At 43.9% G+C, this 1,153,433-nt stretch overlaps 1 protein-coding gene, 1 non-coding gene and 1 pseudogene across 2 annotated transcripts; 1 reads left to right on the top strand and 2 right to left on the bottom strand.

The window, feature by feature from the left end:
• Window positions 1-184,820: 184,820 nt before the first annotated feature.
• PTPRT (protein tyrosine phosphatase receptor type T) lies at window positions 184,821-1,041,683 on the top strand. The gene is made up of 33 exons (XM_088026646.1): window positions 184,821-184,950; window positions 185,278-185,403; window positions 276,412-276,683; window positions 291,037-291,118; window positions 299,533-299,648; window positions 323,939-324,113; window positions 408,417-408,710; window positions 613,407-613,703; window positions 635,181-635,290; window positions 721,143-721,344; window positions 722,714-722,816; window positions 767,438-767,711; window positions 815,657-815,693; window positions 829,632-829,688; window positions 850,032-850,167; window positions 876,276-876,305; window positions 909,996-910,144; window positions 952,703-952,893; window positions 969,991-970,078; window positions 983,438-983,514; window positions 991,425-991,461; window positions 992,830-992,927; window positions 995,193-995,252; window positions 995,972-996,088; window positions 1,000,302-1,000,456; window positions 1,003,752-1,003,887; window positions 1,005,974-1,006,123; window positions 1,007,609-1,007,782; window positions 1,011,392-1,011,523; window positions 1,036,651-1,036,776; window positions 1,037,613-1,037,776; window positions 1,040,655-1,040,790; window positions 1,041,630-1,041,683. The coding sequence occupies exons 1-33, from the start codon at window positions 184,821-184,823 to the stop codon at window positions 1,041,681-1,041,683; spliced, it is 4,485 nt and encodes a 1,494-aa protein (XP_087882772.1).
• Window positions 934,783-935,274, bottom strand: LOC114223170 (S-phase kinase-associated protein 1 pseudogene; annotated as a pseudogene).
• LOC114223235 (small nucleolar RNA SNORA43) lies at window positions 962,369-962,495 on the bottom strand. Its single transcript, XR_003612105.1, has one exon. It is a non-coding gene; the product is annotated as a small nucleolar RNA SNORA43 (small nucleolar RNA).
• Window positions 1,041,684-1,153,433: the final 111,750 nt, after the last annotated feature.

The following is a 1,153,433-nucleotide window of genomic DNA, read 5'->3' as shown; positions in this document are numbered from 1 at the left end:
GCTGGGTCGAAGGGTAGCTCTATTTTTAAAATTTTGAGGATCTTCCATACTGTTCTCCAGAGTGGCTACACCAGTTTGCATTCCCACCAACAGTGTAAGAGGGTTCTCCTTTCTCTGCATCCTTGCCAACATCTGTTATTTCCTGACTTGTTAATTTTAGCCATTCTGACCCGGGTGAGGTGGTATCTCATTGTGGTTTTGATTGGTATTTCCCTGATGCTGAATGATGTTGAGAATTTTTTCATGTGTGTTAGCCATTTGTATGTCCTCTTTGGAGAAAGGTCTGTTCATGTCTTCTGTCCACTTCTTGGCTGGCTTTTTGGTTTTTCTTGGGTGTTGGTAAGTTCTTCAGGTTTTGGATTCTAGCCTTTTATCTGAGAAGTCCTTTCCCTGTGGTCTGCTACAGATTTAATCTGAGACAACCTCTCAGTAGAAATCATTACATTAACAAATTATAGGAAAATAACTATATGATGACCTCAAAGCATGTGGAAAAGGTACCTGTTTATGACAAAAGCCCAGAGACAAATAGGGTTAGATGGCATATCAATCAACTTGTGCTGAGTTACGCTACAATGACAACCACCAAATGTCAGTGGTTTACGACAAAGTTTGATTTCCTATTCATGTTACATGTTGGTTGTGTGTTTGCTCTCTGTAGTCTTCATTCCAGAATGCAGGCTGGAGGAACAGCCCCTGGGATGTGGTGATTCAGGAGCAGAGGAGGAAGAGCTGTGGAAGCACTGGATGGTTGCTGGTGTCACCTTGGATGTGGCATACATCACCCCCTTTCATAATATCCATTGACCAAATAAAGTCTTATGGTCAATCTTGATGTCATGTGATGGGATCTGTAGTTTGCCCGAAGGAAGAGGCCCAGTAGAGATGGGTCTGGTAGAGAGGGGCAGCAAATAATTGGGAACAACAATACAGTCTTTATAGAAAGGAATGCCCTTAATCTGATAAAGGCTTTCCTCCAAAAGCCTATTGCAAACATTGTTTAATAGATAAATTTTAGAAGTATTCTTTTTCAAGGTTAGAAACAAGTGGGATGCCTGGGTGGCTCAGTCAGTTAAGCGTCTGCCTTCAGCTCAGGTCATGATCCCAGGGTTCTGGGATCGAGCCCCGCTTCGGGCTCCCTGCTGGGCGGGAAGTCTGCTTCTCTCTCTGCCTCTTCCTGACGCTCCCTGTTTGTGTGCTCTCTCTCTCTGTCTCTGTCAATTGAAAAAAAAAATCTTAAAAAAAAAGGATATCCATGATTATTGCTGTTACGTAGTAAAGGTTTGGGTTGATACAGTAAAACAAGTAAGGATTGGAAGAGAAGACAAATTGTCATTTTTTTTTTTTTTTGCATGTAATACCATTTACTTGAAGAAAAGATAATTACCAGACCAACCAGTAGTAGTAAGGAGTTTAGTAAGTTTGTCAAATAATATAAAGAGTGCAATACCGTTCACAATAGCAACAACTATAATTGTACGTAGGAATTGTTCTGTTCAAAGAATGCCTAGATTTATCTGGAGAAACTCTAAAGGGCATGAAACCAGGCCGGAATAAGTGGAGAGGTATAGTATGGATTGGAAGGAGGACTCAGTGTTGTCCTGATGTCAGTGATTCCATATTAATCTGTCAACTTAATGTAGATACAGTAACTGTATCACAACATCTCCAGAGGTGATGGGTCAAACACATCTCACCATTTGCATGGAAGGAAACTGGCTTATCAGTATCTATTTAAAGGAAAAGAACAGAAGATGTGGGGATTTGTCCTCTTACCTGTAATTGTGAGGGTTGCATCTGAGAGTTGGGTGCTTGGACATGCTGGTGAATAGCACAGTTCACGGGTTCCCAAGTCTGCTTCGTTTATTAGAAACTTCTCCTGGAAGGGGGAGACGAGCCATGAGAGATGATGGACTCTGAAAAAACTGAGGGTTCTAGAGGGGAGGAGGTGGGGGGATGGGTTAGCCTGGTGATGGGTATTAAAGAGGGCACGTTCTGCGTGGAGCACTGGGTGTTATACACAATGAATCATGGAACACTACATCAAAAACTAATGATGTAATGTATGGTGATTAACATAACAAAAAATTTAAAGTAAAAAGAAACTGCTCCTAAAGTGAATAAAACCTTATTCTCTGCATTAATTGAATGTTGACTTTGTGCCAGCCATTGGGGAAATAGGAATAAGGTTTCGATGTTGATTTCTAGGGGCTCCCGGTTGAAGAGGTGAGGCAGAACACATGCTGCTTAGCAGGGTTGGTTCTAGATGCCCTGCAGAGGAGGAGAGGGGGAGGGGAGAAAAGCTGTGAGAAACCAGACATGGCGGTTGTGCTTAAGAAGGGACTCTTAATTTCTAGGGGAGGTTTGTACGAAGCATACAAAAATGGCACAAAGTGAAAAATGGGCCCAGAACGGAGCCGCACAGCCTTCTGCAATGATGGAAATATGATGTGGGGGAAGCAAAGTGGCATGTGTATTTATGTGTGTCTGGTGTGAGCAGCAGGATGGCGGGAGAGCCGCCAGCGAGAAGAGCAGCTTTCCTTCGATCATTTGGAAGCATAGTTTATTTCCCGATTGTTGGCTCTGCCTTTTCTCTGCCACTCAAACTTTATTGGGAAATGGATTCTCTTGCCAAAAGAGTGTGATTAATACTGCAACTGGTTGTGGGCTTAACAACAGATTGATGGTTATATTTTTAAAGGGGCCGCGTGCTCGCGGTTTATGTCGCCATGGTATGTCGCGTTTATCATCCCGAAGTGGGAGAGGCCTGTTAAAGTTAGATTTTCATTTCTTTTTCACAGGGCATTTGTTGTTCACCTGCCACCTTGCATTTGTGGTTTGATCTTGGAGAGTGAGTGTGCATGGGGCAGGAGTGAGTGAGTGTGCATCATACCACATTTTGTGTGTGTGGCAGTGTCTGCAAGTAAGGCCAGCAGAGTTTTCTGGGTACTAGAAAGGAGACGGGGGCCTGAGGGACAAGGGCTGCCTGCATGCCCAAGCTGGGCCTCTGGTCCAGTTCCCCATCTTCACAGGACCCCAGACTCCTTTACTCCGGGCCTCCAGAGAGGTCCGTTTCACGGAGACCAGCTCACTGATCACGTCCACAAGACACTGGGGCTAAAACCAGGTGTTGCTCTTATTAATTCATAAAAACAGATAAAACTAAAGTTTTCTAAAGTTTTTATCCACTCATTCCCCCCCCCCCAAGAAAGAACTATTGTGCACTTACTAGAAGGTTTATGTAAGCTAGAAAGATGGCATAGCCATGTGATTAGGCCAGAGGGTGGGGCTTGAGCAGTGCGGGAAGAGAGCACAGTGAGGCCCCGGGCACAGAGGTGTCCTGCCTCCTATGTATTCTCAACTGTGTAGGGTTCTCAGCACGAGAGGAGCATGGACCCATCCACAGAGTTAGTGGGACATGGAACCCTTCTGTGTACTTGGCCCTGGGCACATACTTGGGAATGACTGGGAGAGGCCATTGGAGTAGGCCTCTTCTGCTAGAGTTGGTACTCAGACTTCCTGATGTCTTCTGGACCCTCTCTTAGCCTGAGCGAGGGGCACTCTCTTGACATTTAAGGGGTTTAACTGAAGTGGGTATCGTAAGCAGTACCCGGTGGGTATTTGCAATGGCATCTTGATCATACCACCAGGTCCAAGCGACCTAGACCATCCGTGTTGACATCATATGGGAGGCAGTGTGGCATAGTAAGCAAGGACATGGGCTCTGTCATCGCTCCTTGGGTTGAACTTCGGCCCATGCCACTTAATGAGCTGTGCATCTGCTTTCCTGTTTGACAAGTGGGGCAAACAATAATGTCTGCCTTCTTGTTGAGAAGATTGAGATAATGCATTTGGTACCACTTCCCAGAGTAAGCATTTTGTACTGTTGGATGTGATTACTCTCCTTATTTCTCCTTTTCTTCATTACCTAAATCTGTTTGCTCACCAGGTCACCCTGAACCTTACCATTAACTGAGTAGCTATGGAATCAAAAGGTGGGCTGAGGCCGGCTCATGTTGGCCCTCATAGTCATTTGGCATTCTGCGTCTCAGCCTTTGGCAGTGGGGCTCTAGCCTGTGTTTTCCAAGCAGGGGCTGATGTGATCTCATTTGTGATTTAAAACCAGCACTCTGGTAACACTTGGAAGGATCTGAAGTCCCAGTGGGAGGCTGGTTAGAAATCCAGCTGAGAGGTGCAGAGCGCCTGAGTGAAGACCGTGGCTGGAAGAGGAGAAGAGAGGAAGGGATGGTGTTTAGAAATGCTTAGGAGGTACGGGCATGGAGACTCAAGTGATGTTGTGGGAGGTGAGGGAAAGGAGGAGTTAGAGCTATCCCTAGGACCTGTATCTTGGGTGACCAGCCTAAGGGGACTCCATCATGGGGTGAATGGAGGACAGTAGGTAGAGGTGGTACTGATGAGTGCTGTGTATTTTGTCTCCTTTTCATCTCCTCCTGGGCAGGTTGCTCAGGAGTTCTGGGACTGGGAACATATTCCTTGGGATCTTTTGGGGGGGGGGGCGGTGGGACAGACCTGAGAAGACTTTTGAGAATATTTTTTCTCCTCTCCAATTAAGGACCACACATCTATAGTAAAAGGTCACCTGAAGACCACACGAAAGTGAAAAGCAGGCTCGTTAGTGTTCTTTCCTGAGAGTGCGTTTAATTTGTTTTGTATTTAAAATCAAGTAAAATGAGATAAAATCCTATTAAATATTAAGCATATCACATGATAACATTTTAATTTCATGTTGTGCATAGTTCAGGAGACTTAGGGCATCCCAGATGAATCGGAGAATGTAGTGCTAGACTCCAGGACTTTTGGCACTGGACCCTAGGAATCATGAGGAAATTGGGAAGGTAGGGATTTTTCTTGGAAAAACAGGAGGGAAAGATGTGCATGGAATAAGAAAGCATTTATTAATCTGCCCACCCAGCAGGAGGAAGAATTTAGTTATACTGTGGTTACTGTTAGGTTAAAAAAAAAAAACCCAATTATTGTCTTTTTCCAACTGAAATAGTGAAAATCATTTTTAAATAGGGGGTTTATAGTACCTGACAAGAATGTTTAGGAAATTTGCTGAAGGACAGATGAAATTAAGCCTCTGGTCAGAGGTTCTTCAACTCTGTCATAGATGGGATTCTGCAGCTCTGATGAGTGAAAAAGGGGTTTCAACCCTTTGAGACATGGGGTCTCACATTTCCTGCTTTGAAAGTGAGCAGAAAACTCTCAGTACTGCTTTATGCAAACAAAGGCTTGCAAAATTCTAACTGTGCGCACACCTGTTCCATTAGCAGTTTAGGTTCTGCACACTTATTTTTCTTCCACATTCAAAGACGTGCTTTCCGTTGCAGATTTTACATGCTATTAGGTTTCCTTGGGTCCAGGCCGACTTAGCCCACCACATGGCTGTAGATGAGTCAGGGAGGATTGATTCTGCTTTGCCCTCTGAATTGAGGCGTCCACATGAAATCAGAATAATTTCCAGTTGGGCAGCACATTTTACTTGGGAGGCTGCAGGGCACATCCACACAGGGATCCTAGCTCCATCACAGATGCAAGAACCTGTGGGACAGAACCTGACAAATATTTATATAGCCTGGCTGCATAACGAATCTCAGTAGAAGAAATGTGACTGGCCGTCCGGCCTCTGTGTGTGCATGTTGCCTTCCCAACATCTGGCTGGGCATCTGCAGGGGAGCCCTCTTCATGGTACCAGATGGATCACGGAGGGAGCTGTATGTCCTTGAAATGATGCCCTCCAAGGATACCTTCTAAAATGTGTGTGTTCTCTCAGCTTAGGGACGCTCGCACTTTGGTGAGGAATCCCATGAGGGCTCCTACTTAAAACTTTCTTTTAATTAGACAGTGCTCTTATGATGCTGATGCATCTCTGTAGTTTAGTGCTAAAAAGCAGGACAATGGCCTGGAGAAAAAACACTATTCATTAAGGGCTGGGTGTTTATCTTCATGCAGAGCTCTCCCCAGAGGCTCAGCACTGGGAATGAGCCTGAGATAAAGCTCTGGGAAGGGGTAGAGGGGGATGTGTAGTTTCGGAGTTGAAGTCAGCACATCCTTTCTGGAGAGCCTTGGCTCTGGGCAGCACCTTGATAGTGAGGGCATATTGCTTCCAAAATGTGGCAGGAGAGCAGAAGAATGGATGCTGTTCTTCATCGATTTTCTAGGGGTTTTGACAACCTGGGCTCTGACCCATGGCCCCAGACACTTAGCTACTTGACGACATGATTGTATGGATGCCTAGAATTGCAAGCTCCAATTAGAAATCTAGTCCATCCCTCTCATTTTACAGGTGAGGAACTAAGTTCTGGAAAGTTCCAAGAGTGACTTCACTGCTGTTCTGGGGGAGGATGGGAAGAGGACTGACTTTAGGACCAGATCTGGGCTCTGCCTCTGAACAGATGTGTGACTTGGAGCAAGAACCTAAATAAAAGTTTGAATAAATGCACGGGCTTCATGGTGTTCTGCTGAGGATGATGTGTGAGGGCTTATTCGGTGTTCCTTTCCGTCTTCCCGAGTCGAGTTGAATGATGGACATATGGAACTTGGGAAGGCCGATGCACAGATTGCCAACAAGCAGGCCGGTTTCATTTTCCCTGCTTTTAATGACTCAGATTGTTGGAGATCCAAACCATAGGGAAACATATCTTTTCCTCTGAAAAAGAACATATGGTCATTAAGAGACATTAGAAAAGTTTGTTTAGCTTTTGCTTTTATTTAACAGTCTAATATCAAGCAATAGCTTAAGTGTGTGTTGGCAGGGTTTTATTAAAAGGATTGGTTAACTCAATTATATTACAGTCATCTACTATAGTTTCTCAGCCCCCCATTTTTTTATGATTGCCCCCTCAAGGAGTCTTTTGGACATTTTTTTCCCCTAATTGCCATTCCCCTATAAAATTTTAATACCCCAGATATGCTGTGTATATATCTGTGCTTTATACATAAAATGAATAAGATAGTCCGCACCCCCCGTCCCTCCCTAAGATCTGAGAGCGTGTGATGTGGAGGGAAGAGCCCAGCAGGGTGTGAAGGCAGCCTCACCAAGTTCTTACTCTCCCTGGAGTGAGAGACCCATACAAACAGTTTTGAATAATACACGGAAATGTATACTCTAAAGTGGAGGAAATGAGAGAAATGGAAACAAAGTTAGATTTACAGTATAATGTGTCTACTGTATATTCAGCAACAAAAGATGGAAGTCTGTTAAAAATGAAAGTGTTTGCTATCACTAGGCAGCTGATTTTATTTTTTTCCTTTAATTCTGTATTTCCCCCCAGTTTTTCTACAATGGGCATGGTTTCTCTTTACAATAAGACAACTATTATTTGTGAAGTAAGCAAGTGCTGTTTGTTTTGCTCTTGCCCCCTCTATGGACTTGAAAGGACCTTCGTTGGTGGCTGAAAGGCTGCCTGGAATGTAAGGCAATGGGCTGTTGCATTTTTGAACACACAGATGGTCTTTTATTCCTCTTTTTCAAATCCACTTCTGCCTTGGTCTTATGGTAGCGGACCACACCTGGACCATTTTTTGAGCTTGGTGGAAACTTAAAAGGATGTGGGCTTAAGAAGATACAAATTCCAGAATTAAGTACTAATTAAGTTCTTGGACACAAATCACTTCACACACTCCACTTAGAGGATTTGTGTAATTGACTGAGGAAATAGTTTGGAGGGGAAGAGCATTTCTTTTCATTAGTGTTCAAATGAAGTGCAAATTATAGAACTTGGGCACCATATTTCCTAAAGATAGAAGCTTTGGAGAAAGGAAGAAAAATTAGGAACGGAACTTAGTTTAAAATCAGAAACAAATGCAGTTTGGGTAGAAAAGTTTGGATAATTTTCTACATGGATAATTTGAGAGCAGCCAGCTAGTGCTGGGTTGGAAATGACTTCTTTATTTCCAGAGCTCAGGTTTGCAGCCGGATTTTATTTTGTGTTTGTTTTATTTCACATGCAGCTTGATTCTGTAATAAAAAAAAAAAGTGTCTCTCTAGGCTAAGGAGACCACGTGAATATTTGAACCATGTGTCAGAGGCCTGCAAACCTACTTTGAGGAATTAGATGTTACATGAATAGAGATGGCACCTGCGCTTAGGTGGATTGGGATCAAATTACAGGGGTTATTAATCTGCAGGCTTTGGGGTTGAGGATGACAACCAGGTGAATCAGCAACTAATTTCTCCAGCATATTACATCCTTGCACAATTATAGCCAATGCATAACTATAATGTCTGTGAGGTCATTATATTAATTTGTTGCAGGGATTGTTTCTTGGGCTCTTAATTGCGTGAATTTTGCCTCTGAGTCTCTGGAATGTTGGTCAGTTTCAACAGAGTTGGTTCGGCTCATCTTAACTCTACTGAAATAGATCAATGCCAGCAATGTGCTAGGCTCTGAGGATAGAGAGATGAGAAAGGCAAGCCCTGATCTCGGGGAGCTTACAGTCTGGAGAGCTAGAGCAAATGTCCAGACTAGTCCATGGAGACTGGGCGAGGATGCGTGAGCCAGGCTGGGTATAAACCAGTGGAACCCAGAAACGGTTTCAGTGGGGCAGCAGTCCTGGGTCAAGCTAATTGCTTCCTTGTGGGAAAGAAGCAATTTCTAAGAGGAGCTAGAAAGAGAGGTATTTATTTTTTTTATGTGAACTTTCTTGTTATGGGTGGGTTCTCTGGAGGCAGAACTGGAGTTGGGAGCCCGTGTGAAAGCATGTCATTCCACCGCAGGAGGACTGTGGGGTTGTGGTTCTCAAACTGAACCACATATAACAATTACTCGGGTGGTTTGTTGAAACACCTGGGCCCTAGTCCCAGAGTTTCTGATTCAGAAACTCTCCAGTGGGGCTCGAGATTGGCATATGGAACCAGGTTCCTGGGAGAAGCCCATGTCATCCGTGGTCTGGGGACCTGTGTTTGAGAGGCACTGCTCTGGGGAGGAGGGGAGGGGAAGGAAGTAGGACTGGCAGGTGGAGGAGCTAAGCAAGGATGTGGCCTTGGCTGGGGCCCAGGTTCAGCCTGAACCCGAGGGGGACCCCGTAGCATGAACACCATGTTGGCCCCACCTTGAGGCGAGACAGGGAGGACTTTTGTCCCCTGGACCCCCTTGTGTTCGTTAGTCACTGGCCGCTGCTCTGTGGTCCTGGTTTGGTGGAGGGCAGTTCTTTAGAGGGGGCAGCTGAGAGTGATTCACATTTGGGCAGTGGTCACCTCCTGGGGCTGTCCACCGGCGGCATTCATGACATCTTTCAAGTTCGAAGGGCTGGGAACAGGTTCACATACTAAAAATGAGAACAGAAACCACAAAGGAACTAGGCAGGGCCATTAAAACACACCTGTAGGCCGAATTTGGCTCAGAGGCTGCCTATTTGTCACTTCTGGGCTACAAGGTTTTTCTGAAACCTTTTCTAAGAAGGCATATGCAGGGGTTGCTGGATTTCTTCCAAATAGCTACCTGAAGTTCACTCGATGTGTTCGCCTTAGGAGCCCACGGTGAGCTTGGTTCTCCAGAACATTTTCCGTGGCAAAATAGGATGCTTTTCCAACTGATATTGTATAAATCACAGGGAGGCTGTCCGAAGTCTCCCAAACTGGAGTAACCATTATGCAAGCTGTCATACATGACTAACCCATTATTACGGCCCCAGAAAAGCTGAGGGACTCCCACCACGTTTCTGGGGGAGCCCATTTCACACCTGAATAGCTCTTATTTTAAAAAGTGAGCCTGATACTCATTACAAACTTGCCTAGGATGCTAAAAGACATCCTACTGCTTTTTGTTAAGCATCCTCCTCTCCCCCTTCACCCCCCAACAAAGTCCCTTCCTTGTCATACCAGAAATAATTCTTGCTCCTCCATGGTGCTTACCTCTTCAGTTAATATTATAAATGAGAGATCAAGGGTGAATAAATAGAATGTGGCTATATTATTTATTATAGCCTTTTTGGATTCCCACTTATGGTAATAATGGCAAGTCAAATTCATTCTGATTCTAAGGAATCAGTTTGCTATTATATACCAAATGTCCTCATTTTGAAGTTAATGTAATACTGTAGGGGATTTATTGTAGCAAATACAAATAGAGCACTGGCCAGTCAGTGACCAGTGATGCCAGAAGACCCCGGGTAGTAATTACATTGAGCCATGACTGTTTCGTATACCAACTGCACTGACATGTTTGCAGAGGGGCCCCGGGCATGTTGAACATGACTCTGCTTTGGGAGTGAGCTCAGCTTTGGACCTGGGACCATGGTTGGGAGCAAGTATGTGTTGGAGGCTGCTTGTGCCATCCTTTCAAGCATGGGAATGATCGAGGGCCAGGGAGGGCAGAGCTTCTGGCTTTGGAGTCTTACTTCCTTTGGGTGCTAAGCTCCTTAGTCCCCATTTATCCTATGCACGGCCCCACTTACCTAGCAACCTCAGAATCTCAGAGGAAACGTCAAGAACCAGGAGGTAGATTTTGAACTCTGCTGCTCCCTACAACTCCAGTGACTTCACACTAGTCCCTCCGTAATTCCTTCTCTCCTGTCTCTTCTTGATCCTCTGCCCATCCCTTCTTTGATACTCTTTCTGGCTGTGCTTAATCTCCTTGCCCTGTAAAACTAGGGATTCCCCATTGTTTATGCCAGCTCTTTCTCCTCTCATCTCTCATGATAGTACCACTGCCTTAAGGATGAATCCTGCATCTCTTTCTGTGGCCTTGATCTTGCTCTTAACTCCCAGTTCAGCATCAAAAACTGCCTGTTGTTATTCCCCCCAGTTGTCCCACAGGTGGACAAACTCGGCAGGTGGCAAACTGAATGCCCCCTTTCCTAATTTGCTTTTTCTCCTTTAATTTTTGTTCATGGTGGTGTCCTCTCCCAGACACCAAGGAGTAATCCAAGGACTTCCCTTTTTGTAAGCATTGCCAGGTTCTTGCCTGAAGGTGTATTTCAGATGGTGTCACTCCCCTGTTCCAAAATCCCCAGAGATTGACTCCTTAAAAAAAATATGTACTTTTTGAGTTGTTAAAAAATTTGAGGTGAAATTCACACAACCTAAAAAAAAATATATTAAAGTGAGCCATCAAGTGGTATTTAGTACATTCACAGTGTTCTACAACCACCACCTCTGTCTAGTTCCAAAACCTTTTCATCAAAGGAAATCCTGTTCCCATTAAGCAGTTTCTCCCCATTCTTCTCTTCCCCCAGCCCCTGGCACCCACCATTCTGTCTTGTCTCCAAGAATTTACCTCTTCTGGATATTTCATATGATTGGAACCATACAGTATCTGATCTTTTGTGTCTCGCTTCTTTTACTTAGCATAATGTGTTTGAAGTTCACCCATGTCATAGCACGTATCAATCAGTACTTGATTTCCTTTTATGGTGGAATAATATTCCTTTGTATTTATATACCACAATTTGTGTATTGATGGACGTTTGGGTTGGCTCCACCTTTTGGCTATTGCACTATGAACTCGTGTGTACGTGTATTTGAGTAGAGACTGGTTATTGCTGTACAGCTCAATTTTATGGCTTAAAAAATATTTCTTTAGAGGACCAGATAGTAAATATTTTAGGTTTTGCAGACCATAGGGTCTCTGTCTCAACTCTGAACCCTGCCATTGTAGCACAAGAGTAGCCATAAAAACTGTGTAAACAAATGGGCTTGGTTGTGTTCCAATAAAACTTTATAAAAAGATATGGGCCAGATTTGGCCCATAGGTCACAGTTTTCTAACCTCTGCTGTAGAACAAAATGAAGCCCCTCTCCCTAGAATTCGGTGTCCTTCCTGCTGGTGCCACTCTCCCTGACTTGCCCCAACTCTTTGTCTCACAGATGACATGAGGTAGAGGTAACCACAGGCGGGGGGTGGGGGCGGTGGTGGTGGTGGAAATCGGGGCTTTGTGGGTGGAGAAGAAAGAGGGAAGTGTGATTTGGTTGCAGTAGGAAGGAGAGAAGCCAAAAATAACCCTGGGGGGCAAACTCTGATCTCACAGCCCCTGTGGGCTTGAATTCTAGGTTGGTAGATTCTTAGGAATTGTGCCCATCTGCCATCCTTCCTCAGGCCAAGCTTGGGCTCCCAAACTTTCTCAGATTTAGGAAGCAGTGTGGAGATATTCCCACACCATTGTTAGGGGAACGCTTATCACTGGAAGCCTTTTATGGAACCTCTGCAGTGTTCTTGGGTTAATCTCATTTTTAAAAAGATGGAAGGAAAGAAGTTCATTGTCTGGAACATACCCTTTAAAAGAGTTGTAATTCACAGAGCTTGCGGAGAAGTGCTGCTGTAGGTGACAGGAAGGCCTCCGGGGACAAATAAAGAAACATTTATGGATGAAAACTGAGCTGAGTCCTTCTCGCATGAGCAGGAAGCCATCTGGGTGACACAGACTGTGGTGGGTATGTGAGTGTCTTCGTCCTTGTGCCCCACACATGCACCTGCCATTTGCACATTTCTGTAATTTTGGAAGGAGAGACTTGAGAAGAACAAAATGCCAGAATGGGAAACAAGGTTTCCAGCAGAAATCTTTTGTCTGAGAGAATACTCTGGCTTGTAGCTATTTTCTTTAAGGCCCAGACTTGGGCAGATAGAGGGATAGACAAGTGCTGTGGTGGACCAGGAGTGATAGAATCAGGTAGTAGAGCTCCAGTCCTGGCTTTCTTGTGGGCTACATGTGCAACTTGGAAATTGTTGTACCTTCCTGGACAGCTCTGCTGGCCCATCTGGGAAGTGAGAGGTCTCCTGCTCTGAGCCCTTTGCCTCCCTGTGGAAGTATGAGTCTGCTTGTCCCAGCCGGCATGAATCTAGGAGGCAACACAAGCTTTCTCCTCTCTTAGGACCTTCCTGGCCCATCCCATGCACACACAAATCTCCCATCTCAGATGCTTTGCTCCCAACTTGTGTGAGGTCCCACCTTGGCCTCAGGCTGGTACACGTTATCCTGGTTTATTGTGCAAAGCTGAACATTTCTCTTCTGCATAGTTATAGGAGGTTTCATTTTCTGACCAACAGGTCTTTGAATCCAGTCCTTGAAAGCTGAGCACATGCTTCTGGGAGACATTCTCTGTGTCCCCACTAGGAGACACATACAACTGTGTGATCACCAAAATCCATTTCTCCTTTCCTTCTGAGCCAGAGTGAGAATACATTCCTAGGCCCTCTTGTCAGATATAGGCATATATTGAGTTCTGGTCACTGGAATGTAGGCGACTGTGGTGATGTGTGTGTATATACCACTTTTAGGCTTGGCCTGTAAGTCCCTATCACGTGTTTTTATTCTCTTCCCTTGACGGTAGAGGACTCTGGGGCCATAGGATTTGGTGGAACTAAAGGAGCCTGGATCCATAAATCTGTGTTGGACTGTTGCATGAATGCATAGACAATGTTCATGGTTTCAAGCCATCAGAGTGTTGAGATTATTTGGTACAGCAGCTACCCTATGCTGCCTAGTGCACCTACTCCGTGTGATGCAGAAGGGAAGGAGATGGTTTCTCCCTTTGGAGGTGCTTCTAGTCTAGAGCGTAGCTCTTCAGAAGCATGGTGTGGAGGAGAGGAAGTTTTGGCCATGGGTGGAAGGATCCTCAACAGTCGGTACAAGCCATGTCGTGTGAGAGGAAAGGGCAAATCTGAAGACTGGAGGGGCCAGGACAGTACATGCTAGCTTTCAAAACCGTGACTGAGTCTAGAAATAACCTCTTCTATTTTCTCAACCGAGCGCTGGGATTTTCCTGCCTATTGGATCTTGACACTTCCCATTAACCTTTTCTTTGGGAGACAGTGGAAAAAGCTGTACTGAGAACCTCATGATAAGCAGGTGGCGGGTAATTGAAGTGTTACCAGCAGCAGCTAGACGCATGTGGGCTTCCTGTTTGACACAGCCAGTTCCCGTCAGCTCTTAACTTCTGGAAGACTTACTTGAACTTGATGGTTGTGGGAAGGAGGGGCTGAGGACGCCTGTCAACAGTTCACAGCTTAAAGCAGGAGCTCTCAGGCTGACTTATGGTGGGTTTTGATCAAGAAATATTTATCCTGCATAAGCTAGATGTTGGCATCCCTTTGTTGTTTTTCTATCTGGAATCATTTTAATGGAGGTTTCGAGGGGAGGGAGGAAGGGAGGGAGGAAGGTCTGTTAGGACAGGTGAACTCTTGTAACAAACCACCTCAGCATCTTGGAGTCTGAATACAATAATATTCCCTTCACCATGCCCAGTGTAGGTGACAGAGGAGCTATGTTCCACACAGTCATTCAGGTACATAGCTGTGCCTAACTGCCCAACTGTAAGGGATCCTGGGAAGGGTGGTCTCCTTGTGTGCTGAGGAAACGACAGGGGATGAACCAGACAGCCCTAGAAGTCATTTTAAAGAAAAGTTGTTTGGGTCTCTTAAAAAGCTGTTACTCATGAGTAAAATACAAGGAAAGGCAAATCATGAAACAAAACTATATACTGCCGTTAGCAACCTAAAGAGTCCAGGTGGGGCTGTGCTCTAGTGAGTCTTTATTCCCAGAGACCTCGGGACTATTAGGACCTGAGTCGGGCTGGGGATGGAGTATAACACCTGGGAACTTACAAAGCTTCCTCTTGGGTTGAAGAGTCCTGTTTCGGTGGCCCTGCCTCCGTATTATTTCTCTGGAACCTTCCATGTGTCTTTAGATGGGCCCTGGATTCCCTGGCTGTCATTATGGACTGATAGCTCTGAGGCATTTCTGCCAAAAGGGAGACCGCTCCTGACATTGTGGGTTGATCTCTCCTAAGACTAAGAGCCCCCTGGGAGGAAACCAGCATAGCATCGAGCAGTAGAAGTTGGCTCTTTAGAAAGCTGGCTACAAATGGGATAGGGATGCTCCCCAGTGAAGGTGGTTGGAGACATTTGCTGAAAGAGGGGCTGGCTGACACCTCTGCAGCTTTGAGCCTGGCACCGCGTGGCTCCCTTCATTTGTTCTACCTGGGATCCCTGTTATTGCTCAGTCTTCGGCAACCTCCCACCGAGAGTCTCGATTCTACCAAGAACCTGGACACTTTCTCGGTCACCTTTGCTCCAGCTCCAGAGAGATTATTTGTAAGCCTAAATAGAACTGAACAGTTTGCTGCAGTTTTCTGAATGTGGAAGGAGGTGACCAAAAAACAAAGAGATGAACTCACAGATTATAGTTTTAAAAACTATCAACACCAGATGGCTATAGATGTGAAATTTACAGTGATGACCTATGTCTTACTCTAGAGAAAGATACTCTTAGGAGAAAACTAATACAAAGTGATGATAGAGTCCAGAATTCTTTTTTTCCCCCCGTAATGACCTTATTAGAGAAATTATACCCTGGGTAACAATATAGTGGAAAGCTCCCCATGGAGTTACTTAGACTAAAAGTCTGATTTTCTTTTTGGAAAGAAAATGGTAACTGTCAGCCTTGCTCAGGTTTGAATTAGTCCAAGATTTCATGGCCCATATTCATATATAAACATGAATTCTTTAATCTACATACATTTGGTATTCATCCTTGATTATCTCTTCTAGCATAACATTAAAATGATTGCATGCCATACAAGAGTGTGTGTTGGTTTCCAGTGAGAGCTAATAGCAAGGAACATTTAGCAGTTTGGGATCTTCCCAGCGAAGTGAGGTAGAGAATTGAAGCTGTTATTCAGATTATTATTTCTCATTATTATTAATTAACGGTAATAATAGAAGCTGCTGTTTATTGAAGGCCTACTCTTTTCCCAGGTGTTTGGCATGTATTATCTCCAGCCCTGACAACAGCCTGAAATGAAGGCTCAGTTGTGTTAAGTGGCTTGCCCCAGGTCACCAGCCAGGAAGAGACAAAGCGAGATTCAGAGCAAGCGCTGTTGCATCTGAAGGCTTTTCTTTGGTTTTGCATAAAAATATCAGCTTTTGTCACATCCAATAAAATGCACACTTTCTATGTGAACAGTTTGAATTTTGACAAATGTAACCACCACCTGGGTCAAGGTGTAGAACATTTTCATCAACAAGAAATTTCCCTCCTGCCCCTTTGCAGTCCTGTCTCTCATCCCCAGCCCCAGGCAAGCAGTGACCTGATTTGGGTCACTGTAGATTAGATTTGTCTCTTTGAGAGCTTCATAGAAACAGAATCTTATATTTGCTCTTTTGTGTTTATATCCTTTTGTTCAACGTAATGTTTTTTAAGCTTTACCCCTGTTGTTCTGTGTGTCAGTTTGTTCATCCGGGGCTGTAGTGTCGAGCTTTTAATTGAGCTCTTGTTCTGTATATTATTGGGCAAGAGTTGTTCTTCCCAAGTCCTGCCAGTTCCTTTGTGTTGAAGTGTGGGACACAGATGCCGAGATCAGATTTGCAGACGGGATTTCATGGGTCTGAAAAGACTGGGGAGAGGGGTACCTTGAATTCTGCAAGCTCATCCATGAAATGGTGCCAATGACGGACTTCATGCACTTACTGTGAGGACTAAAGGAATGAAAATACATAGCCTCTGTAACAGTGCAGGGCATGCTGTAAGTGCTCAGTAGGTAGGAGCAGTTACGATATTCCAAACTGAAGCCTCAAGATGGTGGACACCACTTTCTAGGAGCAGAACTGCTTGGGGCCCATTAGTTGAATACAGCATACAAACACATCCTCAACAGATGCTGCCAGTCCTCCCCACTCTTTCCTAGCCATATAACTACTAAGCTACCTAGCTATCTAGGATCTAGATATTTAGATTTTCATAATTAAAACTTTTTCTGACATATGATTTACATACTGTGAGTTTACAGAAACATGTACACTCCTGTAGAACCCACAGCTTGACTAAGATACAGAATATTTCCATTGCCCCAGAAAGTTCCCTTGTGCACTTTTCCACCTAGTCTTCCTCCTCTTAGGCAACCATTAATCTGATTTCTCTCAGCTACATTTTGTCTATTCTGGAGCGTCATATGAATGGACATTGTGTACTGTTTTGTGTCTGGCTTCTGGAGGAGAACATGGAAGCCCTTGTTAAGTGTTAAATGCATGGCGGGCACTGTGCTGACCACATTTGGAGTGAGTACTCATCGAATCTTCACAAAAACCTTGCGAAGTATATGGAGTGCCAGATTGCGGCCTCGTGTGAGTACGTCCGGAAGGGGCATTGTACATCACTTCCGTTCCTGTTTTGTTGGCTAGAATACATTCTTGGAGCTGGACTCAGCTTCAGGGTAGTGGAGTGCGAGTGATTGGAAGAATGGAAAGATGTAATTCCTGGTGGGCGCCCCATCCCAGAGGCAGCACACTATACCACTGAAGAGGGAACCATACTTCTTCTTTTTTTTTTTTTTTTTTTAATACCTTAAGGTTTTATTTGTCAATTATGCTTCAGTAAAGCTGGAGGGGAAAAAAAAGAACGTTGTTTCAGGAGTTCAATTACATGAGTCTACTGGCTCAACCACTTTTTTCTTTATAATTTTATTTTGTTAGTCACCATATAGTACATCATTAGTTTTTGATGTAGTGTTCCATGATTCATTGTTTGCTTATAACACCCAGTGCTCCATGCAGTACATGCCCTCCTTAATATCCATCACCAGGCTAACACATCCCTCCAACCCCCTCTCCTCTAAAACCCTCAGTTTGTTTCTCAGAGTCCATAGTCTATCATGGTTCATCTCCCCCTCTGATTTCCCCCCTTCATTTTTCCCTGCCTACTATCTTTTTTTTTTTTTTAAACATATAATGTATTATTTGTTTCAGAGGTACAGGTCTGTGATTCATTAGTCTTACACAATTCACAGCACTCACCATAGCACATACCCTCCCCAGTGTCCATCACCCAGCCCCCCCATCCCTCCCATCCTCCACCACTCCAACCCTCAGTTTGTTTCCTGAGATTGAGTCTCTTATGGTTTGTCTTCCTCTCTGGTTTCATCTTGTTTCATTTTTTTCCTCCCTTCCCTTATGATCCTCTGTCTTGTTTCTCAAATTCCTCATATCAATGAGATCATATGATACTTGTCTTTCTCTGACTGACTTATTTTACTTAGCATAATACCCTCTAGGTCCATCCATGTCATTGCAAATGGCAAGTTTTCATTTTTTTGATGGCATAATATTCCATTGTGTATATATACCACATCTTCTTTATCCATTCATCTGTCGATGGACATCTTGGCTCTTTCCACAGTTTGGCTATTGTGGACATTGCTGCTATAAACATCGGGGTGCACGTACCCCTTCGGATCCCTACATTTGTATCTTTGGGGTAAATACCCAGTAGTGCAGTTGCTGGGTTGTAGGGTAGCTCTATTTTCAACTTTTTGAGGAACCTCCATACTGTTTTCCAGAGTGGCTGCACTAGCTTGCATTCCCACCAATGGTGTAGGAGGGTTCCCCTTTCTCCGCATCCTTGCCAACATCTGTCATTTCCTGACTTGTTCATTTTAGCCATTCTGACTGGTGTGAGGTGGTATCTCATTGAGGTTTTGATTTGCATTTCCCTGATGCCGAGTGATGTTGAACTTCTTCATGTGTCTGTTGGCCATTTGGGTGGCTTCTTTGACATGAAATGTCTGTTTATGTCTTCTGCCCATTTCTTGATTGGATTATTTATTCTTTGGCTGTTGAGTTTGATAAGTTCTTTATAGATTTTGGATACTAGCCCTTTATCTGATATGTCATTTGCAAATATCTTCTCTCATTCTGTCAGTTGTCTTTTGGTTTTGTTGGCTGTTTCCTTTGCTGTGCAGTAGTTTTTTTATCTTGATGAAGTCCCAACAGTTCATTTTTGCCCTTGCTTCCCTTGTAAGGAAATGGTCCAGTTTCATTCTTGTGCATGTGGCTAATTTACCCAACACCATTTGTTGAAGAGACTGTCTTTTTTCCATTGGACATTCTTTCCTGCTTTGTCGAAGATTAGTTGATCATAGAGTTGAGGGTCCATTTCTGGGCTCTCTATTCTGTTCCATTGAGCTATGTGTCTGTTTTTGTGCCAGTACCATACTGTCATGATGATTACAGCTTTGTAATAGAGCTTGAAGTTGGGGATTGTGATGCCACCAGCTTTGCTTTTCTTTTTCAACATTCCTTTGGCTATTCGGGGTCTTTTCTGGTTCCATACAAATTTTAGGATTATTTGCTCCATTTCTTTGAAAAAAGTGGATGGTATTTTGATAGGGATTGCATTAAATGTATAGATTGCTCTAGGTAGGATAGACAGTTTCACAATATTTGTTCTTGCAGTCCATGAGCGTGGAACGTTTTTCCATTTCTTTGTGTCTTCCTCAATTTCTTTCATGAGTATTCTATAGTTTTCTGAGTACAGATTCTTTGCCTCTTTGGGGAAACCATACTTCTTTGGACAGCTATCTCTGCCTCCATCCCCAGTTTGACTCCACCTCAGGTTAATAGTATCAAGGCAGCATAATGGGTGGGGATCCAGGAGTTCAGTGTCTAGATTTGACACTTCTTGTGTGATCAAGGCAGGTCATTTCCCCTTTCTGCATCTGTTTTTTTGTGTACAAAGGGTGAGTTAAATTAGGTAACACCAAAGGTTCCTGTCTTAACATTTAATGGTTTTATGTTGTGCTCAATGTATTGTTCTTGGACACATTGAAAAAATCTCTCTGAGGTTTTGGCTGAAGGTAGGTTCAGTAAATTTGGGCTAGTCTGTTAAGCCAACCACACATTGACTGACAACCACTCATCTTTAACCTAGCAGCTAAGGGAAACAAGAAATCCTGGGACCATACAGCACAACTGTTGGAAATAGGAAGTTTTTGACAGTTTAGTCATGAGAGCAGTAAATTCAGCTTCTGATAAATAATTTACTTGGAGGACTGGGAAGCTAGTCTCACTGTTCTTATCCAGCTTGTTCCTTGAGAAATACAATTCTGGTCATGCCAGGAAGGAAAAAAAAAAATAGAATTTATCTTCTTTCGTCCTTGACTGCCCGTCTTCTGTTCTTCTGCCACCATTTCAGAGAAGGCCACAGTTTTCTGTTGGCTGGAGCAGTGAACACTTTGCATTTCCAGTTGGCCTGTCTCCACACTGCCCACGATCACCCATAACACTGTCCTTGGGGGTCACAGAAGGCACTAATGTTAGTGAAAACGTGCCGATCGATATTGTTTGTATCTGGGTGACCGAGGAGGAAGAGAGAAAGCCAAAAATGCCTCCTTGGTCATGCCCCTCTCCATTACTGGACAGGAACTGAAGGAGGCCTGGCCAAACCTGTGTGTTTCCAAGTCTGGTTTCATTCTGGGCTTTACATTTCATATCTTTCATGTCTCTGAAGTTGCTTTTCTACATACCCAGGGAACAGAGCCGCCTGGCAACACGTTTAGTTCTCTGTTGTCTGGATTTTCTGGGGTCGATGAAACTTGGATGCTCATTAAGATTACTGAGCCTCATCATTTTTAATGTTAGGCCCAAGGTAATATTTAATGAGGCTGAAAAATATATTAATAAAATTGCTTGTAGTAATTAGCAGGAAATTATAACAGTCGTGTGTTGGGGAGATTTTAGAAATCAGTTAGGAGTGATCAAAACCAATCTCGAATATCACTACTTATTTTTTGCTTTCAATCATCATGAACTACACTTTTGCATTTTTATCTTTGAAAGGAAAGTCTTTGATTGGGCTCATGTATATTGCTATTATTTCATGTTGTTTTGTTCCTTACAGAGTATCAGAGAGAGCTCGAGCTAGCTGGGTCTTTAAAATTACTTATAAAGCATCCTATTGCCCCCAAGAGGCAGATGGGATATTTATGATTTCTGTCTTTAGGGTGTTTATTTGGAGAGAGGCTGTCAGAGATTGGAGTCCACATGGGCTTCTCCGAACAGGAGATGAGAACAAGACGCATCTGTGGGGCTCACCAATATAAATGACAGCAAAACACCGAAAGCTCACAGATTTGGGAGATACACCTCTGGGACCAAGGTTTTAAGATCAGGGTCCTAAAACCTTTGCAACATCTCCAGGTTGGCCTCTTCTAGGAATCCTCTCCATGATTCCAGGAAGGCAGAGCTTCCCATTATAAACCTGGTTGAGAATTGAGCTGGGGCTTGTGGAGGGTTTCCCTGTAGCCGCTGTTTTCCACTCTGGTCTGTTATTCCTACTCAGACTGGGGGCATGTGGGGAAAAACCTAGAGGTGGCAGAAGCTTCCAGGATCAGAATAGGTATCTAGATTTTTGGGAGATGTGCATTCATGTTCTCCCGTTCCCTCTGTCCTTTTCTTCTTCTCGCAACACATTTTCACTGCAGGCTGGGTGCTGCTTCCTGGGACTGGAGCTGTGAGCAGATACAGCTTCTGTCTTGCAGAGGTTTGCCCAGCAGTGGGCAGTGGATAGTCTTCTTATGCCATGGAGACATGAAAGTCATGAAGGTGTTGGACAGTTCAGTGTTGGAGGAGGAGTGGAAAGGCTTGAATGGTCTGGACGTGGGAGTGATAGTTCTAGGCAAGAAGGGCAAGGCAGGCATTCTAGGCAGGAGCAGAAGTGTGAAAGAGCGCAAGATCCAGGGGGCTGCACACAGCTGGGTGGTGCTGGATCCCTGGGTGTCAGTCATGGTGATGGTGATGCCAGGGGTTGCTTCAGTCTGGTTGATAATGGGGCTGTGACTGAATGGTTTTCATCAGTCTGGCCACCTCTCCCACTTAGAGACTCCCCCTCCTCACCTGTAATGTGGGAATCATAAAAGATTGGGAGGATTGGCTGAAATAAACCATGTAATAAATGCTCATGGTAAAGCTGGTGGTGTAGCAGAAACTCAGTAAATATTAGGGATTACTCTTAACCATAGCCATTGGCCCAGGGAGATTCCATGACGGGTACAGGTTCATAGAATCACACAGTCGCAAGGTGGGTCCTTACCTCCAAGTCTTACAGCTCCTGTCTCCTTGAGCTGTTAGGAGTGGGAGTTAACAGCAGCCAGAGCCTGCTGCCATCTGAAGCATACCTAGACCTGAGGGAAGGTGCCCCTTGCACCCAGGAGAGCAAAGCTTCCTTGTCAGATTTTCCCAGGAAACACTTGGGCAGGAATACGTAGGATGTGGGGATTGAAAGCCTCATGCCAGTGGTGCAGTTGAGGGTTTAAACACAGCCATTCTGGCCTTGATGATCTGTGGTCCTGCTGGCTCTGGCAGGAATTCGCTTCCACATGAGGAGCACATTCTCTAAAGCCTTAGGTTTACCTGTGGCTGAGATGTTTGGGTTCAAGATCATAATCAGGCTACAAACTTCAGACTATTTATATTCCTATTACCTACCTAATGCCTCTTGGGAAAAAAAATTTTTTTAAGACCTTCAAGTAGAGTGATGGGTTTGTACATTCGTTTTGAAGTATGTATGTGTGTGTGTAGGTACTTCTTTAATTTTTACCAGGCCTTTCATGGATTCATGAATCATAAATTAGATGTATGAATGGACTCTTCCTTTGCCGAAGACTGTGAATCTTTCCTCAGTGCACGACTGGCAGGAAGTTGAGACTCAGAAGTTCGGATGTTGACCCCACCACCTGCTCCGTAACCGTGAGGTTCTGGATCTAGGAGGGTGGGTGCTGAGAGATGTCTGGTTGTCTTTTCCCACGTTCCAGGGCTTGAGGGGGAGATGGGGACGAGCCCAGGGTGACTGCCTCTGAGGCAGAACTGGCCACTGAATATTCAAGCCTCGTTTCGTTCTCCTGTTGAGGCTCCCCTGCGTCCCTGTGGATGGCTGCCTCAGACACTCCCGCTGGTGTTTGGGTTAAGGTGCAGGTGTTGTGGGGCGGATGTGTTACCTGTGACAGGAGGGTGGTGGCTGGGCAGGCATGAGCAGGTGCCTTAGTGAAGGTCACCTGCTAAAAGACTGCTGTTGGTCGGCACCCTTTCTCCCTCCGTGGGATCAAGAATGCCACGGGGCTTTCTCGACATGTCACCAACTTTGTCACTTGGTTGATCATATTTGCCTCTCTGTTGTAGAGCAGATGGCAGAATGTAGTAGGAATTTAACATCACTAGAAAAATGAAAGCAGAAACATTTTTTTTCCTAGGAGAATTCGGGAAAATAATGTCTAATACTCCTAGACGCCGCTGTGGGCATCACCAAACCCTGTCATTCTACTACTTGAGCATCTCTTCAGTGTGTTTTTCCTCCCCGTGGCCACTGCCTGGGGTTGGAGCCCTCACCCTCTCAGGCCTGCCAACAGCAACAAACTGCCTTTCGGGTGGGCTCCTCTCTCCCTTCCAGCCTCATGCTGTGGCCATGCCGCCATCACGGGGGCTCTCTCTCTCTGACTGGCTATGCCGCCCTGGTGCTCACACTCTTCCCTGGCTCCCTGTGACCCATCCTTAGCCTGCCTGAGGAGGGCCTCAGGACCAGTTGGCCCCTGCCAGCCTCCAGCCAGGTTTCCTGGACATCTGCCCCCCTGCTGTTGGCCTTGCCTCTTCTGCATGCTCTCGTTCCCTGAGCCTGCCCATTTTCTCAGGCCACCCCTTCCCGCTCTCTTCCCTCTGTCTGTAACCCCCTTCTCTTCTGACCTCACCCCATCTGCCCAGCCACTTCTAATGAGCTCTTGACTTCTTTCTGGGAGTGCTTCCTGCATCCTCTGCTGCCAGGCAGAACCCAGGACCCTCCTTTGTACCTCTAGATTCTCTTGTCTGTTTTCACACACAATCTCCACATTTGATTACTCATCCGTTTTGCCCACCACACATGGTGAGTCGTTGCAGAAGGGACCATCCCTCATCCATCTCGGTAGCCCTGGGCCAAGGGAGCAGCGTGTCATGGCAGTGATGGGACATCTGCGGGTTCCAGTTCCACTGTGTCTGGGGGATTTGGGGTAGTGTGGATATCCCCAGAAGTTCTGCACGGGGACAAAATAGCCACTATTGGACGGAATTACTGTGGGGATTAGTTGAGGTAGTTCTTGGAGGACTGTACCTGGCACAGAGCACAGGAGCTGAATAAACGTTCGATGCTATTGTTACTTGGTTTTGGAAAATGATGGATTCTCCGTAAGCTCTTGTTAAATAGAAGGACTAAGTGCTTGAATGAAATGCATCATTTTGTTGAAATCTGACTCTCTGAAACAGTTAATAAAAGAACATTAATTTTCTCTTGTCTCTTTTCTCTCTGAACTTTATTTTTCTTTCCCCCAAGAGTGAATAGTTTCTCAGACGTTAGCAAAAACACTGTACTTGCTTAAGCGACCCAAGAATGTTTGGAAAAGAGCCATTTGGCCCAGTAAGCTAATAGTCAGGATTCACCTCCCTGCTGATTGACACCCCATTTCCCCCCTCCTAAAATAACTAAATGGCCTATATTTCTTTTTTAAATTAAAGTGAATGAAAATGAATTTCACAACTCCTCTGGAGATGCCTGAAGACACACTGCGATGTCAAAAAAGTTGGGAATTGCTGAGCTGAAGCACAGTAGTCATGGGATCCCAAGAAAGAGGAAACACTAAAAGCATCCTGAGTGGAGGAGGAGGGCGGAGGGAGAATCAAGGAAAACAGCTAGATTACAAGGCAGAGAGATGGGGGGAGTGGGGGTGGAGGGCTGTATTGAAGAGAAACTATTAAGTGACTGATCTCTAACTTCCATGGAAAGAAGCAAAACAGGTCCAAGACGTGCTGAATAATTGCCCAAGAATTATTCCTGGCCGCCCTATAAATGATTCCTTACTATGCAAAACTGTTGAAAGCAGAAGGGAAATTATTGTTCTGAGCTCAGAAATTTCTCAGTTCTCTGAGTTTGCTAACGAGATTTGAGCCCATTATCCTTGTCTCACTGTGAGCCTCCATCAGTAGCAGAACTTGTATATCCTCAGGGATTGTCTACTGAGTTCATTTTGGTTTAACAAGTGTTTACTGAAACCTGAGATGTGTCTAGGGTTGGGAGTGGAACCATCGGGCATGCCAGGGTTGTGAAGAATGGTTCTTTCGACCTGAGGGGGTTCCTGGAGGGATGAGGGGAAACCATTGGAGAATGGCTTGTGAAGGTGCTGTGCCCCCACCTCATCCAGTGCCTTGAGCCCTCTCCATGGGGAGGACTTCTTCAATGGCTTTTTTAGGTGTTCTGGTAGGATAAGATGAGGCAGGCCAACTCATGTGGGCCCCCCGGGTGCTTCTCCCTGCATTCTCGGCTCCTCCAGCCTGCCTTGTTGGCAACTGCATAATTGTCTTAAATCATGAAACAGAACATGTCACCTTGTTGGCTCTGCATTGCACCTGGTTTCCATTTGCACCTGGAATAAAATCCATACTCATTAGTGTGGCCCACGGGGCTTTGCATGACTTGGCCCCTACCGGCCTCTTTGCCTGGTTCTTCCCATTTCTGGGCTTTGCACTCGCTCTTCTCTTTGAAACAGCCATCCCTCAACTCCGCACAGCGCGGTGCTCCTGAGCTCCTGGGCTTTGGCTCAGAAGACCTTTCTTAGCCACAGAATCTAAATTCACCTCCCCTGCCTCCTGCTGTCTTTTAGTTTCTCTGCCTGTGTCGTCTCTACTTGCTATTTGTCGTTATCTGTTTTCTTGCTCTTTTCTCATGAGATTGTGAGCTCAAGAGGGCAAGGTCCTGTTTTTTTTTTTTTTTTTCCCCTCTCTAGTTTGTCCCAGTGCATGGCACACAGTAGGTTCTTCATAAACTGTGCCTGACCTTTCCATGCATTGGTGGAGTCAGGAGTGCATAGCACTGAGGAAAGAAGGAGGGAATTTTAGGGACCACAGGTATGATGGAAGGAACACTATTAACTCAGGAGATGGGGGCCAAGTCCCCTGGCCCATGGGGCTGTGGGTAGCCTTGTCTGTAAAAAGAAATTATGCTCAAGGATCCGCCCTCCTGGCTTTCAAAATTCTTTGCGTGTAAAAGCTCTGAGACAGAACAGTTTATTGATTGACAGCTCTTTGGCCTAAGCCTGCCCCAGAAATGTTTTCATGAAGAGACATTGCTCACTGCCTGCGTGTCTCAGGTTGACGTTTTCAGGCTTAATTAGAGGCTGTTACCCCTTCTTAAGTAGTCACACACCAGACACGCCAAATAACCTTAGCACCGGGTGCTGAGATAGGAGAGTGGAATAACAATTTGATTTCGGGTAGTTAAAAACCAAAGGCCTCTACACCACAGTTGTTCATTTCCTTGATTTAACAAGTTGAGTTCTCTGAGTTCTTCTAATTTGTTCTGTAACATTTTTTTGAGTCGTCTACACTGGCTCCGAAGCGGAGGGAGGTATGTCCTATTGAAAAGGCTCCCCACCCCTTGAAGCAACTGTTAAGAACATCATGCTGAGCATTTTTACACACCTTGCTGCGTTTCATCCTCCCCATGGCTCTGGGTGGGGTGGTGGGGACACGCCATCAGCATCTGAGTCCTGTAGGGCTGAAGCACACTCGAAGACAGGCCCCCTCTGTGGCGAGGGTGTGTGGCGGCACGACTCGAATCCCAGTTTCTGATTCCCCTGCCGACGCCTGTGCAAAGAGTGAGTTGTTCGATTTGGTGTCTGCTCCTGGGGTTTATAATGGACTGATGGTCGGAGGAGCAGCACACACTGGAAAGGATTAGCGGCTGTGTAGCCCCTCTTCATGGTACCGCTCATGTCTTCCTCTGGCTTCCCAGGTCAGTCTCACTGGCAGGCGCTGTCCCATCCAGCCTGTGGGGGGACCACCCGATCCCCGAGTCTGCATGTGGTCACCTCTGGTCAGCTGCCTTCCCTCGGTTCTGCCGTCTCCTAGCCTGTCTGCCTGTAGACGCCCCTCATGCTGAGTGCCCTGGGTGGATTTGCTTGGCGGTCTCCTGCCAGGCCCAGAGGCTGTGCTGGGGCCCCCAGTTCTGCCTTAGCCTTCTCGGGCCCTGGCCCCGGGGGCTGGGCTCCTGCTCGGAAAGGTCTCCCCGCCCCCCACCCATGGACCGCAGGAGCCACGGGGGCGCCATCTCAGGCATTCCTGTTGGCTGTCCTGTTGGGGCCTGTTGGAAAGTTCCCTAAGATCTCCTCAGCCTGGCACCAAAATTGGCTCGACTCAGGCACATGAGTAGTTCTTGGTGGTGGAATTAGTGGAGGAAGGAAGGGAGAAGCAGCACCAGTCCAAAAACGTGAGACCCTGTGAGCCTGACAAATCTTACCCACCTCGCAGTCCCGTGACAGGAAAGCACTCTTACAGAAATCACGTTCATTGTATTACTCAGGCCACTTTCTCACTGGGTGACCTTGGGAAGGCGATGTTCCTGCCTGGGCCTCAGTTTACCCATTGGGTAAAATGGGAATACTGGATTGGATCATTTCACAGGTCTGTGGCTTGAGATCTCCGTGACAATTCTTGGGCTTCTCCTTGAACTTGCATGCACACTCATGGTGTGTGAACCACGGTGTATGGTTAGGACCATGGACTTTTGAGGCAGGGAGACTTGAGATGGGGTTGGCTGCCTGCAGGCTATGTGACGTTGGGCAAACCGGTTCTAAGCTTGCTAAACCTGTTTCCCCATTTGTAAAACAGGGCCAACACTAGAACCTTCCTCACCAATGGGTACAGGCAAAATTGGGGGAGAGACCAGCAAAACTAGGCAGAACACACCTCACCGAGATGATAGGTCTGATAGGATAGAAGCACAAACTGGAAGGAGGAAGGAAGTGCTTGGACCCCTGGAGCTTGGGAGACATGACCTATTGGAGGTATGGGCAGATGGGGGGTGGGTTGTAAAAGAATACCCTCCCCACTCCCTTGTCCCAACACAACTCTCCTTGTGTGGTCATTCTTGTACTTGACTGAGAAGAGAGGCAGATTCAGTTACCCATGCCGAGGGAGCTGGGGATTCTAAAACCTAAGGTCACCAAGGGCGGGGGGTCTTCTTCCTGAAGTGGAGATTTCTGAGGATGAGTGCTCTGTAGTTATGTTGCTTTTTCTTTCCTTCCTGCAGCCCGGGATCTGCTGTCCCTGGGAACCCATTTTTCATTTCTAAGGCAGAGCCAACCTGCTGGCTCTGGGCAGGACAGGTTTGGCTTTCGGAGATGATGTATGGTATCTAGATGTGCTGCCTGGTTAGTAAATTATCCACTGGATCACTGGACAGTGAAACATTTTAAATGGGAGCCTACGGGCTTTGTGGAGCCTCTGCATTCTGAATTTGCAGTGGGAATCAGCCGTGAGGGGAACGGACAGTGTCCCTACTGTGTGCCAGAGCTGGGACTCCGACTGGTCTTGAGGAACATCTCTATCTGAAGACGGGAAGGGAAGAAACCAGTCCTTGAGGGGCACTTACTGTCTGTCAGGCCCACTTAGTCCTCCCCACCATCCTGTGCAGCAATTATTGTACAAATGAGGAAACTGAGGCTCAGGGAGGTTAAGGGGCTTGTGGAGGTAAGACTCTGGTACATGACACATCTAGACTTTGAACTCAGGAATGATTGCAAAAATCTCTTCTCTCTCCCGTGAGTGACCTACATTTGGAGCACGGATTGGCAGTTGTTTTCTGTAAAGGGCCAGATAGTAAATATTTTAGGTTTTGTGGGGCATATGATGTCTGTCACCTTGCCATCATAGCATGAAAGCAGCCATTGATAATACATAAATGTGCTTAGGTATGTTCCAATAAAACTTTATTTACAAAAACAGCTAGTGGACCAGGTCTGGCCCATGGGCTGCGGTTTGCTGACCCTTGCTTTAGAAAGGAGCCAGCTGCCATTTCATGGGCCCATCTTTCCTCACCTTCCCTTCTCTCTACCTCTCCTCCTTCAAGAATAATAAAATAAATTTTACCATTTTCCATGCAAAAAAAAAAAAAAAAAGCCAGAATGACCATGAGCACCACATTTGCTCAAGTAACCACAAGACAGCCAGGTTTACTTTCCAGAACAGAAATGATTCTCTTAGACCCTGTGCAGTGATCTAAGGGCCAGAGGAGGCAGGTGGCACATTACTGCCGTCCCTCCAGGTGATGACATTGTTCTAGGTGCTTTCTAGCAACTAGATTCTGCTGTTCTGGAGAGCCGGGAGGCTTGTCCCTGTGGTCTAAACAGGAGGCTGGTGGTATAGATGGAGTTAGATGAGAGAGAGCAAGATTAGCATAATTTTCTGCTCCGTTGTCACCTTCATAAATTTTGAAAAGTCAGTTCTAAAGCTAATTGTAGCAACATTAAGAAGAGTACATTTTTAAAAGAAAACTTGTATTCACTGTGAATTAGTACCACCGGCAACCCGTAAGGAGAGAGTAGAGCCTAGTGTTTAAGAATATGGCTTTGTAATGAGAAAGACCTGGGTTCAAATCCCAGCCCAGCAACACACTAGCTGCATGGTCCTAGAGGTCATTTGAGCTCTGAGTCTTGGTTTCCTCAGCTGGTTGGTGGTTAGAGTGAGGTTCTTAACCTTTCCCACAGATTAAAATCACCTGGAGGGCTTGGTATGGTGCACATGGCTGGGCTCTACATCCAGAGGTTCTGATTGAGAAGGTCTGGGGCAGAGCCAAGAATTTGCATTTTTGTTAAGTTCCGAGGTGATGCTGATGCTGCCAGCCCAGGGACCACACTTTGAGAACCACAGGTTAAGAGCATGGTGAGTGTTCCAGGTCCTGACTATTTCCCAGCATACAGACATTGTGGGATGAGGATCTGAGTGGAATGGGGAAACAGAGTTCCCATTGCATCCTCAGGAGGCCCAAGTAGGGGCATGGAAACTCTTCTAGCTTTCAAAGCAAAGTAAAACCACCCATGGTTACTTGGAGGTGGCCCTGGGATAGGTCCAGCTCTCAGTGGTTCCATGAGAAGTTTCTGGAAGGGTTGGGCTAGAGAGTGTGCAGGAGGGAAAGGGGTTTCCTCTTCTACCTTCTCCTGAGAGCAGGAGGAAGTGAGTGGAAGGACCACGTAACACTAGCCACAGGGGGTGTGGGAGGATACCAATAAGGCAGGGAAAGTGCTTTATAGCCTGTGGCTGGCATACCGTGAGCAGCCAAGAAGTATTAGCTATGATTATTTTGTGTATTGTAAAAACAAAAACAAGAAACCACTATTTAAGAAGTGTTAGATCATGAAGGATCCTCTCTTCCTCCTCCCCAGTCCTGTTCTCTGGTGGTAACCAGCATTGGGTGTTTGGGGTGTAGCTTTTAGGCATTTTCTTTATTGATACTCCTCTAATTCTAAATAATGACAGACCGCCATCGCATTTTTATGCTCCCTTCCCAACATGGTTATCATCTGTCTTTTTTACCTCAGTATTGCATAGATGGAAAAAACACTTTCAATTAGCATTCATTCAATTATTAGTGAGGTAGAAAAATACTATCAAATGTTTATTGATGTTTTGCTTCATACCCTTCACATTTTTTTTTTCCAGGTGGTTTTCTTCCTTATTTGGAAGTGCTTCATGAATATCACAAATAGTTCTTTCTCGGTCGTACATGTTGTGTTATTTTCTAAAACTTTTTTTCTTTTTTAAATTTTTATTTATTTGACAGCGAGAGAGGGAGCACAAGCAGGGGGAGTGGCAGAGGGAGAAGCTTCCCGCCAAGCAGGGAGCCCGACGTGGGGCTCAATCCCAGGACTCTGGGATAATGACCCGAGCCGAAGGCAGACACTTAAGGACTGAGCCACCCAGGCGCCCCAAGACTTATTTTCTTGTTTATGAGTTTTTATTGTCTGTTTTTTTTTGTTGCACTGAAGGTTTTTTCTTTGTTAATTTTTAGGTTGTGAAATGGATCAGTATTTTCTTGGTTTTTGGTTTCATCCCACTATCAAAGACTTTCCTCACTCTTCATGAAAGATTGTCCTTTTTTTCCCTAGTACCTTTGTGGTTGCTTCTTTCCTCCATCCTTCCTTTTTCTTAAATCTTTAATATGTCAGGCACTTATTTTGATGTAAGGGTGAGGTAGAGATCTTGCTTTATTATTTTATTCCAAGATGACAGCTGGTTGTCTCTTTGAATAACCCACGTGTTTCCTACTTACAGGCAGTGCAGCCTAAAGAACATATTCCCATGTATTTGGGGGTCTCATTACCTTCTATTTATTTGTCTACTTATGTGGTGGTACCATCTTGCTTTACTGCTGTAGCTATAAGTTTAAACATCGAGAGGATCATAACCCCCATCACCTTAAATTTCGGAAGTTCCCCAGGTGTTTCTGTGTGTTCACTCTACTGGACAAATTTTAGAATAATTTTGTTAAATGACCCCTAAAATATCTGGTTTGGATTTTGGTTGGCTCTGCATTATACATTAATTTAGAGACCCCAGACATTTTTATGATGTTCAGTTCTCTTATCTAACCACAAGATGAGTTGCCCATTTACACTACTTCTATGTGTTGCGAGCCTCAGTGGGGCTTCATCGTTCCCTCTTTTAGGTCTTGGTCATGTCTTGTTTATTCTTACATCTTGTTTCTTTTGTATGTAAGTGTTTCTATTAGGTTTTCTAAAAGGCTGTTGCCAATTGGTATATACTGGTATGCAACTGGTATAAAAGATGTGGTTTTTAGGCACGTATTTTCTGTCTGGCACCCATAATAAAGATCTTTTTACCAGCTTTGATAGTTTGCGGTTATGCCCTTGGGGTTTCAGGTAGACAATGACGTCATCTACAAATAACGGCTTCTGCCTTCTAATACGTTATTGCTCTGATTTTTTTTCTTTAAATTTTTTTTATTATGTCAATCACCATAGATTACATCATTAGTTTTTGATGTAGTGTTCCATGATTCATTGTTTGTGTATAACATCCAGTGCTCCATGCAGAACGTGCCCTCTTTAATACTTATCACCAGGCTAACCCATCGCCCCAACCCTCTCCCCTCTAGAACCCTCAGTTTTTCAGAGTCCATCGTCTCTCATGGTTTGTCTCCCCCTCCGATTTCTCCCCCTTCATTCTTCCCCTACTGCTATCTTCTTTTTTTTTTCTTAACATATATTGCATTATTTGTTTCAGAGGTACAGATCTGTGATTCAACAGTCTTGCACAATTCACGGCGCTCACCATAACACATACCATCCCCAATGTCTATCACCCAGCCACCCCATCCCCCCCATCCCCCCCCCAGCAACCCTCAGTTTGTTTCCTGAGATTAATTCCTCATATCAGTGAGGTCATATGATACATGTCTTTCTCTGATTGACTTATTTCACTCAGCATAACACCCTCCAGTTCCATCCATGTCGTTGCAAATGGCAAGATCTCATTCCTTTTGATGGCTGCATAATATTCCATTGTATATAATATATACCACATCTTCTTTATCCATTCATCTGTCGATGGACATCTTGGCTCTTTCCACAGTTTTACTGTTGTGGACATTGCTGCTTTAAACACGGGGTGCACGTACCCCTTCGGATCCCCACATTTGTATCCTTGTAGTAAATACCCAGTAATGCAATTGGTGGATCGTATGGTAGCTCTATGTTCAACTTTTTGAGGAATCTCTATACTGTTTTCCAGAGTGGCTGCACCAGCTTGCATTCCCACCAACAGTGTAGGAGGGTTCCCCTTTCTCCGCATCCCTGCCAACATCTGTTGTTTCCTGACTTGTTCATTTTAGCCATTCTGACTGGTGTGAGGTCGTATCTCATTTTGATTGGGATTTCCCTGATGGCGAGCAATGTGGAGCACTTTTTCATGTGTCTGTTGGCCATTTGGATGTCTTCTTTGGAAAAAATGTCTGTTGATGTCTTCTGCCCATTTCTTGATTGGATTATTTGTTTGGGTGTTGAGTTTAGGAAATTCTTTATAGATTTTGGATACTAGCCCTTTATCTGATATGTCATTTGCAAATATCTTCTCCCATTCTGTCGGTTGTCTTTTGTTGACTGTTTCTTTTGCTGTGCAAAAGCTTTTTATCTTGATGAAATCCCAGTAGTTCATTTTTGCCCTTGCTTCCCTTGCCTTTGGCGATGTTTCTAGGAAGAAGTTGCTGTGGCTGAGGTCGAAGAGGTTGCTACCTGTGTTCTCCTTTAGGGTTTTGATGGACTCCTGTCTCACATTGAGGTCTTTCAACCATTTGGAGTCTATTTTTGTACGTGGTGTAAGGAAATGGTCCAGTTTCATTCTTCTGCATGTGGCTGTCCAATTTTCCCAACACCATTTGTTGAAGAGACTGTCTTTTTTCCATTGGACATTCTTTCCTGCTTTGTCAAAGATAAGTTGACCATGGAGTTGAGGGCCCATTTCTGGGCTCTCTATTCTGTTTCATTGATCTGTGTGTCTATTTTTGTGCCAGTACCATACTGTCTTGATGATGACAGCTTTGTAATAGAGCTGGAAGTCCGGAATTGTGATGCCGCGAGCTTTGCTTTTCTTTTTCAACATTACTCTAGCTATTCGGGGTCTTTTCTGGTTCCATACAAATTTTAGGATTATTTCTTCCATTTCTTTGAAAAAAGTGGATGGTATTTTGATGGGGATTGCATTGAATGTGTAGATTGCTCTAGGTAGCATTGACATCTTCACAATGTTTGTTCTTCCAATCCATGAGCATGGAACGTTTTTCCGTTTCTTTGTGCCTTCCTCAATTTCTTTCATGAGTATTCTATAGTTTTCTGAGTACAGATTCTTTGCCTCTTTGGTTAGATTTATTCCTAGGTATCTTATGGTTTTGGGTGCTATTGTAATTGGGATCGACTCCTTAATTTGTCTCTCTTCTGTCTTGGTGGTGGTGTATAGGAATGCCACTGATTTCTGTGCATTGATTTTATATCCTGCCACTTTACTGAATTCCTGTATGAGTTCTAGCAGTTTTGGGGTGGAGTCTTTTGGGTTTTCCACATAAAGTATCATATCATCTGCAAAGAGTGAGAGTTTGACTTCTTCTTTGCCAGTTTGGAAGCCTTTGATTTCTTTTAGTTGTCTGATTGCTGTGGCTAGGACTTCTAATACTATGTTGAATAGCAGTGGTGAGAGTGGACATCCCTGCCGCGTTCCTGACCTTAGGGGGAAAGCTCTCAGCTTTTCCCCATTGAGAATGATATTCGCTGTAGGTTTTGCATAGATGGCTTTTATGATATTGAGGTATGTACCCTCTATCCCTATACTCTGAAGAGTATTGATCGAGAAAGGATGCTGTACTTTGTCAAATGCTTTTCTGCATCTATTCAGAGGATCGTATGATTCTTGTTCTTTTATTAAAGAATCACTTTGATTTGCGGATGTTGAACCAGCCTTGCAGCCCAGGGGTAAATCCCACTTGGTCGTGGTGAATAATCCTTTTAATGTACTGTTGGACCCTATTGGCTAGTATTTTGGTGAGAATTTTTGCATCCATGTTCATCAAGGATATTGGTCTGTAATTCTCCTTTTTGATGGGGTCTTTGGTTTTGGGATCAAGGTAATGGTGGTCTCATAAAATGAGTTTGGAAGTTTTTCTTCCATTTCTATTTTTTGGAACAGTTTCAGGAGAATAGGTATTAATTCTTCTTGAAATATTTGGTAGAATTCCCCTGGGAAGCCATCTGGCTCTGGGCTTTTGTTTGTTGGGAGATTTTTGATGACTGCTTCAATTTCCTTAGTGGTTATAGGTCTGTTCAGGTTTTCTATTTCTTCCTGGCTCAATTTCGGTAGTTGATACATCTCTAGGAATACATCCATTTCTTCCAGGTTATCTAATTTGCTGGCATAGAGTTGCTCATAATATGTTCTTATAATTGTTTGTATTTCTTTGGTGTTGGTTGTGATCTCTCCTCTTCAGGATTTTGTTGATTTGGGTCATTTCTCTTTTTGATAAGTCTGGCCCGGGGGTTTATCAGTCTTCTTAATTCTTTCAAAGAACCAGCTCCTAGTTTCGTTGATCTGTTCTACTGTTCTTTTGGTTTCTATTTCATTGATTTCTGCTCTGATCTGTATGATTTCTCTTCTCCTGCTGGGTTTAGGCTTTATTTGCTGTTTTTTCTCTAGCTCCTGTAGGTGTAGGATTAGGTTGTGTATTTGAGACCTTGTTTTTTGAGAAAGGCTTGTATTGCTATATACTTTCCTCTTAGGACTGCCTTTGCTGTATCCCAAAGATTTTGAACAGTTGTGTTTTCATTTTCAGTGGTTTCCATGAATTTTTTAAATTCTTCTTTAATTTCTTTGTTGACCCATTCATTCTTTAGTAGGATGCTCTTTAGCCTCCGTGTATTTGAGTTCTTTCCGAGTTTCCTCTTGTGATTGAATTCTAGTTTCAAAGCATTGTGGTCTGAAAATATGCAGGGAATAATCCCAATCTTTTGGTACTGGTGGAGACCTGATTTGTGGCCTAACATGTGATCTATTCTGGAGAATGTTCCATGGGCACTAGAGAAGAATGTGTATTCCGTTGTTTTGGGATGGAATGTTCTGAATATGTCTGTGAAGTCCGTTTGGTCCAGTGTGTCATTTAAAGTCTTTATTTCCTTGTTGATCTTTTGCTTAGATGATCTGTCCATTTCAGTCAGGGGTGTGTTAAAGTCTCCCTCTATTATCGTATTGTTGTGAATGTGTTTTTGCTTTTGTTTTTAATTGCCTTATGTAATTGGCTGCTCCCATTAGTTAGGGGCATAGATACTTAAAATTGTTAGATCTTCTTGTTGGATAGACCCTTTAAGTAGGATATAGTGTCCTTCCTCATCTCTTATTACAGTCTTTGGTTTAAAATCTAATTTGTCTAAGGATTGCCACCCCAACTTTCTTTTGGTGTCCATTAGCATGGTAAATGGTTTTCCACCCCCTCACTTTCAATGTGGGGGTGTCTTTCGGTCTAAAATGAGTCTCTTGCAGACAGCATATCGATGGGTCTTGCTTTTTAATCCAATCTGATAGCCCGTGTCCTTTGATTGGGGTATTTAGCCATTTACATTCTGGGTAACTATTGAAAGGTATGAATTTAGTGCCATTGTATTGCCTGTAAGGTGACTGTGGCTGTATATTGTCTGTGTTCCTTTCTGGTCTGTGCTGCTTTTAGCCTCTCCCTTTGCTTAGAGGATCCCTTTCAATATTTCTTGGAGGGCTGGTTTCGTGTTTGCAAATTCCTTTAGTTTTTGTTTGTCCTGGAAGCTTTTTATCTCTCCTTCTGTTTTCAATGACAGCCTAGCTGGATATAGTATACGTGGTTGCATATTTTTCTCATTTAGTGCTCTGAAGATATCATGCCAGTCCTTTCTAGCCTGCCATGTCTCTGTGGATAGGTCTGTTGCCAATCTAATGTTTCTACCATTGTAGGTTACATATCTCTTCTCCCGAGCTGCTTTCAGGATTTTCCCTTTGTCTCTGAGACTCATAAATTTTACTATTAGATGTTGGGGTGTTGACCTATTTTTATTGATTTTGAGAAGGGTTCTCTGTGCCTCCTGGATTTTGATGCCTGCTTCCTTCCCCACATTTGGGAAGTTCTCTGCTATAATTTGCTTCAATATACCTTCTGTCCCTCTCTCTCTTTCTTCTTCTTCTGGGATCCCAATTTTTCTAATGTTGTTTTGTCTTATCGTATCGCTTATCTCTTGAATTCTGCCCTTGTGGCCCAGTAATTGTTTATCTCTTTTTCTCAGCTTCTTTATTTTCCAGCATTTGGTCTTCTATATCACTGATTCTCTCTTCTGCCTCATTTATCCTAGCAGTTAGTGCCCCCTTTTTTGATTGTACCTCATTAATAGCCTTTTTGATTTCGACTTGGTTAGATTTTAGTTCTTTTATTTCTCCAGAAAGGGTTTCTCCAATAACTAACATGCTTTTTTCAAGTCCAGCTAGTATCTTTAAAATCGATTCTGAACCCTAGTTCTGATATCGTACTAATGTCCATATTGAGTAGGTCCCTGGCAGACAGTACTACCTGTTGTTCTTTTTGTTGAGGTGATTTTTTTTGTCTTGTCATTTTGTCCAGAGGAGAATAGATGAATGAGAGAACAAAATGCTAACAGGGTAACAATATCCCCAGAAAATATACTCTAAACAAATCAGAAAAGACCTGAAACCAGGGGAAAAGAAAGGGAAAGAAAGAAAAAAGAAAGAGGAAAAAAAAAAAGATTAAAAACAAACAAAAACAGAAAAAACAGTATGATCAGATATGATCAGGCTGGTGTATAGATCAGTGCCACACACTAGATTTTAGGTGTATTTTGGTCTGTTAGAAGAAAGTCCCTCCGAAGATTTTTTTTTCTAAAGATTTTATTTATTTATTTGAGAGAGAGAGAATGAGAGCACGAGAGGGAAGAGGGTCAGAGGGAGAAGCAGACTCCCCGCCGAGCAGGGAGCCCGATGTGGGACTCGATCCCGGGACTCCAGGATCATGAAATGAGCCGAAGGCAGTCGCCCAACCAACTGAGCCACCCAGGCGCCCCCCCTCCCAAAATTTTAAAGAAAGACTTATATATGTACAAAATAAGGGTTGATAGGTTGGAGGGATGGAATATGATTGTAAAGACGGAAATTATAAAAAATTTTATAAAAGGAATTGATAAGTTTGAAAAAAGAAAGAAGAGGATTTAGAAAAAAAAATGTGATCAGGCAGGAGACTAGAACAAAGCCATACACTAGAGATTTAGGGTATATTTTGATCTGTTAGAAGAAACTGTATCTCAAAATTTTAAAGAGAGAACAACTTATATATATATGCCAAAAATAAGGGTAACTACTATGAAGGGATAACATATGACTCTAAAAATGAAAAATAAAAATGCTCTTTTTTAAAAAAAGGGATTGATAAGATGGTTGAAAAAGGGAAAAAGAAAAATTAAAAAGTTAAAAAAATTAACTTTGAAAGACTAAAGAAGCATGGTAAAAAAATCATGAATTCTATGTGCAGTATTCACCTAGCGCTGGAGTTCTGCCGTTCTCCTTGATCGGTAAACTTGGTCTTGGCGGGCTGTTGGTGCTGATCTTCTGGGGGAGGGGCCTGTTGCCGTGGTTCCCAAATGTCTTTGCCGGAGGCGGAATTGCCCCGCCCTTGCCTGTCTGGGGTAAGGATTCCGCTGGGGTTTGGTCTCAGGAGCTTTTGTTCTCTGCAAGCTTTCGAGGACGAGAGTGAAAATGGTGGCCTCCCAATCTCTGCCCCAGAGGAGCCGAGAACTCGGGGCCCCGCTCCTCAGTGCGCCCCAGAGAAAAGCAGTCGGTCACTCCTGTCTCCCTGGTCTCCGGCCGCACTCCACGCTCACCCGGCCTGTGACCGAGCGTTTCTATCTCTGGCACCCGACTCGGTGTGGAGTCTCCAAACCCAGCAGATCCCTGCAGTGCGCTCCCGCGCCGCTCCTCCCTGGGAAGGAAGGGGAGTCTCCCCGGATCTGCCGCCTGTTGGGTCCCTGCTGGAGGAGCAGTGGCCCGACTGGGCCGCGGATCGCAGTCTATGGCAACCCCGAGCTGAGAGCCCGCGACTCTGCTCCGTATCTGCAGCCGGCTTCCCTGCTCTGATCCCTGGGAGCTCTGGTGCACTCAGGCACCCCCGGTCTCTCTGTGACCCCAAGGGTCCTGAGACCACACTGTCCCACGAGGTTTCCACCCCCCCACTTAGCCCCTGGAGCGACGTCCCTCAGCGGAGCCGACTTCTAAAAGTTCCGATTTTGTGCTCCGCGGTTCTAGCACTTGCCAGAAGCGGCCGACGGAGGCCCCCTCCCCCGCCGTCTATCCTCCCGAATATCACCTCGGATTCACTTCTCCGCACGTCCTACCTTCCAGAAAGTGGTTGCTTTTCTGTTGAGAGAGTTGTTGCTATTCTTCTCTTCGATCTCCTGTTGAGTTCGTAGGTGTTCAGAATGGTTTGATCCCTATCCAGCTGAATTCCTTAGAGTGGGTGAAATTCAGGTCTCCTACTCCTCCGCCATCTTGCTCTGACCACACCTATTGATCTGATTTTTAAGTTTTTTTGCTTGTGCTAGAAATTCCTGAATGGGCTTAAATAATAGTGATGATAGCAGATATCCCTTTTCTTTTTTCTGATTCACTTATAAAACTTCTAGAGCTAAGTACGATACAGTTTTTGGAAATAGATGTTATTTATCATTTTGAGGAACCAGAATTCTTACTACTAAGACGTTTTTTTTTTTTAATATCAGGAATAAATTTGGAGATCATCTGTGGTTTTTACCCCATTGACCTGTTATTTTTAAAAAGTGTGTGGCTAAATTTTCAAATTTGAAACTATTACTGTAATTAACTTCAATTGGTTATAGTTTATTATTCCTTTAATACAGTACTGGATTTGATTTGCTAGTATTTTATACAGCTCCATAATCCCTTATCTAAAACCCTTTGGGTGAAATGTGTTTGCAGTTGGTATTTTATTAGATTTTAGGAAGGTGGTATGATAGATACACTGTGAATGATGTGTAATAACCCCAGCGGAGTCTGGAGAAGTACCCCTTAATCAAACACATTAATATTTATGAAACCAAACATAGGAATGCAAAGCGAAGTCAGATAGATGAATGCGAGAAAGAGTGTCAGGTCAGGGGTGGTGGCTGAAGGTAAGGTCAGGTTTCCTGCCTCAGGATAGGTCACAGAGCAGCAGGGTTCATCAACCCCCAGATAAGGGTTCATGTGAGAATGATTGGTTGTGAAGTGCTCCCAGGAAGAACAGATGGACAGGTGCAAACTGGAAAAGGAGGTGGCAGCCAGCAGAGTACCAGGTAGGGTGACCTGGACTCCATTTCTCAGGGGGTTCTGGAAACCATGACTCTTGAGCCGCCCCCATCAGGACAGGGGGCTGGAGTGTCTGTGCCCCTGCTTTCTCTAATCATCAGAGTGCCCACCAATGATGAGGGTCATGAGGAAAGAAGGGAGCTTTGACAGTGCAGACCACTGCCACCACATGAGCTATACCCAGGTTTCAGATTTTTTCACTTCCAGAATTGGGCATAAGAGATTGTGGACTTTTGTTTTGGCCTCAGTATCTCCAAGTGATGCTGTTCTTTTTTTTTTTTTTTTTTTTTTTTTTAATATTTGAGAGGGAGATAGAGATAGACCAGAAGCAGGGTGGGAAGGGAGAAGCACTCTCCCCGCTGAGCAGGGAGCCCGACGTGGGGCTCGATCCCAGGATCCTGGTATCACGACCCGAGCCAAAGGCAGTCGCTTAACCCCCAGGCACCCCCCAGGTGATGCTGTTCTGTTGTTTCCCTTGTCACGCTGCAGTGAAGCTTGGTAGCGGGTCTTAATTAGCTGCTTAAGATGCACAGGGAACCCTTCTCCCTCCCTGTTGGCTGTGGGGTAATTTATAAAAGCGCCAGAATTATCAGTTCTCTGAAGGTTTTTCAGAACTTGCCTGAAAAGCCACCTGTCATGGCACAATTTTTGGAGGCAAATTTTGAGAGATACTTAAGTTTTAAAATAGGCATTATTTATTTAGTCAAACTAGTTCTTGACTTTATAGTTTCCTGAAAAATAGCACCTTTCATTGCAACGTAGTTTTCTGGTATAGTTTCACAGAGTAGTCGTTCGTAAAATTTGCATGTTTTCATAACACACCATAAATGCAATTACTTATCTTTTCTCCTTTACAGTGAGTTAAGTTAAAGATTTTGTGTAATTCATTATTGTGTCACAAATTCCTGACACTTAAAGTACTTCCTGAATGTTTGCTGAATGAAAGAATCAATGAATGTGGCATATTCACTTGCTCAGTTCCTAATTTTGCATATTTATCTTTTTCCCTCTTGCCAAAGGTTTATCTATTTTAGGGTCTTTTGAAAAGAACCAGATATTAATTTATTAATCCTATCATTTAAAAGAAATGTCTAATTCATTAAGTACTTCTTTTAGCCTATTAATTCACTTCTCTTTCTTTTTAAAAACTTAAAAGTTGATTGCTCAGTTCATTTATCTTCATTCTAACTTAATAGGAAAAATCAAGGTATGCTTTTTTATTTGAATACAGCTTTAGCTTCACCCTGAAAGTTTTAACTGGTGGTTACTTCTTTTCTGTTTTTTAGATTAGTCTGTCATTATATTTTACTTCTTTAATGCAGTCGTTAAGCATGCTGTTTTAAAGTTTTTGAGTAGTTGAGTTTTTAAGTATTTCTTTCCTAATGAATGTCACATTATATTTCATTGTGATCACAGCCTATGACCTGTATGATGTAATCCTTGCGATTTAGGTTTCGATTTTGTAAATTCTTAAAAACAAAATTAAATCTTTTTTTCTCCTCTTCTGTCTCTGCCACACACCCACAAAATTTTGAGAAATTTGAGAATAATTCCTCCCACCAAAATTGAATAATGTGGATTATTTAATTATGTGTCAGACCCTGTTTTTTTGGGGGGGTGTGTGTAATATAAAAGTAACATGTGATCCCACCTGACCAGCTCATTCAATTTTATAATACAGTTCTTAGCATAAAATGTCATTTTTCCTTTGTGGACTCAAGGAAGTAAACTAGGAGGAGCTTCTACCTCCAGCCCCGTTTGCCTCTGTCCTCCTGTGTTAGGCCCCTTACCAGCACTTCAGGGACAGACTCAGTGAAATCCAGAGGATTGAGAATGGCTGGCTTGTAGTTGCTGGTTTGGGGGAGTGCCCATTGTACATTGATGGTTCCGAGCAGACCTTTTCCATCCTTAGCTTCTAGACATGAGCATGAATACTACTCTTTTAAGTTACGGTGGTGCCATGTAAATTTTCAGTAAGTGTTTTATCTGGAATTTCCCTCAACTGGGTGGCCTGCTGTGAGTGTGGAAAAGAGATTTGACACCAGAGAGCAATTAAATTTGTTCAGTGGTCTCCAAATTCAGTTTTCTTAGGCTGTTAGGAGATTCTTTGCCCTTCATCATTTGGTTTCAGCATCCAGCCACCTAAGGATGCCCCAGACCTAGGCAGTTTTATTCATTCACTCACTCACTTATTTACTTAATCTATTATAGGAATATCAGGTGTTCTAACATTAATCTTTAAATTTTTAAAAAATTGTTCAGTTTAAGCAGTTAACTGTAATTCTCTGGTTTTTGAGCACAGACAGAAGATCATGGATTTTGATGGGCAGAAACAAAGGTGAATCCCATAGAACCCTTGTTCTCTGGAGCCCGGACCTGAAAATGACAGCCTGGTGACCAAACCCAGCCCTGTGGCTGTATTGGCTTACCACCTATTTCTATAAATATATTTTTTGGAACACATCCATTCTTTTGTGTATTGTCTCTATCTTTTGTGTTACAATAGCAGATTCAAACAGTTGCCATACTGACCATATGTCCCACAAATTAAAAAATATTTATTATCTGGTCCTTTCCGGAAATGGTTTGTTGACCCCTGATGGAGAAGGCAAGGTCTAGGCAGAGAGCTGGCAAGACCCCCAGACATGCTAATGTACCTTGAAACTCGAGGTGCTCTTGGTGAGGCTTGGGCCCATTTCCTGGATGGTGTTGAGGCAGGGGGCTGGTAGTGGTGCCTCTCAGGTTCTCAGAGGGTGACATGCTGGAACGGTCTGCTTCGGTCTTGACCGCAGAGGGGTAGGGACGCAGAGGGGCCTGGCCTGACTTTCCAGGGGTCTCAGGGCTGGAGTTGGGTGCCCAAGTCCAGCCACCCAGAGAGTGGCATTTTGGTTTACTTGGCCTTTCGTGATATCTGCAAAATGCTTAGAACAGTGCCTGGCACAGAGAAAACTATGTAGAATAAGTGAATGCCTTTGAGGCCCCTGGGGGCCATGGTGGGGGCCAGTGGCCACTTCAAGTGCCCCCTTTCTTGCCCAGGCTTAGGGGATTTCCTCGAGCAAACCCCAACCTCTATCAGCCAAGTGAGCCTCCCCTGGTGTTGAGGGCCTGTGACATAGTGAGTCACCAGGTGTCTGTCCCCTTCCTTCTAATCTGCTTCTTTAGCTGTGGGGCTGGGTCCAGATGGTTCTTCGAGCTGGTAGACCTTGCACAGTAATCCTGGTAGTGCTGAGCATACGTATCATTTGTTGAGACTTAGCATGTGCCACTTTGCCTATGTCAGGGGTTGTCTTGCAGACCACATCCAGCCCGTTACCTAGTTTTTATATAACACTTTATTGGAGCCCGGCCACGTGTTGGCTGTGACCTGCTCTCATGCGGCCATGACAGAGTTGAGTAGTCGTGATAGGGACGAGAGTCTGCTGAGTCTGAAGTAGTTACCATCAGGCCCTTGACAGAACACTTTTACTGACCGCTGGCCTACGTGATCTCCTTTATCTTTGGACTCCGTCTGCGAGGTAGTCCTCCCATAAGCCCATTTTACAGATAGGAATGTGAAGTGCAGAGGTTGAATGGCTTGCACACATAGCAGGAACTCAAGGTCCTTGGCTCTAATTTCCTCTCTTCTCCTTTCTAAGTTGCTCCAAATCGTGGGTGTGGAGGAGTGGAGTGGAGTGGCGCAGGTCGGGGGTGAGATGGGGAGCGGGGTCGGGACAGGGTGGGGAGAAGGCTCGGGAGCTACGTGATCCTGTTTAGCCATACACGTTGGCCTAATGAGTGGGCCAGATGTGGGGGGTGGGGGTGCCTCTAAGGCTCTTCTCGCTGTGAGGGGCTGTAGTTTAAAGACAAGGTGCCAGGGCCAGGGAATGCCAGTGCTCTGGAAAAGAGTTTCAGCGAAGCAGAAGCAGCTCTCAAGCAGGTGTGGTGGGTGTGCCGGGTGTGCCTTCTGCAGTGTGGTGTAGAGGCCAGAACTCACAAAGCCTTGCCTTGACTCTCTGCTTCCGTCTTCTGGCGGTGATGTTGTGGCGTGTCCCCTAGACTCCTGTGAGCCTGCTTCATGCTTTGTAAGAGTGGGAGAAGAGTATGAAAGCTGTCTTTTCTGTCCCTTGCCTTGTGCAGGTACTAAGAGAGGGTAGTCCTTCATGCAAGCGGGTGTCTGGAATCTTCCCTGCTGATTCACAGGGATGTGCCCCTGGGGTGGCAGAGGTGGGTGGGGGCTCGAGCTGGGGTAGTGAGCATGAGGGGCTCCCCTAGGGTCCTGCCCAGGGACCAGCAGATGAGATGGTACCCTCCCCGTGTACTTGTTCCTAGCCCTCACCCACCAGGGAAAACTGGAGACCAGGAGGGAAATCCAGATGCCCTCCCTCTGCCTTTACTTCTGTTTGCTCCATCTGCTGAGCTCCTTGTAGATTTGGGGGTAAAATTACCTTATTAATCTTTCTTTTGTAAATACTACTGTGAAAGAAGGGGATTTTGCATTCACTCATCTTTTCATTATTATGGTAATAGCCTTCAATTTATAGCTAATTAATGTTGCTCCTTCCTAACCTGGCCTTTATTAGGAGAAGCCAGGGAGGAATCCGGGAGTGGATGCCACAGCAGGTGGGCGTGTGTGTGTGTGTGGGGGGGGGGGGGGGGGGTGGGGGGGGTGGAGGGGGTGGGGGGTGGGGTGGGGTGGAGCAGTTCCCTAAGGTCCCTGGCAGCTTCTGAGGGCCTCATCTCCGCTGCCTGTGTTTTTGTTTCTGGGTCCTGGTGATGAAGAGGCCCGTTCCCAGCCACCTGCAGGTTGAGTGGAGATCTCAGGAGGAGATTGGTACACAGCATGGGGAGGCAGCCTGCGCAGGGAAGTATCCAAAAGCCACTCCTTGAGAGGACCAGGAAGGAGATCTTAAGAGACATTGTAAGTGGAAAAAGGAAGGCTCAAGGGGACATAACTCTTGTCTTTTAAAATAGCTGTCTAGTGAATCTAGACTTGTTCTCTGAGTCCCCAAGGAGTGACCCAAGAGAAATGGGCAGTGGTTACAAAGTGGCAAATTTGATACAATGTGAGAAATGTGCCCACAGTTATGATACTGAGGTACCTGAAAATAGAGCTGTCTTCCTTGGGAGGTGGTCTCAGCTGCTGCTGCTCCCCCTCCCCCAAAACATTTCAGTTAATTCAAGTTTCAAGACACAGGGTCTTGGCCTGAATTTTGTAGATGGGAAATTGGACCAGAGAACCTCCAGGGCCCCTGTGATTTTTGTACCACCCATCCAGAATTTGTATTTGGGGGAAGGTACCCAGAAAGGGAGCAGATATCTAGCTGTGGCTCTTTTGCTTTATTAGTATTGTTGGGGAATAAAAGACTCCTTCACTGGCAGGCTAATGTAGGCCAGTCTCTGGAAATTGGGGGACTTGGAAACCTACAAGGAGGGAAGGGGAGGAAATTTGGTAATGACATGCACAGATCCTCTTTGATCTCAGGTGTGAGAGCACAGGCCCTCCTTCTCTGCAGGGGGCTCAGATAAGAGACTCCAGTTTCCCTGTGGACTTTCCAGGAACTACAGAGTTATTAGCTTTTCCCTGTTCATCAAGTGAACATAAACAGGTACAAAAATGGTTTGCCTTCTCCCTTCTGGATTAATTATATACATTCCCTACTTCCCTCAGATTCATTAGATTTATCTGCCACTGTTTTTTCTGCAAAAAGATTTGGGGCAGTGGCTGAGGGGCATGGAGAAAATCTGGGTCATCACTGGGGCAGTGTTGTTTCCTCCAGGACTCCAAAGCCAGCCCCGTGTTAACACTTCCAATGGATCTTCTGCAGTGATGCAGGTGTTCTCTACCTGACCTACCCTATATGGTCGCGACGATAGCTGCTAGCCACGTGGGAACCTGGAGTACTTGAAATGTGGACAATGCAACTGAGGAACTGGATTTTTAGTTTTATTTATTTCTGCATTGATGCGTGTCCAGGAGGAAAGAACAAAATTCTGGAGTGACCACGTACAGGTTGTGTGATCTCAGGGAGGGGACTCCCACTTTCTGAGCCTTGGTTTTTTTAAGTGTAAGAATGATGCCAGCCAGTCACAGGTGCACAGTCTCATGCAAGGTGCCTATGATGAATTTTGACTGGTCCTCTCCAAGCCTAATGTCACCTATTGGCCACTCTTCACTGAGCCAAATTTTTGCTCCCCTCCAAGGCAAGCTCTGGCCCTGCCGGGAAAGAGGGTCAAGAAGGAAAAGCCTTAATAGCTGGGGAGCAGAGCAGCCTGGTGCAGAGACTGACCTCAGTGTCCTGCTTCATGGAGGCCAGGTGTGTTTGAGAACCCATGAGAAGGCACAGGAGATTTCCTTCTCCAGAGAGTCCTATGTGTTGTCCCTTTGATCAGTCTGCCCTGCCTTTGTCCGGCAGCGTTCAGGTCTTTCCCATGTAAACACCAGAGTGCATAGCAAGTAGGTTGACTCCAGAGGCAGACACAGCTGAAGTTGAATTTCTGTCTGCTGGCACTAACTCTTGAGCAGATAACTCAACCTCTCTCAACCTCAGTTTTCTTGTCTGTCATAATAGAACCTACTACAAAGAGTTGTGTACGGATTAAAAGACAGAATACAAATAGCACAATTCCTGGCCCACACTAGGTGCTCAGTAAATGTTGATGGTCTGTAGTGGATATTGGCTGTATCCTCTGCTGGAATCTCCCAATTACCACTTGAGGACTCAGGCATTTATTTCCCAGCTGCTGAGAGTATTTGCTGCTTATGCTGAAAGCTGAGCACTTTCCTCATTGTTGCGCTCTGTGGAAGGAATGTACCACCCCTAGCTCGAATCCACTGACTATTTGATCTCCCGGTACAAGGGTCTGATAGCCTTGCCTCAACTCGGAAAACTCAGATGGGCCATCCTCTGGTTTAGAGCTCCCTGGATGATGAGCTGAGGCCTCTGTGGTGACTACACAGTAGCTCAACATCTCCCTGTGCCCCGTCCTGCTTCCTTCATTCTTTTATAGGCGATATACCCACTACCCCTCCACATTCCACACCTCGCTTGCAAATTTCATCTTCTGAATTTGTTTCCCAGGGAAGCTGATCTGAGATTGAGAATGTGCTTTTCCCTTCTTCCATTTGAGATTTGCTGTTGTAATTTCATTTTACCCAGAGTAAAATCTGTTCTTTCTGACTCCCAAAACCTGGTCCCTTGTCCTAGCCACACCACCTCCCATGGCAGGAGGACCGCTTCAGTTTCCTCCTTAAAAGCTTCCATTTGTTGCTCTGTAAGCCCCCAAAGTCACATCTTCTTGGTGTGGTCTTCCAGGTTCTTTCTAAGCTGATTCCAGTGGATCTTTCTGGAATCATTTTATCTTATTCTTTATCCATCCTGAGTCTTGTCTTCACTAAACAGGTATGTGTTCATGTCCTAGCATACGCCATTTTTTTCTGCCTGAAATGTACTTTCCCCATTTTCTGCTATTGGAATGCCATTTCCTTTCTTCCTGGTCAGGAACCTCCCCCCCCTTCACATGCAGAGTCAGTGAACCTTATTTATTTATACTGTACTGTATATGTTGGGTATCTAGTCTTTCCTTGCTCCCTGGTAGAGGAGATGGAGCTAGAACCCCCCCCCCCCCCCCCCCGCCTTGATGCATCTTGTTACAACACTTGCCACAGTATACCAAAATGTATCAATATAACATCACCACCTTCCCATCCTACATGTCTCTTGTTTGCACTTCCTGCTCAAGCCAGTGCCGCCACACACTAGGTGCTCTGTTCATGGAAGGTTCTCAATTCATAGAAGGTCCTGAATTCATAATAGGTGCTTAATAAATAGTAGTGGAGAAAAAGAGAAAAGGGAAGATGGTATTTCACTTAAGCTATGCTAGGCTATAATTCAATAATAAACAATCTCCAATAATAAATGAGCCCCAGATCACTGTAAACAGCAACCACAACGGTTTGTTTTCATCCATGCTACGTATCTGTCAGGGACCAGCTGTGGCTTCATACTCCGTGGCCTTTAATCTACATAAGCTGATGGAACAGAGAAAACCATGAGCTATACACGGAGAAGACACATGACTGTCCACATTTAAGGGAACATAGTAAGTCCCATAACTATTCCTGAGTTCAGTAGGATGCAGATGTGCCTATCCCCTTCTACCTCACAGGCTGCCAGAAAGCAAGCTTCCTGTCACCAGGACAGGGATATCTAATCTTCCTCCAGGGAGAAGCACCCCAAATCACATGGCCAAGCCTCATCTCAACGGGGTGGGATGAATTAGACCTGTACCAGCACTTTGAACAGTAATACAGAATACCACAGAATGCAGTGGAGAACACAGGTGGTATCCCTAGCTACCTGCCCAAGGGTCTTTTGGAGTCTGCTCATAGAATGCGTGGCCATCGAAGGTATGAGAATGGGGTTCTGCATGGTACAGCTGCTGTGTTTCTGGAAGCGGTCTGTGATGCCAAAGTCTCTGCTGCTAATGTTAGTGATGACAGCCAAAGCCCTTGCAGTCAGGCCCATTGGTGGCATGTATGCACAACTGAGCTCTGCTTCCCAAACAGCCAGTGGACCATGGCGACAGCTGATGGACAGCCGCTCCATGTAATTTCTAGGCCCGTGACCTGTTTGGAACTGTCAGCGCCAGACAGCATGACTACTGTACCATCATGGCTCTGAAAAATGCCCTTTTAAAGACTTGTTCCAGTCAGTCACAGGATGGAATAAATTGTGAAACGAGCTGAGTGTCATGGCAAGGCAGATCTCCTGGTTTGGGGATGAAATTCAAAGCTTGCACCTCTCTGTGGGCAGCTGAGAGGAGGCGCTGAGGGATGGCTGGCCCGCTCTCCTCCTCTGCTGCTCTGACCTGCATGTGCACGGTTTTGCTGGGCGGGTGATGCGTAGGGAAAGGGCTGCGAGAAGCCAGATGCTGTGTCTTCCTGGCTCCCTGGATTCTCACATCCCATCCGCTGCCACTCTCTTGTTCTTGTGCCCTTATTCCCCCTGGCCTGGCTTCTGATTTCAGTTCCCTTCTTGCTCTCAGCTTTGGTGTTGCTGCTGCAAAGGCATTTGGATCCCGTTTGATGCACTTTGCCTTCAGCCTGTAGGGAGACATGCCTTTCCTTAGGCTGGAGGCTGCTCAGGCCAAAGGAAGTAGCCTCTCAGCATCTCCTTCGGTGGCCTCAGACCTCTGACTGCCCTTTATCCTTGGGGCTACTTCCTGACCTCAGTGTGTCTCCCCTGAGATATCAGACCTCTGGAGCTGGAGGCTGTGGCACTAAAGTCATTTTAAAAAGGGGTCCATTTTTTATAACATTCAGTTCCTTGTTTCAGGACTGGGATAAACCATAGGTGACGACAGTATAAGATGGTAGAGGCTTCCAGAACGACATTGAATAAGAGAGTGTATTTCGCATTAGAGAGGTGTGGGTGTGGGTTTGTTCCTGAGGAGATAATTGCTGCGTATTGAGTTCAGCAGGCAGAGCAAGGGCAGAAGGGAAATTCAAGAAATCCAAGAAGGAATGCCTGGCCCTGTAGCATCTGAAGGAGCCTGCGGTCAGCTGTGTGGGGGAAGGACCGCAGCTTGGAGAGCAAGTCTGTGTGTGGTGACCCTGGGGCATCACCTCTTCTGTCTGGTTCATGGATGCTGCAGGCACAGGTATGAGCATTGAAAGGGCATAAGCTATGCCTCTTGCCACTTCAGAATTGGCTGCTTTTGCTTCCCTTTCTTGTTTCATTAAAAACAAAGATGTTAAGTCAGAGGGTTCTGGCCTGTATCATGTAAGGGGGATTCACTTTTTTTTTTTTAAAGATTTTATTTATTTATTTGAGAGAGAGAGAGAATGAGAGAGAGCACGAGAGGGAAGAGGGACAGAGGGAGAAGCAGACTCCCTGCTGAGCAGGGAGCCCGATGCGGGACTCGATCCCAGGACTCCAGGATCATGACCTGAGCCGAAGGCAGTCGCTTAACCAACTGAGCCACCCAGGCACCCGGGGGATTCACTTTTAATAGAGAAATTGCTGTTTCTTCGAGAAGGACGGTATTGGGCTAGAAGTGATGATGGGGCTGGGTGTGACATTCTTTGAACGTTCAGAGAAGGAGCAGACTGGCTCTGAGATGTACTTTAGAAAGTATCTCGTCACTCATCTCTTGACCAGAAATTGGCAACTTAGATGCCATCGGGGCTGTGTAGATGATAGAAACAAGGTACGTATGTAGTTAGAGCATTAGCTTGCTCGGGCTGCCATGACCAAAGACCGCAGATGGTGTGGCTTAAACTGTTGTGAAGCATGAGGATAGCAGTCTGCGGTCAGGGGGTGCAGGTTTGGTTTCTCCCGAGGCCTCTCCATGGCTGACCGGCGGCTACCCTCTTGCTGTGTCTTCACTTGGTCTTTACTCTGTGTGGGCACAGCCCACGTCTCTCTTCTTGTCCAGATTTTTTCGTCTCCTGAGGACACCAATCAGATTGGATTAGGATCCATCGTAATGGACTTCTTTTAACTTAGGGCCTTTGAAAAGGTGACTGTCTCCAAATTCAGTCTCATTCTGAAGTCCTGGGAGTTAGAGCCTCTGCATAGGAATTTTGGGGGACACAATTCAGTCCCTTTCAGCGAGGCAATGCAGGACTGTGTTCTAGAGGACTGAAATACCAAATGGGAATGACACATCTTCTCCTGGAAAGGCACCTACTGTCTACAGTCTCCTCATCATTGTTGGCATTCCTCATAGGTAGCACAGAGCCCTCCCAAGGCGGCGTGGGGGGGGGGGGCGTCCCCAGAGTGGTGAGGGCACTGAGATCCAAGTCAGAGGTGGGGGCACTGAGTACCGGGGATGGGTCACTTTAAGGATAAAAGACTAGACAGGACGTTGTTGTTGTCCATAGAATTTTGGCAGGCCACCATGAGAAAGTTTTGTGTGTTCCTGAAAGAAAATCTGGGACTGATACATAAAAGTCCTGGGAAGCAAATATTAACTCACCATAAGAAGGGAACCTTTAAATGGTTAGAAACTTCTGAAGATATTAATGATTATTTCAGAAGACGTGAAGTTCTTGGGCACGGGGTGTATTTAGGCAAGAATTTGGAGGACCTCAGAGTGGGGATTTGGAATAGGGGATTCCTGTCTCACCTGGGGAGTCAGGCCAGACACTGTGAAGGTGTCTCCCATTCCTGGGTACCCCTCCGTTTCCAAGCACTTTGTAAACTGTTGAGTACCACACAAATCAAAGTGTTGCTAAGATTTTCACCATCGGTGTAAAAGGATGGGCTACTTTCTGAAAATGAACTTTTTTGGAGGGGGCAGAGGCAGAGAGAGAAGGGAAGAGAGAATCCCAAGCAGGCTCCATGCCCAGTGTGGAGCTCGACGTGGGGCTCGACCTCACGAGCTAAAATCAAGAGTCAGACGCTTAACTGACTGAGCCACCCAGGTGCCCCAGCTTATTGAGCTTTTTAATACAGTTCTATTTTCTAGTTTGCTGTTGGATTCAAATATTCATTAGAGGACTGTGTGTGGGTGCGTGCACACGCATATGTGAGCCAAGTGAGATTTATCTCTGACCCTTGTTTTCACTCAGAAAGCATGGGTAAAGTGTGTAGTTAAGTGTCAGGCGTGGTGAGCTCATGATGTATGCCAGCAGAGGATCACTGTCTGGTGGGGGCACAGGTCACCCTGTGAGGGAGGTGTCTGGATACAGGTGCCCATGAAAGTTCGGGCATCACAGAAAGCTCTGGCTATATTTGCAGCGGTCAGGGGAGGTGTTGTTGAGGTGGTAGTGTTTGAATGATCTTCCAAAGAGTTTAAAAGTTTTAAGGGTGGCAAGGAAGAGCAAGAAGACAGCATGTTCAGAAGGTCAGAGAGGAGAATGTCCACACGAGGTTCTGAGCCTCCAGAGGAGCCCTGCGAGGCTGCAGCATCGGTTATCCGGGAACGGGAGCTGGTGCCGTTGTGACAAGCCTTGCACGTGCCGGCCTGAGGAATGACACGGTGGATGATCGGAGAAGGACCTCCTCCTGGCTCTGAGGGTCTGATAGTGGATGCCAGGCAGGACTGCATTTCTATGAATCCCTCTAATTGTGTTGTTAACTACCACCCCACTGAATCCTTCTCAGTTGCGTATTTGATTCACGTAGGGATGTTCTGGAGGCCTTGTTTATCTCCAGTACTAACACTAAATACTACCAGGGCTGTGCTTGTGTGCTTCGCACGGAGTTGGACATTCTCCACGCACTACCCTCTTGTAAGCCTCACGACAGCCCTGTAAGCTAAGCACTGATTAGCGCCCCATCGTGCAGAGAGGGGAGGTAACCTGCACACGTTAAACTCACGGCCGCCTGGGGCAGAGCTGGGCATGAGCCCAGGTGCTGGAGCCCGTGGTTATGAGCACTGTACTCGCTCTCTGGTTCCCCACCTGCGGCGTGAGCCTGCAAAGACGGACTTGGGGAGCCTGCTGGTCTTTGGAGCTGCATCCAGTGACAGGCAGCAGAGCTGAGATGCCAAGTGATCCCTGGGCATTAAGCATCCCTGGGAACCAAAGGTGAAGGAAAATAGCCTGTATTTACTACAGCATTTGTCTCTGGGGGGAAGCTTTGCAGGGCGGGAAGCAACACTTTGATGGGGTACAGAGTGAGGCCAAGAGGTAATCTCAATTAAGAAAAAGCAGCCTTTAAAGCTGCCTTTTATTTTTTTTATTATTTTAGATTTTATTTATTCATCTGAGATGCAGAGATAGAGAGCACAAGCAGGGAGGGAGGCAGAGGGAGACGGAGAAGCAGGCTCCTTGCCGAGGCAGGAGCCTGATGTGGGGCTCAATCCCAGGACCCTGGGATCATGACCTGAACCGAAGACAGATGCTTAACCATCTGAGCCGCCCAGGCGCCCCTAAAGCTGCCTTTTAAAGAGAGGGGTCAGAGCAATTGTGGGGCTCTGCTGTGGAGAAAGGGATGCGAGTTTGGGCTGGGGCCAAATGCACGGGAGAGGAGAGGCAGGGAGAGGTGGGGGAGATGCAGCCTGCGGCCACTAGGTCATCAGGCAGCTCTCTGCTGCTTCTTTAAGTAAACTTCGTCAAATGTTTATTAAAGAACATCTGTACGAAGAGGTGCCAGGTAACCAGTTGGCCTGGGGTGCCACATGTCTCATTTTCTCTTGGGAAGGCAGGTGATGAAATTGGGAAGTGAAATGGACTTCCTGCGGCTGGTGTGAGCCAGAAAGCAGGCTTGTGGGGGTAGCTCATTTGGCTCCCAGAGGAGCGTTCCTTGGTGTGTTTGTCAGAAGGGGACAGGCCCTGGGTTTTCCTCCAGGTGGCTCAGCCATTGACCTGGTGCCTCTTTCCTGCTCCCAGGCGGTGCTCGGAGCCGTGTGAGCTGTGTGCTGCAGCTGCCCCTTTGTGGGCTGGTTGTAGTTCTCCATCTGGAGCATGCAGCCAACACACAGTGGAGAGGATGCTTTCGGTCACATCGAAGTCGTGATGTAAAATAAGTCAAAGTTATTCAAGCAACAGAAGCTGAGAAGTGAACCCTGTTTGGAAAGCTGGCTCTGTTGTGAGGTGTAGGGCAGTCTTCAGAGAGGGCTGGGACTGGTCCTGCAGACTCAACATCGTGGAGCTCTCAGTGATCAGGGACAGAAGCGGCTGTTCTCGGCTTGAAGCTGTGGATGTCAAGGTCAGAGTATCATTTCTCCTCCTCTCAGAAGAGAGAGACTGCAAGGTTGCAGGAACTCTCCCTCTGCTGTGATGGCCTTTGCTTTGTGTCTTCTTGCCATGGCTGGGCATTCTCAGTACCCTTGGGCATCAAAGAGTTCGGTTATCTCGGTTTTAGCTTTAGGAAACCCCCTTCTGGGTCCAGTGTAACTGCATTGCCAACTCTTCAAAAAGAGGCCCTGGGTAGGCAGAAGTCAAACTCTGGAACTGCTTACCTCCTGGCATCTTTACATCCCATTACCTGGCCTGCTCCTGCCCTTCGTCACCCAGCTGAGACCCACCCCATCTGGGACTTGATGACATGACTAAGAAGACCATGAAAGGCCATAAGTGCAAGGTTTATTGGCCAGCCTTGTGTTGGAAGACTCGTGTAAGAATATTCCTTCAATGCAAACATGGCGTCCATGCCCCAGTTCCAGAATTTTCCAAACTCATGTGCCACCCACTCCCTCATTAGTGCATTGAGGAATTTACAGTTTGTTTTCATAAAATATCTCCTTAGATAAGACTGTTAGTTGCTTACCCAATGTCCATTCTTCTTCCTCGCTAAAAAATCCTGAATTTGTTGGATAATGTGTCAAGCTTTAAAGCTCCTAGCCTTTGTTGGATGAGTGTCCATGTTACCTAGCTCTGGCCAATAAGATGGCAGAAGAAGCTGTTGGCTTCCAAGAGAGATCCCACCAAAGGGGGGCCAACTTCGCTGGCTAACACCCCTTCTGTCCTGTGCCCTGCTGCTGCTTTCTGACTGGAACAGGGCTGCCATACTGGAGGTAGAGCCGTCAGTCACCTGTGACAATGAGGAAACTGTGAGGAAGAGAGAATTGCAAGATCTCAGTATGACAGCCTGAAGTCTCCGACTCCATGCCAGCAACCCTTATTGTTCAGGGCATGTTATATTGGTTTCTGTTAAAAGTTGAGTTTAGTTGTTAAGGTTTGTATCTGGTAACACTGCTTCTCTTACCTGAACCCCCTAACTATCTGCATCTCCTCTATTCGGTGTAGGCCTGAAAGGATGCTGGTGGATCAGCTTGGGCCCCCGAAACCTCCCCAACATAGTCTTCTCCCATCCAGGAGGGCCCAGGGAGAACCGACCAGGGAACCTGTCCCATGGCCTTCTGGGAGTGCCATCTACTCCATTCAACTGCACTCAAATCCATTCTTGGACTGCAAGGCTTGAGTGGGCTCCAGGGTGGGCTTTAGGCAAATGGAACAGGTTTTTACCTTGGAGGGAAACGTGCAGAATGTTCCATAGGCCACGGACTCAGCTGTGACAGCTGTAATGCTTGCTTTTTTTTTTTTTTTTTTAAGATTTTATTTATTTATTCATGAGAGACAGAGACAGAGAGAGAGAGGCAGAGGGAGAAGCAGGCTCCCAAGGAGCAGGGAGCCCGATGCGGGACCCGATCCCAGGACTCTGGGATCATGACCTGAGCTGAAGGCAGACACTCAACCATCTGAGCCACCCAGGCGCCCAAGAGACTGAGGCGTATTCAGGGTGTTGCCCGTTAGGCCTCTCTCTACGGCTTCTTGGATCTGGACCTGGCAAAGGAGTGTCCCCTCTCTGTTGGCTCACTGCCTCAGGCTCTTAGAATTTCCTCTGAGTAGACACTTACCACGTGTTCTTGGTTTATAATCGGAGTAAATTTTTGCCCTGTATCTTTTGAGTCTGGTTTGGTTGGTGGCCTGGGGTATCTGCGGTCAGCTTCCAGCCTGGTGTTGGAATGGACATGAGCCAAACCGCCCAACAGACCTGAGTTGAAATCTGGGCTCTGTCAGTTAACCCTGAGGGGGTGCCTATGATGGAGTCTTCAGTGGAATAGACCTTGACATCTTTAACAGGCTGTTGCCATGAGGAGAGTGCACAGAACAGGAAGGAGGCATCCAGTCCATAAATGGCAAGCCATTCTAGCTTTCGTTCAGGATGTGTCATGGTTCCTTGAAAATCTCCAAACATAACTAGGTTTAATTTAATTGCAAATAAGCGTATGCCACACGGGCCCTGTAGGAGAGAGCAGTGCGTCCGATTTGCAGCACCCTTAGGGCAGGCTGCTTTTGTTGATCAGGGGGGGATGGTGGGGCACAGAGGGTTGAGGGGGGAAAGGGTGCTTTCCATGTTCACAGCTGTCCTATTTCAAATGCTGGATGCTTTTCTTTTTTGTTACAGAAATATCTTCTCTTCTGTGAATATGGAAGTAACAGGTACTCATGGTACAAATAAAAATAGTAGGTTGGTGCCTGAAGGGAAGAGCAGATCTTCTGTAATCCTCCCTCTCCAGTCCAACCACTGCAGCCTGTTTCTCTGCTTCCAGGCCTCTTCCTCTGCGTAAAAACGCATGCACACGCTCTCATCCACTCACGCATACTCACAGACACATGTATTCTTAAAAAGGATCATGATGTCTATAGTTTCTACATTTTTTTCTTTTGAATACTTTTCTACAATAGTTCATAAGATGTTTAGAATGTTGCCTTTCCCTCCCTCTTTCAAACATTGTGGGGATGAATAACCTTTGCCCATGTGCATGGGTGTGCATGTCTTCCTATGGGCCTGTTTCCTAAAAGTGGAATTAATGGGTTAAGAATCATGTACATTTCAAATTTTGATAAATACTGCCAAATTTCTCAGTAGGAGGTTAGAGCAATGTCCACTGTCACCAGTACTTTAAGAGTTCCAAGCTCTTTAAGCTCTTGATGATGATACTTAATTTTTACTAATCCTGTGGTTGATAAGTGATGTCTCATAGATTTAATTGAAATTTTGAATACTTCTGAGGTTTTTATTTTCCATTTTTTGTTTATTTGCCTTGTGTAAGCACTTTTCTATAATTTGCTTGTTGCAAGTCCTTCAGATTTTTTTTTAGGTTATTAGATTTTTTGGTTGATTGGTGGGCACTCTTTGTATTTGAAGGTTATTAATTTTTTGTCCTATAGAGTGTAGATGTCCCCCCCCCCCACTTACCTTTGTCTTTCAATCTTGTTTATGGTATCTTTACATACCATAAGACAAACCATACATAATACATACCATACATATAATACAAAAAGTACTTTTTAAAAAAATGAAATTAGTCAACATTTCCTTGTGTGTTTCACAGCATCCTCAAAGTGGCCTTACCACCTGTGAATCAGTCACACTCCTGCATTTTCCCCAGAAGTTTTATGTTTCCCTTTTTGCTTGTAACTGTTTACTCCACTTGTAATTTATTCTGAGTGTGGTGTGATCTGGGGATCTGACTTTGTTTCTAAATCATTTAGACCACTGTGAATGTTGTCTCATGAAGAAATGATTGTGGAACCTTTGGGCTGCCTTGTTATTCGTGCCATGTGTGAGAGACTTAGCTCTTTAAATAGATAAGATGGTAGAAGGAAAGGACTCTGGGCTGGGAGTTAGACGTCCTAGGCTTGAATCAGGCTGTGAGCCCTTGGACCAATCACTCAACCTCTCTGAGCTGTAGTTCCTTCGGTTGCAGAAATAGTCATACCTAAGGGGAATGTAGGATTACGCATGGAAAATGATGGCCCCCAGTACAGCCAGAGATAGTTGGCAAATCCTTCTTGCTTCGCTTTTTTCATTGTTGTCCGGAGAAGGCCATGTAGACAGTGAACTGCCCTGTCCTGGGGAATCTGGGTCCTCGAGAGCCTCAATGTCTGCAGTTCCTGCCAGTGGGCTTTCTCTGCTGGGGTTTGCCCCTCTGTTGGTTGCTGTCTGCATCCTTGCTGGGGGGCTCCAGCATCCGCCAGCGGCCTGCTCGCCTACCTCTGGGACACGGGGCATTTGTTGCTCTAGATGAGTTTGACAGGATTGCTGGCAGATGGTTGCCGATCTGAGGTCTGAGACAGGACTGAGGTTGGAGCTCTTCCCTCTGAGTCTTGCTTTTCTGCCAGGTGGAATCCTGTTTGTCCTTCCTTTGTACCCTTGGCAATGCCCAGGCTTGATGGGTTGGCCGCAGGTGCAGGCAAGATGTGGAGAGACCCGGAGGGTGACAAGGGAGGGAGAGAGAGAGAAGTCAGTCACAGGGGGAGAGCAGAAGAGAGATAAAGAGATCAGAGGAGAAAGACAGGTTTGGGGGGTGTGTGCACGGTGTTTGTGTGGCTTCCCCCTCCCCCCACATCAGAAATGGAGAGCAGAAGAGGAGAGGGCATAAATGCAGAAAGAGGGAAGAAGGGGCAGAAAGGGAAATGCATTGCAAGAGCTCAGACACTGACAGAGACCCCCCACCCGCCTAGTGCAAAATTTAAGGGGATGTCAGAAAACTTGATAATCAAGATCAAAATTTTGAAGCAATTAAATCAAATCTCTGGCAGCTTGTTTCTGTAAAGTTTTGGAGCAGCGATGGATTAGGGTGAATTGAGGGAGAGGGGTACAGATGCAGGGTCCATCCTGTCTTAATGCAAATTTTTGATTCTTCATCATGGATTTTTTGGTGTTAATTTTGATTTTAAAAATACTACATGAAAACAATATTCTGATAACTGAGTTTTTTGGCACCTCCTTAAATTTGCGCCTTACTGACCTAACCCTAGTTCCCACCCTGAAAGGAGAAACAGAGGCAAATACACTGGGGTGCGGGGGATCAAGTGGTCAGAGGAGAGTAGGAGAGAGAATGAGGGGGGAGGGCATGGGGAGTGGAGGTCAGGCAGTTAGGAGATGAGCCCACGACAGAGGGGGTGAGAAGGCAGAGCTGTGGAGGGCTGTGTGGGACACAGGAGGGGTAGCTGATGAAGGCAGAGGGAGCGGAGAGGAGAGATCGATGGTCCAGAGAGAAAGGAGCCCGTCGGGGACACGGTGACACTGAGTGGGAAGAAGGAGAGGACAGAGGGCCCATGAGCATCAGGGCAGGGAGAACCTGTTCTCCCCTCAGGCAGAGGTGAAGGGTGGAGCCAGAAACCTTGTTCTGGGCAGTGCGGTCTGCCAGCCCAGGGCTCAGCAGTGCCTGAGGTTTTCGGAGAGATGCTGGCTAGGGAGAAGGGGCCCTGTGAGTTCAGCTGTCCTGGGTGGGCATTACTCTCCTCTTCCCCAACCCTTAGACACTTAGCTCATCTGCAGCCCCCCTTGGAAAGGAATGAAGTGAAGGGGTCTGACTGTCCTCAGGAGGGAACAGGGGACACTTGCAGCTTGGGGCTAGAACCACCAGATTCTGGCAGAGGGGATGTCTCTCAGTGCCGGTGTGGAATGACTTCTTACCTTTAATTGGGGGATATTTAGTGTATGTTGACTTGTTCTGTGAGTCTTTCTGATTTGGGTGTAGTTCCCCATGCCTGTTCCCTTGTCACGTGCTTATGTCCTTAAAGGAATCTACCGACAGGTGACTTCTAAAAGTTGCCAAGCTAGGGAGGTGGGTACAGTGGTTGTCCCCAGCTGCAGGTGAGAAGACTGACCCCTTGAAGAGACGTGACTTGCACAGTCTGTGATAAGTGGCCGTGCCTGGGGTCCACCCAGGAGGTCTGATTGCACAGCCCCCACGCTCACCTCTTCTTCAGTGCTGGAAGTCTGCCAGGCTTAGCACCTGCCACATGCTGAGGACAGCACGCTGGAGAGCACCGCGCTTCTGTCCATCCACATCCTGATGTCCGTCCCTGTCCTTCAATACCTGCTTGGAGATATTTTTGATTTGTGTTTTTCCTTTCCTGCAGGTGTAGACCATAGGACAGTGGGTGTTGGTTAATCGTTGAATTATAACCTCCATAAGATACTGCTTGCCCTTCCCTGATTTAATACTGCTCCAAAGAGGAGCAAAGAGAATGGAGGAAACACTTTTGAACACCTACTGTGTTCTGCTACATAAGTTTGACCTCAAAGGTAGGAATTAACACTATATTTTACAGATGTAGAAAGCGAGGTTAGGAGAGTGTAAGTAATTTGCAGTCGGTGAGAGGTAGGGCTAGGATTTGAACTCGGGTCCATCTGATGCTGTGTCCAGGGTTGGCTTCCTTCTCTTGCTCTGTCTCCTAAGAACCAGGCACTCCTGGGCCTTCATGTACATGTTCTAAGACCATGTCCCTTATGGCACTTAGCACTCTGGGGATAGTATTATAGTGGAACCAGCCAAGGAAAAGTTACACAGGTTATAAAGGAGAAAGATTCTACGGTCGGAGTGGAACCCATCATTCTTCCCTCATTGAGTAGGACACAGGTGACTATAGAGGGATGTGTACCATAAAAGTTTTAAGTAGAACATGGAATGTGGTCTTTTTTCTTTAAAAGATCTTATGCCCCGTAACTTGTGTGCAAATGCTTTAAAAATGCCTGTCTAGCCCCCATTTCCACATCCCCTGTACTATTTGACATGCAAAGTGTCATATTCAAAAGCAAATTAGTCTGAAATGAATCCTCTTTTAAACCTTTTTATTTCCAAAATCCAGATTTAGAATTTAGGTTCATTAATATGCACAAACACTGCTTGGTTAAGCCTGTTTTAATTTCTCTGTGTGCTTTGTAAATAGGGATTACAAAGACGTTTGAATTTTCATGGCAGATTTTGGAGTAGTGTATACATTCGGGCCATTATCACATAATAAATAAATAACCCCCTGAAACTCAGTGTTGATGGTGCCATCCCTGGAATGTTGATCTTTATTCTCTCCTCATCGTGTGGCTACGTGACTTTGGTCTCAGAAGTTACTGGGGGTCTGAATGTGGCTGAAAAATAATGCTCTGCCTCTTGGTGTCCATTTGGTGGGCATATGCCAGCCTTAACACTGAGGGGAATGAAACCTCAGCTTGGCTCGTGAAGCTGGACTTGGAAGAACACCCCATTTATTAAATCTTTCACTAAACGGTGGCAGTTGTAGGCATTAGTTACTCACTGCTTGCCAAATGAGCTGGAAGTGCAGGCTTTCTTGTTATGTGCAGATAACAGAGCAACAGGACTTGTCGAGGAAGGTTCCAGCCATCAGAGTGAGTGGCTAGGAGTCAAAACAGGGCAGTGCCATGCAGCACCCGGGTCCTCAAGAGCTCCGTGACTAAACATGAGGGACGAGATGCATTTTCCCATAATGCACCATGGCACTAGGCTTCAAGCATTATCCCTGCACCAGCTTCTGGGGGGAAGGACCTGTGTCCAGTTGGTAATAACAGGAACAACAATTACTAGTATGTATTGAGCATATTCTGTTTGACAGTGAGCTAACTTGGGTTCATTATCTTAGGTAATCCTCCACACAACCCTGTGAGCTATTTGCTCACTAACCTCGTGTCACAGAGAAGGAAAAGAGTGCCTAAGGAACTTGCCCCAGATGACAGGGTCGCAGAGAAGAGCTCAACCCCAGATCGGACAGTGTCACTCTGTTCTTCCAGTTCTCTTTCCCAAGGGCTAGTGCAGTGAGGGTTTAGAGTAGGTGCTCAGGGATGGTTGCTGAGTGACTAGAGCTCACTGAATTGCTGTCTCTGTAGAGGGTTTATAGGCTCCAAAAAGGTAGAGTCTCTGAGCAGCATGGCCCACTCCTAGATATGTGTGCTCACCCTGCTTTGTTCTTTATCTTGGCTGTTGCAGAACCTGTTTGTTTACTGTTCTCCTGAATGCAGGCAGACTCAGGATGCTAATGTATTCATTGTTTTATCTATCTCCAGGGTCTAGAATAGCTCCTGGGCACAGAGAAGGTGGCAGATTTTATATTTTCTTGCACTGGCTGGTTTGAAGGTTGCTTGTTTTGAATAGAATGCATTAATGGCAGGAGAAGTCATTTCAAAGGGCTCCATGCTTTGGGGGAGAATTCCATATTCTACATGACTCAGTTAGGCATATCCATGCTGTGCTAGGTCAGGTTCTTTAGAACATGCATTCTCACTGGGGGCAATAGTGCCTCCAAGAGGCAGAAATGGGTTATTGGGGAGTGAAAAGTTCTTAATCTTTTTATGTAAAAAGCATAGGTATACATACAGTACAAAAACAGATAGGGGTGCCTGGGTGGCTCAGTTGGTTGAGCATCTGACTCTTGATTTCAGCTCAGGTCATGATCTCGGGGTCATGGGATCCAGGTGTGGGTCAGGCTCTGCACTCAGTGGGGAGTTGCTTGATGATTCTCCACCCTCCCGCCCCGCACCTTGTGCGTGCTCTCTGTCTCTGAAATAAATGAATCTTAAAAAACCCCAGGCTTATATTTGTTATATTAAAATATAATGGGGGTGATTGGGAAAAGTGTCTAAAAAGGGTCTTTGGTGGGGGACAATAATGGCAAAAAGATTGAGAAACATTGTTTTAATGTAGAGCCTGAGACAGGGATTCATGGGAGAATTATTTATTGAGGGAACACTCTCAGGAGAAGAATGGGGGAAACAGTACAGGGCAGGGGAAGACTGTTAAGCAAAGAAGCATTCTTAGCTGGAGACCAGCTACAGCTTGATCCCGTTGGTTGCCCTAGAGCATTCATTATACCGTGGAGTTGGTTCCATCTTGAGGCAAGTGACTTTTGTACTACCCTGTCACTCTGCCATTGGCCATTGGCTGCCCATGAGGGGGTGAGTGGAGCAGCGACCTTCCGGGTGGCTCCTGTTGGCCAAGGAAATTTCTCTGGAGAAGGCAGCATAATCCATGAGCCTTCAGCAGCCATCTACACGGTGACTGGGGTGGGGTGTACCCACCCACTCTAGGGGATTTGGGTGATGCCATGAGTATCCTCTACAGCACAGAACCTTCTTCCAGTGGCTTTGGAGAAGTCCTCTGATTTTTTCTTTTCTGTGAATCATGGTAAAATACACATAACAAAATTTACCATTTTGGCCATTTTCTTTAAGGGTTGTTTATTTATTTGACAGAGAGACACAGCGAGAGAGGGAGCACAAGCAGGGGAGTGGGAAAGGGAGAAGCATGCTTCCTGCTGAGCAGGGAGCCCAATGCGGGACTCGATCCCAGGACCCTGGGATCATGACCTGAGCTGAAGGCAGACGCTTAACAACTGAGCCACCCAGGCGCCCCCCATTTTGGCCATTTTTAAGTGCACAATTCAGTGGCATTAAGTACATTCATATTGTTGTGTAACCATCATCACCACCCATCTCCAGAACTTTTCTCATCATTCCAAACTGAAATTTTGTACCCACGGAACAACATCTCTCCATTCCTCTGTCCCCCAAGCTTCTGGCAACCACCCTTCTACTTTCTGTCTTTATGAACTTTACTATTCTTGGTACCTCAAATGAGTAGAATCATAACGTATTTTCCTTATTTCACTTAGCATAATGTCTTTAAGGTTCATTCATGTTGTAGCATGTGTTAGAATTTCCTTCCTTTTTCAGGCTGAATGATTGTTGTATGTATGTACTACACTGTTTATCCATTCATTTGCTGATGGACACTTGGGTTGCTTGCATCTTTTGGGTGTTGTGAATAATGCTGGCATGAACTTGGGGGAGTACAGATACCTGCTTCCTCTGATTTTATGCTCAGATGCATTTCAGTCTTGGAGAGTGTACAGTGGGAGGCTCTGATTCATTGGTGCATCCTCACTCCCAGCTTAGACCTTAGCCTGTCATTGGTATATTTGGTTGGGGAGTACAGTGGCTTCAGCAAAGGTGGGGGAGGGGTCATGCGTTTGGATAGGAAAGACTCTCTTGTTTGGGAGGATTAGCTCCTTTTGGAAGTAGTTCTAGAAATTGAGTTGAATTTGTTAGTCCGTTTTATAAAAAATACAAGAGGAAAAAATTAAAATTGGTGAGGTTTTAGAAACATTCTACCTTCTCATTTAGCAGACAGGACAGACTCTAGCCATATATTGCTTGGGGTGTTTCCTTTGGGGTCTGTGCTTTACCATTCTCCATAGCCTGCTCGATACTTGGAGTATGGCAGGCACAAAGGCTTAGCAAAAGATTTTGAATGAATGAATGAGTAAGGGAATGTATGCGTCCAAGGATATGTGGAATCTGCCTTGGATTTGAACCACTTGCTAGCAGCACAGTCCATTGCTTTCAGAGTAGGGAAAGGTCATCTGCCTAAGGAATAAGCAGGAGGGTGATCAGTGTTGCCTTAAGGACCAGGCCTGGAGAGAAGGCAGTCTTCCGCTCTAGGGGTGGCCACCTTGCTTCTTGTCTCTGTCCTGACACACCTGAGGACAATGGAGAAGCAATGCTTACCTGTTGCCTCTCAGGGCATTTGTGAAGCCGAGTGGAATGAGATCTTCCCAGCTTTTTAATCTGTTAGGAAGAAAGGAATTTTATGAGGATAATAATATGCTGTCCTTGATTTGTGAAGAACCTGTTTAGTACTCATGGTTAGTGGGGGCATTAATTTTGAAGAGTGTTTTTTGTTCCCTTTTTTTTCCCCCTTGCAAGTGGTGAATTTATACAACTCTGTGTTCCTAGCTGATGCAAGGTATTTGAAAATAAAGTTTGGTGATGATGGTATGATGATGATACCACCAGTATATATTGTCACTAAGTGTACGACTTTTGCTCAGTGCTTTACCATGTTATCCATCTCTCCTGACACTGTAAAGTCAGTGCTGTAGTCGTACCAGTTGTGTAGAAGGGGAAACTGCAAATAGATGATGTGATTGGCTCAAGGTCACACGGCTGGTAAGGGGTAGAGTTGTATAGACATTGTAGTGTATAGCTCACAGTAAGCATACCCTGCTGTAGATGGAAGCCAAGCCCTAACCAATCATAAAGGAAGGGAGTAGATTTTCAGTGGCTTGTGCTGGAGAACAACCTTTCGTAGAAGGTGCCCTTAAGTGGGCCTTAAAGGGCTAGAAGAATTTTAGGGGCTCGGAAATAGGAAGGGTGTTCCAGCACAGGTGTTGTGCGGGATGCAGGGTTTATTTGGGATTCAGATGTAGCTGGACATTGAGCTGGTGTTAGGATGGATGGGATGTTTAGGCACGGTGGGTGTGGTGAGAACATGTGTAGAATACGTGTCGAAAGGGAAGTTGGAGTCAAATGAAGGAAAGCTTGAGTGCTATGTATCTACCTCCAGTGGTGACCAAGGGTACATATCTGGGAAATGGTGGCTGGAATTAGGATGGAAGCCTGTGGCCACAAAATGAAACAATGACTGCCCTTGAAGGAGATGAACCAGTCCCTCTGGGTAGCCCTCATTTGTAAGAGGGGAAAATCAGGAGGAAGCTCATGAGTTGGTAGTTAGTGATTCAAGATGACTGAACTTGGGTTAAGGGCCTTTGGAATGCATAGCTTCCAGAAACCCAGGACTAATAAGACATGGCAATGTTTTTATTGGAAAAATAGGCTCCTGCAGGTGGGTGAGAAGTTTGCGCTAGTTCTTTGGAGAAGGTCTCATCAGACAGCCAGAGGGATGAGCACTGTGCATGCCAGGGATGGTACGGGGCACCATGTATTCGTTTCCTAGGCCTGTCATAATAAAATACCAAATCTGGGTGACTTAAAACAAGATAACTGAATTCTCTCATAGTTCTGGAGGATGAAAGTCTGAAATCAAGGTGTTAGCAGAAGAGGTTCCTTCTGGAAGCCCTGAGGGAGAATCTGTTTCATACCTCTCTGCTAACTTGTGGTGGTTTCTGGCAGTCCTTGGCATGCTTGGATTTTTAGCCACATGGCTCCAGTCTGTATCTCCCTTGACACATGGCTGTTTTCCCCTTGTGTGTCTTTGTTTGTTTGTTTGTTTTTTTTTAAGGATACCAGTCATGGCATTAGGGCCCATTTTAATTCAGTATGACCTTATCTTAATTATAATTAATCTGCAAAAACCCTATTTCAAATAAGGTCACATCCTAAGGTTTGGGTGGCCATAAATTCCATGAATGCTGTTTGACCCAGTACACACTGTGAACAGAAGCCAGAGGAAGTAGTAGTATAAGGTGGGTTGGGTGATTTGTTCGACAGGAAGGACTTAGCAAGGGGAGTGTGAGGAGGGAGGTCCTGGTGGGAATCCTCTGAGGGATCTGACTACCTTGGGTCTGAATGTCTTACAGTTATCAACTCCACATCGTTGGGAGTCTGGAGTCTGCCAGCTTTCTTGGGAAGTAATTTGAAGATGGAAGGTAGGCTGGCAAGGAGGACATGTGGTGGCAGAGAGCCCAGGTGGGTCAGTGTAGAAAGAGTTCATGGAGAGGTCACTGCGGTCTGAACGAGGGTGGGGGCGGTGGGATTGGGAAGGAAGTGGGGAAGTGGGGTCATTTTTGAAGGAAGACACACAGCAGGCCTTGGTAAGAGATAAGGTGTGGCAAGGAGAGAACAGGAGCATCTGAACCTGGGTGACCAGAATAGGAAGGAAGAAAGTGCTGGTTCTGTGGGAAGGATGATGAGTGTGGCCTTGGACGTGTAGAGTTAGTGCTGTCTCTGGGAGGGCAGATTGGAGAGATCTATCAGGCATCTGGAAAGTAGTCTGTTGCCAAGAGATGCTTGTCTTCTCTGCTCAGCCTGAGTAAACCTGAAGGGTACTGAAGTGTGAGGAGGCCCTGCTCTCTCAGGAAGTCAGGTGATCAGATTTTATGTAATGATAGCTATAGTCACAGATGCCCAGTGAATGGAATGAGTCAAGGGTGTGCAAGAGGCTAAGATGGCAGAAGGGTCTTTCTAAAACACAGATCTGAGTGTGTCATTCTTGTGCCACCCCTCACCCTCAGGGTGAGGTCCAGCTCCTCAACTCATGCACAAGGCGCCTCGAGGTCTGGACCACAGTTTGCACCATTCTCTCATCCCCTCCTCCCTGAAGCTTTTCTGAACCTCGTGCAGCTGGAATAACACCTGGTGCCCCCCCGCCCCTGTGATTCTGTACCTCTGCTTTGGTCCTCTCTTTTATGTTCTTCAATACCCCAGCCCAGGATCTCATGGCCTGTAACACTCTGGGCTAAATGTGTTTCTTGGCAGGCCTTTCTGCCAGTGACCTGTGGGCTCCGCAAGGACAGTGACTGCCTCTTGAGCATCTCTCTGTCCCCCTTTTCTCTCACAGGGCTGGGCATAGCATATGTAAGAATCAGTGGGTGAGTAAGTGAATGAATGCATGGACAGAGAAATGAAATGCCATCTACATCTAGTCCTTTTTCAGGGGCAGCTCTTTTCAACTTGTGTCTTTCCCCTTGCCTCTTGGTCTGCCTTGCCATTAGCTGCCTACAGCTCCTGTCTTTTCCTCTCCAGTGTATCATGGTCATTAGGTCAACCACAAGATGCTCATGGTGGTGAAGCATAAGGACTACCAGAATGTTCTCAGAAGGAAACTCTTGACACGTGAGGTCAGGTGGAGGACCCCAAAATGTCACCTGGCAGGTGCCTGAGTGACTGGAGTAGCTTTGTGTTCACTTGGACAATCAGAGTACAGGAGATGGGTGAGGAAGGGTAGCATGCATGGTCAGGAGAGATGTTAATCTTTGCTTCTTTGTTTGATTTTAGCCACACCTTGACCCCGACCTCACAATGAGACACTGTGTATGGCCATCCCTCAGTCTTCAAGAAGGGCGATTCCTTAACTCTTAATGTGACAAAGCTGTTACTGCAGTGTTCTGCCAAGGAACAGTAATCTGCTAACTCTGTCAACATTTATTGAGTATTTATCATGTGCCAGGCACAGGGCTAAATCAGCACTTTTACTTGGATTATCGCATTTCATACTTGGGGCAAGTTCTATTTCTTTACCCATTTCACAGTTAAGGAAACCCAGCCAAAGAGGGGTTATAACTTGGCCAAACCCGCACAGCTGGTAAGGGCAGATAATGCCTCAAGTATCAACTCCTGTGAGTAATACTTTTATGAGCCTGTAGACTTGGAACTTTTCGAATTGGGCTGAGGAATGATTCTGCCTGCATTTTTAAACAGAAAATTTGATCATGGTTTTAAAATTGATGGACAGTGTGCCGTGATGACAAACTGAGAAGCCCTTCGGAGAGGAAATCCTTGGTTGGTAGGTTTGGATTTTAAGTGGTCTCAAGTTTATAACTAATGATGTAATGTGTGGTGACTAACATAACAAAAAATAAAATAAAAAGCCATGGTACCATAACAATGGAAAAAAAAAAGTCTATAAAGTTCTGTCCAGGTTTTCCCTATGTGGTTGAAATTGGGTAGTTCCATTGGATTCAGTTGGATAAGCAAAATCCATAATGAGAAACATTAGTGTTTCTAGATCTTTATCTAAAATCATAACATTTGGTACAGTGGCTTTAATTTACATATCAAAGTTATTGAAAGTGAAATGACAAATCATGAAGGCAAAAATGGCTAAAGATAGAAGAAGACTGAGACCTGATGCTGCCTGAATTTAAAGTCAGAAGCCAATATATCTATTCTATTTCCAAGTAGAAAATTGGAACGAAAAAATACTTTGTAAGATTTTGTTGTTCCCTCTGAACCCTTTAAATTGTCAAAAGAGAGAACAACACTGCTTAGCTAACAGATAGCTTTCACTTTTACTCTGCTGGGTACTTTATTTTCTACTTAAGTGATGATGTTTCCGATCTTGTTTAACCTTTTGATTGACCGTGTGATCTCATGAGCTGTAATCTCTTTCTGGACTTCTCTTGATGCTGCTCTTGATTTCAGATTGTTCCGATTGCTGTGATTGTTCTGAGCAAGGCTCATCTGGGTTCCGTTCATGCTGATGCATCAGGGATTTGTCCTCCTGAATTAGAATGAGATGCTATTTTTATGACCTCTTAGGAGCTTCATGCTTACTGTGGTCTATAGATTTCTGGGCAGACTCCAAATTGCCAAGCCACACCTTGCCTTACATCTTTTTTCAGTTTTAAAAATCCGCTTATTCTCAATGTCTGCTTATGTGCTGAGGTGCTAGACTTCTCAGCAAGAGTATGTTTCTCTTCCTGGGGGCCTCTTGGGAGGGTTGCTGATGGGCTCCTGAAGGTGGGTGACCTCCAGAAACAAAAATAATTGCATTGAATTCTTTAAGAGAAATGTAAGCAGATGATTTCACTTGTGATTTTGTATTAATGGGGAGGGAACAAAGTTCAATAAATACTTCTCCCATATTTTCAGATTATGGCTAGTAAAGGAGAAGGAGGCAGCCCAGTGGAGAATAAGGTCAACAAGGGTATAAAGTTGAAAAGGAAGTCAGGGCAAGTGGAGCCTGAAACATGCGAGCAAAAAGAGATCTGCACAGAGAAACCAGAACGTGGCGAAGGGATCCTCCAGAGCAGGCAGTAAAAGGGGCGGATAAACACAGGACTGAGGACTGGAGGATGTAGTGCATTTCCATAGATTTTTGAGGTGGTGAAGGAGCCCATATTAATGATTTTTTTCTTTGGGGCTTGGGAAGCAGAATAAATTATCGTACGCTATTACTGTGCTTTACATGCTGATAGAATCGCAATTTTAGCTAGAGCAATTGTCCTGGATTGGGTATAGCCATTCTGCCTTCTTTTCAAATTTGGAAACGTATTTCAAAATGCATTTGAAAATAAGTTTTCTTTCCTATGAGATCTAAAGATTATAGAGTCACAAGAAGGGGAGATCTGTTTTTAAAGACATTATTTAAAATTGTTTTTCATTTGTTTTAAAAATGTCATTGTCAAAAATTAGAAAATACATAAAATTGGAAAATGTAGGAAGTATATGGAAGAAACCAGAAAACCATGATTTCTATTTGGAACCCCCTCTACTTTACATACACAATTGTATGCTCTGTTTTTATTAATATAGGGTTCAGCTGTGCATTGTTGCTTACTACCTCTTAAAAATTTGCCACACTACCGTATACTTCACAGTCAACGGTTTCATTTCATATATTAACTTATTTAAATATTTCCCTCTTGTTGGGCATGCAGGTTGCTTCCAATTTTTGCTCTTAGAAGAATGTTGTAATGAACATCTTTGGCTATTAATTTTCATGTATTTCTCTGATTATTTCCTTCGGGTTGAGTCCCAGAAATAGGAAAGATGATCAAAAACATTTAAACATGTTCAAGGTTCTTGATGCCCTATTCAAAAGTGTGTTCACATTCATGTATTCATTCATCAGCATTTGAATGCTCTGGGGATGGTAGGTTCAAAGCTAGATTATTGTGGATTCCATGAATAGCAAAATAGACCTAGGATCTGCTTTCTGGAACATGCATTCCACTGGAGGGGACAGTGAATAAGTGAGCTAATAATTAAAAAAATTGCAGCCAGTATATTCCCCCTCTACCCCCAAAATTGTGATGAGTGCAACAAAGGAGACAGGGAGTGGTATCTAGTAACAAAGGGGCTGGTTAGTGGATGCTGTTCTGAGGAGATGGTATTTAAGCAAGCTCTGAGAAAAATGAGGACGGGAACTTTCCTCATAGTGAAGATTTCATGCGAAGGTCCTGAGGTGGGACAGAGCTCGGAGTGTTCTAGGAATTGTTAGAAGGCCCCTATGAAAGGAAAGTGGACTGAGATGGAATTGGAGAGTGGGCAGTGGCTGGTCACCGTCACACAGGGCCTTTTGGGCTGTTACTGTCTGTGAGTTTGCATTTTCATGGCAAGAGTACTGAAAAGCCTGGGGGGCAGGGGGAGAGCTAGGGTTTAAGTCAGATTAAAAACAAAACAAAACAACAAAACAAAAAAAAACCATCCTGGCTGTTGTGTGGAGAGTGGATACCCAGGAGGGGGTGTGAGCATCGGGGGAAACAATATGGAAGCACCCGACCCAGCCCCCTGGGTATTCGAGTGTCCTTCTGAGGACTGCTGGACTCTGCTCTTAGAGGTGCCTAGGCGGCCTTGGGACCTCACTTTCAGAAAGCTCTGAGCGGGGCTTACCTCCCTAAACTTGTGTATTTTACGTTCAGGACTAAATCCTCCCATATTCTCCCATTACCATCATTTAAAATGTATTAAGGTTCCTACAGCCCCTCTCTATCTTTGTTCTGGATCTGAATTGCTGCAAAATAAATATTTCAAAAGAGCATCTTAGTCTGCTATTGATATGATTTGAAAAAAACATGAACAGACAATAAGAGATCAAGAACTGTTACTTGATACTTTTATGCCATTCTCTTGTTGGACATTTCAGTTATTATGTCTCTTGTAAATAATGCTGCAAGGAAGCTCTTTCACATAGACATATTTGTCTATTTCCTGTGGATATATTCTATTGGAAAGTATACCTTTACAAGAATTATTTACCAAATTATTTACCAGCACAATGGCATACCACTTTAAACGTGTCTGTTTCCTGGCATCCTTTTCAACCCAGAATATGGATCTCTCTATTAAATCTTTGTTAATTGGCTGAATAGCATTTCTTTGATAGTTAGTTCATCTTCCCTTATAGGAAGTGACTTCATTTTCTTGGCTAGAACAGAACTGTGCATATGCATAAAGAGTAAATGCTCATTTAAATCTTGTTGCTTGAACAAATGAAGCATTGATCTATTTATTGACCGTTTGCCTGCCCTTTGTGAATTGGTTAATATCCTTCATTTGTTGGAGTAGTTGTCTTTTTCTTGGTAAGTTTTAGTGTCTTTTTATAATACATTATAGTAAATAACCCCTTCTCAGAAGCTTCAAATGTATTTTCTGAGTTAGTCATTTTTCTTTAACCTTTGTTTGTAAGTTGAATGATTTTTGCAATAGAGATTTTTAAAAACTTTGAAGCATTTCAGCCATGGCCTTTATAGTTTGTGGCTTGAAAACCAAACTCAGAAGAGCCTTCCCTAGCCTAAAACTATTATTTTTATATAAATTTACCTATAGTTTTCTACTAATAGACTTACTATGAACTATGGCCGTATTCCTTGAACGAACACTACTTCTTTGTTGTATGGTGTTTCTGTAACAAGGTGTGGGATTCTTTTTGTTAGAAATTTTATTTTAGGATTTTATGTTAATCTGTGTTTTTTTTGGCATAATATCTTAAAGAATTTTCCTCTTTAGATAGAAAACCATGCTTCTCAAACCTTGACTTGCCTCTGAATCACCTGGGAAGCTTATTAAAAATGCAGGTTCTGTAGGTTCTGAGTGGGGTTGGAAGGGCTGCCTTCCCAACAAGCCCCTAGCTGAGGGCCATGCTGCTGACACGTAACTACATTTGAGAAGCAAGGTCCTAAGGGACTTAAAATACCACCTGAATTACCCTAGACAGTGCTTGGATCCAGTGCTCTTTTAAGAATGTGTATATATGTGTGTGTTTTCAGAAAAAATTCAAAGACTCATTTGTCGGCCAGCAGACTTGAGAACGTAAATAAAGTTAAATCTATATGATTTATATTTATATGATATATATAATATATATACACACCCCTATACATTACATATATTTAATTTTATTTACGTTCTCATCTGTTGGCCGACAAATGAGTCTTTGAATTTTTTCCTGAATATTTCCTCAGTCTTTGAATTTTTTTTCTCTATTTCAGATATTTCTATTTTCTCTTTAATGAGACTCATGATTTATGTAGTTTATGGTCTTTTTCTCAAAGAACCAGTCTTGGATTTATTTATTAATTTTGGTGTTCTTCTATTTTTTAATGAATTGATTTGTGCTTTTATCTTTATTAAGCCCCTTTTTCCTGTTTCATTTGTTTTATTTTCTACCTTCTTGAGTTGATTTCTTAAATAATTGATTTATTTCTTACTCCATTATTAAAATATTTAAGGCTATGAAATTTACTTTTAGTATACTTTGGCCACTTTCCATGTATTTTGATATGTGTTGGTTTCATTATTGCTATTCTCCACAAAATCTGTAATTGCTGTTTTGGTTTTATTTTTGACCCAAGAATTATTTCCAAGCTGCTGGAATAATTATTTTGTTCTACTTTTGAAATTAATTTCTCATTTATTGTAGTGTGAATGGAGAATATAATCTATGTTATTAATTTCCTTTTGGGGCATTTAATGGGATTTTCTTGGTTTAATATTGGTAGATTTATAACTGTTTAGTGGGCCTTAGAGAAGGAACTTAAATTCTTCGCAGTATACAAAGTATGAATAAAGCTTTTACAGTGACTTTAATAATAATCAAATCCCCTACTTGAATAGTGATTATCTTCCTGATTAGCCACTGCAGTGTTCTTTCATTTCCCCCTCCCCCAACACCCCACTTTGTATTTTCAACATTTTTTTCTTTAGTGTTTGACACGATGTTACTCAGACCGAGGATATTTTGACAGTTAGATCTCAGTTGTGGCTTGTGCCACTTGTCAGTTTAAAAAATGACCCCTTTTGGCAAAAGTTAATACTGTTCTCTGTGGATTCAACCTAATCATCTGTAAATAGAGGAATGTCTGCTTTTATCTTCTTTGCATTTTTCTCTGGCATATTTTTGCCTTTTGGTATTTTTGGTCCTTATATTTTTGTCAGGTATCACTCCCATCTTTGCATTATAGCTTTAGTCTTTTTCCTGATAAACATCATACATTTGTTTTTATTGGTTTTGGATTCGGTTTGAGAATCTCTTAACTGCGAGTTCATCTTTTTAATTGATATTTTTGCCTTTAAATCTGTTTTCTGTTCGGGGGTATTGATCTTGGTGACAGGGAAAAACCTACAATCTACTTTTACTTCTAACTAGGTTTTTATTTTTTTGTATTTTGAAAATGATAAGGTTTTATGGTTTAAATTTTTATTTTCATTTGTTTTTCTCCGGGGAACAGGGGAAGGGAAAGAATCTTAAGCAGACTCCATGCCCAACATGGAGCCTGATGTGGGGCTTGATCTCATGACCCTGAGATCATCACCTGAGCCAGAATCAAGAGTTGGACAGTGCTCAACCGACTGAGCCACCCAGATGCCCCATGGTTTAAATGTTTTTATACCACCATTTTATCAGGAATATAAATTTCATCAAGAATTTTATCAAGAATATAAAATACTTTGCTATCACTAATTTTCGAGATCTGTATTTTTGATAGAGCGTTTCGACAGACAGCATGGCTGCAAGTTTTCTTCATCAGTGGTCTGCTGCCTTCAGTCCTTCATGCTTGAGAATATCATGACTATCATCTTGGCCTCTGTGTTGGCTTCTCCTTTCCTCTCCCTTTCCGCCGCCTCCTCCTCTTTGTCCGTTGACACCCACATGACTGGTTGGCTAGGTGTGGAAGAATACCTTTTCATCAAACTCCCATGGACGTTGCTCTGCTGTCTCCTGGAATCCAAGGAGAAGACTTACCTCTTTACCCTTTTTACATCACCAACTTTGGCCTACGTGCTCATGCAAATTCTGTCTTTATCCTTGACACTCAGAGACTTCACTAGCCTATTTCTCCATGCTGTTCACTTTTCAGTCTTTTTTTTTTTTTTTTTTTTTTTTCCTCTGATGCCTGCAAGTCCTGTCACGGATTTTAAGATCATACACATTTTCTTCGGCCATATTACTGAATATAGTTTTTATTTGGCTTCCTCAGTTCTTTCTTTGGGCCCGTCCATTCTAGATCTGTGGTGGTTTATCTGTCCCCTCTAATATCTTCCTGATTGCTTGGGTCAGTCTACCATGTACTTTCTGCATGCTGAATCCATGATGACCTCAAGCTTGTTTTTATTGTGGACTTGGTTCATTATGCTATCTTGAATTCTTCAGTGGACTTGTTTCTGTAGCTTTATTCTCCCCTCTGTCATGTCACTTTTTTGTCTTATTTCAGGTTTTAGATTTTGATTTATTGTCTCCATAATTTTTTCAAATTTCTTGGAGAGTTCAAACCATTGCTGTTAAAACATTTTTTTTTTTGTCTTTTAGAGTAGGTCTTCATAAGGTATGTGCTCTTAGAGATGCATACTTCTAATCCATTTAAAAATTGATTTACTTTTTTTTTCCTGCAACAGTGCTGCAAGAGTCTCTCCTCCATCTTTTGCTGCCTTTTAACACTTTTTGAATCAGGACTCTATAATTTCAGTTCTCCTACTTACCCTGAAATTGTCTGGTTGGTTTTCCTTGGATATGCAACTTGTTTTCCTAGGCACCATCAAATCCTTCTGCAGAACCAGGGCCGAGGGCTGTGTCTGTGGTTATTCTGAGTTGTTTAGTCCTTTGTGAGATTGGACAAGAGGAGGGAGCTGGGTCTGTGGTTTATTGCCATTAGAGAGATTTGCCTTTGTAGGCTTTAAAATTTTTTTCTTCTCTCTTTTTCAGTTATTTCATAATACGTCAGAGCCATTGATTTGAGGGCATATCCTGTCTCACTGTGGGATGAGATTCCAAATTATTCCCAATTTCATACCTCCTTAATGTTTAGCCATATTGTTAAGTAATTCCCTTAAAACAAACAAGCAAAACAAGCCCTGAGATATTTATGGCTTCTAATAGATGTGGGCTCAGAAGCATTTTATTCCCCACCCTCCCACTGCAGTTTGCCTTACTTTTGAAATAACAATTTCAATTACAGAAGTAATACATTCTTATTGTATAAATCTCCAGGAGTCTTTAAAAATACCCAAAGAGAGAAACAAAAATTCCTTATAATCTCACCATATGGAAATTACCAGTGTTTGCTTTTCAGCACATGCTTTTAGCTTTCTCTCTCTATTGTATGGGAACCTTTTTTGCTTAGCACTATATTGTGGAAATTTTCCCATGTGGCACAGTATTATTCTTCATCATTAATTTTAATGGCTGTGCAGTACTTTTATTTTCCTCTGGCTTACCTGTTTCTTAAAAGAGCCTGTAAAGAGATGCTATGTTTGTAACTAAACAAAAGGTGAAAATGGAGGGAGGTCCATATAAATTTGAAATAATCTACAATTGATTTATTATAGGAAGTGGTTGGGGAAATGGTGGGGGGCCATAGCATTCCTCTCTCCACACACTCATACTCACGTAGACACAAATGTCCCCATAAGTGGAGTTTGGAGGGCGGAGAATACACCAGATGTCAGGAGTCCCAAGATGAGTCTGCGCTCTTCTCATCCCAGCTCTATGACTGGGGGCAAGCCACTTGGCCCCTTAGCTTTATTTTCCTCACTTGTCAAATGGGGGATGGTAACACTTACCTTGCCTACCTTACAAAGCTATTTTATTCCTAACTAAGATTGAAATGAGAAAATGTCTGTGCAATTGCTTATTGAACGAATAATTCTATATACTGCAGAGGGATATCTTGGTGGCAAAAGTCCATTTGATTCCACTAACATTTATTGAGCACCTACTTTGTTCAGAGGCCAGTACAGCTAATCAATGAAAGAGGAGGCACCGTCCTTTGCTGAAATGGCCTTGTTATGAACGTTTCATTTTCCTCAAATCAATGATCTTCTGGGTGACAGTGCTGGCTTCTTCTCATCGCTCTGATATGATTAATTCATTCATCATGTTAGACTGATTTATTTATTATGTCGTTTTGTTTATTTAATTTGCATATCAATTGCCAGGGTGCTGCATATCTCTGCTTACTGCACAATCATATTAAGAAAGGTTTTGATGCTGATGCAGGTTCCAGTGGTCTCCCCAGGGGCAAAAACTTTTCTGTAATTGAATACTTAGGTGCTGGGATGCAACAGCTAGAATTTTTTTTCTGACCTGAAGTTCAACCTACTCCTTCCCGCTTGGGTCCAGGGAGACAGCTAGTTGTGAATTATGCATTCTCATCTATCCTCTGGTCAATGTTTGCATATTTTACTTTTCCATAGAGGGGGAGCCTTTCCGTCGAGGAACAAGTATCTCAAACTCTTCATAGTTGGCTTAAAGGAAAAGAAAGAAGGCTAGTCACTGTTCCCTTACCCACTGTCTCCTGGTTCTCTTTTTTCAGCCCAAACTCCAGGGTAGAGGCCCCAAAGAGGCATTCCTATGTTCTCATCATTGTATTATTTCAGCCTTTCAGCTGGGAACAATGGGAGAAGAAGCAGTGCTTGAATCCCTGGACATTGGATTTGCTTACCTTCCTGTTCATCAGCCCAAGATGAAGTGAGACTGAGGTCTTGGGATTGAGTTCCTGGTCATGATCCATATTAGCTAAGTGATTTTGGGGATCTACTGAACAATACTAACAATGACAATATACCTAAAGAACATTTAATACATCCTCAGGACTAAGCTAAGTACTTACTATATTGTCACATAATAATCTCCCCAGAGTTCCTTTTCTGGTTACTATTGTGCATAACAAGCCACCTCAAATCTTAGTGGCTCAAAACAGTCAAAATCCTTTATTTTCCTCATGCATATTCATGTTTTGCAGGACTCAGTGGAAGAACCCGTCTCTGTTCCATGCACAGGCTGGGGGCTGGAGAACGTCTCACTTACCTGACTACCAAGCCTGGCTGGGGGTTGGGGGGGTCTCAGTTTCTTTCCATGTATTGCTTCTTTGTGAATTGCTTGGGCTTCCTCATGGCATGGAGCCTGGGTTCCAAGAGTGGGCATCCTCAGGGAGCCAAGAAGAAGCTGCATGGTTTTTGTTAATGTGTTCTTAGAAGTCACACAGCATCACTTCTAGTACATCTTACTATGGAAGGGTTCACAGACCTTCCAGATTCAAGGGGAGGGGACTTAGCGTTCACATGTGGATGGGGTAGTGGCAAAGTCAGTATAGAAGACCATGTGGGTGGGAGACGCTGTTGCTGCCATCTTTGGAAAATGCAATCTGCCTGAACTCCTCCAAGATGGAATGTTCTCCCTCCTTTGAAGGAAAGGTTATGTAAGTTGTGGTCACAAACTTGTGGAATGATTGACTGAGACTTGAATGCTGGCAAGCTGGCTCTAGAATGTATCTCTCACCACTAACAATCATAATAGTAAACATGTATCGAGTTGCTACTGTATGCTATTTACTCATGTAAACCCTTTAAATGTTTTCACTGAACGCTTCTAACAAACTTTATTAATGGGTGCTATTTTAATCCCCATTTTACAAATGGTGACATTAGGGCACATAGGCTGTTAAGAGTCTTGCTCCAGGTCACGTGGGTAAGTGTCAGAGCTGGGAATCAGACTCCGGCTCCAGAGTCCACATGCTTAACAATGTACTCTTCTGGTTCTCAAGTAACTATGCAGATTGGTTGTAATGACCATTCTGCCCCCCACCCCCACTTCTTTCCTTCCACACTGAAGACAGATGAGATCTTTTTCTAATAGCCTCCCTCACACACATATTCTGAGGATTAATTAGAGTTATTAAATCTCTTTAATAGTGGGAGGGGCTCATGTGCACAAAGTATATCTAGCCTGGCATGCCGTCACATCCCATCACTTAGAGCCAGATTCTTGTCTAGTCACTGTTCCCTTACCCACTGTCTTGAATGAAACATTCATGGATATGGCTTCCCTGTGCCTCTCCATCCCTCCTTCCTTCCTTTTTGTTACCCCAGCCAGGTTTTGAGGCTTTTGGTACTTCATTCAAATCCTGCCTCTCACGTTCACTGAGTGAATTGGCCAAGGTAGCTGCTCAGCCTGAGCCTCACCATTCTCATCTGTAACATGTGCTAATAGCACCTCTTTCGTAGGGTTGCTGTAAGGATTTAAAAATGGCACGTGCAAGGAGTTGTACGTACAGAAGTTGCTTACGTATGTGCTGACTTTCCTCCTCCCTCCTTCCCTCCCTGGTATCCTTGAAGCACAATTTCTGCTGGGGAACTGTTCACCTGACAGGTCGTTGCCCTTGCTGAACTCCCCCATGGGAAGCAAGAGGGGTTGAGCTGACTTAAGTGGGTGGCAATGAGTTGAGTTGGATTGGGGTCATGACAGAAATAGATTTGCCACAAAAAACCCTCAAATCAGAGACTGTCCCTTTGAGGAATGGGATTTCTGCCCTGTATGGAAATGCAGTAGATTGGATAGCATGATGGTGTTTCCTGGTGTGTGGGAAGATCATAGTCACAATCCTCCTGGGGAGTCTCAGCGAAGCCTGTTGGCTGCCATCTGTACAGGGTGCTTTTCTGTTCTTATCTGTTTGGCTCAGTGCTTTGGGCCCCAGGACCCCAGGGTTCCAGAGCTTGAGAAAGTTGTAAGAATGATCTGAGTCCTCTAGTGGACACCCAAACTGGGTGAGCTACGTAGGTTCATACAAGTTTTATTTATTTTTTGGCGGGGGGGCGCAGAGGGAAAGGGAGAGAGTGAATCCTAAGAGCAGGCTCCATGCCCAGGGCCGAGCACGATGTGGGGCTGGATCTCACAACCCCAAGATCACCATCTGAGCAGAAATCAAGAGTTGGACGCCTAACCAACTGAGCCACCCAGGCACCCTGGTTCATACAAGTTTTAAGGTTAGAGATGAGGTGGGCGCCTGGGTGGCTCAGTTGGTTAAGCGACTGTCTTCGGCTCAGGTCACGATCCTGGAGTCCCAGGATCGAGTCCCGCATCGGGCTCCCTGCTTAGCGGGGAGTCTGCTTCTCCCTCTGACCCTCTTCCCTCTCCTGCTCTCCATCTCTCATTCTCTCTCTCTCAAATAAATAAATAAAATCTTAAAAAAAAAAAAAAGGGTTAGAGATGAGGCTAGAACTGGGGTTTCTGGATCTCCCAGCTCTGATTCCCTCCCCCTTTCTCTAAAATGTTCAGTGTAAGCTCTGACTTAAAATGAAATCAGTGCCTTCATTTCTACTTGTAACCATTTACTCCTTAATCTTGATTGCACCCTCACAAAGAACTCTACACTGTAACCACCCAGCTAAGCTGTTCCTGACTTTATGATGAACAGAAAATGTGAGATAATGAACGTTCGTTAACTGAAGCTGCTAAGATTTGTGGTGCTTTGTTAGGCAGCAACTGATAACTAATACAATGGGGGAATTCCCATTGGCTAGTACAGTTTATAGGCTCTCGTCTCTTAATGCATTACTGTCTCCCCTTTCTTAGCCCTTTCTATTTGTCCTTTAAGGACAATTTCAGGAGATTGCTGGGCACCCCACAATTCCTGTTGTTTATCCTAATGAACAATTTTACTACTTTAAAAAAAATTTATCTTGGCCATGTCTGGGTAGGCCTCATCTTTTATAAACACATTCAGGTGTTGCCCTAAATAAAGGGCTGTTACTTCTCCATGAGCAATTCTGTTCCTCTAGGCCAGCTGGCCCAAATGGTAACCAACTTACCCAATACCAGTTGTTCCCATGTCACATTCCCTGAGGCTCAGGGAATGAATGGGAGCGAGTTAGTGATTAAGTTAGGAAGTAACAGAGCTGGGTTTATCTAACTCCAGAGACTGTCTATACCAAATGCCTTAGGATACGTTCCAGATATTTCCCCTGAAGTTCTACTAACAGCAGAGAGCGAATGTGTGTGTGCTCCTGGGGGGTCTGGGGCATAGCCAGGGTAGGTTGCCTCAAGCAGGACATTCCTTTAAAGTTTCATGTTTTAACTTAAAAAATTCATGTGAATTTTAAATTCTGCTCATTAATATATTCATGTTTTAACATAACGTTAGGTTAGGCTAGTGTCTGTTACACGGCAGTAACAAACTCCAAAATCTCAGGGGCTTGCTTGAGAGGGGGGTGTGCCTGGCATCTAGTAGTCTGTCAAAGTGTGAGATGGTTTATGTAAAAAAAAAAAAAAAAAAAAAAAAAAAAAATTGTATTGCCCCAAATTCCTGTACACCCCAGTTTTGGGTTTCTTAATTTGGCTCTTAGCTTTGGGTTAAGAAAGAAGAAAATCTCAGTGGCTTAATACACACAGACATGATTTCTGATTCAAATCACATTTCCATGTGGGTTCTGTGGATCCTCCGAAGTCATTACTCTGTGGTTCTTTTATGACACTCCCGTGTGGCCTCTGGAAAGGGCGGAGGGAGCGCAAGCGTGGAATGTTACATGGGGGGTGCTGTGGTGAAGCGTGGAAGTGGTGTACAACCCATCCAGTTGACCAGAACCCAGTCACACAGTCCTGTTGGAACTCTGAGAGGACTGGACTAAAGTGGTCCTGCATGCTCAGGAAGAGATCATTTCAACAGGATTTGATAAATACATAGCATTAGCTCTGCCACAGGAACTTAAAGTTAACAATCGAAAAGTTTTCTACTGTTCCTAATATTTAATGGGCGAGAATGTGTTGCTTTGAGATTGTCACTTGAAAGATGACATTGAGCAAGAAGGCTGTGTTGGGTTCTCTGTCCAAGCAATTTCTCTTGAATTTGTGCCACAGTATCTCAGTAGGTCTCACATAAATTGGTTACTTCACTGCCTTACAAGTGGGATCAAGGCAGTCACCAAGCAGACAGGTTCTGAATGATGCCAGGCTGGTGCCACGATACAATATTTTAAGCCAACCTTGGTGGGTTTTGGTGATGAGAGGTCAGGTTACTCATATCACCTGGTCTTGTTTACCATTTGTGGGAAATGCCAGTCAAAGGAGTGTGTGAGCAAAGGAAGAGAAGAATATTTGCTTTATCACTAATAACTTCAATTTTATTCATACAGAAACCAGCTAAAACTCACCCAAGTGAAATGTCCAACCAGGTTGTTGTCAGATTCCTGATCCGTAGAGACCATGAGAGATGAATAATGACTGTTGTTTTAAACCACTAATTTTGGAGTGATTTTTTTTTTTTTTTAACACAGCAACTAGTAACTATAGAACAGTTCTCTCTAATAAGTTCTAACCACCCAATCTGCCAACCTACTTTTTTTGGTTCAGTCATCTTGACATTTGTCATTACAACACTAAGAGTTTAGCCTTGATGGCTGGACAAAGATGTTAACTTCCTTTTCTTCTCTTCTGGTGGGGTAGGAAGAGAAGGGTATGCAGGACATCTAGATTCCCGACCCCAGGCCAGTTTACACAGAGCACCAAAGACTGAGTTTTCCCCCTCTCCCCCATCTTTCCAAGAGGAAACAGGTAAGGCAACATGGATATGCATCTACCCCATTTATGACCTACAGCAGCTTGTTTAGAATTAACACGGGCTGATTCTTCATGTCCTGGTTCAATGTAATCCTTTTATCCAGACCTCAAATCCTTTCCCTTTTGACCTCATTCTTGATGTGCCACTTGACAACCTACTACCCTAAAGTTCTCTCCCAAGGTTAACTAGAACAGGGGGATGGCAAAACTGTGATCTGGGGACCAAATGAGTCTTTTTTTTTTTTTTCCTTAATCGCTGACTTTTATTTACCTCTAAATATTAATGGTATTCAGTATAATATCAAGAGAAATTGTGCCACGTATGTTAAAGTAAATTAGAGTATTAGGGAAACCAAGGCAGAATAACTTCTGTTGCTGCTCTCATCCTAACAAGAGAAAAAAATTGCTAGGATTAGAAGTTTGTTGACCATACTTGGAAGAGTTAGCCTAAGAAGCCTAAGAAGTTAGCCTAAGAGGTTTTATAGGATGAAGTTGTTTGAATTTGGTTGTAAGGCTATTGTGTGGGACTTTTCATTAAGTGGAAGATACCACTGGAGTCCCAATGGTAGACATAGCCATTTCCAACAAGGAATCACATCTTTGTGTATGTAAATGTATTGAAAAATTTTTTATTGTAGTTAAAATACATACATAGCCTAAAATTTACCATTTTAACCATTTTTAAATACACAATTCAGTGTCATTTAGTACATTAAAAATTATTTTAGAGCATTGGGGGTCAGGAGGAGAGGGAGAGAGAATTTCGAGCCGACTCCCTGTTAAGCATGGAGCCCAACATGGGGCTCAATCCCATGACCTTGTGAGATCATGACCTGGGCTGAAATTAAGAATCAGACACAACCTACTGAGCCACCCAGGCCCCCCAAGTACATTTGTAATGCTATGCAGCCATCACCCTATCCATTTCTAGAACATTTTTATCATCCCCAAGGAAACACTGATTCCCCATTTTCCCTTTCTCTAGCCCCAGGGACTACCATTCTACTTGCTGTTTCTATGAATTTGCCTGTTTAAGTACCTCATAGGGTGGAATCATCCATTATTTTGGATAACTATTTATTTATTTAAAGATTTTATTATTTGAGAGAGAATGAGATAGAGCATGAGGGGGGGAGGGTCAGAGGGAGAAGCAGACTCCCTGCTGAGCAGGGAGCCCGATGCGCAGAACTCGATCCCGGGACTCCAGGGTCCTGACCTGAGCCGAAGGCAGTCGCTTAACCAACTGAGCCACCCAGGCGCCCCTGGATAACATTTTTTTAAATAAGTTTTACTGGAACACAGCCATGGCATTCATTTATATATTGTCTGGCTGCTTTTGCACTTCAACAGTGGAGATAAGTAGCTGTATTAGATGTTGTCTGGCCTGAGAGCTGAAAATGCACTATTTAGTGCTTCAGAGGAAAAGTCTGTAGACCCTTGAACTAGATGGGACTGCCTGACCTCTGTGATTATTTCATTAGCATGGGAAAGAAGTCTCTCTTCCCACTGACTGAGGGTGGATTTCTACAGTAGAAAAATAACTAAGAACCTTTAACTCTGCTTGGTCAAATTCCTACTCTTGTTTTCAGCCTTCCGCATTTTAAAGAATGCAAACCATCTTCCAGTCCTGCTTTGTCTCAGGGTAGTGTTTTTTTTTTTTTTTTTTTTTAACAAGATCTAACTGACCTGGAAGGCGCTTCTTCTACCCCTGAATTTACTAATGCAGTACCCTTTGTTTCTCCTAGATAATCTTTATTCCTTTCCCTTCTGTGTAACAGAAACCCATTCTAATCAGTACTGCCTGCTCCACACAGTTGTTTTGCAGTTATGAAATTGTTTCACATTATGAAACGATGTTTGCTAAATAATCTGATTTTACGAACTTCCCTTCTCATTAAGGTGAATAATGCATTAGTTGTCCTTATTTAGATTTTGATCTTTGGATTTTTATTTTATCCCATGAATAAAAACAAGATTTCGACCCGGAGTTCTAAAACTGTCCCAGCACTTGTGTTTGCAAAGTCATTTTTCAGTTTACTGTGTGTGTGGTGAAAAATTCAGATTACCACTTTGCTTTATTTTTCTAAGATGTATCATTTTGATGATACATATTTTGACAGGAGGTGGGGTCTGTGAATGCTGCAGAAATTTCTAGGGCATTGGGTTTCCTGTTGCCTTGAGTAACATTGTGGCTTCTTTACAGTGTTGTCCATTATTGATTTGGGCTCATTTATGTATAAGTTCACACATTAAAAAAGATCAATCACTTTGCTCTCCTCAAACAAAACCAACCAAAATCCCATGTACCAGACGATTTGTCAGTCACTTATAAATAACTTAATAGATATCAATATTGTAAATATACTGAAGGAAACCTCAGTGAACTATCTCAATCAGGGCTTGACAAACATTTCTATAAAGGGCCAGCTAGTAAATACATTTCCATGAATATTTCCTGGTAGAACTTTACTTACAAAAACAAGCAGCAGGTCATACTTTGCCAGCCCTGTTCTCAGTTATTCACAATAGTGCATTTTTTTTTTAACCTTTAAAATGTCTTTTAAAGTGCATATTGTTCTTAAGATCTCTTTGAAAGAAGTGTTGACTTTGCAAGGTGATATTTTGTGCCTAATATAAGAATACTTGGGCACATTTTTCGTTTCTATAATTAGTAATAACCAATCTATAATACCCAAGCACCTAAGTGTGACACCCCCCCCCCCCCCCCCGCCCCTTCATACTGTGACTTGTGCTGCTTGTTTCTTCCACAGCTCCCGGAGGGCTCCTGTTGTTGTGGACAGCCCAAGGGACAAGATTGCAGTGTGACCTATTGTGATTTCAAGTTTTTCTGTCCTTCTCTCATTAACTTTCAAATTCTCGGTGGTGTCAAGTTGACATCTCACAATTTCACTTTTTAATCACCAATTTTTCCAGCTGAAAAGATACTTAAGGGAGCTAAATGAAGAGTGAGCAAAATCGCAAAATACAGAAATCAGAAGATTTTTTTCCTAGAAAGGCTTCTGCAGTTGAGAAATTCAGGGAGGGAGGAGGGGCTGGTTGGGGAAGAGGCACCCAGTTTTGTGAATGAAAAACCAAGTGGGGAGAATTTGAGTTGATTTATGGGAGCCAGTGGAAATTTGTGTAATAAGAAACCAGTTCTTGCTTTCTAGGGGAGGCATACCCCTTCTCCCATTCCAACTGGTGGTCTCTGTCAGCCTCCCTGGGAAAGCTGCCTCCCAGCTCACCTGCTCTGACTTGGAAGGATACCACCAACTCGGACCTTGAGTACTCTCAGGAGGAGAGTACTCCCAAACCACAAAAATGTCAAGTTGTCTCCCCTTTCAGTATCCATGATGTTACCTGGTCTCTGTGTTTTCATGAAGACTCACACTACTGCATGGAAATTGAAAGAATTCTACTAAGTGTGTTCGCACCCTTGTGTGAAACACTGAAGGGTTTGGTGTAACATGAAAAGGGTCTTGGATTTGAAGAAGTTGAAGGTTTAAACCTGGTTTTACTTAATACAACTCACATGTCTTTGAGCAAATACGTAGACCTAAGTTTTCTATTCTGTAAATTGGGCGTAATACTAACTATCTGTGAAACTCCCTAATTCATTTACACAATGGTGGGTACCTACTGTGTGCCAGGCACTGTGTGTTGTTGCCCTGAAACCTTAGGACCCACAGCAAATGTAGACCTACTAGTAGATGTTGCAAGGATTTAGGGACACACTAGGTGCTTACTATGTGGTAGCTGTTACTGTTCCACCATCATGCTCACCGGTGTTGGTAATCCCAGGTCACAAGGTACAAGGTTACCTTGTCAGATGGTTGCCCTGATTCCTAGCAGGTTTTGCCAGTTGACACTTTGAACCTGTGTTAAGACTTGGTGCTCATCTCTGCTCCAGTGATTGACCCAGTCACAGGTTCTGACCAGTGGCTTCTATTTTTCTCCTGCCTCCCTGTTTATTGCCTGGGAGAAGCAGCTAATAAAAAGTCAGTGGCTCTGCTGGTCCTTTATGAGTGTGTGCTTCCCTGGTGCATGGTAAGTACAATTTCATGGACTGTCATGAACCTGTCAGTTCCTGTGATGTAAGGCAGAGCCATTTCAAGCACGTGGGGGTTGGGAACCCTGGATTAAACCAAAATCAGAGGTGTAAAAGACCAAAAAAAAAAATAACACAAAACAAAATCAAAAAGCCCTACCAAAGTCAGAGGGAGGGAAGCCTTGAATATCTCTCCCACCCAAGACCCTGTGCCAAAGAGAGCGGCCCCATGGCCGCAGATCCACCCTCTCCTTCATTTTCATGTCACCAGCTGAAGAGCAAGACAAGTATAGAGACTGTGTCATCAAAATGGACCAAAGGATATTGCAGATAGAAAGGAGAATTGGGAAAATTAACAAGTCAGGAAACGACAGATGGCGGGGATGTGGAGAAAGGGGAACCCTCCTACATTGCTGGTGGGAATGCAAGCTGGTGCAACCACTCTGGAAAACAGTATGGAGGTTCCTCAAACAGTTGAAAATAGAGCTACCCTACGATCCAGCAATTGCACTCCTGGGTATTTACCCCAAAGATACAAATGTACGGATCTGAAGGGGCACCTGCACCCCGATGTTTATAGCAGCAATGTCCACAATAGCCAAACTGTGGGAAGAGCCAAGATGTCCATCGACAGATGAATGGATAAAGAAGATGTGGTATATATACACAACGGAATATTATGCAGCCATCAAAAGGAATGAGATCTTGCCATTTGCAACGACGTGGTTGGAGCTGGAGGGTGTTATGCTGAGTGAAATAAGTCAATCAGAGAAAGACATGTATCATATGACCTCACTGATATGAGGAATTCTTAATCTCAGGAAACAAACTGAGGGTTGCTGGAGTGGTGGGGGATGGGAGGGATGGGGTGGCTGGGTGATAGACATTGGGGAGGGTATGTGCTATGGTGAGCGCTGTGAATTGTGCAAGACTGTTGAATCACAGATTTGTACTTCTGAAACAAATAATGCAACATATGTTAAGAAAAAAGAAAAAGAAGAAGATAGCAGGAGGGGAAGAATGAAGGGGAGTAAGTCGGAGGGGGAGACGAACCATGAGAGACGATGGACTCTGAAAAACAAACTGAGGGTTCTAGAGGGGAGGGGGGTGGGGGGATGGGTTAGCCTGGTGATGGGTCTTAAGGAGGGCACGTTCTGCATGGAGCACTGGGTGTTATGCACAAACAATGAATCATGGAACACTACATCAAGAACTAATGATGTATGGTGATTAACATAAAAAATTAAAAAGTATGGTGATTAACATAACAATAAAAAATTAAAAAAAAAGAGCATTGGGTATTTTCAGGCCTGACTCCTTGGTTTCATAGATGAGGTAAGAAAAGGACACTCAATCATACTTTATTTCAACAATATTTACGGAGGACTTAATCTGTGCCCAGCAGTCTGAGGACACAGTGACAAATAGGCAGCCTGTGGTAACCAGTCTCTAAGATGGCTCCCGAGGCCCCCAGCCTCCTGGTCTTCACAACCTCATGAAGTCCCCTCTGCCCCTAAAGCAGGCTTGGTGTGTGTGATTCCCCAATGGAATTCTGCAGAAGTAATGATAATGTCCGTTCCAAGATGACGGTAGAAGATACTGTAGCTTGCATCTTGGTGTTCCTTGTTTTGAGGAAAGCCAGCTGCCGTGTCATGAGCAGGCTTATGAAGAGGCCCTTGTGACCTGCAGACAACAGCCCCATGAGTGAGCTGGGAAGAAGAGTCCCAGCATTAGTCAGGCTTTTCAGATGACTGCCGGCTTGAGACGTTACAAACTTAACGGGCCGTGAAAGGAGGGACAGGCAACGATGACAGAGGAGATGAACTACTAGGATTCCTGGGTGTATGTACATTTAGGTTTAGGGAGAGTCAGGAAGACACCTTGAGGTGAAGTTTGAAGTGACTCATGAGGGATCTGGAGGAGTTAGTCTGAGGTAGCAGGAGGAGGAGGGCGGACTCCAAGGTGGGCAAGAACTTGGTATGTTTGAGGACCTGAAGAAAGGGCAGGAAGCTGGAGCATGACACGTGTTCAGTGGCAGGAGGCTGGATGCGTGCCAAGGGGCCAAACCCCATGGGGCCTTGTAGGGCACGGTGGGGAGTTGGGATTTCATCATCTTAGTTCTGCCTGATAGAAGTTTCTTTGGCAATGGCAGTATTCTACATCTGTGCTGTCCAGTAGGGTAGCCACCAACCATAGGTGACTGTTTTGCACTTGAAATATGGCTAGTGCAGTTGAGGCACTGAATTCTTAATACTCTTGGATTTCAGTTTAAAAAGCCACATGTGGCATGTGTGTACTCTTTGGGAGTGTAGAAAGTGCAAACGGAAGCTGGGGAGGCGTTCAGTGGGTAGTGATGGGATTGGACAGGGATCTGGAGGAGGATCTTCCTGGCTGCTATGTAGAGAATGGATGGAAGGTAGGCAGGGTGGGAGGAGGCGGGAGCAGTGGTCTAGGTGGTAGATGATGGCTGCCCCCCCCCCCAAGCTCCCTGTGTCCTCTTGTGACCCCAGGGCCACGTGAGTGTCATAGATGCTGGGGCTGGAGTGTCAGTGTGGCATCATTCCTACCTGGTCTACTTGGATGCTGGGCATGGTCTCCAAGGACAGCTGTTTCCTAGCTGCAGAGGGTGGCGGGGTTCCCCTCTTGGCTGTTGCAGAAGGGCTCTATTGTACAGCTCCCTCTGCAAGGCTCAGGTGCAGTGACGTATTTGCACGGTCCTTCATTCAGGTTACTTATTGTCTGTGCTTTAGTTTCTTCATCTGCAAAATTGGGTATTAAGACCATCCACCTTTAGGAATTCTAGGAGGCTCAAATGAGAGAAAACCCATCCAAACTGCTTCCCACAATGAGTGGTATATGGTAGAATTGGTAACTGTTTGCCCCTCTTTGCTTTATCATAATCACCAGCATCATTTCAGAGCTAGAATTCTCTAGCTCCACGTGCTAACCTCATCTGAGGTATGGAAGACTCAGTGCTACTACTGGGCCTTTTCCAGAATTCTTGAGCTCTTACTAAGGGGAACTCCGAGATTGGATTCACTGGTCTGCTGCAGAGGGGAGCTGATGGTCCAGGATGAGCTCAGGTGGAGGGAGGTGCCAGAATGTTCTGGTCTGTTTTCATTTCATGCAGGTCATTGTCCTGAAATGGACAGGTGGGAGTCCCAGGAAGCTGACTGGCTTTGGGGATAGTGAGTACTTCCTGCAAATCAGTGGAGCCGGGAACACCCCCTAGGTCTGTGCCTTCCCACAGCCAGTGGCATTCTGGAATGTCTCCTGCGGTTAGACAAGTCTGGCTTGAGGGTCCTGTCCTTGCCCGTGGCCTCATGAAGGTAGCATATGTAGGTACAATGAAGTATTAGTTTCAGATAGTGATCTTCACGCTGTGTTTTCATGCTAATATCATGCTAATGTCAAATATTAGTTGAGTATCCTATCACTACACACTCTCTTTCCTGCTATTCATCTCATGGAATGAATGGTTTCACAGATGAATCAAATAACCACAGTCGGCCCAGCCTTTCTATACCAGCATACTCATTTCTCTCTCGTCCCACATTTTGTGGTGCCCGTGGTTCGTGGCGGGGGGAGGGTAAATTGATACTTCGGGTCCTGTGTTTCTCAGTGTCATTCACTTGGCTTCAGCCACATGAGCCCCTTGGCTGTTCCTGGAGTTCAGAGACACACCTCTGCCTTGGGGCTTTTGTGGTAGTTGTTCTGGATACCCACAGCACCCTCACTTCCTTTCCCCAGGGATCTGTGGGGTCACTCTATCACTTCCTCCTTTGGGCAGTATCACCTTGTCCCTTTGATCTCTTTTCTTCCCCATGCTACTCACCACTGTATTCTATATAGTTTAGTTTTTAATCCCCCACCGCCGAAAAAGTGTGTTCCACAAGGGTAGAGGTCTTGGTTCTCTTCTGTTTAGTTCACTGCTGTGTCCTCATTTTCTCGAGCAGGGCCAGGCATGACATAGTCATAGACATAGTTGAGCCCTAAAAATGTTGAGTGAATAAGCGTCGAGACTCTGGGTCTGCTGTTCAAGGCTCTGATCTCCAATGTCCACTTCATTCCACTCTTGCCACTTCCATTCTGCTCTGGTTTTCAACTGGATCGTATTCACTTGACTTTCTTGTTGTTCTCTCCTTCATTCCTCCTTCCTGAATTGCCTGCTGTCTTACTCTTCTCATCTCCACCCAGCTCTTCTATCCACATTGTGGGTCTCCTAAGGCTCCCTCAACCCCCCTGCCAACCCCTCAGTGGCACTCATTGGCTCCGCTTGCCTTGTGATAGTCATTCCTTTAACTGTTGACAATTCTTAGGAGTCGTGTTCTTCAGTAACACTACCTGCTTATGCTTGGCATTGCACAAGGAGAACGGACTTTGGTGTCAGACAAACACAGATTCTTCTACTACCCATTGGACTGGATCAAGTTAACATCAAGAATGTTTGAGAGCCTATTATCTCCAAAAATAGGAATAATGAAACATACCTGGGAAGTTTTATGAGAATGAAAAAAGATAGTGTGCACAAAAGCATATAGTAGCTGCTCAGGAAAATTTGTTGCACGACTGTTGAGTGAGCTTGGAGTCATGGGGTGGGGGTGGGGAGCTACAGCACTAACTAAAGATGTTTTATTCCATTGTGCTGGTTTGGGAATGGGATTGTTTCTGATCCACATTAGAATAACGAGAAAGCTCTTGTCTTTATTGGAATCCTTCTGTAGAAAGAGGAGAGCTGTATTTGTGTCAGAGATAATGCGGCCTTTTTACAAGCTTCTGTGGGATAGACAATAGTAGGGAGCTCTTAACTGGTGTGTTTGGGCTTTTTCTGTCTGTTTATGTGGTCTGTCAATTGCAGTCTTAGCTTTTGAATGACTTGTGTGGCATTTGATCACACATGGGCATGTGTCTGTGAACATGCCTACTTGTACATAGGAAGCTGAGTGCTTGTGTGTGTGTGTCCATAAGTGCATATCTGTTGACTCACATGCGTGGGTGAGTACATGTGCCTTTGTTTGCATGTGTGTGATTGTGAGTGAACTTGGTGTTTTCCTACAGACAAAACCGAGATGGGAGTGGCAGGGCTTCAGAGACCAAAGTGCAGTTGTCTGAGTGGGGTGCTGGGGTTGGAGAAGTCTCCCTGACGGTGGACTTGGCAACCGGGGGTGGGGGGGGTGGGGGTAGGGGGGTGGGGAGCTTCATGTTGGTGAGTGCCTGGACTCCTGTTGACCCCACCCTTGGTAGCTCAGTGACCTTGGGAAGTTGCTCAACCTCCTGGGGTTGGTCAGGGATTAAATAGCATGTTGTAAATAGAGTGCTTAGGGCAGAGAAACACTCACTCAGGAAGCACCAGATCTTGTTTTTCAACTCCTCTTCATTGTTATTTCCACCCCTAAGCTGTCCGGGCTTTCAGTAGCCAGTATGGCTCTGGGTGGCTACGAAGTGGCCTGAATTTAACTTAGGGAAGCAAGAGGGAGATGCTTAAAGGCCTCCCTTTGGGCTCTAGGAAATGACCAACAGTGCATGCAGAAGACCAGAAAGCTTGAAATGAGCAGGAACAAAAGAGACAAAGCCCCTGGTGGGGGAGGGGGCTAAGTGACCTCAGTGCCAAGGAGTCAAGAGCCAGCAGGGACAGCCTGGAGTCTGGGCCTGTGAAAACAGCTTAGGCCCAGATTCTAGTGCTGGTGCACCTGTGTGCTGCCCCTGGTTGGGTGTGTGGCCTTGGGCAGGTGACCTGACCTCTCTGTGTATGTGGGGTAGTGAATATATTTACCTCATGGGTTATGGGATGGTTGTAAGTCCACACACTGCCTGGTGCAAAGGCAGTAGTACCTCTGCTCATCAGAACCCCTGACCTCTAATCTCCACAAGTGAGAGCAATGGTAACAACTGGGAGCATGTCCTTAGGAGGGCAGGTGTGAGAGAGCATCGGGGGAATGGAGGTTGTTCACCCTGGGGAAGCCGAGCTCGTCTGACTCCATCTGCACTGGCTGCCTTCTGACTTCTCAGAGGTCCTTGCTGCCTCAGGGCCTTTGCACAGTTCTCTTTGCCCCACGCTTGTTAAGTTTTGTAAATTACTGGTTTCCTCACACCCTTTGATCTAATGTCAGATCTCACTTCTTTAGGGAGGTCTTCCCTGACCATCCTTAAGTGGGTGCTATGGTCCCTGGCTCAGTCACTCTTTGCCAAGCACTGTGCTTATTTCTTTCATAACGTTTATCACCTGATATGATCATGTTGCTTACTTGTTTACTCCTTAATGACCTACCTCCCACACTGCGTCCAGTGAGCTCAACAAGGGCAGGTGGATGGCTTCTCAGTGACTGTCTCTCCATCACTGAGCTCAGTGCCCACTCCATAGTGGTGGTGAGGAATTGTGTAAATAGCTGGTCACTAACTGTCCAAGGGTAGAAACTCTTGGGTGGCCCCTCTGGGTCTGTCTAAGGAAGTGTTTGGGTTCTGCAAGGATTGAGTGTCCCTTTACCAGGGTGCCTGAGCCAAAAGCAAGGTGTTGATGATGCTGGATAGGTTGGTAGGAAATTCACATCTTCTTGCAGAAGAGTTCAGGGACTCAGTGACCACTGCCTTCCTCCATGATTTAGAGTGAGCACAGAGCACAGGCTGTACTTCAAAGGTAAATCTGTGACCATTTAGAGGCAGTTTGGGCAGCTTCTTCTGAAGAATTTGTCTTATTTGAATAAGAGAATGCATTTGACACCTTGACGGCCCCTATACAATTGCAGATGCAACATATAGAAAAAAATTGATCTTAAAATAAGCTGTAGAATTCAGAACCACAATGTCAGAGCCCAGAGGCTTACAAATACAAGGTAATATATTCCCCTGGCTGCACAGGTGTGAGACGAGGTCTTGCCCAAGATCATGCCCAAGGTTATGCCCAAGGTTGGAGAGTGAGCTGGGGTCAGACTTGGACTGTGCCCAGAGCTTCAGACTCCCAGTTGCCAAGGGCTGAGTTCCTTCTGCCCCGTCCTCCAAGGCTTTGCACTAGGGGCTTCTCTGTGTTTTCCCCCCCCTTTTCTTTTTAAAGGCTCACTGGCAGCTACTGCTCCAAGGCAGAAAATGTATTCATTTAAATGACTTCGTTTGGAAATAGAAGCTTGAATAATGATGTTACCATTTATAATTGCTCTGATTAACCACACCACGTTTTGCAGTTTAGAATAAAAAAAAGCCTCATTCCTTTTGTGATGTGAATTTTAATTGCCTTCTCTCAGGGAGACCCCTCCAGGCATACCTGCAAGTTCCCCAGCTCCTGGAACCTCAGAAAGATCCCTCTGGCATACCGGTGTGCTCCCTGGGTTCTCTGGTGGAGATCTGGGGCTAGGCACAGGGCAGATGTTCTGAGAAGACCAGACTGGTTTGAGATCTTGGGACAGAAACCACCTGCTTTCATGGTAGACCATAGTTTGACACTCCCTTGGGGCGGATCACAGCATTACGGGCCCCACAAGACCCAGACTGAAGACCTGGGGTAAGGGAGTTTTCCTAAGGGTGTTTGATGCTCACTGTAGTTGTCATCCCTGAGATTACAAAGGGGACAGATTCATCCATAATATATCTGCCAGTGAATGTGTCTTCTCAGATGGATTTACTTTTTTTTCTTTTTTACCTTAAGGATATTTTCAGTTACTTTTCTATTCTTGTTTGACATTTCTCCCATATGAAATAAGAATCAGCACAGTGCAGTGGAAGAGGCAAGAGTTTAAGAAAATATAGGTGAATGTTTATTTCATCTTAGTAGGAGCAAAGGCTTTCCAAGGTAAAAGCCAAGAAACAAACTGTAAGGGGAAAAAAGATGCATTTGGTTACATAAAAATTTTAAACATTTGTAGGTAAAAGTAAAAGGACCAAAAAAGTTGAAAGACAACCTGGGGAAAATACTTAACATACATGATTAACAAGTGGTCGGGGGGTGGAGCAAGATGGCGGAGGAGTAGGAGACCTAGATTTCGTCTGGTCCAGGAATTCAGCTGAATACGGATCAAACCATTCTGAACACCTACGAACTCAACAGGAGATCGAAGAGGAGAGTAGTAACAACTCTGAACAGAGAAGCGACCACTTACTGGAAGGTAGGACGTGCGGAGAAGTGAATCCGAGGCGATATTCGGGAGGATAGACGGCGGGGGAGGGGGCCTCCGTCGGCCGCTTCTGGCAAGTGATAGAGCCGCGGAGCACAAAATCGGAACTTTTAGAAGCCGGCTCCACTGAGGGACGTCGCTCCAGTGGCTAAGCAGGGGGTGGAACCCTTCCGGGACAGTGTGGTCTCAGGACCCTCGGGGTCACAGAAAGACCGGGGGTGCCTGAGTGCGGCAGAGCTCCCAGGGATCGGCGGGGAAGCCGGCTGCGGAGACGGAGATGAGGCGCGGGCTCTCAGCTCGGGGTTGTCATAAACTGTGCTCCGCGGCCCAGTCGGGCCACTGCTCCTCCAGCAGGGACCCAACAAGCGGCAGAGCCGGGGAGACTCCCCTTCCTCCCCTGGGAGGAGCGGCACAGGAGCGCAGCGCAGGGATCTGCTGGGTTTGGAGACTCCACACGGGGTCGGGTGCCAGAGATACAAACGCTCGGTCACAGGCCGGGTGAGCATGGAGTGCGGCCGGAGACCAGGGAGACAGGAGTGACTTTTCTCTGGGGGCGCACTGAGGAGCGGGGCCCCGAGTTCTCAGCTCCTCCGGGCAGAGATTGGGAGGCCACCATTTTCGCCCTGGTCCTCCAAAGCTGTACCGAGAGCTTGCAGGGAACAAAAGCTCCTGAGAGCAAACCCGAGCAGCTTGCTTAGCCCAGAGAGACAAGGGCGGGGCAATTCCACCTCCAGCAAAGACATTTGGGAACCACGGCAACAGGCCCCTCCCCCAGAAGATCACGAACAGCCAGCAAGCCAAGACCAAGTTTACCGATCAAGGAGAATGGGAGAACTCCAGCGCTAGGGGAATACTGCACATAGAATTTATGGCTTTTTTTTTTTTTACCATGATTCATTAGTTCATCAAAGTTAATTTTTTTTAACTGTTTTTTTTTTTCAATTTTTCTTTTTCCCTTTTTCAAACAACATCTTATCAATCCCTTTTTTAAAAAAATTTTTTATTTTTCATTTTTAGAGTCATATTTTATCCCTTCATAGTAGTTACCCTTGTTTTTGGCATATATATATAAGTTGTTCTCTCTTTAAAATTTTGAGATACAGTTTCTTCTAACTTCAAAATATACCCTAAATCACTAGTGTATGGCTTTGTTTTAGTCTCCTGCCTGATCACATTCTCTCCCCTTTTTTTTTTTTTTAAATCTTCTTTCTTTTTTCAAACAACTTATCAATTCCTTTTATAAAATCTTTTATAATTTTCATCTTTACAGTCATCTTCCATCCCTTCATTGTATCAACCCTTATTTTGTACATATATGTCTTTCTTCCTTTAAAATTTTAGGAGGCACTTTTTTCTAACGAAAATACGCCCAAAATCTAGGGTATGGCACTGATCTATGCACTAACCTGATCATATTTGATCATATTCTGCTTTTTTTGTATTGTTCTGTTTTTGTTTTTATCTTTTTCTTTCTCTTTCTTTTTTCTTTCTTTTCCCCTGGTTTCAGGTCTTTTCTGATTTGTATACAGTATATTTGCTGGGGTCGTTGTTAACCTGTTAGCATTTTGTTCTCTCATTCATCTATTCTACTCTGGACAAAATGACAAGACAAAATAAATCACCTCAGCAAAAACAACAAGAGGTAGTACTGTCAGCCAGGGACCTACTCAATACGGACATTAGTTCGATGTCGGACCTAGAGTTCAGAATCATGACTTTAAAGATACTAGCTGGGCTTGAAAAAAGCGTGGAAGTTATTAGAGAAACCCTTTCTGGAGAAATAAAAGAACTAAAATCTAACCAAATCTAAATCAAAAAGGCTGTTGAAGAGGTGCAATCAAAAATGGGGGCACTAACTGCTAGGATAAATGAGGCAGAAGAGAGAATCAGTGATATAGAAGACCAAATGATGGAAAATAGAGAGGCTGAGAAAAAGAGAGATAAACAACTACAGGATCACGAGGGCAGAATTTGAGAGATAAGTGATACGCTAAGACGAAACAACATTAGAATAATTGGGATCCCAGAAGAAGAAGAAAGAGAGGGGCAGAAGGTCTATTGGAGCAAATAATAGCAGAGAACTTACCTAATGTGAGGAAGGAAACAGGCATCAAAATCCAGGAGGCACAGAGAACCCCTCTCAAAATCAATAATAATAGGTCAACACCCCGACATCTAATAGTAAAACTTACAAGTCTCAGAGACAAAGAGAAAATCCTAAAAGCAGCTCAGGAGAAGAGATATGTAACCTACAATGGTAGAAACATTAGATTGGCAACAGACCTATCCACAGAGACCTGGCAGGCCAGAAAGGACTGACAAGATATCATCAGAGCACTAAACGAGAAAAATATGCAGCCAAGAATACTATATCCAGCTAGGCTGTCATTGAAAATAGAAGGAGAGATAAAAAGCTTCCAGGACAAACAAAAACTAAAGGAATTGGCAAACATGAAACCAGCCCTCCAAGAAATATTGAAAGGGGTCCTCTAAGCAAAGAGAGAGCCTAAAAGCATAGATCAGAAAGGAACACAGACAATACACAGTAAGTCACCTTACAGGCAATACAATGGCACTAAATTCATACCTTTCAGTAGTTACCCTGAATGTAAATGGGCTCAGTGCCCCAATCAAAAGACACAGGCTATCAAATTGGATTAAAAAACAAGACCCATCCATATGCTGTCTGCAAGAGACTCATTTTAGACCGAAAGACACCCCCACATTGAAAGTGAGGGGGTGGAAAACCATTTACCATGCTAATGGACACCAAAAGAAAGCTGGGGTGGCAATCCTTATATCAGACAAACTAGATTTTAAAACAAAGACTGTAATAAGAGATGAGGAAGGACACTATATCCAACTTAAAGGGTCTATCCAACAAGAAGATCTAACAATTGTAAATATCTATGCCCCTAACATGAGAGCAGCCAATTATATGAGACAATAACAAAAGCGAAGAAACACATTGACAACAATACAATAATAGTGGGGGACTTTAACACCCCCCTGACTGAAATGGACACATCATCTAAGCAAAAGATCAACAAGGAAACAAAGACTTTAAATGACACACTGGACCAAACGGACTTCACAGACATATTCAGAACATTCCATCCCAAAGCAACAGAATACACATTCTTCTCTAGTGCCCATGGAACATTCTCCAGAATTGATCACATCCTAGGTCACAAATCAGGTCTCCACCGGTACCAAAAGATTGGGATCATTCCCTGCATATTTTCAGGCCACAATGCTTTGAAACTAGAACTCAATCACAAGAGGAAAGTCGGAAAGAACTCAAATACATGGAGGCTAAAGAGCATCCTACTGAAGAGTGAATGGGTCAACCAGGAAATTAAAGAAGAATTAAAAAATATCATGGAAACCACTGAAAATGAAAACACAACTGTTCAAAATCTTTGGGATACAGCAAAGGCCGTCCTGAGAGGAAAGTATATAGCAATACAAGCCTTTCTCAAGAAACAAGAAAGGTCTCAAATACACAACCTAACCCTACACCTAAAGGAGCTGGAGAAAGAACAGCAAATAAAGCCTAAACCCAGCAGGAGAAGAGAAATAATAAAGATCAGAGCAGAAATCAATGAACTAGAAACCAAAAGAACAGTAGAACAGATCAACGAAACTAGGAGCTCGTTCTTTGAAAGAATTCACAAGATTGATAAACCCCTGGCCAGACTTATCAAAAAGAAAAGAGAAAGGACCCAAATCAACAAAATCATGAATGAAAGAGGAGAGATCACAACCAACGCCAAAGAAATACAAACAATTATAAGAACATATTATGAGCACCTCTATGCCAGCAAATTAGATAACCTGGAAGAAATGGGTGCATTCCTAGAGAGGTATCAACTACCAAAATTGAACCAGGAAGGAATAGAAAACCTGAACAGACTTATAGCCACTAAGGAAATTGAAGCAGTCATCAAAAATCTCCCAAGAAACAAAAGCCCAGGGCCAGATGGCTTCCCAGGGGAATTGTATCAGACATTTAAAGAAGAATTAATACCTCTTCTCCTGAAACTGTTCCAAAAAGTAGAAATGGAAGGAAAACTTACAAACTCATTTTATGAGGCCACCATTACCTTGATCCCAAAACCAGACAAAGACCCCATCAAAAAAGAGAATGACAGACCAATATCCTTGATGAACATGGATGCAAAAATTCTCACCAAAATACTAACCAACAGGATCCAACAGTACATTAAAACGATTATTCACCACGACTAAGTGGGATTTATCCCTGGGCTGCAAGGCTGGTTCAACATCCGCAAATCAATCATCGTGATACAATACATGAACAAAAGAAAGAACAAGAATCATATGATCCTCTCAATAGATGCAGAAAAAGCATTTGACAAAGTACAGCATCCTTTCTTGATCAAAACTCTTCAGAGTGTAGGGTTAGAGGGCACATACCTCAATATCATAAAAGCCATCTTTGAAAAACCTACACCGAATGTCATTTTCAATGGGAAAAGCTGAGAGCTTTTCCCCTAAGGTCAGGAACGCGGCAGGGATGTCCACTCTCACCACTGCTATTCAACATAGTATTAGAAGTCCTAGCCACAGCAATCAGACAACAAAAAGAAATCAAAGGCATCCAAATCGGCAAGGAGGAAGTCAAACTCTCACTCTTTGCAGATGATATGATAGTGTATGTGGAAAACCCAAAAGACTCCACCCCAAAACTGCTAGAACTCATACAGGAATTCAGTCAAGTAGCAGGATATAAAATCAATGCACAGAAATCAGTGGCATTCCTGTACACCAACAACAAGACAGAAGAGAGACAAATCAAGGAGTCGATCCCATTTACAATTGCACCCAAAACCATAAGATACCTAGGAATCAATTTAACCAAAGAGGCAAAGGATCTGTACTCAGAAAACTATAAAATACTCATGAAAGAAATTGAAGAAGAGACAAACAAATGGAAAAATGTTCCATGCTTATGGATTGGGATAACCAACATTGTAAAGATGTCAATGCTAGAGCATTGACAAATCCCCATCAAAATACCATCCACTTTTATCAAAGAAATGGAACAAATAATCCTAAAATTTGTATGGAACCAGAAGAGACCCCAAATAGCCAGAGGATATTGGAAAAGAAAAGCAAAGCTGGCGGCATCACAATTCCAGACTTCCAGCTCTATTACAAAGCTGTCATCATGAAGACAGTAGGGTACTGGCATAAAAACAGACATACAGATCAATGGAACAGAATAGAGAGCCCAGAAATGGACCCTCAACTCTATGGTCAACTTATCTTCGACAACGCAGGAAAGAATGTCCAATGGAAAAAAAAAAGTCTCTTCAATAAATAGTGTTGGGAAAATTGGACAGCCACATGCAGAAGAATGAAACTGGACCATTTCCTTACACCACACACAAAAATAGACTCCAAATGGTTGAAAGACCTAAACGTGAGACAGGAGTCCATCAACATCCTGAAGGAGAACACAGGCAGCAACCTCTTTGACCTCAGCCGCAGCAACTTCTTCCTAGAAACATCGCCAAAGGCAAGGGAAGCCAGGGCAAAAATGAACTATTGGGATTTCATCAAGATAAAAAGCTTTTACACAGGAAAAGAAACAGTCCACAAAACCAAAAGACAACCGACAGAATGGGAGAAAATATTTGCAAATGACATATCAGATAAAGGGCTAGTATCCAAAATCTATAAAAAACTTATCAAAGTCAACACCCAAAGCACAAATAATCCAATCAAGAAATGGGCAGAAGACATGAACAGACATTTTTCCAAAGAAGACATCCAAATGGCCAACAGACACATGAAAAAGTGCTCAACATTGCTCGGCATCAGGGAAATCCAAATCAAAACCTCAATGAGATACCACCTCACGCCAGTCAGAATGGCTAAAATTATCAAGTCAGGAAACGACAGATGTTGGTGGGGATGCAGAGAAAGGGGAACCCTCCTACACTGTTGGTGGGAATGCAAGCTGGTACAACCACTCTGGAAAACAGTATGGAGGTTCCTCAAACAGTTGAAAATAGAGCTACAATATGATCCAGCCATTGCACTCCTGGGTATTTACCCCAAAGATACAAATGTAGGGATCCGAAGGGGTACGTGCACCCCAATGTTTATAGCAGCAATGTCTACAATAGCCAAACTGTGGAAAGAGCCACGATGTCCATCGACAGATGAATGGATAAAGAAGATGTGATATATATACACAATGGAATATTATGCAGCCATCAAAAGGAATGAGATCTTGCCATTTGCAACGACATGGATGGAACTGGAGGGTGTTATGCTGAGCGAAATAAGTCAATCAGAGAAAAACATGTATCATATGACCTCACTGATACGAGGAATTCTTAATCTCAGGAAACAAACTGAGGGTTGCTGGAGTGGTCGGGGGTGGGAGGGATGGGGTAGCTGGGTGATAGACACTGGGGAGGGTATGTGCTATGGTGAGCGCTGCGAATTGTGCAAGACTGTTGAATCACAGATCTGTAGTTCTGAAACAAATAATGCAAGATATGTTAAGAAAAAAGAAAAGAAGATAGCAGGAGGGGAAGAATGAAGGGGAGTAAGTCAGAGGGGGAGACGAACCATGAGAGACGATGGACTCTGAAAAACTGAGGGTTCTAGAGGGGAGGAGGGTAGGGGGATGGGTTAGCCTGGTGGTGGGTATTAAAGAGGGCACATTCTGCATGGTGCACTGGGTTTTCTGCACAAACAATGAATCATGGAACACTACATCAAAAACTAATGATGTAATATATGGTGATTAACATAACAAAAAAATTAAAAGAAATATTGCCACAGTCAATAAAAATCGGGGGTAAAATCAGTTTTACTTACAGTTACTGAAATATAAATTGATAAAGAATAAAGGTACAATTCTTTATTTACATTTACAATTTCTGCAGTGATATTGGTAAGGATGAGGTGCTGTGTTTGTGAAGAGTATATTTTTCTGCAAATTTTTTCTGGTGGGCACTTTGATACATGGTTTGAGAACCTTAAAATATGTGTATACCCTTTGGCCTTGTATTTCCATTCCCAGAAACTTACTTTGGAGAGAGAAAGATTTACGTAAAAGATAAAAGGATTTTTATCAGAACGCTATTTGTGATGGAGAAAAATGAGGAAAACAAACTGGAGTGCCCAGTAGCAGAGATTAGCTAAAATAATTACATGGCTTTTATATAATGAAATTATCTGCAGACATACAAAATGAGTTTCAAGTATTACGAATGCTATGTGAAAAGTGTCTATGTTTAGTTTAAAAATTAGTAAACATGCAGTCTTACTGATCTTATTTAAATTTTATAACATATAAACATATATAAATTAATGGAAGAGAATGAACCTAAGTGTTAGCAGTTCCTATTTTTGAGTGGTAGACTATGGGCAACTCTTAGTTTCCTTTTTAAAGAACGTTCAAACTATTTTTCATATTTATATAAACAAGTATTTCTTTTAAAAGCTAAGAACCTAATGATACTGAAATAAAACACAAAAAACTGAGTGAGATAGAATCAAGAAGCTTGGGATAGATGAATCTGGGTTTAAATGTGAACTTCGCATTTAGTAGCTGGTTGATCTTAATGGTTTTTTTCAATTAAGATTTTATCTTAGTTCTAGTATAATTAGCAGTGTTATAGTCCTTTCAGGTGTACAGTATGGTGGTTCACCAATTCCGTACATCTCCCAGTGCTCATCAGGACAAGTGCCCTCCCTAATCCCCATCACCCTGCCATCCTTCTCTCCTGTAACCATTGGTTTGTTCTCTATAGTTGAGTCTGTTTCTTGGTTTTTCTCTTTTTTTCCTTTGTTCCTTTGTTTTGTTTGTTAAATTGCACATATGAGTGAAATCATACGGTATTTGTCTTTCTCTGACTAATTTCACTTTGTATTATATTCTCTAGCTCCATCCCTATCCCTGCAAATGGTAAGATTTCACTATTTTTTATGGCCGAATAGTATTCCTGTGTGTGTGTGTGTGTGTGTGTGTGTGTGTGTGTGTGTGTGTGTGTGTTTTGGTGCCATCTTCAGTTTCTTTCATGAGTGTTTTATAGTTTTTAGAGGATGGGTCTTTCAACTCTTTGAGAAGTTTCATTCTTAGGTATCTTAATATTTTGGGAGCAATTGTAAATGAACTTGTTAATTTCTCTTCCTGCTGCTTCATTATTGGTGTATAGAAATGCAACAGATTTCATACATTTCATACATTGTTTTTCTATGGTGTGGCTTTACTGAATTCATTTATCTGTTCTTGGTGGAGTCTCTTGGGTTTTCTGTATATAGTATCATGTCATGTGCAAATAGTGAAGGTTCTTCTTCCTTACCAATTTGGCTGCCTTTTATTTCTCTTCGTTGTCTGATTGCTGTAGCTAGGACTTCCAGCACTATGTTGAATAAAGGTGGTCATAGTGGACATCCTTGTCTTCTTCCTGACCTTAGGGGGAAAAGCTCTCAGGTTTTCCCCATTGAAGATGATGTTAGCTGTGGGTTTTTCATATAAGGCCTTTATTATGTTGACGTGTGTTCTCTCTAAACTTATTTTGTTGAGTTTTTATCATGAAAGGATGTTGTACTTAAAATGCTTTCTCTGCATCTGTGGAAATGATCATGTGGTTGTTATGTATCATGCTAATTGATTTGCGAATATTGAATCACCCTTGCATCCTGGGGATAAATCCCACTTGATCATAGTGAATGATTTTTTTTTAATGTATTGTTGAATTTGGTTTGCTAGTATTTTGTTGAGGATTTTTACCTCTATGTTCCTGAGAGATATTGGCCTGTAGTTGTCTTTCTTTTTTTTGTGGTGTGTTTATCTGGTTTTGGTATGTGGGTAATGCTGGCCTCATAGAATGAATTTGGTAGTTTTCCTTTCTTTTCTATTTTTTGGAATAGTTTGAGAAGAATAGGTATTAATTCTTTAAATGTTTGGTAGAATTCCCCTCTGAGGCCATCTGGTCCTGGACTTTTGTTTGTTTGGAGTTTTTTTTTTTTTTGTTACCGATTCAATTTCCTTGCTAGTAATTGGTCTGTTCAAATGTTATATTTCTTCCTGCTTCTATTTTGGAAGGTTATATGTTTCTAGGTATTTAACCATTTCTTGTAGGTTGTCCAATTTGTTGGAATATGATTTTTCATGATATTCTCATAGAATTTGTATTTCTATGGTGTTGGTTATTTCTCCTTTTTTCATTTGTGATTTTGAGTACTTTCCCTTTTTACATGATAAGTCTGGAGAGGCTTACCAATTTTGTTGATCTTTTCAAAGAACCAGCTCCTGGTTTCATTATTGTTTTTAGTTTGCATATCATTTATTTCTGCTCTGGTCTTTATTATTTCCTTCCTTGTGCTTGTTTTGGGTTTTGTTTGTTCTTTTTCTAGCTCCTTTGGGTGTAAGGTTGGGTTTTTAATAAACGAGAGATAAACAGAGATTTTTCTTCTTGAAGTAGGCCTGTATTGCTTATACACTTCAGTCTTAAAAATGCTTTTGCTGCATCCCAGTGATTTTGGACCATTGTGTTTTCATTTTCATTTGTGTCCATGAACTTTCTGATTTCTTTCTCGATTGCTTGCTTGACCCATTCATTGTTTAGTAGCATGTTCTTTAACCTCCATGGATTTGTGCTCTTTCCAGATTTTTTCTGGTGGTTGATTGGTTTCATAGCGTGGTGGTCAGAAAAGATGCATGGTATGACTTTGATCTATTTGAATTCATTGATACTTGTTTTGTGGCTTAATACATGATCTGTCCTAGAGAATGTTCCACGTGCAGTTGAAAAGATTGTGTATTCTGCTGTTGGGATGGAATGTTCGGAATATGTCTGTTAAATCCATCTGGTCCAGTGTGTCCTTCAATGCCACCATTTCCTTGTTGGTTTTCTGTTTAGATAATCTGTCCTTTAATATAAGTCAGGTGTTCAAGTCCCCTACTATTGTTGTACTATTGAATAATTCCTTTATGTTGGTTATTAACGTTTATGCATTTGGGTGCTCATGTGTTTGGTGCCTAAATATTTACAATTAGTTTTATCTTCTTTTGGATTGTCCCCTTTATTTTCATATAGTGTCCTTTGACTCATTAGTTTTCGTTTTAAAATCTGTTTGTCTAGGGGCGCCTGGGTGGCTCAGTCGGTTAAGCATCTGCCTTCAGCTCAGGTCATGATCCCAGGGTCCTGGGATGGAGGCCCACATCGGGCTCCTTGCTCTGCGGGGAGCCTGCTTCTCCCTCTCCTTCCCGCTTGTACTCTCTCACTGTCTCTCCTTCTCTCTCTCAAATAAATAAAATCTTTTAAAAAATAATTCTGTCTAATAGAAGCATTGCTACCCCACCTTTCTTTTGACATCCATTTGCATGATAGATGTTTCTCCATTTCCTTACTTTGAATCTGCAGTTGTCTTTAGGCTTGAAATGAGTCTCTTGTAGGCAGCATAAACATTGGTCTTGTTTTTTTTTATTTTTATTGTTATGTTAATCACCACACATTACATCATTCGTTCTTGATGTAGTGTTCCATGATTCATTGTTCGTGCATAACACCCAGTGCTCCACGCAGAATGTGCCCTCTTTAATACCCATCACCAGGCTGACCCATCCCCCCACTCTCCTCCCCTGGTCTTGTTTTTTAATTTCTCTGTCACCCTGTGTCTTTTGATTGGAGCACTTAGTCCATTTACATTCAAAGTATTTTTTTTTTTTTTAAAGATTTTATTTATTTATTTGACAGAGAGAGAGCAAGAGCAGGAATACAAGCAGGGGGGGCGGGAGAGGGAGAAGCAGGCTTCCCGCCGAGCAGAGAGCCTGACGTGGGGCTCGATCTCATGATTCTGGTATCATGACCTGAGCTGAAGGCAGACGCTTTTAACCACTGAGCCACCCAGGTGCACCCATTCAAAGTCATTATTGAAAGATACGTAATTACTGTCCTTTTGTTACTTGTTTTGTGGTTATTTCTGTAGATTTTCCTTGATCCTTTTGCTCTCCTTCATGGTTTGCTGGTTTCTTTGTGATATACTTGTATTTTTTCTCTTTATTCTTTGCTAATCTATTATTGGTTTTTGAGTTGTGGTTACCATTAGGTTTGTATAGGGCATCTTCTGCTTATAGCAGTCTATGTTAAGTTGATGGTCGCTTATGTTTGAACACATTCTTTACTCCTCTGCCCCCTACATTTTAGGTATATGGTATCATATTTTATATCCTTTTGTGAATCCCTTGACTGATTTTTATGTATATACTTACTTTTCATACTCTCATTTGTGGTCTTTTCTTTCCACTCAAAGAGTCCCCTTTCATATTTCTTGTAGGACTGGTTTAGTGGTCATGAACTCCTTTATTTTTGCTTGGCACTTGATGTTTTTGAACCTTCTGTCTGTAAAACGAAGGCAAGTGGAGCTCTGCACAGGTTGTTACAAGGGCTAATTTAGAATATAAAGAATGTGGCACTGAATATATTCTCGGTAAATGTTAACTAGGGTCCTGCATTCTCTCTGTGGGTCTGTCTGGCACTTGGATTTGGAAGCTGGCTTTGGATTGGCCTTTGAATTCTCTTCTATGATTTTGTGCTTGTTTGGGTATTTTCTAATTATTTAACCACAGCCCTTTGTTTCCAAAGAGGGTTTTCCCCAAAGAGGGTTAAGTCAGCCTTGACATTGCTGTAGTTAAAAATTTGAATGGCCTTGTTTAGACTCTATCATGCTATGGACTATTGTTTTATGGCCTAATACATGATCTATTCTAGAGAATAGTTATGGGATGGGATATGGACTCGTATACTTCTTTCTTTGGTTAGTCTGACAGAATAAAATTGTAATACCTGGTGGCGGCAAAGATGTGACTAAATGGGCATTTGTATACCCTGCTCATGGACCCAGAAACTCATACAACCTTTTTAAAAAAATTTTAAACATTTTTAAATTTAAATTCAATTAACATATAATGTATTATTGGTTTCAGAGATATAGGCCTGTGATTCATCAGTCTTATATAATACCCTGTGCTCATTACATCACATGCCCTCCTTAATGTCCATCGCCTAGTTACCCCACCCCTCCACCCCCACGCCCTCCTGCAATCCTCAGTTTCATACAACCTTTTTAAAGGAAAGTTTGAAAACACATAACAGCTTTTTAGAGTACCTTCATATCTTTTGATTCAGTAAACTCATGTTTGGGAAGTAATGTGTTATGATAGTAAACAGATACACATCATAATTTACCTACAATTCCAATCCTGTGTCCATTTTAGGACCTGAGGGGATAAGGCATAAATGTTGTTGCTTGTGTTTGTGAAACCCCTAGAATTAGGGTTCCTTTGACAGGAGGCCAAAGGTCTACAGGTCTGTCCAGTTGATGATGATGATGAGTAGGGCTCCAAATCGGACATAGTTCTCTCATTGTGGTGTAGATGAAAGGGAGGCCATGTGGGGTAATAGAAAGATCTGATCATAGCATCCGCAAACACGGATTTGCATCCACACATTGGTAGGTAGACTTGTGACCTTGAGCAGATGCCTCCCTTCTCTATGTGCCCATTGCCTCATCTGTAAAATGGGTATGGTAATGCTAGTCTTGTGGTGACTTTGTGTATAGAGGAGGCAAGAATGCTGAGGACTAGCAGTGTGATCCTATGTCATCATTCCTTTTTTCAGTGAATTGTAATAACTGTGGATACTTTAGCCTTCTGTATTGATTCTCCTGGACTCCTTGGGAACAGAGAGGCTGCCAGACTCCCTACACATCCATAGTCCCCAGAAATACCATGGGCTGGATCTGTAGCCAGCTCCCCTAGAAACTGGAGGGTGGGTATGGGCATGGGGGCAGTGCCTTGTTTCCCCAGACATCATAATGCCATGAGGGCACCTTGAGACAGAAGCTTTTGCAGAAAGTGTTTTCGTTAAAGTTTACAAATTTTAGGTAAACCTTATTTTAAAAATAAAAATTCACTGAATGAAAAGATTTTGTTAAAATATAATGGGTACCTGCTACACAAAGTTTGGTGTAGAGAAATAGACCAGAGAAACAAGGACACACATTTTCTGATGACCCAAAGATAACCATTCTTGGTTTTTTCATGTATTCCCTTTAGGGTTGTCTGTACATGTTCATATAATTGAAATCATGCTGTATATATTGCCATGCATCTTCCTTTTTTTTTTTTTTAATTTGGCCACCTAATATACACGTTTCTCACATTATTAAAAACTCTTTGTAAAATGGCTTTGGATAGCTGCACATTACTCTGTTTAGTGGATATTAGATAGTTATTCATTTCAATTATTTTCTGATATTTTCTGTCTTGTGTCCTTTATATCAGATATTCCTCAAATTATTTCCTTATTCATAATGTCTATATATCAGGCTAGGGCCGGCAGAATTATACCTTCTTTCAATGTCTGTAATGACTCACGGTTAAATCTTTAATGCATTCTCGCTATTTTTTTAATGTTGTCTATAATTTCCATTGGAAATCGAGGTGCTGCAGCAGTTTTGATGAGAAATCATGCTTCAGAAAGTGGAGAGAATGGTGCATTCCTGACTTGGAGTGACTGTTCATGGCAAATAGAAAATGTGCAGTTGGGGTGGAGCTGACAATAGCTTTCGTTTTAATTTTTGTTAAGGACTAGGATTAGTTGGGGGTGGAAATGAGAGGCGTGTTCCGTTTTGCGGGTAATGTGAATACAGTGGAAATAGAACAGGTTTTTCTTCTGTCTCTAGCCTTAGTGGAACTTGTACTAATTTTCTGGAGTTGTTCACCCAGCACTTAAATTGCTTTCACCAGAAACGATCTCATTTTGGGAGCCTGTGAAGAGGAAAAGGAAATGTGTTTTCACGACTGTGAGTCAGTGTAGAGTGAAGGAAGCTGCAGAGAGCTCTGCATGTGTCTGTGGGTGTGGAATTGTGAGAGAGAGAGAGAGAGAGAGAGTGTGTGTGTGTGTGTGTGTGTGTGTATGTATGTTAGTTTTGGGGCAGTGCATTGACAGAATTAAGTCAGGAGAGGAGAACGTGGGAGATAATTACAAAGTTGTGTGCAGCTCCCGCCTGACAGGCTCAAGTGAATAAATGCAAAGATCTTCTCTGGGGCTCCAAAGTTTTGGGGTGGTAGGGCTTACCTATAGTTAGAAAATATCTGAGATCCTGGTTGGTGGGCTGTGCAGGGTGACCTGATGTATGCGGCGCAGGCTGGTTGGGAGTGGAGACCAGAGAGGCTCCCTGACTTCGTCAGGATTGCACAGCCCAGTTCAAGTCCAAATCTGCATGATGGCAAAGTTCCTCCTCCTTGCGTCCTGCCACATGGCACCTGTTCACCTGGAATACGATCTGCTGCTGGTTGGCGGTGGGATGTAAGTGGTTGATGGTCATATGCTGCTCCTAACTAAGGGCAGATAACACTCAAGGATGCTCTGAGCTTTTAAAAACCATAGCCTGGGATTTATCCTGTTTGCGTTTTACATATCATCTGCTCTGTCCCTCAGAATTGTTGGAGAGAAACAGGACTGCAGAGCTGGGAACCATGTTCTGATGAGCATTTCACTTTTACACCTGTCAGATGGGGCAGATCATTAACCGGAAATTATACTCTGTTTCTGTATAAAAGAAATACTGGTAAATAACCCCAAACAGAATTTATCCATTTATACCTGGGGCAGGTGTGTGAGCACATTTTGTTTTCTACTATTTGATGCTGTACAAATTCAAACTGGAAACCTACCCTTTGAGACTTCAGCCCTGTTTTCTGTTGTTTGTTTTGTAAGATATTTATACCTGTTTCTTTAATTCAGCATATATTTGAATACCTGCCATTTGCCAGGTACCATGTGTGTGTGAGAGATGAGGACCCAGTATGGAGAGAGTTTACAGTTCAAAGAGGGAGACCATGCATTCATGATCAAAAAATTGCAGATAGTAAATGTAGGCCCCGTGACAGATAGGGATGAGGAATTGTGGTGGATATCATGCGCAGCCTTTGATGAAGTGATGTTTGAGCCGACATCTGAGGCCCAGATGTCCAGAGTAACCTGCCATGTGAAGAATTTGGGAGAAGCAAGTTTTTGTGTTTTGTTTCCTCCCCCAAACTGGCATCTCCTCTGTCTTTTCTGTACCAAAACCGTGCTGCCATCCACTTAGTTGCTGAGTCAAAAATTGACGCGTTCTCAGATTTCTCATTTCCCCTTTCTTCCCCTGCCCTCCCTCACCGCCCCCCCCCGCCACTCTCTTGTCGCCACCCCAGGAAGGTATTCCAAACTGTTTCTTCTCTCCATCTTTGCTTCCGGCTGTCATCATCTGTCCCCGGACTGATGTGATAGCTTCCTGATTAATCTTCCTGCTTCCACCCTTGCCCTCTTCTTATACCTGCTAATTATTCTTCAACCAGCAGTTAAGGGCCTTGGACCAAACAGGAGATACCGGTCTCATGTAGGTCTTTAAATTTAAATAACTAAATAGACTAAAATAGAATAAAAATAAAAATTCAATTTCTCAGTCCCACCAGCCACATCTCAAGTGCTTGTTAGTCGCATGTGGCCAGTGGTTTGTTGCATTTGACGGTGTAGATAACAGGGTATTTCCATCATTGCAGCAAGTTCTTCTGGATGACTCTGAGTTAGAATCATCTGTCCAGAATACACACCAGCTCATGACACACTCTGCCTGGAACCTCCGATGGTTTTGTAGCTCAGTGGGAATAAAATCCAAACTTCACTCTTAAAGTCCCACATGATCTGACCCTTCCCATCTGTCCAGCCTCATCGCGCTTCCATCCGCTCTTTGATCAGTATATTTCAGCTGTCCCCTGGTTTCCTATTGCTAGAACACAGCTTGTTCGCTCTTTACGGCCTTCAAAAGAGCTCACACCTGGGTTCCCTCTACGTGAAATACCTTGTCTTCCATCCCCCAACCCAAACAAATTCTTTGTGTTGATGCCTCCTTGTGGTCATTTAGTTATGAAAATAAATGCCACTTCCTCCAGAGGCCTTCCTTTGATCATCCAGTCTAAAGTAGCCATCCAGTGGCTATCATACAACTGAGTTTACATGGTCTTCCCACTGTTGTTATTGTCTGATGTTCTGCTTATTTATTGCTGAATCGTCTGTTGTGTGTCTCAGCCTACTGCTGCGTGGGGTCCTAGATGGCAAAGAGCTGTCTGTCTAGTTCAAGGCTACAACCCCAGTACCTAGAACCTAGAACCCCAGTACCCAGTACCCCAGTATTGCTGAATCGTCTGTTGTGTGTCTCAGCCTACTGCTGCGTGGGGTCCTAGATGGCAAAGAGCTGTCTGTCTAGTTCAAGGCTACAACCCCAGTACCAGTGCCTGACTTTAGTAGGTGCTCAACTAATAGCTGTTGTAGGAATGAATGAATCCTCCATGGGAAGCAGGGCTGCTGCTAACCCAGATGGCTGCTTTGTATGGATTAGAAAAGGGCACCCTTTGCTCTGGCTGAACTTGTATCATGTACATCCCGCACAACAGCCTGGTAGCGCTGGGAAGGAGGTGATCTCTCCAGGCAGGAGGCATAGCAAGTACAAGAGAACCTGGAGAAATATGCTTGATGTGTTTGAGAAAAAAGACTAGCGTATGTGGAACATAGTGTGTAAAGGGGAGCATAGAATGAGAAAAATCAGGAGATAGGGTTGGGGGTGGGTCATGTGGGGCCTGGAAGGCTGTGGTAAGGAAGTTTTATCGGTGTTCCATGTACAGTAGGAGGCGGTTGGAGGATTTAAGCAAGAGAGAGATATTGATTTATGATTTATTTATTCTTAGTTTTATTTCCTTAATGGGTAAATCTGTTCAAACATTTTTCTCAGGTATGTGATTTGGGGAAATTTCTAGTTTCAAGGCTAGTTTTCCCAAGGACTGGGGACTTGCTTCTCTGAAGACTGAAAAATCTTCACACAACACTTTCAGACACAGCAGTTAGGTCCCAAACGCACATTGACTCTTCTTTGAAATGCTTTCTGACATGTACTGCTGCTAATTTTGAAGGTTAAAAATTTTCAGCTTCCTCCTAAAGGTGACAGAGGCACAGAGTAAAACTAATTAGGAAAAATCCCAAGTAGTTGATTGTGGTCATTTGTTAGAGTTTTGAAATGCAAATATGAAAGTGTGTACAGCTTTTCCTTTGGAATGGAAACACCTAGTTAGCCTGGTGCTTTGGTTTCAGAATCCATCTGACTGTGAAAGGGAAGTGTGACCTCCGTGCATAGACACCGGTGAGCACAGCTTGAATCTATAACTTGCTCCTGTCTCCCATTTCTTCTCTTGAGACCAAAGGGAAAATACATCCTGTTCTTCCAAAAGTATCATTTATCATAGTCTCTCAATTCTGAGATGCTATAAAGAAAAAAGAGGCACCCTTGGTTAAATTGCAGCTTCTTGGGAACAACAACGTAAACATGATATTAAAAGTACATCTCAGTGGCAAGAAGGAGTCCAGTTTCGGAGAGGTTAAATATGAAGCAACGTATCTTTTATCTACCATTGTCTACTTAGGAATCAAAGGCCAATATAGGACTTGCTATATTCTAAGTACCTTGAATATAGACTCATGTTATCCTCATGGCAACTCTTGAGGTTGGTGCTATTATTATCCCCATGTTCCAGATATAGAAACTGAGGTACAGAGAGGTTAAGTAACTTGTCCCAGGGTACACAGCCATAAGGTAGCTGAGTCAGGATTTGAACACATGCTTTCTGGCTCAGGGTCTGACCTAATCTTGGTAATATGAGAAAATGTGATAATTTGGGACAGCCTGACCGTCAGCAAATTGATAGATGTCTTTCTTTGTTTCTCAGCATAAAAACTCAAGCAAGTATGGATCCAGATCCTTGACATGCAGTTTCCTATCTATGTCTGATGCTGTCACTGCATTTCACTCTAGATCGGAAACATAGGTCAGTATTGCAAGATTTGTTTTAATAAAGCAGTTTAATTAGGGTCCTGTTGCTCTTGGAGTTGTCTCATAGCTGAAATGTCTAGGAAGGCAAGTCCTGCCTTCCTGCTCAAGAGCAAGCCAGGGAATGAACTGTTGGGCTCCGAGGGTCCACCTGAGAGCACTTGGAAAGGCAGTTTGTCCAAGGCAGGGGAGCTCAGTGGTTAATGACACCAGCTGTGGAGAGAGGCTGCAGGGTCCAAGCTCAAACATTTGCTGCTTCTGTGTTGACCTTTTGGAATCTGTTTTCTCATCCATGAAATGGGTTGAACAAGTTCTCAACCCCTTATCTGCTGCCTTTGGGGCCAAATGTGTTTCTGAATTCAGATTTACTTTGTAGGAAGGTAATAGAGTACATTTACTGTGGAATGAATAACACCTCCAGCAGAGTCTGAGGCAACACCCCCAAATCAAGCATGCTGATTTTTTTTTGCAGCCAAAAGTATGGATATTGACACCAAGGAGGAGATGTAAAAACCACCACAAGTCTATATCGGTTTAACTCAAGTCTTAGCCCCAAGTAAGTTTACACCAAACTTAGGAAAAAATCTTTTGGTTTTCAAAGCTTTTGAGAATTCAGAATTCTTAGATCAGGGTTTTTGGGCCTGTAAGAGCCTCAAAGGGTGATTGAAGGAAAAGTGTTTTTATGTTCCATCGTCCATTGTGACGTGCTCAGGAATGTTTTCTGCTATTATTTATAGATGTATTTTCAGTCATCTTGGTTGAGCAGAGGTGAGCCCAGCTTGGCAAAGAGCCTGGTGGTCCTGGCTAGACTCTGAGCCCCTCCTAGCTTGATGGGTTGGATTCTGGAGTTCTGACCTAGAGCTCGGAGCATTCGGCTGTTCTCAGAACCCAGGTCTGTCCTCTGACTTTTGGACTGGCGTTTTGTCTGGATTTTGGTGGTTCCATTCAAGAAAGAAGGAAATATTCAGTTAAAAAAAAAAAAGAAAAAAGGAAATAAATGAAAAGAATGAGAATGCTTTCCCTATTTCACCCCTAGGTAGAGTTATCCTTTCTGCTGAATCTCTTCTTTTTTTTTTTATGGCTGTAAAATGAGGGGGAAATTGAGAACAACAACAACAACCAAAAGAGCATTTTCCTTTAGGCAAACATACGTGTGACACTCCATTAACGATAAGTGACATCTTCTTCCATCTAGTGGCAAGCGGCACAGTATTCATGTTAACCAGTCATCGATGGCGCCAGAAGCAGATGATGACTTGTCAGTTTCCATCCTATCAGTTATTTTCAGGTGAACAGCCTGTGTCTCTGGGTTCCACATGGACACAGTCGAATGTTTGCAACACTGCTTGTTTTTTCTGTGACTGCTTGATGGTTGGTCTACAGCTTATAACAGAAAGAGCATAGACTGAAGGGCTGGACAGTCCTAGGTCCTGGAGTCTTTACCTGCCACTCACTCAGCTAATGTCCCCTAACTCTGAGCACTGGCTTCTTTCATCGTGAATAGAAGAAATAGTAATTCTTTGTCACAAGGTCATTGTGAGAAGTAAATGGCTTCAAGCCTAGGAAAGTGATTTATAAACTGGGAAGCTCTAGGAAATACCAGGCTCGTTATGATGTATTTATGTTCAGTCAGCTTTTGATTTGCTACCTGTAGTTGACTTGTGTGACTCCAGGTATTGCTCTTGTGTCCTGGGATCCTTGTGCATGTCATTCTTCATTCCACAGTAGCCCATTTGTGAGTTCCTTTTGTACTTGCCAGTTTGTGTATTCATCCACACATCCATGTGTCTACCTACCCAATATGCTGAATTCCTGTTGTGTGCCAGACACGAGGCTAGGTTCTGGAGATGAATCAGGTGAGGATGGATGTGGCCCTAATGAAGCTCATAGGCTAATGGGGAAATGGATGCGTCCATAGATGAGTGTACTCAGATGTGGCTGGTGCCCTAACTCAGGAGCAGGCTGCAGACAATGGGGACACAAGGGGAGAGCTCAGTTCTGTTGGGATTGGCAGTAGAGGTAGAGAGAAAGGCTACCTGGAGTTCTTGAAAAGGAGATGGCACTTGAGTAGAGTCTTCAAAGGTATTTCCTTTGTCAAATAAGGGGGAAGGGCATACATGATACAGCATGTAAGAGCCTTGCACACTTGGGACTGACTGCCTTAGAAGAGAGTGTTCAGGGAGTTTCTCTTGGCAGGTGCAAGGTCCGAGAGGCACCCTGGGGTCAGGTGGTGGGAATCCTCAGATGCTAGACCAAGCATCTTGAGTTATCCCGATGTGCGTGCTTGGGTTGCCAGCTATTGACTGAAGGTTTTAGTGGGGAGTGTCAGTCTTTGGTTGGAATGTTTGGAGATTCTTCCTGACATCTGGCTCAGGTGAGGGATTGGCTTGCAGGGGGGCGAGGCTGAAGGCAGGAGACTAAGTGGAGGCTGCTGTCGTGGTCCGAATAACAGGGATTGAGGAGCAGGTGAATAGGATCAGCCACTGTATAGATGCCCTAGGACTTCTGTAATAAATGACCACAAACTTGGGGACTCAGAGTAACAAACATACTCAAAGTTCTAGAGGCCACGTCTGAAATGAAGGTGTCAGCAGGGTCGTGGTTCCTCTGAAGACTCTGGAGGACTCTCTGTTCCTTGTCTGGTTGTTTCTGGGGGCTGTTGGCACTCTTTGTGGCCATCTCACCCCTGCCTCTGCCTTTTCTCTCCTCGTGGTCATGTGTCTAGGTCTTTTCCTCTTGGGTTTCTCATAAGGACACTCGTCATTGGAATTAGGACCCACCTGGGTAATTCAGGATAATCTCATTTCAAGATCCTTAAAAGAATCCTATCTGTCAAATCATATTGTAAAGACCTTCCCAAACAAGATCCTATTCACGTTTTTTTGAGGGATTAGGATGTGGACTTAGGTTGGGGGAGCATCGTTCAACCCACTACACCTATGCAATGGATGGAGCTGCCCCTGCTCTCAGGGCCCCTTTAAGTAGCTGTCAAAGGAGGGCCTGGGCTCTTGCGCAAATGTCCTAGCTGACTTGAGTAAACTCATGGTCTGATGAAATGCCACAGCTTCTCTCTGCAGTGCCTTTCCAGTATCTGATGAGCAGATAATGACAGACCAACCACCTCTCTGAGAGGAGGCATTGTAAAGACACAGAGAATGGAAGTTCAAGCGGGGAACTCTTTAGAAATAAAGTAGAAATTCAAGTGACTGTTATTTGTGGAGAATCAAATTTTCTCCGACAGTTCTGCAAGTCTACTGGAACAGTCTCTTGAGTAAAATGTATTTTCTAAAGACAGTTCTCCTTCAATTTTTACAAACTTTGCCCAGCCTGATGATCAGATACAATGGAATGAACAACAGTGGTCCTCTGTTTTTGTTTTTCTCCTTGTTTGTGCCCAGTTGCTGTTAGTAATGCTGGCAGAACTCTCTCTGGAAAAGCAGCACCATTTTTATGTGCTTCCAACCTGGCCACTGCCAACACCCAGGTGAAGCATCCCCAAGTGCTCCACCACCTGACACCTCATTCCTTTTGCAGGGGCTCTCAGAGCACCTACTCTAAGTAGGGCAGTGTTTTCTGCTGCAGATACAGGGAGAGACTAGATACAGTCCCTGTTCCTGACTTGGAGTCTTGTGGGGATCATGGACATACACATGGCCATGGCCTGCTCTATGGAGAACTTTGATAAGACAGCAAGGGCGGCCAAGGAGGGGAGCAGAGAGGAGAGATGGAGTTCCACAAAAGCAGAAGTAGAAACACCCAGTAAATAGAGGAAATGCTACCAACCTCATTAGATACTGGGTTTGCTACTTAAGACAAGGTACCATTTTCACCTGTCAAACTTGGCAAGATAAAATAAAAATGGAATAATGCTCCGCGTTGGCAAGCACCGAGAAGTAGTCTCATGCACTGGTGGTGGGAATGTGAATTGGTACAGGCGTCCTGGAAAGCAATTTGATGAGAGGTTCAAAAGACTGGAAAAGGCAAATCTGTTCAAGATGTCACTCCTTTTCTGTGACATTCACAGGCTCCTCGTTTCCCCCACATCCTCTTGGCTGTTTCCATGATGGTGCCTGCCACATGGGGTTGGAATGATTTGTTTGGGTATTTTTCCACCCTGCTAGACTGAGACCAGGGTTTCTGTTTCTCTAGGAATTAGTACCATGCTTTTCTGAATACTCCAGCCTCAAAATACCTTTAGGATCAAGTGCCCCCTGAATGTTGTGGTCTCCGTGGAATTTTCCTAGATTTATTTTACAGATCAAATTTAGGATTGCTTTGTCAGGCTCCCCCTTCCACTGTCCCCAAAGAAAATTAAATTGGGTATTGCTTGGGATTTCTTAAAGAGAATTAACATCCTTACCATATTAAGTTCTATCAGCTATGAGCATGATGACCTTCTGTTTGTTGGAGTTTTATTTTATTGACTCTCAGAGAAGTTGAGTAATATTTTTATAAGTGATGAATCTTTCTGGTTGAGATTATTAGGTTCTTCAGACAGGGATAGGCTGGAGTCCATCTGTACTTGCTCAGAAGAGCTGATTATTAAATTTTCAGAACTTATGGGAGGTGGTTGTGAAATGTAGGCATTCTTAAAACTTACATAAACTTGCAACTGTATATATTATCAGAAGTAATAAATACTCAAAAGTCATGACTTCCTAATTGTTCTGTTGCATTTTATTATCATCAGTGCCCTTGAGGTTATTCATGTCTGTGGTATATCTGTAAGCAGGAAATCCTGTGTCACCTGTACCATTGTGCATCTCTTCCCAGCTCTACGTACAGTGGTACCGTGTTGGGCATTTCTAACCTGCCATGGTGGGAATATTGAAACTGCAGAAATCAGAAATGCTGTAAATGCTATAAATTAGGGCTTTTTCCCCAGACAGTGAGTGAACAATTTACAAGCACGCTATTGATGAGTTTGTGTGTGTGTGTTTGTGTGTGTACACACGTATATATGGCAAACGGGATGTCTTCTGCCCTCGCTTTATATTTTCTTATTGGTTGATAATGTTATATGAAAAAACAATGAGTTTATTCATTTACTTTTACACTAGATGGCTTACTGAATTTGAATATAAGTTACAGTCATTTTCCTGTTGATTACTTTGGCTTTCCTAGGTAAATACAAATCACTTTAAAATAATGATAATTAAACTATTTTACTGAGAGTTGAAATCAAGAATGGATATTTATTCTAATCCAATATTATTTGGCATCTATTGGTACACTTGTATGATGTTAAATTTAAAAAGTATTTTTCCTTGAATTAAATATATTTATTAATGCTGAAATATCCTTATATTTCTGGAATGAAATTTATTAGCTCATGTTGTATTATTTTTTTCATATGTAATAGGGCTTGGTTTCTTTTTTTTTTGGATTTTTATTTATACACATGATACTGGCTTATAGGTTTCTAATTTTGCAACTTTGGTCAAATCTTGATATGATTATGACAGAAACCTTTGAAAAAATGATGAGTGATATGTCTGCTGTTTTAAAATTTATCATTGGTTAAATGTTGCTTAACCTTTGGCCATGAGATCCAGGTAACAAAGCTTATAAAGTACTTAAAAATGACCTGTTGTGGTTCTTTTGTGCACAATATTAAGAGTTCTTTGTAGGAAAAGAAAGTTTTATTTTATTTTTACTATTTTAAAATTTTATTTCAATTCCGGCATAGTTAACAGTGTTATATTTGTTTCATGCGTACAATATAGTGATTCAGCAATCCCATGTATTGGCGCTCATCAAGATAAGTGTGCTCAATCCCTTATCCACCCTCCCACCCTCCTCCCCGTTAGTAACCATCAGTTTGTTTTCTGTAGTTGAGTCTCTTTCTTCATTTGTCATTTTTTCTTTGTTCATTTTGTTAGATTGCACATATGAGTGAGATCTTACGGTACTTGTCTTTCTCTGATGGACTTAGTTCACTTAGCATATAATACCCTCTAGCTCCCTCCATGTGGGTACAAATGGCAAGATTTCATTCTTTTTTATGACTCAGTAATATTCCATTGTATATATGCTGCATAATCTTTATTCATCCATTGATGGACACTTGAGCTTCCACATCTTGGCAATTGTAAATAATGCTGCTATAAACATAGGGATGTATGTATCCCTTTGAGTTAGTATTTTGTATTCTTTGGTTAATTTGGAAGTTTTCCTCTCTTTCCTACTTTTTTAGAACTCTTCTTCAAATGTTTGGTAGAATTCCCCTGTGAGGCCGTCTGGTCCTGGACTTTGGTTTGTTGGTAGTTTTTTTTTTTTTTCCTTGGTTTTGTTTGTTTGTTTTGGTTACTGATTCAGTTTCCTTCCTAATAATTGGTCTGTTCAAATGTTCTATTTCTTCCTGCTTCAGTTTTGGAAGGTTATATGTTTCTAGGTATTTATTCATTTCTTCTAAGTTACCCAATTTGTTGGCATGCAATTATGCAATTGTTCATAGTATTCTCTTATAATCCTTTATTTCTGTGGTGTTCGTTGTTAATTCTCTTTAATTTGTGATTTTGTGTGAGTCCCCTGTTTCTCTCTCTCTCTCTCTCTCTCTCTCTCTCTCTCTCTCTCTCTCTCTCTCTCTCTCTGTGAGTCTGGGTAGAGGTTCATCGAATTTGTTGACCTTTTCAAATAATCAGCTCCTGGTTTCATTGTTTTATATATCTATACACACACCCACACACATATATAGTTCATTTATTCCTGTTCTGATTTTTATTTTTTCCTTTATTGGTTTTGGATTTTGTTTAGTCAGAAAAGCATGGAACTCTTGATCTTGGGGTCGTGAGTTCAAGCTCCATGTTGGGTGTAGAGATCACAACAGAAAACCTTAAAAAAAAAAAGAAAACTTTAAAAAAGTGTTGTTTTTCTAGCTCCTTTAGGCTAACATGAGGTTGAGATTTTTCTTCTTGAGGTAGGCCTGGATTGCTATAAACTTGCCTCTTAGACAGCTTTTTCTACATCCCAAAAGGTTTGGATCGTTCCTTATTCTTAAATTTTTCTCTGTGGATTAATCAGCTCTCAGAAGTAGGTTAAATGTACTTACTATGTTTCTTTTGATTTGTTTTCTAACAGTTTGCTTTATAGATCTCAGTGCAGTGTTACTTGTTGCAGAAAATGTCATAATAGGATACCTTTGTGAATTACAGCTTTTATCAATGTAAAGTGGCTTTCTTGGTACTACTTAATACCGTTTAATTCTGCTTTGATGGATATTGGTAAACCTGCATTGAGTTGCCTGCTAAACCTGCCCATTCTTTCACATTTCACCTTTGTTGAATTAAGGTTGTGTCTGATGGCAAATATTTAGTTCTGCTTGATTCTTTGAGTCTGTGAGTCATTGTCTTTTACTAGAGAAGTCGAGGCCATTTATACTGTCATAACTTCTATATATTTTTTTCTAATGTTCATCATCTGTATTTAATGCTTTTTATTTCTTCTTACTTTTAGATTTTTCATCCTCCCTGTGTCCCTTTGTTTTCCACCCAAGTGCAATGGTTGGCAACCTGGGGCCTGTTTTTGTGGATCACACAGGCTAAGAGTAGCTTTTACATTTTTAAATGGTTGGAAAACAATACAAAATCAAGAAGAATATATGGCAATAACTGTATGTGATTCAGAAACCTGAAATAGTTATGATCTGGTCCTTCCAGAAGGAGTTGCCTAATTCTTCACTTAATAAATAGGTATTTGCATTACATCCTGCATTCAGCTTCACTGTTGGAAATACGTTTAGTTGTGTTAAAAACATATAACTAATTTTAACTTTTTCTAAAACTTATTTCTAATTGCCTTAAGAATATAAAATACATTCTTGTCTTTCTCCTGCATAGGATAGGGCAGGTTGGTATAGTTTTATATACCATTCCATCATCTTCATTCATGTCCTCACTTGCTGAGGATGTAGTATGGGATTTTTTATCCACATTTCTAATTTAATCATTATTTAAAATTATAGGTCTGTGTACCTTTTTTTTTTTTTTTTAAAGAACCACTAATGATATATTGTTGGTAACTGTATTTACATCCGTTTTAAGACAATTCCATGCTCAGCTTGCTTTGGTGTTCTCTACCAGGCCTGTGACAATGTAAAAAAAAAAAGTACCCATTTTTCATTTTAAAAATTAACCCCTATTTGATTACACTATTGCTTTTAGTACTTTCCTGAGGACTGTTAGCTGGCCAGTGGGGAGGGTGGGGGTAGGTGGTGGTGGAGATGTTTTGCAGGTATTCTCTTGATTTTTTCACATTTGTTGAACTATCTTTACACTTCTTCTGTACATGAACAAAGAGTGCTTTAAACTCTGTACTTATTTAATTGGTAGCTTTTGTAGTCCAGTATTGTGGAGGAGAAGTCTGAGATTAGTCATTTAATTATAGGAATGTTTGGTATATAGATCACTTGTTTCTTCTTTGATACTGGAAATATTATTCAGGATGTTTAGGACATTCTGTACAGCTTATTTTTTTGTGTGTGGTCTAATCTATTTTCTTGGGAATTCTCATTATATATATCTTATCTTTAATATGTCTGATTTTCTTGTCATTTTGTTGCTGAGAGCTGTCTGCACTGGCACCCCTAGTAATGGGCTTGCCCACTACGCCAGAATTTCAGGACTCCTTGAATTCTCTTGATGGACTTTGTACATTTATTATCACATTCAATATTAGTACTTCAACTAATAATAGGAAAGCATCAACACTGTGCGTTAGGTACAAGATACAGAAGTGGAGAGTAAATTTTTGCATCTATTCCTTTTTGCAGTAAAACACCTATATTAGTTTCCTATTGGTGCTGTAACAAATTTTTACCAACTTGAAACAGGCCAGGTTTATTATCTTACAGCTCTGGAGGTCAGAAGTCTAAAATCAAAGTATTAGCCGGTCTGTGTTCCGTTTTTTTTTTTTTTTTTTAAGATTTTATTTATTTATTTGACAGGCACAGCGAGAGAGGGAACACAAGCAGGGGGAGTGGGAGAGGGAGAAGCAGGCCTCCTGTGGAGCGTGGAGCCCGATGTGGGGCTCGATGCGGGGCTCGATCCCAGGACCCCGGGGTCATGACCTGAGCCAAAGGCAGATGCTTAATGCCTGAGCCACCCAGGCGCCCCTGGAGGCTCTTGTGGGAGAAGCTGTTTCCTTGACTTTTCAGACAAGGTGGCATCTCTAGGGCACTTGCATTACTTGGCTTGTGGCCCGAAATTATTCAGGTCTCTGAATCTGTCCTCCTGTCTCTTTCTCTGACTATTCTTCCCTCTTTTACTTACAAGAACCCTCGTGATTACATGGGGCCTGCTGGATAATCCAGAGAATCTCCCCATGTCAAAATCCTTAACTTACTTAAATCTACAGAGTCCCTTTTGCCCTGTAAGGTAACATGCTCACAGATTCTGGGCATTATTAGGATGTAGGCTTTTTGGGAGATCATGATTCATTCACTGCAGTACCCTCCCCTGATGCATGCAACTCTGTGTATCTGTGCTCCCCTTTAAAGGCAGTTGAGTTGGTCTCTCCGTCTCTGTCCCCTGTCCCATCTGTACGTCTTGACTGACTTCTGTGAAGTGTCTGCTCCGTGGATGCCAGTTGTGCTAACCCTTTATTCCAGGGTACCTGTTCTGTGTCCTTCCAGCCAAATGTAACTATAGCCTTTCTTCTTACAGACTTATTTAGGGACACCTGGGTGGCACTGTTGGTTAAGGGTCGACTCTTGGTTTCCACTGAGGTCATGATCTCAGGGTCGTGAGCTGGAGCCTTACATCTGGCTCCGTGTGCAGCACAGAGTCTGCTTGAGATGCTCTCTTTTCCTCTCCTCCTGTCCCTCCCCCTGCTCATGCTCTTTCTCTCTCTAATCAGTAAATAAGTCTTTGAAAAAATTAAAAAAAGAAGAAACTTCTTATTTGTTTTCCCTTCCAACCAGTGCTGTATTGTACCCAGTAACTAAAATATCCAGCGTTTTTTTGGAAGATTGATTTATTAGAGAGCACTAGCACGTGCCAGCAAGTGCGGTGGGGGGAGGGGGGTGGGTAGTGGGCTGGACAGAGGGAGATGGAGAGAGAATCCCAAGCAGACTCCCCGCTGATGTGGAACCTGGTATGGGCCTCCACTTCATGACCCTGAGACCACGACCTGAGCTGAAATCAGGAGTTGGATGCTCAACTGACTGAGTCACCCAGGTGTGCACCTCAAGCACTTCTAAGCAAGGATACTATAGTGTATGGAGATTTGGTTTTAATGGGGATAAAATAAAGTTTTATGTTTTAAGAGAACCAACAACATTGTAACAGTCTTCGTTGCCCTCTTCTATTCTTCATTTCTGGGAAGTTCGTTCTACATATCACTGCTTCAGTACTCAACAGCATCATTTTTGCTCCTGATGGCTCTTAAATGCATTAACGTTATCTTACCAACTATTGAATTTTAAAACATTTTTATTTTATCTTTAATTTTTTTCTAGCCTTTTAACTAAATTCCTTTTTAAAGATCTCTTTTGATCTCATTTTTAAAAATTTCTTCTTTTCAAAGAAACCAGGTTTTCTTGAATTTATGGAGAACACAAAGGAGATAGTATGAAATTTAATGACATTTCATGCAATGAAATCATTTTAGAAAAGTATCTTTTCCCTGCATACTTTATTCTGTCTTATTTAATTTACAAAACGTCTTCCTAGACTCTGTATTGGTTGTATTTTTCTTTTGTAGTCTTTTTATAAATGGGGACAGTTTTACCTGTGGTGGTATGTTCTCCAGAAATAGGGAAATGAAATTATTTGGGGTGCTGTTTGCTCTCTGCTCAGATAGTGTTTGAAACATTGTATTACCCTGGCAGCCACAGTCACTGTATCATCTCCTTGCTCAAGCCAGTTTTTTAAGGGGGTGTGTGTATTTGTGTGTGTGTGTGTGTGTGTGTACACGTGTACGTGCATATGTGCACATTAGTGTTTGTGGGGGGGGAACAGTGACAAGTGTCTGATGACTATACTTACAGAGATGATTCTTTTGATCTGACTGAAGGCAACATTTCACTAATCTTTATCAGAATACACATGAATATATGTTAAATATCCTTGTGACCTGGTTGGTGACCATCTGAGTTGGCTCCTGGTAGGTGGTCGTGGGTTGAGTGGTCAAGGTACAGAAGGGCTCTCAGTCCCCTGTGGCTGGCACTCTTTATTAGTGGATGGTGGGAGGGACTAAGTTCTGGTCAGTGGGCCAGCCCTTCCAGGTGAGAGGGGCACTATGCCAGTGATCCTGGCGTGGAATGGGATAGACTTGGGAGGTCTAGGAGTGAACTCCCTGTGGGGGAGAGAAGCACTGTTCACTCTCAGCTGTACCAATTTTCTGCCTCTGTGCTTGTTCCCTTTTGGTTCTCCCTCAGGGCTCAGGAAGTCTTTCTGAAAGTTCTAGCCAGTGTCAGCCATTCATAGAGCCTAGGGGTCCTGGCTTTAAAGGGGGAGCAGGGACCTCTGGGCATAGGTGTTAGTTGACACTAGAAAGGAAGAGAGTCCCAGCAGAAGAAGAAAGTCAATTTGATGCTCAGGTTGAGGTTGGTGGTTTTTTCCCCTCTGTTTCCCCATCTGGGCTCAATTCTTGGGGGATTTAGTTTTTCAGGGTGGGGGGGAGACCAATCATTGCATTTGAGCCTCTGTTTTTCTCCTCTGTAAAATGGGGATAATAGCAATTCCTACCTTCCTGAGCTATTGTGCATTAAATGAGGTGATGCTCTTAAAGTACTTCCCTCCTTCCCTGGCACAGAAAGCTATGCTCAACCAAATGTTTTCAGTAACATTTTATAAAATAACAGTTGGTCAAATAAGATGAAGAAAAGATACTGAGTGAACTAAAAAATCTAATTTAAGATGGAAAATGGAATTGCTTTGAATTTTCCTGATTGGTAATATTCAGCGTCTTTTCATGTACTTGTTGGCTATGTGTATGTCTTTGGAGAAATGTCTATTCAAATCCTTTATCCATTTTTAAATCAGGTGCTTTTTTTGCCGTTGAGTTATAGGAAGGAATTCCTTATATATTTTGGACATAATCTCTTATCAGATATATGGTTTCCAAATATTTTTTTCATTTTATAGATTGCCTTTTCACTCTGTTGTTTCCTTTGCTTTGCAGAAGCTTTTTAGTTTGATATAGTCCCACTTGTCTAATTTTGCAACAAAGTTTGTGCTTTTGGTGTCCTATCCAAGATATGATCACTATGTGCACCGTCAGGATGGAGTTTTACATTCTAGGTCTTATGTTTAAATTTTCAATCCATTTTGAGTTGACTTTTGTGTATAATGTAAGATGAAATCCAATTTCATTTTCTTGCATCTGGATATCCAGTTTTCCCAACATCATTTGTTGAGGAGACTATCCTCTCCCCATTGAGGTATCACCTTAAGCTCATTAGAATGGCTATTATAAAAAAAATGAAAAGATAGTAAATGTTGGGAAGGATGAGGAGAAAGTGGAATCCTTGTTCATTGTTGACAGGAATATAAAATGATCTAGCTGCTAGGGAAAACAGTATGATGGTTCCTCAAAAACATTATAGAATTACCACATGATCCACCAATTCAATCCTGGGTATACATCCGAAGAATTGAATTTGGCATCTCGAAGAGACGTGTGCGCTCCCACGTTCATTGCAGCATTATTCACAATAGCCAAGGTATGGAAGCAACCTAAATGTCCATTGACAGAGGAAAGGGCGAAGAAAAGGTGGTACATACATACAATGGTGTATTATTCATCCTTTAAAAAGAATGAAATCCTGCTGTGTGTAACAACATGGTTGAACGTAGTGGACATTATGCTAAGTGATAGAAGCCAGTCACAGACAAATGGCACATGACTCCACTTCCAAGAGGTATCTAAAAATACTGTAGTTCTAATCTCTAGAAACAGAGATGAGAATGGTGGCTGCCAGGGACTGGGGGAGGAGGGGAGAATGGGATGCTGCCCTTCAACAGGTGTAAAGTCCCAGTTCTGCAAGATGCATAAATTCTAGAGACCTGCTAGACTCTACAACACTGTGCCTGTCATTCACAGTACTGCGTTGTCCACTGAAATTTTGCTAAGAGGGTAGATCTCATGTCAGGTGTTCTTAACCACCCAAAAACATCAACAGAAAGTAGGAATCGTGAGAGTTCAGGAGGTAGAAATTATATTATCATCATTTATCAATGCGTATTGATTTTTCAGGCAAATACTTGCCTCTATTAAGGGAGCAAAAGCAGAGTTGCATCCTTGAAGGAATGATTCTCAGGAGGAGGTTGTCAGGCTCGTATTCAAGGGAAGACGGCTTGCGTGGTGGTGATGGGTTGGGTGACCCTTCATCCCGGTGTGCTGTGGACAGTCCTGGTGTGTGTCTGTTGTTCCCCGGCATAATTAGGAACCACAATTCTTTGCTCTGCCAGAAGTGGCCTGGCATAGAGGATACATTCCATATTCATCTTAGTGTAATGAGGGTGTGGGGAGATGCTGGGAGCAAGGCAACGGTGAGGGATGTGTTTTGGATGGGCCATCGGAGAGGTTGGCGAGGACACCTCCCCATTTGGGGATCAGTTCCTTATCTGCAGGGGGGTTGTTGGGTCTGTTTTCTTCCATTTTATTCCTGGTTTGCGTATATGCTCACCACACACATTTTGGGGCAAAACGCCCCCAAAGGGTGCTGTGTAATTTGCATGGGAGACCCACAGCCTGTCTGTGGTACAGCTTGTTCTGCTGAACTCTTCCTGGGCCCCCTTGCTTGACTGATTACAGTAAATGAGGTGTCATTTAAGAGCAGGTGATGTGGAGATAGCGAGTATTGGGTCTAAAGTACAAAATATTAATTCATAAAAAAAAAAGTAATTAATGAAAGCCTAATTAAAGCAGACATCCTGAGCAGGGCTCTCCTGGAATCCTGGGACAGTCTCAATTACCAGCTTTCCTCTGAGCTTATAATGTGTAATTGGGAGGTATTAGGTTCTAATGGATGAGATTAATATGAAAAATAATTAATGAAAAAGGAAATTAAATGTGAGTTTGTTAAAAGTTTCCAGAGGTAGGTACATTACACCAGAACAGTAGGTGCTCAAAGATTTATTAATGAAAGTCTTTGCGAGTGACAAAGTCTCGCTTGTGTAACTGACATCGGAGGCCCCTTTGGTATGCCCAGCCTCACCCTGTGTCATTTGTCTCCCTAAATAGCATCTGATGTCAGCTGGGGCTGTGAGAACCAAGGGGGAAGTCTTAATGTGGAAGAATCAGAAGGTGTTCCTTATGCTCGAGGAGAGGAGTTACGTTCTGGCCTCCTCTTGTGGCTTCACTCATATGGAAAAGGGTGAACAGACAGTCTTTCGGTCGCTCAGAAAGAAATTTAAGAATAACATATGTAGAGTAGGGTATTAAAAGCAAATTTACTTTTCCTACAGCTGTATGAAAAATTAACCTTTCCTATCGAGGAGAGCTGTTTTTGTAAATGTTTCGGAGCAAGTGATGCTGGTGAGGGCCCCTAATGACGTTGGCTTGCCTTGCATGCAGTCTCCCCTTTGCTCCCGTGTTGCAACCTGACCTTCTGCGTGATTCATTGTTCTGTTCTATTGATCTGTAGTTCATCACTTCTGGGTTTCGATTTCTCCCGCTTGAAATGAGTCGGGGAGTTGAGGCGTGCTCAGGGCAGTTCGTGACGCTGCTTGAGCTGTTCCTACAACTGAGTGTGCACAAAAGTCACTCAGGGAGCTTGTTAAAAATAGGCAGATTCTGTGGTTGCATCCCCAAATGAGGGCTGTGGCCGGGGAATCTGCATTTTCAGTGGGTGGTTTAGATTCAGCTGCTTTGGGCAGTGGGACCTTTGAGTCGAATGCTATTTGCCCCTGAATTGAAGGAGTCCTGACTTTTAATTCACAGACGCAGTGCTGGGGACTGAATGTGTCCCCCCGAGATGAGTTAAATCCTAATGTCCAGTGTGATGATGTTTGGGAGGTGATGAGGTCACCCTCATGAAGAGGTTAGTGCCCTTACAAAAGAGGCTCCAGGGAAGTCCCTTGCCCCTCTGCCTTGTGCAGTTACAACAGTCTGACGTCTAGGAAGCGGGTTCTCAGCAGATACGGGATCTGTCGGTGCTTTGTTCATGGACTTCCCGGCATCTGGAACTTCGAGGGAGAGAGATTTCTGCTGTTAAGTCACCTGGTCTGTGGTATTCTGTTAGAGGCCCCTGAACGGTCTAAGACAGTGGGGACTTGGTTTATGTGCTCCCCACCTTTTCTTGGCCCTTTCTCCCTCGTGGCCCCAACTTCTGGCTCAGCGTGGAGGCCCACCCATACCTGCTGTCACCTCAGCTCCTAAGAATGCGGAGTCTTACCCTCCCCTTGGGGAGAGAGCCGGGCTTTGGCACAGCCTCCATTGCCCGCAGCATGGTGGGAGCTGCAGGGTCTTTGGTGCCTAGATTGGAGCAAAAAGGCCTTAAACGAGGTGGAGGTGTGAGCTGCCTTTTCTACGGGAGGCCTGGAGGAGCATGACCTGTGTGTACAGGAGTTGGGACTCTGTGCGGGATGCTTTAACCAGAGAAGCAGGATAGGGGGCAGCAGATGAAATTCCTCTCCCTTCCTTTCCTGGAAGGAAAGTTCACGCACCTGTGTCCCAGCACCTGGCTTGCTTGCAAGCCTGTGGCCAGCTGAAGACTGTGCTGTTGTGGAGGGGTTTTCTCCTTTACCTCAGTTCTGCCCTGGCATGCCCCTCCCACCCAGTCTTGGCAAGAATGCTTTGTTTTGCCTCAGCCTTTATTCCTGAGCTGTGACTGGCGTTTGCTGGCTGGGATTCCCTAGCAGGTCAGGTAATCTGAGCTAATCTTCATCTGGTAAATGGGTACAACCTTAGTACTTTCCTCATGTGGACATTTCAAAGCTCAATAATACTTAATTTATATATATATATTTTTAATTTAATTTTATTATGTTAATCATCATACATTACATCATTAGTTTTTGAACTCCTTACAGTACAAAAACTATTTCAGTTATGCAATATAGAACATTAAATAGAATGTCAATTATATTTGAACTTTAATATAAACAATTTATAATGTATCAAATTATACATTTAAAATCTATATAAATATAAATTTAAAAATTTATAATTTAAGTATAAATAGGATGATAATGAAAGGATATTAATTATGTCATACTCATTACAGTTATGCTTTTAAGTTAGGACAATTTGGGCTCATTTTATGAAGGTACCAGAGCTACAGTTAGGGTGAACCACAGCCTGTGTTCTAGATGTGTGCTTCTTAGAATGCATTCTATAGCCTGTCAAAAGATGCTGCTTGTGGGGCACCTGGTGGCTCAGTTGGTTAAGCCCTCGACTCTTGATTTCGGTTCAGGTCATGATCGCAGGGTCATGAGATCGAGCCCCACATCGGGCTTTGCCCAACTGGGAGTTTACCTGAGTTTCTCTCTCCCTCTCTCTATTCCCCTCCCACTTGTGCTTGCTCTGTCTCTCTCTAAAATAAAAAAATCTTAAAAAGAAAAAGCTGCTTGAAAATAAAAATAGCCACAAAACCAGCAACTGAACAGACATAGGAAAGCAACTGTGGGAGAGTCTAGGATCATAGGCTTTTGAGCCAGGACTTCTCAGTGTCTCTGAATTGCCTTGTTCACCACTGTGCAACTTTACTAATTGACTGGTAACCCCAAGTAACCATTCCTTCATGGCTCTGTGCCTCCTAGGCTCGGGGTACGGATTAACAGTGGTCATACAGCTACGCATGTAGAGTGGTGTCTGGTGCACAGTGGAAGCTCAGTCAATGTTAATGATGATCACCCATCTGATTTTTACTGAGAGGATGGTATGCACTGTGATTACGGAGAGGGTAGGGTGGGCAGCATTTCTGGAACTCCTGCTGTCCACAGAGAATGAGCTCTTGTGTGTGTCCGCCTCCCTCCCCTCTCCTATCCCCCTTCCCTCCTCCATTTCCATCTCCTCCTCCATATTCTCCCAATACCATGACTCCAAGATCTCCTTGGACAAAGGGGAGCTAGAAAGCTTGGCTAGCTGGTGTCATTTGAAGCCTTGACTTGTTGCCCAACTCAGGCCAGATTTGAGGGCGATGTGACGTCATAGCCTCTGTAGAGTCTCTTCCGTGTCCTTCTCTAGCAGGACGTCTCTCTGACCTTCCTTCCTCCTCTCCCCCCACACCCCTTCTTTCAAGAAGGTGACACACGGGGGCGCCTGGGTGGCTCAGTCAGTTAAGCGTCTGCCTTCGGCTCAGGCCATGATCCTGGCTGGCGTCCTGGGATTGAGCCCCCACGTGGGGTTCTCTGCTCAACAGGGAGCCTGCTTCTCCCTCTTCCTCTGCCAGCCTGTCTGCCTACTTGTGTCTCTCTGTCAAATAAATAAAATCTTAAAAAAAAATGACACATGATAAAGGAAGCACGTGCAGGTGGACCGTGCAGTCTCTGAAGGTGTAGATATCATGCAGCTCTCACTTTTCTGGGGCTCACAGGCTGCCAGAACCGTTCGATGGGCACATAGCACCAGGTCATCCTTTAACAAAAGAAGATGCAAAAATGAAGATGACGTGCCTGGGTGCTTGCTCCCATCCTCCACCCGTGGAGGGAGGTCCAGTCCAGGAATGCTCCCCTGTGCCTGCCTTCTCACCGAGCATAGTTCTGCATCCCTTTGTTCTCTCCAGGGAAGCCTGTGCGGACCAGATAGAATGAAAACCTGGGCTCCTTGAAGGCTTGCTTTCTCTGGGGAGAGCAGTACCCTGGAATCTGTGGTACACATCAGCCTCTTGGGAGCTGGGTCTACTACGTTCGTCCCACTGAGGCCAGTCAGCTCTGGTGGGCTTGGGCTCAGTGTTTGCAGTGCTGAGGGTCTAGCTGTATTGTGGGGTAGCCGTCCTGTTCTGTGGGAGAGGTCTTGGAGGCCCCTCCCACCCCACCCTGTGATCTCTCTCTGGCCTGTTCTCTTTAGAGTACGATCCATCCATCCAGGGCAGTGGTTCTTAACGGGGAGCAGTTTTGTCCCCCAGGAGACATTGGGCAATGTCTGGAGATCAATTTGGTTATCACAACTGAGAGAGGTACTAATAGCATCGAGTGGGTAGAGGACAGGCAGGCCACTCCACATCGTACAAAGCTCAGGCCTCCACAAAAGAAAATTATCTACTCCAAAATGCTGATGATGTCAGGATTGAGAAACCCTGGTCTAGATGGGCTCTGTCAGCTGAGAGTCAGTCCTGGGGGACAGTAAAGAGTCATTGAGGGGTATTTCTGTTGCCTCCATGGATAAGCCAGAAGATTTGGCTTTTCCATTGTCTGGCAGTCTCAAATTGATGACCCTCTCATTCTGGGGCTGGAGTCTCAGGATTGTGGTAGACACTATCTTCCAGTCTGTAATTGCAGGTGGAGGTGAGAAACCATTCCTCCTAAAGGACAGAGGTCACTCACATTCTCTTGCAAACAAGCAAACTGCGGGTTAAGTGCTGACACACTGAGGATTCTATGTGGCATGATCCACTGGGGATGGAGGTGAGTGTCATGGTAAGGGCATGTGGAATCAGACCTTTCAAATCCTGGCTTCGCCTCTTACCAAGCTGTGTGACCTTGGGTAGGTTTCTTAACCTCTCTGAATCTTAGTCTTCACTCTTCACTGGAGGTGGTCATGCATGTCGCACTGTATGCTTGCTAGCTGAGAAGTTGGCACTGGTGGAGGGGACAGCTCTGTCCACCCATTTCCGCCTTCGTGAAGCCTTGCCCTGCTGCTGACTCCCAGGTGAGGGAACTGCTCTTTGGTTTGGATTTGCTTTGTTTTCCTCCACCTTCATACTTTCTAGTTGGGCTTGGTCCGGTTTTCTTTGCAGGTTCTACAGAGGAAGGAGTCGTACTAACAAGGGGTAAGTTGGTGGAGAAGGGACCCATTTCAGTCATGAACAGAAGGGCATGAAAGTGTCTGCAAAGGTGCATTTAATTTATCTAGCCCAAGATTTTTAAAAAGTGCTCATTAAAAAAACAACAACTCATTCTTTGATCAGGTGCCATAGTGAGTACTCTTGTATCCATTTTGCAGGTAAGAAAGAGCCTCAGAGAAGTTCGGTGTCTGTCCAGGATCACACAGCAAGGTGCTGGCAGATCTGTGTCCAAATGCCTTGTTCTGGAACCCACCCTCGGGACAGTCCTGTGGACCGAGTGGAATGGCACATTTAAGAATTACTGAGGCAAAAACTAATGATGTAGTGTATGGTGATTAACATAACAATAATAATAAAAGAATTACTAAGGCAGCTGAGGTGTGCTTTGTGGATACATAGAAACAACAACAAGAAGGTTCTGATGGAGCAGGACGTACATGATTTTATTTGTGCAGCCTCCTGATTCTGGATCCTTGGATGTTCTAGTTGGGTGAATGCCCCAGGTGGGGTGGATGGGACCCAGGCTCCCAGAAAGGTTTCCCTGGTCAAGGAGGGTGGTGTGATGTGTGGACTTAGCTGTGTGTGAAGCTGGCTGAAGCCTGGGGTATGGGGGGGGGGTAGGCTGGCTGCTGAGTGGTCATGGCCATGTGCTGCCATGTCTTTGAGTCCTTCTGGACCTTCTGTATGCTTTTTCACCTTGACAGCTTCCAGCATTCATTGTGGCTTACAATGGGGGTAAGAAGCAGAGGTCTGGGTGTCTTTCCCTAAAATGGAGGGTTTTGGTCTTAAAAACCTTTTCTTGGCCAGGCCCTGGCTGTACATCTGGCTGTTTGATGTACTTCATCTCATTTACTCCTCGTACCAACTCTGGGTGCAGGTATTCATGATCTGCAGCTGAGGAGATTGAGGCTCACACGGCCTGTGAAGGAGCTGAACTGAGAGTGAAACTCACTGCTGTGTGACTCAGTTGGTGGTCAAGGCCAACTGATAACGCTAGATCTACTCCGGCCTCCCTGTGTCCACTGCCATTGTCCTTGGCCAAGGCCCTATCAGTTGTCACCCTGGACCAGGGTGATAGACTCTGCAGTGCTTTCTCTGAAGTCACTCTTGCTTCCTCTCCATCCACTTCCTGTTCTAAAGATATGAAATGTTAGCTTCTGGAGGGTTCTGACTGTACCTCAGGGATCCACTGCTGCATCCCCAGTGCTTCACGTTGTGCTTGCACATGGTAGGTGCTCAGAAATGTTGTGTATGAATATGTGGGTGGAAGATTAGATTTGCATTTTAGGAAAATTATTCTGGTAGATGTGATTAGCCCATCCATCCATCCATGCATCCATCCACCACCCATCTACCTATCCATCTACTCATCCATCCATCCATCCCTCATCCCCTCATTCATCCATCTCTTTATTCCTGTTTATCCAATCAATCAAGTATCAGAGCAGGAAAAAGGCAAAACACATTTAGTGCTGTTAGGTCAGACTCAGATAGGTATTATTAAAGGCCTCTTTGAAGAAAACGTCATATTATTTCTTTAAGAGTGAAACAAGATAAAAGCAGGCACTTTTCATGAATTAGCATGTGTCTCAAAATTTGGACCTTCATCTAAAGTATTAAAATACAACCTGTGCCTTTTCTCGTTTTGTCCGTAGATGATCAAGAGACCGCACGAGTAATTCAAATACAAGCTAAGTTCTAATTCCTTGCCTTTTAGAAAGCCACTTGCACTTTGCAGTGCAAAACAGTGATTGCAGGCATATTAATATTTAAGATCTTGGAGACAGTCTAAGCTAAGGCATAGGCTTGTAAAACAAGTACCTGATTACCGAGCAGATTTTTATAATGTCCAGTTGGGCCATCGATCCTTCCCTGGAGGGGCCCTGGCCGCCCTCGTGGGTGCTGCCCAGAGCACTAGGGGTCCCAGCTCTGCCTCTGAGCTTGGGGTTTGGAGCTGTCGGCACCCCAAGGGGATGCTGGGGATTCCACGCTCTTCCACAGACTTCTGCCTGTGGTCATAGTTAACAAAGGCAGCTAGCTAGGCGAGGAGGAATGAGATTCCCTGTGCAGGAGCCTCATAAATATGAGATGAGACAGCTTGGATGGAAATGAAAGCTGAGATGCTCAAAAATAAAGCGTGAAAGAGTCCTGGCCCTGTATAAGAACGAGATTGATCTCTGTACACTGACAGAATGTACGATTTCCCTTCACTTTACTATAGTGCTTCTGTTTCTATAGAAACCACCAATTTTATAGACAGATCGGCTCCGTGAGAAGGCGCGGGGAGTTCAGTTTGAAGCCAAGTGCCGTTAGGGCACCGGCACTCCCAACCCCGGGGAGGGGGCTTTCTTCTTTGCCGGCTAACTAGCTCTTCTGGGGATGGTTAATGATTACCAGGCTTGGAACCTGTCACAATTATTATAATAATGCTTGCAGTGCATCTTCCCTTCCACGGAGCCCCTGCGGACACGGCGAGTTGTAGCCCTCGGAGCATCCTCACAGAGGGCAGTGACGCGCGGCTCTTCACTCTTTCACTCATTTGTTCATCAGATACATACGGTTGGCTTAGCACCAGACACTGTGCTGAGCCCTGGAGGAGTCCGTGCTGCAGTGAGGGAGACAGACAGGCAAATCGATAACTTCATTTCTGCGAGAGAGGTTTTTCTGGCCAGGGTTCCCTGAGAGGGAAATGCCCGGTGTTCCCTGGATCCCAGGGATGGTCTGGCAAAGGTAAGCAAGCTCCAAGTGCCTCAGTTAGGTTTGCCGCATCACAAGCTACTCCAAAACCCAGGAGTGTGAACCACCAACTGTTTTATGGATAGACACGTGATCCTGTGGGTCGGGAATTCGGATGGGGCGCGGTGGAAAGTTTTGTGTCTGCTCTGTGATGTTTGGGGCCTCTGCCGTGGTGGCTCCCAGACGAAGGATGGCGGGCATGGCCCAAACACCTCTATGTACTTTGAAGGTTTCCCTATAGACCACAGCCTTCTTAGGAGAGTCGTCCACGGCTGTGGATGCTGCAAGGCTTTTTGTGACTTACCCTCAGCAGTTCCAGAGCATCACCATCATGGCATTCTGCTGGGAAAACAAACCACTAAGGCTAGAGCAGATATAAGGGGAGGAGAGGAATAGCCCCCTCCTTTTTTTTTTTTTTTCCCTCCTTTTGTATTAACTGTAGCCACCTCCAAGGGGGCGGTAGATAACCCAAACTGGCAGAGGCAAAAAGGAAATTGAATCATTTAATTGAAAACTCCTGGGGGGCAGGTAAGCATCGCTGGATGTTTCATATGATGTCATCAGTTCCGCGTCTCTGTCTCATCTTCTTTCTTGGCTTTTTTTGTGAACTGATGCAACCGGAAGGCACAGGTTCTCCTTAGGGAGTGAGGATGGTCATAGCTCAGAACTGTAAGCTCAGTGGAGAGGGGAGAACTGCCCATCACCACCCATTCAAAGCCTGGCCCAGACTTGCACTGGCTTGTGTGGGTCCTATGAGCATCTCTGAATCATTCACTCTGGCCATGGGCCTGTGCGGTTCTGATTGGTCAACCCTGAGTTATATGTCCACACCTGGGGCAGGCTTGGGTGGGAGGGGCAGCTTTCTAGAAGAATGACCCAGAAGTTCTTAGGGACAACGATGGATAGCACGAAGTACTGCCCTCTCTAGGTGGCAGCTGAAGCCAAGGGAATGAATGAGATGGTCTAGGAATGGGGTGTTGACTGAGAAGGGGGCCCATGATGGGGTTCTAATGAGCATCTAATGGATGGGCTAAGAAAGTCTCCGTGGGACTATGGAGTCCCTGGGGAGGTGGGAGGAAAACCAGCAGTTTGTAGCTTTCTGGAAACCAAGAGAAGCAAGCCTTTCAAGAGGGAAGGAGTGGTCCGCGTTAGCATTGCCTTGCAGAAGTCAAGTGAGATTCATTCAGCAGATATATACTGAGCACCTCCTGGGTGCCAGGCCCTGTTCTAGCACTTCGGATACAAAAGCAGACAACAGAGTCAAAAGTCCCTGTGCTCTGGATACAAAAGCAGACAACAGAGTCAAAAGTCCCTGCTCTCAGGGATCTTGCATCCTGGATAAGGATGAAGGGTGGTCACCAGATCCAGCGACATGGGAGCACTTGGTGACCTTGGTGAGAACAGTTTCAGTGCAGTGCCTGGGGTTGGGGAGTGAGTGGAAGGTGAGATGGTGGGGAAGGTAAATGAGAACAACTCTTAGAAGGAGTTTGGTTGTCAGAGGGAGGAGAGAAAAAGATCAAGGGCTGGACTCTAAGGGACATTTTCAATTCAGTTTTGTAACATGGCAGTTGGGTTCTCCCTCTTTGTGCATATGCCAGTTAATCCCCTGGTGTGATATTGTGTGTGGTCTGCTCCCCCAGAAAAGACTTTTTTTTTTTTAAGATTTTATTTATTTATTTGACAGAGAGCGAGACAGTGAGAGAGGGAACACAAGCGGGGGAGCGGGAGAGGGAGAAGCAGGCTTCCTGCAGAGCAGGGAGCCCGATGTGGGGCTTGATCCCAGGACCCTGGGATCATGACCTGAGCCGAAGGCAGACGCTTAACCGACTGAGCCACCCAGGCTCCCCCAGAGAAGGCTCTTATACTTGTCTGAAGGTAGGCCCTTCAAGGGAGAGGTCCTACTAGGATATTCCCTGCCAGAGGGAGAAGGGCCAGAACTCCTGGCATCCAGAGAGGACAGAAAGGGACTTCCATCCCAGCCCGTTTTAGTGTCTCTCCTGCAAGCGAGCTGGGGCAGCAATGGGCATCAGTAAAGCACTCACAGGCTGTGAGGAGGATGCATTTCAACATCCTCCCATCTCTCCATCCTAAACAAAACCAAAGAAGCAATCTGAACTCCCTGCATTCTTGATTTGAAATTCCTTCTCCCGCACTGTACCAGCTACTTGTGAATGGTGAATCGGGGCGACCTCAGGTAGTGTTGGGTGGGGGCTGGGCTAATGTGGATAATTGGTCCCTGGATAATTTGGAGTTGATTGTAATTAACCTGATTTTGGAAGCACAGCACAAGATCCTGTACCTGCAATTCTCAGGTGACCTGGTGAGAAAGCTCTTCTTAGTTGCTCTCACACCTGACTTCGACATCAGTGGTTCACAGTCATGGTCCATTTTGCCCCTTGGGTGACATTTGGCCAAGTCTGGAGACATTTTTGGCTGTCACTACCAGGGCGGGGTGCCAGTGGTGTCTAGTGGGGGGAGGCCAGAATGCTGCTCAGCATCTTAGAATGCACAGGGCCACTCTCCCCACCCCTCCGCCCCCCAGCACAAAGAATTACCTGCTCAAAATGTCAGCTGTGCTGAGGCTGAGAAGCCCTAATGTTTTTGTGGCAGAGGGGAGTGGCCATGATGGGGAGTGAAGAAAGGAAGGAAGACTTAGTACAAGAACGATACAGGTACATACCGAAAATGACTCTGACACTCCTGCTGGAAGGTAATGGATATTCAGTACTGGGATTCTTTTTTTTTTTTTTTTTAAATTTATATTCACAACTCAGGGCCCTTGTCTGAGGAACCGGTAACATTATGACCCGTTCTCTGCTGATGCCACAGTGGGGTCAGACCACAATCTGTTGTCCTCACAGCTAAAATATTATTTTTGAAACGCTCCGGATTGCTTTGTTCTTGGGATTGCCTGGTTTTGTTTTCTTTAGCAAAAGCATACGAGCCTTCAATACTAATGTGTTCCTTCTTCTTTATGAGCATAGGACCTTGAAGAGCAGGGTGGGACCCTGGGGTCTCTAACAGGCCTGGCCCTGACACATACTATGGCACTCCCCTGGGTAAGGCATTGGGAGGGCATGTAATTTCCCCTGAAGGGCTCCTGCAGATGGGGAAACTTTTCAGATGAGTAGAATTCTGATTCTTCCCCTTCTTAGTGGGCCTGGGTAGACAGACAGATGACCGGTTCTCTGTGCCCCTCACCCAAGGCTTTGGCATCTGTAACCGGCAAGTGGTCAAACCCCCAACAGACATACTGATCCATGCCACGATGTGGATGAACCTCTGCAGCATTATGCTAAGTGAAAGACACAGTGGTCCCATAGATTGCATTTATGTGAAATGTCTAGGATGGGCAAATCCCTAGAGATGGGAAACAGATGAGTGATTAGCTCTGGGGAAGGGGGGATGGGGAGCAACTGCTTAATGGGTAGAGGGGTCTTCTTTGGAAATGATAACATGTTTTGCAAGTCGATACAGGTGGTGGTTATATAATATTGTAAAAGTACTAGAAAAATGTCACTGAATTGTATGTTTTAAATGATTACTTTTGTTAGGTGAATTTCACCTCAAAAGAAAAAAAATAACTTTTTATGGACAGAGAGACTGACCTGGCCCATCTTCAGACCACGGATCCCTCGGCCTGCCCCATGCTGTGGCGCCCGGGTGGGCACCAGGGGAGAGAGGCTCTCTTTTAGGGGAGCCGGCCCCCCAGAAGCCCTGATACTAGGGGCCCGGCCCTGTTGGACACTGGCAGCAGGGAGTGTCTGCTGGGGTTTTGTCTCTTTCATGTTCCATTGGAAGTGATAAATGAAGCTTTGCATCTGCTTCACGGCAGATTAGTCCCGGGAGAGGTAGCAGACGCTCTGGCAGACACGTTTAAATCCTCCTCAGTAGCCAGCTTCCTGCAGGATATAAAATAGAGCTGGGGAGGGAGCGGAGGGAGCATTCTGCCAGCGGCCATGCCAATGAGCCGTCCCCCTGGCCTTGACCCCGGAGTGGCTCAGCAGATGCAGGGGTGCAGAAAACAGCCCTTTCTTCTTACCACAGCCCCCTTGTGCTCCCCCTTGGGGTGTGCGATGCTTGTGTGGAGTCCCAGACCTGAGATACACTATCCGTGAGGGATAGAGAGTGGTGATAAAAGTCAGACAGCTGTTATTTATCAGCTGTGTGATCTTGGATGAATGATTAACCTCTCTGTGCTCCAGTTTCATCTACAGAATGGTGATGGTAATGCCTATCCCACAGGAACCTATGAAGCTTTGATGATCAGATACAAATATGTGACCTTATATTTGTATCAATAGTATGTATATATTATATAAACATATAAACATATGTAACAGTATGTTTATAGTATATAATAAAATATAAATACATTTATTATATACGATGGAAGTACTATATATAATATATATGTATGAGATATACACAGGTCCTTCTACAATGTCTGGCCCACAAATGATGCTGGCAAATAATTCATTTCATCTATAAAATGGTGAAGTGGATTCATTCATTCATTCCTTCATTCGTTCAGGGAGTTGAGCTCCCACTGTGTTCCAGGCACAGGGACTGACTAAACAGTGCCTAAGATGAGTACATTCTCTGCCTTCACGAAGCTTCTGTGCTAGTGGAGAGAGAAAACAAGACATCAAAAATCAACATAAAAGTAAATTATAGTAAATGCTATGACTGAAAACATGCAAGTGCTTAAGGTGGAAAACAGCCAGGTGTGGCCTGTGTAGGTGTGGTGGTTGGGAAAGGCTCCTCTGAGGAGCTGCTGTTTCAACTGGCAGCCAGCAGAGGCAAAGTGGGGAGCTTTCCGGGGGGTTGGGGGGTATACAGCAGGTGGGCAGGCTCTGCCTTATGGAGGAACTGAAAGGAGACTGGTGAGGCCAGGGCATGGCGGGTGAGGAATGAGGCTCCAGAGGAAGTTGGAGGAGAAGGGGGTGGTCCCCACTTAGGACCTGGGGGGCTATTTCCAGCAATGTGGGTTCTATTGGGAGTTTGAGGTCAAGCTGGTGCAGTGGTGGGAGCAGAGTTCTGTTTTAGGAGGTCACACCGCTGTCGTGAGGGAGAATGGTGTGCAGAGCTCACGAGTGCTGTTGGAAGAGCAGCTTACAGGTTCTTGCGTCCGTCCACCTGAGGGCATCAGAGCTTGCTTGTCTTGTCTGTTTGGCAAGATAGAAATTCCAGCTGAAGCTCTTTTGGGTTCTCCAGCATCAAGATCCTAGATGGACATCTTCTCTGCTCTCCTGTATTTGCTAGATGTCTCCATGACGCAGTGGCGGACTAGTGCACATAGCTGTATGGAAGGTATTAGTGGCTCCTTATTTTGACTGCTGTCTTCACCCGTGAGTTCACCCTGCTGAAGGAAGTTCTACTTGTGACCAGCCTCTCCTGGAGCAGAGGGAGCTTAAAAGATTTCAAGGAGGTTTACTGTGGGGAGTTATATATCGAGAGAGATTGATCAGTTGGCTTCATATTCTTTGTGCATGAAGAAGGCAATGTAGGGATGCAGTAGCAAGGAAAGTGAAAGGTTCTGGTCCTGGCAGTGGTTGGGTTTTCCTTTTCCTCTGATTGGGCATTATTCCAGACAACTGAAGCCCCTTGTCAGTAGGGGTGCCCTAGGAGAGACTTGCTGTCCAGGGCCTGGTGCCTGGGAGAGGAAAAGTGAATTGCTGGGTCTTCAGTAGGTAGCCCTTCTCATGAGGCCAGGCTTCCCTAGGCCTGCTCAGCTCCAGGCACTGGGGAAATGTTTCTAACCTGAAGGCTGTGCAGGTCTGGCCACAAGCAAATTACTAAAGGGCTGGCTTTGGACTAGTGGAGTCCGTTCCAGCAGCTCGTGAGCTCTGATCTGACTGCTCGGGGCTGATACCCACGGGGTATCTGGGGACTTCTTTGAACACCTACTACACTGTGACATTTTCCTGACTGCACCCTGTTGGACACCTAGGCACCTGAGCTTCTCCCTGCTTGTCCTTGGTATGGGAATCTTGGCTGAGCTGTGAAGCATTGTTGAAAAATCTTTTTTCCCCCCTCAAGTCCTGTCTGGGTTTTGTTGTGAATAAGTGGATGTTTGAAATCCATGCCACGGAAAAATGTCAAGTGACAACAAGTCATGAGCCCTCCTCTTGAAGAGTGGAAATGCTAAATATTAAAGTCTGTGGGTGTCAAAGCCCTTTTGCAGGGTTTAATATGCAATTAATGTAGGTCGTTCTCCTTTCAGCAAGCATTTATGGACCCCTGGCCAAGGTAGGAAAGTACTAACAGACACTTAATGAGCACCTCTTACATGCCAGTGAGTACCAAACTGCTCTGTGCATATTATCTCTTGTAATACTCCATCACCTTCGTGAGGATGGTGCTGTCAGTATCCTTTTTGGGGATAAAATCACTGAGACTTAAGGGGGTTGGCCACTCGCTGAAGGTCATTTAGCCACAGCTAGTGGAGGTACTGAGTACTAGGGACAGGAGGGAGAACGAGACAAGGTCGCTGCTCACCTTTCATCCTTAGTGTATTGCAGGGAGGCTGGTTTTAGGCAAACGCTCAGACAAGTCTAAGAATGAGAAAGAGTGTGAAAGCAGAGTCTGGGAAGAGAGTCATAGTTGGGTGCCCACCTGTTCTGTTTTTGGATGGGATCAGTCAGGGAAGGTGTCTCCAGGGCTAAGTCTTTTAAGCCTTAGTACATAACCCTGTCTAGGAAATACCATACCTGGGTTCTTCCATCGGCTTGTACGTGTTCTTAGGGAGCTGTGACTGGGGCGGGTGGACAGATGACCCATTTTCCCTCTCATTTGCTGAATGCCCCCATTACTCTCTTGTCCCTCCGGAGCCAGCATGGACATATCCTACCCATTTCCATTTGCAGGATGTCATGGAGTTGGGCACCTGCATGTGCTCCAGCATACCTTTGTTCTCCGTACATTGACTTCTCAGGACAGTGGCTCCCGGTGAGTGGCCTGCATTTCACTCCGCCCATGGTCACCGCGTTTCTGCAGCCCAGGTGTTCTTCCTCATGGGCTTGGCACTTTGCTCCTGCCCCCATTCCTTGGGGACAGTTGTCTTTTGCAGTTTGGGTGGAAAGGATGACTTCTCAATTGCACTGTGGTAAAGAAGGGTTGCTTTGGTGTGGCCTCTTCTCGGGCATCCCCGGGATTGTGCCTTTTAGTATTCCAAGTACAGGGGGCTGAGGAAGGCAGTGCTATTGGAGTATGTCATGCCTAGGCTCGTGTAGTCTCCTCTTCATAATAGCCATGTGGACTTTTCCTACTTCAGCATAATTTTCCACTTGGAGGAGAGTTATTGCTAACAGTTCCCTCTCTAAGCTCAAAGAGTACATAGCAGGGCATAGGGGAGTAGCCTGTGAGGTTTAAATTTTTCCCTGCTGTCTCAGGGAGTGACATCACCACAGGGCGTTTCATGAAGATTTGGAGGGACTGGAGAATACAAACATGAAGCTTGGAGACTGGTTAAGAAGTCATAGCAGTCAGCTAGGTACTGAAGTGACTGTGAGCTTCTTCCTCATTGGTAGGGCTAAAGTAAAATACTGTCCCCTGGGAAGGTGATATTTGGAACTAAGTCACCTTATTATATATTAAGGTCTTGGCACCATGGCTGACACACAGTAGACACTTAATAAATGTTAGTACATTCTTATTTTTTGGTCTTCAGATAGCAATGGGGTTGAGAGGGGAGGTAATGGACTTTACCTTCATCCCTCTGTCCAACACGTACTCCCTGAATGGGTAAGAAGCTACTCAGTGGGCTTTTGTTGGACAGAGAGATGGAGGTAAAGTCAATTACCTTGCCTTCCAGGACTCTGTCACTCTCTGTCACTTCACCTGCCCCCCCCCCTTTTTTTTTCCAGAGGCCTTATTTCTACATGAAATGTTATTTATTAATGAAATCATTTACTCGTTTATTACCTTCTTCTTACTAAAATGTAAGACTTTTGAAAGTCAAAACCTTCTCAGATTGCCTGCCATGGCCCCAGCTTTTCATTGAAAATGTAGCTCATAGTAAGTATCAAGGAAATAGTTGATGAGTGCATGAGAATTCTGATGGGTGGATTTAGTTCAGTTTGATGAATAGCCATTGTCTCAGCATCAACTTTGGGCCAAGTACTGAGCTAGACACAAGATAGATGAACAAGACAGACCCTGTTCTTGAGAAGGAAGGGAGGAGAAAAGGAGAGGAGGATGTCCAGCGTGTCCAGTTTCTGAACCAATGTTGGCAGAAACATGAGCTGAAATGGAAGGAGTGGGAATGAGCAACACTTCTCTCTTCAGAGTCACATTCTACTGTGGACTTGGTTCCCTCCTTCACCCCAGATTAGCCCAGAAGGCCACCTTGCCTGGCAGGAGAAATTGACATCCCATTGAAATTGATGAAATATTTAAAACATTTGCCATCAGAGTACACTCAGCATTGCCATTTGGGGAAAACTCATTTAATAGGAAGCCTGACCCATGCAAATGTGTGAAGGCTGCTTGGTGTGTCTTCTCTTTATATAGATTTTACAGAAACCAGCGATGATTATGGGGGCAAGCGAGTTGATAAAAGCATCTCTGGAGAACAAGTACTAAATGGCTTCTTTATTGCTCACCTCTCAAGGAACCTTCTGTTTAAACTGCCAGCAGTAAGTGCGGGTTAGACCTGTGTGAAGTTATTATAAATGCTGTTCTTACATGTAAGAACTTTATTTTTTAATTGGTATCTTTTTTCCCCCAAACTAATGCAGTAGGAAGAATGAAAATTTGTAATTTCTTAAGACACAGGAACTATTGAGAGAGCGAACAAAGAGGCTATTAAAACACCATAGACTTTCTGAAAAACTCAAACCAGGAAGAACCTCCTCACCTCCTTTGGCTGCACAATGGAGGCCTCTCTGAGCAGCGTGGGGGCAGGGGAGCAGGCTGCAAACACCCAGCACCACATGTTAGTGCATGAGAAATAAGCTGCAGGAAAAATGCACAGAGCTAGAGACTCAGTGTTCTTGCTGGACTCTCTTCTTCAGAGCCTTCTGCTCCCTCTCTCATATCCTGCCAGCAATGTAAATTCTAACCATTTTATGGCTGGGGCTTCAGAAAAGTCAGGGTCAGTGAATGTTTGAAACAGCTTTCCTTAGAGAGGACTGTGAGGAAGTGGAAAGAATCCTAAAGAACCAAGTTCACAGATCCTGGCTGTGCTAGGATGGGGCGGAAATTTGTGCCTTGGGTAGAAAATGATGATTGCCTGGGCTCTTGATTCTAGAGGACACCCCTCTAGGCCATCTGATTTTGATTTTATGGAACCTAGTTTATAATCTGTGAGTTTTAAATAACTGATAGTGCATGTTCTGTTGTATCAGGCAGAGGTTCCACTGACCCATGCAACCTCCCCAAAGCCACTTTGACCTCCGTGTGCACATCTGTGGGAATAATCTCATCTATGGGTGTGGCTATGGGTTTTCTTTTGAGCCAGTTGCAGTATCTTCATAATCTGTATAGATTAGTGATAGAACCAAGTAAAATTGATGACAGGAAAAAATTTAAAAGAAAAAAAATAAAAATTCATGATAAAAAAATCTCATCACGGGTTCATTCTGTATCCATGTGAGAGTCATGATTTTACGATTTTTTGAAAATTATCTTTTAACACTGGTTACTGAGATACACTCTTTACGTAGCTTAACCTTTTTGAGCCTCAACATACTCATCTGCAGAATGGGAATAATAATACAGAGTGAAATCCTCACAGATTTTTACGAAGGGTTTTCCCATTCCTTGTCTTGTTTGGTACTGATAGTTAAAAAATATGTAACAATTAATTTCTAGCCATTAAGGATGGTAAATGGAGAGTGTGAAAACACTTCTGTCAAGTGTGATTCATAAAATGTGATTCAGATTTTTTAGCTGGAGCTATTATTTTTGGCATCAAATGATGATTGAAGAGTTGTTCTTAACTCTCTGAAAGCTTGTGATTTGGAAGGGAGAGGAAATTTTCTCGGGTGGCTCCAGGAGGTGAACTGGGGCCAGTGAAGTGGGGTCAGATTTTGGCTGATAATAATAGAGAAGGGCTTTCTAACAATTTGCTGTAATGATGGCATGGGCTGCCTCATGGGATAGTGAGGTTCCCATCACTGAAAGTACTCCAGCAGAGGCTGGGTTGCTCATGGTAACTGCAGTACTAAGGAGCTTCCCAGACTTGGCTCCCATTTCTGGGAAGCTTAATGTAGAGAAACACAGACATACGTGGGAAAAACGGTCACAGCCCACTGACAGGGAACCTGAGAGCTACGGAAACTCTGTGAGCCATGGAAAACCTGTGAGCCCTGGGCCTGTGTATACATGTGGATAACATAGGAACAGTCCCTGGGGTGGTGCCTCGCACACAGTTGATGCACATTGTGTGCTGCTTTCAGTAACCTATCCTCTTGGAAGAGTTTGTTCATTTACCTGTGCAGTAAGACAGTGAGTGTTTATATAGGAGCGTGATATACGCACACATAATATGTAAAGCAGGCAGTCCCACTGCATGGGTTCAGGCTGCTGGCTAAGTATGCGACTCCTGAGGGGTTGGACCTTTGCAGGTAAGGTGAGATCCTAGAGGCCAGGTGTGCTGTGTGAACCATGCGGGGTCACGCAGATGGGGCTGAGCCTCACTCTCACGGACTCTGACTCCAGGTCTCATGGTCTCCCTTGTTTTCTCTCACATCCAAAATTGAGCTCCTGACTTTCACTGCCGCCGCTGCTGCTACCACTACTTTTTTTGTTGTGTTTTATTTTGTTTTAAAGATTTTATTTGAGAGAGAGAGAATGAGAGAGAGCACGAGAGGGAAGAGGGTCAGAGGGAGAAGCAGACTCCCTGCTGAGCAGGGAGCCCGATGTGGGACTCCATCCCGGGACTCCAGGATCATGACCTGAGCTGGAGGCAGTCGCTTAACCAACTGAGCCACCCAGATGCCCACTACTTTTTTTTTTTTTTAAGATTTTATTTATTTATTTTAGTGAGCGAGTGTGAGTTGGGGGAGGAGCAGAGGGGGAGGGAACGAGAGGGGGAAAGAATCTCAGACTCTGTGCTGAGCGCGGAGCCCGACGCAGGGCTCGATCTTACCACCCTGAGATCACAACCTGAGCTAAAACCAAGAGCTGGACCCTCAACCGACTGAGCCAGCCAAGTGCCCCCTGACCTTCACTTTTAAACTTGCTCTTCCTTTAATATTCATTCCCATTCTTCTAGTTATTAGGACCAAAACCTAAGAGTTATTGCTGATTTTTCTCTTTCCAAAATCCCCAGAATCCAACCTTCTCATCCCTGTTGCCACCACCCAGTACTAATCTGTCATTGGCTGTCATCAGCTCTCATGTGAACTAGAGCAGCAGGCCCTAACTGATTTTCTTCTCTTTCTGCCCTTGCTACTCAACTAAAATTTGTTTCTGCCCACTAGTCAAAGGAGGTCTGTTAAGCCACAAAACATTTTATGTTGTTCCTCTGTCCCAAGCTCTCCAGGAGCTCCTTATCTAATTCAGCATAAAAGCCAAAGTTCTTACAAATGCCAGCAAGACTTCACATGATCTGGCCCTCACACTTTTCTTCTGTCATTCCTACTACTCATTTCTGTTTCCTTTATGCCACTGCAGCCCCACTGATTTATATTCCTGCCTCAGGACCTTTGCACCTGCAGCTTCTGTCTGGAATGCTCTTCTCCCAGATAGCAAGGTGGCTTGTTTCCTGATCTTTTTCATGATTTTGCTCAGATGTCACCTTTTCATTGGGGCCTTTCCTGCATGCTGTTCATTTCAACCTATAGCCTTCACCCCTTTGCGGCATTCCCTTTCCTGCTTTGTTTGATTCACAGCAGTTAGCACCATCTAACCTGTTAGTTATCTTGTTTACTGTCTTCCTCCTTCCATTAGAAAATAAGCTCTGCAAGAAGATTTTTTAATGTTTTATTCACCTGCCATTGAGAGCACTGCTTGGTCCATTGTGGGAACTTAAATATTGAAATATTTGTTAAAACATATATCAGTGAGTTTCCCAAGTTTTCTTATGTGGCAGGTTTTAGACAAGAGGCTCTGATGATAACTTTTCTGGGGTTTCACTGGGCATTTCTATGGTAGGCAGTCTTCACCATGGTTCCCAATAATCCTTGTCTCTTTTCATTCATGCCCTTGTGTGTAACCCCTTTCCTTCCAGTGTGGGCTGGACCTAGAGACTTGCTTCTAAAGAATAAAATAAGGCAGAAGTTATGGGTTGACTTCTTTAGATAGGTTAAAAAAGATTGTAACTTCCATTTGGTAGCACTTTCTCTTTGCTGGCACTTTTTCTTGCTCCCTTCCTTACTCTGTTGAAGCAAGCTGACTGGTGAGATCTTCTGTAGAGAGGCCCATGGGGCAAGGAACTAGGAGAGGCCTCCAACCTGAAGAACTAAAACCTCACTCCAACAGTCCTTGAGAGACTGAATCCTGCCAACAGCCATATGAGTGAGCTTAGAAGCAGATCCTTCCCTGGCCAAACCTTCAGATGAGACCGCAGCTCCAGCCAACATCTTGATTGCAGGCATATGAGATGATAAAGATGATAAAGCAGAGGACCCCCATCTAAGCTGTGCTTAGATTCCTGAAACACAGAAACTGTGAGATAAGAAATGTATATTACTTAAACTGCTAAGTTTTGGGGTAATTTGTTACACAGCAGTATAACAGTTTCTGTGTAACTAAGGCACATCTGTTTTTTTCTTGATCTGTTGGGAACTGGCTTCCTTTATTGGAGGAGTCCAGTTCTCCTTCCTCTTTCCTTCCTCAGCTACACAAACGCAAAGACACACACACACACACACACACACACACACACACACACACACACACTTGCTTTAGTCTGAGGCATTCCCGACGTTGGTATTTGACACAACTTGAGGCCCAACAGAAATTGCCCAAGACCCTGTTAGTAATGCCATAATAAGATGGGTAAATTCTCAGTACCTCTGACACTGCTCAAGGCAGAGTTGTAAGCAATGCTTGTTTGATAACGCCGAGGATGTGTCACTGCTCGGAAGGCCTTCTGGTATTTATAGGAAGCCGGAAGTTAGGCACTGGGGAAAAATGAGTTCCAGACCGTTGCACTTATTTTCAGATAGAATCATATTCTCTGAAAAATTGTGTAGGATGTTGAACTGATAGGGAATTCACCATGATTGTATGGCTCACTGGGCTTGTATTATGGCGGAGAAAAACCGTCTTGTCGGCTTGCGGAGACAACAGTCACATGTCCTCAGCCAGCCTGTGATCAATGTTGGAGGACAGGTTGAAGACATGGCTGCATTCTTCTTCCAACTGGAAGGCATGAAGTTGCATTTTAAAGTGAATCCACAATAGGAAGGCTGCTTTGACAGACACGTTGTGAGGCTCATCCCACTGGCGCACGTGTTGCTAGATGAAACTGGAAGTTTTGAGATAAGCATTTGGCAATTCAAAGAGGCATCTTGTCTGTTGTTTGTAATGGCTAAAACCTTGGAGGAAAATATAGTCTCACATGGAAGGGTTTGGGGGGAGTAAGTTTAGTCAGTCAGTCACTCAATCAGTAGGCCAGCAAACACCTCCTGTATTCCTATTTTGTGCCCAGAACCACACTCATGATGGAAAAATACAGTTAAATAAGACTCCATCCTGTTATCAGGCCATGGAATAGTACATGTTACAACACATGTAAACATAATCCTAATACAGTTAATGGGGGGGCTTGGGCTTTGAGGCAAAATAAAGTGATTGGTCCTACCCACAGGGAACAGGGAAAGAAAAATAAAGGCTTTTCTGAGTAGGCGAATAATTTGGGTAGGTAAGTGGCGGGGTAAGGATCTAGGGGAGCCTAGGGCATTGGAGGTTGAAGGAGCAGCCTATGCAGAGGCCTGGAGGTATGAGTGAGTGTGGCCGGGCTGGGGAATTGAGAGGGCCATCAAGGAGGACGTGGACAAGGCTGGAGGAGGCCAGAGGGACTGCTGAGGCTGATCTCAGAAGGCCTTGGGGGCCAGGCCAAAGTTCAGATTTGGTTCTAAGGGCAGCAGAGAGCCCACGTAGGGGAGGTGTAGGCAGATTTGGGGTTTGGGAGGGTCACTCATCACTTCACTCCAGAGGAGGAGGGGTTGGAAGAAGTGAAAATGGGGGCAGATAGACCGATGAGATCAGAAGCAAGGACGTGTGTTTCTGTGTCACTCTGAACCATGCTTATTTGCTGTTCTATTTTTTCCTCCTTTCGGATTAACTACCGTCATCGCCAAATGGTGGTAGACATCTGATGGGGAGGTGATGCAGGTGGAGTAGTCCTTTCAGAAATCATCTAAGTGTCTAGGGCAGACATGAGATTTTCAAGGCCCATCTCAAAGGGCACCTCAGGGCCCCAGTCAGAGGGTGGTCTGGCAGTGGGGAGGCCGACTGTCCTGGTTTGCCGGGAGGCATGACTTTGAGTGCTGAAACCAGCAATGTCCTGGGCAACCAAGGCCAGTGAGGTCACCTGGCTCAACAGGGTAATGCTGAGGTTCCCTCCTTTCTCAGCCAGACGTTCCCATACCACCCCATTCTCAATTTTTGAGTTTCTATGTCTGCGTCTCCTCTCAGTTCTCTGACCTATCTGTCAGGGATGTGCATTGGCCACCTCCTGAAGACGAGAGGCCTGCACCCACTCCTCCCTCAGTTGTAGCCAGGCCCTGGGCTCCTTGTCCAGACCAGGCACGTGTGTGTCCCAGGGGGAGGTACTGGCTGCTTCACCGGAGCTGCCCCCCAGTCAAGGACCCTTGTGTGGCTGGCCCCCATGTCCCTGAGGCTGGTTCTGGCCTCCGTCTTCTGCACCTTAGGGAGTGGGCCTGCATTCCCCAGCTCCAGGTGCTTTCACTGGCCCTGTGTTCTCAAAGCACCGCCCCCCCCCCCCATCCTTGGGTTTGCCTCTGCCCTGGGTTCCTTGCTCTCTGAAAGGATGGGCTCGGGGGGACTTGGCCCCAAACCAGCCCTGTGTGTGCCATTCATGGGACCAGGAGGATGCTATTGCATAGTTCCCATGGTGCAAGTGAGAATTGAGATGAATGCAATTGGGAAAAATGTTGACAGGATGTTTTCGGTGCTGTGTAGCTAAAATGAAAGCTACCGGAAGTGACCTTCACTCCATGCATTGAGGCCATGGCTCATCTGCACTAGGGTATTGTCTGCTCCCACCCTCTCCCTGCTAGATAGCTGTGAGTCATCTCTGTGGATGCCTGGTTTCTAATCAGAAGGAAAACATGGTGCTCCTTCCACAAAGATTTATTGAGTGTCTGTGCTGTGGCTTCTCAGCTGATTCCCACCTGGCGTGGGAGGGTCCCTGGCAGGGGTGTATGTCCATGATGGTGCCCCCGCCCCTCCCTTTCCCCTTCCAGGAGCCTGTGCAGTGCCTGTTCTGCCCCTTCTGATAGAAGCTTCTCCATCATTCTGAGCAGAATGGTCTCCTTGCACTCTCTCTATATACAGGTTTCATATCTTTTCTCAGGAACCTTGGTAATTCCTCTGCTTTTAGGAAGCAATGGCTCCCACCTCTTGGAATCTGCTCGTCTTAGTTGGCTTGGGTATTATAACAAAATACCATGCTGTGGGGGGGGCGGGCTGGGGGCTTAAACAACAGACTTTTTTAGCCCTCACAGTTCTGGAGGTGGCAAGTGCCAGATTAAGGTCTAAAAGGGTCAGTTTCTGGTGAGGGCTCTCTTCCTGACTTGCAGGTGGCTGCCTTCTCACTGGGTCCTCACATGGTGAAGTGGGGGGTGGCCGTGACTGAGTACTCTTCCGTGTCTCTTCTTATGGCACACTAGTCCTGTTGGACCAGGGCCCCACCCTTACGACCTCAGTTAACCATCATAACCTCTTAAGAGTCCTTTCTTTGAGTCCAGTCATGCTGGGGGTTCAGGCTTCAACATACCCATTTCTGGGAGAGGGATGCAATTCAGTTCCCAGCAGTGTGCTCTTCCACATCGGATTCCTCTTACCCCACTCCTGGTCAGAGGGCTTGGCTGTCTGTGTGAGGGCGCTCCCAGGGTCGATGGTAGTAGCTAAGGTGGGAAGGGATTTGTGGAAGCAGAGCTGGTTCAAATGGCATAAAGAAGAGGAAGTGAAAAAAAAAAAAAGCTTCTGTGTTCTAGATACGAATCACAACCATTCTCCTAAGATCGGCTTATTTATTTGGCAGTGATAGGATGCTATTTCCAGAAGGTAAATTTTGTGGTTGTAGTGTGTGAGCTCTGATTCCAAGGAGAGAAGGCAAGTCCTAGCAGGTATCTGGGAGGGTAGGGCAGTTGGACCAGGACTTCACTGCTTCCCATCACATTGCTGTTGCTCTTGGGGGAGTTTTGTTTAGTAAAGGATGTGAGGCACAGTGACCAGGTTTTCATGGCTGTTCTTCCAGCATAAGCAGATCCTTGGTTGGTGGGCAGGTATTTGGTTCCCTGAGAGGGACGACTCCATCAGATGAGAACAGAATTTGGCCCACAACTTCTGGAATGTGGTCTTGCAGGGGTAGTGATCTGGCCCTCTGGGCTGCTGATGATGTTGGCCCTGGGAGAGATGCCTCAGAGGGCAGGTGGGTGGTTTTCTGTTGCCCTGATGCCCTTTGGGTGCTACAGAGGCAGGGCTCAGCTTCCTCACCATCAACAAGCACCATTCAGGCCTTTCTGCGCCACCCTTCCCCCCCCCCCCCATTGATTAGAAACAAGTCTGGGAGATTATGGGTAAACGTTTCCCAAGTGACTGGTTTCTTGAATGGGTTCCAAGTATGCAGCCTAGAGCCAGGCTTCCCAATTTGGGGATCATTTGTAGTCAGATCAGGCACTGAGTTAGGGACACAGAACTAGCAGTGATAAGTTACATGACCATTCTGGAGCGCCTGGGTAGCTTAGTTGTTAAGCGTCTGTCTTCTGCTCAGGTCATGATCCCAGGGTCCTGGGATCGAGCCCCGCATCGGGCTCCCTGCTCCGTGGGAAGCCTGCTTCTCCCTCTCCCACTCCCCTTGCTTGTGTTTGCTTTCTCCCTGTGTCTCTCTCTGTCAAATAAATAAATAAAATCTTTAAAAAAAAAAGTTACATGACCATTCCAATACCCATTTACTGATCAATAGTGGAGGAGAAATTTCAAGTACTTAAATTGTTGGTGGACACATTGCCATGGCAACTGCTAATTCTTGAGAGTCCATTCACTCACAGGTTCTTGAGGCCCTTTCTCTGACATACACTTGCTGGGGCTGAGAACACTTATATTTCTGTAAACACCGGAGCAAATATTTTTTGAAATTAAGGGGAAAAAAACTGTCCCTGTAATTTTGGCTCCGAGGGTGCAAGAGCGGGGAAAGGTTTGCCCCACGCAGGTTTCTGGCCCTATAGTGTTTGAGTGCCATCTCTCCTCCCCTAATCTTCCTATATTTGTTTGTTTTTAGACTTCTTTTATTGAAAGAAAATTGTAAGTTTGCATGTAATGCCTATTTTCTGTAGAAAATACAGAAAAAGGGAAGAGCACAGAGAAGAAAATAAAGCCCCATGCAGAAGAACAGTGGGGATTTAATGTTCTCTCTGGTGCACTTCCTCTCCATGTTTTTTAAATATTCGCATTTCCGTATTTGTGTATTTTAAACACAATTGGAGTAATTTTATACGTGACAGTTGATTTCATATCCTGCTTTATCCCTTAACGTTTATCATCCACATGTCCCCACTTTGGGTGATTTGGAAATCTGAAGGCTGGATAGCAGCGTGAGCTTCAGGTGCGTGAGCATACCGCCACTCACTCAACCAGTCTGATTTCGAACACTCTGGATCCCTTTGCATTCATATAAGTAACACTCGACCAAGGATCTGTGCACGCAAGTCAGAAAACATCTCCCTGGGAGAGAATGACTGTCTCCAGCTCCAAGACTGTTAACAGTGACACACACAGGTGCCTGGCTTGTCTCGCCAGCGTGTGGTAGCAGCCTAGGTACCTGGGTGCAGTGACTCGTCCGTTGCCCTGTTGATGAGCAAAGCAAGACAGAGGACGGGTTTTCTCTTGTCCCTGCTGTTTTGTTACTCTAGTATTTCCGGCTTGGAGTTATTCCACGTCCTTGGAAGGAAAGGTGTTAGATACAAGAAGAATCAAAAGATGTGACTGACAAGGTCCGTCTTCAGGGAAGGGGATGTGTTTTTCTTGTGTGTTGAAGCAAACGAGGAAGGGTTTTGTGTTGCATGCCAAGACCTGCCCTGGAATAGTTGCGGAGTGGGTGAGGTGTCTCCCCTGGAAAAGAGAAAGTGGGAGGGATGGGTAGAGGCTCTAGGACCTGATATATAGGAGTTTCTGCCACAGCAGAGGCTTAGAGCCCCTTGTCATATGCTGGCTCTGACACCTGCTTCCTGCCCCACCAACCCCTTCTTTGGCCCCCTGGGCAGCTGTCCCCACACCCCTGCCCTACCCCCTGGAAGCCCCGTGGCAGGACATCCCCAGAGCCCCTGCTGTCATCCCTCCCTTGTTGTCACTTCTACAGGACATATGCTAGATGCTCACGTTCTGTGGTGCAAGGACAGGTACATCCCAGAGGTTCCCTCCTCTTCTTGCCTGATTTCTGTCCATTTTGTCCACCCCCACCCCCGGCTTGCAGCTGCAGGTGCTGGGGCTCCCCAGACAGCTGCAGTCGTCCGTGTCCTGTCTGGGCTGTGTCCTCCCTTCCCCTCCCTCTGCCCCTCTCTGGGCATCTCTGAGGGCCGCCTTGCCAGGAGCAGCTGTTGATTCAGATTTTCATCAGGACTTTGATAATTAAAACTCGAAGCTCTTCAGACATTCACGTTCCATTACATTGACGGAGCAGCTGTTTAAATTTGGGGCAGGGAACCAGAGCCTTGTGCGGTGAGGTTGGGTTTGGATTAATCAAGTCTGCAGATTCACTCCCCTTAGCATCCAGAGAGAGAGGCTTTGGGAAAGCAAACACCCCCCTGCCCCCAGTTTATATGAACAACTGCTCTGTTCCGGCGCCGTGTTGTGCTGCTTGTGGCTAATAGTGTGTGCGGCTTGGAGGGAGACCATGTGGCTTTGGATCCCAGCTCTGCCCTTTTTTGGCTGTGTGACCTTGAGCAGGTTACCCAACCTCTCTGTAGAAGTCAAGAATTGCTAGTGTTGGTCATGGAGGGTTTGACGACCAAGTGAAACTGTGCACAGCATAAGTGCTTAATTATTGTTTATATTTGTAGGATTTTATATCCTGCCCCCGACGGCTCAGTTCATCCTGTCTTATGCTATTTACAGAAGAGGAAACGGAGCTTAGCAGAGGCAAAGTCATGTATGTGAGCCCATGCAGGCGGCCAGTGGGGTACTGAGCTTTGAGCTCAGTCTGCCTGACCGCAGGCATGGGTCTGTCCCACCGTGTGCCTGCTTCCCTTTCTGCCTTCTTTACTTGCCGTCTTTGTGCCTTTTGTTCCTGTCCTTAACTTAGGAGGCAGTGGCCTCAGGTCTGGGAGTTTGCAAACTCTCCCCATTTTGGAGGGGGGGGGGCAAGTAGGAATTCCTGGATGAATGGAGTTTCTTCATTTTTTCTTGGCCCCAAGTTTTCCTATCCTCCCTTAGTGCAGACATCTCAAGAGCAGCCTTAAAAAACACCCCCTGTACATCGCAACCCATGTTGTTTTAGCTTCCAGGGCTGTGGGGACCTGGAGGTGGGGAGAGGGAGAGCGTCAGGCTGTGCGCACACGGACACGTGTGCACGCACCAGCAGGGAAGCCTCCTTTTTCTGGTGTTAACGGTCTGTGGGGGGCCTGGAGCAAGAGTTGGAGAAAATCTCCTCCGAGAGTGGCCGTTCCGTCAATAATGGTGGGAGTGTTGGTGGCAGCTCCATTCTTTCTGGGGGACTTGTTGTAAGCCTGGCTGCCACCCTGCTGCAGCCTGACATACATGATTTAATTCCGTTCCCCCCAACAACCCTGCAGGTAGGTATGATTTCCTCTGTATTGCAGATGGAGCAGTGAGACATGGAGAGGTTCAGACAGAGGGCCCAGGACCCGCAGTGGGTAAGTGTGAAGCTGGAGTTGTAACCTGGCTATGTAGACCTTGGAGCCCGTGTACCTGTGCACATTGCCTGGGTTCTGATACACCCCTCAGGTCTCCCCTCGGACGTGTCCTGTTGGGATGGAGAACCAGAGTCCAGGCTCAAGTTTCTCTGCAAGTACTTCCAGTGGGAGATTTCTCTCCCCCATGAAACATGTTTCTTTGATCCCTTATTTGATACTATAAGCTCCTTAAAAGCATCAGGTGCAGTGGAGCGAATTGCAATATGAGTTGCTTTGAGAAAATATTTGTACTTGGCTACTTGAACCTAATGGTCACTGAAGAAGAGCCAGGAGTGGGGTTTGAGCTAACGCAGCCCATTGCTGGGGTTTGTGACCCGAGGAAGGGCAGTGCCAGGGGCTCTGGGCAGGTGCAGGAAGTGAGGCGAGGAGGGGTGGGAGGGCCCCAGGAGTGGGTGAGTCATCCATGTGCGGTCCCTAGACCATGTAGATGTCTGAACATGGCTCAGACTTGATCAGGGAGTGAGGGCACACCAGAAATGATCCCTAGGGGTAGGTGCAGAAACCACATCATGGAAATAACAGGGTCTGAAGGAGACACATTGCCTTCTAGAAGTCTAGGTCACACGCTGGCTTGATCTGCTGATCCTGCCCCATAGAGAAAAGGCTTCCTTTTCTTTCACTGTCCCTCTGCAAAGGGGACCTCTCAGTTTTGGGATGTCTGATGCCCTGCCTTTTAACACTACTGCCTATTTTTATCTGGGAGAAAGGAGGTGTCAGGGTCAGAACCTTAAGTGAGCAACAGCGTCTTGTTAGTATTAATGTGCTTTGTTTTTTGTTGCTGTTAATTTTGCCTTTAGCATCTTTAGGTCTTCGTGGCACATGAGAATGGGCTTCCAGTTTTGGTAATGATGCAGTTTCCTTTTAAAGTAAGTTATAAGTTAAGAAAAAGTTACTTAAATACTCATACAGGTAGTGGTAGGATTTGTCACTGCCTGTGCTGGAGGCCTGGGAGAGTTCAGGAAGCATGGTTAGAAGCCAGCATTGCTGCGAAGACGGGGCTTATGGACCAAAGGATGGCCATAGCGATTCTCATATTGTGGACAAGGAACCACCTGCCTTGCAGTCACCTGGGAGGCTTTTTAAAAATACGGATGCTTAGGGGTGACGGGGTGGCGCAGTTGTTAAGCATCTGCCTTCGGCTCAGGTCATGATCCCGGGGTCCTGGGATCGAGTCCTGCATTGGGCTCCCTGCTCAGCGGGAAGCCTGCTTCTCCCTCTCCCACTCCCCCTGCTTGTGTTCCCTCTCTCTGTGTCTCTTTCTGTCAAATAAATAAATAAAATCTTAAAAAAAAAAAAAAAAAAACTACGGATGCTTGGGTCCCATCCCTGAACTACTGAACGAGCACAGTCCCCAAGAGAGTCTAATGACCAATAAACTTGGGAACCACAAGTGAGGTGGTCGGAACACAGATTTGTGAATCTCCCCTCAGCCTTGCCAGGTCAGCTAATCTCCTGGAAGCTTTATCTGTAGAGTGAGGTTAGCAACGTTGTGTTTTGGGATTGGTGTGACTCAGGCAGTTGGCCAGCTATGATGTTCTCAGCCTCGATGCACCATTTTGTGTGAGCTCAGCTTTCTTCACCTGGCAGATGTAATGCAAAGCAATTTTGCTTAAACCATCATGGCACAGAGATTAAGATGGAGTTTAGGACTAAGACTGAGGTCAGGTTTTGTTTTTTTTTTTTTTAAGATTTTATTTATTTGCGAGAGAAGGAACACAAGCAGGGGGAGTGGGAGAGGGAGAAGCAGGCTTCCCACAGAGCTGGAAGCCCGATGCGGGGCTTGATCCCAGGACCCTGGGATCATGACCTGAGCCAAAGGCAGACGCTTAATGACTGAGCCACCCAGGCGCCCCTGGGTTTGGGGTTTTAAGACATGTTTTGGCTCTCTTGGCAGTTTTGCTCCTTGTAAGGTATACTTTTGCACATCAAATGTTTTTCCCCATGAGGCTTACATGTGTGGCCTCAGGTGCTGGCCAGCACCGCTCAGCCTGTTTATCAGACCATGGCTGCTTCTATTACCAGAATGGAAGGCTGTTTTACATTCAGATGCCACCACCTTCCTTAGCTAGCTGCATGCTGTTTTAACCCCAGAGATCTTGCAGGGCTTTGCCTCACAGGCTGTGATGGGGAAGAAAAAAAAGGGTTAAAATGTAGGTTTAGAGTGGTGTTAATGGGGATTCTTGTGTGAGTTCACAGCCTGTATCAGAATGCATTGTCCAGCTGGAAACGGGCTGGGTATTGATGACACTGGACGTGCCAGCCAAGGAAACCAGGGCCGTCCCTCAGTCTGTGAGGCATCCTTGGGCGCAGCAAGACATGCGGGGACTGGTGCCAGGGCTTCTGGCTCTTCTGAGTCCTCTTTGTGTGACCTTGTTAAATCATCTGCTTTCTCCAGGCTTCAGTTTTCCCAAAGGCAAAATGGGGATAATAATGAATTTGCCTCCGGGGGCTATTATGAGGGGAGGGGCTAAGAAGAGACAGCAGGAAAGTGTTTTGTCACCTACACGGTGATGTGTGGGTGTTGGCTGCCCATCTGTCACTGGGAGACTTATGTGCAGGCATTTTCTGTCAGGAAGCCTTAATTCAGTTTTATTCCCCATGGTCTTGTACATTTAGGGATTTTGTATGTCATTTGACTCAGGTGGCAAATTCATGGACCATGAGCCTAGCTCCATGCACAGGCAGAAATTGTTCTGAGTACACAGTGTTCTTTAAAAATTGCTTCGGGACACCTTTAGATGGTATCTGGATTCTTTGATTTGTTGAACATCTGCTCCTCTGTATTGTCCCCTCTGTGGCTTTGCACATTTGTATTACCTGTGGACCCAGAGATCTTTGGAGGCGACCTCTAAAGTTCTGGATTTTCAGGTGTGGTCCCGGGTGTAGTGGAAGAATATGCTCCATGTATGATTGGCTCTCGTGCAGTCATGATTTTAACATGAGTAGCATGGTGATGGGGCCAGGGGAGGAGTATTACTGAATGTCACCCGTGTACCAACATCAAATGGAGGGCCCTTCCCCAAATAGCCATGAGTGAGGTGCTGGGAACCATAAGGTGGAATACCATCCCTGCTTGGGATGGGAGGGGTGGTCAGGGAGCACTTCCCTGAGGAAGCCTTGATGCTCGAAGGACATTTCCAAGGGCGATGAGACTGCAAGGGAAGAGTGGTCTAGGCCTCACCTGTCTGCCAAGAGAAGGGCGTGAAGGCTTTAAATGATTCCATTTGTTTGGATGACCCTGAGTTAAGCAAGGCTGAAATATGGATCATGAAGTGGGTGGGTGTCAGGGGAGGGACTCTCCTTTTGAAGGCAGCTGTCCTAGATGGATCAGTCAGTGTTCTACTCAGAAGTGTGTAATTGAAGAGAATTTCTATTCCCTTCGCAGTTCTACTCAGAAGTGTGCAATTGAAGAGAATTTCATGAAGCAATTCCTAAAATGCCTCCTCCTAGAGGTTAAGGAAGCCTACAAGGGGTGCTGGGGCACCAAGGGGAGACTCAGAGGAACAGGCTTGGAGGAGGGTGGTCATGTAGGCTTGACATACCTGTTGGGTATCCGTGTGGATACGAATTTAGGCAGTTAGATATACAAGTTGTAGAGTCCAGGGAACACAGGTCTGGAATAAAGATGTAAAACTGGGAGCAGTCAGTATGTAGATGCTATTTATAGTCATGGGCCTGGAGTGAGATCCTCAGGAAAAGAGAGAGAAGAAATTCACCAACCGAACCCTGAGCACTCCAGTATCTTGCAGTCAAGAAGAGGGTGAGGGAGAGGCTGGCCTGGAGGCTGAGAAAGAGTGAGGTGGAGGGGGCTGGGCAACAAGACAGAGCAGTGTCTGAATCCAGGAGGAGGCAGCAACCAGTCATGTCCAACTGATGATGTCAGATTCAGCAACATGGAGGTCACAGGTGACCTTGGGGGGTGTGGTGTTCCCTTCCTGGTGGCAATGAGAGCCTGATCGTTGTGGGTGCCATATACAGTGGCTTCAGATCGAACATAGTGACGACAGAGGGTTCTTTCCAGTTTTGTCCCCTTCTGTGGGGAACAAAGAGATGATGAACACCCACACCTTTATGTGCCTACAGTAGTTTTTTATTTTGAAATGAAAATAACGAATTTTTGGAAAATGGAGAAGATGAAAACAGTACCCTAGACCCACCCCCCTTATACCACACCTGATAGAATACATTGTAATTTTCAGCTTCCAAACCCTTCCATGCTGCTAATTTTTTAAACCACTTACAGTGTTAGTGCAGGATCAGTCCTTTTCCAGCCTAACATTTCATCACCAGAGGTCTTCCATGTTGTCCCTTTGCCACGGTAACCTGGGTAGTTAAAACTTGCATGATCTCATTGGGACCTGTTCCCAACCTCCGTATTTCCTGTGGAGTCTGAAACTAATGAAAGGGATGAAGAAAATGTCTGTAAATATTTTGTTGGTTTGCAAACATAAGCACTCTTAAATCCAGCTTAATGATTGCTCAGTTTAATTAAACACTCTTGGTCTAACTCGTTACCCATTTCTTTGCACTGATTACTGTGCTGATATGAAAGGAGAAATCCAAATGTGCCTTTGAGGTCCTTTTCCCCCCTTCTTTCTCTTCTCTTTTCACAAATATGAGAGGAGAAAGGTGAAGGGAGGAATCTGGTTCTGCTTTGTGCATTCTTCCGACCCAGGTTTTTGTTTGGGATAGCCTTTTGTTTGAGAAAAAGTTCTCTAATCTTTTTGTTTGTGACCACAACTGCCCCCACCCTTTTAAAAAAAATGTATTAAGATGTTTTTCCCCCAGACTAAAAGTGCTAGTAGGGTGCTGCAGTTTAGTGATTGTTGATCACTGTGTACAATCATGTCGCTACCATCTCCTCAAGATGCAGAATTGTTCCCTCCCCCTAAATGTTCCCTTCCTTTTCCTTCCCCCTTCTCTGCCTCTCACATCCCCCCCAGCACCTTGCCCCAGGCAACCACTTACCTGCTTTTTGACACTATAGTTTTTCCATTTCTACAATTTTATATAAAAGGAATAAAATGGAATATAGTCTTTTGTATTTGACTCTTTCACTTAGTCTGTCTTTTTGCATTTATTAATATTTCATGCCGAGTGGTCTTCCATGGTTAGGACCTACCACAATTTGTTATTCCATTCACTTTTTGTTCCCTGCCTCTAACTCCACTCACACACTTCATTCATCCTTAAATTGCAAGTGGCAGAGACAGTCAGAAAGCTTCTTGTAATGTTTTTGATCAGGACCTTCAAAATGCTGAGTGCTTTACCTGTGCTCACTGCCCTCCTCTTTGTGTGACGAGCATAAATTGTAACAGAGCCAACTGGAATCCTAGGTGGAGATTGGGTTCTAAAATCAACAGATAAGTTGGGAATTGCATACTGTCACAGTAATCCTTGGAAAATTCCTTACATCACTCATGATAAAGTATTTTGGAGTGAGTAATTTTTCTGCATGCTACACTTTAACATTAATTGAACTAGACTGAAGGAAAGAACAACAGAAAACGATGCAGACAAGTAGACAAGGCATTCTTGAATTTAATGGGTGGAAATTCTGAGGTCTTCATGCTCTATTTTAAGTCTCTGTAACTTTAACTCAAATAATTTTATTTATTCATTTTTACATAGTGGGGATTTTTAAAAAGATATTATTTAGAGAGCATGCACAAGCATGCATGAGCAGTGGGAAGAGGGAGAAGAAGAGTGAGAATCTCAAGCAGACTCCACGCTGAGTGTGGAGTCCGATGTGGGGCTGGATCTGAGGACTCCGTAGATCATGACCTGAGCTGAAATCAAGAGTTGAATGCTTAACTGACTGAACCATGCAGGTGCCCCAGATAGTGGGGATTTAATGAGATAATACTTGAAAAAAACAATGAACCCAGGGTTTGGCACGTAGTGTGTATGGTGATTTAAATTTACCCCTTTCCAGATCATAATTGCATATAGACCCTGGTTTTTGAAAAGTTGTTCAGAACTTGGTCACTTGGTCTCTGTCTTTTCTAGCTGCTGAACTTTGGTGTGGCCCCACAGGCCATCTCTCATGCCATCGAGTATTGGTCTTGTAATCCCCTTGTCATACATCTGTACATGAGTGTTCAGTCCTCAAAGGGATTTCAGATGGTGGGGTCCAGCCACCCTCAGTCACAGAATGGGGGAAAAGCACATCTAGCTTTCCTGGTGTACAAAGCCCTAGCAGTTATGTATCCTTAAGACCTATGCTATTTAAATTCTTAGCTGCTTGGCCAAATCAGAAGTGTCCCTTGATATCTTCTTTGGGGATACTCTAGCACTGAAGGTTGCCCTGTGTTTTATTCATAGGAGAAGCATCAGCTTCCATTAGCCTGCTTTGTCTCCTGGTGTCAGCCCTTAGTCCCTGAGAAATGGGAACAGCTGTTGTACTTTGCCTTCTGAAATCTGTTTTACTTTTTTTTAAGATTTATTTATTTTAGAAAGCAAGCCTGCACACATTTGGTGGGGAGAGGCAGAGGGAGAAGAGGGAGGGAGAGAATCTTCAAACTCCCTGCTGAGCATGGAGACCAATGCGGGGCTTGATCCCAGGATCCTGAGACAGAAACGATGTGATTGTTTCTGTCCTGAGCTGAAATCAAGAGTCAGCCATTTAACTGACTGAGCCACCCAGGCACCCCATCTGTTTTAGGGAGTTGTATAGGTGGTGTGGTGTTGGGGAGGAAAAGTTTTTCTATACTTTTCAAGATTCTTCTAGTTTGTCTAAGGACTAAATTGACATGAGACAGATAAACAAGAGAAAAACTAATGAAGTTTAATAACATGTATACCTGGGAGAGGCCCAGGAAAACTCAGTAACTCCCTGAAATGGATGAAGCCATCACCCTAAATACCGCCTTTAGCAAAAGACAAAAGATGTGGGGGTGGGAAGTCAGTTATGGGAGGTCACCAGGAAAAACACAGTGAACAAGGGTTAAGATTGTTATGCAAATTTAAGTCCTTGCCTTCTCTGTTGATAGTAGTTTCTGGAGATTTAGAGTCCCTCCTTCCTCCTGGTACAGCAGAGACACCCTTATAGGTGGAGGTGTCCCTTAGACTTGTACATATCTCTTCAAAAGAGATACTGCTTCTCAGAGCTGCTCCTGTGTTTGCAGTTTCTTAAAAATAACCAGCTTAAAATAATATGCCAAAGAGGCATAGTTTTTAGCGGCAAAATTTGCTCCCCTAAAGTAGCATGAGCTAAGAGGGCCTCTTCTGGTGTTAAGGAGTGGAAGAGAATGGAAGGAGGGGGACAGGTGGAGTTGGGATATTGAGGTCACCATGGTTCTTCTTGCCCACCTTTTCCTTGGAAGACTAAACTGATGGAATACAGACACCAAAACCTGGAAGCAAGTATCGGTACCAATTCTTTTAATGTGAGCGGACACTCTCTACCCCCTGATCAAGTGAAAGTTGGGCTTCAGGTCTCTTCCTCCCAAGGACAGTGGTGAAGAAAACATTGCAAGCAGACAGTAGGAAGGAAAGTTTATGAAGGAGGTGACTGTGATGGGGGAAGAGGGCTGTGCCCTGGGGGGACTGGTCGTGGTGGGTGGGGTGAGCAGGTGGTCTGATGCACTGAACAGGAAGTGGTTTTCATTGCAGTTAGCCAGTCCTTGGAAGGGGTGTGTGGGGAGGACAGACACCCTAACATTTGGTCAAATTAGTTGCTATTTTGTTGAGATTGGTCACTGGAGACAAATGGCTCAACTGATCATTTCTGAGACAAGGAGAATTTGGGGGATTGGTTTCTGGCCTTGTCATAAGTAAACAAAGGGTACATCCCAGGTCTCACTGAAGCCTTATGAGGAAAGAGTGGATCTTTGTCATAAGCTGATGCCTAGAGACAGAAGGGGCTGGTTTCTTAACCCTCACTGTTATCCAGGATCATAGGGCTCAGGTGAAATTCAGCATTTTCACCAGCAGGCTGTGTCCTGACTTACCATTCACCCTGTCACATGAATGGGCAGCAGGATGGTGGTTCTGGGTGCTGCCTGGATGCACCTGAACTGGAAGGAAGGAAGAATCTGGAAGTGGGAGGTGAAAGAGCAGGCCAGAGAGGACTTGTGGCACCTGAGCTTAGTTGGGCAACAAGCTTGCAGAAGCAGAGAGTTGTACCTCAGACACTATGATTGTGCTCCCTGGTAAGGTGGGGCCCCAGGAATGGCAAGCTTACCAGTCAGATGAGCGGTTCCCCCATCCTTGGAGTGTGATGGAGGACGTAACTCTTCTTACCCATCCACCCCAACCAGTTTCAGACTTCAGCTCTATCCCTCACTGGCTGCATGAGTTCTGGAAGTGATTTCCTTATCACTAAAATGGGTGCAGCAGTACCTGCTTCACTTTGTAAGCTGTTATGCACATGAGAGCATCCCTCAGTTCTGGATTGGTGGGAAGGCAGGATCAGTGTGATTTCACTGGTTTCATCGTTTAACTTTTCTAAGATCTTCCTTTGGTAAAAAGTCAGCTCTAGTGAAGGAAATGGCTTTTGCAAACAGCAACAATTTATCTGTCTCCTGCAGTAAAGGTGCAGACACATTGGGAGGGAGGGGTGTTCTTAAGGCAGCTGCCTCTGCAAACATCACGGCGATCTAAAACACATCAACACCTCAGCGCTGCATAGAGCGGAGCATCACCTCGCTGGGCAGCCTGCCCAGCCCAGGGAGCAGCCAGGCCTCAGACGCAAAGCGGTTGTGCCCACCAGAAGGCAGCTTGCAGAGGGCCTTCAAGCTCAGAAGTCCGCTGGCAGGGGAAGAGATCCCTATGTCTTCCCTGTAGCCAGTCCAGGCCTGAGAGGTATGTTCCAAGAGGCCCTGCTATGGGGGTCTCTCAGCTGCGCCATAAACTTTTTAATAGAAGCTCAGATTTTGAAGCACATGACATCGTAGTTGGGCTCCCTGAGAAGCCCTAAAATGGCAAAGGCAGTAAACCTGGGAGCCTTTTTGTCTTTGCTCTGACCACAAGACATTAACAAAGACGTTAGCTTAACCATTTCAGTTGAAGGGGCCACAGTTGGGGATGCTTCTGTTTCCCTAATTGTGTCTCTTGTTTTTCCTCTTTATCTCTTGGTTTATTAAGTCATTGGCTGGCACATTCATGAACTAGGCCATTTAGGGAGGGTAGGAAGGGTTCCCCAAGGCCATGTTTTCTAGGCCCCAAATTTCTAAGCACAAATTTGGTGCTATGTGTTGTCTTTTTTTTTTTTTTTTTAAACTGGATGTTTTGTAAGACATCAAACATGTGCCAGAGAAGTAAGTACACAGAATAACATAATGCACCCTCACCACCTGGCTTCAAGAATGATCACATCAGGGCCAATTTCACGGTACCCATATACTCCTGTTCTGCACTTACCCCTCAGGTATTGTTAATACGTTTTTTTCATTATTGCCACATTTCCTCATGCTGTCCCTTTGTTTCATCAAACCCTTCCCTCACCCTCAATTCCTGGTAACCACTGATCTGTTTGATCTTCCTATAGTTCTGATTTCTCCAGAATTTTAGGTAAATGGAATCACGTATCAGGTAGCTTTAGGAACCCAGTTACTTTCAGTTAACATAAAACATTTGATTCTTGTCGATGATGTAGCGTTTATCATTAGTTGGTTCCTTTTTATTGCTAAGTAGCATTCCATATTTGATGTTTGAATCGGGTTCTAAGGATCCAAGGACTTAGAGTCAACTGGTATTGGCTTCATGGGTGATTCATTCGAATGTGTGCAGCGGGCCAGGCATCTGAGGAGGATGGGGATTGGAGCGCGTGTCTTCTAGCATTCTGTCTTCCTTCAAATGAATTGATGTGACAAAACAATGTACCAGGCTAGGAACTAGAAAAGGTGCCATCTTTCTGACTCAAGCTCGGAAGAGTTTTACTTGGCACAGTGATGAGATTAGATTGAAGATATTCACCTTAGGGTTGATCCACAAATCTCTTTCCCAAGAAAGCAAAAACAATCCTGGTTCTGAAATTTGTCAAAGGGAGAGTATATAGGACATTTTCACAAATGAGTATGGATGCAACCATCATAACAAAACAAAACAAAAACTTGCAAATCCAGTAGTATGTGTTAAAGGAATAATACAACACCATACAACAGGATTTACCCTGGAAATATAGGGAAAATTGAACTGAAATGAAGTAATATTTGTCATATTGATAAATCAAAATAGAACAACCCTATGATTAATTCAATGGTCTCAAAAAGGCTTTTGATAAAATCCAATACCCATTCTGATTTAAAAATTAACAAGCAACCCAACACACCAAAAGCTTTGGTCAACTAGAAATTGAGAGGAAAGCCCTTATAATACTAAAACAACAATAATGGAAAAAAAACCCAAAACTTTTTCTAAATATGCTTTTTTGGGGGACACCTGCATGGCTCAGTCTGTTACACATCTACCTTCAGCTCATGTCACGATCCCAGGGTCCTGGGATCAAGTCCTGCATTGGGCTCCCTGCTCAGCCAGGAGCCTGCTTCTCCCTCTGCCTGCACCCCCCCTGCTTGTTCTCTTTCTCTCTCTCTCAAATAAATAAATACAATCTTTTAAATATATATTTTTAAAAAGATTTATTTGAGAGAGAGTGCGAGCATGGTGGGGAGGAGCAGAGGGAGAGGGGGAGAGAAAATCTCAAGCAGACACTCCCCTAAGCACAGAGCCCAACGTGGGGCTTGATCTCATGACACTGAGATCATGACCTGAGCCGAGACCAAGAGTCAGACGCCTAACTGAAAGTGCCACCCAGGTGCCCCAACTTTTTCTAAATCTAAAGCTAATGTCATCATTTGCTATGGAATTTTAGAAGCATTGACATTAAAATTGTTAGTAAGACTAAATTGCTTAATACTTCTGTCATTCAACATGGAAAAGGAATAAAAAATAATGGCTATTGTAGGTAGAATTGTGTTCTCCAAAAGGATATATATTGAAATCCTAACTCTGCCTCAGAATGTCACTTTATTTGGAAATAGGGTCTTTGGAGATTTAACCAAGTGAAGATGAGGTCCTTAGGGTGGGCTCTGATGCGTCAAGAGTGGTGCCCTTATAAAAAGGGCAAATTCTGATACTGAAACACGCACAGAGACAAGAGGGTGTGAAGAAACAAGAAAACGCTGTGAACATGATGGCAGAGATTGGAGTCATGCACTTATAAGCCAAAGAGCACTAAAGATTTCCAGCAAACCACCAGCAGCTGGAGAGATTTTTCTCACATGACCCTCAGGAGGAACCAACCCTATGTACCAAAGTGCTGGTTTCTGATTTCTGGCCTCTAGAACCATGAGGCAGTACATTATGTAGGCTGCTCAGTTGTGGTATTTTATAGCAGCCCTGAGAAACTATGCAGTAGCTAACATTGAGCACCCACTATATGTCAGGTGTTGCTCAAAGCATTTCATATCTATGAAGGCATTGTAATTTTCACAACAATTTTATGAAGAAGATACGATTATTCCTGATGTTTTGTTGATGAAGAAACTGAAGCACCAGGACATTAGCAAACTTTCCCAAGGCCATCTAGCTAGGAAGAGATAGGACAGCAATTTAAACTCCATCTATTTCCTGAATTAATCTCTAACATTGCCACTAACTATGCCCTGCTCAGATCCGTAATAATTACAGTATGTTGGTACTGATATATTTAGACACATAGATCAATGGAACAGTTAGAAACTCAGAAATAGACTTACGTATATGTAAGCATTTAATATACGGTGGTTATCAAGGAGTAGATGGATTATTCACTGGTGCTGGAACGATAATGAAAATACTTTAAAAAGTAAAATAGATTCATATACCACATTATACATTAAAATTATTTCCAGATGAATTAAAGATTTAAATGTATTCATAATTTAACAAGAGACTCAAAAGCCGATACAGGTGAATGTTTATTTCTTCTGCAGTATCAAATACCAGAGTATCAGATAATCTCTGTAGGCAGTCCTGCCAGAATGGGGAATACTTTACAGATTTTACTTGATACTCAGCTATGTCCATGCGGCAGAAATGACTCACAGGTGAAAAACTAGAGAAGTGTCTAAGAATATAGAAAATGAGTTAATGTCTTTACCGTGTTAGCACTTACAAGTTAGAGTGGATAAACAGCTTGAACATAAAATGAGTGGAGTATATGAACAGGTAATTTACAAATGAAGAAATGCCAGGGGCCAGTTGAGGTGATGAAAAACATTCAACCTCGCCTAGGTTAGTAACTTCAAATTAAAACAGTAGGCCTCTGTGTTTCACCAGTTAAACTGACAAAGAATAAATAAATAAAATCTTAAAAAAAAAAACAAAACAACAAACCAATGGCTCAGATGGTTAAGTGTCTGCCTTCGGCCCAGGTCATAATCTCCAGGTCCTGGGATCAAGCCCCATGTCCAGCTCAGCGGGGAGTCTGCTTCTCCTTCTCCCTCTGCCTCTCCCCCTGCTTGTGCTTTCTCTGTCTCTCTCTCTCTCTTAAATTAATAAAATCTCTAAAATAAAATAAAAACAGTGATACTTAGCAGTGGTGAGGATGCAGAAGAAATGAGCAACCTCACACATTGCAGATAGCAGTATTAATTGGAACAACTGTTCTGGAAGGTGATTTGATTTCTATATAAAATTATGCATGCCCTTTGACCCCAGAGATTGAATTTTCAGAAAATTTTCCTAAGGAAACCAATGTAGAGATATTCTGAAGCTTATCTTCTTGCCTTATGAATAGTAAATTAAGGGAAGAAGAAAAATAAGAAAGGGGATTTGGTTTAGTAAATTATTGGCATATACGATGGTAACCATTAAAACTAGGTTTTAGAACATTTTGTGAAAAACATTCCTCATGTACTAATGCACTTTGAAAGCAGGTTGCAAAGCTTTATGTTCACTTTGGTTCCGATTTTTTTTCTTTTAGAAAATGAATTTATATATCAGTGGAAAAAATTTGTTTACATACCAGTGGAACAAAACTCAAAATAATTTTTAAATTATTTGCAGAAGAAATGTATTATTTTTTCACTTAGAATAAAGCTAATAAACCTGACATATATGCATATAGAGTTTTATTAATAAATAAATGTGTATAGGATGCCCCTATATGATGTACACACCTTTCAGACGTTAATGACACCGAAAAAGGCCAGGTTGTCACATGCAGTGATGATAGTAGGAAGTTTGGATAGATGTGACTTCTCTAAGTAGAATAGTCACTAGTTAATATCTATCAACAGCTGTAACTTGTCAAAATGTGTAGCGTTAAGTTATGAATACATCTTATAGGCACTCAACTCCTAATAGCAATATAATAGCTAATATATATTTAGCTCTTAAAATGTGCCAGGCTTTCTTCTAGGTTCTGCGTGTTTATTGTCTCTGCTAATTCCCCTAAGAAATTCTGTGAGGTGGGGTGTGTGTGTGTGTGTGTACGTACACCAAGATTCACAAAGTACCTAAGATAAATATATTAGGTTTTTTTTGGAGGGGGCACCATGACTTAAGAAAATGTTCTTTTGTGATTAATTTCAAAGAGGTCTTTGTGCTCTGTAATCCCCTCCACCTCAGTAAATATTTATTTTGTGTGGCGGCTTCTTACCATGCTCTGTGGGTACCCAGGGAGTTCTCCAGGGGCTCAATGTAGTGTGGAGACTCAGCATGTTGCTCTCACTGATCTGTTGGGTTTGATCCTGGTGCACACTGTAGGCTCCCTGGGGAGTAGAAGGAATGAACCTCCTTTATGCCCACCTTCCTTCAACATCCTTCCTCTAGTCTGTTTTCAGTAAAAAACTGAGTCTCCCTGTCTTACCTTATAGCATTTATCATTTCCAGAATAATGGGGACATGATAAAGGAGGATCTGAGAACTGCTGCCGATTCCAGTATGGAGCGCATTGCTGTCTCCCTGCAAGTTCCTGGGGTCCAGGGGCTGCTGGCTAGGGCATAGCTCTGTTTCTTGAGGTTTGCCTTGAGGAGCCTCCCCGGACTGTTGAGAAGCAGCAGAGAGAAATCTCTGTAAAAGCTCATTGACGGAGATCAGGGTAATTTTACTGTAGAGTGAATCAAAGCAGTTCCAGACTCCCAGGTGTGCAGCAGGACCCCTGGGGGCCGTGGTCTGGGGTGTGGCGTGCTATGTGGCCTGGGGCTTCTTGTGAGAAGTGCCTTCAACCGCACAACCTGCAGGGAATGAAGGGGATAAGGTAACCAGTTTTAAGGTATCTGGTACCTGCTCAAAGCTTCAAGGGTGTGATGGAGGCGTGGAGGGAGCTCTCAGGGAGAAGGGAAGAGAAGAGGCCTGGGAAAATTCCTAAGAGTCTGAAATACCTGTTGGCCTCAGCATATTTTAGCCAACCAGGCAAACGTCCGGTTTACGGTATTTTGCCAGAGCCACGGACAATGGCGATGTTTTCTAGCACAGTAGCTGAATGTTTTTCTCCTCAAGGTAAAAAATCCAAAATGTATGAAAGTAACAGTGTTGGTGAATGGTACAGAGCTTGCCCCCCAGGTGCCTCCCCGTCTCCTGCCTGAGGTCTGCTAAGTGAGGAAGGTGAGATGTGCCGCCATGCAGGTGCCGCAGAGGTTCGTAAATTCCGGACCAGTCGCACATGCCTCCATCAGCAGTGTGGCTCTGTGGCACGTAGGGACATCGATAGCTTGTGGGCCAGGCCCTGTGCCTCACCGCTTTCCCGCATCCTGTGAGCTAGTTTCAGGGCCCTCTACCTGTGAAACTGCCGTCCTATTACTTTTCCAAGGCCCTGGCCATAGGTTCAGCTTGACAGATACTTTATCAAATTATCAAAAGTAAGATAGGTTTTTTTTTTTTTTTAAAGTTTTAACCACAATGGGTTAAGTTAACTGCTATAGGATGCTCTCCAACTTTTCCTTCATCCTATTTTCCTTCTGGGGTTGGAGGTGGGGCTTTTGGAGTAGTTAGGGACATTATAGGGACCTAGACAAGTGGAAGTTGAAATGTAGTTTGGGTTAATGGGATATATATAATTCATAGTATATGTAGTGTATTTATATATGTAACCATATATGTACAAGTGCACATAGTATACAATGTATTTACACACACCCAAGTATATATAGTGTTATTTTCTTAAAGAGGAGGAAATGGAAACCCCAGGAGGGGAACTGGCTTGTCCAAGGTCACATGGTCATGGGCTGGGCTCCAAGATGCTCATCACCCGTGGGTTCTCAGCGTGCTCGGGATGCTGTTTTGCTTCTCTAACGGCTAGCGCTCTGGAGGATGTGGGGGGGGGGGCCTCTTTGCTGCCAGCTCTAGTACCTGCTCTTTTTTGGTCTCGGTGCTTTGGGAAAGTGTTCCTGTGCTTGCTGGTGGGACGTAGGAACTTCTCTTGCCTGGCTGCAGGTGGGGAAAAGTTGGGCAGTCCTCACTCATGATCGCTTTGGCTTCCGTGGCGGCTGTCGGTCCTCACCTGGAAAATCATTTTGCCCTGCCTCCTTGCTTTCACTCTGCCCCCGGCTCTTCCCCGCTCAAGTTTTGGGGCTCTCCCAGGTGAGAGAAGGTGCCAGGACCTCTAGGGAGAATGGGTTGGGGGGTAGACACTGAAAACTGCTGAGGCCTTGGAACGCTGTTGATGGACATGGGCAGCAGGTGCTCCCGTCCGGTGTCTTTCATCTTTCCCACAGCCCCTGACATTCCCCTGGCAGAGAGTCCCGGGTTTTCCAGGATTTCAGCCACTTCCTCTCACATCGTGCCATTTTCTCAAGAAAGAGTTGTATGGTTTGTAAACATTGGGTATTTTGGGTGGGCCCCACTTGTCTCCCATCCTCTTAAGTCTGTGAAAAATGTCGTAGCCCTGTAGCCTCACGGTTTACTGTTTCTCTGCTATTTTTGCATCTTTTTGTTCATTTCAGTCGGTGTTAAGGTGGGAGGGTTTGATAAATTTACATTTATGCCACCATCTTTCTCTCTAATGCTGATTTCCATTCTGCATTTTGCATTTTCACTACCGCTGAAATCCTTTATTAACCCACTAGTCTCTCTTGGTGGTTTTATCTTTCTGTTTCAAGGGCTGGGTCTCTGTGCATCGGATTCCGGATGCTGACATTTTCTGAAGCATATTTCATATTCCCATTCCCGTGGTGGATCATTTTTAGAGGTCTATTCTTTAAGTTTTCACAATGATTTCTTTTGCTTTTTCCTTTTTTAAAAATCTGCTCATAATAATTTTTTTTCCCTGAAGATTTTATTTTTTTTATAATTTTATTTTTAAAGATTTTATTTATTTATTCATGAGAGAGAGAGGGAGAGAGAGAGAAGCAGAGGGAGAAACAGGTTCCCAAGGAGCAGGGAGCCCGATGCGGGACTCGATCCCAGGATCCTGGGATCATGACCTGAGCCGAAGGCAGATGCTTAACCATCTGAGCCACCCAGGCGCCCTGAAGATTTTATTTTCTGACTGCAGATAGGAGACAGCAAGGAAGAGAGACTTCCAAGGGTCTAAAACCGGTCTTACTCAGTAGGGGGCCAGAGACTCGGTTTTCTACCTGGTAGATACCATGTGTTTCTCATCTGGGGGTTGGCAGTGTGGAAGGAACACATGGCCTACCCACTAAATTCTAGGCACATGAGGTTCAACATTTTCCCCCCCAGATGCTAAGAAGGGTTGATCTGCCATTTACATTTAAATCCATTTCAGTGTCGTCCAGATGCTTGTGATAGTTTTACTGTGATCCCTGCTTTCGGTTCCATTGAAGTTTTCACCTTTTCCAGTGTTTTTACAGGCATAACAGTGAGGTCCTGTGAGAGCCCATCAGGAGCTTCTAGCCAGATCTATTTCAAGTGGAACGTGACTCGGGCAAGGTCATACAGCCAGCGGGTGGCAGGGCCAAGTCTAATGCGGGGCTCCTTTCTTCTAGGCAGATCTTCAGTCTTCCAGACCATCTGCCATTCTCGTCTTGTCAGAGCCTGAGCTATGATGTGATTTAGCAAGTGGTGGCTTTGTTAGAAGTTCATTTCTGTTCCCGAGAGTTGTAGCCTGAGGTCGAGTCTGTGCCGTCAGGGGCTGCCTGCAGAGGATCATGTGCACTGGGCATTTTCAGATTGAAAAAAAAAATTTTGCATGGAGTTGGAAGTTGCTGAGTGCCTGATCCAAAGATAAGAAAAGTGTTTACATGTCCTGGACAGGAACTCCCAGGCAATGGAGAGGCAGAGCTGAGGCCGCTCTGAGTTATTTGGGTCTCCTTTTTGTGCTGAGGATTCTTAGTGACTGCCCTGCTATCTCTTTGTGAAATGTTCATCAAAGGCCACTTCCTTAATGACTGGGAGAGTGCCCTACTTTGCATTGGTGGGTGCCTCTCTCTAGGTGAGATTTACCTCTCCAGGGAATTAATGTGTCAGCATTTGAGAGAGGGAGAGAGCGCACAGGCTTAATGATTTAACAGCGAGACTTGCCCGCGCAGCTCTAACTGCTGTTACCCCGGGCACCGTCACCGTTCCTGAGACCTCCACACACTCTGAATCCACCACCCCAATTGGACTGACCCAACCGTGCCTTCCACATGATTAGAGCTTTAGCTTACTTGAGACCCCGTTATGCTCTGTCCTTAAAAAACCTCCATTTAATGCGCATTTAATGCACCGTGGTAGATGAAGCCCAGCTGGCAACCCCAAACGGATTTGCCAAGCTTAACTGTTTTGAGGGAGCTTCTCGTACCAAGTATACTTATGATAACACTCAGACCTCAATAAATATTTTATCTTTACCAGTTTGGTGATTTATGTAACACTGGATGCTATTATTGAGTTTAATTGGCTATATGGAACCCGAGTTTTTACTTTATGTCATTCAATGTTAATATACTTCTATAAAGTGAGTCCTTAAACCATTATCTGCCAAGCAGTCCCAAACGCGTCTGAGGCTTTTGCACACATGGCATCGGGCAGCAGAGAGACAATGGCCTTTGGGGAAAGGAAGCACGGTCAGAATCCACAAATGAAGGGAACTTGGACTGGATTTTTACTGGATTCTCAGTTTCTTCATCTTTACAGTGAGAATGAGTAATTCCGGCATCAGAGGATGGCTGTTATGATTAAGAGAGCTTGTGCAGAAAGGCTGGCCTGTTGCCCTGCATAGAGTAGCTGCTCAGTGAGGATCACTTTCTCTGTGTACCCTACAGATATGCTTATTGAGGGCCTGCCACATTCAAGACATGATGATAGATGAATACGCTGAGGTGGGTACCTTTCCTGTTTTATTTCTCCGTGTTTTCATTGTCAGGCCCCCCACCTTGAACATGGGCTCTGTGAAGGAGTGGTGCACAGCTCTGCGTCCCTGCTCTCTCTCTGGTGCCTCGAATAAAGTCTGGCGTACAGTAGATGCTTGGTATAGGATTAATGGATGACATTCAGGCATAGGCTGAATTAATTCAGAGAGGATAATAAGGAAGAGTAAGAATTGCCAAACTGGAGGTGTTTAGTGGTTTCTTCATGCAAGAGACATGATATAGTTGAGAGGGCTTGTGCTGTGGGGTCAGACTGAAAGTCATTCTCTTTCTTACTCTGCCCTTTACCAGCTGTGTGGCCGTGAGGAAGTTACTGCTCTGAGCCTCTTGTTCCAGGTTTGCAAAATGGTATGCTGAATCCCAAAGAACAACTCATCGGCATGCTTTAAGGGGAAATAGGGTAGTGCTTGTAAAGTGCCTAGAACTTCATTATGCAGATTTAGAGAGTGGGCAAAGACTGATTTTTTTTTTTTAACCAAAGTGGAAAAAATGTAAAGCCCTGGAAAGCTTTAAATGACCTGCAGATGTCCCCTCTCAGACATTCTTGATGTCTCAGAAGTGAATATTACTGGCCATGGTCTCTCCTGATGATCTATAAGCTAGGTCACTAATGGAGCTGAGATCTGGAGTGGGGTCAAAGGGAACACCAGAGTCCCAAAGAGGCCTCGTGTGGACTAGGTGATTGCACATGACCTTAAACCTCTAGGACAGTGAGGGGGGAGACTCAGAAAGCTGGTCTTGCTGGGTGAGTCTTGTTGACAGAGCCTCACAACATGTGGCTGCTTTTTCCCCCCCCCCTTCTCAAAAAATTATATGTTAAAAATAAGTTATTTTGCAGAAGAGGTTTTTTGAAAGCCAGGTATTTCCATAGCGGTGGCAATGTTAGTGCTCACTTGGGTGGCATCACCCAGGGACTAAGAATGTGGTGTTTGGGATAGGAGTGCCTTGGTTCAAATCCCAGTCCTGCCACTTCCTAGCTTGGAGATTTGGGGCAAGTTATCTATCTGGTTCTCAGTTTCATCATGCATAAAATGGGGGTAGTGATAGTATGTGTCTCATGGGGCCCTTTAGAGATTCAATGAAATATCTATGAAAATCCCTTTAGCACAGTGCACAGCCCATGGTAAGCACTCAGTAAATGCTAGCCACTTTACAGATGGAGAAATGTGCAGAGATTTTCTCTGACCCACTGGCGGTCACAAAGAAAGTGCCAGAACCAAGGCCCACATCATCTTCTGTTGATGAGTCATACAATCCTGAGACTTGACCATACTTGGCTCCATTCATTTACTTGGTGTTCACCGAGTTTTCCTCAAACTCTCGAACATCAAAGTGCTTGGCTCTTTGAACAGTCCTGAAGATACGGTGGCAAATAAAACGGACACACGCTTCCTGCCCTGGTGGACTTAGGTCCTCCTTAGGAAAACAGAAAATAAGCGAATGAGTAAACAATTTCCAAGTCATTAAGGGTTGAGCCACAGCCACACTGCACATCAAAAAGGTGGTATTGTTATGAACTGGAGACGGGAGGGGGCTACTTCCTTCCCAAATGTTCACAGAGGTGGCGTTTCGATGGCGAGAGCCTATCAGGCAGGGAAAGAGGAAGTGCAAAGACCTCGAGGCCCCCGAGAGCTTGGCGTGGGTTTCAGGGCTGTCAGAAGATGGCACAGTGCCTGCCAGAGAGCCCTGTAAGCCCCTCCTTCTGTGCAAAGGAAACCTTGACTTACCTTCTCCCGACAGATAAAAAAGTTTGCCAGACATGGGTTATGACCTGTGGCCATCTCTTTCTCTTCCTGCTCCTGAAGAAATCAGCATGAAAAAGACATCTCCATTGTATGAGAAAAGATGAAAGATGCTATTCTGGCTTCTGAGTAGGCAGTCTGGCCCCGGGCCATGAGAGCGGGGTTCCATCCCAGCTCTGCACCCCTCTTTGCAGCTTTGTGCTTTTCATGGTTATCCCACCTGTAAAATTGGGAGCTGGGCCAGATGATCTGTGCCCCTCTTAAATGGGGGAGAGCAGTGGAAATCCCTGTATCTGGCTCCAGGTGGTTTTGGGTGGTGGGGCGGGGAGGGGGAGGGGAGAGAGATGTGCTGAGTTGGGTGGGGCCACTTTTCAGGCTGGTGGACTCTCCAGATTGAGCTATCTTCACTTTTAACTGAAAGTGACCAAGCTTTTCCCTGCTCCCTGATCCTCTCCTTGGCAGGTTGAAGCTGAGCGAGGACCCCACACATGGGCTTCTCCTTTGCTCTTTCCTCCTGGACACAGTCCGTTGCAGCATCCCTGGGACGTTGGCCCATGGCAGAGATGCTGCCTCTCCCGCAGGCTCTCTCTCGGGTCTGCTTGGAAATTGGCTCCAGGCAGGGCTGGGGCGTGTGAGAATATGGCTACCGTGTTCTCTTCTGGTACCACACACATGGACCAGACTGAGGGCTGTGGCAGACCACGCAGAGAGGCTGGTCTGAACGGAGGCTTCTCTGTCCTGGGGACGCCTGACAGTCTGTATCTCAGCAAATGGAGCTGGGTAAACTTGGTAGAGGACATAGTCACCATTTCACAGGGTATCAGGAATTCAAGTGCTGTTTGAGAGAGTTTAACTTACTGCCTTCTGTTACGTGGGAAGAATCTCTGACCTGAGAGGTTAGGTGATTTGCCCAGGGTCACACAACAGTAAGTGGAGAATGAAGCTCGGACTTAGAGTACGGATCAATTGCGTATCACAGTAGGTGTTGCTGATCCATACAGGAAATGGTGGGCCAACTCAGATAGTTTCTTTAAAGTATTGTTTATGAGATTTTGTAGCCTGAATATAATATATAACATAGCTGTCTTCCCCATGTCTAATTCATACATTGGGATTGAACATTAATTTAATAAATACTCATTTGCTGTCTATGTGCCAGGCACTGTTCCACGTCTTGGTGGGTAAATATTAAATTGACCCAATCCCTGTAACAACTGTAAGAGATGGGTACTATTATCATTCTCGTTTTACAGATGGGGAAATTGAGGGACAAAGAAGTTAAATAACTTGGCCAAGGTCACAAAGCTAACCGTACCCCCCCCGCCCCACCCCAAATAGCAGAGCTGGGATGCTGGTTCCAGAGTCCACACTTTTAATACCCATCTATGTATATCTCAGTGGACAAAGATCCTCATCCACTGCCTGAAGTGTGCATGCCTGAGGGCCACCAAGCTCGTTGATCTCTCTAGTTTATAGGTGGACCCTGCTCAGGGCATGGGAGAGCTGCATCAGGTTCTAGAACACCACTGTTTCTGTCAGCCCTGTCTCTTCCTGCTCTACTAAGCTGCCTTGGAAGTCCAAACACGTCTCTGGTCTAGAAGACCCAGCAGCAAGTTCATTATTCTCCCTTGAGGTGTCTTTGCCAACTTCCACTTTTGTTGTTTTTATTCCCGGATTTATTATAATGGGCCAGATTAACCTGAGTTGCCTCACGGAGTCTTTGGGAGAAAGAACCAAATGAACAGATCAGACACTTTCTGTGGTCCTTAGGGAATGCTCAAGCCATCAGAGAGACATCTTCTTATTTATAATAAATTCACTGTTCAAAAAGCTTTAAAACATTTTTTTTCTATTAGGAGTATTGTTTCTATCTGTTGAGTCCATGAGTGTTTGACATTGGATGACTTTATAAAACATTCTACTAATTGGATTTATTATTAAAGCAAGTAAATCAAACACTAATTGGAATGTGCCCTGCCATTATTTTTGCTTACTGAATTAGATATAATGGTGTGAAGGCCTTCTTATCATATTTGTGCACTTATTTAAAACACCCCCCTGGCACACAGTTCTGCAAATTCAATTAAATATTCAAAAAAGGAATTCAATTTATGCAAGCCTGGTTTACATTCATTCCGGGGGCAAGGCTGGCCTACTCGCGATAGGCTGCTCACGATTGTAAGCCCCATTTAGATATCGCCCTGCCTTCAAAGCATTTGTCAGCATGCGAGTGGGATCTTGATGGTTTGGGGGTTGGGCATTTTATTGTTAGAATATGGGTGTCCACTGAGCAGGGTTGGCTTCATGAGGGTGTGACCTGTGCAGTCTCATGGAGCCTGGTGCTTGGAAGGGTTCATATTCTTGGTTTTAGACTCTGCTGTGGCCATGTTGAAATTCTTAATTTTTTAGCAAGAGATTCTGTATTTTAGTTAGGTATTGAGCCCCACAAATTTTGTAGCTGGATGGATCCTGGTGTTGCCCTGGTTTTCAAAGTTGACTGAGGAGGAGGTCTGTGGCTTGAGTCTCAGTCCTGCCCCTGTGTGGTGTTGAGAAGGTCATGTGCTCTGGTCTTGTTTACTTCTTCCCTGAAGTGGGCATGCTAATCCTTACCCGTAAGGAACATAAGCTGTGATGTAGGGGAAATGCTTATTTAAATATGGGGAGCTCTTGTGCTTCTCTCAGCGCTTATCCCACAGGTCAGGAGTGTGGCTTTGGAAGATGGAGGGAGACACGTTCTCCTTTCCATTCCCCAGAGGAAGGAAAAAACATTCTCCATCTGGGAACTGGGAAAGAGGTGTTAAAAGGCCCATGACCTCATACAGACAACAAACACTCAAATGGTGAAACATGGTCCTTCTCTCTGATTTAAAATTAGAAATTTTTATGGCATTAAACCAAATGTCAGCACAGTACAGCCTGCAGACCAATTCTAGACCTTCGCTGGTTTTTATGTGGCCCACCAATGAAGAATGGTTTTCATGTTCTTAAATGCTTTAGACAAATCAAAAGAACAGTAGTATTTTGTGACATGTGAAAATCATAATGCAGTTCAGAGTGCAATGTCAATAAACATTGAACTTCTCTATCGAATGCAACTCTGCTTGTTCTTTTTTGTGTGTTTATGGCTGCTTCTGAGCCCCAGTGGTGTGGCTGTGTTGTCATGAGAGATGCTGGGTGACCCACTGAGGTGAGCTGAATTCTAGGATAGCCTCCAAGACCTCCACCCCCTGGCATGCCTGCCCTGGGTAATCCTCATTCCTTGGGTGGGACTGTGAGTTCATGGACTTCATGCCCATGATTAGTTCCCAAGGTCAAGGAATTTCGCAGATGTAGCGAAGGCTCCAAATCGGTTGATTTAAGTTAATCAAAAAGGAGATGGTCTTGGATGGACCTGACCGAATTGGACAAGCCCTTAGAAAGGACTGTGCTCTGTCCAGAGCAGGAGATTTGGGGATTAGTGACGAGGAACTGTGGGCAGCTTCTAGGGGCTGAGAGTAGCCCATGGATGGCAGCCAAGCAAAGGACACGGACCTCCGTCCTGTAACCGGGAACTGAATTCTGCCCCATACCACCTGAGCCCCAAGCAGGACTTGAGCCCCAGAAAGAAATGGCAGTTCCCTGACACCTTGACTTTAACCTTGTGAGGCCCCGAGAGAGCAGCCCAGCCTTGCCTGCACTCCTGACCTGCGGAAACCGTGAGATAGTAAATGGGGGCTGTTTTAAGCCCCTGATTTTTGTGTTAATTTGTTGCATTGCTGTAGAAAGGCAACGTAACAGCAAAGTGGAAATATTTACTACTTGGGTTTTTTGGGAAAGCTTGCCAAACTCTGAGTTAGAGTAATTAAAACCACTTCTACCGCATTGCCTTTTCCTGTGCCCCTAAGTGTTTAGTCCTGCTGCCTCTTGAGTCTGTCTTAGTAGCTCCTAAGTGTGAGCTTGCCACAGATCTGGGATGGCTGCGTGAGGCCTGAGCCCCCACCCCATGCACCTTCCTGCCTGCCTGAGACCCCACCTCCATTTCTCCTTCTCACCAGCACACTGTCGCCTCCTGTAAGTTAAAGAGAGGCCTGTCTCTCTGACTTGACCTCCAGGACTGCAGACTGGCATCTTGAGCCGAGCCAGTGATTGGGGGCAGAAGGCCTGCAAGGCTGGCTCAGTGTTCCTCTCACAGGGATCTGAGAATTGTGGGACAGCCACCCATTTCCCTCAGCCAGAACTTCCTTTCAAGGCCAAGCTTGCCTTCCAAGTTCATTGTCACGACAACCTAATGTGTAGTGGGTAAGGATGTAGACTGAGCTGGTCAGTCTGGGTTCAAAGCCTCCCTTTGGCACTTGTGATTTCTGTGATCCTGGGCTAGTTTTTTTTTTTTTTTTTTTAACCTTTTTGTGCCTTGGTTTCCTTATCTCTACAATGGGGGATAATGATCATACCTATCTCATGGGATGATAGAGATAATTAAATGAGCTACTATGGGTGAACCCTTAGAATAGTGTCTGGCCTATAGTTCAGCACCTGACATGGGGTGTTGGTTGTCATTACCACTCAGATTTACTTGGGATTTGTGTCTACCCAGTAGCTTTGTGTCCACATCTCTTTGACCTTGTACCATGATTACCTGGCTCCACTGGCATTGTGCCCACTACTCCTGCGCACACCCTGCGCACAGTTTAGCCTTGAGCAGCCTCTCTTCCTGGGTCTGCTGCTAATGCTCTCACGTTTCTCCTCTTAGGACTCCTTGGCCCGCACATGTCTCATCTCAGTCCTCCCGTTGTTTGATGGCCTGATGGTTTCTCCTGGGCTCGTCCTTCGACGTCCTTTCACACGCTGGGTTCAGTCTTTCCCTCTGTACTGGGCATTTGCAGGACCAGAGTAAATGCTCTTAAAAGGTCCAGTCTCAGGGTGAGTTCCAGATCTCTACTGGGCTCCAAGGCCTGCACTGGGTTCATCTTAACCCCCAAAGGAAGCCCAGTGGAAGATGCACCAGAGCCCCCTGTGGGGTCTCAGCCTGCCTCCCCTGCATGAGTGCAGGTCCATTTTAAATGTATTCAGCCATTCATTGAACAATAAAGTCAAGCGCAGACTATGGGTTAGATGCTGAGTGAAGAGATACATGGCATGCCTCTGCTCTCATGGAGCTTTGGGGCTTGGCGTTGGAGGGACACAGTCCTGTGGTCTCATTTTTCCCTTTCTCCAGGTCTCCAGTGGTGGATGTGCCCTCAGAGCCCCCAGAGGGGAGGGTATTGAGTGGGCTTACAAGGGTTTTGAGTTTTAGGTCTATACTTCCCAGAGGATGGGGTGTTACCGTTTCATCCTCCTCATGGCACGTCACCTTGCTTGATCATGCTCATGTTTGTCAGTCAAAGTTACGAGCTTTGCTGGAAGTGGAGGCAGATTTCTGCCCTTTTTAAAAATGTTTTTCTCTTAACTTGCTCCACCATTGGATGGTAGAATCACAGCTTTTTATTTTCTCCCCCTGGAAGCAGCAGGATGAAACTTGGATTCTCTGAACACACACAGTGTTCTAAGAGCGGCAGGGCTGGAGCAAAGGAAAATACTTGGGCTTTGGTATCATTACAGCCTGAGACTAATGTCTTGACTTTACTACTTCATACAGGTTAGTTTACTTCCCTGTTATATGGGTACAATCAAAATGGTATGGCCTGTGGTGATGGTTATATGCTCAGTGGCCAATAAAAGGAGATGTTAGTATTGTTACTGCTTTTTGTGAGGTATTCTTTCTCCCTGAAATTCCTAGTTGGGCACATCCCTTAGTAAGTCTGAGGACAGTTTTCATGTGTAAAACAGAGAAAGCAATGCTTCTTTCTTAGAGGAGGGGTTGGCAAACTACAGCCCCTGGGTAAGATCTGGCCCACCACCTGTTTTAATAAATAAAGTTTTATTGGAACACAACCACATCCATTTGTTTATGTATTGTCTACAGCTGCTTTTACATTATGATGCCAAAGTTGAGTGGTTATGATTGAGACTATATGGCTATAGAGTTGAAAATTTTTACTGTTGGGCTCTTGACAGAGAAAGTGTGTTGATCCCTGTCTTTGAGAGAGGTGGTAGTTGGACTTACCTCCGTTCGTGTACACACATCTATAAATACATACTTACACAGCTCAAGTGCAGTGCCTGGCATATAGCAGAAGCCCAGGAAATCTGTAGTTCCTCTTCGGAACTTAATTCTGTTCAAGAAAATACAGGATCATATCTGAGAAGTGCAGAGGCAGACACATTTATATTTTTATTGAATTCTATTCCTTTCTCATTTTCAGAAGAAGAGCTCATGTTTAAAAAAAATTCTGATTGGCACTATAAACTTTATTTATGCTTTAATGTATCTTAAAGTATGTATCCTGCACTATTTTTACTTCCGTTACAGATGCTGATATGCTATACGTTACCAAACCCAAAAGGATTTTCAGGATCCAATTTCCTTGCTACAGTTTTCCATTTCTCTGTTGACTTTTTATGCTTGACTCACATCAGAGCATCTGGGGCCTTTGCCACATTCTGACCTCAACCCATCCAGGGAAATACCTCCTATTTCTGGGTGCCAGGAGGTAGGGCAGTGTCCTTTGCCTGCGGCTGAACTGCCCTGTCGTGTCCTCCCCCAGTTATGTGGGTCTTCTCCAAACCAGGACATGTGCTCTGGAGGCTGAGCCTGATTCCTGGGGTAGGGGTGGGCTGTGTGGTTTTGGTTTCCCCCCAAAATGACTGTGGTAAGGTTGACCTCAGTTAAATGGGTCTGCCTGTTCTTTAAAACTGAATGAGGTGAACATCCAAATGGAAGTCTTTCGGGAATCCTTCCAGTCATTAGTCTTTCCTAAGTAGCCTGCCCCAACCACCTGCAGAGATGGCCAGGAGCCTTTTTGGTCAGGCATTAAGGACCTAAGGAATTGCACCAAGAGAGTAAACCTAATTTTTTAAAGAGTAAGAGGAACAGCGGTGAGACTTGAGATTATCAAGGGTTTGCATATTTCATGTCACAGGTCCAGGGGCAACTACTCTTTGCTTTCTTCTCTTCTTGCTGGCCCTCAGGAGCCAATCCCTGGCTCGCAGCCTGGCTCTTCATCTCTGTGTCTCCTGACAGTTCCCAGTTCTGAGTCTCTGGAATCCTTAACCTTTACTACTGCAGTGTTTCCTGGTGATCCGTCATGCACACCCGAAAACGCAGGCCCAGGAATGAGGAAGAGATGTGAGCTGGAGGGGCTGTACCCAGCTGCAGTGTGGGTTGCTGTCAGGATGTATCATCTTGAGCTCATAACCACTCTTCCTCAATCTGTTGGTTGAGAGGAAGAAAATTCGGGGAGGCTTGCTTAAAAAAAAAAAAAATTCCTGAAGTATGTTTTTTTTTCTCCCAAATAGCTTTTAAAACTTGTCTCTGGGTCCAGCCAGACTACTCTACATTGAATCATATGGAGTCCCAGTGAGCAGCTTTCCCCCCGATTGCATGTTTGGGTAATACTGCCAGTTTATGTTGAGAATGACTATGAGAAATAGTCGCATGTCATTGGCCATGCACTCCTTGTGGGGATGTTGTTTCAGACAGTGTTCGTGATGGGGAATGGGATTTCTGTTACCAGTGGCCCTGTGGAGAAATTCTTGTGTGAGCTAAGCGCCTGGAATGGTTGTAATTTTCCTGTGCAATTTGGCTTTTATTGTATGAACACAGAGTGTTCAGTATCTGAACAGATTTTCCTTTTTCTAGTGGCCATTGGAAGCTCAGAGCCAAATACCTAACTCCCTTTTAGCAGGCAGACGTGTAGGAAACAGCTTTTTTCTTTCTCTGTTCTCAGTTGTTTTTTGCCATCATTGCCTAACATGCTGGATTTCCTGCTTCCGTGTTCATCAAGCCACAGTGGGATTGTGAGTGGTAGTGCTAGAGTTGATAGAGGATAGATCAGGGATCAGTTAAACACCCTCCTTTGAATGGGATCTTTGGGCTTCAACACATCCCCGTGAAGGTGTTTTTTTGCATCTTTGCACCTTGGATGTATGTTGATGTGGCTCTCTTTCCCTGCACTCTGCCAACTACATGCCTGTAAGAATTCTAATTGTCAATTCTGTGCTCCTGCACAGAACACGTAAACAAACAAACAAACAAAAAAACAACTTTGTTAAATGTTTCTAGAAATGAGCAAAGGAATGCATTCTAATGGGAGGTCCAACCACCTTGGAAGCCTTTTGTGTGATCCTCTCTCATAACCTTATAAGTGAAAGGCTTGGTCCTTGGTTTGGGGGAATACATTCTCTCTCTGGTCTATTAGAGCATGGGGTTGTGCGGTTAGGTCACCACAGAATTAATCTTGGCTCTAACACTCCCTTCTGTGTGAGTTGAGAAGGCCACTTAACCCCTCCATACATTAGTTACCTTGTACTTATAGTAGGGATAATAACCTACCTCACCAGGTTGCAAGCATTAAGTGAAAGCAAGTGAGATGAAATATGCAGTCTGTGTCTAGTGCATTGCCTGGCATGGAGCAGATGCTCGAGAGAGCGTGCTGCTTATATTCGTCAGGGTGCAGAAGGTTCTGCTGTGGTCATGCTTAACCCCTAAGGTGTCAGCAACATAAGACACATTGTTTTGCTCTGGGAAGCTTAATGGTTGGCTCCTTCCAGTGAGTGTCTTAGGGATCTAGACATCTTTTTTCCTTTGATGCCACTGCCTTCCCCTATAGTTTTGAAGTTCCTCACAGCAGGGGCAGGTGAGGTGGATTGTTTGTAAGAGGTCATTTTTACGGGCTGGTCATGCAGCCTGCAAGTGATGGATATCACTTTGTTACATGTTTCTAGGGTTTACTACCCGGTCTTACTACCCAGATGGAAGTGGCTTGGAGACATAGTGTGTGCGTGCGTGCTTGCTTGCTTGCTTGCTTGCTTGCTTGCTTGCTTGCTTTCTTTCTTTCTTTCTTTCTTTCTTTCTTTCTTTCTTTCTTTTTCTTTCTTTCTTTCTTTCTTTCTTTAGGGAGGGGCAAAGGGAAAGGGGGAGAGAGAATTTTTTTTAAGATTTCATTTATTTGAGAAAGAGTGTGCACGAGTAGGGGGAGGGGCAGGGGGAATGGGAGAAGCAGACTCCAAGCTGAGCAGGGAGCCCGACATGGGGCTCCATCCCAGGCCCCCAGGATCATGACCCAAGCTGATGGCATATGCCCAACCAACTGAGCCACCCAGGTGCCCCCTCTTTTGTATGCACAAGAGAGAAGATCCAAACAGTTTGCCATACATGTAGCATGGTCTTGGCCACTCTTTTCTTCTCTCAGCCTGGAGGCTGATCTCCGTTTAGGATGCTAAGGTCTGGAGATGCTGCAGGCGCCCCTTGCTTATCAATTCCAGCACGTCAGGATCTGTTGTCCATGGCATGGACCCGATTTATTTGTCTGGGGGCCCCTGGCAGGTGATGGCAGGGAGATGTAGAGGAGGGTGGTTAGCTCTCTGAACAACAGCACACCTGCTGCCGTCATTGCTTTTAAATTGTAAACGTCGTGTGTCTGGGGCATTCACACTCTACTCTGGTTGGGAAGTTTGTAGAAGTGATTTGGAGGATCACTTGGGATTTGTCAGGCAGTGTGGGGAATGAGCTTCCTAGGTGGAAGGGGCGAGGCTGAGACCCAGAAGGGCAGGCTGAGTGCCGGGGGCTCTGTGCTCACTGTCGCTGTTACTGAAACAGAGCTCCGTCTGTGTCAGGCATCCCGTTAACATTATTGGTTCATTCATTCAACAGATATTTAAGCCCTAGTATGTGCCAGAGCTGTTCCCAGCCATTCTGACGCTGACTGTCTGGTGGACGTTGATTGAGTGCCTCCCACCTTGCCTTTCAAAGCCCATCCTTCTCCACTGTACCTGGGGTGAAGTGTCCTCTCCAACCCTTTCCTCTCATCTCCTGGGCCTCCCGTCCTTGCCCGTTGACGTTTGTCCGTGCACACTGGTCATCGCCCTTCTTCCCTCAGTTCCCTGAATTACCGGCAGCACACGGCTGCCCTGGGTGGCCGGCTCTCCCCGAGGAGCTGGGTGTAGTGGAGGGACAGGAGGGCACAGACTAGGGCACTCTTTCCGCGGCCCCAAGCTAGTAGGCTCCTCTCCCGCACCCCAACCGTGGCCTCTGTGGCACGGTGCTGAAATATGTGCAGGTTTATTCATTGACTTGTTTACCATCAGTCTGTGTTGCTGAAGAGCACTAGCAGGCTGCTTCTGTGAACCACTGTATAGCTAGGGCCTCGGACTCTCTGGGATCTGCACTAACTGCTCAGTTAAACAGTTGTTGAATTGGGGTGCCTGGGTGGCTCAGTCGATTAAGTGTCTGACTTTTTTTTTTTTCAGAGCAGATTTTTTTATTGTTTTGTTAATCACAATACATTACATCATTAGTTTTGATGTAGTGTTCCATGATTCATTGTTTGTGCATAACACCCAGTGCTCCATGTAGAATGTGCCTTCTTTAATACCCCTCACCAGGCTAAGCCATCCCCCCACCCCCTCCCCTCTAGAACCCTCAGTTTGTTTTTCAGAGTCCATCGTCTCTCATGGTTCGTCTCCCCCTCCGACTTACTCCCCTTCATTCTTCCCCTCCTGCTATCTTCTTTTTTTTCTTAACATATATTGCATTATTTGTTTCAGAAGTACAGATCTGTGATTCAACAGTCTTGCACAATTCACAGCGCTCATCATAGCACATACCCTCCCCAATGTCTATCACCCAGCCACCCCATCCCTCCCACCCCCCACCACTCCAGCAACCCTCAGTTTGTTTCCTGAGATTAAGAATTCCTCATATCAGTGAGGTCATATGATACATGTCTTTCTCTGATTGACTTATTTCACTCAGCATAACACCCTCCAGTTCCATCCACGTCGTTGCAAATGGCAAGATCTCGTTCCTTTTGATGGCTGCATAATATTCCATTGTGTATATATACCTAAGTGTCTGACTCTTGATATTGGCTCAGGTCACGATCTCGGGGTTGTGAGGTTGAGCCCCGCGTTGGGTGCCACACTTGGGGTGGAGTCTGCTTGAGACCCTCTCTCTCCTCCTCTGTCCTCCCCACTCCCTGTTCGTGCTCATGCATGTGTGTACTCTCAAATAAATATTTCTTTAAAAAAAAAAAAACAACAGTTGTTGAAGAATGAATAAATGAAATCATGTATTTTAATTTTTACCAAGGCATCAGGCAGTTTCCATCAGAGGAAATTTCTTACTGGCTGACATCTTCTGTAGGTTTCTGCTTTTTATTGTTTCTTGCATTCCTCTCTCCCTCTCCTCAGCTTTTTAATCTAGGTACCTACATAAGACGCCGCAAATTCCTGTTACTTTTTAGGACAAAGTTATTGAATACTCTCTACTCAAGCCCGAAGTCCTGTACTACCAAAGTAGGTCCAGCTTTCCTCAGCCCAGCCAAGACTCCAAATTGGGGTGCTAAGGGCCAATGCTTACGGGTTCTCATTCACAGTAAGGAAGGAAAGCAGAGAAAGCCTTTGGCATCATAGGGTTTTTTTTAGTGGTGGTGTGACTGTCTTCCATATTATACCTGTCAACAGGACTTCCACCCCGCTAAGCAGAGGACATCCCAGGCCTGGGGTGCAGAGAGGGGCTTTTTTCCTTGGCAGCTGGTGGGGAAGGCAGTGTGATGTTAGGGGAGGCTGTAGACGCAGGCTGGGGCTAGTGAGGGATGGCTTCTGTACGTGGATCGGAACCACATGTGCACGGATGATGGGGAAGCATGAGTGTGGAAGGGAGGGAGATGGTGCTGTGATGAGACCTGAGCATCAAGGAAATGGGGGGCAGTGGCAAAGTGGGTTGGGTGTGAAACTGGGTCTGGGAGACGAGTCAGGAGGCTGCCGCCTTTGTGTCCCACCAGCTCACCCTGGATGCCCTTCCTCCTGTTCTTGGTCCACGGAGATGCTGGATCCTCCAGAGCCTTGATCAGTCCCCCTTCAGGATGTCATGGCGCCTGTTTCTCTGGACAGACCAGCATTCCCTCCTTGGAGCCCTGGTTCTGTACCCTGCATCTTTGTCAGCATCACTCGGAGGGGACCTCCAGCCCCCTAAGCGTATGCTTAGTAAATCCTTGTCAGAATTGAACTGATATAGCTTCCTATAAAAAGGTGGATGACTTTAAACACTATGAGCATTGACTTCACTATCTTCCAGGTTCACGATTGTCTGATTCTTCCACAAATTTGATTTTTATGCCATGAAACGTGAGTTTTCACAAACTGCTTTTATAGGGAAGGGGATAGATGTGGAGAATTTATTCTGTGCTAGTTACTCTATGTATGTTACCCCATTTCATCCTCATGGTGTTTCTGTCCAGTGGCTCTTCCCTCTGTATCACAGGTGAGGAGACCGAGATGCAGGTGAGGCCGCAGCTGGCCCGGATTTGCACGGCTGAGATCTGTGGCTGGTCTGACCGGACTCTGGGGCTGGTGCTCTCTCTGCCGTCCCCAGTGTCTCTCCCTGTGGCAGGAAACAATCAGAGAGGCATGCCTTGGCATTCCTTTTTCCTGCTTAGAATGAGGCGTTGCTGTTTACTTTCTCAGGAAGGAAGATTGAAATCAATGTAACTGGCCTTATTAACTTTTTTTAAATGGTGTGTGTGTGTGGGGGGGGGGCGGGCTGCAGATGCCAGTGCCTTTCCCGAGAGCACCAAAACCAATGTAAAAATCCAATTTGCTTGCCTTTTTTTTTTTTTTTTTAAATCTCCAGAGTTTAACATTCGAAGCTGTAAATGAAGAGCTGATGAGACGGGGGTAACGAGCCAAGCCTCAAACACAAGGATGTATTCACTCCTCTCTCTTTTGTCTGCAGGTGGCTGTTCCTTTGATGAGCACTACGGCAACTGTGGTTATAGCGTGGCCCTGGGGACCAATGGGTTTACGTGGGAGCAGATTAACACGTGGGAAAAACCAATGCTGGACCCAGCGGTGCCCACAGGTACGTGATCTCCTGTGTTTGAGGCTGTGATGAGGATGACTCACTCTTTGCATGGCTTGTGGGGACAAACTTTCTTAGGGATTAAGCTGTCTGAGAGGGCAGTAGACAGGTTCACTGGTAGTAATTCCCTGTCCCCAGGGCTGTTCAAACCAAGGCTTGGTGAATTCTTAAGGTATGTGGTAGGAATCACATTTCACCTAGATTCAGGAACCTTGAGCATTTCTTTCAGCTTTAAGAGTCTAAGATTTAGCTACAAGTTAGGGCATCCCTGGGTTTTGCTTGGGAACTTAATAGTAGTTGGATTTTATGGGAGAGAAAGTCTGAAGAATGAAGTCATTCCCTTTTCTTCCAGGACACAGACACACATATATCTAGGGAAACTGGCACAGACTGTTACTCATAAAGTTAATGTCCTGACATCCTGAATGCGCAGCTTATCCTTAACCAGTGGGGCTAAAGGGCTAATGTATTTTCTTGATGGATAGCTGCTTGTGGCAGGCATATGAGAGAGACATCTGATGTATTCTAGGGAAGATACGCCTAGAAGAGGGACACTCAGAATACATTTAGGGTGGGGTATGCCTGGGTGACTGGACTCTTGAAAAGGCTTACCTGGGGACATAAGCCAGGAAGTGTTGCAGTTCTGGGAACATGAGGATCACCTCTGTGCATGTGTGATCTCAGGTTCAGTGGTAAAGACGTCTGGTTGTTGGAGAGGGGATGTCGTGTCTGTGGTTCCTTCCTGCGCAAGGGCTCCTCTAACCCACACGTTGTCTTCTTTTTTTTCCCCAACACCTTCTGGCACCCTTCCTCACTTTGGCCACTAAATACAGGAGATTTCAGGCTTGTTCTATACTGTTTAAATACGGGAGATCTCAGGCTTGTTCTATACTGTTTCCATGTGTATTAGGTTCTCCAGAGAAACAGAATCAATAGGATATATATAGAGAGAGATATTTAAGAGGAAATTTAGTACAGGCATTGGCTCACACTGTATAGAGGCTGAGCAGTCCTATGATCTGTTGTCTGCAAGCTGGAGAACCAGGAAAACCAGTGGTGTAATTTGGTCCGAGTCTGGGGCTGATGGTGTACACTCTGATGGGAGGTCGAAATCCCAAGAACCAGGAACACTGATGTTTGAGAGACAGATGCCCTTAGCTCAAGTAGAGAGAATGAATTCACTCTACCTTTCCCTTTTTGTTCTGTTTGGGCTCACAAGGGAGTGGATGATGCCTGCCATGTTGGGGAGGGCTGTCTGCATTACTCAGTTTGCCAATTCAAATGTTAATCTATTCTAGAAATACCCTCATAGACACTCCCAGAGATAATGTTCTAGCAGCGATTTGGGCATCTCATAGCCCAGGGAAGTTGATGTACAACCTTAACCATCACACTCTGGATGGCCTCCACTCTTCCTGTGCCTTCATTTGCCATCAGCCATCTTGTGTGAACTCTAGACCTACACCCCCCACTGCCTGGCTGCCACTTGGGCTTGCTGTCCTCTGGGGAGGGGAGTCTAACAGGATACCACTAGGCTGGAGACAGGGAAGATGCTCAGGGTTGTTCAGGTAAGGGTGTGGCCTGTGTGGCCTCTGTGACTGTGAGTTTGGCTCCAAAGCAGGAGGCTACTGGATGGTTCTGTATAGTTCCAGTTAAGGGCGTAAATGGTTGTATAAGTTTTTCCTGAGTGTAGATACCAGCCCAAGTAAAATAAGTCGGTGCTATGGTACAAAATTGAGCTTTGCAGATCTGGTAGGATCTTACTTGGCATGACAGAGTCATCAACAACTACCCACGCCCCTTCATAAGGTGCCCGAGGGACAACCTGTATGCCTATTGCCCCATCATCCTTTTTAACACTGCTGACTTTATTCTCAGAAGTGTCTTGGTTTAGATGATAGAATCACTCATTCCATTAGGGACCCACAGAGTCCAGAGCACTCTGCTGGAATGTACCACATGCTCTGTTTTGCCTGGCCATCTTTGTGGTTGGCCAGATACATCCAGATCTTCTAGTACGTGCTTGTGTTTTGCATGCACACACATAGGCTCTTCCTGCTTCTCCTTAGCCCACCTGTAGGATCTTGTATGCTCTTTAAACTCAACAGATCCTAAACTGAGCTCTTGATTTCCATCTCCCATTCCCGGTGTACTTGCTTTGCCATGTTCCTTGTCAGGAAAGACCACTCTCCATAGAACCTTCTCCTCCACCTCATTCTCTTGTTCTTCCCCTTCGTATCTCAGCAGAAACACCAACTTCCTTAGGATATAGCACTTCCAAGACACTTGAGCCTGGGTCATCGCATCCTACGCTTTTTCTCAAGAATGGAGGTCACAGTGCATGTTGTTTGTTCAGTGTATGTTTTACCCCCAGATGAGATATTCTGTGTGCCTGGGGACCACGCTCACCTCGAGAGAGCAGCCTACTTTGCAGTTTCCCGGGAACCCCCTCAGCCCGGCCTTCTGGGTGTTAGGGGCAGCCCAAGGCCAAGCCTGTGTACCTGCCGGGAGTGTGGTGAACTGCAGGGTGGCGGCCCGCTGATCCAGCCTCTCCCAGCCTGGTTCCCAGGACTCTCGAGATGGGAGCTGAGCCTCTACTCGGGCCTGATAGAGGGTACCAGGCTGCAGGTGGCAGAAGGTGGCCCAGTAGGTGCTGGGGCAGGCAGGGGGGCACTCTTCCCCATTGAGGTAGACGGCATGGGCCAAGTTGCTATTGCCGGGCACCCTTGTTCATAGCTTTATCTTAGTGCTTAATACAGGGCATTGTACATAGTATGAACAAAATAACCTTCCTTTGGATGGATGCATGGATGGATGGCCAAATGGCCTTTATCAAGTGTATTTTATTTTTTATTTAAAAAATTTGTTTGCTCTCCGTTGCTTATTCTTTCTTCTTTGAGTTGAAGTGCATACATTGTTGGTGTACAATGTTATATTACTTTTGGGTGTACTCCATAGTGATGGAACGAGTCTGTATGTTATGCTGTGCTCACCAACATCTCTCTCCGTACGTTGACTGTATTTCCTGTGCTGTGCCTTTCATCCTCATGACCTGGTCATTCTTTCGTATCTCCCATTCCCCTTCACCCATTTTGTGCACACCCCACAGCCCCTTTCCTCTGGCAACCATCAGTTTATTCTCTGTACTTACGGGTCTGATTCTGCTTTTTGTCTATTCATTTGTTTTTTAGACTCCATGTGTAACTGAAATCATAGGGTATTTGTCTTTCTCTGACTTACTTCACTATCAGGTGTTTTTTAAATGAAGAATGATAAGCATCTTGAAATGCTGTTGGGCCCTCTATTGACTGACAGTGAATTTTTAATCTTTCTTACAGTCCTTCCATTTTACAGATCAGGAAACTAAGGTTCTAAGAAGCCGAGTGACATTGCTTTTCCCACCATGCCAATCTCTCTTCCCAAAGGAGTAACACTTGCTTTTAATCTTAATTTTCTCAGCCCCTCGTTATGGCAGATTATCATTTCATAAATAATGGATTGTACTAATACAATCTTCTGAGTTTTTCTAAATAGAGGCATTTGATAATGATCACTGAAATTATTCTGTCATGATGTGCCTGTGGATTTTAGCTGCTCTGCGTGCTTCTTAGGCAGAGAGGCATGAAAGTGGCTCTCTGGATTGGATTAGGCAAAATTGTTCTTATGGGCAAAAACTGAAATCTTACTTTCCCTTTTGTAAAACCAGTGTTTCCATCCTTTGGAAGTCTAGTTTAAGTCTATTTATTCAGATGTTCCACGACCTTTGACTCATCCCCTTTTGTGTGACAAACTCTGTGCTAGGCTGTGGGTAGATCATACTCTGTCATTTTGGCACTTAATCCCTCTGCTGGCTTCTCCTGGTGCATGGGTTGAAATCTGAACTCCTTGCTACAGCCTGTATGATCTAGTGTCTTCTGCGGGCCCTTTTTTATTCTCAAAATGTCCCAGACACACTGGCTCCTTTCAGTTCCTTGGAGACTGAAAGACTGTCGCATTCTTTTCTGGCTCAGGACGTTTGCACATGCTGTTTCGCTTCACTGGAATGGATTTTTCCACTGTTCACTTGGCTGATTTCTTCAGGCCTCAGCTCAGATGACTCCTCCTCAGGGAGATGGTCCCTTACCAGTCTATGTAAAGAAAGAGTCCCTCCTTGTTCTTCCCACAGTGTCCTGTTCTTGGCTTTCAAAGTTCTTGTCATGAATGTGTTTCCAGGCCAGCTTATTGCAGTCCTGTGCCATAGCTTAGTGATCCGGAGCCCTTAATCCCGCTGCGTCAGTTTCATCTTTTTTAGCATAGGAACCAGTGTGAGAGTTAAACAGAACGATGCCTGAGAGAGAGTGAAGTGTCTGCACATAGTAGGGCTTCATCAGTACTGGTTGCCTTGTGTTCTTTTCTGGTTCTTACAGTCTCTGGAACTGTAAGTCTTAAGTTCTCCTTACAGCCTTGCCCCTTCTTTCAAGTTCACCTGACCCCAGATGCTGCTTTACCCGGCTGCACCACCCAGCAGGTGGTCTGCATGGGTCCCTGAGAGACCCAGAGAGGCTTTTCAATACACAGGGTACTTGCTGCCCCGAGGGCTTGCACACCTCCTCTATCTCCGCTCTGTTAATTCAGTGCTGCACACAGTCACTCTCAGAGTCTTTTCCTCATCCCTTTCCATGGGAAGAGCCTGGCATTCCAGGCTTCTGAACTGGTTTTGCTCCGACCTCATCTTTGTTGGGGCTTTCCCAGAGCAAGAGGGGTTACTATACCCACAGAGCCTCCCTAGAAGCCTCGATCTGGTCCCTGGCACTTCCTGCAGGTGTCTCTGGTTTCTAGTTGTGCCTTCCCCAGCCTTGGCATAGTGTCAACATGTCCACCCTGGGAGACAGCCCAAGGCCCAGTATGTGTGTGTGTGGGAGAGCTCCTTGGGGGCTGGAGGGAGATTCAAGACTGTTAGGTGTCCTTTCAAAAGGGCTGAAACCGGAGGCAATGGGTCTTGGGAGGTAGCCTTCAATTTCTTCTGCTTGTAGGCTGTTTAAGTGTTGGGATGCAGTAAGGTTGACTCTCAGGCTGAAAACCCAGGTGCGTTAGAAATGCTGCCTTTATATCAACTTATATCTGACCCGAGCTTCCAGGGAGTTACGTATACATTTTTTCATGTTAGGGGCTCCCCCTTCCGTAGGGGTTTGCAGATGTCCTGGGGACTTAAACAGGCCAGGCTATTGTGGTTTCCTCTTAAGCCTACTGTCCCATTCCCGTGGTCTCTTTGGGTCTAGTAATTCTGCTGCTGCTTTCTAGGTTAGGAGCCCTTGTGTGGCGTCTAGCCAGCCCGGGGGCGTCACCCATCATCCTTTCTGGGGCTGGTGCCACAGAGCAGTATGAGACCAGCGGGACCCATCCCTCACCCTTCCCACTGTGGAAGACTCTCTTTCCTCACTTTCGAAACCCCAAGGGCACACCTTTGTTGGCCCGGCCCTTTATCGAATTCCTAATCTCTTGAGTAAGTTCAAGCTTTCAAACAAGGAGAGGAAAGAAGGAACCCTTGACTTCAAGCTCCTCCTCTGCATCTTGTACAAATTTCTAGAGCAGAGACCTGCAAAGATCCTAGTTAGTTATCTGACTGGAAGGGGCAGATGTTAGGAAACATCAGAGAAAATACACACAAGCATTCACACACAGAAAGGAATATTGTAACCAGTCAGCCTGCCACGGAAGCGGGCACAGTCTCTGGGTTGTGATGCTCCTTTCCCTTTATGCCAGTGGTCCTGGCAGGCCCTCGCACTGTAGGACTGGTGGAGGAAGAGAGACATGCAGACACACAGGGGAGGTGGCCACATAAAGACAGAGGCAGAGATTGGAGTCATATACCTACAGGCCACGGAATGCCACGGATTACTTGCAGACACCAGAAGCCTCCTCTGGAGCCTTGGGAAAGAACAGGTTCCTGTCAGCACCTTGATTTCAGACTTGTCCACCCCATATCTCTGAGAGGATCAGTTTCTGTTGTCTTAAGCTACCCAGTTTGTGGCAGTTTGTTATGGCAGCCCTAGGACACTGTTCCTGGGGCAATCACATTCCTGTATCCTGATCCCATCACCTTGTCTCCAGTAGAACTCACAGCAGAGTGCTGGAAGGATTGGAATCTTTCCTTTCTTTGAAGAAAACTGACCTTTTTCTCTGTGTTTATGCTAACCAAGAATTAGATTAGATGAAATGTATAGGAAAATGCTTCATGTGCCACCATCCTGTGAGTTCAGGGATCCTGTCTCCTCTTTCTTTTGAGAAAACCAAAGCCCCAGAATGATGAAGTGATTGGCCCAACCTCATGCAAGTTATATATTAAAGAGGAGCCAGCCTTCAAATCCAGGATAAGTAAAGTCGTATACATGGCAGGGTCATCAACTAAACATCTTTTAAAATTATTTCTATTTAAAGTCCTGATCTATGAGTGCAAAAATAATTTATGTTCATTGTAAAAAATATGCACAGTAGAGGTAGCTGTAAGGAACAAAAAAAAAGTCATGTATGCACACAAACTTATATAAATCTCTCTTTTTCTACTTAATGCTATTTTTAAGTGTTTTCCCATGTCCTTAAATATTCCTCAAAAGCATACTTTCTAAAGGCTTCATAGTTTTCCATTACAATGATCGTTTCATGATTTATTTAACCACCCTATAGTGGTGCATATTTAAGTTCTTTGCAGTTACTCACTCCTGAATCCCATTGCAGCGAATGTTCTCGTACATATATCTCTGTGCTCCTCTCCAGCAGAAGTGCTCACATTTACTTTCATACATATGTATTTCAGTACTCCCTTGTGTACCAAACACAGAGTGGTTGTATATTATTTTTGTGATCTGGAAGAGGAATATCATCCACATGTCAAACGTGGAATCCTGGATATTTGCCTACGAACTGATGTAGGGAACATTCTTGGTGAATTCTGAAGCCGTCAACCCAAGTCAAGAAATGGTGATGGTCCCCTTGAGCGCACCATGTTCTAGCCCTTCATTCACTGGTTGGAGACCTTCTGAGGATTAGCAGGAATTATGCTCAAAAGAGTAATCAACCAGAGAGCAGTCCAAGCGCTGACAAGTCAAGGTGGACATCGGCTGTAAGAACAGATTGGGCTCTCCAGTGCTTATTTGCAGGTAGCAAGCCTCTTTGTAGTCTGCTGCTCAGCTAGCTTCTGTCCTCCTTGGAGGCAGGGGCAGTGAACGTTGCCGAATGAATTGTTCTTATTAATAATTGAACTTTCTCATGATCTGACCCTGGCATCTGTCTCCAGCCTCAGCCTCTCCTTCTGCCCTCTTGGCTTCCCTTTCTCCTTCTATATAATCATGTGAGAGAGGCCTTTGTGCTTTCGTTTTGGAAGTTCAGCCTCCAATTCTGCTTCCTGATTTTGAGAATCTCCCACTGTGGGGATCTTGGTGGAATGTGGAACTTGCTGGAAGGTGAAGGTGCCAGAAATTTACTACCCCTGGCAGCCTGGGTATGGTTGGACATGTGGCCTGGATGCAGCCTGCTGCCCCTTTCTGCCCAGGACTTTCCATCTAGGGAGGACCAGCCAGAGGCTTGTGCAGTGGGGTGTCCAGTGATAGGGGTAGTGTCTGGGCCACAAGAGATGCTACTGAATGAGGTTGGCGCACTGTCTTCTTCTTGCTTCCCCAGAACTGCCTTAATTTTTGCTTATTTTTAAAGGCTATCTGTAGCTTACTCTTCATGATGAGCCTTCCAATATTCTTCTAGAACATCCCTAATTTTGGGAAAGATTGTTGTAGTTGAGTTTTCTTGTTTTCAACCAGAAACCTTGCAGGTTACACCATCATGCCTTTGGCTAGAAGGAGCTATCCTGTCTCCCTTCCTCTTACATCAAAACCCTGAACAGATTTCACCTCCTCCAGGAAGTCCTCCCTGATTCTACCCACACGGAATTGCCTCTTCTCTCTGCTCCTGTAGCTGAGTTTTTACACCTTTGATTCCTCCATGGAGCTGTGAACTACTTGAGGGCATGGGCTCCTTCTCATTGCTGACTTCCCTGTGTCCTGCATGGGGCTTGACCTAGGGAAGGTGGTCCGCATACAGACTAAATTATCATTAGGGATAAGCATTTGGAAAGTCAAAAGTGAGCTGCTGTCAGGGAAGTTTTGGGAGAACCCTGGAGAGGTTGCTGCTTTCTCTGGCATGTTCGTGGTGTCTGGAGCATCTGCGGCTTTCCCATCTGGAGTGCTGCCTCTCAGCCTGATGAGGCTGTCGTCTTGATGGGGCGTTTGGTCCCAGGGCCTGGCTTGTCGAGCCTCTTTTGCTCTAGAGTTGATCTTTGGGGCAAGTAAAAGGATCCTGGGCATTATCCCTTCCTTCACTCTGGGGCCTGTCATACTCTCACAAGTGTGCGGATCTGCTTGTGGCCTATATAAGAGGCTCCCCATTGGAAAAATCTGATGTATCAAAAAACTGCCGTACTGTTTCTTTAATGTAGTGCTTACATCACAACGATCGGGAAGTAGAGGCCTTTAACCATCCTTAATCACTCCTGATATTATTATTGATTGGCTTAAAACTGTGAGCTCTTAAGTTCCCATTTAGTCACTGTTGAGTCAATACATTTTTTTCTTCCCTCTTTAATGATAAAATATTATATATTTTTAAAGAAATGCTGAGTCTGTCCATATACGTTAACTCTCTCCATCACCATCTCTGTTCCCTCACATATCACGATTAACAGATTGATGTGTATTGAGAAAGAGAGGAGGATGGGAAGGGAAAGGAAGGGAGGGAGGGAGGGAGAGAATATACGTATGTGGTAATAGTGATGATAATAGTAGGGAAGCAATATTTATGTGGTGCTTATTATGTGGCAGGTACTATCTTAAGTACCTTAAATATATTGTTTAATCCACTAATAGTCCTCTGATGCAAATGCTCTGATCTGCATGTTACAGATTAGGGAGCTGGTATCACAGAATGCTTCTGTGACTTGCCCAAGGTCATAGTTAGCATATGGTGGAGCCAGGATTTGCCTGCAGGAACTTTGTGCCCAGAGTCTGTACTCTGGATCACCTCACTCTAGTGCCTCCTGAGAATGCACATGATGAATCAGGTCATGGTTCCCAACAGCTGCGTTATTGCCTTCCTGCCACCCACTTAGATCTGGTGTTCACCTGCCAGAGCTGCGTGGTCTTTCACTAGAGGGAGGCACTGTGTTTATTTAATATCCAAGAAATGGCAGTGGGAGAAGAAAAGATAAAAGCCAAAATGGAGCTCATATGTCCAAATAAAAGGCAAGATCTTTGTCTCCAAAACAGCTCTTGAAAAAGTTCCTTTAGGGCATTTTCATATTATGGGATGGTCTTTTGTTTACTTTGAACCACAAAATTAATTAGGGAAACTACATTAGCCTACAGTGACCCCAATCAGTACTAGTTTGGGATGTTTCCAGTGATAACAGAATTGGTGGGAAAAAAGGCAAGAAAATTGAAGACAGGCTTAGTAGTATTCTGGAGGATATGAGCACATGAGGACAAGTGATAAGGATGGCTTGGAAAAGCAATGGAAGGGTCTTTGTGATGATCCAAATATGCATAGGTTAGATAAATGAGAAAACAGGCCTGTTCTAATACCCACATGGACGCTTGCCTTGATGTCCAGTTTTCTGTGATATCAAACCTCAGTTCAAAAGTCAACAAAACATAAAGCCAACCTACTGAATGGGAGAAGTTATTTGCAAATGATCTTATCTGGTAAGATACGTAATGAACTTAGACCTCAACATCAGAAAAGCCAAATAATTCAATAAAAAGTGGGCAGAGAACAACTTGAATAGATATTTTCCAAAGATGACCTACAGATGACCAATAGACACATGAAAAAATGCTCAAACTCACTAATCATCTGGGAAATACAAATTCAAGCCACAGTGAGATACCCCTTTACATTGGTCAGAATGGCTAAAATCAAAACCACAAGAAGTAATGTGTTGGCAAGGAAGTGGAGAGAAAGGAACCTTAGGGCACTGTTGGTGGGAATGCAAATTGGTGCAGCCACTGTGGAAAACAGTATGGAGGTTCCTCAGAAAGTTAAAAATAGAATTACGTGAACAGGGAATGCCACTGCTGGGTATTTACCCAAAGAAAACAAAAACGCTAATTCGAAAAGATAGATGTACCTCCTTACTGTAGCATTATTTACAATGGCCAAGATACAGAAGCAACTCGTGTCCACCAATATGTGAATGGATAAGGAAAATGTGTACACACACACACACACTCACACTGAAATATTACTCAGCCATAAGAAAGTCTTGCCATTGCAACAACATGGATGGAACTTGAGGCTATTATGCTAAGTGAGTAAGTCACAGAAAGACAAATATATCATTTCACTCGTGTGGAATGAAAGAAAGAACAATGACAACAAAAATGAACGAAGAAAAACACAAACAAAAAACCAGATTCTTAAAAACAGGGAACAAACTGGCAGTTGCCAGAGGGGAGGTATGGGGGGAGTGGATGAAATAAAGGGCATTTGAAGTATGCTTATCATGATGTGAGCACTAAGAAATGTATAGAATTGTTGGATCACTGTATTGTACACCTGAAACTACTACAACGTGGCATGTTAATTATACTAAAATAAAAAAAAAATTTCCAAAGCATTATATTCCTATATCTATAAACAAAATATCTCAACTGTATTTTCTAGACTATAAAAAAAAGTAATGCTTCCAAATGCTATAATTAGAGGTAAAGGTGATGCAGACAGGTGTCGTTCAACTTAAGAAGTGGTTGCTCTGAGGACAGACCCAGATGCCCTTGGGGCAGATGACAAGTTCGAGGGAACGTTTCTGTAATATGTGGGAATGGACAATAAACCACTGTTTTGTGGCTTAACACTTGTGCACTGCTTACTGGGCAGTGTTCTAGGGACTTTTACATGATTTTAACCTGTTTAATACTTGTACAAACTGGGTACTATTAATTACCCTTATTTTACACATGAGGAAACTGAGGCCCAGAATGTGAAGTAACTCACCCAAAAGTTAGTTGTAAATGGAGGAGCTGAGATTTGAACCCAGGCACTCTTGTCTCCAGGGTCTGTGCTCCGAAACACTATCTGTTTATAACACAATATGTTATCTTATGACACATGATTTTAAATATGTGTCATTAAATCCTATCTTAGGCATCATAAGTAGACATTTGACCAATTCATCTACGTGTTGAATATTTCATGTATTAAGGTAGCCTAAAAACTCTTTGTGGGGTCTTCTCGCTGGGAAATAAGGGAAATGTCCTACTTCTGGCACTGAGGATTGACCATCCTATCACTTTGTTGAATTGCCTAAGCCATCAGTGTCCACCTCAGTGCAGATAGAGTAAGCCTGTGAATTGTTCTGAATAATTTGTCAAAAGGGAACTTGAGTGGAGGCGGTCATGCATCAGAGACCTTGATCTGGACAGCAGAGATGACTTTTATCATGACTCTCAGTCTTCTGCTGCTTCTACTTCAGCCCCTCCTGGGACCGACAGGCTGAGACGAAGATGCTGCCAAAAATCCTCACAATCTTAGTGTTGCCAGCTCAGTGGAGAGGGTGAGGTTTCTATGGACTGTTCATCTGGTTTGACTGCTATTCCGGGGGCTTGGGCTCCTCCAAGTGAACACCTTTTTGAATCTATGGATTGTCTTGTCCTTAGTGAGGAAAAAGATTGTCTTTATGCTTTGAGCACTGTAGTAATTTGAATTATAATTACATATTATGAGAGATTTGACAAGAAAAGTATAGTTTAGCAAAACTATATTAAATTTAGTGAAGATAAGATGGCTCTTGTGTGACTTCATAAAATAGGGTCCAGTAATCTGGAAAATCCCAAGACCACACTGTAGTCCCATTTGGGAATGTCGTAGACCAGTAGTGTCCAATATGGTGGCCACTAGACGCATGTGGCTATTGAACACTTTAAATGTGGCTACTTCTATACATGTAAAATACACACCAGATTTTGAAGACTTTGTATGAAAAAAAGAATGTAAAGCATCCATTCATACTTTACATATAGGTTGTCTGTTAAAATGATTATATTGTAAATATATTGGGTTAGGTAAAGTCATTAAGATTTAACCACTAACTTTTTTTTTTTTTTTTTTTTTACCTTTTAAAATGCGGCTACTAGAAAATTTGACAATAACCTGTGTGGCTCACATTATATTTCTATTGTCTAGGACCATCCTAGATTATCAGATCTGTATTGTGTTTGTTGTACCAACAGGAATGTCTCTTTCATAGAAATAACTAGCATTTATTGAGCACTTACTATGTGCCAGGCACTTTAAATGTCTTTTCTCCTTTAATGGTTAATAACAGCCCTTTATAGTATAGGTGCCATTGTGCTCCCTACTCTGCACATGGGGAAATTGAGGCACAAAGAGATTAAGTAAGTTGCTCGTAGTCACAGGGGCACTAAGTGGCAGAGATAGGATTTGAGCCAAAGCAGCCCAGTTCAGTGACTAACAGGGCTGCTCCCAGACTTGCCACCTTTTGACACACTGACGTGGGACTGTGCTCACTTGACCCTTTGAACCTCAGTTTCCCTAGTGAGGAGTATGTTGGAACATCCCTCAGGCCCCTCTAGTGCTGCTCTTCCGTGGTTTCTTTGTGCTTCTGTGGGAGCCGTGGGAATGTGGTGGGGCTGGGGGAGGCGTTGTCTCTTGCACCAGGCTGTTCAGTTAGCCTGGCTCCTCCTTACCTGGTGGGTAGGGAGACAGTCCTCAGTGCCTGTCCTAGCTCTACCACTGACCTGGGACTCAGGGCAGGTCAGCTACTTTCCTCTGTGCTTCCCTGCATCCTTTTCTGTGAAATAAGTCTACAAGTAAGGAATCCTGGATTTTAGTCCTCATTCTGCCGTTAACATGCTCTATGACCTTGGGCCAAGCATCATCCCTTCCTGGGTCTTATTTACCTTATACATAAAATCAGGAGTTAATTTCTTCTGACTCTAGTGGTCCTTGATTTGTAATTTATGATTCAAGAAGAAAAGGATACATTTTTTAAAGATTTTATTTATTTATTGAGATAGAGTGAGAGAGAGAGAGAGCACGAACAGGTGGAACAGCAAGCAGAGGGAGAAGCAGACTCTGTGCTGAGCAGGGAGAAGCAGACTCTGTGCTGAGCAGGGAGGCTTATGCAGGGCTCTATCCCAGGACTCTGGGATCATGACCTGACCTGAAAGCAGACACTTAATTGACTGAGCCATTCAGGCGCCCCAAAAAGGATACATTTTTAAAGGGAGGAATTAAGTGACACGTTTATAAAATGCAACGTCTGTGAAAAATGCTTCGGTCTTATCCCCCCATCTGTCTGTCAGTCAGTCAGTCATGGCATCTGCAAGAAATCACCTTGACAGGGGAATTTGTCTTCATGAGTGTGTGCAGATGGGCACAGGAAGATAAACTCCCTCCATTCTCAGAGCTCCAATGATCTACCCCAACCCTTAAGATCATGTGTACATCTTCAGTTTTTATTTTCCTGCAGTTGCTAATCAATGAGACATTTGGTCACGTAGAGAAATTTCCCCCATTCTCTAAAAAAGACTCCCCCCCTCTCCTGCTCCCTCCTCGCACCACCCCAGGTCCATACAGTCTTGCCGCTATGCTCTGTGCTGACACAATGCCCCTTTAGTTTTGGGAAGCAACTGTTACTGTAGCAAACTGGTTTTTAAACTTTGCAAGAATCTGCCAGTGTCTTTTAAAAATGCTTCCTTTCCCAAGTGTTGTGTTCATCATCAAGAAAGCCAGGTTATACTTTTTCAGAATTCTCAAAGCATTGCTTGTCATTAGTGAAGCAACTATAAAAGCTATGGTTAAGCAAAAGTCTGTGTTCTTTGTTAAGAGTCCTGAGAGTTCCTAAGGTTAAAAGAAGACTTAGAGCTTCCAGAAACCTTCTCAACTATAGCTGCTAAAACATACCAGCATGAGGAATCTATCAGTTGGGGTTTAAATAAGTAAGAATACAGAAACCTCCCTAGGTATTTGAATCAGGAAGATATTTAATGTAGGGTGTAAGAGGCTTCAGCCTTTGGAAACCCTCCCATGTATGGTTAAATGACTTTCAACAATGGTGCCAACGACCACACAGTGGGTAAAGGATGGTCTCTTCAACAGATTGTGTTGGGAAAACCAGATAGAAGGATGCAGTTGGATTCTTACACCATACCACCCACAAAAATAAACTCAAAGCGGATTAAATACCTAAACCTAAGACTGAAACTATAAAAGTCCTAGGAGAAAACAAGAGAAGAGCTTCATGACCTTGGATTTGGCAGTGATTTTTTTAAGATAAGACAACACAAGCAGAGACAAAACAAGAATAGACAAGTGGGACTACATCAAACTTCAAAACTGTGAATCAAAGGAAAGAGAGTGAAAAGGCAACCTATGGAATGGGAGAAAATATTTACCAATCATGTATCTGTGAAAGGGTTAATATCCAGACTATATAAAGAACTCTTAAAACTCAACAACCAAAGCCCCCAAAAACTGGGTTTAAAAATGGGCAAAGGACTTGAGTAGACATTTCTGCAAAGAACTTATAAAATGGCCAACAAGCATATGAAAAGATGCTCAACGTCACTAATCGTTAGGGAAATGCACATCAAACCAACTGAGCTATCACCTCACTGCACTAGGATGACAGTAATAATAACAGGAATAATAAACAGAAAATAATAGACACTGGGGAAGATTCCAAGAAGTTAGAACTCTTGTGCATTGTTGGTGGGGATAGAAAATGATAGAACCACTATGGAAAACAGTATAAAGTTTCCTCAAAGAATTAAAAATAAAATTACCATATCATATGGTAATTCTACCCAAAGCAGGTTCTCCAAAAGATACACGCACGTCTGTGTTCATTGTGCAACATTCACAATAGTGAAGAAGTGGAAGCAACTAAATGTCCCATCAACAGATTAATGGAATAAAGACAATTTGATCTATACACACAATGGAATATTACTCAGCTTAAAAAAAAGAAAATCCTGTTAACATGCTACAATGTGGATGAACTTTGCTTTATAATCCTGGTTTTAAGACCTTGAAACTGAATGGAAAGAAATCAGAGAGGGAGATAAACCATGAGCGACTCTTAACTCTAGGGAACAAACTGGGGGTTGCTGGAGGGAGGTGGGTTGGGTGGCTGGCATAACTGGGTGACAGGCATTAAGGAGGGCACATGATGTGGTGAGTGCTGGGTGTTGTATGCAACTGATGAATTACTGAACTCTACCTCCAAAACTAATGTACCATATTTTGGCTAATGTAAATAAATTTAAAAAATTAAAAAGAAAAAAGGACTTTGTACTAAATTTTTAGATTTTACAAAATGGAAAATAAATAGGTTATTTGCTTGGATGGAAAGACTACTTTCCTGCATTTGAAAGGAAACTTCCAGAACCTCTGACCTTGGTTCTCTGTATAGTTGACTTTTCGAAAGGCTGCTGGAAGCATATACATATACGGAGTTCATGGACACTATAGCCTAGAAGGACATGCGTGGAGGACCTTGAACACAGCTATTTAGTTTCTCTCTGGCTCAGGGTTTTCTTTAACCTATTGAATAAAGGTAATGCGATTGGTGGGTGTGGAGATTAAATGAGATAACATGAAAACACAGAACAAAATGCTTGGTGCATGGGCACATGGTAGGTCCTCTCCATCATCCGCATGCACCTCCTTCTTGTCCTCTCTCAGCTGGGACTCACTGTGGGGGGAGCGCAGTGTTAACCTGTCTCTACTGAGGCCCTATCAGGCCTGAACTGTGTGTGTGTGTGTGTGTGTGTGTGTGTGTGTGTGTGTGTGTGTGTGTGTGTGTGTGTGTGTGTGTGGCGGGTGGAGACAGACTAGACGGTATGGCTGTGACACTGGTCCCTCCCAGCTGGTCACCTTTGAAGACCTTAGGCCATTTATACTAAGAGCAGCTGTTGGAGGTCTTTTCTCCAGGGCTCTTGTGGAAGCTCAGCAGCAGCTTCTTGAGTGGTTGGACCTGGCCCTTTTAGCTCTGGCCTGGGGTGGGGCTGCCTATACAATGTCAGGAGCACCAGACCCTGCTTGGGAAGGGGTCTTAACTGTAGGGAAGGGACAGGAACGGAGAGGAGGGGAGGCATCTCCTGGAAACTGGAGCACCTTGGCCAGGTGGCTAGAGGGACTTTCTGAACCCACTCAGCCCCCGACCCTTCGGACCCTGTGGTGACTCCCTAGCCCGTCTTCCCTGCTGTGGAGAGAGCTAGAGAGGTGGGGCTCGACCCCAGCAGATGCCACACCATATGGAAGCAGTCACCTGTGACTCAGACCTGAGCTTTTACATCGCTTACCCTGCCCCCCCTCAGATCCTTTAGGCAAACCCAGCTCTTGCCTTTTCTTTCTCTGGCTTGTAGAAGAGGAGCTGAGGGTCTTGACACCTGTGATATGTCTACTACTTTCATCGTATTTAGGAAATGAGTTTAACCAATCTGGAAGCTCTTAGGTCTAGGTTCTGTTGATTGCTTATTAAATTATTCATTATTTCATGAGCATTTGTGACCTAAAGTCAATGTCCCTGTGGGTTTTGCTTCTCTTTTCAAGGGGCAGTAAATATTGCAGAGGGTGATTCCCAAACACGAGGCTAGACCATGCTTCCCCACTCTCACACGGAGATAATCACTTACAGAGCTAGCTATCCTTGGATGTGGACGGGTCCTTCAGCAGGGGTGTGAATCCTGAAAGTCAGCATTCTGCAATGTAGACTCAGGGAATTAGATCTCCTCAGGAGTCCCAGCTACTGCAAGCACTTCAGATTTACACGATTTTAAGATTGTGCCTACTTCTTTGCCATAGGACCTCAGGCTTTGCCAGAGCTTAGGCCCTGCCACGTGGCCCCGGGGTTTCTAGCCCACCTGTGCATGTTTGAGCCCTGTCTCTGCTCTTGGCAGCCCGTCACCGTGGATGACTGAGGACCTCTCGGAATCTCAGTCTTGTCGTGTGTGAAATGGGCTACATGTCTGCCTTGACTGCAAAAAGCAGTCAAGATAGTGGAGGTAAACATACTTGGAGAACTCAGTGTAGTCCTGTGGGTTAGTTGTTGCCACGGTTATTGTGACCTTGAATAGCTGGGACCAGGCTTCCTGTCACAAACAAATGTAGTGTTCTCAGCTAAAAAGACCACTCCCTACTTACTCACCCAGCCCATCTGAGGGCGGATGAGAACTGTTGTGGCTGTAAACCCAGCCAATATGGGTTGTAATACAGTAAATTATCACTTGTTTTGCAGTCTTGACGAGAAAAATAAATGCAATTACACTCATGAATGTTGAAAAATGAAGCAAAGCAATGTGGATCGGCACATTTGAGGGGCTTTTCCGAATGAAAAGCTGTGTACAATGAATGCTAATGGGCTCCCTCCCTCCCACTCCCTAGCATATGGTGTAAAGTGATCTTTCTGAATTAAGAAAGTAGCTGTGCCAAGTGCCCCAGGCACAGGAGAGGGCGCTGAATGGCCCCCACCATAGGAGACCCAGCAAGCAGACCCTAATTTCCTCTCTTGGCTGAGGACACAGAATAGACCCAGTTTCTTAAAGCAGGTACTTGCTTGATCTCGATGATGCCTCTCTGCTTATGGAATCTGGCATGTCCTCTGTAGTTCTTCTGTCACTGTGCCCAGCAAGCATTCTCTGAGCACCTACTGTGTGCCGGGCATGATGCTGGTAGTAGTAGAAATGTAGCTCATATACCGTGCCCCTCCTTAGTCAACCTGCCCTGTCACCAAGGACTGATGGGTATGATGTAGCCCTGTACTGGCCAGCATGGTGGCCACCAGCCGCATGGGACTATTAAGCCCTTGGAAGGTGGCCAGTCCCATTTGAGATGTGCTTTAAATGTAAGATGCACACTCCGTCTCAAAAACTTAGTACAAGAAATATGTAAAATATCTTGTTAATTTTTTATATTATTCAAATGTTGAGAAGATAGTATTTTAGATATATTAGGTAAAGTAAAATACGTTAAAATAAATTTCACCAATTTTACCATTTTAAATACGGATACCAGAAAAAGGAAAACTACAGAAATTTGGCTTGCACTGTATTTCTGTTGGACGGCACTGATCTAGCCCCTACCTACCTGTTTCTTCATGTTTTCTACCACACCCTCTGCCCCCTTGCTGGTAGTAGTCCTGCCGGTTCTTCAAACACACCAAGTTCTTTCATGCCTCAGGGCTTTTGCACTTGACATCATCCTTTCCCAGAAGGCTCTTCTTCGGCTCTTTCTCCAATGTCACCTTCTGTGACAAATAGTCTCTGACCATCCTTACTAAATATATCTCCTTTGTTACTTAGCAAAAACACTTGTTCTTTCCTAATCACTATTGTAATATTTAGGTATTTTATTTGTTTGCGTATCTGTTTCTTATAAAAACGTTAGGGCAGAGAACTCATCTTTTTTGTTTCTTCTGTACTAATCTCAGTGTCTAACACAGCAATTAGCAGGAAGTTGGCACTCAGTTTTTCTTCTTAATGAATGTGTAAATGCCACAAAGGACAAAATATTTTGATCATACTGAGATGTTGAAAGACATTTGGAAACATTTAATGGCGGGTCCTAATTTATCAGTTAAAGAAAGTCTGGGTGAGAAGCATATGGTATATGAAGAGTTTAAATGGAGAGAGTTTGTTGAAATAGAGGTGAGATCAAGATTAAGGGAATTTATAAGGGATGGGGAAATACCCAAGTGCTGGGGAGCTGTTACTACACCCAGGACTGAAGGGCAGTGGTAGGGAATGGTATCCTAAGATCGCCCAACAGGCTACAGAGGAACACAGCTTGTTATTTCCACCCTATGGCATTCTGTTAGTACTTGCCACTGGTCAAACTCAGCTGGAGGAGGCAGAGAGTAAGGGAGGCTGGAAGACGCAGACCACAGAAGTCAAACGTTGAAAGAGCAGGGTGGGGATGGGTCTGGATTGGGGGTGGGGTTCACAGAGAATAACTGTCATCTTGAAAAGTTGTGGAAAGCTCTTTTCTCAATGAGCTTGAGCATGTCTTCCAAACCAACAACTGATGTCCTAAAAATACCAGGATGCTAATGATCATTATAATTATTTAACATTCATTCAGGGATTTCTAGTAACAGAATTGAAAGTATAATTATGGGAAAGGAAGAAATAAAGTCATTATTTGCACAGGATATTAAAATCTAAATGCCAAGAGAAATAAGTGAAAAACTATTAGAACCTTTTAAGAGTCCAACAAGGTGACTAGTTAGGGAATAAATATACAAAATCAACAATTTTCTAAATCCTAGCAATAATCAGTTAGAAAATATAATTTTAAAAGGTTTTGTTCTGTAAAAGGAACAAAAATTATAAAAGGCTGAGGAATTAACTCAAGAGGCACTATGAGGGACCTTTCGAAAGAAGCTGTAAAGCAAAACTGAGAACGTAAGTAAATGCATGTATCTTATTCCTGGATGGGAAGATGTGATATTTTTAAAGCCTGTCAATGTAATTTAAAAGATACAATGTGAATTACGATAGAAATTTATAAGCCGTGTTGAAAGCTGGGGGCAACATGTTGCCTGATTTCAAGCTATATTACAAAGCATTGATCACCCAGACAGCATGGTACTGGCACAAAAAGAGACATATAGACCAATGGAACAGAATAGAGAGCCCAGATATGGACCCTCAACTCTATGGCCAAATAATCTTCGACAAAGCAGGAAAAAATATGCAATGGAAAAAAGTCTCTTCAATAAATGGTGCTGGGAAAATTGGACAGCTATGTACAGAAGAATGAGACTCGACCATTCTCACACCATAAACAAAGATAAACTCAAAATGGATGACAGACCTCAATGTGAGACAGGAATCCATCAAAATCCTAGAGGAGAACATAGGCAGTAAACTCTTTGACATCGGCCACAGCAACTTCTTTCAAGATACATCTCCAAAGGCTAGTGAAACAAAAGCAAAAATGAACTTTTGGGACTTCATCAAGATAAAAAGCTTCTGCACAGCAAAGGAAACAGTCAACAAAACAAAGAGGCAACCCACAGAATGGGAGAAGATATTTGCAAATGACACTACAGATAAAGGGCTGGTATCCAAGATCTATAAAGAACTTCTCAAACTCAATACCCAAAACACAAATAATCAAGTCAAAAAATGGGCAGAAGACATGAACAGACACTTCTCCAAAGAAGACATACAAGTGGCTAACGGATACATGAAGAAATGTTCATCATCATTAGCCATCAGGGAAATTCAAGTCAAAACCACATTGAGATACCACCTTACACCAATTAGAATGGCAGAAATTGACAAGGCAAGAAACAAATGTTGGAGAGGTTGTGGAGAAAGGGGAACCCTCTTACACTGTTGGTGGAAATGCAAGTTGGTACAGCCACTTTGGAAAACAGTGTGGAGCTTCCTCAAAAAATTAAAAATAGAGCTACCCTATGACCCAGCAATTGCACTCCTGGATATTTACCCCAAAGACACAGATGCAGTAATAAGAAGGACCATATGCACCCCAATGTTCACAGCAGCAATGTCCGCAATAACCAAAATGTGGAAAGAGCCGAGATGCCCTTCAGCAGACGAATGGATAAAGAAGATGTGGTCCATATATACAATGGGATGTTATTCAGCCATCAGAAAGGATGAATACCCAACTTTTGCATCAACATGGATGGGACTGGAGAAGATGATGCTAAGTGAAATAAGTCAAGCAGAGAACGTCAATTATCATATGGTTTCACTTATTTGTGGAACATAAGGAAGAGCATGGAGGACAGTAGGAGAAGGAAGGGAAAAATGAAGGGGGGGAAATCGGAGGGAGAGACGAACCATGAGAGACTATGGACTCTGAGAAACAAACAGGGTTTTAAAGGGGAGGGTGGTGGGGGGATGGGTTAGCCCGGTGATGGGTATTAAGGAGGGCACGTACAGCATGGAGCACTGGGTGTTATACGAAAACAATGAATCGTGGATCACCACATCAAAAACAAATGATGTATTGTAGGGTGACTAACATAACATAATAAAATTAAAAAGTCCAACATAAAAAACATAAAGTTTAACTGGAAAAATGTCACAAGTCACAAAGCAGGTATCGAAAGAGAATGATGGGGGAAGATTTCTAAGTTCTAGAAATATATCCTGGAATTAAAACAGTCCAAGTAACATATACCAATACAAGAAGAGACAGATAAATTCTGGGTCTGTGACCTATGACATGACGCTTGACCTCCAGAGTGTCCACTATTCCATCCATAGTATGAGAAAATACACTTCCTTGATAGGGTGGCTATGAGGGTCATTTGGGAAGACTGGCTTGGAAAAGCCTTGGAGCTATGGAATCCTGAGAAGATGGTGTGAATTCTTGATTAATTTGGGGCTGGGCACATTTTGCTGTCTTTCTATCCACCCCCCCTTGGACACTGTCTGTTGGGACACTATCTTCTGCTATTTCAGCTCAAGGAGGAGTAAAGGAGAGAGCTTTGATTTTTGCTGAGGATGGATGCTCAGCATACATTTATTTAGTCTGTATCAACCATATGTAGGACAGGACTTGTGCCAGGTTTTGGGGGTAACAGACACCTTCCCTTGACCAAACTTCAACTAGGTTCCTCTTCTGCATTGGGCCTCAACTTCCCCCCATATCTTAAAACTCCCATCCCCTATCCTGTCTTTGGCCTACTTAACCTGGTGGTAGCAAGACTCCCCCAGCCCTTGCGATCTGATCCCTCTGACTTGCCTTCCGCAAGATCCCTATTAAGTCAATTTAGCAAGAATCCCCTCTATCTTTTATGTCTTTTCTTAGAATTTTCTATCCACTGACCCCGTCACTCTGTTCCTTAGCTACAAATCCCCAATTGTCTTTGCCATGTTCAGAGTTGAGCCTTTTCTCTCTCCCCATTGCCATATCTCTATTACAATAGTCTCGGTTAAATTTTTCCTTACCATTGTAGCAAGCGTCACAGTAATTCTTTAACAGTGGTTACCATGGTGAGTAAATCCCAGCCTGCCCAAGGGGAGTTTTGGGTTTAATGGATAGATAGATAGGCAGACCCATGATCAGCTGCATGGAAGAGAATCTCACTCATTCACTAATTCAACCAACGTGTTGAGAACCTATAATATATCAGATGCTGGGGGCACAGCTGTGAACAAGCTACTCTAGCTCCCACGTTCATGGGACCCACAATCTGATGAGACAGATAGATGATAAAAACAGACATAAACAGAAGAAGCACAGAAGAGTTGGTTAGTCAGAGTCCTTGTCCCTAGGGTTTTGGGGGAAGGGGGGGTACAGGTGAACAGGAATAGCCTCCTGCAGAAGATGACATCTGAGCTGGGTCTATGTTGAGTTTAACCATTGCTGGTGTCCACATGTTTAGAGTCTTTTAAGCACATTTGTGAATAAGTATGATGTTGGGTGTCTCAGGAGGTAGCCTATGATGTGCAGACTGGGAAGGAGGACAACTGAGGTTTCCAGAGGCAGCCCATCTGAGACATGGATGGAGATTTTCCTAATAGGATTTCACAAAGACCACTTAGCAGTCGCTGAGCTTGAGAGAAAATAGTTATGAGCTGAGGGTGGAGAAATAGCCAAGAACCTAGTAACTGTGAAAGCTTGTAGAGAAAAGCTGACAGCCAACAGACAGAACAAGATGATGCTTGCAAAAGAGAAGAATAGACAAGGGGAAAAAGATATACTGAGAGATACTAATGGAAAGGGAAGTGCATTATTATAACTTGGGAACATGCATTGAGATAATTCCAGCTCTAAGAAGGAGAAGAACCAGGATTTATTTATTATAGCACTTTACACTGTTGAGGAACTCCTGGAAGGAGATGTGGGCAATGGAAGGTCAGAACTGGCTGGGAAGAAAGCACGTGTGAATATATAACACTGCAAGCAGAGGTGGGGTAGCTAGTCTAACTCCTCCCTTTATAGATGGGGAAACAGACACAGATTGATGACATGACTTCGAGTGGCACAACATAGCGCTAGAGCTGAGAAATTGGAACCTTTAACATTGCTGGTGGGAATGCAGAGTGTTGCAGCTGCTGTGGAAAACAGTGCGGCAGTGCCTTCAAAAGTTGAGCATCGAGTTAGTGTGTGACCCAGCAATTCCTCTCCCAGGAATCTACCCCAAAGAACAGAAAGCCCATTCGGATTTGACCCACAGTAGGTTTTCTGGCTCCTAGCTCGTATATTGCATGCAGCCCAGCTACTGCTTCTAACTTACGTTCTTTCTCCCTCTCTTCTCCCCTCCTCCTCCCTTCCCACTCTCTCTTCTTTCGCATTTAGAGATCCTGGAGAGAGTCGGGATCTAAGTTGTAGCTCTGCCACTTATTAAATACATGACCTTGGTTTTCACTGTCTTGTCCCTAATTGGGACTAGATGTGTCCTTCCAGCCCTGATAGTGTGTCTGTTCTTCACACAGTGCCCCAGCATATGTTCAGGAACTGCGGGTCTGGGATCCATGACGGAACAATCCCCTACTAAACATGCAGACCTGGAGGCTGTCCAGAAGTTGTGCATTTCCAGTCTGGAAACCAACTGCATGTCCTCCTTCCTCTTCGCTGCTTGTCTCAGACAGTTCTTAGCCTCTTCAGTTTCTCCAGGATTACAAAGCACTTGTTTAGTTCTCCTGGAGTACCTCTTCTTCAAGAGAGAGGTTTTTTTTTTTTTTTTTTCTTTTATAACTATTTTTGCATATCAAACCTACATTGGGGTGACACAATATTCATTTAAGTCTTAGACTGTTTTAGTTTTTTTTTTTCCTATTTGACTGTATATATAAATGGGACTAGTTACATGATAGTGTTATTTGATCTAAATTGGGAATGCCAAATTTTCTTTTGCTACTCTTCCTGTCTATTGGGGCACAGTTTGACCCTTTCCCTTATGGGGGAGGAAATCAATGGGGACCTGGGGGCCTTATCTCTGGTGTGTGTCTCTGTCTGAAGTCTTACACTGGGTCTAGCTCTGCTGAGGTGGTAATGGATCCTGTTTTTGGAAGTAGGGGGTGGGGCTCCTAAAGCTTCTATTGCTTGTGAATCAGGAATGGTCTTTCTGTTTCATAGGCTTTTGTTTTTCGTTTCTTCTGGGCTTATTCTTTGTCTCTCTTTGCCCATTTGAGCCCTGATACGATGTAACTCATAGGCCTCTGGGGTGGGATTTAGGGAAAGATGTAAATCCATAGTGGGGAAAACAAACTTTACTTGGGATGGTTTACATTTATCCCATGGTTTGGCAATACTTTCCAATTTAACTCCCGAGCTTTTCTGTTTATCCAACATTTCTTCCCTCCAACAGCACTGTTCCACTTGGAAAGGGACGATGGGCATGGATTCTTCTCCATTCATTTGGGTCCAAGAAAACCCATGGCATGAAGTTAGGGCCTCTCTCTCTCTCTATTGCAGCATGAATAGTATATTCTTTGCTCTTTTCACTTCTTCTTGTTCATTTCAGTCGATGGAGTTTCTGTGAAACGGTACTCAAGCCACCATATTTTCTGGGAGACCTGGCCTTCTTTCCACTCTGCCATGCTGTGTGATTATAAATACATTCTTGCACAGCCAGTATGACATACTCTTATTAGAAAAGGTTTTCAATGACTGTTTCACCGAAATGGCCCATTTATATGTCAAGTACATGACCGGATATGCGTTTCTGTAAGAATAGAATAGCAACAAACAAAAGACCAAGCTGCAGGCTGCCAGGTGATGCTGCAGGGCCTCCCTGAAGCCCCTTCCCTGAGTGTTTATGTTGAGTTGTCACAGAAGGTCTCGATGGTGAGTACCTAAACTGGGCAGTGAGATTAGGTTTTCAGAAGATAACGCCCTTGTTTTCAATTCAGGATCTTAATTTTATTGAAGGTGCTGCTGCTGTTGTTGGTACTGGTATAAATGATCTAATTTAATTTAATTTGCTTCCTTGCAAAGAAGGCGATCCCTTGCCCAGCCACTGCTCTGGGCTGAGAGGGAGCAAGCAGGCTTGGAGATAAGCTCTGAACTTTATCAGACCTCTCCAGGGTTTATGCTAATGAACAGTGCTTAGAGATTTCAGAAACTTTTTTCCTGGGGGTTGCTTTAACTACCAGGCTGCTTCCTAAGCAGCAAAATACCCTCATGGCTCTCTGTCTGAGGGGCCATGGCGGGGGCAGGCTGGGGAGTGGGTGTGGGCGGATCCCTTCTGACTGGTCTCTTGTTTTGCTTCAAGGTGCAGTACTTGTGATGGATGCAAGGCACATATCAGGTGGCAGCATTAGGAATTCTGTCACTTTGTGCCAAGGGAAGCTTTGTGATGTGAATTCTGAGGGGTGGTGGGTGTAGAAGGGTCAGGCGGTCCTTGATGAAACTCTGTTTGTACTTGACCAGTTTGTTTCTTTTTCTGAGTTGTTCAGACTTGCTGAGTCTGGCTTCCTTCAACCATGTGTGAGCTGGGTAAGTGCCTCAAAGATAGTGTCTTATGCCTGTCTGCATTCTCAGTACCAGATAGGAGGCTTGATAGGTGTTTGCCAAATGAATGAATAGATGAACGTATGAATGAATGAAAGGAAACAAATGGGTACCTAACGGAAGGGAAGATGGAATGCAGCCATCCATCTGCCTCCAGGCAGATTCATTCCTCAGACGTCCACTATTATTTGGGTATAAGGGGATTCAGAATCCTTCTGTGACCAAGGATTTGTGACCAGTGATGGCACAGCATGCCTCCCCAGTTCTCCTCTCTGTGATTAAATATGGGGGGTTAGAAAGGATTTGCTGTCAGTTATATAGACACGTACTTGCGAAGAGAGGGTATGGAGTTGTCCTATTTTTCTGCCTCATCTTGCGCAGATTTCCTCAGCCATGGGTTCAGTCTCCTCGGGTATTTGACTCGGCTTAGTTGTGTTTTAAGAGCCTGTCCTTCAAGGTGGTGGAGACTGACATCAGCCTACTGGTTCAATCCTGGCATACACCTCTCTTTGGGGTAAACCTGAACCCCAGTCTGCCTTACTACAAAACTGCTTTATTCCAGGTCTTTATATGAGGCTCTGTAGATGCCAGAGCATAAGTCAACAGGTCAAGTTAGAGGGTACGTAGAGGAGACATTTAGACAGGCCATGGTGGAGATAGAATCCCTGTGTGAAGGACATACTTCCAGAATGAGCCAATGGAGATGAATCCTTACACCAATGAAAAATGCTGTGCCTCTGAAAATCGAACTACATACTCTCTGAACAAGTGTCATCTACATACTTCTTGACATATGTAAATATGTCAGTTCTCCCCCAAATTGATTATGCATTTATGTTATTTCAGTCAAAATCCTTAAGGAATTGCTGTTTAGAACTTGATAAAATTTATTCTGAGGTTTATATAGAAGCTTAAACCCATAAGAGTAGCAAAAAAAATGTTTTAAAAATGAGATTTACACAGTAAAAAGTTATAAAGGGTTATAAAAATAATTTAACACTACAAGTAATTTGGTTTAGTGGCTGGTGAAATGAAATATAATTGGAACAGAACAAAAAATAAAGTCATAAGGTTTGAGTGTATGTAAATATTTATTATGTGATAATAGTGGATTTCAGATCAGTGGTGTAAAGAATAGATTATTAATGCTGCTAGGAAAATTGGCTATTTAGGGGGAAAGTTGGATCATTAACTCAGTCCGTATATGAAAATAGATTGCTAGTGTGTTAAATGTAGAAAAGAAAAACATGCACTTGAATTTTGTGTGATGTTCAAGCAAGAATATTTTAAGGGACACCATCAATGATGGAAATGATCATGACTGGTTGATATCATATGTGAAAATGAATGTTAAAAATATCATAAAAATAAAATTAAAAATAAAATTCCCCTTTTCAACACGGCTCCCCCAGAGAACTTAGGCTCTAGTTTTCTGCTGCTGGGTCTCTGCCTAAGCCACTGGGCTATGCCCCCCCACCCCGCCCCGGTACCCCAGCACGATTGGTAGAGTCCACCCACTGGGGGTGTCCATACTGCTGATCGCTATGCTGCTCGACCTGTTGGCAGCATTCAGTCCAGTCTTCTTGAAACTTGCTCATTATTTGGCTTCTAATCCCAGCTCTCTTCGCGGACCTCCTCTCATGGTGGTTTTCCCTGTCTCCTTTGCTGGTTCCAGGCCCTCTTAGGGTGGAGTCGCCCCTGGACATTTTCTCTTCTCCAGCTACACAGGCTCCTTTGATGGTTTCATTCAGGTCAGTGGCTTAAAGACCATCTCTAGGGGGACTGACCTGCCAATTTTTTTTTTCCTTATCTCCATCCAGGGCCTCTCTCAGACTCTAGCTTGGTATGTCCACCTGCCAATGTGATATGTTCATTTGGTTGGCCGATGGTTTTCTCCCATGTAGCAGGTATAGCACTAAATTTGTGATCTCCCCACATTTCCATCCCCAACTTAGGCCTCCCACGTTTTTTATAAAGTGGGGGTAAATCTCTTCCTCATTGTCAAAGAATACAAATACAAATTAAATACCCTTTTCTTCTATCACAGGAGTTAGCCAGCAATGGGCTACAGGCCAAATGTGGTTTGCTGCTCCTTTTTGTAAGTGAAATTTATTGAAGCACAGCCACACCCATTCGTTGACATATTGTTGGGGGCTGACTGGGGGATAAGGAGGTGGGATTAAGAAGTTGCAACAGTGGGCGCCTGGGTGGCTCAGTTGGTTAAGCAACTGCCTTCGGCTCAGGTCATGGTCCTGGAGTCCCGGGATCGAGTCCCACATTGGGCTCCCTGCTCAGCAGGGAGTTTGCTTCTCCCTCTGACCCTCTCCCCTCTCATGCTCTCTCTCTCTCTCATTCTCTCTCTCAAATAAATAAATAAAATCTTTAAAAAAAAAAAAGTTGCAACAGTGACGGTCTGATCTACAAAATAGAAAATACTTTCTATCTAGCTCTTTACAGAAAGTGTTTGCTGACCCCTCCTTTGTCCCACCGACAGCAAGAACTTGAGGGGAAGCTGTGGAGATAAACAGAAAGCATCTTGGTTCTCTGTGCTTAGGTGACCATATACGTTGTCCCAACTGAGATACTTGGAGAAGTGAAAGGGATGCTCCAGGCAGGCAGGGAGGTATTATAATGGAGGGATGTATAGATACTCATAATGGATTTTTAAGAATTAGATTGGAAAAGGAGAAATGCAAGACCATGATAATTAGGGGTGAGTAACATTAGCCTTAATGGTTAAGTAAGAATAATAGATGTCAGATATTGGTAAAAGCACAAGGTCTTCTAACAGCAGAGAAGAGTTTTAGGACCTTAAGTTTATCTTTGGGTAATTTTGATAGAAAATAGTAAATCAAGCAGTTGTTTTCAATCCCACACCAGACAGAATGTTGTTTATTAGGTAATGTGGGAGAGACAAAAACTCAAGTACTTCTTAAGCTGTGCCTGAGACAGCAGATATAGGTCCAGAACAAAATGTTAAACTCTAATGAGTGCATACAAGAATATCAGGAGACTAGTAACCTGGATGCCTGAAATCGTGGAGAGTGATCCACAGGAAGGAGCAGCTGTGATTTAAGTGCACATCTAAGGAAGTGGCAGGAAAGAGTGCTTTGCAAATTTGACTTAGCTATGAATCAGTCCCAAGGGCTCTCTGGAGGACCTCGGAGTAAACGTGTTTGTGGGGAATGAGACCCAGGCAACCAGCTTGTTCCTTCCCATCTGTGAGTTGTCCATGTGATGGAAAGAAAAGGGAGTCAGGAGCTAGGCTGGCCAGCTAGGCTGGCTCTGTGAGGGCATCTGATCCCAAATCACTTCTGCATGGTTAGTGGGGATGCTCTGAGGCAAGCTCCTGAAGAACCATGTTGTTCATGTGGTTGAAGCCACAGCCCATGGCCTCGTGAAAGAATGTGTGAGTGTGGGTGCCCTCAGGGGTGACACCCCAGGACCATGGGTATTTAGCAATTGAACTGGCTTCCTATGGGGGTGGGGGTTGACAGAAGGTTTGCCTTGGGAAGATAAACTCATGGCACTGCCTCATGGCGCTCAGCCTTTTAGTGGAAGCATGGTCCCTTCATCCTTGTGGGTCTGTTCTTTGCCACCTGAGTCCCAGGCTGCCTCCTGTTAGCAGGTACCTTTTCAGGGGGTGCCTGATCTTCCTTAGTTACTGCAGCTGGGATCTCAGAATGGCAGCAGTGGAGAGCTTCTTGGGAATCACCTACTGCGGTGTTTCTCCACTTGAGTGGGGACTCTGGGAAGGAGACGTGGTGGTTCTTGAACTGCTTTCAGTATTTCAAGATGCTTGTGTGATGATGTATCTGAGCTGCAGAGGTTCAAGGAAATCTCAGGGTTTTTTGGGTTAGGGTTTGAGTGGAATCACCCCAGTGAACAAGGTTGGTGATCCTTCTGCTGCTCAAGAGCTCGGCGGCAGTGGGGGGGGGGGGTCAGTTATGTTTTGCTTTGATTAAGAGAAAATGGAGGGAGAGGTAATTTTTTACTTTGGAAATTCTATTTATGTGGTAGACAAGTCTTTGAAAATGTGGGGGCCGGGGAGAAGTATACTCACAGCGAAGTTTGAGAACCACTTGTCTAGTCCCTTCTATAACTTGCTTTGTTCCATTTCATTGATGACGAAATGTGGACCCCGAAAGAAATGAGACAAGGTGAAACAGCCCAAGTTTCAGGACACAGAAACAACAGGATTTGGCAGCCCTGTCTGCTCTTTCAAGGGAGGACGTGGGAAACACTAACTCAGCTGTCTGGAGACCTGGGAGCTGCTTTTATGACTGAAGAGCTGACATTCATTGAGGACCTACTGTGTGCTCTAGGTACTGTTTTAGGAGATTCACACGTATCATGTCATTTAATCCTCAGTGATCCTGTGAGTTAGGGATTATTACCCATGAGATTCAGATGAGGAAAACAGGGTTCAGGGACCCTTTTTTAGTATATGTGCTGCCGAAACGAGCATGGGTTCAGGGACCCTAAGGGACTTGCTCAAAGTTGTATACCAAGTAAATAATGGAGCTGGGGTTCCAGTGAGGGTATTGTGGCCCCCCAGTTGACGCTCTGCCCACTACACCACCCTGCCTTGGAGAATGTGCTTCTTCCAGTTTGGGCTGATTTAGGGACATGTGAGGAGGATGGTCGTCTTGGGAAAGAGAAGCTGTGGACAGTGCCTTAAATGCCTCTGACCTGTTTCACCATGCCCTGGAAGCAGCACCCGACCCAGCTCTCCATAAATACTGGATTCATTGACTTAATCTATCAGATTGTCTGTTCAGGGAGCTTTTCTGTGGACAAGAGACTTTCATTGTTCTGCAGAACTCCAAACTCATTTAGAGCAGGTGCGAAAGTCTTAGAAAGGAGGCTGGTGTTGATTTAAGAGAAGGTAGGACTTGCTGTTAATTAGACGAAGGGACTTCTTTCACTTAACAAGTTCCATTGACTCAGTAAAAGGCCGAGCCCTCTTGGCTGCGAGACGCACCTCTGTTTTCTTATCTGAGGATGCAAACCTCCCCTGTCTCTTGCCCCAAGCCATTTCCAAAGCCTACACATCCTTAAGGTGAACATGGTAGGGCAACTTGATAGGTCCAGGGAGGGGCTGGAGCTGCTGTGCCACCTGAAGGTGGTCCTCCCAACCCCAAGCACCTCACCCATCAGTGGCAGCTTGAGAGACGTTGATGGCTATGGCATCTGGCTCTAAATCCCCACTTAGTCTTCCAGGGGCCGGGCCCAGACCCACTTGCCCCTGGGTAGCACAACATCTCTGGCGCATTGAGTGCTGTGCTGCTGTCTTGCTCGTGACCCTCTCAGTCCATGCTCTGCCCCTTCCACCGTGCTCTGGAAGGCTGACCTGGAGGGACCTCACCAATGCCCGTCGGCTTCTGTATGGCCAGACATTGGAGGGAGGGAGGAGTGTGTGGTCCAGATACTTACTCCCTAGATGCCTCTCTGTGCACTTGCTCGAGGCCAGCCATGTCCCTGGACTGAAGGTCACTACTCCTCCCCAGAGAGTCTTCTCATCACTGTTTTCTGTATTCTCTTGCTCGATTCCAGTAACTGTCCCCTCGATACTTAGGGGTGGAGACCGCTCGGTGGCGCTTGCCCATGTTCTTGCCCTTTCTGTACCTTTGTGAATAGTCTTATTTTAACTCTCCTTCTCATTTGAACACGCCAAGTGTGACCCTGATTGATACCTCTGCATTATCTAATTGGATCTTACTAAAAACTGGAGGAGATGCAGACTATTATTACCGTCATCCTCATTTTTAAGTGAGGAAACTGAGGCATAGAATGGCCTGGTCATTTCCTGGAGTCCCATTGTTTGGAAGGGTTAGACACAGGTTGTGTCCAGGCTGCCTGTTTTTCCGCCATCACACGAGGGAACCCACTTCCAAGCAGGTCTCAGACACGGGAGAAGAGAAAGAAAAAGGAGGCTGTGCGGCGTTCTTGGAGCCTGTACCCAGATCCACGTCCTCATCTGACTCTCCAGGGCTTACTGCTGCAACGGGTGGGGATGGGCCAGCCACGAGGGGTTCAGAGCTCCTAAGGGACGTGGTACGGGAGCCTTAAAGAGCTGATTTCCCAGAGCCCTGAGCTGTTAACATCTTGAGTTAAACTAAAACTTCATTGCTTTTGAGTTTGAGGCTCAGCAGGTGTCTGTAGCCTTCACCCAGCTTTCTCCTCAGGCACAGTGGTGCCTCCGGTGCCCCCAGAGGCCACGGGATGGGGGGCCGTTACTGGGGTTCTCTTGACTGACCCTGAAGGGTTAGCACCACAGACCCGGGGGACATGTGGTGAGGTCAGGGCCAGCCCCAGTCCGTCCCCGCACGGCTTTTGTGCTTTGGAAGCGTTTTTCTCCCCCCCTCCCCCGCCCCCTGAGCCTGACATCTGCTTCTGGGATGCATTTTGCTGAGCTCTCCTCAGAGGGGGCCGTCACCCCAAGGTGTTTCATTAGGTGTGTTAATAAGCCTTGTAACTGCAGCCTGGCCCACCTCTCCCCTGTGGAGCTGCTTTCTGCATGAGGCAGGGGAGGCTGGATGGTTCGGACATAATTTGCATTGGCAGCAGGAATATTATTTGTGCATTATAAAGCATGGTGGGTGACCTTATCAGCACTGGGAGAAGGGGAGCAGGTGGCAAGCCAGTCCGCAGCTCCCGGCGACTCCCGGAGGCTGGCCTGCTGGGGGACGGTGGGCAGGTGTTAACTCCCTTAGCGGCTTGGCCCCATCCCTGGAGGCCGCTGGCTGCTCAGCTCCTCTGCAGACCCCGAAGAAGTGTGTGTCTCTAGAGGCACCCTGCGCCCAGCAGGCATAGCTGTCTCATGACTGGGATCAAGGACTTTGTGCGCTCTTTGTGAGCACCCCTGGATTGAACCCTGAGCTCTGGCCCAGCTGGAGGTTTGATTCTTCTCCTGCCCAGGTCTTCCCTGTCCTCATTTCCCAGAGGCTGAGCTGTCTCTGATTTCCTGAGGGGTTCTGGCACCATCTGACTTGCCCTGGAGCCCATGCTCCGTACTTGTCCATTTCCCCAGATAGGACTGTGCTCACACTTGCCTTGGATTCCTGCGGCCAGCCCATAACCTGGAAGCGTCCTGACATGCTCTTCACTCAGGCTTGGGTCCATCCTTGTGCAGCAAATGGGTTGTGTGGCTGGTGTACATGGACCACACTCAGTGCAGAGGCTCTTGATTGTCAATAGGATAGTCTGGGACTATAGACTTTTTTTTAAAAATTTTTTATTGTTATGTTAATCACCATATATTACATCATTTGTTTTGGTGTAGTGTTCCATGATTCATTGTTTGTTCATAACACCCAGTGCTCCATGCAGAATGTGCCCTCTTTAATACCCATCACCAGGCTAACCCATCCCCCTCCCCTCCTCCCCTCTAGAAACCTCCGTTTGTTTTTCAGAGTCCATCATCTCTCCTGGTTCGTCTCCCCTTCTGACTTACTCTAGACTTTTTAAAAGTAATCTCGGGGTTATTCAGCAGGACGCCAGAGTCAGACTTACAGGCCACATTCACAATACACACACTTCAGTTTATGATAGGATGGGAAATAGATTTATATAAAATCATGAACCATCAGACATGGAAAGGAACACCTTGGTCAAACAATACAGTCCCCCCATTTTGCAGATGAAGCAACTGAGATCCTGAAGGGAAGTGACCTGGCTAATGCCACACAAGTTAGCTCTTTGCACTTTCCCCAGGTTGACCCTCTTTCCACTAAAGTGATCATAGGGGGAAAACAAACCAAACAGAAAACAACGTGTGACTTGGAATAAGGTACATGCTTGACTAATGTGATGATCTTGCGAATGTTCACACACTCAGGCAAGGTTGGGGGGAGCTCCTTACTGAACAGTGTCTAGGCCCATCGTCCTCATGTAACACCTCTCCTTCATGGGGACATCTCCATCCTCACCTCACCTGCATCGTAACAGGGGTTGGCAGTTTGTTTATATTTTTTAATTTTTTTAAATTTTTATTTATATTCCAGTTAACACACAGTGTAATACTAGTTTCAGGTGTACAATATAGTGGTTCAATGCCACCCAGTGTTCAGCACAACAAGTGTACTCCTTAATCCCTATCACCTATGTAACCCATCCAGGGGTTGGCAGTTTAATGTCATGGCTGGTCAAACAAAACACCAACTGTTCACAGAAGGCTGCATCTCAGAGACCCCAAGCTCAATGCTTAAACACACTTGAAGAAAGTGCTGAGAGCAAGTGCCTGGACAGTGAGGCTGGATGAATGGATGCATGGATACATGGATGGATGGATAGATGGATGGATGCCAGGGCAGTATAAGCTGGCTCTGGATATATGGGTATGTTGGAGGTACCCAAGGACAGTGTATTTTGGTGAATTTAGAGAGGGCAGAGGGGGTTAGAAGGGAAGTGTTAGCAGCTCTACCTAGCCCGTTGTCATAATGAGTTGAGTGGTCAGCATGGATGCCCTCCACGAGTTCCAGCCAGGGGTCCTTCTGCCACTGCAGGTAATCAAGTGGGTTTTCTGACAACAAATATTCTGAACCACAAAGGAGGAAAATGAACCATGGACGTTTTTGAAAGTGCTGGTTCTGGGGACGGACGTTCTATATACCTAGAAGTCATCTTGTCAAAAGAACCTCTAACTCAGGTGGTGAGGTGGGGGCAGTGTGATGGCGGGAGCATTGCCATCAGGCCTATCTCTCAAGATGAGTTATAAGAGTTCTTGTTTTTCTCTTCTTGCTTTTTGAATTTTATAGACTTCCTGCCATGAACCGATGATGTTTTTTGTGACAAAAAAGTTTGAAAACACTAGCACAAAAAAATTTAAAAACACTATTTCTGCTAGTGTTTTCCCTGTTATTCCTGCCACTGTAGCTGCCAAAGGCATTTCATCTGTTTTTATGAGAGTGAAGGGAGGGAAATTATGAATTTAAAGTGGCTAGCACAGTGCCTGGTAGGTAGTTGTTACTCAGAAAAAGACTCCTTCCTCTTTTAAGCTCATCTGCATAAATGCTGTCCCAATACGTGTATTTAACTTGATTGTCAAGTTTTGAAGTTCAGTGTTTTTCCTCATTATCGTCTATTCTGACAAATTTCATTCAGGTTATTGATCTTGCCATATTCTTGGCTGGGTTTCTGTGATTTCACACGCACGTTCCTCACATTTATTTTTTTCCTGCCCAGTTACAGAATTTTCTTCCTAAGGAACGAAATGTACTCTCTGAGGTCGCCATAACGTGATGATACGTGGCCAAGTCTTCACCCCTTACTTCACTTACTTCACTTCATAAGAATTTGACATCCAAAATTAAGCACAGAGGTGGCATTAGTCCCATACAGGAGGCCCCCCACCATGCTCACCCCTCACCATGGGCCCAGCACCTTTCTCTCTGCCTCTCAGGGAGCACTCTGCCCTCAGTCTACCCCTTTTCCCTGATAAGTACCTGTTACACCTGCCGCATTATTTATATTCCTCATCTTTGGATTCTGGCCACCAGAGGTTGTCACCCTTGCCAGTTTTCTTTGGAGAAGTGACAACTTGAGATGCAACCATCTGCCACATTTACCTGAATTACTTCCAATTCTGGAGTTTCTGCTTCCAAAAAGTAATTCCTTGGGTTGATTTCTGACAGGTCCCTGCTTGCGGCAGCTGCTTGAGCAGGGGCCGTGGTGGGAGCAGTGGAGCCGCGGGGCTGTGAGGAGGAGAGCAGCCTGGGGCTGCCGCAGAGCCATACTAATACCGTGATGCTGTCCGCACGCGAAGGCAACGTGTCGCGCGCGTGATGTGCGCTGTGGAATTGCTTATTTCCCTCCTGCCTGTGATTGCCTATCGGAAGCTATCAATAGCAGCAGTTTATTTCTCAGCTCTCTTTAGGGAACCAGAGTTCATCTCACACACGGAGAATCCTCTACTCTTGGAGTCCTTAAGCCGAAGGTCCTTTGGAGGGAATGCAATCCACAGCCTGCTTTGGCAAGTAGGGACTTTGAGATCCCGGGAGGGAATTAGCTTCTCCGAGGTCACACTAGGCCTGACAAGAGATGGGGCTTTCCTGACCTTGGCCTTGTAGCGTCTGGGTGCTCGGCTCTCTCTCAGGGGCAGCCCGTGTCTTGCAGGCACTGGACTCTTTGCCTGTTTGCGTGTCTTCTGGAGTTTTGAAAACGTCCGCCATGCATTCTCTGGGGAAACCGCTTCCAACGTGAGGGGGCTCCTGAGTGTTCTGACGCTGAGTGGGTCCTGTTGTAGCAGAGATTTATGCCAAATCTTGGGAGATGTGGAACCGTGCTAGAATTAAAAAGTGAAACTCACTGTGATGGTTAGAATGACTGTAGCTTCTGGGACGTGCTCACACCTCCATGTGCTGCTGGTGGTGAAATGAGCAGGGGGTGGAGGGGTGGTGCCAGGCCCTGTAGCCGCTTAGAATGTGCAAGTGGGAGGCCTTTGGGCCAAATTACAGTGTTTTAAGGAGGGTGGCAACTTTGGCTTGAGCTGGATTAAAGCTTTTTTTTTTTTTTCTTTCCCAGGCTCACCAGTACTGCATTCACTCTGAAGTAGCTGTACTGCAAGGTGGCTGCACGCACACACGCTCTCCTAATACCCACCTCAGGCTTTGAGCTGGATTCTCTTACACAGAGTCCTCAAATCCAGGAAGCTATTAAAATGGAGAGTGCTTGTTTGTTTGTTGTTGCATTTTTTAGTTTAGCGCTAAATTCTTCTGGCTGCTGAATCTGACCCAAAGTGGTGTAAAGCTGTTTGTAGTCTTTACTTATCTCACCCTGTGTGAGTTTTCATGTGCTTCCTTGTAGAAATATTTATTTATTTATTTATTTTTAAAGATTTTATTTATGTATTTGACAGCGAGCGCAAACCGAGGGAGAAGCAGGCAGAGGGAGAGGGAGAAGCAGGCTCTCCACTGAGCAGGGAGCCCAGTGCGGGGCTTGATCCCAGGATCTGGGGATCATGACCTGAGCTGAAGGCAGATCCTTAACCAACTGAGCCACCCAGGCGCCCCCCCCTCCCTTGTAGAAATATTTATGCGTTAAACAGAATGTTGCCCCACATCCCACCAGGGATGTTATGTGTGCCCCTACTATCTTTCTAAAAATCTGGACCATTCTGAATTCTGAAGTGGATCTTATCCTGGAAGTTTTAGATCAGGGATGTGGGCACAGGTGACAATCTGCATTTTAAAGTGAGGGAAGCAGAGCCTCAGGGAGGTTAAGTGACTTGCTCGAGGATGCTCAGCTCCTGAATGGTGCCGCTGGGTACAAACTGTGGATTTTGAAGGGGCTTTGACTCACTGATGGGGAGGTTGTCCTCTGAACTATGATGCTCCCCAACAGAGGGCAGGTGCCAGGCCCATCGATGATGATCTCATCATCTCATCTTAGATGTCTGCTTTGGGTAACCCCAAACGGCTCCAGGCAGAAGTGGGATTTGGGGGCACAGGGTACAATATATCTCCTCATGGAAAGAGGTCTTGCCAAGTAGCTTAAAGTTCAGGACCCAAAGAGCCAAGGGCAAAGGTTTTGAGTCAGTAGCACAGATACCTCCATGGCCATTAATGAGAATGGACAGGAAGGCCACTGGGGATCCCCTCAAATGTTTGGGTGTACTGGGGCTCCAATTAGCCACACTGCTGTGAGTGTGGACTTTAGGCAGTGGACAGGCAGAGTCCACGGGCTGAGCTGACAGGGCTGCAAAAGCTGGGACTGAAACCCCTTGTTATGGGTTGGTTTGTTCCATGTGAAAGTCCTAGTCCCTGTCCCTCAGGCTATGACCTGATTTGGAAATAGGGTCATTGCAGATGTAATTGGCAGTCCTGCTGGAGGAGGCGGGCCTCTAATCCAGTATGATTTGTGTCCTTTTAAGAAGGTGACCATGGGAAGACACAGACACACAGGGAGAACACAAAGGAGAGGAAGGGCTTTCTGCAGCCCGGGGTGGCTGGCAAACCCCCCCAGGAGCTAGGAGGAGGTGAGGCAGGATTGTCCCCTACAGGTGTCCGAGGGAGCATGGCCTAGCCGACACTTAGATTTTAGATGTCAGCTCCCTGAACTGTGAGACAATAAATCTCTGTCATTTCAAGTCACCCAGTTTGTGGTGCTTTGTTACACACCCAGTGCCCTAGGAAACGGATACACCCATGTACGCCACTGGGCACTGGCGCTCAACCTTGGCTGACGTGTGCGCCTCTTGGGGCTCTTTAAAGAGTCCTGATGCCCGTATGTACCCCGGTTCAACTTCATTGGAAACTCTGGGGGTGGGTCCCAGGTGTCAGGGTTTTTAGAGCTCCCCAGGGGGTTTCAGAATGTTTACATTATATGTCAACTCATTAGAATTTAGATAAAAATTTGCAACAAACGAACACTGAGCGGAGTTTGAGAACCACAGCCTAGAGGGCGTGCTCCATGATGGTCCTGGGCGGCATGTCCAGGTCCCCATGGTGACTGAGCAGGGGGGGCTCTGAGCTGGGCTTCCCCCTGACCCTCAGGACCATGTCATACCTGTCACAGGATTTCCTGGGTCATTCTCTTTCACCCTGCCTTCCCCCCCCCCCAATCTCTCTTCCCAGCCTTCTGCCAGCAGGGTTCAGGGAAATAGCTACTTTCCTTTATATGGAACGCATTTAGAAAGGTGCCTGGCACACAGTAAGCTCTTCCTAGAGTTTGCTGTTGTGATTTCTAAAGGTGGCCTTTATCAAACCCCTTTTTTCCTTAATCCTCACTTCCTGGAGGGTGACCCCAGAGTGGTGGGATTTTATTATCCTGGCTCAAAGGGCCTTGTTTCTTGTTATACTTTACTTTCTTTTAATTAAAGCCTTCCCCCCCCCCCCCCCCAATTTGCCTGAGAGCTAGATCATGCTGAGGGCACTTTTTTTTTTTTTTTTTAAGAGAACACAGAGTAAGTGTGGTTGAGCTTCAGAGTGCCATTGAGTTGGCGTTTCACTCCCAAGCCGGCTTTTCACTCCCCAGCCATAGATTAGAATCGTGCCGGCATAGGGAAGGGCTGATGGGGTCAGGGAGACTGTGTGGAGCGCAATCCCTCTGCAGGCATGCAGGAGGAGACCACCTCCCGGTGCCCTCCCGAGCCCGGGGAGCCATCCGGTCTCATCCTGGCCCCAGGAGGGAGACACAGATGCTTGAAGTAGCCAGTGCTATGCATTGTCACGCAGATGCGCTAGTCAGTGACCTGGACCAATCTGGGGGCCAGAGACACGGGGGCCACAAGTGCCATGAGTTCAGCCCAAAGCATGTGGGTTCAGCCCCCTGCCAAAAGCGGGGCCTCCCCAAAGGAGCCTAGGAAGGACAAGGGGAAGTAGATACCAGGTAGGCAGCTGATACTGGTCACCACAACGGGCACTGGTGAAGAAGTGGGAAGGGAGGGTCGGCATCCATCCTTGAATTCCTTGCCAAACAGGTTGATGCCCTGCCCAGAGCAGTGGGCAAGTATTGCACGTTCACAATCAGAGACAGGGGTGTGATGGCTTTTTGCCATTGGTTCCAGTCCTGTCTTTACCCGATAACGACAGGGCTGTAGAGCTTCAAGGTCACGTTGTAGACCCTTTGATCTGGGTACCCGTATAGTGCGACGATGCCCCGCTGGGCCTGTGGTTGTCCGTCTGTTTCTGTGATCTCAGGGATCTGAGATCCCCTTCTGTCACAAACCCCAGTCCCAGGCTGGCTAGCTCAGTTGGGCCTCCTTAATTAAGAGGGGTACAGAGAGGGGCGAGGACTCATAACATGGTGTGCCCCAGGCAATAGGCTGGCCTTTTATCTGTGGTCTCATTTCACCGGAAACTCTAAATGAGTGCCTAGTACTCCCAAGTTGCTGTCCTGATTGGAAAGTGTATTCACACTTCCCGAGAGGACAGACGTACCATCCGTCCGGGTTACACATGAGACCAAGGGTCACCCCCGACTCCTCCCTTCCCTCAGCCCTCAATCCTGTCCAGTTTTCCTCCTAAATATACCTTAGATCTGTTCTCTTTTCTCCTTTGCCACAAGCATGCTGCCATATCTCTTTTTGGTCTCTCTACTTCATTCTGCACATAATAACTGAAGAACTTAAAACCAAGCTCTGATCGTGTCATTTCTGTGCCTAACATCCTTCGTGGCTCTCCATTGCTCTAGACTAAAATCCACACTCCTCAACTTGCTACAGAGCCCTGGGTCACCTGGAACCTGCCCCCCTCTGCATCCTGGACATGCTCATCCTCAAGCTCCACTGAGTTCTTTCGGTGCCCTCAATGTGCCATGTGTTCTGTTCTGCCCCAGGACTTTTGCACACGCTGCTTCCTCAGCTGATATTACTTGTTCTCCTCCTAATGCCTGGCACTCCCCCACCTCTGTTTCATTCTTTAACTCACAGCTCAAATGTTTCCTCCTTGGGGTCAGGCCCTGTCAGGTGATGCTGCAATCTTCCTTTGTGGTACATACCACAATCTGTAAATATACATTTATTGAGCTGGTTATTGATGAAGACCTATCTTCTGCCCCATTCCCCCTGCCAAACCATTTTCCCAATGCTCGTATTCTAGTGCCTCGTACGGTGCTTCACACACAGTTGGAACTGAGTATCCATTGAAAGCATTAATGGCTGGTGAAGGAATGTATGAAAAACTGCCCAAGCTCATGCAGCCTGCATGTGACAAAGCTGGGACTAAAATCCAGGCTGGCTCCTCCCAAGCCCCGTGTATTTTCTGCTGCCCCGCCTGGTGGGGGACTTGTGAATGTGTCTTCTGCAAGTCCTAGCCTCAACAGAAGGGATCTAATGTCACTTTTTTCAGAACCTGGCCGGGGGCAGGGGGTGGTGGTGCCCCAGGCATAATCACTCTTGTATGGGTGGTGACCTGGAGGCTTCTTCATGGAAGATCCTGATTCTGTTCTATCCTAACCTTTTAGCTGTTAGAGATTGATGTGGAGGATTTGCTGATGTATCGACAAGGGTGTCAGTATAAAGAGCCACGTTACTCCCAATTCCTTTAGAAAGTGATTTTTAAAAGACAGGATAGTTGGGTCATTCAGGGAAAAATATCCTCGGCAAAGACAGTTACTCTGTTGTGTACTGACCTGGGTTTGTCTTCTTGAGGAAAGGTCCCAAGAGAGAATCATGGGTCTCTCCACATTAAGTGTGAAGATGGGGATGAAGGGTAGAATCCTACAGTTTATTCTGTCACTTAACAGGTGTTGATTGGCCTCTTACTGGTTGCTAGGCACTGTCATAGGCTCTGAGGATCCAGCTATGGATGACTTTATGGTCCCTGAATAAATAAATCATGCACAGTGAGTGAGTGGTCATATTATGAGGGAGATAAATCACTTGCCATGAGGGACGCCTGGGTGGCTCAGTCGGTCAAGTGTCTGCCTTTGGCTCAGGTCATGATCTCAGGGTCCTGGGATCAAGCCCCGCATCAGATTGTCCACTCAGCGGTGAGTCGGCTTTTCCTTCTCTGTGATCTCTCTTGCTTTCGCGCTCTCTTTATAAATAAATAAAATCTTTAAAAGAAATCACTTGCCATGATATGCATGAGCTATCTGAACAATCTAAATGGTTTAGACCCCAGTGGGCCTGGTGAAGCCGGGCCCTGGAATGTGTCTGTCCCCCAGCCTTGGTGGCAGGCTTGGGCTCTTGATGAGCATGGAGAATGGAGTTGACAGCTTGAGAAGGATGGCTGAGGGCAGGTGACATGATAGTATAGCAAGCCTTCCAGGTGTGGATGAGGGTGGCAGGGCCCAGACACTTGCTTTGCCAACTGAAGAAGATGTGCATATCAGAACCAGGTGAGGGAACTGCAGGTGTCCGAGGTGGTAAGCGATTTGAGGCAGCAGGGTGCTGGGCATGGTCACAGTGGGTTCCTTGGCAGGGGCATCCTCTAGATAGGCCTCTCTGGGCTCCACTCTGTGACAACCTGCTGAATGAAGGACCCGAGTCCTGGCTATCACCTCACCCCTGTATGACTACCATGACCTGGCTTTGGCGCTTGGTCTCCTTCATCTGTGATGTGGGTGGGGGAGAAAGGGTTGGTGCCCATCCACCCTGAGGAATGCCTGTCATTCTGGAGGTGCAGGTGCTCTTGGTAAGTCTGATCTCAGACTGCCTGGCTTCACACCCCAACTCGAACACTTCTGTGCTGAATGACACGGGGCAAGTTACTTCCTCTTTCTGTGCCCCCGTTTATTTTTAACATGGGGATGGTAGTACTTAATTCTTAATGCTTAATTTGTGAGGATTAGATGAAAATGTACATAAAATGCCTGGCACAGTGCCACAGACATGGCAAGTGCTCAGTGAACATGAGCTATTTTCGTATAACACTTTGTTAGGTATTTTACGTATAAAGTAGGACTATTAAGAATGAGAATTGACAAGAAAATTGTCCCAGTTTTATGGATGATAAATCTACCAAAAAGTGTCTAAATTAGTGCCAGGAAGTAAATGGCCTATTAGGGATTCACACCTAGGCTGTTTTGTTTAAAGCTCAGCTCATCACCTTCTGTTCTGTTTGTTTTTCTGACTTGCAAATTCTAGAAACCAGAGGTTGACCCTTGCCTGGGTCTTAGAGCTCAAGGACCTGGCTTTCACTAAAGACTGGTCTTTCTTTTCATGTCTAAATGCTCTGCATGGCTCTGCATTGCTGAGTTTGCAAGGAATCATGAGGAATAGCCTTTAATCTTGGAGGGCTTTCCAGGAAATAGAAATGTCCAAGGAGTTACCATTTATTCAACAGCTGGGAGGGCACAAATCAGGTGGAGACACTGAAGTCACAACAGCCATTTATAATTGGTTTGGGGAACCTGTCTCCTGGGAGATGGGCAATTTAGAGAAAACATAAATCTGCCAGGAATCTATTGGATGGGGTGTCTTGTGTAGGAGTATGCTTGGCCCTGCATGGAGGGTGGGCGGAAGAGGGCTCCCTGCCTCCAGGCCTGGGCAGCAGGGGCGACTTGTTTTTTGGCAGGTTTGTTGGTTAAGGCTTCTTGGAGTCAAAGATTTTATTTATTTATTTGACAGAGAGACAGCAAGAACAGGAACACAAGCAGGGGAGTGGGAGAGGGAGAAGCAGGCTCCCCGCGGAGCAGGGAGCCCTATGCGGGGCTCGATCCCAGGACTCTGGGATCATGACCCGAGCCGAAGGCAGACGCTCAATGACTGAGCCACCCAGGCGCCTTGGAGTCAAATTCTAGAGCTGGCTGACACCCGGCTCTCGTCTTACAGCACAAATGGGAAAATGGGGCCAGGGGGACAAGTGGAGAGTCTCATGCTGTCTGAACCCCGCTTGTGTGCCAGGCACCAAGATACCCACTTTCCCAAATGCCATTTCATTTCATTTCATGGAAAACTTTACACCCTGAAATCCTCACTCTCTAAACCACAGAATTCCTTTCATAAAACATGGATTTTCATTACCCTTTGCCTGATTAAGGAAGAGGGAGAAGTATTTTCTGCTCTTGAATCACACATACATATACTCTCTCTCCCTCTTACTTGGTTTCTACCTCTGTCTCTCTTTCTCTCTCTCCTCCCTTTTTGCCCCCTTCCGATTTTTAAGATAGAAAGTTTGGGAAATTCAGGAAATCGTAAAGAAGAAAACAAAAATGTCCTACCACCCCAATAACTAGAGATAAACATGGCTAGTAATTTGATCTCGGTCCTGGTTATCTGTTCTTTTTTTCTTACTTTGTTATCAGAAGCGTTATCTTTGTTTAGAATGACTTTAAAAGTAATGTATTTTATGAGGCTTAGCGTGAAAAGCAGTGGTAACCCCCTACCCCCACCCCCGCCCTGTGCCCTGATTCTCTCTCCCCCAGGCAACCAGTTTCACCTCTCCTAGCTCTTTCCCCTTGGGTTTAACACTGCATTTCTAAGTAACATACAGATTCTGCTCTTGTTTGCATATTATTTATTGATTTCTCTGGAAGCTTTCTTAAACTTCTTTCCTACCACATACATTCACACATCCCAGCACACTGCCTTCCTCCATCTCCCTGCTATGGCATATGCTACCTGGAGGGAGGGCCCTTTTCAGGGTTGGCCTCATGGTAACCTTATTAATGTTATTTACATCTGGGGGATGTGGTATCTTGCGAGTACATTTCTTTCCTCATTTCTCCTGTCATAGAGTTTAGTAACTGCCTTTTAAAATTGATTCATTTTCTTTTAAGTAATCACTAGGATTTTCTCTGTCTCCTCTGGGAGTGTTCCTCTGATGTCGTTATGTTTAGACTCCTCAGGTTATCTGTTGGTTTCATCCTCTCTCCCCTTGTACTCCTATTCCCAGAGCCCTCTAACTTTGTGGTTGACTCTGGTCTGCATACTCTCTAGACCCTGGGTGCACTGGTTGTCCTGGGGTTTCCCGTTTGCTCTCTTCTTTTTACCAGTCCCCTGAGTTGTTGTTGTTTTTTTCCCCTTTTACTTCCTTGTTCTATTAGATCAGTGTACGTAGGAGCTTCCTGAGAAAGGACATGAAAAGTGAAATTTTAAAAAATATATTATGTGGTTGACTAAAATTTTATTCTGTCCTTACCTTTGATAGTTTGACTGGGTATAGAATTCTAATAGGATATAATTTTCCTTCAGAATTAAATTTTTTATTGACATCCAATACTCATTTTGGTATATAGTTCTGTGGGTTTTGATGAATGCATAGAATCATGGAGGTATTATCTTAGTACATACAGAACAGACCCATCTCTTAAAAAAATGTTATATGGATCCTTTGTAGTCAGCCCCTCCCTTCCCTACTTTCTGCCCCTGGCAACCACTGGTATGTTTTTTGTCGCCATGGTTTTACCTTGCTCAGAATGCTTTATCAGTGGGCTCATACAGTATGTAACCTTTTGAGTCTGACTTCTTAAATGAAGCATAATGCTTTTGAGAATAATCCATGTCATGTGTACTAATATTGTGTGTATTTATTGCTGAATGGTATTGCATTGCATGGGTTTACTACAGTTCATCTTTTCATCACTTGAAGGATATTTGCATTGTTTCTAGGTTTTGGTGACTGTGAATATAATTATTATAAACATTAGCACACAGATTTTTCTATCAGTGTAAGTATTTTAGGTAAACATTAAGAGTGGGGTTGCTGGGTTATATGATAAATGTATATTTAACCTTATAAGAAAATATCTGTTTTCCAAAATAGCTGTCCCATTTTGCATACTCATGAGCAGTGTGAGGGTTCAATTTCTCCACATTCTTAGCAGCACTCGGTATTTTTTTAAAATTAATTTTAGGCATTCTAGTAAGTGTACAGTGGCATCTTATAGTGGTTTTAATGTGCATTCCCCTAATGAGCAATGATGCTGAGCATCTTTTTATATGCTTCTTTGCTTTTTATATATTTTCTTTTGTGAGGTATTCCAGTGATTTGATGGTTTCCTGATGCTTTGAAGTAGATACTGTTTATTCGTGGTGCAGGGCTATTTGGTTAACATTTCAGTCTACAACTTCATTATCTTTAATTCTGGGAATTTTTGTGATTTTTTTTTTTCTTTTTTGATAGCGTACTCTGTTTTGTCTCTCTTTCTCTCTCTCTCTCTCTTTATTATTTATTTTACAGCTCTTAATAGCTTTTGGACCTCGTAGCCCAATCCTCTAATTTTCTTTTTCCTTCTTCATTTGTTCTACTTTGTGGACAGTTTTCTCAACTTTTCTCAACTTTATCTTCTAAGCCAACTTTAGTAATTTCAGTTTCAGCTTTCCGTATTTTTAACATCTGAGAGTTCTCTTTTGGTTCTCAGAATGCTCCTTTTTTGTGGCATTCTATTCTTGGGTGAAATATCTTCTCTTTAGATTTCTTTAAAATGCTTTTGAATTTTCTTTTGATTTCTGTCTATCCTTCCCCTCCCCCCTCTGTTTGGATCTTTTTCACTCATGTTAAAAGTTTCGTCAGATGCTGGTGATCATTGGTTATCTCTTCACATTTAAGAGAAGGGGGCTAAAATGTTGAGCACATGCTGCATTGGGCAGCAGGGACCATGTTCCCTGATGGGCTGGACTGTACAGAGAAAAGGCATTAACATGGCTTTTTCATTGCTGAGTCTTAGAATGTTCACATCTAAGGTCTCTTCTTTTTTTTTTTTATAGATATATTCATATATGTTTTTTATTGTTATGTTAATCACCATATATTACATCATTAGTTTTTGATGCAGTGTTCCATGATTCATTGTTTGTGCATAACACCCAGTGCTCCATGCAGAACGTGCCCCCTTGAATACCCATCACCAGGCTAACCCATCCCCCCACCCTCCTCCCCTCTAGAACCCTCAGTTTGTTTTTCAGAGTCCATCGTCTCTCATGGTTCGTCTCCCCCTCTGACTTACTCCCCCTCATTCTTCCCCTCCTGCTATTTTCTTCTTTTTCTTTTTTAACATATGTGGCATTATTTGTCGCAGAAGTACAGATCTGCGACTCACAGTCTTGCACAATTCACAGCGCTCACCATAGCACATACCCTCCCCAATGTCTATCACCCAGCTACCCCATCCCTCCCACCCCCCACCACTCCAGCACCCCTCAGTTTGTTTCCTGAGATTAAGAATTCCTCATATCAGTGAGGTCATATGATACATGTCTTTCTCTGATTGACTTATTTCACTCAGCATAACACCCTCCAGTTCCATCCACGTCGTTGCAAATGGCAAGATCTCATTCCTTTTGATGGCTGCATAATATTCCATTGTGTATATATACCACCTCTTCTTTATCCATTCATCTGTCGATGGACATCTTGGCTCTTTCCACAGTTCGGCTATTGTGGACATTGCTGCTATAAACATTGGGGTGCACATACCCCTTCGGATCCCTACATTTGTATCTTTGTGGTAAATACCCAGTAGTTCAATTATAAGGCCTCTTCTTCTTTATCTGGTCAGTTTTCCCAAAGATAGACACACTCTGTTCCTGTGAAGGGCATGTGTGTAAAGCCTGGCTCCCAGTGTTCTCAGAGCTAAGTGGGGGATACTTTCTCCACCCCATGTGTTGGCTTCCCAGGATGATGCCTCATCTTGTATGTCTCCTTACACATCTTACACAGGTCATGAAATCCTACAAGCCAGATCTTCTCTGATAAGTTAACATTTGTCCAGCTGTTTTTCTCTTCTAAGATATTGTTGATATCTCTCAGTTGCTGTCATTTCTTTGCCCATTCTCTTGGTATTTGTGCGTTTATGTCTTTTTAATTCCTACACTGTCGTTTTGGTGAGACTTGGGAAGAAAGAAAATGGAGGTTAATGCATGTGTTTATTATGTTAAACACAAGTTCTCCTCAAGTCTTTTTTCTGTAGATAGAGATTAATGTCTACATACACACACACATTTCCTAAGTATATACAGACCTTCCTTGACTTACAATGGGGTTACATTCTGATAAGCCCATCTTAATTGGAAAATATTTTTTGTTTTTTTATTTGTATTTATTTATTTATTTTTAATTTTATTATGTCAGTCACCATACAATACATCATTAGGTTTTGAAGTAGTGATCCATGATCCATTGTTTTCGTATAACACACAGTGCTCCATGCTGTATGTGCCCTCCTTAATACCCATCACCAGACTAACCAATACCCCCCCCCCCGAAACCCTGTTTCTTTCTCAGAGTCCATAGTCTCTCATGGTTCATCTCTCCCTCCGATTTCCTCCCCTTCATTTTTCCCTTCCGTCTCCTAATGTCCTCCACGCTATTCCTTATGTTCCACAAATAAGTGAAACCATATGATAATTGACTTTCTCTGCTTGACTTATTTCGCTTAGCATAATCTCCTCCAGTCCCATCCATGTTGATGTAAAAGTTGGGTATTCATCCTTTCTGATGGCTGAGTAATATTCCATCGTAAATATGGACCACATCTTCTTTATCCATTCCTCTGTTGAAGGGCATCTCAGCTCTTTCCACAGTTTGACTATTGTCAACATTGCTGCTATGAACATTGGAGTGCATATGGTCCTTTTCAGCACGTCTGTGTCTTTGGGGTAAATACCCAGGAGTGCAATTGCTGGGTCATAGTGTAGCTCTATTTTTTAATTTTTTGAGGCACCTCCACACTGTTTTCCAAAGTGGCTGTACCAACTTACCTTCCCACCAACAGAGTAAGAGGGTTCCCCTTTCTCCACAACCTTTCCAACATTTGTTGTTTCTTTCCCTGTCCATTTTTACCATTCTGACTGGTGTAAGGTGGTATCTCAATGTGGTTTTGATTTGAATTTCCCTGATGGCTAATGATGATGAACATTTTTTCATGTGTCCATTAGCCATTTGTATGTCTTCTTCAGAGAAGTGTCTTTTCATAGACTCTACCCCCAAATTACTGGAACTCATACAGCAATTCGCTAATGTGGCAGGATACAAAATCAATGCACAGAAATCAGTTGCTTTCCTATGCACTAACAACGCAACTGTAGAAAGAGAAATTAGAGAAACGATTCCAATTACAATAGCACCAAAAACCATAAGATACCTCTGAATAAACCTAACCAAAGAGGAAAAGGTTCTATACTCTAGGAACTACAGAACACTCATGAAAGAAATTGAAGAAGACACAAAAAGATGGAAAAACATTCCATGCTCATGGATCGGAAGAATAAACATTGTTAAAATGTCTATGCTACCCAGAGCAATCTATACCTTCAGTGCCATCCTGATCAAAAGTCCAATGACATTTTTCAAAGTGCTGGAACAAACAATCCTAAAATTTGTATGGAATCAGAAGAGACCCCGAATCGCCAAGGAAATGTTGAAATAGAAAAAAAACAAAGCTGGGGGCATCTCGTTGCCCGATTTCAAGCTATATTACAAAGCTGTGATTACCAAGATAGCATGGTACTGGCACAAAAACAGACATATAGACCAGTGGAACAGAATAGAGAGCCCAGATATGGACTCTCAACTCTATGGCCAAATAATCTTTGACAAAGCAGGAAAAAACATGCAGTGGAAAAAAGACAGTTCCTTCAATAAATGGTGTTGGGAAAATTGGACAGCCACATGCAGAAGAATGAAACTCTACAATTCTCTAACACCATACACAAAGATAAACTCAAAATGGATGAAAAGATCTCAATGTGAGACAGGAATCCATCAAAATCCTAGAGAAGAACATAGGCAGTAACCTCTTTGACACCGCCCACAGCAACTTCTTTCAAGATACATCTCCAAAAGCTAGTGAAACAAAAGCAAAAATGAACTTTTGGGACTTCATCAAGATAAAAAGCTTCTGCACAGCAAAGGAAACAGTCAACAAAACAAAGAGGCAACCCACAAAATGGGAGAAGATGTTTGCAAATGACACTACAGATAAAGGGCTGGTATCCAAGATCTATAAAGAACTTCTCAAACTCAACACCCAAAAAGCAAATAGGTCAAAAAATGGGCAGAAGATATGAAAAGCAGGGAGTCTGCTTCTCCCTCTGACCTTCTTCCCTCTCATGCTCTCTCTCTACCATTCTGTCTCTTAATAAATAAATAAAAATCTTAAAAAAAAATAAAGAAGACATACAAATGGCTAATAGACACGTGAAAATATTTTAATTAAAAAATGCATTAACTGCACCTAACCTACCGAACATTACAGCTTAGCCTAGCCTTCCTTAAATATACTCAGAACACTTACATTAGCCTACAGTTGGGCAAAATCATCTAACCCAAAGCCTATTTTATACTAAAGTGTTAAATGTCACGTATAATTTATTGAACACTGTAGTGAAAGTGAGAAAGAATGGTGGTATGGGTGCAGAATGGTTGCAAGTGTATGGGTTGTTGACATTCATGATTGCATGGCTGATGGAGAGTTGTGCTTGCTGTTGCTGTCCCAGTAGCGGGAAGAGAGCATGAGATGGAATCATAATGTATATCACTGGCCTGGGAAAAGATCAAAATTAAAAATTCAAAAGAGGGAGGAGGAGGAGCAAGATGGCGGAGGAGTAGGAGACCTAAACTTCATCTGGGCCCAGAAATTCAGCTTGATAGTTATCAAACCATTCAGAACACCTACAAACTCAACAGGAAATCGAAGAAAAGAATAGCAGCAACTCTGAACGGAAAAGCGAGCACTTTCTGGAAGGTAGGACGTGCGGAGAAGTGAATCCGAGACGATAGTCAGGAGGATAGACAGTGGGGGAGGGGGCCTCCGTCGGCCGCTTCTGGCAAGTGATAGAGCCCCAGAGCACAAAATCGGAAATTTTGGAAGTTGGCTCCGCTGAGGGACATCGCTCCAGTGGCTAAGCGGGGGGTGGAACCCTCGCGGGACAGGTGGTCTCAGGACCCTCGGGGTCACAGAAAGACCAGGGGTGCCTGAGTGCGGCAGAGCTCCCAGGGATCGGAGTGGGGAAGCCGGCTGCAGAGACGGAGCCGAGGCGCGGGCTCTCAGCTCAGGGTTGCCATAAACTGTGATCCGCAGCCCAGTCGGGCCACTGCTCCTCCAGCAGGGACCCAACAAGCGGCAGAGCCGGGGAGACTCCCCTTCCTCCCCCGGGAGGAGCGGCGCGGGAGCGCACCGCAGGGATCTGCTGGGTTTGGAGACTCCACACGGGGTCGGGTGCCAGACATAGAAACGCTCGGTCACAGGCCGGGTGAGCACGGAGTGCGGCCGGAGACCAGGGACACGGGAGTGACTAACTCCTTTTCTTTGGGGGCGCACTGAGGAGCGAGGCCCCCAAGTTCTCGGCTCCTCTGGGGTGGAGATTGGGAGGCCACCATTTTCACTCTCGTCCTCCAAAGCTGTACCGAAAGCTTGCAGGGAACAAAAGCTCCCGAGAGCAAACCCAAGCACATTACTTAGCCCGGACTCACAAGGGCGGGGCAATTCCGCCTCCAGCAAACACATTTGGGAACCACGGCAACAGGCCCCTCCCCAGAAGATCAGCAAGAACCGCCAGCCAAGACCAAGTTTACCGATCAATGAGAATGGCAGAACTCCAGCGCTAGGGGAATACTGTACATAGAATTCATGGCTTTTTCCCCCTGATTATTTAGTCTTTCAAAATTAATTTTTGAAATTTTCTTTATTTTTTCTATTTTTTTGAATTTTTCTTTTTCCCTTTTTCAGACATCATTTCTGCTTTTTAAAATCTTTAAATTTTCATTTTTAGAGTCATATCCTATCCCTTCATTGTAATTAACCTTGTTTTTTGTGTATATATAAGTTTTTCTCTCTTTATAATTTTGGGATACAGTTTCTTCTAACATATCAAAATATACCCTAAATCTCTAGTGTATGGCTTTGTTCTAGTCTTCTGCCTGATCACATTCTTTTTTTTTTTAATTTTTCTTCCTTCTTTTTTCAACCAACTTCTTATCAATTCCTCTTTTAAAATATTTTTTAATTTTCATCTTTACAGTCATATTCCATCCCTTCATCATATTTACCCTTATTTTTGTTTATATATAAGCTTTTCTTTCTTTTAAATTTTGGGAGGCAGTTTCTTCTAACAGACCAAAATACACCCAAAATCTAGTGTGTGGCTCTGTTCTATTCACCAGCCTGATCATATTCTTCCTTCCCCCCTCCTTTTCCCCCTGGTATTGGGTCTCTTCTGATTTGTTTAGTGTATATTTTTCTGGGGTACTTGTTACCCTTTTAGCATTTTGTTCACTCATTCATCAATTCTCCTCAGGAAAAAATTACAATACAGAAAAACCCACCTTAAAAAAAAAAGAATAAGTGGCAGTACTGACTGCCAGGGACTTAATCAATATGGACATTAGTAAGATGTTGGAACTAGAGGTCAGAATAATGATTATAAAGGTACTAGCTGGGCTTGAAAAAAGCATAGACGATACTAGAGAATCCCTTTCAGGAGAAATAAAAGAAAATCTAACCAAGTCGAAATAAAAAAGGCTATTAATGAGGTATAATAAAAATTGGAGGCTCTAACTGCTAGGATAAATGAGGAAGAAGAGAGAATTAGTGATATAGAAGAGCAGATGATGGAAAATAAAGAAGCTGAGAAAAAGAGAGAGAAACAACTACTTACTTGATCATGAGGGGAGAATTTGAGAGCTAAGCGATACCATAAAGCAAAACAACATTAGAATAATTGGGATCCTAGAAGAAGAAAGAGAGAGAGAGGGGCAGAAGGTATATTGGAGCAAAATTATAGCAGAGAACTTCCCTAATCTGGGAAAAGAAACAGGCATTAAAATCCAGGAGGCACAGAGAACCCCCCTCAAATTCAATAAAGATAGGTCAACAGCCTGACATGTAACAGTAAAACTCACAAGTGTCAGAGACAAAGAACAAATCCTGAAAGCAGCTCAGGACAAGAGGTCTGTAACCTACAGTGGTAGAAACATTAGATTGTCGGCAGATCTATCCACAGACACCTGGCAGGCCAGAAAGGACTGGCATGATATATTCAGAGCACTAAATGAGAAAAATTTGCAGCAAAGAATACTATATTCAGCTAGGCTGTCCTTGAAAATAGGAGAGATAAAAAGCTTCCGGGACAAACAAAAACTAAAAGAATTTGCGAACACCAAACCAGCCCTACAAGAAACATTGAAAGGGGTCCTCTAAGCAAAGAGAGAGCCTAAAAGCAACATGGAGCAGAAAGGAACACAGAGAATATACAGTAACAGTCACCTTACAGACAATACAATGGCACAAAATTCATATTTTTGAATAGTTACCCTGTATATAAATGGGCTCAATGCCCCAATCAAAAGACACAGGCTATCAGATTGGATAAAAAAACAAGACTCATCGACATGCTGTCTGCAAAAGAATCATTTTAGACCCAGAGACACCCCCAGATTGAAAGTGAGGGGGTGGAAGACCATTTACCATGCTAATGGACATCGTAAGAAAGATGGGGTGGCAATCCTTATATCAGACAAATTAGATTTTGAACCAAAGGCTATAATAAGTGATGAGGAAGGACACTACATCATACTTAAAGGGCCTTATCCAACAAGAAGATCTAACAATTTTAAGTGTCTATGCCCCTAACATGGGAGCAGCCAATTATATAAGGCAATTAATAACAAAATCAAACAATCACAACAATAATACAATAATTGTAGAGGACTTTAACACCCCCCTCACTGAAATGGACAGATCATCTAAGCAAAAGAACAACAAGGAAATAAAGGCTTTTAAATGACACCCTGGACCAAGTGGACTTCACAGATATATATTCAGAACATTCCATCCCAAAGCAACAGAATACACACTCTTATGTAGTGCCCATGGAACATTCTCCAGAATAGATCACATCCTGGGTCACAAATCAGGTCTCAATTGGTACCAAACGACTGGGATCATTCCCTGCATATTTTCAGACCACAGTGCTTTGAATCTGGAGCTCAATCGTAAGAAGAAAGTTGGAAAGAACTCAAATACATGGAGGCTAAAGAGCATCCTACTAAAGAATGAATGGTCAGCCAGGAAATGAAGAATTAAAAAAAATTCATGCAAACAAATGAAAATGAAAACACAACTGTTCAAACTCTTTGGGATGAAGCCAAGGCGGTCCTGAGAGGAATGTATATAGCAATACAAGCCTTTCTCAAGATACAGGAAAGATCTCCAATACACAACCTAACTCTACACCTAAAGGAACTTGAGAACAGCAAATAAAGCCTAAACCCAGCTGGAAAAGAGAAATATTAAAGATCAGAGCAGAAATCAATGAAATAGAAACCAAAACCGTAGGACATATCAAAGAAACTAGGAGCTGGTTCTTTGAAAGAATTAATAAGATTGCTAAACCCTTGGCCAGACTTTTCAAAAAGAAAAGAGAAATGACCCAAATAAAAAATTGTGAATGGAAGAGGAGAGATCACAACCAACACCAAAGAAATATAAACAGTTTATAAGAACATATTATGAGCAACTATATGCCGGCAAATTAGATAACCTGGAAGAAATGGATGCATTCCTAGAGACATATCAACTACCAAAACTGAACAGACCCATAACCACTAAGGAAATTGAAGCAGTCATCAAAAATCTCCCAACAAACAAAAGCCCAGGGCCAGATGGCTTCCCAGGGAAATTCTACCAAACATTTCAAGAAGAATTAATACCTATTCATCTGAAACTGTTCCAAAAAACTGAAATGGAAGGAAAACTTCCAAAGTCATTTTATGACGCCAGCATTACCTTGATTTAAAACCAAAGACGCCAATTATCTTTATTTCATCAAGATAAAAGAAGGAGAACTACAGACCACTATCCCTGATGATCATGGATGCAAAAATTCTCACCAAAATATTAGCCAATAGAATGCAAGTGTACATTAAAAGGATTCTTCACCACGACCAAGTGGGATTTATCCTTGGGCTGCAAGGTAGGTTCAGCATCCTCAAATCAATGTGATGCAATACATTAATAATAGAACAAGAACCATATGATTCTCTCAATAGATACAGAAAAACATTTGACAAAGTACAGCATCCTTTCTTGATTAAAACTCTTCAGAGTGTAGCGATAGAGGGGACATACCTCAATATCATAAAAGCCATCTATGAAAAACCCACAGCAAATATCATTCTCAATGGGGAAAAACTGAGAGCTTTTCCCGTAAGGTCAGGAACACAGCAGGGATGTCCACTATCACCACTGCTATTCAACATAGTAGTAGAAGTCCTACCTTGGCAGTCAGACAACAAAAAGTAATAAAAGGCATCGGAATCAGCAAAAAGATGTGAAACTCTCACTTTTTGTAGATGATATACTTTATGTGGAAATCCTAAAAGATTCCACCCCAAAACTGATAGAACTCATACAGGAATTCAGTAAAGTGGCAGGATATAATCAATGCAGAGAAATTAGTTGCATTTCTTTACACCAACAACAAGACAGAAGAAAGGGAAATTAAGGAGTCAATCCCATTTACAATTGCACCCAAAACCATAAGATACCTAGGAATAAATCTAACTAAAGAGGCAAAGGATCTGTACTCAGAAAACTATAGAATACTTATGAAATAAATTGAGGAAGACACAAAGAATGGAGAAACGTTCCATGGTCATGGATCGGAAGAACAAATATTGTGAAAATGTGTATGCTACCTAGAGCAATCTACACATTTAATGCAATCCCTATCAAAATACCATCGACTTTTTTCAAAGAAATGGAACAAATAATCCTAAAATTTGTATGGAACCAGAAGAAACCCTGAATAGCCAGAGGAATATTGAAAAAGGAAAGTAAAGCTGGTGACATCACAATCCCTGACTTCAAGCTCTGTTACAAAGCTGTCATCATCAATACAGTATGGTACTGGCACAAAAACAGACACATAGATCAATAGAACAGAGTAGAGAGCCCAGAAATGGACCCTCAACTCTATCGTCAACTTATTTTTGACAAAGCGGGAAAGAATGTCCAATGGCAAAAAGACAGTCTCTTCAACAAATGGTGTTGGGAAAATTGGACAGCCACATGCAGAAGAATGAAACTGGACCATTTCCTTACACCACACACAAAAATAGACTCCAAATGGTTGAAAGACCTAAACGTGAGACAGGAGTCCATCAAAATCCTAAAGGAGAACACAGGTAGCAACCTCTTCTACCTCAGCCACAGCAACTTCTTCCTAGAAACATCGCCAAAGGCAAGTGAAGCAAGGGTAAAATGAACTATTGGGATTTCATCAAGATAAAAATCTTTTGCATAGGAAAGGAAACAGTCAACAAAACCAAAAGACATGTGAGAGAATGGGAGAAGATATCTGTAAGTGATATATCAGGTAAAGGTCTAGTATCCATAAGTTATAAAGAACTTATCAAACTCAACACCCAAAGAACAAATAATCCAATCAAGAAATGGGCAAAATACAACAGACATTTTTGCAAAGAAGACATCTAAATGGCCAACAGACACATGAAAAAGCGCTCAACATCACTCAGCATCAGGGAAATCCAAATCAAAACCTCCATGAGATACCACCTCACACCCGTCAGAATGGCTAAAATTAACAAGTCAGGAAACGACAGATGTTTGAGAGGATGTAGAGAAAGGGGAACCCTCCTACACTGTTGTTGGGGATGCAAGCTGGTGCAGCCACTCTGGAAAACAGTGTGGATGTTCCTCAGAAAGTTGAAAATAGAGTTACCCTACGACCCAGTAATTGCAGTACTGGGTATTTACCCCAAAGATATAAATGTACTGTTCTGAAGGGGCATGTGCACCCCAATGTTTATAGCAGCAATGTCCAAATAGCCAAACTGTGGAAAGAGCCAAGATGTCCATTGACAGATGAATGGATAAAGAAGAGGTGGTATAGATATACAATGGAATATTATGCAGCCATCAAAAAATGAAATCTTGCCATTTGCAATGACATGGATGTAACTAGGGCGTATTATTCTATGTGAAATAAGTCAACCAGAGAAAGACAAGTAATGATCTCCATGATTGAGGAATTTGAGAAATGAGAAAGTGGATCATAGGGGATGGGAGAGAAAAAATGAAACAAGACGATAACAGAGAGGGAGACAAACCATAAGGGACTCTTAATCTCAGGAAACTGAGGGTTGCTAGAGTTGAGGGGGGTGGGAGGGATGGGGTGGCTGGGTGATGGACATTGAGGAAGGTATGTACTGTGGTGAGCTCTGTGAGTTGGGTGAGAATGATGAATCACAGACCTGTATCCCTGAAACAAATAATATATGTTTTTTTAAAAAAAGAAATAATAGGATAATTTTTAAAAAATCCAAATAAGTTTTCTACTAAGCATATTTTGGTTTTGTACCATGTAAAGTGGAAAAATCATAAATTGAACCATCGTAAGTCAGGGACAATTTGTACGTTTTAATTTCCAAAATTAAGATAGCTTTACTTCTCACTTAAAATGATATCACTGGCATTTTTCTGTCTGAATATTTAATGAATGAGCTTTTACATGAGTTAAGGAATATTATATTGATGTATTAGTTATTTAATCATGTTTTTACCCTTGGGCATTGAAGTTGCTTCCAAATTTTCAGTATTATAAATACTACTGTTGTGACATTTTTTCATGAAATCTTAGGATTTGTAATTATTTCTTCTAGATTGGGATTATCAAATTGGCGGTATGGGCATTTGAATGTGATATATGATTTATATTGTGGTATGTGATATACAGTATGACAATAGGATACATACTGTTAAATTGCCCTTAAGAAATAATTTGCTAATAATATTAGGAATTGACACTGTTTTAAAACTTTTTTTTTTTTTGAGAAGAGGAAATGACACTGCACATATTTGGATTTTCTTTATTGCTTGTGCGGCTGAACATATTTTGTTTTGTCCTCTGTGAATTACCTGCTCATGAATATTTTTATACTTGCCATATATGTTTATGGGATCTTTATGGAATAAGTTTACGTGCTATTTATATTAAAATATATTTTCCCAGTTTTTTCCTTCCTTTCAGAATTTTTGATGTTCTGATGAATAGTTTTAATTTTTGTGTTGTCAGTTATAGAAAACTTTATATCCTCTTTGGCTTTTGGGATTTAAAAATTATTTCCCCATCCCCAGATGAGTTAAACATATTTTTTAAAAGATTTATTTATCTATTTGGGAGAGAGAGAGGCAGAAGAGAGAGAGTATTAAGCATACTCCCACTTAGCACAGAGCCCGACCCAGGACTCACTCTCAGGATCCTGAGATCATGACCTGAACTGAAACCTAATCGGATGCATTACCAACTGTGCCAGCCAGGCACCCTGAGGTATTTTTTAAAATATATTTTTTAGATCTTATGGATTTCATTTTGTCTTTTTTTTCATGTTCACCTCTTTATATTTGTGTGTAATATTTATGTATGTTCATTTTGAGGAATATAAATACATACATATATATAGATATATACATATATCTGGACACACACACACACACACACACACACAGACGTATATTGGTTCGTCATATGGATAGGAATCTCAGTCTGTTTTTTTCCAAACAGTTAACCAGTGTCCCAGGACCCTAAATTTAAACTTTGTCATCAAATACATTCTTTTATAGTGTCTGTTGATGATCTTTCTACTTGGTGCTGTTAGTTTTCTTTTTTTAAAATTTTTTATTGTTATATTAATCACCATACATTACATCATTAGTTTTTGATGTAGTGTTCCATGATTCATTGTCTGTGCATAACACCCAGTGCTCCACGCAGAACGTGCCCTCTTTAATATCCATCACCAGGCTAACCCATCCCCCCACCCCCTCCCCTCTAGAACCCTCAGTTTGTTTTTCCGAGTCCATCGTCTCTCATGGTTCATCTCCCCCTCCGATTTCCCCCCTTCATTCTTTCCCTCCTGCTATGTTCTTTTTCTTTTTTCTTTTTTTTTAACATATAATGTATTATTTGTTTCAGAGGTAGAGATCTGTGATTCAATAGTCTTGCACAATTCACAGCATTCACCATAGGTGCTGTTAGTTTTCTGTTTTATGTCAGTATAACACTCTTTTAGTTATGGTAGCTTTATCAGGTTATTCAGTATTTAATAGGACCTCTCCTTGTCCTTACCCTTTACTAAAAAGAAGTGTGACCTTTTGTGTTTAAGATCATTTTAAGGTGATCTTTATAATTACTTGATCTCATTCCCCCCTGCAAAAAACACCTTCTTTTTTATTGGAATTGCAAATATTGTACCAATTATTTTTTGTGAGAATTTCCATTTTATCGAGTCTTCAGATTTGGAATCATTACAGGTATCTTCACATTTTCAAGGAATCTTTTATGTCCCTCAGTAAAGTTTTATGGGTTTCTTCATCTGGTCCTCACACATTTCTGTTAAATTGATTCCTAGGTATTTTCTCCGATTGTGATTTAATTTATTTCCTGTTAGAGTTTCCAAGTGGTTATTGCTGCTATATAAGAAAGCTGTTGTGTTTTATCTGTTTATTTTTTAACCATTCACCTTACTGAACCTTTTTATCTATCAGTCCTCCAGATTTTTGAGTAGATGGTTTGGGTTTTATAGGTGTTCAGTTCATATTACCAGGCAAATTATGGTCATTTTATCTTTTTATCATGTGTTCTTTATTCCTTCCCTCACTCCTTCTCTCCCCCCCCTTCCTGTTCTCATTTCATTGGGTAGAACTTGCAAATAAGTGTTGAATAATACTGATATAACCTTGTGTCATTCTTAAATTTGGTAGAAATGATTGTGGTGTTTCTTAAATATGATGCTGTCTTTTGTTTCAGATGGGCACTCTTATTCTCAGGAAATGTTCTTCAGTGTCTAGAATACTGAGTTTTTTAAAGCCAAGAATGTTGAAGATTTTATCCAAAGCCTCTTAAGGAACAATAGATTGAAGATTGTTTTTCTCACCTTTATCCTGCTAAAACTGTGACCCATAAATGCATTTCATGTTTGCAAACCATATTTCCATTGGAATAAGCCTATTGTCCCTGATTATGCATATATTTCTTTTTCATGTAATGTTTAATTATGATTAATTCAGGAAGCATTTTTTGGTGTACATATTTGTAAATAAGCCTGTTATATAGCTTTAAGTTTTATTTCCCCCAAAAAAGTAAAATATTTGTTAAACCAAAAAAAACCCCACAAACAAACATGGTGAACATATCAAATAGCTCAGAAGGGTGCCTGGCTGGCTCAGTTGTTGGAGCATGTGACTCTTGATCTCGGAATCATGAGTTCAAGCCCCATGTTGGGCATAGAGTTTACTTAAAAAGAAAAGTATTTAAGAAGTGGGGGCTTATATTGAAAAGCCACCATATGCTTTTTGGGTCCTCTGCCTTCCAGGTTGCACTCTCCTAAGCATCCACTACTGTTTTTTTTGTTGTTGTTGTTCTGGTTGTTATGTCTGTATGTGTGAATACTTGGCTTAAAGTGTTTTTCTTGACTTACTAACTTCAAGCATTATTTTCTGGTTCCTGTTGAGAGAAGTAAGGACTTGCCCTCTTGAGTAACCCTCTGTTTCCCATTATAGTTAGATTTTACTTTCTGTATCTTTTACTGATAATCATTGCCAATCCAGACAATATGCGTGCAGCTCCACTTCTCATACCAGGCTCCATCGGTAGTGTCTTCTGGGCAAGATGAGGAGGCCATCAATGCTTTCTTCTTTCTTCCACTCATCTTCTTTTCCAGCTCTCAGCCTTGTCTTTCCTCTTCTGTGGTCAGTGTGGGTGATTTTTCAACTTTCTCTGTAACTGTTCCTGCCTTTTATGATTAGTCAGTTGCGTAATTATAAAAGTTGAAGATCCATAAATTGCACTTATGACCATGCACATTTTTCACTGCAAAGTCCGATACTGTGCTAGGATTATACTTGGTTTTCTGCAGGCCTCAGGCACAACTTCTATACCTCTCAAAGGAGAATGCTCCTACCTTCAAGGTTGAATGGATTCTCTTCCGTTTGCATTCTACTCTTCCATCATAGCATCTAAACTAATGAGTCTTTCTGTTCTGTGGAAGACCTCACTCACTTCTAGAGCTACCTGTCCTACTGTCCAAATTTTTGCTTATTGCTCTTCATGGCCATCATCTGGGTTGTCCTTTCAGAGTTAGGATCATTGACTTCAGCCCAGCAAGGAAGATCTATTTTTTTTTTCCCTGTCATTCTCAAGTCCGGAAGTTTATTTGCTTCCAGATACATTTTAGGAGTTCAGATAAGCCTGGTACTGAAATAAAATGAAAGAGAACACACAAATTAATATTTTCAGTCCAAACTGTACTACATTCTCATATAACTTCCTAACAAAGTTTATAAGTAGTGTGATTTTTGAGACTTGATAATACTCGAATGTCTGGGTCAGATTTAATTGGTAGTTTTGCTGGGTATAAAATTTTTTTTCTTTTTCTTTTTTTTAATTGTTAATCACCATACATTATATCATTAGTAGTGTTCCATGATCATTGTTTGCGTATAACACCCAGTGCTCCATTCAGTATGTGCCCTCTTTAATACCCATCACCAGGCTAACCCCCTGCCCCCAGAACCCTCAGTTGGTTTCTCAGAGTCCATAGTCTCTCATGGTTCGTCTCCCCTCTGATTCCCTCCCCCCTTCATTTTTCCCTTCCTGCTATCTTCTTCTTCTCCTTCTTCTTCTCCTCCTTCTTTCTCTCTCTCTCTCTTTCTTTCTTTCTTTTCTTTCTTTCTTTTCTTTCTTTCTTTCTTTCTTTTTCTTTTCTTTTCTTTTCTTTTTTCTTTCTTTCTTTCTTTCTTTCTTTCTTTCTTTCTTTCTTTCTTTCTTTCTTTCTCTTCTTCTTTTCTTCTTCTTCTTCTTCCTCCTCCTCCTCCTCCTCCTTCCCCTCCTCCTCCTCCCCCTCCCCCTCCTCCTCCTTCCCCTCCTCCTCCTCCCCCTCCTCCTCCTCCCCCTCCTCCTCCTCCCCCTCCTCCTCCTTCCCCCCTTCCTCTTCCCCCTCCTTCTCCTTCCCCCCTCCTTCTCCTTCCCCCCTCCTCCTCCCCCTCCTCCTCCTTCCCCCCTTCCTCTTCCCCCTCCTTCTCCTTCCCCCCTCCTCCTCCCCCTCCTCCTCCTTCCCTCCTCCTCCCCCTCCTCCCCGCCTCCTCCTCCCCCTCCTCCTCCCCCTCCTCCCCCTCCTCCACATATATTATTTGTTTCAGAGGTACAGGTCTGTGATTCAACAGTCTTGCACAATTCACAGCACTCACCATAGCACATACCCTCCCCAATGTCTATCACCCAGCCACCCCATCCCTCCCACCCCCCACCACTCCAGCAACCCTCAGTTTGTTTCCTGAGATTAAGAATTCCTCATATCAGTGAGATCATATGATACATGTTTTTCTCTGATTGACTTACGTCGTTCAGCATAATACCCTCCAGTTCCATCCATGTCATTGCAAATGGCAAGATTTCATTCCTTCCGTTGGCTGTATAATATCCATTGTATATATATACCACATCTTCTTTATCCATTCATCTGTCGATGGACATCTTGGCTGTTTCCACAGTTTGGCTATTGTGGACATGCTGCTATAAACGTCGGGGTGCTCGTACCCCTATGGATCACTACATTTGTATCTTTGAGGTAATGCTGGATATACAATTTTTGGCTGAAAACCATTTTACCTAAAAAAATATTAAGCTATGGTGACATTTTTTTTTCCTTTAGGATACAAAAGTGGTTGATAAGAAGTTCTCTTGACTGAGATTCCCTCTTTTTTGTTTGTTTGTTTTTGTTTGTTTTTAAGTAAATAGGCATTTATTTGGGCAATCAGAATTTTAATTCAGGAAACAGGTTCAGGTAGAAACCTGACTTGTGTTCCTCGTCCCTATCACTTTGAAGCTTAAATACTTGAAAAAAACCTACTTATTTCAAAGAGACCCTAGGAAATAACTATTAATGGTCAGTTTGCTACACTTATTTAAGTTTTGTGAACTCTTTCATTTAACTTTACTATCAGGCTGGTTCAGATTTCTTAGAATGTGCTGGGAAGCAGACAATAACTCCTAGGTTTGGACTGGCAGAAAAATTCTTCCTCACTGGCTGAAGCAAGCAGGTTTGCTACTTGCTTCCCTTTGACATGTATTAGAGTCTCTGATTTCCATCATGGTTTGGGTTTGGCTTCCTCCCTAGGTGTTGGCAGTCCCTTCAGCTTCAGGTTAAAGTCTTTCCACTCAGTCACTTGACAAATCCTGAACCCCTGGACCAGCCCTTTACTCACCCCCATCTTCTGCCCCAGGACTGTGTTTGAACACAGGAAGATACAACTGATGGACATATATAATCCAGGAGGTCTCATGTCTTTAGTTTTTGCAAGTGAATGTGTCTACTTGTTCTCTACTCAGATCTAAATGTATTCATGCATGCTGCTTCCAAAGAACGTACTACAAAAACATCTGTGAGTAGTGTAGACTTTAGTAAATGTTCTGTGTATGAGATGAAGAAAGCATACACTTCAGAGCAAACACATGAAAATTAATATCCAACCTTTATTTTCTGGGTATACAATGAGCACCTGAATGGCTCAGGGAGTTAAATGTCTGCCTTCTGCTCGAGTCGTGATCCCAGCGTCCTGGGATCGAGCCCCTCAACGGGCTCTTTGCTCAGCGGGGAGCCTGTTTCTCCCTCTCCCTTGGCTGCTCCCCCTGTTTGTGCTCTCTCTCTCCCTATCAAATAAATAAATAAAATCTTTAAAAAAAAAAAAGCCTTAATTTTCAATGCCCATTCTCATCTGTACTTCTACCGATTTTATTTAGCTCTTCCTTTCTCATCTGTTTTTTTTTCCCTTCTGTTGTATTTTTTTCTGCCCTCAATTTATAGAAAGCAGTTAAGCTTTGCTTCCAGTTTCCACCCACAAGCTTGCATATCTTAGCCCACTTGGTGTTAAGTGAAGGCAAGGGGGTTTGTGAAGGATAAGACCTTCCTCATAAGAAATGTGTGAAAATATTTTTCTCAAATATAGGGTTATTCTCAAGAATTATTGTGAGTGACTTGCTTGCCGTTAGATTACAGATAGTTGAATTCTTGTGTCGCCCACCTCTTGATGAAGCACAGTACTACTGATAATGGCATGGCTTTTGTTTACTTATTGTGAAATAAGTGGTATCGGCTATGTGATTCCTAGGATTCCCTTAAGTACTAACATTTTATAATCCCGTGAATTAGAGAACTAAGTTCATTTCCACAGAGTAATAACAGCTCATTCATTCACAAATACGCTTATTGAATACTTACTCTTCATATAAAATTTGGGAGCTTGCAAAGCAATTTACATATGTTATCTAATTTAGTACAACTAAAAAAAATCCATGAATTTAGTATGATTATTATATCAACTTACATATGGAAAATGTGACTCAGATGTTCAGGTGAAGATCATGGACAGAAATACTATATTAAAGAATTCTGCTTGCCCCATACCTGTTGAACTGAGCAAACAAAAATACAACAGCAATAAGTAAAATTCATGAGAGCATCTAAAGAATGTAAATGGAGTAATCAAATGCAGTAAACCTTAAAAACTGATGCATGAAGAAACAGAAAATACTATTGTGATAGAGATAGTTGGACTTCTCTTTCTCCATGCACCAGAAAGCCTGTCCTGAGATTTCTCACTAATACCCAGACATCTGGAGGAAAGCAACATTTTTTTTTTTATTAACATATAATGTATTTTTTGTTTCAGGGGTACAGGTCTGTGATTCATGAGTCTTACACAATTCACAGCGCTCACCACAACACATACCCTCCCCAGTGTCCATCACCCAGCCACCCCATTACCCCCCTCCCTTCCACTCCAGCAACCCTCAGTTTGTTTTCTGAGATGAAGAGTCTCTTATGGTTTGTCTTCTTCTCTGTTTTGTCATGTTTCATTTTTTCCTCTCTTCCCCTATGATCGTCTGTCTTGTTTCTTAAGTTCCACATATCAGTGAGATAAAATGATAATTGTCTTTCTCTTACTGACTTATTTCACTTAGCACAATCTGTCACTTGCCTAGTTCACCCACATTGGTATAAATGGCAAGATTTCATTTTTTGATGGATGTGTAATATTCCATTGTATACCACATCTTCTTTATCCATTCATCTGTCAGTGGACATCTCGGCTCCTTCCACAGTTTGGCTATTGTGGACATTGCTACTATAAACATTGGGGTACAGGTGCCCCTTTGGATCACTACATTTGTATCTTTGGGGTAAATACCCAGTAGTGCAATTGCTGGGTCATAGGGTAGCTCTGTTTTCAACTTTTTGAGGAAACTCAATAGTGTTTTCCAGAGTGGCTGCACCAATCAGGCTGGTAGAGGAAAGCAAATTTGAGTAACATTAACCTCTGGTGTTTGGCAAACGGATAAGAAAGATGGCCTGGGGCAAGGGCGGCAGTAGAGACAAGGGGAGAGAGAAAGGTTGTAGAGGTGGTTAACCTTCTCTGAAGGTAGCCAAAGCTGCAGGACTACACATCGGTTTGGAGAAATAATACAGTAGAAATAGAGAATACCTCCTCATAGGACGAGTGAATATCTGCAAGGAGCTGGAATCTGAGTACAGTCTATTTCACAAAATCTGAGACAATGGAATAGATCTCCAGTATTCTAACCATGACGGAACATCACCCTGGCCGAGCTCTCTCCTTCCCGTCACTGGTCCATTAGGTTACAAAAATCAGGCAGCACAAAGAATACTCAATCTTCAAATTTGAGCATCGAGGGGAAAACAAACTGTTCCCCGCTATATGGGAAGAGAGACAAGTGTCACATTTGCTATATATCCTGGCAAATAGAATGTCAGGACAGAGCCGCCCAAGCAGAGCCAGAAGGAAAGAAAGGGCACAGCAACTTTTGAGCATAGTAAAAAAAAAAAAAAAAAAATCTAAATAAATAAATGGAAGGCATAGAAGAACACACAGAAACGAGTCTGTACCGTGCAAGAGCAGTATTTACAACCTAGGAAGAGGTATTAATTAAGGAGAAGTAAATTGTTCACAATTGCTTTCCCGTATGGAACAACCTGATGGGAGCACAAAGACAGTAAGGGAAGAGTTCAAGGATGGGGTGATCAATTTACAGGAAGGGATTAAAGGGGACAAAAGGAAACAGGTGGAGGCCTAAAATACCATTCCTAGTATTAAAGAGCCCCTAGATAAATTAGGAATGGGGAAAAAAAAGAAAAGCAAAATAGAACATACACTGCTGGAAACAGACATAAGGAGGAATGTCTTGACAAGCATATGAATGCAGGTGAGTGATGGAAATAGTCCATGGAAGATGGATATAAAGGTAGTTAGAAGGAAACGAATTAAAAATTTATTCAAAGGCATAGATGTTTAGGTTTATGTATATATATAAAACATGGTTTATTCAAATAGATCACATAGATTAGTTTAACGTAATAAGAACAAATCATTTTTGAATTGACTGTGCATGAGATGCTTCATTATAGAGGTTTACATGTCTTAATTTTTCACAAGAGTCTGAGGTCAATACCATTAGTATTCTCAAATTATAGATGAAGAAATTAAGTTCTAACAAGTCACTTACCTAAGTTCGCAGTTAGTATATATAGCAGAGCTGTGATTCAGAAGAGTGGCGTTAGCTATTCTGCTTCTGAATAGAAAAACTTTCCTGAGATGAATGCATCACTAAATTTGCAGCTCTGAAGACGATGTGTTGCAAGCGGCAGCATTGTCTTTCCTACCCGTCAGCAGTGTATGAGGATTCTGATCTGTCCACATCTCCCTAACACTTTTTATTGTCTAGTTTTGGTGTGTGTGTGGTTTTTTTTTTTTTTTTTTTGATTATAGGATTACACTTATAATCTATAATGGGGTGTTACCACCTAGTGGTTACAGAATTTCACTTTAGGGTGAGGAACAAGTTTTGGAAATGGATGGTGGTGATGGCTGCACAGTATTGTGAGTGTAATGACACTGAATTACAACCTTACAAATGGGGAAAATGGAAAATTTTATGTTCTATATGTTACCACAGTAAAAAAAAAAAATGAGTTCCTGGAAAATTTGGTATAGAATGTTGACTGTCAACGTATATGCTAGTGAAGCTCTTAAACCTTTGGGTAAAGAGAGAAGTTCCCCAGTTTTCAGACTCAGGAACATCCTTTATTATTATTTTTTTAAATTTTATTATGATAGTCACCATAAAATACATCATTAGTTTTTGAAGTAGTGATCCACGATCCATTGTTTTCATATAACACCCAGTGTTCCATGCAGTACGTGCCCTCTTTGATACCCATCACCAGGCTAACCCCTCCCCCCAAGCTCCTCCCATCTAACAACCTCAGTTTGTTTCTCCGAGTCCATAGTCTCTCATGGTTCATCTCTTCCTCCAATTTTTCCCTTCCTTCTCCTTGTGTCCTCCACGCTATTCCTTATGTTCCACAAATAAGTGAAACCATATGATAATTGACTTTCTCTGCTTGACTTATTTCACTTAGCATCATCTCCTCCAGTCCCATCCATGTTGATGCAAAAGTTGGGTATTCATCCTTTCTGATGGCTGAGTAATATTCCATTGTATATATGGACCACATCTTCTTTATCCATTCATCTGTTGAAGGGCATCTCGGCTCTTTCCACAGTTTGGCTATTGCGGACATTGCTGCTATGAACATTGGGGTGCATATGGCCCTTCTTTTCACTACATCTGTGTCTTTGGGGTAGATATCCAGGAATGCAATTGCTGGGTCATAGGGTAGCTCTGTTTTTAAATTTTTGAGGAACCTCCACACTGTTTTCCAAAGTGGCTGTACCAGCTTGCATTCCCACCAACAGTGTAAGAGGGTTCACCTTTCTCCACAACCTCTCCAACATTTGTAGTTTCTTTCCCTGTCCATTATTGCCATTCTAACTGGTGTACGGTGGTATCTCAGTGTGGTTTTGATTTGAATTTCCCTGATGGCTAATGATGATGAACATTTTTTCATGTGTCTGTTAGCCATTTGTATGTCTTCTTCAGAGAAGTGTCTTTTCTTATTTTCTGCCCACTTTTTGACTTGATTATTTGTTTTTTGGGTGTTGAGTTTGAGAAGTTCTTTATAGATCTTGGATACCAGCCCTTTATCTGTAGTGTCATTTGCAAATATCTTCTCCCATTCTGTGGGTTGCCTCTTTGTTTTGTTGGCTGTTTCCTTTGCTGTGCAGAAGCTTTTTATCTTGATGAAGTCCCAAAAGTTCATTTTTGCTTTTGTTTCACTAGCTTTTGGAGATGTATCTTGAAAGAAGTTGCTGTGGGCGGTGTCAAAGAGGTTACTTCCTATGTTCTCCTCTAGGATTTTAATGGATTCCTGCCTCACTTTGAGGTCTTTCATCCACTTCGAGTTTATCTTTGTGTATGGTGTTAGAGAATTGTAGAGTTTCATTCTTCTGCATGTGGCTGTCCAGTTTTCCCGGCACCATTTATTGAAGAGACTGTATTTTTTCCATTGCATGTTTTTTCCTGCTTTGTCAAAGATTATTTGACCATAGAGTTGAGAGTCCATATCTGGGTTCTCTATTCTGTTCCATTGGTCTATATGTCTGTTTTTGTGCCAGTACCATGCTGTCTTGGTGATCACAGCTTTGTAATATAGCTTGAAATCGGGCAACGAGATGCCCCCAGCTTTGTTTTTCTTTTTCAACATTTCCTTGGCGATTCGGGGTCTTTTCTGATTCCATACAAATTTCTTTTTTCTTTTTATTTTTTAAAGATTTTATTTATTTATTTGACAGAGAGACACAGAGAAGGAACACAAGCAGGGGGAGTGGGAGAGGGAGAAGCAGGCTTCCCGCGGAGCTGGGAGCCCGATGCGGGGCTTGATCCCAGGACCCCGGGATCATGACCTGAGGTGAAGGCAGATGCTTAACGACTGAGCCACCCAGGCGCCCCACCATACAAATTTTAGGATTGTTTGTTCCAGCACTTGGAAAAATGTCATTGGACTTTCGATCAGGATGGCGTTGAAGGTATAGATTGCTCTGGGTAGCATAGACGTTTTAACAATGTTTATTCTTCCGATCCATGAGCATGGAATATTTTTCCATCTTTTTGTGTCTTCTTCAGTTTCTTTCATGAGTGTCCTGTAGTTCCTAGAGTATAGATCCTTTACCTCTTTGGTTAGGGTTATTCCGAGGTATCTTATGGTTTTTGGTGCTGTTGTAAATGGAATCGTTTCTCTAATTTCTCTTTCTACATTTGTGTTGTTAGTGTAGAGGAAAGCAACTGATTTCTGTGCATTGATTTTGTATCCTGCCACATTACTGAATTGCTGTATGAGTTCTAGTAATTTGGGGATGGAGTCTTTTGGGTTTTCCACATAAAGTATCATGTCATCTGCGAAAAGAGAGTTTGACTTCTTCTTTGCCAATTTGAAAATCTTTTATTTCTTTTTGTTGTCCGATTGCTCTTACCAGGACTTCTAGTACTATGTTGAACAACAGTGGTGAGAGTGGGCATCCTTGACGTGTTCCTGATCTTAAGGGAAAGGCTCTCAGCTTTTCCCCACTGAGGATGATATTTACTGTGGGTTTTTCCTAGATGGATTTTATGAACTTGAGGAATGTTCCCTCTATCCCTATACTCTAAAGAGTTTTAATCGGGAAAGGATGTTGTATTTTGTCAAATGCTTTTTCTGCATCAATTGAGAGGACTATATGGTTCTTCTCCCTCCTCTTATTAATGTGTTCTATCACATTGATTGATTTGTGAATGTTGAACCACCCTTGCATCCTGGGGATAAATCCCACTTGGTCGTGGTGGATGATCCTTTTAATGTATTGTTGGATCCTATTAGCTAGGAATTTGTTGAGGATTTTGGAATCCATATTCATCAGGGATATCTGTCTGAAATTCTCCTTTTTTGATGGGGTCTTTGCCTGGTTTGGGGATTAAGGTAATGCTGGCCTCATAGAAAGAGTTTGGAAGTTTTTCTTCTGTTTCTCTTTTTTGAAACAGCTTCACTAGAATAGGCATTCCATCTTCCATGCCAGCAGACCTCAAAAGAAAGCTGGGGTAGCAATTCTTGTATCAGACAAATTAGATTTTAAATTAACGTCTGTAATTAGAGACACAGAAGGACACTATATCATTCTTAAAGGGTCTATCCAACAAGAAAATCTAACAATTGTAAATATCTATGCCACCAACATGGGAGCAGCCATCTACACAAGCCAACTGTTAACCAAAATAAAGAGTCATATTGATAACAATATGTTAATTGTAGGAGATCTCAATACTCCACTCTCAGCAATAGACAGATCATCTAAGCAGAAAATCAACAAGGAAACAAGAGCTTTGAATGATACACTGGACCAGATGGACCTCATAGATATATACAGAACATTCCACCCTAAAACAACAGAATACTCATTCTTCTCGAGTGCACATGGAACTTTTTCCAGAATAGACCACATACTGGGTCACAAATCAGGTCTCAACCGATACCAAGAGATTGAGATTATTCCCTGCATATTCTCAGACCACAATGCTTTAAAACTGGAACTCAATCACAAGAAGACATTTGGCAGAAATTCAAACACTTGGAAGCTAAAGACCACTCTGCTCAAGAATGGGTCAACCAGGAAATCAAAGAAGAACTTAAACAATTCATGGAAATTAATGAGAACGAAAATATATCGGTCCAAAACGTATGGGATACTGCAAAGGCGGTCCTAAGGGGGAAATACATAGCCATCCAAACTTCACTCAAAAAAATAGAAAAATTCCGAATTCACCAACTAACTCTACACCTTAAAGAACTAGAGAAAAAGCAACAAACGATGCCTAAGCCACACATTAGAAGAGAAATAATTAAAATTAGAGCAGAGATCAATGAATTAGAAACCAGAAACAGTAGATCAAATCAACGAAACTAGAAGTTGGTTCTTTGAAAGAATAAGATCTATAAACCACTGGCCCGACTTATCCAGAAGAAAAGAGAAAGGACCCAAATGAATAAAATTATGAATGAAAAGGGAGAGATCACGACTAACACCAAGGAAATAGAAACAATTATTAGAAATTATTATCAACAACTCTATGCCAATAAACTGAGCAATCTGGATGAAATGGAGGCCTTCCTGGAAACGTATAAGCTATCAAGACTGAAACAGGAAGAAATTGACAACCTGAATAGGCCAATAACCAGTAATGAGATTGAAGCGGTGATCAAAAACCTCTCAAAAAACAAGAGTCCAGGGCCTGATGGATTCCCTGGGGAATTCTACCAAACATTCAAAAAAGGAGGAACATCCTTTAGAAGAAGCACACAGAGTTAAGCTGGCTTCAGCATTCCATTTTGGGGAGACAATGGAATAATGTGCAATAGATTTAACAAGAAAAGACAGCCCAAGAATATCACAGGAGATAAAGCCCACAAACAATTGTCCTTAAGAATAAACGTACTCAGAATAAATATAACTTCCATGAGATCTTGGGGAAAAAAAAATACTGAATCACAAAATCCAGCTAATTAAGAGTGAATAAAAATAAAAGATTCGTGAATTCAGAACTTATGGTATAAGGATTGATGATGAGCAGCAACTCCGTGGAAATGTAGAATTAACAATAAATAACTCTGACAAGTACAGTTAGTTATAGATCAGGATGTGAAGGCAGCATCACAGAGGGAGCCACCAACGATTAAAGCTGAGAAATTGGGAGATGGGGAGAGGGAAGTTGAGAGGAAATGTGGGAGAAAAATCCTGCTCTCTTTCACAGCGTGGCATAATTAAATAGTGCCTAAAATTAAAATAAATAGTTAAAAAACAATGTAATTACTCCAGAGTCTTAATGTTTTCTTCACAATCTGTATTCCTCACCTTATAGGGATCTTTTGGCAAATATCTCATGGTGAAGAAACATTGGAAGGTCTAGATGTCTTTCAATTTTGTTTTCCTTTTTCTGTTAAAGACGAGTCAAAATAAATGACACATAGGGAATTTAAAATAGCATGTAATATTTTTTTACCCACATTTGGTAGTATATCTACTGGCTCTTCTGTCCATCGAGACACCCCTCATCCATCCTTTCTGTCTCTGTATATAGATCGTAAGCTATTTCTGGGTGGTGAGACTTGGGACTTTTTTTTTTGAAACTTGTATCTCTGTATGTTTCTGTGGTTTCTTCAGTTCTTCAAAATGTGTATCATTTTCACAATAACAACAAAGTGATTTTTTAAAAGATTTTATTTATTTGACCGAGAGAGAGAGAGCAGGAGCACAAGCAGGGGGAGTGGGAGAGGGAGAAACAGGCTTACCGCCGAGCAGGGAGCCCGATGTGGGACTCGATCCCAGGACCCTGCGATCATGACCTGAGCCGAAGGCAGACGCTTAACGACTGAGCCACCCAGGCGCCTGATTTTTTTTTTTTTAATATAAAAAGGCAAAGCACATACATCAAGACGTTAACACTGGCCAACCCTGGATAGTAGAGCTTAGGATGTTTATTATTTTATTCTTTGTAGGCTTCTCTATTTTTTGACACTTTAAAAGCATAAAAGAAAATAAAAAAGGCGGAAAGGGGCTTGTTCTGGGTCCGTGGTTAGAAAATGGGTTCAGCCTGGAGGACGGGGAGTTCTGAGACAGGGTGGTCAACCACGTGGGGCAAAAGCATTGAAAACCCCTTTTGGGTAGAGGCGATCCCTCTTGAATCTGATTTTCCTTTTGTGGGTGGGGGGGTAGTATTTCACTTGAGTTAGTTCCTTGTCGTCGATCAAATGCCCAAACTTTTATAGGAATCCTTAAACCCTAGCCTGTGAGAGCTGGAAGGAATCTGGAAATCATTCCATCTGCCCTGCCCATTTAATAAATGAAGGGCTGGAGGCACCAGGTGCTGTTGCATACAGCATTGGCTTTAGACCTGGAAAATACATCTGAGGCAAGTGAGCACGGTCGTCAATATGAATTGGGCTTTAACGCTTTGTCTTAGCTCTCCATGAACAGAGTCCATCTCCACATCCTAACCAGTCCTGGGAGTGCACTTTGTGGCCATGGTGTGGGTGCCTGATTCAGATTCAGCAGATTTTTAATGCAGACTTTCCCTGCACCAGTAACTGTGCTGGCTAGGTCTTCTCCTCCCATTACCTGTTTTATCAGTGTAGAAATGTGGCCTTAGCCTGAGGGTAAGTGACATGCAGAAGGTCGCTCAGTGTAGTTGTAGTGGGTTGATAATGCCCCCCTCCCACAAGATATATTCACGTTCTAACTCCGAGAACGTTTGAATCTTATTTGGAAAAAAAAAAAAAAAGGTTCTTTGTTAGATGTACTTAAGGATCTGGAGATTGTCCTGGGTTTAGGATGGGCTCCAAATCCAATGATAGGTGTGTCTGTAAGAGACAGGGGGAGGGAGTTTTGAAACACAGAGGAGAAGGCCCCATGGAGACAGGCAGAGACTGGAGTGATGTGGCCAATGGAAGCTGGAAGAGGCCAGGGAGGATTCTGCCCTAGAGGCTTTGGGGAGCATGCAGCCCTGCTTGACACCTTCGTTTCAGACTCCTGTCCCCCAGAACTGAGAGAGAATGAATTTTTGTCACCTGAAGCCACCTACTCTGTGGTCATTTGTTAGGACAGCCCTGGGAGACTCCTGCATATGGGTAGATTATGGTGGAAAGGGCTCAAAGCCAGGGTATCTGACTCAACATTGGTTCTCCATCCATCTCAGAGCCCTTCTTGCCCAAAGTCCAGCAAGCAAGAAGCAACCACCTCATCTGGGGCCTGTACTCACACCTGGCAGGATAGTGCTGTATGTCCCGCATGCTCACCGTCCTTGGTCTTGTCCACTTTTCCTGCCCAGCCTCAGAGTAGGTTAGGGGTCCTTGGAGCAAGAGGGAGAAGTGGTCCATGACAGTGGCACCAGTGTCTCTTGCCTGGGCTTTTGCTTCAGCCTCTAAACTGATCAGAAGTGCCAGCTTGCATCCTGCTGTTCTCCACTACTTATTGATACACAGCCCTTCAAGCTGGGACACAAAGGCTGGGAACTACTTTTCCTAGACTCCTTACCCTGTGGGGTCCCAGCTGGGTTCCACCAGTGAGAGATCTGTACGGCCCAAGAGCTGGGAAGCCACAAGCCTCCAGCAACTGAGGACAGGCGTAAGTAGAGGTGTCAGCCATCAGCAGACACAGGGTTGTGCCTGAGTTTGGTGAGCACCCACTGTGGGGCCATAAGCAGCCAGAATTAAGACACTAGTCTTGCGATGATCCCTGTACTTAGGAGTTTCCCAAAGAGAACTTTCCTGATGACTCTTCCCCCAGCCTTCTAATGGTCATGTAAAGGTCCAGTTGTACAAAAACTCTACCTGCTTGACATATCCAGCATGGACCCTCCTTTTCTGCTGGAGCCTTGATAAGAGACATTGATCTTTGTGAGATGAGTATTTTATCATGTCTCATTTCTTCTTAAAAACAGCAGGGCCATTGGTGTAAGTGGTGAAGGAAAAACTCAGTCCTGAAAAGTGGATAAAGAATTGGGAGCCACATGTTTGGAGTGAGACAGAGGGCATGAAGGAGAGCTCAGGGCCTAGCAACACTACTCTGGATGCTCAGAGTCCAGGGTGGAAATAAATGCTAAGATCCTTTAGGAATCTGACCTCTTGCAAGTAAGACAGGCATCTCTTTGACAGAATCTGGGAGAATCATCCCCCAACTATAACGCTAAATGAATGGTCAAGAAGAACATTAAGGGGTGCCTGGGTGGCTCAGTTGATTAAGCATCACACTCTTGGTTTCATGATCTGAGGGTGGGGAGATCAAGCCCCGCATCGGAACTTTCTTAAGATTCTCTCTCTCCCTCTCCCTCTGCGCTCTCCCATCCACCCAAAAAGCAAACAAACATTAAATCAGGCACTTATGCTGTGCGCCCAGCAAAAGTGAGATGGGGCTTTAATTCTTCCGTCTCTCTAGTAGAACCCAAAATGGAACAGATATCCCTTTATAGCACGAACAGGGCTTTCTCAAAGTTCTGTTGTTTTCTTCCTACCCATTCTTTTTGCGTCTTGCTGGAGGCTGAAACTCACAAATACAACAAGGCAGAAATTAGCAAGGAAGTTATGGTGGCAAGTTGCATCTTGGTAGGTGTAGTTTTCATGAGTAGAGTGCCATAGGTTGGCTGGGATGCCTCTCTGGATGGGGGTTTTTCATGTACACTGTGGTGTCCGAGAACCAGACAGTGTAGGAGATCATCAAACCGCCATCCTCCTGAATCTAATCACAGCTCATAATAATAACAGCTAACATTTATTGAGAGCTTAGTATTTGCTGGGCACTCTTCTAAGTCGGGGGTCTGCAAACTACAGCTCAAGGGCTGCCTCTGCCACCTGTTTTTGTCAAGTTTTATTGGAGTGCAGACTCATTTGTTTATCGTCTGTGGTTGCTCTCATGCTCCAACAGTAGAGTTGAGTCCTCATGACAAACTCTATGGCCTGTAAAGCCTAAAATGTTGCTTATCTGGCCTTGTATAGGAGAAGCCTGCCAGCCTGTCTTCTGAGCCATTCCATAAATTAACTCAGTTAATACTGATGCTGATCTTGGGAGGCTGGCATTTTCATTGTCCCCATTTCACAGATTGGGAAACAAAGGCATGGTTAGTCTAAGTAATTTGCCCCATGATGCATGTAGGCAATGGCAGAACTGGGGTTGGCCTGCATCTTTATTGTCCTACTGTGCTCCCAAGCACGAATGCATAGGACAAAAGAATCTTCTGTACATTAGGAATTAGGGTGGGAAATGGGCCCATCTAGCTGTTTCCCAAGCAGGGGGCTATCCAAGCCAGGGCCTCTGAGAGACAAGGCACCAGCCCACTGTCCTTGTTCCATCAGCCAAGTGTGAGAAGCCTGAGTCTGTGTTGTTCAGAGGGGGATAGCTTGAGACTCAGGAGATGTAGTTGCAGCCTCGTGACCTACACTGTAAAAATGACGCAGCGTCAGAAATGCATGGGCTCAGAAAATACGCCATTCATAGGTTCTTCCTGGGGAAATAATCACTGAAAAGGCACTTCAGAGCACAGAAAGATGAGCTAAAAATCAGGAACTCAAAATGAGGAAATTGTGGGATGAAAGGCTGCTGCACACCCCTGGGGGGGCCGCCTCCAGAAGTCCTATTCAACTTGTTCCAAGGCTCTTGAGGTGAATTTTCATCTCAGCAAACTCATCTCTGATGAAGTATCTTGACTGTTTTGTTCACAGCTGTATTCCCAGGGCCTACAACAGTGCCTGGCGCATCACCCGCTTGATAGACATTTGTTGTAGAACAAACTGGCAACATTAGTGCACGGTGAATCCCACGGATGGGGTGCTGGGGCCTTTCCCAGCGGCCTTGCTGGTGTGGCTTTGGTGCAGACAAGCTCACTAGAAGCTGCAATCCCTCATTAAGCCTCTCCTTCAGGAAGGGTTTACCAAGTGAAGTCCCAAGCTCAATTAAATGCCACAATTCCATAGAAAGCGACTAACCCATGCCAGGAAGTGTGACTATAAGGACACACCGGGGATGCTCCTGTGGTTGTCTTTCTATAGTGGGTAATTTTTCCACTTGGTTCTACTTTCCTTTTTTTTTTTTTTTCCTCCAGGTATCACTTTATAATGAAAAACAACTAATACTACAGCATGTCTCCAAATTTGATGTTTGATTAGTTCTACAGAAACCCTCCTAAGTGATGGTCTTAGATCCCTCTTTGGGCCCCAAGCACAGTAAGGCTCTAGGAAGCTTGTTCTAGGCTGAACTGTATCTGCCAGCCTGCCTCCACACGTTGAAGTTCTAACCCTCCAGTACCTCAGAATGTGACCTGATTTGGAAATGGGGCCATTGCAGATGTGATGAGTTAAGAAGAAGATGAGTTACTGGAGTAGGTGGGCCCCTAATCCAATCTGACCGGTGTCTTTGTGAAGAGGAAATTAGGAGTCAGATGCACAAAGAGGGAGAAAGCCAGGTGAATCTGAAGGCAGAGGTCGAGGGGATGCTTCTACCAGGCAAGGCACCAGAAGCTAGGGGAGAGCCATGGCATGGGTCCTCCCTCACAGCCCTCAGAAGGAGCCGGTCCTGCCAACACCTCAGTCTCAGACTGCAGCTTTTAGGACTGTGAGACAGGGAATTTCTGTTGTGGGAGCCACTCTGTTGGTGGTACTTTGTTACTACAGCCCCGGCAAAGGAATACAGAACTCCTGCCCCCCTTGGCAGCTTTCATTCCTAGAGCCCCCCCTTAGCTTCCTTGTTTCAGCTCATGCTACTCTATCTTTCCATCTGTGTCCAGGGCCCACGGGGAAGTCAAGGCTGAGCTGAAGTGGAGCTGCCAGGGTCTTCCTCCTTGGCAGCGTGGAGTATAGAATCCTCTGGACTGCAGGGGGAGGACCACTGTGGTAGGAAGGGGAACCTGGGCAGAGGGCTGTTTGCATTGTGGTCAAGGAGTGCAAAGTCCGAAGTGGAGTCTGGCAGGAGAAGCGGGACCAGGGAAGGAGTCTGGAGCTGGTCCTGGGAGACATGGAAGACGGAAGTAGGAAATCAGACCTGCAGCTGTGACAGGGTTGGAAACCAGCTGAGGAGGGAAGGGTGAGAGGCGAATGAGCAGTCAGTAGGAAGGCATTGAAGAATATCAGGGGGTCCCGGGGCGTGATTTTAAGATACCCCAGTTGACAGCCACGGGGATATGCAGGTGGCTTCAAGGTTACAAGTGGAACTGGGAGACTGTATGTCTGTTTGTACGAGACAGAATTTTCTCTGTCTTGTGACACGCAGAGGCAGCTGCGTCCCCTCTCGGGGCTACGAGTACCCCTCCCAGGCTGGCCCACGAGGGGTGGTGCTCACAGGTCTCCCTGGAAGTGGGAATGGAAAGGCGGGTTCACGCAGGGTGGTTGAGGGCTGCGGTCAAGAGCACGGGTTCTGGACCCACGGTACAGTGTTGTGACTCCCCTGGATGACCTGTCCCTTCATGGGGAACGTAGGCAACACCCCGTGCACAGGAACTAGCACACGCCTCCCCAGATAGGCTGAGGCCCTGGAAATCTGTTTGCAGGAAAAGTACTTCTCAAACTCGAGCATCCCCGGCTGGGTCCCATCCCTGGCTGGGTGCCACTCCGGAACTTGTGCTCCAGGACGTCTGGGGTGGGGCCTGAGATATTTGCTTCTCTGTCAGGTTCCCAGGTGATGCCGCTGTAGCAGGTTGGGGGACCACATTTGGAGAACCACTGACAAAGAGGGATGCTCCTTGGGGTAAACTGCAGACAGCCATGCCTCCCTGGTGCCTCCCAGAGTCATCCCGTGTGGAGAGTGACCCTGGGGCCTACCTTATCCTGCTGGTTTGTAGGGCCACCTGTCTCACTCTCCATTAGTCAGAGATCTACGAGAGGGCTCAGGGTGCTGCCGCTGAAGCTGACCTTGACAGCTAACATTTACATAGATCTCACGATGTGCCGGGCACTGTTCTAAGCACTTAACTTACATAAACACATCAAGTTCTCATAACAAACTTCCCAGGCAGGTACCATTTTTCCCATTACCACTCTCATTTTATAGCTCAGAGAGGTTAAGTAACTTTCCCAGGGTCACACAGCTGGTAGCTGGGAGAGCTGGGATTTGATAAGGCAATCTGAGCCCAGAGTCCGTGTTCTCCAGTATTCCACTGTCCCTGCAGTAGAAAAGAGGCAAGAAACAACCCTAGTGATAATTGGCTGCGTTTCTTGGCCTTTCCTTGCCCTCATTCTCACCTCAGAAAAGGAAATCGCTTTTCCCATCTTAGATGAAAGAAATACCTTTACATTAAAAAAACAAATGCTGTCAGGATTAATTGGATAACAGCTGTCAAGTTCTTGTATCTCCTTAGAGGATGGTGAAAGAGGAGGAATAATTATTGTGCTACTTTCTATGCAGACCCTAGTACATTTGGGGGAGTCAGTAAGTGGCTGATGATATTCACAGTGATTGGCAATGATTGAAGGGGGGGTTTCAGAGGAGAGGCCTTGCTGAGGTGGGGCAGCAGAGACAAGCTTCACGGTGGATGGGCTGTGGCTGGAGCCCTCCTGCTCCTGAGAGAGGGGGGGCAGCATGTGGCCCAGGGTCGGAGGGAACCCCTTCCAGCAGGTGAGCATCATTGCCTGCCCCAGAGGGAGAGCGGGGTGGTACTGTTTGTCGTTCGGCCCCAGTGTGTGGATCTCAGGCCCATGAGGGCAGGTAGAGACCCAGGTAGACCAGTGGTTCTCTGAGTGTGGCCCAGGGATCAGCTGCATCAGTTTCTTTTAGAAAGTTGTTAGAAGTGCAAATTCTTGGCCCCATCCCAAACCCACTGGGGGTGGGATCCAGCAATCTTTCAGTAAGCTTTCTGAGTGATTTCTGATGCGTGCTGCAATCTGAGAACCACTGTTTCAGAGGAGATAGCGCTGACCTTGGAGTCAGGTGCACCTATATCTGATTCTTGGCCCTGACACCTGTTGGCTGTGTGACCTTGAGCAAGTCACTGCGAACCTCTCTGTAGGTCAAGTTCTTTGTCTATAAAACAAGGATGGGAGGCTAGAGAGGTGGTCTGTAAGGTGCTTGCTCTGTATCTATATTTTGTTATCATATCTCCATGGGTTGGAGATGGTCTTTGTCTTCTTGACTTTGAAATAGGCTATTTCATCTGCAGGGAACATTTGGCCACTCCTTCTCTACCTGTCTGGCTCCCGAATAACGTAGGCCTCAGTGTAGAGTGTATTTGCTCCGGGAAGTTGTTTTTCTTTTTATACCTCCCCCAGCCTCCAAAATCAAATTTGTTTTAGATCTCTCTCCATGTCCACACCCTTATCCCAGAACTCCGCACATCTCCTCACAGCCTCTTACTTGTCTGTAATTGGCCCCAGGGGCAAAGACTGTCGTGCTGACGGCTGTTTCTCTGCAAAGTGTCGGACACATCATGGGTGTGTAGGTAGCATCTGAGGTTAGAACTGATTTCATTCAGTTTGTAAACAGCTTGGTTCCAGCGGACTTTGTGAGGAAATCAGTGGAGGGTTTAACCTTCACGCATGGATCCAGATGGGGAAACGGAGGCATAGAGGTACAAGTGAGCTGACTTAGGGAGGCTGTGGCAGGGAGAACAAATGGAAAAGGAGGCCCCGGTGGCAGAGGATTTGAGGGGAGGGTGCTGTGGAGTTGGGGTGCGGACAGCCCACATCTCTGTGGGACAGAGGGAGGGGCCCATCTGATAGCAGCATTTGAGAGGGTCATACCCTGACCCAGACAACCCCGACGTGGTCTGCCGGTGGGGAGCAAAAGAACGTGATGGCATCTAGCCAGCGCTCACGGTGAGAAGTCTATCCTGGGGTCGCCAGTGCAGGCATTTTGCAGCACTCCGAGGGCTCTTAACTTTTATTTATATATTTATGATGGACAGGGTTAAGGACCTCCTTGAGAAAGAGATGGACACCCTCTCCAGAAAAAAGGCACAAAACCACAGACCTTCCCCCACTGTTGACCTTGCCACTCAGTGGGTGCATGATCAGGTTGCTGTCCGGGTCAGACCCTGTTGTTAGGAGGGGAGGTAGAAGTGTCAGGTGAGGGAAGGTAGGCTTGAATACTGCATGCTTCTCCAAGCCCTGGTATTTTAAAGCTTGGGGAATAATAGCAGTGACCCAATTTAGTAACGTGAAGGCAAGACAGCACTATTTTAACAGGCTTAGTCATCTCTTCGCTTTGCTTTTTTTTTTTTCTTCCTCTCCACTTCCATTTGTGTCTTTTCCCATTGCAAATATACGAGGGTAATAATCCCGTATTTTCCATGGAGCATGGCAAACATGCTATATATAAGGCACAGTTGAACATTCTGTGAGTGTAATTGGAGCATAAATGTAACTAATCAAAATATTATCATGCCAATGGATGTGTGAAGAGTTTGGAGATTTAAAAGAAATATATATTTTAGTTCCATGTCATTTCAATTTAAGAGATTTAGAGCTGCAGAAGCAAAGGACTCAGCCCAATGAATGTCAGGAACAATTTGGGGTCTGACGATGTTCCGGGCAGCCCTGTTGTTCTTGCTACTCTTAATATGGCAGCAGCCTGACAACTGATTTCCTTTTTGTTCTTTCCTCCCCCTTCTTTGCCCCTCTTGCTGTCTGCGCCCTGCTCTCTGGGGCACGGCCGGCTAACCCCGGGGAGCCTGAGCTCCCTCCTTGCCTCCGAACACAGCACCCCCGCTTGTGTGCAGGAGCCTGAGAGCTGAATGATGAGCAGGATTTCCTGCATTTGAATCTTGGCTCTGCTCCTATAGCTGGGTGGCTTTGGGAGAGTTACCTAATCTCTCTGTGCCCCAGTTTCTTCACTTGTATGAGAAGGATGACAACAGCACCTACTGACAGGGCTGGTATTAGAATTGAACACGCTTAAGTAACATGGGAGAGTGTGTGTTTGCTCTTGCCGTTATTATTAATGAGCGGGCATGACTCAGGGGAAGGAGCTCTTGGGGGGACATAAAAATCACTGGGTTTCTCCAGAAACAAGACCCAAGGAGAAGGGTCTTTCCTCTTTCACCCTCACTCTAGAAGGAGCCTAGATGGAAAATCCAAGCCGGTCCTAACTCCTTGCCCACCACTAACTAGTCCTGTGACTATGAAACTTGGGAAACATAGGCTTTGCTAGCAGCCCATCTCTGCTGCAGGTGAGGAACTGGAGCGAGAATTCTTGGCTCCCCTGCTCCCAGAGGCTCTGTGTGACTGAAACAGGTGCACAGGAGGGGTTGGGTGTCTGAAGGGGGAGTGCCATTATCTGCCCTTCAGTTCTGTCTTGACCTTGCCCAAAGAGTTGTGCTGTTGCCCACATCAAGGAGCGACTAGAACAGGCCTTATGTCTCACCCACCATTCCTGTTGGGTGTAGCAGAGTTCTCAGTTGGGTCCTGCTCAGGGTTCCATTGTCTCCCCGACAATAACATTGATTTTTCCTGCTGGGATGTTGAGCTATGAAGGGGGAGGTGAGCTGTGAAGTTGTGAAGGGCTTAGCCCAGGTCCCGGAGTGCCCCGCAGGGTTGTTGGTGGGCCTGTTCTCATCACAGGATCATGGTAAGGTCTAGAAGGGGAATGTTGGGTGGAAGGCTTTTGTTTTTGTTTGGGGAGTGAAGGGGATGAGAAATAAGGGGTGGCACGCGGCTTCGATTATCTTCTGCTTTGTCGCGCCATCTTTATGCCAACCTACCCTCTCTCCCTCTTCGTTGTTCTTTCCCTCACCTGTATTTCTGCTTCCGTACCACCTCCCTCTGCCCCTCCTTCCTCATCTTCCCTGCTGTGTACTCCTCTGCTTTCTTCTTCTTTCCTTCCTTCTGCCTTCTCTCCCTCCCTTGCTACTCTTTCTCTCTCCCTCTTCCCCTCCACTTTTCATGGTTTTCTCAGGAATAGGGAAGGAGTGGAGGCAGCCCATGTGCCTGGTCTTTGGGAAGACACGCCCGTGGACAGACCCCCTTCCAGTAGCACCTTCAAACCCAATTGCCTGGGTTTAATTCTGTTCTTAAACTACATCATCCACACCTACATGGGTTATCAGATAGCTGTTTCTTGGAAAATTGCCTTAACAAATTTGCATATGAAATGCTGAAACCCCAACTTACTGGTCTGAATGAATGATTACAGAAATAGTTATTACTTGTTCACACAAATTGACTGGCAGAGTGTTCACAATGCTCAGTTCCTTTGAAACTTCAGGAGGTATTTTCCTTGTTTTAAATAGATACTATGTATCCATTAATCCGTAATTAATCCCTCCTCCCTATTTTCTGGTGTATTAGAAAAGAAGCAAATTTCTTTCCTTTTTTTTGACACACGATAATTAGATTGCTTTCATTGATAATATGGATGATGTTGAGTGATATGTTTGTTATTCTTGCTATTTAAACTGTTGTGTTTACGAGTGCCTTTTACTGACGGTTGGTTTTCACGATACTGTTGGTAGAAATGTGCTGCTTTTCCACATGCATTTTCTTACTTTATTTGTGTCTTTGGATATTTTGGTGCTCCCTTGCTCTTTATAATGTGACCAGATGGCTAAACGTCAACATTCAGGACTTCTAAATGTAGCCTTGCCCAGAATAGATAGGATCAGCAGCGCGGGAATAAGTATTCTCTGGGCATTAGTGAAAGCCACCGACAGTAAGTGGCATTTACATGGTTTAGTGAAGGACCACGGCTGGGCTGGGCTGGGCTGTGTGGTTTTCAGGTACAGCATCACCTGAGCAGAAACCCAGAAGCAGGGAAGTCTGCAGTGCGTATTAGTTTCCTATTGTTGCTATAACAAATCATCGCAACTTTAGTGGCTAAAAGTAACACAGATTTTTTTTATTGTGTAGTTGAGGAGGTCAGAGAATCTAGATGGGTTGCACTGGGCAAAAATCAAGGTGTCTGCGGGTCTCTGTCCATTCCTGGAGGCCCTAGGATGACAATCTGTTTTCTTGCCTTTTCCGGGAAGTTCCTGGATTTCTTGGCTCATGGCTCCTCCCTTCATTTTCGATGCCAGCAGCATAGCATCTTCAAATCCCTCTCTGAGCCTGCCTCTTCTGTCTCTCTTGTACAGAATAATCCACCCCGTCTTAGGGTCCTCAGATTGGCAGCCTTATTTTTACCTGCAACTTTAATCCTCCTTTGCTATGTTAAGGTAACATTTTCACAGGTTCTGGAGGCCAGAACGTGGTCATCTTTGGGAGGCTGTTACTCTGCTTACCGTGGAGTGGATGACAGCTGTGTAGGCAAACAACTTCCTCTTCCTCTGTGTTCCTGGCTTTAAAAGAGGGATAGCATGGCACCCCCTCACTGGGATGCTAAAAGATGCTTAGATCAGTGCCTGGCACATGCTAAGTTCTCCATAAACATGAGTAACATTCAACATCAATGGCACTGGGCACACGGACCTCTGCTGCTGGCCATTTCTTACTAACATTTACTGAGTCAAGTCCAACTTTTCATTTAAGATTCACTGAAAACAGTCAAAGAAGTTTGACCTGTAAGCTTTCATTATCCCATTTTCTAGATGGGAACACTGAGGCCCAGCGAGTTTTATTGACGGGCTCAAAGTCACACAACTAAGAAACCATAGCAGTGGTCCTGAAAGCCACCCCTCCCGGCTGCACGGCCATCCCTTGCTCCATGCCATCACAGCTGCCTCAGCTTGGCCTGGTGTTTGGGTCCCTGCTGCCATCTACTTCCTTCACGTCGGGGCTGGTGCTGGAAGCTGGCGGGGCCACCTGTCTGCAGGGACAGCTCGGAGCTCTCGGAGCTCCAGGCCCTCAGCTGCCAGTCGCCTGAGCACACTCATGTAATCTTAATGAACAATGTGCAAAGCCATTAAAAACTCAATTAGGGCTTTCTTTTTACTGCCGACGTGAGGAAACGCAATCCTGAGGTGCTCATGTGTAAACACAATAGCCGCCATCTGCTAAGGAGGAGCGTTTTGCCTACAAAAAGGGGATCCGTGTTGCAGACACGTCAATAACGGGGCACGTATCAAGGCATTATTATGCACAGAGGGGAAAAATACAAAATTTATGGCCAGCCAGAGAGTACTTCCTGGTTTAACTCCACGATTTTCGGTGCTATGTATAATAACTATGAGGATACTAATGCTGTTTTATGTTCCTTATCGCATCAGTGGATTTTGGGGAGAAAAAAAGGAGAAGGGAAAAGAATATATTTACAGTCTTCCTCTTACTTGTTTCTGGCTGATCTTGGCATAGTGACTGGCTTATTTTTGATCTCCGGAAAACTGACAGCCCCGGGATGATATTAATTAAGCCGACCTTTGATCAAAGAGGGTCCCACTGAACTGCTGGTAGATGAGGGTTCTCATGCCTTAACCATCTCTAAAACGGCAGGCCTGGGCTCCGGTCAGAGATAGGGCTTCCTTCTTTTGCAGAGGATGTGGCCAGACCTCTGTAAGGTGGATATGGTGGGGGCGGCTCGAGGTCCCACTCTCCTCAAAGACACTATGCTTGCATGGCTGAGTGTTCTGGCTTTCAGCATCTGGGCCTTTGCACATGCTATTCCCACTCTTGGAAATGCTGTCCCAAATTACCACCAGGCACACATCCACGAAAGGAATCCCGACGGGGAAAGAGGAGAGGCTCACATAGACCTTGCCATGGAGATTTAAGCTGTAAACCTTCTAGGGTCTCTTCGCATGCAGTGATCTACACTAATGTGACTGAGGATATTCCTGGGGAAGGGGTGCTGGGAGAGAGAAAACTGAGCCGTGTGCAGTTAGGGTACGAGAATGTTCAGGTGTGCCCTGCAGACAGGAGGGTGCCTGTTGTAGGGGGTGACTGCAGGGCCACAGTGGAGGAGAAAAATCTGTCACAGAGGATGATGCCAAGTGGAATTCAGGGGGCAATGGTGCTGGGTGAGCCTGCACCCTGATGGAGGAGGGGAAAACATGTAAGCTTGTAGGAGGAACTGTCTCTTGAACCTTATTGACTCGGGTTGTGTTTCCCCTGAGTGTGTACCTCAGCAGAGAGATGCTGGCAAGGACCTGCCCAAGCCCTGAGAAACCACAGCTGACAGTGAGCACCGTTTGAGAGCTCTGTGCTGGAAGTGCAGTGAGGACAGGGGGATTGGCATCCTTAATTCAGTCACCAGTGAGCACCTGCCTTGGGGACTTTGAGCAATACACGTGGAGGATTACTAGGAGCTGGAGTTCGTGCAGGTGCACGCAGGGTGGAAAGCTAGCCAGATCCCACCATCGGGGCTCATCCTGCGCTCCCTGGCTGGGGACGTTTCATGTGTTTGCATTCTTTCTACCCTGCCTCTGGGTAGCCCACGCCTGGAAGACGCCCTGACCCACCTGGCTGAGTTCATCACCCTTCTCTCTGTGATGTAATCACAACTGTGCTCTATTCCGGAGCTGTCGTTTCGGATGCATGAGGCTGGATCCTGTTTGGTCTACTGTGATTTTGCCACCTCTGCCACTCGGAAACATCGTCCTTCACTGCTTCTACTCTCTCTGTAGTGGACTCTCTCAGTCTGGGCCCCCGAACCCTGGATCATTGACTCACTGGCTTCTAGTTCAGAAGTTGGAGTCAGGTGCACCGGCTTGGTGGAACCCAGAACGTGTGCCTGAATCTTAGCTGCAGAGCAGGCCGGGAAAGAGGGCGTCTGGCCTTTTCTGTTTCCGTAGGGGAAGGGAGGTTCTGCTTCAAAGTGGGGGAGTTCCCCAAATGCAGGGAGGGAGTTCGGAGATTGGGTGGCCAAACCACAGGGACAGTTTTTGGGTCTTCCATCTGATTAACCTGGAGGGGGTAACCACGCGGGGAGCAGTGTGTGACGGGGATGTTCACACTGGCCGGCAGCCCTGGTGAGTTTGCACCACTGAAGGGCGGACCTCCCCTACTTGTAGCCCCAAACCTTTTTCATTTTTTGTCCAAATTGAGAGCCAAATGATAGGACCTCACCTTTTACATTCACCTCATGCTCCCCTTCTGAGACTTTGGTGATGAGAGGATCTGATGGTGCAAGGGATCGTCTACACTCACATGAGTGCTCAGATTCCCCCAGGGTGCCTGCCCCTTAGACACGTCCGCCAGCCGGCTCTGAATGGGCCTGTCATCCCTGTATCTCTGGGCCACTGACTTGGGAATCCGTATGTGTTCATGTTGATATGAATGGGGCAGAGTAATGGTCCTCCAAAGATGACCATGTCCTCATCCCTGGAACCTCTGCATGTTACCTTATGGGGCAAAAGGGATTTGCAGATGCGATTCAGTTAAGGATATTGCAATAGGGAGATTATTTTGGATTCTCTGGTGGTGGTGGTGACCCAGTGTGTAAGAGTCCTTCCAAGAGGGAGGCAGGAGGGTCAAAGTGAGAGATAGGAGAGGTGACAATGGAGCTTGAGGTTGGAGTGAGGTCCTCTGGAGATGGAGGAAGGGGCCAGGAGCCAGGGCATGTAGGCAGCCTCTAAAGCTGGACAAGACGAGGAAACCGATTATCTTCTCAGGCCTCTGGAATGCAAGAAGCTCTACCAACACCTTCATTTTAGGCTTCTGATCTCCAGAACTATGTAAGAATAAATCTGTGTCCTAGTAAACCCCTGAGTTTATGGTAATCACAGCAGCTATAGGTCATCAAACCAGGATCTAAATCTTATGTCCCCTGAGCCTCTACCTGCTTGACTTTTGGGCCTCCGTGTGCCCTCAGAAGGCTCTCCCTAGTCATGAGTAGTAAGATCAGTTGCCCTGGGTGTTTCATGTCGGAAAGGAGCCCTTTCTGGACTCGTCGGGGCTGTGCACTCCCGCAAGCCGTCGGAGAGTTCCAGCACAGCTGCTGAGTCCTCTACCCAGTGCTGCAGTACCCCTGCCCTCCTGCTGGGGGTGCCACCTGCTGATGCTGACTTTTCCCCATGTCCCCTTCTGTCACTTGGACTGCAGAGCAGCGCTGCTCATTCCTCCAGTTTTTCACCAAGACATTCCTGAGCAGGACTCCGTCCTGCTGTACCTTTCTGGCCTGCACCCTTCTCTCCTTTGCAGGTAGGTGCGCTGGGAGTGGTGGGCTGGGCAGGCATCATTTTTTTTGCCTTTTATTATTATTATTTTTTCAATGGTCTTGTCTATTTCTCTGAGCCGTGCACCAAAACACATCCCTTTCTGTCCAGTCTAAAGGCTGCGGCATGTGTATCAAGTCACCCAGATAAGACATGAGGGGCGAGGATGGTCGTGGGGGGTGTTTGGTATTGTGACCTTGACCCCACCCAGCTCTGGCCCACCGAAGACAGGTGATCTTAATGAAGATCCAAGATATTTCTTGCTTTTTTGAGAATTCATGCTCAGAGTGCATGGTTTTCCTTTTCTCCTTTCTTTCAGCTTCTGTTTACACTAGGACACTGCTCTTAGTGATGTCCCTATTTGGCGTGTCTTGCTGCTTTGCTTAGTAACTATCATTTTTTTGTCTTTAGCCCCTTAAATAAAGGGACTGGGAGGAAGTAAGGGCTCTACAGGGGTGCCACAACAATAATGCTAGCTGCGGAAATAAACTTCACAATTTCAGTGGCTTAATAACCCCATAACAGTTTAGTCCTTGTTAACTTAAAGCCAAAATAAGTGTTCCTATTGGGTGGGTGGCCTTTCCTCATGGTCATGGTCATTCAGGGAGCCAGGCTCCTTTTATTGTGTTCCATTTCTCTTGGAATCCTATGCTTTCAGCTGGCTGGTGGATGGGAAAGACAATGGAGCAGTGATTCTCACACCTTAACGTGCATACAAATCACCGGGGGATCTTGAAAAAAAAAATGTAGATTTGGATTTAGTAGGCCTGGAGTGGGGCCTGAGATACTGCATTTCTTACCAACTCCCAGGTGATGCTGATGCTGCTGGTTCAAAGACAGTCCTTTGAGAGACAAGATAATGGAAGGTGGAGCAATGAGGGGTAGGAGTGTGGAGAGAGAGGTAGCTTTTATGAACCAAGCCTGGAAGTGGCTAGAACTTTTCAGGCAAGAACCCAGTTGCATGACCCCACCACCCTCTAAGAGGAGGCTGGGGAATGTAACCCAGCGATGTGCCCAGAACAGAGAGGACAGGTCTCTCCATCCACCAGCAGTTTCTCCAAATGGAGGGTCAAGCACTTTCACCAGCTCTGTCTTCAGGGAGTTGGAGCATCCTCTATCACCAGTCATTGGGGCAGCAAGATAGAGAGTAGCCCTAAACTTATGTGAGTGGATATAGGTTATGTGGCTCTGCCTCCTCCACGAGCTTGCCTCATGACTGGAGCTTGGATGAAAAGAAGTAGGAGGCTGAGCTGGTGGGAAGGAAACCCTCCTGACTCTGCTGTGGCTTCTGTGCCACCTGGTGTGGATTGCCAGGTGGACAGGAGCTGAAATGTCCATGGGGGCACCATGGGCTTCTGAGTGGAGAGAGCCAGGCATTGCTCACTTCTCAGGCTGCCTTCTCTGCCCGTAGTTGTGCCACACCTCTGTGGCAGGGCCAGTCAACCCAAGATTCGTGGGGCTTGTGGGACATCACTCACCTGTTTCTGGGAAACCTTCTGGAACCCCGTGGGATGTACACCAACAGATAGAGGCATGGATGCTGGCTCAGTCTTCTTCCTGTACTCCATTTCCCCCATGCAGTGGTTCCTTCCTCGCTGCCTCATGGGGGAGGTTGTGATAATTACAGATAATATATCTGACAAGGGACATCTCTCCACTTACCCTGTGTTACTGCCAGGCCATAAGAAAGGAGACTTGACTGTCTTAAAAACACGGAGGGGTGGGGGGCGGGGGGAGCCTCTTTCAGTGGCTCTTATCCTAGGAGATGGAGAGTTTTCTGATGGGTGGGATGGTGACGGTCTGGGAGCCTAGGTTCCTATTTCTCTTAGCCCCCTTCTTCTTGGCTCGTTTGGGGGATGGGCCTAGCCAGTGGTCCTATGTGGTCATCCCTGGAGGATAGCCCTGGCCCTGGGGACCTGCGTGGAGTCAGAAGGAAGGAGGCCATGACCATCTAGCTGCTGTGTGTGCTGGTGCAGAGAAGAGAAGGCAGGAAGCCTAATCTGGCCTCAAGTCCAAGATACTTTCTCTAATCCAGTTTTGTGAATGATTAAACAGAGGGTTTTGAATTTTCTCTCTCTCGTGTATCTGTATTTTTTAAGTTTTCATTTATTTATTTATTTATTCATTCATTCATTTATTTATTTTGAGAGAGAGAGGGTGGGGGAGACTGGGAGAGAGAGACTCTGAGGCAGATTCCACACTGAGCATGGAGCCCAACTCAGGACTTGATCCCACAACTGAGACATTATGACCTGAGCCGAAATCAGGAGCCGGACGCTTAACCGACTGAGCCACCCAGCTGCCCCACTCCTGTGTCTATCTTTAAATTCATTCAGAACCCAGGGAGGATGGGCTGTGGATGTCTGGTACCCTCTAGAACCCCAACGAGCAACAGATTGCCCAGCACTTATTAGCTGGCAGCTTTAGTCTTCTGGGTATTAGGGTGAATAAATGAGACTACTTTCTGAAGTGGCTCATCTCGACTGAGGATAAGCAGTCTTAAGGTTTCATTCCAAATAGAAGATTTTAGTGGTTAAAATAAGATTTCAAAGTAATAGTTTTTTTCTAGGTAGGAATATTCATGCCAGGATCCCCTGAGTTTATCTACTGTGTGTTATGATGCAGTTTATTTCCTGGCATCACAGGGCTTTAAGTCACAGAGTTCAGCCCTCACAGTTGATTGTGGAATTTCCTTAGATGTCTTTTCCATTGTCTAGGCTCTGTTTAGCCATCTGTCGTGGCAGGGAACTAACTCACTGTGTCTCCAGGCCATTGTTAGAAGACCCCTTGAATGGAAATATGCCTCCCGTGGTTTCTCTCCCAGCTCTGCCTCTCAGGCACCTTTATCAATTAGCAATTGCCATAGTAATGCTGCCCAGCAAATGGAGAGAGAATTCAGTGGCAAACAGCAGTGAGCATTTATTCTCCTACTTGTGTGTCTGAGCATTGACTGTGGACTGACAGATAGGAGTTGGGCTTGTTGACCGTGTGGCTGTTCTCCAAGCTGCATGGTGGGGATGGCTTGGTTCTTCAGCACTGGCTGAGCTCCTTTCTCCACCATGCATGTCTCTTTTTGATCCTAAGCTGAAAGGGGCAGCAGCTCCCTGGGGCACATTCTCTTCATGAAAGGTGGTGGGGAGTGCAAGGGGGCAAGCCCAGCTAGGCATGCACATCTCAAGCCTCTGCTTGATTTGTTCTGTTGACCAAAGCAGTCCAAATTCAAGGGCTGGGGACATACCCTCTGCCTCTTCTGAGAGGCCCAGGACATGGATCCAGAGAGGGTTGAAGAACTAGAAATAACCATTTAATCTGTCAAAGCAACTCCAAAGAGGCTCCCTTCCTTTCTATGGGCAGGCACTCTGCTTAATGCTTGAGAAACTGTAGTTACGTTCGCTGTAGAGCAATAGTGTAAACGCTGAGTTGGAGAGAATCTGGCTTTCCTCCATCCCTTCCTGGCTGAGTGGCCCAGGGCAAGTCATTCGGTCTTTAAATAAAATGAAAATCCTCTCTTCTCCAAAATAAAATGACCTCCCAGGGTCATTCTGAAGATTAAATTGAAGAGTATATTAAAAGGACACCTAACATCACACTGGTACTCCTTAAGTGCTTAGTAAGTATTACTTACCCTCCATTCCAGGCCAAAAATCTACTAGTTGGTTCTCACATTTCCTCAATCTTCCTTGCTTATTTGGATACATTTTACTTTTTATATGTCCTCCTGTGATACATAGAGTCATTCCCTGTGCTGACTGCAGTATTAATGGATAGTTTGCATTTACTCCTTGGCCTGAATGCAAGGGTCTTTGTGGAATGTGTTGGAACGACACATCCTGTATTGTAGAGGTTCTGCTTCCATTGAGACAGCCGGAGCTTGTGTGAGGTTGGATGTCACATTTCACCCTTGGAGGCTGCAGTTAGCTGTCTTCCTGGGGTTTTGTTCTCTGTTTCCCTTAGGACCTGCTGGATAGAATGCTTCTTCTGTAAATGTTTATAGACTGTCTACTTTGTAGAAATATTAGTATATGCTACTGCTTCTTAATTTTTTTTTAAGATTTTACTTATTTTAGAGAGGGGAAAAAAACAGTGGGGGAGGGGCAGAGGTAGAGAGAGAATCCCAAGCAGACTCTGCGCTGAGCATGGAGCCTGATGCAGGGCTCGATTCCAGGACCTCGTATAGATGATGACCTGAGCTGAAATCAAAGAGTTCAACGCTTAACCGACTGAGCCACCCAGCCACCCCCATCTCTTGCTTTTTATTTTATTTATTTATTATTATTATTTTTTAAGATTTTATTTATTTGACAGAGAAAGACACAGCGAGAGAGGGAACACAAGCAGGGGGAGAGGGAGAGGGAGAAGCAGGCTTCTGCCGAGCAGGGAGCCCGATGCGGGGCTCGGTCCCAGGACCCCGGGATCATGACCTGAGCCAAAGGCAGACGCTTAACGACTGAGCCACCCAGGTGCCCCCATCTCTTGCTTTTTAAACTGCCTTGTGGAGCAGGTTTTAAAATGCCCAGTTACAGAAGAGAGAGGGGATGTGGCTTCCTCAGGATCAATCAGGCCCTCCTAGAGTGACCTGATTTCCGGCCCCCACATTGATGGGTATGACTGATTATCAGAAGGATTTTCTTTCTCTTTCTTTGCCTCTACTTCCCGTCCCCTTTGTGGGTCTCCAGGATCCTTCATGATGGTGAACAGCTCTGGGAGGGCCTCTGGCCAGAAGGCCCACCTTCTCCTGCCGACCCTGAAGGAGAATGACACCCACTGTATCGATTTCCATTACTACTTCTCCAGCCGCGACAGGTCCAGCCCGGGAGCCTTGAATGTCTATGTGAAGGTGAACGGCGGGCCCCAGGGGAACCCTGTCTGGAACGTGTCTGGGGTCGTCACCGAGGGCTGGGTGAAAGCAGAGCTTGCTATCAGCACCTTCTGGCCACATTTCTACCAGGTATGGTGTTCTTTGATTTTTTTAAAAAGTGATCCTAAATCTATAGACCTCTTGCCCTACCTAGAGTTTGTTAGTTATGAAAGACCTTCATTTACTCACTCACTGTGCACCTTGTGTTTACTGAGCCTCTCCTGGCCAGGCCGGCAGGCACAGAGGTGGTCCAGCATGGCCCCTGCCTCCCTGGAGATCATGCTCAGGAAGGCTCAGGAAGAGGAGACCCATGATACACAAGCAGTTACTGTACAGTGGGACACAGCTGGCTCTTCAGAATGCGGGGAACAGAGGCATTAAAGCCTTTTATAAACTAATTGCTTACAATCACCTGATGAGTGATGTGCTATTATTTTTCCTATTTTACGGATGAAAAATGTGAGGTTCTGAGAGCTGGGATAGCTGGTCAAAAGATTACCCCCCCCAACCCCCGGAGGGCTTCCAGGCAGAGGTGGCAGCTAGGCTAAGTCTTGAAGGATGAGTAAGTAATTATTGAGAAAGCAAGGAAAAGGCATTTGATTTGTCAGGTATGGTGCATGCCAGGGGCTGGAGGAGCAAGCGAGAGAGTTTTTGCAGAGTTTGGAAATTCTCACTTGTTTAAGGGTGGGTCACAAAGGAGATATGCAGGTGGCTCAGCTTGCAGAGGTGAATAGGTCATGGCTGGCTTTGAATGCCAGGCCAAGGAGATGAAATGTGACCCCTCCGCTGGAGCAGGGCCCCTCAAGCTGGGGCTATGAAAGACCAGTTTTTTCCTTTCGACTCATTGTGGACCAGTCCTTTCATGACTGTAGTAAAAATGTCTCAGCAATGCCACATTGTTGCAATAGCTTCTAAACACGTCTCCCACTTCCCCCACCACCTTCTCTCCCTGTGGGCTGAGAACACACAGGGCACAGGCTGCTGTCGGTCCGAAGAGCGGAGTGTGCCTGTGGGGGAGCACAGTTTGGGCCCCCTTGGCCTGGGACTCTTGAAAGCTTTTCTTTTTTTAAAACCACTTTATGTATTTAGGTACACGTCATAGAATTTACCCATTTAAGTGTGCAATCCAGTGCTTTTTAGTCAATCTACAAAGTTATGCAATCATCACCATCAACCAGTTTTAGAACATTTTCATCACCCCAATAAATCATTTCTGCCTGTTGTTGAAAGGTTTTAAGTAAGAAGGTGACATAGTCAGATGTGCATTTTAGAGACCTTTCTCTAAAGTCCGCTCTGAGCTTTGTGGTGAGAAAATGGACCCGAGGCTGACAAGGTTAGTGGCTGGGAAATTCTCAGACATCCTTCAGGTCAACATCTATGGACTGCGTTCAACAGATGGACTATGCAGGTAGCCATGGGTATTATGTAAATGAGTAGAAGCATGCAGCTGTGTTCCAATAAAACTTTATGTATAAAAACAAGTGGTGGGCCAGATTTGACCTCCAGGCCATAGTTTGCTGAACTTTGATGTAAGTAGTAAAGCTGAGGTCTAGAGATGGATACTGAAGTCCAAGATCATATAGCAGATCATTGGAAAAGGGGGGACAAGAACCTGGATGCCTAATCCCAAGACTCCCCCCACCACTCCTCCACCCTATATAACTGAGGATAAAGTAAATGTGTCTGTAAGTCCATCGATACCCCCAGTGAAGCCATAGGGCTCCAATTAGAAAACCCCTTCTAGGGCCTGATGCAAATGGATTATAGGATAGGGCCACAGGTGCAAGTGAAATGAGGAGGAAAAGTGATCCAGGGCAGGGAGAGTGCCGCTGCTGGCCCTGATCTTTGATGGGATATGGAGGGGAAAGAGCACATTTCTTGGGTACCCTCTTTGTCCCAGCTCTGTGGTAAGCATATGGCCTCTCATTTACCTGTAACTCCTTGTGTTGGAGAGCAACATGTCTTGTGTTCTAGAGGAGGGCATATTATTGGTAAACTGAGCTTCCCATAATCCTCCCTAGGTCCTTTGGCACCAAGCTCAGTTTCCTGCTTTTGGGGAAAAAAAAAGCACATTATAAGAATCTTCTACTTACTAGCTCTGTAATGTTGGATGTATCCTGTCATCTATTCTGAATCAGTTCTCTTCATTTATAAAATGGAGAAGGAAATAGGTACGATGAAGGGTTCTTCCGTGGATTGAATGAGATAGCATATATATTAAACAACGTGTCAGGCTTGTGGCGGGCCTCAGTGATTGTTGGAAGGGAGGAGGAACGGGGAGGAACAGAAGAGGAAGGAGGAAGGATGCCTTTTGTGAGGAAATCCCCACCATGATTGAGCTGTCCTCTGTAAGTTCTGTATCATCCCTGTGATGAGCGGCCTCATCTGGGAGAATTTTCTGATTTCTAACTTGTTGGCAGCTACAGCATCATTACATTACATTATATCCTCTGCTCTGAGCTTCGTGGTGACAAAGCCACTCATGTACTGAAAGCAGCAGTGTAGAACAGAAACCTCTCTTTCTCTGTCCCTCTCTGTCTCTCTCTGTCTCTCTCTGTCTCTCTCTCTCTCACACACACACACACACACACACACGCGCACACACACACACACACGTAGCCACTATGCATAGTCCTGTGGCCACACACCCAGAGGGGCACACACAGGTGCACCTGCACGCTCCCAGAGTCACTACCCCCACACATACTGGGGGAGAGAAGGGGGGGCTGTCCGGAGAATCAAAGACACTTGTAGTGTGGATTTGAAAATTCATCAGACCCTGAGCTCTGGTCCTGTATATATGATTCTGTGGACTAAATCCAGTTTAGTTTTCAGCAGTGCTGGGACTCAGATCCTGATGGCTTATGTATTCATTTATTAAAGTCATATTTCATAGTTTCAAAATTGACTTTTAGCTCCGTAATACGCAGGGAAATTTCATCTTTCCTATTAGGGGGCTCTGTGGCACCAGGGTCTCAGCAGGGCCAGGGATGAACGTCCCCTGGCCATGTACCCCCACACCTGCCTCCTCCCTAAAGAGCAGGGTCTTATTAAAACTGCCTGAGCTGTGCTTTAGATCTAGGCCCCCTTGCAGGTGATATTAAGTCTGTTTTATGTTTTTAATGATTCTGAACTGTTCTGTCCCAAGATCTAGAAAAAAATAAGAGAAGTTTTTTTGCTGGTTTGCAGCCACCTGCTTACTCTGTTTTCCGGCACCTGCCTGGGGGAAGTTGCCTTTTATTTAGTGCTTGTAATTACTATGGAGGCCCATGAAATCTAGGGCCTGCCAGGCTTGGATTCAACTGGAATTGAGATCCAGTCCCTTTCTCAGGGATCGGGCACCAGCATCTGGCACTCTGGAGGCTTAGTAACTTCACGTACAGTTTAGGGGGGTGCATCTCACGGGGGGGGCACTCTCCCACCCTTCACACTCTCCCCCATCTCCTCTCTTTCACCTCCCCTCTTTGCTGAACAGCATACTCTCCTCATTTTATTCAGGCCTTCTGGGGCTGGGGTGGGAGAGAGGCTCTCTTGATTTCTCCCTAAGCAATCCCTCTCCATGAAAATACGTAGTCGTCTTCCTAAGAGGGGTGCTGGTGAGCCAACATTTTTCTCTCTTCGGAGAAAATGTTTGCAGTCCCTTAAAACTTTTGCTGTGCAGATTCTCTGCTCAAGGATTACAAAAGGTGAGGATAGAGTGCCCACTCTTTTATTTATTTTTTTAAATTTTTTTATTGTTATGTTAATCCCCATACATCACGTCATTAGTTCTGGATGTAGTGTTCCATGATTCATTGTTTGTGCGTAACACCCAGCGCCCCACGCAGAACGTGAGAGTGCCCACTCTTTTAAACCATGTCTTGACCTATCCATCCCTTCCCCCAACATGCACACAACCTGCTTTTTGGAGAGGTTGAGGGTGACTCGTCTCTGAGCCTCTCCTGGGAAATAGTTCCTGACTTTGTCCAGCAGCTCATGCATGGGGAGAGGTTTGTGCCTTTCCATGCAAGCCCTAGGAGGTCTCTAAGGTTCCAGGGGCTGGGGCATGTGTAGTTGACCGTAGGTCTGTGTGGTGGCCTTGGGATTGAAGAATGTCCTGCAGAACAGGTGGGTTTCCCAGCCTAGGCCTTCTGCCCCATCCCTGCCTGTCAGGGTCCCTGCCCCCATACACTGACATGGAGCATCCCTGGGTGTTGGCATGGTCTACTTCTGCCCACCCTCTGCCCTCTCTGCCCTCCCTGCCACCTGTAAACAGCACTAAAGTAGCCTCTACAATTCTTTACCCACTTTAGTGCCAGCCTCATTGAGAGAGTTCAGTGTTGAGGGGAACTGCCTCAGCGGGTGATTTCAGGTAGGCCTTAGAGGGTCCAGCATGGATCTTCTTCCTTTCCTTTCCCTTCTGGCCCTATTTCTGATACATCCAGTCTTGTTATCTGTGTTGTTGACTCCTCACTCCCCAGGCATTGAGGGGGTCTATCTCATGGCAGCTTGCATGATTTTTATAAAAAAAATTGTGATTCTGGAGTGGCACGCCCGAGATAAGACCCTCTTGGCTCCTGCATGCTTTGTGAGCATTTTGCTCTGAGTGATCTGGCAGTGATGGGGAGGACTTGCCCCAGTTCTGTCTTGGGAAGTGCTGTATTCTCAGCTGTATCCCCAGCCTGCCCTGTGCTATAAATATCCCGTGGACCCTAGTTCTAGGATCTGAGGAGTCTGGAGACTTCATCAAGGATTTCGTGGGCTGCCATGGTCTTTTTCTCTCTGCTTTTGTACTTAGTCACCATCACCTTTCCCCAGCTCCCTTGGTTCCCGCAACTACACGTGGCTCTTTATTTCCATGTAACTCCATGTGGACCCAAAGTCCAGCTTGTGCCAGTTTCTTGCAGTCGGGACTCCTATCAAAGAGTGTTGAGTGTAGGAACTTCAGTGGAAGCTTGAGGTGGGCACTGGAGGGAATAGTTATGTTGGGTGGTGCATTAGCTTCTTCATCCCCCCAGACCTAGCACCATTCCCTGGGATTCCTCCTCTTACTGCCCATCCCTCTCCCCAGACTAAGAACAACAATAATAGTAATATTTATCAATATATTACCATGTATGTTGCAAACCCTTTAAAATTATTAATTCATTTAATGGAAAACTAGAGTATTCTTTCCCTTGTTTCTTATGGAATATTTTCCTCCCATGTTTGAGAAACCCAAGTCTAACCTGCCCTGGTGCTTTAAAAAAAAATTCTCAAGAGGAATTCTGATAAGTGAAAGATTCTCTCTCTCATTTTAGAATTGTTATTTCTGCAGAGGAAGGGTGAGGGAACAGTGAACAAATGTGTTTTCCTATCACCCATTCTCCCATGACCAGCCTTGCATTCATTAGTGGAACACTTGTTAATAATTATGATATGGGTTAGACACTGGGTCATGATGCAAGAAACAGTCCAAGTGTTAGAAGAGTTTAAGTTATACTTTGATTAACTGGAAAAAAAAAAAGTTAGAATTCTGCTTAACCATGTGTTTTGGTTAAAAGAGATTTGGACTGCTTTCCACTGAAGCCCAGTAATAGGTGCGGCTGTGCACTGTGAGCTAGGAGCCCAGGGCCTCAGTTCTCAATCTACCTCTGGCTCCCCTTCTGAGCTTTGGAAATGCAGCTGCCCCCCCCGCCCCCTTTTTTAGGGCTTTTGAGAGACTGGATCAAGACTATGTAATAAATGGTCAATATTGCCGGCCTTCATTATTGTGGTTATATTTCTGTTTTTATTATTTTTATTATCATTCGGTCTCAGTTGATGAGGTGTCCTTTCTGGTCAATACCTATCCCTCACTGGAGTCCTGATCCCAATTGACTCCTCCTTCCAGAAGCTTGTTTCCTTGATTCCCTCACCCCCTTGTGTGTTATCCTGTTTCCTCGATTCATTTCTCTCTACCTAAAATCATGCTTACATCTCTACCATCCCCCCAATCCTCTATTGCATCTCTACCATCCCCCCATCCTCTATTGCATCTCTACCATCCCCCCCAATCCTCTATTGCATCTCTACCATCCCCCCAATCCTCTATTGCATCTCTACCATCCCCCCATCCTCTATTGCATCTCTACCATCCCCCCATCCTCTATTGCATCTCTACCATCCCCCCCAATCCTCTATTGCATCTTTACCATCCCCCCCAATCCTCTATTGCATCTCTACCATCCCCCCTCAATCCTCTATTGCATCTCTACCATCCCCCCAATCCTCTATTGCATCTCTACCATCCCCCCAATCCTCTATTGCATCTCTACCATCCCCCCTCAATCCTCTATTGCATCTCTACCATCCCCCCAATCCTCTATTGCATCTCTACCATCCCCCCATCCTCTATTGCATCTCTACCATCCCCCCATCCTCTATTGCATCTCTACCATCCCCCCCAATCCTCTATTGCATCTCTACCATCCCCCCAATCCTCTATTGCATCTCTACCATCCCCCCATCCTCTATTGCATCTCTACCATCCCCCATCCTCTATTGCATCTCTACCATCCCCCCCAATCCTCTATTGCATCTTTACCATCCCCCCCAATCCTCTATTGCATCTCTACCATCCCCCCTCAATCCTCTATTGCATCTCTACCATCCCCCCAATCCTCTATTGCATCTCTACCATCCCCCCAATCCTCTATTGCATCTCTACCATCCCCCCTCAATCCTCTATTGCATCTCTACCATCCCCCCAATCCTCTATTGCATCTCTACCATCCCCCCCATCCTCTATTGCATCTCTACCATCCCCCCAATCCTCTATTGCATCTCTACCATCCCTCCAATCCTCTGTTGCATCTCTACCATCCCCCCAATCCTCTATTGCATCTCTACCATCCCCCCCAATCCTCTATTGCATCTCTACCATCCCCCCAATCCTCTGTTGCATCTCTACCATCCCCCCCAATCCTCTATTGCATCTCTACCATCCCCCCCAATCCTCTATTGTGCTTTTAGCACTTGACCTTGGGCCCTAGCTCTCTTCTCTGAATTACCTGCTCTGTGTTCCATGGTGACCTCATCTAGTTCATCAGTTTCAAATGACATTTAAAGTGTCACTGGTATAGCCAAAGCTACCACATTTGTACTTCTGATCCTAAATCACCCATGAGCTCCAGAAATAGAATGCCAGGGTCCTACTCAATATATCCATTAAGATGTTTACTTGGCATCTCAAGCTTCGCGTGGCCAAAAAGAAATCCTGATGTTGCCCTGCTTGTGTGCCCGTCACATGTTCCTTGTGTCATCTTCCCGTGTCAGTAAATGACACCAGAGTCAACCTAGAAGTTCAAGCCTCAAGTTGAAGGGTCCTCACTGAGTCTTCTCTTTCCTTCACTTTTCCCCTCTTGCTCCCACAGCAGTGATTTCACCTCTGCCTTTGAAATACCTCCCCAGCCATCGACGTCTTTGTTTTCCACCACCTTCATGAAAGCCATCCTTATCTTTCCATGGGATGACTACACTTTCCACAGCACAGCCAGAAAGATCTCTGTAGAACGTAGATTAGATTATGTCACATCCCGGCTTTAGAACTTTTGGTGACTTAGAGGAAATTCAGGCTCCCTGCCATGTCTTGTAAGACTCCATGTTGCCTGACCCCCCAGCTAATGCTCCAACCTCACCTTGTGCCTCTCTAGCTTACTCACTGTATCCCAGCCACATCAGTCTCATTCCTGTGCTCCCATATCATCCCCAACTCTTTCCTGCCTCATGGCCTTTGCCCTCGCCCCCACATTTTCCTTGACAGGCCATTTTCATCCTTCTGGTCTCAAGTATCACCTCTGTAGGATTCTCTCCTGACCACTCCAAGTAAAGTAGACCCTCCTCCCCTTAGTTATTCACAGTATTCTATTTATTTCCTTCATAATACCAATTACAAAATGAGTTTAATTTTATATATTTATTTAATTTCCATTTCCCTTCACTAGAGTATGAAGTTCATCAGAGTTAGGACCTTAATTATCTCATTCACTTTTATAGCCCCAGCATGTGTCCCAGTGTTTGGTACAGAGGAGGGTCTCTGTAAATGCTGAATGCATGAATGAACGAATGAATGAAGATACTGTTTCTGTTCCCAGTGGTTTTGGAGTTTAGGGAATGAAATGATTTGGGAACAAGCAATTATAAGATGGTGTGATAGGCTGATGGGTGCTATAGTGGAATTAATTATGCCATGGTACATGACATAGTGATAATACAGCATGAAGAGAGACACAAAAATGTAATGCACCTTAAAGCATTTAATTTTTTTGTAAGTATAAAATAGCTCATTCTTTTGCAGAAACTTTAGAAAAATGTAGAAAAGTACCAAGAAAATATCCATCTGCCATAATCTTCCTGGTATCATTTAAAAGATGCATTCATAGATTATCACCATTCCTACTTTATCTTTTTTGAATTATCTGCTCAAGTCACTTGCCAGCTTTTCTTTTGGAGGATTTATTTTGTTGATTCTTCAGAATTCTTGACACAAAACAGATTATTTATCTTTTAGCTGACCTAGATGTTACAAATACTATTCTCAGCTTGCCATTTGGCTTTTAATTTTGTTTCAGGCTTCTGTTAAGAAAGAAAACATACTTTGAAATCATAGTTATTATGGAAGGTATTACATATTTAAGAAATATATAATATTTCAATTTTAATAAATTGATTTTTAAGCTTTTGTCATCAATTTTTAGCCTTAGAAAACTTTTCTTAAGTCAGAAAATACATAGGCCCAGACCTATACAGCTTGTTCTTTTTTTTAATTTAATTTTATTATGTTATGTTAGTCACCGTACAATACCTCATTAGTTTTTGATGTGGTGATCCACAATTCATTGTTTTCGTATAACACCCAGTGCTCCATGCTGTATGTGCCCTCCTTAATACGCATCACCAGGCTAACCCATCCCCCCACCACCGTCCCCTCTAAAACCCTGTTTGTTTCTCAGAGTCCATAGTCCCTCATGGTTCATCTCTCCCTCTGATTCCACCACCCTTCATTTTTTCCGTTCCTTCTCCTACTGTCCTCCGTGCTGTTCCTTATGTTCCACAAATAAGTGAAACCATATGATAATTGACGTTCTCTGCTTGACTTATTTCACTTAGCATCATCTCCTCCAGTCCCGTCCATGTTGCTGTAAAAGTTGGGTATTCATCCTTTCTGATGGCTGAGTAATATTCCACTGTATATATGGACCACATCTTCTTTATCCACTCATCTGTCAAAGGGCATCTCGGCTCTTTCCACAGTTTGGCTATTGCAGACATTGCTGCCATGAACTTTGGGCCCCCAACATGGGCGCAGCCATCTACATAAGCCAACTGTTAACCAAAATAAAGAGTCATATTGATAACAATATGTTAATTGTAGGAGATCTCAATACTCCACTCTCAGCAATAGACAGATCATCTAAGCAGAAAATCAACAAAGAAACAAGAGCTTTGAATGACACACGGGACCAGATGGACCTCATAGATATATACAGAACATTCCACCCTAAAACAACAGAATACTCATTCTTCTTGAGAGCACACGGAACTTTCTACAGAATAGATCACATACTGGGTCACAAATCAGGTCTCAACTGATACCAAAAGACTGAGATTATTCCCTGCATATTCTCAGACTGTAATGCTTTAAAACTGGCACTCAATCACAAGAAAAAATTTGGAAGAAATTCAAACATGTGGAAGCTAAAGACCACTCTGCTTAAGAATGTTTAAGTCAACCAGGAAATCAAAGAAGAACTTAAAACAATTCATGGAAACCCATGAGAACAAAAACACATCAGTCCAAAACCTATGGGATACTGCAAAGGCGGTCCTAAGGGGGAAATACATAGCCATCCAAGCCTCACTCAAAAAAATAGAAAAATCTCGAATTCACCAACTAACTCTACACCTTAAAGAACTAGAGAAAAAGCAACAAACGATGCCTAAGCCACACACTGGAAGAGAAATAATTAATATTCAAGCAGAGATCAATGAATTAGAAACCAGAAACACAGTAGATTAGATCAACGAAACTAGAAGCTAGTTCTTTGAAAGAATTAATAAGATCAATAAACCGCTGGCCAGACTTATCCAGAAGAAAAGAGAAAGGACCCAAATGAATAAAATTATGAATGAAAGGGGAGAGATCACGACTAACACCAAGGAAATAGAAACAATTATTAGAAATTATTATCAACAACTATATGTCAATGAGGTGAGCAATCTGGATGAAATGGATGCCTTCCTGGAAACCTATAAACTCCCAAGACTGAGACAGGAAGAAATTGACAACCTGAATAGGCCAATAACCACTAACAAGATTGGAGCAGTGATCAAAAACCTCCCAAAAAACAAGAGTCCAGGGCCTGATGGATTCCCTGGGGAATTCTACCAAACATTCGAAGAAGAAGAAATACCTATTCTCCTGAAGCTGTATCAAAAAAATAGAAACAGAAGGAAAGCTTCCAAATTCATTCTACACCTTGTTCTTTGAGAGATTTATTGAAATTAGTCTTTAGCCTGTAATCTGATTTTTGTGTTAAATAATCTGTTTACTAAATGTATTATTCATTTTATTATTCACATATTCATAAGATACAAACACATACTTATATCTTTGTTTTTTTCTGTTTGCCTGGAGTCTAAGACATGAGCTAAAGTTTTCAAATTTTGTTTTTATTCCTCATCATTTTCTCTTTTTAAGTCTATTAACTCATGCATTTAAAAAATGACATTTTAATCCACTTAATGGTTTTTAATTTTTTTCCAGTTTAAATTATACTTTGACACTTTTACATTATTTTTACAACCACTGTTTTCTGTTTATTTGCATTTTCCCATTATGCCTTTGTTCAACTTGTTATTTTTAAGTTAACTGGGTCATTTTGTGTTAGGTGTTTATCTTCTAGATTTTGTTTATTTAGACAGTCTGAGACCTTTTCTCTATTTTATCCCATTTATATTTATTGTCACAACGGAAATATTTTTTCTTTTGTCATTTTTATTATACAGTTTGAATGCCTTCATGTTTTTAAATATATTTTCTGTGTTCTATTTTACTTTTTTCCCCCGTGGCCCTTGCTTTTGTTTTCCTTTCAGTTATTGAAAATATAATTAGATACTTAAATCTTTATAGTAAGGTCTTCTGTTGACTTTCTTCTCTGCAGGCTGTGGCATTTATCCTTTAGCCTTTTATTTCTGCAGACTTTCCCACACTCCCTACACATTTTTGTTTCCGTGCCTCTGAAGGACCCTCTTAACTTAGTAAACCCCTCTTCCAGAGCAGTTGTCATGCTAGTGTCAGATGCTCCGTGTTTGGTGTGACTGTCATCCCCAAGTCATTTTACATAATCCCCAGGCAGCCATTTGTGTTCTTAATGATTGATCTTACCACCCCAGGAAGCTGCCTCTTGGCAAGCATGACCACTCTCTCCACCAGTTCCCTGCTCTCTCATTTTAGCTGCTGGAGTTCTGGGCCCCATTGAGACCACTGGCCTCTGAATCCATTAACCTGGAATGACCACATGGGCCACAAAAAGTTTTCACGTGAAGGTTTTCCTGTTGGTCTCATTACCCATCTTACATTCTATCCACAGGCTTGAAGTCAGGAATGAAAGACAGGAGGGAGAAGGGTCCATGGTATAGGCTGTTGAAGTAGTAGAGATGAAGAGCGGTGAAGATTTGAACCAGAGCCATTGGACTGGAATCAAATTGGCTTTGGCTTACAAAATGGTTGCTTCATATGGTTCAACTTAATAGCAGAAATGGAAAGGCATGGCCAGATTTAGAAATACTAAGTCAGAATCAAAAAGAAAATGAGAAGCAAGGCAGAAGGAGAAGCCCCAGCAGATGCCCAAATCCCAGTCTTCAGTGCCTGGATGGGTCATAGGGCAACCCACTGAGGCACATATTTCAGGAAGGATGATGGGGCTCTTGGGGGAGACAATTTGATAGGGAAGCTGTTCAGATTTGTTGCATACAGACGGTGTTTGAGGGATCTCTATATAGTATCTGCATAAAAATGCAGATCTCTTAGTTGGGTGAGACTGCTGGTCAGTGAAAAGTATGGACTGGGGCTGAACTTGGGGATTGTCGGTGAATTGGCAGCCATTGCAGGGTTAGCTCAGTAAAAACATGAGTAGAGGAACCTGACATTTGAGGGCTAGATGTAGGAGGAGAAGTACTTACAACGGAACCTATGGTAGTATATATAGTCCCAGATCTGTGAGGAAAAACCATGAGAATGAAGTGTCACTTGAGCCAAAACAAGACAGATCCAGAAAGGGAGAAGCTACAACCATTGATAATTGTAGAAAAATGGTCAAATATCAATAATAATTATTGGCAAACATTGAGTACCTACCATGTACCATACATTGTTCTAAATAGTGTATTAACTCCTTTAATATGAAAACTTATCCAGTAAAGTGGACACTATAATTATAGATGAGGAAACTGAGGCACAGAGCAGTAAGATAACTTGCCCAGAGTCACACGCTAGTGAGTGTAGCCAAGACTGGAACCCAGGTATTCTGATCCAGAGCCCAAGCACTACAATATCTTCCTTCTTAAGATAAGGATTGAAAACTGTCTATTGGATTTAGCAACTATGAAGTTATTGGTATTTGCCATGAGAGCAGTTCTGGGGAAAGTGTTGGGGACAAAATCCAGATGATAGTGGGGGGGTGTAGTTTTGCAGTGGGAAGTAAGGGAGTGTTGAGAGTGAGTGTAGATAAAACTGTTGAGAATCCCACATGTGATTGAAACACAGCTGGACTGTGCTGGAGCAGAACCTGCTGGCCAAGGGTAGCTTTTAAGAATAAGAGAAGCCCCAGCATTTACGTGTGCCAAAATCAGGGATAAAAGAGTTCAGAGACACAGGATAAAGAGAGAGAACCAAGAAGGACCAAGAGCTGGAACAGGCAGTAGAGATGAGGAAGGGTCAAGAGCTCCGGCACGCCTTGAGGAGAGGAGGCAGTGGTTGGTTGTGGTAATCTGAGGTGTAATCTAACCTCTGATCGATGGACAAGAAGTTAGAAATCAGCCCCTCTCCTGTCCCCTTACCTATTGAAGATGTGCTGTGGGTGTGTGCTGGGATTAGGTGGGTGATGTTGAAGGGGGACATTTGTGTAGGGCACAGCAGTGGAGAAGGCACGTTTGCAATAGACTTGTCAAATTTGGAATGAGGGTGTGAAAGAGTTAGGGCTTTGAGTGAGACCAATGTGGATGGTTAGCCAGCGCGGTGGGGTGGCCCTGGGCTTGCTGAGAATACAGGAGGTCTGGGCCATGATATAGACTCTAGGAAGGGTGAGGTCCAGGGTACTATGTGAGCTGCAGGAGCAGGTTTAAAAGGAATGAGGGGCAGGAGGCTGTGTCAGAATACTGGTGGATGGAACTTCCGGGTTTCTCGAGTGGACAAGGATGTGGATGTGGCTGAAGCTGGTTGGGAGATAAAGACCATGGAATTAGGGAGGTCAAGGGCACTGGTCACGGTGTTCACATAGGCAGTCACATCTCCTAGGCGAAGTTAGATAGTGGGTGGCAAGGAAAGCTGTTAACTGAGTTTTAAAAGCTCTACTGAAATACACGATTTGGGTGAGAGTCAGAATGGAGAATTCAAAGAACTTGTTGCCTTTGGATTCCTGGATACCAACATTTGTGTATGGGGCTTATCTTCAAGAGGTGTTATAAAGAAATTCAAGATGGGAGAAAGAGACAAACCAAGAAACAGACTCTTAACTATGGAGAACAAACTGATGGGGGTAGGAGGGAATGGGACCAGAGAGGAGAAGGGGGGCTGGGGGGGATCGGACAAATAAGGGATGGGGGTCGAGGAGTGCACTTGCTGTGGTGAGCACTGGGTGTGGTATGGAAGTGTTGAATCACCGGTGGTGTTGTACACCCGAAACTAACGTAACACTGAATGTTAACTGTATTGGAATTAAAATTAAAAAAAAAAAATTCAGATGGCATATATTCCTGGGGGATGTAGAATCGAATCAGGGTAAACCCTCTTTGGCTTATGGTAGCTTCCAAGGTAAGCTCCTCTGTCACACTTCATAAGAAAGTTGGGGTATTAGGAAGTAATTCTCCTCTGTGCTTCACTTGAAACAACAATGAAAAAGGTGCAGATTGGGGTTTCAGGCCATGTTTGGGTTGTTCTTCTGCATTCAAGCGTTATTTCTGAAATCCATTAAAAATGTTCTATGTGGCTGACTCTTCTTTTGCTGGTTATTAGAATGTGGCCTTTTGGCCTTTTTTTTTTTTTTTTTTTTAACCCTGTTTTGAAAATCCGAGTCCATTGCCAGGGTAGTGTACAAGGCTAATAGAAGGCCTCTTTGGGAGGTTCTGGTGGGAAGCTGAAACATAGAGGGTTTGGGGGCTGGGCAGCTTCCTGTGATGCCTACAACTACTTCTGCGAAATTGACTCCCACCCTGTGTGTTGCAGGTGATATTTGAATCCGTCTCTTTGAAGGGTCATCCTGGCTACATCGCTGTGGACGAGGTCCGGGTCCTTGCTCATCCATGCAGTAAGTCTGCTCCCTCCTCCTCACACAGCCCCACTCCCTGCCAGACTGGGGAGCTTGGAGCCTGCAGTCCCCACCATTCATTCAGCTCACAACCATCTCTGGCTCTCTCTCTCTCTCTTTTTGATCCTTCAGAAATACTTACATACTCAGTGCAATCAGTCCTGAATAAATTTGTAATTTCGCTGGCCCGTTCAACAGGCAGCACCTACAGGAATTTGCAGAGTGGCAAAACATCGTTTGAATCTCTCTCCGTCATTAAGGGAGTCTAAAGTCCTGATTGTTTATTAGTGGGATTCAGACCACCGAAGTGGAAGAATTAGAGGGCTTTGGATAGAATCTTGTGCAATTGTCTTAAAAAAAGAACTACACCAAAACACTGAGCAAATTAGTACACTGTTCACTCACAGGGAAAAGTACCCCAAAGCTATTAATTCTTTAAAAGTAATTTTAAATACACTCCTCGGCTCTGTGTAGGCATCGGGAGAGTTTTCTCACAGCAGTTAGTGCTCACGGTCCAGTGTCAAGAGTCCTCGAAGGCATACCGCTCCTCTGTGCCCATCCAGTCTCCCCCTCGAAGTTCACTCTCTTTGCTGTGTTTAGTCTCAGATATCTCAACGTGTTTGTGCAAGGACCCGCGGTTCCCAGTTCCACGAAATCCCAGAGGGGAGTTGGATGGCATCCTATCTAGTGACATTTGGTTGGGAGGGGCTGTAGTCAAAGGAATATGCATGGGGGTGATGGCCTTCCCCAGGAGGGCTAGCTGGGATACCAGCCCCATTAGTTTGTTAGCATTCTGCATATTGGAGATTCCCATTAATTTCTTGGCAGCCGGCTAGTTCCAGGTAACTCCGGGATGGCTCGCTCTACTCCCTCCTTGTAGCCATGAGTCATGCTCTTGGCTGTGGTGCAGTTTGCTATTTCCTCAAGAAGTGTCATGCCCCTTGTTGTTAGAGGCCTTTCAGTCCTTTCATTTTGGGGCTCTTCTCATGTCCGCCCCATCCATGTCGTTTAATTGAAACGACACTTTCCACTTCTGCTGCAATGAATTTGTTAGAACCTCGAACACCACTTCCTTCCACAGCACTAGGATGCCAATTGTTTGACTCATTGCTTAGAGCACCTCTCTGAAGGAATTTGGAACAGGGTCCAAGGGGTTTTGCCAAGGCAGTGTTTGGGATCATTGTGTTTTGCGTCTGTGCAAGGGAACCCTTCTTCCCTGAAACCAGCCAGCTTCTCAGGAATGCTGAGGTCATACGAGATTCTTCATTACTCTGGCCTGAGGTTCCTGCCCTCTGGGTTACTTGCTGGGTGTTTGGGATTTCCTTAGGTGGGTCTGTCCATGCAGTCATGCCTGCTGAACCAGACCTCATGTGAAGAGGGTCTCAGAAATCCCCCCAGCTATGCAGTGGGAATTTTCACCTCTGCTGTGAGGCCCAACCTGATTCCTGTTCCTTATTCCAACCTCAACTCTGCCTTAACTCCAAGCACTCTTGCCTTAACTCCATGCACCATTTATATAGTAGATAGGCAGTTAATCCAACTCACCCGGATTAAGCCTTCCCCTCCCTGGCCTTCTGGGAATCAGGATTAGCTGCCCATTAAAGAATGACCTTTGATCTCAGCCTGGACAACTGCTGCAGGACGTGTTTGCCCTCCCTGTGGTCCACCTAACTCCACAGACTCAGCTCTGCCCAGCTGCCAGTTTTGAGGTGGTCTCTGTGAGGCAGGGTTCAGTTTCTCCAAGCCCTGCACACATCCCATCCTTGCTGGGGGTGTTCACCTCTGCTGCGTCCAGCTGCACCCCTGCTTCTTACCCTATACTTGGTTTTTCTAGTAGGTGACTTTTGGCCCTTCCCAGGAGAATCTGGCCTGGCTCTCTTGTCGGGGATCCCAGATCTCTCTACTCAGAGTGTGGAATTTTCATCTCTGTCATGAGGCCCAACCTGATACCTGTCCCTTGTTTCAACCTCAACTCTGCCTTAACTCCAAGCACTGGTTTGCTGTTAAAGCCAAATGCTTCCTTCTCTCTGAGAAGTCTGTATGGGAAGGGGTTCTCTGGAGGGTGTTTAGATGCCTTTACACCCCCCCTTGGGGTCCCCCCACCACCACCTCACTGGGGCTGCTCCTGAATTTAGGATTCTCCTGACAGCCTTGTATTCCTCCTGCTGAGGAGTATGGATTGCATGGTTATGAAATTGCTGAGGGCCAGTTAGCCAGCAAATGGGCCACAGGATATAACTCAGCAGAACGTGACTCTGGCTGTGTTGCTGGGTAATGGGAGTACAATGCGGAGTTTAGCCTCGATGCTTAGGCGGCTTGGGCTTAAACTCCCCAGAAATCAAAAAGTGAGGACCCTGTGATAGTGGCTGGAATTGGAAAAATTCCATTGAACAGTATGTACAAATCCTGGCGGTGCGTATAGTCTGCAGGGGTCTGTGTACACAGCTCCTGAGTCACATGCAGTTGAGCGGTGCCTCGCAAAGGCCCCTTCTCCAGTTGGGTGCTCAGTCCACAGCCACTCCAGCTCTTCACTCCTACTTTCTTTCAACAGGTAAATTATTGCACATTAGCTATGTGTCAGGAACTTGCACTGGACATGGGGGGCACTTTAGTCATCAAGTTGGTTAGATCCTTGTCTCCATGGTGTTAGCCGAGTGGCAGAGGGAGGAAAGCCACTCAGTAAGTAATAGTAAGTAGTAACAAATGTAACTTCACATAGTGATAGCGTGGTGGAGAGAATAAATGTGAGTTGCTGGGGTTGGGGAGGGCTCCTTAGGTAGAGAGGGCAGGGGCTGAGTCTGGGCACCTGTGGTCTCAGCTGACACCTGAGTCCCTTGTGAGGTGATCTAGGGAGGGGGCAGGCCAGGCAGAGGAAACAGCAGGTGCAGAGGCCCTGCAGTGGGAATTCACAGGTGTTGCCAGAGTAGCTAGAGTGTAGGGAGCACAGGGGAAAAGGGTCTGAGCGAAGGTTGGGGAGGGAGGCTGAGGCCAGGCCACAGAGGGGCTGAGTGTCTCAATGAGGTTAGGCTTTAATCAAAGCACAAGGAGGCGCCCCTGGAAGGATTTTTCCTAGGGATTGATTTGATCTCATTTAAGTGTCTAGAAGATCACTTTGGCTGCTCTGCAGAGAATGAGTTGAAGGGGAATAGAGAAGCCAGGAGACCAATCAGGAAGGAAGTTCTGGAGTCATGGAAGAGGTAGGTGGTGGTGGCCTGGGCCAGGCTGGTGGAGAGACGTCCATTCATCGTTTGGCATGTGTTTACTGAGCACGTACTCCAGGACAGGCACTATTCTGGGTTTATGCACATTCATTCTCTGTCCTTGTGGGCTTCTGTTGAGATGGAAGACACTGGAAATGAAACAGGTAATTAATTATATGATCTATAACAGGGTAAATTAGTTGGCTAAGGCTGCCATACAGAATGTTACATGCTGGGTAGGCTTAAACAGCAGAACTGTATTTGCCCACAGTTCTATAGGTAGAATTCCAGGATGAAGAGAGCAGGGTTGGTTTTTTCCTGAGGCTTCTGTCCTTTGCTTGCAGCTGGCTGCCTTCTTGCTCTGTCCTCACATGGGCTTTGCTCTGTGTAGTGTTCCTGATATGTTTCTGTGTGTCCAAACCTTCTCAGGACACCAGATAGATTGGATTAAGGTCCACCCTAATAAAAGCCCTATCTCCAAATACCGGCACACTCTGAGGTGTGGAGCAGTAGGGCTTCAATATCTGAATCTTTTGGGGGGGGGGGCACACAATGTAGTCCATAACAGATGGTCAGCAGTGCTATGAAGAAACAAAGCACAGAGATGGAGAGAGGTGGACAGATGAGAGAGAGATTTAGGAGGTAGGGTCCGCTGATCCTATTTGATGGGTTAGTTTGGGAGGCAGAGGCATCAGAAATGGTGCTCTCCTGGATTTGTGGCTCGGGCACCTGGCTGGTGCAGGCTGGGGTGGTATATGTCTCTGGAGCCTGAGTGATGCCTTCCAGTGCGCTGACCGTGCATGCATCCTGGGGCCTTGGGGGGGCATGAGTCATGCGTGCTGCTAGTGGCTTCTGCACCGTCCTTTGCACAGACAGCGCCTTTTGCCCCCAAAGCCTTTGTGTGAATGCATTTATGGCTTCACTCATAGGTGCTAAAAACTTAACTATATTGAGAAACACGCATTCTCCTCAGGCTTTGTAATTCTCCACTTCTGTCCTCCAAAACATTTTTTCTATTAATATCAGGTCAGCACTTATCAATAAGCTATTCTGCTAAATATTCCAAAAGTTCCAGGGCCGGTGGGGTGGGGGGGCGGTTAGTGACTGATTTGCAATTGTATTCTTGATCGATTTGAGCTGAAGTTACCCCTTCACATGATTGCCTTCCAGCTTCCAAAGCACCGACTGACAGGCGTAATACTCAAAGGAAATTATTTTCTCTTACAAACCGAAGCCTCTTGTCTATATTTTATAGCCCATTTAACATTTTTGTGGGATTCTAAAAGTATTTTAGCCATTGTCACCCCTCTGCTGTCGTTCTCGGTGTCAGCTGTGAGCAGGGACACCACAGTTACAACCACACACGAGAAACGGCACGATTTTCCACCTGCTCTCCAAGTTTCTAGCTCCCAAGTTGACTTTTAGAATTTTTTAAACTTTTTTTTTTTTCCCCCATCACAACCTTGCAGGGCCATGTCACCGAGCCCACGGAGCGTCTGCAACATGTTTCTAATGTATGTACTGCGCTTTCTCCTCAATTGCGTGGCTTCCTACTGAGCGCTGTCAGGTTTAAAGAGTGAGATAAAGGGCACAGTACTGTGTGTCTCCAGATGCTTCGCTGACATCGGCAGGAGTTTAAATGTCACCAACATCAAGGTGTTTTGCCCTAAATGCACAGCCAGTTTGCTGTTACCCTCCCTTCGGCGGGATCCCACTTTGGGGGTGCTGGGTCTCAGTGGGGAGTGAGGGTGGAATGTTTAAAACCACATGCTGGAGACTGGGCTGGGCCCCAAGGTCAACCATGTTTGGCCCCAGGTTGGCAAGCGGAAGCTGGCGGGATAAATTCTTTCCCTAAGCTGTAGATGCTGGAGGAAGATCACACGGTGGAGAGAGCGTAGGGCTCAGAAGTAGACCGGAGAGAGAGAGAGAGAGAGTGTGTGTGTGTATGTGTGTTTGGGTGGGGGAGAGGGAGGGTCAGAAAGGCCAGGAGCTCAGAGAAGTGGCCTGAGCAGGTCACCAACATAAGGAGGCTCCCCAGTTCTGGTTAAGTTCTTGTGTTGGGAATGTTGATCTAGGGCTAGCAGTCATGTGATCCACAGCATGCTGCCTGGAGGGTTGGGGGCATCCCTGGATTTATGGAGCCAGACAAGGCAGGACCGGCCAGTGGGAATTGTTCTAGATGACTTACATAGGAGCTAACAGAGACTGCAGGTGAGAAGAGCTTGCCTGCAGATGTATTTTGTTAAGTCTGCATGGCATTTTAGTGGAATTTAGTCAAGATTTTAGAATGAGAGATTTCACATAAAATCGGATTTCTTACTTGGGTGGAAAAATTGGACGATTGGCTGCCCTGAGCAAAGTACTCTGGAGTGGCCTTCTCTGCTGGATTTGAGTAAGATGCTCCCTTTCAAGGGGTCATGGGGTCTTTATCCATTTCTCCTCAGGCCCTACACTCCTTAGTCCCTCCTCAGTGCTGAGGCTGGTGTCAGATACCAGTTGTCACTGTGTGTGCAATGTTGCTGTTCTCACAGAGAGAGAAATCTTTATTTTACTATTTTTTTTTTTAAATTTTACTTATTTGGGAGAGAGAGAACCAGCGAGGGGGAGGGGCAGAGGGAGAGGGAGAAGCAGGCTCCCCGCTGAGCAGGAAGCCCGATGCAGGACCCGGTCCCAGGACCCTGGGATCATGACCTGAGCTGAAGGCAGACACTTAACTGACTGAGCCACCCAGACGCCCCCAAATCTTTATTTTACACAAATCTCTATCAAAAGTGGGAAAGTGATTATGGAACAAGGAGGTGGTGTTTTGTTTTTGTTTTGTTTTCCACTGAACCACTTTATTCATTGATATAACTGGCTCCTGTGGGTGCATGGGTTCAACCTCGCTGTGATAAACCATCCATGTTTCACCAGAATATTAACCGTAGGGGCCATTAAGCCTCTAAATTCTCTACCACTTAACCTAGAAGGGAGGGAGGAAGAGGGCCTGAAGATGAAAGAATCCAGACAAAAGGTCTGCTGCTGAGAAGCTGGGAATCAGAAGCAAGCAGGGGACATTGATCCAGAGATCCATTTCCCATTGTACAAGTTCCAGAGGTTAAACCATTTGCCCAGTGTCCTCAAGGGTAAGGACAGACAGACGTCCCTTTGTGAAACCCAGCACAAAGCCTCCCAAGATTTGAGCTAAGACTGTCGTCCCTCCCTGCATGGAGTGGATGTTCCCTCCCTTTTAAACCTGGGGTGTAAAGGGACTTACAAGGTTTACTTTTAGTCCTACTTGAAGAATTGACTTGAACTGATAGTTGCAAAAATAACTTTATAAAATTATACAGGAAAGCCAAGAGGAAACAATTTCAGACAATTAAAGCAGCATGATATTTGTCAGGTTGACCAGATGCTGGAATCTTCAGAGAAGCCTGCAAGGAGAGGTCTCCCCTGTGCCTTTGGTGCTTGATACGACTTTAGCAGTGGGGTCCTGAAGGTAGCATGAGGGGGTCTCTGAGATGTTGTCCTTGGTTTAAGAGCCTGAGCAGAAGGTATGTTTTCACACAGCAAGTCTGCCTAATCATGCCAAGGTTTGGCTTTGGCTGAACTCTGTATGACACACATTGGTAGAGCAGGTAGTTCAAAGTGTGAAGGCCATGGGGACAAATAGCTGGAAAAGGGATGACTCATAATTAAATACTTGGGAGCAATGAGAGGAGCCTCGAGTCAGCACAGCCTGGCCTGCAAGCCCTTTCTCTCAACCCTGGGGTCCAGGTGATACCACTGACCTCCCATTACCCAGGAAGCCGGAGAGTGTACGATTTAAATGTTGACTTTTGGGCTAAGATTTGGACTGAATTCTGTTTGTCTTTTACTAATGCCATGTAGCTTTGGGCAAATTAAACTCGCTGAGCCTTGGTTTCTGCCTCTCTGAAAGGAGAATAGTAATATCGTCTCCTTTACAGGAATGTTACAAAGTTAGATTAGATAAAGCATGTAAAGCATTTATCACAGTGCCTGGCACTGCCAGAGCTTTAGGTAAGCGACATTATTGCTTTTAGTCGTCTCTCTGGGTATTAGACTCTCTCTGAAAAGATGGCCAGAGGCCCTCGTTGAACCTTCTTGGTCCTCTTAACAACTGTTCATTTGGTCTCATCATGGTGTAGTGGCTGTCCAGTTCATCATTGATTTGGTTGATGTGCTAGGGGATCCTTGGCACTTTTATGCCTCAGTGAAGAAATTCATATTTCTAGATATTGGTTAGCAACCCACGCATCTTGGGTGAGCTCAAATAGGCGAGACCCTGACTCCACAAACAAGGAAAGAGATGAACCCATTACCCCACATGAAACAGTTTCATTCTGGGATGATTACTCACAGACCCTGTGAGTTTCATTTATTTGAAAGTCCCTTTTCCTGTTATGCCAAGTCTCCAGAGCAAATGTCCCACATCCTTCCATCCTTGGGGAATACTGTAGCTTAGAGTTCAGAGGGTAGACTGAGTGTTGCTTGAGTTCTCTGTGCCTCGGTTCACTCACTGTAAGACAGAGATGATCCTGCCACCAGCAGCGTTGGGTTCAGTGAGTTACTGTGTGTGGACCCCGCACAGCGAGTCCTGTGTGAATGACAGCTCCTGGTTTTCTCCTCCACCTCTTCTCCCTCCTTTGCTCTACCTTCCTTATCATCTTCCTCATCGGCGTCCTCACTGTGGCCAGGCGTGTGGGTCCTCGGGCTCAGAGATGCTTTGCTTCAGCTTTCCTCTTTCTGCTCTCAGGCTGGAGGGAGGACTTCTCTCTGATGAATCCTCCCCATGTCCCCACCTTCAATTTTTCCTTCCAAACATGCCAGTATTGCCCAGATGCTAATAAGAGGGATTTTGAGGCTCTGAGAGACCTGGATTCATGTCTTGGCTCCCTCACTTTCTGGCTCTCTGACTGTGCTGAACTATGTAAGTCCTCAGAGCCTTCATTTTCTGATTGTGAAATGGAGATGTTACCCATCGCCTGGATATTGGCAGGGTTTAAGGGAGGCAATCACGTGAAGCTCTTAGGACAAGCAGTGCCTGGCTCACAGTAAGTGAGCAAGCAACAGTAGCTTCGCTGCGCCAGGCCACTTCCCAGGTGTGGATGCCCCGCTGCCGCGTGCTCGTCCTGAGCTGCCGTCCACCCGTGGGGAAGTGCTGCCGGCTGTTGAATTCAGCCCTCACGTGCAGTTTGGTTTCTCTCCTAGGAAAAGCACCTCACTTTCTGCGGCTCCAAAATGTCGAGGTGAATGTGGGGCAGAATGCCACATTTCAGTGCATCGCTGGTGGGAAGTGGTCTCAGCATGACAAACTTTGGCTCCAGGTAAGGATGGGAGTGGCCCCCTGCTCACATCTGCCCATTCCTCGGTAAGGGCAGAAAGCGTGTGCTGGGATGAAGGGCTCGGTGTGGGTAAGGGGAGGGGATATTTTGATGTACCTCTGCTCCTTGGATCATACTCTGCCTCCATTATCTTGTGAGATCTTCACTCTAATTTGGTTTTGTAGGCATGAGGGTACCCATTTTACAGATGGAGAAACTAAGACCACAAACCTAGAAGTGCCGGAACTAGAATTTGTAATTATGCCCTTTCCACACTGCCTTCTAACCAACTTTGTCCTTTAAGGCCAGACTCCCAGGGTGAAGGCAAAACTTACTACTTTAGATTCTGGGTATGTGGAATCATGAAATCTTCCCTGGAGGGACCTTAACTACCCAGTGGTCCACCAGATTCCTGTCTGACGGGTAATGCTCCTCCACAGTATTCTGGTAAAGTCTGGTAAAATCACCCTTTGCCAGAATATTTCACTACATCAGCAAAACCCTGTGTTCTTTGCCTGAAAGAGTCTCTCAAGAAAGCCAGGAGGGTGTTCTGAGTTTGAATCTGTTCTGCTCTTAGGTCTGCTCCTTAGCCTTACTTTCAAAGCAAGATAAGAGAGGATCTCTTTCAGTGGAGGTAGGGGAAAGGATGGGACACAGAATTAGACACAAATTGTTGCAGCATCAGAGATATTCCCAGGGATGCTAATGTAGAAATACCAGTGAGTAGCCACATGTGGCTATTGAATGTATTTTGGTTTTGTTTTTTATTTTACACAAATTCATTAAGGTTTAATTGAGATACAGTATTTAAAATGGGTAATTTAACACATTTTCACGTGTGTATATTTGTGAAACTGTGATCACAGTCAAGATACTAGACATATCTAGCATCCTCAGAAGTTTCCTTGTTCCCATTTGAAATCCCTTCTTTCTGCCCCTCCTTACTCTCATCTGTCTCCGGGTGATCACTGATCCGTTTTCTGTCCCTGAGCAGTTGACCCTTGATCTTGCACAGATTTGAACTAGGTGGGCTCACTTATACATAGATTTTTTTCCCCCAATAAATACAGTACAGTACTGTAAATGTATTTTCACTTACGATTTTCTTAACATTTTCTTTTCTCTAACTTCACTGTAAGAATACAGTATATAATACATATAACGTACAAAGCATATATTGACTATGTTATCGGTAAACCTTCTGGTCAACATAGGCTATTACTCGTTTAGTTTGTGGGGGGAGACAGAAGTCATACACATATTTTTGACTATAGTGGGAGTTGCTGTTTTTAACCCCCATGTTGTTGAAGGGTCAACTGTGTATTCATTTGCATGTTCTAAAATTTTATATGAAGTCACACTGTATATACTCTTTTTATCACTCAACAGAATTATTTTGAGATTCCTCTATAATGTGTATATATGAACTTTATTTAAATTTCTTTTTGTTGAGTAATCCTCCATTGTATGAAGATACCATGATTCCTTTATACATTCATCCGTGGATGGACATGTGGGTCGTTCATTTATGGGTTATTTAAAAACAAGTTGCTATGAACATTCACGGACTTGAATGGACGTATGGGCAAGTGCTTTCGTTTCTCTTGGACAGATGCCTAGAAGTAGAATGGCTGTGTCGTCTGGTAGATGTGTAACTTTTAAAGAACCGCTGAGCAGTTTTCCTGTATGGTTGTACCATTTTGCATTCCCATCAGCAGTGGATGGGAGCTATCTTTGCTTACCAACATCCCTGCCAACGCTTGGTATGGTCATTCTTTTTAGTTTGAGCCATTTGAATGGGTGTGTAGTGGTACCTCCTCCTGATTCTTGTTTCCCTTTCCCTCAGGACCAGTGATGTTGAACTCCTCTCCATGTGCTCATTTGCTGGCATTCATGTGTCGTCTTTGGTTCTGTGTCTGTTTCAGTTTTTTTTTTTTTTTTTTGCACCTTTATTATTGGTTTGTTCCCTTATTATTATATTTTGTTAGTTCTCTATATGTTCTGGATACAAATCCTTCATCAAATACATGCTTTGCAAATATTTTCTCTCTTCATCTGTGGTTTGTCTTTTCATTCTCTTAATTGTAGCATTGGAAGAGCAATTTTTAAATTTGGATGAAATCAAATTTATCGTTTTTTCTTTTTTGGATCTTGTCCTGGCATCATTTGTAAGAAATCTTTGCCTAACCGAAGGAGACAATGATTTTTTTCTTCTGTTTCCTTCTGGAGATTTTATAATTTAGCTTTTACATTTAGGTCTGTGGTCCATTTTGAGTTAATTTTGCATATGGTGTGAGGTATGCATCGAAGTTCTTTTTTCTTTTGGCGTGCATTTAGATATCTCCATTGTTCCAACATCGTTAGTTGAAAAAGAGCATTCTTTCTCTGCTGCGCTGCTTTTGTCCACAGAGATAGGGGGCTATTCCTGGGCCCTTGCTCCTGTTCTGTTGATCTCTTTGTCTGTCTTTATGCCACTGTCACGCTGACTTGGTTAATGTAAGCTTTATAATAAGTTTTGAAATCTGGTATGTTAGTCTTCCAGTTCTTCATTTTCACAGTGATTATGGCTGTTCTAGGTCTTTTGCATTTCCATATGACTTTTAGAATCACTTTGTCAACTTCTACATGAAAAGCCTGTTGGGATTTTGATGGGGATTGATTGCACTGAATCTGTAAATCACTTTTGCAGAGAACTATCTTAGCAATAATGACTTTTGGGAGTCTGAACATGGTATAGTTCTTCATTTATTTAAGGTCTATGGTGATTTCACTCAGCACTCACTGTAATTTTCAGTGCATAGGTCTGACACATTTTTTTGGTCAGACTTATCCTTGGGTATCTGATATTTTTGGTATAAAAAAATCTCCATTTCTGACTTTTACTGCTACTGTAAAGAAATACAGTTGACTTCCATATACTGATCTTGTGTCCTACGACCCTGTTAAAGTTACAATGGCTATTTACATTTAAATTAATTAAAATAAATAACATTCTGAACTTAGATGCCCATCACACTAGTCGTGTTTCAGGTGCACAGTAGCCACGTGCATTTATTGGCTACCATGTTGGACAAGTGCACACAGGACATTTGCAACATTGCAGAAAGTCTTAGTGGAGAGCATAGCCTGAGCTTCAACAAAACATGAATAGTGGTTGGAAGACGCTATCTCCAGTTACCTCTACCTTCATTTATTGAAAGATCTCCACCATCTCTTCTGGCTGACCTAGTTTGGATGTTGATCCCCAGCCCATGCCCAGCCATCTCTCTGCACATGGATGGAAGTTCATGGTATTGCTTCTCTTCTTGCATTTGAACCCATTTCCTGCAGTTGGAAAATCCCTGGGTGAAAGGGCCCCTCTCGGGGCTGACCATTCTTCCTTGCTCCTTAGCAGTGCAGTAGAATGAAAATAGTAGTAGTGCCTGACCCTCTTGCTTCCCCAGGCTGCCTGCAGACCACAAGACTCACGGTAAACTTCCATGTGTCACTCAAGTATTTAGTGTTAATTAATCTTTCAGTTGTAATTCGTATTCATGTGCATCGGGCTCTCTAGAAGCTTTGTCATTTCGATGGCATTGCCTCGGTTGGGTCAGGAGACTGAGAAGGAACAATCACAATATTTTCAACACCTTTACTTAGCTTTTCCAATTATTTTATGATGATTATTGCCTCATTTCTGAGTTGCATGTCCTAAACCTTGGCTCTATCAGCAGGAGGATTTAGAAGGTAATACAAGTATTGGAAAAAATAGAAACATATGGTGTGGAGCTCTTCCACATCGTGTTTATTTACCTCCTTTTCAGTGTAAACCAAATCTTATTTCACAGAACGTTTTTCAGGTGGCTTACAATGGGACATAAAGCATGACAAGATAGCATGAATTAAAAGTGAGGCAGCGGGAGATAGGAAAGGAACACACTGCTGCAGAGCTGGTCATAATGTTAAAACTGCGTTTCTCCACATCTGTGGCTTCCTGGGGCGGGGTGGGGGGGGGCGGTCACGGGCGGAGCCCACAGCGCGGCAGCTGCTAACCGCATAAAGGAAACTTGTCAGATACACAGTTAAGAGTGTCCACAAGATAAACACAAACCAATTGGTCTGGAAACTTCTAACTTGTTCACACAGAAGCCAGATAGGAATTGTTCCCAGGAGTCCTCATAAAGAAAACAGTGTCTGATGTAAGGCACGGCGTTCTCTCTATTGAGGGCACACACACAAGTGAGCTTCACAGGCTCGTTTCCCATATTGGTGCTCTGTGCAAAGGCAGTTTGGGGAGATGGTCGAAGAGGGAGGGGATGGGGTTGGGCAATGTGATGGGACAAAAGTCCCCAACTCTCTGCTTATCCTGGGATACTTTAGATATACCTGGTGAGTGAATAGTTTCAATAGCTACTCCTTTAAGGAAACCACCAGAAATATTGTCTCCTTCATCTGTATTTCAGGAAATACTGGGAGGTAGATGGTTTACACTGTGCACTCTGGTAAATCCTGCTTGGCTAGTTAAGTCCAGGCTTACATTCAGCAGTGTGGTTGGAAGTGAGTTAATATCTTTGTACAAAATATGAGGCACCTGTTAATGACACCTGCCTGCCGCTCAGGAGGCCGCTGCACCTGATCTGACACGGGTGGAGGCAGTAGTGTATTTCTCACGAGATGCTGCTTTGGATCTGTTCCAGCACCTGGAGGAACAGCATGCAGACTGGCCACAGCTCTGTTCCACAGATCAGGGCTTCTGTGACTCAGTCTGAAAATTTCCAAAGTAAGTGAAACAGGTATACTGTGGCCAAGAGTCTACCTTTCAACAATGCTATTTCCTTCTGTAGTTTCCAAGAGACACTGAGGTGTCACTGTTGGTCACCAAAGATAGAAACATTTTCTTATCCACCAGTTTTAAGTCAGGGAAATAAAGCCAGTGACTCTGTTTCCAGAATAGTATGTCATTACCCCTTCTCTCCAGCAATGAGATGAAACCCTGTCGTCTGTGTTGGAGAGAATGATTGCCTTCCTTTCTGTAGAGTGGGACCCTATAGCACGCTTATCCTTAAGTGCTTTCTGATCATAAATTAGTAAGTTTGAAAGGAAGACCAGTCCATACTCCTGTTTACTGTCTCCTGGAAACTTTATATGCCCATTAGAAACCCCCAGCTGCTGGTGCCAGCTTTCGTGGAATTACAGTGCACGCTCTACCTAAGAATCAATGGATAGGATCTATGCAAAAAACATGTATCCCTGAGCCTAGAACAACACCAGTCCTTTAGGGAAAAGGCTGATAGAGGCCACTAAAAGTTATAAACAAGCTCATCTTGTTTGGGGGTGATTTCTCCTTGAGAAGAGTATAATGCCATGGTCTATGGTAGAAGGGCCTCATTCATAACTTGCTAATTCCTTATGTGATACATTGACCTGAGCAACCGAAACTTACAGTTTTTAAGCATTTCTGAAGCAAGTAGATGGTGTGCACTATGAGTGGAATGTCCAGTAGGCAAATAGCCTGAGGTTTGGGGAGCCCTTTAAAAAACAGAACAGTGCTCAGGGTCCAGCTAGGTGGAGGTGTGCTGACAGATTATCAGCGCAACTCAGGGAAAATGTGTATGTGGGTTCATCTTCTCTGTAAAGTAATTTGGCAGTAGGTAGCTAAAATCTTAAAAGTACATGTTCTTCCCACAAGTAATTTTACTTTTGGGAATTTAAGAAAATAACCAGAGAGAGAAAAAAAATGTATCTTCAAGTATGTTCAAAAGGGTGGAACCTGAAAACATCCTGAACATCCAGCAGAAGAAGGGACTGAAGAAGTAAATGCTGGAATGGAGTCATTAAATATTAGGTTATAGAAGTATATTGAATGCCATTTTCACAATAGGCGTTTAAGTGAAAAGAGCAGGTTATAAGACAATGTGTTCAGTATATTTTTTTATCAAAAATAAACAAGAATGCATATTTATGCACAAATATACCCATATTTATATAAATAGTATTTTATGTTAATGCTATCAGACACATATCAGGGACACTTAGTAATTGACTGTGATGGTAGATTACGTATGCTTTGTATTTTCACCTTTTCTGTTTCATCCAAATACTTTGAAATGAATATAGGTCACCAATAGAAACAGAAAAAAACCACGAGGCCCAGCAGACTTAGAAGCAGCCCCCCCTCCCCCCGCCTTTCCCTCACACTCTCCTCACCAGCAGATACCGTTCATCCGAGGGGGGGTGGGTCAGAAATATTCTGTATGTGGCACCTGGTCTTTATGGAAGACTGTGGCTCATGGTGTCAGCTCCACTGCAGGGCTTATTTCCAGGCGTCCCTACAAAGCATTTGCTTCCCTATGGGTTTGTACAACAAATGACATTTGACGCGTCACAGAAATGAGGCCGTGAGTCTAAGCGCTTGGCACAGATCTCAGTAGGGACAGCATATGTGTTTCAACAAATCACACGCATTGGACCGGGAGCAGACCCTAATCTGGCAGGAAAAGGCTCTTGCCCTGTGAGCGCATCAGCTCCACAGCAGTCAGGTCAGTGTGTGACAGCAGTCACACCAGGGCTGACGAGATAAGCAGACAGGTCAGTCCTTTCTGCAGCCGATGTTTCCGGTCAGCCTGGTTCCCTGCTCTCTGTAGGGCTGCCGCTGGCTCAGGACTGTGCATGTGCTGGACCCGGCTCCTACCTCTTGCCTACATCTGTACCAGGTGTCCCTTCCGTGCGGGTAATAACACAGCTGCTGACATTGATGGCTTGGTTACACATAGGATGGACTTGATTCTCATCGCCAGGCTTTCAGAGAGTTGCTACTTTTAGCCCTGTTTGTAGATGAGACTAAGTCTTGGAGGGGGCTAGTGAGCCCCACAGGCCAGAGTCCCATTGGTCTTGAGTGGTGGAGGCAGGATTGGAATGTCTGTCTCACATTCTTCTGTCCTGAGCGTCCTACCATGGTCACCTCGTAGACCTGACACTTAGGTCACCATGCCAGACTTTCCTTCCCTACAGGTGGCTTCCTATTTTTTTTTTAATTTTTTATTGTTATGTTAATCACCATATATTACATCATTAGTTTTTGGTGCAGTGTTCCATGATTCATTGTTTGTTCATAACACCCAGTGCTCCATGCAGAACGTGCCCTCCTCAATACCCATCACCAGGCTAACCCATCCCCCTACCCCCCTCCCCTCTAGAACCCTCAGTTTGTTTTTCAGAGTCCATCATCTCTCATGGTTCGTCTCCCCCTCTGACATACTCCCCTTTTCTTCCTCTCCTGTTATCTTCTTCTTTTTCTTTTTTCTTAAAATATGTTGCGTTATTTGTTTCAGAAGTACAGATCAGTGATTCAACAGTCTTGCACAATTCACAGCGCTCACCGTAGCACATACCCTCCCCAATATCTATCACCCAGCCACCCCATCCCTCCCACCCCCAACCACTCCAGTAACACTCAGTTTCTTTCCTGAGATTAAGAATTCCTCATATCAGTGAGGTCATGTGATACATGTCTTTCTCTGATTGACTTATTTCACTCAGCATAACACCCTCCAGTTCCATCCACGTCGTTGCAAATGGCAAGATCTCATTCCTTTTGATGGCTGCATAATATTCCATTGTGTATACATACCACCTCTTCTTTATCCATTCATCTGTCGATGGACATCTTGGCTCTTTCCACAGTTTGGCTATGGTGGACATTGCTGCTATAAACATTGGGGTACACGTACCCCTTCGGGTCCCTACATTTGTATCTTTGTGGTAAATACCCAGTAGTGCAATTGCTGGATCGAATGGTAGCTCTAATTTCAACTGTTTGAGGAACCTCCATACTGTTTTCCAGAGGGGTTGCACCAGCTTGCATTCCCACCAACAGTGTAGGAGGGTTCCCCTTTCTCCACATCCCCGCCAACATCTGTCGTTCCCTGACTTGTTAATTTTAGCCATTCTGACGGGTGTGAGGTGGTATCTCATTGAGGTTTTGATTTGGATTTCCCTGATGCCAAGCGATGTTGAGCACTTTTTCATGTGCCTGTTGGCCATTTGGATGTCTTCTTTGGAGAAATGTCTGTTCATGTCTTCTGCCCATTTCTTGATTGGATTATTTGTTCTTTGGGTGTTGAGTTTGATAAGTTCTTTATAGATTTTGGATACTAGCCCTTTATCTGATATGTCATTTGCAAATATTTTCTCCCATTCTGTCGGTTGTCTTTTGGTTTTGTGGACTGTTTCTTTTGCTGTGCAGAAGCTTTTTATCTTGATGAAATCCCAATAGTTCATTTTTGCCCTGGCTTCCCGTGCCTTTGGCGATGTTTCTAGGAAGAAGTTGCTGCGGCTAAGGTCGAAAAGGTTGCTACCTGTGTTCTCCTTTAGGATTTGGATGGACTCCTGTCTCACGTTTAGGTCTTTCAACCATTTGGAGTCTATTTTTGTGTGTGGTGTAAGGAAATGGTCCAGTTTCATTCTTCTGCATGTGGCTCTCCAATTTTCCCAACACCATTTGTTGAAGAGACTGTCTTTTTGCCATTGGACATTCTTTCCTGCTTTGTCAAAAATAAGTTGACCATAGAGTTGAGGGTCCATTTCTGGGCTCTCAATTCTGTTCCATTGATCTATGTGTCTGTTTTTGTGCCAGTACCATACTGTCTTGATGATGACAGCTTTGTAATAGAGCTGGAAGTCCGGAATTGTGATGCCGCCAGCTTTGCTTTTCTTTTTCAGTATTCCTCTGGCTATTCTGGGTCTCTTCTGGTTCCATACAAATTTTAGGATTATTTGTTCCATTTCTTTGAAAAAAGTGGATGGTATTTTGATGGGGATTGCATTGAATGTGTAGATTGCTCTAGGTAGCATTGACATCTTCACAATGTTGATTCTCCCAATCCATGAGCATGGAACGTTTTTCCATTTCTTTGTGTCTTCTTCAGTTTCTTTCCTGAGTATTTTATAGTTTTCTGAGTACAGATCCTTTGCCTCTTTGGTTAGATTTATTCCTAGGTATCTAATGGTTTTGGGTGCAATTGTAAATGGGATAGACTCCTTGATTTGTCTCTCTTCTGTCTTGTTGTTGGTGTATAGGAATGCCACTGATTTCTGTGCATTGATTTTATATCCTGCTACTTTACTGAATTCCTGTATGAGTTCTAGCAGTTTTGGGGTGGAGTCTTTTGGGTTTTCCACATACAGTATCATATCATCTGCAAAGAGTGAGAGTTTGACTTCCTCTTTGCCGATTTGGATGCCTTTGATTTCTTTTTGTTGTCTGATTGCTGTGGCTAGGACTTCTAATACTATGTTGAATAGCAGTGGTGAGAGTGGACATCCCTGCCGCGTTCCTGACCTTAGGGGAAAAGCTCTCAGCCTTTCCCCATTGAGAATGATATTCGCTGTAGGTTTTTCATAGATGGCTTTTATGATATTGAGGTATGTACCCTCTATCCCTATACTCTGAAGAGTTTTGATCAAGAAAGGATGTTGTACTTGGTCAAATGCTTTTTCTGCATCTATTGAGAGGATCATATGATTCTTGTTCTTTCTTTTGTTAATGTATTGTATCACGTTGATTGATTTGCGGATGTTGAACCAGCCTTGCAGCCCAGGAATAAATCCCACTTGGTCGTGGTGAATAATCCTTTTAATGTACTGTTGGATCCTATTGGCTAGTATTTTGGTGAGAATTTTTGCATCCATGTTCATCAAGGATATTGGTCTGTAATTCTCTTTTTTGATGGGGTCTTTGTCTGGTTTTGGGATCAAGGTAATGCTGGCCTCATAAAATGAGTTTGGAAGTTTCCCTTCCATTTCTATTTTTTGGAACAGTTTCAGGAGAATAGGTATTAATTCTTCTTGAAAGGTCTGATAGAATTCCCCTGGGAAGCCATCTGGCCCTGGGCTTTTGTTTCTTGGGAGATTTTTGATGACTGTTTCAATTTCCTTAGTGGTTATAGGTCTGTTCAGGTTTTCTATTTCTTCCTGGTTCAATTTTGGTAGTTGCTACATCTCTAGGAATGCACCCATTTCTTCCAGGTTATCTAATTTGCTGGCATAGAGTTGCTCATAATATGTTCTTATAATTGTTTGTATTTCTTTGGTGTTGCTTGTGATCTCTCCTCTTTCATTCATGATTTTGTTGATTTGGGTCCTTTCTCTTTTCTTTTTGATCAGTCTGGCCAGGGGTTTATCAATCTTGTTAATTCTTTCAAAGAACCAGCTCCTAGTTTCGTTGATCTGTTCTACTGTTCTTTTGGTTTCTAGTTCATTGATTTCTGCTCTGATCTTTATGATTTCTCTTCTCCTGCTGGGTTTAGGCTTTCTTTGCTGTTCTTTCTCCAGCTCCTTTAGGTGTAGGGTTAGGTTGTGTATTTGAGACCTTTCTTGTTTCTTGAGAAAGGCTTGTATTGCTATATACTTTCCTCTCAGGACTGCCTTTGCTGTATCCCAAAGATTTTGAACAGTTGTGTTTTCATTTTCATTGGTTTCCATGAATTTTTTTAATTCTTCTTTAATTTCTTGGTTGACCCATTCATTCTTTAGTAGGATGCTCTTTAGCCTCCATGTATTTGAGTTCTTTCCGACTTTCCTCTTGTGGTTGAGTTCTAGTTTCAAAGCATTGTGGTCTGAAAAGATGCAGGGAATGATCCCAATCTTTTGGTACCGATTGAGACCTGATTTGTGACCTAGGATGTGATCAATTCTGGAGAATGTTCCATGGGCACTAGAGAAGAATGTGTATTCCGTTGCTTTGGGATGGAATGTTCTGAATATGTCTGTGAAGTCCATTTGGTCCAGTGTGTCATTTAAAGTCTTTATTTCCTTGTTGATCTTTTGCTTAGATGATCTGTCCATTTCAGTCAGGGGGGTGTTAAAGTCCCCCACTATTATTGTATTGTTGTCAATGTGTTTCTTTGCTTTTGTTATTAATTGCCTTATATAATTGGCTGCTCCCATGTTCGGGGCATAGATATTTACAATTGTTAGATCTTCTTGTTGGATAGACCCTTTAAGTAGGATATAGTGTCCTTCCTCATCTCTTATTACAGTCTTTGTTTTAAAATCTAGTTTGTCTGATATAAGGATTGCCACCCCAGCTTTCTTTTGGTGTCCATTAGCATGGTAAATGGTTTTCCACCCCCTCACTTTCAATCTGGGGGTGTCTTTGGGTCTAAAATGAGTCTCTTGCAGACAGCATATTGATGGGTCTTGTTTTTTAATCCAATCTGATAGCCTGTGTCTTTTGATTGGGGCATTTAGCCCATTTACATTCAGGGTAACTATTGAAAGGTATGAATTTAGTGCCATTGTATTACCTGTAAGGTGACTGTTAACTGTCTGTTGTCTGTGTTCGTTTCTGCTCTTTGCTGCTTTTAGGTTCTCTCTTTGCTTAGAGGACCCCTCTCAATATTTCTTGGAGGGCTGGTTTCGTGTTTGCAAATTCCTTTAGTTTTTGTTTGTTCTGGAAGCTTTTTATCTCTCCTTCTATTTTCAATGAGAGCCTAGCTGGATATAGTATTCTTGGCTGCATATTTTTCTCGTTTAGTGCTCTGAAGATATCTTGCCAGTCCTTTCTGGCCTGCCAGGTCTCTGTGGATAGGTCTGTTGCCAATCTAATGTTTCTACCATTGTAGGTTACATATCTCTTCTCCCGAGCTGCTTTCAGGATTTTCTCTTTGTCTCTGAGACTCGTAAGTTTTACTATTAGATGTCGGGGTGTTGACCTATTTTTATTGATTTTGAGAGGGGTTCTCTGTGCCTCCTGGATTTTAATGCCTGTTTCCTTCCTCACATTAGGGAAGTTCTCTGCTATAATTTGCTCCAATATACCTTCTGCCCCTCTCTCTCTCTCTTCTTCTTCTGGGATCCCAATTATTCTAATGTTGTTTCGTGTTATCGTATCACTTATCTCTCGAATTCTGCCCTCGTGATCCTGTAGTTGTTTCTCTCTCTTTTTCTCAGCCTCTTTATTTTCCATCATTTGGTCTTCTATATCGCTGATTCTCTCTTCTGCCTCATTTATCCTAGCATTTAGTGCCCCCATTTTTGATTGCACCTCATCAATAGCCTTTTTGATTTCGATTTGGTTAGATTTTAGTTCTTTTATTTCTCCAGAAAGGGTTTCTCCAATAACTAACATGCTTTTTTCAAGTCCAGCTAGTATCTTTAAAATCGATTCTGAACCCTAGTTCTGATATCGTACTAATGTCCATATTGAGTAGGTCCCTGGCAGACAGTACTACCTGTTGTTCTTTTTGTTGAGGTGATTTTTTTTGTCTTGTCATTTTGTCCAGAGGAGAATAGATGAATGAGAGAACAAAATGCTAACAGGGTAACAATGTCCCCAGAAAATATACTCTAAACAAATCAGAAAAGACCTGAAACCAGGGGAAAAGAAAGGGAAAGAAAGAAAAAAGAAAGAGAAAAAGAAAAAAAAAAAGAAAAAAAAGATAAAAACAAAAACAAAACAATTCAAAAAAGGCAGAATATGATCAAATATGATCAGGCTAGTGCATAGATCAGTGCCACACACTAGATTTTGGGCGTATTTTGGTCTGTTAGAAAAAAGTGCCTCCTAAAATTTTAAAGGAAGAAAGACATATATGTACAAAATAAGGGTTGATACAATGAAGGGATGGAAGATGACTGTAAAGATGAAAATTATAAAAGATTTTATAAAAGGACTTGGTAAGATAAGTTGTTTGAAAAAAGAAAGAAGATTTAAGGAAAAAAAAAAAAAGGAAAAAGGGAGAGAATGTGATCAGGCAGGAGACTAGAACAAAGCCATACACTAGTGGTTTAGGGTATATTTTGATCTGTTAGAAGAAACTGTACCTCAAAATTTTAAAGAGAGAACAACTTATATATATATGCCAAAAACAAGGATAACTACTATGAAGGGATAAAATATGACTCTAAAAATGAAAAAAAAAAATAAAAAATGTTTTTTTTTTTAAAAAAAGGGATTTATAAGATGTTGGTTGAAAAAGGGAAAAAGAAAAATAAAAAAAAGTCAACAAAAATTAACTTTGATGAAATAATGAATCATGGTAAAAAAAAAAAAAAAAAGAAGCCATGAATCTATGTGCAGTATTCCACTAGCGCTGGAGTTCTCCTATTCTCCTTGATCGATCAACTTGGTCTTGGCTTGCTGGCTGTTTGTGCTGATCTTCTGGGGGAGGGGCCTGTTGCTGTGGTTTCCAAATATCTTTGCCGGAGGCGGAATTGCCCCGCCCTTGTCGGTCCGGGCTAAGGAAGCTGCTCCAGTTTGCTCTCAGGAGCTTTTGTTCCCTGCAAGCTCTCGGTACAGCTTTGGAGGACCAGGGCGAAAATGGCGGCCTCCCAGTCTCCACCCGGAGGAGCCGAGAACTCGGGGCCCCACTCCTCAGTGCGCCCCCAGAGAAAAGCAGTCACTTCCGTGTCCCCGGTCTCCGGCCGCACTCCGTGCTCACCCGGCCTGTGATCGAGCGTTTCTATCTCTGGCACCCGACCCCGCTCGGAGTCTCCAAACCCAGCAGATCCCTGCAGTGCGTTCCCGCACCGCTCCTCCCCGGGAAGGAAGGGGAGTCTCCCCGGATCTGCTGCTTGTTGGGTCCCTGCTGGGGGAGCCGTGCCCCGACTGGGCCGCAGATCACAGTTTGTGGCAACCCAGAGCTGAGAGCCCGCGACTCTGCTCCGTCTCTGCAGCCAGCTTCCCTGCTCTGATACCTGGGAGCTCTGCTGCACTCAGACACCCCCGGTCTCTCTGTGACCCCAAGGGTCCTGAGACCACACTGTCCCGGGAGGATTCCACCCCCCGCTTAGCCACTGCAGCGACGTCCCTCTGCCGAGCCAACTTTTAAAAGGTCCGATTTTGGGCTCCGCGGCTCTATCACTTGCCAGAAGCGGCCGGCGGAGGCCCCTCCCCCGCCGTCTATCCTCCCGAATATCGCCTCGGATTCACTTCTCCGCACGCCCTACCTTCCAGTAAGTGGTCGCTTCTCTGTTCAGAGAGTTGTTGCTACTCTCCTGTTCGATCTCCTGTTGAGTTCGTAGGTGTTCAGAATGGTTTGATCCCTATTCAGCTGAATTCCTGAGACCAGACAAAATCTAGGTCTCCTACTCCTCCGCCATCTTGCTCCGCCCCTAGGTGGCTTCCTATTAAAAAATTTTTATTTAGCACATATTTACACACCGTTAATCCACATTGTACTAGATTTGTGTTTCTTAAATTTACAAAGAAAAATCAACAAAAATACCCTTGGAATTTTTTTTTCCAAATTGCTCCCGTCCAGTTGCCTTCTTACTTCTCCCCTTCTTAGCCACATTTCCTAAACGTGATGTCCACACTTGAAGTATGGCTCTCTTCAGCTCCCCACTCCCTTCCCAGAAGTGGCCCTCATGAAGGTCACTGGTGATTTTCTTGTTGCTAAAGCCAATGGTGGTGATGGTGATGGTTCCTTATATATTTCTATGTTTGATGATGCTGACCGCCCCTCCTTGGAGATCTTCCTGCTCTCTTGGTTCCATGAAATAATCTACTCATAACCATGAAAGGTCTGAGTGTTTACCTTCTTTGCAGGCCGTTAGCCTGCACAGATTCATAGATGCTGGCAGAAGATGTGAGACTCATGGGTCAGAGACAAAGGACTTCATTCGTCACCACACAGCAGGCAGCATGACCTTATGTTTGGGACAGTTCCTGCCCTCCACCCCTGCCCCCAGCCAAGTCCAGTGAGAATGATGTGAGGGTGGATCTGGGCCAGGTTTGCTTACAGTGGGGAACCCTGTGCTTAGGAATCCCCAACTTTTTATTGTTAGCTTTATTGAGATATAATTTATAAAGCATAAAGCTTAGCAAGTATAGAATTCAGTGCCTTTTAGTGTATTTGCAGTCATGGCCCCATCATCACATGCTTTGTCTTTCCTTCTTTTCACCTGTAGGTACCTTAGATCAAAAAACAGCTCCTTCAGGCAACCCGGGGGATGAAAAACTTGCTGGGCTTTGGATCTACAGAAGGTTGCTTTCTCCCCAGTTTCTCTGTACCTGATACATGGACCCCTCCTCCCTCATCCTTTGTAGCATGTCTCTGAGGACTGTAGCCAACTCACACCTGGAAATTTCTCTTCACACACTTATTCTTTCCTCCTTCATTTCCTAATGCCCTTTCCTGGGGGTCTTCCCTTAGCCCACCCTCAGTTTATGCACTTCAGGATTTGATCTCTGCTCCTCCCAGCCTCAGTGCCTGGGAGCTGGGGGAAGAGTGGTGAGTGAGGCGCACCTACTTTGTGTCCTCATGGGGCTTACCTTCTGACAGCTGACACAGATATTAGGCAACTGAGACAGTTCAATATTTCAGCACATATGTGACCAGGCTACCAGGGGAAGAGAAGGGTTTTTCGGGAGATGCTCTACGAGTATCTATCTGAGATGTGCCCTTGGAGGAAGTGGCCTTTGATTGGAGTTCTGAGGGGGGACCTGGAAATTGCCAAAGGAGATGGTGCCACACAGGGAAGTGGCACGTGTGCTGACCCTTCACCACCTGCTCACCCTCTTTGCTCAGGGCTTCCCACTCCCTATGGGGCTTAATCCAGGACCCTCCTGACTCTGCAGGAACTCTGATCCCTGGTATCAACCCCAAATGAGCAGTCAGCCATGCATGCAGGGGGCCCTTGGGAGGGCTTCAGCACAGCTAATCAAAAATGATTTATGTCCACTTCTATTTCTTTTAACTTTTAATAAAAAATAATCAAAAGCTATTCTTTAGAGACTACCAGAGAGGTACAAATATGGTCTTAAGAGAATCAGTGAGTCAGGCTTTAGTGACTTTTCAAATGTCATGCCATTGAAGAAGTAGGACTTGAAGTGAAAAGAATATTCATTTACAAACGAACTGTGAGAATTTCACCTGAATATTTTCTAGCCAAGAAAGAAGGCTTCCAGGATTCTGTATTAGAGCATCTTGTGTGAAACAGGCATCCTGTCTGTAGCACAGCCTTTTCCTTTTATTAAAGAGAGTACTGTTTCCACTTTGACCAATCACAAATCAATTACAAACCTGCACGCTCTCTCTGAAATAATAATAATAATGACAGTCATTTTTGCAGGCTATGTCTTATCTCTCCGTGAAGGGAATAATGCCCTGACATAGGAGCGGAGGGGAGGGGGCATTGCAGAACGGCAAGGCCATTAGAGATGTAGCTGTAATAGAGTATCGTGAAAACAGCAGACTCTGCGTGGCATCAGGTGCTTTTCTGGCTTCCTCTCTAGGTAGTTCCTGAGGATAGGTCTTGCCTGGGGCTGGAAGGATGCGTGTGTGCTTGGGCCAGAAACGTTCAAGTGTGGGTATTGGCAGCCCCTTTTCTTGCAAAGAGTGACTCTCAAATGACGTAAAAAAAAAAAGTGGCTAAGGAAAGGTGGAATTCGAGTTGTTTTAAAAGAGTCAAGCTGATGAAAGGGGAGAAAGAAAAATGAGAGATTTCTAAGGATGCTGTTGCCATGATTGGAGAGGCAGGAGTATAAAATGGGATCAAGCAAGACCACCGCTTAGGTTACACAGTGCCTTCATTCAATTGAGAATGTGTGTCCCCCCCGCCCCCTCCCGGATGGGTGAATTGGACAAAGGTTCACCTTCTGGGCAGATGCATCCTCATGGGCTTAGAGCTTGGCAAGCAGACAAAGCCTCTGGGCAAAGCAGATAACCTTCTTCCAGTGGGCTCCGTCAGCCAGTGGGTCTGGACTCTGGTTTGCCAGGACAGTTCGAGCTGGCTCTGAGTGACGCACCAGTGGCTGGGCATTTCTGGTGCAGTGACCAGTTGCTCAACTACAGGAAGTGGTCTGGATTTAAGGAATGTTTCCATCCATGTATTCTGTGGTATGGTTTGACTCCTTACTTTCCATTGAGGGACTTAAGACAGCAGTAACCTTTACGTCTTGGAAACCTAGGACAAAGTGAGCAGTGTCAGCATCACTTGGGAACTTGTTAGAAATGCAAATTATCTAGCCTTGCCCCTGACTACTGAATCACCCTCCAGGTGATTCCAGTCCCTGCTGACTTTTGAGAACCACTGTTTTAGATTCATGAAGTTGGGTTAAGAAAACCTCACCTGAACCTAATAGCCTGTCAGGTATGCCATTGCTTAATAATGTACTCAGGGAGTCTGTTAGCCAAGAATGTGGGAAGATATTTGGGCAATGCGTCTTCACGTAGATACTTCTGACTTAGAGACCACTGAGGTTTCCAGAAAGCTAGGCATCTGGACTTCTGTCATAGCATTTCCCAAACTGTTTTCTCTGGAGCCATCATTTCCTGCAACATGGCAGTTGGTGTTCTTTGAATAAGCAAAGTAAGTTTCTGGAACACTGCACGCTCTACCCTCCCCTCACAGAGTCCTGGTGTAACTGTGCATGGTCCTGTAGGGATGGCAATTGGGCAATGGGATAAGGCCTCAGTCTCTGGAATCAGATCACCTGGGTCCACATGCTAATTCAGTCACTCAGCAAAGTCAGACAAGGACTTGCTACTGCCCATGTGGTTGGTTCTGACTCACTGAGTCAGAATCTGCCTTTTTAATGAGATCCCCGTGGGATTTGTATGCATGGTAGGTTGAGAAGTACCATTCGTAAGGCATGTTGCTTGACCTATTTCTATCTCAGTTTCCTCATTTTTAAAATAGGAGTAGTAATAGGGCTTCTCTCATGCTTTATGGTGCATGAGAAGCACCTGGAGGGTTTGTTAAAACAAAACTGGACTGGCTCTATCCCTTGAGTTCCTGATTTAATAGGGTTAGGGTGGGGCCAGAGATTTTGCATTTCTAACGGGTTCCCCAGGGGATGCTCCTGTGGTGGGTGTGCAGACCACACTTTGAGAACCAGTGTTCTGGATCATTCTAAGAGCACAGCTGACTCTGTGCCGGCCCTGTTGTCCTCCACGAAGCATGCTACTTTAATACCCAACTTTATACTTGACCCTTTTTGCCATTTTGTTGGAATTTTAGCCCAGCCTGTAAATTCCTCTGGGCAGAAATTACACCTTCCACACTCCATACTTTTTCATTTTGTGTTTCGTTGAATAATGAGGACATTTCCAGTGTTGTTAATAATAGAATAGGGAAGGGGAAAAACTCAGATTGCCAACCCCAATAAACAGTGTCTACAAATGGATATCAGCCCTGGGATTCTCTTTAAAATTTGCATTTCCAGTAGCTTTTCAGGTGATGCTGATGGTCCAGGAAGCCCTCCCCCCCCCCCCCAAAGCACTTTCATAGAGATTTTTAAAGGATTAAGTGAATTCTGTCATGTAAGCCAGTTAACACAGTGCCTGGCATAGGCTGCATACTCAAAAATGTTAATGTGACTTTTACCTAATAAATGCTCAGACAAATCCTGTTAGGTTGAACGAAATATTTATCAAACTCACTTAGTTGTGGAACTCTTTACTCATGGGAGATATATTGACTTTTGGGGGAAGCAGTGTGTTATACTGCAGGGGTGCTCAAGCTTTCCCATGTAGCGAGTGTTCAGTGGAGTCCATTCCCAGCTTGGTCCCCGCCTCCCACATTTTTGAACAGGTTCAGGAGCAGGCTACTGGCATATCTCAAAGCAGTGGCTCATGGGACTTCAGGAGATCCCGGAGGAGGAGGCGGCAGAGACAGGAAAGTGCTAGGTAGAATGGATGCTATCGGTGTCCTGGACAGTGTCCTTTCTGAGCCGGTGCCCCCAACCCTAAGGCAGTGTGCGGTTGGCTGCTAGAGGCTCACAGCTCCCCCTTCTCCACAGAACTGCTTTGGGGCAAATGGGAACAGTTTCCTTCTTTCCCTACCTGGCAGGCCATGGCCAGTGACTGGCTGACATGGGGTACCAGTGCGGGCTCCTTGCCTCAAGCTGGGGTCAGCTCTGGTACACTTGAGGCTCTCGAGGTCCTGTGGAGTCAGGCTGAAGCTGGACCGTTTTGACCACATCCTTCCTCAGTGGCTCCTTTGCTCACTGTCCTGCATCCCCTTTCTCCAGTGGGCACTTGGTAGGTCACCGTGTCTCAGACTCCGCTTCTGGGGAGCCTGGCTCTATCAGTGCCCACTGGGAAGTTTATCCAATTTGCCCCGGACACAGAGGGGCTAGAAGATGACTCCATTTTAGAATAATGGATGTAGGTCCGAAAGGAGAAAGGCAGTATGCCCGAGATTTCAGAGGAAGGGTATACTTACATGTGAAACGTGATAGGCACCAGAAGAAGATCTCCAGCGTGTGGGAGTGGTGACTCGGGGGCCTGCTAGATTCTTCCCCAGGCTTCCATATACATCATCCATGCCATGCTTCTGTTGGGCTTTTTCCAGGACTTTGACTTCTCTTAGCTTTTCTGCTCCTTTTCCCTCACATCCTAGCATTTGTATCCCCAAGCATGTACGCGGCACCTGGCGTCTTGGGAGGATTTACTCTTCCACCTTGTCTCTGGGCTGCGGTCCATTTCGGGCTCCCGACACCCTGCCCGCTCCACCCCTCCTCGTGCCCACTCAAACCCGCTCAGTTGCCTGTGAACCTGGAATTCCTGGGTCTGTTCCTGCTTGATGAACCCTCCCCTTGCATTTTCCTTCCTGCCTGTGTCTGGGGCTGAGACCATGGTTGGAACTTGTGCTGCTTACACAGTCCTTCTGGTTAAATCCCTTCACGTTGCTGTGGCATTCTGGTCGCTGAGCCTGTCACTGTGCCTGGTCTTCTAGAATCTCTCCTGATCCTGGTTCCTCGGCTGCTGCTCATTTGCCTTGACCTTCATCACCTACTTGCCCTTTCGTCTGAGCTCATCTCTCTGACTTGACCTTCATTTCTCCTTGCCGGTGGTCCATCGCAGTGCCATTTCTTATCATGGCTGTGGGCTCTCCACGTTCCTGTCCTGCTCTTGCCTGCTCCCAATATGACAAGTGTGATTACCCGAAGACCTATTTTCCAGAGATTTTATAAGACAACCTGCAATTTCCTATCCTTCAGTGGGAGAAAGCTTGGTGGTTCAGGAACTAATGAGAAAAATGTGAATGGTTCAGGGGATGCATTACTCCTCTGTGTTTTTGCTGGAATGTGACATCATTAAGAAGAAAAGCAAATAATACTGGAAGTCACATCAAAATAAAATTTTTTAAAGATTTTATTTATTTGATAGCACACAAGCAGGGGGAGTGTCAGGCAGAGGGAGAGGGAGAAGCAGGCTCCCCAGCTGAGCAGGGAGCCTGATGCAGGACTCAATCCCAGGACCCTGGGATCATGACCTGAGCCGAAGGCAGACACTTAACCGACTGAGCCCCCCAGGCACCCAAAAAAATTTAAACTAAAGATGAAAAAATGAATGTTTTGCACTTAATTGGCTCTTTGCTGTTTGTTAGTTTCTTGTGGCTGATGTAACAAATTAGACTTAGTGGCTTAAAACAACACAAATTTATTACGTTGCGGTGGTAGAGATCAGAGGTCAGAAATGCATCTTACAGGGTTAGATGGAGGTGTTGGCCAGGCTGCATTCCTTCTAGAGGCTCTGGCGGAGAATATGCTCCCTTACCTTTCTCAGCTTCTGGAAGCTGTCTGCATTCTTTGGTTCTGGTTCCTTTCTCCATCTTCAAGCCATCAGTCACATCACTTTGACCTCTGCTTCTGTCACCACATGTCCTGTCTCTGACTCTGACCCTCCTCTGTCTTTCTCATATGAGGCCCGTTGTGATTACATTGAGCCCACCTGCATCATCTGGGATCCTCTCCAAATCTCCAGATCCTGAGCCTAATCAACATCTTCAAAGTCCCTTTCACCATAGAAGGTGACATATTCCCAGGTTCCAGGGATTAGCATATGGACATTGTGGGGGGGGAGCATTATCCCTACCCCACTTTTCATGGTTAATTTCGTGGTTGATTTGGAGAGCTCAGTTCACACCAGGATACGCCGTCACGGGCTCAGTGCTCTGGACACTTTCTCATTTATGCATCACGAGAACTTCATAAAGTGGGCACCAGTATCACATCCATTAATGGTGTAAGGAAACCAAAGCTGAGAGAAATGGAATCAGGGCCCAAGGCTGCACATATTGGGCATTTGTGTGCTTTTGTTTTATTATCATTCCCTGTCCCATGTTTCCCTAGCTCCTGCCCTGGCCTCTCTCAAGTATCTAGCCTCCTGGGAGCTCAGCTGTGACCACTGGGGGACCAGCCACATCCAGGAGGGAGGTTGTCTGGGCTTTGGGAGGAGTTGCAGATGAGGCGTTTTGAGCACAGTATTTTTTTTCTGCCTAGATTTTTATATACTTCTTTATCCTTAACATCTAATATTTTTGTGAAGTAAAATGCGTACCTCAATTGTTGTGGTTTTCATAAATTTTGTCAAGTGAATGGTAGGCCATTTCAGTCTAAGGGTTTGGGTCTTGTTTTCATCCAGGCAAGTGAGCTGATGTGACTTAGGACAGGATTTGTGTTCCATTCCCTAAGCTCCCATCTTTAGGCGTACCAAATACTTATCTGGTACATTGTCTGATCTCTGTTTTCTTCCTCAATTTACCTCCCTCCTCTCCTTTTATTGGTGCCTTCTTGGAAATCTGGGTTATTTTCTAACGTCTCCCCCCACCTCTGCCTCCAGCTGTCAGTGCTCTTCTGCAGTGTTGAGTCTGCCGTTCACTTCTAGCACCATTTTGAATCCTGCAAATGGTGCCCTTGTTTGTTTCCTGTAATTCTTTTGAGGTTTATTTTCTTTCTTAGTACTTTTCCTTCTCCACTCACCTCTTAGATGATGGTCTGTAGAGTTCATGTGCTGGCTTCATGCTTGGTGTCTTCTTTCTTATCTCCCAAATAAATTTATTGGCTGTTCAAAGCATTGGAGGTCTGAGGAAAAGCCTTGTGTCTGAGGAACTGTCTGGCTGGGACGTCCGGCATTTTTGCTTCCTCTACCTGTCTTTCCTTTTTTGGGGGGGGGGGCGATCCTCAGCTAAGAAATTGGTGGTGCGTAGGTAGCTCTTGGCCACTCTCTTCTCCACATGTGGGAATGAGTGTGCTAGAGGAGGTGTGGGGTGGGGAGTAGTTACCCCACATTAGAGCACCACATGGTATCTTTGGGCAAAGTGCTGATGCCTGGTGGCCTGCATTCACATCCCAGCTCTGCCACTTCCAAGCTGTGCAAGCCTGGGCAGGCAGATCACCTCTCTGAGCTTCAGCTTCCTTGTATATACAATGGACATAAGAAGTGGGCCCCCCTCACAGATTTTTGTGAGGAATTAATGGAGAAGGAATGTAAAACACTTAGCCCGCAGTAGTGCTTAGTCACTGTCAACTTAAGAAAGATCAAAATCTTTATGATGTTATAAAAAATCAGGTTAGAAAATACCCAGCCAGAGCCTCAACGCTCCCTTTCCAGGTGTGAAAGGGACTGCTCAGCAGTGAGGAGAAAATGGGCTTGTTTTGGTGACCCATCTCTTCTGAGACCTTTCTGTGCCTTCAGCCAACTTTTCCTCAGATCAGGTCACATTCCTGGCATTTGCCAGAATTTCCTCTACTTCCTCACTGCATATTTTGGGAGAGGGGATTGTGTCTGGGGTCGTCAGTTCTCAGAGTCTGAGCGAGTTGTACCATCTCTTGCAAAAACGTATCCGAGCATGAGGCAGGTGGTGGGCAGTTTCCGCCCCAGTGACTTCTCCCTTCAGTTCCTTGCATTGATCTTGTGCCGTCCTGTTGCAGAGTTTCTGGAATGGGAAGGGGTTATGGTTGCCCCTCCTCTTGCCATGCTTTTAAGTCTGGTATTTCCTCTAGTTCCTTTATTCTTTTCAAGTATAAAAGCAGTGTTTGAGGCAGAAAGTCTAGAGAATGCCAAAAAGTAAAAAGAGGAAAGCCAGCCCCTCCAATCTCCCGGTCCAGTCTGGAGCAAGTCACACAGAGGCCTAGGTTTCCCCATGTTTCTTGGCTGTTTGCTCCCGGCCCTCCCTGCTGTTCCATCTCATTGGCCTGGGACAGCTGAGCCCTGGAGCCCTACCCCCTCCCATGTCCCAGGCCTGACCCATCGCTAATGGGAGCGTGGATGGATGGAAGCAGGTCATGTGTGTGCTGGAGGTGTTTACTGTGGACAGGAAGGGATGAAGATCGCATCGTGGAAGTTTCCAGTTGTGGAGAAGCTCCTAAATCCTAAAGTTTCCCGAAATCCAACTAGATAATTAAAGCACTCAATTTTACTTTCAGAAACGAAATAAAGGCAGTGAGGATAGGGTCTCAGTGAAAAGATGCTTGACCCGAAGTTGGAAAAGCTGGATAAGGGACTTCCTTGCTCCCTGCATATTTACTCAGCCACACTGACATTTGGATTCTGCTAAGAAGAGCAGCAGTAATACCTCAAACAAGGCTGGGAGGATTAAAAAGGAGATTCAGGGTCTGGCTCATAGAAGGTGCTTAATAGTCACTCAGGTTGCATCCTCAGGCGTGTACCTTACCAGTTGTCATTGCTTGCTGCTGCTACAGAAGGGACTCATTCAGACTCAGACTATCACACCTGAGATTCAGCACAGTATAGATGAAAACGCTTGTGCATTCACCTTGATTCTAGAATTGTTTACCAAGTTGGGAAATTGGGCACAGTGCTGGAGATGAAAAGGGGCTAAAGGATGCCCTCGGAGAGCTCCGAGTCTAGTCTAAAGGGGGAAACGTGTAGGCAAAAAAGCAAACAAACAAAAACCCCAAAACCACAACAAGACCAGTAGAGAGTAAATAGCTTCTAGAAGGTGGTGTGACAGGCGAACTTACCGGAGATGGCGATGTGCTGAGCATGAGGTTTTAAGGGTGAGGGACTGACCCCAGGCAGACGGGAGGTTCCAGGCTGAGGAAAAAGCAAATGCCAAGGAGGAGAGGTGCTGGGAAACCACCATCCACACCACGCCTGGAGACAGATGGGTCCCTCAGGGCCTGTGGGTAGGGTATCAGGGCACCAGCCATGGGCTGAGGGCCAGGCTGTTTATTGTCACTTCATGGGTTATGTTTTCAGTAGCCTATCTGAGTCTGTCTTTGGGGGAACCTTGTGGGTTCTGCGTAAGAGATGAAGGAAGATGGGAGGAGGGCTCAGGGCCAAATGCCAGCCTCAAGCTCAGGCCAAGCAGGGAACCAAGGTGTCGGGAGGAGGCCTGTGCCCTCTCTTCTTACCATCAGGCACTGCCCTCCAGAATCAGCTCGCTAGCAAAGTTTATACTTGAGTCAGATCACTTGGAAAAGCCAGCCATGGATACTCCTTATGGAAAGCCATGGCCCCAGGGATGTGGGGACAGGTGGAGCTTCCGAGTTGGGAGTCCCTGGGGGCCGTAAGGTGATGTGATTTCTCCTCCCCCTCCCTCCCTCTGTCCTGCAGCAATGGAACGGCAGGGACACAGCCCTCATGGTTACTCGCGTGGTCAACCACAGACGCTTCTCAGCCACAGTCAGTGTGGCCGACACCGCCCATCGGAGTGTGAGCAAGTACCGCTGTGTGATCCGTTCTGACGGCGGTTCCGGTGTGTCCAACTATGCTGAGCTGATTGTGAAAGGTGAGTGGCCCCTCCCACAGGGCTGATTCCACGGGGAGGAATCCAGGTGCCCCTTCTCATCTCAGTGGAAAGACACACCCTTTCCAGTCCCCCACGCCCACCCTGCAGAGAAAGAGGCAGAGTTACTGTAAAATCATGCATATTGCATTGTTATTCAACAAGTTGAGTCTTATTATAGGGTCCCCCTGTGGGAGCCTCTGGGGTATACAACATGGAAGGCATCTCCAGGTTTGGCTTTATTTTGCATTTAAACTTTGAACCAACGTCCTTGTGTTTTGGTGGTGGTCTTCTGCCGTGTTCGGAGAGTGTACAATTGTTTCTGAGGGATTTTTTTTTTTTTTAACTGAAAACGCGATTTGATGACAATATTTTGGAAGGACTTTCGAAATAACCCCCCCCCCCACCCCACTGGCTTTGATTCAATTCTTTCCAGTTTTCTTGTTCTTGTTCACCTTGAGGTATTGTCAACATGCTTTACATTAAAATATGCACATTGTTGTTGCCTTTTCTGCTCCTTCCAAGGGCTGGATATCCCATTTAGTTTTGAAAGTCTAGATAATCTCTGTTGTAATGCTTAATGGTTGTATACTGTTTCATCAAGCAAGTCCCCCCATTTCTTAAAATCTCCCTATTTGTAGTCATTTAGGTAATTCCAGGTGTTTTTGGTTTTTGTTTTATCTTTCCTCTGCATCAATTAACACCTCAATGGAGTTCTTCCAAAGAGAATATTTTTATTCTATTGAACCAAATTATTTCCTTGGATAAATTCCCTAGGCGTAGAGTTGGTAGGCCAAAGAATACTAGCATCTTTATGGATTTTTCTTTGTGTTGCAATATTGCTTTTGCAAAAAAAAAAAAATGGGTTTGACTGGAAAATTGCAGTGTATGGATGTACTCATTTTCTAGCGTTATGTTCACCGATTAAAATTTTAATATAGCATTACTTTAGTGAATGAAATAATGAAGCTATTCCTCCTATGCTAGCTGTGGAATGACACCTGGTGTGTATGAAGGTGAAAACATGGATCGACGCCCCCTCCCCCCCTTTCCCTGAAAGTCTCCTGAGTCGGTTTCCTTGGTCAAAGGGTTGCTGTGAGGGCCTTGACCTCTAGTTGCTGGCCCCTTAACCTCTAGTTGGTAGCCCTGCCTGAACCTAGACTGGGAGCTGTAACCTTTTTTTTTTTTAATTTTATTTTATTATGTTGTGTTAATTACCATACATTACATCATTAGTTTTTGATGAAGTGATCCATGATTCATTGTTTGCGTATAACACCCAGTGCTCCATTCAATATGTGCCCTCTTTAATACCCATCACCGGGCTAACCCATCCCCCCACCCCCCTCCCCTCTAGAACCCTCAGTTTGTTTCTCAGAGTCCATAGTCTCTCATGGTTCATCTCCCCCTCCGATTTCCCCCCCTTCATTTTTCCCTTCCGACTATCTTTTTTTTTTTAACATATAATTTGTTTCAGAGGTACAGGTCTGTGATTCATCAGTCTTACACAATTCACAGCACTCACTGTAGCACATAACCTTCCCCAGTGTCCATCACCCAGACACCCCATCCCTCCCACCCCCCACCATCAAAAAAAATGAAATCTTGCCATTTGCAATGACGTGGATGGAACTAGAGGGTATGATGCTAAGCGAAATAAGTCAATCAGAGAAGGACATGTATCATATGACCTCACTGATACGAGGAATTCTTCATCTCAGGAAACAAACTGAGGGTTGCTGGAGTGGTGGGGGGTGGGAGCTTTAGTCTGAGATTCTCCCTCCTGGGTTGTCCTGACTCTAGATGGATATTCACATGGCTGACTGTTTGTCATCAGTCAGGTCTTAGCTTGAATGTCGTCATGCCATCTCCTTCAAGGGGATATCCCCAGCCCCCACCCCAGCTGGATGCTTTCTATCAGGTCACCTTGTCCCTTGTTCAACATAGCACTGCACTTCAAAATTACATTTTTTCCTTTATTCGTGCGTGTTCTTGGTAATTTTCCATCTTGTCCTTTAGAACACGAGCACTGTGAGAATAGGGGCATTGTTTGGTTTGGTTCATGTTGTACAAGTCCACCCAGGCTTAGCCGAGTGCTTGGCATGCGTCCCGAGCACGCCCACATATGAAACCACTGGCGTTTAGCTGTTTGGTCCTGTGCGGTTGGTCATTTCATAAGGCTGAACCTTAAAATACTTGTTGAATGATGGATGAGTGAATGAATTATTAGCCTCAGGAGGAACTCATTTCATCTCCATAATACCATGAACACTTAAGCTGAAGATCAACAAATTAAGCAGTCATGAACAAAACAACCAATAGGGAAAAAAAAAAAACCCATCTTAAAATCGTTTACATTGAGAGCCATTAATATGTAAAAGAAACCATCATTTCCATTGCATTAGGCTCATATATTTGCTTTTTTGGGGCCGTTAGATTGACTTCTGTGATGAAGCAGCCTTTTGCAGGCCTCTCAGGCACTCAGTGAATCTGTGATTTCCAGAGCTGCCCCCTCTGGAAGTTCATCGTACCTCTTCCGTGGTAGCCTCACACACTGGAGTGGGAACCCACCAGAGGATGGACTGTTTCCCCTCACTCCCTCCGCGGGCTCACCCGCAGCTTGCAGGTGCCCGGCATGAGGCTGGTAAGGAGATAACGGGATGAGTGACTGTGGCCACTGCTGGAGTGCTCTGATCTTTCCACACAGACCAGTGGAACCAGAAAGCTGGGTTTATTCTTCCTTTACATCCCTTGTTGAGGAGGAGGAGGTGTGGGATGCCAAATCCGGAGGGCTTTGAGGCTGAGGATGCCATTTCCATGGGGAAGCATCATTGCCTTTGTTTGGAGGGGTGGCCAGGGTTTATTGGGACAGTGGTTTATCCTTTGTGGGCTCTGCACCCTGGGCTGGGGTTCGGGCTGGGGGGAGCAGTACACTGGCCACGTGCAGCCTTGTTGGCACCTGGTATCATGGTGTTATAAACAGTGTTGAAAGGGTCCAGACTGCATGCAAACTCATGACAAATCTCTGGACCTGTTGCTAAATTGCTCTCCACGTCTCTGGAATGGAGTATTTACTACCTTCTAGGTTCCCAAAGAAATGAATTTAACCCTTTTTACACACACACACACACACACACACACACACACACACACACACACACACACACCCATAGCTAGTGGTAACCAAGCCAAATAAGAAAATGAAAGACACACACACACACACACACACACACACACACACACACACCCATAGCTAGTGGTAACCAAGCCAAATAAGAAAATGAAAGGCAGGGGATGCCCAGAGCAGCAGGAATCAGTGGAATCCTCATCAGAGGAGGCCTGTCGCCCTGGATGTCTGGCCAGGAACCCATGGGAAGGCCGCAAACCAGAGCATTTGGGGGAAAGTGTCTTATGAAGAATGACTCACTGGCCCCTTAGAGCCCCTTGCCATGACTTAGCAGGATGGTTAGATACTTTAGTACTGAAATATTTGCACTTGTTAAAAAAAAAAACAACAAGGAATAAACAAAAATCTTCCTTCTTTCAGGAAATGGAGGAAATTTGGAAGAACAAAACAAAAGTGTTCTCAAGGGCTAAGTCTTCTCCCAGGGGATGGTGCTGCTATCCAAATTGAGTTTCTTACTCCTGGTTTACACATCACACAGGTCGATGTGGGCTGGGGGGCAGGCAGCTGACCTGAGCATGTCACAGAAGGAAAACCACCCCTGGGCAGGTTTTTCCCCAGATTTTCTTCACTTCATTCCAATTCAGAGACAGGAAAGAACTCCTAGAGCCCCGATATGTGGGTTTAAATCCTGGCCCCATCTCGTCGCAGCTCTGTGACCTTGAACATCAACCTCTTCCAGCATCAACTGGCTTATCTGGGAATGGGAATATAGGATTCCGTACCTCAGAGTGGTGTGTGTCCAGAGGATTCAAGAAGACAGTGTGTGTAGAGTTTCTTAGAGCAGTGCTTGGCCCATTGCCCTAGAAGCGTTTGTTAAAAAAATAACTTGCCGAGGTTGGTGTAATTTCCCAGGTAAGGAGGTAAGAGATGGTGAAGGGCTTGGGTGGTGGTCCTCCCCTGCAGAGGGCCACTGGTGGTCTCTCCCCATACAGTCCTGTGCCAAGCATAGGGAAAGGGAGGGTGGAAATATAAAAGTGGGTGTTGACCTGTGGGCTCGGGAAGTTTGTGTCATGGGGTCCATGCTAGGTCAGGCTCCCCGTGTCCCCTCCTCTATCCACCACTGGTGAGCCAGGAAATCTGGGAACTAAGGAGAAGTTAGCTGGTCCTTCTGGGGCTCAGCCATCTGACCACATGGCCTCATCCATTCAGAACGTGGGCATACTGGGGCTGGGAGGTCACAGGGCATCAGGAGCTGGATAGGGGCCCCTCTGACGGTATCCATAGCAGGTGTTTGCACCACGTCGAGCAATGTCTCTCTCTCAGTCTGTGTGTTTATGGCTGGCTGGCTTATGGTTCATGTGCTATCCTGGGATTGTGAGCATCTGGGCTTTAGAAGATGCCATGTAATTTGAGTGTAAGTAATATCAAATTCTCGGGGCAACACAGATCAGAATGAAAGCAAATTGGAATTACTTAATTCTGAAGAGCTCTTTATTGAGTTGTGATAATGTACCTGGGTATACGTTAGATTACTCTGTAATTGAGATTTCACTCAGTTGACAGCCCGGCCCCTCAACCTGCCTGTTCCGGACCAGTGCTCACAAATGCGCTCATTCTCTCCCCGTTTCTGTGTTTCCTCCTGTCTTCGTTTTCAAGATGTTTTTGCTTATCCCAAACTTTATTCTGTAGGAGTCAGGGGATTCCCAGGACATAGGTGTCTTCAACCCAAGTTATGCAGATAGGGTCCTGACGAAAATTTGCTAACATAAAAATGTGCTGTCAGTAGTGATTTTTAAATCCATCTTCCAACTCCATATAACAATGTACCTTGGGCTCAGAACCCTCTTATCAATATGTGGATTAGTGCCCAGAAGAAATCGAATCCTGGCAGTGTGAGTCAGGTGTTCTGAATGAAATACTGATGTTGACTTCCTACCACGGCAGCTTGGTAGGGTCAAGAGTAGGGATTTGGGATGTGAGCACACCTGAGTTTCAATATCAGTCCTGGCCCCAGCTATCTGGGTGACTTCAGGTAAATCACATGTTCCCTCTGGGCCTCAGGCTCCTCATCTGTTCAATGGGTGAGTGTATCTCATTGGATCCATTATGAGAGAGAGATAGTACATGTATAGATCCTAGTACAAAGTGGACACCCATACAGTTGTATCTGTAAGTATCAGTAATCCTATTTTACTACTATCTAAGGGGTATGGCTTAAGTACCTTGGCTGTTTTTCCTTGTCCACATAAAGGAACAATGACTTTATGATATAAATTTAAGTTTAGCCATCTTAAGGTCTGTCTCTGAAATAGGATTGAGGCCACCAAATGCAGCTTGTTGTTCAAAGTCAGTCACAGAAATGCTTTATTGTGTCGCTCTGTATTTTTTTTTTTTTTTTAACATTGTGTTCCAACATGTAAAGGCATCCTGAAACCGCATCAGTTTGGGCCACATCAAGCCTGCAGCGGCAGCTGCGGGTGAGTGTGGCTGCCCCATTCTGGGACACATGCTGCACAGTTGACCACAGCCACTCCCTTGGCCCATTTTGCTGATGTCACTAGTCTGGTTTCTGTAGGCATTTGAGTTTACAGCTTCTGGATTAGAGATTGCATGACTGGAGTAGCAGACTTGTTCTGTGTTCATTTGTTTGATAGTTTGTTAAGCGCCAACTACGGTTCAGATAGTGTGATAAGCCCATGTTTTAGTGGGAAGAATCATGCAAACCTGTAATGCATGGTCATTTGGTTTGTGTTGGGTACCTACTGCCCTATTTTACTGATACTATTAATAACAGTATTCTATAGGGGCTGTTAGAGTGTCCCTTTTAAAGATGAGGGCACAGAGGCTCAGAGAAGTTAAGTAACTTTCCCAAAGTCATACAGCTTGTATGTGATGGAGCCAGGATTTAAAGCCAGGCCTACTGGTGCCCCAGACTGTGCTCTTTCTTCTATACGTTTCTTAGAAAATTCAATATAGTAGCCCTGTCATCGGTGTGAACTGAGAAAATAGAGGGAACAATGGATGCCATTTGACAAAGTCCTAGAAAGTTTACTAAGTGCTCCCGTCTGCGAGGACTCCTCAGCCTGGCAGGATCATGAGCAGGGGCGGCCTGGGGCGGTTTTCAGATGTGAATGGGTGACATGTTTGAGGTTGCAGATGTAGGTCGGGGGCCATATTGGAAGTCTTCGTACTAGAGCAGAGTTGGAGCTTTATTCTGTAGGAGTCAGGGGGCTCTGATGGAACTCCCCCCATCCATGGTCCATAGACAGTAGTGCACGCACTCATGAGGCTGGACCGCTGCCATCCATCTGTTTTTCTCTTCCCTGGTCCTGACTGTGACCAGTGGAAAGCCATTGTCAGGCAGGTGGCCATGGTAAAAGACACAGCCTGTGTTTGGAAGAGAAGTGAAGATCAGAGGCAAACAGGGGCCCCTAGAAGCAGACTTGGCAGGAATTTGAGTGTAAGAGGTTTGTTTGGGACATTGAGAGGTGAGGTGGGGAGAAAGGGCAGTCACAAAAGGCATTTTCAAGCAAGTGACCGTTGTGGACATCTGAAGCTCATTCCTCCTGGGGGAGCTGAGGATTCCGTGTAGATTCCTCAGGTGTGAGAGAGCTGGGGTATTTGTACCCCAGCCCCCACCAGTCAGTGGTCGAGGGCTGTTCCTGGCGTGTTAAGGTCCTGGTACTTCAGGCTTGTTGGGTAGGACAGAGCGGGGGCTTCCGGGGCTTTGGAGAAAGCCCATAGCCAGTGAGATTCAGATTAGGAGAGTTGGAAGTTGGCCCCCAGTCACTGAAAAACTAAGGCCTGAGAGAGGCAAGTGTGGGATCCAGCATCTTGTGCTACAGGACCCTGCGGCATCTGTAGGCTTCTGATGTGACGGAGGCTCTTGGCCCACCCGTGCCTCATCAGTGACAGTGGCCGGGAAGGGCAGCTGTATGCTAGGAGAAGACACAAAGCCAGGACCCACTCTGAGCGATTCACTTGGGCGGCCACAGGAGCTCTTCAAAGGCTGCCGTCCGGACTGGACTTGGAGCATCTGTCCCTGTTCTCTGCCAGCCCTCAGAGGCCAGGAGGAGCTGAGGGGCTGTATTGCTCAGCAGTCAGAGAGTGGGCTTGGGGTCGAAGAGCCTCTGCCCTGTAAACTCACTCCCTCGATGTGCCTGGAACCCTGCCACTCTCCACCCTAGACCAGGGGTCGGCACACCTTTCCTTTTCAGGGCACGGTAATCAATATTTTCAGCTTCAGGGGCCATATAGGCTCTGTTGCAACTATTAAACTCTGCTGTTGTGGCAGAAGCCTTAGAAAATATGTAAATAAGGAGTGTGGCTGTGTGCCAATAAAACTTAAAGAAGCCAGTGGGGGTCTGCATTTGGCTCCCAGGGCAGTTTGCCGTTTGCTGCCCGGAACCAGCCCTTCCCTCCTTTCGGCTGGATGACTGTACCAGCTCTTTCCCTGTCCCACTCCTGTGCCACTGAGGTCCACTCTCTCTGCGGCAGATAGTTTGAAAACAAGTCATGGCATTTTGTTGCTCAAAACCCTCCGGTAGTCCTATCTCCCACTCAGAATAAAATCTAAACTTCTTAACATGCTTTCTAGATCTGGCTCATCTGTCTCTCTGATTCCTGACCCCCTGCCTCCTGTATTTGTCTTTTCATCCTCTTCTTTAGCCACACTGGTCCATTTCCTCTTCCTTGAACCCCACACCGTGATAGGTCTGACCTCAGGGCCTTTGCACTTGCTGTTCTCTCTTGGCCTAAAATGCTTTTCTTCCAAATAATTACATGGCTCATTTGTTCTATTCATTCTGGCCTCTGCGTGGACATCAGCTTCGCAGAGAGCCTCCCCTGAGCACCTTATCTAAAATAGCAAGCCATCCTACCACCTGTAATCCTGTACCATTGTTCCAGTCTGTGGTTTTCTTCCCAGCCCTTACCACTGTCTGCCATTGTCATTTACATCTCTGTACTGCATAATCTCCTGAAGGCAGAAGCTCTGTAGGTCTTGCTTCCTGCTGGATCCAGCATACCTGGCATATAGAAGGGGCTCGAACATTTGCTATATCCAGCAACATTCTCAGTGCTTCCTTCACAGGCATGCATAGCATTGCAGATTCTTCCTCACACCTTCCTTTTCCAAGGTTCTCGTTACTCTTGGAACCTTAGGTTTCCCTCCTGTCTCTGGGCAGGTTCCATCCTCTTGATGGATGCCACTTTTTATACCACTTTTTTTTATCTTTTCCTTTTAGTGTTGTTTTCCTTTGCTTTATTCTTTTCTTCCTGGCTGTGGAAGCCATAAGATTTACAGGTCCCTGCATTACTTGTGTGGCCTTTGTCCTGCTTTGTTGCAATTTTGGGGTCTCAGTTGACCTGCCATGGCCATGCTACTCATCCAGTCTACCATGGGGCCATTCTCATGGTTATTTAAGAAACCTCTGGGCCTTCTTCAGTGCTGGTCGAGGGAAAACTTGTCTCAGGTTGAGCCCTCCCCATTCCCCACTAAGTCCTACCCACTTGAGTGTACCTCCTTCAGCCCACGTCTCCAAGTCCTGGCCCACCTCTTCCACCCCCCCAACCCCCATGTCTGACCTTGAGTTTCCAGAAAGATGCTATGCAAAAAAAACCCGAGCATCTTCATCTTCTTTGCAGCCTTCATGTTCAGTAGGAAAATAACCTGATGCTTGGGTTCTTAGGTTCGTCTTTCTTCAGTCTTAACTTTTATTAATGGGTTGCATTTATTTTATTATTATTATTATTATATTTTTGCCATGGCTGCTATTGGCAAGAACACCTAAATTGCAAATCAGAGGTCTTAGGTTCAAATCTTGTATTAGTTATGTGAATTAGGAATGTCACCTCATGACTCCCTAATTATAAAAAGGAGCAATAGTGCCGATCCCCCTAGATTTGAGGGAGGGCTCACAGATCCGCTCATCTTGTGTAAACAAAGTGCTGTTCATATGTTTATGCTTGTCTTCATCAACCCCATCAGCCCTGCATTTGCCAGCTGCCCAGTCTTAGCCCCAACTCCCTCCTCCTTGCATAATGTCACTGCTAGCTTTTCATGGGAAGGGAAAAATGACAGATGGAAAGAAAGTGGGAAACTTAACTTGAGCATATGTGTGTGGGGGGGGGAGGCGAACCGGGAGAAATCTATGTATATTGTATTCTATATGGGCACAAAGACCAGCTTATTTTTAAAAAAGCGTAAATGTGGATAAATAAAACCTGACAAGTATTGGTTTCCTTGAATTATTTTGACTACTTTATCAGCTGCATGCTGATGTGTTGCGTTAACACTTTTAACGCTTTGGGAAATTAAATCAAATGGCAATTGCATTAAATCTTCATTCACTTAGAACATTACCCTCCTGTGTTCAAATGGAAGGATTATCTGGGGTATGGAATGAGCTGCAAGGTCTGTAGTTAGCTGGCATTTGTAGACCCTTTATTGCATGCCAGACACTGCCCTGGATATTTCGCAGGAGGTTCCGTTAGATCCTCACCTGCTCCCATGTTTCAGATGAGGATGCTGAAGCCTGATTACCCAGCCTACTTAGGGTCCCACTGCCTGAAATCTGTCCTATTCCTACTGTAATGGAGACTTTTTTCTGGCTCTCCTAATGCTAATTTTCCATAATGTTCTATTCTGTGGCAGATATTCATGGAATATTGCTTCTGAGAACCTAAGTTTTAGGCCCAGTTAAACTCAATTAAGCCATGGACTCCAGGTTTGGAAGGGATGCTGCAGATCCTTTTCTCCATCCCCGCCCTGGAGCTGAATTCCTCTTCGAAATGTTATGTATGGCCTCCGTCTAGACCGTTCGCTGGGGGTTCTTCTGTCCCCCAGGGGATGTTTGGCAATGTCCAGAGACATTTTTAATTGTCATACCTTGGAGGGAGTGTGTGGAGGCCAGAGATACTGCTAAACTTCCTACAAAGCACAGAACAGCCTCCATAGCCAACAGTTAGCCAGCCCCAGGGGCCAGTTGTGAAACCCTGTCCCTCCCCCCTCACCATGGGATGGTCTCTTTATCCCTGATGCCCTGCACTTCATGTGCAATCCTGTGGGCTTCTGGTGGCTAGTGGGGGCGTGGAGAGATGTGGGAGAAAGGAGGTAGAGCTAGTTATGTGGCTGTGAAGGAGTGATTCTGCTGGTCGGAGCCACAGTCTCTGAAAAATTGACATTGACTTTCGGTTTACTGTGACCGGTGCTCTTGTGGCCTCCCCTCTCCCATTTCTCCACTAAACACCTATGGAGACACAGTAAAAGGAAATTGCAGACTAACTACCCAGTGCTGGGAATGTGAGAATCTCTGGCTGTCAGGTCCGTGAAGCTGCTATGTGTGCACCAAACACATGAGCCTCCCCTTCTGCTGAGTGGAGCTGTGATTCAGAGCAGCTGCATGACCAAGGACTACATTTCCCAGCCTGCCTTGTTCTCAACGGGACCCTGTGATTCACTCCAGACAAAGAACGGTGAGTGGAAGTACATTCAGGGTCAGAGTGTTTAAAAAGTAGGCAAGTGATGTGATGAGAACTGGGTATTATATGCAACAGATGAATTACATTGAACACTACATCTGAAACTAATGATGTGTACTATATGTTGGCTGATTGAATTGAAACAAAGAAAAAAAGTAGGCAGTTATTCTCCACATTGTTCCTTCCCTCTTTAGTTGGCTGTGTGCAGATGACTCCAAGCCCCTAGAAGGCAGAGGAGTCAAAATATCAAACAATTCTGGGTCCTTGAGTCACCCTGTGGAGAAAAATTGCCTGCTAAGCAGGCCTGTTATTGAAACGATAATGAATTATTATTGTGTGAAGCTACTATGCCTTGGGGTCTGTTTGTTACAGCAGCTAGCATTAGATTAACTGATACAGGTTGGATGAAGAAAAGTCATTAGCAGCCTCCCCAGGCCTATCCTCTTGAACCAGAGCTTTCTCTCCTACTTCGGAAGAGATGAGAAGATACTTCTCCTCTCTCTCACTGATACTGGGTCCAAAAGCCTACCAGTTGGCTGGATGATTATCCTTTTTTTTTTTTTCTTCCAGGTGTTGCTTTTATTTTAAAGGTTAAGAAATATTTCTCTTTCCAACTATTATTTATTGATGTCAAGACTACAAATTCCAGAGCAACATATGAGGGCAGAAACTGTGTGTTTATGTTAAGGAAAGGGGGTGGGCATGGCCTTGGCTGTGGCATGAGAAGCTCAGGAACAATGGGAGCTCAGGCAGGGTCTGGCCAGATGGGACAGTTTGGAAGCCCTATCCAGAAGGGTGGGTCTTATGTTAGAAAGGAGTCTGAGAACCAGCGATAGCCCTGTCAGGTGTATCACAGTGTAAGACCCCGGCCCCACGTGAGGGAACCTGAGAGCAGAATGGTGGGGCAGGGAGTGGGCTGGGGCTCTGGTCTCATGAGGACCTGGTGCAATAGGCAGGCTGTCCAGGTGAACAGTCTGAGTCAGCCCAGGGTGGCCAGGGGAGCTGTCCTTGTGCCCGGTCTCCCCCAGCACACCACCTCTCCAACCAAGTCAGTCTACCTACCAGTGGAGCCCAGTGATTCCAACCGGGAGTGGATGGGGTGGAGAGAGGAGGAAGAGCACAGCACTTGGCGCTTCAAAACAAGCACCTCCAGTCATTTAGAAGTGGCTCTTCATTGTGGCAGCATGTTTAAACATTACAGAAAAATAAAGTTGGAGCAGTTAGTGAGATGCAGATGCCAAAAAGCAGTATTTTAGCAGTTTGGGCTGGGCGGTGGGGGGAGCAGCAGGTTCCCAGTGTAATCAGTGGGGTTCATTATGCCTACATCGCATTGTTGTTAAACCCCACACTCCTGTCCCCTGCCCAGGGTGTGCTGCCACCCGGATCCAGGAAATTCCAAACCAGTGCTTCGGTGAGGTTTAGCTTAGAACCAAGGTAGCTTCGCTTTTACAGCTTATTAGCTTTGAGTGACCATTTCTCTGGGCCTCTGCTTCCCCATTTGTCATAAGCCAGGGCTGTATTACACAGGTGGGTTTCAAACTTAGTCCCCCCTGAAACAATAGAATGCTTTCCATAAATAGTGTGGAAAACCAGTGACACAGCTCATGGGGCTCTTAGAATGATATAAAATTTCTGTTTCACCACCAGCTGGGCAGGTGGATTTCTTTACTTATCTAAGGGTGTTTTTTTGTTTGTTTGTCTTTGTGTTTGTTTTTGAATGCCTACGATCCTTGTCTTTCTTCATACTTTTCCGGACCCTGGTAGCAGTGGGGCTAGGGTGTGGCCTCTTCTCTTTTAAATGAAATTTGCTTGCACCAGCTTTTCATTATTAATCGGAGTAGCAGGTCTGTTGCTTTCTATGTGTATCTAGAGGCAGATGTGACTCACAGCCCAATAAATGGAACTGCTTCTTTCTGATGGAGCTCGGCCTGGTGATATGGAGCAGACCCTTACTGGCAGAGAAGCTCATCATCTGTTCTAGGGAGGGAGGACCTCCTGTTTGAGTTAATCACTGGCAAAATGTGCCCTATGGCTTGCTCTTCTCATCTCTCACACACGTGAGAGGGGGATTGCTGGAGCCCCACGGGAGAGGACTGGGATTCTCCTGCCTTTTACAAGCTTTTGAAAGTGCCCTTCCTAAGGGAAGGCCGGGAGGCTGTATTTTAGAAGCCGGCAGGGCTGCGTTTGACTCCTGGCTCTCCCCACTTTTTGCTGTTGAATTAAACTGCACCAAGGGACTGAGCCTCAGTTTTCCCGTCTATAAAAGGGAAAAGAATGCTGTTATTTGCTTTGTATTTTCTGAGGCTCAGTGAAATAAGGCATAGAAGTCCAGAGCGTGGGACCTACTTCATGCCAGTTGGGGAAGTTTAAAGACTCATGTGATGATAGTATTTGTTCTCTGTATCATTTATTTTTTTTCTCCTGGGTAGGCAGGAAGATTACATTTCTGAGACTCCTACATCCAGCTGAGGTCAAAGGAATGTGTGCCAAAGTGATCTATGTCCCTTCCAGGCCAGACCTATACAAAGTCTCCCATGCACTAGGCCCCTGTCTTTTCCCTCCTGTTGTGACATTGGAGATGGTGTGATGAGGCAGATGGCATCTCTAGAGAGAAGTCTGCATCCCTGAATGATGTGTGGAGCCCAGCACCACATTCCCCACCCATAATCTCATCAGGCTGTTACGTGAATGAGCAATAGATGAACCAGCCATGACCAATGTCCCTTACTCCGTCCTCTCCTACCTTGATGGCTTACAGAGACTTCTTTCTAAGGTTTCCACCGGTATGGTGGACAGACACCCACAGCATCAGGACAGTGCCATACTTCCCACTTGGAATTTTGTGGGAGACCAACAGCGGCCAGAAAGGGATTTGCTGAGTTTGACCTCATGGTGAACGGAGTTAGCTGATTCTCTCTGCCTGATGCCGTCTGGACTGACTCATCTCAAAGGTGCTCCTGCTCTCTGGGCACTGCTGCCCCAGGCACGTCTATACTGATCCCTGTGACTTCTTTTGGGGGCATTGAGTTGACTGCCCCTTTCCCCCATCACCTTTCTTTCCCTAACTATACTGATGCACTCCATTAAGTAACCAAAGAAGCCTACAGACCCAGGGACAAGGGTGACTCCTCCAGATGTCTCTGCCTATCTCTGCTGAATCCTAGGCTCTGTTGATTTTATTCCTTGGTTTCTGTGATAAGCAAGGATGAAGGAAATGGCAAAATACCCACCTCCCAGGCCTTGGCTGGGTGTGGACTTGGTCCTCTTGCTATGTCTAGGGGCCCCACGTCTACAGCCCAATACCCAGCTACCACCTTTCCCACCCCACCTTATCAGCCATGACTCTGGGACCCCTGATCCCCAGTGTCATCAAGGGCTGCCCTGCCATTTCCAGAAGCTGTGGAGAGGCAGCTCGTAGAAACACCTGTTGTCATTGACTTCGCATGAGAAGAGCCCATGACTGGTGCTCCTGGGGTTGTATCTGAGAGGAGCTCTCGTAATCCCAAATTTGTCTGCAGCCAGGATGCCAACAGAAGTTACCCTGCCTTTTGAGATTTGGGTAGAATGAGGTCTGTTTCATATGTTTGCATATTTCTGGGGATGCAGATTCTGGTCACTTCTAACTCTTTGGTTTCTATTCCCCTGGTTTTCAGTGTCAGTTACTTCTTACTCCTTACACATTTTCTCTGCTCTACGCCATCCAAATTTGGAACTTGGTCTTCTTTCCTCAATTTTCTTTCATCCTTTCCTTGACACATACATATGTGCGCGTACACTCCCTGCTTCCCCTCCCCCCCCACACACACTTTGAGGTGTGGCTGACTTTGGAGGATTTAGGGCAGGGGAAGGGGCTTATAGCACAGTTATGTGAATGCGTCCAAATGGGATGTGGGGTATGCGTGCTCTGGCAAGTGTTCTGGCCACCGCATCAAGAAGTTCTTGGTGGCTGCTGTCTCCTCTGAAGGCTTTGGCCTCCTGCCCTGTTGCCCTGGCTCCTCCCCTCTCTTGCACCCTCAGGAGCTCAGAGGCAGAGCATCTTGGCAGCAGACAGCGGCTCTGGGACCTGTTTGCACGGCTCATTTCTGCCAGCCCCACTTGCCAGTTATTTCCCCATTGGCTTTGGATTAATTCTGCCTGGCAGATGCATGACTCTCCCCTTGCCTTTCTTGTGCATCTCAGAAGTGGGCCCAATTTTACCTCCAGCATGGATTCCACTCTTGCCTAGGACCTCGAGACTTACCTGGAGATCTCTGCAGGCCACAGCCCTGCCCACACCTCACGCTTGTCCTGCCAAAGGTGTGTGGTTATTGACATAGTCAAGGGCAGGTGGGCCCAGCAGCGGCTGCTGTGAGGCGAGGAGGGAGACGGGGAGCTGTGCTCAGTCTGGACCCTCTCAGGGCTGAGTGGCAGTGCTCCCCGTCTGACTGGATACAGCCCCAGAGGGAGGGTGCTGGTATGTGTCCCTGGGATGCCCGGGCATGGGGCTGCCTCCGTGTAGCGTCACATCCCAGGGCTTGAATGGTGGAGTCAGGACTCTGTCTCCTTTCTTTGTTTCCTATTCTGTTTGTTCCTTCTCAATGTTATTCGTAGGAATGCTCATGGAGAATGTTGGGGGCAAAACAGGGGACTGGCAGCTTCAGGTCCACCCTTCTGGTTTAACAAGTGAGAGAGTTTCCGTCTCTCTGTGTCTGAATGTCCATCTCATGAGAGGATTTTGAACATCCCTGCCTGGGTGGATAACCAATGCTGGACCGGCTGTTCTGCCCAGGAGCATGCGGAAGGTCCCCATAGGAACACAGTGCCCCCATCTGCGGCCAGCGAGGCAGTGTGTGAGGAGTTGAGGTGCTCCGGGAAGATGCGGTGGGGTGGGAGCCTTCCCCGAACAAGGGGTTCTGGGCAGACAGAAATTGGGTGGGTGCGGGCGGGGCACCCCTGGTGTGTATGTGCTGTTCTGGGGCTTTCTAGAACAGTGAGGGGAGGATTTAGGATGCACTTGTAGGCGTGGTCTAAATCTGGGTGCCTGGTTTCAGGCTTAAGTAACAATGATGTACTTTGTTTTAATGAATTTCACTCCGATGCACGGCCATTTCAGAACCAGATATGTGTCTGTGTCTGTCCCTCTCTGAGTCCAGTCTGTCTTTGCTCTTTGCTTCCTGGCTTCCGTTCTCAAACCACCCCCCCACACACAGCCCTGTCATTCCTTCAGGTCACAAGTGGTAACTGGCTCCCTGTACCTGCTTGCCGGTGCCCTCTGGTGGGATGCTTCCTCCTGGGAAGCTCCGCTCCCCTCCCCTGTCCCCCTCCCTCCCCATCCTTCCCAACTCCTTACCCCCTCTGTCCCTGCCCTCTGCATCTCAGCCTTCCATCACTTCCTAATGCCTTGTTACATGCCAGCATTTGAGGTGATACTGTAGGTCTTGTCCACACCAATGGACTTGTTGGCGGCGGCTTCCCCAGTCCTGATAACTTGGGAACGGGCTGGGGCTGCACAAATGCATGGCATCTTCCTGTGAGGCTTCTCCTCTGGTCAAGGACAGCAAGCAGTTAGCTCCATTTACTACTTTGTTAAGCCAGTATAGAAATATATACCTGGGCGGTGCTGTCTGCAAATGCCCCTATTAACTGACTGGTCAATGAGGCAAATGTTCATGACACACCTCCTCTGTCCCAGGAATCTTCTAGACCCAAGGGCTACACCAAAGATCTGTGTGGGGACAGGGCTTTTATCTTGGAGCATACATTCTAGAGGAGGAGAAAAGAGGGAAAGGAGTTAACAAGGGAGGTCATTTCAGAGAGTGTTAAAAATGCGGTTCTTAATTCTGTAAATAACGAGAGCTTTGTGCACAGGTACTGCTTACGTATGTCCCTACAGCCACAAAGCAGGCCACAGGATGACTTGTGTTCAAATCCCGGGTCTGCCACCTGGCAGCTCTGAGACCCAGGTGAGCTGCTGGGCTCATGCAAGCCTCGATTCCCCCCTGCATGTGACCCCCGTCACAGAGGCTCACCTCTCAGGTTGGTTGTGAGGTATGAGCAGGCATTGGGGCCAGAACGGGAGCCTCCAGCCCAGGGCCCTGGTTCACAATACACTTGTTGGGGTACTTGTGCTTACCACCCAGGGCGGCTCACTGGTGGTACAGAGTCAGTCTGCGATTGTGTTTGTTTCCTAGGCCTGACATGACAGACGGCCATAAACAGAGTGGCTTCACAGAAGAGGAATTTATTTCCTCACTGTTCTGGAGCCTGGAAGTCCATCAAGGTGTTGGCAGGGTTGGTTCCTTTTGTAGGACTTTTTTTTTTTTTTTTTTCCTTTTCCTTCCCCTCCCTTTCTTGACTTATAGACACATCACTCTGATCTCTGCCTCCATCATCACATGGCCTTCTCTGTGTGTCTCTGTGTCTAAATGTTCCTCCTCTTACTAGGACACAGATCATTGGATGAGGACCCACCCTAGTACAGTACGAGCTTGATTACATCTGCAAAGACCCTGTTTCCAAACAGGACCCCACCTCTAAGTGGCCCCATCGCCTACAGAAGGAGCTGCCTCCATAAATTGGACCCCGTGCCTCTGCATCCCATAGCTCTCTTGAACCCCTCCCATGAGCTCCCTTCTCAGATAACCCCACAGACTTTAGTCCCACTACCAGCTAGTGGCCTCACTCATGTGGCCTTCTGATGTGCCTGGTTCCTGGCCTTCTGAGTCTGCCTTGCCCACGTGAGTCATCTAAGATGACCTCTCTAAACCGCACATCTTTTAGCACATGTGTCCAATCCATTAGACGAAGGGCTCCATGTGCTCAGGCATGAGGTCTGTGCTTGCTCATCCTGTGTCCCTACTGCTTGGCTCATTGGACGTTTGTCGTGTGAACACGGCTGTTATAAGACCTCAGTACTGCTTATTGGGAAGGATGAGCAAAGCCCTTTGCAGTCTTTTCTTCCACACCTTTACACTGCACCTGGGCTAGAAAACAGCCTCGGCCATTACAGTCAGCCTTTTGCACACACTGGGCCTGTGGCTCGGAATGTCGCTCCCCACTTAGCTCTTCAATGGCTCAGCCCAAGCATTTCCGCTCCAGAGAAGCCTTCCCTGGCAGCCTTCCCCACCGCTGAAAATTAGGGTATACGTCCCCAAATCTGTACCCAGTTAGCAGAAAATCCTGCTAGACTAGAATGTCTTTGAAGACAAGGACTGTGTTCAGTTTCTCTCTTTATTCCCAGGATCACTGTGCGTAGAAAGAATTCTGTTCATAGCTGCTTAAATAAAATCCAGGAGTTCTTTATGTAAACAAAACGATGAGTATTTCCCAAATAAGCTATAATTCTTATTCTTTCCATTTTCTAGGTGAGGAATCAGAGTCTCAGAGGTGAAGGGACTGCTAAGCACACAGAGCTGGCGTGAAGTCAGGGGGATGAGAGGCCCCGCGGTCCCCTGGGGGAGACGCATGCTCAAGCACATGGGAGGGTAAATGCTAGGGTGCGGGCAGCCCCCACAGAGACCCAGGGAGCCCCGAGGGAGGCCTGGCTCCCAGCCGCACACTCACAGAGGCTCTGGGCACCAGGATCTGCAGCCACTGCCCTCACTGGGATTCTTTGGAGACTTCTGTTCTAACTGCTCTTTTCAAGTATCGTTCTTGCAGTTCAATGTGTGGGGGACAGAGTGTTTGTAGCAACTGCTAATGACAGGGCTACTGAAAAAGACTGTCTATTTTTGGAGTTAAGCCTCAGCCTAAAAGAAATAAAAATAAACATTGAGAGTTTTTTTTTTCCTTAAGAAAAGTAATGTAGAAAAAAAATCCATTCCATCTCAACATACTCTCCTCCCTAGTGACGGTGGAATGAGAATTTACTCCGGGGCTGGAGGTCAGGGGGACTGGGTTTACATCCTGGCCCCACCATGACCTCACTGTTCCATGGGAGGCTGCCTTGCATTCCTGCTGGTCCCAAGGACAGCCATGGGTTCAGGCCTGGGCTGGCTGCAGCGTCTTTTCTCTCCATTAGTCCCAGCTGGCCCCATCACAGTCCTTAGCACTGGTCTGGACCAGGTGAGAGGGCTTGAGCATCCCCAGAGCCACTCCTAAGTAGCAGACCCCCAATATTCTGCCTCATCTACCTCAATCTTATCTGAATGTCAGTGAATCACCAGCAGAATGCTCCTGCTAATCATGACAATGATACTAATATTGGTCATGTCTAACATATTCTGAGAGATTACTATGTGCCAAGCCCTCGCTGAGCCCTGCTGGAATGTTATGTTGTTCTGCAAATAGTTACTTTTCCTGATCCCACCCCATGGGCAGAATGCACTTGCTATTGAACTTTGACAGGACCCCAACTTTGAGCTTGGCTGTGTGACTTGCTTTGGCCAATACAATGTGGGAGAAGGAACGGGTGCCAGTGTCAAGAAAAGGTCACATGTTTCTGCTCCTCGTCTTTCTCATTGTTGGTAGCAGCTGCTCCTCCAGCCTCATTCCTGGAATGAGGGGCATAAGGAGCAATTTTGAACCCAACTCAGAGTCAAGCCACACTGACCCATAGACCTGAGAAAGAGAAGTGTCTGTATACATGTTTAAGATTCAGGGATGTTTGTTACTACAGCAAACCCTGACCAATACAGCACATTTAAAGGATTTTTTTTTAAGTTTTTTTTTTTTTTTAATTATTTATTTGTCAGAGACAGAGAGCACAAGCAGGGGGAGCGGCAGGCAGAGGGAGAGGGAGAAGCAGGCTCCCCGCTGACCAAGGAGCCTGATGCGGGACTCAATCCCAGGACCCTGGAATCATGACCTGAGCTGAAGGTAGACACTGAACTGACTGAACCACCCAGGCGTCCCTAAAGTATGATCTTGAATAAGGAAGTAGCTATAGTGTTCCCTCATTGACATGTGGGGTTGGGCTAGATCATTTTCTTTGAGGATGCCACTGAGCTCTGACCTATAATCCTAAACCATGGGAATCTGGCAGTGTCCGCTCTCTATTCAGGTTGTGGTCAGGGGGTCTCAAAGAACAGTGTCACTGTATTGGGTGTGGATGCTAAGGGTTGACTGAGAGACAATCTGAAGGCAGGAGGGGACACCATCTCTTGGGTTCCTGCTGGTGTGTGGGGGGCTGAAGGCAGTCCTTTCTACTCCGCAGAGAAATTGGCTTCTGGAGGACCACCCTGCAGAACAGGAGTCTATGTTGTTGCACAGGACTTACACTCCCAGTGGCCCATGAGGATCCCCGTCGCAGAGTCCTCTAGCTCGGCTGGAGTTGCAGAGTTGCAGAGTCCTCTAGCTCAGCCTGTCAGAGGTGTGAGGCCTGTTGGGCCATCTGTAGAGCTAAGATTCTCCTGGGCCCTGGGGCCATATGCAGGGCAGCTGGAAGCTGGTCCAGGTAGCAGAGGAGTCATTAAGAGAAACACATCTCAGACATCGTGTTCTTGAGGTTTCATGTCTGAGTAAGAGACTTGGCTCCAGGGTCTGTGTCCCATTTGGGACTCAAGCCATCTCAGGAACTGCCTGAAGTACCTTGCAGTGTAACCCCTGTTGTCACTAGGGCCCTCTGTCCACACTGCCCCAGCACCCACTGGATCCCCATTTCTAGCGCGATCTGGGCCCTGCTCTAGGAGGAACCCAGAGGACCAGTGTGCCAAGGATGGAGTGCTGTTTCCTGTGCAGTCAAGGCATGTGTGTTGGTAAGCCCAAACAGTTCTGCTTAGAAGCCTGTAGCCCATAATGGCTGCAAGGGCAGTAGACAGAGCCGACTGGCAAAGCATTATATTGATTCCAAGCAGTAACTAGAGTGAGAGTTCAAAATACGTTCTGGAAGGCAGGCAGCCCTTGGCTCCAGTGAGGCACTAATGAGCTCCCCAGCCAGCTACAGCTCGACCTGCATCTTCCCAGCAAAAGACCCAGGGCTGGCATTGAAGAAGGTGCCAGCAAGGGCGGGTGACAAGGTGATTAATGCAGGGCAGCTTCATGGGCTCCTACCAGCTTTTCTCCCTGAGTCTTTTGTTTCTTTTTCCTTTTATCTCCACAAGGCAAAGTGAAGAGCCTGGGAATTCCTCCCTGTACCATGTTCTGATCTGTTTGCTTGTATCAATGAGCCGGTCTTTCAGAAGAGAGTAACTCTTCCTCCTCTAAAGGGTCATGATGCCCAGTGATTTGCCTTGTTTCCTCCCCTGTGATCCTCGGCCCCCACCCCCTGACTTCCTGAAGCTGAGTCTCCCTGTTTCCAGGTGGATGTCAGGATGCACTTCTCACCTGGAGGGCAGGTATCTAAGTCTTATATCTGGGGAGGGAACTGATTGAGAGCAGGTGTGTGCCAGCACTTTATGGGCACCTTTACTTCCTCATGAGGTTGCCTCCCTGTGTTCTCATGCCCGGAAGCCTTCTCAAGAGGTCAGCTTTTCTGTTTATCTATCCAGAGATTGATTCCTAGTCTCCTGTGGAACCTGTTTGTGCTAAAGTGTATCTTCAGCGTAGAAGCAACAAGAAGCAGACCAGGAAGAGGCTATGGGATCTTTTACAGCTTGTTAAAATATGAGTGTCTGTATTCCTTTTTCGCACCTTGAATATTAAAAAATTGCTGTGTTTCTCTTGCTTTCCAATGGCATGCCTCGCTAGCATATGTTTAAGTTCTGGACCCTGAAGCAAATATCTCAGCCCTGAGTCCTCGCACATCACACTTGAAAGAAACCTGGGTGCTCATCTCAACTCTGCTACCAACAGCAAGGACAAGAACCCGGCCAAGTCCCCAAACAGGAAACGGCATGGTCTTCCTTCCTTCCGTGGGTTTCCCTCTGCCATTCTCTTTGCTCTGTGCCCCTTTACCTTCTTTCACCCTGTCATCTTTCAAAGTTCGGTTTACATGTCACCTTCTCCATGAAGACTTCTTTAACTTGCTCGAGCAGTTAGGAACATTCCCACTTCTTATTAGCTCTTTTGAACATACCTCCATGTGAACTATTTGTTGTTGGTTTTGTTAATTCACTTAAATATTTATTGGGTGGCTACTATATGCCTAGGCACTGCTGTAGATACTAGGGATACAGGGGCTGATCAGACTCACAAAGTGTGTATTGTAGACCAGCACTGTCCAAGGGAACTCTTTTTGATGATGGAAATCTCTGTCTCCTGTCTGCTGTCTGGACTCAGTAGCCACATAGGGCTGTTGAGCCCTTGAAATGTGGCCGTTGTGACTAAGGCATTGAATTTTAAATTGTATTTCAGTTTCATTAGTTTACCCACACATGGCTAATGCCTACCGTATTGGACAGCACCATTTTATAGGGAGAGATGGACTTTGAAAGAGTTAAAGATTTTTTTTTTTTAATTTATTTGACAGAGAGAGACACAGGGAACACAAGGAGGGGGTGTGGGAGAGGGAGAAGCAGGCTTCCCGCTGGGCAGGGAGCCCGATGTGGGGCTCGATCCTAGGACCCTGGGATCATGACCTGAGCCGAAGGCAGGCGCTTAACGACTGAGCCACCCAGGTGCCCCATGGACTTTGAAAGAGTTAATAGATCACTATATTACTACCACTTGTGATGGGGCCATGTTGGAATCAAACAGAGTATAGTGGCAGAGAATAAGGGGAGACCTATTTTGGTAGATGAACAAGAAGGGTTTCTTGGAGGAAGTGATGTTTTGATTGAAGACCTGGGGGATGAGAAGGTGTCAGCCATTTAAAGAGTGGGAAGACTTTCTAGGGAAAGGGGACATTGAGTAGGCCACACTAGAGGTAGGAATGAGTGTGGCAGGAATTGCAGGTGGTCAGAGTGGTTGGAATGGAGTGGGTGAGAGTCCTGGGAGTGGGGGCTGGTTAGGGGTGAGGGGTTAGATGGTTAGGGGCCAGATCGCTGAAGGCAGTGGAGGCCATGGGGGACAGGAGGAAGCTTGTTGGAAGTCTTCCCCTTAGGTGAGAAAGAGCAGGGCACTGAGTCCATGTCTCCTGGCTGTCAGCTCAGGACTTGTGCTGTGCCATGCTGCCCAAGCACCGTGGGCTCCCCACCTTCGTGCGATGCTGGTCTGGTGGCAAGCCTCATCTGCATTCTGTTTCCATCCCTGTCTCCAGCCTGACTTATTTAGGCCTGTCTAATTTATGTAGCTGCTGTACACGGGTAGTGCGTGTCGGGCTCAGGGGCCTGCCCATGTTTGTCTCTGTGAAAGAGAAATACTACTGTCTTCACTGGAGCCATCTTTTCTGATTGTGCCTGCTTGGTAGTTAAGATTCTGGGAGCATTTAGCGCAAGGAGGAATTGCTGTAATGACAAGTGGATCCTCCCATAACCTCCACTTAATTGGATGAAGTGACAGCCCCAGTGAAGACTCAAATAAAATTTGGTGTAATTGGACTGTACTGAACGGCTAGTACCAGAACCAGTGTGGAAAGCCTGCAGCTGGTCGTTGGAACCATGGAGGAGTCCAGTTGGACTGGAGGAGCCGCCTGTGCTTGGGGTCCAGGTGAAGGCGTTCACTTCAACTGCTCATCCTCCCCATGAATTCTGTGCACCTCCTCTCCAGAAGTTTCCTTGAAGGACGTGGTGGGAAGCACTGAGACAGAGGGAATCTCTTCGGTTGGCGTCCCTGGAAACAAAATCTGAGAGAGTTGGATGCAGACGGTTTATTCAGGGAAGTTCTATGGAGGCCCACCCACAGGGGAGTAAGGAAGGCAGGACTGGGCAGGGGGCGAAGCTGGCCTGCAGTGTGGTTACAGCTGGAGGTGGGAGATCCCTGGAGCTTGGACAGCCCTTCAGCATTGTCCTAAATTTGGGCTCAAGGATGGGCCTTGGCATTCCCATGTGCCATTGGCCATGCCCCCTTACCTCCAGCAAAAGTAACCTTGGATGAAGCAGTTCCTGGAGAGCGATGAAAGCGGTAGCACTTCGCAGTTGACACTCCCAGCTGCTGGGTGAGGCGTGCACCTGCCTCATAAGCAGAATACTACAGTATCCACTACGAGGGCAGCAGGAACCCACAACCCATGGTTCCCTGGGCATGCCTTCTCTTCCTCAGATGACTCCGAGGAACCCCCACACTTTCTTCTGTTGCAGTCCTCTCTACTCTGTCTTCCACCTGTTCTAGGTGAAATGGAGCAAGTCCATTGACTACCTGGACTCTGGTTTCCCCTCCCTCCTCTCTTCTGCTTGCTTCCAGCACCTGCACTGACCTCCAGGGCTCCCTTCCTCCTGCTTTTGGCTTTGGTTCCCCAGGGCTGATCAGCTATGTCTGAAAGCAGCTTCCCACTGCACTCCCACTCCCACTGTGCTGTTTCCCTTTCGGGGTTCTGGTTCCCAGCAGTGAGTCTGGAAGCCTAATGTCCCCCCTCTGTCAGAGCACCCGAGTGTGCTGGTGAGTTGTGTGGGCTCCAGGCCAGATACCAGGATGAGGATCCCCACTCTTTCGCTTTCCAGATAAGCTCTACTGGGGACACAGGCGTGGATTCATTTGTTTTGTGTTGTATTTTGATCATTTTGAACCTTTTGCATCTGTGAAATGGGGATATGTCTACCTGCATAACAGAGCTGTTTGAGGACTAGTAAGACAGGCCCACAGCACAGCATCCAACACATGGTAGAAATTGTCATTATTTGTCTTCATTGACAGCCATGGTCAACTCATCCTGGCCAAGGGCAGTTGAGGCCAAATCTCAGAGCCAAGCATAGAACCCGGCTGCAGAAATGCTGTCCTGAGCGTAGCACAGAGTCTTGAGATGAGATGAGCTAGGTGTGGTGAAGCAGGTTATCCACAATTTGGTTGGGCCTCCAGCCAAGTTTGAGCCCACTGCTCAAGAGATTATTATGGATGCCTCGAGGGCTATATCTAAGTGTAGACCCACATCTCACAGCCAAGGGCCAAGCAGCATTCAGTCCTGCTTCATGCCCCTCCTCTGCCCGTGCCATTCTCCCAGCCAGCTCTTTCCCTGTGCAGCCACAGGCTCAGCCTCTGCGTGGGAGAAGGGGGCTGTGAGAATCGTGTCTCCCTGGTCCCACAGCTTGGGCTCAGTGTGGGCGTTTCGCTGTCCTTGTGTGCAGCGGGGAGCCGACCTGGAATCCCACACCCCAGTCCTGTTCCTCTCCCATTGTTGGAGACACAGCGAGACTCCACAGGCAATGGAAAAGAAGAAGACTTGATCACTGTTTATTTTCCTTAATTTTCATTGTGCCTCTTTTATTTTTACCCTTGATTACAAGCATCAGAAAAGTTCCTCTCTGTTTTTTATTGTCCTTTGCAGCTGTTACTTTGAAGAGCATCTGCTAGACCGACACCCCTGGTAGGCTCAGAAAAAAGAGAAATTAGCTAAAAGTGTAACAAGGGAAGCATTTTTAGTGGGGAGCCTCATTTTGCCAAACCTGCAGTCTTTTGCCTGGCTCTGGAGCTGCCTTTGAATGCCAGCCCACAGCTTCTTTGAGACAGTGTTTTTGTTGTTGGTGGTGGTATTTTCCTTGGTGTTTTTTTTTTTTTTATTTGAAGACAGATTAGCCTCCTTGAAGCCCCTCTACAAATAGTTCGGGGGATCCAGTCACACCCTTTATTAGGGAAGGGCAGTCTACTTGTCATGTGGTAAAGATTTCCGTTGTTTTCATGTCCTTTGTTTACTCCTTCGGTCTTGTATATTTATTCATTCATCAGACACATTTATGTATCTGCAAATCACTTGCATTTTGCCAGCAGCTAGGATGTAAAGTTAAATTAGAGATTTCCCTGACCCCAAAGATATAGTCTGGCTGGGGAGAATTGTATGGAAATGGATGATTGCAGTGAAGGGTGAACAACATCACATATTGGAAACGGTCCTTGTTGATGTATGGGCATGCTGTCATTGTCCCTTGGCCCTGTTCTCCATTTTAACACACACTGCCTGTATGACCTTGGATAACTTTTTTCATGCCAGTTTCCTCCTCATTTATAATGTGGCAATGATAGCATTCATCTCAGAAGGGTATAAGGATTAAATGAGATAATATATATGTGATGCTTGGTGGAATGCCTGGTGTGGAGTGAGGTGTCCGTAAATGTCAGCTGCTGTCCCTGCTGTTGTTGAGTAAGGGAGCTCAGGCTGTGGCTCCAGAGATGGGGGTTCAAAATGTGGCCTCATCGCTGAATAGTTTGACCTGTGGCAAGTCCCCTAACTTCTCTTCCCCTGCAAACTGGTAATATAATTTTACCTACAAGTAAGGCAGTGCTACTCAGAGTGTTCTGGTCATGGACCAGCAGCAGCATCATTGCTGGAAGCGTATTAGAAATGTAAATTCTCAGGGACACCTGGGTGGCTCATTGGGTTGAGTGTCCAACTCTTGATTTCAGCTCAGGTCATGACCTCAGGGTTGTGGGATAGAGCCCCGTGATGGGCTCCATGCTGGGTGTGGAACCTGTTTGTGATTCTCTCTCTCCCTCTCCCCCTCCTGGAGCCCCCTCCCCCCAAAAAGTAAATTCTCAGGTACCACCCCAGAGCTATTAAATCAGAATCTGGAGTAGGGTATATGAATCTGTTTTAAAAGTTTGCCAGGAAAAAAAATAAAAATAAAAGTCGGCAAGGTGATTATGATGTGTACTAAAATCTGAGAAGTACTGGGTTAGAGATAAGGTACAAAAGTTGTCCAGCATACAACCTGCCCAAATACTGATGATTAATAAAGGTTTTACAGCTGTTACTGCAGCAAGAACAAAAATAACAGATGGTAAGTAAGGGTGCAGCATACTTCACTGGAAGTTTTAATTTGAGCCAGTTCTAGAAAGGTGACGGAAGATTTTTAAGAAGGTCACTTCTGGATGCAGGCACAGTGTGGGCAAAGACCCAGGGATGTTTGGAGGATGGTGCAAACTGTGGTGCTGCACAGGCATAGAAGTCCAGGAGAAGGGGTGGCTGGAGACACACCAATAGAGACACAGCTTGATTGAGTCAGATCATAAGGGTCTGGTTTGACCAGGACAAAGGCTTTGAGCTTGATCTTGGGGAACTATGGATGGGCTTTAAACACAGACGTGACAAGATAAGATTTGGTGTTGGTAAGATGAGTCACGGAAGCTATAGGGGGTTAGCAGGAAGACTCGGTGGATCCTGGCAAATATGGTCCTTGGAGTCTCCAGAAAAAAAACTTTCTACTGAAAATTGTATATTTACTGGTGTGTGTGTGTGTGTGTGTGTGTGTGTGTGTGTGTGTATACACCAGTTGTCTTTTTTTTGTTCTTCCATCCAACTCCCTGCAAATATTCACTGAATACCTGTAGTGCTCCAGGCATTCAGAGATACACACATAAAACAAGCGAAACAATCCTTACCCAACCATGGTCCACAGTTTCCTGAGAAGCATGATGAGCGTGATTATTACACAGTGTGATAAGGAAAGGGGACCAACCTCTGTTGAATACCTGGCACGCTGCAGATGGCATTGTTGATGTAATCACTGCTAGTTGTTACCCCTTGGCAGTGTTCTTTGGGTGTCCCAAGGATAGTCTCACAAAGTGCTCACAGTGACCCATTTTACAGCTGAAGAAACTTCACTGAGAGGCGTCACATATATTAGGACTTGAAAAGGAAAGGAATAAATATCAAAGAGGATATCAGAGGATATCAGGTTTAGGGAAGGCTTTTTTTTTTTTTTTTTTAAGTACACGCAGGGTACAGGACAGAGCTAGAAGGGCAGTCAGGGGCAGGCACGAGGCCATCAGAGGTTCAAAGCAAAGGAGGGTTTTTTGTCTTGTCACCATCAGGGCAGTCTTTAAAAGATGTTAAGAGGTGGGTGACATGATGAGAGTCACTTTGGAGAGACACCCTGACATCCCAGAGTATTCACTGGCGAAAAGTGAGATCTTGGGAGGTAACATTTTGTGAGGGACGCTGACATTTATTCATAGCATTTCTACTTCTTTGCCTAATTGTCTTAAAATCTGTGTCTATGTCAAAATCTCAGCAGGATGAGTGAGGCGTCGAAGCTCTTCTATCCGCCCCCCACCCCCACCAGAAAAGTCCCATTTGTAACAGCTCGTCACTCCCCGAAGCATAGTGATGGAAGCCACTGAGGGCTGAATGTGGGCTGTGCATGTGTGTTCTCAGAATGGCAGGCAGAAGGGGAGGGGGAGGCCCACCCTGTGCTGTGTTCTTGACACGCACCAGCTCATGAGGTCCTCTCTATGTGGGGAATAGACATTGTTCCCATTTTACAAATAGCAAAGTGAAGCTCAGAAAGGTTAAGTGTCTCGCTCATGGTTGTACAGCAGCCACTTGGCTGCCCTTTTGCCAAAGACCACCAGGCTTCAGAAATGCTGCTTTTGTGTGATTCTCTGTGTAGATGACATGACTCTTGGTAACATTTTAGTAGTAAGAGTCAGTCTTTATGTTAGACAAATTTCTAGCCACTTCCAAGGCCTTAGGGCTCTGTATGTAGGCAGAATAATGCCTCCCCCCACAAGATGCCCGCATCCTCATCCCTTGAACCTGTCAAACTATTATCTTGTGTGAATAAAGGGATTCTGCAGATGTGATGACATATTTTAAGATGGGCAGACAATACTGACTTATCTGGGCTCAATGTAGTGATAAGCGTTCTTACAAGAGGGAGGTGGGGAGGTCACAGTCAGAGGAGGAGATGTGACAATGGAAGGGGAGAGAGAAGGAAGGAGAGAGAGAGAGCGAGAGAAAGAGAGATTGGAAAATGCTGTGCTAGTGGCTTGAGGGAGGAGGAAGGGGCCACAAGCCAAGGAATGCCGGTGGCCTCTAGAATCTGAACAAGGCAAGGGAACAGTCTCTCCTAGGGCCTCCAGAAGAAATGCAGTGCTGCTGACACCTGAATGTTTAGGATCTCTCACCTCCAGAGCTGTACAAGATTACATTCATTGTGTTTTAAGTGACGAGGTTTGGGGTTATTTGTTACAGTAGCAAAAGGAAAGTAATAGAGGTTCCCAGAACTTGTAAGGCAGGCACCTCCCTACCTGCTCTGCATGCAGAGACAAGACTGAGTTTGTATAACCTCAGCTACCTTCCCTTCTCTGAGCCTCATTTTCTCATTTGTAAAATGGTGTGAGGGGGTGTTAATTGTCATTGTGCAAGTTTATGATTTACCCAGACTCCTTCTTCCAATCCCGAGTGAGATTTTATTTCTCAGGGAAAACCTTGCTTCCTCCTTAGATGATGTCAGCCCCTGCGTTACACGTTCTTCAGACACCTTACGCTTTGCTTCCCATGTTTGTCTCTTGTGAGAGTTTAATGAAGAGAGGATTTTGACCTCTGTTGGGATAGGGACAGAGTTAAGAGAACAGACATTAGTGAGGCACTGGGGACAGGCAGTAGCTGGAATCTGTTATATTCCAGGGCCAAAGGGATAGGGAAAGGAGAGGTGGTACCAGAGCCCAGTGAGAGCTGGTGGGCAGCAGGGCAGGTGTGGGGGAGCTCAGGTCCCAGAGGAAGCAGCTGTTGCCAAAGAAAAGGCAATGAGGAAGGGAGGAAAGGAAGAAAGATACCCTGACTGTGCTTCCTTTTCAGCCTTTGATCTCCTGCAGTAGCCTCTTGTTGGCTAGGGCAAGACTGCCATTGAGAGCTGAGGGCAAGGGAGCTAGGGATCCAGTCGATCGGGGTAGATGTCCAGGTGCATGGGGCAGAACAGAGACTGGATTCAGGGGTCAGGGAGAAGAGTGTGCACAAACATGCAGCTCATGTTAATTCATTTTCACTGCTGTGTAATATTCCTTCACAACATTGCTCTCCGTGGTAATTCCACACTCATGGTGAGATGATTAGATTAAAAGTGATCGTTTTACTGAAGGCAAGAACTTTGGTGCTTTGCCCCTCATCATCTCCCCAGGGACAGAACACAGAGTAGGTGATCAATGAATGTTTAGTGAATGAGTAAATGAATGTACGACTATGAAAATACTTTGAAGGTCACAGATTGCTCTACACAAGTTCATTTTCATTAATTAAGACCGGCTTCAGAGGTGTCATGTGATTTTTCTAAGGTCAACAGGTACTAAGTACCAGAGGCAGGATTTGAATCCCAGTCTCCTGGGTCCAAGTCCAGTGTTATTCATACTCCATTCCAGCTACCTAGGCCTTCTGGGCTGCTTATCCTTTGTAGGCTCATTGGGTGGCTCACTCCCTGAGACAGCACGACCTCAGGGAGGTGCCTGGGCTGGAGTGCTTTCTGCAAGGAAGCATGATGAGCACATCTCAGAGGCAGGTGTCTTCTTCCTGGGGTTCACTCTGGATTTAGAAGCTCATAGTTGGCAGCATTGAGTGGAAAGGGAAACATGACCCTGGATGGTAGAGCAGGAGAGGGAGGGGACCCCAGACTTGAGAATCTGTAAGGGGGTGGCGTGCAACTCCTTGTCAGGCCCACCCTACCCAGGGTGGTAGAGCACACACTACATCTGTGGCAAAATGCCACACCTACTTCTGTGTCTGGACCTCCATCTGCTTCTAGGGCTGTGCATTGAGCTGTGGGACAGCTGTCCCCAGTACCCAGCCCCACTGCCTTCCAGACTCTGTAGTTGCCACAGCCCATAGGGAAGGCTGTCCTGGTGGGTGGGCACTGCAGCCCATGTCGGGGCAGCCCACCCACAGCTGGCCTGCTGGCTGCTTTGCAGCTGGGCAGGATTGGGTTCAAATCCTATGTTTCTGTGTGTTTCTAGAGTGACCCCTTTTCCCCTCTGCTTCTCAGTGTCCTCATGTAATATAGAGACAGACAGTAATCCTTTCTTTGCAAGACTAGCATGAGGATTTAATAATAAAAATAGTAACAAGAGAGCATTGATTGAGCACTTACATATTAGGCGTTGACCTAAATGCCTTGTGTTTACTTATTTAATGCTCACAGCAGTTCCCTAAGATCTGCTCTTCCCTTTGCTGTACGTATGTGTGAAGACACTGAAGCTCAGAGAGGTGGTGACTTGCTGAGGTCACTCACTTAGCAAGTGTCGGAGGCAGGGTTTGAACTCAGGCCATCTGAGTCTGATAGACAAGCTTTCCACCCGTTCGTGTTTACCACCTCCAATTATAGACTTGCAAAACTGTTCAAATTTGCCATGGGCCCAAGGAACATCTGGTGTGTGATGAGACTGTCTCTTAGGTATTCATTCCTATAAAACTGTGCTGTCCAATATGGCAGCCACTGGCCATATGTAGCCCTTTAAAATTCAGCTTTAATTAAAATTAAATAAAAGTAAAAATTTCTGTTTCTCAGTCACATGAGCTGCATGTGCCTAGTGGAAACCATAAGGACACTGTGGTTATAGAACATCTCTGTCATTACAGAAAGTTCTGTTGGACAGTGTTGCTATGGATGAGGGCAGAGCCCTGAGTTTGGCCAGAGAACAGACAGGCAGACCCAGAGTTTCCATGAGGGTCTCAGAAGGGACCATGAGGAGGATTCCAGCTCCCAGCTAGGATGGAGAAGATGGAATTCACCAGCTTTCTTTTCAAGAGGGAGTTCCTTGACTAGCCCATTTTGAGTAGAAGCACAAGTCTCAGGGTGTCTCGATGTGGCGTCAAAGGGAAGGGAAGAAGCTGTTTCAAGGAGTAGAAGGGTCAAATGTGAGCATGCAGTGCCTTTAGCAGCCTCGAGGCTGTTAGTGAGCTGTGAGAGCCATGCCGATGGGGTGGTGGGCAGCGGAAGCCACGCTGGGGTGGGTATGAGGTGGTAGAGATAGCGGATCTAGAGGATTCTTATTTGAGACCAGCAGTATTGCATCAGGTGGGAGCTTATTGGAAATGTAGAATTTCGCCCCCACCCCCAGACCTACTGAATTGGAATCTGTATTTTGACAAGTTCATCAGGGGATTGGTAGAGCCTGTAGCCTTCTGGAAGCACTGCCCTTGGGCGTGGTTGGGTATTTCCAGACAGGGGACGAGGGGGAAGGGAATCACAGGTTGGCAAGTGCTGCTGGAGCGGTGGGGCGCGGATTCCGAGTGGGTGAGGAGGGGTGTGCATGGAGGGGTGCTCACGGAGGGTGATGGCTTGGAGGAAGTGAAGAGGCCAGTGGGCAGGGGTCATGATGAAGGTGAGCAGTGTCGGATGCTGTAAGGCAGGGCGGGGTGGGGGGGGGCGGATAGAGAGGAGACCTGGGAATGCCAGGGCATTGGTGTTCTCTGGAAAAGCTGCTCCAGTACAGCATCAAGACAGACACAGAATGTGGGCCCCCTCAGGCAAGTGGCAGCAGCCGCTGAAGGGTCAGGCTGCGGATCAGTGTTCACCAAGTGGCTTACTGACTGACCACATGGGTTGGCCTGATGGATGGACGGAGGAGGTGTCTGTGAAATTAGGAGATGGAAGTGAGAGATGCACCTGTGTGTGAGAGAAGGGGTGTGCGTGCGTGTGTGTGCGCGCACACGCACGTGTATGCACATGCGTGGGTGTACTTGGCACCAGGAGGGCCCTGGGAAAAGACCAGGTCCCTTACTCTGCACCTGGTTCATGGTAGGAATGAGGTGGGAACCCCGCTGCTCTGATGTCAGCCCCAGTACCCCAGAGAGCCCACAGATCCCACAGGCCTTACCGCCCTCATACCCCAGACTGAGCTGGCTGACCCTGTTCCCTCAGCTGGCTTCTCTGTGTCCCTGCCTCAGCACTGCTGTCCACACACCGTTGAGCTGCTCCCCAGCCCCGGTGCAGGCCACTCAGCTGAGCATACAAGCCGCGTTGCCCACACACTCCTTGCACTGGTCCCCACTCCCGCCTGCACAATGCTGAGGACTCCTGAGCTGCCCTCCAGCTCGGTCTCTCTTTGACCGATCTCAGCTCGAACTCGCCAGCCCACGCTCCTCTCCACACACCCTTGTCCCGCCTCTCAGGGGCTCCCTGTTGCCTCGGAGACGCATTTCAGCCTCCACAGCCCCACTGTCGCCATCCGTTGTCAACCCTTTCCAAGCACCCCATCCCTGTCCAGGCCCACATAACCTTAGTTCTTGACGTTGCTCTGAAGGTGCAGACTCCCTGACTTTGTGCGTGTGGCAGACCCCGCCGATCTGTCCTTGAAGGAGTGCTGCCCATTAAGAGGTAACACGGAGTTCTTTCCCCACAGTCTCTGACACTCCTCTCATTTGACACTTGTCACAGTTCTTCAGCTGTGTGTTGACGTGGCTGTCTTCCCACACAGACACACTGCGGGTTCCCAGCAGCTGGGCAGCCTGGACACTGCAGAACTCTCTCCCACTTACTCCGTTCGTCGGGGTTACTGAGCCCCAGCTCCAGTGCACGAGGCTTGTAGATGCACTAGCTAGAAAGCATGATTCTCAAAGTGGTTTCTGGACCAGCAGCATCAGCAGCCCCTGGGAACCGGTGAGGGATTCGGATTCTTGAGCCCCGACCCAGGCCTACTGAATCAGAAAGTTTGGGGATGAGGAATCTCTCGCTTGACTAAGCCGTCCGGGAGATTCTGAGGCCCACTTGCGTTGCAGACTCACTGACTTAGGGGAGTTGCCATAACAAATCTGAGAATGTCTAGTGGTTAAAACAGGAGAGAGGCGTACTCCTTACTTGTGAAATGCCTAGGATGGGTCGCTCTTCTCCAGGTGGTGACTTGGGGATCCAGGCTCTGTCTTCTGTCAGCTGCCTTCACTGTGTGGCTTCCTGCATCAGATGTTCAAAGGGAAAAGTTCGTTTTCTGATGTTAGGGCTGTTTCTGTTTGTTTGGATGGACCCAGCCTGAAGGTGGTACATATTTTCACTCCTTTGCCATTGGCTGGAACTGCATGACCGCACCTAACTGCAGGGGAGACTGGGAGTGTCAGCCACCTTGTGCCAAGGAAGAAAGGGACACAGCCTGTGAACAGTCAGACAGTCTCTGCCAAGTGAGATGGTCTCTATTCATTTATGAGAGAACAACTGAGCCCCTGCCTGGCGCCAGGCCCAGGGCTCACCTGTGGCAGGATGGGGGCATGACAGGGGAGGCCCACCAGTTGCTGGGTTAAATCACTTACTTTAGACAGCAGGGCTGGATGAGCCCCGGATAAAGCACGAGCAGGAGCCAGATGGATGAAGGGGCCCTCACCACTCATTGGAAGTCTTTGCGACTTAGGGGCTGTTTGTAGTGGAGTCAGGGTGAGGGGGATCTCTTCCTTATGGTTGGTTTTTTCGTGCAAGACACTATACTACCGGTATTTTTAATGTTAAATAAGAAAGACAGTGGACTAGGGAAGCTGTGCTCAGGGAGGTTAAGTGGCTTGTCTAGGTTGTACAGCTGGTTAGCTGCAGACAGGGGAGTTGAATCTAAGGCTTATGACCCTAAAGCCTGGGGTTTTCACTTACACTTTGATATCCATATCAGAATGCATCCTTCTGGAAGCTTCTTCTCTAGATCAGCCTGAGGATCATAGAACTCAGAGCTGGAAGGAAGCCCCGAGGCCATTTTGCCCAAGCCTCTTATCAAAAGCTTTGGGCATTTCTCCTTCCGAATTTTCCTTCTACCTTAAGACTTTCTACTTTATGGAAGGAATATGGGCATGGCAGCCCTTGCAGCATCCAGATGTCTGCATCCCTCTCGGGCTCTCTTCCTGCCTGAGGAGATGCTCTCAGCTCTCTGCTGATGCCCGGCATTCTCCACCTACCACTCCGGTTCCAAGGCCTGCACTCTCTGCTCCGCTCTGCGTGCATGGGGACCTAAACATCCTGATTTCAAATCTGCAGGTTCATCATCCAACCCCGTGTGTGCCCTGCTCATCGGTCAGTTGCGGGGGATTCTTGGAGACCCCTAAGACACCAGGTTAAATCACCCACAGGTGTTCTTCTCTCATAACACACTCCTGAGGTCTATCGAAGTGCTTTAAGTCTATCCTGATCATAGTCGTATTAGGAGGGAGGCTTCATTTTGGTTAAAATTAGATTAAAGGGATTTTTTTTTTTTTAAAGTTAGGCTGGATTTTATGAAGATGCCCTTTTCCATGGAAAGCAGTTTTCTCCTAAATGGGAAAAAAAATCAAAATAAATGAAATCTTTCCTTGATCATCTTTGTTTAAAAAAAAAAAATCAGAGTCTTAAATATTTCTGCCATCTGTTCCCTATTATTCCTGAAACTTTGTGTTGAGTTGAGTACCTGGGGGACGGGAGGGACTCAAAGGGCCATCAAAATTGTTTTAAGTAATTAAAGCTGATAAAATTTGTAAGTTTTTATCTAATCTCTGGATGATTTGATTGGAGTCAACCAGATGTAAAAATGCCTGCGACAAATTATCCTGTGCCTATATGGCATGCAGTTTTGACAAAGTATCTTGAAAACAGCTGCTAAGTATGAGATCTGGGGATTTGACAGTGCAGAAGGACAATTCTGTGTACTCAGGAAGACTTGGAGAAAATCCAAGAGAACTTTGGTCCTAAGAATGGATTGTGCTTATGTAAGAAGAGCCATATTTTGGTAATGGGGAGGCACTCGGTGTCTAGGGCTAAGCCCTTTCTCTATGTGAGAAGCAGGCTATGGGCACATATGTCCTAGTGACATCTGAGCATTAGTCAACGTTTTCTTTCTCTTGACCCCCTTTCTTTTGGGAAAGCTCTTATTTCAGGACCAAACTCCTGTGTCTATTCCTTCATCAAACCCTCCGTACTTCCCACAACAGTTTGTACGTATGTATGGCATGCATCTCACCATACTGCGCTATAATGACATTCTTTTCCTCCACTGCTGGCCCTGCCACTTTTATTCACATGACCTTGAACTAACCCCCTAACTTTTCAAGCCTTTGTATTCAGGTATGTGAAATGGGGATAGTGAAATTTACCTCCCAGTCCTGCTAACAGGTACATAGGATATGGCACATTTATCACTTGGGTAAAGCCCACAGTTTGGTACATTGGAAATGGTCAGTATAGGTAAACTCCCCTTTCCTTCCTCATTGGCCATCCTAAAAGAGTGTGACCTCCTCTAGGGGAAGAACTATTTCTTTTTCCCGGAAGCACATAGGAGGCATTTAGTATGTGCTTGTCAAAAGTGAGTGAGTGAATGAATGAGCCATAGGTGGATGAATGAGGCTTGTTATTTTCCTCAGTATCTCTGACACCTGCACTAATTGTCCCAAAGATGTTTTCCCCAGAGGCAGGGTGGCATGTCATGGAGGCCTTGTAGGAGTGACGCCTTTCACTGCAGCGTCTGCCCCTTCTTTGTCACCTGTGTCTGTCTCCACATCTGTTCTTGAGTCAGAGTAACAGGTGTACCTGTGGTGGTGGGGCCCATCTGTCCAGTTTCCTTTTTGTGGTATCCAGGGATTTTCCCCTTCTGGCAGTTTCTGCTTGGCCTATAAACTTGTCCCTATTACCCCCACCCTGAAAACTAACACCTTGCTTGATGGGCACATGCAAGGATCATGATAATTACAGGTGATGACCTCTCACTATTTACAAGACACTTTATATGTGTTATCTCATTTATTTCCTATAACACTCTTTAATGCAGATACAACACCGTTGCCCCATTAATGTTGAAGAAGCCGAGGCTCAGAGAGGAGAAATAAACTGCCCAGGGACCACAGCTACAGAGCTAAATCCTTGGCTTCTGGCCAAGGTTTTTGAGAGAATTGGCCAACTTCCTTGGCCACTCTTCCTTGCCTCCCAGTTGGGACTGGGCTTCCATGACTGATGTCTCTTGTTTCCTGCCTATTTCTCCAGCTTAACCTTTCTGTCCCAGTCACAGATTTGTGTTTCCATACCTTTCCTTCCCTTCAATGTGGTATCCCCCCAGAGGACTGCTCACATATCCCTTCATGCTCCATGTTCTCCCTCTTATACCACCTAGTCTCATTATTTTAATTATGACCAGGGAGGCTGATGACTCCTGCACCTATATCTCTTGCTCAGACAGTTCCAGTGAACTCCCAGTTAATTAGCTGCCAGAGATGTTCCTGTGGATGGCCACAGGCACCTCAAGTTCAAGATGTTCTTCCCAATTCTTTGATTTCCATTAATGGCCCTGCCATTCATTTCATCACTAACACCAGAAAGAAACCTGAGAGCCACCTGAGGTTACTACCTCTTCCTCAACCGTTTCCCACTCCATCCCACATGTAACCCATCAAAATGGACCTGCCAGTTTACCACCTAAATGTTTCCTGATTCTATCTCTTCTGTCTCATTGTTAGGATCACTGCATCCACTCCTGTCTGTTCTCAACTGGACTCTTGCGGTGGCTTTCTTGGCAGGGACCCGGACTTTTGGTTTGGAGAAGGGCACGGATACTAACTGTACCCTAATACAAACACCCTGATCAAGGCATAGATGATAACCAGCACCACAGAAACCTTCCTTGTGTCCCCTCCAAGTCATGAATTTACCCCAAAGCTGTTGTAACTTCTAGAGTAGTTTTTCCTGTTTTTGAATTTTATATAAATATAATCATAAAGTATGTAGTTTTTGTCTTCTTTCTTCCTTTCACAATTATAGTGTGAATCTCCTTCATATTGTGTGTAGCAATAGTTCATTTTTTCATTCTTGACCAGAGTTTTGTTACAACGAATATACCAAAACATGTCCATTCTACTGCTGACATCTGCCTCCCAGTTGGGACTGGGCTTCCATGACTGATGTCTCTTGGTTTCCCAATAGGGTTGTTCCCTATTTTAGCCATAATGGATCGTGCTACTGTGAACATATGTGTGTGTTTTCTTGTGGTATTGGGCACCATCTCTCTTGGGTGTATAACTAGCAGTGGAATTGTTTTTTTGGGTCAAATACATATTGCCAGGCAGTATTCTAATGTGACCTGTTAGTGTTGTCAGTCTATTAATATTGACCCTTCTGGTAGGAATAGGGTAATATACTGCTCCTTGTGATATTTAGATTTGCATTATACTGATGACTGAGGAAGTTGAGCACCTTTATACACACACACACACACACACACACACACACATTTTTGACAATTTATTTATTTTTAAAGATTTTATTTATTTATTTGAAAGAGCACATAAGCCGGGAGAGTGGCAGAAGGAGAGGGAGAAGCAGGCTTCCCGCTGTGCAGGGAGCACGATGTGGGGCTCAGTCCCAGGACCCTGGGGTCATGACCTGAGCCAAAGGCAGACGCTTAGCCAACTGAGCCACCCAGGTGCCCCACCCCTTAATTTTTTTGACAATTTAGATAACCTGTTTTGTGAATTGCCTATTCAGATATTTTGCCTTTTTTTAAAAAAAATCATGTTGTGTCTTACTGATTTGCAGGAGTTGTTTGTATTTACTTGATATGAGTCTTTGTCTAGTGTGTGTATGCATTTATTTATTTATTTATCATATATATATCCTCTCCCATTCTTTGGCTTGCATTTTTATTTAATTAATAATGGTGTGTGTTGTTGAATAAAAGATATTAATTTTAGTGAAGTCAATTATCTTTTCATTTTTTTTTACCATGTTTAAGAAATACTTGTGTTCTACACTATCAAAAAATCACTGTCCTATATTATCTTTTAGAAGCTGTATTATTCTACATTTTACATGTAGGTCAGTGTGTAAGTCCTCTAAGATTGATTTTTTATAAGGTGTTTTATAAAGATCAGGGTTCATTTTATCTGTATGAATGCTAGTTGACCTAGTACCGTATTAGAAATATTGTTTTTCCCCGATTCATTGCTGTTAAACCTTTGTGATACACCAGGTGTCCATAAACGTATAGGTCCATTTCTGGATTCAACATTCTTTTCTGTTGGTCTCTTCATCTTGTCACTATTTTGATATCTCATTGTTTAGATTACTGAGCCTTTATCATAAAGGCTTAAAATCAATTCTGCAACTCTGCTTTTTATATAAACAACAACTAGCAATTATTTATTTGCTTTTGTGTCTGTGAATTAGCCAGAGGTTGGCTGATCCCACCTGGGTTCATCAGTACAGCTCTACTCAAGCTGTGAGTCTTGATAGCTCAGATCTCTGCTCTGTTTTCATTCTGGGACTCAGACTGGAGAAATCAGCTCCCAAAGTGGAGGCAATGACAGATGTGCGGGAAGGCAAACCCCACTTCACAGGCACTTAAAAAATAGACTTTATTATTTAGAGGAGTTTTGGGTTCACAGCAGAATTGAAGGGAAGTATATAGAGAGTTCCTCTAAACCCCTGGTCGATACATGTGCTCTTATTTATCAAGATTGTTTTCACTATTCTAGGTTCTTTGCATTCCATATAAATTTTAGCATAAATATGCCAATTTTTAAAAAGACTTCTGGGATTCTGACCAGAATATGCACTGAGTCTCTAGAGCAATGGGAAAATCTACCACATAATAAAATTGAATATTTTAATCTGTGAATATAGAATATCTCTTGATTCATTTTTTAAAAATTTTAAACCATTTTTCAGCAAAATTTTAGAGATGTTTTTATTTTTGGTTGCCTTTTTTTGTGACATTATTTCTTTAAATACTGATTTCAGTCCATTCTCTCAGCTCTGTCCTCTGAGATGCCAAATATACCTATGTTAGACCACTGGATAGCCCACAGGTTATTGAGTCTCTTTATTTTTCAGTCATTTTTACTGTTTTGTTCAGATAACTATTTATCTGTTTTCCCATTCAGTGACCCTTTGTTCTACAGTATCTGAGCTGTTGCTAACCCCAGAGTAAACTTTTTGTTTCAGATATGGTACTTTTTAGTCATAGAATTCAAATTTTTTTTTTTTTAACTTTCCGTTCCTCTGTTGTGATTCCTGTCTGTCCTCCCATTCTGTCCAAATTTCCTTTAACACCCTCAGTGTATTTGTAGTAGTTCTTTTAAAGTTCTCATCTGTAGATTCTAACATCTGACGTATCTTGAGGTCTGTTACTTGACTGTGTGGGGTTTTTTCTCTTCCTGATTTTTCATATAACAACTGTGGCTGATACGCTGTAAGTAGTCTGGATTATGTCAGTTTGCTTTCAAGGGTATTGAATTCTATCCTGTCAGGCCGTTAAATTACTGGCACATCCTCCTGAGACTGTCAGGATTGTTTTTTCTTTGTTACGATGGATCTGTTTTGGTTTTGTCAGTCAGCTTAGTGTGAACTCCTTACTTTCACATGTGATACTCACTACGTGACTTGTTCTTTCTAGGGTCTTAACTGAATCTCCACTGTAGCTGGACCACAATTCCAGTGTTTTCTCAACCTTGTTCAACCTCTGGTATTTCTGTTCAGCTCTCAGCCCTGTATTAACCAATATCTTCTACACGTTCCAGAGTTTTGCCTCGCATATGTGCAGGCCAACAATCATCCACAGATTGGCAGGGAATCTTCACATGTACTCTGGTGCCCTGCCTTACAAATTCCAGCCACTCTGGCAGCTGCCCAAACTCTAGTTCTACCTTATCAATTCAGCAAGACCACCACGCTCTGGTTGGGCTCCACTTCCCGGTACTCTGGAATTTAGAACCACCCCTATCCGCACCAGGACCTTCATTGGTCTATCAGATGTTTCCAGAGGACATTTAGTAGAGTGAGAAGCTACATGTCAGGTAACAGATCCAAAGTTCCTTCCAGGATGTAATCTTGCCTTTACTCTATTCCATGTAATTCTTAGAATTCTAGGATGATAAGGCTGAGAGGAAGGTGACCTGAGGCATCTCCTATTCCATAGCCCTTGTTGAACCAGTGGAGAAACGGAGGCCCTGAGAGGGTAGAGGGCTCATCTAACAATCTCATTATAACTCTGGGAATTATAACTCTCTCTAGATCCTAGTTCCGCTTACTCCTTTCCATGGCTCCTTTCTCTTACACTTAATGTATTTTTTTTCAAAATTGAAAAGAAAGTGTTAGTCTAACAGTTGCATTTTAGGTATATGGTTAAATTTCAGAAGAGCCGGGAGTGGGAGGAAGGCAGAGAGTACAATGCATATTAGGGCATATTAGGAAGAGAGAGATTTTGTCCATGAGTGGCATTTGGGTACTGGGCTCTAAGAAGAAGCTACTTGAGGTTTTCAATCTTTAGAATGTGCGCTCAAGAATTTTCTTGTTTCCTATTTAACTGTTGACTGGTGGCAGTGAAAAAAAATTTTTTTTAAATGTTATTCCTTATTTTTTTGTAGGGAATATATTTAACTGGTCCAAAAATCAAAAGACACAAAAGAATATACACTGAAAATTTGTCCTTTTACCTCTTATCTCAGTCACACATTTCTCTTCCCTAGAGATTATCAGTGTTACTGTTTTCTTGTGTATCTTTGCAGAGGTATTTTATGTGTGGGTTAATCAAATTCCTATTCTTTTTCTTACATAAATTGTAGCATATTACACAAGCTCTTTTGAGTCTTACTTTTTCTTCCTCTTAATGTGTCTTGGGTATCTTTCTGTATTAGTGGACATAAAGAGCTTCCTCTTTTTTTTCTGATAGCTCCAGAGTGTTCTATTATATGGATGTACCATCATTTATTGAACTGGTTGCTGTGGGTGAACATTTGGATTGCTTCTAGTCTTTTGCTTTCAGACAATACTGCAGTGACTAACCTTGTGCAAACGTCATTTCATTATGCAAACATATCTTTAGTGTAATTTTCTAGGCCTGGGGTTGCTGAACATTTTAAACTTTGGTAGATATTGCCAAATTATTCTCTGTAGGGGTTGTGCTGTTTCACATGCCTATCGGTGATATGTGTGAGTTGGCATCAGTTTTGATTGTTGTATTTTCAAGCTGGAAATCACCCTATGTATTACCTTTTCTTTTCCCCTGGTGCTATGGATAGAGATGCAGAGGCTCCGACAACCATGGTCATTCTAATAGTCGTTTGCAGAGATGGGCCTGAATGGTCTGCAGGTCCTGGTACTTCTCAGCCTGAATGGTCTGCAGGACCCCAGGATGCCCAGATGTGGACTGTTCTTTGAAAAGCATGACATCTCACTGTATATTCTCAGTTTATTATATAAGTATAGAGAACCTGACTCTTAGTATTTAAAGCTCTCAGTAGGGGCCTCTTTTTTGGGCTGCAGTGTGATGTTTGCTTCTCTTAAAATAAGGTTTAGTTTATCCACTGGCAAATCAGCTATGGCCTAGGAAGAACTAAGCTGATATCCAGGCTGGGCAGAACACACAATTAGATTATGCAGGATTTGGTGAAAAGGGGCCATCTTGGCACCTGAACGATAGGAGACTCTCCAGGGAGAAGAGAGATGTCATTCAGTCTTTAACTGAAATTCCTATCAGTCAAAATGCCTTTGCCTTGCAGTCAGTGTCTCCCACATCATCTGTGACTCATTTATCTAGGTAAAGAGAAGCACGCTATGCTCCTCATGTTGAAGTGGGACTCTTGTCAACATCCTGCCTCCACTTGAGTAAAATGTTGGATTATCCTGGCATCAAGGTGTAGAGGAACGTCTGCCCAGGGGATTTGAGTCATGGGCTCTGGAGTCAGGCCCCCTGAACTTGGATCTCAGTCCTGTCATAGAACTTAGCAGGTGTGTGAACTTGAGCCAATCATCTGTCAGCTGCCTTTTACCCACATATAAAAGGGGGAGGGTAGCATTAACCCTACTCAGTAAGATGTGCTAGGTAATGCTATAGTAACAAACAGCCCCACATTTCAGAGGCTGCAGACAGCATGGTTTATGTTTTATTCACATTACTTGGCCATTGGAGGTTGATGGGGGCTTTTCTTTACACTTGTCCTCTTCTCTGAAACCCAAGATGATAGAGCAGTCACCATCTGGAACCTTGCTGTGACATCTGGAGTGTGACAGAGGAAAAGAGTATGTGGGGAGCTGTGCACTGGCTCTTAAAGTTTCTGTCTGAACCTTGTAAGTGAGGAAAGTATGGAGTGTGCCAACCAGATGTGATTGGCCCGTGACACAGATGTGATTTTAGCCACAAGGACGGATGTCTCTGTTGCTTCCCCTTAGGCAGGGAGGTGGATGATAGCAGGGAGGACTTATATGGAATTTCCAGAGAAAAGAGTCATTTGTGACTCTTTGATGATGCATTGATCTAACTAAGAAGTTACCTCTCTCCAGTGGAATTTTATGAAATCTTGGCTCTTCGATGGCCCTCTCTTTCAAGTAGCTTGAGCTCTTGGGAGGCTGTGCTTGCTGTAAAACCTTATACTGGACTGTTACTCATGGGCTGGAGGCAGGAACAATCTTGTTCTTTTATAATTTTTTAAATTCTTAAAATTATATAAGAAGACTAAAGGCAGCTTTGAATCTCACTCAGTCTTGTCACCCTAGCCCATCCAAAGTCTCTTTGTTTTTGTTTTTTTAGTCCACATGTATGTGTTTGACAGAGATGCAATCAGATGAGAATACCATACCATGTTTATATCACATATTTTTAGGTTAATGTTAACATTACCCATATTTTGTGTATTCCCTTATGGCCTTTGACATATTTATATTTAACAATTGTAGACAGTGAGTGTACCTCTCTGTATTGGTTTTCTGTTGCTGTGTAATAAATGACCACAAACTTGGCAGCTTTAGGACAATGAGTGACTTTCTCAGAGTTCTGCAGTTCAGGAGCCTGGGCCTCAGGCTAAAATCAAAATCTTAGCGGGTTGAATTCTTATTTGGGGAAAAATCTGATACCCAACTCATTTCTGCTGTTGGTTGAATTTGGTTCCTCTTGGTGGTGGATCGCAAGTCTGCATTTCTTTGCTGGCTCTGTGCCAGGGGCCATTCTCAGCTTCTGGAGGCCACCTGCATTTGTTCTCATGTGGCCTCTTCCGTCCTCAAAGCCAATGATGGAGAATCGCCTTTGCACCAAAACCCCCTTGCATTTCAAATCTCCTTCACCGGGAAGAGCCTCATCTCTTTTAAGGGCTCATCTTATTAGTTCTTCTCATGATCATCTCCCTTTCTTAGAGTCGGGAGTGCTATGTGACATCACCTGCTCACCACCCAAGAAATACAGGGCATTAACACCAGGGAATGTGAGTGCAGAGGAGATGCTTAGAATCCTGCCTACCACACCACCTCCTGTTACAGGTGTATTCCACTTCCTAGGGCTGCAGCAGCAAAGCACTAAAGACTGGGTATGGTAAAATGACAGAAACGTGTGCTCCCTCAATTCTGGGGGCTAGAAGTCTGAAGTTGAGGTGTTGGTGAGGCTATGCTCTGTCTGAAACCTATACCAGGATCCCTCATTGCCTGTCTCCAGTTTCTTTCTGCACTGGCGACCTTGGCAGTTCCTCAGGTTGCAGATCTATCGCTCTAGTCGTCCGTCTTCGGATGGTGTTCTCCCTGTCTCATTACGCCTTCACGTGGCTGTCTTCTTATAGGGACAGCAGTCATATGGGATGAGGGCCCACTCTACTCCAGTATGACCACTCATCTTAACTCATTACATCTGCTACTATTATAACAGACCAAAGCCTTCATTTTCAGAGGGGCTTTGATTTGTACATTATCATTTTGGCTCTTATTTTGAATATAATTTGAAATATGACAGTAATTGAATAGCAAAGACACTTGGTTCAGTGCAGGAAAAAACTGAATAGCCAGTGTACAGACCTTCTCTTGTGTTTCAGTTTCAGCCCCTGCACTGGACACCGAACACTGAACACCTCTTTCCTTCAAAGAGCTTTGCACCTGGCGAGGGAGGGTCACAGAGGGTAAACATAATTACAGTTCATTGTGACGTGTGCCGTAATCAGTGTATGTGCAGCATAGGGAAGTGATGGAGAGCAGGGAGGATTTATTAACTCTTTCTGGAGCCAGAGAAGTCTTTCTTTTTTTAAAATTTAATTTAATTTTATTATGTTATGTTAGTCACCATACAATACATCACTAGTTTTTGATGTAGTGATCCACGATTCATTGTTTTCGTATAACACCCAGTGCTCCATGCAGTACGTGCCCTCCTTAATACCCATCACCGGGCTAACCCATCCCTCCACCCCCCTCCCCTCTAAAACCTTCAGTTTGTTTCTCAGAGTCCATAGTCTCTCATGGTTCATCTCTCCCTCTGATTCCACCCCCCCTTCATTTTTCCCTTCCTTCTCCTAATGTCCTCCATGCTATTCCTTATGTTTGACAAATAAGTGAAACCATATGATAATTGACTTTCTCTGCTTGACTTATTTCACTTAGCATCATCTCCTCAGTCCCATCCATGTTGATGTAAAAGTTGGGTGTTCATCTTTCTGATGGCTGAGTAATATTCCATTGTATATATGGACCACATCTTCTTTATCCATTCCTCTGCTGAAGGGCATCTCGGCTCTTTCCACAGTTTGGCTGACAAGATCTATAAAGAACTTCTGAAACTCAACACCCAAAAAACAAATAATCAAGTCAAAATATGGGCAGAAGACATGAACAGACACTTCTCCAAAGAAGACATACAAATGGCTGACAGACACATGAAAAAACGTTCATCATCATTAGCCATCAGGGAAATTCAAATCAAAACCACGTTGAGATACCACTTTATATCAGTTAGAATGGCAAAAATTGACAAGGCAAGAAACAACAAACGTTGGAGAGGTTGTGGAGAAAGGGGAACCCTCTTACACTGTTGGTGGGAATGCAAGTTGGTGCAGCCACTTTGGAAACCAATGTGGAGATTCCTCAAAAAATTAAAAATAGAGCTACCCTATGACCGAGCAATCCCACTACTGGGTATTTACCCCTAAGACACAGGTGTAGTGAAAAGAAGGGCCATATGCACCCTAATGTTCATAGCAGAGATGTCTTTCTAAAGTAGGTCTCCAGGAGGGCGAAGGGAGGGGCTTTCCAGGTAACAGGCTCTGCATGAGGCAGGTGCAAAGGCCCGCAATGGTGTTTAGTGTGCTGTGGCAGAAAGTGGGATAGGGCGGTGGAGGTGGATTCAGCCATAGAGCCTGATCATGGAGAACGTTCTGTACTGGGCCAAGGAATTAGAGCTTTTTTTTTTTTTTTTTTTTTGAGGTGTCAGTGCCCTCCATCTGCAGGGTGCTCTGTGATTTACAGCAGATATACTTGTAGTTGACAAGTTGGGTTTGTGACTCGCTGCAGGGAGTGAGAGTGCACACCACAGCGAGCCCTGGGGAGTCTCATTAAGAAGGTGTTAGAAGGACTTAGTATAGAGTTTGGGCTTTGGTTGGATGATTTGGAGGAGGGTCTGAGGGAGCAGGCATTTGCTGTAGACTGAAATCTGTCAGGAAAGGGGGACAGTTCTATGATTGGATATTTGAATAAGTTTAATCTAGATGGAGGTAATGCTAGAGCAGGATGAGAGATGTATTTTTTTTAACTTTTTATTGTTATGTTAATCACCATACATTACATCATTAGTTCTTGATGTAGTGTTCCATGATTCATTGTTTGTGCATAACACCCAGTGCTCCACGCAGAACATGCCCTCTTTAATATTCTAATGCTGTTTTGTCTTATCGTATCACTTATCTCTCGAATTCTGCCCTTGTGGCCCAGTAGTTGTTTCTCTCTCTTTTTCTCAGCTTCTCTATTTTCCCTCATTTGGTCTTCTATATCGCTGATTCTCTCTTCTGCTTCATTTATCCTAGCAGTTAGCCCCCCATTTTTTATTGCTCCTCATTAGTAGCCTTTTTGATTTCAACTTGGTTAGATTTTAGTTCTTTTATTTCTCCAGAAAGGGTTTCTCTAATAACTTCCACGCTTTTTTCAAGCCCAGCTAGTATCTTTAAATCATGATTCTGAACTCTAGGTCTGACATCGTACTAATGTCTGTATTGAGTAGGTCCCTGGCAGACGGTACTACCTCTTGTACTTTTTGTTGAGGTGATTTTTTTCATCTTGTCATTTTGTCCAGAGGAGAACAGATGAATGAGAGAACAAAATGCTAACAGGTTAACAACATCCCCAGAAAATATACTCTAAAGAAATCAGAAAAGACCTGAAACCAGGGGAAAAGAAAGGGAGAGAAAGAAAAAAGAGAAAAAAAAATGAAAAAGAAAAAGATAAAAACAAACAAAAACAGAACAAAACAAAAAAAAGAGAATATGATCATATATGATCAGGCTGGTGCATAGATCAGTGCCACACTGATTTTGAGTGTATTTTGGTCTGTTAGAAGAAAGTGCCTCCTAAAATTTTAAAGAAAGACAGACTTAAATATGTACAGAATAAGGGTTGATACGCTGAAGGGATGGAATATGACTGTAAAGATGAAAATTATAAAAATTTTAAAAAAGGAATTGATAAGAAGGTGTTTGAAAAAAGAAAGAAGAGGATTAAAAAAAAAGAAAAAAAGGGGGAGAGAATGTGATCAGGCAGGAGACTAGAACAAAGCCATACACTAGAGATTTAGGGTATATTTTGATATGTTAGAAGAAACTGTGTCTCAAAATTTTAAAGAGAGCACAACTTATATATATATATATATGCCCAAAATAAGGGTAACTACTATGAAGGGATAGAATATGACTCTAAAAATGAAAAATAAATTTTTTTTTTAAAAAGGGATTGATAAGATGGTTGAAAAGGGGAAAAAGAAAAATTCAAAAAAAAAAGAGTTAAAAAAAATTTGAAAGACTAAAGAATTGGGGGAAAAAAAGCCATGGATTCTATGTGCAGTATTCCCCTAGCGCTGGAGTTCTCCCATTCTCCTTGATCGGTAAACTTGGTCTTGGCTTGCTGGCTATTCCTGCAGATCTTCTGGGGGAGGGGCCTGTTGCCGTGGTTCCCAAATATCTTTGCCGGAGGCGGAATTGCCCCGCCCTTGTGAGTCCGGGCTAAGTAATCTGCTCGGGTTTGCTCTCAGGAGCTTTTGTTCCCTGCAAGCTTTCGGTACAGCTTTGGAGGACCAGGGCAGAAATGGTGGCCTCCCAATCTCCGCCCGGAGGAGCTGAGAACTCGGGGCCCCGCTCCTCAGTGCGCCCGCAGAGAAAAGCAGTCACTCCCGTCTCCCTGGTCTCCGGCCGCACTCCACGCTCACCCGGCCTGTGACCAAGCGTTTCTATCTCTGGCACCCGACCCCGTGTGGAGTCTCCAAACCCAGCAGATCCCTGTGGTGCGCTCCTGCACCGCTCCTCCCGGGGGAGGAAGGGGAGTGTCCCCGGCTCTGCTGCTTGTTGGGTCCCTGCTGGAGGAGCAGTGGCCCGACTGGGCCGCGGAGCACAGTTTATGGCAACCCCGAGCTGAGAGCCCGTGCCTCGGCTCCGTCTCTGCAGCCGGCTTCCCCGCCGATCCCTGGGATTTCTGCCGCACTCAGGCACCCCTGGTCTTTCTGTGACCCCGAGGGTCCTGAGACCACACTGTCCCGCGAGGGTTCCACCTGCCGCTTAGCCACTGGAGCTACGTCCCTCAGTGGAGCCGGCTTCTAAAAGTTCCAATTTTGTGCTCCGCGGCTCTAGCACTTGCCAGAAGCGGCCGACGGAGGCCCCCTCCCCCGCCGTCTATCCTCCCGAATATCGCCTCGGATTCACTTCTCCGCACGTCCTACCTTCCAGTAAATGGTCGCTTCTCTGTTCAGAGAGTTGTTGCTATTCTTTTCTTTGATCTCCTGTTGAGTTCGTAGGTGTGCAGAATGGTTTGATCCGTATCCAGCTGAATTCCTGAGACCAGACGAAAGCCAGGTCTCCTACTCCTCTGCCATCTTGCTCCGTTCCTCTGAAAGATGTATTTGGTAGAGATGCAGCAGCCTCACATGAGCCAGGAGAGGGGGATGTGTGTGTTATGGCTTGCACAGTGGCCTTGTTTTTTTGGTCCTCCTTAGAAATATTGTGAAGTAGTCTTTTTCTTCCTCACTTCTTCCTGGTTCCAGTAAGCTGGTCTGGTTTTGGTGTTTTGTGAGATTGGTTAAGCCAACCAGAGAACAAAATGGCCTGGCTAGGAATGCCAGGCCCACTTCCAACAACCTGACTTCCTAGCTGATGGCAGCAGCCCAGCTCCTGGATGTTAGTGGCTGCTCTTCTCTTTCTTGGAAGGTAGTAGGGAGCCCCAGAGAACAGGGCGATTCAAGGTTTCATCTGCTTTTGCATAGCTCCTTCAGGAATATGTGGCTTGTTTAAGGCCACTCTTCCTCGCATTCAGTGTGACTTTGGATGAATTGCCTCCCTGTTTGAGACCAGCTTTTCCCTGTAGTGAATGGAAGGGGTGAGGCTAGATGATCTCTGAGCTTCTTTCCCCGAGAGCTGAGATCTCATGATTCTCTTTCGGAGAAATCAGTGACACCTGGGTTGTAGTGAGAAGCAGAGACCGGAGCATCAGCTGGACCATGAGAACACTTGCTGGGCCCACTGCACACAGCTCTTCCTGCACAGCCAAGACCACTTGTAGTTTGGGGTGGAGCAGTGGGTGTGATGGAGATGTGTCATTTGCCTCTCGACTTCCATTCACCCCATTCCTGGTAATAATTTCTCCTCTCCTCTCCCCTTCCCTTGCCATCCATTCCCTACCCTGCCCTTCCCTTTCTCTCTCTCTTTCTATTTTTGTTTTTTTCTTAATCAGTAAGGGAATTTATTGGTTTATGGAAATGAGTAGTCAGAGAACAGGTCTCATAGGCTTCCAGCATGGGCTGATTCAAGGCTCAAGCAATGGTTCCATGCATTCCAGTTTCTTGTTCTCTTCCTGTCTCTCCTTATATTTTTGGCTCTGCTTCCATCAGGTTTCCATTCTCTGGCCCCACGTGGTTAGACAAAGGTTGCAGCAGTGCTAATCCTCTTGACGGGTGAGCAAACGACTTCTGATCGCCAGTGGGCAGATCTGGGTCATGTGCCTACTCCTGAACCATCCCTGAACTATGGAGGTGGGAGTGTGGATATGCTGATTGAGTTTAAAGACTGAACCTGGGCCCACTTTCAGAGCTGATGGCAGGTCAGATTGCAAACCATATGGACTGGCTGTGGGGAAGAGGTCTCCAAGAAAAATTCAGCACAGTGCTTAGCTGGGAGCACTGTGAATTCAAGTTGAGACGCCACACTAAAACTCGGGGTTGCCCTCCTCTGGGATGCTTAGGGGAAGTATAAATTGTGGTTGGCAGAGCTTTAGATGCTCTGGGATGCCCATCAAGCCCCAGAGCTGCCACTGTGTTTCTCAGGGCCCTTGACTAAAAACATCGCCTTGCTCTTTCTTGGTCTCCATTCCCTCTGTTGTTTGATAGGGTGGAACAGTGCGCTCCCAGCTCTGTAGGGCTGTGCGTCTTTTCCCTCCTGTTCAAGGGCTGTGTGTTTGTTACAGGACACAGGACAGTCCTCCCAAGGGGGCTGGAAACCCTTCGTTCACAGAGACACCACAGACTGGATCTGTGGAGTGGTCCATGTGTTATGGGAGCTCTCATTAGGTCAGGAACAGAGAACACACTCAGGGCTCTGGAAACAAAGGAGTTTTAACACGAGCCTCTTAAAGCTTTTCCAGTAAGGTGTGGCTTTGCCTTCCTTGCAACCTTGGACTCTGCTGCTGCTTCACTGTTTGCATTGATCCCTGGGGATGGTAATGGGAATGATACACTGAGAAGATGAACAGCACCTTGTGCATCCAGCAACACGAATACTCTCAAGGCAGCTCAAGGATTAACTGCCGGGACAAGGTCATGATTATAGAGTCACAAATAGTGGAAGGCAAGGCAAGTATGTTGAAAGCTTAGCAGCCCTCCAGAGGAGGGTGGGAGCGTCCTGATGGGGGTGCCATGGGCCGGGACTGGAGGGGAAAGAATGCAGCAGGACATTATGGGAGATTGGAGTCTCAGCCCCGGTGGCAAGCATGAGGTGGCTACACAGGAAGTTCTGGGAATGGCGGAAGGTTAGGGTGTGGGGAACCCCAGTCATGTGGAGCTGCACACACACTCCCATTCCACTTTGTAGCTCAGTGACCTTGGGCATCTCTCTCTGAATCTCCATGTCCGCATCTGTAAAGTAGGGAGAAGAAACTCCAGGGTCTCTGGCCTGGGTCCTCACCTCCTTCTTTGTGGACTGCACATTCTTTGGTCTTTGCAGGACTCTTCATTCACTCTGCCTCAACCTTTGTGGATACGGCTTCAGAGCCCTGGATTCACCATGGCTGGCCCCAGGAGTGACTGTGGCTCTTGCCATTTTCTTCCCAAACCCCAGATCTTCTTGTTCCTTCTGGGGATTCTCTTCTCCCCATTGTCTTTGTTCACTGAGCTCTGTGAGGGTGAGCAAGTTCTAGAGACTCAACAAAGGGTATTCTCTCAGCCTGAACTCTGGACTGAAAGGGGTCCTGCTATTACATACACCCTGACATTTTCTGAGGAACATCATTCAGCATCCCACCATGACTGACTAATCCAACAGTGTGTGGGTTATGAAAGCCTCCTGTTAGAGCAACCTGTGCTGCCTCATTCTGATTCCGGTTTGGATAATTTACCTTGCAGCTCCAGGATTTTCTCCGGCATGAGCAGGGATGACTCACATTATTGCCCTAAAACCCTATGGAAATGTATCGCTGCTCGCTTCCTTCCCAGTGTGATAAATCTGATTATAACTTGTAGATGGCCACTCGTGGCTGTGCAGCGGTTTAAATGCACTGAAAGATTCATTCAGCTAAATCGAAGTTGTCAGGTGGATTGCCGGAGGGATTTCTCGTTGCAGACACAAGTTGTGTTACGTTGGCTGTAGCCTTGTGGCGGCTTTCAAATTGCTGCTAGGAAATAAATCCATTAATCGGTATGGACCGCCCCGACTCATGCCGCTAGGCTGTGGGCTCCTCGAAGGCACAGTGTATGTCTTGGTCCCTCACCTGCCTCTTAGTGTCTGGCATAATATGTCCTTGATAATTGATTCTTTTTTGTTTTTCCATTTTAACATTACATTTAAGAAAAAATAGAATTGCCGATTGTCACAGCCGGAAATGACCTCAGGGAGCCCCTCTTACAGTCCCTGGGTGAGAGTCCTGAGGCCCAGAGAGGGACAGTGATATCTCCCAGGTCACACAGCAAGACTTGATGAGAGAGCTGGACGTGAACCCTGGCTCCTGATGCCCAGCCCAGGCCTCTGGTTCTCTTTTGTGCTTTTCTTGGCAGCTCCTGTCAATGAAGGATGCTAGGAATTCCATTTGGGCTTTATTCTAGTGTTTTACAGTCTCTTCTGAGTAATAAGGTCGGCTTGTTTAATAAGTTCAGCTTCAAAGTAGGTCAGGGATTTTATTTCTGTGCATGGGCCATTAGCATTCTTAAGTGAGAACACTTTTTTTTTTTTTTAACTGAGAAAATATACTCTCTGTAGATGAGACGCTCCACGTCTGCCCATTTCCTCAGCTGTGTCAGATCCTTTTATACTGCAAAGCCTCTGTGAGGGGGCCCTCCAGGCTTCTCAGTGGAGGCTGAGGCCAGATGGGAGGGGACCACGTGAAGTCTGAGCCAGAAGGGCAAGGTGATTTCTGAAGCCTTCTCAAGCTAGTGGTCACATTGAAATGTTTGTTGTGTGTTGTCGGAGTTAATTCTCTGAAAAACCCCAAACACTAGTTTAGAGGGTTGAATGCGATGTCAAGAAATCTCTCAAATCTCTTGTGACTCAGGTTTTGCCTTCCCAGATCCCGTCACCCAATGGCCAAGCTGGTGGAAAGGAGTGAGGGTCTAGCTGTTGCTGCTGCTGTCAGGGAGAGGGATCAGGGCGAGCCCAGGTGGGGAGCTGGGGAGGGGAAGAAGGCGACATGACACCTCATCTATTTAGGGCTGCTCCTGAGGGTAATATCAATTTTACATTTTTAGCAGTGACCTGAATTGTTTCATGAGCTCACTCCTTAGTCAATTGCCTTTAACCTAAATGGGACTGGTAACACAATAAAAGAAAAATGGTTTCTATTCACAATTCCTGTTCGAGGCACTGTGTTTGACACAGCAAAGGCTGCGGGAGCATGACTGGCTCCATCCCCGCCTTGCAGCGACCCTGTTGAAGGGGAGAAAGGCACGGATGCAAACAGCCAGTAATGTAGGCGATAGTGGGCTGATTCGGGCCCCGGCAGCGTTTTCCACACATCAGTCTGTTCCGTGCCCCCTTTCACAGTTTCTTTCCCTTATCTATTCTCTTATTTAATACTTCTGCTTTAAAAAAATGCACTTTCCTTGATCTTTCAAATGAGAATTCCTATCATTATAATCATTATATTACTATAATGAAAGGAAGTCTGATAGGTTTCTTACGCAAGCTAACGTACATCTTCAACTGTTAGACTAATTTATGGATCAGCGCCCACTGGTGCGCACCTGATTTAATTGCATGTGTACTACTGGCATGTACCACACTTTGGAACATGTCCGGGAGGCTTTCCAAAGCAGGTGAAATATTAGCAGGGCCGTGAAGGATGGAACTCTCTGAGCCAGTGAATGACAACCATGGATAGTCATAGAGATTCTGTGTAAATCCATGGAATGTCTCAGTACGCAAGTAAGAGGTGATGTCTTGGCCCCTGGGGACTAGGCTTTTTACTGATCTTTAGGTAATTGGCAAAGAAAACCTCATGAGATTGGATTTCTCCGCTGTCACCCCCTTTCACTGCTTAGATTTTGTGCATTACCACTGCACGATTGTGAGTAAGTTGTTGGCTTCCTCTCTGCAGGGCTCTTTGTAGGTTAGAACTCCTCTAAGCCAGGAAGAGACAGGTGAGGAAGGCCATTCACTCATTCATTCATTCATGTGTTCATTCACTGCTACCTCAGTGCCTTGTCCCCAAGATTGGAGACTAGAAACACATGCAAGATTACTAACTAAAGGGCAGGGTGGTTGAGGAATCACTCAGCTGCTCTGCATTTTATGATTATTTGGGAAGGTATTTTGGTGAATGAAATGAAGGATGTAGCCCAGTGGTTCTCAAACTTAGCTACACATTGGAAAAACAGGAAGTATTAAAAAAATGCCGATACTTAAGTCTCACCCCAGAAATTCTGATCTGATGGGTAAAGGTTGGGAGCTGGACATCAGATGCTTTAGAACTTCTCCACATGGTTCTAATACACGGCTGTGTGCAAGCCATGGGTGCAACCACTAAAGATCTTTTTTTAAAGAATAACGTAGCCTAATCCAAAGGACCTTTAGTCGAATGGTACTTGGTGCTGTGTAGGAAATGGGCATGACAGGATCCAGGCTGTTTGACATTTAGGTATAGGTTCAGCCCAGCCCGCTCCTGGTAGCTGCCAGCCCTGAAGAGACTTCCCATTTCTTAGCCGGGTTCATTTCATGCTGCTTGTCTGCCAAGGAAGTGGTAACTTGAGCTTTTGAATTGACCGTGAGACACCAAAATGCTCCCACATCAAACTTCTGGGCAGAACATCTATGGTTTGGGGTCAGTCTTGAGTACATCTTAACTATTTGGAAACCTCACTAAGATTTCCAGTCAGGAACATGTAGTACATTTCCTTTCCCTGAGGGGAATCAAAGGTAGGAGAGGAAATTCATGGTCCCATTTTAAGAGGACATTAAAAGCCTCCAAGCTGTGAAGAGCTCCATAGGAATGATGCCCTTCAAGATCAATTCTTTTTTAAAAAAACGTTTATACCTTGGGAGGATTGCTACATTAAACTTGTTTGTCCTTTGGTGTATGTGACTTTAATCAGATTGCTTTCCTGATTAAGATCTAGAAGAGGTTTTAGGCAAGGCTTTTTTTTTTTTAAGCTTTGTTATTACTTATATATGTTTTTCTTCAATGAAAAATGATAGCAATTTCGCTGAGACCATCAATGTGCCCTACTGAATAGGCCAAGGTATATCTTTGTAGCAGGGCAAGCTTTCAAATTCACTTCTCTTTTTATTGTGTGTATGACTACCAAGGTGAGTTTTAAACCTTTTCCTTCATTTTATACCACCACATTAAGAAATAAAGAGGCGGATTTTAAGGCTAGCGTTTCTTAGTAAATGATGCGTATGTACTAGAACATTTGAATTCACGTTTCCTTGGTGGCGACCCCTCTGTCCTGTGGTTGGACCTGTGTTACCCTGAGTCTCATCTATGCAAAACACCCATCCATAGCTTCTTGACAGTTTCTTTACCAGGTATCCTTTTGGAAGTAATTGTAAATTAATGCCTTCATATGTATCACTGTCATATAATATATGTAGTAAATATACAAAGTGGCCAGATGTTAATTCCCTTGTTTGCTTACCTCTGCAAAATAAAAAGCACTGGGCTTACCAAGTGTTCAAACACATCTTTAGGTGCATTAAAATGTCTCCTTTGAGGGCATTCTTCAGTAAAAGTAGGCTGCCTCCTTTTATTTTTTATCTCAAAGAGATTCAGCCAAGTCCTCCCCAGTCTTCTGCCTGGTTTGTGTGCTGTAATTTCAAAGGTGATTCTGAAACTGATCTTGAAGGAAGCTTTAAGCATTGTGTGTGCACATTTGTTTGTGCCACTTTATATTAACTTGTAGCCAAGACTTTTTAGTCACAAAACGTCTGGTAAAATTCCTCCACATTTTAAATTATTTATGGAATATGTGTGCTGTATTAGTCACATATTATCCCAAAATCTGGTGGCTTAAACCAGCAAGGATTTATTGTCTCAAAAGCATGGGTTAGAGATCGTGGTGCAAAGTCATGGGGTGATTCTGGCTTGGGGGCTCTCACAACCTGCAGTCATCTAGAGTCTAGTCTGCGGGAAGATCTGCTCCCAAGTTCACACACTCACATGGCTGTTGCAGCCTTCACAAGATCCTCTTAAAAGAGGACTCCCATGGCTGTTGGCCTCTGAGCCTCGTTAGCTATTGGCTGAAGAGATCATTTCTTTGGGAATGTGTGGCGCTCCGCTCCGTAAGACAACTCACAACAGGGCAGACAGAGGAGGGGGAGGGAGGGAGAAAGGAAGAGAAGGGACAAGAGGCAGGAGGGAGCGGGAGGGAGCGGGGAAGGGGGAGGAGGGAAGGAGAGTAGGGGAGGGGGAGTAGGGAGAGGCACAGGGAGAGAGAGGGACAGGGCAAGGAAGGTGGTAGTTTTTGTAACCTATCTCCGAAGTAACAACATCATGTCGCTTTTGCTAGCTTCCTTTTGTTAGAAGTGGAGGTCTAGTCCACTTTCAAGGGGTCACGGTTACACAGGAACATAGATACCAGAAGAGTGAAGCATTGGGGGCCATTTTGAGACTGCCCGCAGCAGTTGGGGTCTTCAAGCATCACCAGAAGGTAATGGTCATTTGCACATATGGTTCAGGATTTTCTGGCACAGGAGATACTGAGTTTTAGCTCTTTACAGCTCTATAATAACAAAAGTCACATATTATCTAAGTATATCTTACACTTCCCAGATTGACAGCTGCTTAATAATGAAGCACTGATTGAATTTTGGGTAACACAGCCATCTTCTTCCCTGTCAAGTCCAATGAAGGGATTCTGAAGGACAGTGCCATGTTGGAGACATGCCTCTCAGGTTATAGGTTCTGAGTTTTACTGTCTTACATCCTTTTAATGGTTTTGAGCATATGCTTTCTATTTCCCATTTTTAAGCAACTATCCATCATCCTGACTGAAAAACATTATTTTAAAAGTATTATGCCTCTGAAAAATAAATGAAGAGTGCCACTAAAACTTGCAAAACAAAACATACATTTTTTCAGCATTTCTGTGTTACTGAAAAATGCTCTATGGCAGGAAATAGAACCAAATATAGTTACATGTTTGCCAACTGAATGTTTGATTGAACACAATTTTGTCAGGAACCTGAACTGATTTGTGAGTACTGATGAATTTGAGTATAGTAAAAATTAAAAAAAATGCACACAGGCTCGACACTGAAGCCATGACTTATAACTGGGAAAATGGATAAATTGAACCTTGTCAAAATCAAAACTTCTGCCCCATGAAAACTCTCCTATGAAGAGAATGAAAAGACAGGCTACAGAGTGGGAGCAAATATTCGCAAAGCACATATGTGACAAAGGACTAGTATGTAGACTATATAAAGAGTACTTAAAACTCAACACTCAACAGCAGAACAACAAAACAAAGCCAACCAACTGAACAAAAACCAACAATTCAATTAGAAAACAGGTAAAACTTCTGAGCAGACATTTCACTGAAGAAGATATACAGATGGCAGATAAACACAAGAAAAGATGTTTAATATCAGTAGTCATTAGGGAAGTGCAAATTTAAAACCACAATGATGTATCACTACATACCAGAATGGGTAAAAGAAAATGGTAGCACCAAATCTTAGGATGTAGAGAACTCGGATCGCTCAGTCATTGATGGTGGGAGTATAAGATAGTATAGCCCTCTGGAAAGCAGTTTGGCAGCTCCAAGTTCCACAGGACCTAGCAGTTGCACTCCTGGCCATTTATTCAGAGGAAGGAAAACTTATAGTCACACAAAGTCTGTATAATCATGATTGTTCATAGAAGCTTTATTTTGTAGTAGCTAAAAACTGAAATAGCCCAGATATTTTTTACCAGGTGAATGGTTAAACTGTGGTACGTTGTACCATGGAGTCCTACTCAGCAAAAAAAAAATAAAATAAATAAATAAATAAATAAATAAATAAATAAATAAATAAATAAAAAAAATAAAATAAAATAAAATAGAATGAATTGTGGCTATGTGCAGCAACCTGGTTGTATCTTCAGGGAATTATGCTGAGTGAAAGAAACCACTCCCCAAAGATTATTGTCATTTTTTAAATGTCAGAATTTTAGAAATGGAGAATGGCTTCGTGGTTCCAGGGGTTGAGAATAGGGTGGGGGGGGAGTGAGGATGGAGGTGAGTACAGTTATAAAAGAGCACCATGAGGGCTCCCTTTGGTGATGGAAATGTGCCATATCTTGACTTTATCAGTGTCAACATTCTGGTTGTGATATTGCATGACAGATTTTTTTTTTTGATGAATGACAACTTTATTTTTTATACTTAAAGGCTGATGAAAAACCATTGCTAATCCTATTAAAATCCAACATCTCAATTGGAAAGGATAACTATATTTACTCATTAAATATCATTTAAGTTTTCTTTTTTTTTTTTTAATTTTTTATTGTTATGTTAATCACCATATATTACATCATTAGTTTTTGGTGCAGTGTTCCATGATTCATTGTTTGTTCATAACACCCAGTACTCCATGCAGAACGTGCCCTCCTCAATACCCATCACCAGGCTAACCCATGCCCCTACCCCCCTCCCCTCTAGAACCCTCAGTTTGTTTTTCAGAGTCCATCATCTCTCATGGTTCGTCTCCCCCTCTGACATACTCCCCTTTTCTTCCTCTCCTGTTATCTTCTTCTTTTTCTTTTTTCTTAAAATATGTTGCATTATTTGTTTCAGAAGTACAGATCTGTGATTCAACAGTCTTGCACAATTCACAGCGCTCACCGTAGCACATACCCTCCCCAATATCTATCACCCAGCCACCCCATCCCTCCCACCCCCAACCACTCCAGTAACACTCAGTTTCTTTCCTGAGATTAAGAATTCCTCATATCAGTGAGGTCATATAATACATGTCTTTCTCTGATTGACTTATTTCACTCAGCATAACACCCTCCAGTTCCATCCACGTCGTTGCAAATGGCAAGATCTCATTCCTTTTGATGGCTGCATAATATTCCATTGTGTATATATACCACATCTTCTTTATCCATTCATCTGTCGATGGGCATCTTGGCTCTTTCCACAGTTTGGCTATGGTGGACATTGCTGCTATAAACATTGGGGTACACGTACCCCTTCGGGTCCCTACATTTGTATCTTTGTGGTAAATACCCAGTAGTGCAATTGCTGGATCGAACGGTAGCTCTAATTTCAACTGTTTGAGGAACCTCCATACTGTTTTCCAGAGGGGTTGCACCAGCTTGCATTCCCACCAACAGTGTAGGAGGGTTCCCCTTTCTCCACATCCCCGCCAACATCTGTCGTTCCCTGACTTGTTAATTTTAGCCATTCTGACGGGTGTGAGGTGGTATCTCATTGAGGTTTTGATTTGGATTTCCCTGATGCCAAGCGATGTTGAGCACTTTTTCATGTGCCTGTTGGCCATTTGGATGTCTTCTTTGGAGAAATGTCTGTTCATGTCTTCTGCCCATTTCTTGATTGGATTATTTGTTCTTTGGGTGTTGAGTTTGATAAGTTCTTTATAGATTTTGGATACTAGCCCTTTATCTGATATGTCATTTGCAAATATTTTCTCCCATTCTGTCGGTTGTCTTTTGGTTTTGTGGACTGTTTCTTTTGCTGTGCAGAAGCTTTTTATCTTGATGAAATCCCAATAGTTCATTTTTGCCCTGGCTTCCCGTGCCTTTGGCGATGTTTCTAGGAAGAAGTTGCTGCGGCTAAGGTCGAAAAGGTTGCTACCTGTGTTCTCCTTTAGGATTTGGATGGACTCCTGTCTCACGTTTAGGTCTTTCAACCATTTGGAGTCTATTTTTGTGTGTGGTGTAAGGAAATGGTCCAGTTTCATTCTTCTGCATGTGGCTGTCCAATTTTCCCAACACCATTTGTTGAAGAGACTGTCTTTTTGCCATTGGACATTCTTTCCTGCTTTGTCAAAAATAAGTTGACCATAGAGTTGAGGGTCCATTTCTGGGCTCTCAATTCTGTTCCATTGATCTATGTGTCTGTTTTTGTGCCAGTACCATACTGTCTTGATGATGACAGCTTTGTAATAGAGCTGGAAGTCCGGAATTGTGATGCCGCCAGCTTTGCTTTTCTTTTTCAGTATTCCTCTGGCTATTCTGGGTCTCTTCTGGTTCCATACAAATTTTAGGATTATTTGTTCCATTTCTTTGAAAAAAGTGGATGGTATTTTGATGGGGATTGCATTGAATGTGTAGATTGCTCTAGGTAGCATTGACATCTTCACAATGTTGATTCTCCCAATCCATGAGCATGGAACGTTTTTCCATTTCTTTGTGTCTTCTTCAATTTCTTTCCTGAGTATTTTATAGTTTTCTGAGTACAGATCCTTTGCCTCTTTGGTTAGATTTATTCCTAGGTATCTAATGGTTTTGGGTGCAATTGTAAATGGGATAGACTCCTTGATTTGTCTCTCTTCTGTCTTGTTGTTGGTGTATAGGAATGCCACTGACTTCTGTGCATTGATTTTATATCCTGCTACTTTACTGAATTCCTGTATGAGTTCTAGCAGTTTTGGGGTGGAGTCTTTTGGGTTTTCCACATACAGTATCATATCATCTGCAAAGAGTGAGAGTTTGACTTCCTCTTTGCCGATTTGGATGCCTTTGATTTCTTTTTGTTGTCTGATTGCTGTGGCTAGGACTTCTAATACTATGTTGAATAGCAGTGGTGAGAGTGGACATCCCTGCCGCGTTCCTGACCTTAGGGGAAAAGCTCTCAGCCTTTCCCCATTGAGAATGATATTCGCTGTAGGTTTTTCATAGATGGCTTTTATGATATTGAGGTATGTACCCTCTATCCCTATACTCTGAAGAGTTTTGATCAAGAAAGGATGTTGTACTTTGTCAAATGCTTTTTCTGCATCTATTGAGAGGATCATATGATTCTTGTTCTTTCTTTTGTTAATGTATTGTATCACGTTGATTGATTTGCGGATGTTGAACCAGCCTTGCAGCCCAGGAATAAATCCCACTTGGTCGTGGTGAATAATCCTTTTAATGTACTGTTGGATCCTATTGGCTAGTATTTTGGTGAGAATTTTTGCATCCATGTTCATCAAGGATATTGGTCTGTAATTCTCTTTTTTGATGGGGTCTTTGTCTGGTTTTGGGATCAAGGTAATGCTGGCCTCATAAAATGAGTTTGGAAGTTTCCCTTCCATTTCTATTTTTTGGAACAGTTTCAGGAGAATAGGTATTAATTCTTCTTGAAAGGTCTGATAGAATTCCCCTGGGAAGCCATCTGGCCCTGGGCTTTTGTTTCTTGGGAGATTTTTGATGACTGTTTCAATTTCCTTAGTGGTTATAGGTCTGTTCAGGTTTTCTATTTCTTCCTGGTTCAATTTTGGTAGTTGCTACATCTCTAGGAATGCACCCATTTCTTCCAGGTTATCTAATTTGCTGGCATAGAGTTGCTCATAATATGTTCTTATAATTGTTTGTATTTCTTTGGTGTTGCTTGTGATCTCTCCTCTTTCATTCATGATTTTGTTGATTTGGGTCCTTTCTCTTTTCTTTTTGATCAGTCTGGCCAGGGGTTTATCAATCTTGTTAATTCTTTCAAAGAACCAGCTCCTAGTTTCGTTGATCTGTTCTACTGTTCTTTTGGTTTCTAGTTCATTGATTTCTGCTCTGATCTTTATGATTTCTCTTCTCCTGCTGGGTTTAGGCTTTCTTTGCTGTTCTTTCTCCAGCTCCTTTAGGTGTAGGGTTAGGTTGTGTATTTGAGACCTTTCTTGTTTCTTGAGAAAGGCTTGTATTGCTATATACTTTCCTCTCAGGACTGCCTTTGCTGTATCCCAAAGATTTTGAACAGTTGTGTTTTCATTTTCATTGGTTTCCATGAATTTTTTTAATTCTTCTTTAATTTCTTGGTTGACCCATTCATTCTTTAGTAGGATGCTCTTTAGCCTCCATGTATTTGAGTTCTTTCCGACTTTCCTCTTGTGGTTGAGTTCTAGTTTCAAAGCATTGTGGTCTGAAAAGATGCAGGGAATGATCCCAATCTTTTGGTACCGATTGAGACCTGATTTGTGACCTAGGATGTGATCAATTCTGGAGAATGTTCCATGGGCACTAGAGAAGAATGTGTATTCCGTTGCTTTGGGATGGAATGTTCTGAATATGTCTGTGAAGTCCATTTGGTCCAGTGTGTCATTTAAAGTCTTTATTTCCTTGTTGATCTTTTGCTTAGATGATCTGTCCATTTTAGTCAGGGGGGTGTTAAAGTCCCCCACTATTATTGTATTGTTGTCAATGTGTTTCTTTGCTTTTGTTATTAATTGCCTTATATAATTGGCTGCTCCCATGTTCGGGGCATAGATATTTACAATTGTTAGATCTTCTTGTTGGATAGACCCTTTAAGTAGGATATAGTGTCCTTCCTCATCTCTTATTACAGTCTTTGTTTTAAAATCTAGTTTGTCTGATATAAGGATTGCCACCCCAGCTTTCTTTTGGTGTCCATTAGCATGGTAAATGGTTTTCCACCCCCTCACTTTCAATCTGGGGGTGTCTTTGGGTCTAAAATGAGTCTCTTGCAGACAGCATATTGATGGGTCTTGTTTTTTAATCCAATCTGATAGCCTGTGTCTTTTGATTGGGGCATTTAGCCCATTTACATTCAGGGTAACTATTGAAAGGTATGAATTTAGTGCCATTGTATTACCTGTAAGGTGACTGTTAACTGTCCGTTGTCTGTGTTCGTTTCTGCTCTTTGCTGCTTTTAGGTTCTCTCTTTGCTTAGAGGACCCCTCTCAATATTTCTTGGAGGGCTGGTTTCGTGTTTGCAAATTCCTTTAGTTTTTGTTTGTTCTGGAAGCTTTTTATCTCTCCTTCTATTTTCAATGACAGCCTAGCTGGATATAGTATTCTTGGCTGCATATTTTTCTCGTTTAGTGCTCTGAAGATATCTTGCCAGTCCTTTCTGGCCTGCCAGGTCTCTGTGGATAGGTCTGTTGCCAATCTAATGTTTCTACCATTGTAGGTTACATATCTCTTCTCCCGAGCTGCTTTCAGGATTTTCTCTTTGTCTCTGAGACTCGTAAGTTTTACTATTAGATGTCGGGGTGTTGACCTATTTTTATCGATTTTGAGAGGGGTTCTCTGTGCCTCCTGGATTTTAATGCCTGTTTCCTTCCTCACATTAGGGAAGTTCTCTGCTATAATTTGCTCCAATATACCTTCTGCCCCTCTCTCTCTCTCTTCTTCTTCTGGGATCCCGATTATTCTAATGTTGTTTCGTCTTGTCGTATCACTTATCTCTCGAATTCTGCCCTCGTGATCCTGTAGTTGTTTCTCTCTCTTTTTCTCAGCCTCTTTATTTTCCATCATTTGGTCTTCTATATCGCTGATTCTCTCTTCTGCCTCATTTATCCTAGCATTTAGTGCCCCCATTTTTGATTGCACCTCATCAATAGCCTTTTTGATTTCGATTTGGTTAGATTTTAGTTCTTTTATTTCTCCAGAAAGGGTTTCTCTAATAACTTCCATGCTTTTTTCAAGCCCAGCTAGTATCTTTAAAGTCATGATTCTGAACTCTAGGTCCGACATCGTACTAATGTCCGTATTGAGTAGGTCCCTGGCTGACGGTACTACCTCTTGTTCTTTTTGCTGAGGTGATTTCTTTCGTCTTGTCATTTTGTCCAGAGGAGAATAGATGAATGAGAGAACAAAAGGCTAACAGGTTTACAACGTCCCCAGCAAATATACTGTATACAAATCAGAAAAGACCTGAAACCAGGGGAAAAGAAAGGGAAAGAAAGAAAAAAGAAAGAGAAAAAGAAAAAAAAAAGAAAAAAAAGATAAAAACAAAACAATTCAAAAAAGGCAGAATATGATCAAATATGATCAGGCTAGTGCATAGATCAGTGCCACACACTAGATTTTGGGCGTATTTTGGTCTGTTACAAAAAAGTGCCTCCTAAAATTTTAAAGGAAGAAAGACATATATGTACAAAATAAGGGTTGATACAATGAAGGGATGGAAGATGACTGTAAAGATGAAAATTATAAAAGATTTTATAAAAGGACTTGGTAAGATAAGTTGTTTGAAAAAAGAAAGAAGATTTAAGGAAAAAAAAAAAAAGGAAAAAGGGAGAGAATGTGATCAGGCAGGAGACTAGAACAAAGCCATACACTAGTGGTTTAGGGTATATTTTGATCTGTTAGAAGAAACTGTACCTCAAAATTTTAAAGAGAGAACAACTTATATATATATGCCAAAAACAAGGATAACTACTATGAAGGGATAAAATATGACTCTAAAAATGAAAAAAAAATAAAAAATGTTTTTTTTTTTAAAAAGGATTTATAAGATGTTGGTTGAAAAAGGGAAAAAGAAAAATAAAGAAAAAGTCAACAAAAATTAACTTTGATGAAATAATGAATCATGGTAAAAAAAAAAAAAAAAAAGAAGCCATGAATCTATGTGCAGTATTCCCCTAGCACTGGAGTTCTCCTATTCTCCTTGATCGATCAACTTGGTCTTGGCTTGCTGGCTGTTTGTGCTGATCTTCTGGGGGAGGGGCCTGTTGCTGTGGTTTCCAAATGTCTTTGCTGGAGGCGGAATTGCCCCGCCCTTGTCGGTCCGGGCTAAGGAAGCTGCTCCAGTTTGCTCTCAGGAGCTTTTGTTCCCTGCAAGCTCTCGGTACAGCTTTGGAGGACCAGGGCGAAAATGGCGGCCTCCCAGTCTCTGCCCGGAGGAGCCGAGAACTCGGGGCCCCACTCCTCAGTGCGCCCCCAGAGAAAAGCAGTCACTCCCGTGTCCCCGGTCTCTGGCCGCACTCCGTGCTCACCCGGCCTGTGATCGAGCGTTGCTATCTCTGGCACCCGACCCCGTGTGGAGTCTCCAAACCCAGCAGATCCCTGCAGTGCGTTCCCGCACCGCTCCTCCCCGGGAAGGAAGGGGAGTCTCCCCGGATCTGCTGCTTGTTGGGTCCTTGCTGGGGGAGCTGTGCCCCGACTGGGCCGCAGATCACAGTTTATGGCAACCCCGAGCTGAGAGCCCGCGACTCTGCTCCGTATCTGCAGCCGGCTTCCCCGCTCCGATACCTGGGAGCTCTGCCGCACTCAGGCACCCCCGGTCTCTCTGTGACCCCAAGGGTCCTGAGACCACACTGTCCCGGGAGGATTCCACCCCCCGCTTAGCCACTGCAGCGACGTCCCTCCGCCGAGCCAACTTTTAAAAGGTCCGATTTTGTGCTCCGCGGCTCTAGCACTTGCCAGAAGCGGCCCACGGAGGCCCCTCCCCCACCGTCTATCCTCCCGAATATCGCCTCGGATTCACTTCTCCGCACGTCCTACCTTCCAGTAAGTGGTCGCTTCTCTGTTCAGAGAGTTGTTGCTACTCTCCTGTTCGATCTCCTGTTGAGTTCGTAGGTGTTCAGAATGGTTTCATCCCTATTCAGCTGAATTCCTGAGACCAGACAAAATCTAGGTCTCCTACTCCTCCGCCATCTTGCTCCGCCCCACCTGGACTCTATCATTTAAGTTTTCTACAGCACAACTTGGAAGCATCCAGCATGCATATGTAATTTCAGTACAGTGGATTCAAGACCAAGTGTACATATTACATGCATCAGGGCTGGATTACAAATCGTCATCATCATCTTCTTTCTTCTTCTCAATGCATTTCATGATGCATTGGCAGTATTTGATGATGACTGCCATGTTAGTGGTAATAAGCATGTTTTTGGTCCCAATTAATGATGGGTTAATCAAAACATTCTGAACTGCAATCTTGCAGGAATTGATGCTTTTACAGTTGGGGACTGTGACATGGGCATCTGAACTGTAAACTGCCCTGAAGAAGCATGTCTGAGCACTTTTGGGGAGGTCAGGAAGTAAGGTTTGAGCTGAGCTATGGAGAGTGAACTAGGTGGAGCAAGGAGAAGAGGAAACAGTGTGGGCACAGGCCCTGAGGTAGAAAGGATCACAGCACATTAGGAATATTTGGAAACAGACCTGTGTGTCTGGAGCCTGCTCAGCTAGAGGGCCTGTGGAAGGAGATGAGGCTGAAGAGGCCGGTGGGGGCCCTATCCCTCATGGTGTTTGAGGCCACGTAACGGAATGTAGTTGTTACTTTAGGAAGATCAGGTTAAGACGGACCGCAGGGTGGAGAATAGATCTGAAGAGGGAAGAAGTAGAAGCAGGGTTAGAAAGGCTTATGCATATTCTGCAAATGGATGATTTAAAGCTCTTTTCTTTTTGTTGATTGAAATCTGCCAGCACGGCAAAGTACATTAGCTTTAATATATGAAAGTATGTTAAACTTGCTTTTGATTTTCATCATAATTTGAGGTTCTTTGGGATTTTTTCCCATCTAGTCTATGAATAACAAGAGCTTTATTACTTCCTTTCCAATCCTAGTGTCTTTTATGTCTTTTTCGTGACCCATGGCTGTGGCTCGAGCATCCAGTAAAACTGGTGAGGTTAGGGGGAAAACATTCAGTATTTTACCATTGATTGTGATGTGAGACCATGTTTTGGATGCTTGTCATCAGATTAAAGAACTTGCCCTTCTATTCTTAGTTTGTTAAAACTTTTAACGTGGATAGATACTGACTTTCGTCACATGCTTCCTTGGCATCTCTTGGGATTGTTGCATGATTTTTATCTTTCAGTATGTTAATATGAGTTACACTGATTAATTTTCTAATATTAAACTGATCTTGTATTCCTGGAATAAACCCAGTGTGGTCATGATCTGTTATTCATTTTATGTATCCCTGGATTTGGTTTGCTAATATAATGTGTAGGCTTTTTATCTCTCTGTTTATGAGAGAGATTGGCCTGGAAGTTTCTTTTCTTGTGATTTCCTTGTAAGGTCTTGGCGTGACAGTTATCCTCGGCTTGTCAAATGAGTTTGGAAGTATTTCTTCTGTGTGCTGTGAAAGAATTTGTGTAAAGGTGGTATTCCCTTGAAATCTTTTATGCATGTAAAAATTCAAGCTTCTTTTAGAATTTTGTCCCAGGAAGGCGTTCTGTCTAAAAGCTATGTCACTTTTAGATCGCCTCAGAGGTTGCTCTGATTTTCTTTGGGTTAACCTCTGTCTGTGCTTAAGAAGCACATGATGAAGGTATTAGTAACATCTAGAATAGTGCTTGAAATGGGATGCCCTCTTCTTTCCTTTCATCTTCTTTCCCTGCCACAGATGTACCGAGGTGCAGTGGCCTATGGTGGGTGCCAACATGAAGCCACTCATCCTGTTCTCAGAGCCCAGTGTCCACTTGCTTGAGTCAGAATTATGGCCTCTGCTCAATGAGGCCTCAGTGGCCCATGGTCTATGAGACCTTGCCATGTTCTGTTGTTGCAGAGTCCTTTCCCAGAGGGCTGCTATGTAGGCCTGCTAATGCTAGCTTGTTCATCGCTGGATATGGCAGAACGCAGAGGCAGCCCCAGTGGGGGTGGGGGTAGGGGTAGGGGTGCTGAAAGAGGCCACATTTTCAGATCCTTTATATAAAGGGGTCATTCGCCTCTTAAACTCTCCCCCAAACTGAGCAGGCTGTTGTGGGTAAGCCTCTTAATCCATCTGGACACCTTTTCCTGACACTTGAGAGCAGTCGATCCTCATAGTCACTTCGGCCGTTTGAGCCGCTTAGAGCCGAATCCCTCATCTCCCTGCTCCCACCCTGCACCCTGCACCCTGCACATGGGGATATGCCGAGGAGAGAAATGTGCAAAATCACAATATCTCTAAAGCCCCAACCCCCTTCCTTTGCTCTCTCACTGTGGCTGGTAGCATAGCAACTGACGGAGCTGCCTGGACTCAGCTTGCCCTGAATTGCCTCTTTCTCTGCTCCCTCCTCCCCACCTCCCCACTCACCCTGCTCTCCCTCTCTTCCAGCTCTTCTTAGACGTGTTCTGTGAAGACTGCTGCCATGTTTTCCCCCTGGTGCTCGTTGAGTGTGCGTTGCCCATTCCGGTGGGAGATTAGCGGCTCCCTCATGCAGAAAGCTGAAATTGATTTTCATCGCATGTGCTACATGAGCCCCAGATGCCCAGAGAGGAGATCACAGGAGGCTGGAGAAATGGTGGAATGACCTTTAATGGAAAGGGCTGTGGGCTGGGGAGAGGGACAAGTGCAGGAGGCCATGAGGGATGGGAGAAGGGAATAACTCACATTCATTTGGGGCCCGTCATGTTACAGATATTTGCATTTGGTCTTCACCAGGACCCAGTGAGGTAGGATCCGTCACCCTGGTTTTGCACGTGAAGAAACTGAGGTTCAGGGGAATTAATTCAATTCCCCAAAGTCGTAAAAATAAGTGAGAGAGGTTATAAGCCAAACTGTCTGTCTGACTGCCCATTGTAAGGGACAATGAATATGAAAATGCAAAGGGACGGAATGGAGTCCAGAGGACTGGGCCTTGAGTGCAGAAGCCAGTACAGCGCCCTGGGATGCGGGGCAGGGCGCCTGAAATGGACACCGCGTACGTGGACCGCGGGCGTTGTGGAGGTCAGGGAAAGACTGTGATCCACAGGTGTGCATGGGCCCAGGACTCACCTGGCCTGCTGGATCCTACTCTTGTGCTTGTCCTGGTCTAAGTACTGGGCCCTTTGCTGCCCCTTCCATCCAATCAGAGACCAAGTCCTGGTCAGTGTCCTAAACCTGTGTCTAGTCCTCTGTCTCTCCAGCCCCATGGCCATTACCCTGGTCCAGACATCCATCATCTCCTTCTCAGTGGTGGACATGATGCCCTGCCTCTGATGTCTCTCCTTCAGACCTGTTCTTCACCCAGCACTCAGGGGTCATCCAGAAAGAACAGACACCTGCATCACGCCGCTCCTTTCAAAGCCTCCGGCGGAGCCCTGGCTCCTCAGAAAGACCCTTCCTTCTCTGGTCCCCGTTGACTTCTCCAGTCCCCTTTGGGCCCTTTCCTCCTCCCCCGTCCAAGTTGCAGCAGGCTGCGCCATTCCGGAGTGACGCAGTCTCTTCTCGTCTCTGTGCGGGCGCCTCTTCCCCGGCTGCCAGTTAGACTCGCTTCTTCTTTCATGACTTGATTGGATTTCTCCATGATGCCTTCCCTCCTTTCCTCCTTCTGATTGCCTCCTCTGAGTATTTCCCTAGGGCTGCTCTAACTAATTACCACAGACTCGGTGGCTTAAAATGTAAAAATTCATTATCTTACAAACATGGAGGTCCGAAGTCTACCGTGGGGCAGCGGGGCTGCATGTCTTTGGGCTCCAGGGGAGAGTCTGTTCCCTTGCCTCCTGCAGTTTGTGGCGTAGTCCTTGCTAGCGGCCCCTTCCTCCGTGTTCAAAGCTAGCTGCACAGCGTCTTTCAGCCCCTCTCTGTCTCTGATTCTTCTGCTTCCCTCGTTCACTTAGATCCTTCTGATTCCATGGGGTCCACCGCGACAGTCCAGAATACTCTCCCCACTCACGACTTCATCACGTCTTCAGAGTCGTGTTTGGGAATGAGGGCGTGGACATCTCTCGAGGGCCACTGTTGTGTGTACCACACTCCTCTGTGTGTCCCCCAGACCCTGGCCTGCCCCTGCTTGGCCTTTCTCACGGTATTCTGCAGCTTATCGATTCCTGCCTCTGTTTCACTCCCTAGCCTCTGAGGTTCCTCTGAGGTAGAGACAGATTTGTTTTGACTCCCTTTCTTCAGAACACAGAACCAGCCCTCCATACTTGTTCATTGAACAAAAAAAACCTCTCTCCCTGGCTCTCGTCTGCCTGTCTCACTCTCTGGCTGCCCCCGGTGTTGAGAACACTGGGGGCAGTTCCGTGCATGGGTTAGACCCGCAGACCAGAGCAAGCCATCCCAGACATCCCAGCGCCGCCGGGTCTGAGCTGCATGACCTTGGACAGGATTCTCAACCTCTGTGCCTTTGTTTCCTCACATGCAAAGTGAAGATAATTATAAGATCTTTTGTCAGTCAGGATCCAGGAAGAAAACCCCAAACCGTAATAGGTACTTCAGACAGGTGTTTTATTTTTTTTTTAAAGATTTTATATATGTATTTGTCAGAGAGAGAGAGCAAGAGCACAAGCAGGGGGAGCGGCAGGCAGAGGGAGATGCATGCTCCCCGCAGAGCAGGGAGCCCGACGCAGGACTCGATCCCAGGACCCTGGGATCATGACCTGAGCTGAAGGCAGACGCTTAACCAACTGAGATACCCAGGCACTCCAGACAGAGAGTTTTCTTGAAGGGAGTTATGCAAGTGTTGGGAGGTCACTAGAGCAAACGTGGGACACTGAAGTAGCCAGGAATTGCAGGATGCATCGATCACACCCAGGGCTGTGGTCACACGAGGGGATGGGCGTGGGGAGGAGGCACCCTGCTGGGTGATGCAGGGCCCTCTGAAGAGGGAGGCCACAGGGGCAGGTGGGAGATTCCAGAGCTGCTTCTGCTCTCTTCTACCTTTCTGATCTCCGCAGAGAGCCTCCACGAGGAGGACTGAGCCAAGGCTGGTAAGGGAATCTCAAGCGCAGTTTGTAGAATTCCTGCCCCAGAATCACAGAGCCAGTTCTGACAGGGTGGGCTTGGAGCCAAAGGACCGGAGGTAAATAATTAGCACATCCGTTTGGTCTGTGTTATCCCTCATCTGTAAAATCGATACTATGATAGTGCTTAGGTGTGCTAGGACGAATAAATGAGTCCACATGTGTAAATCCTGGAGTAGAGCCGGCACGTGGTGCCGAGAGAGTATTTGCCCTTGTCCCTTGCCCCTCGCTACATCCTGCAGGTGTGACAGACGGGGCATCTCTGGAACTCGGAGATTCAAACTGGCTAAGGCCTGAGTTCCTTCCACCCAATTCTCCAGAGCCAGCCTGCTGGGCAGGGGTGTGGCAGGGGAGGCAGACGGTGGTGCCTGTTCACGGACCTGTGCTGTTCCAGAACAAGATGCTTCTGCAGCATGGCTTCTGATTCCGAAGGCTTGGAATCCTGGCTCTCCGAGGCCCCCTCCCTGGGGGAGATAGACTCCCGATTCATACTTTTTTAGGACTCTTGATTAGCAGGCAAGGAAAGAAAGGCTCTTCTAGAATGATTACTCTGTTCTTAATTTTGGGAAGTGGCCCAGCAGAGTAGTATCAAAAATATCGAGGCGCTGGGGGACAAAGAGGAGCTGGGAGCAGACAGAGTGTTACAGATCATGAAATCTCGCCTGGTGCTGAGTCGTTACTGAATTATGCATTTTTTTTAAATGACTTCATTGGTTGCAACATGACTGTGTTAAGTAGACCGAGGCTGAGCTCTTAAATGTATTTGCTTGTGGAAATGTTGGCAGGAGTATACTTTACTGTGGCCCCTCTTTATCCTGACACAGGAAAGAGAGTGCATTTAATAGAATCTTTGTGTCTCTCTATGGGGGAGCACAAAATGAGGGCACCAGCTCGGTTTCCCACCAACTGCTGGTTGGGAGGATGGAGACAATAGTCTACACAGGGCACTTGCGATGTGCTGGGACTGTTCTGAGACCGTTGACTCTACTACCTCATAGGATCCTCATGGCATGAGGGAGGGCTTATCATCCCCATTTTACAGATGAGGAAACTGAGTCACAGAGAAGTTAAATAACTTGCCCTGGTTTTCCTAATTTCTTTACTTTGGGTTTCTCCAAAAACAGGCCGGGAGACAATGGTTTGCAAGTAGTTTGTTTGGAAATTGAAGAGAACACTGGTAAAGGGGAGGGGAAATGAGGCAGGAAAGGAAGGTAGACTTCTACTAAAGGGCGCATGAATGAGCTGGTAGTTCTGAGGGGCATCTGATGCTCAGTTCCACTAGAGATCCTTTAAAAGATGAAATAAAACAGGCCCGTTGTCCCACCATGGGTCAAGGAAACTGGGGTATTTATCCACCAGCTCCTATTCCTCATTGGGAAAGAGTTGTTGCTGGGAGTGGTAGTACCCTGGCATGCCCAGTCTGCCCTGCAGTGGGGCCATCAAACTCTGGCAGCTGTAGAAAGCTTCTGGGCAGGGATGTGTAGGTGCTGGAGATAGGAAGTCATCAGGGCATGGCAATATTATCCACTGAAACTGTAAGTGACCTCGAGGTGAGTCAAGAGAAAGAACTTGGCCTGGGTGCCACCAGAATCTGCTGCACATGGCCAAAAGGTAGCTCAGCAGTAGGGAGAAATTGCTTAGAATCCTAAGAACTAGAAATGCTTATGCCAGAAAAGGAAAGAACAAATGCACATGGATGGTCCATGTCCTCAAATACCACCCTGGGGAGGGAAAAACTGCTGGGGTGCTTTGACTCCAGGATCAAGCCCTCCATAGAGCAGGCCCTGTGATGGGGTCTGGGGACCCAGTCAGAAATGGCTTGGTGTTTGCTCTTGAGAAAACAGCAAGTCGTCTCCATGTACAAATTCTGTGATGAATTTGCACCCAGGGAGCACTGAGGTGCCTCTCCACTCCAGAGGATGCTGTTGGCATGCGCAATCCACGTCTCCTCCCCCTGGCTAGTGTGCCCATCCCCTAGGTGCCAGGAGTGTGGCTGCTAAAAGTTCCTAGTTGCCCCCTGTACTGGATTGAATGCTGATTGTTCCCCTGCAAATTCACGTTCTTCCTAGAGCCTCAGAACATGACCATGTTTGGAAATAAGGAGGATCTTTGCAGATGGAATATATTCAGTTAAAGTGAGGTCCTACTGGAGAAGGGGCTGCTCATCCAATGTGATAGAAGTCCTTCTCAGAAGAGGGAAATTTGGACATAGAGACACAGACACACAGGGGAGAAGCCACGTGAAGACAGAGGCAGAAATCGGAATGATAGGTCTAAATCCAGAGAAGATGAATGACCACAACCACCAGAAGCTAGAACAAGCTCTGGACGAAGCATGTCCCTGTTGGCATCTCGATCTCAGACTTCTCACTTCTAGAATTGTGAGACAATAGAGTTCTGTTGCTTTAAGCCACCCGGTTTGTAGTACCTACTTGTAGAAGTCTTAGGAAACTACTACAGTCTTCCTGGGCTAACTGTCCTCAGCCACATGGATGCTCCTTGGCTGAGGGGCAATGCCTATACCCCTAGAGTAGCCTGTAGCCACTTAATGACACAGGGATACAAATGGCTGACACCCTTGCCTCAATGGGGGACAATGCAGTTTGTGTTCCAGAGCTCCCTTGGGATCAGGCTGATTGAGTCTGCAGCCCAAACCACATCCATGTTTGGCTTCCTGACCTTTCCCCTACTATTTCTCCTTCTCAAAACTCTTCCAGTCAAGTCACGTGCACAGAATGCTTGTCTCAAGCTTTGTTTCTCGGGACTCTGGGCTAAGACACCCACAGAGCACAGAGATCACAGCCTTGAAGTGAGATCCAGAAGGGCATCCCAGAGGAAAACTGACTCTTGAAGAACAAGAAAAAGGGAGGCACCTGGAGAAGGGGAAGAGCAAGAGACTATTCCAGAGAAATTTTGTGTGTCCATAAGACAATCCTTTCAGTATCTCAATTCCCCCCATCCTAGAGTCATGATTTTGATTCTTCCCAAGGTGGGTGGGGGTCTGTCTTCAAGTAATTTTTTCTCTAAGGAAGGGCAAGTAGACATTATATTTCCTGCATTTTTCAGAGTCTGAGAGTGGCTTTGTGTTGGCTGTGCAAAAGTACCACAACTTAGCTGGCTGTAAAATTCTTGGGCTAAGAAACATCCTCTTAAAACTTCATGAGTGTGTTAAATTATTAGGGTTGGGAGGCCCCACCTGCCATAAGGCTGCCTGGGACCCCAATCCTGGTTTCTCGAATTACTAGTTGTTCAACATTGGGCAAATTACTTGATCTGCATCTCTTTCTTCTTCTTTTTAAAGATATTATTTATTAGAGAGAGACAGAGACAGAGAGTGCATGCACACAAGCAGGGGGAGGGACAGAGGGAGAAGTAGACTCCCCGCTAGGCAGGGAACCTGATGTGGGGCTCGATTCCAGGACCCTGAAGACCATGAACTGATCTGAAGGCAGACGCTTAACTGACTGAGCCACCCAGGTGCCCCTCTTTCTTCTTTTAAGAAAACGTGAATCATAATAGTATCTACCCCTGGTGTTGCTGTGATGATTATACAAGTTAATATTCTAAGTTACTAAGAACAGTGACAGGTGCATACAATTTTGCAGTACTTATTAGCTGCCGCTGCCGTCAGTTGTGATTATTATTACTATTTTCATCAACTTCCCCATTACATCACGGTGTTTCAAATTGAAATGCTGAAGTCTGAGAACTGATTGCTTAGTCTTTTTTGTTTTGACAGAGATGTTTTTAAAACTCTAGATGCTTGTGGGAACTTTCCTTGTCTTGTATTTCAAAATATTACCAGTTCATGCTTAATTTTGAGTCTCATCATTGATTTTGCCTGAAGCCCACCATGTTCTTCATCCTTTGCAAACTCAGATCTTCATTTATTTCAAAGAAATTTTCTTAGGCTAGGTCTTTCATTATTGTTCTGTTCCACATATTTGATGTCTTCTGCCCAAGCACTTGAAGCTCTTAGCGTGAATACCCACTCCCTGCTCTCTGTAACATTCTCCTTCTTGCTCTCTTTCATCTCTTCATTGCGGCCCCAACCTCTTATTTTGGGAAAATGTGCCAAAAATTTTCTTTTGAATAAGACATCCAATGTTTATTGAACATTGACTCTACATTAGGCTGGGGTACAAAGACTAATTCCGGTAGGCCTGTACTGGTAGAATAGTGCTGTGTCTACTTGGATCTTCTGCTCAAGGACCTCATGGGTCCATGCCAGGGAGGGAGAAGGTGGGGTCTCCTGTTGACAATTCAGTCAAGGTAGACGCCATGAACATATGCACATAGCATCCCTGTAGTCCTTGGTAGAGACTTTAGATACTTTTCTAATTAGAATTGTAAAACAATCTTTCATTCTGAAAATGAAAAAGTGGAGAGCCTCAGAGGTTGAGTGGTTTGTTCAAGGTCACAGAGCTGGTTAGTGGTAAAGGTAGGGCAGAGAGAGTTTTGGACCCTGAGTCCAAGCTAGTTTTCCCTTTTCCTTTTTGATCCTTAAGTCATTACTTTATGGAACAGTCTTGCATGCCGGTCAGTAGAATATCTGATGAGTACGATGCTTTGAGCATCCACTGTGTGCCTGGCCCTATGATCATGCAGCTGAGTAGACATGATGCAGAATTGAAAAGAAAGATGGGCCTGGTTTGGTTAAAAGTAAAAGGAAAGGTGTTCTAATTGAGAAAAATGGCATGTGCTAACCTATGGCAGTAGGAATGATTAAATAGCATGAGCGTCTGTGTGTCTGTTGGTTGGTAGGGTGGCAGGGGGGCCTCCCGCAGACTCTCATGGGTCTGTAAATAGTGATGCAGTTAGAAAGGTGATCAGATAGCTGGCAGAGGGTGGTGGAAAGTGTCTGAGGCCAGGTTCCATCCACGTAAATTAACATGTCGAGGCTCACTTCATGTCTTGGCAACATTTAGTTTTTCTCAAAAGGTTTGATTTCTGTCTAGAGCAGACAATACATACACACAAAGCTCGCTCTCTAGCTATTTGAAGCACTTTTGCTCTCTGTCGGAATTTCTGGGGAGTCAAACTGTTACAAGCGCTCACAGCAGGAAAAAGAAAGACAGAATTGGTCTGGAGATTGCTGCCTGAGGATGAGGCAGAATTATATTAAGGGGTCACTTCACCACCTACATGTTGAAGGAGTGCCTAGGCAGGTCCAGGGCAGCTGCCGCCTAGGACTCATATGTGGAAGGCTCACAGAGGCTTCTCCTTGAAGTGCTTTGATGCCCAGTTGAGCGGGGCCAGTGCCATCTCTCAGTTCAGCTCCCTGAAGGCCAGACTTTCTCCCTCTGGATTTGGTTCCAGACTGTGTCGGCGGAGAGTGCCATCAAATGTGAAACACTTATTCCTGGTGTTGCACAGTTATGGTGCAGGGTCAAGTAGAAGGAGGGGGGTGGTGGTTTCATATGTGGAAAGGTTCATGGATGAGTCCTGGTGTGTTGGAGGAACAACCTCGTCTTAGGAAAAATCATAGGAATTCAAGCATCTGGTGATGCTGATATAATTATTTGGAGATAAATCATATGGGATTAATGGGTCATTCCCTCCATATTGTCTGGGGTACAGCTCCAGGTAAAATTTAGTGGCATTCTTCCCACTTGCTGGGTCATAGACCAGCTATATATTTTTTGTTTCTTTATTGTCCTTAAACATAGCATTTAGGTATAGCAAAATACCTTTCTTTGAAGCGTACAGCTTCATGAATCTTACACAACCCTAGTTAAGATACAGAAAATTTTTATGATCCCAGAAAGTTTTTTCAAGTCCCCTTCCAGGCAGTCACCCCACCAGAGGTAACGCCGTTCTGCTTTTTATTATTTAATCACCCAGACCAATATGTAGTACATTTCAACACTCCAGAAAGTTCTTTTGTACCTTATCCCATTAAGTACATGCTCCTGTAGGTAACTGTAATTTTGACTTTCCGTAGGTCAATTTTGCTTCTTCTTGAACTTTTCATATAAATGGAATCGTCATGCATTTTTCTCTTCTTCTTTTGCGTAACATAATTTTGGAATTCACCCATGTCATGTGTGTCAATTACTTGTTCCTTTTTCCTTGCTGTACGGTATTCTATTGTATGGATGCACGTCATTTGGTCTGTCCATAAACATACACCTGCGCCTGGCTCATCCTCCAGTTTCCTCCTTCTCATCAGCTTCTGAATTACCTTCTTTTCTTCTTACTCTTCTGTCTCTCCGTGCTTGAGTGAAAGCTAAATGTAAGCTGCTGGCAGAGGATTGTGTCTGTTTTGTTTACTGCTGAATCCTCAGTGCTCAGAACAGCGTGTGACAGATAGCAGGTGCTCAGTGTTTGCCGAATGAGTGAACTAATGCATGTTCTGAGCACCTAGTTTTAATTGTTTACCAGTCTGGCCCTGTGTAGTACCTTCCCCAGCATTTCAGAACTACAGGACCCCCAAAGGCATTCTCTCTTTGTTCATAAACTTAACATGAATCGCAGGCCCACAGATCACAAGCTCTCTCTGCAAGAGCTTCCCTGACCTCTACACCAGATTAGGTCCCTTCATGGGCCTCCTAACTGCCTCTGCCACTCCCATCATGACTTTCATTCCACTTCATTGTCACTGCTGCTTTAATTGCCTTACACTCTCATTCCCTGCGTCCAGAGAGTCCATGTTTCTTGGCCACTGAAGTCCACATGCTCAGCATTGTGCCTGGGACGTGAGAAACAGTATGTACTAGTTGGGGTTTCTTTTCACAGGGAGTTCTATCAGGTTGTTCATCTCAAGATCGTGACAGACAGAGCCCCTCGTGAAGAGAAGGATGAATTTGAAAACATAGCCTCTGCTATGAACTGAATGACTGTGTGCCCCTCCCTTTCCAAATTCATATGTTGAGGTCCTAACCCTGGATGTGATGGTATTAGGAGGTGGGAGAGTAGTCTTTGGGAGATGATTAGGTTTAGATGAGGTCATGTAAGTGGAGCTCCCATTATGGGATTAGTGCCCTTATAAGAGGAGGATGAGAGCAGAGATCTTTCTTTCTCTATCATGGGAGCACATAACAAGAAGGAAACAGCCTGCAAAGCAAGAACAGGGTTCTCACCAAGAACTGAATTGGCTGGCACCTTGATCTTGGACTTCTTAGCCTCCAAAACTGTAAGAAATAAATGTCTGTTGTTTAAGCCCCCCAGTCTGTAGTATTTTGTTACAGCCAACCAAACTACAAAGATAGCCTTTGTAGAAGATTTCTACTTAGAATATAGCATTTCATGGGTAGGGTCATATCTTTTTTTTTTTTAATCAAAATCACTTTATTTATTTTTTTATTATATTATGTTAATCACCATACATTACATCATTAGTTTCTGATGTAGTGTTCCATGATTCATTGTTTCCATATAACACCCAGTGCTCCATGCAGTGCGTGCCCTCCTTAATACCATCACCAGGCTAACCCATCCCCCCACCCCCCTCCCCTCTAGAACCCTCAGTTTTTTTCTCAGAGTCCATCATCTCTCATGGTTTGTCTCCCCCTCCGATTTACCCCCCTTCATTCTTCCCCTCCTGCTATATACTTCTTCTTTTTTTTTTTAACATATAATATATTATTTGTTTCAGAGGTACAGGTCTGTGATTCAACAGTTTTACACAACTCACATCACTCACCATAGCACATACGCTCCCCCGTGTCTATCACCCACCCACCCCATCCCTACCCCCCCACCATTCCAGCAACCCTCAGTTTGTTTCGAGATTAAGAATTCCTCATATTAGTGAGGTCATATGATACATGTCTTTCTCTGATCGACTGATTTTGTTCAGCATAATACCCTCCCGTTCCATCCACGTCATTGCAAATGGCAAGATTTCATTCCTTTTGATGGCTGCATAATATTCCACTGTGTATATATACCACATCTTCTTTGTCCATTCATCTGTCGATGGACATCTTGGCTCTTTCCACAGTTTGGCTATTGTGGACATTGCTGCTATAAACATCGGGGTGCACGTACCCCTTCAGATCCCTACATTTGTATCTTTAGGGTAAATACCAGTAGTGCAATTGCTGAGTCGTAGGGTACCTTTATTTTCAACTTTTTGAGGAACCTCCATACTGTTTTCCAGAGTGGTTGCACCAGCTTGCATTCCCACCAACAGTGTAGGAGGGTTCCCCTTTCTCCGCATCCCCTCCAACATCTGTCGTTCCCTGACTTGTTAATTTTAGCCATTCTGACTGGTGTGAGGTGGTATCTCAATGAGGTTTTGATTTGGATTTCCCTGATGCCAAGCGATGTTGAGCACTTTTTCATGTGTCTGTTCATGTGTATGGTGATTAACATAATATAATCCATTTGGATGTCTTCTTTGGAAAAATGTTCATGTCTTCTGTCCATTTCTTGATTGGATCATTTGTTCTTTGGGTGTTGAGTTTAAGAAGTTCTTTATAGATTTTGGATACTAGCCCTTTATCTGATAGGTCATTTGCAAATATCTTCTCCCATTCTGTTGGTTGTCTTTTGGTTTTGTTGACTGTTTCCTTTGCTGTGCAAAAGCTTTTTATCTTGATGAAGTCCCAATAGTTCATTTTTGCCAGTAGGGTCATATCTTTAACCATTAAATATTTTAGTCCAAATGTGAAATTTATGAATGTGTTCGGTGGTTTATGGCCATGAGGACCTACACATTTACTTTGCATTGTCCTATGGAAATCTTTGCTTGTTTATTTTCACCCAGATATTTGGGACCCTGGGAGCCTGCAAGCACTAGATCTGTGAACCTAACATCAAGTTCCAGTTCCTTACATGATTGTACTCCCAACTTCTAGCCCCTGCTATAGACTGCAACAAAGGGTAGTTTCAGGGTCCCAAAGAATTGTAGACTATTATGGGCATGTGGTCTGTCAGCAGGAACTCTGTGCTTTTCCTTTATTCTCAACATAGCCTCTTCAGGGGTTCATGCAAGGCTTCAGAAGGGTTCGTGAATGCCTGAAATGGTGGGCGTAACTCTCAGTAATAGACTTATGTGCATTTTTCCTGGGAAGAGAGGCTGGAATTTCTCATCAGATCTTTGCAAGGGCCTGTGCATCCTCAAAAGTTAAAAACTACTAGGAAAGACACCCCTGAGTGACCTTTCTGGCTAATTACTTAAACATCTGATGTACAAGAAGAAGAAGGAAGAAGCAAAAATGCTGCTTGGGCCCTGAGTTCTGATGCCGCACCCCCACCTTCTCCTACTTAACAGGCCATGAGCCCTCCCCAGCCTCGGTTTCCTTCCTGAACACTCTGGTTGTTGGATTAGATGGCCTCCTTGATTTCGTGCACTGTCTGGTTGAACAGTTCATGTCAAAGAGGAGAACTCACAAACATGGTCTTTCTTTTCATTTAAAAAAGGGAGGTGCTCTAAGGAAATTGAAGCAGTCATCAAAAATCTCCCAACAAACAAAAGCCCAGGGACAGATGGCTTCCCAGGGGAATTCTATCAGACATTTAAAGAAGAATTAATACCTATCCTCCTGAAACTGTTCCAAAAAATAGAAATGGAAGGAAAACTTCCAAACTCATTTTATGAGGCCACCATTACCTTGATTCCAAAACCAGACAAAGACCCCATCAAAAAGGAGAACTACAGACCAATATCCTTGATGAACATGGATGCAAAAATTCACCAAAATACTAGCCAATAGGATCCAACAGTACATTAAAAGGATTATTCTCCACGACCAAGTGGGATTTATCCCTGGGCTGCAAGGCTGGTTCAACATCCGCAAATCAATCAACGTGATACAATACATTAACAAAAGAAAGAACAAGAATCATATGATCCTCTCAATAGATGCAGAAAAAGCATTTGACCAAGTACAGCATCCTTTCTTGATCAAAACTCTTCAGAGTATAGGGATAGAGGGTACATACCTCAATATCATAAAAGCCATCTATGAAAAACCTACAGCGAATATCATTCTCAATGGGGAAAAGCTGAGAGCTTTTCCCCTAAGGACAGGAATGCAGCAGGGATGTCCACTCTCACCACTGCTATTCAACATAGTATTCGAAGTCCTAGCCACAGCAATCAGACAACAAAAAGAAATCAAAGGCATCCAAATAGGCAAAGAGGAAGTCAAACTCTCACTCTTTGCAGATGATATGATACTGTATGTGGAAAACCCAAAAGACTCTACCCCAAAACTGCTAGAACTCATACAGGAATTCAGTAAAGTAGCAGGATATAAAATCAACGCACAGAAATCAGTGGCATTCCTATCCACCAACAAGACAGAAGAGAAACAAATCAAGGAGTTGATCCCATTTACAATTGCACCCAAAACCATAAGATACCTAGGAATAAATTTAACCAAAGAGGCAAAGGATCTGTACTCAGAAAACTATAAAATACTCATGAAAGAAGTTGAAGAAGACACAAAGAAATGGAAAAACATTCCATGCTCATGGATTGGAAGAACAAACATTGTGAAGATGTCAATGCTACCTAGAGCAATCTACACATTCAATGCAATCCCCATCAAAATACCGTCCACCTTTTTCAAAGAAATGGAACAAATAATCCTAAAATTTGTATGGAACCAGAAGAGACCCCGAATAGCCAGAGGAATATTGAAAAAGAAAAGCAAAGCTGGCGGCATCACAATTCCAGACTTCCAGCTCTATTACAAAGCTGTCATCATCAAGACAGTATGGTACTGGCACAAAAACAGACCCATAGATCAATGGAACAGAATCGAGAGCCCAGAAATAGACCCTCAACTCTATGGTCAACTCATATTTGACAAAGCAGGAAAGAATGTCCAATGGAAAAAAGACAGTCTCTTCAACAAATGGTGTTGGGAAAATTGGACAGCCACATGCAGAAGAATGAAACTGGACCATTTCCTTACACCACACACAAAAATAGACTCCAAATGGTTGAAAACCTAAACGTGAGACAGGAGTCCATCAAAATCCTAAAGGAGAACACAGGCAGCAACCTCTTCCACCTCAGCCACAGCAACTTCTTCCTAGAAACATCGCCAAAAGCAAGGGAAGCCAGGGCAAAAATGAACTATTGGGATTTCATCAAGATAAAAAGCTTCTGCACAGCAAAATAAACAGTCCACAAAACGAAAAGACAACCGACAGAATGGGAGAAAATATTTGCAAAGGACATATCAGATAAAGGGCTAGTATCCAAAATGTATAAAGAACTTCTCAAACTCAACACCCAAAGAACAAATAATCCAATCAAGAAATGGGCAGAAGACATGAACAGACATTTTTCCAAAGAAGACATCCACATGGCCAACAGACACATGAAAAAGTGCTCAACATCGCTTGGCATCAGGGAATTCCAAATCAAAACCTCAATGAGCTACCACCTCACACCAGTCAGAATGGCTAAAATTAACAAGTCAGGAAATGAGAGATGTTGGCGGGGATGCAGAGAAAGGGGAACCCTCCTACACTGTTGGTGGGAATGCAAGCTGGTGCAACCACTCTGGAAAACAGTATGGAGGTTCCTCAAACAGTTGAAAATAGAGCTACCATACGATCCAGGAATTGCACTACTGGGTATTTACCACAAAGATACAAATGTAGGGATCCGAAGGGTACGTGCACCCCAATGTTTATAGCAGCAATGTCCACAATAGCCAAACTGTGGAAAGAGCCAAGATGTCCATCGACAGATGAATGGATAAAGAAGAGGTGGTATATATACACAATGGAATATTATGCAGCCATCAAAAGGAATGAGATCTTGCCATTTGCAACGATGTGGATGGAACTGGAGGGTGTTATGCTGAGTGAAATAAGTCAATCAGAGAAAGACATGTATCATATGACCTCACTGATATGAGGAATTCTTAATCTCAGGAAACAAACTGAGTGTTGCTGAGTGGTGGGGGGTGGGAGGGATGTGGTGGCTGGGTGATAGACATTGGGTAGGGTATGTGCTATGGTGAGCGCTGTGAATTGTGCAAGACTGTTGAATCACAGATCTGTACTTCTGAAACAAATAATGCAAGATATGTTAGGAAAAAAGAAAAAGAAGAAGATAGCAGGAGGGGAAGAATGAAGGGGAGTAAGTCGGAGGGGGAGACAAACCATGAGAGACGATGGACTCTGAAAAACAAACTGAGGGTTCTAGAGAGGAGGGGGGTGGGGGGATGGGTTAGCCTGGTGATGGGTATTAAGGAGGGCACGTTCTGCGTGGAGCACTGGGTGTTATGCACAAACAATGAATCATGGAACACTACATCAAGAACTAATGATGTAATGTATGGTGATTAACATAACAATAAAAAAATTAAAAAAATAAATAAAATAAAATAAAGAAAAAAAATTAAAAAGGGAGGTGCTTTCCAAAATATATATATATATTATATATAATATATAAATATAATAATGTATAAACATATATAATAAATGTATATAATAGTATAAATATATAAATATAATAATGTGTCTCATCCCTACTTTTCTCTCTTTGAATCAGTCGGACGTGTGACTTCTAAACGAATGCCAATTATAAATCAGTGGTTAGTAACAAAAGAGAAAACAAAATAAGAATCTGATGGCTGCTTAGAACTAAGTAGCTGAAGCGCTTTGATGTACTTCATGATATATTCTTGAGGGGACAGAGGGAGAGAGAACCTCGTTGGCTAGTCTGCACAGGGACATGTAAACTACTAAGTCATTTGAGATGGAGACATTTATTTACTCGAGGGAATGTTTGTTACTATATTGTAGCTACCATCGGAAATTCGTGAAAGGAGACCGAACATTTGGAAAGATTGATACTTTATTTTCTTTCTGGTGGTCAGCAATTTACTGCTAATGCCTGAAATAGAGCAAAAATCGTGGTGTAGTGTCGATGGGAGAGAGCTTAATGTGGCCACTTGCTCAAGCCCCAAAGTATTGAAGTCTGCTGTGCTTAATTCTGTACAGGGCCAGCCTGTGAATAATTACATTAAGGAGTTGGGCAGAGTTGTCACAGAGCTACCAAATACCACCCTGGGGGCCTCCCTGGAAACTGATGGGAACTCTGGAGAGTTGACAATGGTGATACGAGGGTCTATATATTTAAAATGCACAAAGGATGAGCCCAGAAATTATCTGCCTGCCAACTTAACTTCTCTACCTGGAACAAATTATCCAAAAATCAATTTGCAAACACCTTTGAGATAACAAGGCCTTGAGTAATAACCTTCATGGCTTTGTAAAGAAAAGCATCTAGCCTGACTAATCTGCTTAATTTCCTTCTCTGACCAAATGGCAGGCTATAATAGAGGCAACCTGAAGTTTTCCCTTAAGATTTGCTTCAAGTCACACTGAGAAAATATTGTCCACCTCTGTTTCATAGCAATTATTCTGTCTCTGGAGAATCTTTGTGGCTAGGTAATTAGTTAAAAAGCAAACATGGAAGGAGTCTGATCTATCCTGAAGCTCTCACCTGAGTTTCAGACTGAAACCTCTACCTCCCTTACCCACCTGAATAGCCCAGAGGCCCTCCAAAAGTTCTTGAACATATCTATGTTGTACTCCACCCCCAGATGCCTCCTCTCACCCTCCCCTTCCTAATTCTACCCCAAGAGTCACTAACTTGTTCGTATCCATTGACAGACCCCATTCCTGGCAGTTGGTTCCAAAAAAACATAAGACAAGTGAAACTGGAGTCATTTGCACAGAGCTGTTCATTGCAGCATTATTTACCGTAGCAAAACTTGGAACTCATGTGCCCAGCAATTTGCGATTAGTTAGTGTGATTACCTGATAGATGGTTCTGTAGCTATTTAAGACAGTGACGACAAAATCGACGTTGTAAACAAAGTCTTTAGAATGTAATAAGTGAGGGAAGAAAAACATTGGGTCTGAAAAAGCCTTAAATATATGAATACAAATTGGAACATGGAGAAATAAAAACGGCTATTATATTGGGTCGTAGGGAAGGGGACTTATTTCCTTTTTGTTCTTATTTTCTGTATTGTTCCACTGGTATATTCTGCTACAGACAAGAATAGCAAATATATACACTTTGATTTTTAGAAAATGGACATCTAGAGGCAAACAGCTTTCCAAGGGAATAGCTGGTAAGGGAAGGCATAGAGATGTGGGTTCCATCCTGCCTTACCTGTAAGCTTCATGATCTCCGTTGGGTGACCCCATTGCTGGGGTTCTTTGTTTTTATCCATCAAAATGGAGGTGGAAGATTTGCATGAAGTAATGCATGTGAGATTTCTTGGTAAATAAGGAATACAAAGTTAATGCTAATTTCTGCAGCTTTGCCAGTGGGCTAAGAATTGCCAGTAAGACCCACTCTGAGGGCTTGTTGAAATTCTCATTTATTTAGCTGGAGAAGTAGAACTCAATGGGAGAGGGACAACTCATAGCAGATGCAGGATAACTCTGCATAACTTCTCCCTGGACCCTTGTTTCCCACAAGGGCCACCGTGCCAGTGACACTCGCCCTGATGGAGGGAACCCACTGGAGTTGAGTTGAGTTGTGCCACCATCCTCTGGCTTCTTAGGCTCCTAGCACTATTTGGGGAGAACTTCCACTAACAATCTGTGTGTTGCTATGAAAGGAATGTTTGTAAATCTCAGACTCCCCTGGGCTTTGAACCAAACTCCACTTCAGTGAAGGCATGTTCTCATTTGAGGATAGAAAACAGAATATTAACCTAGGCATCTTTAATGTGTTCTAGAAAAACCATTTACCCACTATTGCCTTCTTTCTTCATTTCTTTTAAAAGAAGGAGATGTGGTAGTGTGGGAGAAGGAATGCTGACTCAGGTATTTACATACAAAGTCATGGCAATTTGAGTAGGATGTGAATGGAGTTAAGAAAGGGATCTGAGTGACTGTATATGGCTCTCTCTGGAATTCTGCCCTTGTCCTTATGTGCTTCGATTCTTCTCTCTAAACCACTTGGGTCTGACATCCTTTGCCGATTGCTTGTCTTCCAGAGCCTCCCACACCCATCGCCCCCCCAGAGCTGCTGGCCGTAGGGGCCACATACCTGTGGATCAAGCCAAATGCCAATTCTATCATCGGCGATGGCCCCATCATCCTGAAGGAGGTGGAATATCGCACCACCACGGGCACCTGGGCCGAGACCCACATAGTTGACTCTCCCAACTATAAGCTGTGGCATCTGGACCCTGACGTGGAGTATGAGATCCGGGTGCTGCTCACACGACCAGGGGAGGGAGGCACGGGACCACCAGGGCCTCCCCTCACCACCAGAACCAAATGTGCAGGTAAGAACTTCATTTATAGCTCCGTTTTGAGAGGTTGGGCAGTTGATCCTCTTCTTGGCATCAGTGACAATCATCCCGGAACTTCTCTGATGGGAGTGTGCCTCCTGTTGTAGAGAGCAGTAGTCAGGGTTTTGGTCTTGCCTTAGAGGACTTTCGGGGTCTGGTGGTAACTCTGGAGATGGCCTAGCTTTGACTGTGATTCGTAAAGCCACCTGACTCCAGCTATGTCAGGGAGACATTCCTGGTCCTGACAGTGTTTCCAGTGGGACATTGGTTCTGTCTCTGCAAGGACTTCTGGTGTCTCCATATGTCTGAGGCTTCCTAGTACTAAAGGTGTCCCTGAGGTCTCTTGGTCTTACATCCCTGAGGGCTCCTGGCCCTGTGTGCCTTGTTAAAGGCCTTGTTTGAACTATATCCCTGAGTGCTTCTGATTCTTGTTACATATCTAAGGTGTTTGTGATTTTAACTTTGTGTGAGGATCCATGGCTGGGCCTATGACCCTAATGAGCCCTTAGTTTTGATGAGCTCAGTTTCCCTGAGGGTTCCTTGTTCTGTCTCTGAAGAGTTCCTGGTGCCAACCATATCTTGAGTACCTCCTGGCTCTGAAAGTGTCTTTCAGTGGATTCTGGAACCGCTTTTGTCTCTAGGAGCTTTCTGGCTCAGTATCCCTCGGAGCCTCCTGGTTCCAACCTGGGAGTCTGGACTAGAACTGTCCCTCCAAGGGTTGTCTGGATTCTGTATCTTTGCAAGCTCCTGGCTTAGTGCACTCTGGGGGCTTGTGACTCCAGCGCTTTCTCTGAGGTTTTTGGATGCTGCTTCAGAGTTTGGTGTCTGGGACTGTGTCTAAGAGGATTCTTTTGATCCAGCTGTACAAATATTCCTGGGAACTCCAGGCTTCTGGAGGAGCATTGGCTAGGATTGTATCTCTGACTGTATCCCTGATATGTTCCAGCTCTGAATGGAACTCAAGAAGTTAAAAGAACTCGGTGTTTTGTTTTGTTTTCCTTTAAATCACATTATTTATATTTTCTCATTTTTCTTCTCTAATCGTTTGATGTAAGTACTTTTTCTTATATATACGTGAAGAGATAGAGACCCAATATTTTAAGACTTTTTGTACAAAGGGGTAGAATTGACCACTGGCACAGTCAGAATTTGCATTCAGGTTTTTCTGACCCTAATGCCATTGATCATCGGTCACACCACAATGCAAACAGAGAGGTATGCGCCATTAGCATGGAATATAGAGCTTCCACTGGTGGGCAAGGGAGGTGGCAGCATGAGCCATTGGCTTCCACTGGGAAAAGAGTCACTGATGGTTTCTGGATGGGGAGAAAAGGACTCATCAGCACAGTGACCCCATGGAACAAGAAAGGAAAGCAAAATACAGTTAGTTCTACTATAATGTGACCTCTGTGTCCCTAAAAATCACTGCGGTATGGAAAGTTATACAGTAAAAACCATCAGGGTGATGGGAAAAAGTAGGTTTGGGGCACAACACTCCTACTTCATCAGTGACACATTTAAAAAGAGAGGGAAGTAAGTAAAAGTGATGGCACAGGGTCCCGCATGTTAATGGTGTAGGGTATGCATACAAAGTGCAGTGTATATGAGGTGTTTCCTTGAAGGGACCCGAAGTTTGCTTTGGAAATGTGTGTCAGAAAGGTTGCAACCTGTGGGCAACAGTGGTGGTGAAGAGTGCTTTCTGAACATGGTGGAAAGTCGTGACATCTGCTGTGGACGGATGTGGCTCTTAGCACGCCCAGCCGATGGACATAGCAAGTGGATGTTTGAGGTGGGTACATTCTGTGTATTCCTGTGTGTCTCCATTGAGCTGGGTGCAGTTTTCTGCTTCAGTAGTGTTTTCCATACAGAATCACATATAGCAAATGTGACATTCGTGTTATGCTCAAATTGTCCCCTAATATGTCAATCATGTTGGAACAATTTGCGTTGTCAAAATAAGAGCTATAGCAGAATTGATGGTAATCATCCTTAAGTACCTCAGTAGTGCATCTCGACAGTATGGAACCCAAGGTTAGTGAGGATGTCCATTGCTTGGGAATATTCTTTTGAATGTCATCGAACCACTGATAAGTGGAAATGCCATTTTCTTGATTATTTTCAAAAGTGGGCCTTTTGTGAAATTCCTTATTGAAACCCGATTATGAAACCTACTATTTTAGAAGGACATAAGATTATGTTATTAAACAAGGTAATACCTTATCTCAGCTTTGCAATTCAGTATTCATCCATGAAAGTAATTGATTTGATCCTGCCAATGAGACTTTTCTCTTTCCATGGGGTAAATCTAAGAGTTTCCAGGGTTTTTGATCTTTATAAATGATACTCAAAGTACTTTAGCAGCCCCCATGGACTTATTTGCTGATGATCATATAATACATTTTGAAATTCAATCGCAAGATGATCATCTCAATAAACATTTACAATCTATTGCAAACTGTTGCCACGACTGTGTAATGGATTTTACATGTTGAAAACACAATTGTCTGACTGTCACTATAAAAATTATGAGTTGAAATGCTGTTTGTGGTTTTATATTTCAAAAAATGTTGGTGTTTAAGTAAGTTACAGCTAAAATCTTAAATAACCCACATTTTAGAAAATGCGTCATCAAGAACATAATCTTCTTTCCCACATTGCCACTGATGGTAGAATGTTCTTTGCCTCATAATTAATTTTTAAGTGGATTTCAGGGCTGGTATCCATTTGTGGATGCTGTTTATTGGGGTTGGTACTCTCTGAGTCCCCCCCCTTTCCTTTTTCTATTATTAATCACACTGGAAATATACTCCTTATTTTGCAAAACAGAAAATGAGAGAATGTGGAGTGTGGAAGGTGTAATTTCTGCCCAGAGGAACTTACAGACTCAGTTAAGATTCCAGCAAAACAGCAAAAAGGGTAAAACATAAACATAAAGTCGAATATTGAAATAGCATGCTTCCTGGAGAAAATCCAGGTTGCGGTGGAAAAGCAGTGCTCTTAAAGCGGTCTGGAGCGCTGGTTCTCAAAACGTAGTCTCTGGACCAACAGCATCAGCATCACTGGGGCACGCATTAGAAATGCAAATTCTTAGGCCCCATGCCCTGACCGAATGATTCAGAAATTCTGGGGGTGGAGCTCAGAAATCTGCCCTTGGAGGAGCCCTCTGAGTGATGCTGAGGCACACCCACATTGAAGAACCACTGGTACACCGTGCCACACCAGCATGCCACTTTTGGGGTGTGCCCGTTATGTTGATCCTTAAGGCAGCTCTGAGAGGTAGATGGGAGGAAGACTAAGGCTCAGAATCATCAGACCAAGACGACAGATCACTTCAGTGTTTAGCACTAAGTCTTTTGGCCCAGGGAGCTCCCCATCACATGGTTTGATGGAGTCTACTCTCTGTGCGTCCTCTGGAGCATGGGCTTGTGTAGTAGGGAGCCTGGCAATTATGCAGACCAGCCTCATGGTCTAGTCTACTGCAGACATAGGCCTTCCCGTCAAACATCTCCGGAGCCCCTTCCCTGGGCCAGACTCTGTGCTAGGCCCTGGTGGCAGAGGCTTAAAGCAGGAGCTCAGGCTACAAGTGCCCAGGTATAGCTCAGGAAGATACCAGGGGGCCAATTCAGCAAGGGCAGGTGGGGATGTATTCTGGTTCTTCTAGGTCCGACAGGCCACTGGCCAGTTATGTCCCTGGTGCATCAGGAGTGGGGTTTCACCTTTAAGAGTGGAGATGGTCAAGAGCTTGGCGACACAGCAGCATCCTAGCCCCATAGTCTGTGGAGCTCAGAACGAGACTTTTAGCCAGAACCTGGACAGACTATCAGACAGGGCATGTGGGGGTGAGAGAAGAGGGCCAAAGACGATACTCCTAGGCTTTTGGTTTGGATGGCTGAGCGATGAGTGGTGGAACTGCTTTCTGGGATGGGAAACAATAGCTGGGTTTGGGGCAAGGGGGCGCGTTCAGGTTTGAAGATGTTATTTTTGGGGTAAAAATGCCCAGCAAGTGATGGCATTGGAAACATGGAGCCTAGGAGAGACCAGCAGGCTACCTTTTCATCTTCCCTGAGAACCACCTGATGGCACCTGCATTGTAGAATCAAAGGGACTTCTTAGTACCAGTGAGAGCAGTCTGATTTTCTTTCTTCATGCTATTCCCTGGAGATGCCCCATTCATTTGTTTGTTTGTTTTTTCATTCATCATTTTGTTCATTTTGTTCTTTTGCTCAGTTTAATCATTTGCCATCCTTCCTGAGATACAGGCATGTGGTGCATATGTGATCATGTACATCAAAGTGCTTTGAAAACCTCAAAATACTCTTCAGATGCCTGTAATAAAACAGATTATTTTTTTAATTAGATGATTTTTTATGTTAATCACCATACATTACATCATTAGTTTTTGATGTCGTGTTCCATGATTCATTGCATATAATACCCAGTGCTCCATGCAGTACATGCCCTCTTTAATACCCATCACGAGGCTAACCCATTATTGGTTGCTGATACTGTTCAGGATGTTGTGATTATGAATTTTTTTTCTTCTCATTGCATCCTATGGGATTGCACAGGATTTTATTTTATTTTATTTATTTATTTTTTATTTATTTATTATATTACCGTACATTACATCATTAGTTTTTTTCTTTAAATTTTTTATTGTTATGTTAATCACCATACATTACATCATTAGTTTTTGATGTCGTGTTCCATGATTCATTGCATATAATACCCAGTGCTCCATGCAGTACATGCCCTCTTTAATACCCATCACGAGGCTAACCCATTATTGGTTGCTGATACTGTTCAGGATGTTGTGATTATGAATTTTTTTTCTTCTCATTGCATCCTATGGGATTGCACAGGATTTTATTTTATTTTATTTATTTATTTTTTATTTATTTATTATATTACTCACCGTACATTACATCATTAGTTTTTTTCTTTAAATTTTTTATTGTTATGTTAATCACCATACATTACATCATTAGTTTTTGATGTAGTGTTCCATGATTCATTATTTGTGTATAACACCCAGTGCTCCATGCAGAACGTGCCCTCTTTAATACCCATCACCAGGCTAACCCATCCCCCCACCCTCCTCCCCTCTAGAACCCTCAGTTTCTTTTTCAGAGTTTATCATCTCTCATGGTTCATCTCCCCCTCCGATTTCCCCCTCTTCATTCTTCCCCTCCTGCTATCTTCTTTTTTTTTTTTTTTTTATGAGAGAGAGAGAGAGCACATGAGAGGGGGGAGGGTCAGAGGGAGAAGCAGACTCCCTGCCGAGCAGGGAGCCCAATGCGGGACTCGATCCCGGGACTCCAGGATCATGACCTGAGCCGAAGGCGGTCGCTCAACCAACTGAGCCACCCAGGCGCCCCCTCCTGCTATCTTCTTCTTTTTTTTTCAACATATAATGTATTATTTGTTTCAGAAGTACCGATCTGTGATTCAACAGTCTTGCACAATTCACAGCGCTCACCATAGCACATACCCTCCCCAGTGTCTATCACCCAGCCTCCCCATCCCTCCCACCCCCCACCATTCCAGCAACCCTCAGTTTGTTTCCTGAGATTAAGAATTCCTCATATCAGTGAGGTCATATGATACATGTCTTTCTCTGATTGACTTATTCCGCTCAGCATAACACTCTTCAGTTCTATCCACGTCGTTGCAAATGGCAAGATTTCATTCCTTTTGATGGCTGCATAATATTCCATTGTGTATATATACCACATCTTCTTTACCCGTTCATCTGTCGATGGACATCTTGGCTCTTTCCACAGTTTGGCTATTGTGGACATTGCTGCTATAAACATCAGGGTGCACGTACCCCTTTGGATCCCTACATTTGTGTCTTTGTGGTAAATACCCAATAGTGCAATTGCTGGATTGTAGGGTATCTCTATTTTCAACTTTTTGAAGAACCTCCATACTGTTTTCCAGAGTGGTTGCACCAGCTTGCATTCCCACCGACAGTGTAGGAGGCTTCCCCTTTCTCCGCATCCCTGCCAACATCTGTCGTTTGCTATTGTGAATTGTTAAAACAGGAAGTCTTACATGTCCATTTCTCTGGACTGACTGGCAGATGAAGGGGTGGGCTATATTCTTTTGTTCTTCATCATCTCATGGGAAATCCCACTTCAGAACCTGATGATCCTAGTCTGGACTCTCAAAGGTTTTCTTGTCTAGAACAGTGGGTTTCTTTCTGTGGCACATCTCCAACAGCAGACATCCAGGGATAGGACTTGGGTCCTAGGAGGGCTGTCTCTTGCCGATCCAGCCTCACCTTGAGTGCTGTCTCTGATGGAAAGCTCGGTATCTCCCATAGCAGACCATTTAACTTTGTGGATGCTGGGGGGTTACCGTTACTCTGTACTTAATACTAGCTGGTTATCACAAAACTCTGGATGGGGTCCTATATAGGAGCGGAGTGTCCTTTAGGTTCAAAAGAGCAGAGGCTGTTAGCATCAATATCTGGATTTCACAAGGAGAACCAAGGTCAGTGGCATTGAGAATGGGGGCAAAGGCCAGCAATTGGGGAAGGCCAGTGAGATGAGGAGAGATGCAGACACACCCTTGGTCCAATTCATCTTCTCTCCAGGTACCACTTTTAATGGCCCGAGCACCTGCTTGTTGATGCCTTAAAACTCTCATGCAGCATCAGACAGAAGAAATTTTCCCTCATTGTCACCCGAATCTGGCTCCCTTCAACACCCACTTATATATGGATCTGGTTTTACTCTCAGGAGACATATTCCTCCTTATCTCAGGAACAGGTCCTCAGCGACCCAAAGTTATCTCTCTTACGCTCTGGAAATCTCTTCCCTTCATCCTTAGAAGCCCTGCTTGAGCCAGACACTCGGCAATAACTGTCACTTCACAGTTGTGGAGCCACAAATCAACAATCTGGCAAACTAGTGAGCATAACACCCCTCCCCCAACCATGATTTCTTACTCCCTGTAAATCAAAGGCCCCTTTGCCTGGGCACCCACTTCGTTGTGGGCTCACATTGTTCAGGTTTTCCAAATGGAAGGTGACTTTGCACAGCCTGAAATGTGACATACACTGCTGATTTGGAGAGCTCTCATCTTCTTTCCCTCCACCTGAGGTTTGATTGCACATTATATTTTATTTACATATTTATAGATTCCTACTTGAAGTGATATGTGTCTGTCTCTCTTCTCTAAGGAAATAAAGGGGAGGAATTCAAATTGCTGGGCTCAATGGAGTGAGAGTAGTCATTAGAATGGAGTGAGAAGAATTGGGGCTTTAGAGCCAAGAAGAATCTGCTTTTTATTTCCAGCTGGTACTTGCTCTCTGGATGACCGTGCATCTTCCTGTGGTTCTGCTGCTTTTCTTCATTTACAGGAGATTACAGCACACTGTTTTGTTGTGAAGCCTCTGTGGTATAAGTTAGAAGCCTAGTAGAGAACCCAAAACACAGAAGCCCCTTAATGAACATTATTTGGAAAAAAAAAAATAGTCCTCAGGCCTAGGAAGGAGGGTGGCAGGATCTGAACCGATTGCTTTCATTCTGGCATGATGGACCCTGTCATAAAGGACTTCTCTAGTGCTCTTGTCTTTCCTTTCTTAGACAGCGGTGGGTGAGTAACAGCAGCTCAGAGCTGCAGGGAAGATGTGAAAATAAAGGCTTTGCAGGTGCGCTGGAGTCCTTGATGCGTGCTTGCAGGGTGCAGAGGTGGGTGTAATGGTACCTGCTAATGGACTCAGGGGTGGAGATAGGAGTTGAGCTTTTTCCAATTTGGTCTTAGTCCCAAGTAAGAGAGAGAAGCATGTTATCCAGACCCATCTCTTTTCTGGGAGGCCAAGGCTTGTGAACATGAGAACTTGCAAACAGGCATGGAGGTGAGTTAGTCTTCACTCTCTTCAATGAGCATCCTCAGGCAGGCTCTCTGTTTTCAGTCTAGCCTGCAGTTCTAGGGTGGAGTGGAAGGATAGAAAGAGAGAAGGAGGAACCGAGGGTCTCGAAAATAGAACCAAGCCATTGTAACTGACCTTTTTTCTTTTTTTTTTTTTCTTCTTAAGTTTCTATAAGCATCAGCTTCAATAGGGGTAGTATTACCTGGCCTAACTCTCAGGTTTCTGAATTAGAAGCAAATGGAGCTTCTTAGCAGGATGATGGCATGAGCCCAGACATCTAACTCCCATCTCTGCTCTGCCATAACCCTGGTGTGATTACCCACGAGTCTTAGGGAAGCACAGCAGGATCAACCAGTAGTGGTCAGATCACCATCCCACCCAGAATCAAAGCAAAATCTGAAGACCAATGGAGAAATTTCCAACACCATGACAAACTAGGGAGAGAAAGTCTTCCATGCATGCCACACCAGGCTCAAAGGGACATTGTTGCCTGAATCGTGCCGGTGAGCTCAGACTGGAGGCACACACAGAAGATGGATTACGACAACCCCTTGTGCACAATGATTTGGAGAAGGGGTCCTCATTCTTCTACTTTTCCTTTCCTCCTCTGCTTCCTCTTTTGCTTCTGTGCCTCCTTCTTCCCCTGGAACATAGGACCATGGAGGAGAGATGAGGGGATGAAGAGAGAGAAAGCCTGCTCTCGCCATACTTGGTTCGGGAGTTGCTGCACGAGCCAAAGGTGTCTGCATGCGAGCAGGCATCTGCTGGGGCATGAGATGTCCATCTCCTCTTCTTGCAGACCCTCTCCCCTCCCTCCCTCTGCACACCTGATGTCTACAGGTGGCTACCTTGGAGCCCCTCACTTGGTTTAGGGAAGATGAGGAGAGAAGCTAAAGCCTTCTTCCCTTACCCCTATTCACAACCTCCAGGAGTCTCTTCTCTCCCAGTCTGTGTGGCCTCCTTGTTGTGTGGGCTGAGTGTGGTGTCGGAGTGGAGAGGGAGGGTCCAGTTGGGCGCCTCTGATGGTCTCAAAAAGGACATCTGGAAGTGCCTCAGCTGTTCTCTGGAGGACGTGGTAGTACTCCTTAATCTTCTTGGTTTTGTAGCCTTGGGTAAAATTCCCAAGTAACAAGAAAAACCCTATTAAACATCCTGTTACTTTTAGATTTTTCTGCTCCCCCATGATCCTTAGAGAACTAGGGCCTGGAGGGTAAAGTACAGTAAGTCAACAAACATACCCTAGTAAATACTCCTTGATTCTTTCTAACCTTGAAAATCGACATTAGAAGAAAAAGTGAGCCATGGAGAGGTAGTATTAATGATAATAAAAGTTTGTTTATCAAACTTGCCGGATTAAAAATACAGCTCCCAAATACTTTAAAATTGGAGGTAGTCATTCCTCTACCTGTGAAAATCTTGAGTCAACAACACAAAGAAGTTGGATGATTATAGTAATGAGAACCACAGTTACCCAGTTTTGAGTTTCTGTAGTATGCAAGGCCCATAGCATTGAGCTTGTTTTGAAGACGTTACTTGGAATTCTTGCAGCAACTTAATGGGGGGGGGGTGGCGGTGGGTACAATTTCCTCCACTGACTGTCTGGAAGGTAAGTGACTTACCCAAAGCCATATACCTGACCAGGTGGCCTAGCTGGGAACCGAGCATTGAACTACATAGCTACAAAGCTCAAGCTCTTTCTAAAATGACCCCCAGAGGGGCGCCTGTGTGGCTCAGTTGTTAAGCGTCTGCCTTTGGCTCAGGTCATGATCCCAGGGTCCTGGGATGGAGCCCCGCATCAGGCTCCCTGCTCCGCAGGAAGCCTGCTTCTCCCTCTCTCACTCCCCCTGCTTGTGTTTCCTCTCTTGCTGTGTCTCTCTCTGTCAAATAAATAAATAAAAATCTTTAAAAAAATAAAATGACCCCCAGAATCCAGCATCAGTATGAAAGCATAAGGCACTGTGACCAAGTTGGGTTTGTTCCAGAAAGGCACTGATGAAAAATGTTGAATACTGGAGCAGCTATTGGTATAATGCCTCATATCAGTAGGTCAAAGGATAAAAACCATCTGATCTCCAGAGAGGCTGGTAAGTAATTTGAAAAAAAAAATCGGCCTTTATTACTGATCAGAATTCTTAATAAGCTAGGAATGGAAAGACGCTTTTTTTTCTTTTTCCCTAGGAGCAAATATTCTTACAGCTTCAAAGCCTAGAGAATAAACTAAACAACAAAAAAAGAAGTTATTAGGATTACCAAGAGATTTGGTAGTATGGTCAGACACAAAGCAAATAAACAAAAATCAATAGCGATATGCCAGTAATAACCATATAAAAATATAATAAAATGTACCCTGTTCTCAAATGCAATTATAAATACTTAGGAGTAAACCTAGAAATGTGTAGAAACTATGTATGAAAACACACACATCTGTAAAACTTTACTGAGGATGATAAAGCAAGACCTGAATAAATGGAGAGATACCGCATGTAGTTGGATTAGCACATTTAATATTATGGGGGTATCAGTTCTCCCCGAATTAATTTGTGGGTTTAATTCAGTTGCAGTCAAAACCCGGATTCTTTTTGGAATTTGACAAAGTGATTTCAAAATTGATCTGAAAATAATATAGAGGAGAAGGTAATAGAGCGCTTTAAAAAAGTGCTGTGAGGGTCACTTCACTGTGAAATATCAACATGTGTCATAGCTATAATCACTGAAGCCCAGAAAATAATCCAGTACGTAGTGAAACTAGCTGTTAGCATTTATATGAATGGAGAATCGCTTAACAGTCTATTTGTAATTGGTTAATAATTTGGAAAAATAGAATGCATTGTATATGTATTATGATTTGCTAAATAAATTCTGGATTGATTAAGAAGTTAAAAGCAGAAAAAAGCAAGAACCAGAGGAAACTAAATATTGTTCTTTTATTACGAGGACCTTTCAGTTCATTGAAAGCAAACAAATATGCCATTGAGTCACAGTTCACAAATGTTACTATGTAAAAAGAAAAGGAGAAGAAAAACGTCTATATTAACAAATTTCGGAAAGCAAATGGGTAAGCTGGGTGTGGGAAAATATGACAAAATCGATAAGAAAGGGATGATATTCTTACATAAAAGAACCGTAACAATAAAAATGTCATTATGCTGATAGAAAAAAAAGGCCAAAAAGTATTGACAGGTAATTGTCAAACGAAATATGAATGGTGAAGAACAAATTTAAAATGTCCAATGTCACAGATAATCAAATTAAGTGCATTGTTAACCTATAAGATGACCGAAATATATCTATTTTTAATTGGTAAAAAATCAGCGTTGGCACGGAGCAATGAGGCAGTCTCTTAGAGGTGTTTCTGCAGATGGGTTAACTGGCACAGTGTCTTTAGAGGACAATTTGCTAATTTTTTTCTTCTAACAAAATAATCAGAGCTGCACCAAAGGAGCTGTATGCATGGAGGTCGTCACTGCATTATTTATAAGGGCCAAAACTTGGAAATCACTTACATGCCCCAACAATAGGAGCACAGTTAAGGAAAATTCTTGTGCATGCACACAGCGAATTCTATGCTGGCATTACCAACCCTGTATTTCATAGAATATCTGATGCCATGGGTCAGTGTTCATGCTATGGTAAGTTCAAAAAAATCAGCTTGCAAAACTGCATATGTAATTACTGTCCCAGTTTTTTTGAAATATAAATATGCAGCCCATGTACCAGCTGGTGAGTTTATCCCTCCCCTCCCCTCCCCTCCCTTCCCCTCCCCTCCCCTCCCCTCCCTTCCCTTCCCTGAGCTGTAAAGTATTGACCAGAATTCCCCATTGCAAATCCTGCACCTGGTCTGACCCTGCCCCCTAGATTCCCAGGGAAGCCCATGTTACCCCCCCCCCATTCACTGCCTGCCCTGAGTTCTAGAATATCACTCTGTTTCTCCTGGCTGTCCCAACTGGACCGGATATGGAACTGGTTTCTCTCCACCCCTCCCCCAAAGCTGCGTGGACGCAAGGCTCCTTCTTCTCCCGATGCTTGATAGGACACAGGCAAGGGATTGCCTTGGTCGGCTACCAGCAAACAACTTGAAATCCTTCTGCAGACTTAAAGGTCCTTGTAGTGGGCAGGGATTTTTCATCATATTCTCTCCCTCCCAGATTAACCAGGTGATGCAAAGTCTTCTCATTTCCAGAGCAGTTTCTCTTTCCCCTGATTGATTCCAGCTTTAGCTCCAGGCCTTTCTTTGCATACCTTTTGCATTGAAGTGAACGCTAAAAAGGAGTGTGGAGAGGGCGACTAATGCTGAGATCAAATCCTTTTTTTAGTGAGAACAACCTTCCCTTAAAAAAAAAAAAAGTGTTTTAATTGAACTGCCCTCATGTGCACGCACAGTCACACATAATGCTATACATTTATATGTAAACACATATATATTCAGTAAGTTGTAGGCCACTGTAAACAGTTTCTGCTTCATTGTGTTGTATAAAATGTATACAGATGAAAAGTAGGCTTCCCCCTCAGAGTCAAATGTGAACGTGAAAGATAGTTATAAATTGTAAAGCACTCTGTATAAATGTGAGAGGTTATTTTTATCACAGTGTATCATTGACATTCTTGGAAGGTACGCACACTTGCTGAGCCCTGGGATGTGGACACAAGTCTGTGCTGTGTTCAAATGGAGCAGGGGACAGTCAGATTAGGGGTTTGCCCCATCTGAGTTGGAATCCAGGTTCTGTCATTAGGATGCTGGGCAGCTTTGGGCAATTTGCTTAACTTCTCTGAACCATTTTCCGCATTAAATGTGGATAATACTGCTTACCTAATTGAATAGAAATTAGGGTCATTGATACTAATGATGGCTAATAATGCACCGAATCTGCTTGCAACCCCACAAGGAAGGTAGGTACCATCATCACCATCACTACCAAAGTCTAGAGAGGTTAAGTATTTTTTTGCAAATCACAACGATTAGGAGGTGGCTAAGGTTAGAGTCCATGGAGTCTGACTCTGATTCCTGCTCTTACCCACCTGGCCATATAAGCTTGGCACAGTGCTCTGAACTGTAGTAGGTGCTTAGTAAACGGGAGATTTGGCAGTTGAACACCCTAGAGACTCTCTCCCTATCCAGGCCCTCCTAACCAGTGAGCCCAAAAACCTTCACTGCAGTGGCCTCAAGGGCCACAAAGGCTAGCCACTTGCTGTGCTTCCAAAGGAAAGAGATTGACTGACTTCATGAGAGAGGGAAGCTGGTGTCAGTCATGGTTTCTGCATTACACCCACCATTGTCTTGACCCACAGTCATTCTGAGATGCTTAAGGGGGGCTGTGGCAGGAGCTGAGAGTGGAAGCTGGGGCGTCTTTCAGGACCCAGCAGGGAATGGCTCTCCATCCGCCATTGCCATATAGATTTCCCTAGTTGGGGATGTCTTGGATCAATGGGGGCATATGTATCTCTTCCACCCAACCCTTTTCCCAGCTGTGTCCAGGGCTGCTACAGCTACTGTGGGGGTTGCTACTTCTGCACTTCCTTCATTGTCCTCTTGATCTTCACACTTGACAAAAAACGAAACAGTATTGATGCCAAAGCACATTTTTGAAAAGAGAACATACATTCCATATACCAGTTAGTATTTTTTTTTTTTGCTAGTGCATATTCCTTCAATCACTGATCCCATTCTTAACATGTAATTATGCCCCGTGTGCCATTTATAGCCCTCTCCTGTCACTCAGCACAATAAAGTTAATATTTTACAGGTTCTTAAGGAGTTTTCAATATTGTTTTAATGGTTCATCATGTCCCTTAGAGTCTAATTACCATAACTTGCTAAATGATGCCTGTATTGTTGGATATTTGGGTGTTTCCAAAGTGTCGTCTTCTTCCAGCCTCTATGCTTCTGTTTGAATTATTTCCTTGGACTAAATTTCAAAGAGTGAGGTATTAAAAGGGAGAGATGTCCTTATGGCTTTTGCTACATTTCACAGATCGCTTTCAGTGAAATAACTATGCTATTTTATAATGATATGAGCACTTTCAGTGTAACCTTGGCAGAATTGTGGACTATGATTTTTTTTTTTAATTTGCCAATTTCAGAGGCATGAAGCGGTGTTTCAAGTCTGTCTATACCCTCTGCTTCTGCGTTCTCTTCAGTGTGCCCCAAATGTGCCAGCCACCACTCTGGTCTTTATTCTCCTCAAAAGCCCCGTGGCCAAGCTCTTTGTTGCCTCCAGCCTTTGCACAAGCTGCTCCCTCTCCCTGGAACTCTCTTCCCCTGCTGACCCACCATCCTCCTTTCCAGGTCCCTTTAAAGCTGACTTCACGGAGAGACCTTGCTTGATGCCCTGGTCTAAGTCTCCTACAATTTCCCTATCTAACCATTTATAACACTGTTCACAGAATTTATCCCTATTTGTATTCATCTGATTATGTGTGTATCTTCGTTTATTACATGCCCCTTCCATTATACTGCACTCTCCAAGGACAGTACCCTCCTCTTCTCCGGTCGCTAATACTTGACATCATGCCCGGCGCATAGTTGGCCCTCAGTATAAATAGGTGTTGAATGCATGTTGGGAAGATATATGTGTGCACTGTAGAAACTTTGGAAAATCAGAAATACACAGACAAAAATTTAAATGAGCCAACATGGCATCATCACAGCAATAAAAAGCTCTTACTGAGTTGGTAGTTTTAATAGTTTCATGTTCTACAGTTTACTCATTAATTTATTTTTGTCTTTGGTACATGGTGAGGTTTCAGTTTGGTTTACATCTGTGTGACCTATTATCCCAGCACCACTGATAGAATAAGCTTAGAGTGTCCCAAACATTGAGGGGTTGGGGAGACAGGGTGAGGACTACTTGAGAGAAACAGAGAGAGAGAAAGAGAGAAGGGAAGGAAGCTGGGAGCCTGACCCAAAGAAGCTTATCCAAAGAAAATCGATCAGAGTAAGGGTCCTAACTGCGAATCCCCTGACCTGACGTAGTAGCCAAGCAGACACCCAGACCACAGTTAGGTAGACTCATTTTGGGAGGAAAGTTCCAGCCCTGCCCAAGTAGCCAGCACCACCTGTGTTTGCAAATTCTTTACTATCTTTTTAGAGCCTTTATAGCATCTCTTTTGCTCTTCACTGTGACTGAGACTAACCTGGATGATTGCCCCATTTTACACTGGGGGACGAGGAGACTCTCAGGAGTTAAGTGACTTTCCCTAAATCTCAAACCTCACGGTAGCTGTGAAATAACATCTCCTGACCCCAAGCTCTTCAAACTCCTGCCCTTTGGCCACTACAGAAGGTTTCTAAGTGCTGTGAATATTGGATTAACCACATGGCTTGGCAGAAAGGTGAAGGGGATGGGGCAGAGAAGGCAGCTTCTGATTAATTGAATATTTATTATTTTTTTATTTGAAGGTTAAGCAGCAAATCCATTTCAACTTGGCTCAGACTAGTTTATATGGGACAGTATATGAACCAAACACAATAAAATTGAGCCCGGAGGAATATCTCAGAGAAGAAGGAAGTCAATGTGGCCCTTAATTGCCTTTTACAGTTGGTACATGTCCTTGACTACTGTGCCCACCCCAAAGCATCTGATCAAAGCAATGCAGCTTGGACATCTAAAGGCCTCTTGCAGGCAGTAAAGGGCCATCCCCCTGTCCTGAGCTTTGCTAGATTCTACACTCCCTGAGGACAAAGCCTTGTGCATTTCACCCCGGAATCTGGCTAGTGTATGCAGAGGTTTGAAGAATGGATGGGTGTATGTCTTCAATTAGATGTCACTATCAAGGTAACGATGTCCTGTGTTATGGGGGGTTTAGGATTCAGAATAAATGGGCAGCAGGACACCTGTAATATGCCACACAAAATATCCCAAGAGCATGACACTTAATTCTGGCCACATATTTTCAGAGACACCAGATGAGAGAGATGACTTGGGAGAGTGCTGGCCTGTTGGGATGAACTATGAAACTGGTCATGTGAGCAGGCTGGAGACACTGACCAAGATGTTTGCTCGCCAGTTAGGGAGACTCTGATGCTTGGAGTTGTTCCAACTTCTGAACGTGATGGGAAATTTAAGGCAGGTAGTCATTTTTTTTTTTAATGGCACTTTGTAGTGATGATGAAAGAAATAGTTTTCATCATTTTTATTTTGGATGATACAGAAAAACACTAAAAAAGAGTAAAGCCCAGCACTCAGAGTAACGACTCCAAATTTTGGTATAACTCTTCAAGTTAGGGTTGTTGTGTTTTTTTTTTTTTTAATGTACATCTCCTTGGACAAACTTGAGCCAACATGTACACATTTGTTCTATAACTGATTTCTTTATTTAACAATGTATAATGAGTATTTTCCCATGTACTTATGTATTTTTTTTTTACTTCAGTGAATATAAATATGTCTTGAATAATTCCATGCATCAGGTATGGAACTTGGTGTTAAGTGTGTGGCATGATGAATAAAATAGACATGAGCTTAGTTTTTATGGATCTTCAAGACTGTTGGGAGAGGTGTACATTACATTTAGTGTATGGATACAGAAATACAATCCAACTGCATTATTTGGGGACTCTGTGTTTGCACATTCATCTACTTGCTAAAATGTAACTGCAACACCAGAATTAATGCTCATGTGTTCTACGGTCATTCCCAGACAGGTGCAGAGTCGTGGAAAAATTTACATTCCCAACTGAGGACGAACAAGGTGGTGCTCTGCCTCCTTGTTCCAGGTCTCCTCTGGTAAACAAATAACCTTTTTGCAGTCTGTTTAGTGCCCTGTGTTTCCCATTTCTGTGCTTTTTGTTGGTGATTGTGCTGTTTAAAATGGTCCCTAAGTGGGGCGCCTGGGTGGCTCAGTCAGTTAAGCGTCTGCCTTCAGCTCAGGTCATGATCTCAGGGTCCTGGGATCCAGCACCCGTGTGGGGCTCCTGGCTCAGCAGGGAGCCTATCTGCCCCCCCACCCTGCTCCTGATCTATTGTTCCCTCTCTCAAGTAAATAAATAAAATCTTTAAAAAAAATCATCCTAAGGTGAGTGCTGTGAATTGTGTAAGACTGTTGAATCACAGACCTGTACCTCTGAAACAAATAATACATTATATGTTAAAAAAAAAAACAGGAAGGGAAAAATGAAGGGGGGAGATTGGAGGGGGAGACGAGCCATGAGAGACTATGGACTCTGAGAAACAAACTGAGGGTTCTAGAGGGGAGGGGGGTAGGGGGATGGGTTAGCCCAGTGATGGGTATTAAAGAGGGCACGTTCTGCATGGAGCACCGAGTGTTATATGCAAACAATGAATCATGGAACACTACATCAAAAACTAATGATGTAATGTATGGTGATTAACATAATAAAAAAAATTTTAAAAAAATCGTCCGTAAGCATAGTGCTGAAGTGCTAACTAGTGTTACTAAGAGCAAGAAGGCTGTGAGGTGCCTTATGGAGAAAATACATGTGTTAGTTGAGCTTTGTTCAGTCATGAGTTATAGTGCTGTTGGCTGTGAGTTCGATGTTAATGAATTAGCTATAGTTATATATATTTTTATATAGTTCGTTAATAGTTTAATAGTTCATGTATCATTATAGTTTATATAGTGTTTGTATATATGTATATGTGTGTGTGCATAATATATATGAATAAAAAACAAGGTTATGTTTTCACTGGTTGACAAAAATGTTGCATAAGAGGCTCCCAGGAACCTAACCCCATATTTCCCCCAGGAGCAATGGTTCTGTATTTGCTAATTCAGTGCAACTTTATAGAACTAACTATTGCAAATACTGAAACTAGTTCTACTATATACAAATCAATAAGGTAGGAGGGTCGTCAGGAATGGAGACATACATTTGGGTTCTTTGGCTCTAGAAATCACTTAAGACTGTTAAAAGATAATTTTCAAGAAAAGATGAAGTCATAATTCTCAGAGATACAAATATGAACCTGATTTTATTAAATTCATTTACAGGGGAATTTGTAGGGTGTTACAGTCAGTACAGAGGCAAATCCAAAACTCGGACATTTATAGATTAGGAATATTGACATGAATATGCAAATGCAGGCAACATTGGCTTTTTTTTTTCCCCTTGGGGAGGGGGAAGATTGTCCCTCCTTCAGACAGAACTATTTGCATGTGTATAGACAAAAATGATTCTGCATTGTGGTCAGTTATCTGCAATTTGCAGAGCTGTAAAATAGCTCCTTTAGAATCAGAATCAGATAACAAGGAAGCTGGTGCCACAGACAATGCATAGTTTTCCATGGAAGCAAAGAATTCCCCCCCCCCCCACAAAGCCCTGGTAGTAAATGTGATCAGCCTAGGTAGAGTGCATAGGGACAACAGAAGCGAGCCCGGATGATTGCCACCACCAGTGTGAGGCTGAATTGCAGACGAAGAGCCCCAAAGCAGAAGGTGAAGAAACAGCTTAGAGAGGCAGGAAGAAAATGTGGAGCTTTGGGGGCAACAGCAAGACTGAGGATGAGGGACGTCCATTCTCTGAAGGTCCAGTAAGCTCTATTCTAAAAGGGTCCCCTTGGATTTGGCAACCTGGTGGTCACTGGTAACTTGACTTGAGCAGCTGTTGAGGGGTTCAAATAGGAACCCATATGTCAAATAGGAACCATGTGTCAAATAGGTTCAAATGACATATGATCGAAGGTGAAACGGGTGAAAAAGTGGAAATGTTGTGTTTTTTTTTTAAAGATTTTATTTATTTGAGAGAGAGTATGAGCAGGAGGAGGGGCAGGGGAAGAGGGAGAGGCAGACTCCCCACTGAGTAGGGAGCCCAACAATGCAGGGCTCGATCCCAGGACCCCAAGATCATGACCTGAACTGAAGGCAGACACTTAACCCGCTGAGCTGCCCAGGCATCCTGGAAATGTTTTGATTAAAGTCTAAATATGCTCTCATATGTATGTATCGGTGATTGTATTTTAACTTTTATTTCTGGACATTTAGGTCTTTTCTAATTTTTCAAAAATTATAACTATTATCTTTGTAGACATGATTTGTGCACGTATCCAATATTTTTCTTAGAATGCATAAATAAATAAATTCCTGGAAGGGTCATTGCCGGATCAGTGAACATTTTCAAGACTTTGAAACAAATCTTTAAAAATTGGGTCAGTTCACACCCTGCCCTCAACAGCAGATGAGCAGCTTTGTTTATTTGGACATGCTCATCTATAGCTGTTACAAGTCTACATTCTCCTTTTATTCCTCTCCATTTCCCTGAGACAATAACTCTGCAAACAAGTGGTTTGGTGTTTGCAGCTGATAATCAATGGCTTTTATTTCTTACCATTACTCACAAGTCACAGCCCTCTATTTGGAGCAGAATCAATTCTCTCCCTTGTTGACATTAACACATGTCAAATATTTGCACGTTCTTATCTTTCTTTAGGCTCCGCTTAGGCAGGCTCTGAATTTTTATCACCTGACATTTTCCCTTCCGTGTCCATTCCTCCATTTCCCTTCCAGCGTTCCCGTCTTGCCTCAACTTGTCCTCCTCTTAAGTCATGGCATGCCTTCATACCCTAGAAAAATCCCAACTTACTTGGACCCGTAGAGAGGATTTACACCTTTACCTCCTGAAGCCTGCATTGTCAGCTTTGTTTTTCAAATAAAAACTCCGTCCAGCTCATGTACCTCAAGGACCTGCTTATAGGATCATAGGTCCACTGATTCTCATCTCTGATTTCTATGTTTGGTGTTTCTTAGGGTTCTATCCTCTGCTCAGTTCTCTTTTCATTACACATTAGCCTCCCTAGACATATTACCTGTCCCCCGGCCTCAACAGGATATAGACGCATTGCCATCTCTCTCTCCTGAGCTTTGCATCTATATACCTCACTTCTCTTCTTGTCTTGTGCCTCCTGCAGTCCTGCAGGTTGAACATGGGAAACAGTCTGCGTATCCCGTTCCAAAACCTGGAGTCACTTGGGGACCCTTCCTTCTCCCCACTCTGCTCTCACATCCAGTCAGCCGTAAAACGGTGCATTTTCCCTGCTTATCCCTTCGAGCTGCTGCTTCTCCAGCTCTTCTCTCCTGTCCACATATGTTACCTGGGACTCCATGCTGTCTTGCTTCATTCAGGTCTCATGTTGGGTTTTGCATCCATTACCAGTCCTTGTCTTACCAGGTTTTGAGACCCAGTAAATTTCTAAGGCAGATACTCCTTCTTCTTTTCTTTATTTTTCTGGTACACTGTGTTGTATTTCTACATGTAATTTCATTTTGCTCTTTCTATATCTTTCTCTTTTTGGTCCATTTCAATAGACCCTATCAGGGGTCTAAAGAAGAGACATCTACAGATCCTGTTTCCCACAGGATCAAATGACCTCATTGGATCCATTGGATTGTCATGCTGAAGTCATAGTCTCATGATGACTAAATGAATTTAAATGTATAGAGCAATAGTGCAATAAGATGTTGTCTATAAATCTTTCTTCAATGCTAATAATAGTGATATTCTTGCCCTGATGTTAGTGGGCTTTTGGATTCAAAAGGCCATTGTGGGGAAAGTATGATTTTCCCAGTTCAGACTCTCATCTCATTACTTACTAGCTGTGTGACCTTGGGCAAGTTACTAAACTCCTCTGGACTTCATTTCCTCATCTATAAATTCATTTATAAATAAGAGGCTCAAAAGAGCAGATATGTGTAAAGAGTCATTCCAAGTCTCCAGAACATAATAGGTATTCGGGAAAGATGGTGATTCTGGGCAGCTGGTGTTGCCTGAGTGTGTTGGACTGAGAGCAGTCTGTAAAGATAACACTCTTTTTCGTGCCCGTGCCTCATCTCCATAGAAATTCTTTGGTATGAATAGCTTCATGCTTTCTGGAATTATATCCCAAGGGGGGATCACATCTCTCCTGGACCCATCACCAGCCTTTACTTTCCTGTCCCTGCTTACAGTTTTGCTTCTCCCCACTGCATGTCCTCACCACTGTCCATTCTCCACGGGACAGCCAATGTGGCCAGTCCAGTGCACATCTGGCTCTCCTTCTCCCCTAGCTGACATCATTGCCATGACCCCCTACAACCCACAGGGTGGCATCTGTAGCCTCCCTGCCATTCAAGACCCTTCACTAGCTTTCCCAACCTCCTGTGTCCTGCCCTCCCCCTTTCTAGGCTCTTTGTCTTTAGACACTGTGGCCAAGAGATTTCAGGGCTTATAGAAATGTTCGAACACATGGAAGAGCAGTTTATTGATTCAAAAATATGTAAGGCAAACTATATTGAAGCTAATCAGCATTTAATGATATATCTGAGAAATATACCTACATGCTTATTTTATATATACCTATATATAACATAAATATATATAGTCAAATTTACTGTTCAAACATTTCATTATGCTTAACAATAAACTCTAGGTTAGCTTTTCTCACAGATGAAGAATTCCCAAAGGAACAAAGTGATTGGAGAAACCGTAGGCAATGATAAATTACTGAGTTACTGGAAGTGAAATAATATTGAAAGCAAACTTATTTTTTAAATATTTCAAAATAATTTTATGACAGAAATATTACTCTTAATGTTGGAGGTAGAGGGTAGGTGCACTTAATATTTTATGAGGGGAGACTCCAAAACCAGACTGGCCTATAAAGCTCACACACAGCCTTGCGTTCCCCTCACCTTGACCTTTAGCTCCTCCTTCCCTGCTCAGCTACCTTCTGCCATGTGTTTGCACCTGCTGATTATATGCCCATCTACTTTTTTTTTTTCCCCTTGTGACTCAATCCCGTGATATTTGATGATGTTCCCAGAATGCTGTAAGCCCCATAAGGCTGAGAATGTGTTGGCCTTGTTACCCAGTGGGTCCCTAGCCCAAAGCACAGGACTTGACATACAGTTGCAGACTCTCAAAGCTTAATAGCATGAGGGGAGCTCTGGTTGGTCCTGGGGAGTTACCATGAAGAAAAGGCGTGCTGGAGGAATTTACCTCTTATGAGGTGCTCAGAACTAGGCCCATGTGTTGCCAGACCTGTTAGACCCATTGTTTAGACCTTTCCATCACATGTCCCCCATGTGAATGGGACCCACTGCTCAGGAAATCTGCACGAAGTGAAGTTACACAGAGATGGGTGAGGTGACCCACAGGTTTGGGATCACCCTCAGCAAGAGATCAAGCCCTGACTTTGCCCACGGTCAGAGGCTCCATGGGCACCACAGTCCTCTGCAGTCTCCATGGTGGAGAAGAGAGGTGTGTGGTGGGTAGAACTGGCAGTGTAGGTTTCTAGAGGTCCTGTGTCATGAGCAGGGAGGGGAGGCTGACATTCCAAGAGGAAAGCAAGAAAGCAGCCCAGTGGCAGGTGGGGGTGTGGCATGAACAGTCCTGGGAGCCGTGGTGCCCATCACCGAACACGGGCCAGGGATCACTGAGCACACATGCTTTGTGTGCTGCCCCTCACCACCCTCCTCAAGGGTGGGGGCCCCTGTGTCTCTGAAGCTCTGGTCCTTAGTGCCTAGCACAGTACTCAGGGAGAGGCTGATGGATTAATGAGGGATGGAGGGGACGAACTACGCAGATGGCAGTGTGACTTCAGAGCAGGTAATTCCTCCTGAAGGACCCTTTCCAGGAATCTTGATTTTGTAATGGATGTTTCATGGGCCATTTTTGTCACTAGCATAGAATAGAAGCTGAATACATGGCAGATATTTTACCTAATTTTTTAATTAAACATGAATAGCGATTGGGGAGGTAGTGTCATGCTGTTTTTAAAGATGAGGAAGAAGCTCAGAAAAGGAAGTCATTCGTCCACTCGTGAGCTAATGAGTGGCAGACCCAAGCCCTGGAGCATGGCTGAAACCTCAGGTCTGTCCTTTCAACACAGTATCACCTTGCTTGAATATTGTCAATGATATCCTGGAAAAGGGGACCGCTCTTACAAGCAGAGAAGCCTCACTGGGCTTGCAGTCATAGCAAGTGGACTCCAGACTGATTCCTGTCTCTGTCCCTTAATGACTGTTGATTAAGGTCTTTGAGCCTCCGTTTTCTCATCTGTAAAATGGGAATAAGATATGACTACATCCTAGGCTTGGAACAAAGATGCAATACACCTAGCACGGGTGTTGGCACATAGAGGATGAACAAATGTTTACTGATTCTGATGATAGTAATCAATTTATAGTTTGCTCATGTTTTCTTATGTCTGACTTTTGCAAGCACCTAGGTCTGGACTTGTTCATTAATTCCTGTTTGAGCCAGTGTAGTACTTCTTTGTCGTCCACTGCCTTCCCTCTGAGACTTCCCCTCTGTAAAGGCACCTCCCCTCTTCTCTCACAATGATATATAACAAACCCCCTTTCCTTATCAAAATGCTTGTTGCTTGTAGAATTCTTTATAATCTAATCTCGTTCAGATACAAAAGCCATTTAGTTGCACATGTAGAAGGACCCAGTTGGAAAGGAGGGGAATAAGGGAACCTTCAGTCTGTTTGGGGGCCTTTCTCGGGGAGCTTAACCAGAGAAACGGAGATCTGCACACTTTCTCAGGAATTCGAGCATCCCTGGGGTTTCTTAATTGGGTTATTTTCTCACTGCACGTGAGGCAATTTGCTCTGTATCCTTGCCATTCTTTGCCACAGTGGCAGAGATAAATATTTTCTCCACTGTAGTTGCTTTTCCGAAGCTAAGAATATTGGAAGGAAATTGTTTTTTCTCTTGTGCCTTATCTTTGCATAAGTATTCTCAGGGATCTCAGAGCCGTGAAGGAGTTGACCTCTGCCTTGTTGTCACTGCAGAGCCAAGACAGAAATGCAACAGTGGAGAATAAAAGCAGCCCTGGCTTCTGTGATTGTGTCTCCTGGAAGTGTCAAGGTGATGGTTGGAATGAATCCACTGGTCAATTCCAATTTAGTCCAACCTCTGATTTGACACAGCCCCCACCCCTGCAGGCAGTTGACCGGTTGTTTTCCGTGATTGGTGGAGGTGACAGGTTCATTTTTGAAACTCAGGCTGATTTTCATGATCCCGATGAGTCTGGGAAGATGGAGGTGGGGGAGGTGGGCAGTGGCTATTGCTTTGTTAATGGCTTCTGGCTGTGACTTCTGTGAAAGCCTCAACAATTCAGAACGTATGTTGCTAATGAAGCCTGTTGGATGTTGGCTGAGAAAAGCTGGATTGTTAGTCCCGGTTCTGCTGTTTACTTGGGCAAGTTTCTTAACTCCTCTGTGCTTTAGTACCTATAAAATGTGAGCCAGGTGCAAGAGATTGTTGGTCGCCTAACCGATCCTGGTTCTCACCTTCTTCCTTACTGAGATCTGATTTTATTCTAGCAACCATGTGACCAGATAAAAGACTACATTTCCCATCCCCCCTTGCAGCTGGGTGTGGCCATGTGACCACATTCTGACCAGGGGGTTATAAGTGGGGCAGTGGGCAGGGCTTTGGGGAGAGCTCTTTCTAAGGGAGGCAGAAATTGGTAACTGGTGAGTCCCCTTCATTCCCTCCTCCTGTTCTCTCTACCTGGGTGAGGTAGACCCGGGGCAATTAACCCTTGAAGGCATCTAGTTTCTGTTGTGAGGCTCTGGCTGTGTCTGTGCTAGAGTCTCTGGGGTGCTATGCACACATGAAGAGGCTCTCACACTAACTGCAGCTGGATCGTGCCTCCAAACTTCAAGGGACGAGTATGTCTGTCCACGAGGAGCAAACATTTTTGCCGTAAATGGAGCTTGAACCTATGGGCTCTTCAAAGGCCTTCACATAACCCAAAGGTCTAGGGAGTTATTACCTTAACCAGTACTGGTATCTTTTTGGCTCCAAAAAAATTCACGGATGCTTCCATAGAGATGGACTTCCGTCAGCTAAGTGTTCGCATCAGTGAACTCAGGTTGTAGGTGCAGTGGCTGGAGTGTTTGTGTCCCCCCAAATTCATATGTTGAAATCCTGATGCCCAGTGTAATGGTGGTAATGGGCCTTTGGCAGGTGATGAGGTCCTGCGGATGGCCTTCATGAATAAGATTAGAGGCCCCCCGAGAGCTCGTTTGCCCCTCCCGCCATGTGAGGACACAGCAAGGAGCTGGCTGTCTGTGAGCCAGAAGAGGGCCTTCCCCAGAACCATGGCAGCACCATTATCTTGGACGTCCAGCCTTCGGAACTGTAGGAAATAGATGGTTTTTGTTATAAGCCACCAGTCTATGGCATTTTATTGTAGCAACCCAGATGGACTAAGACAGCAGGACATGAAGATCTAAAGTGAGTGCTTCTGAAGTCTGATCAGCCAGTTATGGGTGAACAGAAGGAGATGAGTGTTCTGGAGGCCAATGAGGCCCATGCACGTGTGCAGGGCTGTGATCTTGGCACCGCTCCCTTGTGTTTGGTGTGTCCTGAGGCTATAGGTTACAGTGGCCCTCTACACTCAGGGACCTCTGCACAGACCCCTCTGCTGCAAGATTCTTCAAGGGCTGCTTTTTAACCCCTGTTGGGGGCCCAGGGCAACCTTTCCTATGGGCAGGTTCTCCAGTGATAGGATCTGCTGTCTCTCCTCTTCATTATAGTGGCTGCCTCCCTACCACGGTTTAAGTAAACAAATGCTAGGCTTCTCTCTGCCAGGCTTGGTCTCCTGGGAGGACAGAGAAGTCTTGAAGATCTGGAAGGGTGGTGGAGGGTGAGGACAAACCATCCAGCGCTCACTTTCCCATTAATGAAGGGCCCCTGACTGAAGCCGCAGGGGCATCTGCTTCCACTGTGCCCTTTTGCCCCTGGATGCATCTGTCTTCGGGATGGTTGCCCACAACCCAGCAAATTACACTCCATGCCCCAGACCCGGGGTTTGGGCCCAGGGGCTGTGGAAGAGCGCTGTACAAACCGCAGGCAACCTTCGGGTGAGCTCCTTCCCTGCAGCAGCGGGGCAGGACTTTCCCAGCCAGACTCTGAGGAAGGCACTGACGGATGGCCCCATCCAAGCCCCCACACGTTCCTGGATGCTGTGTGGAGCGGGGCCAGAAATTTCCTGTGAAGCTTATCTCAGGGAGAAACTCCAACCTTTATTACTTAATGATGTCTTTTCACCCTGCCCCCTCCAGGTGTGATTTGCAGCATCTTCTGATAAAACCAGAAATCTGGAGAGCCAGCTTTTTCTCCTGATCCTGAAATGTGTGGGGACCTGGCCACAAGAGCCTTAGTTAATGGACACTGGCCGGGTTTTACAGACATTGTTCTTGTTAGCAAGTTCACAGAGACAGAGACACAGCCTCCATCCTTAGGTGTTCTGTACCTGCCTGTCAGAGGTGCCGAGGGTGGAATGTTCAAGCACAGTGTCTGCAGAGGTGGGGCCACGGGCTGAGTGCTAAGATCCAGGTGTGGGGAATCCTGGAGTTCTGGCAGATTCTATAGCTGATACTTGGGGGAACTTGCAAATTGAAAGGTTTCATCTATTAGCTGTCACAGCTGGACTTCTGGGCAGGGCTCGATGGCTGAGAAGTCGAGCCTGAGTTCTGCAGTAGGAGGGGGTCAGGAGGAGCTCTGGGCTGCTGGCTGGACATTGGGGGAACAGCATGTGAGGGGGCATTTATTGACCTGATTCATTCATTCATTTACTCTGTATTTATTGAAGGCTCTGTGACAGGCACTGTGCTAGGGACTGGAGATTTGGGGAGCTGGGTGGGGGGGAACCTGATCTTCTCCCCTGTGACTTAGTAGCTCACAATCTTTGTCAGAAAAGAGACGAAGACATGGACTTAGGGATGCAATGCAAGAACATAAATGTCTTAGGGTGGGGTTCCGTGGAAGCAGAGCCTGAAATGGTGCAGGCCCACATGATTTACTGAAGGAAGAACCTGGGAGGGAGGGACGGAAGATGGGGAAGGGGAAGGCGTAGAGTCAGAATGTGATCAGGGAGCATCTAGCCTTGACCTGATCCACAAGCAAAGGCCCTAGAGCAGCCCCGTTCAACAGAACTTTCTATGATCATGAGAATGTTCTGTATCTGCGCTGTCATACAGCAGGGCCACCAGCCACATGTGGCTACTAAGAACTTGAAATGTGGTCAGTGTGGCTGAGGAACTGAAATACTCACTTAATGTAATTTAAATTTCAATACTCACATATCCCTAACGGCTACCATGTTGGGCAGTGCAGCTCTGGAGAAGTTGTGGGCAGGCTGCTTTTATAAAGGGCCAGTAAGTAAAGGCTTTAGGTTTTGCAGACCGCGTGGCCTATGTTGCAATGACTCAGCTGCTGTTGTAGCAGAGAAGCAGCCCCAGACGACAGGTAAAGGAATGGGTGTGGCTGTGTGCCAGTAAGTGTTTACAAAAATAAGTGACAAGCTGGATGTGGCCCTGGGGCCATAAAGCAAACTGCAGCGTTGCCCCCTCCACACACCCCAGCAAGAGAGCAGCCTTCCATAGCCTGTGTCAGTCTGCCATTGGTGTAGGTCGCCAGGACAAAGAATTGTACTTTTCCAGGCAACAGGACTTCCATAGGTTAAGGGTATTTTCTAGAGCAGGGGAAGGGTGGTGGTGGGGTGCTAGGATCCCTCAGGCACCTGCCATCATGGCCAGTAAGGATGGGTGTGGTGGCCGGGTAAGGAGAGTCTAGAAGGTGTACTACAGTGTCTACTACAAAAACAATTCTTACTGTGTCTTCACTGTGTGCCAAGCACAGTTCTGGGTGCTTCGCATGGATTCTATTCATTTGGTTCTCAAAATATCCCAATGGGGAAAGTAGTTGCAAGCATCGCTTCAATTTTGTTGTTTTAGTTACCAGTTACCCCCAGTATACATATTAGTATTCATATTCTCTCTCTCTCTCTCTCTCTCTCACATACACACACACACACAAACACACACACACACACACACACACACACACACACACACACACACACCCCTCATCTGAAATACAGGTATGATGTCACCAAGTGTTAGTCGTGTATTTTTTTCTGTCAAGTAATTTTGTTCTGCTCCCAGATATCCCAATGACCTGATCTTTCTTTGCACTAAGTGCCTCTACTTACTCCATCTCTCTGAAGTATTGTTTTTGAGCCCACATTTCCTCCTTTGGAGGAAATAGGAAGCCATCTTTCCACATCTATTTTGGTTTCCCTTGAAGATGGATCCTGATTTCAGTGCAGGTAATTTCCTTGGGAGATGATCTCACAGAGCAAAGTGGAGAAGTGGAGGAGACAAGGAAGGGCATAAAAGCAGTAAAGAGTGTGTTAACAGATGGGTTGTCATTGTGGCCAGCTGAGGTTTATCTCCACCGGTGACCCTGCTGGACACACCATAGGAAGTTAGGATATTTATCCACCCATCAGAATCCCACATTGGATGAGGGTCCTGGAGGGTTAACTCTCCAACACTGGTCCAGGGTCGAGCGCACTCCCTGGGAATGAACCTCTTCCCCCTCAGGCAGAGAGCCCCATGAAGCAGGTTGCCTGTGACCACCAGGCTATGAGTAGGGTCCTGGCAGCATCTGTCATACTCTCCTTTCTTGCTTTATTATTAGGTCTCCAATTAAGGATTTTTTGGTAGAAGAGATTTGTTTCTAGTTTCTACAGTACAGTAGTCTGCGTTGGCCATGTGCCTAGTCCAGGAGAAATGATAGACTTACTCACTTGGGGTAACTAAATGAAGAAACTGCTGCATGAGCCTTGAGTCTTCTGGTTGCCTTAACAAAGTTCCAAACTTCTCTCGTGTCAATTTTCTCCTCTGTGTAGTGGGAGTGATAGCAAGGCTTTTGCCGTACCTCAGACAAGGGACTGTCTGAGCACACAGTAATCCGTAAAGCACGTAGGGTTCTAAGTCACTGATTAAGGACTAAGTGCTGTGATTAAGGCAGGGTAAATGAACTAGTAATTATTATTCCAAGTCTTTAATGTATATGAAGCTGGGCTCTGTATTTTTGGCCCTGCCTCCCAGATACCCCTGCTGCTCTTGGGGGGACACAGAAGACCACCTTGCTGAGTCTCTGGACTCAGGGGGCTCATGACTGGAGGAGAGGCAGGTCCCAGATCAGGGCTTTTCACGCAGGACAGCTTAGTCTGCACTTCATCCACAGCCTCTCTTATACTTGTGTCCAGATCCCCCCTGCCTAGGGAAGTCTGACCTGTGGATGAAGAAGAGCATTTAGACAGAGAGGACCATGAACACAGACACAAGAAGACCTACCCTCTTTGCTGAGAACAAGCAGATCAGTGCCTCACGTCTGGGAGGATGTGCTGACAAATTGGGAGGGGACTTGGGTGCTACATTCAGGGGTTTCATCTCAGGGATAAAAAAGCCAAGGGACATGTTCCAGATTCTCTGGTCTTGGGTATCAGGTGGATTAGAAGAGCAAGTCTGGAGGCTGCGGGACCCAAGAAGGGGCTGCCATAAAGATCTAGGTGACAGAGAGGGTGGGGCCTGGGCAGAAATAGGGCTGTTGGGATTTTTAACCTGCTCAGCTGGTGGAAGCCTTGGTAGTGGATTCTTGGAGCTCTACCGAGAAGGGGCAGAAGTGCAGAGGCTGGGCCTGCCGCTTTCCCATGCACCTCCCCAAGTTCTCACACAGCCAGGATTTTAAGAGCACTCCATTAGGAACTGCTCTCTACCACTCCACCCCTTAATCGTTGGATCTTCTATGGTCGAAGGCTTCCTTTACTGCACATGGTTGCTAATCCCAGAGTACCTTCTCAGAGAATGGCATGGCACCATAAGCTCAGAGTGGAAGACAGCTAGCCCTTGATTCACAGCCCCTGACCTGGCCAGATGGGGAAGTCAGAAGACATATTGTGCCCAGGGAAGGGGAGGTTGCAGCTCCTGCTACAGAGCATCATGGTTTGAGGAGCAGTCCTGCAGTGCACACAAGCCAGTGAGTATACACGAGGCAATGAGTGTATAGTGGTTAGGGATGGGGGCTCTGAAGCCAAGCTGCCCTGCTTCAAATCTTGCCTCCATATGTGATGTAACTGTGTGAGCCTGGGCAAGGTATTTAAGTTCTCTTTGCCTCATTTATTTATTTTTTAAACCTTACAGTGAAGGTAATAATAGCATATTCCCTATGGGGTTTTGTGTGAGGAGTAAATGACACAATTCATGTGAACTGTTGGGCAAGATGCTAGTTCACTAGGTGTTATCAGCATATATGCAGGAAAACTGTGTCCATGAGGTAATAAAACCAGTTGTATCTGTCAGCTATTGCCATAATAATGGCAATAGCTGTGTAACAAAACCCATAAAACCTCAGTGGCACACAACAAACGACATTTATTTTTGCTCATGGGCCCATGGTTTGTCTGGAAGGTTCTACTGACCTAGGGCATCCCTGGCTGATGGGCATCTCGAATCAGCTGGCTGGTCAGCTGGAGCCAGATGGTCAAGGGTGGCCTCAGCTGTCCGGACTATACTTTGCTGTACCTGGTCTGATGTCTTCCAGCAGGCTAGCCTGGGCTTTTTCTCACGGGAAGCAGTCCAAGAGGAGAAGCAGAAATACAAAAGCACTTTTCCAATCCTCCACTTGCATAAAGCTCACTATTGTGCCATTGGCCAACACAAGTCACATGACCCAGCCCAGCATTAGTGGGAAGGGGGATGCACAGTGACATGTCTAACAGCAGGGATTCAGTGAGGCTACTAAATGGAGTCATTAATGCAATCAGTACCACTTTGGTCTTTATTTATTTATTTAATTTTAATTTTTATTTTTTTAAGATTTTATTTATTTGACAGAGAGAGAGCGAGAGAGGAAACACAAGCAGGGGGAATGGGAGAGGGAGAAGCAGGCTTCCCACTGAGCAGGGAGCCCGATGCGGGGCTCGATCCCAGGACCCTGGGATCATGACCTGAGCCGAAGGCAGACGCTTAACGACTGAGCCACCCAGGTGCCCCATGGTCTTTTAAATAAACATTACATGGGAAGGCCAATCCTAATTGGGCTATTCCTCTTTACGCTTCTTTAGTGTTAAAGAGCACAATACTAGTTATTCTCTGGGCACCTCAGTGATGTCAAGTACTAAACATTCCTACCTCAGGAGGATATTTTGAGCATTAAATGAGATAATGTAGGTAAAGCCTTTAGTTTAGCTCAGTGCCAGCCTATCATATTAACTCATCACATGTTCATCATTAGTATTTTTGTTGTTGTCATCATGACTGTTACCATTATCTTACTCCCCTAAATGTCTCCAACATAGGCATTTTTAGCCCCATTTAGCAAATGAATAACTGAGACTCAGGGAAGTTAATAACTTTCCCAAGGTCACACAGCTAATAAGGGACAGAGCTTTCTCTAGTTTGGAAAATAGCCTGAAATCATTCATACAGGGTGATGTGAAAGAACGTGTGCTGCCCTGGGTAGAAAGTTCCAGTTCTGAGCTCAAATCTGAGGCTTCCAGCTTTGGGCCAGTGACCTTCGTTCTGCTTCATAGTGCCTCCAGGAGTATGTAGGTCCTCTTTGGAATGGCACCCTTGCAGAGACATAGGTCATTAAACACCTACTCGTCTCCCCGACCCATCTCCCAGGCATGTGTAAGCATGGTTTGGACAGGAACACTGTTGCTGGACAGACTCCCCAGCCTCATTCCATTGGTGGGTCCCAAACTCTTCCAGGGCTCCTGGGTGGCTCAGTTGGTTAAGCAACTGCCTTCGGCTCAGGTCATGATCCTGGAGTCCCAGGATCGAGTCCCACATCAGGCTCCCTGCTCAGCAGGGAGTCTGCTTCTCCCTCTGACCCTCTTCCCTCTCGTGCTCTCTATCTCTCATTCTCTCTCTCTAATAAATAAATAAAATCTTTAAAAACCAAAGTCTTCCAGGGCAAGCTCAGCTGCTCAGTCCTGTCAGCACCACACCAGCTGTGAGGCAGATGTCGGGTCCCCTTGGATAAGAGAGAGCTCAAAGAGGCCGAGGAGTCCATATAAGGCCACATGGTTAGGAAAGGTAGGCCTGGAACTTGGGGCCCCTGAATCTGAGTGTTGCTGCCTTTGTGGGTACCAGGTCTTCACAGGGCATAGAAGACCATCCTGCCATATCTCTCTGTCCTTTGCCTTGACTCTTCTTATGGATTCTGGTCTCTATGGCTGTTTTGGGTTGTTCTCAAGGAACCATCAATCATGATTGACTCATCTAAGCAATTTGCAAATTCTCTGTCCATTGAAAAGAGTTGCTGTCAGCCTTTATCTGGCTCTCACTGAGGGAAAAGGATTTTCACATTGCTTGTGCTGGGCACAGACTTGGAGGGTCTCTTCCCAAGGTCCCTGGGGGTTTGGGCTCATAGGAGAACTGATACTCTGCCTACAGCAGAGGCACTCATTTGTGGTTCCTTAAATTGATTCCAGGCAGGGTCTGGTAAGCGGGAGAGGGGCCTGGGGTAGATGTGTAAATTCTCATCAAAGAGAACGCTGACAGATGTATAATCCAACGAAATATACTATGCTTTCATCTCTCACTGCTGCCTCTTCATCCAAGATTCCATACTGTTCTGAGCTCACAGTTTATCAGTTCTAATGGGTACTTTAGGAAGGCCCTTCACACATGGCTGGGGGTAGTACAAATTGGTATAGTCGTTTTGGAAGGAATTGGAAATGTGCATCTGGGGCTTTAAGAATGGTTTATACTCTTTAACCCAGTAATCTAATGGGGGTGAAATTATCATAAGGAGTAATCCAGACCTAGGAAACAGCTAAATGCAGGGCAATTTATGGGAACAAAAACTGGAAGCAACCTAAATGCCTAACAGTATGATAATGGTTCAGCAAATCATGGTTTGTCCACTCAGTGGAATATTATACAGTCATAAAATGGTAATTACAGATGCAACATGGGAACTGCTTGTGACTGAATGTTAAACAGGCCAAGAGACACCACTGAACACACACAGTGATTAAAATTGTGTAAAAATGTGTTCGTGTTGTCACAATTGGTGTGGCCCCAGCAACAGTCCACGTTCCAAGTTCCCAGCTGGAGAGAAGGCAGTTCTCAGCTGGAAAGCAAGGCAGGACTGATGCAATGTTTTAAGTTTCCTGCTAATTTTAAACATCTCTAACCATTTTTTTTCCGATTCATGTTTTAAACTTAAATGTAATAAAATTAGTTTTTGTAAAGATTTTTCCAAATCTCTCATATTCTAATATGCATTATTGTCACCGCACATCGGTTCAAGTGATAAAAATGTCCAATGTGCCCGTTTGATTTAGCACTTGTTGGTCTTGGTGAGAGCAGGTGTGGGCAGTGGTGTGGACAGAAACCAGGTTACAGTGGTCCCAGGAGCAGGTATACATTGTGTTTAGATAACTCCTTCATGAGGTTTGGCTGTGAAAGGGAGGTATCATACGGGTTTATAGTTGCTGAGGGACAGTAGGTTAAAGGTTCCGGCATCATTTTTGGGGAGATTTTTCTGGTTACTTTATAAAAAAGGTTTAAACTTTATAAAATTGGTTTCAATTTAAAGGTCAGCTTGTCCTCCTGTTGGAGACATTAATGGCTCAAAGAAACAATTGGGAAGGTAATTTAAAATTTTCATGTTTGAGTTACAAAAATCTATCTGAAACTTGATAATTAATGTGCTGTGGCAATCTTTGTTACAGGAGATTTTTTTCTGGCCTTTCTTTAATTATGTGGTACTGAAATCCGCTCTGCCATTTAATTCCCTATCAATTTGTGGGTTTTTCTTATATATTTCCTCTCTGGTGTTTGAGAAAACAGTTTATAAACAGAGGAGAAAAGTTAAATCCAACCTCTATGTTGTAGGCCTTTTTTTTTTTTTTAATTAACACGGTGTGACTAAAATTTAAACAAAAATGTTTAGACCAAGAAGAAACTCCTGTACCCACCAATAGTAAAATAATTTTACCGGTTCTCGTTTCATTCTGTGACTTGTGGCCTTGAGGTGTGTGTTTTATTTACTTGCACTCAAACTTGGGCTTGTTCTTTTTTTGTATCCTGCTTTAAACAAATCACTTAGTTGTAAATAAGAGAGGGAGAGATATATTAACTTATGTAACTGAAAATACATTGATGGGTCTGACTTCCTGGTTGATCAGCATGAACCTGAGTCATAAATTCCTCCCTAGACCAGGGATGGGATCAGTTTCCCCATGGTACATGTGGAACAGGAGGGAAGTATGAATATCACACACAAAAAGCACAGGTCCCCATGTTTTAGGCTAAGACTTCTTATGCAGGCCAGAGTAGACTTTCAGCCTCACTGGATTGACATCCCAGAGCAAGATTTGGATGAATTCTTCCAATCTGTGTCCCTTTATTCTAGTGAGATGTCCCATTTTCTCTCCTTCAGTTGGTAACCAGCTCCTCTGATGACTGGTTTATAGGCTAGGTTATCGCACTGAGTACCAGAATGTATTTCTCTATGGGTAGGATCAGCAGTATGCTGATAAACAAGCTCTCTGACAAAATGAGCCTTGATTTGTAGTGTTTGCCAATTCCTTAAGTGTAAATATTCCCACCATGACTGATTTCAAGCTCTCAGTGTAAAGTCACTGAATGTGGGGCTGGGAACAGATGTGCACAGTTAACGCTCATGAGTAGATGCAATTCAACCTGCCTTTTGTCTAACACCTGCTCTTCTATAATGCACATTCTTATTGATTGTTTTCATAGACCCAGGTTTCGTTTTGAAACCTTATACCTTGTACAGCATTGGCTTTGTCAGCTCAGAGACTGGCTTATTTACAATTGCTCTTTCTTCAGCTCATATATTAAATCGATCATTCATCCTTTCATTTAACAAATAGGCATTGAGTGCCTACTATGTATTAGATAATTTCCAGGGCACTGTGAGTATAGCAGTGAACCAAACAAAGTCCATGTTCTTAGGAGGAAACAGACTATTAGAGAGTAAGTATCGTTTTTTCCAGGTGAAAATGATGCAAAAGAAATTAAGCCAGGGAAGGGGATAGAGCATGATGAGAAGGGGAATGGGGATGGAGAAAGGGGTGCTTTTAAATGGTATGGCTAAGGAAGGCCTCTCTGAACAAAGGACGGAATGAAGTGAGGTAACAAGCCATTCTCGGATCTGTGGGAAGAGCATTCTGGGTTAAGGGAACAGTAATTGCGGTGGCTGTGAGGTGGGAATCAGCCTGGCATGGATAACAAGCCTGTAACAGAGCCGGCAATAGGGGGAGCGGCAGATGATGCCAGAAAGGTAGTCGGGGCCCAGATCATGGAGAGCCTTGCAGTCCATTGTCTGGACTTCGGATTTTAAGCCCAGAGAGAAGGTAGCAGGGGAAGATCATCCTGGTTTCTGGGTGGAGTACCTAGACCAGTGATTCTGAACATGTAGACCACTGACCAGCATCATCGTTAATACGTGGGACTTCAGAAATGCAGGTTCTTAGGCCCCTATACCTACCAAGGAAGCTCTAGAAGTGACATCCAGCAATCTGTACTTTAACACACCCTCCAGGTGGTGCTGTTAGCTGCTAGAGGCCTGGACTGTGGCCAGGTGCCCCCTCTGTGTGTCATCCCTCCCCAGTCAGGGCCACCATCTTCCCGGCAAGTTCAAGGGTTATTTTTCATAATACATGTACAGCACTATGAGGTTCCAAGAGTGCCTGTGATGACTCTTTGATAGTCCATCAGGTCTACTCATGCTGGGATGGGGCCGGGACACCTACACCTTACCTCGATTCCCATTGTTAATCTCCATTTCCAAGTCCTACCTGTGCGTTCTCAAAGCCAGTGGATTAAATCACTCTGTTCTCCACAGGTTTGCTTTACTTCAAGTGTACCCCCATCTTGGTAGTTTCTTTCTGTAAGGTGATTCTATTTGAAGTGTAACAGTAAGAATGGTTGGCAACACAGCGTAAAGTTTAGATAATTTACATGTAACTGTTTTGAATTGTTCCATGATACTAAATCTAAATCCTATGAATTATGGCTCAGTCCCTACCCGCCTGAGACTTTTGCCCTCCCTTGAAATTATGAAAGGTGTAGGTGACCTGTATGTGTGAGCTGAAGACCCATGGTCCTTCTCCAGCCTTTCCTTATTGCTTGTATGGGGTGAATGTAGCCTAATATTATTCAAATCATCAGTCAACTCTATTAATCTCACAAGGACCAATTTGGGGGTGTGGTGCATATTCAGTATTAATTCAAGGACTTTTCTAAAAAAATCTAACTACAGTCTAGTAGTTAATAATTCATTTTTATGAGTTATATATAACTGAATTGTATGCAAGTCCTTAACAAGCCAATGTGGGTACCCAGCCTGCAGAAATCTTGATGATAATCTCAAGCTGATGATTCACAAGTGTTATTCAGCAGGTGTTTTGAACTCCACTTGGAGCTCGTTCCAGCAATTAGATCTGAAATTCAGTATCCATTGTTTGAAAGTTGGATTTTTATCTGGTCTTAAAATGAAAAATGAAACAAAACGCAAGACTTCAAAATAGAGAGGTTACTAATTTGGTGTGCAATTCCAGAATCCTAGCATTTCTCAAAATAAAAATTATTACTGTGATGTTTGTTCAGATGTAATCACCCAGGCATATTTCTAAACATATCTGTTATTCTTATTACAAGCAATTCTAGCAACAAAAATAATAACAATTTTTCAAGGATTATAAGTTCATATAATTGCACATCAGAGGAAAATATGGATATTAGGCCCTCTCAGATGTTGAGATGCAGCACATTGTTGACTATTATATTTTTCCATTTCTTGTTCATGAATTTCAGCTTAAAATATATCAATTTTTTTAAGCTATGCCCTTTTATTCATAAGGTTTAGTAATAAAATTAACCATGACATGGAATTTAAAGTATTCCTTGATAACTGAAATTCTCTCTGCTATAAAGTGCCTGTTTCAAATTTTATTTACATAGTTATCATCACTCATCTGGAGACACATGTATCTGTTTTCTGCTTCTAAGTGTCTACCTTCCAAAGTTTATTTTCATCCATTCATGCCTACTGAAGATTTTTTATTTTCTAGTTCTGTAATGGTTTCCTGGGTGAGAGTCTCATCTCTGTACCATGGCTGTGTTAAGGAGGCTCAGGAGAAAGGTCACTTCCATGACGGCACATGCTACAGTCGGCAAAACTTCAGTTAGAGAGTATCTGTGTTGTTGAGCTCCACATGCGGTTGTCGCCACAGTCCTGAGGTCACTGATACTGACCCACGGATGGCCATCCTGGTGGCCACCCCATACATACATGTCACGTGGTCATTACAAATTTGCTCAGGCATGCACATTGTAAATGCTTCCTGATTTCCAACACTGTTTTCGTGCCACCCTCCCAACACATATTTCTATTTTTTTTCCTCATGCATGCATTTACATAAAGATTTGTGGATAAATAATGTAGGTTTTCAAGTGAAAGTTCATTGAAATGAATTAAGGTTTAAAAACGAAGGAAGTTTTCGAATTGTCCTTACACTCAGAGCTGAGAATTAGCGAGTAAGTCGTTAGCATGCTGCCCTGGTACACATTCAGTGGCTTGATGGGGACCTGAAGTCACACTTAATGCGGACTGTCCCACCCACGGTGGGGGGGCAGTGTGTGGACCTTTCCCCTCTCTTGCCCCTTGTCTTGGATGAACCATTAGTTTCCTATCACTGCTGTAACAAATTATCACAAACTTAGCTTAAAACCACACAAATTTATTATCTTGCAGTTACAGATGGGTTATCTTCTGGCCCTCTGGAAATCAGAAGTCTGAAATGAATTTCACTGGGCTAAAATCGAGGTATTGATCAGGACATGCTCCCTCTAGAGGTTCTAGGCGCGAATCCATTTTCTTGCCTTTCCCAGTTTCTAGAGGCTTCCTGCATTCCTTGGCTCATGCTCTCTGCCTCCATCTTCAAAGCTAGCAGAAGATGTATCTTCAAATCTCTCTTGGACTCTAACTCCCTTGCATTCCTCCTTCCATAATAAAGACCCTTATGATTACATTTGGCCCACCCAGCTAATTCAGGATGATATCTCCATTTCAAGATGCTTATCACATCTGCAAAATGCTTTTTGCCATGGAAGGTTTGTGTAAGCCATATTCATAGGTTCTGGGGATTAGGAGGTGGGAATCTTTAGTGGGGGCATTATTAAGCCTATCACAGCTGGGACTCTGGGTGTGCTGTGAAATCCAGTGCCAAGAACATCGTTTTTTCTCCTGCTGAGTAGGTGCCCAGGAATGGCTGTTTTGAATCGTGCCTATTTCTCTGTGTCTTTTGGATTATTGGTCTGTGGCCAGGCCAGTTCCCTTATCACTTATTCTGTCCAGTTCTGGATTCTAGCCTCTCCCTGTTCTTTAGGGCTAATGTGCCAGCCTTGAGCCACTGCTTGCTTCTTAAGCTGCTTGCTTTGTACAAGGGGTGTATTTGCGCTTAGAGTACCAAGTAAAGCATCCTAGAGCCCCAGAAAAATCGGACTCTGCAACTGTGGGAGGGACACCCAGAAAATATCCCTCATGCCAGGCAACATTAGAAAACAATTTAAAATAAGCAACTGGTGGGGGGGGGCGCCGGAGTGGCTCAGTCGGTTGAGCGTCCAACTCTTGATTTTGACTCCGGTCATGATCTCAGGGTCATGAGATCAAGCACCACATTGGGCTCTGTGCTCAGTGCAGAGTCCGCTTGAGATTCTCAATCTCTCTCTCCCTCTGCTGCTCCCCTCACTTGCACACATGCGTAGGCACTCTCTCTCTCTCTAAAATAAATAAACAAAATCTTTAAAAAATAAAAATAAATAAGCAATTGGTAGAGCATCATGATAGCAAAAGCTGTTTAAAACTAGGTCCCATTGTGAGGGGCGCCTGGGTGGCTCAGTTGGTTAAGCGACTGCCTTCGGCTCAGGTCATAATCCTGGAGTCCCAGAATCGAGTCCCGCATCGGGCTCCCTGCTCAGCAGGGAGTCTGCTTCTCCCTCTGACCCGCCCTCTTCTCATGTGCTCTCTCTCTCTCTCATTCTCTCTCTCAAATAAATAAATAAAATCTTTTAAAAAAATAAATAAAAATAAATAAAGCTAGGTCCCATTGTGAGGAAATTTCCATTTCCATTCAGCCCCATGTTCCCCAGTTTTCACAAAGGGCTCAGTAGTACTCACCCACTTGGGTGTGCACGAGTTACTTTGTAGTATCTCTCCTTAGATGTCATAATCGCTTTAACTTCTATTCTACCTAGCATACCATAAATGCAGTCAACTGATCTGTGCATTCTTTGACAACTATAGTTCCATTTGCTTTATTTAGAAACAAATGTAATTACTTAAACTGGAGAAGACAGAACTACATTTGCAGCAAAGTCAAAACACACATCAACACTCATCTCTATAATTATTTTACCAGGAAAAAAAAAAAAAAGTCCTCACTAGTTTCTCTCACTAATGAAGAAGGTCCTCTACAGTGGTTGGCTACTTAATAAGTAATATGTCAGTTCTGCTCTTGTGACCATAAACTCACCCTAGGTGTCCAGGACTCATGCAGATGAAACTCAAATGCTTCTATTTCAGGCTGTGTTGTTGGAGAATATAGCCTTTTGAGGCAGATGGATCTGGGTTTAAGCCCTCGATTCTGCTGTCATCTTGCTAAGTGTTATTGGTCAGGGTCAGGGGCGACAGGGGTGACAAAGTCTTCTCTAAAGGGCCAGACAGTAAATATTTTAGGCTTTGTGGACCACATGGTCTCTGTTGTTAACTACTCAACTTTGCTAAAGTTGTAGCAGAAGTAAAAAATGAGCATGGTTGTATTCTATTTAAACTTTATTTAGAGAAATGGATTGGATTTGGCCCATGGGTCATCTTTTGCTGACTCTTGGGCAAGATATTCAGTCTCTCAAATTTTAATGATATTAATAATGAATATTAAGAGCTGGCTTTCATGGTGTTGTGCAAGTTTAATGAGGTAATGTATATAAAGCGCTCAGAACAGCACCTGCCACGAAGTGCATGGATAATATGTCTTTGAACAGATATATGTATAGATGGATGGATGGATGGATGCATGGATGGATAGAAAGGTGGTTGGGGGAGTGGATGAATGGACGGATAGTTGGGTGAAAAGATATGTGGATGGGAAGGATGGTGAGAGGGAGACAGGAAGGGTGAAAGAAAGAGATGGGGGGAGGGATTAAAACTATTGAACAATAATTTGCCAATATCTGGGAGACAGCTCTTCTTAGCTATAGGGATAATGGCCTGAGTGGAGTTAATCAGGTAACTCATGTTTGTCCCATGGAGCAGAGCAACGGTGCTAAATAGGTAAGCTACAGAGGCTTGTGCCACCACAATTAAAAAAAAAAAAAAGAAAAAATGGTTAGTTCCTTTCCGACTGTCGTCTTCCATGTCCCACCCAGCAGCTATTCTCTGCGAGAGTTAGAGCCATCCCAGCTTCCCTCAGCATCTGCATAAATTCCCTCCATGAATCCAGGATGATCCTTAACATCCCAGATGGGGAGGCTCCAAGGACTGTCTGCATTCTGGTCCCCTGGCACTCGCACCGGCCTGTTTTCTCTGTGCCGGGTGTCTTGCTGATGTCCAGATGGTTAGGGACCTGCAGTGGCTCTTAGGTCTTAGGGTTCTTAGATCTGTTTCTGCAGATGATTCACCTGTTCTCTTGTGGCCCCTTCAGTGGCCTGGGTGGGTGGAACCTTGCTCATGCAGTGTATGTGTGTTCACAAAAAGATAACCCTTCATGATATTTGAGAAAATACAAACATGCCCCCCATTCTTTATTAGTAACCCTTGAAAATAAATTGAAGAAGCTCAGACTGGCATTTCTGGCTTTAAATTTTTATCTCTGAAACAGATTGTCCCAGCATGCAACTATATGTTAGTGAAGACATTTAAAAAAAAAAAGACAAAAACTACCCCCACAACAGTGAAAACTGGCCCTGAAAATTAGAGCCTGAGCAGATGTGGGCCCAAATATAGGTAAAAAGACCTTTTGCCTTACCCTACAGTCTAATTCTTAATTCAGACACAAATGGTCTATTTAAATGAGAAAACTGAGTCTTTCTACCACGTGAGTGCATGCAGCTTTTTCTGATAAACATATGATTAAATACTATAAAAATGGATCCAGAGCTTTATGAGAATTTAAGCATGAAGAAAAAAGATAAAGCTGTATTAAAAATTTGAGGCTTAATCTTACAGAATCTTATAGGTCATCCAGGGCTTTGGATCAAACAGTATGTTCATCATGCAGACAAAGAAAAGAAGAAAAAAGAAAAAGAGAAAAGAAAAAGAGAGGTTGGTCAGTGCCAGGATGGAGACGCGTGCACATTCTAAGGGAACACAAGCAGAGGCTTCTCACCCAAGCTTGGAAGGAAGGAGAAACATTTGAAAAATAATGATATTGCCTGTCAGAGTCACTTAATGCAGTGACTGTGTGACCCAGAATTTCCAAGACGGCTCCAACTTTCCATATTTTTTTTTCCTTAAACTAGAAGATCCCCAAAGTGTGTGAAAGTAATTTAATTTTTAGACCATTGGGATTGATCGATTGATTGATTTTGCTGTTCAGCTTGGAAAATCTGGTCACTGGGAACATGAAAGCTCCTTGGTTAGACTCAGGCTGTTAACTGGAGTCTGAGTCTGTGGCGCCAAGAGAGCCAGTACTGCATTTCCATCAAGATCAGAATGGATTAGGTGGCCAGTATCTGTAAATGAGTGCTCAAGGTAGAAACATGTAACAGAAATGGACACATCTTGGTTGAAAGCAGTTCTTCCTCACGAGCTTTCAATGAGGATCAGTCAGTACTTCTTTCCGAGTGGACGCTTTCTCCCTCATTATGGTAGCTGATCTTGTGCCCGTAAGTACTCGCTGCTTCTAGTGCTCTGACAGTCATGGACGGACCCATCCACTTGGGTTTCTGGGCTGCATTCACTCCTGCAAGCTGAGGCCGACATGAGGCACAGGGAGGCTGCCTGCTGGGCGGAGGGTGGGGAGGGAATGGGACGGAGCAGAGGGCGGAAGCGGGAAGAGAGGCTGAAAAGAGCCATCCAGATGAGAAAGCAGGCCGTCCTCTTCCGACCAGATTTAATCTCACAGAAGGAACGAAAGGGGGGGGGGGAAGTATTCTGGGAAAGGATCCAGCATGTTTCAGGGGCCAGGAACTGTGTTGGATGCTTTGTATGTTTTATTTCATGTCCTAATTATATACTTTATCATTCCTCTCTTCTCTCTCTGACACATGATTTAGCAAATTAGATATTTTTATTTTTAAGTCTCTAGTGAATGAATGATGCACATGGGCCTCCGTGAACTTAAGGATCTTCCCCAGGGCCACAGAGCTATTACGGGTTGAGCCAGACCTCACACCTAGGAACTTGGAGCTCCAGAACGCGGGTCCTTCCCATGCACACTGGTCCCCTCCGCCTTTGCAATTAACAGCCTCTCGATTTTTCGGTGACCTGTGAGGCCGCTGTGCCAGCCTTCATCTTCCTACGCTGCCTTGAAAGAAAAATGCTTGACAGTTCTTGCTAAAGAGAATTCTGTAACTGACCATCCTTTTCATTTTGGCTGCCAGGAAGCTTCTAGTCCAGTTGGAAACTTGCCGTGGCCATCATAACTGTCCCTACGCTGGTCCTCATGCGCGACTCCAGTGTACGCTTCACCACGGTGGTGGCGTGATCTCCTGTTGTAGGCTGCCTCCGCTCCTTTGTGGAAGGCAGGCTGGTGAATAAAATGAGGAAGCAGCTAACTGCACACCATGCCTGTTCTGCACGTGCCACGGATGATTGTTATTTAACTCTGATGGGCAGCTCATGCCACATTCCTCTCCCCCTCTCGAATCGGAGTTTCTGAACATCCACTGCTTTTCTCCTTCATCTGTTTTCTTCCAGAACATTCTGGAACTAAGTGAGTTGGGGATGAAGAGTGTAGCCCCCATTTTCATTTCAACTTAAGCAGTTCTGAATAGTTTGTGCATTTTACACTGTTCTTTTGGAGTGCTACTTGGTCCTAGCCTTTTACTAGATGTGGCTTTTTAAAATCTTTAGTTTCTTTTTTTAATAGTTTGAGCACCTCGATGAATGCTTTGGGCTACTTGGCAATATTAATAACTCATGCCATTCTGACCTTATGTTCCTGATAAAGGAATTTTCTGCTGTTTAAAACCCTGGGATGGGGCGCCTGGGTGGCTCAGTTGGTTAAGCGACTGCCTTCGGCTCAGGTCATGATCCTGGAGTCCCGGGATCGAGTCCCACATTGGGCTTCCTGCTCAGCAGGGACTCTGCTTCTCCCTCTGACCCTCTTCCCTCTCGTGCTTTGTATCTCTCATTCTCTCTCTCTCTCAAATAAATAAATAAAATCTTTAAAACCCTGGGATGAATAATGGCTGAGTGTTTCTGTTGTCCTCTTAAAATGGCGATTACTATATGTTGAATCACAACAGAACTACTTTTTTATAGGCTGTGAATAGCATAAAGGCCCATCATGTTATTCCAGGCAGTGCCAAGTGAATGGATAATGGCGAGCCAATTATTATAAATAATGCATTGTTTCCTTTTGGCCCCTGTGCAAATTTCACGTAGCAGGATTCTATTCAAGGCTGGGAGATTAAGTTAAAGTAGACAGTATTAACACCAGCACCTTGCACGGTGCCTGGCACAAGTTAGGGCTTCATGCTGGCTGAATCATTCTGAGCTCAGCAGGGGTTTTGTGTTTCTTTTGTGTTTGTTTTGCTTTGTTTTTCCCTTCACTCTTCGTTTTCCGTGATAAGGGTTGCTGTCATTTCTCACTCAGGTCCACTCATTAGGCTGGGTCCAGCCCGGTAGGAGCATGAGTTCAGGGCACTTTGCAGAGCTCCTAGACAGGTGAGCAGAACGCTACTTGGTGAGCCTGGTTGCTCTGGAAGCAGAGGAGGAAGAAAACAGAAAGGAACATTCTAGCAGAGCAAATGGAGCCGAAGTTAGTCTGAGAGAAGAGGCAAAGCTGGATGTGCAGACATGAGCCTGGCATTCGGAATCCAGGAGGATCAGGGGCGTGCTGAAATGTGGGTGTGGAGGTGGCTAGGATGAGCGCTCCTGGAAGAAGCTCATGGTGGAGATGAGCACGCCCAAGGTCCTGCTGGGGTAGGATGCTGATGCATGCTACAAAAATTCTGATATCTCAAAGGCCCTGGCAGAATGGAGCCACATTTTCCGACCTCCCTTGTGCTGGTGGAATGAGCACCCCATTCTTTCTCTACCTGCTCCCATTCCATAGGGTTTAACCTTAAGAAAGTTGAACCATTCTCCTCTCTAGACTTTAGTAGCCTTGTTGGCAGAATGAGGGTGTTGGACTACATGTTTTTTAAGATTCATGCCTTTGTGTTTTTTGTTTCGTTTTATTTTAATAATAATGACATGAAACCGTTTTTTTTTTTCCAGGCTAACATACATCTTAAAGCCATGAACATCTGTGTTTCTAATCTTGTTTTTTATTTTGACATCTGTTTCTCTGCATTGACATCTTTTTAATTTCCAGCTACAGGCAATTATAATTCCACCCAGCAACGGAGTCAAGGACCAAGCCTAGTGGGCAGTGGGAAGCTTGATTTAATATGGATGCCTCACTTAAAATTGTTTGTGTATATAAAAAAAAGCAGTACCCATTCCAAAGCTAGCATTCTGCAATTTGATGAGCTATCTGTGATTTTCAGTGGACAGTCTTCACAGGCTAGGGCATTGGTGGAGGAAGAATGTATTTTCTAAGGTGGAAGGACATTAAAATTTAATTCATGCCAAGGAGAGCCCTTTCCTTTAAGATACAGGTATGCAGAATGGGGAGCAAGGAACTAAGGAAAGTTGGATTTGAGACTATTTTTGTGAAGCAGGAACAAGGCATTGAACTGTCTCTTAGCCCTCATTTCGGCTCTGCTTTTCTTTACCTTGCCAAGAGGATCTTTGCCCCTCCTGAGTCCTCTGTCTGCTGCCTGTTGGCTGTCCACTTTCATAACTATTACTGGATGTGGGTCACCCAAGGAGAGATGTAATAGTAGGGAGGAATATGGGCATCTGGAATTCAGGAGAAAGAAGTATTCTGGAAGTACAGACTCGAGAGCCCTCAGGATATAGGTAGTAATTTAATTTAGAGTAATAGATGAGATCAGACAAGGAGGAGAGAGATCTAGTATACAATACCAAGCAATATGAAAACTGAACATATGGGCTGAAGATGGAGGGCCAGCAAAGAAAACCAAGAAGGAGAACCTGGGAAGCTATCGGATCACTCAGGAGCCAAGGAACTGTGTATTTAAAGAAGGGAGTGGTCCATGATATGGGCCACACTTGGAGAGTGGTCCCTTAAGAGGAGGGCTAAACAAATTCCCTAGTTTAGCAGCAAGGGGTCCATGGTAGGAGAATTGCCAACATACAAGCGAAGGCAAAGTCAAGTGGAAAGAATTGAGGACAAGAAAAGTGAAGATCGCTTTATTTCACTTTCAATAAATTAGCCTACGAGGTAGAGGGGGGCGGTTTGGACAATAACAGAGAGGCATGGAGATGAGAGAATTTGCTCTTAATGGCAGGAAAGAATTGAGCTTGTTTCATTGCCCAACTTGGAATTTGGGAAGAAGCCAGTGGAGAGGAGTTTGAAGATATAAGCAAGAAGGGTGGTTGGTGTGGCGAGGCTCCCAAGGAGGCATCAGGCAGGGGATCCAGGACCCAGGAAAGAGGAATGCCCCTTGTTCTGTGTCAGGGTAGAAGGAGAAAGAAGGGGTCCCAGGCAAGAAAGGGTGTCAGAACATTTCTTTGGGATGGCCTCTTGCTTCTGTGAAGTGGGAGGTGAGATGATCCCCTAACGTTGGGGTAAGGAAGTATTCAGGCGCATGGTGAAAGTTTGTAAAAGCAGCAGTGGAGACAAGGAGGGGAGGTCCCAGAGGGATGGGGAAAGATTAGCTCAGCCGACATGGGAAGGCTGCCATCAATCTGTGGGGTTGTGTATTTTCTAGAGCAGAGCTCAGCATCCTCATTGGAGCCTGGTTGGTTGAGTTGGTCAGGGTGTTATGGGTTGAATTGTGCCTGGAAATTTGTATGTTGAAGTCCTAACCCCCAGGATATCAGAATGTGACCTTATTGGGAAATATGGTCCTTGCAGACGTAATTAGGTGGAGGTGATTACAGCTCTATTCCATTATGACTGGTTTCCTTATCAGAATGGGACATTTGGGCACAGACATGTGCACACAGGGGGAAGGCCATGTGAAGATGAAGGTAGAACTCAGGGTGATGCTTCTATACCCCATGGCCTGCCAAAGATTGCCAGCGAGCCACCTGAAGCTAGGGGGCAGTCATGGGACAGATCGTCCCTCACAGCCCTCAGGAGGTGCCAGCCCTGCCTATACCTTGATCTTCATTTCTGACCTCCAGAACTGTTGGAGATACCCAGTCTGTGGTACTTTGGTATGGCAGCCCTAACAACCTGATACACAAGGGATAAGGTGATTTCTTTTTTCTTTTCCTTTTTTCCCCCCTTCCAGCGGTTGTGAAGGACTTAAGGCAAACATTTCAGCATAGGTGCTGCTAAAGTGAGCACATTAAGGCAAACATTTTAAGAGCACATTCTAAAAGCATTATGAAAGAGAGCTCAGGGAATCCAAGGTGGGTAGGGAAAAGAAGGTAAAATGAGAAAGGACATAGACAACAAGGAAAAACTAAGGGATCTGAGGCTGAAATATTCCTCCAGCTCCTATGGTTGTAATTGTGAGTAGCTTCAGTTTCTTGGAACAGTTCGACCCTCTTCAGAATGTTCCTGTAAAGGTTAATCTTAGCCTCCAGGTTCTTGCTGCAGTTATCAATGTGTTACTCCTCAAATTAGAGCTGTCGGCTTAGATCACAGCCAGGGTATTTGCAAATAATCCTATCTTGTTAGGCGTCCGCTTACATTTACATATGATAGCCACAGATTGAATCTGTTCTCAGAGGGCCTTTCAAGTTGTCTGAGCTGCATGAGTCTTCAAAGGGCTGTCTGACTAGTGTGGATTTAATGGGCTATTTGCCCCGTGATTCAGCATTTCCTAGGCTCCAGCACTCAGAGAATTTGCTCATTAGCTTCGAGAGACAGCTTTTTAATGGAATAAAATAAAGGGGAAAGTGGGTTGTGGTTTCAAAAGCTACTGTGATTAAAATCATATGGACAGCTGCTGTTCAGTGCAGTGTCACCCAGTGTGAATGAAAAAGTGCTTGCTGTCAGAAAGCCATTGGGCTGTAAATTCTGTTTACTGTACTACTGGCTCTTTCGGCCGAGTTTAGTTTTCAGAAGAGCTCCTGGGTAGACTGCACTGGGCAAAACCAACTTTAAAAAAAAAAAAAAAAAAAAAAAAACTTCTTTCTTTATTGCAGAAAATTGGGGAATATATGAAAATAAATATCTTTGTAAAAAAGCAGATGATCCCTTGAGTTTTAACATGTAGGGCGTCTATCCATCTGGTCTGTTATTTCCCCCATGCATACATATACACACATACATTTACTTAAATTGGAATCCTACTGTGATACAGTTCTGAAGCATGCTTTAGTCAACATTACATCCGGACCACATTCCCGTGCCACGGAAACATGACTTGGGTGGTGCTCCATTTTCCATTATCATAATTTATTTAATCCCTCTCTCTGGCAATTGAGGTTGATTCTAGATTTTTGCTATCGCAGATGATTCAATGTACATTTTTCAATATATAGTTCTTCTAAAAGCTTCGGGGTCCTGGGGATTACATTAGAATCTTCGGAAGGTCAGCCAGGGGTGTGGAGGGCTTTGGACTGCCAGTCCCTCTGGCTAGCTCCTTTGAGCTCTAAATGCGAAGTCCCTTGGGAGGGGGGCACCGCCGGATTCTCCCTCGCACGTCCCGAGGAAGGATCTGACACAAGCAGAGCCGTACTCGGAGACGGCTGCCCCGGGAAATGGGCTTTAGTGCAGAGTGTGATTGTGTGTGATCCAGTGGGGGCCTCGGAAGCTGCATTGCTTGCTCTCTAATGAGTTACGGCTGTGACTCACAGGAGACACGGGCTGTGGTGGGGCGACTTCGCCCCCCCTCCCATCCTCTTGGATTCCTTATGATGGAAAATTCATAAACTGTTCTCGGTGACAGTTGTGCAAAATGAAAAGCTCTGTGAATGTGTGGAGAATAGATTATCCTGACTGCTCTTAAGCATTTGACAAATTGGGAGTTTTGTCATACATCAGAGAACAATGGAGGGAGAATAGGAAGGATGGGAATCATATAAATACAACACACCTGACGGCTCGCCAGCATCATTTATCTTCCTGTGTGGTGGGGAGGGCGAGGAGCGCGGGGAGATGGGTGTGCGGCAGACAGGCCCCTGGCTTCCCTGAGGCTGTGAGGTGCCTCCCACCAGCGGAGTCCCTCTTAGTATGCATTTTAGGTCGTGCCAGGTGGTTTGGGGTCATGGTCATTAAAATTTCTTGAGAGTTCCCATTAGTCTGATGTGGAGGTGGGGGGGGGGTGCTGAAGCCACCAGGGGGCCAGGCAAGAGTCTCATGTGCTTTAGTAGGTGGGGGAAAAGGTCACTAAGCCCCCTGCAGCCCAGTGGAGCTGAATCTGGAAGTCTCCCTCCATGAGGTGGACCAAGCATATGGGGGGCAGGGCAGAGAGTCATGTTGGTTTTTTCCTGGCTGCCTGGGCTCCCACCCACCCTCAACAGAAGGAAAGCAGATAGTCAGGAGGGGATGGCCCATCTTAGGGCTCAAGTGAGGAAGGACAGTTTAGCTAGAATGTTTAGTTGCTTCTATCCTTGGATGTCTCAACAGTGAGTCAGAGTTAGAGCACAAAGAGAAAGCTTCCGAGAGGGCAGCAGGGGTGGGGGGGTTGGGTGGCCTCACTCGCCTGAGAGGGAAGGCCGGGCTGTAGGGCCAGAAGAGGAACTTTGGCTCGACCTGGCAACAGATTGTCGCTTCCCTTTACCAACACTGCGACCTTGGGCTGGGAAGTGAATTGGCCTATTTGAGACTCAGCTTTGTGACCTGTGCCCTGGGATCGTGGTACCCACCCTGGTAGTGATGTTGTGAAGACTAAGTGCGATATTGTAAGGAGAGCATCCACACACCCACTAATGGCTCTGATCAGAAAGGTGCGTAATACCATCTTGGTGAGGGTGGTTGGTGGAGAGATAGGAACCCTCATTTACTGCTGGTACGGATTTCAAAGGGTGCAGCTACTTTGGAAAACAGTTTGGAAGTTCCCCAGAAGGTGAAGTGTAGAGTTACTGTATGACCCAGCAATTCCACCCCCAGGTGTAAACCCAAGAGAAATGAAAACAGACGTGCACAGAAACACTTGTACCTGCGTGTTCATAGCAGTCTTATTCACATGGCACCAACTCCTAGGTCCATCAGCTGATGAATGAATAAGTAAAAAAAAAAGAAAGAAAAAATACACACACACACACACACAGAATTATTATTTAAAAAGAATGAAATTCTGACACATGGTACAACATGGATGAACCTTGAAAACATTATGCTAAGTGTGGAAAGTCACAAAGGACCATCTATTATATGATTCCATTTATATAAAATGTCCAGAATAAGCAAATCTGTAGAGACAGTAAGTGGATTAGTGGTTGCTTTAGGGCTGGGGGAGTTGGTGGGGGGGGCGATAGGGGAGGTGACTCCCAAAGGGTATGGGGGTTGTCTTTGTATGAAGATGTTCTAGGGCGCCTGGGTGGCTTCAGATGGTTAAGCATCTGCCTTCGGCTCAGGTCATGATCCCAGGGTCCTGGGATCGAGTCCTGCATCGGGCTCCCTGCTCCTTGGGAGCCTGCTTCTCCCTCTGCTTCTCTCTCTCTCTCTCTCTCTGTCATGAATAAATAAAATCTTAAAAAAAAAGAGTTTTAAAAAAAGATGTTCTAAAATTGTTTGTGATGATGGGTTCCCAACTCTTAACAATATATCAAAAATCATTGAATTGTACACTTTGGGTAAATTGTATAGTATGCTAATTATATCTCAATAAAGATGTTACCCACCCCTGTCCAAAAAAAAACACACACACACACACACACACACAAAACCCTTTCCTGTCTCACAGACGAGTTTGGGAAAGGTTGGCGGGGCCTCAGTTTTCAGCTATCCAAGTTCAAGTCTTCTTGTTATACTTGTTAAAATGTCTGCTCTCCAAAAACAGACACTGAGCCTTCATTTGTGTCAGAAGTTCTCACCGGGGCCACTGCCTTTGTGGAATCATGTGTTCCAGAAAATCTGGGGGTATGGGCTAAAATCCCAGTTTCTATCAATTGGATTCCTTTTTCATGCCTCCAGAAAGCATTCTTATTTATCTAAATGTCTGCATTGAGTCTGTATATCACAGTGAAGAAAAGCCATTGCAAAAAGCTATTGTTCTAGAGAGAGAAAACAGTTCTTCCCGCTGTCTAACTCGGGTCTTCCTGCTGTAACTCAAGTCCGCTTCCCACAGCCCGTTGGAATCTTGGCATCTGTTGAGGCTTGGATGCCTGGAGTCAAATGGAATAAGTGCCTCTTTGGAGCACAGCTCCTGGAGGCCACTGCACATTTGTCACATGTCAGTGGGATCTGCATGTGCATGTGAAATGTATATTTAAAAATGTGCACATACTTTGTTGCACATGCATCCTGCTCCGAAGATGTTTATCCGATTGCCCATCCCAGGCCCGCCCTAGCGGGCTGCGCCGACCCTCTCACCTTTGCCTGCCAGCCTACAGCCACCCCCCCCGCCACCATCTGTAAGCACCCCCTGGCCTCCCTTGCTCCTTTTCCTCTTTAGAGGAAGGGCAACTGGAAGGTTCTGCCTTGCAGCGGGTTCTGGTGCTTCCAGTCCCCATGGCATCCAGCAGCTGAGGAACAGAGCCAGCCCTGGATGTGGAGTGAGTTGTCTCCTTTTTGAACCCTGGCAGTGTCCCTTAGCAGCCATGTGGTGCCGGGTATGTGAAGTGACCTCTCAGGTCACTGTCTCAGGTTCCTCTCTGGTAATATAAAGGCATGGATTTAGGTTTCTCAGGGACCCTGTGATTTGGAGAACCTCTTTCTCTTATGCTTCAAGAGAGTAAGAATGCCACAATCCAGAGTACTGGAATGTTCTGAATTACCTCCCCCGTGGGGACTGGAGGCAGGGTCTGGTCTGGAACCATGATACTCACCCAGTTCTAAAGTCTTGCATCAAACTCTGATGTCTTTCCCTATAGCGGTTTAAAAACATGGTCCCTAGTTCTTTGGCATTCCTCCCATTGGAGCTAGGGTCTGTTTCCTTCCTTGGAATCCGGGCCTGCCTATGACTGTTCCTCACCCTTGACAGAAGCAGGGATGATGTAACTCTTGAGGATGACCTCTTGGGACACCTGTCCTTTTGGAGACACTCCTTCTCAGAGGTTACCGTGTATACAGAGAGAAGTGCAGATCACATGGAAGGGCCACATGCCTGTGTTACAGGATGACAGTCCCAGCTGAGCTGACCTTCAGCCGGCCCAGCCCAGGCACCAGAGATGTGAGTGAAGAAGACTTGCTGGAAATGCATTCCTCCTGCTCCAGCTGCTGCGGCCCCCAGCCGCGCAAATCTCCGCTGGCTGTTCCCGGCTAAGCCGTTTTTGCCCCAGACATTGTAGAGCCGAGCAAGGCATCCTCATGCACCCTGCCCAAATTCCCGATGGACAGAATCCATGAGTGTAGTAAATTGTTTGCTGTTTTATGCCACTGTGTTTTGGAATGTTCAGTCTTGCCATGGACTGGATATACCTCGCGGTGTGCTGGTCTTTGGAGGTGTGGCTTTCAGGAGGTAATTAGGTTTAGGTGAGGTCATGAGGCTGAGTCGCCATGAAGGGATTAGTGCCCCTGTAAGAAGAGGAAGCGTCATCTGCGCATTCCCTGAAAGGCTCCGTGGGTACACAGTGAGCAATTGGCTCACTGAAATCCGGGGAAGGAGTCCTCACCAGAGCCCAACCACGCTGGTTCCAGCCTCAAAAACGATGAGAAAATAAATGTGTATGGTGTAAGCCACCTAGCCTATGACACTTTGTTAGAGCAACCAGAATGGACTGGCAGCTACGCAACAGTAGGACACTGGAATATACCTAGTCTGAGCTCTGATGTTTGTCACCTGGTCCCTTGGTCACCACGAGCATGGTCTACAAAGTGAGAACGGGTCACTGCAGATACACTTCCAGGAGGAAGATCTTAGTTTCAAACAAGAGGCCACTGGAAGGTGTCCTTTCTAGGGCAAGAGTTGGACTGAGAAAGAGAGAGAGGGAGTCCAGCAGGGGTGGTGTGGGAAGAGGTTCAGGAGCCAAGACACAGAGCTCTCTGGAAAGACTGAAGCCCCAGCCCCCACCTTCCTTCCCCAGCCTGCACTGTGCAAACAGCTCAGCGTTGTTTATCCCCAGACGGAGATTGGGTCATTCCTCCCGCCCTGCACCAAATCAAAGCTATTATCCAAGGACAATGGGCGGACTATGGTCTTTTCCATCTGCAGCAGAGGGCAAAGCTGACAACATGGGTATTTATATCATGCTCTGGCTTTCCAGGGGCCTCATATTTGTTAATGAACTAATCCTTCTTAACAACAGTCCCTTTATTAGGGTGGCATCATGATGCATGTTCATTAGACAAGGGGACTGAGGCGGTGGCTAAGGCTGCTTGTGATCCAGGGGGCTCCACAGCTGGGGCCGTTAAGGACTCGCTCATTCCAGGGACAGATGAGGCCATCAGGTGCCAAAGGCATAGTTTGGGACTTGGAGTCCGGGGGGATCCGGATGTGAGTCTACTCTCTGGATAGTCCTTGCATAGACAGCTTTACTGCTGAGTCTCAGTTTCTTCATCTGTAAAGTGGGTGGAGATAGTAATCACACCATGGCATTTTCCTGAAGAGAGGGAGAGGCGTGTGGAGATAGATGCCCCTTCAGCTGCGACACGTCACACACCTATTCATTTTCGTTGCTTCCAGGTACGAGTGAAGATGCTCCAGTTAGCTCTGGGTGTAGGATCAGCAGCTGCACCAAGGGTCAGCAGGGCAGAGTGAGGACTGACCCCTCACCGCCCCCCAGGCTTGTGATGATGATGAAGACTCAGAAGCAAAAGCAAGCCCTCGCAGCTCCTGCCCACCCCGGAGCGCTCCTCTCCTCCCTCTGCTTTCCCGGTGCCCCGTCACCTCCAGCACCCTCATGCTCCTCATCACCCTTACACGCCAGCAAGCTTAGTCATTCCAGTTCCATTTCATTTTACTTTGTTATTGGAGCATATTCTTGTGTGTTCAGGAAGTGTTTTAGTGTTGCTCCAAGTGTAAGAATTGTCATTGATGGGTGATAAAAAAAAGTCCACAGTTCAAGGTGGCCTCCTGCATAGGCTCTGCTCAGATTCTGAGTCTTGCTTCAGGCAGATGTAACAGTACATTTCTGTCCAGTCGGGACACTCATCCCACCCATGGTTGGTGGCTCAGTCATGACCTTCAGTTCCAAGATCTGACTTTTCCATAAAGGCTACTCAGAGCTACTTTTTTTTCCCCTCCCATTTTTAAAAATTTTGGTAAAATACACATAACATAAAATTTACTGTATTAACTATTTTTAAGTGTAGCGTTCAGCACCGTTAAGTACGTTGACGTGGTTGTTCATCCATCTCTAAAACTCTTTTCATTTTACGAAACTGGAACTCTCCACTCTTTAAACAACAACTCCTCATTCCCCTCACCCTGCCCCTGGCAACCGCCTTCTACTTTCTGCCTCTGGGAATTTGCCTACTCTAGGGACTTCATAGGAATGGAACAATGCACTTTTGGTCCTTTTGTAACTGGCTTTGTTTCACTTAACAAAATGCCTTATGGTTTGTCCCTGTTGTAGCCTGTGTCAGAACTCCTTTCCTTTTGAAGGCTAATATTCCACCGTATGGATAGACCGCATTTGCTTATCCATTCTTTATCGACAGACACTCGGGTTTCTCTCTTTGGCTGCGGTGGATGATGCTGCCGTGAACGCGGGTGTGCTCAGGACCGCTTTCATTCCGAGTGACTGGTGCCTCCTGATGGGAGCACTGTGCTGACCCAACCCTGCCTCTCCACGGACGACACTGCACCCAGGAGAAGCAGCGGCCACAGCTCCGGGCTAGTCTTCTATGACCACGTACAGCAGACAAACTGATCACATGGGGTGTGAGAGCAGAATGTCTCTCTCTGTGCTGCATTTCTTCCTAACTCCCCATGAACATTGGTGTGCTGTTACATGTATCTGCACTTCATATATAGAGTAAGATTCTTTTCACCCCCAGGAGCCATTTTTTGCTGGAAACACCATCTGTTCAATGGACTGCCCTACACGGGGGTTGGGAAGAGAAGCAGCCACCTTCTGCATTCCTCCGGAAGCTCCGCCACTCCCATCAGTGCCTTTTCTACATGTTCCCGTTAATCCTGTCGAGATGCACTAGAATGGAGTGTGGTGCCTTAGTGACCTGTCGTCCAGTGTTGTCCATTGTGGTAGCCAGTGGCTACCTGTGGCCACACAGATTCCAGTCAGAGTTAAGTAAAGCTGAACATTCAGTTCTCAGTCGGAGTGGTGCATTTCAAGGACTGAGTAGCCTCGTGTGGCTAGTGGTAACAGCATGGGGCAGCACAGGTCTAGAAGGTGCCTGCGCATCATTATGGGCAGTTCTCCTGGACAGCACCCAAACAGATGGCTCGTAAACTTGGCGGTTGGAACCATCACAGACTCACTGACGTCCTGTGTGTGGGAGGGCCCAGGCACCCCTGGCGATCATTCTTTCCTGAGCTCCTTGAACTTTCTTTATGACAAAATCAACACAAATCTATGAATGTTTGACATTTTCCTTTCTAACTGCTGTCCCGTATCCATGCTTCACTGTATTGACCCTGCATCTAAAATCAGGCAGACCTGGTGGGGATCCCAGCTCGAATTTTTTAACCTTGAACAAATTACTTAGCTTCTTTGCACCTCTGTTTCATCACTTGTCAACTGGGGATCGTGCTTTCTATATCATAGATTTATCAACCTAAAGGCATAATGTGTATGGTGGCCCTCATTCCCCCAGGGCCTGGCACATAGCAGGTGCTCCACAAATATTGGTTGAGTAGGTGAATTGTTTGTTTTGCTGAAGTCTGTGAGGAGATAGCAAGCCTGCAGTCTCTGTGTTTTTTTCTCATCCTGATTGTTTTGCTCTGAGGTTGGCTGTGCCAAGGTCCCCACTCTGCAGGGACACATCCCTACCACATCAGTCCAGGTAGTCAGATATATGTGTGCACATGTCTCCATGTGAGATTGGATCCGGTAGCACAGCTGTATTTATCACTGGGTGGAAGGGGTCCCTCAGGGAGGTAGCGGTATTGGGGCGGTTGTCACAGACAGGGTCAGGGAAAATCAGGTGCTGGAGAAGAGCGCCACGGTGGCTCACAGTGTGCTCTCGGTCAGCCCTTCTCGAACTTCAGTGCTCAGGAATCCCTAAGGCGCCTTTTAAATGCAAGCTGACTCTCTAGGTCTGGGGTGGGCCTGAACTCTGCATTTCTAATCAGTTCTCTGCTACTGCACTTGCGAGTAGTCCACCAGACCCAGGTTGAATGGCAGGGGGCTGAGGACCCACCTCCGTTGCGCTCACTGCGGATCTGGGTCATGTGGAGATTCGTGAGTCTGGGACCACATCTGTAGAATCAGACTCTAGGGGTCAGGACCTCAGAACCCGGACAATGAACATGTTTTCCAGCTTATTCTGATGCATCCTGGAGCCTGAGGACTGCTGATGATTCCTGGACTGATGTGGGAGGTTCTGAGCTCCAAGAGGAGGGGGAGAGACCCTTTTCCCGGTGCCCATGCCCCTCCCCAGAGCAGCCCCTCTGTGGGTGGTTCTTGTACCAGGAAGTCAGTATTTGTTTGTACTCCTTCATGCCAGTTTCTGAAAAACAACCCTTTAAGTCAATCTTCCACAAATCTCACCAGGAGCACCCTTTGCTCTAAGGTCTGAAGCATTTTTGGTTAAGATCGTGAGACATTTGCAAAAATTGAGGTTGAGAATCGATGGCTGGGGCCCAGGGTTTAGCGCAGCCATGATGACTCACGGAGCCCTTGACCTTTCTGCAGAGAAGTGAGTAAATTAACATCAGCAGGGAGTGATAAGAGCCTGATGAGTAGAACTGGGTCTGCAAGGTCAGCGCCCTTAGGTCTCACCTGGCTTTTGAATCTCTTTGCCTGCCCCCACTGCAGGCTGTGCCCTGAGGGGTCAGTCTTGGCCTGAGGCAGAAAGTGACTGGAGCCCCACCCAGAGAATGGTTTCAGCCATGGTTCCCAGCTCTGACCATGTGACATACCTTTACTGGCTCCAGGGCAGGTGTAAATGGATTCTTTTTTTTGCCCCCCAGCTTCATTGAGGTATAACGGACAAATAAAAATATATTTAAAGTGTTCATTGTGATGATTTGAGAGGCTTCCCTCTGAGCTAATTAATGTATCTATCACCTTATGTATTTACTTTTTAAAAATTATTTTGGTGAGAGCACTTAAGTTTTACTCCCCTAACAAATTTCAGTTATACAATACAATGTTATCGACTATAGTTAACCATGTTATGCATTAGAGCCTCAGATCTTACTTATTTCGTAGCTGAAAGTTTGCAGTAAACTTTTACCAACCTCTCCCTACCCCCCCTTACCCACCCGCCCCTGGCCACCACCATTCTGCTCTGCCTGCTATTTTGTTGAGCTTGACTTTCTAATTTTAGATCCCACTTGTTGGTTGAGTTCATGTAGTACTTGTCTTTCTTTGTCTGGCTTCTTCACTTATCATATACCCTTCACGTCTACCCACATTGTTCCAAATGTTAGAATTTCCTTCCTTACTGAGCCTGAATAATATTCCATTCTGTATCTCCCTCACATTTTCTTTATCCACTCACCTGTCCACAGACACTTATGTTGTCCCCATTCCTTGGCTATGTGAAAACTGCAATGAAACGAGAATACAGATACCTCTTTGAGACCATGATTTCATTTCCTTTGATATAGTTCCACAAGTGGGATTTCTGGCTTGTATGGTAGTTCTATTTTTAACGTCTTGGAGAAACTCTGTACTGTTTTCCACAGTGGCTGTACCAATTACAATCCTATCAACAGTGCGCAAGGGTTCCCTTTTCTCTCCATCCTTGCCAACATTTGCTAAGAGTTGTCATTTTGCTAAGAGCCATTCTCATAGATGTGAGATCATATCTCATTGTGGTTTTGACTTTCATTTCCTTGATGATTAGGGGTGTTGAATACCTTCTCATGTACCCATTGGCCATTTGTATGTCTTCTTTGGAAAAAATGTCTGTTGAGATCCTGTGCCCATCTTTTATTTGGATTATATGTGGGGTTTTGGCTACTGATTTGTATGAGTTCATAACTAGATTCTTAATGGACTCCTTAGGCCTCCATCTAGGCCCGTGCCTTACATGAGCCTCCATGCCAGGTGCTCTGAGATCTCTGAGATGCTCCTTCTTCCTTGGCCTTGACTGTCTTCCAGCTGGCCAGGAGTCCCACAGCTTCCATCCGACACCCGGCTGACAGCTTGCCTGTCATGAACAACACAAAGCCCTGGTCTGGGTTGCCTGAAATGGGAGTTTCCTTCTCAGCACCCAACCCTCAGGAGGAGCTTAGGTCAGCTGCCATGTTGTTCCACCAGCAACCAGCGATGGCAATGCAGACATGGCAGGCAGGGCATGAAGCAGTTATGGAACTCCTCAGTGACTTCATGGTATTCAGGGAGGTTTTGTCAAAGCCAGCTCCACTAAGCACTCCACAGAGAAAAAGAAGGGTGGAGCCCTCAGGTCCCTCCCATCTTCTTTCTCACCTCCTTTTCCTTCCCTGATGCCTCTCTTGAGGAGCTGCTATGTTCTGGAGGGCATGCATCCCCAGGCATCATCCGGGAGACTGGACTTTGTGATCCTTATGGTCCCCTGTGACGCTGAGCACACAGGATCCTTTATACCACCCGTGTGGTGCAGGGACAAGACATTTTTCTGACCAAGAGGCTGGAGTGGGGCCACGGGCAGAGCAGACCCTACAGATGGAAAGGAGGAAGGCGCCAGAAGAGGGACTTAAGTGGTGTGGTGTTAGGGAAGACACAGGCAGGAGGGAGGTAGAAATCAGTTTCTGTGTATTTGCTTTGTTTGTTTGTTTTTCTTTACTCAGTGTATCTTAATTTTTCTGCAGCAGCTTTGGTGTGGGGGTACCCTTCTGCCCTTTTTGGCAACTGGGAAACTTTGGTGTTTGTGATTCGTATAGGGAAGAGAAAGTGGTCTTGCTTTCAGGACCTTAGAGGGTTAAATGGTCCTCATGTGTACCTGGAGCCAGAGGACTTGGGGCTCGAGGATCTCCACCTTCCTCCCTAATGGATGTACGCACAGCACAAGCATGAGAATGAGAGACCTTCCTTCTAGCATGCTCTCCTAAGTCCTCGAGGATCCCCACCTTCCTCCCTAATGGATGTACGCACAGCACAAGCATGAGAACGAGAGACCTTCCTTCTAGCATGCTCTCCTAAGTCCTCGAGGATCCCCACCTTCCTCCCTAATGGATGTACGCACAGCACAAGCATGAGAACGAGAGACCTTCCTTCTAGCATGCTCTCCTAAGTCCTCCCCTTCTGCCACCATAGCCACCCACATGGGTGCTGGCTTGAAAAGAACATTATCAGGAGATAAAAGAGAAAGAAGCCTGTCACTAACTGAGGCATTGTCCTAGAATATTACTGACTCAGTTTTTTTTTAAAATGAGATATAAACCGACATCATGCTATTTGTCTGAAGATACAGACAAACCAGATTCCCCATTTCCAGAAGGATTGCTTGGCCTCTCTCCGTCTGAGGCCTGACATGAATGAGTCGGATGAATATCAAAATTTGGCAGGCCCTGTGTATTAACAGGGAGAAAGGGGAAGACAAAATATTATAGAATGTGTGGGTTCTCACCAGATGACTGTTTAAAAGCCCAGAAAATGCAGAGGTGGGAGGAAGATGGAGGAGAGGTATCAACTAGCACATTGTTGGCTCACGGCTGTCCACCTTCCGCAGGAAGTACTTACTCCCCGCCCCACCCCCACCCCCAGGCCCCACCTGCGCCTGGAACCACCTGCAGCTCACGCATCACTTGTGTTGGAGAGCTAGGCACGGCTTACGCACACTTGGGTCTGCTTCTCTGTTTCCTTACTTCTCAGTTTATTTATATCTCTGACCATTTGATTTGTTTTTGCAAGTATATTTTTTACAATTAGATAAAGGAAGGACGGAGATGTTGGTTCTATGGCAGTTGTTGAAGCTGGAGTTCCCTTAGGAGCCCTGGGCTGAGGAAGATCTGGAGGAGGGGGTCTGGAAGGTGGGTGGAGAGTGATTACTCACCATCGCCTCCAGTTTCCTCTGTCCCAGGAATCTTGGGAGACTCATCCAGGGCGATGGAAGCAGAAATGCCATTCTTGTCCATCTCTTGAGTGAAATCTAACACTTCCCTCAATCTGCAGGTTCCACCCCTAAATGTATTCCACTCATCTCCCCTTTGACCCATTCCCCACGTCTGATCCAGAACGAGCTCTGAAAACATAGATCATGCCAGTCCCCTGCTTAAAAATCCCATAGGAATTCCTGTTGTGCTGAGGAGAAAATCCAAGCTCCTCGCTGATGGTGGCCCACAAGGCCCGGCATTATTTAGCCCTGCCTAGCTCTCGAAACCCACCTCCTTGTCTTGTTCCCACTGGGCACCATGCTCCAGCTACACTGGCCTTATTTCTCTTCCTGGAACTTTTCAAGGTTCTACCGCCTGTTTGCATTTGTTGCCTTTCTCTGTGTAGGATGTTCTCCCCGCTCCAGATCTTCAGTTGGCTGGCGGATGCCACTCATTTGGGTCTCCGCTCAAATATCATCTCCCAGCCCAGTCTAACCCATTCTGCCTCTCCTTGTTCCCCATTACTGTCTCTGTTGTGTATCCTGTTTATTTTCTTCATTGCACTCTGTTCTCTCTGGAACTGTGTATGTGTCATTTGTGGTACTTACTTTTCAACCTTACATAACTCATCCCCAGACCATAAAGCTCCGGAAGAACGGAGGATTTCTCCAGCACCACATGCAGCAGCGCATGGTGCATGGGCAGTACTCGAGAAAGACTTGTCCTGTAAACGAGTGACTAAATGAACAACAAATGAAAGGGTGTTGTTCCCCAGCTCTGCCTTGGGGTCTTCCAGATCCAGAGCGTGCAGGACATTTCTTGTCTCTTAGGTCTTAAATGTTTGCCAAGGTACGAAGAAATATGTAACCTTCCCATTTTACAAATGAAGAAGTTAAGGCTTTAAAGGGGGTTACTTGATCTGCTTCCAATTACATAAGGTGTCATCTCGGGACAGCTGGGAATGGAGACCAGTTCTAGCCAATTCAAAGCTCCTTGCTCTATCACCTCTAACATTTGGTGTTGTGTAGGAGGTGGCCAGGAAGGCTGCTTCGAGGAGGGGCGTAAGTAACTCGAGGAGAGAGTGGCAGAGTGGTAAAAATACGTACTGTGGGACCGCACTGCCTGGGTTCCAAGCCTGGCTGTACCCTTTCCTCACTTTGTGCCCTACCAAATTTCTTAACCTCTCTGTGCGTTGGTGCCTCCATCTATAAGATGGACCTTTGAACAGCACCCACCTCCCAGAGTCACTGTGAAGATGAAATGGAATGAGATGTGCACAACCCTTTGACTAACATCTGGCGAGGGTGAGCACTGCATCAGAAGGCCTTCCTGCTCCGATCACAATTACCATCATCCTGCAGCTCGCCCTGCATGTTGCGCAATCTTCCTCGGGATCCTGAAGAACGATCTGGTAGCATGTGGGTCTCTCTGGATACCCCCCAGTCTGTCTGTCTCTCAAGACCCACAGGAGCTTTCAGAAACAGTCTCTCCATCCCAGGTGGCTTCGGAGGCAAGTGGTAATGTGCAGCCCATCGTGTGGCAAAGGAACATAAACTTTAAAAACAGAGAAGGAAATGGATGAGTCAGTGACACAGAGTTGTGGGAAAAGCCACCCACTAAATTACATTTCTGCACAAGAAAAGAGCTGCAGACAAAGTGGGAATGAATGACACTGGGCTGGCAAAGACATCAAGAAGTGGAGCCCGTAACGAGCCGGGAGCCCTATATTATTTCTAGCATCAGGGAAAGTGTGGCTTTGTTACTCTTTTCATAAATGGTCTCAACTCATTTTTTGTTGTTGTTGTTGTTGTTGCTTCTTGTTCACAACCAGCACAGCTGATGTTCTTGGTACCTGCGCTGGGCCCAGCACGGATGTTGGCCCGATCACTGGTCCAGTGGCTGGTAGCACAGTTACAGAAAGGATAAAGGATGTTCTGTAGAGGTCCTTGGGAGCTGTCTTCCTAAACATGCTCATTCACAGACGAGAAAACGGAAGGCTAGATGGAAAGGGACATTTAGTCATTCGTTAATTCAGCAATGACTTATTGAGCAAGTTTGCAAGGCCTCGAGCTAGGGGCTGGAGAGTGAGAGGTTTCCCTCTTTCTGAGCAAAGGAGACACAATTAACACCTACACAGGTCTGTCTAATGGAGGCTCACAGGCAAAGAGCTCAGGCCTGAGAATTTCAAGTCTCGAGTTCCAGTCTAATCTGCCACTTTCCATCTGAACTGGAGTGATTGATGGAGATTCAGTTCCTCATCTGTAAAAAAGGGAAGATGGTGTCTGGCCCGTGAATTGCACTAGGATTTTATGAGCACCCACATAATTGTGACACATGCTGATGCTTGATGGCCTCTAAAGCAATTTGTAGATGATGCTTTGTACTGCTAGGATGATAATTTGCAAGCAGAGAATGGCAGCCACTGAGATAATGTAATGGGAAAATGAAAGAGACCGTTGTGGAGGGCAGATTGCATGTTGGGGAACCAGCAGAGAAGAGCCAGAGGTGACCCCCATCTTTTATTCTAAGGGGTGGTCCTTTGTGCTGTTTGGAATAAATAAGAAAGGATTCTGCTATGGGGAGTAGCTCATTGAACTGGGCAGCAGCGACCACTTGCCGGTATCTAACTCTGTGACAAGTGTGAGGGTGGAAGACATTGAGACCAGGCACTGCCATCTGTGAACACAGTTTTACAGGAGACACAGAATCATAAACAGAAAGGTAAAGTGCAGTGCCTTGACAGAAGGACCCCAAACATACCTTGTTAGAGATGGACTGACCAGGAGAGATTATGACTCAGGGGGTCTTAAAGGCTACAGAAGGCTTGACCATTTGGGTTCTACCAGGAAGGGTGGACAAGGCTAAGAGAACAGTGCAAAGAGTGATGTGGCAAGTTCAAGAAACAGACTGTGGCTCCAAGGAGAGGCCTGGCAGACGGGTGGACATGGTGGTGGGAGCCATTGTACAGATACATTGAGTGCCAGGCAGAACCTGAGCTAGGCAGGGGGATGGTGTTTGTGTGACCCATCTTGGGATGAATGTTTGGTGGCACCTGACTAGAATCCCTCAGTGACAAATGTCATGAAATTCAGTTGGGGTCAGTCTTCTCCTGTTACAGCTAGTCTTGGAGGTCACTGACAGCTTTGTGAAATGTGCATTCAATTCTACATGAAAGGTTTTCAGGGTGGGAGTGCAGACAGCATGCACTGTCTTGCCATGGCTGATGGAGAACGTGCACACTGCGGAGGGGATCGGTGCATGCGAGCATCTTCCCAGGAAGTTACTCGGCTCATGGGGTGTCTGGTATTATAACCCAGCCCTCTCCGGGGAGCCATGGAATCCTAAGGCTGGGGCATTTCATTCTCGAGCAGGGATAGATGGGTTTTACTCATTAGACATGCATCTGTTAAGCTCCTGTGGTTTGTAAAATCAGCCATGCGTAGCGGACAGCTGGGAGAGTGATGTAGGAGGCCCTTTGAGGCAACTTCAGGGATGTCTCCTCCTGGCTGTCACTCATAGACCTCAAACCCAGTGTATCCAAACTTGAACTCATCATTTCTTCTCCCTCAAAAATGTTGGCCCCTTATTTAGGCTGATACGACCACCCTGCTGTCCAGGTCAGACCATGGCAGTTAGTTGCCTTCAACGCTTTCCTGCCCTGAAAACGCCAACCCTATATTCCCCGAATTCTGCCCATTCTGCTTCCTGTGTGTCTCCCTTGTCCTAGTGCTGGGTCGTCTGTGCCCCACACCCAGCAGACTACGCAGTCTGGCGTTCTCTGTGTGGCAGGCCCTGGGATGGGTTCAGAGGTGGATGAGACGAGAGGCCCGTGGAGGAGACTTAATAAAGGGCCGTGTGAAGCTACTAAAGGAATTTAGTGTTCCCCGCTGTGGGGCTCAGACGGTAGAGGCAAGCCCTGACCAGAACCAGGGGAGAAAGGAGAGAGCCTTTTGGCTTATCCATTTCCCTGCCCACAGTTCCTTTCTCACACTTAAAAAAAAAAAAAAATGCCAGGGATTCATTTGAAAAACTATGAAAATAATGTTTGTGTTTCATGGAGAAAGGCAGAAAACAGCGAAAATAGAAGCCAAAAGTTTTCCTATAGTCTCAACCTCTGTCTAGCTACTATTAAAATTTTGTGTCTTCTGTAACAAGTTTTCTTTTTCACAGTTATTTGACAAAACTTGAGATGCCCTTGGCTATACTATTTTGTACACAGCTTTTTTTTTTTTTTACTAAAGGATACCATAGCATTTAAAAAAACAACAGCTCTGTTGTTCTTTCTTGTTATAAAAGGAATACATAGCTATTTCAAACAATTTTACGAGATGAAAACCAAGTGTAAAACAAAGATCACCTACTACTCCCATACCTGGAGATACCTTCTACTAACACTTGTGTGTATGTTTTTTCAGAAATTTATGTTTATATGGACACATAAATATGGATGGAGGTGGAGATGGGCTTGATCTTTAACCTGCTTTCCTCACTTAATACCTTATAGCTCTCTTTCATTTAAATATATTTTGATTACTGTGTTATTTTTTAAATATCTATAGGATTTAACTGTGTGATAGAACATCTATAAGACCTTAAGTTAATCCAAAGGGAAGTTACTTTGAGTGATATCCTATATGGATATATAATAATCTCGTATTTATGGATATTTAGTTTGCTTCTCTTTTTTAATTTCAGACAGCAGAAAAGGCTTGTATGAGTATATATGTGCGCTGTAGTCCATTTATTTCCTTGGGATAAAGTCCTAGAAGTGAAATTGCTACGACAAAAATTGTGAATGTTTTACTTTTGGGTCTGTATATGTGGTTGGCAGAATTATCAAATGACCTCTGATGACCTATGTCTTGGTATAATTAACTCCCCTTCAGTGTGGGTGGGACCTATGATTGCTTCTAAGCTGTAGATTGTGATGGGGTTTTGCTTCTGTGATGTTACATTACATGGAAAAAGTGAGGGAATTTTGCAGATATAATGAAGATCTCTAATTAGTTGACTTTAATTTAATCAAGAGAGAGATTGCCATGAGTGAGTTTGACCTAATCAGGTGAGCTCTTCAACAGAGGGTCTAGAAATCAGACTGTCTATCCTGCTGGGCCTTGAATCAAGCTACCATGAGTCTACAGCTCCAATGAAATGAATTCTGGCCAGTAATCATGTGAACTTGGAAGAGAACCCCAAGCCTCAGAGGAGATCCCAGCCCTGGCTGACACCTTCACTGCAGCCTTGGTAGACCCTGAGCAGAGCAGAGAACCTAGCTAAGTCCTGCCTAGACACCTTGACCCAGTGAATCTGTATAATAATAAATATGTGCTGTTTTAGGCTGATAAATTTTTGGTGATTAATTATGTTGCAGTAGAAAACTAATACAGGGGCACCTTCGGCTCAGGTCATGATCCCAGGGTCCTGGGATTGAGCCCCGCATCGGGCTCCCTGCTCGGCGGGAAACCTGCTTCTCCCTCTCCCACTCCCCCTGCTTGTGTTCCCTCTCTCGCTGTGTCTCTCTCTGTCAAATAAATAAAATCTTAAAAAAAAAAAGAAAACTAATACAGCATAGGAAAACTACCTCTGATAAGTTGGAGACAAATTTAAAATCCCAATCAGTATGAGAACTCCCGTTTCCAAGAATTTTTGCCAACACTGGTGTGTTTCCAACCTTTTAAATCTTTGTTAATCTAAGAGTTAAAAAAAAAATACTTGTTTAATTTGTGGCCCTCAATTACAAGGAAGGTTGCATATTTTTATTTTTATTTTAAAACTCATTTTAGTATATTGTCTCATCATATCCTTTGCCTATTTTTGAATTTTTTAAAATTGGTTTGCGAGAGCTCTTTACATATGTGGAAGAGAGGAAAGAGAAACACAGATCTTGTTTTATCTGTTGTAAATGTTGCAAGTACATTTTGTTTTTCCCTCTTGGCGATTTTGTTTTTATTTCAAATGTTGCTTGTGGTATTTGGTGAGGAGGGATTTGAATGTTTTCTCATTCTCTTGAGGTTTAGAAAGGCCTTTCTGTTAGTCCATATGGAAGATGGATTGATAGTAAGAGAGAAGTGAGGAGGCAGTTACATTAGTCAAGGTGAACTAATGAATATGAAGTCTGAACTGCCTTAGGTACTATAGAGATGGAAAAGAAGGACCTGAGTCCAGAGATATCTTAGAAATGAAATTTGTGAAGTGTGGTATACTCAGAACTGACTTTTTATAGATGAGGAATAGAAACTTCCAGATAAAGTAAGTTATGCATGGTCCTTGCTTCATCAGTAGGTAGAAAGTTCACTGAAGAAGTTTCTCCCCCTTAAATCTATACCACCAGAGGCAAATCCCCTGAGACCAGGCAGCAGATACCTCTTGTGATCACAGTCCTGCCTTAACTTCCAGTGGGTGGATGAATAAATCATTCCTGGAGGCTCTTTGTCCCTCCCTAAGAAATGAAAGTTTTACTCTTTGCTGTGTTCTCTTTGAATCCCTGTCACCAGAGAGTCCTATGGTTTTGAAGCTGAGCAGATTGGCGGGGATGTTTGCTCCAACAAGGATCTCTACTTGGTCATGTCTGGAACAGGATGGGTTTCTCCTTATACACCCTGGGCAGTCTTGTCTGCAGGCAGAGGTGGGGGCTGGTGGGAGGAGAAGCATTCAGCCTTGCAGGGAACAAACTTCACATGAAAATTTGCTGTCAGGAACAGAGAAGGTAGACTCGTCTGTTCCTAGACTCTAGAAGATTCTTCACACCATCCAGAATAAATTCTGTAATGGCAGAAATGAAGATCTGTCAGGTAGAGGGTTGGGACATGCTTGGGGTCTCCCGCTGGTGGAGTGGAGGGGAGACTCCAAAGATAACAAAGCTGAGGTCCTGAAAGTCTTCTGGCACGACTGAGCTCAAGTGTGGGTTATTAAAAACCTCACTTGGTTCCTTCATTCGTTTAGTACAGAGGTTCTCCACTGAGGGTCATCTTGTCCCCGCCCAGGGGACATCTGACAATATCTGGAGACATTTAAGTTGTCACAACTGGGAGGCTGTTGCTATTGGCATCTAGTGGGTACAGACCAGAGATGCTTACAAACATCCTACAATGCCCAGAACAGTCCCCTGCAATGAAGAAGTATCTGGCCCCCAACGTCAGTAGTGCTGAGGTAGAGAAACCCTGTGAATAACTGACCTCCCCAAGTCCTTTACATTTTCCCTGGGGTCTCTTCTGGGTACTGCTTGGCCTTGTTGGTGCTGAGTATGAGATAGGAGTGAGGACCCCCCCCACCCCAAGGTTCTGGCCACAGGCAACTCTGCTCATCCTAAAGCTGGAGAGGAGAGGTGAACAAGTGAATCCATTTGTGGAGCACAGCAGGATCTTTCTTCTCCAACCCCACATCTGATGTTTATAAACATTCAGTACTGTCTGGCAAGGTTCCCACGTCTTCTACCAACCCACAGAAGTCCTCACCTTGACTTTGATTCTGGTGATCCAATCACTTTGCCCGACGGAAGCACCGTGTCTGTCAGACGAGGTCAGCTGTGGGGGGAGGCAAGAGGATGGAGTTCTGAAATTCTGGAAGTAGATAAATATTTGATATGTCTTAGCTGAAGCTGGACATTCTGTACGTGAGTCAGAACCGACTATTTGGATTCTCAACTCCTGGGACAGTGCTCCTCTAGAGCAGTCCAGAAAAAAAGTGAAAATGTGATAAATTAGCATTAAATGCTGTGTCTCAAGCATAATATCCCTTCTCTATATGGACATGTGGACATATGGATACTATATACACATTTAAGGATTTTTTTATAGATAGATTTCAGATGGAACCGTGTGTGTGTGTGTGTGTGTGTGTGTGTGTGTGTGTGTGTGTTCTTTTTTATGTTGATGTTGGCAGCATTTTTTTTTTCTGTCCCCAAGAGAGAAAGAACAAACATTACAAGGAATAAATACTGGCCCTAAACTGTCACTCATAAAGGGTACCCACGCCTCTGTTCTGTTTCCAGGAACCAGTTTTACAGGGAAAAAAAAGAAGTTTTTTGTGTGTGTATGTCTCGAATCTGTTTCTCAGAAATGGTCTCGGTGGCACAGAATCTGGGTTGACAGCAGCAAGTGGGATTTGTGTGGAGGCACCGGCTCCAGCCCACAATCCCCAGGGGGTTCTCATCTTCTCATTCTTAATCCCCATTGGCAGGAGCCACCTCCTGTCTCTCACTCCCCTCCCTTAACATCAGTCTTCCGATACTCCCGCTTTGGCTGATCTGTTTCTCTGTGGGCTTGTTGTCTGGGACTCCTTCCCCATTCCATTCAGCTCCGCCCCCCCCAAATAAGGCAATTTCATTAACTCCCAAGGCCTTAACCAACTGAGTCTACGGATTAACCCCTGAATCCAGGTCTCCAGCCTCGGTCTCTCCCTGAGCCCCAGACTGGCCGACCAGTGAGATGAAAACATATCTCCTCCTGGTTTCTGCTGCTTCTAGCAAAAGAGCCATTCCCGATCCATCCAGTGTGAGAAACCCAGACTGGTGTTTTGACTTCTCTTTTCCCCTTCAGTTAGGAAACAGTCTCAAAGTAGCTTCCAACAGATCCCTTCCTCGTACTGCTGAGGGGGCTGCCGGATCCCTGGTGCAGTCAGTGCCGCCATTGTGAGTAGGAGAGTTGTCCTCTTTGTGGTTGTCATTATCTGTGGTCACTGTTGCCTTAACACGAGTCTGAGTAGCAACTTCCCGCTCCTCACGAGAGCTTATGTTTGTCAGCAAGTGTGGAAATAGCGCCTTCCTCCAAATCTCATTTTCAGAGACTAGATAGACAAGCTCCCCAGCTCTCCTAATGGTTCCCAGTGGGCCACGTGGCATCATGTTGCTGTGTGACCCCGGTGTGTGGCACAGGACCCAACACAACTATGAAGAAGACCGAGTAGGATAACGTAGTAGGCAGTGACCAGGAGGGTGGACAGGGCAGGAGCCGGTGTCTAAATGAAGAGCACAGCCTCCCTTCCAGATACCTTCAGAGTAGAGCTTTAAGGCCCGAGGTGGCCAGAGGCTGGATGACCACCAGGCGAGGAAGGTATGCAGGGAATGTCAGCCTCTAGCAGTGGCCAGGTAGGCATGCTTCTAGGATCTTGCTCCTCAGATGATTCTGAGCTCCCATGGTCATCCCGAGGCCCGGGCTGAGCAGAGACTCATGAGCTGGATGCCATGGCTCCGTTTCTGCCCTGCCCTCCCATGCATTTCCTGAGCTGGTACTTGGTCACAGTCTCCTCAGCTTTTTGGTTCCATCCATTAATAGCCTGATGGACCATGTAGCCAGCTCAGTGGCTGAGTTTTTCACACACGGGAAGTTCACCAACCACTTCACGCCACTGGAAATGGAAGAAATATTTGGGGTATTCCTCAGTGTCATTTTCATTTTCAAAGACACAGAAAACTCCTAGAAGCTGCCTTTCAGATCCTTGATTTAAAGTGGCAGGGACTGACAGCATGGCTAGGCAGAGTCCTCGGAGGCCTCAAGATGGAAACTAGGTGAGCTGAACGGTGGGCACCCCAGGTGCGAGCATCATATGGTCTATGCAAAGGGCAGACGCCTGGGGATGGATCAGACCTTCAGAGTGGGTGGTGTCACGTCTTTAAGCATGACATACCTCCACATCTTCTTTTTTCCACCTTGTTCTGAAAATGCCTGATCCACTTACCGCCTCCCCAGCTTCGCCAGATTGAGGGAGGAGGGAGTCGCAGAAACCCCAGTATGAGTGGCTCCTTGTCTCTTGGCCTGAAATCTCCGGAGTGTGGCCTGTGAGGGAAAGTCCTGACGAGCAGCTCTGTGCGCGCTGGGTGTGTCTTTGGTAACAGCTTCCATTCATCTATGCAAAGTGCTTTAACCATGCAAGCAAAGCCTAGGAAGAAACGGCCTCTCCTCTGGGCAGGGACATGCAAGTGGAGATTGCTTTCTAAGCCGGTCAGGCCCTGGATGGCATATTGGTCAGGATGGAATCCTTTCAAAGCAACCCTGACAACAATAGTTGTCTACATGTGCGGCTTGTGTTCATGTCCTGTGTGCCTTGGGCTTGGCTTTTCATATGCATGACTCCCACTGAGACTCTCAAACACTCTTGAAAGCAGTTGCTGTTGCCCATTTTTACCCATGAGAAAAATTGAGGTTCAGCACAATGTAGCCAGGCTCTAAATACTGGAGAAGTTAGGCTCGGGTCAGTGGAAGAGGATGAAATCCATCGAGTGACACCATATTTGAGCTGTTTTCCTGATTCCCAGGCTTGCTTTCATGTTGCTTCAAGCTTTCATGGTTTTATCTGGCAATCTTGATGACTGCAGTGTCACTACACCTAAAACCAGTGATAGGGTTTTCCAGGATGAGGTAGAAGGGTGATGGGGAAGCATTAGACTTCCCTGCTCCCTGCCCCCCCCCAAGGAATACACACACACACACACACACACACACACACACACACACACACACACACACACACACACACACACACACACACACACACACACCCCTATTTGTTTATGTCCTGGGTCACATAACTAGTCAGGACTAAACTAGAACTTCCATCTTAAGCCAGACCTCTGTACGCATCATCTGATAATATCTTATTAAGCATCTCCTCTGTGCCGGGCCCTGTGATGGGTGCAGGAAGCTACAGATACCTCAGGATTCCAAAGGAGAAGCTGTAGTTCCAGGTTAACATTGTACCCATCTTGATCTTTGATAGAACTCTAGCTTAATATGCACACTTGTCTGTCTCGTTCTCTTTTTCTTTTGACATTACATCATTTTTTTGTTATGCAGTTAGATTTATTCATCTTTTGCTTAGTGTTTCTGGATTTTGAGTAAAGAAATGGAAAGGCCCTAAGGTTATAAAGGAATGCGCATATATTTTCTTCTAGGATTTCAGTGGGTTAATTTTTGCTTTCCAATTTTGATCAATTTAATCTTGGTATACAATGTGTAATATGATGCATTTCTAATAAAATCCATCTTTGGGATGCCACTTTTAATATCCTAAATCCTTGTGGCATTTGGATCTATTTCTAGACTGTCTAATATTCCATTGGTCCATTGGTCTGTTGGTATGACAATTGATTAGTGAAGTTTTAATTATTGGCTTTTTTTATGTATTACTTCCATTTAAGGTATTAATTTAAAAAGTTGGGAAGGTTTTCCCATAGCTTATTTTCTATCTATTCTTGCTACTCTAGTTTCCCTAAACTCCTTACAGTGAATAAAAAGCTCTGTCTCTTTCATCTGATTGGCACAGATTCATTTTCAAGTCTCAACTAAAGAAACCCCCCAAACCTCAGCTCTGGGGATCCTTCCTTGATGTCCTCGGGCTTTGTTAGGTTCCCCCAATCCTGGTTCGCCCCCACAGTACCCTGTATGTCCCTCTGTCACCTGCTTATATGGTAAGGGCTTGTGATTGGCCACTTTTCTGTCTCCCCTGCTGGACTGCACTCTCCTTGAGGGCAGCACCTTGTCACCTTCACTGCTGCAGCTTTAAAGCAGAGAGCACAGTGCCTGTTACATAGTAGCTACTCGACCCAGTCATCTACTGCTACATAATACACTACCAGAAACTTAAGGACATCAAGAGAACAATATTTTTTATTATCTGTTTTTTTTTTTAAGATTTATTTATTTGAGAAAGGGGTGGTGGAGGGGCAGAGGGAGAGAGAGAGAATCCCAATCACTGTGCTGAGTGTGGAGCCTGACATGGGGCTCTATCCCACGACGACCCTGAGACCATGACCTCAGCTGAAACAAAGAGTTGGACACCCAACCAACTGTGTCATCTAGGTGCCCCTATCTCTTATTGTCTTGGTGAACCGTGATGGGGTTCAGCTAGGTGGCTCTACTTTGGGGATCCCTTGTGTGGTTCCTCCAGACAATGGCTCTTAGCCAGGAACCATGGCTAAGGTTTCTTCACTCACAAGCCTGGTGGTTCATGCCGGCTGTCTATTGGGGCCCCAGCTGGGGCTCTTGGCTGGAACACTTACTACTTGTGACCTCTTTGTGTGGCATGGGCTTCCTGACAACATGGTGGCTTGGCTTTTGAGGAGCAAGAGAGCCTGGTGGGATCTGTATCATCTTTTATGACTTGACTTCAGAAGTCACATTGAAGCAGGCCCCTCATACTTTCTTGACTGAGGCAGAGATCCACCCAGTTTCAAGAGGACAGGACATAAACTCCACCCCTTGTTGGGGAGTGGCAAGGTCAAAGTGTAGAACCTGTGGGATAAGTGCTATGGTAATGGCCATCTTTGGAAGGTTTAATCTGCCACAGTGCTCAACAAATATTTTCGAATATTTGTAAATACATGATTCAAGATCACCGGGATGGTTACATTCTGGGCTCAGACTTGAACTAGGACATTGGATTGATCAGCAAGAGACCAGGTGCCTGAGGTGAGGGTGCTCCCTGCCCTCACCCGGGTTGGGTGTGGGGCCAAGCTCCTGGAAAGTTTTCCCATTAGTTTCAGGAGCTGCATGCAGATACGTGCAGTCATGTAGGTAAAGCATTTTGAGTTCTTGATCACAAACTTCCTCTCCCCCATTCAAAGTACTGGGCTCTTAGGGTTTGTTTTTCCTCCTCAACTCTCTCAAGTAAGTGCTTTGAAGAAGGTGCATGTAGGAGAGATGATACATTAAGTATTTCTGCTGAAAAGTGGGGTTTCTGCTCAAAAGGAAGGTGCCATGTTTATGACTGGCACACAAATTGAAGAACTGTGCTCGCTGTTTGAATACTCGACTTTATGGTTTTTGCTCTCGGAGCCACCTCTCACTAATGGAGAAAGCTAAAAGGGTTTGAGGAAGCTGTCCTCGTTTGTTCCCCCAGGTAATGATACTTGGTCCTGTAGACAGTGGCAGGAGAACAGATGAGAGAACTTCCTGCCCCAGGGGAGGACCCTGCTGGGTCTTGCCCAGTCTGATGGCCCCTGAGATCCCTAGGATTCTGGGTGGATGGGAGCTGGGGGGGTTGGTGCGTGTCACTGCTGTTTGTGTCTCAGTGACAACACTGAACCATCCAGTGCAAGTTTCTGCCCTGGAAGATAACCCACTTGTAGGAAGTGGGCCCCGCTGAGACCACATTTATTATTATTTTTTTTAATAATTATTATTTTAGGGAGAGGGAGAGAGAGAATCTCAGAGTCCCTACTGAGCATGGAGCCAGATGCAGGGCTCGATCGACGACCCTGAGATCATGACCTGAGCTGAAATTGAGAGTCGGATGTCCAACCAACTGAGCCACCCGGGCACGCCTAAGACTGACTTTAATGAATGTGGCATTTGTCATAGAATGTAGGTTCTGGATCCAGATGTTCTGGGCACAAATCCTGGTTCTGCTATTTACTAACACTGCAGTCCAGAGCATGTGACTTCGCTTCTCAATGCCTCAGTTATCCCATCTCAGGAACAGATAGTACTACCTACTTTCAGATGTTGTGAGGATTTAAGTATGGTGTTTAGAACAGTGCCTGGTACATAATGAGCACCGAGCAGATGTTAGCTCTTATTTTCACTATGGCTGTGATTGTTGTTCTCATTGTCATTACTGCTTATAAACTGCTCTCCCCAGACCTCTAGACCTATAAACGGCATATGTAATGTTAACTTTGCTAGTAGCCACATTAAAAAAAAAAAAAAGGTGAAGTTGGTTTTAGTAATGTATTTAACCCAGTATACCCCAAATTTTATCATTTCAGTGTATAATCAATATAAAATTATTGGTGTTTTATACATTCCTTTTTTCATACTAAGTCTTTGGTCTTTGCTATGATAGGTTCCTTAGAGCATATTTCAGTTTTAACTGGTCACATTTCAAGGGCTCAGTGGCCCCTTGTGGTTGGTGGCCACTATATTGCACAACACCATAAGTTAAGGGGCAGCTGAAAAAATGCCCTACTGGGGCAAAGGGATGTATTTCTTTTGAGTACCTACTATAAATATTTACAGATACTTGACATGTACCATCTAATTTAATCGTTATGACCCTCTTGCCAGCAGGTATATTGGATCTCCCCCTTCCATTTTACAGATAGTTTCCTCAGATAACTAATTTACCCAAAAATACCCAGTTAGACAGAGGCTAAACTTGAAATCAGGTCTGTGAGACTGAGTCTCCTTCCCTGTGGTGAGGTGGTAACTAGAACTGGATTTTCTGGTAGTGGCCAATGAGGGCCATCCAAATCCAAGGCAGCGCTCACATAGAGACATCTGTAATGTGTGCCAGGCCTTCTCTGTGACACATCTGAGTAGAGCCCAGGTGGGCTTGGTCACAAACAGGCCAAGGACTGAGTCTGGGTCTCAGGTCAGTGTTCAGGATAAAACCGAGCCTTGGGGCTGTGACTGTGTGACCTAGTCATGACTCTGTATAAGGCTGGGATCTGGGTTCAGTCTGTGAATAAGAATTGAGTCTGTGACAAAGATCAGAACTCCATCTGTGGCCAGGTCAAAGTTTGACCTGAGGCAGAGGTCAGGACTCTACTTGGAGTCAAGGTCTAAGCTCAATTTTTTGTTCAGTGGGCAGAGTGATACATGCAGCAAGTTCACAGGAGTTGAAACCTTTAAGGTCAAACCTGTATGCCAGACACCAGGCCTAGCGATGCCTTTGGAAATTTCTAGGGGCAAGAAACTGGGAAACAATGCAAATGCTGATTTGCGGCACAGCTGCAGTGAAGGTGAGGGTTTTAGTAGGAGTGGTAACTTCCCTGGGGAATGTTAGGGGCATACAATGGCCTGATGACTCTACTGTGTCCACCCTGGATGGGACCAGGATCTATGAAAGTAGATTCCAGTAGCTGTGTTGCATGGAGTGGTCATGGTGAGGTAGAGAACAGGAAAGGCCGGCAGAGCTTACGGGGTGTCAGCCGATGTGGCTGGATTATAGGTTGAATCAGGGTGAGCCCAGGACTTGGCATGCTGTTTGCTCCTAAGGACCAAGCTGAATTGAGGGGGTACCACCAACAGGGTCCCCAGAAGGTTGTGTTGGTCAAAACAAGTCAAGTACCAGGCAGTGGGCCACAAGGGGTCACCTCTGGCACAGGTTAAATAAATGATGGTGTAGTTCTCCAGTAAAATATTATCCAGCTGGAGAAATAAATGAGGAACACTTTTCAAATATATCATTAGGACAAAAGCAAGGTGGGAACAGAATGTTTACAATAGTCTTTTTCTTGTAAGAAAATGTGGAAATAATATATGTGTAATGCCATATATAAGTGTAAATATATACAAGTGTGTATAAGTGTATATGTGTAAGTGTAAATGCCAAAGGATTACAAGATACTAATAAAAGCAATTATTATTACCTAGATGTTGCTGGGGAGGGTCTTCTTAACAAGGAGCTGAGCTCAGTTCAGGGGCCAAGCCACTCCCAAAACTGCTGCTTCTCCCCAGCCTGGAGAGCCATGGTTCTTCATTCCTGTCACTTACCTCTCAAGGTCCACATGGTCATCTGAGGGTGGCAGGGAGAGGGGGGAGGGTGGAGTGAAGGAGCCCTACCATTGGGAGCCAGGTAAGTCCTGACCCCCTGGAAGCTGTTTTCTTGTGGTCCCCTTCCCACAGCAAGGTAGAAGTGTGCGTTGTGAACCTGACCATTAAACTGCTTCTTCTTAGTTTGAACTAAAATCAAAATGATTCTGCCAGAAACCCAAAGTAGTGAAAAGTGATAGAGCTGTACATTCATATGCTGTAGTTATTTCCTCTGGGGTGGAGGAGGCTTGTGTGTGTTGTTGTTGTGGCTGCCAAAAGTCTGAAGCAAACTGTTTCCAAAAAGTATTGTGCATTTTTAATGCAGTTTAGGATCGCTTATGTCTTTATTTGACATATACATATTTCATGAGAACAACACTGAACTTGTATTTAATCAGGGTTTGTAAGGAATCACTGGTAATCCTTTTATGTTTCTTTATATTTCTGCATTATAAATTGGCTTCACGACACATATCACAAAAATTATTGAACTAAAAAGACTGACAGTGCAGTTGAACTAAGTAAGAATATCAACAAACATTCTGTGTGTGTGCATGTGTGTTGCATGTGTATATGTTATATGTTACAGATATATTAAAAGTATAATTTTCATTTGGTGGAGGAGGGATAAATTATTCAATAGACTATGTTGGAGGACTTGGAATCTATTTGAGGAAAAATAATTATACCCTCACCTCACACAAAACTCAAAAAAAAAAATCCCCTAGGAATTACCATTATTAAATATTAAAACTGAAATCATAAAACAATTTGAATATATATATATAATATATAATATATATTAATATATAAAAATATATATATTAATATATATAAATATATAAAAAGTCTTGTATAAGAAATTATTTCATAACTCCTTGCCTTAGTTTTTTCATCTATATAATGAAATAATAATAGTGTCTATCTTAAAGGATAGCTGTGGGGATCAAATGAGTAATCCATGTGATGTAATATGATATGAGTAATGTAAGTCTTTAGAAGAGTGCCTGGCGTGTGGTAAGCACTGTGTAAGTATTAACTATTATGTCTTTTTCTAAACATGATATCTAATAAAGGAACTAAAATAAAATGGTAGATATGACTATGAAATTTTGGAATTTCTGAGTGTCAGAAATAGCATACACAAATAGAAAATGCAAATGGCACGTTAAATTTCAATCCAGATGACAGAATAAAAAAGGGTAAATATTTTGTATATGTAGTTATTCCAAATCAATAAGGGAAAAAAATCTATGGTTATTCCAAATCAATATAAGAAAAGAGGTAGTAGACTTCTCAAAGGAAATATGAACCAGAGTTTCAATAGGCCAATCTTAAAAGAAGACATTTGTGTTAATTCATTCTTTGAACAAATCTTTACCATGCGCCTGGTATACACTGGACTCTCCAGGATGTTGGGGTGCAATAATGGGTGGAACTAAGCCCCTGCTCTCAAAGAACTTACATTAAAAGAGCCAATAAACATATGGACAATAAACCAGTTCACAGAGAATCAAAGAAATGCAAATTTAAACAAAGAGTGAATTATTTTTTAATGTACCCAAGTAGCAAATATTTTTGAGTGATTTTATTATATATTAGTGATGATGTAAGGAAATTAGCAGTCTTACACCTTCATAATGGGAGTAGAAACTAGTTCAGTGCAGTCTAAAGTCATAAGTGCTGATTTTTTTTAAATGTGTGATTCCTGCAATTCAACAATTTAACTCATAGGAAGTTATTTTGAGGAATATTCAGAAATGCATAGAAAGATTTCTATACAAGAACGTGTATTCATTGATTGATTCACTCATTTACAATATCTCTGAATCGTTACTGCACTCAGGACCCTCTTCTAGGTCCTGGGGATATAGCAACGATAAAAGCAGAGGAAGTTCCTGTTCTTTAGGAGTTTATGGTGTAGTATGGGTATTTTTTTTTTTTTCCGGTGGGGAGATATGAGGCAGACAGGCAATAAACATACAAACACACATATATATTTATAAAGCCAATGTGGAGATACAGATATAGAAAGATACAGATAAAAATAGATAATGAAAGTACTGTAAAGCAGGGTATGGGGGGAGGGGTGCTTCCCAGCTCCCCAAGGGTGCTGACATGGAGGGAAAAGAGGTAATACCTCTTTTACATAAGGAATTAGAGGAGACTTCTCTGATTAATTGACATCTGTGCAAAGACCTACATGCGTTGAAGGACCATGCCATGCTGATATCTGGGGAAGGAACATCATCCTAGAGAGGACAGTGAATACAAATGCTTGAAGTAGAAGGAGCATGTTTGGTGTCTTCTCTTTGAGGAGGAACAGGGGAGCCAGTGTGGCTGGCGTGGGGTTGGCCAGGGGAAGATCAAAGATTAGATCAGAGAGGTGCAGAGGGCAAGATCACAGAGATTTGTAGGCCATTCTGAGGGTTGCGAGAGCATTAAGACAACTGGCTGATACTTAAAAAAAATGGTTACTCCTTTAATATCTCATAATCTTTATGGGTCAGGAACGTGGGTGGGGCTCAGCTGGGAGATTCTGTCCCACGTAGCATTGACAGAGGTCACTCAGGTATTCACCTGGTGGATGAGCTTGTCAGGTTTCAAGATGGTTTCACTCCTATTGGCAGCTTTGCAGGGATGGTTGGAAAGTGGGGCTCAGCTGAATTGGTTGGCTGGAGTGCCTACCTACAAACTGTCTGGCACAGTCCTCTCTGGATAGTCAGATTTCCTTAATGGCAGCTCAGGGCTCCCAGAGAGTGTTCCAAAGGGCAGGAAACAGAAGCTGGAAGTCTCTTACAGAAATGGGATAGAGTCACTTCCTCTGTGTTCATGCAGTCATACAGCCAGTCTGGTTTCAATAGAAGAGGAGCAGAGCTCACCTGTCATGGGAAGAGGAATAGAATTGGCAGCCACATTTAGTCTATCCTGTAGAGGAAGAGAGAACAAAGGACCAAGTTTATTTCAGTGTTATTTAAAATTGTGACAGTGTAAATAACCAAAATATCTAACTGAGAAAAATGGCTGAATATATTTTATATGTATTTATACCCACATAATAGAATATTTGTCAATCAATAAAATTGTGTTTTTAGGGAATATTGATGAATGAGGGAAGATATAATGCAGGGTGTGCCTGTGTGTGTGTGTGTGTGTGTACACTCATGTGTAGGGGTGTGCCTGTGTATGTTTGTCTGCCCATATACACACTTCTTGAAAAGTTTTCAGGCAGGGGAAGGTCAATGTTCAGCTATGACCACTCTTTCAGTAGTGATCAGGGCATCTATGGCCCTCTTGCACGGCCATTTGGTCAGAGTTCTCCTGAATGTGAGCCCCTTTAAAATCTTTCCACTGACAGTTAAACAGGGACTTTGGATGACAGGAGGCAAACAGGCCATTGCTCAAATGACTGAGCACTCTGGGTGCCATTGTCATGACCTTAAACTGGGTGGGTATTTGATTTTATAACCACTTTTTTGAAGCTCTATTAAGAGATGACTCGCTATCTGAGAAAATGTTTCCATTGTCAAGATCAGACTCAAGATCATCTCTGTGGACCTGGTGGTCAAGGAGGTCTCAAATAATCTTCATTATTCATTCATCCATATGGTCAGTGGTACCATACAATTAAAAGTGCAGGACAAGGTAAGAGAGGGAAGCTCTATGAACTAGATACTCTACTAAGCCCCAGACTGTAGAGATGAATGAGATAGGTTCTTTGTTCATGAAGAGTTTGCCATGGAACCAGGCCTGTCATCTCGGTATTCTGGCCTGGCCCTAAGGCCAACATTTCATGGTAACCCTACTAATACTTGGTTGAATAAATGCAAGGACCATTTCCGAACAAATTTGGGAGGGTATGGCGTCAATTACACAGTTCAAATCAGGATTCTGAAAGTGAAGTCTGGAATGTTTCATAGGCTTCTCATCTGTGTGTATGTCCAGCTTTTTGAGCAAGCTAGCACTCCTAATTCTATGCCTTAAACCACCAAAGGGTAGTGGCAGACCAATAAACAAAGGATGATCACAGACAGCCATGGTTTCCAGCATTTTTGGGGTCTCTCTGCAAATTTCAAAAGTCAGCGCCTCTTGGTGAGCAAACTGCAAAAGATGCTAATCTTTCTGGACTAATCCAGTCCACAGGGGGATAATGGCTCCCAGGCTAATTTAATTCTAGCCTTGACTAGTGTCTGTGGTTTTATGTACTGTACAAACATGGATGGCAGCCTAGGTGCCTTGGATCCTTTTAGGTCATTCGTGTAACCTGCTCTGATGCTGTTTCTGCTCATCTTTGCTCTGGACAGCATGGTCCAGCGTGTCATTCCCTCTCTAGCCTTGGGATTCCATCTGGCAGACATGATTTTGAGGCTCATTCTCTGTTTTTCTCCCTGAAAGTATCCACCCTAGGCCTTGCCCTCAGGATCAGCCCTCCACACCAAGTCTGCAAGAGCTTCTCCGCACCCAAGCAAGGGGGGCTGCAGACATGACCCAAACTGGTGCCCCCCCTTCTCTCCACATAAAAGATCAGATTCAGATGCATCTATGAGGACCAGGGAGGGAGGGCTGAGCTGACACTCTACCAGCAAAACCACCATTATTATGATCAGTGCTTAGTGCTTAACAAGTAACCCCAAGTGCTGGTCCACTTGGGAGAATCAAAGCAAGGATCCCAGCCCCTTTGTTATTTCCCTGTGCTGTTGAACATTCATTTCAGTTATTCCTTTAGAGCAGAATTTAAGCTTTTTATTGATTTGGTGGTAAATTGCCCAGTAATGCTCCAGGCAGGAGCCAGATAGCATTAAAAATTCTACCACACCTAGTAGCACCCCTTCAACCTCTCAGTTACTTCCAGCTACAGTGGTGATGTATTAAGCATCTTTGCTTTTAGATGGCACTTCTTTTCTAGTTTTACTGAGAAATAATTGACATACATCACCATATAAATTTAAGGTGTACAGCACGATGGTTTGATTTACACATATTGTGAAATGATCACCACTGTAGGTTCAGCTAACACCCATTTTCTTACATAAATACGATAAAAAAAAAAGAAGAAAGAAAAAAAATTCTGTGATGAGAACTCTTAGGATCTACTCTCTTAACAATTTTTCTATTTGTCATAAGCGTTAGCTACAGTCCTCATGTTGTCCATTATATCCCTAGGCCTTATTTGGCTTTTAACTGGAAGTTTGTGCCTTTTCACCCCCTTCCTCCAATTTGTACCCCCTGCCTCTGGTAACCACAAGTCTGATCTTTTTACAATTTTGATTTTTTTAAAAAAATTATTCATTCATTCATTTATTTTTAGATTCCACATATAAACAAGATCATATAGTGTTTGTATTTCTTTGACTTACTTCACTTAGCATAATGGCTTCAAGGTTCATCATGTTGTCACAAAGGGTAGGATTTCCTTGGGTTTTTTTTTATGGCTGAATAACATTCTAGTGTGTGTGTGTGTGTGTGTGTGTGTGTGTGCATGTGTGTGTGTGTACACAACTTCTTTACCCATCGTTCGTCAGTGAACACTTAGGTTGTTTCCATGTCTTGGCTACTGTAAATAATGCTGATATGAACATGTGGTTGCAGGTATCTTTTTGAGTTAGTGTTTTTGTTATGTTTAGATATGTTCCCAGAAGTAGAATTTCTGGATCATATGGTAGTTCCATTTTTAATTTTTTGAGGGTCCTCCATACTTTTTCCATAGTGACTGCACTAATTTACAATCCCATCAGTAATACACAAGGGTTCCCTTTCTCCACATCCATACCAGCATTGTTATCTTTTGTCTTTTGATGATGGTCATTCTAATAGGTGTGAGGTGATATCTCATGATGGTTTTAATTTGCATTTCCCTAAAGACTAGTGACATTGACCATCTTTTTGTGTATGGTTAGCTTTTTGTCTATCTTCTTTGGAGAAATATCTGTTTGGGTCCTTTGCCCATTTTTTAATTGGGTTATTTGGTATTTTTTGCTGTTGAATTGTATGAGTTCTTTATGTTTTGGATATTAGCCCCTTTGGATATATGATTTGCAAATATTTTTCCCATTCCATAGGTTGTCTTTTCATGTTGTTGATTATTTCTTTTACTGTGAAGAAGTTTTTAGGTTAATGTAGTCCCACTTGTTTAGTTTTGTTTTTTTTTTATTTTGTTGATTGTGCTTTAGATGTAATATCCGAAGAAATGATTGCCAAGACCCATGTCAAGGAGCTCTGTACCTGTGTTGTGTTCTAGACGTTTCATGGTTTCACATATTACATTTAAGTATTTATTTCAAGTTAATTTTTGTGAGTGGCATAAAGTATGGGTCTAGTTTCATTCTTTTACATGTGAATATCCATTTTTCCTAGCACCATTAATTGAAGAGACTCTCTTTTCTCCTTTGAGTATTTTTGTTTCCCTTGACAAATATTAGTTGACTGTTCATGCTTATGTTTATTTCTAGGCTCTCGGTTCTGTTCTGTTGGTCTCTTTTTAAGCCAGTACCATACCGTTTAGATGACTATACCTTCACAGTATAGCTTGAAATGAGGAAGTGTGATAGTTCCTGCTTTGTTTTTCTTTCTCAGGATTTTTTTTTTCTATTTGAGGTCTTTTATGGTTTCATATAAATTTTAGGAGTGGTTTTTCTATTTCTGTCAGTTTGATTGATCACTTCTATTTTTATGTTCCCTATTTCATTTATTTTTGCTCTAATATTTATTATTTACTTTCCTTCTGCTAACTTTGGGTTCAGTTTGTTCTTCTTTTTCTAGTTCCTTAAGGTGTAGAATTAGATTATTTGGGATATTTATTGCTTCATAATGTAGGCATTTACTGCTATGAACTTTCCTCTTAGAACTGATTTTGCTGCATTCTGTAAGTTCTGTTGTGTTTCCATTTTGCCTCAAGAAAAAAATTTTATTTCCCCATTAATTTCCTATAATTTCCTGTTTGGTCCATTGGTTCTTCAGGAGAGTGTTGATTTCCATGTGTTTGTGAATTTTCATTTTCATTTTCCTCTTGTGATTTATTGATTTCATGGTTTCATGCCATTGTGATTAGAAAGATACTTGGCATGATTTTAGTCTTCTTGAATTTGCTATGACTTGTTTTGTGGCCTAGCATAATGTCCATCCAGAAAATGTTTGATGTGTGCTTGAGAAGAATGTGTATTCTGCTGTTGGATAGAATGTTCTGTATGTCTATGAGGTCCATTTGGTCTATAGTGTTCAAGTATGCTGTTTCTTTATTCTCTGGATAATCTATCCATTGTTGAGAGTGGGGTACTAAAGTCCCCAACTATTGTCACATTACTGTTTATTTCTCCTTTAGTTCTATTAGTTTTTGCTTTATATATTAGGTGCTTGGATGTTGGACACATAAATATTTACAGTTTTTATATCTTCTTGATGTATTGACTCCTTGATCATTATATAATGACCTTTTTTGTATCTTTTTCCCATTTTTAAAGTCTATTTTTTTATATAATTATCACTCCTTGCTTTTTTTTGTGGCTAACATTTACTTGAAATTTATTTTTATATCCCTTCGCTCTCTGTCAGTATATGTCTTTAAGACTAAAGTCAGTCTCTTAAAGGCAGCATATTGTCAGATCTTATTTTATTATCCATTCAGACATTCTGTGTCTTTTGATTGGAGAATTTCGCCCATTTTTAAAAATTTTATATTGTTATGCTAATCACCATATATTACATCATTAGTTTTTGATGTAGTGTTCCATGATTCATTGTGCATAACACCCAGTGCTCCATGCAGAGTGTGCCCTCTTTAATACCCATCACCAGGCTAACCCATCCCCCACCTCCTTCCCTCTAGAACCCTCAGTTTGTTTTTCAGAGTCCATCGTCTCTCATGGTTCGTCTCCCCCTCCGACTTACTCCCCTTCATTCTTCCCCTCCTGCTATCTTCTTCTTTTTCTTTTTTCTTAACATATGTTGCATTATTTGTTTCAGAAGTACAGATCTGTGATTCAACAGTCTTGCACAATTCACAGCACTCACGATAACACATACCCTCTCCAATGTCTATCACCCAGCCACCCCATCCCTCCCACCCCCCACCACTCCAGCACCCCTCAGTTTGTTTCCTGAGATTAAGAATTCCTCCTATCAGTGAGGTCATATGATACATGTCTTTCTCTGATGGACTTATTTCACTCAGCATAACACCCTCCAGTTCCATCCACGTCGTTGCAAATGGCAAGATCTCATTCCTTTTGATGGCTGCATAATATTCCATTGTGCATATATACCACATCTTCTTTATCCATTCATCTGTCGATGGACATCTTGGCTCTTTCCACAGTTTGGCTATTGTGGACATTGCTGCTATAAACATTGGGGTGCACGTACCCCTTCGGATCCCTACATTTGTATCTTTGTGGTAAATACCCAGTAGTGCAATTGCTGGATCGTATGGTAGCTCTATTTTCAACTGTTTGAGGAACCTCCATACTGTTTACCAGAGGGGTTGCACCAGCTTGCATTCCCACCAACAGTGTGGGAGGGTTCCCCTTTCTCCACATCCCCGCCAACATCTGTCGTTTCCTGACTTGTTAATTTTAGCCATTCTGATGGGTGTGAGGTGGTATCTCATTGAGGTTTTGATTTGGATTTCCCTGATGCCAAGCGATGCTGAGCACCTTTTCATGTGTCTGTTGGCCATTTGGATGTCTTCTTTGGAAAAATGTCTGTTCATGTCTTCTGCCCATTTCTTGATTGGATTATTTGTTCTTTGGGTGTTGAGTTTGATAATTTCTTTACAGATTTTGGATACTAGCCCTTCATCTGATATGTCCTTTGCAAATATTTTCTCCCATTCTGCTGGTTGTCTTTTGGTTTTGTGGACTGTTTCTTTTGCTGTGCAAAAGCTTTTTATCTTGATGAAATCCCAATAGTTCATTTTTACCCTTGCTTCCCTTGCTTTTGGCGATGTTTCTAGGAAGAAGTTGCTGTGGCTGAGGTCGAAGAGGTTGCTACCTGTGTTCTCCTTTAGGATTTTGTTGGACTCCTGTCTCACGTTTAGGTCTTTCAACCATTTGGAGTCTATTTTTGTGTGTGCTGTAAAGAAATAGTCCAGTTTCATTCTTCTGCATGTGGCTGTCCAATTTTCCCAACACCATTTGTTGAAGAGATTGTCTTTATTCCATTGGACATTCTTTCCTGCTTTGTCAAATATGAGTTGACCATAGAGTTGAGGGTCCATTTCTGGGCTCTCGATTCTGTTCCGTTGATCTATGTGTCTGTTTCTGTGCCAGTACCATACTGTCTTCATGATGACAGCTCTGTAATAGAGCTGGAAGTCCGGAATTGTGATGCCGCCAGCTTTGCTTTTCTTTTTCAATATTCCTCTGGCTATTCGGGGTCTCTTCTGGTTCCGTACAATTTTTAGGATTATTTGTTCCATTTCTCTGAAAAAAGTGGATGGTATTTTGATGGGGATTGCATTGAATGTGTAGATTGCTCTAGGTAGCATTGACATCTTCACAATGTTGGTTCTCCCAATCCATGAGCATGGAACGTTTTTCCATTTCTTTGTGTCTTCCTCAATTTCTTTCATGAGTATTTTATAGTTTTCTGAGTACAGATCCTTTGCCTCTTTGGTTAAATTTATTCCTAGGTATCTTATGGTTTTGGGTGCAATTGTAAATGGGATCGACTCCTTGGTTTGTCTCTCTTCTGTCTTGTTGGTGGATAGGAATGCCACTGATTTGTGTGCATTGATTTTATATCCGACCACTTTACTGAATTCCTGTATGAATTCTAGCAGTTTTGGGGTGGAGTCTTTTGGGTTTTCCACATACAGTATCATATCATCTGCAAAGAGTGAAAGTTTGACTTCTTCTTTGCCGATTTGGATGCCTTTGATTTCTTTTTATTGTCTGATTGCTGTGGCTAGGACTTCTAATACTATGTTGAATAGCAGTGGTGAGAGTGGACATCCCTGCCGTGTTCCTGACCTTAGGGGAAAAGCTCTCAGCTTTTCCCCATTGAGAATGATATTCGCTGTAGGTTTTTCATAGATGGCTTTTATGATATTGAGGTATGTACCCTCTATGCCTATACTCTGAAGAGTTTTGATCAAGAAAGGATGCTGTACTTGGTCAAATGCTTTTTCTGCATCTATTGAGAGGATCATATGATTCTTGTTCTTCCTTTTGTTAATGTATTGTATCACGTTGATTGATTTGCGGATGTTGAACCAGCCTTGCAGCCCAGGGATAAATCCCACGTGGTCATGGTGAATAATCCTTTTAATGTACTGTGGGATCCTATTAGCTAGTATTTTGGTGAGAATTTTTGTATCCATGTTCATCAAGGATATTAGTCTGTAATTCTCCTTTTTGATGGGGTCTTTGTCTGGTTTTGGGATCAAGGTAATGCTGGCCTCATAAAATGAGTTTGGAAGTTTTCCTTCCATTTCTATTTTTTGGAACAGTTTCAGGAGAATAGGTATTAATTCTTCTTGAAATGTCTGATAGAATTCCCCTGGGAAGCCATCTGGCCCTGGGCTTTTGTTTGATGGGAGATTTTTGATGACTGCTTCAATTTCCTTAGTGGCTATAGGTCTGTTCAGGTTTTCTATTTCTTCCTGGTTCAATTTTGGTAGTTGATACATCTCTAGGAATGCACCCATTTCTTCCAGGTTATCTAATTTGCTGGCATAGAGTTGCTCATAATATGTTCTTATAATTGTATGTCTTTGGTGTTGGTTGTGATCTCTCCTCTTTCATTCATGATTTTGTTGATTTTGGCCATTTCTCTTTTCTTTTTGATAAGTCTGGCCAGGGGTTTATCAATCTTGTTAATTCTTTCAAAGAACCAGCTCCTAGTTTCGTTGATCTGTTCTACTGTTCTTTTGGTTTCTATTTCATTGATTTCTGCTCTGATCTTTATGATTTCTCTTCTCCTGCTGGGTTTAGGCTTTATTTGCTGTTCTTTCTCCAGCTGCTTTAGGTGTGGGGTTAGGTTGTGTATTTTAGACCTTTCTTGTTTCTTGAGAAAGGCTTGTATTGCTATATACTTTCCTCTCAGGACCGCCCTTGCTGTATCCCCAAGATTTTGAACAGTTGTGTTTTCATTTTCATTGGTTTCCATGAATTTTTTTAATTCTTCTTTAATTTCCTGGTTGACCCATTCATTCTTTAGTAGGATGCTCTTTAGCCTCCATGTATTTGAGTTCTCTCCGACTTTCCTCTTGTGATTGAGTTCTAGTTTCAAAGCATTGTGGTCTGAAAATATACAGGGAATGATCCCAATCTTTTGGTACCGGTTGAGACCTGATTTGTGACCTAGGATGTGATCAATTCTGGAGAATGTTCCATGGGCACTAGAGAAGAATGTGTATTCCGTTGTTTTGGGATGGAATGTTCTGAATATGTCTGTGAAGTCCATTTGGTCCAGTGTGTCATTTAAAGTCTTTATTTCCTTTTTGATCTTTTGCTTAGATGATCTGTGCATTTCGTTGAGGGGGCTGTTAAAAGTCCCCCACTATTTTATTGTTGTCGATGTGTTTCTTTGCTTTTGTTATGAATTGCCTTATATAATTGGCTGCTCCCATGTTAGGGGCATAGATATTTACAATTGTTAGATCTTCTTGTTGGATAGACCCTTTAAGTAGGATATAGTGTCCTTCCTCATCTCTTATTACAGTCTTTGGTTTAAAATCTAATTTGTCTGATATAAGGATTGCCACCCCACCTTTCTTTTGGTGTCCATTAGCATGATAAATGGTTTTCCACCCCTCACTCTCAATCTGGGGGTGTCTTTGGGTCTAAAATGAGTCTCTTGCAGATAGCATATTGATGGGTCTTGTTTTTTAATCCAATCTGATAGCCTGTGTCTTTTAATTGGGGCATTGAGCCCATTTACATTCAGGGTAACTATTGAAAGGTATGAATTTAGTGCCATTGTATTGCCTGTAAGGTGACTGTTACTGTATATTGTCTGTGTTCCTTTCTGATCTATGCTGCTTTTAGTCTCTCTCTTTCCTTAGAGGACCCCTTTCAATATTTCTTGGAGGGCTGGTTTCGTGTTTGCAAATTCCTTTAGTTTTTGTTTGTCCTGGAAGCTTTTATCTCTCCTTCTATTTTCAATGACAGCCTAGCTGGATATAGTATTCTTGGCTGCATATTTTTCTTGTTTAGTGCTCTGAGGATATCATGCCAGTCCTTTCTGGCCTGCCAGGTCTCTGTGGATAGGTCTGTTGCCAATCTAATATTTTTACCATTGTAGGTTACATGTCTCTTCTCCCAAGCTGCTCTCAGGATTTTCTCTTTGTCTCTGAGACTCGTAAGTTTTACTATTAGCGTCGGGGTGTTGACCTATTTTTATTGATTTTTGAGAGGGGTTCTCTGTGCCTCCTGATTTTGATGCCTGTTTCCTTCCTCACATTAGGGAAGTTCTCTGCTATTATTTGCTCCAAGATACCTTCTGCCCCTCTCTCTCTTCTTCTTCTGGGATCCCAATTATTCTAATGTTGTTTTGTCTTATCGTATCACTTATCCCTCAAATTCTGCCCTTGTGATCCCATAGTTATTTCTCTCTCTTTTTCTCAGGCTCTTTATTTTCCATCATTTGGTCTTCTATATCACTGATTCTCTCTTCTGCCTCATTTATCCTAGCAGTTAGTGCCCCCATTTTTGATTGCACCTCATTAATAGCCTTTTTGATTTCGGCTTGGTTAGATTTTAGTTCTTGTATTTCTCCAGAAAGGGTTTCTCTAATAACTTCCATGCTTTTTTCAAGCCCAGCTAGTATCTTTAAAGTCATGATTCTGAACTCAAGGTCCGACATTGTACTAATGTCCGTATTGAGTAGGTCCCTGGCTGACGGTACTACCTCTTGTTGTTTTTGCTGAGGTGGTTTTGTTCGTCTTGTCATTTTGTCCAGAGGAGAATAGATGAATGAGAGAACAAAATGCTAACCGGTTAACACGTCCCCAGCAAATATACTGTATACAAATCAGAAAAGACCTGAAACCAGGGGGAAAAAAAGGGAAAGAATGGAAAAAGAAAGAGAGGAAAAAAGAAAAAACAAAAAGAAAAAATAAAAACAGAACAATACAAAAAAAGCAGAATATGATCAAATATGATCAGGCTAGTGCATAGATCAGTGCCACACACTAGATTTTGGGCGTATTTTGGTCTGTTAGAAAAAAGTGCTGCCTAAAGTTTTAAAGGAAGAAAGACATATATGTACAAAATAAGGGTTGATATAATGAAGGGATGGAAGATGAATGTAAAGATGAAAATTATAAAAGATTTTATAAAAGGAATTGATAAGATAAGTTGTTTGAAAAAAGAAAGAAGAAGACTTAAAAAAAAAAGGAAAAAAGGGAGAGAATGTGATCAGGCAGGAGAGTAGAACAAAGCCATACACTAGTGATTTAGGGTATATTTTGATCTGTTAGAAGAAACTGTATCTCAAAATTTTAAAGAGAGAACAACTTATATATATATGCCAAAAATAAGGGTAAGTACTATGAAGGGATAAAATATGACTCTAAAAATGAAAAATAAAAAATGTTTTGTTTTTTAAAAAGGGATTGATAAGATGTTGGTTGAAAAAGGGAAAAAAGAAAAATTAAAAAAATACAGTTAAAAAAATTAACTTTGATGAACTAATGAATCATGGTAAAAAAAAGCCATGAATTCTATGTGCAGTATTCCCGTAGCGCTGGAGTTCTCCAGTTCTCCTTGATCGGTAAACTTGGTCTTGTCTTGCTGGCTGTTCGTGCTGATCTTCTGGGGGAGGGGCCTGTTGCCGTGGTTTCGAAATGTCTTTGCCCGAGGCGGAATTGCCCCGCCCTTGTCCGTCGGGCCAAGCAAAGTGCTTGGGTTTGCTCTCAGGAGCTTTTGTTCCCTGCAAGCTCTCGGTACAGCTTTGGAGGACCAGGGCGAAAATGGTGGCCTCCCAATCTCCACCTGGAGGAGCTGAGAACTCGGTGCCCCACTCCTCAGTGCATCCCCAGAGAAAAGCAGTCACTCCCGTCTCCCTGGTCTCCGGCCGCACTCCATGCTCACCCGGCTTGTGACCGAGCGTTTCTATCTCTGGCACCCGACCCCGTGTGGAGTCTCCAAACCCAGCAGATCCCTGCCGTGCGCTCCCGCGCCCCTCCTCCCAGGGGAGAAAGGGGAGTCTCCCCAGCTCTGCCGCTTGTTGGGTCCCTGCTGGAGGAGCAGTGGCCCAACTGGGCCGCGGATCACAGTTTATGGCAACCCCGAGCTGAGAGCCCGCGCTTCGGCTCCGTCTCTGCAGCCAGCTACCCCACTCCGACACCTGGGAGCTCTGCTGCACTCAGGCAACCCCGTCTTTCTGTGACCCCGAGGGTCTGAGACCACACTGTCCCGGGAGGTTTCCACCCCCCGCTTAGCCACTGCAGCGACGTCTCTCAGCGGAGCCGGCTTCTAAAAGTTCCGATTTTGTGCTCCGCGGCTCTAGCACTTGCCAGAAGCGGCCGACGGAGGCCCCCTCCCCCGCCGTCTATCCTCCCGAATATCACCTCGGATTCACTTCTCCGCACGTCCTACCTTCCAGAAAGTGGTCGCTTCTCTGTTCAGAGAGTTGTTGCTATTCTTTTCTTCCATCTCCTGTTGAATTCGTAGGTGTTCAGAATGGTGTGATCCCTATTCAGCTGAATTCCTGAGACCAGACTAAATCTAGGTCTCCTACTCCTCCGCCATCTTGCTCCGCCCCTGAATTTCATCCATTTATGTTTAAAGTAATTATTAAGTAAGGACTCGGTATTGTCATTTTGTTAGTTGTTTTCTGATTATTTTGTAGATTCACTGTTCTTTCTTTTTTTTCTTTTTTAAAAACTTTTAATTTAAATTCAATTTAGTTAACATATCGTGTATTTATTAGCTTTGGGGTAAAATTTAGTGATTCCTGATTTGCATATAACACCCAGTGCTTGTTACATCAAGTGTCCTTCTTAATGGCCATCACCCAATTACCTCATCCCTCCCACCCACCTCCCCTCCAGCAACCCTCAGTTTGTTTCCTATAGTTAAGAGTCTCTTATGGTTTGCCTCTCTCTCTGTTTTTATTTTATTTTATTTTTCCTTCCCTTCCCCCTTGTTCATCTGGTTTGTTTCTTAAATTCCACATAGGAGTGAAATCATATGGTATATATCTTTTTCTGACTGACTTATTTCACTTAGCGTAATACCCTCTATTTCCATACATATGGTTGCAAATGGCAAGCTTTCACTCTTTTTGAGGGCTGCATAATATTCCAGTGTATATATATACCACATCTTCTTTATCCATTCATCTGTTGATGGACATCTGGGTTCTTTCTGTAGTTTGGCTCTTGTGGTCATTGCTTCTATAAACATTGGGTTGCATATGCCCCTTTGAATCACTATGTTTGTATCTTTTGGATAAATACGTGTAGTGCAATTGTTGGGTCATAGGGTAGCTCTATTTTTAACTTTTTGAGGATCTTCCATACTGTTTTCCAGAGTGGCTGTACCAGTTTGTATTCCCCCCTACAGTTTAATAGGGTTCCGCCTTTTCCACATGCTTGCCAACATCTGTTGTTTCCTGAGTTTTTAATTTATCCATTCTGATCAGTGTGAGGTGGCATCTCATTGTATTTGTATTTGATTTGTATTTCCCTGATATGAGTGATGTTGAGCATTTTTTCATCCTGCTGTCTTTTTGTGTGTTTTGATGTCTTTTGGTATCAGTAAACTATGATTTCTTACCAGCTTCTTTTGTGTAATTACTATAAGATTTTCTGTTGTGGTTACCATGAGACTTACATAATATGTCTTAGAATTATAACACCCTACTTTAAACTGATAACAACTTAATTTCCAATAGAATAAATATAGTTACTCTTTTACTTCTTTCCCCTCATCATATATTAGGTTAGTGCTGTTACAATTTTATGTTTTTTATTTTTTAAGATTTTATTTATTTATTCGACAGAGAACACAAGTAGGCAGAGTGGTAGGCAGAGGAAGAGGGAGAAGCAGACTTCCCACTGAGCAGAGAACCTGATATGTGGCTTGATCCCAGGACCCCAGGCTCATAACCTGAGTTGAAGGCAGATGCCTAACTGAGCCACCCAGGTGCCCCACAATTTTACATATTTTTAAAATTTTACATGTTTTTTTTTCCATTTAAAGGCAATGCAATTTTCCCTACCCAAGGGCTCCTTTTATATTCTCTTTTCAAGTTTGATTTCTTCCTCTATGCAAACTGCTTTGTAAATTTACTCCTATTCAAGAATTGGTGATGGGGTGCTGATATAATATGACTTTGTGACTTAGCACATTTTCCTGTCCTGTGACTTTAGGCCTGTCTCTTCTTCGGTCACCATTTGGAGGGACCATTCAATTTAGTAAATATTTTTGGAGCACCTAGTAGGTGTCAGCCACTGTTCTAGGTGGTTGGGATACACTGACAAACAAAACAGAGAAATCCTTGCTTTCATGGTGCTTACATTTTTGTAAGAGAGACAGAAAATAACCAATAAGTGTAATCAATGAGTAAATTTTATGATATACTAGATAGTCATAAGTACTTTAAGGAAAAATGCAGCAAAATAAGGGAGACTGGGAATGCTTGTTGTAGTAGTGATTTATAATTTTAAAGAGAGTGGCTAATTTAGGACTTATTGAAGATGTCATGTATTGATAGACTTGAAGGAGGTGAGAAAAATTTAGTTAAATCAATTGTGAAGGGTGAGGGGGAAGGGAGGAGGGAAGACTTTCCAGCATAGGGACGGCCAGTGCAGAAGTCCTGAGGCAGGAGTATATTTGCTACATTCAAAGAACAGCAAGGAGGCCAGGGGCTGAGTACGTGAGGGGGAGAGTGGGAAAAGACGAAGGCAGGGGGGTAGTTGGAGACTAGATCATGCAAGGCCTTGAAGGCCATTGTAAGGATTTAGGCTTTTGTTCTATATGAAATGGGAGCAGTGAAGGGTGTTGAATAGAAGAGGGAGATGGTTTGCTTGCAAAGGTAAAAGGATCCCTCTGGCTAGAAAGTCATTGCAAATCCAGGATCCTATTGATGGTAAACATCCAGCCAACACATTTGCTGTGGATTGGTGGTGGAAGTGAGAGGAAGAAAGGAGAGTGAGGCCTGGGTTGCTGGAAGGATGGAATTGCTGCCAAAACAGAGGGAGAAGAATGCAGACAGAGCAGGTTCACTGGGGAAGATCAGCAGTTTAGCTGTAGCCATGTGACGTTCGGAATGTCCCCCAGATATCTATTAGACAACATGAGAATGTGAAAAAGACAGCTTCTGAGTCAAACGTGCCTTATTTGAAATCACTCCTCCAGTGTTGGTTAGCTCTGTGACATTCAGAAAAGTACTAACGTCGCTGAGTCTCAGGTCTTACGCTCTTACAATGAAGACCCTTCTCTCCCTATAGACTGCACTGGAGATTGAGACCAGGATACAGTCATGGAGGGGTGTGTCATGAAAGCAGAGCGAGCTGTAGAGGTGAATCGCTACTTGGTATATTTCAGAAACACTAGGGATCAAAGCTACTCTCAACTCACGGGCTCTCCAGAAACTCACTTCTCCCACTCTGGCCTCAGGTTCCTCATCAATAAAATGAAAGTTGACACGACTAACCTTTCAGGCCTGCCTTGGCACTAAGGTTGCATGAATGTGAGGACCTCAGGGTTGGAGGGGCTCTGCCTTCCAGCTTGCTAGTATCCTGCCTCACTCTGGGGATTAACACCAGTATGTACGTGTACACACACACACACACACACACACACACACACACACACACCACCCCCTCCAGCCCTGCAGGTTTTCTTTTGTTTGGACAGCTCCCATGTCCCTGGGCATGTCAGTGACTGCATCTGGCCAAACCCTTTTCAATTGGAGGCACACAGATTTCTGTGCTGTAGATCTCCTTCCTCTGTGGCCTGTAGTCTGGCAGCCTGGTCCTTCCTAGTGGCCGCACCAGACAGAGCAGTGTAGGCAGTATGACCACAGTCACTGCCAAGGGGATGAACCCCTCACCTCTTTTCAAGGGTTCCAGTAAGAGAGGAGGTAAATATCACAAATCTGGAACACCATCTTATTTACACTGAAAGATGTCCAGGTCAGGAAACAAACAGGTTTGCATTCCTTCTGATGTCCTCAGACATGTGTGCGTGGCTCTCCCTCTATGGCCCTTTCCCCTCCCTTGCACTTGCACCACGACCTGGGAGGTCTGTCTAGGCTCCTTCCTTCCATGCATCCTGTTAGGCTTGCTCATTCACCTCTTCTTGGGAGATTGTGACCCCCTGATTGCTCTTGTATGGCTCTTTTTTGGGGGAAGTGAATCATTTTAAAACTAGTTGATTTCCTTGCAAACTGCATTATGCTTCTGTGATCCAGTTTTGCAAAAAGCCTGATGTTTCCTTTCTGTTCTGTTCTAACAACTGTTGGTGGTAAATTGACCTATCTAGCTTTATTTTTTTTTACTGGGTCTATATTGGTCCTCTTTCTTGGTGCTGGCCTGTTTTTCTTCAGACTATTAAGTCTGTTCGTTTCTAAAATACTACTTGACCTGAACATTCTAGTATACTTTATGGTCAATTTTATTCTTCTTCATTTTACTCCCTAGCATCATCCCTGACCATCCATTTATCATAGCATTTACCACAGTCTATCAAAATGACCTGCCTTACCCACCAGGCAGCAAGGCGGGAGTTGGGAATTGGCCCTCTCTGTGGGTGCAGAGGCCAGTCCACTGATGGGAACACACGGAAACTCAGAGAACATTGGTAGAATGAACGAATAGGTGAAGGAATTAATAAAATAATAATCATCCAGAGGAAAAGACAATGGTGAATTTACTTACACTCCTACCAGTCGTTAAACAAGGAGGCCACTAGAATAGACTGTAGTGGCCTATCTAAGCGAACCAAAATCTAAGCCCATGAATGCCTCAAGGTTATGAAATCAGAGCAGTAAGGACAGCCAGTCACAAATGGCCAACTAGGCTTTCAGCTATAGACAGTCACGTAATTTCTTTCCTTTTCTTCCATACTTTCTACATATCAGTCTCTCCCTGGCTCCTGTTATGGTTTGGTGCTGCCCAATTCTATGCTCAGATAAACTTAAAAGTTTTAATATGCCTCAATTTATCTTTTAACAGTTCTACAATACGTGAACACGTTAATGCCTTTATGTCTCTCCAAACCCTAGTTCATCTTATAAATAAGCGCAGAGAGTTCTGAAAGCTAGGTTATTTTGCTGACCAGGAAAACCCCAGAGTTGAAAGTTCCAGAGCACACCAGACCATCAAGCCATGCCGACCACAGCATGAAGAGCCATGGAAACCCATGCCACAGCATCTTCAGGGCCCTGGGGGATGGTGGGCACCTCAATATTCTTTGACTTCATCTTCCTATCCTGGGTTAATTGATCGACTCACTGACACACCCAGCTAGTCAGAAGATGTTTCCTGAGCACTGGCTTCGGGTGGGTCAGGTGTAAGAATGAACATAATTCCCTTCCACAGGCTCACAGTTTTGCAGACAAGTAAACTGAGTGAGGGTCCACAGGAGTCAGTAAACACCAACTCAGGACAGAGGATGGGCTGCCCAGGAGAAGTAATGTGTGGGGTGTGTGATAAGTCAAGTGAGGAGAGAAAGGGGCACTGTGCGGTAGAGATACAAGCAGGTCCATGCTGGATGATCTAGGGGTAAAGGCCCAGGAGCAAGAGATCACCCAGTGCCCCAGGGTGCTTCCATTGGCTGGATTATAGAGCATGAAGGGTGGAGGGGTGGAGAGGAGCTGATTTCTCAAAGGTGGGGCTGGTTGGCCAGCCAAGAGTGTAGATCTCATTGCAAAAGCAGTGGGGGAGCCCCTGATGATTTTTAAGCAGAGAGTTGGCATGATCACAACTGCATTTTGGGTTGCTCATCCTGGCTGCTCGGTGGAGGGTTATAGGGGACAGAAGTGACCTTAGCATGTCCAAGGAGGCAGCTGTTGTGGTTGTGCAGGCAAGAAAGGATTGTGGCTGGACCGGTCGGGTGGGTGCGGGGGCTGAAGAGAAGTGGGCTGATTCGAGAGGTTTTTAGAAGGTAAAATCGACAGGCCTTGGCAATTTGTTAGATCAGGGGTTTGGAAACAATAGCCTCTGGACGCAATCTGGCCCAGTGCCTGGTTTGGTAAACTTTCACTGGCACATATTCACACTACAGTGGCAGAGCTGAATGGTTGTGACAGAGACCCTATGGCCCACAAAACCTAAAATGTTTGCCATCTGGTCCTTTTCAGAAAATATTTGTCAATGCTGGGTTAGACACCAGGCACTGGGAGAGGTGAGGGAGAGGAGGGATTTGAGTGTGCCTGCTGAGACCGAAACCCGGGAGGTGGGAAAGGGGCTCCCAGTCCTGTTAGCTGTGCTTCAGCCTTGCTCCTTAACTGCATCCTGACATTTTGCCTGGCTCTTCCCAGCCTCCTCCCTAGGGAGACTGGCCCTGACCTTCCTCCTCTTCTCTAGCTGGAACTCTGCTGAGATCTGGACATTCTGCCAAAGCTGTGACCTTGGCTTCATCTGACTGCAGGATACTTGCGGCCCCCTCTACGCTGAACAAAGGACTGAGCCTCCCAGCCAGTGCCCATCCACCTGGGTCTTTCGATGCACTTGCAACCCCCATCTGGGACCAGAACTAGACCTAGTCATTTTCCCAGCCCCCGGGCCCTAAAGTCCCTGGCCCCTTGCCTCCCCCCGGTCCCCCTCCCAGCTGTGCTGCTGAAGGCCCCGCAGCCTGTCCGTCCACCTGTGCCTGTGTCATGGACCCGGAGCCACCTGTGATGTGGTGCCCTTTGGGTTCTGCCCCCCTCCTTCCCTCCGCTACGGCAGTGGTAGCCTGTGGGGCATGGGGCCGGGACTGTCTTTCTCTGAGACCAGAGAACACTCCTGCTGTCTCTTTCTAGGTCACCTTTGGTGGGTGTGTAAATTCACTTTTCTACTTGTCAAAGTGACATTTTCACGATGCCCAGAGTTATTAAGTGGCATCTTCGGGCGCCCACTTTTTAACTAACGTGAAGTAGGCTGGAAAATGTCAATAGTGATAATGTACCATTTTGTCCCCAATATCCCTTGATTGAACGCATGATGGAAATGGCACAGACCCAGAGGCCTTTGCAGGGAATTGCCAGTTAGAGAATTTGTTCAGACTTAGGAGTTTGTAGCTGTAAACCTCAAGGGCCTTAAGTCAAATATCTGCTGCCACAGCCCTCTGACTGACTAGGGGGTTCAGGAGCTCAGCCTGCAGTGGTCTGGTCAGCTCCATAGCCCCGGCCCACAGCCACATGCTCAGAGCTTCCCGGCTTTGGAGCCTAAACCGGCCTTGGTCAGAGGGATGGGAGGAGCCCATCTTGCTCTGCTCTTAGACCATCATGCGGATAATGGGTTTGTTTTGCCCCCTACCCCTCCACCCCCACCCCACCACTCCAAGCAGGAGGACCTGCCCTGATACCTATGCAGACAGAAGTTTGAATGGAAGGAAAGAAGGAAGCAGGGTCTGGTGAAGTCAGAACTTGAATGGTGGGGTAGTTATGGCGTAAATGCCCCCACCTCCACACCGGGGCTACAGGCCACAGTTGCTCCCCCTCTGAGACTGACCGATGCTGGCTTACTTCCATCTCAGTGCTGTCAAATGCTCTCTCTTAGTCGAAGCCCCTCTCTGGGGCCCAGCAGCTTGTGTCCCTCTAGAAAAGCTTGTTCTTGCCCAGGAAAGATACAGCATTGAGACTATCATGGGCAGAGCAGGTGCGGGTGCTCATTTCATCAGTAGAGAGACCCGGCTCGCAGCCCAGGTGCCTGCCTGACCCAGAGCAGGCTGGGCTTATGCTGCCGGGGTCACGATCATTCCTGGCCGCCCCACTCCTACCTCCCTGCCAGCCACTCCTTAGCCAGATGCTTGTTGTCCCCCTGAGAGGAGACCTCCCACATTCAGCTCCAACACAGCACAGAGGGGTCTCCTCCTCCTGAGGGGTCTCATCCTGCAGGACAGACAGTGCCTCTCTTCTTTCGTTTGCATATTCTCATGGGCACCTTGCCAGGGTACTCCCGCACCCTACATCTAATCACCTGATTTCTGCAACATTTATTGTTAATTTTAAATAACACATTATTTAATTTGACAAACATTTGTTGAACAAAGATGCTGGGCCCTGGAGATGTGCGGGCAAACAAAACGGATGTGGACCCTCCCCTCACGGAACTGATATTCTAATGAGGGAGACCAATAGAAAAAATTGCTCATAACTGCAGATTTTGTTTATGTAAAAAATAAATCTCTGCTGTTAGAAGTCAAGGTAGACATCGTCTCTGGGTGGGGGGGGTCAGTGACAGGAAGGGGCATGGGGGGAGGTGTTCTGGGACACCCTAGAAGGTAGAGAATGTTCTGTTTCTTGATTTAGGTGCTGTTTGCACAGGTGTGTTTGTGAAAATTCACAGGGATAATGTTATGTGCACGTTTTTATATGGATATTAAGCTTTGATTAAAAGTTAATAACTAATTAAAAAGTTAATTATAATCATGGTGAGTGTTATGAAGGAGGAGAGCAGAGTATGAGAATGTATCATCAGATATTGCCCAGATGTCAAGGTGGGGGCCTTTCCTGGGAAAGTGGCATTTGGCATGAGCCCTGAAGGACAAGAGGGAGTTTTCTAGGATCAAAGAGCAAGACAGGGAGCACATTCTGTCCCAGGAGGCAGTGTGTGCAAAAGCCCTGAGGTAAGCAGGGCCTTTTAGCAGAACCTGAGGGAGGATCCTGTGGCCACAGCAGAAAAAAACAAAGGGCTAGGGGTATCTTTGGGAGGTGAGGTCAGAGGCCAGTCAGAAGAGGCAGGCCTTGGGGCCAGGATAGGGCTTGTTCTCTTTATGTCAAGAGTAATGGGAAGTCATAGAAGGATGCAGCCAGAGAGGGATTCTTTTTTCTGCTTCATGTGCTGATGGCATCTTTCTGGCTCCTGTGTGGGAGGTGGGGCTGTGGCTCATGAGAAGGCAAGCAGGGAGGCTAGCGAAGGGGCTGGGTATACTTCCACGGGGAGGAGAGGGTGGCCTGGGCAAGGATGGAAAGAAGATGTAAGAAGCACACAGCCTTCCAGGGCTTGGGGTCCCCTTTCTGGAGCATCTACAAAAGATGCTCTGCAGCCCTCTTGGAAAGCAGTTTAGCAACATCTACCAAGAGCTCTCAAAATATGACACCCTTTGACCCAGTAGTTCTAACTTCTAGAAATCTAAGCTTTAGAAACAGCTTCATTTACAAGGATGTAGGTATTAGTTTTCTATGGCTGCTGTGACAAATTACCACCAACTAAGTGGCTTAAAACAATACGTATTTGTTACCTTGTGGTTCTGGAGGTCAGCAGTCTGAAATGTGCCCTATAGGGCTAAAATCAGGATGTCAGAAGGGATGCATTCCCTAGAGAGGTTCTAGGGGAGAACCCATTTCCTTGCTTTTCCCAGCTTCTGGTGGCCTCTTGTATTGCTCAGCTTGTGGTCTGTCTGATTCTCTGTCTTCAAAGCCAGCTGTGTAGCATCTTTGATCCTCTCTTCCTCCCCCTCCTCTCCTCCCCTTCCCCCTTCCCCATCTTTCACTTACAAAGAGCTTCCTGATTACATTGGGTCCACGGGGATAATGCAGCCTAATCTCCCCATCTCAAGAGCCCTCATTAACTTAATTAATAACTTAATTAACTTAACTCGTTAACTTAATCTACAAAACCCCTTTTGCCAAGTAAGGTACCATATTCACAGATCCTGGGATTAGGAGGTGGTTGTTGACATTTGGAGGGGGCATTGTTCTATCCACCTTGGTAGTCAGCCCTGCATTGCTATAGTGGGGAAAGACGAGAAACAACAACTGAAGCTTCCCTTAAAACGGTTAAATAATCTCATCCTTGTCATGGCCTCTGCCACCATTAAAGTGTTTATGAAGAACTGCTTATAACATGGCCCTTGCTGATGCCATAATATTTGGTAGAAAACTGTGCAAATTTGAAAAAGTATTAGGTTGCATAACATGCAAAAAAGTTGAACAACTATGAACAAATGGGATTGCAAGAAAATAGCGGTTTACATTTGTTATACCTGGTAGTTGAATCATGTGTGTTTGTTAGTTTCTAATTTCCTGCATTTCCCTCATTTTCTATAATAAACACATTGATTAAAAAAAATCTACCAGCATTGGCAGGGAAGGAGTGGAAGCAAGCCAGCCTGGAGTTAGCAGAGATTAGAAAGAACCAGGACAAGATTCTAAAGACTCCAGACCCAAAGCAGACTGTTGACCCAGTACTCTAAAAGGTCTTAACTTCCCATTCACCTGTTGAGGTTATGGTGTTAGGCATCTGTCACTGTGAGGGGCCTGGGAGTGAGGGCTTGCTTCCTTAGTGGAGATGTGGACTTTTCTTAGTTGTGATGATCAAATTGCTACCCAAAGCTGATCCTGTTTCTGGGGAGGTGGTCTGAGACCCTGCAGTAGGAGCTCCCCGATGGCAGACTATACATCCACCCAGCGCATACGACCTCACTTAATGGTTCCAAAGCAAGGATGGCTAAGCATTAGGTACAAACGGACATCTGTAGAAATGTCCACTGTTAAGTATACAGCAACTTGACCACATTGTGCTTATTTGTACATGCAATTAAAACTACTGATTTACAACCCACAAAGTCACCTGGTTTGTAAGGGAAATGAAACTTTGTGTTCTAAACTAAAATGAGTTCATTAGGAGAGCTTTGAGGATCTAATTCATTGCTCCTAAAAGTCTTGGCTATTTTGCCAATACCAATGTTCTGACACCTTAAGAAGGTGCCAGTGGATCTGTATACTTAAAATAGTGGGAATCTCCACAATTTTTGGAAAGGGTATTTTGTTATACATCCTAAACGTGGTCTTGGACAGTTGTAACTTTCAGCAACTATTTTTCTTGCATTAATGTATCTACAAAATTACTGTTAGGTTTTACTTTTGTTCTGGTGTAGTTGCTGCATTGTTACAATTTTGATAATTGTTACAATTTTTATAATTCACTTTTAATATAATCACCAAGTTCACTATTAGTTAGAAAGGGGGACAGGGAAGAGTAGATAAACTCTGGGTTCTTTTACTTTGCTTGTTCAAGTTAGTTGTGGGCAGAAAAGTTTGGGAATCACTGAGGTGACCAACGCGGGTGGTAGGAGATACAGAGTAAGATGACAAATAATGTGAATTTCCTTGGAAAATCTTTGGTGGCATTTCCTAAAAACATCTAAATGTAGGAGTAAATGGTGTATTAATTAAGAGCCTCTCACCTTGGTAATTAAGCAATAAAGGCCCATCAGGCCGTGCATTTGTGGGCGATTAGAGCTGTGTTTGGTGGAGTCAGAAACTTGCAGCTGAAGATTAAGTGGTTTTCACCACCTGAGAGATGCATTAATCACCTGGAACTCTCCTACCTGGTGGATTTGGTTGCTTATTTGGAATGGCATTTACGCATTACAGTGAGGAATATATGCACGTGCTGAGAGAGCTCTGGAGTCAGGGATAGTTACTCAGCAAGGACAAGCAGGGTTTCCAGGTGTGATACCCTGAGTCAGTATGGCATTTGCCCAGGGGTCACCTCTGTGCTACTTTTGGGAGGTACAGATGGGAGAGATGACACACACACCCTGGATGTCCCACCAGGTGTAGGCAAGCCTTCCAAAGGGTGAGGAAAGACAATGTGGGGGAGGAGAAGCACATCGGTTTTAGAGACAAACAGCTCTGAATTTAAATACTAGCTTCTGTCCTTACTGTGAAGTGCTACTTTAGTCTTGCTGCTCCTCAGTTTCCTCTTCCACAGCATGGGCGTGTTAATTGGCATTAGTCAACTCTTACTGTGCAAGACACATGAAGCACAGAGTATCAGGGGCACACAACAGTGAGCATTTATTTAGCTTATGTGTGTGCAGGTTGGAAGATCCCCGCTGTCTGTTTACACATCTGCAGGTTGCTGGGGGTCAGCTGGTCGAGGTGGCTGGGCTGGCTATATTTTTTATGTCATTCTGTTGATCTCACCTGTTCTTGAGTCTCCCTTCTTCCTCATGGAACCAATGAGCTAGTGAGGGCTACATCTTCTTATAGAGGAACAGCACATGGGAGTCCTCTGAGGACCAGAGTGGAGACAGGCTCATCATCACCTCAGCCTCATTCTGTCAGCCAGAGCATGTCACAAGGCCAGGCCCAAAGACTAGGCCATTCCTTCAGGGAGAAGAACTGGAAAGTCACTGGGCAAAGGACCCTGATAAAGGGAGGGTCACATTTTTGAACTGATAGTATAACCTACAACACAATTTTTTTTTTTACAACTGTTATTTTTTTTTGGAGGAGCTCATGTTCTATGGAGTTTTGAGCAAGGCAACTTTGTGCAATTCAGAGCTTAGTGAGCGTGTCCAACATGATGCAGATAACCATGTACAATGCACAGAAATTAATTCGTGGCAATTATAAATATTACAAAGGGAAAGTAGTGGATGCTAATAGGGATTTCTTCTAATAAGGGGCTCCAAGGTAAAGTCTTGAGCAGAGTACCTGGAACGTGGTAGGCCTTCAGTAAAGCCAGGCCACTGTGTACAGCTGTGAGTACATGCATGGTATAAAGACTCCAGGGGCGCCTGGGTGGCTCAGTCGGTTACGCGTCCGACTCTTGGTTTCAGCTCAGGTCATGAGCCACAGGGTTGTGAGATTGAGCCCCGCGTCTGGCTCCGCACTTAGTGGGGAGTCTGCTAGAGATTCTCTTCCTCTCCTTCTGTCCCTCCCTCATTTGTGTGCGCGCTCGCTCTCTCTCTCTCTCAAGTAAACCTTTAAAAAAAAAAAAAAAAGGCTCCAGCCGAGGTGGAAGTTGGGTGCATGCTCTACTCACCAAGCTGTGCATGCTGGTGTGGGGCTGTGAGGCGGCTCTACAGTAAAGGACAGTGTCCTCCCTCCTCAGCCCCAAACAGCTCCCCAAGTTTATGGTGTGCCATTTGTAGAAAGCTCACAGTGGGCAGGTATCCTGTGTCCCGCATGAGCCCACACTGGGATCGGAGTCTGAGTATTCTGCTGAACTAGTCATCTTGCCTGCCTTCCCAGGCCTCTGACAGCATGAATTGATGCACCTGGAGGGCAAAGGTTCCTGAAAGGGGAAGGAGAAGAAGATGTCTAGAGGGGACACAGAAAAGTTGGGGAAGAGAGGAGGGCTCTGGGCAGTGTCTTCTGGATCGTGGTAACTGTCTTCAGAGGGGACATTGTGTGAGACCTTGTACAGAAGCCATGCTAACTGAAGGCCAAGTGACAACGTGTGGAAGAACACTGGACGGCCTGTGGAGAGCCCACTGTCATTTGGTCTCCGGGAGGTCTACCTCTCTGGCTGCTGCCGGGGGAGGAGCACAGTAGAGAAGGAGGCTGAGCAAGAGAAGCAGGCAGAAGTGGGTTGGTAGATGGGGTGCAAGCTTAGGCATTTGGCTGATATTCATGTAACATCATAAATCATTAGGTTATCCATTTAGGGTCTCCCAAAGATGCTGTCATCACCCCCCCACCGATTGCCTGTGATCTTGAAAGTCCCATGCCTTTATTCACCAACTGTTTATTGAGCACCCGTCATATGCAGCAGTGGGATACACGTTTTAGATACGATGGTGGACAAGACAGGGGCTGCCCCTGCCCTCACGTGGCTGATAGACTCCCGGGAAAAGAGATGTTGGACATCTGATGTCAGGGTGAATTATTTATTTACAGTAATTATATTCTACATATCTGGGGCTCAGTTTCCTCATCTCTGAAGTTGCAATGATAACAGCTGTTGTCAGGATTCATTGAGCTGTTCGCTGTGTAAAGTGCCTAGCAGCATGTAGAAAGAGCTGAAATAGCACCCTTATTCCCAGATGATTCCAGGACGCTGGAAGGATTCTGGATTTAGTGGCTCAGACTGCTCTCCAAGGGCTGGGTGGGGTCCTTCTGACCCCAAGCCCCAGTTCCCACAACTGGACTTCCATTTACAGCAGTTTGCTTGAGTTCTGGCATTCAGCTTTTATTTGAGGTCCAACCCAGAGAGGCATGGAAGAAACTGGATTTATTTTTATGACAGTTCTTAGTGGAGACCAGCAATCAATCATATGTCAAGATGCTGCTTTGAAAGGAAGCAGGTTATAGGTGGACTTTGGAGACCAGGCTCCACTTACAAAGTGTGCCATGGTAAACGCATCACTTAACTCTCCCTGCTCTTCACTTTTCTCCCCTCTAACATGGGGGATAATAATACCAACCTTGGAGGGTTCTCTGGGATTCAAGGAAATAATAGGGGTGAAAGCGCCTAGCACAGGCTTGCCGGCACCCAGTAGGCATGCAGTAAATGGAAGCTCCTACCTTTAATGTCTTCAGGTGTTCAATAGCAGGCACCAAATTGACTATTTAAGCCATTTTGCTGCATTGATACTAATTAAGACAATCACCATAATGAGACCAAGTACCATGTATCAGTGCAGACACTGGAGGCTCCCCGAAAAATACATCACAACTGTAAAGCAGGCCTGGTGTTCAATAAACACTTTGCAATGGATTAATCATCCCCTGCATCATGCAGTACTTCAGAGGTAATGAAGCAATTTTACTCTGGATGGTATAGTAAATGTTCTTAGCAAACAGGTGAGGTTGGCCTGAACGCATTGGACAAATATTCTGAACACCAGGAGGAATCTTGTGCCTAGGAAGGAGACGAGGTCCTTGACTCAAAGAAGACTTCGTGGTGGTTTGAAATGGGCAGGTCTCTTAGTGACTTCTCTTGGGTGTGACAGAAGAAGAAAGTAGACAGTGGAGGGGTACCCCACCCATCAGGGATCACAGAAACTTCTCAGTGGACAAGATGTCAGTGCTGAGTGTTGAAATTGATAGAGTTTCGCAGATGAAGAGGACTGCGTCAGCTAGGGGAGGCCAGACTACTAGGGGTGTGTGCGTGTGTGTAATCAGGCTTAATACATTTAAATAAACCTTAAATTTTGGGATATTTTAAATTTATAGAAAAGTTACAAAGATGGTATAGAGTTCTCATTTCCTCTCTGCCCAATTTCCCCTGATGTTCATGGCTCACGCTTTCATGGTACATTTGTCAAAAGTAAGACATTGGTAGGTTGCTATTAAAAAACACCAGATATTATTTGGATTTTACCAGGGTTTTTTTTTTTTTTTTTTGGTCATTAATGTGGTTTTCCTGTTCTAGGATCCGGTCCAGGATCCCGCAGTGCCTTTAGTGAAGTTTCTTTTTTGTTCGTTCTGGACAGGTAGACAGGATGAACAGTTTTCTGACTACTCCATCACTTAGGGACCTGGGTGGACAGAGAGGCCCCGACCTCCTCAGCACATGGCTTCTGAACTTGTCCTGGTTCTCCCACCCCAGCAAGCTGCCAGCAGGGAAGAGCACGGAGGGTTGTGGGTGAGGGGCTTGGGGGCAGGGTGAAGTCCCAGCTGCCACTTCTGCCCGTATTTCGTTGGTGCAAATTAGTCTTGAGGTTCTGTACCTTCTGCTCAATCTTGCCCTGAGCCCAAAACTGCTCTAAAGAAAAAATAAAGTCTATTAAAACAACAACAACAGCAGCAGCAACAACCAACTGGTCTTGAGGCCACCCATAGTCAACATGTGAGTGGCGGAATATATTCTCCAGGAGAGGAGCTGCTTCCCAGCTCTAGCTGTAAGCTATGAAAGGGGAGGATGAGTTTGGTGGAGTTAGTTGTCTATGTGCAGGAAGATCCGGGAGTGCATTTGAAGCAGAAGTTACATAAATAAAGGTAGAGAAAGAGCAAGTGCTTTCGTGGACATTTTATAGGCCAGAAGGTTACAGGGCTTCCCTGGGTGCCCTGCTGTTGGGCACCGCTGCGGAGACCCTAACCCCACGTCTGCCTTGGCACCGAACCAGCCTGTGCTCGAGAGATGAGCCACAGAAATGTGCTTCTATCTCCTACATTTCTGTAGGGTTTTATACTTGTTCAGTTTACGGAGGAGGTTTTCCCCCAAATTCCTTCATTCTCTCCAGAAAGAGCAAGGGATGAGAGAGGATGCTCCAGACTGGTTCTCCTTTCCCACCGGGCTCCGGGCCGCATTGGTGCCCCGAGGCTCAGCGGCGGCAGGGCACGATGGGGACGGCGGCGCGTTTAGAGACAGAGCGTCTGCCTGTCATCTCACGCGTGATGCCTCTGTCTGTTTATTTCTGGCTGGCTGGAATGTAATTGCTCCTGGGCTGACAGTGACAAATGGTGGTGTGGGGAGGATACTCCTCTGAGTGATGGGATGAGCTTGTGCACCTAGACTGACAAAAACAGACCCTGTCAGCCAGCCCCAGGGATTTGCCTCTCAGCTTGAGGCCTCCCAGGTGCAGGAGAGTTGCAGGCGATGTGCCCTGAGCTGCTTCGGGAGCTGATGGCTGTGGCTTGGGGGGCATGAGGGGAAGCAGGGGATGCTCTAGGTAATGGCCACATGCAGACATGAGGGACCCAGGGCACCAGGACACAAGTTACAGCTTGAGCCACTGTGAGGGACTCTGCCTGATTCCTCTGTGTGACCATCAGAATGGCAGTAGCTTTATTGGGCTTTTCCTCCCTCTCTTTAAAAATAATTCATGTCCTTTGAGAAAAATTCAGACAATGCAGAAGAGTACAAAGAAAAACCACAGTCTTGATTCTAAATGCTTCTGGCCAGACCTGACCACTTTGGGGTTTTGCTCTGTTTCTGTTTTGTATGGGAAAGAGCCGGGCTGCCTCCTCAGCCCCCACCTCGCTGTTAGGAGTGTAATTTTACCAGGAGTATGTGAGCTGCACCTCCTCCCCACCTGGCCCCTGAAAGGCCCCCCACCCCCTGCCTCTTCCCTCTTCTGATGGCCAGATGCAGAGGACCCAGGGGAGGACTTCGTCACTCTGAGGGCAGGGGAGCCACTGACCCAAGGAACTGGGGCTCCTCGCTGACCACGTGATGTGGGGCCTCCCTACAGATCTACACTTGACCGGCATAGGAGGGAAAAAAGTTCTTGTGTTCAGCCTCTGAGTTTACAGATGTTAGCCTGCCCTGAATAAAACACCTTCCAAATACCTGGTGGGGGTGGCTATGCATGCGTGCCCACACCCACCTACACATACAAGACTGGAGGCGTATCTTTAATTATTTTTTGCAGCCTGCTTTAGCCTCTCAACACTGATGTGAACATCCATGATAAAGATATAGTCACCCAATCACGTCAATGTCTGTATATTATTCCATTGTATGTATGTACCGTAATTTATTTAACTGCTCCCATATTCCTGGACATTTATGCTGTTTACAGTTTTTAAATTTTATAAGCACTTTATTATGAACTAGATGGTACCTGTTTTTGGACACGTATCCAACCACTGGCTTAGGATACATTCCTAGGAACTGAATTACCTGACTACATTTAAATGGTTTTTGCTCGTCATAGGAATATCTTCTTGGAAAAGAGGCACTCCATTAGGAGTATATGAGAGATCTCATTTCCCAAAACCATCAACTGTCTGAATACTAAGCTTATAAGTGCTAAATAGCTTGTTTTAATACGTTGTTCTTTGTTTATTGATAATATTGAGCAACTTTTTCATGTTTATTGGAACTTATTATGAATTGCCTCTTTATGCATTTTTTTTTTCTGTTGGGGCTTCACACATTTTTTATTATTTTTGTAAGCGCTCTTTACATATACGAGATATTACTATGTCTTTCACATTTATTTAGTTTTTAACATATTTATGTTCTTTATATTTTTTCTGTAGAGAAGTTTTTAATTATTTCAGTTTTTCTTCCTCGCTTTAGTGTTGTTATAATTTGGGGGTATTAAGGCCAGAATATGAAAATATTCTATAGATTTTCTAGCATTTTATGATTTATCAAAGGCCTTTAAGCCTTTGATCTTTCTAGAATGTATTTCCCTATCAAGGTAATGTCGTCATCTGGCTTTAATTTACTCTAAGGACCAGGAAGGGAGATAGAATGAGGCGAGGTCAAAACACTAAAAGAAGGTCAGGTTGGCCGGCCTATAGCATTGGAGGAGGGCGAGTCGCCCCGAACCTGGTGGGATCATCTGGGCAGGTGCTGAGGGTGATGGACACACATGGAGTACAGCGTGCTGATCCCAGGTGCCTATGGCACATCCACGTGTGGCTGGTGGGGACTTGGGTGTGGGATGCGGTGGATCCTTAGATCTCTGGGACTGGACCTTGGAAGGGACTCGAGAGAGATGAGTGCCGATCTCCACATAAGAATGTTGAGAATGGCGGTATAGCCCCAAACTGGAGGCCGTCCAAATGACCCATCAACAAGAGAATGGTTAAACAGATTGGGATGTTACACCCATACCATGGAGTACTATGGAGACATAGGAAGGGAGAAGCTGCTAGCACATTCAGTGAAGTGAGTTCGTCTCAGAACCTTTATGGTGAGCAAAGAAAGCGAAACCCAGAAGAATGCGTACATTTATAGGATGTCCAAGAATGGGCAAAACTACTCTGATGCCAGTAAAAGTCAGAATTAGTGGTTCTCTGTGAGGGTGTGGTATTACCCTCCAGGATGTGGAGGGTCCTTCTGGGCTGATAGAAATGGATGTTCTCTGTATCAGTTGAGGTGGATGTTGTAGGAAGGAAAGGAGAAATTCTTCCTCTTCCCTCCCAGGTGTTCCAGCTGGACTCAGAATTAGGTTGGCACAAGACAGAGTAACAGGAGGCAAAAACAAAACAAAACAAAACAAAAAACAACCCAAGTTTTATGATTTGTGCATGGAGGCCCAATGTTGAAATTGAGACTTAAATAACCAAGGCTGGCAGTTTTTATACTTTTTAGGCAAAAAGACAATAAATCTGTAAGGAGTTGACAGGACAAAGAAAACTTACCTTTGGGAGCTTCAAGGAATTGTAAGGAATTCTAAACAGAATTTGGGCTGGGGGAGTAAATGAGTAAAAAGTACCAACTGTTGTTTATACAGCCTTCTCGGCTCTCTGGTGCTAAGGGTACTCCTGGGCCAGGGAGAGGACTTTTCACGTGGGAGATTCATTCCCTGCCTTCAGGGGGACACAGGAGGGTCTGAGTGTCCTTCTTGCACTGGCTGTCTCTTAAGTAACTTTTATTTAAAATAATCAATATGCCAAAGCGGCACCTTTTGGGGTGGCCTGCCCTCGGCTTCTCCATATACCTATATAGAAATTCACCAGACTGCATGCTTAAAATTTGTGTGTGTTACTGAATGCAAATTATATATTCGAAACAAACAAACAAAAAGTTTTGGGAATGGATAAAAATGTTCACCTTCAATTTACAGCTGAAGCAATTGAAGTCCACCGAGGGGATGTGATTTGCTCTGAGCTGTTGTTTCAGAACAGAGGTGCCTCATTCCAAGGCTGTGGCCATGTGCTGATAGAGTTGTGATTACCTTGATCAGCGTGAGAGTGGAAACGCAGTCCTAGGATCCAGCCCCTGAGAAGGCCCCAGGGGGAACTGAACGCAGGATTAGCATCAGAGTCAGTGAGGTTGCAGAGTCCCGGTGGCTTCTGGCACGTTAAGTGGGGAAACAGACACGGAGGGCCAATCACCATGAGCCGGAAGTGCATGCATGTTGGGGTTCCCTGCTCCCTGGCACATCTAGCTTGGCAAAAGCAGGCAGCATGATGAAGTGTGGAGACCAGCATTCTAAGCCCACCGCGCCGCCCCCCGCCCCCACCGCAGGTCCAGGAGAAACAAGTCTTTGTTCAGAAACAAGCAGAAGTGTATGTAGTTCCAGAACTGGAGAAGCCATACAAGGGTCTAAATATACCGTAGAAGAACTTTACACCTCGCTTCGCAGGTACACCCCTGTGAGATCATTCATGCCGATTTTGTCTTAAGATGTACCTGAGGCATGCATGCAGTGGCAACAGTGGCACTGGCACAGCCTTGTAGTTACTAAATACTCAATGATGACACATGCAGTCCCGAAGCAAATCAGACCAAGTGCATCTTCCTCCGGGGGTCCCAGGCCAGCCTGCAGCCCTCCGCCTCCGCCCTCTGCAGGGACTGAGGAGTTCAGGCAGGGACTTCAGGCCTGTGCTTTCCTCTTGAATTTGCAGGAGGAGGTCAGTCCCTCCTCATGGAACTCAAAGGAAACTGGCACACACATTTACTGATTCAAGAGCAGTTCATCTCCAAGGTTATATTTCCAAGGAAGAACAAGCAATCGTTACAGTCCTTCACCGAAGGCAAAGGCAGACCTCATTTAGAGGTGATTGCTGCATCCTAGGGACCGGCTGTATTTGCTGCCAGCCACAGGTTAACCACGGGGCACCGGTGCCAACTCAGAAGCCTCCTAGACCTTTTGGTCCCTGGGAGGAAATTGCCCACAATCTTGAAGAGTCATTATAAAAAGAGGCTAGAGAGTGGGTGGAGCAGCGTGCCTGTGTTTTGCTTCCACGGAGGAGGAAGCCAGGAAAGAGGCTCTCACTTACAGCCACTGGGATCCAGTCAGATACCTAGAAACAGGCCTGGGTGGGGGTGTCCTACGTGGGTGGGCCCTGGTCCCCGTCCTCAGGAGGCTCACGATCTACTGAGGGACACAACATCCTCTAAGTGGCTTCCAAGGAGAATCCTGCTGGAGGTGTACTTATGCTGATAGATGTACGTGTCTCAGGGTCCCAGCTGTGGGCAGATGGTGTGTTCAGTGGGCTAGCAAAGGGAGTTAAGTTGAAGGGCTGACTGCAGAGATGGAGGCAAGGATCCCAATCAGGGGCAGTTTTGCCTCCCAGAGAACATTGGCTATGTCTGCACATCTTTGGACACATGCTCATCACAACTTAGGAAAGGTGCACATAGAGGCCCGGCATGCTGTGAAATGCCTCACAGTGCACAAGACAACCCCTCACAACAGTGAACTCTTCAGCCCCAAACACCAGAAGAACTGAGGTACAGAAACCCTGCTGGGAAAGAAGGTAGTCACCTCCCAGACTGCGAAAAAGCAGAGAGACAATGATTGTCCATCTTCCTGTCTAATAATCTTGTGTCCACTGTTCCGGTTGGCTGAACCCAATTGGATGCCAGAGACCAAGCGATCCCAGTGGGGCAATCCACAGAACTTCACTTCTTGAACACTGGTTGTTGATGCCAATATGCAGTATAAGGCAAGAGGGCAGAGGGACCAGACTCAAGCTATAAATGCCAGGTGAGCCCTGGTCCTCCTCAGACAGCAGGACAGGTACTCAGTGTCCCCATGCTAGCCTTTTTTCCTGTCTTTACTTATGCTGATGTTCTTTTAATGTTTGTTGTCAGAATGAGGGCAGGCCTTGGGGGTGGAATTTTTCTCTAAGTCGAAGGAAGAGAGAGTGTTCAGGATGCTGGAAGAGAGCTCTGAGATGCAGCTGAAATGTCTCATGTGGATTTTCATACAGTTCAAAAACTTCTCACCTCCCACCCAGCTTGGATGAGAAAGTAAGAATTAAGGAGCTGCAACATTTTTCTAGCACAATGAACTTTAAAAATGGAATTGCTGTGCAAAGCAATGACTGATATTTCAGTAAACAGGCTAAGTACAGTTGCATTATGGTTATTTCAGCTTTGACATTTCTTTGCATTTAGAATAGCATCGGCAGGCATGTTTGGAGACCAGGTTGTTCTCTCAGGGTCTAGTTTCTTCAAGGTAGGGGTCAAAGAGCATCAGTGGAAGGTACTGGAAGGTCAGGGCATGCCCTCGAGGCTTTTCATTCCATTCTCTTCCTGGGCACATCCTACCCCTCCCCTAATAATAGTTGCATTCCTTTAGACACCATGGGGCAGAAAATATGAATAAGTTGGAAATCTATTAAATGAACTCGTGGGAAAAGAAGCATGACATGGAGGGCAAGAGAATGTAGGTTTGTTGTTCACCTAGTGGGTACCAGGCAGTCTGCCGGGTGCTTTCCGTGAACTCTCTCTGTTGCCAGAAACAGAGCTCCTGCCACCCACCCTCACTCCCCTGGATCTGTGGCCTTTGGAGTCACAAAGAGAAAAGTGATGAGGGACAAAAATCCTGGGTGGCTTTCCCAGGGGACTTCAATAGCTTGGAATTCCTGCCGACATCACAAAGCAGGCGTGTGTCACTAAAATTAAGCCCTGCTCAAAGGGCAGAATTTTACAAAAATTTATATAGATGAAGTCCCTTTGTACACCCCAATAATTTTCCCATTTCTTCTTTCTGTCCCATCAGTATCATGATCCATAGGTCAGGTTAAGCTCTGAGGAACTTTGAGGACAGTGGAAGGACCACACATGAATATCACCTTTGTCCTCATTCTAGATGTGTCTGTCCTCAAGGAGTTCACCCAGCAAACTCATGCAGCCTTGATATGGACCACTGGCCATCACTCGACATCCTTGGTCTCGGTCATGGTGTTCCCAACTCATTCACACCAAAGATAATGCACAGAGTCTTGGGAATGCTGAGCTCAAGTTGACATGAATCCCAAGGATCCTATTTACAGCCAGTTAGCTCTGTATCCACCACAAACTGGCACTAAACAGTAGCAATAAAGGGATATGGATGGGTTGCAAGTGGTTATATCAAGTCATAATTCATAAGGAGAATCATTCCCATTAAGTAATGATAAGAATGTCCGTAAATCCATGAGGGTAAGGTGGGTTTGACTTTAGTGTCTACTGATTCACTGAACGTGTTAGTCATTACTGCTTGGAGTTGACCTTTTTGCCTGCCTTCCCAGAAACTATGGAATGGATCCCACTCCCCACCACCCTCTGTGCCATGTGAGTTCATTTCCCTCAGGATGGGGTTGTCAAGACCAACAATGACAGTACCAACCACCTTTCCATTAAATACATGATTCATTTAACCAAAAGAGTATTTGTATCTGTAACTGCTAAATGTGTTGGCCATGGGCAAGATGGCCCATGGGTCAGATGAATGGCTCTTCCAGCTTTCCCGAACACTGTTTCCTAGGCATTCCAGGATCAGAGCTGGTCCAGTAGAGGAAACAAGATGATGCAGATATTTCTGGTTCTTCACTATGGCAGCTCAACCACTTTCCTTGTATGACTTTTTTTTTTCAAACAATTTTACATAACCAGAAGTTGCTATTTAAAATGCTTCTTCTGTGCTCTAGCCATTGATTGTCTGGACCCATTTGCTCTTCCAATCACAAGGAAACAGATTAACCAGTGGTTTGGCCTTGGGCAACAGAGTTGTCTGGGACTGGCTGCCTGAAGCTGGCTGGTGTCATAAGAGGTGGAGTTATGCATTGGCAGAGGGATGGGGACTCTAGGGGAATACTGTATCCCTATCACTTCTCCCTGGCTTGAGACTTCCCTATGATCTGGTGAATTGTTTTGTTGGTACAGAGGCCACCTTTACAGAGCAGAGGGTAAGGACAGAGCAGCCATTCTGTGCATTCACAGTGAAACAGTGATGAGCATTTGTGGATATCTATTTGGAGAACAGGGACTGTCTACTTGTTCATTGCTATGTTCCCAGAGTCTAGCATGGTAACTGATATATAATGGTCATTCTGTATATAATTAAATAAATGAAGGAACCACTGAATGAGTCCTGGAATGAACACTTAAAGCAAACCTTTGAAGGCATTGCTCAAGACCATACGCTTTTCTGTGGAAGGGCTAAGCTTCCAACCCCCACTTTCCTGTCTCTGTCTCAGTGGGTTGCCTTTCATGTTTCAGGACATAGTAATTCTCATTTGAGAAGAGAAAAGTGCCCAGCAGAGCAGAAGTACTGGGGAGAGACAAACATTCCTTATCATGTGACTTGGGTAGTCTCAGACGCTGGTGAGGAGTGGTGCTGTCTGAATCAAGATGCACCATGCCCTGTGGTGTCCTCATGCATGTTGAGTCTGGCCTCTCTCTGGGCACCAGCAGGTGCTTTCTTGTCATCAGTTTAGGGATGAATTGATAAAGTCACAATGTCCATTGAACTTCTTTAAACTAACCACATTGTGAAGTGTGTTTGCAACCAAGAGCAGAATTCTGTATCTTCATAGACACCTCTAGAGGGCAAAGCTCCATGCTGCACACAGGTTCTGGCTGGGGAGAAATCCTTGGTTCAGACCTTGCTTCTCTAAATTTTGAGACCTTCTGAGAGCTGCTTCACATCTCTGACCTTCAATTTCCTCATCTCTATAATAGGAATAACAAATCACCTCACTTCACTGTCAGGAGGCTTGACTAATCAAATATGTACAAGATAAAAAAAACAAAAATGACACAAACAGAATATGTGCAAGTTCTGGCAATATAATGTCCTCCCTGGATTCAGAAAAGTGGGCTCACATCACCTGTGTTCGCCATCTGTGTGATTTAAAGGAAGCTGCTCAGCTCTGAGTCTTAGCCTTCTCATCTGTAAACAGGAGGTGACAATAAGCACTGTCCTGGCTTGGGTTGCAGGCTCACTGCAAGATCTGAGTGAGAGATAAATGACAAGGTGGAAGAATTCAGCTGCAGGCTTGGGCACACCTGCCTTCAGTTGCACGAGAGGACCCTGTGCCTCAAGTAATTCGGGCTGGTTTGACTGTTGGGGGCCTGTTACTATAGGATCTCGGAGAGGGAGGATGTGCACCTGACCAGGACTGAGAGAAGCACTGTGCCAGTGTGACTGCTGAGCTGGCAGGTCCCTGCCTGAGAGGCCGGTGTGAACAAGCCCAGGTAGAGGGTGTCCAGTACAGTATGGTCCTGACCACCTCACAGATGGGGGACTTTGAGAGAGTTCCATCACTTCTCTGGGCCTTGGGTTTTACATCTCCTTCTGTTCTCCACGTGAATGTCGCCTTCTCTGAAAGCCTTATTATGTTAATTGGCTTTATTGTGGTTACTATATTTATATATATAGTTATATATATATATACGGTATATATAGTGTGTGTGTGTGTGTGTATCTTATCTATCTCACGGGCTTACACAAGAAACATTTTTTGTCTTGCTCACATTCCCCACAGATGTGGGCCTGCTGGAGACGGTGGCTCTCCTCCACATACTTGCCCATTCTAGAACCCTGGCAGAAGGACCCAGCCCTCGCCTGAACGTCCGGTTTGCATGGCGGAAGGCAGAAATGATAGACTGAGCTTAACACACAAGTGCATTCAGAGCTTCCTTTTGGATGTGGCATGTGTCACATCTGCTCACATTCCATTGGCCAAAGCAAGTCCTGTGATGAACCTCCTGTCTCGGGGCTGGGAGAAGTACAAGTCACATGGCAGAGTCAGCATGTAGAATGTCCTTGGAAGGGAGGAAGTAATAGATTCTGAACAATAATACAACCTACCCCAACTTCCCTGGCTACCCCATTTAAAGTTGCAGCAGCAGCTCCTAATACCAGCATGCCTATCCTGGTCTCAGTCTCATTTTGTTTTTATGCTTCATCAGGCACTGTCATCTTTCTATATAATTTAGTTACTTAGTTTTTAAATTGTCCATCTCTCTGTATCTGACCACTCTTGAGTGTCCACTCCATGAGGGCGGGCATTTTTATTTGTGTTTTTATGCATATATCCTCCGATCCTGGGACAGTAGCATACATACTTTGAGCTGATTCATCGCTCCATCTGTTACTTGACGATAACATTAGATGATGTGTACCAAGCGCCTCCCTGAGCATCAGCTCCTCTCTTCCAGGCCCAGCACATCTGCACCCATTAGTGTGACATCTGTGCCCAGGTGACCTCGTAGCAGTGCCCTGAGTTATTCTAAAAGGCACACTTGAGAGGTTTTTTGTCATCCTGGCCCCATAGTCTGGTCTGCTAACAAGTACTCGCCTCCCTCTGTATGTGACATACAAGGGTAATCTGTGGGGATGGACACCGCCCCCTCGGTACTTCTCTGAAAACACACTTAAAAGTCAGATGTCCGTTATCAGAATTATTGGCATAGTTTCTTCCTTCTCTTTTTTGGTAGGAGTAAGGAGGCCTGTTTCAAGAAATCTAAGAATAACAACAGTCCCAAAACTGCCCTCACCTTTAACATAAAATCTTCAATGCCTTATTTCCTGCATTCAGTAGATCTTCAACTCTGTTTTTTCATTGACAAATGAACACAGATTTGACCAGTTTAAGTCCAGTGAGCATCCAATGAAGGCTAAAAATTTACCAAGTTCAGTGATTCTTAATGATTCCTGTCCTTGCCTGGGGCTTAGGGGGCTGCACTTCCCATCACAAATATGAGTGCTTCTGTATTTTCATGTATTCTGTTTCCACAGAATAATAGCTGATGACAACATCGATAAAAGATTTCAAATATTCGTTTATTCCAAATCCATTTCCTGAGCACCCACTAAGTGGTTGTTACTCCAGTAGGCAGTTGGGACCCGGTGGTGAGCAGTGGGAACAGCCTACCGACCCTCAGGGGTTTGCCAATCCTGCGGGGAACTGCTTGCATCAATAATATTGTACAAAGAAATGATACAGTCAGCGTTTAATTGGTGGATGGCAAAAGCTGCATCGTGTTACAGCTCTTTTTTTTTTTATCCGTTAATGCACAAAGCTTAAGTTGTGCAGAGAAAATGTGTTTTAAGGATGTCTCTGAATAGTATAGAAGAGGGAGAACTGTTCGAAGTTGAACAAAATGCAAGGAGTGACTGTGTGTAATTATGAATTACTTTCTCTTCTTCCAAGAGCTTTTCCTGTTTGAAAGGCCACAAGTACTTTTTTTTTACTGTAGATAAATTGGGTCGAGGAAAGAACGCCCAGACCTGCTTCCTCTGTCCCTTTCCATGGCTCTTGATGGCATATCCTTCTCAGTGGACCTAGCCAGAAACCCTGCCATCACCCCGCATCCGAGTACTCAGGTGCATCGGTTTTACCTGTAATGTCTCCTGCGTCCACAGCTTCCCCCTGCTGCTGCTAAGTCAAAAGAACTCAGCTCTGTCCTGGAATATTGCAACAGCTTTCCTGCCTGAGGTCTCAATCTGGTCCTGCCTTCCAGGTTGTTCTAGAAAACTCCAATCTGGCCACTTTACTCTCTGCTTAAAATTCCGTGGGTCAGAGAAGGAAAGTAAATGGATGGAAGCTGGGGTGGAGGTGGAGGGTGGGGAGAAAAGGGTGCAGCGAAGTGAAAGTGAAGGCACGGGAGAGCACATGAGGGTGTGGGACGTGAGGGAGAGTAAGCAGAAGTGGCGTGAGGAAGGAGAGCGCGTGGGGAACAGGAAAATAAAAGTCAAGTGGAGAGGAGAAAGCGAGAGTGTGTGGGAGAGAGAGAGAAAGGAAGATGGGGTGGAGGGAGAGGGGAAAAGTAAAAGTGAGTCAGGGAGAGAAAGAAATATGAAAAGTTGAGGGAAATTGTGGCAGTAAAGACCAGACAAGGAGGAGTGAGTGGGAAAGGGAGAAGATGAGAGAGACAGATGGACGTTGGCTCCAGGATCATGTGGGCCGGGAGCCCTTTGCCACAGTGCTAGGAAGCTAGCGGGGCTCCTTTTTGACTTCATGCGGTTCTTCTGAGGTTTCTCATTTGTCAGGAGTGGGAGCCCTGCCTCTCACAGTCTCAGACGTGTGATCCATGTGCACCTGGGGTGCATCCTGTGGTGCATCCCACAGAGGAGGCTCTGTTCACACTGGCATCCTGGCAGGTGGAATCTCAAGCCACCATGGTTGATGACTTGGGGACTGAATAGAGGATGTTATTTAGAGACGAGCCATTCTGTGATACTCGTCACCACCAAGAGAAACCTTTCCCGCGAACCTAGTTCAGAAAATGTGAGTTATTGGAAGGTACCAAGAATGGGTTTTCCCAGAGAAAAACAGGGAAGATGGCACCAGCCTAATCACATTTGACTCTCAGCCCCCATTTCTTTGGCAGGAAACACCAATTAGGTTCCTCCTTAGCCCTTGCCCCAATTAAGCTTTGTGTTTAGGTAGACATGATGGTTGAAGTCTGGGTGTGAGTGCATATGGACACTGACATCAGCAGAGATGTAAAAATATACATGTGAACAGCTTGCTTTTCTACATGTTATCTTCTGTTTGCTTTCTCATGCTATAGATTGGCTTCAGACTGGAGGTGGGATGTCAGAGCAAGTCATTATTCTTTAGGGACAAGAGCAAGTGCAAATGTCAAAGCAAAAGTGCAGTATTTCAACATGCCTCAGAAAGAAACCACGTCAAACTGGACTTACTAATGAATGCCCAAATAGAATGCATTACATAAATCTAACACACTATCATTTTTCTGAAGAAAAAGAATAGTTGGTGTTTCAGGCTGTGTCAGTCCTTGAGACTATATTTTTCAAGAAGAGCTGGATTGAATAAAAAAGGTTTGTGGTCTTATGGATAGTGTTTCTGTAACTAGAATAGAGTGATTTTTTGTGTGCATGTGATTTATCACTGACTTGCGCATGGTAATGTTTAAATAGTCAATTTCAAATTGTCCCCAAGTAAGGAGTTCTCCCACTGCCTCATTTATTCCTGTGACAAACAGTTTCTAAGGACCTTAGAATGCCAGCTGAGTGCTAGGAGTAAAGAAAACAGAAATATTGTAACACGAAGGAGTTACAATATTTCCCACTATTGTAACTCCCACTCCTGACGGTCCCTACTTTAGTGTGCGTATACACCAGTGAGAGATTCTGAGCTATCACTGGAATATTCCCACAGTACCTACACATCCCTTGACTGTCTCCAAAAACCAAGGACTGCCCTACGTACCATAGTCTATGGTCTTCATTCCTGTTCACTCAAAACATGACCGGCAGAGAGATCTTACAGTACACATGCCCTGTTGTTCATTACATTTTCTTCATTCTTTCCGAAATAGCTCTTGGACTTCTCTTTTCCTGTGCACAGGTACCATCCCTTCCATCTTTGACAGCCACTACCCCCTTGTTGTTATTGTAGACCCAGGCTCCTAACGCACTTTACTCCCCCACACTCAACAGACCCATATTTTTTGTTCTTTAACCACAATATAGTTTCTTCTTGGTTTATAAAGGAAGACATTTTCTGTGGAGTAATTGGGAAAGGTTTAGAAAAGCAAAACTCATTAGCAGTTCTACCGCTCAGGGTTAATTCTGATAATAATTCATCTTATTCCCTACATTTTTGTCTACAGTGTATACATTTCCCTCCAAAATTGGATGGTGGAGGGTGAAGCTCTCAGTACACTCTTTTGAAGGTAGATCAAAATAGTCTTCGTATTGTTAGTATTCTTCTGAAATATCATATGTAAGTTGGAATAGCATTCTGGTTTATGGATAGCCTGTAAGTGATTGAACTAATTCCCAAAAAAGTTGTGTCTTTTGTTTGTTTGTTTTTTAGAATTTTCCAAAATTTTCACTACCATTAAATGTGTAAGAAGCATCTACATCTTATATCAACTTATTATTTAGGATAAAGTCCAAGTAATTGAATTACTGAGTAAAATTATATGAAATCATGCCACCATTGGGTTTTATCTCTTTTTTCGTCTTGGCCAAGAACAAGAGCAAAATATATCTTTTGTTTATAGTTGCACTTTCCTAGTTAGTAGCGATGGTGCTCATAGTCCATCAGTCATCTGAATGTCTTTTCTAAATGTGAACAATCCATTTATGTCCTTTGCTCGTTTTTAAAAACTTCCCTGATTGTCTTGTGTTCATTGATTTGTAGAGATCTTTACATAAAAGAGAATCATGGTGTTTCTTCCGTTATAAATATGATTCCTACTCTTCATTTTCCTATTATTTGTATTGTTTTAGATATACATAAGAATTAGATTATAATGTCTATTACTAAATATTTTAATTACAAAAGGAAGTACATATTCAAGCCAGAGAACTGAGAAAGAAGTGGAAAAGCAGAAAGGCAGAAAAACCAACCAGAGCTAAGCAATTTCGTCTTTGTATTCATTATCTTTCTCCTGTCTTATGGGAAACAGTACTATACTGAATATACATTTCTATAGCTTTTTTCACATATATATTTCACAATTTTATTATGATAGCAAATAACGTGTTACAATAATTTTTTTTATAACTGAGTAGGATATTCTACATGGATCTTCATCTCGCAAATATGAGCCCAGTAATTGCCAAGCACTGTGCTAGCTCTGTGGGTACAGCTGTGCATAATATCCACCATTCTCTGTGGTCTGGACATGGAGTTTCAGGAGAGCTCGGTATGGAGAAGGAGACATAGACTGTGGAGGAGATGTATAAAAGGCCAACTGAAATTGTCTTGGGAGTCATAGAAAGGTATCTGGAGGAGGTGTATTGATACAGATATAGATTTATTATAAGGACTTGGCCCACATTTATGGAGACTGGCAAGTCTCAAGGTCTGCTGTTGACAAGCTGGAGATCCAGGAGAGGTGATGGTGTAGTTCCAATCTGTCCGTGCACAGGCTCTAGACCCAGGAAGAGCTGACATTTGAGTTCCAGGCTGAAGGCAGGGTAAAACGAGTTTCCCATCTGGAAGGCGGTCAGGCTGGAGGAACTTCCTCTGGAGCAAAATCAGCATTTTTATTCTACCCAGGCCTTCAGTTGATTGTTGAGTCCCACCCACAGTAGGGAGAGCAATCTGCTTTGCTTGGTCTATCAATTTAAACGTTAATCTCATTCAGAGACTCTGTCACAGAGATACCTGGTATAATGTTTGATCAAATGTTTGGGCACCCCATGGCCCAGTCAAGCTGATGCATAAAATTAACCATCACAGGAAGTGACTGGTGTTTCCCCAGGAGACTGAAGTACGAACACTGAACAGACCAGGGAGGTGCAACTGTGCACGAAGGTGTGTGTGTGGGAGGTGGGGGGGCTCTACTCTGTGTGTCCAAGGGCCTGAAGGAAGACCGGGTGCCTCATCAGTGAGGGAAAGAAGGCATGAGGTGAGGAGGGAGACACGGACAGATGCTTGGTCCTGGAAAGGTTCCAGGGCATGGTGATGAGGTTGGATTTTCTCCAAATACAGTGGATAGTGTTAGGAGTATTTGAAGCAGGGAAGTGACGTGATGTGGTTGTTATATTTGAGCAATCACTCTGACTCCTCTGAGGAGAATGGATGGGTGGAGATGAACAGAGCAGAAGTGGGGAGGCCAGTGAGGAGGCTTATGCTGGGATGGTGGTGAATTTTGAGTGTTAGGAGAGCAGGGGAAGACCTGTGTGAGGGATTCCAGGGGTTTTCAGGGCCAGGCATTTGATTGGCTGCAGCAGGTAAGATGGAAGACGGAGTCAGTGGTGGCTCTGGAGTTTCTTCTGTGAGAACCTAAGACATTGACGGTGGCCAGGGCTGAGATGCAAGCACCAGGGGTGTATAGCTTGGGGAGGAGCTGAGGAGTTCATCCTGGGATGTGTGCCTTTGGAACACCCAAGTAGAGATAAGCAGGCAGTGAGGCTGTAGGCAGGGAACTCAAAGAAAAGCTCTGGTCTAAAGACATCAATTTGTAACTGAGGATGGCTTCCATTCAGTGGGCACTTTTATCAGTGCAAGGCACTAGCCCACGACCTCATTGTGGATTATCTCATTTTTATCCTCACCCCGAGCCTGGGTGACAGGCCTGGTTATTGTCCCATTTTATGATGAAGGCACTGAGGCACAGAGAGGTTAAGTAATAAGTTGAAGATCATGCTAAGTGCAGAGAAGAGTATTGAACCTGGTTAGTCTGTCTCCCATGGCCTGGCACGAGACCACCATGCTGTCCTGGATCCTCTCACTAGCACGGAGTAACTTAATATAGTGGGTCTCAAACATTCATGTGCATCATAGTCTCCTGGAGGACTTGTTAGAATCCGGATTGCTTGGCCTCACCCCCAGAGTTTTTGATTCAATAGATCTGAAGCAGGAACCCAAGATTTTGCACTTCTAACAAGTTCCTGCATGATGCTGCTGATAATGCTGGTCTGGGGCCTCACTTTAAGAAGCCACCAGTATGGAAAAAAGAACAGGGAAAGGAGGAAGGAATGCCAACATTTAATAAGAAGATAAAGGAGAAGCAGCAAGGGAAGGGCACTGGCAGTAACTGGCTCGGGAAGCAGAATGTTTCCGGAAATAAGGGGCCGTTTGTGTAGAATGCTGCTGGGGTATCAGGTGAGCTAAGGATCAAAGAACGTACTTGAATTTAGTGACAGAGGCCATTGGTGACTTTGTGAGTTCATTAGGACTTAGGGATCAAATGCAGATTTGAGGAAGTGGAGAGGAGTTTAAGGAACTCTTTTGGGAAGAGATTTTATTCAAGCTAGCCTATCATTGACTTTTATGTTATTTCCAATTTTCTTCTTATTACACCATTTCAGAGAGCATTGTTATACATGCATCAATGCAGACGTGTATGATTCTTTCAGATAAATTCCTAGATATAGAGTTGCTGAGTGAAAAATTAGCCATGTTTTTGAAGTTTTAGCTACAGCTATGGACTATAGAGGGTTGGTCTGCCTTCTAAAACTGGCTGTACCTCTAGTCACGGGAGTTCTTTATTGACCTGCCCCCTCACCAATACCTGGCATTATTTTTCATTTTAATCCATAACAATATCCTATATCAGAAATCTTATTGTTTTAATTTTAAATCTTTGATACTTGAGTGGAACAGTTTTTCATGTTTTCTGGATACTTGTATTTTTTCTTTCCTATATTACAGATCCCATGCACAGTTTTTTTTGGAGGGACCCATCTTTTTACTTATTGATTTGTGAGAACACTTTATAGCAGTATCAGTCTTGGTTGGTTCTGTGTATGGCAAATATTTTCCCATTTAGACCTGTACTTTTGAGTGTGTTAATAGTCTTGGATAATGAGAGAATACTGTCTATTATGTGATTAAATTTATCCAGTTTTAATGGTTTGTCTTTGCAAGCTTCCAGGGCAAACATGTTTCATAAATATTTACCTAAATTGTGGCATCATTTTTTTGCTTGCTTTTGTACTACGCTGAGAGTTTTATTCCATCTGGCATTTGTTTGGAGGCAAGGTAGGATATTTTTCATATATTTAACAAAATATGCTAATACTATTGAATAATCCAACATTATTTTGCTGCTTTGAAATGCCACCTTTAGATTATGAATTTTTATTTATCTTTGTGTTTGTGTCTAGATGTTACATTCTGCTCTATATATGCTTCTGTAGCTGCAGCCATCACCCTTCTCAATGAGGGTAAAGGAGATATTGTTCTCCTGTATCTGATTCCTAGGATGTCTGAAATTTCTCATGAAGCTCGTTTGAAAGTTATCGGTTTTTTCCTCTCTTCTTTCATTATGGTCTTGTCATGATGAATCCAGCCAAATACTTTGAAGCATTTATCCTGTTGGAGGTTTCCCCATATTTATTCCCTTAATAATTTCCAAGAGGAACAGAGACTGTTGAAGAGAATGGTCCAGAGATTAGAAAAAATGATGCACAGCAGTGCTGGAGTTATAGATTGATATTGATCTTTAAGGGGTATTCCCATCATGTCCCTGTGGTAATGAAGGTTTAAGACCAATCAAATTACCCAGGAATGGAGAGCTACTTAATAAAAGAAGAATGAGAGTGGAACCTTGGTAAACCCAACAAAACAAATAAGGTGTCTGGAAGGTCCAGAAAAGCAAGAGGTACTCTAGAGGGGTATAGAAGTCAGAGCAGTGTTCATCTAGGAAACCCAAGGCAAAAGAGTGTTTCCAGAAGGCAGACCTATGGCCACCAGATCCCCATTCAACAAATAAGGCAGTGGAAGCTTTTCTCAGAGTTTAAAGAGCAGAGCATAGGTCAGCAAGTTAGAAATGGCCAATGCATTATTTGAACTCTAAGATTCAAACTTTCTGTCACAGATGCAGACAAGAACACCAAACTAGCTTATTACACTAAATAAGCATTGACTAACGCATTTTGCATAGGGGAAAATGCATTTAGTCAAACAAACAAAAAAAAAGTCTGTTTAGCCATCCATTTCAAATTTTTATAGAAAATTGTGTAGGCAGCATCAATTATGCTTGGGCAAATTTAGACTAATTAATGGGTTGACTAAGATAATTATTGAAATTTGTCTATGGATGAAAAGAGGAAAGATGAACCATTTAAATTGCTTTTTGTGTGTGCCTGATGACTATTTCTAAAAGAATGAGACCACTGGGAAGTGTATGAAATGGGAGTGGCTCAGCTCTTTGCAGGGTATGATGATAGAGTAACAAGGCAGATGTTTTAATCAACACATCAGGATTAATGCCTTAAAAAGTCTAATATGCATAAATACAAATAACATACACCTTCGAGAGAAAGATACGTAATTTATTGAGGGTCAGTAAGGTACAAGAATTCTTCCAGATGTTCTATGTATATGAATAGCTTTCATTTGTAGCCCCATGAAGAAGGTATCATCCCCAATTTACAGATGAGGTTCCTGAAGTATAGAGAGGTTAAATAGGTTACAAATTTACATATCCAACAGGGAGGAACTGAGTCCGATTCCACACTCTGTGGGTTCTGTCTCTTCAAAGAAGCCTTCCTGGGTGGTGGGTAACTTACTTGTTGGGAGGCCACTGCTCCAAGCTGACTTGGACTCCCTGAGTGGTGCCTTCAAAACCAAGTGTGTGACCCACGCTGTGTCATCCTTATTTGCTCCAGTCCCAGCAGAATTTTGAAAGATATTTTCTGGGTCACCTTCTTCCATTCCATAAACCCAAGCTTGGGCAGTTTCTCAACATTGAATCTACTGTGATGGATGGAACTTGGCTCTACACTGAAGCAGTTCCAGAGTGGAATGTCCAACACACCTGGAGCCATGATGGCCCCTTTGAACCAGTCTGAATCTGTGGGACAAGAAATAGAATGGCTCCATAGGAAGTGGTTTGGCTTTGGATCAGGAAGACAATGGGCTGTACCACTAATTGGCTGTGAGATCTCGGGCAAGCCATCTGTTCCTTTGATTCAGTTGATAGAAACCTAGCTCAAAAACCTTAACCAAAAGAGTAACCTTATGGCTCACATAATTAAAACATCCGGGGTAAGATTTGCTGATGTCCCTCTTCTGTTTTCTCCCTCTTCCCCTCTTTCCTTCCCCTTCTCATTCACGTCATGGCTTTCCTCTTTGTCACCTTCATTGCCAGGGGACATCCCTTCCAGAAATTGGAAAGGTGGTCTGGAGATACCTGCAGTCATTCATGACAGACTCTTATTGCCCTTGCCGAGGTCACAACAGAGTTGGGCAGGCATTTGGCATCCCACCAGGGTAACTCAGAGGAGAGTAACAGTTCCCCAAACCGAGGGGTGTACAGAAGACAAAACAATAGATAATTATTCATTATGGAGCCATCATTTCTTCATCTGCAAAATTGCCCTGCAAACTTGGTTGTGGGTGTAAAGGATAATAAATGGAGAGTGCTTAACACATAGTTATTTAGTAAATGGCTCCCATTTTTTATTTTGAACGAGCCTACAGTCTCCCCAAAATTACAACATCTCAAACCATTTGCAGTTCATGCCCCTTTTTAATTGGAAACAGTCTGGTCTTTGTCTAAGTGCTTTTGGTTAAGTTCAAAATGATTCATCCAAAGAATTATTGAGATAGGATGAACCAGGGTGGGTCTCTGCCCTTGAGAACGTCCTGACAGGGTACCACAATTATCCCTAGTGGTGTCAAGATACCCTAGGGATGTCTGATCAATGGGAGAGAAGGCAGTGGGTCCTAGGTCCTAGGTAGGTGCTGGAAGTTGTACATAACATAAACGACAACCTTTCCCTCCCATTCTGCAGCTGTGGAGTGGGACTGTTACTGAGCAAAATGTCTTACACAGCATTCTAGGCAAACGAATACATGGGTGCCTCTTCATATGGATAGTTTTACAATATTTTTTCCAATATTCGTTGCATAGAGGTAAAAAATGAAACTGACTTTCCTTTTGACCTCTAGTGCAGGTAGTTGAGTTAATGATATTCCTTCGTTTCTGACATCTAATCACATTGTTCTGCAAAGGACCCCTCTCTGATTTCATTGTCACCCCCTTATATCCCTGTCCCTCTCTCCCATTGCCAACACCATTCCCACTGTCTTTTTTTAATGCATTTAATTTACATTTCTTTGTGTTCTGGGAAAATGCACTTAATTGAGTATTTTAAGTTTACACAAATGAATCATTTATAACTCACTCTTTTTCACCCTTTCTTCAATTGGCACTGTATGTTTTAAGCTCCGTCTGGGTTAGTATATGTGCATTTCACCCACTACATCTAACCCCGCATGATTTTCCACACTTTCCTTATCCGCTCTCCCGGAATGGGCCCAGATTGCCTTCAAATCACCCCCACTGATACACATTCACTTGTGCAGCTCTGCGAGGTCTCTGGACTATAAATCAGGGTCTGAATTCCTGAATCATAGATTATACTAGTTGGTGTAAGTACTCAAGATTGTTTTCCAAGATGGCTGCAGCAGTCCCAGAGTTGTGGTGGAGTGTTTCTTTCTCCCGCACAGCTCTGCCTTCCCTTAGCACGAACTATCTCCCATACATGTTTGCCAGTCTATTAAGTTTTTAAATGCCAGTACGTTGTTTTAATTTTCATTTCTCTCTGATTACTAATGAGTTTGAGCATTAACCCAGTGCTTATTAACATTTTAGGTTTCCTCTTCTTTATTAATTGTCTATTCATATAACTTCTGCCTGTTTTTTGGAAGAAGGATTCTTATCTTTTCTATTAAATTTTCATGAGTTGAATTTGTACTCCAGATATTATTCAGTTGTCGATTTTAGACATTGCCAAGTATCTTATTCCAATCTGTGTTGTCTGTTTTACCGAACATAAATCCATAATTTTTATATAATAAAATTCCTCGTGTGTGTGTGTGTGTCTGTGTGTGTGTGTGTGTGTGTGTGCATGCCTTTAAAGTTTTAAGGAGTATTTCCACTGTTAAATCATAAAGAGAGTCTATATTTTCTTCTGTTAATTTTACTGTTTTACTTTTCATGTTTTGGTATTTGCTCCACTTGGAATCTGCTTTTGTATGTTATATTTTAGTTTTTCTGATAGGGTGAACCAGTATGTACAACACATCTATTAATCTTCCCATTGCTTATTCACTGGTATGCAATTTAATCTTTACCATATAATGCATTTTTGTGTTTTCACTGGTTTATCTTAGAGCTTGCTGCTCAATTCCAATATAACTATACCTTTTTAATCTGCCTCATTATTGGATAGGGCAGGCCTCTGTGTACCACCTTAGGTAGCCATGGACTCTTGTTCTTTCTTATAAATTTTAAACTAAGTTATCTAGTTCTTAAAGAAACCCAATTAGTGGTTTTATGAGATTGCATTGAGTTTATAGATTGAATAAAAAACTGGCATGATTGTTGTATCATTTCCCATTCCATCCAAGAACATGGAATGACTGGATTTGCTCAGTTTTGCCATGTCCATTACTAGATTTTTAAAAATTGTTTTCATGTAGGTCTTGTGAGTTCTTGGTTAATTCTTAGATATATTATGGCTTTCATTGCCATAGTGTATGGTATCATTTTTATTCTGTTTCTTAGTTATTGATGATGTTGAAAACTGCTATTGATTCTTCTTAGTTGATATTGTATCTGACTACTTAGTATAACTTTTACTGATGCTAGTATTTGTTGATGGTGTTACATTTTCTGTTACAATTTATTATTTGCAAGTAATGGCAATTATATCTTTTCCTTTCTAATATTTACCCCCTCACCCTGTTCCTTTCCTCATTCTTTGATAAACAGAACCAATGATACTGGGTATCTTTTCTCATTATCCATCTTAAAAGGAATGTTTCTAAAGTCTCAAAAATGTGTACTAGTTATTATAGGTTTTAGGTATATATGTATTTAGGTATATATTCTTAGTTTGCTTAGAGTATTTAATCACAGGTAAAAATTGAGCTTTGGATCAGTTTTTTTTTTTTCCTGTCTGGAATAATTTTATGATTTTTCTTTTTCTGTTTATTAATGATGTGATTTCTTTTCCTGAGACTCTACCTGCTTTTCTGTTAGTATAAATTACATACCTGTTTCCTTATGTGTAAAGTGAAAAATCTGTTACCTGCTGTGAATGTAAAGGTTTTAGCCATATATTTTTAATTCTTTGATTTTACAGTATTTCTGCCACATACACATGGCAAGCTTAAGTCACTCCTGTGCATTAAGGAAAGGGGTAACATATGAATAGAAGTACATAGTATCATTCAGAATTAATTTTAATGTTTGTTGGTTTCCATATCAGAAGGACATTTACTGCTTTTCTGAACTTCTTGCTTATTCTACAACATCTAAGAGGGCATATTAAAAAGTTTGAAATTAATATGGCCTGTTGTTCTTTTCTAACTATGTAATACATTTCTGAGGCTCAGAATTCACAAGGCACAAAATGCTGTACAATACAAAGTAACTTTCCCTCCAGTCTGTGTTCCTCAGCTGCCCAGTTCCCTTCTTGGCACTTAATCAATGTACAGAATATTTATGCATGTGTAAGCAGATAGGTGTGTGTCACCTCTCAACACTTTCTTTAAAGATTTTATTTATTTATTTATTTATTTATTTATTTATTTATTTGAGAGAGAGAGAGAGAGCGGGGGGGAGGGGCAGAGAGAGAATCTCAAGCCGATTCTGTGCTGAGGACGGAGCCCGATGCGGGGCTCAATTTCATGACCCCGAGATCATGACCTGAGCCAAAATTAAGAGTTGGACACTTATCTCACTGAGCCACCCGGATGCCCCCCCAACACTTTTTTTTTAAACAAAGATATAAATGAACATGCTGTTGGGCACCTTGCTTTATTCACTTACCAGGCTATACTGGTATCATTGGTATACTGGTATATCATTCAGTTACATAAAGAGCTTTTTTAAATGGCTGTTGAGTATTTCAGGATATGGAGGTAATGGATTAAGAGTCCCCAACTAATAGATATAGAAGTAGTTTGCAGTCATTTGTTCTTATAAACATGGTTTCATATATGTGTGAGTATATTAGTAGTAAAAATTCTTAGAAGTAGAATTGTTGGTCCCAAGGTGGTTACAGATGTAATTTTCATAGATTTGCCCAATTATCTTCTCCATGGAGTTTGCATAATGTTGCAGTTATTACAGAAATACTAAAGATAGCATGTTTTCTCTACATTCTCACCAATAAAGTATATTATACATATATTGTTTTTTACTTTTTCAATATGATATGTGAAAATTGTATCTCAGTAAGATGTCATTTTATATGCTGGAATTGTAAATTAATTTGAGCATCTTTTCAAATATTTAAGAGCCATTTATATTTTTCTTCCCCAGGAGCTATCTCCTGTGCCCATTTTTCTGTTTGGTTGTTATTCCTTAACTTATTGGTTTGTAGTAGTTCTTTCTGTATCAGGAAAGCTGAATTATAATTTACTCCAGTTTAAAGTCTTTTGACTTTGGTTCATAGTGGTCTGAGCCATGCAGATTTTTTATTTTTTAAAATTTTTACGTCACTGTATCAATATTTCCTCTTCTGGCTTCTGGATTTAGTGTCGCATTTGGCTCTCTCCCACTCCAATTTCATCTATAAACAAAAGTCTTTTCTATTACTTTTAAACTTTGATCTTTTGCATCTTTTTGGCACATCTGAAACTTACCTTTGTGTGAGGTATGGATCCAATTGCATTTTTCCCCATAAGTGGCCTCCCAGCACTTTTTACTAAATAATGTATTTCTTTTCACATTGATTTCTGTTCCACCTTTATTATATGCTAAATCCATGCTGTATTTTGGTCTCCTTCTATATTTTTGAGTGTCTTTCTTTTGCCCGCTTGTGTACCAAGATTATACAGCTTTCTTTATTTGCTGAAGTTTAAAAGATGCTTTAATATCTCAGAGAATGAGATATTAAATATCTCCTCCTACCCCTCCTCCCACATAATGCTCTTCTTTTTCAAAGTTACCTGATATTCTCGGTTGTTCATTTTTCGTATGAAATTTACAGTCGTTTTCTTGGTATTTTTATTGGGGTCACATTAAATTTTAATTAACCTTGGGAGTGTTGATAGCACATTGTGAAATTTTCTTTATATTTTTTAATTTTTTATCCAAGTTGTATGTGCACACAGGCACATTGTTCTTCAGTGTATGTTAAAAATAAGTGTGGGCCCCAACCCCCTCACACAGGAGCCAGCACTTTTCACTTGCTTACAATTGTGTTAATTCCCTATTTCTAAATTAGTCACTTCTATTGATACTTGTAATTTTTTCACTGTATCATTACCTACTAACTTCTCCGGAGGAAGATAATTTAACTCTCCCTGCTGTCCAGCCTAATACACACACAGGCATCCTTCCCACTCACCTTCCCCATCCTTCCACTAAACTTATATCCTAATTTTGGTTAGATCAGCATTCAGTGTTTACAATATTTTGACTATGTAAATGCCATTCACAATGAGCCATGCAGTAAATTATGATTATTTTCCCTTCCTGCCCAACTATTATGTTTTCCCTGATGCTAATATTTGCCTTGTTTATGGTTTGTTTGCTTCATTTTTATGTTTTTGTTACTAATTCAGCCCAAACTCTTTGGCAATGATCTGAAGTTCTTCTTGAGATTTTCAGATGCTTCAGTTATTTTTTGGACTTCATCCTCCTACAGAAAGCTCTCCCAGAGCCTCTAGCCTGTTCTGGTCTGGTGTTTCACTCTCTCTGTTTGGTGCATGGTTGTTGTCCCGAGATCTTCCTTCATCATCTACCCAGCGATTCTCTGTGCTGCACTCCTGTTGTCTTGGGCTCCCTGTTTCTTGCTTTACTGACTTGTCTTGGAGGAACACTTCCTTCGGCAGCTTCTGAAGGAATGGTATCCAGGAGATCAGTATGCAAAGGCCTTCCATAGAGAGCCCTTACACTAAGTTAGTGATTTGACTGTAAATAATTTCCTTCACAATTTTGAACACATTGTTCTATTACACCCCAGCGCCCAGCGTTGCTTTTGAGAAGACGAAATTATGACGTGCTCCCCACTTCCTGCCCAAACTTGTAGGATGCTATCAATGGCTCATCATTCTAAGATTTCACAATTATATGCCTGAATGCAGACCGGTTTTTGTCCATTTATTTGGTTGGGCACATGGTGGGCTATTTCATTCTGGCAATATACATCTTTTACTTCTAGGAAATTTTCTTGAACTCTGGCTGGTTATTCCTTCCCTTCATTTTCTCTGTTAGAAGCACTGGATTGGTCCTCTTCTGCTGCTGTGTTTACCATTTTCTAAATCTTTGGGGTGTTTTTTTGTTTTGTTTTGTTTGTGTTTTTTTAAAAGATTTTATTTATTTATTTGACAGAGAGAGACACAGCGAGAGAGGGAACACAAGCAGGGGGAGTGGGAGAGAGAGAAGCAGGCTTCCCTCAGAGCAGGGAGTCCGATGCGGGCTCGATCCCAGGACCCTGGGATCATGACCTGAGCTGAAGGCAGATGCTTAACGACTGAGCCACTCAGGCACCCCTTGTGTTTTATTTTCTTTCTTTCCTTTTTTTTTCCCTTTTGTTGTGCTTTTCAAGAGACCTTATTAGCTCCATCTTATGACCCTTCCACTGAGTTTTAATATATAATTTTTTAATTTTCAAATGCTCTTTATTTTCTTCTGAAAGTTCCTTTTTCTTCTAACATTTTGTTCACCATTTCACAGTATATTCTCTTACTGCTCTGGGAGTGTTAATAGTTTCGTTTTTATTTTTGTTTTAATCTGTCTTCACTCCTAAAGCGTCCATTTCCTCCAAATTCCTTTGTTCTGCTTATTTGTTTTGATCTCTTTCTTTCTCTGCTGGATATTTTCCCCAGATATCTGAATCTGGTGAGAAGTGTTTAGACTTAGGCTGAGGAACGTCTGGTGGAAAAGTTGTTGATTAGCTGGGAATGAAGGAAACACATATATTGAGGTTGATAACTGAAGATAAAGAAGGGGATGGTGACTCTCTGGTTTTTGGATTCCCTAGGGTCAGAGACACACAGTAGGAACCACAGAGTTTAGGAAGAAGCAGTCTAGTGTGGAGATAGTGGGTTCGGGTTTCCCATGGCATATGGCTTTTTTTTGCCTGGCAAAAAGTTGAGCAAGTATAACCAATCCAGTGTGTGGTATTCTCACATAATTCCCTGGCGGTGCAATGTATACATTCCCTAAATCCACACCCTTGAGCCCAGAGCCACAGTAAGTGTGCACCCGGCCCCATGTCTCGTCTGAAGATCCAGAGGCAGGCAGTCAGCAAGTTCTGAGAACCTTCCTGAATGCCAAGCACTGTAATTAGGATCTGAGGATAGAACAGTGAGAACAGCGCACTACCTGACCCCGAGCTCCCATTGCCAGTGGAGGAGACTGGTTCATAGTGTGAGTAAAACAGAAGCTTGTACATATCACCGTGAAATAAGAGAGGAGGAAGATCAGAGATAATTCCGTGGATTGGCAACATTTGGACCTTTTGTTGGAAAGTGAATAGGGGTTTACTAAACAGAACCGGGAGGAAGAGGAGCTTTTCAGGGAAGCAAATGGCATAGATAATGGTGTGGAAGTATGAAAGGGTCTAATGTAAGGGTTGGGCAGGAAGAGGGTTCATGAGGCAGAACACAGGGCCCTGGGCGGAGCAAGATGGAGGAGGAGTAGGAGACCTGGATTTCGTCTGGTCTCAGGAATTCAGCTGAATGGGGATCAAACCATTCTGAACACCTACAAACTCAACAGAAGATCGAAGAAGAGAGTAGCAACAACTCTCTGAACAGAAAAGCGACCACTTACTGGAAGGTAGGACGTGCGGAGAAGTGAATCCGAGGCGATATTCGGGAGGATAGACGGCGGGGTAGGGGGCCTCCGCCGACGCTTCTGGCAAGTGTTAGAGCCGCGGAGCACAAAATCGGACCTTTTAGAAGTTGGCTCCGCTGAGGGGCGTCGCTCCAGTGGCTAAGCGTGGGGTGGAACCCTCGCGGGACAGTGTGGTCTCAGGACCCTCGGGGGTCACAGAAAGACCGGGGGTGCCTGAGTGCAGCAGAGCTCCCAGGGATCGGAGCGGGGAAGCCGGCTGCAGAGATGGAGCCAAGGCGCGGGCTCTCAGCTCGGGGTTGCCATAAACTGTGCTCCGCGGCCCAGTCGGGCCACTGCTCCTGCAGCAGGGACCCAACAAGCGGCAGAGCCGGGGAGACTCCCCTTCCTCCCCCGGGAGGAGCGGCGCGGGAGTGCACCACAGGGATCTGCTGGGTTTGGAGACTCCACACGGGGTCGGGTGCCAGAGATAGAAACGCTTGGTCACAGGCCGGGTGAGCACGGAGTGCGGCCGGAGACTGGGGAGTTGGGAGTGACTGCTTTTCTCTGGGGACGTACTGAAGAGCGGGGCCCCGAGTTCTCAGCTCCTCCGGGTGGAGATTGGGAGGCCACCATTTTCACCCTGGTCCTCCAAAGCTGTACCGAGAGCTTGCAGGGAACAAAAGCTCCTGAGAGCAAACCCGAGCAGCTTGCTTAGCCCAGACCCACAAAGGCGGGGCAATTCCGCCTCCGGCAAAGACATTTGGGAACCATAGCAACAGGCCCCTCCCCCAGAAGATCAGCAGGAACAGCCAGCAAGCCAAGACCAAGTTTACCGATCAAGGAGAACGGGAGAACTCCAGCGCTAGGGGAATACTGCACATAGAATTCATGGCTTTTTTTTTTTTTTTTACCATGATTCATTAGTTTTTAAAGTTAATTTTTTAACTGTTTTTTTTTTAATTTTTCTTTTTCCCTTTTTCAACCAACATCTTATGAATCCCTTTAAAAAAAAAACATTTTTTATTTTTCATTTTTAGAGTCATATTTTATCCCTTCATAGTAGTTACCCTTGTTTTTGGCATATATATATAAGTTCTCTCTTTAAAATTTTGAGATACAGTTTCTTCTAACAGATCAAAATATACCCTAAATCACTAGTGTATGGCTTTGTTCTAGTCTCCTGCCTGATCACATTCTCTCCCTTTTTTTTTTAAATCTTCTTCTTTCTTTTTTCAAACAACTTATCAATTCCTTTTATAAAATCTTTTATAATTTTCATCTTTACAGTCATCTTCCATCCCTTCATTGTATCAACCCTTATTTTGTACATATATAAGTCTTCCTTTAAAATTTTAGGAGTCACTTTTTTCTAACAGACCAAAATATGCCCAAAATCTAGTGTGTGGCACTGATCTATGCACCAGCCTGATCATATTTGATCGTATTCTGTTTTTTTTTGTATTGTTCTGTTTTTGTTTTTATCTTTTTCTTTTTGTTTTTTCGTTTTTTGTTTTTCTCTTTCTTTTTTCTTTCTTTCCCTTTCTTTTCCCCTGGTTTCAGGTCTTTTCTGATTTGTATAGAGTATATTTGCTGGGGACGTTGTTAACCTGTTAGCATTCTGTTCTCTCATTCATCTGTTCTCCTCTGGACAAAATGACAAGATGAAAAAAATCACCTCAGCAAAAAGAACAAGAGGTAGTACCGTCAGCCAGGGACCTACTCAATATGGACATTAGTACGATGTCGGACCTAGAGTTCAGAATCATGACTTTAAAGATACTAGCTGGGCTTGAAAAAAGCATGGAAGTTATTAGAGAAACCCTTTCTGGAGAAATACAAGAACTAAAATCTAACTAAGTCGAAATCAAAAAGGCTTTTAATGAGGTGCAATCAAAAATGGGGGCACTAACTGCTAGGATAAATGAGGCAGAAGAGAGAAGCAGCGATATAGAAGACCAAATGATGGAAAATAAAGAGACTGAGAAAAAGAGAGAGAAACAACTACAGGATCACGAGGGCAGAATTTGAGAGATAAGCAATACGATAAGATGAAACAACATTAGAATAATTGGAATCCCCCCTCCTACACTGTTGGTGGGAATGCAAACTGGTGCAACCACTCTGGAAAACAGTTTGGAGGTTCCTCAAACAGTTGAAAATAGAACTACCATACGATCCAGCAATTGCACTACTGGGTATTTACCACAAAGATACAAATGTAGGGATCCGAAGGGGTACGTGCAACCCAATGTTTATAGCAGCAATGTCCACAATAGCCAAACTGTGGAAAGAGCCAAGATGTCCATCAACAGATGAATGGATAAAGAAGAGGTGGTATATATACACAATGGAATATTATGCAGCCATCAAAAGGAATGAGATCTTGCCATTTGCAACGACATGGATGGAACTGGAGGGTGTTATGCTGAGTGAAATAAGTCAATCAGAGAAAGACATGTATCATATGACCTCACTGATATGAGGAATTCTTAATCTCAGGAAACAAACTGAGGGGTGCTGGAGTGGTGGGGGGTGGGAGGGATGGGGTGGCTGGGTGATAGACATTGGGGAGGGTATGTGCTACGGTGAGTGCTGTGAATTGTGCAAGACTGTTGAATCACAGATCTGTACTTCTGAAACAAATAATGCAACATATGTTAAGAAAAAAGAAAAAGAAGAAGATAGCAGGAGGGGAAGAATGAAGGGGAGTAAGTCAGAGGGGGAGACGAACCATGAGAGACGATGGACTCTGAAAAACAAACTGAGGGTTCTAGAGGGGAGGGGGGTAGGAGGATGGGTTAGGCTGGTGATGGCGATTAAAGAGGGCACGTTCTGCATGGAGCACTGGGTGTTATGCACAAACAATGAATCATGGAACACTACATCAAAAACTAATGATGTAATATATGGTGATTAACATAACAATAAAAAAATTAAAAAAAAAACATAGGGCCCTGAAAGTGACAGATTACTATCAGTGAAGCAGCCCAGATGAAGAGTTTGTAGTATCTCTCTGTCTTTGTCTCATACACAACATAGTCACGATTCATGCGAGGGATAAAAGAGAACATCAGGATGTCCCTGCAGAGGCCATTGTCTTACTCTCTCTGTACTGAGCAGTAATGTTCCTGATGATGGCACAGGTTAGTCCCCATGTGGCTTGAATGTGTAATATTTTTGAGTGGCCAATTAATTTTGCTAATCACATTAGTGACAATTAGCAAGTTGCTTCTCTGATTAGGGGTCTATGGTCAAGAGGCTCTTACATACTTGCTTTTGCTGAAAAATAAGTTCCCTCTTTGCAGAGCCTGGTAATTTCTGCCAACAGGGGTCATGAGATTTAGCCCAAAAGAACCCACCCATTTACTCTCTCTGACTACCAGTGACTCTTGAAAAAGGAGAGACCATGTGATACTCAATATTGCTCTGATTTCACAGAAGAAGGAACCCTGATGCAGATGTGTTTTGTTGGGTACCTTGGAGTATTTCATTGGATGGTAGTGGAGCATGGGGATATCAAGCTAGATAACCCTAGGTTGAACCTACCTCCAGAACTTACTAGCTCTGTAATCTCCAACAAGTTTTTATCTGTCTTGTTTTGTTTTATCTCTGTGCCTCACTTTGCTTATCTGTAAAATGAGGACTGTAATAGGACTTTATTCATAGGGGTATTTTGAGAATTAAATGTGTCAAGGCATGCTGGAGTGATGCCTGGCAGATAGGTAGGTAATGCTCAGTGACCATTTCCATTATTTCCATTATTACTGACTCAGGAATCTATTGGGAAAACTGAGATATTTGGATCAACAGGCCACAGTGGTGGTGAACTTCATGGTTATGAGACAGACCCAAATCTTATTGTGGAGTTGTGCTTCCTGCTTTGTCTCAGATGTCAGTAAAGAGCAGGCCTCCACCCATGATGTTCAAGCATGGTGGACCGTGCTGTACATGCATGAGGATCAACCCACTTTTCTCGCTGGGCTGTGATGCGGTGAAATCAGCACATCTTTCCCCTCTTGCATCCCCAGCACCACGCATGGTGCCTTGGATGTGGGCAGGGCTCAGAAGTCTTATGGAATGAATGAAAAGATGGAAAGAACAGTTTTCAATCCTGAACCTGCTCCTTCCTAACTGGGCCAAGTTGCTGACGCTCAACTTCATTTTCATTATCAACACAATGAATAGAATCATTCCTATTTTAGTTAAAAAAAAAAAAAAAAGATGGCATACAGAAGTGTACCAGTTAGAGTAGATACATATAAACTTATTTGTTAGCAATTTATTTTGGACGAAAATGAATACTCAGACTTAGCACCTAGTACATCATCATCATCATCATCATCATTATTTTGCTTTTGTAAGTAAGTACCAAAGTCATATGTGGACATATATTCACATGTATAACAAAATTAGGACAGATCAGATAATACCAAGTCCACTTAAGCCTGTGGTCCTCCCTCACATTTTCCTGGGCACCATGCTTATCAGTGGAAGAGGCTTAATCCAATGCGTATCGTACATGTATGTGTATATGTGAAACCTGCTGTCATGTTTGAGGGTTTTTTTTTTAACTGAAATATTTGTTTATATTGTAGAACTTACTGTTTTTCACTTATCCATACTTCGTGGAGAATATTCCACATATAAGGGATATACCATATCTATTCAGTCATTAGTCCATCAATAGACATTGAGGTTGGCTATATTTTGCCATTAACAAAATAAATGCTTTAATGACCTCTGCCAAACTGTATCTTGGGGCACAGGGAGTTTCCCTTGGGTAGCTATATAGAAGCCGTAGTTTAGATGTTACTGAGTTTTGCCAAGTTGCTCTTCTAAGTGGCTTCATCCATTCACTCTGGCACCAGTGGAAAAAGAGTGTCTGTTTCTCCCCATCTTTGTCAGTGCTTGGTATTATAAGAATATTTTCATTTTTGCCAATCCAATGGCCCCAAAATGATATTACATCACCAACTAATTGAGAAGTCGAGCACTTTCTCATACATTGTGATAGATACTCTGTACATGTCCTCACTGAGCCTTGAGATGACACAGTGAACTGTTAGTACCTTCCTTCTACAGATGCATAACCAGAGGCCCCCCATGGTCATTCAGAACATCCCCACAGCCCACAACGTGAACAGTGGCACAGTGTTCACACATAGGACAGCAGATGTCTCCTGACAGGTGTGCTAAGGCAGAGTAAAGGAGGCTTAGGAGCTGAGAGTGGAATAAAAATCATTGATAAGAATGCTGGCGCTGGATGGCCTTAGGTCCAGACCTGGGGCTCCCTGGTCGCCAGTCATTTACCTGCTTAGGAATAACAGTGTTAACGTCTGTAAAATCAGAATAACATGAATCTCATGTGATTGCTATGAGGATTAAATAGAACAGATAAGACACAGGCAGCTTTTGAGAAATAGTAGCTGCTTTTTTTGCTTTGAAACATACATAATAAAATAAAATTAAAAAAAATTTTAAATAAATTTAAAAAAAAAGGAAAAGAAAATTTGCCCAGCACATGGGAAGCTGTTGCTTAAAATGTGACACCCTTGGATCCCTGCTCCCACCAGAGCTGTCAGGCTTCACCTTTGGGGGCATTTGCTTTTGCCTTAAACCCTGAACATTATTCCTTCCTCTGTGCGAGACTCTGAGGAATAACCAGAATGGCCAGTCTTAGGCCCCCTAGCCTCCCATTGGTAGACAGAGTGGACGTCAACATGTCTAGTTTACAGATGGGATCACTGAGACCCAAGGTGATGGAGTCACATCTGACAGCCCCTGCTGTCTGTGTGGGGTCCCTGATTGGCACCAGCTAATTCTGGTAGCGTTGGAGTCGGTACTGGGTCTCCCACTCCCAACCCTTTCTGAATCAAGCCCACTTCAAAGCTTGCCCTGCCATGGGGATGAGAAACAGATGCACTTGGCCTCCTCCTCCAGGGCACCATCGCTGCTGGACCTTTCCCAGGTATTGACTGCCTAGTCCCATCAACCCTTCACTCTGATTTGGTACCATCCTCAGGCCGTGAGCCCCTTCTCTGCCATCAAAACTTAGCACTCATGGTAGCTGCCAGGACAACTGTATTTTTATCACGTGCTTACCACGGGCCAGGGACTTTACAAAGGGCCCCTCATTCACACCAGCTGTGTGACTTCTGGGTGAATTCATTAACCTCTTTCCTCCTCTGTGTTCTCATCTGCACCGTGGGGATTTCCAGCAGGGCGGGCTTCACGTGGGTAATAGGAAGATTCAGTGAGAGAGTTAGTGCACATGAGGTGCAGAACCAGCTGCGTTGGGGGCCTTCAGCAGACCCTGACCATTGTTGTTATGCTCCTTCTGTCTCATCACCTTATGTTGTAGGCATGACGGTTAGCCCTGCTTTACAGTGGGAGCAACTGAGGCAGAGAAGTCACAGAGTAGCCAGTAAGAGGAGAAACAGCCTCTACACCAGGTCTGGAGGCTGAAGAGTGAGGACAAGCATGGCTCTTGGCATCTCAGTCACTAGTGATGATAATGTTGCTTAAGAGGTGGCCAGTGTTATTTGGGTGCAGTGTCCAGCCCTGAAGTTCTGTGTCTTGTCCTTGAGGCTTTGTCATGAGAGATGCTGTCCTTGTAGAAATGCACGCACATTCTCTGCTGGTCTCTGTTTACCAAGGACTCACAAGAACCCTCGAGGCTGCACATCAGAGTGGTGAGAGCTCCCAAGAAAGGGAACAGTAAAGAGAGTGGCAGACTCAAATAATTGAGACATTCAAGCAAACACAGCCTGTTTGATTTCTGTCCCTGGCACTTAACCTCACTGGCCTGAAGGGAGGGAATACAGACCCCAGTCTGGCCACCTTCGGTTTCACAGTGGGGCTAGCCTCCCCTTTCCCAACCTTCATCCCAGCCCAAGTGACCTTGTCTTCCCTCAGTGTTCTGTGGATCGCCGTGGAAACTCCAGATTTGGTCAGGGAGGGCAGCCAGCTAGAAGGAGTGTTCACAAGTTTGTCAGCTGCATGAGAAGGTGGCCAAGCTTCCAGTGTTGGATCAGTAGGAGAGGCAGGTGGCTAATACTTGGGACATCTCAGTGTCACACCCTGTGCACCCGCTTCACTCACACGCTAGCCATCATCCTCAGATTACTGCAGGAAGGCCATGTACCTGCCCACGTGTAAGCAGGGACCCTGGGACAATGAAACCAGACATGGGCATAGCATTTTCCATGACCCAGCTGCGCTTGAGGCACCTTAGATGTGTCCAAGACATGTAACCCTCACAATAACCCCTTGAATTGGTACCCTTATTTATAATCATCCCCATTTCATAGATGATGAAACTGAGATATCAAGAGGTAAATTGCCCATGGTCACTCAGCTAGGAGTTACAGAGCCAGGATACCAGCCAGAGTCCATTCTCTTAATTGTGACGCTCACTTATATTCCAGGCAGATGCACACCCAAAGCCAGACCTTCATGTCCCAGGTGGATGATTGACTGAAAGGTCAGGTGACTTGTCGCTCCTTCTTTGGCTTTCAGAAAGAAAAGCAAGATCCTCTAGAGGATCTTCCTGAACCACTGCCCAGCCAGGAAGGAACCAGGGTTGAGAGCCAGCAGTGTGCCCATGTTTGATTACCCAGTACTGCAAAGGAACACCAAATTTGTGGAATAGGCCAGTCTACATTCCTTCGCTTGATTTCTTGGAATCAAACTAGGCTGGTGAATAGGCCAGTGGCATTTTCATCAATTTTTCAGTCTTCCCTTGGAACCAAGCCTGATTTCCTTGGCCTCCCACAATGCTGCCTGCTGTTTACTGAGCAAACCAGCTCCTGAAACCAGCCCTGCTTTAGTAATGCAGCCGGGCAACGTGATGGAGGGAAGATTACAGGTATTAGAGGCCATTTAGGATCATTTAGAATTGAGCTGTTTTCTGAGCAGGCAATTAATCCAGTTGCATTAAAGGGAGCTGCTGGGGCTCCCACACCTCTCCCTGCATTAAGAAGGGGATTTGGGAGGCTTCTGTTAAATGACTTCCATAGCTACTCTGGGGCTCAGTGGGACATCTTTCTCTTGTGGGAGACGCCAGGGTCTTCTCCCCCCCAGAGCTTCAGGTCTGCTTTGGGAAGGAGGAGAAGTCCGTGTTGAAAGGATTGGGTTTATACCTGGAGACTATGGCTGGCCAACCTTAGCACCTCCCAGGGTCTCAGAAAAGAAGCTGGGGGAATGGTGTCAGGTCTGTGGAGATGGTCTGGGTCCCAAAGCAGCAAATACACTTTCTCAAGGCCGCTTCCTTCATGTAAAATGGAGCTGGTTATAGTGGGTATAGCCCTTTTATAGAAGGGTGTGAAGGGGGTCCCTGAAAGACTCTAGAATTATGCCATTCACTGAACATCTATGTGCTGAGCCCTTGTGCATCTTTTATATTAGCCTCAAAAATAGTCCTGTGAGGTAGGAACTATGGAAAGGAAGTTGAGGCTCAAAGAACTTAGTGCACTTGTGTGGGACTTGTGCTGACCCTATACCGCAAGCTATACACTTCCTCCAATGGCCTCCATTCCCATCCCAAGCATGAGACAGACAAAGCGTCACGCAGGATGGCCTCCTCTTTCCTGCAGCCTTGCGTATCCCCAAACCAAGTTATGTACCCTATAACTCCTTCACCACACACCATATTACTTTGAATTCGTTAGTTTGGGCATCTGTCTCCCCAGGCTCCCGGGACGGTTCATACTTCTCTGTCTAGCCCTAGTATCTGGCAGACAGACAAAAACATTGCTACTCAGGTAACACATGCTCGGCTAAGTCCCTTCCCTGTGCTGTGTCTCATTTTCCCTTTCACTAAAGTTAGAGGGCTAGACCATGTGAGGTCTGGGGTCCCCTCCATCTCTGATGTGCTATGAAGCTGTGTATTCATAGGACTGTTGCGGGATAGCCAACATCTATCCAAAGACTGTCTTCTTAGAGTGAGTGTCTGCTCACCCTGCGGTACTGGGAATCCTTACATCTGCACTTGGTCTCTTGCATGTGGCATTATTCCTGAGCTTCTACCCATAGTCTGGATTCTTTTGACAGCTTCTTGTTGTCATGGTTGGCTACACTCCCAAACAAAAGTGCCAGGATTAGGAATCAAGAGGGCCTCGTAGTCAAGAGGCATTCGATACATATTTGCTGAATGATTGCCTGGGAATGGCTGTTGACTCTCTTATTAACGTCCCCTGGTAAGTCCGGCACATCTACCGTCCCAAAGTAAAAACTATTAAGTTTTTATATACTATTAAGTGGTAAAACTAATAAGATGGGAATCAATTTGTAGAGGCCTCCCTTCTTTTCCAATTTCTGGTGATGTCCTTTTCACTATTCAAAATCCCTTTTAACAAAATATATAAAGTATCCTTTGTCCACCCCTGCCCTTTGGTAGATTTTCAATTGGCTATTATCTTTGTTCTGTTCTGAATATGAGAAGATATGCTCATTGCAAAGTACTAATAACATGTCAGAACCTCTCAGCCTAGCTTAAACAGAGAGAGTTTTACCCCTAAAGAAAGTACTGTTGGCACTTCAGCCTTTATTAATGCCTCCCTAACTTTCAGATTTGTTATCAACTTTCCTAGATTCCAAAAAATGTGCTTCCAGATCAAAGGTGGGTCAAAGTATGTGCCACCAACAGTTGGCAGCAGGACTTATGCTTGGTCATTTTAGTTGTAGCAATTGTTTGCTTCTCTATCTATTAGGCATTTCCTTTGTTTTGCGGTGAGTTTGAATCTGTGGGTCACCGTGCTGAGGACTGTGTCATAGGGAAGATTCTAGGGTCATATTTCTCTAAGTGTGTTCCAGGGATCCCAGGTATCAAATTTATCTTGTGTGCTTATTTAGAAAGCACATACTTGGGTCCTCCCCCAGCCCTACCACGTCAGAAGCACTGCTTGTGGATGCTGACTTGACTTGAATGCCGGACTCCCTCTATTGCCCTTCTATCCGGCTTCAGCTGACAGCTGGGTGTGATGATGGGACAAGCCAGTGGGTCAGAAAGAAGCCTCGGTAGACAGGGAAAATGCAGGCATTCTCACAAAGAAGGGGAAGACAAGACCATACTGTTCTCACTCTTCCCTATGTTGATCTGGTTAACTCCTCTTGTCTCTATGAGTCTGATCCCCAAAGTTTCCTCCTCTTCAAAGCCTGCACCAACATCTCCAGGCTAAGCTAACTGCTCCCTCTTTAAATCTCACACAACAGCTTAGACCTCCGTGAAGGGATATTCTGTTGAGAATATGCGTGTCTCTCTCTCCGGTGAGGTTCTGTACTCTTTATGAAAGTAGCCATGGTGCATGGCACTGGGTTTGCAGCAGGCCTATAGTGACTGAGGAATGCATGTCCAGGTGAATTAGTAAGGGCTCATAGGAGTGCTTGGTTGGTCCCCACATTCTGTGAAAGAAGGTGATCCTAGAAAGTGTGGCTCCCTCCAAAATTATTTATCTGGTCTTGCTTCAGTGAACCATCTCTAATTTCTCCCTGAATCTTTGGAAACTGCCTCATCAGTCTGTGTACGAGTCCTTTCTTTTCTCAAGATAGATGAAATCAATTAATAGCTAGAAGCAAACAGCACGTCTACAGCCTTATAAACTCATCGGTATCAACATAGCTGAAGTTAACAAACAGGCTTAATTAGCTCATGGACATTGAAGACCTCTAGCGACATTTTCTAGCCAACATTGGGTAAAGAAATGGACGGACCAGAAAGCACAGAACAGGGAGTAGGAGGGGAAGCTAAATAAACCCATTTCACAGTAGCTCAGGTACTAATATTTGAATAAAAAGTCCATTCCTTGTCCAAATGACAAACCCAGCAAGTCGTCTTTGACCCTAACAACTTGTTCAGGAGTAAAGATGATATATTTCGTCAAGATTTTTTTAATACACCAAAAACTAATGATGTACTATGGAGTGGCTAACTGAACATAATAAAAAAATTAAAAAATATATATATATAATTAAAAATAAAAAAATCTGCTTATTTCTGTAAAAAAAAAGATTTTTTAATGTACTTTTTATTAAATTTCACCCCAGAAAGTGTTTCTAAACTTCATGGTAGTAACTACCATCAACAGCAGGGTCTGCTTCCCCCTCTTCTTTCCTCCACATTTGGGGCCATCCTTGCTTCCCAGGCATCAGACTGCTTGTCAGACAATGGCCATCTCAGGACATCTTCGTTCATGCGATTCACTAAAGCTCAGCAACCTCAAGATGCTCTTTCTTAATTTGGCCACACAGATCCTGACCTCCTTCCTGGGGTTTTGCCCTTCCTCTTCTGAGTCCAGCAATTACATTCCTACAGAGTGGCCATACAAGGGCCATGCACTGCGCTAGACACTAACTCCATCTCCCGGGTGAGGAAACTGGATCAGAGCTAGGTACAGAAAGTGGAGCAAGGAAATGTAGAAATAAAACAGTCATTTCTGATTCATGTAGAGGGCTATAAACTTATCTAACTTCTTTGCACAAGAGCGAGGCCTGGTAGGAAACCTAAGAGGATTTGAAAAGACAGTTATGACAACTCAATGAATGACAGGACCATAAATGGATAGAGGCCAGGTTTTATGGAAAAAGAAATTAGGGCGCAAAGCCAACAGGTGAAATACACTGTCAAAGAGCAAGAACCCAATTGTTTAAAAAAAAAAAAAAAACTATTCCAGAAAACTCCAGGACCTATGGCCACAGTTGTATAAAGTTGAAGTAGAGACATCGAGGACTATATAAGCATTACATACAATTGATTTTGTATCGTAGTGTTTATATTCTAGGTATTTAAAACTGTGATCCTATGAGGAACCAAATAATAAGTTATTTTTAATGACTTCTCAGTGTTTTCACATAATTGTAATAAGAACAACTTGCAGCATTGGCCATCACGAGGATGAAACTTGGAGTTCTGTGTAACATTCATATGATCCATCTGAGACTCAGAGCCAGATAGCCAGCCCAGCAGCATCAGAAGTGGTAAGAGGTACAGAAATGTCTTTGGCTCCAGGCAGGCAGGTCTCAGTTTAAGAGCTCTTGTCTTTGACACAAAACATGTAATCATTTGTTTGTTTATCTAACACATGCTTATCGGATATCTACCACCTGCCAGGCTCTGTGAGGAGTGCAGGGCATATAGTAACAAACATAAATAAAGACGATCTGTTGCTATTAGAATGTATATAGCAGAGTGTTTTGGCCTGTTTTGAGATCTGTGAAGTCTTCCCACATAAATGGAAGGGTTGAGTTCTGTCTGAAGGGCGAGTAGGCTGATGGGTAAGAAAGAGCTATTCCAGGCAAAAGGAAGCAAATATGCAAGGGCTTTAGGGCTGGAAGAAGCAAGACACATTCCATTAATAATAAGAAGGCCAGTTTGAGTAATGGTTCGAAATCAGAGGGGCCAAAAAAGCCAGATCATGGGCCTATGGACCATGTTAAGGATTTTGTCTCTAGCCTAAGAACAATGAGAAACCACTGGAGGATTTTACGCAAGAGAGTGACATAGCTTTACATTTTGAACTATGCTATATTCTACTAGCTAGCACTTGGAATTCATTTTTCCATAGAAATAACTTAATAAGTAGTAGTTCTTTGAAGCCAGAATAATGCTATTAGTACAATGTATCCAGCTAAACAGCCTATTCAGAAGCTGGCCTTGGTTGCCAGCTACCATTTATAACTTGGTTTCTATAAGAAAATGCATTCCAAATTCCAGACAACCTAATTACAAATGACATTTTGGGGGACAGCCTATAATCTATTTAGACTTGTGAAAAGCCTCCAACATGTTCCATATCAAAGGTTATTAAGAAAGGTGAGTAACAGACTTTTGGTTTTGAGATAGCAGAGTAAAGATCCTTCTGCCCCCTTCTGCTCTCAGAAATTACCCCTCCATAAAAAAAAAAAAAAGAAGAAGAAGAAGAAGAAAAGGAAATGCAAGTGCTGTGGTAAAACTAGGAAGGCTTGATCATGCTGGACGGTAACTAGGAGGCAGGGCTGCAGGGTGCAGACCAAGGATGTGGTCAGGTGCTGAGATAAGACCTCTATGGCTGCAGACCTCAAACAGTGTCAGCAGGACAGCTTCTGAGATTGGTAGTATAACCTAAGGGGCAAAACCAATAATCCTTTTGATGTCAATGTCAGGAATGGAGTACACAGGGGTGGGACAGTCTCTGGACACAATTTGGCACTACAGAGAGGCAATGAAGGAATGAATAAAAACCAAGGAGGTGGTCTGTTTTAGTGCATCAGGGTGGCAGAGACATTGACCTTTGCTGGGTAAAATAATAAACAAACATACCCAACACTGCACTATAAATAATTTTACCATGAATTTGTTAGAATTCCTGTAAGTGTATAGCATGACCCTGTCCCACTTCCAGTTAAGCCTTCTATAAATAGCTAATGCAAGTAAACCTCAATCAAAGATTGGTAATAATACTATTTTAAAAGGAATTCGTATGGGTTCTACACAAACACAATAAAATTAAAGAAGGGTAGGGAGAGAAGGCAAGTAAACACAAGCACACATGCTGCTAGAAAGTACGACCACAGATAAAATGAAAATTGGGCCAAATGTGTCATCATTAATTTAAAAGGAAATTAAGTGATTACCTCTTCATACCACAACTCAACATTGAAAAAGCAAGCAGGGAATTAAGCATGATCTTGCTTTAATGAGAATTGAGGTGGCACCACAAAAATAAAACCATCACAGAAATGAAGAAGCCATACCTGAAGCATTAAAAAGATGAATGGACGGTCCTGAAAATATTAAATAGCCTAAGAGTGGGGAACATGAAATGGAAATCCACAAAACATTAAAAAGCATTAAAGAGGAATAGTAACCATGGAAGACAAAGGAATTCCAATATACACCTAATTGGTGGCACCAAAGAAGAAAACTGAAGAAATATAATTCAAAAAAAATTCAAAGATTGAAAACAAGCATATCCTCCAAAAATTAAAGGAGACAAATCTAAAGAATGAAAGATCACACTATGTTCTAGGTAAACATTATTCAGAATAGTCAAACAAATAGATATCCTCGTCAAGTTAATGGATTTGCAGTCTAAACAAAGATTGTGCAAGTGAACATATCAAGTGGCCTCTAAAAGAAAAAATAAAGGCTTTCTTTCCATAGAAACATTAAATGCTAAATGACAGTAGTATAATATCTTTAAAAGTTTCAGAGAAATAAAGTTTGACCCTCAAAATCTGTAACCAGCCAAACTTCCATTTACATATAAATGCAAGAGACAGACATTATTGAACACACCACAATTCCAGAAGCACAGACCCCATTCACATTTCATGTTAAATTATTAGAAGATAAATTTCAGTAAACAACAGATAAATGGATTCAGTGTTCTCTGCCTAGCCTTTTTGCTGTAGCTTCTGCATTCAAAAAGAACAAAAAACAAAACAAAAAGACAAAAACAACCCCTTCCCCCACAGCTTTTGGAATTAAAATTATAGAAATGGAAATGTGGAAATTACCCACTGGACTTCCATTATGGCCAATATTGAGAATAAGTTATTCTTAAAATATCCTCCTATAATAATTACCTATTTACTGGAAAATCACAGTGTGCTTTTAAATGAATAATTATGCTTTTATAATTAAAGGAAATATTCAGGGACAAAAGTGAAAAGAGAGCCGGGAACAGAGTAGTAAGTCAGTGTAAAGCACTGCTCACCCTAGGTGAAGTAAAAAGAACTTTTTGCCAGTAAAAAGAACCTGGAGCCTAAATTTTAATAGGCATAGGGTGAGTTAGAAGTAAATCCCACCTTCAGTAAAGCTCATGCACATGAAATGGTATACCCTCATTGAAGAGCCAAATAGAGGGAAAAAAAATATTTAAAGCACTTAAAGAAATGAAAGATGGCATAATGGATCAAAAAGCACCAACTGTTGATGAGGCATATTGTAAAAAGAAATATAATTTTGATATGAAATTACAAACTCAATGAACATGTTATGGAGGAAATGGGACATACATGAGAAGAGAAGTAATGACTTGGAAGATAGAAATAGCAAACCACCCTAAATGTACTCAGGAAGACAAAAAAGGCAAACCAGAAGAAAGATGCATGAAGAGACAAGAGACAAGGATGAGCGAGTCCCACATACATGTGCTGTAAGGGGAGTCGGGGAGAGGAGACAATATTCGAAGAGATACAGCTCAGGATGTTCTAGAACTGATGAAAGACAATTCTTGGTTTGAAGAAGTCCAGTTAATCCTCAGCAGGGTGAATTTTTTTTTAATTAATTTATTTATTTGAGAGAAAGAGAGAATGAGCAGTGGGGAGGGGCAGAGGGAGAGAGAGAGAGAAGCAGACTCCCTACTGAGCAGGAAGCCTGATGTGGAACTTGATCCCAGGACCCTGGAATCATGACCTGAGCTGAAGGCAGTTGCTTAACCCGATTGAGCCATCTAGGTGCCCAGCACGATGAATTTTTAAAAAAGAATAAAAAGATATTTAGACTTACTATAGAGAATTTTAGAGTGCTAAAACAGTGGTCAGAGAAGGCTGGGAAAAAATAAATAGATGACCTTACCAGGGAATGACCAACCAGAAGCAGCTTTGTTAACAGTGGCCACGGGAGCCAGAGAACAGTGAAAATTCTGCAGAGTGCTGAGAGAAGGAGAAAAAAATTAAACCTAATTCACATACTTAATTGAAAATGCGGGTGAGAGAACAATACTCTGATGAACAAAAACTGAGAATTAGCCACCAGTACAACCTCAGTTATAGCAAAGTCAAAAAGTTTTAGTTCAGGAAGGAGAACATCAATCCACCCTAGAAAAAAGGCCTCATCTGTAAGAGAGAAAAGTGAGCAAGGAAATTGGTAAACAGAGTGGGAAATCTAAATAAACATTGACTTTATGAAAAAATAGTAATGCTCAATTTGGTGTGTACCTGTGCCAAAAATATGACAGAGCTAAACTGCTGGACAATAATAATATAGAAAGTAGGAAAGAGTGCATTGATATAAAGTGTTCTAACATCCTTGAATTGTTTTGTAAGTGGGGTACTGAAATATTGAGACTTTAAGTGAAATATGCATTATAAAACTTTAAAAGATAAAGGTTAATTTTCAAGATACTAGTGAGAAAACTGAATTAAAGAGAGGGTTAAAAATTATTTAGAAATTTCAGGGACGAAGTAAAAATGCAAAATAAGATGAGGAACTAATACCAAACTTATTACTAACCATAATATATGTCAACATTGTTGTACTTAAACTCACCTATTAAGAGAGATGTTGTCAGATTAAGTTGTTTTAAAAAAGACCAAAAAGCTACATGCTGGAAAATGACGCTGGTGACTTGGTTTTTGAATCTTCCCAAATCCTCCCATATAAACAGACAAAAAAAAAAAAAAAAAAAAAAAAACCCTCAAATAGCAAAACAGCAACCCATGGATAATACCAACAGAATACCCAGGTGATAAACTATTCTCATGAATGACCAGTTATGAGGGAGGAGGGTCAAACCACCGACAACTAGGATGGCCAACACTGAGATATATTCCAGTAAAATTTCTGGACTTTAAAAGAAAAATAAATTCTTGTGCTTCCAGGCAAAAAAAGACTAAGTCACTTACATAAAAGAAAGAATATCAGATTATTATCAGACACAGCAACAAAGCCTGCATGGTATCAGGACTGTGCAGGAAGCAGGAGGGGAAAGCAGTGAAGCATCATATGGACCTTAGGATCGAAAACAGCCAATAGGTACCCGCTGGAAGGCTTGAAAATCAAAATGAGAATAGTTGCTGAATACTGGAAACAATCTTGCACACTCCATTTGTGGATGAAAACGAAGGGTCACCAGTAAAGTGTAAAGCATCTGGAGCAGCCTGGACCCTGTGAACTCCCAAAAGTAGCCAGCCAAAGTCCCCTCCCAGGAATAAATACTGGGATTAAAAATCAAAATTGGGTAATGCAGAGACAATAGTGACAGGAAATTGAAGGCCTGGATAAAAGAATGTGAGAAAACAGAGCTGGGGCATCTCAGAAAGTAAGCCACCATACTTTCTAACATTAAACAAAAACAGCACAAGAGAGCTCTGTGGAGTTAGAAATTAAATTTTCAACTACATCCTCTTCTAAATGTTCAGGAAAACTAATTTCACCTAAAAAGACAGAAAATGATTGGATTCGAAGCACATACAAAGTTGGTATCATGAAACAGAATAGCCTCCCTCCAGATAATAAAAGCATGCCAGAGAAATGTGGTTACAAGTCAAACGAAATCTATGATATACGATTTTAAAGAGTGCTAAAGACATTAGGAAAATGATGTGAGATATGAAGGAACAATAAAAATCAAAATTAGAAGAACCCAGAGTGAGGTCATAGGACTCAGGAAATAAATAGAAATTTAAGAAGATGTATTTTAGAAATGAAGACTAAATAAGTAACTGAAGAGTAAATCAATACAATGGATCATGCCTGAAGGAAACCAGGTTAAAGGAAGGAAGTTTTACAAAAGAAAGAGATAAGTGGATTAAAGAGAAAATGAAAAGTTTCCAAGACAGGCGAAGATCATCATAGCTAAAGTAGAGTACCCAATGAAGAAACCCAAAGCAAGGAGACAAGTACCCAAAATGACAATTCAAGAAAACTTTACCTATATAACTTAAACAGCAAAAAATTACATTTTGAAAGGGCACCACACCTATTTGAGAAAATTGACTTGGAATGGTCAATGTTGAGACACATATTTTAGTAATTTGATTTTTACTTTAAAAAAAAAAAACAAGAAAAACCTTTGTGCTTCCAGGCAAAATGACTAAGTCATATATAAAGGAAAGAAAATCAGATTATTATCAGACTTTTTGACAGCCATACTTTATGCCAGAAGAAAATGGAGCAATATACTTATGGTATTTATGGTACTCAAGAAAATGTGAGCCAAGCACTTTATACACAGCCAGACTGACTTTTAGCATAGAGACTACAGACAAATTGATATCAACAGGCAAGAAATCAGAAAATGTTCTCCTGGGTTCTTCCTGAAGAATCTCATCAAGAATAAGCTTAAGTCAACCAAGATGATTAGAGAGACATCAACAAAAGGGCTGATGGTGAACATTAAATAAATATTTTTTATGGAAAAAGTGTAATATTAAATGGCTGTGTGCTCTGTGTGCCTTCAGTACAGTTATTAAGATGCAGAGATACAGGAAGAGGATCTGTGAGAAAATTGTACTGTTTCAGTAATCAAATTAATGGAGCTAGTGGTGGTATCATCACTGTTATCCTGAGACTGTCAAACAGGCAATACGGAAAAAAGCACACAAGTGATTATATGATATCCTAATTCTATTTTACTTTTCTCTGAGAACCAGGATTCTTGGAGAACAAAGACAATACAGATATAAGATGGGAGAGATAAAGTAAAAACCTTGTAGTTCTGACTTCAAATCAGAAGTGTTATTATGAATTTAAAAGATATTTTATCTCAACTTCATGTGAAATGGCCAGAATTGGTAATGCAACAATGAACACTGCTGGATTGGGATCAAAAGTAACAGAATGAGCTGATTGATAGGCCAGATAGAGAGATGATAGATAAGTGACTGATAGATAATAAACCGAGATATATAGATGTGTGTGTATGCATGGATTAGTATACGTGTATGTATTTCCAAGCACTGTCTACAGAGAAGACCTAGAAGCAATGATAGATTCCCCAGTAACTGTGAACTCCTCTAACGACCAGATCTTGGCTTCTAAATACCATACTCCCATAAAAGGAGCCAAGCCTCCTTAGACAAGTAGTTGATTTCAGAGCTGAAGCAGAGAAAATACAAGATGAAACCAGACCAAGTCTGTAAACCCAATGACACAGTGTTTTAACAAATAAATTGCACTGGGAAAAAAAAAAAAGTAAGTCGGATGAAGGGGAACCTACAGACCAGAAGAGACTTAAGGCATTTCTTCTAAAACAAGCAAACGGACAAAAATGGGGGTGAAAACTAAAGTTGGTGTTTGGGGATGGACAAAATGGGAAGACCAACCTATAGATAACATCAGCGTGATTATCATTAAGAGTCGGGAAACTGGTTACTTTTCAGGAAAAGAAAGAGGGTTTGTAACTGGAACAAGACTTCTGAGGGTGGCTGGAAAATTTTATTTGCTGACCCAAGTCTTGATATCAAGGATATTTGCTTCATAAACATTTATTTTTGCTCTATATTTGTTTTATTCAGTTTTCTTTATTTGTACTACATTTTACAACAAAAATATTTATTCTGTTTGTTGAAGTTGCATGTGCTTTAAGAGACACATCTCAAACATAAGGATGCAGAGGGACTGGAAGTAAAAATGAGAAAATGAGCACAGTTGTTTTTTTTTTTAAATAGAATAAGACATTATGGGCAAAAACTATCCAAAAGAGAGCCAGTGTAGCTATAGTAATATCAGACAAAACAGACCTTAAGGCAAAAAAAAAAATTATTACAAAGAAAAAGAAACAATGTGATGATGAAAGGATAAATTCACTAGGCAGATATAATAATTCTAAACTTGTATGCACCAAATAAAGGAGCTTAAAACATATGAAAAAAGACTTGACTGTACTTGCAAGGAAAATGTTCAAATATACCATCATAGTAGGAGATTTTACACATCTTAGTAATTGATACATTAAGCATATACACCACTAATGAGGACTTAAAAGATTTGAGTTAGAAAATTAATAAGATCTGACAAATATAAAGAATCTTACATTTAGAAATGAGAGTACGTATTCTTTTTAGGCACACATTGAAAGCTTATAAAATCGATCAAATAAGGACTCAACAAATTTTAATACATGAATACAAACCTACATATATAGACATCTCTCTTTCCTATCCAGTGATCTCTTGAGATCCAGTGAGAGGGACAGAGAAGGAGGAGAGAGAAGTCAACAACAAAAATATAACCCTCTATATTTATAGCTACGTAAATATTTTTTGAAATTCCAAATAATGCTACACAGATTAACAATGAAATTATATTAAATGAAAATATATTCACGTACTATAAGTAAAACTATTGTAAACATCTTTGTACAGGTTCTTATGTAAACACTGTTCATGCAGAAAACGTGAATATGAATGTTCATTTTCATATTTCATGAATGTTCATTACATCTTCATTTGAAACAACCAAAAACTGGTTGTTAACTCTTCAGTGAGTGAAGAGTTAAACCCAGTGTGGTACCTGCCTACCCTGGACTGCTACTCAGCAATAAAATAGAGTGAACTGTGGAGACAACACCCTGGAGGAATCCCCAGAGAGTTAGGCTGAATGGAAAAATCCAGTCCCAAAAGGTTACATTCCATTTATGTAATGTTCTTGAAATGATCAAGTTTCTGAAATGGTAAGCAGATTAGTGGCTGTCAGTATTAAGAAGAGGATGAGGGTAGGAGGGTAGTAGGTGTCACGGTAGAAGGGCAGCATGAATGATCCTTGCGGTGACAGAAATGTCCTGTATTTGATAGTATCCTGGCTCTGATAGAGTATTATAGTTGTGCAAGGTTTTAAAATGATGGGGGGCGCAATGGATGAAGGGTATATAGGGTCTTTCTGTAACTATTTCTTATAACTGTATGTAAATCTACAATTATCTCAAAATTTTAAAAAATTAATAGAAAATACATTTAAAACTGCAGATGAAAGCATGTGAAATACAGTGAAAGCAAGTTTAGTCTTTAATCCTACATAACATAATAAAAAAAAAAAATAAAACAAAAAGGTTGAAAATTAGTAAACTAGACTTTCAAACTAATAAGTGTAAAAAAGAAACTGAAATAAATTCAAACAAAGTAAGTGAATGGAGATAAATAACACAAGAATAGAAATTAATGAAACAAAAACATACCATAAAGAAGATGAGCAAAGTCAAAAGGCAGAGCAAGAAGACACACATGCAGGGTTAAGGGAAACAATTATTAATCTGCAAACGTGACAATTTAAATATAAGAGAATATTGTGGATAACGTTATTCTGATAAAATTGAAAACTTAGATAAAATGGATAATTCCAGGTGGGACAAAACACTAAAACTAACTCAAAAAGAAGTACCTAAGCTGCATTAATTGTGGACCATTATAGAAATCTATATAGAAAGCAAAACAGAGCGGCACCTGGCTGGCTCAGTCAAGGGAGCATGTGACTCTTGATCTCAGGATTTTGAGTTCAAGCCCCACACTGGGTATAGAGATTACTTAAATAAAACTTAAAGAAGATGGAGAAGGGGAAGGCAGGGGAAGGGGAAGAACAAAACAGAATGGCAGGAATATATCCAGAACAAAAATACAAAATTCTTTAGGAAGAGACCAAAGTTTTCCAATTAGACTTTTTTTTTCTTTTTTTTAATGTACCTCTATGCTGTTTTGAGGAGTCACGGTTCAAAACATAAGATCATGGAAAGGTTGAAGATAGATTAGTAGAATAGGGTATATCAGGAAACACACTAAAAAGAAAGCTTATATTACCAGAGATAAATATACCCATTACATACTGATATCCTGACAAATATTCCATTCATCTTGAAGATATAACCCATTCTAAACTGGGTATGCCACTATTAACATGGCTTTAAAAATTCAAAGCACATGTTGTCGGAGCTACAAGGAGAATGTGACAAATGCACCATGACTGTAGACAATGTCAACATACCCTCTCTCAATTAAGTGATGTTTTAATCAGAATAAAAGCATTATTAGTATGGATATTCAGGCAACACATTTACAGAGTACTCAGTAACTGGAGACGACATGTTCTTTTCCAGCATTCATAGGAATTTATTTAAAATGACCATGTATTAGGCTTGAATCAATTCTCAGTACAATCTGTATCACATAGACTGTGGTATTTGATTTGTGGACAGGGAAAAGAGGCAGAGCTGAAATAAAAGCATTTATTTGGAGTCTCAGAATTGCAATTCACAGAGCATGGATTTGGGTAGCAACCCAGATTGTGTCCCACTGGGGAACAAAAGTCAGAGGCTTTTAAGGAAAAAAGGGAATGCTTGTATATATTGGTTACAAAGAATTTTGATTGGTGTTGGTGACAGAAAACTAATCTTAGCTAACCATAATTGACTGCTAAGGCTATCATTAAGCAAAAGTCCTTAGCAAATTTCAGGTGTTTCTGCAGAGTCTTTGGAAGATTGGGTTTGACCCAGTTTAAAAGTTCATGGTTCCACTCAGTGAGGACATGCATAAAGTCCACCTCCTTAATGGCCTCCAGCCCCATCTTAAAACGCCTTGACATAACTAGCTCCATTTCATTTCACCTTTCACATATTATAAAGTAATTAACATAAAATCAATAAAAAGATAACTTTATTAGAATCTACATGGGAATTTAAATTCCTCCTAAATTACTCAGGAGTCAAAGAAGAAATCACAATAAAAATTGGAAAATGTTTAGAACTGTACAATAATGAAAATTCTATGTATCAAAATGCATGAAGATGCAGTTAAAGCAGTATTTGGGGACAAATGTAGGTAATGCAGTGTTTATGTTAGCAAAGATCTCAAGTTGAAATTTAATGGACTAGGCATCCCACTTCAAAGTTAGACTAAACAAAGAATATAGAAAGGAATTGGGTAAAGCAGAAATTAATTAAATGGAGTACCAATGTGCAATAGAAAAGATCAATAAAATGAAAGTTCTTTAATAAAAGCTGAAATAACTGACAAACCTCTGCCAAGATAAAGTGAGAAAAAAGACAGTACAAATAAACTATACTACATGAAAAAGAAGACTGTAATAAATATATCAGTGATAGAAAAGACAATATAATTTTCAGGCAAATCTGCAAGATTAAGTGCAATTGAACACATTTTAGAAAAATATAAAAACTGACTAAAGAAAAAATAGAAAATCTAAACAGTCCTGAAAATCTGAAATTAAAAAAAAAATTTCTTGATAAGCAGTAGCTAATATCCCAACAAAGAAAACATCAGGTCCAAATGGCTGAATAGGCAAGTTTTACCAAACATCAAAGGAATAAGAAATTCTAATCTTAGGTAAAATCTTACAGAGAAGAGGAATAGCAGAAACTTTCCCTGATTGATTTTCATAGCAAATATAAACTTAATGTCAAAAGTGTAGATAAGATCAGCATGAAAGAAAAAATTATAGCTTAATTCTGTCAGAAACATCCAGAAACCAAACATTTTTGCCAAAAAATTAGAGCCAACCATATACAAAATAACATGATGACTTAATGTGGATTCATTTTTTCAGAATGGTAGCTTATGTGGATAAAATATTTAAATTAATATGAGAATTTGCCACCTGTTTCTATAAATAAGAAATATCAAAATGTGAAGAACAGGTTGTATTCTGACTGGAATTCTCATATACTGTAAGTGAATCGTGAATTGCTAAAAAACACTTTGGAAAACCAAAAACACATTGCAAGATCTAACAAAGCTAAAGATATGCATAACCAGCAGTTCTCCTCCTGGGAACAAATTAACAGAAATGAGAGCATACGTACACAAAAAGACTTACTCAAAACTGTTCTTGGCAGCCATATCTCCAAACTGGAAGCTATTTAAATATCTACCAACATTAGAATGCATAAATTGTAGTCTGTTTACAAAATGTAAATCTATACAGCAAAGAGAATGAATAAACTGTAACCATGTTCAACACAGATGTATCTCAAAAATGTAATATTGAGCAAAAAAAGACATAAAAAAATACATTCTGTATGATTCCAGAAGTGTTAAAAAGATAGAAAACTGGTTTATGGTAAAAGAGGTCAGCATAATAGTTACCTTTATATGGGGTGACAGTCATTGGTTGGGGGGCAGTTCTCATGTCATGGTGATGTTTTGATTCTTAGTCGAGGTACTGGCTACTTGTGTATGGCTCTTTGAAAATTCATGCAGCTGTACTCCTATAACTTCTGTAGTTTTCTGTACATTACACTTCAATAAAAAGCTTACAAAAATCAGTTGCATTTCTATATCCCTGCAAACAAAAAAGATATTCAAAAAATGATAAATACAATGAAAAAGTACCTGTTTAGGATTGAACACTTGTACACTCTCTTTATGAAGAAAGTTATAGCATTTTATTGAAAGTCATTAAATATGACCTAAATAAATAGATATGTTATTGGTTAAAAAGTCTCAGTATGTTTAAGATATTAGCTTTCCCCAAACTAATCTATATCCAATGGTAATTAAAATAAAAATCCTAATGCAACTAGACAAGTGGATTTTCTAATATGTACAGAAGAAGAAAATTATGGAGGGTTGCTCTCCCAGTAACAAGGCATACTTTAAGATATAGAAATGAAGAAAGTGTGATTTTGATACAGAGATCGATAAATGGGAAAGAATAAAAAGTCCATAAATAGGACCATACACATTATGGAACTGGTTTCTAAATTGGTAGTGAAACAATCCAGTGTATAGCAGTGGGATAATTGATTATCCACATGGAAAATTGACTTGGATACTATCTCTCACCACGCACAGAATCACGTTCTGATGAATTAAGGACTCACATATCAAAAGGAAACTTTCACATTTTAAGAAAAATGTAGAGAAAAATACCTTATGACTGTGGGTTAGAGAATGATTTCCTAAATGTTATGCAAATAGTAATGTGGATAAATTCAAATATAGTAAAACCTTGAATTTTTGTTCCTGAGAAGGCAGCCCAAATGAATTTAAAATATGAGCCACACACCAGGAGAGAAAATATTTGCAACATACAAAGCCAACTACAAATAAGCATCTGGAATGTATAAAGGATCTCAGTGAATCAATACAATCAAGGCATTTACAAAGAAAAGAAAGAGTGAACAAAGAAAAGACATTTTATAAAATGTGAATGACTACATTGAATTGAACAAGTGCTCAATTCTATTAACATCATACAAATATTATTAAAAGTACTTTGTGATATGATTACACGTCTTACATGTAAAGAAACATTAAAAAGTCTAACATTGTCAAACATGAGCAAAGATATGCAGCGATAGTGTTGCTGATATAGTACTGGAGGTAGGTGTAAATTGATAAAACCACCTTACATACAATTTGGCATTTTATTATCAAACTAAAGATGGATATATCTTCCATCCTAGCAATTTCGATCTGAACTGGCTGACCTAGACAAACTCTCATTCATGTAGATCATAGATCATGCACACTATATTTTTAGCAGATTTGCATATAAAAACTAAAACCTAGAAGCAATCCAGCTCCCCATCTGTAGTGAAATGAATAAATTGTGATGTTTACGCTCAATGGGATACTACACGGTAGTGAAAATGAACAAACAACTGCTATAAATATCAAAATGGATGAAATGGATATATTGGTGAGAGAAAAATGCAAATTACAGTGGAATATACATTATCATTATTTCATTGACATAAAGGTAAAAATAATCATTTCGCTTATTTATGTGTATAAGCAGTTGAAGGATTAGCACATAAGTTGGAACGAGGACGTATCAATCAGGGGAGGAAAACAAGACTTCAGAGGTATTGATAATGTTCTGTTTCTTAAACTGTTGGTAATGAGTATCCTTTCTGTTACTATTCTTAAAAAAATTTGTGTGTACCATGTATGTCCTGGCACCTGAAATTTGAAAGAAATAACAATGATAAAGAATATTCTCACAGACCTCTCAGGTAAAAGAAGAAATCAATACTAAAATTACAGAATACCCAGAAAATGACAATGAAAACACTGCATATGAGAAGTGATGGGTTACAGCTAATGCAGTGCACTCATGGACTTAATTCGTGCTTTTTCGTGTTATGTTGTTTTTTTAAGTCCAGTGTACACTCAGGTTTAATGTGTATGAATGAAGGAGCTAACTCAAGAAATTAGAATTTTTCAACAAGATAAGCTAAAAGAAGTAGAATAAAGAAAATAAAGTATCCGGAAATTAATAAAACAGGAAATATAAATGGTTTCTTCAAGAGCCTAAGGTGTAATTGGCACAGTGATTGATCTTGTACCTAGAAAATACTCGAGAATCAATGGAAGATACAAGAAGGACACAGTAACAACAACAGCAATAGCAAAACAGCGTAATTAAAAGAATGAGATCCAAGTATACGGACATATCTGGAATGATCCATAGGATGCATTGCTAATGAAAAGAATCAAAACGCAGAATAATGTATACACTCAACTTCCATTCAGGTTAAAAAATAAAATATGTGAAAAGGGTTTCTCAGTTATACGTCATTAAATTAGACATGTACCATCCTATGACCCAGCAACCCAACTCCTAGGTATTTATCCTAGAGAAATGAAAAGTTACGTTGACACAAAAACGTGTGCATGGAAGTTTTTATCAGCTCTATTTGTAATTACCGAAAAACCGGTGGCATCAACAGATTAATGGATAAGTGAAATGTGTTATACAATGAACAATGGGGTAAATCTAAAAGGTATTGTGCTGAGTGAAGTAGACAGTCTCACAGGGTTACATATTGTAGGATTCCGTTTATGTGATATTCTGGAAAACTATGGTGGTGAAGAAGAGACCAGTGGTTGCCCGGGGTTAGGGATTGGGGGTGGAAGATGGTAGGGACGTTGTGACTTACGTAGGGATAGTATAAGGGAGTAGTTTTGGGGGATGATGAAACTGTTTTGTATCCTGATAGTGGTAGCAGATACACGAAATCTGTCTATCTTAAAATTCATAGATCTGTAACCCACCAAAATAAATATTTTTGTATGATAATTTAAAATAATTACATGTAGAAAATACATTTACATGCTTAAGTACAGAAAGTCTCTGGAAGGTTGCACCCAAAAATGCTAAGAGTAATTGCCTCCAGGGAGAGAAACAGGACGGATGGCTCAGCTCAGGGAGAGGGGAGGAATAGAGCCTTTTTCTCTTTGCCCTCTGTACCTTCTGAATTTTGTGTCATGCTCATGCATAATACTCAAACTTTGAATGGTAATGTACACACTGTAAAAATTGAATTTTATTATAAGTGAAAGACTAGAGGTTACTATGGAAAATGGAGCTGCTTTATTCTCATTGGTTGGACCTTGCTTAAGGTTGACAAGACAAGAGGCAGGTCTGCAAAGGTACAAGGTAGACAGACATACACCTCCCTAAGACGTTGATCTCTAAAAATAGGCTCTTTACCAGCTTCTGACCATTTGTCACCAATATCATAGCAGTACTTATCAAGTTGGGAATATCCCATCCTGATCTCCAAATATATTTTTGTGGTCCCCAGTTAAGGAACATAACTGGAATAATTGTTTCAGATTCTCAACTGAGAACTAATACATTTCACTCTTCAATTTAGAGACCATAATTATGACAACAAAACTATAAACAATGAGCTCCCTGTACAAAGAAATTGGTGAAAACCTTTAGTCATCTCCGAATAGGACAAAAGTCTCTGTCCTGGTACCATTCAAATTTCTCTTGCCCTTGAGTGTTCAAGTTCGGCTTCCCCTAGACTTCTCACTGTTCTTGCCTCATGCTGGTCTCTGCTAGGATTCTGCTGTATCAAGACCTTTCTTCTTATTTGCAGAACTAGGCAAGGCCTTTATTAATGCTTTTGCTCAAGAATTACTTTAAATTCTGTATTTTTATCTGTGCTCTAGCTGAGGAATGGAGCTTTCCTCCAATTCATTCCGCAAAACGAACAGAGTAAAATGGCTTCCCCGCTTTGCTTGTAAGACCCACAGCTCTGTTCCTTGCTTTCTGAGGGATTTGTCTTTATTTTGCCAGCTGCCCCTAGATTCTGCCCCTTTGTCTTGATTTCTTGCCCAAGGAGATAATGGGAAAGGTTGTTGTACCTCATCCCTTTGGGCTGGAAAAATAGCTTCCTTTTTTGTGGGTCTGAGGTGGTGTGTGCTCAATATAGCACTTTTTGCATAATCAGTAAACACCTTCCCTTCTGTGTGTGTCTCTTTGCTGTAAGCTCCTTTTTTTGTTGTTTTTTGTTTTGTTGTTAACACTTTATAGGGTGTGAATTCCTGCATGTGGAAGGTAAAAACTGCAGGTGAATTTTAACCCAACAAAATCCCAGGAATACATTTTAAAAGAAACAATCCAGATTATTCAGGAAGAATGTAGGCTACAAATTACTGTTTGTAAGGAAGAAAGGACCCTAAGGATGCACCATCCTGCAAACTCTGGCATTGCTGTGGTCCTACAAGCCACATAGGGGATGGCTGTTGGAAACAACCTGGTGCTACACTTATGCAGCGTAATGGTGCTCTTGCTCACAGCACATACCATGTGCCTTTAAGGTCCTTGTCTCTTGTACATGATAAATTCTAACTAGAAACAGACTACCTCCCTCCTCGCTTCTGCTCTGTGCCCAGCACGGGACTGTGTGTTTTCACATTCTCAAATTCTAGGTTTTTTAGGGCAACCCTATTTCATAGATGTGGCTCAGAAGATGGGGTAACATGTCCTTCTACAGGTGGAGGGCCCTAGGACTGCTGTGTCAGGATTAAAACTACCAACACCCGCCCCCACCGAGGAAGAGGAGTTGCAAGCCACAGTGGGAACAGTCCTGGTTGTCCTTGAGAGCCAATCCTAAGTGGATGCTCAACAGCTATTTGCTAAATAAATGAGAACTGATAGTGTTTTTCCATCCCTTCAGTTGATAAAATGGCAGAACAGCCTCATTTTATAGAGAAAGAAACTAAGTTGCCGAGTGATTCACCTATAGCAATATAATTTGAATCAGATTATTTTTTTTAAAATACCCTAGACTCTTTGGCGGAGTGAGATACAATGAGTATAAATAAGGGTCGCTTCCATATCAGGCACTGAGAAATAAATCTACACAACTTGACCTTACACTACAAGGCAGTTTTACTAGAAACCTGAGTTAGGCAAAGGATGTTAGGATAACATGTGCAGGGAAGCAAGTTGAGCGTGTAGTAGCCAAAGTGTCCAGTCCACAAGCCAGGTCTGTTAAGTAAAAAATGGGCTTATGGGACCAATTACAGCAGCAGTAACAGCTTGTTTGTTTAGAGCGCGGACCCTGGAGGCAACTGTCTGACTTCTAATTCCAGCTCTGTCACTTAACTAGCTGTGGGACCGTGGGCAGGTTGCTTAACCTCTCTGTCCCTTAGTTGACTCATATTCAAAGTACCTATGTTGGTAAGATAGATTGAGGATTAAATGAGTTAATATTTTAAATCACTTGGACTACTTCCCAGTGCATAGTAAAGGTGGTTTAAGTGCTTGTTAATAAAACCACTTTTCAAGCATTTTTGTGTTTCTTCACAGAAACTTTGTGAGGAATAATCATATGCCATTTTACAGATTTGGAAATTCAGCACAGAGGGGTCATGTGACCAACCCACCCTCAAACTCCTGGGATTCCAACCCAGTAGGCTTGGCACCGAAGCCAGGCTCCCTCCCCATCCCCAGCTATGCCTACCTGAAACTTTCATTAGAATCCACACTTGCAAGACCCTTCCCTTCACTAAGCAGCCACTACTAAGACAAAACCAAGCAAAAATGGTATTTTGCATGTTCTACCTTAGCCTTGTTTTTTTGACATACCTAAAAGCCAAAATTGAAAAGGAAACAGAAAGATAATCACACACACACACACACACACACACACACACACACACACACACACACACACACACACACACAAACAGGGTAATTACTGATTTTATTAAAAACATCGATCACAGAAGCACATAACCATTGTTATTTTGGGCCTGGGAGTACAATGCACACTATTAAGCCATTTGATGATTAAAGATGAAAGTATGATTAAATATGTTAATGAAAGTGCCAGACTATATCAAGATGCACACCCCGCATTGGCCTTGGAGAGAGGTTGGGCTACCTTTGTGATCCCTCTGTGAACTTTCTCTTCATCTGGTTTTTTAGAGGGTTAGTTATTTTGTGTTAAAAAAAAATCCTCTGGGTAATGAAATTCTGTGTGATCCCTGGGGCCTGGCTGGCTACCCTGGCCTTCTGCCCTCTGGCTGCTGTAACAGCTCATTTTCATCCTCTTCTTCGTGGAATTGGGAACTGGGCCCTTGGCACTCTCCTACCAATTTCCTCTATTCCCGGGTCTGGAGGAAAGAGGACAAAATGAAGCCAGGAGGGAACCAATATGTGTCAAGGTTCAGCTTGTGGCCAGGCATTATAGGAAGGCCTGGATACTTCCTGTATTGAGACCGTTTTAATTTAGCTTATCTTCATCCTTATCACTATCTTGTTTTAACAGAGAAGACCAGAGCTCGGGGATGTTAAATAATTTGGTATGATAATCATTAGTAAGCTTCTCAAATATTTTTTGGTCTCCTTCTGGGTATATGATATGATTACCCTTCTCTGCTATCTTTGGTTAGGTGTATTCATGTGAGTGTAAGTGACATATATCTCATCGAGGCGGAAGCTTAAAATGCTAGGCTATGAATCACCGTGTGCTCTTTCTCTATCACCCACTTCATCATTTTGGGCCCATGTATAATTAGGGTGAGCAGAGCCCACTTCTAACCTGCCCATGGATATATAGCATGAGTGAGAAACAAATATTTGTTGTTTTCAAAGTCACTAAGAGTTGGGGCTTGGTTTTACCACAACATAACTGGCCTGGCCTAATTAATACACGTCAATGTATTGAGGTCCCACAGCTTGTGTGAATCCAGGAGCTGCAGTTTGAATGCAGTGTTTCTTCTTTCAAAGATGTTGCACCAAACTATTTTGTTTCTGCTGCACCAAACTATTTTATTTTTTTAATTTATTTTTTTATTATGTTAATCACCGTACATTACATCATTAGTTTTTAATGTAGTGTTCCATGATTCATTGTTTGCATATAACACCCAGTGCTCCACGCAGAACGTGCCCTCTTTAATACCCATCACCAGGCTAACCCATCCCCACCCCCAGAACCCTCAGTTAGTTTCTCAGAGTCCATAGTCCCTCATGGTTTGTCTTTGATTTCCCACCCTTCATTTTTCCCTTCCTGCTTTCTTCTTCTTCTTCTCCTCCTCCTCCTCCTCCTCCTCCTCCTCCTCCTCCTCCTCCTTCTTCTTTTTTTAACATATAATGTATTATTTGTTTCAGAGGAATAGGTCTGTGATTCAACAGTCTTACACAATTCATAGCACTCACCATAGTACATACTCTCCCCAATGTCTATCACCCAGCCACCCCATCCCTCCCACCCCCACCACTCCAGCAACCCTCAGTTTATTTCCTGAGATTAAGAATTCTTCATATCACTGAGGTCATATGATACATGCCTTTCTCTGATTGACTTATTTCACTCACCCTAATACCCTCCATTTCCATCGACATTGTTGCAAATGGCAAGAGTTCATTCTTTTTGATGGCTGCATAATATTCCATTGTATCTATACACCACATCTTCTTTATCCATTCATCTGTCGATGGACATCTTGGCTCTTTCCACAGTTTGGCTATTGTGGACATTGCTACTATAAACATCGGGGTGCACGTGCTCTTTTGGATCCCTACATTTGTATCTTTGAAATAAATACCCAGTAGTGCAATTGCTGGGTCGTATGGTAGCTCTATTTTCAACTTTTTGAGGAACCTCCATACTGTTTTCCAGAGTGGCTTGCACCAGCTTGCATTCCGACCAACAGTGTAGGAGGGTTCCCCTTTCTCTGCATCCCCACCAACATCTGTCGTTTCCTGACTTGTTGATTTTAGCCATTCTGACGGGTGTGAGGTGGTATCTCATTGAGGTTTTGATTTGGATTTCCCTGATGCCGAGTGATGCTGAGCACTTTTTCATGTGTCTTTTGGCCATTTGGATGTCTTCTTTGGAAAAATGTCTGTTCATGTCTTCTGCCCATTTCTTGATTGGATTATTTGTTCTTTGGGTGTTGAGTTTGATACGTTCTTTATAGATTTTGGATACTAGCCCTTTATCTGATATGTCATTTGCAAATATCTTCTCCCATTCTGCTGGTTGTCTTTTGGTTTTGTTGACTGTTTCTTTTGCTGGGCAAAAGCTTTTTATCTTGATGAAGTCCCAATAGTTCATTTTTGCCCTGCTTCCCTTGCCTCTGGCGATGTTTCTAAGAAGAAGTTGCTGTGGCTGAGGTTGGAGAGGTTGCTGCCTGTGTTCTTCTTTAGGATTTTGATGGACTCCTGTCTCACGTTTAGGTCTTTCAACCATTTGGAGTCTATTTTTGTGTGTGGTGTAAGGAAATGGTCCAGTTTCATTCTTCTGCATGTGGCTGTCCTATTTTCCCAACACCAGTTGTTGAGGAGACCGTCTTTTTTCCATTGGACATTCTTTCCTGCTTTGTCCAAGATGAGTTGACCATAGAGTTGAGGGTCCATTTCTGGGCTCTCGATTCTGTTCCATTGATCTATGTGTCTGTTTTTGTGCCAATACCGTACTGTCTTGATGATGACAACTTTGTAATAGAGCTGGAAGTTGGGGATTGTGATGCCGCCAGCTTTGCTTTTCTTTTTCAACATTCCTCTGGCTATTCAGGGTCTTTTCTGGTTCCATACAAATTTTAGGATTATTTGTTCCATTTCTTTGAAAAAAGTGGATGGTATTTTGAAAGGGATTGCATTGAATGTGTAAATTGCTCTAGGTAGCATTGACATCTTCACAATACTTGTTATTCCAATCCATGAGCATGGAACGCTTTTCCATTTCTTTGTGTCTTCTTCAATTTCTTTCATGAGTATTTCATGAGTTTTCTGAGTACAGATTCTTTTCCTCTTTGGTTAGATTTGTTCCTAAATATCTTATGATTTTGGGTGCAATTGTAAATGGGATCGACTCCTTAATTTCTCTCTCTTCTGTCTTGTTGTTGGTGTATAGGAATGCCACTGATTTCTGAGCATTGATTTTATATCCTGCCACTTGACCGAATTCCTGTATGAGTTCTAGCAGTTTTGGGGTGGAGTCTTTTGGGTTTTCCACATAAAGTATCATATCATCTGCAAACAGTGAGAATTTGACTTCTTCTTTGCCGATTTGGATGCCTTTGATTTCTTTTTTTGTCTGATTGCTGTGGCTAGGACTTCTAATACTATGTTGAATAGCAGTGGTGACAGTGGACATCCCTGCCGTGTTCCTGAGCTTAGGGGGAAAGGTCTCAGTTTTTCCCCATTGAGAATGAAATTCGCTGTGGGTTTTTCATAGATGGCTTTTATGATATTGAGGTATGTACCCTCTATGCCTATACTCTGAATAGTTTTGATCAAGAAAGCATGCTGTACTTTGTCAAACACTTTTTCTGCATCTATTGAGAGGATCATATGGTTCTTGTTCTTTCTTTTATTAATGTACTATACCACATTGATTGATTTGCGGATGTTGAACCAGCCTTGCAGCCCAGGGATAAATCCCACTTGGTCGTGGTGAATAATCCTTTTAATGTACTGTTGGATCCTGTTGGCTAGTATTTTGGTGAGAATTTTTGCATCCATATTCATCAAGGATATTGGTCTGTCATTCTCCTTTTTGTTGGGGTCTTTGGTTTTGGAATCAAGGTAATGCTGTCCTCATAAAACGAGTTTGGAAGTTTTCTTTCCATTTCTAGTTTTTGGAACAGTTTCAGAGGAATAGGTATTAATTCTTCTTTAAATGTTTGGTAGAATTCCCCTGGGAAGCCATCCCTCCCTGGGCTTTTGTTTTTTGGGAGATTTTTGATGACTGCTTCAATTTCCTTAGTGGTTATAGGTCTGTTCAGGTTTTCTATTTCTTCCTGGTTCAGTTTTGGTAGTTGATACCTCTCTAGGAATGCATCCATTTCTACCAGGTTATCTAATTTACTGGCATAGAGGTGCTCATAATATGTTCTTATAATTGTTTGTATTTCCCTGGTGTTGGTTGTGATCTCTCCTCTTTCATTCATGATTTTGTTGATTTGGGTCATTTCTCTTTTCTTTTTGATAAGTCTGGCCAGGGGTCTATCAATCTTGTAAATTCTTTCAAAGAACCAGCTCCTAGTTTCGTTGATCTGTTCTACTGTTCTTTTGGTTTCTAGTTCATTGATTTCTGCTCTGATCTTTATGATTTCTCTTCTCCTGCTGGGTTTAGGCTTCATTTGCTGTTCTTTCTCCAGCTCCTTTAGGTGTAGGGTTAGGTTGTGTATTTGAGACCTTTCTTTTTTCTTGAAAAAGGCTTGTATTGCTATATACTTTCCTCTTAGGATTGCCTTTGCTGCATCGCAAAGATCTTGTGTTTTCATTTTCGTGGGTTTCCATGAATTTTTTTAATTCTTCTTTAATTTCCTGGTTGACCCATTCATTCTTTAGTAGGATGCTCTTTAGCCTGCATGTATTTGAGTTCTTTCCGACTTTCCTCTTGTGATTGAGTTCTAGTTTCAAAGCATTGTGGTCTGAAAATATTCAGGGAATGATCCCAGTCTTTTGTGCACCAACTCTTTTAATGAGATACAGTCCAACTGTAGGATCCAGGAGGATAGTGTCTTATACCACCCTCACCATGTGAATGACAAGGAAGAGACACACACATAGGCCCTGGTCAGAGGCTTTCCATGGGCCCATTGAGGATCCCAGCAAAGGAAAACACAGGACCAGATCCTTAAGGTCAGATTAAAATGTATTGACTCATTTTGTAACCTTACACTAAAATCACCTAAGTTAAGTTTTTCACATATACATTGGGAATGATACTAAGATTTAAAATCCATGGCCTATAGGGAGCCTGATACTAAAAAGAAATCCTCATATTTTCTCAAGGGATTTCACAAGATACTGTGTGATATTGTTCACTGCCTCAAGTAGTAAAAAATTCCAGAAATATCTGGAACTGAGTGACAATAATCTGGGTCCTGGACAAAGAGTGTAAGAAGGAATAGAAGGTAGGAGGAAAGGATTCTGAGAATAGATTCAACCGAAGGCATCAGTGTCTCCATGAGGAATTAGGTCAGTAAAGAAAGCACAAGAAAAGGGCTGGAATTGTATGACTGATGACTCTCTAGGGCTGTCTGCTCACAGAATAGTGTAGATGGGCAATCCAGGCTTCCAGATCTGTTTCACAAATCACTGGACTCTTTTTTTTTAATGACCTGCAAACATTATTAGTAAAATATTTCTGAGCACACTTTTCCCATACATACATACACTTACTGATCAATGTATATATACATTACTAGAGTAATGCACTATTTGCATTATGTATACATTTTGTGTACATTAAACATATACCAAAGGGGAAATGTTAAAGGAATGAATAAATAAACAGAAATGGATGATCTAATATGGTCTTTCCACACCCTCCAATGGATGGTGGAGCATGGCTTAGGATATACATAATCCACTACTGAGTCAGTAGCTTTGTATCTTTCTGTCTAGAAGTGACTTTGTTGGTAATAGTTAAAGAACCCATGGGGAAGGAAGTTAGGGAAGCTTTTCAGCTGGTTGTTTTGACTCAACCTTTCACTGAGCTGAATGTTTTACAAAGGACAGTGAACAAAGTAAAATATTCTTTAATCAGATTCTAATGGAAAACACAGTCAAAGGGCAAATATAACTCATATTTTTTTTTTTTTTTTCTCTTTCCAATGTCACAAAGGGTTGTGAGCCATCTGTGTCCCTTGGAGACAAAGCACAAAGGTGGGCACATCTTGTTGATATGCAAAGAAGTGTTAATTTACACATTTAAAGCAGTAGTTCCTGTTGCTCATATCAAACCCACTCTCCACTTAGGACCCTAAAAATCTGTCCTCTCAATAAATAACTAGAGTTCAATTTGTCACACAGCCATTTAAAATAATAAAGTCATGAACTCTATTAAGCATATTTTTGAAACTTGAGAATGCTTTGACAGAGCAGTATACTTGGTGACTCAGTTGTTTGGATATAAAATAAGGAGAGAGAAAGGGAGGAATCACCTTCAATAGAAACTTGAAAGTGACTTCCTTGTTGGGAGGTAGTTATTAGTATTTGAATTCCATGAGATAGTATATTGTGAGTACTCCCTGCCCAGCTTCTAGAATGTAGGACATGTTGAATGGATGATATATGAATGCATAAATTTCAGAGACATTTCTGCTTAATTTATCCCTGATGACCTGTAGAGTCTAGTAAAATGTTTGGAGGTTCAAAGGCTAGACTTCTAATAAAACAGAATTAAAAACTCAATAATAAATTTAAAGTAAGGCAAAAAAGGAAGAAAACATAGAAAAAGCAAGACAACATACAATGATAAAACTTTTAATAGTATTCTCAGCACATATAAATGGACTAAACTCTCTAGTTTAAAAATAAAATTGTTACACTTTATTAGAAAACAAAACCCAAATTATACAATTTTCAAAGAGTTACACCTAAAACATAAGGATACAAAGATTGAAAGTCAAATATGGGGGAAGTAATAACAAGAAAACAGTAATAGGAAAAAGCTGGTGAAACCATACTAAGAAAAAATATACTGAAAATAAAATGATAAATTAATACTTTATTAAAAGAGGATTTGATGTAGAATTTCTCAATTTTAAAGATTTGTTTATTCTGAGAATTCCAATGACTCAATTTCTATGCACATGATAACATGATCTCCAAACATGTAAAGGCAAATTTGACAAAACTGAAAATTTCAGGTGTGTTAATAGAAGAGCTTTACAATTCATCCATTCATCATCCAGTGTTTCCTTAACATGTTTTATTTCAGGATTCCTTCTAAGTGCTAAGGATGTATATATCTACATTCCTCCTCTTTATGAAGTACACATTCTCCTGGATGGAAAAGATAAATATATTTAATGTGTCAGCAGTTGATAAATGTTAGAAGGAAAAAAATGAGGGTAAGGGGACAGAAAATGATGGAGCAAGGGGGTTATTGTATAGATTGTGATGAAAGTAGAACTCTTTCATAAGGTAAGCTGAATAAAGTGGGGGAGAAAGGAAGGTGCATAGTCTGAATAAAAGAATTTCAAATAGGGGAAGCAAGAAGTATAATGGCTCTGAGGAGGAGTTCATGACCTGTTCTAAGAATAGAAAAATGCTGGTGTGAACAGAGTGTATGAAAAAGTTCCTGGAGATGACATCAGATACACATCTCTCCATAATTGACAGACTAATCAGGCAAATAATAAAGAAACAAAATATTTGCATGACACCATAAGACTGATCCAATTGAAAAATATAAAATGCTCATCCAAAAATTAGGGAATATACATTCTTCTCAAGATCATATAGTAAAGTTAAAAAAAATTGATAATAAAACAATAAAAATTTTGAGTCAGTATCACACAAATATATATCATCTGATCACAGTGAAATTAAGCTGATAGTGAAAAGCAAAAATAAAAGTTACACTTATAAAAATCTGTACATTTCTACTTAGAATTAAAAGATGAAAATAATACAAATAAAACTCATAAGATTTGGCTAAACTCAAAACTTGAGGGAAATTTATAGTTTTAAAGTGAATATAATAAGAATATTTAAATATTTAATGACTTAAGTATCCGTTTTAAAAGGGTAAGAAAAGAACGATATATTAAAACTAAATCTAGGGGGGCGGAGCAAGATGGCAGAGGAGTAGGAGACCTGGATTTCGTCTGGTCTCAGGAATTCAGCGGAATAGGGATCAAACCACTCTGAACACCTACGAACTCAACAGGAGATCGAAGATAAGAATAGTAACAACACTCTGAACAGAAAAGCGACCACTTTCTGGAAGGTAGGACGTGTGGAGAAGTGAATCCGAGGCGATATTCGGGAGGATAGACGGCGGGGGAGGGGGCCTCCGTTGGCCGCTTCTGGCAAGTGCTAGAGCCGCGGAGCACAAAATCGGAACTTTTAGAAGCCGGCTCCGCTGAGGGACGTCGCTCCAGTGGCTAAGCGGGGGGTGGAACCCTCGCGGGACAGTGTGGTCTCAGGACCCTCGGGGTCACAGAAACACCGGGGGTGCCTGAGTGCAGCAGAAATCCCAGATATCCGAGCGGGGAACCTGGCTGCAGAGACGGACCCGAGGCGCGGGCTCTCAGCTCGGGGTTGCCATGAACTGTGATCCGCGGCCCAGTCGGGCCACTGCTCTTCCAGCAGGGACCCAACAAGCGGCAGAGCCGGGGAGACTCCCCTTCCTTCCCCGGGAGGAGTGGCGTGGGAGCGCACCACAGGGATCTGCTGGGTTTGGAGACTCCACACGGAGTCAGGTGCCAGAGATAGAAACGCTCGGTCACAGGCCAGGTGAGCACGGAGTGTGGCTGGAGACCGGCGACACGGGAGTGACTGCTTTTCTCTGGGGGCGCACTGAGGAGCGGGGCCCCGAGTTTTCAGCTCCTCCGGGTGGAGATTGGGAGGCCACCATTTTCACCCTGGTCCTCCAAAGCTGTACCGAGAGCTTGCAGGGAACAAAAGCTCCTGAGAACAAACCAGAGCAGCTTGCTTAGCCTGGACCAACAAGGGCGGAGCAATTCCGCCTCTGGCAAAGACATTTGGGAACCACAGCAACAGGCCCCTCCCCCAGAAGATCAGCACGAACAGCCAGCAAGCCAAGATCAAGTTTACTGATCAAGGAGAACGGGAGAACTCCAGTGCTAGGGGAATACTGCACATAGAATTTATGGCTTTTTTACCAAAATTCATTAGTTTTTCAAAGTTAATTTTTTTAACTTTTTTTTTTAATTTTTCTTTTTCCCTTTTTCAACCAACATCTTATCAATCCCTTTTTAAAAAAAAACATTTTTTATTTTTCATTTTTAGAGTCATATTTTGTATCCCTTCATAGTAGTTACCCTTATTTTTGGCATATATATATAAGTTGTTCTCTCTTTAAAATTTTGAGATACAATTTCTTCTAACAGATCAAAATATACCCTAAATCACCAGTGCATGGCTTTGTTCTATTCTCCTGCCTGATCACATTCTCTCCCTTTTTTTTCCTTTTTTTCTTTTTTCTTTTCTTTTTAAATCTTCTTCTTTCTTCTTAAAAACAACTTCTTATCAATTCCTTTTATAAAATCTTTTATAATTTTCATCTTTACAGTCATCTGCCATCCCTTCATTGTATCAACCCTTATTTTGTACATATATAAGTCTTTCTTCCTTTAAAATTTTAGCAGGCACTTTCTTCTAACAGACCAAAATATGCACAAAAGCTAGTGTGTGGCACTGATCTTTGCACTAGCCTGATCATATTTGATCATATTCTGGTTTTTTTTTTGTTTTGTTTTGTTCTGTTTTTGTTTGTTTTTATCTTTTTCTTTTTCTTTTTCTTTTTTTTTTTTCCTCTTCTTTCCTTCCCTTCCTTGTCCCCTGGTTTCAGGTCTTTTCTGATTTGTATAGAGTATATTTGCTGGAGACGTTGTTAACCTGTTAGCATTCTGTTCTCTCATTCATCTGTTCTCCTCTGGACAAAATGACAAGATGAAAAAAATCACCTCAGCAAAAAGAACAAGAGGTAGTACGGTCTGCCAGGGACCTACTCAATACTGACATTAGTACGATGTCGGACCTAGAGTTCAGAATCATGACTTTAAAGATACTAGCTGGGCTTGAAAAAAGTGTGGAAGTTATTAGAGAAACCCTTTCTGGAGAAATAAAAGAACTAAAATCTAACCAAGTCGAAATAAAAAGGCTGTTAATGAGGTGCAATAAAAAATGGGGGCACTAACAGCTAGGATAAATGAGGCAGAAGAGAGAATCAGTGATATAGAAGACCAAATGATGGAAAATAAAGAGGCTGAGAAAAAGAGAGAGAAACAACTACAGGATCACGAGGGCAGATTTCGAGAGATAAGCGATACGATAAGACAAAACAACATTAGAATAATGGCGATCCCAGAAGAAGAAGAAAGAGAGAGAGGGGCAGAAGGTATCTTGGAGCAAATAATAGCAGAGAACTTCCCTAATGCGGGGAAGGAAACAGGCATCAAAATCCAGGAGGCACAGAGAACCCCTCTCAAAATCAATAAAAATAGGTCAACACCCCAACATCTAATAGTAAAACTTACGAGTCTCAGAGACAAAGAGAAAATCCTGAAAGCAGTTCAGGAGAAGATATGTAACCTACAATGGTAGAAACATTAGATTGGCAACAGACCTATCCACAGAGAACTGGCAGGCCAGAAAGGACTGGCATGAGATCTTTAGAGCACTAAATGAGAAAAATATGCAGCCAAGAATACTATATCCAGCTAGGCTCTCATTGAAAATTGAAGGAGAGATAAAAAGCTTCCAGGACAAACAAAAACTAAAGGAATTTGCAAACACAAAACCAGCCCTCCAAGAAATATTGAAAGAGGTCCTCTAAGCAAAGAGAGAGACTAAAAGCAGCATAGATCAGAAAGGAACACAGACAATATACAGTAACAGTCACATTACAGGCAATACAATGGCACTAAATTCATACCTTTCAATAGTTACCCTGAATGTAAATGGGCTCAATGCCCCAATCAAAAGACACAGGCTATCAGATTGGATTAAAAAACAAGACCCATCAATATGCTGTCTGCAAGAGACTCATTTTAGATCCAAAGACACCCCCAGATTGAAAATGAGGGGGTGGAAAACCATTTACCATGTTAATGGACACCAAAAGAAAGCTGGGGTGGCAATCCTTATATCAAACTAGATTTTAAAACAAAGACTATAATAAGAGATGAAGAAGGACACTATATCCTACTTAAAGGGTCTATCCAACAAGAAGATCTAACAATTGTAAATATCTATGCCCCGAACATGGGAGCAGCCAATTATATAAGGCAATTAATAACAAAAGCAAAGAAACACATTGACAACAATACAATAATAGTGGGGGACTTTAACACCCCCCTAACTGAAATGGACAGATCATCTAAGCAAAAGATCAACAAGGAAATAACAACTTTAAATGAAACACTGGACCAAATGGACTTTACAGACCTATTCAGAACATTCCATCCCAAAGCAACGGAATACACATTCTTCTCTAGTGCCCATGGAACATTCTCCAGAATTGATCACATCCTAGGTCACAAATCAGGTACCCACTGGTACCAAAAGATTGGGATTATTCCCTGCATATTTTCAGACCACCATGCTTTGAAACTAGAACTCAATCACAAGAGGAAAGTCAGAAAGAACTCAAATACATGGAGGCTAAAGAGCATCCTACTAAAGAATGAATGGGTCAACCAGGAAATTAAAGAAGAATTAAAAAAATTCATGGAAGCCAGTGAAAATGAAAACACAACTGTCCAAAATCTTTGGGATACAGCAAAGGCAGTTCTGAGAGGAAAGTATATAGCAATACAAGCCTTTCTCAAGAAACAAGAAACGTCTCAAATACACAATCTAACCCTACACCTAAAGGAGCTGGAGAAAGAAGAGCAAATGAAGCCTAAACTCAGCAGGAGAAGAGAAATCATAAAGATCAGAGCAGAAATCAATGAACTAGAAACCAAAAAACAGTAAACAGATCAACGAAACTAGGAGTTGGTTCTTTGAAAGAATTTACAAGATTGATAAACCCCTGGCCAGACTTATCAAAAAGAAAAGAGGAATGACCCAAATCAACAAAATCATGAATGAAAGAGGAGAGATCACGATCAACACCAAAGAAATACAAACAATTATAAGAACATATTATGAGCAACACTATGCCAGCAAATTAGATAACCTGGAAGAAATGGGTGCATTCCTAGAGATGTATCAACTACCAAAATTGAACCAGGGAGAAATAGAAAACCTGAACAGACCTATAACCACTAAGGAAATTGAAGCAGTCATCCAAAATCTCCCAACAAACAAAAGCCCAGGGCCAGATGGCTTCCCAGGGGAATTCTATCAGACATTTCAAGAACAACTAATACCTATTCTTCTGAAACTGTTCCAAAAAATAGAAATGGAAGGAAAACTTCCAAACTTATTTTATGAGGCTGCTATTACCTTGATCCCCAAACCAGACAAAGACCCCATCAAAAAGGAGAATGACAGACCAATATCCTGGATGAACATGGATGCAAAAATTCTCACCAAAATACTAGCCAATAGGATCCAACAGTACCTTAAAAGGATTATTCACCATGACCAAGTGGGATTTATCCCTGGGCTGCAAGGCTGGTTCAACGTCCGCAAATCAATCAACGTGATACAATACATTAACAAAAGAAAGAACAAGAATCATATGATCCTCTCAATAGATGCAGAAAAAGCATTTGACCAAGTACAGCATCCTTTCTTGATCAAAACTCTTCAGAGTATAGGCATAGAGGGTACATACCTCAATATCATAAAAGCCATCTATGAAAAACCTACAGCGAATATCATTCTCAATGGGGAAAAGCTGAGAGCTTTTCCCCTAAGGTCAGGAACGCGACAGGGATGTCCACTCTCACTACTGCTATTCAACATAGTATTAGAAGTCCTAGCCACAGCAATCAGACAACAAAAAGAAATCAAAGGCATCCAAATCGGCAAGGAGGAAGTCAAACTCTCACTCTTTGCAGATGATATGATACTGTATGTGGAAAACCCAAAAGTCTCCACCCCAAAACTGCTAGAACTCATACAGGAATTCAGTAAAGTAGCAGGATAGAAAATCAATGCACAGAAATCGGTGGCATTCCTATACACCAACAACAAGAGAGAAGAGAGACAAATCAAGGAGTCGATCCCATTTACAATTGCATCCAAAACTATAAGATACCTAGGAATAAATTTAACCAAAGAGGCAAAGGATCTGTACTCAGAAAACTATAAAATACTCATGAAAGAAATTGAAGAAGACACAAAGAAATGGAAAACCGTTCCATGCTCATGGATTGGAAGAACAAACATTGTGAAGTTGTCAGTGCTACCTAGAGCAATCTACACATTCAATGCAATCCCCATCAAAATACCATCCACCTTTTTCAAAGAAATGGAACAAATAATCCTAAAATTTGTATGGAACCAGAAGAGACCCCGAATAGCCAGAGGAATATTGAAAAAGAAAAGCAAAGCTGGCGGCATCACAATTCCGGACTTCCAGCTCTATTTCAAAGGTGTAATTATCAAGACAGTATGGTACTGGCACAAAAACAGACACATAGATCAATGGAACAGAATAGAGAGCCCAGAAATGGGCCCTCAACTCTATGGTCAACTGATGTTTGACAAAGCAGGAATGAATGTCCAATGGAAAAAAGACAGTCTCTTCAACAAATGGTGTTGGGAAAATTGGACAGCCACATGCAGAAGAATGAAACTGGACCATTTCCTTACAGCACACACAAAAATAGACTCCAAATTGTTTAAAGACCTAAACGTGAGTCAGGAGTCCATCAAAATCCTAAAGGAGAACACAGGCAGCAACCTCTTCCACCTCAGCCACAGCAACTTCTTCCTAGAAACATCGCCAAAGGCAAGGGAAGCCAGGGCAAAAATGCACTATTGGGATTTCATCAAGATAAAAAGCTTTTGCACAGCAAAAGTAGTAGTCCACCAAACCAGAAGACAACCGACAGAATGGGAGAAAATATTTGCAAATGACATATCAGATAAAGGGCTAGTATCCAAAATCTATAAAGAACGTATCAAACTCAACACCCAAAGAACAAATAATCCAATCAAGAAATGGGCAGAAGACATGAACAGACATTTTTCCAAAGAAGACATCCAAATGGCCAACAGACACATGAAAAAGTGCTCAGCATCACTCGGCATCAGGGAAATCCAAATCAAAACTTCAATGAGATACCACCTCACACCCTTCAAAATGGCTAAAATCAACAAGTCAGGAAACGACAGATGTTGGCGGGGATGCAGAGAAAGGGGAACCCTCCCCTTTCTCTGTTGGTGGGAATGCAAGCTAGTGCCAACCACTCTGGAAAACAGTATGGAGGTTCCTCAAACAGTTGAAAATAGAGCTACCATACGATCCAGCAATTGCACTCCTGGGTATTTACCACCAAGATACAAATGTAGGGATCTGAAGGGGTACATGCACCCCAATGTTTATAGCAGCAATGTCCACAATAGCCAAACTGTGGAAAGAGCCAAGATGTTCATTGACAGATGAATGGATAAAGAAGAGGTGGTATATATACACAATGGAATATTATGCAGCCATCAAAAGGAATGAGATCTTGCCATTTGCAACGACATGGATGGAACTGGAGGGTGTTATGCTGAGTGAAATAAGTCAATGAGAGAAAGACATGTATCATATGACATCAGTGATATGAGGAATTCTTTATCTCAGGAAACAAGCTGAGGATTTGCTGGAGTGGTGGGGGGTGGGAGGGATGGGGTGGCTGGGTGATAGACATTGGGGAGGGTATGTGCTATGGTGAGCACTGTGAATTGTACAAGACTGATGAATCACGGATCTGTACTTCTGAAACAAATAATGCAATATATGTAAAGAAAAAAAAAGAAGAAGTAAATAGCAGAAGGGGAAGAATGAAGGGGAGTAAGTCGGAGGGGGAGACGAACCATGAGAGATGATGGACTCTGAAAAACAAACTGAGGGTTCTATCGGGGGGGGATGGGTTAGCCTGGTGATGGGTATTTAAGAGGGCACATTCTGCGTGGAGCACTGGGTGTTATGGCCAAACAGTGAATCATGGAACACTACATCAAAAACTAATGATGTAATGTATGGTGATTAACATAACAATAAAAAATTATTTAAAACTAAATCTAAGAGAAATTTAGAATATATATAAATATTCAAACAGACATTAAATAAGTATTAAAAGCTACAACAGAGTGTATCAGCAAAGCCAAACCTCTTTTAACATATATAAAAAACATACCAACCTCTTTTTCCCCCCTAGAAAAAATGTTGGTATAAAACGACAGTATTAGGAATAAAAGAGGATATCTAAAAAAAAAGCTGATATTCAAATAAGAAAACACTTACATGATTGGCAATATCAAATAGCCTGAATTTCCAAGCATTGGTGACTGTTTAGAACAGTAACTTTTATAAGATCCCTCATGAGAATGTAGTTTACCAGAACCACTTTGATAAACAATTTGCCTTTTTCTATTAAATTAGAAATGTGCTTAACATCACAGCAGTAATTTCACTGAGAAGTGTATAGCCTGGACTAGAGAAACTTGCACTTACATTCTCAGGAGATAAATACAGGAACATTCAAAGCAGCTTTGCTCACAAGAGCTAAAACATATGGCACCAACATAAATATATATGTCAGGAGAATTGATGATTAAATTGTAGTTTCTACCCATTCATATAATTTCATCTTCTAGGACGGTAAAAACAAGTGAACCAACACAAAAATGAGTTGTCCAGTATGGATGACTGTCATAAACACGATGTTTGAGTGAAAAATGTAAAGCAAAGAATAATATATACTTATACCCTTCCTTTTATATATACTTCGAAAACATGCAAAATGAAACAGTATCTGGTTTAGGGATATACTTGGGTATATATGTGTTTATCTATAAAAACTCAGGGTAGTGGTCACCTCCTAGAGGCAAGAGGTAGAGGGAATGGGATACAATGGATTTTAAATACATCGATACTCTTCTCTTTCTTTATATAAGTGTTGCATACACAGGAGCAAATCTTATTATTCTCTACATACACATTTTAAATTCTCTTTTTATATATGCAATAATTTTTATTAAAGTATTTACAATGAAAGAATATCATAAGCAATATTTTGTCAATAAGTGGAACTAAGACAAAGTGTATCCTTTTCTTGAAAAATAAAACTTCCAAGACTGACCCAAGAAGAAATAGTATTAAAAAATATTCAATCAGTTGAATTCAGCCAAATGTTTAAGAGGAAAATATATGTATGTATGTATTTTTTAAAATATATGTGTTTTTGCAAACTCTCCCAGAGAATGGAAACTAAAGGAATACTCCCTAATTTATTTCATAAGACTAGGATACTTTGATAACACATCCACACTAGGACAAAAAAAATCAAAAGGAAATTATAGCCTAATATCTACCTGTAAATGGGATTACACTCAGTAAAGGATGTTAATAAGTGGGTGTATAAATTGGTATAACCACTTTAAAAAACTGGAAGTATACAGAAGGGAACAGCAAACTTTCTCTGTTAAGAACCAGATAGTAAATATTCTGCTCTCTCTGTCACAACTATACAACACTGCAATTGCAGTACAAAAACAGCCATTGACAGTACATTTAAAAAAAAATGTAGCTGTGGTCAGATAAAACTTTGCAAAAGCAGGTAAGAGGCTGAATAGGCTTATGGGCTGTAGTTTGCAGATCCTTGATATGTATAGAAGCTAAATTTATACTACCCTGTGGTCCAGAAATTCCACTTCTATGTTTATTTCCAACAGAAATACATATATATGCTCACCAAAATATGTGTAAAGGAATGCTCATAATAGCACTGTTCTTTTTTTTAATTTTTGTTTTAATTCCAGCATAGTGAACATACCAGTTATATTAGTTTCATGTGTGCAACCACTACAATATAGTGATTCAACAGTTACATATATTACTGAGTGCTCATCAAGATAAGGGCATAATTAATCCCCTTCACCTGTTTCACCCATTCCCTCCCACCCACACCTCCTCTCTGGTACTCATCAGTTTGTTCTCTATAGTTAAGAGTCTGTTTCTTGCTTTTTCCCTTTTATTCCTTTGTTTTGTTTCTTAAATTCCACATATGAGTGAAATCATATGGTATTTATCTTTCTGACTTATTTCACTTAGGATTATACTCTCTAGCTCCATACATGTCATTGCAAATGGCAAGATTTCATTTTTTATGGCTGAATAATCTTCCATTGTATATTTTTACCACCATCTTCTTTATCCATTCATTTATTGATGGACATCTGGGCTGCTTCCATAATTTGGCTACTGTAGATAGACCGCTATAAACACTGGGGTGCATGTATCCTTTTGAATTCATGTTTTTGTATTCTTTGGGTAAATACCCCATAGTGTGATTACTGAATCATTGGGTAGTTCTATTTGTAACTTTTTGAGTGACCTCCATCATGTTTTCCACGGTAGCTGAACTGGTTTGCATTCCCACCAACAGCAAGAGGGTTCCTTCTCCACACTCTCACCAGCATTTGTTGTTTCTTGAGTTTTTGATTTTAGTTTTTCTGACATGTGTGAGGTGATATCTCATTATAGTTTTGATTTGCATTTCTCTGATGATGAGTGATGTTGAGTATCTTTTCATTTGTCTGTTCGCCATCTGGATGTCTTCTTTGGAAAAAAAGATGTCTTTGTTTTCTGCCCATTTTTATTGGATTATTTTGGGGGGGGATATTGAGTTGTATCAGTTCGTTATGTATTTTGGATACTAACCCTTTATCAGATATGTCATTTGCAAATATCTTCTCCCATTCTGTCTTCTGCCTTTAGTTTTATTGATTGTTTCCTTTGCTGTGCAGAGGCTTTTTCTTTTGATGTAGTCCTAGTGGTTTGTTTTTTTGTTTCCCTTGTCTCAAGAGATGTATCTAGAAAAATATTGTTATGGCCAATGTCAGAGAAATTACTGTCTGTGTTCTCTTCTAGAATTTTTATGGTTTTGGGTCTCACATTTAGGTCTTTAGTCCACTTTGAGTTTATTTTTGTGTATGGTATAAGAAAATGGTCCAGTTTCATTCTTTTGCATGTCCAGTTTTCCCAACACCATTTGTTGAAGAGTTGGTCTTTTTCCCGTTGCATACTCTCTTTCCTTCTTTGTTGAAGATTAAATGACTACATAATTATGGGTTTTTATCTGAGTTTTCTATTCTGTTTCATTGACTTATGTGTCTGTTTTTGTGCCGGTACCATACTCTTTTGATTACTATAGCTTTGTAATATAACTCGAATCCAAAATTGTGATGCCTCCAGCTTTGCTTTTCTTTTTCAGGATTGCTTTGATTATTTGGGGTTTTCTGTGGTTCTATACTAAATTTAGTATTGTTTGTTCTAGTTCTGTGAAAACTGCTGTCGTTATTTTGATAGGGATCACATTAAATATGTAGATTGTTTTGGGTTATATGGATCTTTCTATTTCTGTCATTTTCAGTTTCTTTCATCAGTGTTTTATAGTTTTCAGAGTACAGGTCTTTTACCTCCTTGGTTAAGTTTATTCCTAGGTACTTTATTATTTTTGGTGTAATTATAAATGGGTTTATTTTCTTAATTTTTTTCTGCTTTATTAATATATAGACATACAACAGATTTCTGTACGTTGATTTTGTATCTTACAACCTTAGTGAATTCATTTATCAGTTCTTGTGGTTTTTGGGTGGAGTCTTTAGCCTTTTCTATATACAGTGTCATGTCATCTGCAAATAGTGAAACTTCTACTTATTCCTTACCAGTTTGGCTGCCTTTTATTCTTTTTATTGTCTGATTGCTGTGGCTGGGATTTTCAATACTATGTTGAATAAAAGTGGTGAGAGTGAACATCCTTGCCTTGTTCCTGACCTTAGGGGAAAAGCTACCAGTTTTTCACCATTGAGTATGATGCTAGCATTACAGCACTATTCTTAATAGCTAACTACTTGGAACAAACACAATGTCTTTCAGTAACAGAATGAATAAATTGTGAGATAGTCCTACAATGCAGTGAGGATAAATGAAACAATGTTACATGTTAACACTATGGTAAAGTCTCACAAATATAATTATGTACAAAATAGACACACAAGTAGATATTTATGATTCCATCTATATAAAAGTTCAAAAACAAACAAAAACTAATATATTACCAGTTAGGCTATTGAATATCCTTGGTGGGGGAGGGGGAGTAAGTAGTTGTGAGAGAGCATCGTGGGGCTTCCGAATTGCTTACAATGTTTTGTCATTCAGTGTTGGTGCTGATTACATGGAAACATTTATTTGGTGGAAATTTACCAAGATGCTTATTTTTTATTTATGGTACTTTTCTGCATGTATATATCAGTTAAAAGTTTAAATTTAAAAAGTAAAAAGAGTAAATAGATGAAATCAAAGTTGGGTTCATTAAGAAAATGTAAAGACTGGGGTGCCTGGGTGGCTCAGATGGTTGAGCGTCTGCCTTCAGCTCAGGTCATGATCCCAGGGTGCTGGGATCGAGTCCTGTCTCGGGCTCCCTGCTGGGCGGGGAGCCTGCTTCTCCCTCTGCCTCTGCCTTTCTCTCTCTCTGGCTCTCATGAATAAATAAATAAAACATTAAAAAAAAAAAGAAAATGTAAGGACTGTCTAACATTGGAAAATATGTTAATGTAATTACCGCATTAATCAATCCAAATAGAAGACTCAAAGCTGAATAGATGCATTAAATCATTTGCTGGAATTAAAAACCCATTGATAATAAACTGAAAAAAAATCTCATAAATCTAGGAATAGACATTAACTTTCTTAATCTGATAAGGGGCATCTTTAAAAATCAGACACCAAGCATCAGAATAAAGGATGAAATTTGGAGCACCTGGGTGGCTCAGTCAGTTGAGCCTGCCTGCTTCTCCCTCTCCCTCTGTCCTCCCCCCACCCCCTCTCGTGCTTGCTCTCTTTTGCACTGTCTTCCAAATAAATAAAATCTTTAAAAAAAGAATAAAGAATGACATTTATAAATGTTATTTTTAACACCAGGAAAAGCTGAGGAGAGAATGTACCAGTGCTACTTCTATATAGCATAGTATTAGAGGCACCCAGTATGGTCAGGAATTCTTTTTAAAAGAAAAAAGTATAATTATTGGTTAGGAAGAAAAAACTTTGCCACTCACATGTACCATGATTGTCTAGAGAGAAAAAGTATTACAGTATAAATTTACAAGTCTATAATTGTAGCAAATTATAAATAGTAAGGTGTTATATCAATGTTGTTAGATACCAGACGAGCATAAAAGTCATTTAGTAAAATGACAGAAGCTGCAGAAGTCATATGTAATACCAATAACATATAGGGTTTTTTTTTACATTAATATGGTTTTTGAACCTGCAAATCAGTACTTTTTAATTCTTAAATACATATATGTGGAAAGGAAACATGAGTAACTGCATGGCAATGCCTAACCTGAAATCCACTGTCTAAGGTGCTAGGTTTGGGGGTGTTCATTATATTTTAACTTACACCTTTCCACATGCATTAAATACTTCATACTGAAGTTCTTTCTAGAACTAAGCTACTTCTTCCTCACTGGAGCACTGTGACTCCAAAGGCAAAGCTGAAAGATGCTCTGTACATATTTATCGGAAAAAACATTTGTGAATGGTCTGCATATCTCCGGACAGCTGCCAGAGAATCGTTTTCTTTTTCCTCTCTTCTCCTTGTTGTTTCTTTGGGCATAAGGGGTAGGATGGCACATGCAAGGACCTGCGGAATAAGGAGAGAAGGTGTAGGTGCAGTCCTTCCGCTTGCCCGCCCTTCCTCTTCTTTCAGGAGCTGAGCAGACGCCCTGAAATAGGAAATGTGAGTGTGCAGATGCAGAAGCACTGCCCGAAGAGCAGGCAAACAGAGGCAGTAGGTCTCGGTTCCCAGTAAAAGTGCTGGATCTGCTACAGACGTACCAAATGACCTAGGACAATTAGAACAAAGAAAATAGGGCATGGAGAATATGGCTTTTTTTTTTTTTTTTTGGATTATTTTTTGCTCTTGAGTTTGGATGGATCATCTCTGAGTCTCACTGTCCTCATCTCTAAGAGAGAAAGTTGGACCTTTGATTTTAAGTTCTTTTTTGCTCTGACAGTTTATGAACCTGACACTCAGGGACCTCAGACTCCATTGGCAAAGACAGGAAATGTACAGAAATGTTTAGCGTCGTTAGGATGACAAAGCCTGGTATCCAGTGAGAGGTACAGACACTCTTGGGAGATCAGAAGAGGAACATGAACACCCACTTGTGTCTGAGGAAACGGGAGGTTTTTTAGGAAGAGATGATGCTACATTTAACCTATTTTTTTCCTGTTTTCTTTTTTTCTAATTAGAGAAGTAATTTTTGCTCATTATAGGAAATTTAGAAATCACAGAAGATTGGAGGCAGAGAAAAACATTTATTCTGCATATCCATCTTGCCAGCCAGACATCCAGCCATCCAACTATTTGACTACCTATTAGGTGCCAAGTGTTGTTCTAGGCACTGGATAAATAGCAGAAAAACAAATACACAAAGTTCTTTTTCTTGTACAACTCATTTTTCAGGCTAGGGTAGAGGATATCAGGAAAGTAGATTCCATAAATTCCATAATGAATGAGATAATTTCTGTAAGTGACAAGTGCCAAGAAAATAAATAAGATAGATGTGATAGTAATATGGTAGCTGGGGAATGGGTAGTATTTTTGATTGTGGTCATGGAGGGCCTTTTGATGAGACATCACTCATGAGCCCACCACTTAGAGTTAACCAGTAATTCCTGTGGGTTTCCTTTCTCTGTGTATTTCCTTTCATGGGTGCCTCCTCACCCACCACCCCCCGCAGCCCCTGCCTTATGAAAAGATACTTCTTCCCAGCCCCAATTTCATTACTCTTTATAACTAGGACCTCCCCATGCATTGTCGTAACATTTGCAGTGAGAAAACTTGTTTCCCTAATTTTGAAAGAGATCAATAAAAACAAATTAAAACAGAGGATTAGAGGTGCCTTTTTGCCACATTATTTTTCTGAGAACAAAAGATGTAGTGATCTCATCGTTATTTCTCCAGAGGTCTCTAACCATAATATAAAGCCATTTAGTTCAGCTTAACATGGTAATAACTCACTGCTTTTCTCTCATTACTCCAGGGGACTGTGGGGAGGCAGAAAAACCAGGTAGATCAAAGGGTGGGAATGAGTGGGAAAAGCCCGCATCTCCTCATTTAAAGGATACTATAAATTGTAGCTGGCTTGGCGGTGCATCTTAGAGTGGGACTTCTCTGGGATGAAGCAGGAGAGGATCAGCAATGTGGGGAGGGGGGGTGTGCCTCCCTAGGAAGTGGGGAATTGAGATGCGCTGGTAAAGAGGAAGAAAGGAGCTAACAATGTGAAGGCACTTGGACAAGGTGCTGTGTCTGGGAGTATTGGTACCCTGGGACAATCAAGAAAGGCTGCTCTACTTCAGATTCTAAGCAATTGAAAGGGATAAGTCCAGCAAGTAAGAAAGATAGGAGACTTCTTTCAGGAGTCCCCAGGATCAACCAGAGGACTATTGATTGGATAGATGTATTCAGGAAACAACTTCCTCCCTCTCAGGGCTCTTGTGGGCTGCATGAGACGTTGTACATGAAACCTCTAGCTCGGTGTGGAAGACCAAGGTCTAGCATTGTGATTAGACACATGGGCCCTGGAGTCATCACCACCGATTTCATATCCTAGCTGGGAAACCTCTCTGAGCACTCTTTTCCACATCTGTAGCATTAGGATTTTATTTATTTTTTAGGTTTTATTTATTTATTTGAGAGAGAGAGTGAGAAGGAGAGAACATGAGCAGGGTGAGGGGCAGAAGGAGAAGCAGGCTCCCTGATGAGCAGGGAGCCCGATGCAGGGCTCGATCCTGTGACTCCAGGATCATGACCTGAGCTGAAGGCAGACACTTAACCAACTGAGCCAGCCAGGTGCCCCAACGTTAGGATTTTAATACCTATCTTACAGGGTGGCTGTGAGGATGATGACATGATGCAGATACGATGCTTAGTACAGAACTTAGAACTTGCATGGCAAGAGCTCAGTAAATGCTAACTCAGATAATGATAATAATGGAGAATTTCTTAAACTAAAAATGAACTGTAAAAATTCTAATCTCTTCCTTTTGCAAATGAACACACCGAGTCCTAGGGGAGAGTCACTGAAACCATAGACTTAGTACACACATCTGCATTTACTTGTCCGCTCTCCCTTGTGCAGGCTGCATGGTGGGGTCACTGCTTCTAGGCTCTCAGTGTTCTCATCTGTACAATGGAACATTGAGATTTGCAACTGTGAGAAGTAAATACAGTTTAAGCAAAGTGCGTAGTCAAGTGCCCGGCACGCAGAATTTAAAATTTTACATGAAAGGGATAAGCATTCACAAATTATGGTTGTTGTTATGGCCGTGGCCATCATTCTAGATGGAAGCAAGTTAATGACCAAATTAGGAGATCAATCTATTTAAACAAAAATAAACAGAGATGTTGAAGATCTGAAAAATATAATTCACAAACTCAAGTTTATGAATATATTGGCAAATTAAATACTTTTAATACAGAAAACCCTACACCCAAAAAGAGAAAACACATCTTTGGGCATATACAAAGTAATCACAAAAATAGAACATGTTAGGCCATAAAGAAGCCCAATTAAATTCTAAAGAATCCATATCACACAGATGATGTTCCCCAACTGTTACACAATAAAATCAGACATTAATAACTAAAGGACAGCTTTAAAAATCACAGGAATTTGGGGCGCCTGGGTGGCCCAGTTGTTAAGCATCTGCCTTCAGCTCAGGTCATGATCCCAGGGTCCTGGGATCGAGCCCCGCATCGGGCTCCCTGCTCGGCGGGAAGCCTGCTTCTCCCTCTCCCACTTCCCCTGCTTGTGTTCTCTCTCTCGCTGTCTCTCTCTCTGTCAAATAAATAAATAAAATCTTTAAAAAAATAAAAATCACAGGAATTTGACAACTAAACAACACGTTACTAAATAACATGGGTTAAAAAGGAAATCACAAAGAATCATGGAGTGAATAATAATGAAAGAAGAGCGTGTGTCTATTGTAGAACAGAACTAAAACAATACTTAAAGGAAAATCTGGAGCTTTAAATTCATTTACTGGAAAACAAAAGTTAAAAACAAATGAGCTGGATATACAGATGGCAAAAAAACCCATGAAAAGATGTTCAGCATCATTAGCCATTAGGGAAATGCAAATGAGCACCACAAGACATCACACTGTGCACCTCTCTGAATAGAATAGATGATAGAAACACTAGTGATAACACCAAATGCTGATGAGCATGTGAAGGAGCCAGGTCTCTTATGGGAATGTGAAACGGTCTACCCACTCTGGAAAATAGTTTGTCCATTTCTTAAAACTAAAAATGAACTTACCCTATGATCCAGCAATTGTACTCTTGGGCATTTATCCCAGAGAAGTGAAAACATATTTATAGAGAAACTTGTGTGAATGTCCATAGCAGATGTGTTCTTAATAGCCCCAACTTGGGAACTACCCAGATGCCCTTCAGTGGGTGAATGATCAAACAAACGGTGGGCCACCCAGACCATGAACTACTGCATGGCAATAAAAAGGAGCCAACTACTGAAAGAAGCCACAAATGGGATGTAGCCAAGGGAATTACGCCTAGTGGAAAAGAAAATCTCAAAGCGTGACATACTGTATCGTTTCACTTACGCACTGTTCTCGAAATCATAAACTGATGGAGAGCAGATTGGTGGTTGCCAGGGGTTTCAGGTGGTAGGGAGGAGAGGGTGGCCTGCCGGTGCAAAGGGTGGCACGAGGGAGCCTTAGGCTGGAATAGTTCTGTACCTTGATTGTAATGGTTTTCACATGAAGCCACACCCGTGATAAAATGGCATAAAATTAAATACACACACTCACAAATGAGTGCACGTATAAGTCTGGATAAACTCTGTACTGTGCCAGCATTTATTTCCTATTCATTATATTGTACTAGAGTTACGTGAGTTGCTAAATTAGGAGTGCCCGGGTGAAGGGTACGTGGGACCTTCCTATACATTTCTTTGCAACTTTTTGTGAATCTCTAATTATTTTAAATGTTAAAAAATGAGCTAAACAGTCAAGAGTATCAGTAAAGGCACAGAGAAACAAGAGGAAGGAAATTGATAAAATAAGAATCAACAGTAATAGAGAGGAGTTTAAAAGAATGAATGCTGATTCTGTGAAAAGAATACTAAAAAAAACCAAGCAAACCAATAAAAAAAATGCAATAACACAAATATTCAAAAAAGCCCCACAAGAATATAATGAATTATGTGCTATTAAGTTTGAAACTTTACATTAAGTAGATCCAATTACAGGAAAACTTAAAAGGACAAAATTGGCATGAGGAGAAAGAGAACATTGAAATGGACCTATAAGATGAAAGAATTGGGAATGGTAGTCAAGCCTTCTTCCTCAAAAATGCCAGGCCTGTATGGTTTAAAAGTGAATTTCACCAAACTTTTAAAGAATACTTAATTTTTAATTTGTGCCATTTCTTCTTGAAAATAAGAAAAGTTGTTTGGCTCCTTTTATGAAGTTACTAGACTCTTGACACCAAAATCTGATAAGAATACAAGAAAAGAAAAATACAGGCCCATTTCATATATGAATATATGGAAAATGCATCCTAACCTAAATATTAGCTAACGAACCCAAGAGTCTTTTACAAAAACAATAATTGGATTCATATGGGCTTATCCCAGGAGTGAGTTTGTTTCAAGATTAGTGTAATTTACTACATTAATATACTAAAGGATAAAAATCACATGATTGTCTCAATCCATGAGACAAGGAATTTAATAAAGGTTGGTACCAATTTATGATGATTTTTTTTAAAACCGAGAAGGAGAGGGAAACTTTTTTAAACTGCCGAAGTTTACAAGCCAAAATCCTTCAGCAAACATTATACTTAATATGGTGCAGTCCTTTCCAGATCAAGAAGACAAAAATGCCCACTTACAGTTGCTCTTTAATGTAATGCTGGGGTTGTCGGCCCACACTTTAAGCAAAGGAAAAGATAAGATGTGTGAGGATTGGAAAGGAAGAAATAAAACTCATTGTTTATAGATGGTATGGTAATCCTCCTAGAAATATATGTAAAATGAGAAATAACAAGAGGTTTCAATAAGGTTGCCAGATAGAAGATCAACTTCAAAAATCAATGGCAAGCCTCTGCAAAAGCAGTAATAAACTTGAAAATCCAATTTGAAGCAATTGCAATACAAATTATCAAATATTTAGGGTTTAACTAGCCCAAGAATTACAAAAATCTCAATGGAGAAAACTTGAAAACTAATTAAAGACCTAAAAGAAGATCTGAATAAATGTAGAAACAGTCCATTCTCATCCCACATTTACCTATAAATTTAATGCAATGTCAATGGAAATTCCTATTGGATTTTTAAGGAACTTGATAAACTTTCTCTAAAATGTATATAGAAGACTAAAGAGCCATAGTTAGCAGTCGGCATTGAGGAGGGATTTAAAAAAAAAGGGGGGGGGACTCACCCTACCAGATTTAAATACTTTCTATATACTCTAAAGCCGTAATTGTAAAACCAGTGTGGTAACAGAAATGAGTGCCCCTCTCTCCCTCCCCCACCTCCTTCCTTCTCTCTCTCTCTCTCTCTTTCTCTCTCTCTCTCGCCCTCTCTCCCTCTCCATAGGAATGACCATGGGGTGACTCTTTCCCTCAAGCTTTCAAGGGTCCCAGGCTGAAGAAGGCTTCATTAGAGTAAATGCTTCTGGGGTAGGAAAAAGTGAGACAGACCAGTCTGACCTGGGCTTTAAAGCTACCCTGAAAGTGATCATCTCTTCTCACGTATCACTGGGCAAAGTCAGCCCCATGGACACACCTAACTTCCAAGGAACTGAAAAGCGTAACCTGATGTATGCCTGGGACGTGAGAGAAATTTGAGAATGGTTGTTAGGTCTGTCATTTGGGAGAAATGTTTTAAAATAATGAAATACCATTTAAAAATTTGGTTGACTTCAATGCATCAAAAATAAAGGCTTTTTGTTTATCACAGATCACCATGAACAGAATTAACAGGAAAAAAAAATCTGGAATATACAAAGAAGTCCTACAAATGAATAGATAATTGAGCAAAGGATATGAAAGGGAGTTTACAAAGATGAAAACTAAGGCCAACGGATATATGAAGACATCACCAAGCTCATTAGTATTAGAGAAATGTACATTAAAATAGAAACGGGAAAAAGACGTTGTACCCATCGTCTTGGCACAAATTTTTTTAGAGGAGCCTTTACACACAGCTCATTTTGCTGTAGCTGTTCTGGAAGCAATGGGAGTACTTTGTTGAATTAAGTTTACACATACCCTGTAAATCAGCCCTCCTGCTCCTAGGAATGTATTCCCCAAAGGAATTTACACAAATCTAGAAGGGGATATGTGTGAGGAGGTCTCCTATAGCACAGGCTCTGATAGGGGTGAATTGAAGACAAACGGCATGCCCATCAGTGAGCAATAGATGGATCAGTTGTGAAGGATGGTTGCAGCCCATGGGATGGTTGGCAGGAAGGACACAGCCACCTGAGCAGATGTCAAAAGCAGCGTACTGAGCAATGAGAGGGTAAAGAAGATATAACACGTTCAGATGTATGTAACTAATGTACATGCATGCTATCTCATTACATGCATTTTATAAGAATTCATTCAAACGAAGGAACATATGTGGAACATAGGATGTGTGTCCATGGAGAAGGGCAATGAGAGTGAGGGGTGTGGATTAAAAAATACAAAAATAAGCAGGACAATATTTGAGGGTTTGTTTCTTATCCCTGCTGTAACAAAGCAACACAAAATCAACTGCTTAAAACAACACAAATGTATTTTTCTAAAGGTCAGAAGTCTAAAATAGGTCTGCAGGTCTGGGTTCCTTCTGTAGGCTTTACAGGAGAATCTGCTGCCTTGCTTTTCTAATTTCTAGAGGCTGCCTGTAGTCCTTGGCTTGTGAGCCCTTCCTCCATCTTCAAAGCCAGCAGCATGGCATTCTCTCTCCTCCTCTCTGACCTGCTTCTCTTCTTATGCAGACCCTTGTGAGTTCATGGAGCCCACTCAGAAAATCCATAACTTAAATTTCAAGATCCTTAATTTAATCACATCTACAACTGTTTCTTTTGCCATCAAAAATAATATATTCACAGGTTCCAGGTATTAGGACATGGACATCTTTGTGGAGAGGGGCATTATTTTGCCTATCATAGGAGTTTTGGCTTGGGGCATAGGAGAGCAGGATATGTGGAGGGGTGTGGTCTAAGCCAGCATTTGGGAGGTGAGGACAGCATTGACTTACCTGACCCAGTGCAGTTGGTGGATCTGAAGGATCGTATTGAGATCAAGAAGAACTTCCAATGATAGGGGTGCTTTTCCCAGGCCTATCTATAAGATTTCTGCCCCTTCTTTCCCAGAGACACAGCTCCTAATAGTCTGAAAGCAGGGAGAGCAGGCAGCTGCCTACCCCTCATACCCTTCTGGCTGCCCTGAGACCTGACTCAAAGTTAGACTGTCTTCCCATCAGGGGACCAAGCCTATGCAATGTAAGAAGTGCTGGCTGGTCCTATTAATCAAAACATAAATTCATACTGACCTGTGCTATTGAGTTATCGTTCAGCCATATTCACTGCGCTCACCTCCACTTTCCTACTTTGGGAGGAGTGGCTGGGGTGATGTCAGGCTTGCCCACATAACTTGCTTTGACCAATATAGTATTAGTGGATATGACATGAGGGAGGCCTCAGGAGCTCTTGCATGAGTTGGCTTGGCTCTGATGCATCCATCAGGGAAAGAACATACCCTGAGCCGTTGCTGCCCCTTCAGCCTGGGCCCTCCCATAAACACACATGAAGCAGAGCTGAGCACAGCACACAGCCTGGAGCCAAGCCTGGCTGAGCCCAGCCTAGATCAGACAGGCAGATGCGTGAGCTCACGGATAAATGCTTGTTGTAAACCAGCAGCTTTGGGGGTGATTTGTTACACAGCAATACCCCACTAATATATGAGCACGTATAATATTATTTCAACCTCAGGAGACTCCTAGGAGATAGACTCCTAGGAGCTCTACTTTACGTATTATAAAACCAGGCTCAGAAAGGGTAAAATTACTTATTCAAGGTCATACATTTCATAAACAGATTTTGTTGTCAGGAGAGAGAAAGTGTGAAAACATCAGGCACATGAGCAAAGCTCTTTGCAGATGGAGGGGAGATGCACAGTGGGGAGGGGATTGTGACTGGTGACCCTGGAGATGGGGGAGAGCTCCATGTGTCAGGGGGCAGCCTGGAGAAGGGTGAGTCAAAGTTGAAAGTCAAGGGGAAGGACAGTGACCTACCTCTTCACAGTTCTGATACGAAGGGTGATCATTTCTTGGCTCTGTAAGAGCCTGTGGTTGGATTATATCTCACAGTGTCGTGGCCAGGGGGCACTGCTGTTACAGGAGCCAGTGAGGAAACCCCACGTGTGCATTTTAGGCCATCACCCCTGGTGAGAGACACTCACAGTGAGTGAGGGTGCTTTACCAGTGAGTGAGGCAGGCAGGCAGGGGTAAAGGAGTCTTCCAGCTACGGTTCCTCTGTGCTCCCTCTTCTACTGGGGTTCCCTTCTTGGCGCTTGGCCCCAAGGTGACTGGAATAGACAGGTTTGCTTTGTCACCTGTCCTTTCTCAATGCCTATGTGAGTCCCAAATGAGACCCAACAGAGAATGAGCCTCCTTCAACTGACAGTGGTTTTTGTTTGAAAATTTTCCTTCAATTTAATTCTCCTCTTGTACATTTCAAAGAATAAAGCTTTGGACATCATAAAAAAGCATGGTAGGCATTTCTGGGCCTGCTGACACAGCAGGACTCTTCAAGGCCCTGCAGCCCTGAGTAGTATCTATAGATTAATGCTATTCCTTGGGAGATCAAGAATATCCTGGGGTGGGGGTTTCTCAGCTGTGAGCAGCCTTGGCTTTTGAAAAGCCCCAGATCTGAATATAAAAAGCCAAACTCTCCAACTAAAAGAGAGGGTAGTAGTTCTGGGAGAGAGGGACTAACAGTCCAATCAGGAGATACTGCTTTTATTTATTTGTTTTACATATTCTAGAAATGATTTATACACAGCCCTTCACCAGCATCACAGTGATGGCCATATTGGCTACGGGGAAGACTGTTGCCTAATTCCACTGCCCATTTCATTCACAGGCACACTGTTCACCAAGGAGAAGTGCAGTGTTCAGAATGTTTAATGCCTCACCTGGGCCCAGCTCTCATGGGCTTTTGACCATCAGAGATGCTTCAGGTTTCAGTCTTTCTCCAGCTTTTCCTTTTAGTTTCCTGGGGTTCTTTTCGTTTTGCCTTTTTTTTTTTTTTTTTATAAATAGACAAGGTAGACTTGCCATGAATTAAGTGTGAACTGAGCTGAAGCCCAGAGGACCTTGTGGGCTCACCTTCTCCTCCCTCCCACTCCGAAACTCTTTTCCTCTCTGGAAACTGAAACCATGTAATTTAGAAATTGCTTCTCTCTTTCCAGCCCGATTTCCTCTGCCACCAAAGTAATTTTTAAACATTCCAAAGCTTTTATTTTCAGGCTGCCATCTTGTGCCCGTGTCCATTTAATTCTTCTTGGCATCTGAGCACCCGGGCAATCACTGTGGAAGGTGGTGTGGCCCAACCCTCTACTCCCCAGTTTAACACCAGATGCACTGGTCTGAGCCTCCGCTGGGATATACAGTGCCAGTTGGGACGTCAGGGGGTCGTCAGGAGGTCCCCAGGCAGAAGGGAGCTCTGGGAGAGGAAAGATGAAGACACAGAATGTTCATGAAGTTCAGGCAGTGGGGTCCTGCATTGGTCAAGGCCTAGTTAGCAGATAAATCACACCACTTATTTTAATAGAGAGAATTGCTTGTAAGGAGTTATTATCTGCCATGTTTCTCAAACCATACTGGGGCAGCCCAGGACACCATAGTGAACTTGCCGAGGTATCACGTGAGGACATTTTAGATTTTAATCTTAAAAGATCATGAAACACAGTGTCCTCTGTCCAACACCGTACAAACTACTAAGTAGAGGTGGTCCACAGTTTCAGCTTTAGACTGAGCCACATTCCTTGGATGCCATTGTATCCTTGCAAAGCCGGCCTTCCAGTAGCTGGTATGATGAAAAGCAAGTATTGCACAAAAGTCCACCTGGGGCAGGAAATAGGAGTGGCTTGTTCAGTGCTCAACAGATGCATGTGTCCCAGTAGCAAGTAACTGTGGCTATTACAGAGTGACATTACAGTATTTTGTCTTTTGTGTGTACTGTTTTCACAAACCATTGTTATGTTGTTAGGATATAAATACTTATTAAGTTGTTTGGACTAACTAATAAATGAAACTGTTAGGTGTTTCTTGGTTAGGAACTCTGTGAAAAATTACCCCAACAGCAAGGGCACCATGAACTGAGCAAGTCTAGAAACCTTCTGGTTAACTAGATATAAAGAATTGGCTGGGAAACTGACAAGTTACAAAGGGAAGGTGAAGGTATTACACCAGTGTAGCCACCATGGGAAGTAGGCACTGCCAGCGCTGGGCAGAACAAAGAGAATGGGCTGGAATCATAAACAATTAAAAGACTGGAAGACAGAGCCCTTGTTAGCAGGCGCTGATGTCTCTGAGGCTGGCTCTTGTAGTGTTGGGGAAACCGCAGACCAGATCTAACTGCTGAGACAGACTGAACTTGCCCGGGGTGAAGGAGCGATGTTGGAGTGATGCACCCAGAAACAGGAAGCCTTTCCTTCCTCCTTCAGCCTTGCAGCGTCCCTCTATGGTCCCCTATTGGTGGGGATGAGCATGGAGCCAGGTGGGGGAGCAGAGATCCTAGCCCCAGCTGCACAAAATAGTGTGGGAGTGTTTGGAGCAAGAGAGTGGCTCAGTAAGTGGCCCAGGGTGCTTGGGTGGCAGCTGTCATGCACACTCTGGGCCTGAGGTCCATGGCCCCCATGGGTTGCGTCTGCCTCTTGGATCCCCATCCCCACCCCAAGCTGCTTAGCTATAGGACTGAGGGCATAGGGCCGTTGGGACAGCCCTCACCTGCCCGTTTTCTATCCTGGCCGAGTTCACGGATCCTGAGGCAGCACAGCTAATCCAACTGTGGGTGAGATGAGCATTTGAGAGCAGGTTTTCCCAGAGAAACTGAGGCCCAGGGAATGACTGGAAGCTGGAAGAGAGGTAGGAACAGAGAGAGGAGGGAAGAGTGACAACCTTCAGGCACAGTGTCAGCTCCTCAGAATGGTCTTCCGTGGCTGCCGTATGGAAATGTCCTGGCTTGCCGTCTTCGTCCAGCTCGCTGCTTCTCTCTTCCCTTTAAAACTCTTACTGCAACCTGCAGTTTTGTTAGCCCGCAGGTCTGATTCCCTTTATGGTTGTTTAAGTCTGACTCCCCTCTCGAGTTTACGCTCAGGAGAGGCGGGGTCTGGGTCTGTTTTTGTTCACACTGTGTCCCAGCACCTAGCCTGCCGCCTTACAGGGGCTCAGTACATATTTCAAGCTAAACTGTGTCTAGGAAAACTTGAGTGTCAGTGAAGAGATCAGGGAGCAGGGAGTAGGACCTGCAATCAAGGTCAGATGTTAGGCACAAGCCTTCCCGAAGCCCTGGTCTCCCTTCCCTGCTTGATTTTTCTCTAGAGCACTTTCTACCACCTGACGTTCTAATTTTCTGATTATCTCCTGTATTATATCATCCCCCCTCTGCAAGAGAACATAATCCCCTTAAGGGCAGGGAGGATTTTTGGATGTTCGGTTCACTCTTACATCTTATACAATACCTGGCACGTGGTGGGAGCTCAGAAATGTTTATTAAAAGATTGAGTTTGTCCAGTGCTTTACTTTTGGCAAAGAATACTCATATCACAACGTCACAACTGCCTTTGTTGTTATTCTCACTTACTTCTTAGGAATGGTATGAGGGACTGTTAGAATGTTTAACATCCAGACTGGCCTAACTCATCCCTGGGTGGGGAGGTGGTGCTTGAGTGGGAGATGGGGGGATTTCTGTTCCCACGGCTTGTCTACTCCTGTGTCAGAATCTTTATGACTATTTGCTCCTTTGTTCTTGGCTCTTCAACTTTAAATATGCTATCTCCTCTGCCCGGGGTTTAACCTTCCCACCCCCTAGCCTCCCTCTCCTATTCCCACACACCTTGCATCTTTACCTGGTTAAATCCTATTCATCATTTGCCCAAGGCCCTCTCTTTCAGGAGAGCCTTCTTGGCTTCCAGACTCCACATTACATTGTCGGTGATTTACTCTCAAATATTTTAACAGTAGAATGTTATGGATGAGTTCTAAGTTAAGCTGTAGTTATAGGTTAACCTCAGCGCTTCCAGCCTTCCAATCAAGAACACACGGTTCATTGAAAATCTGTTGGTATCCCTGTCAAGAAGCTCCTACTCCAGAGACAGTGCTGCATTGCCCAGGTGTTTCTGTTGCCAGATCTTGATCGCTAACCCTCATTTTGTTAATTAGCATGCTAAATGTCAGAAATTGGTTGTTGTGGTTGAAATTGGGGACCTGTTGACTAGCATAATAGTAAGTAGTGTGAGTGGGCTCTAACTAGTGAAATTGAAGGTAATCAAAATAGGTGGGCTGGCCAAGATATTTTTAAAGCTCTTTCTGGACATACATAATGAAGAAGAACCCAGAAAACTTCTAGCCTTGAACTTAGGGTGATTGATTCCCAAACAGCCCTGGTCACCCATTGCATAAGGAGGATTCCTGGTTTACTGATGTGACTGGAAGGGTAATTGATTTTGCCCCTGGAACAGAAGTAGGCAAAGGACAGCTCTGGTGTTGGCTACCTGTTTTTGTAAATAAGCTTTTATTGAAAGACCCGCACCCCTTTGTGTGGGGATAGTCTGTGTGCCTTTCCACTGCACTGGCAGAGATGAACAATCACAACAGAGACTGTCTGACCTACAAGGCCTAAAACATTTACTATCTAAGCCCCTTACAAAAAAGAAAAGAAAAACATTTGCCAACTTCTGCAAGGACAGATTTCTGGGACTTCCTTGAACTTTACAGAATAGATGGTGTGACCTGTTCTGTGTCTGCTTGCTAATAAACATTTGTGTAATAAGTGGTCATCCATGTCGTAGAATTTGGCCTGAGACTTGCTTTTATTATAACCTAATAATGCAGTTGTGGGAGGATCATTAACCTTCACTCACCTCAGATGTCTTTGGTGGCTTCTGGAAAATGATGTGAGGGTTGTGCACGAGTCATGAGTCAGTGGGCTCAGATGAGTCTCCAGCGCTCAGCTCTGTCTTTCTGCCATGTGCTTCCCGGAAGCCCAGCACTTCCCCTACAAAAAGGCGCTTCCGGCTTCATCGTTCCATTCATCACTGCTGTGTCTGCGTCTCCTTCTAGAGCATGAGTCTCCTGAAGGCAAGAAAGTGTCTGTCTTATTCACATGCACCCCTAATGCCTGTCCTATCTCAGAGGTTCAAGATGTGTTTGTAGAAATAAGGACTAGACAACTAATCTTCGACAAAGCAGGAAGGAATGTCCAATGGAAAAAAAGACAGTCTCTTCAACAAATGGTGTGGGGAAATTGGACAGCCACATGCAGAAGAATGAAACTGGACCATTTCCTTATACCACATACAAAAATAGACTCAAAATGGATGAGAGACCTAAATGTGAGACAGGAATCCATCAAAATCCTAGAGGAGAACACAGGCAGCAACCTCTTCCACCTCAGCCACAGCAACTTCTTCCTAGAAACATCACCAGAGGCAAGGGAAGCCAGGGCAAAAATGAACTACTGGGACTTCATCAAGATAAAAAGCTTTTGCACAGCAAAAGAAACAGTCAACAAAACCAAAAGACAACCAGCAGAATGGGAGAAGATATTTGCAAATGAGATATCAGATAAAGGGCTAGTATACAAAATCTATAAAGAACTTATCAAACTCAACACCCAAAGAACAAATAATCCAATCAAGAAATGGCAGAAGACATGAACAGACATTTCTGCAAAGAAGACATCCAAGTGGCCAAGAGACACATGAAAAAGTGCTCAACATCACTCGGCATCAGGGAAATCCAAATCAAAACCTCATTGAGATACCCCACCTCACACCAGTCAGAATGGCTAAAATGAACAAGTCAGGAAACGACAGATGTTGGTGAGGATGCGGAGAAAGGGGAACCCTCCTACACTATTGGTGGGAATGCAAGCTGGTGCAACCACTCTGGAAAACAGTATGGAGGTTCCTCAGAAAGTTGAAAATAGAGCTAGCCTACAATCCTGCAATTGCACTACTGAGTATTTACCCCAAAGATACAAATGTAGGGATCCGAAGGGGTACGTGCACCCCGATGTTTATAGCAGCAATGTCCACAATAACCAAATTATGGAAAGAGCCAAGATGTCCATCGACAGATGAATGGATAAAGAAGATGTGGTGCATATATATATATACAATGGAATATTATGCAGCCATCAAAAGGAATGAGATCTTGCCATTTGCAACGACGTGGTTGGAACTAGAGGGTATTATGCTAAGCAAAATAAGTCAATCAGAGAAAGACATGTATCATATGATCTCACTGATATGAGGAATTCTTAATCTCAGGAAACAAACTGAGAGTTGCTGGAGTGGTGGGGGGTGGGAGAAATGTGGTGGCTGGGTGATAGACATTGGGGAGGGTATGTGCTGTGGTGAGCACTGTGAATTGTGTAAGACTGTTGAATCACAGACCTGTACCTCTGAAACAAATAATACATTATATGCTTAAAAAAAAAAGCTAGTAGAAATGGAAAAATGAACGGGGGCGGGATTTGGAGGGGGAGACAAACCATGAGAGACTATGGACTCTGAGAAACAAACTGAGGGTTTTAGAGGGGAGGGGGTGGGGGATGGGTTAGCCTGGTGATGGGTATTAAAGAGGGCACGTATTGAATGGAGCACTGGGTGTTATACACAAACAATGAATCTTGGAACACTACATCAAAAACTAATGATGTATGGTGATTAACATAATAAAATTTAAAAAAATGTAAAAAAAACTAATGATGTGATGTATGGTGACTCACATAACAAAATAAAATTTAAAAAAAAAAAAAAAGAAGGACTAGATACAGCAGTATCCAAAGGCGCATTAATGGAAGCTTGCTGGCTCCTAACCATAGTTGGTTAAAAGCATGAACCCAACAACCCACGTGATCGAGAACCACGCCAGTTACCTACAGGACTCCTATTCTATCTTAATGGCTCCTCTACCTGCCTCCCTTCCAGAGGTGGGAGCTGTATTTGAGGGAGCACAGCTCTGTCAAGTCCCACCTATGAGCTTGGTGGAGATTCTCCTTAGTTCCCCTTACAGCCCTGAAAGGCAGGGAATACCACCCATGTTCTGCATAGGAAAAAAAAAATGCAGCACAGGTGCAGATGGGACACATGACTTGCTTTAGGTTCAGGTGTTCACAGAGCCAGTGTTGTTTGTACTATGTCATGGCATCTCCAGTGCTCAAGAGTAGTTTTTCATTAATTAATGAGCCAGTGAACACATACAGGAATTACCTTCTTTATTTCACTGCTACAAGAAATAGCAGCGAGTCACCTTCTCACAAGGTAACATGTTCCCAGCCTTGCAGGACTTCGTTCATCAGGATGAGTAGGACCCGGTGACCCTGGATGTGAGTGTACCAGCACTCTCCACAGAAGCCTCTGGATTCCTGTCCTTGCCTCCTTCTATAAGATGTCTGTGGTAATAGTCAACAAATTCTTGTCCACCAAGCATCTGCAATAAATTAAAGGAGGTGGTGGAAAGTAAGCACGAGAGTGGGTTTGGATAATGCTGGGAGGAAGATGGATTTTAATTTTGTTCCTTTTACCTTTTTTTCCCTTCGTGTATCATTTCCATGCAGAAATTGCAAATTAATGGTCACATCAAAATATCTGTCAACGTATTACTGCTCTTGCACTATCAAATTATACTGGCAATAATGTTTCCAGCTGCCTAGGACTCCATTGCAATTTAATTTGAAAGGAATTCAAATTGCATCTCCAAATGGATAAAAAATTAATTTTACATACAAGCTATCCACCTCCACATTTTCAGCCCCATGCCCCAAATTATCTCAATGTAGGTTCAACTTTGAATAGTACATATGTTACAGCTAACTCCACATGCAAAGATGAATAAATAGAAAATTCATGATTTGGAAATCTGCTTTGCTGCTCTTTTTTTTAATAAGATGTTCTGCCTTGATTAAGGTCATTAGGAGATTCTACAGCTATTGCCTTTGACAGTAGGAATGGAAGCTGGGCCCACAGAGAACAAAAAAGCCTCAAATTCTGACTTAACCACGTAACTATGCCTCACAATTGGAGTATAAGGAGAGTCCTGATTCACCCCTTACTTCTTTTCCCTTGCAGCAGGGAGGAGCTTAATTCTGGTTTGGTCTTCAGCCATCACCTACTTTCTATATTTTACTCATTCCTCAGCTTATTTATTAAGCAGCCATGTGTTCTAGTTATGAAAATGAAGAGATCTAAGGACTCACATGGGAGCATGTGAACGTGAACGGAGCCTATAAATGACTAACCTGCAGTTTGAGAAGATGTACGGAGGAGATGTGCTGCTGGGCTAAATAAAACATGATGGAGGCATCCATTGCACCTGGACGAGGAAGGCTTTTGGAGAAAGTTACAAGGAAAGGGTGGCTTTGGTGCTGGGCCTGGAATCTGTTGACTAGGGATTTGCCATTGGCATCCCAAGCAGCTAGAAGAACATGGGCTAGAGCAGGGAGGTATGGGAGGATTCGGGATGTGATGCTTGGCTTTCCCAATGTAGAATTTGAGGAGTGAGCTGTGGGAAACAAGGAAGGAAGTTTGGAGGTGGGAGGGTATAGGTTGCAGGTTGGTCTCAGGTATTAGGTTGAAAATGGCACGTCAGGAAGAAATGGTACACTAGTAAGATCTAACATGCAAAAGAGGAGAAGTGCTCGGAGGCCAGGAGGACCAGCCTGCCTTCCAGAGGCAGCTGTGGGAATGAGGGGGCCTCTGAAGACATGAGTCAGTCCGTCACACGCAGACCCACACACACACCTGTCCCTAACCTGTGCAAGAACACAATAGGGTCTAGGGCAAGAACAGTTAGAGCCAGCGGCCCCTTGCTTCTTCTTTCCTCTGACTCTGTCCCTCCCCCACTAAAAGCCTCATGCAAACCTGTGTGGGAACTTCAGTCCTCGTGTCCAAATTCTGTTCACTCCCCCCAAATGACCATTCTTTGGTTACCCCTTGCGCCTAGGGATGCACACTCATGGGATCTAGTCTGAGGAAGGGCAGACCAAGGGAAGAGGTTCACACAGGCCCCAGAAGTAAATTTGGGGCCCTGGGGCAGGGAATTCTGGGGGTATCAGGTAGCTGGGTCCTGGTCCAGAATAGGGAGCGCGGGATGCAGATGGGTGCTTTAAAGGCCCTCTGACTCCTGCTGCAGGAGGAGGGCACAGGCCGAAGAGGGCTAGCCCAGGGCTCCTTAATGCACAGGGCTCAGGACAGGGCCCCTGTTGTCAGGTCTAAGGGCAGAGAGAGAGGTTACCCAGAGGCCAAGCTGCTTGGATTTTTCGTCACAGGAAGATTTTCCAGCTTCCCAGACAAGCCACACTCTCTTCCCTCTGTTTGTCTTCTCATTGGCCTGGAGGCTGTTACTTAAGAGGGTCATGTGGGCATGGCCTTCTCTGGTGGCTGAAACCACCCTAGGCTCGAAGCTTGGACACATTTACATGGGGGATGTAAATTCAACAAACCAATCTCCACTGCACACACGAGGCTTTCTTGGCAATTTCCAGCTTGTTTGCACCGACCCCAGTGTAAACCCAGGACTCTCTGTGCTACAGACAAATACCAGAGCAGAAGCTGGGTTTGGAGGCTGAGGTTTGGGGAGAGGGGTCAGACTAAAAGCATGAGTGCTTCCATGACACATTTTGAAAACTAGTTTTCATTTTGTGGATTTCAGGACACTCTTTTTGCTTGAATGCAAAAATAAATATGTTCACCATAAAGACTCTGTGACATCGTGGCGGGGACTAAACTGGGATTGTAGAGTCAAGGGTCCGAGCTCAGTTCCTAAGAACAGGTCACCATCTGTTCATCACGGTTTAATAGACATGAACTGGCCCCTCGAAGGACCCTGCACCATGTGTTGGGGCTTGCTGGACAAACAGAATGTGGTCCCTGGCAGCCTGGGAGGAGTGACAGATAAATGAACAAGCAGTTCCTAGAAAGCGTGACAAATGCTGAGTGGGCTGGACACCTGTGCAGAGTGCCGTGGGAGCCCAGAGCTGAGGACTTGGCTGTGTGGCTCTGGGTCAGTCATGTCCCTTCGTTGGCCTTGCTTTTCTATGCCAGAGAATTCTGTTCAGCATGCAAGTGCCTAACCCAGAGTTACTATGTCATCAGTAGCCACTGTCTTTCCCTTTCTGGGGTGAGAGTTCTCAAACTTTCAAACACTTTCATCCACACCTGTCTAACCCACAGCTCTACCCGAAGTCTTGCCTTTTGCATAGGAACTGAGCCTTCCTTGATCTTCTTAATTTTTGTACTCTGGGAAACCCCCAGGGTCATGCCTCAAGGTTATCAGTAACACGTGGCCGTATTTCCCAAGTACCTTCGGCCTCTGGTCCCTGTGTTCTCAGGTGGTATTTCAGTGGCCCAAGGGAGGCATGCAGATCTCAGTCCTTTCTAGAATCCCCAGGAGGTCCAAACCCTTTTGTGTTATTTTGAGGACCCTGTTGAAGATCTCGGGGTCACACAGAGAACAGGCACACTGGGCTCCCGGCAACATTCTGCCACCTTGTTCGCCCTCATCTTCTCCTGTTCAGTCCCAGCCGACAAGTGGATTCCTTTTTCTCTTCCTCTGAAGGCTGAGCACAACTGATCCCAGGGCCCTGGGGATGCAGCTTATGCTCCAAATAAACTTCTTAAGGCATTTCTCCAAGAAAGGCCATTTTCTCTAAGAGGAATGCCCACTGTTAGACAGAGGCAATTTTCTCTCTCCCTTTACAGCTCATTTTATACTCATTAACAGCCCTCTGAGATTAGTGCAATAATTTCCACTTTATAGAAGAGGAAATGGAGGCTCAGAGATGAAGTGCCCTTGCCCAAGGTCGCACAGCTAGTGAGTGCCAGAGTCTGGCTTCAGGCTGCACTCCACCAGGCTCCACTGCTCCCTGTGGCCTGAGGACAGAGGCATGGGCTTCAGAGGAAGCAAGTAACATTCCCAGTGCCCTGACCCTCCCACTCTGGGAGGGAGTCTCTGCTCCGTGGCGGGCTTGCACCATCCCTTCTCCTCTTGGAAAAGGTGCCTCTGCCTGCTACCTCCTTTAAGAAGAGCAGGAAGGTGTTTTGAGTGCACAGCTGCGCAGGTGAGCTGTGGGGGGAATTCTGGAGAAGCTGAGACCAGCAGTGGGAAGACAGGCCAGTGGTCAGCTGAGCACTAAGTGTGGTGGAGTCCCGCATCACCCTCTCCAGCGGACCACTGGCTCCTGAGGGGCAAGCATTTCTGCCTCAGTTCTCGGCCTCCTCCCAGCATCCTCCGCAGATGGCCACAGGTTCGTGCCGACTCCGTGCCCCGTGCTATCATGGCGCAGCGCAAACATGGGGGCACTGGACCCTGGGGGACTTAGATCTCAGCCGCGCACTCACAATGTGGCACCGCCCACAGAGCTCTGCCTTCCTCTCTGACGAGACTAGTGATGCTTTCCTCACAGATGGTGGTGAGGTCTACAAAACAGGCCATCTTTCCATTGGCTTGATACTCCCTGGGGCCCTCCTGTGCGTGTCTCTGGGCTGCATGCGGGCTCCTGGGACGAGCAGACAGCGCACCTGCTCTGACACACAGGGCTTACATTCTAGCGGCCAAGGCCAACTTTTGAAAAGCTGCCGACTGCAGAAAACGAATACATAAAGAAACAGTGAACAAGAGGAGAAAGAAAGAGCCACTGAGCTCTCCCCAGGGACTCAGCAAGGACATCTTCAGAGAGGAGACAAAGTGAACAGGAGTGAAAGCAGGAGAGGGTATGGCCCAGCTCCAGCAGGGTGGGGCAGGGTGGCAGGCAGAGCGCAGGAGAGGGGGTGGGAGAGGCCGGCTCCGCTTCCCTCTAGGGCATGCGCAGCACCTGCCCGGACTCTCTCCAGACCCCTCTGGTCAGGCATGGGTTCTGACTTTGCACACTAGGCATGTAATCAGGTAGATAGAAGTTCAAAAACTCCACTTTGCCACTTGCTGGTCTTGCTACTCTACACAAGTTCCTGGCCCTCTCTGGCCTCAGTTTATTCATCTGTAAAGTGGGGCTGGCAGTCAGTCCCTCCCTCACAGGGTCACAAGATGATGCAGTGATAGAACCCAACACCGTGCAGCTGGCTATCAACAGTGTTTTGTTTTTATTGTTTCATTTGTGCTTTAAGGGCACATTGGAAATCCCCCAGAAAATATTTAACATGGGCTTGGCACTTCTTAAGATGTTTAACACGATGGACAACTCTTGGATTTAAAAGGGTCTTACATGTTGCCATTCTCACTCTCTAAGGAGATGAGGTGAGAGAGCCTGAGGAGTGATGATCTTCTTGGGGTGTGGCGTCCGTTTTGAAGGCACCCCCGGAGGAGGCGTGTCGTGAGGTCCTGAGCAGGGCTGGGAGAGTTCTGGTGTCTGGACCTGCTGAAAGGCTCCAGCTGGGCGAGGCCAGTGGAGAGGCGCAGACTTCCCAGGCAAGCGGCTTCTCGCTCTCCCTGGACTTGTACATTTGTCCTCATGCCGTCAGGACCAAACGGCCACACCACATCCTAACCTCCCCCCGCCCCCACTACAGGGACCACACTTTTCACCTTATTCTGTGTGGGCTCAGCACAATGCACCCTCAGCAACAGCTTGTTCAATGTCACATTTTCAAAGTCACCCATTTGCTTTTGGAACGCTGGCTCTCTTTTACACAAAGGACCTGTGAACATGAATAACTGGGCTGTACAGTGACCGTGAACTCCTCAGTCGATCCAGAGCCAGGCTGCTCGCTGTCTCCAACAGCACGGGAGCAGGTCTGGGCTGGTTTGGCCAGGCTCCCTGACATTTCTGGGCATCCTGCTCAAAAGAAGACTGCTTGGAAGTGTGTTCCTTGGTAAGGCTCTGACACAGTTCACAGGATGTTTTTCCCTATAGGGGCAGGTCAGGGAACTCTGTTCGCATCAAGTCCCTCCCTCTTTCCTGCTGCTACATTGGCACAGGGGCGGCCTTACCCCTAAATGCTCTTAGGCGACAGAATGCGAATACCCCTAAATTCAAATACCCCCAAATGCTCTTAGGGTGATAGGATCCGTCATTTTGCATAAGGATGCTTCGCAGCACTGCCACTTAGAAGACTTTCAGAGTAGAGACAGCATACGAAACCTTATTTGTATCGCTATTCCTATTGCTGCAAAAGAAAAACCACCATATATTTGAGTGCTTACTAAGTTCAAGGTACAATTCTAACTGCTCTGCAAACAGCATTTCATTTAACCCCCCACTGGTGAGGTTAGTATTACTGTTATCCCTGTTTTATAGGTGAAATAAAAGATGAACCCAAAGAAATGACAGAACTTGGTCAAGTCCAATAGGTAGTATAGAGGGAAAATACTGATTTAATCTTTAGCCTGTGCTTAAGTACTTCCAGCTAAAATAGTCAACACAAGAACTTATGGGGATGCTGATCACAAAAGAAGTTATGCTTCTATTATAAGAAATGCCTAAGCGGGGCACCTGAGTGGCTCATTCGGTTAGGCGGCTGCCTTCGGCTCAGGTCATGATCCCAGGGTCCTGGGATCAAGCCCCGCATCGGGGGAGAGCCTGCTTCTCCCTCTCCCTCTCTCTGCCGCTCTGCCTACTTGTGCTCTCTCTCTATCTCTGTTAAATAAATAAATAAAAATCTTAAAAAAAAAAAAGAAATGCCTAAGCTTTACAGAATGACTTCACATGCGGGGATTTTTTGTGTGTGTGTGTTTGGTTTGTTATAATCTGTTTTGTACAAAAGCATCTATTTTATATGAAGTATAAACAGAAGATTGGTAGTAAAATAAGACAGCCAGTGTTATATATGGGGGTCTGGGACCACGTGGGAAAGGTTGGCACAGCAGTAGAGTGTGAAAGCATGACCATATCTGCTTTTAAAGATTGATTGATTTAGAGAAAGAGAGTATATGATCAGGGGCATGGGCGGGGGCGGGGGGGGAGAGGGAATCACAAGCTCGCTCCACTCTGAGCACGGAGCCCAACGCAGGGCTCAATCTCACAGCCCTGAGATCATGAACTGAGCTGAAATCAAGAGTCAGATGCTTAACTGACTGAGCTGTGTTGTCAGTGGAAGGAGGGGAAATTGCAAGGTGTAGTCAGTGGCGCCTGTGACCGTGTGGACAGACCGAGCACTGCGTCCTGAGCCTGTGGCTGGAGTTGCAGCCTGTGCACCTCCGTGCCGTTAACGAGAGTGAGGGGGCTGATTTCCCAAGGGGAGAGGATGTGGCTGGATTAAATGTCAGGCAGGTCAGAACTCCAGCAACCATCTCAATTCGTATATCCCCGGAGTGTTGTGTGTGTGTGTGTTGGTGGTACTCAGGGTGGTTTCCCGGGGTACCCTGATGAACCTTTAAGAATTTAACAATTTTGCGTTTTTTTAATAGTTAACATTTACGTATGGCAAGTGATTCGGGTTTTCCCTTTATATAGTTAGGTTTTCTTTTAGATGCATGCATTTAAGTAAGAAGAAAAGAGTTTGATTTACAGAAAAATGTGAATTAAATTGTATTCTCTGTGGCAATAGTCATGAAGGCTGTGGCTGAGCTAAGTTTGGAGGGCTGGACCCCCCTGTTTTAGCAGAACACCCCCCCCCCCCCGCTTCCGGAAAGTCCTCAAAGCCCCCGTGTCTTGCGTGTGTGTCTTGCAGACCCCGTGCACGGCCCGCAGAATGTGGAGATTGTGGACATCCGCGCTCGGCAGCTGACCCTGCAGTGGGAACCGTTCGGCTACGCGGTGACCCGCTGTCACAGCTACAATCTCACCGTGCATTACCAGTACGTGTTCAACCAGCAGCAGTACGAGGCCGAAGAGGTCATTCAGACCTCTTCCCACTACACCCTGCGGGGCCTGCGCCCCTTCATGACCATCCGGCTGCGGCTGCTGCTGTCTAACCCCGAGGGCCGGATGGAGAGCGAGGAGCTGGTGGTGCAAACAGAGGAGGACGGTGAGTGGGGGCAGGGGGTGCTTCCTCGGGGTCAGGCCATGCTGAACCTGTCCCGGGGCCACACCCGTCAGTGATGCGGTTTTCTTTCTCCCTGCATCTTTAATTTCCTCCTCTGTAGCCGCCTCTTTGCCAGGGTCTTTAATGGAGGGCACTGCAAAACTCCAGGGGCTGCTGTACCCGTAGACGCAGACACGCCCTCAGATTTGCCCCTTCCACACCCCCCATCCCTCTTCTCACTTTATAGCCCCTCCTGTGTCCAGTGTTTAACCATACCAGGGCCTCCCAGACAGGCATTGTGTATTGTGTCGTTTAAGCACATTGAATCTGGGAGTCAGACCACTCCGGATTCTGCAGGAGTTAAAATTAAAAAAAAAAAACAAAAAAAACAAAGTAAATTAAGTAGCACAGGCATTGGATGCACCCAGAACCGAGTGTTCACCCGGATGTCCGACAGGCAGCTCAAAGTATCCAAAAATGAACCAGTCTCCCCTTCCATACTGATTGCTCGTTCTGTGTTCCTCATGTCAGTGAACTGCATCCAGTAGATCAAAATAAAGATCTGAAATGAGCCTGGAATCCTCCATTTCCTCTCCCCCTCTCCCACCCCACACCCCACCCCCACAAGGTTCTGACGAGTGGGTTTCATGCAGTTTACCTCCCAGCATGGCTCTTACCATGGAGACTCCGACACTCCAGAGCCACGTGTAGCTCCTAGAACACATCATGTTTCCCACCCTCTGTCCTTGCCTGAGCTGTTTCTCCTACTGCTGTGGCCTCTCCCTTCATGTCTGTGAGACAAGCTCCATTCATCTTCAAGTCTTAGCTCACATGCTGCTTCTTCCAGGAAGCTTTCCCTGACTGCTCCAAGCCAACTTGGGTGTTCCCTCCCAGGCTCCCGCTGCATTTTCCAAGGAACTCCTTGGAAAGCAGTTATCATTTATGGGAGGACAGAACTTGCTGGTTCTAGGACTTACCTAGAAAACACTTTTTGATGGCTGTATTTCAGTTTTCCTTTCAGCCATGCTGTCACTGGCTTCATGGGGGCATCTTTAGTTATTTCTTTGGAATCAGACTGTGAGGTAGAGATTTGGGTGTACGTGATGGATGAAGGAAGTTTTCCCCAGGGAGGCTGGGAAGGGAGGTGGGGGCAGGACAAGGAAGGGCAGGAAGCCAAGGTGCAACTTCAGGCCATGTCCAGCAAAGGGGGCTGCGACCTGCTCTGCAGGAGAACTCTGCAGGGCAGGTCATGCATCAGTCTTGCCCCCGATCAGGGAAGGGAGCTGCCGGCATGGTTAGGGCTGGGATGCAGAGGGAGGATTGGGGGAGGAAATTCTCGGGAAGTGTTGGCTGTCTGCGCATGCAGACAAAAGGTGGAGGGGCACAATGATGGTATAAAGGGTTGGGAAGGAATGGGCAGAGCACTGTCATTGTCAGCCATGTGAGGACCCTATCTCCACTTGACCTGGGTGGGCCTTACAACCTCAAGGCAGAGCCTCTTCCGTGGCCATCCCACCTAGCACTCTTGTTTCACAGAAGCAAGTTCACGGACCTGGAGTGACGGCCCCCGCTGGGGTCCAGACCCACATCCTCAGCTGCAAAGTCCCCTAAGGAGAAAGGGGAAAATGCGCCACCCTCTGCTCATCCTGTCCCCCAATTCGCCTTTCCCCAAATCCCATCTTACAGCTGGAACTTTTACACAACCCACCTACGTGGTGGACCCTTCGTGACCACCCTTTAAATTCATCATCGTAGTGACTCTGCAGGACATCGTCCCTGCAGACTCTGCTTTTCTAGATAGTAACTGCAGTGGAAACCCAGCCTCTGTCACCTTGGCCCCCCACCTTCCTGCCTTGCAGTGAACTTTTGTCCTCTGGCGGCACAGTTCTCCTCTGGATCAGCCTCATCAGGCAACCCGAGTGCCTTGCTCCCTGTGAACCCATTCTCATCCGACCTCCAACAGAGGGGTGGGCATCCGATCCGGGCTTCACCTGCAGCCGGCCCTTTCCCTGGATGGCTCTGCCGTTTTCAGAGATGCACAACACCTCCTCCAGCAGGTACAAGGATGTGCTGCTACAGAAGGCGAGCTCTGGAGCTGCACACCTCCGACAAGCTACTTACCTGCTCCATGCCTCCGTTTCCTTGCCTCTCACATGCAGATACAAATAGTGGCCATCTGATAGGTTGTTATGCTCACTAAAAGGAATGGTATATGAAGAATTTGGAATGCTGGCACCTGGCTGGCTCAGTCGATAGAGCATGTGACTCTTGATCTCAGGGTTGTGAGTTCGAGCCCCACGTTAGGCATAGAAATTACTTAAAAATAAAATCTTAAAAAAAATTGGAATGATGTCCAGCAGACTGTAGATTTTCAGTGAATGTGGCTGCCACATTTGGATTAAATCACAGAAGAAAAAATGTCTTGACAAAGGACCCTATAGCACAAGCAATGCAGAAACCGGCAGCCTGCCCTAGGACACCTCTCCAGAGTTCTAGACGTGCACTCCAACGGGTTGGAGAAAATATAACCTAGACTCTCAAGGCGTAGTGATGTGGTCAGTGCCCGATCTGAGACGCAGAGGCAGGGCAGGAAGGCTGGCTCAGTGGCAAGGGGTTATTAGACAGGGGGGTGCCGCCACTGTTGAAACTCAGCGTGAAAACTCAGGAGTCCACGTGAATGCTAGGATTTGGTCCAGGAGCAGCTCTGAGTGTTTCCTCCAGGATGCTCTGTGTACCCTGGGCTGCTTTATGAGGATTACCTACATGTGCAACAACAAATCCCAAGTCCCATCTTTAAGCCATGCCTCAACCTCTCCCTTTCTCCTTCCTGTCACTGGGGGAGAGGGGGAAATCACAAAGCCTTTATCAGAATAACTCCAGAACAGCTATGCTTTGAAATTAAACTTTAATTAAAAACCATTAATAAAACATCAATTCCTACTTTGCAGAGACGTGTGGACGTTATCATATTAAAAACACCAACCTCCAAGACAGCAGTCCTCAGTCTCCCAGCTGTGCTGAGGGGAGACTGCCCAGGAGCACAGACCCCTCTCTGTGCTGGGATCAGGTTCCGTTCCTCCCAAGGAGGGAAGAGGCACCATTTCTGTTTGAGGGGAACTCATTCACCTAAGGACAGGCTGAGGAGGGATCATGGCTCCAGTGGATGATCTAAAACCCCCCTCAGGGAACCATGGAGCAGCCTCTCAGATTGAGCTGCCTGGATTCATGCTGCTTTTGTCTCTGCTCCAAAATTGTCTTCGGGGAAATTTGTAGAATTGGTAATTTCAGTGTCCCAGTGCTTTTGAGGGCTTACAGAGTAATCCACCACTGGCGAAAGAAGCTCATGGCCCCTGAGCCCCATTGCATCAGTTGGGAAGCAGCTAAGAGACTAAGTGGGTTCTTTATTTTTCCTTTTTGTCACAGATGACTCAGAGAAAACTGTGGCTTACTTATTTAGTGCTTCCTTCTCTGCCTTTCCCCAGACCACAGTCACAATTATGAAATGGAACCATATGAGACCTCGAGCCATAAAACAGTGTTGATGATGGTCTCACTTTGGCTGCCACTTTGGTTTACCGAGCGCCGACCCCGTGCTAGGCACTACTAGGCGCATTAGGTACCCAGGATTTTCTTGTGAAATGTTTCCAAGCTGTAGAAAAATTTGAGAGTAGTGCAAAGAAGACATGTGAACCCTTGGCCTAGATTCACTGTTGGTGAACACCATGCTCGATTTTCTTACTCATATATGTATGGTATGTCTGAAATGGAGATATCACATATAAAAATACATGTAATATTTTTAAGTCTTTAAAAGTAAATTGCAGAAATCCCAACATCTGATCTGTCAACTCTTTGAGGGTGTATGTTACTTAAGGGTAAGGACGTTCTCCTGCACAGCCATGATACTATAGAACATCTAAGAAACTTAGTATTACTTGAAAAATAATCAGGTAGACAATCCACGTTCACATTTCCAATCATGTTAAGCGTGATTGTTAGGTGACAAAACCAGAAAACAAGACATTTTTGGCAAAAATACCACATGGGTTGGTGATGTGTGTTTTTCACTGTGGCATATCTAGAGTTACATAATGTCAGAGAGCCCCTGACATACTGCCTTTGGTCACTTAGATTTAAGTCCCTCTGCTGTAAATACAGTCCTTTTCCCTTTGGAGATCAGCTTGTCGGTGCAGTGGTGCTTTGAGGCCTGGTGAGTTCCTGATTCCCCCACGAACTTCTCACCCAGTGCTTTTAGCTTCCATGAAAATCCTCACCTGAATCGGTTACTACACTGGTATTTATAAAAGGGTGAATTTTATTTTGTTATTTTTTAAAGATTTTAGTTATTTGAGAGAGAGACAGACAGAGATAGTGACAGAGAGCGAGAGTGGGGAGGAGAGGGAGACGCAGGCTCCCCGCTGAGCAAGGAGCCCAGTGCAGGGCTTAATCCCAGGACCCTGAGATCATGACCTGAGCCGAAGGCAGATGCTTCACCTACTGAGCCACCCAGACACCTAAAAGGGTGAATTTCAAATCTATCCTTCCCTCTACATGTACTACTGAGCATTCTTCTTTATAGAAGGGTTTTCTCTCCCCAGCCCCTTCCCAACATTTTTAGTATTCCTGTTGACTCATAGATCATTTGTTTTTGGCTCCTTGTATTAAAATCCAGTACTATTTATAATTCTCTTCAGTGCTCGCATTCTCTCATCTGTGGCTAGTGGGTTGGCTCCTAGGTTCTTTTGACATGTTATCATTAGTCTTCCTTGCTTCTGCCATAACAAAATATTCTAGACGACCCTTGTAATATCTCTGACCCAGACCTGAAGTCAACCACTTATCTAAGGATTCCTGGTTGCTTTCAGTGGGGAGTGGGATTTTGGCATTAAGATATACATCTTAGCTTGATCCAGTGGGGTGTTACTGCCTCTAGACTCAAGTAGGTAGAATGGAGGGATGTAATTTATCTGTTTTAAATCATAAGGTTGTACTGATTCAAATCACCTCTTACCCTCATTCTGTACATAGATCTCCTTCCTCCCACTGTGAGAACCCTGGTTCTCAGCATCCACACATTTCTTCATTTGCTCCATCCCACAATGCATATAAAATAGTTTCAGAATTACAATACCAATCCCCGCAAAAAACAGGAAAGCTAGTATGTTAAGTTAAAGATTTTCTTTTTACTTTCTCCCTCTGGAAGCAGCCAAAACACCATGTTCAAAGGCTTAGTATTTTATCTGTGCGGTTTTATTATTGACTTGATGCCCAGTTAGGTTTGTTTGTTTGTTTTAAGGTTTGCCTTCCCCCTCCCCATCCTTTTGATTTAATTTTCTTGTTTTTAAAATCAAAACAGTTGCATGGTTCAAAAGTCAAAACTACATAAAAAAAAAAGTACGCTCAGAGGTAGTACCACCAGCTCTGTCTCTCATACTGTCCCTGTCCACACCCGGAAGGTCACCATTTTTATTCATTTCAGATACTATTTTTCCTCTAGTTCATTTTACAAAAAAGGTAAAAGTCATTTCTCTTTTTCTTGTTTTTATATAAAAGGCAGCACAAAAGATATACTCCACATCACATGTCTTTGTTCACATAATATACTTTGGAAATCACTCCATATCGGTGTGTACAGATTTGTATCATTCTTTCCGATAGCTGCATGAGACATATTATGTGGATATGCCATGGTTTATTCACACAGGGTGCTGTGGATCCTGAGGTTGTGCTCATTACTTGCTATGACAAATAATCCTGTACCGAATAGCCTCATGCTTACGTGGCTTGGTATTTGTGCAGTTGTATTTTCAGTGTAAATTCCTACAAGTGGGATTGCTGGGGTCAAAAGAGAAACAAACATGCAGTTTTCTTAGATGTCGACACTCATTTTACATTTTCCTTTTTTTTTTTTAAAGATTTTATTTATTTGAGAGAGAGAGAGAGCAAGAGCACGAGCAGAGAGGAGAGGGAGAAGCAGGCTCCCCACTGAGCAGGGAGCCCGATGCAGGGCTTGATCCCAGGACCCTGGGATAATGACCTGAGCCAAAGGCAGACGCTTAACCGACTGAGCCACCCAGGCACTCTCATTTTACATTTTCACTAGCAATGTAAATTCCTTCATCTTAACACCAAATATAAGAAAGCAAACAGTATTATTTTTCCTATTTTACAATAAGGAATTTTAAGCTCCCATATAATTTATAGTAAATATATAAAATATAATTGATTATAATTAATAATATGTGCAGAATATAGTAATACAATTGATATGTAATATGATTAGTGATGTATAATACATATGTTACTTAATACGGTAAATGGACTTGCATTGTAGGGAAGACTGAAGTGTCTCAGGAGTGCGTGCCTGTATTTTGTGTGCATTTCTAGAAGTCTCAGTATCTGGTTCCTCAGCTGATAGGAAGCTAGAAGGAGGCTGCATGTTGCTAGGGACAGGTGTGTATATAGTAACAAGACACAGCACACGAAATCTAGAAAAGAGGCAAGTGAGAAGAAAAGTATAAAAGGCAGTAAATAACAAGGCAACAGTCCACAGTCATTTGGTGGAAGGATAAAAAGCTTTACACAGCTTAGCAGGTCCTGAAAGCATCGTTTAACTAGAGCCCAGTACATTTTTAAGGTTTACAAAGATGACCTTGAGATATTATAAAAGGTAAGGAGAACTGCAGTTGTGGTTTTTGAATGCTTGTGGTGACCGAGGCATTGTGCTGATGTCCTTCATTCTTGCAGTGAGTCACCAAATCCTGCAATGTTGGTGCTTTTCTATGGTTTTGGGGAAGAGAACTCTGAGGCTCAGAGAGTTCAAGGAACCCGTCCCAGGCTTCCAAGCAACAAGTGGCAGAGCCAGTTAATAGATCCTGAAATCTTGTCCATGATTTCTTTCCCCTGACCATCTCTATTAGATAATCCTATAACCTACCAAACCTCCCCAACACTGTCTGTGCTTTATGTTTTCTATGGCATTCATCATCATCTGAAATACTGTGTGTGCATGTGTGTGTACATATGTACATATATACACACACACACGTTTATTATCTGCCAAGCACATAGTAGGTGCTCATTAACTGTTTGGTGAGTGAATGACTATCTGATATCAAAGTCCATGCCTCTTCCCAGTATCTCAGGGCCCTGTTTATATGCACTGTTTAAGAAGGGGAGGATAGGTGGAAGGTAGCTATCTATACTCAGAACCAACTCATTCTGGCTTGCTGGAGCTGCTCATTAGCCTCTCTTCCCACCTCTTAGTTACGTGATACCATATTCATTGCTCAAAATTGTCATATTGGCGACTTTACACTGTGGATACTGGCAAACATGTTGGTGTTTTGTTTTTCCTGGAAAGTTGGTTGTGAAACATTTACTAATACACCCCTGCAAAGTTCCATTAAAAAGATATATTTGTGGGGCGCCTGGGTGGCTCAGTCAGTTAAGCATCTGACTCCTGATTTCTGCTCAGGTCATGGTCTCAGGGTTGTGGGATCAAGCCCCTGTTTAAGATTCTCTATTCCCTCACCCCCCAAACCCCTGCTAAATGCCTTGCATGTACTCTCTCTCTCCAAAAAAAAAAAAGTATTTGACATCTTAAAATGTAAAAATTTATCCAGAAAAAAAAAATCTTTCCTTCAGCAAGACTGGGAATCTGTCTTGTCTCCATCAGACACATTTACAGATTCTGGTGACCTTCAAACCATTTTCGAATTATTTTGATTTTTTCTTAAGTTAGTTCTGAGTCTGTTTATAATGAACCAACCAGCCAACAAATATGGCCCTTGGAATGGAGAGGCCAAAAAAAAAAAAAAAAAAAAAAAGACCTAGACAAAAGAAACAGGATGGGAACTTCTGTTGACTCTGTGGGGCTCTGTGCTTTCAACATGAGCTGACTGACTTTCCTCTACTGCCCACAGGGTTCACCACTACCAGCCCCACTTCCCAGATATGGAAATGGGAAGAAGAAAGGAAAACAGGAAAGGAGAAACCTTCCCTTGATTACACTCTGTCCCCCTTTATGTTGAAATGAAAATTTCCTTTAAATTACCACCTGACTTTTAGGCACAAGAAAACATCTGGTTTAATTACAGTGAATTTACATGAACCTACTAACAAGAAGCACAGTTAAAATTAGCAATTTTAGTGCGCCTTTTTTTTCTTAAGGGAATGAAATTATAAAGTAATTAACCTTTGTTGTAGAACTCTGTCAGAAGGATGGAAAGTTCTGTGCTGTTAGATACAAGAAGAAATGAAATTGTGGGAAGGGAATATGTGGACTCATTAAAGAATTATAAAGAAAAAAAAAGACTAAAGTAACACAGAATTAGAAGATAAGATGAAAGTGGAATCTTTCTGGGTCTTTTCACAATGTGGGTGGGGGAGGACCCAGTTGAATCAAAACAAAGTAAGTCTGCTTCGTTGGAAGGACATCTTGACCTTTGGAGCAGTAGTGTGGTGTGGCCAAAAGAGCCTTGGTCCCTGGCTGAGATGACCTGGCTTTGCTACTCAGAGGTAGTGACACTGTTTTTCAGCCTTTCTGAACCCACATCCACTAGAATATGGAAAAAAGGGCCGATTCAGAAAATACTTTGGAGTCAGAAGGATGCAGGCTCCATTCAGGCTCCATTCACTACGTTGTTATGCAGCCTTAGTTACTTGCATACTTGGCACTGCAGTGTCTCCGTCTGTGAAATGGGGTGATAATACCACCAACCCCTTTAGAGTGTTCTACGTGAAAGTCTGTATGGAAAGCCCTCAACTTACTCTCTGCCAAGAGGACACACTCAGTGGTGTGTGGCCAATATCAGACATGGAATGCAGATTTTAATCAAAGGAATGTAACTAGAGAGAAACCAAAGCAAGGATCTTTGTAAAATTTCTGTTAATCATGGGCAAGGGGCCATTTTAGAATAACTTATAATACCTCTGTAACCTCGACCTCAACTATCTCACTCTGACTGTAGGAATGAGTGTGTGTGCCAGGGTTCCAATAAAATTTTATTTATAAAACAAGCAGCTGGTTGCATTTGGCTGTAGCCGTGGTTTGCTGACCCTTGATCCGCACTGATTCCCACTAATTATATCCTCTTAATATCTTGACTTTACAATCCAATGATATACTAATGGTTTCCCCAATTGGTGTCTCCGGACTGGACCTCTCCCCTGCCCTCCAGAGTCATTTATCCAACTGCCTGTTCAGCCTGTCCAGCTGGATTGCTAATCGGTCTCTGGATTAAACACGTCCAGAACTGACCTCCTGATCATCCCTCACCCATCACCAAACTCATTCTCCCCACAGTCTTCTCCATCTCCGTTAATGCCAACTGCCTTTTTATTAGTGGCTTGAGCCAAAAACCTTGATTGCTCACTTTTATCACACCCAAGGCCCTGAATACCTTTCAACGTTGATTGTCTGTGGTTGGCACCCCTTTGCTTTGGACGAAGCAGCAGCCCTGTCCACCTCCCACATCCCGTCCATCAGCACATTCTCTTGGCTTATCCTTCAGTCAACAGCATGACCTCAGCCATTGCTTACAGCCTCTACTCCTCGCTCTTTGGTCCAAGCCACTGTGATGTCCCACCTGGATTATCGCGGTACTCTCTTAAATGCTCACTCAGCTTCAGCTCTGGCCCCTGCACTCCTCTCAGCACAGCAGGCAGGATGATCTTGTTAAACCGTGAGGCAAATCATATCATCATCCCTCTGCTCAGAACCTTCCAATGGTTTCTCACGTCACTGAGATGAAAAAACCCTAGTCTTTACATTGGCTCTCGGGGCCCCACGTGGCCACAACTACTGGCTGCCTCTCTGGTCTCATCTCCTTCTGCCTCCGCCTTACTACACAGATCCAGTTGTTGTTCTGCTCAGCTCTCCCAGCTGGGGTCCATCCCTCAGCACCTTTTCACAGGCCATTTCTGCAGGCTAGAATGATCCTCCCTCAAATAAACAGGGCTGATTCCTACACCTGTCTCAAGTCAGTATCACTTTTCAGGGGGCATTGTCCTTGACCTTTCTCTGAACAACTGGAAGCCTCAGGCACCACACTCTGTCCCTCTTCTCTGCTTCATGTCTCTCATTAGCATTTATCATTGGACATACTATGTATTTCACTATACATTTTATTATCTGTCTTCTCTCACTAGAATGCACATGGAGGAGGCCACTCTTTTGTTTTGTTTACTGCATATTTTCAAGCACCCAGAACAGTGTCAGGTAGAGAACAGGCATGCAGTAAATAAGTTATTGAATGACTGAATCTCGAGTCTTCAGATTTTATCTAAAAATAGATTTTAGAATTATTTACCTTAGAAATGAGAAGATGCTTGTAGAAAGCTATTTAATATACTCAGTAAGCTATGGGAAGGATGGCTTTTATGATGAGCAGTATAACACCATTCAGAAAGAACAGAGGCAAGAACACCAAGGAAAATAGGAATAATCCTGATTCTGCAGAAAAGCAAATTGGTGTATCTCCAGGCTACACTAGAGCAGTTCTCCGAGAATGTGATGGGACCAGGGAGAGGAGCAAACACAGAGTAACACTACCTTTGTTCCAGGCACTTTGCTCAGCATTTCACATGTACTGATAGATTGAATCGCTACAACATTTATGAAGTAGGGACTATTTTTATCCCCCACTTTAAAGGAAACTGAGGCACAAATAGGTTAAGCAACTTGCTCCAGGTTATACAGCAAGAGATGGCAAGAACAGGACTCACACCAGGCAGTCTGGCTCAGCCTGTGATCTTAGTCACCATGCAGTGCTGCCTTTTGGGTCAATAGGACAAAAGTGTGAGTTTCCATTCAAGGTGGTGATCTGATTCTTAAACTACCTTCCCGATGAAATAAGAGAAGAAGACCTCTAAACCTGCCCTGGGAACTAGAAGAGGATGCCACCCCCAGGCCAGAAGGAAGGAATGCAACGCAGTGTTGAAGAACGGGAACCTACATGGGAAAAAGATGACTGAGCTGTAACTTCATTGAAAGAAACCCCTTCCTCGCCCTGGGGGCCCAAGAGGAAAGAATTCCAAGGCCAACTGCATGAATACCCTCAAACTCTGACTGACCATGGCTGAAGGCAAGGGTGAGCTTATAGCTTGGCGTGGACGGAGTGAGGGTTTGGAGAGCAGGAGATGACATCTTTATATGTCAGTCCATAGTGCAGAGAATGAGAGCTCTCTCTCTCTTTAAGCCTGCATATGGTAAATAAGGAAAAGAAAGGGATTTAATGAAAGGCTAGCTTTGGGAAGAGATGCTCCAGTTAGAGATGGGGGCAGTGTTCCAAGTGACTTAAGGCTGCCTTAAAGATATCAAAACAGTTCTCTCTTCTGACAAGAAGCTTCCTGCCACCTGGTTATTTTCCTTCTCAAACCTTCCCCATCCCACCCTTAATCACATAGACCTCTTATCTGGCCAAGTAATAGATGGGTGTATCTAAATTCTTCCCTTTCCCTCTGGGTTAGAAATAATTGAAACAGGGACTCCTATAATCACTAGCAGCACACATCTCGACCCACCAAACTAAACCATCTCGTTCTACCTTTTTTAAGGCTGCATAAGGAAAGATTATCGGGTAGATGAAAACATGCTTTCACTCTTATTAAAGGGGACTAACCTGATAATGCAAAGCAAATGTCCCCTGAGCATTATATCAAGAAGCAAGATTTAAAAACAGAGTAAAACAGTAATCCACATTCTCACCAGAATATATAAATAAGTGCTGGTGTAGAATGTGTACATGGAATGGAAGTCAATAATGTAAAGAGGTTAGTTCTCCCAGACTGATCTTTGTAAAAGAGTTTAGCACTATTTACTGTATTATGATTTTTATTTAATAATAAACCCTATAGTGCTTAGGGATGTATATTTAGGAAATAAAAATTATAATGAAAAGCAAGATTCATTATTATTAGGAAGTTAAGGTTACCTTTTGAGGGCATAAAATTGATTATTCATAAGTTAATGAGATGTATATTTGTTTTATACACTTGTGTAATGCTTACTTCACAAAAGGATAAAATACCTTTAATACTAAATACCCTTTTATACCTATACATTTTACCACTTATGGGATATGGAAAAATTATTGGCAAAATATAAACTTCAGAACTTCACTCAGCACACACACAAAAAAGACTTATATAATTTCGCAGCAAATGGAGAAATAGAATCAGTAGTTTAATAAACTTTTCCAAGAAAGAAAATACCAGTTCTGAATGGTCTTACAAGTACAATCACACACTCAAGGCAGTGGTATCTCCAATTTTACACATACACCTTCAAAGAGCAAAAAAATAAGTGATACTTGACTTTTCATTTTATGACATTAGTGTAATTTTGATACCAAAACCAGACAAGCTTATTATAATAAGAAGAAAAATTAAATGCACGTACCCCAAACAGAATATTAGCAGACAATCCATTGCTGTATACAACTAGGAAAATACTATTTTAGAAAATCAATATTGGTTCAACATTAGTAGATCCATTAATGTAATTCACTACATTAACTAAAAGAGGGACAAAAATGTATCATTACTATACTAGACACAGAAACCCATCAGTTAAAGCTCAGCATGATTTAAAAAATATATATATTCTTATATACCAGGAATAAAAAAGACCTTCTTATAAGAAACCTACAAACATCATAGTCAATGATAAAATAACAAAATCATTTCCTTTAACATTGGAAAGCACACAGGTACTTATCATTATCTCCACTAAATATCATATTGATGGCTGTGGTTGAAGACAGGAAAATTAAATAGAGTTAAAAGATTGGAAAAGAACAAAACTATTATCAACTGCAATGCTATGACTATTTACATAGATAACCCAAAGAAATTTGTACACAAATTATTAGAATGAAGAAGAGAATGTAACATGCTTGACAAAAGTTGGCATTTAAAAGCCAATTGCATTTCTAATCACCCAATAAGTATGTGGTATGTTTTTAAAGATACTACTTACAATAGCAATAAATATAGGGTATTTAGGAATGAACCTAATGTAAGATTTCAAGATGTAGAGTATATATAAGTGTGGTATAAAGAACTGAAAGAGATTTAAAAAGACCTAAATGAGAGAGATGCCATGTTTATGGGTGGGAAAACTCAGTATTATCAAGACATGGTATGGAAAGACATAAATTATTTAAATTTGATCTATAATTCATGCAATTCCAGTACAGAAACAAGACATTTTTCAAATATGTACAAGGTCATCCTAAAATGTATATGCCAGAGAAAAGGCAAGAATATCTAAGAGAGGGGTGCCTGGGTGGCTCAGTCGATTAAGTGTCTGCCTTCAGCTCAGTTCATGATCTCGGGGTCCTGGGATCCAGCCACATGTCCAGCACCCTGCTCAGCAGGGAGCCTGCTTCTTCCTCTGCCTGCTGTTCCCCCTGCTTGTGCTCAGTCTCTGTCTTTCTTTCTCTCTGACAAATAAATAAATAAAATCTTAAAAAGAAAAAGAATAACGAAGAGAGTTCTGAACACAAAGTACAAAGTTACAGGCCTTGCTCCACCAGATATCAAGACTCACAAATCTTTGTTTCTTAGGATGATGTGGTATTGATAGCGGGATAGTCTAATAGAACAAATGAACAAAACAGAACCTAGAAATAGACCCATATGTATGAGGAAATGTGATGGAAGGCAAAGGTAGCATGGAGATCAGTTGAGTAAATAAATCTTTCTTTTTTGTTAAGTGGTGGTAGAATAGGGAGAAGAATTGAAATTGGATCCCTGCCTCACACTGTATGTGAAAACACAATTACAAATGAGTTGAAGACATTTTACAAACATCATAACTTTAAAATTATTTGAAGATAATTTAAGAAAATATTCCTATGACCTAAGAGAAAGTATTTCTTAAATAAGATTCTTTTGTTAGAGTTTATTTTTGCTTGGGTTTATCTGACCTTGGGATAATGATTCAAATGCAAGTAGTTGATTTAGGAAGTGGTCTGGGACACCCTGGTAATGAAGAGTGGAACAGAAGGGAAGGAAACCAATACTGGTGTGTTATCAAGAAAATTACCTCGTGAGGGTGCCTGGGTGGCTCAGTTGGTTAAGTGATTGCTTTCGGCTCAGGTCATGATCCTGGAGTCCTGGGATGGAGTCCCACATCGGGCTCCCTGCTTAGCAGGGAGTCTGCTTCTCCCTCTGACCCTCTTCCTTCTTGTGCTCTCTATCTCTCATTCTCTCTCTCTCAAATAAATAAATAAAATCTTAAAAAAAAAAAAAGAAAATTACCTTGTGAATAACTGGGTCTTAGAATCATGCCACTCCAAGTGTGATCCAGGGACAAGCAATGACTTACAAACTCTTCCTGGTCCATGACAAGATAATTATAGAAATAGAGATTAAGTGTTTTAAAAGGAGGTTGCATTTTTCTATGTTTTTAAATTTCACTTTTACTTTTTATTTATTTCATTTTTTAATTAACATATAATGTATTTTTTGATTCAGGGGTACAGGTCTGTGATTCATCGGTCTTACACAATTCACAGCACTCACCATAGCACATACCCTCCCCAATGTCCATTACCCAGCCACTCCATCCCTCCCACCCCTCTCCACTCCAGCAACCCTCAGTTTGTTTCCTGAGATTAAGAGTCTCTTATGGTTTGTCTCCCTCTCTGGTTTCAACTTGTTTCATTTTTCCTCCCTTCCCCTATGATCCTCTGTCTTGTTTCTCAAATTCCTCATATCAGTGAGATCATATGATACTTGTCTTTCTCTGACTGACTTATTTCGCTTAGCATAATATCCTCTAGTTCCATCCACATCATTGCAAATGGCAGGGTTTCATTTTGGATGGCTGCATAGTATTCCATTGTAGATATAGACCACATCTTCTTTATCCATTCATCTGTTGATGGACATCTAGGCTCTTTCCATAGTTTGGCTATTATGGACATTGCTGCTATAAACATTGGGGTGCAGGTGCCCCTTCAGATCAGTACGTTTGTATCTTTGGGGTAAATACCCAGTAGTGCAATTGCTGGGTTGTAGGGTAGCTCTATTTTCAACTTTTTGAGGAACCTCCGTACTGTTTTCCAGAGTGGCTGCACCAGCTTGCATTCCCACCGACAGTGTAGGAGGGTTCCCCTTTCTCCGCATCCTCGCCAACATCTGTTGTTTCCTGACTTGTTAATTTTAGCCGTTCTGACTGGTGTGAGGTGATATCTCATTGAGGTTTTGATTTGGATTTCCCTGATGCCGAGCGATGCTGAGCACTTTTTCATATGTCTGTTGGCCACTTGGATGTCTTCTTTGCAGAAATGCCTGTTCATGTCTTCTGCCCATTTCTTGATTGGATTATTTGTTCTTCAGGTGTTGAGTTTGATAAGTTCTTTATAGATTTTGTATACTAGCCCTTTATCTGATATCTCATTTGCAAATATCTTCTCCCATTCTGCTGGTTGTCTTTTGGTTTTGTTGACTGTTTCCTTTGCTGTGCAAAGGCTTTTTATCTTGATGAAGTCCCAATAGTTCATTGTTGCCCTTGCTTCCCTTGCCTTTGGTGATGTTTCTAGGAAGAAGTCTCATTTACTTTTTAATTTTACTTTCCTATTTTTTGGTTTTGTATTTTATGATAATAATGGTCCACAATGGGTTGGAAACAACAACCACTACAATGGGAATAATAGTCACTTTTATTGGAGGTAGTTCGAAAAGTATAAATAGAATATGTCACAGAGTTAACCCAACCAAGCGGTGAGGAGACTAGGATATTCATCCAATAACTTCCTGTCTTTCATTGCTTGAAGGATGTTTTTAGGGGCATTAAGTCTCTGAGACTCCTTGCTTGCCCTGTGCGGAGACCATGTTTGCTTTCACAGCCTTCAGGTAGAGTAGCAAGTGTTTTGCAGTAAGCACTAGTGTATGGGCAGGGCACCAACAGCATCTGCTACTAAGTCTGTAGGGTTTTTTCTCAGCTTTATTGAGGTGTACTTGATAAATAAAATTGTATATATTTAAGAAGTACAACAGCATGATTTAACATACATATACATTGTGAAATGATTACCACAGTCAAATTACTAAGTCTGTCTTTCTCTTTCCTTCTCTAGAAAAGATCTGATAAATTTGACTACATTAAAATTAATAACTAATTTTTATCCAAAGGTAGCATAAAGGGAAGGGAAAACACAAACTGAGAGAAGATTTTTATAGCACACATAGCCAATAAAAGGATCAGTAACAAGAACATACAAAGAACCTCTACAAATCAATAAGAAAAGGACAGTAATGTTCAACAAACATTAAAGATACTCAGCCTCTTTAGTAAATAGCTAAAAGCAAATAAAACCTCAATGAAGTGTTAGTTCATGCTTACTAGATGGTCTAGAATTTTAAAATCTGATGGTACTAAATGTGTGTAAGGATTTAGAAATGTAGGAGCTTTCAGAATATTGCTGAAGGGAGTATAAATTGTTACCGCCACTTTGGAAAACAATTTGACTTTACTCAGTAAAGCTGAAGACGTTTATGACCCTTAGTCTACCTAGCCTATTCCCAGGTACACCTGAGTGAAATCTTATAAATATTGAACTGAATGTCCAAAAATATTCATAGGAGCTGTGTTCTAAAATAGCTCCTCTGAGATGTAGCCCTATCATCCATCTATAGTACATCTCACCATCTCCTAAATGACAAAATAAGAGTATATTCATAAAATGAATGAAATAAAATTACATGCATCAACATTGGATGAATCTCAAACAATGTTGAGTGACAAATGCAAATCATATAATACAAATATTCAGTTTCATGTATATATAAAGAAAACCAGAAGAAACAAAATGATGTCTTGGGATACATGTATATATTTATAACTCCAAATAAAAATAAAGAGAATGATTAACATAAAATTCAGGTTAGTTACAAGATTGAGTGTTTTTTGTTTTTTGTTTTTTGGTTTTGGAAGGTGGAGAGAGAAGTCAGCAGTATGGGACACACAGGGTGCTTTAGTGAAACAGTGATGTTTTATTTCTTAGAGGGGATCGTGGGTACATGTGTGTTCACTTCATAATTATTTCATAAACTATACATTTATTACTTGTACTTTGGCTTATGATAGATTTCACAAGAAAAGCTTTTAAATGGAGTCAAGAGTCATATGAACAAAAGCAATAAAGTCCTAGGAATGCTATTTGTAAGAAATTTTAATAACGTTTTTAAGGGAGGGACATACAATAAGAACATCAATAAGTGAAGATTTATACAGCATTACTGGTGGGGGGACCTATTATAAAAAGGCATCATTTGTCCCTCAGAGAAGTGAAGAATACAATGTTCTGGTGGAACATTTTTGAAGTTTTGTAAAATTTTTCCAAAGCTCTTCTGGACAAACAAATGGGGAGTGAGAGCCCAGGAAACTTTGCGAAAGAAGAATAATAAAAGAAAGGAACTTTTTCTGTCAACTCTTCAAACGTGTTATATGAGTAAGCAGAGAGATACTGTCAGATCAGAGGCTGGGGCTCAGTGAAAGAGAACAGGGAACCACACAATACCTGTCAGCATATGTCAGCATAATCAAACATGCCAGGAAAATGGCATTTTAAATCACTGGGGAAAGTTCTGACCGGTCAATTAATTGTCCTAAGAAAACTGTAAAGAACTGTAGTTAGATTTCTACTTTGTGCAATGTATGAAATACATTCCAGATGGATTAAGGAGTTAGGTTTAAAAGGAAAGTGGGGATAAATCAAGTCGGAGAACATACAGATGACTATTCCTCCGATCTGGGGTGAGAAAGAGAATTTGCTGCAAACTGGAATCAGGAGGAGAACACGTCGCCTGAGCGCTAGCAGCTTGATATTCACACTCACAGCCTCCCCTGGATAGACCCTTGTGAAAACCGGCATCTGCATTTCTCCATTCAGCTCACTTTGCCCCTCTTAAAGCTCCTCTAAATTCCTGACTCTTAGTAGGTGGTTTCACCCTCGCTTCTCAAGAAGATGGAGCCCCAAGGACACCTCAACTCTCCTCTCCAAAGCAGCTGCACATTTTCTTGTCTTCTCTCACAAGGGGGAAGGTGCTTTCTCTCCACCCACTGAGATTCCTGCCTTTTTAGGACAGGACCACTCCAGTCATTTCCTGTCCTTTTCGCTCTTCTACCTCTTACTTCAGTTTTGGATTTTTCCTGGTCGCCTGTGATTCTCCCATAACATCTCCTGCCTTGGGGTGGGGGGGGGGGCACCGCTGTGGTCCATAGTCCATCCCTGCTCTTCCTGCATTCCTGCCCCTCACGGCCCAAATAGCTGACTTGAGTGGGCACAGTCCCTTACCTTTGGCTCTCTTCTCCGTCCACAGCAGGAGAGCTGAGAGGCCAGCTTTCCCCCTCAATTACTCTCATGTAGGTCACAGGTAACCTTGAAGACAGTACATTCAGTGGGCAAATTGAAGCTCACAGTTTCCATGACTATCCAGCCACATCCGTCACTGCAAACCAGTCCCTTCTAGATCCCTCTTTGACTGCTTCCATGACAGCCCCCATTCCTGGTCCAGAGGTTCCTCTCTGAACATGGTTTCTTAGTTTCTCAGTTTCTTTGTTTCCTTTTGATCGTTAAGATGTAGTTCCTCGGGGCGCCTGGGTGGCTCAGTTGTCGAGCGTCTGCCTTTGGCTCAGGTCATGATCCCAGGGTCCTGGGATCGAGCCCCGCATCGGGCTCCCTGCTCCACGGGAAGCCTGCTTCTCCCTCTCCCACTCCCCTGCTTGTGTTCCCTCTCTCTCTGTGTCTCTCCGTCAAATAAATAAATAAAATCTTTAAAAAAAAAAAAAAAAGATGTAGTTCCTCTTGGCTTATTCCTGGACCTGCTTTTTTGGTTCCCCTCTAAGCTGTCACCCAACTGCTTGTCTATCCAACTGCTATTCAGTGTTGCCATTTGGGTGTTCTACACACACCTCAAACGGAGCATCACAAAACCCACCAGCTTCCTTTCCAAAACTAACCCTCCTGTAAGGATCCCTTTCTGTGAAAAGCACTCTTACCCACTCCAGGTATCTAAAACAGATGAGCTGGGGTCTTCCTTGAACATTGCTTCCCTGTTTCACCCTTATCCATCATCAACAAATCACATTCACTTAACAGTTGCAAATCTCCTACACCGTCTGCTTCTCTTCTATACCACCATCACCCCGTTGATGAATTACCATCCTTTCTCCCCAGGATGGCCTTGCTTCTTCCACTGTTGTCCTCACAAAGCAACCCACCACATTCCAACACCTACCCTCTGCACTTTTGCCCTAGGAACTTTTACTAATCCATAGACTTTTATCTTCCACTTAGTATCCTGAGTTGCCAGACTAGATTTTCTCTGCTTGTTATAATTCTCCTGATCCTTTGTGCGCTTACCTCAAAGTCCTGATATTTGTGGCAAGGATGAATAGATAAGGGAAAGCAATTAGAGATCTGACAACTTAGAAGCTTATAGATACCTAAAAGATTCAAGAAGCAAGTGAAAAACTGATAAAAATATTTGTAACCTATGCAAAGAGAAAAGTGTATGTCTTTAAAAACAGATTATAATTACAAACTCATAAGACAACGATGGACAAAAATGAAGAGCCATAGAGGAAAATGAGAACAGGGTATAAAGAGCATGTTCATAAAAGAATCAACGCAAATGGCCAATTAAACTGAAAAAAAAAATCTGCACTCTCCAGTTTTCTAAAAAGGATACACACACATACACTTAATTTTTTAAATAGGCAGTGTTGGCAAGGATTGGGAATAGTCATGTTCTTCTTTTGGGGAACACAGAATGGTACAAACTGTGGAAGGCAGTCTGACAGTACGTGTCAAAAGCCTTAAAAATAAAATAGTTCATCTACTTGGGCTCAATAAATTAATTTCCAAGAATTTATCTTTGGGAGATCAGCAGAGTTTCATGAAAATACTTATTTATAAAAATTCTCATTGCAGTGTTACTTATAATCATAAAAAATTCAAGCCAATTTTAATGCCCAGTAATAATGGTGACTATAATGGGGCATTAAAATGCATGGCCCCAAAGAACATTTAAGGATTTTTAAAAATCTGTGTTTCGTTCAGTGATAAAAGAAGGTCACAACACAATATGTGTTTAATTTTTAAAAATATGTATATGCATAGGCATAAAAATACCGGAAAAATATCTCCAGTTATGGGGATTATGAGTGATTTTGTTCTTTTCTTTTTTTACCCTTTCTGTATATTCTTAATGTTCAACAAATTCTGTGTATCATGTCCATAATGAGAAAAACTAAATATATTTTAACAATAGGGAACTGATTGCAACATATGGCCAAGACTATATTGAGAGGCATAGCGTGGTGATTAAGAGTATATGCTTTGAAGCTCACAGACAGGTGTTCCGTTCCCTCTTTACAACTTAAGAGCTGGATGACCTTGAGCAAGTTATTTAATTCTCTTAGCCTCAGTTCCCTTATCAGCAGAAAGGAGATAATACATACTGGGCAGAGCTGTTTTGTGGCTTAAATGAAATAATGTATGTAAAATTCTGATCAAAGAGTAAGTGCTTAGTAAAAGTACCTGCTTTTATAATGCCAAAATACAAATAGATCCAGTAATGGTTTACATGAATTCATGATTCCCTAGGGGGTTATAGCTGGAAGTTTGGAAAATCATTTATTTTATGGTTCAGCATCTTCCAGACTGTCATAATGATGCTGGAATCCAGCAGGAGGACGTTGCCCAAGAAAACTGACCTGGTTACAAAAGCAGCCTAGGAGAGGTTTTGCTCATTAGGGCAAAATGCTGGCATGGGTCATTTATTCACCTACTCGACCAAGCAGCAAATGGTTATTAAGCATCTACCGTGTGCCAGGCATTAGAGACTCAGCAGTGAGACAAACTAGCTGCCTTGGAATGAGACAGACTTCTTGTAACTGGATTGAAGTTTCAAGACACATAGATCCTGTTGGATTCAGGAATTAGGAAACTAAGGAATATTGGAGACAGATTGACAGGGTCAGAAAAAATGGCAGTGAAGCTCACTTTTGCATTCCTCTGTTACCAATCCTAAGGCAAGAGTCTGATTCTAGAATCCCAACCGCTGGGGGTGCCGTCATCTACTGATGTCCTCCCTGTGCTGGTCAGTTTAATTCCAGATCAGCCTTGCTCAGTCTGCAAGATAAAAAGCCATTGACTATCCAGGAGAGGAGTTTGCAAACTATGGCCCATGGGTCAACACCAGCCAAGTGCCTTTTTTTTTTTAAATAAAGTTTTATTAGAATGCAGCCACATCCATTTGTTTATGAATTGTCTGTGGCTGTTTTTCTGCCACAAGCACAAAGCTGAGCAATTGCAACAGGTACTGTATGGCCCACAGAGCCTAAAGTATTCATTATCTGACTCTTTATACGAAAGCTTGGCCAACTGCTCTTCGAGGTCAACAGGGCTGGGGAAACGGGAAGGAAGGTGACATCAGGTTCCTAACTTTTCCCTTCTGTAGTTCCAGGAGCTGTTCCCCTAGAATCCATTCAAGGAGGGCCCTTTGAGGAGAAGATCTACATCCAGTGGAAACCTCCCAATGAGACTAATGGAGTCATCACTCTCTATGAGGTAAGAAGACCCTTTTGCTGTACCGCTTCGCTTGGCTTTATTCAGTTTACTTCAGCATGAAGTTGGTGAGTTCCTCCTGTGTGCAGAGCTCCATTGAGGGCATGAAGGTGAGTGAGAGACATAACTTACAGAGGTTTCTGACAATGTAGTGGGAAGGAAACACAAGGACATACAGCTGAGCTGCTCGATAGCCCCAGTGACAAAGAAAACTGGACATACCACACATTGAAGTGTTTACTGACCTCTTGAGAAAGGAGCCAGCACTCAGAGAGGCAGACTGTCCCAGCAGAGCCAAGAAAACCCCCACTTGGCAAACAGTAGTGACAGTTCAGTTTGTCTGGAAAACCACAGTGCTCACATGTTGCTCATCCTACACCTGTCGGTTTCTGGGCTTCCGGAATAATTCCAGTGTCATTCTCTACCCTGGGGCTGCATGATTCTTGAGCCTTAATATCGCTCTGTGACTACAGCATACTTTGTTGCTGCTTGGGTGATGGTGTCCGAAAGCCCCCTCCCAGCATTAGCAGGGCCTTATCAAGTCAGAGATGGAGCAGAACCTCTTCCAGCAGGAAGGCACCCATCAAGCCAACACAACGTGGCTTCCTGAAAACTTTCAAATCTAGAACAAAGTGTGTAGAAGTCCATTGCAAAACAAACACAAACAATAAAACTTCAATAAGGCGGATGGAGCTGAATTCTAGTACTGAGATACGGTCAAGGTTGACTCTCCTCCCACCCCGCATATTCTGAGCCCCCCGGAGACTGTGGCATGGGCTGCGGTGGAGAGCTCAGCAGTGCAGAGGTGCAGAGGGAAGAGTGGAAGCCAGAGCTGCAGGGATGGAGCCCAGCGTGCTGGCCGTGCCTCTGCGGTCTCACGTGACTTCCTACAGTTCTTCCTCTCTCCAGGCCTGCTTCCTCCCCTGCAAAATGGGAGTGGAGATGGCTGCTTTAGGAGGGTTCCTCTAGAGGGTCTGAGGTGGGAAAGGTTCCAAGCATCCCCAGGCTGAAATGTACTGCAGACACTGAGGGCTCACGCAGGAAGGTCCTTAGAGGTATTGAGGTGTACTGAGAGTGAGCTGGGGAAGAATATCCCCACGTAAGGGAGGAAAGTTAAAGAGGATTGGTGAGGGAGAAATATTTAGGTGAATTTGATGGACACAAGAGCTCTCTAGAGAGACCTGGAAGGACCTCAGAGCTCTCCAAGAAAGGAGAACACCATCCATCATGTCCAGGTACTGAATAAAATGCCTCAGCTCACAACATCTATCAAAAGAAGAGCTGTCTAATGCTCCATCTTGGGACACGTGGTTTGGAGAAGCTTCCTTTCTGGGGAACCCACTAGAGGAGGGAGGGACCATATTGACCATGTCCAGAACATGTTCAGTAGTACGTCACTGGGGAAGAGAGGGACTGGATCCTTAACTGAAACAAAGCCCCATCATTTCAAAGCTACCTGTCATTCTTTGTGAAGCAGATGCTGCAATCACACACACACACACACACACACACACACATATGAAATAGACATCTACTGTGTGTGGCAACCTGTTCTTTGTAAAGCAGAGGGAAGGGACCCAGAACTTAGGGAGTTAAGTTGCTTGGTACTATTACGTAAATGGCTCTGTATGCCAGATGTTCGCGATTTTGGGAATTCACAGGCCAGTAACATTTCAAAAGGTTTGGAGGACCGACATACAGTTCTTTACCATTTTTTATCAACATCATTTCATAAAAGACATCATTTCAAAAATACAGAAAGGACATAATTTAAGAATAAAAGGCAGTCCTTCAAATTGAATAAATTTAGCTTTATGAATAACTCATGAGTCTCCTTATTTTCTCTCTTTTTGCCTTGAATTGAGGACAAGTTTGTCCTGAAAAGGCCCTAGTCCTTGTGCCTAGCTGCACTTGGAAACCACTGGGCTGGGTCATGTGGCAGGTGGAGTCCTAGCCCTGCACAGACCGACTTCTGCCTTGGGAGCAGTATACTTCTTCCTCTAATGGGATGTACCCTGGGCTGGGTTGGGAAACCCACTCGTGCCATTCTATGAGGAGAAGAGAGGAATAGATGGAGAGAGAGCAAGGGAGCAAGCCCAGCTGTGAGGGGCATGCCCTGTTTGAGCAGCAGCTCCTTGAAGTTGAGGGCTCGTTGTATGGCACACTCTCTGGAGCTCTGGGCACCAAGGTGGGCACAGATTAGGGGAGTGTTCCCTTCTTTTCACTTGTGTGTGAGCCCCGAACCTTGTGTGTTTTCAAAGACCAGTCATGGGGGATGCTGGCATTTCTGGGATGGGCTGTCCTGGACAGAGCTCTGGCAAGACACCTTCAGATAGATTTTTGGCTGCTCTCTGGGCTGTGATTACAGAGAGCCAGAGATGGAAGGCTGTAGCCATGTGACATGTTTGTGAGCTCGGGGGGGGGTCATCTTTTGGGAGTATGCTAAGCTTCTTGGATGTTGCTGTGAAAGGAGCCAGGGAGGTCGTGGGCTGAGGTCATTGTATTTTGAGCATAAATGTGGCTGTGACCATGAGCTTCACAAGCTAGTGGGGCCTCAGAAGGTAAGAATGCTGGCTTTTGAAGTCCAACAGCCTAGTTCTCAACCATAGCTCTACCACTTGCTTGCTGTGTAACCGTGGGCACATCAAGTAGCCTCCTGTTTAATGCTGTATTTGGCATTTAGAAATAGCATCAGTAAATGTTAGCTCTCACAGTACATGAAGATAAGGAAATTGAAACTCAGGTCAAGTGTGGAGACCAAGGTCATAGAGCTGAGGTGGCAAATTTGTGGGTCCTGAATTCAAGTGTGGTTGCCTTGCCCCTTACTCGGTGTGGTCCATGGACCAGCAGCATTGGCATTACCTGGGAACTGGTTAGAAACACAGCATCTGAGGCCCCACCAGACCTCCTAAATCAGAGTCTCCATGTTAGCAAGATTCCTGGGTGGTTCACGTGGGCATGAAACTTGGATAAGCAGTGCTCTAGACCACACCACTCTTTGGAAAATTTCAGCAACTGATAAGAGACTCTCCGCCTAAGCAGAGAAACGGGGAGTCCCTTCCATGCTGGGCTCAACCCATTCCTGCCTCAGATCATAAGCAGGAGACCTTGCTTTTAAAGACATTTATAACAGAGTTATGTGTTTATGAGGCAATTTCCAAATTTAATTAGATGAAACCAATTTGATTTTTAAAAATCAGGTTCTGGTTGTAATTTCTAGAGAGGAACCCATAAATTACAAATCACCCTCTTCTGGTCTCAAACAGTATATTTTGTGACAAAGAAAAATAGGATAACACAAATAGAAGAGAAATCTAGGATTCTCTCTACCTTCCTATATATAATCTTGGACTTGGCAAAGTCAAAAGCCAAGAAAAGGGGCAGTGGATGTAGTAAAGAAAGGGTTATGACTATGTGAATATTGTCCATATTATTCAGTGCAGCAGGTTCAAGTAAATTTAAAAAATTAAATTTCCTTCCCCATGAGTCTAAGTCACAATGTCTGGGTCTATCCTTGGACAGTTCTGCCAAATCTGAATGGCTTTGATTATGTCTCATTCTGTCTCTGGGCTTAGTCCCCTCTTTGTAATATGAAGGTGCCAGATTATTCCAGGCTTCAACTGGGTAAGAATCAAGAGAAAAATAAATCCATGTCAAACCCATAAAATTAAAGGTTTATACCTCATTTTGGAGTTGCTCTGCTGTTGAAACTTTGCCTGTGGCCAGAGTCTTTGAACACAAAGCAGTGGTGACACTTGAAGAAAAACAGCTAATGCAAAGGCCCTGGGGTAGGAATGACTTTGGCATGTTTAACAAATAGGAAGAAGGTCAGAGTGACTAAAGCTTCAGAGCATGGATGATGATGATGAGACCGTGGGGGAAGTGTGTGGGCAGGGTCAGATTGTGCAGGGATTCTAGAGTTTGTGCTTTATCCTTAGAGAAATAGAAAGCCCTAGGAGAATTTTAAGTAGAGGAATGAAAGAATCAGATTTATATTTTTTCAAAGATCGCTCGGCTTTTATGTGGCTAATGGACTGTGGGTACACAGGCATCTTGGAGACATCTGGAAAATGTGCCAGAGGCAAGGACATTTCCATTACCTATGATATTGCAGTGAGGGCTCAGCTCTTTACTGGAAGATCTTGTACCCAGGTAGAAGATGCAAAAGCTTTGTCACATCTGCCTCTTGCCTGCTGCTAACCTGGTCTTTGACGCCTTTCTTTCAGTCAGGAGTTCTTATTTAGATGCACTCCCTGGAGCCATGGACCATGAGACCCTGGACCTCCCTTCCCTAAGGAACAGGAGTCTAGCCCTGTCCCTAATGCCCCTTTGAGGCTGTGAAACGGTCTAATTCTCCAGCAGTTATGACCTCTCTCCCTGCCCACCGAAGTGGGAGCTCATGGTGCTCATTGGAGCGCACCGAAGCCAGCCTCACCTTCACTATGACAGGAGGCATTAGGGTGAATTAGACTCTGGCCTGCAGATCCTTGGGGATTTGTACTTTAGTGGGACATACACAGTGCGCCTCTGTGATCGGTTTCCTAACAAAGTGACACATAGTGCCCAGGGTTGGGTAATGTCAGAGGCCTCATCTCCACAAACCAACAGATCAACATCAGACATGCAGAATCTCAGGCCCCAGCCCAGACCCACTGAATCGGAGTCTGTGTTTTAACAAGCTCTCCCGATGATGCACGTACATATACAAGTGTGAGAAGCAGTGGGCTAAGACATCTTACATGTTCACAGCTTGGACCCAGGAAGTTCTGCTTGATAAAAACACTGCAGGCCTTGAAGGAATAATTCTTCCATGTGGCCACTGAGTGAACGGAGTAATATCCCTGCTCACGTGGGACCCGAGGGCTGAATAGCTTCATCAGGGATGTGGACATCAAGCCATTTCCATAGACTCTTCCAGAGCCCTGCTTGGGTTTGGACGAGATAGCAGGGTTCCCCTATCCAGGCCCTGCATGTGAAGGTTGGCGTGGTCTCTCCCACTCTGTCTCCGCTCTTGTAAACAACACAACTCACCCAAAACAGACCATTGCAACTGCAGACGGGTGCTTGCAGCCAGAATGGGGTCACAGAGGAAACAATCCCGCCAGTTGTTTAAAAACTCTTCAATAAAATCCAGAGGCAAGCTGTTCGGAGTTCATGAAAAACAGTAATCAATACGCGTTTCAATTCAATTAATTGTTCTCGTTTCTGTCCAAAAATAAAAATCACACAGTGTGAGGGAATTGGGCCAGAAGATGTTACACTAGCAACTGGGTTAACGAAGTGTGAAAATATTTAAAATTCAGACACATGAAGCTTCCCAGTAAGCCTTGCTGTGGAGCACTCAGAATCACCAAGTTTCTAATTACAGTGTATAAATCTGAGAAGCTTAAAGGGAATGAGAGGACCCTAATGAGGCAGGAATGGGTGTCTTGATTATGCTAGAGTTGATTGACATTTATCTTGCAAGCTATTCTAGGTGCCTGGCGTTCAGAGTTAAATAAAACACAGACTTCGCCTCAATAAAACAAGGCGGCATTCCCATGTGGGAGCACTTTGAAAAGTGCGATAGGTCAGAGGGTTGTCAATGTTTTTCCAGCATACAGATGGCTGGATCTGATCTGAGCAAAAAGCAGAGGCTCCATCAGAGCGCATTACAGTAAGGCTGAGATTGGGAGGGATGCTGCCTGGGATTGGAGCACGCACACAGGGATGGAGAGAGGGGGCCAACTGCGGGCATGGGCCCCTGAGCAAGCTTCCACAGAGGGAGGCCCATAGGAGGTAGTGACGCAGCTTGGATGTTCAGGCACACCTTCCTTCTGTCCTTTGGCTTGGCCACAGTAGCCTCTTAGGGCTCCCTCTTGCCCAGACACACACATGGCTCTGGTCCACAGAAGGACAGTGGGGAGCGATGGAATGTGGTATACCTCATGAGCTGGAGGTGGTATAGGAGGAAGTGACTAACACAGCCCAAAGCAAGAATTTGCATAATTCAGGCTGGATCTACATTAATTAGGACACACAATTTGCATAATGCGGGTGGTTATTGGGTATAACTTGAGCCAGGCTCTAACTAGGAAAAAAAAGCTCTTCTTTCTTTTGAATTAAGCAAGAAATGTGGGAATCATTCATTCCTCCCCACCGGCCACACATCTCATGCTCTAGTAAGTTTGATTGCTCCCCCTGCCAAAATAGACACAGGTTAGGTCACGTGGCCCCATCTCTACCACCACCCTGCTCTGAGCAGTCACCCGATGCCTGGATCATTTGAGGACCTCCCTACCCATCCCTTAACCCCCACTCACACTATTCCACTGCATGCTGCGGCCAGACAGATCATCTTAAAGGTAAATCCGATCACATACCTTTCCTGCTTTGGCTTGGTCTTAACTTTGGGCCCTGAATGATCTGGCCCCTGCCTGCCTGCCTCTAATGTCATCCCCAGCCCCTCTTCCCCTTGCTTCTGTGTACCAGCCCCCCTGGCCTTCTGTGATTTTCTCAATCCCATCGCGTTAGCTCCAGCTCATGTGGCTTTGCAGATGTCATTTCTTCTGCCTGTAGCAGTTGTCACGTTATAGTTCTCACGACTGGCTCCTTCCTCTCGTTCACCTCCAAGAGACATGTTCCCTCTCCCGTCCACTTCGTCCAGCAACTTGCTTCTTTCTTCCCTACAATGTTCACAGTCTGAACTCATGTTGTTTGTGTGCTTTAGTGTCATCTGTGGGACCTTTAGGCTCATAAGGGGGGTGGGCCACGTGATGGTTGTTTGATGTGTCAACGTGGCTGAGCCGAGGTGCCCAGATATGAGGTGAAATATTATTCTGGATATTTTTGTGAGGGTGTTTTTGGAGAAGATTAACATTTAAGTCAGTGGACTCTGAGTAAAGCAGATGGCTTCCACAGTGTTTGTGGGCCTCATCCAGTCTGTCAAAGATCTGAATGGGACAAAAAACTGAGCATTCCTGAGCAAGATGGAACTCTGCCTGCAGATGACCTTCAGAATTGAACTGTGTCCGTGGCTCATCCCCTGTCCTCCAGCCTGGGAGCCTTTGGTCTTGAGCCGATGCTGGCCATGTATGTTTTTGCTTTTCATTGTATATTCAGGACCTAAAACAGAAGTTTGCACAGAGTGTGTGCTCAATAAATACTCCTTGGGTGAATGTGTAGATTTGTGCTTTGTCTTAACAAGGGGTAATGGTGAAAGTTTTATCCAACAGTTTTAGTGGTTTCAATCTTGGCTGAAGTTTAGAATCGTATCTTGAGAGCCCCAAAACATAAATAAATAGGTAGGTAGATACATAAATGGATGGATGGTAGAAGGATGGATGCCTGGGTCTCATTGCAGTCCAAATAAATCCGAATCTCTGGGGAAGAGTCTTTATCCGTGTGGGTTGTTTTTTTAAGTTCCTCAGGAAATTCTAATGTACATTCAGGGTTGGGGAAAAATACTGCATAAAATGAATCCAATAAATTCACTCTGATACGTTATCCTAGCCAAATACCAGCTAAATAAACACAGTCTTGACTCTGGCCTTCCCTTGTCTTCATTTGACTCTGCCAGAATCCAGCATTACCTAATGTTATAGTATAGCCAGCTCACCCATACACAGGCAGGTGCTAGGTAGTAATTATTCTAAGGCTCAAATTCGAGAAGTGCTGTGGCCTTTTTTCCTCACGGTTGCTGAATAGCTTGTGGAGTAAGGGAAGGCACACAGAGCCTTACCAGTCTGTCAGTATCCTGTTGTGTCTTATCACTGGTATCTTGCAATTCTGATGCTGGAGCCCAGCACAAACTTTACCCTATGAATATTTTCCCCTCCCCTGTATGGGAGAAATTAGTTCTGTTGTTTATTTGCGAGATTAAAAAAGACATACATACACACAAAACTCAATAAATCTGCCCAAAGGGCTTCTTCTAAATCTTAAAAGTCAGGGCCCTGGGATGTCCGGGAGCCATTTTTCCTAACCCTCAGCCCATCCCTCAACCTCCATAGGGCATTGTTCTTCCACAGACTTGAAAATGCAGGCATCCCTGGGTAGATGCCCTACAGAGGTCTGCTGGGCTGACAAGCAGGTTGACAGGTGTTTCAATAGAAACGGCTGTGGGTTGAAAAGAATGATTTCTGGCACTCAGAGTCTGGAAGGAAAGGAAGTTGTGTTCTGATGTGAGTAAGTTATATTTATGTAAGTGAGACCATTAGAGCTGCCTGTCATCCACTTGTGGAATACCAGGAATGCCTGTATATGTGCCTCAGGGTGTTTCTTTTTTCTATTACAACTTGGGTGTTTGTGGAGGAGCCAGGTAATGTGACAGGAGGAGAATCAACGGATGTATGGCACTTGTTACGTGAAGAACAGCAAATCGTGTTCTCCCGGCAAATAGGGAGCCTTTCGCAATAAACATTAATCATCGGGTTAGCTGTAAGAAAACAGGAGAAGTTGCTGCATAGAGAATATTCCCTCAGTGTGCATGTGTGGATGAGTATATGTGTCTTGGGTGTGTGTGTGTGTGTGTGTGTGTGTGTGTGTGTGTGTGTGTGTGTGTGTGTACGAGCCTGTACGTGTGTGAGTTTATGTGATTGCACACTGGCACGTGTACGCACATATGCACTTATGTGTTCATCTGCATGTGTGTGAGGCTGTATATGCTCAATGGCATCCTCAGAATTGCTCTGTTTCTTTGGAGAGTTAACTGTTGGAGGCACCAGAGACACCGGGGGCTCTGTCTGTCTGCTCCCAGACTGGAGGAACTCCAGGGCACCTCCTTTCCGTGCCATAGGAATGTCAAGGGAGAAGCTCCCTGCAGTTTCCGTAGGCTCACTGCTCTTTCTCATCCCCTTCTGCCATAATTCCTCTCTTAAGGAAAATTTTGAACTAAAAAAGAAATCCACAAGTTAAACTTGAATCCCTGGCATTTGCCGTTGTCCTCGGAGAGTGGAGGGAAGGAAATGACAAGGTAGTTCTTCATTTGGCACACCGCGGGCTCTCCTTCATGTTCCTTACGTGGCAGGGAACCTGTGTTTTGATACGCTGTACACCCAGAGGACTGTGTAGAGAAACAGCTGTACACACAGCCACGCAGCCAGAGATGGAACCCTCTCTTTGGCTACATGGTCCTTTCAATAAGCTGTGCCCAGAGGCGGTGTCTAAGCTGCCAAGTGCCTCTTTAAACATCATAAGCCATTCTCTTTTCATCTCTGATGTTTTACCTTGTCCTCCTGTTGGAATTCCACCCGGACTGGGCAGTGCAGCGTGGCCTTTCTGCTTTTAACTGGCTGGCTCTTCCGTTTCTGTTGTGGTCAGAGCACCCCTGCATTTGGGACCCAAACGCCTTCATTTTGGTTGCGTGATTGCATGATTGCAATTCTCGCCTATCATCAGGACATCGGAGGTTTCCTTTTGGAATCTCTGGAGGCTGGAATTCAAATCTGTGATTCAGAGATTATCCTTTCATTGACCTCAGGAGCTAGCCAGTGGCTCTCCTCCCCTCACTCTGAGCTAAGGTCCCCTTTTCTGTGACTACTACTTCTTCACACTTGATTAAAAGAAAAGTAGTTCCTTAAAACTTAACACCCAAGAGCCTTGGCCTACATCATGATGGACTCAATACATGCGTACATATATCCAGCAGGCACACATACATGCATACATACATACATACAGCACACACACATGCATGCATGCAAGCAAGCACACACACATACATGCATGCAAACAAGCACACACACATACATGCATGTAAACAAGCACACATACACACATACAGGCTGGGTCACCTTCAGAGCCCTTCAGAATGTAGGTCATAACAATGGTTATTGCTTTCTTGGTCTTCTTTTTATTTTATGAATATTTTTAGCATGCCCATGTCGTTTCAAGCCAATAATAAATTATGTGATTAGGAAATTTAAAACTGACTTTTAGTTTGCCATGGCCAAGTAATAAATTTCAGTGAGTCCCTTTCCCTACCTGGACCTTGGCTTTTGTATCCAAGACCTGGGAGAATTGGACCAGATAGCTTCAGAGGATCCTTCCTGCTCTGACCTACCACTTGGGTCCCCAAAATTGAATTATTTTTACTCCTAGTTTCATGAAACACTTTCCTCACTGGTCTGTGCATGACCCTCATTTGTACTTAGTCTTTATTTCATTTTTGTAATAACGTTCCAGCTACCGAGGCAACCAAAATTTTGATGGTGTCTTGTATCTACTTATGAGCTACTTTCATTTCAACCTCCTGACTCCCCCTGCTCTCCTGAATTCTGTATATAATTCCTTTTTATATAACTTTACTACTTGTATGCATTTCTTTTTTTAACTATTATTTTTTTTATTTTTTATTGTTATGTTAATCACCATACATTACATCATTAGTTTTGGATGTAGTGTTCCATGATTCATTGTTTGTGCATAACACCCAGTGCTCCATGCAGAACGTGCCCTCTTTAATACCCATCACCAGGCTAACCCATCCCCCCACCCCCCTCCCCTCTAGAACCCTCAGTTTGTTTTTCAGAGTCCATCGTCTCTCATGGTTCGTCTCCTCCTCCGATTTCCCCCCTTCATTTTAACATATATTGCATTATTTGTTTCAGAGGTACAGATCTGTGATTCAACAGTCTTGCACAATTCACAGCACTCGCCATAGCACATACCCTCCCCAGCGTCTATCACCCAGCCACCCCATCCCTCCCACCCCACCCCCACTCCAGCAACCCTCAGTTTGTTTCCTGAGATTAAGAATTCCTCATATCAGTGAGGTCATATGATACATGTCTTTCTCTGATTGACTTATTTCACTCAGCATAACACCCTCCAGTTCCATCCACGTCATTGCAAATGGCAAGATCTCATTCCTTTGGATGGCTGCATAATATTCCATTGTGTATATATACCACATCTTCTTTATCCATACATCTGTCGATGGACATCTTGGCTCTTTCCACAGTTTGGCTATTGTGGACATTGCTGCTATAAACATTGGGGTGCACGTACCCCTTTGGGTCCCTACACTTGTATGCATTTCTTAAAGGCATATTATTTTGCTTTATTAGTCTCTTAACTTTAAGTGATAAGTTGTATATAATCTTTTGAAACATTTCAACTCCATATTATGTTGTTACCAGTCATCCCTATTGATGAGTGTAACCTAGCACATTCATCCTGACTGCTGTGTAATATTCCATTGTGTGAAGATACTACAATGCATTTATCCGTTAGTCTTTGATAGGCATTTAGGATTGCCTCCAGGATGTTGCCTTTGTCAACAGTGGTGATGAGCATCCTTGTGCATATCTCTTATTGTATATGTGTAAGGTTTTCTCTTGAGTTTATATCCAAACTAGTCTCACCAACTTATACTTATGCCAGCAAACAATAGGCACTCCTATGATTCCAGATCCTCACCAGTATTTGGTATTGTCAGGATTATTAATTTTGGCCAGTTAAATAGGTATAAAATGGCATCTTATTGTTGTATTGCTCTGTATTCCCTTGATTATTAAGAAGGTTGAGTATATTTTTGTATATTTGTTACTCATTTGCATTTCCTTTTCTATGGGATACCTATTCATATTTCTTGCCCATTTCTTATTGGAGTACCTGTTTTATTATTGATATGTAGTAGTCCTTTATATATTTTTGATACTATTTTGTCAGTTACATATGTGACTTGCCATTTTTTGCTTCTTGTAAATTATCTTTTGATAACAAAAGCCCTTAATTATATAATATGGCCAATTTTATCAGTCTTGGCATATTTAGTTAGCACATTCGGTGTCCTTCAAAAGCTTTTCACAAAACCAAGGTAACAAAGATGATTCCCTATATTCCTACTAACAGGTGTATGCTGTTTCTCTCTGAATTTGAGTCTCTGATCTATCTGCAGTTAATTTTTGTGTATGGTGTGAGATGGGGTGCAAAATTCATTTTTTTCTGTATAGATAAACACTTTTCCCAGGTCCTTTTGAAAATCACCCCTCTTTTTCCTTGATCTACCCAGCCATATCTGACATAGGCCAGAATTCCTTAAATGCATTAATTTGTTCCTGAGCTCTCTGTTCCATGGGGGACCCACACATCACAACCACACACAGTCATAATTATGATAGTTCACACTTAATCTTGATCTCTGACAGAGCCCTCTCCTCCTTGTCCTTCTTCAGAAAACTCTTGGTTATTCCTGCCCCCTGTGGTAGTTTTAATCAGAATGGCATTGAACATATAGAACATCATGGGTGGTAGTTGATATCTTTACAATATTAAATCTCTCTATATTTATTTAAGTTTTCTTTACTGTCTCCTAAGGTTTTATTATTTTACTTACAGAGAATAATGCATTTCACATAAAATCAGAACTACCAGCTTAGGTCTCAAAGACCTTGTATCTTGCATTTTCTTTTTCTCTCTTGTCTCACTGACCTTCTTTTATGTCCTCCAAATGCCACATTCCCTCATACCTCAGGCTCCCTGCATATGGAGTTCTCAGCCAACAGAAAACTCTTCCACCTCCTTTCCCATGACTAACCCATTCTCATATGACAGGGATCAGTATGCATACTACTACCTCAGAAAGGCCCTTCCTCACAGTCTTACTTAAGTAGGACTCTACCCATTCACTGTTGTTCTCTAGCACTTCCTGTCCTGAAAACATGTATCACAATTCATAAATACTGTGTCTTTATTTATAAATGTGTCTTCCTATATTATAAGTGTCACGAAGGCAGGAATCACATCTGTATTACTCACTGCTTGAGAACTCAATGCTGTATGCTGTACCTGGAAAAGAGTAGGCACTGAAAACTTTTTTTTTTTTTTTTTTTTTTTTTTTTTTAATGAATGAAGGTTAGAGAGGTTCTTTTTGATGGCTAGGGTATAGTGATGGTGGTTAGGAGTAACTCTTGATATCAGTTAACTGACAGATATAACCTGATATGACCATATAAAATCCTAAGATACTAGACTACATGAGGTTCCAGTGACCAGTGAGTTTACATTGAACACATAGAGCTCCACTTCCAATAGGTCAATTTGTGAAGGTGACGGGTCTTTTTTCCAGCTATATCTCAAGTACCTAAAACAGTACCTGGCATAAAGTTGGCACTCCATAAATATTTGTTGCATGAATAAAACTGTACTCCAAACTTCAATCAGAGTGAAGAGAGCATATTTAAATATTGACTTCTTTATGATGGCTTGATTTTTTTTTTAAAGAATTTATTCTTTCTTAATGTTAGTGACATTGTAACAACATTACATGGTGTTGGGGAGATGGAGAGAGGAAAGTAACCCCATTCCCAGGCCCTCACACGCCAACCATTTCACATGGGTTTATTTTTTTTTTCTTGTCTGTGCAGTTATATCTCTTGCATGATTATGACCACATTGCAAAATTTGGGTTTTCGCTATGTCAAACATTTTCCAATTTCAGTGTAATCTACTTAACTACCCCATTTAATGACTTTCTGATCCCCTGAGTACAGAGGCTGTATTTTACTTTCTAATCATTCTATTGTGGGGTATGGTGACTGATCTCCCCAGAATGTAAGACAGAATTTTGGGGATATGGTACAAATGAACGGGATCTTTTTAAAATTTTTTTATTGTTATGTTAATCACCATATATTACATCATTAGTTTTTGATGCAGTGTTCCATGATTCATTGTTTGTTCATAACACCCAGTGCTCCATGCAGAACGTGCCCTCCTCAATACCCATCACCAGGCTAACCCATCCTCCTACCCCCCTCCCCTCTAGAACCCTCAGTTTGTTTTTCAGAGTCCATCATCTCTCATGGTTCGTCTCCCCCTCTGACATACTCCCCTTTTCTTCCTCTCCTGTTATCTTCTTCTTTTTCTTTTTTCTTAACATATGTTGCATTATTTGTTTCAGAAGTACAGATCTGTGATTCAACAGTCTTGCACAAAACGGGATCTTTTTAAACAGCTGGTTAGCAAAGTTTGAATCTCTGCTTTCCTTTTCCTTCTTGGTAGATTTGTCGGTAGCAAGCAGAGACATTCACATGCCTTCCATTGATTGTAGAAATGTGCTGAAAATAATAGCCCTCTTCATTCAATAGGAATGGATCTGAGGGAGGAGATTAGAACAATATGCGTACATCTGGATGGAAATCTATAAACCCAAAGTTAGAAGGGGTAGTTCTGTTTTTCCTTCTTGTTTTAAAATTTAAGTCTCCATTTGCTTATTTCCTAACAAATGGAGGTGAATGTGGGGTATGTGTGTGTCCCCACTCCTCCCTAATACCATTCCCATGGTAGACATCAATAATCAATCAGGCCACACACTTCCCTTGGACCTTAACAAGGCCTCAGGATCCCTCCCTCAGAGCACTCTAGGTGATTGTCCTCATGTCAGCCGTGATGCTTAACTGCCCTTTTGTCCTTTCCCACCTTCTGTGTGAGCGTACCATCTGCAATTCTGGAAGGCAGTTCTTTTTAATGATGGTGCTACTGCCTGGGATAAGGCACCTGTGCTGTGAGTTCCTTCCAGGGAAGATGCTGGAGGGGTGTCACTTAATACTGGAGCGACTCATCTAGAGTGTTTTCACAATTCTGACTGAAACACAGAGCCACAGGAGGCTGGGAGCATGCATGGTGGTTTCAAGACTGTGTTTGGAACTTCCCTTAAGGACCCTCTATGTATAGACTGCTTTTTGCAGTCCTCACCAACACATGTGTTCTGTAATTCTAACCTTCCCCCAGCCAACTCTTTTAACAATATTACAGGAAGTTTGGGTATCAGAGAAAAAAAAATCACGTATAATCTCTTCCCCTAGCACAACAGTTATTTTCCCTCGTATTTTATCTTTAAGGTGCGCACATCTTTTACCTAACTATAATTACATAAAATTTGCTATCGTAATTTTTCATTAAGCATTTTATCACAATCATGATGCTTTTATAGCATCATAAAAACAGCTTATCTTTTATAATGACTGCATAATTTCCCATTGAGTGTATATACCCTAATATACTTGTCCATTCCACTACTGTTTTTCTGTATTTCTGATAACACGGTAATGAACCTAGTGTGCACATGATGGTGTTGTGTGATGGTGGAAAGAGCATGGCCTTTGGATTCAAATCCTGGTTTGAATATTACCTGTTAGATGGGAGACTTTTTGGGCAGATTAACTGCTCTGAAACTGAGTTATATTCTTAAACTTTTTTTTTTTTTTAATGCACACAGGAGAAGCAATATTCAAGCCTACAGTTCAGGACTATTGTAAGAATTAGGTGTATGTCGCTACCCAGTAGTCATTCAGAGTCATGGCTGGCTTTCTTCCTCCTCTATTCCATATATTTCTGTCTTAGACATTCCCCCACATGAAATTACAGGGTTGAATAGAATGAACACCTTTGTAACTCTTGATACATATTACGAGATTGTTCTCCAAGTATGTGAGATTGCACCAGTGTGAGCGTGTGTTTTGAGTCTTGTGCTTTTATGCCAGTCACTCTGTCTGAGAAGCAGGCCTTTGGCAGCCCACCAGAGATTTATGTCAGCTTTCATGATCCCCTCAGAGCAGGCTGATGTGTGAAGAGCTCATCACACATGTTGGCACATCCATTTGCACTGTCCAAGGATGTGCCGGAAACACTTTCACTTCATCAACTCGTTGTTCGCTCCCTCTCCCCTTTGCCCTTAAGTAGCAAGTAAAGCGCCTGGCCTCTGACAATCTCCCAAAAGGTCCTGGGGGCCCCACAAGAACTCAGAACTGGGGGATGCAAAGCTAGGTTTTTGTAGGCTCTGCCACCGACCTACTTGGGTACCCCACCAGGCACACCCTCCCGTGGCCTCAATTAGCTAACCTGGGGAAGGGCACTTGGGTGGCCTCAAAGGCTTAACCACTCAAAGTGTGTCCTTTGTCTCAGCATCATCTGGAAATGTGCCATCTCAGGCTCTACCCCAGATCTGAGTCAGGGTCTGCACTGTTATAAGACCCCAGGTGATTGCAATGCTCCTTAGAGATTGACACATAGAGCGCTGAATTCTCTTCTGGCCAAGACTTTCTATCCTGCTAGGAACATTTGCTGGGAGCCTCAGTTTAGAACCGTGCTCTCCCTGCACCATGACCATACCCATCTCAGGATTTCCCTACCAGTGCTTGTGGGTCTGGGTCGGAACAACCACTACCTTCTTCCCTAAGGTGACCAAGGCCATTTTGCTGAAAAACAGATCTTACTAGTCACTCTCTTGTTTAAAATCCAGCCGTAGATCCCAGTGGCTCTCAAGATAATTGCTGAACCCCTCTTTGCCTTGACCAGCAGGTCCCTCTAGGAATGGCAGACCCCTTGCTGGCCTCCCTGGCATCTTCTCCTGGTTTTGTATCCCCCTTCCCAAATCCCCAGGCTTTGCTTAACAGCCACACCACACCCCCCATGTTCCTATCCTCCCTCTCTAGGAGCTCCTTCCCAAGCCTCCTTTCTTGCATTTAAAGCCTGTGCATCCTTCAGAAGCACTCTAAAGGGCTTGAGGATCCTTCCAGGGTCACTTTGTTCCTCTGAACCACCTGACTTAGTGGTCCCTTCTTGTTATGTTATTCTAGCACATATTGCCCTATGCTGTGATCATTTATTTCTGTATCTGTCTGCACCTAGGCTCAGAATTCTTAGACTTCCAAGAACACGTTTTATTCCCTCTTGAGTTCCCAGAACCTGGCATATGGTAGGTCTTCCTCCTGGTCTCTCCATCCTTCTCTGCCTGCTCTCAGGAGATCGAATCTCAGACATCAGTGAGCTGCCTTGTCTTCTTTTTGTTCAGCAGAAGAGTGCTCTGCAGCAGATAGAAGAAGAGGGAGGGAGGGGCCGTCACTGCTCCATCTCCCTAGAGGAAGGTCACCACTTCTCTCAAGGTGACCTTCCCTGTTACAGAAACTGCTCCATCCTCTACCCTTCTCTCCCATACTAAATCACCCCCTTCCACTGCACTGTGCCCTGTTTCCTTCACCCCACCTACAGTGTACAGAATTCCTTTATCAAACTTTCCTTGAATTATCCATTTGCTTCCTGCTAGGACCCCATTGAAACCCCTGTTATCAGTGCCACGTACCACTCAGAATGCTTGTCATCACGTAATTGACCTCAAGCCTTAAACCCTCCCAAGTGAGGGTCATTATCTCCATTCACTGCTGAGCCTTGGAGAGGGGATGTAACTTGCCTAAGGTCACACAACTAGTAAGGGAAACCTGGCTTCCTGCCAGGATGGATTTCAAAAACCATTCGCTTAATGAGTCAGTCATGGTGCTTTCTCTTAAGGCGCTCAATAAATACTTATAGAATTGAGCCAGAGCTCCCAGTCATGATCAGTCCACCCCCCTGGGCTGGTCATGTTCTTACAGATGGGGGTTCAAGAGGCAGCTTTGGGACAAAATGGGAGACTGAGGTCTGGAAGCAGCATGGGCCTAGAAATCATCTTCAAGTCTTCATTGCGTCTTCCCAACCAGAACCATCAAATCCTGGAGGAGTGGCACTCGGTCAGGACAAGGACCTGCCCAGGGAGGTGGGTGGGAGAAAGCAGGTGGGGCCAGATTGGGAGCAGGAGGCTTCCTGGCCCTCAGCAGAGGGGGCTTCACCAGCATGATTCTGTTGGCAGATCCCATTCAGCCTGAACATTTTTGCAGCTGAACAGAGGTATTCAAAGCCCTGGCCCTCCCCTCTTTTGCAACTGAATGGTGTGCCGTGCCCGGATGGCTTTGGGAGGGTTCTGACATGAATTTCTGACACAAATATGCACTGTCTGGTATGTCAGTATCAAAGGAAAATTGCAGAAAGCAGATTGGCATAGTATTTCTCAGTAGTGAAAAAAAGTTTCCCATTCCAAATCAATTTTGGGGGAAAAAAAACAACCTTTTCAAACATTTGCAGAGCAGTGTTAGAATGGGCAGGGCTCCCTATAAAGAGGGCAGTTTATGAAGTTTCACATTTTCAAATCAATTATGATCTTTAAATAACAAGGAAAGCCTGTCCCAGGCCACGAGATGATGCCTTCTGCTTATAGAAGGCATCATCTTGTGCCTTTAGTGCCTTCGGAGAACCCAGTGACCATGTTCAGTTTGTAGTTTCTGGGCAGCAAGTCCAGCCCTTAAGTGATGGTTTTTGGTGCTCAAGGCAATGCTTCTCCAGCTGGAGTCTGTGGAATCCCACACATGGGGACATCTGCACACTCCTGCTTGGAGATGTGCAGGTTTTTCTGTTTGAGAAACGTAACAGGCTGAAAGGCCTTTTCCGTTTTCTTTAGTCCTTAGCTTCTATGGTACTTTTTAACCTAAATACATTTTTGCTATATAGTAAGTGCTTAATAGACAGTTCTGGAAAGGAAGGAAGGGGAAAGTGGAGGACAGGAGAGAGAGCAGACCTGATGACCCACATCAGCTGCTTTCAAACCTGACTGAGCTTGTAAACCTTAAAGTTTTGCAAAGGTCCAGGTCCCCTTAAAGCTGCTGAATCGGAAACTTCAATACTTAGAATCGGAGCCCCGAGGAGTCCCTCGTGCACCCAGATTTGGGAGGCACTGAAATCTCTCTGGACTGCCTCCTCTCACCCCGACCTCAGCTCTGGCAGGGGCCTCAGCTTCTCCAAGACTCCTGCCTCCATCACCTGCTGGATCTTCCCGTGCTTGGTCATCTTCCCAAGAACCACCCTGCCCATCAGCCATCAGCGTAACCCATCAAACACACGGGCCAGCAGGCGTGGATGGCCTTTGCAGCAGCAGAACACTGCGTGAGCTCCTGACATGCTCCTCAGCCTTCACAACCTTGTTCGTCTCTGGTCTAGACATCTCCTGCTTCCCTCTCTGTGATCTGGCAGCATCTTAACGCAAGCTGCCCTTTGCCTCTGTATTTCTGTGTGTATTGACACTTTGCCTTCCAGATCCCTCTCCCTTACCCACTTCCTGTTTGCTGGGGTAATGCCTGCCACTTCTCAGTCGGCTCAATTGTTACCTCTTTTCAAGGAGATTGCCTCTCACCTCCTCCAACTGGTTTTTGCAATCCCTGTGCAATATCCCGGGGTATATTTGTCATTGCATTATAGAGGTACAATCATGCGTGTGTGTGTGTGTGTGTGTGTGTGTGTGTGTGTGTGTGTGTGTGTGTGTGTTTGCAAGTGAGTCACTAGATCTCAAGGCACGGACTTCGTCTTATTCTTTACAGCTTCCCAACATCTAGAACAGTGCTAAGCACACAGTGGACACTCAAGGGATGCTTGAGAAATGCATGACTTTATTTGGCCTTGTTGTCTCCCAAAATTGACCCATATGGCTTTAGCTCTAGCAGTAAGTTATTTAAGGTCAGAAATACGGAAAAGAAGAAGTGTCTCCCTAGTCCTTGTCTTCCACTCCTGGTCTCTTTCTCTTCTAGTCCTTGTCTTTTGCCTAAGTCTGTCCTCTTGCATGCATGCATCACAGATGTGTACCTTTCTGTAGCTTAGCATTCTCACTAGAACCATCTCCCTGTATATCTATCCTGTTGCCATCGTAGATTCCCACCTACATTCTTGTCTTGGGAAGAAGGATGTTGCTAAGGATTATTTTATATTTGTGTTCTCACCTGAAAAACAACAACAACAATAACAACAACAACAACAAAAACATGCCCACGGCTGCAGGGAAAAGTCTGTTTTGCCATGCCCAGGAGCAGCGCAATTTGCTGTAATTGTCCTGCACTTGGCGTGGTCCCGGCTGCCACATCATCTCCATAGACACCGAATCGGATGACACCAGGTCTTCATGCCAGAACTTCACTCACACGTGTAAATGAGAAAATCATTCTCCAGTGAGGCCTTCAGCAGGTCATCCTGCTTGCTGTTTGAGGCTTTTGAGATGCATAATTCCCCTTCTACCGTCCTGCAGATTGCATCAGGCCAGCATTGCTCAGGTGGGGAGAGAGAGGGAGATGGGAACCATCAGTTACTAACCTTAGTACTTTCTGCCAGGAGCTCCGGAATCCATTGATGGGAAACATATATTCCTGACCTATAGAAGTCCTAGGGCAATGCCTTTGCTGTAACCTTGAGAGCTGCAATCCTGGCTTTGTCAAGTCTCTATCAGTAAATTGAGAGTATTTGTTTTCATGGAGAAAGTGCACCTGTGACACTGGGATTCCAGCAGAGGAAAGCAGGGTTTTCTTTGTTGAGGTTTAGAAAAGCCTCAGTATCTAAAGTCATGGATAGGGCAGCAACAAAAATGTTTTTGGGGAAAAATAAAAACCAAAACAAACACCCCCCTCTTAATTGGTCCTTTCCACATCCAGATAACATCTGGTTAGGTCAGCAGATGCCAAAAGAATAGAGATCCACAGGGAACTGTTAAGTTGGGGTTTAGCACAAACTTCAAATGTGTTATAAAAACTTAGTTTGTATTTATAAAATGTAATCATAGTAACAGAAAAAAGACAATTTCAGTTACTCAGAATCTCATATTTTTTCTTTTTCTGTATTTCCTTCTAGCCTCTGTCTGCATATGAAATTTTTATTTGGCTGTAATTATTGCACTTCTATGACTTTAAATGCTTTTTTCTCACTTAAAAATATATCATAGTTACAGCATTATTAGCATTTTAATGGCTGCTTGATGTCCCATCAAGTGGTGCTACCACAATTTATTTAACCACCCCCATCTGACAGTCTCCAGTATTTCTCCTTTACAAATGAGGCCTTCGTGAACCTCTTCATGCATTTGCTTTTTTTCTTTAGATTACTTCTTTTAAATAAGTTTCCAGAGTTATGATTATGATGTCAAAGAACATAGCCACCTGACATTTTCTGGGGTGACACTGCTCCCTTTCATGGTGAATCGCACAAGCCCACATCTAGTGAGCATGGCGGCCCAGGCCAGTGAGGTGCATGGCACGGGGCAGGGTAAGCTCCGAAGGTTAGGACGGACTGAGGGTATGGTGAGAAGGGACAGAGGATGACAAACCATGTGAAAAAAGAGAGATCTAGTCTGAACTTTGCCCCCCATCCCTGCGTGGTGTTGTGTGGGTCGTTCTTTGGGGCTCGATACCTTGCTTGTGAGTGGGAAGAATAATGACGACTCTGGCCAGTTGGTAACCGGGTCACTGACTGTGATGGGGAGTGGAGGACCCGGCACTAAATGGGTCACCTCTGATCCCTTTTCGCTCTGTGCTCCTCTCTCCTAAATACACGCACACAGCTTCTCAGCTGTCTTTAGAGTGCGGCCTGCAGCATGTCCCCGAAAATCTTCCCTCTTTTCTGCCTTTACCCTCCAGTTGCGACCACCAGCATCTCTTGCCCCGATGACAGTAATGTCCCAGCTGTTCTCCTTGCTCGGCACACACCTACCACAGTCCATTCTGCAGGAAGCAACCAGTGTTTTAAGATATCAGTTTATTCATGTCACTCTCCTGCCTGAAACCCATCAAAGGAAATGATGGTGACATCAGCAAGCCATTACCCTCCAAAGCTGTCCAATACCTCCTCCCAACACATGGGATTTATTTGTAGCATTCTTGAAAACACACCATCAAGAACTTGACCAAACCCAGGTGAACCTGGACAGCTCCCAAGAGCTTCTGGCCCTTCTTCGTGAACACAGTAGGGTAGAGACATAATGTCCCTCACAGTTGGATCAAGTTCTTACTTGCAGGATATCTTCTGGACATTAAACATGACTCTCTTTTGGTTCCGAAGGATGAGGGGACCAGAAAACCGGCTCAGTGACAGTATATTAGTTTGTTAGGTCTGCCGTAACAAATGACACAAACCAGGTGTCTTAAACAAGAGAGGTTTACTTCCTCATAGTTCTGTAAGGATGAAGTTCGAAGTCAAGGTGCTGGATGATGGCAGGGTTGCTTCCTTCCGGAGACTCTGAGGGAGAATCTGTTGCCTGTCTCCTGGCCTCTGGTGGTTGCCAGGAATCCTTGACAGCCCTCGGCATTTGTTGTCTTGGGGCCGCATACCTCCGGCTCTGCCACAGTTTTTACGTGGCCTTCTCTTCGTGTCTCAATCCTGCCTCTGACTGCCCCTAAAAAGGACACCTGTCATTGGATTTGTTGCCCACACTAATCCAGAATGACCTCATCTTGAGATCCTTGACATAATTACATCTGCGGAGACCCTTTGTCCTAATAAAGTCACAGTCACAGGTTCCAGATGAACATATCTTTTGGAGGCCCACCATTCACCCTCGACAGGTGGCAAATCCTCTGAAAAAGTGCGGAGTGGGAGGAGCTTGCTGGAAACATCTTTTGTAGATGTCTCTAGAAAAGACATCTACATCTGTCTAGACTGCAGCTCATTTTTCAGACAAATGGGATCTAATCAGCCATTTCACTCTTTGGGGTTTATACGGTGTCTACCTGATGCCAAGGAGAAGCAGAAAATAAAGAGCAATCCTGCATCCACCAGGAACAGATACCCAGCCTAACTCTGAGCCAACTGTGCCTGAGCTAGATAGGGCCTGGGGTGAGATTGAATGGTTTAAGACAATGAAATACTCCCTTACAGAAGGAATCACTTCTCTAATCAAGATTTGAGAACTGCCCTCTGGGGTCACTTCAGCCTTTGCCAGGGGTGTCCTCCACAGCTGCTCCTCTTTGATTCAGCAACCACCTCCAGACAGCATTTCTCAAAACGCCCCCAAACGCCGTAAGGTCTAGGAGGTCCTAGACAAGGCCAGTTAGGTCCTAGACACTGCCAGACTATTTCCCATCTCCTGGGGAACTTCATACTCTGCGGACAGACCAAGACAGACCAGAGCCCCCTCCAAACAGTTTCCTCAGTGCCTCTGGCATGAGTAACCAAGCCCACTGGGTCAGGTTCATGAGCAGCCGGCTGGACTGCAAGGCTAGCTGAAGTCCTTTATGAAATAAGCCTAATGGGGAAAGACGAAGAGAACATAACATCAACAGTGATTAGCCAGGGATAAGGAGAATAGAGACTAATTATTTTTCCTTTATGTTTTGTTTGTTCTCTCTTTCTCTCTGAGTTATCTGCTGTTTCTAACAAGCATGCGTTTTATTTGTAATCAGAACGAAAACTGTATTTGCATGGAGGAGGGGGAAGTGGGAACATGACAGAATGGAGCACAAGAGCTCAGACATTCATCTAAGTAGAAACTAGCTTGGCTTTCCATGGTCATAGTCACTCCAGACTTTGGAGATGGTAGGGTTTGGATAGTCCTAGGCAGACCCTCCCATACACGTCTTCATGTCATGGCTCATTTTTTCTTGTCAAAATTATGCTTGTTGGTAACCAATCACCTGTAATAGCTGAACACACACACACACACACACACACACACACACCCTCACCCCACACTTACCCACAGCACCCCGTATTTGTTTCCTGTGGCCGCCATAACAAAGTACCACAAACCTGGCAGCTTTAAACAGCGGAAATTGGTTCTCTCACAGTTCTAGAGACTGGAATTCCAAAACCAAGCTGTTGGCAGGGCCACACTGCCTCTGAAGGTCTTAGGGGAGAATGTGTTCCATGCCCTCTTCTTAACCGTGGGTGTCACCCATCGTCCTCGGGTCCCTGGGCATGCAGCTGCATCACCCCCCACACCCCGGCCTCTGCTCTTCTCCCGGTGTGTCTGCGTCTCTTCTCTTACGAGGACACCAGTTATACTGGATTAGAGCCCACCTTAATGATCACATTCTAACTTGATTATATCTGCAAAGATCTTATTTTTGAATAAGGCCACAAGGTCACATTCACAGATGGAGGTGGTTTAGGACTTCACCGTTTCTTTTTGGGGATACACAGTTCCACCCACAACAAACCACTAAACCCAATTATATCTTCCAGGCCCACAGTGAGGCCTGCCCCATGAGACTGTGTGTACAATGACTGGGGACAACTGTCTTTCCCTCAGACCCTCCTTCCTCCTACACCCAGCCTGCATCAGCACAGGGTAGTTACAGCTTCCCCACCAGTGACAGGGAGAGATGAGCCCCACCCATTGACAGCACGGTCATTACATTGTACACCCCCACACTTGGATTTGCATGGCCATCACCCTTCAAAACCACGCACCCTTCCCATGTGTAGGCAGCAGGAGAAGAGTCAGCATCGAGTTCAGTCCCCAGCAAAGCTGCCCCTTCCCCTTAGGAGACCAGAGAGAATGAGAGTCCTTTGCCAACATGCCCAATCTGCCCTCAGTTAGCTCCCAGCCCACCTCTCACCCACTCTGCTCTCTGCTGACCCTCCACTTCCACAGGAGGAACCAGAGGATGAAGTGGCCAGATCTGGGAGTGGGGAGGGGACCGACCCGGAGGAGAGGAAGGTGGAAGAGAGGGGCATAGGGGCAGAGAAGCTCAAGCGTCCAGTTCCAGGGTCCACAGCATTAACATCCAAACCATGTGCTTGGGGCTGAGGTGGGGACGAGGGGTGTTTGAGGTGAGGCCAAGCTGGATGAGGTGCAGAAAGATGTGCAAATAGGAGAAGCCATAGATACATACTTTCCCCCCAATCTGACCATTTCCTGCTGTCCCTATACTTGTAGGCACCTCAGAGCTCCTGCCTATTACCCTTATTGCTGAATGTCTCTGGTGCTCAGGGAAGCTACATTCAAGTGCCAGCAGACTCTGGTGAGCCAGGCTTGACCTCTGGCTTTGTCACGCACGGGATAGGATGGACCTACACGTACAGCTGTGACACTGAAACGTAGGAAGGCATGGGGCCATACACAATCTGTACGCACACTCGTGCGCTCACAGCAGAAACCAGCCCCTAAGAGCCCTCACAGACTCTCCCTGTGGGCAGCACACCATGGGAGTCACATTCATTCGTTCGTTGGCTCAATCATTTATTCAGTCTTTATTGAGTACCTACTATGTGCCAGGAACTGTTCTAGACAATTGGGATACCTGAGTGGACCAAACAGACACAAATCTTTCTCCTCCAGGAGCTGATGTTTTGGTTCAAATAGGGGGCTTTATGAAGACTTGGCAAGCCTTGGCCAAAGGCCAGAGGAGGCAGACTAGGGTTTTTAATGGCTTCTGCCTCTGCCTACCCCAAGACCACAATGGAGGCTGCCCCCAGCCAGCAGAGCCTCTCACCCATGGATGGGGCTGGGGTATGTGCTGTGGCTGAGGCTTCCATGACTTGGCCCGGCCCAGACGCTCCTGGCTGGCAGACTCCTTTCCCTATCTGAGCAGCAGGTTCTTTCTGTCCACATAGAACACTCCGGATAGTCTAGGAGCTCCTCTTCCACATGCGGGTAATCTGCATCCCTCTGTTCTGATCTGATTCAGACATTGATTCCGAGGGCAAGCTGATGGCCACAGTCCTCTTACTTTTCATGTATTGGCGACAGACCACCCGGTCAAGGTTGCTGGCTAGGTTAATTCCCTCTTGCCCCATGCATTTGTTAACCCTTGCTACATGATGTCTAAGACAGTTGTTTCTAGCTCAGGGTCTTCACTGTGGAGGCAGAGACCTAAGAGGAAGCACATGGTCAGTTTTGGGGTCCTAATCCTGGGTCTTATCTGGACTTTTGTACTGTTCAATTCTGACACTGTAGAGTAGCCCCTTCTGATGGAGACGTACTGCGAACCATGAGTGTAAAGCGAAATTTTCTAGTAGTGACATTTAAAAAGCTAAAGAGAAACAGGAAAAAAAATAATTTTAATAATATATCTACTTGATGCAGTATATCCAAAATCGTATCATTTTAACATGTAATTAATAGAAAAATATTGAGATATTTTACACTCTTTTTTTTTCAGACTCAGACTTTGAGATACTGTGTATATTTTCCACTAACAGCACATTTCAGTCTGTTCTCACTACATTTCAAGTGTTCAGTAGCCAAATTTCAGTTTCCTCATGCGTACAAGGGTCATATGAATACCTGTGTCACTGTGAGAACAAAATGAGTTTCTGTGTGAGAACTCCTGGAACATTGTAGGGAATCAATAAATGTCAGGCTTTCCTCAGAACATTCATCCATTCTGAGCATGTTGGGTAGGAGTTAATGTTTGCCTCCAAACATAAATAAACTTTTAAAACATAATAGATATTAGCTTGTCCATTATTTTGTGCTATTTTGTTACTTTTCTTCAGCTGTTATTTTCTTTTGTATTTTATCCCTAAAATGTCCAGGAAGATTACTCTCTGTACGTGGTTAAATTGCATCCTCCACCCCCCAAATATATGTTAAGGTCTTAATCTTCAGTACTTATGAATGAGACTTTATTTGGAAATGGGGCCTTTGCAAATGTCACTAAGATCAGCTCATACTGGATTATGGTGGGCCTCATCCAATAACTATTACTCTTATAAGAAGGAAATTTGGACACAGAAGCACACAGAGAGAAGACCACATGGCAACAGAGGCAGAGATCAGAGTGAGGTGTCTACAAGGAATGCCAAGGAATCCCAGAAGCTAGGAAGAGACAAGAAAGGATCCTCCCCCTAGTGCCTTCAGAGATAGCGTGGCCCCACCCACATCTTGATTTTAGAGTTCTAACATCTAGAACTGTCAAAAAATAAGTATCTGTTGTGGAAACCGCCCAGTTGAGGGTCATCATTACAACAGACAACCCAAGGAAACTAATACACTTTCAGTTAACTGTTTCCTCTCTGTCTCCCTCCATTCCATTCCTCAGCCCACTGTGCTTGGACTTTATCACTCATTAATACTGTGCTGTTGGAGTTCACCCTGCCCCTTACATTCCCAGATGCCTGAAAGCTTGACTGTCCTGAGGGGCTGTGCCTCTGACCTCGATGTTGGAGATGCAAGACCAGGGAAGCTGGTCACTCTCCAAGACTCTTAGCTCCATGTGGCCTCTGGGACCAGTGCATCTCTAGAACTCTAGAGCTCAGTGTCCTCATCTGCACATGCCAAATAGGAATTGGCCTGACAGGGGAAATCCCCATTGACTTAGAGCCTTGAAGAACAACCAGGTGGTTGGATGGTTCAGAAATAGGAGAAGGGTTAACAGGACACCCTTCTTGTGTGTTTGCAAGAAAGACAAAACAGGGGATGCCCAGGAACTAAAGACTCTTCACAAGGAAGAACACTGGTGTTTGTAGGGTTAGGATCCAAGAAGGCCACGTCACAGAAGGCTTGGGGCATGATGTTATCTGTAGGTGGTGGGACACTCGGGGATAGCTAAGATGGACCAGGAATTTGCCTGTTGGAATTTGAGCTTCATTCAGAAACACAAGACTCCATATTGTAGTATGAGACCCCGGTTCTCCCTGAGGACAAAGTTTGGTGGAGCATCTATTCCGGGTCCTTCACTTGCTAATGTTTTACTCACCTTTCTCCTTCTGCAGCTTCTATGATAGCCTGAGGTAAACTGTAGGCTTTGGTCACCTTTGTCTTTTCTTTTTTACACTCACAGAAACACCATTACATCCCTTAGACTCTGAATGAAAGGAAGAAGAAACACACCCACAGTTGATCTCACGGCCCCCAGAAAATCAAGCTGTTTCAAGTTCTTGTCCACATCTAGGAAGATTTTTTTCATAGTTACTGTGATATTGTAGATACGGTATGATAACATACTTTCTTCCACTTAGTGTTATGTCAGAAACCGTTTTCCCTCCATGTTGCTAGTCTTTGTCATTATCTTATTTAGTGACTATGTAATATTTCATCAAACTGATGGACTCTAATTTACTTACCCATTCCCCTGTTACTGGACACTGTTCCTCTAATACAGATAATGATATTATCTCCATAACCAGTAGATCAAACGCTGACACAGCAGATCCAGTCAGAAGCAGCCATGAATTATGCATACGGTCAGGTTGCAAGCAGTCTCTTCTCTTTAACTTAGATGCGGCAGATAGGCCAGCGGGTCCTGGAGAGTGGAGAGGAGCTGAAGGACATGGAGAATGACAGGGGACTTTCAAAGATAAATTTGGGATTTGACGAGTTCAGGAAGTATAATTGTTTCCTGTGGCTTCTGTAGCTAATACCACAAACTTAGTGGGTTTAAACAATGTATTCCCTCATAGTTCTGGACCCAGAATTCCAAAATCAAGGTACTGATGGAGTCAGTTTCTTCTGGAGGCTCCAAGGAAGGATCTGCTCTGTGCGTCTCTCCTAGCTTCCGATGACTGCCCAGGATTGGGGTCTCTGTCTCCCAGTTTCATGTGGGCTCCTCCTTAGGGTGTCTTCCACTCATCATTGGATGTAGGGCGCACTGTAATCTAGCTCTCTCTCATCTTGAAATCCTTAACTTAATAACATCTGCAAACAACCAGTTTCCAAATAAGGTCACAGTTCCAGCTTCCCAGTGGACTTATCTCTTAGGGGCCACCATTCCAGCCACTACGGGAAGAGAAAGCATTGAGATTCGTGAGCACAGTTGTATATTGCAGGTTCCTGTTACATACATGTCACCCCATAATCTGCTTCTCTTTACTCAACAATATATTAGAAACATCTTTCCATATCAATGTATAGGGGATCTCCTGGGTTCATTTCTGTTGACTGCTGAGTGCTCCATACCATGCAGTTCACTGTCATGTACACTTGTCTCATTTTTCTTAATCCTGTGGATTAATAATATTTCATCATTATAAATAATGGTGGAGATGAACATCCTCACCCATGTATCACTACCTCTCGTGGACTTTGTCCAAGATACCTAATGAGTTGTCTTAATACCATTAATGAAGTATCTCTTCTCTACAAACTTAATAATTACATATGTATATGTAGACATATAGAATATATATGTGTGTATATGCTAACATTTGTTGAATATTTACTAAATGTCAGATGTCAGGTCCTATCGTGGCATTTCTATACATTATTTCATTTAATTATATTAGAAACCTCTGAAATAGTTACCGTTGTTATCCTGGTTTTCATCTACTACATGGAAGAGAATGCTTTCCAGAAAGGTTAATCAGCTTGCCTCTGGTCCCATAGCTATGAGAGGCAGAGCTGAGATTTGAACCCAGTGCCCAGCCATGTAAACACTAACTACTCTTGTCTTTTACGCTGAATTTATATATATATATACACACACACATATATATACACACACACACATGCACACACACATACATTTATACACATACATACATATATATACATATACATACATACCTACATATATATACCTATATACATACATATCTATATGCCTATATATATATGCATATATATACACACATACCTGCCTGGATACCTATATACATATATACAAACACACATACCTATGTACATACATACCTATATATCTATGTACCTCTTTCTATATATATATTTATATTTTCTATATATATAAATGTTCTATTTCTGGGCAATACTCAGTTGTATTGTCTATTGGTCTTTCTGCTCTATTACCATAGGGTTTTAACCTTGTAATTTTATAACACATTAGTAATATCTGAGAGACTTGTCCCCCACTTCCCATTTTCAGAAGTTTCTTGGATATTCTTACCTATTTTTCCAGATAAATGGTAGAGACTTTTGTTAAGTTGCAGTAAACACCCTATTGGATTTATTTTGTACCTGCATTGAACTTCTAATAATTTAGGAAGAATTGATACCTTTACAATATTGAATTTTTTATCCAATAGCTACTATGAGTCCATAAAATCTTTCATGTTCTGAATAGGATTTGATAGCTTTATTCATGTAAGTATTTCACATTTCTAGTTAAGCTTGTGCCTAGATTTTTTTTTCTGACTTTCATGAATAGAATTTTTCTTGCATTACATTTTCAAACTGATGGTTACCTTCATTACACTTTCTGTTTGTTATACATTATGAGCCTATTAGCTTTTTAATTTATTTTAATTTATTTTTAATTAAATTATTTAATTTATTAAGTAATACATAATTTTGCAACCAGCTACCTTTGTAAATTTTTCTAGTCTTTTATAATATGTTTATCAGCTGATTTGCCAAGGCTGACTTGCCAATAATAATCATGTTTACCTCCATTTTAACAACAGGCATATCTTTTATTTCAACCTCTTGTTTAATTGCTTTGGCAGTTATGTCTGGAATAGAGGACATCCTTGTCTTGTTCTGAATCCAGTGGGAATACTTGGGTTGTTTAGGCATTAAACATGAAGCAAGATTCAGATATGAGATACCTTACTTTTTTATCGTGTTAAAAAGTAGCCATTTATTTCTATTTTACCAAGTCTTTTATCAGGGGTGGATGTTGAAGTTCTTTAAAAGCCTTGTAAGGGAGCTATTGACTTCCATGCAACAAGTATTTATTGAGTAGTGGCAGGCAGCGCCGTGGGCAATAAGCAGAGTCTCTACCCTCGTGGAAAGAGATGGTGCTGGGCTGAAGGGGAGGTGAAATTTCAGAGAGTTAGTCTAAGTAGGCAACCAACTCGGAGGAGATATCATTTAAGCAGAGACCTGAATTCAGTGTGGGGTGAGCTGTGTGAGATCTTCAGAAAGATATAAAGCCGTGGAATCAGAAATGATCAGTGATCTCCTCTTTGACCTCCCGCTGTGATAATGAATGAAGGCACACTTCCTAATATTGAATCATCGTGTACAGCCAAAGTAAATCTCATCTCATCAGAGTGTAGAGTTATTTGCATGGGCTGCTAGGTTGACAGTGTTTAATAATGAATTTTTGTATCCATATTCGTAAGTTAGTTTGTCCTGCAGATTTTTAAGTCATTTTTTGTAAAGTTTTGTTCTGTATGTTAGACTGGCTTAAAAACAGGATTTTTTTTTTTTTAAGTCCTCTTTCCTTTTTCTATAGCCTAGTACCTTTTCACTGATGTAGGAATTATCTGCTTCTTAAAGGACTGAAAATACTCTCTCATAAAACCAGATGTCCCTGTGCTTTGGGTGTAGGAAGGGAACACAACTCACTTGGACATTCTTACGTGGTTTAGTTTATTTGATGTTTACGGATTTATTTCCTTTTTTTCTTTTTTTTTTTTTTCAGTCAAATTTATTAGTTCCTGATTTCTTGAAAATTCATCCAGGTTTTCAAATAGGATAGTGGTAGGATTGGAAAAAATATTGTGCCATATCATTTTAATTTTATCTTTGTGCATGGTTATTTGCCTTTTCTTGTAAATAATTTTGTATGTAATAATTTAATTAAGGTTTTCCCCCCAAAGTATTATTTACATTTAATAAAAATTGCCCTTTTAGCAGGACACTGTAATGAATTTTGACAAATGTGTGCAGTTGAATTACTACCACCACTGTCAAGATACAGAATCTTTCTGTAACCCCAAAAAGTTTCCCTCTCCCAAGACTCCAGAAACCACTGACCGGATTTTTGTCCCTATTTTGTCCCTATTATGTTTCTCTATTTCCAGAGTGTCAAAAAAATAGAATCTCACAGGATGTAGCTTTTTGAGTCTGATTTCTTTCATGAAGCACAATGCTTTCAATGCTTACCCCCATTAATGCATGTGTCAGTAGTTTCTTTTTGTTTCCTTTTTTATTGAGATATAATTAACATATAACATTGTATTTGTTTAAGGTGTACAGCATAAGGATTTGATATATGTATATAATACAACATGATTATCACAGTAAGTTTAGCTAACATCCATCAATTTGTTTCCCATTTGCTGAGTAATACTCCATTGTATGAATACACCAGTTTATCCATTCATGGATGGAAATTTAGGATGCTTCCAGTTTTATCTACTTGAATATTTGTGTACAAGTCTTTGCATAGACATTTATTTTTATTTCTCTTAGGTAAATATGCAGTATTGGGTTTGCTGTGTCACATATAAAGTATATATTTAACTTTATAGGAAACCACCATTATGTTTTCCAAAGTGGCTGTACCATTTTGCATTTCTAACAGCAGTATATAAAAGTCCCAGTCATTTTGTATCCTTGTCGGGACTTTCAGTTGTCTCTCCCCCTTTGCTCTTTGGCCATCTTAATAGGTAAATGGGTAAGAGGTAAGATATCATTGTGGTTTTAATTTGGGTTTCCCTGACTAATAGCGTTGAGCATTTTTCATGTGTTGCTACTTTCTATAGATTTTCTTTGGTGAAGTGCTTGTTCAAATCACTTGCCCATTTTAAAAAGTTGGATTATCTCATATTTTCGAGTTGTAAGAGCTCTTTATTCAGGATAGATGTTCTCTGTTGTCCTCTGTTACATATGTGTTTTGTAAATACTTTGTTTTTGTCTGTGACATCCCTTTTTATTTCCTTAAGTGTGTCCTTTCAAGAGTAGAAATTTTTAATTTTGGTGAACTCCATCTAATCAAAGCCTTTTTATTTTGTGCTTTTTAGGTCTTATCTAAAAAATATTGGCCTAGCCCAAGGTCACAAAGTGTTTCTTCTATGTTTTGTTTTGAGTGGATTATTGAATATGGTGTGAGGTGTGGGTGAAGGTCCATTTTTTTACATATGGATGTCTACTCCAGCACCATTGATTAAAAATACTACCCTTTCTCTTCTATGATTTATTTCCTTAAAGTTTTGGTAGAATTCCCCAGTGAAACCATGTGGGTTTGGATTTTTCTTGTATGAAAGATCCTTATATTACAAACTCAACTTATATAATAGATATAGGGATAATTGGGTTACCTAATTGCTCTTGAATGAGCTTTGATAGTTTGTGTCTTTCATATAGTTTATTTAATCTGTGCTATCAAATTTTATTAGCATAAAGTTGCTCCATATCATTCTCTTTTTTTCCTTTTGATGTCTCAAACATCTGTAATGATGTCTCTGCTCTCATTCTTAATATTAACAATTTGTGTCTTTTTCCTTTCATCATCAGTCTGGCTAGAGATTTGTCAATTTATTGATCTTTTCAAAGAATTAGTTTTTGGGGCGCCTGGATGGCTCAGTCATTAAGTGCCTGCCTTTGGCTCAGGTCATGATCCCAGGGTCCTGCCTGGGATCAAGCCCCGCATTGGGCTCCCTGCTCAGCGGGAAGCCTGCTTCTCCCTCTCCCACTCCCCCTGCTTGTGTTCCCTCTCTCGCTGTCTTTCTCTTTGTCAAATAAATAAAATCTTTTAAAAAGAGTCAGCTTTTGATTTTATTATGATTCTTCATTGTTTCTCTGTTTTCAGTTTCACTGATTTCTGCTCTTTATTATTTCCTTGCCTCTGCTTCCTTTATAGTCAATCTTCCCTTCTTTTTCTACTTTCTTAGTGTGCAGCTTACATTATTGATGTAAGAACTTTCTTACTTTCTAATGCAGGCATTTTAATGCTATAAAGTTCTGTTCAAGTACTGCTTTAGCTGGCCCCCCCTATCCCAGCTAATATACTTTGTTTACATTTTCAATCAATTTAAAATACTTTCGTTTCCCTCATGATTTAGTTTTTGGCCTATGGGTTATTTATAAGTGTTTTGCGGACTGACAAATATTGGGAGACTTTCCAGATATCTTTTTGGAATTGATTTTTAGTTTAAATCCACTTTGATTGGAAAACACATTTTCTATGATTGCAGTTTCTTTTTTATTTGCTGAGATTTACTTTATAGCCCAGTATACAGTTTACTGTGGGGAGTGTGCCAGGTGCACATGAAAAGAATACATATTTTATCATGGTTAGATGTGGTGTGCTCTAAATGCTAATTAGGTCAAGTGGGTTTATAGTTTCGCTCACTCTTTCTCTAGGTGTAGTGATTGTCTCCTATTCTGTCAGTTGTGGGAGCAGTATTGAAGTTTCTGTGAGTGGATTTGTATATTAGTCTTTTCAGGTCTGTCAGCTTTTGTTTTATGTATTTTTGTTGTTGGGTATATTTTTGTTTTGTTTTATGTAGCTCTGTTATTAGGTGCATTTTAGAATATTTTTATATTTCTATTTTTTATTGATTTTATTAGCTGTTGGTTTATCTGTTATGTGTTTGCTTTCCAACCAATTCAATTTTAAATATGTCTTTGAATCTACTTTTTTTATTACTTTTCATTTTATTAGTTCCTCCTTCTCCTTACCATGGATTTTCATCAGGATTTTTTTTTTATTTTCAATGTTTTTTTTTTTCTTTTTGAATTAAATGCATTCAATGATTTATTTTCACTCTTTTTGTATGTAATGAAATAGGCAGTTTTGGCAGCATTTCATAAGTTTTTGTAGGAAACATAATAGTTATTGCTCTTTTCTAAAATTTCTGGAATGAAATGTGGTTTTGATTTTTTCTTGAATTAAATTCTGATTAGACTTTTTAAAATTCCCAAATGGTTTGGGCTTTTGTTTCTTTGTTCCTATTTGTAATTTCCTTCTAAATTTATTGAGTTGTCAGAGACTGTAGTCTGTTCTGCTTTTAAAATTTTAAAGTTTTCTTTTAACCCAATCAGGTGGTGTGAAAGCAGTCAAGACAAGAGGTAACAAATCTGTATGACTATTTTCCAATAAAACTATTTACAAAAACAGAAAGAAGGCAGGGTTTGGCACATGGGCTGTGCCAAACACTGTCCTGAAAGGACCAATAAAACATTAATTTGCATTATCTTCGTTCTCTTATATTTCCTTTAACATTCCTTCTGAACCTAATAGAAAAAATAAAATACAGTCACAAATTATTTGAGACTGCTTCACCTTTCAAATATTTTGCCTTCCAGCAACCTATTGGCATTTTTATAACTTGAAAAATTGTTAATTCACCAATTTGTACAAATACGACATTCAATTATTCCTGATTTAGTTCCAATTTTACTACAGTATAATAACTCCATTTTCGGACAATAGCAACTTAGATTTAATGGATCTATCAGTTACCATCATTTCCCCTATAATTTCATTATTATATTGCAAGATAAATTATTCTTTTATCAGGGGCACCTGGATGGCTCAGTTGTTAAGTGTCTGCCTTCGGCTCAGGTCATGATCCCAGGGTCCTGGGATCGAGTTCCGCATCGGGTTCCCTGCTCTGCAGGAAGCCTGCTTCTCCCTCTCCCACTCCCCCTGCTTGTATTCCCTCTCTTGCTATGTCTCTCTCTGTCAAATAAATAAATAAAATCTTTTAAAAAAAGATTAATTATTCTATTTTCAGATTTAACTCTCTGGTCACCCATGTATAAGCAGCATGTAATTTTCTTTTAAAAGAAAGAAATTCAGGCTGGGTTTAACAGAAAGGGTCCAGTTTCCTATTTAAGGGGTTAGCTCTTTTGAGATCATTCTTGAAGTGCCTTGCAGATTCTCCAAATGTATTTCCAAATTTCTTTGCCAGTAGAATAGTTAGTTTTTCTTAACTTTACCATGAAAACCTTATCTTACATGATAACCAAACTTCTCCAACTAAAATACATTTATGTCTCCATGAATTCAAGCTTTGTTACTTACCATATACTCATAAAAAGTTAGGTCCAACTCTAGAAATCCTATTCTGTTCCACCAACTTATTCTCTGTTTCTGGGCAAATAATGTATTATTTTCTTTATAATGACTTTATTGTAAGCCCAGTAAAAGGAAATGGTGGTTCCTCTTTCTTTTTATAGTTGCTTTTTTTCTTTAGTGATGCCATGCAGTATTTTTCTTTCTCTGGCTTATTTCACTTACGTTATGCCCTCCAGGTTCATCCGTGTTGTCACAAATGGTAGTATTTTTTTAAGACTGAAGAATATTCCACTACATATATAGAAGAATACTCCGCTATATATTTAACTTAGACACACACACACATACACCACACACCACATTTTCTTTATCCATTTCTCTGTCAACAGAAACAGGTTGTTTTCACACCTTGGCCATTGGGAATAATGCTGCAATGAACAGGGGAGTATGGATTTTTCTTCAAGGTAGTGATTTCATTTCCTTTGAATATATATCCAGACATGAGATTGCTGGATCATATGGTAGTTCTATTTTTAATTTCTTAAGAAACCACCATATCATTTGCCATAGCAGCTGTACCAGTTTACATTTCCACCAACAGTGTACAAGAGTTCCTTTTTCTGCACATCTTGACCAGCATTTGTTATCTCTTGCCTTCTTGATGAAAGGCATCTTAACAGGTATGAGGTGGTACCTCATTGTGGTTTGATTTGCCTTTCCCTGATGATCAGTGATGTTGAGCAACTTTTCATGTACTTGCTGGCCATTTGTATGTCTTCTTGGAAAATATCTATTCAGAATAAGTTCTTTGCCTTTTTTGAATTGTGTGAGTTCCTTGCATATTTTGCATATTAATCCCTTATCACATATGTAGTTTGCAAATATTTTCTTCCATTTCATAGGTTGCATTTTCATTTTGATGGTTTCTTTTACTATTTAATTTTTTTTTTTTAGTTTGGTTTAATCCCGCTTGTTTATTTTTGCTTTTGCTGCCTCTGTTTGATGTCAAATACAAAAACTCATTGCTAAGACCAATGTCAAGAAGATTACCTCTCATGTTTTCTTCTAGCAATGTTATAATTTGTTTGACTTGATTTTTGCGTATGATGTAAAAATAAGTATCTAGTTCATTCTTTTGCATGTGGATGTCCAGTTTTTCCACTATCATTTATTGAAGAGTTTATTCTTTCCCCATTGTGTATTTTTGACAGCTTTGTCAAAAATTAATTGACCATATATGCATGGGTTTACTTCTGGGCTCTCTATTCTATTCCATTGGTCTCTGTGTCTGTTTTTATGCCAATACCATACTGTTTTGATTACCAGAGCTTTGTAATATAATTTGAAATCAAGAAGTATGATGTTTCCAGCTTTGTTCTTCTTTCTCAGGATTTCTTTAGCTATTTGGGTTCTTTTGTGACTCCATATGAATTTCATGATTGTGTTTTCTATTTATGTGACAAATGCCATTGGAATTTTGATAGATTGCATTGAATCTGTAGATGGTTTTGGGCAGCATGGACATTTTAACAATATTCTTCTAATCCATGAACATGGAATATCTTGCCACTTATCTATGACTTCTTTGGTTTTTTTCATCAGTGTTTTATAATTTTTGTGCAGTTCTTTCACTTCCTGGGTTAAATTTATTTCTAAGTATTTTATTTCTTTTGATGCTTATTGTAAATTGAGGTTGTTTTCCTAATTTCTCTTTCCAATATTTTATTCTTAGCATATAGAAGTGCAACTGATTTTTGTATAATGATTTTGTATTTTATAGCTTTCCTGAAGTTTTTGTTTATTCTTACTGTTTTGGTGGGGGTCTTTGGGGTTTTATATATATAAGGTCATGTCGTTTGCAAGCAGAGATAATTTTACTTCTTCCTTTTTGATTTGGATGACTTTTCATTATTTTTCTTGCCTAATAGCTCTGGCTAGGACTTCTAGTAGTATGTTGAGTAAATGTGGTGAGTGTGGACATCCTTCTTTTTTCTGATCTTAGAGGAAAAGCTTTTAGCTTTTTACTGTTGAGTATTATGTTAGCTGTGAGGCTCATCATATATGGTTTTAATTATGCTGAAGGACATTCCATCTATGGAACTCTCAACTTTGTTGAGAGTTTTTAATCATGAAAGGATGTTGGATTTTGTCCAGTGGTTTTTCTATATCTGTTGAGATGATTATATAATTTTTATCTCTCATTTTGTTAATGTGTATCACTTTTATTGATTTGTGTGTGTTGAACCATCCTTGCATCCCAGAAGTAAATCCTACATGATTATGGTGTGATAATCCTTTTAATGTACTGTTGAATTCAGTTTGCTAATATTTCGTTGAGGATTTTTGCATCTATGTTTATCAGGTATATTGGCCTGTAAATTTCTTTTATCATAGTGTCTTTGTCTGGCTTTGGAATCAGGGTAGTTCTGGCCTAATACTACCTAATACTAGGATTGAAAATATTCCCCCCTCTTTAATATTTTGGAAGAGTTCAAGAAGGACTGGTATTAATTCTTTAAATGTTTAGTAGAATTTGCCAGTGAAGCCATCTTTTCTTTGTTCAGAGGTTTTTGATTTAATTTCCTGTTCAGAGATTAAATTGGTCTGTTCAGATTCCCTAATTTTTTTATGATTCAGTCATAAAAGTCTTGTATGTTTCTAGGAATTCATCCATTTCTTCTAGGTTATCTAATTTGTTGTCATAAATTGTTCATAGTAGTTTCTTATGATCCTCAGTATTTGTGTGACCAGCTGTAATGTTTCCTCTTTCATTTCTTATTTTATTTGAGCTCTTCTCTCTTTCTTCTTAGTTTGTCCAGCTAAAAGTTTGTCAAATTTTATCTCCAAAAATCCAGTTCTTAGTTCCATTGATCATTTCTCTTGCATTTCTAGTCTCTACTCCTTTGTTTAGTTTCCCATGTAAACTTCAAAATAATTTGGTACTCAGTTTTATGAATTAAAGTCATAAAGACTCTGAGTGACATTAGATTCCATTACTGTTTTGGCTTTGGAAGGACTGACATATTTAGTATATTGAGTTTTCTCATTCGCATATACACTGTCTCTATTTGTTCAGGACATGTTTGTAGGTCTTCGATAAATTTTATTGTTTATTTGCTTTTTTAAAACGTTAAGTCCAATCAAATGTATTCTTCACATTATTTTAGTTTCTAATTATGAACGGTTTTTTTTTTGTTTTTGATTATTGCTATTGATCTTTATGTATTTAGGTCAGTTCTAGCCAAATAAGCAACTCCTGTATAAATTATAATAGTTTTAAAAATAGTCTCTCACGTTTTCTCAGTTTACTGTCTCGTTATATGCAGACAGATTCAGTTTTGTCCCATCGTTCCCAGTGTTTTTCCTGGGTATTTCATTTCTTGACTAAGTGCATTGGCATAAACCTCTGAAACAATATTAAATAGAAATAGAGATGGTGGACATGTCTGTTTTGTTCATGACTTTGGAGGAAATGGCTTCAGTATTTTACTCGTTAATGTGAGGTTTACTGAGGGTTTTTTGTTTGGTTTTGGTTTTTTTGTTTGTTTGTTTGTTTTTTAAGAGCCCTTATATTTAAGTAGTGCCCATCAATTCCTATTTTAGTTAAAGTTTTCATTAGGATATTTACTGGATTTTTATTGAATGTATTTTGGTATATATATCAATGAAGACTCCGTCTATGACAAGCGCCAGGAAATCTCAAGCTGGCTTAAGCAAAAAGTGAATCCATTGGCTTTAATAACTGAAAACACACAGGATAAAGCGGACTTGAGGCCAGCTTGATATAAAGGCTCAAACTGTGTCACCAGGATCTGGTATTTCTTACAGACTGCCCTGTGGCAACTTGATAGGCTGCATCAACTCTAAAATCCGTGCATTTAACTTCAAATCCAGCAATGGGGGAAGTGATATTTTCCTAGAATTCCATAAGATAATCTTATTTCATCTCACTAGATTTGGAAGGGCCATCGCTTGCCCCTGAATCAGAGAATCATTATAACCAGGGTAATGTGATGTGTTGATTGGCTTAGACTTAGAGCACAAGCTTCACCACCGGACTGGGTAGAGACCCATCCAGTACTCCTCCTCTGAATGGAAAAGAGCAGGTGCATCCCCAGGGGAAAGCTTTGGTTTTATTTACCAGCATAAGAGAAAACAAATACTACACAGCACAGTAACAGATGTCACTTCAGCATCTGTCGATTCAACCATATGGCTCATCCCATTAATTTCTGGTAGCAATACATTGTCTTGATGTATTTGCTGTTGATGAACCATCCTTTGAATAATCCTTGTTTAGTCATGGTTTATCCCTTTGATGCACTGATTGATTCCATTTATTTAAAATTTTCCATCTGTATTCATAACTAAAATTGATCACTGGTTTATTCTTTTGCATTATTTGTATCATGTTTTGGTGTTAAGGTTATGTTTGATACCAAATATTAATGGGAAAGTTTTCTTTATTTTTATATGGACTGAAATAATTTAAATGTTGTTAGAATTATCTTTTATTAAGGCTAGATAAAAAAACAGCTGGAAAAAGGATCTAGCTTTGATAGGGTTTTTATAACAGATGTTTAAGTAACTTCTTACAGTCTTCCATGATTTTTTATTCCTTGATTGAACTTAATTTTTCCCCTAGAAATATCATTACTCTCTAGATTTTAAAATTTGTTGCTGTAGAGTTATATATAATAATCTCTTTAAAATTATAAATTCATTTAATCTCTTTCCTATTCATGGTTACATCGCCTTTCTCTTTTCTAGTATTTTATATTATACTTTGTTTATCTTTATTTGCTTCACCACATGTGCATATGTTTTTCAAAGGGCCAGCTTTAGCTTTATTTACATATGTATTTTTTTCCTTTTTTTATATTCTTATTTTCAGTTCTCATATTCTACTAATTTCATTTGGTTTATTTTTTTTTCTAGTTCATAAAGTTGAAATTCTTGGATCGCTTCACTCTGAGTATAGCTTTAGCTTGCTGCCACATGTTTTAGCATGAAACAATCTCTGTCTTTTTTTATTTTTTATTTTTTAGATAATTTCCATTTGGATCTCATGTTTGATCTAAGGTTTGGGTATTTAAGATGAAGTTTCTTAACTTCCAAAAAATTAAGGCTCTCATTTTCATTGGATTAGGTTATAGTTAGAAATATGACTTGTAAAAGATTGCTGCTGTAATGGAATTTATTATGCTTTCCTTTCAGGCCAAATATATATATATATCTATATATATATAATTACTTATATATGCTTATATAAATATAAATATAAATATACTATATATAAATATATATTTACTTATTTATATTTATAAATTTAAATATAAATATCAATTTAAGGAATTATATGTTTGCCTTCTATGTTGTTTATGACTATTATCCTTTTTATTTTTCTAAGTGTCAAATTCAAATGTTTTTTCAATCCTTTATATTTAACATTTTGTGTCACTTGTAATTTTTCAAACAAATGAGATGTCACCACTGAAAGATTCATGTATGTGTTGTAGAATGGCTTCTCAGTTTTACTAATGGGCAAACCAAGGTTAAGAAAGGAGAGAGGCCTTGTCCTAAGTCACAAAGTGAATCTGGTGTACTTGGGCTCTTTCTACCATACCCCATCCTCCAAGTGTCCTATGATCAAATTACTTCTGTATGAAACTACAAGAATAGATGATCAGATATAGGTAAAAATGGAAATAATACGTAGTTACTGGTCTAAAAAGGAAGAGTTAATAAATGTTGGGGAGTCTGTGGGTGTGAGTTCTACTTCACTCAGTGACCCAAGTTCTTCCTATTTGGTGTGTCGATCATCCCCTAGGGCATTTGAGTGTCTGCAGGATCTGGCTGTCAGACAAGGGAAGAGGGAGAGAGGGATGGATTTCACATGGGGTTTTCTGAGCAGACCGAGGAGCGGCGTACATCACTTCCACCCTCTCCATTGCCAGAACTCAGTCATATGGCCTTAGTGCACCCCTAAGTGCATAACTTTGTCTAACTGTGTGGCCAGAAGAATGGAGTTCGGTGAACATCGATCTAGTCTCTACCATATCTTGTTCTTGGGCGGAGAAGAGGACTGGATGTGGATGTGGGGGGAAGAAACTCACTTGAGTGCAGGGCTTCTGTTGATCTGGGAATCAGGATGAGGTTCCAGACTGAGTCTGGAGAACAGGAGCTTTTGTTGGAAACTGGGACAAAAGCCCAGAGGGCCTAGAAGGGTAGGAAGGTAGACTCCCATATGATGGAGACGAAAGGGCCCAGTCCTCTTTTATGTATTTGCAAATGCCGTAAGTATTACATCTAGAATAAGGAAACATCTTTTTAAAACTGTCATTGTTGGAGGTGCCTATTTTAGCTATTCACAGAGTCAAATATTACGGCATTCCTTGCAATACACACACATTCATGCATGAGCACATAGAAGTATGTCCACACTCATGCACACCCACACCCCACAGTCTTCCTGAGAGGGTCAAGACCCAAGGCAGCATGAGTAGCAGCAGATGTTCTTGCAAACCCTGCAAGTTCTTTAAAATTAAATGCCTTATAATGCACACTGTGCATTATTATCTCTTTTACTTTGCTGGAAACCAGATTGTTGATTCCCCTTCTCTACTGTTCTCTCCCTCCCTCCCTTCCTCCTTCCCTCTCTCTCCCTCCCTCTCATAAAGGCTGCATACTATTGAATGTAGGTCATCAGGTCAGACTCAAACCCATTCACAACTGCCTCAACGCTCTTGCCAACTTTTCCCTTTTTCCTGCTCTATTCTCCATGAGCAAATAGGGCATCTTTCTGAGAATGAGCATGTAAATTTCTTTGCATTTTTCACAAATATCTTGGTTGTGTGCTTGCTTCCAGTCTCTTGGGCTCAATTATCTGAAAATAGACCCTCATCTGTTTTAGCCTGGGCTTGGTTAGTTGCAAATAATTGAAACCTATTCCACCTGGCTTAATCAAGAGAGGAGGATTTGCTGGAAAGTTACAAGGATAACTCACAAATCTCAAGTCAGCAAAGCTTCAGGGAACCAAAACCCACAACAGAAACTGAGGCAGCAGCTGGCTCTGTCTGTCATCTTTCTCACTCCATCCCTCTGCTGCTTCTGCTAACCTGCTTCATTCTCTGCCACCGATCCCCTTTCTCTATTCTCCCATGACACCTTCAGGTGGCAGAAGATGCCATCCTAGCCCCTTACAGCAGTTCTTGACCTGATTAGAATCAGAATGACCCAATTCCAGATTCTCAGGACAGAGGATCTGATTGATCGGCCAGGTGTCCACCAGCTGTGACTGGGGAGGTGGATGAGAGGCTCTGGATAGCAAAGACATCCCCACTGCCTGACCAGTCAAAAGCAGCAGTTACAAAATATTTTAAATATGATCCTAAAAAGTAGCACAGAGACAAGTCTGCTCCAATGGCTTTGGGCTTGTTCCAGTGATCTGCCTGCACAGTCTGGTGGTAAAGCCAACCATAAGAGTGACAGTGCCTAGGAATTGAACATCCTTTCATCAAGCCAGGGCTGGGAACATCCATTAATAGCATGTGATCCTCACAGTAACACTACTAACCCCATTTCATAGGGGAGGGCTTGGGGCCTGCAGAGCATGGTGGCACATCCAGGTTCACACATGTGCATCGTCTGCAGAGGTGGTGTTTGAATCTAGCTCTGACTTGGTTCAGTCTTCCTCTGGTGCTCCATGCCTGCCTTTGCACACACAAGCGCATGTGTAGGGTGTGTGTGGTGTGTGTGTCCTCATCTGTAAAATGGTGGTTTAAAAAAATAACACTCATATTTTTCTTGTAGGCTTGTTTATTACAGTAATATAGTGAGATGGGTTGGGTAGAAGCATTTTGGAAACTACGGAATACCATATAAGTATTATTATCTCTTTATCCACTTATCTAGCCCCCGCCACTCTGTCATGGTTTACATAAGCAATGGTTTGATTCCGCAGGACTTCCCTTGCATGTTGTTTTGTTAGGAGCTATTCACAAGGATGATGGGCAGAGTGTGGGGAGGAAGGGGGCTAAATCAATAAGCCTCTGAGATGTTAAGTCTGCAGTAATGCATTAAGATGCCAACTCTACTAGAGTTTTCTTGCATTTTTTTTAAAGGTTGGCAATTTTTTTTTTTAACCATCTTAACACTTTTAGTTATTCCAAATTGAAATCTGAATGATCAAAACTACTGCTCCTGTATTTCTGTCCTGGTAAAATGGAGATCCACCATCCACAAGCCAGAGCCCCAGGGGCATCTTGGACTCCACCCTCTTCCTCAAACCCCACATCCAACTGGCCACTAAATGCCTATTCCCTCAGTATAGCTTCATCAGTTAAAAGCAGTTCAAATCCCAGTCATCCCCAGACAACCCCACTGTTGTTGCTGTCTTCGGTTCATCCTCAGGATCCCTACCAGTTTCCTAAGATGTACCTTTGAGCATGTTGCTTCACCTGCTCAGATCCCCTCAGTGGCTCCCATTCTCTAAAGCCCAAGGGCTTAGTATGACTCACAGGGCCCTGCCTTTCTCTTCTTGTGCCTGCACACATCACAGTGCTTGGCACGCCCTGAATGCACCACGAGCTTCCAGGTCCGGCCTTTGCAAGGACAATTCCTTCTGCAAAGATGCTCCCTCATCCTCTCTCTGCATTGTACCATCGTCTTTATCCAACAGGTTGTCGCTCCTTGAGGGTGTGTTTCCTGCTGCAGTCAGAGAGGGGGTGAGTTCCATGCTTACTTGGCCTCCTCTCGGCTCCCCTAGTTTTGCAAATATCTTTACACTGTCCTTTCTCACAATACATAGCAGCGATTTAAATACCATCTCTCTCCAGACTGGAGCTCCTTGAGGGCAGAAATTACAGTAGCCATGCTTGTACCTCCTGCACTTAGCCCAGGGCCGGGCAAAAGAGGCATTCTCAATAAAAATGATTTGAATAAATGAATCAGTCATCTGTGTCCCTCTAAAATCATGTTTCCTTAGAAGAAACAGAAACGGTACTGAAGCCAGCCCCCTATGATTCTAATAGTGATGGCCCTGAATCAGGTGCTGGGAAAGTTTTGCTTTCAAAGTCAGTGCTCAGTTTTACTCCACATTGCTGTCTCTTTAATAAAGAAAAAAAAAAAAAAAAAACATAATCCAGCCTTGGAAATGTGCATGATTCTGACTTGGGTTAAAGACAACACGGGATATCTTAGGACCACGTCAAATGTTGACGTGGACAGCACTGATGGGTGCATTTCAAAGTGGACTGAGGCTATTTCTTGTCTTCCTGGAATACCATCTGGATTCAAATGTTAATGTTCAATCCAATTTGTTGCTAAGGCAACCAAGTTATAGGCCATCTTCAATTTACAAAAGGTGATATTGCCAAAGTCATTTCATAAGCCAGATATTTGAAAAACACACTACATTTTCCAGGGTGAAAAGTGTTATAAATGGTAACTAGAACCTACAGAATTATATTTAACCCATATTGTTGCAGTGCTTGTGTAGGATGAGTCGGTAAATATATCCTATGTCTCCTGGGTCACAGCAAGTCTCAAAGCCATCTGGTTGTACATCCGAGAGCTGGGGGAAAGGAGCCTCTCTCCAGGATTCCCCCAAACCACCTCAGAATATCCTGTGTTTAGTCCAGATATTTAAAAACCTGATTCAGCATCTGGATTACCTGGGAAGGATTTATTAAAAGATTCACTGGTTCAACTTTAGACCAGTCCCATTAAAACCAGAATATTTAGTGGGCTCCAGGAAAATATACATATTTTTAAAGCCCTAGGTGATCCTGGTATAATTTCTGAATTTTTTTTCCTCCCCTGCTTTGGTACTAGGAGGTGGCTTCTCATATTGCTACCCAAGGTCAAAGCTGTAGTTATGTGAGTAATGACCTCTGCGGGTACCATAGTTTCTACTACCAAAGGATGATCTTGGATGTCCTTTGAAGGCACTGACACTAAACTAATCCTGATGCCTGGAGCAGCATTGCTGATGCTCACAGGGACAGGCTCTTCCATCCCTGCTAAAAGGGGATAACTGATAGCCTGAAAACAGGCCAGTGATGCCACAAGGACCAGCAAAGTTATCAGGATCGTGGGAATTCATTAAAAATAACTACAATAGCTCCTTTTTTCTCCCCTATCTTCCTTAGCCTAGGACTAAGGCATGAGTCCCTGGGGATCTGAATATAAGACCCTGTGTGGGTATGAGTCTGGGGGGCACCCTGTGTGGGTAACTCCTCCCCAGATAGTAACCCATCATCACTGGATATAACATCATTGCTTTGACCATCTTTGTTCTTATAATAAGCTACAATGTTCTTATAATAAGCTACAATGATGAGCCCACTATGTCTTTTATGCATAACAAAGCTCTGGTGGACCCACCTCACCCCCAGAAAGTCCCAGACAACTAAATCCAAAGATGAACCTGAATTGAGTTCAAGAGAGAATCCTGAGAAGGCCTGTTGAGTTGGAGGAAAAATGAATAACTTGTTAGAGTTTATCCGTTAGATGACCTCGTGCTCATGCACCTTTGTAATGTAACATTGTCGCTCTTCCCAGCAAGAAATGGAATCTAGTTTCCCTGCCTTCTCAAATCTGTGCTGACTGTATAATTTTCTTTGACCGAGAGAATTTGGTAGTAAATATTGATGTGCAAATCTGGACACTAGGTCTTCAAAGGCCTCCCCTTGAAATGTCTATTCTCACCCCCTGAGGCCACCATTCTGTGAAGAAGCCCAGTCTGGGTCTTTTGGAGGATGAGAAATCAAATGAGGAGCATCAAAGTGTTCTAATCAGGAATCAGCCAGATTTAGGAGTGAGGACATCTTGGAATGTCCAGCCTCAGCTTAGCCTTTATATGAGGGACTACAGCCACATGAGTGATCCCAGTAAGCCCGGCAGAAAAACAGTCCAGAGTGTTAACTCACGGATTTATGGCAATGACAAATCATTGCTGTGTTAAGCCACTGACTATTGAAATACCAATAGATATCTGATACCCTACTATTTTATATAATATAAAAAATACATATATATGCAGTTGAAAATGATCACATATGATTTCTCTGTACTAAAGCTTGCAGGATGTTGATATTCAAATGGAGACATAAACGTTTTTATTCTAGGTGATGCACAATTGGAATTCCACTGTACATGCTATTTTGCAACCTGCATTTTTTATGTAATAATACTCTCATCATTTTCATATCCCATAAGTAATCTTCTACATCATTTAATGCCTACATAATACACCATCATTAAGATGTACATAATTTATTTAACCAGTTCCCATTACTGGATATTTTTCCACTGTTGTAATCAGAGCTGTGATGAAAGTCCTTGTGCATCAACCTTCCCGCACATAAACGATCGTTTCGTTAGCACATTTTGGGAGTACTATTGCTTATTTTTGTCAATATAATAAGGGAAGAAAATTTGACTAATTTTCTTCCATTTTACTAACCGTGAGGTTAATGAGATTTGCACTTAGCTTCCAGTGGGATTCTGTTGACATGTACTCCCCTTTATGTACCTGGCACTTGGGAATATCGTCAGCTGTGATATAAAATGAGTTATGCATTCCTAAAGAAATCACTATGCTATGCAAAATTGCACAATAAAAACCACAGGGATTAGTGAGAAAATGGGATTAGCAGTATACTCAAAAACTTTATCAGTAACAAACACAAACAAAAAAAGAACATAGGAACCTAGTAAAAATAGTAGCACAGTTTTACACATTAAATGGTTACAAATACATGAATCCTACTGTAAATATGGTCTTTCTATTAAGTTTTTATTTTAATCACCGGTGCTCATCATGACAAGTACACTCCCTAATCACCCATCACCTATTTCACCCATCCCCCACTGGTACCCATCAGTTTGTTCTTGATTTTTCTCTCTCTCTGTCTCCTCCCTTATTTTTCCTTTTGCTTCTTTCCTTTGTTTCTTAAATTACACGTATGAGTGAAATCATATGGTATTTGTCTGACTTATTTAGAATTATACTCTCTAGCTCTATCCACATCATTGCAAATGGCAAGGTTTCATTCTTTTTGGTGGCTAAATAATATTCCATTGTGTATGTATGTATATACCACTTCTTCTTTATCCATGCATCTATTGATGGATACTTGGACTGCTTCCATTTCCATATCTTGGCTATTGTAGATAATGCTGCTATAAACAGTGAGGTGTGTGTATCCCTTTGAATCAGCATTTTTGTATTCTTTGGGTAAACCCTGTAGTGTGATTGCTGGATTGTGTGATAGTTCTGTTTTTAACCTTCTGAGGACCCTCCGTACTGTCTTCCAGAGTGGCTGCCACAGTTTGCATTCCCACCAACAGTACAAGAGGGTTTCCTTTCTCCATATCCTCATCAGCATCTATTGTTTCTTGTGTTTTTGATTTTAGCCATTCTGACAGGTGTGGGGTGATATCTCATTTTGGTTTTGATTTGCATTTCCCTCATGATGAATGATGTGGAGCATCTTTTCAGTTGTCTGTTGGTCATCTGGATGTCTTGTTTAGAGAAATGTCTGTTTGTGTCTTCTGCCCATTTTTTAATTGGATGATTTGTTTTTTAGGTGTTGAGTTTTATAAGTTCTTTATATATTCTGGACACTAACCCTTTATCAGTTATGTCATTTGCAAATATCTTCTCCCATTCCATAGGTTCCTTTCAGTTTTATTGATTATTTCCTTCCCCATGCAGGAGCTTTTTATTTTGATGTAGTCCCAATTAGTTTGTTTTTGCCTTTGTTTCCCTTGCCTCAGGAGACATATCCAGAGAGAAGTTGCTATGGCTGATGTCAGAGAAATTGCCGTCTGTGTTCTTTTCTAGGAGTTTTATGGTTCCAGGTCTCACATTTCGGTCTTTAATATAATTTGTCTTTATTTTGAAAAAGACTTGAAGTTTGCACATGGAAGTGAGCATCAGGTTGAAGCTTGTGAGTTATTATGAACTGAAGGGAGGAAGTTAGTCTGAAATGGAAGGAAAAGTTGGAACACTAGATGTGGCTGATAACATGCAGTGAACTGAGGGAGCAGGCAGATATTTGAGGCGTGTGTGTGTGTGCATTTTGTGTATTCCTACATGATTCGGTTCCTTTGGGTGCAGTTTTCTGCATCACCTTGTGTTTCTCTTGTACAAAATGACACGTAGTCAAAACTTATGTTCAAATTATTCCCTAATAGACAAGTTTGCATTTTCAAAATAAACATCATAGTGGAACTGACTGTCCTGAGCTTGCCGTCTGTGTCCCCTTCAATCCTGCTCCATCTGCATCTGACCTCATGGAAGTTCTTCGAAGTTCTTGCATGTGGATGCTACCCCTTCCAAGTTTCCAGTGCCCATGCAAGCTTTTCCTATTGTTATATTGTGAAGCTCCAAATCTCTGGGGATATGGAGAGAACTAAACAGTTGCGATTATGTTGCAGTCTTTCCTAGAAACTAAATTTAGTTCCATCCGACTCTGTAGCCCTTCTTCTTCCTATGCCAAGCCAGGTGACTGTGGGTCATTGAAAAAAAAAATTTTTTAAGGTAAATGTGGGTTGAGATTTAAAAAAAAAAAAAAGCAAAAAACCGAAGTGGATTGTTTTTTGGAAAAAGCATCAGAAGAAAGATTAGTAAAGTAAATGCCCTCCACCAGAAGAAAATGTCAACCTCTGTTTTCTTAACAAAAACATACTATTTTACCTTTTTTGCTTGTGCTTGATAAATGCGAACAGCCCTCACCTCTCAGGTCCTTGGCTGACTCACAGCTAGAACAGAGAGAAGGAACAAAGACATTTCATGCGAGGTCTGAGAAAAGGTAAGGGAAGAAATGTTTGTCTGTGTTAGAACTGAATGAGTTTAAGTACAATTGTCTCCATTGGAATTAGCCAAAATGGAAGTGAGATGTGAGGGGAAATGGAACGCCTGCAGGGAACAAATTAACCATGAGCATGGGGAGGTGGCACCAGGTGTAAGTATGGGATAGAACCCTTGAGAGCTACTGGGAAGCAGGAGATGGTGTGGGGCCGGTGGGCAGAGCAGGACACAGCATGGTGAAGGCAGTGCACTGCACACTGGCCATCACCCAGTGTGGCAGGAAGAGAATAGGAGCCCAGTGGAGCCCTTGGCAACCTTGTTGACACATGCAGGGCATTCGACAGTGATAAGCTCTTCTACTGGGAGGAGCGTAGGCTGTCATCAGCAATGATCAACATGCTTATACACATTCAAATTCAGCCCAATTAAACTCTTGTTTTCAACATGTATGACTTGCTCAGTGATATCCAGGGGCAAGATTTAACAGGTTTCTTCTGCTTTACTGAATCAAATGAAACATCTCAACTTTCGCCAGTGTGGCTGGAAGCTCATCTAAGCCAAATCATTGTTGCATTCGCCTCTTCCTAGCCTTTGGGATTTTAAAAGAACTGCAGGCTGACCCACTCACTATAGGAATGTCCAAGAAGAGCCTCCAGTCTTTGGCCCTTTGGGTTGCCTCTGAGCTGTGAGTTGTCCAGGCTCAAGGTGCCCTGGATCCTTTGTTGATGGTGTCCACTCCCACCTTACCAAGCTCAGCAACCAGGAGGTTGACCAGGGCTTTAATTCCTGAGGCTGCTGAGCTTGGTGCTCAAAATGTCTCCATCCTAACATGTCTGTGTCTTTGCAGTTAGCATAATCCTCCTGCAGCCTTCCCCACTGCTACACTTGTGTTCCAGGTCAGGCCATGCCCCTCTTCTGTTCTTACTGCAACACAAAGGCCCTTCCTCCCTCTCTTCAAGGTGTAGTTGAGAGATATTAAATAGAAGTATTTAATTCATCTCTGTGTTGAAGGAGCTCAGAACTCACACTTAAAAGGACGATTGCTTCTTCTTCTTTTTTTTTTAAGATTTTATTTATTTGACAGAGAGAGACACAGCGAGAGAGGGAACACAGCAGGGGGGTAATGGGAGAGGGAGAAGCAGGCTTCCTGCTGAGCAGGGAGCCTGATGCGGGACTCGATCCCAGGACTCTAGGATCATGACCTGAGCTGAAGGCAGACGCTTAACGACTGAGCCACCGAGGCGCCCCAGAACGATTGCTTTTAATTCTTATTTTAAAGAGTTCATAATTAACCCCCTTCTCTTTTTCCTCCAAAAATCCTAAATACCTCTTTAATTTATCCATCTGATACCTCACTACATATTATCAATTTACTTCTAGTTGTGACCTTTAAAAGTGGGTATTATTCTTATTTTAAAAGCAATGGAAAGAGCTAACTAATTTATTCAGGCTCAATTATAATGCAGGAGTAAATCTAAATAACTAGTTTCTAACTCAGGCCTGATTCCATAAGCTAGTTTCCTACTCCTACATAGCAGCTTCCTAATCAGTACTTCAGATAGCCCTTGCTCTTTGGTAAATTTTTTTTCCCTTGAAAACATCCTTTATTATCTTACACAGTTTACGAGTGTCAGGAATCTGAAAATGACTGAGCTGAGTGGTTCTGGTTCACAGTCTAATGAGGTTGCAGTCCAGTTGTCAGCTGACGCTGTATCATCTGAAGTCTTGACTGGGGCTAGAGGATCTGTGTCCAAGATGGCACACTCACATGACTGTTAGCAGAAGGCCTCAGTTCCTTACAACGTGGGCCTCTTCCATGATGTGGCACATGGCTTCCACCAAAGTGAAAGATGCAGGGAAGAGAGGGAGAAATCACAGTATATTTTATGACCCAGGCTTGGAGGCGGGAAGGGACCACACATGGGTCTGAATACCAGGAGATGGGGATCCCTGGGGTCCAACTTGGAGGCTGGCTTCCACAGGGCATTTACTTTGGCTGATTTTAGTACTATGTGTATCTGCAACACCAGGGTGAAAAATGATTCCTGGTTTATACTTTTTTTAATGAATTAATCAATCCATTTATATTTTCCATTAATTTTTCCAACTAGAGATGGAAATTTTTCTAATTAGAGATGTGGATAATTTCAGAGACACAACCCACCAATTAATTGCATTCCATCTTTAATTATATGTTGGTTCATTCATTAACTCTTTATTGATCATCTCCCATGTGCTGGGCACTATACTAGTTACTTGGATACAATGAGAAGGGAAATAAATACTGTCCTTACCTTCCCAGAGTTGTCAGTTGAGTAGGGGAGAAAGTTATATGAATAATTGCATAAATTGGTATATTACCACAAAATGTGATGAGTACTATGAAAACATGTATTATGGGGATCTAATTTAGTTTGAAAATCAGGAAGAGCCCTATGGCAAGGATTTCTTGACTTCAGAACTATTGACATTTTGGACTGGATAATTCTTTTGTGGGGACTATCCTGTGCATTGTAGGATGTTAACAGCATCCCTGGCCTCTATCTCCTAGATGCCCTCACCCCTCCCTAAGTTGTGAAAACCAAAAATGTCTAGATATTTCCAAATGTTTCCCAGGGGCAAAATATCCCCCAATTAAGAGCCACTGGTCTATAGGAAATTTCCAAATGAAAAGTATTAGGGAAAGGGGCATTTCAGGAAGAGGAGAGAATATGTTAGTGAGATTTTTGTTGACAGATGTTATCAAATAATATGAACCCCCCCCAAAACAAAATCAAACAAAAAGCCCAGTTACCTAATTCTGATTCTGAAGTTTAAATTCAGATCAAACTCTTGTCTGGATAACTTGTTGGTGCCCCTTTAAACAGAAATTCACACCCTGTAGCCAGTCTGCTTGTGCTGAATAAGGTGTCTTCATATAATTGCTAAGGAAAAAACAGGTCTGGCCTGAAGCTCTCTTCCAAAACGTATTTTAACTTATTGAATCTCTGGGCTGGCTAAAGTTGTTTGGCCTTCAGCCTGCTGGTTTATATCACTGCCCGAAGCAGGGTATTATCACTGAGAAATACATGGCCTCACTTTTATTGGAAAGATATTTATAGGTACTGCTTATATCCTATATGAATATATTTAATGTGGAAAGAGTATATAACCAGGCTGGGTATAAAGTCAGATTACTTCCACCAAGACTTGCCTTATTTCAATTTTGAGCAGACAAGAATTAGCTTGTGTGCTTAGAATCCTGAAATCTTGAGTGAAAAGGGAACTTAGAGAATCTTATGGGAAAATCATGGCTTTTGGAATGCAGACACTTCTGGGTCAAATTTGGCCTTGGCTCTGTGATCTTGGACATACAAAATAGCTTCAATTTCCTCATTTGTAATGAAGATAATAATTCTTACTTTGCAGGGTTGTTATAAGGATGTATAAGATTATAGCGACATCTGACATAACAATAGATGTCCAGTAAATAAAATGTCCCTCTTTCCTTCAGATGATCCAGTTCATATTCTTCTCAAACATCCCCAAGAGATGGTCCCCTTGAAATCTGGGAGCTAGTTTATCCTCAGCTCTTTCCTCTTTACATCCAGAAGATTACCAAATTCCCTCAAGTTTACCTCCATGTTTTACTTGGGCTGCCATAATTTATTTTTTGGATACTTTGCAGTGGTTTTCCAACTTGCCTATAGCCACAGATTTTGAAATCTAACCATGTCACGCCCTGAATACTACCTCTCGTTGTCCCACAGGATCCAAAATTGGATTCTGTCTTACCTGTCCAGACTTCTCTCTCTTAGGCACCCTGCCTTTCATCCTATGCTCTAGCAATGCCAAACTTCTGACAGAGTCCTACGTGCTGTTTCATAGTCTCATGCCATTTCAGACATTGTTTCTGTAGATAGATATCCATCCCTCCGCGATCCTTGTCCACCCACCAGAGTCCTACTGATTTCTTCTCAAGAACCCATCACCCAGCAGAGCGTCTTCTGACCTCCCACTGGCCTCCCTCCCCACTTCACCACCTTTTTGCTTTGACACAACCTCGTACACATTTCTAGGCTGATGTATATCATGCCTTATTGATTTAAGTACTTACTTATGGGTCTGTCTTCTCCACTTGAGAGTGAATTACTAGAAAGCAAGAACCAGATCTTACTGATCTTTGTATTTCCAGCTATTATCACTGATCCCGTACTGTTCCATATTCCATAAGCATTTGATGAATGAATCCACATTTAGCTTGAATCCTCACAGTGATGGGAACTTCCAACATTGCAAGGCAGCAGCCTGATTTTGACCATGTGCCCCATGTCAAACCCAGATTGATAAGTCTTCCATCTTTATTGCCATATCTACTTCTCTACCCCTCCCACTACCCACTGATCCTACTTAGAAAGAATATATATAATCCTCAAATGGCTACCATTTCACTATTGGAATGCTATCAACATCATGCAGCAATAAAATTTCCTCTTCTTGGAGAATTCTTCTACTTACTCCTAGAGTGACAGTGGTGTCCAGGTCCCTTACCCTCTTTTCTCCCTCATCGGGATTCGTTGTGGGTCACCAGTACCATGGCTAGACCTAAACCCAGGATACTGGATGGATTCTGACAGCATGGAGGGTCTTTGTCCTAATCATAATATTGTGGTATGAAGAGGAGAGTTGGGATTTGAACCCAGACATAATTCCAGTGCCCACACTCCTACACTCCATACCATACAGCCTCCTGAATCAGTTTATTCTCTTACCATAGGGCTAAGTGGGGATCCCATGGGCATTATGCATCTAAAATCCTGGAACAAGGAAAACCTTCAAGAACACCTATGGGTGAGACCCTTTATGTATGGCACAAATGGGGACAAAGACCATTGGAATAGCAATTGCTGTCCAGTCAGATACCATCTGGGCCCCATGTCAGCACCTCTGGCTCTCCTTATAGCCACCATGATACCCCAGTTGTGAAAGTATCACAATTCACCCGCCAGGCTTTTTTCTGTGTAATTGATTGTCAGTATGTGTGACTTCTCCCCACTTTGCATCCTCTTTCTAAGATCTACAAACATCAATTTTTCCAAGTATTTTATCCTCCCACCTTTGCCCCTAAATGTGTTCAAATCCTGCCTCCCCTGTTTTCCTGGACTGACTTGGCCCCCACCTCCATGACACCCTCCACCTGGCCCAGGCAATCTATCCTTCTGAAATCCATTCCTTATATCCACTTCTGAGATTGCTCCATCTTGTCCACAAAGACCCATGAGAGATATTGCCTCGTGTTGTGCAGGGATCTGGAAATAGTCTGCCAATAATGTATCAGGCAGGAGGCAGTGTGGACTTCTAGAGCCACAAACATTTGACGCTTTAGAAGAAACTCTAGTCCAAGAAGGCAGAAGAGCCATTTCTCCTAATCGGAAAATGTCCCTGGAACCCAGCCCCCCAGCAAACGCCATCTCAGCTCCAGAGTCCATCAAAACTTCAATTTTATCAGAGTCTCCCCTATGATGCCATTTTATGTGCTATTAAACAGAACAATGCAGCTCACCAGTAAAATAATCTGCAATAACGGCCCATTAAAAGCCTCCCTTAATATGGAACTTACTAATTAGTGTAAATGGGGTGCAGAGCTTGGAAAGCCAAGTTGATTCTAATGTTCAGGAAGTAGGTAAAATAGGAAAGGGTCTTATTTTTCATTAGCAGTCTATTAGGGAATCTAATGAAATCTTTATGGCTTGGATATATTACCAAAAAAGTTAGTTGCTTTGTTTCCTGCCTCATTTCTCTGCCACCTTTCTCTATAAATATTGCCATGCTACGTGTTTGATCTGGGAACATGAAATTTTGCGTGGATTTTGCATCCTCCCAGGTTCTCAGTGTTTGGAGGTGAAGGGAACATAGTAGATTCACCTTAGTTCCCACCTAAGTTGGAAGCTGAGCCCCAAAGGGAGTTGAAGATGAGTGTACTAATTTCCTTCTTTCTCCCTTCCTCCCTTCTTTGGTCTTCCTGTCTTCCTCCCTCTCCCCCACTCTCCCCTTCCTCTCACTCTCCCTGAAATATTTTTTGAGTCCCCACTAGCAGTCAGGCTAGGCTAGGTTACTTCTGCTAAATGTAAAAACATTCAAAGTTTATTTGTCATCTGTACTGCTTGTTTACTGTGGGTCAGGAGGGGAGCAGAGTCACTCTGGGATCCAGGCTGATGGAGCAGCCACCATGCTGAACATTCCCAGTCATCCTGCCAGAGGGAAAAGACAAGGTAGCAAATTGGGATCTGGCTCTTCTAGCATCTGCCTGAGTGGTGCCTGGCTGGCTCAGTCAGTAGAGCATGCGACTCTTGATCTCAGGGTTGTTGAGTTCAAGCTCCATGTTGGATGTAGAGCTTACAAAAAATAAATAAAATAAAAAGCATCTACCTGAATATATGGGGCCCTTCTACTCACATTTCATTGCCCAAAGTCAGTCATATGGCCATGCCTAACTTCAAAGGGATCATGGAAGTATTATCCTCTAGTGAGTCCAAAAGGCCCTTTCTGTGAGCCAACCAATGTAATAATAGTCTATGATATCACAGTGAATTAGAAACAGACCCTGCTCTCAGGGAGCTCAGAATCTGTTGGGAGAACTAGAAAACAAACTCCAGTCAGAGCATAGTAGATGGGGTATGAGACTGTACTAGGAGCCTTGGGGCCAAGTGGGCTCATTTGCTCCCCTCTTTGTTGACCTTCCCCTGGAGCTTTGCTGCGGCTAGTGGTGTGAGCACCTTCCTCCTCCTTCTTGGGATCTAGTGTCTGGGAGGGAAAGTCACGCCCTGACCCAGTTCCCCAGGTACCTGTCTTTAGTTTCACAGACCCTTGATCCATGGGCTTATGAGGAAAGGAACTGTCTGAGACCAACCAGCCTAGGCAGGCCTGAGGTTCAGGAAAGTGAGGAGCCCAAGGAGGGAAGGCCGAGGTTCAGGCAGCATAGTGGGTTTGGGTTACCCTGATTGCTCCATAGCCTACTGGTAGGCGCCTATTGCATCTCAGTGCCAAGAAGTCAGTCATTTCAAAGGACAGAGCTCTGGAGGAGGTAGTAGAGGAGTTTGGAGCAAGGATTCAGATCCCATAAGGAGTGGGATAGTGGAGAGTGAGATGGGGAAACTGAGGCAGGAACTCAGCAGAGAGCAATACTGAAGCATCAGGTTTTCCTTAATCAGCTTATAGTAGCAGTTCAGCCCAAAACCTGTCTGCTAAAGTTGAACTTTAGTTCTTAGAGGACTTCCCCACCACACACACACCATACAGGTCTTGGGCAGGATTGGCTCTGGAGCTCGGGGGAGCAAGGGATTAAGCCCTAGGAAGTGAAGGGAGTCATTGGCTATGGTGGGCGTGCTGTGGATAGCCAGACATCATAGACTTTATACTCTGTGCAACAGGCCTTTTTAGAGCCCAGAGAGAATGCTCTGGCTAGCTTTGTAATCATGTTCCAATCAGCTTTACAGACTTGTGAAATTGATTATCCTGCTGGTCTCACACAGGCTTTGGAGCAAGGCAGAGGGGCACCTTAATTCTTTGTTGAGTTCCACACACTGATTCGAGGAGACTTTAGCTTTTCCATCCATCCCCAAGAGGAAGGGAGTTCAAATTACCTTGAAATTACAATTTAGGGGCATCAAACCTTGGCCAGTCTGTTTCATTTTCCCAATTACCCAGACAGGGCCAAGAATGAGAAAGGAGGTACCTGGCCTATTACCTCCTCTTTAGGAACATGAAAAAGAGGTGAAGTGAGAGAGCGAGATCCAGGTCCCCACATGGGCTCAGACGTTCTAGGGATGGGAGAGTGAGGGATGTAGGCACCGGAAACTTGGGTCCAGTAGTTCTAGACCTCCCCGCAGGATGGTGTGATTGGGGTCATAGTCAATTGACTTATACCAAGGCACTCCCACTGGTTTTTCTTTGCTTTCATTTTCTGTCTTGATGAAATAGTGGGGATTTTTGTATTGCTACAGGGAAATGAATAGAACTTATTCGTGTGTTTCTCCAGCCTAGGGGTTCAGAGAAATCTTCCTGCAATCAAGGAGCCTGACCTGGGTCTTGAACAATGACCAGGAGCTACTCAGTTGGAGGGAAGTGGGAAGTCCACTACAGATAGGGGAAGACCACATGCCAAAGCCCAGAGGCACTTTACTAGAACAGGAAGAGGAAGGAAGGGAGAGGAGACTAGGAGGGCCTGGCACACTGAAGAGGTTAGAGTCTAAAGGCAGAGGAAGAGGCATGCACATTAAAAATTAAATATGGGATCGCAGGTGGAAAATGGAGATGTGGTTGGCACAGCAGAAGCAAAACTGCGGAGTGGTCCCCTTGGAGGCTTGCTAGAGCAAGCTGACTTAATGTCACATCTGTCAACTCATGTCTGGAATTCACAAGGAATTTCTTTTTCCTCTCAGTTACCTAGATCATTATTAAGTGATGACAGTCCTATTAAAATGGCTGATAAGTAGTGAGTACTTACTATATGTCAGGACTTTTCTAAGAATTTTTCGTATCTTATTTAATCTTTTCACAATCCCATGAGGTGAATACCATTAGCATCCCCATTGTACAGATGAGGAAACTAAGCCTCAAGGAGTTCATCAATTTGCAGAGTGTCAGTGCCAGTAAGTGGTGGAATTGAGGTCCAAACACAGGGGTCTGAATGTCAAGCCCCTATCTTAATTGCTGTACTGTGATGCCTCTGGTGATGAAAATAGAGCTCATCTAGTCCTTCCTTCATTCAGCAGATATTCACTGAGTGCAATATGCAACAGGCTTTAAGTATTGGGAAGCCAGGTTTGAGCAAGATGGCAAGTGGTGTCTTCACATGGAGCCTCCCATCTACTGGGGAGACAGAAAATCAGTAAATAGTTAATGGAAAAGAGAATATCAGGTTGCAAAGAAAAAGTAAACTAGGGTATCAGGGGATAAAATATGAAAGCATGAAAGGGTCTTCGATGCCAGGTGAAGGAACTGAAGCCAAGAAAAGGAGAGTCATCTCAGCCATACAATAAATTGGCAGGCAGGGTCGAGAAAAGAATCCAAGACTCCTGATAGATTCCGTAGCTAGTGATCTGGTGCCAGTCTGTTTTAGGCACCGGAACAAGACAGCCACAGTCCCTCTCCTCATGGATCTTACATTCTTTCCCCAACCATTGCTGCCTGGGTACCTGAAGCTTTACAAGACATACTTTTTTTCATCCACTGTCAGTTCTACTAAAACATGCCCTCCACCTTTATTTCTCCTATGCTCAGCTCATGGCCGGAAAATCTGAAGAGCAGTATTTCCTTCTCTGGAGAGCCCGCATTCCCCTGCCATAAGCAGAACACTGGGGGTTGGGGGGGAGTAAGGATAAAAGATCTATGCCTTTCTCCAGCTTCCCAAAGAGGGAATATTTTAATGATCATATGAAAGAGGATGATCTCTACCCTACTGCACTATTGCTTTCAGGCAATCAACAAGTACAGAGTTGATGACCCTTTTTGAATAGGGGAGCAGAGAAAGGGGAAACCCCAGAAAAGTGAAAGGACATTAGCTAACACATCAAAGATTGCCCCTCATGTGTAATGGCTTTTCTTCTCTTCTAATCAGCCAAGGCAAGGGGCAGCGGGCTCTGGCTGAGCCTGCAGCTTCCCAGATGCCCTACTGAGGTCCCAAAGCCCCGAGACTCCATAGGGCACCCTGCCAAGGGAGATAATAAAGGATTCCTCTAGATATAATTCCTACTCTCATGGTGCAGCAGGGCACCATAGACCAGGTGAAGCGGAGTCTATTTTAGCAGCCTTCTTTGGATCTAGAATGATTCATATCCTGTCTCTAAGCCCGACCCCATCTCCTACACCCTGACCTCTCCTTTATATACACTAACTCATATGATCTTCACAGCCAACTTAAAAGACAGGTGTCATTATACAGACAAAGAAACCAAGGCACGAAAACATTAAGACTTTCCCAAGGTCACACAGCTAGCGAGTAGAAGAGTTGGTCTTTCAGTTCAGGATTGAGCAGCGCCTGGGTGCTCAATCGGTTAAGCGTCTGCCTTTGGCTCAGGTCATGATCCTGGAGTCCTGGGATTGATCCCTGCATAAGGCTTCATGCTCAGTGGGGAGTCTGCTTCTCCCTCTGCCCCTCCCCCCACTTGTGCACTCGCACTCTCTCTCTCTCTCTCAAATAAATAGAATCTTAAAAAAAATAAAAATAAATAAATTCAGGTTTCAGTCTGGGTTATTGAGCAGTGGGATATACTGCACCTGCTCCTCCTAGTCTGCCCCTCCACCCCCGCTGACACTCTCAGCACTGCCCTGAGCAGGACCCCTTGTACTACGGCTGTACTGTTAATGACAATGATCCGATTTTTACTGCTGTTTATTTGAGGCTGCCGCAGGCCTTGTAATACTATCACTCTGCTTCTGCCTGTGGTGTTCTTATTACAAATCCTAGCGCCACTGCTGCCACTGCATGCTGCCTTCCTCCCTCCTCCTCCTCCTCCCTCCTCCTCCTCCTCCCTCTTCCTCCACCTCCCCCTCCTCCTCCTCCTCCACCTCCTCCTCCTCCACCTCCTCCTCCTCCACCTCCTCCTCCTCCTCCTCCATCTTCCTCCACCTCCTCCTCCTCCTCCTCCTCCACCTCCTCCTCCTCCACCTCCTCCTCCTCCACCTCCTCCTCCTCCACCTCCTCCTCCTCCCTCCTCCACCTCCTCCTCCTCCTCCACCTCCTCCTCCTCCTCCACCTCTTCCTCCTCCCTCCTCCTCCTCTTCCACCTCCTCCTCCACCCTCCTCCTCCTCCTCCACCTCTTCCTCCTCCCTCCTCCTCCTCCTCCACCTCCTCCTCCTCCCTCCTCCTCCACCTCCTCCCTCTTCCTCCTCCTCCTCCACCTCCTCCTCCTCCACCTCCTCCTCCTCCACCTCCTCCTCCTCCACCTCCTCCTCCTCCCTCCTCCTCCACCTCCTCCTCCTCCACCTCCTCCTCCCTCCTCCTATTCCACCTTCTCCTCCACCTCCCTCCTCCACCTTCTCCTTCTCCACCTCCTCCTCCCTCCTCCTCCCTCCTCCTCCACCTTCTCCTCCTCCACCTCCTCCACCTCCTCCTCCACCTCCTCCTCCACCTCCCTCCTCCACCTCCTCCTCCTCCACCTCCTCCTCCTCCCTCCTCCACCTCCTCCTCCTCCACCTCCCCCTCCTCCACCTCCTCCTCCTCCACCTCCCTCCACCTCCTCCTCCTCCACCTCCCCCTCCTCCTCCACCTCCTTCTCCTCCTCCCTCCTCCTCCACCTCCTCCTCCACCTCCTCCTTCACCTCCTTCTCCCTCCTCCTCCTCCTCCTCCCTCCTCCTCCACCTCCTCCTCCTCCTCCACCTCCTCCACCTCCACCTCCTCCACCTCCTCCTCCCTTCTCCAGCTCCTCCACCTCTTCCTCACTCTCCCAAACTCCCCTTGTTCATTGCCCCAATCCCAGATCTGCTGGCCTGTCTTCTGCAGGTGCTTTTTTACAGATGGGGAATGGACGCTCTGAGGTAGTTAATGCATCAGGTGTGGGCCTGAGGCTGACTCGTGGCTGCACAGCATTTTAGATCTCGGTCATTTATCTCCAGCCTGGTGGAATTTCAGATTGATACAAAGAACTTGCAGCAGAGGGCCTGTTAGTGTTTAGAACCTCTCTGTGCCGAGGGATGTGTAAGGGTCACCTGGGAATGGGTTAGAAATGTAGAATCTCAGGCCCCAGCCCAGGCCTCCTGAATCAGAGTCTGGTTGGATTGCATGTCAAAGTGGACCAAGCACTGAAAATGCCCACAAATCCATCCTGATATTTAATCCTTAAAACCCACTAGGAAACAGAGCCAATGATGCTGCTCCCACTTGGGTCGGGAGTGTGAATGGCAAGCTAGTATGGTAACTCCCTTTCCATGGGGGTCAAGATGATGATGATGTGAGAGTCAGGGATCTGAAGGGAGTGGGTCAGGTGGAGCCAGCTAGACAGGTGTCAGATGTGCATCTGGATTCGTGGCTGTTGTCCATGAACTTCTGGAAGAATATCTGTTGATGGTATAAATAACTTGGGAGGGGGCCCCGTGTGTGTGCATGCGTGCGTGTGTTGAGGAGTATAATGAGGGACAATGGACCATCATCTCTGCCCAGGACTTCAACTTGAGCATCTCTCCCCCCCTGGGAACACTACCTAGGCTTGAACTCCATGGTGAGCCCCTGCTTGAAGACTTCTGGCGTTGTGCCATGCTCCGGGGCTCACAGACAGCTCCCTGACTCTCTATTCCTCCACATGAGATTCCTCCCTGTGCCTGACTGCAGTGGCCTGAGAGCGTCCCCCTATGAAGGCTGTTCAAGCACAGGTGAGGGATGTTTACCCTTAGTGCCCTCGGGAGCACTCCCTCCATGGCCTCATGCACAGCGAAATGGCTTTGCTGAGAAGGAAACACAGTGGTAGAAATGGCATTCTTCCAAGTTATCAAAGAAAGGAGGTAATTGCAAAATGAACTCCGAGACAAGCAGCTGACAACCTCACTCCCTCTCCTGCTTTGTACCTTCTCTTTACATGGATTCAGACTATCACCTATGTGTTCTTCCTTTAAAAAGGAAAATACGATAACATCGCCCTCTGGTCTAATTCCAGAGTTGGCTTCCTACAGCTTTGTCATAGAACCTGAACCCTTTATCATGCCTTTCAAGGCCCTTTACTTATCTGACCTAACTCACCACCCCCCTCCCCCTGGCTCATCACCCCCAGCAGATATGCCATGGCACAGAATTTCTCACTGTTCTTCAAACCCTCCAGGCTTTTGTGACTCAGGATCTTTCCTCAGGCTTTGCCTTATGTCTGGAATCCTTTGCCCCAATCTGCTCAGAAGCTTCTTACTCCCATTTCATGTCATAAGCAGTAATATAAAAGTCTGGGCTCTTAAACCATTATACCTCCTAAAACTCCCCTCACAGAAGGAGCTAGCAAAACAGGACTCTCGGAGGTGAGGGTTAGGGTTTGGTGGGAACTTCTCCCAGAGAGACCGCCATGATTTTGGACAGGAGCCCCCTGGTGCATGTGTGTTCTAGACAGGCAGCTGGACTGTCTGGTGGACGAAATGGAGCAAGAAGCAAATCTACATAATGGAGCCATTGATCACTGTCACAACGTGCAACCAGCTGTGACCTGGACTGAGGATGCATTTTTCAGGAGAAGGTTTCCTGGGGAAAGAGTATTTGTTGATGTGAGGCTCTTAGGAGTACGGTGAGGGAGATGCTTTCCTGATGACATTTCAGAGACAGTTTTGCACTGAATCAACTTAAAAATGTCTCTCCTCCCGCTCTAGGAACTTGGGATTGCTGTTTCTCCCCTGCAGGGTGAGAGCATTTCCATCTTTTATCTGGCGATCTCACAGCTCTTCAGCCCTGTTCCTGACTGCTTTCTGGCGTAATTGGGGATGCGGTTTTCCCCATCCATTGTGATAGTTCGCTGTCGGCAAAATCCAGTCTTTGGGTTCTGGAAATATTTTAATTTGTATAGCTTTCAGATTTTTTTTCTCTGAAGAGTTATGCAATCTTTACACCCTCCCATGCTGCTTTATTTATGGCAGCTGTTGTTCGTTTGCTTGTTTAATTCTAAGTGCCTGCCTTTTGATAGCAAAGTTGAACCATCGCGGTGTGACCAGGCATCTCCTTCCATGCATCTTTTGGGGGATTGTCCTGAGTCTTTCTGCCCTAAATGTGAAGTTGACTGTTTATCACTCTCTAAGTCCCCATCCTGACTTTTTTTATAGCACCTGTCCCTCATTTGTTTTTAAAAAATGGCTTTGTTTATCTGTTTACTTGTGTACCACCTGTCTCCCCCCACTAGAAGTAACCTCCATGTGGGCAGGGGCTTGTCTCACTCCCAGTGTATCCCCTGGCCCTGGCGGGTACTCAGTAGATGAGTGTAGATATAACACATTTTGTGTGTGTGTGATGATTTTTCTCTCCCATTAAGAAAGCCTTCTTTCTTTCCTAGATTATACATATTTTGCCTTTCCTTCATAAATTGATGTTGAATTTTGCCAAATACATTTTGACATCTTTTGGGATGAACTCTGACTCGTGGATAGGATTCATTACATTAGGAGAGTCTTAATTGTAATAATCCTTCAACTTCTGGAATAGATTCTTATTGGCAGTAGTATATAATTAAACAATTGATACGCTGGTCTATAGTTTTGGTTTGGTTTGGTATTGATTATTTGGTTATTGGTTATTTGGTTATGGTCCTGCTGTCTGTGTCAGGTTCTGGTATTACTAACTTCTTATGGGAGGCTTCTAGTCATGAGATTAGTCCCAGAAACAGATCCCCCATCAATGCAATGCATGAAACTGCCCATTTACTCCCACTCTAGCAAAGCTCTCTGTTAATCATTTTAAATTCTCTTTACTACTTAGAAAAGCAAACCTAGATATCTAATTTAAATTTGCATGTACTTGGTTTCAAGTGAGACTGAGTCTCGTCTCCGCACTGACGAATATATATCTTTGTGAATTTCCTGTCCATGTCATTCATCATTTTTTCCCCATTCGAGTGTTCCTCTTTTTTATTGACTTGCAAGAAGTTTTTCTATATTGAGGACGTTGACTGTCTGTCATATCTATTTTTAGATTTCACATTTCATTGTTTTCCCTGTTGTTGTTTCCTTTTTAGTAGCATTGATGGTAGATTTTGACATTTTTAAAAATTGACTTTAAACTCTATCACTGTTTTTTACGGTATACTTTCTTCATTTACTTGCGTGTTTAAAATGTCCAGGCCAGAGATGGAACAACTAGCCACCTTGAATTCTCTTACTTTACGATTTCATTTATTTTACATTTGACTACTTAATTGAGGGAGGTTTCTCCTTGTTCACACCTGATGTTTTCCTTGAACCTTAGAACATAGCAGACCTGGCCTTGGTAAGGTTTCTGAGAAAAAATAAGTTGGAGCTGAGTGAGACAGAGGGGCAGAGGGGTGGGGCTATTGGAGGGAGGCTTGAGGGATACTGCAGGATTTCCCTGGGGCAGGACAGATGTTGAATCTGTTGGAGGGAGACTCTCTCCTGAGGGATACTGCAGGATTTCCCTGGGGCAGGACAGATGTTGAATCTGTTGGAGGGAGACTCTCTCCTGAGGGATGCTGTATGATTTCCTGGGGCAGGACAGATGTTGAATCTGCCAGCCCTGGAGTCACCCCATTCTTATACAGATGTCGGGGACAAAGAAGGCAAGTGAGGTGCCCAGGGCACTGAGTTTGATTAAGGAGGCCCTCCCTCTTGGGTGTTCAGACTTACAAGAGCCTTCAGTGTTGCTCCCTGGGCTATTACTTACCCCCTTCCACACACCCCTGTGCCTCTGGGGGGAGAGCTGCTGCCCAGATTGGGCCATTAGCTCCTCCCCACCCCTCTGGAACCTGGATCTCCCTGGGTCCTGCATGACTCATGCTGTGAGGTCGTCTCCCTGTCATCCTTGTCCTGTAGCTTCTGCCATCAGAACCTCTTCTGCCCACCACCCAGAGCTGCGCTGAGAGCAAATTGAGTCTGTACTTTGCAAATGGCAGAACTCTACACATATGTCCATGATTCCCATTATTGCTGTTACAAATTAATATTGGCATCAACCGCTTCATTTAATGTCCAAGGCCGCCTGCCACTGTCCAGCACCACGTCCAGGCTGTTAGAAGCATTGACACAGCTGAAAGGTCATTTGGGGATGTGACAGTCAAAAAGGAGTAAATTTTGTCCCCTCGGAGAGTTCCTATCAACGGCAGAATCCTGTCAGTTTACAAATGAAAATCTAAATATTTAGAAACCCTAAGCCCCTGCCTGAAAATAAGGATTGAAAATGAATATTTATGAGCTAATAGTTCCGTCACTCTGTCCTCAAGTGCTTCCTTTGGTGACACGTACGCGCCTGTTGTCACCCGCTCTCTGGATAAAAGTCAGAGCCCAGCTGGGCAGCGTCTCACCACGTGAATGACCTAGATGAAGTCACTCACCCTGTCTGGGCCTGTCTTCTCAGCAGGAAATTGAAAGAGTAATCCTTAACTCATAGTGTTATTCGCCAAATTAAATAATATAGTGGATCCTAGGGAGCCTAGCAAAGTACCAGGCACACAGTAGGTGCTCAGAAACTGAGTGGCCTCCATGTGCCCTGCCTTGGCTGGGATCTCTGTCTTTTTTTTTTTTTTTTGGTCAGAATGTGAAAGAAGTCTCAGTGTTTTGTTTTTCCTTATTTTTTTTAATTTCAGTAAAATACACATGACATAAAATTTACCATGTTAACCGTTTTTAAATGTACAGTTCAGTGGTTAAATACACTCATGTTTACCACCATCCATCTCCAGAACTCTTTTCATTCTGTAAAACTGAGACTCTGTACCATTAAATAGTAACCAGTGACTCTCCCCTGCACCCATCACTCCACTTTCTGTCTCTGGGAATTGGACTAGTCCAGGAACCTCTTAGAACTGGAATCCTTCTTATTTGCCTATGTGTGACTGGCTTATTTCACTCAGTGTCATGTCCTCAAAGTTCATCCACGTTGGAGCCTGGGTCAGGTTTCCTTCCTTTTTAAGGCTGGATGATCTTCCATGGTATGTGTCTACCACATTTTGTTTGTTTGTTCCTCTGTCAGTGGACACTTAATGTTACTTTCACATCAGTCTCAATGTTTTTAATACTCTATTTACATGTCCTCTAAATAGAATTAAGAACCCTTTATCAAAATTGAGCAGACCCTGTCTTCTTTTTACCCAAATTCCAGAATTCCTAATTCCCTTCAATTCAGAATTCCTATTTCCTGGCCCAACTCTCTTGCTAACCTGTCTTTAATTGTCCTTCTGCAATTGGAAACATAGCCAAGGTCTGAAGGGGCTTCTCATCTTTGTTGGTTGGACCCTCTGCTTCTTCATTATACCCTGGATTCTTAGGGAAGCAAAGGACCTGTGGAGCCTCCTCGTGCAGGGTCTCTCAACCATACTCCCTTCCCCAACAGCCTGAAGACAAACTGCATCAAAATCCCAGAAGGAGGAGAGACTTGCTAAAAATGTGGGTACCCTGGCCACATTCTAGACCAGCTTACTTGGAGCCTCAGCCTGGGACTACCCTCCATATGGTCCTTCTAAGGTGATCCCAGTCTTGCCCCCGGGTTCACATAGGCAGGGGTAGGAGAGCGCAAACCCAGCAGCTCACCTGGACACAACTGTCAATTTCTCCTTCAACGAAAGGACTGATTCTGGAACTTACTACTCAGTGTGATTGAAGCTCCTTACTCTCTTTCCGTTGAACTGGGGACTGGGCTGGAATTTCAGGCCCTGAGCTTGTTAGTTTTGGGCTAGAGGACAGCCCTGGGTATTGAAACTTAGGCTCATTTATTCATTCCACAAATACTTATTGAGGGTTTACTCTGTTCTCTAGTTGCGAGGGTGACTGCAGGGAATGCCCCAGATGTGGTCCCTGTTCACCTGTCACATAATCTGGTCAGAATGGCATATATTAATCAGAGAGGCAAACAAATAAATGTGAAATTGTGTACATAAGATGGGCAGTGAGGCTCCTCTTCCCAGGTCACTGTAAGGGAGGATTTGAAGGGGAGTATCAGTTGCCTTTTTCTCATGTATTGTCTGAAAGTAGTACCTTGGCGATAGATGTTAAGACTGTAGTGGAAAAATCATAGAGACTAGAGTAGAAAAGCCACGTGAGTCATAAGACTGAGCCCTCAGTGCTTAGACCCTGAGTCACAAAGAAACTGTTGGCAAGTAGTGGTGTCCTTTTGATATCCTAATTCCTTCACCCTCTGATGGTGCAGATCTCCCCCCCGCCAACACCCCCATCAGCCCATCCCTATATCTCTAGCCCGACCCCCTGCCCCACTGCCCCGCTGCTTTGTGCAACTCTAGGGGCACCATCCATATTTATACAATATGAGCTGTGCTCCCTAGAGTTGTGCACAGTGGTCGTGGCCCTTTCAGAGACAATCATGGCATGCTGGACTTGGGCAGGGAAGGTTTGCCTGTGAGAATGACAGTAGAATGGAGAACCAAAGGAAGAGAATGTGTTAGAACCGAACAAAAAGGTGATGGAAGAGTGTGCTCTGTGGCAGGAAGAGCCTGGCCACATACCTTTATGGTCGGGGATGCAGGGCCAACACCAGGTGAAGGGAAGAGGCTAGCACATCCATATAGGGGGATGTATGTGGTCACTGAGATGGCATGGAAGTGACAGCAGGGGCCAGATCATGCAGGATCTGTGGGCCACAGTGCAGATGGTTGTTTTATCTTAAGAGCAATGGAGAACCATTGAAGAACTTGAGTGTTTTTGCAGGAATGATGGTAGATGCATTTACTGAGGGCTTACTTTTCCCCAGGAACTGTTCTACAGGCTTTTCCAGTATTATCCCCATCGTTTCCTCATTCACACCCATGAGATAGGGACTTCATTACCTCCATTTAACAGATGTGGAAATGGAGGTACCACGAAGCTAAGCAACTTGTCCAAAGACTCACGGCTTGTCATTGGCAGAGCCCACGTGCTGAACCAGTGCAGGCAGCCATCACCTGGTTCTGAGGAGTGACTAGGGACTGGTATTATTTGGGGGGTATAGCAGGAGAACCCAAGTCTGTCTCCCAAGGGAATGCCCACCCCTCTGCCAGGGACCTGGCCAGGCCGGGAGGGGTGGTGTGCCTGTGTGTACTTGTGGCCCAAGGAGAGGACTTGACACCTGGGACAGGTGCTGGACCCCATCACCGGCCCTTACCTGGAACTGGTGCTGAAGACTCTGACAAGGCAGAAAAGCCCTTATCAGCACACAGAGCTATTTCCTGGGATGTTTCCCCAGGGAGCGACATGGCCATGAAATGAAGGCATCAACATTCAGTTCTGCTTGCTGCATAAACTGTGCAGCCTTGGGGAGCACCAGGTGCCCACTTGAATTAATGTGGTTTGGAGTCTGCACGTGGGTGAATCCATGGCTCATGGTGGGCGGGTGCAGGACTTGGGATGGGGAAGGAAGGACCATGGACCCAGAGGAGGGGGCGTGGAGGCAGCTGCAGAGCAGGAGGAGCCAGGAACTTGTGGCTATCTGCTGAAGAAAGAGCGAGGAATGGATTTAAGACCCAAATGATGTGATGGTGTAGATGAGATCTTCTCATCAGGGAAATATACTTTTTAAGAAACAAGAGTTTCTTGAAATAGCTCAGATTGGCTTTACAGACACCACCCTGGACGGTGGATGAAAAATGATTTAGTGTCATGGACATGTAATCAGAAAGTCGAATACCCAGGTCTGTCTCTCTTTCTCTTCTCCATTGTCCATGCTTCTTGCTTCCTTTGGTCTGTCTGCCCCATCTTCCTTTCTGCACACTGACTTTACTCTCGGCTTGGTTGTTGATTTCCATGCCACCTGCTTCAAAGAGTGTAAGTCTTCAGGCTGCAATGGGATAACTCTGGCCCCCACCACCACTGTGCCTTTGAGCTCCAGCCCACCCTTTTGGCTTAGCACAGTCTCTGTCCTCTGAGCAATTGAAGGCAAGTTGGCAGATGTGTCCATGGCACCATGGACTCCATTGACTCAGAAATGGCAACTGTGGTTCAGGGAAAGGGGAAGGTAGCTTTCAACACACAGATTCAGGATGGAAAGGTTGGATAGGGGATACCATTAGACCTCTCCAGAGGTACCCAAATTTGGAGACAGATAGCCCACCCCTCTTCCGAGGGTCCAGTTTGTTGGAATATTCTCAAGGCTCCTGAATTCTTTCTTTGGAGACAAAATCTGGGCCCAGGGTTGTTTGTCATTGAAGAAAAGAGCCAGACCCAGAGAGGCAGTAACCAATGGAGGACTCCCTCCAACCCCACGGCAGGTCAGGCAGCCCAAGACGATGAGGCCACTCCATCACCCCATCCAAGGCTGACAGTGAACCCAGTAATATAGAGGTAAGACGAGAAGCCAGTCCAGACAGGTCTCCATGGGAGTGTTTCTATATTTATATTCAGAGCACTTCAAAGAATATTTGAATTGCTATTACTTTAGCAAACATCTTTCATGCAAATTTTGATATTTTTCAATGAAGAAGCTTTCATCTGAATCAATGGAATGATTCTTTCCACCTCCCACATGAAACACCCAGTGCCTTCCAGTTGCGTACCTTGTACATGCTGAGGAGAGAGTCTCTGAGTTGCCTTCTTCACATTTGAGAGATTTGTGAGCCTTGCATCTTGATGGGAGGCTGGAATTCCAGGAATGGACCTCAGAAAGGGATTGTGTACTCTAACTATTAGCCCAGCAGTATACCTTGAATCTGAAGCTCTGCTGAGCCCCCAGCTCTAATTCCTCTACTTAGAAAGCAATGAGTTTCAAGGTCTCAGGCTTCATGGGAGGCTAACACTAAAGGCCCCACCTGCCAAAGTTCTGGGATCACCCATTTCAGAGAGCGTTGCTTATGATAGCCTTTGACCTCCTCAGATCATCTGCTCCCCCTGAGGTCCAGCTTGGGGAGGGCCATGCTGGGTGGGCAGCAGCCATCTTCCTAGACACCTCCTCAGCATCCTGATTTGTGTTCATTTTTCCTGCCTGGGGCTGACTCCATGCTCCGTGTTTACCCCTGACTCACCCAGCAGTGGCCCTGGAAGGAAACCTGGTGGGCAGCTGACAGGGATACAGGGTCCAAAGGCTGGGCTCTGCAGTACCCTATGGACTCAGAGGGTAGGGAGGTGGGCCCAGTTACACGAGCCTGTCCTCCTAGCTACCCAGGACCCCAGAGCCTTGTTGGAGTCCCAGGAGCTCATGGGCCCCTACATCCGTGGCCTGAGTTAGACCAGCCACTAATCACCTTTTAGGACAAAGAGTTTAGTCCTTCCAGCCAGTCCTAACCCCCAGATCTGTCTCTCAGTCTGATGCTGCTCATGACTTGCAGGGGCCCCTGTTCCATCCAGACCAGAAGCCTAAATCTTACAGGGACCCCATTCACCCCCTCTCACCCCATCTCCCATCTGTCCTCCTTTGCTCGCTGGCCCCCTGCCACACTGGCCTCCTTGCTGTTCGTCAAATCAACCAGACATTAACCTCGTTCAGGGCCTGTCCTCAAGCTCTTCTCTTTGAAATCCACTTAGCTGACTCACCTCTGTGGAGTCCTCACTTAAACCCCACCTTCTCGTTGAGGCCTGCACTGCCGGGGTCTCCCCCAGCACTCCTGTACCTCCTGCTCTGCTCTCTTGTGTCCTTTCTCTTTTCTCTCTTTTCTATGGCACCTATCATCTGCTCACATACTAAGTAACTGCCATGTTATATTTTGTATCATTTCTCCCCTCCTCTCATTGCACTGGGGGGTGGAAGGTAACCTCCAGGAGGGCAGAGGTTTGTATCCGTTTGTTCACTGACTCAAGTGCCTGAAATACTGCTAGTTTATATTAACTCAATAAATAATTATTGAGTTTCATTCGTTCTCAAATCGAATGAAGCTATAGGTTACACAGAAGAGCCTCAAAGACTCTCTCATGTTGCAAATTGACGTCAGACTGACCTACTTGCTATTCTCCTAAGTTCTAGGCATTTCCAAAGGGTCCTTATGCACGTGGACATGCTTTAGTGCCACAGCAAGCCTTTTCTCTTGATGAAACTGAGTCTTGTGGAAGGCCCCCCAGCTGCTGAGCATCGTGGCCAAGAGTCAACCCCAGGTACCCAAGATCACATGCACACCTGTTAACTTAAGTCTTTCACAACTCAAAGTTTGGCCTTGTGTTTTCCTTGAGTCTTTAAAAGATTTAAAGCTGATGAGATTCAATATCTTTCTATTCCGAACCCCCTCCCAAGTAAAAGGTAGGGAAGGGTTTATATCTAAAAAGAAACACAAGAATCCGAGAAGTACACTTTGCTATGAGGCAAAAAAAAAAAAAAAAAAAAAAAAAAAGGCAAAATCCCAAAGCCAATTTCCTTTCCAGTCTGCAGCTTGGCTGCTTGGCTTCTCCCTACAATGGATGCCTAATGAGGCATGGCTCTGGAAGACCAGGCAATCACTGTTCACTTCCTGTGTTTACTCTGCCATCCCCAGCTCAGGACACCAAGTCATAGCCTTTGCTGCAAGCCTGCTCACACGCGTCGTGTAGAGTCAGTGGACTTGTAGGAAGAGCTGCGTGTGGAAGCCAGCCAGCCTTGTCTGACCCCAGCACCCGTGTTCTCACAGCATTGCCCACAGGCAGAACCACAGAATGAGTAAGAGGAACTGAGGTCCCTATCTCCAGAGGTGTTATGGATGATTCCCCAGTGATCCCAGCATTGCCTCTAAGGGCACCTCACTCAGGTGAGACAAGAGGAAGAACTGGGTAGAGATGGCGGGATTGTCGATGACAAGTTAGAGCTCCTTGGCACCACAGGTGCAGAGACGGATCTCACTGGCCTCTACAAAGGATTGGGATGGGAAGGGAAGAAGAAGGTGCTAGAATCAACAGGGAGCTGGGGCATCAAATCTCTATCTTCGTCCACAGAGGGCATGGGCTTTTTAAAAAGGGAGAAACCGTGTTAGCCCCTAGTTAGCAACCTCTCAAATCTAGGAGACTGTGGGAGGAGAAGGTGTTGGAACACGGGGCATGTGTCTCTGTGGAGATAATGAACCTTGGCACCACCCCTCTGCTGGAGGGCACCCAGGGGAAGAAGAAAAGCCTGGTCCTGGTATGTCAGGGGACCTGGGCTGCCCCTCAGGGGTGCCCTCTGGCCATTTGGCATCAATTCAGTGTCCAGCAGGGGAGGGAGAGAGAGTATCAAAGCAGTGATCCGCAAGGTTTTGGTGCCCCCAGCCGAGCTGTGGCCAGGTGGAGGGATGGCACCCCTGGTCTCTCCCTGTGATGAAGGAGTGAGGACATGGGCAGATAGCACATACCCTGGGAACAGCCTGCAGGCCCGGGGGGGGGGGGGGGGCGGGTCCTAACTCCCAGCAGCGCCAGCCATGTGGGAGGGAACTATGTGCTGGAAACACCAGTCCCACAAGGTTATTAGCATCAGTACCACGCTTGGCACTACTAGATGCTTTTCCACAGAACTCTTTTGTCCGCTCCTGAGTCCTCACTTTACTTCCCGTTTCTCCTCCTAAGCTCAGGGCTGTTCCTGCTTGTTCTAGACCATGCATTCTATTTTTCCCCCCCCCCAAGATGTTTTTAAAATTTATTTTCTAATTGAAATATAATTGACACATAATGTTACACTAATTTCAGGTGTACAACATAGTGATTTGACAACTCCATACATTATTCCGTGCTCAGCACAAGTTAGCTACCATCCGTTACCCTACAAAACTATTATAATACCATCAGCTATTCCCTATGCTGCCCCTTTCATCTCTGTGACTTATTCATTCCATTAGTGAAAGCCTGTGTCTCCCACTCTCATTCACCCATTGTGCCCATTCCCCTGCTCTGGCAACCATCAGTTTGTCCTCTGTATGTGTGGGTCTGCTTCTGCTTTTGTTGTTGTTGTTGTTGTTATGTTAGGTTAATCACCATACATTACATCATTAGTTTTTGATGTAGTGCTCCATGATTCAAATCGGAGGGGTAGACCATGCATTCTTAACAGAGTGTTATCACCCACAAGAGATGAAAGCTGGTTCTTGCAGGAAGGAGTGGGCTCCAAAAATCTTCCTCGTCTGTGCGTGTGCATAACATGCACACGGGTTACACACAGCTTCACAGGTCTGTGTAGAGTCCGTGTACCAGCTGTACAGCATACCTGTAGAATTAAAATTTCACGGGGGAGGCTGAGGGAAAAAATGACTAAAGTAGGCTTCTCAAGAGGTGATAATGACAAAGAAAAGAGGGTTGAGAAACCCTGGTCTAGACCAGCGCTGGCCAGCCACTAGTTACATGTGGCTCTGGAGCCCCTGATAGGGGGTTAGTCCGGATCAAGCTGTGTAGGAAATATAACATTCACACCCGATTCCCAACACTTAGGAGAAATGGGATGTAAAATATCTCATTCATCATTTTGTGAGGATTATATGCCGAAACAATACCATTGTGGATATCTTGGGTTGTTATTAAAATTAATTTCACCAGTTTCTTTTATTTTTTTGTTTAATGTGGCTCCTAGAAAAGATACAATTACACGTGTAGCTCCCATTCTATTTCTCACGGTCCGTGGTGCTGCAGACAACCCTCTGCTCAGAGGAAGTGCCCGGATTTGTACCTGAGTTTTCAGACTCCCTCCCAGGCTGTCTTGTTATCCCACAGCTGTCTCCTCGGAGAAGAGGCACTTACTGTGTGACCTTAGGCATGCCCCTTAGCCTCTCTGAGCCTTCGTTTCTCCTGAGTGCTTTGTAAATGAAAAAGCTCCCTCCAGCTGTGAGACAGGTCCAGAATGGACCCAGCTGAGGGCCTGGAGTCACTGCAGATAGGAGGGTGTGGGCTCTCTGATGACCCGGTTCAGCAGAAATGACAGTTCCCTAAATAGCGTCGCTACCTGCTGTGTGTCTGCTTCTGGGGAAATACCACACAGGGGCAAGATGAGAAAAAGGAAGAGCTTCTAACCCGAGACCAGCAAAAGAAAGTGTTAGAATGAATGACCATTTTAACCAAGAAGGGAGGAAAACAAAAGCTTTCATTTCTTGTGAGGAGGAGGAGATAGAACTAGATATATATAGATATATATTTTTCTTCCACAAAACCTTCCCCTGCTAATAGGGGCTCAGAAAACATTTTACATATGTGCTCTGCTGGATTGAATTGATGTTCAGATCTCCAATATGCCCACCCTTTTATTCCTTTCCTGATGCCTAATTTGAGAGGGGGGGGGGATAAAATCAATTCTATTTTAATTTCATGAGGAAAATGCTGAATGAGAGAAAAATGCAGTAGAGTGAAGCTTGAGCCTTCAGCCCCCTGCTGCCCCAGAATATGTTATTATGTGATCAGTGAAGTTCTCCTCAGAAAGCCCTCTGGAATCTACCCCCTGCCTCAGCCTTCTGAGGAGGAGGCAGGAAGCTCCAGGTTGGAAGGAGAGACCCTCTGGAGTGCTCAGGAAGTGCAGTCTGGGGGCTGGCCCCCCATCATCCCCATTCTCCAAATTCACTTCTACCCAGTCCTCCTGAACCTTGGCTTCTGTCCGCCCCCAACTCTCTAACCTGGAGCTCTCCCTGTATCCCCAAATTCCAGGCACATCCTCTCACGCCAGCTAATCCTTCAGCAGACAGGTTCCCACAGCAGAGTTTCCGGTGTCCCAGAGCCTGGAAACAAGACTGGCCCCTCTTCATGAGGACACCAGAGCCCTGAGATTAAGCAGGTAGAATCTAGTTCCCACCGCCTGGGTGGCAAGCCTGCTCTGCCTCTCACTAGCTTTGAGAGGCCTGGAGAGCTACTTATTCTCCTTAAGCCTCAGTTTCCTTGTCTGTAAAATGGGGATAATAATGGCACTAGGCTCCTACATGCGTGATGATTAAGTGAGTAATGTGTGGAAAGTGCTTGGCGTGGCTCCTGGAAAACGTTGAGTGGCAATAAATATTAACTCATCTCGTTGTTATTGTTAGAGTAATAAGTTTCTACAAGGAGGTGGGAAGCAGAGGGTTGAGCCTTTGGCTTCTGACCTGTGGTTCCATGATTCCAGATTAGCCCACCAATGTGACTTAGGCATTTTGGGCAAAAATACCACACAAGGGGTATGCCTTTCTCAGAGCATCTTACCAGGAGGCTCCTGATGTCCATATTTCTCATTACTGGAGTTGCTAACTTTGATCATTTGGTTAGGAAGATAGCATGCACTTATTGAACATCTACTGTGTTTCCTTTTCGGGATACAAAAGTAAATAAAATGTTACCCGTGCTCCCAAGAAACTGTCAAGTCTCATGGACAAATGGTGTCCTAGTTACTATTGCCGTATAAGAAACCATGCCAGAATTTGTGGCGGAGAGCAACAATTTCACTATGCTCACAGATTCTGGGCCCAGGAATTCCAAAGGGTGTGGCAGAGGTGGCTCGTCTCAGCCCCACGATGTCTAGGGACTCAACCAAATAGACTCAAATGACTAGGAGTGACCAGACAGAGAAGTGGGGCCATCTGGAGGCTTGCTCACTTACCAGACTGGTGCCCACATAGCTATGGCTCCCAGCCTGGATTCAGTGGGGGCTTTCGCCTCTCCATGGGCCCCATGCTTCCTCACAGAATGGCAGCGTCTGGCACAGCAGCCTGCATGTTAGAGACTCGAGTGTCCCCCTGTGGACAGGTGAGGAGCTGCATTGCCCTTGTGACCCAGTCCCAGAAGTCACACCGCATCATTTCCTCCATCTTCTATTTGTCAAAGCAATCACAAGTCCTTCTCGACTCAGGGAGGGGGACAAAAGCTCCGCCTCTTGAGGGGATGAGTGTCAAAGGATTGTGGCCATTTGTAAAAAACACGAAAAAATGGAGAAGCACCGAAGGGTCTTTCTACTTACACAGGTTTGGAAACTCAACCCCAAGAGGACAGGAACTTCACCAACTTGGGCCTCATTAATTATTTAATACACAGTTTAATTTAGTGTCAGCTATGTACCAGACAGGTATGGATCCAGCTGTCAGGGATGCTTGCCAGGTCCCTCCATGGGGTGGCAGGCCCAGATGGACCCACGACAAAGCTTTGTGGTCTGACCACTACAGGTAGCCACCACCGCATTCCCCCCCTCTGGTACCTGGTCACACATGGACACGTGCAAAGGGTCAAGAATGAGGTGCAGCGCAGGGTGGAAAATGCTGGACTTTGGCATCAGAATGACTTCAGTGTAAACCGGGCTGTGCCACATTCCGAGTTTGTTACATTTTCATCCTTAATCCTCATTTAGTAAACCTCATTGACTTCTGCTCTGTGCCAAGCTGGGTGATGGCAATTACAGCAGTAAACAAATAGAATCCAGGCCTTGCCCTCAGTGAAGGATTTCCCCAGGCTGTCTCTGCCAGAAAGCCCATGTGCAGCGCTGCAAGGTTCTGGGGAGCAGGGTCAAGGGATTATTCGACTGCCCTCACATCCCCATGCCCAAACCCAACTGGAGAGGAATTGGTCACGCAATTTAGCAACCTAACCAGGTCAAACTCAGCAGAACAGAAATCAGCTGAGTGTGAAGTTGGAAGGCAAGCAGCTTACATCTAGAAACCCAGGAAATATTGCAATGCAGACTAAAAGCAATTGGGAATATCACTAGACAGACTCATTAACCAAGGAGGTTTCTGTGAAAATAACAAAATCATAGCACCCAGGGGCACCCCAGCATGAGATTAAAAGCTGAAAGGAGGTTCAAGCTTCATATTATTAAGCTACATTATGACAGTTTAGGAAGGAAGAATTGAGAGCCATTGGTGGTGGCTCTGTTAGGGGAATCTGACTGCCTGCGTCTTTGAAATTCAGAGCAGTGTGACAGAGTGAAGCTATCAGAATATCCCTCCCGTGTGGGGAAGCCAGAGCAAGGGAGAGGAGGACACTGGGAGAAGGGCTGTGGTGCTTTGGGGGCAGGGAGGGGGACAAGTATTGACAGGAACACACTCACCTGAAGTTTGGCCAGGAGCTGAAGGCCAAGGTGGTGATTTAGGGAAGGGAGGGAGGTGCACAAGGTAAGTACTCAATAAGTGTTCTTGTTATTACCACCTACAGACCAACTTTGCAGCTTGGGTTGCTGGGTGGTAAATATTAATGACCCCGGGCCAACTGGATTCTGAGCTTGCTTCCTCCTCGTGTTTGATCCCGAAGACATCCAGGAAACCAGTCAAAGTCAGGGAACAGGATACTGATTGGAAATCAGTAAAAGCCATGTTGGGCACACAAGCCAGCTTCCCTTCTGTAGCACCTCTTTTACCTGTGGCAACTGAGGGAGCACACGCACGAGACTAGGACAAGCTCCCTACGGGGTGGCAGCCGGCCTGAGGGGTCTGGCCACTGCAGGTCTTGGTTCCTGTGCTGGCAGCTCTGCGGAAGGAATGCAGCCCAGGCAAGGTGTTTGCAGGGCACACCAAACCCCCATTCTGGGCCTCTGACCCTGGGAGCCAGAGAAGCCTGGCAGGCCCTGGCAAATGCTAGCGGAGCACTTTGGCAGGTGATGTTGCAAAAACACCCTGGGCACTTAGCTCCATAAGTGGTGGTTCTTGGTTTCAGTGTAGGTTCTCCAAAGGCTGAGATCCACGGTCTTCCTTTCCCTCCTCTTTCCATTCCTGGATGTCAGCAGCATCAGGAGGTCCAGGCTAGTGGACTCTCCCAGCTCTTCCCATCAGTGTCCAGCCTTCGAAGACTCATCTGCCTTCAGGCCTGGCACCAAGTGTTGGGGATACTATTCTTCACCAGCCAGGACTCAACAGCTCTTGAATTCACTCCCTTCTCCATCTCCTCAGCTTCCAGTCTAAACCAGGCCTTCTGTGTCACCTGTCATCTGAATGAGGGCCAGACCCTCCAAAAGGGCCCTGTTCCTCCAGTCAGTTCAATCCTTCTTCCACTTGCCAGGAAATGCTCCTGTTCAGATTCAGCATGCATGAGAATCACCTAGGGAACCTGTGAAAACAGATTCCTGGGCTCCAACCCAGACATTTTGATCAGTGGGTGTGGGATAGGCCCATGAATCTGCATCTCTAACAAGCTCCCAGGTGATGCTGATGCTCTCTTGGCTCTGGACCACAATTTCAGTAGCACTGCTCTTAAATTAGGGTATGACCCTGTCTCTCTCTTGATAGCCTACCCACTCCTTCAGTGGCTTTCTATTACCATCAAGATAAAATGTAAACACTCGGGTATTCTATAACCAACCTCAAAGCAGGGCTGTCACATTCTGTTGCATAGTTTGTGCACTGCACAATGACACACCACTAAGAGGATGAAATCCATGAAGCACTGAACTGTATTTGTCAGGATCACTATGACTGGGCATGAAGAAGAGTCTATCTTCTTCTTGTCATAGGGGCACCCTCAGCTCACTGATGTACCAGGGGCTGGGATGGAGGGCACCTGCATCTGCCTTTTGCTAGTTTCCACAAAAGTACTACATAGGCCAGCAGTCATCCTACCTAGGAACATCTCTGCAGCTTCTACTTCCTCCCTTCTTCCCTGTCTCCCAGACCTCTCTCGCCTTCTTCACCTCGTTAACATCTTCACTCTATCTGGGAAAGACTTCCTGGCCCCAGAAACCTTCTCTAATATATATGCTCCTGAGAACCAGCCTCCTTTCCTTCAGCGCAGTAAACCTTCTGTGCCTTTGCCACTCATTCCTGTGGGCATGTCTGTCTCCCCAACCCGACGGTATGTTTCTGAAGGCTCCCTGGTGCTTAGCACAGGGCCAAGGCAAGAGCTCAGTGAATACTTGTCATAGATTCTGTTCTGCAGCCACAAAGACCTCCCAGGTGCCAAATCCGGCATGCCACTTTTTGTTGTTGTTTTGTGAACATTTTATTTTGAAGTAATTCTGAATTTACAGAGAAGTTGCAATAACAGTGCAGAGAGTTCTATACCCTTCACACAACTTCCCCGAATATTAACGTCTCACGTAGCCACAGCGTATTTATCCAAACTGAGAATTCACGTCAGTGCCTTACTGTTGACTAGACCTCAGACTTTTTTCTCAGATTGCCTGAGTTTTTCCCACAGGGGTCCTTTTCTCCCCTCTAGGTCCCCATGTAGCATTTATATGTCACATCTTCTCTTCCTTCTCCCCACCCCCTGAGGCAGGACTGGATCCCAGGACCCTGGGATCATGACCTGAGCCGAAGGCAGACGCTTAACCGATTGAGGCAGCCAGGTACCCTGATGTTTGTTTATATGTTTGTTTTAATTGGTGGGCTGAGATTCTAGGGAAAAAGACCACAGAGGGCATATACCCTTCTCATCACATCATACGAGGTGCCCTTGAGCTCAATATGACTGATCATTGGCAGTGTTGACCTTGGTTAAGGGGGTGTCAGCCAGGTCTCTCCACTTTAAGCTACTAGAATCCCCCTTTCATACTAGGTCTGTGTAAAGTGAGCCACTAGGTCCAGCCCACACTCAAGGAGAGAGGGATCAGGACCCCCTCCGGGGGGGAGGGGTGCCAAAGAATCTGTGTTCTGCTGGTGAAACCACAATGGTAGCTAGTAACCCTGGGGGGAGACAAGGCTGTGCAGACATGTCACTCCCCCTCAGTGGGGTCCACCGAACTCCGCATTCACCCACAGTCGTGCCTGCAGCCTTTACCGTTGCACTGTGGTGCTCCCTGGTGAGTCCCCTTCCTTTCAGCATGCCCTTTGAGGACACCTGTCCTTGGCACGGGCCCCGGTTTGCAATTGTTCTGCTAAATCCCCGTCATGTAAAGGGTCCAGTTCTACCACTCTCAGCCCTGTCGGCCCCATAGCATCTCCTAGAGGAATTTAAAAACTGTACTGATGCCCAGGTCTTTGTGTCCGGAGCATTTGACTCTGTTAGTTCCGGTGGGGTGCAGGCATTAATACTTTACAAAAGGTCTTCAAGGGCGTTCTGTGCTCTGGAATCCGGGCCGAGGACCATGGGCCCAGCCCCACGCTCTGGCAGCTTCGCCGGGAAGCTGTCCTCACTCGCTCGGGCAGAACCAGTCACTCCCAAAATCTGTGTTCCTCGAGGACTTGGTTCCTGGCAATATCCATCAGTGCCTCTGTTTGTCCCCAGAGTCAGAAACTGAGTTAGAAACACCAGGAGCAGTAGGATGCGTGTCAGTCATACTCATTTTCCTGCTGCAGTTACAGCCCTCCGCTCTCTAGGAGAAACGAGGGCCCCGTGGCCAAGAAGTCACTGGCATGTGCACTTCAGCCATCCCTGCATCCACACTGTTCAGAAGGAACGTGCTCACATTTGATTTTTTAATTTTCAGGAAACCAAAAATACAACACTAACACTTCTGACGAGAAGAGATGACCTTGAATAGGTCTCCTCTTGGCTGTTTACCTTGGAGCTCACCAAGATGGCAAAGACCATGCCTATAAACCCTTTTACAATAGATCCAAAAAAGGGAGAAAATATTTCAACCGTTTGTTTTGAGTTTAAAGAAAAATAAAATTAATTTAACCTTTTTTTTTTTTTTAAATGAACTGACCATGTTGGTAGCCTTGTTAGGACTCTATGAGGGTGAAACCTCCGGAGTATGGGTTGGAAGCCACGTGGAGACAGTCAGGAATAGATGGGATGCCTAATTGTAGGGTACTGACTTATACCTCCCCCAAGGGGTCTAGGACAAAGACAGCAGGGGTGTAGTGAGAGGGGGGAGGGTGCTAAGCTATGGAGGATGCTTCTGGAGCATCACGCTATAAGCAGGCAGGTCTTGACACACTTTATGCAGCTGATGCTGTTATGGGTTTCCTCCACTTGGGGTCATCTAGTTGGGAGTGAGCTCTTTGAACAGCGCTCTGGTCCTTCCAGGACATCGCCGTGTGTTCTAAGTGACTTCTCCAAGCTCTTGCTGCATCATGGCACCCACATTCAGGCACCAGCTGAGATGAGACCATGGGGAAGTAGAGGCAGCGGAGAACACTTCATGAACTGTGGGTTCCCATCTGTCCTTCGGCACACTGCCCCCTGGCACACAAAGCCTCCCTCATGCCTGCTTTGACTTGTCACCTCTCTTGGCCTCAGTATCCTCAGCTAAGGAATGGCAATGACCATAAAGAACCCAAACCATTTTTTGGAGGATTAAATGAGTTGGTTTTTATGTCAGCGCCCCCCCCACAGTGCCTGGCACATACTGAGTGCCCCAAATTGTGTTTTTGTCATAATTGCAACTTCTGGCCCCCTGCTTCTGCATCCTGGCCACTTCCCTCACCCCTATTTTATCTCATATCTTCTCTCACCCTCCCCCGCTCCGTGCAGCATCTCATTCTCAGGACCAGAATCTCATCAGCTGCTCTGTCTGAATTTACCCCATACCCAGCCCAGTGCCTGGACCACCGCATGGCTCAATCTGAGCGTGTTTAAGAAACAAACAGGTCTTTCCTGGTGGGGCTTTTTGAGGGTAATCATTTCCTTCTGTTCTTCCTATCTCTCTTGCCCCATCCTCTGCAGCCTGGGCTAGAAAGGCTGCTTGTTCTTCACAAGGTGACCCATGGTCCATGGCGGCCAGAGCCTTGATGCAAAGGCAGAAGCTGCTCATGGACCCCCCTGGAGCCTCATTCCTGATCAAAGAGGCTGCCTTCCAGGAGTGAAGAAGTGGGGGTCACTCTGCAACATCAAACAGAAACCAAAATTAAAATGATTATTTAACGCTGGAAGAACCCTACGTTCAGAGAAGTGAAGCAAATTGCTCAAACTGCATAGCTAGTTTGATCATTTATACCGCATGGGGAAGCATGTATCTTATCTGGATAAGATCCTTGCCCTTGTGGAGCTTAAAGTCTACTACAGGGGTCAGCAAACTTTTTCTATAAAGCAGCAGAGAGTAAATGTTTTACAGTGTATGAGCCATAGTCTCTCTGCCATGACTTAATTCCCCCCCTGAAGTGTGGAAGCAACCATAGTGATCCATAACTGAAAGGCATGGCTGTGCTCTGGTAAACCTTTACGTACCAACACACTTGATGAGACACATTTGGCTTCCAGGTTTTCCTTTTTTCAACCCTTGGGCTAGTGGAAAAGGGACTCGTGAATGAAACAATTGCATGGCTCACTGTAATAAAGTTAGTGGTTCAAAGGGAAGAGATGTTCTTCTGGGAACATAAAATAGGAGGACCGGAGAGTCGGAGAAGGTACTCATGGAAAGTGTCATTTGCAGGGGGAGGGTGCCTTTTATGTATTTGTTTTTGTAAATTTCAGTATAGTTAACATACAGTGTTACATGTTGCAGGTGTATGATACTGTGATTCAACATTTCTGTACATTACTCAGTGCTTCTCAGGATAAGTGTCCTCTTTAATCCCCACCATCTGTTTCACCCATCCCCCACCCACCTCCCCTCTGGTGACCATCCATTCGTTGAAGTGTCATTTTAAGTGAGATATAAAGATGAGGAGTCATTAATTAGGTGAAAGGAAGGAGTGGGAGGGGTAAGTGTTTTCAGCTGACAGAATAGTTGGTGCAAAGACCCTGTGGCCAAAGGAACCATAGCTCTTTTCAGACCCTGGAATAGAGCCTTGGAACACAAGAGGGGTGGTGCGGGAGGCCAGCTCATGCAGAGAGTGATGAAAACCACAGGGTAAGAGTGTGCTCTTAATCCCAAGAGCAATGGGAAGCCACTGCTTTTTTTACTCTAAGGGGTGATATGACTGGATTCTCCATATGAAGTGCTCACTCTGGCTTCTGGCTGGGAATCTCCCTGACAGCGATCAAGAGAGACCCGGGTTGATAGGCAGCTCAGCACCCTTTCCCCCACTAACTATTTTATGTTTGCTATTCTAACAAATCTTGCTCTTCTTCCAATTCCAAAGTTCACATTGCATTATGCATTTCATGGCCACACAGCTCCATCCCATTCCATTTTTCTCACCTCCTGGCTTTCCCTCCCCAGCCCAATCCCCGACTAACTTTGTAAAACTTGCAAGTTAAATTTTTCAAAGACTGTTTCTGACAAGGCAGTGGGAATTAGATTTGGTGAAGCCCTTCATAAAAAATTGAAGACACGCTATATTAACATACATTGATTTATTCATAGTGTTTCATTACAAGTAAGTGAGGATCCTGTAATACCAGGAAAGGTTAGGAGAGCAGGGGAGCACAGTATATTATATTGACAGCTCGGTGGAAATTGAGTCACTTTTGGATTGAATTTGGAGCGCAGAAAAGGAATTGGCTAGTAAATAAGGCATGAGTTTTACCTCCCAGTGTCTGCATATCAGTGTGCTTGCCACCAGCCCAGGCAGGGGGACAGGGGCAGAATTTCAAAATGCATGAGCACCTGGTGGACTGGGGTCGGCTGCCACCCAGCAGAGCTCTCTGGATGTCTCTGTTCTTGTGCCACCGGGAAACTGGAATCCAGCTGTACACAGGGGGCTCAGCTCCCCCATGTGCTCACCACCCTCCAGTCACACTGGGCTCTCCTCACTCCTCCCCACCCTGTTCCTCCCCCAGGCCTTCACCCAGGCAGTTCCCCTTGCTGTGAACCTAGAATGCTCTCACCTGTGCTCTGACTCTGTCATCATCAGACGTCAGCTCACTTCTCCCCTGAGAAACCTCCAGGAGCACACTGTCTTAGTTTGGCGACCCTGAGACACAGACTCGAATACAAGTAGATTACTGAGAAGCGGGAGTGGGGAAGGGAAAGGAAGGTAGCCAGTGATGGATGTGTTCCCCAGCTGGCTACCTTTGGAGGCAGTCAGAGTGGAATCCCTCCAGGAAGTCCCCTGGGATGCTGTGGGGGTGTCACGTGGGAGGAGCCCAGCGAATGTGTACATCAGTTACCGTTAGTCTGGTCGCTGGGGTGCTAATTATCCAGAGCTTCCTGCAAGTGCCCCCCCCCCCCCCGCCTCGGAACAGCACTCACGCACAGAGAGGCAGATGTTTGCAGTGCTTCCCTCTGAGAAGCGTGGAGGCAGCAGAGGTGACCAGAGGGAAAGCTGGGAACAGGTTCACCAAGGACCTGCGGCCCCGGGTGCTCCTGGCCGGTGGCTCTGCTTGCAAAGTGCCCAAATCCTTAGGCTCCGCGTGTTTCTCCTCCAGGGTTTGCTCTGCCCCAAGGAGTCTGGCCTCGCTCCTCGGCAGGTGACATTGATTGCTACACAGCTACTGCTGAACGGAGGACAGAGAACTTACCTCTGTCTCCAAAACGTCTGGTGCCCTTGCCAGAAACAGCAAACTGCTTATTTTGGTTGTGAAGTTGGTGTGTTCCTGTTTCAGTCTGAGTTTGGTCTTCCCGTCAAGTCTGAGACGTTCTTTACAGAAGACAGAGTGATGTTAGGTGTCTGTGTCTTTGCCTTACCTCGCTCTGGAATGGAAGACCCCAGGGCACAAGGTCAAGCCTGCATTCACGTGGGCTGTTACCAGCAGAACACAGCACAGGTCCCAGAATACAGGCCTGCGCGGGAAACATTTGTGAAGGAGCAAATAAGTGGATGAGTAAATGGATGAATGCATTCTTTAGGTAATGACGTGTTTGTCTCCAAGCCCGGCAGCTCCTTACAGAATAAGGAGCACAGCGTTCAGATCCAGCAGACCTGGGTTTGCTCATGTGTCGGTGGTAGAACACTGCATGATCATGAGAATGCGTGATCTCTGGTGACACGGGACAGCCTGCATGAATCTCACCAACATAAGGTGGAGCGAAAGAAGCCAGACATGCAAGAGTACACCGTGTATGGTTCCATTTATATAAAATACAAGACCAGGCAAAACTAGTCTGTGCTGTTAGAAGTCAGGATAGAGGTTATCCTTGCTGGGTTGTGGGGGCGGGGGGGAAGGGTGGAGGGGCGGATCGGAAGGGGGCACAAAGCTTACGTCTTGGTTCCGGTGATGTTCTGTCTCTTGACTGGGTGCTGGGTTAGAACAGACTAGATGAAACAAACACACAATCCTGTGTTTGTCACTTTAACAACTGTGTGATTTAGGAACGTGGCACTCAAAATGTGATCTGTGGGGGCTGGTGCTGGAATGCCACCTGTTTGGTTACTTTCACAGCAGGGTAAGTGCAGAAATTGAGAGTGAATGCTTAGAAACTCTCGTAGTACCTTGACATGGCTGCAACACCCAAGTGTGGGATGAGTGGATGGGTCTCATCGCACAGAGTGCTGACCAATTTGGCTATGACCAGACTCACGTGATGAGTCCCATGTGGTCTGCAGATCATGATCGGTCCGCAGTGGATTGAGAAACACAAAACTGGGCCTTCACCCGTAGAGAGTTTGGAAAGTGTTGATTTCATGCAAGTTACTTCCAGTTGAGCCTCAGTGTCTCCAACATTAAAAATGAGAATAAGTATCCTGATGCCCCAAGGTTTGGGGAAAAGGAACAAGATAATGCATGAAAAAGCACCAGAGAAAACAAATAATACATTATATGTTAAAAAAAAAAAAAAAAAGATAGCAGGAGGGGAAGAATGAAGGGGGGAAATCGAAGGGGGAGACGAACCATGAGAGACGATGGACTCTGAAAAACAAACTGAGCGTTCTAGAGGGGAGGGGGTGGGGGGATGGGTTAGCCTGGTGACGGGTATTAAGGAGGGCACGTTCTGCATGGAGCACTTGGTGTTATATGCAAATAATGAATCATGGAACACTACATCAAAAACTAATGATGTAATGTATGGTGATTAACATAACATAATAATAAAAATAAATTAAAAAAAATAAAGTGAAGAGCAGTAAAAAAAGAAAAAGCACCAGAAAGCGCCATGTGGACACCAAGGGAAATGGGAACTGCCTTTTAAATTAGCCTTCCAAACCATTCTTATTGGGTGCTGTGCATAAACCCCGCTCTTGGTGTTGTCCAATATGGCAGCCTCTGGCCACACGTGGTTCCTGTGCTTTTGAAATGTAGCTAGTCCAGATGGAGATGTGCCTTAAGGACAAAGTACATACTAGATTTCTAAGATCTAATATGAATAACAGAATATAAGATACCACGTCAAGTTTTAAGGCTGATTACAGGTTGAAATAATTCTTTGCAAATATCGGGTTCAACAAAATATATTATTAAAATTAATTTTACTTTCTTTTTTACTTTCTTCTCTTTTCACGTGACCACTAGAAGGTTGAAAAGCATGTGCATGGCTCACATTCTGTTTCTGTTGGGCAGCAAGGCTCCCGTGTATCAACAGTGGAGTATTCGAGGCTGGGATAATCTGGAAGGTGGACGGTCACAGTAGAGCTTGCTGTTCAAGCCCACATGCCTCCTTCTCTTTGCCTCTCCTGATGTTCCCCTGGATGAGCTCTGTCCAGCTTCCTGAGTGAGGTATTTACTTGTTTGTTTGCTGACTTGTTGTACAGATCAACTACAAGGCTGTTGGCTCACTGGACCCGAGTGCTGACCTCTCCAGCCAGCGGGGGAAAGTCTTCAAGCTCCGGAATGAAACCCACCACCTCTTTGTGGGTCTGTACCCGGGGACCACCTACTCCTTCACCATCAAGGCCAGCACAGCAAAGGGCTTCGGGCCCCCTGTCACCACTAGGATTGCCACCAAAATTTCAGGTATCTCTCTTAATAGAAAGGGAAAAGGGAAGAAGCTTATTCTGGGTTTTTTCCCCCCATTCCTAATTTTCTGGGAGCAAAAAAGGGCAGAGCCAGCTGTCACCTGGTGGTATTGGAGCAATTAGGACGATGCAGTCCCTAACGTGTTAGCATGGTAGTCTTGTGAAGAAACCAAATCCACGAACTTCCTAAAGTGTAAAAAACATACTAATTAGACTAGACCAGCAGGAACACTAAGTGATTCAGCAAATAATTTACCACACAACTGCATTAAATAGTACATTTTTTCTCATACAAATTGGTTTGTAAAAATGTGCTTTCAGCAATATTCCTTTTGGCAGTACAGAGTACAGCACAAGTTCTCATGAAATGTCTGAGAATGAATGAATGAATGAATGAATGAACGAACGAATGAATGACTAGTACAAAGCCTTAGAAGTCTGAGATTTTGCCTGCCATCCCCAGGAGGCCCCCCTCCACCACCGGGCAACATCAATATAGAATTATCTCGGATCCCATTTTACAATTTTCATTTTTTGAGACTACCTGTGCAGTTCTGGCCTGCATACATACATATTTTGCATAGATACCCACAGTGGTTTTTGCAGCTTAATGTTTTCACTTATCTTTATACCATAAGCATTTTCCATGTTGGTACATTGCTTTCATGATAATGTTCTGGCAAGTGGATGGACGTAATTTAATTAAACATTCCCCTGTGGTTGGATATATTTGGTGCTTCCATGTTTTTATAACATAATGCTTCAATAAACATGTTACAGAATAAAGTTGAATTCCTTGGTTTGGATTATAACTTTAGGATTAAATTCCAGAAATTGAAATACTGAATTAAAAGGCATGTGGGTTTTAATAGCTCTTAATATAAATGGCTAGATTACCTTCCCAAGGGATTAGATTTTCATACTCCTATCAGTTGGGGCTGAGAGAAGGGAGGGTCTCATGAAAAAAAAAAGAGAGAGAGAAAAGATAAGAGGAACTAGTTCATCACTGCTGTAATTTGCATTTCAAATGTGTTGAAGATCGGCTCTGCCTTCATGTCTTTGTTAAGTACTTAGACTTCCTGCATCTGTTTATTTGGTGTGGAACTTTTTGATTCCTGAGGGCTGCTGGCCATCTCATGGCCATTCTTCCCCAGACTCTTGTGCACCTGGGAGGGACCTGCGGGCAGGTGGGAAGGAGAGCATTCTCTGCTGAAAGCCTGGGACACCATGTGACTCTCACCCAACCCTTTCCCACCTGTCCCGCTACTGGACATCCTGGGTATCTTTGGGGATGGCCCCAACGGGGAGGTGGTGAGCTGGGTTTGGGACCCGTGCTGAGTGCCCCCCTCTCTCTGCTCTCTGCCCAGCTCCGTCGATGCCTGAATATGACACAGACACCCCACTGAATGAGACAGACACGACCATCACAGTGATGCTGAAGCCCGCTCAGTCACGGGGAGCCCCTGTCAGGTGAGAAAGCTTCTTCCCTTGGACTTTGCCAGCAACTACACTTCGCCCCAGGGTTGCAGCTTTCAGATTGGTTCAGTTTGGGGGCACCTGGGGGGCTTAGTCAGTTAAGCATCTGACTTCTGATCTCAGCTCAGGTCTTGATCTGAGTCATGAGTTCAAACCCTGTGTTGGGCTCCATGCTGAGCATGGAACCTACTTTAAAAAAAAAAAAAATTGGCTCAGCTGAGTTCAACAAGCAGCGTTGAGCATCTCATATGCCAGGAATGGATGGGGCACAAGGGATCAAAACGATTTGTTTATTCATTCCTTCAGCAAACATTTATTGGGCACTCACTCAGGGCCCGGCACTGTTTAACTGCCTGGGAGACAGCAGTGAACCAGCTGTGAAGGAGTCATTTTCTAAAGAAAGTCACACTTGAGTTGGGAAGCAAGAAACATGAGAACATAATTACAATACAGTGCATGCTTATGGAGATATACATAGGTCATTATGAGAGCTCAGGGAAGACATTCCCAGCTGACATTCTCAAGTGACACCAAGCTGTATCTTAAATGTTATATAAGATTTTGCCAAAGTAGTAAGAGGGTTCAACATGAGCAAGGCATGAAGGAGAGAAACAGCCTGATATCATGGGAGCAACCAGGAGTAGTTAATTCAAGGCTCAGGACTTTCCTTTAGCATCAAGGTCAAGGCAGGAGCAGTTGGGTGAGAAGGGGGGCCATGTTTGAGAAGTTCCAGCTTCTCTGAGGGCCCTTAGGGAGCCACTGGATAGTCCCCTGCAATGTCACTTTTATGATACTGGAGGCTGGAAGACCAGCCAGGATGGAGGCTACTGAGATGGTCTAGTTCTCTGTTTTCCGACCTGGATCCAGCTCTACCCAGAAAGTGTAGGTGGCAGAGGAAACAGAATCAACGGCCAACAGCTTGGAAGTTGCCATGTATTCTAAAGATTTCGAACAGTGTTTGACTCTAAGTCAGGCCTTGCAACAGGTGTGTGTAGTACTCATGGAGCATCTGGCCATAGAACTTTTGTCTTATATTTTCCACATGGGTTGTTCCAGAACTGTCCTACCTGTGATGAGCCAGAGCAGATGGTGGCTCTTCCGTCAGATGAATCGTCACCTGACTTACTGTTTTTCTCCCTGTTACTCTCAGGCAACGTGGTCCTTTGCTTCTCTCTATGCACGGATTTCACTCTCTCTGTACATTCTATAAGTGATTGTCCTCATTTTCACGTGAAGGTACCAAGGCTCAGAAATGCCCAGGAACACACAGGAGTTGGTAGGAGAGCTGAACTCAAATGCAGGTCCTCCAGGTGCCAAATCATATGTTCCCCTTGGGCCACCAATGCCTCTCTCCCTTTCCCAGCTCAGCCTCTCATACAGCAGCACTGGTCACTACTTCAAAATCTAAGAGAGTTTCTTAGATGGTAAGAGTATGGTCCGGGAAAAAGGAACAGCTTGTGCAACATTGCACAGCAAGTTAGCAGCTGACCCAGGTGCACATGCCAGATCTGACCGAAAGCCTATGACCTTTATATTGGAGACCCCAGTGTCCCCTTGCATTACTGCAAGCCTGCAGATCAGCAAGGGGACCTCATCAGCTGGCATCCAACCGTGCGGCTCCCGGCAGGTGCGGGTTCTCTCTAGCTTGCTTCCAACTGCTGGTTGCTGTGTGGGGTGATGGAGAGGATGTGACTTTGGTGACAGCTGACCTGGATTCAGATGCTGCTCCATCCCTGCTGTGTGACTTTGGGCAAGATACTTAATCTCCCCGACCCTCGGTTTTCCTTATCAGGAAGGCATGGATGGTAGCTGTTTCATAGAGGCTGAATAAAATATGGAAGTGCCCAAAGCAAGGCAGACCTTAGAGAGTTAGTTCCTCCCTTAGCTTTGCTTCTTCTCTGTGGCACTTAGGGGGTTCTATTCAGAACAGTTTTTTTGAAAATCTACCCTCACTATAGGGTCACAGTGTTGCCCACTTCCTCATGGTCACAGAGCCAGTAAGTGATGAGATGAGGCTTACAACCTGTTCAAATTTCCAGAGCTTTTTGAGACCCTAATTCCATGGTAGGAAAGAAAGGGCTTTGTTTTTTTACATAGGAGCCCCTAACTTTATTCCAGCACAAAGTTGCACAGAAACTTCTTTTCAGAAAAAAAAGTGTTATACTGAGAAATAAGCAATCTTGGTCTTGCCCAGTGGCAGGATCAAGTTACTTTTTCTACAGAGGATCCAGGGTCCCATCCTCAAAATGAATCAAATTATATATCTGTGAGCCTCTGAAAACTCATCAAGCCCAGCTGAACACAGATGGGAGTAATTATCACCGTGTCTTATTGGGCAACTGTTAGGTTCCAAGAATTTAACCTTGACTAACCTATTCGTATTATTATATCCCTGTTAGAAATGAGGAAACTAAAAGCTTATGGTCACAAAGCCAGTAAGTGATGTGATGGGACTTAACACCCAGGCCTGCCCAACTCCAGAGACCAGCAAAAGGGTCCTCTGAGCAGCCCAAACCAATGTTCCTGGGGAAGCTTTTCCAGTCCCCCCCCAAAAGGGGCCCCTTACATTTCCCCTCTGAGCCTGCATGCTCTTAGGATGCAATGAGCTTAGTGCAAACAAGTAAGTTGACCCAGGCCACGAGACAAGCAGTGGTAGAGGCAGAATTTAAACTCAGTTCAGCTGACCTTAAGCCAGTGCTCATTTCACACTACCTCCCAAAGAGAAAATTGTGCATGCCATATTTTCGTGACATTTCCATTGGAAAAAAAAAATTAAATGTCACCGCTCAAAGGGGCAATGCTTGGTGTCTGGAAATGTCTGGCTGCTTTTCTTCTCAAGGCTCTGGATCACTGAGGGTGGGTATACGCTCAGTTTCAGGAATTATTTTCGGACTGTTGTTTGGGCATTTGCCAAGAAGGGAAGGAGACTAGCCAGTGTCAGCCTGCATGACTTCCAGGTCAACGGCAATGACAGCAGTGGCAATGGCACAGAAGATTTCAGTTACCTTAACCCTCTTTCACCTTGAACTCTAGGCACTAGGATGTCCATCTGGGAGGCAGTTGGCCATTAGGTCATTCAGCATATATATATTGAGCCCTTGCTGTGTCCCAAGAACTGAGCTAAGCAATGGGGATAGAGCAAGACACAAGGTCGATACACACCTGTCCTCTTGAGGCTTAGCATCCAGCAAGTGTGCATGCAAATGTGGAGGGAGGCAGGGCATGGAGCAGGTAAGCAGACCCAGTACTGAAACTGACAGAACAAGATACTATGAAGCCTGTGGGGACAGTGTATTGATGGAGAGAACTGGACTGGCCAGAGGAATGGGCACAACCCTGGCAAGCAGGCCAGTGAGGAGTCCCACAGGTCAGGGAAGCATGGGCATCAAGAAGACAGTGAAGGCTCTCTAACTGTAGGACACAGTGAGCGCACTGGATGGATTGGGTCATGGATGCCTGGAATCGTATTTTCTGGTTGATAGCTCCTTTAATTCCATTGTATCATGTGATCTTCGCTTACCCAGTGAGTCAGCTGGTGGGGAGTACCATCTGCATATCAGAGGAGGAAGCTGAGGTCTAAGATGCTAAGAGGTTGGCCCAAGGTCATGGAGCTCGTTTCCATGGAGCCAGTGCACGGACCTCGCTTCCTGCTTCTGAGTTCATTGCTCCCTCAGGACGTTCTGTATTCTCTGCCTGTGAGGTCTCGGTAACCTTTTGGTAGGGCTGTTGAGTGAGCTCTCATTGACTTGGGAATTTGGGGCAGGCAAGGTGACTTCACAGGGGGCCTCCAGCCCAGGATGGTGCAGGTCCAGCCTGTAACTTGTGAACCCCAGCACGTCCCTGAGTGAAGCAGCCAGTTCTCCAGCAGGCTCTCTCCCGAGCCTCGGCTGCAGGCCCCCTCCCCGCCCCCTGCAGCTCTCTCCCACCTTCTGCCAGCAGTGTTCTGGCCCTGGTTCAGCCAGACCCCAGCCCCTGCTCTGCTGCTTGCTGCCCCTGGGAAGCCCCAGGGGTCCGGCTCTGCCTGGTAGAACTGAGCTTCCAGGGAGATGAGGAGGAGAAGAGTGGATTGTCTTGCGGGGCTCCTGCACCTCCATCCCTCCATCCAAACCACCTCGGAAGCTTGGCCTATTTTTCTAATATTCCACAATGGAGATTTATTGCTTTTGCATTGCTTTCCCCAGGCCTTCAAAGATTTATTGGTTTTTAAGTGACAGAATCCCAGAATTGCTTAAAAGATCAATCAAATTGTGACTAGAATCTAATATTCAGCTCCAACTCGAACCCACCAAACCTTCTTCCCCCACGCCTCACCTGTCACACTGATGTATCTGTGGTAACCTTCATAAGAAAGTAACTTGGCCGTGAATTTATCACCCATAATGCAGTCCCGAAGCAGAGCCCCAGAGTCCGTAGCAGACCTTCCCCCCAGGTCCCCAGCTGGCTTCTTTGGGGATGTCCTTCCGTCCCCCTGCTCTCCTTCCCCTCCTGTCAGTCACAGGGACCTGCCCACCACCGCACCCCAGAATCAGCGGTGGGATTAGCTCTTTCTTGTACCCCTCTGCCACGCTGCACCCACTCCCCTGACCTGCCGTGGTGGCCTTGCTGGTTTGCCTGCCATCAGTTGTTCTTCCTTCAGTCCATCCCCCACTGAGCTGCTGGAGTGCTCCCTTAAATTCTTAAGTGAGTCACTGGCTTTCCACCCTGTGAGGTTCGAGCTTCTTAGCACGGAATTCAAGGCCCATCAGAATCTGGCTATGACCTCCGCTTCTGGTTTTATTCCCCTTCACTCTGCCCCGTTTACCAGTGTTTACTCAGCAGGACCCAGGGGGTTTCCTTCCTCATTCTTTCTTTAATTGTGTTATGTACCTGCCAGTAGGTTTTCTTTGGCTCTGTGTCTTGCCCGCCCCTCACTAGACGATGAGCTCCAGCAAACCTGAGGCTTGACACTGATGGATGCCCTTTCCCTGGGACAGTGGCCAGCATTTAGTAGGTCCTCGGAAACACAATTAAGCAAGTGATTCAGCACGTCTGTTTTGCACACCTAGTAGATGTCACGTCCTGGGACTGGAGATGCAGTTCACAGGTGCTGCCTTCAGCTGTCTCCGAATCCATAAGAGCATCCCCTGGTAGAACTTCCTGCAGCGATGGAAATGTCCTGTGTCTGTGCCTTCCAGTCATCACCTCCAAACAGTCATCACCTCCAACTCAACCACCTCTTGAGCACTTGAAATATGACCAGTGTGACTGAGGAACTGGAGTTTTAAATTTTTAAGTTACTTTAAGGAGTCTTTCAAGGTCATTCATAGCTCATGGCTACCATTTTGGACATGTAGTTCTGTCAGGAAGACAATCAGAGAAAGAAAAAAATGCTTGGTCAGAAGTTTCTATGAGAGTGTTCTGTGCAGAGGCATCCATCCTGAGCCTGATGAGCTCAGGTGCAAAAAGGGCTTCCTGGAGGCAGTGTTGCCAGCTGAGGGGAGTTTGCTCCATGAAGGAGGGGGAAGCAGCACATGTGGGAGACGAGGCAGAGAAGGTACACGTGTGGTCACGAACCGCACCGAGAACCGCAGCGCGCTCGGGAGGAGAAGGGGAGGGAGGCAAAGGAGCAGCCTGGAGCCAGGTAGAGAATCTTCACTCTGGGTTTGGCCTTTGTCCTGACAGGTATAGAGGACACTGTGTTCGCCTCTCAGCAGTCGAGCGCTTGCCTTGCCGTTCTCCGTGCCGACCTTGTCTTCTCTACCTGGCCGGTGTCCGGGTCCCACCCGGCGGCGGGACGCATCGGCTCCCGTCTGGGCTCCCACTCGGCGCGGGCTGTGCTCCCCGGTCAGGGACTTGTAGTGTCGGTCTCTACCAGCCCCTGACCCTTAGGTTCCTCCTACCGTAGCTCACTTCCCAGTTGGATCCATCGGAACAGCAAAGGCTTCTGGAATCAGATCCAGCCTTACGCAGTTGACTCGCTGAGTGGCCTTGAGCCAGTTGCTTCATTTCTCTGACCTTAAAGCTGCTTGCTGGGAAAATGGGAGTACCCACGTCACAGATTGTTTTAAAAGTCCAGTAAGGTAAATTGTGTAAGGCGTGTCCGGTCGTTGTTCAGCTTGCTCCTTGGGGTGGCCCAGCTGTTGACAGAGAGCCACTCCCTGCCCTAGGAGCCACGGGGAAGGTGCTTCTCTGAGGCCTGCTGTGCACTGATGCCTGTTCGCTGTTTGCCACTCGGACACCATGAAGATCTGCCTGCAGGGTGCTGGCAAGGGTGTGACACATCAGGGAATGTGCAGTGATCTCCAGGAGTGTCCCAAAATCCTCAAAACAATATTCCTTCCAAACACATCCTCAGATTTCGGCACATTTCAGAAACACGAAATCAAGCGGATGGGGCTGGGGCATCTCCACTGCCAAAAGGCCAGCAAATCAAGGGCTAAGAACAGTGCCCTCGACTTGGAGGAGAGGCCCCCATATGTTCTGAAATCAGAGGAAAGCAGATCCAAAGTATCTTTGGGAAGGGGCCTGGGGCCCCCGTGAGCTTCCTTTAGTGAGACCTTATAAATACGGGGGACCAGACTAGGGACCTGAAATCAAAACCAAGCAGGAGAGGTGAGACCAGATCCCAGGAGAGGAGTCAGGTTTTTCCGTTCATAATTCATTAGGTCAGTAAATACCTGATTGGAATTTGAGCAAACAGCCATGTGCCAGACATTGGGCTGAACACCAGAGACCCAGAAATGAGCAAGCAGGCCCACGTGCAGACATCCTAATGGCAGAGAGAGCTCTGGGCAAATGGTACCAGACACTGACGACATGGACCCGTTTGCAGTTGCAGCCCATTCTCATTGCCTCGGGGCCTCCTCTCCACCCCACCTCTGATTTCAGCTGCAGCTGAGCTGGGTGGGTTCCATGCAGAGGGATAGGACCCCTCCTCTAGCGCCAGCCCCCCTCCCTCTCTTCTTCTTGGCTTCAGTGCTCCCTCCAAAGCCCCACAGACCTCGGTGCATGTGAGTAGGCAGATACAGCTCAGAAACACACGGGATTGAATGCCAACCGGGGACGGGAGTCCAGGCTTGCCCGGCTTCCTATCCTCCGGATGGGCCATTCTGAGGTGCATGCCACGTGGGTCCTCACATACTTCCATTAGGACTGAGCCCGGGTTGCCCGCAAGGGGAGCCAGCTCGACAACACACACCTTGCTGGTTTTTCTTCCTTCTGTATCTTGCTGTTTCACCTAAGAGGGGATCACACCAGGCTGGAGAGTCAGGAGATGAGGTTAGAAAAACTAAAAGGCCAGGAGGACAGCGGTGGGCAGAAAATTCAAGGACGAGTGGCCCCTGATGAGGCTGGATGGGAAAGGGCCGGAAGACATTGCTCCCAGATGAGAAGGGACAGCCACCCAAGGCTGAGTGGTTGTGGCTATGGAGGGAGGGCCTTGAGCAGGGGAGAATGGGCAGCAGCTTTGGTGATGACTTCTCTACGGGGTGGGCAGGTGGGTGGGAAGGAAAAGACATTGTCCTGGGTGACTCCCAGTTTCTGGCTAATTAGTGGGATGGAGGATGGTGCCATTCTCTGAGCCAAGGAACACTGAGGGCAGAAAGAGTCTGCGAGGACACATTACCCAGGAGAGACCAGTGGTGGTGAATGTAGCCTGGGTACCTAATGGGGGATAAGGAACCGGCTAGGCAGGAATAGGGCTGGGATTTGATGTGTGGTCCAGGCAAGTACTGGGGACCGCCGAGGGACCTCCTCCAGAGCTAGGACTTGTGACCTGCTTTTATGGGATGCTTCAGGCCTAGTACACGGTGGGGCAGCTCTGGCTTGGAGGGCCGGGAGTATGACAGTCTGAGTACACAGAGACAGGAATTTGGCTAGTGGCCTCTAATATCCACTGCAAGTTCTCTTTACTCCCTGATGAGAAATCCCTGAGCCCTTTGCATTTGACAGGGGCGGGTAGTTAAGACTATGACTTTGAAATGCACAATGATGAGCTGCAGTACAAATTGGAGATCCAGTCAACTCCTAAAGAAAGAAGACTCTTCATTGGAAAGAAGAGAAAAAATTGCCAGATTTCTTCCAGGATTCCTTTAATAACTGTGCAGCCCAGATGGGGAGCACATAAAACAACCACAGAAGGCTTCTGCTGGTCCCTTGGAGCTGCAGTGAGCAAAATTGGCATCGTTACCATCTGATTCTCAGATATGAGCACATGATGGTGTCCAATTGGGAAGGGGAAATGAACATTTTCGAGGATTTATTAGCATGGGGCAGCCTGAGGGGTTCCTGAGTCCCCGTCCACATTGGGAGAGGTGGAAAACAGCAATTATACTTGGATACTCTTTCTCAAGGTATCATTTATTTCACTTAGTTCCCCAGCTCTCTGGGCCTCCTTTGCTGGGGCCTGAAGACGAGGAGTGCTATGTGTCCCACTTTGGTGGAGGGATGGGCAAGAGGCGCTCCCACATAGACTGCAAGAAGATTTAGCTCTGAAAGTAATACCGTTTGTCGCCAAGTCTATCCGCATGCCGGGATTTCATCACACCAGACTGGGGAAGAGGAGCCAGATACAAAAAGAGACAACCAGAAATAAGACATAGTGGGATAAATACTACTGCAGGGCTGTTCCCGATGGGGCTGTCCCATACTCTAAATATGGCGACTAAGGACACACATAACTATGATTAAAGGGACATGTCACCACCATTGAAACTAAAGAGACGAGGTCAATCTGGTGAGTGTGGCACAAAGGCACAATCGGAAAGACCATGCAGGGAAACAAAAGGGAGGAAGTGTGGGCCCCAGATAATGTAGGTGGGTTAACATTCACTTCAGCTCACCCTAATTGTATTGCAGCTTTCCCTTTTTCAGCCCCCGGACAACCCAACTTACCAAGAATTGGTTCCGGTGTTGATGGATTCTGGATTTTATTCCTTAGGCTCAAACCAAGGAGGAAAAACAGGTGTTTCAGAAAGAATATTTTAAATGGAGCAGGAGGAGCAGTTGCTAGAACATGAAGAACGAAAGAGTGTTCTATTTTGGACCGTCTGCCATCTGGAGAGATGGAAACAGACTGTTACTGGCATGAGGGAGAAGAGAGTGTGGTTGTCATGTTCACCTCCTACCATAGGGACTATTTAAATTCCAGAAGACTGGAGGGCTAGAGAGGCATGAGAACAGGGGGTTTTAGATTGGTGAACCATTAACATTCAAGTGGTATTTGAAGCATGGGAGGAGCAGATGACCTTATCCAGGGAGAGTATCTACCAGAAGAGATGAAAAACAAGACAGCTCTGTGAAGCTCTGTCAAGGAACCATGCAGGAGATGGAGAAGGGCTGGCCAAAGAGGTAGAAGAAACACCAGGGCAGAGTTAAAACATGAAAGCTAAAGGAAGAATATTTTTTTAAATAGGAGATGGTTGAAGTTTTGTAGTTCAGTTTTCTCTAAGAGCTTCCAGCAGCTCTTACTGTAGAAAAGAAGAAAGACACCTACCTTGATCCAGGGCCATGGGAAAGGGAAGATGATGATGTCAACAGAAGTGCTTAAAAATGGGCCATATGGTCCAGGCTTGATTTTAAAAGCCCATGGAGGTAGATGTGCAGATACAGATTTTGAGGGCCAGGTGACCCCAATGCTGTTGAGGAAACTGTGCAGAAGGTGCAAGGCTGAGAGAGGCTAGACAGGCAGGAAGTGGCATTCAGAGAGTAAAATGATCGAAAATAAGGTTTTAGTAATGGAGCCCTGCAACAGGAGAATATGGCTCTGGGTGTCACTGTGTTGGCAGTGTTAGTGGGTGGATGGTAATGGATTCAAGGTGAAGGTCACTGAAGCCAAGTATTTCAAGGACCAAAGAGGCCAGACTAAGGATGGGCAAGCTGTCTGAGTAGATGTAATTCTTATAACTCGAATACTCCCAACCCTGGGCATGTGCTGAAACCCGTTGCAGGAGCAACAGTGATTCTGCAAGGTGTCTTCTCCTGGGTCTCATTTTGCTCCAACTTTTTTTCAGCTGACTTCTATTTCTCACAGTGTTCTGGGCCCTGTGACAGTTTGCATCACTGCTTTGTCTCAGATCTTGCGCAGCTGATAACGGATGGTTCTCAGTTTCTCTGTCTGCAGCCGCCCAAAGGTCAGACTTTCAAGTCGGCCTCCATCAAGTGCATTTCTATAGCCTGATCTATTGATGTTCTTCTGAGCTAGTGCATGGATCTGTGCCATGTTAGAATCCAAGGAGGTTTGCTCTCATCCAAAAAGCCTTCTGCACAAGTCTCGCTCCAGCTGTCTGTGGCTGCTCAGAGAGTTGCCTCCTCTCAGTAGCAGAGAGAGAGGTGATCTTGAAAGTCCTGGCTTTTTGGTAGGACAAGAACAACCTAAAGGTTAGAGTCTCAGCCACGAGGCAGAAGAAATTTGTACTTACCCCCTTTCACAATGCAGTCCATCCTTTTCTTGCCTGGCTACAACTGCTTACGGTTTGCTGTTTTCACTGGTGCATTTCCACTTGAGTGGAAATTAGGCTCACTTAGGCTCACTAAGCACTTTGTAAAGATTATAAATATATAAAGTAAGTATTCATAGGACAGGGGTAGCAGCTTCAGTAACACAAGAAGGATTCAAGGGCAAGACTTTAGACCTGTACTGTTTAATACTGAAGCCGCAGCTACATAGGGCTATTTAAATTTAAATTAATTAGAATGAAATGAAATTAAAACTTCCATTCATTAATTACACCATCCACATTTCAAGTACAATAGCCACATGTGGCTAGTGGCTACCATATTGAACAGCATTCCCATCATCACCAAAAATTCTGTTTCACTGCATTGCTCTAAACCCTCAGAGGGCTGCTCAAAAGAGGTCAAGGCCCACGTCCCATTTCAAAGGGACTGTTAATGGGGGCTTAGACTCAGGCCTAAAATGTAAGTCTCAAAAGCTCGAGTGGGACCTACGACTGGGCTGACTTGCTGCTCAGACCCTGACCTCCTGAGGGAGGCTTCCCAAGCTCCACTGCATCCCGCTCACTGGCATAGCATCTGGGAAATGATTTAACCCCAGGGTTATCAAATCCCAGTGGCTATTAGAATCACCTAGGGAGCTAGTAAATATGTAGGTTTTTCCCATCCCCAGGACTAATAGAACCAGACCTGAGAATCTGTATTTGTACAAGCTCCCAGAGGATAATCATGCTGGTGTCAAACCACATGTTCAGCACCACTGGGTTAGTTTACAGGTGGGCATCTGTATAGAGAAAGGAGCCGGTACAGGGAATCAAGAATTCTCTTCTCTGGTGCTGATACTTGCTTGTTCTCTTGATGTGGGGAAGTAGTTGTTTCTCATTTTACTCTGGAGTTGCCCCTGTTGGCTTTACAGCTTTTGGAACTTGTGTCTCTTTTGGTGTACATTTCAGCATGAAGATAATCAATTTTATCTCATAAGAGCCAAAGTAGGATCTCTGCCAGCTTACTTCACTAAGTAAGGTCCGTATGGGGGCCAGAAACACACCCCTATTTTCCTACGATGATGACAGTGACTGGCGTGTGAAGTCATTCATGTTGTGTTGTTACATGCTGATGGCACATCTGAATATATCACTTCGATGCAGATATGGGGCTTAGGTAGAAGATGGATGTTTGGTGAGACGGAGCATCGGGATCTGAACAACTCTGTATTCTTTTGTGGAAGGCTAGAACAGCCTGGGAGAAACAAATCCATTTCTAACTTTCACTTTATAAAAAGTTCCATATTTTCTTAGATCAGACAAAATATATTGAGTGCCAAAATGCTGCAGCTATATGGGCATCTCACTCAGCTGGGTTGGAATCTGTATGCATTGTCCCCCGGGCCAGTTTTGATTATGTTCTTTTTCCTTTTATTGCAGTCAGCAAATCTGAATTTGCTATTGTGGGGAGAGCAGGAAGAGGAGGAAAAAAAAAATGAAGGTTTTTAACCTTCAGAAAGTTCAGAGGTTCAGTCTGAATAAGCACAAAAACTTTCTGTGTGCCTCTGAATTCCTTGAAGTTGCAAAACTGCTCAGAATCCCAAGAGAACTACCTTGCACACGGAATCCGGGCCCTGCTTTATAGCTAAAAGGCAGAGCAGAAATTATGAGAAAGGAGCAGAATTAGAGAGGTGGGGAGAGGAATCAATGTACAAAAAGGAGTTTGGTCCCACTCCAGGCTAAGTTTTAGCCTATTGTTCAGTTTCTTCAATTCCAAGCCATCTGCTTCCCATGGCTCTCAGGTAACGTCTCCCCTGCCAGGACACCCTGTTCCTGCTTAATCGAAATTAGTTTCCAAGAATAGTTGTCCAGAGCAGTTTCCAATGGCAGGAATGGTTTGAAAGTCACAGTAGGAGTTGAAGCTTCGGGATGTAGATGTCAACACACAAGCCAGATGTTCAAAGGAATCACATTGTCTACGACTGCCTTCATTGGCCTCTGCAACTCAGAAATGGCTCCTTTGAAACTGGCATCATCTCTCCATTAGGGACCTGTAATACTGCAAGTGTGAAGGGAAACAATCCCTTCTATTCAGGTTTAGAGCAATGTGTTTCCCAGGCTTAATTATACCACAGGTATATAAATTACAGAAACATGTTAATGCTCCCATGATTAAAATTATAGAGTGCCTAATTGAAAAAGCATAAACTGAATTGAAGAATTCCTAATTATAGTTTGCTTTGAGGTGTTAATTTCCCTCATAACGAATGCATAATTTCTTGGAACCTAAAAAGGTGGCCTCTTGCATCAGCACGTAGGATGCAGGCAGATGGGAGCGGGTTGTCATCTTTCAGTGCAGGAAGTTGACAAGGGAGGTTTGGTTCAGTGGGAGAACCTTGGAAGGGAGCTTGGGAAGGAGGCGTAATTGGTAAAGATGCCAAGTCAAAGTTCTGCCTGGTGGGCATCAGGACAAAGGGCAGATGAGGAACCCTTAGAAAACTTTCTCCACCTGCCTTTTTCTTCTCTCTCCAGAGTCTCAATCTTTATCCCGTTTGGTTTTGATAATTTTTGTGCCTGTGTCCTGGACCCGCAGTATGATCTGGGAATCTGTTAGAAATGCAGATGTTCAGGCCCTGTCCCCTGACCAACTGAATCAGGAACTCTGGGGCTAGAGCCTAGCCATCTGGGTTTTAACAAGGCCTCCAAGGGATTCTGATGCATGCTAAACTTTGAGAAGCATAGTTCTAAGGAGTGAGTCACAGAGTGCCAAAGTCACATCTAGCTGAGCTTTGTTGAACTCCTCCTACTCTGGATCAGAACCCATGATTAGCAACTTCCCAAGCATCATTTCATTTTATACTCATAACATCCCACTGAAGCAGGAAAAATGTATCCCGTTTCCCAGGTGAGAAAACGAAGATCCACAGAAGCTGGCTTGTCCAGCTCATGGCATCTTTGAGAGCTGTAGGCCTTGTCTGTAGGTTCAGATGGAGACTCAGATGCACTCTGTTGTCCATTTTTTTTCATTGTCGTCACCTTGCTTCATCAATATTTTGCTAATAAATGGGTTTTCTGAGCATTGTGAAGCTGGAGACTGAGCCAGTCCTGAGAATGAATTCCAGGTGCGTTATGCCTTTGCTAATGCTGAGTCCGACTGTAGGACAAGGGAAAGGCCCCCTACATACCTATAGTAATTGCTATTAATGGCATAGATTGTTAGTGTGCATCCTTCCTGAACAGTGATGTGAATTCTAAGCATCAAGTTCAGAGCTCAAAACAAACTCTGAGTTTTGGAAGAAATACCCCTTCCATAGTGACCCAGGCAGCTCTAAGCCCCCCATTAGATACCTTAGGGGCAGAGGAACCTGCTGTAAGGCACACCATATCTCCATCTCCTCTGTTTGGACATCTTGGTTTTCTCAGGTTTATGTTTCCTAGTCTAAACACATCAGGGCGCATGCTCGCTCGCTCTCTCTCTCCCTCTCTCTCTCTCTCTCTCGATCTCTCAGTCTCTCTATGCATGTATGTGTATATTTATGTGGGCTAGCTTTTAGCCAGTCCATAGCCATCTGAAACAATAAACTTATGTTCTTGCCTATAGCATTCAACCAAATTTTCGCATAATACTTAGACATTCCTATATGGTTGAAAATTTGGGTCATTTCCAGTTATAAATAACCCAGAAATAAACATTCATGTTTTTCTTTTGATATTGTATCTTTAAATAGGAAAAATTCCCAGGAGTGGAATTACTGAAATGAATAAAATCTAACTAAAATGTATTGAGTACCTACTCTTATATTCCAGGCACTGACAGCCAATTCATATATATTAACCCTTTTCATTCTTTAATTAAAAAGAATGTCAAAGTAACAAGTGTACATAGTTAGGAAATCAGATAGTCAAAGACCATTCCCTCCCCCACCTTTTAAAGCCCCACTCCTGTGACCCAAAGGCAGCTGCATTGTAATTCTTTATTTCTTCTGGGTATTGGCATTGTCACTACATAATGTGCTGTTGTAAAATCATTGATTATAGACATTATCTATTTACTTCCTGTTATTATAGATGAAACTTTGGCTGTTTTAAATCATCCAGTACTTCCCTTCCAGCTTCCCAATGTAGTTATACCACAATTTTTAGTTAAATAAATACACAATGGCTAATTTCATAATTCTATAAAAGTAGTGCACTTCAATGCCAAGTGGTATATACTATTTTTGTTATAGTATTGTATAATTAACTCAAAGCTTACTATGTACTAGATACTATTTTCAGTTCTTTACATATATTAACTCAGTTAATTCTCATCCAAACCCTTTAAGGTAAGAATAGCATGACCCCTATTTTAAGATGTGCAAACTGAAACACTGAGAGATTAGGTAACTTGCCCAAGTTCAAGCAGCTAGTGTGTTGCTGATCTGGGATTTGAACATAACAGTCTGGCTCCAAAGTCTGAACTCTTAACCACTATGCTGTATTACCTGTCATGACTCTTCCTGTCTTGTGTATTTTTTTTAATTCATCCTAAAATGTACAATTATTCTATTTTATTCAAGCAATATCTGCATTGTGCTATTCATATGTTTTTCCTGTCACAGAGCTCTATCATTTCAGGTTTACTCTTACATATTCTTTTTTGTTTCATTTTTTATTTCTTTTTTTTTTTTGGTCTTCTCATTCTATTTTCTAGAAAAATAACCCTTGTATAGCAATTGTTTAAAATTTGAGCAATTACAATTTTTTTTCTTTTAAGAGCTATTTATGGTTCTCTGAATTTGTCTTCCTCATATCATCACTTCTTGTTTATAGAAACAATCACTTCTCAAACTTTTCTGAGGATATTATTTTGATTAGGGGAGAGAGAGAGTCTTTGCTGACTGCTGTATTATCTCCATTTCCTCTGGAATCATTTTTTTGCCATTTGAATTGACTACTCTCTTTTATATTGGTGCATTTCTCACCTAACCAACAAGGCTTGTAGTCGTACTTAAAAGTAAGGTATTGTAATCATAAAGAGAAATTAAGAAAACAATTCCATTTGCATCTGCATAAAAATAACATGAAACACCTAGGAATAAATTCAGCCAAGGAGGTGAAATGTCTGTATGCTGAAAATGATGACATTGTTGGAAGAAATTGAAGAAAACAAAAAAGAAATGTGTAGATATTCTGTGCTCATGGATTGGAAGAATTAATATTGCTAAATTGTCCATACTGCCCAAAACATTCCACAGATTCAGTGCAATCCCTATAAAAATTCCAATGACATTTTTCACAGAAATAGAAGGAATAATCCTAAAATTTGTAGGAACCATAACACACCCTGAATAGCTAAAGCAATCTTGAGAAAGAAAAACAAATCTGGAGGCATCACACTCCCTGATTTTAAAGCATATTCCAAAGCTATAGTAATCAAAACAGTCAAGTATTGGCATAAGAACAGACACATAGATCAATGGAACAGAACAGAGATCCCAGAAATAAACCCATAATTATATGGTCAATTTATGACAAAGGAGATAAGAACATACAGTGGGAAAAGAACAGACTCTTGAATAAATGCTGTTGGGAAAACTGGACAGCCACATGCAAACAAATGCAAAACAAAAACTAGATTGGTATCTTAGACTATACACAAAAACTAACTCAAAATGGACTAAAGACTTGGATAAAAGACCTGAAGCCATAAAACTCCTAGAAGAAGACACAGGTGACAAGCTTCTTGAAATTGGTCTTGGTTATGATTTTTTGGATCTGACTCTAAAAGCAAAGGCAATAAAGGCAAAAATAAGCAAGTGGGACTACATCAAACAAAAGCTTTTGCATAGCAAAGATGGTTTCCATCAAGAAAATGAAAAAGCATGCCACTGCATGGGAAAAAATATTTGTAAATCATATATCCAATAAGGGGTTAATATCCAAAATATATAAAGAACTCCTACAAATCAATAGCAAAGATTAAAAAGTGGGCAGAAGACCTGAGTAGAAGTTCCAAAGAAGACATACAGATGGCCAATAGGCACATGAAGAAATGCTCAACATCACTAATCATCAGGGAAATGCACATCAAAACCACAATGAGATACTACCTCATCCTATTAAAATGGCTATTATCAAAAAAGACAAAAAATAAGTATTGGCAAAGATATGGAGAAAAAGAGACCCCTGTGCACTGTTGGTGAGAATGTAAATTGATATAGTCACTTTAGAAAACAATATGAATATTCCTCCAAAAATTAAAAATAGAACTGCCATATGATTTGGCAATTCCACTACTGACTATCCAAAGAAAATTAAAACACTAAGAAGATATGTTTGTTTCGGCATTATTTACAATAGCAAAGATATAGAAACAACCTAAGTGTCCATCAGTGGATGAATGGATAAAGATGTGGTGTATGTATGCAACAGAATAGTACTTGGCCCTGAAAAAGAATGAAGTCTTGCCATTTGCATCAAGGTTAGATCTTGAGGGAATTATGGTAAGTGAAATAAGTCAGACAGAGAAAGGCAAATATTGTATGATTTCACTTATCTAGAAAATGAACAAAAAAAAACCTCATAGATGCAGAGAACAGAGCAATGGTTACTCGAGGGAAGGGGGACAAAGTAAGTGAAGAGGGTCAAGAGATACAGACTTCCAATTATAAAATAAAAAAGTCATGGAGAAATAATGTACAGCATGGTTATTATAGTCAATAATTTTGTAGTGCACACTTGGAAGTTACCAAGAGAGCAAATCCTAAAAATTCCCATCACAAGGGGAAAAAAAATGTATAGCTTTGTATAGTGATGGAAGGTAACTAGACTTATTGTGGTGATCATTTCACAGTGTATACAAATATCAAATCATTATGTTATACACCTGAAACTAATATGTTATATGTTGATGAAACCACAATAAAAAAAGTAATTCCAACCACCATGTGCTATCTGTGATAAGGGTAACCATTTTAAGACATGCACATGGTGTCCTGCTGTGTGCACTTCTTCGATGGTGTACAACTAGGTATCTGTGTCAGGAGACTTTCCTTGTGAATGAATTACTCCAGTGACCATATAATTGATTCCAAGTTGGAACACTTTGAGAATGAAGGGTGTCAAATAAATACTGCAGGACTATAAGCATTAACCTGGACTCTTGTGGGCCAACTGGGAAATATGGTCACCCTGTCCATAATCTGCTTGAGATACTGCAATTTCCTATAGTAATGATACAAAATTAAGTGACGCGTTATTAGTTATATCAATCTGTATTTGCCTTTTGCTTTCTCACCATAGCTTCCAGTAGCCTTCAGTTTTATTCTTCTATTCTCAATGCCTCTTCCATGTTTTTTCTGAAGTGAAAAGGTCCAAAATCTAATTATCTTTGGAAATTCAGACATCTGACAATATAGGATTTAAGGTAATATCCTGATAAACTAAAAAGTGGTTATTTATACAATGTAGGATACATTTTTTTATTTTAAGGTGTAACATTTAATTTATACATGTCAAGGCCAGTTAATTTTCAGGGTGTTTTTCTTTTTTCTTTTCTTTTTCTTTCTTTTTTCTTTCATAAGAAAAGTTGGAATGTTATAAAATGAAAAACTTTGGCTGTTAATTGGGAAACCTGTCCATTTTTTTTTATTTTCTCCACTTTTATTGAGAAATAATTGACATACATCACTATATTAAGGTGTACAGCATGGTGGTTTGGTTTACACCTGCTGTGAAATGATCACAACTATAGGATCAGGATACATTTATCTTCTCATAGATACAATAAAAAGAAAAGAAAAAATTCTCCTTGTTGTGAAAACTCTTAAGATCTACTCTCTTTACAACTTTCCTATATGTCACACAGTACTGTTAGCTGTGGTCCTCATGCTATCCGTACATCCCTGCAAGTTTGTACCTTTTGACCACCTTTCTCCAATAGCCCCTCTTCCTTACCCACCTGCCTCTGGAAACCACATGTCTGATCTCATTTTCTATGAGTTCTGTGTCTGTTTTTTATTAGATTCCACATGTTACTGAGATCGTGTAGTATTTGTATTTCTTTGTTTGACTTATTTCATTGAGCATAATGCTTCCAAGGTCCATCCATGTTGTCATAAATGGTAGGATTTCCTCATTTTTTATGGTTGATAATATCCCATTGTATGTATAGACCACAATTTCTTTACCCATTCGTCCACTGATGGCCACTTAGGTTGTTTCCATGTCTTGGCTACTGTAAATAATGCCATGAACATTGGGGGGCAGATATCTTTTTGCGCTAGTGTTTCTGTTTCCTTTGAAAACCTGTCAAAATTAATACAGGATTGTCTAACTCTCAGTTGAAAAGGCAGAAGGGAGAAGTTTTGCTATTTTTCCTTCTGATTAAATGAGTAAATAAGAAATGTTCACAGCATAATGTTAAGTGAAAAAAACATATAAAACTACACATAATACAATTTTAATTCTGTATTGAAAATGTATATAAAGAATGATTAAAAGACTAGAAGAAACCTAAAAAAGATAAAATACAAAAATAAAAGTAAGATGTAGAAATTGACTGGAAGTGCCGTGTTTTGGGGAGTAAAGACATTCAGATTCTCCAGAGATGGAACTTCTTCTCTTCTGCCTAAAGGGTGAGAATAGAGAGTAGACAGATAGAGGCCCATGTCCAAGAGTTTGATGGATTCATATGCAGACTTTTGATCAACACCCCTGGTTTCAGCCCCACATTTCACTTCCACACTCCCCATACTTTCCTGCTCCAAGATCAGAGTCTTGTTTGAAATCCATTGCCAAGTGAACTCCCCTGACTCATATTTCTTTACAGTTTGGTTTTCTTTATCTTCCCACTCTAGACACCCATTCTCTGGCCATTTTTAATTTTCCGGAATTTTGTTGAAACTTCTCAACCACTAAAGGCCCCTCTCCTGTTCTTTCTTTCCTTGTGGATTTATATGCTTTTTCTTCTTTTCCTGTCATGTTAGTGGAATTTCAGTAGAAAGGAGAGATAAATGGAGTACATTAAATCTTCCACTTTTAACTAGAAGTTCACTTACATAATTATCTCATCCAGTTTTCACAGTAATCATTTATTGTCCTTGGATTTTTAAATATCATTTAAATCTTTGAAGGAAGTTCACACAGCTAGTGAGTTTCAAAGCCAAAATTTAGATTTAATGCAGAGTTTAGAATCTGTGCTCTTTGTACTCCTGAGTCATAAAAGTGTTTGTGAGTCTTGAAATTCTTTGCCAAATTATTTCCTCAATTTGATGAATCAATTTACAGTGCTACTGGAATGATATAATCCTCCCAGTTTCGCCACAACTTCACTGAGATGGCATGTTATAATTTACATTTACTTTGATAATTTAATGGGTTTTAAATGGAAGGATATTTTCATTTTGATTTGCATTTCTTGGATTAATGGCAAAACATAATTTTTTCCTGTGTGTTTTTATACTATTGACACTCCTTTTTGTAAGTTGTCCTTTTAACATCTTTTTACCTATGGCAGTGGTTCTCAACCAGAGTTAATTTGTTCCCAAGAGACAATGACTGGAGATATTTTTGGTTGTTACAACTTGGCAGGCGGGGGCGGTGCTGCTTCTGGCTTCTAGTTAGTGAGTAGAGGCCAGGGATCCTGTTAAATATACTGCAATGTACAGGACAGCCCTCCACAACACAGATCATTTAGCCAAAATGTCAAAAGCGCCAACATTGAGAAATGCTGACTTGGGAGGATCTTGATAGCCTCCTTATTTTTTTTAATTTTTTTGAAAATTTATGATTAGTTCAAAGATTCCCAACCTTTTTGGAATCAAGACCCCCCTTTTTTTAATTATGTTATGTTACTCACCATACATTACATCATTAGTTTTTGATGTAGTGTTCCATGATTCATTGTTTGCATATAACACCCAGTGCTCCATGCAATATGTGCCATCCTTAATACCCATCACCCATAACCCATCCCCCTACCACCCTCCCCTCTAAAACCCTCAGTTTGTTTCTCAGAGTCCATAGTCTCTCATGGCTCATCTCCCTTTACATGATTAAAAAATAATGAAGGTCCCAAATAGCTTTTGTTCATATGAGTTTTGTCTATCAATATTTACTGTATTAGAAATTAAAGCCACATTTTAAGAACATAATTCATTTCAAAATAGTAATAAAATTATTACATATTAATGTAAATAACAGATTTATATTTTCCAGAGCAATAAAATTAGGGAGAAGAGACACATTGTTTCACATTTTTACAAATATTTTTAATGCCTGGCTTAATAGAAGATCATTGGATTCTCCCATCTGTTTCTGCACTTAATCTTTTGTCATGAATTGGTTTGGTTGAAATATGTTAAGGAAATCCAGCCTCACACAGATTTGTAATGGAAAAGGGGGGAGTAGTTCAATAACCTTTTAAAGTAATTATGGATATTCTTTGATATAATACCAAAACTCAGAGAGTGGGAGTTTCCTCAAGTTTCGTTGCAATGTAACTGTATCAGTGAAGTTTTCCTATTCTGTTATATTAAAATATATCAGTTATATGTTGCATTTTGAGTGGATCTTTTATCCTTGATGTTTTCTGCTTGATTTTGTAACATTATGCATTGGTCCTTTGTAAAACTTCACCAAATTATAAAAATCTTCCAAATGTTGACACATCTCATTACACAGTATCAAAATAATCACATTTGCTAATATCACCACTGGGGTCTCATCAGTAAGTTTAAAAGTACTGGGAATCTGTCAAATTCACAGTGACAGATAACAAGTTTTCCAAATTCTAATTTTCATACGAAAGCTCAGTTATGAATGAATACTGTCGGTCTTCTTAAGTGACAGATAAATTTCATTTATTTTGGAGAAAATGTTTGCCAAATATCCAAATATGAATAACCGCAATTTGTCAGTCACTCATTTAAGAAAAAAAGAAAATGGTGCTTCATTTAAAATGCGGCTACTCTACCATGCAACTTGATCACAGAAATGTTTTTCCTTAGAACACATAGAACTTCAGTAAGCAGGAGAAATGATTTATAAAAACTTCCTGTTGTGGGAAATCCAAATCAAAACCTCAATGAGATACCACCTCACACAAGTCAGAATGGCTAGAATTAAACAAGTCAGGAAATGACAGATGTCGGCGGGGATGCGGAGAAAGGGGAACCCTCCTACACTGTTGGTGGGAATGCAAGCTGGTGCAACCACTCTGGAAAACAGTATGGTGGTTCCTCAGAAAGTTGAAAATAGAGCTACCGTACGATCCAGCAATTGCACTACTGGGTATTTACCCCAAAGATACAAATGTAGGGATCCGAAGGGGTACGTGCACCCCAATGTTTATAGCAGCAATGTCCACATTAGCCAAACTGTGGAAAGAGCCAAGATGTCCATCGACAGATGAATGGATAAAGAAGATGTGTGTGTGTATACACACACACACACACACACACACACACACACACACACACACACACTGGAATATTATGCAGCCATCAAAAGGAATGAGATCTTGCCATTTGCAACGACGTGGATGGAACTGGAGGGTGTTATGCTGAGTGAAATAAGTCAATCAGAGAAAGACATGTATCATGTGACCTCACTGATACGAGGAATTCTTAATCTCAGGAAACAAACTGAGGGTTGCTGGAGTGGGGGTGGGTTGGGAGGGATGGGGTGGCTGGGTGATAGACATTGGGGAGGGTATGTGCTATGGTGAGCACTGTGAATTGTGTAAGACTATTTAATCACAGATCTGTACCTCTGAAACAAATAATGCAATATATGTTAAAAAAAAAAAAGATAGCAGGAGGGGAAGAATGAAGGGGGGGAAATCGGAGGGGGAGACGAACCATGAGAGATGATGGACTCTGAAAAACAAACTGAGGGTTCTAGAGGGGAGGGGGGTGGGGGGGTGGGTTAGCCTGGTGATGGGTATTAAAGAGGGCACATTCTGCGTGGAGCACAGGGTGTTATGCACAAACAATGAATCATGGAACACTACATCAAAAACTAATGATGAACAGGGCGCCTGGGTGGCTCAGTTGGTTAAGCAGCTCCCTCCAGCTCAGGTCAAAAACTAATGATGTAATGTATGGTGATTAACATAACAATAAAAAATTTTTAAAAAACTTCCTGTTGTGTCACATGAACAAAAAAAAGATATGCACTCAAAAAAAAAAAAAAAGGGCAGGGTGCCTGGGTAGCACAGTCAGATAAGCATCTCTTAATTTTGGCTCAGGTCATGATCTCAGGGTCATGAGATCAAGCCCCGAGTCAGGCCCCTCTCTGGGCTTGGAGTCTGCTTAAGACTCACTGTCCCTCTCTTTCCCCGCTCCATGCACTCTGTCTCTAAAATAAATAAATCTTTAAAAAAAAAAAAAAAGATGTGCACTCAAGGGTTGGAATTAACACTTCTTACAGCTTCATCAAGGACATTCTTAAGTAAAAACTGGCATTTTGGGTTTTTGTAAAGTGAGTTTTTACATGGTGGTGAAGAATACAATGACAGAACAGTTGGAAACCATTGCGTTGATTCATGCTAAAATCCCAGCCATTTACCCACCATTGTGTCTGCACTGAGTGCAAATATCAACACAGTGGGGGTAAAAAGGCAAATAGAATCTTAGTGTACTGTTAAAATCACTTTGATGTTGTAGAATCACAGAAACGGTCTTGGGGACCCCCAGAGCTTCATAGAAGACACTTTGAGAACTGCTAGATTAAGTGATTATATGGTATCCAGGGATCTCTTTGACTCCTATCACAAAATCAGGGCAAGGATTCTGCAGAAGGGTCTCTGAAATTTGGTATATATAAGAAAACTTCGGTGAGTCTGTTGAAAGTTCATATTTCTAAGCCCCACATCCAGAGATGTGTAGTGGACTCTGAAATTCACAGCGCTTCTCTTTTTGGATGGAAAACCGGCACCTATAGTTCCCTACACATTGGTGATTTTCAGGTCACTGCCCTCCTACAAATAATTTAATATTTTAAGAAAAAAGAAAAAGAAGAAGATAGCAGGAGAGGAAGAATGAAGGGGAGTATGTCAGAGGGGGAGACGAACCAGGAGAGATGATGGACTCTGAAAAACAAACTGAGGTTTCTAGAGGGGAGGAGGGTGGGGGGATGGGTTAGCCTGGTGATGGGTATTAAAGAGGGCACATTCTGCATGGAGCACTGGGTGTTATGAACAAACAATGAATCATGGAACACTACACCAAAACAAATGATGTAATATATGGTGATTAACATAACAATAAAAAATTAAAAAAAATAATTTAATCAGTGGGTTACATTTCCCCATGGGGAAAAATGTTTTAGTTGGTGCAATAATTCTTCCATAGCATTTATTTGCCCTATCCGGCACTAATATACCAGTTATTATTAATTTAATGGTTAATTAATAATCATTCCATTTACCTTTTTAGAGCTTAGAAGGGCTTTTTGAGGATGATTGATTTCAGATAGTCTTATAAAAACGTGCACAGAGGATTTTCATGTGACACTTTCCTTAAGCAGATGTCTTTGTTGCAAGTAGAGACATCCAAGGCGCCCTATTGATCAGTCTTAAAAACAGCCAGTGTAACATCTTCTTCTATAAAAAGCATCACTATGGGTTTTAATCGTGAAGTTTGGAGCCTGAATCCCTGTTGAAGCTAGCCTTGTTCAACTTTATTTTTTTTCTTTGCTCCTCTTGCAGTATAAGGTGACTTTAGAAAAGAACAATGGCATTTCAACTGAGAACTTGGCAGGAGGGTAAAGGGGCTGCTTCCCAGCACATCTGAAGAAGAAGACAATGCTGGGAGGCCTGGGGTGAGGGAAACAGCCTGGCTTTCCACTGGGGGACATAAAATGCTTCCAAATGTTTATTAGAAAAACAAAACAAAACAGGAAGATTTTCAGTCCCTAAAGTGTTCTATTTCACTTTCTTTTCAAAATTTAATGTATAGATGAATTACCTGGAGTCTTAAAAAAAAAAGTTTCTGATTCAGTAGATATGGGATGGGGCCCAAGGTTCTTCATTTCTAGCACATTCCTAGATGATAAGGATACTGCTGGTTCATGGACCACTAAGTAGCAAAGCCCTGCAGCATTCTGCTTCTCCTTGTTGATTGGCACTGTTTGCTCTAAACAGTCTTTATTACTTAAGTCTACATAAACAGTTTTAAAGTTTTGGGATTTTTTAAAGATTTATTTATTTAAGAGAGAGAGTGCCTGAGTGGGGGGGGGGGGTATAGAGGGAGGGAGAGAAACTCAAGCAGACTTCCTGCTGAGCATGGAGCCCAATGCGGGATCAATCTCATGACCCTGAGATCATGACCTGAGCCAAAAATCAAGAGTCGGACACTTAACCGACTGAACCACCCAGGTGCCCCTTAAAGTTATTGTTTAAATGAGCTATTAACGTTAGCCAATAGAGCTGTTGGTCAGTGGTCATTGTAAACTGAGTAAACTTTCCTTCATTCATTACTGGATCCTTGACTGAAGTGATAACTTTTCAACATGAACTTGGCTGGGAAATAACACTCTGAGGTTTGGTAGGGGTGGGGTAGATTTACTAAATATTCACATGTCACCATTACTCAGCAAGCTACCAGTGTATTAGGCATGGATTATGCCATGTCACCCAAGCACAGAAATCCATCCATCAATTAAAATACGATACTATGGCTAGTTGTAACATATTACATTAAGTAATCATTTTTAGAGTACTTTCATGTTCCTAATTATCTTTGATCTCCATCACAACACTGAGGTAGTTAATATAACTTTATTTTGAATAAAGATTAATAGAAACTCATCACAAAAATGATATGTGCTTATATAGAAATTATGGAAAAAATAAAGAGGAAAAAGTCCTCTATTCATCATAAAATATTAACATTTGGGGTGGAATTTCTTTTCCATTTTTCTTTACCAAATTAAAAATAAGGTTGTACATAATTATGACACTCCCTTACAATGCTGCATACTACTTTTGCCACATATCATAATAGCAGTCATCATTTTAATGATGTTTTTTGGGTATTTATTCTTGATTGATTATTCCTTGTGGAACTGCTGACTTGTGATGTTGCTTACGTCTGTGCTTCTGTGTGTATTTGTACACATCCCACTATATTTTTGGTTTGCCTTCACTGTTCCATTAGAACTGCCTCTGTTGTGAGACGATGGACTCTGAAAAACAAACTGAGGGTTCTAGAGGGGAGGGGGTGGGGGGATGGGTTAGCCTGGTGATGGGTATTAAAGAGGGCACGTTCTGCGTGGAGCACTGGATGTTATGCACAAACAATGAATCATGGAACACCACGTCAAAAACTAATGATGTATGGTGATTAACATAACATAATAATAAAAATTTAAAGAAGAAAAAAATGAACTGGCTCTGTCGATCACCGTGTGTACCACCCATTTTAATTATAGCATAACAAAACATTTTAATATGTAGTCTTCCTAATGATTCTTGTTGTTCCAACTGTCCTTAGCTATTTTCACCCACTTATGTTTCCCTCTGAATTTTAAAATCACTTTATCATGTTCCCTAAATAATCCCCAATGGAATTGACTTAAATTGTATTAAGACTCTTAGTTAATCTGAAATGGTTACATTACCATGAGCTTTTAATGTATCCATTCAAGTCTTTACTGTTTCTCAGGAAAATTACATAGATTCCTTCAAATTGATGACATCCCTAGCTACTTTGTTAAAATTGTTTCTTCCTACTATTGTTTGTGATATTTTATGCTGTTTCCCCCCTTACGTTTGCTAACTGGGTTTTACTGGTATTTAGGAAAACCGCACCCATCCCATTTGCTGAAACCTCTTGTGAATTTCTTTAAATAAGTTTTATTATCTTGGTTTACCAGTCTAATAATCACATCATCTGTGAATAATGATAATTTTATGTCCCCCTTTCCAGTAGTGATAGCTTTTATTTTGATTTTATACTTTGGTTGCATTGTAGAGCTTTCTGGACAATGTTGCCAAATGATGTTGATGGTTGACCTTTTGCATTACCCCCCAGCCTCAAAGATTAGCCCTCCAGGAAATTTCTTCTATGTGTGATGTTAGTTGTAGGTTTAAAATAGATATATTTTTTAAAGATTTTATTTATTTATTTGACAGAGACAAAAGAGAGGGAATACAAGCAGGGGGGGTAGGGGAGGGAGAAGCAGGCTCCCTGCTGAGCAGGGAGCCCAATGTGGGGCTTGATTCCAGGACCCTGGGATCATGACCTGAGCCCAAGGCAGCCGCTTAACAACTGAGCCACTCAGGAGCCTCTAAAATAGATATTTTTAAAACATGATAAGAAAAATTACCTGTATTTTACCATTTATTTTTGTGATTCTTTTTATATCAGAAATGGATGTTAAATTTTATCACGTCTTTTTGGCATCTATTCACATGATCATATTGATTTTATTTATGTGTTATTTTCCTAGATTTTCTATTACTAAGTCTATTTTGTGTACCTGAGCTAAATGACCTGTTTATGGGGAACCAGTTTAATAATATATTAGAGGAATAATTTGCAATAATTTGAGATGCTTTCCTTCTTTTTCTGTCTTATGTAATCGTTTGTATAGCATGGGAATTATCAGTTGTTGAAAGATTGAAAAAAAAATCATTGGAAAAGCCATCTGGCTCCAGTGTTGTTTATTCTAATTTTCTTTTTATGGAACGCTTAATTAATTTATTGTCATTCTTTTTTGTTTAATAACAAAGCCTTTTCAGATTCTGAAAACAGGTTTGGTCCTATCCCATAAGCATTAAACATCATTGTTCTCCTCATAATAGTTTCTAAAGAGTGTGAAATTGTGATTTTGATTTCCTATTTGATATTAGAGTTATTTAGGAAAGTTCTTATTTTCCCCAGCTGGAAGTTTTTATTTGTTTAGAATTTTGCTTTAATAATTTCTAGTTCTGTCTCATTATGCAGAGAGAATATAGTGCATACCTCTATGTATAGAGGCATTATTGATCTTTGTGTATACCCCTTACCATTTTTGTCCTGCATATCAAATATCTCAAATATTAAAGTATTATTTTTGTCTATGTCATATTTTCTGGGAGTAGCTTTTCTAATTTGTCATTTTATTTTTTTGTATTTAGACATTTCAGATTTATAATAGACACATCTTTATCTTTTGTAAGTCATTCTGTTGTTAAAAAGATTGTTCTACTCAAGATCTTTTTTTTTGTAAACTTCAAACCTATAAGATGTTGCAAGGATAGCACAATAAACATCCATATATCCTCTCCCCAGACTCACCAGTTGTAAACATTTTGTCATGTTTTCTTATCTCTCAAATGGTTGCTAGGTATCTCCTAAGAAAAAGGTCAGTCTTCTATATAGCCACAGTACACTTATCATATTCAGGAAACTTAGAATTGTTATAATATTAGCATCTAATACATAGCTCACATTCCAGTTTCCCCAGTTATATCAATTGATTGTCCTTTTTTATTTTGTTATGTTAATCACCATTCATTACATCATTAGTTTTTGATGTGGTATTCCATGATTCATTGTTTGTGTTTAACACCCAGTGCTCCGTTCAATACATGCCCCCTTTAATACCCATCACCAGGCTAACCCATCCCCCCAACCCCCTCCCCTCTAGAACCCCCAGGGTTTTTTTTTAATTTTTTATTGTTATGTTAATCACCATACATTACATCATTAGTTCTTGATGTAGTGTTCCATGATTCATTGTTTGTGCATAACACCCAGTGCTCCACGCAGAATGTGCCCTTTTTAATACCCATCACCAGGCTAACCCATCCCCCCACCCTCCTCCCCTCTAGAACCCTCAGTTTGTTTTTCAGAGTCCATCGTCTCTCATGTAGAACCCCCAGTTTTAAGGCTTTTTACAATCCAGTCCAGGATCTGGTCACATTACATTTGATTGCCAGGGCATGCTGAAAATTTTTAATAAATACATTATATTTTGAACCAATGGGCTATAATGTGGTTTATCATACATGGTGAGGTCTTAAATGTGGTGTTATTTCTCATAATTATGCAGTTTTTCCCAACACTATTTATTGATTATTTTTTTTCTTTTCCCTTGATTTGTGTTGCTTGTTTCTGTATGTAAAATTCATACACGTGTGTGTACACACACACGTTTATCACGTTTTCTTTTAGTCATACTCCAGTACCAATGGTTTAATTACTTAACTTCATTATATGCTTTAATATTCAGTAGTGGTTTTTCACCCTTCTTTGTTTAAAAAAGTTCTTAACTATATTTCTCATTTTAAACAAACAAACCAAAAAACAAAACAAAACAAAACAAAGCACCTCCCAATGAAATTGTTAGAATTTTCAAATTAGGGTCGTATACATCTTCAAGGCTCCCAAATGTCACCTAACTGGCCTCATATTTTGTACAGGTTGCTTTTTTCCAAAGAAAAAAACCTTGATTTGGGCAGGACGGATTCTTTACAGTGTGTGATGCTTTCATCCGAGACTTGAGCGTTTCTGTTCCTTTGTCTCCCACTCTGCCAAGCCCTGTGCTAGGAGCTGGAGATACCCTTTTATTTCACTCAGTAGAGAGCTTTATTTTTCCTTCCCATGTCAGTCCAGTACATTTCTTATTTGTGTGATCCTTAGCTATTTTTAAAGGACTCTATTCTAAAAGGACTTTTTATTACATCTTCTAGTTTGTTTCATGCTGTACAGCTTATTGATCTCTATCTTCTATCAAAGCACTTTACTGAATTCTTTCATTAATTTTAGGGGCCTTTCAGTTGATTCTCTTCGATATATTAGGTCACCGTCATATTATCTACAAATGATGATAAATTGCCTTCCTTTCTAAAATGTGTATCTCGTCTGTTTTTTGTCTTATTGCATTGGCCAGACTTTTCCCGTTTTAGATGCAAGTTCTAGAGGTAAAGTGACTCACTCAGCATGTCAGAGCAGGGGAGTGGTAAAGCCAGAACTAAAACCCCGACCTTGTGTTTTAGTTCAGTGCTGCTTTAGAAAACATCATCAAATCAAGGTCATCTATCCAAATACCAGCTAACTGGCCTCCTATCTATCCAGTTGCCTTTCCCCGACGGAAGGTTAACATTTTTACTGCTTACAGTCCTCCCTTAAAAGATGTATGTGTATGCATGCATGTGCATACATGCACACACACACACACACACACACACACACACACACACCCCATGTGTGTGATGATGATAAATGATAGGGAGAGAAATTAAGCAGAGAAGTCTAATAGGGTATGTTAGGATTGGGGTTGTGTTTTAAATAAAATGGTCAGGTCAGACTTCACTGGCAGAGATGGTGAAGCAAGCCTTCCAAGGGTTGGGTATATTTGAAGGAAGAGCATTCCAGGCATAGAAGGTAGCAAGTGCAAAGGCCTTGAGATGGGAGCGTGCTTAGGGTGTTCAAGGAATGACAAAGAAACCATGTAACTAGAGAAGATTTCAAAGAGATGAAATCAGAGTTTATAAGAGGGCTTTGGATACATTGCAAAGATGTTGCCTTTTACTCTAAGTAGGTAGGCTTTTAGTACAGGAATGTCATACCCAGAGTCATGTTTTTAAAGGGTCACCCTAGCCACTGTTCTGAGAACAGATTATGGGGGGCAAGAGCGAAAGCAGGGAGACGAGTTGAGAGGCCATTGCGCTAATCCAATTGAGACATGATGGGGGTTTGGGCAGGTGGTAGCTGTAGAGGTGTTAGACCATGGGAGTTCTTATGTATGGCATTCTGAACAACAGAGGACCCATGATTAAGGGGGGGTGCATAAGGATCATAACCAGGTCTTCTGCATTTTGATTTAAAATATATCTCCTTGCAAGTAAGTGCATGCTCAGTTAACGCTAGTTAAACTTCTTTTAAATATTGGAGAAGAGGGTATGGAGCTCTGGCCATCATCAGATGGTTGTCTGGTTTTACCTTAAAAGGTTTCTTTTGTTTTCATCTGATAATAAGTAAAACTTAATTTGAAAGTTGTTACGGCCCCTTTACACAGCATATTTCTTTCTCTAAAACTTCTACTCAGCACCCACTTTTGCTAAATTTACCAAGTGCAGTTCAATCATAGGAAGGCCCAAATGGAAAACAAAGCAAATCTTTGTTGTCTAATTTGATAACACTGTAATAATGATGCATGCGGCAATTGTTGGCTCCAGCCAACTTTTATAGAGCACTTTCCTCTATAGAAAGTGCTCTCTAGACACATTATCTCATTTAGTCCTCACACTATCCTGTATGTGCCCCTCTTCTCAGATTCCTTCCCTCTTTGAGTTCCTTGTTTGCCCTCACCTCACTGGATTATGCTGAACAGTTAATATCTGTCTCCCCATCTCAATCCTGAGCTCCCATCAACCAGGGATCCTGTTATTTTCAGAACTGCACCTGCCACACTGTAGTCACTGTTGAATAAATGAATGAGCACATGGAAGATGGAGGGGGCAGTAGGTCACAGCTAGCAAAGATGCACATGCACATGCCAAACTGCGAATGTATACCTCCTCCCATCACCTTGCCTTCTCGAAAGGCTGTTGTGCTAGGCAAACAGTGGCGGAGGGAAAAACCAGGAATTCCCAGAGCCTTGGAATAAAGATTGGCTAACTAAGACATATCATTGTAAATTTCAGCTTCTTAGTTCCAAGTGACCTTTAATGTGGGGAATGTAATTGTAAAGCTAGATTCTGTTGGGGATTATAAAGCTCACATTTGCTTCTTAGCCCGGCTTGTACAGTAATGCCAAAGGTTTATCATAGCATTTTTGTATTAAAACGTGTGCATAGTTGAATGCTAAAGTACAGACTTTTGAGGGAGAAAGAACATCCAAGATTATTCAGTCCATTTCCCTCATTTCTTTAACAGCTTTATTGAGGTATAATTTACATACCATAAAATTCACCCATTTTAAGTGTACAATTCAGTGATTTTCAGTAAATTTATAGGGTTGTGCAACCATCACCACAATCGCATTTTAGAACACTTTGTCACACCGTAAAATACCCTATGCCTGAGGGTAGTTGATTCCTGTCCCCACCTCCAGTCCCGGGAAACCACTTACCTGATTTCTGTCTCTATAAATTTGCCTTTTCTTGACATTTCAGATGAGTGGAATCATACAGTGAGTAGTCTTTTGCATCTAGCTTCTCTCATTTAGTACAGTGTTTTTGAGCTTAATCCATATTGTAGAATATATCAGTAATTTGTTTCTTTCATTGCTGAATTAGATTTTATTATATGGATATGCCACATATTATTTATTTGTTCACCAGTTGGTAGACATTTAGATTGTTTTGATATTTTGGCAATTATGAATAATACTGCTATTAGCATTTATATACATACAAGTCTTTGTGTAGACCCATGTTATCATTTCTTTTGGGTAGATAGCTAGTGGAATGGCTAGGTGAATAGTAGTTGCATGTTTGCCTTTTCAAGGAACTTCCAAACCATTTTTCAAAGTGGCTATACCATTTTTTTTAACCTTTCTAACAGCAGTGTATGATGGTTCCAGTTTTCCCATGCCTGTGTCAACACTATCTATTGTCTGTCTTTCTAATGGTAGCCATTCTAATGGGTGGGTTAGTGGTTTGTCATTGTGGTTTTAATTTACATTTCCCTAACGACTAATCAGGTTGACCATCTTTTCATGAGCTTTCTAACCACTTGTATTTCATCTTTAGTGAAATGCCAGATCTTTTGCCAATTTCTTAATTGGGTTGTTTGTCTTCTTGTTATTAAGGGTCCTTACATATTTTGGAGAGAAGTCTTATCATACATATGTTTGCAAATATTTTCTGTCAACATGTAGCTTGTCTTATCATTGGTTTAATAGTGTCTTCTGATGCCCAATTAAAAAACAGTATCTAATGATATCCAACTCATCTCCTTTCCCCTTTTAATGCATGATGTTTTTGGTGTTGTATCTTACCCTTTTTTCCTAATCCAACATCATGAAGATCTTCTCCTGTGTTTTTTCCTAGAAGTTTTATACTTTAGCTCTAACATTTAGGGCTATGATCTATTTCGTTAGTTCTTGTATACAGTATGAATTTAAATTTGTATTTTTGCATGTGGCTGTTCAGTTGGCCCACGATCATTTGCTGAAAAGATTATTCTTTGACCATTGAATTTTCTTGGATTCTTTGTCAAGAATCAATTGATCATAAATGTAATGGTTTATTTCTGGACTCTCAGTTCTCTTCCATTTATCTATAAGTCCATCTCATGCCAGCACCACACTGTATTGATTTTCATGTTATAAAATCAGGAACTGTAAATCCTCCAACTTTGTTCTTATTTTTAAAAAATTGTTTTGCTTATTATGGATCTTTGCCTTTCCATATACATTTTAGTATCAGCTTGTTAGTTTTTGCAGAAAGTATCCTGGGATTCTGATAGAGATTACATCAAGTCTATAGATAAATTTGCTGAGAATTGCTGTATTAACAATATTATCTGTTCCAATCCATCAACATGAAATGTCTCACCATTTATTTATATCTTTAATTTTTCAACAATGTTTTGTACTATTCAGTGTATAAGTATTTCACTTCTTTTGTTTAGACTTATTTCTAAGTATTCTTTTTGGTACTATTGTAGATGGAATTGTTCACTTAATTTCATTTTCAGATTGTTCTTTGACAATGACAAATATACAATAGATTTTTGTATTTTGGTTTTGTATCCTGCAACCTTGTTGAAATTGTTTATTCTAGTTGGGATGTGTGTATCTGTGTCTGTTTCTGTGTCTTTGTGTATTTGATAGAATTTTCTATGTAGAGGATCATGTCATCTGCAAATAAAACCTTCACTCCCTTCCTTCCAATGCCTTTAATTAATTAACTAGGCTCACTGGCTAGAATCTCTAGCACAATGCTTTATTTCACTGTCTAGACTCAGTATAGTACTCTTTAGTACAATGATGAGTAGACCTCTTTGTCTTGTTACTGCTTTTATAGGGAAAGCATTCAGTCTGTTACCCTTGAGTATGGTGTTCACTTTACATGTTTCATAGATGGCCTTTATCAAATTTAGAAAGCTTCTCTCTGTTTTTAGTTTTTAGTACTTTTTATCATACATGGACATTTGATTTTGTCAATTTTTTTTCTGAGTCTGTTGAAATTACCATGTGTTTTTTTTCCATTTACTTTAAACATATGTTGTATTGCATTAAATCAACCTTGCATTCCTGGGATAAATCTCAATTAGTTATAATGTACAATCTTTTTTATATGTTACTGTATTTAGTTTACTAATATTTAGTTAAATATTTGGGGGGTCATTATTCATGAAGGATTAGATTGTAGTTTTATTTTAATGTCATGTATTTCTCTGGTTTTGATGACAGGGTTTCATAGAATGATGAATTCTTTCCTCTGCTGTTTTCTGGATAAGTTTATGAAAAATCAGAATTATTTATTCTTTAAATGTTTGGTAGACTTCACCAATGAAGCCAGATGGGCTGGGCTTTTTTGAGGGAAGAATTTTAATTACTAATTGAATTACTTGTTATGAGTACATTGAAATTTTCTACTTTTTTAATGACTCGGTTTTGGTAAATTGTGTGTTCCTAGGTATTTTTCCATTTCATCTAAGTTGTCTATGTTTTTTGGCATAAAGTTTTTGTGGCATTTCTTTATAATTTTTAAAATATCTGTGGGGTCAGTAGTAATGTCCCCTTTTTCATTCTTGATTTTGGTAATTTATATCATCTCTCTCTTTCTCTTGACCAGTGGAGAGAAAGAGTTGCCAACTGTGTTGATCTTTTCAAAAAATCAACTTTTGTTTCATTGATTTTTCATTCTTATTTTTATGTTTTCTATTGCATTGATTTCTACTCTAACCTTTATTTTTTTCTTCTTTCTGCCTGTTTAGAGTTTAATTTGCTTTCATTTATCTATATCTTAAAATGGAAACATAGATTATTAATTTGAGACCTTTTTTTTTCATTATATAGATGTTTAAAACTATGCATTTTCTCTAGCCACTCCTGAAATTGTTAGTGTGGACAGTGTTCAGTTTACTCATTGCTCTTTGGAGAGATATTATGCTGAGCCCCTCACTCTACTATTCAAGAAGACCCACACCATAATTTTTAAATATGAGGAAGTTGAGGCATGTAGAGGTTACTTTAGGTTGAGTTCTCCCAGAAGCAGACTAGATAGACAAGGATTTGAAAGCAAATGATTTACAAAAGGTTGCTCCCAGTAGAAACTAGTTTGAGACAAAGGGAAGCTAGAAAGAGAAGGTAAAGAAACCAAACAAGGGTACGATCCTGTGGGGGTCTCTGGACAGTGAATTACACCTTGAATAGGTCCCCCTTGAGGCAAAGGAGCAGAATTTTTTCACTTCTGCCCAAGACAGATACTGGAAACTCTTGCCTAAGGCGGAGTATAGGTAAAGATTGGGGAAGAGCAGGACTTAAATTTTCTAGCCCTGTTTACTAGAAAGGGAGGCACCAGAAGGTTCAGAACAACTCTGAAGAGGTCCACGGGACCCCCATTAACATCATAGCATGCAAAAGCTGGCTGATGGACACACCAAACCAGAAAGAGTGATTAAGAAAAGTAATAACTGTTCTCTTGTGAGATTAAATTACTTGCCCAAGGTCACACAGCTATGTATTTATTAGCAGATCTTGCACTAGAAACACTTGTGTTTTAATCAGATTTATTAGAAACCTACTAAAGATGTGTTACATGAGCCCTTGTTTTATTAAATGTATTTTTACTGTTTATTAACTTTTTTTTATGACTAAAGGCTTTATTATCTGTTTATGAATCGACTCTGATGCCAGTTGCTACAGTTTGGGACCTTTCCCTATAGTCATTCTGGTCATCAGAAGGCCCTGTGGTATATTTTTTGAGATTTCAAAAAATATAGAGACTAAGCAGCTTCCTACTACTTCATGAAATTTTATTAACCTAAGGAAGTACAGAGACTGCATAAGAGAGAACAAAGTTAACCTCGGTGGGGAGTGCATTTGCCTTGTTCCTGTAGATCATTGTCAGGGCCATGAACAACCAAGGTCTACACATTCCTATAGATCACTCAGTCAAGTTCCTTTGGAAGAAAAGGTATTAGCAGACCATGTAATCATTAGTCAATGTGTTTGAATTAAGACCTATGCCTTTACCTATTTTCAGTGTGCTGATATTAAGGGCTTAGTTGACAAGTTTGCTAAGAATCACCAGACCTTCTGGAATAAAAGATATTTGCTATTGGGGAGCCTTTTGTGTATAATATTAAAATTGTACTTGTAAAACAATTAAGTTATCTATAAGATAAATATCTATAAAAGAAAGGCGAAAGCCTCATTGATTTCCAGTATTAAATCAGACATTTGTTCCCGCAGAAGAAGAGAATGGTGGATGATTTACCAATATTTCATTGATGATTGCATCAGATTGGCTGGATAACAGGGATCCTTTTCTCTCTTTTCTTTACTTTTCAGAATTTATAAGATGTTACTGTATTTTCCTTAACATAAAAATAATTTTTTTAAAAAGCAGATTATTTATTGGGGTACAATACAGATGATGGCTCAGCTTTGGGTGTGCTAAAAAACAGTGTGGTCTCTTGGTTAAGAATGAGGGCTCAGGAGTCAGACTGTCTCCGTTCACATCCTAGCTTTGGCATTCAAAAAGTGATGTGACTCTGAGTAAATTTCTGAGTTTCTCTGCACTTTATTTCTTTTATTTTGTCAGAATAAGATAATAGTATCTGCCTCGTAGGGTTATTATGAAGGTCAAATTAGATAATGTGTTGAATGAGTTTAACATGGTGCCTATCAGATGGTAAGTGCTCCTTCAACATTTTCTGGTGGGTGAGTAATTATTGCAGTACACAGCAGTGGGAGCTATGATAGGAGTATGGACAGTGAGCTCTGGGAACAGAGGAAGGAGAAACTAGCTCTGGTTTGCAAGAAACCCTCCTTGGAAAGAGTAACATTTGATGTGGGTCTGGATTGGATGAGGAAACCTCAAGATGGGGGAAAAAGAAAAAGGCATCTTGGGGAGATGGAATAGCATCTATAATAGCATTGAAACATGAATAAGAATTGACATGAATGGGGGTGTCTGGGTGGCTCAGTTGGTTAGGCGTCTAACTCTTGATTTCAACCCAGGTCATGATCTCAGGGTCTTGGGATTGAGCCCCATGTCAGGCTCTGCTCTTAGTACAGAGTCTGCCTGAGATTCTTTCTCCCTCTTCCTCTGCCTCCTGCTTACATGCACTCTCTCTCTCCCTTTCTCCCTCTCTCTCCCTTTTTAAAATCTAAAAAAAAAAAAAAAAAAGAATTGACATGAACATTTGAAATTCATTTTCTAAATTTTGCCAAATTTGTTTATTTAATAAGTACTTAGTGAACAGCTGTTACATGTTTAACAGATATTAGAAGCTGGGGATGCAGCAGTGAACTAGACAACAAGATCTCAGACCTCATGAAGTTAAGAGACTATTAGGAAACAGGCAGTAAGCTAGTAAAAGAAATAACCAGACAACACATATTTCGATTGTGATGAAAGCTATAAAAGAAATAAATCAGCAGATGTAATAGACAATGATTCAAGCAAACTAGTATTATGAATGAATGCCATGGTGGATTGGAATGACCCAAAACAATGATTTTCAACAAAGTAAGAATGTTGGAGGAGGATGTCCTTGCTAGGGCAAAGGTAGAAATATCAGAATCACCTAGATTTGTGGTTTTATAGCTGCACATTAAGACTATCTGGAGGCCATTTTTAAAAAGTACTGATGCTAGGGCCTCACCCCAGAGATTCTGATTTGGTCTGATGGGAGGCCAAGGAATAGCATTTTTAGAAAGTCTTCTGGGCACTTAGAATGTACAGCCAGAGTTGAGAACCACTGTTCTTGAGCAACATACTTCTAATTTTGAAATGACTGTTCTCTGCCCTCACTTGAAAAATCAGTGATGGTGTCAACAAAATACTGGTTAGCTGAATTCATTAGAAGGATCATGGTTGATCAGGTGGACTTCATCCTACCTAATGCAAGGATGGGGTGCAAGGATGGTTCAACATACACAAATCAATGAATGTGATACATCCATCACATTAATAGAAAGGTAAAAATCATATGATCATCTCAGTAGATGCAGGAAAAGCATTTGACAAAATTCAGTGACCATTCATGATTTTTTTTAAATGTCAGCAAATTAGGTATTGACGGAACATACCTAAACATAATAACATGACAAGTCCACAGCTAACATACTCAGATTTGAAAGTTGAAAGGTTTTCCCCTAAAATAAGAAACAAGACAACAGTGCCCACCCTCACAACTCCTATTCAACATACTACTAGAGTCCTAGGCAGAGCAGTCAGACAATAAAAAGAAAAAAAAGGTATCCAAATTGGAAAGGAAGAAGTAAAATTGTCTCTGTTTGCAGATGACATGATCTTATATATAAGATATAGTATCATATATGATATATGTAACATATATAGTATAATAACCTTATAAAAATATAAGGGATAAATAAAAATTCAATAGATAAAGTTGCAGGATGCAAATCAACATAAAAATTAGTTGCATTTCTATATACTAACAATTATCTGAAAAATAAAGAATACAATCCCATTTATAATAGCATCAAAAGAATAAAATACTTAGGAATAAATTTAAGGAGATGAAAGATTACTACACTGAAAATTATAAAACATTGATGAAAGAAATTGAAGAAGATGCAAATGAAAGATATCCTGTATTTATGGTTCAGAAGAATTAATACTGTTAAAATATCCATACTCCCCGAAGTCATCTATAGATTCAGTGTAATCCTTATCAAGATCCCAATGGCATTTTTACAGAAATAGAAAAAACAATTCTGAAATTCATATGGAACCACAAAAGATTCTAAATAGCCAAGAGCAAGCCTGAAAAGGAAGAACAAAGCTGGAAGCCACACGTGTCCTGATTCGAAACTATATTACAAAGTTAGAGTAATCAAAATAGTATGGCAGTGGCATAGAAACAGACACATTGACCAATGGAACAGAACTGAGAGGACAGAAGTAAGTCCACACATATATGATATATACATATATGCATATATGTCAAACTATTTGACAAGGAAGCCAAGGATACTCAAAGGGGAAAAGATAATCTCTTTAATAAATGGCATTGGAAAAACGATATTCACGTGCAAGTAGATGAAACTGGACCCCTGTCTTGCACCACTCACCAAAATTAACTTGAAATGGATTAAAGACTTAATTTAAGACCTGAAACATAAAAGTCCTAGAAGAAAACATAGGGAAAAAATTCCTTGAATTGGAGTTGGCAGTGATTTAATGGAATTGACACCAAAAGCACAAGCAACAAAAGCAAAAATAAATAAGTAGGGCATATAAAACTAAAACAACAACAAACAAACAAAAACGTTTTCACTGCAAAAGAAATGATCAACAAAATGAAAAGGCAGACTAAAAAATGAGAAATAACATTTGCAAACCACATATCTGATAAGGGACTAATATTCAAAATATCTAGGGAAATCCTATAGCTCAGTAGGAAAAAATAAAATAATCTAATTAAAGGTAGAAAAAGGACACGAATAGACAGTTTTCGAAAAAAAAAAAGGCATTCAGTTAGCCAATAGGTACATGAAAAGGTGCTCAACCTCGCTAATCATCAGGGAAATAAAATCAAAACCACAATGAGATATCACTTCATACGTATTAAAATGTTATCAAAAACACAAAAGATAACAAGTGTTGGCAAGGATATGAAGAAAAGGGGACTCTTTGTATACTGTTGGCAGAAATGTAAAGTGGTACCACTGTTATCGGAAACTGTGTGGAATTTCTCAAAAAATAAAAAAATAGAATTACCCTATGATAAAACAATCTCACTTCTGGTTATATATCCAAAAGAAATGAAATCAGTGTCTCAAAGAGATATCTGTACTACCAGCCTCGTGCAGTTTTGATGTCTTGTGGCTTTTTAAGAACTCCACAATACGCTTGTAAGACACTAAAAGTGCAAAAGCAAATAGAACCTTAATGGTATTCTAAACATAGTTTTGACCCTGCAGGGATACTAGTCTCAGGGATACTAGGTGGGCTTCCATCCCCACACTGGGCCACCATGGCTTCCCCCATCACATAGGGATGCCTGCCTCACTCTGCCCTAAGTAATGGCTTTAAGATTGAATTGTTTGGGAAGGAGCTGGAACAGGGCAGTAGAGAAATCTTGGATTTTACTTTTAAGTATTGAGGTTGGTTGTGGTATTGATGAGTTAATTCTGAAATGATTTTGTGTGTGTTGTGTGAGAGTAAATGACTAAACAATACTGATCTTGGAAATGAGGGTTTTTACTGCAGGAAAAAGGAAAAATAGGCAGTAGGGAAGGTGAGGAAGAATCTTGTGTTAGTGGATTTGAATTGAGGATATCAGTATGAACTAATGGGTATGAATTTATGAAGCCTATTTCTGGGAGAACATGGGCCCAAATGTATCCCTTTATGAACCTGGGCAGTCTTCACCTGTGAGCTACAGAATCTTCTCTGCCACCTGACTTCAGCATTCTGAATGGATAACAGGCCCTAACTGGAGATCTCTTCCCGGATATACAAAGGGGGCCATGGGATGTATTAGTGATTGATGGATGGCTCTGATAGGCCCCTGGTCCCTCACAGAGGAGCATGAGTTCCCATCCAGGCTGTTGGCTCAGGAATCAGAGGGGGCATGAGTCTACAGTGGCAGGGTCCTCTAACACCTGCAGAGGAATTCCTACGTGTCTTGCTCTTCAAGGTGTCTGAAGGAACTGTTCTGTATGGGCTGGAGTCTTGGGACATGAGACGGGAGTAGAGTGTTCTAGTCTCAAGAGATACGAACTAGAGGATTGAACTTGCAGGCCAGCCTGAGTCTGAACAGCTGGGGAGAGAGGGCTGGGGAGTAGTCACTGCAGCAAAGAGGATCACCAGTGGACCTTGAAGGTGAGCTGCAGTGAGGAAGCCAAAGCCAGGGAGGTGAAAGAACGTGCACATTCCGCTTCACCTTTCCTGTTGATGTGTAGCTGCTTTCAGGGTCCTGCAAGAAGACACTCTCAGGAGAACTTAGGCGGAAAATATGGTCACAAATATCCATCTTCTCATTGGGAGAAATAAAGGGGGTGCCACAAGAGGGGAAAATATGTGAATAAATGCTACATGTTGTGAGGTGAGCATCTTAAGTTCTTCTTATACTATCAGGGTTTCTCTACTAAAAAAAAAAAAAAAAAATCTCTTCACAAATGCTCCTGAATAGTGTATTGCAATGACTTCTTTTGCACTTGAGATATGACTTTTGGGGAGTTCTCATTTAGGTATGATTTCATCAATATCAGCAGACTGAAAAGAGCTTAGATAAATATATTTCCAAGAGAATGATGATCAGAATGAAGTTACCACAAGAAACAAAAAGAAACTGTCTTGTCCCCCCACCCACCCAACCCTGCCCCCACTTCCTCAAGTGTATGTATCAGGGCACGCTTGCATGTGCCATCTCTTCCTTCCTCCTCGTTTCCTGATCTTGGAGAGAGGCTGGATCCACTGGCAAAAAGATTTATACGACCAAATGGTTTATAGTTTTCTGACTGCAATTGGAGATTTGCCTCTGAATAGACAAGCTGCAGGCACAATGGGCCTGAGGGTGTTGCTGGCTATTACTTTGGCACATTCATCCCAATTGTATGTGAACTGTATGTTGACAGCACAGTTTAACACCCCTCTCCTCAAATACATCCTTTGTGAGGCTTTGTGATTTCAGAAAAAGCTGGGTAGGATCGAGCTAAGTAGTTCAGGCTGCCAAGTAAAAAATACTCAGAAGGCCCTTTGTACATTTTGTTGGCTTATAGAAAAAGAAGGAAAGGATACACCACTGTGAATGAGAAGTCTGGCTTTCTACTTTTGCTGCAATTTGACAATCATGAGGCATCTGTGTCAGCCTCAGCATCTTCTGTAATCTGGCTACTGAGTGTGGTTGAATTGACAATTGAGTCAATAGTCAAATTGGTGTCACAGTCACAGGCCAATGCCTGGAGACATGTTTTGCCTCCCTCTGTAGCCTTTGGCAACATTCACAAGTCAGAGCCCAGCAAAGACCGACTGTTTAGCTGTCCACAGCTGTGGAATCTCATGCCAGTCATGGGCAGTGCTCAGGCCAGCCTTGTGCCTCTTCTTGATCCATCCCATCATAGTAGGGCCAAGGACAACAGAAAGTGATTCCAGGAATGAGATCCAGCCACAGTGAAGCTCCCAAGGCTTTGGGTTCTCAATTTAGAGGGGAAGGGTGACAGGAGTCAGGAGTGGCATGAGAGTTTCAGGCTTAGAAATGAAAACAGAGGTCTTCTCATGTGGACAGGGTTAACCCAAGAGTAGTAGTTCCCCTGGGCCTCAGGGGAACGCAGGGACTCAGCTCTTTGCAACCCCTGTTCCTAGGGATGAGGCTGTTCATGCTTCCCAACCTGGTCAGGAGGGCATGAGGGCTGGATAGGCTGAGTGCTTCCAAGCCCAGTTCCGTCTTGTAGGTGCTACTATAATCCTCCAGAGGTGGACCCAAGAGACTGTTGCTCCTTCACTGTTCATTGCCTTTTGCTCTTTCCCTCATAGATCAGAGTTGCACGAATCATAAACCCTCAATAAGCAGTCCTTAACACTCTAGCCAGATTCAAAGTTTTATTTGAGACTGCTGTTACATGTAAAGCAGTGGGGGTCCTGAAAACTGTTATAGACACCCCTCCACTCTCACCTCATGACCTCTAGGTTTGGATCTTGGGTCTTTATGATGTCTTTCAGAGACTGTTTTGAGCTTAGCTGTCCTGATAAACAAAGTGATTATACCATTCAGAAGGACCCCAGGGTTGATGAGGAGGGAATGAACACTGAAGTCCTCATTTAATTTAGGTGTTTATTGACTTCAGTTTTATGAACATATATAGATGATGTCACACACACATATACACACTCGGATGTCATACACATTTAGGTGTGTACACACTTAAGTGACATTCATCTGGATGTCACACCCATTCGTTCCAAGAGTATATATGTTTGCTCAGTTTTTAGACACCCAAGTCCTAAAGATGCTCATTTGGACATTGCTCACACTCAGATGTAGTCTGCATTCCCAGAAAGGTGGGCCACTTTCACTCACATGCCACTCACATGCCCTCTGGGCCACTGAGTTCTCGTTCAGATGTGCCTAACAGTACACATGCTTCCTGAGCCATTGCTCACCTCAACTCAGATACCACATTCTAAGTGTGGCAGACATTCATATGCCTATTTCTTTCCCATTTGCATTGCTGATGATCCCCATGCTCAAAGAGATTCAGGGGGAAGATTTGCCATGTTGGGTGTGGCGTGTTTCCTTGGGTCAGTCCCTCTGCACCTTTTTTTTTTTAATTGAAATAGTCCTGTGCCTCTGTCTTTGCCTAAGTTGTGCTTCTTAACCAAATGTCTTTAGATGGACAGCCTGATCAAAAGATGGTAGCCTGCACCACATTCCATTTTCATAAACCATGTGCTAGCTCACTATGCCATCTTTAAATGATTGGTTTGGGGCCACTGCTGCAATCACCTCATTAATTCACAAAAGTTTCCTGGGGGTACTCTTTGGGCAATTGAGTCCCAGAGATCTATGCAGTAAGGACCTTCTAAAAGAAGAGCATTCATTCATGGCACCTGGGTGGCTTAGTCGGTTAAGCATCTGCCTTCAGCTCCTGTCATGGTCTCAGGGTCCTGGGATCGAGCCCTGTATCAGGCTCTCTGCCCAGCAGAGAGTCTCCTCCTCTCTCTCTCTCAAATAAATAAATAAAATCTTTAAAAAAAAAAAAAAAGAACAGCACTTTTCAAGAGAAGTACAAATTGTGGACATTCAAAGAGATAGTAAAATGCTATCCAAATGCACAAACTTTAGGATAACTTTTATAAAAAGAGCCTATACATTTGGCATATAGCTGGTGTTCATTAAAGTCTTGGTCATCTCTCTTCACACACTAGCACCTTCTTACTTCCTTCTAAGTTGAAAGGAATGGTACAAGTGATCTTGTACAGGAGTTTGGAGTATTTACTGTTTATCTTGATTAGGGATTCTGCATCCAGTCATATTTGGTTTCATTCCTACTTTCAGTTTTAGCTCAATTTAATTTGGTTCACTTGAACAAGCATTCACTGATCACTGTATGGTTATCAGGCAACCTACTCAGCAGCATACAGTGGAGGGAGTGATGCAGAGATAACTAAGCCACAACTCCCACTGTCCAAAATGTCACAGTCTAGCCAGAGAAACAGTAGTTCTGTGTACATATTATTGCAATCCCAAGGAGATATCCATTAATGAATTGTAGGGAAACTAAGGAGGAAGACTCATTCAGATTGGAAAGGTCTAGATGGGCTTCACTGAAGAGATGAAAGATAGACTCAGCCTTTAGGGAAAGGCTTCCACTGGCAGAAGTGGAAGGCATTGCAGGTGGAGGAAGCATGAACTGATGATGGCATGGAGTGGGATCCACAGGATGTTTGTGCAATAGCACAGGGTCTGGAGCAGCTGGAATGAGGGGTTCATCCCAAGAGTTTCCAAAAGACAGGCTGGAAGCCAGCCACAAGTGTCCCCAATGCCAGAATGAGGAGTTTAGATTATATCATTCAGATAATGGAGAGCTTATGAGAGTGCTTGAAGAGGGACAGTGTTATATGTTCAGGAAGATCAATGTTGACTAGTTGATAAATAAGTTAGAGGCAAAGAGACCAGTTGAATCCAGGTAAGAGGTAGGGAAGTGCCCAACCTCAGCATTATCAGTGAAGGGAAAGAAAGGAGAAGGGCAGGTACAGATTGCTGATGTCAACAGGGCTTTTTGATTATAAGTGCAGAATGAGATCTAAGGAGGTAGGAATTGAGGATGAGCCCCAGACTCGAGATCTCATCATTTGATGGGCAACGCTACCCTTTAAGAAAAAAAAAAAAAACAACAAAAAACGTAGAAGAAGGAGGCAAGTGTGTAGGGCTTGGGACCGTGTTGCATTTTGGATCTATCTCAATGTGAGCTGGCCTTGGGACATCTAAATGGAGACAGATTTCTACAAAGCAGTGGGTTTATTAATTCTAAAGCTCAGGAGGGAGGTTTAGTTGTAGACAGAAATGGTGATAAATAACAAGTTTATCCTTCTAGATAGTTGCTCATCTGCCTCTCTTTCTTGTGCAGTGTTTATCAGCTGGTTGTCAAGGAGGAGCGACTTCAGAAGTCACGAAGGGCAGCTGACATCATTGAGTGCTTTTCAGTGCCTGTGAGCTATAGGAATGCCTCCAGCCTTGATTCTCTACACTACTTTGCTGCTGAATTGAAGCCCGCCAACCTGCCTGTCACCCAGCCATTTACAGTGGGTGACAATAAGACATACAATGGATACTGGAACCCTCCTCTTTCCCCTCTGAAAAGCTACAGCATCTACTTCCAGGCACTCAGCAAAGCAAATGGAGTAAGTATGGCCACATGGAGGCCATTTCTTGCCTTGTTTGTATTTTCCCATTCTCAAATGAGAAGTAGCATGGCTTTAGAGCAGAGCTTGACAAACTAAGGCCTGGGGACCAAATCCAGCCCCATGCCTTTTATATAAACTTTTTTTTAATATAGTAATGCCTGTTCTTTTATATAGTCTAAGGCTGCTTTGATGCTACCACAGTATAGTTGAATAGGTTTTTTTTTATTATTTATTTGTGAGAGACAGAGAGAGAGAGAGAGCACAGGCAGGGGAGTGGCAGGCAGAGGGAGAAGCAGGCTCCCTGCTGGACAAGGAGCCTGATGTGAGACTCGGTCCCAGGACCCTGGGATCATGACCAAGCCAAAGGCAGATGGTTAACAGACTGTGCCACCCAGGTATCCCAAGTTGAGCAGATTAGACAAAGACTTTATGCCACATAAAGCCTAAAATATTTACTATATGGCCCTTTACAGAAAAAATTTGCAGACCTCAGTATTCAAAGATAAAAGGTCTGTGATGCCTGGGTGGCTCAGTTGAGCCACCAACTCTTGATTTCAGCTCAGGTCCCGATCGCAGGGTTGTAGGATCAAGCCCCGTACTGGGCGTGGATCCTTCATGGGATTCTCTCCCTGCATCTCCCTCTGCCCCTCCTACCCACCCACCCCTGCATGCCCACACATGCATGCATACTCTCTCTCTAAAAATAAATAAATAAAAATAATAAAAGATAAAAAGCTCTTTCAAATACCTTTGGGCAAATCACATGCCTATCTGAAGATTAATTTCCTCACCTACAAAATAATACCTATCTATTTATTATCATATCATATCATAGATATGAATGTACTAAGCATGTTGTAGTTAATCAGTGAATGCTAACTCTTTTATTATTACCAATAGTCACATTAGAAAATGTTTTCTTCTCCCAAAGACAAGGTAATCTTTTTTAATGTCAAATATTTCTTTGGTCAAGATGGGATGCCAGTCATAACAACACAGAACCACAGGCCTAGAAAAGATCTAAAAGGTCACTGAATACCTACTTCCTCCCCCTACACATAAAACAATCAACCTTACAACATCACACTTAACTGGTAATAGTGCATATTCTTGAATATCTCCAATGACAGAGAACTCAATTCTTTACCTGGTAACTTTACTGATCTTTCGGGTGGCTATGACTCTAAGAAGTCCGTTTATTGTACTGCTTGAAATATGTCTCTTATTATAGCTTCTACCTGTGGCCCTTGGTGCAGACTCTTAGGTCCCAAGATAGCTAATGCAATCACCTTTTCAGGCAGAATTCTTTCAGTTCCATAAGATCTTTCCTACCATCCACCTCCCCTCTGTTCAAACACACCCATCTAGTCTTATTTTCTGAAAGTTCACTATCTTTAGCTCCTCCTATGACACAAATATTTTCTATCTAGGATGCTTTTGTGGACATATCTCAGGTTGCTGTATTTCATTCAACAAATATATAATGAACACTGACATTTGCTAAGCCCTATAGTTCATATTAAGGTTATAAAGTAGGTGCCCTCCAAGAGTTTTTGTAACATAAGGGAATCTGGTGTGTGCCATGTTTCACAGTATTTCTGGAGAAGTGAGAAGCTCACTGGAGAAGGGGATGCTGAGACAAAAGCAAGATCTGGTGAAGTGTGTGGAGAATAGCCTCTATAGGCTCTGGTGGCCAAGATAGAGAGTTTAGTCTGTCAGTGGCAGTCATTACCTTATGAGAAACCTGGATTGAGGAACTAATTAACATTTTAAATGTCCACATAGCCATTTAAATTCCACATTGGTATTTCAGTTCTGCATTTATTACTTACTCAAGCAACATTCCTCACAGAGAGTTTAAAACTACAAAGAGAAGCTGCCAGACTGTCTTCCATCTGTCCATCTGGTCTTCCCTCTGCATGAAGCACTCTGATGTATTGAAGAGGAAGACATAAAGATGAGCAGAAAGCATCTGGGGGCCCATCTTGTTCCTGGTTCTCTGCATTCCAGACTGGCCAGTTTATTGGCAGAGCACAACTCTGAGAAGGTGTGACTTTCCCTGTTCTTGGCAACATGTCAAGAGGTGCTTTTGGGTTTCCATGCTGTGAAGAAGAGTAGCAGCTACACTCAATTCACTCACTGTCACATTCTTACCAAGACTCTAATAAAATCCCAGCAAGAGACCAAGTCTGTAGAACCCAAGAAATTGACAGATGGACCCCAAGTGGAATTTGCCCAACCCAAACATGGTTGACCCTTGAGGAGAACAGCAGGTGACACAGGAGGATTGTGGGAAGTTTTGCTTCCCAAACTTCACACGGTGGACTGTCTCCTCAAGACACGGGGTTTTGCCTTTGGGGAAAAAAGTCACCCTAACCAGAAGCTACCTCATCTAAGAAGCAGTTTCTACTATTGCTTCGAGATAAACAAGGATCATTTAATTACTTATGCCTTCGAGCCCATGCCATGTGTGCTCCTGTTTTGGAACTAAGATTTGCAGGAAGGGAATTAAGAGAATTGGGTTCATGCTTATGCCAGGGGTCTTGAGTGTGCCATTGGCTTCACAGGAACAGAGAGGAAAAGCCATGAGAGCTGGGCACTCAGCGTGTTGTTTTTCTTCTGGCAAGGGAAAAACTACACACGATTTCAAATTACTGTATTTAGTATTAAGTTTTACTAAAAAGAGTTAAGCTAAAGGGTCATAAGAGCAGAAAAACCATTCTAACAAATCTCTGCCTGGCCCCTCTCAGATTTCTCCATCACGTAAAGGGCAGCAGACAATGCAGTTAAGCCTGGAGGATTTTTGAGGAGAAAATGTTATAACCCACAAATTCTTTATCAGCCTAGTTGTTGTTCTTGTGCAAATACATCAGAAAGACATTCTCAGTATCCAGGGGCTCCCACATGCCCTGCTTCTAATAAATCATTCAAAGAGTAATTGAACAAGCAATGAGTCAAAATAAAGAAATCAAGAACAAAGATATATGGAATGAAAAGACCTACAGTGAGCATGGAAGCTAATTAAACACAGAGTTAATGCTAAATAATTGCTATAAATATGTTATAAAAGAGAATGTTAACATAAAAATAATTACCTAAGGAGAAAATGTATAGTGTAAAAAATTAACCATTGTAATCTTTGTCTATAATTTGCTATTATGTCAACAAAAACTGAGAAGGAGTTGGAGAATTGATGAGTGTAAATAAAAATCTGATTTCCCCACTTTAGACAGGATGGAATAAATAACTTCTACTTTATTTTTGATACTGAAAATTTTTGAAAAGTACAGTTTTTTAAATGTAAAGGCAGCTTTCCAATCTATCCTAAAAAAGCCAGAAAACAACAGTCTACAAAGAAAAGGTGGAAAAGCAAAGAAAACTATAAGTAAACATGAAAATCAGCAACTATAAAACAAGCCAGAAGACAAAAACACTAGTTTTCAAGTGGTGCTTTGTTCCCCTCATAAAAGGGGAAAAAATATCTTGGGTCAAGATATTTCTATATCAGTAGAAAATTAAAACCAAAGGATGGGGGGGCAAAGTCATACTAAATTAAGACAAATTAAAGGAAAGTAAAAATGGCCATTTGTTGCAGGATGTTTGTGGGCCCGGTTGAATAATTTACTATGAATCGTATTGCTCCCAACCTAAACTGCAAGTTTCAGTCAGAGCAGGGCAAGAAAATTTTAGGGTCCAGATACATTTATTCTATGGATATTAAGGATAGTTGTTTTGTTTTTCAGCTTAGCAGAGTGGCTAAATATCCAGCCTTTACAATCAGACTAACCTACCCAGAAAACCCTAGTAACTCTGACTTTAAGTAAGCTGTTTAAAAAGAGTTAAATATATTAAGCAAACATCTAGGAAGCACATACTATATATCAAAAAAAGGCACTTCTCAGTGCCCAGAATAAAACAGTAAGCCAAACAGATAAAAATCCCTGCCCTCATACTGTTTACATTCTAGTAGGGGAGATGTCAAAAATAAATAAGTGAAATAATGTGTCAAATATATTTGTGTCTATTTGTGTCTAATCTAATAATGTGTCATTAGATTTCTGAATGTGGAGGTCACTCATTAACTGTTGATGTAAGATCTCTGTTGACTATTAATAGGATGAGGATAAGGACATTTTGTAAACTCTCCAGTAATCTATATAGGTGTGGAGTATTGTAATCCAGACCTATAAACACTATGGAGAACTCAAGTGTGATATGCATTATGAGGCGTGATGCTCAGAATCCTTGCAGGCATTTTCGTGAAGTATGAGTTGTTGACAGGCACTTTTATTGGGAATTTTGATCAGATTAGTAATATCACATTTACCCCTTAATGCTTTCTTTTTTTTAATTGTTATGTTAGTTACCATACAGTACATCATTAGTGTTTGATGTAGTGTTCCATGTTCCATTGTTTGTGTATAACACCCAGTGCTCCGTGCAGTATGTGCCCTCCTTAATACCCATCACCAGGCTAACCCATCCCCCACCCCCCTTTGAAACCCTTAGTTTGTTTCCATAGTCCATAGTCTCTCATGGTTTGTCTCCCCCTCTGATTCCACCCCCCCTTCATTTTTCCCTTCCTTCTCCTAATGTCCTCCATGCTATTGCTTATGTTCCACATATAAGGGAAACCATATGATAATTGATTTTCTCTGCATGACTTATTTCACTTAGCTGATGCTTTCTTTTTTATTAATTTTATTTTATTCTGTTATGTTAGTCCCCATACAGTACATCATTAGTTTTTGATATAGTGATCCACGATTCACTGTTTTCTAATAACACCCAGTGCTTCATGCAGCACGTGCCCTCCTTAGTACCCATCACTGGGATAACCCATCCCCCACCTCCCTCCCCTCTAAAACCCTCAGATTGTTTCTCAGAGTCCGTCGTCTCTCATGGTTCATCTCTCCCTCTGATTACCCTCCCCCGCTTCATTTTTCCCTTCCTTCTCCTAATGTCCTCCATGCTATTCCTTATATTCCACAAATAAGTGAAACCATATGATAATTGACGTTCTCTGCTTGATTTATTTCACTTAGCATGATCTCCTCCAGCCCCATCCATATTGATGTAAAAGTTGGGTATTCATCCTTTCTGATGGCTGAGTAATACTCACAGAAAGAAAACAAGGGCAGTGAGGTCTGTCAGTGCGCTGTCCTTGGTGCTGAATCATCAGTGCCAGTCTTTCTTGTGACTCAGGCCATATTGTAACCATTGTTTTGAATAGAACTATATTATAGATCTATTATAGCATTTTAGAATTGGATGATTTCGCAGTGTCATCTAATGTAGACCAGCAGCCAACAAATAAATCTCCAATAAAGCCTTCTTGGCAGGGCATTATAGAGCCTCAGCATGGCCACTGCAATTCTCTGGAGGGAAAGAATTGACTCCTTTGTGGAACAGGTAAAATTATTAGAACTTTCTTCCTTCTGTAAAGCCAAATTTGGTCTCCTTAACTCTCTACTCTTCTGCACTTGTATTGATTTGAACAAATCAAATCCTTCTTTCCCATGTCAGCCTATTGGAGGAAATATGACAGTACCAACTACCATCTTTGGCTACCCAGGCTATTTCTTATTGATATTTTAACATACATTTACTTCTCTTTCTCACATGGCATGATTTTTTGTATCTCCTTAATCCTACTTATTCTCTACTCTCATAGTCATACTCCATTTTTCCAATGCCCTCCTTAAAAAGGGGTGCCCAGAACCTGCCTTGTGTTTCAGATACAGTTACACCATGCCTGCTACATTTTCACTACTCCTCCTCTCTTTACCATTTTCTAAAACATTATTTCTCAAACATTCCAAGGTATTTTTCTCTCTTTGGGTCCCTTATGCAAGCTGTAATTCTACCTGAGTGTCTCTTTTCTTCATGCTTTGCAGAACAACTACCTTCTCATTTTTCAGGCCTCATCTTCAATGTCACATCCTCTAGGAACTTTCCAGTCATATTATCTAAGAGCTGTCCATGCCAGTACTCACATGTTAACCTGTTTTTCTTTATAACACTGAGCGTATTTTTAATTTCACTTGTTTTTATGTAGTGCATACCTTCCTCCTTAGACTGAGAGCTCCAGGAGGTAGCAGTTCTATTTGTTTGCTGCCATGTTCTCCATACTGGGTACAATATTTAACACATAGTAGATACCTGATGATTGTTGGATGAATGAATGAATGATGATTGTTTTCTGTGAGTCTGTTTCCTCACTTATCGAAGTGGTAGTACACACTTCACACGATCATTTTGAGGATTAAATGAGGAAAGATCTTAAATTCTGAAAGGCACCAAATAAGTGTCAGCACAGTCTGAATTTCCATCCAGTGTAGCATGAGATGTGGTTATGAGCTATTTTCACCACAGACAGATGAGCCCTAAATGACCTTCCTTCCATCATAATAGTAAGACTTTTCCCCAGCTGTCTCATTTCCCAAGCTCCAGGTTCCTGGGCAGCCTTGATTTCTTCCTGGGCAGCCTTGATTTCCTCCAAATCTTCCAAATGGTACCCAGAGTAGCTTTCTCAGTTGTAAACAGCAGGTGGGTACAGTTTTGCATTGTTTTCCCCCCACTCTTCCCAGAATGAGGTCTGCTGAATCTACTGTTCTCTGCATCCCCACCACCATTAGCCATGATTGTGAAGTTGAAAGGACCATAATTAATGGTTGGCTGCAAAACAAGTGTGGCAAATTCATGCAAATATCCACCAGAAGCCACCTTTTCTTGGGCAGGGCTGTTGTGTGTGTTCTATTTATGTAATGGGAAAACTCTTTCCTTGCCATATCTTTTTCATCATGTAGGGGCACATTTAACCTGATGATGCCTCTGCCAAATGGTGATCTAAATAAGAGAAGTGGGAAGTAGAAGGGTGATTGCTCTTGTTCTCTCGCTTTCTCTTCCAGCTCCTGAACTCAATTGCCTCTTGAGAGCAGTTGGAAGCCAGATGCTATTTTGAATGGGTCCTCATGTTTGCAGTGTAATCACATTATAACAGTTAGGATTATCTAGGTGGAGCTGGGTTAGGGAAAATTCTGTGTCTCTGAATATATTGAAAGAAGCTATATTTAGTTGTGTCCAAGCACTATTAAAAGAACATTCGTACATGCATTGATTCTCTGTGGCATGGTGGGATGGAAAGAATTGAGAGGTAGACATCAGACAGACTTGGCTTTGAATTTTGGCTATTTCCAGTGATGTGAACTTGAACTGTTACTTAATATCTCAAGATGTATGGTGTGGTTAATGACCTACCTCCCCCAAATTTGGGGAGAATAAATGAGACAATACATAAAAGTCATCTGTCACAATTGTAATAGTTGTTCTCTTTTCCCTTTTGCTGCCTTCCTGCAGCTCTTCTCCTGAGGGAGGGGAAGGTTGGAGCATCTTTACCTGACCTCAGGAACCATGTCTATGTGGCAGTTATTGATTGCCTTGACTCACCCCTGACTTAACTGCTTCCTAACCCCATTTCAGGCTTTATTTTTCTTAATGTTTCATATATGGTTCCAAGCCTGACCTCTGTTCTTGTTGAATTTCGTGACATAATTGATTTTGTCTTTGGGGAGTAATCTTGCCCCTCCCAACCCCATTTCCTGATTCTATTTCTACTTTAGTGACTGCTCATATGTCATGTGGGAAAAGCTCAGGTGGACCATGGAATGAGAAGATGTGGGAGACCCAAGCTCAAAAAAGGTTAGAGTGAAGTTCACACAGGGTATCTCATGACTTGGGTCTTAGATATTCTGTCATGGAATTTATAAGAAAACTCTGATATTAGTTAGGACAAACTAATTTATGCTATAGTAGCAAACAACCATGAAATCTCAGTGTATTATCAGAAAAAAAAGATTTTTCATTCCTTCTACATGCCCAAAATGGGTTGGCAGAAGGGCTCTGTTTATCATAGTAACTTAGAGGCTTAGGCTAATGGAAGGCCCGTCTTTTTTTTTTTTTAAGTTTTACTCACACATTAGTTTTTTTTTAAATTTTTATTGTTATGTTAATCACCATACATTACATCATTAGTTTTTGATGTAGTGTTCCATGATTCATTGTTTGTGCATAACACCCAGTGCTCCGTGCAGAATGTGCCCTCCCCAATACCCATCACCAGGCTAACCCATCCTCCCACCACCCCCCCAGAACCCTCAGTCTGTTTTTCAGAGTCCATCGTCTCTCATGGTTCGTCTCGCCCACGGAAGGCCCATCTTGACATATGCTTCCACAATCACCAAGGCAGAGAAAGAGTAATATGGCAAAATAGGACACAAAGTCTAAAATTCCACACGAAATGACACATAGCACTTTCACATTCCATTGGCCAAGGCTGGTCACGTAGCCATGTTAAACTTCAAAAAGAATGAGGCAGTGCATTCCAGCTATGTGCCTAGAATGTGAACTGGGATATTTGAGACCGTCCCTAATGACCACCACACTTGCCCATTATGCGCCATTATGAAGCTTTTCCTTCAAATTTCCACAATACCCACACTCATTTTTTAAACACCTGTACAGTTCCTATCATGGATCCTAAGAACTTTCTATTATTGAGTACCTACTGCATCCCAGACACTAAGAAAGTACTATCATCTGTGCTACTTCCTGATTGGTCTCACAAACAAAGTGACTCCATTTAAATCAGTAGATAGATGGCCTGCCATCCCATCAGCACCCAATAATCTCATAGCATCTCAGTTACTTTATACTGAAAAAAGGATTTTAGTAACAACTTTCTCTCTTTATCTCCATGGATACATGGTAAAGAAATGTCTAATATTCCCTGTGATACTATTCCACTTTGAAAGGCAGTGGTTCTTCCAAGTCTGCCATGTAGTGTGGTTGAGAAACCCTCAGAAAACTTTAGACATCTCCCACCCATCAATTGCTGATAGAGAGTAACAGAAAACTGTGAACCAAAGACCTCCACATATCCTTTTTCTGACTTGTTTCCATAGTCCTATATTAGGAAGCTGTTTCTGGATTGTGTCAGCTCTGTAACAGCAGAGGATTGAAATGGACATTTGGAATCCAGGGTTATCACCAAAACCTTTCTATAACCACTTTGGAGACCTTTGGCCTGGTCAGTGCTCCTCCCAGTTCTGTTCTGTCACCAGAGCCTAGGTTTCATGCCCCATCAACCTGCCTAGTCCTCCTTCCCAATCCTTGGATCCTGGAGATCACCCAACCCCTTGGGCATACCTACCTCTGGGCTCCATTCCACTATGTGAACCTTAGCACCTGCTCTTGAAAGTTCTGAACTTCTACTGAAGGCCCCTTGGGGCTCAAACTTCTCTTTCCAAGTGACAGAGAAATTCCCTGAGTGTCACCTTGTACAAATAGCAAAATGAGTTCTCCCAGGTTGCTAATTTATTTTTCCACTCACTTACAGTTCCTACAGATTTTGTTATCACAGTATGAGACTTGAGGGACCAAGAACATTTTCCTTTTGATACAAATATACTTTAGACTCATTTGGAAAAGGAAATGAAGGTTACCCAAATGTTGACAGCTGATAATCTTGTCAGCCTGGGTCTTGAGGCATCAATGATCCAGCCCCCAGTCCTAAAAAGGTTCCTGGAAGTAACCACCTAAGTTTCCATAGAGCAGGGGTTTCTGCTTCCATTGGGCCCCTTCCAAAGACAAGGGTCCTCATGAAGTTTGGCTCAATTGGCCCCCAAATGGTGAAAAAGTTCAGGTACCTCTGAATTTGGATACTGGATCCATGGGTTTAAAAACTGGCTCTGCTATTTTTCAGCTACCTAAACTGAATACTGGCCTGCTAACTTTCAGTTTCCCCATCTGTCAAATGGGGATGAGATGTGCCCTCCCAAGCTCACTGGGGTCTTTGTGAGGAATAAACAATAGGTGTGATAATTTTGTGCACATTCCTAAGCACCTTTTGAATGAAGATATTGCTAACATGAGTGTGTGTGTGTGTGCGTGTGTGCGCAAATTCAGCATATGTGTATATATACATAATACACATAAATATTTTGGCATTTGTATATAATTATGTGCATATATATGTATATATATATGAATATGTATACATACTTAGTTTAAATTTTAAGTTATCTCAAGAATCTTAGTGGCAGAAAGGTTGTCATTATACCAGAGGCCTAATATAGGTGGCTAATGAGATAGAACATTACCTATATCACTTGAGCTTCCTGAAAGTGAAGGCAAAAAGGAGTGTATGGTAGGTACTGCATGGAGCACTGGGTGTTATATGAAAACAATGAATCGAGGATCACTGCATCAAAAACTAATGATGTATGGTGACTAACATGACATAATAAAATTTTTAAAAAAGTGTATGGTGGGTTTGCAAAACTTCTCTTAGTTGAAAGAAAGAAGCATACATACTTTTCATGGGAGACACTAGCAGGGAGATTTATCATATACATCCTTACATAAGGAGCCCTGAGGAGATACTGGTCAATATCATAATATCTCTGTTCCAACACTTCATTAGTCCCTTATCGGTCAATGTTGTCATACAGTATTAAACTGGAATTTAATGGATCCATTTACATTTAAGGATTCTGTTTCTTGTGCTGTATAATATCATTAATGCCATTAATTGGTTCCATTAAATAAGATTAATATCAAAGTTTCTTTTCCCTAGGCATTGTTGATAAATATGCCTAGTATGGGATCTGTTGCACAGATTGGCACTGACCATCCATGTGACCTTAGGAAAGTGATTTAGACTTTCTTAATCACATTCTCATTTGGAAAATTTTGATGCCCATAGTATCAACTTTATAAAAAGATCTATAAATATTAAATAAGATGCATTAAAAAAATGCCTACCATGGTGCTTGGTATTCAATAAACAATTTCAGCTATCATTATCAGAATATCACAGGTGATGTATATGAGGTAGAGTATGGAGGTGTGCTAAGGAAAGAACAAGCGAAATCAATGGGTGCACAGGGGGGTGCCTGGGTGGCTCAGTTGGTTAAGTGACCAACTCTTGGTTTCAGGTCGGGTCATGTGGGATTGAGCCCCTCATCAGGCTTGTGCTCAGTGCAGAGTCTGCTTCAGATTCTCTCTCCTTCTTACTCTCAATCTCTCTCTCAAATAAATAAATAAAATATTTTTAAAAATCAGTGGGTACACAGACTTTTAAAATCAGTTTTGAATAGACTGGGAACAGGATTTGGGGGTGGGGCTAATTGAGGGAGGAGAAACAAAATCAGTGAAGTCTGAAGCATGCAGAGACACCAGTTGGCACACTGGATGCATCGAGAAGAATGGAAGTATGAGACTCCAAAGGGAGGTTGGGAATGACTTACAGAGAAACAAGTGGGCAGTTCTGCAGGCCCTTCCTAGAGACTGAATGTTGGTCAAGTTCCAACTTTTTTTTTTTTGTATTTGTATCAGTAACTCTTTTATTTATTTATTTATTTATTTTAATTTTATTATGTTATGTTAGTCACCATATATGGTCCCTTAACTCTATGGCCAAATAATCTTTGACAAAGCAGGAAAAAACATGCAATGGAAAAAAGTCTCTTCAATAAATGGTGCTGGGAAAATTGGACAGCCCCATGCAGAAGAATGAAACTCGACCATTCTCTAGCACCGTTCACAAAGATAAACTCAAAGTGGATGAAAGACCTCAATGTGAGACAGGAATCCATCAAAATCCTAGAGGAGAACATAGGCAGTAACCTCTGTGACATCGCCCACAGCAACTTCTTTCAAGATACATCTCCAAAAGCTAGTGAAACAAAAGCAAAAATGAACTTTTGGGGACTTCATCAAGATAAAAAGCTTCTGCACAGCAAAGGAAACAGTCAACAAAACAAAGAGGCAACCCACAGAATGGGAGAAGATATTTGCAAATGACACTACAGATAAAGGTCTGGTATCCAAGATCTCTAAAGAACTTCTCAAACTCAACACCCAAAAAACAAATAATCAAGTCAAAAAGTGGGCAGAAGATATGAAAAGACACTTCTCCGAAGAAGACATACAAATAGCTAACAGACACATGAAAAATGTTCATCATCATTAGCCATCGGGAAATTCAAATCAAAACCACATTGAGATACCACCTTACACCAGTTAGAATGGCAAAAATGGACAGGGAAAGAAACTACAAATGTTGGAGAGGTTGTGGAGAAAGGGGAACCCTCTTACACTGTTGGTGGGAGTGCAAGTCGGTACAGCCACTTTGGAAAACAGTGTGGAGGTTCCTCAAAAATTTAAAAATAGAGCTACCCTATGACCCAGCAATTGCACTTCTGGGTATTTACCCCAAAGACACAGATGTGGTAAAAAGAAGGGCCATAAGTTCCAACTTTTTTATCATGGCCCCCAAGTTTGCAAACCCATTAACTCAATTTATCAGGCTACAGAGTTGATGAGATTCACGTAAACCAAACCTACAAGAAACTGATGGAAGTAGTAAACAACTTCTTAAAAGATGAATTGTTCATTACTCCCCTCCAAAAAGATCCCTGGGTCTTTCCTATCTTAGAAGTCTGGGTTGCCCAATACACCTCACTTCCCATATCCAGTTGTCACCAAATCCTACTGGTTCTGCACTCTGAAATTTTCTTCAGTCCGTATACTCTTCTTATTTCCACTGTCACCATCTTAGTCCTGAATATCATCATCTCTTGCCTGGGAAACTTGCTTCATAATTGGTCTTCCCACATTCATTCTTATGAGCCTCAAGCAAGTATAAATTGCACAATTATACAGCAAGTGTAAATTGATACTGTATGTATCTTCATTTAACAGATGAGCAAACCAAGACTCAGAGTGTGCCAAAGCACATTCCAGAAGCAAGAGACAGAGCTAGGTTTGAACCTTTGCATGTAAAAATGCCATTAGGCAGCCTTGTACATTTAGTGCCTTGATTCATGCTGACTCATAACCCCACAAAGTGGAATCTGGCTAGACTGAAACCAGCAGGGGTCCCTAAAAGATCTCAAATTCCCCGCACATCCACATTTATCTCTTTCTCCCCCCAGATATGGCCAGCCTCAATCCCCTGCTCAATCTTGAAACACCTGCTGGCCCTGCCGTTAACATCAACAAATAATGAGGAGCTGTACTAATAACAATTATCATAATAAATTGGCCTTTGATTACATCTGTCACTTGAGAATTTCAAAGACTTTACAAACATCAATTAGTAATTACAGCTCAAAGGATCTCTCACTGAGAGCAGTGATCATTAAGGTCAGGTAAGAGCTGTGCAGGGAGGCATGAAGGACAGCCCTGGCTTAGATTGGTTTAAACCTGGGAGTCCCCAGTCTCTGGTGAAAAGTCTACCCCTGTCTCCATGAGGCCCAGGAACCACACTCCTGATATCCCCATTAGAGTATAATTCTGGTGCTGAAGAATGAAAAGCATGATATTATGTTTGAGAAGGGAGCTTATAGATTGTGCTGATCCTTTCTTATGACAGAAAAAGAAACAAGTCCAGAGTGGGAAAGTGATTCGCCTAAGGTCAGAGCCATGACTTGAACCTAATCTCCCACACTTTATCTGCATTTGTTTACTCTGCAAAATTGTGTCATCATTGGCCATTCTTTCTCTGTAAGGAGATATTGATGATGATGATGATAATGATGATAAAAATTCAACAATTGCTTATTAAGGGCTTGCTGTAAGTCAGTGGGGGGATACACAGGTAAATAAGCTACAATCCCTGCCTTCAGAGAACCCACAGTACAGTGGAAAAGACCGTCCTGAAAACAAATGTGTACAATAAACCATATCAGGAACCATATCAGGAATCTCGGTGGAGTACCCAGTGTACAATTGGTAGCCTGGAAATGGAGGGGATGAGAAGATGTTTAGGAAAAGTTTCATAGAAAAAATGATATTTCAGCTGAATATTGAAGATAAGTGAATATTTCTCATGCAGACAATAGGTGTGCAAAGGAAGCACCTAAGCAGAGACTCAAATTGTATCATTCCATGACTTGGGGAGATTTTATAGGATTGGGTTTTTTTTTTAAGATTTTATTTATTTATTTGAGAGAGAGAGAATGAGAGACAGAGAGCATGAGAGGGAAGAGGGTCAGAGGGAGAAGCAGACCCCCCCCACTGAGCAGGGAGCCTGATGTGGGACTTGATCCTGGGACTCCAGGATCATGACCTGAGCCGAAGGCAGTCGCTTAACCAACTGAGCCACCCAGGCGCCCCTATAGGATTGGTTTTGAGATATAGACAGAAGTCCAGAGGGAGACAGGGAGCAGATAATGGGGGGTGGAGGAGCTTGCATGCCATGCTAAAAAGCTTAGAATTTATTCTCTTGCAGATCGGGGAAATTATCTTGTCAATAATCCCAATATCAATTTATTACATTAATAAAGTCATGCACGTATACTTCTTGAGGCACTTGTGCATTCAAAATTTTGTTCAACCCAGTGAGATGTGCACTGGATTTTGCTACCATTCTGTAGATGAGGACACTGTGACTCAGGAAGATTAAGGAATTTACCCAAGGAATTTGCCTAGGGGTTTTACCCAAGGTCACTCAATTGATGAAAAACAAAACTAGAATTTGAATGTCTAACACCACCCGTTTTTCATGGCATGCTTAATATGTGCCAGATACTGTGCCATCAATGAAAAGAAAGAGCAAGTCTCTTGCCTCCAAGGTCTTTACACCCAGTGGGGAGCGTGGAAAGTTGACAAATAGTAAATCCACAAATCATTTCATAGAGTGATGAGTGAGAATACAAAAGAGTGGTATGACATGACTATTGAGTGGAACCATCAGGGAAGGCATCTTGAGGAAGTGACAAGTAACAGAACTCAAAAGATGAGGACATGAAGATTGCAAGATATTCCGGGCAAAGGGAACAGCAAATGTAAAGGCCCTGAGAATGAAATAAATTCAGCATGTTCAGGGATTATACACAAGAGCAATCTGCCTGGAGGGAGAAAGTGGCAAGAAGTTAGAAGAGATAGCAGTGTTGGTTTATGCAGGGCAGTAAGAATCAAGGGGAAGAGTTGGAATTTTACTGTAGTCTACTGGGAATCCATTGGAGAGTTTAAATGGGGATTAGTGGCATCTGTCTTATGCAATTAAAAGATTACAGAGAGGCATTAATTATCGGGATCAAGAAAGGCTGTAGGTAGAGTGGACAGGAAGCCTTTGCAGTCATTTAGGAAAGAGATGATAGCTGTTTAGATTAAGGTGGTAACAGCTGAGACAAAGAGAACACAATATATTCAGGATGTGGAAAAATATTGATCCTTTCCCTTTAAGAAATTTGTTAATATGGCAAATTTCAAACATGTTCAAAAATAGAGGATCATAGACTCATTTCTCTATGCCCATTATTTCAACAAGGACCAATCTGTAGCCAGTCTTCTTTCATCTCTCCCTTGACTCACTCCCTCTGCTCTGCCAAATATTTTTAACTCCTTATTTCAGGGTAATTTCAAACTTACAGAAAAGTGTCAATAATAGTATAAGGGGCTTTCATAGACCACCCCAATTCCCTAATTGCTTACAGATGACCACATTTGCCTTACCATTCCATTCTCTCTTCCTGTCTCTGTTTCCCCACCTCTGTTTGACTATAGATCCATCAATCAATGGTCTATCATCCCTTTACACCTAAATGCTTCAGTGTGAGTATGATACAATTACCAGGAAATTAATGTTGATATAACACTGTTAGCTGCAGTTTTTCCAGTTGTTTCAGTTATGTCCTCTCCATTAAATTTTTTTAAGATCTGGTCCAGGATCACATGTTGCATTCAGTTGTCCTGTCTCTAGATTCCTTGTATTTCAGTCTTTCCCTTGGCTTTCATGACTTTAACTCTTGAAAAGTACAGGCCAGTTTTTGGCAGGAAGTCCCCTATGTTGGGGTTTGCCCAAGGTTTGCTCACGATTAGATTCAAGTTATGCCTTTTTGGCAGGAATACTACAAAAGCGATGTTGAATTCTTCCCAGTGCATCTTACCAGGAGACACATTATATCCATGTGTCCCTTTATGGGTGATGTTAAAGTTGATCATCAGCCTTAGTCCACTAAGGCTTTCCTCACTGTAAAGTTACTATTCCTTTTTTAATGTGTACATATTTTGTGAGGATTTATTTCCAGACTATGTAAACATACTGTTCTTCATCTAACTTTTAGCCCTTAGTTTTAACATTTGTTGATGAGTCTTGTCTGAATCGGTTATTGGTAAGATGTTTGCCAAACGATGTTTTTCTTATCCCATTATTTGTAATTTATGTATTAGTTAACATCTTTTTTGAGGATGGGCTCTCCTTTCTCCCCTCTTTTTAATGTATCTTTTATTTCTATTAGTGAAAATTCATAGATTCTTATTGTATTCAGCCAGTGAAAACCCATTGCCATTATTAATTATTTTTATGCTCATATTTCCCCAGTCTTAGTGGGAACCCCTACAAGCTGGTTCCTAAATCCTTTCTTTAGATTTATTTTGCCAATTTGTACTCATGTGAAAACTATGCATATATCTTCTGATTTTTGTTTTTATACATGTATACATTTGCCAAAGTAGGATGGAATATATCTCATTTAACAGATTATTAGTTTGATCTTATGCATTTAAATAATGCTTATTTAATAAATATTTATTAATATATGTACCATTATATATGGTATATATGATGTTAAATAATTAATAAATATTTAAATGCTTAAATGACTTCAGCATTTAAATAAGCAGTATGTGGCTTCCATTTGTCCCTCTCTCCAGATCCTGCAAATTTAAGAAGTATAACTTTAGGGAAGTGCCTATGTCCTTCTGATATGTCCCCATCAGTTCTTGAAAACTTCTTTTATTTTTCTGGCACAGTTTTTTGTGCTTTTTCTGCACCAACTCCATTTCTTTTTAGTGGAGAATGGTACTTGAAAGCCAAGATCTGAGAGCTACTGTGTATCGTTGCTGGTGGGTATTACTGCGTCTTGTCTCTCACAGTGGACATAAACACAAGATATAAATGTACTTATATACTTCCCTGTATCTATCTGCCTACCTATCTAGCTAGCTATCTCCATATTAAAAACCAGGAGTTCATAATGAGAGCCCCAATTCTGGTCCAACAGCACAGGATTGATTTCAGTCTTTACCCTTCCCAGAATTTTAATTCACTTATCTGGCAGTGAGAAACTTGGCTTATATTATTCTCAATATATTTACTTATTTGTTCAATCCTAGAATACCCAGAAATTATCTTCAGAATGACTAACCTGTATCATTTGGTAAAACAAACCAATTAACTATGGTTCAACATAGGCTTATAGATAGTTGGGCTGTGCAGAATATTGTGTTCCAAGTTACTTGGTTCTTTTTCTTCCTCTAGGGTATGGTTATTTATTGGAAATATAGTTAGGTTTATTTGGTTAGCTTTGCTACTAATTTTGGGTTCCCTTTACCCATTCTTATTGCTTTTTTTGGATATGTAAAATATTATCACATAGTTCCAAAGGTATAAGCTGTACAAAAGAAGTGTATGCAGAAAGGTACATACCATTTCTTTTTATCCCATTCCCACCATCCGTTGTGGGAAACCCAGATCATTAGTTTCTTGTAAATTGTTGGAAAAAATTAATAAATTCATATATATTTTATTTCCCCTTCTATAGAAAAGGTGACATACCATGGATGCCTGGAAATCACTTTATATTTGTTCATAGAGGTCTTCCTCATTCTTTTTTAGAGTTGCATAGTATTTCATGATGTAGTTAAATTAGTTTATTCAATTACTCTCATGTATGGACATATTGATTTTTCCCAGTATTTTTCAATTGCAAACATTGTTGTAATAAAGGAATATATGAATATATATTTCTGTATTGTTGCAGGTGTGTCTTGAAAGTCATACATGAGAAATTTTATCTTGGCTGTTATAAATAATGCTTCAACAAGTGTAGGAGTGCATATCTCTTTGATGGAAAGAACCTACGTATCCATCAATGGGTGAATAGATAAGAAGATGTGTGTATGTATATATTTAATGTGTATATACACACACAATGGAACACTACTCATTCATAAAAAAGAATGAAATCTTGCTATTTGTGACAACATGGATAGATCTTGAGGATTTTATGCTAAGTGAAATAAGTCAGAGAAAGACATATACCACATGACTTCACTTTATATGTGGAATCTAAAAAACAAAGCAAACAGACAAACAAAACAAAACCCAGACTCATAGATACAGAGAACAGATTGGTGGTTATCAGAAGGGAGGGGATTTGGAGGAGAGCAAAATGATTGAAGGGGATCAAGAATATCAAGCTCCAGAGGGGCAGAGCAAGATGGCGGAGGAGTAGGAGACCTGGATTTCGTCTGGTCTCAGGAATTCAGCTGAATGGGGATGAAACCATTCTGAACACCTACGAATTCAACAGGAGATCGAAGAGGAGAGTAGCAACAACTCTCTGAACAGAGAAGCGACCACTTACTGGAAGGTAAGACGTGCGGAGAAGTGAATCCGAGGTGATATTCGGGAGGATAAACGGCGGGGGAGGGGGCCTCCGTCGGCCGCTTCTGGCAAGTGCTAGAACCGTGGAGCACAAAATCGGAACTTTTGAAAGTCGGCTCCACTGAGGGACGTCGCTCCAGTGGCTAAGCGGGGGTTGGAACCCTCGCGGGACAGTGTGGTCTCAGGACCCTCGGGGTCACAGAAAGACCGGGGGTGCCTGAGTGCGGCAGAGATCCTGGGTATCAGAGCGGGGAGGCCGGCTGTGGAGATGGAGCCGAGGCGTGGGCTCTCAGCTTGGGGTTGCCATAGACTGTGATCGTCGGCCCAGTCGGGCCACTGCTCCTCCAGCAGGGACCCAACAAGCGGAAGAGCCGGGGAGACTCCCCTTCCTCCCCCAGGAGGAGCGGCGCTGGAGCGCACCGCAGGGATCTGCTGGGTTTGGAGATTCCTCATGGGGTCGGGTGCCAGACATAGAAACGCTCGGTCACAGGCCAGGTGAGCACGGAGTGCGGTCAGAGACCGGGGACACGGGAGTGACTGGCAGCTTTTCTCTGGGGGCGCACTGAGGAGCAAGGCCCCGAGTTCTTGCCTCCTCTGGGGCAGAGATTGGGAGTCCATCATTTTCACTGTTGTCCTCCAAAGCCGTTCGGAAAGCTTGCAGGGAACAAAAGCTCCTGAGAGCAAACCCGAGCAGCTTGCTTAGCTGGGACCGGCAATTCCGCCTCCGGCATAAACATTTGGGAACCACGGCAACAGGCCTCTCCCCCAGAAAGAAGATCAGCACGAACAGCCACCAAGCCAAGACCAAGTTTACCGATAAAGGACAACGGGAGAACTCCAGCACTAGGGGAATACTGCACATAGAATTCATGGCTTTTTTTTACAATGATTCATTAGTTTTTCAAAGTTAATTTTTTAACTTTTTTTAATTTCTCTTTTTCCTTTTTTCAACCAACATCTTATCAATCCCTTTTTTAAAAAAAACATTTTTTATTTTTCATTTTTAGAGTCATATTTTATCCCTTCATAGTATTACCCTTATTTTTGACATATATATATGTTGTTCTCTTTAAAATTTTGAGATACAGTTTCTTCTAACAGATCAAAATATACCCTAAATCACTAGTGTATGGCTTTGTTCTAGTCTCCTACCTGATCACATTCTCTCCCTTTTTTTTTTAAATCCTCTTCTTTCTTTTTTCAAACACCTTCTTATTGTATCAATTCCTTTTATAAAATCTTTTATAATTTTCATCTTTACAGTCATCTTCCATCCCTTCATTGTATCAACCCTTATTTTGTACATATATAAGTCTTTCTTCCTTTAAAACTTTAGGAGGCACTTTTTACTGACAGTCCAAAAAACGCCCAAAATCTAGTGTGTGTCACTGATCTATGCACTAGCCAGATCATATTTGATCATATTTGGGTTTTTTTTGTATTGTTCTGTTTTTGTTTTTAAACCTTTTCTTTTTGTTTTTTTTTTTTCTTTCTTTCTTTAATTTCTTTTTTCTTTCTTTGTCTTTCTTTGCCCCTGGTTTCAGGTCTTATCTGATTTGTATAGAGTATATTCGCTGGGGACGTTGTTAAACTGTTAGCATTTTGTTCTCTCATTCATCTATTCTCCTCTGGACAAAATGACAAGACGAAAAAAAATCACCTCAGCAAAAAGAACAAGAGGTAGTACCGTCAGCCAGGGACCTACTCAATACGGACATTAGTACGATGTCGGACCTAGAGTTCAGAATCATGACTTTAAAGATACTAGCTGGGCTTGAAAAAAGCGTGGAAGTTATTAGAGAAACCCTTTCTGGAGAAATAAAAGAACTAAAATCTAACCAAGTCGAAATCAAAAAGGCTATTAATGAGGTGCAATCAAAAATGGGGCACTAACTGCTAGGATAACTGAGGCAGAAGAGAGAATCAGCGATATAGAAGACCAAATGATGGAAAATAAAGAGGCTGAGAAAAAGACAGAGAAACAATTACGGGATCACGAGGGCAGAATTTGAGAGATAAGCGATACGATAAGACGAAACAACATTAGAATAATTGGGATCCCAGAAGAAGAAGAAAGAGAGAGAGGGGCAGAAGGTATCTTGGAGCAAATAATAGCAGAGAACTTCCCTAATGTGGGGAAGGAAACAGGCATCAAAATCCAGGAGGCACAGAGAACCCCTCTCAAAATCAATAAAAATAGGTCAACACCCTGACATCTAATAGTAAAACTTACGAGTCTCAGAGACAAAGAGAAAATCCTGAAAGCAGCTCGGGAGAAGAGATATGTAACCTACAATGGTAAAAATATTAGATTGGCAACACACCTATCCACAGAGACCTGGCAGGCCAGAAAGGACTGGCAAGATATCTTCAGAGCATTAAACGAGAAAAATATGCAGCCAAGAATACTATATCCAGCTAGGCTGTCATTGAAAATAGAAGGAGAGATAAAAAGCTTCCAGGACAAACAAAAACTAAAGGAATTTTCAAACACAAAACCAGCCCTCCAAGAAATATTGAAAGGGGTCCTCTAGGCAAAGAGAGAGCCTAAAAGCAGCACAGATCCGAAAGGAACAGAGACAATATACAGTAACAGTCACCTTACAGGCAATACAATGGCACTAAATTCATACCTTTCAATAGTTACCCTGAATGTAAATGGGCTCAATGCCCCAATCAAAAGACACAGGCTGTCAGATTGGATTAAAAAACAAGACCCATCAATATGCTGTCTGCAAGAGACTCATTTTAGACCCAAAGACACCCCCAGATTGAAAGTGAGGGGGTGGAAAACCATTTACCATGCTAATGGACACCGAAAGAAAGCTGGGGTGGCAATCCTTATATCAGACAAATTAGATTTTAAACCAAAGACTGTAATAAGAGATGAGGAAGGACACTATGTCCTACTTAAAGGGTCTATCCAACAAGAAGATCTAACAATTGTAAATATCTATGCCCCGAACATGGGAGCAGCCAATTATAAGGCAATTAATAACAAAAGCAAAGAAACACATTGACAGCAATACAATAATAGTGGGGGACTTTAACACCCCCCTGACTGAAAAGGACAGATCATCTAAGCAAAAGATCAACAAGGAAATACAGACTTTAAATGACACACTGGACCAAATGGACTTCACAGACATATTCAGAACATTCCATCCCAAGGCAATGGAATACACATTCTTCTCTAGTGCCCATGGAACATTCTCCAGAATTGATCACATCATAGGTCACAAATCAGGTCTCAACTGGTGCCAAAAGATTGGGATTATTCCCTGCATATTTTCAGACCACAATGCTTTGAAACTAGAACTCAATCACAAGAGGAAAGTCGGAAGGAACTCAAATACATGGAGGCTAAAGAGCATCCTACTAAAGAATGAATGGGTCAACCAGGAAATTGAAGAAGAATTAAAGAAATTCATGGAAACCAATGAAAATGAAACCACAAGTGTTCAAAATCTTTGGGATACAGCAAAGGCAGTCCTGAGAGGAACGTATATAGCAATACAAGCCTTTCTCAAGAAACAAGAAAGGTCTCAAATACACAACCTAACCCTACACCTAAAGGAGCTGGAGAAAGAACAGCAAATAAAGCCTAAACCCAGCAGGAGAAGAGAAATAATAAAGATCAGAGCAGAAATCAATGAACTAGAAACCAAAAGAACAGTAGAACAGATCAACGAAACTAGGAGCTGGTTCTTTGAAAGAATTAACAAGATTGATAAACCCCTGGCCAGACTTATCAAAAAGAAAAGAGAAAGGACCCAAATCAATAAAATCATGAATGAAAGAGGAGAGATCACAACCAACACCAAAGAAATACAAACAATTATAAGAACATATTATGAGCACCTCTATGCCAGCAAATTAGATAACCTGGGAGAAATGGGAGCATTCCTAGAAATGTATCAACTACCAAAATTGAACCAGGAAGAAATAGAAAACCTGAACAGACCTATAACCACTAAGGAAATTGAAGCAGTCATCAAAAATCTCCCAACAAACAAAATCCCAAGGCCAGATGGCTTCCCAGGGGAATTCTATCAGACATTTCAAGAAGAATTAATACCTATTCTCCTGAAACTGTTCCAAAAAATAGAAATGGAAGGAAAACTTCCAAACTCATTTTATGAGGCTGCTATTACCTTGATCCGAAAACCAGACAAAGACCCCATCAAAAAGGAGAACTACAGACCAATATCCTTGATGTACATGGATGCAAAAATTCTCACCAAAATACTAGCCAATAGGGTCCAACAGTACATTAAAAGGATTATTCACCATGACCACGTGGGATTTATCCCTGGGCTGCAAGGCATGTTCAACATCCGCAAATCAATCAACGTGATACAATACATTAACAAAAGGAAGAACAAGAATCATATGATCCTCTCAATAGATGCAGAAAAAGCATTTGACAAAGTATAGCATGCTTTCTTGATCAAAACTCTTCAGAGTAGAGGGATAGAGGGTACATACCTCAATATCACAAAAGCCATCTATGAAAAACCTACAGCGAATATCATTCTCAATGGGGAAAAGCTGAGAGCTTTTCCCCTAAGGTCAGGAACGCGGCAGGGATGTCCACTCTCACCGCTGCTATTCAACATAGTATTAGAAGTCCTAGCCACAGCCATCAGACAACAAAAAGAAATCAAAGGCATCCAAATCGGCAAAGAGGAAGTCAAACTCTCACTCTTTGCAGATGATATGATACTGTATGTGGAAAACCCAAAAGACTCCACCCCAAAACTGCTAGAACTCATACAGGAATTCAGTCAAGTAGCAGGATAGAAAATCAATGCACAGAAATCAGTGGCATTCCTATACACCAACAACAAGACAGAAGAGAGACAAATCAAGGAGTTGATCCCATTTACAACTGCACCCAAAACCATAAGATACCTAGGAATCAATTTAACCAAAGAGGCAAAGGATCTGTACTCAGAAAACTATAAAATACTCAGGAAAGAAATTGAAGAAGACACAAAGAAATGGAAAAACGTTCCATGCTCATGGATTGGAAGAACAAACATTGTGAAGATGTCAGTGCTACCTAGAGCAATCTACACATTCAATGCAATCCCCATCAAAATACCATCCACCTTTTTCAAAGAAATGGAACAAATAATCCTAAAATTTGTATGGAACCAGAAGAGACCCCGAATAGCCAGAGGAATATTGAAAAAGAAAAGCAAAGCTGGCGGCATCACAATTCCGGACTTCCAGCTCTATTACAAAGCTGTCATCATCAAGACAGTATGGTACTGGCACAAAAACAGACACATAGATCAATGGAACAGAATCGAGAGCCCAGAAATGGACCCTCCACTGTATGGTCAACTCATCTTTGACAAAGCAGCAAAGAATGTCCAATGGCAAAAAGACAGTCCCTTCAACAAATGGTGTTGGGAAAATTGGACAGCCACATGCAGAAGAATGAACCTGGACCATTTCCTTACATCACACACAAAAATAGACTGCAAATGGTTGAAAGACCTAAATGTGAGACAGGAGTCCATCCAAATCCTAAAGGAGAACACTGGTAGCAACCTCTTCGACCTCAGCCACAGCAAGTTCTTCCTAGAAACATCGCCAAAAGCAAGGGAAGCCAGGGCAAAAATGAATTATTGGTATTTCATCAAGATAAAAAGCTTTTGCACAGCAAAAGAAACAGTCCACAAAACCAAAAGACAACCGATAGAATGGGAGAAAATTTTTGCAAATGACATATCAGATAAAGGGCTAGTATCCAAAATCTATAAAGAACTTATCAAACTCAACACCCAAAGAACAAATAATTCAATCAAGAAATGGGCAGGAAAAAAAAAAAAAAAGAAATGGGCAGAAGACATGAACAGACATTTTTCCAAAGAAGACATCCAAATGGCCAACAGGCACATGAAAAAGTGCTCCACATCGCTCGGCATCAGGGAAATCCAAATCAAAACCTCCATGAGATACCACCTCACACCCGTCAGAATGGCTAAAATTAACAAGTCAGGAAACGACAGATGCTGGCGGGGACATGGAGAAAGGGGAACCGTCCTACACTGTTGGTGGGAATGCAAGCTGGTGCAACCACTCTGGAAAACAGTATGGAAGTTCCTCAAACAGTTGAAAATAGAGCTACCATACGATCCAGCAATTGCACTCCTGGGTATTTACCCCAAAGATACAAATGTAGGGATCCGAAGGGGTACGTGCCCCCCAATGTTTATAGCAGCAATGTCCACAATAGCCAAACTGTGGAAAGAGCCAAGATGTCCATCGACAGATGAATGGATAAAGAAGAGGTGGTATATATACACAATGGAATATTATGCAGCCATCCAAAGGAATGAGATCTTGCCATTTGCAAGGACGTGGATGGAACTGGAGTGTGTTCTGCTGAGTGAAATAAGTCAATCAGAGGAAGACGTGTATCATATGACCTCACTGATATGAGAAATTCTTAATCTCAGGAAACAAACTGAGTGTTGCTGAGTGGTGGGGGGTGGGAGGGATGGGGTGGCTGGGTGATAGACATTGGGGAGGGTATGTGCTATGGTGAGTGCTGTGAATTGTGCAAGACTGTTGAATCACAGATCTGTACTTCTGAAACAAATAATGCAAGATATGTTAAGAAAAAAGAAAAAGAAGAAGATAGCAGGAGGGGAAGAATGAATGGGAGTAAGTCAGAGGGGGAGACAAACCATGAGAGACGATGGACTCTGAAAAACAAACTGAGGGTTCTAGAGGGGAGGGGGGTGGGGGGATGGGTTAGCCTGGTGATGGGTATTAAGGAGGGCACGTTCTGCGTGGAGCACTGGGTGTTATGCAGAAACAATGAATCATGGAACACTACATCAAGAACTAATGATGTAATGTATGGTGATTAACATAACAATAAAAAATTTTAAAAAAAAGTATATCAAGCTCCAGTTATAGAATAAATAAGCCCTAGGGTAATATATAGCATGGGTATATAGTCAGTAATATTTTGTCAACTTAGTATGGTGACAGATGGTAAATAGACTTATCGTGGTGATCATTTCATAATATATACAAATGTTGAATCACTATGTCATATGCCTGAAACTAATATAGTATTGTATGGGGGCGCCTAGGTGGCTCAGTTGTTAAGCATCTGCCTTCGGCTCAGGTCATGATCCCAGGGTCCTGGGATCGAGTCCCACATCGGGCTCCCTGCTCCGTGGAAGCCTTCTTCTTCCTCTCCTACTTCCCCTGTTTGTGTTCCCTCTCTCGCTGTGTCTCTCTCTGTCAAATAAATAAATAAAATCTTTAAATATATATATATATATCATATTGTATGTCAATTATACCTCAATCTCAATATAGTTTTAATTTCCTTTCTCTTATAATTGAGGTTAACATATATTTTAAAATATATTTTCATATATTTAGGAGACATTTTAATTTCTTAATTACTTCCTTATATCTTATTTTTAAAGTGAACTCTGCTCCCATCATGGGGCTTGAAATCATGACCTTGAGATCAAGAATTGCGTACTCCAGCAGTGGAGCCAACCAAGCACTCCTTCTCCTTATGTCTTTTGCCTGGTTTTCTATCAGGCTTTTTACCGTCCCCCCTCAATTTCTAAGGCCTATTTATGTGTAAGGGATATTAATTCTTTATCTGTGATACATGTTAAAATTTTTCCCAGTTTGTTATTTATCTTTTAACTCTGCTTATGTTTTTGCCACACCCTTCCAAAAATATGTAGTCAAATGCATCTATTTGTTCTCTTTTATTGAATCCAAACTTTGGGTCATAGTGAAAAACCTTCTCTTACACCAGGTTTATAAAGAAATTCACACATTTGCTTCTAGTACTTGTATACTTTCATTTCTTTACATTTTAGATTTCTGATGTTTGGTGTTTATTTTTGCATATGGTGTGAAGTACAGATTTAATTTTATCTTTTTTTCCCAAATGCCTATTTAGTTGTCCTAGTATCATTTATTTATAAGTCCATTTTTGCCCCAATATTTGAGATGCCCCTTTTCTCATATTTTAAATTTTCATATGTTCTTGGGTCTTTTTCTGGATTTTACATTCTGTTCTACCAGCATGTTTGCCTGTTTATACAGTAGTACCACATTGTTAAAATTAAAGAGGTTTTTATGTTCTAATATGTGATAGGGCCAGTCTTCCTGCCCAGATTTTCTCTTTCACTGATTTTCTACTTCTTGCATGTTCATTTTTTCATGTAAGTCTTGGTGTCCCTTGTCCAGCTCCATAAAAATCCTATTAGTAATTTTACTGGGATTACCTTCCATTTATACATTAATTAGGGTGAACTGACATCTTTAAGATGTTAAATTGTCCTAGCTGAGAACAGAGCATAGCTTTCTATTTGTTCGAGTCTGCTTGTTTTTCAGGGGTGGTATAAAATTTTCTTCATATAGGTTTTCTACTTCTTGCTAAGTTTATTACCAAGTATTTAATCTTTGTTGTTATTGTAAATGGCATGATATCCTCTATCAGTTGTATATATGGATACTGTTCACATAAATGTGAATTCTCTAAGGATTTCCAGATATACCATCGTGTCACTTGCAAACAGAAATATTTTAAAGTTTGTTTTCAAGGGGCACCTGGGTGGCTCAGTCAGTTAAGCATAGGACTCCTGGTTTTGGCTCAGGTCATGATCTCAGGTTGGAGATACCTAGCCCTGCCTCCTGGAGCTCTATGCTCAGCAGGGAGTCTCTTTCTCTCTCTGCCCTTCCCCCTGTTCAGGCACTCAGTCTTTAGTGCTCTCTCTCTCTCTCAAAAATAAATAAATCAATCTTTAAAAAAAGTTTATTTTCCAGTGTGTATGCCTCTAACTGATTTCTTTTATCCAGTTGTGCTGGCTGATACTTCCAGTATGATGTAAAGGAGTAATGGAGATAGAGAACGTTCTACTCTTGATCTTGATCTTAGTGGGAGTTCCTTTACTAATTCCCCATTAAGTAGGATGCTGATTTTAAGACTAAAATATTTTTTCATCATATTATGAAAGTCTTCATCAATTCCTATTTTCTTGAGTGTTTTTTTTTAATTAGAAATGTGTTGAATTGCATCAAATGCTTTTTCTACATTAGAGATAATAATTTTCTTCTTTGATCTATTAATACGGTATGTATATTATATGAATGGATTTCTTCACATCGAACCGACCTTCCACTTCTAGAATACATTCCACTTGTCCATGGCATTTTATTTTTCTCAATGCAGTGTTGAATTCTGCTCACTGACACATTAAAAGTCTCAAACATTCAAAAATAAAATTGGTTTATAATTTCCCCTTCTTTGATATTGTCTTTACCAAGTTTATGTGTCAATGTTATGCTGGTTTCATAAAGAAATGAGCAAGTTCTCCTTCATTCTCCATGTTGTAGAACAATATATGTTAGTATCATCTTCTCTTTAACAGTCTGGTAGCAGTTCCCTGTGAAGACATCTAGGCACAGTGTGTTTTTTATGGAGTAGTCCTTGACATCTTTCTCTGTTTCTTCTGTGGACCGTGGTGTAAGTTTTTATTTATAATAGGACCCATTTTTCCTAGGGATTTATCAATTTAATTTAGCTTTTCAAAATTATTTCCAGACATCTGAAGAATAGTTTCACTTTTAAAAATGTTGTCATTTTCAGTGGTTATTTCTCCTTTGTCATTTCTTATTTGTATAATGGTGCTTCCTCTCTCTTTCCCTTTGTTCTACAATTTTTCTCTTCAGTAATTTCTTTTGCCTTTATTATTCCCTTTTGTATGCTTTTTGGTGCATTTTTTTTTTTGGTTCCTTTCCTAGATTTTTGTGCTGGAAGCTTAATTTTTTTCATTCTTTCATTTTATGGCTGCTCTAAGTGTTTTTCATAGATTCTGACATGTAGAGTTTTCATTATATTTTAACGTCCTGTTCAGCCAGGAGTGAGTCAAAAGAAATTATTTTGGAGCTTTTGAGGTAGAAGGACCTGTTTGGTTTTTTAATATTCTTAATGATTTCTAATTTTATTACATTGTACTCATAGAATATTGATAATAATTCTACTTTATGGAACAGAGTGATGCTTTCTTAATTAGCTAATATATGGTTGGTTTTTGTGAATGTTTCATAAACCCATAAGAAGTTTTCTATTATCAGGCTGTAGGGTTTGATACACATCCACTAGGGGTCTGCCTAATTATTTTAGCTTTTCTATGTCTGTGCCTATCCTTTTTTCCCACTTGATCTGTCTTATAGTGACAATAGTCTATTAATCTCGCATCTCTTGGAGTTCCTACTTCATAAAGGTGATTATTGTGGGTTTGGTGCATAGATACTCATACCTATTATATTTCTCATTAATTGTGGGTTTAAGCATTACAAAGTGTTCTTTGTTATATTTAATGCTTTTTAAATTGTATTCTCATCTGTCTTGATATCAGGATTGCTATTACTGCTGGGGTTTTTTTTTTTTCATTTGCATAATTTCTCCCATTCCTTTATTGTTGCCTTTCTGAATCACTTTGTTTTAGGTGTGACCTTTATATATAGCAGATAGTTGGGTCCTGCTTTATGAGATAATTTGAAATCCCTTTCATTTTAATTATGTGAGTTAAACCCATTCACATTTGTTGACGTGACTGACACGTTTGGTCTCAAATCTATCACCCATTCTTTATATCACAATTTACATGTGTTTTCCTTACTCTTTTGTACTAAAATATCTTTTGATATTTAGAAAGGTTTGTACTTTTTTTTCTGGCAGTTATCTTTGTAATCCTTTGATCCTCTTTTCATAGCAAGCCTTTCCTATCTGGTTTGTCAGCACTTCTTCCCAGAATTGTTAAGGTGTAATCAACAAACAAAATTGGTATACACTTAAGATGTACAATGTGATATTTTGAGACACATGTACATTGTGAAATGATTACCCCACTCGAACTGATGAATATATCCATCACCTCACATTGTGTGTGGTGAGAACATTTAAGATCTACTCTCTAATCAAGTTTCAAGTATAAAATACAGTATTATACAGATCTCCAAAACTTATGAATCCTGCATAACTCTTGGACCAACATCTCCCCTGCTCTCCAGCCCCTTACAAACACCATTCCTCTTTCTGCTTTTATGATTTCAACTTTTTTAGATTCCACATATGAGTGAGATCACACCGTAGTTGTCTTTCTATGTCTGGCTTATTTCACTTTGCATAACGTCCTCCAGCTTCATCCATACTGTTGCAAATGGCAGGATGTCTGTCTTTTTTAAGGCTCAATAATAGTCCATAATCCTATATATACCACATTTTTCTTTTCCCTACTCCTAATGTCCCTCAAACTATTTAGCCGTGCCTATCCCCTTAGTGTTCTGGTTGGGACAAGAAAAGAGTGGGCCTTTTGGGCAGCATCTTGCCATCTGGGGAAGCCATGCATTCACTGTGCTCTCACATAACCCCAGGAGAGAAATTGTGGGCTGAGGGGGTCTCTCTTGGCATTGGGCTGTGCCACTCTGGGGGACGGGTGACATGAGTAAAGTGGAACTGTTCTTCTTACCCTCTTCATTGCATTTGTTCTCAGACTTTGTGCTCTGGTAGTGTACTGGGACCCCTCTGCTGGACTTCTGAGTTCCCACAAAGGTACTCTTCTCCAGGCGTGATTGTCAAAATTATATTTCTGTAGGAGGACGAGTGCTGGAAATTCTTATTCTGCCATCTTGCAGACATCACTGGCTTGTCAGTTTTTGATGGTATCCACTGACTTTCACCTAGTTCCTATAGAGCAATCAATGAGTTTATCCTACTTTCCTCTTCTCTATTTTTTCTCTTTTTCACTTTTTCTTGCATTACTTCTGCATTGTCAGAAAATATAACATTTCTGTGTTCTACTCTCAACTGTGTCCCTACCTTGTTTTAGTTTTAAGATTTACAATTATATTAAATGCTTACCATCAATCCTTTTGGTGAAATGTCCTCAGTCAACTCTTTGTTGAGTGAAACTTATCCTCTGATATATTCCTCAAGAAAGAGTCATGAGTGTGGCATTCATTGAGTTATTGAATGTTGAAAGTTATTTTTCTATAGCTTTGATATTCAAAACATACCTGGCTAGTTATAAAATCCTTGGTTCATAATTTCTTTCTTTGAGTTTCTTGAAAATGCTGCCCCATATTTCCTGGCCTTGTATGTTCCCTTGGCAATATCTCATGACATCTCTTGCCCTTGTGAATTATTTGACTTCTTTGACTGGAGTCCTTGAGGACTTTTTCTTTTTGAAAAGAAAAGTTGAATTGTTTTTTTTAGGAGCTTGGAATAGATCTTTCAGGTCTTTGAGTCCTTTCAATATGTAGGCTCAGGTTCTCTTTTAATTCCAGAAATTTTCCTTGGATTATTGTTCTAAATCTTTTCCTGTTCAATTATTCAGTCTGTCTTCTCAGGGATTTCAAGTATACATATATTGGATCCTCTCTGTCTTCTCTTTAAGTCACCCTTTCACTGACCCTGGCTATTGTATTTATTTCATTTTCTTCTCTTGGTTGTTTTTCTCTTTCTTCAGTGCCCCTTATTAAAATTTTACTTCGGACACCTTATTATTTAAACTTAATTTCTGAAGTGCTTTGGCCTTTTTTCTTATTTTCCTGAGTTCAATCAACTCTCTCTTTTTGTGCTGATTTTTTTAGACATTTCAGTTTTTAATCTTTGCATTTCTAATTCAGAGTTGTTTGAGGAAGTTTAATTCAATTTGGAGTGTTTTTTTTTTTTTTCAGCAGGGAAAGTATTTTATTTTTTTTATTTTTTTTTATTTTATTATGTTAGTCACCATACAATACATCATTAGTTTGTGATGTAGTGATCCACGATCCATTGTTTTCATATAACACCCAGTGCTCCATGCAATATGTGGAGTGTTGGTTATAATTTTCTTCAGGTGTGCAATTGTTTTTGTTTTATTTGAGGGGGTGGATTTTCATCACTTAGGTTGTTTTGATTTTTATTTTCCATTTTCTTTTTTTTAAGATTTTATTTATCTATTTGATAGAGAGAACACAAGCAGGGGGAGCAGCAGGTAGAGGGAGAGGGAGAAGCAGACTCCCCGCTGAGCAGGGAGCCCTATGTAGGGCTCAATCCCAGGACCCCTGGGATCATGACCCGAGCTTAAGGCAGATGCTTAAGTGACTGAGCCACCCAGGCGCCCCTCCATTTTCTTCATATAGTTGTTGTATTTGGCTCCTTTCTTTTATTCATATTGTAGATTTAAGGTGGCTTACAATATTTCTAGTTTAAAAACACAGTATTCTGATAGAATAGTGAAGTACAGTTTTTCAACCGATAACTAAGTGTTGTGTATGTGGGGGATGGGTGGTTGTGTGTTCTTGGACTCATTGTTGCTGTTCTCTTTTGACTTATAGGATCTTAAAATTCCTCCTGCCTCTTTTCCTTTTCCTCATAATCTCCCAAGGGCACTTTCCCCTCTTTTTACCGTATTTTCCCCCATAAGTGATACCTATTTAAGGTTGCCCCTTGAATTATTGTGCCTTCAAGTCCTTTCCATCTATTCATCATCTTAATCTACAGCATTTTCACACGTTTTCTGATTTTTCCTACATACAAACTCAGCTTTGCTAGTGATCATTTTATTTATTTTTTTTATTATGTTCAGTTAGCCATCATATAGTGATCATTTTAGATCAGTCTTGCACCCTGTGCTGGCTTACCTCTCTTCTCTTTCAGTTGCTTTTCTGTATGGCCCTTGCTGTCCCCAAAAGCTTGTGCTGAAAAACTTAGAGATATTTCATTCAGTTGTGATGCTTATTTTTTTCCTAACAAGGATTATGAAGTTTTGAAGATTCTCTGTAGTTTAATTATGCTAAGATGGTGTACTTTGTGGATTTTTAGAAGAGAGTCAAGGAGAATTGGGGTGCAGGGAGGCTAGACTGAGGACCCAGTAGGTGTCCATACCAGAAGCCAATACAGATTCATAAGCACTGGGTGTAGTGAGGTAGTGGGGGGTCTCTAAGGTCAGGCAGAGCCAAAATATGCCTTCCTAGAATGGGGTAGGTTGAAACAGGGTCTCTGCAGCCACTGTCTTGGCCATCATCATCTCTAGGCTAGACTACACCACTATACTCTTCCTACTGACTAGTTTCTCCTATACCATAAGTCTGTTCTCTATATAACAGTCTCTACATTTTAATAAAATATAAGTCTGAAAACTTTATTGTTCCTGCTCATAACTCTTTGATTGCTTCCTGTTGTTCTTAAAATATAGACTGAAACTCTACAAGTCTAAAAGGCTCTACCAGGCTTCTGTTTCTAGCTTCATCTCTTATCATTCTCCAAATACTTCATTATGATGTAACCTTCCAGACTTCTTTACACCTTCAACTACACCATGCATTTTCTCACTTACAGGTCTTTGCATGTCTGTTCCTGAGTCCAGGACACACTTTTTTGACACTTCATATAATTACCTCCTACTGATCTTCCAGGTTACAGGCTAAATGGTCTTTGCTCGAGGCAACGTATCATCTTCCTTCCCATCCACACCTCACGCCATCTTCATACACATACATAGCACCTAGTACTTCTTCCTCACAGTGTTTATTGCAGCTTCTTATTAGATACTTATTTGTGAGAATAGTTATCTAAGTTTATCACAAATATTGGAAAATGTGTACATGCTCCATGAGGACATGGACCCTGTCTGTTTTGCCTATGCTGTAACGCTAGTACCCGCACATAGTGATCGTTCAGTAATCATCAATATAATTAATAGTGATCATATCAATAAGTATCTGTTGCTTGGTTGACCAAATGAATAAAGGGTTAAGTGGGCTGTTGGAGCCACAGCCAAGACTTAGAGGAATATTAACGGTGGAGCCAAAGCAACTTAGCAAACTAGACTATGGTGTCAGGGCTAACTAACTCACATCATATTTACTAGGGTGGCTCAGTCTTAGAGAAGACAAAGGCAAGAGTTAGGGTAACTGGGGAAATTGTTTGAAAACTGGGGTCAGGCCTAATTCCCCATCCTATTACATAGGGCAGTCTAATGGGGCAGTCGAATAAGAATTGTATGCACTACCCAGGTACCTATGGCTTCTTGGTCAGGGTGGCAGTATTACTTAACCTAAGCCCATCTGGATAGTAAGTAGCAATTACTGAAATCCTTGATGCCTTAGACACTATGCTGTAAGTCTCTGATTTAGAGAGACACCCTTTAATTTCAGTAGGTAGCGAAGGATGGATGGATGGATGGATGGTTGAGTCATACTTGATCTAGTCTTGAAATGGAGGCCATGAGTAGGTAAGTAGGTGTAAACATATGGCATTCTGGGAAGTAAGGGAGATGATAGCTTTTTTTTTTTTTAAGTAAGCTATGTGTTGTGGGATGGGGTATGGTGATATGGAATGGTGTCAAGAGAACAGAGCACTGAAAGAGCAGGAGGACCACCAGTAGCTGAAACCAGACCTCCCTTGAGGACTTGAAGCAGCCTTAGAATACTCTGCCCACTTCACCAAATTGGACTTCTCCATCCCTTTCTCTTTTATTTGATTGATGGGGAAATTGAGCCATAGAGAGTGGTGGTGACTTGCTCAATATTGCCCAGCACTGGCAGAGCTTGAGTAGAAGTAGGTCTCAATAGAATCACAATAGTTAGGGGAATTATATTCTGCCCCAACGTGGTACATACCTGTGTCCAGATTCACAAATCTGGAGTGGGAAGTGGGATATGAGTGAAGTTCAGATGATGGGGAAATGAAATTATTGTTCTGTCCCAGAATATATTACAGACCTAAAAGTAGGATATAATAATGGAGATAGGACAAAAAATATACCAAATGTTTCTCCTTTTCAGAAAGCTTTATATAATCTTGACACAAAGAAAGTACTCATTTCCTGTTTATTGAACTGATTGGGGACTTTGGCTATATGTGCACTGGTCAAACTTCCTATATGCTGGATGCAGAATATCTAGCAGACTTGGGATGCAGAATATCTTCCTGACTTGCTTGCTAACAGTTCAATCATGCAGAAGGTCAAGAGAGTGACTTAGGACTTTGTTATTTTGTATCTAATTCTAACCAACAAAGACAAATTGGTTATGGGATTAAAGGTGTCAGGAACTTGGGAGAAAGCAGACATGTCAACATCATGTTTGTGAGAGCCAGGGAGAGTTAAGCATAATGAGACATGCACTCCAGGTTATAGAAAACAGCTTTTAATAGATGTGGGGTGGAGGAGGTGGTTGTCGGAAATGGCTCACTTGCACGCATGCATTTGTGGAAGTGAAGATGATTCTCAGAATAAGAAAGTTCTTACAAATGACCCAATGAGGGACAGAAGGCAGTAGAATAAACCATTGCAGCTACCCAGGTTTCCTTTAATGTAACACATTTTAAAGAGAACATTCCTGGGTCACCTGGATGGCACAGTTAAGCATCTGACTCTTGCTTTTGGCTCAAGTGTGATCTCAGGGTTGTGAGATCGAGCCCCACATCGGGCTCCATGCTCGGCATGGAGTCTGCTTGTGTTTCTCTCTCCCTCTTTGTCTGCCTCTCCCTGCCACATGTGTGTACTCCCTCCCTCTCTCTCTTTCTCTTTCTCTCTTTCTCTAAATAAAATAAATCTTCTAAAAAGAAAGAGAGAGAGAACACTACCACAGAAGGCAGGTTAGTGTCAGGGCACCTGGGTGGTTCAATTAGGCGTTTGACTCTTGGTTTTGGCTCAGGTTTTGATCTCAGGGTCCTGGGATTGAGCCCCATGTCAGGCTCCATGCTCAGCAGGGAGTCTGTTTGTCTCTCTCCCTCTGCCCGCCCCCCACTCTCTCTCTCCTGAATAAATAAAATCTTAAAGTAAAAAAGGAAAGCAGGTTAGTGTTCACCATTGCCGGGATGAAATGACTCAGAGAGTGCATGAAGGGTACTTCTGAAGTGCTGGTAACGTTTGGCGTTTTCATTTGGGGTGCCGGTCATAGGTGGGTGCTTGCTTTGTGAAAAAAATTGGCAAACTGTAGTGAAAATTAGTATACTTGTCTCTATACATGTTGCACTTCAAATGAACCATGTAGCAGTTCTTATGATTTAGTGTATTTCCTTCACGGATTATTTTTAAATGCTTACCTTTGCATGTTAGTTGTAGTTAAAATTGTACTTTGCTTTATCCATTTAATATTTTCTTATGTGTACTATTCTATGTTGTTATGTGGCCCTCACAATCATTTTTTGTTAGCTTCATAATATTCCACTGTGTGGATAGACCACAACTTTCTTTACCATGTCTGTAGGGTTATACAGGTATGTTGCTCTTCACTTTCACTTTTATATAAAGAACACTGGAACCAACATCTTTGAATATAAACCTTTGTCTACATTTCAGATTATTCCCTGAGAATAGATCCTGTTTTTTAAAAAAGATTTATTTATTTATTAGAGAGAGAGAATGTGTATGCATATGCATGCAAGCAGGGGAGGGGCAGTGGGAGAGAGAGAGAGAGAATCCCAAGCAGACTCCCCACTGAGTACGGAGCCTGATGTGGGGCTTGATCGCACAACACATGAGATCATCACCTGAGCCAAAACCAAAAGTCAGTTGCTTAACCAACTAAGCCACCGAGGCATCCTGAGAATAGAATCTTAGATGTGAAAAGATTAGATCAACTCTCTTTGATGTCTGGATACATATTTACAAATTACCCCCAGCAGTGAAATCCTCATCAAACTCTTGCCCATTCCTGTATGTAATAATTGTGCATGTGATTGGCAAGTTTCCTAATACAGTTCTTGCAAAATCCTTTTTCGTTGTATTAATATAAAGTTGGCAATCCTTCTGACCATTCCTAGTGGCATAGCTCCACTCGCCACAGTTTCTCGGTGATGGTTGTTTTGGTGCTGCACAGCCATGTGCAGATGCAGCCTTCAGTCCTCAGGAGCTCATACTCTCTGTAACCATCTCAGGCTTCAGCTCACTGACCCTTTAAGCCAGAGAACAGAAATGGATGCCAACAGGAGCTGGACATCTGCTCTTTCTCCAAACATGAAAATAAAAAAATTCATTGGCTCACTTTTATCATCATTTTCAGGTTTTACCTCATTTGTGACTGAAGCTTTTTGGCATCACATTTAGAAAGTTCCACTTTATTTTTCTGTTTTTTATTCATAATTTTTCCTTCTTTCTTCTGGATATACTCTTTTAAAAAAACCTTTTTCTTGAAAAGCATACTTGAAATATCATGAACACCTCAAATGAATACTTCATATATTTGAATCATAGTGTGTGATATTCTTTTAACATTTCTGCATTTTCCAGTTGTTTAATAAAGTAATTGTTTATTTTAAAAAAGAGCACTTTCAGCATTAACAAAAAGAAAGGAAGGGAAACACTTGGCCTAAAGAACAAGTCATGTCAACCCAACCTTCTTTCTTTGAGAGAGTTCTTAGACCGATAGAGTGGGGAAATGAAGTAGACAGAGTCTGAGTATCTGAAGTGAGTCTGACCCTATCCTCAAGCTATTTTGGTGGGAAAACACAGCAGGAGGATCCAAGTGCATAAGCAGTTGAGGAAATAAGTAGTTAGATAACCATCCAAAACTTCTGATGAGCAATGAATGCCAACCTGGAAGGCGGATTCTAGTACATGTCACAAATCTTTATCAATGGCATTCTCCAGGTTACCACCTATATTAATGATCTGGATAAAATTATAGAAAAATATGTCCAAAAACTTAGGTATGGTGGAGAATATGATGACAGGCTGTAGCAACCAGATCAAAGAAGATAGAAGTCAATAGGGGAAATCAGTATATGACTCTGTACTTGGATTCCAGAAATACAACCACATTTATGTATGTAGAAGCAGGCAGATTTTTTTTTTTTTTTTTTTTTTGGTGGGGGGAAGGTTGATGGCACATTCATTGTGATCAATGAAAAACTGAGATGTTGGCTATGTTAATAGAAGCCCAGTATAACTAAGGAAAATAGAAAATAGTGATAATCTAGGTAATCATATATTGACAAGACCACATGTAGACTGCTGCTTCCTATTCTACTTCCTTCTCAATAAGAGGGACAAAACTGCAAGATGTTCCAGGATGAGTAGCAATATTGGTTCAAAGGACTTGAACTCTACTCTTATCATCTGAGGAATGGTTGAGGAACATTAATAGAAATGAGAACCATCATCCAGACATCTTTTGTACACAAGCAAGGGAAGACTTTCTGTGGTGTGAGGAACAGAATCAAGACCACTGGGGAGTCATACTTCAAGAGACAGTTTCTAGCATTCAGAGGTGTGCCTAGAGAAAATAGACTCTGCTATAGATATTACAGTTTCTTCTCTACTTCTGGGTGCATGGAGGACTCCATTTCCCCACCTCACTTAAGTTAGGCCTGGCCATATGACTGGTTTTAGTCGATGAAACTTGAGTCAAGTAACTGTAGCTTCTGATACAAAGCATTTGATTCTGAGTTTCCAACTCCAGCATTCTTTTCTCCTGCCTCAGTGAACAGTGCAGCCTTGTGTTAAAATGGAGGTAGACATGAGCAGACATTTCTCCAAAGAAGACATACAAATGGCTAACAGACACATGAAAAAATGCTCAACATCACTCAGCATCAGGGAAATACAAATCAAAACCATAATGAGATATCACCCCACACCAGTCCGAATGGCTAAAATTAACAACTCAGGAAATAACAGATGTTGGCGGGGATGCGGAGAAAGGGGAAGCCTCCTACACTGTCGGTGGGAATGCAAGCTGGTGCAACCACTCTGGAAAACAGTACGGAGGTTCCTCAAAAAGTTGAAAATAGAGCTACCATACAATCCAGCAATTGCACTACTGGGTATTTACCCCAAAGTTACAAAAATAGTGATTTGAAGGGGCACCTGCACCCCAGTATTTATAGCAGCAGTGTCCACAATAGCCAACATTCATTCAACAGATGAATGGATTAAGAAGATGTGGTGTATATATATGTGTATGTGTACGTACACACACACACAATGGAATAGTACTCAGCCTTCAAAAATAATGAAGTCTGAGGCGGAGCAAGATGGCGGAGGAGTAGGAGACCTAGATTTCGTCTGGTCTCAGGAATTCAGCTGAATAGGGATCAAACCATTCTGAACACCTACGAACTCAACAGGAGATCGAACAGGAGAGTAGCAACAACTCTCTGAACAGAGAAGCGACCACTTACTGGAAGGTAGGGCGTGCGGAGAAGTGAATCCGAGGCGATATTTGGGAGGATAGACGGCGGGGGAGGGGCCTCCGCCGGCCGCTTCTGGCAAGTGATAGCACCGCGGAGCACAAAATCGGACCTTTTAGAAGTTGGCTCGGCGGAGGGACGTCGCTCCAGTGGCTAAGCGGGGGGTGGAACCCTCGCGGGACAGTGTGGTCTCAGGACCCTTGGGGTCACAGAGAGACCGGGGGTGCCTGAGTGCGCCAGAGCTCCCAGGTATCGGAGCGGGGAAGCCGGCTGCAGATACGGAGCAGAGTCGCGGGCTCTCAGCTCGGGGTTGCCATAAACTGTGATCTGCGGCCCAGTCGGGGCACGGCTCCCCCAGCAGGGACCCAACAAGCAGCAGATCCGGGGAGACTCCCCTTCCTTCCCGGGGAGGAGCGGTGCGGGAACGCACTGCAGGGATCTGCTGGGTTTGGAGACTCCGCGCGGGGTCGGGTGCCAGAGATAGCAACGCTCGATCACAGGCCGGGTGAGCACGGAGTGCGGCCGGAGACCGGGGACACGGAAGTGACTGCTTTTCTCTGGGGGCGCACTGAGGAGCGGGGCCCCGAGTTCTCGGCTCCTCCGAGTGGAGATTGGGAGGCCACCATTTCTGCCCTGGTCCTCCAAAGCTGTACCGAGAGCGTGCAGGGAACAAAAGCTCCTGAGAGCAAACCGGAGCAGCTTCCTTAGCCCGGACCGACAAGGGCGGGGCAATTCCGCCTCCGGCAAAGACATTTGGAAACCACAGCACAGGCCCCTCCCCCAGAAGATCAGCACAAACAGCCAGCAAGCCAAGACCAAGTTGATCGATCAAGGAGAATAGGAGAACTCCAGCGCTAGGGGAATACTTCACATAGATTCATGGCTTTTTTTTTTTTTTTTACCATGATTCATTATTTCATCAAAGTTAATTTTTGTTGACTGTTTTTTTTTATTTTTCTTTTTCCCTTTTTCAACCAACATCTTATAAATCCCTTTTTAAAAAAAAAAAAAACATTTTTTATTTTTCATTTTTAGAGTCATATTTTATCCCTTCATAGTAGTTACCCTTATTTTTGGCATATATATATAAGTTGTTCTCTCTTTAAAATTTTGAGGTACAGTTTCTTCTAACAGGTCAAAATATACCCTAAATCACTAGTGTATGGCTTTGTTCTAGTCTCCTGCCTGATCACATTCTCTCCCTTTTTCCTTTTTTTTTCTTAAATCTTCTTTCTTTTTTCAAACAACTTATCTTACCAAGTCCTTTTATAAAATCTTTTATAATTTTCATCTTTACAGTCATCTTCCATCCCTTCATTGTATCAACCCTTATTTTGTACATATATGTCTTTCTTCCTTTAAAATTTTAGGAGGCACCTTTTTCTAACAGACCAAAATACGCCCAAAATCTAGTGTGTGGCACTGATCTATGCACTAGCCTGATCATATTTGATCATATTCTGCCTTTTTTGTATTGTTTTGTTTTTGTTTTTATCTTTTTTTTTTCTTTTTCTCTTTCTTTTTTCTTTCTTTCCCTTTCTTTTCCCCTGGTTTCAGGTCTTTTCTGATTTGTATACAGTATATTTGCTGGGGACGTTGTAAACCTGTTAGCATTTTGTTCTCTCATTCATCTATTCTCCTCTGGACAAAATGACAAGACGAAAGAAATCACCTCAGCAAAAAGAACAAGAGGTAGTACCGTCAGCCAGGGACCTACTCAATACAGACATTAGTACAATGTCGGACCTAGAGTTCAGAATCATGACTTTAAAGATACTAGCTGGGCTTGAAAAAAGCGTGGAAGTTATTAGAGAAACCCTTTCTGGAGAAATAAAAGAACTAAAATCTAACCAAATCGAAATCAAAAAGGCTATTGATGAGGTGCAATCAAAAATGGGGGCACTAAATGCTAGGATAAATGAGGCAGAAGAGAGAATCAGCGATATAGAAGACCAAATGATGGAAAATAAAGAGGCTGAGAAAAAGAGAGAGAAACAACTACAGGATCACGAGGGCAGAATTCGAGAGATAAGTGATATGATAAGACGAAACAACATTAGAATAATTGGGATCCCAGAAGAAGAAGAGAGAGAGAGAGGGGCAGAAGGTATATTGGAGCAAATTATAGCAGAGAACTTCCCTAATGTGAGGAAGGAAACAGGCATTAAAATCCAGGAGGCACAGAGAACCCCTCTCAAAATCAATAATAATAGGTCAACACCCCGACATCTAATAGTAAAACTTACGAGTCTCAGAGACAAAGAGAAAATCCTGAAAGCAGCTCGGGAGAAGAGATATGTAACCTACAATGGTAGAAACATTAGATTGGGAACAGACCTATCCACAGAGACCTGGCAGGCCAGAAAGGACTGGCAAGATATCTTCAGAGCACTAAACGAGAAAAATATGCAGCCAAGAATACTATATCCAGCTAGGCTATCATTGAAAATAGAAGGAGAGATAAAAAGCTTCCAGAACAAACAAAAACTAAAGGAATTTGCAAACACGAAACCAGCCCTCCAAGAAATATTGAGAGGGGTCCTCTAAGCAAAGAGAGAACCTAAAAGCAGCAAAGAGCAGAAACGAACACAGACAACAGACAGTTAACAGTCACCTTACAGGTAATACAATGGCACTAAATTCATACCTTTCAATAGTTACCCTGAATGTAAATGGGCTAAATGCCCCAATCAAAAGACACAGGCTATCAGATTGGATTAAAAAACAAGACCCATCCATATGCTGTCTGCAAGAGACTCATTTTAGACCCAAAGACACCCCCAGATTGAAAGTGAGGGGGTGGAAAACCATTTACCATGCTAATGGACACCAAAAGAAAGCTGGGGTGGCAATCCTTATATCAGACAAACTAGATTTTAAAACAAAGACTGTAATAAGAGATGAGGAAGGACACTATATCCTACTGAAAGGGTCTATCCAACAAGAAGATCTAACAATTGTAAATATCTATGCCCCGAACATGGGAGCAGCCAATTATATAAGGCAATTAATAACAAAAGCAAAGAAACACATTGACAACAATACAATAATAGTGGGGGACTTTAACACCCCTCTGACTGAAATGGACAGATCATCTAAGCAAAAGATCAACAAGGAAATAAAGACTTTAAATGACACACTGGACCAAATGGACTTCACAGACATATTCAGAACATTCCATCCCAAAGCAAAGGAATACACATTCTTCTCTAGTGCCCATGGAACATTCTCCAGAATTGATCACATCCTAGGTCACAAATCAGGTCTCAATCGGTACCAAAAGATTGGGATCATTCCCTGCATATTTTCAGACCACAATGCTTTGAAACTAGAACTCAACCACAAGAGGAAAGTCGGAAAGAACTCAAATACATGGAGGCTAAAGAGCATCCTACTAAAGAATGAATGGGTCAACCAAGAAATTAAAGAAGAATTAAAAAAATTCATGGAAACCAATGAAAATGAAAACACAACTGTTCAAAATCTTTGGGATACAGCAAAGGCAGTCCTGAGAGGAAAGTATATAGCGATACAAGCCTTTCTCAAGAAACAAGAAAGGTCTCAAATACACAACCTAACCCTACACCTAAAGGAGCTGGAGAAAGAACAGCAAATAAAGCCTAAACCCAGCAGGAGAAGAGAAATCATAAAGATCAGAGCAGAAATCAATGAACTAGAAACCAAAAGAACAGTAGAACAGATCAACGAAACTAGGAGCTGGTTCTTTGAAAGAATTAACAAGATTGATAAACCCCTGGCCAGACTTATCAAAAAGAAAAGAGAAATGACCCAAATCCACAAAATCATGAATGAAAGAGGAGAGATCACAACCAACACCAAAGAAATACAAACAATTATAAGAACATATTATGAGCAACTCTATGCCAGCAAATTAGATAACCTGGAAGAAATGGGTGCATTCCTAGAGATGTGTCAACTACCAAAATTGAACCAGGAAGAAATAGAAAACCTGAACAGACCTATAACCACTAAGGAAATTGAAACAGTCATCAAAAATCTCCCAAGAAACAAAAGCCCAGGGCCAGATGGCTTCCCAGGGGAATTCTATCAGACATTTCAAGAAGAATTAATACCTATTCTCCTGAAACTGTTCCAAAAAATAGAAATGGAAGGGAAACTTCCAAACTCATTTTATGAGGCCAGCATTACCTTGATCCCAAAACCAGACAAAGACCCCATCAAAAAAGAGAATTACAGACCAATATCCTTGATGAACATGGATGCAAAAATTCTCACCAAAATACTAGCCAATAGGATCCAACAGTACATTAAAAGGATTATTCACCACGACCAAGTGGGATTTATCCCTGGGCTGCAAGGCTGGTTCAACATCCGCAAATCAATCAACGTGATACAATACATTAACAAAAGAAAGAACAAGAATCATATGATCCTCTCAATAGATGCAGAAAAAGCATTTGACAAAGTACAGCATCCTTTCTTGATCAAAACTCTTCAGGGTATAGGGATAGAGGGTACATACCTCAATATCATAAAAGCCATCTATGAAAAACCTACAGCGAATATCATCCTCAACGGGGAAAGGCTGAGAGCTTTTCCCCTAAGGTCAGGAACGCGGCAGGGATGTCCACTCTCACCACTGCTATTCAACATAGTATTAGAAGTCCTAGCCACAGCAATTAGACAACAAAAAGAAATCAAAGGCATCCAAATCGGCAAAGAGGAAGTCAAACTCTCACTCTTTGCAGATGATATGATACTGTATGTGGAAAACCCAAAAGACTCCACCCCAAAACTGCTAGAACTCATACAGGAATTCAGTAAAGTAGCAGGATATAAAATCAATGCACAGAAATCAGTGGCATTCCTATACACCAACAACAAGACAGAAGAGAGACAAATCAAAGAGTCGATCCCATTTACAATTGCACCCAAAACCATTAGATACCTAGGAATAAATCTAACCAAAGAGGCAAAGGATCTGTACTCAGAAAACTATAAAATACTCATGAAAGAAATTGAAGAAGACACAAAGAAATGGAAAAACGTTCCATGCTCATGGATTGGGAGAATCAACATTGTGAAGATGTCAATGCTACCTAGAGCAATCTACACATTCAATGCAATCCCCATCAAAATACCATCCACTTTTTTCAAAGAAATGGAACAAATAATCCTAAAATTTGTATGGAACCAGAAGAGACCCAGAATAGCCAGAGGAATACTGAAAAAGAAAAGCAAAGCTGGCGGCATCACAATTCCGGACTTCCAGCTCTATTACAAAGCTGTCATCATCAAGACAGTATGGTACTGGCACAAAAACAGACACATCGATCAATGGAACAGAATCGAGAGCCCAGAAATGGACCCTCAACTCTATGGTCAACTTATCTTTGACAAAGCAGGAAAGAATGTCCAATGGAAAAGAGACAGTCTCTTCAACAAATGGTGTTGGGAAAATTGGACAGCCACATGCAGAAGAATGAAACTGGACCATTTCCTTACACCACACACAAAAATAGACTCCAAATGGTTGAAAGACCTAAATGTGAGACAGGAGTCCATCCAAATCCTAAAGGAGAACACAGGTAGCAACCTTTTCGACCTTAGCCGCAGCAACTTCTTCCTAGAAACATCGCCAAAGGCACGGGAAGCCAGGGCAAAAATGAACTATTGGGATTTCATCAAGATAAAAAGCTTTTGCACAGCAAAAGAAACAGTCCACAAAACCAAAAGACAACCGACAGAATGGGAGAAAATATTTGCAAATGACATATCAGATAAAGGGCTAGTATCCAAAATCTATAAAGAACTTATCAAACTCAACACCCAAAGAACAAATAATCCAATCAAGAAATGGGCAGAAGACATGAACAGACATTTCTCCAAAGAAGACATCCAAATGGCCAACAGGCACATGAAAAAGTGCTCAACATCGCTCGGCATCAGGGAAATCCAAATCAAAACCTCCATGAGATACCACCTCACACCCGTCAGAATGGCTAAAATTAACAAGTCAGGGAACGACAGATGTTGGCGGGGATGTGGAGAAAGGGGAACCCTCCTACACTGTTGGTGGGAATGCAAGCTGGTGCAACCCCTCTGGAAAACAGTATGGAGGTTCCTCAAACAGTTGAAATTAGAGCTACCGTTCGATCCAGCAATTGCACTACTGGGTATTTACCACAAAGATACAAATGTAGGGACCCGAAGGGGTACGTGTACCCCAATGTTTATAGCAGCAATGTCCACAATAGCCAAACTGTGGAAAGAGCCAAGATGCCCATCGACAGATGAATGGATAAAGAAGCTGTGGTATATATACACAATGGAATATTATGCAGCCATCAAAAGGAATGAGATCTTGCCATTTGCAACGACGTGGATGGAACTGGAGGGTGTTATGCTGAGTGAAATAAGTCAATCAGAGAAAGACATGTATCACATGACCTCACTGATATGAGGAATTCTTAATCTCAGGAAAGAAACTGAGTGTTACTGGAGTGGTTGGGGGTGGGAGGGATGGGGTGGCTGGGTGATAGACATTGGGGAGGGTATGTGCTACGGTGAGCGCTGTGAATTGTGCAAGACTGTTGAATCACAGTTCTGTACTTCTGAAACAACGCAACATATTTTAAGAAAAAAGAAAAAGAAGAAGATAACAGGAGAGGAAGAAAAGGGGTATGTCAGAGGGGGAGACGAACCATGAGAGATGATGGACTCTGAAAAACAAACTGAGGGTTCTAGAGGGGAGGGGGGTAGGGGGATGGGTTAGCCTGGTGATGGGTATTGAGGAGGGCACGTTCTGCATGGAGCACTGGGTGTTATGAACAAACAATGAATCATGGAACACTGCACCAAAAACTAATGATGTAATATATGGTGATTAACATAACAATAAAAAAAATTAAAAAAAAAAACTGTTTTTACTGCAAAAAAAAAAAAAAAAAAAATGAAGTCTTGCCATTTGCAATGATGTGGATGGAACTATAGGGTATTATGCTCAGTGAAATAAGTCAGTCAGAGAAAGACCAATACCACATGATTTCACTGTTGTGGAATTTAAGAAACACAACAGATGAACAGAGGGGAAGGGAAAGAGAAATAAAATAAGATAAAAACCATAAGAGACTCTTAACTATAGGAAACAAACTGAGGGTGCTGGAGGGGAAGTGGGTGGGGAAATGGGGTAAATGGGTGATGGGCATTAAGGAGGGCACTTGGTATAATGAGTACTGGGTGTTTATGCAACTGATGAATCACTAAATTCTATCCCTGAAACTAATAATATACTATATGTTAACTAAATTGAATTTAAATAAAATTTGTCTTAATTTAAAAATTAAAAAATAAATGTACCAGCTTTGGTCTCTGAGAACCTACAGTGACTGCAGTATCCCCCAACCACCACCACAACCCCACTTCAGACCTAGTCATGCACCTACATTGGACATGTTGGTTTAAGTGGGAAATACACCTTTAGTGTTTTTAGCCACTGAAGTTCATGGGTTTTATACTTCTGCATAACCCTGATGCAATATTGTGATTGCTTAGATTGTGATTTCTGAATGACAAAAAATATTTCTCATGTGTATTTGGTCTTTGTCCCTGGTTTCTAGCTCACAGTTTCCTCAGTCCTTGGAATTTCCTAAGTGTCAATGGTGATCAAGGTGTCTTTTGTTATGTTAATGAGGGTGACTTTTGGACCCCACCCAAGGAGGGAGCTGGTTGCCAGGAGGATCAACTTCTGATTAGAGGGTTAGAACATTCAGTCCCATAGCCCCACAGTCCCACCCTACCCCTAGCCCACTGGACCTCTGGGGAGAGGTGAGGGGCTAGAGGTTGAATCAGCCAGTAACCAATGACTAAGTCAATAATGACTATGCAGTGAAGCCCCCATAAAAAGCCAGAAGGACTGGGTTTAGAGAGCTTCTGGGTAGGTGATCACATGAAGATTGGGAGAGTAGCACTTCTTGAAAAGGCATGGAGGTTCTGCGCCCTTCCCCACATACCTCACCCTATACATCTCTTCTATCTGACTGCTCCTTAGTTACATCCTTTTACAATAAACTGGTCATCTACTAACATGTTTCTTTGAGTTCTGTGAGCTGCTCTAACAAATTAATCAAACCTAAGGAGGAGGTCATTGGAACCTTCAATCTATAGCTGGTAGGTCAGAAGCACAGGTAACAACAGCCTGAGGCTTGCACCTGGCATCTGAAGTAGGGGGTAGGTGACAGTCTTGTAGAACTGAACCCTTAACCTGTGGAATCTGATGCCATCTCCAGGTAGACTGTGTCAGAACTGAGTTGATTTCTCAGAAACCCTGCCAGTATCTGAAGATTGCTTGGTGTTGTAGAAGGGGAGGAACCACCCCCCACCTTCCCCCCACACCACACACACAACAGAATTGGGTCCAAGAACCCTCAAAGACCTGACTAACACAAGTGCCTTCAAGAAACCGTGATTTCTTGTGACGCAGCAGTAGCAGGACACACGTTTGATTCTTGAGACTCACACACTTGCATTCTTTGCCTTTTATTTTCATTGCTACACTACATTCAGACTGTTGCTGGAGGTATAGCTTAGTAAACTGGAATTTTTAACTGGTTCTAGGGCCTCCTGGGAGATGATCCGAATAAAGCAGGCTAAAATGATTCTCCTTCTAAACACAGTCTTCTGTAACTCAACTGCATGCCCAGTAACATCACAGGTTTATGGATTTTGTCCACTTGGGGAACAGCCAACAATAATTAGTTTACCCAGCAAAGATTCGATTGCCACACGAGCACACACACACAACATTAGCCATGAAAACCGTGAGGTTCACCAAAAATCTCGGGACCAAAGTGACTTTTTGAACATGAACTTTGTAGTTTGATTCTTACACGTTCCTATTGGCTGAGCTATTGCCAAGGGTCTGTTTCAGCCTGTGCCGATAGATGCATTATTTATTTATAGTTTCCCAAAGATGGTCCTGGTGCCATCTACTAACTCATGCCACAGTGTACTCACTTAGTGTCATTGTTAAAGTTGTCCTGTGCTACGCAGTAGCAGTATCTGATATGTTTATAAGTGGTTCTGTCTGGGGAAGAAGTTTATGAGGTCATGGGAGCCAGGAAGTGAAAGGAACCAAGTATGTACCTAGCCTGAAAAGAAAAGAAGAAATAGAATTAAAAGGTGATTCCAGTGGGGGAAGAAATGGAAAGGACAGATTTAAAATTATAATTAAAAATACATATGTATATTTTTTTCTTTATATAACAAACCAAACCTGCAACTAATTAACTGGAACCTCACTTTTGTTGTTCACAGGAGACCAAAATCAACTGCGTTCGCCTGGCTACAAAAGGTATGTTGGCATGTCGTCGTCTGTCTTCAGCTGTTTAAGTATTTCTCCTCCTAGCCACACAGGGAAAGTTGAGCCAGTAATTACTAGAAATAAAAAAGAACTGTTATTTTCACTGGAGTCATTTGCACCTAGGTATTAATATATACTGCAGGTATATATTAATAACACAGTTCCTACAGCATAGTAAGAGCTCAAAACATATTTGTTGAATCAGTGAATGGATGGATGGATGGATGGACGGACGGATGAACGGACAGACGGACAGATGAATGGATGAATGGGCTGGTACATTAATCAGTAGAGTGGTGAATATAAATTTACTCAAATATTCTTCTGCTATATATTTTCATTATATTTGGGTCTGTGTTTATGTGGGTATTTTTTAGGTATGTCTATCAAACCAATCTTCTGAGCTTTGTATTCCTTTCAACTGGGTTTGGCTTTCACAAATGAGGTGATAGTGTCGGTGCCTTTAATAATGAGAAAACAAACAGTGCATTGTTATGTAGTTGGCATTTTCAATACTTATCCCCCAAACCAAGGCAGCATTGTTCAGGCTCATCACTTTTTGTTTTCCTAATTATAATTGAATTGCCTGGCCCTTTCAATTGGTACATGTTTCTGTTTATTACTCTTTAAAAAAAAAAAAATCAATGAATGGTTTGTTATCATTTAACCTATTACAAGGTTGAATGGCTAGAAATCAGGTTTATCTTTTTGTTATAGAATGGATATTTTTAACAGCCATTCTCTCCATATAAACACACCAAAATTGGAAAATTGTTGTTCCCTGCATTTATTGACAGCCCGTATCGTTACATAGGATGCTTCCTCAGAGATGACAGTTACAAATATAAGTACCCATATAATCAGAGGCATAAGCCATGAACAACGACGATGACCCAAGTGCATCTATACATATGTGACTATATACACGCATGCACACTCATTCAGAGGAAAGTGCACGCGTGTATAGGGGAAGAGGAAGAGCTGAGGGGTGGGGAGAGAGAGAAGGAGGAGAATATCTACGGTTATTTGACAAAATATACATGAAGACCTATCACGCGTGACTTCCAGTATTTTGAAAAAAAGCCAGCTCAGTGTGTAGGCAGAAGACGGAAGATGATACAGGAGGGAGAAGATGGAAGCATTAAGGACTCACCGTGGTAAGAACTCACTCTGATTCCACATAAGTCATGAGAGGCTGGCGTATCCCTCACTTGTTCGCTCTCAGGAACTCAGGCTACTGGACAGAAAGAGATAAAATACTCTTTGTGAGGCAAGGGGAATTGATGGCCTGCAAACAAAAGTGGCACAAATCACAGGCTTTGGCAGACTTTCCCACTGAAGGAAACAGATAATCCAGAAGGAAGAACATCATGAATAGGAGAGCACTAGAGCTCCAGACTGCAAGCAGGACAGCTGAGCGTTTGCTGTGTCCAGCTTAAAAGAGCAGCCAGTAGAGGGAAGGAAACTTAGGGGGAGACCTTCCTCACCTACTGTGATGGTGCTCCGTGGCTCCCCTCCAGCTTTTGACCTCTAGACAAGGGAGGGGTTGAAGCAATTGCTCTGCCATCCATGGGCTTGTGAGATTCTAGAGACACCCTCTGGGACATAAGCTCCCCCTCAAAGGGTAGTTGGTTAGATCTTATTTTCTAAACTGAGAATCAGGAACATGTGGATGGATGGGCAATAGGTACATATGGGGACTTTGCGAGAGAATAATTAAAACTCTACTCCCCTGGCGATTTCAGGATCTACTGAAGGCCCACAATGCCATACTTCTCCAGAGCTGCATTGCTCCTCTGCAGGAGAATTGCAGTGGTCTTTAAAGAGCCAGAGCAGAAAGCTTGTACCTCTTCACAGCATAAGGATTTCTCCTCCTGTTTGACCTTTAGGACACAGTCTTCCTGAGTGGAGTGTGTGCTCATATAGCATGTGGATGTATGGAAGGATGGGAACAAGGTGAATGCCCAACTAGCTGGCCAGGTGCTAGCCAGGCAGGAAAGAGTCAGAAGTAGATTCCAAGGATTGACACCCTCACTTTCCAGGTCCACAAGGGCCGTCACTTCAGCCCAGAGAGACAAAACTAGGAGTACCTGGAATTGGACCGAGAGCTGGACAGTGCCAGTCTTGTGGAGTCCAGGGAGTTAGCCCTCTCAGCACTACCTCAGATAAGAAATTACTTGTTGAAAAAAAGCCAAGAAAAAGCAAAGAAAAGGAGACCTGTATTTGGTTAGTGTCATCTCTGTGCCTTGAATTAGCCTGGGAACATCCAGGGTCAATTAAAGGCAAACCCTCTCTAAATCAGTGCACTGCTCATGAGGACTCTGTGTCAAGGATCTAAGGCCAGGAAGCCATATTTGACCCATCTCTTTCCTGAATCAAATTCCCCATTTTGTGGTTTTGCCGAAAACACTTTTCCTTTTAACAGAGGAAAATAAGATACTGGGAATCCTGCAGGCGTCGGAGGTAGATGAAGGGCCAGTAGCATATTCCACTGGCCACCCAGCTCCCTCCACACGCTTCCATGTCCCTGTCATCATGGCCTTCCTTGAGGGGCTGCCAGTGAGCATCCAGCCTCTGGAGTGTGATCACATGTGCAAACTTGCGGCCACGGCTCTGGTGATGAAGCAGCTGGCTGGTATTCTGTCCCCGACCCTGGTGGTTCCGGATGGTGTCTATAGCCAACTGTGTGAGTCCCGCAGAACTGGAGGGTTCATAGGCAGAATGTAACAGCCCCCAGCACCCAGGCAGGGTCGTTCTGCCCTGACCCCAAGCGCAGCCCCTCTTCTGCTAGATTCCATACCTGGCTCCAGCATGGGGCTCTAACTCTTGCCTGTCTTTAACATCCCTATTAGTCACCCAAACTCTAATGTAGTACTGCCCAGTTTAAAAGGTTGCATAGCAAGGGACCTGGGTTAGTTTTCTGTGGCTGCTGTACCACCAGCTGAGTGACTTAACAAAATTTCTTGTCTCACAGTTCTGGAGGCTAGAAGCCTGAGGTCAAGGTTATCAGTAGGGCTGGTTCCTTTGAGGGCTATGAGGGAAGGATCTGATCCATGCCTCTCCCCTAGCTGCTGGCAATCTTTGATATTCCTTGGTTTTTCATCTTTCATGGCATTCTCCCTGTGGGCATCTTGTGTCCAGGTTTCCCCTTTTTTATGGGGACTGGTATGGTTAGGTTAGGAGCCCACCCTACTCTAGTTTAATCTCATCCTAAGTTAACTAATTACATCCACAAACCCTATATTCTGAGACATTCTGAATATAGGGTTTGTAGATGTTACATTCGGAGACACTGGGGGTTGGGATTTCAACATATGAATTGGGAGATGGACACATAGTTCAACCCATAGCAGGACCCATACTGTTAGGGGTAGTGTCCATGTGGTTTCCATTGGAGCCTCTGACTATTCTTTATTCATGGTATAATCCCAGTAGCTTTTAAGGGTGTACAAGGAGAGCAGGAACTAGCCCTGTCAGAGGGGGCTCTGGTGGTGAGCTGAGGTTTAGATTTGACTGCAGTTCCCTTGGGAAGCTCAGTGAGGCTGCTTTGGGCAGAGGATCTGCAGGTTCTGTGGAAGGAGCCCTGGACAGAGGGTAAACACCGTGGGCCATCTGTACACACTGAATGGCTAGGTCTGTGACAGCAGGACCCCTCTCAGACCCCACATGATGTATCAGGTCCTGATCCAGTCATGTTTCTAGGGTCTGAGCAGGGCCCACCTCCTGAGAGGTAGGCAACAGCACTGCCGGTTGAGAGGATCTCTCTTGAGGAGCTCCTTGGTCTTAACTACTAATTTCCCCATCACATTTTGCCATGGCAGGAAGTTCCTGGCACACTATTGGAACTTCAAAAATGCCTGCTGAAATGAGTAAATGCATGAAGCCAGCATCTCACTATAGCAAGGGTCAGAGACCTTGAAAGTCTCACTTCATCTTCCTGAAACTCAGAGGCACCATATTTAAAGTTATGCCCATCTATTCATTTATAGAATATTTTTTAACACACCTACTACCAGTGCTTTGATGATAAACCTGCTCTTTGTAAAAGAAAACCTCTTATTTATAGTCTTTGTTGATCTCCAGGATATAAATATCCCCACCATGTTCAATCAGGTTACTAATGGCTTAACAACTGGCTTTCAAAAAAGTCAAGAATGTTTAACAGTTAGCTCTAGCAAGCTGGCACAAGCCAGCTCCAGCACATGAAGACCTTTACCCTCCAGTTTGTTAGAGGATCAGGTGATACAGTAAGCGTACGAGTGTTGTACTGCAAAGTGTTTTGGATAAAATTATTGTCGATGTATGTTATTTCCTCTATATAGTCAGCTCGCTCAGCATCTGTGAGCTGGGCACTTTGAAAGGAACTATGGTTTTGTGGTGAATCAGCAGACATGGTTCCTGTCCTCATGGAGCTCACGGTCTAGTGTGGAAACAGACCTTACATGAATGATTTTAACAGATAATAGTGGAGTTATGATTGTGATCAGTGCTTCCAAAGAGGAGTGAAATGTACTGCATGGGGACTAAAGTATCAGTGGTGCCAAAGGCTCAGGCAATAATGGCATATATGGCCCTGGGCCATCATCTGGGGCTCTGCGTCTCTGGGACTGGTCTAGTATAGGAGGCTTTGTGTCTCCCTGTCCATCATCACCCCTTCTCACCTAACACTGGGGAATTGCATACCACCAGAACCAAGGGTAGGATTTGGGAGGCCAGCTGACTGAGCACCTTAGACTGTGAGAAGAGCCACACCCCTGGCCCAAAGCCCCTGTAAAGGGCCAAGTCCTCTGTATTTAGAGAGGATTTAGTGGATAGATTCACATATCACCAGGGGACACTATTTATTTACAGAACCACAAATTGAAGGCACAGCTAAGAAGGGACTGTGGGGTGGGAGTTTGGTATGTGCTAGTAAAGGGGATAATTCTAGGATCAGAACAAGCTCACCTCCAAAGCTTTGAAGGCAGTCTTTTTCATTGATGGGGGACTTGTTGGCACTGCCCCAGATTCACATTCGTCTTCACCTTGTTCCTCAGCCAGGGGTTGCCTGTGATTAACTTTGGCTGGAGATTTAGAGGAATCTGAATGTGAGTTCAACCATAGTGGGGAAGTAGAGTTTATCAATGAGCAGATAAAGGCAAATGCGAGCTCTCTTAAGACAGATTCCCTAGAAACAGAGCCTGGGGCAGGGATTTGGGTGCAGTACGGTGTTAAGGGAGGGCTCTTGGAAGAAATCTGTAAATGAAAGAGGGAAGTGGGGTAGGTAATGAGAAAATGCTAAGCAAGAATCTATTCTCAGATAAATTGAAGCCTACACTAGATATGGGTGAAGTATAAACCTCTCCAAAGTTGTTCTGCCTTGAACAAGACCCAGATTTCTGCCTCTTCCTCCATAACAATTAGTCCTTGGTACCCCCTCTTCCTTTCCCCTTCTCCCTCCCCTCCATCTCTCAGGTGGCACCAGGGGAAATGGCAACCCTGAGCCCTACACACTTGTCTGGAGAAAGTCACAGGTGTAAGCCCTTAGTCTCAACACTCACAGCAGCTGGGGGATGGTACACCAACTTGAAAAGGGGAGAGTGGCATCTACCACAGTGATCTTATACAGAGGATATGTTTCATCATCGGGTTGAGGGATAGCAAAAAGATCATGGAATTGCCTCCAATTCAAGAGTTGAAAGAAAATTCTAAAAGCCTTCTGCTTGGGACACTGTACTCTGGGAACTTGTTCAGAGCCATAGAGAGAAAACTTCAGCTAATGGGTAAACATTAAATTTTGATTTAGAAACAGAGAACTATTACTCATTCTTTGAAGGGAGGGCAGTACAAAGATTACTTAACAATGGTGTAGTTAAAACAGAAAATGTAAAGACAGGGCAAGTAAGGGGGAGGTGCATTTAGACCCGTTAAATAATGTTTACCTTTCATCTGGAAGAGGAGGGATGGGCTCAATTTAGGAAGCAGGTTGAAGATGTAAGCTGAATCTGCTCAGAGGTGACCCTTGAGAAAATGGAGCACGCAGAAGTTTAGGGTGGGATACTTAGGCTGCTTCCAAGGTGCTAAAGCTCAAGGAGGAGGGGGGAACAGTCTTTCCTGTGGACAATGATTATCCCATGTGGTGGAAGATGCCCCTGCTCCAGGCTGCAGCTGCTGAAGGAGGCCCCTGAGCATCTTAGGTCATGCCTTTCTGATTCAGAGCAGGCCAAGCGGAAAATGGTTTCCGATCCAGAGGCTCAGTTCTAAAACCATACCAGTCAGTTTCTCTTCCAGAAACTGATGTCTCAGTTCCACTTGCTGTGACAGGGACCTCACTTCTGTCCCAACGAGTTCCTTCCAAACTTGGGACACTTCATTTGGAGGGAGCTTCAATATCATGAGTCCATATATGGCTCCCAATTATCTCTGCCAGTGAGTCTTTGAGGCCACATAGATCCTGTCTGCCTTTTCTCCTTCCAGAAAATAAAATTTGCTTTCTTTGACTTTGTCCGCCTGCCCTGGTTAGGGTCAAGCAGGTACTTGCTTGTCTGCCCTCTCCCTGTTGGAACCTCTCTGGCCACCAGCAGGCAGCAGCACTCCCATCTCTGGCACCAGCCATCAAGGGAACACAGCTGGCTCTGCAGACTCCTGCTGGGTGTGCCCGAGTGGCAGTTAGAAAAATCAGCTTTGATTTGATTTGCAAACTGAGCCTAGTCATTGAGACAAAATAAATCCGGAAACCCATAAAGCCATTTGCAGAGTTGCTTTGCAGAAGACAGCCACAGTTTTAATCTAGTAAACACTCTCTAACGATCCCATTAAAACAACCCCCTCGGAGTAGGTGCTGAAAGCTGAACTCCAGAATAATGAAGCATGAGATAAGGGGCCAGTGTCACCAATAGTTCCATGCTGCCCGGTGGTAGTGATGGACTAAAACCATTGTCCCAACGGCAACAGGCAAGAGGCATGGGCAATGGTCTTTTGTAATTGTGGCTTCTTTTTATAATGGCTAAGCCTGAGGTAGACCATTTCATCCAGCATTTTCTCTTCTCTCTTCATAATGGATTCTCACCCCTGCAGAGACTGGAAGGACAATAAATACGCCTTCTCCAGTGAGATGCCCTCATTTTGCAGATGCTAAGATTGGAGCCAAGAAGGGGAATAATGTGTCCGCGGATTCTTTGTCCATAAGAATAACATGTCACAGGTGGTGTGAGAAGCCAAGCATGATGTAGGAATTGTCTGCTGTCAGATAAGAAATGCCCACTGCCTGCCCTCCTCTCTTCTGTTAATCCAATTCTATATGGAAGTTCTATCTTATATGAAGCTGCTTTGAGAGGTTGCATGGAACAATGGGGAAGTAAGTCACCTGGATTCAAATCCCATGTCCAAAACTTAACTGTTTGACCTTGGATAGATCAATCCCCTATGAATCTATCACACCCCTTTTAGGCCAGAGGTCATTAATTCTTTCTCCCAGTTATTTGAGATAATGCACATAAAAGGTCAAGAATATAACAAATGATAAACATCTTGGGCTTCCCTCCTTCGTTCTTCTGAACTTCTCTGTTAAGAGAGCCAGAGGCCCAAGCCTTTCACTGTTGTTCTCTAAGGAAGAAAAGCCAAAGCCCGGACTCTAGTCATTTCTCATATGATTCCACAAATCACATGTTTATCAAATGAACTCAGGCTAGATCCAAAGTGCAGAAACAGAGGCACAGAAATGATGCTGGCCTCAGCTCTTAGTATTTAACCTCTTCAACCAAGGGTTGTTGTGTTTAGATGAGATTCTACATAGCAATCATATTTTTATTGACTAAGTGTAGCATTTTGCTCATGCACCCACTAGTCTTTGACTGTAGCACTTTTTCTTTTCTCATCATCTACCCAGCAATTTCAGGAGGGACTCAGGACCACAGGATGCCCAAATCTAGCTATGGTAGCTGGAGTTGAGACCCTACTTATGAGAGGTAGACTATAGTGAGTCAATCTATTGGAAAACTCTTGGCTATTGTTCAGTCCTTAGAAATCCTACCAGACTTTCAGAGGGGAAAGCCCAGGGTGTGTGCTTGGGGGTTAGGGTAGGGTAGTGCTGTTTTCCCCTATGCAAGCCCAATGAGGTGAATTTTCCATAATGGAGGTTCTCAGAATTCCTTGAGTGTGACAAGGTCGCCTTGACCCTTGGCCCCTTTTGTTCCCACCCAGTGTTCTCTAGGCCCCAAAATGCCAAAGGAATAATGTGGCTTTTCCTGAAGGTTTTGTGACAAGATAGAAGAAGAGAATTCCATCATAAGTAGACCAAAAATAACCTAAAGATGACATTCAAATATCCCAACCCGTTAATATTTTCCTTGCTACAACCACTGGTACATCTCCTTAGTCTTCTTCTGTCCTTCTCCTATCCCACTCTCTAGACTGTTCAAACTACTCCCCGCCACAACAATACCCATACACACCTTTTCCACACCCCACTCAGGAAGACAAAGCTGGTGCAATGGAGTACAGGAAAACCAAAACCACAACCAACACCTGTCCTTCAAGCATGTCCCTGGGAAGTCTCAATTCATCCCTGTGAACTAGAAATTAGAATTATCTACACAAGACCTGAGACACCTGAGTTGACCTTAGCTCGAATCTGATGCTCCAAAGCAATTGCATCTTACAAAGGGAATAGGAGGCCTTTTAAAATCATGAGTCAAAGAAAGGGGAAAATCTGGGTAGGCTGAAGACAAGGGCTAGAAATAAAAGAAAGCTCCATTAGAGCTTTCTCTGATGGGGTTTCAATGTAGTGTTGAAGGAGGGGGTAGTGAAGGGGCTTAGTGAAAATTAACCATCTACTATGTACTAATCACAAGGCTGTGGATGCTGACATGAGTTTACAAGTTTACAATGTGATCTAAAAAAAAAAAAAAAAGAATCAAAGTCTGGTATGTATTACACACTAAATAAATAGTGGTCATGTTTATTACCCTTACTTAAGAAATGAAGCAGTAGAAGCCCAGAAGGGTTGAATAAAGACCTCAAGGATCCACAGAATTGTAGCTCTAACTCCAAAGCTTATGGCATTCCCAGGGCACCATTTTGAATCTTGTCAGTGATGTAGACTGGGTGAAATTCTATGAGCCACTGTCAGAGTCTGTTAAACCCTTCCCCTGCCTCTTTTCCAGTAATAGTTGATAGTAGAATCTTTAGGGTATGATGCGTCTTCTGTCTCTCTTCAGTAGTGTCCAGGCTAAGTCCTGGAATCTGTAGCAGACCTGGTGCCACAAAGAGCCCTCAGCCTTCTACATCACTATAATAGATTGAAGCTGATAAACCAAGAAGTTAGTTTGTCTTCAAGGTTATCAGCTCCAGTGTCATATTTAGCCCATCAGCATCTCTCTCTACTCAACATTCTTTGCCTTAGAAGGGAATAAAAGTCAGAAAGGAAGTCTGAGGCACTCAGCATTCTGACCTCCTTCTTCTTTGCACGGTCTTACTATTTTCATTAATTAATTAATTTTCATATAAATATATATGAACATAGGCTGGAAATATGGAGAGAGTGGAGTCATGAATCCTCTAATAGAAAAGCTGTATGATGGGGCAACCAGGTGATAGAAGAGAAGGCAAGGGACTACTACCTTTTCTCCTGCTGGATTAGTTAGGATAGGAAAGGCTTTGCTGCAATAACAGATGAATACCCAAATATCAGTAGCTTAATACCAGAAAATTTTCTTTGTTGTTATGTCATCTAGAATACATGTGGCCTCAAAAGACCCCACAGCAGGGAAAGAGAAGGTATGGGGTTAGTAACCTGGATCTTGAATACCTCACTTAGAAATGACTTGTGTCACTTCTACTTACATGATGTTGATGGGACTTGGATTCTTCTGTGTGCCTAAGAAGGAGAGATAGGCCAGGCACCAGGAAACACTAGTCATCTCTACACAAAATGTATGAGCCCCTTTCCTATTTCAACTTCCCTTTGTGTCTTGCTGAGACCCATGATCCATCACTTATCTTCTGCTCTTCCACCCACTGGGAAAACCTCTTCCCATCCCAACACCTGTCCATCTATACCTCTGTTTCTGCCCCTCATAGCTGAGCACTCCTGCTCGGCAGAGTTGCAGCCCTAGATTGGTAGGGTGGGGAGAATCCTCTGGGCCTGTCAACCAGGCTTCAACTGTTTTTCATTTATTCCTTAAAAGAACTTCATGAGATACTTATTATTATTCCCATTTTATAGGTAGAGAAATTGAAACTCAGAAATGTCATTTTCCAAGTGACACAGCTAGTAGGTAAATACTAAACCAGAATTTCATTTATTCATTTAGTTCTCAATAAACATATATTGAGTGCAACTTACTATTGATTGTGGCCTCTTGTCCCAGAGAGGTTAAGAACTTTGTCTTTGGATTTGGACAGTCTTTGATTCTAGGCTGGAAAAGGCATTTAACTGCTCTATGTCTTGGTTTCCCCATCTGTAAAACAGTGACAATAACACCACTTATTTCATAGGGCTAACGTAAGAATTTAATGGGCCAGTGCATATAAAGTGCTTCATGTAATGCTGAGCTTATAATAAGCACTCTACAAATAGCTAGTGGGAGAATAGCATACAGATAAATTATATCAATACGGCATGATTAAGTACGTGATGAAGGTAAATCCAGGATGCTATGGGAGCAGAGAAGGGAAACATAAATCAGTTTAGGGAGTGCCTTCTCAGGTACATGGTTACTGAGACAAGTTTTGAAAGAGTGACAGTTATCATATTGAACAAGGCTAGAGAGTAAGGCAGGGAGTTCTTCTGGGTTGAGGAAGTAGCATGTGCAGATTATTGGAGGCAAGAAAGCATGCCACTGAACTTGAATGGGTCAAAGCAAAGGGATGGATGCCAATATGACCAGAGGCCAGGAGTGATCAGAGATGGGGCTGAAGTAGCAGGCAAGGCCAGGATACCAAGGACTGTATGTAGCCCTGTAGCACGTATATGAACATGGTCCTGAGACCATGGGAACCCTTGGAGGTGCTTAAGCAGACTGCCTTAGAAGACAGATCAGAGATGGGGTTCTGGGGCACAGAAAAGGCAAGACCATGGGGGAGAACAGGTAGGAAGCCACTGAAACAGGCCAGGTGGGAGCACTGGAGTCATGTCCTCTCTCAAGCCTTCTGTTTCTTTTTCTGACATGTGAGCCATGTCCTGCCTACCTCCACAGGTGGGGAAAAATTAATAAAAATAGCCACTTAGAATAGGGGTTGGCAAATTGTTCTGTAAAGGGCCAGATAGTAAATATTTTCAGTTTTGCAGGCCATGTGGTCTCTGTCACACCTGCTCAACTTTGTCATGGTAGCACAGAAAGCAGCCATAGATCAGAAATATAAAATGAGCGTGACCGTGTTCCAATAAAACTTTATTTATGGACACTGAAATATGAATTTTATATAATTTTCATGTGTCATAAAATATTACTCTTCTTTTTGGTTTTATTTCCCCCAACTGATGAATCACTAAATTCTACCCCTGAAACTAATAATACTCTTTATGTTAACTAAAATCAAATTTAAATAAAAAATTAAAAAATAATACATAAAAATTAAAATAAGTAAAATAGCAGCCCATTTAAAAATGTAAAAACCATTCCTAGCTCATGTGGCCACACAGGAAACAGTGAGAACCCGGATTTGACCCACGAGCCACAGTTTACTGACCTCTGACTTAGCATGTGCTTTGAAAATGGTGAAGCTCCTCGTACCATTAAGGGAGGAATATTACGATGACAGTTGACTGGCAGTTATATATATATTTTTTATTATGTTATGTTAATCACCATACATTACATCATTAGTTTTTGATGTAGTGTTCCATGATTCATTGTTTGTGTATAACACCCAGTGCTCTATGCAATATGTGCCCTCCTTAATACCCATCACCAGGCTAACCCATCCCCCCACCCCCCTCCCCTCTAGAACCCTCAGTTTGCTTCTCAGAGTCCATAGTCTCTCATGGTTCGTCTCCCCCTCCAATTTCTCCCCCTTCATTCTTCCCCTCCTGCTATCTTCTTTTTTTTTTTTAACATATAATATATTATTTGTTTCAGAGGTACAGGTCTGTGATTCAACAGTCTTACACAATTCACAGCACTCACCATAGCACATACCCTCCCCAGTGTCTATCACCCAACCACCCCATCCCTCCCACCCCCCACCACTCCAGCAACCCTCAGTTTGTTTCCTGAGATTAAGAATTCCTCATATCAGTGAGGTCATATGATACATGTCTTTCTCTGATTGACTTATTTCACTCAGCATAACACCCTCCAGTTCCAGCCACGTCGTTGCAAAAGGCAAGATTTCATTCCTTCTGTTGGCTGCATAATATTCCATTGTGTATATATACCACATCTTCTTTATCCATTCATCTGTCGATGGACATCTTGGCTCTTTCCACAGTTTGGCTATTGTGGACATTGCGACTGGCAGTTATATTTTATAGTATTTCATGACATTGCTCAAGCTTGCAATTTGTGTAATTTTTGTTGAAATTATGTGCTTCCTGTTTATCAGTTGGTCTGGAACACCCTACCTCTCCATTTTGCATAAGGGCTTTATACAGTTTTGTTGATGAATCACTAGAGGAACATGCAGGCTTTCTCCAAGCATAAGACACCTTCCTGCCTTTTATATCATTCTCTTTACAGAGAAGAGTAGTCGGTTTCAAAGGGCCAGGAGCATTAGTCTTGCAAACCAGGGTTTAAATACTGCCTCTGCCAGTTACTAGTTCTGAGACGTTGAGCAAGTTATATCAATGCTCTGATTCATTTCTTCACTCATTCATTCATTTATTCAACAAATATCCACAGAGTCCCTACTACGTGCCAGGTACAAGACAAGGTCACAGGAGCGCTTAGTAAATGAAACGCGGTGACTACCTTCAGGGAGCTTACAGAGTTGAGGAAAAGACAGCCACTAATAACAGGGCAGGGTTATCGCTGTGAGAAAGGAGGACCAGGGGGTTATGGGAAGACAGAGCGGGGTATCTACCCCACACACGGTGAGACACCAAAGACTCCCAAGAAAGCAGTTCCAAACTGATTCCTGAAGGATGAGCAGTTGCAAGTCAGGTAAAGGGGTAGGAAGGGAGTGTATTCTACACAAGGTGACGAGCCTGGGTAAGGCCTACAGACAGGAACGTGGGGGGCTGTTGATAACGGAGAGGATTTTGTTGCCCTTGGGGCAGAGAGTGTGGAGGGACAGGCAAGGATCTCATCACTGAGGGTCTGCGAGCTGGGGGAGGGGCTCTGAGGTTTCCCTTACTGATGCCTTTCAGCTGTAGGGTGGAAGGTGCATTGAAAAGGGGGCAAGACCGGAGGCAGGAAGACCAGCAAGGAGGCTGGTATTTTAAGCAATCCCAAGTGAAGCGTGAGGGTGGCTTGAACCAAGTAGAAATGAGATTGGAGAGAAAGGGAGAGCCTTCGAGAGCTTTCCTGGAGAAGAATTACTGAAGCATGCTGAATGATTAGAAGTGGGAGGTCAGTAAAAAGGAGAGGCGAAGGCTGACTTCCAGATTGCTAGACTCCCAGATCGCTACGTGGGTGGGGCCACCATTTCCTAAGAAAGCAGAGACTGGGAGAGAAAACACAGAGTGGAAAGATGATGGGGGTTCGTTTATAATAAAATTGACCTTTCCGGGTTGCTCTCAGTCTTAGAGACATTGTTAGTGAAGTACCTGGCAGAGTACCTGGCATGTTGTGGGTGCTTGATAAATGCTGACTCTTATTCGCGTTTCATTTTTAAAAATCTATTTCAGGCCTTGTTTTGTTAGAACACAATGTTCTTTTGCTATTTAGCGTGAGCTCTTCAGAGCCACAAGAACTGTAGTTTTGTTCACGGTGCCACACGTTTTCATGTGTGTTTCTTTCTCTCCTTCTCTTCTGCATGCTGCCTGGGGACTGGCTTCCTTGTGGTCAGCACCAATGGGCAGCGCCCAGGTGACCCCGGGGACTCCACTCTGCCTCCTCACCACAGGTGACCACCAGAGCCCTGGGCGGGTGGGAAGGGGTTGAGAGTGGCTCACGCTCAGGGCGTCCTCCGGGCCAGGTGCACCAGAGAGGAACTGGCAGTCCCTCCACACCACCCACCCATCCACCCATTCACCCACCTACCCATCTCTCCATGCCTCCCTTCATCCATGCATCTATCCACTCATCCATTGTACTGATGCTTACTAAGTACCTACTATGTGCCAGGCACTGTTCTAGGCATGGAGGGATACAATGATGAGGAAAGGAAGACATGTTCCTGTGCCTTTCTGGGAAGAGAAAGAGCCACACTGATCAATGTACAACTGTAACCATGAGGGGGGCTACAAAGGAGAGGTGTGTGGTGTTCAAAAGAAACACACACACATACCTGGAGTTAAGAGCGTGTGTCCCTGGGTGGAAGTGACAACTGAGCTGTGGTCTGAGGTTGGGGAAGAAGTCGGCCTACTATATCTGTGCTTAGGACATGAGTAGATCTGGCTATGATCCCAGGCCTCCCCTGTGTGCTGGACTAGCCCTTGAAATGTGATGGTCCCCACCTCTCCTATGTGTTAAGCAGGAATCCTAACAGCTGCCTCTTAGGGGGCACCATTTGCTTCTAGAATCTGCATATGCAGAGCCTTCTGGAGGTGTGTTCCGAGACCATACAAGATAATGAGTGTGAAAGGGCTTGTGTGGAAGTGCCCAGCCTAGAGTAGGTACTTGTGTGAAGGAGATACCAGCCCCTTTCCTGGACGCTGTAGTTTGATTGCATTTCCCATAAACATCTGCCACTCTTCAAAGACTGGGATGCAGAGCCCACCTGTGTCAGAGGCTGATGCCCATAGCAGGCCCTACAGACGAAAGAGACCCCACTGACCTAGAGATGCTACTTCAGGGCCCTTTCTTGTCAGTGGAAGTCTTTGATAATTTCAAATCATTACCTGTCACCTCTCTCAGAGTGGTTATTCAGACAGTGGCCTCCTTTCTACTAGTCCCTGACCGGCCACTTTGTCACGGTGGGAAAGGGGGTGTGGCTGGCAGGGATGACAGGAGTCTGGCCATCCAGTACCTCACGGTCCACTTCTGTCCACCCCCTTCCCCAAAGTCAGAAATATCACTGCTAGTGAATGTCTTAGGCTGGGCTCTGTACACACGGAGCCTGAGATAGGGATTCCTGTGCAAATGACTCATTGAGGGGTATTCTCTGAGGAAGGAAAGGCAGGAAGGCAGGCTAGGGCAGGATGTGGAGGCTTGTCGCAGCCTGAGCCCACAGGGGCCTCTGGCGGGTGGGAGTTGCTCTTACCTTAAGGCCAAGGCGCTCGCAGTTGTGCCGCGGTACCAGCTGGCCGTTAGCTGTGGGCTGCTATGGGAGTGCACAGGCTCCTGGAGAGGCCCCTCGCCTTTGCCTTATGGCCCCTATGCCGGTGAGGAGATATCTGTGAGCCGTTAGCAGCCAGCACCCATAGCAGCTGGACGTTCGGTGTGCCAGCCTGGGAAAGGAGATGTGGGCAGAGCCTCAGCAGCATTCACTGCAGCCCAGCTTTCCCTGCCGCCAACCCCCATAGCTCAGGGTGTCACTGCCAACGCCCCAGGAATGTCATCGTAGCCACTCCCTACCTATAGGACCTAAAGCAAGTTGCATAGCATTTTTTCACCTGCAAATCTAATTGTCACATTCAGAGTCCTATTACAGATCACTATTAGGCTACCCTAGAGACTGCCCTGCTCAACAGCCGCACGTAGTAGGCCTTCAGGAAATGCCAGTCCCCTACCGTCCCCAATCATAGGCCCACCAGCCTCACCCTCACCCCCAAGGTGGCGGGGAGTTGCATGCAGTTGCCTGGTCACTCACAGCGAGGGGAAGGGACTCTCACTACTGTGCCCACACCCCCTCTCCTGAGACACCATGCGTCCCCAGAGCCCGTGTGGGAGCTCCATTTCTGCAGGGCCATTGTTCTCTGGCATCTCTTCAAGTTGAGCAGTCTGATAATGTTTTCTTTAAACAGAGCCGATTCCATATCAGGCACATTTGTTCTTACCTCTTGCCTCTAAGGTGTCTGAATGTTCCTCCTCTAACAGGTTTATTTCATTGCATTCCATTTGTTTCTCGGCCCCATTTGATGGGTGAGGTGCCTGCGAGTGTTTCTCTTGGAGCAGAATGTCCCTTTCAGAGGGTGTTTTTGTTCCTGCTCATCCCCTGGTAGCAAGAAGGGCTGGTGGAAATAATAACTGCCGGCTCTGAGTGACGGGGCTATTAGACCCGAAGCTCGGACTGCCTTTTTCTGGATCGGCACCAGCTTGGGGAACCGCAGACCCTCATCTTGTAGCAAGGAGATGCTGGGATGCGGAGCGGAGCCCCCTTCCGGCCTGGCGATCATGGGCCAGTGATTTCTCTTCTCTGGGCTTCCTTCTTTTCTGGATAAGTGGGGACCATGGCACCCCCATCCATATTAGTCGTGAGAACTGAGTATGGTAATCGCCTTAAGCTGTTCTCTCAGCTCACTTCAACGAGCTCTGCAGGTCTCTGACTTCCTGGCTATGCTCTGGGGCAGGGTTCCTCAACCTCAGCAAGAGGGACATTTGGGGATGGGTGATTCTCTGTCGTGGGGGGCTGTCCTGTGCACGGTAGGATGTTCAGCAGCACCTCTGGCTTCTACCCACTAGGTGCCAGTAGCACTTCATCCCTCCGTTACGGCAACCAAACTCTATCTCCAGTGTGCCATGTCCCCTGAGGGGCAATAGCTCCCCCTGTGGAAATCCTCCAGAGCTGCACTGTTCAATAAAAATAGAACTGGGACCATGTATATAATTTGACATTTTTTTTTAAAGATTTTATTTATTTGTCAGAGAGAGACATGGCGAGAGAGGGAACACAAGCAGGGGGAGTGGGAGAGGGAGAAGCGGGCTTCCCGCAGAGCAGGGAGCCCGATGCAGGGCTCGATTCCAGGACCCTGAGATCATGACCTGAGCAAATGCAGACACTTAACCAACTGAGCCACTCAGGCGCCCCTATAATTTTATATTTTTTTAGAGTCACATTAAAAAAAGAAAAAATAACAGATGAAATTAATTTTAATAGATATTATTTAACCCAGTGCATATAAAACATTATCATTTTAACATGCAATCAGTATTTTCAAATTACTAATGAAAGGTATTTTACATTTTTTCTTTTTTTTGCACTGAGTCTTTGCAATCTGGTATACATTTTCCACTTAGAGCACATCTCAATTCAGATACTAGATTTTAATCAGTTAAAATGAAATATAACCTTAAAAATGTAAACATTATATTTAATAAGTAAACATACTTTGTACTAGATTTTAAATTTAAATTCATTAAAACAAATCATAACATAAATTTAAAATTTCAGTTCCTCAGTCACACTAGCCACATTTCAGGTGCTCAGTAACCACATGTGGCTTAGTGGCTACCATCTTGGACAGCACTGATCTAGAGGCAAAAAGATATCTTGACCATCTTTGTGCCTAGCTGGTGAACAGAAGTGTATATGCATAGAGAAGTGGCTCGGTAAATGTTCAATTCCTTTGTTTGATTTTCACACACACACACACACACATACACACAGGGACATTTGATAACGTCTGGAAATATGTTTAGTTGTCATGGGTAGGTATGAGGGTGGAGGCCGGGGATGCTTGCCTTGCAAAAATAAGGTCTTGTGGCCAGGGTTAAGTGTTTTTGTGTAGTGGGCTGACTTGCGGCTGCAGTGGACAAATGACTAGCTAACATTTCACCTAAAGGACTTGGGACCCCATGCACCCACCACGGCAGGAAGTACCGCTTCTCTGGATTTTGCAGTAACTCAGACAGGCCTCCAGGGAGCAGTCTGGGACCCTGGGTCCAACTAGAGGCTGGAGAGGATGCCCTCATGGTCAGCCAGGCGCCCATGCTCTTGAGCTGAACCCCTGCCAGACCCAGATTCACCGCCTTGACCATGCCCAGTGCCCATTGTCAATTCTCCACAAGGGGAAGGGCTTTGAGACAAGCCCTCATATGGAGCCCAAACTCTGTTCCTTAAAACTGGGGGAACTTGGGCACATCACACAGCCTTTCTGATCCTAGGTCCTCATCTATGAGATAATGTGGATGAGTCCCAGCACCGCCAGGCTCACTGGTGGTGAGGGTCGTTAGAGAACAGGGGTGCATTTCTGGCATAGCTCCTGCTTGAGAGGGTATCAAGTACACCTTCCCTCTGTCATTCCTTTCTTTCCCGTCCACTTCATGTGAAAACTCTCTGTTGTTGTCTTCCTGGCAGTTTTTAAAATCAGAGCCTTGCCACAGTAGCAGGATTCAGGCCATAAAACACTCTCAGAGACTGCTTTGCCTCTAAAGCAACTTGCCCAGGGATGGCTTATAAATTCTGGACCCAGGTTGAGTTTCAGCCTTTGGGATAAAGCTGTGTGGGGCCAGAACAGATGGGGAAGCAGCACGGCAGCCTCCCGAGGGCTCAGCGTGGTGCCTGGTGGCCTCTACAGCCTCGACACCCTAGGGCTTCAGCAACCCTCCCAGGGAGGCTGTGCCCCCTGGCAAAGGATGACAGGTGGTGTGAGCACAGGAGCTGGGAGCAGGAGGACCAGATGTAGTGCCCTGGAAAAGGCTAAAACCCAAGCACCCACCGTGAAGGGACCATGCTGGGCGGAGAGAGGGGGAAGGAGACCCCCAGTGGGAGACACAGCCTGCCAGGCTGGCTGGAGAGAGGTGGCAGCTCTGGGGGAGAGTGGCATCAGGGATATCTAGCGAGATGAGGAAAAGAACAATAGGATAGCCGAGATGTGTTACAGACTTCCTATATCCCATGCACGTGCAAAGGGCTTCCCATTATTCATGTATTTCACCCATAGGGAGCTGTTAGCCTTCCCATTTATGGATGTGGAAACTGAGGCTCTGATCATTGGCTCTCTCACAGCTCAGAGATGATAAATTTCTCTGGACAGTCTGCACTCCTACCCAGCATGCTGTATGCCAAGCATCCACATTAGTGAGCACCCTATTATATGCCAAGAACCAGGAAATACCAGAGCAGAGGGGTTCAGCACTATGTCTCAAAAACCACATCATGACTAGCAGTGGGACTTGGAGCCACAGAGAGGTTACGTAAACGGTCCCATTTCTTTATCAGCAAAATGGGGATACTAATAATAACTTGTTGCTAAGAGGACTAAGGGAGAAAAATACACATTAACTACTTGAATGTGTGCTGTTGCTGTTATTATTATCCTAAACCCATTGTACAGATGAGGAAATTGAGATCCAAACAGGAGGAAGCAGGCAAGCTCACTAGTAGTGAAAATCAGGCAGGTGGCTGGACCAGAACTGTGCTTCCTGAGAAACGTGGGGGATGGGCGTGAGAGGTAAGAGCCCATCAGAGCCTCAGCCTAAAATGACAAGCAGGGTTCACAAATTTAGGGGCTCCTTAGGGAGTTAGGATATCAAGTGGGAGGCTGGACACAGTTGCATGGCAACCCCAGCTGCTGTGATGGCCCAAGGCAAGAGCAGGACAGCGAGTGGAGGTGACACAATGCTGAGGTCCCTGAGCCTTCCCCCTGGGCGTCCTCCAGTCCCCCTTGAGCCAGGCTTCGGTTGGTCCCGAAACTCAGGCCAGGGCTCTGTCTGCAGATAAGGAGCAGGGACCACAGCTGGAGATCAAGGAGGTGGGTGAAATTCAGGGTCCAGGCAGACACAGCTCTTCCCTCCACTTGGCTGTCAGCATGGCTACAGGCTGACTCGGCAGAGCACGGAGGGAGCGCAGTACTCGATCAAGCGCACCAGAATGCCATCTTTGTCAGCAGTCTTACAATAGATGCTCGTAGCCTGATGGGCACAAGGCTCTGGGCGCATTCTGGCTGCCAGCTGAATCAGTAGCCTTAATGTTACCAATCTCCCCGCTGAATCAATTAATGCTTTAATCTAGCCTTAAAGCAGCAGAAGAAAGCATTTTTCTGGCATGCCACTTCCCCTGTGGGGTGTCCCCTATAGCAGGTGAATATTTCTGCTGCCTAGAAAACAAGCATCATATATGACTAAGGTCTTCACTATACCTTTTTCTGTCTTCGGGGTCTTCTCCGTAGACCAGGGAGAAACCAGTCTCCAGGTTTTATGCAAACTGCCATTAAATTCAGATTTGGAATCCCAGGGTCATCCTTGCTCTCTCTCCCCATCTTCAGTACCAGCTAGTCACCATGTGGAACTGATACGGTCTCCAGAATCTCTCCTGGATCTCTCCTTTCCTCGCTGCTGCTTCTCATGCCCAAGATCCATAACATCTCGCTCAGATTAGTGTCGCAGCTTCCAGACTAGTGCCCTTCCAGTGTAAGCACCACTGAAGCCTGAGTAATGGTCCAGCAGTAAGCATCTGCTCCTGATTGAAATGCCTCCAGGCTCCCCTGTGCTTTGGGAGAACTAGCGTCCATCAAAAACCCTCACTTTCTAATCGCTCTCCAACTTCTTGCCTCCTTGGCATCCTGTGCCCCGTTCACACTGATTACGTTAGCAGGACCTGCCTTCTCACACCCCCTCCCTTTGCTGGGATGCTTTCCCTCTGTGGTCTAGCTTACCCCCTAGGATCAAGTCCAGACAAAACCTTCCTTGACCCCTCACTGTCTCGGGCTGCACTGAGAGGAGATGCTCAACTGGCCAGGCCAGTGTGCACAGAGGACCCCCTGAATCAGCCCTGAGTGAGGAGCCTCACCAACCTGGCCACCTTCACATCCCAAGCACACCATCTTAGAGCTTTTTGGTCTGTCACCTCTTAGCCCGTGCCTACCACACATATGGTAGTCATTCACCTGACCCCATGCATGAGTGGACTTATAGGTGAGGGGATGACTAATGCTCATAGAGCATGTGCCAGGCATAGGGTGCTCCCCACACCCCACCATCTGCCTCTACCCATGAAGGTTCCAGCACCTCACCTGGCTCACATTCTGCCATTGGTTAGGCTGATTGTGAGTCACTGAGTACTGGTTTTCAATCCAGTACTTGAACTCTGTGTGGCCCCACCTGCCAAGCTTCTTAGAGACTGATTCTCTGGAGTTTCTGAATGGAGGTCCCCTACGTCCGCTGGTTTGGCCCCACATAGGCTCTCCTGGGCTCCCCTGGTGCTGGCCCAGGAGCGGTCAGCCTTGTAGGCAGAAAGTGTGGGCACCCCAGGGGAGACCTCTCAGAACTCTGAGCATGCCCCTGTGGACAACAGGCTTCAAACTCTTTGGGCCTCACTTCTGCCCTTTCTCGTCTCCCCGAACACAGAGCTGCTTTTCCATCCATCCTTTAGGGAGGAGGGTAGATCAGCTTTTAGTACAGAACACAGTGATTCAGTGTTGCTGCTTCCAAAAGCCAAGGGGCAAAGGCTAGAAGAAAGAAAACATGTTCATGGTGGATTTGCCTGGAATCTCACCAATCGATGCTATTCCCGCTGCTGGTTTTATTACCCTTGCTCAGTTTCATTGCACTAATCTGAATTCCATGCTGCATGTTTATCGGCCGTTCCCTCTGATCCTGCTCATGCTTCCGCTAATCCTTCCTATAGATTTCTTGTTCCCTCCCGTGCCTCCTCTCCTTTCCAGACTCTGACGCTCGCTGCAAGCAGCATATTCCAGGGGCAAGATCCGGACAGAGCTACCCAGGCTGGGTAGATCTTTGCCTCTCCTCCCCATTCCTACCCCTTTGGGTCAGGTAATGTGATCATCCCTTGAGGGATCAGCTCCACCAGAGTCAGTTGGAAAGAACTGAATTATGTTTCTAAGAGCCTTGGGGATACCTTGACCTGGTGCACCCTCCTGGGCTATTCAGACAAATAAAGCCAGGACATTGTGGCCTTCTGGAAGCACCTGTTTCTGCTTGACCATGACCAAGCAGGAGTGTCCCATTCTCTTCCCATGTCCTCTCTGATTGACTCTAACCTCTATCAGTGATTGCATTTTACTCAGTGAAATCCTAAGACCTTCCTCCTGTTCGCAAACTGCTTAGTTGAGCTTAGCCTGGTGTTATGGGTTCAGTGTCTTTCCCCAAAAGATATGTGGAAGTCCTAACCCCCAATTCCTGTGAAGGTGATCTTATCCAGAAAGAGGGTATTTGCAGATATAATTAGTGAAGATGGCAGGCTCTAATCCAGTGAGACTGATGTCCTTATGTGAAGGAAACATCGGGGCGCCTGGGTGGCACCATTGGTTAAGCGTCCGACTCTTAGTTTCGGTTCAGGTCGTGATCTCAGGGTCATGAGATTGAGCCCCACGTTGGGCTCTGCACTCAGCTCAGAGTCTGCTTAAGATTCTCTCTCCCTCTTCCTGTGCCCCTCCCCCCGCCGACACTTGTGTGTGCATGTGCACACTCTCCCTCTAAATTAAATAAGTAAATCCTTAAAAAAAAGAAGGAAATATCGGGTAAAGGCACACACACAAGGAGAATGCTGTGTGGTGACAGAGGCAGAGTGGAATGACGCATCTGCAGACCAAGGACTGCTGAGGTTTCCAGCAAACCTGTGGCAGGAAGAGGCAAGGAAAGATTCTACCCAGTCTCACAGGGAACATGGACATCTTGTTTTTGGACTTCTAGCCTCTGGAACTGTGAGAGAGTACATTTCTGTTGCTTTAAGCCACTCAGATGGTGGTAATTTGTGACGACAGCCCTACAAAACTAATACACTTGGAAACACGGGGATCCAGAGCCCTGGGCAATGGGCAGGAGTCCGCCCTCGAGGGTGTACCATTACAATGGACAGACCTCAGTGAGACGGAGGTCAGGAGCTGCCCTCCCTCCCAGAGTTTCTTTAGCCCACCCTGTGGGGTCACCTTGTTGGCTGTATTCTGTGTTTGGCTCACAGCCAGCCTCTACTCTGTGGCTCTGACCCTCTCCTTTTTGGTTCTGCCTTCTGCTTTTGAAGAGTCCTAGCATCTGTTGCTGGTCACACCCTGGCCTTGGCCTCTGCCTCACCAACCAGGCTGTGGTAATCTGTTCTTGGCATCCTGACATTGTTTGACCTGTCTACCATCCCAGTGGGCTTTGGGGCACATTGCCCCAGTGACTGCTCCTGAGAAGGCTTCCCTCGTTCCACAGGAAGAATACAGTCTGTTCAGGGTCACCACACACTCTCTCACACTGGCTGCCTGGAGAGTCTAATGGGACTATCTGCGTGGCCATAGGGCATACGAAAGAGTGTGTGTTCTCCTCTCTTAACATCTGCTCTTCAGACTAAATCCTTAATCCCCATCACAGGCTATGGGTGCTCCTCTCTGCCCTGGCTAAGCAGCTTTGAGCCCCCTGCGCTCAGGCACAGTGCACAGATTTCTACAAGCAGGGAGCCAGGCCTGTTGGCACTGAGCTGACTCAGCCTCTTCACCCTCGTTGTCAGGGCTGGCCTCGTCTGGACCCTAGGGAGCCAGGGTGGGGAGGGGAGCGAGGAGGCCACTGGGTGGTCTCAAGGATGCCCATGACATGTCCCATACCACTGATGACATGTGAAAACCAAGTTTGTAGTTTAGTTTTGCCTAAACAGTCATGTGTGCCCCTCCCTGTACACACCCGTGTTAGCTTTGATTTTTAGCTTGCACACTTCTCTCTCCTACCATGTAGTGAGCTCCCAGACAGCAGGATTGTCTCTTAATTACCTTGCATGCCTAGCACCTTGCTGTCCTCACCATCAGTGTTACAATCCTAGCACCACTCATCAGGCAATGTCCAGGACTTCCTCTGTGGTCTGGTATTGAGTTGGTGCTAATGAGATCAAGGTAATGGGTCTGGTCCATTTAGAAGTCACTTAGCTTTGTCCAGTTCCATTCCACGGGCTAAATATTATTGCTGGCCAAAAAGTCTACTCCCAACTCTAGGCATAGGTTGCTTCTTCACTGTGAATGGGTGCAGACTGACCAGCAGAACACTCCTAAACCCCAACCACAGGCCTGTTCCTGATCCCTCCTTTAGGATTTGACCCCTACCTCAGCCACATCCTGCTCTTTAAACTTAACTGTGGTCTGACTCCCAAAGCAGTCTACAAAGTGCACCCAACTCTAACCATAGCTCATGGTCCTAGTCTAGTCCCAGGCTAGGGTCCTGGCACTCACACTGTGGGCTTCTGGGCACAAGAGGGAGCAGTTGAGGCTATGGAAGCATAAAGGAACTCTCAGCCCACCAATGGTGAAGCCTTTGAAAGGGCATGCCTTACAAGGGATGCATCAGTAATGACAACACCCGGCATCATTCAGGCATGACTACTCTTAAATAAGTCTATAATGCTAAATTATGAATGCCTTAAAAAAACAATTTCCAATAAAGGAGTTTTCTTGCACCCAGAAGAGATTCACCAGGGAGGTCTTACATAGTCAGCTTTCCTACTGTATGTAACACAACTGAATTAGAATTTGACCTACACAGAGCATTTGCTGTGTAAAGCGGAGTCCACCTAGAAACAGATTCAGGAGATGCAGAGGACTAAGCAGAATCAGCACTTGAGAAACAATTTATTTGAGTGGCCGGAGTGCTTTCAAACAATCAATTAAAGCTATTCCCATCTCATGGGGTGCTAACCTCCATTTAAGGCTGAAAAAGAGGGCAACCTCTGTCAGCAATATTTAGCAGTTTTAGTTGTATAGGCTGTGATGAAGTCAATTCCAACCTCTTAGGACCGGCTGGGTGATATTGAGGGAGGCTAGGATATTAGAAATCTGTATCTTCTTTACACTTAACTCAGTACTTATTAAATGGTTTTCCCCAGCAAGGGTAGAGCTATCTTTGAAAAAACCTGTGTCTCTGTAGTGTTTTCCAGCTCCTTGACATTGACTCTGAGTTAAATCTTGGCTAAAAGCAATTACTGTCATATGATGAATTGAGGCAATTTATTTATTACTTGAGAAACATCCTAGGTGATGTCACTTAGAAGAATGATGGAATAATCTTTCTCAAGCACTCTGTTATCAACCAGACCTAGTGAGGGAGGCATTATTCCCAGGTGTGGGGGAGGTAGTCAGAAATTTTAAAAAATTAGTCATCGGGGGACCAGAGAAAGAGTCTTAGGTATAAAGTAGACAACAGTTACTTAAACTTGAGCAAGTCTTGTCTCCCTTTGTAATTATATGAGATGCTGTGGTGGCTAAATATCAAGAAAAGAATTACAGGGAAAGCCCAGAGATTAATAATAAAACTGAACTCAATGTGTTAAGGGCTTAGAGATGGTGGTTGATATACAAGGAAACTAAAAAGGATGAGGGAACTTAAGTTTAAAAGGTCAAGTTTAAATATCATTTGAGCAAAGTCTGTATAATTTGGCCCATATAACAGGGTTCACATGACATGTTCATCAATCCCTTCGATATTAGAATATGATATGTTGGCAAGAGGGCACGAGGGGAGATAATCTTCAAGAAAAGGGGGTATAGAATGGAGCTGCATGATACAGCAGGTGGCAAACTCAGCAGGAACAGGCATATATGCAAAGATGGCTTAATCTGCCTCATCAAGATAAGATTCTAGATCAAAATACCAATAAACAGTACCTACTGAACAGCCCAGCTAGCTGTCCTGAAAGCCAGCCACAATGTCTCTAACTTGGCCTTGACTTTGGCTGAAATTAACACGTAGTCCTGGGCCTTCCTCCTGATTGACAAGCCCAGACACCCCTCAAAAGTGGCAACAGGGTGAACATCATCCCTTGTTCATAGGAAGCCCTTGCTGGCCCTTGGCCTGTTTGGCCTCACATCCCTCCTTTGCTCTTCCCTTCCTGGCTGGGATGTGCAGGTTTCCTGGGCCCCATGTCAACTGGCATCTAGGTTTGGCCAATAGGAGACATTAATTATATAGTAAGAGGGAGGAGGAGGCTTCTCCCTCTTGACCTCAGGCACCTTCTTGGACAAGGACTATGTGCCCTCCATGACTTCATTTCTCCCAGAGGTCTACCAGAGTTCCAGCTTCTTTTGGGTGACCCTGACCTCTGGGCTCTGATGACACCACCACCTCCTTTTGTCTCTCCAATCTACTCTGGGTAATGGCTCCTGGTGTCAGTATCGTCTGGGCTGCCTCACCCAACCTCTTCCCACGTCTGCATATCCATTCTCTAGCAAATTTGCTCCATTTTACGTGTTTGGAGTGGTTTCCCTTTTCCTGGTTGGATGCTGATGGATGCAGAGCCTGTGCTTATTTCTAGTGATTATTCCTTCCTTTAGTTAAATGGTAAGGGAAAAATTCTGATTTAATCATCCAGTCTATGTGTTTTTTTCCTGTATCAACATCACACTTACTCTTGCAAAATATCTGGAATGCACATTTTCCATTAAAAAAAAAAAAAGTCAACAACAGCATTTGTTTCTCCCCAGGCTTCTCGCACCCCTCCTGTTTGCTACAATTTCAATCCTCAAAGACTGCCAGAGTAGTTCATGATCACAATTACAAATGCTCTCAATGCCTTGGGATGCAATTTGTAAAATCTAGAGGCTTGAATCTAATGAAGTATCCAGATGCTTTCCTACCAACTTTTTTTCCAATCTTGGACTTAAATTCCATCTTAAAAATAGCCTACCATTCTAAGAATTCGCTTCCAGCAAAATCAAGAAGGGATATGGTGCGTACCTGACTTTAGAAGAGCCGGAAAGTTGCCCAGCTTCCTTATCTTTTCCCTGTTGCCCCCTCTTGGCAACCCCCCTTCCATAATCAGAGATGTCTGCGATCCTTAAAACCTTCACTGGCATAGAGGTAGCAGCTCCAAGCCTGAGTTTGGGAAAGGTTTTCTCCACTGGGTGCCAGATGCATGCAAAGCCAGAGTAAAGACAGAGAAACTCTTCAAGAAAAGAAGTCATTAAGGAGACGGGGGTGAACTGCCAGCATAGTAAGATTTGGGGATCATATGCTGTTGGATAGCTAAGAGGGGACTGTGTGTTTTGAAGACTGCCGCTTTTAGGAATTGTGTTCCCAAGAGCCAGCTTCCTTTCTTTACCATCAGCAATGATCACCAGCATGGGTTATGCATCCACTGGGATTTACTTGGTTTTATCAGGTGCAATTAGATGTTCTTTATCTGAGACTTCTATTTTTGCTCCAAATCTTCATGGGGAAATTCTCTGAAGTAAAGCTAGAGACTTAGGCCTGTAGCCAGTGAGAGCACTTTGAGAATGAATGATTAATCCCTTGTTGCCAAATTTTGTTATTGCTGCCATTAAGTCATCCAGATGTAAGCCTGGTACAGGCCTCACCTATAGGAGGAAAGTTAAATGAATCACTCTGGGGGCTCCGCCTGCCTTCATCCTAAGGATTGGATGAACTCAGGCAGCAGGTTGCAAGGAAGCATGGCCCCAACACCCACAGCGCACCCACAGTTTATTGACAGAAAATTCCTGCTACCACCCTGGAACCAGCTCCAAGGCCATGCCATTATTATGCCACATGTGTGAGCAGTTCCTCAGAGTTTATCAAACATTTTTACCTCTGTTACTACATTTGATCCTTAGAAAATCCCTGTGAACTTGGCATTTACTCACTATTTTACAAATGAGGATATCAAATCACATGGTGATTAATAGCTTTGATCAAGATGATACAGCCAGTTAGTGATGGAGTCTGGATGCAAACACATGTATTTCAGGTCTGAAACCCATTGCTTTTGACTGATCTCATAAAACCATAGAATCTCAACTTCAAAAGGTATATAAGAGGTCATGTAGTCCCTCTGCATGATGGGAGAACACAAAGTTTCCAGATAGTGTCTTTCACTGTTGGTGACACATTCTTCTGCCTTTGTGGGTAACTTGGGGACTTGGGGGTAGACCCCATGGGAGTCCCATATCTCTAAGGAGAATGTCTCTCACCCAGAGCATGGGTATCGCTGGAATCAAGAGATGCTGAGTTGAGGTGGGAAGCAGGGTCGATTAGCAAAGAAGAAAAGTCAGCATCCCATGACAGTGAGGTATTGAGGGTTTGGTTAAGCATCCAGGAAGCCCAGGAAGTAAAAACAGGTGGAGACAAAGTGGACAGGTGAAAGGGAGGGCCAACTCTGGAACAGGACTTGGGAACCATGACTGCTTTCATGCTCCTCTCTATACCATAATGCTGCCTACAGGGGCTGGGCTTGAGCCTCCACTGGATAGTGCTTCCACACAAAAACCTTTCCCTGTGTTGGTCCCTAATCTACCCCTGTCACTCTACCCATTGATATTAGCTCCAATCTTTTAAGATTAAAGGGACCAATCTATTCCATTTTCCACAACTGTCTTTCAACTGTTTTTTAAAGATTTTATTTATTTATTTGACAGAGAGAGACACAGCAAGAGAGGGAACACAAGCAGGGCGAGTGGGAGAGGGAGAGGCAGGCTTCCTGCAGAGCAGGGAGCCCGATGCGGGGCTCGATCCCAGGACGTTGGGACCATGACCTGAGCCGAAGGCAGCCGCTTAACCGACTGAGCCCCCCAGGTGCCCCTGTCTTTCAACTTTTTTGAAGGCAAAAACTAAGTCTTATCTGAATCTTCCATTCTCTAGGCTGAAAAGTCCGGATTTTGACTGCCATTCCTCCAAAGTCAGTGATCTCTGAATTTCAATGTGTACCTGAATCACAAATAGACCTTGTTAAAATGCAGGTGCTGATTCATTAGATCTGGGATGGGGCCTGAGATTCTGCCTTTGTAATAAGCTCCCAGGCGATGCTGATGCTTCTGGTCTTTCGACCACACTCTGAATGGCAAGACTCTTGGCCCGTCTTTACCCTGGAGGTCCCTCTCAGAGGGTAGAGTCTACAATTAGATAAGCCTGACCAGAGTGGTCTGACTAATGCAGTGTTAAGGAAAGCTAATTGCTTTTGTTGGATATCAAGAGTCCTTGGGGAATATAAGCTGGGGTATTTGTTTGGTGGCATGGGAGGAGGAGATAGGGAAGTAAAACATGGCGACTGGGCCCTATGTATGGAACAGATATTGAGGGAGAGGGGAAGACTTCACGAGACCAAGAGCTCTGCTCCCTTGGGCACCAGGTTTCCATATGCAACAGTGAGTAGGTAGTACACTGAAAGCCAGATGGGAACTCTGAGCTGGAACTGGGAGGGATCTGGGTTCTAAGACATGCTAGATTTCATAGGCAGGGGACAGCAGCAACTGCTTTGAGAGGGCTGGCTCAGCTTTGGGAGTGCTCAGAGCTCAAAGGTGCAGCTGGTTGGGGTATAAGGTTGGGCATGGAACCTAATGTCAGAGACAGTAGTCTCCTGTTTGTGCAGGCTGAGCTCACAAGATTGTTTTTGATGGCTACATCACACAGGGGACTCAAGTAGAGCCTTGAAGTTCCTCCAATTGGATAAATTTACCACCTGGTGCCTAGCTGCCAGTTCTAATTTACTTGAACTATTCTCAGGCTGGCTCTCAATGGAGGGCAGAAATGAAGAGGATACATCCACGTCCCTCCCCCTTCTCTTGGCAGACTCCCATCCCAATCCCTGCTTAGTATATAGAAGTTGCCTAAGGCCAGAAACAGGACTTTTTAGGGACTGGGGACTGGTATGGTACTAACTTTGACTGTCATGAAAAGGGTGGGCTTAGAGCAAAAGCAACACAGCTATCATGTTGCTGAAGGGCTACCAGTTCTACCTCTGAAAACTTCCCTTGGATTTCTGGCCAGTGAGTTGCATGGCCAACATTCTTTGTGGACCCAGTTCTGGCATTTCCTTAACTACAACTCTATCAAGGACAGTTCATTATAGTGATAAGAGGGTGAGCCCTGTACAGAGTCCACCTCTGGAACTCACTAGTTATATGGCTTTGGACAAGTCATTTAACCCTTCTGTGAAGTTTTCTTATCTATATAAAAGGGAAAACAAAACTAGCATCTTCTGAGTTTTGTGAAGATTAAATGACCTCATATATGAAAAGTACTTGGCACATTACTTGGCGCCCAGCAATGGATCAGTCCATTTAAGCTGAATTTTTTAAAAGTTGTAGTAACTGAGCTTCTGTTTGATCAGTGCTTACTTGAAACAGCCTATCACATTGCTAGCAGGCCCCATCATAAGGCAACCCTTATGTGCTTCCCTGTATGTCCTATCTCAGGGTCTCATCTGCTCTGTTGACCACTTAGATCTAAGCCTCATGGGCATGCTTCTGACTCTGAATCAGGAGCAGGGCTAACCCATGCTTGGTCTCTGTCCCTTTCTTCTTCCTCTCAGATGGAGGAGCCACACAGGAATGCTGTCTGTCTTCAGTCCCAGAGTCATTTCCTCTATACCTGTACCACCTTTCAACACTGTTGGCATACTTCCTTTTTGAACTGAGGCACAATTCCACAGTGGCCACAGCTAATGCCCTTGAAAGGGTGCTGTGTTGGATGTTGGGTTGGCGATGTCCTGGGGCATGTTCATGTCCCTGTACCTGGAGTCTGGTTGGGTCAGCCAAGCATGATTCCTTCTCATAACTTCCCTGTACAGAGTATGTGATTTCACCTCTGATGCCTGTTGGCTGAACTCATTGAATTTGTCTACACCACTGGGTTCTGGCCTTTCAGATAGCCTCCCTGGATCAGGTGTGTTCCATTGTTGGTTCATGGTCACCACTGAAGGCACTTCAGTCTAGGGACATCTTGGGACTTATTTGGAGAAGGGTTTCTAATACTCATCCAAGACCTTCGCTTTCCCTTGAATATGGAGCTTGATTCTATCCTAGGAGCAGTGTTTGACATGGTCCATTATTCCTTCCTTCTCGAAAACACTCTTCTCTTCGCTCTAGGGCACTTGATTCTCCTGGATTGTTTTCTTACCCATTTGGCCACTCCTGCTCTGCCTCCTGTGCAGGCACATCTTCCTCTACCCACTCATTAAGTGCTGCTCTGTCTCTAAGCTTGATTCTCCTTTCATTTTTTTTTTTCCTCTGAGTGAATCCATCAACTTTGGGCTTCAGATACAGTCTGTGTGCATAAATCACAGTTTTACCTCCAGCTCAGACCTCTTTCCAGAGTTCCAGACCTGCATTTTTAACTGCCTCCTTTTCTAGAGTATATCTCTAGTTCAGATTGCCCCCAAAACATCCATTTTCTCTCTATAGCTATACTCATTCTATTGTTTCTTGAACCCATAAACAGAACCATCATCCACCTTGTTATGAAAACCAAAGACTTGAGGCACATGGGTGGCATAGTTGGTTAAGCGTCCAACTCTTGGTTCCATCTCAGGTTGTGATCTCAGGGTCATGAGATTGAGCTCCGTGTTGGGTTCTGTGACTAGCAGGGAGTCTGCTGAGGACTCCCCCTCCCTCCCCCTCTGCCTTTCCCCTACACATGCACTTGCAAGTGTGTGTGTGTGTGTGTGTACGCACGCACGCACACACACACACACACACAGTCTCTCTCTCTTTCTCAAATCTTTAAAAAAAAAAAAAAGGAAACCAAAGACTTGTGGGCATCCTTGACATCTTTCTCCCTCACTCTCTGCATCCATCCCATCAACAGGTTTTATTTATATGCATTTCAAGTAATTATCTCTTTTTTTCTATCTCCACTGCCATCACCTAAGTCCACACAACTATCATCTCCCACCTGGACGCCTACCATGGTTTCCAAATTCGTGTCTCCAAGCCACTTTGGCTCTATGCTGAAGCTGGAATGATCTGTTAGAAAAGCAAATCTGAGCATATTATTGCTCCATGAACAACACTTAAATGGCTGTCTGGGTTTCTCGGGGTAAAGAACAGAAGCTGTCATTGTGGCCTCTGATGCCCTGTGTGGACGGGCCCCAGCTGCGCTCTCCAGCTTCTCTCTTAACATGCTCACTCTGCTTTCTCACCCTCGTTACACTATGTTTCTTTCATTTCTTGAGTGCTCCAGGTTCCTTAGCCCATCACACAGCCTCAGCCAGTGCTGTTCCTTCTGCTGCTCCCACAGGCTCGTGTAGTGTTCTCTACCTGGTCATAGTCCATCATCCCTTGGAGCTCACCCCATTGGCCACATCTTCCCACTAGTGATTTCATTCCCCTCTTATGTGCTTTCCAAGTGCCACATGCCCCTCTTGTCTCATCATTAACAGATTTGAAAGCTTACTGTTATCAATTCATAGTTCATTAATTCTATCTCCCGAGCCCCACCACCACCAGCACTCATGGTAGGTTCTTTGAGGGCAGGAACTGTGCCTGTTTTGCTCACCACTGTATCACTGAATGCCTGGCATATAGTGAGTGCTTGTGATTATTTACCAAAGGAATGAAGTGTGAATCTCTTTAAGCCAAGCCAGCAACAGTGTTCCTAAGGTAATAGGATCCTCTCCAGGGCTCCTTTGCTCTTGTACCACGGGTCTCTAGAATAGAATCTCAGAGCAGGCACTAAATAAAGTTTAGCTTTGCCAGTGAATGCTCCCAAGCCAATTTCCTTCCTCCAAGTCCAAATAGAAAGATTCTGACACAATTGAGGAAATTGTTATCTGGGGTGTTCAGTTTCCTTGATGTTTGGTATGCAGTGGACTAGCCATATCTCAGAAATCATGGCTCCAAACTGGGAAATGGAGGCTATGTGGGGGCTCCTAGGAACCTGCCCCCATTCCAGGATATGAGACCAGCCCTGCCAAAGAGGTGGTTGGCTAACTCCCCCTATGAACTCTCTGGTCCGTAGATGAGTAGAGCTTGCTCTCAGGCAGCCCTGGGATTTGATGATCTTTCCTTTAGCTGGTGAAGGGAACTGAATAAAATCCCATATTCATGAGTCCATCCGGGAGAAGGGTCTCTCATCCCATCCCATAGAGAGCATCATTTGACATATGGGTGCTCAGTAGTAAGTGAATAAATGAGTGAAGTGAACAATTGCAGTCCACTCATCTTTGTATCATTCAGTAATCATCTGTTAAATCAACAGGAGGAGGAGAAGGACGGCCTGTGTGAGAGACACTGACATTAGAGAGATGAGAACACGCACTCCCTGTTCTTGGAGACTGGCCATTCCCACTGGGGAGACTAGACTAAGTAAACCCAGCTGGTCCCCGTTACAAGACAGTTTGGGGAATGTGCTGTGCTCCAGAAAAACATTTGACACAGTAAGAAGAAGGGATGCATCCTTGTGCTGGAGGGCTGTTCTTAAACATCAGTGAGTTTGGGGAATCAGAATCATAGCTTTTGGTCATTAACATCCCTTCAATTCAGCTGAGTTCTGTGAACACATGGCTGAAAGTGGAGAAATTCAATTTGGTGCCATGAGAACAAAAGTGTGTGAGCATAGGTGTCACCCCTTCAGCTAAATGTTGAACAATCACAGACATTAAGGGAATACCTATTACAAGCCAGGCTCAGTGCTACCATGAGGAAACGAAGATAAAGGAGGTATAATCTCCCCCCACCCAAGGAGCTTGCAGACCACTGGAGGAGACAGATGGAGAAACAAATAACTAATAATATCTGTATATTTAGGTGTGTGCCAAATGTTACAGGGGGTTAGAATTTAGTGAAGAAAGAGGAACTCTCCCAGGGGTACAGGCCACCAGAGGAGATGCAGTCAGTGATGAAAGATGAGCTGGTGTTCAGGAGGCAGAAAAGTAGAGATGTGTCAGGGAGAGGATTCTGTGGATTTAGGCTGCCCCACACAAACATGGCACCATTGGGAATATGAACAGCAGCAGGAAGGAATTCACTCAGGGTGCTGGTAACCCCTGGGCCACTCTCCAGGAGTGTTCATATAGGTGTCTGGAATGAGAAGTGGCCTCTGACCCCTGGTCCATTGCGTGAAGAGGCCAGGTGGAGGCATTTTTTGGCTACCTGGAGTTGAATCAATAAGTTAGTACCTGGCAGAGTACGTAGCATCAGCATTAAATTCCAGAAATGGAGTTAGTCGCATGTGTTTTCCAAACCCCAGGCAGTTCCTTCAATGAACTACATTTCTGCCATACCATTTCTTTCATATAAGGCACAAAACAAAATCTTTATGTTTGTACCTTTTAAAATCCAGTGATTATAATCATGTTACCTTAACACAAAGCTGTTGTTTTCACCACTTACCATGAAGAATAAAGTAGGGCTTGGGATAATTCCATGAACTCAAAAATGGAACTATAGATCCAGGGTTTGATCCTAGGGACAAATCAGTGTGGGAGATAAAACCTTCCACTTGATTTCACTGGAGGATAAGAATGCCCCAACCCAGCAGTTTGGCAACCTTGGACCACTCATTTCATTTCTCTGCACCTCAATTTCTTCATCTGAAAAAAAAAAAGGTATAATAATCCCAACATCACAAGGGACTAATCCTCAAAAAGATTAGATGGGACACTGTGTGTAATACTCCTAGCACAGTACCTGGCACATAGTCAGCACTCAATAAATGGAAGCTGTTTTCATTATAATTGTTTTCTAGTCATGTGTATGAGCCTTTTCAACATCTCTCTTCTTCTTTCCCCTCGAAGGTGCCTCCACTCAGAATTCTAACACTGTGGAGCCAGAGAAGCAGGTGGACAATACCGTGAAGATGGCCGGTGTGATTGCTGGCCTCCTCATGTTCATCATCATTCTCCTGGGCGTCATGCTCACCATCAAAAGGAGGTGAGTGTCTGGTGCTGTCCTTCAGACTCTGCTGACCCCACCTGGCCCAATACTGCCGTGTGGCCAGGTCCTTGCTCTACTGATCACTTCCGAGCAGGGACCTTCTATGAGTGTTCAGGCCCTGAAATACTTGAGCCAGTTGTGGCTCATTGTGTTGGCATCTGAACGGCGTGTGCTGCCTGCTTGGCAAGTGGCCCAGAGACCGGTGGTTTCCTACAGAGCCAGTGATCCCTCCTACGGTTGGGCCCCCTCGATGTGCCATGGGATTCCAGGTCATGAGTCTTCTCAGAGTTAACTGCTCTGTTATAACTGATCAAGTCTCATCATGACTACTGGGGAGCCCCAGAAATACAGATGGAGGAAAATAATGCTTCACCCTTTTTGCCTTCACTCACCCTGATTTCTCCTTGGTCTACCAGCAGCATCCCAAGCTGACCCCCGCATGGCAGAGATAAAGCCTCCTGCGGTGCAGTAGTCCCAAAGGAAGGTTCATTGCTACTCTATGTCCGATAATACCATCCCAGCCGGATTGTTGCTACTTGTTATTTCTCAACAAGATGTCTTCCTGGGTCCACTAACACAGTTATTGCCTGTTGAATTTCTCATGAAAACCAGGGTACAGACTCCTCCTCATCCCCACATCCCCAAGATTTGCCGCACTGACATCTTCTGTTTATCAGACATTCACAAGGGAATCGCGGAGAGGGAAAGGCACCATTCATCTAGGAAAGGTGATGCATATCAGCTGTCACTGTCCCGGGACGCAAGGTTATTCCTCCAAAGAGGGAGTCCCAGGGCCCACCGCTCCTTGACCCCTGGGCTGGCACCATGTTTCCGTACCTACCACCCATCTCCCTGTCTTCTCAGTTTCAACATGGCAGTCCCAGTCTTGGTCTCCTTCCCACTCCCCTAGTCAGCCAGAGCAAACAAAACATTCCTCTACGTTGTATATTATATGCTGCAGCATGCCTTGCCCCCAACTTGAAGATAACTTTACATCATTAAACAAACCACTTAACACCTTAGCCTGAAGCTCTGCTTGTTTGGTCATTCCCAGAGTTCGGGGCAAGCCCCATAACAAGGACCAGGGACTTGCTTCCCTCTGTGAAGCAAAAAGTGCTCATGAAATTTGTTTCCCACCATAGCAAAGAGACAGAACGTCCTAAAGACAAATTCCAGCTTCTACCTAAGGAGTCCCATAAGTATAAATGCAGAAAGTTTTGTTTTTTTTTTTTAAATCCCCCTTTCCCGTGTTCAATGAATCAGAAATACTGGGCTTCCCATTATACATGCAGTCAGCCTTCTCTTAGCTGTTTGGCACCAGAATATCCCTGTATCTTTCATGACGCTGTTCTGAATCAGCTAGTCCTCCCTCTGGCCAGGACATCTTATTGGTAGGACCTTGTCCTTTCTTGATATCCTTTGTCTAACAGGATCACTCCTTTCCTCAGGCTCTCAATAGAATGACGGGAGAGTAAAGGTTCTTACCCAGCTACTGATTTTCTGGTGGGAGAGGGGGAAGGGAAGGTATCACATTAATATCGGGGAACAAGAACCCCCGAAGCACTAAGGACAGCACCGCATTGTCATATCCTCGTCATCCCTAAGACCATATTGTAGGTCTTAGTAATCAGTCAGCTGCTATTAGATGAAGTCAAACATGAAGTCTGGTTTCTCTGGAGGCAGTAAGCACGTGTAAGATTGCTGACATATTTCTTAGAGTTTCAGACGTATTAGAGGCAGAGGTGGGAGTTTGGGATTGTCTACCTGGAAAAAGTAACCAATTTAATAGAATCGCATTCCTCTCTGATAGACCTGAAATGTTCTCATTCTTTGTCACTGATTTGTAAGTCAGATAAGCTCTTCCAATTTTGCTCTTTCTAAAGCCTGGCTTAACCCACATCACCATCATCTGTGAGCTTGTGAAGAAATTTCACTTCCTTCTCTACAGCTATTTCTGCAATGTGTGACTTTTCGGGAGGGAGGAAAGGGCTTTCTGTTTCCAGGATGGGAACAAGTATGGAGTGAGTCCTCTGTGTGGTTTTAACCTCTACTGTGTATCTTCATCATTGCTCACCTGTATCAAAACCATCCATCAGACCCAACCAAGAGGAGTCACATGATCACCGTTTGTCCCCAAGAGGCAAATCTGAGATGTTGTGGCATCAAGGGGGGTTGGCAGGGGCAGGGACTAATCACCGTTGGCATACACGGTATCATTTGTAAAAAAGAGAAAGGGAAAAGTTGAGAGTAATAATTTACAGATGGGTGCAGGGCAAGGGAAGAGGAGAAAAAGAGAACGTAAGTATAGATCTGCCATGTTTCCAGTAGCCTACAGTGTCTTCTGATGTTGAGAGATGCCCCCAAAGGATAGTGAAGCATTTGGTGAGCTCCCTTAGCTCTTCTGACTCCAGCCCAATATAGAAGTATGGGGAAAGCTTCGTTGTTCAGTTGAGTCTGTCACTAACTTAACGCTGGCCTGAATGATGTCCGCAGCTACCTAAAAGGAAGAGGTATTAAAGGAAAAGAAACCCCTAAATAATAGGCAGATCATCACAACTCAGGATCCTGGTGTCAGTATCTCTTCAGTATCCCAGTGTGACCTGGAGTTAATTCCTGGATACAGGAATTCTCAAAAGTCACATGCCAGATGCACCCCCTCCACTGGCTTGAATCCTAAGGGATTCACCTGGCTCAAAAATTTCCCCAAAGCACAGCCAGATGTTTCAATATACATAAGATGTCCCTCGATTCTCCCTGCAGTGTTCATCATCATTGGCCTTGGGGCTTCCTTGTGACTCTCCGATGAGGGTCTTTCTCTTGTTGTTAGATGTTTCCTTTGGTGATACTGAACTAGAAAGTGACGGAGAACAGGCTAGAGATACAGAGGACCAAGGGAAAGACTTAATGAAAGAAGCTAAATCAATTGTTTTGTTGTGGTTGCTTGGTTGTTTTGTAATGGATGAAGGGGGTATTGAGAAATGTAAGGTTGCAGAAGGGGATATGAAATGTTGGTGGGTGATTCAAACAGGATTTGCCAAAGATACAAGTTAAAGATTTTGCGTAGTACCTTTGCCTGTTTGGAGAGGGCTTCTTTGAATGCAGGCCAATGCAGAATCAGAGCTACGTGGAGATACAAAGGGTTACATGAGCATTTTCAGAAAGCAACCTGGAGGGGGCGGAGCAAGATGGCGGAGGAGTAGGAGACCTGGATTTCGTCTGGTCTCAGGAACTCAGCTGGATAGGGATCAAACCATTCTGAACACCTACAAACTCAACAGGAGATCAAAGAGAAGAATAGCAACAACTCTCTGAACAGAAAAGCGACCACTTTCTGGAAGGTAGGATGTGCAGAGAAGTGAATCTGAGGTGATATTCGGGAGGATAGACGGCGGAGGAGGGGGCCTCGGTCAGCCGCTTCTGGCACGTGCTAGAGCCGCGGAGCACAAAATCGGAACTTTTAGAAGCCGGCTCCGCTGAGGGACATCGCTCCAGTGGCTAAGCAGGGGGTGGGTCTCAGGACCCTCGGGGTCACAGAAAGACCGGGGGTGCCTGAGTGCGGCAGAGCTCCCAGGGATCGGAGCGGGGAAGCCGGCTGCAGAGACGGAGCCGAAGCACGGGCTCTCAGCTCGGGGTTGCCATAAACCATGATCCCCGGCACAGTCGGGCCACTGCTCCTCTAGAAGGGACCCAACAAGCGGCAGATCTGGGGAGACACTCCTTCCTCCCCCGGGAGGAGGGGCACGGGAGCGCACTGCAGGGATCTGTTGGGTTTGGAGACTCCACACGGGGTCGGGTGCCAGAGATACAAATGCTCGGTCACAGGCTGGGTGAGCACGGAGTGCAGCCGGAGACCAGGGAGACGGGAGTGATTGACTGCTTTTCTCTGGGGGTGCACTGAGGAGCGGGGCCCCGAGTTCTCGGCTCATCCCGGGCGGAGATTGGGAGGCCGCCATTTTCACCTTCGTCCTCCAAAGCTGAACGGAAAGCTTACAGGGAACCAAAGCTCCCGAGAGCAAACCCGAGCAGCTTGCTTAGCCCAGACCGGCAAGGGCGGGGCAATTCCGCCTCCGGCAAAGACATTCGGGAACCACGGCAACAGGCCCCTCCCCGAGAAGATCAGCACAACCGCCAGCCAAGACCAAGTTTACTGATCAATGAGAACAGCAGAACACCAATGCTAGGGGAATACTGCACATAGAATTCATGGCTTTTTTACCATGATACTTTAGTTTTTCAAAGTTAATTTTTTTAACTTTTTTTTGAATTTTTCTTTTTCCCTTTTTCAACCAACATCTTATCAATCCCTTTTTTAAAACAACATTTTTATTTTTCATTTTTAGACTCATATTCTATCCCTTCATAATAGTTACCCTTATTTTTGGCATATATATATAAGTTGTTTTCTCTTTAAAATTTTGAGATACAGTTTCTTTTAACAGATCAAAATATACCGTAAATCTCTAGTGTATGGTTTTGTTCTAGTCTCCTGCCTGATCACATTCTTTCCCCCTTTTTTTTTCTTTCTTTCTTTTTTTTTTTAAGTCCCCTTCTTTCTTTTTACAAACAACTTCTTATCAATTCCTTTTATAAAATTTTTTATAATTTTCATCTTTACAGTCATATTCCATCCCTTCATCATATCAACTCTTATTTTGTACATATATAAGTCTTTCTTTCTTTAAAATTTTGGGAGGCACTTTCTTCTATCAGACCAAATACACCCAAAATCTAGTGTGTGGCACTGATCTGTGCACCAGCCTGATCATATTTAATCATATTCTGGTTTTTTTTGTTTTGTTTTGTTTTTATTTGTTTTTATCTTGTTCTTTTTCTTTCTTTTTTCTTTCTTTCCCTTTCTTTTCCCCTGGTTTCAGGTCTTTTCTGATTTGTTTAGAGTATATTTTTTAGGGACATTGTTACCCTGTTAGCATTTTGTTCTCTCATTCATCTATTCTCCTCTGGACAAAATGACAAGACGAAAAAAATCACCTCAACCAAAAGAACAAGAGATAGTACCGAGTGCCAGGGACCTACTCAATATGGACATTAGTACGATGTCGGACCCAGAGTTCAGAATCATGATTTTTTTTAAAGATTTATTTATTTATTTATGCATGAGAGACACACACAGAGAGAGAGAGAAAGGCAGAGGGAGAAGCAGGCTCCCAAGGAGCAGGGAGCCCGATGCAGGACCCGATCCCAGGACTCTGGGATCATGACCTGAGCTGAAGGCAGACGCTCAACCATCTGAGCCACCCAGGCGCCCCAGAATCATGATTTTAAAGATACTAGCTGCATTTGAAAAAACCATGGAAGTTATTAGAGAAACCCTTTCTGGAGAAATAATAGAACTAAAATCTAACCAAGTCGATATCAAAAAGGCTATTAATGAGGTGCAATAAAAATTGGGGGCTCTAAGTGATAGGATAAATGAGGCAGAAGAGAGAATTAGCGATATAGAAGACCAAATGATGGAAAATAAAGAAGCTGAGAAAAAAAGAGATAAACAACTACTGGATCACGAGGGCAGAATTCGAGAGAAAAGCGACACCATAAGACAAAACAACATTAGAATAATTGGGATCCTAGAAGAAGAAGAAAGAGAGAGAGGGGCAGAAGGTATATTGGAGCAAATTATAGCAGAGAACTTCCCTAATTTGGGGAACGAAGCAGGCATCAAAATCCAGGAGGCACAGAGAATCCCTCTCAAAATCAATAAAAATACATCAACACCCCAAAATCTAATAGTAAAACATACGAGTCTCAGAGACAAAGAGAAAATCCTGAAAGCAGCTCAGGAGAAGAGCTTTGTAACCTACAATGGTAGAAATATTAGATTGGCAACAGACCTATCCAAAGAGACCTGGCAGGCCAGAAAGGACTGGCATGATATCTTCAGAGCACTAAACGAGAAAACTATGCAGCCAAGAATACTATATCCAGCTAGGCTCTCATTGAAATTTGAAGGAGAGATTAAAAGCTTCCAGGACAAACAAAAACTAAAGGAATTTGCAAACACAAAACCAGCCCTCCAAGAAATATTGAAAGGGGTCCTCTAAGCAAAGAGAGAGCCTAAAAGCAGCAAAGATCAGAAAGGAACAAGACAATATACAGTCACAGTCACCTTGCAGGCAATACAATGGCACTAAATTCCTATCTTTCAATAGTTACCCTGAATGTAAATGGGCTCAATGCCCCAATCAAAAGACACAGGCTGTCAGATTGGATTAAAAAACAAGACCCATCGGTATGCTGTCTGCAAGAGACCCATTTTAGACCCTAAAAAAGACACCCCCAGATTGAAAGTGAGGGGGTGGAAAACCATTTACCATGCTAATGGACACCAAAAGAAAGGTGGGGTGACAATCCTTATATCAGACAAATTAGATTTTAAACCAAAGACTGTAATAAGAGATGAGGAAGGACACTATATCCTACTTAAAGGGTCTATCCAAAAAGAAGATCTAACAATTGTAAATATCTATGCCCCGAACATGGCAGCAGCCAATTATATATGCTAATTAAAAACAAAAGCAAAGAAACACATTGACAACAATACAATAATAGTGGGGGACTTTAACACCCCCTTGACTGAAATGGACAGATCATCTAAGCAAAAGATCAACAAGGAAATAAAGACTTTAAATGGCACACTGGACCAAATGAACTTCACAGACATATTCAGAACAATCCATCCCAAAGCAACAGAATACACATTCTTCTCTAGTGCCCATGGAACACTCTCCAAAATAGATCACATCCTTGGTCACAAATCAGGTCTCAAATGGTACCAAAAGATTGGGATCATTCCCTACATATTTTCAGACCATAATGCTTTGAAACTAGAACTCAATCACAAGAGGAAAGTCGGAAAGAACTCAAATACATGGAGGCTAAAGAGCATCCTACTAAAGAATGAATGGGTCAACCAGGAAATTAAAGAAGAATAAAAAAATTCATGGAAGCAAATGAAAATGAAAGCACAACTGTTCAAAATCTTTGGGATGCAGCAAAGGCAGTCCTGAGAGGAAAGTATATAGCAATACAAGCCTTTCTCAAGAAACAAGAAAGATCTCAAATACACAACCTAACCATACACCTAAAGGAGCTAGAGAAAAAAACAGCAAATAAAGCCTGAACCCAGCAGGAGAAGAGAAAGAATAAAGATCAGAGCAGAAATCAATGAACTAGAAACCAAAAGAACAGTAGAACAGATCAATGAAACAAGGACCTGGTTCTTTGAAAGAATTAACAAGATTGATAAACCCCTGGCCAGACTTATCAAAAAGAAAAGAGAAAGGACCCAAATCAACAAAATCATGAATGAAAGAGGAGAGATCACAACCAACACCAAAGAAAAACAAACAATTATAAGAACATATTATGAGCAACACTATGCCAGCAAATTAGATAATCTGGAAGAAATGGATGCCTTCCTCGAGATGTATCAACTACCAAAACTGAACCAGGAAGAAACAGAAAACCTGAACAGACCTATAACCACTAAGGAAACTGAAGCAGTCATCAAAAAACTCTCAACAAACAAAATCCCAGGGCCAGATGGCTTCCCAGGGGAATTCTACCAAACATTTAAAGAAGAACTAATACCTATCCTTCTGAAACTGTTCCAAAAAATGGAAATGGAAGGAGAACTTCCAAACTCGTTTTATGAGGCCACCATTACATTGATCCCCAAACCAAAGACCCCATCAAAAAGGAGAATTACCAATATTCTTTATGAACACGGATGCAAAAATTTTCACCAAAATACTAGCCAGTATCATCCCACAGTACATTAAAAGGATTATTCACCATGACCAAGTGGGATTTATCCCTGGGCTGCAAGCTTGATTCAACATCCGCAAATCAATCAACGTGAAACAATACATTAACAAAAGAAAGAACAAGAATCATATGATCCTCTCAATAGATGTAGAAAAAGCGTTTGACCAAGTACAGCATCCTTTCTTGATCAAAACTCTTCAGAGTATAGGGATAGAGGGTACATACCTCAACATCATAAAGGCCATCTATGCAAAACCTACAGTGAATATCATTCTCAATGGGGAAAAACTGAGAACTTTCCCCCTAAGGTCAGGAACGCATCAGAGATGTCCACTCTCACCACTGCTATTCAACATAGTATTAGAAGTCCTCGCCATAGCAATCAGACAACAAAAAGAAATCAAAGGCATCCAAATCGGCAAAGAGGAAGTCAAACTCTCAGTGTTTGCAGATATGATACTTTATGTGGGAAACCCAAAAGACTCCACCCCAAAACTGCTAGAACTCATACAGGAATTCAGTCGAGTGGCAGGATATAAAATCAATGCACAGAAATCAGTGGCATTCCTATACAACCAACAACAAGACAGAAGAAAGACAAATTAAGGAGTCGATCCCGTTTACAATTGCACGCAAAACCATAAGATCCCTAGGAATAAATCTAACCAAGGATGCAAAGGATCTGTACTCAGAAAACTATACAATGCTCATGAACGAAATTGAGGAAGACACAAAGAAATGGAAAAGCATTCCATGCTCATGGATTGGAAGAACAAACATTGTGAAGATGTCAATGCTACCTAGAGCAATCTACACATTCAATGCAATCCCCATCAAAATACCATCCACTTTTTTCAAAGAAATGGAACAAATAATCCTAAAATTTGTATGGAACCAGAAAAGACCCCGAATAGCCAGAGGAATGTTGAAAAAGAAAAGCAAAGCTGGCGGCATCACAATTCCGGACTTCCAGCTCTATTACAAAGCTGTCATCATCAAGACAGTATGGTACTGGCACAAAAGCAGACACATAGATCAATGGAACAGAATCGAGAGCCCAGAAATGGACCCTCCACTCTATGGTCAACTAAGCTTTGACAAAGCAGGAAAGAATGTCCAATGGAGAAAAGACAGTCCCTTCAACAAATAGTGTTGGGAAAATTGGACAGCCACATGCAGAAGAATGAAACTGGACCATTTCCTTACACCACACACAAAAATAGAGTCCAAATGGTTGAAAGACCTAGATGTGAGACCCATCAAAATCCTAAAGGAGAACACAGGTAGCAACCTCTTCAACCTCAGCCGCAACAACTTCTTCCTAGAAACATCGCCAGAGTCAAAGGAAGCAAGGGCAAAAATGAACTATTGGGACCTCATCAAGATAAAAAGCTTTTGCACAGCAAAAGGAACAGTCCACAAAACCAAAAGACAACCAACAGAATGGGAGAAGATATTTGCAAATGACATATCAGATAAAGGGCTAGTATCCAAAATCTATAAAGAACTTATCAAAGTCAACACCCAAAGAACAAATAATCCAATCAAGAAATGGGCAGAAGACATGAACAGACATTTTTCCAAAGAAGACATCCAAATGGCCAACAGACACATGAAAAAGTGCTCAACACTGCTCGGCATCAGGGAAATCCAAACAAAACCTCCATGAGATACTGCCTCACACCAGTCAGAATGGCTAAAATGAACAAGTCAGGAAACAACAGATGTTGGCGTGGATGCGGAGAAAGGGGAACCCTCCTACACTGTTGGTGGGAATGCAAGCTGATGCAACCACTCTGGAAAACAGTATGGAGGTTCCTCAAACAGTTGAAAATAGAGCTACCATACGATCCAGCAATTGCACTCCTGGGTATTTACCCCAAAGATACAAATGTAGGGACCCGAAGGGGTACGTGCACCCCAATGTTTATAGCAGCAATGTCCACAATAGCCAAACTGTGGAAAGAGCCAAGATGTCCATCAACAGATAAATGGATAAAGAGGAGGTGGTATATATACACAATGGAATATTATGCAGCCATCCAAAGGAATGAGATCTTGCCATTTGCAATGACATGGATAGAACTGGAGGGTGTTATGCTGAGCGAAATAAGTCAATCAGAGAAAAACATGTATCATATGACCTCACTGATATGAGGAATTCTTAATCTCAGGAAACAAACTCAGGGTTGCTGGAGTGGTAGGGGGTGGGAGGGATGGGGTGGCTGGGTGATAGACATTGGGGAGGGTTTGTGCTATGGTGAGCGCTGCGAATTGTGCAAGGCTGTTGAATCACAGATCTGTACCTCTGAAACAAATAATGCAATATATGTTAAGAAATGAAAAAAAAGATAGCAGGAGGGGAAGAATGAAGGGGAGTAATTCGGAGGGGGAGACGAACCATGAGAGACATTGGACTCTGAAAAACAAACTGAGGGTTCTAGAGGGGAGGGGGGTGGGGGAATGTGTTAGCCTGGTGATGGGTATTAAAGAGAGCACGTTCTGCGTAGAGTACTGGGTGTTATGCACAAACAATCATGGAACACCACATCAAAAACTAATGATGTATGGTGATTAACATAACAATAAAAAATTTAAAAAGGAAAAGAGAAATAAATGGTCCCCATATTCTGATTTTAATACTACAGGTAATCGTCATAGGGTAGGATGTTGGTACTCCTGTTGGGTTTTTTGTGTGTTTTTGTTTGTTTGTTTTGTTGTTGTTGTTGTTTTGAGAAGAGGAAACTGAAGTTCAAAAATGTTTACGATTTGCCCATGACCTTGGAGAATCAAAACACAAACCCAGGTTCTGTGATTCCAGAATGTTAACTGAATGCTCGCAACTTCTATCCTGTCAGTCTATGGAGACCAATAGAAAGTAAGTGAATCCTGGAATAGGAAACAGACAACCCAGGTTCAGCTATCCTTTGCTGCTCTTCTCTTCTGTTGTGCACACTAGTGCCCTGAAGCAACTGTTGACATTTGTCTTCACCTACAAGCCTCCTCCCAATCTCTAACCCTCAGCCCAAGTTCCTCCAAGTAGGACTCCCAAATGTTCCCTCTTCCTTCAGTCTTCCCACGAGCCCCAGACCCCAGGAAGACGCAGTGACACTCCCTGCATGCAGCCACTGTGTCATATGCCAAGGGCTTCAGGTGTGGATGCATCCACACAGTGGGTGTAGTTTTGCTGCCCTTGAGATGGAAATGGCCCAGGAGGGCAGGATCTTCTGCTTTCACCTTTTCTCAACAGAGGCTTCACTGCCCTGTATCACCTGCCTCTGGACATCTGCCTTGAAAATCCTCAAGGTTTTCATGGTCAAAGCCCCAGTCATCACCTGCCTACCAACCTCCTCATGATCCTGTGTCCCCATCTTAGTGACAGGTACTACCTCTCATTCCATCAGTCAAATTGATGGGGTTTTATCACCCTGATACTTCCGAACCTGAGTCTTTACCTTCTCTTGGGTCACATCCCCCCCTCACTCCCTCCACTGCTCCTTCCCTAATGCAGACCTCTGTAGCTCTAGTGCATGAGTCTCCTCCCCAGTCCCACCCCTCCTACACACCCTCCACAGTACAGCCAGAGTGATGTTTCAGGAATGAAATTTGTTCTCCCAAACCTGCTGTCAAAAATCCTTTGATGGCTTCTCCTCCCTTATAACAATAGTTCATGGAGTAGAGATGAGAAAAGAAGCATATGTTTTAGGTCATCTGGAGAGTTGTGTCAAGCTACGCCATCCTCCTGCTCACAATAATTCTGGCAGATTTCCTAATGGTCTTACTCCATTCCTATACCTTTGCTTGTGAAGTCTCCTCCTCATTCAATGCCTGTGTTCCTCCGTTCCGTGGGACCAGATCCTACCCCTGTTTAAGGTCTAATTCAAAAGGCATCTTTCTTCAGTAAACCCTTCCTGACCTCCAGTCTAGACACAGTCTCTTCACCATCTGGATCCCCTCTATTAGGATCCGTGGTATATCCTGTTATATTTGTGATTTGTATTCATATCTTACCTTCTCCACTAGACCATCAGCTGCCTATTCTGATTCATCCTTATCACAAATGTGCCATGTAGATACTGGGGATTCCCTAAAAACATGTTGAATGGAGGAGCCCAGTGAAATTAGAACACATGGGGCCCAGGATTAACTGTCTCTTGGGCATGAAAACGTCACTCAGAACACAGACCCAAATATCAACATGGAACATCAAGAGTACACCCAGTCCTGTGGTGAGGATGTGAGGCTGAAAGGTCAGCATGGGAAAGATACACCATGATCTGAGCCTTCGGGGAACATACTGTCTAGTCAGGATTAGAAAAGTGGGGCAATAGGAAAAGGGAACTTCTGGGTCAGCCAAAACAGACAGTGCCACTATGAGATTATAGTGTGCTACGGATCACAAAACCAAAATGTGGAATTTAAAGAAATTGCCCCAAGTCACATAGCTAATAAGTGGCAGAGCTGGGTCTCAGACTTGGCCAATCTCATAATGAATACCACACTCTTAAACACCATCTAGCCTGAATGAAATATAAAACAGAACTTACTGAGATGCTGAATTGTATGACATAATTTTCAGTGGTTTCTTGAGGTGGGAAAGCAGCCCAAATTAAGTGTGTCATGCTGGCAGTTTGGTCTACCCCATTCTAAATAGCTCCTTGCTCCACACACTGAAAAGTGAGTCCTCCTGTTTGCACTCATTCAGGTAGTCACTCAGACTAGAACCTTGGAGGTCCTCCTCAATATGCTCCCATTTAATCACCTACTGACTCACCTTTCACAGTCACTTTTCCTTCCCCATGGCCATTACGAGATAGGCCCTCAACATCTCTTGCTTGGACCCCTGAAGTAGCATTCATGACCCCAATCCCTCTTCCCTCCAACTTTCTTCTCCTGCCAGAATAATTCATCTAGAAAAATATTTGGCCACTGGCTCTTTGGGGTCTCCCTATAAGCTGTGGTATTGAGACTAAGGTCCTTCAGCTCCTTGAGAACTAGGCCCTGCCAATATTTGGACATTCTCACCTTGCTAAATGACCCGCCCATTTGATAGACAGTTCCATCTGCCTGGAAGTACCCTTCCTCCTCCATCCGTCTAGATGCTCCTTGACTTCACAACTCAAGCATAATAGATTCTAGGCCACCTTATCTGTCCTCCCTCCCCACCCTTACCTCTGGATATGGTCCCACTGCTTCCTGTGTTGCCGCTTAATGCCACTTATCACTCCAGAAGATAGTATAGCATAGTATTTATTAATGCAGGCTTCTAGAGTCAGACTGCTTGGATTCTCATTCATGCCATGCCACTTAACAACTATATAAATTTGAGTAAGTTGTTTAACCTCTCTGAACTTCACTTTCCTCATCCAAAGAACGAGGATAATAATGCTGCAGTGAGGATTAAATATAGTAGATTATATGATGTATTAGCACAGTACATGGCACGTAAGTGACCTCCTGCTGCTTTTTTATTATGTTAATCACCATACATTACATCATTGGTTTTTGATGTAGCGTTCCATGATTCATTGCTTATAACACCCATTGCTCCATGCAGAACATGCCTTCTTTAATACCCATCACCAGGCTAACCCATCCTCCCAACCCCCTCCCCTCTAGAAACCTCAGTTTGTTTTTCAGAGTCCATCATATCTCATGGTTTGTTTCCCTGCCTTCATTCTTCCCCTCCTGCTATCTCCTTCTCCTTTATTTTTAAACATATAATGTATTATTTGCTTCAGAGGTACAGATCTGTGATTCAACAGTCTTGCACACTTCACAGCGCTCACCATAGCACATACCCTCTCCAATGTCTATCCTCAGCTACCCCAACCCTCCCACCCCCCACCCCTCCAGCAATCCTCAGTTTGTTTCCTGAGATTAAAAATTCCTCATATCAGTGAGGTCATATAATACATGTCTTTCTCTGATTCACTTATTTCACTCAGCATAACACCCTCCAGCTCCATCCACATCATTGCAAGCACCAAGATTTCATTCCTTTTGATGGCTGCATAATATTCCATTGTGTATATACCACACCTTCTTTATACATTCATCTGTCCATGGACATCTTTGCTCTTTCCACAGTTTGGCTATTGTGGACATTGCTACTATAAACATCGGGGTGCACGTACACCTTCAGATCCCTACATTTGTATATTGGGGGTAAATACCCAGTAATGCAATTGCTGGATCGTATGGGAGCTCTATTTTCAACTTTTTGAAATACCTCCATACTGTTTTCCAGAGTGGCTACACCAGCTTGCATTCCCGCCAACAGTGTAAGAGGGTTCCCCTTTCTCCACATCCCCGCCAACATTTTTTGTTTCCTGACTTGTTCATTTTAGCCATTCTGACTGGTTTGAGGTGGTATCTCATTGAGGTTTTGATTGGCATTTCCCTGATGCCGAGCAGTGTTGAGCACTTTTTCATATGTCTGTTGGCCATTTGGATGTCTTCTTTGGAAAAATGTCTGTTCATGTCTTCTGCCCATTTCTTGATTGGATTATTTGTGCTTTGGGTGTTGACTTTGATAAGTTCTTTATAGATTTTGGATTCAAGCCATTTATCTGATATGTCATTTGCAAATATCTTCTCCCATTCTGCTGGTTGTCTTTTGGTTTTGTGGACTGTTCCTTTTGCTGTGCAAAAGCTTTTTATCTTGATGAGGTCCCAATAGTTCATTTTTGCCCTTGCTTCCCTTGACTCTGGCGATGTTTCTAGGAAGAAGTTGCTGTGGCTGAGGTTGAAGAGGTTGCTGCCTGTGTTCTCCTTTAGGATATTGATGGACTCCTGTCTCACATTGAGGTCTTTCATCCATTTTGAGTCTAATTTTGTGTGTGATGTAAGGAAATGGTCCAGTTTCATTCTTCTGCATGTGGCTGTCCAATTTTCCCAACACCATTTGTTGAAGAGACTGTCTTTTTTCCATTGGACATTCTTTCCTGCTTTGTCAAACCTTAGTTGACCATAGAGTTGAGGGTCCATTTCTGGACTCTCTATTCTCTTTCATTGATCTATGTGTCTGTTTTTGTGCCAGTACCATACTGTCTTGATGATGACAACTTTGTAATAGAGCTGGAAGTCCGGAATTGTGATGCCACCAGCTTTTCTTCTCTTTCTTTCTTTTTTTTTTACATTTTTATTGTTATGTTAATCACCATACATTACATCATTAGTTTTTAATATAGTGTTCCATGGTTCATTGTGCATAATACCCAGTGCTCCACACAGAACGTGCCCTCTTTAATACCCATCACCAGGCTAACACATCCCTACACCCCCTCCCCTCTAGAACCCTCAGTTTGTTTTTCAGAGTCCATCGTCTCTCATGGTTCGTCTCCCCCTCCGTTTTCCACCCCCCACTCTTCCCCTCCTGCTATCTTCTTCTTTTTTTTTTGTTTTCTTAACATATATTGCATTATTTGTTTCAGAGGTACAGATCTGTGATTCAACAGTCCTGACAATTCACAGTGCTCACCATAGCACATACCCTCCCCAATGTTTATCACCCAGCCACCCCCTCCCTCCCAGCCGCACCATTCCAGCAACCCTCAGTTTGTTTCCTGAGATTAAGAATTCCTCATATCAGTGAGGTCATATGATACATGTCTTTCTCTGATTGATTTATTTCACTCAGCATAACACCCTCCAGGTCCATCCACGTCGCTGCACATGGCAAGATCTCATTCCTATTGATGGCTGCATAATATTCCATTGTGTATATATACCACACCTTCTTTATCCGTTCACCTTCCTTGGACATCTTGGCTATTTCCACAGTTTGGCTATTGTGTACCTTGCCGCTATAAACATTGGGGTGCACATAACCCTTCGGGTCCCTACATTTGTATCTTTGGGGTAAATACCCAGTAATGCAATTGCTGGATCGTATGGGAGCTCTATTTTCAACTTTTTGAAATACCTCCATACTGTTTTCCAGAGTGGTTGCACCAACTTGCATTCCCACCAACAGTATAGGTGGGTTCCCCTTTCTCCACATCCCCGCCAACATCTATCATTTCCTGACTTGTTCATTTTAGCCATTTTGACTGGTGTGAGGTGCTATCTCATAGAGGTTTTGATTTGGATTTCCTTGATGCTGAGCGATGTTGCGCACTTTTTCATGTGTCTGTTGGCCATTTGGATGTCTTCTTTGGAAAAATGTCTGCTCATGTCTTCTGCCCATTTCTTGATTGGACTATTTATTTTTTGGGTGTTGAGTTTGATAAGTTCTTTATAGATTTTGGATACTAGCCCTTTATCTGATATGTCATTTGCAAATATTTTCTCCCTATCTGTTGGTTGTCTTTTTGTTTTGTTGACTGTTTCTTTTGCTGTGCAAAAGCTTTTTATCTTGATAAAATCCCAATAATTCATTTTTGCCCTTGCTTCCCTTGCCTTTGGAGATGTTTCTTGGAAGAAGTTGCTGTGGCTGAGGTCAAAGAGGTTGCTGCCTGTGTTCTCCTTTAAGATTTTGATGGACTCCTGTCTCACATCTAGGTCTTTCAACCATTTGGACTCTATTTTTGTGTGTGGTGTAAGGAAATGGTCCAGTTTCATTCTTCTGCATGTGGCTGTCCAATTTTCCCAACACTATTTGTTGAAGGGACTGTCTTTTCTCCATTGGACATTCTTTCCTGCTTTGTCAAAGCTTAGTTGACCATAGAGTGGAGGGTCCATTTCTGGGCTCTCGATTCTGTTCCATTGATCTATGTGTCTGCTTTTGTGCCAGTACCATACTGTCTTGATGATGACAGCTTTGTAATAGAGCTGGAAGTCCGGAATTGTGATGCCGCCAGCTTTGCTTTTCTTTTTCAACATTCCTCTGGCTATTCGGGGTCTTTTCTGGTTCCATACAAATTTTAGGATTATTTGTTCCATTTCTTTGAAAAAAGTGGATGGTATTTTGATGGGGATTGCATTGAATGTGTAGATTGCTCTAGGTAGCATTGACATCTTCACAATGTTTGTTCTTCCAATCCATGAGCATGGAATGCTTTTCCATTTCTTTGTGTCTTCCTCAATTTCGTTCATGAGCATTGTATAGTTTTCTGAGTACAGATCCTTTGCATCCTTGGTTAGATTTATTCCTAGGGATCTTATGGTTTTGCGTGCAATTGTAAACGGGATCGACTCCTTAATTTGTCTTTCTTCTGTCTTGTTGTTGGTTGTATAGGAATGCCACTGATTTCTGTGCATTGATTTTATATCCTGCCACTCGACTGAATTCCTGTATGAGTTCTAGCAGTTTTGGGGTGGAGTCTTTTGGGTTTCCCACATAAAGTATCATATCTGCAAACACTGAGAGTTTGACTTCCTCTTTGCCGATTTGGATGCCTTTGATTTCTTTTTGTTGTCTGATTGCTATGGCGAGGACTTCTATTACTATGTTGAATAGCAGTGGTGAGAGTGGACATCTCTGATGCGTTCCTGACCTTAGGGGGAAAGCTCTCAGTTTTTCCCCATTGAGAATGATATTCGCTGTAGGTTTTGCATAGATGGCCTTTATGATGTTGAGGTATGTACCCTCTATCCCTATACTCTGAAGAGTTTTGATCAAGAAAGGATGCTGTACTTTGTCAAACGCTTTTTCTACATCTATTGAGAGGATCATATGATTCTTGTTCTTTCTTTTGTTAATGTATTGTTTCACGTTGATTGATTTGCGGATGTTGAATCAAGCTTGCAGCCCAGGGATAAATCCCACTTGGTCGTGGTGAATAATCCTTTTAAGGTACTGTTGGATCCTATTGGCTAGTATTTTGGTGAGAATTTTTGCATCCGTGTTCATAAAGAATATTGGTAATTCTCCTTTTTGATGGGGTCTTTGTCTGGTTTGGGGATCAATGTAATGGTGGCCTCATAAAACGAGTTTGGAAGTTTTCCTTCCATTTCTATTTTTTGGAACAGTTTCAGAAGAATAGGTATTAGTTCTTCTTTAAATGTTTGGTAGAATTCCCCTGGGAAGCCATCTGGCCCTGGGATTTTGTTTGTTGAGAGTTTTTTGATGACTGCTTCAGTTTCCTTAGTGGTTATAGGTCTGTTCAGGTTTTCTATTTCTTCCTGGTTCAGTTTTGGTAGTTGATACATATTGAGGAAGGCACCCATTTCTTCCAGATTATCTAATTTGCTGGCATAGTGTTGCTCATAATATGTTCTTATAATTGTTTGTTTTTCTTTGGTGTTGGTTGTGATCTCTCCTCTTTCATTCACGATTTTGTTGATTTGGGTCCTTTCTCTTTTCTTTTTGATAAGTCTGGCCAGGGGTTTATCAATCTTGTTATTTCTTTCAAAGAACCAGCTCCTTGTTTCATTGATCTGTTCTACTGTTCTTTTGGTTTCTAGTTCATTGATTTCTGCTCTGATCTTTATTCTTTGTCTTCCTTTGCTGGGTTCAGGCTTTATTTGCTGTTCTCTCTCCATCTCCTTTAGGTGTAGGGTTAGGTTGTATATTTGAGATCTTTCTTGTTTCTTGAGAAAGGCTTGTATTGCTATATACTTTCCTCTCAGGACTGCCTTTGCTGTATCCCAAAGATTTTGAACAGTTCTGGTTTCATTTTCATTGGTTTCCATGAATTTTTTTAATTCTTTAATTTCCTGGTTGACCCATTCATTCTTTAGTAGGATGCTCTTTAGCCTCCATGTATTTGAGTTCTTTCTGACATTCCTCTTGTGATTGAGTTCTAGTTTCAAAGCATTATGGTCTGAAAATATGTAGGGAATAATCCCAATCTTTTGGTACCATTTGAGACCTGATTTGTGACCAAGGATGTGATCTATTCTGGAGAATGTTCCATGGGCACTAGAGAAGAATGCGTATTCTCTTGCTTTGGGATGGATTGTTCTGAATATGTCTGTGAAGTCCATTTGGTCCAGTGTGCCATTTAAAGTCTTTATTTCCTTGTTGATCTTTTGCTTAGATGATCTGTCCATTTCAGTCAGGGGGGTGTTAAAGTCCCCCACTATTATTGTATTGTTGTCAATGTGTTTCTTTGCTTTTGATAGTTTTTGCCTTATACAATTGGCTGCTGCCATGTTCGGGGCATAGATATTTACAATTGTTAGATCTTCTTGTTGGATAGACCCTTTAAGTAGGATATAGTGTCCTTCTTCATCTCTTATCACAGTCTTTGGTTTAAAATCTAATTTGTCTGATATAAGGATTGCCACCCTGGCTTTCTTTTGGTGTCCATTAGCATGGTAAATTGTTTTCCACCCCCTCACTTTCAATCTGGGGGTGTCTTTTTTAGGGTCTAAAATGGGTCTTTTGCAGACAGCATACCGATGGGTCTTGTTTTTTAATCCAATCTGACAGCCTGTGTCTTTTGATTGGGGCATTGAGCCCATTTACATTCAGGGTAACTATTGAAAGATAGGAATTTAGTGCCATTGTATTGCCTGTAAGGTGACTGTTACTATATATTGTCTGTGTTCCTTTCTGGTCTATGTTGCTTTTTGGCTCTCTCTTAAGGACCCCTTTCAATATTTCTTGGAGGGCTGGTTTCGTGTTTGCAAATTCCTTTAGGTTTTGTTTGTCCTGGAAGCTTCTTATCTCTCCTCCTATTTTCAATGAGAGCCTAGCTGGATATAGTATTCTTGGCTGCATAGTTTTCTCGTTTAGTGCTCTGAAGATATCATGCCAGTCCTTTCTGGCCTGCCAGGTCTCTTTGGATAGGTCTGTTGCCAGTCTAATGTTTCTACCATTGTAGGTTACAGAACTCTTCTCCCGAGCTGCTTTCAAGATTTTCTCTTTGTCTCTGAGACTTGTAAGTTTTACTATTAGATGTTGGGGTGTTGACCTATTTTTATTGATTTTGAGAGGGGTTCTCTGTGCCTCCTGGATTTTGATGCCTGTTTCCTTCCCCACATTAGGGAAGTTCTTTGCTATAATTTGCTCTGATATACCTTCTGCCCCTCTCTCTCTTTCTTCTTCTTCTGGGATCCCAATTATTCTAATGTTTTTTGTCTTATGGTATCGCTTATCTCTCGAATTCTGCCGTCGTGATCCAGTAGTTGTTTATCTCTCTTTTTCTCAGCTTCTTTATTTTCCATCATTTGGTCTTCTAAATCGCTAATTCTATCTTCTGCCTCGTTTATCCTATCAATTAGAGCCCCCATTTTTTATTGTACCTCATTAATAGCCTTTTTGATTTCGACCTGGTTAGATTTAGTTCTTTTATTTCTCCAGAAGGAGTTTCTCTAATAACTTCCATGTTTTTTTCAAGCCCAGCTAGTATCTTTAAAATCATGTCTGAACTCTAGTTCTGACATCGTAGTAATGTCTGTATTGAGTAGGTCCCTGGCAGTCGGTACTGCCTCTTGTTGTTTTTGTTGAGGTGATTTTTTTCCGTCTTGTCATTTTGTCCAGAGGAGAATAGTTGAATGAGAGAACAAAGTGTTAACAGGGTACCAACGTTCCCAAAAATATACTTTAAAGAAATCAGAAAATACCTGAAACGAGGGGAAAAGAAAGGGAAAGAAAGGAAAAAGGGAAAGATAAAAACAAACAAAAACAACAAAACAAAAATAACAATATGATCAAATATAATCAAGCTGGTTCATAGATTGGTGCCACACACCAGATTTTCGGTGTATTTTGGTCTGGTAGAAGAAAGTGGCTCCCAAAATTTTAAGGTAGAGAAACTTATATATGTACAAATATAAAGCTTAATAGGATGAAGGGATGGAATATGACTGTAAAGATGAAAATTATAAAAGATTTTATAAAAGGAATTGATACAATAAGTTGTTTGAAAAAAGAAAGAAGAGGATTAAAAAAAAAGAAAAAAAAGGGAGAGAATGTGATCAGGCAGGAGACTGGAATAAAGCTATACACTATAGATTTAGGGTATATTTTGATCTGTTAGAAGAAAGTGTATCTCAAAATTTTAAAGAGAGAACAACTTATATATATATGCCAACAATAAGGGTAAATACTATGAAGGGATAGAATATGACTTTAAAAATGAAAAATTAAAATGGGATTAAAAAAATCCCTTTTTTAAAGGGGATTGATAAGATGTTGGTTTAAAAAGGGAAAAAGAAAAATTCAAAAAAAGTTAAAAAAATTAATTTTGAAAGACTAAAGAATCATGGTAAAAAAGCCATGAATTCTATGTGCAGTATTCCCCTAACGCTGGAGTTCTCCCGTTCTCCTTGATCGGTAAACTTGTTCTTGGCTTGCTGGCTGTTCGAGCTGATCTTCTGGGGGAGGGGCCTGTTGCCGTGGTTCCCAAATATCTTTGCCGGAGGCGGAATTGTCCCGCCCTTGCCAGGTCCGGGCTAAGCAATCTGCTCGGGTTTGCTCTCAGGAGCTTTTGTTCCCTGCAAGCTTTCTGTACAGCTTTGGAGGACCAGAGTGAAAATGACGGCCTCCCAATCTCTGCCTGGGAGGAGCCGAGAACTCGGGGCCCCACTCCTCAGTTCGCCCCCAGAGAAAAGCAGTCACTCCTGTGTCCCCAGTCTCCGGCCACACTCCCTGCTCACCCGGCCTGTGACCGAGCGTTTTTATCTCTGGCACCCGACCCTGTGTGGAGTCTCCAAACCCAGCAGATCCCTGCGGTGCGCTCCCGCGCCGCTCCTCCCGGGGGAGGAAGGGGAGTCTCCCCGCATCTGCCGCTTGTTGGGTCCCTGCTGGAGGAGCAGTGGCCCGACTGTGTCGCCGATCACAGTTTATGGCAACCCCGAGCTGAGAGCCCGTGCCTCGGCTCCGTCTCTGCAGCCGGCTTCCCCGCTCCGATCCCTGGGAGCTCTGCCACACTCAGGCACCCCCCGTCTTTCTGTGACCCCGAGGGTCCTGAGACCACACTGTCCCGGAAGGCTTCAACCCCCCGCTTAGCCACCAGAGTGATGTCCCTCAGCGGAGCCGACTTCTAAAAGTTCCGATTTTGTGCTCTGCGGCTCTATCACTTTCCAGAAGCGGCTGACGGAGGTCCCCTCCCCCGCCGTCTGTCCTCTGGAATATCGCCTCGGATTCACTTCTCCGCACGTCCTACCTTCCAGAAAGTGGTCGCTTTTCTGTTCAGAGAGTTGTTGCTATTCCTTTCTTCAATCTCCTGTTGAGTTCGTAGGTGTTCAGAATGGTTTGATCCCTTTCCAGCTGAATTCCTGGAACCAGACGAAATCCAGGTCTCCTACTCCTCCGCCATCTTGCTCCGCTCCCCGACCTCCTGCTGTTTAAGTGGTAACTCTTATTACTCTTTGTTTTACAAGATTCTTATCTGCCTCTCTGATCAGACATTTGGGCTGGATCAAGATCTCATTTGTTTTTCTATCTCTGGAACCTGCAGGGACAGGCATATAGTAGGCTCTTAAGAAACGTTTGCTGAATTGATGATGGAAAGATGGATGAGTGGATGATGGATGGATTGTCAGATGAAAGGGTAGATGAGTGTGTGGGTTTATAGGCTAGATGAAGAAGTGGGTGGATACATTGCTAAGTGGATAGGTGGATGGTTGGTTAGATGGATGGAGGGATGGATGGTTGGATGCATACATGGATGAATGCATGGATGGATAGAAAAGTGGATGGGTGGGTTTATGAACTAGATGGATGGGTAGATGGTCAAACAGATGGTTAAATAGATAACTTAGTCCTGTTTAAGTAGTATGGAACAAAGGAAAGCTGTACCTTGAGTCAGCCTTGTTAGCCAGCTGAAAAGAAGATTCTGCAGTATGTGATTTATTAAGTTTGGAGTTTTTTTGTTTTTTTCTAAGCACAGCTGTCTTCCTGCTCAAGATTTTTGGTCTCAGGCAATCTGTTACTTGCAACATCACTGTATCCTTGTAAATTTAGACCTTCAGGAAATCTTCAAGCCTGAGAGAAAACACACATGTATACTGTGTTGTGGCCACACAGTAAAGAACTGTAATCCTTGCCTTGGAACACTTTGCAATATAATTGGGAAAAGCTACTCAATTAATAGAAGCCTGCCAGTTGCTGTTCTTCTGGAGTTGACTTGAAGCTAGGTCAGGATAGCACCTGGCTTTTGGTGACAACCAGGATAACTCAGAAAAGCTACTTGGAAGAGGTGGTTTGAAAGTAAGGAAGTATGTTGTCATGAGGAGGTGGCCCGGCAGAGGTGAATCCTGAAGGGTGAAGGCAGAAAAGCCAGAAGGTACAGAATACTGAGTGCAGCCAGGGGTTGTTGATGGCGAGGACATCTGGCTCAGGATGGAGGCCTTGCAGTTGGTGGTTCCAAACTACACAAGGCAATAGACCTAGTGACCTCTTAGAGCCTCAGATTCCTCAACCAAAAATGAGAAGAATAATGCTTGCTCCATGGGGTGGTAGGGAGGATTAAAAGATTTAAAGCATGTCTCGTCTCAGTGCCAGACCCACTGTGTTGCTCAACATACATCTGCTTTCTTACCTCTTCATGGACAGCACAGGCTAGTGGTCCAGAACACAAACTTTGCAGCCATGTTGCTATCGAATCTGGTTACTAGCTGCTTGATCTTAGGCAAATTACATAAAGCTTCTTTGCCTCAATTTCTTCCTCTGTGAAGTGGGGATGATAATAATACCCATCTGTCAGGGTGGTTGTGAGGAATACATGAGTTAACGTATGAGAGCCTAGGACAATGTCTGATACATAGTAAGTGCTCCATAAGTATCTTTTCTTATTTTATTACTATTTTTAACATTCCTATAGAGATGAACACTTTGTTCCTGGTCACCAGAGTGAGAAGCAGTAAACCTTATATCTGTAGGTGAGGCAGGGACGTGAACTCCCCTTTGTTGAGGACTACTAATGTCAGGTGTTTAGATTAATATAGTCTAATATCAATTTGGATTAATATGATTTACTTAATATGCTTTATTATATATCACATACAATTTGAATACAACTTAGATTAATGTTAATGCCCACAAAGACTCTTGGGAATAGACAATTATTGTCCCCAACCTTGACGTGGAGAGACTGAGACTCAGAGATACTCAGTGATTTATTCAAAGCCATGCAGTTAGCAAGTGGTGGTGCTGGGACACAAAGACATATTTCCACTTCTCAAAGCTGTTTAGGCTGGCAGTCATCCATGCCATTCACCTTGGTACATGGATCAGGAAACAGCGGTCTGGAGGGAGGAACTGACTTGCCCAGGATGTAACAGTGAGCAAGTGAAAGAGCTGAGATCAGAACCCTGCCCTCTCAAATCTCAGCTACTGTTCTTGACAATATGGAGAAGTCTTCATAAAATGGAACTCTAGCTTTCTTCCCCAAGGAATCACATTTCTAGGCACAGGACCACAGAGCCAGCCATGAAGGTGAGGAATGGTTTCCTTACATTGTGAACCTGTATGGTTGGCAAGGGGGATATGGTGACTTGCATGGGCTCTTCCAACTCCCACCCATTAGAGCAGGGCATTCCTCACCGCTTTCATCACCTAGGGCTGCTGTTCCTTTGACCCAAGGCGTTGAATGGTTTTATGAGTGACCAGATCTTTCTGCACTGTGGCTCATTTTCCCTGGCTCAGCTTCCCAAGTATACATGGGGCTTCCTTTCTGCCATAACTTCTTAGCTCTCAGAATCACTTTCCTTCTGGAGCTAGAGTTGGGCTCTCCTGATGAATAAGAGAAAGCCTAGAGGTGGCCCTGCCTAGGGGACTTTGGCTACTTTCCTACTCAAGAGGGAGAAATTTGAAGCTCTGAGGACATGTTCCCACGCTACAGATATAAAGACTGCATATTCCTGAGCCAAGCAACTGGGATAACAGTTGCAATTAACCAAATAACTCTAGAGGGAAGGGAACTATTCTTGCCTATTCAGATGGATATTTGGGGACCTTAATTATCAGCAATTTTTCTCAATCCACAAATGTATCAGTTATTGTCAGTGTGGCTAAGTCTGTAAGATAAAAGCATTCCTATTTATTTTCCTACAAAATATAAAAAGTTATAACAAAAGGAATATCATGGACTTATTTGCATTTTTTATTGTTCAGAAGCCAAGAGCTAGAAGGAACATCTTGGAAAGAGATTTCAGGTAGTGATTTTTCATTTTGGAGAGTGGAATTCTTAGTCATGTGAAATTTTAAATGCAACTTCAGTTTATAAAATAGAAAAAAAAATAGAGAAGTACTGGCTTTTGTGGATGGTGGGGGACCAGCAGTCCTACCTGCTCAGTTTCCCTCTCTCCCATTTCAGTGAGGCTACTGTACAGAACCCACAGGATCCTACAAACACAGTTTGAAAACTAATGACCTAGTTCAACTCCTGTGAGGTTCAGATAAGGAAATAAAGGCACAGAGAATTTATTCAAGTTGTAGTTCGTTCAGATTGAAGGTTGGAATTCCTTTCTCTTAGTGCAGTGTTCTTAATGATAAAGTTTGAATTTTGTTCTGATGATTGATATGTAACAAACCTGAAATTTAGTGACTTATTTATAATATAAAATATATCTGTGCATCGGTCAGGGATTGAAGGGAATGACTTGTTTTGTTCCATGATACCAAGGGTCTCTGTTGACATAATCCAACTGGCAGGGGCTGGCTGGATGTCTCTCTTCATGCAATTTTAGCATCTCTCCACTTGGTCTTTTCAGGACGGCAACCTCAGGATACTTGGATTTCTTACGTGGAGAGTCAGAGTTCCAACTGAGAGTTCTGAAGACCCAGACAGAGCTCCAAGTCTTCTTTCTGACCTATCCTAGAAAGTCCCAGAATGTAATTCCTACCACATCCTGTTGGTCACATAGGGCCAGTCCTGGTTCAGTGTGGGAAGGCAGTACACATGAGCATGCGTATGGAGAGTGTGGATTGTTGGGTAGCCATCTTGAATGCTAGCTATCTGATTACCTTGCTTTTGGCATGACCTTACTAAATAGGTTCTGATGACCTTACTAAAAATGTTCTGATGTGGTTTGACCTGAAACAGAGAACATAGAAGTCATTATGGTTTTCCTTAGGTCATAAGAGCACAATGATGTGGAAGAGTGGTAGAATAGTTCTAGAAGGCCAGAAAAGTCTGACCCAGGACCAAAAAAGTCATAATTACAAGGAAGCTAGTTTTAGTTGACCATAAGAAGAGAACTTTCAAACAACTAAAACAGCCAACATTAGACATGGCTTTTTCTGCATGAGTAATGAATTTCTCCACCATTAAGAGAGGTCTATCTCTCTCCTTCTACCACCGAAAGTATCTGATTCTCAGCGAAGATGATTAGAGAAACTTGCATCTCCTTGAGCTTTGGGATGCTGAAATACTATGTGCATTTCTAAGAATCAAGATTTCATATAAATCTAATTCTTGTTTGTCTTTTCTTTTTCCCCCTTTTTGGACATTTCCTTCATCTGACTGCCCATCAATATATAGAAGAAATGCTTATTCCTACTCCTATTACTTGTAAGTATCGACCCGGGGAAACTTTGCTTCGTGCCCTGTAAGGGAACCTGTAGCATGCATTTCCTGCACCAACCAAGTGTCTGTTGGTTTTCTCATACTCACTTCTGTCTAAGTTATCTGTAGCCCCAAAGTTTTTATTTAACATAGATGTTTTCCATTTGAAAATGCACTGTCATGGTTTATGTCTGTTATGTTTCTGCCATCTTGGATTTTCCCCCCGATTTTTGGAGATGTAAAGGCAGTATAATTTTCTAGTTAGAAATCCCTGAATTTCAGCAAGAGGTCAACCTAATACCCCTGCAGGACTTGCAGAGATAAAACAGAATCACCAATCTCAGCAACTTCAGAGCCCATTGGCATCTACTTGGGGAATATGTAGCCTCGAGGGGCTCAAAGTTTAGAAAGAAACTCATTGGCTGTTTCCACTATTTCAGTAAGTCTACAGGGAACCATGGCTTTACCTAGAACCAGCTTCATAGGGGACAGAAACATCCAAGGTCTTTGCTTTGGGATGGAATGATTGCAGTCTGGGGTTTGGCATTAGTTATCTTATGTTACCAGTGCATTTTGTTGGTAGTTATAGCTGGTTGTTGCCTTTCAATTTTTTTGCACTTTCTAAATAAAGGTGATGATTCTTCTCATTATTAAACCAGAAAGTTTGAAAACACAAAGGTAAAGGGGGAAACACTCCATAAACAGAGCCTTGGTAATGAAAAGTTAAGAAAACCACTGAAGTAGTCCCATATCCCTAATATGCATTTCCAGTGTTTGAAAATTGTGGTCCAGAGAAGTGTGTGAAATCACACATCCAGTGGGATTAAAACTCAGGATGCCTGGCTTCTGGTAAAGTGTATTGTCCATCATTCCATGTCTTGTTCCTTTCCTGGCACACCCAGCCTTATGAGGGAGGCCATGTTTGCTAGTGATCATCAGCTGAAGACTTTACTGATGAGAATTGACCAACAAAAAGCTCTCCCATCCCCTCTGCTCAGTGTTTGGGTCGCAGGTCAATAGGCCAGGCAACGAGCAGATAAGATTCTGGTACCACTCCCATCATGTTATATAGGAACCAATGGACTCCTACCACCAACACTAAAAGTATCAGAGAACTCGCTTTATTTTTTCATTCATTCATTCATTTGACAAACATGCATTGAACATGCTCATTATGTTCCAGACACTGTGGATGGAAAGATGTCCAGGACTTTGAGCCCCACACTCCTAGTGTTCAAGCCTCTCTGGGGTCTAGGATAAAACCAAATACTTGAAATGTCAGCTGAGAGGTGCCTATATGTACTCTGATATAGGAGCACTTACTTGGATGACTAATTTTTTAATGGGGCAAGGGATAGTTACCAGCGTTTATAGAGATGGATTTATTACTGAAGAAATAAGAATTCTAAGCAGAGGGAACAGCATCTGCAAAGGCATAGAGGTTAAAACAATGTGGGGTGTTGTTGCTGTGGTAGAAAGAGAATGAGCTTTAGGAGTCATGAAGCTCTGGGTTCAAGTCACATCTTTGTCACTCACATTATGAAACCTTGAGAAAATGTTCTGAACTCCTTGAGCCTTATTTCTCCTAACTCCGAAATAGGGGTCATAGTGCCTAACTCAGGGAATGAGGGATCTTGTAACATGCCTAGCACACAGTTGGCACTCACAAAATGTTAGTTTTCTTTCTTTACCCCTTCAGAAAGCATAAGGGGTCAGGACAGTAGTGGTGGCCCCGAGGAGCTCCTCTGATCTTCTAGAGGTTCTTCTGGCATCAGTGTTCCACAGTAGGTATGGGCATGCAATGACCCATCACAGCCTCTGGGCACCTCAACCTCCTCTGTCCGTTAGCCATGGTACTTAGACCTGTCTTTGGATGCCCACTTCATACCAGGCACTGTGATAGAATCAAATCACAGTGTGAGAGTATAGGGGACAGACCTCAAGTACTTGTAGTTCAAGGTGCAGTGATACACAGGGATCTTTAAGTTGTGCAAACTTAGGAGTTCTAAGTCAGAGATCTTAGAGCATGAAACTCATGCCAGCTCAGGGACTGACGATGGTTAACAATTCAGAGGAGAAGAACTGGCAAAGCAGACAGAGAGATATGAGGAGAACCTTCAGAATCAAGGGGAGAAGTCCTTTGCAGAAGGAAGAGCCTGAAGATGCTGGCAGCTATGGAAGAGAAGGTCTGGGGACAGGGAGCAGCCCCACTGGGGAGGCACGATGGCTTCTGTGAGACCATAGGATTGAGAGGTGCATGGAGATGGAATAAAGGAAACACAAGAGAAATGCTGACCTCCATGATTTCCAGATTCAGAACTCCACTCCCCCAAGTCATGTGTGGTCTTAGGTATGGACCCTGGGTGGGTGCCTTCAACCCTCTCTACTCCCAAGTGTGGTCCGTAGACCAGCAGCATCACCCGGAGTGTGTTAGAACTGCAGCACGAGGGTGCCAGCTCACACCTCCTGAATCAGAACCTGCATTGTAACAAGAGCCCTAGGCGACTCGCATTGCACGTGAAAGTTTGAGAAGCATTGACATAGCCAGAGTCTCAGTTGCCTCATCTATAAAATAGGAAAAGTAATACCCTTCCCCCGGGGTTGAAGAGCCACTGGGTCCCTCTAAAAGCCCCAGAATCTTCCATGAAAGAGAAACCCTCCAGCATGCTTTGGCTGAATAATCTTTTCAGTGACATCCATGTTTATTCAATCAACAGGTATATGTGGGGTTCCCATTTGTGTGCCGGGCTCTGGCCCTAACTGGCATGTAAGCGTTAGCACAACAAACGAAACTCCCTGCCCACATGAAGCTTTTTAATAGAGGAGATAGAGAATAAACAACATGTATAAGAAAAGTGGCATAGATATTAGGGAATGGTGTAAGAGTGAAGGAAAAAAGATAGATAAACCAGGGAAAGAGGCTATAAAGTGTGGGTAGGGAAGGAGCAGAGGAACTTCTTTTTCCTCAAAACAAAGAGGTCCCCAAGGGGTCTCCCTGCACTGAAAGATCCTATGCATAAGCTCAGGGGTCCACAAACTTGTTCCATAAGGAGCTCTAGTAGTAAATATTTTTGGCTCTGTGGACATATGGTCTCTGTTGCATCTACTCTGTTGTTGTAACAGGAAATCGGCCATAGACGATGTGCAAGTGAAGGAGCATGGATATATTTCAATAAAAATTTTATTTAAAAAAAATAAAATAGCAGTCTAGATTTGTCCTGGGGCCATAGTTGGCCAATCCCTGCCCTAGACTTTTGAGGTGGAAGGAGGATGGAGTTCAAGAGTCATCCTGTTTTATGAGCTCCTACTGTGTGCTCCACCATGTGTCGGCTGTTGCAGACACAAAGGTGAATGAGGCACACCTGATCCAGTTAAGAAGCAGGCAGAAGTTGAAAAGAACTACCAGTTGGTCACTAGTATGGGCCAGGCTCTTCTAATGCCTGCAGCAAGCCCTGCAAGATACATGTGACTGTGTTGAGTCTACATAGACATTGAAACTAAGGTTTGAGGACTTGTGTAGATCCCACAGGCAGGATGTGGCAGGGCAAGGGGTTGAACCCAGGACCACATGCCCCCCAAGCCCTGCCCTACATCCTTTTCACTAAGCCCTGTTCTTCAGGGGATGAAGGAGTGCCTGCCTAGACCATGTGTTTGGACAGCCCTTGACCAGACTGCAGGAGAGCCAGGATCCACAGGCAAATCTGCCTGCCTGCAAAAACTCAGTTCCATATATGGACCTCAGTGCCTTGCTAGGGACAAGAAGTGGTAGCGATCCCTGACTGGCAAGGAGGCCCTTGAGGATTTGCTGTCCTAGGGATTTGCCACCTGGTCAGAGCTGAGCGCACCGGGCTGCCAGATCAGAGGCAGCCAAGGGGTTAGAGTGAAGAGTGCCCCACAGAGTGCTAATGACCAGGATAAACAGAGCTATAGATCAAAGGAACTGAGACCTCGGGACAGAAGAGAGTGTAGAATAGGGCCCTTCATTGTCCAGCACACATGAAAAAATAGCAGAATAATGTGGTCTTTGGTGTCAGACCTAGATCACAGTTCTGTGTCTACCTCTTCTGCCAGATAGTTCAGACTTTGAACAATCATGTAACCACTCTGAGCCTATTTCTGCATCTGCAGAGTGGCGATGGCAATGGTGACTCCCCAGCGTTTTTGCAAGGGCTGGTGAGAGAGGGTATATGCAGAGTGGCTGACACAAAGGAGGTATTTTATAAATAGCAGCTATGATTCCTTGAATTCTGGGCTGACAGAAATGCTTCTCTAGAATGCCTTTTTGCCTTTCTATAGTAAAGAAGCACCCAACAACTTCAGTGTCTGCTTTTTAAAAGGATATTAGGAGCTGGCTTGTGTTCATGGATTAATTTATCTCAAGGTGTGTGGTGGGCACAGTAATTGTTTCAAACAGAGACATTTTAGTGGCAGGGCAAGGGGTGCTTAAAAGCACCCCTTTTTTAAGCAGTGCTTAAAAAAGCACTAAGATGTTTACCAACTGTTCCAACAGAGAGAGAGAGAGCACTTAACAGTTTCACTTAGCCTCAGATAAATGCCATGCAAGTATCAAGGAGGTGAAAAATGGTGACCTGGGCTGGGCCCTGTCTGCAGACACTCTGGAACTCTTGGTTTTTTCCCATATCTTTCCTGTCTCCCCCATGGCAGCATATTTGAATCCTACGTCCACCCTTCAAGGTCCAGATCTAACAGTGTCTCCTACAGGAAGTTTTCCCTGATTCTCTCCACCTGTGGGATGGGCCTTTTCTCAGAACTCTCACTGCAGTTGCTTGTTATCATGGGCAGGAGCAAATATGTCTTAAACATGTTTCTTGTTCATTGAGGTTTTCCCCCATGGTACCCCTCACAGGTACAGTGAACCCCAGTAAGTGTGTGTGGAATGAATGAGAAGAACAAGATGATATTAAAAGACATAATAGCTAAAGTCAACAGAGAGATGATCTGTTCTTAAAAAGAAAAAAATGGCAACAAATTTTAGATACCTCCAGACCCTGTACCTTCCTTGCTGCTGTATCTTTTAAGGCAACTTTGGTCCTGTTCAGCATGTGAATCCCAGTTTCCTAATATGCAAACTGGAGCCTAAAAATGCATACCTCACAGAGCTCTTGCAAGGACTCAAGGAGATAATGCTTGGAAAATGCTTAGCACGTGGTAGATCTTCAACCAAAGTAAGAAACCACCTCCTTTTGTCAGTGCGTACACCTTTCCACACCACAGGCTTTTGCAAATCAAGTATCGTCGCCTCAATACACGTAAAGAGGAATTTAAAATGATTATATCAAGAGATACTCAAAGATCATTTTACGTAATTCATCAGTCACTTCAAATAAAAATGAAGAAAAAATAGGAATCGAAGGAAACTCTTTAGAGATGATAAGTATCAATTACCAAAAGCTGACAGCAAACATGTTGACAAGCAGAAATGGAAGGCATTGGCATGAGGGCAAGGCAGAGAGGACTGCCATGCTGCCGTTCCTCGCTGCTTCCCCCAGGGGAGGACCATGGCAAGAATTCTGATTCCTGGGCCCCACACCAGAGCAGCTCAGTCCCTCTGAAGGTGTGGCCTGGGAATCTGCATGTGAGCACACACTTCAGATTATTACTCTGCATGTCAACTTTGAGAACAATTTCTCTCCTGACATCCTGACATCACCCCGATACCACTGTCCCTTTCTCAGTATCGGATCTTTGCACTTAGCCCTCTTCCTAGGATGCCTAGCCACCTTCTGTGCCTGCAAAGTTCCAGTGTCTTTAAAGGGGACATAGTATCCATAGTACTGAGCTCTCATCTTTGTAGTTGTATTCAGCTTTCATTCATCCCCCGCTGACTCACTCATTCATGAGCCATTCTCAGGTTAGACTGCCCGTGGTGTATTTGCACGTCTGTCTCCCTGTTGACAAGGACTGTGTATTACTCATCTTTCATTTCCCAATGACTAACTTAGAGCCCAGAACAAATCAGACATCATAAGACTGTGTTGATTACATGAATAAGTAAACACAGGTGGGTGTATGTGTGAGGTTGATACCCCATTTTGTTTGATCTTCCACTGAATTATACTATTCCATTCTCCAGAAGTTAGTATCCATTTTCGTTTACTTTGGCATATGGTGATGGGTTGGGGGGGACTTTCGGATCAGACCTGTTTTGTAATTTTATATTGGTTTTAGGTTTAGAAATGTTGTACTTCTGTGTCACAATTATAAATGCATAAAATTAATGAATGCTGTTGCAACAAGATAGATATAAATGCACGGGGCTAGATCATGTGAATAGATAGATCTGGATAGGGATTGCAACTGAATGGATGCTTTATTGTTTATTCTATTGAATTAGAGTCTAAACACATCAGTCATGAATACCAAACAGAGCAAATCTATAAGTCAGAGGCTCTGTCACCTTAATCAGGGAAAATACAAATAAGTATTTCCCTTCTAAAGAAGATGGAAGATGTTTATACTTCAGTTTTAGGTTTATACTTTAAGTTTTAAAACCAACTAGGTATTAGTGATGCCTTCAGGCTGAGAAAGGTATACCTGTGATTCTAAATGCTTCTATTCTGTAAATGCATTTCAACTTTGTAAATAAGGTAAAAGAGAGTACAGGGGATTCTCTGTTGACAGAGAGAGGTGACATATGGAAATGTGGTTGGAAAGACAAGTTCTCATGGAGAAAGTTGTGATGTGCTAGTAAGATCTCCCTTCAAGAATGAAGGACTTTGGGTAAATACCAGTAGTGGAATTACTGGATTGTAGGGTAGTTCTATTTTTTAATTTCTTGAGGAGACTCCATACTGTTTTCCACAGTGGCTGCACCAGTTTGCACAACCACCAACAGTGTGTGAGGGTTTCCTTTTTCTCCACATTCTCACCAACACTTGTTGTTTCTTGTGTTTTTGGTTTTAGCCATTCTGACTGGTATGAGGTAGTATCTCATTTTGATTTTGATTTGCACTTCCCTGATGATGAGTGATCTTGAGCATCTTTGCATGTGTCTGTTGGCCATCTGGATGTCTTCTTTGGAAAAATGGATAAAGAAGTTGTGGAAGAGAGAGAGTGTGTGTGTGTATGAGGCTGTGTAAAATGTATACATAAATGTATGTGTGTATAAAATGGAATATTATTCAGCCATAAAAACATACAGAGAATGAGATCTTGCCATTTGCAACAACATGGATGGACCTAGAGGGTGCAATGCTGAGTGAAATAAATCATCTAGAGAAAGATAAATACCATATGATTTCACTTATGTGGAATTTAAGAAACAGAAAGAGATGAACAGCAATAACAAAACACCTCATGAATGCAGAGAACAAACGGTGGCTCCCTGAGGTGAGGTAGGTGTAGGGGATGAATGAACTATTTCATTAAGGGGGATTAAGAGTACACTTATCTTGGTGAGTACTGACATATGTATAGAATTGTTGGATCGTTGTGTACCTGAAATGAAATATAACACTATATATTAATTATACTTCAATTTTTAAAATTAAAAAAATTTTTAAAGAATGATGAAGCTCTTGGTTGACAGCCCCCTTTGGGACAACTTGCCCTTCAGAGATGCCTCATCCAAGGTCATGAGTAGCTCTTCAAGCAGGGGTGTGAAAGTTGCCCCAGCTTCAGAGCTTCCCATGGGTTTGGCACAAGCCTTTACTGCACCTGCATCACCAAATTCTCCTTCCACCCACTCCTTCTCTTATCTTTCCCTCCCATCCCCTTGCCCTCCCCTCCTTCCCTTTCCCGTTCCCTTTCCCTTCCACAGACATTGACCCCAAAAGCACCTCCTAATTCATCTCCTGCACGTCAGTCTCTGTCTCACAGTCTCATTCTCAGGGAACACAACATCCATTGACTTCTCTTCAATTTGGCCACTGGAGACAAGTGGATCTGAGTACGTGGCATGCCCCTCCCCTCCACATGCACGTGTCATTGCCTATGGACACACTGTGTGCCAGCTAACTGGGGTCACCACTTGTTGCCCACTGATGATAAGTAAACTCTAAAAAGTTCTTCCTTGGACAATGATTCATTCACAGGCATTTGCTTCTCACTTGTGTTTGTGCTGGGCGGGGGGCTGTGGGCATCTTCATTCATAGCTCCTGCCTGGGGGAGCTCACTGTGTATCACAGAAGAGACTGTAGCTATTGCTGAGTCAGCCAGAGGAAAAGCTGAGGGTCAGAAGTGCCCGCCCGCCACGGTGCTCCTCAGGGCCCTCCAGGGCAGGAATGGGTTTAATCCTGAAAGCACTTACCTTTAGCAAGTAATCCCCAGAGTGGGAATGACTCTTGCAGCTAGGGCTGTAGTAAAGATAGGATCTGAGAGGCACAAACTGGAAAATGCCTTTCTCAGTGTTTCAGCGTAGTGCTTTTAATGGAAGGAAGTGCTTTAGTTAAGCTCTGCAATGTTGATAATGATGATAATGATTACATCGTGTTTGTATACACAACTTTATCTCTTCCAAAGTGCTTTCTCACTTATTACCTAGTTGTCTGGTTGGGCTTGGAGGTACTTAGCAAGGTATTATCAGACAGATGACTATGCTGTGCAAGAAAGAGCCCTGGGCATGCTGGCTCTGCACCTTAGGGCACTTGATGCAATCCCACCTTTGCATCAAGTGTCTTATCTGGAAAATGGGGGTAAAAACACCTACATTTTAGAAAAGCTGTTCTGTTTAAGTGACATATTCTTTCATTCATAAGCATTTACTGAACAGTTACTCTTTTGTGCTAAGTACTGAGTTAGGTGTCAAGTGTTTCGAAAGAAATGTCCTTCTCTCAAGAAGCTCACAGCTTGAAAGGCAACTTGCCCATGTTAAAAAGTTATAAAAGAATGTTATGCATACATGAAAGAAGAGAGTGAAGACATGACAAGGGGCGGAAGTCACCGAATCTACTTTGAGGAAAGACATCTATAAGCCAAAGGGCTTAATAGGGTGCCTAGCAGGGGAAAGATACAGAACCCTTCACTGGAGAAATGACACCCACATTTCTCCTTGGCCTCACTGTGTAGAAATACACACACACACACACACACACACACATAAGTGTATAACTAAATAGGTGATGTGCTGGAGAACAACTTGGGAAGAAAGGAATGGAGTAGAGAGAGCAAGAAAAGAGGAGGGAGAAAGTGTGAATCCCAGTCCCACTACCTAGCAGCTGTGAATCCTAAGCGTCTGAGTTTATTTCTTATATATAAAATGGGAATTTTAGTGCTCAATTCATGAGATTATCTTAAGACATGAAATGAGGGACGCCTGGGTGGCTTGGTTAGGCATCCAACTCTTGATTTCTACTCAGGTCATGATCTCAGGGTCATGAGATTGAGCCCCACGTTGGGCTCCATACTCAGCGTGGAGTCTGCTTTCTCTCTCATTTTCTCAAAATAAATAAATGAAATCTTAAATTAAATGATATAATGTGTGTGCCAGGGGAATTGTCATTTATTAAATGGCAAAGCTGAGCTAGGACAGAGCTATGGTTGGCTGTGTCAAGGCTGGGGGAAGATGGAAATTGTTAACTTCCAACACAAGTTAAATGGAAGAATTTGTTAGACAGGGGGAAGTGGTGCAATTGTAGATAATGGTTCTTAAACTTACAAAATTTCTCCCCTGAGTAATCGAATAAGGCACCCCTCCTCCTGGCATCCATCCCTGTGGACATCAATGGGAGAGATCAGAGTCAGTTAATGATTCTGGCCAGCACCACAAGGGTTGACAAAGTCATTTCAACACAAGACTTTGTAGACCAGTGGTCAGAAAAAAGGCTGGGGTTGAAGGTAGAAGGTCTACCCTTGGCTATTTCCAAAATCGGGGCTGGGCAATGACAGTTCTGTTCTTTGTAATGTGGCTGCCAAAACCTACCTTAAAAGAGGCAAGGTTCTCAGGAGGCAGAATGCAGAATGCTCATTCTATTGTGAACAGTCCCATTGTCCCACTGGGGATGACGCCTCCTTCCTGGGAGCAGAGCTCAGCTGAGTTGGTGTACGTTTGGGGAGGTCAGTGAGGTAGGATACCATAAGCCACAACCTAGAAAGACTGGAGAACTGATTTCATTGATCTCAAGGGATGGCTACACATTTTAAAGTCCACCAGGTTACTTTGACCTGAAACCATGGCTGAGAACCATCCATCTGAGAGAGCTTGAAAATCTAGGGTCATGGTATATAGGCATTTGGAAGATGATCATGAGGGCCTGCTCTGGCCACTTAACCCAGAACCTCAGGTGAGAATTTGATCCCACAGTATAATCAAATAGACAGTTTTGGTTATGTTAGTGGAAATTGAGTTTGGAAGGCAGAGTCTATAGAATACAGAGCCCTATTGGCCAGCACCATTTCCTTCCTTTAGATATTGAGGTACACTATCTGTATGCTGTTCACAAATGTGTAGAGGCCGTTTAGCAAATAGCAAAAACGCCCCAGGCACATTTTAAAATAGTATTTAATTTCTCATAACAATCACTTCTCATAGCGGTTTGGTGCCACCATGAGGAGTAAAGACCCCTCAGCCATGAACAATCTCCTGAGAAATAAGTGTTCCTGAGCATTCTTTTCATCAGTGGAAACCTCAAGGAGCCCAGTACCTCTGCTTATGAAATCTGCTTTTTATCAGAATAAAAGAACATTGACTGAGCTTCATTCTTGAGCAGTTTCTCATTCCAATGGCTTTGAGCCACAGTGCAGAATATTCTAAGAGGGTGGGGATTGTTGGGTATATTACAACTACCCATGTTTTTTAAGTGGATGGATTGAAACGTTGGTGTGGTGTAGACCCTGTTAGTGAAAATATGATTTATTAAGGTTATAAACCAAATTGAGCCTCAAGATTAAAGATAGCTTGCTTTGTTTTGGAAAACAGCTTAGGGATAATGGACGTTATTAGAAATCTAAAAAGCTAAGAGAGTCTCTATTTTACTTTATTCTCCCTTCCCATGTCATTATGATTTGGACATCTGCTGATGAAGATAGAACTTCTAGTGAAAAATCTAAGCTCAGATGTGGTTAATAAGGGATCTCATACTACTCTTTTGTCTTGGCTCTGCTTTATACAGCAAAACTACCATGAAGGTGTGGGATCTAAGGTTTTTCCAGGAGATCCATGGCTGATTCAAAGTGTATGCACCCACTATATTACCATGCGGGTATCTTCCAGCCATCTAAGCTAGGAGCAGTTTGCTCAATAAGTGATACTTCTTTAATCTCATCTCCCACCTCTTATGGGTATTAAACAGTGCTTTTGCCTTAGCTCTGAATGGCAAGGAAAACCTTACTCAGCACCTAGAAGCAGTGTTGTAGAAAGAAGACCATGGACTGTATTTGTGTTTGAATCCTGGCCTCTGACACTTTCCAACCTAACTTTTCTGAGCCTGTGTTTCCTCATCTGTAAAAGGAAAACAGTGATACCAAATTTGGAGGGTTGCCATGGGGATTTACCAGGATTGCATAAGAGAATGCAATGCGTGAACATCTGGTTCTGGGTCTGGTACACAGTTGGTGCTTAGTGCATTGTTGCTGTTAATTGTAGTTTATGTTTTATGTCTACATGTGTTTTGCACTTTACAAAGTACTTTTATACAGGTATCTCCTGTAACTTTTAACGGGAGGAATTATCCTCTTAAATGTAAGGAAATGAAGGCTCACCAAACTGAGCAGGGCCACAGGCTATTTGAAAGAAATCCATGGAACAGAGCTGCCAGTTACTGGTACCATGTTCTTACGGTGGATTGGGAGGTGGGTGTGACAGGGATCTGGCAGCAGAGCTGATGAGATTTATGCCCTCTGAGACCAGGCGGAATATGCAATGAATGAAGTCGAGTTGGTCACTACCTGAAAGCTTATACACATTGCTCCATATTATAATTGGAGAAAAATAAACCTGTACCAAGCCCTTCATTCCATTAAATACATTCACCATATAAATGGGCCAACACTCGAACAAGGTCAAGGTCAATCATCTTTTTTATAATTGTAAGAAATTTTATAATATGTGTTGGAGAAATAAGGACAAAGATTAAAGAGAAGATAAGGTGATTTGGTTCTTAAGCAGGCCTCTTGAGTCCCACTTTATTTTTTAAGATTTATTTATCTGAAATGAGAGAGAGAGTGGGGGGGGTGAGGAGCAGAGGGAGAGGGAGAGAGAAACTCAAGCAGACTCCATGGTGAGTGCAGAGCCTGACATGGGGCTTGATCTCACAACCCATGAAATCATGACCTGAGCCAAAACCAAAAGTCAGACATTTAACCAACTGCAACACCTAGGTGCCCTAAGTCCCACTTTTAATTTTATAGGATAAATTTCTGTCTCTTAACATGTTTTTTGTTCATAATGTCTTATGAATAAACTTCTGCTATGGAGAGGACTTTATTCAAATTCAGTTATGCCAGACATAGAGAAATAATGTTATTAAAATATATCTGATGATTATGATATTTAACAAGACAACAGGTGTCTGGTTTCATTTGCTGGACAGTTGAGGTTTGAAGCCCCCCGCCCCGCATTTCTTTCTTTAAAAATAAATGTGCAGTGGCATTTTAGAATCAGCTGTAGATACCTGCAAGAAATCTTGCTTGGTTTTGGTTGGACTTGTGTTGAATCTGTAGATCAGTTTGGTGAGAATTGACATCGTAACAATATTGAGTCTTCTGGCCCAGGGACATGGGGTGTCTCTCCATTTGTATGGGTTTACTTTGATTTATTTTATCACCTACTTGTAGTTTTCAGCATGCAGGTCCCATGCATGTTTTGGTGGATTTATACCTGAATGTTTCATTTTTTTTCATGTTATTGTAAATGGTACCATTTTTTAAATTTCATATTCTAATTGTTCATTGTTAATAATAGAAATGTAACTGATTCTTGTATATTAAAAAGCTAATGTATGTGGAAACAAAAAAAAGACAAAAAAGAGAGGTCTCAGGTAGAGAAATAGTAACTTATTTCAAGAAACAGGGCTATTGCATGAAAGAGGGATTAGATAAGACAAATGGGTAAGGAAATGTGGTGTGTGTGTGTGTGTGTGTGTGTGTGTGTGTACAGACAGACATGCTGGAATATTGCACAATCATAAAAAAGGATGAGATCTTGCTATTTACAACAACATGGATGGACCTGGAGGGTATTACGCTAAGTGAAGTATGTCAGACTGAGAAAGATAAATACCATATGATTTCACTCATGTGGAATCTTTTAAAAACAAAACAAATTAATAAACAAAATCAGTCCTATAAATACAGAGAACAAACTGATGGCTGACAGAGAGAAGGGTGGGGGATGGGCAAAATGAGGGAAAGAGAGTGGGAGGTAACAGGCTTCCAGTTACAGAATGAATGAGTCATGGGAATAAAATAGAATAAGGATTATGAGCAATGATATTATAATAGTGCTGTATAGTGATCAATGGTAACTACACTTGTGGTGAGCATAATCTAACAGAGAGAGAAGTTGAATCATTATATTTTACACCGGAAACTAATGTAATGTGTGACAACTGTCCTCAAATGAAAAAAATTAAAAGAAAAAAGATAGGTCAGGCTAACCCAGACCAGGTACTTAGCCAAGAACCTGGTGTGTGCTCAAAATGTTAGTTCCACTTGTCTTAGCTTCCCCCATTTGTAGTGCTCTAAAATTGAGGCTCTGGCGGAGCAAGATGGCGGAGGAGTAGGAGACCTGGATTTCGTCTGGTCTCAGGAATTCAGCTGAATGGGGATCACACCATTCTGAACACCTATGAACTCAACAGGAGATCGAAGAGGAGAGTAGCAACAACTCTCTGAACAGAAAAGCGACCACTTTCTGGAAGGTAGGACGTGCGGAGAAGTGAATCCGAGGCGATATTCAGGAGGATAGACGGCGGGAGAGGGGGCCTCCGTCGGCCACTTCTGGCAAGTGCTAGAGCCGCGGAGCACAAAATCGGAACTTTTAGAAGCCGGCTCCGCTGAGGGACGTCGCTCCAGTGGCTAAGCGGGGGTTGGAACCCTCGCGGGACAGTGTGGTCTCAAGACCCTCGGGGTCACAGAAAGACCGGGGGTGCCTGAGTGCGGCAGAGCTCCCAGGGATCAGAGCAGGGAAGCCGGCTGCAGAGACGGAGCCAAGGCGCGGGCTCTCAGCTCGGGGTTGCCATAAACTGTGATCCGCGGCCCAGTCGGGCCACTGCTCCTCCAGCAGGGACCCAACAAGCAGCAGATAGGAGGAGACTCCCCTTGCTCCCCCAGGAGGAGCGGCGCAGAAGCACACCGCAAGGATCTGCTGGGTTTGGAGACTCCACACGGGGTCGGGTGCCAGAGATAGAAACGATCAGTCACAGGCCAGGTGAGCACGGAGTGCGGCCGGAGACCGGGGACACGGGAGTGACTGGCTGCTTTTCTCTGGGGGCGCACTGAGGAGCGGAGCCCCGAGTTCTTGCCTCCTCTGGGGCAGAGACTGGGAAGCCGCCATTTTCACTCTCGTCCCCCAAAGCTATACCCAAAACTTGCAGGGAACAAAAGCTCCTGAGAGCAAACCCGAGCAGCTTGCTTAGCCCGGACCGACAAGGGCGGGGCAATTCCGCCTCCGGCAAAGACATTTGGGAACCACGGCAACAGGCCCCTCCCCCAGAAGATCAGCACGAACAGCCAGCAAGCCAAGACCAACTTTACCGATCAAGGAGAATGGGAGAACTCCAGCGCTATGGGAATACTGCATACAGAATTCATGGCTTTTTTTTTACCATGATTCATTAGTTTTTCAAAGTTAATTTGTTTAACTGGTTTTTTTTTAATTTCTCTTTTTCCCTTTTTCAACCAACATCTTATCAATCCCTTTTTTTAAAAAAACATTTTTTATTTTTCATTTTTAGAGTAATATTTTATCCCTTCATAGTAGTTACTCTTACTTTTGGCATATATATATAAGTTGTTCTCTCTTTAAAATTTTGAGATACAGTTTCTTCTAACAGATCAAAATATACCCTAAATCACTAGTGTATGGCTCTGTTCTAGTCTCCTGCCTGATCACATTTTAAATCTTCTTCTTTCCTTTTTCAAACAACTTCTTATCATATCAATTCCTTTTATAAAATCTTTTATAATCTTCATCTTTACAGTCATCTTCCATCCCTTCGTTGTATCAACCCTTATTTTGTACATATATAAGTCTTTCTTCCTTTAAATTTTAGGAGACACTTTTTTCTAACAGACCAAAATACGCCCAAAATCTAGTGTGTGGCACTGATCTATGCACTAGCCTGATCACATTTGATCCTATTCGGGTTTTTTTGTATTGTTCTGTTTTTGTTTTTAATCTTTTTCTTTTTGGTTTTTTTCTTTCTTTCTTTCATTTCTCTTTCTTTTTTCTTTCTTTCCCTTTCTTTCCCCCTGGTTTCAGGTCTTTTCTGATTTGTATAGAGTATATTTGCTGGGGACGTTGTTAACCTGTTAGCATTTTGTTCTCATTCATCTATTCTCTTCTGGACAAAATGACAAGATGAAAAAAATCACCTCAGCAAAAAGAACAAGAGATAGTACCGTCAGCCAGGGACCTACTCAATACGGACATTAGTACAATGTCGGACCTAGAGTTCAGAATCATGACTTTAAAGATACTAGCTGGGCTTGAAAAAAGCGTGGAAGTTATTAGAGAAACCCTTTCTGGAGAAATAAAAGAACTAAAATCTAAACAAGTCGAAATCAAAAAGGCTATTAATGAGGTGCAATCAAAAATGGGGGCACTAACTGCTAGGATAAATGAGGCAGAAGAGAGAATCAGCGATATACAAGACCAAATGATGGAAAATAAAGAGGCTGAGAAAAAAAGAGATAAACAACTACTGGATCACGAGGGCAGAATTTGAGAGATAAGCAATACGATAAGATGAAACAACATTAGAATAATTGGGATCCCAGAAGAAGAAGAAAGAGAGAGAGGGGCAGAAGGAATACTGGAGCAAATAATAGCAGAAAACTTCCCTAATGTGGGGAAGGAAGCAGGCATCAAAATCCAGGAGGCACAGAGAACCCGTCTCAAAATCAATAAAAATAGGTCAACACCCCGACATCTAATAGTAAAACTTACGAGTCTCAGAGACAAAGAGAAAATCCTGAAAGCAGCTCGGGAGAAGAGATATGTAACCTACGATGGTAGAAATATTAGATTGGCAACAGACCTATCCACAGAGACCGGGCGGGCCAGAAAGGACTGGCATGATATCTTCAGAGCACTAAACGAGAAAAGTATGCAGCCAAGAATACTATATCCAGCTAGGCTGTCATTGAAAATAGAAGGAGAGATCAAAAGCTTCCAGGACAAACAAAAACTAAAGGAATTTGCAAACACAAAACCAGCCCTGCAAGAAATATTGAAAGGGGTCCTCTAGGCAAAGAGAGGGCCTAAAAGCAGCATAGATCAGAAAGGAACACAGACAATATACAGTAATAGTCACCTTGCAGGCAATACAATGGCACTAAATTCATACCTTTCAATAGTTACCCTGAATGAAATGGGCTCAATGCCCCAATCAAAAGACACAGGCTATCAGATTGGATTAAAAAACAAGACCCATCCATATGCTGTCTGCAAGAGACTCATTTTAGACCCAAAGACACCCCCAGATTGAAAGTGAGGGGGTGGAAAACCATTTACCATGCTAATGGACACCAAAAGAAAGCTGGGGTGGCAATCCTTATATCAGACAAATTAGATTTTAAACCAAAGACGGTAATAAGAGATGAGGAAGGACACTATATCCTACTTAAAGGCTCTATCCAACGAGAAGATCTAAGAATTGTAAATATCTATGCCCCGAACATGGGAGCAGCCAATTATATAAGGCAATTAATAACAAAAGCGAAGAAACACATTGACAGCAATACAATAATAGTGGGGGACTTTAACACCCCCCTGACTGAAATGAACAGATCATATAAGCAAAAGATCAACAAGGAAATACAGACTTTAAATGACACACTGGACCAAATGGACTTCACAGACATATTCAGAACATTCCATCCCAAAGCAACGGAATACACATTCTTCTCTAGTGCCCATGGAACATTCTCCAGAATTGATCACATCCTAGGTCACAAATCAGGTCCCAACCGGTACCAAAAGATTGGGATTATTCCCTGCATATATTCAGACCACAATGCTTTGAAACTAGAACTCAATCACAAGAGGAAAGTCAGAAAGAACTCAAATACATGGAGGCTAAAGAGCATCCTACTAAGGAATGAATGGGTCAACCAGGAAATTAAAGAAGAATTAAAAAAATTCATGGAAACCAATGAAAATGAAACCACAACTGTTCAAAATCTTTGGGATACAGCAAAGGCAGTCCTGAGAGGAAAGTATATAGCAATACAAGCCTTTCTCAAGAAACAAGAAAGGTCTCAAATACACAACCTAACCCTACACCTAAAGGAGCTGGAGAAAGAACAGCAAATCAAGCCTAAACCTAGCAGGAGAAGAGAAATCATAAAGATCAGAGCAGAAATCAATGAACTAGAAACCAAAAGAACAGTAGAACAGATCAACGAAACTAGGAGCTGGTTCTTTGAAAGAATTAACAAGATTGGTAAACCCCTGGCCAGACTTATCAAAAAGAAAAGAGAAATGACCCAATCAACAAAGTCATGAATGAAAGAGGAGAGATCACAACCAACACCAAAGAAATACAAACAATTCTAAGAACATATTATGAGCAAATTAGATAACCTGGAAGAAATGGGTGCATTCCTAGAGATGTATCAACTACCAAAATTGAACCAGGAAGAAATAGAAAACCTGAACAGACCTATAACCACTAAGGAAATTGAAGCAGTCATCAAAAATCTCCCAACAAACAAAAGCCCAGGGCCAGATGGCTTCCCAGGGGAATTCTGTCAGACATTTGAAGAAGAATTAATACCTATTCTCCTGAAACTGTTTCAAAAAATAGAAATGGAAGGAAAACTTCCAAACTCATTTTATGAGGCCACCATTACCTTGATCCCCAAACCAGACAAAGATTCCATCAAAAAGGAGAACTACAGACCAATATCCTTGATGAACATGGATGCAAAAATTCTCACCAAAATACTAGCCAATAGGGTCCAATAGTACATTAAAAGGATTATTCACCATGACCACATGGGATTTATCCCTGGGCTGCAAGGCTGGTTCAACATCCGCAAATCAATCAACGTGATACAATACATTAACAAAAGAAAGAACAAGATTCATATGATCCTCTCAATAGATGCAGAAAAAGCATTTGACAAAGTACAGCATCCTTTCTCAATCAAAAATCGGGATAGAAGGTACATACCTCAATATCATAAAAGCCATCTATGAAAAACCTACAGCCAATACATTCTCAATGGGGAAAAGCTGAGAGCTTTTCCCCTAAGGTCAGGAACGCGGCAGGGATGTCCACTCTCACCGCTGCTATTCAACATAGTATTAGAAGTCCTAGCCACAGCAATCAGACAACAAAAAGAAATCAAAGGCATCCAAATCGGCAAAGAGGAAGTCAAACTCTCACTCTTTGCAGATGATATGATACTGTATGTGGAAAACCCAAAAGACTCCCCCCCAAAACTGCTAGAACTCATACAGGAATTCAGTCAAGTAGCAGGCTAGAAAATCAATGCACAGAAATCAGTGGCATTCCTATACACCAACAACAAGACAGAAGAGAGACAAATCAAGGAGTCGATCCCATTTACAATTGCACCCCAAACCATAAGATACCTAGGAATCAATTTAACCAAAGAGGCAAAGGATCTGTACTCAGAAAACTATAAAATACTCATGAAAGAAATTGAAGAAGACACAAAGAAATGGAAAACCGTTCCATGCTCATGGATTGGAAGAACCAACATTGTGAAGATGTCAATGCTACCTAGAGCAATCTACACATTCAATGCAATCCCCATCAAAATACCATCCACTTGTTTCAAAGAAATGGAACAAATAATCCTAAAATTTGTATGGAACCAGAAGAGACCCCGAATAGCCAGTAGAATCTTGAAAAAGAAAAGCAAAGCTGGTGGCATCACAATTGCAGACTTCCAGCTCTATTACAAAGCTGTCATCATCAAGACAGTATGGTACTGGCACAAAAACAGACACATAGATCAATGGAACAGAATCAAGAGTCCAGAAATGGACCCTCCACTCGATGGTCAACTCATCTTTGACAAAGCAGGAAAGAATATCCAATGGCAAAAAGACAGTCTCTTCAACAGATGGTGTTGGGAAAATTGGACAGCCACATGCAGAAGAATGAAACTGGACAATTTCCTTACACCACACACAAAAATAGACTCCAAATGGTTGAAAGACCTCAACGTGAGACAGGAGTCCATCCAAATCCTAAAGGAGAACACAGGTAGCAACCTCTTCGACCTCAGCCGCAGCGACTTCTTCCGAGAAACATCGCCCAAAGCAAGGGAAGCAAGGGCAAAATGAACTATTGGGATTTCATCAAGATAAAAAGCTTTTGCACAGCAAAAGAAACAGTCCACAAAACCAAAAGACAACCAACAGAATGGGAGAAAATATTTGCAAAGGACATATCAGATAAAGGGCTAGTATCCAAAATCTGTAAAGAACTTATCAAACTCAACACCCAAAGAACAAATAATCCAATCAAGAAATGGGCAGAAGACATGAACAGACATTTTTCCAAAGAAGACATCCAAATGGCCAACAGACACATGAAAAACTGCTCAACATCACTCAGCATCAGGGAAATCCAAATCAAAACCTCAATGAGATACCACCTCACACCAGTTAGAATGTCTAAAATGAACAAGTCAGGAAATGACAGATGTTGGTGAGGGTGCGGAGAAAGGGGAACCCTCCTACACTTTTGGTGGGAATGCAAGCTGGTGCAACCCCTCTGGAAAACAGTATGGAGGTTCCTCAAACAGTTGAAAATAGAGCTACCCTACGATCTAGCAATTGCACTACTGGGTATTTACCACCAAGATACAGATGTAGGGATCCGAAGGGGTACGTACACCCCAATGTTTATAGCAGCAATGTCCACAATAGCCAAACTGTGGAAAGAGCCAAGATGTCCATCGACAGACGAATGGATAAAGAAGAGGTGGTATATATATACAATGGAGTATTATGCAGCCATCCAAAGGAATGAGATCTTGCCATTTGCAAGGATGTGGATGGAACTGGAGGGTGTTATGCTGAGTGAAATAAGTCAATCAGAGAAAGACATGTATCATATGACCTCACTGATATGAGGAATTCTTAATCTCAGGAAACAAACTGAGGGTTGCTGGAGAGGTGGGTGGTGGGAGGGATGGGGTGGCTGGGTGATAGACATTGGGGAGGGTATGTGCTATGGTGAGCGCTATGAATTGTGCAAGACTGTTGAATCACAGATCTGTACTTCTGAAACAAATAATGCAAGATATGTTAAGAAAAAGAAAAAGAAGAAGATAGCAGGAGGGGAAGAATGAATGGGAGTAAGTCGGAGGAGGAGAGGAACCATGAGAGACGATGGACTCTGAAAAACAAACTGAGGGTTCTAGAAGGGAGGGGGGTGGGGGGATGGGTTAGCCTGGTGATGGGTATTAAGGAGGGCACGTTCTGCATGGATCCCTGGGTGTTATGCACAAACAATGAATCATGGAACACTACATCAAGAACTAATGATGTAATGTATGGTGATTAACATAACAATAAAAAGATAAATAAATAAAATTGAGGCTCTATTCCATGAGTGTGGTCATGGAAGTTAGAACTATGTAATAGTTAAGATGGTAAGACTTAGTTTTTGGCAGACCTGGGTTTGGATCTTAGCTCTGCCATGCACCAGCTGTGTGGTCTGGAGCATGTCTCTCACCCTCTCGGTTCTTCAGTTTCCTATTACTATAAAGTGGGGATGATACAAAATAAGGTGGTAACTTGACCAGAGCATAGATCTTGGTACTTAGCAAGTGTCCAGTGAGCGTTAGCTTTGTTGTTGTTGTTGTTAAGCTGCAAGGAGGAAGATGCTAGAGAAGCCTAAGAAAGACCTTTCTAACAATGCTTGTCCAACAATAGAATAGGCTGCATGTGGGGTAGTGAGCCTCCCATCACAGAATAATAGACCACCATTATCTAGGATGTCCCAAGGGAAGTCAGGCTTCCCAGAGAGTTTCCCATGTGTTGAGTTACTGTGAATTCCCCTGTGGCATTTGAAACAAGTGGCAGTGGTTCCAGTCTCCCTGGTCACCTAAGACACTTGACCCACAGACACAAAGAGCTTGAAGCAATAGACAGAAATGGTATCTGTGAAAAAAAAATGCAGACCAGACTTATCTTTCCATCAGCTGCAGTTTATGATTACACATTAAATTCAGTTGCTTTCTTTAGGAGTCTGGTGTTGAGACCCATCCTCTCCAGCCCAGTGCCATCCATTCTGGCTTTCCCCAGGAGTGCAGACCGACCAGCCACCTTCCTAGTGTACACTAATTAATTTATCTCATGCTTATGATTTTATGGTGCTTAAGTACTGGAGCGTTTCTGTTGATTTTTCTCCCTGCAAAGCACCTCACATTGCAAAAAGACGGTGAATCTCCCTTGCAAACACCGTCTGTCTCGGGCTAGGGAACAGCCCGCCGGCAGCCTGTTGTCTTGCTGGCACTGCCTTTTACAGCCAAAGTAACACATCCATTAATTTATCCTTAATGACATTTTGACATTCCAATCAGTTCATCAGATGTTCCATATGCAAGCCTTCTCCCGCACGGCCGGGCCAGGGTGCCAGGCCACTCTTGATGCATAATGCATGAAGCCAGTACACTGCTCAGTACCCTCTGACAGAAAGACACATCTGTTATTCACAGGCTGCATGTTCCTCACAGACCTGGCTCCCCGAGTGATCCACACCGATGCCTTCAGCGTTGTTTTCTTTTGCATTTCCAGCTTGCTGCACTTTGGGGAAGCTGGTCAGTTCAAGGAGAGGTGTCCTGGTTCAGAAACATACATACAACAGGGCTCTCTGAGGGGAAGTGAGAGCATGTCAAACCCTGACCCCACTCAAAGGATTTAGAGACGCTTTTGTTCTACTAATTCAGGTGGAAGAAAGACCTATGACAAACCTAACATCTTGAATTTCATTACCTTGCGACTACTTAAAAATAATAATCGCAGAGATATTCTGGTAACAACAATGGATATCAAAGAAGAAATGAAAATTATCCTTAATACCTTCCATAGAACACATCAGCATGGATGCACTTCCTCACAGTGGCAATCACAATGCAGACCCCGTTTCATTGTGTAGTTTTGTTTGTTTTTTAACTTAACGTAAGCCAGTTAGCATTCTTCAATGTTGTTACATAGTTTTCATTTTTAATGGCACTCCATCATTTTAATAGCTGCATAATATTCCATCCGGGGGATGCACCATCATTTACTGAACCAGTCCCTTGTCGGTAGACATTTATGAGGCTGTGACTGATGGTGTGCTATTCAAGAGAAGCAGCAGAGCAGGCTCCAGGAGAGAGCAGGGCTCTGCAGCCCCAAGACACGGGGCTCCGATCCCACCTGGTCCTTTTACCTGTTTTATGAGTTTGAGATTAACCTCTGGGCCTCCAATTCCTTACCTATAAAACAAAAGAAATGATCACTACCTCGTAGTGCTGCTATGAGGATTACAGGTGTTTTCAAGACACCAAGCACATGGTGGTATTTACTGCATGTTAAACTATTACACTCGCATGTCTATACCAGGGCTCGTGGATCAGGGGCAATCCTGTCCTCCCCGGCCTCCCTCCTGGGGACATGTGACAAGGCCTAAAGACATTTTTGATTTCTCACATCTGGGAGTGAGAGGAATTACTGAAATGTGGTGGGTAGAAGCCAAGGAAGCAGCTAAATGCACTGCCATGCACAGGACAGCCCAGTCAACAAAGGATTATACTGCCCCACGTGTCAGTGCTGAGATGAAGAACCCCTGGCGTACACAAAGCTGTTTTCCAATGTGATCTACAGAATATATATTTTCCCTTGTTATTATTATTTCATTAGGATAAAGTCCTAAGAAAATGGAAATACTTAAGCAAAGAGTATATTACGCCCACCAGCATTTTAAGGAGAAATGGGGTGGGGTGGGGTGGGGGATGGGAATAAGGTTGGAAGTGACTGATTCAGGAGAAGAGGCAGCAGGTAAATGGTATGTGCTCCCCAGTGGGGCAGGAGGTAACATTCCATAGACCAGTTCTCCAGGGATAGTCCTAGCATATCCTAGGAACTTGGCAATGCAGGTGTTCGGGTCCTGCCTCGGACTCACCAAATCAGAGACTCTTGAGGGTGGAACGCAACCATCCCTGTTCTCACATGCTCTCTAGGTAACTCTGATGCACCCTTGGGTTTGAGAATCCCTGTCATGCACCATCTGTAGAGAAAGGCCCACTTGTACGGCTCCAGGACAGACACTTGGGGCAGAAATAGATTAAACGTGTCAGTTCTAAGTCATGGGCATCTTCAAATACAAAACAGAGCAACAACAAAGGAATTGAAAATGTGACTCATTCACTCATTCGTTTAGTCAGTCAACATTTTTAAAGCTTTTACGACATTGTGCCAAGTGCTGAACTGGGTGCTAGAGAAAAGAGAAATGTGAGCTAATGCATATTTTGTAAGTTATCATAATGAAGAATGGTGAGAGCAGCAGGCAGATGACAAGGATAGGAAATGGAGGTAAAGTATGTCCCATTAGGGAGAGGTCAGAAAAGGCCTCCTGGAAGACATAGGGCTTGAGACAGAACTTGATGGCTTTGTGGTCCGTGGGTGCATTAACTCAACAGGTGCTTGTGCCAGAAGCTGTGCAGGGCCCTGGGGCATGGGAAGTGCACGAGACCAGCGTGGTCCCTGCCCATGTGGTTACAGTGTAGCAGGAGAGATGACTTTGGGGGCTGGCCGGCAGGCCAGTGTGGTTTCTGGATGGGAACTGAAGGCCTTGGGTGGGGGTGAGAAAGAGAGTGCCCTGGGCCAAGATCTAAGAATTGGTGTGGGCACAGGGATGCAGAATGCAGAAGGAGGTTCACGGAGTTGGGGAAGAAAGAGCCACAGAGCCTCAGCAATGAGGCAAGATGGTTTGGAAGAGGTTGCTTTGGATAAAGTCTGAAGGATTCGTGGTTGTCCATCCACCCATGGATAAGCTGGATGGGTAAGAGGCATCCAAGAGGACACAGACAGGACACTGAGTTCAGCTGAGGAAAACGTCCCCGGGGGGGGGCCTGCACCTCAGGGAGGGCCGCAGAGGTGAGGAGTCCCTTCGCCGGAGTTGGCAGTCAGGGGCTGGATGTCCACTTGCTGGCGGGGGCGGATTGCCAGGGGTTTTCCACCCAGGGGTCTCTTGGAGAATGACTCTAAGAACCCCAAAGGCCATTCCAGCCCAGAGAACCTAAGACCCTGTAACCTGTAATGACCTGAAGCTGAGGATCAGAGAGTGATTGGGAGAAAAACATCTACCCAAGTGTCTGGCTTGGTTTGTTGTCATATGAGCAAGGTATGGATGGAGCACGGAGGGCAGGGGAGAAAAAGTCGTTAACTTCGTTCCCTGGAGTGCTCGTCTCAGGGAGCAGGTCAAACACAAAATTAAGGTAAAAATAAAGCAGGAAAAAAGCATGCAGACTGCTAGTGTGAAGAAGGGAGAGAAAAAGCACTGGCATTTGCGGAGTGTCTTTTATATGCCAAAGTTCATGCTAGGGAATTTACACTTCTTATTTCTTTTTTTTATTATTATTTTATTTTTTGACAGTATTATTGTTCATCCTATTGTTTTAGCATGTTTTTCGGGGGGATGAAATCACAGGTATGGAATTTCCTGCTTAGGGGGAACACATTTTAAATGTTTATTCATTTTAAAAATTCTAAATGGGCATTACACTTATTATTATTATAAGAATCTAATCGTCACAGTAACTGTGCAGTCAAGAGCTTAGCAAATACCATTTTGCAGAGAAGGAAACTGAGTCTCATAGTCTCAGAAATGGAGACACAATTATGATTACACAGCTGGTTAGAACCAGGTTAGTCTGGAGCCGAAGTCCATTTCCACAGCCTTGAGAACAGAGGGCTATTTGCTTCGCCCAGGGGTTCTGATTTCAGTGGTCTGAAAGCATTCTGGGCACTTGCTACTGCCTCAATCAGAGATTCTGCCCTCGCTTTCCTGTGAGGCATTACTCCCTTCTCATTGCTTATTATTTAACAAACACTTTTAGCTTATTTGGTAGGTGACAGATCCTATTGTAAGTGCTTTAGTATTTATAAGTCAGTATCTATTGCAAACGGTTGTCATAGAATTCACTATAATTAATCCCTATTTTAAAGATGAGGAAATTGAGTTATAAAGAAGCTAAGTAATTTTCCAAGGCACATAGCTAGTAAATAGTGGAGCTGGGACTTGAACCCAGGCAGTCTGGTTCCAGAGCCCGTGCTGTTCCCTCTGGGCTCTGCTTCAGGGTCCAAGGGGTAGTGTGGTGATGTGGTCAGTAGGAGGAGGGCCTGGCACCTGTCTTAGGCCTTCTGCTGCACTGGTTCCCTTGCCAGCCCTCTAGAGGATGGTCAGACTGAGTCTGACTCTGTCCTTAGTGGAAAGAACATGATACAGAAGAGAGCCAACCCAGGCAAGGAGAGAGGGGCAGCCACATCCAGAAGAGAGAAGCTGAAGCAGACAGATAGAGGCATAGACATGGAGAGCAAGACAGCAGAAAGATGGAGGTGACAGGTGGTGGCTGGGGTCCTTTGGCCTTTCAAATTGTGGTGGGATGTGCTGCAGTTACTTCTATAACCTTGCCATTCTGGTGGAAACACATAGAAGCCCCAGGCTAGGGTGATGCGATTGGAGAGGAACCAGCTACTTTCCAGAATGGGTACCCCACAGAGGTCTTGAGCAGACTGGTTGTGAGTGGGTGTGAGTGTGAGCTTTCTGCCTCGATGTGTGTACATATGTGTGTGAGTGTGTGTTTGCCTGGAAAGGAAGAGAGCCAGCTGAGAAAGCTTTGGGATGAAGGTGGATATGTGTAGGTCCTTGGCCGAGCATGACATAACAAGGAACCTTAGAGAACCACTCAGAAGCCCGACTGCCTGAGTTTGAACCCCAGCTACATCTCTTAAAGCCTGGGTGGACTTTCAGTGAGTTACTTCCACTCTCTCTGCCTCCCTCTCTCATCTGTGAAATAGGGATGTAATACTCCCAATCTCATACAGTAATTGGAAGAATTAAAGGAGTTAATACACTGTGTTTGTGATAGCCTTAATAGTGCCTAGTGTAGAATAAGTGCTATATATGTGTTTATTAAAGAAATGAAATAAATTTGGGATTTATTGTGTCATGGAATTGTTATTCATTTCCTAGGGCTTCATAACAAAGTACCACCAACTGGATGACTGAAAACAACCAAATTTATTCTCTTACAGTTCCAGAGGGTAGAAGTGTAAAATTAAAATGTTGGCAGGGTCATTCTCCCTCTAGAACTCTGAGTAGAGTCCTTCCTTGCCTCTTCCTGGTTTCTGGTAGCTACTGGCAACTCTTGGCTTCCAGCTACCTCCCTCCATTCTCTACTTCTGTCCTCACATGCCTTCTCCCTTCATGTCTCCATCCAAATTTCCTTCTTGTAAGGATACCAGACCTGTTGGAGTAGGGCCCACCCTAATGACTTCATCTTAACTTGATTCCATCTCTAAAGACCCTGTTTCCAAAGAAGGTCACATTTCAGGTACCAGAGGTTAGGATTTCAATATCTTTAGGAGGGGACACAATGCAACCAAAAACAGTCATTAAAAAGTATCTGTTCTTGCCTTGATTCTAAGATGCCAGCTACCCCCATAGTGAAATCAATGCCCAGGAAGGGGAAAGGGTGTGTCCCTGGTAACTCAATAAGGGATCGGGAGACCTAGAGCTGGCACTCAGATCTCCTACCTCTTGGTCCTCCACTTTCACAGGCGAAACATGATAGGGACTCTTCACTGATTCAGACCAGCTGAGGAGTGGGTTCTCAACATCAGGGTCCTCAAACTTCAGCTTGTGTGGAGAGATTATTAATCATCCAGAGTTTCTGATTTAGTAGGTCAGGGGTGGGACCAAAGAAATTGCATTTCTAATATGTTCCCAGGTAAAACTGATGTTGCGGGTCCAGAGACAATACTGTTCTACATCGGTGGTGCTCAAGCTTGGTGGCACATTATAATCACCTGGAGAGCTTCTGAAAACCCACATGCCCAGACTGTACCCCAGACCAATTAAACTAGAAGCTCATTGGTAATTTTTAAAGCTCCCCAAATGATTTGTGCAGCCAAGGTTGAGAAGTGTGTCTCTAGAATACATCAAAGGATGTTTTTAGAGAAAAGGCATTCTTCAGGGCATCCACTTTAGAAGATTCATATTTAATAAATAATGAGGCAATTTAAATTAATGTGGCTGTTTCCTATATTTAAAGGATTACCAGAGAACATGTATTGAGTGCTTACTGTGTACCATGCACTAGGAAAAATGCTTTGCTAGCCACATACCATTTCATTTTCACAACCACCTTCTGGGAAAGTACTATTGTACCTTCTTTTTAGACCGGAGGAAATTGACATGCAGAGGGATGAGTAACTTGCAAGAGCTCACACAGCTAGTCTGAGATGGAGCCAGGTTTTGATGCCAGGCTGTCTGGCACCAAAGCCAGTGTGTTAACTGCTTTGCCATTCTGCCTCCTGAGAGTCGTGTGTTCTCCTTTAAATCCTGCACATATCCATAGCCTCATTTACGCTATCGACTCTGATGTGGTATAGCCTAGCCCCTGCCTCAATTACAGTAATTCTGAGTTAGCAAGGTTTGGAATAATGAGGTTTTGCTGCATTCACAAGGGACTAGAACCATGTATACCATGGACTGAATTTGCACTTCTAATTTCATTCCGAAAAGAGAGGTGGAGGATTGTTAGAACAGGTGTCGTGCGCTGGCAGGTAGAAAGCAGGGATTGGGTCCCGTGGCTTCTGCCATCGTGCCATGTGCCTTGGCTAAGCCCCTCCTCTGTCTGGGCCTGTTTCTTCTTGAATAAAATGAGAGGATGGTACAGTTCCCTTATAGTTCTGATGCATAACTTTAAAGATCCAATCGTACCAGCACAGAAGCACCCCGGCTTCAAAGGGTACAGTGCCAGTTTTTAATAGGAGTAGAGTCTCAGCTCTGTGTTTTCTTTGTCCACCTCCTATGGGCTGAGGATCTCTCTCTGGCTCCAATGTTCCAATCTATGTGGCTTCCCAGAACATCTATCCAGTGATACCAACAGAGGATGGGTCAGAGGAAGATCCCTGGGGGGAAAAGAAAGAGTGCCTTATCCATGTCTCCCAGGAGCATGGGCATAGCTCTTCACATATAGGGAAAAACCCTAGGTGGAACCCCCAACACTCTCCCCCAGTTGGCTGGAGCCTCCTGTTCCCAGCCCAGAACAGATTCAAGGGTTTTGCAGAATCCAGATGGTGGAATTCCCTACCACCTCTTTTCTAAGTCGCTTCTCAGTCTCTACTTGAACTTTTCCAGGGATGGGGTGCTTGTTACTTCCAAAAGCCTAAGCAGGGCAAGGGTCATGCCTGGCTTTTTACATCATGGTCTCTTTCTAAGAGCTACTGGTACAAAGTAGGTGCTCATTAAATATTTTTCCAACAAATCAATGAGCAAAGAGGAAGAAACTACTAACTTTGGGAAGGAGACAAAGACTTCCTTAAAAGTAGGGGACATTTGAGTTGGGACGTAAAAGATGTAGAGAAGATTACCAAGGAAGAAGAAATGGGAAGGACAGTCAGATATTAGGCACTTCCAAAAGAGACCCAAGTACTTCTACTTTGTTCTTTTTTCCTTGTGTCAAGCCAGGCTGTTTCTAATTTTGCCCCTGCGGCCACAACAGAGCCAGACATCAGATGTGTGAAGAGAGCATTCCTGAATATTCCCTCTCCTTGAGAAATAATCCCCATTGTTTCAGATGTTCCTTCTCTCAAAATGATTTCAGAACCTTTCACAGCCTTGCATTCCTCTCTTTTGAGCCATTCCACCTGACACTGTCCCTTATAAAGAGTGGTGCTCAGAATAAATCATAGGATTCACGGTCTGTCATGGGCATATCCCCTGCCACCTACCCTCACTCAGCTAACAAGCAAAGGTCAGAAAGACCTCAGAGTGATCTGTTAGAAGAAAGAATGCCAAGAGTTATTGTCACATCACATTGTCCCCACCTGTCAGAAACAGTAAACTTTGGATTGCTAGGTCTTAAAACATTCTTCAGCTCTAGAAATGTCCCTGCAGAGGAATAGATAGGTTTATGCATGTTCTCTTTTTACCAGCTTTTGGTACCCCCTGCTGGTGAAATTTTGTGACCCAGTTGGCAAGAATCTCAGAACAGCTAGAGAAAAAATTCCAAGTTTCAGAAGTCAGAAGTACTTGGGTCTTGAAGGATCTGAAGATTCCATGAGTTGTGTGACTATCCCATTTATCATGTAACCATTTTATGTGATTTAAAAAAAAAAAAAACATTCTGTAGCTATGGCTATTCCATGGGCTTTAAGTGAAAAAAAATTCTGACTTCTGTAAACATTCCATTAATTCTGCAAACATCACAAGAATTTATGACAACCATCAGAAGAAAATGCTAAGTTGTCAGCCAAAACTATTCATAAGTAGAAATATTTCAGGTTACAAACTAATTTTGTGCAGGTTTTTCTTCCTCATTCCTTGTATGTATCTTTTTTTAAAGTGGTTATAATTTGCAGTCGGAGTAGGATGGCAATTTTTGCTGCACTTCAAATTGTAGACTTTTAAATATAAATTTGTACAACAAATTTATTGAGCACTGGCTATGTGCCAGACACTTAGCAAGAAATTGGAGTAGGTGCAAGAAGTCAAAAGCCCTTCACCCAAGAGGTTCTTGCCCTCGTGGGTGGGAGAGTTGAATCACTTCAGTTCAACTAGATAAGTGCTTAGCTGACATGGCAACAAGGCTTTCTTTGATCTGCTGAGAGGGCTCAAATTACCTATTGGCATGCTTCTAGCTCCATGCATTTCTCCTCCTTGGCTTTCATCACTTTCGTGATTTTATATTTGTTTCTGTATTTACATGTTTAGCATCTGTCTTTGCCAGTAGTTTTTTGAAGGTCAAGGTTGTGTCTGGCTCTTGTCACTGTGATCTTACATCTAGCAGAGACCGGTACATGTAGGTGCTCAGTAAATATTTGTACAGCGGATAAATCAGCCAAGAAGAGAAAACCACAAATCTATTTAGAGGAGCAAGAGAAACCTCAAAGGAGAGGTGATGTTTGAATACTGCTGAGCCTTGAAGGAGGAAGAGGAGGTGGCCAATGGAGAAGAATGGGGACGCATTAGGGAATATAGAGTATTGAGGAATTGTTGGGGGATGAAGATAGGTAGTTGGTGTTTCCTAAGAGGAGGTGTGTGTGGAAGATAAGGCTGAGTTGAAGCCTAGAGCCATAGCCTTAGGGTCTTTCATGCCCAACTCATTGGCTTGGATTTTCCCCTCTTTTAAGGAAAAAAGGGGAAGGGAATCAGTTAAGCTCTGTGGTTATAGGAATAAACATGATTTTTCCTGTATTACCGAAAGGTTTTTTTAATACTTAAATTTTGAATTCTAATAGAATAAAGATAGGTCCCAAAACTATGGTTTTTGTGTTTTATTTCCTTCTACATCCCTTCCTTCTATTTCCACTTTGTAGCTGTGTTTGCCAGTTGCCGAAACACCTGTCTATACATTTTTATGTAGAGCATCATCATTACCACGAACACATAGTGTCAACCATGGGCTAACTACTAAGCATGTCATACTCCTGAGTTTTTACAACTTGGTTAGCTGTCCAGTTTTTAAATATCTATGTTTTGGAGAAACTCAGGTTTTCATTTTTTATCCAGGTTTTCAGAGCTACCCAAACATTTCTGTAAAATGCCATTTTTCATAGATGCAGCGAGACCTTTTCTTATTATTCCTTTGGAAACAAATGATTTGTGCCTAAGACAACTCTCTCCATATTATTTCACCCCTACTGGAATGAGATTGGTGGGAGTTCTGCCCCTACGGAAATATCAAAGCCACTAGTACACACTCACTTCTAGTTTTAAAGTTAACTTTCTTATTGGATTTCCTTTTATTTCCTGCTGGTGCAGTGTGAGCAGAGCTCAGAGAGAGGCAACGGATCTGCTGTATATCTTTTCAAATTTATGATTAAGAAGGTCACATATACATTTTTAAACACACTCCTTTTTGATAATAAATGAAGAATAAAATTTTGAAATGTCATCAGTAGTAGACCCACTCATTTCTCTTTCGCTGGTGCTCCCCCTGCCCCCAGTCTGATTGCCTGGCAATGGTGAGAAAAGGCCCAAATGATCCAGTGCTTCGCTCTTTGTTGTTTCTGTCTGCCAGGAGGATTCTGACTACTGGAACACAATGCCTGTGGCCAAAACATCCTAACCAAAAGACACATTCCTTTTCCCGAGGGTCCTTCTTTCTTCAGGCCAATGGAAAAATAAGAAAAAGAGAAAGAAAGGAAAGAAAAAAAAGAAAGAATTCCATTTTAGGTTACATTTGTCTTCAAATTGTGGCCCAAATCAGGGAGATAAAATTCTCTTGTTGGGGGGCATTTCCTGGATCCAGATTCGCTCTTCCTGCCTCTCCACTCTGCTCTCTGCTTCCAGAGCTAGATCGACATAGGCTCCATGCCTCCGGCTTCCAGTTGGTTTTAGCTAATGAGAGCCGCTGTTCGGAGTTCAGGGGGAGAGGGGAAGATGTAGTCAGGGTATTTATGTCTCTGGTTCCCTCCCTGGGAGGACCGGCTGGATCCCTTGAGAGAGGCTGCTGCTTCTGGGCCGGTGGTCTTCTCTTGTCTTCACAACTCTCTCCTTCAGGGTTCTGGTTGCTGCTTCTTCTGCTTGTCCCTCTGGACACATGGTGGCCAACAGCTCATCTGTTCACTAGAGTGGACCTTGCGTCCCCCTTCACCCTTCTTACTTTTGGCAGTAGTCCTTTTGCACATAAACTCTCCCCAAATTATCCCCACTTGAGTGTGCCATCTGTCATTTTTCTGTGCAGTCTGCACCTAGATTGAGGGACCCATGTGTAGGGGGTTACTATCATCCTATCAAATCAGAACTGATCCTAGATGAACTCCCCTAAAATACTTGTAGGTCTAGGGTTATTCTTTCATATCATACCTCCTCTGACAGGGAGATCATTACCTCTTGAACTGCCTATTTTCGTGGCCAAGCAGGCTCCATTTTGGAAAATTATTTCCTACATGGTGCTGAACTTGACTTGTCTGAGAGATCTGTTGTTTCCATGCTGAGGTAGGCATGATCAAGTTTGAAGTTAAAGCCAAGACCTATGGAAAACGGAGCAAGAGACCTGAGAATTTACCCCCCAGATATTTAATATGCCCATTGCCTTCCACATCACAGGAAAAAAATAACTATATTTAGAATCGGAAATGTGGGGAAATCTCAGAAGAACCATGTTGGTTTTTTAGAAATATTTGAAGAACTATTATAGGCAAGAGGTATTAGTCATATTTTTGTATTTCTAATGATCTAAGAACAATCAGTTAAGAGAAATAGATTTGAAATCCATATGGAGAACTTTGTAACCCTTCAGTTGCCTGGGGAGGTGTCAAAATCTCTACCACTTGATATTCAGGGATTTCACGGTGGGTCTCCTAGAATGAGGTTGGACCAGTAAGGAAGACATAAAAACAAGAATAGCAGTTGCCACGTGTTGAATGTTCTCTCTGTGCCAGGCACTGTGCTCCATGTGTTTCGCACTTGATCCCATTTAATCATCATGACCCTAGGGGTTTGGTCTAGTTGTTTCCTGTAGTACATAGAGGACGAGTTCAGAACCTGAAGAGGCTAAAGAATTTGCTGGGGTCATGCAGCCAGCAGAGATAGGATATGAACCCAGGCCTTCCTGGCCAAAACCCGTGGTTTTAACCTCCAGTGATGATGTCAGAATGACCTGGGGAGCTAGGTGGCCACACACTGACCTCGCCCTGCCCTGCCTTCATGAGCCAGGGCCTTTGTGTGCTTTTATCAGCTCTTGAAATGATTCTAATTTCCATTAGAGTTTGGGAACCACTGCTTTAAACTAGTATTATTATAAACACCATCTGGTTCTGAGGGTCTTTTATTTCTATGAGAATAGTTAGGCATCCAGTTCAGCTTTCAGTGTTCTCCTTTGAGCTACAATACTAACTACCCCCACCCTCACCCTTCACCAACCAACAGCCCCTACTTCAGTCTACCATTGTTTGGTGTGTTATTTTGTAATCTTAGTCCCTGAAAACGTCAGACGCCATTGTGAATCTCATTCAGAGCCTTGGGAACAGAAAGATCAATCTGGCCTCTTCGCCCCTTTGGAAGGAGGCATCATGCCAAGTCTCATTGATTTCCCTTTTTAAGCTCAAGTAAAGAACATACCTACTGTTGGAGATGAGCCAGGATAAGTCTCAAATTTCTGAGTAAAGGAAAGCCATTAATGATTTCAGGAGGTCTTAGGCTTATTCCACCTTGGCACTGAAGGACCCACCATGACTGTTTCTGGAGAATGATCCAGGTTTGGGGGTTGAGGATGATGAGTGGGGAAGAAGAGCAATCTGGTCTTCCCAATGCTTTAATACAACTGAGACCATCTGACTGTGATTTTTTTCCCCTTGCACATGTCCCAAAGGAAGCTGGCCAAGAAGCAGAAGGAGACACAGAGTGGAGCCCAGAGGGAGATGGGGCCTGTGGCCTCAGCCGACAAACCTACCACCAAGCTCAGCACCAGCCGCAATGATGAAGGCTTCTCTTCTAGCTCTCAGGACGTTAATGGATTCAGTAAGTTGAGTCAACTAAGGGGAAGGGAATGCCCATGGTCCAGCTTGACCCTGGTACCTCTGCTGTGGACCCCTCACAGTGGTCAGATGCTATAAGGCATGAGCTCAGGATGCTTCCCTGGGATGTTCCCAAGGATGTTCCAAGAAGGTTCTCCCTGGCAGAGACTCGGGGCAGCCCATCTTGAGGGAAAAGGAGAATTTAAGACTGTCCCCCAAAGCAGGTAGAAGTGGGGGCAGGCCATCTTAACTACTTGTTTACAAAATTAATAATATTTTTTTTAAAAAAAGAGGACATGCTTGTGCCCATAAGGAGAAAAACATGCCACACTGAATCGAGTGTCTTACAGTTTTCAAAACAGTGTTTCGTATAAACTATGTAAGGTAGGTGTATCATGGATTATTACTGTCTCTGTTTTAAGTGCTTAGGAAACTGAGGCTCAGAGAAGCAAGTTCTCCAATGTCCCAGGGCTGTTGGGTAACATATCCAGACCTGGAAGCCAGGCCTTCCAAGCCTGGCCAGGTCCACTGTGAAGCCAGTGTTTCCAAGCGCTGTTCAGTCGGGGGCCCCTGAGCCCTCATTCAGAGTGGATACAGGATCCCAAGCTGACAGAAGTGGCTAAGATTTCAGGACTAACCCTAGTCCAAAGGAGAACCACAGGACTGGCAACATTTAAAGCCACTCAAGAGAGCTAAATTTTGTTCTCATCTTTCTTTAAGCCCATCTTTTTCCTGGCCTTAATAGAAATGCTGGATCCCCCAGCCTCTGCTCCAGATTGGGGAATTCAGAAACTTTAAAGGACTATGAGCATAGACAAATGTCCTCCACACACTGCATCAATGGCGAGTGGAAGAAACCATAATGTATAAAAATCACCTAGATATGATCAATTTGGGGTGGTGAGAGCCCATGAGAAAATGAAGAAAGAAAGGAAACAAATATTTATTGACCATCTTTGTCCGCTCCATGTCCTCCTGTAAGATACTTTGTATGATTGGTCCCCTTTTGTAGATAAGGCATCCAAAGTTCCATGCATTTGGCTGACCTTCTCAGAGTGACCTAGCTAATTCCCGATGGATCCAGGTTCTGAGGGTAACTCAGACCCATGATTGCAAACCTCATGTGCAGCACAGAACCCATCTGAGAAAGTTTTCAAAGACCACATATGTAGGCTGTGCACCTTACCAACTAAATCGAAATCTCCTGAGAGAAGGAGGGGGAGGGAGACGAGGGGTAGGGTAGGATGTGGATTTTGTGAAAGCCATTTAGAGGGTTCTTAGAGACACACTGGTTAAGAACCCTGAACTTTGAGGGAAGCAATAGCCGTTTTCAAATATTGACATGCTGCCTTAGGAAAGAAATTAGTTTTATACCTATAAAAAGGTTGAAAAAATAGTAAAATGAATACTGTGATACCTTGTACGTAGACTCACCAATTATTCACATGTACTCTCTCTCCGTGTGTGTGTGTGTATGTATCGATATATATATCTATATACTGATGATAGATAGATAGATATAATTTTCTGAACCATTTAGAAATAGGTTGCAGACATCATGACCCTCTATCTCCAGAGAATTCAGCATGTGCTTCCTAAGAACTAGGACGGCACTTCAACATAACCACTCTGAAATTATCTTACCCAAGAAATGTAACCTTATTTCGGTATCCAATATACCGTCTACAGTTGAATTTCCTCAGCGGCCCCCACATTGTTGTGGTGGTGGTGGTTTTAATCCAGGGTCCCGTCAAGTGTTCACATTATATTTGGTCATCATGTCTCTCCATCACCTTTCACCTAGAATGGCCCTCCCTCCTTTATTTTTTCTTCCAGGCCGCCGACATCTTTTTTAAAAAGTCTAGGCCAGTGGTCCCATAGGATGTGGCACAATCCAGATTAATCTGATGTTTTTTCATCATGATCACATTCAGGTCAACATGTTGGCAAAAATTTGACCTAGGTGGTATCATATACCGCCCTTTGCGTTGTATCAACAGACAAACGCGATCCCATTGCCTTGTTGTTGGCCACGCTGAGTCTGCGCACCTCTTAAGATTGTGTAATAGCTTTAAAGATAAAATCTAACATTGCACACTGATTATTTCATGAGCAAATATTTAACTTCCGTTTTCCTCAGAGAGCAGAGCAAGTTTATAGTCTGCCTACCCACGAAGCCAGTCCTCTTTCCTTTCTCAATGCAGATGAATCACAGGGATTCATACCTTCCCTCAGGAAGGGGAAAAGGGGAGAGTGTCATAGGTGTCCAGGAGAGGCAGACAGGGAGTTGACAGGGAAGTGGGCTCAGTGTGTCCTTGCAGAAAGGTCCATCCAGAGCTCCCTGAGAATCTCTGCCTGGATTAACCTGTCACAGATTCTCCTGCTTTTGGCCCAAGGGCCAGGAAGTTCAGTAGCAAGTCTAGCTGATAGAATATCCTGGCCAAGTGATACCCATTCACCCAAAACCTGTCCTGGCTAGGCCAGATTCTTGGGCACACTTTTTTCCATTTGTAAAAATGCCCTGGGAAGACTGAATGACAAAAATATTATAGAGATACATGACCTCAAAATTAGGTCTTTGACCTTAAGCTTTCTGATCTCAAGTGAAAACCTGGTTAACACCAATTTTTTGGATTTCAAGGGGAAACATCACCACTGTTTTCCCCATGGGCTAAAACTTAGGCTCTTAAGAGGAAAACACCCAAGACCCAGGTAGATTAGCCAGCCAGGGGGGGAAGAGGAAAGCTATCCAGTAGAATCAAATTAGACATCTTCAACGTAAAGAGAGACAATATTTCCAAATGATTGATATGTGTGTGTGATTAATACACATACACACACAGACATACCCGTATGTACACAGGCAAACACATATATACACAGATATATCTGCATATACATTTTAATGATACTGCTTTTAGAAAGACAGGAGATCACACCCGTCAGAATGGCTAAAATTAACAAGTCAGGGAACGACAGATGTTGGCGGGGATGCGGAGAAAGGGGAACCCTCCTACACTGTTGGTGGGAATGCAAGCTGGTGCAACCCCTCTGGAAAACAGTATGGAGGTTCCTCAAACAGTTGAAATTAGAGCTACCATTTGATCCAGCAATTGCACTACTGGGTATTTACCCCAAAGATACAAATGTAGGGACCCGAAGGGGTACATGCACCCCAATGTTTATAGCAGCAATGTCCACAATAGCCAAACTGTGGAAAGTGCCAAGATGTCCATCGACAGATGAATGGATAAAGAAGATGTGGTATATATACACAATGGAATATTATGCAGCCATCAAAAGGAATGAGATCTTGCCATTTGCGACGACGTGGATGGTATATATACACAATGGAATATTATGCAGCCATCAAAAGGAATGAGATCTTGCCATTTGCAACGACGTGGTGTTATGCTTAGTGAAATAAGTCAATCAGAGAAAGACATGTATCATATGACCTCACTGATATGAGGAATTCTTAATCTCAGGAACAAACTGAGGGTTGCTGGAGTGGTCGGGGGTGGGAGGGATGGGGTGGCTGGGTGATGGACATTAGGGAAGATATGTGCTATGGTGAGCGCTGTGAATTGTGCAAGACTGTTGAATCACAGATCTGTACTTCTGAAACAAATAACGCAACATATTTTAAGAAAAAAGAAAAAGAAGAAGATAGCAGGAGAGGAAGAATGAAGGGGAGTAAGTCAGAGGGGGAGACGAACCAGGAGAGATGATGGACTCTGAAAAACAAACTGAGGTTTCTGGAGGGGAGGTGGGTGGGGGGATGGGTTAGCCTGGTGATGGGTATTGAAGAGGGCACATTCTGCATGGAGCACTGGGTGTTATGAACAAACAATGAATCATGGAACACTACACCAAAACAAATTATGTAATATATGGTGATTAACATAACAATTAAAAATTAAAAAAAAAAAAAAAGAAAGACAGGAGAAAAATTCAATTGGCATTATACTCAATTATTAAGAAATTTTGCATTTGTTTGAGTCACTGAATATTTTAGGACTCTGTGCATCTGGTGTCCTCAGGCTACAGCCACAAACACGCCCTGGGGATTCTTTTTAATGCCCTGGAATGCATCACGTACCTTTTAAAATGTCCTGTGGAACCGCTGGGATGAGATTTGAGGGGGAAAAATGTAAGTAATGCTTACACTAGAGATGTAGAAATTGCTTCTGAAATCACCCTGATGTATGTAAAATTGAATCTATTTTCGTGGCATTAGGGAATTGACTGCCTGGCTCCTGCATCAGTTTTAGGAGGCCCTGAGATGATTTGCAAATGTCGAGGAAGCACTGAGAAAGGCAGAGCCCAAGAATACATGTCTCATCAGAAAAGATTACAGAAGAATGGGCCCTGAGCAATTATTTCATTATTGAACAGGTGGGCTCTTGCCTAATTTAAACTCCGCATCTCCCTGCATACATTGATTTTCTGGGGCTTTCTATTCCAAATGACTGCTACATTGTGTAGCAGCGGTTCAGACAAGCCTCTGGATTTTGTATGGGAACAATGACCTCTGGGCTGCAAGGGTGATAGGGTCTGTCAGCGCTGGGCCTGGCTTTGCTGCAGCATTCTTGTGTGTACATCACATTTCAAGGACAAACAATGTGCGTTGTCTTTGGTTTGAAGAAATGCTGGCTTTTATTAAGTAATCTCATTTTGATCTTCTTGCCCTGTGTACCTGATTGTTATTTTTTTTTTTTCTGAGATCTTTCACCCACTGGGATAATTTTCCATGTCTTCCTTCCGATGGTGTCTTTTTATATCCATGCTTACATTGTCTTCTTTATCTTTTGTTCATAGTGTCATTGTCTCTGTGTTCATTTTCAGTCCAAATCAAAGTGCTTCAAAACAAATCCCTGTTGAATTTCTGTGATAGTGATGCTGGCGGGCCAGGTCCAAGGACCCAGAGGGGTTCCCGCAGGAGCAGCCAAGAGGTCCCGGCTGTGCACAGGCTAGAAACCAAACACAAGCCAGCAGGAGGTGAAAGCAGAGTTTATCGAAGGTATAAAGAGAGTGAAGGTACAGAGTGTCTGGGAGACTCAGAAAGGAAAGGAGGGAGTCTGGTCTTTTTTGGGGTCTGGGGGGTCTGGCATATGATGAAGATGGTGGCCTGGCATATGTGTCCACTCAGGCCTCTAGGAACCGGTTAGAGCAAAGATAAGAGCCTAGCTGTTACTCCTTGGAAACTGGGGGTCCTGGCCTCAAGCAGCCTAACGCCGGGGGTGTGGAATAGACATGTGGTGGCTTCATGCGGTCATTCTCACCTGGTCCTTCCTTAGATGTTATCTATTCTAAGGAAATCACTAACCCCTTGTCCCTTACAAGGAAGACATACACTGTTTGCATTCTGAGGCATGTATAAAGTAGTGTCTCACATATAACAAGTGCTTCTACTAAGTTTTTCATAGTTTACAAAAGTGCTTTTGCAAAATGCTGGAGCCAAAGATCCTTATTCGTGCACCATAAGATAGCTTGTAGGTTTTTTATTACTCCCATTCTACAGACAAGGAAACTGAGGTTCAGAGAGACTCCGTGCCCCAATCACAGAGGCATTTGCAGAGTCATATTAAGGATCCGTTTCTCCTGACATCAGTTTGATTCTATCCATCTAGCTCTGCAGAGAATTTGGGAACATATCCAATAAAAGTACTTACAGTAAAACAGTAATAAGAGAAATAAATAATCAAGATCGGGAACACATAAATGAAGACAAGATCAAGACCAGGTTGGATTAAAATGTAATTGCATTATATTAAAAAGTAATCTAAATATGCAGGCTGGTAACTTTCAAATTGCGATTTGTTCTGAGCTTTCTAGTAGCAAAAGCCCAAAGGAAGGTAACTTTCATTGGCACCCCGTACATACTAGACCATATGCTTTGTATAAATCCCACCCTTAAGTCTCCTAGGAACCCTGTAAATTAGATATCATTCCCACTTCATAAATGAGGGAACTGAGTTTTAGAGAGCTGAAATAAATAAGCCCAACATCGCACACACAAAGAGTGGGGATGGGATTGGAAGCCAAATAGGGTTATCTGACTGCAGAACCAGTATTCCTTGTCCTGGACCATGAATGGTAGCCGCTGACGGCTAGGAGAAAGGGGGAGCACCACTCTTCTCCCCATGGCCAGCCAGCTTTTCTCCCATGTGGGCAGAAGCTGCTACTGTAGCTGTGTCCCACATGGAGGCCCGGGGCTGGGCACTGACATGGAGCCAGTCAGATTCCCGCAAGGTGCCAGGCTCTGGGATAAGCACATTCAAATACACATCTTCATCTGTCCTCACAGAACCCTGTACAGTGGTATGTTTATTACCAAACCCATGTTACAGTTGAAAGTGGTGTTCTGAGATACTGAAAAATCTTCCTTAAGTCACATGATGAATCAATAGTGAGGTCTGGACCCCAAACCGTCTTTGTCTTCCCTCCAACCTTTAGCTTTCTGCCCACCATAAGCCGAGGTGAAGGAGAGAAAGGAGATTAAGGGGAACTGACCTACCAGCTGGGAGGACAGCACCTCCTCTTGGTTCCTCTATCCACTTGAGAGCCTGCAGGGAGGCAGCTGCCCCAGGGGATGCTCTAACAGGCAGGATCTGTGGGAATCGTCCCATCGGAGCTTCCTAGGAGGTGGGACTGTAGATCAGATGGCCCCATCCTCGGGCGTTCCTGATCTGGACAAAGCCCTAGATTGATACAGAGAGAGAAGAGCAAGGGATGGCCCCGGGCACAGAGAGCTCGCAGCTCATGAGGGGAACAGGTGCTCCAACAACAAAGATTTTTGCAGAGCCCACCAGGGGCTGCAATAGCAGCCTGCCTGCAAAAAGAGCCACAGGACTCTTCCCTGGACTTTGTACCTCCAGTGCAACCAAAAATGTATCTGGTAGCCTCAGAGCTTGCTGTGGCCTCAGAGATGTTTGCTGCTGATAAGGAGGGGTGATCCTGAAACCTAATGGTCCTCCATGACCTTCAGCCCATAGACCTACTGAAAGGATGTCCTTGGGGATACATCAGGGAATGTCCAAGCTTGATACCCTGCACAATGACTTGGCAGAGATGGGGCAGGCAGAAGGAAGCACCAGGCAGAATTTTAACCTGATTATTTTAGGAACATATTATGTAACTAAAGTGATTCAAATCGTGAATACAGATCATGACTTTAAATTATAATGGCTGAGGTTGCCTTAAACTCCTTAGGAAGAGTCCTTTACCCTGTCAGGAGGATTTTGAGCCAGCTGGAGAAATGGGTCTCTGGGAAGATTGGTCTGGCTGTGACCCTCCCTTGAGATGCTATGCCCTTGATGATAAGCGATGTTAAGGATTGCTAATGATACCTTCACTCTGTTTGGCACCTGCTAGGGCAGTCATTTTGCTAGATGCTGAATTATCTCTTCTTCTCGAAGCACTGCAACCAGGGTAGGAATTACTATCCTGGTGTCATAAGGAATCCTAAATTCAATACATTAATACAGTTCCACTGTCCTGTCTTTGCAGTACTCCAACTTGACCCTCCCTCCTTTTGCTTAAAACCCTTCAGTGGCTCCTTGTGGCTCCTGAGGGAAAGGCTAATGTCCTAAGCATGGACTCCTTGGTTCTCCATGACCGCTGACCAGTGTGTACCCTGACCGCTACCCAAACTCTCTGGTCCATCTGATACCCATTGAGTATTTGTTTGAATGTGTGAATCAGAGAACCAGTGATTGATCTAGAACTCAAATGAAGATCTTCTAGCTCTAAGCCCATATCTGGTTCCAATTCCTCTGGTAGTGAATTCTCTCTCCTTTTAAGCTGCCTTCACTGTATGTAACTTCCATCCATTTAATTCCTGTTTTTTTTTTGTGCCCAAGAATGTATTGGCCAGCAACCATATGCTGGCCCTTGTCGGCCCTCTGATCTCACATAAGGTAGTGACGTCAGTCTTTCTCTTCCTGCAGTACCCACCTCCCACCCCATGCTGTCGGACTGCGGCCATGTGTGTGCCCTGCAGGTCCTCCCCTCGGACTGAGCAGCCCACATCAGCCATCAGCCTCCTTTGGGATACCTTTCTGTTTTCCGGTCTGCTCAAAATCTCAGTTGGCACCTCTGTCTCCATTTGGTCCGTGTCCATGGAGTACATGGATCTCCAAGATGAATGTGATTCTCTGCATTAGGTTCAATTACTGGAAGTTTAGAGAGCCTCCATCACCCTCACTCTGGATTCCAATTTTGGGTTCAGAATACACTGCTCACATTTGAGTGAACCTCCATATGTCCATCACATATCTACCTAATGCAGAGCTCATGGCTTCCAACTAAGGTTGCCTCATTCAGCCCAAGTAAATATGATTTTGGGGGGCCCAGACAAAGGACTTTATATTTCTTCTGTGCCATATCTTCTCATTAGATTTGACCCTGTTATCCCAGCCTACTGAGGTATTTTTTATTTCTGGTTGTGTCAGCCAGTGAGCTTACTTAATCCTCCCAGTTTGGAACCTCAAAATGCACTAATTATTAGATTATTATTATTCCTAATACCAGCTATCATCTATTGATCATTAATTATGTGCCTGTTTCCAGCTGAGTGTTTTATGTGCATTATCTTGTTGGGAAGATTAAATAAGTGTTATGATTGTCCCTGATGATTTACAAGTGAGGAAACTGAGGTTTAAACAGTAGGAATTTGCCTAAGGCTCATAGCTTTATGTAGCAGAGCTGGAACTGAAACCAGGATCTGACATGCCTACAGCCAAGACCAAGCCACTAAATCACAGGTGTTACTTTTCCCATTTTATAAAGAAAGAAACTGAAGTCCGCAGATACTGAGTACTGAGTCATTATGTGGTTCTCAGAGTGTGGTCCCCAAATGAGAAGCATCAGCATCACATGGGAACTCTTTGGAAGCAACTTCTTTGGCCCCACCCGAGACATACTGAACCCAAAACTCTGGGGGTGGGGCTCAGCCATCACTGTTTTTAACAAGGCTTACAGGTGATGCTGATGCACACTCGAGTTTGAGTCACTGGCTCCAGGTAAAGCCTGGGACTGTCAGACTCCAAAGGCCTTGTTCTTTATGTACCAAGTTGTCTCTGATAATGGTCGAGTTACAGCACACTGGGGGAGACAGGCTAACTCCCCATTTCTCAGGGTGGAGGCACCAAGAAAGCATTGCTACTTGGAGGTACTGGGCCTTAAGATTGCTAAAACCCATTTATAGCTGTGACCCATTTATAGGCATTCTTTCTCAACAGTCTCTGGAGCTTTCTCTCCTTTTGTCTGAATAGCAAACCACCTAAGAGTCAGAATGGAAGGAGTGGAAATTTACAAGGAAAAGCAATCATGAGTCACACAGTGAAACCAAGAGCTCAATGGAACATCATGAAGAGAAATAAAAAAAAAAATGCACGAAATTCTGTTTGCAAGGACAATTATATTTTCTGGTTGCTCCAAGATTAAATTGAATCTAGGAGAAGAATTGAATGTTACAAGCTTGCCACCTCCAGTTTTACTGAATATTTTACAGGGATTATTGAATATTTTGTAATCATCCACTTGGCTGACAGGTTAAAGGACACACTTATTTAATTCCTGGCAACCCAAAGTTGAATGGAATTATTTATTCCCTGGAAGTGCAAAATGGAAATTTAAGTGGCCTTGAAAAAGTAGACAAACTGTGTATCACAAACACCAAGTTAAACTAACACAAGTTTCAGAGAAGAATATTAAACTCAAAAAGGGACATAATAGACAATCAGAACTAAAAATTACCTTAGACACCATCTGATCCAACCTCCCCATCTTAAACATGAAGTATTGAGTCCCAGAGAGTTTCCTCAGGGTCACTCATTGAGTCACCAGCAAAAGAAACTGGGCTAGAATTGGGGGCTGTGACCACTCTAGTTTATGTCCCACGGTCTCCTTTGGACGAATGAAATGTGGTCAATAATGGTTTGTCTTCTGTAGACTCCCCAATCCAATTTCTGCACAAACAGAATCTTCTCAAATAGAATTATGCTTTTCATCTCCTGATTATGGGAACTCAGGTGTTCCTTTAAATATTCATTGAATCCCAACTGTATGCCAAGTGATGTAGGGGTTGTAAGAATAAATAAGGCATGGTCTCTGCCCTCAAGGATATTATTGTCCTCCAAGAGGAGACCTATACATGGATTAGTTTCAATAAATGTGATAAGTGATAGAGAAAAGATGTATATAGTGACCTAGGAACACTCATCATAGGCTTAACAAGTGATTGATTCTGCCTTAGACAATACTATGTGAGAGAATGGATTTTGACTTGAGGGAGATAGAAGGGGAAGATTGTGCCTGGTAGAGGGGACAAAGGCTTGGAAAAGGATCATGGTGGGCTCAGAAAAGGGGGCTTAGAGTACGGAGTGTCCTGTGTTGAGAGCATATGGCTGGAACAGTAGCTGGAACCTGCATGAGAAGAATCTTAAATTTGTAGCCTACTTCAATTCACTTTACAGGAAGGGCAACCTATTTGGAAATTGGAGTGATCCCAGTGTTAGGCGCCTTTGCATGTTGTTGAAAGCTGGCCTGATATTCTCTTTGATTTGTATAGATTCAGCTTCCCATTGTAGATAAGTAGGAACAGCATTTTATCAGCTATGGACCTTTACTTTCATTGTGAGCTGGCCCAGCTGTTCCTTCTCAAAGAGACTTCAGTAAAGCTACAAAGCTAAATTTGCTTTGGGCAATTTATGCTAGTCCACTACATCTTGAGAAGAAAATAGATTGTTCTCTATATCTCATAGGTAGTCCTGAATTACAAGAGGGCACTTAGAAAGTGCTTGTTAAAGTAATCAGGGATAAAGAAGTGAAGTTGAAAATGTAAATATATAGTTGCTAGGTAGCAGAATAAACCAAGCTTAGAGACCAGGTTTTTTGTTTTGTTTTCCCTCAGCTCGGTGCTACAGCCTTGGTGATTTGAAAGCATAAATAATAATTCTCCTAGCTAACATTTCATGTGTAATTACTGGACAAAGCACTTTACATGCCTCATTTCATATTCTTAACAACTCTATGAGGCAGATTAGGGACACTGAGGCTCAGAGAATTTAAGTAACTTACTCAAGGGCACCCAGCTACCAAGAGGTCAAATCTGGGTTTGAACCTGGGTTTATATGATTGACCTATCAGCACCTCATCTTTCTTTTTTTTTTTTTTAAGATTTTATTTATTTATTTGAGGGAGAGATAGAGAGCACGAGAGGGAAGAGGGTCAGAGGGAGAAGCAGACTCCCTGCCGAGCAGGGAGCCCGATGCGGGACTCGATCCTGGGACTCCAAGATCATGACCTGAGCCGAAGGCAGTCGCTTAACCAACTGAGCCACCCAGGCGCCCCAGCACCTCATCTTTCTTGAAATACTTTCTTTGCTTGACTTTTCCTTTTCCGGTATTCCTCCTTCCTCCCCAGCCATTTCTTCTCCTTCTTTGTTATCCATTCCTCCTCTTTTTCCTAACTTCTAACCATTGAAGCATCCCAGAGCTTAGTCCAGAATCTTCTCTTTTCTGCTCATATTCAGCCTAAGTGGGTGGTGATGACATTAAATGAGATCATGAGCACGGGAAGAGGCCAGATTTGGAGCAGAAGAGGGGGAGTTTACATCTAGTCGGGTTAGGCTGGAGGGTGCTGTTGAGTCATTGAAGGGATGTCATGTAGGCAGCTGGATCTGTGGGCCCGTAGCTCAGCAGAGGGGTGCAGCCTAGAGATAAAAATATTTGCTACATTGTGTACATAAGGTGATTGAAGACTTTGCCATGAATAAGGAAACTGAGGCCCATTGAGATGAAACACATTGCCTTGGGTCACTTAGCAAGTTAATGGAAGAGCCAGAATGCTGAACCAGGATTTATATATTAGGAGTGCCCATAGAAAAGTAGTCACAACTGAGGGCAAAACACGGACTCTAAAAGGGACTGTGTGAATGGGATCCAAATGCAGAACCTTCTGGTCATCCACCTGGACTCTGAGATGGAACTCAGAGTGTGTGAAGAAGTTAATGGATTAAGTGGCCTCATGGCTATCTACTCAGCCTGAATTATGATAGAGTCTCAATATTCAAAGCAGAATTTTTTGATTCAAAGTAGAAATTCAAAGAACCTGAAGTCTGATTTATGTTAGTGGGTTGGGAGTGGATTATATATCTTGGGAAGTTGATGAAGGTCTAGTCATAGGGTTGGATCCATCACACAGTTCAAGGAGCCCACCTAAAATTTTTGCTCACAGAGATGGGCAGCAGGTATGAAGTATAGACAGGAAGTAGAGTTTTGGAAATGGAACATCTTTAAGAAGTAGCATTTGAGGAAGTAGAAGAAAAGATCAGAGGGCCAAGGACAGGCAAAAATCTGTCTGTCCCCATCATAATCCTCATCATTCTCTGAATGGTGCTCTACGTATTTCTGGAGGAGGGTATCATTGAGATGCTCCTGACTCAACTGAGAGAACTACCCACACCACATCTAATACATCTGTCACCCATACCTACGTCTAGAGTGTAGATTTCAAGTGAGGAGATTCCCCCAACCAGAATACAAGGTGTTGGTGACATTAACAAGAAAAAGGCAGTTCTTCCCTTAAAAAGCCCGTAGGGAAGGCAGACAACAGTGATCTGGCATGATTCCTCTGGTAGAGATATGTGTGGGAAGCTGCAAGGAGAGTGGTGTCTGGTGAGGGGAAGCCATCCTGGCCCATTATCCATGTGCTTCATCTCTCTTCAAGTGATTTACTTTTCACCTCACCAACCATGCAAGTTGACTTCCTAATTATGTGGAGGCTGGAAATGAAAATAAGGTTTCAGTTCCTTAGCACCAAAGCAAGAGGAGATGCATTCGATGTAACAATAAGGATACATTCATCATAGATACAGTGCACTCATCTCAACGTGTTCCTTTCCCTTACCCTCAACAACCAGTTCTACACCACATTTTGATTATTCTAAGTCTTCCATATAGCTAGAACCCATCCACACCCACCCCCTCCATCTTTGTCTGAGTTACCACCATCTCTTACCTCAGTAAGATCCACAGCCCCTAAATAATCATCAGATTCATCCTTGTCATTCTCTAGTCCATGTTCTTAACAACTAAGCAAATGCAAATTGGAACATGCTGCCTCATCCTTCCCTGGCTTAAAACAATTCTGTAGCTTTCAATTATTCTTAAGCTACAAACCAAAGTCTTCATCCTTACCTTACATACAGGTCTTGCACTGTCCACCTCTCCCAAGCTCTTGCATATCACTGCCTCCTTCTCTGTGAGCTCCAGTTATATTACCTTCCTCTCTCGGTGGTTCACCTTTTCTATACTCCTTCTACCACAGGGCCTTTGTCCATACGATTGCTCTGTCTCATGCAGGGTGCACAAACTGTAGCCCATAGGCCACATGCAGCCCAATCTCTGTTTTGGTAAATAAAGCTTTATTGGAACACACCTATGCTTATTTGTTTACAAACTGTCTATATATAGCTGCCTTTGTGCTATATCAGTAGAGTTTAGTGATGGCCGCAGAGACCATCTAGCCCACAAAGCCTAAATTATTTACTCTCTAGCACTTAACAGAAATGTTTTCAAAACTCCTCATCTGGCTAAACCATAGTCTTTTCCTAACTGACTCCTTTAAATCTCAGCTCACAGATTTCTTCCATTCCTAACCCTTTTCTCCCCAGACCAGATTGGATTCCTTTGTTAGGTGCTTCAAAGAATTTTGTTCCCCTTTTGTTTCTCAGCACTGACTTCATCTTCCAAATGTGTTTGTTTAAAGTCCTACCCTTGTGGTGTGTGGCACAGAACTGATACCCAAAAATGCTTATTTAGTTGAATGGATAAATGAGTCGTTGGATGTTAGACAGACGGGACTCAGACAAAGCAATCCTATATACTAAGTCAGAATAAGAAGGAATATTTAGAGAGCTTGGTACAGCTGACACTATACACTATTGTCCTGTTTTCTGCATCCAGAATTGAGTATATGCAGACAAAGGAATCAAAGAATGTTTTTTTGCCAGTCAATTGATATCCAGATCTTACTATGTCTCCCACCCCCTGCGACCAATCACTAGTCTGCCAACACCGAAGGAATTTTACAAGTCCCTTTTCATGGTTCCTGCAAAAGTGGGAACTGCTACTCAAAATATCCTCAAGTGGTCAACTATTGGCTGGTCTGGGAATGTGATACAATCATTCCTCCAGTTCTAGGAAAAAGAAAAACAGTTGGTAGTCTTCAGACCACACACAAATAAGGGCAAAACTCAGATGGATTGCTTTCTGGCTCTGCCAGCAGAAGAAGCAAAAAAAAAAAAAAAAAAAAAAAAAAAAAAAACAATAGTAAACATAGGAAGCAGATGTAGCAACTCATTGTGGTTCTCCACTGCTGGATGGCCTCGCAAGTAGCCATGGGAACATCACTTGTCTGGGAAGGTACTGGGAGACAATGGGCACCTATTACATGGATCCAATTTCTATGGTCATAGAGAGGTGGCTTCTTTTCACCCCTTATTCTGGGAGCTGAGCTCTTTCTTTAGTTATCGCAACTCACTTACTAGATAAAAAGAAGGGTTTTGGGTCATGTTGGTTTACTAGGTGAGAAGAAGCCAAAGTGAGTTGATAGAATATCAGTAGGAAATGGAACTAGGCTTCCCAGGCTGTATCAACATATCAAGGAAAACATGGAGGAGTTGAATTTTAAAGGATGAGTGGTATGAGTTTGTCAAGACAGAAAGGGAGAAATGTGTCATTGTTCTTTGGTTTCTTATAACATGCCACGTCAGCATTTAATGGCTTAAATCAACATTGTATTTTGCTTGAAATTCTGTGGGCCAGGAGTTTGGGCAAGGCATAGCAGGGATATCTTGTGTCTGTGTGAAAATGAGGAGACAGCTAGAATGACTTTAATGGCTGGAAATGACTGGGACAGTTATCTGAGGTCCATATGTCTGGGGCCTCAGTTTTTCCTTAAGTGGCATCTGCTAGGGATGGAATGCCCAAATAGTTCTTCTATTTGCACATCTGACCCCTGGGTTGAAATGACTAGAACATCTGGCACTAGCTGGTATTGCTCTGTCCCTGTGCATCTAACTTAGGCTCCCTTCTAGCATGGCAGACTTAAGGCAATCAGACTTCTTGCATGATGGTTGAGTGAATGTTCCCCCAGAGTGAATGTTCCAAGAAAGCCAGGAGGAATGCCAGTCTCTTAAAAACTAGGCATCACTTCTGCTGGCCAGAACTGGCTAACATCACTTCTGTGGCTTATCATTATTAAAACCAGTTACCAGCCAGCCTAAGAGTAGAGAAACAGACTCCATCTCTCAATCAGGAGATGGCATATGCCTACAGGAAGGGCAAGAATCAGTGTGTAGTCATCTTGGAGATAAACCCACCTCACTGTTCTAAAAGAAGAGAGTACATGTGCAAGGGCACAGAGGTGTGAGAAAGCCTACTTAGCTAATATAATCAAGAATAAATAGGAATATTTTCTAGATCTCCAGTTTCTACCTTGGTTAGGTTGATAACTCTTCCATTACTAGCACATGGTCTAGCAGCATCTCTGAAGATTTTCAAAATTTAGAAAGGGCTTTTTCTCTCTTGTGTAGCTCCTTGTAAATGTAAATGTATTCCCTAAAATACAGTGTCTAAAACACATCAGTAATGTTAACTTCTCCATAGGGCCTGAGAGAAAATGTGAAGAGTGGAGAGAGAACTTAGGGTCTTTGTCCAAGGTGCTGATTGTCCTTGAAGTCAAGCCAACCCTGACCCTTTCTCAGGAAGTCCCTTCTTTTGGACTTGTAATTAGGAGTGTTCTGAACTTTTGGAGTGTTAGTTCCATGAGGTTAAGTGGTAGGAGACTAACTTGGAAAGGTAATCAGGGACTATGTCTTAAAGGGCCTCAAAAACCTGCAAGTTGGAAATTTATTATGTTCTCAGCAAGGAGCTAACACAGATCTTAAGAAGTGGAGGGGCAGGGTTGAGTCTAATTTTGTAAAGATCATCCTAGCAACAATGAGGAGACTGTTATTGGAGTGGGAGTTATTAAGGCCAGCAAAAAGTAGGTATGGTCTCTGTGTATATCAGATTCAAGGAAAGTGACAGCACAAAATAGTGGTGTCCATGGAAATTTTATTTTACATACACATCCATACCCACACTCACACATATACATATACCTGATTACAGCATTAATAGTCACTACAACCCAACTAGTGTAACCAAATCTTTGTAATGAAGCAGGTGGTAAGAGTATCTACTCTATGACATTCTATTCTTGGGACTGTTGTTAAATCCAGAAGTATTGATTAGATCTCCCTCCTTGCTCCATATTTTCTTGATAAGTCAATATTTTGGTGGTTTAGTGCCCTAAAATACTTAGACATGTTTGGTTTTTTTAAATGAGTATCCTTATTCAGCTAATATCTCATTGGGTCAGTTCAGTTTTTCCATGGTGAAAACCCCTTTCATCTTCAGGGTCTTTGATCTAGGTAGGATGAAATTCCTTTAGATCTACAGATGTGACAGAGGCTCAGAAAGTAAGAGGGTCTTTCCAAAATAGCAGAGTCACTTCTGCTGCTGCTGCAGTGAAGACTTATGTGGTCCTCCACTGAGTCTTCAGCCAGCTGTGCTCTAGCAAATGCATGCACTTGCACATCTGTCCCTGGGCTCTCTCTCATCAATAACCCTTCTTATTTTGTCCCATCACTCTCCTTTCAAATTGATCATCAGCAGAGGTTTGCCTAATAATTCAGTATCATTATTATACTTTACTTATAAAATAGTTAATTGCCTAGCCTTGTTCTGCAATTAAAAAATGCAAATTTCACCATGTCACTGCCCAGCTAAAAGCCTGACACGGACTTCCCATTGTTCCCAGGATGAAGCTAAAATGCATCTCATGGCCTATGAGGTTAAGAATGATCTGATTCCTATCTATATCTTTGGTCTCATCTTTGCCCACTGTCTGGATTTCTCACTATAATCCAATTATATTGATTTTCTTCCTATGCTTTGAAAACACTATTTTCCAACATCATGACTTTCACAATTCTATTCCCTCTTCCCAGAATATTCTTGCTGTCATTCATTGTTTGGCCCCTATTTATCCTTCAGATCTATGATGAACTGTTAACTTTTGAGGGCTTCCCAATCACCTATCTAAACAGTGACCTTTTTTTTTTTCTACTAGCACTGTGTTCTAGTTCTTCTCAGCATGTATCACAAGTATCATGTATGCAAATGTTTATTCATTGAAGAGTTTTTTGGTTCAAATTTGCCTTCTTCACTAGTCTATAAGCTCCCAAGTGCAGAGACCACTCCTGTTTTTGGCTACCACTGTACCCCTGGAGACTAGTATAGGACTTGGCATATAATATATGCTTCATCAGTATTTGTTGAATGACTCACTATGTCAATTTTGTGATCAAGATGGATCACAGTGATTCACTTTTAACTATTCTGTAGTCGGCCAATTGTTCTTGTGTGTTACTGGAACAAAAACCTTTAAGCATGGAGGTGACTAAGATTACTCAGGTTTTGATCCCATGGTGGGGATGGGGAAACCAGAGGGGAGACCATTGCACTAGTCTGAGAAAGATATATGGGGTATACTTTGCAACTCCATTTCTTGGAAACTCTAATCTTGGTATCTTTGTCTTAATGATTAATTTAAAAGGCCTCATCACCAAATACTGGCTTCCTTGGACTCCCATCATTCAGTGCAGGCCTGGAAAACAGAAGGAGCACTCTTCAGAACTACTGTGTGGCCCCTGCTGTCTCTCCCCTCATGACCTTCTCTTTCTCTTCCGGAGGGCTTTGTGCTTCTGGTTTTTCTTTCCCTACCCCACGCACTGCTTACCCTTCTCCAACTTTATTTCCTTATGGATCATCCCAATGTCTGGGAAAATCAGGGAAGGATGTTCCTACTAGAGGCTCCCAAGATGCCTGATGTATTCAAGGAAAAGCAAGGAAACCAAGGCCCTGTTCCAGCTCAAGGGTCTAGAGAACAAGGTTTTAATGATGAAAAGCCTGCACTGTTCTTTGTTGTATAGGATTTGAAAATCCAAATGAGTGGAGCCCAAGGGAAGCATGGACTTCTCTGAATCTAAATCCTTCCAGAAGGCATCATTGTAAATGGGATTAACCCAAGATGCTTCTAAAGGACAACACATACCATTATACCTATGAGGATTGAGTCCTACTGCCATGCTAGCCTTCTGAAGCTTTGAGCAAGCTTTTTAACCTTCAGCTTCCTTGTCCATGATAAAACATACACATTGATAGAAATCTCTCCTGAAGCCGCTGCTCCCAGGGTCTCTCCTTGGTGCTGATTCCGAACTTAGCCCAGTAAGGTCTAGCATTGAATCCTGCCTCTGCTTGCCCAATGCTGGGTTGTGCTATGACTCCAGTGTGACTATACTAGACTATTCCAAGTTCTCATTTAGGTTTCTCACCCATTCTATATCCATAGTGATTTCCCTGCCCCCACCCCCTAATCTAGTACATCTACCCCATTCACACTTATTCACTTGGTCTCTGCTTGGCAAGGAGCCCAGTGTAATGCTGTTAGGGATGTTAGCTGGTACAGTCATTTCTGTCATTGTTTTCTAAAAGCATGGTTGCTTTTTTGACTGACCCTAGACATGGTGTTTAGTCACCATTCCAAGCCATTTATTTAGCATGAAATTTATTAGTTAGGCCATTGTTTAGCAAATTCATCACATTGCAATTTTTACTTAGCAGAATCACTTAATTAGTGTTTTATTACTGGAATTGACTGTCAATTATGTGGCTAATTCATTTACTTAGGGAATGAATTTTTTATCTGGGTAAAGCAATTCAAAGTGCACTGTTAACTCTTTAATGATTAAAGATTGTTGTCAGTGGCAATTCATGTTGTAAGGAAAATTAAACCATTTATTTCTCTTGAAGTATCAGATGGTGGGAAAATCTTTGGAAGACTGTAGAGAGGGTAGTTTAGAGCCTTGCAAGAATTAAAGAACCTTCATTAACTGAGAGGCTCAGAATACTTGGCAAAGCTGAGTAAAATTAGCTGGAGAGTTTTCACTGGACTCCTTGAAATAAATTACTATACTCCTATACATATATATTGCTGTAATGTCTGTAAATCCCCTTTCATTTGCATTATTTTGAGGGCTTTCACTCATTGTGGAGTGACACTGGAGTTTATGGTTGGCAGCCTCTGTGATAGCCCCAGTGACTCTTGCCTCCTGTTACACATTCATGCAAAAATCCCTTCCCTTGAATGCAGGCTGGGTCTAGTGACTGGCTGGTAATGATAGAATATGACAGAGTATTAGGATATAACTTTCAATATTAGGTTATAAAAAGACTGTGGCTTCCATTTGGTTGTTTTCTCTCACTCTTGCATTAACCTGCTCTGTGGGAAGCCAGCTGCCATGTTGGGGGTTGTGCTTAGGAAGAGATCCACTGGGCAAGGAACTCAGGGAGGTCTCCAGCCAACAGCCTGCAGAGAACTGAGACCCTTACTCCAATATCCGATGAGAAAATTCAGTCTTCCAACAATCACATGAGTGAACTTGGAATTGGATTCCTCCCCATTGAGTCTTCAGATGCAACCATAGTCACAGCAGACAGCTTGAACGCCACCTCATGTAAGACCTTGAGCCAGAAGTACCTGTTAAAGCTGCACTCAGATTTCTGATCCATAGAAACTGTGAGGTAGTAGATCTTTGTTATTTTAAGTTGCTAAGTTTGGGGGTCATTTCTTATGTAGCAATAGAGACTACATGGCTTGACATGTGCGATGTTACGATAATTTACCAAAAGCCTCTTGGTTAATAAATAGTACAGCCAGCATTTAACCCCAGTTCTTCTGATGCATTACTACAGACAAAAAAAAAGAAAAGAAAATGAATTACGGGAAAACTTCTCATTGCAACTTTCAGGGGTCCTTAAAGCTTTACCATCCTATTCAGAGGCTGCTTTTCTAAAACAGTGATTCCCTTGTGACCCATACACCTTCATTACCATTAGAATATGCCACTGGGATTCTGGAGAAGCTGGCTTGTGGAATTGCTCTTCTTTACCATCTTTCCATCAGGAATTGAGTCAAAATTTCCTTTCGGGCCCCAAGTCATCGCCCTGTTCCCCCATCATATGGTTATAACAGTAGTTCCCAAACATGACTGGCCCAAACTAAAGCTCCTGAATTCTTAGGTCCAGAGTGTGAAGTAAGAGATCTCTATTTCATATGCTCCCCAAGTGACTCTTGTAGAGCAGCAAGATTGGGATCCACTGTATTAAACTAAGTAGGTTGCCATTTCAGGGATCAACTTCAGTAATTCAGCAGCTGAGGCCTGCTAGGCTAAACTGTGATGTGCTTTATTAGTTCACAACACTGCCTATGCATTGCTTAGTTCACACATTTGATACACATTGCTTTGTTAGCTCTTATGAGAGAAATGTTGGATATCTGTTCTTTCAGAGCAAAAGCCATCAGCTCTGGTTGCTTGAAATTTGTTGTTTGGTAGGTTTTGAACAGTACTAAGCTGTAGTACCTCATCCGTTCACTAAGAGCAGAAGGGATAGTGTTGGCCTTTTTTCTTGTAAAGGTTTATTTATTTTAGAGAGAAAAAGAGAGTGCACTCGCTCTCTGTGAGTTGGGGGTGGAGAGCAGAGAGAGAGAATCTCAAGCAGATTCCATGCTGAGTGAGGAGCCCAACATGGGGCTTGATCCCAGGATCCTGAGATCATGACCAGAGCTGAAATCAAGAGTTGGCTGCCCAACAGACTGAGCCACGCAAGAGCCCCTGCTTTTCTTATGAGCAACTCTAGGACTGTTAATACATAAATTGTATTTAACTGGAAATTCCCTTAGAGAGATCTTCTAATCCGTTGCTACTCAAAGTACAGGTCCATGGACCAGCAGAATCAGTATCACCTGGGAGCTCATTACAAATGCAGACTCAGGCCACGTTACAGGCCCTCTGAATCAGAATCTGCATTTTAAACTATCTCCAGATAATGTGCGTTAAATTTTGAGAAGCAACGGTCTAATCCAACTCCCTGATTTTAAAGTTAAGATCCAGGGGCGCCTGGGTGGCTCAGTCATTAAGGGTCTGCCTTCGGCTCAGGTCATGATCCCAGGGTCCTGGGATCGAGCCCCACATCGGGCTCCCTGCTCGGAGGGAAGCCTGCTTCTCCCTCTCCCGCTCCCCCTGCTTGTGTTCCCTCTCTCACTGTGTCTCTCTCTGTCAAATAAATAAATGAAATCTTTTTTAAAAAAATAAATAAATAAAGTTAAGATCCACAAAAGTGGGGCACCTGGATAGCTCAGTCTGTTAAACGTCTGACTCTTGGTTTTAGCTCAGGTCATGATCTCAGGATCCTGGGATTGAGCCCCGTGTTGGTTCCATGCCCAGCACAGAATCTGCCTGGGATTTTCTCCCTCTCGCTCTCTCTCCCCCTCTTCCCTTTCCCCTGTGTGCACACGCATGCACTCTCTCTCTCAATGAATGAATGAATGAATGAATGAATGAATTCTTTAAAAAAAAAAAAAAAGATCCACGAAGGTGAAAGTAATTGTACAAGACAATTTAGTGGCAAAACCAGGATGAAAACTCAGGTCTTGTAACACCAAAACTGTGCTATTCCCATTCTGTTAATGCGCTGTTGTCTTAGTGGTTTATTATATCCACAAACTGCTTAAGTATCCAGGGGCATAGTTTGAAACAGAGAAAGCAGACTGCTATCTACCCAGTACAATGGTAAACTCATTTCAAACAGCTGTTGCACATTTAAATTTTCTCCCAGACAAGTTTAGTCATTTCATTTTCTCTTTCTTACACATCAATGAAAGACAAAGTCACCTGTCAGCCTAAAGATTGTAAAACCTGTCAAAATTGAGTTTTTCTAGTTTAGCTAAGTATTACTCTGCAACTGTTTTGCATACCTTTGTCTTATTACGATTTTGATGAATGAGAGAGAAAATAAGACAAGCCATGTTTTCAGTGTCGGGCATTATTTAAGGTTTTTTTCTTCCCATCACACATCTTCCTATGAGGATGGGGGGTCTTGGAGTGTAGCGATGCATACCCAACACAAAATGCTGGGCTGGCAATTTTTAGTATGAGCACAACCGTGGAGACACTGAGAAACTCCAGATCATGTCCAGTCCAACCTGGAGTTCTAGAGAAGCTGACAATCTTCACTATGAGAGAAGCACATTGGATCTGGATATAACAAAAATCACCAGAAGCCTATCTGGGGAAGAAATGCATTTGGATAAATGTGGCTTCTTGCTGCCTACACCCATCAAGGCTGATGGAACTGAGGCAGGAAATGAAGATCTTGCTACTCTCACCATAGACGTAAAAAGGCATGAGAGATGAACCTTGAAAACAAGCATCTTATCTATCAGCAAAATGGAGGATGGATTTTAGAGAGGCAGGTATACTTACTAAACAAATATTTACTGAGCAACCACTAGATCTTAGAGATGCAGTGGTAAACAACAGAGATATGGCACCTGCCGTCATGGAGCTTACAGTCTAGAGAAGGATTCTAAACATTAAAATAAACAAATAAATAAATAATTTCACTATTGATTATTCGAACTATTAATCACTATTAATTATTGTAATTCGTGGAGATGACATCTGTGTTCAGGAAGATACATTGTGTTTCATGACGGTGATATTGTTAGGATCTAACATGATACTCTCAGATAGGGAGAGGGGCAGACAGAAATGTTTTCTTTGATATCTTCAAGCATTCAGAAAAGTTAATAGTTTGGTTTTTTTTTTTAGTAAACATCCATCTGCTACTCATCACCTAAATATTACTGTTAACATTTTACCACACTTACTTTATCACCTATTTCCCATCGATCCATCCCTCAATCCGTCTTGAATTTTTATGCATTGCAAAGGAAATTTCAGGCATCAATACACTTCCCTTTCCCGAATACTACACTGTGCATATCAATAATGCAGCCTCCATGTTCTTTTTTTTTTCTTTTGAGGTAAAATTTGCATGTAAAGAAATACACACATCCTAAGCTTTCGATCCCATGAGTTCAACAATTCCATGTACTTGTGCAGCCCAAACCCCTAATAATATAAAGGCAGGCTAGGAAGACCTCTCATGCCCATTCCCAGTCAAACCCTGCCCCCACTCCACCCAGTAGGTGACCACAGTCTGGATATTTTTCCCTACCATGATCAGTTTGTCTGTTCTAGAAGAGGAAGTGGTTTTTGTTTTTTTTTGTTTTTTTTATTTGTTTGTTTTTTTGACAGTATATGGGACTTTATTAAACAAGATACAGATTCAGGGCAAATGAGAAGTGAAGTATAAAGGCAAAGTACTGTCAGCGAATAATCTGAGCCAAAACAGCTCACGGTAAACACGAAGAGAATGCGGTAGGACTCCATGTGAATACAGATGATGCTAAATGGGAAAGCAAGAGAAAAAGGAGCACAAGGAGGAACGAAAAAGACATAACAATTTGTGAGCCATCTCAAGCACTGAGAAAACTTCCTTCGACTGTAGGGTAGAGGCTGGGAACAATGAGTGCAGTCCTGTGCGGCCACGTGCACCAGTTAAGAACTGAAGCACTGGCTCCAGGGAACCAGATCATGACAGTTAGAAGAGACACAAGTCTATCAGAACCCAAGGGTTAGGTCAGCAGCCCCAGCGAGCTAGGACATGAACTGCCTGCAAGCTGTCTCCAGCTACAGAACCGTACATATACTTAACTCATTTACTAGTCAGTGAAGAGACACAGTTAAGTACACAAAAGCAAACCATTTACCACCTACTACATAACTTATTTTTTATTGAAAGTATCTTGCATTCATGATGGATGCTTTCTAGGTTTTTAACGTTAAAGGTTAAATTATTTTTTACATGCAAGTAGTGTGAACTTTCCCCCACATGGGATCAATGATTATAAGATGACATAACCACATGGGTTGTCTTTTTTAATCGAAAAGCTAACAGACTCGCTAGTTATATTCCCCCCAAAATCACAAACTGAGTAGTAACTGAGTCTCTAGCCAACATATTCAAAGCTGAGGATTAAAAATGCAAAAACAAGTCCTTAGATCCAATTAAAGGAGCCCTGCTACGTACAGGCTAATCCATACCAGTGGTACTCCTTGACTCCAGGAAGCTGGAAGACATCCTAATAACCCCACTCAAAACATTTACCTCAGGTAGCCTTTTTCCAGTTTCCAACTCATGAATAAAGAGAATATGTTGTTAATTCTATTTCAGAAAACTTTTTTCAACTTGTTTTATTTACAATGCCAACTTTTAAAAGGTCATTAAACTAAAGTTAACTAGACAATAAACTAGGCAGAAATCGCTTTACAAAGAGAGTTTTGGAAAGCCCAAAATGCCACCTTCTACAGAGAACCCACAGTTCAGGTTTATTTAGAGCAAAGAAAAAAGAAACTTTTGATCATACTAGAAGAAACTCAGCCATAAGTTTGGAATCTGTACTCAAACTACACCTGCAAGGAGGACAATATTCTGCTTAAACAACTGATTTGCTGCTGCCATTTGTCTACTGTTTGTCTAATATTAACAATTATAAACAGAGCAGTGCAACTAGTATTTGGAACAATCCTTACAGTGTTACAGTGTCGGGCATAACATTTCACTTCTCTTCACACCACTGGTTTTCTTTGCGTACCTGGGCTTCCTCTTCTTCAGTAAGGTCATTTTTGATATTGAAGGTCTTGCGGATCTCCTCAGGAGTTTTCCCCTTGATCATATTAGCAACAGTCTTGCATGTAACATCAAGCAAACCTTTGATGTCTAAGTAGTTCGCAGCCAAAATAAGTTCAAAAAGTGTTCCTTGGTCAACTTTCAGGAATTCTTGGTCCCAAACAGGGATATCATCTGTCTGCTTTTCTTTGTTCTCATCATCCTCGGGAGGTGGGGGGTCATCCTTGTGGTGGGTGCTCCACTGAATGACCTTTTTTAATATTGCTGTGTTAACATTTGGTAGAGGAACTGGGTCATCATCTCCTTCATCATCCATTCCCAAATCTTCCAACATGGTCTTGATAGTCACAGACTGTTCGGCAATTTCAACATCAACCTCAAATATCTCTCCATAGGAACTCTGCAACTTAATCGAAGGCATGGTGCTCGGTCTCAGGCAGACTGTGGGCTGTAGGCTGACAAGAACAGAGCGGCCCCAGATAAGAGAAAAGAAAGGTGGAGAACAAGGCCACTACTCGAGGAAGTGGTACTTGAGCTGAGCTCTGAAGGATGAATGGGAGTCCCCTTGACCTTGGAAGGCTCAAGAAGGTTAACCATTCCAGGTTGGAATCATGTACAGGTTCTCAGGTGGACAAGAACTTGCCTGGCTGCAGTCTGGCAAGCACAGGGCAGTGGGACATAGATGAGGCAGATGAGAGAGGTGGAAACCTGGTAGGTCAGAGCCTTGAAGCCATACTAATGATCAGGAATATAGCTGAAGGGCAGTGGGCAGCCAGTAAATGGCTTCAGCAGGGCGGTGACATGCTCAACTTTGGACTTCTGAAAAATTATCATGCCTCACTGTAGAGAACAAAACATGGAGAAACAGGAGGGGATTCAGGGAGATGTGAAGACACTGTTTCAGATGTTATGGAGAAAGAGAGGGGTAGCATATACGAGGGCCCTGGCCATGTCCATCCCTTCTTCTGTTGTGCTGACCTCAGATGCATTGCACTTCTAACAATTATAAATCACAATGTTTGGTTTTCCCTTCCTATCTTCATTTTTCAGTGAAATCAGCCAGAAAGTTTTTATGGAAACTGTGGTTCAGAGAGGTTAAGTAACTTGCCCAGTCACACAGCCAGTAAGTGACGGTGTCAGCGTCCTCACTCAGGTGTATTTATGTCAAAGTTTATATAATTTTCATTACTTTTCTGTCTTCAAAGAATAATGGGAGTTTCTCAGCCTTTCTGATTAATCTTTCTTCCCTCATTATATTTGATTCCTCAACCACTCCACAATTTTCTAGGTGGAAGACTGCCACAGTTGCTAGCAATCCCAACCAACTGAGGTGTACTATGAGGATAAGTTCATCATCTGTAGCCCAGATTTTCCTTTAAGTGACGGTTTAGGGATGGGAGCAGGTGATCCAACGTGGCTCTGCCAATACTCAGTTTTATTTATTCTTATCTATGCTGGTTGTCACTCTTCCAAACATGGAAATGACCTGCAGGAGCCACCTGATGGTTCTCGTGCTTGCAGCTCAATCCCTCTGTGTATAACTTACATTCTTGCTATACAATCTCAGTCTTTCCCTCTGCTCAAACTCCTCTCCAAAGCCATCCTGATGTCAGCGCTTTTCATGTTAGCAAGAATATCAAAACTATCCAACTCACTTTTCTTTATTATTTCTACTTCAAGTAACTGACCAAACGTGTTCTTCGAAGTTATTTTGAATATTCTATTTACATTATATGCAGAACCATATACAGAACTTCTTCCCGATAATATATTTTTTTAACTTTGTGAATTTTTATTGTTATGTTAACCACCATACATTACATCATTACTTTTTGATGTAGTGGTCCATGATTCACTGTTTGCGTATAACACCCAGTTCTCCGTGCAGAACGTGCCCTCTTTAATACCCATCACCAGGCTAACCCATCCCCCCACCCCCGCCCCTCTAGAACCCTCAGTTTGTTATTCAGAGTCCCTCATCTCCCATGGTTCGTCTCCCCCTCTGAGTTCCCCCCCTTCATTCTTCCCTCCTGCTATCTTTCTTTTTTAAACATATAATGTTTATTATTTGTTTCAGAGGTACAGGTCTGTGATTCAACAGTCTTACACAATTCACAGCGCTCAACATAGCACACACCCTCCCCAGTGTCTATCACCCAACCACCCCATCCCTCCCACCCCCCACCACACCAGCAACCCTCAGTTTGTTTCCTGAGATTAAGAATTCCTCATATCACTGAGGTCATATGATACATGTCTTTCTCTGATTGACTTATTTCACTCAGCATAATACCCTCCAGACCCATCCACGTTGTTGCAAATGGCAAAATCTTTTTCCTTTTGATGGCTGCATAATATTCCATTGGGTATATATGCCAAATCTTCTTTATCCATTCATCCGTCCATGGACATCTTGGCTCTTTCCACAGTTTGGCTATTGTGGACATTGCTGCTATAAACATCGGGGTGCATGTGCCCATTTGGATCCCTACATTTCTATCATTGGGGTAAATACCTAGTAGTGCAATTGGTGGGTCATAGGGCACCTCTATTTTCAACTTTTTGAGGAACCTCCATACTGTTTCCCAGAGTGGCTGCACCTGCTTGCATTCCTACCAACAGTGTAGGAGGGTTCCCCTTTCTCCACATCCCCGCCAACATCTGTCATATCCTGATTTGTTCATTTTAGCCATTCTGACTGGTGTGAGGTGATATCTCATGGAGGTTTTGATTTGGATTTCCCTAATGCTGAGCAATGTTGTGCATTGGACATTCTTTCCTGCTTTGTCAAAGATTAGTTGACCATAGAGTTGAGGGTCCATTTCTGGGCTCTCGATTCTGTTCCATTGATCTATGTGTCTGTTTTTGTGCCAGTACCATACTGTCCTGATGATGACAGCTTTGTAATAGAGCTGGAAGTCTGGAATTGTGATGCTGCCACCTTTGCTTCTCTTTTTCAACATTACTTTGGCTATTCAGACTCTTTTCTGGTTCCATACAAATTTTAGGATTATTTGTTCCATTTCTTTGAAAAAAGTGGATGGTATTTTGAGGGATTGCATTGAATGTGTAGATTGCTCTAGGTAGCATTGACATCTTCACAATGTTTGTTCTTCCAATCCATGAGCATGGAACGTTTTTCCATTTCTTTGTGTCTTCCTCAATTTCGTTCATGAGCATTGTATAGTTTTCTGAGTACAGATCCTTTGCATCCTTGGTTAGATTTATTCCTAGGTATCTTATGGTTTTGGGTGCAATTGTAAATGGGATCAACTCCTTGATTTGTCTCTCTTCTGTCTTGTTGTTGGTGTATGCCACTGATTTCTGTGCATTGATTTTCTATCCTGCTACTTGACTGAATTCCTGTATGAGTTCTAGCAGTTTTGGGGTGGAGTCTTTTGGGTTTCCCACATACATTATCATATCATCTGCAAAGAGTGAGAGTTTGACTTCCTCTTTGCCGATTTGGATGCCTTTGATTTCTTTTTGTTGTCTGATTGCTGTGGCTAGGACTTCTAATACTATGTTGAATAGCAGTGGTAAGAGTGGACATCCCTGCCGTGTTCCTGACCTTAGGAGAAAAGCTCTCATCTTTTCCCCATTGAGAATGATATTGGCTGTAGGTTTTTCACAGATGGCTTTTATGATGTTGAGGTATGTACCCTCTATCCCTATACTCTGAAGAGTTTTGATCAAGAAAGGATGCTGTACTTTGTCAAATGCTTTTTCTGCATCTATTGAGAGGATCATATGATTCATTTTCTTTCCTTTGTTAATGTATTGTATCAGGTTCATTGATTTGCAGATGTTGAACCAGCCTTGCAGCCCAGGGATAAATCCCACGTGGTCATGGTGAATAATCCTTTTAATGTACTGTTGGACCCTATTGGCTAGTATTTTGGTGAGAATTTTTGCATCCATGTTCATCAAGGATATTGGTCTGTAGTTCTCCTTTTTGATGGGGTCTTTGTCTGGTTTTGGGATCAAGGTAATGGTGGCCTCATAAAATGAGTTTGGAAGTTTTCCTTTCATTTCTATTTTTCGAACAGTTTCAGGAGAATAGGTATTAATTCTTCTTTAAATGTCTGATAAAATTCCCCTGGGAAGCCATCTGGCCCTGGGCTTTTGTTTGTTGGGAGATTTTTGATGACTGCTTCAATTTCCTTAGTGGTTATAGGTCTGTTCAGGTTTTCTATTTCTTCCTGGTTCAGTTTTGGTAGTTGATACATCTCTAGGAATGCACCCATTTCTTCCAGGTTATTTAATTTACTGGCATAGAGGTGCTCATAATATGTTCTTATAATTGTTTGTATTTCTTTGGTGTTGGTTGTGATCTCTCCTCTTTCATTCATGATTTTGTTGATTTGGGTCCTTTCTCTTTTCTTTTTGATAAGTCTGGCCAGGGGTTTATCAATCTTGTTAATTCTTTCAAAGAACCAGCTCCTAGTTTCGTTGATCTCTTCTACTGTTCTTTTGGTTTCTAGTTCATTGATTTCTGCTCTGATCTTTATTCTTTCTCTTCTCCTGCTAGGTTTAGGCTTGATTTGCTGTTCTTTCTCCAGCTCCTTTAGGTGTAGGGTTAGGTTGTGTATTTGAGACCTTTCTTATTTCTTGAGAAAGGCTTTTATTGCTATATACTTTCCTCTCAGGACTGCCTTTGCTGTATCCCAAAGATTTTGAACAGTTGTGTTTTCATTTTCATTGGTTTCCATGAAGTTTTTTAATTCTTCTTTACTTTCCTGGTTGACCCATTCATTCTTTAGTAGGATGCTCTTTAGCCTCCATGTATTTGAATTCTTTCTGACTTTCCTCTTGTGATTCAGTTCTAGGTTCAAAGCATTGTGGTCTGAAAATATGCAGGGAATAATCCCAATCTTTGGGTACCGGTGGAGACCTGATTTGTGACCTAGGATGTGATCAATTCTGGAGAATGTTCTATGGGCACTAGAGAAGAATGTGTATTCCATTGCTTTGGGATGAAATGTTCTGAATATGTCTGTGAAGTCCATTTGGTCCAGTGTGTCATTTAAAGTCTTTATTTCCTTGTTGATCTTTTGCTTAGATGATCTGTCCATTTCAGTCAGGGGGGTGTTAAAGTCCCCCACTATTATTGTATTGCTATCAATGTGTTTCTTCGCTTTTGTTATTAATTGCCTTATATAATTGGCTGCTCCCATGTTCGGGATATAGATATTTACAATTGTTAGATTTTCTTCTTGGATAGACCCTTTAAGTAGGATATAGTGTCATTCCTCATCTCTTATTACAGTCTTTGGTTTAAAATCTAATTTGTCTGATATAAGGATTGCCACCCCAGCTTTCTTTTGGTGTCCATTAGCATGGTAAATGGTTTTCCACCCCCTCACTTTCAATGTGGGGGTGTCTTTGGGTCTAAATTGAGTCTCTTGCAGATAGCATATTGATGGGTCTTGTTTTTGAATCCAATCTGATAGCCTGTGTCTTTTGATTGGGGCATTGAGCCCATTTACATTCAGGGTAACTACCGAAAGGTATGAATTTAGTGCCATTGTATTGCCTGTAAGGTGACTGTTACTGTATATTGTCTCTGTTCCTTTCGGATCTGTGCTGCTTTTAGTCTCTCTCTTTGCTTAGAGGACCCCTTTCAATATTTCTTGGAGGGCTGGTTTCATGTTTGCAAATTCCTTTAGTTTTTGTTTGTCCTGGAAGCTTTTTATCTCTCCTTCTATTTTCAATGACAGCCTAGCTGGATATAGTATTCTTGGCTGCATATTTTTCTCGTTTAGTGCTCTGAAGATATCATGCTAGTCCTTTCTGGCCCGCCCGGTCTCTGTGGATAGGTCTGTTGCCAATCTAATATTTCTACCATTGTAGGTTACATATCTCTTCTCCCGAGCTGCTTTCAGGATTTTCTCTTTGTCTCTGAGACTCGTAAGTTTTACTATTAGATGTCGGGGTGTTGACCTATTTTTATTGATTTTGAGAGGGGTTCTCTGTGCCTCCTGGATTTTGATGCCTGCTTCCTTCCCCACATTAAGGAAGTTCTTTGCTATAATTTGCTCCAATATACCTTCTGCCCCTCTCTCTCTTTCTTCTTCTTCTGGGATCCCTATTATTCTAATGTTGCTTAGTCTTATGTTACCGCTTATCTTTCGAATTCTGCCCTCATGATCCTGTAGTTGTTTATCTCTCTTTTTCTCAGCCTCTTTATTTTCCATCATTTGGTCTTCTATATCACTGATTCTCTCTTCTGCTAATTCATCCTAGCAGTTAGTGCCCCCGTTTTTGATTGCACCTCATTAATAGCCTTTTTGATTTCGACTTGTTTAGATTTTAGTTCTTTCATTTCTCCGGAAAGGTTTCTCTAATAACTTCCATGCTTTTTTCAAGCCCAGCTGGTATCTTTAAAGTCATGATTCTGAACTCTGGGTCTGACATCCTACTAATGTCCGTATTGAGTAGGTCCCTGGCTGACGGTACTCTCTCTTGTTCTTTTTGCTGAGGTGATTTTTTTCGTCTTGTCATTTTGTCCAGAGGAGAATAGATGAATGAGAGAACAAAATGCTAACCGGTTAACAACGTCCCCAGCAAATATACTCTATAGAAATCAGAAAAGACCTTTAACCAGGGGAAAAGAAAGGGAAAGAAAGAAAAAAGAAAGAGAAAAAAGAAAAAGAAAAACATAAAAACAAACAAAAACAGAACAAAAGAAAACAAAAAAAAACAATATGATCAAATATGATCAGGCTAGTGCATAGATCAGTGTCACACACTAGATTTTGGGTGTATTTTGTTCTGTTAGAAGAAAGTGCCTCCTAAAATTTTGAAGGAAGAAAGACTTATATATGTACAAATTAAGGGTTGATACAATGAAGGGATGGAAGATGACTGTAAAGATGAAAATTATAAAAGATTTTATAAAAGGAATTGATACGATAAGAAGTTGTTTGAAAAAAGGAAGAAGAAGGTTTAAAAAAAAAGAAAAGAAAAAAAAGGGATAGAATGTGATCAGGCAGGAGACTAGAACAAAGCCATACACTAGAGATTTAGGTTATATTTTTATCTGTTAGAAGAAACTGTATCTCAAAGTTTTAAAGAGAGAACATCTTACATATATATTCCAAAAATAAGGGTAACTACTATGAAGGATAAAATTTGACTCTAGAAATGAAAAATAAAAAATGTTTTTTTAAAAAGGGTTTGATAAGATGTTGGTTGAAAAAGGGAAAAATAAAAATGCAAAAAAAAACAGTTAAAAATATTAACTCTGAAAAACTGAAAAATTAACTCTGAAAAATTAACTCTGAATCATGGTAAAAAAGCCATGAATTCTTTGTGCAATATTCCCCTAGAGCTGGAGTTCTCCCGTTCTCCTTGATCGGTAAACTTGGTCTTGGCTTGCTGGCTGTTCGTGTTGATCTTCTGGGGGAGGGGCCTGTTGCCGTGGTTCCCAAATGTCTTTGCTGGAGGCTGAATTGCCGCGCCCTTGTCGGTCCGGGCTAAGCAAGCTGCTCCGGTTTACTCTCAGGAGCTTTTGTTCCCTGCAAGCTCTCGGTACAGCTTTGGAGGACCAGGGCAAAAATGGTGGCCTCCCAATCTCCAGCCCGAGGAGCCGAGAACTCGGGGCCCCGCTCCTCAGTGCGCCCCCAGAGAAAAGCAGTCAGTCACTCCCGTGTCCCCGGTCTCTGGCCGCAGTCCGTGCTCACCCGGCCTGTGACCGAGCGTTTCTATCTCTGGCACCCGACCCCATGTGGAGTCTCCAAACTCAGCAGATCCCTGCGGTGCGCTCCCGCGCCGCTCCTTCCGGGGGAGGAAGTGGAGTCTCCCCAGCTCTGCTGCTTGTTGGGTCCCTTCTGGAGGAGCAGTGGCCCGACTGGGCCGCGGATCACAGTTTATGGCAACCCCGAGCTCAGAGCCCGCGCCTCTGCTCCGTCTCTGCAGCCGGCTTCCCCGCTCCGATCCCTGGGAGCTCTGCTGCACTCAGGCACCCCCGGTCTTTCTGTGACCCCGAGGGTCCTGAGACCACACTGTCCCCCGAGGTTTCCACCCCCCGCTTAGCCACTGGAGCGACGTCCCTCAGCGGAGCCGGCTTCTAAACGTTCCGATTTTGTGCTCCGCGGCTCTAGCACTTGCCAGAAGCAGCCGACGGAGGCCCCCTCCCCAGCTGTCTATCCTCCCGAATATCGCCTCGGATTCACTTCTCCGCACGTCCTACCTTCCAGAAAGTGGTCGCTTTTCTGTTCAGAGAGTTGTTGCTATTCTTTTCTTCCATCTCCTGTTGAGTTCGTAGGTGTTCAGAATGGTGTGATCCCTATTCAGCTGAATTCCTGAGACCAGACGAAATCCAGGTCTCCTACTCCTCCGCCATCTTGCTCCGCCCTCCGCCAAGAATTTTTTTGTCAGACATCTTTATATATGTTCTCTTTAAGAATTCTTTTTTGTAGTTCATTCTTTTTTATTCATATATTTTGATTTTTCTGCTCCTATCTATGTTTATCTGGCTTTAGTTTTGAACAAATCAATTATCTTATAACATGATTTCCTTCAATCTCACAGGGTTTTTACTTTTTATTTTTGTCCCCTTATTTCTCCACCTCCCCAAGCCTCTGGAAAAGAATCAAAGCAGGTATAAATTCTGAATCTGTGTAGCAGGGTATGTCTTTCTAGAGCTTCACAAATGAAAAAACAACTTATGTCAGTGTATAATTTGGGGGATCACAGCCTTTTTCCCTCAAAAACTTTCTTCCATTACTTTCTGGCATTTAAATTTGGGCAACAGAAAATAGAGTTCGCATACTTTTCCTTTATAGCTAACCATTTTTTTCTCGCCTAGACGTTTATCTGAGTGCTTCTTCACACATAGTATTTAAGCAGAAGCATCAGGAGATTTGTTCTGTTTTTAAGTTGTACACGGAGAACTTTTTCCATTTGAAGATTGCTGTTTTTATTCTGCCAAAGAGCTATTTTTACAAATATCCTTTATTATTGCTTCTTTGTCATTTATTGTTATCTTCTTTAGTAACACCAGTTATCTGTCTTTTCTTTGTTTTCTGTTCTCTGAAAATGACTTTTTGGTGCCTGAACACGTGAGCACGCATGAGCAGATAGGTACGCAGGGCATGGAAGTCTCCTGGTTCTCAGTCTCCTGCGTTTTAAACCTCAAGTCTCTGCCTGTTGCTTATTCTCATTTCAGACTCCAGTGTCCACTTTAATAATGCTTATTGCATTTTGGTTTCCTTACAATCTTCCCTTTTCTCACCCAGTGAGTTTTTTTCCTAGTTGCTTCTTGACCCACATTTTGAAAAATCTGTTCTCATTCATCTTCTGCTTCCTTTATTCTTCTGTGTTTTCTTGCATTGTGTTTCCAATAAAATGCATGCAATCTAAAATGCATTTCTGTTTTCTGCTGTGTAGGTTGAGATACCAGTGATGGGGAAAAAAACAAATTGGCCTAAACAATAAATTAATGTGTTCACTCACAGAACTGGAAGGCAAGAGTTAGAGCAGGCTCCAGGGTTGGTTGAAGGAGATGCCCAAGAGTGTCATTAAGGACCCAAGTCCTGATAAGCTCCCCACTTTGCCCTGTCATGTTGGCATTGCCTGCAGCTTGGCTGTCCTCATGGATACAGGATTGCTTTAGCAGTTCCAAGCCTCAAACCCACAAATGGTGTAATGTCCAATGGGAGAGAGGGGCAACTGGAATAATCTTAGAAGTAAGGGAACTTTTCCTAGAAGCCCCTTAATAGAAACCCCCTCCTATCTCACTAAAAATTTTTGAAAAATTGGCAAAGAGGTTAAGAGCACCTGATTGGCTCAAAGAAATCAGAATTTGCCCCTAGATCTAGGAATAGGGTGGGTCATCCACCTGAGTCATGTGGAAAATGTGTGGATACCTAAACTAATTTGAGGGTTCTACCAGAAGGGAAGAAGGTAGGAGATGGTGGTTAGGGAGATAGTCAACACTGGCTGCTTTTTCTCTTCTGATAATTATATTTTTCTCAGCCTTCAGAGTGTCATTCTCCTTATTTTTAATATGGTAAATTGTTCTACCTTTAGAACAATTTACTGACCTTTAAAAAAGAAGAGAGATCTCTCCAGGACTGGTGTTTGCTGCATACAGAGCAAGCAGATTCTCATTGTTGTCCTCACCGCCCTGCTGGTGGGAACCCTTTTCCTGTGGCTTAAGCAGGAGGAGTAATGGATGTTCAGAGCCCCCATCCCTTTGCAGATTGTCTGACACCATCCCTCCATCTGATGTGACTGCTCTGGAGGAAGGAATTCATGTTCTCCCCACAAAGAAGAGGATCGATGTCTTTATCAGAAGGGGCAAGTGAATCCAGAAGTCACCTTCCCCATGACTGCTCCTCTCCCAGTTTTTTTCCCAATACTGAATCTGCTTTCTGGGGTATAAGGGTCTTTATCCACCTTCTTTTGTCTTTGCCATGTCACAGACACCAGTGAATGTGATTGAGGGGAAGAAAGGGCTCAGAGATGCCCAGCCCCCCATATTTGGTTGCTTAGTCTTTGATTCTTGGAGCCCAGAAAAGGAAATTAGAAAAAGGTAAAATATTTCTTTTCTATCCTTCAGGCTAGTGTTACTTCACGTAACAAAGTGTATCGCGTCAGCTGCCAAGTATACAATGTCCATTTCATGTCCTCAAAGTGTGGCACGGTGGGGTGGCATTGTATTTACTATTAGTTTTACAAGTTCAACCCTATACATTTGGTCAGAGTTAACAGAGAGACGGTAGAAGAAAACATAGGAGAAAATATCTGTGGCCTTGAGTTAGGCAGAGATTTCTTGGACAAAACAAAACAAAAAAATAACAAACCATAAAAGAAGATAATTGATAAATTCAACCTAATTAAAATTAAAACTTTTTCTTTTCAAAAGACACTATTAAGAAAATAAAAAGGCAAGCCTCAGACTGGGAGTAAGAATTTCCAAAACATTTTTATGATAAAGGGCTTGTATCCAGATTACAACTCAATAGTAAGATAACCAATAATACAACTCAATACAACTCAACCAATACAGCTGAATAATAAGATAATAAGGTAAAAAACAAACAAACAAACAAACAAATGGGCAGAAGATATGAACAGACACCTCACCCAAAGAAAGAAAATAAATGTCAAATAGGTACATAAAAATATACAAATTTAAATGACAATGAGATCCTACTCTACAACCACTAGAATGCCTAAAATTAATAAAACCTTACCAAACAAGTGTTGGTGAGGATGTGTAGCAACTGGAACAAATTACTGCTACATGCAACAACATGGAAGAACCTCAAAAGCTTCCTGCTAAGTGAAAAAACAGTTGCAAAACACTATGTACTGTATGTTTCCATATATGTTACATTCCAAAAGAAACAACTATTACAACAGAAAGCAGAGCAGTGGTTGCCAGATGCCAGGGCTGAAAGGGTACTGACTGTGAGTTTCATATTTGAAGAGAAGGTTAGCTCATCTACTGTTCCATTGAGTGAGAGCACATCCGGAGTGATATGAGATGGGGGTGTGGATCTCCTGTGCCTCAGGGGTCACAAATCTATACACTTCTCCTAGTTGAAGTCCAGAATTTGGAAATACAGAATAAATTTCTCTTACAACGTGGGTCCTGAACACAAGCCAACTACTTCATCTGATGCTTCACCAAAAAAATTGCAATCTCTTTCAACTCTAGAGGGAAACTTCCCCTACGTTGAGTCAGGTGAAAGGTGATTTTATACAATTTCAGAGATTTTTAAGAAGTTTTAATAGAATGAAGTCTTCATCTTTATGCACATAGGCAGTGTGATACTGACATGATTAATGGATATTCCTCCCAAATTCTGATGCTACGTCAGTTCACAGACTTAGATTTCAATGCTATTACAAGTTTGTTTTCTTGAGGCTTTATTGATATTTGGTAGAATGAGGCATTGCCTGCTAACCAGGTGCCACCTTGAGGCTTCTTCCAATGGACCCCATTTAACAAGTTATAGCGACCTTCTTAGATGATGATGATGATGTTCATCTCCACCTCTAATGCCAGTTACAAATAAAGATCTTAGTAACTTATCTGATATCTCATAGCTAGAAAGTGGAACTTCATATTTGAAGACAGATTTTATCTTCAGGTTCTGTGTTTTGACCCTGACACCTGTTGTTGCCACAACACCCACTGTGTTTGTGCTAATCACGTCTCCACTCTGAGCAGGTGAGCCAGCCTCATCCCCACCTCAACTTTCTCTCTGGGCTCAGACTCTCCCTTCTCAGCAAGCAGTCTCCAGATATTTACCCATCCACTCTTCATGCTCTCCTGCCTTAATGGGCACGTGGATGGAGAGGAATTGTGATTGATGAAATAAGAAATAGAAAATACAGGAATTTGGTTGGCTAGTGAAGAAATTCTGTCTGGACTCTGTGGAGGCTTCTGCTAAGATGAATGACTTGATCAAAGTTGTGTAAAAAGAACTGTGAAGGCAGAAAGACCCATGAGGAACCTGATGGAATAGTCGTGCAGGAATGGAGTAAAATATTTAGATGGCCATGGAGTGTGTCATGAAGGAAAGAAGAGAGAGGCCCTAAAAGACTCCCCAGATGCTCTCGCTGGTCTGAGATTCTCTCATGCCGATCAGCAGAGCTGGGCCAACATCAGAGCAGCTAATGTTTCTTCACTGCTTAACAGAAGCCAGGCATCGTCCACACACTTGTGGACGGTCTTTCCTCAAATCTTCACACGCACCTTCCCTGTGTTACAGATGAAAACCCTGAGCTCAGAAATTGTAGTCGCTTGGCCAAGATCACACAGCCCACAACTGGTTGATTAAAAATACAAACCCCATTCTGTCTGATTCTGGGACCCAGACTCACAGCATTTCTCAGGGGGTAGATCATGCTCCTCTCACGGGACATGGTCAGGCCAGTTCTGAAATAGTTAGGTAAACGTTTTAGTGAGCATGGAACAAAAACTGGCATATTGCACCCATGATTTTATGTTTGATTATCATTCATAATGAAATAAAATTTAAAAATGTGGAACGTTGCGGGAAAAAATTTAAGACATAATCATATAGATGTGCACTATTCAGTACAGCAGCTACTGACCACATGTGGCTATTTAAACTTAAATTGAAATTAATGTAAAGTAAAACTCAGTTCCTGAGTCACACGAGCCACATTTCAGTTGCTCAGTAGCCACGGGGGGGCTAGGGGCTACCATCTTGAACAGCACAAACATAGAACGTTTCCATCATCGTAAAATGGCCTATTGGGCAGTGCTGTGTTAGAGCTGCCTTCCACTAGATCAGTGCCTTTGAAGTTCACTGTAGCTCTAAATCAGTTCCCTTTAGAACCTGACTTGGCTCTGGATAAGTCTATATCCACCTGCACCGTCCACCAGTCACCCGTTGGTGTTGAGCATTGGAAATATGGCTAGTCTGAATTGAAATAAGATTACACTAAAGTAAATGCAAAATAGACATTGGATTTCAAAGTCCTAGTATGAATAAAGAGTGTAAAATATATCATTAATAATTTTATACTGACTCTATGTTAAAATACTATTTTGTGTATTGTATCAAACAAAATGTATTTTTGAAATTAATTTCACTTATTCCTTTTACCTTAATATTGCTATAAGAAAATTTTATTTGTATTTCCCTGATGCCAAGTGATGTGGAGCATTTTTTCTTGTGTCTGTTGGCCATTTGTATGTCTTCTTTGGAGAAATGTCTGTTCATGTCTTCTGTCCATTTCTTGACTGGATCACTTGGTTTTTTGGGTGTTGAGTTTGAGAAGTTCTTTATAGGTCTTGGATACTAGCCCTTTATCTGATATGTCACTTGCAAATATCTTCTCCCATTCCGTAGGTTACCTTTTAGTTTTATTGACGATTTCCTTTGCTGTGAAGAAGCTTTTTATCTTGATGAAGTCCCAGTCATTCATTTTTGCTTTTGTTTCCCTTGCCTTTGGAGACTTGTCTAGCAAGAAGTTGCTGTGGCTGAGGTCAGCTGAGGGTTACTGGAGGGGAGATGGGTGGGGGGAATGGGGTAATTGGGTGATGGGCATTAAGGAGGGCAGGTGATGTGATATATACAACTGATAAATTACTGAACACTACATCTGGAGCTAATGATACACTATATGTTGGCTAGTTGAATTTAAATTTTTAAAAAATTTTTAAATAACTTATATGGCTTGCATTATATTTCCATGGACCTCTCTGCCCTATTATGTGACTCAAGTGCTATTTCCCTTTTTCTTTTCTAAATCTGTGCTGCCCAATACAGTAGCCATAAACCACTTGTGGATATTTAAACTGAAATTAATTAAAATTAAACAGAACTTAAAATTCAGTTCATGGGTCACATTAGCCACATTCCACATGCTCAGGAACCGCTTGTGGTTAGTGGCTATCATATTGCACAGCACAGATCTGGACCATTTCCATCATTGTGGGAAGTTCTATCATACAGAGCTGATGTAGGTTGTACATAGTTATGGCAAAAACCACAGAGCTGGGGTGTGAGTGCCTAAAGCTTGAGAAGCATTTCTGGGGTTCCCAGCTCTGCAGCACATCACCCTCCCACCTCCTGGGCACCTGTCCCTTCCCATCTTTGTTAGACTTGTTTATGCACACCTTATCTCTTCTTTCCTGCAAGGGCTGTGGCGTGCTTATCTCCCACTGAACACACTTTCCTCCACCCTCCTGTACGTACACGGTATCTAACACCATGCTCTGCACAATATAGGTACTCAGTAAATATTTGTTAACCAGCTGGAGTGGCAATTCCTAGCAAGTAATTGGAAATATATGGCTAGGGGGGAGATCAATAATGACTGGTAGCAGGGGGATTAAAAAAAATAGAAAGGTCAAGTCCAGAAGGGAGGGGAACTGGTAGAGGGACAGTGGTGATCCGGGGATCTCATACGTGTCACCCACAAGCCCCTTGCAGGCAGCCACAAAAGTTGCAGGGGAATTCTCAGGCTTAGGCAATGGCTATAGAAAAGGTACAGAAGACATCCAAAATATGATTACGTGATAAATAAACATGCAAGACCCATACATGAGAAGCTGAAATGGCATGAAAATTAAGGGTCTAGTGAGGAGAAAAATGAGCAGTGTTCTCTCCCTGGGCCAGCTGGTTTGAGTTACATTTTATGAGCAGCATGTGAATTCTAGCGCCCTTGTTGAATTAGCAGCCGAATCGCACATTACTTTTAAGGCTCCCTCTCGAATAGGAACATCATAACGCTTTTTAATTGGGGCTGATAAAAACGTAGCATTACTTGTAGGTTCCTGAGAGAAGTGAGTTGTGAAATTGGGTTTTCATTAAACCTAATGATGGGAAATTAAGTATAGTGCGTCTGGTGAAATGGGGTGTGATAAAAGGCATCACTTCTGCATTATCGGAGGTTAATAAGGGAATAGGTGAGGTTAGATATATTGGAAAGGGAGTCCAACTAGTTGAATTAATAAACCTTGAAAGCCCCTTGGTTCTGAGTCTTCATAGCATCATTAGCACCAGCGTTGACATTATTACAAATGTTACAGCGATACAAGTTGTTAAATTTCAAATGCATTTGTTTTCCATTCCAGTGTTGGTTTTGCTGACACCAAGTTTACAGTCTGTCTAGCAGCGTGTTTAGGGAAAATATCCATATTGGTTTGGGAAACATTTGGCATCTCACAAAATTTGCCAGGGGCCCATTCCCAAGATGCCTGTCTCTGCCAGGGAGCCAGCCTCATAGGCAGTCCACGCCCCAGGGCCTTTGGGAGACCACGGGTCTCCAAAGACATCTGTCCCCATATGCGCTGGTGGTTTAGGTGGGAGACACAGGGCTCCGGGCACAGACTCCAGCTCATGCTGTCCTGGGGATCGTGAAGTGCAGCATCTAGAGAAGCAAACTCAAGTGCCCCTTCCCCATCCCCAAGCCCACCATAGCATCACAGGAGTGATGTTCACTGGAAGGAGGCCTCATGTCAAGACAGCTGGGACACCTGCAGCAAAATAGTGTGTCCTTAAAGAGAGGAATTCTTCTTAAAACCCTTCAGCAGCTGCCCACTGGCTTGGAGATTCTCACCCATTTACAGCCTCCTTGACCTACCTCTCATCATCTCTTACAGCTTTGCCCCTTCACATTTCCACCCACCACCTTCTCTCCATTCCAGCCTCCTTGCTCTTCCCTCAATGTGCTTGGCTTCTCTGGCTTCTGTTCTCGTGCTTCAGATGGTTCTTCTGGTCTGTCGGCCATACCAGACTATCGAGTCTTGAGGGTGAAATCTGTGTGCTGCACATTGCCAGTGCCTACCACATCCCTGGCATGTTGAGAGTGAGTTCTCAATAAATCTGACTCCTGATCCCATGGGTGTGGTGGAGAATAGCAACCCCCACATTTGCAAAGATCTACATTGAAACAATGCCAGTGAACACGTACTACCTGTTACCTACGATCCCAGAAGAAGTAAGCAGTATTTTTCTTCTCGGCGGTCAGGAAAGCTGTGCCAACATCTCACCTAGGCCCTTCCTCCTTGTACATAAACCTATACACTCTAGATCTTTCCGTTGGCAATCCTTTCCTTGCTTGGAACAGTTTTGCTCTTGCTGTCACATAGAAAATTTCACTTTTATATACAGAATCAATGTCTGGGGGATTATTGTGACATGAGCGACAGACAAGCTAAAGGAAACATGAATTTTGAAAAGACAAGTTGCAGAAAGTCAGGAATATATGCTAAAGCCTCCCAGGGAGTGAACATGGCATAGGCTCAAATGGGGTCTGCATGGGTACCTTGTGGGACCTGAAAACGCTGGGGTGAGTCGCATCAAATGTGGCAGTTCTCACCTCATGCATGCCACACCAGGAGGGCCTAGGGCGTAGATTGTCCGTGTCTCTGGGAGGAGATGTGGGAAACCAAGCCTAGATGGTTGTGAGAAAGACAAAGTAGCCCTGAAAGACCAGCAAGGTATGCTTGCCGGGGAGTCAGTGGGGCAAGAATGTGGTGGTTCTGGTACAAAGGGAACAGGGGGATTCACATCTAGCCTCAGCAGGATGGTTTCCAGGGTAGCCAAGCTCGCAGAGGCCGGTCAGTGCGGCTCAGTGGGTATGAGGATTATTATCAAGGAGAGCATAGACCTTCCATCAAGGAGAGATTTGAGAAAGGAGATGGGGCATAGGACCCAGGCCTGGGAGAAGAAGCTAGCAGGACTAAAGGAAGAGGTTTGGGCTTCCTTACCTGACAGGTAGGTTCGGCGCCACTCCTGGATCGAGAGTGTTGAGCAGTGGGGAAACTAGACCATAAGCAGAAGGCGATCGCTGTTGCAGAGCCCGCAGCTGGAGAGAGCGGCTGAGAGGGTGAGCGTCCCTGCTCCCGGTTGCGGTTCCTAGACTGGCTTCAGTTCCTCTCGCGGATGTAGGCAAATGGAGCAGGAGCAGACACGTGGCTCTGATCTCCAGAGACCTGGGGCTCTCCTCACTTGCAGGCAGGCACCAGAGATGATTTCCTGGCATCGTCCTTCCTAAACAGCCGTCTGGCTTCTCACTTGTTCTGGGGTTGGCCAGGATTAGCCAAGACCACCTTTGTCAAGGACTGAGACAGAGGATGAGAGCCAACCTGGAATTTTGTCTCTGCTCTGATACGCACCCTTGGAATAGAAACAAACCCAAAGGGCTATTGTGTTCTTTGGTTGGTTTGTTGTTTTGATTTTTAAATTGACCTCCACAGCCATGCAAGGGGAAGCAGTGTGTCTTTGTTCTTCCTGTGGCTTCCTGATCACCTGAGTCCTGAGTTAGTTCCCCCTGCCCTGGGGGACGCAGGGAGGACAGAGGACAAAACTCTCATAAGTGATGTGTGTTTTGCCTCCTTCTCTTTGAAGCAGATGGCAGCCGTGGGGAGCTGTCCCAGCCTACGCTCACAATCCAGACTCACCCCTACCGGGCTTGCGACCCCGTGGAGATGAGCTATCCCCGGGACCAGTTCCAGCCCGCCATCCGGGTGGCTGACCTGCTACAGCACATCACCCAGATGAAGAGAGGCCAGGGCTACGGGTTCAAGGAGGAATATGAGGTAAGAGACCAACCGGGGTGCAGAGGTTTTAGGGGTGCTAAATCCTAGCTACTCAAGGTATGGTCCCCAGACCAGCAGCATCAGCATCACTTTGGGGACATGCTAGAGAGGCACCATCTCAGTCCCCACCCAGACATACTGAATCAGTTTGCATTCATACTTTCCTGCAATAGGAAGACAGAATGGCTCAAACCCCATCCCACCTGTTGTGTAAAAAAAAAAAAAAAAAAGCCAGTGATTTCTGGGAGACCTGCTCTGGCCTCGTTATCTGGCTTCTGCTGCTCAACACCCATCCCACACCCCTACCAAGTCAGTATCACGTCTGGTGTCTGCTGCCTTCTCTCTCTGTACCTTCTCCTCGCCCCTGCTCATCCCTTTCCTCCCTCCCCCGAGCATCTCTAATGCAAAGGACTTTGTGAGTAGTGGTTGTTACTGAGGTTTGGGGAATAAGAGAAGGATTGCAGCAAAGTACAGGAAGTACCTGAATAGAAGCCCTCCTGAAGTTCTGGTCTCCTGACACATGTCTGTCCACTGCCTCCCAAAAGTCCTTTGTGGTGTCCTCAAAATCTTCCTTTTTTTTTTTCTTCTTCTTCTTCCCAGCAGCCTGGAAAAGAATTCCTACACTCCCCTCGCTATTATGCAGAACAACTCAGCTTTCTCTGTCTCCCTTCTTTTGTTTCAGACCTTGCCCATTAGGCCTCACCTTTTACAAAGAGTAAAATAAAATAGGAGGAAAAATTCATTAAGATGTTTTCCTGAAAAAAAAAAAAAAGATGTTTTCTTGAACTAAAGGGCACCTCACGCCCCCAGAGGAATTTTGCAAGCCTCCTCCTGAAGCCAGCTCTGAAAACAAGCATTTCTTTCTTTGATTCTCCTTTTCCTCTCTCTCTCTCCCTCTCCTCCTTCGTTCCCAAAATATCTTTCGAGCATCTACTGTATGCCAGGCTCTGAGTTATATGTACTAGTTTTTTGTGGGTTTTTATTTCACATGCAGCATGTGCCCCAAATATGCTTGCTTCAATTATACACTGTGTGCAGTGGGAACGCATTGACTCAGACTCTACACATTTGGAATTCTTGATAATGCAGACTAAGTTTATCTCTCAGACTATATTCTGAGAAAAAGCTTACAAAGCAGTTTCACAAGCTGTGTGAGGTCATGAAATTGTGCTAAACTGGGGATCCAGACAGCCAGATTCCAATACAATAAACTGTGTGATATTAGCTTATCATTTTGCTCCCTGAGTTTTGAGATTCTTTATTAGTTGAGTGGAGAGTTTGGATAAGGTGATTTATAAGGGGCCGGTCTGGTCCCAACACTAGGAGAGTATAAAACACGGTGGCAGGGGGCATGTTTGACACACTTACGGGAACAAAAACGTTTATGTCAATGGATAGGAGTAATGACCAGCTCAAGAGAATGTACATTTAATTTCAAATATGGTCCAAGGAAAAGAGCATTTTTCATATGCTCAGTCTACAAGTTTTGGAGGAAATTGGGATAATAGTTGAAGGAGATTGTCTCATTGCCTCCCGTCCCTGGGCCTGATTTCCTAGGAGTTTTGTTGAATAGTCCCAGCCCCTGAAAGTGTTATACACACATGCTTATGTACACCTATGTAGCTCTGACTGGCAAGTGAATGTCAGGAGAGAGTGTGCTGTTCGTAAAGGCTCATTCAGTGTCATGATGGTTTAATAAGTCATCAGCCCTACTATTTCATTTGTTTTAAGGTTTGAATAGCATTAAGGGAGACAGCTGACTTATCAGAATGGGGAACAAATAGTCAAAGACTGAGAAACACTATTCCAGACCCTGTGGTCTAACATCTGAAAACAAAAATACAAGTACATTTGACTCCTTTAGTACCTTTCTTTCCAGAATGATATCTTTTTTGAAAGTATCCATTCCTGTGTGATAGGATTTGGGTTGATTTTTAAAATTTATTTTTGTGCCTTTTTGAATTTTCTAAACTTTCTAGCATGGAAACGGTCCACTTTTATAGTGAGAGAGAAAACTGTGTATGTTGTTCCATCATTTCGACCTCAAACGGAAACATCGCTAACTAGACCAGCCTTGCGTTCGATCTGTTCAAATTATATTAATCAGTTAACTGGGATGTTTAGCTTCTAGTTAACACATTTTCTGATTAACTGGAGCTTAATTGGGAAGAGTTACTTTATAGGAATCTTTCCACAATGTGCCCATCCCCTTTCCTAGACTCGAGCTGGATATTGCTTTGATCATCAAAGCTCCCATGATGTCTGGAATCTATATAACGGGCATATGAGTCGCAGGTCTGCTTGAAGACTGTGCTCTGTTGTAGACATAAGGTTCCTGGGCCTCCAATCCTACTGTCAAACCAACATGCTACGTGCTCTTTCTTGCCTGTCACTCCTGCTCAGGTTTGTTTTGTTTTGTTTTGTTTTGTTTTGTTTTTCTCATACAAATAAGTGGGTTTGACAAGTTGACCTCTCGGGCGGCTGGCTGGCTCAGTCGGTTCAGTGTCTGACTCTTGATTTCAGCTCAGGTCATGATCTCAGGGGTTGTGGGATCGAGTCCCACATGGGGCTCTGTGCTCAGTGGGGAGTCTGCTCGAGATTCTCTCTCTCCCTTTGCCCCTCCTCCCGCTCATGTAGTATGTTACACAGTGAAACATACTATTTGCTGTGTTAGAAACTACCCCAAATCTTAGCGACACAAAACAACCAATGTATTGTGCTCATTGATTCTGTGGGTCAGAAATTTGAACATGGCACAACAGGATCTGCTTCTGCTCCTTGGTGTCTGAAACTTTGACATGGAAGGCTCTAAGGCCGGGGCTGAAATCATCAGAGAGAGTCTTTCCTTTCATATCTAGTGATTGCTGCAGGCTGTCCGCTGGGATCTCAGTAGGATTGCCAGCTGGAACACCTACACATGGCCTCTTCAGGTGGCCTGGGCTTCCTCACAGCATGGTAGCCTCAGGATGTTGGACTTCTTACGTGGTAGCTCATAGCTTCAAAGGCAAGCCTCTTAGCTAATAAGGTAGAAAGTACATCATCCCTTGTGACCTAGACTTGGACATCATAAAGCATCACTATTACCTCATTGTATTGGTCATAAGCAAGTAGTAACTGCCTATAGTCTAAGGAAGGGGAATTAGACTCCATCTCTTGTTGGATAGAGAGGCATTTGCAAGATTCTAAAAGAGAATGCAGAACAGGAGATATTGGAAAATACAATCTTTGGATGATACAATCTTCCACAAGTACCCTGGAAAAAGAAAGGGTGGAGAAAGGAAGGGAAATGGTATATTCCAGAGACATAAGGTAAGTGGGCTTTCAATATTAAATAGCATAGAAAGGTAGTCATTAATTAAAGGATAAGGTTTGAGCAGACACATGGTAGAAGAAATCTAGAGGAAGAAAATTCCAGATCAGGGGAGTACAAGGAGGCCAAGAGTGATATGAGTAGAGTAATGTAGGATGACATTGGAGAGGTAAAGGGGGATTTGACCACGTAGTGCCTTTGGCTTTTACTCTGAATGAAATGGAAAGCCACTGCAGAAATTTGAGAAGACAAATAACCGTCTGACATTATTTTGCAATACTGCTTCTAGCTACTATGTTGAGAAGAGATGTAGGAAGGCATAAGTAAAATCAGGGAGACCAGTTAAGAGGCCATGGCAGTAACCCAGGTGAGAGACAAAGGTAACACAATCAAGGTGTGGCAATGGAGGTGGTGAGAAATGGTTGGATTCTGAATATATATTACAGATAGAACCAACAGGATTTCCTAGTACATTGGCATGGCATGTGAAAGAAAGAGAGGAATCCAGAGTGATTCCAGGGCTATTATCTGAGCCACAGGAAGGATGGAGTTATCACTAATGGATATGGGGAAGCCATGGGGAGAACAGACTTGGGGCCAATGGAACAACTGGGAATTCAAATTTGAACTGAGTTTGAGATGTCTATTAGACTTGATAGTGGAGATGGATAGTAGGTAGTTGGGTATATGAGTCTGGAATTTGAGAAAGAAGCCTGAGTTGGGGAGAAAACTTCAGGACTTACTGTCATGCAGATGATATTAAAGCCATAAGACTGCTCAAAGTCATGAAGCAAGTGAGCATCGACAGAGATGATAACCAAGGACTGAGCCTTGTGGAATTTCAACTCAATGTGGGAGTACTCTCCGTAGACCAGATGTTGTACTAGGCTCTAGGAACTGAGAAGAGATAGAGCCCTTGCCTTCTGGGAGAATTTAGAGCATATTCTTAGACACAGGCATGTAAACTGATCACTTCAATATCTTGGCAAAATGTCACAGTCAAGTGCTATGCGAACCCTTGGGAGTGGCATGCATTCATCCTAGCCTGGGGAGGGATGGCCACTGGCTTTCTGGAAGAAATAAAGCCTAAACCAAAGCTTGAGAAATAGGAATGATCAGATGAAAGCAAAGAAGGGTGTTCTGAGCAGAGGGACTAGACCAGGCTACAGCATGGAGATATACATGGCCGGTTGAGTGAAGAGAACCAGAAGCAGTGTGGTACACAAACTATATTTGTTGCACAAAGCATGGAGGGAGATCGGGCTGGAATTGTCAGAAGGAGTGGGCTGGAGTAGGGAAGCAAAGGTACATTTGTCAGGCTAAGGAATTTGAATTCTCTTCTAGGGGTCATGCGGAACCATGGAAGGGAGCAGCATTTTTTTTAAAGTTGAATTAGCATTTTAGATTTAATTGTCTGGCATAGATCAGAGCACGGAGACCAGGGGCAGGTAGGCGGGTAGGCGACTAGGACACTAATTGAAGGAAAAGATGGAATTGCTCAAACCAGGAGACTGGGCCCAGAGCCCAGACAAGCCCACACACATTCTCTCGTGTAGAGACATAAAATCAGCCCATGCTCTTTGGCATGTAAACTTGAGTCTCTCAATTATGTATTTTAAGTTCAGTGACTTGAATTCATGTATGAATCGTTCTGAGTTAATAGTCAAAACACCTGGATTCAAGTCCTGTCTCTTTCATTAAGTATCTGGGTGACCTTGGGCAGGTCATTCTCCTTTCTGGGCCTCCATTTCTCATATTTATGCAATGAGGGAAAAGGGATTGGTCCAAGTGAACTAAAAAATGCTTATGTCCCACATATTTTGTGAGCCTAGGTAGGAACTAATTGTCCAGGCCAGCTGGATCTCCCTCCTATTGATAGTCCCACTGGACCCCTTTCTGGGTCTACCACCTCCATAGTTACATCTCAAGCCGTAGCTACCATGATTGACCAGGGACCCTGGGTTCCCAGGAACTCAAGGAGACCTAAGGCAAATTAACTGCACCTCCCATACAAATATGAGGCCTGGAGGTTTTCAGTCTCGGCCACACATTAGAATTACGTAGGGAGATTTTAAAAACACCGATGTCCAAGTTGTTCTTCAGACCAATTAAAGCAGAATTCCTGGAGGTGGGATCCAGAGATCTGTATTTTCTAAGCCCTCCTGGTAACTATAATGTACTTTCAAGGTTAAGGGACACTGGTCTAAGGAGACCCATGAAGTCCCCAGTGCATGTCCTGCCTGTGCCCCCGGACCCATCACCTCACCTCCTCTACTTGCTGCTGGTCACATCCGATGCCATGGGGCATGTGACATCCCCTCACAGAGGTGATGGAACCCAGCCACATTGAAGCTACGAAGCTTCTGCACGTGATCTTGGACTGCAGAGTCTTCCCTTCTCCCTGTCCTGTTTCCTCCAGCCCAGATTTTCCCACCTTCCCCAGTTACAAAACAAAAACCCTAGCCTGCCAACATGCTAGGAGATGTTGGCTGGAGAGAGGGGTTGTCTGTGAGCCTGGTAAGCCCAGGCATCATCATGGTCAGAAGAGTAGCAGGCTCAAAGAAGATGCGAAACAACAGGAGGAGGTGACTTTGTCATGGAGAGAAAGGAAGCATTTTAATCCCAGTCCAATCCGGGCAGTCTGTCACCATAATGAATGATGAGCCCAATAGGGCGACCAGAAGGTATTGGGTTATTACAGCCCCATTAAGACTATTTAAGGCAACAAGGAACAGCTGGGAGGAATAGAATGCAGCCTAATGAAGAGCAAACATTTGTTCATTCTCCAGCTCTGGACAGACATGCCACATGCGTGTCTGGCTTCATCAACACTGGCTTCATCTAGTGCTGCCATGTTTCTCCTAGTCATCTGTGGGTGCTAGTGGCCAACAGCCTTCGAATGGGGGGTCTCCACACCCCAGTGCCCCCTTCCCTGCTCAGAGTGTCCTGAGCAGAGGCGGAGTAGACCTTCTGCTTCTCCCACAACTTTTTCGCTCCTCAGTTGATAAGATTAGTCACAGAGCATCCCACTGGCAGGTGACTCCTAAGAGATTCTGGTCCCCTTCCTTAATTTTTGAGTGAGAGTGATTCTGGGGAGGGGCCTGGGGAATTAGCAGCAGGTGCCCCAGTCATGAAAGGGGAAACCACGGCTGTTCTCCAACTCTGAGAACTCACAATGACCAAAATAGGAAGACTTGGACTCCACCTGCTCATTTCACTCCACTCCCCATGGGTTAAAATAAGGAGAAAATGAGCCATTTCCAGAGGGTGGCCCAAAGACATCAGTAAACCATGTGGGTTTGGACTTGAAAGATTTTCTAGCAGGAAAAAGCTCATGTAGGAGAGACTATTAACTCAGTGTTTTCCTTTGAGCTTATTTTTATTTTCTACTTATAATTGTAATCCAACAAACAGTATTTTCTGCATTTGATATGAGAGCCCTCCGTAACCAAGTGAGTAATTTCCAGATGGTACCAGAGAAAAATCCCTCGACCAAGAGTCAAGACTTGGTTTTCGATCTGTTCCTGAGATGCTGGGTGGTCTTGGCCAAGACTGTTCCATCCCTGGGTCCCCATATTACCTCCTGTGAAATACTTGACTGCATAGCGCGGACTCCTGCAGCCTAATAGTATATGCTTCTACTTCATTTGCACAGAAACACTTACTGAGTGCCTACTGTGTACCTTGTACTCTTTGCAGCCCCGGAGATAGTTAGAAACCTCAATAAAGGAATTGAAGACCCTACTTTAAAGGAAGATCATGGTCTTAGTACACCTCGTACTTACGTAACAAACCCCAGTTTAAAATGCTTTGCAGCACATGGGTAAGGCCAGCCCAGGATGAATGTGGTGTTTATTTTTGCTTTTTGTCAGTTATTACTGCCAAGATCAATCAGAATCTTCACAAAAGATGAGATACTGAGTTGAAGAAAAGTAGAAGAAGGGTGAGTGGAGGAAAAGCATGTGTGGCCGAGGGAACCATGGTATACAGGGGCTTGGAAACATGAGAGAATTGAAATGTTGCAAACCAGTTCTTGGAAAAGAAACAAAGAGTCCTGCCCATAAAAAGAGAAATAAAAATGAAACCAGGTGGGGAGATAAAGAGGAATTTTGCAGCTCTTGCCATTTTCCTGGACAAAGTTAACAAGCAATAGTGATGGCTTTTAACATCCCTCCCTTCACTCTGGCTGACTTTGTTTCAAGAAAGAGCTGTTGGCCCAGAGACAGCCACCCAGAAGCTCATGCACAAAGACAGAGACGGTGTGTGGAGGGGACCACAAGTTAATAGCCTAGAATGGGATGCAGGCATCCCCCAGATCATGGGCTCAGAGCTGGGAGGAAAAGAGGTACCCTTGTGTGAGCTTCCCCAGGAGACAGTAGGGTTCATCAGGGCAGAGGCAGAATCTTACTTCTTTCTCGTCTCCCACCCATCTGCAAAATAATATATAAATACTAAATATCAACTTCATTGAATTACAAAGTGCTGGCAAAAATCTTTGTGATTAAGAATAGTTCTATCCAGGTTTAAAAAAAAAGGCAGTATTTCTTTTTTTTAAGATTTTATTTACTTGAGAAAGAGAGAGTGAGCAAGAAAGCACAAGCCAGGAGGAAAGGCAGAGAGAGAAGCAGACTGCCCCCCCACCCTTTTTTAAGATTTTATTTGTTGAGAGAAAGAAAAAGGCAGTATTTCTTAAAGAAAGACACAACGTAGAAAGACTCTCACATCTCGGGGCTGTCTCTGTAGGAGCACCGAGTATCTGCCTTAAAATTTAAGTTGACTCTTCCCCAGGAATCTGCTGTTTCCATTTACCTTACTGCCTAAGACAGTGGTTCTCAAACTGTGACATGTGTCAGAATCGCCTGGAAAGTTAGGAAAGAACATTAAGATTCAGGTTCATTGACACGGGACAGGGCCCAGGCCTCTGCATTTGACTAAATTGCCTAGGAAATTTGAATGACCACCAAAATTTGAGAACCATGGTCCTAAAATTTGTTTTTAAAAGAAACCTTGTAGCTTTTAATGGGAGCTTTTTAAATAGTGCTCTGTGACTCTACGCACAGACACGCACTCAAGTCTTCCACTATGATCAGAGCTCCTGTCACAGACAAATCCCCCATTTCACTGCCATCTGATTTTCTACTCAGTTTTCCCAGCAGAACTCATAAATTACCGTCTATTTAGTGACATGGTCGCAATAATATTTGCTCTCCTGATGCCACTCTGAGTAGACGTCATTAGTCATCCTCTCCTGCCTTCTCGATCCACATTTATAATCCCTAAGGCATGGGCTTTTCAGCACAGAAAGAGGCGTTTGTTGCAAGCTTGGGCTCTGCCGGGGCCACCACAAACTCATACAGCTCCTTAGGGTGAAAGAGCAAAAGGCACACCTGTCTCGAGATACTTGTTCATAATATATACAGAAATGTGTTGTGTCTACCAGATGTGTGATGCTCCCTCAGACATGGCGCTCTTGCATAGTGCACAACCAGTACAGCCATCCATGGTGGCCCTTCCCATCCACCAGCTAGCCATGGACTTCAGGAAATGTGGGTGCTGACTGAACTCATGGACCTCCGTGGAGACCAGACCTGTAGCTTCCAACAGCTCCACAAAACTCTCATTTCTTGAATACTCGGTCTTACTTGTCCTGGTTTGTCCCGGATGGTCCCAGTTTTAAAATGAAAATCCTACATCCCGGAAAGCCCTTTGGTCAAGGGAAACCAGGGTGGATGTGGCAAGGAGCCCCCATCTTTGGTCTTATGACAATAAATTGGATGTTTGTGATCAAAGGGAGGCAGAAAGTGAATTCCAGAAGTAAGCCACAGGTGCTTGAGAGCACATCCTTAGGCAAGACTGGGATGGAAGAGCTTCCAAACACCTGTGCACTAGGCACGGGGTGAGGAACCCACCACAGTTACTTGGGTAGTCACTAATCATCACCAAACTCCATGGGGTGTATTTGTTTTTCTTTTTTAATTTACATGCTATCAGATCCATTTGGGGGGGCAGAGGTATACAGTTCCATAAGTTTTAAGAAATGCATAGAATCACATAAACCCCAAGAAACATAAGCCTTCCATCGGCAAAAAATTCCCCACGCTGCCCCATAAAGTCAAACCCTTGCCCCACCCCTAACCTGAAGGGTGAATTTTTTTTTTCTTTTTAGCGTGGTAGGCTATAAACCATTCTTAGTGCTCACTATTTTGAGCGCTGAGCATAGAAATAGCCACTTCCTCTGTGCCTCCACGTCACAGGTACGGCAGCTGGATCTGGCGCGAGCAGGCCCAGCATCTGCAGAGCAGCTGTCCCCACCCCCCCTCCCCCGCCCCCCACCCAGCCTGCAGGCCAGGCTCAGAAACATGGCAGGGCTGGGAAGGGTGTTTTATTGACTTAATTTCCAGAAAAGTCCATTGAGACTTGGAATGACAAAATATCCCCTCTAGTCTAGTCTGCCTTTTGCAAAGCCCTGCCGTTTCCCTGACTCATAGGCACCGTTGGTGGGCAAGAGGTATTCTTGACAAGAAAAATGAATGAAAAACCCAGCGGACAGAGTGCCTCCTTGGTGGGGACTCTCTGGAGTCTTCCCTGCGGCCAGAGAATGCCGAGGTGGGCAGGGTCATGGGGAAGTCCTGGCAGGCAGGACTGCTCATGGAGGAAGTAGCCCTCAGCTGTGCCCTGAGGCAGTAGCCAGGAAGTGCCTGGTCAGCCTTCCCTGGGCCTGGTTGTGCTGCACCCCAGGGCATATCATATCCAGTCATCTCCAAGGATACAGTCAAACCAAAGGGAGTAAGAGGGGCATCATAACTGGCAGAATCAGCCGAGGATAGGGGGTGAACAGGGAAATGAAATGTGGGCCCCTGATGCAGCCCTGGGAGCCTCTGTGGACACTCTCAGCCTTAGACTGCAGGTGCGTTGCTCTTCAAAGCTCTGTGTTCCGACATTTCACTATTTGGGCACAACCGAAAGAGGCTTAGGTACAAAAAAGAGTGTGCAGAGAAGGATGGCAAGCTTCAGAAAGCACCCTCCTCTCTCAGGAGAGCGAAACCAACAGGTAGAAGGAAGCAGGTAAGCATCAGGGGCAAATCTTGGTTAGAGCAGGGAACTAAAATAATAAGTGGGGAAACTGAGGGAGGCTGCACAGTCCCATGGACTGACTCAGCACAGCAGGGCCTAAAAAGCCTGTGACCCCCTCCGGGGTCTCTCTAGGTACATGGAGTGTCTGGCTTACTGAGCTCCGTGGCTGGGAGCGAGGCTAGATGGGGGAGTGGGTGGGTCGCAGACATAGGGAGGGTTAGTCTGGACTAGGCACCAGATCAGAATTTTATCCTCAAGTCTATGGCCCCTGGCAGCAAGGATGAAGGGAGGAGGGTTCACGAGACAAGAGCTCCAAGCCACTTATCATGCTGCTGGTACTGGCTCAGCCTCCTCATCTGAAAGCATGTCCAAAGCATGTGCACTGACATAGAATAAAGCTCATATTCTTCATGGTGGTTCACCAACTGCCATTCCTCACCACACCCTCCCCATCCACATCATGCGTCGCTTGCTTGCTCTTATTCTCTAGACCCCAGAGAGAGCCCCACTTCAAGCTCCAGAACACACGGAGCTCATTCCACCTCAGCACCTCTGCACTTGCTCTTGTCTCAGCCCTGGAATACTCTTCCCCCAGCTCTTGCCACGGCTGGCTTCTGCTCATCATTTAGTGTCCAGCCCAAATGCGTCAATGAGAAACACGTAGGAACACACCTGGAGTGGAGCAAGCCAGGTTTAAATACTGTAGGACATCTCAGCAAGAGGACGTGAGGAGGGGCTCCGAGACTGTGGGCCATGTTGGGTGATGTGGGGCTTTGTTCTGGAATGGGCATCGTTAGGCAGTGGTAAGATTGGGGACCTTAATGAAGCTAGCGCTAATAAGGGGACACCGGACAGAGGCTAAAGCTGTAAGTGGTAAAGGAACAGTGGTCACTCCTCCTAACCAGGATAGGGGGAGGTTTGGTCATATTTTTTTTTGGCTTGGACAATATTCAAACTGTTTCTGTGTTTAGTTAGGACTATGCAGTGGTCGTGTTTATGCCTTGCCCCATCCTGGTCTCAGAGTAGCCTCGTCTGTTGCTGGTGTTCTGTGAAATTGTTTATGTTCAACAGTAAGACACGGGGTCTGGCTGTGGGTGCCAGGCCAGCTACTCCTTTCCTTCTCAAATGTCACCTTTTCAAAAGGTCCCACGCAGTCCACTCTACCTGAAGTAGTCCCTTGTTCCCACACATTGTCTACGCTGACACCTTATTTATTGCCTTTACAGCACTGGGATATACCGGTTTATACACAGTAATTATCTTGTCTATTTATTGTTTGCACCTTCCCACAACTAGAACTAAGTTCCTGAGATCTTGTGTGCCACGTCCATTGCTATTATTTCTAGGACCTAACACAGTGCCTAGCACCCAGATAGTCGCCATGGAAGGGAGGGAGAGAGGGAGGGCGGGAAGGAGGGAGGAGGAGCGGAAGGAAGGTGGATTCACTCAGCTCGTGTTCTTAGGCGAGTCATTGCCTGTTTCTAGACCTCACTTTGTCAATCTCTATAGTGAGGCAGTGGTTTTCTCAGAAGATCCTTCCAGGTCTGACTTTTGAGGATTCGATGAATACCACCGCTCAGACCTCCAGGGCTTAGGACACCCCCAAATGCATCCTTCAGGACATCCACAAATGATTGCCTTAGAAAAGCAACACTGCTGAAGAGTAGAAAACATTTCCACACTCAGAGGAGAGTGTAAAAATAGAGCTCGCACTCTCGGGAGAAGAGAATGAGAAGAGGAAAGAGGAGATTGATAATGGATGAATATAATGAGATGGCAATTTTGGTTTGAAAAGAATGTGATTAGCTCCTAATGACCGCCGCCATTCCCTGGTCAATCTACTGTAACTAGCCACTAATGTAAAAATAATGCCCCTCGGCTGCCTCACTTTGAAGATGGAGATGAGTCTCCCTTTCATACTTTTACCCCTTCGTATTTTCTTTTTTCCTTCAAGAGATCATCCCTATTACATTGCAGCTCCCTCAAAAGGGAAATGGCTGTGTGATCAAAGTCTGCCAATTGGGGGGTCATTACTGCTCACTCCTAGGTGGCTCTGTTAGGCCTTGCCCCCTCTACCTTGGTCAACAGCATCCCAGCCCAGGCTCACACCTCCTCCCCCCAAGCCCCACTCAGGGACACAGAGGCTCCCAGGGCTGCATCAGGGGCCCACGTGGTTTCCCAAAGAAGGGCCACTTATCACAACCGCTTTGTTTAGCTTAAGATTTTCTCAAAGGATATCAGCATGCTGGGTGCCTCCTGAAGGGTATGGTCTGGATGTTGAGACAGCTCCCAAATTGTGCCATTTAAGGACTCGGGGTGGACAGCGATCTTCATCACATCTCTGCAGTGTCGCAGCACAGGGGTGGATGCTAATTCTGTGGGTCGCCCATAGCACAGGGCAAAGGCAAAGTACACAGAGGCAGAGGAAACAAAATCCTGCCCAAACTGTCCGTAAGTGAGACAGGAAGCATTGTGAGGTAGTGAGCTCTCCGTCACTGAGGGTATCCAAGTAGCAGATGCTACGGATCAGCTTGTCCACTGCCCAGAAGGCCACTGTGGAAGGGAACACAACCAGATAATTTTCAAGGTCACTTACACCTCTGAGATCAAAGAGACTGCACAGAAGCTACCTTACCCACCAATGTTTCCAACCATCTGTCCAATCCATTCATTTATTCTAAAGGGGATTCAGGTACATATGAAGTACAGGCCAGTATTGGGTTCTGGAGAGACAGAAATGAATAAGATGCTGCCCTTTTCCTGGAGTAGCCCATCATCAAGTTGGGAGACAAGACTTTCAAATTATTAGATATAAAGGAGTCCATCCAATAATAGAAGCGACCGACTAGCTGGGGATGAAATGGAGTGGTGGTGGGAGGGTAAGCAGGGAAGTTTTCACAAACCAGAAGATGCTTGAAATGGGTCTTAAAGGGTATGTAGGAGTCTTCCAGGCAGACTCGGGTGAAAGAGAATTTCAGGCAGAGGGAACAGCATATATAAAGTCAGTCTCAGAAGTTTGAAACACCTGAAACTGTCTGTGGCCTTGCGTTTAGTTCCTTATCTTTGGAATATTAATATAAGGGCAAGAAATGAGGCTGGAGGGGCATGTAGGGTGAACTCATTAGGGACCTTGTATTAAAGACTAGAATTTATCCTGAAGACAATGGCAAGGGGAGTAACTGGGTCCTATTCACATTTTAGAAAGATCTCTCTGATTACAGTTGAGAATGGATTGGAGGAGACAAAACCAAAGCAAGAGAAACCAGTGAGGAGACTCGTGAGAGTGTTTCTCCAGGTAAATTCACTATTTGCAAGAACCATGGCTGTGCCTTAGAATCACCCAGGGAGTTTAAACCCTGCTGACGGCCTGCGCCCCATCCCCAGAGAGTCTGACTGTGGCTTTGGAAGTTTTAAAGCCTCCCTCAGATGATTCAAAGGTACAGCCATAACAAAACTTTCAGCAAATTATAACTGAAACCCTAGCCCATGGTAGGTTCTCAACAGATTTTTTTCCCCCAAAATGATTATGAAAATATTTGGACTGTCCTATTCTTGGCTTCATATCACTTTGGGGTGGATATAATGGAATGAACAGTTGGCTTTTATCACAGAAGGTTTCAGGTAGAACATCCACCCCCAGAATATCCGCTTAAACCTTGAGAAGTCCAGTGTTACCGGTGAGACAGTCACAGCCCACCATGGCGGAGAGCCAGGACTCTGTGGGCCTGGCAATTGTCTGCAACAGCTGGTGCCACTGGGCTGGCCAGGAAGATGAGGCCCTAGGGCTGGAATCTGAGCTCCAAGAGTTCCATGCAAAAAGCAAGAACCGTTTGCAATCAAGAGCTGTCCTACACCAGTGGCAAGGGCGGTGCAGGGTGATGGTCATTTGTAATGAGGAAGGAGGGGGAAGACGACAAAGAGAAAAAGGAGAGACAGGCCCTCCGTTTGTAAAGTAAGCACTTTCCTCTCTCCGTGGCATTTTTGTCACACTCAGATTTAGGGCAGAGATTGGGAAGACAAGCTAGTACCCCGCTTCCGAAACCCTGGGGAAAGTGAGATTGGAGAACACAGCTTAGCCAGACCGCCCAGACAAGGGCCTCCCACCCCATCTCCATTCCATCTAGAATGGCGAGGTAGCAGAATGAGCACTAGTTCTACCTACCCAACCACTGTAGAGTTGAGGATCATGGTCACGCTTCTAGAAAAAAGGTCGGCAGAGTGCAGCCACAGGCTAAATCCAACCCAGCACCTGTTTTCGTAAATGAAGTTTCATCAGAACATAGCCACGCCCATTTGTTAGCCTTTTGTCTGTCACTGCGTCACTCCGCAACCAGAGTATGAGTGGCGGCAGCACGGAGTACTTGGCCTACAAAGCCCATGCTGCCCATTCTCTGACCCATTACAGAAAGTTTGCCTACCTCTTCTCTAGAAGACCCACCCAGGTTGGCTTAACACATGGGAGACTGGAAGCAAGAAAGGGGGTACTGTGCATGATTTGGGCTTTTCACAGGCACTGGTCCCGCCTGCCTATGAAACACAGCCCACTGATGGAATTTCTGACCGTTCGGCTTACAGACTGCTTATTGGGGCTGAACCTCGTAAGGGATGGATGGGAAAAGGCAAGGCCAGTGTAACAAGATGAGTGGATGCTCCTTTCCCCTGAGCTGCAGACAGGGAGCTGTGTAGACTAAAGGTATTGCAGGTCCAGCCCCAGAAGCAGTGCAGGGCCCACAAGCAGGGCATTCGGCCCACGCCACAGGGTGCGGGGTGGAAACAGTAATCAAAATGTGGCCAGGTCTTCATGCTTCTGGAGCTTTCCTACAGCTGTTCCTGCTCCCCTGAATGCCCATCTTCATTCTCTGTGAGAGAAGCAACTTCGCCCTCCCCTGTGTTTCCATAGCTCTTGGCTAATAACTCTGTTAATCGTTCCACATGGTTGTGGACTTGTCTGTCTCCTCTTGGGTTGTTGACTCCCAATTCCTCCCCCAGCTCTGACTGTGAGCTTCTATGTCCAACTTCCTACTCAGCATATCAGCTTGGATGTCGACTAGTCATCTCAAACGTGGCCCCTGCTACACTGTTCTCACTGTGTGGGACGTGGCAAGAAGCACACAGCACTCAGCAAGGGCCAGGCACTGTTCTAAGCACTCGATGTGCCCAGAGCACAACACGTAATTCCTGCCTCCCCGGTCTCTTTCTCCCCTTGTATTTCTTCTCCATCTCTGCAAATGCCACGGCTCTCCACTCACTTCTTCAAGCCAACAGTCTAGGAGCCAGCCTTCATCCCTCTTTCCTTCAGAGTCCACACCGACAGCAGATGTGTTGGCCTGCCTCTGTCCCCTCTACACTCCTGTTCCCATGCACGCTCACCCAATGCCCGCTGCCTAGAAGCACCTGTGGCTTGTTGCCCAAGGACTTTCTTAGAGAATATGCACAGCTTACCTGCAGAGCATGGCAGAAGTGCCAAGGGATTTCCTAAGCATTGTCCTCAACCAATGGTCGATGGGAATTGGTGGGTAAATACCCCAACATGGGGTGGGCCTGTGAGATTAAACCCCAGGTGTACAGGGTGCTGACGTGTTCACTGAGATACTTGGACTGACTTCCTCCCCATGTTTCTATCATTTCCCTCACTCTCCCACCCATGCTCCTTAGGATTGCCTCCGAAGAAGATCTCGTATTCAAATCCTTGTTTCCAAGTCTGCTTCTGAGGCAACCAAAATCTACAGTATTCAACTGAACATCCTGAAAATAATCACTTCTAGCTACATCTACTGACACCGTCCTGGTAAAGGGGCCAAGGTGCCCTCATCTCTTACCTGGACCATTGCAACAGCTTCCTAACTGATCTCCCCCCTTCCTCCTCAGGCCTCCTAAGAGCCTGCATCCCATACATGAGCCAGAATGTAAAACCTAAATCAGATCAGCTAACTGCACTGCTCAAAACCCTCCAAAGGCTTTCCATCTCGCTTAGAATGATACCCACCTCGTTACCAGTGACCACAATGCCTTCTAGAGGCTGAACTGTCCCAGCCCATCCAGTTGCTCCCACCACTGCCTCCCTGCCTCGCCCTTGAATATGGTCATTTGGTTACCTCTTTTGCACCTGCTCTTCCCTCTGCCTGGAAAGCACGTCCTGCTTTTGGCACAACTGGCTTTTTCACATGATTAAGGAGTTAGGTTAACTGTTCCCTTCTCAAAGAAGCCCTCCCAGACTGTGTAATCTGAAGAAATTCTCATCCTCCATCACTATCCCTTCCGCCTGGTTAATCTTCTTCATAGCACTTTCCACAATCTGAAATTATATATGTTTGCTCTTTTACTTGCGGCGTTGCCCAGTTGACTGGAAGCTCAAAGGGGACTTTGCCTATTTCTCTGTATCCTGAGTACCTACAACAGTGCCAAATACATATCAGGGACTCAATAAATACCTGTCGAATGAATGAATGAGTTAATGAGCAAATGACTCCTGTACTGGGCCAGATTTGGACTCTTGACACACAGAAGGCATCCATGACATTTGAGTCAATGAACGAGTGGATAAGTCCATAAAGGGGCCAAGTCTACATTCTCCCCAGGCCACATCCAAGAACATGGAGACCTTTATACCGAGTGACCCATCCCAGTGGATCTGATCCCCCCCACCCCCCGACTCATCTACACATGGAGAAAGCCCCTATCTCAGGCCATTCTAACCATTCTTCCTCTTTTAGGCCTTACCAGAGGGGCAGACAGCTTCGTGGGACACAGCCAAAGAGGATGAAAACCGCAATAAGAATCGATACGGAAACATCATATCCTGTAAGAGCCTTGAGGGTTTGGGGAGCAGCCAGCTCAGGGCCCAGAGGAGCCCAAGGCTACTCTGGTCACACAAGGGGCAGGGTTTAAGGCATCATGACTTCTGCTGGCCCCCACTGCTAGGGGGGCAGGTGTTGTAAGGTGAGTGTCTGCCACACAGGCCCTGCGTTGGCCAAGACACTTGGTGGCCCTGAGCCTGCAGGAGGAAAACATGTTTTGTGCAGAGACTGGGGAGGCATGCAAGGTCATTGCCTTTTGCTCGACGAGCTTTAACATTCCTGTAATCACCCCTGATACGTGGTTTGATGAAGGCAGTGATGCAGAGCGGTTAGAGCCCTGTGGAGTCAGACTGCCTGGGCTTCTATCCCGGCTATGGGGCCCTGGGCAAGTTACCTGACCTCTCTAAGCTTCAGTTTTTTTCCCTTGGAAATGATACAAACAACAAAGACAGGGTCATTTTAAAAAGGTACATGAACCTTTGCCCGGTGCTTGGCACCATTACTCTAGCCTTAGAGTTAGTTTCTCATGGTCACTGAAGATCAGTACAGACAAATAATTCCACATTTATTTATTTTTTTAAGGATTTTATTTATTTATTTGCTAGACAAGCGAGAGAGGGAACACAAGCAGGGGGAGTGGGAGAGGGAGAAGCAGGCTTCCCGCCGAGCAGGGAGCCCGATGCGGGACTCGATCCCAGGACCCTGGGATCACGACCCGAGCCGAAGGCAGACGCTTAATAAATGAGCCACTCAGGCACCCCAATTCCACCTTCTTTTAACCAGAAATCACTGAATACCCATCTGGGGACATGGGATAAACTGGGTTGGTGGGGGCTGGGCATGATCAGATGTCCAGTTTTGAAAGATCACTAGGGTCACTGATTGGAAGGGTGGATTAGAGTGGGAGAGACTGGAGGCAGAGGGACTGGTCAGGAGGCTACTGCAGTGGTCCCAGCGAGGGACAATGAGGCCTGAACAAGGACAGTGCCAACATTTGTGTGTGACTGTGCATAATATTCAGTGCTAGACGGTGAGGCAGGGAGAGAGGCGTAGGTCACACGGTATCATCACTGCCAAATATTGGTATGTACAACCTTCAAAGCAGCATAAATACAGAGAGGACAAAGTTACCCCATACAAAATGTTGAGCGCATGGTCTGATTAGAACAGAGTTGACAACAGCTTTTGTCTGCCGTGGTGTACTCAGCCTGGACCTTTTGACATCTCACCAATTGTGTGCATTGCATTTCTCATCTTAGCTCTCAGGATTACTCCATCTAACCAAAAACAGAGGGAAAAAAAGACCTTGAATAACAAATTTTTTCTAGCACAGTTCAGTGTTTTGTTTTGTTTAACTGTCTAGACATTGCCTAAGAAAAAAACTTGGAGGAAGAAAACATAAGATACAGGCAGCTTGCAAAGGAAGAAAGAGGCAGAAGTTTTAGCTTAGCTGTTTCCTGTGCTGATTTAGGAATGGGCTATGAATGGTAGAACTAATCAGAAAACATTTATAATTTGTCTCTTGGAAGATAGTAATGCAGGCAGCAAGATTTCTTGCAAGTGAAGTGTTGGAAAGAGATGCCCGAACCATCAGGAAGTGTGTTATTAAGACCCATAACTCGTGGGCTTCCGTTGAGCCAGGCCCTGTGCTGGACCCTCAGTCTCTGCTCCCACGGAGCTGCTGTGCTGGGCACAGGTAGCTGCTCACTCTGACCGTCCTCTGCTCGAGCACTGTGCATACCATTCCCTAAGATATCTGGCCACTTGTTCGTTCCCCCTTTCAGATTGTGAGTTTAGAGAGGGGCCACTAAATTATAGGCTGTGAGACCTTAGGCGATCACACCAAACCTTAATCGTCTCTCTGTAAATTGGGTACAATGATGTCTTCCTCCCGGGGTGTTGCGCAGATAAGAAAAGATAAATGACTAGAGCACACTGAAGAGCCTTTGCCTCCCTGAGAGACAAGGATATCCAGCCTGGGCCAGGTATCCACGCAAAAGCCTATGGGGGCTAAGGATGAAAAGCCACACCAAGCTGTCTGTCTTCCAGACTTCCCTGCTCATCCTTGGCACCCAGCACCTTTGCCCGAACCATTGTTAGCTCTCACCTGGACTCCGCCCAGCCTTCTTCCTACTGCTGCACATCTAATCTGACCCCCAACTTCCACCTATCTGATCTGACAGAAGCCAGAGGGACATCCTCAAAATGGGAATTGGATCGTGTCATTTTCCTATTGAAAGCCCTTCAAATGGCTTTTCTGCATTTCTAAGCACTCCTTATCCAAAAGCCCTCAGCCACCTCTCCACTCCCATTTCATATCATGTTCTCTCCGTCCCAGTTTCCTCAATTAAGCCACACTGATCTTCATTCAGTCCCTTGAGCTTTCTTTGCTCACTCATGCCACGGGGCCTTTGCACACACTGTGTACTCTATCAAAGTGCCCTTCCCGCCTCACTTTGCTCTACTAAGTTCTACTTATTCTTCAGATCCTTCTCGGTCATCACTTCTTCAGGGAATTCCTCTGGCCCTTCGAATTTGATCAAAACCCCATTATTCACTCCTTGGGCACAATGCCTGTCTTCTCCTTAACCCTCGTCATCGTTGTGATTTGAGAGGCATTTGGATGACTATCTGTTGACTGCCTGTTTTCCTCACTGGAATAGACGCTCTGTGACAGCAGGAAGATGACTGTACTTCTGTGTCCCCAAACCTGGCATATGGTTGGGGCTCAGTAAATAGGAACTTAATGTTGGAAAGCAGACTCTCTGCAAGACCCCAAAGGGCTTCAGCCATGAACCTCTCCCTTCTGGCTTCTCAAATAAAGGAGAGAATACTCAGGAAGCATGGAGGGAGGTAAGCTGGAGCAGGATGACAGGGGGCACAATGATTTGCCAGTAGGAAGAAGCTACTGAGCCTGAGTGGGGGCAGAGAGACAGGACACAGGAAAGGGCTGGAAGAGAACCATCCTGTCCCGTGTGAGAGCTGCGTCCTGGAAGGCAGGATTCCAAGTAGCAAGGAAAACAATGAAGAGGATTGAACTCCATCACTGGGGGTGCAGAAGATGCTGTCAGCATGCATCCCACCCACACGCCACAGCCTCACCACCTGGTGTTTGGAACCAGCGGGCAGTCTGGCATCCTGGGCCAGGACTATGGTGAGCGAGCGAGGCACCCAGTGTGCAACATTCAAGGAGATGCCATGCTCGGCTGCATGACCCTGAGAGCGAGCGCCTCACTGAGGTGTGTGCCCTGGACACCGCACTTGCTTCCCCCTCATGCTGCCCTGTCTGCATCTCTTCACCTGAGGACCTGCTCCCAAGCTGGGGCAAGATAATCTGTGCAAAAGGCAGTCTTTCCCTAGCCGATGAAATAGCCCAGCTCCTTCCCATCCCACTGAGGGTGTGTTCTTCACCTTTTCCAGAGTTCCCTCAGGGCCTGGGCTGCCGTTTTCCACCGCAGGACCCGGCTGGAAAACTCCCCCTCGGGGCCTACCTTCTTTCGGCCGCCTCCCTGCCCCCCTTCCTGCTGGTGCCCCTGTTCCTGCATAAACTACGTGCACCAGCATCCTCCTCTCGCATCTCCTTCTGGGGAAACCCAAAGGAGGCAGAGGGAATTCAAACACCTAATGTTACCACCTTGACGGGCTCGAACAAACCTGAATCTCCTTTCTCACAGAAGGGTCAGTAATTCTACGGGACACTGCGGGTGGGTCTGCACGCCCTAAAAAGGAGACAGGATCAGGCAACCCGTGCATTCAAAAACCCTGGAAGACATACCAAGGAGCCGAGCAAAGAAAGACTCCTAGAACTGGAACGAGAAAGGGAAAAGAGAGACGGCCCGGAGGAATGGAAAGCATTCCTGTCCTTGTATGTGTCCCTCCCAAAGGCAAAGTCTGTCGAGGCTTGATAAATAGAAATATTCTTGGCACAAGAAGAAAACGGGGTGTGATTAGCATCTCAAGGAACCCGGAGCTCTGGGAGGCTGGAGTGGAGGACAAAGGCCCAGGCCAGGAGGACAAAGAAGATAAAAGGGGAAGAGGGGGAGGGGAAGGCACTGCTTGCAAATGAAACAATGAAAGAGAAACCTTGGTTAAATTAGCCCTTTCTTCCAAATGAGGCTGTTTAGAATTTGGCAGCAGAGACAGTGGGGTTTCCAGGGGTGGGATGACCAGGAAATGAAAGGGAAGGAAGTGCGTGGAGATCCAGAACAAAGAGTTCTTTGCATTCAAGCAGCTCTGGGGCAGAGACTGTGGACAAGGGGAAATGTCAAGAATACCCCAGCGTGCCCATGTGGATATTCTTTTGGAGAGGGCTTCCTGGGCTGGTGGGAAGAAGTTACAGCAAGGAGAGGAAGCGATCGCAGAGGTTGCAGATTTCATCAACTCTGTCAGGGTCCCAGCAGGAAACAGATGAGACGCTCAAGGAGGGGGATGTGAAGAGCTGAGGAAGTAAGCACACGTTGGTCACATTCTCTTTTGGTCCAGTTCCTACAGGGGCTTTCCATTGGCCAAATCCAACCCAAAGCCAGAGGACAAGGGACTCTGCAGACCCAGTCCACTGGGCCCAGGTGTACCAGAATACTGGACATGGGCTCAGGCAGAGCCGGGTTCTAGTCTCGGTTCTGCCCTTGACTGGGTGCATGACCTTCGGTAAGGTCACTTCATCTCTCTGACCCTCAGTTTCTCCTCTCTCAGTGTACAGAGGGCAAATTAAGATGAATAACTACTGAATCCAAATCCGGTGTAGAGACTTTTAAACCCAGCTGAGACTTAGTCCAGCCTCTCTGAGTTCACTGGTGAGGAATGATGGTCCAGAGATGTAGAGTCCCCGGCCCAGGTCACACAGCAAGTCTGTAGGACGGCCACACCCAGCCCTCCTGGCTTTTAACTGCTGGGGTACCACGTGACCCTGGCAAGGAATCCTTCTGCATCAAGACACATCATGCTAAGGGCTCCAACCTCAGAACAAATGGCCGACTGGGATGAGCTCTTCAGACTCACTTCCGGGGGAGGAATTCAGGTTCAAAACAAACCCAGAGGCTTTTCTCACAGTGGTTTCTCTGCTGATTCCTGGGAAGACAAAGTGGATGCCTTATCCAGTGCTTCTGACTCTCAGTCCGCCTTCTCCTTTTGGGGTCTCTGAGGCGGGGGTGGGACCCTACAGATGGGTCTTGGTACAGAAGTCATCAGTGCCTTGGTTCATCAGAAGACTCGTTCTGGCCACTGGAGCCCTCTCTGCCTGCCTACAGGGCAAGCCAGAAGTGCCGAGAGATGAACCATCCCCAGGATCAGCCTTCAGCTGTTGACTGAGAGAGTGGGTGTGTGAGCACCCTGGCCTCTCTCCCCTGAGGCAGAAAAACGCACTGGAGCTTTCAGCAGGAAGAAGCCACAGTGGTCTGCAGTGGTAGCTTGCTTGACGACACACCCCTTACCAGATTCCTTCCTTTCTCCATCTCCTTCTCATTCCCTTCCCACTTCCGGGGATCACCTCCCATACCAAGTACTTGCGCTCAAGTCCTTGTCTCAGATTCTGCTTCCAAAGGAACCTGAATGAGAAACCTTCCTTCTCTCCAGAAAGTTCCCTTAGTGGCGTGTGGGCTGGACAGCCTGCTTAGGATGAAGCAGTAAATGCATCAGGTGGTCCTCTGTGCCTCTAACTTCTCCCGGTGCTCTGCCCCTCTATGCCTAACCCCTCTACATCCCCCCAAAGGCTCCAAGTAGGTCCCTGCAGAGGGAGAGCCACCCAACCTCAGCCGGCACAGAATGGGCACAGCAAGGAGGTACAGAGCCTTCCAGGCTGTTTCCCTCTCCTACCCCAGCCACCCTCTCTCTTGATAGCGGTAGTTCAATCAAGATTGAAGGTGCAGACCTTTAGCTTCAATGAGGTACCAGGCAAACTCAGTGGAATTGTCTGCCTCCTCCCTATCCACTCGTGAAAGATGATGGCATTAACATTTCCAATCCTTCTAGGAAATGATATTTCAGCTCCCCAGTTCATTGTAATGAGCCAAATCTCTTTTCTCTGAAAAATTGCACCTTTTCTTTACCCTCCTGAGTGCCCAGAAGACAGGAAGAAAGCACGTCGTATATCTAAGTGATAGTCTCTCCCCAGCCCCAACTCTCTCAAGTGATTCTCTTCTTAAGTGGATTCCACTTGGGAAGACCCATTTGTTGGGCTACTTTGCTGGGGGAGGAGGGGAGCAGAGGTTGTAGTTTGTTTGGAGAGTAAGAACGGCACACAAGAGGAAATAACACTCTCCTCCAGGGTGGGGATGTGGGTACAATGGGATTGGCAGTGTTGGAGTCAGAACTGTCATGGAAAGGGTGTGGGGGCAGTGGGTCTTGGGGTTTCAGGAGGAGTAGGGATCCCACCACTCTGTGAGAAAGTTCTCAATCTTATGCCTTCTCCTGAGTTGTTAAAACTTCTCGGAGACTTGAGTTTCTCATCCATAAAATGGGGTGATAATACACACACACATACACACACACACACACACCCCTACCTCACAGGATTGCCATGACAATCAAATGGCATAGCATCCATTAGCCTTCCAAACTAGTACCTGGAACATCGTACACACTCCACACAGATAAATTCCTCTGCCTCACCACCTAACACAAGGTGGGCATCTAGTCTCAGGGCCCAATTCCAGAAGGATCTTTTGGTCTTTCCCAAGACAAATTGAAGTGAATAACGAGGGCACTTTGATGCTACATAATTGAACATTGATCTGCACACTCAAACCAGAGTGTGCATCAGCATCTCCTAGAGGGCTTGTTAAAATACATATTTCTGGGCCCCACACTGGAGTTTCTGATTCAGCAGGTCTGGGCTGGGGCTTAAGAATTTGCATTTCTGACAAGCTCCCAGGCTTTGCTGATGCTATTAGGCAAGGGACTACATTTTGAGAACCACTGATCTAGAATAATAATTAAACTGAATTTACATACTTGAGTTCGATTTCTGACACCACACCAGGTGCCTTCCTATCTCACCTCTTTTTAATCCTTGCAGTCCATCTGTAAAGGTAGATAGGATTTAGATGCTGTAGTTGGATGAAGTGAGACTCAGGTAAGGTGAGGAACTTGCCCCAGGTGATGTGATTCGTGTATGACAGACGTCCCACTTGCCTCCAGAGTCTGCTGATCCCCTAGTCTCTCCTGCAGAGGCAGAACTGGCTGCCAATCTAGGGACAGGACAGAATGGGTCTGCAGGGGGGTAATGGATCAGCTATGGGGAAAGGGGGTATTTGAGCACAGGATCCAGGCACACCCTGCCAGTTCTGTGTAGAGGAAAGAGCCTTGGGTCCCAGGCCAGGTTACCTAAAATCAACTGTATGGCTATTAAGCAAGGGGTCCTGGCCCTTTCTCAGCCTCTCAGACACAAATACGAATTCATTTATTAAATAATTATTGAGTACCTGCCATGTGCCACACACTGTAGAGGAGTTCAGTAAACAGGATGCCCTTCCTTAAATAGGATGTGAAGGGGAGCCACAGGTTAATCGGGTAGTCACAGAAATAGAGCTGCTCTAAGAGTTCTGAAGAAAAGTACAGGGAGCTCTCAAAGTCTGGGGTGGACAGATCACAGGAGACTTCCTGAGTGAGGAACATGGAGCGGAGACCTGAAGAATAAGATGTTGCCAGACTTGTGGAGGTGGGTTGGGGGTGTTCCTGTACATGTGCGAAGGCCCTGTAGTCAGAGCAGACATTGTGCATTTGAGCAACTGAAAGAAGAGCATAGTTATCAGCACAGTATTTGGGGAGGGGAGCATGAGGCTAGACTGGGAAGTGGGTCCCAAACCATCAGATCATGCAAAGTATTGTGGGCTTTGTTCCCTGTTAGTGGTGTCCTGAGCTGATTCATACCAGCTTGCAAGAACAGATTGTTAAATTTTCAGGAATTTTGTGAGCTAGTTGATGCCATGTTGGTAGCTTGAAATTAGTCATGGTGGGAGTATTTATACCACAGAAATCAGCAGACTGTACCGATCAGGGCCTTTTTTCCCTCCAGAGAGCTGTTTGTTAAACATTTAGCAACATACCACTGGTCTTTGTCCTAAAATGACAAGGAACAGATTGATTCCAGAGGGGCGGTGTTTCTGTTCCCCTAGAGTTGTATTCGGCAGAGCTCTTTGGATCTCCGTATCTTTGCAACCATGTCTCCCCTCCCCTGGCTGCCACCTGTTTTCCCCTCCCCACACGCGTATTCTTGCCCATCTCCCACCTCTCCTGAGAGCCCGGTGGGGCCAGCCTCCTCTCACCTTGCCATGGACGAGTTCGCTTCTCCTCTGTGTGACTCTTCTCAGCATCCCGTCCGGAATATCAAACGAGGAATACCAACTTAGCTGTTTTTCAGGCTTGTGAAATGTAGATAGAGCATAATGAACGTTCTGGGCTGCTTGTAAATTACCTTGTATAAACTCCTTCACATCGCCCGCTGCCCCATCTTTCTGCATGTGCCTGTGGATAAACACAATTTTTTATCCTTCTAATTATGTAAAGTTAGAAGAAGAGGGGGACACAGAATAATATTAGCATCTCCCAGAAGGAATAAATACACCATGAGGACACTGCGGCTGAATTCTTCCCTTTCGAGAATACTCACCATAGCTCCTTGCCTCTGCAGAAGGTGGATTTATATCTGGTACAGAAGGGCAAGTGGGGAACACCGCATTCCTAAGCGTCTCAGCCCTGAGCCTCACGTCCAGCCCAGAACCACCATTTATTAAGCACCTGCTGCATACCAGGCACTGTCCGAGTACTTTTTTTTTTTAGAGCACTCTTAGGTTTCAGAGGAAGTGAGCAGAACGTACAGAGAGAGTTCCCGTGTGCTGCCTGCCTCCCTCCCACATTCAGATTCCCGTTATTAACACCTCGTTTCCGTGTGATACATTTGTTACAATTAGTGAACAAGTCTTGATCCATTATTATTAGCTAAAGTCCGTAGTTTAGAGTCTACTCTTTGTGTTGTGCAGTTCAGTGGGATTTTAAAGATGTGTAATGACATGTATCCACCAGTACAGTATCCTACAGAATCGTTTCAGGGCCCTAAAACGCCCCTGTCCCACCTGTTCATCCTGTTCCCAAGTCCTCTTGGCAGCCACTGCTTATTTACCGTGCCCATACCAGAGTGTCATAGAGCTGGAATCACACAGTATGAAGCCTTTGCAGACTCACTTGTGCCCTTAGCAGTAGGCATGTATGTTTCCTCCATGTCTTTTCATGGCTTGATCATTCATCTCTAGACATCACTGGATGATATTCCACTGTCTGGGTATACATTTATTTGTCTATCCTTTCATGTATTGAAGGACATCTTGGTTTTTGGTTTTTGGTTTTTTGTTTTTTCCTAGGTTTTGGCAGTTGTGAGTGAAGCTGCTATAAACATTTGTGTGCAAGTTTTTGTGTGGACATAAGTTTCCAACTCATTTGGGTAAATACCAAAGACAGCAATTGCTGGAATCATATGATAAGAGTATGTTTAGTTTTAAAAGAAACTGCCAAACTGTCTCCCAAAGTGGCTATACCGTTTTGTATTCCCACCAGCAGTGAACCGAGAGTTCCTATTGCTCCATATCCTCACCAGCATTTGGTGTTGTCACTATTCTGGACTTGGGCCATTCTAGTAGGTGTTATAGAGATACCTCGTTGTTGTTTTAATTTGAAATTCCCTAATAACATATGATGTTGAACATTTTTTATATACTTAGTTTTATACACTTATTTGCCATCTGTATATCTTTTTTGCTGAGGTGTCTGTTCAGATCTTTTGCCCATTTTTTAATAGGGTTGTTTTCTTGTTGTTGAATTTAAGAGTTCTTTGTATATTGTGGATACAAGTCCTTTATCTGATATTCTGCAAATATTTTCTCCCAGTCTGTGGCTTGTCTTTTCATTCTCTTAAGGCCCTCACACTTTTCATGCTTACATTTTCTCATTTAATCCCCCCACCCCAGCACTCCATGAGCTACATAGTATTGACTCCACTTTGCTAAGCAACCCAAGCTAAGAGAGATCAATTGACTTACTAAGTGATAGGGCTAAGATTTGAACCCAGGTCTGACCCTCAGCTTCATACCTTACATCATCGCTGTATCCCATTTGCCGCAGGTTAGCCCTCTGGAAATGAATCTTGGTCACTGCATAATAAAATAACCTTTCACAGCCTCAGAAAATAGAGGTATCATATTTGGATGCCTTGCAGAGCCCAGCATGGGTATTTGCATCTAAGTGCCTTAATACAGGGTGGAGAGCCCTCTGTAACCCAACCCCGTGCCTACCGCCTCTCTCTCTTCTCATGTTGCTAATCCCCTCACACTGTGTCCACAAGACAGGAAATGGTTTTCAGCCTCCCCAGTGTGCTTGCTTTTTCAGGAGCACTGTCTTCACTTTCCTCGTACCCTCTGATGGAAGGACCCTTCCTCACTGTCCACTGGTCAAGTCTTAGCCTACTTTAAATTCCTCATTCACATACTACTTCACAAAGCCCTCCTTTCTCCACTTTCTGGACCTTGGAGTTCTACTTCTGTGTACAATCTGTCTCCCGCACGACACCGACAAATTCCTTAAGCATGAGTATCATTTTGATAATACTTCCTTAGGCCATTCAACCAGCCTGCACATAGTAGGTTCTTCATGAATGGATGAAGACAAAATACCAAGAAACACCATCCTCTGGTGGGTAGAGGCCCCTTTCATCTTTAAGAATATTTAACTTAAGTAAGTTTGTTTCTTATTGGTTTTTTAAATCATTTTTGCTTTCAGATTTTAACTTTCGTTTTATGTTAAAGAAAATTCCCTCTCCACGTTTTAAACCAGAATCTCTGTTTCTAGTGCTATAGAACCCAGGGGCAGTCATAACTCAATAAATAAAGGAGATTTTTAAATAAGTCATTAGTGAGACCAATGAGTGAAAGCACAATGTGCATTTTTACTTTTTTAAGGCTTATCGTTTTTGTAACCACTGGTAATGGGGCTTAACAGTCTCAGCTCGGAGTCAGGCGCTGGGCCTTGTCTGACTCCTTGCTCCTGGAGCAGGATGGTGGTCCCCTGGGAGGCCCCACTCCTAGGGCCAGAATACTGCAGAATCTGGGACCAACCATTTGCACGGACTCCAGGAGCAGTGCCTGCTGGATGCTAGAAGTCCAGGGACAGCACCGTGGGTAGATGGAGCAGGGGTTTGGGTTCAGACAGACCTGAGATAGAATCCCAGCTCTGCCCCGTGCAGGCTGCATAACATTGGGAATGTGCTTAACTTCTCTGAGTCTCTGTTTCTTCATCTGTGAAATGGGAAGAATCAACATACTCTATCATCATGGTATTATTGCAGTAATCTACAGAGCTATGTTGAAGAATAAATGATTGAGTGAGATCATGTCTGTAAAGTCTAATACCGGCCGTGAACTCCATAAAGGTGAACTTCAGACTTCTGACTTCACACCCCACTCCCCCCACCACCCCCAAAGAGATGAGTTAGACCTCCCACTTGCCACTCGCGCCCATGAGGAGTAAGAAAAGTGGCATCTGGTATACCTCTGTATCTATCATAGAGCCCGGCACATGGTCAAGGACGAATTTTTTGAATTATTTAATGGATATGAAGTAGCGTCCTGTCCAGTCCTGGGCATGTTTGTCCATCCTCGGACCCATTCCTTGCCTTCTCCTCTTCAACTGACCCGTGGGTTCAACCCATAGGTTGCATTTCCCAGTCTCTTGCCAGCTGGCATCTGGCTGGCTGGCTTTGGCCAAGGACATGCCCTGGTGGGAGATTGGAAGTCAGGGAAAGGAAGAAGCCGGGGTATGTCTCCCACTCTGTCCCAGTTAGACTCCTCCTATAGCAGCGAGAGAGGCTCCTCTTTTTCTCCAGCTCCCACCATAGAGGCTCATGGGCTCCAGTTTCCACAGGGGCCCCAGCCCTCAGCTCTGATAACCTCGCCTCCTCCATCTGCCCCGCCATCCCCCGGGAGGCAACGTCTCCTCGCTAGTGCTGGTCTCTGAGTTACGCAGCCTCTCTCTGGCTTCTCAGCTCTTCCATCACCAGATGGCCAGTTCTCTGGCATTAATCCCCCTGCCATGTACACTTGAAGCCGTTTCCAGTATCCTGCTTAGACCCCTCTTTGGAAGCAGGAGTGTCTGAGCTCAGAGTTCAGAGAACCCGCTCTTTCAAGTTCCACCACTCACAGGCCATGTGGCCAGTCAGTCCATGTGAGCCTCGCTGTCCTCATTTGTAACAGGGCTATGCTGCTGGTCTCCTGGGATCGCGGTGAGAGTCCAACAAGGTGATCCACTCATATGCTCACTAAGGATTTGTGGAGCGCCTGCTGCAGGTGGAGGCACAGGGGATGAAACAGGGAACAGAGTGCTAATGGCCCTGTTCTCGGGGGCTTCCGGTTCGTAGTACTAGATGTGCCTGTAAACTGCAAAGGGCTGCGTATGCCTTAGCAGGAACCCTAGCCCTGTCCTAGACCAGATAGTGGAGGCAGGGACATGCAGCGATGGGTGACAGGGACCCAGACAGCAAGCTGAGCCCCTGCTCCCACCAGACCCAGCCAGGGTGTTCTGTTTGTGTGCATCTGTTAGTGCGTCATAGCGCGCTTTAATTAGTTGTAAAGGATTGGCCCGATTCTTCTGCGCAAGGGTTTTGTTTTGTTTTTTTTTTAATGGTGTTTATTTGACGTTATTTAAAGTAAATGTGCCATTGACTAGACCCTGCAAATCTTGTTTATGCCTGGATTGTGCCTGAAATGATATTCTCCAGAACATGTTTTTAGTTATTGATGACCTCTTTTATAATGATGGAGCCAGCTTCCCTTGAATGGTTGTACTGATAACAATATGTGGCCAACAATCTATTTGCAACAATTCTCCGAAAGGCAAAAGAAAAGCATTTGCACACATGTGGAAAATAGGTAAATTTGCCATTTTTATGCAATAATGAAAACAGAGCATGTTAGTTCATATCCGACACTTCTTGCCTCCTGAGTATTTTGATCTCTCTTGCACTGTCGTGTGAAGAAGGTATTTCTACTGCCCTTTTAATGACAAAATCACTAAGACTTAAAGAAGCAAGGCAACTCACACAGGTGGGTCATAACTAGAACTAGAAGGGCAGGTGGAAAAAAGAGAAGGAATACACACAGTGCTTTTTAAGGCACAGTGATCTCCCTGAGCCTCAGCTGACTCATCTGTAAATGGGGATGATAATGGGGTGGCGCCAGGGGTCAAATGGGAGCGTGTGTGAGAAGCAGCACAATGCCCATACTACTAATGCATGGTAGCTCTGCAGGAGGGCAGTGCTGGCCCCTCACCGCAGGCTCCTTTCTACTCCCACCCCCGCCCCTTGTTTTCTGCTCTCTCTCTGCAGACGACCATTCCCGGGTGAGGCTGCTGGTGCTGGACGGAGACCCGCATTCTGACTACATCAACGCCAACTACATTGATGTGAGAGTCTTCACGGGGCTGGGCAGCCGGGCTCTGGGGTTGGTTGTAGCAGGCTCGAGACCTGTGGCTGTCCTCCAGCCTCCCTCCCCCACAAGGTGGCCCTCCCAGAACGTGTCCAGAGGGGTCTGGGGCCTCCCTGATTTGTGTAATTAGCATAACCTACATTGATTATCCATCGGAAGCTGCATCCTCTTTGGGGCTGGCTGGAGTAGCCTGCTCTGTGGGGCCCCAGGACAGCTGCCCGTCTTGTTCATTCACCCATTAATTCATTTGTACGTGTGTCTGTTTGTCCATCCATTCATTCATTTGAAGGTATAGCCATTTATGCAACACAAATTTAAAAGTCCCTGCTGTGTGCCGGATGCTATGGGAACCATAAAACTAAAAGCGCCATGGTCTCTACCCTTTAAAACCTGAGCAGGAAGATAAGCTATGCACATCAATAATTCCAGGGCAAACTGGAAAGTGGTAAGTGTCATATGTTCAGATAAAATGCTGCAGGAATTCAGAGGTGGGGGGAAAAAAATCGCTTCTTCCATCAGGAATGCAAAATGTGTATGAACCAAAGCTCCAAGCACAGGATGAATTTAAAATTAAAGAGGGGGAAGAAGGGCCTCTAGTTAGAACAGCACAAGCCAAAATGTAGCACCTGGAAGCAGAGAGTATGTAGCAGCTCAGGTTGAGGAAAGCAGAGACCATGTCATGGGACTAGTGGAAAATAAGGTTGGAGCTAGATCATCGGTGGTTTACGAACAAACTTAGACAGCCGGACTTGATTCTGGAGGCAAGAGAACTCTATTGGAAATTTTTGATCATGGAGGTGATCAGGGCAGATCTGAGCTTTGGGATCATTTATCTATCGCCAAGGGTAAGATTAATCCGAGGGAGGAGAATACAGGATTCAGATGCCCAGTTAGGAAAGGGGCTGCTTCACCATGGAAATGAGAGAGTCTGCAAAGGGGGAGCATGGCCACCACGGACAAATGGACGTCCTTTCATAACCCGTGCAAGCCGGGTTTCTCAGGACCTCCGTTGGGAGCCTGGGGGCCTTGACAAATGGCAGAGATCACCTTGGTCCCTCTGACACCCAAGTGTTTCTGTAGACAGGCTATGAAGTGGAATGGTGTGCGCCTGAAATCCCCCTAATCTAGGCTGATCCAGATGATTCATTGATTCTACAGAAATTTATTGAGCTTTGTGGTAGTCATTTGTCTGTTTATTCTCAGATCTATTTCTCAGCCTTCCCCGTTCTGCTTTGCCTTGCTTATCTGAGTATGTGTGTGACAGAGTGTACCTGTGAGTATGTGTGCGTGAGTGTGCGTGAGTGTGTGTGTGTTGTGGCAGGAAGGAGGGCAAGCCGGTCCCGACAGGGAGGGCACTGATGGGAGATTGGAGGGCGAAAGGAGAGCTAGTGTCCGGCTCCTCCCTCACTTCCTCGGGTAGCATATCTGGCAAGGGCCGCATCCCAGCTGTGGCACCAGCTTCTACCAGGCAGACCCACCAGAATTCCCGCCTCTGCCCGGCAGCCCCAGCTCCGGGGTCCGGCAGCTTCTCTGTCTCCCGTCGTCCGCTAGTTCCGGGGGTTGTCACAGTCTCCTGCTGGTGCCAATCTCTGCGTCACCCCTCTGTCCCCTGGTTAGCATCTCAGCTCCCCTGTCACCAATGTCATCAGCACCCCATGCTGAATTCCCTGCGTCTGAAACACCCAGAGTGGTCTCGAGTCCCCACCGGGACCCTGGCTTATAAAGGGCCTTCCCGTGGTCAGGACCTGGGGCTGGAGTTTCAGTGGAAGTCAAGGTAGACACAGTCTCTGTCCCCGTGGCCCTCCCAGGAAAGTTCACAAGGAGATGGCCAGTTCAGAGCAGCCTGTCTCGAGCCTGGACAAAGCACTCTGAGTATCTGCCCGTCACAGCTCCGGCCTCTCCCTCATGCATCTAGTATTCATTTCTCAAACACTAAGCAGGTCCTCCAGTGTCTGCTGGAAATGCAGACCTGAAAAGGGACTCAGGTCTGGTGAGGGAGTTGGGTAAGAAAAGAGACCCTCACAGAGCAGGGCCTGTGTGAACATAAAGGAAAACCAAAGCTTTGGTTGGGGTGGGGTTGGGTAGTCAGGGGAGCCTTCCTGGAGGAGGTGACACAGTGCTGCCTCAGCCAATGAGTAAGAGTCCAACAGACAAGAAGGACTGATAGTAACCTAAGATCACCTCTTGTGTTTCAACATTACTTGACTAGGTACCGCAACCTCACAAAGTAAGTGCTGTTACTACCCATTTCCAGATGAGCTAGCTGAGGCTCTCGATTAGTTATGTAACTTATCCAGGATCACACTGCTAGGACGTAGAGGAGGAGGGAGCAGGAGTCTGAATCAGGGGTGGCTTCCCCACCATGTTCTGCTGGCTTAAATAATAACAGTAAAGCCATGACAACAGCCAGTGGATCTAAATGAGTCACGTTTGGGCCCTGTGGTGGGTGGTTGTAAAGGAGTCAGTTTATGGAGGCCCCTCAATAATTCCCCAAGTTAGGGAATCATCCCCATTTTTCAGAAAGAGAAGCTGAGGTTGAAAGAGGTTACAAAGCTTAGGGCACCTGGGTGGCTCCGTCAGTTAAGCATCCAACTCTTGATTTCAGCTCGGGTCATGATCTCAGGGTTGTGAGATGGAGCCCCCTGTCAGGCTCTGTGCTGAGCGTGGAGCCTGATTGGGATTCTCTCTCCCTCTCCTTCTGTCCTTTCTCTCCACCTCTCTGTCTCTCTCTCCCTCCCCCTCTCCAAAAAAAAGTTTAAGGAGATTACAGAGCCTTAGTAAGGCCATGCATCTGGTCAGCAGCAAAAGCAAACTAGGAACCAGACCAGAATAGCTCCCAGTCTGGGGCCTTTCCTCCTGCCCTCCCCATCTACTCCCAGACAGCACCTCGCATCCAGCACATAGTGGGGACTCAGGATGCAGTTAACCAGACTGAACTAGTTCCTTCCAGTTTCCCCTTGACCTCGTCTACAGCTGAGTACTTGTGGCAACCCCAAAGGCCCACATGGGGTCTGCCAGCCCAAGGTGCCATATATAGCATTTGTCATCTGAGTGGTAACCCTCCCACAAAAGTTACTTTCCTAGAGAGACGCTTCCCTAGATAAACAAAGTTGCATAAGCATCTGACTATAGTCAGAGCCAAGAGGCACTTTGGTACATTACAGGCAACAAGTGAAATTGCTTCAAATGCAGGTGAATCTCTGTGACATCAACACCGAAAACACCTCCCATTCCTGCCAGGTTCTATCATTGCAGTGCATTCTGTAAGCCTCTAAGGATAAGAAACCAGGGGTTGAGGTTAAGATCCTTGCTCAAGGTTACATGGCTAGAATCCTGTTCTCATGCACTAAGGATACCCCACCACCTTCTCCCTCTCAGAGAAGTGGATTGTGCAAATAGGCCAAACAGCCTCTATAAGATGCTGTCTTCATATGTGACATTGGCTTCTGCTGGATCTCAGTGGTTAGAGTCAAAAGGTCACGAGACCAGAGTCATGAATTCAGCTGTTGTGGGGCCTATTGAGTCCAGGCCTTTCTGCTTACTAGCCTTATGATCTTATTTACTTGTTCTGCTGTCTGTAAAGTGGGATAATAATGCTACCCTGGCACAATATGATAACCAACATATCTGTCAGTCTCCCATTAGGAAACAGAGGCTCACTTAAAGGGAGTAACGGGGGGGCGGGCAGGGGAGGGGGTTAGCAAGGTAGGAACAGAGTTAAGGGAAACGAACAGGGTGGGGTGCAGTATCCCTGAGTTAGAAGCAGAAGCCTCTGACAGTCAGTGCTAACCTCAGTGGCCCGACAGGGGCAGATCTAGAAGACATACACCCCAGCCTCCCTATGGCCTGCTTCGGCTCCCCTGTTGGCTGGACCCAGCTGGAAACCAGAAGCCATGGAACCCCATGATGTAGTCCATACAGGTCAGCATCCATCCCACAGCACAGAGCAGTCTGAAAGGGAAAAGTGGGAACATGGTGGAAGGGGGCGGTGGAGAAGACACCAAGCACAAGCACCTCCTAGCACTCTGTTACCAATATGGGGCGGAACGGGGGATGAGGAATCCCATGATTTGTGAGCCTACTGTGTACTCCAGCAAACTTAAAATTCCTGTAGACCTTTTGGGGATTTCTGGCAAGACACACACTACATAGCTTTCTAGGTCCTCACTCTTTTGCCCTGTTCTCCCCGCCCCCCCCCCCCCGAAATCTTCCTGGACATTTGCTCTCAGAAGAGCTAACTGCCCACGCTGGAATCATTTATCCACAATTGGATCTTGACGATCCATTAAAACAACTCCATTTGGATAATGAGCTGGATGGGGCCAGCCCTGTCTGTGTCTCCAGAGGCCATGGTTCTGCTACCATCCGAACCATCCCACTGGCGGGTTTGTTTGCACACCCGAGAATGTATTGGCCACTTGAATCTGTTATAAATTACCAGTCTGGAAATAAATATCGTATCTGGGTCCCCAGTAAGTAACAGATGCATGAGTTCAGAGTGAGATAAATGCGTTTTGGATGCAAGCCTCTTTCCCATTGCTCACAGACGGATGGAGGCAGGCCCGGTGCTGGTTTGCAGTCGATCTGTGTGCTGTGTAAGTGGGACTTAAATGAACTCAAAGTTCTTTTAAGGTTAGGAAGTTTCCTGAACCAGTTCTTGGCAAAGCCCCAGTAAAGCCCCAGTCGAGCAATACATTTCCTTTTATCTCCGTTGCTGAGGAATCTCGTGGTTAGAACGTTTTCTCTTTGGGAACTCGATGGGGTCTTGGAGACCAGAGAGGGCCTTTTGACTCCCATGCAGTGTGCAGACAGGCCCACAGCATGCATGCATGCATGCATGCATGCATTCGATATGCGTTTATCAAGGCTGATGGCCCAGGCCGACTTGTCGGTGCTGGGGACAAAGCCACGAGCAAACCGGATACAGCCCTGCCCTGTCAGCCCTCTCATTCCGCTGCAGAGACAGACAGTGAGCATGTCCATAAACAAGGAACATTCTGCCATTGAGTGATAAGTGCCCTGAAGAAAAGTAAACCAGAGAAACGTGAGAGAGGCCTACATGGTGGTCAGGGGAGGCTCTCTGTGAGGTGACTGACAACCAAGCAGAAGCCTGGCTGGAGGGAGAGAGCAAACCACCGAGCTCAGTGGGGACAGATGCAGCCTGCACAGGGAATGGCCTGTGCGAAGGCCTCTGGATGGAAACATGACTCCTGTGTCTGAAGAAGAACAAGACGGCCTGTGAGCCAGGGGAAGAGTGGTAGGAACCAGGCATGCTGCCGGAGGGGAGGAAACAGGAACGCCACTAAGAGTGCCCCAGCCTCACCTCGGAGACCTGTTTATGCATGTATGCCACCCACTGGCCTTTGCTGAAAGCTGCCCCCAGCTCTGAGTGCAGGCGCCATGGCCCAAGGGGAGAAAAGTACAAAACCGTATTGCAGCTCACATGCTACGTGTTTCGTTGGGCACATGCAGAAGCCCGCAGGACTGCTCAGGAGGCAGGAGTTCTCATTGGAGGGGTGGTGCCGGGAAGCTGGGACATAGGGCCCGTGGAAGGGCATGGAGAGGGACACCTGGCACTGAGGCTAGAGATGGGTGATTAGTCCTGAGCTGGGACATCCGGACATGACTGCACACACCGCGGGGAGCCATTGCAGGCTGTTGGGTGGGGAAAGAACATAATCCGATGTGCACTGGAGAGTTCACTCCAGTCAGAGGCAGATGCGCGGATGGGACCAGACTGGAGGCAGGGAGGCCAGCAAGCGGCCAGTGCTGTGGCCTGGGTCAGGAAGGACAAGGTCTGTAACCGGGAGTGACGATGTGGCTGATGGAAGAGGGTGGGCCTGAGAAACCACATCCTTCTACACTCTAGGGGACTATTTTCTGTTCTGAAACCTACTCGAGAAAATTCCCAGTGTCTAATTCTTCCTGCAAGCTTGGGAAACCCTGTCCATCTTGACTTGAAGGAACAGAGAACTCCTGGTCCCTCTCACCTCCCTTCCTACTTCTCATGTGTCAGAGGGGGCTCCATTTTGCATTAGAGGCAGAGCGGTGAGGTGGGAAGAGCTTCTGATCTCACCATCTCCCAAGCAGTCATGGTAGGCACCCAATAAATGTTTGCCAGATGACAATAAGATAGCATGTATGTTAAATCTTAGACTATAGTGCCTGGTGCATAGTAACTGCCATATAATCTTAATAGAAACACTGTATTGTAAATCTAAGTACCCTCATTTGACGGCAAAAAAGCAACAGAGGCACAAGGATGTTAAGTGTTAGCTCCAGACCACACAACTCCTAAGGGTCAGAGTCAGGATTCAAACCCAGGCCATCGGGTCCAGAGTGTGTGCACACGACCTCCTCCAGCCCTACCTTATTTAACTGTGCTCCCAGCCACTTGTTCATTGGACATTTGTTCTGAGTCTCACACTGTACGAGACTCTATAGAAATTTTTTTTAAAACTTAGAGGAGGCAGTATTTGTCCTCAAGAAACTGATAACTTCACTAAGAAGTTAGCAAACAGATTTATTTAGGTGGGGCTGTTGATTCCTAGGGACTGTGGTTAATCCAGCAGTTCTGGCCACGCCGCCGGCCCTGGCTTGGTGCTGACAGTGAACTCTGGCATCTCTAGAGTATGCCCAGCAATGGGAAGGTACGTACTAGGTATTTAAGGAGCAAGGGGAAGATTGACGTGGAGAAATACACTGGGGGCTCAAAAACAAGTCTTTGAATCGGACAGTGGATCCAGAACTGGAAAGATGCCTCTGTCTGTTTCACCATAAACCATACAGATGGTAATTCTGGCTCATTTCCTGAGTGAGAGGGCCTGGAGGCAGCTCATCCCCTCCCCTCCAACAGGACAGAAAGATGGATCACCAACATTGGAGACAAAACTAGGGATTCATCAACGGTTTGGGCTCGTTTTCTCCTGAGATGGTTAACCCTAAAGCAAAATGGATTTCAGGGCTGTCCATGACCTCTCCTCCAGCAGGGCTCTGTAACTGGCACCTGCAGTTTGGAAAAAGTATCTGTCCATCCATTCGTTTGCTCACTCATGTATTCATTCCATAAATACTATGTCCGATGGTATGTACTAAATGCAAATCTTTGTCCAAAACTTAACTCTACCCAGTATGATAGAATTCCTCTCTGGAACTAGAAGGGGGATCCTCCATGTATCACCATAGCCAGGCAAAAGAGAAGGCTCTGTTCAACCTCTTCCCCAATGATGAGGGTTATGGAGCACAGAGTAACCCCATACCAGATGCGGCAGGGCCTCCTGGGACACTGAAATATACAGGGATATCAGAAACTGGCCTCTGAATCAGAAAGTGGCTTTATCAGCCTCTAAGTCACACCTGCACGGGGTCCTCCCTGGTGAGTGGGACTTCCCATTCCAAGCTCCGCCGTGTGGCACAGAGAGGCACTGTGGCATTCTTCCCCATTTTTTTTCTAATTGTTACTAATGCAAGGGGCCAACGATGCAATGGTTGTCTTCCGTCAGGTGCCCTACAGAGACTCACGGTGTTCTGCACAGTTAGGACCTAGGAAAGACTTTTTGGTGGTTTATGTCCCACAGAAACGCCACAGTTCCTTCTCCACCTCTGTCTGCGTACATGGGCATAAGTAACAGCCACCCAGTTTTGCTTCCAAGGCAAGCCTATATGGGTCCCTTCCAAGTTACTACTATAATAGCTAACGTTCCCTGATTTAATAAGTGCTTGCCATACGTTACTTATTTCATCTTTGCCACTTCCCTGGGAAGTGTCTAATGCTATTCTCATTTTGCTTGTGAGGAAAGCATGTCTTGGAAAGGATAACTATTAATATTATGGTATTTGCGAGCTTTGACTGGAAGCCCTTCCCTCTGCTTCTCTCCTGTCATCCAGGGATACCATCGACCTCGGCACTACATTGCAACTCAGGGTAAGTGCTCTCCTTTTCCTCGAAGGGGTCCTCACCCTTCACTGGAAGAGAGGAATGGGCTTCTGCCAGCAAAAAAGTCACACAAACATAGGTCCTTGGGAGCGTCCATTTGTTTGGGAAGGAAAGAGGTGATTAATTCAGCTCTAGAGGGGAGGGATATGAGTGAGAGATGAAGGAGATGTCGCTAGGAAATGGCACAGGCAGGGCAGACCCAAAGCCTCAGCCTCAGGCACATACCCTCGGGATCCACCATCCAAAACTAGAGCTGATGGTGCCTTACCTCCTTGACGAATGTGTGCCTAGAAGAGAGAAGTACTCAGCCATTCTGGAGAACAACTTGGCAGTACATTATCAGAGGCTCAAAAATGATCCTACCTCCCAAACCCTTTGGGGAGGAAATCCTGTGGATAATTATATATGTGGACAGTGACATATACAAAGATACTCGTCCCAGTGTTCTATCTAATAGGAAAAAAGTGAAAAATCTTAAGTGCCCAACAGTTGGTAGATTGCTTAAATAAAGTGTGATGCTTCTATATTATAGAAAATTATGCAGTGAACACGTACCATGCTTGGTAAGAATTTTTAAGAGCATGCAAAAATGCATATAATGATGCATATAAAAATGCATATAATTGCTTATTACAGAAAATGTATATGTATAAATACATATATATATATATATATACATATACAGAAAAATGCTATTCAGATTTTTATATCAAATACATGTATTACTTTTGTAATTGTAAAAGCAATGAAGGCCCAGGGAATTGAAAGAAATTTCCAAGGAAATTGCTTTGGACTCTCAGATCCTATCTCCCTTTCCTTGTCATTTCTTTTCCCTCCCTCCTGTTTGGGCTCCAGAGGAATGCTCCTTGTGTTTGTCAAGCTCAAAATCAGGCCTCTACTGTTTGCACTGTGAGCATCCGGCTCCTGGCAGCTCTCTGTTCTCCTCTCCGCCCCCTGCAATCCCAATTTCCTCCCTGTCTCTCACTGAAGTTCTGGAGCCCAATTTTTATGAAAACTCCCTTAAGCTATTTTATTAATCCATAATACAGTCCCAATAAGGTGATGGATGGGGGGCAAGTGGGGCTGGGGGACAGCCTCTGAGTAGAAGGACAGCGGAGGGAAGAGGAAAGGCTGTGGACATTTCCATGGATGCTGTAGACCATGCTAGTTTGGAATGCCGCTTTGCTTTTCCATACTCTGGCCCTGGTCTCAGTGACTCGGGTGTCCCGGCGAGAATCATCCGGCATCGCTCTCGCTCACCTGTGCGGAGCCCGGACCGACCAATCAGGAGGGACGGCCTCTTGGCTGCCTCCGTGCACTTGTGGTCTTTGACCCTGTCACCTTCTCTGTCGGCAGGTCCGATGCAGGAGACCGTCAAGGACTTTTGGAGAATGATCTGGCAGGAGAACTCGGCCAGCATCGTCATGGTCACGAACCTCGTGGAAGTGGGCAGGGTAAGCCCCTCCCGCAGTTACCTGGACAGAGGTTGCTGGCCCTGCCCTCCCGAGCATCTCTCTGTTCTGTGCCTTATGGCATGTGCCCCCACTCAACACTTCACCCTCACAACGACCTGCGTGGGAGAAATCCTCACCCCTGCTTCCCATTCGGGGAATATAGCCTTTCCCTCCGCGTCATCCCTTCCTCCACCCTCGCTCCGTTGATGATGTCATCTCATACCCTTTGGGGAAATGAAAGCCATCAGACATGAACGCTCATCTTCACACCACAAAGCCACAATCCTACTTGCATCTACAACCCTCTTCTCATTCTTCCCCTCTGTTATCAGGGTGAACCATAAAACATGGCCGTTTTTGTTGACCCAAATGGTAGACTATCTGCTGTTTCTATGGAAGAAGTGACTCTTGCCCTTTCAAAGGCAATCCCAGTGCCTTGTATCACAGATTCTATGCAAGAATTTTCTCATTTCCCCTCTCACTCGAAGAGTAACTCTTTTTCTCATTGCTAGATTATTCCCCTGAACCTACGGAACATCCTGAGTACCTTCCCCCTGAAAATACAAAACAGGCAAATGAAAAGGATTCTCTTCTCCCTACTTTTCTGCCAGACTCTAAAGACTCACACACAGGCTCTGTTTCTCCACTCCAGTCTCTTCTCCCCTCTCCATCCCACCCATAGTGAGACGGTCAGTATCACCAGCATCCTTCATGTTGACGAATCCAACTGCCACTTCTTTCTTCTCATCGAACTCAGCCCCTCAGAGCATCCGACCCGTTGCTCCCTTACCTCTAAACCTTGATATTCCTCAGGGTTCAGGCCTTGGTCTCCTGCTCTGCTCTATCTCAACTCTCTCCTACGTCGTCCTTAGCTACTCCTAGGGCTTGGATATGGGACTGCTATGCCCAGCTTGCTTTTGCTCACTTCCTAAACTGTGGCATGTGGGTGGGTGGGCTTGCTGGGTTGAAAGGCAGGGTGCACAACACTAGAAGGAAGAGGGCTTCTCTACTTACCATAGGAACTAACCGAAGAGTGGGCAGGTAAGTTTTTGTTTTGGCAAAGAACTAGATAACCCATTAAAATAAAGAGTCCTGGCCTCCAAGATCATGGGAAAGAGAGAATCTGGGCTGTCATCATAATCCAGGAAAGGGCTGTGGACATCTCGTGGCCTCATAGGGTTCTAGGGCCAAGAGAGACTTTATCCTTGAGCTCACTCTCACCTCATCCCTTCCCCGGCTTTACAGATGAGGAAACAGGCCCCGAGGGGCTGGAGCATCTACCCCTTAGTCCTCCAGCCAGAGCCCGGCCACGATCTCTGACTCTTAACTCTCATGCTAGTGTCGTGGCCCCTCCACTCACAACCGCTCCCCAAGGACCCAGGCCCAGGGAGCAGCTACTGTGGACAAAAAGGCCAGGCTAGGATTTAAGAATTCGGAGGCAAATTCCAGCCCATTCTATAACATGTCTCATCTTGGAGACAGATTCCCTCGATGGACAGTTCGTGAATCTAATTTGGATTTGGGGAGGGAACAGGGGAGCAGTCTCTTGACAGAACTCCTGCTAGGAGCCAAACACCATGCCTGACTCTCCCTGTGCATTACTTCATTTTGATTCCAACAACTGCACGAGGCAGTGTTTCTGGTAATTACTCAGGTGGCCTGGCTTTGCATCCTGGCTCCATCCCTTCGTGACTTTGGACAATTTTCTTAGTCTCTCAATGCTTCTGATTCCTCATCCGTAAAACGGGGTGATAATCATATCTGTAAAGGTTGTAGTGATAAGCGATTAAAATAATACAGGTAAGAACACTTAGCAAGCAGTTTGAGACACTATAAGCTGTCAGTAAGCTTTAGCTATCTGTATTAATAGGAAGTTGAGCCTCAGAGAGATTTCAGCACTTTTTGGAAGCTTCACAGCTGCTAAGCGTTAGAACCAAGCAATGCATCCGTTTGCCTGTCAAGCCTGTTGCGCTATACCAGCGTTTCCCTAAGTGGGTTCCATGGGATGCTAGTCTGCAGGATGCCTAGTGAGAAGAGGGTTCCATGGTTAAATACGTTTGGGAAATGCTGTGTATTGTTTGCCCCTCTCGGAGAGTCGAAAACACATTAGCGTTAGCACGTTCAACGAGCTGAGGAGTCTTATAGCAGAGCGGCCTGTTTAACTTTGTTTAATCCAGCATTTCCCAAACTCATTTGACCACAAAACCTTTTTTTGTTTGTTTGTTTTTTTTGTTTCTTGTTTTTTTTTTACCTAACACCTATTAGCACCCAGCGGAACACACTGTGGGAAATGCCACTCTAGGCCGCGCGGCGTCCCCCGGAATGGTAATGCTTTTGTTCTTTTTAGGGGAAAACAATGATCTCTTTCTCGTCCCGCGGAGTGTGACCTAGAGTCCAATGTGGGACTGGCTTGTCACCGGCATCTGCACCCACCGCCCGGGCAGAGAGCCGTTGTGTGGACTCTTCCCTTTTAGTCCCGCTCCTCACATCCTTCTGCCAACCGAGAGCCTTTCTCCTTCCAGCCCCCAGTCACCACCTCTGAATAGTAATGGCCCTCTCCCCACCCCTCTGCTTCCACCCCCTCACTGCTTCCCACTTTTATTCTCATCTCTGCTCCACTGACGCCGCCCCGCTGCCCCACCTGATCTAGCAGAAAAAGGGCTCAGCCAGAGGTAGAAAACTGGCCCCGTGACCTGGGACCAGGTGTCTGACCTCCAAACTTGAGCTCTGTTTCCATCTGTAAATGGGGTAATACCAGCTGCCTATCTCACCTTGATCACTTCGCTCACCTAGTACGATAATGGACTTGGAGATTTTAAGGAGCTCTGCCAAAGAAGGTACTACCATTATTCCTAACGGCTCCAGGGCCTTTGGGAGCGGGCGTGGCCCTGTGCAGTTTGCCAGTCCCCGGCCAGCTGACAATCCCTTGGACCGAAATTCCACCCAAATCGCCCTCGGGTTTATCAGACCAGGAAGGCCGGACGAGGCGGCTGCTCACGCTCGGCCACGCCCTCGTCCATCCTTGTCTCTGCCCTTCCTCACAGGTGAAGTGTGTGCGATACTGGCCGGATGACACGGAGGTCTACGGGGACATTAAAGTCAGCCTGATTGAGACAGAGCCCCTGGCGGAGTACGTCATACGCACCTTCACCGTCCAGAAGGTAAGCTTCCCCATGGCTGCGGGCAACCTGTGCCCTGGACAAGCCAGCTGTTCGTTCATCCAGCACACTCGCTGAGCGAGGGTCTGCTCTGTGCCCACCCTGTGCCTGGCTGCAGGGACAGATCAGCAATCGAGTTGGATGCGGATTCTGCTCCAGAGGATTGCCCACCCCCTCTAGCGGGAGGGACAAACAGAATTCAACAGACAAATAAATGGACTGATGCCACATGGTGATAAAAGCCATGGAAGAAACCTGCCATGAGTGCAGACAGGAAGATGAGGTGGTCAGAGAAGGCTTCCTGGAGGAAGAGACATTTAGGCAGACAAGGATGGATGAGAAGGAGCCAGCTGAGGGAAGAGCAGGAGGAACCCTATGCCAGGCAGAAAGAAAGAAATATGCAGAGTCATGGGGAAAGAAGATTGCAACGTGTTCCAGGCCTGTGGTTCTCAGCTGGTGGTGATTTTGTCCCACAGGGAAAGTTTGGCAATGTCTAGGGACATTTTTAGTTACCAAACCTGAGGATGGAGGGTGCTGCTGGCATCTGTGGATGGAGGCCAGGGATGCTAATCAACACCCTGCAATGCACAGGACACCCCAGGCCCCAAGAACAATTATCTAGCCCAAAATGTCCATGATGTCAGGATTGAGAAGTGCTGGTCTAGGCACTGAAAGGAGGCTGGCAGGGGCTTGATGAGCAAGAACGAGATTGCAAATAAGATTTATCGTTTAATTCCTATTATAATGATAGCTAACATTTATTGAGCAATTACTAAAGCAGGTGCTTTTCATTGCATACATGAACTCACTCAATCCAACAACCTCTTGGAGGAGGTACTATTATTACTCCCATCTTACAGGGTAAGAAAATTAGGCACTGAGCATGTGTGTCAATTGTCCAGAGTTGCCCAGCTGCGAGGTTGATACGGGGCACACTGCTCCCGGTAGCCCCCTCTCCAAGCCAGGTGCTCCTAAAGGCCTGCATCTGCAGACTCAGGTGAAAAGCCAGGAGGGAAGGGCACTTCTCCATGACAACGGGTACATCGACATGGCCTTAGGTTGGGTTCCTTAGAAGCAGAGCCTGAGACAAGGATTTGGGTGCATAAGGTGTATCCAGGGACCACTCTCAAGAGAAACTTACAGGAGAGGGAGGGAAACAGGAGAGAGAAGGAGAGGGACCTGAGCAAGGACAGAGTCTTCAGCAGAGTCTAACCTAGGCCTGATCCATGGAAGCTACCAGAGCAGGACCTGCACCACAGATTGGCCCCCTTGCCTCGATCAACTCACTGACTGTGGACCAGCCACTGAGAGGGCATCTCTGGCGCAAGTTGGGTCCCGTCAGCTGAGGGCACCTCTCCAGAAAAGGGGAGTCAGTAGCAGCCAGCACTCCTACAGCTGAGGCCTGGGGACACAGGCCACAGCAGAGGACCTGGCAGGGCCCCCATCCCGTCTGGCATGTATGCAGTTAGTCCAGGGAGTGAGATGAGTAGTAATGGGACATGGGACTTTTGGTGCTAAAGCCAGGATGGCCCTGGGCATACCAGGACGTTGCGTGACGCTAATGGAGGAACAGAGGACTCCTTTGCCTCGAGACAGGACCAGCTGTGTGGTGGAGTTCATGAGCCAGAGCTCCCACGGGATCCAGCTGGCTTTGGTCTCCAGCTGAGAGCACACCCTCGCTTGGCTCCTTCTGCTGCCCTGTCCCACCTCCCTCTCTTCCTCCCCTTCTCAGACCCATCCTGAGCCCCACACCTGAGCAGGGAGGCCTTAGAGAACTGCAGGCAGGCACTCAGCAAACACTGCCCAGGTCGTTAGCTCAAAATCAGTTCCTGAGCCAGGGATCCAGAAGTAATAAACAGAAAGTGGTGTCCGCCCTTGAAGAGAGCACAGTCCCATCAGGGAGGGAGGACCCCTGATCCATGACCACAGTGGAGGTGGTGAGGGCTCGAACAAGGGCTTCCCGGGGCTGAGTTGACCTGGAGAATGGAATGAAGAACTGAATGTTCCTGGAGCTGTTTCCTCTTCTGCTATTTCAGCTCGTCCATGAGGTTCTTCATCTGGGCCTTTGTTCACTCCCACCTGGACTCCTGCCCCAGCTTCCTATGGGGCTCTCTGCCTCTGGTCTCACCCCATCTCGGTTTGGGTTTCTGGGAAGCCGACCCTGAGGCAGGGCTTTGGGTGCGCTTGCTGAAGCGGGAGGAGGAGCTCTGAGAAGGGGAGGAAGAGAGGGAGGTGGGACAGGGCAGCAGAAGGAGCCAAGCGAGGGTGTGCTCTCAGCTGGAGACCAAAGCCAGCTGGATCCCATGGGAGCTCTGGGTCATGAACTCCACCACACAGCTGATCCTGTCTCGAGGCAAAGGAGTCCTCTGTTCCTCCATTAGCGTCACGCAACGTCCTGGTATGCCCAGGGCCATCCTGGCTTTAGCACCAAAAGTCCCATGTCCCAGGAAACCCCTCAGCCCTGGGCAGACTCACCAAGTCAGCTGGTCACCCTGCTGTCCCGTCAGCCCCTGAAGGCCAGCTACCCACCCGCAGCCCCACCCCCAGGGGAAGCAGCTCCTGGCGGCTGAGCAATTCTGTGAAGAAGGGGGGAGCTGTGGGTGTCTGCAGCCAAGACTCAGGAGCTGGGGATGGGGGCCCTGGCCCAGGAAAGGGGATCTGGGAGGGCACCATCAGTGCCTTCTGCACTGCCCGCCAACATACCCACTCAACTCTAGGCTGCACATAGCAGCCAACACAGTCCTCCCAGAATACAAGTGTGATGATGCACTTCCCCTCTGGGCCACCTCCCCAGAGCTCCCCAGCGAGACCCGGTGTGAGATGCAAGGCCTTCCAGCAGCCAGCACTCCCCCAGTGCCTCCTGGGGGTACCCTGTTTGTGGTTCTGTGCACGTGCCGTGGCCTGGGCTGCCTCTTGGACTCTGAGTTCCACCATCTCTTCTGTTGGGCAACACTCAGGACTCAGTGTGTCATAGTGACTAGCAGTGCAGACTGTGGGGGCCGACAGCCAGGGTCCAGACTGGGTTACAGCTCACGAGTTGTGTGACCTGGTTGTGTTCCTTAACCTGGCTTAACCTCAATGTCCTCATCCGTAAAACAGATAACATAAGGACTAGTGGGAGGATTAAATGAGTTAATACACCGAAATGCTCAGAAAAGTAACAGGCATGCAGTGTGTGCTTAATAAATGTTAGCTATTATTTTCACTGTTAATGTATTTCAAGACTCAGGTCATGCATCACCTCCTCCAGGAAGCCTTCTCTGATTTCTCCTTCCCCAGGTGGGGTTACCTGACGCTCCTTTAAGCACTTTAATAGGATTATCCACTTAGGAGTCTGCCTCTCCAGCTAGACCATGAGCTGCTCCAGGGAGAGGACTGTGGCTTTTGTTTCTGCCTTCACAGTGCCTAACACAAGGCTTGGCACAGATAACCCTCGGTGAATCTTCCTTAATTGAAAGAATGATCAAACACTCTTCCTATTTGGTGCTCTCTGCATATCTGCGGGAGATTGCAAGGTAGGAGAAAGTAGGTAGGGGCCCCGCATAAGCACAGGCCCCGAGGTGACACCTGACTACAGACTGGGCAGAGAAGTGCCCTTCGCCTGCAGGGTGTCAGTGAGGAGTGATAGGACCAGAGCCCCAGGCCCCAGTGCCCCCATCAGTCAGAGAAGCTCTGCTTTTGTTTGTTTCCTGTCTTATAATTCTAAATAAGAATCTAATAGAGGAGTCCGACACGTTTGTTTTTTTTTTTTTTTTTTTTTAATTTGAAAGCCATGGAGACAGTGAGGGAAGCAGACCCCAGTCACTGAAAGGCCTTGTGTTCCACTGGAAATGACTTGAACTTGGTGTTTAAGACCAACCTTTCTCTGAGTCTGTTCTGCTGAATAGAAGTCCTATGACACCCTTGTCAAAAGGACAAACACTGTGGGTGTGTTATAACGCCCCCTTGGGGATGGAGAATGTACATGAGCCCACTGAAGGCTCTGAGAAGTCCTGCAGCAAAGGCACTACCTCTACATTATCTACTTCCACGGCTCCCAGACACAACAGATCACAGGAGTCACCCTGTGTGGCAACCCTTGCTCATCCTGGCAGGGTCCTGCCCTCCCTGATGGCAGGGAGGCTGGTTCCTCCGTGCGGCAGCCGTGCTCCCCATGGGTGCTGGGCGGGCATGTGGGGGTGACAGCTGGAGGAACAGAGGCCCTTTCTCTCCTCAGAAAGGCTACCACGAGATCCGGGAGCTCCGCCTCTTCCACTTCACCAGCTGGCCCGACCATGGCGTCCCCTGCTATGCCACCGGCCTCCTGGGCTTTGTGCGCCAGGTCAAGTTCCTGAACCCCCCCGAGGCCGGGCCCATCGTGGTCCACTGCAGGTAAGCAACAGCCTCCAGCTCCAAACAAGGCTGCTTCTGCAGGGCTGCTCTCAGGGAGGGAGACGAAGTCCTTCCAGCGGCCTTTCTTCTTTGCCTTCAAGACTGCCCTGCCTGTCCCCAAGTTCAGCCCAGGTCCCAAGGTCTGCTTGGGACAACAACAACAGTAAAGTAATAGTAGCAGTACCAGTGGGTATCATTACTGTTGCCCTGAAACAGTAAAGCCCTCTGGGGACGTGGGCTCACACTGACAGCGTCTGTTACGTGTGCACTTGGCACACTCCTCATGCAGCCTGGAGGGGTGGGCGTTAAGCATCCTTCCCATTCTACAGATGAGAACATTGAGGTGCTGGGAAGGTGGGCCCTTTGCTCGGGGCACGCAGGTGTAAGCCAGCAGCGCTGGGAGTTGACAGGCTTTTCTCCAGTCGCTCGCCCTCGGCTGCTTGCCACGGCAGCGGGGCACCTCCGTGGAAGCATGCTGCTCTTCAGTTCTGTTATTTTAAAAACTCAGTTGCTGGCCTGCAGGCTCCTTAACCAAGAGTAAATGGACAGCGCCAGGCTTCACCTTATTATGGAGAAGAGGTATTTTCAGCTCTGACCTAGAAAGTCACATGGGGAATGACTGGCACGTTCTCCAACCCTCCTAAATGGAGATGAAGTGTCGTGTCAAGGGCATTAAGAATTGGACCAGACCTGAAGGCCAGCTGGCCCGCACACTCCTGCCTCCCTCTTCCAGTGTGACCTTAGGCCCAGCCCAGCTTTTCAGACCCTGTGTGTTCTTGACTTACGCCTGCCCTGGCAATGTCCACGTCAGTCAAGGTCTTGAGTGAAGCCAAGGAGGGACTCCACAAAACTGCAGGCCTCTCAGGGCCAGCCCCTTGTCACTCAGCATCCATTTACCCTCCCCACAGGAGCAGGTGGGAATTAGAGACCCCATTTCACAGATGAGGTCACTGAGGGTTGGGAGGTAATAGTGGCCGTCAGCCCTGGACTCTCTAAGTGTTTTGCATATATCCTCTGCTTTACGGCTCATGACAGTTCAAGGACAGTAGAACGTTAGCCCCCAAGTCCTGTGTCCCAGAGAGCAGCCAGAGCAGGAGTAAGGGAGGAAGGGAGACGATTTATTAGGCTCTCCTTGCACGACGGCTCTATGTCTTTCCTCCAGAGCCAGTCCGCCTAACACGCCTGGCACAGTGGTCCCCACTCCTGGGACCATGCTGAAGATGAAATGTGCTGGCTGCCATATCCTCGGTGCCTCGGAGAAGTCCTGACATCTAAGAAGCACTTAAAAACAACTACCGTTCTCTGCCTCTGATACTGGTCCGCTCCCCAGACTGTTAATTCTTCAGAGCAGAAACCATGTCTGCTTATCTTCATACCCACCCCCGATCCCACCATCTAGTGCATACTGGGTGCTCAATAAGTACTTGTTGAATATAAGTAGCTACCATTTACTGAGAAATTGCAACGTAGCTAGGCATAGGGCTAGGTAATTTACATGCACTGGGCTCTTTCGGCATCATTTCGTGCAATGTACATGTATTGTGCTATCAATGCTACAGGGTGGGTCTATTTATTATTGTCAGCCTCATTTCATGGTTGCGGTTACTGAAACCCAGAAAGGTTAAGTCATTTACCCAAGGTCACACAGCTAGTAAGTGGTTAAGCCGGGCTTGGGTTCCAGGGGTCTGACCCCAAATATGATAAGCTCAGTTGTTATGTGAGGCTGAAATACAGCTCAAGTCCTCAAGAGAACCCGGCAGGGAGGCAGGTTATATGTGTGAGGCTTATGGGCACCAGGCAGGTTGTTCACCCATGGTGGATCCAAGATTCAAAACCAGGTCAGGATGCTTGTTTCCCCTAACACAGATGGAGGAGGACACTTCAGGAAGATGCCGATGAGTGGCTGTTTGTGCTCCCTCCCAGACCCCAGGGCCCAGGCTGCTGAGACCCTTCTGGGGCTGGGGGGGTTGAATTCGGGGCAGAAAGGTACAAATACAAGTCAAACTTCACTCACTTAAAACCATGAAATTTTACTAAGAACCAAGACTGCTTCCCATGGGTTTGTTTTCCAGGTCATTGTGGGTGACAATCCTGCCTGGATTTATGGTCAGCCAGTCCTGCTTTCTTCCTGCCCCGTCACTTATTTCCCTAGGGGAAGCAAGATGTGAAAACACAGTCAGCATGGGCCTCCTTGCTAGTCTGGCCTTCACTTTCTAAACTACGTGCACTTAAGGCCAGTGTTCTGTTTGTCTCTGGTTCAGAGCCATGCCTGGAAACCAGTGCTGATGGGGGAAGGACAGGCCGTGGTCCATGGGTCATGCTGAGTTCTTTTGCTATTTTGTACTTGGTTTGAGATTTTCCTAAAGGAAGCCACCAGTGATCAGAATTGACTATGTATCAGAATCGCAGTATGTCTCCCAGACCAGGGTCTTGGGACTGTCACCTATTCCAGTTGAAGAATGCTCCTGGCTCACGTTCCTGGGAAAACAGATGCCCGTGGAGCCAAACCTGGGGCTTGCGTCATGGGACCTGGGACTCACTCTCTGTCTCCGGGCCTGCTCAGAGGATCTGCCTTCCCACATCTGCCCACATCTCTCCTTCCTTGTTTCCATCCGTCAGCCTATTTGCTGACAAAGGGAAATAGACAGAAGGGGGAGTGGGGAAGACATGTCTATTAGGCATCTCCAGCGTGCCGGGCACCATGCCTTATACGATACAGACGGATTAGCTTCACCCACTAGAGGAGGAAACAGTGTGCAAACGTGTTGTCGAAGCATGTGTTTTGTGCTACGACTGTTATTAGGAGTGGATGTCTAAGAGCACAGACCCGAGAGCCAGATGGCATGCCGGCTCTGTGACCTTGAGCGAGGTCAGCTCTCTGCGTCTCGCTTTTCTCACCTGTAAAATGGGGTGAGAAACTTCCCAATGACCTCACAAGGGAGCCAATAGGTAATGTTTGTAAAAGCACTTAGAACAATGTCTGGTACTTTGTAAGCATTAAGTGAGTCCTTGCTAAATGAGGACAACAAAAGTAAGCAGGTTCTGCTAAAATAGCCCCCAATGCAAGCATTGCTCTCCCATTTTACAGAAGAGAAAGCTGAGGCTCCAAGTTCACTTGCTTGCTCAGAGTCTCCCAGCAGCACTAGGATTCAGACTGTTGTGTCTGACCTCTGCAGCCTGCTGTCTCTTTGCAGGGTCCTTGAACAGGGCTGAGTGGTTGGGGGGGGAGCAGGGAGCCTCGCCTGGGCTAGTCCCGCCCTGAGGTCCCTAATACAGACACTGTCCTCTCTTCCAGTGCGGGAGCCGGAAGGACCGGCTGCTTCATCGCCATCGACACCATGCTCGACATGGCCGAGAACGAAGGGGTAGTGGACATATTCAACTGTGTGCGTGAGCTCCGGGCCCAGAGGGTCAACCTGGTGCAGACAGAGGTGAGTCCTGGGGGACTGAGCTGGGCAACCAGCTGCAGGGTAGCAGGAGAAGCAGGGTAGAACAGACACCCATGGGTGGGGGCATCCTATAGAAAGAGACCTGGAGTGGGAGGAAGGGAGGGAGGGAATACATGGCTTGCTACAATGGTCCCACAGTAGAAGCTAAGACACTGCTGCCAACCCTGAGGTCCCACAGGGCAAGCACTTGCACCAGTGGGGAGTGGTGGTGAGCTCCCCGGCTCTGAGGGCATCCAAGCAGGGACCGAATGGCAACTTTCAAGGATTCTTTGAATAGTATTCCTGCCTTGGTGGAAGGAGAAGACTGTGTGCCAAGCATTGCTTCAGTCCCTGCCAGAATGACTTCATCAACAAAATTATTGAGTACTTGGGCTGCGTTCTAGGGATTCCAAAAGAGGTAAAACATAGCCCCCACCCTTGAGGGAAAAGCAGACCTTCAGGCATCCCTCTGTCCAGGTAGAGAGCCCAAGACCCAAGGGAAATGGGAGGAGTTCATCTTTATTGTTGAGCACCTACTATGTGCCAGGCATCATGCTAGGTCCTTTATATTCAGGATATTATTTGTACTCCTCACAACAAGCCTATGGGGTGGCTCCTACTAGTATCCCCATTTTAGAGATAAAGGGTCCCCACGTCCTCACAGAGGTGGACAGTGGTGGAACTTGGGTCCATGTGACCCCAAGGCCCATGCACTTTTCCCTGAACCATACTCTCTTGTTAGGCAGCCTTTTCTGCCTACCCTACTCCTCAAAGCCATGGCTTGTTCTTATAACAAGCCCATCATCTGGTTCTAGGGAAGCCTGTGAGTGCCCAGGCAGTCAGCTAGGGCAAATAAGGAGCTACATCCATCATCACTCCTGCAAAGGCAAGTTTTGGCTTTGGGCCTGGCCAGTCACTGCTGGCTCCACAGAGAATCCCCCCACTTACAAGCGTATGCACACAGGAGTCCGCTGTGGGCTCTGAGCTAACTCCCGCAGGCAAACGTCTAGACTTGGTGAGGCTGCAGGAAAGACGAGTGGCTGCTTTCTCTGTTCCCAGATTTGTGCTTGCAGAAGACAGGCTCACTGGCTGGCACTAGACACAGGGACCCTGCTGTCTGGTGCAGAGACAGACATTCAGATAGATCATCATGATGCATCTGGATAAGTGTTTGATGTAGAGATGGGCCAAGCTCTGCAAGAGAACAGTCACTCAACAAACGTTTGTTAAGAGCCTGGGAGCAATAGCAACAGCTTCCGCCTGGTGCATTTGCAGAAGACTTTCCAGAGGGAATGAAGCAGTGGGGGCCATAGCAAAGGGGGCATGGGGTTCCAGGGGAAGAGAACAGCAGGTGCAAAGGACACAGGTGGCAGAGGGGCCCAGAGTTCAGGAGCAGACCCTGAGACAAGGAGAGCTGAGGGCATGTGGTTTATTGGTGAGGTGATCCCAAGGCTCACCGGTTGGAAAGCAAAGAGAAGGAAAGGAAGCCAGGCTGTGTGACACTGCTAAGGGGTTTTGCAAGCTGTTTCACCCTGTGGTCACCTGGAGCCCAAGCCTGCTGGGAGCTCTGAAGTAGTACGGAACATGCCCTCCCAAATATCCTACCTGTGAGAGAAGGAGTTTAGGTATTTCTGCCCCAGCTCTCCAGCTGACACTGTTTGAGGGCTCCTTCCTGGAGTGCTGACTCTTCAGCCCTGCTGTCTCACCCTGCACCCAGCTCCAGTGTGCTCCTGGGACTAGAAGAAATCCCTCAGCCTGAATCTCAGGTGCTTGCAGTAAGCAGCCTTCAAGGTAGAGGTGAAAGCTGACAGAGGCAGGCACCAAGAGCCCGTGCTGCAGCAGTTCCAGAAGTTTCTAACTGTCATCAGTGACTACACTGTTGAGTCTTACAGTGTAGTCTCACCCTTGCTCAGGCGATCACGAAGAAACAGGGAAACTTGGCCCTTCAGGGTTTTGGAGAGGAAGCTGTGATTCTGCGATCTAAATCCTGCGCATCCTTCACCACCATGGGATTACGTTTAGGCGACACACACCCAGGCCACTCTTCTTCTCACCCAGAACACTATCTCTTCTCTCTGTGGCTTGGCAGGAGCAATATGTGTTCGTGCACGATGCCATCCTGGAAGCATGCCTCTGCGGCAACACAGCCATCCCCGTGTGTGAGTTCCGTTCTCTCTACTACAACATCAGCAGGCTGGACCCCCAGACCAACTCCAGCCAGATCAAAGACGAATTTCAGGTATGGGCAAGTCCCGGGCTCGGTGACCCAGCCAACTTCAGCGGCACTGAGCACATTCAGGGGGTTTTCTTTGTGAGAATGGGTAAGCCTAGTGCTTCCAGTGTCGGCAGCGTTGGACAGCTGCAGAATGAATTCCAGAACCTTCGATGCACAGCCACAAGCAACTATTAACCAGTCACTCGGTGACTGCTGACACATGTTTTTAATTGTGATCATGTGTTTAACTTACTTCTAGTCTAGTCCTAGTTGTGGGTGGAAAAGTTTCTAAACACAGGTGTGAGTTTCGTGCTCCGCCATCCCTAAAGGGACTCGGATTTTCTTGCCATTTCTGTACAATTGGAGTGTATTGGTCCTAGATCCTCACTACTCAAAGTGGGGTCTGGAGACCAGCACCATCACCTTCACCTGGGAGTTCATCAGGAATGTAGAATCCTGGGTCCCACCCATATCTAGAATGTGCAGTCTAACAAGATCTCCATATGATTTGTCTGCACATTAAACTTTGAGAAGCACCATCCCAGAGCTCAGCTCAGCCCAGGCATGGCAGATCTGCACCTTGCAGCCCATGTGGCCAGAATGGTGGCACCTTTGGTCTGGAGGTCTGGACATGTATCACTGAGTAAGCCAAGAGTCCAACCTGTTGTCCTGAGGTCCATGCCAGGGTCATCCCTGGGCAACAGGAGTTGAGAACCAGGCAGCAGGAAGCAAGGAAGTTTCAGGAATTGAGGGGCAAGTGCTCGGCCCATGATTCCACGGGCAGATACCCCAGCCAGGCCAGTTCCCCCATGCTCCCTTAAATGGAAGCTTTATTGATTGGGACAGGAGACCAAGTGCAGAATGGAGGAAAGATGGAGGCCACAGCCCCCTCCTGGGTGCACAGAGCATCTGGTCTCCTGGCTGGACAATTCAGCTCTGGCCCCACACTTGCAAGACTCAATCTGCAGAACACAGCCCTGAAATTTTCCAGATGCCTAGATCTTGCCCCCCTGGGGATCTCTCACCCATCCTGAGCAGCTCGTTCCAAAAACCACTTTCTCTGAGAGGAGCATTGGGGAAATCCTTTCCCTCCTTCTACAACATTTCAAGGGATACGTAACACTCATTAGAGATTCCCCAGCCCCAGCCCCACCCCCACCCTCTCACCTCCTGGCTGGCCCACCCTTTACAGAGATGAGCAGGTTGACAGGTGTTGGCAGCCTGTTTCTGCTCTGCACGTGGGCGTGCCGCCCTGCGGCCTTGGCATCATGGGGGTGTCACACAGCCCTGACAGGGGCTCTCAGCTCCCAGGGCATGGAGCAGCCAACAGGAGATGGCGGCATATCACACAGGAGAAGAACAAGTCCTGGGGGTGGGGGGGCGGGGCCTGGAGGGCCAAGCTTGGAGGACGGAGATAGGATGGGGTAGGCTGAGTTTGAGCCTCGCTGTCTGCTCTGTTTGAGGCAACCGCCTAAGCAGTGCCTACCTATCTGTCTTTGCGCCCTACAGACCCTCAACATCGTGACTCCCCGAGTCCGGCCCGAGGACTGCAGCATTGGGCTTCTGCCCCGGAATCACGATAAGAACCGGAGCATGGATGTCCTGCCTCTAGACCGCTGCCTGCCCTTCCTTATCTCGGTGGATGGGGAACCCAGCAATTACGTCAATGCCGCTCTGATGGACGTAAGCTGAGCCCTGGCTGGCACTCACTGGGAAGTCTCTTCGAGGTGGAGATGGCTGGAGCCCAGGGCACTGACACCCCACACCACCACCCCCAGACAGCCTCTCCTTGCTTCTCATCTTCTGGCCCCAAGGACCGTTACTCCCCCTGAAGGCTCTGGTCCAAACCTGTATACAAGCTGTGTTCTTGGCTCTTTGCTCCCATAAGCTTGGAAAGAATGGACCAAAAGCATAAAGTGTGTGTCCATGACAGCATGGCACAGGCCTGCCCAGTACCCCCTCCCACTGCCTATAGAGCTGACTCTCAGCCTTCTGTTCAGTTCAGGAAACATTCTATATGCCAGGCCTTGGCCTGAGCCCTGGGAATGCAAGATGGTACAGACATGGGTTCTGCCCTCGGGGAGCTCCCAGGCAGGTTCCCAGATAACCCCTGTGCAGAAGCAAGAATGAGACTGGAAGGTAGCAAGTGATCAGTAAGTGGTTACTGGACAAGTGATGGGATGTGGCAAAGGGGGCATAGAAGGGGACAGGCCATGTTCCTGACTATTCCGTCAGGGGTACTGTCTCCTGCTTTCTCAGCATCAAGTCCAAGAAGGGCACTCCCACCCTGACCTGGTTTAGGAGTCATGACCCCAATGAGGAGGTCATGTCCTTGCCCCAGTGAGTCCTTGCTCCTGACTCATAGGCTTCCCCACTGGGTCCTTCACCTCCTTCCTGTGGTCATCCCTCCACCTCCTGAATATAGAGATATTTGCAGCAGAAAGGAGCCATGGATCATCTGGTCTCATCCTTGTACTTTTTAGCAAAGGAAACTGAGGTCAGAAAGAGGAAGAGACTTGCTCAAGGTCACCCCCAGAAAGCTAGTGGCAGAGCCAGAACCCAGAACTCACACTCTAGAATTCATTCCATGGGCCTCCCCACAGTTTGTGCAATCCAAGAAAATACAGACATCTCGCCTCCCGAGGCTCAGGACCAAGAATACCATTGCCTGATTGGAAATAAGCTCTTCCAGGTTCCCCTCCCCGCTCATGTCCAAGGTCACGTCCATCCAGCCCACATGGACTTCCCATCTCCCCCAGAACAGGCAGGAATGTGCAATGCCCTCTCTTGGGGTCAAAGCCAACTACCTCTCTGACCTCTGATCGTCCTGAAAATCTCCCCAAGGGCCCTTGGTGTTGGAGGCAGGGAAGTGATGGGAGCTCAATGCCTATCAGCTCTGTCGGGGACTGCCCTGGCCTCTGTCCACAGGGGGAGTCCTCCATGGACTCCCTCCTATGGGTCCCAAAGCGGGAGCTTTGTCCTGGTCAGATCAAATAGCTAGATGTGGAAGGGAAACCTCTGGCTTTAGCTTAGAGTCCTCCAAGATCAATGTGTGCATGTACGTGTATGTGTGCGTGCGTGTGTGTGTGTGTGTGTGTGCGCGCGTGCACATGTGGTGGGGGACAAGAGATGGGGCCTGGGGGTGTAATCACACTTCCAAGTTCCTCATTGCTTTTTCTCCCACTTGTCCCAACTCTCTCTCCCTGGCTTCCTCATCTATGCAAGGATCAAACATGCTTCTGGCCTCTACTTAGTAGATTAGATGCTGCCTGGAGCCAAATGCCTTCTGCCAAGCTCTGATGCTGATTGTGTTCTCTTTGTCCACAGGGCATTTCTCCTGTGAGCCGTCACTAGGCCTTTGCCTTTCTTACAAAAAAAAAAAAAAAGGTCCTTATCTGTATTCCAGTTCAGTCTGTGCATTATCTGGTAACCATAGCAGCTTTGCTCCTAGCAGAAAAATATGAAGTCCTCTGGGCTAATTTTTAATGTTTCCCCTGGTAAAGGATGATGTTATCCATGAAATGGATTGCCGGCTGATCCCTGAAACCCGGCGGGAGCGTGGATCTCAAACATATTTTCAGATAAGGCTTTGTCAGGCATGCTGGTCTAATAGAGCATTTATCACAGAGACAGAAAGGAAAGAGAACTAACATTCACTGAGTGTTGGGCACCATGTCGGGACCTGGGACTTATCCTGACTCATTCTGTATTTGGGTATTATTGTCCCCACTTTCCAGATGAAATACTGAGGCTCAGAGTATTTGCGTGACTGTCTCCAGGTTGACTAGCTCAGAAAGGGTGAAGCCCGGGGTCTGGATTCTGTCTTTTGACTCTTAAAATCTAGATTCTTTTCCATGTCTGGAAATGGCTCAGAGACCTGCTATCTGCAGCTGGAGTTTGGGTTTTGGAGAAACTAAATATTCTGCCCCCCCAGCCCCCCCCCACCCTTTGATCATTGCACTGGCCAGGAGAAGGCCCTTGGAAGACGGGACCCTGGTGTCTGCATGACATCCACAGTCACAAGGCATCAAGAAATCATTTATGTAATATGGTTGGCAGGGTCTTTTGTCCAGCTCTTCCCCTGGTTTGGATGGGCAAGCCCCTCTTTCCTCCCCATCTTCCTGCTGCCACAGGGCCTGTCTCTCAAGAAAGCTTGTTAAGAAGATAGGCTGTGGACAATCTCCGGTTTCATGGGCCACTAAAGGAGAAGCCCTCCAATTTTTCCAAACACCTTCTCACAAGATACTGTAATAAATAGGGCCCTGCCAAAGCTTCCCACATAGCCCAGACTCTCTCAAGCTATTTTCTGTGGGCCTCACTTTCCCTGTCTGTAACATGGAACTGAGTATATTCATTTGTTTGCTGGACCTGTACTGAGGGTCTCATGTGTCAGCCACACCACCAATGCCAAGGATGAAGAACCACGTCAGGGATGTTTCTGTCCTGCCAGTGGGCTCAGAGCCCCGTTCATGTGTCCTGGTCTTTTCAAATACAAATCTCATTCACTCTGCATGACAACCATCCCAGAATGGGAGTTGTGATTCCCATTTTCCAGATTAGAAAGATCTAATAACTTGCCAGGGCTTAGCACCACAGTCTTGCTACAGAGACAGATGAGCACTTAGCACTCTACAAATGATGCTCGGATGGATGGGTGGATGGATGGATGGATGGATGGGCGGGTGGATGACTGATAACCTACAAGTCAGAAGGCTGGATTTGAACCCCAGGTCTGCCTGACGCTAAAACCTGAGCACTGTCCACTGCCCATTGCCTCACAGCACACCATGCCCACCTTCTGACAAGCCACCTCCGCCCTCGTTCTGGCCTTGGAGCGGGAGCGAGCCTCCTGCAACAGAAGCCCCTTCAGGAGGCTCTCTGCCTTGGGCCGAGCCATCCCCTCCTCCAGCATTGTGGGCACAGGAACACAGATATCCCCAGTGTCCCAGGAGGTGCTTTGGGCAGCAAAGCAGCAAATCTGCATCCAGAATCTTTCATTTCATATTGTAATAATGATTATTTGCTGAGCTCTAAACATAAATAATTTATTTGGATAATCCCCAGCCGAGTGACACTTTGCTCATGAAATGTCTTAGTTTAGAGGAGAATGAGTTCGTTATGAGAAAGGCCCCCTTGGCCACTGGGGGCACCCACAGATGACAGAACAGGTAGGTGTCTTGTGCAATCTGTTCAGCAGGCTCACGGGCCTCTGGCAGCCATGCAAGCCTCCTCCCCATCAGAATATCACTGCTGGGTGTGTCCTTCACGAAGCCTGTGTCATTCCTTTGTCAGAGCCACAAGCAGCCTGCTGCCTTCGTGGTCACCCAGCACCCTCTACCCAACACCGTGGCGGACTTCTGGAGGCTGGTGTTCGACTACAACTGCTCCTCCGTGGTGATGCTGAATGAGATGGACACTGCCCAGGTAGGAGGGGCCCGGCCACCACCCAGGTGCTCGGGTGCATTCAGGCGGCCATGCCCGAGAGTTGGAGGGAGAACGTGAGGGTCAGCATAGTGCTTCCTCCACCTAACCGAGCTGCCTGCGCGTGGGCACTGGCTGGCTGCCAGCACCAGACTAGCCCGTCCTGCTGCCAGCAGAGGCTGGGGGGTCTCTTGCCAGACCCTGACACCCCTGACCCTGCACCTTCTCACTTCCAGCAATGACTCTCCCTGCTTGTGGGCTTTGCCCAGCCCTCCTCCCCAGTCTGGGGCCAGATTCTGTTGCTTCATCCCCCAGGCACAGATGAGGGTCTTGCTCCAAATCCCACTGAGCACACTGAGCCCAGGGGCTCAGAGAGCCTCCCCAGCTCTGAGCATCTCCAGCCCTGCAGAAGAACCTGAGGCCTGGCCACACCCCCACCCAGCCTGCCCCCTCGGAGATGCAGCCCACACCAACAGAGCTGGAGCTTGAACCTTGGGCCCTTTGCCCATTAGCCAACCCAAGGATCCTGGCGTCATCACAGAGGACCCTTGTGTCCAGGCAGGCTTCATGCCTTAGCACCCCCAGGGTGTGATAGCTCCGAGCATCATGTGCCTACAGCACATCCCGGTACTCGGGACACGTGTCATGGGAAAGCTGCTGGCGCCTGCGCCCCCTCCATGGCAGGACAGCCATTCCTGGGTGGAAAAAGTGGGAATGTCCTTTTGGGTGTTTGAAAAGTGGTGTCTTGAAAGAAACTCAGGGTACCTCAGTGCACTCCTGTGTGCATGCTGGCCTTGTGTGGGAATAAAATAAAATGGATCTGAGCTGTGGTCTCAGCCCTGCAGGAGCTCACAGTCTTGCTACAGAGACAGATGAGCAAATTGTCCCAACCTCGTGTGGCAGTGCTGTAATAGAGGTCAGCTGCGAAGTGCTGTGCTGGCTGGGAACAGGGAGCAATTAATTCTGCTCAGAGGGTGAGGGAAGACTTCAAAAAGAAGGTGACTTTGGCCTTGAAGAAGCCAGCAGAAGTTTGGGGGTGTGGGGCTGAGGGAGCTGGGAAAAGGCCCTCTGAGCAGAGGGAACAGGAGGGCAAAGGCAAGGTGGTGTGAATGTGTGTGGCTTGTTTGCAGAAGAGCTGGGGTTGCGGCGGGGCTGGGGCTGGGGCCTCTCGGGAGCAGAGGAGGGGGTGAGGCTGGAAAATGCAGCAGGGTGCTGCTTGCACGGGGCTGCCCATGTGCGCTACAGAGTTTGGGCCTTGACCTGCAGCACGGTAGATGTCAGACGCTTACTTTGTAAGCAGCAGAACCCTTTCTTCGAATAAAGCTCTCATGCAGGCGCCGTATAGGGAACAGGTCTGATCAAGAGCTGCTCATGGTGAAGCCACCTGGGGTGGGGGTTAAGCTCCCTCCAGACTGGTCTTCTGCCCCCCCCCATGCCTCTTGGAGAGTCAGGACTCTGGGTGGCTTTGTGAACCCCCAGGCTTCCTAGGAGCACTGTGAGACAGCACTCGCAGTCCAAGGAGGAGAGAGACGGCAGCGTGTAAGCCGAGGTGTGGCTGAGTTCCCATTAGAAAGCCGCATCTGGGGACCAGTGAGGAGGAGAAGCTGCAGGGAAACCTGCCAGCCAGGAGACAGCGGAGGAGGATGTTGCAAATGCCCAGAAAAGAGAGGTGGGGGTCTGAACTGAGGAGGTGGCTGGCAGGCGGGACGGTGGGGCTGGGAGGTAGGAGCTGCGCTTCCAGATCCAAGTCCACGGTTTTGGGGAGCCGTTGGATGCAGGAGGTGAAGGAGAAGGAGAAGGTGCGGATGGTGGCAGGGGCCCAGGTCTGGGTAGTCAGGTGTCTGGGGGTAGGCAGGAGGAGGCGGGGTGGGGGGAGCTGGAGTGCCCAGTGGGACGCTCGAGGGAGAGATGTGCGGGAGAGATGCGCTTGTTCTTCAGCCATATCTGTGGAGTATCTGTTACCCACCAGGAGCTATTCTAGGTGTTTGGAACGCATTGTGAATAAGAGCAAGCAAAACAGCAGACTCCCATCTCTGCTGCAACTTCTGTTCTAAAGTGGAGGAGACAGTCAATAACAAACACCCTATAATGTACTTTAATTATATGTTAGAAGGTGATGAGTATATGGAAAAAACTATGAGGGCAGGGTAAGGAAGATTGGAAGGCGGATTTGGGGCCCGGAATACAATTGTGATAGAGGGATCAAGGCAGGCCCTATTGAGGAGGTCACGTAGAAGCTTACTTTTGAAGGAAGTGAGAGAACGAGCCGTGTGACCATCTCCAGGAAGAGCATCATGGGGAGAAAGGACAAACCACACCAACACTTTATGGCGGGTTCGTGCCTGGCACGTTTCAGGAACAGCACAGAGGCCACTGTGACTGGAACACAGTGGAAGTGGGAACAACAGCAGCAGGTGACCCAGAGACATGGCAGGACCAGGTCATGGAGGGCCTTGGGGGTCATAGGAAGAACTTGAGGTTTTACTCTGAGAGAAGAAGGGAGCCACTGACAAGTTTTTGAGGAGAGGAATGACACACTTTGACTTTTTTTTTTTTTTAAATCATCCCTCTGCCTACTGTGTTGAGAACAGACTGTTGGTGCAGGAAGTGGGGGAGGGTGTTTGCTAAGGGAGCGAGCAGAGAGGACGGAGAGGAGGAAGCTTCTGCAGTCATCCCAGGTGACAAGTGATGGCTGCTTGAACCCGGGGCTAGCAATGGAGTGGATTCCGGATATATCCCGACCAAATACCTGATAGACTGAATAGGGAGTGTGAGAGAAAAAAGGTGACTCCAAGATTTGGGGCTCAAATGGTAGATGACTGGAATCCAAGATAACCATGAAATTAAATGGATTCCCATAAAACAAAGACCGCTGTGGAGTTCCAGACTCAGAAGGCACAGCCGTCCTGTTCCTTTGCCTAAAAAAGTAAAACCATGAACTCTGCTCCACGAGCCCCTGGGTGAAGTAGAGGCTGTGAAAGCCTGTTTGCCGTTCACCTTTTCCAGAATCCCGTTTTGCAAAACCAGAGCTCAGGCACGGAGGAGGAGTCTCCAAGAACCTCACTTTGAGACATGGAGAGAAGCAGGGGTCAAGGTCATTGGCTCTAGCTCCCCCTTCCAGGGTGGGTCTTGGATAAACAGGTTTCTCAGCCCCAGATGTTGGTACAGCCTTTGAGAATTGATTTCCCTAAATGCAAAAACATCAGGCTCAGAAGAGCTGTGGGGTTGGCTGCCATATGCTGCTGGCAAGCGTCCCCTAAAATCGGCAGATGAATAGAGCACTTATTGATATAAATATCATCACCACAACAGCTGGGTGCCTTGCAAAAATAAACAATGACACCGCATGAGCGTCAGAAAAGCCGCCCTCAGCACCTGGAAGGGCGGTTCTTTGAAGTGGTATCAGCATTTGCCCGCCAGCATGCCCGTGCCAGGACAGCCTCGGGTCTGCACAGATGGGTCTGCCCTAGGGCCTGAGCATCAGCAGAGGACCAGTGCCACATCCTGTGGTTTGACAGGGGACCAAACCTATCCGGGCTCGTATTGAGGGTTGTGGCAGGACGACCTGTAAGTTACCGCAAAGTAAGGTGGAGGAGAGGCTGAGACCTCCCCGAGTGCCTTATTTTCTTGCACTGCTCAGAATCCTATACTGCATCATTCAGTCAGCCATCCCCGGTCACAGATACTCTCCCATTCTCCACAGTGGCTTCTGTTCAAAGATAATTCCAAGCAGTGGGGGCTGAAGATAAAGACTCTGAAGGCCACTACAGGTATTCAACCTTAGAGATTTTTTTTTTGTTGTTAGCTCTTTAGGACTCACTCTAAGGCCTGTGATCAGATTAGTGGGGCAATATCCTAGAACCACAACATCCAGTAAATGGCACTGTGGTTTCCAGTGGGCACCTCTGAAAGAACCTTTCCAGTCACACCCAATAGCACTGACACAAGATCCCTTCCATCCTCGTGGGCTCTATGGATAGCCCAGAGTCCATGGGGAACAGACACCAAAAAGGAGCCTTCTTCATGGTCATGCCACACCCGCCATATTGTTTAGACACCTCAGGAGATCCTCTGTGCCAGCCATGGGGTGGGGCTGTGCAGTAGACAGAATCATGTCCCCTCACCCCCAAAGATGTCCACATCCTTGTCTCTAAACCGGCAAATGTGTTGTCTTACAGAGTAGAAGGGACTTTGCAGATGTGGTAAATTTAAGGATGCTGAGATGTGCACATTGTCCTGGGTTATCCAGGTGGGCCCAATATTAAGGTCCTAGTAAGAGGGATGCAGGAAGATCAGAGTCAGTGGTGTTGGAAGCAGACCATGGGGTGATGGAAGCAGAAAGTGGAGAGATACGGCCACAGGCCAAGGAATGCTGGCCGCCTCTCAAACTGGAGAAGATGAAGAATGGATTGTCCCCTGCAGACTCCAGAAAGGAACACAGACACCTTGGCTGACACTTTGATTTTAAGCCTTTAATGCTCATTTCAGGTTTCTGACCTCCAGATAATAAATTTGTGTTACATTAAGCCACCACATTTGTGGTGATTTGTTGCATCAGCCATAGAAAACTAAGACAGGCAATAAAACTGAAAACAGGAATTCAGACCCAGAGGTACAGGGCATCAGTGTCAGTGCAGGGTGTGAGACTGAAATCCTGGGAACATCCTGAGTCAGCAGTGTTGGACTGGAAAGTGGTTCAAGCTGGAGAAATGCATGTCTGAATCAGAGTCCTTCAGGAACCATGAGAGAACAAGATGGGGAGAGCCAAGGAGAAGGCAGATGTCCACTTCACCAAACACAGGACTCTTGTGGACCCAGGAGGTCTTTTAAAGTCAAGGTGCCTGCTTTCTGGGTTGCATTCAATCCTTCAGTCATCAACATGCGTCAATTGAGAACCTTCCATGCATAAGGCACAGACCAGACATAGAACAGGACAAAAGAGGCACAAAAAACCCACAGTCCCCACGGTGCAGACATTGTGGTGAAGTCATATCTACCTGCCAGACTCCCTTTGGCATCAATTGGGATGGAATCATCTTCAGCTGGAACCATCTCAGCCAACACCCCCGAGTGGCAGGAAGAAGCTGACCGGGAAGCAGAAGGGATGGAAGAGCCAGTGTCCAGGCAGCATGTCACATTGCTCCCGAGCTCTGTGGGCAGCTCTGGAAGAACCCAGCAGATGACCACCACACATCACCCCACCAGCCTGGAATCAGGTTTGGGGTCAATGAGACCCAGTGTCACTTTGGCTGTCTCCACACAGTAAGTGCTAGGTTTTTAGGATTCCTTGAATATCCTACACATTGATTACACTGGCTCTGCTTGCAGCATCCCTGAGTTTCTCAATGTTTCACTTGTCACTCATTCTTGGGAGGACACGTTATTTTGCTTATATCTTAGAGATTTTATCATCTAAATGTTCTCCGAACACCTTTGATATTTCCCAGGTCCTTCCTCCATAGACCTATTTTAGAAGCTTTTGTTTTCTGAACTGTATTTACAAATTAATCATTTGTTAGTTTTACTTGTTTATTTTTCCACGAACATAACTACCCCAATGAATTTCTGATTGGCAGACAGAGCTAACACGAGATGGTCTAATTCCAGCCCAAAGCCAGAGATTCGGTGTCCTCCTCTCCAAGACAACAATGTGATTCCCTTAGGCTTTCAAAGATGTTGGAGATATCTCATTGGCTTCTCCTGTCAACTTTATGGACCCCCACTTTGGAAATCACTGATCTGCCTGGAGTCCATTTCCCCTCATTCTGCACATCAGGAAGCTGAGGTCCAGGCAAGAAAAAGGATTTATCCAAAGCCCCATAACCCATCACTGACTTGGGCCCACTAGGGATTGTGAAGATTTTGGTCACCATTTAAACAATAGGATTTCCAGGGCCCTCGTGCCTGATAGTCCCTGACTGGTACCTGGGTATATGGAGCAGGAAGGAATGTTCTTTGGTTTAAAACAAACAAGAGCTCTATAAAAACTGAGTCGCCCAGTTCTGAGGCTCCAACCGTGGAAAGTCTGAGAGTTCAGGTGATGCTAGGCCAGGTAGAAAGGTGAGGGAGGGTGAGACCAAGAACGGTGCATTCCCATGGAACTTCTAGAAGTGAGAGAGGCAAGCAAGTCTGTCACCCTCCCAAGAGAAAAGCAGGGGTGATGTTTCAGGAATGTCTTTTGTTGTCATTGTGTCTGCAAGGGAAATAGCAAGCATTGATAGCCCCATTTTTATCTCAGCTTGTGAAAACAGCCTAACATGCTGGGAAAACCCACAGAACACCCAAGTCTATGTCTCCGAGAGCCTCAAGTCTGACTTTGCAAGGGGCTGTGTTTCTGTTCCAGTGGGAGTAACAGTAGAATAAGAAGTCTGGGCCTGTGAGACCTGACTTCAAGTTCTAGCCCTGCCACCTACTTGCTACCTTAAGCCAGTTTCATAACTTGTACCAAGTCTCAGTGTGATCATCTATTAAATTCATGTAACCCAGAGGTCAGCTAAGTTCACTCTGTCCTTCAAGATTTCATTGAAATGGGCTGTTTCCTCTCCCCCATCCTGTGGCCAAGTCTATTGTCTACCCCACAGATTTCTGGGAATTGCAAGGGAGTCCTGTTTGCATGTATACTTCCCAATTCCTGCTTGGGCCTTACTGGAGGCAAGGTGGGATTGGAATCCCAGTAATGCCCATGACCAAAGGTTGAACATTGCATATCCTCATTCTTAACCCCCCCCCACCTTGCCTCCTCACCCTTGGCATGTGGCAGCACATCTCCCCCCTCCCCACTCTGCTGCCCAAACCACTTCCTGCCTCTACCTCTCCTCCCATGCCTCTCCTAGTGATGCCACCTTCTACCCAAAAGTTGTGCCTTTCTTAAGCTGCACAGTTGCACTCTTTTTTTAACATACAGTATTACATATAATGAACATGCACTACTGTATTAGTTTGGTATTTATAATATAGCAGTTCAGCAATGCCATAGGTTACTCAGTGCTCATCAAGTATGTGCACCTCCAATTCCCTTCACCTTTTTCACCCAACCCTCACCCACCGCCCCTCTGGTAACCATCACTTTGTTCTGTATAGTTAAGGGTCTGTTTTTTGGTTTGTCTCTTTTTTACTCCATTGTTCCTTTGTTCTGTGCCTTAAATTCCACATATGAATAAAATCATATGGTATTTGTCTTTCTCTGACCTCGCTTAGCATTTTACTCTCTAGATCCATCCATGTTGTTGCAAATGGGAAGATTTCATTCTTTTTTATGTGTGAATAATATTCTGTATATATACTACTACTTTATCCATGCATCTATGGATGGACATGTAGGCAGCTTCCATAATCTGGCTATTATAATTAATGTTTAATAAACATCAGGTGCATGTATCCCTTTGAATTATTTTTTTTAAAGATTTTTATTTATTTATTGAGAGAGAGAGAGAATGGTAGAGAGAGAGCACGAGAGGGAAGAAGGTCAGAGGGAGAAGCAGACTCCCCACCGAGCAAGGAGCCCGATGTGGGACTCGACCCCGGGACTCCAGGATCACCTGAGCCGAAGGCAGTCGCTTAACCAACTGAGCCACCCAGGCACCCCCTTTGAATTATTTTTAATACTTGGGGTAAATACCCAATAGTGCAATTACTGAATCATAGGGTAGCTCTATTTTTAACATTTTGAGGAACCTCCATACTGTTTTCCACAGTGGCTGCACCAGTTTGCATTCCCACCAGTAGTGCATGTGGGTTCCTTTTTCTCCACATCCTTGCCAACACCTGTTATTTCTTATGTTTTTGGTTTTAGCCATTTTGACAGATGTGAGGTGATATCTCATTGTGCTTTTTATTTCATTTCCCTGATGATAAGTGATGTTGAGCATCTTTTCATGTATCTGTTAGCCCTCTGAATGTCTTCTTTGGAGAAATATCTGTTCATGTCTTCTGCCCACTTTTAATTGGATTGTTTTTGGTGTTAAGTTATATAAAGTCTTTATATATTTTGGATACTAACCTTTTATCAGATAGGTCATTTGCAACTGTCTTCTCCCATTCAGCAGATTGACTTTTGGTTTTGACTGTTGGTTGTTTCCCTCGCTGTGCAGAAGCTCTTTATTTTGATGTAGTACCAATAGTTTATTTTTGCTTTTGTTTCCCTTACCTCGGGAGACATAGCTAGAAAGATATTGTTATGGTTGATGTCAGAGAAATTACTTCCTGTGTTCTCTTCTAGGATTTTTATGGTTTCAGGTCTCACATTCAGGTCTTTGATCAAATTAGAAGTTAGTTTTTGTCTATGGTGTAAGAAAGTGGTCCAGTTTCATTCTTTTGCATGTTGCTGTCAAGTTTTCCTGATACCATTTCTGAAGAGACTGCCTTTTTGCAATTAGATATTCTTTCCTTTGTTAAAGATTAATTGACCATATAATTGTGGGCTTATTTCTGGATTTTCTGTTCTGTTTCATTGATCTATATGTCTGTTTTAGTACCAGTACCATACTGCTTTGATTACTACAGTTGTTTAATGTAACCTGAAGTCTGGAGTTGTGATGCCTCCAGCTCTGCTCTGCTTTTTTGAGATTACTTTGGCTATTCAGGATCCTTTGTGGGTTCCATAAAATTTTAGGATTTTTTAGTTCTCTGAAAACTGCTATTGGTATTTTGATAGGGATTTCATTAAATGTGTTCGTTGCTTTGGGTACTATAGACATTTTAACAATATTGGTTCTTCCAGTCCATGAACACAGAATATCTTTCCATTTCTTTGTGTCATCTTCAATTTCTTTCATGAGTATTTTATAGTTTTCGGAGGACATGTCTTTCACCTCTTTGGTTAGGTTCATTCCTAGGTATCTTATTATTTTGGGTGCTATTGTAAATGGGATTATTTTCTTAATTTGCTTTCTGCTGCTTCATTATTGGCATATACAAATGCAGTAGATTTCTGTCATTGATTTTGTATCCTGTGACTTTACTGAATTCATTTATCAGTTCTAATAGTTTTTTTTTAATTCAATTAGCCAACGTATAGTAGTATATCATTAGTTCTAATAGTTTTTATGATGAAGTCTTTTGGCTTTTCTTATATATAGTATCATGTCACCTGCAAATAATGAAAATTTTACTTCTTCCTTACCAGTTTGGATAGCTTTTATTCATTTTTCTTATCTGAAGAAATTTTCTTTCTTAGCTAGGACTTCTAGTATTCTAATGAAAAGTGGTCAGAGTAGACCTCCTTCTGGTGTTCCTGAACTTAGTGGAAAAGCTCTCAGGTTTTCCCCATTTAAGATGATGTTAGCTGTGAGTTTTTCATATAAGGTCTTTAATATGTTGAGATTTGTTCCCTCTAGATCTACTTTGTTGAGGTTTTTTTATCATGAATGGATATTGTACTTTATCAAATGTTTTTTTCTGCATCTATTTATATAATTATATGGTTCTTATCCTCTTATTAATATGATGTATCACATTCATTGATTTGCAAATATTAAACCATCCTTGTATCCTGGGAATAAATCCCACCTGATTTTTGTGAATGATTTTTTTAGTGTATTGTTGAATTCAGTTTGCTAGGATTTTGTTGAGGATTTTTCATCTGTGTTAATCAGGGATATTGGCCTGTAGTTCTCTTTTTTTGTGGTTTCTTCATTTGCTTTTGGTATCAGGGTAATGCCAGCCTTATAGAATGAATTTGGAAGTTTTCCATCCTTTCCTACTTTTTGGAATATTTTGAGAATAGGTCTTAACTCTTCTCGAAATGTTTGGTACAATTCACTGTGAAAGCATCTGGTCCTGGGCTTTTGTTTGTTGGGAGTTTTTTGATTACTGGTTCAGTTTTCTGGCTGGTAATTGGTCTGTTCAAATTTTCTGTTTGTTCCTGTTTCAGTTTTGGTAGTTTACATGTTTCTAGGAATTTATCCATTTCTTCTACATTGTTCAATCTGTTGGCATATAATTTTTCATCATAGTCTCTTACAGTCCTTTGTATTTCTGTGGTGTTGTTATTTCTCCTCTTTTGCTTCTAACTTTGAGGCTTTTTTTTTGCTTTTGATGAGTCTGGCTAAATGTTTATCAATTTTGTTGATCTTTTCAAAGAACCAGCTTCTGGTTTCATTTTTTTAGTTTCTGTATCATGTATTTCTACTCTAATCCTTATGATTTCCTTCCTTCTGCTAGTTTGGGGTTTTGTTTTTTCTTCTTTTTCTAGTTCCTTTAGGTTGTAAGGTTGGGTTATTTCTTTGAGATTTTTCTTGCTTCTTGAGGTGGGTATGTATTTTCATGAACTTCCCTCTTAGAATAGCTTTTGCTGCATCCCAAGGGTTTTGGGCTGTTATGTTTTCAGTTTTGTTTGTTTCTGTGTACTTTTTTATTTGTTCTTTGGTTTCTTGGTTAAACCATTCATTGTTTAGTAGCATGTTATGTAACCTCCATGTTTTTGTAGTCTTTCCAGATTTTTACTTATGGTTGATCTCTAGTTTCATAGCATTGTGGTCAGAAAAGATGCATGGTATGACTTTGATCTTTTTAAATTTGTTGTGGCTTGTTTTGTGGGCTAATATGTGATCTATTCTGGAGAACGTTCCATGTGCACTTGAAAAGAATGTATATTCTGCTGTTTTTAGAATAAAATGTTCTGACTATATCTGTTAAATACATCTGGTCTAGTGTGTCATTCAAACCCCCTTTTTGCTTGTTCGTTTCCTGTTTGGATGATCTGTCCATTGATACAAGTGGGGTTTTAAAGTCCCCTAGTATTACTGTATTATTATCAATTAGGTCCTTTATGTTTGTTATTGTTTTATGTTATTTGGGTGGTCCCATGTTGGATGCATATATATTTACAACTGTTATATCTTCTTGTTGGATTGTCCCCTTTATTATTATATAGTGCTCTTCTTTGTCTCTTTTTATTTGTTTTAAAGTCTATTTTGTCTGATATAAGGATGGCTACCCTGGCTTTCTTTTGACACCCATTTGCATGATGTTTCTCCATCCCCTCACTTTCAATCTGTAGGTGTCTTTAGGACTAAAATGAGTCTCTTGTAGGCAGCATACAGATGGGTCTTCTTTCTTTATCCATTCCACCACCCTTTGTCTTTTGATTGGAGCATTAATCCATGTATAGTCAAAGTAATTATTGATATATATGTATGTATTGCCATTTTGTATTTGTTTTGTGGTTGGTTTTGTAGATTTTCTCTGTTTCTTTCTTCCCTGGCTCTCTTCTCTCACAATAAGTTGCTTTCTTTATGATATATTTGGATTCCCTTTTCTTTATTTTTTGCATATCTATTACTGCTTTTGATTTTTGATTTGTGGTTATCATTAGGTTTATATATGACATCTTCTACATATAACAGTCTATATTAAGGTGATGGTTGTTTAAGTTTGAACACATTCTTTACTCCTCTCCTCCCCACATTGTAAGTTATGGTGTCATACTTTACATCCTTTCATTTTGTGAGTCGTTTGACGGATTTTTACAGATATACTTATTTTTACTGCTTTTGTGCTTCCTACTTTTCTTACTCTTACTTATAGTCTCTCCTTTCCACTCAATGAGTCCCCTGTAGCATTTCTTTAGGGCTGATTTAGTGGTCATGAACTCCTTTAGCTTTGGTTTGTCTGGGAAACTATTTCTCTCTCTTTCTGTCTGAATGATAGCCTTGCTGGATAGAGTATTCTGGGTGGCAGATTTTTCCATTCAGCACTTTGAATATATTATGCCACTCTCTTCTGGCATGCTAAAAGTTTCTGTTGAAAAATCTGCTAGCCTTGTGGGTCTTCCCTTGTAAGTTACTTCTTTTGTCTTGCTGCTTTATCACTACTTTTTGTTGTTTTAATTAAATTACTAGGTGTCTTGGTGTGGTCCTCCTTGGGTTGATTTTGTTGGGGATCTCTGTGCCTCCTGGGTCTGGGTATCTGTTTCCTTCCCCAGATGAAGGAAGTTTTTAGCTATTATTTCTTCAAATAAATTTTCTGCACCCTTTTTTCTCTTCTTCTGTTGTTCCTCTTAAGTTTGATGGAGTTACTGAGTTCCCTAAGTCTATTTTTATTTTGTATAATTTTTTCTCCCACCTGCTCAGCTTGATTACTTTCCACGACTCTATCTGCCAGGTTACTAATTAATTCATTCTTCTGCTTCCTCTAGCCTGTATTTATTCCATCTAGTATATTTTTAGTTTCATTTATTGTGTTCTTCACCTCTGATTTGTTCTTTTTTTATCTCATTGTTAAGGGCCTCATGGATGTCCTCCACTCTTTTCTCAAGTCCAGTGAGTATCTTTATGACCATTACTTCAAATTCTGTATCAGGCATACTACCTATCTCTGTTTCACTTAGGTCTCTTCCTGTGGTTTTGTCCTGCTTTTTCATTTGGGACATATGCCTCTGTTTCCTAATTTTGTCTGCCTCTTTATGTCTGTTTCTCTGTGTTAGGAAAGTCAGCCCCATCTCTTATTCTTGAAAGTAGTGGGCAGGGCAAGCACTTTTAACAAGGTGGCACTGGTCCTTTGCCAGAGGGAATGTGTCTCCACTGCTGAGACTGGGGACAATCCACAAAGCACACACAGGCAGGGCACACAGTACCCACAAGTTGTGGGCACTGGTTCTTTTCCACAGGGGATGAGCCACTGCTGCTGAGACCAGGGTGGCTGGGGCTGTTGCACAAAGTGTGCATGAGTGGGGCGTACAGTTTTAACAAGGTGCATGTGTCCTCTGCAGGTGACCAGCTTCTACCATTGCTGCCAAGACAAGTCTTACAAAGCACACAGTCAGAAGACATGGTGTTGGCAAGATTTACAGGGTCTTCTCACTCTGGCAGATCTGCCCTTTCCAGTCATGTTTGCCTAAGCACAGGGGAGCAGGGCTTGGTGTAAGCAAGTTAGGTAGTTAATGTGGGTGCTGCACTGGTTCCCACAGGTGGCCATGTGTTTATGTTGGGGGAGGGGTGGAGGAGGGAAATGACACCTGCCAGCTCCTTTGTTCCTGGAGGGGTCTCCCTGTGAACTCCACTCCTCTGGGACAAGCTCTGAGATGAATAAATAACACTCCAACCCATAGGCCCCTGGCATTTTCAAACTGCTGCTTCTAGGCTGGATCTCTGTGGGCTGTTTGTTGTGCTGTCTCTTTAAGCCTGAGGACTCAGCTTCCTAACACCCTCTGGGCTTTCCCAGAGCCAAGCCTGCTGGTTTTTAAAATTCCAGGCTTTAAGTCCCCCCTAGTTGTAAGAACTCAGAAAATTCAGTTTGGTTTCCCGGCCAGATGCTATGAGGATTCACCTTCCCCATGCCGGCTCCCTGTTGGGATAGTTTGTTTCTCTCCCCTTTCCTCACCCATAGCTCCCTCCCAAGGTTGGCCTGTAAATCAGTTTAGCTCCTACCACATCTCCACCCTTCCTACCCTCTTCAGTGTGGCCTCTTCTCTACATTTAATTGTGGAGTTTGTTCTACCAGTCTTCAGGTTATTTTCTGCATTATTTGCACTGATATGAGTGTTATCTAGTGGTATCCACAGGATGAGGTGAGCTTAGGGTCCTCCTATTGCACCATCTTCCCTAGAAGTCCTTCCTGATCTCTTTCTCATGCCTGCCCTGAGACTTTGCCATCCACCCATTCTACTGTCCTTTGTAAATAGTCTAAACTCCTACCCTTCCTCCCTGGAAACAGACTCCGATGCAACTGTCATAAGTTAAGTTCCCCCAATACATAGCACATTATTCACCCTGTGGGGCTGTTGAGAGGCAGAATTGAGAAAGATGTGCTTTGATCACCAGCCATGTGCCTTTCGCTCTCTGCCCCTTGCTTTGTACCTGCCACCTCGCCCTCAATCTGTCTTCCTTAGCTGGCCAATTATATGTTTTAATTCTTTATAGAATTTAAAGGAATTTTATATCAGGGCACCTGGGTGGCTCAGTCAGTTAAGCATCTCCCTTCGGCTCAGGTCATGATCCCAGATTCCTGGCATTCAGCCCCACATTGGGCTCTCTGCTCAGCGGGGAGCCTGCTTCTTCCTCTCCCTCTGCCTGCCGCTCCTCCTGCTTGTGTATACTCTCTCTGTGTCAAGTAAATTAATTTAAAAAATAAGGGCATTTTATAATCACTGATCTAAATTTTGAAACCAATTCAGGTGACTTTCATATTTTTCTCTTAGAAATACTAATTCAACTTCACCTTTAAGTGGCCCAGGACTGATTTCCCCTACTATGAACCTTGATAAGTAAAGTCTTTCATTTCTGAAGCTGTGTTATTACTTGGCCTTTCCATTTTATCAAAGTATTATTTAATTAACAAAAGGCATAACTAAGGTACACTGAAATGTGCTTTTAAATTGTTTATTCCAAAAATAGGCCCATATCCTAGTTTTCATTCAACTCATCAGAGCATGTTTATTTCAGTGACTAACAAGCTTTCTGGTTCCATCAGCAAGAAAATGATGTTCAACAGTGAGGCTACCTCCACATTTGTTATATTTCACGTGTGAATTTGCACTCCCAAAGGACATCTTTTCATGGCCCAAACAGCTATGGAGATCACTAGGTGGAATAATGTATGTCATCTGTTCCAGGGCTGTCCACACATGCTTGGTTTAACTTGTTCTGGCAATAAATAGCAAAAGCCCCTCTGCTTTTCTGGAAGAAGTATGGGCATTTCTAAATCATATGCAGCAAATGGACTGGCTTCCCCTCCCAGGTGTGATCAGCAACATTGGCTGTATCTGCAATGGTGAAGCCTTCCCTTTGAGAAGGCAGTATCATCCCTCCCCAGACTACTGGGTAAGAAATGGGAGTGGGGTGCCAGGACATGAAGTGGGAAAGGGCCACTGATCCAGACTCTAGGCTAGAGGATTGGAACCTATTCTTGGAGAAAGCCACTTCAAAAGGTTTTCAACTAAATTAAAAAAAAAAAAAAATGCCGAAGTTGCATTGAGTGTGCGTGCAGCCCCAGGTCAGCTGGGTTCTCATGGTCATAGAGGCAAGTGGGCCTCATTGAACCCCTGCCAATTTCCAGGGCCTTAAGAAACCCCAGGTCTCCTAGGAGCTTGGGAAGATGGCAGAGTAGGAGGACCCTGAGCTCACCCTGTCCCACATTTTCAACTAGGTATCCTCCACATCCCAAGTCAACAAATCAGAGAGTGATCCCAAGACTGGCAGAACAAACTTCACACCTAAATATAGACAAGAAGCTGCATCTGAAAGGTTAGGAAGTGACGTCAGAAAGGCAAAGGAAGACGGCCCTCAGAACAGAGGGAGCTGCATGTGCAGAGAGCAAAGAAATGAGCCCTGGCACTGGGGAACTCACCCAGGGAAGACTAAGCTCCATAACATTTGGCTTTAAAAACCAGAGGGGCCAGGGCGCCTAGGTGGTTCCATCAGTTAAGCATCTGACTTGGGATCCTGAGATCAAGCCCTGAGTCAGGCTCCACACGTGGAGCCTGCTTAAGATTCTCTCTCTCCCTCTCCCTCTGCCCCTCCCCACCCCTGCTTGTGCTCTCACTCTAAAATACATATATATTTGTGTGTGTATATATATATAACATAAAAACCAGAGGGGCTGAATTCTGTGAGCTTTAAAAGTCAGCTGACTCAGCACTGGGCAAGCCAGGAGGATGAGTGAAAGCTGGGTCACCACCCTTAAAGAGACAGCAGCCTGCACTGAAAGGCAAATTAAAGTGGCAGTTTATAGAACATTGGGGCAAATGGGAAACAGATCTGTTCATACTAATTTTGGAGTGTATTGTGGGACTTCTCTGAAACTGAGGGACCTGGCAAGCACCATGTGCCTCCTCTGCCCACCAGCATAAATACAGAGCCACCTGTGAGAGGCAGGGCTGCAGAGACACTTGTGGCCAGGTACCACACCCCTGAGTTCTCCTGAGGACTCATCCACTCCAAGTGCGCTGGCCTCCACCCTAGACTCAGGGCAAATTTTGTTAAAGCTGTACATGTGCCCCAACCAGCCAATAGGTGCACGGCAGCCTCAGTGTGTGAAGCACATCACCGTGCCCCCAGCTGCCACTCTGTGCCATAACCAGCCACTGTCACATGCCATGCCCTGCTGCACACCCACAGCCACTATCACACACCAGGCCCAGCTGCAGCCAGCCACTTTCATGCACCACTCCCAGCCTGACACCCCTGGCAGCCCTGGCCCATGGTCCGCTCTGGCCTGGGCATGCAGCCCCAAGCTCCCACAGCATTTTGGGAGATCCAGCATAGGACTAGTGGCCCAGCAAAAATTTTGCTAACACCACTGGCCCATTCCCAAGTTCCCCGGCAGCACACCCCCCTGGAGCTACCACCAGAGAGCAAGCACAGACCACAACAGGCAGAGAGTCAGCACAGACAACTGCACTGAAAGGAAAACTGACCCAGACACAACAGCACAGCATAAGCAACAAATATAGGAAACTCTCCTTAAGTGCCACATTCTGGTGAACAGGGGATGCTGCACTACAGGGCACTCCAGACCTCTTCATAATATCACTGCTTCGAAAAACAGGAGACACAGCTGACTTCCTTAACACAGAGAAACAGACACAAAGAGGCAAACAAAATGAGGAGACACAGAAATTTATCCCAAATGAAAGAACAGGGCAAGGTCACAGCCAGAGATCTAAGCAAAACAGATATAAGTAACAAACCTAATAGAAAATTTAAAGCAATGATCATAAAAATACTCACGGGACTTGAGAAAACAGTGGAGGACATCAGTGAAATATTTAACACAGAGGTAAGGAATAACATAGAGATAACGGGCTAAGTAAATGAAATGAGAAAGATGCTTGATGGAATAAATATAAGGATGGAAGAAGCAGAGAAATGAATTACTGACTTAGAAGACAGATTATTGGAAAATAATCAAACTGAACAAAAGAGAAAAAAGTTATGCAAAACAAGAAAACTTAGAGAACTGACTCCATCAAACATAATAACATTCATATTATGGGGGTCCCAGAAGAAGAGAGAAGGGGGAACAGAAAATTTATTTGAAGTCATAGCTGGAAATGTGAGGAAGGAAACAGATACCCAGATCCTGGAGGTACAGAGAACTCCCATCAAAATCAACAAAAGCAGATCCACACTACGACATACTGTAATTAAAATGGCAAAATAATGGTGATGAAGGAAAAACATTAAAAACAACAAAGCAAAAGAGGACAGTTACATACAAAGGAAATCCCAAAAGGCTAGCAGCAGCTTTTTCAGCAGAAACTTTGCAAGCAAGAAAGGAGTGGCATGATATATTCAAAGTGCTGAATGGGCAGAGCCCACAGCCAAGAATATTCTATCCAGCAAGGCTATCGTTCAGAATAGAAGGAGAGATAAAGAGTTGCCAAGACAAACCAAAACTAAAGGACATCTTGACCACTAAAGAAGCTCTGCAAGAAATATTAAAGGGGATTCTTTGAGTGGAAAGGAGAGAACAAAAGTGACAGTATAAAGGTAGGAAACACAAAAGCAATGAAAAATGAATATTTCTGGCAAAAATCAGTCAAGGGACTCAAAATAAAAGGATGTAAAATATGACAACATATACCTAAAATGTGGGGAGGAGTAAAGAATGGGTTCAAACTTAAACGACCATCAATTTAATATAGACTGCTATATGCAGAAGAGGTTGTATACAAGCCTAATAGTAACCAAAAATAAAAAATCAATAACAAATATGCAAAAAATAAAGAGAAAGGAATCCAAGTATATCACTAAAGAAAATCACACCAGATCAGAGAAATCTTCAGAAACAACTGCAAAACAAGTAATAAAATGACAATAAATACATATCAGTTGTTACTTTGGATATGAATGTACTAAATGCTCTGATCAAAAGACACAAAGTGACAAAGGGATAAAAAAAAAGAAGACCCATCTATTTGCTGCTTACAGGGGACTCCTTTTAGTCCTAAAGACACCTGCAGATAGAAAGTGAGGGGATGGAAAAATATCTATCATGCAAAATGGATGTCAAAAGAAAGCCAGGGTAGCAATACTTATTTTGGACAATATAAACATTAAAACAAAGACTATAACAAGACACAAAGACACTATGTAATAATAATGGGAACAATCCAACAAGAGATAAGAATTGTAAACATATATGCAGCCAACATGAGACCACCCAAATACATAAAACAATAACAAACAAAGAGGAACAAATTGATAACATTACAATAATAGTAGGGGACTTTAATACCCCACTTACATCAACGGACAGATCATCCAAACAGAAAATGAACAAGGAAACAGTGCGTTTGAATAACACACTAGACCAGATGTATCTATCAGATATATTCAGGATGTTGCATTCTAAAACAGCAGAATATACATTCTTTTCAAGTGCACATGGAACATTCTCCAGAATAGATCACATATTAGCCCACAAAACAAGCCTCAACAAATCAAGCATCTTTTCTGACCACAATGCTATGAAACTACAAATCAACCATAGGTAAAAATCTGGAAAGACCACAAATACATGGAGGTTAAATAACACGCTACTAAACAATGAATGGATCAACCAAGAAATCAAAGAAGAAACCAAAAAGTACATGGAAACAAAAATGAAAACATAATGGTCCAAAACTTCTGGGATGCAGCAAATGCTGTTCTAAGAGGGAAGTTTATAGCAATACAGGCCAATCTTAAGAAGCAAGAAAAATCTCAAAAAAACAACCTAGCCTCATCCCTAAAGGAGCTAGAAAAAGAACAACAAAACCTAAGAACCAGCAGCGGGATGGAAATAATAAAGATTAGAGCAGAAATAAATGTTACAGAAACTAAAAAAACATTTGAACAGATCAATGAATCCAGGAGCTGATTCTTTAAAAAAAATCAATAAAATTGATAAACTTCTAGACAGATGTACCAAGGGAAAAAAGGACCCAAATAAATAAAATCACTAATGAGAGGAGAAATAACCAACACCACAAAAATACAATTATAAGAGAATATGATAAAAAAATATATATGCCAACAAATTGGGCAACCTAAAATAAATGGATAAATTCCTAGAAACATGTAAACTACCAAAACTGAAGCAGGAAAAATGAAAAACTTAATTAAGACAATAACCAGCAGAGAAACTGAATCAGAATCAAAACACTCCCCAAACAAAAGCCCAGGACCTTCACAGGAGAATTCTACCAAACATTTAAAGAAGAATTAATACCTATTCTTTTTAAACTATTATCAAAAAATGGAAAAGGAAGGAAAACTTCCAAATCCACTCTAAGAGGCAGCATTACCCTGATACCAAACCAGACAGAGACACCAGAAAAAAGAGAACTACAGACCAATATCTCTGATGAACATAGAAGCAAAAATTCTCAACAAAATACTAGCAAACTGAATCCAACAATACATTAAAAGAATCATTCACCCTGATCAAGTGGGACTTATTCCTGGATTGCAAGGGTAGTTCAATATTCACAAATCAATTGATGTGACATATCAATAAGGGAAAGAATGAGAACCATACAATCATTTCAATAGACAAAGAAAAAGCATTTGACAAACTACCATTCATGATAATAACCTCAGCAAAGTAGACTAAGAGAAAACATATCTCAAAATAGTAAAGGCCTTATATGAAAAACCCACAGCTGACATCATACTTAATGGAAAAACCTGAGAGCTTTTCCCCTAAGGTCAAGAACAAGACAGGAATGTCCACTCTACCACTTTTATTCAACATAGTACTGGAAGTCCTAGCCACAGCAATCACACAACAAAAGAAGTAAAAGGCATCCAAATCTGTAAGGAAGAAGTAAATCTTTCGCTATTTGCAGGTGATATGATACTATATAGAGAAAACCCAAAAGACTCTACCAGAAACCTGCTAGAACAAATTCATCAATGTCGCACGACATGAAATCAATGGACAGAAATCTGTTACATTTCTATACACCAATAATGAAAGAGCGGAAAGACAAATTAAGAAAACAATCCCATTTACAATTGCACCCAAAAGAAAATACCTAGGAATGAACCTAACCAAAGAGGGTGAAAGACCTCTCATCTGGCAACCGTAAAACACTCATGAAAGAAATTGAAGATGACACAAAGAAATGGAAAGATATTCTGTGCTCATGGATTGGAAGAACAAATATTGTTAAAATGTCAATAGTACCCAAAGCAATGTACACATCTAATGCAACCCCTATCAAAATACCAACAGCAATTTTCACAGAACTAAAACAAACAATCCTAAAATTTGTATGGAACCACAAAAGACCCCACCCCAATAGTCAAAGCAATCTTGTAAAAGCAAAGCAAAGCTGGAGGCATCACAACTCCAGACTTCATGTTATATTACTAAGCTGTAATAATCAAAACAGATGGTACTGGTACAAAAATAGACACAGAGATCGATAGAACAGAATAGAAAATCCAGAAATAAGCCCACAATTATATGGTCAATTAATCTTCAACAAAGCAGGAAAGAATATCCAATGGTGAATAGGACAGTCTCTTCAACAAATGGTGTTGGGAAAACTGGACAAAAACATGCAAAAGAATGAAACTCGACCACTTTATTACACCACAGGCAAAATTAACTTCAAGTTTGATTAAAGACCTAAATTTGAGACAAGAAATCATAAATATCCTAGAGGAGAACGCAGGCAGTAACTTCTTTGACATCAGCCATAGCAACTTCTTTCTAGATAGGTTTCCCAAGGCAAGGGAAACAAAAGCAAAAAGAAACTACTGGGACTTTATCAAAATAAAACGCTTCTGCACAGCAAAGGAAACAGTCAACAAAACTGAAAGACAATCTATGGAATGGGAGAAGATATTTGCAAATGACTCATCCGATAAAGGTTTAGTATCCAGAATATATAAAGAACTTATAAAACTCAACTCCCCCAAAAAATCCAATTAAAAATGGGCAGAAGACATGAATAGATATTTCTCCAAAGACATACAGATGACCAACAGACACATGAAAAGATGCTCATCATCACTCATCATCCAGAAAATGCAAATCAATCTACCTACCATGAGATATCCCCTCACAGCTGTCAGAATGGCTAAAATCAACAACACAAGAAACAACAGATGCTGATGAGGATGTGAAGAAAGGAGAACCCTCTTGCATCATCGGAGAGAATGCAAACTGCTGCAGCCACTGTGGAAAACATACCAAAGTTCCTCAGAAAGTTAAAAATAGAACAGCCCTACAACCCAGCAATCACACTACTGGGTATTTACCCAAAGAATAGAGAAAACACTAATTCCAAAGGATACATGCACCCGTATGTTTATAGCAGCACTATCTACAATAGTCAAGATATGGAAGCAGCCCAAGTGTCCACCAAATGATGAATGAATAAAGATGTGGTGTAGATACACAACGGAATATTATTCTGCCATAAAAAAGAATGAAATCTTGCCATTTGCAATGACATGGATGGAGCTAGAGAGTATTATGCTAAGCAGAATAAGCCAGAGAAAGACAAATACCATATGATTTTACTCATATGTGGAATTTAAGAAAAAAAAAAGCAAAGGGAAAAAATAAGAAAGAGAGACAAATCAAGAAACAGACTCTTAACTACAGAGAACTGATGGTTACCAGAGGGAAGTGGGGGGGGGGGGGCAGAGGGATAGGTGAAATGGGGGATGGGGATTAAGGAGGCCACATGTGATGAGCACTGGGTGAGGTGTGGAAGTGCTGAATCATTATATTGTATACCTGAAACTAATATAACACTGTGTGTTAACTGGAATCCAAAAAAAAAAAAAACTAATCGACAGCTTTAAAAAAAGAAAGAAACCATAAGCCTCCCTCCCCACGATTTCTGTCAATCACTGGTACTAACGTGCTCACAGGCTCCTCGGTTCACACAAGTAACCTCCGCCCCTTTCTGTGTCACCTAGGTAACAAAGCTCAATTCCGCCTTGGTTTTCACAAGAAACCACCATGGGCATTGAGCCTTATACATATTATTATAAATTTACTGAATATTTAGGAGGTTGGAGGGACCACATGATTCATTGAGTCACCTTCCACCCTTTCACTGGTTCTCCTATGCTCCCAACCTTTCTCATCGCCTGGGTCCCTCTTAATAGCCCACAGCTCTCTCTCCTTGGACATGAACAACAGTGTCCCCATGTCCAGGATGCTGCCCACCTCCACTGCTACCCCAAGCTGGCTGAGAAGGAATTTTCACAAGGTCAGTCCTATGGGTATTATCCTAAGGAGAAATTTTCATAAGGGATACTAATGGGGGGGGCTTCACTTTATCCCCCTTGTTTGAGTGACCGTCCCCTGCACTGCCTGCTTATGATAGCTCACATTGATTGAGTACACACGAAAGATCTCTGTGCTGCTAAGTAACACATTAAAATTCCCAACCACTCATAAACCAGAGCAGCTATAAGATGTGGCCAAGTCACTCAGCTAAAAGGCATCAGGGCTGGGATTTGAACCCAGGGTGCTTCAAGTGGGAGCCCCATTACCTTTAGCTATACTACGGACACAGGCCAAAATGGCAGTGCCCACCGAGACACCATCCCAGTACTTGGACACCAGGACAGCCTTGAGCTAAACCACAGAGGACACTTCTTGTTGGTGAGAATCATTTCCAAGCCCTAAAGGATCACTGGGAACAGAACACTGGCTTCCCCCATCTTTCTCCTGTTTCCCATACCTGGACTATGTAGGACATCCATGGCTGTGGGGAGACCTGATGATGCTTGGCAGCTCCAGCACCCCGTTTGTGCACACATCACTGGGCTGGATGTCGCCATGCTGCTGCTGCCACCTCCGGTCTCATGAATCCTCCCATCCTCAAGTGGGAGGATGGCTCCGATTTAGGATTAGAAGAACCCGGCACCCTTCCGCAGCCCTCTGGGCATCATGGGAGAGTGACCTGGAAAATCGAATGCAGAGAAGTGTCCCGAAATATAGGAGTCTTGTTTGAGGCACAGTAGAACCTATTAGCTTGAGAAATTGGTCTGGAAATCTTATTAAAAGAGACAAATCATTCCGCCTTCTCTCTGGACTGAAAATATTGGGGGTAATAGACTTTTTCCCTGATGCCTGGGACCCATGTACCTCACGTCAGAATCACAGCTAACCTCTGGCAAGGCTCAATTCAATGCAGGTGATGAAGGCTATTATTTTTTTTAATGGGCAGTTCGGATTAATTCTGATTTCTTTGGTTAGCCACCGCCTTACCTCTACCAGTCCTCATTACTGTGAAGGTTGCAAGCCAGAAGAGCCAATGGCAAAGAGAAATCAAATTCAGATTGTGGGTTTGTCATTATTGCACAGCTCAGCAGATAACTGTCCAGCACCGCCACCATGCACGCACACCCAGGTCCTTTCTCAACGTGCCCAATTAACCCATGATGGACACAGGAAAGCAAGGCACCATTGCATTATGAAACCTAGCCTTGCTCATCTTTGCTATTTAAGAGGAATGATAAGAAGAATCTTTCAAATGTATGTGTTAGCTATTTATCATTATGTTGGTTATGTTTGCTGGACACTGATATGTTCCAGAATAATGTGACTCATTGGAATTTAGTGGATGCTTATTCCATGCCTGGCACTGTGCAAAAGGCTTTCTTCACATGTGTCATCTCCTTACATGTTCTTGGAACAACCCTGTAGGTCAAGGGTTGGCAAACTTGCTCTGTAAAGGACCAGAAATATTTTAGGTTTTGCAGGCTACTTTGGGTTATGCAAGGTATTCTCAATTACTCAAATCTGCCGTTGTAGTTTGAAAGCAACCACAGACAACACATAAATGAGTAAGTATGGCTGTATTTCAATAAAACTATATTTACAGAATAAGCCAACTGGCCAGGTTTAGCCTGTAAGCCATCATGCGAACATGTTATTCCCAAGCTGGAATTTGGGCTCTTTTCTCTCTCCTATATCCTCCTTCTTCCTCCCTGCTCTTCCATTCTGGTTCTAGTTCTGGAGGAAAGATAGAATAAAAAGTTGTTTTTGCATGTGACTGGCCAGGGACAGTTGGCTGATCTCAACCAGAGGGAGAAGGATCATTTTCATGAAGGTCCTGCATCCATGGTGGCCATGGCGGGGTGGGGGGAGGGGCATCAGATATCCCTGGGAAATCCCCAGATTTCTCAACTCTGGGGCTATAGACCTGGACAGGGTCTATCTCCACGCCCCTTCAAAACTGGGGATTTGAGGAAGGCTGCTTTGCCCCTCTCTGAGCCATAACCCCTGCCACCTACCTGAATATTCTTTCATCAACAGATAGAGGGGAATAAATTACTGTCTCACCTTGATGGTGCTATAAATGTAGGGAACAATTTAGGATCTTAAGCCAGAGTTTCTCAATCTCTGCTCTATTGGTATCATGTAGGATGGTTAGCAGCATCCTGGCCTCTACATGCTAGATGCCCATAGCAACCCCCAAGTGTGACCTTCCAAAATGTCTCCCAACATTGCCAAATGTCCCCCAGCTGACAAAACCACCTCTGGCTGAAAACCACTGTCTTTGGTCAAAGGGCAACCACAGCCTTTTGCCCTCAGCTGTAGGTTCTAACTCCCAATTCCAGAAAAATAGGAAAGATCACAGGCAGGATTTCTCAGCACCATGTCACATGATCTCTGGTGCAAGGTAAGCATAACTGTCCCCATCTTACGTAGGAGAAAACAGGCCTGGGTCACAGCAAGTGAGCAGCAGAGCCAGGATGGGGACCCAAGCCTGTCGGATGCCAAGGCCTATGTGTTTCTTAAACTAGTGATGATCTGATGATGAGAGGGACACTGGGAAGGTTTTTCCGGAATGGGGAAGTTTGCCTGGGTTCGCATTGAACTAGAGACTGTACTTGCTCTTCCTAATCCTGCCAGCATTTCAAGGGAGGTATTATTCCCCCTTGCTTTACAGAGGAGGAAACTGAGGCCCAACAACCCTAACAAATGGTTTGAAATCAACATAGCAAAGATTTTTAAGTCCACGGTTTCTGTGTTCAGAGCTTTGACTTTTCAACAACAAACATGGGTGGCTGCTCCCCAACGGGGAAGCGGGGTCAAGTTTCTCACCTACTACTCTACCTTCCTAGCCAGCATGTTCTGCAGGCAGTAGGAAAGGGCTTGGTGATAAATGAGTCCAACGCCCGCCACCCCTCCCTCGGACTCTCTCTCTGACCTCTCCCTTGCCCCAGCTCTGTATGCAGTACTGGCCTGAGAAGACTGCAGGGTGCTACGGGCCCATCCAGGTGGAGTTCGTGTCCGCAGACATCGACGAGGACATCATCCACAGAATATTCCGCATCTGTAACATGGCCCGGGTAAGCATCCAGCCTGCCTTGGCTTCCTGTGCCGCTCCTCCCCAGCCCAGACAGAGGCGGTCCCCAGCCAGCCAGGAGTCTGTGCTGTGCTCTCCTGATCATCCCATCCTTGGGGAAGTGATGCTTCTGCCGATTCTGGCTTCAGACCCAACAATGGCTCCAGCGCTCAGAGACGCACGGGGAAACCTCCAGCCTGCCATCTGTCTCTTTCCTGACACGCTGTCTTATAGTCAGAACTTCTCAGAAATCAGTGCTTCCCACTGTGCTGTGCTGTTTTGGCATGAGGTGACGGGGTCTTTGATTGGATCCAGTAAGCTTTGGGCTAGACCCTGAGAACACCAAGAGGGAAAATAATTAGTTGCTTCCGTGGAGAAATTCACTGGCCAGGTGAAGGAGAAGTGGGTGGGAGGGAGCAGATGAGTAGTCTATGAAATGGCTAAAGAACGACTTTGGTCTTTACTGGGGGTCCCAGGGTGAACAAAAACTCCATCTCTGCCCTCAGTTCACTGTCCAATGGGAAGGTGAGCTATGTTCTGGCACGTGAACCTTGGGGGGAGAGATGAATTCTGCCCCAGTAGAGTCAGGGAAGGCTTTTCCTAGAGAAAGGGACATTTGAATTGGGTTTTGGAAACCAGTAGTTTTCCAGGGAGAAAGGGGGTGCAGGGAAGTCATGGCAGGAGAATCCACGTGCACAAAGGTAGAAAGAGGAGTGTGTCCCCATGGCGACACAGCGTTGACCCCATTCGGTCTGTCTCCCACTCCAGTGCTGCAGCCCCAGGGCCTGTGAAGGGCTTGCATCCCTGACAGAACAGCCCTAACGGCCTCTCTGTTCTCAGCCTCAGGATGGGTATCGTATAGTCCAGCATCTCCAGTACATTGGCTGGCCCGCCTACCGGGACACACCCCCCTCCAAGCGCTCTCTGCTCAAAGTGGTCCGACGGCTGGAGAAGTGGCAGGAGCAGTACGACGGGAGGGAGGGGCGCACCGTGGTCCACTGCCTGTGAGTGCTATGGAGGGTTCTCTGGGGGCGGGTGACTGGTATCTGTCCTGGAGGATGCCACTGACCATGGGCATGCCTGGCTATACCACATCTCAACATCCCTTAAAACCCCAGGGGTGTGTATTCAAGAAATTACAATCTTTTATGTACTGGGGTTGCCCGTCTGTTGCCCTGAACTAACCAAGGTTATGTGACATGTTATTGATGCAAAACCTGGTGGCCTTTCACAAACATCGGGGGCGGGCAGGCTGCCCCCCAGCACTCACAGTAGGGAGGTAAGCTCCACTCCCCCACAGGAGGCACGATGTGTCCTGTTAGTCGCAAGAAAGCTAGGACAAAGTGGGTTCCACTGACCAGACCCTCCAATTATTTCCTAAAGAAGGCAAAGAAGAAAGAGAGGGACAGGTGTTGATTGATGCCAGACATTTTAAGTGAATCTTAAAATTAAAATACCATCTGCGAGGTAGGTGTTATCATGTAGTAAAAAACAGGCACAGACAGGGGAAGGGACTGGGCAGTTAAGAGAGGAGGTTTGATTTAAAGCCGCTGGCCTCCAAGCTAATGTGCCATCTGCTAACCCACACTGCCTCTGAGTAAACCAAAGGACCCATCCACCACGTCACCTTGTGGGGTCATCTCTTGCTATGGGCATAGTGGGCACGCAGGGACACGGGGAGCCTGTGGGGAAGATCGATGGCTATGAAGAGCCCTGGGAACACTGTTTCCCACAGCTCAGTGGGCTCAGGTGGGCTGTGTTTATACTTCCACTGCTGGGGCATGCTGGAATCTCTACCACCTATCTTAGAATGGGCGTGGCTGGGGCACAGGGGTTCCCAAATAGACCTTGATGCCCAGTGTAGCTCAGGACCCTTAGGGGACTGGGGCTGACAAGCTGTCATCAAGAAAGTCACTTAATTGAGTGAGCCTCAGTGTCCTCATCCGTCCAGTGGGTATGTTGAATTAGGTCATCTTAAGACCCTATCGTGCTTTGGTAGGAAATAGAGAACAAATACAGTTCATCTACCAACATACAGACCCACAATATCATGGTAGCAAATATGCACCTGTTGTAAAAGTGATTACTTCCAAGAACCTGTGTCAGACCCTGCCAGAGGAGTATAAAATGACCTCAGAGAAGGATCCTGCAAAGATCTCGGACCCAGAACACATGTGCAGCCCCAGCCATAACAGCCGTGTGTGCAACATCTGACTGACAACCGTCGCTTTGCTGCCTACAATGTGGAGGTTGGGGGGAGGTGACTGAGCGGGCCCTACTCTCTCAAAATGTCGTGTCAGAGGACTTGGGAGCAAGCTCTTCCCTTTTCAGAGTAAATATTTCTGGAGCCAGCAGAGGCATTAATAACACCTTACTGACCTCAGAATCGAGTTCAGTCTTTACAAAACCAGCTTATTATTCCCACCTTTCAAACAAGTGGTGCATTCACATGTCAGGAAAACCAGACAGGCACGCGCACACACAGCTTAAGGCCACCACCTATCACAATCCTTTCTTCTCCAAGGACGCAAATCACAAACCAGGGACCAGGAAGATGCTGTGAGCTGTGTCACGCTGATGGGCGCTATCAGCCAAACCAAGCTGGTTCTGCCCACATCCCAGAACCTGGCAACTGGTTCCCTGCCAACGAGCCCCTGCCCCCTTCAGGTCCCTCCCGCACACTCAGGTGGCCTCCCCTGTAGCACACAGCCACAACTGTCCCCATCCGGTCTCAGTCCACCAGGCCCTGGGACACCTGTGCCCACTCACCTCTTCCTCTTGGACTCTGCTGTTCTTGCTTCGGAAAGTACTGAACCCTCCTTCTGGGTGGGGGGGGTCCATTCTTCCTCCTCTGCAGGTGATTGTTTTTTAGCCCAATTTTTGGGAGAAGTACTTTTTTATCCAGGTCCCCCCTCACCAAGGTGACCCACAGTTTGAGCCCAAGTAAAGCACAGGCATGTCCTCTTACCAACGGGGACCATGGCATCCTCGGAGGCCAGACACAAGAGACGCCAAATGCAGGCACTGGCCAGTGAGTGGAGGGCAACTGTCTGTACCCGACACATCTGCTTGTTGGGTGTCCTGTAGATAAAACATCTGGGAAACCGAGCACCTTAGTTTCCATCCAGATGTTCTTTAGACATAGGCCATTACATGCAATCATTAGCTGCTCTTGGCAACACGCCCAGGAGTTCCAAATCAGGCAGATTCCTAAAGGGACTTTCTGTAAATACTTGGAGGGGTGTTTCCACGAACAGGAATTATGGAGCACTGGAAAAGAGAGACAGAGAGGTGACCTGCCAGGAGCCCTGAGCTCTGCTCTCCCAATCGACAGGGTCTTCCTTAAACCAGGGTGCCCAGGACCTATCATTTCAGGATAGAACATCTCAGACCCACCCAGCCCCACCTCCAAACCTAGGCTGGCTGACCTGAGGCTGTTTCTGTCCTTAGTGGATGGAAAGAACTAGAATGAAAACCACCTGGAACCTTCCACGGTCTTCACTGGATGTGTAGGTGGACCCAGAGCCTCCTTTTGGACAAGGATGCAGGCACCACACGTACAAAGACACCGTCACACTATTTGGGTCAGTGTGCCATGGGTGACTGTAACATGCTCATAGAACCAAGGAAACATCGGGCTAATTGAATTCTCAAAGAGCATCTAGTCCAACCCCTCCATTATATGAATAGGAAAAGACTTGCCCAAAGTCAAAGCAGGTTCATGGCACCAGCAGAACTCAAATCACTGAGGCTTTCACCATAGCCTGACTTTTGCACGTACTGGGCCAGCCACTGCCCACTACTCCTGTTGTGGTTTTAGGATCATCAGGTGCCTGGGGGGTACCCAAGCATATTCACTCACCTCTGTCACTCTGTGTCTAGAAATGGGGGCGGCCGCAGTGGGACCTTCTGTGCCATCTGCAGTGTGTGTGAAATGATCCAGCAGCAAAACATCATTGACGTGTTCCACATTGTGAAAACGCTGCGTAACAACAAATCCAACATGGTGGAGACCCTGGTGAGTGTCTCAGGAGGCTTCTCCCATGGTGGGGGACTGACCCTAGTTCCCTGATCTGGAGAAGACAGCCTCAGATAGTAAAAACACCCAACAGCTGGCTGCGTACAGAGTCCTGACAGGCCACAGCCTTGGTACACAGTTATTTCCTGCAAGGCAGCCCAAATACTCATCCTGATACACTAATCCTGATACCACGAATTCCGGCTTAGGGGAAGGGATTCTGGCTTAGGAGAGTGTGCATTGTATTTTCAATTTAGTCCAATCCTTTCTAATTAACATATGCGACTTGCACAGCCTAAGCACAGGGCTCCGACACCGTGCGGAAAGGGATGGACAGTACGTGGGTGGGCGGAGCCCAGGTCATCAGGCCCACTGCACAAGGAACTTTGCTCAAAGAGTCTTAACCGACTTGAAGCGTGGTCCTACTCAAACTCCAGTCCACAGGCCGGCAGCATCAGCATCACCTAGGCAGGCCCCTGATTGAAATGCAGAATCCCAACCCACTCCAGATATTTACTCAGAGTCTGCATTTTGGAAAGATTCCTGGGCCCTTCATATGCACCTTACAGTCTGAGAGGCACTGGAGTCCAGAACGGTGAAAAGGAAAGGAATGACCCACTGGGTACCTGGGAAGGCATGGGTGTAAGCAGGCATGGGGCAGAACTTGGGGGGATGTCCAGATACGGATAATTACGTGGGTAATTTTGAGTTGACTGTTAGTATGGATGTAGATAAAGTTTCCTCCAAAATCTGCGTCTCTAACCTAAATGCATTTCCCCTTTCCTTTGCATCTCTCTCTCTTGCCTCCTCTACTCCTTCTCTGCCTGTCCCCCTCTCAGGAACAGTATAAATTTGTATACGAGGCGGCACTAGAATATTTAAGCTCCTTTTAGCCTGATGGGATGGGGAGCCTGCCGGAGCCCAGAGGCTGCTGCAGCCAAGCCCCCTTTTCTGTGAATGGCAGTGACTGGGCTCAGGGGCTAAGAGGCAGCACCCTGCCCAACTCCAAGGAGAAGACTGGTGGTCCCGTGTTCCGTGGTGGGCTCTGCACCTTCCAAGGGGTCTCCTGTAGCTGTGGGAGATGCTGCTGTGAAAGGCCCAGGCTTCCCTTCCACACCCAACCAGCTGTGGCCACGGGCCCGTGCAAAAGTGCGCCCATGGCAAGGCCCTGGATTTTTCCGTTCCCAGACCTCCTGCTTTTGCTCTTTTCAAGTTTGTGAATCTCCTGGCAAGCCGACTGTGTGAGTGTTGGGGAGTGACAGCCTCAGCAGCACCTCCCTGCCCTAGTTGTCCTTGGGAGTGGAGGGGGTGTGGGTTCTACTCCTCCATGCTGTCGTGGAAATGACTGGGCTCTTGGGGGTCCCTGCACTGCTAACCCCTTGTAGTCTCCGTCAGGGATCTCTGGCACTGGACACCTGCCGGTCTGGATCAGTGTGAACCTTGGGATGCTCCCAACACCACAGCAGAGGCCCCCATTGTCACACCTAACCTGCATGGGGCTTGGCCCGATACCATTCTGTACCCCTCCCCTAGCCCAGGCCTTGACCCGTCATTCACTGGCCAGCCCACTGCATCCATAGCCTTTGATAAAGGTTCTCTCTGCTTTTTTGTAATCAGTGGGACGGGGGAGCATGGAATTTTGCTGCTCTTCCTTGTCTTTGTGAGAAGGAACCATCTCTCTGGGGCAGGGCTCTGGCTGACCTTGTGTCTTTCGGGTGGTGGATAAGATTTGATTATTTTCCAAAGTGCGTATGAAAAGAAACTTTCTTTGGGGGTGTAAAATCTTAGTCTGTTATGCCAAAATAAAAGAGAGAGGGAAGTTTGGATGTGTAACTATAAGACAAATCTCTCGGGCCGCTGATCTTTCCTGGCAATGTCCTTAAAAGATCCCACCCTGGAATGGCACTGCTGAGCAAGTGAGACGGGCTCATCTGAGGACAGTCCCTTCAGTTGGTGGGGCAGATAGAGTACCAGCTTTGTGCATCCTCTTGAATCTCCAAATTTGAACTCCCTCCTAGAGAAACCCCTAGCTGCCATCATGAGAAGGGCCACAGTGGACCCAGGTGTGTGGCCAAGGAGGTCACAGCAGGTATCTAGGATCTTATCTAAAGAATGGGTAAGACAGTGACAGGGAACCACCATTTGCTAAGCACCTGCTGTAGGCCAGGCTTGGCATGTTCCATATGACATTTCACATGGTCCTAGACCCCCGTGAGAGAACTACTAACCTGTGATCATCTCTACTTCATGACTGGGGAAACTGAGGCATCTTCCTCAGTGATGAAATTCTGGGTTCTGAAAAGGCAGACATTGGTGATAAGACTTATTCATACTGTTTTCTTCACCATTCTCAGCAAAGCAGTTATTTTATGGAGGGGAAAATAAGGCTAGAAACTTCCAAGCAGAGAACTCCACAATGGAAATTTAATTCTTTCTTTCTGATGTGAGTTCTTCTGGGAAGCCCAGAATTTTAGATATATTTTTAGTAACTCCTTCCCGGCTCCCCAGGAAAGCTAGTCTCTTCTCATTTCTTCACCAGTGAAAACAGATGCCTGTTCCCTCAGGCTGTGAGGTCGGCCAGCCAGGGACATGCTCTCTACCTTGGTCTCTACTGGGTGCTCAAGCACAGTATCTGGCAGCCTCGGGGTGGCCTGGGACCTAGGAAGCTCCGCTGGGAGGCCGGTCTAGCCCCAGACAGGGGATGAGGAGCACAGAATTCAAGAAGGCACAGTTTTTGCACCCAAGAGCTCACTGTATACTGGGGAGATTGCCCCCCAGTGCCGAGATGGTAGAGCTTACGAGTATTTTAGGAGCCTGGGAGCAAGACTCTGCCTGCCTAGGGCTTCCTAGAGGGGATGGCATCCACTCCAGCTGGATCTCAACAGGTAGAAAAAGGAAAGAAAGGAAATCAGTCCCAGGAATCAGGATGTGCAGTGGCAAAGAGGTGTGAAAACTCCTTGGGATGGGGGCCGGCGGGGGGGCACATGGTATGGTGGCAGGTGAGCGCAGGTGGAGCACAGCACTGCCAGAGGGGTGGCAGGAGATGAGCCGGGGTCAGGGAGAAGAGAGCTCACCTGGAGTACAGACTACCCCTGTGGGCAACAGGGGGCCAGCAGAGCTCCCAAGTGATGTGCTCGGCTCAATGTTAGAGAAAACTCTCTCTGGAGCCAGTGGGGCTGCCTCTTCTTTCATCAGACACTGTGAAAACATTCCCTGAAGCGCGTGCTTTTTAATATCACATCTGTTTGTCTGTCTGCTCATTATTTTGTTGCTGGAACAAAATACGCAGTGGATCATAAGACTCAGCTTCTGTGAGACACTCAGGGTCTCTGCTCTACCATGGAGCAAGATGACCAATCCAGGCCTCCAGACCATGAGGCTGGGACATGAAAGGAGCCCACAGAAGCTGTTCCCATTGGCCTGGGCTCTGGAGCTGTCTGGAAGTCCAGGGACACCAGACTTGATCACGGAAGGGCTGTCACTTTGGAGGTTCAAAAGGAAGCATCTCAAAGGGAAGGAAGACAAAGGAGACCTGCCCCCCCCAACAAACTCACTTTTCTTTGATGGGTCTCTTCCCCACTGTGCTTGAGCAGGTCCCCTGGCTCCAGTCCATGACTCCAGCCAGCCCTCACGCTGCCTTCAAGGAGCTGGTAACAAAGCAAATCAGCCTTTCCTATGCTCTTCTCTCAGATCATGGCTCATCCCTGCAGAATGGGGGAGGGGAGCTATCCAACACAAAGCCCAAGATTATTCTGCTCCAGAAGGGGTGACAGAGCTGGCAGATAAAAACGACACTGGCTTCTATCATTTCAAACGGTAGGAATCTAAAATGTGACTTCAGGGAGAAGGGAAATTGGAAAAACTCAGGCCACAGTGGGGTACCTGACCCAACAAGGCCAGCGATGATTCCCCCAGCTAAGCCCCCCATTTCTTCAAAACCTAGCCGCTCTCCAAGGAGGACAGGGCAGTGAACAGGTCTTGGGCCCGTTTACAAGGGATGAAACTAAGGCTCATGATGGGGATATCTTCCCGAAGATTCCACATGACATGCATATGGCAGGGCTTGGATGAGATGGGGCACCAGTGCCCTGGAATTTGGACTTGATCCAGTCCTTGGGAAATAAGAGCAAATACCACCTCCCCCAAGCTATCTTCCCACACTGCTCCACCTCGAGGATGGGCCACCTTTCACAAGGCAGAGGAAAATGGTATCCATGCTGTCTGAGCCTCCACAGCAGGAGCCAGCCTCTCATCTCTGGGGTGCCAAAGGGAGTGCCCCCACTTAGTACAGAGCCTCATGGTCACCTTCTAGTTAGAACCCTGTTTGGAGGAGATGTGAGGAACTAATGAGAAGCCAGGAACCATCACCAGCTTCATGCATTTGTGGCCTAGATGGCTTCTGGAAGTATCAGCTGTGCCTCCACGAGTGCCCTTTCACCCTTTCCGGGCCTCTGGATGACCACAGCACACCTCCCCTCGTGCGAACAGAGGGATCAGATTGTTTTTCAGGCTGGCCCTCTCTTTGTGTGTGGCCTGAGCAATGGCCTGCCAAATGTCAGCCGTCCCATGGAACCAGCAGAACCTGTGTTGGGGACGCTAACCAGTGAGCTTACTGAATTCTTCCAACATCCCTAAGCAGTGTTCATGTTTGTCACCATTTTACAGACGAGGAAACGAAGGCTCAGAGAGGAGAAATCACTTGCCCACAGTTCCCCCAGTTAGTGAACAGGGGAGCCAGGAATTCAATTTCTTCTGACTTCAAAAACCGTATTTTTCCACCACTGTGTCTCAGATTTTCCCATGGGTCTACCCATAATTGCAAAGAGTAGAGTGGAACAGAAACCCAGTGGGTCTGGTGAAGCCCAAAGCAGACAAGCTTAAAATTCCTTCACAGTCTCTTGTTTCACTTTAACAATTCATGCAATACTTGCATTCCACTCTAATTTGCCTGATTTGTTTTAACAGGACTATTTTTTAAATGATGTGCCCTGGTCCTTCCAGTGGCTTTGGTCCCCTCAACTCTCTATGACAGAACCTAGGGAATCATATCCCAGTCTGAGAGGCATAGTGTCTGACCATACTGCTTCCTCCTGAGACCAATTCCAGACTCAGGCTCAAGACCAGCTCAACTTTCCCTAGACAGATGCTTTGGTGTGGGGGTACCACGACCTCACCATTCATGGGTCAATCTCAACTCAAGTTTCTTCCAGTTGCATGCTGGAAGGAACCCACTGGCAGGCATATCCTGGAATGATGAGGATATGCCCATCTGGCATGGTGAAGGCTGAGCCCATAATACCCTAAAGGGAAAGGAGAAGTTGTGCACAGCCTTTCTGAGCAGATTCCTGAATGCTGGGGCTTCTAGAAGGTGATGCCCTTTGCCCAGGTGGAGTCACATGGTTACTAATGTAGGCAAATCTAAGGACATGCTTCACATGAGGGGCTGGGGTCTGGAAGGCTTCTCACTTTACTTCAACCACACATACATACTGGGTTCCTGCAACATGCCAGGCAGGGCACAGGAAGCACAGGTTATTATGGCACAGTTCATCCCCTGGTGAGGCATTGGGGTTGTGGTTGGAAGAGCTTAGTCTTCAGTTCACATCTCAGCTTGGCCATTTCTTAGCTATACAATGTTGGGCCAACCAATTAATGGAAAAGATGTGAAAAAAGGAGCCCCAGCTGGCTAGAAGGCATAGATTTGGAGAGCTTTGGGCAGGAAAATAGGAAGGCAAGGCCAAGGAGTTGGGACCCAACAGAAATACTCAAGGATGCACATGGACTACAGAGCAAAGTAGTCGCTTCTGTTGCCCAGGGTTGAAGGACAGGGGATGGGGAGGGCTGGCCAGGACCACTGGAAGCAAGGATGTCGCTTTAGAACAAGTTTCAGTGTCCTGGAGAAATGATAATTTTCCCTCTAACCAATCAAATCATATCTATTCATCATCTGTTCCCCGTTGCTAAACTAGCTCCTGCTATATGTTCTCAGGAGGATCCACTTTCCTCAGCTCTGGTGTGAATCCCTGTTGTGTGCATGTAGGTATCAATCTAGTTAAGCTGCTGCAGACAGCAGAAGTGAGGCCCAGGGAGGAATAGCCAGGTACTCACCATGTCATCTCAGCAGGAGTAACTGCCCTACCCAGATCCAGAGACATCGAAGGAGATGCTAATTCTCCTACACCTCACTGCCGTAGAACAGAATGAAGAAAGCCGCCTTCCTTTAGCCCACACCTGGCCACCCCTGGGCTAGGTAGACAGGCCACCAGCACCCAGCTAAGTCAGCAGTAATGCCATGGGAAACACGAACCAGCCCAAGAATAAGAGGAACAGAATGCTAACATTGTGCTGGGCCAGATCTGTGGGGACCAAAAGTCAACCCCAGCTTCAGGGCAGATCAGAAGATGAGACATGAATCCTGTGGATGGCCATTTCATCTCTAAGCCCTGACCTGCCTTCCTCATCATCCAACTAGTCTGAGCCCTTTCTCAGCTGATGATGCCAGCTCCAAATCATAGCCCAATAAAACAGGAAAAAGACAAAGTGAATCCAACTAGAGAAGACCAGATGAGATTCATCATTATTCCTATATTCCCACACAAGGGTTCAAATTTGGAGGTTTCCCATGGATATATAACTGAAAGTGATAAAATATATGGTGTTGGCATCACCTAGCAGGGATCTGCCTCTGCCGTCATATACAATCTGAGCAGCAGGGAAAGAAGTCCATGGTAAAGAGTGGAGGGGCTACTGTACTCATTTCCTCTGACACACATTTCAGGATATGACCCTTAGAAGGACAGCAGAGATGTCTAAGCCATATTAATGCACATGAGAAGACTTTCTTCTGGTTTGCTGGTAACCAGAGGTAGATGTTTGCATACCACTGGCTGTGCAACTATCTTGTAGAGACCAAGACCACTTCTTGCATCCCTCCTGCCCACCCTCAGAAAAGACGGGAAAAGGTCATCAAAAGGGCCACATTCTCCCCTGTGAAATCCACTCATAAATTTTACGTCCCCAAGAGGTGAAATCAACACCCACAGTGGTAGACCCCATGCCTGGCATCTTAGCTATCTAAGAGCTTGGGGGTAGTCCACTGGGGCTGATAGAAGGGATGTGAGAGGACTCAGGATGAGTCTATAGAGAAGACCCTTTGGGGCTGGATCACCATGGAACATCCTTCAGAGCTGCTCTGGGTGATGGGATTTGAACCCTGATCCTTGGTTGGGATGTTCAGAGAATTAGAGTCTGGGGGCAGTAGAGCACTGGACAGGAAGGTATTGGTGTGCAAGCCTGGAGCTCGGGGTAATTCGTGGTTCCTTGGTGAGTGGAACTCTTAGATTTGGGGGAGGAAGGGGAATGTGAAAGAACCTGCCAACAGTGCACAACTGAATCCCTGTAAGCATACTTCAGTGCACTTGGGCTTGTGAATACAAATCTGTAGACCTCCTATGGGATGATCTGACAAGCTCTCAGTGCTCACCATGCCTCCCTGCCCCTCCCATGGAAGATCAGTGATGGAAGGTATTCCTTGGGTCAAAGCCCCAGGGCAGTCTAGAGCCTCAGAGGGCCAAGCGGTATCATCCCAGGTCAAAACAGACTTCCAAAGGGTCAGGCAGAATGCTAGTGCCCATATGCCTAGAGATCATTGGACAAATTCAAGCATGGTTCACTAGTCCCCGGTCTCTCTTTTGAGTGGAACTAGGATCAATGCATGAATTTGATGATTGTAAGGAAGACCTTGCTGTGTGTCAGAGAGGATGAGCTGCCCATCTCAGCAGTGGTCCAACAGAGGACAGACTTTAAAGAGAAGAAGGAGCATTGCTGAGGTGACCCTGAACTTTCCTTCACCCTAGATGGGTGATCTGTTATGGAGCTGGGACTGTATTTGAACTCCTTCATTCCTGTAGAGCACAAAGCCAAGGCTGTGCTTGGTCTGTGCAGGTTGGAGTCCCCTACTCTTCTGCCCCAGTCTTCCGACCATGCAGGCCAAGATGCTGCTCTGGCCCCATATCCAGGGCTCATCCAAGCTGGTTATCACCAAAAAGTCCAGGAAGAATGGCCGCTCTGCCATAGACCCATGCCCACCAAGATCTGGGATGAGATCAACCCTAGCTCAGGCCCACTGGCCATCAGGGCCATCAGTGACAGCCAGAACCAGTAAAGGTTCAAGCAGAACCCAGAGCAGGGCTTTGCTTACCACATGCATGATCTGCAGAGGTTACTTCTCCCCACTCCCCACTTGAGGCCTGTTGGAGCAGACTGCAAAAGCAAAAGCATAGTGACTCTGTTGGCACGTAATTATAATCATCCCCAGGGCATCCGTTTCCTTGCCAGGTGGATCCTGGGCTAGCCCAGGTGAATCTAGGCTATCCCATGTTGGCAGTCAGACTCAAAAGCACTTCTCTACTTTCTGTTTTTACCCGACATAACTAGCCAACGAAAGGCAAAGAGTCAGGGCTTCTAAGGTTGCTTTGGCTACTGGACGCCGTCATCATCCTCTAAGGGCCATCATGGGGTTCCCACTCGACTCTAGGGAGACTGACATCATCACATCCACTGGGCATATGATATTGCATGAGACCAAAGTCTCCACACTGTTTGCAGCCTTCTCCGTGAATCCCAATGGCCTGTGCTTGTACAGTTTGGGTGTTTGATAGATAAAGCACGTATGAGAAGAGAAAACAAAATAAATCAACTTTTAAAAAAAAGCCAGCACTGTGCTGTCAGTGTTGTTGTTTTTTTCTTTTTCCTTTCCAATTCTAGCTTAAAAAAGCAGAAGGTAAATAATGTCAGGTCAATGAATATCAGATATATTTTTTGACTGTACATTACAGTGAAGTGTAATCTTTTTACACCTGCAAGTCCATCTTATTTATTCTTGTAAATGTTCCCTGACAATGTTTGTAATATGGCTGTGTTGAAAATCTATACAATAAAGCTGTGACCCTGAGATTCATGTTTTCCTAAGATATTCGCACTGGTGTCTTCCTGGGGTTGGGTGAGGGGAAGACAAGTAGAAGGAGGAAGAGGAGAAAAACCTAGGGTTTCTTTGTGTTCATTTAATCTTCATGTCTACAATGCAGGAAAATGTGTATTAGCCCCTTTTTGCAGATGAGAAAGTTGGAGGTTCAAAAATGTTAAGGGATTTTTCATGATTATATACTGAGCTAGTAAAAGGGTTGCGTCTAAAAGTTTTCCCCCCAAGTATGGTCCATAGAGCAATGGTACCAGATTCACTCAGGAAGTTTATTAACAGACAAATTTTTAAGATCCTACAGAATTGCAGTTTCAAGATCTGAATAGTAACAAACTGTCTGGATATAGAAGTTACTGCTGCATAACATACCACCCCAAAATTCAGTGACTTGAAACAACAGTCATTTGTGGTTGTCCCTTTGTCCTTGGTCATGTTAATCTCACTTATTCTGCCTGCCATATTTATTCTTTTGCCACAAATGTAATAGTTGACATTGGGAAAATAAAACGAGAAAGAAGGAAAAACCTTGTGTATCTCCTAATAACAAAAATACTTTGGGGCATATCATTTTCCCCCCACATGGAAATACCTTTTTAAGAGTTATTATAAAAGTAGCATATGCTTACTTGAAAGAACTCAATACAAAATTGTTTGTGACATAAGGTGAAAGTCACCACTTCTCAAAGGTGCCTTATTAATATTTTTATGCCTTTCCGGACCTTTCTACACATCTATAAACATATATACATACATATACATGCGGATAGGCTTCCTTCCACCTAACATCATACTGTGGACATGAAGCTTATGCATGCTTACCACCATTTCCACGGACACCTGCTTAAATCGCTGTTATCTTTCTTGACCCCCTCCCAATACATCTGCAACCTAAGGGTAACCTGGTTTGAGTATGTCAAGACTTAGGTGAGGGCGCCTGGGTGGCTCAGTTGGTTAAGACTCAGGTGCTCTCACAGTGATGTCTTTGAGCAATCATCAACAATGAGGGACACCAACCCCTGTGTGATCCAACCTGGAGACTGGCCACAGTGGCACAATCCTCTTTTCACAGCTGCTAGCTGCCCAGGTAGTCCTGGCCTGGCCCTCCTTTCTGGCTGGACCTGGAGTGTGGGTCCACATCAAACCTCACAGCACCTTGTTGGATGCTGATGGGTAGCTCTGGTTTGGCTTAAGATCTTCCTCTAATCCAGGAGTTCAAACTTCCCACGTGAACTCCAGGGGACCTAGAAGCCCTCAGACTCTTAAGAACATGGCATGAGGTCACCGACATGCCATGCAAGAGGCAAGAAGGGGAATTTGATTTCCTCTGGGCAGGCAGTAGAAATCTAGCACCCACGGACAGATGACACCCACAAACTGGTGGTTTCATCAGAGATGAAACCAGAGACAGGAGCATGGCAATAAACCCATGGAAATTGGGAGAAACTGAGGAGGATTTCAGTTTCCACAGTCCATTGATTAGGCACTGGATCAAAGTTGAATTAATTATTCAAGGACATCCAGAGTACACAGAAGGATGGAGAAACATATGGAGAAAAATAGATGCATAGAGAAAATAAATGGAATGTACAAGTGAATGACTGTATCAGTATATTAATAGCAATTATCTCTCATCATAGAGAACATGAGTAATTTTTGTTCTTTACATGTTCTATATTTTCTAAATTTTATATTATTCTCATACCTTGAAAAACCCAATTATATAAAAAGGTGGGGAGAGCAGAACATAGGAAAATGAAAGCAGGATAGACAAGATGATACCCGGAATGGGACCATACCCGAAAGACTTGCCTTACATCTGGAGGAAGAGGTTCAAAAACTTGGCACTGCCCAACCACCCAAGAAGGAGAACACAGCCAATTAATTTAATGTCCAAAAGGGAAAAATAAACCAGTTGCTCAGCATAAATAAAAGTATTCCTGCTACAGAGGCAAAAAGTAATTTTTTCTATACGTCCCCTTAATAAAAAGAATGGCTTAGCAGAATGCAACATTTCCTTCCCTGAAGGCTGATGGTCTCTTGCCATGGAACAACTTGATGAAAGCTCTTTACTGGAGGACCAAATTGAAGGGGCCCAACTATAAAGTTCTCTGCAAGTCAACCTGAGCCAAGTATAGGTATTAACATGTCCTTTTGAATGATGAGGACCCTAACAACTATATGTGTCCAGAGAGAAGGTGGGTTCATCCCTCTCTGGGGTGAGATGGGGTGGGGCCAAAAAGCCACCCTCATCCCAGGTTCCGACCATGGCTGACTCCATGTGATCCTACTTCCCTTTAAAATACGTACACATTCATAAAAGCTGGAAACTTGGCTGCCAAGCCACTGAGTGAACCTGGGAGGAGTTTCCTCTGATCACAAGACATGAGGAGCCGAAATGAGAATCATAATCAGTGGTTGGTGCTGAATCATGGTTTGCTACCTAAACCATGTGAAGGAGCTTCAAAGAAGATGAAGCAGTTCATCCCTCCAGATGGCCTGCACTCACTCAGAAAATTGGCCAATCGTCCATTTCTATCCCCTGGGAGATGAAATGACATTAATAAAAACCTCTTTGGAAGGGGGAATGGCAAGGAGAAACTTGCATGTTGAGGATTTACGCTTTCATGTCCCCAAGCTGTTCAGAGCAGCCCAGAGGGAGGCAGGGAGAGGAGAACATGCTGTCATCTGAATATGTACGAGACTGGGTAAAGCAGATGCCTACTGTGTCACTTCAAGCATCCTCAACCTCACCTCTGATATCCTCTGTGGCTGTTATGAGCAAGCAGCCTTCTGCAGATTCCATGCAGGGGAAGCCACGGTGCCTCCCCTCAGACCTGCTCTGCACCTTTTTCTCCTGCCTCATATCTTCTGATGCGTGCTCTCAGATGCCCACAGGAACCCACTTAGCAGTCATGTGCGTCCCACCCAGAAGTATGGGGGAGCTAACTGTCCCCCTCCCCCTGCCACCATGGGGCAAACTTTGACCAATAGGAGACTGGAGCCTGTAAACAAACTCTTTCTCTGTTCTTGCCTCTGAAGGCAATTCTGAGCTATATTTCATGACTTTTTATATGGTTCCAGAACAAGCAAACAGACCCTTGTAGGAGTAGCCAACTGCATAGCACAACCTTGTATTGCTTCTCCCTCCCTCCTTCTCCGATTTACACCTCCTACTCTCATTGCTTCTTGGAATCATATCTCCAAATAAAACATTATCCTAGGCTTGGCTTTGAGGGGGGTACTAACTGGGAAACTGGGCTAAGCTATGCACAGTACCCCACCCTCCAGCTACTAATCTGAAATGGGACCCTGCCAACACACATAGAAGGCTCCCAGCTGTCCAGTTAAGCTTTTGATCCAGGAACAAAAATGGAATTGGTGTAAAGTGATTCATATGGGAGAATCTACAGACTTGTCCTAGGTTCGTCCTGTGTGTCATGTTAATTTACTACTCAGATTTGGGAACAGAAGTCCTGCCTTCCCATATTCTTGCTGAAAATAGTAATCCTGCCCAGTAGACAGTAAGAAGGACCATAAGTGGCCCCAAGGGAGCCCTACTGTGAGCACTAGCACAATGGGGTGGGTGGGCTGGTGGAGCAGAGGAATGTCTGCCCACAGAACCAGAAGCCTGCAGCAATCCTTCCTTCCAGCCTGCCCTTGACAGGACGTGGCTCCTGACAAAACGTGTAGGCAACTAGTTCCCAATGGGGGAAATTGTGCCAGGAAAAGGTAGGGAGGAAGGGTGTCCAGCCAACACTAACAGATACAAGCCTCTTCAGGGCTGATGAAGTTTCTACACTGAGAGCCCCAGCTCTGGCTAAGCCCCCTGCCCTCCACAGGCTGTCAGATTTCTCAACTGGCAGAGAAAAATAACCAAGTCTCACCTCCTTCCCCTTCCCTCTTCTTCCCCCACCATGTTCTCTGGCAGCTCCCAACTCTGAGCAAGCTCAGAACTCCACTTATAAGGATGAACAAACAGGAAAACATCACCAGACACATGAAAAGATGCAAGAGTTCAAAGCCAAGGTTCACTTTGAGAAATCAGAGAAAGTGCCTGCCTGTGAAATCAAGGTTCTTGCCAGGGAAAGGAAGACATTGTACAATGAATACAAATGCAGAAAAACACTAGATTTCATAACTGAGTCCAAGAAATTTCTTGTTGTATCCAACAAAACAAATTGCTGACAATGCCAACCAAAATAAAACACAAATATTCAAAATTAGGAAATAAAAAAGGGATATTATAGTGAAAAGGGAAATTATGCAATGTAATAAAAGGGTATTATGAACAACCCTGGAGACTAATTTTAAAATCTTGATCAAGTGGATCATTTTGGGAAAGTATGAATGTTACCAAAATTGGCTCAAGAAATAGAAAAGCTGAGTAGACCAGTTATCAGAAAAAAATGTATATGTTGTTAATTTTTCCCTAAAAGATACAAGAACAGATAGTTTTAAGAACGCACTTGGTCAAACTTTTGAACAAAAATACAATTCTTATGTTGTATGTACTATTCCAGAACAATGCAAATGAGGGAAAGCTTCCCAACTTATATTATGAATATTATGAAGCTAAAATGGCATAGAAACCAAATCTAAAAAAGTACACATACAAGCACACCTAAAACTTTTAGAGCAGTCACATTTATAAATGCAAAGATTTTTACCAAATTTTATTATATTTAGCTGCTTTTTTAAAAATAATATACCATGTCCAGGTAGCCTGTATGCCAGGAATCCAAGAATAATTCAATATCAGGAAGTCTATAGATAAAAGGAGAAAGATATAATCATCTTAATACTGAAAAAGCATTTGACAAAATTTAGTATCAATTTCTGATTAAATATAATAGTCTCAGTAAGCTAGTAATTATAAGACAGTCTGTTAGCATAAGAAGCTAAAATAATGAGTGGGAGGCATTACTAGAATTTACCCATATCTACTTCTCCTTTCCATCCAGATATAAAGGAAGATTACACTTTCCTACCTTCCTTGAAATTAGTGGGGTTATGTGACAAGTCCTGGCCAATCAGCCTGAGCAGACTTAATGTGTATCAATTCTATGCCAAAGTATCTAACTACTGGTAAGAGATTCGATAGTGTTTTCTTCCCTGCATTATCAAGTCAAGGAGGTCCTGTGATCCAGATGATGCAGCCATAGAAAGGAGGAGCCCCCATCAGCCTGGATCACTGAATCACCACAAGGAGGACAGTTGCTCCTGGGGGTTACCTGGACCTACAGAGATTTGTGGTACTTAGCCAATGAGTGTCTGGAGATCTATATGACTACAAAATACCTAACATAAATAGTCAATGTATTCAATAATAGAGAAAAAGTAAGTGTATTTCTATTAAAATCATGAATGCCTACATCATTGCTATTATCTAATTTTTTGGCTGATGCCAATGGAGTGAATGCAATTAGGCAAGAAAAAAGAGAGATTACTACCAAGGTTACCATTACTGTACAAAAAACGCACCCAAAACAACCATTTTTATTTTGTTTATGATTTCCGGGAGGGATGAATTCAGGTGGGGATCATCTGGCCAGTTCTTGCTTAGGATTTCTCCTGTGGGTACAATCAGATGTCAGTTAGGGCTGTAGTCATCTTTAAGCCTTGACTGGGCAGGATGTTCTGGATGGCTCACACACATGGCTCCTGTTGATACTGGCTGATGGCTGGGAGATCAGTTGGGCTATCAACTAAGGTGTCTACAGGGGGCCTCTCTAGCATGGTGGTCTCAGGGCAGTCAGACTCATGACCTAGACCCTGCCTTCACCCAGAGGAGTGTCCCACAATTTCTGGTAGAAACTAAGTGATCTTTCCTGTGCTGGCCTTCAAAGTTAAACCACATCACTTCTGTTGGAGTCTACTGGTTGTAAGGGATTCACTGAGGTCAACCCTGATTCAAAGGAAGAGGACATCATCCTCTTTATAAAAGGAGTGTCAAATAATTTGCATACATGTTTTTAAATTGCCACAATTACTTTGTAAATGAAAGTTCAAAGTTATCACAACCAATGATGTATGCCTAGTAACCCCAAATTTATTAAGAGTAATAAGGAAATTCAGCAAAGGTACAAGTTATAAGCATGCAGAATAAATGGTTTCCCTATTCATACTTGCAGAATGAAGTAATGCATTAATTAATTCATTGAGCTAGCATAAATTATATGTTAGGAAACATAATGAGAAAGAAAGATTGTATTCACAATAGCAGCACAAAGTATTAGAAACCTAGGAATCAACTTTAAAAATGTGGAGGACTCACATAAAGAAAACTAGAATCCTATCTCAAGACCTCAGAGAAGACAATAATAAATGAAGAGATGTAGCAGAGGGAAAGAATAATTATAGCTAAAATGCCAATTCTAGCAAAATTAAAAGAATAAATTTAATTCAATTCCAATCAAAATCCAAATGAGTCTTTTAGTAGGTAGGTAACATGAAAAAAATTTATATGAAAGTTTATCTGAAAAAAAATTAACACATAAGAATAACCAATTTTTCAATGAGCTACAGTAATTGAAACTATGTATTACCAATGCAGGAATACATCTAATCAATTTCTTGGGACTTCTTGTCACACTAGATATTAGGAAGACAAGTTTCATATCTGTTAAGATATAATTTGAATAAAAGTGGTTTGATATTATCAAGTATCCATTGATCAAAGGCAAGAGAAAATGAGAGGGAAAACCTCTCTGACAAAACACCAAAGCAGAGTGTTTGTTGTCTTTCGGGTTTAGTTCAGTTCAATGCATTTTATTGTATTCAGGACATCCATTTATGTTAATGTCAAAGACCTAAAGTGTTCACATTATTCATTTGCTTAATTTTTTTTTAAAGATTTTATTTATTTATTAGAGAGAGAGAATGAGAGATAGAGAGCACAAGAGGGAAGAGGGTCAGAGGGAGAAGCAGACTCCCCGCTGAGCAGGGAGCCCAATGTGGGACTCGATCCCGGGACTCCAGGATCATGACCTGAGCCGAAGGTAGTCGCTTAACCAACTGAGCCACCCAGGCGCCCTATTTTGCTTAATTTTTAATTACACAAATAACACACAAAGACATTCTCCAGGTAAAATAATCAGAACCTTACCAATGAAGTTAGGCCTTCTTTGGCCACCACCCCAATCCCCAGCCCCTCCCCAGTGGAAAAGGAAAAGACTTTGATCCACCTAACTCTAATTCTGGTGCAATGTCTCCAGGCAACCATGAGGGCAAATGGGCTCCCAGGCACTACTCTGAGGAAAAGAAATGGTTTTACCTGGTTGAGAACATCTAACCTGAAAATAGAAGCAAGCAGAGAGGGGCCAACTTCAATATATTGACTCCTGGGATGGAATGATGGGCAAAGCATCCCCCAGGGTTTATGCCATGTTCCACAATTTAGCTCCAGCAGGTTGTGTGCAAAATAAGTAGTTGGGTGAGGAATTTTCCTTGGAGGTGAATACATCTGTCTCTTTAAGATTGGCCTTGGAGAGCAATCAGCCATCATCACTAATGGCTCCAAGTAGGGCCCCAAGGGACACCCAGACAGTTCTGGCATCCAGTTCCCCAGAGATAACGAATTCTGCCCTGGGGTTGTGGAATAAGTGCAAGCTAAAAGATCCTCAGAGAGGCACCATATGTCCAAACAGACTGTGGGTGCCTTCAGAGGGGAAATGAGCTAAGGAAATTCATGTCCTGCTTGTCAGAACCAGAAAGACAGAAAGTCCTGGTCACAAGAGGCAAAGAGAGCCACATGATATATGCAGAAAGGAAAACGTTAGCCAATTTTCTGTTATCTATGCCACTGGAGAAATACAATATCTGAAACTATGAATGTGACCACATGAATACTCTAGATTCCAGGCCTCTTGAAAAAAATTAATATTAAAAATATTTTAAAGCCAAAGCATCCAGATTTATGCCTTTATAATCCCAACCAAATAAGTCCAGAGAAATACCCTGTCTCTGAGAAGTGTACCCCAGATTGCTCACTGCATCTGAAGCAGTCCTTGTTGCCTATAAAAGTCCTAAATCTCCAAGAAGCACTTCATCTAGAATCTTACAAGCCCAGCTAACTGGTCCAAAGTCATGCATTGCTTACCAGTTCCTGAAGCAGGTAAAGAAGTTGTAGGTTTTTACACTGGAGTGAGGATTATTAGAGAATCAGCCAACTAGAAAAAAATTCCCAGAAATGGTAATGTAGGCCATAGGCAAGAGGAGGGCCTATGAGTTCATGTTCTCTGTCAAGAAAAGACAGGAGAGCAGTGTGAGGGGAAGATGGTGGCAGAGTAGGAAGACCAGAGGCTCACCTCATGCCATGAATACAACTAGATAACTATCAAATCATCCTAAATACCCCAGAAGTCGATCTGAAGACTAGCAGAAGAAACTCCACGACTAAAGGTAGAAAAGAGGCCACATCAGAGAAGGTAAAAAACACAGAGACACAGGTTGGGAGAGAAATGGATCACAGGTGTTGTGGCGGAGAGGGAGCCGCTGTGACAGAGAAGGGTGAGAGACAGACTAGCACACAGGGGAGCTCACAGGCAGAACAAATCCCCATAGCAATTGGCTTGGAAAGCAAGACGGCCTGAATTTCGTGAGTTCTAGCAACCAGCAGAGCTTAAAGCCTGGAGTTTTAAAGGTCAGTAGGCTTGGCTGGGATAGAGCCCAGGGGCTCTGTGCCACTCTTGAAGAGAAGGTAGGCAAACAACCCACAACGCACAGCATGTAAACATCAACCTGAAGAGCACCTGGGGTACACAGTAGGAGGTTAGTTGTTTAGCTTGGAGCATGTCCCAGAAAAGCAGCATTCACAGAGAGACCCCTCCAGGAATAAAGGAACTGGCTGGTGCCATTTCCCCCCCATGGCCCCCCAGCATAAACACAGGGCCACCTGTGGGAACGAGCACAGTGCAGACACTCACTACCTAACTGGCTTGCACCATGCCCCACCCCACCCCACACTCTGGTGGACTGGCCCTTCCCAGTCACACTTGCCCATCCTAGTGCAGCAGGCCCCCTCCCCCAGAAGGCTGGTCTAAACCCCTGCCAAAACCACATCGCCCTACTCAGGAGTTTTGCAAGGCCTTGGTTTTGGTGGCAGCAGCAACAGTTCTCATTTCACAAGCAGACCAGAGTACACCTAGTTGAAACACACCACATTCAGACCAGGGACCAAACACTACCCACAACAGGCAGAGAGCCTCTACAGACAACTGGCCTGAAGGATAAAGCAGCCAGGACACAATATCAGAGCTTATGCAGCACACAGCGGAGACACTCCCAGAAGTGGCAGGAACTACAGGGGACAGAGAGTAATACACTGCAGGGCACTACAGGACCGCTTCTCCAAAAGGCCACCAGCCTCAGAAATGCGAGGTGTAGCTGACATTCCTAACACAGAGGCAGGCACAGAGATTTAGACAAGATGAGAAGACAGAGGAATTTGTCCCAAATGAAAGAATAGGACAAGGCCACAGTCAGAGAGATAAGCAAACAGGTACAAGTAACATGCCTGATAGAGAATTTAAAGCAATGATCATAAGGATACTCACTGGACTTGAAAGAATAGTGAAGGACATCACTGAGACCATTAACACAGAGATAAGGAGTAACAGCAGAGATAAAGGGCTCAATAAACAAAATGAGAAACATGCTTGTTGGAATGAATAGCAGGCTGGAAGAAGCAAGGAAAAAATCAGTGATCCAGAAGACAAAGTCATGGAAAGTCATCAAGCTGAACAAGAGAGAAAAAAAGTAGACTTAGGGAACTCAGTGATTCCATCAACTGTAATAATATTCATATTATAGGAGACCCAGAAGGAAAAGAGAGAAAAGGGGGGCAGATAATTTATTTGAAGAAATAATAGCTGGAAACTTCCCTAATGTGGGGAAGGAAAAGATATCCAAATCCTGGAGGTACAGAGAACTCCCATCAAAATCAACAAAAGCAGATCCACACCAAGACATAATTGTAATTAAAATGGCAAAATATGGTGATAAAGGAAAAATACTATAAATGACAAGACAAAAGAAGACAGTTACATACAAAGGAAATCCCAAAAGGCTAGCAGCATCTTTTGCAGAAACTTTGCAAGCAAGAAAGGAGCGGCATCATATATTCAAAGTGCTGAATGGGAAGAGCCCACAGCCAAGAATATTCTATCCAGCAAGGCTATCATTTGGAATAGAAGGAGAGATAAAGAGTTGCCAAGACAAATGAAAACTAAAGGAGATCATGACCACTAAAGAAGCTCTGCAAGAAATGTTAAAAGGGGACTCTTTGGAAAGGAGAGAACAAACGTGACAGTATAAAGGTAGGAAACACAAAAGCAGTGAAAAATGAATATTTCTGTCAAAAATCAGTCAAGGGACTCAAAATAAAAGGATGTAAAATATGACAACACATACCTAAAATGTGGGGAGGAAAGGAGTAAAGATTGGGTTCAAACTTAAATGACCATCAATTTAATATAGACTGCTATATGCAGAAGAGGTTGTATACAAGCCTGAGAGTAACCAAAAATCAAAAGTCAGTAACAAATATGCAAAAAATAAAAAGAAAGAAATCCAAGTATATCACTAAAAAAAGTCACAACACTTGAAAGAAAGACAGGAAAGGATCAGAGAAGATCTTCATAAAAAACTATAAAACAAGTAATAAAATGGCAATAAATACACATCTATCACTAACTACCTAGAATTTAAATGAACAAAACACTCCAATAAAAAGACTTAGGGTGTCAGAATGAATAAAAAACAAGACCCATCCTTATGCTGCCTAAAAAAACACTCATTATAGACCTAAAGATACTGCAGATTGAAAGTGAGAGGATGGGGAAACATCTATCATGCAAATGGATGTCAAAAGAAAGCAGGAGTAGCAATATTTATATTGGACAAAATAGACTTTATTTTTTAAAGGATTTATTTTAGAGAGACCACATGTGAATAGGGGGAGGGGCAGAGGGAGAGAGAGAGAATCTCAAGCAGACTCCACTCTGACTGCAGACCCGACCCAGGGTTTGATCCCACAACCCTGGGATCATGACCTGAGCCAAAATCAAGAGTCAGATGCTTAACCAGCTGAACCACCCAGGCACCCCTGGACAAAATAGACTTTAAAACAAAGACCAGGGCGCCTGGGTGGCTCAGATGGTTAAGCGTCTGCCTTCGGCTCAGGTCATGATCCCAGGGTCCTGGGATCGAGTCCCGCATCAGGCTCCCTGCTCCTTGGGAGCCTGCTTCTCCCTCTGCTTTTCTCTCTCTCTCTGTCTGTCATGAATAAATAAATAAAATCTTTAAAATAAATAAATAAATAAATAAATAAATAAAACAAAGACCATAATAAGAGACAAAGCAGGACACTACATAATAATAAAGGGGACAACCTTACAAGAAGAGATAATAATTGTAAATATTTATGCACTCAACACAGGAGCACCGAAATACATAAAACAGTTAATAACAAACACAAAGGAACTCATCGATAGTAATAACAATAACAGTAGGGGACTCTAACATCCCACTTACATCAATGGACAGATCGTCTAAACAGAAAATCAACAAAGAAACAATGGCTTTGAATGACACACTGAAACAGATGAATTTAACAGATATATTCAGAACATTCTACCTTAAAACAGCAGAATACACATTCTTTTGAAGTATACATGGAACATTCTCCAGAACAGATCACATACTAGGTCACAAAACAAGTCTCAGCAAATTCAAAAAGATCAAAGTTATACCATGCATCTTTTCTGACCACAACGCTATGAAACTACAAATCAACCACAGGTAAAAATCTGGAAAGACCACAAATACATGAAGGTTGAATAGTATACTATTAAACAATGAATGAGTCAACCAGTAAATAAAAGAAGAAATAAAAAAGTACATGGAAACAAAAGTGAAAACACAACAGTCCAAAACCTTTGAGATATAGCAAAAGCTATTCTGAGGGAAGTTTATAGTAATACAGGCTTATCTCAAGAAGCAAGAAAAATCCAAATAAACGATCTAGCTTCACCCCTAAAGGAGCTAGAAAAAGAACAAACAAAACCTAAAACCAGCAGAAGGATGGAAATAATAACGATTAGAACAGAAATAAATGATACAGAAACTTAACAGATGATGAAACCAGGAACTGGATCTTTGAAAAAAAATTAATAAAATTGATAAACCTCTAGCCAGACTATCAAGAAAAAAAGAGAAAGGACTCAAAATCACAAACAAGAGAGGATAAATAACAACCAATGCTACAGAAATACAGTGGTAAGAGAATATGGTGAAAAACTATACACCAACAACGTGGACAACCTAGAAGAAATGGGTAAACTCCTAGAAACATACAAACTACCAAAACTGAAACAGGATGAAGTAGAAAATCTGAACAGACTGATAACCAGCAAAGACACTGAATCAGTAATCAAAACACTCCCAACAAACAAGTTCAGGACCAGATGGCTTTACAGGCAAATTCTATCAAACATTTCAAGAAGAGTTAATATCTATTCTTCTCAAAGTATTCCAAAAAAATAGAAAAGAAAGGAAAACTTCCAAATTCATTCTATGAGACCAACATTGCCCTGATACCAAAACCAGACAGAGACACCACAAAAAAGAGAACTACAGACCAATATCTCTGATGAACATAGAGGCAAAAATCCTCAACAAAATACTAGCACAAACTGAATCCACCAACACATTAAAAAAGAAATCATTCACCACGAACAAATAGGATTTATTCCTAGGTTGCAAGGGCGGTCTAATATTTGCAAATCAAGCAACAAGATACATTAGATCAATAAGAGAAAGGAAAAGAACCATATGATCTTTTCAATAAACACAGAAAAAGCATTTGACAAAGTACAACATCCCTTCAGGATAAAAACCCTCAACAAAGTAGATTTAGAGGGAACATATCTCAACATAATAAAGGCCATATATGAAAAACCCACAGCAAAATCATCCTCAATGGGGAAAAACTTAGAGCTTTTCCCCTAAGGTCAGGAACAAGGCAAGGATGTCCACTCTCACCACTTTTACTCAACATAGTACTGGAAGTCCTAGCCACAGCAATCAGACAACAAAAAGAAATAAAAAGCATCCAAATCAGTAATGAAGAAGGGGAAAAAAAAAAATCACTATTTGCAGGTGACATGATACTATGTATAGAAAACCTAAAAGACTCCACCAAAAAAACTGCTAGTCCTGATAAATGAATTCAGTGAAGTCACAGGATACAAAATCAACATACAGATCCCTTGCATTTCTATATTAATGACGAAGCAGCATAAAGAGAAATTAAGAAAACAATAACCCATTTACAATTGCACCCAAAATAATAAGATACCTAGGAATGAAGTTAAACAAAGAGGTGAAAGACATGTCCTCTGAAACATATATATAAACACTCATGAAAGAAATTGAAGATGACACAAAGAAATGGAAAGACATTCTGTGCTCATGGATTGGAAGAACAAATAGTGTTAAAATGTCTATACTACCCAAAGCAATGTACACATTTAATGCAATCCCTATCAAAATACCAATAGCAGTTTTCAGAGAACTAGAACAAATAATCCTAAAATTTGTATGGAACCAGAGAAGACTTTGAATAGCCAAAGCGATCTTGAAAAAGAAAAACAAAGATGAAGGCATCACTATTTCAGATTCAAGTTACATTACAGAGCTGTAGTAATCAAAACAGTATGGTACTAGTAAAAAAATAGACATATAGATCAATGAAACAGAATAGAAAATATAGAAATAAACCCACAACTATGTAGTCAATTAATCTTTGACAAAGTAGGAAATATCCAGTGGCAAAAAGGCAGTCTCTTCAACAAATGGTGTTGGGCAAACTGGACAGCCACATGTAGAAGAACTAGACCACTTTCTTACACTACAAAAATAAATTCAAAATGGATGAAAGACCCAAATGTGAGACCTGAAACCATAAAAATCCTAGAAAAGAACATGGGCAGTAATTTCTCTGACATTGTCCCAAGCAACTTTTTTCTAGATAGGTGCCCTGAGGCAAGGGAAACAAAAGCAAAAAGAAACTATTAGGACTACCTCAAAATACAAAGCTTCTACACAGCAAAGGCAAAAAAAAAAACTAAACCATCAAAAAAAACTAAAAGGCAACCTTCTAAATGGGAGAGGATATTTGCAAATGACAGATCCAATAAAGGGTAGTATCCAAAATATATAAATACTTACGAAGCTCAACACCCAAAAACAAATAATCCAATTTAAAAATGCGCAGAAGACATGGCTCCAAAGAAGACATCCAGATAGCCAACAGACACATGAAAAGATGCTTCTCATCACTTATCATCAGGGAAATGCAAATCAAAACTACAATGAGATATCACTTCTACCTGTCAGAATGGTTAAAATCAAAAACATAAGAAAAAACAGGTGTTGGCAAGAATGTGGAGAAAGGGGAACCCTTATGCACTGTTGGAGGGAATGCAAATTGGTGCAGCCACTGTGGAAAACAGTTGGAATTTCCTCAAAAAGTTAAAAATAGAACTACCTATGATCCAGTAATCACACTACTGCGTATTTACCCAAAGAATACAAAAACACTAATTCAAAGGGATACACATCCCTATGTGTGTAGCAGCATTATTTACAATAGCCAAGATACAGAAGCAGCCCAAGTGTCCATCGATTGATGAATGGATAAAGAAGATCTATGGAATATTATTCAGCCATAAAAAAGAATGAAATTGTGCCGTTTGCAATGACGATGGAGCTAGAGAGTATTATGCTAAGTGAAATAAGCCAGTAAAAGCAAGACAAATACCATATGATCTCACTCATATGTGAGATTTAAGAATCAAAACAAATAAGCAAGGGGGAAAAAATAAGAGAGAAAGAGACAAAGCAAGAAACAAGACTCTTAATTACAGAGAACAATCTGATGGTTACCAGAGGGGAGGGAGAGAGGATGGGCGAAATAGGTGATGGGGATTAAGGAGGGCACTTGTAATTAAAATTAAAACTTTTAAAAAATGAAGGAAGGAAGAGGGGGAGGGAGGGAGGAAGGAAGGAAAAAAAGGAAGGAAGGAAAGACAGGAGAGAGGCCTCTTTCTGGGGCTAGGCAAGAGCTCATTCAGTTATGGGATCAGAGGTCACATTTGTGTGACAGAAATGCCATTCTTAGAATTCATCAGGGACAGAGGGGAGGATGAGATATGCATGATGTGGGTCATACTGTCATTATGGTCCCACTCTGCAAGCTGATAAAATCCCTCTGCAGAGACACTACCCCCAAGTTTCCCAGAAAGGCATCTATCAACTTTTAAAGAGATGGATCTAGAGCAGAGAACCCCAATCTTGATTTTTTTCCCCTGAAGCTCCAAGAGCTTTCCCAGGAGGACTCCAGGCCCCTACTCTTCAGAGAAATAAGCTTCCCTTCTTTTCAGATTTTAGAATTCTCAGCCAACCCACATTGCTTTATATGTTCCTGACAAATGCAGTTGACCTCCCAGCTGACTGCATTCAAAAAAAATCACAGAGTCTGCCTCTCTTCTGCTTAACACTTCCCATAAAGGGAAGGGAGTTAAGGGGCCCACACAGCAAGAGGTGTCTTAACACCTGCTGAGGTGGGAGGTGGGTAACTCAGGAGGAAGTCTTAGGAGCTGGGTAGTGCCACCCAGCTGTGGGTACCTGTAGGAAAGGTCACCACCGTGTGGCTCTTCACAGCACTGGGCTGGGGTACCTCCCCTGCACAGGACCTCTGTTAGCCATCCTCCCTGGGTTGTGGCTTACTACAGACATGGCTTGTTTATCCCAGAAGGCAAAATTACAAGCATCAGAGACTGGAGTTAAAACATACATCAGGCCTGGAGGAGATGTCAGTGATAACACCTCTCTGACAACTGAGGCATACAACAGCAGGGGGAGAGTCAAAGCCCTGGGGAAGCTGAACCATGGGTCCCCTAAGCACCCAGGGTGAGATGTCTGAAATAACTAGAAGACTTACTTACCCAAGGGGACCCAAAGAGGAGGCTACAGAAGTAGCTGGAATGGGAAGGATGGTGGCCGCTAGATTTCCCAGATGTGGGTAGGGTTTCTCGCTCCTACTGTCCCTGCCAAACTACGTCTTATTGGTTGTTATAAAGATAAAGCAAAATCAATGAGCAGCATTAAAGAAGTGATAAAATGTTAAAATGACAGTAAAGTAAGAAATAAACAGGAATAAAACACATGATTCCAGTAAGAAGATTAAACTATCAACACATATAAAAATGAGACTTCTTTAAAAATAACATTTCATATTTAACAAAACTAAAATCTACTGGCAGAGACCGTGGTGGTCACCAAACAGTTCGTGAATTTTCTAGGATCCTTCATAACTGTATTTGAGCCCACGTGACTAATTCTGGCTGGTAGACACTGAGGGGTGACAGCATGACCTATTTGAGAGGCTCTGGAAACCACGTGTGAAGATGTTTCACGTGATGAGGGGAATCTGGATCACTGAATCTAACTCGGAGGGCCCTGGAGATTTACTGAACCCCCATCAGACTCCATGTGAGTGAAAAACAAACCTTTGTTGGGTTAAGCCATTGAGTTTTGGAGGCTGGTTACTACAGCTTATCTGGACTAATACCAGTGCTTATAATTCACTCATTTAATCCTCCTTATAATCTTATAATATAGGCACCATGATTATCCCCATTAAGGGAGAGAGGCAGAGAAAAGTGTAATAACTGTTTTCAGGTCTCCTGTTCGGTAAGTGGCAGACCTGGGATTCAAATCCACGCAGCCTTTGTTCTTAACCACTATGCCAGGCTGGCTCTCACTGATAGAGGTATCTTAAAGGAAAATGCAAAGAACTTCATGGCTAAGCACCTTCTTCTATGGAAGATTCGGGGATGTTGAAACAGGGCAGAGTAGGGGAGTAAGGAGGCAGGGCAGCCCTTGAAAGGTAAACTAAGGGTTAATCCCTTCTTCCCATCCCCTTGGGATAAGGTGGCCAATACCCCTGTGATAAAGCAAAGGGAGCATGGACCCATGGAGGCCACTTCTGAACTCCAGCCTTTCAAATCAGGCCTTCTCCTCTTTTTTAATGTCCAGAAAGGCCCTCACACACAGGAGTCAGGAAACCTGAATTCTAGTCCCAAGTTTACGAGTAAAACATTGTATGATTTTAACAGTTGCCTAATGTCTTCTTGGGCCTTGGTTGCTCCTTCTAAAATTTGGGAATGATGATTTCCATCTTATCAGGTTATGGAAAGTTCAAACCAAACCATATGTGCCATGATGCTTTGGAAAGCTGTAAAATTCATGACAAATGTAAATCATCACTTTCACTAGACCATCAGAATTAAGGAGATGGGAAGTCCCTCCAATGTCGTATCCCCCATTTCACTGGGAAAACTGAGGTCTTAGCAAGCTGCCCCCAAATAAAAGGATCGCTGGAGTTACGGATGTTCCCTAATATAACAATAATGGTAATAACAAAGGGGAAGTCAAAGAACCAGGCATGAGGACCCCAGGCCTTTAGCTACCTAGACGTCACTTTTCTCACAGTTATGATCGGAAAGTTTCCAGTTGCTTTCTTTGTGTGGGAGATTGCAGCTCTAAGGCCAAGATGCAGCCTAGCAGCTCAGAGACTTCGAGTCCGACACACCCCAGCTCACATCTGAGCCCATGGCGGTCCCTGGTTCTCAACCCCTCTTCACTGCTGCTGGAACTACGATGTCCAATCATATGAAATTGCCATTTCTGTAGGTCAAAAATGACCAGACAACACAATTTCATATGATTCAACCTAAAAAATTATGGTGCTGCATGTCAGGTACCTCCAGTGCTTCCCCCATCCTTGGACCTGACTCTGATGCTTGGACCACCTTCATACATCTCACTCACCTTTTCCCTCAGACTGAACATTTCCCATGAGACTCCTGCTGGCTATTCTCTAAACATGCTTAGTCGCACCAACACCCTCGGGCTAAACACCTCTCCATCTCCCTTTCATTTTACTGCATTCACACACAGCAGGGTGAGGAAGGCAGGGCAGGGAGCAGTCCTGTGTAGTGGAAAGGGCCAGCAAGTCAGGACACCAGGGCTCGGCCTTTGCCTTGCTGTGTGGCCTGGGGCAACTTCATCTCCCTCTCTGGCCCTCAGAGTCCTCATCACCCAGAGACAAGGCTATAGGAGGAGACTAGCAGCCCCCACTGCTCAATGGGCAGCAGAATCACTTGGGAAGCTTTTATCAAATGCAGGAGCTCAGACCCCCTCCAGTGGTTCATTTTTCATGATCCTGTCTGGGTAACGGTATCTTTTAAACCCTCACCAGGTGATCGTAGTGTGTAGCCAGGTTGAAAACCACTTGACTGGATGATCCAAAGGCCCCCGACTCTCACATTTATTAAATCTCTGAAGAAGTGTGTGAATCCGCATGACGATCCAGGACTGGGGAAGACAAAGGGACAGGCACTCCTAGAAATGGGTCCGAGGCCTCATTAGGCTTGGAGCGGGTCTGCTGAACCCCAGTTCCCCGCTCCCTGCCATGAGAAGGATGCTTGGGCTCCATCAGGGCCCAGCTGGAAGGCCATTTCTCTTGGAGAAAGATTTCCTCTCGGCGCCTCTCAGAGGCCTCCTTCGCTGATCCAAGGAACTAAGTCTTTTCATTTTAATTAGCAAATTCTTGTTGCTGCCACTGGAAATGAGTCTCTGTTCTCATTTCCTTTACAGATTCTGTCAGCCGAGATGGTAAGGAAGGGGGCAGGAAGGGGACTTGGGAGCTGTTATCTGATGCAATTTCTGGGCTGGTGGGGGACGCAGAAGATGCAAGAGTGGCTGAGATTGCAAGGAACCAATCATACACTTAAGGACACACTTCTTGGCTTTGGGACATGGTGACTTGGGTTAGTGCCTCTTTGTGGAACTGCGCATATTTGTGCTCTGGGGCCAACTGAGTGTCATTAGAACCACCCAGGCTCCAGGGGCCAGTGGATGGCTCTGTCACATCTCGAACCAAGAGAATCTTATTAAGGGAAACACACACACACACACACACACACACACACACACACACACACACACTTTTCACAAAATACCTGCAGATTGAGAGAAATAGAAGGTGGCATCTGTCTAGAGCATATTTTATAAGCCCATGAACTCTCCAGGCTAGCAAGAGCGCTCATTGGTCATCTAGTTGGTACCTGACGTGTGGGAGAGAGGAGGCCTTCCTGAGGTACTCAGATCACAGGAAGCCCCTGCCCCGGGTATTCAGCAGGAGGGAGAGGCTGACTGCGTGAATCCATTTCCAAAGTCCCCTCCCCTTGTTTTCAGTCAGCCCCAGCATGTCTTACGGGTTTCCCGGGTTGCTCGACTTTTCCAACACTGAGGAAAATCTTGATCCAGACAAGGAGTATAAAATGGTAGGGGTCATTAGGAGAAATGTCCTTAAACAATTAGCCAGATCTGTGAAAGGATGACAGGGAATAATTGTTGGCAGATGCCTTAGAGTTCATTTAATCAGATTTCACAATGGGTGAGGCGGCCATAGATCAGGGTCTACAGTGTGGCTCATGAGCCCTTACAGGATGTGGCCTGCCCTCCCCGTGGCCCTTCCCCACAATACCCCCAGACCCTGCGATGCAGTCACACTGAGCTGTGTCCACCTCCCACGTGCACTGTCCTGGCACCAGACCTCACACCCCCAGGCTCTCCACCTGAATACTCTGCTTCCAGTTCCCGCCCCACTCCTCCCCTTCTCTCTTCGGGTGCCCGGTCACCTGGCTCAGTAGGACGGCATTTCAAGGCTCAGACCACTCACTCTTCCAGTATTTACTGAATACCCACATATGGTCAATAAAACCATCATGGATGGTCCTGTCTTCATGGTGTGAGGGAAGCAGACAAACAATGAAATGATCACACGAATGCATAGAAAGCCATCTCAGGGATGACCACTTGGAATGGGAGCTCTTTGGGGCTATGAGTGTGCATGAGGAGGATTTGGTCTGATAGGGACAGGTCTAGGAAGGCTTCCCAGAGGAAGGGATGATGGAGCTGGGACCTCAGTAACTGAGGCAGATAGAATGGATGGGGAGAAGCCATTTGGAAGGTCCAGAGGGAACTTTTCCAGGAAATCCTCTGCTCTTCCCTGTACCAGGTGTTATATAAGGTGACCACATGTCTTGGTTTGCTTAGGAAAGTCCCAGTCCATGCCTGTTGTCCAGGGGTTAGCGTTTGTCCTAAAGGTGTCCAAATTTGGATGATAAATGGTATAGTCACCGTGTGAATGATGCATTTTGTCACCCACTCCATGTCACACAAAGGCACATGTGCACACAAACACCCACGACACAAGGCTGCACATCATACTTGTGGCACAGAATTCAGTTCTTATTCACCCTTTGATGTCCTGTACAGACGCATATGGTCGCTGTTTGGTGGATGTTTTTTGATTAAGTGACTACATCATTCAGGAATAAGGCTTCTAAAAATTCCCAGACCTTTGATGCCCTCCACTTCACCTCAGCTGTCTAATTCTCATGCCTCCACAATGTTCCAAAGCATATTTGGTGCACATTTTGAGTTTGTCCAGAGGCCAAGGGATCCAAAATATATTTTTTCCATAGCCTGACTTGGCCTCAGAAGTTGACAAAAGCATCATCTCATTAGAGGCTATTTGAATAGAAATTATAGGCTTGTTCTCTGAGTGTGGACTTGAGAGTACTTCATGAGACAATTACTGCTAAATATCTGAAGAGAAACACCCTCATTGGCTTCTAAAACCCCATCTCAGGTCAAACCAACCTAAATTCCTCTCAATACAATTAGAACTTCAATAAGAATGAGAGAAACAAGCTTCCAAGAACATCAGAACCTCGGCGGGACAATAAACAGCACTGTTGGAGGACTACGAGGGGGATGGGGAAGGGCAGAATATTCTGGAAGGCAGCATAAAGCATGTGGAGCAGAAATCCACCCACGCTTTGATCAAGAATAATCAGCTGGCCCCCTACACAGGAGAGTAAACATGGCTGAACATATCACTGGGTTCTTCAAAATCCCTCACCCACTACTCTGCCCTTTCTGGTTCCCTGAGGGCCAAGAAAAGGTATGTGCTCCTCCCTACTTATCAGAGCTTCCAGGCTTTCACAATCACAGTTTCTCCTCCTCCAAACACTCTTTTCTTCTTTCTGCACCTCTTTCTCTCTTATTCCTCTATGATGCCTTCCATTTCCCCCAGCCCCCAACAGCCATGCCTTTCTGCAAGCCCTGGTACCGTGTCCAGGAATCGTGCAAGGAACCCAAGTGTGTCCAGAAGACCAGAAGCGGTGAAAGTGCTGTGAGAGCAGGCTGCACTGCTTGCCTCCGGGGGGGTGCCACTCACATGGCGGTTTATGTAAGTGGTGCCCACCCCACCCCCCACCCCCCAGAGCTCAGGTATTGCAACTTGCTCTTCAAAAAACAAATACTCTTGTTGGCCTGGCTGCCTAAGCTCTGCAGCTCTGTCTTCTCTCTCTCCCTCTCTCCCGATCTCTCTCTCTTTCTCCCCTCCTCCCCTCACCTCCGAGAATCTTAAAGACAAGACAGGAATCCAATCTCCCTAAGATCCATGCTCCCAGCCCTTGGCACAGTTAGCAAAAGATTAAATCATCCAAAGAATGAATAAATTTAAAACAAGAATGAGAATAGGTGATAAACCAAGTTCTTGGTCCTACCTAAAGGAGGAGATATCACAAAAACTGGAAGAAAATCTTTCAAAATGTTAAGTGCCGTCTGGAAATGTTCTTTTACTTGCTTCATGAAAAAACAAAAGGTGAACAGAACATGGTAATGCTGGAGTCTCACCTATATATTCACCTTAAGCACAACTTCCCATTGAAATATTAGGGAAAAGCAAGGTAACTCATGTGGACAGAACTTTCTTTAAAATAATCCGTTTTCTACAGTATAGGTCCTTGGAAAATGGAAAGACCACACCATTTCTCCAGGTACCATATCTCTGCCAGTCTATGTCTTCACTGCCCAGTTGTCCATAAGAAAGATGTTACAGCCACTGCCTTGAAGGTACCAGTTCTGAATACCTTCTTATGCACCTGTCTCAGGTGAGCACACCTGGACACCAGTGAAAAATCCAGTAGGTCTTCTCTGAGTGGGCAGGAATGCTAATTCCCAAAGGAGAGAGGGAATGCACGCAGAAGAGGGCTGGGGTGGAAGGTGGAGGAGAGGAGACAGAGTGGAGCACTCTTCTCTAACTACCCTGCTGTCAGACCATACAGGGACACCCACACCCCAACGTCAGCGTCTCCACAGGCACCACCAGGGAAACGGATGAGTCCAGAGAGCACAATTTAAAGACAGCTAACCAGAACAATCCTCCAGCTCTGACATTCTGTGGGTTTAACATGGAAAAATATTCAACTAAAATCACTGGCATGGTTAGGTGGTGGCTCAGCAATTCCTTTTTATGAAATAAAATACTGTCCCTCTAAAGTGCAAAATATCTTTCTGCTTTGGAACTGTGATTCACCCTTTAAGACGGGCTGATCTTTAAATCTTACAATGGCTCTCATCCCAAAACCAGTTCTACAAAAATGGTCTTTCTGACCAGACTACTCCCCCACCTTCACCCCAATGAGTAGAGAATAATGAGAAGGTAAGAAGACACTCTGATCCTACTGAGCCGCTTCCCCACCTTGTTCAAGATCATATGGCCTTGGAATGGATCTTATCACAACTGAAATCAATGTTGCAGGTCATGAGAAAGACCGCCCAGGTTGTCCATCCATACCTGAGGCCTCTCTTGGCAATGAAGCTCAAGGAAATGGACCTGTGTGTTCTATGACCTTCCCTATGTTTCCTGACCAGAAAGTGACCTCTGATCCTGGGCCCCAGACTGACTCCTGAAATAGCCCAGACTCCTGCCCCAGATTGATTCCTGATTCTGATAAAACTGACTCCCTTTCTCCCCAGTCACTCATAAATGTATTCCCTTGGTCACATGAATCACAGTAAAGTGAAGACAAAGACAATGGGTGACTCAGCTATATTTCCTGGATGCCAGAACAGGAGCTGGCTCCAAATATGTGCTAAATAAATGCTAATCAAATACATAAAAGAAAAACTAAATGAATGAATGAGTGAATGAGTAAGTGGGTTTGGGTTGAAAATGGCTCAGGCTGATTTTTCAGACATGGGGCCAAGGAGATGGGTTTATTTTTAAGGTATCCCTCTCTCATGTCCACTCTGGAAGGCTCCAAACTCTTCTCCGTGTGACTTATTAATATTCTTGTCACTGGGCTTAACTGTGCAGTGGGCAGTTCCTCCTGAGCTAAATGGCAGGCAGTTGAAAACTAATGAGGTGAGAAATGCTCCCATTATCTGAACCCACTGATGCCCACAGCTGAGCTCATCACACCTCTCGTATTCTAGGAAGGGCCCCCAGAAGTCCCCAAAGGAGCAGGTAGAAACAGAAGGGATCCTGGTCTAGGAGGAAGACCAGAGCTCTGCTCCCAGCTTTGCCACGGTCCACCTGTGCAGCCTGGGTGCACTGCCAAATTACCCACGAAGTTTGCAAAAATCCAGATTCCTGGGTCCCACCCTAGGACCACCAAAGCAGAACCTCTGGATAGGGGATCTGGGCTTTTAGCATGCACTCAGTAAATGACTGCAAGCAATATAATTATTCTCAGAGCCTAAGCTCCAATTCAGGACTTAGCAAAATATGGTAGACAAGCCAAACCCAGCCCATTGCTTATTTCTGTAGATAAAGTTTTATTGGAGCATAGCCACGCCTAGTCATTTACATATCCTCTATGGCTGCTTTCATACTACATGGCAAAGTTGAGCAGTAGCAACAGACACCATATGACCCACAAAGCCTAAAATATTTACTATCTGGCCCTTTACAGAAAAAGTCCACCAACTAGTGCTGTTATTTACAGGTGCTTCCAGCAGGTAAGTAGGATGAGGGGTCTGACGCTGGCCCAGGGTTTTCACTAGAGAAGCATACATTATTTCTGACCACTGCACTAGAAGAAAGCAGGAGAGCGCCAGGCTGCAGGAGCCCAGAGGCTGACTGGCATGGGGAGTGTGTTGGTATGTAGGCTGGCACTGCCAGGTGGAGGGGAGGGCACCCACAAGATGAGATCCTGAAGCTAAGGTGAGTGCGAGACCTGTCTGAGAACCAAGCTCTGGGTCTCAGCAACCGGAGTCCTGGCGAGGTGAGTGCAAAGGATGTGCACAGAGCTGAGCTTAGCTCGATTTTAAATTCCCACAACCCTGCCCTTCTGTTCAAGCCTTGCCTGGTAGACGAAAGAAACTGTGGGGGGGAGAAAGGAAAGAGGGAAGCAGTCCAGGGGGCAACTCTTCAAATTCTCCAAAACACGGAAAATCAGCAGGTAGAATAACTGAACTCAGGACATCATGGGACCCACAGGATTTCTGAGGGGAAAAGAAGCCCCCCAGGCCAACTGTGGCCCCAGCCACCTGCCTTATCAGTCGCTCTCTGGGGCTCGGGAAGGCAGGTCTGCCATCTCTCATGTGCTCAGTGGTAGACAGGGGCCAGCAGAGTCCACTCAGAGCACAAGGGTCCCCGGGTCTGTGGATACCAGAGCCACGTAGCTGGGCATGCGGGAGCCCAGCACTATTCCTGCTCTCAGGCTGTGCTGATGAAACTGGCCAGGCCAGGCCTGCCTTCTGTTTGTGCTTCCGTGCTCACCAGGGCCCATGACCCCACATGTCGGGAAACAAACCGAAGTCAGTGCTGGGAGCGTAGGCAGATTTGGGTTATTTAAAAATGACTTGAACACACACACACACACACACACACACACACACACACACACACACACACACACACATCAATCAATGTAATTTTTCAGCTGGCAAATGGAACAAGGCCTTGGGGAAATTCCAGATTAAACAGATCCACCAGGAGCTCAACAGTCAGGGAGTTGTATCTAGAAATAGCTGCTCTCACAGGAAGTCTGGGAAAGGTGGCCTCCCACAAACTAAGATACCAGGTCACTCAGACTTGAGAACAACTCTCTATGATTTTGTACTAGTCCCAGGGAAAACTGTGATTTAATTTTGATTTCACTGTCGAGACAAATGTTAACTTTATTTCTGCCTATGTACCGATGGCAGGCCTAGACGGAACCCTAGAATGTGATCTCAGTATTTAGTGCACCTTTGTTTCTTGCTTCCCTCTCCCTTGCTCCCTAGCATCAGAAGGAGGCTTACACCCAATTTCCATGAGGTCTGACACCCATTCTGACTGCAGGTCGCAGCCTATCCCTTGCCCCTCGAGCCACCCACACTGAGGGACCCAGCTAGATTTTGCAGGCGTCTATTGTCACATTAACACAGTGCAGGAGGCTAGGGCAATGGTAGCTGAAGACTAGACTCCTCAAAGCAAGACAGGAGCAAATTTTCATAATTATCTTCCTTCCCTGTCTCACTTCCCATTTCCCTGTAAGCTTTCTGGGACCACCACCCCAATAAACCACTGTACCCATCCCTTGTCTGAGTCTACGCCTATGGAAGCCCAGCTGAGAGAGTGGGATGCATCCTCCTTCCACTCCTGGTCCCTAGTATAGACCACCAAAATGAACCTGCTGGCCCCATCTGCTTTTAGGGCTTGGGGAGGAATCCAGGCAGTCCCAGCTTTGGTACTCTGGCCAGAGTGACAAGTGAGGACGCAGAGTACAAAGCCAAGCCCGTGCACCTGTCTCTCAGTGGTGGTGCTGAGTTACTGGTGTGCCTCCCAGCCTCTTGTGAGTCATCTCTGAGCCTCTCCCGGGGAATGCATTCACGGCAGCGAGGAGCCATCTTTCTCCCATTTAGATTTCAGCAGGCAGCACTGAGGCTGGCTTTTCTCTTCCTCCTTGAGCCCCTGTTTCTCCACAGGCAGTGCTATTTTCATAAATTTGTGTTTTCAAATCACCCACAGCTCCTGGCCCCACTTCTGACATTTCAGTAAGAGCCAGTGGGTCCCTCTCAGGGACAGGGTGACCCAGTCAGGCACCAGCCTCTGCCTCCCCTCCTCCTCATGGGCAGAGAGAGCAGAGAACTTCACGCCTTTCTCTCCTCCATGACTCAGGACTTGAGCGTCTCCTCCGGCTCCAGCTGGTGCTCCCGTGGCTGCACCCCAAAGTCTTCCTGTGGAATTAAAGTCCTGCTGCGATTCACACCTTGGGGCATGAGTACTCCTTCACAAGGAATATCTCTTGGGCTGCAGTGTGTCAGGCACTGGGCTCAGTGTTGAGGAAACAGAAAAAGAGTTTGGTAGGGCAAGTGCCCCAGGATCACATGGTCTGATGGGGGAGGCACCCCAACATGCTGTGTGCTGGGCTCAGCACTCAGAGGGCCAGGGGGGTTGAGAGCAGACTCAGAGCCCAACTTCCTGAGTTCAAAGCCAGGCTCTGCCCCTTCCAAGCTTGTGACCCTGGGGCAAGGTACTTAGCCTTTCTGAGCCTCAGCCCTTGAATGCAAATATGGGGGTATTCGTGTAAAGTGCTTAAAACAGGATGTGGCCAACAGTAATCATCAGTAAACGTACCTCTCCACTGAAGGAGGCCAAGTGCCCAGGACAAAGGAATAATCCCAAGCAACAACTCTGCTTATATACAAGATACCACATCCTCAAGAGACTCCCTTCTGCTCGCAGGGCAGTTGCTAAATTCAAGGACTACAAACAGACATCACTGAGACCCACACACTTGCAGTGGAAATATTCAGGCTGTGAGTGCAAGCAACCCCTGGAGTTCTCAGAAGTATTTCGGGGTCGGGGGGCGACAATGCTTAGTCCATGTGCAGACGGGGGCTCAGAGCTGTTCTATGTGGGTGGGACTATAATGAGGCTGCCATCTGTAGGGCGGTGGAGGGACACTGAGGTATCTGAGCTATGGCAATGAACTAGAAGGAGCACCACAATGGAACACCAGCCAGACCTCTGCGAGTGCTCCCCAATCACCTCCCAGAGGGATCATGATCTCATCCCCTCTCAGAGCCAGCCCTCTTCTTCCTAAAGGTTCCCTGAAGGTTTCTCTGAAACCTAGGATGGAGAGCCTCAAAATTCAATGTGGTAGCAGCATAAATACCTCTTTGAGATCCTGCTTTCAATTCTTTTGGATATATACCAAGGAGTAGGATTGCCGGATCAGACGGTGGTTCTAGTCTTAATCTTTTTGAGGAATTTCTGTCCTGTTTCCCATGTGGCTACATTATTTTCACATTCATACCAATAATGTACAACTTATTTTTATTTTTTAAATAGTAGCTAAATCTTTTTAAGTTTAAAAAAATTTTTTTAAATTCTTTTAAAAAAAGAAACATCTGTGAGATAATATCCGATTCTGGTTTTGATTTGCATTTTCCTGATTACTAGTGATATTGAGTATCTTTTCATGTACCTTTCGACCATTAGTGTATCTTCTTTAGATGTCTATTCAAGTCCTTTGCCCTTTTTAAATTGGGTTAGGTTTTTTTTGGTATTGAATTGTAGGGGTTCCTTATGTACTTTGGATATTAATCTCTTATCTGATGCATGGTTTATAAATAGTTTCTCCCATTTCATAGGCTGCCTTTTCACTCTGTTGGTTGTTCCCTTTGCTGTGCTGCTCTTGAGTTTCATGTAATCACACTTGTCTAATTTTGCTTTTGTTACCTGTGCTTTTGGTGTCTTCTCAGTGAAATTACTGCCAAGACCAACATTCTGAAGCTTTTCCCCTATGTTTACTTCTGGGAGTTTTATAGTTCCAAGTCTTCTATTTAAGTATCCAATCCGTTTTGAGTTGATTTTTGTGTATTGCCTAAGATAAGGGTCAAATTTCATTTTTTTGCATATGGATATCCAGTTTTCCCAGTACCATTTGTTGAAGAGACAATCCATTCCCCATTGTGCCTTCTTGGCATTCTTATCAAAGATCTGCTGTCCACATATGCATGGGTTTATTTCCAGGACCTATATTTGTGTCTGTTGCTCTGTATGTCTGTCTTTATGCCAGTACCATATTGATTTAATTACTATGGTTTTGTAATATATTTTGAAATCGGGAAGTGTGATGCCTCTAGCTTTCTTCTTTCTTCAAGATTGTTTTAGCTATTCAGAGTCCATTGTGGTTTTATATAAAGTATAGGATTATTTTCTATCTCTATAAAAAAGTCCAAAGGGATTTTGATAGGAACTGCATCGAATCCGTAGATCAGTTTGAACAGTATGGACATTTTAACAATACTACATCTTCTGATACATGAACATGGGATGTCACTTCATTTATTTTTGTCTTCTTTATTTATACTCCCATGTTCATTGCAGCATCATTCACAATAGCCATGATGTGAAAACAACCCAAATGTCCATCAGCAGATGAATGAAGGAAATGCAGTATATAAATATAATATTATTCACCCTTTAAAAAAGAAATCTTGCCATATGCAATAACAAGGATGAACCTAGAGACATTATGCTATGTGAAATTAGCTACTCACAGAGAGGGGGGAGGAGCAAGATGGCAGAGGAGAAGGAGACCTAAATTTCATCTGGTCCCAGGAATTCAGCTGGATAGGGATCAAACCATTCTGAACACCTACAAACTCAACAGGAGATCGAAGAAAAGAATAGCAACAACTCTCTGAACAGAGAAGCAACCAGTTTCTGGAAGGTAGGACATGCGGAGAAGTGAATCCGAGGCAATATTTGGGAAGATAGATGGCGGGGGAGGGGGCCTCCGTTGCTGCTTCTGGCAAGTGATAGAGCCGCGGAGCACAAAATCGGAACTTTGAGAAGTCGGGTCCGATGAGAGACGTTGCTTCAGTGGCTAAGCCGGGTGGGGGGAGGGGTTTGGAACCCTCGCTGAGACAGTGTGGTCTCAGGACCCTTGGGGTCACAGGAAGACCGGGGGTGCCTGAGTGTGGCAGAGCTCCCAGGTATTAGAGCAGGGAAGCCAGCTGCAGAGACGGAGCCGAGGCGCGGGCTCCCAGCTCAGGGTTGCCATAAACTGTGATCTGCGACACAGTCGGGCCACCACTCCTCCAGCAGGGACCCAAAAAGCAGCAGATCTGGGAAGACTCCCCTTCCTCCCTCGGGAGGAGCGGCGCAAGAGCGCACTGCAGGGATCTGCTGGGTTTGGAGACTCCACACGGGGTCGGGTGCCACAGATAGAAACGATCGATCACAGGTCGGGTGAGCACAGAGTGCGGCCGGAGACCGGGGACACGGAAGTGACTGACTGCTTTTCTCTGGGGGCGCACTGAGGAGCAGGGCCCAGAGTTCTCGGCTCCTCTGGGGTGGAGATTGGGAGGCCACCATTTTCACTCTCATCCTCCAAAGCTGTACGGAAAGCTTGCAGGGAACAAAAGCTCCCGAGAGCAAACCCAAGCACATTACTTAGCCCGGACCGGAAAGGGCGGGGCAATTCCGCCTCCGGCAAAGACCTTTGGGAACCACAGCCACAGGCCCCCCCACCTCAGAAGATCAAGAACCACCAGCCAAGACCAAGTTTACTTGGTCTGAATGGCAGAATGGCAGTGCTCCAGTGCTAGGGGAATACTGCACATAGAATTCATGGCTTTTTTCCCATGATTCTTTAGTCTTTCAAAGTTAATTTTTTTAATTTTCTTTTTCTATTTTTTTTATTTTTTCCTTTTCCCTTCTTCCGCCAACATCTTATCAATTCTGCTTTTTAAAATCTTTTATAATTTTCATTTTTAGAGTCATATTCTATCCCTTCATAGTAGTTAACATTTTTTTAATATTTATTGTTATGTTAATCACCATATATAACATCATTTGTTTTGGTGTAGTGTTCCATGATTAATTGTTTGTTCATAACACCCAGTGCTCCATGCAGAATGTGCCCTATTTAATACCCATCACCAGGCTAACCCATCCCCCTACCCTCCTCCCTTCTAGAACCCTCAGTTTGTTTTTCAGAGTCAATCATCTCTCCTAGTTCGTCTCCCCCTCTGACTTACTCCCCTTCATTCTTCCCCTCCTGCTATCTTCTTCTTTTTCTTTTTTCTTAAATTATGTTGCGTTATTTGTTTCAGAAGTACAGATCTGTGATTCAACAGTCTTGCACAATTCACAGCGCTCACCGTAGCACATACCCTCCCCAATGTCTATCACCCAGCCACCCCATCCCTCCCACCCCCGACCACTCCAGCAACCCTCAGTTTGTTCCTGAGATTAAGAATTCCTCATATCAGTGAGGTCATATGATACATGTCTTTCTCTGATTGACTTATTTCACTAAGCATAACACCCTCCAGTTCCATCCACGTCGTTGCAAATGGCAAGATCTCTTTCCTGTTGATGGCTGCATAATATTCCATTGTGTATATATACCACTTCTTCTTTATCCATTCATCTGTCGATGGACATCTTGGCTCTTTCCACACTTTGGCTATTGTGGACATTGCTGCTATAAACATTGGGGTGCACGTACCCCTTCGGGTCCCTACATTTGTATCTTTGGGGTAAATACCCAGTAGTGCAATTGCTGGATTGAATGGTAGCTCTAATTTCAACTGTTTGAGGAACCTCCATACTGTTTTCCAGAGGGGTTGCACCAGCTTGCATTCCCACCAACAGTGTAGGAGGGTTCCCCTTTCTCCACATCCCCGCCAACATCTGTCGTTCCCTGACTTGTTAATTTTAGCCATTCTGATGGGTGTGAGGTTGTATCTCATTGAGGTTTTGATTTGGATTTCCCTGATGCCGAGCGATGTTGAGCACTTTTTCATGTGCCTGTTGGCCATTTGGATGTCTTCTTTGGAAAAATGTCTGTTCATGTTTTCTCCCCATTTCTTGATTGGATTATTTGGTCTTTGGGTGTTGAGTTTGATAAGTTCTTTATAGATTTTGGATACTAGCCCTTTATCTGATATGTCATTTGCAAATATCTTCTCCCATTCTGTCGGTTGTCTTTTGGTTTTGTGGGCTGTTTCTTTTGCTGTGCAAAAGCTTTTTATCTTCATGAAATCCCAATGGTTCATTTTTTTCCTGGCTTCCCGTGCCTTTGGTGATGTTTCTAGGAAGAAGTTGCTGCGGCTGAGGTCGAAGAGGTTGCTACCTGTGTTCTCCTTTAGGATTTGGATGGGCTCCTGTCTCACGTTTAGGTCTTTCAACCATTTGGAGTCTATTTTTGTGTGTGGTGTAAGGAAATGGTCCAGTTTCATTCTTCTGCATGTGGCTGTCCAATTTTCCCAACACCATTTGTTGAAGAGACTGTCTTTTTTCCATTGGACATTCTTTCCTGCTTTGTCAAAGATAAGTTGACCATAGAGTGGAGGGTCCATTTCTGGGCTCTCGATTCTGTTCCATTGATCTATGTGTCTGTTTTTGTGCCAGTACCATATTGTCTTAATGATGACAGCTTTGTAATAGAACTGGAAGTCCGGAATTGTGATGCCGCCAGCTTTGCTTTTCTTTTTCAAGATTCCTCTGGCTATTCGGGTTCTCTTCTGGTTCCATACAAATTTTAGGATTATTTGTTCCATTTCTTTGAAAAAAGTGGATGGTATTTTAATGGAGATTGCATTGAATGTGTAGATTGCTCTAGGTAGCACTGACATCTTCACAATGTTGGTTCTCCCAATCCATGAGCATGGAACGTTTTTCCATTTCTTTGTGTCTTCTTCAATTTCTTTCCTGAGTATTTTATACTTTTCTGAGTACAGATCCTTTGCCTCTTTGGTTAAATTTATTCCTAGGTATCTTATGGTTTTGGGTACAATTGTGAATGGGATCGACTCCTTGATTTGTCTCTTTTCTGTCTTGTTGTTGGTGTATAGGAATGCCACTGATTTCTGTGCATTGATTTTATAGCCTGCTACTTGACTGAATTCCTGTAGGAGTTCTAGCAGTTTTGGGGTGGAGTCTTTGGGTTTTCCACATACAATATCATATCATCTGCAAAGAATGAGAGTTTGACTTCCTCTTTGCCGATTTGGATGCCTTTGATTTCTTTTTGTTGTCTGATTGCTGTGGCTAGGACTTCTAATACTATGTTGAATAGCAGTGGTGAGAGTGGACATCCCTGCCGCGTTCCTGACCTTAGGGGAAAAGCTCTCAGCTTTTCCCCATTGAGAATGATATTTGCTGTAGGTTTTTCGTAGATGGCTTTTATGATATTGAGGTATGTACCCTCTATCCCTATACTCTAAAGAGTTTTGATCAAGAAAGGATGCTGTACTTTGTCAAATGCTTTTTCTGCATCTATTGAGAGGCTCATATGAATCTTGTTCTTTATTTTGTTAATGTATTGTATCACGTTGATTGATTTGCGGATGTTGAACCACCCTTGCAGCCCAGGGATAAATCCCACTTGGTCGTGTGAATAATCCTTTTAATGTACTGTTGGATCTTATTGGCTAGTATTTTGGTGAGAATTTTTGCATCCATGTTCATCAAGGATATTGGTCTCTAATTCTCCTTTTTGGTGGGGTCTTTGTCTGGTTTTGGGATCAAGGTAATGGTGGCCTCATAAAATTAATTTGGAAGGTTTCCTTCCATGTCTATTTTTTGGAACAGTTTCAGGAGAATAGGTATTAATTCTTCTTTAAATGTCTGATAGAATTCCCCTGGGAAGCCATCTGGCCCTGGGCTTTTGTTTCTTGGGAGATTTTTGATGACTGCTTCAATTTCCTTAGTGGTTATAGGTCTGTTCCGGTTTTCTATTTCTTCCTGGTTCAGTTTTGGTAGTTGATACATCTCTAGGAATGCACCCATTTCTTCCAGGTTATCTAATTTGCTGGCATAGAGTTGCTCATAATATGTTCTTACAATTGTTTGTATTTCTTTGGTGTTGGTTGTGATCTCTCCTCTTTCATTCCTGATTTTGTTGATTTGGGTCATTTCTCTTTTGTTTTTGATCCTTCTGCCCAGGGGTTTATCAATCTTATTAATACTTTCAAAGAACCAGCTCCTAGTTTCATTGATCTGTTCTACTGTTCTTTTGGTTTCTAGTTCATTGATTTTTGCTCTGATCTTTATTCTTTCTCTTCTCCTGCTGGGTTTAGGCTTGATTTGCTGTTCTTTCTCCAGCTCCTTTAGGTGTAGGCTTAGGTTGTGTATTTGAGACCTTTCTTGTTTCTTGAGAAAGGCTTGTATTGCTATATACTTTCCTCTCAGGACGGCCTTTGCTGTATCTCAAAGATTTTGGACAGTTGTGTTTTCATTTTCTTTGGTTTCCATGAATTTTTTTAATTCTTCTTTAATTTCCTGGTTGACCCATTCATTCTTTAGTAGGATTCTCTTTAGCCTCCATGTATTTGAGTTATTTCCGACTTTCTTCTTGTGATTCAGTTCTAGTTTCAAAGCATTGTGGTCTGAAAATATGCAGGGAATGATCCCAATCTTTTGGCACCAGTGGAGACCTGATTTGTGACCTAGGATGTGATCAATTCTGGAGAATGTTCCATGGGCACTAGAGAAGAATGTGTATTCCGTTGCTTTGGGATGGAATGTTCTGAATATGTCTGTGAAGTCCATTTGGTCCAGTGTGTCATTTAAAGTCTTTATTTCCTTGTTGAGCTTTTGCTTAGAGGATCTGTCCATTTCAGTCAGGGGGGTGTTAAAGTCCCCCACTATTATTGTATTGTTGTCAATGTGTTTCTTTGCTTTTGTTATTAATTGCCTTATATAATTGGCTGCTCCCATGTTCGGGGCATAGATATTTACAATTGTTAGATCTTCTTGTTGGGTAGACCCTTTAAGTAGGATATAGTGTCCTTCCTCATCTCTTATTTCAGTCTTTGTTTTAAAATCTAGTTTGTCTGATATAAGGATTGCCACCGCAGCTTTCTTTTGGTGTCCATTAGCATGGTAAATGGTTTTCCACCCCCTCACTTTCAATCTGGGGGTGTCTTTGGGTCTAAAATGAGTCTCTTGCAGACAGCATATTGATGGGTCTTGTTTTTTAATCCAATCTGATTGCCTGTGTCTTTTGATTGGGGCATTTAACCCATTTACATTGAGGGTAACTATTGAAAGGTATGAATTTAGTGCCATTGTATAGCCTGTAAGGTGACTGTTACTGTATGTTGTCTGTGTTCCTTTCTGATCTTTGCTGCTTTTAGGCTCTCTCTTTGCTTAGAGGACCCCTTTCAATATTTCTTGGAGGGCTGGTTTCGTGTTTGCAAATTCCTTTAGTTTTTGTTTGTTCTGGAAGCTTTTTATCTCTCCTTCTATTTTCAATGACAGCCTAGCTGGATATAGTATTCTTGGCTGCATATTTTTCTCGTTTAGTGCTCTGAAGATATCTTGCCAGTCCTTTCTGGCCTGCCAGGTCTCTCTGGATAGGTCTGTTGCCAATCTAATATTTTTACCATTGTAGGTTACATATCTCTTCTCCCGAGCTGCTTTCAGGATTTTCTCTTTGTCTCTGAGACTCGTAAGCTTTATTATTAGATGTCGGGGTGTTGACCTATTATTATTGATTTCGAGAGGGGTTCTCTGTGCCTCCTGGATTTTGATGCCTGTTTCCTTCCTCACATTAGGGAAGTTCTCTGCTATTATTTGCTCCAATATACCTTCTGCCCCTCTCTTTCTTCTTCTTCTGGGATCCCAATTATTCTAATGTTGTTTCGTCTTATCGTATCACTTATCTCTCGAATTCTGCCCTCGTGATCCTGTAGTTGTTTCTCCCTCTTTTTCTCAGCCTCTTTATTTTCCATCATTTGGTCTTCTATATTGGTGATTCTCTCTTCTGCCTCATTTATCCTAGCAGTTAGTGCCCCCATTTTTGATTGCACCTCATCAATAGCCTTTTTGATTTCAACTTGGTTAGATTTTAGTTCTTTTATTTCTCCAGAAAGGGTTTCTCTAATAACTTCCACGCTTTTTTCAAGCCCAGCTAGTATCTTTAAAGTCATGATTCTGAACTCTAGGTCCGACATCGTACTAATGTCCGTATTGAGTAGGTCCCTGGCTGACGGTACTAGCTCTTGTTCTTTTTGCTGAGGTGATTTTTTTCGTCTTGTCATTTTGTCCAGAGGAGAATAGATGAATGAGAGAACAAAATACTAACAGGTTTACAATGTCCCCAGCAAATATACTGTATACAAATCAGAAAAGACCTGAAAACAGGGGAAAAGAAAGGGAAAGAAAGAAAAAAGAAAGAGAAAAAAGAAAAAAGAAAGAAAAAAAAGCAGAATGTGATCAAATATGATCAGGCTAGTGCATAGATCAGTGCCACACACTAGATTTTGGGCGTATTTTGGTCTGTTAGAAAAAAGTGCCTCCTAAAATTTTAAAGGAAGAAAGACATATATGTACAAAATAAGGGTTGATACAATGAAGGGATAGAAGATGACTGTAAAGATGAAAATTATAAAAGATTTTATAAAAGGACTTGATAAGATAAGAAGTTGTTTGAAAAAAGAAAGAAGATTTAAAAAAAAAAAAAGGGAGAGAATGTGATCAGGCAGGAGACTAGAACAGAGCCATACACTAGTGATTTAGGGTATATTTTGATCTGTTAGAAGAAACTGTACCTCAAAATTTTAAAGAGAGAACAACTTATATATATATGCCAAAAATAAGGGTAACTACTATGAAGGGATAAAATATGACTCTAAAAATGAAAAATAAAAAGTTGTTTTTTTTTTTAAAATGAGATTGATAAGATGTTGGTTAAAAAAGGGAAAAATAAAAAAAAAACAGTTAACAAAAATTAACTTTGATGAAATAATGAATCATGGTAAAAAAAAGCCATGAATTCTATGTGCAGTATTCCCGTAGTGCTGGAGTTCTCCCGTTCTCCTTGATCGGTAAACTTGGTCTTGGCCTTCTGGCTGTTCGTGCTGATCTTCTGGGGGAGGGGCCTGTTGCTGTGGTTTCCAAATGTCTTTGCCGGAGGCTGAATTGCCCCGCCCTTGTCGGTCCAGGCTAAGCAAGCTGCTCGGGTTTGATCTCAGGAGCTTTTGTTCCCTGCAAGCTCTCCGTACAGCCTTGGAGGACCAGGGCAAAAATGGTGGCCTCCCAATCTCCACCCTGAGGAGCTGAGAATTTGGGGCCCCGCTCCTCAGTGCGCCCCCAGAGAAAAGCAGTCACTCCCTTGTCCCGGTCTCCGGCCGCTCTCCGTGCTCACCCGGCCTGTGACCGAGCGTTGCTATCTCTGGCACCCGACCCCGTTTGGAGTCTCCAAACCCAGCAGATCCCTGCGGTGCGCTCCCGCGCCGCTCCTCCCAGGGGAGGAAGGGGAGTCTCCCCGGATCTGCCGCCTGTTGGGTCCCTGCTGGAGGAGCAGTGGCCCGACTGGGTGGATCACAGTTTATGGCCACCCCGAGCTGAGAGCCCACGCCTCCGTCTCTGCAGCCGGCTTCCCTGCTCTGATACCTGGGAGCTCTGCCGCACTCAGGCACCCCCGTCTTTCTGTGACCCCAAGGGTCCTGAGACCACACTGTCCCGGGAGGATTCTACCCCCTGCTTAGCCACTGGTCCCTCAGCGGAGCCGAATTCTAACAGTTCCGATTTTGTGCTCCGCGACTCTATCACTTGCCAGAAGCGGCCGGCGGAGGCCCCTCCCCCGCCGTCTATCCTCCCGAATATCGCCTCGGATTCACTTCTCCGCACGCCCTACCTTCCAGAAAGTGGTCGCTTCTCTGTTCAGATAGTTGTTGCTACTCTCCTCTTTGATCTCCTATTGAGTTCATAGGTGTTCAGAATGGTTTGATCCCTATTCAGCTGAATTCCTGAGACCAGACGAAATCTAGGTCTCCTACTCCTCCGCCATCTTGCTCCGCCCCCTAGTTAACATTTTTTTGATTATATATGTTTTTCTCTCTTTAAAATTTTGGGATACAGTTTCTTCTAACAGACCAAAATATGCCCTAAATCTCTCGTGTATGACTTTGTTCTAGTCTCCCACCTGATCACATTCCCTTTATATTTTTTCAATTTTTCTTCTTTCTTTTTTCAACCAACTTCTTTTCTTATCAATTCCTTTTTTAAAATCCTTTTTAATTTTCAACTTTACACTCATATTCCATCCCTTCATCATATTTACCCTTATTTTTGTATATATATATAAGTGTTTCTTTCTTTAAAGTTTTGGGAGGCAGTTTCTGCTAACAGACCAAAATACACCCAAAATCTACTGTGTGGCTCTGTTCTATTCACCAGCCTGATCATGTTTTGTTTTGTTTTTTTTTCCCTTTCTTCCCTCTACCCCTCACCCCGGTTTCAGGTCTCTTCTAATTTGTTTAGTGTATATTGTTCTGGGGTCATTGTTTCCCTTTTAGCATTTTGTTCTTTCATTCATCTAGTTTCCTCTGGACAAAATGGCAAAACAGAAAAACTCACCTAAAAAAAAAAGAACAAGAGGCAGTACCAACTACCAGGGACCTAATCAATATGGCCATTAGTAAGATGTTGGAACTAGAGTTCAGAATGATGATTATAAAGATACTATCTGGGCTTGAAAAAAGCATAGAAGATATTAGAGAATCCCTTTCTGGAAAAGTAAAGAACTAAAATCTAACCAAGTCAAAATCAAAAAGGCTATTAATGAGGTGCAATCAAAAATGGGGGCTCTAACTGCTAGGATAAATGAGGCAGGAGAGAGAACTAATGATATAGAAGACCAAATGATGGAGAATAAAGAAGCTAGGAAAAAGAGGGATAAACAACTACTGGATCACGAGGGCAGAATTCGAGAGATAAGTGATACCATAAGATGAAACAATATTAGAATAATTGGGATCCCAGAAGAAGAAGAAAGAGAGAGAGGGGCAGAAGGTATACTGGAGCAAATTATAGCACTGAACTTCCCTAATTTGGGGAAGGAAACAGGCATCAAAATCCAGGAGGCATGGAGAACCCCCCTCAAAATGCGTAAAAACAGGTCAACACCCTGACATCTAATAGTAAAACTTATGAGCCTCAGAGACAAAGAGAAAATCCTGAAAGCAGCTCAGGACAATGGTAGAAATAGTAGATTAGCAGCATACCTATCCACAGAGACCTGGCAGGTCAGAAGGACAGGCATGATATATTTAGAGCACTAAATGAGAAAAATATGCAGCCAAGAATACTATATAGCGCTAGGCTGTCACTGAAAATAGAAGGAGAGATAAAAATCTCTCAGGACAAACAAAAACTAAAAGAATTTACAAACACAAAACCAACCCCACAAGAAATATTGAAAGGGGCCCTCTAAGCAAAGAGAGAGCCTAAAAGCAACATAGACCAGAAAGGAACACAGACAATATATAGTAACAGTCACCTTACAGGCAATACAATGGCACTAAATTCATATCTTTCAATAGTTACCCTGAACATAAATGGGCTAAATGCCCCAATCAAAAGACACAGCGTATCAGATTAGATAAAAAAACAAAACCCATCTATATGCTGTCTGCAAGAGACTCATTTTAGACCCAAAGACACCTCCAGATTGAAAATGAAGTAGTGGAAAACCATTTACCATGCTAATGAACATAAAAAGAGAGCTAGGGTGGCAATCTTTATATCAGACGAACTAGATTTTAAGCCAAAGAGTATTATAAGAGATGAGGAAGGACACTATATCACACTTAAAGGGTCTATCCAGTAATAAGATCTAAGAATACTAAATATCTAGTCCCTAAAATGGGAGGAGCTAATTATATGAGCCAATTAATAACAAAATCAAAGAAACACATCGACAACAATAATAGTAGGGGATTTTAACACCCCCTCACTGATATGGACAGATCATCTAAGCAAAAGATCAACAAGGAGATAAAGGCTTTAAATGACACAGTGGACCAGACGGACTTACAGACATATTCAGAACATTCCATCCCAAAGCAACGGAATACACATTCTTCTCTAGTGCCCATGGAACATTCTCCAGAATTGATGACATCCTTGGTCACAAATCAGGTCTCAAATGGTACCAAAAGACTCGAATCATTCCCTGCATATTTTCAGACCAAAAGGCTTTGAAACTAGAACTCAATCACAAAAGCAAAGTCGGAAAGAACTCAAATACATGGAGGCTAAAGAACATCCTACTAAAGAATGAACGGATCAACCAAGAAATTAAAGAAGAATTTTAAAAATTCATGGAAACCAATTAAAATGAAAACACAACTGTTCAAAATCTTTGGGATAGAGAAAAGGCAGTCCTGAGAGGAAAGTATATAGAAATACAAGCCTTTCTCAAGAAATAAGAAAGGTCTCAAATACACAACCTAAACCTACACCTAAAGGAGCTGGAGAAAGAACAGCAAATAAAGCCTAAACCCAGCAGGAGAAGAGAAATCATAAAGATAGGAGCAGAAATCAATGAACTAGAAACCAAAAGAACAGTAGAACAGATCAACGAAACTAGGAGCTGGTTCTTTGAAAGAATTCACAAGATTGATAAACCGCTGGCCAGACTTATCAAAAAGAAAAGAGAAATGACCCAAATCAACAAAATCATGAATGAAAGAGGAGAGATCACAACCAACACCAAAGAAATACAAACAATTATAAGAACATATTATGAGCAACACTGTGCCAGCAAATTAGATAAACCTGGAAGAAATGGGTGCATTCCTAGAGATGTATCAACTACCAAAACTGAACCAGGAAGAAATAGAAAACCCGAACAGACCTATAACCACTAAGCAAATTGAAGCGGTCATCAAAAACCTGCCAACAAACAAAAGCCCAGGGCCAGATGGCTTCCCAGGGGAATTCTATCAGACATTTCAAGAAGAATTAATACCTATTTTCCAGAAACTGTTCCAAAAAATAGAAATGGAAGGAAAACTTCCAAACTCATTTTATGAGACCATCATTACCTTGACCCCAAAACCAGACAAAGACCCCATCAAAAAGGAGAATTACAGACCAATATCCTTGATGACCATGGATGCAAAAATTCTCACCAAAATACTAGCCAATAGGATCCAACAGTACATTAAAAAGATTATTCACCATGACCAAGTGGGATTTATCCCTAGGCTGCAAGGTTGGTTCAACATCCGCAAATCAATCAACGTGATACAATACATTAACAAAAGAAAGAACAAGAATCATATGATCCTCTCAATGGATGCAGAAAAAGCATTTGACAAAGTACAGCATCCTTTCTTGATCAAAGCTCTTCAGAGTATAGGGATAGAGGGTACATACCTCAATATCATAAAAGCCATCTATGAAAAACCTACAGCGAATATCATTCTCAATGGGGAAAAGCTGAGAGCTTTTCCCCTAAGGTCAGGAAAGCGGCAGGGATGCCCACTCTCACCACTGCTATTCAACATAGTATTAGAAGTCTTAGCCACAGCAATCAGACAACAAAAAGAAATCAAAGGCATCCAAATCGCCAAAGAGGAAGTCAAACTCTCACTCTTTGCAGATGATATGATACTGTATGTGGAAAACCCAAAAGACTCCCCCCCAAAACTGCTAGAACTCCTACAGGAATTCAGTCAAGTAGCAGGATAGAAAATCAATGCACAGAAATCAGTGGCATTCCTATACACCAACAACAAGACAGAAGAGAGACAAATCAAGGAGTCGATCCCATTCACAATTGCACCCAAAACCATAAGATACCTAGGAATCAATTTAACCAAAGAGGCAAACGATCTGTACTCAGAAAACTATAAAATACTCATGAAAGAAATTGAAGAAGACACAAGGAAATGGAAAAACGTTCCATGCTCATGAATTGGAAGAACAAACATTGTGAAGATGTCAATGCTACCTAGAGCAATCTACACATTCAATGCAATCCCCATCAAAATACCAGCCACTTTTTTCAAAGAAATGGAACAAATAATCCTAAAATTCGTATGGAACCAGAAGAGACCCGGAATAGCCAGAGAAATATTGAAAAAGAAAAGCAAAGCTGGCGGCATCACAATTCCAGACTTCCAGCTCTATTAAAAAGCTGTCATCATCAAGACAGTATGGTACTGGCACAAAAACAGACACATAGATGAATGGAACAGAATTGAGAGCCGAGAAATGGACCCTCCACTCTATGGTCAACTCATCTTTGACAAAGCAGGAAAGAATGTCCAATGGAAAAAGGACGGTCTCTTCAACAAATGGTGTTGGGAAAATTGGACAGCCACATGCAGAAGAATGAAACTGGACCATTTCCTTACACCACACACAAAAATAGACTCCAAATGGTTGAAAGACCTAAACGTGAGACAGGAGTCCATCAAAATCCTAAAGGAGAACACAGGCAGCAACCTCTTCGACCTCAGCCGCAGCAACTTCTTTCTAGAAACATTGCCAAAGGCAAGGGAAGCAAGGGCAAAAATGAACTATTGGGATTTCATCAAGATAAAAAGCTTTTGCACAGCAAAAGAAACAGTCCACAAAACCAAAAGATAACCAACAGAATGGGAGAAGATATTTGCAAATGACATATCAGATAAAGGGCTAGTATCCAAAATCTATAAAGAACTTACCAAACTCAACACCCAAAGAACACATAATCCAATCAAGAAATGGGCAGAAGACATGAACAGACATTTCTGCAAAGAAGACATCCAAATGGCCAACAGACACATGAAAAAGTGCTCCACATCGCTCGGCATCAGGGAAATCCAAATCAAAACCTCCATGAGATACGACCTCCCACCAGTCAGAATGGCTAGAATTAACAAGTCAGGAAACGACAGATGTTGGCGGGGATGCGGAGAAAGGGGAACCCTCCTACACTGTTGGTGGGAATGCAAAATGGTGCAACCACTCTGGAAAACAGTATGGAGGTTCCTCAAACAGTTGAAAATAGAGCTACCCTACGATCCAGCAATTGCACTACTGGGTATTTACCTCAAAGATACAAATGTAGGGATCTGAAGTGGTACGTGCACCCCAATGTTTATAGCAGCAATGTGCACAATAGCCAAACTGTGGAAAGAGCATATGTCCATCGACAGATGAACGGATAAAGAAGAAGTGGTATATATACACAATGGAATATTATGCAGCCATCAAAAGGAATGAGATCTTGCCATTTGCAATGACGTGGATGGAACTGGAGGGTGGTATACTGAGTGAAATAAGTCAATCAGAGAAAGACATGTATCATATGACCTCAGGTGATATGAGGAATTCTTAATCTCAGGAAACAAACTGAGTATTGCTGGAGTGATGGGGGATGGGAGGGATGGGGTGGCTGGGTGATAGACATTGGGTAGGGTATGTGCTGTGGTGAGCGCTGTGAATTGTGCAAGACTGGTGAATCACAGATCTGTACTTCTGAAACAAATAATGCAACATATGTTAAGAAAAAAGAAAAAGAAGAAGATAGCAGGAGGGGAAGAATGAAGGGGGGTAAGTCGGAGGGGGAGACGAACCATGAGAGACGATGGACTCTGAAAAACAAACTGAGGGTTCTAGAGGGGAGGGGGGTGGGGGGATGGGTTAGCATATTGATGGGTATTAAAGAGGGCACATTCTGCGTGGAGCACTGGGTGTTATGCACAAACAATGACTCATGGAACACTACATCAAAAACTAATGATGTAATGTATGGTGTATAACATAACAATAAAAAAATTAAAAAAAAGAATGAATGGGTCAACCAGGAAATTAAAGAAGAATTTTAAAAATTCATATAAGCAAATGAAAATGAAAACACAACTGTTCAAAATCTTTGGGATGCAGCAAAGGCGGCCCTAAGAAGAAAGTATGTAGTAATACAAGCCTTTCTTAAGAAACAAGAAAGGTCTCAAATACACTACCTATCCCTACACCTAAAGGAGCTGGAGAAACAACAGCAAATAAAGCTTAAACCCAGCAGGAGAAGAGAAATAATAAAGATCAGAGCAGAAATCAATGAAATAGAAACCAAAAGGACAGTAGAGCAGATCAACGAAACTAGGAGCCGGTTCTATGAAAGAATTAACAAGATAGATAAAAGCCGGGCCAAATTTATCAAAAAGAAATGAGAGGGCGCCTGGGTGGCTCAGTTGTTAAGCATCTGCCTTCGGCTCAGGTCATGATCCCAGGGTCCTGGGATTGAGTCCCACATCAGGCTCCCTGCTCAGCGGGAAGCCTGCTACTCCCTCTCCCACTCCCCCTGCTTGTGTTCCTGCTCTCGCTGTCTCTCTCTCTCAAATAAATAAATAAAATCTTCAAAAAAAAAGAAAGAAAAAGAAAAGAGAAAGGACCCAAATAAATAAAATCATGAATGAAAGAGGAGAGATCACAACCAACACCAAAGAAATACAAACAATTATAAGAACATATTATGAGCAACTCTATGCCAGCAAATGAGACAATCTGGAAGAAATGTATGCATTCCTAGAGAAATATCAACTACCAAAACTGAACCAGGAAGAAATAGAAAACCTGAACAGAACCATAACCACTAAGGAAATTGAAGCAGTCATCAAAAATCTCCCAACAAACAAGAGGCCAGGGCCCAATGGCTTCCTAGGGGAATTCTACCAAACATTTAAAGAAGAATTAATGTCTATTCTCCTGAAACTGTTCCAAAAAATAGAAATGGAAGGAAAACTTCCAAACTAATTTTATGAGGACAGCATTACCTTGATCCCAAAACAAAAGACCCCATCAAAAAAGAGAATTACTGACCAATATCCTTGATGAACATCGATGCAAAAATTCTCACCAAAATACTAGCCAATAGGATCCAACAGTACATTAAAAGGATTACACACCACGTCCAAGTGGGATTTATCCCTGGGCTGCAAGGTTGGTTCAACATCTGCAAATCAATGTGATAGAATACATTAATAAAAGTAAGTACCATATGATCCTCTCAATAGGTGCAGAAAAAGCATTCCTCAAAGTACAGCATCCTTTCTTGATTAAAACTCTTCACAGTGTAGGGATAGAGGGTACATACCTGAATATCATAAAGCCATCTATGAAAAACTCACAGCGAATATAAGTTTCAATGGGGAAAAACTGAGAGCTTTTCCCCTAAGGTCAGGAACATGGAAGGGATGTCCATTATCACCACTGTATTCAACATAGTACTAGAAGTCCTAGCCTCAGCAATCAGACAAGAAAAAGAAATCAAAGTCATCTGAATCGGCAAAGAAAAAGTCAAACTCTCACTCTTTGCAGATGATGTGGAAATCCCAAAAGACTCCACCCCAAAACTGCTAGAACTCATACAGGAATTCAGTAAAGTGGCACAGGATATAAAATCAATGCACAGAAATCATTGTCATTCCTATACACCACCAACAAGACAGAAGAGAGACAAATTAAGGAGTTGATCCCATTTACAATTGCACCCAAAACCATAAGATACCTAGGAATAAATCTAACCAAAGAGGCAAAGGATCTGTACTCAGAAAACTATAAAATACTCATGAAAGGAATTGAGGAAGACACAAAGAAATGGGAAAACATTCCATGCTCATGGATTAGAAAAACAAATATTGTGAAAATGTCTATGCTACCTAGAGCAATCTACACATTGAATGCAATCCCTATCAAAATACCATCCACTTTTTTCAAAGAAATGGAACAAATAATCCTAAAATTTGTATGGAACCAGCAGACACCGAATAGCCAGAGGAATGCTGAAAAAGAAAAGCAAAGCTGGTGGCATCACAATTCCAGACTTCCAGCTCTATTTCAAAGCTGTCATCATCAAGACAGTATGGTACTGGCACAAAAACAGACACATAGATCAATGGAACAGAATCAAGAGCCCAGAAATGGACCCTCAACTCTATGGTCAACTCATCTTCAACAAAGCAGGAAAGAATGTCCAGAAAAGACAGTCTCTTCAACAAATGGTGTTGGGAAAATTGGACAGCCACATGCAGAAGAATGAAATGACCATTTCCTTACACCACACACAAAAATAGACTCCAAATGGTTGAAAGACCTAAACGTGAGACGGGAGTCCATCCAAATCCTAAAGGAGAACACAGGCAGCAACCTCTTTGCCCTCAGCCGCAGCAACTTCTTCCTAGAAACATCACCAAAGGCAAGGGAAGCAAGGGCAAAAATGAACTATTGGGACTTCAACAAGATAAAAAGCTTTTGCACAGCAAAAGAAACAGTCCACAAAACCAAAAGACAACCAACAGAATGGGAGAAGATATTTGCAAATGACAGATCAGATAAAGGGCTAGTATCCAAAATCTATAAAGAACTTACCAAACTCAACACCCAAAGAACAAATAATCCAATCAAGAAATGGGCAGAAGACATGAACAGACATTTCTGCAAAGAAGACATCCAAATGGCCAACAGACACATGAAAAAGTGCTCAACATCACTCAGCATCAGGGAAATCCAAATCAAAACCTCAATGAGATACACCTCACACCAGTTAGAATGTCTAAAATGAACAAGTCAGGAAATGACAGATGTTGGTGAGGGTGCGGAGAAAGGGGAACCCTCCTACACTTTTGGTGGGAATGCAAGCTGGTGCATCCACTCTGGGAAACAGTATGGAGGTTCCTCAAAAAGTTGAAAATAGAGCTACCTTATGACCCAGCAATTGCACTACTGGGTATTTACCCAAAAGATACAAATGTCGCAATCCGAAGGGGTATGTGCACCCCAATGTTTGTAGCAACAATGTCCACAATAGCCAAACTGTGGAAAGAAGCAAGATGTCCATCGACGGATGAATGGATAAAGATGTGGTATACACACACACACACACACACACACACACACACACACACACACACACACTCTGGAATATTATGCAACCGTCAAAAGGATTGAAATCTTGCTATTTGCAATGACGCGGATGGAACTAGAGGGTATTATGCTAAGTGAAGTAAGTCAATGAGAGAAAGAAATTTATCATATGATCTCACTGATATGAGGAATTTTAGAAACAAGACAGAGGATCATAGGGGAAGGAAGGGAAAAATGAAAGAAGATGAAACCAGAGAGGGAGACAAACCACAAGAGACTCTTAATCTCAGGAAACAAACTGAGGGTTGCTAGAGTGGAAGGGAGTGGGAGGGATGGGGTGGCTGGGTGATGGACATTGGGGAGCATATGTGCTATGGAGAGCACTATGAATTGTGTAAGATTGATGAATCACAGACCTGTACCCCTGAAACAAATAATACATTATATGTTCATAATAAGTAAATAAATAAATAAATAAGCAAGCAAGCAAGCAAGCTACCCACAGAAAACAAATGCTGTAAGATTCCACTTATATGAAGATCTAAAATAGACAAACTGATAGAAGCAGAAAGTAGAATGGTGGTTGTCGGGGCGGGGCAAGGGGAAAATAGGGAATTGCTGTTCAACGGATATAACGGTTCTGTTATTGAAGATGAGTAAGTTCTACAGATCTGCTGTATAACAATGGAATGAAGTATTGTATACATCAAAATTTATTAAGAGGGTAGACCTCATGTTAAGCATTCTCATAATAAAAAAGGGGGGTGCAAAGTATCTAAAGAGATATTTCTCCCAAAAAGTTGGGGAAAAGGTCAATATGCATATGAAAAGATGTTCAACATAATTAGTCACCAAGGAAATACAATCAAAACCACAATGAGATACCCCTTCCTACCCACTAGGATGGCTAGGAAAGGACAGATAATAACAAATATTGGCAGACATGTAGAAAAACTAGAACCCTCATACACTGTTGATATGAATATGAAATGGTGCAGCCACCTTGTAAAGTCGTCTAGCAGTTATTCAAAGGATTGAACACAGAGTAACAACAGAACTCAGCAATTCCAGTCCTAGAAATATATACCCAGGAGAAACACAAGCACAATTCATATAAAAGTTTGTATATGAATGAACGTTCACAGCACCAGGATTGATAATAGCCAAAAAAATAGAAACAATCCAAATGACCATCAACTGATTAATGAACAAAACATGAACAAAACATTCATAAAATGGAATATTACTCAGCAATAAAAAGTAAGGAAGTACTGCTAACACTACAATGTGGATGAACCACAAAAACATTAAGCTAAGTGAAAGAAATCATTCAAAAGAACATCTATCGTATGATTCCACTTATATGAAATGTCCAGAATAGGCAAATCCATAGAGACAGAAAGTGGATTAGTGGTTGCTTAGAACTCCACAGTAGGGAGGAATGGGGGAGGTGACCGCCAAAGTGTATGGGGGTTCTCTTTGGATGACAATGTTCTAAAACTGATTGTGATGACAGGTGCCCAACTCTGTGAATGTTCTAAAAGTCATTGAACTGTACACTTTCAATGAGTGAATTGTATGATATATGAATTATACCTCAATGAAGCCATTGTTTCAAAAATTCAACAGAATGGGGGTGCTTGTTAAAAATTTGGATTTCTGGGGGGCGGAGCAAGACGGCAGGGGAGTAGGAGACCTGGATTTCGTCTGGTCTCAGGAATTCAGCTGAATAGAGAACAAACCATTCTGAACACCTACGAACTCAACAGGAGATCGAAGATAAGAATAGTAACAACACTCTGAACAGAAAAGCGACCACTTTCTGGAAGGTAGGACGTGCGGAGAAGTGAATCCAAGGCAATATTCGGGAGGATAGACGGCAGGGGAGGGGGCCTCCGTCAGCCACTTCTGGCACGTGATAGGGCCACGGAGCAGAAAATCGGAACTTTTAGAAGCCGACTCCACTGAGGGCCGTGGCTCCAGTGGCTAAGCGGGGGGTGGAACCCTCGCGGGACAGTGTGGTCTCAGGACCCTCGGGGTCACAGAAAGACCGGGGGTGCCTGAGTGCGGCAGAGCTCCCAGGGATCGGAGCGGGGAAGCCGGCTGCAGAGACGGAGCCGAGGCGCGGGCTCTCAGCTCGGGGTGGCCATAAACTGTGATCCGCGGGCCAGTTGGGCCACTGCTTCTCCAGCAGGGACCCAACAAGCGGAAGAGCCGGGGAGACTCCCCTTCCTCCCCTGGGAGGAGCGGCGCGGGAGCGCACCACAGGGATCTGCTTCTTCTGCCCAGTTGATGACAGCTTTCTTTAGATATGGCAGTGTCACCCACTGGGCTGTGCCAAAGATCTTTTCCCACTTCTGGTCTAAATGACATTACGTATTTAAGGCAACCTCCCAAATAGCCATAGGGCTCTCTTGGCCCTGGAAACTTACTTTTTCACACTAAGTCTCCATTCTTCCATTGCAGAAACTTGGTGGGGCTGGTGCAAGAATTAACTCACATGGCACAGCCCAGCTCATGGCTCACAGGAGGCACTTGCTACACAGCAGTCAGCCATTATATGTGATACACGAGTGACAGTACTGGATGTCTCAGCTCATCCCCGGAAAGGCTGGGCCCCAGCTGCCATGGTAGCCCTGGAAGAAATGAGTCCCTTAGGCACAGGTCTATGGCTGCAGGCAGAGCCAGGTATCCCAGATGCCCCTCTGCCACCTCCTCCCACCCCAGCACACCCACACACTTTATGTGACAACCTTCTCAATGTGTACACATAACCAGCAGTGTTCTTCCTTGGCCTAACAAAACAAATTGATCAAGAGTCAATACAGGTCCTAATTACAAGCTCTGCACTGGAAGATTGATGGTGGGAGATGAAGAGGGAAGAACAGGCCCTTGATGGGTGCCCGTAATGAAGTGTCACTGGTCCCCACTGTAAGTCATTTATAAACATGGTCGCACATCGGCGGCTGTCAGCAACCCCACCAGAGCTTAATAAGCTGCTCCTTCCTGCCCTGGAGTTAATGTCAGAAGCTGATCATGTTTTCTGCTGCGAGAGGCACTGCCTGATGGTTGGTGAGTTTCATCTACAAATGTCCCCATTCACTCAGGAAATGCATTATCCCAAAACTCTTGGCAGAGATATGCACTGATTTTCCCATCTGAGTCTCTCAACCTCTAGGAAGTGCCATTGCTGAATCCCCACTAGCAGGTTCTTCTCCTTGCCTGGATGGATACGGAAGAGTGCCAGCCAGGCCTGGCATTGGGGTCCTAGAGTAAAATGGTTAAGAAGGGGGACTTGGCATCCAACTGCTCAGGCTTACATCCTGGCAGTACTATTCACGAGGATGTTACCTCTCCAAGCTGGAATTTCCTCCTCTGTAAATTGCAAACAATATTAGATTTAAAAAAAAAAAAAAAGGCCTCTTCATTTGGAGCAACACTGAGTGCTAGGTTTCACCCAATGGCTTTAACCAGCTATAGCTAATAAACATCTACAGACTTGAGGGACCGAGGACAGTAGACCTAGCTTAAGACCCTTTCTTGACTAAATATACAGTGAGACTTACTTTAACTGACCATGTATGAACAAATGGACTCATTACATCCAATCCAGAAGGAAAATGACAATTCTTAATTAGCATAATCACAATGGACCTTCCTTCCCTAGCACATAAAATTCCCTGACCTCTTCCCTTCAAGAAGCCACTTGGTGAATTTCCTCCCCAGCACGTCTCCCTTTGGTAAATAAGTAAACTCAGTGCTCACTCTTCCAATCACCGTGGTGGTCTTTGTCTTTCCACTAACGGCACAGCCTTCACCAACAGTACTCTCTGGTAAACAGAATAATGCCCCCCAACCAAAGATGTCCAAGTACTAATCCCTGGGATCCATGAGTATGTGAGATTACCTAGCAAAGGAGAATTACGGTTATAGATGCTAACCAGCTAACCTTAAGATGAATAGATTAGTCTGGATGTTCCAGTTGGACCTGATGTAATCATAAGCATCTTTAAAAGGGGAAGATGGAGGCAAGGGAGAACGAGAGATATGGCAGCAGGAGGATCAGCCAACACTGAAGATGGAAGGGGGCATGAGCCAAGAAATGCAAGTGACCTCTAGGAAGCTGGAAAAGGCAAGGAAATGGATTCTCCCCTGAAGCTTCCAGAAAGACTTCTGACCTCCAGAATTGGAGAATAATAAACTGTGTTGTTTTAAGCCACCAAGTTTGTGGAGACTCATCACAGCATCCACAGGAGATGCATACCAGTTTCTCCCTCACTGCGTTTTTGTTTTTGTTTGTTTGGTTTTTTGGGGGGTTTTTTTGTTGTTGTTTTTTTAGGATTAGGTGAGTTCTAACAGGTAAAATGCTTAGACCCATTCCTGGAACATCATAAGTATCAATTAATATTATTATGATTATGATAATGTCATCAATTTCTTCATTGTAGAGAGTCTTGCCTTCTCCCTCTCTTTGACCATTTCTACAACTCAGATCCAGACAAAAGAGTTGGAGGAAGAACTGACTTTTGCTGAGCATTTCCTATGACAAGGCATGGTGCCAGGCACCTCGCCCAGCACTTGGCACATGCCCTCTCAACTGGTGAGTGTCTGGAACCACCTCCCTTGAATAATCAGACAAAGTCTGGCTCCACATTATTGTAAGATCCCGGTTATAAATCATCAGCCATTTGGGACATTCGAACAAGTGTCCTCAGTTATGATCACACAACCCTTCTCCAAACACAAGCACGAGGCACTGTTCTGCTTGGCATTTTCACATCGTCATCTGCCAGGGAAGCTGAGCTGCCCTCTCAGCTCCAGCTGAGCAGGGCCCTGCCTCGTCTGGGCTCCTGAGGTCTTGGCTTGTACCCCATCTCCCTTGGAACCACCATGTCATCCATATTTGTCTGCCTTCTCATTTCACTGTGAGTTCCTTGAGGATCAGGCCAGAGCCTGGATCTCAGCAAGTTTTTGTTGCTTTGTTAATTTCTCCTTTAAAAAGCAGGAGCTCTCCCCTGCTGTGCTGAGCTTAACAAGCTGGGCCTTTTCAAGGGCGCCTGGGTGGCTCAGTTGATTAAGCATCTGCCTTCGGCTCGGGTCATGATCTTGGGGTTCTAAAATTGAGCCCCACATCAGGCTCTCTGCTTAGCGGGGAGTCTGCTTCTCTCTCTCTCCCTCTGCCCCTCCCCACCGCTTGTGCTCTCTCTCTCTCTCTCTCAAATAAATAAAACCTTTAAAACTAAAACAAAAACAGGCTGGGCCTTTTCCATTGCTGGTGCCAGGCCTGGGATAAGGCAAGTGAGGCACCTAGGGTATAAAACTGAAGGAGGTGCTCACTTTTGGGGGCTGACCCTTTCCTTGGCATGAACCTGAGAATGAGCACCTTCTTCAGTATCACACTGACGTGCCCCACTTGTCACGCTCTCGTCCCAGCCCTGTCCACTGCAGTCAGATACCATTTCACCAGCAACTGCTACCAGAGCTTGAAGCAAATCTCAAACTTCTTACTGATAGATTAATCAATTGTCCAACATCACTGAAAGATGATGAGTTTAGCTTGTAGATAGGTGAGAAGAATGCTAGGCGATGCTGTGATAAATTAATCCTGAAATCTCGGGGGCTTAACATTGCAAGCATTTATTTATCACCCACATTCCCTGTCCACAGGGGCTCCGCTAGGGGGCTCTGCTCCATACGGCCGCTCAGGGAGCCCAGATGATGGATGCTCCACCATCCTGTAGCTGTCCAGCTGGAACACCTGGCCTCCTCAGTTGCCACAGAAAGAGAAGATGGAAGACTCACCCTTGTTCTTCTATACTTTGGCCCAGAAGTAATAAAATTAATTTCTACTTACAGCCCATTACCTAGAAATGATTACATGTCTCACCTACTTGCAAGGGAACTGGGAGATGGACTCTTCCTTTGTGTTCTACAGGAGGAGGAGGGGAACGAAGATGGGCTCCTTGAAGAATATAATTGAGGTCCCTGCCTGAATGGAGCTCAGAGTCTAGAGCAGTGATTTTCAATCTTAAGGATGCAGAATCATGAGTAGGGCCTTTGTTAAAAAAATCAGATTCTTCAGCCCTACTTCCCAAGGCTCTGATCTGGTAGGTTGTGGGAAAGCCCGGGCATGGATATTTTTTGCACACTCCCCAGGTGATTTAGATGCAGGTGGTCAGTGGAGCGCATTCTGAGAGACACTGTCTAGTGACTGGATCCAGCCAGACAAGCCATTCCCGCCCAACAGCTAGGCCTTGCCAGTGCCAGATATGGTCTGATCCCTGAGTACTCTCTGAGGTCACTCACCTTTACACGCATGTCTAAAAAGCTGTGAGTTTTCATAACCTTCACAGAGTTTGATGGGCTAGTCTTAAGGAGAGACAGCATGCTCTCACTGGGTATTCTCGTTGGGTAAATAGAGCTTATGGCATGGACCACCTGTTACAGAGCCAACTGCAGCCATGTGGGGGCTGCCCCTCCCCAGGGAGGTGCATGATACCACACTCCTGGCATTTCTGTAAGTCAGGAGGGCTGCAGCAGTGGAAGGAGCAAATGCTCCAGTATGAGCTTCTGTGAGTTGAAAAAGAATCCAAAACTGAGTAGAACTGAAAATAAAGATTGACTGGAGGGCTGGTCAGTGAGGAGAGTGATGACCCGAAGGAGTGGTGACCCTATTTTGTGCAAAATATAAAGAAACATTGAGGGGGCGCCTGGTGGCTCAGTCATTAAGCGTCTGCCTTCAGCTAAGGTCATGATCCCAGGGTCCTAGGATCAAGCCCCACATTGGGCTCTCGGCTCAGTGGGAAGCCTGCTTCTCCCTCTCCCACTCCCCCTGTGTTCCCTTTCTCGTTGTCTGTCAAATAAGTAAATAAAATCTTAAAAAAAAAAGAAACAGTGACCTTCTCAGCAGCTAGTAGGAGAGCTCATTCACAGGGAGAGGACTTATGTGCTAAAAAGTAGCCCTAATGAGCACCTTGGGGGTTGAGATGAGCAAAATGCCAGGGATCAGGCAGAAGACAGAAAGATTCTGAACACTGAAGAAAGGAGGAGGAAGGAGGAGCAGGGCCGAGGGGTGCCTGGGGGCAGGGGGATGGGCACAGAATCCTAGTAAGTTAAAGAAGTGTTCAGTAGGTGTTTCACTATTCAGTGTGCAATGAAACCAGACCCTTGATCCAACCTCCAGTAAAAGCTCCATTGCTCACTGATGATTCAGAGTGGGTTTTCTTTGGGGTTGGAGAGGAAGGTAGAACAGACAGGAGGGCTGAGTCCTGTGTCAAGAGTGCAGATCAAAGAGCAGTGAGCCATTCTCCCTGTTTCACTCTGGGTCACTCTGCAGGAGAGGCTCTGGACTCTCCAAAGGGTCTCAGAAGAACTGCTAGACCTGTGTTAGCTGAGGAAGAGGCAGTATTTCCCAGAGAAGCCAGGAGGCACCACCACGATCAGGGTGAGAGTGACAGCAACAACCAGCAGAAGAGTGTGCCTCTAAAGCAGCTTTGCTACAGAGAACATGGGCTGGGTGCTAAAGGCAGGTGAGCCAGCACCTGGGAGCGCTCCAGATACCGGCGCAGGGTGAGCTCACAGGGCTTGGAGCTGGTGCATGTGAGGGAGGGAGCTGGGGGGCCTGGGTCACTTGGATTATGCCACTCACCTAAACATAAACAGTTGGCCAGGAAAGTGAATGTAATAATGATTGTAACAGCAACAACAGTAGCTAACATTTATGTAGACCTATTATGTGCAGATCTCATTTATTAACTTAGCTATCCCCACAACTTATGATTTATATATACAATTGCCCCCATTGTATGGGAAAACTGAATCTAGGAAGAACAAGCTGCTCAAGGTCATGCAGCCTGCAATGGCAGAGCCATGACTTGAATTCAGGCAGCGTGTTTTGAAAGTCTACGTGCCAAGCCAGTGCTAATAAATGTAAAAGTGCTTTATTAAATAATGCTCAAAGTGCTGAGCAATGCAATGTATGACTAGGCTCCTGAATGTCTAGACAAAAGATATTAAGACAGAAGAAATCAAAAGCTAACCCAAGAATTAAGGACTTTCTGGGAGGTAGAGAAAAAGTGCAGCTTAAATATTCCCACTTAACCTGTGACCTCCCCAGGTGGGCAGCAGTGTTCACCGTGCCCACCATCTCAGCCCTGTGGCATGGTAGCAACTGCTGTTCCAGGCACTTCTCTTTGGCAGATCAAAAACAAAAATAAAAATCAGTCACTCCTTAGGAACTGCTATGAACCAGAACAAGCATCGTCTATGCCCAGAAAGTCACAGAACCAGGCAGAGAAGACAAAGCAGGAGCACAGAGGATCGGTTCTGGGAGGGGCTTTTTGAGCACCGGCAGTCGGTGAATAGCAGGTCTTGGTTACAGCAGGGGAGTTAGCCCAGACCACTCCAGAGGTCTCCAGGAGATACCAAAAGGACGAGTGTCAGAATCTGAGGGCCCTCTGTGAGCACAGCCAGGAACACAGGAACCAGCCCCAAAGCTGCAAAGCCCCATCCACAGGAAAGCTGCGGGTTCTGGGCATAAAGGCTTTGCCCAGCATTTAGACCATGACACAGAAAACCCTTCCTCCAGGTGACCCTAGGCCCAAAGATCAGAGTAATTTAGGCTTAGCTGGCATCCCAGCCAAGAGAAGTCCCGCTGGAGGTATAAGATGGGTTCCTGCCTCTCTGCCAGGCAAAGGGCAAGGCGAGATCCCCCACAGCATGCAAGAGAGGCTTTCCCAATTTCCAGGTCTGCATTTCATCTTTGTTGATATATTTATGTCAGATCTTGCTCATCACACTTTCCTACAATTTAGGCTGTTTTCCTTCCCCAAACACTAAATACATGTTACTGCTAAGAGCCTGAGTTCTCAATTTCCACTGCTTTGCACTCATTTCTTAAAATATCCTGGTGTCATCTCAGCGTGAACCACGAACCCAGTCCTGATTGCATTCCTACCTGCAGGGAAACAAGCGGGCATTCCCAACACACCATGACAGATGCTTAGATCTCTGCAGCCATCTCACGGGCTCCTTTGTGGGCAGGAAGTGCAGGGGTCACAGAGAAAGCGAAGAGGGGTTTGGGCTCAGTTTAAGCAAATTCTCGTAAGCAGACCCCACGCCGGCCAACCCCAACTGGAAAAGAGCCCTATGCCGACGATCCTCCCTTGTGAGAGGCATGAAGAGGTCCTGTGGGAGCTGCCAAGGCTGCCAGGTGGAGGTAGAGCCTGCTCACACAGCTGGGCCATGACGCGGTGCATTCCCTGGTAAGAATGAAGCGCTTGGAACTTGACCAGAACAGCAAGGGAGCTCCTCGAGACTGTCCTCTGAGAGACAGAGGAAACCTCCAGGCAACCGACCCCAGGCAACCCAAGTCTCACCAGTCAGACAGTCCAGTAATCCTCCCACACCCCCAAACACAGCAGGATGTGATATCTGGGAGGGGGTGGGGGGACAGGGAGGATCAGGGAGGAGCTGCTCTGGAGGAGCTCTCGCACAAGCAGGGGGCCACGGAAGCACCTTCCTAATTGCCACCCGTGGCTCCCTCACCACCACTGTCCACTGCTGACGTATCAGGTCCAGACTCCTCTCCATGCTTTCCCGAGCTTACTCACCTTCCTGCTCCTGCTTGCCCAACTCAGCTGCCTCTGTGCATTTGCCCTCACGCAGATGCCCTTCCACCCCATCCCACCTTACCTACCCTTCCAGGCATCATTCAAACCCTACCTTCTCCACAGTTGCCTCCCTTATCCCCCGAAGCTGGACTCACTCTTGCCTTTTTACATCGCACTGCTACTCCCATTGGGATTCTTAACAATCTGGAACGTACCCTGAACTTGTTCCCTTTTCATACGCTGATAACAGTAACCTGTATTCCAATCCAGGTTCCCCACACAGGTGAGCTGTGTGGCCTTGGGAAAGTCACTTTACCTCTCAGAGTTTGTCTCCCTTGTTATAAAATGAATACTACAATTTCTACCTTCCAAATTACTGGGGAGATGAAAGCAGATCACATCTGCAATTGACCTATCACAGTGCCTGGCACAGAAAAGTCGCTCAAGGGATGTCAGTGAAGTCCCATCCTGTAGGGTTTAAGAGGACAGGCTCTGGAGTCAGACCATCTGGATTCAGTCCCTGGTTCAGTAACTTTTCAGTTGTGTGTCCTTGGACAAGCTACTCATCCTTTCTGTGCCTGAACTTCCTGCTCTTAAAATAAGAACACAAGGGGCGCCTTGGAGGCCCAGTCAGTTAAGCAGCTGACTCTTGGTTTCGGCTCAGGTCATGATCTCAGGATCGTGAGATTGAGCCCCCATTGGGCCAATGCTCAGCAGGGCATCTGCTTGGGATTCTCTCTCTCCTCTCTTTCTGCCCGCCTCCCCGCCCCCCACTGCCCACGCTCTCTCCCTCTCAAAAAAAAAAAAAAAAATGAGAACAAGAATAGAACCCACCTATAAGGTGGGGCAGGGATGCAGTTAGTTAGCACATGTAGAGTGTTTAGAACAGTCTCTCGTGGAAAGCAGAGCTGGCAGCCCCACACCCCTCCTGGAAGGCAGGGCCATGCCTCCCACACCTCAGCAATCCACACCTTGCCTGGCATCGAGCCTGGTGCACAACGGATGAATGGAGTCAAACCACAAATGCCCATCCCACCCCTCCTCCAAGCCACACGCCTCCAGCTTGCAGGGACACAGAGAACACCCATGTCCTTACCCACGTCACCCGCGTCCTTCCATCATCCATCTTCATGTCACAGGGTAACAGACTCAGAACATTTAGCCACTGCATTCAGCTGCACACTTCACAGATGGGGATGGAGGAGGAGAGAGGCCAAGGAAATCCCCTGGAATCACACAGCAACTGCATTTCCTCTCTCAGGAAGGGAAGCGGGGGACAGGGGTCTGCTGTGAGAGGCTTCTCATCTTGGTGGAGGTGCAGGCAGTGCAGGGGTCCCCTGTGCCCCTCCCACAGCGTTGGCTCCAGCTCTGAGCCCAGCATTCCATGAAGACTGGGCTGGACAGGGCTAGGGGCTACTATGTTGAATGTGCACCAGCCATGGGATGGGCAGGGAGCACAGACTCCTATCTAGAACCTCCTATCACCCTCACAGCCACACAACCAGGCAGAACCTTGCTTCTCTCTACAGAAAATGATGATGAGGCTGCAGATGGCGGAACTGACTTGCCCCAGTTTGCAAGTTCACTCGGAGGTGCAAGAGTCCATTTGTAAATGGAAGTGACTGATCCATGAGTGAGAACTGGGATGCCCAGAAGGTTCTGCTCTATGGCCATCGGGGAGCCATTTCCTCTAGTCGTGCTCAGTTTCCCCATTAGAACAATGAAGACCTGGCCAAACAATCTCCGAGGGAGGGTCCTTTTAGCTCTGGCATGTTGTCACCAAAGGGTGATCCCAGAGGCTTGGCAAACCAGAGCAATGCCCAAATGAGTCATTCGAGCTGGAGATCTCGGGGTCCCACTGATTCTTTATTGCCTCTTCTATTTGATGCATTTTGTAAAAACCTCTTTCTGCTGATTTGCAAGGGGCTTCTGGGTCTATCTGGAGGTGCAGTTTCTTCCCTGCCCTCCCTGCCACACACTGAGGTCTCCCTATGTCTCCTGATCTGCACTGTCATCTGTCTGGCTCGGGCTGCAGCCCCTGACCTGGACCTGCCACCTGCAGCTTCTACTCTCCCATTTCCTCGCCTCTTCTTTCTCACCCAGCCTATGGCTAGCCCAGGCCTGGACCTTCTCAGGCTGCACTTTTAAGTGATCTCCAGGATTCCTGCCTTTATCAACATTTAAACGCCATCACCCCCTTCTTTGTAAAGCACTGTCAGAGGTGCGATGGGGTGGAATGGCCACTGGCTGAGGAATCAGACCCACTCACTAGCCTGGACAAGTTAGGTAGCTTATCTGAGCCTCAGTTTCCCCATCCATAAAATGGGGCTGATGATAGTAATTCCATGGCTGTGAAAACTACATAAGGTCATACACATGCCTGGTTCACAGCAAGCTCTCAATAAACCTTGGCTATGAGTTTTATTACAGAGCTTGCTGCCCCAACAAAGAGACGAGTAGATAGATACTCTTGTGCTTGCCTGTGTATCTTGTGTATCCTGCTGGTGCTTTCCCATCTACTAGATTCCCAGAGGGCATCTACCCCCAGTTTCTGTCTGCACTGATAGCTGCAGGACAGTCACTGAGGGACAGGAGTTGGTGGCTGAATTTTCCAGCTTCCTCACCCCAGTAGAACCATCCTGAGGTCTGTTCCACACCACTTCTTGGAAAGCTCCAGTGGGACTGAGCCCAGTTACCCACAACCTGCTCTTTACTTGCCCCTCTTCATCAGTTTGCTCTATTATCCCCTCCCACATAAACTACTCACACCCAAACCCTTGTTTCAAGATTGGCTTAGGAAACAACAAAACTAAGGCAGGGGGCAAACGAGTGAACACTCCATCGCAAGCCAGTGCAGTCAGTGCTAAGATGGAGAGAGCATGGAAATTAAGGGCATTATTCCAGTTAAAGGGCTACATAAATACCAGTCCTGGGAACTTCCACTGTGAAATGGCTGCACTCCTCCCCGAGCACCATCAATTTTTATTGAGTGCCTACCTGCTACCTGGTACTCTGCCAGGTGCCAGCAATAGCACCCAACTCCTGTCCTCCAGAACCCGCCAATCTGGGGAAAGCAGCAAACACAATTTTAATACGCTCACTGCTGCAGCAGGAACCTACTCAGGGACTGGGGTGTGGAGGCTGTCCTAGAAGGGGCCGCCATGTTGAAGCCTGGGGGTGAGGGGCTGGATAAGCACTGGCTGGGTTGTGGGAGGAGAGAGCGCTAGGCTGGGGGTCTCTGTTAGAGTCACTGCCAGGGATGACAGATGTCAGTGCTACCTCCCCCATGTTAAGGACAGGTCAGAAGTTCTGGTTCTCAGGGGCTGCTACTGAGTTGTATGTTGGAAAAAGCCTAGAATTCAGAGTGTTACCAGCCTGAATTCCAGTCCTGGCTTGGCCTCTTGACACCTAAGTCACTTCAACTCTCTAGACCTCAGTTACTTCATATTTCACAACTTGGAGTCAAAATATGCACCTTTCTTGGCTGTCGTGCAGATTAAATGAAATACATTCTGTCAACACACGGTGACTGGGGCCTGAGAAAGCGGTGGGCACTGCAGGAAAGTGTTAAGTGCAAATGTGAACATGGGCTTAGCTGACCTCTTGTGTCCCAAACGGTGGACTTCTTGAGAGATGCATTTGAGGGGGATGCTGGATATGGCATCTGCGTGTTAGGGATATGACTTGCACTCCAAAACCTGTTTTGGATTCCAGGGTCACAGCCCCTCAATGAGCCACGACCCCTGAGCCAGCTCTGGGAAAACCCCCACCAAATTCCCAAAGCTGTGACTGGGCTGGGAATCAAGGAACTTAGGATGGGGTATGTGAGCCTGTGACCATAGATTCCAAACAGAGAGAGTGATCAGTGTCAAAGCTCCAGAAGGGTCCAACACCATCAGTGACCCTCATGACATCCACTCCACTGGTTCTGTTAGGACAGGTGGAAACCAAGCACACAGAAGTAACTTTATCAAATAATTTAAACTTCTCACAGAATTTTTCAGCAAAAGATTATCCTGTACAAAACCATCTGATCTGTCTGAAATGATCCTTCCTATTAACACACACAGTACACAGAAAATTGAGCAGTAGTGGGAATAGGGTGGGCATTGGAGTAGAAGGCCATGGAGCTTAACCCCCATATTAGTGCTGAGATGGCCCCCTCTAGCCATCACTGTGGAGAGGACCCTACATAAAGACTCTTGTCACAATGAGGTCCAGAGCCTCTGACCAGAGACTCAATCTGCGAATATTAGGAGACTAAGAGAGAGCATGGGCTCCCGAGAGGGGAGCAAGGGTCATAGAGCTGTGAGTTCTTAACCCCAGTAAATCCTAAAGTGTTGGTAGCAATGTAGATGCCAGCTGGACTCCTAACCCCGTAGTGGTATGTTTTACTGACATTCAAATAGGGTCCTCCTGGAGTGATAGGTAGTTTCTGATGTGGCCCCAGTGATCTCTCGTATTTCCATTCTTGTGTAATCCCCTCCCCTTAGTGTGGGCTGAATCTGGTAATTTGCTTCTAATGGAAAGAATATGGCAAAGTGGTGGGATGTCAGTTCTGAGATTAGGACACAAAAAACTATGTCTCTCTCCCTCTCTCTCTCTCGCTCTCTCTCTTGCTGGCACTCTTGCCCTGGCTCTTGTGTGCTTGCTCGATGAAGCAAGCTGGAGATGCCCATGGGGCAAGGAGTTGAGGATGGCCTCCAGTCAATGGCCAGCAAGGAACTGAGGCCATGAGTCCAACAATCTTCAAAGGAATGAATCCTGTCAACAGCCATGTGAGCTGGAAGAGGGTCCTTATCCAGTCCACGCTTCAAGTGAGATTGCAGCCTGAGAGAGACACAAAAGCAAAGGACCCAGTTAGGTTGTGCCCAGATTCCGGACCCAAAGAAATCTCAAGATAATGAATGTGCACTGTTTTAAGCCACTAAGTTTTGGGGTAAATCGTTTTGCAGCAATAGCATACCCAATATATTGATTCTGATAACATGCAAACATAGCTGGCTCTAATTGGTTGCCACTGAGAAAGTATTGGAACCATAATTAGGACCTAGAGTCATGATTTGTACACACAATCATTTCACAGTCAGCAACAGGGGAAAAGTAAGACAAAGAAAAAGGAATGTGAGTGGGAAATACCCTTCTGAGGCACCACAAATAATAGTAACCAACATTGCTGGCAAGTACCTCCTTTGCATGCATACCTCTCATGTCATCCTGCTCAATCCACACCACCACCAGTGATGTTGGCCCTGCCTCACAGATGGATACATGGAGACTTGGACAGACTAAGTAATTCATCCAGGCCCACACAGCTAGTGCTGAAAACCAGGGGTTTAACCCAGGCCTCTCTGACTTCAGAACCTACCCTCTTAACCATGGCAGTATAAACCTGACCAGACCACAGAAGGGGCAGGAGCCTCTCCAGGCTGTGGGAATGAGGGCAAGGGCCCACCCCAGCTCCCCCGCTTCACATCTACGTGAAGTGCAGCAGCTCCACAGGGACCCTCCCAGCTCTGTGCCTGAGACTGGAGGTGAAGCATAGTAAGTCTTCAGTGAGCCCCATAATCATGCAATAAGCTACATGCATTGCATTTTATTATAACATTAATGACAATAAAGAATGATTAGAAGAAGAATAAAATAAAAACCCCTGAGGCAGAGAACTGTAGCCTTGAAATCAATTGCAGTGAAGGCTGCTGAATTTATAGGCTTACAGGGTCCAATATTCCAAGGATTTTTCAGATTCTTGGCCTTCCTAAACTTGCTCATTCAAATAACCCACAAAAATCCCTGCAGAGTGATTCTACAGGGGGAATCTGCCTTTATAATCAAGTCTCCTTAGCCCATCGCATACACTAACTCATTTCTCCAACCTCATCTCCCACTTCTGCCCCAACGCACACTCCATGTTCTAGTCTGGTCAAACTTTGACTATCCCCTCTGGCCTCTATGACTCTTCCGCTATTTAGAATACCCCTCCCTACTTGGCAAACATCTGTCATTTTAAATCACAACTTGACTGTAAGTTCCTCTATAGAGCTAGTCTGGAAAAGCTTGTGTGCCGCCGTGTATTAGTTATCAACTGCTGTGTAACAAATTAACCCAAACGTGGAAACATAAAATAACAAGTATTTATTATCTCACAGTTTCTCGAGGAGTTTAGCTGGGTTCTTCTAGCAAAAGATCTTTCTTGACGTTACAATCAAGGTGTCAGGAGGACCTACAGTCATCTCAAGGCTCAACTAGAGCTGAAGAATCCACTTCCAAGCCCCCTCATGTGGTTCTGGACAGAATTCATTTCCTTGTGGGCTGATGTATGGAGCACTCCATACAGCACTCATCACCATTCCTTGGGGGTATAGGACTGCTTACAACATGGCAGCTTGCTTCCTTCAAGACAAGTGATATGAGAGACAGAGAGACATGTGTCACATGTCACAGTCTTTTTATAACCTCATCTTAGAAGTGATACCCATCACTACCGCCATATTCTAGTCTAGAAGTAAGTCCGTAAACCCAGTCCACACTGAAAAAGAGGGGGTTACACAAGGATGGGAATACCAAGAGACGGGAATCACTGGAAGCAGATCTCAGGGCTTGCCTGGTACATAATCACTTCTCATGACGAAGATGTTATACTTTTTTATTTATCTCTCTCCCCCCTCCAGGTACCAGACTGTAAGTTCCTTAGGGGCAGGATCGTGTCTGTTTATATTGTTCCCCAGTTCCCAGTTTAAAGGAAAGCCAGAACATTCTGTCCTTCGGTGGTTATGCCCATGGACTACAGAATCAGCTTGCTTAGGTTAGAATCCCAGCTTTGCCATTTACTAGATGTGTGACCTTAGGCAAGTTATTCAATGTCCCTGTCCCTCACTTTCCTCATCTGTAAAATCATGACAATAATAGTATACAATCTCATATAACACATCTCATGTTGTTGGGAAGATTTATGAAATACTTAGAACAGTGCCTGACACATAGTATTACAAAGGTGCGTGCTCAACAAAGAAATGATCCTGCCAAAGGATGTGCCAGAATAAAATTAATAATTACTATCTCATATCCTTATATGGTGCTGAATTATTTATAAAATGCTTTCATATAGAGATTCACCCTTATTAGTAATAACATTGCAGTGAGGTAGTATTTATTATGATCCAATTTTGCGGGTAATTGAAGTATAAAGAGGTTAAATGTCCTGCCCAAGGTCACCCAGAGACTTAGTGACAGAGCTGAGAGTAGACCCAGGTCTCCAGACCCCAATTACTCCACCATGCAGGAAAGGCAATACTCCTCCAAGCTAATGCCTGGCATCATTCACAAGTCACTGCATTTCTTCTTCTCTCATAAGGGTAAATCAACAATTAAATGAGCAGCATGAGGTCCCTGTTGATGGAGTCAGCGCACAGTAACATCTTTTTCAGTATGTTGATTAGTCACAGAAATCTCAAAGCTTCCTGTGAGGACTGGGTATGCAGGTGATTCTATGCCATCATGAATTGGCTCCGACATAAGGCCCAGAAGGCACTGTAAATATTCAGAGTGGAGCCACACCTGCCCATCTTGAAGAAATCCATTGCTGTCATTATATATTGACTTCCTATATGTTCCTTTTCATAATGGTTCTGCTGAGAAATGTTGCCAAATTAGTTTGTCTATCTGTAAAATGAGGAGCTAGAATCTGCTCCCACCTTGAGGGAAAGGACTGTTTCATATCTAACCCTGCATTCCCAGCACCTGACTAGTGCCTGGTGATTATATGCTCTGAAGATCTCCTTATGAATGATCGTTGAAGTCTCTCCTAGCTCCAGTATTTTAAAAAATTGATAGCAAAGCAGTGACAGAAAAATAAAACTACTAAAAAACAAATACAATAACTCAATGTACAGATATCTGGGGCCACTCACACATGGATAAACAGGTTTAAACATCTCTGTAGATTCTGAGGGTATCAGTGGGTTCACTACTCAGTCAACGAATGTCCATGGTGAGGATCCTGAGTCACCCAGAGATAATTCAGTCTAGTTTAAGGAGGCATTGGCTAGTGTTGAGGGAAATGCCTCTGAAGGAGAAAGGGAGCAAGAGTAGATGGGGAGAGCCCTCAGACAAAGATTCAAGTCTGACACCTGTGGGAGAGGAAAGGCAGGACTGGGAAGGAAGAGCTCAGATCACAGGCACGCCTGAGATAGTGTCATCCAGGTGGAGAAAACCCAAAGTTTGCCCCTTGGAGGAGCTTCATTTTGAGCAAGAATGATGTGGCTCTAGACTCTTGAAATGTTTGGTCGGGGGCTAGAAGCAGTCCAGAGGAAGCTCAACCTTAGTATGAGTGACAGGGAGAGGCCAATGGTACAGCCAGGAGGCTACCAGTCACCCTGTAACAGGTTCTCTTGGAGGGAACAGCCACAGGCAGTCCTAAATTCCAGAAGCACAAACCTGCCTAAGATTCACTACTTACTTTTAAAGAACTTTCTTTCTCTTAAAGGAAGGCGATCATAAACAATGAAAGAATATGAGAAGCGGCACCTGTAGCAGAGAAGAATGAGTCATTAACTTACTTGGACAAAGATGGCACCTCAAAGAAGTCTTCAGAGAGGACATGACCCCCAGTCAAAGTGTTGAGGCAGCATAGCTGGAAAAAGGGGGCAGGAGGTGGGTGACTAGATGGAATGCCCTATAGGAAAGAACAGATTTTAAGAATCAAACTGCCTCCATTGCAAAAAGGCCACCTAAAAACGGTCCTAATCAAAGTGCACAAATTCATAAAGGGAGATGGTGGAAATGAATTTGCTCATCAAATCCCACAACCAACGAGTGAGAAGAGAGTGTTTTAGAGCAGATGAGAAAAGGCCTGTTTTACATGGAGGGTTGTCACCTTTTAGAGCTAATCAGAAGGAACAGAAGATGCTATGGCAATGCCCTGGTCATCTGACCTTACCAGGAGAGGGATATTTCCATGCATATAAAATTTCCATATGACAAGATGTACTTCTTTTAAGGACAACTGGGGGGGGGGGTGAAGCATGTTGGAGAGAAGACTTTCTAAAATGAATTGGCCAATGCCCTACCTTCTTAAGTACCGTTTAAATTCTTCCGGGTGACTTGAATGAGCTTGCAATGAGCATGAACGATGGTGTTCTGAGACAGCAATACCCTCAAATCCAGTAAAGTGTGGAGAACTATTTACTCCTGCACCAAATGGCTCCAAATATCTCACTTCTGAAATTGCCTTGTCACCTTCTCCCTCCACTATCAAGTATCAGCGGATCCTTCTTCCTGCCTTCAAAGAATTTGCTTATAGGAAATTTAGACCCACTATCCCTTCTAACCAATTGCTTCTAATCTCCTCTGGGATGGAAAACCTGATAACCATTCTCATCCAAATTATATTAACATAAGACTAATTATGTTCTGAATGAAGAGTTGAGGTTCTGTCGTACAAATAAGATGACTGGACCCATTCGGAGTCCGTGAATTTGATGACCTCTACCTTTGCCACAAATGAGTTTGTATGCCTGTGTTGGTAGTGGACTGGAGAGGGGGATAGTTTGCTTCTTTCTTGGTTCTGAGATGTATTCTGGACAACTGAGGTTGCTAAACAACTGACTTCTGGGTAAATGAGATCCTAGATGATCTCACCATGATGGACGGTTAAGAGAACCAAGGCCATTTTGAATTTTGCTGCCCCATGAATATTCCTCAGCTCCCACCGTGCAATGAAATAAGTTGCACATAGATGTGAGGTCAGCTTTTCTAATGTCTATGTTCATGAGTGTCTCTTCTGCAGGTGAAAAGTGTGTATACACAACTGGCATTATTTCTTATGATTTTTCTAAATATGTTCACTGTTTGAAAGGTAAAACCTGGCTTCATTTCTACTCGTAGTCTCTTCTCAATCAAGCCCTTACAGAAAAGAGTTCAGTAAAAGAGGAACAGCCAGGGCCGGACCAGCACTCCTGGCATGCATGTTCATGTCTGTGTGTGTGTGTGTGTGTATGTGCACACACGCACACGCGTGCACACGCACTTTACAAAGACCATGGAAACATTGCAGCCCTGCCCCACCCCACCCCCAAAGACATCGGAATGAGCCAAGATTACTAGACTTCCAACTATGTGTCAGGCACGGGGCTAGGTGTCTTAACATTCAGTACTTCATTTTAAAGATGAATAAACAGAAGCTCAGAGAAATTATGAAATTGCCCAAGGTCACGCAGCTGGTAATGGACAGAGCTGAAGCTCAAATCCGCATTTCTTAGTTCAAGTCTGATGCTCCCTCCTTTACATGCAATATTCCAAGGAGCCTGAAAATCCCAGCTCCCACATGCAAGCAGACTGGAGGGAGGGAGAGCATTACAAGGTCCACCATCACCTTCTTCCACACCAGACATTGGACCTCCTCCCTTGGTGCATCCTCAGTGGTCAGCTCTGAGACCTCTCCCCATCAGCCTCCCTGGCTCCAACTATCCACACTTGTTCTGCTTGGAAGAGCATTGCATGTCCCCCTATAATTTAGCAACTCAAAAACCAGAGCCCTCTCTACCTTTCTTGTTTTCCCCTATCATCTCCAGCTCACCCTTTCTGACTCAACCAAGAAAATCTTCTCAATACCTTCCAGGTGGCATATAGTTCTGCTTCTTTCTACACCTTCGCTTTGGGTGTGCATCTGTCTCAATCAGAATACATGTCTCCCTCTCCTCTGTCCATCTGGGCTCCTCTCCTCCTTCAAATCCTTCCTCAGACTCATCTTCTCTGTAAATAATAATTGGCTAAACTCAGCTAACTCTCTAGCTCCTTAGCACTTGGAAAAAACATAGACAGTGAAGTCAAGAAGAACTGTGCTCTAGTCCTAATGTGACCAGCAACTGATAGGCCAGTGACTTTTTTAAACCCCTTTCCTTAGCTATAAACAGATGTAAACACCTAAAGCTTCCCCAAACACAGCATAGGCAATGCAGTACGGTCTCGTTGAGTGCTTGCCCTCAGGAGTCAAACTGCAATAGTTGAATCCTGGTGATATCACCTTGAGCCAATTACTGAGTTTCTCTAAGCCTCAATTGGCTCATCTGCAAAGTGGGCTGAAAGGTAAAGCTATACAGAATTGTGAAGACCGCAAAATAAGGTAATATATGTAAAGCACATAGCAGAATATCTGCATGTTGCAACTGCTCAACAAATGCTAGTTGTTATTATGTATTGCTTACCTCACCAGGTGAATGTAAAAACAACGAACATAAGAACATAAAAGACCTTGTGTCAGTGGTGTGCCAAAGCTGGCTTGTATAAGCTTGGGAGATTCCAGGACTCTGTTATTTAACATTAGGAGTGTTGTGAACAGATTGATGGCAAGTTAGTAGCGTGAAAACAGCCGTGATGCGAGTATTTCACTACAGAAATCAACAAAGCTACAAATCAGGGTTTTTTTCTTTTTTTTTCTTTTTTTTAAGAAAAAAATATTTACCAGCACACTATTGCCTGGAACTGTGCCTGGAACACAGTAAATTGTGTGTGTGTGTGTGTGTGTGTGTGTGCGTGCGCGCGCGCGCGTGCTTTCTGTCATTTGAATTATACTAAGACTCCACTTGGGTCCCACCCTCCTACGGTAATTCCTGCCAGAATCCACTCCTTTCCCAAGTCCCCAAGTAAAGCCGCCACCTCGCTAGTGGAGGGGCGCCCTCTAGTGACGGAAATAGAAATACCATCTCTGAAATGTCCACAATAGGATCGGTACAAACCAAGCCTGGAGGCCAAATCTGTCCCCTGCCTGATTTTGTAAATAAAGATTTATTGTAACACAGCTCCACCCATTCATTTACAAATGGTCCGCGGCTGTTTTTTGCTTTTGTTTTTGTTTACTAAAAACAATGGCAGAGTTGAGTAGCTGTGACTGAGACAGAATGGCCTGCACAGTCTAAAATAGTTACTATCTGGCCCTTTGCAGAAATTTGCTGACCTTGCCCTATGGTACAATTGTGTAAGCTGCTTCCTTTACATTCATCTGCCCACGTTTATGAACCTCAACCCTCAGATTTACTGGCTCCATGGTATTTATGCTCTATTGTTGTACACATAAGTCATTTCCAATATTCCTATTATAAATAGCACTATAGTGGATCAGTTGTCATTTCATTGTAAAAAAGTTGAAGTGTCCCTAAGGTCAAGAGCTCACTGTCACCAGAGGAGAAACAAGAGTGTCTCTGATATTCACTGCCTGTGGGATTTGAGGCAAAGCACTTAATGCTTCCTGAACCTCAGCTCCTTCATCTGTTAAGTGGGACTAACAGTATTATTTGCCTCCCTAGGTTGTTGTGGGAACAAATGAGATCATTTGTTAGCTAGCCTTTCACTAGCTACAAAAACAAGTTCAAAAAAAAAAGTTCAGTAATGTTGGTTTTATTACCTATATAGCCAAGGGAGAACTATATGATTTTCCTCATTAATCACCTAAGATTCTGTAGAGAACACAAGTTTATTCTGAATGTGCTGCTGAAGGGGTTTCCACCATCCCTGGTCTGGTCCCTAAGTCTCACCTATTCCCTTAAAATGAAGAACAAGTGTCTGGTATGGGACACCCATGGAATAGGTTGACTTTGCCCACCCCCCACCCCCCCAACCATGTATTAATGGCTGATTTCGAGAAAAGCCCTCATTGTAAAAGGAAACAGAGCTGGGGGCTCTCTCAGCCTCACAAAGGAGAAGCCTCTGTGATTGACCCCAGGAGGAGAGCTGAGACGCAAAGCCTCCTCCCATGAAGGTGAGAATGTGACCCTCAGGGATATGGCCTGCTCCTCTGGTCTCAGCAAGCACCTGGGCCAGGTGCTCCCCTACACCATCTCTGGGGAGGGTATCCCCCAAAGTGTGGGGCCTTTCTTCTCTTTTCTGCCAATATCTGTGGCATTTCCTCCTTCCTTTGTCCTTGCTCCCCTCATCCCCCCCCATACACTGTGGCTTATAGAAGGGATATTGGATGCCCACTGTAGCAAACACCGTAAGTGCCCCACAAATAGTCCCTCAGCACTGCCACTCCTATGCGCAAATTTGAACTCTTCCAAATGAAAACACCTGAGACACTGCCTGCCCAGCCCTCAGACAAGCTAGAAGAGTTCATGCCACCTACCCCCCAGGAGCAGACTTCAACCAGTGACTGATGGCAGTTGGTGCATAAATACTCTAGCTCCTTTGCATCTCAGTTAGAAAAACTAAGAATGTTGGACTCTGTCTCCCAGAGGTTTCCTGAGGAGCCCCACTTGCCCACAGCAGTAGCCTGCTCCACAGGGTACCTCTGTTGTTTCCTTTATTTCCTCCCCTGTCTTCTTCCCCACTCTTGTACTGGCACTTCCTGGGATCAAATAAATGACTAGCACTCACTTTCTTGTCTCAGGGTCTGCTTCTAGGGTATCTAATCTAGGACACCCAGTTATGGCCACCTAGTTTGTGCCAGATTCTTTGCCAAACAACTGATAATACAAAGAAGGAAGACAAATTCCCAATAGTGGGCCTATAAGGTCCGGCATGGTCTGGCTCCTGCCCACCTTTATCATCTCACCTCTTATCACTCCCCTACTCACATTTTCTCAGCCACATGGGCACCTCTGCAGTTCCTCCAACAAGGCAAACTCTTTCTGGCCACAGGCCCTTTGCACATGCTATTTTCTCTGCTTAGAACACCCTATCCCATCCCTTTGCCCGGGTGACTTTTCAGCCTTCAGGTCTCAGCTTAAATGTCACATCTTCAGAGAAGTCTTTTCTAATCACAATACCTAAGTAGGGCCCTTCCCTCATCCCCCATTATTCCATCTCAATACTTTATTCATTGGCTGATTTAATAGCATACATAAAAATTTGTGATTATGAGCTTCATTCTTGTTTACTTCTCTAATAACTATGTTCCTTTCTAGATGAGTCAGGGATGATATCTGCTTTATTTACTCTCATATCACCTGTACTACTCAGAGTACCTAGCACATAGAAGGCATTTGATATATATCTGTTAGATCAATGAATGAAGCAAGCTCAGAGCTGATACTTTTTGTCTTCCATTATCCCTACTTGTATATTCAGCTACCTTGCCCTCCCCAAATACTCACATGCATAATTGCAAACTTCTAGGTATACTAGGTATAGAAGATGTTTTTTTTCCTCTCTGGGGCCCCAAAGAACTTTAAATCAATTAATCAAAATCTATTTGTTGAGAGGACAAATGGAAGAAGAAAGATGGATAATCCACCAGTCCATAGCCTTGTGTCTTTCATTAGTGCTGGTCTATGACAATGGAATAGGAAACGTCTTCCAAGGCTTAGTTTCATCATCTGTACAATGGGCAAAATAATCTGGCCACAGTACCACAGAGCAGATGGTGTGTGTGCAAGGGGCTCACAAACTGCAAAACATCATACAAAAATCTTACTGACTTCCCTTGTGAGGTTTTGTGAATTGCCACACCAATTCCCTGCTTCCAACATGGCACACAGCAAAATACTGTAAGCCTTGAGAGTGTACTTACAGTTACTAACAGTTACCCATATAGTTCATGTTCCCAAGTGCACTTGAGGCAGAAAGCCAGAACAGAAGCTTCCTGAACCAAATGAGGCCTGTCAAGCATAAGTCGTTAATTGCCTACAGCTGGATTCCCTAAGCCAGGCTCACAGTGGGTATTTTCAGTACACTGGACAGCTCCAGGACCAATCACCGAGCCCGGAAGGGGCACCATCCAGTAAAGGACGTGATCCAAGGAGAGCCTCACTGGATGGACCTGTCGGTGGAATGTCAGTGGAGTGAGGGAAGGAGTAGCAGAGATGGCAACTGACCTTGGTTTTGCATGCAATGAATCCAAGAAAGGCCAAGGTTTGAGTGACATGGAAAGGGTGGGAGATCTAAATAGGACCTGAATCTTACATTTTGTTCAACTTCTCACTCACCTGAGAGATGAATTCTTGGACACAGGAGGAAATGGATTGATGTCAGGGAGGATTTCAATGACCTCCTGAAGTTAGGATTCATAAAGTTCTCTTTAAGAATCAGAATCAGGAGGGAAAGCTTGGCCTTTGGTGCCCAATAATCCTGGATTTGAATCTTATATCCACACTTTACTGTCTGTGTGATAGGAGCATTTTGTTCAACCTCTCTGAACTCAGATTGTCCATCCACAGACTGAAGGTAATAATACCTGTATTACTGAATTACTGTGCTCAATTCAACACTCTTTCCTGCATCTATCCCTTGTTATGGCCTCATCATGGGTAGAGTATACTCTCCTGCCCTTTGCTCTTATATTGGTCATGTGACTTTCTTGGCCAGTGATATACAAATGGAAGTGCTATCAACATAGGATGAACATAGTCTGGCTAGCTGAGTGACAACAGGACAAGAAGAGAGATATGTAGACCAGAGCCACACCAGCCAACCTACACTTTCAGTAAAAAGCAAGGCTATCCCAACCAAGTTCAGCTTGAACGAGTCAAGCTCCAGCCAACTGAGAGACATGTAAGTGATAATAAACTATTGTTTATCGACACTGGGTTGTTTTAAGACACTGGGTTGTGGGGTGGTTTGTTACACAGTAATAGCCAACAGATGCAATAGCCAATAATACCTACCTCTCAAGCTGGTCATACAAATTACATTAGACAATATGTAAGCTTCCAGTACAGTGTCTGACATATATGAGAAAGCCAGTAAATGGAGGCCCTTTCTTCCCCTGCCCTGAATGTAAAGTTTGTCTAGTGGTTGCTGCTGGCTTCTACATTATCCTGATGTTCCCGTCTTCTGCTTCTGAGGTACCCCCAAAGACTTTAAGGAGAAGAATGTTTTCCTTCCCTGTTTCATTTGCTTGGTGCCAATTAAATCAAATTTATGGAATTTACTCTGGTTGGTAATTATCCTGGGAAATTTATTTTGGACTGCTTAAGAAGCCACGTCACCCACCCCTTCCCTACCTCCTTGAATATGCTGGCTTAGAGCAGAATTATGACTGCAAAGTCTCAATTGTGATGGGAAAAAAAGCTATTGCATTATTTATTTCTTTGTATTTGTATTTATCAAAACAGGTAAGAGATTTCAGGCTATTCAAATCTCTTACCAGAGAGGAGGAAAGTGTCAAGGATTTGTTCTCTTAGGCTGCTATAACTTCACTATGACCAAGTTCAAACTGAAGTTAATTATATCACTAAGCCCTGAGTGGTCCTCCAAGGCCATGTGATTCATGCATTTATTCTTTTATTTATTCATTCTTTCATTTCTTCTGCCATGTGAGATGGTGGTGGCATACATGAGCTCTGGAAGTAGATTGCTTGGGTTCAAAACTGTCTCTGCTGATTGCCAGCCGTGTGATCTTGGGTAAATTACCTAATCCCTATGAGACTCGTTTCCCTGTTTGTAAAATGAGAATAATAATAGTGGTCACCTCAACACAGTTATGAGGTCAAAACAATAGGGTATATAAGGGTGTAAAGTGCCCAACCCAAAGCCAGGCTTCATAGAGGCTTCCATGTTTCCTGTGGGCTTCCAGAGGGCTCTATTCTGCCCTGGGGAATGAAGTGGAATGAAGAAGATGTCGCCCATGCCCAGGGGATGGCACAGTCTTGTGACAGACACAGAAAACTGAGTCAGGCTAAGGACAGAGTGCTGTGGGGACAAAGAGAGCCCACCCAACCCAGCCTGGGAAGTAAAAAGTCAAGGAGAGCTCTCTGAAAGAGGGGACATTTAAATTGAATTTTGTAGGATGGTCTGGGTTTTAGTTGATTTGTCCTGACTCCTGCCTAGAATACCACAAGTCCCAGAGCCCAATGTAGTTCCATGTGTCCCAGGGCGAAGGGGAGAGGCCCAGAAGGGGCTAGAAATGACAATTAATTCATATTTATTAAGCCCCTAGGATGAGTCATACATTTTCGTATAATTTTTCTTACTTGACCCTCACAAGCCTGCAGAGTCACTTTATTGATTTCATTCCACATATGAGGAAATGGAGCCTCAGAGAGGTTGGCTTGCCCAGAGTCACACAACTCATCAACAGCTGAGCAATGGTTTAATCCTGGATTTCTCAACCCTAGGGCCACTTTTCTGTCTTTCTTATGCCCCCAGAATATCCTGACAGGAAGAGAGCACCACTTATTGGGTTGCTACAGAAGGAAGGGCCAGATCTGCCAAACTGAACTCCTCTTACTTCTGTTTCTGCAATGCAGTTAATATATAAGCATTAAATTAATCAAAATCTAAAATCAGAGTCAGAATTAAAACTTTAGCATTCCCAGAGGCTCCAGGAACCCCCCTTATCAAGGGTTCCCCTCACTCCCCCCTCCCAAAAAAAAACCCTTCGGGAATCCCACACAGAAAGCATCTTGGTTTAGGGCTGTTGCTTGGGTTGTAATTTTCTTGTCACCCTGAGAGGAGGAAATAGGCACTCTGTTTCCTCTGCCTTTAAATTTGGCACAGAAAGCACTAAATACTAAAAATACAACAAGGATGTAAATGTAGTTAATTTTCCAATTATGACAAATTAAGGTAGAGGCAAGGCAAGGGTGCAGAGCCAACAATGTGAGGAGGAGTCTGAGAAAGGAGAGACAGACACAGACAGACAGGCTGCCCTTGTTGAAAAAGAAGAGACCCAGGGAGAAAGCGAGAGAGACCAAGTCAAGAGGGGAAAAAAAGCGGGGGAGGGTTAGGAAGAGAGGAAAGGAGGTGAACAAGAACAAGGGAGCTGGCAAATGAGATTCGGAGGGAGAGGCTCCACATGCCATGGAAGCTGGCTAGTGAACTTGCACTTGGCTATGGCGTTCACCTCCTCCTTCACCACCAATGGCCAAGGAGCCATCCTCTGTTCTTCCAGCTCTCTGTTCCTTAAAGGACCGTTCCACAGCAGTACATCTTACAAGGAAGAAAATTATTCTCAGGACAAACACACTCTGAGAGCTGGGTGAGGTATAATAGAGAGCCAGAGTCTCCCTGGTTTACTAATTTGGGGTGTTATTAGAAAATCATTTCACCTTGTATTCAAAATACTTCCGGGAAGACTGGGGCAATGAGCCGTTGCCCTGGAGGCCCTTTTAAGCTCTATGACATCGAAAACAACTCCAACAAAACAGGTTCTTAAGAAGAGACTGAAGTGACACAAAGCAGAAATCAATTGATTTTTCTGAAATCCAGCAGGTTTTCCCGGGAACCAGCGATAACTAGCCCACACTGGCTGGGAGGGATGCCCTTGCCTTGGAATGTTTCTTGAGGCACATGTTTTTCCCCTAGAGCTCAGGCCCTCGCAGTCCCCTGTGACATGTAAGCAAAAAGAACTGCCGGGGACCAGGGAAAAGAAATAAATCTGGCCTGATAGCTCAGACTGTGTCCTTGGGGGCCACCAGGGCAAGGGCACAACTGGCCAGAACCAGTTCTGGATCCACCAGGCTTAAAGGACCATGGCAGAAAGCTTGAGAGTTGCCTTGCCCTTCCCAGTCCCTCAGGCTTCTCCCGTAAGCCTGGAAGCAGGCCATCGAGCCAGCCTGGGTCACTGAGAAGAGTCAGGGGTGACAAACAGCTGGGATGCTCCTTACGGCCCAGGACCCTCCCTGACCCAGGGTGAAGAGGACCCAAGGTGTGCATAAGTTCAGTCCCCACTCTGAACCACAGGCCCACAATATGATCTAGGCTGCTGCAGCTGAAGCTGAGAAAATCCCTAGCTCATGCCTCTGTGTTTTGTTACAAAAAAAAAAAAAAGGAACAAATTACATATTAAATTAATGCAATATCATAAAAATTAAAGCTATGCCAAAATGTATAAAATAAAAAGTGAAAGTCCCCCCACTATCCACGACCCCATCGTTTTCTTCTCCCCAGAAGTAACTATTAAGAGCCTTTTGTGCAGCCTTCTAGACCTTTATTTTTTTAAGATTTATTTATTTTAGAGAGAGAGTAAGCAAGCAGGAGGAGGGGCAGAGAGAGAGGGAGAGAGAGAATCCCAAGCAGACTCTGCACTGAGTGCGGAGCCCAACATGGAACTCCATCTCACGACCCTGAGATCATGACCTGAGCTGAAATCAAGGGTCAGACGCTTAACCGACTGAGCCACCCAGGTGCCCCTAGACCTTTCTTAAATGCATTTGTCTATATGTCCATATACATATGTAGAGTTTAGGGACTATTTAAATAAATAGGATTGTGCTGTATATACAATTGCATGGCTGGCTTCTGGGATTTAACAATGTATCTTCCCACATTTCCTCATATTCCCATGTCTGTAGGCAGAGTTCCCCTTCTATTACCTTTATTTGTTACCATCATCTGATAGATAATGAGATTGTTTCCAGTTTTTCACTCTTACGGGCAGGTTGCAGTACACACTGCGGGTCCCTCCAGCTCTGCACAAGCGCCACAGCATCTCCACAGGATAAACTTGCATCTCAAAGGGGAATTGCCGAGGTGGTTTTCCATGTCAGGAAACCAAAGCCCGGAGAGGGAAGAGTTTCTCAAAGTTACATAAAATACTAGAAGGAGAATTGAGATCAGACGTGAAGGGTCCCAAGTGCCAGGCCAGGCTCCCCTGTGAACTGTGAACTTGGGCATGCCCAGTCCACTCCCACAGGCTGTGAGATTTCAGGCTCTGTACTGAGCAGACAGGAACAAAAGTTCAGAGGCAAAGGAGAATGTGGCAGTCCTGGGAGGAGGAAAAGGTTAGGGTGGCCAGAAGGTACCCAGCAGAGGACAGGAGAAGGAGCGCTGAGCTCAGAATTTAAATTCTTCAGCTCCCATCCTGGCTCTCCTACCCTCTCCCAGTGTCATTTCATATGTCTGAGCCTCTGTTTCCTCCACCACAAAATGGGCTTAGTTTCTACCTGCAAGTTTAATGTGAGAGCTGAACCAAGTGGTCTACTGACACCGTGATAATAGTCTGCATTGCTTGAGCTCTATGTGCCAGCAGCCTTACTAAGTACCTTTCCTGAATCACATTATTTGACCCTTACAACTCTTTGAGATCGGTCCCATTTTTTGTGCCCATTTTACAGATGAGGAAGCAGAAGCACAAAGAGTAAGTACTTGCCCAAGCTCACCCAGCTAGCAAATGACAGGCTCGGGAGCTGAAGCCAGGCAGCCCCGTTCCAAAGCTCAAACTCCTGGCCATAAGATGTGTTCGCAGCTTGTGGGTGCCCCAACATGGGCATGAAGTCCCCCAGACAAGGCAGGGGCATGGCTCTGGAGGTGCAAGGCCCCAGAATAGGGAACAAACCAAATGAACCCCAGCTAGAATGTGCTGGACCTGGGCCACAGCCAAGTCCCGATGCTCAGCCTCTGAGGTTCCGCTGCCCAGCCCCACTGCTAGGGGCCCCTCCCATTAACTCCTCCACACCATAATTAGCCAACCCCGCAGAGGTCCCACAGTACCTGGGGCTGGTGAAGCCCTCATGGAATCACACTGGCCAAAATTGCGTCTATCCATCACTCTGGCCCAGGGAAGGGGACAGAGTCTGGCTGGAGATTTAAACAAGCTGTTTCTCTGCAGAAATGAGAGCCAAAGACACAGCCTGCCTTGCTAGGAGTTTGAACAGACAATGCAGACCAAAGGACGGCGCAGGCTTTCTGGCCACAGAAGAAGGGGAGAGAGGAGGGAGTGGAAGTGGGAGAGAAGCATCACAGGGGGAGAGAGACAAAGACAAGGAAAACAGAGATACAGAAAATGGTGAGCACTGTAGGAGAGAGAGAGAGGCGATGTGCCAGGGAAGTGTTTCTTGAACTCTCTGTCCTCTTCAGGGAGAGACATAGAAAAAGACAGACAGACAGACAGACAGAAAAAGGGGGAAGAGGAAGAGAGAGGTGTGTGTGTGTGTGTGTATGTTGCATATATAAACATATATACATAGATGTATACAGTTTCATTTTGATGACACCTTAAAAGATAAATATGATCATATTCTGGATCATTCAGCCTATGACTCTTGAGCAGAGGGTTGTCATCCAGTTTAACGGCCCAACCTCCTCCCCACCAGCCTGTGAAATGGGAACAACACTTCCTTCTCCAGAGGAGCATGAAAACAAAGTGAGATGGTGTATATAAAGTGCAGAGTACATGCTCATTAAAGAGTAGCCATTCTTACTATTTGTTTGCTAGATGCTCATAAAGTGTGGTTATCTGTGCAGCCTTGGGAAAGTGGATCTAGAGGAAGTGATCTACGAGCTGGGCCTTGAAGAATGAAGAGTTCACAGGGAAGGGAGGAGGGAGGAGGCCCTTGAAACAAAAGCAGCCGGATGTGCTCGGGAATGGCTGGAATATGGGATGTGCTCGGGAATGGCTGGAATATCGGATGTGCTCGGGAATGGCTGGAATATCGGGCCTGAGAGGAAACAGGTGGGAGGTGAGGCCAAGGAGCTCTGGCTCTGTATCACTGGCTATAGGAGCCAAAGCCCTTCCCCAGGCCCCATGCTCCCAGCCCAGAAAGTTCCCCATGCTCACCATGGTAGTAGGTAGGGGGGTTTGCGTAGCAGACCAAAAGAAAGATATTAAGTGGTTGTAGTGTTTCTTTTTGAATTTTCTGCCACTACAGATAAAAGCTAAGATGTACAATTTTTATTACACCCAGAATGAGGGCATCTTCCCTCCCTGCCCCCATGCCCCCCCTGCCCCCCCCCACGCACACACCCATGAAGTCTGATGAAATAGTCATTCCTGCTGTGTTTACTGGATTTAGAGACAAGAGGGATTTGGGCGGAGTATCATGTGAAAGCAAACATGAGGGAGACACTGCTCTCTTTCACCTTGATCCATGTTTCTCTTCTTCCTGAGGATGCAACCATATTGCATTTCCCAGCTCCCCCTGCCATTAAGTGTAGCCACGTGTAGTAGACGTTGTCCGTGCTTTGCCCAATCCCCTTGGATTCTAGTTACTGTTTCTGCACGTCCATCCTCCTGTTTCAGAGTGCTCTGATTCCAAGGGTTTCCTCCTGCCCCTTTCTTTTGAAGCTTGTCCCTGGTTAATGGAGTGCTGTACTTGTCAAGCCAGAAATGCCTGGGGGTTCATGTGTCCCCGGGGTAGCCCTTAGCCAGCGTACGAAAGCCTGGACCCCTTGCCTTGAAGTGGGACCTACTCTACGGTGTAATTTACACTCCAGAAACCCCCCTCCCCCAAGCACTGCAATTTGGGGGACTTTGTCTGAAATGACACCTATACTTACCCTCATCCCCTCTGCAGTCCTGTCTGATTCTCTACTGGTTCTCCTGGGAACACTTCCTAAAGAAATCACCTGCACATCTGTCGTCACTCAGGGCCTGCTTCCAGGGAACCCAGCCTAACACACCACGTGCCTGCGTTCTAGCCAGCAGAAAACGAGAAGAGGTACCACTTCCTGGCATTGCATAAAAGCCCACCTGTGCTCCTCCATGTCTTTCCCTTTAGGCTGATGGGCATAGAAGTGACCCAGAGGGTCACCTTGGAAGACACTTATTCATAATGGCAGAACCTCTAACAGCCTGGATCCTTGAATTACTACATGGAAGAAAGACAGGTGCCAACTGAGAACACTGCATTGGACAGAAAAGTGAGAAAGAAATTTCTACTGTGCTAATAAGTCCACTGAAATATTTATATTTGTCATGGCAGCTAGTGGTGCCCACCTAAATAGAAAGTGAATTTATTCTAGCCCTTAGTGAAATTTAGAGTGGATGAAAGACAGTTGAGGAGACCATTTACACCCCCCCCCCAGATAGGGCCCTAGGGAGCCCATGCAAGCTGGGCCTGGACGCTCTGAACATCTGTTACAAAGTGACAGGATTTAAGACCTCCTCCATCAGGACCAGAATTCCTAGAAGATAGCTTTGCAAAAATTGACATAGTGCCCATGTGATAAAGACCAAAAATATTAATACATAACAATTTACAATTGCTTGTTCTCCCCCTGGATTCTAAGGAAAAACGATTCTTGCTTTCTGAGGCTATCCCTGAGATCTCCTTTGTTGAGGGGAATCTGGATAATAGTCCAGCAAGAGAAAATATTAAGTCAGAGGGACTAAAACAATATACATAAAAAAAGAACCAAGGCAGTACATGTGGAAGGTCAGAAAGACAGAAACTCCGCGTGAGCTGGGTATTAGAAAGAGTTGAAGAGTTAGCAGTGGATGTAAGAATAAGAAAGAAGGTTTAGCAGGAGCAGCTCCCTTCTGGATAGAAGGTGGCAGGTAAGAATGGCAGTGATCTGGAGAGAGCAATTTCTGTAATGTCTTCTCTGCAATAAGGATGCCCTCCATCTTTGGCATTTCCTTAGGAAACTAAGTATAGACTTGAAATACAACTAATTTTTGGTTCCTGGACTGTTCCTAGGAATGTAACACCATGAGAGACTGGTCCATTTGGAATCCTGGGATATGTTAGGATTATACCTGTAACTACTTGCAGGAGTCTCCAGGATTTTATAGCAGAGTCCAGAACACTGTGCATCTCTCCATTCCCATGATTGAAGGCATATTTAAAATATCTTAGCCCCAACAAATTTCTTAAATCTCTACTATGAAAATTCAGCACCGCCTTGCACCATCCAAATCTATGCTCCCTATCTGCCTATGCCTCCAGCACTTCGTTTTATTATCTGTGAGTCAAGTTAACTGATAGGATGTTTAATTTTTCAGCCTGATTGTCAGATCTTTGAGGATGGGTGTTGTCTTTTTATCCTCACAGCATCCGTCCTGTTCTCAATAAATGTTAAGATTTTGGTCTCGTTCATCTCTCTCTCACACGCGCGCACCTTTGAGATTATCTGACTGATGGTAAATGCTTAGTAAATGTTTGTTAGATGAGTAAGTAAAATAATCAATCATATTCATTACATTTGAACTGATAACAGTCACAATAAAGTGGGTCATAACATGGCCTCATTGCTATTTGGGTATTTCCACTAACATTCACCTTTGCAATTAAATTTTCCCTGTACTTACAGAAGGGACCTGTCTTACACCCAGCCAACCTCACCTGAGAAAGTCAAAGATTGGGAAACAAAGCCAGAGCTGAATACATCTCATCTACTTCCTGGATTGCTAGAAAAGCCTCAGTTGCAAATATCAAAAAGGGTACAAAAACCCTTTTGGCCCAAAGAAAATAGTACCCATATTTTGGGCTCGCAAATGACACTCTCCTTGCTTCACATAAGGGACAAAACAGGGGCCATACAAACCCACCCCTCTGCTGGCTTTGCTGAGGTTGCTTAACGTCTCTAAACCTCAGTTCCCTCATCAGTAAAACAGGCATGACAACACCTCCCTTACAGAATGATTGTGAAGATTAACAGAATGATCTAGGCAAACTCCCAACACAGTGCAAGTAAGTGACACAGTAGTAGCTCCAAGAATACTTGTTTCCTTTCTGGATGATGACACATACACAATAGAGATAGAAGAAAACCAATTCTGACATCTTCCGGATGCTACAAAGAAGAAGGAGCTATAGGTCTTTCACGTCCTTTACATTCATCTGAGGAAGAACAGGGTCATGCACAAACTCACTCGCCAAAATGAAGTCTCAATAGCTCACTCCTTCATGAGTTAGTGTTCAAGACATAACATCGCCAAAGGGAGGAAGTAGGAGATTGATCCTCTCATGCCGTAAGCCTGTCTCCTCAGATGAGGACGAAATGAGAGCTTTGTCCATTTACTTCAGTTGGACAATGTACTATTGTGGTTGAATTTATAACAGAAGAGAAACACACAATTTCAATTATTTTTATTTTTTAAGGAAATAGAGAAATTTACATAGCTAATAAAGGCCAAAAGTGAAATCTCTTTTATGAGAACAGAGAAAAGATCAGACTTCCTTTTTGGTAATTTCCTTCCAGTTGAGATGTAGCAGAGAATCCCGGATGACTTCCAGTTTTGAAATGACCACCTCCTAGGTGTTGTCTACTCACACACCAAATGCTACAGTAACATGCTCTTGAGAAACAGCCACACACACTCAGGTGATCTTATGCCTGAGTGAAGAATATAATTGTTACCCTAAAAAATATTTGGTATGTTAAAATTACATGGTACGTCAAAATGGAGCATTCTCTCAATGATATATAAATTTTCATGGGTTTTTTACTCTTTCATAATATTTCAGTCCTTTGACTATGAGACTAAACCATTTACAAAGGCAAGTTTACTCACAGTATTTCTAGCCCTTCATACAGACCCACCTTCAAAGATCTGAATTCTCTTTATAAACTTCTATTTGTATCAGAAAAGAGAAGACCTGCAACAACAATGCAGATAATTTTAATTCAAAACTGCTCTTGAGTTAAATCATTTGGATATTTCTGAGGGAGAATCACCCAGAGACCAGAATGACCTGAATAATTACTTTCATTATTTAAGTCAGTCTGCTAAATCTAGCCTAAATTACCAGCCTTGGAGAGCTTTTGAAGAAGGTATTTCGGAAAATCAAAACACTCAGAATATTTAACAGTATTTTTTCCACTGGATTCACAGGGCCATGTGACGGAAAAGGTCAATGACTTAGACAACCAAAAAAATCTTAGACTCGAAGAAACTTCATGCTCAACATTTTGATAGAAACTTATGACTTATTAAAAAACAAAAAACAAAAAAAACCTTGCAGGAACATTTTATCTTTTGATCCTAACAATCACTGTGTGTAAAACGACCATAATCTCCATGTTTAAGATGAGAACACAGAGATCACGAGAGGGACACGTTTTGTTCAAGGTCCCATGACAAATAAGTGACAAACCAGGGCTGGACCACAGAATGTCTCACCCCACATCCAGAGCTATTTTCACCATGCCATAGCTACATCTGGATGGCACCAAGGACAGCGCAGAGAACCAGCAGTCCTAAGGAGAGAAGTTCTCATGTGAGTCCCATGCTATCCTTGGTCTTGTCTGTCTCAACATGGTCTAAATGTTAGAATCAATTCCTGTCAATGCCTGTGCCTCCATCCAGACAAATCAAATCAGAACTCCTAAGGACTGGGTCTAAAAATAAGTGTTTTAAAAGTTTCCCAAGTGATTTTGATGTTCAGCATCAAATAGTCAATAATCAAGAGCCATCAAAAACCTTGAAGATCATTGTCCTAGATTGATTTTTGGACAAATAGATCCTGGGTCTGTTTTTTTAGCAACCACAGACAGTTTAACTAAACACACCTGGTTTCAAAATTACATCTTTTCCAGGCCTACCACCTTGCAACCTTGTGAGCTCAAGTAGACCCTGGAGTGATCACACGGAACCCCAGGCCTTTTCTATGAGAGTAGATACTAATTCAGTTCTCCCCTGATCTATGCTTGTAAGGGAGGGCACTTTTGAACCTGAACTTTTTGTGGATTATGATAAAGGACTAACCTGAAAAACAGGACTGAGGCTCAAGCCAAAGAGTAAGGCTAAAAATGGGAAAATGAGCTCAAGATTAGAATTCATAAAGATGGAAAGCAAACAGGTGAGTTGGGATCCTGAAAAATGGTAGATTAAAATAATCTGACAACTTTCAGGCTAACAACTCTGAGGAATTCTGGATAATAAAATACTCCTAACTGAATACAACAAGTTACATATTCTGTTTTGGTTAAACAAACAAATATACTTTCTGTATTTGTGTAAATATGTTTGTGTATGTTTTCTCACAAGGAGAACTACAAGAAGGGATATTCACCAGCCTGGCAACACTGGTTATCTTGGCAGGGAGGAGATGCTTGGAGAATGGCAGGGATATAATTAGTTTTTCTTTTATATAGTCAACATGTGCTCTGTAATTTAAAAAACATATGTGATATTGTGATTTATAATAAGAACTATGTATTTGGTCTTCATCTCCATTTCTGGCACAGAGCTCCTAAAACTCTTGGAATTTCCTAAATGATGAGAGCTTTAAAGGTACCTTTTGTCATGTTAATGAGGTGACTTGGACTATACCAAAGGATGGGGACTGCTTGCCAGGAGAACCAACCATGAGATAAAAGGATTGGAACCTTCATTCCCCAACCCCAGACTTCTGGGGAAGGGAGAGGAGCTAGAGGTTGAATCAATTGCTAACGGTCAACGATTTCATTAATCAGACCATGTAACGAAGCCTCCACAAAAACCCAAAAAGACAGGGTTCAGAGAACTTCCCGGTTGGTACCGAGTGGCACCCCCAGAGGGGGCATGGAAGCTCCGTGCCCTTCCCCCATGCCCTGCCCTGTCTCTTCCATCCGGCTGTTCCTGAGTTGTATCCTTTTAAACAAACCAGTAAGTAGTATGTTTCTCTGAATTCAGTGGGGCACTTTAGCAAATTAATTGAAAGAGGTAAGGTATAACTATTTTAAATATACAGCTGAGCTTAAAAGAAAGAAAGGTGATTTTTCAGATGTCAGAACTGAAGGGGGAACAATGGATCAGGTGGTAAAGCAGGAGAGATGGTACCGAGCTGCCCAGGAAGAGGCAGGGAAGGAGAGTGGCTACATCACAGGTCCTAGATTCTGGGGGTCTCAGATTTAACGCTCATGCACAGGATGGTCCACTGAAGGAGCTAGCAAAAAAATGCAATCAGGAAAAAGAAATTGCAACAAAAATAAAGAAAGCAAATGTAAGATGTGCAAGAGAAAAGAAATTGTTACAAACACTCAGTAAAATGAAACCAACAATGAATGTATAAAATAATCATAGTAACAATAATGGTGGTGATGAATTCGAAGGTAGGAGAAAGTAGAACTAATGTTTTAGGCAATAATTACTTGCAAGCTCAGGGCCAGTGGGGGGAATGATCAAAGTAAAGCAGAAGGTAAAACTTTGATTGCCTTCAGTCTTAACGTTAAGAAAAAACATTAAAAATTTAAGGGTAACCACTAAAAGGAGAAAAATGAAGGGGACTACTGAGGTAGGAAAGAGTAACGAAGACAACCATGTTCTAGTGACAGAGGGAGAGGAGGAAATAAAAGCAGCAGCAGAGTCAACTGTAGACACAAAGAGACAGAAATAAATGCCCATGTATCAATAAGGACAGCAGGTGTTCATAGACAAAATCCGGTGATTCAAATTCAGAGACTCTGAGACTGGATTTTAAAACGGACCATTATAAGATAATCAGAAATGATACACTCAAAAAACAATGGCCACAGAGGGGTGCCCGGGTGGCTCAGTCAGCTATGTGTCCGGCCCTTCATTTCGACTCAGGTCATGATCTCAGGGTCATGAGATCGACCCCCGCACATCGGGCTCTGTGCTCAGCATGGAGTCTACTTGAGATTCTCCCTCTCCCTCTGCCCCTCCCCCTGCTCACACCTGCGCACTCTCTCTCTCTCTCTCTCTCAAATCAATACATCTTTTAAAAAAACACACAATGGCACGGAAAGGTTGAAAACAAAGGGATGGGAAAAGAAGCCCCTAATCATTGCAAAGGGAAAGAAAGCTGGTATAGCTGTATCCAAGGTAAAAAGGTAAAAATCACAATGAATAAAAGTCATTACAAAAATGGTAAAAAAAAAAAAAAAGAAAAAAACTTCTACCAAAAAAAAAAAAAAATTCTAAATTGAGATGTACAGGAGACACCATAAATTTACAATCCTGGGTGAATATATTTGCAATCCATGTAACTGAGAACTGGAATCCAGAATCAATAAGAGAAAGACAAATGGATAACAAAACTGGACAAAGAATATGAATAATCAAGTCAAAGAAGCAGAAATCCAAAGAGTCAATAAATATATAAAAACATCTCCCTAGCTGGTAAAGAGAGGAATGCAAATTTCGAAAGGAAAAGAGTCTGTTTCATATTCATTAGATTTGCAATTTTAAAAGTTTGATAACGTCAATAACTGTTGAGCACGGAGCAAACGGGAAGTGTTTACAATTGCTGATGAGAGTGTAAATTCACGCCACCTCTTTGGAGAACAGCCCAGCAACACCAGTACACTTGGAGACACACATGCGGCGCAAAAGAGGAGTCCTACTTGAGGGTGTCTAGCCCAGGACTAAGGAACAACACTAACAGCTGTACCCATGGAGACACACCTGCATTCGGTGCTGCAATTTAAGGAGCAGAGCAAAGTGGAAACAACCTGAATATTTCTCACTGAAGACCAGATAAACTGGTTTATTCATATAACATTTAAAGGAAAGGGGCTAGCTTACTGAACTCAAAATGGATAAATCTAAAGAACACAGTGCTGGGAGCAAGTCGCAACCGTTATGTACAGGATACCAAATATGGACATGTTGGTAATACAACTAAAGGCCTATATCATTAATGAATTTATACATATGACAGAAGTACAAACCCAACGGAGGAAAGATACAGAGGAACTCCGAGTTCTGGTTACCTCTGAGAAGGGACGACTGGGGAAGGCACAAGGAGGCCAACTATTTTGGCAAAGTGCCATTTCTTAAAAAAAAAAAAAAAATTGGCCAAATACATAAGACTCTTATACCTCATCTAAGAAACAACAAGAAACCTCTTATACCTGGATGTATATTCTTTAAGTTTGTGTGTATTTGAAATATTTCTTAAAAATTAAAAACAATGCACTTGAACCTCAGAGAGGCATCAAGGAAAGGAGGGAGAGGAAGGGGTGACATCAGCGAGTCCTCAAGGATGGTCAGTAACCGGCTCCCTGGGAACCAGATTCTGATAAAGTCAGAGGGCGGGCAAGAAGAGGGGTACGTAGATAGTGCAGGCTATGGTTTCCACTAAAGGAACACCAGGGCATGTGGAAGGATGGGAGAGTGCTGAGTGGCCTCAGAAGAAAAGCCCAGCAGGGTTCTGCCTGGTGCAAGAAGGGGTCTGATTACTTGTATGCCTCTTAGGTTGCTATGATTTCGGCTGAACACCACTGTTTCTACCGAGGTCTGTATTCCCAGCAAACATGCTGGCCAGGGTCTAAAAGCAGTCAAGTTCAGCACTTCAGAATTATCAAGTTGTAGAACAGGTCACTCCCTGGGACATTATTAGTCTGTATGTACAGTAACAACAGCAGAGGAACTGCAGGCTCAGAGAGGTTAAGTGACTTGCCTGAAGGCACACAGGAGGGACTCCCCAGCATTCCCACTGTGATTCCAAAGGCTTCCCTTCCCCTACACTACACACTTCCTCTCAGGGTTCAAATAAGCCCTTTGCAAATTTCCTACTTCCTGCAACAGATCCCAAGCGGTTTGAAATGGTTGTGGATTTCTTCCCCCCCTGTGGCCAGAATAAGACATGATTTAGAAAGTAAGCGTAAGACCCGAGGGATTGGGTCGACAGGTCTGGCTGTGTTTAGCAGATCTAACAGGGAAGTAATGATGGAGTCTATGGGGCTTGGCACTAACTGGTTTTGGCTTGACCTCAGGGAGACAGCCAACAGCAGCAACAAAATTCTTTCACATCTTTGGTCAGCCAGTTCGAAAACTCAACTGAGACAGAAATCATCTGCTTTCTGGTGTGGTTTTTCACTTTGTCTTGCTGTTTAGTGTCCAGGCATTGCAAAGAGTCGAGAACATTAGCCTAAGTAAAGAACTTGGCATCTAGTTATGTCCCCACCCTGGGCAAGGAGCTGCATGAGTCAGGACCTCAGTTTCCCCATTTCACAAACTGGGTGATTTCCTTTCTTTCTTTCTCTCCTTCTCTCTCTCTCTCTCCTCTCTTTAACTTGATTTGCAAGGTCCATTTAAGTTCTGCTTTTATACTTAGAGCACCTACTATGTGTCGTAGGTAATGGGGGTGAACAAAGAGGCGCTTATGATATGATCTAACAGTGTGTGACAGATAATGAAGCAAAAGGAAGGTAAATTCATTGGTGGAAAGCATGGTAGTGGAATGAAAGGCAGACCTCTCCGGGCTGGAGGAGCAGGATGAGCAGGACTTGGTGAATGGTGGGTATTCCAGGTAAGAGAAATGACATTAGCAATTACCTTAGTAACAGACCCTGTATTACTTGGGATCTCTCAGTTGCGAGTTCTAAGAACCCAACTCAAACCACTTAAGGATTAAAGGGGTGGGGGAGCTTTGCTGAAAGAATAGCTACAGAGCCTCAGACTTGGGGACACAGGACAGAGTCAGAAACTAGGGACTTGGCCACCAGGACTTCTGTCTCTGCCTTCTTTGTCGTGCTCCATACAGAAAGGCTTTCTCCATGTAACAGTCAAGACAGCTGCTGGAAGGTCCTCAATCGCAGTCCTAAAACCTATGGTCCAAGGAAAAGAGAATGAACTTGCTCTCCAACATGGAAAAGTCTGGAGAGAAATTCGGATGGTGGGAATATGTGAGTCTGGGCTACACGTCACCTCTGTGGGCATGGGAATGTGGGCATTACTGTAATTCCCACAGAACCACAAGGGCTAAGACAGGAGCTGTTCTCCAAAGCAAGCAGAAAATGCCGCATCAGGGAGAAAAGGAAACAGATTCTGTGCAAACAACAGTATCTAATACAGTGCTTCACATCTGTGAACCCCATCTTACAGAGGAGAAAGCTGAGGCTTAGGCTAAGTAACCTGCCCAAAGTCACATGTGAGAAACCGGCAAAGCCAAACCCTAACCCAGATCCATCTGGTCAAATCTACTGCCCAGCGCTGTTGTTCACTCTTCTGATTTAAAAAGGAATGCACACCCATATTTTTAGAATGTGGACAGCATGTTAAAGAATAAGAACAATATTAAAATTACCATCACTAGGAAATAATCACCACCACAATGTTGGCGTGTTTTCCTCTAGGTCCTTTTTCTACATATCTATGGTAGATATTTGGCATGTGCCATTTTCTCACCTATGGTTTTGACTAACCCACAACATACAGCCAAGGGCCACAGTGGCAGCAAGACCTGCCCAGATGTTCACGGAGCGGACAGCCCATCCCCCAGTTGCTATGAGTGTTGGCTGCTGCTGGCTCACAGCTGCCCTCCTACTACCTGAGATGCTTGGGAGGTTTTACCCCCCTGAGAGCCCCACCAGCCAAAGACTGACTATGAGCTGAGTTATAAAAGCTCAGCCTCCGGGGCACCTGGGTGGCTCAGTCAGTTAACCATCTGCCTTCAGCTCAGGTCATGATCCCAGGGTCCTGGGATCGAGTTCTGCATCGGGCTCCTTGCTCAGTGGGGAGTCTGTTTCTCCTTCTCCCTCTTCCTGCCGCTCCCCCTGCTGTGCTCTCTTAAAAAAAAAAAAAGGCTCAGCGTCCTCTCCCTCAACGCAGAAAAGCTAGGGCCCCATTATGCTCGAGCTTCCTGTAGAATCAGGTACACTTCAGTAGAAAGGGCATCTTTGGTTTCTTTCCCTCTCCCGCCTTGCTTTTGTCACCTCCTCAGAGGTGTCCTTCCACGTGTTGCTCAAGCATTCTCATCTCAGCCTCTGCTTTGTAAGGAACCTCACTGCAGGGAATGACTGAGAACGGTTTAATTGCACGAAGGCCCGGGTTCTAAACACCCGCCTTTTGAAGATGCATGGCGGGCTGTTCAATGGCCCATGCATCTTCAAAAGGCGGGTGTTTAGAACCCGGGCCTTCGCACAATCAGCCCGCCAAACCTGGTCAACCACCAGCATTCACTTCTCACCATGGTTTTGTGATTTTCGGTCCCTTTTTATCCCTGTAATAACTCTCACAAAGTGCTAAGAAGTGTGTTTCCTGGTTTTAAAAAGCCAATTACTGTATACATTTCTATAGTCATTTATTTATAGAATCATTAAGGCTCTGAAGAAAAACATGCATTATTCAGTTAAATTTTACTGCATTTTATGGGAGGAAAGTATATGTTGTAGTAGGAAGCCTTAATTTAAGGATTCATGAAGATTTTGAACGGACTGATTTTCATAGTCCCTCCATTCTAAGATATACAATTTAATGTTTTTTGAAAATCTTAGAATCAATGAATATATTTAGTGAATGTTTTTTTCCTCCCCATCCCAATCCTTTGAAATCCTATTAAATATTTTCTTTTTATGCATACACATGAATTCTAGAATCACCTCATTGGATTCCAAGACATTGCCCCCCACTGTGAATAAAATTTATGATAAAATTAACTCAAACCTATAAATTAATCTGGGGGGGAAGATGATGTCTTTATGATATTGAGTGTTTGCAACCAGTCCTATGGTATCCCTTCCCATTTATTCAGTCTTTATTCCTCCCAATTGATCACTGTCAGTTTGTCCATGTATATCCTGTACAATTTTTATTAAAATTACTTTGTACTTGCATTGCTAATAGAAATCGGTTTCCCTCATATTTTCTAATTGGTAATATTAGTTTATATAAATATATACTGTATTATATATAAATATATGCTATATTTATATATAATATTTTTAATATTTCTTAAACATTTGATTACCTTATAGATTTATCTTATTAGTACTATTAGCATTTCAGATGATAATATTTGGGGTAAATTGTACAGATAATTGCACCACTTGCAAATAAGGATAATGTCTTTTTTTCATTGTTACACATTTCTGATCCATGTCTTATTATATCAACTAGCACTTCCATAAAAATTTTAGATAGAAATAAATCATTGGAAATTACTCTGGTATTTCACCACTAAGCATGAAATAGAGTGTTTAATATACATATTTTTCAACCTAGTATATAAAATGTGTCTCCCTTAAGTAACTGAAGAATTTCCATCAATGACAGGGTTGATTGAATATTATCAAATGCAACTTCAGGAATTTATTAAATCAGACTCAGGCTGATGTGTGAAACATACTTTATGATTTGAACTAAGTTGGACCTGGAGTTGAATGTCAGCCCTAGTGTTCACCTTGGCCTTGACCCAATTTTTCTAACCTCTCCCTGCTTAGTTTCTTTAGCTATAAAATGATAACTCATAAGATTCTGTGATCACTAATTAATCTAGCTTGTATGAAGTGTCTAACACACTGATGATCCCATGATAGATGTTCCATTACCCAGCATTTCCAAAGTAAATCCTACTCGGTCATGGCATATCATTCATTTAACATATGAGTGGATTTAATTCGCTGGCATTTTACTTAGAATTGTCTCATCGATCTTGATCACTGTGTGCCAAAGAGAAACATCTCATTTTCGGTGTATTTGTATCACTTGGAAGATAACTATGCCTTAAAAGTTGGAAGGGATACACTTAAATTATTTTTTTTATAACACACATGCAGGAAATTGCATGAAAGAGTGCATTCATAAATCCCTTTGGACACAAAGTGCTTGACGACTTATTTCCAATTTCTGTTCAATGTCAATGGCTATCACGTTTTGGACACTTATGGACCCAGCACTATGCTAGGCATTTCACTTCAATATCATGGTCATTCAATATCATGATCACAAAAAACACCATTAAAGGAAAATTTCTCTCCCCGTTTTATGGATAAGGAAAATTGAGGCTGGAAGAGGTTAAGTAGTATGCCCAAGGTTACATAGTATATGATACAACAAGATAAGCTGAAAACTAAAATAAATAAATCCTCTTATATACTAAGGAATGGTGTACTCATTGAAATGAAGAAAATCCCAATTGATCTAATTCTTTGTTCAATTTTGGTAATTCGTATTTGCTTTCAAAAGCATGCACTTCTGACAAGATTTGAAATATATTAGAATTGTTTCTAATATTTTCTTAGAATATATAATCTCGGGTGCCTGGGTGGCTCAGTTGGTTAAGTGACTGCCTTCGGCTTAGGTCATGATCCTGGACTCCTAGGATCGAGTCCGCATCAGGCTCCCTGCTCGGCAGGGAGTCTGCTTCTCCCTCTGACCCTCCCCCCTCTCATGTGCTCTCTCTCTCTCATTCTCTCTTTCAAATAAATAAATAAAATCTTAAAAAAAAAGAATATATAATCTCACCACTGTCCACTTAACTCCTTTTTAGTTCAGTCCTAATTTTATGCATTTGTGCTACCTTTCTCTAATTACTAATTGCCAGAAGTTTATTTGTTCTACTATCATTTTGAAAAGACAGCTCTTTGGTTTATTTACCATTTTTATTTTTTCCCCTGTTTTCTCATTAGTTTGATTTTATCTTTATTATTTTATTCCCCGATTTATTTGAATGTTTTGAATTCTCTTTTATTTAAATTAAAAATATTGAAACACAGTTTTCCTTCAAATACACCTTTGGCCACTTTCTTTATTGTGTTCAGTTAGCCACTGTATAAGTACATCATTAGGTTTTGATGTAGTGTTCAATATGATTCATTAGTTACATATAAGACCCAGTTGGCCACTTTTCTATAAGCTTTTAAATGTAAGGTTCTTGTTTTCCTCATTTTCAATAATGCATAACTGCAGGTTTGATGTTTCTTTGGACCTAAAAGATGTGGAAGATAGTTTTTTTCCAAGGGCTTGAAATTTTTCATTGACATTTCATATTAAGTTTAATTTTATTTCATTCTTATCAGAGAATTTAATCATAACCATTTGATATTCAGATTGTCAGTTTTCTTCGTAAACTAGTATAGGTTAATTGTGGTAAGTGCTCCATGAACAATGAAGAATATTTTTTTCTATCCATTTGCAGAATGCAAAATTTAACCCAAACCCACAAAATCAAAATCAGTATTATTAAACCACCCATATTCTTTTCTATTTTCTGCCAAAGATTATGTGATAGTTTTCATATTTTCTTTGGGTATGGGGTTTGGGCCTTTGGTTTGGGGGTTTTTTGGTCTATTTGTTTACTGTCCCAACAGCTGACGGATACAATATATGCCCATTGACAGTGATTCTGGATCATGTAGAAACAGGATCAACGCCCTGAATATCAGAGTTGTGGGTGTGAGAGTTTTAAAAAGACTGCTTAGGGACTTTGATATGATCTTTTAGACATTTTATACCATTTTTGTTGAGAATCACTGAGATAAATGTAAATTAGTGTCATAGCATTCTTGTGAATTTTATCTTTTATCAATATAAAATGACTCCTTGCATCTTAATAATGGCATTTGTCTTGCACTATATTTTTTTCCTAGTATTTTTTTTTTAAGATTTTATTTATTTGACAGAGAGAGACACAGCGAGAGAGGGAACACAAGCAGGGGGAGTGGGAGAGGGAGAAGCAGGCTTCCTGCTGAGCAGGGAGCCCGATGCGGGGCTCGATCCCAGGACCCTGGGACCATGACCTGAGCCAAAGGCAGACGCTTAACGACTGAGCCACCCAGGCGCCCCTTTTTCCTAGTATTAATATCGCCACTCCTCTTCTCAGTTCTACTTTAATGGGTTTTTTTCCCCTCTCCCTTTTAGGTGAATCTTTGACAAATAGCTGCAATTGGCTTCTGGCGTGTTTTGAACGGAATCCGAGAGGAATGTTCTTTGAATAGGGAAATCTAATCTAGTTCCATTTATTGTCATCGCTGATGTTTGGCCTTCACACATATAACTGATATCTTTCACTTATATCCATCAAATCAGCTTTTAACTTAATCAGCTATTTGTTATAAAATGCTTCCGTTAAATGTTATGGGCCGGTCCTGCATCTGAGTGTCCAAATGTGCATCCACTGTCCTTGCCTTGACCCTGCCTGGCTACACGTTCCAGTCACTCTCATCAGCTGGCTTCAGGCTAGGTTTGGCCAGTGGGAGACGGTGGCAGAAGCAGCAGGAAGAAGTCAGCATATTTCTCCCTCCGCTCTCTCCATTCTGCCCTCCAGATCTCCTTCCCTTTTGTCCCCCTTCTCTGGGCTATTCCTCTGCATCCAGACAGAGCATCTTAACTTTGCCCTCCTTAAAGCCATCTTCTGCAGTGTTATTTCTTTTCTTTACTTCTTCTAATGCAAGTTTTCCTATTCTATTGCATTTCTATTTCTTGGCAATCTTTATTTCAGATCATCTCTGCTTTCATCTAGCAACCCTTTTAATCTTACTATCTCCTCTGCCATTTCTTGAATCTCAGCATTCAAATTTACTGAGAGCACAAAGAAGCTTCATCCTGGTAAATGCTCTTATTGACTTTTCCATTTTTTTTCCCAAGGGTTTGCTTTTCCTTTGAATCTAATATTCCCCATTTTATGTCCCAGAAAATCTTCAAAGATCTCTTGATTTTCTTACTGTTCATGCTGGATCAAGGAAAGATCTGTTCAGGTGTGTGTTAGCAGAGAGTCTGGATGGATCTCCTTTGTCCTTATCATTAACCACATGACAATCAGAATCCACATCCAGACCTGAAGCTAAGGGATGATTAATATGTACAGACTCTGAAATTCACACTGGTCTCATGTGCATCTTGGACCAGAATGGGTGTTCTCTGACATCCCTGCCTGGCCTCCTGAACATGTGGAAGGGAATTTATTTTGGGATAACTTCACATAGCCCTCTGTTCCTTGGGAAAAGCAATGCACAGACCTCACCCCTAACCAGTGACCCATCTCTACTCCTTCATCCTCTTGACTTCACAGTCTGGTATGAAGACCCATACCTGTTCTCTTCTACCATGATCCCTTCCTTCTCTCTTATTTCTCAGAAACTGTAGTCCCATGGTGGGTAAGTACACTGGGATGATAAAGAGTAGTGGAGGTCCAATGGCCTCAGAATCAACTTCTGGGAAGTAAGTGGGAGTTTCCCTCCTTTTGTTCAGAAAAGACCCTGTGTCTTTAAGGTGGGAAGTAGACAGAAGTGATCATTGAAAATCTCCTGTGTGTCTCCTGCTCTATGACCCAAGAGTGTCATCCTTGCTTTACTAAGCCAAAATTCCCACCTGAAGTCTAGATTCTATGTTATTGAAAAGTAGTGGTGTTTTCATGACTATTTTCATAGGAAGGTGATGGAGGGAAAAGACAAACCAAGTGCCACAACATGGTGCCATCTTAATTTGGAAATCCCACCCATGGTCTTTGAAAAAAAATAAAAAAAGTTTCCTTCCCCCTTTCCAGGTTTCCCTGCTTGATCTGTGGTGTCCCTGTCCAAAGGGGATGTCAAGATGTTATCCTATCCGTATTCCTGCTGCCCAAGAGGACAGTATGGAACTGCCCCAGGTGTGAAGGCCTCACGCCTCCTTTCCCCACTCTCAGTCTTCCAGCCCAGCCCTTCAGAGTTTGGGGGACTGCCCAAGCCCACTCCCCATTTCTCTATGCTGCAGTTCCCACAATGTATCATTAGTACCCAAGGAGACTTTTGTGGAGTTCCTGCTCATTCAGCATCCTATGATGTTGACCCAGATTTGGATAAACAACAAACAAAAATGTTAAAATAATGTTCCCATTTCAACTAATTAATGTGTCAGGAACCAAGAGTTCATATGCTAATAGAAACAAAGAACTGGATGCAAGCAGAAATTTTGCAATTTATTATGACTTACAGAACAGCACATTGTTTTTTACTCCCTTATCATACAGCCTCCTAAAATTGCCATCATGTACTTTAGCACATACGTATTTTTTTAGTTACCTTGGGTGTGTATCCATCTCCCACTTGGGCTCCATGATCATGTAGGACGAGAATTGTGTCTTACTCATCACTACATCCACAGTACTAAACATTCAGTTCTCCCCCCAAAAGGAAAAGCTAGGAGCTAAACTGATTTGGTGGGTCCTACAGAGTCAAGACTAGCATGAAGGTCTTTAATCTGGAGATACAGGTGTCCCTAAATAGAACAGAAGCAACATAAGAATTGGGTGAGTCAGGACAATGAGTTACATAGGAAGAGAAGCTAAGTGTAGTTCTGAAACAAGAATGAAGATTTTAGAGCAGATACTATAGATTAAAATATAAGCCAGGGTATCTAAGAAGAAGAAAAACGAGCAAAAACTGGAGGACAGAGCTACAGTCCCAATTTAACACGAAATGTGAAATGTGGACAGACAAGCCATACTTAAAAAACATCCAGGGTGGATGTGAAATAGATAATTGGTGAATGTTTATTAAATTTGCACAACCAAAATAAGTTATGGAAAGGAATATAACCTTGCATTCTCTCATCCCTCCCCCCAGAAATCCCCATTGCCCCCAAAATGATATGCCTAGTAACTGCAAACAAAACAAAGCCGTGTGTGCAGGATGAAAATCACACATACATGTCACTTCAAGACCCACCCCTCACTTCTATCATCTTGGGCCACTCCCCTTTCTGAGCTCAGCTGGCTCAGCTGTAAAATGAGAACTATAATACCTATGTCACAGGGCTTTTTAGATTGAATCACATATAAAGTCTCTGGCACACAGGAATCATTCAGTAAGTGTTCGTTTGCTTCATCAGAAGGCCTCATAAGCCTAATGAGGGTAAAGGAGGGATGCTTACTTAACAATTTGGACCAAAGTGGCTCTGGCGAGCTGACATGCATTTTTTATTTCATTACGTGCCAGAAGATAAAAATGAACTATCTTCTGACGGCACCCCAGCCCTCACAGCTGCCTCTCTGCTGAGGGATTTACGTTCTGCGTGATTAAGCCTGAAATGGACAGGAAGCTTTATTGTGCTAGGTTGGCAGGGCGTGGAGGAGCAAATTGATAAAGACGCCTGGGTCAGTGGCAAGCTGGGTGGTTCCTAATTTATAGAAACACATCGAGTACCATTACTCAGCCCTTTCCTTCCTGTTCCCATCTCCCTACCCCTCCTACTAGACCATTCTCTGCCCCTCTTTGCCAGATGATGACTTATTTATGGGAGGGAAGAGGATTTACTGATGAAGATGAGGCATCAGCCAACCCACAGCCAGTAAATTCCCAGAGAAACAACATCTGGTAATTTGACTTAAGATAACAAACATTTACCGAACTCTCTGCCAGGTACAAGGACAGCAGTGATGTGGGGGACACACAGGTTATATCCAGTCTCAGCTCCTTGGGTATGTAACCTCTCTGAGCCTCAGTCACCTCCTGGAAAAAAAATGGGGACAATACTAGCTCTTATCTCACAAATAGTAAATGCCCAATGGAAAGTAGCATTTATCGATACTGTCCACCTGTTTCCAGACTCCAAACCTTGGCATCTTCCTTAAAAACCCTTCCCATTGACCGAATATTATGCAGTCATCAAAAGGAATGAGATCTTGCCATTTGCAACGAGTGGATGGAACTGGAGGGTGTTATGCTGAGTGAAATAAGTCAATCAGAGAAAGACATGTATCATATGACCTCACTGATATGAGGAATTCTTAATCTCAGGAAACAAACTGAGGGGTGCTGGAGTGGTGGGGGGTGGGAGGGATGGGGTGGCTGGGTGATAGACATTGGAGAGGGTATGTGTTATCATGAGTGCTGTGAATTGTGCAAGACCGTTGAATCACAGATCTGTACTTCTGAAACAAATAATGTAACATATGTTAAGAAAAAAGAAAAAGAAGAAGATAGCAGGAGGGGAAGAATGAAGGGGAGTAAGTCAGAGGGGGAGACGAACCATGAGAGATGATGGACTCTGAAAAACAAACTGAGGGTTCTAGAGGGGAGGGGGGTGGGGGGGTGGGTTAGCCTGGTGATGGGTATTAAAGAGGGCACGTTCTGCGTGGAGCACTGGGTGTTATGCACAAACAATGAATCATGGAACATTACATCAAAAACTAATGATGTAATATATGGTGATTAACATAACAATAAAAAATTTAAAAAAATAAATAATAAAAAACCCTTCCCATTGACCAAACCAAGCCTACAGTTGCCAGGTTTACAGAAAATACCCCACCCCTCTCAGGACAACTGTACTTGTTCATCTCTTCTCTGAACTTTTGCTTCAGGGAAGGAGGAGGATATGGGAGGGACAGGAAGGGCACCAACATTCAATGAGAAACTCCTTTGGGCCAAGAGGACAGTCATTTTAGAACATTCCTTTTAATAGCCTCCTAGCAGGTCCCTTGTCTTCAATCCCACCCTTCCCTTCAATCCTCCATCTCAGTCAAGCTGTATTTCTCAAACATGATTCTGATCTTATTGGGGACTGATTAAAATCATCAAGAGCTTCTTATTGGCTGTCATATGAAGGCCATAGTCTTTGGTCTCACAGCCAAGAGACTTCATGATCTAGTCCCAAGTCCCAAGTAAATACCTGGCCACTCTTCACCACCAATTCCACAGCCCACCTACACGGCTTGCATTCCAAGCAATCCACTCTCATATCTTCCATGCTTTTATTCATGCGCATTTTATGGATATTACATTAGCTGTACACATTAATCTGGGAAGGACTGACTTCTTTAAACTATTGATTGACTCTTCCCATTTAGGACCACAATATGTCTCTTCACTGATTCTGGCCATTCTTCATGGCCTTCAGGAAAGTTTTATAATTGCCTTTATATAAATCTGGCATATTTCTAGTTAATCCCAAAGAGTTTTATCTTTTTTGTCATTGTTGCTGTTATGAATGAGGGCCTTTTATATATTACATTTTCTAATTACATGCTTCTGATCGATAGGAATGCTATTTTTTCTTCATGTTCATCTTGTATCCAGTTACCTTATTGAACTCTCTTATTAGCATCAACTGCTTTTAGCTGAATCTGTTGAATTTTCTAAGAAAACAGCATGTCATCTATAAATCATGACTTTGAGTTTAAACAAGCATGGTAAATTTATTATAGGGATATTGAAGCACCTCACAAAATACAGGAGCTCAGGAACAAGCAGAATCTGAGTTTCAAATGCCGTGACAATTCTGTCTTTCCCACTGTCCCTAATGCTGAACCTAAATTCTACATTTTCATGTTAATTTATTTTTGAATGGATTGAAGGATACAATCCTTTCTTTGTTGGTTTGCTTCAATCATTTTATGCATGAATTCAAAAAATCTTCACGTTATAAAAACACATATATACGCATACTTAGCTAAGGGTTACTTTTTAAAGACACTCTTCAAAACTGTTTGAAAACTCAAACAATATAAAACAAATTTGTTTTTTCCCTCAACACTGCAAGAGGGATAAGTGTTGTACATGGAGCTGTAGTCTATTTTTTCTTGTGCTTTTAAAAATAATATACAGGAAAATTGGATCTTTTTTGGTGTACAGTCCTAGGAGTTTCAACAGATATATAGATTTGCGTAACTGCCACCGCAGTCAGCTTACAGAGCAATTCCAAACAATTCCTTTTTATTGCCTCTTTTTAGGCAGTACTTCCTCCCTTCCCCAGCTACTGCAACCCCTGATCTTTTCTCCATCACTGTAATTTTGCTTTTTCCAGAATTACATATAAATTAATATAAATTCATTCATATGTATGAATTCATATAAATTAATTCATACAAATCATGACACTTTGAATCTTCCTTTCTAATATTTGCATCTTTTTTTTCTTATCTTACTGCTTTGGCTAAGATGCCATTGGATTCTGTTGGTTTATTTGCACTTCCCCAACTAGACTTTGAGACTCTAAAGAGTGGGGATGGTGTTTCTTTCAGCACCTAGCCCAATTCTCAGCCAGTGTAGGTGCTCACTACATGTTTGTGGAATAATACATCAAGGCACTGTTGTCAATGGATGGGCTTCCTATGGGGCCATCATGCAAGCTTCCCACAACCCCAAAATTATTTTCCAAGAAAGGGGTACCTTCTAGTGCCTAGCTGGGTCATAGGCCTGGAAAGAAGTCCCCAGGCCCATTTTCATTAATTAACTTGTCAAAACACAAAGGAAAAATCCCACTTATTACATGCTCACTGTGCCACATGGAACTGTCAGCCTCTAATTAGAATTAATTAGCTAATGTGGGTTTCAAATTTGGAAGACAAGGAGCTCTGCCTGTGTGCTCATTTGGTGTCAATTATCATGGAAACCTGTTTCAAACCAGAGCACTGAGGCACTCCTTCCCACGCAAGATCCAGGAGGTAACCCGTGTGATGCTGGCTGACAATCAACAGGGATCTCTTGTTATAGCAACATCTTGGGAAGAAGAGAACTCATGGCTTCCCAGAGAATTTTATTAATGCTTACCTCTTAAGAGAACTTTTGTGGGGAATTCAGGATATTCTGGCAATCCCAGAACTGGAGTTACAACTTCAACAGGCAAATGGAAATAAAATTAGGAGGGGCTGGGTCTGGAACCAGATGGCCCCATTAACTGGGGCAGCAGGAACAGCACCCCCAGTACTGTCCATTGGAGGGATCTCTATCCTTCCTCCTAGGCTATGTGGGATGATTGCTTCTTATACTCGCCAAAAAAAAAAAAAAAAAAAATGAATATAACAACCTTCTTGTCTTGAGACAGATTTGTTACATGTCACAGAGATATTCTAGGAGAGAGTATGTATTAGGGGTTCATCTCCTAATACATATTCTGATCTGGTGCTGGCCTTCCATAATGTATGGGGTTTTTCCCTTTGTTTCATAGCCGTTGATGGACCTGGATCCATCTGCCTATCCAGACCACAGCTAGAGCGGGAATTAAAAGAGTTCACATTGGTGTTGGATGGGCAGCCTGCAGTTCTAATTTCCACAACTGAGACAAGTCCTATTTTATCATTCCTGTAAAATGCTGCTGCCTCTAGTTCATTGGTTAGTCAGGGCTGGTAATACAGTTGGTCCCTTAACAAATGTGCTGAGGATAGGTCAGTGATTGATGACAATAATTTCAGAATCAAAGATTTACTTCTAACTGCAGCACCATGAAAAAAGAATAAATTAAATAAATTAAAAAGTTAAAATGATTTTTAAAAATCAGGTCCTCTCTTGGCCTTAGATAAAAGTGAGCTGGACAATAGAGTGGCGGAAAGGGCTCGTTTTTTCTTCCATCTCTCAGCAAACCTGTTTCCTTCCCTTGGGCTGGGCCCCACCTAATCTGGATTGATTCAAACTGGAATTAAATTTGCTGTCAGGGACCCCAGGAGAAAATTAAAGCATACATAGTAACATGGATGGGAATCACCTGGGTTTGACATTGAACTGAAGATACTGATTCAGTAGGTCTGGGGTGGGATCTGAGGTTCTTGGTTTCTAAAGAGCTCCCAGGTGTTGGCAGTGCCGTAGACCACACTTTGAATAGCAATGTGTATTAGTTTCCTATTGTTGCTGTAACAAATTCCACAAATTTAGTGGTACAACACAAATCTCCTACAGTTAATGAAGGTCAGAAGTCTGAAAATGGGTCTTACAAAGCTAAAATCAAAGTGTCAGCCAGGCTCTGCTGCTTCTGGAGTCTCCAGGAGAGTATCCATCCCTTGTCTCTTCCAGTTTCTAGAGGCTACCCACATTCCTTGACTCAAGGCCCTTCCAACAACGGCAGTACTCCAGCCTCTGTCTCTATCCTCAAATCACCCTCTCTGAATGTGATCCTTCTGCCTCCCTTTATAAAAACCCTTGTGATGACATTGGGCCCACCTTGATAATCCAGGATTATCATCCCATCTCCAGATCCTTAACTTAATCACATCTACAAGTCTCTTTTGCCATGTGGGGTAACATGCACAGATTCCAGGGATTAGGTCATGGGCATCCTGGGGGGTAGGGGCATGTCATTTTTCTGTCTACCAAGGATTAATGAACCTAAAGGAGACATTAAAGAATAAGGCGGTGAGGTGGTTAATGTTTGGAGTTGGTCTGGGTTCTCACAATGACTAGGGGCTGCAAAGATGCAACATTTGGAGTTCCTAAGATTTAGGCACATGGTGGGCAGGCTGTGATATCTGTCAGGGAGTCCGAGAGCAGATACTGGGGTTTGCCTGAAATTAAGACAGGGTTTCAGGGATTGCAAGAGAGTTCAGGCAGGGGCCAGTACAGACCAGCTCTGGAAGGGATAGAAGCTTAACTTGCTTGCTCCACAACTTATCAAAGAACAGAGAATTGAAAAAGCTCTCAGCTTCTCTCCCTCACTATCCCACCTCCCAGCAGACCTGCTTCTTCAGCCCTAATTATGACCAGCAAAGAAGAACTAGTTGGCAAAGTGTAAGTGACAGGAGCCTTGAGGGAAAGTGACCCCATCAGCTCAGAATTCTTAATGGCCAAGAAAATGTTGGACACATACCCTGAAAGTTAAAGAAGCTTTCAGAAAGTCCAGATAAAGATTGGCGTAGGCTGTGACAGAGAAGATGGGCAATTCTCAGAGCCCCAGTCTGATCATTTGTGGCCCTGGAGAGAGTGATGAGCATATGCATAGATCGGGATCTCCCCAGGTGGCTTCGGTTTTTGAAGGTCAGGCAAAGATGAAAACTTGGCATATCACCAAGGGATGGCTGGTATGAGGGTGATACTGACGGGTAAAAATGGATGGAGAGGGGGGCGGAGCAAGATGGCGGAGGAGTAGGAGACCTGGCTTTCGTCTGGTCTCAGGAATTCAGCTGGATAGGGATCAAACCATTCTGAACACCTACGAACTCAACAGGAGATCGAAGAAGAGAGTAGCAACAACTCTCTGAACAGAGAAGCGACCACTTACTGGAAGATAGGACGTGCGGAGAAGTGAATCCGAGGTGATATACGGAAGGATAGACGGCGGGGGAGAGGGCCTCCGTGGGCCGCTTCTGACAAGTGATAGAGCCACGGAGCACAAAATTGGAACTTTTAGAAGTCGGTTCCACTGAGGGACATCACTCCAGTGGCTAAGCAGGAGGTGGAAACCTCACGGGATAGTGTGGACTCAGGACCCCCGGGGTCACAGAAAGACCGGGGGTGCCTGAGTGTGGCAGAGCTCCCGGGTATCGGAGCGGGGAGGCCGGCTGCAGAGACGGAGCCGAGGCACGGGCTCGCAGCTCAGGGTTGCCATAAACTGTGATCCGTGGCCCAGTTGGGCCACTGCGCCTCCAGCAGGGATCCAACAAGCATCAGAGCCGGGGAGACTCCCCTCCCTCCCCCAGGAGGAGCGGCGCAGGAGTGCACCGCAGGGATCTGCTGGGTTTGGAGACTCCACAGGGTGTCGGGTGCCAGAGATAGAAACGCTCGGTCACAGGCCAGGTGAGCATGGAGTGCGGCCAGAGACCAGGGAGATGGGAGTGACTGAATGCTTTTCTCTGGGGGCGACTGAGGAGCGGGGCCCCGAGTTATCGGGTCCTCTGGGCAGAGACTGGGAGTCCACCATTTTCACCCTGGTCCTCCAAAGCTGTACGGAGAGCTTGCAGGGAACAAAAGCTCCTGAGAGCAAACCCAAGCACCTTGCTTAGCCCGAACTCACAAGGGTGGGGCAATTCTGCCTCCGGCAAAGACATTTGGGAACCACGGCAACAGGCCCCTCCCCCAGAAGATCAGCGCGAACAGCCAGCAAGCCAAGACCAAGTTTACCGATCAAGGAGAACGGGAGAACTCCAGCGCTACGGGAATACTGCACATAGAATTCATGGCTTTTTTTACCATGATTCATTAGTTTTTCAAAGTTAATTTTTTTAACTGTTTTTTTGATTTTTCTTTTTCCCTTTTTCAACCAACACCTTATCAATCCCTTTTTTAAAAAAACATCTTTTATTTTTCATTTTTAGAGTCATATTTTATCCCTTCATAGAAGTTACCCTTATTTTTGGCATATATATATAAGTTGTTCTCTCTTTAAAATTTTGATATACAGTTTCTTCTAACAGATGAAAATATACCCTACATCACTAGTGTATGGCTTTGTTCTAGTCTCCTGCCTGATCAAAGTCTCTCCCATCTTTTTCTTTTATCTTTTTTTAATCTTCTTTCTTCTTTCAAACAACTTCTTATCAATTCCGTTTATAAAAACTTTTATAACTTTCATCTTTACAATCATCTTCCATCCCTTCATTTATCAACCCTTATTTTGTATATATATGTCTTTGTTCCTTTAAAATTTTAGGAGGAACTTTCTTCTAACAGACCAAAATACAGCCAAAATCTAGTGTATGGCACTGATCTATGCACTAGCCTGATCATAATTGATCAGAGTCTGTTTTCTTTGTTTTGTTCTGTTTTTCTTTGTTTTTATCTTTTTCTTTTTCTTTTTTTTCTCTTTCTTTTTTCTTTCTTTCCCTTTCTTGTCCCCTGGTTTCAGGTCTTTTCTGATTTGTATAGAGTATATTTGCTGGGGACGTTGTTAACCTGTTAGCATTTTGTTCTCTCATTTATCTGTTCCCTCTGGAAAAATTACAAGATGAAAAAAATCACCTCAGCAAAAAGAACAAGAGCTAGTACCGTCTGCCAGGGACCTACTCAATACTGACATTAGTACAATGTCAGACCTAGAGTTCAGAATCATGACTTTAAAGATACTAGCTGGGCTTGAAAAAAGCGTGGAAGTTATTAGAGAAACGCTTTCTGGAGAAATAAAAGAACTAAAGTCTAACCAAGTCGAAATCAAAAAGGCTATTAATGAGGTGCAATCAAAAATGGGGGCACTAACTGCTAGGATAAATGAGGCAGAAGAGAGAATCAGCGATATAGAATACCAAATGATGGAAAATAAAGAGGCTGAGAAAAAGAGAAACAACTACAGGATCACGAGGGCAGAATTCGAGAGATAAGCGATACGATAAGATGAAACAACATTAGAATAATTGGGATCCCAGAAGAAGAAGAAAGAGAGAGAGGGGCAGAAGGAATATTGGAGCAAATAATAGCAGAGAACTTCCCTAATGTGGGGAAGGAAACAGGCATCAAAATCCAGGAGGCACAGAGAACCCCTCTCAAAATCAATAAAAATAGGTCAACACCCCAACATCTAAAAGTAAAACCTACGAGTCTCAGAGACAAAGAGAAAATCCTGAAAGCAGCTCGGGAGAAGAGATATGTAACCTACCATGGTAGAAACATTAGATTGGCAACAGACCTATCCACAGAGACCTGGCAGGCCAGAGAGGAATGGCATCATATCTTCAGAGCACTAAACGAGAAAAATATGCAGCCAAGAATACTATATCCAGCAAGGCTGTCGTTGAAAATAGAAGGAGAGGTAAAAAGCTTCCAGGACAAACAAAAACTAAAGGAATTTGCAAACACAAAACCAGCCCTAAAAGAAATATTGAAAGGGGTCCTCTAAGCAAAGAGAGAGCATAAAAGCAGCATAGATGAGAAAAGAACACAGACAATATACAGTCACAGTCACCTTACAGGCAATACAGTGCCACTAAATTCATATCTTTCAATAGTTACCCTGAATGTAAATGGGCTCAATGCCCCAATCAAAAGACACAGGCTATCAGATTGGATTAAAACACAAGACCCATCCATATGCTGTCTGCAAGAGACTCATTTTAGACCCAAAGACACCCCCAGATTGAAAGGGAGGGGGTGGAAAACCATTTACCATGCTAATGGACACCAAAAGAAAGCTGGGGTGGAAATTCTTATATCAGACAAATTAGATTTTAAAACAAAGACTGTAATAAGAGATGAAGGACACTATATCTTACTTAAAGGGTCTATCCAACAAGAAGATCTAACAATTCTAAATATCTATGCCCCTAACATGGGAGCAGCCACTTTTATAAGACAATTAATAACAAAAGCAAAGAAACACATTGACAACAATACAATAATAGTGGGGGACTTTAACACGCCCCTAACTGAAATGGACAGATAATCTAAGCAAAAGATCAACAAGGAAATAAAGACTTTAACTGAAACACTGGACCAAATGGACTTCACAGACATATTCAGAACATTCCATCCCAAAGCAACGGAATACACATTCTTCTCTAGTGCCCATGGAACATTCTCCAGAATTGATCACATCCTAGGTCACAAATCAGGTCTCTACCAGTACCAAAAGTTTGGGATCATTCCCTGCATATTT

The sequence above is a fragment of the Eumetopias jubatus genome, unplaced genomic scaffold (genome assembly GCF_037043125.1).
Source record: "Eumetopias jubatus isolate StellerSeaLion01/CBP00866 unplaced genomic scaffold, mEumJub1_p1.0 scaffold_9, whole genome shotgun sequence".
NCBI lineage: Eukaryota > Metazoa > Chordata > Mammalia > Carnivora > Otariidae > Eumetopias > Eumetopias jubatus.
This window is presented reverse-complemented; position numbering and strand designations above follow the sequence as displayed.

Bases quoted from the DNA above. Each gene is read 5' to 3' on its own strand.
- PTPRT (XM_088026646.1), top strand. From the start codon at position 184,821: ATGCAGGTGAGGCCGCAGCTGGCCCGGATTTGCACGGCTGAGATCTGT. The intron at 185,404-276,411 runs GTACGTGATCTC...GTGGGTCTCCAG, and splicing joins GGACCCAGCGGTGCCCACAG to GATCCTTCATGATGGTGAAC. The intron at 996,089-1,000,301 runs GTAAGCTTCCCC...TTCTCTCCTCAG, and splicing joins GCACCTTCACCGTCCAGAAG to AAAGGCTACCACGAGATCCG.